The following is an 871,959-nucleotide window of genomic DNA, read 5'->3' as shown; positions in this document are numbered from 1 at the left end:
AATACTGAACTCTTGTTGATGCTGAAGTGTTTATGAGAGTCCTGATGTCTGCAATTTATTCTAAAATGCATATAAAGTGTATTTCTGTGTGGATAGAGGGATTGATAGATAAAAAAATCAAATATAGCAAAATATTATCTGTATGATCTAGGCAGTAAGTGTTCACCATATTATTCTTTCAACTATTTTGTATGTTTGAATTTTTATAACAGAATATTGCAAAAAGTTCCCTCAAGGTCTTAGTAAATCAATTTTGAAAACATGATTTCTCAATGCATGTACATATGCACATGTGACCACTGCATATGAATATGTATGTACAAAGGTCTCTAGTTGTCAGCACATGTGTTTACATATCCTCTTCATTAGGTGGCATCTCCAAGTATGTGTCTGAGTATGATGGAATTTGGGGAATGTGAAGGCATGTAAGGCCAGCCAGGTGTGTGCTGTGGGTCAGGAACATGGAGAAGAGAAATCCTGGAAGAGTTTCTTAATGCAACATATAATTGTTGAGGACATAGTATATGGCCGGGCACTGTTGTAAGCAGCTGGGTTACATAAATGAGGAAAATCAACCAAAACAAATTTAAGCCTCTGAGAAGTTTGCTTGTGGCAAAGGAAGACAGCTAGTAATTAATTAATCACCAAATTATATGGTATGTTATAAGGTGATCAGTGTTATGGAGGGAAAGTTTGAACAGTGTAGGGAAGATCACAAGTACTGAGTAGTGGGCAGGGTTTGGGTAGCAAGAGCAGGCTTTATAGTGAAAAGGAGTGGTCAGGGAAGGCCACACTGAGAAGGTGGCATTTGAGTACAATCTTGAGGGACATGAGGAAGCAAGGTGTGTGACTGTCTGAACTACATAGTTCCTTGCAGGTTTCAAGGAGCATCAAGAAGACAAGTGAATTGAGAAGAACTGGGTAGGTGAGGTCAGAGATACTGGTAGGCTCTAGATCACAGAAGGCCTTCTAGGTCAACGAAAGGACTTGGCCTTTTACCCTGACCAAAATGGGGTGCCACTGGAAGATTCTGAGCAGAGAAGAGACAGGGTCAGCTTGTGTTTTTAAAGGGGCAGGGAAAAAGAAGATAACTTGGAGGGGCTATGGCAATACTCCTCTGCAGGAAATGATGGTTCCTAGGACCTGTTTGGTGGTAGTGAAGATGGCAAGAAGTGATCAGATGTATGTAACACATGATGTCTCCTCTGAAACAAAAGCCCCACTTAAACCTTCTCCTTTCTGAGACTCAGATGCCTCCCGTTGGTGAGCACCCACCATAGGCCCTACCCCAGCCTGGGTACTTTCCAGTCTTATGCCACTCAATTCTGCTAAAGATACAAGGTCACCTGCTTGACTGGAATGTTGGTTCTAGGAAAGGCCTGCTGGTAGAAGAGGGCAGCAGTGACAATCTCCAAAAGTCAGGACTCCAAGGCAATTAATCCTTGGGCCCTGAGGAGGAGAGATCAGTTTCTGAGCAGGGATGATGATTTGTGTCAAATGCCTAATGAGGACGACTTCCAGGCACCAGCTGGCTGTCAGAACCCAATTGCCCCTGTGATTGACATGGTTTGCCCTTTTTCTCTCTCCAACACCTACTTGCAGGACCAGGTTCACCTCCATGCAGAGGTGGTGTAAGTCCCCATAATGGCTCATGGGGACTTTTGTCAGCACAGAAAGGCCTGCTGGCCCAGATCTCTCTCCCCATTAAATTAATTTTATTGTTTGTGGTAGGGGTAGCTCACCCCTTATCAGGATCTAGGCTCCTGTTAGGGAAATTTTCTGAGACCATCCTCTCTTGGGGAACAAAATACAGGTAAGGGACAGAAAAAAGCTCAGACAGATAGGAAAGAGTCCAGTCTGGGGATTTGATATATAGGTGCAGCGGGAGAGGGAACCACAGAGGATGGCCAGGATTCTGATTCAGTCCCCAGGGTGGACAGTGGGGATGGGGAACTCAGGAGGAGAATCACTTCTTTCAGGGTAGGTGGAGCAAATTATGAGGTTCCTTTAGGTCACCATTTGTCAGATGGGCTTGTGGGACAAGCAGGTCCTGGGATGACTAGTAAGGCCAGCTACTGGTTTCTAAAGTGTGTTCTGCTGACCCTGGGTTTCCAGAGACTTCTTTCAGGAGCAGCTGTGGTGGGGGCACTGAGAGGGAAGCTGAGCAGAGGATTCTGAAGTCTACGGTCTGCTCTTGAAACACAACACCAGCTCTTTTTCTAATCTGTTTACAACTGGAATTCTATGAAAGACTGTATTTGACAAAAGGATTGGAGTTGGAGGCAGGTAAGAGGAAGAGGAACATTCTGCGAGGCACTGAGGGAGCCTAGCAAGAGAGGATCTGCACTTTCCTGCCAAGGAGAAGCTGCTTCAGCCTAGCTAGGGGTGGGCTGCGGGCCAAATTCATGGGCCCCAGGACACTGCAGGGGCCAGTGCCAAGGCAACAAGTGAGGCTGTATAGCCCTGAAAAGAGAGGAAGTACTGCCTGATGGAGAGGAGAATGCCTAAAGTTCTCACTCCTGCCACTGAGCCACCCGTGAGGAGGTCCTCATTCATAGGGATCCTGGTCCTGAAGAATTGTGTGATTCCCCCCTCTTCACACATCAGTCCCCTGACCCTGACCCTTCATCTCCCACCCTAGTCTGGAAACTTCTGGATGGTTCTGGATCTTATTGTTTACATAGCCCTGCCCCTAACACAGGTCATGCAGTAAACCCTCTTTGACTTTTGTTATAAAAATGCCTGGGTGGATGGAAGCCCGGCCTGTGTGGCATGGGGCAACTTTATGAAGCTTGGTTTCCTCACTTGTAAATAGGAGATATTGAGTAGTAACAGATGGCTGGTCAGGCTGATCACTTTGTGAACTGCGAAATAGTGCCCACATGTAGGTCACTGCTGTCACCATGATTAAGAGAGCAGTGGGAAGGATAGAGAGGGACACTGGTGAAGGCCCAGAGTTAAACCGAAGCTGCCCCAGGCCACCTTCCCTGTAACTGTGTGACCTGGGAGAAAGGGTGTCAGAGATTCAAGAGTAGAACCCATGGCAGTGTGAGCATTTGGAATATTATAGAGGCTCTGCTATCATATTCACACAGAGAAGACCATGTGCCCAGCATCAGCATGCATCCCACCATGCCAACTCCAAAGAGAAAAATGGTCAATGCCATTTAGGGGCTTCCAGCTCTCAGTCCTATCTCTCTACATCATCTCCCTACTCCATCATCACAAAATTCCTGATGATTCTGAAGCTCAAAGATTGTCAGAACTGGAAGAGCTCTCAGAGTTTCCTAATTTCAAGCCCCACAGGGATGGACTCCCCATGGCCTTCATTGAGCTCCCTCCCAGTGAAATCCTCTTGCTGTCAAACCCTAGACCTAACCCCACTAGTTCTAAACTAGGCCCCTAAAAGCAGACAAAAAATAAAGCCAGTCCTTCCCTTACATAGTAGTTTTCATACCACCTAAGTAGGTTTGCCAGATAAAATACAGGAAGCCATTTAAATCTGAATTTCATACAAACAATGAATAATGTTTTAGTATAAGTATGTCCCATTTTGCATAGGACAAACTTAGTCTAAAATATTGCTGCATGTGACAAATATTGCATGGGATATTCTTATTCAGGAGGCTGAGACAGGAGGCTCATGAGTTCAAAGCCAGCCTCAGCAATGACGAGGTGCTAATAAGCAACTCAGTGAGACCCTGTTCCTAAGTAAAATACAAATTAGGGCTGGGGATGTGGCTCAGTGGTTGACTGCCCCTGAATTCAATCCCCAGTACAAAAAAATATATACATTATTTGCTGTTCATCTGAATTTCCAAAAGGTTAACTTCATTCATTAAATTCCACAACCCTGTGACCCAGGATCACATGACCAAAGCAGTTGGCACACTGCAAAAGTCACAGCCAGCCCTTGTCTGCCATACAGAGGGCATGTTATACTCAGTGGCTCAGGAGATTTTCAGGTCAATCCCAATTTCTCAGCTGTCCCAGATATCAAGTGAGCCTCCATCTCCTGCACTTCATGCTTTATTCACATTCTCTCAACAGAGTCCTTACTATGCTGAGGGATTTTTCTTACATGCCTGACACCCTTTTTCATCCCACCCATTTCTTCTGCTGGACAGAGTTTTTAAGTATTCTGGCTCAAGTGTCAATTTTACTTCTCTCATTTGTCAAACTGAAAACGATCAGGGATGGAGGCCTCACTAACAAAGCAAAAGAGGAGATTGGTGACTGGGGGTGGGGATGCCGGCTCAGCTCAAATGTGTCAGAGTGGGCCCTTAAAGTCTAGGAGAATTGGAGATGGTTGCTTTCCTCTGCTGCAGTGTGTACCTCTCCTGTTCCCAAGGGGCTACCTCACAGAGACATTTGTCTCAGAAGGCTCACCCTCACCTCCCATCTCATGCCAGGGATGACAGTTACAAGTCTCGAACTCTCCTGTGTATGCTCATGTGATCCTTTAGCAGATGTGCAAGGGGGACAGGAAAAGCTGATCTGAGTATATAGACCAGCAATGAGGAGCAACAGAGGGAAGAAAGGTGTTAGAACCCTAATAGAGAGCAAGATCTTTGAACATCATGTCCTGACAAAGTCAGCTTCCATTTTGCATATAGTTCTGAAGTTATTTGATTTTCTTCTGTCTACTATTTGGTTGTAAAGTCTTTGAAGTTAGAGATCTCTGTTTTGTTCATTGTTATATCTGCTATGCCCAGAACAGTGCCTGGCATATTGTCAAGCTGATAGCTGACGGCTAAATGAATGAGTGGGCAAAGCAGGTCAGAGCTAGGAGCAGGGTCAGGAACAAGTTTAGGATCAGTACAGAAACCAGGTCTTAGCAGAGCAGGAAACTCCTTAGAGCCTTAAAGAATTGGTAGGAAGATGAGGAAAGAGCAAATCCTCAGTGATCTCCTAAAAAGCCTTCAGTGAGGTTGATTCCCTGTTACCCAATCTACTGTACCCCTTTACTCACATCCCATTGCCCATAGTCATCAGCATGTTCTGGGGAGATGGTAATTCTGGGAATGCCCAGGAGCTGTCAGCTCAGGACAGGATGGGATGATTTCTTCAAAACCCTGCTCTTGAGACCAAATAAAAACACGTGTTATTGTATCTAATTAGAACAACTTGGATATAATGGCTTATGTTTGACAATTTCTCAACAGCCTTTAGTTCACTGGAAACCTCCCTCTGATATGGGTTAGAAACCCAGTCCAGACAGACATTAAGGGACCATTAAACTTCAAACTAATGGGGATACTGGCTACCATGGAAATTGCCATCCTTTAGGCCCTCTGAAGTCCTTAACAGGGGAAGATGAACAAGGTGATAAAGTAGAAAAGGACAGATGTTGGGGTATGAAATAGGAAGTAGAAGCTGGGAGGTAGGGACTGGGGTGTGAGAGAGGGAAGTAACTGCCATTTATTACTGGCTTTCTTGGTGTCAGGCACTAAGTGGAGCCTCTCACATGCATTTGATCATCACAAACCCCTGCAAGATAAGCATTAACTCTCTTGCCTCTTCCACCTCGCTTGCTAGTAAAGCATACCCTTAATCAACAAAGCAGCCCATTGCAAATCAACAAGGTAGTCTATTGCCATTCCCAGGGCTTCTTATTAGAAAAGGTAAACTTGAATTCCCAGTAGTATCATCCTTATCAAAAACTCAGTTGTTAGAGATTATATTCATAGAAAGGTCCCCAAAGAGCATGCAGCTCATCCATTGCTGGAAACAAATGGCTCCAAAAGGCAAGGTCTGTGGTCTTGAAGCTATACCACAATCTCCAGATGGGTGAGTGTGTGTTGAAGGAGTAGACTTCAGTGCAGACCTAGAAAAGCACATATGATACTATAGTAACTATGATTTCTTTAACACAAAAAAATGAACAATAAAGCTCAACATTTGCAAAGCTGGTTTTGCTGCACCTCAGGCCACAAAAACAAACCCATGTAATGGGATGTGACAGGACTTTCCCAAGAACCTGTCATCCCTTCTTCAGAATTTGAAAAATTAATCTTGATTGCAATAAGCATGCAGACTCCACATGAATGTTGTTATCATGATATCAAAGTCCAAAAGATGTCTCTTTCAGGATCAGCATGATTTTCTAAAATTGTCATTGCTTTGATACATTTTCAGTCACAGTATTTCATTTCTTTGAAACATGTAAATGACAGCAAGGGAGCATGTTTAGTATTTCTGTGTATTTAAAATAAGATAAAGAAAGATGGAATAGATATACTGTGCCCTATTTCTCTTACTATTATAACTAAAATACTAGACATTATGTATAAAACAAACATAAGAAGGTTTTAAAAAGTGGAAATAAGGCAGTTAGGGTCCTCAGGATATGAGGAATTACATGAATTTTCTCTTTGCCTCATATATCTCAGACTTGGAGTTGAAGAAGCTAGCAAACAAAAAACACTAATAGGCACAGACAAAGAAAGTCCTATCAAAAACCTGTTCTTTCAGGTCAAAGGAGTAGAAGAGGACTAACTTATCAAGTTTTAGACAATAACTACTGTACTCTAGCCCAAACCAGAGAAAACACTATGGGCCTACCCATATCCACACCAGCAAAGACTAAGAGTCCTCCACTCCCTGAGGCTATCTAGACAAGTCTTAGTAATCTCAATCCCCTGCCAGTGTGGTACCAGGGAATATCAAGTATGGAGCAGAGATTTTTATCTCCATGGCAGATAATGAGAGCCACATATACATACTTCATCCATGGAAACAGATGGGGAGCCTAATTTCCATTCATACCTGGAAGCAGTGGGCTGTTCCCTTTCTCCCATCTGAGGCAATGTCAGAGAAGATATAGGGAAGAGTCAGGACTTTTAATACTGCCCAGTGGTAAAGAAGTTAACACACTCCAGTAAGTATCAGAGGAAATAATAACGAAGGAAGCTGTATCTAGTCACCCCACCCATCGCATGTAGGGAGGTATGAGTAGAGAGTTAGTGTGGAACAGAAACTCTCCACCCTGTCCAGTAGTAATAAGGAAACCCCAAACTTGGTGAGAGTCAGGTGGGGAACCTGTACTTCTATTCCCATGAGGAAATAATGAAGTGACATTTCTCTTCCTCTGCTGGTGTCAGTGTAAGAGGAGGCCAGCTAAAACAAAAGATTTAAAACTTATGCAGTGTTTCATGCCATAATACCCAAAGAACCCATGTTTCAATAAAATATAATTCATCATATCATGAACCAAGAAGATCTGAAATGGAATGAAAATACAATGAGATATGTACCAAACTAAGGTGATAGAGATATTAGAATTATCAGGCAAAGATTTTTAAAGGAGCCATCATAAAAATTCTTCAGTATGAAGCAAACATGCTCAAAACAAATTTAAAAATAGTTACAGGTAAGATAGAAATAGAAAAAGAAAATTAGAGCTGGGTGTGTTGGTACACATCTGTAATCCCAGCTATTTGGGAGGCTGAGTCAGGAGGATCTCTAGTTCAAGGTCAGCCTCTGCAACTCTGAGACCTTGTTTCAAAACTTAAAATACAAAGGGCTCAGGAAGTAGTTCAGTGATAGAGTGCTTGCCTAGTAAGTGTGAGACCCTGGGTTCAATAGTCTGTCAAACACACACACACACACACACACACACACACACACACGAAACTAGAAAGGAACAAGAAAATGAAAATGTCAGCAAAGTAAATAAAAGATATAAAAGAAAACCAAATGTAAATTTAAGAATTTAAAAATTTAAGAATATAAAATTTGGGGGCTGGAATTGTGGCTCAGTGGTAGAGCACTTTCCTGGCACAAGTGAGGCATTGGGTTTGATCCTCAGTAGCACATAAAGATAAATGAATAAAATAAATGTATTGTGTCCATCTACAACTAAAATTTTTTAAAAATAATATAAAATTTAGGAATAAAATTTTCAAGATGCTGGAAGAGAGAAGGTCACTTCCCTGGCTGCTCTGTGATATGAAACCAAGAAATCAGATAGGCAGCTTCTCAGCAAGGTGGGTGAAAAAAAGGGAACTTTACTGAGATTTAGTACTGGACATTCAAAACAGATCAGGGACTCAGGAAGTTGGATAAGATAAAATAAGAAAGAAATCCCCAGCACCACTGCTGCTGCAACCACCAAAGGCACCAGTTGGAGCAGTCCCTCTGCTAGCAAAGTGGAAGGATAAGGGAATTAAAGGAACCCACATTTTTAGGAAGCCTGAGGCTTGTCTGGGTATGGAGAGATCAGAGATCAAAGGCATTGCCCAACTAAACTAAAAGGTGTGCTGCACGACATCCTTGTGTGCAAGACTGCATCTCTCCCAGTTGTTCATGGAGGAGAGAGGAAGGAACAATTTTGCAGCTGCATTGTGGGGGCTGGCAGCTGGGGGAGCCAATTCCTAGAAAACCTGAGTTTGGCCCAAAAGATAGACCAGGAAAAACCACACTGCATGACAGAGTGTGCCTGAGTGATGTGGAGAAAATCAAACATGGAGAGGGGTTTACACATGGGAATACTGATCATGGAAACCCACATGGCTCCCCACCTCTCCCTCCAATGCAGCTGCTTGCAGAACCAACTGGGAGAGACACACTTGGCCATGAATCTGAAAGGGTGGGGGCAGGAGAGATTGAGTTTGGTGACTGAAATCAAGAGACCAGGAAACATGGGGTCTACAGGTGATGGAGTGGACAAAGAATTGGCTCCTCCACTGCATGAGTAGAACCCAGGGGAAATCCCTGGGGTGCAGTGTTCCAGCATGAACCAGAAACTGCTGGACTCTGGAGGTGCACTGATTTAAAATCTTCAGACCAGGGAGATCCAAGATGGTGGACTAGAGGGAGGCTGCATTCCTTGTCACTTTGAAACTCCGGTTTCAAGCAGAGGATATCTGTTTCGTGGTGAGGCAGTTTTTGCTGCTTATCGATCCCCTGGTGTTTACCCCATTTGTCTGCTGTGATCACCTGCAGTCTGCCAGCACATTGATGCCTTTTTTGAGTGCAGATTGCTCACTGTCAGGCACCTATCATCCGCCATTTGCCTGCCTCTTGCCTGTCCATCGCCTGCCTTACACCTATCCATCACCCAACGCAAGAGGTTCACCCCCCGATCGTCCGACAACAGTCAGCGAACTGATCGCCCACCGCCAGTGGAGCACTGCCTGCCATTGCCTGGAAGTTCACTGTTACAGTACCTGCAGGTTTGATTACACATGACTGCCGCCATTTTGAGACAACAGCCAGGCCCCATAGGACCCCTGGCCGGACTGACTGAGCCTCATCTCCAGGATCCCTCAGCCCGCCCGACCAATCACTCCCTGCCTCTGGGGCCCTCATATCAACTGACTGTTCCCTGCTGCCAGGACCCCCAGACCAACTGACTGTGCCCTATCACCGGGACCCCAGACCGACTGATTGCATCCGGCCTCCAGGATCCCACAAAAACGCCAGACACACTGGACCTCCAGGACCACTGCCTGACCAACCGCATCCTGCCTCCAGGACCTCCAGCTGACCACGTCCACACCCTGAGCTGTAGCTCCCCATTTGCCAACACATTTCAAAGCCAGAGCAGCCATATTGGTTATCTGGAAGCCGTAGCTCCAATCTTTAGGTGGGACAAATCCCATCCTGAGACGCCTGCTGGAGGCTTGAAGCTCATTGTCAGAAAGGGTTTTGGAAACCTATAGGGCCACTATAAGCCTATAGGGGGAAATCTACAAAACCCCAGATCTGCATTGCTAGAGGGGAAGATACATGAACAACATGAAAAAACAAGGGAAGAAAATGATCCAAACAAATCTAGATTCTATATTGATAGAACCCAAAGACAGTATGTTAGAAGAAATGTCAGAAAAGGACTTCAGACTATACATTATTAAGATGATTTGTGAAGCAAAGGATGAGGTAAGAGAGCAAATGCAGGCAATGAATGATAATACCAATAAGCTGAAAGAGCACCTGCAGGAAGCAAAAGATCATTTCAACAAAGAGATAGAGATTCTCAAAAAAAAAAAAAACCCAGAAATGCTTGAAATGAAGGAAACAATAAACCAAATAAAAAACTCAATGGAAAGCATCACCAAAAGACTAGACCACTTGGAAGACAGAATCTCAGACAATGAAGACAAAATATTTAATCTTGAAAATAAAGTCGCCCAAACAGAGAAGATGGTAAGAAATCATGAACAGAATCTCCAAGAACTATGGGACATCATGAAAAGACCAAATTTAAGAATTATTGGGATTGAGGAAGGCACAGAGATACAAACCAAAGGAATGAACAACCTATTCAATGAAATAACATCAGAAAATTTCCCAAACCTGAAGAATGAAATGGAAAATCAAATACAAGAAGCTTATAGAACGCCAAATGCACAAAATCACAACATATCCACACCAAGGCACATTATAATGAAAATGCCTAACATTCAAAATAAAGATAGGATTTTGAAGGCCACAAGAGAGAAGCAGCAGATTACATATAGGGGGAGACCAATAGGGATAGCAGCCGACTTCTCAACCCAGACTCTAAAAGCTATAATGGCCTGGAACAACATATTTCAAACTCTGAAAGAACATGGTTGCACCCAAGAATCCTCTACCCAGCAAAACTAATCTTCAGATTTGAAGATGAAATAAAATCCTTCCATGATAAACAAAAGTTAAAAGAATTTACAAATAGAAAGCCTGCACTACAGAATGTTATCAGCAAAATATTCCATGAGTAGGAAATGAAAAACAACAAAGGGAGCAAACAGCAAAGAAAGGAACTTAGAGTAAAACCACTCAAAGGAGAAACCAAGCCAACTTAAAAATCAAAAATAAGCCAAATGACTGGCAATACAAATCATATCTCAATAATAACCCTGAATGTTAATGGCTTAACTCATCAATCAAAAGACACAGATTGGCAGAATGGATTAAAAAGAAAGACCCAACAATATGCTGCCTGCAAGAGACTCATCTCATAGAAAAAGACATCCACAGACTAAAGGTGAAAGGACGGGAAAAAACTTACCACGTACATGGACTTAGTAAAAAAGCAGGGTTTTCCATCCTTATATCAGATAAAGTGGACTTCAAGCCAAAGTTAGTCAGAAGGGATAAAGAAGGACATTTCATACTGTTTAAGGGAACCATAAATCAGGAAGACATAATGATAGTAAATATTTATGCCCCAAACAATGGTGCATAATAATCCCTGTACATTAAACAAATCCTTCTCAATTTTAGGAATCACATAGATCACAACACAATAATTCTGGGTGACTTTAATGCACCACTGTCACCACTAGATAGATCTTCCAAAAAAAACCAACAAAGAAACCATAGAACTCAATAACACAATCAATAACCTAGACTTAATAGACATATATTGAATATTCCATCCATTAACGAGCGGATTCACTTTCTTCTCAGCAGCACATGGAACCATCTCAAAAATAGACCATATGTTATGCAACAAAGCAGCCCTTAGGAAATGCAAAAACATAGAGATACTGCCTTGTGTTCTATCAGATCATAATGGATTGAGAGTAGAAATCAATGACAAAATAAAAAACAGAAATTACTCCAACACCTGGACACTAAAAATATGCTATTGAATGAAACATGGATAACAGAAAACATCAGGGAGGAGATAAAAAAAATTCTTAGAGGTCAATGAGAACAACAATACAACATATCAAAATCTCTGGGACACTATGAAAGTGGTACTAAGAGGAAAATTCATTGCATGGAGCACATTCCAGAAAAGAATGGAAAGTCAACAACTAAATGACCTAACATTACAGCTCAAAGCCCAAGGAAAAGAAGAACAGAATAACAACAAAAGTAGTAGAAGACAGGAAATAATTAAAATCAGAGCTGAAATCAATGAAACAATTCAAAATGAAACAAAAGAAACAATTCAAAAAATTGACAAACAAAAAGTAGGTTCTTTGAGAAAGTAAACAAAATAGACAAACGCTTAGCCACACTACCAAAGAGGAGAGAGAAAACTCAAATTACTAAAATTTGTGATGAAAAAGGAAATATCACGACAGACACCACTGAGATACATAACATAATGAGAAGTTACTTTGAAAATCTGTATTCCAAAAAAATACAAACTACCGAAGACATTGACAAATTTCTAGACATATGCTCCTCCCAAACTGAACCAGGAGAACATACACAATTTAAATAAATCAATATCAAGCAATGAAATACAAGAAGCCATTAAAAACCTACCATCCAAGAAAATTCCAGGACCAGGCGAATTCTCAGCCGAGTTCTACAAGACCTTCAAAGAAGATCTCATTCCAATACTTCTCAAAGTATTCCAGGAAATAGAAAAAGAGGGTACCTTACCAAACTCATTTTATGAAGCTAATATCACCCTCATACCCAAACCAGGAAAAGACACATCAAGGAAAGAAAATTTTAGACCAACATCCTTGATGAATATAGATGCAAAGATCCTTAACAAAATATTGGCAAACCGTATCCAAAAACATTAAGAAAATCGTGCACCATGATCAAGTGGGGTTCATCCCTGGAATGCAAGGATGGTTTAACATCCGTAAATCGATAAACGTAATCCATCATGTCAATAGACTTAAGGATAAGAAACATAAGGTTATATCAACTGACACAGAAAAAGCGTTTGACAAAATACAACACCCCTTCATGCTCAAAACACTAGAAAAAATAGGGATAATAGGAACATACCTGAACATGGTAAAGGCTATTTATGCTAAGCCCCTGGCCAACATCATTCTTAATGGAGAAAAACTAAAACCATTCCCTTTAAAAATGGGAACATGACAGGGATTTCCTCTTTCACCACTTCTATTCAACATTGTCCTCGAAACTCTAGCCAGAGCAATTAGGCAGACTAAAGAAATTAAAGGGATACGAATAGGAAAAGAGGAACTTAAGCTGTCACTATTTGCTGATGACATGATTCTGTATTTAGAGTATCCAAAAAACTCCTCCAGAAAACTTCTAGACCTCATCAATGAATTCAGCAAAATAGCAGGCTATAAAATCAGCATGCATAAATCTAAAGCATTTTTATACACAAGTGATGAAACAGCTGAGAGGGAAATGAGGAAAACAACTCCATTTGCAATAGCCTCAAAAAATAAAATAAAATACTTGGGCATCAATCTAACCAAAGAGGTAAAAATCTCTACAATGTTCTCTACAAAACATTGAAGAAAGAAATTGAGGAAGACCTTAGAAGATGGAAAGATCTGCCACGTTCTTGGATAGGCAGAATTAATATTGTCAAAATGGCCATACTACCAAAAGTGCTATACAGATTCAATGCAATTCCAATTAAAATCCCAATGATGTACCTTACAGAAGTAGAGCAAGCAATCATGAAATTCATCTAGAAGAATAAGAAACCCAGAATAGCGAAAGCAATCCTTAGCAGGAAGAATGAAGCAGGGGGTATCGTAATACCAGAACTTCAACTATACTACAAAGCAATAGTAACAAAAACAGCATGGTATTGGCACCAAAATAGACAGGTAGATCAATGGTACAGAATAGAGGACACGGACACAAACCCAAATAAATACAATTTCTCATAGTAGACAAAGGGGCCAAAAATATGCAATGGAGAAAAGATAGCCTCTTCAACAAATGGTGCTGGGAAAACTAGAAATCCATATGCAACAGAATGAAACTAAACCCCTATCTCTCACCCTGCACAAAACTCAACTCACAATGGATCAAGGACCTTGAAATCAGACCAGAGACCCTGCATCTTATAGAAGAAAAAGTAGGTCCAAATCTTCAACTTGTTGACTTAGGATCACACTTCCTTAACAGAACTCCCATAGCACAAGAAATAAAAGCCAGAATCAACAACTGGGATAGATTCAAACTAAATAGCTTTCTCTCAGCAAAGGAAACTATCAGCAATGTGAAGAGAGAGCCTACAGAGTGGGAATATCTTTGCCACTCATACTTCAGATAGAGCACTAATTTCCAGAATATATAGAGAACTCAAAAAACTCTACACGAAGAATACAAATAACCCAATCAACAAATGGGCTAAGGATATGAACAGACGCTTCACAGAAGAAGATCTACAAGCAATCAACAAACATATGAAAAAATGTTCACCATCTTTAGTAATAAGAGAAATGCAAATCAAAACTACACTAAGATTCCATCTCACCCCAATTAGAATGGCGATTATCAAGAATACAAGCAACAATAGGTGTTGGAGAGGATGTGGGGGAAAAGGTACACTCATACATTGCTGGTGGGGCTGCAAATTAGTGCAGCAACTCTGCAAAGCAGTGTGGAGATTCCTTAGAAAACTTGGAATGGACCCACCATTTGACCCAGCTATCCCACTCCTCGGCCTATACCCAAAGGACTTAAAATCAGCATACTACAGAGATACAGCCACATTAATGTTCATAGCTGCTCAATTCACAATAGCCAGACTGTGGAACCAACATAGATGTCCTTCAATTGATGAATGGATAAAGAAACTGTGATATACACACACACACACACACACACACACACACACACACACACACAATGGAACATTACTCAGGTATAAAGAATAATAAAATTATGGCATTTGCAGGCAAATGGATGAAATTGGAGAATATCATGCTAAGTGAGATAAGCCAATCTCAAAAATCCAAAGAACGAATGATCTCACTGGTAAGCGGATGATGACACATAATGGGGTGTGGGAGGGGTGCAAGAATGGAGAAAGGAGGGACTGTATAGTGGGAAAAGAGGGGTGGGGGAAGGAAAAATAACAAAATGAATCAAACACCAATACCCTATGTATTTGTATGATTACGCAAATGGTATGCTGCTACTTCATGTACAAACAGAAACAACATGTTTCCCATTTGTTTACAATAAATATGAATTAAAATAAAAAAAGAAATCACTCAAAGTTAAAAAAAAAATCTTCAGACCAATCACCATTCAACAAAGAACCTGGAACCTACTTAAACCTAAACCCTGCCTCCAGAGCTCCACCTATGGGATTTCCTCTCACACTCCAGCAACCCCACCCCACACTGAGGGTGGAGCAGGCATTATACTCCAATCCACCCCATCTAACACTGCTGAGAAGGGAAACAGAATCTTTTGACTCCAACAGAAAGAATTCTTTTTAAAAAATTGTATTTGTTCTTTTGAGTTATACATGACAGTAGGATGTATTTTGACGTTTTACATACATGGCGTGTAACTTCCCATTCTTGTGGTTGTACATGATGTGAAGTTACACTGGTCACGTATTCATATGTGAACATAGGGAAGTTATCTGATTCATTCTACTATCTAGAAATAATTCTTTAATTTTTCATCAACATCTATTTTTTAATTTTAATTTTTAATTTTTTCTTTTCTCTCTTTAATTGTAACCTGAATGATTCATGGACACTTATACACATGCATATTTGGTTTTTTTCATTTCTAGTTTTTTTAAAGCCAGTTATTTTTCATGGTTCAGTATTTTGAGGAGCAGGATATTGGATTAGTATATTTTGGTTCTGTTTTGTATTTTTATTTTTTTTAATTGTCACTGTACATATATTTTTTCTCTCACTTATGTGTTTCCCTTGATTCTCTCACTTTTCTTCTGCTAACAGTCAATCTCTATTGTTCTCTCTTTCACTGTTCCTTTAATTTTTTTACTTCTATCATCTTTCCTCCTCCCTCATAAACATCACATCCTACATCATTTCTGATCTCTCCTTGTCCACCATTTGAAATTATAAACCCTTTTGCAAACTTACTGTGGGCAATAACTGATCATACTGTTTCTATTTATTGTGACAATTTACATTATAGACGTCATAGCAGGAACCATTTGGTTTAATGCTATAAACTGTTTGCATTGGTTGTTGTTATTATTTATCTCCCCCTAAATGGTGAGGTACTAGAAAGCTTCAGGAACATTATATGCACAAAGTAGAAACTCTACTGCCTCAGATCCATACTGTTAGATGTGTAGACACACAAACAACATGAAAAAGCAAAGTAAAAATTGCCCCAAACACACGAAGATACTTCAATAACAGAATCCATCAATACCACAGTGGAAGAAATGAGAGAGAATGAGTTTAGAATGTTCATAATTAAATCAATTCACAAGGTAAAAGATTATGTAAGGAGTGAAATGAGAGAGAAAATACAGGAAGTGAAAGATCAACTCAATAGAGAAGAGACATTCAAAAAAATCAAGCAGAAATCCTTAAAATGAAGGAATCCATAAAACGAATTAAAATTCAATGGAAAGCATCACCAGCAGACTAGACCACTTGGAAGAGTTTCAGACAATGAATACAAAATATATAATCTTGAAAATAAAGTTGACCATGAAGAAAAGATGGTAAGAGATCATGAACAGAACTTCCAAGAAATATGGGATAACATGAAAAAGCCAAATTTAAGATTTATTGGGATAGATGAAGATACAAACCAAAGGAATACACAATCTTTTCAATGAAATAATATCTGAAAATTTCCCAAACCTTAAGAATGAAACGAAAAAATCAAATACAAGGGACTATAGGACCCCAAATATACAAAGTTACAACAGACACACACCAAGGTACCTTATTATGAAAATCCCTAACACAAAGAATATAGAACTTTAAAGACTGCCAGATAAAAATGACAGGTCATATTTAAAGGGAAACCAATTTGAATCTCAGCTGATTTCTCAACCCAAACCCTCAAAACTAGGAGGTCTTAGAATAATATATAACAAGCTCTGAAAGAAAATGGATACCAGCCAAGAATAATATACCCAGGAAAATTAAGCTTCAGATTGACAATGAAATAAAAAACTTCCATGATAAACAAAAACTAACAATATTCCCAACTAGAAAGCCTGTACTACAAAACATACTCAATAAAATATTTCATGAAGAATAAATTAAAAATAAAATTGAAAACCAACAAAGGGAAAAACTATGCTGGAAGAATGATCAGTCAAAGGAGAAATTAATTCAAATTAAAAACCAGAAATAAATCAAAATGACAGGGAATAAAAATCATTTCTCAATAATAACATTGAATGTAAATGACCTAAACTCACCAGTCAATAGAAATAGACTGACTGATTGAATTAAAAAACACAATCCAAAAATATGGTGCCTCCAAGACACTCACCTCATAGGCAAAGACATTCACAGACTGAAGGTAAAAGGGTAGGGAAAAAAAAAACATATAATTCATGTGCATCTCAAAAACAAGCAGGGGTTTCTATCCTCACATCATATAAAGTGGACTTCAAGCCAAAGTTAATCAGAAGGGACAAAGGAGGTCAGTTTTTACTTCTTAAGGGAATTATAATTCAAAAGAACTTAACAATCATAAATATTTATGCCCCAAACAATGGAATATCTACATACATCAAGAAAACCCCTCACAATCTCAAGAATCAAATACACCACAACACAGTAATATTGAGCGACTTTAACATGCCTCTCTCATCACTATATAGATCATCCAAACAAAAATTAACATTAAATAATAAATAATAATTTAGACTTAACATACATATATAGCATATTTCATCCATCGATGACTGAATACACTTTCTTCTCAGCAGCACATGGATCCCTCTCTAAAACAGATCATATTTAGGCCACAAAGCAACTCTTAGCAAATACAAAAAACAGAGATAATACCTTGCATTATATCAGATCATAATGGAACGAAATTAGAAATCAAGGATAAAATAAAATTAGAAGCTACTCTAACACCTGGAGACTAAATAATACACTATTTAATGACCAATGGATAGTAGAAGAAATGAGGGATGAAATTTAAAGAAAAATATATAGAGGTAAATGAAAATAGAAAACACAACATAATCAAAATCTCTGGAACACTATAAAGGCAGTAGCAAAAGGAATGCATTGAGCTCATACTTTAAAAGAATAGAAAAATCACCAAATAAATAACATAAAATTACACCTAGAAAAATAATAACAAATCAACACCAAAAAATAGAAGACTAATTAAAATCAAAGCCAAAATCAATGTAATTAAAACAAAAAAAAACTATTAAAAAAAACTGATGAAACAAAAAGTGGCTTTTTGAAAAACTCAATAAAATTGATAAACCCTTGGTCAAGATAATGAAGAGAAAGAGAGAAAAAAAACAAATTTCTAAAATTTGTGATGGAAAAGGAAATATTTCTTTGGACACTACTGAAATAAAGATGATAATCAGAAAGTATTTAGAACATGTATACTACAAAAAATACAAAATGTTGAAGATGTCAACAAATTTCTAGAGTCATATGACCTACCCAAATTGAATCAGAAAGATAGAAAAATTAAACAGAACAATTTCTAGCAATGTAATTGAAGACACCATCAAACCCTACCAAGAAAAAAGAGTCCAGGACCAGACGGACTCTCAGTCAAGTTCTACCAGACCTTCAAACAAAAACTAACACCAATTTTCCTCAAATTATTCCTTGAAATAAAAAAGGAGGGAATCCTTCCAAACTCATTCTTTGAAGCTAGTATTGCCCTGATACCAAAACCAGAGAAGGACACATGGAGAAAAGTAAACTTCTGACCAATATCCCTGATAAACATAGATGCAAAAATTCTTAATAAAATATTGACAAATCACAGACAAAAATATGTTAAAAAGATAGTACACAATGATCAACTGGGCTTCACCCTAGGGATGCAAGTTTGTTTCAACATAGGGAAATCAATAAGTGTAATTCATCACATCAATAGACTTAAAGACAATAATCACACAATTACCTCAATAGATACAGAAAAAGCACTTTACAAAATACAGCATCCAATCATGCTCAAAATGCTAGAAAGACTAAGAACAATAGGAACATACCTCAACATTGTAAAAACTATATATGTTAAACCCAAGACCAACATCATTTTAAATGGAGAAAAATTGAAAGCATTTCAAGAACTGGAAAAATAAAAGGATGCCCTCTTTCACTACTTCTATTTAACATGTAGTCCTTATAACTCTAGCCAGAGCAATTAGGCTATAATAACAAAAACAGCATGGTATTTGCAGCAAAACAGACATGAAGACAAATGAAACAGAATAGAAGACACAGGGACAAACTCACATAAATAGTTATCTCATACTAGAAAAGGGTGACATAAACATACATTAGAGAATAGATAGCCTCTTCAACAAATGGTGCTAGGAAAAGTGGAAATCCATATGTAGCAGAATAAAATTGAAACTTTATCTCTCACCATACACAAAATTCAACTCAAAGTGGATCAAGGACCTAGGCATTAGATCAGAGACCCTGTGATTACCAGAAGAAAGTGTAGGCCCAAATCTCCATCATGTTGGCTTAGAAACCAAATTTCTCAACAAGACTCCTAAAGTGCAAGAAGTAAAATAATAAATAAATAAATGGGATGGTATCAAACTAAAAAGTTTCTTCATAGCAAAGGAAACAAGTACATGGAGAGCTTACAGAATGGAAGCAAATATTTGCCACCTGCATCTCAGATAGAGCATTAATCACCTGAAGATATAAAGAATTCAAAAAACTTAACACCAAAAATAAAACCCAATTAATAAATGGGCAAAGAAACTGGACAGGCACTTCACAGAAAAAGATACAAATGGTCAATATATGAAAAAAATATTCAACATTTCTAGTAATTAGAAAAATGCAAATTAAAACTACACTGACATTCCATCTCACTCTAGTCAGGATGGCAATTATCAAGAATATAAGTAACAATAAATGTTGGTGAGTATATGGGGGGAAAGGTACGCTCATACATTGGTGGGAATGCAAATTGGTGCAACCACTCTGGAAAGCAATATGGAGATTCCCCAGAAAACTTGGAATGGAACCACAATTTGACCCAGTTTTACCACTCCTTGGTATATTGCAACAGCCCTCTCATCTCTCAGTCATGGCTGTTAATTCAGGGAAATAAACCAAATGAGGGGCAATGGGGATGAAGAAAAGACAAACAGACACACACATAAAGGAAAAGGTGGGGCCAGGTGGGACACTGCTGTCTGAGGGAGAAGCAGTGACCCAGAGCTATCTCAGCACATTTATTATATAGGTTTCATCATCAAAAGGTTATTAGAAAATTTTTAGTAAAGCAGGCAATCCGAAGGACACAGGACTGGTGAAACATGAGGGTCATCTTATTATGCTCAGAATTTTCTATCCCTGGGAGCTGGTGCCTGAGCTCAAGGTCTCAAATGATACAGCTGCATGCCTTTGAATGTAGACTCCTCTGGCTGGTCTCACCATAGCAACTGAGCCATCTCAACATGCACTTTTGCATTGTGCATTTTCCAGCACAAACACAGCCATGAGGAGTCAGAAAGACCATGATTCAAATCACTGCTCTCCACAGTATACACCCAAAAGACCAAATCAGCAAACTACAGTGAGACAGCCACAAACCAATGTTTATAGCAGCTCAATTCACAATAGCCAAGCAATGGAAGCAACCTAGGTGTCCTTTAACAGGTGAATGGAAAAAGAAAATGTGGTGTATAAACACAATGGAATATTATTCAGCCATAAAGTAGAATGAACTTATGGCATTTGAACATTTATTCAGAAAGACAAAGGAACTAGAGTCACTAAAACAATTTTGAAAGAAAAAAAATAACATTAGAGGAAATGGTTTACCTGATTTCTAGATTTATTATGTGAGTATAATAATCAAGAATGTATGGTGTTGGTGGAGGAATAGACAAATGAAATGAATGGAATGGAACAGAGTCCAGAAAGAGATCCACAAAAATATGCCCAACTGATGTTTGACAAAAGTCCAAAACCAATTCAATGGAGGAAGCATAGCTTTTTCAACAAATGGTGTGGTCATAAATTGACATCACCAGGCAAAAGAATGAACTTTGACCTAATTTTCAAACCTTACACAAAAGATAAAGTCAAAATAAATCACAAATTTAACTATAAACCTAAAGTTATAAATCTTTGAGTTTTAAGAAAAGGTCAAAGTCAGCTGGGCACGGAGGCACATGTTTATAATCCCAGCAACTCAGGAGGCTGAGGTAGGTGTTTCTAAAATTCAAGGCCAGCCTGGGCAATTTAGCAAGACCATGTCTCAAAATATAAAAAGGGGCTGGGGGGCTGAGGGCATTGCTCAGTGGTAGAATGCTTGTCTAACATGCTTGAAGCCCAGTTGGATCCTAGAAACCTCGAAATAACCCAAATTCTGCAGGGTTTGGGGATTTAGGTGAGTGGTAGAGCGACCCCTGTGTTCAATTCCTAGTACCAAAAGAAAAAAAATCTTTGGGGTCTAGGATGTAGAAAAAAGGGTTTGTAGACTTGACATAAAAAATACGGTCCATATTCGTGGCCTTGTCCTGTGCCTTTTTCTTTCCTTGTGTGGATGCTGCCCTGCTCCTGTCAGACTATGGCCCACCACCTTCTTGAGACCAAACCCTATGCCTTCAATTAAGTTGCAGACTTCTGATGGGGAAATATTTGAAGTTGATGTACAAATCACCAAACAATCTGTGACAATCAAGACCATGTTGGAAGTTTTGGGAATGGATGATGAAGGAACTGGTGACCCAGTTCCTCTACCAAATGTAAATGCAGCAGTATTAAAAAACATCATTCAGTGGTGCACAAATCACAAGGGTGACCCTCCTCCTCCTGAGGATGATGAGAACAAAGAAAAGTGAACAGGTGATCTCCCTGTTTGGGACTAAGAATTCCTGAAAGTTGACCAAGGAACACTTTTTGAACTTATTCTGGCTGCAAACTACTTAGACATCAAAGGTTTGCTTGATGTTACTACATACAAGGCTGTTGCCAATATGATCAAGGGGAAATCTGAGGAGATGTGCCAAAACTTCAATATCAAAAATGACTTTACTGAAGAGGAGCAAGCCCAGATATGCAAAGAGAACCAGTGGTGTGAAGAGAAGTGAAATGTTGTAATTGACACTATAAGGATTGTTCCAGATACTAGTCACACTACTCTCTTTATAATTGTTAATATTGGACAAATAATAGGCAAATGCAGCAGCAAATCAATTGTACTAGCATAATATTGTTCTTATTGCATGTGTAGTTTGAGTACAGACTCCAAACCTATGACTGAATTTCTTCTAGTATGAGAGAAAATTTCTTTTTTCTTTACTCTGAATAAAACTGAATTGTGAGTTCTCAGTGGAAAGTGGCATTTTGGGCTTTCCCACCTTTTGTAAATTGATTTCTGCCTAGTTTATTGTCCAGTTAACTTCAGTGAACTTTTAAAAGTTGACATTATAAATAAAACACCTTGCAAAAAGTTTTCTGAAATAGAATTAGCAAAATATCATCTTTATTTATGAGTTGGAAATTGGAAAAAGGCTACTTGGAGTACATGTTTTCAGTTGGGAGTGTTAGGATGTCTTCCAGCCTTCCTGGAGTCAACCAGTACCACTGGGATTGATAAGCCTGTATGTAGCAGGGTTCCCTTAATTGGACCAAAGGACTTTTTTTTTAAATCTCAGCTTTGAATATGTTGCCTAGAGACTCAGTTATTACCCAGTTTGTGGATTTTGTGGGGAGAAATGTAACTAGACAGTTTGATAGCGTTTCAATTAAAAAAACCACTTAATTCATGTGGCATGTCATCTTTTTATAATCAATGTTCCCATGTGGGGAAAACTATTCATAGCACTTGCATGTAAAAGGTAATTTAACCTTTAACATTGAAATATGTGGCAAAACCCAGAAAACATTCATCATGAGTGCAAGATACTTTCAATAAAAAGTGGTTATTTAAAAAATAAATACATAAATAAAAAACATGATCCATATGAGAAAAAGAACTTAATCAAAATTTAAAACTTTGACTCTAAGAAAGACCCTGTCAAGAAAATTAAGAGACAAGTTATAGACAGGGAGAAAGTATTGGTAAAGCATATATTTGACAAAGAACTAATATCTAGCTGGGTTGCAGTGGTTTACACCAGTAATTTCAGCTATTGTGGAGGCTGAGGCAGGAGGATTGCAAGTTCTTTGCTAGCCTGAGCAACTTAGATCCTGTCTCAAGATGAAATTTTAAAAAATTAAAGGGCTGGGCATGTGGCTGCCTAGGAGACTGCTTGCCTGCCATGCGTGAGGCCCTGCATTCAATCTCCAGTAAAACACACACACACACACACACACACACACACACACACACAAAATGTACTAGTATCTGGAATACAAAAGAACTCTCAAAACTTATGGTAATGGGCTGTGGGTGTGGCTCAGTTGGTAGAGTGCCTGCCTCACAAGCACAAGGCCCTGGGTTCAATGCCCAGTACGGCAAAAAAAAAAAAAAAGAACTTATGGTAAAAGAAGTCCAATTAGGAAATATAAAAATTACTTAAAAATTTTACAGAAGAGAATATGTTATGAATGGCAAATTAGCACATGAAAAGATGAACACTATTAGTCACTAAAGAAAAACAAATTAAGACCACAATGAGATATCACTGCACGCTTATTGGAATGGCTAAAAAAAGAATATTGACAATACCAAAGGCTGGTGAGGATGCTGAGAAACTGGATCACTCATATACTGCTTGTGGGAATATACGATGAATGGTAGAGTCACTCTGGGAAATATTCCTAGTACCAAAATAATAATAACAATAATGTAATCAAATAAACATAAATTTAGAATATGACAGCAATCACACTCCTGGGCATTTTTCCCAGAAAAAAAAATTGAAAGTTATGCTCAGACAAATCCTGTATACAGACATTTCTAGCAGGTTTATTAATGGTATCTCAAAACTGGAAACAACCCAGATGTCCTTCAACAGGTGAATGGTTTACCAAACTATAGTAAATCTGTGTCAAAGACTAATATTTAGCAGTAGTTGGACATTGTGGGGCACATCTATAATCCCAGCAACTCCTGAGACTGAGGCAGGGTGTTTACAAGGTCCAGGCCAGCCTGCACAAGTTAGCTATATCCTGTCTCAAAATAAAAAGGGTTGCCAGGCACAATGGTGCACCTCTGTAAACCCAGCGGCTTGGGAGGCTGAGACTAGAGGATTGCAAGTTCAAAGCCAGCTTCAGCAAATTACCAAGGTCCCTAACTGACTCAGCAAGACCCTGTTTCTAAGCAAAATATAAAAAACAGCTGGGGATGTGCCTGAGTGGTTAAGCACCCCTCAGTTCAATTACCTGTAACAAAAACTAATAAATAAATATTAAATAAATAAAATTAAAAGGGGTAGGGTTTGTAGCTCAGTGGTAGAGCACTCCTCTAGCATGAGTGAGGCCCTGGGTTCCATACCCAGAGTGTAATAAATAAATAAAAAGGAAAGAAATTTCTATACACGCAGCTAATTGGATGAACGTCCACTTTCCTTATTTGTAATAAAGGGGAGGTTTTGTCTAGAGAGCAGATCTGTTCAAGGATTCAAGATACAAGTAAACAGAATGGGGCAGGATGAAAGCACACTTGAAAGAGTTTGGGTTTTTTGTTTGTTTGTTTGCACAACTTTTAGAGATTAAAAATAATCAGAAAGAAGTGTTCTGATGTGTTCTGATTGTGGTGCTTCCTGGGCATCCTAGAGAACCCATTTGGGGAGCTGAGGGTCTAGGAGAAGAGGGAATTTAGAAAAGGTGATTCTGTTGCCTTCTCACACTGAGATGGAGCATGTTGGATTAAAGCCTTAAATTGGAGGGACTCTGTGTTCCCAGGAATGTAAGGAAATGTCTTTGTTCTGATACACAAAGATTAAACATTAATTAGTCAACGCGGCTGAGGCAATGCCAAATCCAGAGTCAGAATATATTCAGTTGATGACAGAGTATTTAGTATATGATTATCAAGCATTGCCTATGCTTGTATTTTGTATCCAAACTTGGGAACCAAGTAAGAGTCACTGAAAAATTCTACAAGCCCAATTGTGGCCCACGTTGCGGAAAGGCTGTATTTTACCAGCGATATTTGAATTCCGTTAAAACCAGAAGCGGAAGTTGCTACGGGGGTCTAATGAAGATGTATTTAGGGGTCTACCAACAGCCAATCACAATGCGAGACGTGTTGGGGGGGTGTAGCCCTAGAGAGATTGGCCAATGGCAGAGAGGGCTGTGAATAAAATTAAGAGCAAGCATCCTATGTGAACAGAGCACTAAGGCTAGCGAAGGTGAAGGGTGTTTGAACTACCGCCAAAATTCCACTGATATTCTCCATTGAACAATATGGATGACTCCCAGAGTGAACACTCCCGGATGATGCGCCGCCACAACCGGGAGAAGAAGGAGCTACAGGCTCGCATCCAGGGCATGAAAAACTCTGTCCCCAAAAGCGACAAGAAGAAAAGAAAGCAGTTGCTTCTAGATGTGGCCCGCCTCGAGGCCGAGATGGAGCAGAGGCACCAGCAGGAGTTGGAGAAGTTCCAAGAGAAGTTCCCTGGCAACAGCAACCTCGATTCTGTCACTGAAGATCTGGCCAAGATGGATCTCGAGAACCAACCTCCCCGAGTTTCGAGAGCACAGAGAAGACGGGAAAGAAGGGCGACCCTTGAGAGAGAGCGCCAGGAAAGGGCCGCCAAAGCTGAGATGGAGCATATGGCCAGCTTCCGTCGTGAGGAGGAGGAGAAGCTCGCCACCATCCTTGAAGCCAAGAATCTGGAGATGAAGGATATCCCAACTGATGGCCACTGCATGTACCGTGCCATCCAAGATCAGCTGGTGTTCTCCGTGACCGTGGAGAGCCTGCGCTGCCGCACCGCTGAGTACATGCAGAAGCACGTCGACGACTTCCTGCCTTTCTTCAGCGACCCCGAGACCGGTGGTGCCTACACCCGTGATGACTTCATGAGCTACTGTGAAAACATCGTCCGCAGCGCGTCGTGGGGAGGCCAGCTGGAGCTGAGAGCCCTGTCGCATGTCCTGAAGACGCCCATCGAAGTGATTCAAGCTGATTCACCCGTCATCATCATCGGGGAGGAATACAACAAGAAGCCACTCACCTTGGTCTACCTACACTACGCCTGCAACCTGGGAGAGCACTACAATTCGGTGAAGCCACTCGAGGCCGGCGCTGTTGGCGGCGGAGCCCCTCGACTCTTCTAGGCCTTTCTACACGCTACAGAGCCTCGCGGTCGCCATTGCTGCAGCGCCGTCGCTAGAGCCGAAGCTACAGCCTCGTCTCCTCAGTAGGCTTAAATTTTTTTCCGTTTTTTTTTCGTTCCTCCTTTTACTTAAAAAGTACCTCCGGCCGCCGCTTGCCTACCCTTGGCCTTCTATCCTTCCTGTGGTTCTTTCGTTCACGCGGTGGGAGATGGGAGACTAGTGGGGGAATGTCTGATTTTACTAAATGAGAGGCGGGAGCTTGATGAGCTCTAACCTCTGTTGCCCATGTGGATCGTGTTGACCTCTCCTACTGAGAGTTGGTAGTGTTTCAAATAAGTATGGGATAAAAATGGGAAATTTTGGTTTGACAAGTCCTTAACTCGGAATAAGTAAGTTCAGTAGAATAGCTCGGCATCTTTGGATTTTCCTGTGTATCTGTTGAGTTACATAGATAAAGAAGTTTATGTGATCAGAGTCTTTTGTGAATGTCATTTGCTGTGTTTTGCGGGGGGGAATGGTCACCAACTCTTCTTTGTTGGGTTGTTTTTTGCTTGTTTTGTTTTAAGTTGGGCTTCTCAGGTGATGTCTCAGGTTATGAATAAGAGTTCTGATAGTAATTTTTTTCATTCAAATTTGTGTGGCTGAAAATTTTAGTCGTTTAGATATTTGCTAATTTCTAAATAATAGCATCTGTTAAAAGGTGAATGTGTTAATATAGAAAGTAAATTCAGATAAACGTGCACGGTGTGACTCATTATAAAATGTGAAAGTTCTGAATTTAATTCCCTTTATTAAAGATAAAGCTCTTTATTCAGATAGTTGAAACCATTTCATTATCTCTATAACTGGTGTGAAGCAAAAAGAGACCAACTGGCAGGTAGTTTAACTTCTGGTAAATTTTCTTTTTTCTTAGAGATGTTAAATGCTATGATCTTATTCAGGTTGATCTACTCTGTATGTGAACTGGTATGGAGTGTGAAAGATATGAACTTAGTGCCTTCCCATATTTCTTAGAAAAAAGTATTTAAAAAAATATCTTAACTATAAAATAATTGATCTATCTTGTTATATCAATTTCCATGAGGGGAAAAAAAAGTAAATGATGTAGGTGTGTTGATTGAGATTTGTTGATATCTTGAATTTGCGAAAATAGTAAAAGTGAAATAATTTGCAGTAATTTTTGAATTTAATCTTTGGATCCTGTATTTCAGTGGAGTGTTATTGAAATTTTAAAAAAACTATTTGTGCATTTAAAATGTTCTAAAATATATAAGTTCAAAAAAATTTTTAAATTACACAACTTGTTTAAAAATAAAAGCAGTTTTAAAAATACCTGGTTCTCTTTTTGTGTGGGTAACTTAGTTCACATGGGGTTTGTATCCAGGATCTGCTTAAGTAATGGTATGCTGGGGATTAAGGAGCAGATGCAGAGGGAAACAGGTGAGGCTTTCAGGAGGAGGAATGCACCTGTAATCTTGATGGTGGACTGGAATGAAATATTTTTCAGGGAAAGATTTAGGGAGCCTGTCCTGATGTTTCATTCAGCAAAAAACAATTAAGCAGTTTAAATTAAGGATGTTCTCATTGCTATGTTTGAAAATAACCCCCACTTCCAAAACCTAGCCATTCCAGGGCTATATTGCGGGAGGGGAAAAAAAAGTGCTATGGTATCTTTTGGCCGTTCCCAAAATACAAATATGAAAATCCTGCCAGATAGACCTCACTGATGAGTGCATCAGAAGAGTTTCAGCTCCATGTATCTGAGGAGGTCCCTGAAAAAGCTTGATATTGGGGTACAGTGTGAGAAGAGAGCAATTGATATAGATGGGCACACTGGGGATTATGGGCCAGGGAGGAAGGACAAGCTGCAGAAGCGGGCAGAGGCAGGGGGAAGAGAACAGGTTAGGAAGGAGGGTACAAGTTGTGGATAGGCACAGCCTAAAAGATTGAATAGGGCATTGCAGGTAAAATGAGGGAGGGTGTGGCTCTGGGCACAATCTAAGGAATAGAGCACAGGTAATGAGGCCCTGGCTAGAGAAGATCTGCGTGGGATCTGGGACAAAGGGAGGGGAGGGGGTCAGCCTGGCTGAGGTGGGGGATTTTGATTGATGGGGCGGTCTGTCTGGTTGGTGGTCTGGGCACAGGCTTACAGCAAAGGTCTGATTGAGGGAGGATATCTGGAAAGAGAAGAGGTCCAGGTTAGGGATAGGGATGCAGGCTGGTGAAGGGCTTCTGGTTGGGGAAGGTGACCCAGCTGGGGTGAGTTTTATAGAGGGAAACGGGAAGGGAAACTGGCTGGGTACTGGGCTGCATTCTGGTGAGAGTCTTGCCAGGGCTGGAATTGGCTGGAATGGGGCCGGGCTGGGAAGGGAAAGCTAGCTCAGGAAGGGGGCATAGAGAGCAGAGGGGGACCTTTCTGGGAAATTGGGCCTGGATGGGGAAGGGGGCCTAGTTGGGCAGAAAAGTGAGCTGGGAAGGGGAAAAGGTGCTAACTGTAGAAAGAAAATAGGCTGGTGAAGTGACAACTTGTTGGGGCAAATGCCCAGATTGGAAGGGTCTGCAGATGATGAAGGGTTCTGTGGCTATTGCATGGGAAATGCTTGGGGCATGCTGCTTGGCCAGAACAAGGGCACTTGCTGAGAAAGGGATCTGGTAGGAGAATAGGCCTTCCTAGGGAAGAGGCATTATCTGGGAACAGGGTCTACCTGGAGGAGGAGGGCTGGATAGAGGAGGGATCCCGGCTTTTAGAGGAGCAACCAGGCTCAAAAGGTTGAAATAACCAAATAACCCCCAAAGGTTGGAGCATGATTTGAGAAGGGATCCTGGCAGAGAAGAGGAAGCTGGCCCAGGCAGGGGTGCATAGGCAGCAGAGGGACTTTTGCAGGGGAATTGGGTCTGAAAGGGGAAAGGGGCTTTGGCATGCAAGGAACACAGGCTGGAGAAGGCCCCATGGTGCGGAAAGTCATGGAGAGGGGAGCCTGTCTGGGGTAGGGGGCTGTTAGAGGATGTAGGCTCAGAGGGGTGGAGGGGCCAGGCACAGGAGTGGCAGGGCAAGGAAGAAGAAACTGGAACAGAAGGAATAGGCTCAGAAAGGGGACCTAGCTGGGTAGGGAGTCAGAGGAAGCAGACAGGCTATGGACAAGGACACAGGGTAAGGAAGGAGGCCTGGGTGGGAAGGTGATGATAATCCCAGTGACTTAGGGGGCTGAGGCAGGAGAATGGCAAGTTTGAGGACAACCATAGCAACTTAGCAAGACTGTGTTTCAAAATTAAAAAAAGGGACAGGGATGTAGCTCAGTGGTAGAGTACCTATGGATTTCATCCCCAGTACTGTAAAATAAATCAATCAATAAGGGCGAGTAGGGGGCTGTTTAAAGAGGAAGGAATTAGCTGGTCAAGGAAAGGAGACCTAGTAGAGTAAAAAGTCAAAGAGAGAAAGGTGTCCCTGACTGTTACAGGGGCAAAGCCTGGTGAAGGGTGCCTGGCTCAGGGAGGGGCCATAGGCTATCAAACAACCCAGGCTGGGAAAGGGCACTGGACAGGAAGGCAAGCAGAAAAAGGCCATAGGCTGGTGAGGAGAGTGAGGCTAGGGAAACAGCCTGGATGTGGGGCTGTACACATTTTTTAAAGAGAGCAGAGGTTTGAGAGGGTAGAGCAAGCTGAGGAAGGGACACTGGCAGGGACAGGGGGATGGGGCTGACCTTGGGTGTGGTGAGAAGATCCTGGTAGGGAAATATTGCCAGACTGGAGAGAGGCATAGGCTAGGAAAGGGAACCTGGTGGTGGGAGAGGTTTGAATGCTGAGAACAGAAGACTGGAGATGGGTTAATAGAGCTGACTGGGAGAGGGGGCCTAACAGGTAGAAAGAGCCTGTTATGGAAGGAATCAGCCAGGCATGTGGTTGAGGAAGGGGGCCTAGCTGAGGAGGGAGGCACAGGATAGGGGTGCAAGACCTTACTGGGCAAGGAAAGGAAAAGCAAGTGGGGTCAAGGACCCTGCCTGGAAACAGGGTATGTGAGTGAAGGGGACCTCTCCAGAGTAGTGCCATGGCTTGGCAGAGTTCCTGCATGGTTGAGGTGGTAATTGCCAAAGAGGGCCTGCCTGTTCTTAGGGGGCACAGGCCAGGGAGGGATATCATGCTGGGTAGGGTGCTCGTGTGGGGTTGCTGCAGTAGTGGGTACTGCCTGGGAAATGTGGCCTGGTGAGGGAGTGGCTAAAGGTGAGTATAGGAAAAGCCTGCCTATCAGGGGACAGGTACCTGGCTGGGGATGAGGACTTGGCCGGGAATGGAGATATAGCTTGGTAGGAAGGCATAAATAGAGTGTGGCTGTGCTTGAGAAAGCAAGCACAGGTGGGTTCAGGGTTCCTGTCTGGTGGTAGGGAGGGAGGTAGGCTTAAGGGGGCCTACTTGGTATAGGGTATAAGGATTCCTTTCTTGAAGGAGGAAGGGCCAGAGAGTGACACCTGACTAGGTAAGGAGATACTTACTAGATAAGGTGAACCCAATTCCCCTGCAAGGACCCCCTCTGCTGCATTACTAGCTGTGGGGGTGGCTGCTGGGGATGGGGCATTGTTGTAGGAGAAAGTGCACTGACTGGCAAAGGGGGCATAGGCCCAACAGGGCCCCTGACTAGGGAAGGAAACACAGGTTGGTGAAGAAAGTACTGCCTGGATAATGTGGGCCTTACTATGGGGGTGGTGCTGGTGTTGCCCAAGTAATTCTGACAGAAGTCTTCAAAAACAGTAAAGTCCCATTTTACATGATTGCCCCTGAATACAAGAGAAATAATGGTTCCTATATTGGAAACCATGAAGGTTTTATTGGACCTGTCCTAGCCTCCCTGACTCAGTCTGTCTTTGGCAGGAGGAAGAAGTAAGTGTTAACTTACACCAGATCATAACCATGCCCAGGGCACAAATCTTTACTGCAGGAATCTGGAAGGATGAGGAATTGAGGAATTGGCAGTCTTTCTTTCTGTAACAGCAACTACAGTCACTGAGGACAGCAACTTGTATGGGCGATTTCATGTATGAAAGCCATGGGGCACTAGTCTCAAAGGGATCCACTTCCAGAAATAACTTTCATTCATTACTATTTTTAAATACTTTTTTTAAAAAGTTGTTGATGGACCTTTTTTTATATGTGGTGCTGAGAATTGAATCCAATGCCTCACACATGCTAGGCAAGCACTGTATCACTGAACTACAACCCCAGCCCCATCATTAATGTTTTTCTTTTACTCATTTATTTAGTGTTTCTTTTTTTTTTTTAAATATACCAAGGATTGAACCCAAGGTCATTTTTACCTCTGAGGTACATCCCCAGCCCTCTTTTATTTTGGGACAGGGTCTCACCAAGTTGCATAGAGCCTTGCTAAGTGTCTCGATAAGTTGCTGAGGCTGGCTTTGAACTTAGGTTCTTCCTGCCTCAGCCTTCAGAGTCACTGGGATTACAGGCATGCACCACTGTGCCTGGCTCTTTTACTCATTATCATACCCTCTCCCTTCTTGTCATAGCAACTAAAAATAAAGTGCTTGTTGTATATAGATGTGGGCTCTGGAGTCAGACATCTATTTGGGTTTCAAGCTCAGCTCATCCACCCACTTCCTAGCATTGTGACCTTGAGTAAGACACAATCTCTCTGGGCCTCAGTTTCCTTGTTAATAATATGGGACAATTAATACTTGTCTTAGCTATCTTTCTTGAGGATGTTAGCACTGAATAAAAATGCACACAAAGTGCCTAATAAGTGCCCAATAAATTTTAACAACGATTAACCTCCACATATGAGCCCAAGAGCAAGACAGTATCAGCTCTGACAATAGTCACTCCTTGATTTGTGTCTATGATGACTTTTGGGTCCACTTGGCCTCTTCCTGGAGGCCTTGTATTACACACAGAACCTCTTCTAGGTCTGTTGTGCCAGCTGTTGCCACCAGAGCTTCTACTAGGGCTCACCCAGAGTGCCCTCCTTGGGAAAGGGTGGCGTGAATGCAGGGACTCTTCTGTCAGAATATCATCTTTCTTCCAGGATTTTTCTATGCAAACATAATCAATTCACACATTTTAACCAGATTGGTACCATTCTACTATTCTATTGAAATTGCTTTTTAAAAAAATAATGCATTATAAAAATTTCCCTGTGTCCTTAAACAGTCTTCAATATGATGATTTTAATGCCTGCATTCTAGCCTATGAATGTGCCATAATTTATTTATCCAATTCTATTGTTGGACATTTAGATTGCTTTCAATTTCTCACTACTATAAATATGCCACTGTAATATCCTTGTAGTCACTCTTTGTCTGTATTTTCTGATTATTTCTTTTTGATAAGATTTCTAGAATTGATCTAGGTCAAAAGGAGAAGCTTTTAATTATACTGAGAAATTGCCCTCCAGAATTATATCAATCTATCAATGTACTATCACATGTAGTTGCTAACATTGACAATTATCTTTGCTAATTTTTAGGTGAAAAAAATGCTTTATTAGTTGACCCTTCATCAATTACTAATGAGATTGGATATCCCTGTATGTGTTTATTGTCATGTCTGTTTGACTCATGCAGAAACATATTTCTTAATTCATTGCTCGTTCCTAAATTTTTCCTTAATTTCCTATGATATTTATCTTTGGGATTTATAATAGGTCCTTCCATATAAATGAATCTGGTCACTTGTCATTTGGATATTAAAAAAAAAAAAGTTTTTCCCATACATGTTAGCCTTTCAGTTTTTTTTAAACATTTAACCATTATTTTTTATTTATTTGTTTTTTATGTGGTCCTGAGAATCGAATGCAGTGACTTACCCATGCTGGGCAAGCGCTCTGCCACTGAGCTACAACCGCAGCCCAGCCTTTCAGGTTTGCTTGTCTTTTTGTGTATGCTGAAGTTTAAAATGTTAATGGAATCTATCAACCTTTTCCTTTATTATTTCTGAAATAATCAGGCTTAGAAATGCCTTCCCCAACTTGAGATTGGATCAATATCTGTGTGTACATTATGCCAAGTATTTTGTTATTGGTTTTGTTTGTTTTGTTTTGTTTGGTACTGGAGATTGAACCCAGAGACATGTAACCACTGAGCAACCTCCCCAGCCTGTTTTTTTTACATATATTTTATTTAGAGAAAGGGTTTCACAAAGTTACTTAGGGCCTCACTATGTTGCTGAGGCTACTTTTGAACTTGGGATCCTCCTGCCTCAGCATCCTGAGCCACTGGGATTACAGACATGCATCACTGCACCCAGCTCAAGTTTTTAAATGCTTGCTCTTTATATTTAATAAATCCATCTGGAAATTACTTGGTTATAAGATAAGGACATAAGTTTATTTTCCCAAATTATGATAGTTAACCAGTTACCCAACATTATTTATTGAACAATCCACCATTTCACTCCTGATTTCAAGAGCTACCTTCCACATATATTACATTCTCAGGAGAGAGTGAATCACTTTTGATCATTCATAAAAATGGCTGCATGTCTCTGACCTCAGCTGTCCCTTTATCCATTTATTTCATATTTCCTAAAGAGAAAAGTGATAAACAATAACTTGGATAAAAATCCATTCTCTGCCCATGGTCTATTGAAGGTGGCAGATGGTGAAATAGATAGCATGGAGGGAAGCACAGAGAAAAGACACACCTCCTCAGACTTGTGTCAGGGAGGCTTAGCAAGGAGCTCAGAGAGAACTCAGGCAGGAAGAAGAATAAATATAGAGTATATTCCTGTTCATGCCAGAAGGAGTTGTGCAAAAAAGTCTGGAGAGGGAAGCAGGTAAGGTCTCCTAGCTTAAATAAAAATTGTTTTACTCATAATATTACAGATTAAACAAATATGAATTAAATGAGATACCATTTTTCATCAGACAGATCATTAAAGAAGTGAAGTGTGATAACATGCTGCATTGGTGGGGGAATGCAGATACAGGCATGCTCAAATATTACTCATGGTCTATAAATAAGTACAGTCTCTTTGGAAAATAATTTGGCAATAGCTATCAAATTTAAAGTACATAAACTACTATCATTTGTGTTCTTATAGATATAAAAAGTTTCTCATGAGTAGGATATATATTAAACATTAGAGTTTATTGCTTTTGAGGAGAAGAAGCAGGTTGCTGGGGGAAAGAATTGGAGGAAGCTTTCCTTTGTATAATCTCTTGAACTTCTGATATCTTGAATCATATGAATGATAAATAAATAAATTTAAACCCACAAAATAAAATATATATATTGGTGTAGTATACTACAGATAATACAAATTATAATACATTATTTCAAGGATGTTTATCATAGCATTGCTTATTAAAGCAAAAATCTAGATATAACCTAAATACCTTCAGTAAAGAATAATTAAATAAATCATAGTATATCTAATTATTACCTCTAGGGAGAAGAGTAGAAATGAGTGGGTGAAAGAAGAAAGACAGTGAGTGTTCACATATTTTTGGTGCAAACCCAGGACCTTGCACGTGGCTAGGCAAGGGCTCTCCTACTGGGCCACATCTCCAGCCCCAGATTTCACTTTTCTATACTATATAGTTTAATTTTTTATTGTGGTGAAATATATAACGTAAATTTTACCATTTTTAAATATTGTTTTTACTTTTGATTGGACTATAGTCTGTTGCTTTCCTTCTGGTGTGTTTTTTAACGTAATTTATTTGTTTAGGTATAAATAGAAACAATAACTTTATTTTATTTATTTTTGTGTGATGCCTTACACATAATAGGCAAGCACTCTACCACTGAGCCACAACCCCAGTCCCCCTTCTGATATGTTTTGACATATACAGCAGTCTCTTGAAGAAAACCTCCATTTTCACTGGGACTGCTTGTCCTCAGTGTCTATTGGAGAAATCCCCCATAATTTTTTTTTGGCATTGTGAATTGAACCCAGGGGTGCTTATTCACTGAACCACTCCCCAACCATTTTTATTTATTTTATTTTATTTTTTATCTTGGAACAGGGAGTCACTAAGTTGCTTAGGGCCGTACTGAGTTGCTGAGGCTGGATTTGAACTCGTAATCCTCCTGCCTCAACCTCCAGAGTTGCTTGAATTAGAGGCATGTGCCACTGTGACCAGCCCACATATACTTTTTTTTACCTTTATTTTATTTATTTATTTTTATGTGGTGCTGAGGATCAAATCCAGTGCCTCACATGTGCTAGGCAAGTGCTCTATCACTGAGCCACAACCCCAGCCCATACATCTCATTCTTTCTGCTTCCCCACCTCCAATAATGAAATGGTCTTCATCCTCATTAACATGGTTTCTTTGCTCAGTGTTTGACCAGATGATGGCCAAACCAAGATGGAGGCTCCACATGAGAGGAGTCATTCATTGCACTGTGTCCAGGCTGAGGTTAGGTCTGCTGTCACCCAGAAGAGTGGATGGTTTGGGTCCTCCCTTAGAATTTCCAAGGCTAAGTTAATTATAATTAAGGCTAAACATGGGGTTATAATCAAATGGTGCATGTCACAAGACTGGATTTTTTTTAATTGTAAACAAATGGGGTACAACTCATTTCTGTGTTTGTACATGAAGTAGAGGCATACCATTTGTGTAATCATACATTTACATAGGGTAATGGTGTTTGATTCATTCTGTTATTTTTTTACTTCCCCCCACCCGTCCCACACCTCTTTTCCCTCTATACAGTCCCTCCTTCCTCCATTCTTGCCTCCCTTCCACCCCCCATTATGTATCATCATCCGCTTATCAGTGAGATCCCTTGTCCTTTGGTTTTTTTGAGATTGGCCTATCTCAGCATGATATTCTCCAATTTCATCCATTTGCCTGCAAATGCCATAATTGTATTATTCTTTATAGCTGAGTAATATTCCATTGTATATATATACCACAGTTTCTTTATCCATTCATCAATTGAGGGGCATCTAGGTTGGTTCCACAATCTGGCTATTGTGAATTGAGCAGCTATGAACATTGATATGGCTGCTTTTTATGCTAATTTTAAGTCCTTTGGGTATAGGCCAAGGAGTGGGATAGCTGGGTCAAATGGTGGGTCCATTCCAAGTTTTTTTGAGGAATCTCCATACTACTTTCTGGAGTGGCTACACCAATTTGCAACTCCACCAGCAATATATGAGTGTGCCTTTTCCCCCACATTTATGCCAACACTTATTATTACTCCTGTTCTTGATAATAGCCATTCTTATTAGAGTTAGAGGAAATCTTAGGGTGGTTTTAATTTGCATTTCTCTAATTACTAGAGATGATGAACACTTTTTCATATATTTGTTGATCACCTGTGTATCTTCTGTGAAGTATCTGCCCAGTTCCTTAGCCCATTTATTGATTGGGTTCTTTGTATTTTTGGTGTAAAGTTTTTTAAATTCTTTATAAATTTTGGAGATTAGTGCTTTTTCCTCTTTTGATGCAAGGACTCTGGTCTAATTCCTAGGTCCTTGATCCATTTTGAGTTGAGTTTGTGCAGGGTGACAGATAGGGGTTTGATTTCATTTTGCTACATATGGATTTCCAGTTTTCCCAGCACCATTGGTTGAAGAGGCTACCTTTTCTCCATTGTATGTTTTTGGAAACTTTGTCTGGCATGAAATAACTGCATTTATGTGGGTTTGTCTCTGTGTCTTCTATTCTGTACCATTGGTCTACCTGCCTATTTTGGTGCTAATACCATGCCATTTATGTTACTATTGTTCTGTAGTATCATTTAAGGTCTGGTATTGTGATACCTCCTGCTTCATTCTTCCTGCTAAGGATTGCTTTGGCTATTCTGGGTCCAAACGAATTTCATGATTGCTTCCTTTATTTCTATGAGGGACATCATTGGGATTTTAGTTGGAATTGCATTGAATCCATATAGCACTTTCGATATTATAACTATTTTGAAAATATTAATTCTTCCTATCCAGTCCAAGAACATGGGAGATCTTTCCATCTTCTAAGGTTTTCTTTAATTTCTTTCTTTAATGTTCTGTAGTTCTCATTGTAGAGGTCTTTCACCTCTTTTGTTAGATAGATTCCCAAGTATTTTATTTTTTGAGGCTATTGTGAATGGGGTAGTTTTCCTAATTTCTCTTTCAGAGGATTCATCACTTATGAATAGAAATGCATTAGACTTATGAGTGTTGATTTTATATACTGCTACTTTGCTGAATTCATTTATTCTAGAAGTTTTCTGGTGGAATTTTTTGGATCTTCTAAATATAGAATCATGTCATCAGCAAATAATGATAGTTTGAGTTATTTTCTTATTTGTATCCCTTTAATTTCTTTGTTCTGTCTAGAATTTCTTTGGTCTAGCTAGCATTTCAAGGGTGACATTGAATAGAAGTGGTATAAGAGGGCATCCTTGCCTTGTTCCAGTTTTGAGAGGGAATATTTTCAGTTTTTCTCCATTTAGAATGATGTTGGCTGTGGGCTTAGCATAGATGGCCTTTATAATGTTGAGGTATGTTCCTACTATCCCTATTTTTTCAAGTGTTTTGCGCATGAAGGGATGCTGTTTTTTTATCAAATCCTTTTTCTGCACCTATTGAAATTATTATATGATTCTGAACTCTAAGTCTATTGATGTGATGAATGACATTTATTGATTTCTGGAAGTTGAACCAACCTTGCATCCCTGGGATGAACCCCACTTGTTCTTGGTGCACTATCTTTTTGATATGTTTTTGTATGTGATTTGCCAGACTTTTGTTAAGAATTTTTGCATCTATGGTGCACTATCTTTTTGATATGTTTTTGTACGTGATTTGCCAGACTTTTGTTAAGAATTTTTGCATCTATTTTCATTAGGGATATTGGTCTGAAGTTTTCTTTCCTTGATGTGCCTTTGTCTGGTTTTGGTATCAGGGTGATACTAGTTTCATAGAATGAGTTTGGAATGATTCCCTCCTTTTTTACTTCATGGAACAGTTTGAAGAGTATTGGTATTAGTTATTTGAAGATCTTGTAGAACTTGGCTGAGAATCCATCTGGTCCAGGTCTTTTCTTTGTTGGTAGGCTTTTGATGGCATCTTCTATTACATTGCTTGAAATTGATCTGTTTAAATTGTGTGTGTCCTCCTGATTCAGTTTGGGTGGATCATATTTCTCTAGAAACTTGTCAGTGTCTTCAAGATTTTCTATTTTGTTGGAGTATAGATTTTCAAAATAGCTTCTAATTATGTTTTGTATTTCAATATTATCGGTTGTGATATTTCCTTTTTCATAACAAATTTTAGTAATTTGAGTTTTCTCTCTCCTTCTCTTCATTAGTGTGGCTAAGGGTTTATCAATTTTCTTTCTCTTTTCAAAGAACCAACTTTTTGTCAATTTTTTCAATTGTTTCTTTTGTTTCCATTTCATTGATTTCAGTTCTGATTTTAATTATTTCTTGTCTTACTACTTTTGGTGTTGGTCTGTTCTTTTTCTAGGACTTTGAGATGTAATGTTAGGTCATCTATTTGTTGACTTTTTATTCTTTTATTGAATGACCTCAATGCAGTTAATTTTTCCTCTCAGTACTGTTTTCCTAGTGTCCCAGAAATTTGGATATGTTGTATCAGTGTTCTCCTTTATCTCTAAGAATTTTTTTAACTCCTCCCTGATGTCTTCTGTTATGCATGCACAATTCAGTAGTTTATTAGTCTCCAGGTGTGGAAGTATTTTCTATTTTTTTATTTTACCGTTGATTTCTAAGTTCATTCCATTATGATCTGATAGAATGCAAGGTAGTGTCTCTATGTTTTTGTATTTGCTAAGAGTTGCTTTGTGGCATAACATATGGTCTATTTTAGAGAAGGATCCATGTGCTGCTGAGAAAAAAAAATAGTGTGTTCACTCACTGATGGATGGAACATTCTATATATGTTGGTTAAGTCTAAATTATTGATTGTATTATTGAGTAATATGGTTTCTTTGTTCAATTTTTGTTTGGAAGATCTATCCAGTGGTAAGAGAGGTGTGTTAAAAATATGGAACATTCACAAATTTGCGTGTTATCCTTGCACAGTTACCATGCTCATCTTTGTATCATTCCAATTTTAGTATTTGTGCTGCTGAAGCGAGCACAATTTTTTTTATTTTTTTGAGACAGGGTCTTGCTAAGTTGCTGAGGACCTTGTGTATTTGCTAAGGCTGGCCAAGATATTATAATCCTTCTACCTCAGTCTTCTGAGTCACTCGGATTATAGGAGCGTGCCACCATGCCCAGTCAATTCAGGATATTTTGAGATGGTACAGCCTTAACTCATTCAGTAGCACGTATCAAAATGTACTTCTTTTTAATGCTGAATTGTATTCTATTGTGTGTCTATGCCACATTTTGTTTATTCATTATATTGTTGAATTTTTAACAAATTATATATATATATACATATTATTTAAAAATAGGGAAAATAATCTTTAAAAAACTGAGACATTTTCCTTTTTTTCTTTTTGCTGTAAAATATTTAAATAGCATAAAGTTACCTGTTCCATGAAAGTTAAAATAATCCATTCACTTGTGAAAATGGTCCTGTGCCTTTTTAGAGATGAGATTTTTTGACAGGCATAATTCTTGAAAGAAAATCTATGAAGTGAAAAACAATCATAATCCATCTAAAATAGATAGGGACAAAAATTGGATAACAACAAATCAGGATGAAAAGTGTAAAGGTGACAATTTTCTCATCTCTTAGAGGGCAAATCAGAGATAACATTTTGCTTTTGAAGTTGAAATATTGAGAATTATAGGCTTATGCATGGTGCTTAACATCATAAAATAACCACCAGCAGAACTAAAAACAGATTGCCTATACTTGCACTTAGAGGGTTATTTTTTTTTTAAGAATAGAAAAGAAAACCTAGCACTTGGAGCAACATATAGAACATCAAGGTAACAAAATTTATTACAGGCTTTGTGTGAGAGAGGGGGATTTAGGATGTGCATTTTTCTCTAGGTGTTTCCATTTTTAATTTGTTTTAAATTATTTTGTATATGGAAATAATGAGGCTGTGGACTATACCTACTTTCAGATAGAAGATACCATCCTTTTGCTTTTTGGTGCCTTTTCATTTCATTGGGTCATATCCTACAGGAATTAGCAAATACACATTTACCATCAAGTCTCATCTTCATTATGAATGAGGAAAATATATCCCTGAAATATGTTTATTGTGCCTAAATTAGCTTTAGAAAAAACGTGTTAACCACTGACATAGATTGATCTCTATGTGCTCTTCTAGTTTTCTCTCTCATCTATGCACACACACACACACACACACACACACACACACACACGACCTGTCTAAATGTTATTTTTGACCCCACAATAGCACAAGGCAGAAGCAATAGCTAAGCAGTTTTGGTTTGGCATTAGAAAGAATGTGCTGATAATCAGTTACTCAAAGATATAAATGACCATTTTATAAGGAGGTGAGCTTCTGTAATTGGAGGCATGTAGGTCTAGGCTGGATAACCACCACCTCACAAAGAGGTTTTCAGGACTTTCATATATCTGATGGGAACTTAGAAGCTTCTCAGATAACATGAAAAATTAGAAAACAAAAAGGTTTATTTTCCTTGAGGGTTGATAGAGGGTAAGTAAAAAAGGAAACACATTCAAACCTGGGGAACGGAGAATGGTGGACTGGGAGTCGATGGAGCTCTAAAAAAAAGTTTTCTAGGCCCTTTGAACCTATTGAGTCCTCTTTTTTGAACCACAAAAATGTTAATCCCTCCTCTAGGCCCTGATCACTCTTGAGATTGAGAACACATTACTTTTGTGGAGTTGAAGAAGCAGTGTGAAGTGGAGACACCACAACTCTGTGGATTTCAGTCCTTGTTCCTAGTTCAAACCTGCTACTTCAGCCTGGCCTGGAGAATTGCTCAAGGGACCTATTCTAATGAATACCTAGAATGAAGAGAACATATTCTTCAGTATGTAAATAGTGCTTCTGAAATATTTGAGGGGGCTTGAAAATGACTTGTTCTCTTAGGTATCCTATTCAGTTCAACAAAATATATCAAGCATCTCTAATAACAGGTGCAGTTTGCTGGGTAGGGGCCTAGGGAGGTGGAGCAAAGAGCCTTCAAATAGTTAAGACCATGATAGTGCTCTCCAAAGAGACCTAGCTTTGGAGGTGAGACCAACACAAATCCAAACGACCCCCAACCCAAGGCCCGCTGGTAAGTACTGTGGTCCAGTAAGAAGATGAGGAAATTAAGTGGGAATGCCCTGGGCTAGCTTGGGGCTGAAGGGATCATGGGGGCCTAAGAGGAAATGGGGAACCTTGAAAGGTCAGTGTAGATACAGGTAGGCAGCACTGAAGGGAAGGGCATTCCAGGCAGAAGGGACCCCATTAGACAAATGCACAGAAGTGACAGTGTTTGCGTTTCCAGCATCCATTTCCTTCCACTTCCACAAAAGCCCTCCCTTTCCTCTTGGGTACCATCCCTTGTCACCATTTTGGGGCAAAAGGACATCACCTCCAAAACCTTCCCCTTTCATGTCTGCCAAACAATTCACAGCTTCTTTCTGGTCATGGTTCAAGATGAGCCTGTGATTGGTTCAAGATGAGCCTGTGGCCTGGGACAATCTGATCAGAGCAGAACCCAGGATTACATGAGTGTATGCACTGTGTTGCTTTTTTGAATCTGGGGCTACCTTGCTGCAGTTGTGGAGGACAGGCTGAAGTTGCTAACGGTGGCTCTTGTGCAGCCACATGAGAAGTCATCAAATTGAATCAGCACCTAAGAGGAAGTTATTACAACCTTCCTGAAGTTGGAGTTGAGGTCAGAGAATATTAATCAGAATTTTGTTTGAAAGAAAGGGGAAAGAAATTGGGTAGCAACATGTTTTCCCATGTTCTGATTCTGTGCTCCTATAGCCCCTTCATCTATGGTTCTTAGATGTCTTGAAACCAAGAAGACATACTCAGTATTCGAACCCCCCACCATGGGAGTGGCCTTTCTAAAGATTAGTAAGTGAAAATTTGGGAGCCTGTGTCAGTCTGAGCTCATTGAATTAGTACTTCTCCATGCCCAAGAATGCAAGCATCACAGTGAGTACAGGGATTATCTAATTTCTGATGCTAAGGATCAGCCTGTATATAACTTCATGAGCTTCTTTTCATGTAGGGCACTGACTCAATGACCACCCCATACCTGAGATAAAATATATTGTTATTTCTGCAGCTTGCTAACTTATTTTTGGTACTGAGAATTTAACCCAGAGTTCTTATCACTGAGCTAGATCCCCAGCAATTTTCATTTTTTTAATTTTGAGCTAGGGTCTCACTAAATTGCTTAGGACCTTGCTAAGTTGCTGAGGCTGGCTGTTTTAGTCAGCTGTTTCGATGCTGTGACTAAATGACCTGACCAGCACAACTGTAGAGGAAGAAGAGTTTATTTGAGGGCCCACGGTTTCAGAGGTCTTAGTCCATAGAAGGCTGGCTCCATTCTTTTGGGGCTTGAGGTGAGGCTGAACATCGTGGCCGAAAAGTGTGGCAGAGGGAAGCAGCTCACATCATCAAGAAGCAGACTCCACTCTCCAGGTACAAAATATACACTCCATAGCCAGACCCCGATTCCCACATCTTCCAGCCACACCCTAACACTTCAATTAATCCCATCAGGGATTAATTCACAGATTGGGTTAAAACTCTCACAACCCAATCATTTCTCCTCTGAACCTTCCTGCATTGTTTCACATGTGAGCTTTTGGGGGACACCTCACATCCAAACCATAACACTGGCCTCGAACTTGCAGTCCTCCTGCTTCAACCTCCCAAATTACTGGGATTACAGGTATGTGCCACCACACCTGTCTTCTCACCTTTTGAGGAAAACAAGTCTCTGTGCTGAGGAAGTAGAATATTAATCTGCAGACAATAGTATCCATTAAGTTTGTCAAAATGAATGAGAGATCAGAGCTATTCTTTAAGAATGATGAATCTAGTGGCATTTAGAGAAAAGAATGGATTGCAAGGAGAGAGTAGAGATATGAAGATGGATTGAGAGGTTCTATGTTAATGACAAATGATGCTGATCTGGACTAGGACAGTAGCAGCAGGGAAAGAGAACAAGGTGACGGACACTAGAAGTGGAATTAGCACTTAAATTGGAGAGTAAGGGGTAAAGGCAGGATCAGAGACAATTCCCTGGTTTCTGGCTGGAGTAATTCAGGAACTGATTTTCTGAGATAGACCCTTAAAAATCCCTTAAATTGAGTTGGGGATGTAGCTTGGTGGTAGAGTACTTACCTAGCACGCTCAGAGACCTGGGTTAAAGCCCAGCACTGGAAAAAGCAGTCCCTAAAATTGTCCATCAAACACAGTGTATCTCTATGCAACTTTTAATACTAAAGAGTTTTTTAAATACCTCTGAGCTAAACTGAAAATGTGTGTGTGTGTGTGTGTGTGTGTGTGTGTCTTGAAAAAAGAGGACAGACTGTCTTATAAATATATAAGAAGCTAATAGGAAATGAACTCAATGGCTAGGAGACAGGGTGTGAATGCACTGCCTATTCAAAATATATAGTTGAAATTTAAATATATATTGAAAGGTTATGGAAGATAATATTCCTACAAGACAGCTCCCCAAGAAAAACAGAGGGACAATGTGGCTCGGGAGGAGGGATGGGAAATTAACCAAACATTAAACCTTCCCTAGTACATCCCTTCCCAATAACAATGAGCCCTAAAAAAAAGAAGCCGATACTGGATGCTGGCTCTGGACTTTGACTTTCCACCATTGCAAATTACTTCTAAATGGAGGCACAGCAATATTGAAACTCTGGGAAACAATGGATCCCAGAGAAGGAAAGAAATGGGCAAGATTTGAGTACTCATCCCTTGGGATCTGGACTCTTATCTCCCCAGATAACAATGAGTTTCAACCTTTTTACAACTACTCTCCTAAGTTAAAGTTTTAACCTGCACAACTAGCCCCTGACTGTCCAAACTGCATGTATGCAGTCTCCAGTTAAAGTATAAAACCCAGACTCCTTCTGTAACCCAGGGATCATCTCCATACCCAGAAAATGGTCCCTCCCGTGCCTGATAGATTGACTTTGCCGCAGAATAAAGGAGAGCTTGCTGATCCAAGTTTTGCTTCCTGTCTCCTGCCAACGTCATTTGTGGGCCATGAGCTTACATATATAATTGAAATTAATAATCACTAGCAAGCCAAGTGTGTGTTGACAGTCACCCAGCAACACTCAACAGTACTGTCACCAAATTCAGAAATAGCCTCTAGATTTTTTTTTTTTTTTTTTTTTTTTTTTTTTTTGGTACTGGGGTTTGAACTCAGGGGCACTTGGCTACTGAGCCACATCCCCAGCCCTATTTTGTATTTTTTTAAATTTAGAAACAGGGTCTCACTGAGTTGCTTAGTGCATTGCCATTGCTGAGGCTAGCTTTGAACTCCCGATCCTCCTGTCTCAGCCTCCAGAGCCACTGAGATTACAGACATGCACCACCACATCCGGTGATCTCTAGATAATTTTAAGACAGGAGCTTCAGCAGGACACTGCAGGGAGGGCTCTGGCACTATCTGTGAGTATAAAGTGCTCTGCATCCTTCTTCCTGTAATCTTCCAGTAAATAACCATTTGACTAGCATTCGTAATCTATTATATACACATCCCACCCCTTTCAAAGAAAGAAGCAATTCTCAGATAATCAAGTCTAAATCCACATTATAAAAGTGATATCATTTTTTTCCTTAATTCAGACCAATGATGGATTTTGAGTTTTACATCATTTTGAAAAGTGGTTTCTGTTTCTAACTTTCTTCTGTTTCTACTGGTACAGAGACCTGAGGTCTACTACAATACTTTGTTTAAAAACAGAAACATTAAACTCTGGTGACACAAAGAAATTATAGCAGAAGCATTGAAATTTAATAACTTCTTGTTTTTTTGTTGTTTTATTTTTGTTTTTTACTTTGAGCCAAGTCAGATTTTTTTTTTTTTTTTGGTATACATTAGTCCCCTATTATCCTTGGGAAATATGTTTTAAGACCTCCCCCCAACAGGGTGCCTATACCCTAGGTTTTCCAATACATGTACATCTATGATAAATTTTAATTTGTAAATTAGACACGCTAAGGTATTAACAATAACCAATAATGAATTAGAAGAACTATAACAATATACTCTAATAAAAGTTATTTAGAACTTATTATTTCTGGAATTTTCCATTTAATATTTTCATGTGCTTGTTGACCATGGACCACTGAATTCATAGAAAGTGATATCATGAATAAGGGGAGACTATTCTATTCCTCTTCTTTTTTTTTTTGTAGTTGTAAATAGACACATACCTTTAATTTATTTATTTTTTTGTGGTATGGGGAAATTGAATCTAGGGGCTCTTAACCACTGAGCCACATCCCCAGCCACCTTTGTACATTTTATCTACAGACAAGGTCTGGCAGAATTGCTTAGGGCCTCGATAAATTGCTGAGACTGACTTTGAACTCACAATCCTCGCCTCAGCCTCTCTAGCTGCTGGGATTACAGGCATGCACCACTATGCCCAGCTATTTTATTTATTTTTAAGCAGTGCTGAGGATCAAACCCATTTCCTCACTCAAGCTAGGCAAGCGCTCTACCACTGTGCTACAACCCCAGTCCTGAACTCCCCTTCTTAATCTTGGGAGATAGAAAGGAAGTCCCTGGAGGGCACTAAATGGGGAACAACTCTTACAGCTTCATTTACATAGGAATAGGCTCCACAAGAATAGACATCAGATATTACAGAAGTTTTTCCTCTAGTGGAATGATAGGTGAATTTAATTTCTCCAGATTATCAGCAAGGAGCATATATTACATTTTCTTTTACTCTGTATTTTAATGAAAACAAATCAGTGTAAAGAATCATAGATACCATAAGAGACTCATTAAAGGATTTTGTAGCATTTTCCTGCAAACAAAATACTTTCCTTTAAGAAAAAAAAAATCATTTAAAAGAGCAAATGCTTCCTTCTTCTCTAGAGAAAAACAATAAGCTTTGATTTGTTCAATAAATAAAGATTTTCCCAAATAGGCTTGCTTTAAATATTAAAATTTTTGACATTTCAGGGATGCAGTATGCTAACTTTATACACAATAGCAAACATGATAAAAAGTTAAAATCATCCTTGAAACACTGAAAATTAGCCGGGCTTGGTCATATGGGCCTGTAATCCCAGTGACTTGGGAGGCTGAGGCAGGATTATAAATTCAAAGCTAGCCTCATTAACTTAGCAAGGCCCAAAGCACCTTAGCAAGACCCTGTCTCTAAATAAAAAAAAAAAGAGGCTAGGGATGTGGCTCAATGGTTAAGCACCTGGGGTACATACAATCTCTGGTAAAAAAGAAAAAAAATTGATGAAAATAATATATCAAAAATTAATTTTTTCACCACTCAGGAGACTGAGTAAAGAGGATTGCAAGTTCAAAGCCAGCCTCAGCAATTTAGCAAGACCCGGGCTCAATTTTTTTTTATTTTAAAATGGGCTGGGGATGTGGCTCAGTGGTTTCAAGAGCACCCCTGGGGTCAATGGCCAGTACCAAAAAAATTTAAATTTTTCAATATTTTCCTAAAAATAGCTTCATATTTTAAAGACTTATTAGAAAAGTGAAACTGCAAAGTAACTTGTAAAATGAGGACCTGTAAGCAAATAGGCAGTTCACTATACAATTAATTGTCATCCTCATACATTTTAAGTTATTATCTAAAAACTCTACATGTTAGAAATAAATTTTTACCAAAGGGACATGACTAAGGGCACTATGGGTGGGGAGTGGGGGTGAGTTTTCTGAATATTCATAAAATTTCTATTTCTTGATCTAGCACTGGTAATAAAGGCACGTGGATTTGGGAAAACTCATGGAGCTGGACCATTATGGAGCTGGCACTTTCCTGTGTGTGTGTTACACTTGAATAAAACATACATATGTGTATATATATATATATATATGTATTTTATATATATATGTATTTATATGTTATTTTTTTTTTGCGGTGTTGGGGATTGAACCCAGGGCCTTATGCTTGTGAGGCAAGTACTCTACCAATTGAGCTATATCCCCAGCCCTAAATAATATAGTAAAAATAAAAAAGGGAGAAGTCAGAGTTGAATGTTACAGAATTTCAGGATGGTGATGGAGACTAGGTTGTTGGACATTACGAACAGTAATAATAAGAATAATGGCTACCATACATGTCTGACAATTATTATAGTGAACACTTACTATGTGCACAACATTGCTTTAATTACTTCATATATGTTAATATGTACTAGTAAAATCCTCATTTTACAGGTAAGGAAGCTAGTGTACAGAGTGGTTAAGTAACTTGAACCAAGGAGATTACTACTCTTTCAAGTAAACTACTCTTTCAAGAAGTTTATAAAGAAAGAACAGTAATCCATGCAGAAAGCAAGGAGGTTAGTTGGGTGTGGTAACACATACCTGCAATCCAATGACTAGGGAGGCTAAGGCAGAAGGATTGCAAATTCAAGGTCAGCCTCAGCAACTTAGTGATACCCTGTCTCAAACATTAAATAAATAAATAAAAAGGATTGGGAATGTAGTTCAGTGGTAAAGTACCCCTGGGTTTAATCCTTAATACCATAAAATAGAATTTTAAAAGAAAGGGTTGGGGATGTAGCTCAGAGGTTGAATGGTCCTGGGTTCAATCCCTAGTACTGCAAAAAAGAAAAGAAAGCAGTTAGTTTATTTGTTTGTTTATTGTTCTTCTGATGAGCAGATTTGAGTGCATTTATGGTTTGAGGAGAGAAGCCAGAGAAAGAAAAGGGGAAGGAGAGTGAAAGAACTTAATCCTCTCCAAGGAGATCAGATTGTTCATCTTTGCCTAGAGAAGGGCACCTTCCAAGATCTGAAGAGAAGTGAGGTCTGTGTAGTAGAAAGCAGAGTGAACCCACATCAGTAAAGTAGAGGACTTTTACTGAGTGATGAGGTGGCTAGGAGTGGGTAAAGAAAACTGGAGAAAATCCCCAGTCAGGATTGCTCAGAGTTTATCACAGTTAAAATGATGGCAGTGTTCATTTCTGGGTTCCACCTCTCTTGATGTGGAGTCCCAGTGCCTGAATTTTTAACAAACTTTAAAAGTGATTCTGATGACCCCTAACTTTTTTTTTTTTTTTTGGTACCAAGGGGTGAACCCAGAGGTACTTTACCATTGAGCCACATTTCCAGCCCTTTTTATTTTTTATTCAGAGTCAGGGTCTCACTAAGTTGCTTAGGGCCTCACTAAATTGCTTGAGGTTGGATTTGAACTTGCAATCCTCCTGCCACAGCTTCCCAAGCCACTGGGATTACAGGCATTTGCCACCATGCCTAGTCTGATGATCCCTAACTTTGAGAAATAAACTGGAATCCGAGACCCACAAACCTCAGAGAATGAAGGGAAGATGGTTCATCCTGTAAAAAAAAAAAAAAAAAGCATGGAGGGACAGCTTTCCCTAGTAACTTAGAAGTTTTATTTTTATTTTTGTTGTTCTTTTTTTTTCATTTGAATGTGGATTATTCTTTTATATTATTCATATTAACTCATATTAACTATACAAATAAATGGTTGTTCTGTGTCATGGGATTTTTAAAATAAACCCTCCAAATGATTGTGATGCTGTCATTCTGTGGACCACATCTTGGAATTTTGCCTCTAGGGTGACAGTGGCTAAACATGTGGGCTTTGGAGCCATGTTATAAATACCACTATGTTGTAATTCCGCAACCACTGTCAAATGAGTTGACATCTCTGTGCCTCAATTTCCTCATCTTGAAAATGGGGCTAAAAATAGTATCCACTTCATAAAGTTATTATGAGAAAAGTAAATATACAATATGATGCTGTTTATACAAAGTCTAGAACATTCTAAACTAATCTGTATATTGTTTAAAGGTATGAATGTGTAATAAAACTATAAAGCAAGAATAATATGAAAAAAAGTGAGAATCAAATAAGTTGGTACATATAAAGTGCTTAAAACATAATAAACACTCAATACTTAATAAATGTAAGCTATCAGAATTGCTATTTTTATTATTCCTAATTGTTGGGGGGCATGGCCACTGAAATTATGACCTATGAAGAATAGATGAGGCAATTACACGGATGGATGAAAATCACCCAGAAAATGGAAAAAAGTCTTTGGCACAGAATGAGAAAGGGGAGCTAAATTGAGAATTGTACCACTTCCTTGCTGGTCTGACTAGGGTCCCTGATTGGTAAAGACAGACGCTGACAGGAACAGTCACAATATAGTGCTATGTCAAGCAAAGTTGAAATAGGAGCTGTGGGGAGATAGAAAACTATTGCTAGGCCATTCCTAGGTGGAGATCATGCTAGTTATTAAGAGACTGAAGTGTTCAAGAAAGACTTGGCAAAAGAGTAGCTTGAGAACTAGTACTGCAACCTGAGCTAACTGCTTAAAACCTACCTTGTTTTGCCTCTAGTCAGAAGCACCAGATTCTAAAAGTGTTCTCACATGAGCAAAAGTCCCTTATTATTCATTTTACTGAAGGCCTTAGATTTTGAGGTAAGCCTCCTAGGCAGGCACTTGGAGCCATGCCTTAGATTCTTGTTCCCTGTGCACCTTTGTGATTGGATCTTGCCCTGTGTTCCTGTTAAGGGAGACACAGATAGATTGGAGAGAGGGCTGGAGCCCAGGACCCATGCAAATAGTTGAAGGAGCTGGGACTATTTAACTTGGAGAAAAGAAGACTCAAGTGTAGTTTCCATACTTCTGAAGAGTGTTGTAAGACAGCAAAAGCAGATGGAGTGTGAGGGGGCAAACCAAGGGGCATAACTGTGAAACAAAAGTAGCTATAAACCATAGGGAGACATGTTTCATACTCAACATAAGGAATCAACTTTTCTAATAGTATTGATCAACCATGACTCAAAATGGATGTCTTATAATAAGCTGTCCCTGGAGGAGTGCAAGCTGAGGTTAGAAAAGAACTTCATAGCAGAGCATATTTAAATATCCAGTTAAACTTTATAACTAAAACACTTGTTCTCTTTTTCTGTTTTGCAGCCTGATTTCATTCCATATCCCTTGGCTTTCCTAGCCCTGGGTTTTAACAGGCCACTTTAACATCCAGTAACAAGGTCACATCTAAAAATAACTAGGGAGTGGATATGGGGGAGCAATTGATTCTTTCAATAGGTCCCAATTAAGTTCATGCATTTCTCTTAATTATTTTTTTGGTACTGAGGATTGAATTCAGGGACGCTTAACCGCTGAGGCACATCCCCAGCCCTTTTTTGTATTTTATTTAGAGAAAGGGTCTCACTGAGTCACTTAGGGCCTTGCTAAGTTGCTGCAGCTGCCTTTGGACTCACACTCCTCCTGTCTCGGCCTCCTGAGCCCCTGGAATTGCATTTCTCTTTCATAGCTATTATCACTTCTCTCTTACCAGACTGCCTACAAAATAGGATATATTTTTCTAGTTCCTGCTTTCTTGATGTTCCTGAAACAAACCTATAGGACCTTTAGGATTTAGGATATGGAGTCATTAGTGGGAGATAACAAAACAGCTAACATAGGCAGGTAATCCAGAAGCCCCAGCACTCAAGTTTCCTGAGCAGTAGTCCATCCACTAAACATCTGCTTCTTAGACTTTAATGTGCATTGAATCACCCATGGATCATCTTAAAATCAAATTCTAATCCAGGACCCTGAGATTCTACACTTCTAACAAGCTCCAGGTGATGCTGCTGGTCGGTAGATCTAAATCATTATGAAAATAACAAGAGTGTTATTGCAGTAGTAGTTTCATTGTGATTATCATTCATTGCGCCATGGCAGAGTTGTAAAATGCCTGTCCAATTAGCATAAATGGGTAAGGGAAACCTAGGAGTTCTGAGAGCGGGATGAAAGGATAAACCTGTTGTTCTTCAGGTGCCTTTGTACTTCCTGGGCCCTACCCCCATCTCCTTGCCCTGGTGAGGGCCTCCTTGGCACTTTCTTCAAATTTCTCCCTTCAGGGGTGGGAGGGGTGGGGGGGAAGGGGAAAAATAACAGAATGAATCAAACAACATTACCCTATGTAAATTTATGATTACACAAATGGTATGCCTTTACTCCATGTACAAACAGAGAAACAACATGTATCCCATCTGTTTACAATTAAAAAAAGACTAAAAAGAATTTCTCCCTTCAAAACAAAGGGCTTATATTTTTCAAACACAATTAGCAATGGGTGACTTATCTTAAGCCTTCCCTCTACGCGCGCACACAGACACACAGACACACACACACACACACACACACACACACACACACACACACCAGGTTTGCTGTCATTTTGGGGTGGTGAATGACAGAAAGAGGCCCATCCAGTAAGGAAAATAGTGGTAGGGCAAAAATACTTAAGCCCTGGTTTATAATCATTAATAGGGAAACCCCACTCCAGCCCCCTAGTATCTTCAGGAAGTGACTTTGGTGAGTAAAAGCTAACTCATTCTACAGAAGAGACAGGACATTTGAAGATAGGACATTGTGCTTCATTTTCTCATATGCTCTGGCCCTCTTTTGTAATGGAAGCACAAATACCTCCCCAGAAGGAATTGTGCTTTCAAGAGTGGGCATCCTGTCATTGCACACATCCTGGACACAGAGCCAAATGCACCATGAGTGGGAAAAAACAAGGATCCTGAGGAAGGGAAAGGTTCTGAGAACTAGCTGACTCCCCAGGGGGAGGAGGAGCTGCATCCAAGGCTTCAGGGCATCAACCCTCTCACAGTATGTTCTGAACCCATGGAAGGGTGGTAAGTCTCACACCCTTGGACATGTTCTGCTGGGAAGTGACTCTCTTGTGACCCCTACAGACATGTATCTCAATAGCCTCTCCCTTAAAATGCACCTCTGTGCTGGGTCAAGCCTTTGGCCAATTAGAGGTTAGAGGAGCCAAAGCCTCTACCAGCCAGCCTGTCACAGGTGTAACAAGGATGGAGATGTCGGCCCCAGCTGGGAATGAAGGTTAGCCCCAGGATAGAGAAATGATAGGGCCCAGTGGTGTCTGCTCCTTGCAGACTGCTACTTTATAGGAATGTCATAGGTGTTGCAGAGAGGCTGTGCTGAACTTTGGCAAAAGCTTACTTTGACAGTCTAATTAGGTTGGAGTTCTGGCTACCCCATTTTCTAGCACTGAGACCTTGAGCAAGTAATTCACTGCTCTGTGCCTCCATTTCCCTATCGGCTAAAACAAAGAGGTATCTACCTCAATTATATATTGTAAGAATTTAAAGATGTAATTATGAACATACTTTTGATAGCATGTTCCTTATAAGTGTTCCTTCCCATCTCTTGTCTTTGCTGAATATGTTTACTAAGGAAAGTTGAGAGTCAGAAAGGCCACTTTATCCCCTGGACAGATGTCAAATCAGAGACTTCTAGATGCCATGCTGAAGAAACAAATATAAGACCAGAAGAAGGTTAGATAAAGCTGCTCTCAGCCCACCTGCCAGTGGAGATAATATATAATATATATATATGAATGAATATGTATTACCTATAACATTTATATAATAATTTATATTTAACCAATTATAATATATTTAATAATATAATGATTTCTATTATATGATATATATTCATTCATTCTATGGACAAGTATGTTCTATGGATATGTACGTATGTATAGATACAGATATAGATATAGATATTCTTGTGACCAAAAGAAGTGATTTGCAAGACAACTGGCCTGAGGAACAATTTTTCTATGTGAAGCTAATTAGTCCATAAAATTGTTGAGCTCTGCTCCCTCATGCCTTGAGCCTTTACAGACTTCCTTCTTTGGTCCTTTCCTATCCCCATCCCTTCACCTGGCCAATTTCTTTTCCTTCAGGCCTTCACTTTAAATATCATCTCTGCAGGGAAGGCTTCCAGATCACTAAACTTGACTGGATACTTACACTCTGCCTTGGCACTTTGTATACTTGCAGGTAATGAAATGATTTTTCCACTAGACTGGAAGCTCCTGAGGAGGGAGAGTACCTGTTTTTTTTTTTTTTTTTTCATATGTACAACCCCAGTTCCTGGCATTGTGCCTGACATATGGTATGTGCCCAAAATATATATTGAATGACTATATGCCCTTGGGAGTCTCTTTCAGCCCTGGGACTAGTGTCACACAGGCTGGCTGTTCCTCTGCAAACCCCAATGGGAAGACCACAGCTAACCATCAGAGTCCAGTTTGGGAAGGCTTGGGACACTGTGAAATGTGTTCTCTCCATTCTTCCCTCTCCCTTTCACTCTCCTTTCTTAGTACCATACCTACTGACTTAGCAACAAAATTCTTAGTAGCCACTTAGCCTCCATAAGAACAAAGAGGAAGAATTATTTAGCAATCCTGACAGTTCTTTTGGATTCTGACAAAGGGAGAGAAAAGCCATAAGAACAGAGCACCAGGCTTGGGGGCTTCAGATTCCAGAAAAAGGGTCTAAGTCCTGGGTGACAAAGACAAAGTCCCTAACTGCCCCAGTCTGGCCTATGTAGTCAGAGGCTGGTGGATGTGTAGGAGAGGCTTAGATTGGGGATTCAAGATGACTCCAGCTCTGACTGTCACAAAAAATGTGGTTTCTGAAGTTGGGGGGACTCAAGAAACTTCTCTCCTGCTGAGTGCCAGAGAAGAGTTCCAGAGTGAACAGGACGTACAAAGAGAGAGGCAGCCCTGAAGGAACCATCCATCAGAGGCTCAGATTGCAACTGCTCTTCTGTGCATTGGCTTAAAAATCAAATTCCATTCTGGACAAATTTCCTTATTGCATGCAAGCTGCTCTAATTTCAAGAATGTCAAATACACGGCCAAATGCAATTACATTTTAAGCACAGCACTCACTTGAAATATAGCACAAATTTCTAAACCAATTTTAATCACATTACAGAGAGGGCAGACATGCTCAGAAAACTGAAATTCCACCTTATCCAGAGAACCTTTCCTGATTAGTTAGAAAAGTAGTCAGTTCACTGGCTCTGTCCTGCCTAGTCTCCTGTTCACTCTCTGCTGTCGAATATGCACTTATCCTTATTCTTTTACATTATGTAGATGTGTTTGTCAGTTATGCATTTCTGCCCTGGTTACCTGTTTACTGGTTAATCACATCCATGCCTGAGGAACCTCTAGGCTGTTTCATTTTGGTATCTCTCTGTGAGAGCAGGCTTGGCCCTGGACTCCTTTTATGTGGGGCTCACTCCAGCCCCACTCCTGCCCAGGTGCTTAATAAAGATTATTTGAAAGATCAAGGAATCATAAGCCAAGCCAGGTGTGTGTGAGACAGTGGTGTAACAATGAATCCAAGCTGCCTGAGAATTTAGGCATAAGTCATTTCCTATCTGGGTGGTGGGTGTAAGTGTATCAGCATCACTCTGGACTGGAACACTGACATGTCCTTCATAGGTCAAAATCAACAGAGATATTAGCATATATATTCCTGCTGTGGGTAGCTGGAGAAGGGACCTCCTGGATGTTCCCTACAATGCCCAGCTCACTGAATGAGACCTGATGGAATCACACAGAGAGAGGCAGTTGATAGGAGGGAAACCAAAACCTTGCTAGTTAGTTATAGGGTCTGTGACTGACTGGCTTCTAGAGTTATTCCCACTGGGAAATCTAAATTGCTGATCTCTGGTCTGCCCCACAAGGCTTCAGTACACTCAGGCAAGAAAGCACTGTGTTCACACTTACTTCCCCTTGCTGAGTTGGCTCTGTCTCTCTCTCACTCCCTCTTTCCTCTCCTCTCTGACTTGCCATGTCTGTATGACTTTGCCTCAATCTCTTTATCCTCTCTTGATATCTCTCTTTTCATCTCTCTTCTACCCAACACTTCTGTCTCTGTCTCTTTCTCCTCTCTCACCCACCCTCTTGTTTTTCTCCTATGTCAATGTGGCTCAACCTTTCTTCACTCTCACTCTTGTCACTGCTCATTCTGTGCAGATACAAAAACTGCCTTTTCCCCTTTGACAACTCACAAATTTAAAAAGATAACTTTACTTGGAAATTATATGAAAGGAAGTGTCCTAGAGCACAGATGTCAGCCTTAGTCAGGATGCTAACCCAAGCCTCCTTCATTCCTTTCTTGATGTGTGTTGAGGACTCAGAGCTCCAGTACCCACAGGGACTGCTGATTCCACAGAGCTTGACTTGCTGGGATATTTATGAAGTACTTAATGACTTGTTGGGGTATCTACCATCATATGGAGGAGTGGTGGGGATGAAGGTGAACTAAAGGGGTAGACAAATGAATTTAAAGATCATTCCTTGATGCAGGATTTGAGATTTTATAATTGTAACACACTTGAACCTGAAATGATCAGACAGTTTTCAGTTCTGAAACTCATAAGTTAAGAGAAACAAATTAGAATATATCTAGGGAAGAGTGAGTAGGATGTCACCGTCTCAAAACCAACATGGATTAAATGCCTACTTGATGACAGGCACTGAGCATGCAGATTAATACGACACAGCCTATTGACTCCAAAGAGTTCAGGTGAGGAGTTTAATAATAACTATATTAATTAAGTACTTGTAATATGCCAAAGAATGTTCTAAAATTTTTGCATGTGTTATCTGATTTAAACCCCATTTCACAGATGATGAAACTGAGATACAAAATTACATTTGGTAATAGTTTAATACCATGAGGATAGATTGAAAGATTTAGGACTGTCTAGCATGGACAAAATTCAAAGAATATGGGTTTCTCTTCTTCAGGCTTCTGTCAGAGTCCAAAAGAATAGATGTACTTGTACAAAGGAATCTACTCCCAGTCAGATTCCTAGAAGGCAGAGCTAGAACTCAAGATTAGAAACAGATCCAGACTTCATAAAAACAAAAACATCTGTCTTTGGAGTCAGAGTTGTTTAAGCAGAGGCTGGATGACCACTCAGGAAGGGAGAAGGGAAAGAAGATGTTTCTAAAGTCTCTTGTCTTGTAGTTCTGAGGGACTGTGCATCTCCATTTTCTGACTACACACTGACTTGAAGACCCATATATGGCCCCTTTAAAGTCCTCTGGGGATCATTCATACATCAGCTTCCAGAGATAAACATGCACACCTCTGGATACAGGAAACCCCTGTGGCCTGCTCATGCTCATCCTCCCACATGTATTTCCTAATTCTGTTCTCTTGTTGCCCTCCCAAAAGGTTTTGGACATACCTTGTAAAAGAATCCCATCCACAGCCTTGTCCCCAGTTTCCTGCTCAGGCCTAGGGCTGATCTTATTGCTACAGAACTGCAGGCCAAGAGCCAAACAATGGCTATTTCTCAGGATGCTCAGGCCACAGCAGAAGCCAACAGGCCAGTTACCACCAGCAAGATGCATGAAGCCCAAAGGCCCTCATGCCTCATATGAGGTAGACTGTGATCATCCAGGCATGGAAGCCCTCCCAACTGCCAAGATACATACATACTTTGGCCTTTCTCTAAGTATGGCATGCTCACATTGCCCTTAGCAAAACATCCATCAGTGTATAAGATTGCTAGAAATGGCCAAGCTTGTGAGATGGCCAGGTATGGCCTTCAGGCCATTGTGGCAAGGTCCAGACCTGCCATGAGAAGCAACCAAGGCCTTTGGGAAGGCTGCCCAGCTTGTTAGAGCAGTCCAAGGCATTGAACTTCTGCAGGCAGGGAAATTAGGACTGGGAGCTCTTTGCTCCATTGTCCTGCAGAGAGGGCTTCTACAATAACTATAGGCCTTAAAATGTCCCTGGAGTTAAAGTCAGCTTCATGTTGATAAAGAGATCCAGGCATGGGAAGGCTCCTGAACTTAAGTTCCTGGGCTTGTTCCTTTGAAGGCTCAGATGCTTCACTAGGAAGGCTGCCTTGAAGGCCTAGAGAAGGTGGTGCTTCTGAAAGGCTCTTTCCTATGTGACATGTCCCCTACACGGGTTACCTGACATCCCCTACGTTCATAGCCTCCAGCCTGGGCATAATCTCAAAGAACCAGACAGACAAAGATAAGATTACCCTGAAGATTGAGAGAGTTCAGGGACAGAGACAGTGGGGAGGTGGGGACTAGACTTAGAAGTGGTGATCCCATGAGGCAGTGTACTGTCACATTCTAGAGACAGTTCAGGCCATGTTGAGGTACTTAAGGGCAAGAATCCTAGCAAGGAAGTCTCTTGGCAATGTTGCCAGTTGGTTCCTACTTAAGTCAAGTAGGATATGCCATGACAATGCTACTCAGGTTGGATGTCTTCTCATGGCCCTTCCCAGTCAGACTCCACTTAGTCACCCCAGCATACTAACTGACTATCCCCCAAGCTGGAGATATGGGAGTTTGTTTTAGATAGGCCAGGTAGTTGTCAGTGAGTTAAACTGGAGGAGATGGTTTGGGGTGGGGAAAAGTTGGAAGGTACTCAGGAACCAGTATGACTCATGTCTAATACCTGAGACAGATATGCCCCATTCCACTTCTCAGCTGCAATTAACTACAGGACACTGGGATTCAAATGGAACTGCCACAGGTTAGGGAGGCTGAAAGCAGAGATGCACTGAACAGAATTCCTGCCAAGGTGAGCTCCTATAGCAGGGGCAAACCAGCAAAGGCTGGGAAACAGCAAAAGGAAACTTAAGAAGATGCCCCATCTGAGGCAGGAGGATCACAAGCTCAGAGCCAGCCTGGACAACTTAGCAACACCCTGTCTCAAAATTTAAAAAATAAAAATAAAAGCAAAAAGGGCTTGGGATGTAGCTCAGTGGTAGAGCAACCCTGGGTTTAGTCCCCAGTACAGGAAGTACCTGAAGGTGCTCCAGGCCACGCAGGCCATGTGATTGAGAAATGTAGGCTCTCTGTTTCAAGCTCAGTTTAGATACCTGGTAAATAGTCATGTCACAATCAAGATAGATGACTGAAAAGTTCAGATCCTAGAGGTAGCACAAGAACTGGACTGTTCTCTGGTTAGCCAGGTGATTATGGTCTAGGAGGTTAGATGTCAGGATGAGGGAGCAGAGCCACTAAGGCTGGTGAAGGGCCTTGGAGACTAGAACCTCAGCTGCTTGCCCAAAAAGGCAGGTGTTGAGGCCTTGGTCGAGTCTCAGTTGCATCCCACCCCCAGCACTTTTAGAAGGTTGTGAAAGAGGTGGAGTTGTTCCACACTCCACAGGATTCTTGCCAGAAAAGTTTGGAAGCTGAGGTCCCAGAAGGAAACACTCACCCTGGCCATTAGGGTCAGGGAGAGAGGAGAGTGTTCTTGAGCTAGAGAAAGAGTTGAGTGGAGCTGAGGAGAATGAGCTTCACCCCATTCACTCCAAAAGAAAAGCTTTGAGCACCTCCCATGGAATGGCATACATGTTACCTCACTCTAAGATGTAAGGGTGGTTATTCCTGCCTCATAGATGATGAAAAAAGCTCACAGAAGCGAAGTGATCTGCCCAGTGCACAGGATTATAACCCAAGTCTGGCTGACTCAAAGTTTGTGCCCTTTCTGTTTATCTTGCTTCCTTGAGTTTTTTCTGGTTCAAAAAGCTCCTGTTCTCTATGGAAACAGGAAATTTGTTTCTATCCATGAATGAATCAGGCTATCCTATGGTACAATTAATACAATCCTTTAATATTAGAGCTGGAAGAGATTTAGAGACCATTTCTCTCTGACAGCTCTCTTGTTTTATAGCTAGAACAACAAAAGGCTCAAAGAGGGGAAGGCACTTTTCTAAGGGGACAGCAATCCTGAGTCTTACTGCACACCTTCTACCCCAGGAGCTCACCATGTGAGGAGGAAGAAAGGAGGGAAAAGCAACAGTGAATCAATTTCTCCATTTCTTAGGGTGGATGCAGCCTGCCCATTAGTCACTCCTCTTACCCAGGAGATGGGGCATCTTCCTAGGACAAGAGGGATCTGTTTCCAGCCCTTTCCCTTGGGAGAAGGTCTGTTAAGGAGGTTCTTTTCACTTTCTCCCCCCTCCCCCCAGGGATTATGACTTACTGAGTAAAAATGTGTTTGAGACAAAAAAAGATGTATAGGCTCAATTCCTGAGTTCACCACAAACGATCCTGATAATTGTGGGCAAATTCTTTTAACTTCCCTAAGCTTCAGTTTCCTCATCTATAAAACAGTGATACTAATACCTCCCTCACAGTGTTGTTGTGGAGATTCAATGTGATGACATATATAAAGCACTTAACACAAAATTATGCACGTATAACAATTTGTCCCTTTCTCATTCACCACAAACTCAGATATTTTCACTGGAGGCTGGGCCAGGAAGGCAAAAGTCCCCAGCAGTTGGGGCAGAGGCATCCTTGGGACCAAGGGACAAAATTTCTCCTGCTGCAGAGATAGGAAGGCCAGGATCAGGCCAACATTCTTGTTGGGTCATGCTGTTGGGTCCTTCACTTTCCCCCCAAACATGACCTATGCCTTGGTACTATGCCTTGGGTACTTTTAAGTAGGCCCACGCCAAGGCAGGAAGTGTCCATAAGGATGAATAAAAGCAAGGACCAATGTTATCCCCAGGGAAAAGATAAGAAAGAGAAGACAGGGAGGGAGTAAAGGCCTTTGAAGGTGAGAAGGAAATAAGCAGAAGAAAGTTGGTGGACTCTTCTAACAGAAGTTGCATTTGGGGGTATCAGGAAATTAACAGATGTGGATGCCTTCCCTGGCTAGCCTGTAAATTTCCCTCAGTACCTGGGGACCATTATAGGGAAACCCCTACATTTGAAAGGAAATCTAAGCTCTGAGTAAAAAGTCCAGCCCTCTCAGCCCTTGTATCTTGGGGCTCTGCCTTAGAGATGACAGGGAAGTCATAGGGTCAAGAGCCAGGCTGAAACTGGGACAGAACTTGGCAAGTATTGTGCTGGGCACCCCTCCCTCCACTCATTCAATTAGTGCCAGGTCCTATGGGGAATAGGAGAGCCACAAGTCTCACCCATTTAAAAAAAACAAAAAAACCAAAATTGTACCATGACACTACTTCTTTCTCTGGCTCTGGCTCTTCCTTTTTCAGGCGAGCTCTTGAAAAATTATTACTATAGATTTCATTCTTTGAAAAAAATATCCATGGACTTCATCCTTTCATCTCCATCCCTATTGTAATGTCACTAATCTATGCTCAGCTTATCTACTACCTGCCTCCAAGCCATCAACTTTAACCATCTACTTCCCTACCTAAAACTCTGATGGCTCCCCACTACACACCAAGTCAATTCCAAACTCTTTCACCTGGCACATGAGACCCTTTAGGATCTGGCCCCTTCTGACCTGTCATCTTTGCTTCTTGTCACTCTGCACACAAGAAACTTGTATTTCAGTCATACTTGACTACTTAAAGTTACTAGAATACTATAAATAGTTATTGTTTTACACCTCTCTTTATTAGCATATACCAGTCTTTCTTTCTGGATTGCTCTTTCTAGCTTAACTGTCCAGCATAGTTCAACCTGTAAGCTACAATTGAAAGGTGATCTCTTTTGTGAAGGTTTCCCTGATCTCCCATCATTTCTTGGCTTCAGCCTTCTAGTAATCTACTTGGCACCATCTTTATACTCCATGACCAGTCCTGCCATGTCTGGTCTTGTCAATCCCCATCCCTGTCCCTGAGTTTTCTTTAATTGAACCTTATTCTGTACCAGGCACTCTGCTGATGTTGTACATATTATCCAATTGAATCTTCACACTCACTCCATGAGTTTGGTACCATGACTATCCCCATTTTGAAGCTAAGAAAACTGAGACTTTAAATATCTAGGTCAGTTGCCCAATATCACCTAGGATATAAGGTTAATACACAGCATAGTGAAGATCCAAACCCAGGCTGACTCAAAAGACTTAACCATGGTACTAAATTACTTAGTCTTCACCCCGTTGAGATGCACAGTAACACTAGGAAATGTTTTCTTTTTAGGGCCATGTATACTAATGTCTTAGGAACTGCTGACAGTTACCTTGGGGGCTGCCAGTGGGCAGTATCTGGGGTTTCTTTCATTTGAGACAGAGAGCAGGGTGGGACCTTAAAGATGTTAAGTGTTTTTCTCCTACAAAGGAGAAAAAGATGAGAGCAGGTGCTCATGCTGCCTATTTCAAGAGCTCACACAAAATCCCCTGGCTGTGTTTAGGTGGAGGAGGTTTCAGAAGTCCTAGGCAAGACTGATAGGCAGCTCGGAGAAGGCAAGAGGGAGCAAATGAGGCAGAAGTTCAGACTCCAACTGCCACCTGGTGGTCAGCCTTAGAGAAGCAAGTGGATGGGTTTAGGGTCACAAGCTTAGGGCACAAATCAGGTGAACTGGACCCTGGGTCACTGCATTCATTCACTCATTCATCTGTCCGTCCGTCCCTCCCTCCCTCCCTCCCTCCCTCCCTCCCTCCCTCCCTTCCTTCCTTCCTTCCTTCCTTCCTTCCTTCCTTCCTTCCTTCCTTCCTTCCATACTGAGCATTTAAGGGGTACTTTACCACTGAGCTACATCCCCAGCCCTTTTATTTTTTGAGGGTCTTGTTAAGTTTCTTAGGGCTTCACTGAGTTGTGGAGAATGACCTTGAATTTGCAATCCTCCTGACCTGACTTCCTGAGTTGCTGGGATTATAGGTGTGCATCTCCATGCCCAGCTCAATCATTTCTTTATTCATTCAACAAAGGTATATTGTACCATAGTCTAGGCAATGGAAATACTGCAGTGAACAAAATAAAAATTCCTGTTCTCATCGAATTCACATTGTAGTTATGTGAGACAGAAATATGTAAGTCTTGTTTTTCTCAGCTGTAAAATAGGGCTAGTCATGGTACCATACTCACAGAGTGGGTGTAAAGATAAAAGAGATAATATGTATAACATTGGCAGAGTGCCTGGTGCAGAATAAGGTTCAATTAAAGAAAATTCAGGAGAAGGGATGGGGATCAGCAGGACCACAAAACACACACGTGTGTGTGTGTGTGTGTGTGTGTGTGTGTGTGTGTGTGCATGCGCATGCATGCACTGCAGGCATAACTCAGTGGTAGAGTATGCACTCAGCATGTACAAGGCCATGTGTTCAATCCTTAGCACTAAAAAATAAAATAAGTAGATGACATTATGTGTTCAATAGTGATGAGTGCTGTGGATAAAAAGCAAGGAAAGGGGAGAAACAGAGGCTTTCCATTTTAAATAAGCCTTACTGAGAAGGTGGAATTTGAGAAAAGATTTGAAGGAGGTAAAAGAGGTAATCCTGAAGACTTCAGGGGTAGTGGGGACCAGGATAAGGAAACAGACCTGAAAATGGAAGCATGTATAATGTGACCAAGAAAGAGTCATGAAGCCATTGTGGCTGCAACAGAGTAAACAAAGGAAATTGCAATAGGAAAGGAGTAATGGAGAAGGAGGAAGGGGTCAGATCACCGGGGGTTCTGGAATCCTATTTTATATACTGAATGAGCAAGATGGGAAGTCATGGTGGATAATTTGCCTAGCATCATCCAATGTAGCAAGGGACACTAGACGTTGTTTCAAAAGGCTGTGCTCTGTGGTACTGATGGAGAGAGACACATAGACCAATAGAACAGAAAAGGGAACCCAGAAATAGATCTCCACAGCTCTGCCCAACTGATTTTTGACAAAAGAACAAAAACAATTCAATGGAGGAAGGACAGTCTCTCCAACAAATGGTACTAGAGCAATTGGACAACCATAGGCAAAAATATATATAATAATAATAAACCTTGGCCTAAACCTCATGCCTTGTACAAAAATGAATTCAACATTGGATCACAGATTTAAAAGTAAAATATAAACCTTTCAGAAAAATAGGAGAAAATCTTTGGGACCTAGGATTTGGCAAGATGTTTTTGGCTTGACACCAAAAACACAATTCATAAGAGGAAAAATTTACAAATTATATTTCAAAAAAATTTAAAACTTTTGCTCTGTGAAAGACAAGTTTTATTCACATAAAACCAGGAATGTTTATAGGAGCTTTATTCATAATAACCCATCAAAATGACCCAGATGTCCTTCATCCAGACCACGGATGAGTAGTCTCAGCAGCAAAAGGAAGGAACTATTGAACATTCAGTAATTTGAGTGAATCTTCAGGAAATCATACTAAGTGAAAAAGCCACTCCCCAAACGTTACATACTATATTTATGGCACTTTTTTTGGTACTGGGGATTGAATCCAGGGACATTCTTCCTCTGAGCTACAGTCGAGAACTTTTATTTTTATTTTTTTTTAATTTCAAGACAGTGTCTCACTAAATTGCTGAGGCCAGCATTGAATTTGTGATCCTCCTGCTTTAACCTCTCAAGTCACTGGGATTACAGGTGTGAATCACCACACCTGGCTATAGCACATCTAGAGATGGAGAACAGATTTTGGTTTGTGGGAACTAGGAATGAGGGGAAGGAGGTTGGAGAACAGATTTTGGTTTCTGGGGATTAGGAATGAGGGGAAGGAGGTTGGCAAGTGTAGTTATAAAAGAGTAACATGAAGAATCTTTGTGATAATTGAACAGTTCCATATCTTGTTTGAAGTTATAGATACATGACTCTCCATATGTGATAAAATTGCCTAGAACTACACACACACATACACACACGCGCACGCGCGCAAGTGCATATAAAACTGGTGAAATCTGCATAAGCTCTAAGGGTTGTGTCAATGTCTGTTGACTGGTTTTGATATTGTACTACAGTTATACAAGATGGCTGTATTGGCAGAAGGAGGGTGAAAGGTACACAGGACCTCTCATCAACTTTGTGTGAAATATTTCATAATAAAACTTTAAAACAAAAACAAAAAATCCAAGAAGAAACCATGAGAGAGTCAAACAATAAACAGGATGTTATTAAAAAAGGTTTGGAGAACTCTACCATGTCAATTTAAAAAACAAATAGGGCTGGGGGTGTAGCTCAGTGGTAGAGTACTTGCATCTCCTAAATGAGGCCCTGGTTTCATCCCAGCACCACCATAAAAAAGGGAGGACTGGGGAGGGCAAAACATAAAAACTTAACAGATCCACTAGCATTCACGCATGAAAAATCAGTTCCTCAGTCAGATCTGACTTTAATAAGGGGATATTCAAGATGACCCTTAATCCAACATTCTTATTTTATGAGGCTGACAGAGACGAGGCTGCTTGTCCAAGGTCACATAGCAAAGGAGGAAGGTGGAAATAAAATGCACTTAGTTCCTAGTTTCCATGAGGGTGATAAGGGGTTGCAGGATGGGGAACAAGGCCAAGTGCCTTGGAACTCTGTGGGCCTTTTTTCCTTCAACTCTGTAAAATGACCAATTATGAGTTTGAGTTTGTAAAGGTACCCAGCCCAGTGCCTGGTACCTAATCAGTACATTGGAAGCCATACTTATCTCCTATATTGAGAAAGGGATCACTGTGCCTTCACAGCTGGGAGTAACAGAGAAGACAACAGCTACCACTGCAGGGAGTCACGCTCACCTTCAGACCTTCCCTGTGTTCTGGACCTTTAGTAGAGATTGAACCTGGTGACATCCTGGGGTAAGACCGAGAGGATCACCATGGAGATGAGTAGGGGAGAGGGACATTCAGTTTCTATGGTGACAGTCTGAAGAGCAGGGGTGTGACTTGGAGGAAAGGTTGGGGAGCATGGAGTTATTTCCACAGAGATGAGGAGGGGGCTTTCTGAGGCTCATTTGAGGGTGGAGGTATGGAAATTGGAGAAATGAAACCACTTATCTCCATGGAGACAGATGGGGAAGGGCTGGAGTCACCCAGGGAGCAGCTGGCAGTGAAGCTTTATATCCTGATACTACAGGGCTGCTAGGGGTTCTCTTAGACCTATTTAAATTTTAAAAATGTTCCTCCATGTACTGCATAAATTCATCTCTCATGTCACCAGTGTGCCCCCATACTTGGGGATAGACTGAACCAGTGTATCTGCTGTAGATATTTAAAACTGTTGTGGGGAGCAGGTGAGTCATTGTTTATCTAAGCTCTTTGAAAACAACTGCTCTACAAATAGGAGGCATGCTGTAGCCCCTGCTTGCCTACTGTAATCCATAAAGGCAAGAATTTTGTCTTCCCATTCACTGCAGGCCTACTACAGTGTCTTGCTTATAGATGGCATTCAATAAATATATGTTGAATGAATTAATCACCTATGTCTTGCTGCATACATTTTCTAAGTTCCAATAATATTAAAGTGCTCCAAATTCCCTCTATATGCTGTCACCATCCAAGACTCACTTTAGGTATAATCTCCTGAGACAGGCCTTCCATAAACCCCCTGGCTCTATTCCCCTCATTGTGCTCCCCTCCATCATACCCTCTAGATATCACTATGTCAGCATTTACCACATGACACTGAAATCGCTTGTTTGTCTCTTTCCCTCACATAACTGTCAGAGCCTTAGGAGAAAGACTAGGCATATTTCTATCCCAGCACAGTGCCTAGCACATAAAAGGTCTTCAATAAATATTTAATTGAATTAAATGCCTCCCTATTTCTTTTAGCATATTAACTCTGCACTCTCCTGACTGCCCAACTGTCCATCCTCCATATTGTGGACCAGGCTGATGATTCGGTCTTACTTCCTTAAACTTCCTACATACCTGCTACATATTCCTTTCCTCATTGGCTTTCAACTGATCCATAATGTTTCCCACTTCTGTAGTAGAATATAGTGGTTAAGACCATGGGTTTTGGAATCTGATCTGCATCCGACAGGGTTGGGTTCAAATCCCAGCTGAAGGTAACAATATTGGGCCAATTACTTTAACCTTTCTGGGTCACAATGTCCTCATCTATAAAACAGGGATATAATAGCACCCATTTCTTTTCTTTTCTTTTTTTTTTTTTTTGATAGGGTGAGTACCTATAGGGATTGAACTCAGGAGCACTCGACCACTGAGTCACATCCCCAGCCCTATTTAGTATTTTTTAAATTTAGGGTCTCACTGAGTTGCTTACCACCTTGCTTTTGCTGAAGCTGACTTTGAACTGGTGATCTTCCTGTCTCAGCCTCCTGAGCTGCTGGGATTACTGGTAAGTGCTACTGCACCCAGCTAATAGCATCCATTTCTTATGACACTTGTGAGGACTGAGAAAATGCCTATGAATTACTTAGAATAGTCTCCTGGCAGGAAGCAATCATTCAGAAAAGATTAGGTATTATTATAAAAAGAAGATTAGGGATGATTATGATAATGATGATGATGATGCAAAGTTATTCTTTCAACACTGAGTTCCTACCTAACAGGTGCCAGATCCTAAGCTGAAGTACACAAAGATTAAGACACATTCCCTGGCCTCAAGGAGATCCAGGTCTAGAGAGATAAAGACAACCACAGTACCATCACAAGGAGGTGAAAAAAATGCCTTAGCTAAAGGAAGGGAGACTCACCTGCAGGGGAAGGATCAAGAATTGTTTCCTCAAGGAAATGTCTGAGCTATTCATGAGTAACTAATAGAAATTAGCCAGGCAGATAAAGGAGAGAAAGACATTCCAGACAGAAGGTACAGGCCATGTAAATATTTGAAAGCCTAAGAGAACATGATAGGTTTGGAGAACTAGCAAGCTTGCCAAAGGTGCAGCTTAGGATCCATGAAGGAACAAAATGAAAAGGATATCAGCAGACAGGTCAGAAAAAAATATTTTAAGTCCTATTAGGGAGTTTGACCTTTAACAGAATGTCCTTAGATCCAGAATAATTCCCTCCATTCTTCTAACACTTCAAACACAACTTTGTTATAATACCTGTCAAATTACTATTTAATTTTCACTTGTCTCTTCCATTGTACTATGGGCCCCTTTAAGGGCTCAAACATAGTGTGTCGTTCTGAATTCCCTGTGTCTAGCATTCAGGTAGCACACGGAAAACATAAAAGAAGGAAGGGCCAGGCACTGGTGGCTCACACTTGTAATCCCAGAGGCTCAGGAGGCTGAGGCAGGAGGATTGCAAGTTCAAAGCCAGCTGCAGCAACTTAGCAAGGCTCTAAGCAACTCAGTGAGACCCTGTCTCTAAATAAAATATAAAAAGTGTTGGGGATGTGGCTCAATGATTAAGCACCTGTGGGTTCAATCCCTGGCACCAATAAATAAAGAAGAAAAGGAGGGACTTCTTCAAGGTAAAACAGCTACTCAGGAGCAGAGATACTGCTGCCCAAATCCAGGTCTCAAGGCTATTTTTGAGTGTTGTATCACATTCTTTATAATTGGATAAATAGAAGTAGAAATTGAACTATTTTATTTAATACAATCTTCACTGTACTGGAGTGTTTTATGAGCATCTTGCTATAAGCCAAATACTTTGTGAAGAGATTTTGAACACAAGGAGTAAGTAGTAATATATTTTGGCAAGTAACAGACTGGCATTTGGCATTACACTGTACACGATTTGATTTCATGCAGTGCTACTGCAGGCATTACAGGTACAAATATCAGAATGTTACCCACCTCTAAGACCAAACAGCAGTGAACCCTCTAAAGCAAGTCAAAGAAGGCCTACACTTCCAAACACATCAATGCATAAAGGCAGGAAAAGGCCTATCTTGGAACATTCCTCATGATTCACACCATTTGTTTTCCAAGATAACAAATCTATGTTAAGATCCAACATGAAAAATTGATATCCATAATCTCTATCAGGGAATCACATGACAAAATACTTGAAAAGTCATCTCATTTCTATAGTCATCCATAGATTACATAAAATGTTTCCTAGTATTCCCCTAGACTCTAGTTTTTTCTCCTTTTCAACTCAATCTATATATTGTTGCCCAGTTAATCTTAGATGTATGACCTTGAGCAAATTAACTACATTCTCATGGCCTCAGTTTCCTCATCTGCAAAATGACAGAAATGGCCTAGATTAGCCTCACGTTCTTCAGTGAGCAGGTTGAGAAAAGATAGCCCAAAGGTTGAGTTGGCAGGCTTCTGTGTATCCTCCTCAAACACATCCTTCCTTTTAGAAATTATAGGCTTTTCTAAGATTTGGATTTGAAAAAGAGTTATGCTACTACAACAAGTTTAAGTACCATTATATTTCCATGATTTCTAATGCCCTTCTACTGCCCCCAAACTAGGATTTTGAAAAATCTTTTATACGCAATAGGAATTTGATATTTAAAGAGTTTATGCACAGAAAGACAACAATGGTGCTTATTATTCCCTTCATTCTGACTTCTTTTTAATCATGATATCATCTCAAACAGATGAAATGCAATACTTTAAAAGATAGTTCTACTATATAACAGGCACTCTGAAAGTAATTAGCAACTCCCACAGAGATGTCATTTTGAAAATGGCTTACAAAGTTCAGGGTCAAATTCTGCTTATTTTTTTTCCTCTTATTCAACAGTAAAGACATGGTGGTGCACATCTGTAATCCAAGCAACTTGGGAGTCTGAGGCAGGAGGATTGCAAGCTCAAGACCTCCCTCAGCAGCTTAGCAAGGCCATAAGGACTTAGCAAGACTCTCTCTGTTGGGAAAGGCCCAAAATGGTTGTCGTTAGTCTTCATCAAAGAAACGCCTGGCAGGCCATGTTATGTTTTTAGTGTGTAGCCAGGGCTGAAAACTGGCTGTTTTGGTTTCTCAAAGCCAGAAACAGCCTAATCCAGTATATACTCAAGGTCATAAACATTAACTTGTGAGCCTATGCCCCCTATGTAACTTGTTGGGTGCCTTCTTTGTTTGGCCTGCATGTAAAAAGGGCCTATGGAAAAGACTCAGGGCAAAATGGGCTAATGGAGAAAAAAATGGGGGCAAAATGAAAGCTAAAATGGACCTGGTTGGGGGCTGAAGCTGAAGCTGGAGGCTGGAACCTGTCACCACCTGTGAATAAAGCATGTCTACTATCCTAACTGCATCTGGCATCTTCTTCCACATGCGGAACTCCAAATCTGTTTCCTGGGCCAGAGTCCCCACATGACACTGTCTCAAAATAAGACATTAAAAAAGGTCTGCGACTTTTCAATCATCCAGGGTTCAATCATCCAAGTAAATGCAAATAACCAAATTATCTACAAGTCTACAAATCTCCTCCACAAATACTATCTTTCTTCTTTGCATTCCTGGCCAGAGATAACCCTGAAAGTTCAGTTTACTAGAGTGACAATAAGTGCCAGGAAACCACAAGGGTATTTGCCACAACCTCTCTTCCTCCTCAGCTTGTAAACTAAGGGTTGCCAGGGAATATTTTCAAACTTCACTGAGGCCCCAATCTCCTATCCCTCTTGCAAAACACTGTTCTATCCTAGGGCTTCATTCTGTCCCACATGAAAGGTCTTCTCCGTCATTCTAAATCCTATTCAGCTGAAGGTCAATGAAATAGAAGCCGCTGAAGTAAGAGTACCCTAGGTTTGTCATAAATTGGTCAGGCAAGTCCCTTCATCTTTTCCATCTATTTTCCCTCTATTTTTGAAATTCCCTTAAACTTTGAAATTTTAAAACTGCATGTCATGTCTAAGAAACCTTCTGAATTGTCATTTCTTGGTTTTACAACTTATGAAATCAACACTGTCGTGTATTACCCTCTGGTTGTTTACACATGACAACTTTTTTTCTTCCCAGTGGTATTGAATTTAAAATATATTTAGTTTGAACAGTTTATTTTCAGGGGGGCAATCTGTGTGCCTCCTAAAGTCTCCTGATACTCTGGTTTCTCTTCAGATCATAAGTCTTTCACCTTTAACCACTTAAGTCTCCTAGAGCAACTCAAGGTTTGTCCAAAGGTAATCAACATATATATTTATATCCATTTGCTCAAAGCAATAATGTTCTTCCTCTCAAAGTCCTGGATTTATATTTTACATCAGTGTTGTCCTGTAGAAATATGTGAGCCACAAATGTAAATTTAAATTTCCTACTGGACACGTTTTTAAAAATGAAAGAAATGAAATTAATGTTAAGAATATTTAACTCAGCTGGGGTCAGTGGCACAGGCCTGTAATACCAGCTACTTGGGAGGCTGAGGCAGGAGGATCACAAGTTGCAAGGAAACCCCTGGCAACGTAACCAGAGTCTGTCTCAAAATTAAAAAAAAAAAAAATGTAAAAATGGTGGATATTCAGCTTAGTGGTAGAGCACCCTTGGGTTCAGTCCCCAGTACCAAAAATAAATAATGAATATCTCCTAAATGTTATCACCTCAACATCTTGTCAATTCGAAAAGTATTAAGATATTTTATATTCTCCCTTTGTAATGTATTTGAAATCTTGTGTGCAGTTTACACTTACAGCTCATCTCAATTTAAAATAGCCACTTTTAAGTGATGGGTAGCAACCTATTAACAGCACAGTTCTGCATGATTTGGGCTGCATTCCAAACGGATCACTTATTTTTCTACTCATATAATGACACTGGGCACTTAATAAGTATTCAGGCAAACCAGAGGGATGCAAAGACCATTCAAGCTCATTTTGGTAAGGGAGAGAAATTTGTAAATCACTAGCTATTATACATTGTGGTAGGTGCTGTGACAGGGATGCACATAAGGAAACCCAGACTTGGCGGATAGGGGGTCGGCAGGGGGGAGTCAAAGAAGGTTGCACAAAGGAAGTAACATTTGACTTGGGAACTAAGTGGCACGAAAGGAAGCGGACTGTGGGGAGATCGGAGCTGCAGATTACCAAATTATCTGGTCTAAGGAGAGAGGCTCCAGTATCGACCCCAAGTGTGTAGGAGTGTGTGGGGAGGAGGGGGTTTACGTGAAGTGGAACAGGGCAGGCGAGGATTGGTTGGGAGGAACCCGGAGCTCCATCTGGTGGGTGACGGAAGCCGGAGGGGGGCGCCACTTGCACTTCACACTCACGCAACCAGACCTGCGAACCGTGATTGCGGCGCGGCGACCTGAGCCTCTGACTGCCCGGGCTCCTCAACTTGGAGAGCGACTCGCGAGGTAAGGCGCGCTCCTGACCGCTCCCTAAAGCTCGCTCTCGTCTGCGCTCTGAATTCAGTCTCGCCTCCCTTTGGCGTCAGAGCCCACGGAACTCCCCAGCCCAGTGTCGGCCATGAGGAGCAGATCTTAAAACGGCGCTTGGGGTTTTGCTTTGTGTGTTTGTTTTTAACAGATGCCTACAACTTTTAACCCGCTGCCTGGCAAAATGGGTCTATGGAAATTCGGTTGCCAGGGCCGGCAAACTGCAGCTCCCGGAAGTCTCTTGACGCTTTTGTAACAATGAAGTGACTGGCCAATGCGACGCCACTTCCGGTGACGTAGGGGCTCCCGGAATCCTCCTTTACAAAGATTGCCTTTGACCCCGGAAGTGAGGTCTTCCGGGTTCCTCCCTCCCCCAAGATGGCAGCGTCTGAAGACGAGTTAGAGCTGCCGCGGCTTCCCGAGTTGTTCGAAACCAGCAGGAAGCTTCTGGATGAAGTGGAAGTAGCGATTGAACCCACCGGTTCCCGGATAGTTCAAGATAAGGTGTTAAAGGCACTGGACCTTCTTGAGAAGGCTACTGAAATGTTATCACAGCTTGATTTGTTCAGGTAGGTGGGGAGAGGGCAATAACGGCTGAGAACGAAAGTAACAATGGTTGCCAAGGGTGGAGCCCTTGCGCCTGGGTGGAAGGACCTTGACTAAGATCCTTAAGTTGTTATTTGCTGCAATCATGTGTACGTTGTTTACATTATCTACTTATCTTCCAAGATGATTGATAACGCATGATTCTGACTGCATAGGCTCTGGGCGTGAGCACTGGGTTACTTACATAGAAACCGGCTGCTCTTGCCTTTGCTCCACTCTTTCCTAGCCCTCCTCTTCCCCAGGAAGCAAGGGCCACAGTTTGAATGCTCGGCCAGGCTTCACAGCCTCCTCTTTTGCTCTTTACTCTTTCCAGCCGAAATGAAGATTTGGAAGAGATTGCTTCCACCGACTTGAAGTACTTGATGGTGCCAGCGTTTCAAGGAGCCCTCACCATGAAACAAGTGAACCCCAGCAAGCGTCTAGAGCATTTGCAGCAAGCTCGAGAACACTTTATAAACTTCTTAACTCAGTGCCATTACTATCATGTGGCACGGTTTCAGCTGCCCAAAACCAAGAACAACTCAGCTGAAAATAACACTGCTGGTTCCTCCATGGCCTATCCTAGCCTCGTTGCTATGGCATCTCAAAGACAGGCTAAAATAGAGAGGTGGGTCAATAGCAGTAATTTGAGAACTGCCCAATGGAAGTGTTATGGGGGGGGGTGCATGTGCTTTTGTGTGTGTGAAGGACAGAGTGGTGTATGTCAGTCTTTTGGTTTTTATTGAGCATAGATCCTGGTGAGAGCAAACTTTACTGAGTTTTTTGAGAAGCCTCTGCCTTTGTTGAGGTGACCATTCCTAACCATTAGATCCCTACTGCCAAGAGTAGCAATGTAATCTTGCAGTATTTCCCAACTTTTTCCACATCACAGCATAATATTTGTGTGGGGTAAATATCTCTGAAGGGCACAGTGTCTCAGAGCTCTAGTCTATGTTCTATTGTGTAGTTCTAACAGTACTGGATCAGATGTGTAATGTCCTGAACACATCCTCATGATGTGACTTTGAAAAAGTTGCTTACTCCTAGTTTTTTGTTGTTGTTTGTTTTAATATTCAGTGGGTGCTCACAATGTCTAGAAACTATGCTAGGCATTGTGGATACAAACTGTATGGGTGGTTCTTATCTTTGATTATCAGACATTTTGGTGAAGGAAACAGATCTAGAAACAATATAAAGTGATGTCACAAAGAGATGTATGAGGAACTGTGAGAGCATTAGCCAAAGAGGGAATTAAAGAGAGGAGAAGGCTCCCTGGAAAAGGTGATTCCTGTGCAGAGTTGTTTACGGATAAACAAGAATATTATCCTGAGGAAGAGAAGAGCATTAGCCAGCAGAGGTAATAGCATTTGTAAAGCCATGTAAGCATTAAAGAAACAGTGCTGAGGTGGGGATGTATGAGGGTGGAACAGCACCCACAAGCAATTAAGTGATACTAGGACACAAAGGGGTGGAAGAAAGGGGAAAGGAATGATACTGAAAATGTAGGATCCAGACCAAAGCAAGCGTGGAATCTAAGAAAGGTGAAGGAGCAACCTGGTTGCTAAGAACTTTGGAAAGTGTTTTAATTCAGCTCCATCATTTGCTTTGGGATTGGTGGCAAGTTACCTAATTTCCCCTACTGCAAAATTGAGATAATAATCGGTCCCTCCTTATAGAGTAGGTATGAGGATTGAAGAGAAATGCATACTAAGTATTTAGCTTAGAATAAGTACTCAAAGTCCACAAGGTTTATATATTTGTGGCTAAGGATATGGGTTGCACAGTCAGAGAGCTGCATTTGAGTCCTAGCTTTATTTTTAGCCATTGGACTTTGGGTAAGTTATTTAACCTTTGTGAGCCTCAAGTTTCCTCTTATGTGAAATCTAAATAGTAATGGTACCTATTTCAGAGGGTTAAGCATAAATGAGGTAAAAACACATAGAACAGCACAACATTTGGCACATACATCATAATTTTTAGCTGCCTTTTTGGGTAGGTTATGTTAAGGAGCTTACTTTGGGAACTGGGATACACTGAAGAATTTTTTAAAAGAGTAGCATGGTCATATTTGCATTTTAACTAATACATTAGACCCAGTTAGGTCACAGAGGTGATGATGGCTCAGGGCATTGGCAGAGGGAGGGAAGGGATATATGTACTGAAAAGGATAAAATCTGAAGAAAACCTGATGATTAAATGGTTATGGGAGGTATGATAAGGAAGCAGTCAGAAAAATGTCCATGTTTCTGATTAAGGTGATTGGCTCTGGAATTCACTGAGATGGGGAATAGAGGATGATAGGGGAAAGGATAAATTCATTATTAAGACATTCTGAGTTTAAGATTCCTAGAAGACATCCAAATAGAGGTATCTGGGGCCTGAAGTTTAGAAGAGAGGCATGGTCTAGATAGCTGAAAATTGGTTAATTCATTCAACAAATATTTATTGAGCCCTTTGTGCCAGGAACTATTCTAGATATTGGAGAACCAGACAATTCCAGTGCCATCATGAAGCTATTTTTCTGATGGAGACAGATAATAAGCTAGTAAATAATGTAATTTTAGTTGGTAAGGGCTATGAAGAATAATATACTCTGATAAAGGAATAGTGAGTGACAGTGAATGATATTTTGAGGATATAGAATTGAAAGTAGAGCTTGGCATCATATCTTTTATAAGAAATTGGGGGCAGCCTATTGACATATAACAGGTAGTTTAAACAGTGAATCTTATTCAAATAATTATACAAAAAAGAAGACTAAATGTCGTAGATACTTAGTGTTGTGGAGAAAGATGGGGGAGTGTTCACATGTAGTTGGAGGAATGAGGAAAAATTTCAGAATGGAATGGCATGTAAGATGAGTCTTAAAGAATGATTAAAAATAGAAATGACAGATTTTCCTGAATGTAAAAATAATAATGCTTATTGTAGAAAGTTTACAAAACAAGAATATTTTAAAAATTAAAAATAAGCTTAATCCTAGTACTCATAGATGTCATTGTTAACTTCTGATGTATTTTCTTTCAGATATATAGTTATGTTAGCTAATAAATTTGGAATAATACTGTAAATATAGATTTTTATCCTGTTTTTTTAACCTAACATTTTATTGTGAGCATTTCCTCATGTCTTTCAAATCCATGACATTTAATAGTTATATGATATTCCGCCCATAGTTGTAACACAATTATTTAAACTAATCTATTGTCAAATATTTAGACTATGGTTTTTTGGCTATTTAATGCTATGTACAATCATCTTTAGCCACATCTACCTCTCTTTCCTTTGGATAGATTTCTAGAAGGATCAGTAATTAGGTCAAAGTGTTTGAATATTTTGTTGGAATATTTTAAAGTTCTTAATATGTGGTAACTGTTACTTCCCACAATAGCAGAATTTCAGAGTATGTCCCATTGTACTTAGGAAATCCAATTGGGCAAATAGAAAAGGGTATCTCATTATTTTGGTTTGCATTTCTTTGGCCTGCAAGCTTGATCTTTGAGCTTTTTCTTTTCTTTCTTTTTTTCCCCCTTTGGCGCTGGGACTTATATGCACTAGGCAAGTGTTCTATTGCTGAACTATTCCTCTAGTTCATTTGAACATTTTTTAAAAGTGTCCGACAGATGAGATAGCAACACTATCTTTATGCTAATGCCTCCCACTTTCATATCACTAGCCCAGACGCCTCTTGACCTTCAGAACCATACTTCCAGCACCCTTTGTGGGTGTTTCATAGACATCTCAAATTTGACATGTGATAAAATTGAACCCTTGGCTCTCCTCCCCCCACCCCACCACTGAGCTATACCCCGAGCCCATGGCTTTTTCTTTCATCTATTTACGTATTTATTTTTTGTTCCTTGCAGTGCTGGGGATCAAACCCAGGGCCTCGTGCATGCTAGGCAAGCACTCTACCACTGAGCTACAGCCCAAGCCCAAACCCTTGGCTTTTTGACCCCCAAGTGTACTCCCATGCCCCAGTCTTCACCATCTCAGTAAGTACACCACCATTCAGCCAGGTATGTAAGCAAGAACCCTAAGAGTTAGCTTCAATTCCTCCCTCTTTCTGAATTTCCTCATGTAGTCTGTCAGCAAGGCCTGTGAATTCTAGCCACAAAAAGTATTGCCTGTCCTTCTATTTCTTCATCTCCACTAGCATACCTCAGTCTAGGCCACTGGCATCTCTCATCTGAAATAGCCAAACCACTAACTAAACCTTGCATGATCTGGTCCCTGTCTCTCCAGTCTCATTGCGAACATTCTCCCCTCATTGAATAGACTCTGGCTGCAGTAGCTACCTTTCAGTTCTTTGACAGACACAGTTCCTCTGTTGAATTTTTGTACATCCTGTTCTCTTTGCATGGAATGCTCTTTATATGGCAAATTCTTTATCTTTTTGGTCTCAAATGTCTCTTTTTGGAGAGGCCTTTCCAGACCATTCTCTATTTAACATCTGTCATTCTATCTCTTTGCCCCATGTTTGTTTCCTTCATGCACTTATTTCACATGCAGTGATTTCATGTATGTCTTTCTGGGTTTTGCCTCTCCCCTACTACATGTATACATGTATACATGTATACGTCATGAGGGCAGAAGCCATTTTTCTCATTCACTCTCATATGCCTAGCACAGGGCCTGGCATGTAGAAGGTGCTTAAGCAATATTTGCTGCTGACAAGCAGGAGAAACAATGTGAGCAATAGCCCAAAGGCAGGTAGATTAAGCTATGTACAGGGAATAGATAATAGCCTGGTTTGGCAGAAGTTAAGTGTATGGGCAGAGGTCTGTATAAGGAATAGATGTGTGCAGAGTATTGAAAAGGAAGAGAGAAAAACAAGAGAATTCCAAATAGGATAAAGTGATAAAAATGAAGTTATAGATATCATAGGTACTACTTTTATAAGAAGCATTGATAGGATTAGAAAAATTATTCAGGGCTGGGGGTGTAGCACAATTGTAGAGCACTTGCCTACTAGGCATGAGGCCCTGGGTTCCATCCCCAGCAACACACACACACACACACACACACACACATTCAGAGACTTCTTTACTTTCTGTAAATTCCCCACCAATGACTTTAGGCAATGTGGCCTTCCTAAATGAAACATCTAAATGGTATGTCTTTCCTCTCTCAAACCTGTTTCTTCACGTATGTTTTCTAATTCCCATCTTTGAGGAGTGAATGTGAGTCTGGTTGTTTAACAGCACCTCCGTTCTTTTGACAGAACTGAAGAAGTAGAAGCTGGGTAAGTAACGACTCTAGTTTGGGATTTACTGAATTTAGGTCCTAAAGTGACAACTGGATAGCCATTTCCATAGACATGGAAATGTGCAACTATAATTTATGAGACTGTTTTGTGGCTGATGCAAAAAATTAGGAGCCTTCTGCTATGGTGAGTATGCATGAGTTTTCCAAGTAAAATCAAGTAGAAAGAAAAAAGCTAAGGATAAAACCTTGGGGCAAATTAAGGGAGAAAGAAAAAGAGGAAAAAGAGCAATCAGAGGTAAGAGACTCAACAAGGTACATACAGGAGAACGTAGAGAGAGAGCGGATGTTATGTCCTCTTTGAAGCCTTTCCTTTCTTATCCTGCTGATACTGTAGCTCTCTAGTTCATGTTACTTATACAGCATGACTCTTAGTCTCTAGACTTGTAACTCCTCAAGCTCAGAAACCATAGTAATTGTATTTTAGTATCTAATTGTATCATTGTATCCCTTGGTGCCCATTCAGTAATTGTGTCAGAGTAAGTATTTATAGAGAGAGGAACAGATGAATGGTAATCAGAAAGATGGAAACAATATGGTGTATCAGAAAAAAAAAGATTCTTTGGAATCAGACAGACCTGGGCTGACCAGTTTTTACCACTTCCTAGCTCCTCCTAGCCTCAGTTTCCTCATCAGCTCATAAAATTTGTGTTGTCACTTACAAAGCATTTTTATGTGTATTTTTCCATTTGATCCTCTTGGTAACTTCATGAAATAGATCCCCAATTTGGAACTGTGGAAATGAGCTCTGAGAATTGGCTTGCCAAAAATTACATAGCTTGTACATGGGCAGGCTAAGATCTAAAACTCAGGTCTTTAAATTCCCAGTTCTAATACTTATTTCCTTGGTAGCATAGAAAAGAGTGTATCATTTGAAAAGGTAGAAAATGGGTTGAGGGAACGTGTTTCTAAAATGGGAAAGGCACCAATAGAGTAAAAAAATATAGCTGCTAATGGTAGGAAGGGTGATTAATAGAGTGAGGCCTACAAGAATGTGATTGGGGACTAGATTGATAGGAAAGTAGAATGGCAATGACAGCTCTTTAAAGACGAGAGTAAAAGAGAAAGGGTGAAGCTGCAGAGATTTTAAGTGAAAAGGGAAATTGAATTCTATATTGGCTGCCCTCTGGCAAGCATGATTGTTGGATGAAGTCTCCCCAAAGGATGAACAAAAAGCTAAAATTGGTTAGTAAGGATTTATAGTTAACCCATTTGACAAATTTTTAGTTCCTTAGCTCTGTACACCAGCTTAGAAAAAAGCCTCCCAGAATCAAAGGGTCATGGGAGCAGGGGTAGGGAATTTTAGGGTTTTAGGGACTATTTCCATGTAATGGCCCACCATGGGAAATGTAGAATAGTGAAGAAGTCTAGAACAATTTTTTTCAGTCTGTTCCTCAAGGCCCTAAGATTCTACCACAGTGCCTGAATTAATGTTGGTAACCCTCCTGATTCCATTAAGGCAGCTTTTATTTGTTTATTAATTATTGGGTTTCCATATAAGCTCTCATTAGAAGACAGAATTCTTTTGCCAAGACAAAATGGTTTTAAAACACTGGTCTAAAAGAGCAGGTGCTGAGCAGCCAGAAGTCTAAAGGATGAAAAAGAGCCAAATCACAGAAGCAAGGAAGTGGAAAAGAAGGAAGGGGGCAAAAAAGTGTGGGGTTATACACATAAGGAGAATGGGAAAAGAAGCACAAGAACCTTATTCAGAGGACCCCTAGACTAACCCAGAACTTATCCTGGAATATATACATTCTAAGGCCTTGGTATGTTTATTTCCCCCTGTTACATAGGTACCACCAGGAAAGAAGGTGGGGGTAGCAGTGGGAATGGTTAAACATTCTCAGGTTGTATCACTAATAGCACTGATGAGCTAGGAATTGAACTTCGTAGTATTTTACTCAGAAGTCTACCGATAATGAGGGTGTGACAGTTGTTTAAAACGCCAATTTGTTGGGCAAAAAGAGCAGAGGAACCTAAAATTTTTGATAACAGAGTGTTTCCAGAGCAGTGGTTCTTGACTTTTCATTAATCCTGGACCCCTGTGATAATTTGATAAATATATCAGGTTATATTTTAAATATATCTACATCTCACCCTCTCCATCACTACTTCCCTCCTTCAAGTTATATCCTCTCACCTGGATTGTGCCAGTATTCTCTCAATTGCTTTCCCTGTGATTCCACCCTTGTTTCTCAGCCCTGACTGCACACAACACCAGAATGACCCATATTTTTTTAGAAAAGTTTTTTCATGTCTCTGTTGATTCATGTCATGTATTCTATTCAAAAACCTCCCGTAGCTTTCCCGTCTCACTCAAAATATGGTATTTGGTACTTTGGGTATCATGGCCTACAATGTTCTACACATTATGACCCTGGCTTGCTTTCTCTTGACCTCATTTCTTATCACTCTTTTTCACATTCCAGCCCCAATGGCCGCCTTGTTTTTTCCCAAACATAACATGCCAGGTCAGTCACTCTTCCTGGGCCTTTGGGCTTTCTTTTCTTAAAACGCTTGCAGATATTGGTATGAGTTGCTTGTTTGGTTGAAAGCTTTGCTTAGATGCCACCTTTTGATGTCTCTTCTGACCACCTTAAATATAATAGCACTCCTACTTTCACACCATCACTCAACCCACTTGACCTTGCTTTTTACTGCTTCACAGTACTTAGACCTGACTCGTCATCTCTTTCTCTGCCTTCTCCCACTAGAATGAAAGCAACAACTTTCTTTTATAAACTGTATCTCCAGCACTAAAAGTGCTGATCACACAATAGGCACTCTGGAGATATTTGTTGGATGAATGATAGAGGATATACTAGAATATATCCTGAAAAGGGCAGCTAAGTGTTTGAGTCTTTAAATTAGATAAGGATGAGTCAGAAGTTCTGGGAATGTTCTGCCTGGAAGAAAAGAGATGATCATTTATTAGGCTGTTTCACAAGGAATTCCTACATCAATAGGTAGTAAATAATCCCTAACATTCTATGATTCTTTGAGGGTATAACTTAACTCTCAATTGGAAACCCTGTGGGAAGCACTGTGCGTCACTAAGCACACAGTTGATTCAGGGTTGATATAATCAAATGACTAAGGTATACTCTCCCTAAAGATTATGGCAGGATGTGTTGAGATCAGGGTACAGCTATATTTTTCTGGCTCAGAATGTTATTTCTCAGCCTCTTTTGGGCCCTTCCTTGCTTCATAGTCTGAGGGAACTGCCTGGTGACAGGCTCTCGGTTATAGAATCTATATTCCTGTCAAAGTGGAAATCTGTGTACTTACTACCTGGACATTTGCAAAGGTAAAAACTTAGCATGGCCTTCTTTTTAAGGAATACCTCTTTATTTTTAAGTTCATGGGTAATGCTTTTCTGTGGAACAGATACAAGCAGAAGAAGGAGGTGGAGCATAGGTTGTCTGCACTGAAATCTGCTGTGGAAAGTGGTCAAGCAGATGATGAGCGTGTTCGTGAATATCACCTCCTTCAGCTTCGGAGGTGGATTGGTATCAGCTTAGAAGAGATTGAGAGCATTGACCAGGAAATAAAGATCCTGAGAGAAAAAGACTCTTCAAGAGAGGTAAGCCTGGTCGCTGACCACACAGCTCAAAATGCTGCCATGAGAGGGTCGAATATTCTACAGGAGAGTAATCAATTAAAATCTTTGTAAGTCTCTGTAAAATCATTGTTCTTAATAGGATAAGTAGATAAAAGCTGATGGTTCACTAGGGTAAATTTCTCCTTAACTTACAATAGCATTCCCCAGTGCTTTCTAATCTGTAACACACTTCTAGTTATTTGTAATTTTGTGACATAGCATGGGGGACAGAGACGTCCCTGAAATAAAAATTGGTTTTGGCTGTGGCAAATCATGGCTGCTTTAGTGAGGCATAGGAAGGGAGGATTTTAAAATCTGCTTGACTATGATAAAGGGAAAGAAGAACAGGATGGGTGGGAAAGAAAAATAAAACTGGGAGGAGAGAGAGAAAAGAGTAAACAGAGGAAGATGAGACAAAGACCAGGAGTGTGTTTAGGTTGGGTGAGGACTTAGAACTTAACCTTACACAATGATGCACTCTCACACCTTTAGATCACCCAAATAGGAGACACCAGAGCAAGGACATCTCCATGCACAGAATGCTCAGAATACTGGTAAAGAAAACCTGGTGTAACACAGCTTTGGCTGTCTTTGAAGATCCTAACCCTGTTTTGGAGCTGCTTCTTCAAAAGGATAGGCTGTGCTGCCACTTGCTCTTTGGTACAAGCTGCAACATGAATTGAGTTGAATTTGTCAGCTGGTCACAGGCATTTACTTAAGTCCTGAGAGAAACCCCTTCCTAATTTGTTTTCTACTAATTAGCCCAGGACCTTGCCTCAGGATATATCAACCTAGTTCTTCCTATTAAAAGATCAAAGAATGAGCAATTAGTATTCTAAGGGGCCATAAGGCCCTTTTGAGCATATCCAAATTAGTGGTTTTCAAGCATTTTGAGGCTGGACTCTTGTGGATCCTGCCCTGTCCCTTTGTTTGGTGGCTATTTTTTAAAACACTCTCATATGTAGTATTGGGATTATGAAGCTAGAACAAAGTGAGCACCTTTTCTTTGACCATTCTTTGTTTCCATGTATTTCCTAGAAAGCCAAGGTTCCTTGAAACATTTCTATATACCTTTTTACAGAAACTTCTGCCCATCCTCCCCCCTTTGATTTAGACACATCCATTTTAAAAATCCCCTAGGGGTTCTTGACAATTGTTAGCATAATTACATTGGAAGAGGTTTTAGAAGGGACTTAATTCATTCAGCATTTCCACTGAAGGCTAAGGTGAGGAAAAAGGCTTCAAATCCAGCTCCAGGAATTTAAATGTAACATGGAAGGGGCTTTGGAAACTCCTCTGGAGGGGATATTTTTTAAATCTAGTTCGTTTATTTGTTTATTTGTTACTGGGGATTGAACCCAGGGGTACTTTACCACTGAGTCATATCCCCAACCCTTTTATTTTTGAGATAGGATCTCACTAGTTGCTTAAGGTCTCACTAAGTTGCCGAGGCCGACCTTGAACTTGCTATCCCTCTGCCTCAGTTTCCCAGGTCACTGGGATTACAGGTGTGTACCACCACCCCTGGCTGGAACCAGTAGTTTTAAATCTAGTAATTTTTTTTTCTTGTGGTAAGATTTCTGGGAGAACTTTCAATTTTAGCAAAATAGTCAAGTCCCTCAAGAGAGCTGTATCTTAAAAACCGATAAATAGAAAGTAGGTGAATTTTGAATCCAGAGCTTTTCTAACACCAAAAGACTTGAGAGCCTGAATTATAGGTAGGTAAAATGGCAAATGCGCCTCTGAAATGTATTTTCTTCTTAGGCATCAACTTCTCACCCAGAGTCTCTTCAGGAGAGGCCTCCAATGAAACCCTTCGTACTCACTCGGAACAAGGCCCAAGCCAAGTAGGTAGTACTGGAAAGTGATCTATCTTTGCAGCCCCCTGTTTTTTGATGGTTCCATGGCAGTACATGAGTGATGCACAGAATGGGCATTGCAGAAAAATCATGGCTCCACCTATGGAAACCATTTTTTCATCAAAGGGATATTAATGATCTTGATACTTTCTTCATGTCTGTCTTTCTCAGTCATTTCCTTTGCATAGAAATAAGGAAAGCAGGAAGAAGGAATGTAATGGAGAATCATGTACTTTTTAAGTTTTCCATTCCTATTTTTTCCTGCCTTCAACTGAAATTCTCAAAAGGACATATTTGTTTTTCTATAATTTAATTCTGAGTTCTCGATGCTTTTCCACATAGTGGCCTTCCAGAGGCCACCAACTGTAAATTCTCATTCCATAGTGTCATTACTACTCTGTGGGGCATTGGCCTCTGGGATTGCTTATTGGGAAATGATCCTGGGCTGCTTATTTTCTCATGCAAGCTCTTGATTTCAGTGTCCCTTCTGGGATGCCTCTTTTTATATATCTTCATGGTTGGTTGTACAGCTGTTCAGAAGAGAGCTGGGTAGGGGCATGAGACTGAAGCAGACACAGGCCTTGTCATTAAAGTAAAAAGGCTTATTAATGCTGTTATTTTTGTTTCGTTTTCTAAGTGCAATGTAATTTTTGCAGAGTATTTGGAGCTGGTTATCCAAGTCTGGCAACTATGACAGTAAGTGACTGGTATGAGCAGCATCGAAAATTCGGAGCATTACCCGATCAGGGAATAGCCAAGGCAACCTCAGGTATGTAGAGGTGGGGTGAAATAACTGAACTACTGATCCATTACTCCCTGGTAATTAAATTCTGAAATGTCAATTCCTTTTGGGAGTAATCTGGGGAAAGTTTCTAGGCAGTGTCATGTTTATAATTAAAAGAAATAGATTATTCTAGGAGGATGGGGACAGTAGCAGCATAGTCTGTGAATTTCTCCAGGTATCATGACATAAAAACAGCAAAAAGATAGCAAAGCCAAAAATCCATGGATAGTAATTCATCTTTTATAATGGCAGAGCAGGTTGTATCGGGCCAGCCCTGCATACAGATTAACAATTACAAACTGAACAAAATATTTTAAAAAAACAATTACCTGAAGGCACTAGAGAGAAACCAGAAGCAGGCATAAACTGGAAGGCAGACAACACTTCCTTGTACTTGGAATTCGTTCAGAGCAGGGACTTTGACTTCTTGTATTCTTGACGCCCAACTCGAAAAGTGTCTTTGGAATCCAAAGATGTAGAGTGGCCAGAAAGGTGAATGCCATAGGGTGTAGCAGAATAAGAATGGACAGACCTGGGGTGACCAGCCCAACTCTTGCCACTAAACAGATGGAACATTTTCTTAACACATTTGACCCTCTTCTTACAAACTCATGAAGCAGACATTCCTATCCCCATTTTAAGACAAGGACATGGGATAGCTTACCATAGGATAGCTAACCATAGGATAGCTAAGTGAGTGGTCAGGCTAGGATTTAAATTCAGGCCTTTCAGTTCTCAGCTCCAGTGCTGTTCTACTATACTACAGAAAATAGTGGTCATTTGAAAGGGTTTTGTATATTTTTCATAGCTTTTCATCTGTGGGAAGTTTGCAGTTTCTGTGATGTGGAATAGCTAAAATTTGCATAGAAACTTATTATTGTGTTCATTGAGGAATTAGAGAACTGAGTTCAGGGTAACTGTAGCAACTGAAAAGGGAGGGTATCCCAGAAAGGAGAGAACCAAAGTGGAGAATCCTTAGTTCTGTATATAAACCCTGCAGAAATCTGAAGCTAACTCCTAAACTCTGCATGTACAGAATGAACTTCAAGCACCTTAGCTAAGACTAAAATAACTAAATGGAAAATTCAACTATTTCCCAATCCAAGGGAGGTAGCATTTGGCATTTTGTTTTTGGACAAGTTAATTACCTTCTAAAATGAAAAATCAGCACTCTTTAGAGGAACTAAATAATTCAGAATATGTACAATGTTGATAGATATTCCTCAACTTGAAACAGGGTCATATCCTGATAAACCCATCATAAGTGTAAAATACAGCTAGACTACTGAACATCTTAGCAACACAGCATACTGTAGAGTGTGGGTTGTTTACCCTCGTGATTGTGTGACTGGCTGCTCTGGTTTATTGCTGCTGCCCGGTGTCAAGAAAATCTCTGTACATTGCTAACCTGGGAAAAAAAATCATAATTTAAAATTCAAAATACAGTCACATTTATATGCATATCACTTTTGTACTATTGTAAGTTGAACCATCATCAGTTAGGGACCATCTGTACGATTCATATTGTCTAGGATTCAATCTTAAGCTATTAGACTTGGAAAAAACAGGAAAATATGACTCATTTTCAAGAGGAAAGGCAATCAATGGATATCAACCTCAGATGTTAGAAATTAGCAGACAGGGAGTTAAAAACAGCTATTTCTGGGATCAAGGACACAGAGAGGGAAATATGCTTATAATGAATGAAAAGCTAAGAAATTTCAGGAGAGAAATAGAAATGATACACGAAAAAATTCTGGAACTGAGCAAGGCCTGGTGGAGCATGCCTTTAATCCCAATGACTTGGGAGGCTGAGGCATGAGGATCAAAAGTTTGATGTTAGCCTCAGCAACTTAATGAGACCCTGTTTCAAATAAAAAAATAAAAAGGGCTGGGGATGTAGCTTAGTGGTAAAGCACCCCTGGTTCAATCCACAGGACCCCCCCCCCCAAAAAAAAAAAAAAAAAAAGTTCTGGAACTGAAAAGTAACATCCGAAATGTAAAAATGTCTAGATCAACTTGATAGCAGACTGGCAATGAGAGAATCAAGTATCAGCTTGAAGATCAATCAGGATTATCTACTCTGGAAAAAACAAGATTAAAGAAAGTAGACAATAACTTGGTGACCTGTGAAACAATGTAAAAAGGTCTAATGTACATGGAATTGGAATACCTGGAAAGGGAGATTAGGGCTGAAAATATATTTGAAGCAATAGATGGTTGCTGCACATTTTCCCAAATCTGTGAAACACACATTTATAGATTCAGGTTATTAAATATGAATAAAATCATACATAGTCACATCATAGTTAAACTACTAAAAACCAAAAGAGGAAATTTTGAAAACAGACAGGGATAAAATACACATTCTGTATAGGAGAACAATGATATGCATTGTTGCTGACTTCCCATTAGAAACCGTGGGAGCCAGATACAATGAAGCATCTTTAAAGTGCCTGGGGGATGGGAAACTGCCAACCCATCATTTTATATCCATTGAAAATATCCATAAAACTGAAGATGAAATTAGGGCATTTTTAGATAAAGCTAAAATAATTCTTCACTAGAAAACTAGCATTAATGAAATGCTGTAATTCTTCAGGCTAAAGGGAAAAAGGTATCAGATAAAAACTTGGATATTCAAGTAGGAGTGAAGAGCAGCAGAAATGATAATTAAGTGGTAAATACTACTCTCCCCTACCCACATAAGTAATTGCTTAAAAGTGTATATGGCTTCTTAATAGCAAAAAAATATTGTATTGTCTTGCTGGGTTTATAATGTAACAGATGTAATGTATGTGACAGCTGTAGCAAAATGACAAACAGTAAGTGGAACTATATGTGAGATTCTTCTATTTTATATGATACATATTAACTGTTGCTTTGTAACAAATTAATAGCTTAAAATAATAAACATTCATTGTATCACATAGTTTCTAAGGATGAAGAATCCAGGAACACCTGAGTGGTTCTGGCTCAGGGTCCCTCATAAGGTTGCTATCAGCTGGAGCTACAGTCTTCCAAAAGATTGACTGGGGCTGGAGGATGTGTTGCCACAAATATTGATGATGGTTAATAGAGGAGGCCTTTCCAACAGAGTTGCTCACAATAAAACATCTTCCTTTCCCCAGAATAAACTATATCTGAGAAAGAGAATGAGCCAAGATCAAAAGCCTTGGTGTCTTTTATAACTTAATGTTGGAAGTGATGTACTATTGACTTCTTCCATATTCTTTGTTCACATAGAAAAACCCTGATATAGTGTTGGAGAGCCTGAATACTAGGAGAGTTGGATTACTGGGCACTGTTTTGAGGCTGCCAACCACATGGTACATTAATTCTGAGTAGACTGGAAAGTTAGAGATGAATCTTGTATTTCCTAGAGCAACCACTTAAAAGATGCATCAAGACAATGAGAAGACAAGCCACAGACTGGGAGAAAATACTTGCTAAAGATATATCTGATAGAAACTGTTATCTGAAATGTACGAAGAACTCTTAATACTCAATAAGAAAACGAATAGCTCAATTAAAAAGTGGGCCAAAGTTTTTAACAAACACGTCACCAAAGAAGATACACAAATGGGATCTAAGTATATTAAAAGATGCTCCATGTCATATAACATCAGGAAAACACAAACTAAAACCATGGTGAGATACTACTGCACACCTAACAGAATAGCCAAATCCAGAACACCATAAATGTAAATGAAGTAAACATTCAGATTTGAATTAAAGAATAGATTACCAGGCTCAACTGCATACTACTGATAGATATTTTACTAAATACAAAGATACAGGTTAGTCAAAGTAAAAAGATGAGAGAGATATACCATGCTAACAGGAAACAAGAAAGCTGTGGTAGCTATACTAATATTAGATAAAGTGGAATTCAGGACAAAAAGTATTTCTGGAGAGAAGTTTCATACTAATAAAGGGGCAACTGATCAGGAATATACCAATTATAAGTGTGTACCTATAAGAAGTTTCAAATTACATGAAGAAAAAGATCTGACAAATTTAATGGAGAAATAGACAAATCTACCTTTATGTTTGGGAATTCTAGTACCTCTCTTTCAGTAATTCATAGAAATAGTAAACAAAAATCAGGATACAGAAGATCTGGTCAACACACTCAGCCATGTCAGTATATTTAGTATTTACAGAACAACTACATCCAACAACTGGAGCATACACCTTTTCAAATATACATGGTGCATTCAACAAAGGTAGACCATATTAATGGGCCATCAATAAATCTCAGTAAATTTTCAGAAATGAAGTCACAGTGAATATGTAGTCAGACTATAATGGAATTAAGTTAGAAATCCACAATATGGCTAGAAAATACCCAGATATTTGAAAATTGACACAAACCTAAATAATCCATGAATCAAAGAAATCACAAGGAAAAATAGAAAATGCTTTGAACCGAATGATAATGATAGAAGAGAATCAACATTTGTGGAATAGAGATAAAGCAGTGCAGAAGGAAATAATGTATAACTTTCTCAACCCTTTATTTAGAAAAAAGGAAGAATAAATCAACTCACTAGGATTCCACCTTCATAAGTCAGGAGCAAAGAGAACTGAGCCCAAAGTAAATGAAGGAAACAAGAAAAGAAATCTAGTGGGTGCAATCCACAAAAGTTGAACATACATATACTTCCATGACCTGATAGTTTTACTCCTCAGTATGTACATAAGAGAAATAAGACTATATGTCTACAAAATACCTATACAAGATTGTTTATAGCATTGTTCTTTGTAATAGCCCAGAGTGAATACTACTCAAATGCCCATAAACACTAGAAAAGATAAAGACATTTTGAACATTCACACAATGGACTGCTGTGTAGCAAAAAGTAACTATAGTTCTTCAACTGTTAAGTGGCAAATCTAGCTGAATCTTGCAGAGCAGGATAGTCCCTAAGGAATTCTTTAAATTAATCCACCAGGTTTCCCTTCTGGGGCAGGATTCCAACTGCAGAGAAATTGTTTAGGATAGAATTGAAATTAAGCAGGACAGGAACAATAGATAAGAAAGTTCAGGTAAAAGTGGGAAAGAGAGCTAGAACCAGGAACTCTGATCAAGCAAGGCACCATGTTTCTTTACCTTCTGTAAAAACAGCAGAAATGTAGCCTCTGTGAAGTTAGATAAGCCACCCTGAACCACACATCTTTCTAAAAGCTCAAGAAAACTTATTTCACATAAAAATGAACAATAGATTGTGGTGAAGGTTGAAAAACTCAATATACCTCAAATTACTGGAAATGTACACTGTAAGTGGGAGAATTTCATAATATGTAAAATAGATCTCAGTTGTAAAAAAATGAGAACATTTTCAAGGTCAAATCACACAGAAAATTATTTTAAGGAAAGAAAAGAATTGAAAACAATCTAGAAAGATAAAAAGAACAAATCTGAATCATAATATACATAAATGAGTTGGAAGAGAGAAAATAAAAGGATATCAAAGGACATATAAGTGAGAATTAGAAATGTGATGACAACAACTAGAAAAGAATCATTTCAGAAAGGAAGACAAAATTTTTTCAAAACAAAAATGAGTAAACAGAAAATGCCTGTCTAAGGTAAAAAGGAGAACTTTTTAAACTAAGGAAACAATCAGGGTTTGAGATAAAGTGACAAATACTAAAGACAGCAAAGAAACTGGGTGTGGTGGCGCATGTGTGCTACTTGGGAAGCTGAGGCAGGAGGATCCCAAAATTAGGTCAGCCTGAGCAACGTAGCAAAACCCTTATAAAAAAGAAAAATTTAAAGGAGCAGGGCTGGGAATGTAGCTTGTGGTAGAGCACCCCTGGGTTCACTCCCCAGTACTCAAAAGGTGATTATGAAGGAAAGAATCTCAGATTACCTTCAAACCTTTCAACAACCATACTTTATGCCACAGGAAAACAAGAGTGGCAAATATTTAAGATACTCAACGGGGGAAAATGTGAGCTGGGATATTATGTCCAAAAAAATGACTTTGGGGTATAAAGAGCATAGACATTTATCAACATAGAGGAACTCAGGAAACACTGTTCCCATGGGCCCTCTCTGAGGAATTGGCTAGAGAATGAGATTCAGACAACCACAGTGATGAGAGACATTGACAAGGGCTGGTGGTTGAGTAGTAAACATAATTACTTACAGAATTAACAGTGGGAGTTAAAAGGGAGAGGATAGAGTGTATAATGCCTATGTGCTCAGATAACTTAAGTATAGTATAGCCATTTTTTAAAATGAAGAAAAAAAATTAACTGTTCTCAGTAATTATATTGGTGACAATGTTAGTGCTATTATTCCAAGACTATTTAATATGAGCTAATGTAAATGAGTGTTAAATATTCTAATTATATCCTCTGTCTTAGAAATTAGGACTTTTAGTATGGAAGAATGCAGATGTAATTCAAGAGTTGTGTTTAAAAACAAAAACCCATAGTCCTGAATATAAACTCATGAAAAAAATGTATTTAAATATAAATACACTCCTTTGCTGTATCCACTGAAAAGGCTTACAAACAGGGAGTAACCCAGTAGCAATGAATATACCTAGTAACCTAGATTGTGGTATTGAAATACCATTCCTATAAAAGAAATCAGGATATCTTAGACAAATAGTAATTCCAAGTCTAGGCAGGAAATATATGAGATGACCTTGGAGCATCTTATAAAATATAGGGGAGTAACCTTCAAAGGCTCCTACTAAGGTCACATCTACAGGACTCAGTACACTCTTCAGTGTTGTTTCCACTGACTAGTATGGCTTCAAAAAAGAATAGTTGGGGGCTAGGAGTGTAGCTCAGCAGTAGAGCAGCAATAGCATGAGCAAGGTCCAGAGTTCAATCCTCCCCCCCAAAAAAAGCTGCAAAAAAAAAAAATGGGAGGATGGACAGGGGTGTAACTCAGTGGTAGAGCACCTGCTTCACTTGTGAGGTCCTGGGTTTCAGCCACAGTACCAAACACAAAAAAGGTAATTGACAGTAGCACAAAGTACTTTTAACATACAAATATTGATTTCTGCTTTTAAAAATATGCTTGATTTTTTTAATTGACACAAAAATTGTACATATTTATGGGGGTATCATGATGTTTCAAAACATGATTACATTATGCTTTTTTTAATCAGGATAAGTATATCTATCTCTTCAAATATTTGTCCTTTTGTGATAAAACATTCAAAATCCCAGCTTTGTGGGGGGAGTACTGGGGATTAAACTCAGGGCAGCATACATGCTAGGCAACTGCTCTACCACTGAGCTAAACTGCCAGCCCACTTCTATCTTTTAAAATATACAGTATATTATTATTATCTATAGTCACCCTACTGTGCAATGGAATACCCAATTTTTTTCTCCTGACTGCAACTTAGTATCCACTGATCTACCTTTCCCCATCCCTCCATCTCCCCCACTCTTCGTCACCTCTGTATGACCAAAGTTTTTATATTCCACATGTAAGTGGGATCATGTGGCACTTGTCTTTCTGTGCCTGGTTTATTTCACTTACATAGTGATTTCCAATTCCATCCATGATCTCATCCTTTTGATTGCCAAATAGTATTTCATTGTGTTTTTATGTACTACATTATCTTTAGCCACTCCTCAGTTGATAGACACTTGGTTTCCACTTCTTAGCTGTTGTCAGTAGTTCTACAGTAGTTCTAGATACCTCTTCAGTGACTGATTTCATTTCCTTTGGATATGTGCCTAGTAGTGGGATTCCTAGGTCATGTGGTAGCTATTTTTTTTTTTTTAATTTAAGGACCGTCCCCACTCTCCATAGTGGCTGAACTAATTTATTGCCACCAACACTGTTCAATGGTTCCTTTTCTGCACATCGTCACTAGCACTTGTTATCTTTTATATTTTTAATAATAGTTATTCGTACTAAAGTGGGGGTTATATCTCATTGTAATTTTAATTTGCATTTCCCTGAATGATTAGTGATGTTGAACATTTTTATATACCTGCTGGCATTTGTGTGTCTTTTGAGAAATGTTTACTTAGGTCTATTGCCCATTTTTTTAATGGGATTATTTGGCGGGGTTGTTTTGTTTCATTTTGTTTTTTTGTGTATTGAGCTTTGGAGTTCCCTGTATACTCTGAATATTAGCCCCTTATCAGATGTATAGTTTGCAAATATTTTCTCCTGTTCTGTGGTTGTCTTTTGACTCATTACCTTTGCCATGTGGAAGCTTTTTAGATTGATGTAATCCCATTTTTTCTATTTTTGCTCTTTCCCTATGCTTTTCGGGTCTTGTCCAAAAGTCCTTGCCTATTTGAGTGTCTTGAAGTGTTTTTTCTATATTTTCTACTGGTGATTTCATAGTTTCAGGTCTTACATCTGAGCGTTTATTTTGAGTTGACTTGTGTAACTGGTGAGAGAGAGGGGTCTAGTTTAATTCTTCTGCATGTGGAGATCCAATTTACCCAAAACCATATATTAAAAAGATCATCTTTTTCCCTAGTGCATGTTCTTATTAGCACCTTTGTCAAAGATCAGTTGGCTGTAGCTTTGTGGGTTTACTTATAGCCTCTGTATTCCATTCCTTTGGTCTACATATATGCTTTTTGTACCAAAACTATGCTGCTTTGATTACTATTTCTTTACAATATATTTTTCAAGTCAGTTAGTATAATGCTTTCTTCTTTGTTCTTTTTACTCAAGATTGCTTTTGTCTTTGTGTGTGTGCTTCCATACAAATTTTAGGATTTGTTTTCTAGTTCTGTTAAGAATGTCACTGGTATATTGATAGGGATTCCAAAAAGTGTTTTCTTTTTTTAAAATATATTTTAGTTGTTGATAGACATTTGTTTTATTTATTTATATGCAGTGCTGAGAATCAAACCCATTGCTTCATACATGCTAAGCAAGCGCTGTACCACTGAGTTACAACCACAGCTCCCCCCAAATCCTGTTCTCTAATACTGTTCTTTAATAAAGGAACCAGGGCTCCTTGGAGAAATGGCTGATTCTAGGGCTGGGTTAAGGGATACACAAGATGACATGGAGCATATTATAGTACTAAAAAATAAGAAGAGCTAAAAAAAAAATAATATTGAGAGTGTTAAAGGGACACCTTTAATAGCCAGCTGGAAGCACTGTCAGTGGCTAAAACTGAAAAAAATTTGAGCAGGACAATAACTAACAATGTGGGATTATCTCATAGTGAATAAAAGAAATAATTGATAGTCCATATAATGATAGAAACATATTATTGAATAAATGAGGGAGAAGAGATTAATTTCCCCTACTAGAAAAAAATCTTCCATATAATTTATATAGGTATTCCTGCTTTAAAGAAGTTGAGCCTAACTGCTCACTGCTTAAGTGTGCAATGTGTTTTGCACTTTGCTTCCAAAGACTACAGAGGGGAAGGTAAGGAGAGGAGCAACTTTACGGTTGAAAATCCTGCAAGTCACTGACTCATCAGGTGATCAAGATTATCAGTGGGGAGTGGTTTGGGATTTAGCTCAGTGGCAGAGCCCTTGCCTAGCATGCAAGGCCCTGAGTTCAGTCCTCAGCCTTTAAGGGGAGAAAAAAAAAGATTATCAGTGGGTTAGGAATGTAGATCAGTGGTAGAGCTGTTTCCTAGCATGTGTGCAGCCCTAGGTTCAATTCACAGCACCACACATACAAAAAAAATACCATCAGTGATCAGTGAAGTCAACAACATAATATGTTATGATGAGAAGAATACTTCACTTCTGTGTTACTCTCCTCCAAACCTATAGCCCTAGTCGGATTATGAGAAAAGCAGGCAATACCAGTTGAGGGACATGCTTCAAAACAGCTGACCAGTATTACTCAGAATTCCCCAGGTCATCAAAAACAGTTCAGTATAACTGAGCACAGTGGTAAACACTGTAATACCAGCTACAGGGGAGGGTAAGACAGGAGGATCACAAGTTCAAGGCCAGCCTGGACAACTTAACAAGACCCTATCTTGAAAAATAAAAAGGGCTGGAGATGTAGCTCAGTGGTAAAACACCCCAGGGTTCAATCCCCAGTACCAAAAATATGCAGTTATTTGAAGTCCATCCAATGTTTAAATCCATGAGTTCTTAATTTAAACAAAAAAATGATTGTTCAGATTTAGAGGGTGACAGGAAACCCATTTACTTTCTTGAGAAGTGGGAGATGAATCAAGCGTTTTTCTTTCCTACTGGGTAACTACATAGTAATAAATGAGAGAAAATCTCTTCTTTAAAAAACTTCTAATCGGTGAAAAATAAATGTTAAACTTAAGCATATCACCTTTTTAAAATTACAGTAAAGTAATGGATCTAGGCATTGAGCATCACTGTTAGTCAGCTTTCTGTTGCTGAGACAAAAAACCTGAAATGATCAATTGAGGAGTACAAATTTATTTTGACTCATGGTTTCAGTTCATAGATAGTTGACTCTCTTGCTTTTGGACCACTGGTGAGGCAGAACATGGCAGGGAGCATATGATGGAGCAAAGCTGCTCATATTGTGGTGGCCTGGAAACAGAGGAAGGGGCCAGGCTCTCACTGTCCCCTTCAAGTGCATGCCTCCAGTGACCTGAAGACCTCCCATTAGGCCCCATGTCCTAAAGGTTCCACCACCTCACACTAGCACCACAGACTGGTGACCAAGCCTTTAGCACATAGCCTTTTGGGGACATATAAGATTCAAAACAATATGTAACACCAAATCCCATCATTATGTACAACTATAATGCACCAATAAATAATGTGGAAAAAAACCCAAAATATTCACATCATAACAATCACAACAAAGAAGATGGATATTATATGCCTCCTGATGAGGGAATGTAGCACCTCTTATAATCATGTCAGAAGTATCTAACATGACTCAAATATTTGCATCCAGTTGCCAATCTGCAGGAAATACATAGAAACACATTAGACTGTATCATGAGTGTGCAATCAGCAAAATCCAGGCTCTGGGAAACTACAGATCAAATGGGCCCAGCTTCACCAAATACATAACTTGGAAAGGGGCAGAGGGGGAGCCTGAAGATAAAACAGGGTTCAAAATATTTTTAAGTAGGTAAGACTAACCTCCAAAACATTGTGTTAAGAGAAAGAAGTCAGTTATAGATGACAACATCTGTTTATATATAATGTCCAAAACAGGCAAATCTATTTGAGCCAGAAAATAGATTAGTGGTTCTAGGGGCTAGGATGAAGGAAGAAATGGGAATTAACAGTAACTGGGCATAAAGGATGTTTGGAGGATGATAGAAATTCTTTTTTAATTGGATTGCTGTGATGGTTGTACAACTCTGTACTGAAAATCGTTGCATAAAAAAATGAATGTAGTACAAATGGACAGCTGGTGTACAGGGATGCACACTTGGGTTATAAAGCTATAATAAACTCAGGGAAGTTCGTAGCAAGAAAAGCAATATTGTGGTTACTTTTGTGGGGGGAGGGAACTTGTGATTTGTATAATGAACATGGAGACTTTGGGGATGGCTAAAGAAAATCTTTTTCTTGACCCAATGGGGGCTATAAGACCTCCTTATAAAAACTTTTATCTTACACATTTTTGTGGCTTCTGATATTTTACAATGAAGAGGTTAAGAAAAGAACATGAGATCTATTCTAAGCCAATAGATCAGATCCCCATATATTTTATTCTTTGTGATAAGCAATGAGAATGTATCTCATGGGCAAACTCAGGGTAGCCAGGACAATGCTGCTTTACCCCACGAAGGAAAAAGTTAATGCAAAAGAGATGTAGCTGTCAGTTTAAATTATTTCAGGTGTATACTGCATAATAAGTGTCATTTGAACCTCAGAACCTTTCCCAAGAATATGCAAAACAATGCGTAGGAATTCTTTTCTGGAGGGTCCAAATGTCAGTGATTTTGAATTTTACACATGCAACAGAAATTGCATAAATATAACAAAGGAAATGAGGAGAGGAGGAAAATTCTCCTGCAGTCCCACCTTCTTGGCCATTCACAAATCATAAACATGTTTTCATTAGTGGTTTTGGATTGCTGGGGTTTGGTTGGTATTGGTGTCAGTGTTTTTGTTTGTCAACAGGTTGTTGACTATTTTAGCAAGAATTCTTTCACAAAGTAGAATTTGTTGGGGGAGGGGTCTGTAGTTCACCTTTTTTTTTTTTTTTTTTTCTTGTACCAGGGATACTTAACCACTGAGCAACATCCCCAGCACTTTATATTTTTAAGTTTGAGACAGGGCCTTGCTAAGTTGCTGAGACTGGCCTCAAACTTGCAATTCTCTTGTCTCAGCCTCCTGAGTTGTTGGGATTATAGGTGTGCACCACTATGTCCAGCCTCATTTTCAGCTTCTTGTGGAAACAACTCAGAGCATCCTTTTTCTTGCTGTTATTAGCATATATTGGAAGTAATTGAGCAATGGAAGTATTCTCCCTTCTGCTGGGCCCATGGCAGGCAGCTAACTATATTCCTGTTTTCTTTGTCTGAGGTTATGTTCAGAGTGGAACCAAGCCCCCTGGCAGTACTCGTTAACATTCCCTCAATTTCTTACCTCCCCATTTCTTGTATTCTCACTTCAGCTGAGTTCAAAAGGACAGCTCAGAAACAGGAAGATCAAGAAAAAAAGGAAGAAGAGGATGATGAGAAAACAATCCGCAGAGCAAGGGAGTGGGATGATTGGAAGGATACCCATCCTAGGGGCTATGGCAACCGACAGAACATGGGTTAATCTTCCCACAACACGACAGGACAATGGGGCACGTGCCTTCTCTGCCAAGGAAAACCGTGCCGCCTTCCCTTCCCTGGGCTACTGCTTCGGCTGTGTGCAACGAAAGCAAAGATGCTGAATCTTGCTTTGCGTTCAATAAAGTGTCAAACAATTAAGTGTGTATTTGTACCCTAGATAATGACCAGTGATCTTGTTTTGGCATTTCTAATTCTCATCATGGTGTATTCCGATTTCTTAAGTGGAAAGAAAAGAGCACTGAGAAATGGCTCTGTATAATAATCAATGCTGTATGAATTCTCTTAAATATAATAAAATCCATTCTATCACATGAGGCTGTGCAGAAATGTGGGTATCAGCTGCTTTTTTTGTGGGGGAAGGGGGACGGGGCGGTACAGCTATGGATCTCCAGGCTTATGGAGAGATCATGGTCTTCTTGTCTATTCTGGGCAGGGAATTACCCTGTATCAGAGCTGCCCAGACTTTCTCCTTCCCACTGGGTACATGATGTGAACCCTACAAGCAACACTCCATGTTGTGAACAACTTAACATTCTACTAGGAGAGAACACCAAAAAAAAAAAAATAAAAAAAATAAAATAAAATAAAAAACAAAAGACTTTCTCTGCTACACAGCACTGTTTTCAAGAATTAGAGCTGTGGGTGAATGGACCATAAAGGGTTAGAATTGCTATAATCCCAGCAACTCGGTCACCTGAAAAAGGAGGATTGCAAGTTCAAAGCCATCCTCAACAATTTAATGAGACCCTGTCTCGAAAAAATAAAAAGGCTGAGTATGTGGCTCAGTGGTTAAGTGCCCCTGTGCTCAATCTACAGTTCAAAAAATAAAGGGTTAGAGTCTTAATCCTACTTACCTAATTTACTTAATAGAGAAGGTGCTATAAAGAGTCCTCTTTTGCCAGGTGTTGTGCACTTCTCAGCAATGAGAGAGGCTGAGGCAGGAGGATTCCAAGTTGAGACTGACCTCAGCAACTTAGCAAGACCCTTTATCAAAATAGAAAAGGGTTTGGAATATAGCACAATGCTAAAGTGCCCCTGGGTTCAATCTCCAGTATCTAAAACAAAATATACAAAGCCTGGCATAGTGGTGCACATCAATAATAATCCCAGTGATATGGGAGGCTGAGATGGGAGGATACCAAGTTTGAGCCCAGACTGGGTAACTTAGACCTTGTCTCAAAAAGGGAAGGTAGGTCAGTAGTAGAACACTCCTGGGCTCAATCCCCAGGACCACAAAAAAAAAGTCATTCTTGCATGTGTATGAAGCCAGGCCTTTCCTCTCATGGAAACAGACCTAACCCTTAGGATGAAGAGAAGCCTCAGGTTGTAGTCCAGCTCTTAAATTGGCTGCCTTAGACCATTTTGACCCTCCTTGCCATTGAAACCGATGGTTTAGTAAATGCACCATGGTGGTTTGGTTGCTTAGTGAGGTGCCTTCGGTCCTGCTGGTAACTAGGTGTGGAGGACAGGGACAGCACAGATGACACTGAAAGGTATCGAATCCGGGGTAGAGAAAAGAGTGTGTCCTCAGCTCTTGGGCTGATATCCTATAAAAGCAGCCATGTGTTGAAACAAATGATCTGCATAGAAAACATACTTTTGTTCTGTGGCTTTGGTATACTTAGGTTTTCTTTGAAGAGGAACATGACTCAGCGCTCCTATTCTAGCTTCTGCAGCCTAGCTTAGGAGAGGGGTTTGCAAAGGAGACTCAGTTCCCTCTTGTTTATAGGATGGAAAGTGGAGGGCTGTCAGGTGATGAGGAGGAGGCTGTGTTTCGTGGGTGGTGACAGCAAGACGACTACCAGTAATATATTTGTATACTGCTTAATAAAGGACTCATCTCACCCTTACATACAAGCTCCTGAAAATGGTAGAGCAGATTCAATTCCCTGTGGATCTGCAAAGCAAACAGCATTTTCAGCTCTCTCCCAGTTGCTGCCAGTCTGCCTTTAGCCTCGACCAGTTTCCTGCCTCAAGCTTCACCCTGAGTTCAGATCCAAACCCAGGTTAGGTTAGGATCACCCCCTGGTCTAGGTCCATTTAAGATTGGGCTTTCCAGAAGGTCCAGCTTAATTAAGCCCTTTCATGTATTCTGATATCCAAGAGGAAAACTGGACAAGGTGGGTTTGAATCCTGGTAACCAAAATCTATTCTCCATCTCTATAATTTTGTTATTTCAAGAATGTGCTATAGTAGGGCATGGTGGCACATGCCTGAAATCCCAGCTACTCAGGAGGTTGAAGCAGGAAGATCATGGTTTCCATACCATCCTGGACAACTTAGCGAGACATGGTCTCAAAAAATAAATTTTAAATGAAAGAACTGGGTGATGTGACGTAGTGGTAGAGCAACCCTGCATTCCATCTCCAGTACCACAAAGAAGGAAAAGGGAAGAAAAGAAAGAAGAAAACACAAACAGAACTGTCTTTTCCTGTGTGTGTGTATGGGGCTGTGAGAATTCAATGAATAATGGCAATCTTTATAATAAACTCTGGCAACTGAAGTGTTTCCGGTTGGTATCAGCTCAATGACTGGTCTGTCCACCAAGAAGAGGAAGGATTTCAGCAAGTATTGGACCTCTAATATGCACCAGGCACTTTCCCAACTATTAATACAAAGACCTGCAAAGGGGGTAGCCTTCTTCCAATTCTACAGAAGAAACAGTCCCAGAGAAACTGATTTCCTCAAATTCACACTGTAAGACTATGCTTCTATCATTTTCCATGTGTCTCCCAACTGCTTGTGCTTTTAGTTATTCCTCTTAAAGCCACTTCCAAGTGGGAGCGCTTTAAAAACCCAACCCAAACCACCACTTCTACACCATGGGAACTCTGCAAATTCCTCAGGAGCTGACTCACCAAAGGAAAATGGTTAGGCCATCTCCCCCGCCCCTGCCCCCTCAGCTGGGGGCTAGATGCAGAGGAGGCGGTGAGCAAGCCCAGCTCCCTCCATTCTCCCCAGTTCCGTCTGCCCAGAGGCTTGACTGCTAGAAACCAAAAAAGCACCACCTTCTCTACTCCCACCAGAGCTAGGACTTTCAGGGTCCTAGAATGAGCTGGGTTTCGTGGACTCCTCAAAACTTTCAGCAGAACAATACTGCTTCATAGCTAGCCTAAAGCATTTGAGGCTGCTTATTAAGCATACTTACAGGTATATCTGCCTCTACATGATTTTATACATGCTGCCTAATACATTCTCACAAATCTTGAGCAAGTTACATATGCTATCTCCATTTTCCACAAGGAGAAACTGGATCTGGGACACGAAATCAGTGACATTCTTCAGTCACATAGCTAAGAAGTAGAGCACGCAAACATGCGTTTAGCCAAAATATGTGCACTCTTTGCCCCTTCACGCATTCTGATATCCAAGAGGAAAACTGGAGGCGAGTTATATTTGGAAAAGTTGAATGTGAGGCCTTGTTTCTTTTAATGCCATTATAAACCAATTTGTCCTTTCCATCCTTGTTCCTCTCAGCACCCTTTTTGAGAAAGGGCAGGAGGCTGAATAAGCTGATTTAAAACTCCCCAAAACTGGAGTTAAGAGTCCTGATTTAAAGTCTCAATTCTCTAGATATGCCACTCCCCAGCTGGGTGACCCCTGAGGGAAGACTGCACTTGTGTTTTAAATAACAGCTTGAAGCCAGGGATGTTGTCACACACATGCCTGTACTCCCAGCAACTCGGGAGCTGAAGCAGGATTGTAAGTTGGAGGCCAGCCTCAGTAGTTTGGCTAAAGACCCTGTTTCAAAACAAAAAACTAAAAAAGTCGGGATGTAGCTCAGTGGTAGAGCAACCCTGGGTGCAATCCCAAGTACTGGGGGTGGGGGGAAAAATAATAATAATAAAATATGAAACAACTTGAAAAGAGAGAAACTTTTGAAACCAAAGCCACCTCTCTGTGTTATCTGAACTCCAGAAAGTGCTCAACTTGACTCATGAGCCCAACAGACACTTTAGCCCGATCTCTGTTAAGTACCCTACAGCAATACCATATTGTTACCAGGGTCTCCTTGCACAACAGCTGTCACCAACACCTACACAGCATTTCCTCACAGATTCCTTTCAACCCACTGAAGCCAAGGCACAACTCAACCCCGGCACAGTTCACTCATATTCCATAACAAGGAGATGTGGGCTCTAGTCCCAGCTCTCTCATTATTGTAGCTGCTCCAAGACACAGCCAATAGCTGTCCTACTTTCCTCACAGGCTAGAGTGGGAGCAAATGAAATCAAATATGTGAAAGCACTTTGAATAGTTATAAAAGACCACAGGAAGGAGAGCGAGGCATAAGAATAGTAGGCTATTGGTAAGCTAGGGGGACAGAGGAAAGGATTCTTCTTTTATTTCCTCTTTTATTTTTGGTACAAGGGATTGAACAGAGGGGTGCTTAACCACTGAGCCACATCCCCAGCCACCCCACCTCCTTTTTTTTTTTAATTTTGAGACAGGATTTCGCTAAGTTGTTAAAGCTGACCTCGAACCTGCCATCCACTGGCCTCAGTGCTGGAGCTACAGGTGTATACTACAGTTCTCAGCTTGGGATTATATTTTTAAAGGCAAGTCTTTTCAAAATATCTTCTGAAATATTTATAGATGAAAAGAGATGATGCCCAGAATCACAGTTTTGTACCCAGGCTCCTCTAATGCTTTCTCAATCTATATTCTATCTACCACCGCCAGCCAAGGATCTGTGGCATGATTTTCTTTGTCTGCAGAAATGACCAGCAAAGGAGAGAAGTGTGATCAGTGCAATTTGAGAACTGGGTTTTACATATCTGTCTGCCAGGCCACCCTTGGCAAATGTATACAAGAGGATAATGAACAAAATCTGAGATTTCAGCTTCTTGTTCTGGCTAGTAACAAATACCTCAGGAAGTAGAACTGAGTGATGTCTTAGGCCAGCATAGTATGGTGTAGTAACAGGGATAAGAAAGTTTTTGCCCAGGGGGATAGTTTGGATTCATCACAAGATGTTTGTAGATCAGACCTGTTGTTCCTGGGACCCAAGGTGACTTAAGAGTAAAGGATACAGATGCAAATGGAGGCAGAGACGACAAGTCTTTAATCCTGCTTTTAGCTACCCATCAGACATTTACAGGCAAAAATGAAGAATCTAAATCCTTGCTATATATTGAGCACCTACTATATACTGGGAGCTTTGCATATGATGTTTCTAATCCTCACAACTGTCAAAGGTAGATGTTGTCATAGCCTGAATTTGTAAATGAGGAAATTGAAGTTTAGAGAAGTGATTTCTCAAAGCTTTGAATGGGCCTGTATTCCAGGTCAGCCCAATTCCAAGAGCCCATTTCAGTTGGTCACATTGCATCTCTAGGAGGCATGAAGCACAGGGGACATATGAAAGTGGGGAATACAACCTGGTGGCACAGTGTTCTAGGGATAGATAACCTGTCCTCTTTTTCTGCCCATGTTTTGAACAATTCCATCACCTTTGTCTGCTGGCCCCTTCAGGGACACATCTGAGTCCCATTCACTAGGGGAAAACCCACACTTTCTGGCCCCCACCACCATTCTTTGCTTTACAGGGATGCACCTGCAATTCCCCATACATCCTCAGCTGATCTCTGTACCAGAAAATCTTCAAAGCCCTCTACCTCATCCTCTCACTCAGCAATCCCTGCATATTTCCTAGCCAGTCAGAGCCTACCTTCATCTACCAGGTCTTCCAGGACAACTAAAACCAGATGGGGACAATGAGTATGTGGGCCGTGGGGAGCAGAGGCAGGGAGGAAGGGTTTATGTCTGAACTCTGAGGCCCTTTGACACTCAGCAACAGATATGGCCTCTGCTACCCTGGTGCCCTGGCTCAGAGGCATCTGAAGCGTTGACAGACTTACAGATAGACTTCTTCATCTACTTTATTTAATCTTTCCTCCCCTTTCCTTGTCTATGTTCTCCCTAGGTGAGTTCTACCCTGCCTCCAGATTTCCTGATCACGTGTGCTGATAGCGATCACTAGACCTGACCTTTTCCCCCGAGCTCCTACCATCTGCTATCCTACTTCTCTTGATGAACAAACAGAACTGGAATGCAACAGTCTTAAAATGAACTCATCCCACCCTAGCCCTCTCTCTCCATCAGAGCTTCTTGTGTCCCCATCACCTACTTAGTGCACATCCTGAAAAGCTCAGGATTGTTTCTGGCTCCTTCCTCCTGACAAAGCAAGCATTCAAATGTTTGCTGAATGAATGACCAAATGAATGAGTCCGATCATGAATCACACTTCTTCATCAGGCAGATTCACAATAATTCAGCCTCTTTCTTTTCATATTCAAACAACTTTACATGAAAGAAAACTCAGAATCCCTTCACCTTAAAGCAGCAGTCATTTCTCTCTCAGACTGATAGATCATTTCAGTTTCTCACTGAAGAGTCCATTTTTTCACCAAGCACATTCAGTGTGGAAGTCTGCTTTATATTCTGCTTTTAAAGCTTGGTTTATAATTCTACAGTCTGCCTTACAATAATTTTAGTGACTTTTAATGACTGCGGATTAGTCTGTAATGTGGTTATATAATCACTTACTTAATCAGACCCAGATTTTGAACACTTAGATTGTTTCCAGGTTTTTACTGCTTGCTTCTTTATTCATTTAGCAAAGTAAATGACCTTGTTTGCTAGTGTAAAGATAAAATGAACCTGGAGGAGAAAAAAATATCCTTGGAGGGGGAGGAATGTTGGGATGTTCCAGGCCAGGGGTGGGAAGGAGACTTTTCACTAAATACCCTTTTGAATCATGTGGATATCCTGGCTAGACAAAATATATACTGAAAGTGTCCTGTCCACAATGCATTCCCCTACAAGTTGGCTATAGACTTAATTCCCTGTTACGTGCTCTCCCAAAAGTATAGATAATGTACCTTGAGAACCTAAAAAAGAGAGCAGAGTTGCAGGGAGTGACATTTTCACTGAGTCTTGAAGGATGAGTTGGAGTCGGTCAGGCTGATGAAAGACTGCCAGAGGCAAAGGCCAAAAGAGGAAAGGACACTTCCTGGTTGGGTATAGAGCAAAATCGAGGGGAAAGGGGACTTTTGTGTATGCTGGGGCCCCAAAGGAAATGTCACGTTTCCCACTTCTGAACCTGTTAGAGTCCATTGCCAATCCCACTCCCACAGCTAAATATTGGTACCATCAAACAGCTCCCATGGGGCAGGCCCTGCACATGCAAGAGGCTTTTCAGATATTACCACTATCCCTGCAGCAAACAAATACGTTAGACTCTTTTACCAGATGAGGAAACCAAACTCAGAGAGGGAAAGTATTTCCTCCAAGGTCACACAGCTACTAGCTTTCTCTTCCATCTCCTTTGTAATTTTCTAGTGACCTCCATCCTTATATAGATAATGTGTACACTTCTTTCATAATCTGCCTATGCCCATGACTGTGTGTGTTGAACACACAGCACTGTAAAGCTAGTACAATACCAGACTTCTGGTACATAGGGCCTCAATAAAAATGTGTTGAATGAAGAGATTACGTTTGTGCCTTCTATAGTACCTGGCCTGGTACCTGGCATTAAATAGGTTCTCCATTAACTTTTTAACTGAGTTGAAATTACAATATATAGACCAATAAGGGTATAACAGAGGGAAGAGTTTGGAAGAAAACAAATTATGGCACTACCCCAGCTATACAAAAGTTTCTGGAAATGAGTCATTCAGAAGGCTGACATTTGAATCCAGGAAGAAGAATCCTGGGGCTTCTTTCTCAGTGCAACATTTACTTTTCCCAACCTTTCTGAGCTCCCTGATACTTTTGTCTTCTTTTCCTTCCACTTTCTTCCTTTCTTTGCTTTTTTCTGTTGCTCCTTCAAAATTTCTTTGCAGTTCACCTTATCCTAGACCCAATTCCTTCCAGTTGGCAAAATCATTGCCATCTTTCTTGGAATGTCCTTTTGAGGCACATTTCACCCCACAATAGCACCCTCTCTTCCACAGGATCTTCCCCGATTGCCCCAGAGCTGGGGGTGCTTCTATCTTCTGTGCACCCCATAGCACCCTGAGCAGGTGTCTCTTTTCCATCCACTTCCCACAGTAGACTGTGGGTTTCTTTTCTGTTTCTTTTTGTTACTGGAAATTAAACCCAGGGGTGCTCTACTACTGAACTGCAGCCTCAGTCCTTTTTATTATTAATTTTTTTTAGTTTTGAGACAGGATCTTGCTAAGGTGCCAAGGCTGGCCTAGAACTTTTGATACTCCTGCCTCAGTCTCCTGAGTCTCTGGGATTATAGGTGTGTACCACCACACCTGGCTGGACTGTGGGTTTCTTTTTTAAAAAATAATTTTATTTGTAGATGGACACAATACTTTTATCTTATTTATTTATTTTTATGTGGTGCTGAGGATTGAACCCAGTGCCTCACACATTGCTAGGCTAATGCTCTTCCACTGAGTCACAACCCCAGCCCCTGGATTGTGGGTTTCTTGGAGATGCAAATCATGTCATCCTGAAATAGTTGCAAATGAAATTGGCAGACCTTTGTGCTTCTTGGTCACCTTTCCTTCATTTTTGTTTACTTTGCCAAGTTTTGGTTGGTTGGTAGAAATGAAACTGGGAAATCCTGAGTGCTGGAGGTTTAGGGTTTCTCTGTGGTTCTGCTTCTCTTCTTCCTGCTCATTCTATTTTCCCTGGTGCTTATGTTATACTTGTCCATCGAGCTTAAGAGTGCTCCAGCTCAGCCAGCATGTTTGGGGGAGGAAAAGGCAGTCAATCAAGGTTTTGGCCAAGCCCTGCCAGCCCATTCTTTTGGAGGCACCAGGAGTACTGATCTCCCTTATCAGTTCCACAAGAAATTGCTTGAGCATCTTCTCTGCACCAGGCCCTGAGCTGATATTAGGAAAATAGACAGAAAACAGTCTGGTCCTGCCCTGCCTCTGGCTCCAAATATGACCTTCAGGCCTTTCTAGATCTCCCCCATTCACCTCCCTGAAAGTGGAGGGGAGGGGAGACCTGATCTGTAAGGAGTTGAAAGATCTGGATATCATAGGTCTCATCTGTCCTGGGAATTCCAGGCCCCCCTACATCTGCTTTCCCCTAGAAAACCCAGGCCTTCCTCTCTTACCTATCTCCTTTCTCCCTTGAAAATTCTGAGCAGACATGTTCCAACACATCTCCCCCTCTATGCAACACTAAGAAGTAGCTTGAGAATCCCAGCTAGCCCAGGAGGAAGAAAAGAAAGAGGAGGAAGAGAGGAAGCCATGGCATGTAAGGTACATGGGGGAATGGAACACCCTGACATACCAAAAAAGTTCCCTAATCCCAATTCTGAAGATCATGTTAATTCTTCTAATCATGGAGGCCAAACTAGAGAGGGAGAAGAGAAGATAGAGCTGTGCTTATTTTCCTAGAAAGGGATAAGGGATCAATGTCCCTTGCACTCATAGGACATTCAATATTACTTTTGTATTTGATTTTCCCAGTAACCCTTTTGGTTACATTTAACATTTTTTTTAGCTCCTTCTGTATTCAATGCCTTAGGCTGGGAACATTGGCCTTTTCTGAAGGACACTTCACAAACTCACGTGCACAGACATTTTTTGTGATTTATGTTTTGTTTTGTTCTTGATACTAGAGATTGGACTCAAGGGCTCTCTACCACTGAGCTATATCTCCAGCCCCTTTCATTTTTTGGTTTTAATGTCTGTCTCCTCCACTAGACTGTAAGTTCAATAAAGGCAGGAATTGTGCCTGTTTTCATCCCAATTGAATCCTCAACATATAACAGTACCTAGCAAACAGTAGTCACTCCATAGGCAGTGACAAGAAAAGTAAATACAGAGGTCTGGGACCTGGGGACAATCTTTTATTTCCCAAAGTCTTGTGTGCTGAATCAAACCTTTTAACCTGAAACACAGTAGTTGTTTAATAACCATGAATTAATCTAAATGAATAATAATAATAGGAAATACTTATATAGTGCCTACTATGTACCATGCTCTATGCTAAGAACTTCATATTCATTCACTCATTTAATCCTCAGTAAAACCCTGTTAAGTAAGTACTCTCATTATCCCCATTTTACAGATGGGGGAAATTAAGGCATAGGGGTTCACCCACTTGTAAGTGACAAAGCTGAGATTTGAACTCTAGCTCTCTGACTCTAAAGTTCATGATCCTAACCACTACACTTACTTTCAAAAGCAAATGCTCACAGGGAGCGTGAGAGAGAGAGACAGAGACAGACAGAGAGACAACAAGCTCAATTTCCAAAGGGAATTTTCACAGGTGGAGCTAGGACTGGAAGCTAGTCTGCTCTCTGTGCAATGTTCCTCCTGCTTTGCCATACTGGATCTGGCTGCTGATACACAGCCCCTGGGAATGGAGGCACAAATAGGGATTTGGGAAGTCTAATTATTTGTGCAGATTAACAGCCTTAGGTGGACTAGGCAGCTCTCACCAGAAAATAGGCAGAACCAGAGTAGTCACTAGGGCAGATAGAAGTGTCACTACCAGGTTCCTTTTCTTTTTCTTTTTTTATTTTTTTGATTTATTCATTTTTGCAGTACTAAGGATTGAAGCCAGGGGCACTCAACCACTGAGCTACATCTCTAGCCCTTTTTAAATTCTGAGATGGGGTTTTGCTAAGTTGCTGAGGCTGGCATCCAACTTGCAATCCTTTTACCTCAGTCTCCCAAGTCACTGAGATTACTGGCATGCACCACCATGCTCAACTACCATGTCCCTTTCCTGGAACAGGGACAGATGGTGGGCTGCTTTTTAGAGGTCCTAATTGAGGCCTAATCTGTTTTTTTTTTTTTTTTACACTAACTTATCACACATGTCCTTACCACAGCTAAAGCCACCTAAGGCCATTTCTGCCACATTTAAATTGGGCATGCATGGAGAAAGGATACCTATTGGGGAGACGAGATAGTCTGATCTGCAACCTGGCATGTGTGTAGGAAGTTGGGGTGGGGCAGCGAGTAAGGAGTGAACTGGAGGAAAGGTTTGGTCAAGGCTGACAAAACTCCAGCAGCTAAGCCCAGTGATAAGAGATTATAGCAAAGCAACTATAATCAACTCAGCTTAAGAAGTTCAGAGCTTCTGCTTGGGCTTCTTGCCACAAGAGAACAGCACAATGACTATGACCTTTTTCTCCAGGCTAGATCTTCAGGAGGGCCTCCGAACACTCTCTGTTATGCAGTGGATTCCAGTCTATGTAATTTTAGGTGAGTAAATCCCAAAGGCTGGGGAGCACATGGGAGCAGATCAAGAGGCTAGACACCCTCAGATGAGGAGGGCTCTGATGTGATCATCTGACTGGTTCCCTCCATCCTGGGGGGAAGGACTAGGCTGCTGGCACAAAGGCCAGGAGTGAGGCTGTAATTTTTCTGGTTTAAAGATTATTTCAGCCTTTTCAGGAGCTGTCCCCTATGAAGCAGGCTGAAAAGAGTAACATTTGGGCACAGGGCAGAGGTGGTGATGGCTTGCAAAGCTGGTGTTATTAGGTAGGTGTATGGTGATTTTCTAGTATGAGACTGGAGAGAGAATTGTGAAAAATCTGAGGGCTGTCTTAGTGACTCATTGAACAGAATTTTGAGAAAGGGCCACTTGTTTGGTGAACTGAGGGCACAACAGTCATCAATATAGAACAAATGGGTTGACTGCCACAAGCTCTGGCCAGCCAGAAACCAGGGCTGTGTTGGATATCAATTATAGGGCCAAGCTTGGAAACCAGATGAGAAGAAATAATGTCATTCTGAAGGATGAACAGGTAGAAAACAGCTGGCTCCAATCCTTGGGAAGCTATATGACTCCTTAGAATAGAGGATCTTAAACAGGGTTCTGCAGACCAAGAATTTGAGGTTAACTGTAGGACTTTGAATTTGGCTCAAAAGAAATATATCTTTCCTTTCACTAACCTCTAGTGGAAGTGGAGCATATCCTTCAATGATGAATGTAGGCAATAAACCCCAGAAGTGTCAGCAGCCCCTGTGACTTTGTAAAGAGCAGACACTACAGAGATTTGCATTTCATATTAAAGTTGTTACAGGCATCTTGAAATTTCATTTATGCCCATTACTGCTTCAAAATTCCAGTACTTATTGGAAATGCTGATAAATCTGGTTATTTATGCATAAACCAAGAAGTCAATATTGGTTACTATTATCACATTTTGAGTAATATTGTGATAACTATATTTTAACATTATGGGGTTTTTGTATGTATGTGTACCTTATTTGTGCATTTAAAAATATTTTTCAGAGAAGGAGTCCATAAACATTACCAGATTGCCAGGGAGGTCCATGCTCCCTGCAAAAGATAAAGACTTACTATACCTTATTAAAAAGGAAATTCTCTATTTGGGTGGCTGAGGCAAGAGGATCAAAAGTTTGAGACCAGCCTTGGGAATTTAGGGAGATGCTGACTCAAAAGATAAAAGGGGTCAGGGATATAGCTCAGTGATAGAAGCACCCCTGGATTCAATTCCCAGTGCCACAAAAATAAATAAGTAGATAGATAATTGATTGATTGACAGATAGATAGACAGATAGTAAAATGGAATCATGCGTGAGCTCATCAATTGTTTGCCTCTAGCAGTAGAAAGAAAAGAAAGTTAATTTTTGTAAACTTATTTGTTTATAGTTTTCCATAGTTTTTGTTTTCCTATGCATTTTACCTTAACTTCCTCAAAGAGACCCCTTTGCTAAATTCCAGTCCTCAGCTAGAAAAGTGAGGGGCAAGGGAATTTCCTAAGAGAAATATACATAGCAGGAGCAGCCATCATTTCAAGTCTGGAACCCAAAAAGAGTGAGCAAAGAGGGACCAGAGAGAGAGCAAGGGAAAGAGGTCAGGGGAGGAAGAGCTGAGTGCTGGGGGTATGGCTCAGTGGTAGAGCACCTGCCTGACTTGCCCTGGGTTCAATCCCCAGCACCACAAAATTGAAATAAAAGTTAAAAAATAGGAAGGAAGAGGAGCTGTGTAAGTGGATCCTTTTAGGCTCATGGTGTCTTCTATACAAGAAGGCCTTAGTATAATACTTGAACACAAATGCCCAGATTATCTAGGTTCTCTGGGGTGGCTCTCTTCATTAAAATGGTCCTATTTTTCTCCCAGAAAATAACTTCCTTAAGTATTTTTTTTCTCTATTCCTTTTCCCCGCTCAAAGGGCACTGTCTCTGGGCAGGGAAAGAACTGAGCGAATATCAGGCAACTGAATAGGTAAGGGACAAAGAAGGTGAAGAATAGCCTCCTGCATGCTAAATCTCTCCAACTTCCGGTGGTCCTGAAAGAGCTGAAGGAGTGGAGTGGGCATGTTAGGGACACATGTTGTGTCATCAGTGAAATCACATAATAATAAATGTGAATGTTGTCTTTTGCTGCATTTTAAAGGTTGTTTTCTATTGTGATAAAATACACAGAGCATCAAATTTATCATTTTAACCATTTTAAAGTCTGTAGTTCAGCAATGTTCAGTACATTCACCACCAATCCTCTCCTGAATTTTTCATTTTCTCAAACTGAAAATCTGCATCATTGAACACTAACTACCCAATTTTCTTTCCTTCCAGCTACTAACTAACATTCTACTTTCTGTGTCTATGAATTTGCCCATTCTAGGTACTACATGTAATGGAATCATAGGGTATTCATCTTTTTTGACTGACTTATTTCACTTAGTATGTTATTAAGGTTCCTCCATATGGTAGCATGTGTCAGAATTTCCTTTCTTAATTTTGAGAGTGGGTCTTGCTATGTTGCTGAGGTTGGCCTCAAACTCAAGATCCTCCTGCCTCAGTCTCCCAAGTAGAAGAAAATTTCCTTCCTTTATGAAGCTAAATCATATTACCTTGTATGGATACACTAAATATCATGTATGCATTCATCCATTGATAGATACTTCTGCTTTTTGGCTATTTTAAATAATGCTACTGTCAAAATGAATGCATAAACTGGGTATGATGGCACACTCCTGTAATCCCAGCAACTCAGTGGAATTGCTGGATCATATGGTAATTCTGTTTTATTTATTTATTTATTTATTTTTGAGGAACTTCCAACGCGTTTTCCACAGTGGCTATACCGTTTTACATTTCTAACAACAGTGAACAAGGGTTTAAATTCTCCACATCCTCAGCAATTCTTTTTTTTTTTTTTTTTTTTTTTTTTGTGCTGAGTATTGAACCCAGGAGCTCTTTACCACTGAGTTACATCCCCAGCCCTTTATAGTTTTTGAGACAGGGTCTCGCTAAGTTGCTTAGGGTCTCATTAAGTTGCTGAGGCTGACCTGAAATTGTGATCCTCCTGCCTCAGCCTCCAAATCACTAGGATGATAGATGCACATCACCACAACCAGCAACACTCTTATTTTTTGTTGCTGTTGTAACCATCCTAATGGGTGTGAAATGATATTTCATTGTGGTTTTGACTTGCTTGTTGGTCATTTGTCTTGATTTCTTATATTTATTTAGGTACCCAGGATTGATCCCAGGACCCCTTAACCACCGAGCCATATCCCTAGACTTTTTTATTTTTTAATTTGAGACAGGGTCTTGCTAAGTTGCTTAGGGCCTCACTAAATTGCTGAGGCTGGCTTTGAACTTGCAACCCTCCTGCCACAGTCTCCTGAACTGCTGGGATTTATAGGCACTATTCCATTTGTCTTTCTCTACTACTTTCAATGTTAAACATCCTGATTCTGTTCATTTAGTGATTATGCTAGAAATTGTAAGAATCCTGGGTCTTGGAGATTACCAAGATAGCTATGTCATCTACCAAGGTGTGATGCCCACAGAGATTAAAATCTGTTCTCCAATAGTTATATAGAGCAAGCATTAAATATAAGACATTGTGCTGCCTTTTCTGAGACTACAACCATGAGTTAATTACAGGTTCTTTACTATCTAGTAACAGAGATAAATGAATCATTCATTCTAACAGTCTGCATATTTTATGTGCCAATGCTGGACACATATACAAATCACTATGTTAGACTGTTGTGAGCAAAAGAAAGAGCCATGATAAAGTGATATTAGGTTGTTAGAAAAAAAAATCAAAACTGGTTGATTGGCTCAGGAGAGTCAGGAAATGAAAGCAGAATGACATGGTAAATAGGTCATGAGTTAGTTTGACACTATTTTGGGGGAGAGTATTGGGATTTGAAAACCTGACACTAAATTGATGATCCTTCCACATTCCTTCTTCCTAAGCAGAAACCTTTAAGTTCACCTCTTGTTGTTTTTTCTCTCGCTCAGACATCCATCCTTCTTGTATATATGGGGGATTCTGCCCTCTTTAGTTCCTGGTACTACAAAAAACAGAATATAGTCTTTGGGGTCAGAGTTCTACCATCTATTTGCTATGAGATCTGGTGCAAGTAAGTCTCAATTATTTTTTTAATGTGACCTTGAGCACCCACCATAGTAGAAACAGAGCATAGTGCCAGCCTCTCAAGAATGTCCTGAAGCCTGACACATTAGTACACACCTGTAATCCAAGCAGCTCAGGGGATTTCAAGTTCAAGGCCAGCCTCAACAACTTAGAGAGACCATAAACAACTTAGTGATACCCTGTCTTAAAATAACAAATAAAAAGGGCTGGGGATGTGGCTCAGTGGTAAAGTGAATCTGTATTCAATCCCAGTACCCCCCAACCACCACCACCAAAAAAAGAAAAAAAGAAAAAAAGGAATAGCCTGAAGATCAATGAAGTGAGAAAATCTTCAACAGATGATGATTTTCTTCCTTTCTATCATATAAATTGGAGTCCAACCACTTCACCTGTCTTAGTTTCTGTTGCTATAACAGAATATTACAGACTGGATCACTTATCAACAATAGAAGTTTACTTAGCTCATAGTTCTGGAGACTGGCAAGTCAAATATCAAGGTGCCAAAATCTGGAGAGGGCCTTTTTACCACATCATCCCATGGCATAAAGCAAGAAATGTGAGGAAGTATATGCAACAGAGAGGTGCAAGAGGGAGCCATGCTCACCTTTATCAGGAAGCCACTCCTGTGATGATAGCATTTATACATTTAACACTTAAAAGTTCTCACCCCTCAAAAATGTTGTATTGGAGATTAAGTTTCCAACACATGAATTTTGAGGGACATATTCAAACTGTAGCACCACATCATGAGACTGCCAACCTTGCATTTGACCCACAGATACGTGACAATCACTTCCAAGGCAGACACCCTAGACTTTGATTTCATTGCACCTTCAGGAAGAAAAAAATAAAACTAGTTCCTAGAAAATTTAGTGGATAAGGACTATACTGCATTCCAAGCATCCCCAAGGGGCCTGTCAAGACATCCTTCACTGCTCCCTCTCCATTCTCCCTACGACTGCATTGGGCTGAAATTTTAACTCCCATGACAGCTTTCAAACTGGTCTGAGATACAGTAACCTATTCTGGGTTCCCATTGTCTCTCATCTGAATCACTAAAACTCTTAGCTGATCACCCTGCCTACAGTTTTTCTTTCTTTCTTCCCTTTTTGCAGTTCTGGAAATTGAATCTCATGCTTCATGCATGCTAGGCAAGCACTCTTAAGCTACAGCTACAGCTCCCTGCCTACAGTTTCTCTGTTTCCCACTGTTATTCCAAGTTGTCTTCCCAAAATACTGATATGATTAAGCCATTTCTCTGCTTAATAGTCTTTACTGACTACTCATTCCTTTTAGCATAAGCTCTAAAACCCACAGCTTATTTCCCAGCTTCACTTCCTGTTCTATGGCTTCCTCATGCTCCTTGTAGTTTCACAGAATTTGGTGATATTCAAAGGCCTTGGACTCTATCATCTCCAGGACTGTGTTCAAGTACTTCCTTGTGTGTGGAAGGCCTTTCCTCCACCAATCAGTCAAACTCCTACCCTTCTTCTTTAAATATTAACATCCACATGAAGCCTAGAGTTTCTGGAAGCAGGAACTTTGTTTTCTACATATATTAATATGAGTTAATACACAAAGGTGCTTAAAATAGCTCTTGGCACATAATAAATGCTACCAATTTTCTTTTTTTCAAAGTTTGGAGTGAAAATATGTGACTGCTCTGAGCCTCAGTCTCTTTATCTGTGAAATGGGAATAATAAAATTACCTATCAGAATTGTGAGAGGATTAAATAAGATAATTCTTCTTTAGGTGCTGAATGGACTGCTGTTTCATAGCAAATGCTCAATACACAGGATCAAGGAGCACACTTGCATTACTTTCATCATTTCAGAGCTTATTCCCTTCTTCCTTCTCGTCCCCAATGGTCTCCCCATGACTTTTAGCAGTGATTTCATAGGAGGCAGTCTCAGTCAATGATTGTTTTGTTTTTGTTTTTTTGATGCTGGATATTGAACATAGGGGCACTTAACCACTGAGCTGCATCCCCAGCCCTTTTTATTTTTTACTTTGAGACAGGGTCTCGCTAAGTTGTTTAGGGCCTTAGTAAATTGCTGAGGCTGGCTTTGAACTTGCCATCCTCCTGCCTCAGCCTCCTTAGCCTCCAGGATTACAGATAAGCACCACTGCATCTGCAGTTTTAGTTAATGTTTGTTGAATCATTACATTATATTTTACTCCTTTAGTTTCTTATATCTAATTTCTTTCCAATAAGTAATTATAAAGCCACTGAAAATCCTCTTTGACAAACCAGTGGTGTCCTTGGATTTCTGCAAGCATTGGGCCAACTTGGGTAATTTTGAAATGGAACTTCTCCCTGTACTACAATTCAGTGTGATAAATACATATCATGAGCAATCTGCCTGTGCCAGTTAATGACTGTTTTCAATGTTATGTCTAATAGGGAGAGGACCAGACCTATGAGGTACCAGCTACACAAACAGACCAAGTGGAATAAGGAGAGACAGGAACACATTAGCATGTTAGGAGTAAGCAGAGGAAGAAACCTTTAATTCTGCCAAGGGAATTAGCAAAGATATCACCAAGAAAGTGTAAATTAAGCTAAGCCTAGAAAGCCGAGGGAATTTTGATAAGCAGAAATTTAGGGAGAGACTAATCAAAATAAAGGAATAGCATCAAAATAGGATAAAAATTGAAAATAGAAATTAAAAAAGAGTGCCCCTTAAATATCTTCAGAGAATGAAATACTTACGAATAAACCAATAAAAACATTTATGTCGATAAACACATATAAAGAAAAGAGAAAGATCTCAAATAAACACACTAATTTTATGCCTTGAAGAACTAGAAAAACAGTAAGTTCATGGTTAGCATAAGGAAGGAAATAATAAGGATCAGAGCATAAATAAATGAAATAGAGACTAGAAAAAATTATAGAAAAGATCAACAAACGTTAAGAGTTGGCTTTTTGAAAAGATAAACAAAATTGGCTAAATTTTAGACTAATCAAGAAAAAAGAATATCAAATAAAATAAAACATGAAAGAGGATACATTATTACTGATACCACAGAAATACAGAGGATCACAAGACTAGTATGAATGATCACATGCCAGCAAATTGGATAAACTAGAAAAAATGGATACATTCCTAGATACATACAACCTACCAAGAATGAATCATGAAGAAACACAAAATCTGAACAGATCAATAATGAGTAAGGAGTTTGTGTCAATCAAAAATCTCCCAATAAGTTAAAGCCCAGAACCAGATGGCTTCATGACTGAATTCTACCAAACATTCAAAGAACAACCAATATTGCATTTTTTTTTTTTTTTTTTTTTGCAATACTGGGGACTGTACGTCTTTTGTGATATAGGGTGCTCTACCACTGAGCTACATCTCCAGCCCTTTTTATTTTTTATTTTGAGACAGGATCTTGATAAGGCTGGCCTCAAACTTGTGATCCTCCTGCCTCAGCCTTTCAAGTAGCTGGGATTAGGGACTGGGGAGATAGCTCAGTTGGTAGAGTGCTTGCCTTGCAAGCACAAGGCCCTGGGTTCAATTCCCCAGCATTGCAAAAAAAAAAAAAAAAAGTAGCTGGTATAACAAGTGTGTGCCACAGTATCAAGCACTCAACATTTCTTAAATTCTTCCAAAAAAACTGAAGAAAAGCAAACACTTCCAAACCCATTTTACAAGGCCAGCATTGCCCTGATAACAAAGGCAGGCAAGAAAGCTACAAGAAAAGAAAATTCTAGGTCCATATCCCTGATTAGAAAATAGAAGCAAAAATCCTCAACAAAATATGAGGGAACCAAATCCAATAGCATGTCAAAAATATTCACCAAAGCTGGATATGATGGTGCACACCTGTAATCCCAGCAAAGAGGCTGAAGCATAAGGATTGCAAGTTTGAGACCAGCTTGAGTCACTTAACAAGGCCCTAAGCAACTTAGCGAGAATCTGTCCCAAAATAAAATGTAACAATAATATAAAAAGAATATAAAAAGACTTGGGGATGTTGCTCAGTGGTTAAGCACCCCTGGGTTCAATCCCTAGTATGCAATACACATAACATTAATACAATGAAGGATAAAAATCATATGGTTTTCTTAATAGAAGCAAAGAAATTCAACATCCATTCATGATACAAATTCTTACCAAATTATAGAAGGAATATGTCTCAGAATAACCAAAGGCCATAAATAAAAATTCCATTGCTAACAGGTGCAGTGGCACACAACTATAATCCCAGCAGCTCAGAAGACTGAGGCAGGAGGATCACAAGTTCAAAGCCAGCCTCAGCAACTTAGCTAGGCCCCAAGCAACTTAGTAAGACCCTGTCTCAAAAAATAAAAATGGCTGGGGATGTGGCTCAGTGGTTAAGCAACCCAGGGTTCAATTCCTGGTTAAAAAAAAAAAGAAAGAAATAGCTCATTGCTGACAAAATACTCAATGGTGAAAAGTTGAAAGCTTCTCCACTAAGATTAGGAACAAGACATGGATGCCCGCTCTCACCATTTCTTTTCAGTATCGTACTGGAAGTCCTAGCTAGAACAATTAGACAAGGAAAACAAATAAAAGAAACCTAAATTGGAAAGGAAGACATTAAATTGTCTCTGTTAGCAGGTGAAATGATCTTATATATAGAAACCCTAAAGTCTCCATCTCCACCAAAAAAAACTGAACTCATAGATGAATTCAGCAAAGTGACAGAATACAAAATCAACACAGAAAAATCAGTTACATTTCTATATACTAACAATGAGCTACCCAAAAAAACAAATAAAAAATCCCCTCTTGAATGGCTTCAAAAGAACAAGGTACTTGGGAATAAATTAATTAGGAAAACAGTTAATCTAGGAGGTGAAAATACATACACCAAAAACTAAAACAATAAAAGAAATTAAAGATGACACAAATAATTAGAAAGAAATCCTGTGTTCCATGGATTGGAAGAATTAATATTGTTAAAATGTCCATACTTCTCAAAATGATCTGTAGGTTCAATGCTTATCAAGATTCCAATAGTATCTTTCACAGAAACAAAAAGAACAATCCTAAAATTCATGGGGACTACAAAAGACTCTGAAGAGCCAAAGTGATCTTGAGAAAGAAAAACAAAACTGGAGACATCACACTTATGATTTCAAACTATATTATAAAGCTATCATAATCAAAGCAGTATGGAACTAGCATTAAAAAATGGACACAGACCAAGGGAACAGAAAAAAGAACCCAGAAATAATTCCAAACATATATGGTCAACTAATCTTTTACAAGGGTACCAAGAGTACACAGTAAATAAAGGACAGTGTCTTCAATAAATGGTGTTGGACTGGAAATATGCATGCACAATAATTAAGTTGAACCTTATCTTGCACTATGTATAAAAAACTAATACAAAATTAATTAAATTCTTAAATATAAGACCTGAAACCATGAAACTCTTAGAAGAAAACATATGGGGAAAACTCCTTGATATTGACCTTGGAAATGAATTTTTGGTGGTATGACAATAAAAACAGAAAATAAAAGCAAAAATAAGTAAGTGAAAGTACACCAAACTAAAAAAGCTCTGTGAAGCAAAGGAAATACTCAACAAAATGATAAAGCAACATACAGAATGGAAGAAAATATCTGGGAATCATATCTGATAAAGGGTTAAAATCCAAAATTTATAAAGAACTCATGCAACTCAGTATCAGAAAGCAAATAACCTAATTTTCCAAATGGGCAAAGGACCTGAATAGACATTTTTCAAAAGAAAATATGCAAATAGCTAACAAGTATATGAAAAGATGTTCAATGTTATTAGCTATCAGGGAAACACAAATCAAAACCACAGTGAAATATCATCACATACCTATTAGTATAGTTATTATCAAAAAGACAAAGAGGACACACACTGGTAATTCCAGCCACTGGAGAGTCTGAGAAGGAACACTGCAAGTTTGAGGCCAGCCTGTGCCACTCAGCAAGACCCTATCTTGAAATAAAAATAGTAAGGGCTGGGAATGTGGCACAGTGGTAGAGCACCCCTGGGTTCAATTCCAAGTAAAGAAAAAAAAAAGACAAGAGATAAAAAGAGGGAAGAGGTATTGACTACACCATGGAAAAAAAGGAAATCTTTGTATACTGTTGATGGAATTTAAATGGTACAGTCATTATGAAAAACTGCAGAGATAATGAATTCAGTATGATGAAGAAATATCTGCACTTTCATGTTCATTGCAGCACTATTTACAATAGCCAAGACATGAAACCAAACTAAGGGTCCCTCAATAGATGAATGGATAAAGATAATGTGACACACACACACACACACACACACACACACACACACACACAGGAATATTATTCAGCCATAAAAGTAGGAAATCCTGTCTTCAGCAACAACATGGATGAACATGGAAGATATTAGGTTAAGTGAAATAAGCTAGACACAGAAAGATAATTATAGCATGATCTTACTTATATTAGGAATTCAAAATAGTTGAACTCAGCTGGGCACTGAAGGTGAACCTGTAGACCTAGCTACTCAGGAGGCTGAGGCAGGAGGATTGCTTGAGCCCAGGAGTTCCAGGCCAGCCTGGGCAAGATATCAAGACCCTATCTGTTAATGAAAATGTTGAACTCATAGAAGCAGAAGGTAGAATGGTAGTTGCCATGGGCTGAAATAGGGGAAAATATGCAGAGATATTTTTCAAAGAATACAAAATTTTAGTTATAAGATGAATAAGTTCTGGGCATCTAATGTACAAAATGGGGACAATAATTAATAGTACTATATTGTTTACTTAAAGTTTGATAAGTGAGTAGATCTTAAGTATCTTCACCCCCCCACACACACACAAAGTTGTGGTGATGCATTGGTTAATTTGATTCTGGTAATGGTTACATAAATACACATATATCAAATCATCCTGTATACCTTGAATATACAGAATTTTTATTTGTTAATTATAACTTCAAATGATTCATATATCTAAACATAAAACAGCAAGCTGAAAACATTTAGTAATAATACAGGAGAAAACCTCAATGACCTGAGGTTAGGACAAGAATCAGATTTGACATCAAAAGCACAATCTAGTTAGGTATGGTACAGAATAGCTGTAATACCAGTTATTCTGTAGCCTGGGGCAGAAGGATTGTAAATTCTAGGCTACCCTCAGCAACTTAACAAGACCCCATCCCCCCAAAATAAAAGGGCTAAGTGGTAGATCGGTCCCAGATTCAGACCCAGTACCCCCCCACACACATACACACACACACACACACACACACACACACACACACACAATCTACAAAAGAAAAAAGAAAAATCACCAAAATCAAAAGGTTTCACACTAAGGAAGAGATTCCCATTAAGAGAAAGAAAGGACAGACAAGGACTGGGAGAAAATATTTGCAAATCACATATTAGAACAAAGATTTGTATTTAAAATGTATAAGCATCTCCCCAAAGTCAATAGTAAGAAAACAAATAACCCAGTTGAAAAATGGGCTAAAGATTTGAACAGAAGCTTCACTAAAGAGGAAACACAGAAGGCAGGTAAGCAAAGGAGAAACTACTAAGCATCATCAGCAATCATAAATGCAAACTAGAATGATGATGAGCTATAATTGCACATCTACTAGAATGGCTTGGTTAGCTCAGTACAAACTAAATTAGAAACCTATGGGGCTAGGGATGTGGCTCAGTGATAGAGTATTTGCCTAGCATACCTGAGGCTCTGGCTCAATCTCCAGCAATGTAATTTAAATAAAAGGGAACCTATGTATATGAACCTCATTCTTGATAATCCCCTTCAAGTTCCTTCACTTGACTGTGAACAAAATGTTGGAACCATCTCCTGGTCTCAATATCATGCCTAAGGGAGTGTCACACACACTCCCTTACACACAAGTGCTTATTTTTCATCACTCCTTCCCCAGATACCTTTGCTTTATGTTATGAAATCCCCTGTTCTGTGATCTTTAGTATTTCCAGCTTGGGCCTCTGTTTCTTCTATCTCTTTATTAATTTTTATTACAGCTTTATAGTTGTACAAAGTAGTTGGGTTCATCCTGACAAAGTCATACATGCATGGAATTCGATTTCAGTTCATAAAGTTCCCCTTTTCCCTCAGGTCCTCTCTTCCCTCCCCAATTTCCTTTCCTCCACTAAACTTCCTTTCCCTCATCTTCCTCACTGAGTCACATTCCCAGTCCTTTTGTTTTTTGCTAGAGGCGGGGACGGTTTCTGGGGATCAAACTCAGGGGCACCCGACCACTGAGCCACACACACTCCCAGCCCTCCTTTGTATTTTATTTAGAGACAGGGTCTCACTGAGTTGCTTAGCGCTTTGCTTTTGTTGAAGTTGGCTTTGAACTCACCATCCTCCTGCTTCAGGCTCTGGAGCTGCTGGGATTACAGACATATGCCACCACACCTGGTTATTTAGTTATATTTGATTGGTTCTTTTTACTAATGCATAAAGGTGAAATTCCCTGTGGCATATTTATATATGCATATAACCTGATTTTTAAAGAATTCATTCTGCATTGCCTCCCCTAACCCATTCTTCCACTCTGCGTCTTGATATCCTTCTTCTACATTACTGATCTTCCCTTATCTTCATGATATCCTTCAATCCCACTTGTGTCACCCTGCATTACACTGATGACATTCAAACAGGCTAGATCTGAAAGGCTTGTTCTCTGATGATAATTCTGGTTTCCTGCAGAGTGACACCTGCAGTTCCAATAAATTCCACAGGAGGGTGTTTATACAGGTAAGAGCACCTAGACTACCTTAGGACTGGTGATTAAACCAAATATATTAGAAGGCACATAATCCGTCTGTATTTTTAAAATAACATCACATTTAAATAACACTGCACATGCTGACTAAATATTAATCACTTAAGTTGAATGTAAGGATAAAATGTTTGTTTATTTATTTATTTATTTTTCAGCCAGTCTAGATATTTGTTGGCCTATGATGTGTCAGACATGGTTGTAAATACTGAGGATTCCAACAAAAATTATTCGTAGCAGGACAGGAAAAAAATGACATACTTAGACCACCTATAATTAGAAATTTGTGTTTGTTTGTTTGTTTTTGGTATTTTAGCAATACCGGGGATGGAAGCCAGAGCCAAGCACATGCTAGGCAAGTGCTCTACCACTGATCTACACCCCTAGCCATATTATTATTATTAGTAGTAGTAGTAGTATCTTGAGACAATGTCTGGCTAAGTTGCTCAGGCTGGCCTCATACTTATGATTTTTCTGCCTCAGCCTCCCAAATTTCTGGGATTACAGGTGAATGCCACTATGCCCTGCTCATAACATGACTTTTTAAAGCAATGCCCATTACATCTTTTTCCTGCTATTTTCATCTGTGTCCCAAATGCAAGAGACAAGCCTGTTGGTAACTCTTGAGTTTCTTTTGCTTCTCTTACACTTTCATTTATCATGATGTGGCAGCTGGTCAAAGAAGTCATTCCCTTAGTCAGGTCTTTTTTTTTCTTATTCATGATATGTGTAATTAGCCCCTCTTTTCCATGAATGCACATTTAAAAATGGAATGTCGCTCAGTGGTAGAGCACTTGTATAAGATGCAATGCACAAGGCCCTGAGTTCAATCCCCAACATGGCAAAAACTAAATAAAAATAAAAATGGCATTCATTTCCCAAAACTATAAGATGTACTATGCTTGCATTTCACAGCAACAGAGACAGAGATAAATTGCTAACAGGGATAAATTTTTCCCTTTTGAGCTTTCATAACATTTTGAAAGGGTAAAAACAACACAGTCAAGCAATTTCTAATCTGCATTTTCTTCTCAGTATCAAATAGCCTGTATACTGTAGGCAAGCTCTCTGCCCACATATATACAGACTTAGTAGTTCAGCAAAGGAAGGAGGGTCAAGATTTTATAAAGAATTCCCTGAGGACTGGGGGTTTAGCTCAGTTGGCAGAGTGGTAGAGTGCTTGCCTTGGATGCAGAAGGCCATGGGTTCAATCCCCAGCACCACCATCACCAACAACAAAAATAACTTCCTGAGGTCCGAGAATGGGACTAATCAGTCACCAGCCCAACATGCTGTTCTTTCTATTTGCTAAGAAGTGCTGCTGTCCTTGGGCCCCAGCTGAGGGTTCTGCTCTGAGAACTTCATGATTCTGCTGTTCCCTTAGTTAAGACCTCAGCCATTGAGAGGCCTAGATCTAGGAGTTTAGAGGTCTGCCTGGATCACAGAAGAACGAGGGAAGGATACAAGGGGAGAAGGAAAGAATAGCCCACTCTGCCTTTGCTCTCCCCCTTTGGTGTGGAGTGGAGATGGTAGTTATGGGAGGTGTGCTGAAACTGGAAAGAAACTGAAGGGCATGATCCCATGTGTCTCCTCAGGGGCTATTCCCATTGTCCTCATGCCTTACCTCCTTGTGTTCACTAACTTCTGGTCCTTGGCTGTGCTCACCTTAGCCTGGCTTGCTTACGATTGGAAAACCCATAGTCGAGGTAAGTGATGGGGGCAGAATGGTGGTCCACAGATCTGTCTGTGCCACAGATGGAACTGCAGGGGTGAAGGAAGTGGCTGAAGAGTGGGGAGAAATAAAGTGGGGAGGGAAGAGGACAGAGGGCTCTGCCAGTCTGCCCACAAAGAATTAAAAGGTGCCCGTGGCCTTGAGATGTTTTCCTAAAAATTTCTGGGATGGCTCCAGAGAAACAGGGGCTTCCTGTCTTGGGAATTGGACTAGGGATGTTACTTAATGCTCTAAGGGTGTAGGGGAAGGAGATCTCCCCAAAGGCCTGAGTACTTCAGGCAGAACTCTTCACCTCTGTGAGAGGTAAAGGGACTGGCAAGTCCCGACCTGCTCTTCCCTTCCCTTTTCTACCTACAGGTGGTAGGCGGTCAGCTTGGGTACGAAACTGGACACTCTGGAAGTATTTCCAAAATTACTTCCCAATAAAGGTGACTATCTTTCTTCTGGATGCTCTTCCTTTTTGCCCAGACTCTCACCCCCGACCCAGTTCCATTTTTTCAAGGGTAGTGTTGGCTAGCAGTGAAGGTCAAGGCCCAGAAGTATAATGAAAAGCAGAGTCCCAAGATGGATGGGCAGATGGGGAAATGGATGAATAGCAGCCTTTCCCACAGTGGCAAACCCAGGTTAGCCTCTTTGACCACCATGATCCCTGGAAAGACAAGGACAATAATGACATCTCAAGAAGCAGGGATTTGAGGCTCCCATAAGGAAACATAGGCTAGCCGTTGGGGACTGATTCTACCTATCCCCTCTTTCTTCTGCCTAGCCAATGCTCTGACTCAGTCTCCCTCTAACAGCTGGTGAAGACACATGACCTTTCTCCCAAACACAACTACATCATTGTCAGCCACCCCCATGGCATTCTCTCTTATGGTGTCTTCATCAACTTTGCCACTGAGGCCACTGGCTTTGCTCGGATTTTCCCATCCATCACTCCCTTTTTAGGAACCTTGGAAGGGATCTTCTGGATCCCAATTGTGCGAGAATATGTGATGTCAATGGGTGAGTATAATAAAGTATTCAATTTTTAAATTTTATTTTTCAATTTTTATTGGAGCATTAAATTACAAATAGTATTTGGGTTTATTTTGGCAAAATAACATATGCAAGAAAATTTATTTCAATCCCTATTCCTCCTGCTTTTCCTTCTCTCCTCCCTCCCCCATTCTCCCTCTTCTCCTCTAATGATCTTCCTTTCAGTACTTCATTAATTTATTTTTGATTGGTATTTTCTCTCTCTCTCTCTGTATATATATATATATATATATATATATATATATATATATATATATGCAAAATTATTTTTGGTATAATTATTCTATTTTAGAATCTAACTAAGGGTTCCAACCTTGATTAGCCCTGGCAGTCATTCCCTGATAGAAAAGAACTTGGTAAAGATCGAATCCAGAACACGCTGGACCAGTATCAGGATGTGGCAAAGCATCTGATTCTATCCAAGATCTGGGAGGCGGGATTTGGTTGGGCAACAGAGAAAGTTACAGGCATTCATATGAGTTGCCAGGATTTCTTTCACAGGGGGAACCAGAAGGTTGAGCTCAGGATCAATGCCAAAATGCAAAGTAGAAGTTGAAAGTCAAGTATTAAAACAAAATGCAAACAAAAGTCAGGGAAGATTCACCAGACTCTTTTCTGGGATGTGAGTTGCCTTCTTTTGGCCAGTTTTCTATACATCTCTCATCTTAGGGTATCTTAAAAACACTTTAGAGTCTCTCATACCAGCTAGTATAATCTTGGTTCATGAACCTCATCTCCTGGGAACCCTTCTGCCCTTGTATGAGATGACATACCTCAGAATCCAGGACAACTTCCCCACACCAGGCTTTAAGCCAGGGAAGTATGAGAAATGTCCTACTCTTTGGATGAATATTCATCCTTCTGGACACCAGAAAACAACTGAAGCCAAACATAAAAGGTAAGATACATTTATCTGAAGGAGTCAAGTGGAATAACTAGAATCCCAGGGGATGACTCTGCTCCCCTCTGAAGTTGGCATGACCCCAGATCAGGGATCTCTCTCATTGGCCGGATCCTGGAGGCAATTACTGTCATCTCAGGAGAGAATAGAAGGTGAAACAGGGCAAAGACAGGGTTCAGAAGTGATGAAACACCATGGCTGTCATTGAACAACAAGGTGTCATCCATATTCCACTGTTCATTTCAATTTGGCTTAGGTAGGCTCCCAAGTCTGCCTACTCTTTAAAACCACCAGCCAATGGCTCCCCCTTGGCAGGTTTCCTAGGGAAAAAGCATATTGATGGTGGCTAGTCCTGATTACCTGTGAAGGAAAGAACTCTGGAGGGTCTCCAGCACTGTCAACCTGGGCAGAGTGGAAGATGGCTATAATTCACGAGTTTCAAAGACTGTTGATTTAGAAGTTAGTAGACTATGGATGGAAGTAGGCAGAGGAACTTGGTATAGTCCCAATTATATCAGCACAGACCCCCAAGTCAAGCAGCTAGCCCTAAGGACCCACCTCAGGCTAAGTCTAGCCCAGGATATGGGGGCCAAAGACAGAGGGTGGAAACAGCAATAAGTAGAAAACAGAACTGTCTCCAACAGGAAGAATCTGGAGAAAACCCTGTACCAAGTTTCTTCTACCACTTAACTCTTTGGTTTCACAGGTATATGCCCAGTGAATGAGTTGGCTCTGGAGTACTTGCTGACCAAGAAAGGCTCAGGCAATGCTGTGATTGTTGTGGTGGGTGGAGCTGCAGAAGCCCTCTTGTGCTGCCCAGGAGCCTCCACCATCTTCCTCAAAAATCGTAAAGGTTTTGTGAAACTGGCACTGAAGACAGGGTGGGTCCCTGGGTTCTGGGGCACTCTTGTTATGGTGCCAGAGGCCCTCTGTAGCCCTCTCCAAAATGGTGCCCTCCCTGGGAAACCTGTTGGGGGGGTGCCTTCTTCACTCTGGTTGTTTCCTTTTGCCCCTTCACCTCTACTGTGCCTTGGGGATGTTTGGACCTCCAGAAATATTTCAGTGGGCAATTTTCTCACTTGAAATTGGTGAAAGAATCACAGAGAACCTTTCACCTTCTGCTTATTAGCCTGGTAAGCTTGGGGTCTACGGAAGTGGGGCTTTACTCTATCCATCTACTCACTGAGAGGCCCTGAGAATCTCCAAAGGACAAGGAAGGCACTGGTTCTGGTGCTAGGAGGATTGCCAAGATGGATAAAGCAAGAACCCAAAGAACATCCAATCTGGTTTGAAAAAATATAACAGCAGTTATTCATTCAGCAGTTATCAAAAAGCTACTGTGTGTAGGGCATAGGAGTAGGCACTGAGACTCAAGAAATGAGTAAGACCTGGTCCTCACAAACTTGCAGTCCAATGTGGAAGACAGGTCCATACACATATCATTACAAAATACAATCAGAATCCAATCATTTACTACTTCAACCACTACTACCTAGTTCAAATTACCATCATACAATACTTCTAGCTACTCTCTGCCTCCCTCACTTCCAAGAGTCTATTTTTGACTGTAGCCAGAATAATTCTGTTCCTCCAGTGGCTCCCATGCCATTTGGAGCAAAACCAAAATCCTTAAAAGGGTCTAAAAGACACTTACTCATCTAGTCCTCAGCTACCTCACCTTCCTGACCTCATCACCCACTACTTCTTCCCCTTGTTTGTGCCTTTGCAGTTCCACTGGCCTCCTTGCTATTCCGCAAATAGACTACATACTCCTGCCTTAGAGTCTTGCTCTTGCTGTTCCCTCTGCCTGAAGCACTATTCCTCCACATGCTTGGTTCATTCCTGTCCCTCCTTCAAGTCTTTGCTGAAAGAGTCTTCTCAAACAGCTCTATCCTGACTCTCCTGCTTTACTGTTTTCCTGTTATATTTATCATCTTCTTACATATCATCCATTTTATTTATCTGCTATTTTAGTGTTTGTCTCTCTTCTCTTCCAGTAAAAAGGTAAGTTCCAGAGATTTTTTTTTTTTGATCCAGTGTGTTTACGGATATATTCTGAATGCTGGCATATAGAAAGAACTCAATAGATATTTGCTGAATGAATGAAGTGCATAAGGGAGATGTATACTAATTGCTATGGAAATGGAAATTTAATGGAAAGACCTTGAACCAGAGTAGAGGTTTCATAGTTCAGTGACATCTGTACTATGAATTTAAATAGGAGTTGCCAGTCAGACAAAAGGGGAGAAAGAATTCAAGCATTCCATGAGGATCTATGGCATATCAGGCACCATGTTAGGCCCTTGGGATTCAAAGGTGAATATGATACTATTCTCACCTTTGATTGGCTTGCCATCTCCTGGGGGAGTCAGACAGGAATGGAGATGACCATAATGCAGGGTAGGGCATAAGAGGGCAAGAGACAGGTCAGCACTAGATGAGGGGCACCGAAGCCACTGTTGTGGGGGTAGATTGGAGGTAGCTGAAGAAAATTTCTTCTGAGGAAAAAAATTGGAACTGATAATTGAAGGGCAAAATGGAATTAGCCACAAGAAGACAGAGGGTAGACACTTATGACAAGAAGAAGCATGAACACCCAGATGAGAGAAAACTTAGCACATTTAGTAGGGCTAAGCAGAGTACAAGGAAGGAACAGGAAGTGGGGTAGTAGCTAGCCAAGGAGGGAGGGCTGGAACACAAAGGTCATGCTAAACCCCAGAGTACACAATGAGGAATTCTGGAAGAGTTTTAATGAGGGCAGTGACATGCCTACATATGCAATTTAGGAAGATCACTCTGGATGCTGGATTCACTGAAGAGAATTAGGTGTCCTGAGATTAATTTCTTTCCATCACAGTACAAAGTGCAGCAGCTCACCTCAGAGAATTCATTTGGGAGGGTGGGGCCCTGGCAGGAATGGGACACAATGCTGGAGATGCTTGGCTGCTTAAGTTCTTGTTCTATGATGAGGAGGTTGGAGAAGTTTCTGATCTTGGACAGTTTTTCTGGGGGAGATTTTGCTTGGAGAGGTTTTGCTTCCTCAGGAATTTCATACTCTGCTTCTCTCTTTGCAGGGCATACCTTGTTCCTTCTTATTCCTTCGGTGAGAATGAGGTTCACAATCAGGAGACTTTCCCTGAAGGCACATGGATAAGGTTCTTTCAAAAAAACTGCCAGAGAGCATTCAAAAAAATCCTGGGAATAAATTTCTGTACCTTCCATGGCCGGGGCCTCACTCGTGGATCCTGGGGCTTACTGCCTTTCAATCGGCCCATTAATACTGTTGGTGAGTTTTCCTTATTCCCTGGGCTGAGTGGGTCCTTGATCCCCCCACCTCAAGTCATCAAGTCGCAGGAGCCCTGACTAACAGCTGGGATGGACAAAGGAAATTCCATAGGTGTGGCATAGTAGGGTGGGGAAGACAATTAAGCAGATAACAGTTGTGGCCATTCACAGGCGGGAGAGAGTTCAACAGCTATCAGGAGAACATCTGAGAACATCATTATTCACACACTTCACACTTCAGCTCTCTCCTGTGCTTACTCTGGTTCTCTGCAATATGGTTGAGGTTAGGTGACCAAAGCATGAAAGGCAGGATAGAGTTGGAGCAGGGGGAAAGAAAGAAGGGAGTGTAGGGCGTGGTGGTGCATGCCTGTAATCCCAGTGGCTTGGGAGGCTGAGACAGGAGAATCACAAGTTCAAAGACAACCTCAGCAATTTAGTAAGGACCTATGCAATAAATTTTTTTTTAAAAAAAGGGCTGGGAATATAGCTCAGTAATAAAGTGCCCCTGGGTTCAATCCCCAGTATAAAAAAGAAAGAAAGATAAAAAGATCAATAACAAAAAAAAAATGAAGAAAGGGAAAGGGCCCAGATACTATCAGGATGTGGCCCCCAGTGAGGGGAGGGTAGTGTGAGTTGGGGAGGGGAATCTGATGCTTCTCTCTTCTCCTTCTCCATAGTTGGGGAACCCCTGCCAATCCCCAAGATTAACATGCCTAACAAGGAGACTGTGGACAAGTACCATGCACTCTACATCAGTGCCCTGCGCAAATTGTTTGACCAACACAAAGTTGAATATGGTCTTCCTGAGACTCAGGAGTTGGCAATCATATAACAGGAGCCACATGCCCTATTACTAAATCCACAAAGCCACAAGGAATCCAAACAGAGCCATAAGAAAGGAAGAATTTGGAGAGGGGGTGGATCATAAGGATAATGACGTGATGACAACCAAGCCAGAAAGTACTTATTGAATGCAGGTTCCAAAAATGGCATCCCCTCCCAAGTGGCAGAGTCAGGTATGCGGAAAGGAACCAGAGGGGCCTGGGAGAACTGGGGAGGGCTGGCCAGCAAAAGAGGTGGCTCTATCCCCACCTCTGGGTTGTTTTAGGGCAACAACCCTGTTTAGGGGTCTCGTGAGTCACTCTAGCCAACTAACTGAAGCAATAAGAAGCCAACAAACACTGTCCTCCTAAACCTTGGTGATACCATTACTATTTAGGTTTAGGAGTGGAAGTTTTGTGTAGAAGAAGGGTAGTTTGTTTCATCTCAGGTTCTTTCCTTACAATTTGGGACTGCTACAAGGTAAACAAGGGACCTGAATTGTGGCTCACACAGACAGGATTCCCTCAGCTATGACAGAGTTTCAGATCCATCATGGAACTACATGTTTCTTCTATAAAAATAAAGCTCTAGATATATAAAACAGTATACAGTTATTTCCTAATTACTCTGTAGTTCACTACTGGGCATCCCTCAAACCTAAGATTTACCCTTCTAGCTGGAAAGTTTGTGTGTAGAAAGCTAGTTTCTTCTTCTTTATCAGTCACCCTTTATGCCACCCATGACAGAAGAGGTGAGGGAATAGAACTATAGCTACTATAGGTGTAGGAGACAGAAGCAGAAACACAGGAACTGGCACAGGTTGCTATGGAATAGCCCATCTTTGCCGATCCCATACAACCACTCTGGATAAGAAAGGAGGGAGCCACAAGACCACGCACAAGCTATAAGTTTGCTTGATGTCAGATACCTACTGTGTCCCAGAGACCATGTCATCACTTTCACAACTTTTGCCTCTTAATGCTAATGCCCTCTGAGACTGACATTGCCATCATCCCCGTTTCACAGTAGCTGAAGTTCCTACAGGTTAACAAACTTACACAAAGCCATACAATTTTGGATAGAACTAGCATTCAAATCTAGGTCTTACTAATTCCAAACCAAAGTTCTCTCCAGTGCACCACTACACGTCCCATTCCTGATTTCCTGGACAACTAGTTTTCGGCTTCTTATTCCTAAGTGAGGTCCCATGGAACTCCACCAAACTTAGTCATAAATGAAGGCAAAAATGGCATGAGTCTACTTATAGTGGCCCCAGGTTAGAGCTCAGGGAAAATAATTCATTAAAAATTATTTATGTCAATAGAATGGAACCAAAAATACAGAAACAAACCCATACATTTATGGTCAATTGATTTTCACCAAGGGAGCCAAGAGTATTTGATGGGGGCAATAGTAATCTTTTTAACTAATGATGCTGGGATAACTGGATATCCCACATGAGAAAAAAATTGAGGTTGAGCCATTACCTCACACCATATGTAAATAGTAACTCAAAATGGATCCCATACGTAAAGTGAAAGATAAAACTATTAAACTCTTGAAAGAAAACATAGGTATAAAATTTCATGATGAGTTAGGCAATGGTTTCTTAGATATGACACCAAAAGCACAGCCACAAAAGAACAAACAGATGCTGGACTCCACCAAAATGAGATACTTTTGAACTTCAAAGTGCATCATTAAGAAAGTGAAAAGATAATCCATGGAATGGGAGAAAATATTTGTAAATTGTGAATTTGATACAAATCTAGTAACCAGGATATATAAATAACTCTTACAACTCAACAAAAAAAAGAACAACAATTTTAAGCCAGGAATAGTGGAGCATGTCTATAATCCCAGTGACTTGGGAGGCCATGGCAGAAAATCAAGATCAGCCTCAGCAACTTGGTGAGACCCTGTCTCAAAATAAAAAAATGAAAAGGGCTGGGGGTGTGACTTAGGGGTAGCTCACCCCCTGAGTTCAAACTCCAGCTGCAAATAAATAAATATTTAAAAAATAAGTATAGGCAAAGCAAGATATCAAAGGAATATATTTCATCTTGAACAAAATAGGCACCTTGTTTAACAGCTATAGGAAAATAATTGAGTTGGGGGAGGGGCATCTACGGGTCTGAGAACAAAAGCATTGAAGAAACTGGCAAAGTTAACCAAAATCAGCAAAGAGAAAGACAATTTTTTGCAAACACATGTCTAATATCAATGAAACAGGACTGGACTCTAATCTAAAATGGTCAACAAATCGACAAAGCTGAGAAATATAAATTGAGGCCTGGTTATAAAACAGAGGTGATTAAATTATTAGGTTCTCAGAAGAGCTCAGTCATAAAGGTTTGATTAAAATAGGAAAAGAAGGTATCAGTGGTAGAGTTACCATAGAAGTTACCCAGCTCCAAATATTTACCATGTTTAATACATATCTCATTGACAACATTCAATTTCCAGAGAGTTAATCCCATTTTAAAATGCACTTGGGCAGGTCCTCTAGACTCACTACTCCAGGCCTTGGTTGCTCAGCTTATTGGTTATCCTCTGGCTTGTGTTAAGGAACTGGGGTGCAGCTCAGTGGCAGAGCCCTAGCATAGCATGCATGAGGCCTAGAGTTCAATCCCTGGCACTGCAAGAGAAAAAACAAACACTGTAGTTCTTGTTAAGAGCTCCTGCCATCTCCACTACCACGATTAAGAAGACACTTAAATGCAAGAACCTCAAAGTGGGACAATACATTTATAAAGACCCAAAAATAATACTATACAAGAACCAGTTAATTACAAACTATACTGCTCCTGTTCCAGCATCCAACATCACTTGTAAGGATTTCAGTGGCAATGTGACACATTGTACTGGAGGTGCGGTTGGCTTTTTCCAAGCCCATTTTTTGCTGAAATGTACATGGCTACTCAAACAAAGTGGCAGTTGCATTATCTTTTTCTCTTGGATGGTTGGGAGCAGATCTATTTTATCTTAGATACTCTACCTTGGGTTTGTTAGTTTTTTACTGTAAGGTTTGTGGAATTGGAAGTTTAATTGTTTTCATTCTTACTTTAGTACAGATGGTTGAACCATCAGAGGGAAGTACTTCCATTGCAGATTAGAATAGAACTAGACTGAGTATTGCTAATGAAATACTTAGAAAAATATAATTATACCTGTATATAAATATATTAATCCCTAGTACTGGGGAATGAACCCAGGGGCACTCTACAACTAAGCTGCATCCTCAGACCTTTTTATTTTGAGACAGGATTTCACTAAACTGCTGAAGCTGGCCTTGAACTTATAATCCTCTTGCCTCAGCCTAACAATAGCTGGGATTGCAACCATGTGCCACTATGCTTGGCTCCATAAATATTTTTTACAGGAATACATTGAGTCACCTTTTTGTTTTTCTGGTTGTTGGCTTTGTTTTGCGGAGCTTAGGAATGAATCAGGGTTCTGCTCCCTACCATTAAGCTGCATCCCTAGCCCTAAGCCTCCTTGATATTGATAGAGAACTTTCAGTGTGTGGATTTCCAGATTTTACTTTTTCTTTCTTCACATACCACTTTAGAGGTTCTATATGATTTTTTTCTTATGGTCATTATTTTTGACTTGTGAATTTAGTTAAAATTATATTATTTTTAGATTTAGTCAATAGAACTTTCATTAAGAGCTGTGTAATAGTCTCTCTTGGGCTACTTTCTCTGTGAGATAGCCGACTTATTACTCTGATATTTTTAACGTATTTTATAAGGACAAGTTGCTACTTGTTGTTTTTGCTTCTGAAAAACAAAGTATAGCATTCAAAAAATTTAATGCATTTGGAAGATCCTGAGGGTAATAAAGAATGCCTGTTGTTACTTGAGCAACATTTAGTAGACAAAAATGTTTGACATCCTCATTCCAACTTTAGGACTGGTATTTTTTTTAAGTTGAGATATAGTTTTCAAACCATATAATTATCCCTTTAAAGTGCATAATTCAATATTTTTTCATATATTCCCAATGTACTTATTTTAAGACATCTTTGAGAGTCCATTCTCTGAGGAAAATTCACCTCGCAAAAGAAGCATTTATGATGTAGAATTTCTATTAAGTATTTGGCTTTACATAGGTAATAAGGGTTTTAAAATTAATATATTTGGATTTTCCTTTTATTTTCACTGTGAATTTTGATATTTTTATAGGGTTAGATGAGTTTTAAGGAACAAATTACAAAGTATTATTATATTGTACCAATAATATATGTTTACCTTATGACAGTTTAATGTTTGGATTCCACCCAGGAGCTAATATACGCTATAAGTTATTTGCAAACAATACAGTTGTTCACTTTTAAAATGTAAGAGAAAGTCAGGTATGGTGATTTACTCTGTGTTCCCAGCTACTCGGGAGGCTAAGGTAGGAGGACTGCAAGTTCAAGGCCAGCCTCAACAACTTAATGAGACCCTGTCTCAAAATAAAACGGTCTGTGGATATAGCTTTTTGATAAGGTGTCCCTGTGTTCAATCTCCAGTACTATGAAACAAAGCAAAACAAAACCCCTAAGAGAATAAAATGAGAAAAATTGCTAAATTTTTAGAATTGACAAGAAATGTCATTCAATAAGATAATCAATACATATTTATTTCCTGTATGCCAATGACAACCAAGTAGAAAATATAAAAGCGCTACAAAAACTTGTTGAGATATGTAAGGATTGTGTGAATAAAGGGAAAATTATACCATGTTCCTGGGTGAGAAAACTCAATATGTTAAAGATATTATTTCCAATTAAATTGAATGTTTTATGTACTTCCAATTAAAAACCTACTAGGATTTTATTTGGAACTTGAGAAAGTTATTCTAAAATTCATTGAAAAGAATAAACAATGAATCAAAATTAAAAAAACTAGGCAATAAAGAAGAATGAAATTATGTCATTTGCAGGGAAATGGATGGAAATTGAGAGCAATATGTTAAGGGAAATAAGCCAAACTCAGAAGGTCAAAGGTGATATGTTTTCTGTTATGTGGAAGCTAGAGAGGAAAAAGAAAAAAAATGGTGGGGGGGTGGTCACATGAAAATAGAAGGAAGACCAGTAGAATTGAGGAAGGGGACCAGAGAGAGAGAGAGAGAAAGCTAGGAGGGGAGGAAAAGAGGAGGTACTGGGGAATGAAATTGGCTCAATTATAATTTATGTTGTATGCATGTATAAATATGTAACAATGAATCTTACTATTCTGTAAAATTATAATACACCAATAAAATTGTGAGAAAAAATAACTGGCTAATTATTTTAAAAAACTCACAATAATGAGGAGGAGCTATTTTCACTAGATAGCAAAACACATTATAAGTATCCAAACACTAAAAATGAATAGTGAATAGTACTGTACAAAAATGTGTGTGTGTGTGTGTATGTGTGTGTGTGTGTCTCAATGGATCAGAAAAGAGAAACTGATTCTGAACACACACACACACACACTGAACACAGGAGAAAAACCTCACAAACAGGGAGGGGAAGATTGTTCATTACATAGTGCTACATGGGAAATAAGCTACTATTTGGGGGGGAGGAACCATAATGTCATCTCATAGTATATATGTAAATGTATCCTAATGATTTGATAAACCACTTGATTTGAGTGATCAAGCCATAAAAATGGTAGAAGAAAATGGAAGGGCCATCAGAAAACTGACTTTGAATTTTGAGTCCTTCCACTTGGGGTGTTTTCCCTTAGGAGAAAAAGGAAGGGCTCTTCTTGGGGTCTACCAAGTTTTTTTTATTTGATCCTGATGCTTTCTAAGCCAAAGCAATACCCCAACCCAATGGCACAACACTATTATCTGAGTATGCAGCAAAACCTGTGATCAAGGTCCCTTAGAATGTGTGAAACCTGAAGGGGATATAGCTCAGTGGTATAGCACTTGTCTAGCCTGCATGAGGCCTTAGGTTCCATCCGCAATGCCACAGAAAGAGAGAGAAAAAGAATTTGTGGAGCTGAAAAAGAATGGGCTTATTTCCCTCAGGTACCACAGGCCCAAACTCACTTCCATCTTGTTGCTGCACAAAAGAAAGTATTACAAGGGACAGTGAGGAGAGGCGGGAGGGAAAGTAGCAGGGGAAGGTTCCCGGTTGGGAGGGACCGTCAGATTCACTGCTGCCCTCAGGCTTAAGACTATCACAGGGAACCTACCCTTTTGGGGCCTCCACAATACAAACCAACAGTCTCAAAGCACGATGTCTGAGGAAGAACTAAGATCTTTTTAGGCCCTAAACTCTGACTTCCAAGACCTGTGAAGGTTTTGATACTCAAGAACCAGTTTCCCTCAGTAACTGGAAACAGAGCTTAGGGATGGCCTAAGATGGGGAACTGGTGAGTCAGAAAACAAAGCAGTCACACTGATAGCTGGAGGAGGACTCCACCCACAGTACAAACCCAACTGCCCAGGTGGGAGCCCTGTAACATCTGTGCAAACAAATCCTCCCTGAAGACAAGCAGAGTCAGGGAGATGCCTCATATTTATCCCCAACATCTCTCACACCATATGACATATACAGGTCATGACAGCACATGGTGTTCCTGGAGGATGAGCAGTTCAGCAAATGCATAAGTCTGACACGTCACACTGTGCTTTCAAGCTATGACTGTACTGTTCTGTCCTTAGTTTAACAAATGTTCTGGAGTTTGTACTATATGGCAGATACTGGTCTAGAGGTTGGGAATCACAGTGCTGAATAAAACAAAGGCCCTGCCTTCCCGGAGTTTGAATTCTAGTTGGGGGAGGCAGACAAAGAAGTAAACAAGTAACACCATCAGGTAGTGACAACCGACATTAAGAAAAGTCAAACCAATAAGGAATTGGCTGGTTATGATGATTCCCATTTCAGCTGGAGGAGTGAGGGAGGCCCTCTCTGGAAATGTGTTACTTGAATAGTGATCTGATTGAGGTGAGGCAGCCAGTCATGCTAACATCAGGGGATGAAAAGTCCAAGGTGAAGGATCCATAAGGACAAACCTGCAGAGGAATCTACTTGACATTTTCAGGGAACAGTCAGATGGTTATTGGTTGAAGTGGAATGAAGAAGGGAAGAATGGAAGAGGAGATGAGAGAGGCAGATAGAGACTAGATCCAATAAAACCTCATAGACCAAGGGGATAACTCAATATTTTTCCTAAATGAGAGGAGTAATTTTTGGAAGGTATAATGTTCTTTCATTATTAAAAAAATAATATTCTGGCACAGCGGTAATCCAAGCAACTCAGAAGTCTGAGGCAAGGGGATAACAAGTTGAAGGCCAGCTTCAATGACTCAGCAGAATCCTGTCTCAAAAAAATAAAGAAGAACTGAGGATATAGCTCAGTGGCAGAACACCTCTGGGTTCCATCCACAGTACAATAAATAAATTAATTAATTGATTCATTAAAACATGACCAGTAATATTAAAAAACATTTTCTTACATAAAAATAAAGGTATTATTACACCTAACAAAATTAATAATAACTCATCAGTATAATCTAATATATAACCCATAGTCAAATTGCCCTCATCATCTTCAAAATGTCATTTTTTTTCTAGCTGGTTTATGGTGTCCCATAAATTATTTTAATCTAGAGTAGTCTTCTCTCCCCACTTTTTCATGCCAGTGATTTCCTGAAGAAACTAGATCATTGCCCTATAAAAAGTCCCATACTCTGGACTTGTCTATTTGCCTCCTTGTGAAGTCTCTTAACTTGTTCTTTTATTCCTCCTATTTCCTGTAAACTGGAAGTTAGCCTGAGGCTTGTTTAGAGTCAAGTTCAATTTTGGAGGCAAGAGTACTTTATAGGTAGGACTTCACATTGAGTTGTCCTACTTTTAGTGATTCTAAGATTCTAATCAGAAGTGCGGGCAGTGCCATTTGCATCTTTTCATTGTGACATACCATGTCAACCTTTAACCTCGTGGTTTTACCAGTCCCTGACAACCATTCCCTGACACTATTGTTTCATCAGGGGTTGTACAATTATGTTTTTCTATCATTCTCTCCATGCTTATTAGCTGATATAATACAGTATGTTCAGAGAAGTCTCACCTGCAACTACACCCTCTAACCTGTTCGTTTCCTCCTTTGCTAAATTGGGAGTGTTTCCTTCTAGACAGTTTTGCAATTTGAAGCACTTGTGTGTGTGTGTGTGTGTGTGTGTGTGTGTGTATACATGGATATAAACACACACGTGTAAATGTATGCATGTGTTTATATAAATATATGTATGTGTACATACATGTGCACATATTTTTTGTGTTCCCTTTTTCTCATACAAAGGTAGCCTTGCTATATATGCTATTCTTTACTTTGTTGTTTTTCTTTTTTTCCGCTTAAATGTGTCCTGGAAATCCTTCCACATCCCTATTTAGAGATTTTCCTCATGCCTAGAAGGGTTCCAAGCAGGGGAATGGCAAAAACTGACTTAGGGCTTAGATGCCTTCCTCTAGTTGCCTTATAAAGAACAGAATTTAAAAGGGCAAATTCTGAAGCAGGGAGACCATTAAAGAAGCTGCTACTCTGGCCACAGTAGCGCAGCCACTTGGGAAGCTGAGGTAGGAGGTTCACATGTTGGAAACCAGCCTGGGCAATTTAGTGAGACCCTGTCTCAGAATAAAATAAAAAGGGCTAGGGATGTAGTTCATAGGTAGAACACCCCAGGGTTCAATCCCCAGTACGGAGGAGGAGGAGAAAGAATGAAAAGCTACTACAAAGATGTAGGTAGCCATGAGATGAACCAGCTTGGATTATGCAAATAAGTGCAACATCCTAAGGATGGAGGGGCCCAGGTCCCTGAAAAGAGCTACCACAGAAGCCAGACACCAAATAAATTTTTGTCTTATTTAAGCCACATTTTCATTTGGATCTGTTGTATGTGCTGAACCTACATCTTAACTCATATAAACCATTCTAGTTCTAATGTGCTCTTATCATTACAACGGGGAGTCAAGACAACTGGCTTCTTGTCTTGGTTGAGTTGGTTATGTGAACTTGGTCAGAGAGGTGAGCAGGTATTCCAGGCAGAGGGAATAACATGGGTAAGGTTTCAGAGGCTGGGAAATTTGACCTTTATTTCATAAACAATAGTCCCTGGAAGTGACCAGTGCAAAAGGAATTATCAAAACACTAAATGGTAGTGAATGGAAGAGAAACAAGAGATGAGGAGACAGAGTAGAAACCCAGTCCTCAGTCTTCTTTCTACCCAGCAAGCAGTCATCAATGACCCAAGGTAACTCATTTCCTCGAAGACTTGTCAAAGCTAATCCTACCACCATTTCTCTGTATCCATTTCCTACTGTTTTCTATACTTGTTGCTCACTACACTCCAGGCATACTGGCCCACTTACTGCTCTTTGAACAAGTTACACATGCTCCTGACTCAGGGCCTTTGCACCTACTGTTTTCTCTGTTTTCGATGATTCTTCATCTAGAGAGCCACATGTATTCCCTAACCAGCCTATCTAAAACTATGACCCATTTCCTGTTTCCCTCATTCTGATTTATTGTACCATGCAGAATGCAATACCACTTGGCATTGTATGTTATACATTTATTTGTTTGTTGTACCCTTTTATCCCTGGAATGTAAACATTATGTGGACAGAGATTTTATTTAGTTCACTTCTATAACCACAGCACTTAGAACACTGCATGAAACACGGGAAGCACCCAAGAAATATATCCCATCCATCCATTCAGCAAATAAAGTATCTTTCACTTAAGTCCTTCTACTAGTACTTTATTTCATGGAGTCTTAGCTAGAGATGATGTGAGGCAGAAGTAATGGGGAGGGTGATTATGGGAAACTTGACTCCAAGACTAAAAACAAGGGAAAAAGAGCTTAGAGAGAAGCCAAACGGCTTAGCTCAGCCCTATTTGCCAACTGACAAGCCCTTGGGTCAACTTTCGTGGACACTTACATTTTTTGGTAAAGACCTATTTTTGTAGCCCTTTCTTTTCCCTAATGTTATGACTATTTTGTTAAGTATATCAAACTTTTAAACCTTTGGAAGACAGTGTATAAAAATATCTTCATAACCTCCAAAAGGAAAAGGATTTCCACACACAAAAAGTGCAAACTTCAAAGGAAAGGACTGTCAAACACATTAAAATTAAGGATTTTAAATCTGTAAAGAAAGTTAACTTCAACAGATGGATAGATAAAGAAAATGTGGTATATATACATAATGGAATATTACTCAGTCATAAAAAAGAATGACTTTATGACATTTGCCAATAAATAGATGGATCTGGAGACTACCACGCTAAGTGAAATAAGCAAAGCCCCAAAACACAAAGGTCCAATGTTCTCTCTAATATGTGAATGCTAACCCACAATAAGGAAGGAGTGGGGAGATTACAAATTCAGAGGATTAGACAAAGAGGAATGAAGGGAAGGGAGGGGAATAGGAATAGGAAAGACAGTGGAATGAATCTGACATAATTTTCCTATGTACATATATGAATACACCACAATGAATCATCATATCATGCACATCCACAAGACTGGGATCCTAATTAGAACAAGATATACTCCATGTCTGTATAAAATATGTCAACGTTGACTCTACTGTCATGCATAACTAAAAAGAACAAATAAAAAATATACATGGCAAATTATTAAGAACTGACCATTCCTAATAAAGATAAAGTTAGCAAAAAAACAACAACAACAACAACACTAAAAACTGCAGTACCATCATGTCCTCTGATGATGTCCTTTCACAGTAGAGCTAAAAATAAACTCTTTTACTTTTGTCCTCTTGCTTGTCTAACTGCATGCTGCCTGACCATAAGAAAATGTAGATTTTTGTTAAGGTAGCATCCCTTCTAGAATAAAATGCTATAATAAAGAGACCTCCAGATGTGAAAAAAAAAGTTTAAAAACTATCTACAAACTACAAGAAAGAAAATTCATTCAACAAAAATTATTGAGCACCTGCTGATGTAATTCTCCACTACCCTGGAGTGAAAGGCAACCCTCTCCACCCATCCCCAGCAGCTACAGTAACTTTGGCAGGTGTACTATATCTTACGAGACAAATGTGGGGCTTTGAAAAAGTCATATCATACCAGCTAGCTTCTCCCAAAAGATTGGATGAAGATTTTTATGATTCTTTATAATTTGTAGTCTTTCTGACACCAAGAGTGGAAAGAGTGGGAAACCAAGCTTGTTCAGAAACATCAAAGGACCAATGGGGTAAATTACTGTGTCAAGAATATAATGTATGACATGTATGACGATTCTTGAATGGGCACTCCTGAACTTGTAAGTTACAAGTCTCTTGAGAGTCCTTGGGCCCCAGAGAGTTTGCAGGCAATACACTTCCTCTTCAGACTGATCGCTCTTAGTTCCTCATAGTCCAATCACGTTAGGGAAAATAAAACATCTTCCTGGTTAGCATTTGCCTAGCCACATTCCCTCATATGACAGGTTCTTTGCAAACTATGATTTTCATTCCTGCAGTTATCACACTGCACTGAACAAATCCTCAGTCTCTGCCACCCCCGGCTTGGCTATTTCTGCACACACCATACTGAATTAGTTCATCCAATTGTTAAGCATTCAAAACAAGCTTAGAAGAAATAGGCAGATAGCCAGATACAGACAGGGTTACTTGGGGAATAAGAGGAAATTGACCAGCAACACTTCATAGCAGCCTGGCTCAGCATGCCAAGGCAAGTGGGTACAAGGCAAGATTCCTATCTGATTGTTCTACTCACATGGATAGAGCTATCAAGGTTACTTGCTCTTCTGAGTTCTAGTAACCTTTGCATGTGTGGGGGGAAGAATACTGGAGATTGAACCCAGGGGTACCTTACCTTCAGTCCTTTTTACTTTTTTTTAGACAGGGTCTCACTAAATTACCCAGGCTGGTCTCAAACTTGTGATCTTCCTGCCTCAGCCTCCCGAGTTGCTGGGATTACAAGTGTGCACCACTGTGACTGACAGAGCTCCAGTAACTTCTGATCTAGGACTAGACCTAGATGATTTCCAAAATCTTTGTCACCTTTTAGAATGAACTTGCCTTTTGGCTTTGGTTTGTTTTTGCCTTAACTTCCCCACCTTGCTGACCTACCAGATCTTACAATGTAAGTATACTCATTTCTTGATATGTAGATCTCCACATGACTAGGAACAGGCTTAGGAGATTGTTGACACTATACAACATTTTCTGTGACCTACTTTAGCCATTGCTGCCCACATCCTATTATGACACAACTCTCTTGAGAGTTTGTTGCTTTTATGATGAATCCTTATAGGCTGGTTACTGAAGATAAGGCAAAGAATTCTATTTCTAAAGTTGTACCATCAAGGAGATATATTCAGCCCTCAGAGAAGAAGTGAAGGCCAAGGCCAGACAACAAGCTACTAAGCTGTGATTTAGGGGCAAGACAGTACTTTTCATGTGAAATTCCATGGAGAAATTCCTACTAGAAAAATATGGATCAATAAATACAGATAGATAGATAGATAGATAGATAATAGAAAAGAAAGACATCCATAAAGCAATGATAAGAATGTCATCAACCAAGGATTATGATTAATACAATTCTATGAGGTCATGTTAATAAGAACAACAATGGAAACAAAGGAAAGGGGCTGGAGATGTAGCTCAGTGGTAGAGTGTTCACCTAGCATGTGTGAGCCTTGAATTCTATCCCCAACACACACACACACACACGCATGCACACACACACACACGCACGCACACACACACCAAAAAAAAAAAAAAAAAAAGGAAAGATAAGTGTATTTATTAATGAGCAGGTCTCCACATCCTCAAATTTCCTAATCTCTTTTGGCTATTACTTCATTTGCTTTGATACAGTTCAGGATGGCCAGGTACACCCACATACACAGAAAGTCCCTGAATGCCCCAGATATTCTGGTCTAGGAAATTGCAAAACACTCTCACCGTTAGTTCAGGTGAGACTGGATTCATTTTCTTTTTTCTCAAAAGGAAAAGAAAACAATCTGAAAGCATAGAAACCAGCATGCTGATAAAACACAGATCCCTTACCTTACTTTATTCTGGGTACAGAATGACCTCATTTATCCATCACTGACTAGTCCCATTTTTTCAGGCTTCACTCCACCAATGGACTTGGCTTGCACTTGAATATTCCTTCAGCTCATGCTGAAGTGAATCTAATCAACATCCCTGCCATGTGTAGTAGGATGTGGGGGGACATCATGAAACCTGCTCCCCCAGTCATTTGGAAAAGAGGGTCAAGTCCTCCCCAGACCTAGTAATCTCCTTGGAGAGAGGCTGACTCTACTGATCTGGATGCCTGGTCCCTGTACTCTGTTTAGGTTCATGGAAGCTTGAGAATGCATTCCATTTTCTGGACCCCAAACTCCTAAAAAATGCTGGGGGAGAGAACATTGCGTGGTGTTGCTGAAAGACCTGTAGGTGAAGGAGGTTTTCTGATCAGTGACATTTACCTACTACTAAAAGACCCAGAAATCTGACGTGAATGTGGAACAGACTTGCCTAAATATTTGTGCTTCCTCTACAATAGGAGATAGGTTAAATGAATTATGGCATCCCTGTAAAATGAAATGCTATATATGATGCTATAGAATAAATTTGACATGAAAAATATGCCAGTATACCACTAAGTGAAAAAGCAGGTTACAAAATGGAATAAAGAGTAGGATATTAACTAATTAGAAGTAGCATTTTTTGAAGTTTTAATGAGCATGTCTGTGAGCAAAGCACCAAAAAGTGTTTCACAGGAACTATTTTATGTAAGTGAAAATCTTAAGATATGCATAGTATTTTTTTATATTTTTAGCTGTTTATACTTTATATTTTTAGATGGACATAATATCTTCATTTATTTTTTATGTGGTGCTGAGAATCAAACCCAGTGCCTCACATATGCTAGGTGAGTACTCTACCACTGAGCCTCAACCCCAGTCCAGTATTTGTTATTTATAGATAAGGAAACTGAGGCACTAAGGTTAAATCATTTGCTATAGATTACTTAAATGGCAGAGCTGAGGTCCAGATATGTTAGATTCAAGAGCCCAAATTCTTTGACTGTGACACTATATCTATGTCTGTATTTGTATAGAAAAAAAGGCAAGAAAGATGGATACCAGGGTAACAGACAACAGTGTTTATTTCTGTGTGGTGAGATTATGAGTGACTTTCATTCCCTTTATAATTTCCTCTGAAAGTTGCATGAACTACATGGATATTTTCATGATCGAGAAAAATAAGAAATCAATTTCCACTTTGAAAAAAACCAACAAACCATTGTTCCTAACCTGTAGATAGTAAACTTCTGGGAATGGGGAAGTATCTTAATGATTACAAGAACTCTGGAAATAGCTACCTGCCCAAGTATTGTCTCGAATGAATAAATAATATTCTTGCATATATTTTCTGAATATATGCAAATACTGTCATGATACATATATTATACATAATAGCTTTGATTTGTCATATATTTCTCAATTGAGATTAAGAATACAACTATTATCATATGAAGGTTCTTGCCATTTTAAACATTATAAAACTAAAGCAAGGGCTGGAATCTGGTGCTAAACAAAATGACTGATACACAGATCAACTTTCTGTAGTTTGAGCACTTCTCAACAACTTACCTCCTTTTTCTGGGGTGGGGAGCAGGAGGAAATAAAGGAGGAAAACTGAGAAGTCACACATTATTAAAAGCAACCCAGGAGGCTTGCTTCCTGGAGAAGACAATTTACAAGGAAGAGAGAGTGTGGAGAGGGAGTTGATGCAGGTCTACTGGAAAGGCAGAGTGCTAAGCTCCCCTGTATTGCCAGGGATAAGGCCCCGCCCTCAACCACAGGGATGTCAACACATCGGCAGGGCAGTGGTGCCACAATACCTGAGTGCTAATGCTTGCTCTAGGGCCCGGGCTGGTTTCTAATCAGCAAGCACTTGGGGGTAAGAGAGGCAAAGTATAAGGAGCTTTCTTTTTTGCCAAACTGCCTCAAAGGTCAGCACCTGCTTCCTGTCTCTCATTCTTTATTCTCCCCTTTTGTAATATGCCCTTTGTCCTCTATTACTGTATAGCCTATTGTCTCCTGAAGTTCCAGGACACACTCTTCCATAGGACTCCTGTGATCTCATTATATGTAAGAAGCTGTCTGATCACAGACCTCAAAACTAAGACACTCACTTCACATTGTTCATTCAACACTGAAGGCCTAGCACTTTCTAGATATTAAGAACGGTTATAGTGACAAATAAGATATGGTCCCAATCCATTTAGATTCATACAATCATGAGGTATGAAAAGCAGAAAAACAACACATAAACACACACAGCCTGATTTGCTTTAATAGGCATAAAGTTACAAAAAGGTAAGCAACCAGAATCAGTGGGATTGAGGGTTTTGTCTCTCCTATCCACTTTGGCCTATATTTGGAACTCACCTAGGAACCAGGCTCCATACCCATCCCTGCTAATGGAACTGGTGCTGAAGCCTAGAAGAATGACCTACTCCAGGGAAAAATAGTCTTCAATAAGTTAAATCCATGAAGAAAAAAAGGACAATAGGAAAGGAGATCATTGTATATTAAAAGCGAATTAAGATCTGGCCAAAGGGTTCAGATTGGTATTCTTTTTCTTTTCTTTTTTTTTTTTCTTTTTAGCTCTTTTTTTTTTTTTTTTTTCAGATCGGTAGTCTATCCAGTATTTGAATCCAGTTGCCAATCTGCAGAAAATATAGAAGGACATGCTGAAGCACACCCTAAGTGTGCAATAAGCAAAATCCAGACTGTGGGAAGTTCCACAGGTCAAATGCTGTAGGTTCTTCAACAGCTAAATTTGAAAGAAAGGAACAGGATGGAGGGGCAACCTGAACATTAAAACAGACTTGAACCATTCAAAGGTGCCAAGATGAAGAAACACAAGGAATTGTCACAGATTGGAAAAGACTAAGAAGACATGATGATTAAATGCAATGTTGAATCCCCATGGGATTCTGGAACATGAAATGGACGTGTGGAAAAACTGGTGCAATTCAAGTAAAACGTGGGGAGTTTTGTTAATAAAAATGCACTCATATTGATTTCTTAGGTGCAATAAACACACCATAGTCACATAAGATGTTAGGATAAAGGGGAAGCTGGGTGAAAGGTATGGAGAATTCTCTATACTACATTTGCAACCCCCCTCAGCAATCTAAAATAATTCCAAAATTAAAAAAAAATTTAAAGAGAGAACATTTAAAGGACATGTCAATTTTTTTAAATGGGCAAGACCAAACCATAGTCATTAGGAAAGTACATATAGGTATGAAAACTGTAGAAAAGTAAGAAAATGATGACTCTGTCAAGATAATGATTACTTGGGGAGGAACAAGGTTGTAATGGAATGGGGCACATGGAGAGGGTTCTGGGGTGGTTAAGAAATTTCTACCTCCTTATTTAGCAGTGATTTCTAGGTGGGTTTTTGTTGTTGTTGATTTGTTGTACTAGGGATTGAAATCAGGGCCTAACACATGCTAGGCAAGTGCTCTGCCACTGAATTACACCCCTGGCTTTTTTAAAATTTAATTTTGAGACAGGGTCTTGCTAAATTGTAGAGGCTGGTCTCAAACCTATGATTCTCCTGCCTCAGACTCCCAAGTAGCTGGGTCTACAGGTGTGTGCCACCACACCCAGCTTATAAGGTGTTTGTCTTATAATAATTTATTAAGCTATACATTTGTTTTAAGTGTTTTTATTTTGCATCTGGGTTCTATTTTAGCTTCCGAGATCAGACGAGATCGGGCGCGTTCAGGGTGGTATGGCCGTAGACTGGGTTCTATTTTAAATGAGAGAAAGAAAAAAAAAAAGAGAGACACTTAATATCCAAATATAACCAATGAACTTTGTTTAGAGCCAAATATAAAGACATATGAATATGGATTTGGTATAGATCATGTTAGGAAATTGTTAAATTTGCTGAAGGTGATAGTGGTGGTATTATTATGGAAGAAAATATCTGTATTTTTGTAGATGCATAATAAAGTATTTAGGTGTAAAATACCTGATGGTTTAGAATTGCTGCAAAATACTTCCCAAAAAAGGTGGGGGTGGGTAGGTATATGAGATCAGTATGACAAAATATTAATAGTTGTTTTTTTTTTTTTTTTAATGCTGATGTTTCCTTAGGTTTCGGTTTTTGGTATTTTTCTTTCTCTTTTTCAGTGCTGGGGATTGAACAGTAGTTGCTGAAGATGAACATGAAAATTCGTTGAAATGTCTAGATCTATGAAATATTAATAGTTGTTTTTTTTTTTAATGCTGATGTTTCCTTAGGTTTCGGTTTTTGGTATTTTTCTTTCTCTTTTTCAGTGCTGGGGATTGAACAGTAGTTGCTGAAGATGAACATGAAAATTTGTTGAAATGTCTAGATCTATGTATGTTTGGAAATTTTTATAATAAAAAGTAATCAGGGCAGGGTATCCAGAAACTGTGCTACTTCAGGGCAGCAGAGACCTAATCACGGTGCTCCTCACCCCCATGACCTCTCCAAAACTTTCTTCCCACCAGTTATCTCCCTAAACTCATAACCCCAATGGTCTCTGAGTGCCCTGTGAGGGGGCTTTCCCCTCTCTGGATCTTTGCATCACTCCGACAAGATGGTAGTGTTTCTCTCCTTTCTCCATTCTGATGTCCTAATAATCTCAGGAAAGAGAGTCAAAGGGCATATGGGCTGGGCCTGACCTGATGGGGCAGTCCTCAGCACTTCAGAGCATGCCTCTGCAGTGGGTGGGGGGAGGGAGGACAAGGAGGGGAGAGGGCAGGCACCAACTCCTCATAATCATCATATACATTCACTATTGAGCGAGCTTCCAGAGACTGACAGCACCTTACCTTGGAACACTGCTCTGGGATCTTTGTCTCCCTCAGGCTCCTGGGCATCATGCCTTTTTCTAAGCAGCCTAATCACTTCCAGAGTCTGAGTCTTCTGCATTGGCCCTTGAGCTACCTTGCCATCTGTGAGTACTGACCTAGCAAGAAGACAAAGTCAGAGGCCAGGACCAGATCTTGGGTGATTTCATGGGAAGTTCCATTTTTGAACTTTTGATCAGCTGAGATGGTAGTAGAGAGTAGAGCCAAGGAGTCTCAAGTTCATTGAGTGCTCTGGAGAAGTATGAGATACAGCCCCAGGGCCTAGCAAGAGCAGGGAAGTGGGTGGCACAGGGTCATGATGGGCATGAGCTATCCAACTAATTTCAGTTACTTCCTATCCATCCCTATCTAGAGAGGGAAAATGAGACCTCGGGAGTGTTCCTTTATGATCATGTGGAGTGTGACAAAGGAACCCTTAGTAATATAGAGTTAGAGAAGTTAGTCTATGTGTGAATCACAGAATTATCTACTCTGTGAGAGGGGTGGTAGCATGGGGGAGGAGACCAAGGCAAGAGAATGAATGATAAATGAGCAAGAGGACAAGAATGGTGAGTAAGAAACAGTAGAGAAATGAAGATGTTAGGTGGAGTGGGTATAGAGAGAGATGGATAGTATAGATGTAAAGGAGAATGGGTTAGTGGTTTAACAAGGATTCAAGGATAATGGATAGGAAGGGAGATAGGAGACAAGAAAAAAAATGTTTTCCTAATGGGGGTAGGAGTAAAAAAATAAAGTTGATGGCAAGAAGAGAGCAGGAGTACAAGATGATGACTGAGCAGAGAGGCAAGGGGACAGCGACAAGGAGTAGGAAGAGAAATAGGACTTTCATATGGTAAATAGTAGAAGAAATTTTTGAAGCACAGGGGGCCATGGATGATGGATGCACAGGGTCTGGACTGTGCTGAGGGCTAGGACCAGAAGTATGAGTATTATGGAGAGCTTGTAAAGGAACTAAACATGGTCAAGTTCTTCTGGCAGTACAAATTTGAACTGACATGTTCCCTTATCAGTTTGGATCTTGCAGCCATTGTTCATTTACCTGCTGTTTACATCCTTGTGGCCACTGCCAGCATTTTACTTTGTCTGGTTGTTCCTGGACTGGAAGACCCCAGAGCAAGGTAAGACTGTTGGACCTAGAAGAACTGCTCCATCTTAACCTGCATCCCTGCATGGTGAGTCCTGCATATCATACCACAGGCCTTTCCTCTAAGTTCTGAGTCACAGCAGCTACACCAGCCAGGACCATCCTAGGGTCTCTTCCTTACTGCCTCTCTAGCAGAGCTATCGCCTGTCCAAGCTGCCTGGGAAGCCTGGGTGAGTGAGAGGTGTGGAGTGGCACATACTGATATCATTTCCTTCTGGAACTTTTGTTTCAGGTGGAAGGCGTTCAGCCTGGGTAAGGAATTGGTGTGTCTGGACTCATATCAGGGACTATTTCCCCATTACAGTAAGTGTCTCTTATTCAGTGTCCCACACAGATTCCAAAATTTCAATATTTGTCATTGCTACCAAATAACTAGGGTTATCCATAAGGAAGATAAGCATCTTAGAGGAGTCTCAGTCCATGTTAGATAACCTCAGGGTCCTCTGCATTCTGCTAGGATATTTTGGACACCTTTGGAATGACCTGCCAGATGACACAGATAGAAGGCAAATAAGAGTTCAGTTCAGTTTAACGTAGATCTAAATCCTCCTCTGACCCACATATTTGGGGTAAAGAGGAATAGATAGGATGCAATTCTCTGCCATCAAAGAGCTCACATCTAATGGGGAAGACAGATGCATATATAATCACAGTTTGCTACAAGGCACAGAAGTAGTTCAGATGGAGAATATTAAGGAAAGGTTTCCCAGACATGGTGAAATGTATGCAGGGTTTTCAAGATTCAATAAAAGTCACTGAGGTCGATAATAAAAGGGGGTTGTGGGAAAACAATACTAGGAAGAGGTTCTAGAAATTTACTGTTCTGCTCATCCTCTGGGTACTCTTTGCAGTAGGTGACTACTCTGGTTTTTATTTTTATTTATTTTCTAATTCTTAAGAATATATTTGAACAGATAGGGACTCATGAATTCTGCCCTGATGTTTTAGAACAGAGCTTCCTGGTCTTCATCAGGTAACAGCACTCAAAGAAAATGACAGCACGCATCAAGAACACTGACATAGATGGCTGAGAGTAATTGCAGCCACAGGCAAGAGGCCTGGCAGTTCCAGCTGGCCTATATTCTGCCTTGCTACCCCAGGAAAGAGGAGACCAACACCTGGGCCTCTGAAACCCATGCATGCTCTATCTATTCGAAAACTGTCTCAGAAAGCACCCAGATCCCTGAGTATCTTCACCTTCGTTTTCCCATGTGAACTCATTCCAACCACTTCACATTTCTCTCCATAACTACAGATCCTGAAGACTAAAGACCTGCCACCCCAGCACAACTACCTCATGGGGGTTCACCCCCATGGCCTCCTGACCTTCGGTGCCTTCTGTAACTTCTGCACAGAGGCCACAGGCTTCTCGAAGACCTTCCCGGGCATCACTCCTCATTTGGCAACACTGTCCTGGTTCTTCAAGATTCCCCTTATTAGGGACTATCTCATGGCCAAAGGTGCTTCTGATCATACTCATTGGAGCTTCTGATCCATTTCTTTTTTTAAAAAATACTTTTTTTAGCTGATGACAGATCTTTAATTTATTCATTTTTATGTGGTGCTGAAAATCAAACACAGTGCCTCACACATGCTAGGCAAGTGCTCTACAACTCCAGCCCCTCTGATCCATTTCTATGCTTGGAAATGTGCCCTTTTAAACCCCCTTTCCTCATAATCATAGCACAGTAGTCCAAAGCATATGTTTTGGAACTAATATGCTTGGCTTTGAAGCTTGGCTCTGTTACTTGCTATGTGATCTTGGACAAATTAGCTAATCTCTGTTGACCTCAGTAGCCTTATCTGTAAAATGGTGCTAATGGTAATAATCTGACCTCGGACATGGTATGGTAACTAAACGAGATACTGTAAGTAAAGCATTCAATATAATGCCTGGCACAGAGTATGTGCTCAATAGACAACAGCCGTGGTTATCAATGGAAAAGGAAAGAATAAAATTCAAGTTGGGATTCAGAAAATGCTTCTGATTATCCCACTAAAAATCTTCCTGCTGTAGCTTTCATCCAGTGACTCCTGCAAAATGGGTGTATTGCCTCGAAGTGGAATGTGTTTGGTTTATCCACAGCCGCCTTCTCTCCTGATCAGTTTGCTCCTGTCTCTGCTTGATTCTCTCCAGGTGTGTGCTCTGTGAGCCAGCCAGCCATCGACTACCTGCTGAGCCATGGCACTGGCAACCTTGTGGGCATTGTAGTGGGAGGAGTGGGAGAGGCCCTCCAAAGTGTGCCCAACACCACCACCCTCATCCTCCAGAAGCGCAAGGGGTTTGTGCGCACAGCCCTCCAGCATGGGTAGGTGTCCTTTTCAGAGGAGTGGGTTGCCCTCTCTGAGCAGCATGACTGTGTAGGTGATGCCAAGATGAATCCCATAGAGTCTTTCCCTCAAGGAACTTACAAATGAGTAAGAGAAATGGGTGTAGAATTTCAAAAAGGTTTCTCTCATCCATTCCTGAACTAGCTGGACCAGTTTCAGGAAGCCAAACCATAAAACCAGGTTCAATGTCAGAGGCTAGGGCTGCCCTTAGTATGTTGATGATGCCCACATGATCTCTATCATGACTGAGAGATGTAATCTTCATCTGTCTGTTAATGGGCAATGCAGAAGGCATTACAGCAGAGTAAGTATGTGTGTAGGAGCTGGAGTCAGGGGCCTGATTTAAAATCCTTGCTCTATAGGATAGTGTGTAGCTCAGTGGTAGAGTACTTGCCAAGAATGCACAAGGCCCTGGGTTCTATCCATAGCATGACAAATAATAATTATAATTAATAAATCATATGCTGACTCCATGACTTACAATGCACCCTGGGATGGGTTACTTAACCATTCTGAGGCTTGATGTTTTCATCTTCATAATGTGGCTACTAATCCTTGTCACTGCTTCATAGGGTGATTGTGGGCTTTGAATGAATTCACCCACATAAAGCACTTACCATGTGCCTGGCATATAATAAGTGTTCGATAAATGTGAACCACTCTGACTTAAGAGATACAGAGAAGGAATATGATGCTAGAGGTATAGGGTGCCTCCATTAGGTCAGCATCCAGCTCCCTAGATATAGGCATGATTATCCCATTGTACACTCAGAGAAGAGGGAAGCGTATCTAAGGATCTTACCCAATGGCCTGCCATCAGACTGGAATAGAATATAGGTGACAGAGCTCTGAGCTTGGAGCAGGGAGTTCTGGGTTCTAGTCCAAGTCCTGCCATACCCTGACTGCCTGAGTGACCTTCTCCTTTTGAAACTGGGCCCTGGATTCCTCCACTGTGTCCTCTACTGTCTTTGCTGTGAGGAACCAGTAAGGTAACATATGTCAGGGTACTGAGAGATTGCTATTAGCAACTCACAAAGATGTGTACAACAAAGAGTGTGTTCTTTTTTTACTTCTCTCTCATTTGAGAAACTTAAGGAGCCTGATTCTCTACCTAGGGCACTGTTCAGGGTAGATTATCATGGTCTCTGAAAGGGAAACAACTTTTTTCTGCTCTAATCCCATGATCCAAGAACAAAATATCTTATGCATAGCCCCCTTGAGTGAGGAACATATTATATATGTGTATCTATGCAAAAGTGCCCTCATCTTTTCTATGCTTTCTAACAGAAAGAGTCAAGTGTTCTCCTCCTTGACACCTGGAAGATTTTCACAATGTGGGTCTCTGGGGATCTCTACCAAACTCTTCTCTCCGTGCATCACCATATCTTGTCCTTAATACTGGCCCAAGGAAAACACTCTACTGGCCTCAAACATTTCAGGACAAAAGATACTAAGTAGGGGAGCACTGTTTAGTGCAAACAGGAATGCTTTAGGTCCCTGAGATTTTATCGTAATACATGGGAGCCCAGCCAAGTGCAGTGCACATGCCTGTAGTCCTAGCAACTTGAGAGGCTGAGGCAGAAGGATCCCCAGACTTGGCAAATTCGTAAGACCCTCAGCAACTTAGTGAGACCCTGTCTCCAAAAATAACAAAGTCCTGGGGATGTAGCTTAGTGGTAAAGTGCCCCTGGGTGCTCCAGTACCCCCCCCCCAAAAAAAAAAGATGGGAGCCCGGCTATGAATAAATGTTTTTCAGGGAGGCTCCCACCCTAGTCCATTTGGGAAAAAAGCTGATGTTTTCCTACAGGGCTCATCTGGTCCCTACCTTCACTTTTGGAGAAACTGAAGTGTATGACCAGGTGGTATTTCACCAGGACAGCAACATGTACAAATTCCAGAGCTTCTTCCGTCGTATCTTTGGTTTCTATTTTTGTGTCTTCTATGGACAAGGATTCCGCCAAGGCTCACTTGGGCTCCTACCATATAGCCGGCCTATTGTCACAGTGGGTGAGTTCTGCTTTTAGCCCCAAGATCACTACACCTCTTCCACAACATCTACATCAGCCTTCCCTGCCCTGCCTCCATCAAAGGAGGGTGGTAGCCAAGGAGAAGTTGGGAGCTGACTTGGACTGCCAGAGGGCTGGGCACAGGGAAGGAGAGAAGGCCAAAGGAAAAGAAGATTCTAGCATGTTCACACTTCTCTTTCCCATTTCTCTTGGCAGTCGGTGAGCCTCTGCCACTGCCCCAAATTGAAAATCCAAGCCAGGAGATGGTGGACAAATACCACGCACTCTATATGGATGCACTGCACAAACTGTTTGACCAGCATAAGACCCGATATGGCTGCTCAGATGCCCAGAAGCTGCTTTTCTTGTAACTGAAGAGACTGAGTGCCTGAGTGAATGTAGGAGCATCTGCCTTGGAGAGGAGACTCGCTGCTAACAAAAGAAATGGAAGGAAGTGGGATAAGGAAAGCTGTGTGTTAGGGAAGGGCATTAGGAGTTCCTTCCTGGCCACAGTGATGCCCTCTCAGGAGTTGTCCCTGAGGAGCCTCACTTTATCCTCTTGGCTTTTCTCTCTGAGCCTGACACCCCAGATCCTGATGAACTCGAATGATGGCTCGGTAGCCCTCACGCCATTTTTTAAAATCTTAATACGATTTTAAAATTGAGATATAACTTTCATATCATATATTTAATTTGCTTAAAAGTGCAAAAGTCAGCAATATTTAGTATATTCAGAGTTGTATAATTGCCACCACTATCTAGTTTTGGAATTTTTTCAGCATTTTCAAAAAACCAGTAAACATTAGCAGTCACTGCCCACTCCCCCTAGCCCCTGATGACCACTCATCTACTTTCTGTCTCTATGAATTTGCCAATTCTGAGTATTTCATATAAATGGAACAATATATTATGTGTCTTTTGTGGTTGTTTTCAAGATTCCTCTATGTCACTGTATATGTCAGTACTTTTTATTCCTTTTTATGGCTGAGTAATATTCCAATGATCATATACACCACATTTTGTTTATCCACTCTTTAGCTGATGGATATCTGCGCTGTTTCTACTTTTCTTAAAAAAATTTTTTAGTTGTAGATGGACACAATACCTTTATTTATTTATTTATTTATTTATTTATTTATTTATTTATTTATTTATTTTATGTGGTACTGAGGATCAAACCTAGTGCTTCACATATGCTAGGCAAGCACTCTACTACTGAGCTACAACCCCAGCCTCTGTTTCTATTCTTTAGTTATTATAAATAGTGCTGCTGTAAACATTCATGTACGAATTTTTGTGTGAGAGTCTATTGTCCTCAAATACGAAGTCCTGCTGGGCATAGTGGCACATACTTTTAATTCCAGCAGCTCAGGAGGCTGAGGCAGGAGGATCATAAGTTCAAAGTCAGCCTCAGCAATTTAGTGAGACTATGTCTCAAAATGAAAAATAAAAAGGGCTGGGAATGTGGCTCAGTAGTTAAGCACCCCTGGGTTCAATCCTCAGTACTGAAAAAATATGAAGTCTTACTTTATGCACACACCACTTCCAAGCATGCCTTTTGGATACATAAAATGAACCTCACTCAGGATCATTTTTTTCAATTGGCATAGACAATTGCACATAAGTCACATTGTCCTAATAATGATCCCCTGACTTCCTAATCTCAAGGTATTTGCAACTATCCACTTGATATCTACATTTAGTCCTTACTAAATTCTATCAAAAAGTTTTTCTAAAGGCTACATTCTAAAATTGTAAAAGAGTAAACAAAAACATAGATGTCTGTTCCTTCACAAGGCAACCACAAGAGGAATGCTTCAAAAATGAAATGACTGGGGCTGGGGTTGTGGCTCAGTGGTACAGTGCTTGCCTAGCACGTGTGAGGCACTGGGTTCGATTCTCAGCGCCACATAAAAATAAATAAACAAATAAAGGTTAAATAAAAAGAATGCTTTAAAACAAATGAAATGACAAAAAGTTCAAAGACCATTTAGTCCATTAGCATTTCCCCCCCCTTCACTTAACCCTTACCTATTGGGCTTTAGAGGGATTTCACCCTCTTCTCTCACTTTATACTGTCTCAGGTCCAAAATAGCTATTTCTAACCTAGATTTACCTCATAAGCAATAGCCCAGTATAGCCAATTTAGCAATCTCCAACAAACACCTGACCCTCAGTGTACCCAGTACCAGGTAAATAATCTCTCTCCTCCCAACATCCTAATCGAACCAGTGCCCTTTCTCCTTCTCTACTGCCACCACCTAGTCAAGGCCCTCACCAAAATTCCTAGACTATTGCTATTCATTCTAATAAACTTCACTGTAATCAACCCATCCAGCAGACTACTTCCAGGGTAATCTTGCTAAAACTTAAATCTGACTAGTCACATTGCTGCTGAAAATACATTATTGTTCCTAAATTGTCTGTACCAGAATATCCTAAATTGTGCTCTATGTACCAATAACCTTCCTTAGACATTAATTACTAATGCACAAAAAAATGGTAAAATTAAGTGTGGTGGTTGATGGATTAGATAAAGTTAGATGTATTTATTGATGTATTTCAGTCTTTAAAAATTTTTTTTAGTTGTAAATGGCCACAATACCTTTATTTTATTTATTTTTACACAGTGCTAAGGATCAAATGCAGTGCCTCATATGGGCTAGGCAAGTGCTCTACCACTGAGCTACAGCCCCAGATCATAGTTTAAGATCTTTATTGTACTAATGGACATTGTCATTTTCCAAAAGGGAGAATGTATTATTTCACAAGCATATCTGAAAACGAAACCCTTGTTTCAAATAACACCTCATGGAACATTTAGTGTTCCTATAGATACAGTCTTGGAAATGCTGACCTACAGGATAAAGTTCAAACTCCTCAGTATGGCAAACAAAGTTGCTAGTACTATAGAGAAGGTGGCTGATTTGGTTTGGGAGCCATCCAGATTGAAATATGCCTTTTTAGGAATAAACCAAATCAAAACTTCATAGGGAATGCTCAGAGGTAACTAATTAAAAGGGAAATTGGATTTGAATCATTTCTACCTATTTTGGTTGTTTCTTCTAGGAAAGGTAAGTGAGAGAAGCATTTTCCAGAAAAGTCCCAAGAGCACACATGGGAACAAGATTATCTGTATTTCATGGTCATGGCTTCCTATAAAAGTAAAAGAACAGATGGATGGCAGTTAAAGCCTATGCTTTCTTAATACCATCAGCCAGTTTCTCATCCTCAAAAATTCAGTCCTCCATACCCATACCCTCTCCCCGACAATGCAATCTGTCTCCTGCTCCCTCTTTCCACACCTCTGCGAATGTTTTTGAGATACCCTAATACTTTTAACGTTTGCTCCATACTCTGGATGTCACAGTGAATTCCTATGTGAACACCAGCAAAGGATTAATCATGGAATGAATGTAAGTGGGAAGGAACATTTCCAATGTTTGGCCAGGAGAGTGACCCCTAGTGGACCAAATGGCCACTAGGTAATGGTGGAGGCAGAAAGTGAACAGACAACTTAAGTGATGTCCAGAGGGCTCCCATAGAGGGGAGAACTGTACTTGCCGTGGTTTTAAAACCAGGCAATCAATCAGGGAGTTCAACACCTCCCTACACACATGGGTCATTGTGTTGATTGGGCCATCGTGAAGGCCATTTTCCCTCATAATCCCCCTATTAATCTTTTCAGATTTACCTCCAATATCATGATCTAAAGTACTACATTGGACAACATTATGTTTTCTGAACATGTTCACATCTCATTTTTTCTTCTCATGTTCTATGTGGTAAAGTGTATTCATTTTATAAACCTGTATCAAATATCACCTTCTCAGTGAAGCCTTCAGCAGGCAAAATGAATTATTCTTTCTTCATTCTTCTATAACCTTTTGTTGGGTCTGCTATGGAACTTGCCATATTATACTACAGCATAATTATCTGTTCCTAGGCAAGTCTTTCCTACTAGTCTGAGAGCTTCCTGAGAAACTACTCCATATTTGTTGTAGCATTTCCAACGTCTAGAGTAGGGCCTGACATGTGATAGCCACTATATCTATTTCCATGTATTATCAGAAAGGAAAGAAGGAGCTTCGTAAGATATTTCATAGAAGAAAAGCACTAAGATAAAGTCAGGACATTTGGGTCAAAAGTGTGCTAGATTAATTAATTAAAGTCTAATAAGCTAAATCAGATGGCAAAAAAAGCTACATAAAAGAAAAACTGGTAGAAGTTTGGAGAAATCTAAACTTACCATAAATATTTAGAAAATGAAGATTTAATATAGCCTCAGCAATCTGCAACAAGCTTCCATACACTGAAGCTCTTTGAACACAGGAACTATGAATGTGTAGCTTGTCTGTATTCCCACCTGCTAGCACAGTACCTGACTCATTGTGGATGCTTAAGAAATAATTGTTGAATGAATGAATCCAAAAGACCCATGATGTGGGCAATTTATAATTTTTCTAAAGCAAGTAACTTAGCTAGTGAATGAACTAAACCATATAAAAAATTAAACTTAATTTTGTCACTCTTGATGCATGGTTTAATCTCAGTAAGGACAGGAAGAAGAAACTTGAAATTTTCAGTTAGAGCCTTGCAATATGGAACTCATAAGTCTTAGGATTTATGTCTTGGGATGTATTTCTCACATATCAAGTATCTGCTGTATAACATAAACGAAGCCCTCAACATTTTGCTCTTGGAATATAACAAATCTAGTAGACAAAATTCTGATTTTAAAAAAGTGTGGGCCAGGAACCAAGGTGCATGCCTGTAATCCCATTTTGGGAGGTTAAAGCAAGGAGGACTGCAAGTTCAAAGTCTCAGCAACTTAGAGAGACCTTGTCTCAAAAACAACAACAACAACAAAGAAACAAAAAACGAAATGGGCTGGGGATGTGTCTCAGTGATTAAGTGCCCATTGGTTCAATCCCTTGTACCAAAAAACTAAAAAATATATGAACATAGAAAAGTTCCCACAAGAATGGGATCCTAACTAGAATAAGTTATACTCCATGTATATATAATGTGTCAAAATACACTCCACTGTCATAAAAAGAACAAATTTTTTAAAAAAGAAAGCAGAATTTGAAAAGACTTTAAAAAATTAAAAAGTGTAAGCAGGTGCTGGGTGGTTAAGTGCTGACAATCACAGCTACTCTGGAGGTTGAGAAGGGATCACTCAAGGACAGCAGTTGTAGACCAACCTGGGTAACATAGCAAGACCCTGTCTGAAGGCAAAAATGTATGGAGACTGGGGTGTAGCTCAAGAGGTAGAGCACTTCCCAAGCTTGTGCAAGGCTCTGTGTTCCACCTCCAGCACTGCAAACAAAAAAGTATGGCAATGAATAATACAATAAACACTATAAACTAGGTTGTCAAATGATAAAAACATAGTGGGCAGGACAAGAAATTATATTTTCTTTTTTAAAAATATTTTTGAGTTGTAGATGGTCACAATACCCTTATTTTATTTATTTATTTTTATGTGGTGCTGAGGACTGAACCCAGGACTTCACATGTGCTAGGCAAGTGTTCGATCACTGAACCACAACCCCAGTCCTACATTTTTTTTACAAATGTATATGAACCATTCACAATTATTATTTATGTAGTTGGAAATAAAACACTTGGTAAATAAAAAAGATAGAATCTCTACATACTATAGTCACAGGACACACTATAGTAAACTTAGAAATAAATAGTAAATATAGAATTAGAGTCCATAGCTGAATGGGAATTAAAAATATTCTCCTGACAACTGGCTCATAAAAGAAATTTAGAGGATATGGAATATGATGGGAGAAATGAATAAAATGTAACTATGCATATAAAAATGTATGGAAATTCAAAATGATCCTGGAACACCTAGAAATATCAGCTAAGAAGTACTCAAAAACAAAGTTAAGGATATATCAAATGGACACAAGAGCAATCTGAAAAACTTGCAATACCAAAGCTGGAATAATTTGAGCAATATGATAAATAATGAAGTATTATATTATAATCCAAAGTATATTATATTATGGATTAGAATATAAATAATACAATAATGCCATATTGAGTTTATGGTTTATTATAAACATTATCATAGTATTATAAATGATGTATTAATATTATGACAAAAGTTATTTAATTAATAACATTATTTTATTATTTAATCATATTATATAACTATAGAATATAATAATTATATTGTAGTTATATTATTCATAATATAGAATATATTATTATAATTATCATATATTATAGCATATACTATATTATATTTATAATATCAAATTTAATAATATATTAAATTACTTCCTATATGTTTTAATAATAAAATAATGTTGTAATGTGAATCTATATTGATATAAATTATTAAATAAATGAATAAATGGTGGCTAAGGGACAAGTCTTCTTTACAGATGAATTACAAATACATATGGCTAGTCTCCCATGAAGTCTGGGGTTTAATCAATAGTAATGTAGCAATGTCAATATCTCAGTTTGACAAATGTGCCATGGTTCTATAAGATGTTAATATGCTGGGCATGGTGGTGCACACATGTAATCCCAGCAACTTGACAGGCTGAGGCAGGAGAATGGCAAGTTCAAGGTCAGCCTCAGCAATTTAGCAAGACGCTGCTCCAAAATAAAAATAAACAGGGCTGGGAATACAGCTCAGTGGCAGAGCATCCCTGGGTTTGATTCCCAGTACCTAAAAAAAAATAGATGTTATTATTAGGGAAAACTGAGGATGAAGTATTACTGGAAATTTGTGTGTCATCTTTGTAGTTTTTTGTAAATACAAAATTATTCCAAAATAAACAAATTTTTTAAAAAATGCATAACTTGCTGCCAAATCAGTACTGAGAGAAAAACTCATCACTTAAATGTTTTATTTATAAGAAAAAAGGAGAGAACTGGGGGTATAGCTCAGTGGTAGAGGACTTGCCTAGCATGTGAGAGGCCCTGGGTTCCATCCCCAGCACTGCAAAATAAGAGGAGGAGGAGAAAAAGAATAATAATAAAATGATGATGATCAATTATATCCCTACCTTAAAAGCTTAAAAACTGAAAGTGCTAATTAATATATATGATACAATATTATATAATTTTTAATAAATCCATGTATGTGTCTATATGTTACTGGTCTCCTTCCCTAAGCAAAGTTTGTTTATGTTTTCATAGACTTTATTGTTGGGAATAATTTCAGATTTAATGAATAACCGTAAGGATAGTACAGATTTCCCATGTGCCTCATACTCAGTTTCCCCCATCTTTGCTATGATGTATCTGTTACACTTAAAGATCCAATATTGATACATTATTATGAACTATCCTTCATTCAGGTTCCCTTTTACAGCTCCAGGATCCCATGCAGGATGCCCCACTTCCTTTAAGTCTTATGTCTCCTTTGGCTCCTCTTGGCTGTAGTAATTTCTCAGATTTTCCTTGTTTTTAATGACCTCAACAATTTTGAGGAATGCTGGTTAAGTACATTTGTAGGATGCCTCTCTACTGGAATTTGGTTTTCATCATAATTAGACTGGGGTTATGGGTTTTTAGAAAGGAAGTCCGCAGAAGTAAAGGGCCATTTTCACCACATTGTAGCTGGGATACATACTATCAACATGAAGCATCACTGCTGGTGTAGACCTTGATCACTAGCTGAAGTAGTGTTTGTCCGGTTTCTCCGCCATAGAGACACTCTTTCTCCCTGCTTTCCATACTGTATTCTGGAAAGAGGTCTCTATGCAGAGTTCGCATTAAGGAATTTGGAGTTAGGCTTCCCCTTTTTGAAGATGGACCATCTGATAAATTACTGGAAATTCTTCTGCACTCTAGATTTGCCTCCAGCAACTTTTATTTTCTTTCTTTATTTCTCTTTCTTTTTTTCCCTTCCTTCCTTCCTCCCTTCCTCCCTCCCTCCCTCCCTCCCTCCCTCCCTTCCTTCCTTCCTTCCCTCCCTCCCTCTCCTCTCCTCCCCTCCCCTCCCTCTCCTCTCCTCTCATCCCCTCCCCTCCCCCCCTCCCTCTCCCTCTCCGTCTCTCTTTTTCTCTCTCTGATGAGGTTGGGTGCAGTGGCTCATGCTTGTAATCCCAGCAACTTGAGAGGCTGAGGCAGGAGGATCCCAAGTTCAAGGCCAGCCTCAGCAATTTAGCAAAACTCTCAGTAACTTAGACTCTGTCTCAAAATAAAAATTAAAAGGTCTGAAGATGTGGCTTATTGGTAAAGTGCCTCTGGGTTCAATTTCCAGCACCAAAAAGAAAAGGAAAGAAAGAAGTATAAGGGAACAGGAAACTCCTGCCCTTTGAATAAGTGGTTTCAAGATAGCAGGTTCCCCTTGCTAGAGCAGTATTTCCTAGAATATATCTTGGTATAGAATGTTCTTGGGATGTGTCCTGGGGGAAATGTTCTTTGGTCAATAAGTTTGGGGGATACTATATGCTGTGGTTTGGATGGGATTTCCCCTCCAAAACTGTTAATATATTTGATTTCCAATGTAACAGTGTTGAAAGGTGGTGGGATTTTTATAAAGTGATTAGTGAATTAAAGAGGATCAATGCCTTTCTTATAAGAATGGGTTAATTCTAAAGGACTGTATTAGGTATCTTGAGAGCAGGTTGTTATAAAGCAAAACTGCCCCTCGTGTTTTGTCTCTTTCTCAAGTCCCTGTTTTCCATTTCATGTTCTGCCATGAGTTGAAAAAAGGAATAAGGCCCTTGCCGGTGTCATACTCTTGGACTTCACAGCCTCTAGAACCATGAACAAAAATAAACCTCTTCCCTTAATAAGTTACCCAGTCTCTTATGTTTGGTTATTGCAACAGAAAACAGACTAAGTGTATATAATACTTTCTTAGAAATTAACAGTTTAGAAATTAACAGTGGACATCAATCCTAAAGTAAAGAAACAAGCTTAGCATTATTAACCCAATTCCTTAAAAACTTATCAGCACCAACAACTATCTTGGAAAATATGCTTTGGGAAACATCACTAGAGAAGTGAATAAAGACAAAAACTTTACAAGTCAAATTAGCTTAAATCCTCAAAGAACAAGAACAATGGCTAGCCTCCAGAAGGGAATCTAGCAAGATTCAGAGTGGGTAAAAAGAAATGTTTTATTCATGTTGAAGACAGGGGGCTATTAGTAAAAGAACAGAATTTACAATGAGCACTAAGCTAAAAATCAGTGAGAAGTAACAGAAATTGAACAGGTGGTATCAGTCTGATGTCCCTGTGGGGACATCAACTGATTTTTCTCTTGAGTTTTCCAAGTACATATGGTTTCTCCTTCCCATGAGTAGATACAAGAATATCATTGGGCCCCAAACTGTGGAACTGCCAAAATTGGCAGTAATAACCAGCCATTCCTAAGAAGTATTTCATCTACCTCTTTCTCTTGGAAAGTTTCTACCTTTTAATTAATGACACTTTGGCTCAAGGAGGGATCATCTGTTCTCTTCCCACTTAGTGACCCAAATACATAAGCTCTGGTGACCAAACATATGCCAAGGTGCCTGCCTCATAGACAGGCTCCTGGGTTGCACTCAAGTATTTCTGCACTTCCTTTGGTGACAAACCACATCTCAACTCATACTGGAGAAATATCAGCTCTGCAGGTTGTGGCAAATAACCCATTCTATGGGTTATTCTGAAAATTTTGGAAAGAGGTGGAGGCACATAGGAACTCAAAGTGAAAAAGAAGTATAAATGCACATAGACGGATCTTCATCACAAAAGCTATTTGAGGTTGGTCTCTTTAGTCAATGTCATGGCTAATATCTTTTGTATGTATAAATCTAGATTGACAGGGAATCAAGTATTTTTATTAAGTGTTTCTAAGTGTCTTATCCTCTCTAAATTCTCTGAGGCATTTGATACTCATGTTTACTTTCCTCATTTTTTTTTCCCCATTTAAATGTTTGGTTTGAAAATCTAACTTTTCTAAGTCCCTCTTTCTAAAATTCTCTTCTTCCTTGGTGCAATGTCAGAGTTCCAATCTGATTCCCCCAAAACCATCAATATGGTCATCTCTCAGTGGTCAGCTCTTTGTCCTCCACTTCTCACAAACAAGGGTTCATTTTTTCATTTTTATTGGTACATTATGATTATACAAGATAGTGGGAATCATTTTGACATATTTGTACATGCACATAGCATAATTTGACCAATTCTGTTCCCCAGTATCTCCCCTTATCCTCCCCCTTCTTCCTCCCCCTAATACCCTTCCTCAACTTTGTCTTCCTTCTATTGTTATGAGGTCCCTTTTTATTACTTCTCTCTAGTTTCCACAAGAGAGTGAATATAAGATCCTTGATTTTCTGAGTTTGGTTTATTTCATTCAACATCATACTCTTCAGTTCCATCTGTTTTACTGCAAATAACATATTTTCATTCTTTTTTATGGCTAAATAAAACTCCATTGTGTATATATATATATATACCACATTTTCTTTATCCATTCATTCTTTGATGGGCACCTAGGTTGGTTCCATAACTTGGCTATCTTGAATTACACTGCTATAAACATGGGTATATACGTATTGCTATAGTGTGCTAGCTTTAATTCTTTTAGAATATCACTAAAGAGTAGATTTCCACAGTGGCTACATTCATTTATAATCCCAAGGGATTCAGTTTTTGTTAGGACCTTAAATTATCCCTTCTAAGCAACACTAGATCCAAATCTAGAATTCTGGCTGCTCATTCAAGTACATTAAATTTGAAAACTGCAGAAAGGGGGTTTCCACACACAGGGACCGTGAGTGACAATTCTGCATTTATTGCTCCACAGTTTCTTTCTCTTCCCCACAGTCCTGTCAAATAGATATTCCTATCGCAATATTATCCATGACGAAACTTAAACTCAGAGAAATCAAATAACTTTGCCTAGCCATCTGCAGATTATGGGATGAAGGAGTAGAAAATATGGGAAATATGAAAACTTAGATATGCCACCTCTTCCCCCCATCCAGGTTAGCCTTTCAGGCTGGTCAAATTGTAAGTTGCCCTCACAGTGGGCTATAAGAGGCACTGGATAGGCCTAATAGCCTTCAAAACATCTTTGCAAAGCTCTCCTCAGTCCCACTGCTCCTAAAGTACCTTAATTCCTTGGGGTTCCTTAAAGATCCTAAAGTGGAAATATACCCAACAGAAGAAACAATAAACTGAATTACTGACATGTAATCACTCATAAAATATTTATCAAGCACAATTTATTAAGCAAATGGGATGATATAATAACAACCACTTAGATTTGCTTAGCTCTGCAGATTTGCAGAGCCTCACCATAATTTGAAGGAGTAATTAAGGATAAGATTATGATTTTCATTTTACAGATGATGAAATCGTGATTCAGAGAATTTGAGTGACTCATCCATGGTGACATACTTGAGTCCCACTTCAGGGCTCCAATTTAGATCTTCTTATCTTCTGTCCCATGCTCTTTCCCTTTCTATCACAATTATTCAAGGGGTTTACAAGTGAGAACTCAAGACAAACATACGTGAAGATTTAAATAATAAGATAACAGTATAAGTAATGCCAAAGGATGTTAAAAATGCCAAATGACTGATTCAAACAACAATTACAGTAGGAATGACTAGAAAGGCCACCACTGGTAAGATTCAGCAGAGAAGGATTAAAAAATGAAGTGAAACGTAAGTCTGACCTAGGAAACAGGGTAGGAAAAGGATAGCTGGAGAAGAAAGGGATGGATTCAAGTGGATTCAAGTATGGGGAAGGGATAAATGAATGTAAGGAGATGAGAAAGTGCAAGATATATATGGAGAGAGAAAGAAAAGACTGATTTAACTATAAATGAGAAGATTTTATTGAGGGAGAATGGGGAATAAGATTGGGGAAAAATCTCTTGAAAATAATTTTTTCTTTTTTAATTTGTTCCTTTTAGTTGTACATGACAATAGGATTCATTTTGACATAATTATAAAAGCATGGAATATAATTTGTTCTAATTCCATCCCCAGAATTTCCCCTTTCCCTCTCTTCCTCCCTTCTCCTATTCCCTTCCCTCTACTGATCTTTCTGCTATTAACCTATAGTTTATCTTGTGGATGCACATGATGGTGAGATTCATGGTGGTATATTCATATACGTAAAGAGGAAAGTTAGGTCAGATTTATTCCACTGTCTTTCCCTATTCCATCTCTCCTCTCTTCCTTTCATTCCCCTTTGTCTATTCAACTGATCTTTAATGATTTTGACTTGCAGACAATAGGAAACTATGAAATATTTTTGAGTAAAGAGTGAAAGGCTGAAAGTAGTATTTGAACAGATTGATCTGGCAATACATATTGCATAGCATACATTTGTATACAAAGAGACTGGAGGTAAGGACCAGTTAGGAACCTATGACATTCATTCAGCAAGAAGGAAACAGAGAACCAGAATTAAAACAATGGCACTGTGACCATAAAAGAAGGTCAACAGCAACAGACAAACCAAAGAAAGCAATATCAGAATCTGGTGAGATAAGAAGAGAGAAGAGTGGAGGTTGCCTGGGATTTTTCAAGTTTAGGTGACTGGAAGAAAGAAGATGCCATGAGCAGAAATAAGCAAGATGGGTAGGAGAACTGATTCAGGTAGTTTCATTTCTGATATCTTAGATTAGAAGTAACAAAGAAAGATATAAATGAAACTGCCCAGTGGGCCATTGAAGACGTAGGGGGGAATCTTGGGAGAAAGATTGGTTTTAAAACTGAGTTGGCATGGTGAAATGAAAGGAGCCCTGGGAATCAGGAGACCTGGGGTCTAGCCTCTGCCCTACCACTAACTTAGTAAGTCATGGGCAAGTCATCTCTCTGGGTCTGTTTCCTCAACTGGAAAGGAATGGAATACTCAGGCCCTACATGATCTCTGAGGTATTTTCAAGGACTATGAGTAAACTGAATTGTTTCATTCTCTCAAAGAGAAAAATCAACAATCTAATGGGGGAAGGGCATTAGAACATCCCCAAATGAACTGGGTATGGTGGCGTACACTGTAATCCCAATTAATTGGGAGGTTAAGGCAGTAGGATCACAAGTTTTAGGCCAGCCTGGACAGCTTAGTGAGACTCTGTTCCAAAATAGAAAAAATAAATATGTATTTGGGATATAGCTCAGTGGTAAAACACCCCTGGGTTCAATTCCCAGTCCAAAAAAAAAAAAAATGCTATGACTCTGGCAGATCTCTATTCACTTAGGGACTAAAGGAGAAAGAGGTGCCAACAAAGGAGATAAAAAGGAAGTAATCAGAGAAAGAAAAGCAGAAGGAAAGAGACTCTAATTTGAGAGGCTAAAATAAGAAACTAAAATTGAAGTATTACAATGAATGGGATAAATATTCATATCAAATATGACAAAGTGTTAGCCTGTATGCTAAATAAAGACTGCATTTAGATATAAGCATACCACTAAGATGTCAATTGTATAAGGATGCAAATAGTAAACATAAGGGAAAGTGTTCAAGCCCACAAGTAATCAAAGAAATAAAATCAACAAATTAATTTCAACCGCCCAAAAAGATTTTTTATAAAGTCTGATGCTAGAGTTGCAAGGGCACTTATATGTCATTGTGATGTTGAAAATTTGTGTAGTCATTTTGAAAATCACAATCCATAAAACCAATCACACTCTTTGGGATGGTAATCCCACTCCTGGGAACTTGGAGAGACAGAATTACGAAGAAGAAAAAAATGCCTACACATTAAGATGTTCAAAGCACAGAAAAATTGAGTTACCTAAATTTCCATAATAAAGGAGTAGTCAAATAAAATATAATTTATGGATGAATGTAATTTTATGTGGCCATTGAAATGATAAAGCATAAAAGACTTTACTAATGGGGGGAGATATTTACAATGAACAGTTTTTAAAAGAATAATTTTAAGTGATATGTGCATTAGGATTAGACTTTTATAATATAGGCAGATATATGCAAATGGACAAATTATGAAATATGGAAAAATGAAACTTTAGGGTTTGAAAGTATAGGTGAATATTTTCTTATAAAATTTAATGTTTTTATGGTGAGATGTTTAGTGTTATTTTAATTAAAAAATTGTAAACAGGACAGGAAAAACAGTCAAGTGAAGTATAGAAGACAAAGGTAGAGAAAAGATCATTAAGGGTCTTGCTTAAGAGGTAATATGTGTTATTCTAAATGTAGGAAAGTAGGAAGAAAATCAGATTCAGAGAGTTAAGGAGTGATTCTGAGGTAAGGGAATGGGCTTTACGTTATTCTTTCTAGAAACATGGTAGTGAGCCACACATGGTGGCACAGGCCTATAATCTCAGCAACTCATGAGTCTGAGGAAGGAGGATCGCAAGTTCAAAGCCAGTCTGGGCAACTTAGTGAAACTCTGTCTCAAAATAAAAATAAAAAAGGTCTGCAGATTATAGCTCTGTGTTAAAGTACCCCTGGGGTTCAATCCCCAATACCATAAAAAAAGAAATGTGGTAAGGAAATTAATAAAGGTGACTAGAATGGTAGAGATGGCAAGGTTAATGTATCAATGGTATGCTTTGCTTTTTTGGGGGGTTGATTTTTAAAATGGTATGAAATTATTGGTAGAAGAGACTGACAATGATAAGGAGGGATAAAGGAACATGAAAAGGACTCCCTCTTATTCTGAGACAACAGGGAAAGAAAGGGAGAAAGGCAAGGTGAATGTAGAAGCAGAATTATTGTGAATGAAGAATGAAGAAGTTGAGGTATTAGATCTTCTCAATTTTTCAAGAGGCAAGGTAACTCTTAGAAGGGTAGAATGGAATTGACCTTGAGAAGGTGGAAAATACAAGTTGCTATGGAACATTTGCTAGAAATGCAACAGGCTAAAAAAAGACCATAAAGTCCAGGCAGTTAGTCTTGATTAAGCAAATGGGTGTTAAAGAGATTGATGAAATGGAGGAGGCTGAATCAATTACAGTAAAGAGAGCATCTTTACTGAGTGGGGCTGGTGGGTAGGTAGGTAATAGGCAAGGAGGTTTCGATCATAGATATAAAAGAGAGAGAGCTCAGTCAAGGTAGCAACAGTCAAGGCAGCAGCCTGAGACTGGGAGACTGGTAAGAAGTGGAGGCCAATTTATTTAATCTTAATGGAAGGATCCTGGGTAGCAGGATCCTGGGTCTTACATATCTAGGGAGACAGAGGATGCTCCTCAAGAATGGAAAAAAGGGGATACAGGGGCATTGTAAAATTTTTTCCTGAGTCCAGCCCCTACTCCCTCCCTCTAGAGAGAGAGAGACAGAGAGAGAGAGAGAGAGACAGAGATTCCTTAGAAATCAATAATAATTTGGTATTGCTAGACAAGAGATCAGAGACAAGGTCAGCAAGGGTGGGATGAAAGAAAGGCAAAGTCAGGGTCTGACTCAAGAGACCAAAGATGCAAGAAGGTGACTTCAGAGGGAGGGGCATAAAAGGGTGAGCTCAGCCTTCTCACAAATGCCTACCCAGAAACTTATTTCCCAAAGCTAAGAGGTTAACTTCCCAAATTCCATAATCCTACCCAATCCTATAAACCTATAAATGCTAAGACAGCACTTGGGGAGGGGAGGAGTGAATGGGTGAGAAACTCTGAGGGGACCATTCCAGTCCCAGTGCCCTGCCCTGACCTCAAAGTCCTAAAGCCTGATCTGAAAGAATTGAGGACAGATTTATCATTTGTCTGACACAGGAGCTAGAGAAAGTGAGAGACAATGTGAAGAGCCAGCTCTGGGTGTCAATGCCTGTCACCACCTCATCCTCTGTACAAACCTGCTCTACCCCTCAGTGCTGGAATTTATAGATTCACATAGATGCAAGAGCTCCTCTCTCTCAGTCTGAACCATCCATTCTCCCTTTCACTAAGTACAAGCAAGATATCAAATGCATTCTGAGCAAACAACATAAAGGAGATCCAATCCCATTCCTGTTCCAAAGGCTCTTATCAACTTGGGCCTTGACCCCTAAGGTTCTTCAGGGTCCCCACCCCATGGTAGGTCTCTACCTCATGACTGCTCACCAGTTCAATAGTGCCAAGCCTCCTGTTGCATGTGGGGCCCTGGCATGCAGGCTGCCTGGGGTTGCACCCTATTTCAGCACCTTGGTAGGCAAGACCATCCTGTCTTTGAGGGGGAACCAGGAAGTGGGTGTGGTTGCTACACAGGGCACATATGGCATCTGTGATATGCCAGTGCCCCTACTTCCTGACTCTGGCTATCACCATGAGATAAATCAGGCCAATCCTGAGATTACCCCACCATCTCCACCCTCTAGTTGAAGGCTCTAGTCTAGCTGGAAAAATGCATGCTGTGGGAGGACATGGGGAAAGAGATCTGGGGAAGCCTTGCAGGATCAAGAAATAGGACCAATGAGCCCAGGAAGGTAGAGAAACAAGGAAAAAGAAGTAGAGGCAGAGGAACAATTGCTACTGTCCTTAGCTAAAAAGGAGAGGGCAACAGCAGCACCCTATCAAGTGTCACTTATAGGTTCCCTCACCTCTGCCCTACACTCACCCCCTTTTGTCTCACTTCCCAGCTTCCATTGTTACAATGCTCTGCTCTAAGGATAGGACAGCTGCTGTCCTGTGGGTGGATGCCCACCTGCAGCTGCTATCCTCACGCAGGGATACCAGCGCCAGGGAGGAGGCAGCTCTGGGGGGCTGGGGCCCACCACAACTGCAGAGCTGCCAAAACTGGCGTCGATATTTGTCCCCAGTAAGCAGGTAAAGTACAGGATCCAAGCAGCTGTTAGCACTGGCCAGGGGTCGAGTCACTTTGTAGACTACGTTGATGATGTTCAATACCTGGCAGTCAGCCTCAAACAGCCTTGCCAGGTAATAAACTGTACGAGTGATGTGGAAAGGCACAAAGCAGACTGCGAAGACAGTCAGTACCACAGTGATGGTGCGGAGAGAACGGAGTCGAGAAGACGAGTACGCAGTCCCCGGCAAGGGCCGATACAGGCGCCGGGCCATGAGCCCATAGCAGACCAAAGTGACCAGGCAGGGCAAGCCAAAGAGCAGCCCCATGACTGCCGAACTGAAGTGAACATAGTGGTCAAACTCCTCAGGTCGAGTGGTGTCATGGCACAGGATGGTGGCACCCCTGATGCTAGTTGTGACAAAGAACAGGTTGGGCACAAGGCAGCCAGCTACGAACAACCAAACTGCCAGGCAGAGAAGGCCTGCAAAACGAGGGCGGCCCCAACGAAGTGCCTGCAGTGGGTGGCAGATGCCCAGGTAGCGGTGCACACTGATGCAGGTAAGGAACAGGACGCTGCAGTAGAGGTTCCAGTAGAAGAGAAAGCGGATGAACTTGCAGAACCCTGTGCCGAAAGGCCAGTGATTACGGGCTGCATAATAGTAGACGAGGGTGGGCAATGACAGCACGTACAAAGTATCTGACAATGCCAAGTGGAACATGTAGGTGGCCGTTGCATCCCAAGGTCGGAGGCGGAAAAGGAATAGCCAGAGGGTTGGGGCATTGAGGCCCAGGCCCAGGACAAAGACAACTGCGTAGCTCACAGGCAGCAAAATGAACTTGAACTCCTCATCAAACCAGCAATCCAGCTCCACCTCATCAACTCCAGGACCTGGGCTGGGGCCTAGAGATCTGAACAGCGAGAACTCTGTTCTGGCCATGGTCCCCTAGAGGTAGAGAGAGCAGAAATGTGGGTAGCTAGATTTCCTTGGTCTCCCAGTCCTAACATGGGGTAAAAAAGGCAGAGAATAGATTCTGTACATGTACGAATATGTAACAACAAATGTCATCATTATGTAAAACTATAATGCACCAATAAGAATGTGGAAATAGGGGGAAAAAGCAGAGGACAGGGAGAATACTGGTTGAAGCACTGAGGAGAGCTGGGAGAGTACATCCAGGTGCAACTCAGGCCAGTCCAGCCCCTTTGGGAGCTTTCATGGTCCAGCCCAGGGAGTGGTGAGCAGCAGGCAGTGCTGGGGCTCAGTACGGCAGTCAGTGGGCTTGGATTGTTCTTGTTTTGCAGCTGACTCTGTCTTGCAGAGCCTGGCTAGCTGAAGAGTGTGGAGGCCAATCAGTACTATCCAAAGTGGAAAGATGCCCAAGCCCAAACTGTCTCCTAACTCATCATCACAGCTGTTTCCCAGTGAAGAGAGGCATTGCTCTCCACAGTGCCTTCACCTCTCCTCTTGCCATGGTCCCAGTTCTCTGTATTCTACTTGCCTCTGATATCACCAAACACCTGCCTGCAGCCCAAGAGCCACCCTTGCCCGAGAGCTTTGGTAAATCTCCTACCTGTTTCCCCTTGAGGCTGAGTCCAGCTGACTCTGTCACCCTTCCCCCTTGGCAGACAGAGGGCATATCCAAGGGGGCGGGGCTCAAAGTGGAGCCTGACTCTCCTCCTGTTCCATCCTGGGAGGTTGTCAAGAGACAGAAGAGCCCTTAGCAATTTATCTAGTCCAACCCACTCAGCATACAGATTGGGAAACTGGGCCCCAATGGGATTACTATTTAACAGCTTTGAAATGATTGTGAGTACACAAGGAAATATCCAAGTTTGCAGATGAAAAGCCAGGCCACTAGAGATAACTAAATTACAGAAAGTCTGTGGAAGTGAATAGAAACATGGGACAAGAATTTTAACATGGAACTGCAAGACAATGGGTTGAAAGGTTTTAGAAAACTGGAACTACTGATATACATCTTAACTCCATATAAATATAACAAATGTATATATAGTCTTACTATGTCTGATCACTGTTCTAAGGACTTCATACTTATTAGTGACCCCACAGGCTCTCTGAAGTAGGTTATATTATTGTCTCTACTTTGCAAGGGAGAAAACTAAGGTGCAGATAGTTGAGGTATTATGCTAATTAGTGATAGAATCAAGATTTGAGACTTTGGACCCAACTCTAGTATCCATGACATAACTGCTGTCCTTATTTGCCCCTCTAAGCTACTACTGGTCATTTTCTAGGAGAGGATCAACAAATATTTACTGAGAGCCTTCTCTTGCCTGGTTCAGTTATAGACTGGCAGTTCACTATGAGAGAATCAAACAATAACTCCCAACTTAATGGTGCTTACATACTAGTGGGGGGCAATAAAATTAATAAGTAAAATATATAGATTCCAATCATTGTTGTAAAGAAAAATAAAGGAGCCAAGGGAAATAGGAAAGGAAAGAAGGAAGAGAGAATTGCTGTTTTAAATATTGGAGTGACTTGAATAAAGACCAGGTGTGAGGAAGGATGAATGCAGACGATGAGGTCAGAGTTTGGGAGAGACCAGATCATGACGGTTCTTGGAAGCCATTATTAGGATTCTTTGGCTTTTACTGAGAGAACAGAAAGCCATTAAGGGTTTAGAGGATGGAAGTGTTATGGCCTTGTTTACATGGTAGAAGGCTCACTGGCCAACTACATGTTGAGAATAGACTGCAGGGCTGGGGGCACAGGCAAGTCCAAGCAAGAGGTTGTTGGCAATAGAGATGATGATAGCTTAGACCACAGTGGCAGAGGTGGTGAGAAGTGGTCAGATTCTGGATACACTATGAAAGTAGAGACAAGATTTACTGATGTGGGATGTGAGAGAAAGAAAAGAATGAGAAATGACTCCAATATTTCTGGTCTGAGCAACTGGAACAATGGAGGTCTTCTTGACAGGTGCAGTAAGGCTGTGCGAGGAGCAATTTTGGGGAAAGATGGGGAGTTCATTTTTCAGCCTATAAATTTGAGATATCTAAGGCACAGGTAAGAGGAAGTAGCAAGGAGGTAGTTCACATCTCCCTACAGATGTTAGCCAATAAACTTCCTTTACATACTCTACCCCTTCCTCCACAATGCCTCATCTCTCTTGATCACTCTCAGAGACCCTAGTCTGAATGCAGTGGAGAAAGTATGGAGAGAAGCCTAGATTTTTGAGAGCCTAATGCCAGGGAACACTGAATTTTCAGCAGCTGTGGTCGGGTTCCTGAAGCTAACTAAGGCTTCATTAAGTATAGTTGTCTCAGGCACCCTTGGAAAACTGAGTCTACAGGACTCTGAAGATGAGGTGGGCAGTGATCTTGGGGAGGGGTGAGTAGGCTTGAGGAGAAGCCACTGGAATGCAGCTGGAATGCAATGAGGACTCTGAACCTGATCCTCAGGTTCTAAGAATGTTGCCTAGCTGGATCCTGAGAGAAGGCAAGGCTGAAAAAGAGACTCTAGAATCAGGAATCTAGATCTCTTGAAAGGCCTAGAAATCTGGATAGGGGAAACCTGAATATCCTGTCCTGTGGTAGGGTAGCACAAGGAATAAAATGTAGGAGTGATCCAGGAGAGGTGGCACATGCCTACAATCCCAGCAACTCACAAGGTTAAGGCAGGAAGACTGCATGTTTGAAGCTATCCTCAGCAATTTAGCAAGACCCTGCCTTAAAATAAAGATTGAAAGGGGCTTTTGGATGTAGCTCAGTGATAGAGCACCCCTGGGTTTCAACTCCATTACAAAAAAAAGCAGGAGTAGAGTAATAGTGATAATCTGAGTCCTAGACAGCTGACTGCTGTGATACTGCATAAAAAGCCCAGGTTTTAGAGCTAGACAGATCTGAGTTCAAATCCTTGTTCTGGCTGGATGTGGTGGCACACAGCTTGGGAGGCTGAGACAGGAGGATTGTGAGTTCAAAGCCAGTCTTTGAACTCACAATTGAAGGAGGCCCTAAGCAACTCAGCAAGACCCTGTTTCTAAATATAATATTTTAAAAAGGCTAGGGATGTGGCTCAGTGATTGAGTATGCCTAGGTTCAATCCCTGGTACCAAAAAAAAAAAAAAAATCTTTGTTCTGCTTATTAGTTGTGTGACCATGAGCACCTCTTTATAACTTAGTTCCCACACCAGTGAATTGGGGATACTCATACCAACGTTTTGGAGTTTTCTGAATATGAATTGGTTACTAGGCATGGAAACTCTTTGTAAGCCATAAAATGCTGCAAATCAATAAAACTTTTTAAAGTATTACTTTGCTTCTAGGGATGAATGTGGCCTCTTCAGAAGACATCAAGTCTGACTTGAGGCTTGGTGAACAGCCAAGGGGAAACATCACACTAGAGAAACCTCGGCCCAAGCCAGCTTCCTGCTCTACTGCTTCAGGCCTTCTTAGCTCTGCTAGAGTTCATTCACCTGACAGCTCTGTGAGTTTTCTGCTTGTTCCTGAACACAGCTACAGCTGCAGCTGCTGCTGCTGCTGCTGCCACCACTGCCGCCCAGTGGCTACTTTGGGAAAAGACCTCTCCCAACATTACCCAACACAAGGCTGAGCTTCTACTATCCTCACCTGGGGCAAAGTGAATGCAGCGCTTCAGACCAGACTTGATCTCTTCTCTGGAACTCTTCTTTGGTTTCTGTGACTTTGTATTATTCTGTTTCTCCTATTCCTCTGGATGTTCTTCTGACTTCTTCCCTGGCTCCGTTTTGTCATGCTTTCCCCAAATGTGGCCCTTCTCTTAAAGAGCTTTCTCTCCTCTCCTCCCTTCTCATTCGCCACCTCTCTGCTCCCTCTCCCCTCCCTTTGGAGGATTCACTCTCATGATTTCAAATACCACTTAGATGTTATCAATCATTCTAATGACTACAATATACAGATCTGTATCTGATCAAAATTTCTCTCTCCTTCTCTCACATTCTTATATTTGATTTCTACAGAGATTATGGCTCGTGCCTGGAAGGATAATAATTTGTTTTTATTCATCTGCTCCCAATCTTTCCACCCCCACATTGGACCTGAGTGCTTTGAAGATATATAACTTGTCTTACCTCTATCTTTCCCGTAGTCTTCTAGGTGAAGTTATAACATATGTTCGAGATATTTTTCAAATTATATGTGCTATTGTCCAAAAACTGCTTTCCAGTTCAGAGTTAAGAAAATAGAAGCTGGGTGCTATGCTACTGCCTGTAATCCCAGTGGCTTGGGAGGCTGAGGCAGGAAGATCATAAATTCAAGACCAGTCTCAGCAACTTAGCGAGACCCTGTATCAAGATAAAATTTAAAAGGGCTCGGGATAAATAGATAGATAGATAGATAAATAAATAAATAAATAAATAAAAGGGTTGGGGAAATAGCTCAGTGATACAGTGCCCATGGGTCCAATTCCCAGTACCATCTACACATCTAGATATGTGGTATCCTCCAAAAGCTCATGTGTGAGACAATGCAAGAATGTTCAGAGGTGAAATGATTCGATTATGAGAGATATAACCTAATCAAAGGCTTAGTCCACTGATATGCATTAACTGGGTGGTAACTCTAGTCAGGTAGGTTGTGGCTGGAGAAAGTAGGTCATGGAGGGTGTGCCTTTGGAGTATACATTTTGTCCCTGATGAGCAGAGCTCTCTCTACTTCCTGTTCCATGTCCTGAGCTGCTTTTCTCTTCGATACTCTTCTGCCACAATGTTCTGCCTCACCTTGGGCCCAGAGATATGGAGTCAGTCATCTATGGACTGAGACTTCTTAAACTGTGAGCCCCAAATAAACTTTTCCTCCTCTATGTTGTTCTTGTTAGGACTTTGGGTCACAGTGACAAAAAAGCTAACTAAAACACTGCCTAAATAAATAAATAAAATCGGTAACTTGCACATAGTAAGTGTTCAATAAATATCTGCTGGATGAATGAATGACCATATAGTTTGTTGAGCTGAATGGTTTCTGCATCTATAATCTACATCTATAATACATATGTGTTGTTTGCTCCAGTATACATCCACTTAGGTGTTTGATACCCATTCCATTGACATCTGGAATTTAGTATGTAGTAAACGTTCATTCTCATCTTTCCTTTGACAGAGAGAAATAAAATGTGTGGGTAACATTACTGCAGATACTCTTCCATTCTATTATTCCAGTGTTTTTTCTCACAGTTCCATCCCTCTCGGTCCCTCATTATCTAATATCCATAAATGTCTTGATGACAACAGTTTCTCTGGGATGCTTGTTATTTTCCTTGGAAACTAAAGAAGGAAAGTAGAGAAAGACATGTTTTCTAGCTCTTTCTCTAAGGAGGGAAGGAAGGAAAAAAGGAATAAAAAAATAAAGGAGGTAAGGTAAGTAATACAGTGGGGGGGCAGGACATGCAGGCTTTGAAGTCAGGTGATCCTAGGGTTGAACTCTGACTCCCTCACCTACCAGCTGTGTGACTGTGAACAAGTCTTCCTGAACCTCAATTCCTCATAGCAGAACGAGGATACTAGGACTCAGGGGTTTTTTTGTTTGTTTGTTTGTTTGTTTCTTTTTTTAGGGGTGGTGGTACTGGGGATTGAAGTAGTACTCAGGTTTTTTTTTAGGGGTGTGGTACTGGGCATTGAACTAAAAAAAAAACCCTTAGTACTGGGCACTCGACCACTGAGCCACATCCCCAGGCCTATTTTGTATTTTATTTAGAGACAGGGTCTCACTGAGTTGCTTAGGGGCTTGCTGTTGTTGAGGCTGGCTTTGAACTTAAAATCCTCCTGCCTCAGCCTCCTAAGCCTCTGGGATTACAGGTGTGCACCACCGCCCCTGGTAGTACCTAGGTTGCTGCAATGAGAAAATAAGGCAAGGCGTTTCAGCACAGTGCCCTGCAGTTATCATTCTTTCAATTGTTAATAGGAATTAAAATATAGGTGGAGCTGGGGGCAGTAGGAGCACACCTGTAATCCCATGGACTCAGGAAACTGAGGCAGGAGAATCTCAAGTTCAAGGCTAGCTGTGGCAACTTAGCAAGATTCTATCTCAATATAAAAATTTTTTAAAAATAAAAAGGCTGGGGACATAGCTCAGTGGTAGCGTGCAACTGTGTTCAATCCTCAATCCTCAGTAGTGTTAAAGTGTGTGTGTGTAGGTTGTGGGAGGTTCACCCATTTGAAAAAATAAGGTAAACTGCTGAGAGTATAGAACAAGACAGACACTCAATCTTGTTAGAAAAAAGCAGTAATCTGAGAAACTCTGGATAATCCAAACTGACTAATAAAATCATGGGGAAGTGGCTAGTGCCACACAATTGTACCTAAGTTAGCTTTGTCCATGTGCCTTCTCTGTATTATGCCCTTTTGTCTTTCTAAATGTCTGTTCTATATCCAGCAAGACTGTTAACAACCTTAGAACACAGACACAACCATTTTGTTCAGCACCTAGAATAGTGCAGGAAATTTCTGTTTTTATGACTTGCTCCATCTATCTCCTTTCTATCCTTCCCAACTGAGCTAATGCCCTTGTCTACATCTTGAGTCTATTGGTTTGCTTTCAGTTGAAATAACAGAAAATTCCAACGCAGCTTATTTAACAAAGGAAATGTGTTATCTTGCATGTAAGTCCAGGAATGAGTGGCTTTGGAGTTAACTAATTCAGCAGTTCAACGATGCCATAAAAAATCCTGATTCTTTCCATCTTTCTGATCTACAGCCCTCAGCATTGTTGTTCAGTAATTCTCATGGTCACAAGGTGGCCATTGCAGTTCAAGCATTGCATCAAAACTTGGCAATATTCAAAAGGAGGAAAGGCCTCTCTTCCTGTGTTTATTTTTATCATTCAGGAAACCTTTTTTGGAATCTTCCCAGCATACTTCCCTTCACATTTCTGTGGGCTGAATTTCATCATGCCTATAACTAAAGCAGTCACTGTCAAGGGAATGAAATGACCATGGCTGACTTAAAGGCACACAGGAGAAGGATGGAGTACCTTAAAATTGGGGATTCTGCTCACAAGGAGAATGGGGGAAATGGCTATTGAGTTGGTAAACCATCTTGTCTGCTACAACCCTTACTTAATAGACCACCGCTTCCTCACTCAGAGATCTGATAATTACTTTCTAACTGAAAGGCCTGGTTAGGAAACTTATTTCAGTGTGCATAGTGAGGGTGGGTAAGGATTGCAAATTATCTCTCCCACCAATCTCTCCTATGGACTGGAAACTCCATATTCAGAGGTACATTCCTTTGCCATTTTACTCTTACATCCTTATAAAATTGAAGTGCTCCTGGTCAGAATGAAATTATGTCGATAGAATAGTTCTCTTTGAGGAATTACTAACTGGAAAGGAACACAAGGGAATTTTGGGTGGGGGGAGATAGAACTGTTCAATATCTTCATCCGGGCAGGGGGTCAGATGTGGTTTCTTATGGATATTGTAACAAATTCACACTGACTTGGCTGCTTAAAATAATACATAATTATTCTCTTACAGTTTCAGAAGTCAGGGGTCTGAAATCAGTATCAATGGGCCAGAATTAAGGTGTCATCAGGGCTGACCCTACTGTGCAACAGTCACATTGTGACCATGAGAGACTACAGAGGAGACTCCATTTCCTTGCCTTTTCAGCTTCTAGAGTAGCAGTCCTTGCATTTTTTGCTTATGGCCCCTTCCTCCATCTTCAAAGTCAACAGCAGACCATTTGCTTCAGTCTTCATATTGTCTTCTGTCTCTGAAGTCAAATCTCTCTCTGACTCTTTCTCATAATGACACTACTGATTACATTTAGGGCCCACCTGGATAATCCAGAATAATCTCCCCATTTAAAGATCCTTAATTTAAAAAGCAAAGGCCGAATGATTTCTCTGATTAGTAGATGATGATACATAATAGGGGGTCGGGGGAGGCAAGAATGGAGAAAGAATGGATTGTATAGAGGAAAAGAAGGGGTGGGGAGGGGGTGATGGGAAGGAAAGATAATACAATGAGACAGATATCATGACCCTATGTACATGTATGATTATGCAAACAGTATGACTGTTTCATGTACAACCAGAGAAACGAAAGTTGTACCCCATTTGTGTACAATGAATTAAAAAAAAAGATTCTTAATTTAATCCCATCTGCAAAGTTCATTTTTCATATAAGGTAACATTTATAGGTTCCAGGGATTTGGATCTGATATCTCTTGGGGCTATTTTTCAGCCTACCAAGTAGGTAAAATTTCATTGAGATGCATTTATGATTTATGTATTTTACTGTCTGGAAAGTATGTGTTAGTCAAGAAATTATCAGTCTCCCAGAAAAGAAATAATGACAAGTTTCATCATAATAATGAGTTACAGACCTAGAAGATCTGTTTTCTTCTTATTGAAGGGACCAGAGACCTGAGTTGAAAGAGGGGATAAATAGGGCTGCGTCTGGTGGTGTACACCTGTAATCCCAGCAATCTGGGAGGCTGAGGCAGAAGGATCACCAAGTTCGACATCAGCATGAGCAACTTAGCGAGGCCCTAAGCAACTTAGTGAAAACGTGTCTCAAAATAAAAAGTAAAAAAGGCTGGGGATATGGCTCAGTGGTTAAGCACCTCTGGGCTCATTCCCTGTACTAAATAAATAAGTAAATAAGCAAGAAGAGAAAGGAGCCTCAAATGTGGGTCTGATAATTTGTTCAAAAGTAAATTCATTTTGACTTTTCACCTTCCCACAGTCACCAGTCTTGCCAACTACCTGAATTTTTCCCATATGTCCAGCATTAGTTTCTATCCAACTATGGTCCCTGAAGAATCTGGGATTCCAGCTGTATCAGGAAATCTCCGAGGAAGAGAGAGTTCCAGGGCAACTAAATGACAAGGTCTGGGGTGCATATTGGCCAGGAATGGCAAGGGCTGACACAGTTAACCATGCAAAGGGAATACAGGATTGCCATCCAGGGTCCTCACTAAGGAGCAAGAGTTAAGAGAAGGTCCTGTCCAATCCTCTGAGCCACAGCCATAGAACTAAGCCATAGCCATCTTCTAAGGAATGGACACCCCATTCAGGGGTTGAAGGCTGTGTCCATGGATAAGTACAAAAGATCAATCAGTTCTAAGAGGAGGTGAAGAGGGTCAGAGTCCCCCATAACTTGGAGGTTATGTTTACATTTTCCATGCCTGCACAAACAGGGCTTTGGGACCTATGGAAGGACAGTTAAGAAAGGAAGATTATTTTGTTGTTGCCATTATGGGGGTCCTGGCAGCTGCAGGGACAAAAATATCTCTAATTCCATGAACAGTCACACAAGGCAAGGGAAGCTGCTTAGAGCATGGACTTAGTTTCAGAGATTGCAGAGAGTTAAGGGCTGGGCGGGTGGGGAAGCTTCATTAGGTGGAGGTGATACAAATGTCAGTTTCCTATTTCCTCCACTTTCAATGTCCCACCAGGAGAATCTGCCCCTGGGCCAGGAATCCTAGGGAACCTTCCTTTCCAACAAGAAAAGAAAGTCAAGGCTCACATACATGTGCACACACAGTTCAATACACTCAGTTCCCTGTTCCTGCCCCCACCCACCTATAAGAGATTGACTCCTACTGTGCACATAAGCTGGGATAATCAGGGTTTCTTATTATGGGCTTCAAGTGTCCAAAGTCCCAAGTGGTAAAGGGCTGGGAAAGGGGTACTCTTTCCCATACCCTTGGCTTTTGTGTTGCATAGAATAGCAGATCTAGAGATATAAAGAATGGAGTGTGACACAAGGCTCTCCTTTCTAAAACGCAAAGCCATTCTATTTCTATCTCCCACTATGCTTCACCTTTAAGGTTTCCCAAACCACTTTAATCCCAGCCCTCATATTCAAGGCCTCATAAGGCCAAAACCACGTTGTTAACCTTCTTAAACTCTCCTGCCTTTAGTATCAGAATCAATCCCCTGCCAGATGTAGTGGTGGCACATGCTTGTAAACCCAATTACTAGGGAGGCTGAAGCAGGAGAATCTCAAGTTTGAGGTCAGACTGGGCATCTTAGTGATACCCCTGTCTCAACATAGAATAAAAAAGAGATGTAGCTAAGTGGTAGCACACCCCTGGGTTCAATTCCCCGTACCACACACACAAAAAATTGGTTCCCTACCCCCATCCTGTCCAGGCAGCAATAGCCTGCTGATCTTTCAACCACTAATCTTGTAGCTACTAATCTGCTTTCCAAAATCTTGCACCTGAGCTATTTATAGCAGTGTTTCATGTCCCCCCACCTGACCCCAAACCCTATTTTTCTTTTCTGACTCCCACCAATCTAAAACACTCAGAGGACTGTGGGTATAAGAGGCTGGAGAGGTGAACATAGCAACCAGAGCTGAAGGCTGTTGTGAACTTCATCTTTCTCCCCAGGTAATATTTTAAATTCCCCTACTTCCAGCTCATACTAAGTCCCACATCCCTTTCCCTTAGCATCCCCCTTATTTTATTGGGGGAAGGTGAGGGGCATTTTTCCTGACATGAGTAGCAGGCATTCAGGCTAAGAGAACCTCTCAACTTCCCTGAGTTCATCCTACAGACCAGGCCAAAGGGCATCAAAGGAAAACACTACAAAGACATCTTCCACTCTTTAAGGTATCCTTGCACCTGGAGAGATAGATGGGGATAAAGATGCAGAAATCGAAGGAAGGTTATGAGAGAGATGAATAAATTCAAGGAAGGCTTTCAACCTCCATTGAGGTTTCTGCCAACATCACGAATAAGAGCAGTAACCCCTTCAATCCTACACCTTTCCCTCTTCTTTTTTATTTTTGTCCCTTCTTAGTTGAATGTAATGGCAAACACAAGGTGAATTCAGGCTCACAATTCATTGTAGAAACATAAGGAGGCAGAATCCAATCATTCATTCATGATTCATTCATGTATCTAACAAACATGTCTTGGCACCTACTGTGTGCCCAGGTGATGTCGTCTCATTCAGTCCAAGAAACTTATTTTCCTCACATTTTTTTTCTGGATCAAAACCACTGTCCAGCTCCTTTCCAGAAAGTTTCCTTCTCTCTGAAGGCTCTCAAGAGTCCTTCAGCCATTCCATGAAGTCCAAACCTTTTTGAACATACAGTATGGTTAGTAACACTTTGTACAATACAGGTAGTGTTTTTTTCCCTTGTCCAGGAAATGACTGAAGAAGTACTTTTGGCAGGAGGGAGAATAGAAGGCACTTGGTGGTGAGGTATCTATTTAAGGAGGAAGGTTTCTGTTACAGTAGGTATGTGTAGATGGTGTACTGGAGTGGGATAGAAGGATAGGGACCAAATAACTGAGCTTTCCTCTTTCTTTCCCTCATCTCAGAAAAGGCTCAACATCAACTCCATGGCCAGCAGCTCCAAGTAAGTAATAATACCTTTAATTTTCTAAATCTGTGAATTGCTCCCTGCCCAAACCCAAGTATTTACCTTTGGGGTATAAGGGTTTTCAACTTCTCCCTAACTTGTGGCCTTGGACTCCACCTCGATTACCTCTGACTTTGCTCCAACTCATATTCTTGGAGCCTCTTCTAATTCTAGGAATATTTCCTTTTTTCCACACTTCCTTTTCTTTTCTCTCCCGCCCTCTTCTCTTCCCTGCTCTCCTAATCTTCCTTCCCTCTTCCTCTTTCTCCCCATAGGGTGTTTAAGAAGACCAGCTCCAATGGGAAGGTGAGAGTACCTGGCCCAGCTGGGCAAATGAAAGGGCAAAAGGGATAGGTGGGTATATCCATCAAGGTCTCAGGGGTTTGGGTTGGAGGCTTAAGGGAAATCTGTTCATAGATGATTGTGACACTAACATGGGAGGTTGTTCCACAACAGCTCTCCATCTACCTGGGGAAACGGGACTTCGTGGACCATGTGGACACAGTGGAACCCATTGGTCAGTGAGTCCAAAAAGGAGAAGAGCCTGGGAGAAGGGATTAGGAGCCAGGGAATAAAAGAAAGTCCAGGAAGGATCATTCAGTAAAAGGGGGCTCATTGAAGGGGAATATGGGAAGAACCATTTCAGGGATCAGCTTCTGTTTCATGGTGAGAATTTTTCTGACCAAGGTGCCATTTCTCCCTCTCTCTACAGATGGTGTAGTCCTGGTTGACCCTGAGTACCTAAAAGGTCGAAAGAGTAAGTGAAAATCTTTGTTGGTCTTTGTATGTTTCAGGGCTCCCTAACTGAAATGTCATACATGATAAACAGACAACCTGATGAGTGGACTAAACCAGTGGGGTGTAAGAAAACCAGAAAGTAGTAGGAACTATGAAAGCCTTGTCAGATAGAGGCTGACAACTAGAAATTCCAACTCAGTGTGGCCAAATTTTCTCATTGTTAAAGAACTGGAAATAAAGTGCAAAATATAGACCTTTAGAGGCCCCCAAATCTAAAAAGATTATGGCACCCCTTCTCTCTCTCTTTTTTTTTTTTTTGTTTCTGGTAGCGCTGAGAATCAACCTAGGGTCTCATGCACATGTATGAGGCAAGCACTTTACCACTAAGCTATGTCCCCAGTCCTGTAGTACCCCTTCTTCAAATAATGTTAGAAATAAATACATTTCTAAAACATAAATTTTTATTCCTCAAAATTATATAAAACTTATGTGTGTGTAGAAATTAAATGTTTCTTTTGAAAATTTCTGATTTTCTCCATTATTGTTGGTAGTATCCTTGCATGGCTGTTGAACTGAACATGGATTTAGACTGCATATGGAATGATTCAGTATACCAAAAATTTACATTTTTATGCAAATTTTCTGGTTTTCAAATGTTGGCAACTCACTAAATGATTTTAAAAACCTGGATAAATCAAAATACTTCTTTTTACTGGAGGCTGAATGTGACCCTCATTCTGCCATTTTGCAACCTCTGGAATATGAACTTCCATCTCTCTTCTTGTGCTGGAAAACTGCCTAACCTTTCCTTTAAACAAGTCCTAAACAAAGGAACAAAATAACCACAGGAAATAACAGCAAGAAATATTAGTCTGGCAGCAGTATTATAGATCAAGATTACACGGAAATATTTTTTCATTGCATTTTTTTCTTTTAATTTTCACCATGGATTAACCCTACTGTGATCCAACTAGACTGAGAATTGGGTTTGATTTGAAAAAGGTTCAGAACAAGTTGAAGAATACTAGTTCAGATGTAACCATTAGATACTGAGGAATAAAATAGCCTTAATCTCTCAGATTAAGCAGTGTGGATAAGCAATGTGGCCAGTTTTAAATATCAGAACTGTGGGGTATAGCCATAAAATTATTCAACTTCATTTAAGATTCCCAAAACTTGGGAGGGGGTGGGGGAAGGAAAGATAGTGGACTTAGACAGACATTATTAACCTATGTACATGTATGATTATATAAATGGTGTGAATCTACATTGTGTACAACCATAGAAATGAAAAGTTGTATCCCATTTGTGTACAATGAATCAAAATGCAGCCTGTAAAAATAAAAATTAAAAAAGGGGGAAAAAAGATTTCCAATACTCTATATTTCTAAAATCTAAATCATTTTTTCACATTCTTACAAAATCCTCACCATAATCTATAGAAAGAAATTTACTTTTAAATAACAAAAATTTAAAGAATGCATGCTGAGGCCAGGAATAAGATGTATTTCTCCTTATTTGAATCTTCTTTTATGTCCCCTTAGGAGAATTTTAAATTATTATTCATTTGAATTATGCATATTTCTCAAGTTTACTCCTAATTATTTTATATATTGTGTTACTTTATGAAGAATGTCTTCTTTACGTCATATTTTCCAATATGCTTTTCCATTAATATGTATTTGTGGATAAAATATACTTATTCAACACCATTGAATGATAAAGGCTAATAATAAATCAGGATATGTAGTAGTGTGAGTAAATTATTGTTTTAACTACAATCTATCTAGGCTCTCCCTGCATTATATATACATATATGTGTGTGTGTGTATGTATATATATATTTTATATATATATATATGTATATTTAGTTGTTGACGTACCTTTATTTCATTCACTCATTTATGTGGTGCTGAGAATCAAACCCAGTGCCTCACATGTGAGGCAAGCAGTCTACCACTGAGCCACAATTCCAGTCCTCCCTGTATTATTTCTTACAATTGTATATGAACCTGCAGTGAACACAAAATAAAAAGTTTGATTTCAAAAAGGCAATGAAAGCCAGGAGTGATGGTACACACCCATAATCCCAGCTACTTAGGAGGCTGAGGCAGAAAGAGCTCAAGTTTGAGGCCAGGCTCAGCAATTTAGGGAGTCCCTGTCTAGAAATGTTTTTAAAATGGCCCAGAATGTGAGTGGGAAAGTGCCCTGGGTTCAATCCCCAGTAACCTACATCTCACCAAAAGGCAATGAGAGTGAAGACGTAAATTGTCATGTGTTCAATTATAGAAATAAATTGGATTTTATGCACAATGGAGATTAATTGCCATTATCTCTGGAATATTATGGTAGAGCTTTGATTTTTATTGTATTTTCTGATGTTCATAACATTAATATAATTATTCCTATACTGAAGACAAATATAAATTAACTTGAGATGTAGGCTTAAAAAAAAACAAAACAAAAACAAGCTATTTTCTAGCACAAAAGGCCGATCCTAAACTTCTTGAGAGCCAATTAGAGCTTGGGGGAGCTGAGGACTTATTTTGCTGCCCTACACAGCACAGCAAGGTGCGTCAAGAACAATTCATCTGGTTAACACCCTCACCTCAGGGGCCCCAAGAGCCTCTTCTGCCTCACCCGTAGTGACCTTTTTCTGTCTTATTCCTCATCTCTTGTATTTCATCCCTCCCCTGCCTTCGTCCAGCTGTCTATTTTTTGGAGCTGGGGATCCAATCTAGGGGCTCCTGCATGCTAAGTGCATTCTTTATCACAGAGTTATATCTCCAGCCCCATAGCCATCTCTTTTCATTTCCTACTCCCCTTCTTTTTTCCTTTCCTTTATTCCTTTTTTGTTTTCCTTTTCGTTCTCCCTTTTGCCACTGAATTGACAACAGTTGAGAATCAAGGTGAATAATTTTTGTACCTTTTGAAAACTGTTAAATTTATCTTAATTGTAGAAAAATTAGAAAATTAGGAGGTCATAATCTTTTAATTTTTTTGTGTAGTGCCAGGGATTGAATTCAGGGGCACTCTACCACTGAGTCACATCCCTAGTCCTTTATTATTTTACTATTTTTTTGCAACACAGTCTCACTAAATTGCTCAGGTTGGTGTCCTACTTGCAATCCTTCTGCCTCAGCCTCCTGAGTCACTACGATTACAGGCAATTGCCACTGCACCCAGCCTTCCTATAACCTTTAATCATGGATAACTGTCAATAATATTTTAGTTCTAATTCATATTTTCTGTGCAAATAAATCTATTTTATACAAATGCTATACTACAAATAATATTTTACAACAATCTTTTAAATCTATGTCAATATATAAAAATCTGTAACTCGATCTAGTACTATATTGTATGGGTGTACCATAATGTGATTATAGTTTACTATAATTGTATTTACATTCTTCAATTGTTAGACAGTCACTTTGCTTTCAATATTTTGCTGTTACAAACAAAGCTGTAAAGCACATCCTTGTGTGTGCATGTATTTGTAATGTGTGTGTGTGTATATATATATACATTATATATATATACGTGTGTGTGTATATATATATGTATATATATATACTTATACTGCTTACTTCTTCAGACTAAATGGGTATAAGCTGAATTAATGGACAAAGGGTATTCATGAAGTTTTAAAGCTTTCTATACATATTGCTAAATTGCTCTCCGAAAAGGTCATAGCAATTAACTCATTAACTCGACCTCCCGAAGTATATGATGCTGCCGATTGTCCCAATTCTTATAAAAACACTGTATTATCATTATTATGTCTTTATTATATCTTTTAAATACAGATTTTCATTTTCCTCATTAATTTTTACATTAAAAAAATTTTTTTGTACTATGTATTGAAACCAGGGACACTTAACCACTGAGCCACACACACACCCAGCCCTTTTTGTTTTTTGTTTTGAGACAGGGTCTCACTAAGTTGCTGAGGCTGGCTTACAACTTGCTATCCTCCTGCCTCAGTCTCCCAATTTGCTGGGATCACAGGCATGTGTCATCACGTCTGGCTAATTCTTTATTTTAAAAGCAGATAATCTGGTGTTAAATATATTGATCTATTTAAAAAACTACAATAAGTTGCTTTCTAATTTGCGCATGGCTATTGGTAGTCTTCTATTCTCTAGGTCAGGGCCTCTGTTAGAAATAATGTTACCCACCCCTATTCTACATCTTTCCTTACTTCAATCTCTTTTGTCACTCTGACCTTAGGCAAATAATCCTCTCTACCCCAATCCCATACTCTTATTAGTGCATTTCAGAGGCTTCCTATCTGCCCCTAATCTCAAGTAGCACATATGAGTTCTACTATAACTGTTTCATTTCTGCCAAGATTCCTATCATCATCATCATCACCATCATCATTCATGTCTATAATCACTTTACAGTCTCCAAAGGGATTTCTTACAGATTAACTTCTCACAACCATCCTATAAATGAAGTTGGGCACCCATAATTCTAGGCTTTGGAGGTAGACAGGTGTGTGTTGAAATCCTGGGCCATTACTTAACTATTCTTAACTTGTTTTCTTTACTTGTAACGTGCTGATAATATTTGAGTTGCCTGCAGTGGTACACACCTGGGATCCCATGAATCAGGGAGGATGAGGAGGATCTCAAGTTTGAGGCCTGCCTGGGCATTTTGGTGAGACCCTGTCTCAAAAATAAATAAATAGGACTGGGGATGTAGCTCAATGTTAGAGAATCCCTAAGTTCAATCCACAGTCCCCCCCTCCAAAAAAAAATGAAAAAATAAAAAAGAACAACTTAAAAAAATACTTCAGGATTGTTGTGAAGACTAAGTAACATATGTAGAGCTCCTCGTGCAGTCCTATCTGACAAGCAAAATAACAAAGGCCCAGTAAATCATTGAATTTGTATACATCCTGTTCAAAATCAGGTATTCTGACTATAAACCTTATTCACTCTCTTTTCCTGAGTATCCTTCCCTGATCCCATCTTGCTTCCTCCCTCCCACTCATTCTTCTTTTCTCCCCTCCCCAGGTAACCACTACCCCATATTTGGTGTTTATTATTCCCATGATGTTTCTATACTTCAAATCCACATTTATTTATCTGCAATTAACTTCGATATTGTTATGCATTGTTTTAAACTTTATATAAATGGTAACATACTTTGCCTATAATTTGGTAGCTAGCATTTTTACTCAACAGTTTCTGAGATTTAACCATTTAATATGTGTCTTAGGCATTTGTGCTGCTATAACAAAACATGTGAGAGTGGGTAATACATAAGGCACAGAAATTTACTTTCTCAAAGTTCTAGAGGCTGGAAAAAAGATCAAGGTGTTGGCAGGTTCAGTTGTCTGGTGATGGCTAGCCTCTGCTTCCAAAATTGTGCCTTGCTAATGAAACCCCTGGAGAGCAGGAATGCCATGTCCTCACATGGCAGAAGGCAGAAGGGCAAGAGAGCTGAATGCGGCATGAAGGTTCTTTTATAAAACCCTTAACCCCATTCACAAGGGAAGAAACACTCATGATCTAATCACCTCTTAAAGGTCATCTGGATATCATTACACTAACTATTGAGTTTCAACACCTGAAGTTGGGCACAGTGGAACATGCCTATAATCCCAGTGACTTGGGAGGTTGAGGCAGGAAGATCATGAGTTCAAACCCTGCCTCAGTAACTTAGCAAGACCCTAAGCAATTCAGCAAGACTGTTTCTACTAAATTATTTAGTGGCTGGGGATGTGACTCAATGTAAGCACCCCTGGGTTCAATCCCTGGTACAAAAAAAAATATTTTTTCAACACCTGAATTTTGGAAAGGACACATTCAAACCATAGAATTACATGAAATTCTAGTTCATTTTTAATCTGTTTTGTATTCCATTATACGAATGTCACAAATTTATTGCCTATTCTCCTGTTGATACATATAAAGATTATTTCCATTTTATGTTCTGACAAACATTGAAGCAATAGACATTCTCAAATGTAGCTCTTTGTAAATACGAGCAAGAGCTCTTTTAAGGTAAAATTCTTTCAAAAGGAGCAGGTTCACTTTTACTGGATAGTGCCAGTTTTCCAAAGTGGTTATATTAATAAATACTTCTTCTAGTAGTGCTTAAGAATGCCATTTGTCCCACATTTTTGTGAACATTTAGGGTTGTCAGAGTTTAACATTTTTTACAATCCTTGATGTGGGTTTTTCTTTTGGGGGGTTGGTTTATTTGTAGTACTGAGGATTGAACCCAGGAGTGCAGTACCACTGAGGTAAATTCCCAGTCCTTAGTTTATTTGTTAATCTTTATTTTGAGACAGAGTCTCACTAAGTTGCTGAAACTGGCCTGGAACTAGCAACTCTCCTGCCTCAGCTTTCCAAGTCCCTGGGATTACAGGCATGCACTACTGTGCACAGCTGCTCTCATTCTTCTCATTTTTATACACTCTGTATTTCTTCTGTCTTTGTTTTTCCTTCTATATTCTGTCCCCCCTCCCTTTTATTTTGTAACGTGTGAAATTTATTTATTCTCTTTTCTATACTTTTTCTCTCCTTGCTTTTTCTTCTTCTGCCTCTCTGCACCCAGTTTTCTTCTGCTTCTTCATTCTCTTGCATTTTCATGCCCTATATTTTAGCATTAACTGTATTTTCTTTAATAGTTAATTTTTCAGATTATTTTAGGGTATTATCTGCTTTTCCACTTTTAGAACAGTGGAGCTAAGAATATTTTAAGTATATGGTGTGTTCTCAAATGGTCACAGTTATGGTGGTCATTATTTCCAATCAAAGCAGTGCTAGGGATTGATCATGGCACTATTAAGTAGATGATATAAAACTGAAATACGACCCTAACATTGGGTCCATAATAAAGAGAAAGTAGCTCATTAAAAAAATCATGTAAACAGTAGAGGAGATATTTGTCCCATCAGATGAACTTTAGAAATGGGTAAAAGCTGGGCACAGTGGCACACACCTATATTCCCAGATACCTGGGATGCTGAGGTAGGAAGATGGCAAGTTTGAGGCTGGCCAGGGTAACATAGTGAGACTAGTGAGACTGTCTCAAAAAAAAAAAAAAAAAAAAAAAAAAACACTCGAGATGAAGCTCAGTAGTAGAGCACCCCTGAGTTTGATCCTCCCTACTGCAAAATAAACTTTAGATTTTATTATATTCAAGTACATTAATCTTTTTGTTTATGGCCATACTTCTTACTAATTACACTGCTCTCTGTATCTTACTATGACCCAGTTAAGCTCTCCTCTTCCACTGGTCTAACAGGTAATTCTTTTCCTTCTTTGTCTGCAGTGTTTGTCATACTGACATGTGCATTTCGCTATGGTCGTGATGACTTGGATGTGATTGGTCTGACATTCCGCAAAGATCTGTATGTACTGACCCAGCAAGTGGTTCCAGCTGAGCCCACCAGCCCACAGGGTCCCCTCACAGTCTTACAGGAGCGATTGCTGCACAAGCTGGGGGAAAATGCCTACCCCTTTACCCTGCAGGTACTGATACCAATTCCTAGGCAAGGTTTTTAGGGAAGATTAAGAGAGAAAGAAAAGGAAATAGAACATAAAAGGGGTCTTCCTATTTCTTCTGTTCACTGACCTCCTTTTGGTTTCTTAGATGGTTGCCAACCTGCCCTGTTCAGTGACACTGCAGCCAGGTCCTGAAGATTCAGGAAAGGTGAGGTCTAAGTTTTGAGAAAGAGAGTGCACTACTTACCTTTCTGTCACTGTAACAAAATACCTGAGGAAATGAACTTAAAAGGAGGGAAGGTTTATTTTAGTTCACAGTTCCAGAGATTTCAGTTCATGGTCCAGGTGCTTGGGGTCTGTGGGGGTACAATACATCATGGTAGGAACACATGGTGGAGGAGGCCTATTCACCTCTGTGTCCAGGAAGTGAAAAGAGACAAGAAGGTGCTGGGGTCTCAATATCCCCTTCAAGGGTATGTTCCCAATGATCTAACTTCTTCCAACTAGGCCCCAAATTTTAAATGTTCTACTTCCTAATAGCACCATAGGTTGGGGAATAAGCCTTTAAGACATGGACCTTTGGGAAACATTTTAGATCCAAACTACAGCAGAGGGGTAGAGGGGTAGAGGGGTAGTGCTAGGGAAGAGGAACAGAGAGATGAATTAACAAGACTGGAGAGATGGACAGGTAAGGGGATCAGACATTTTCTTATAGGCCTAAAATTGAGAGAGGAACAGCATTGGAAATGAGTTCTCTTTGCCCCTGCACCTTTCCAGGCCTGTGGGGTTGACTTTGAAGTGAAGAGTTTCTGTGCTGAAAACCTGGAGGAGAAAATCTCCAAGAGGTATTCTTTGGTCCACCCCAAATCACTGCTTCCAGCCCCTGCCAGGAAACAGGTACTGCTGTTATGATGAAACAGCCCTACTTCTAATCTCCAGAGCACTACTGCCACCAACTTGGTTGCCCAGTTCTGAATCCCCTCTGACTTCTCTTCTTCAATCTAGGGCAGGAATCAGCAAACTTTTAAGTAAAGGGTCAAAAGATAAATATTTAGCTTTTTTAGACCATACAGTTTGGGTTACAACAACTCTGCCAATGTAGTTCAAAAACAGCCATACATGCTACATAAATGAATGAATATGGCTGTGTTCCACTAAAACTTTATTTATGGACACTGAAATTTGGAATTTTGAATAATGTCCATGTTATCCTAGAATACTATTTTCTGATTTGTTTCAACCATTTAAAAATGTAATAACCATTCTTAGCTTGTAGGCTATAGAAAAAGAGGGAGCAAGCCAGATTTAGTCAGTAGATAATTTGCCAACCCCTGGTCTATAGGAGTTTTCTGAGGAAGGCCTTCTCCTACCCCCACACCCAAGCAAGGACTGGACTATGAGGGTGGCATGGGAAGGTCTATGGTTCCAAAAGATGTTCTGGGTAACCCCTTCACCTCTACTCAGAGACTCTGTGCGGCTGGTTGTCCGGAAAGTACAGTTTGCACCAATGGAGCCAGGCCCTGGCCCCTGGGCCCAGACCATCCGCCGCTTCCTTCTGTCGGTTCAGCCCCTACAACTCCAGGCCTGGATGGACAAGGAGGTTGGTGACCCCTGCTTCCTGCCCCCAAACCCAGAACCCTTCTGATATCCTTTCTTCACTGCTTCACTACTTGGGTTGGCAGAAGTGGGAGCCAGGGCAGCAACCGTGCTAAGGAAACAGGAATTCCAGGTCTTGATCTGGGTGTTCTCCCCGATCAAACTTGTGATGGGCCTCCCCTCCTGCTTCAGGTTCATTACCATGGAGAACCCATCTCTGTCAATGTTTCTATCAACAACAGCACCAGCAAGGTCATCAAAAAAATCAAGATTTCAGGTGAGCTTCTTTACCCATGTCCTGAACTTAGCCCCAAAACTCTGTCCCACTTACCTGTCTGCATTCATCTCAGCTTTCCCTCTAACATAGTTTTATCAAAATACATATCTTTGCCCATGAACACATCTTACTAAATCATGAATAGGGTGATCATGTATAAAATTTCATTTGAGGGGTTGGGCTTGTGGCTCAGTGGTAGAGTGCTTGCCTAGCACGTGTAGGGCACTGGGTTTGATCCTACACACCACATATAACTAAATAAAACAAAGGTATTGTGTACATCTATGACTAAAAATATGTTTTAAGAAAAGATTTCATTTGAGGACAGTGAGTTGGGGTCTTGAGGATAACTGACTGAATAGTCACCTGCTTTTTCTGGTTTATTCAGTTGACCAGATCACAGATGTTGTCCTGTATTCACTAGACAAGTACACCAAGACTGTGTTCATTCAGGAGTTCACGTGAGCTGCCACTGGGGGTGGGGTCAGAGCCAAGGGATGGGATGGTGGGAAGTGGACCAAGAGACAGAGAAGAGGGCTGGGGAAAGAAAAAGGGGTACCCAGGAATGAAGAAGGTCAAGGTGAGAGCTGAAATATAGAAGGATTCTCAGGAGAATTAGAGGGAGGGGACATGACAATACTAAGTGAGGGTGGGAACATAAGGATTTCCCACCAGAACTAATTTTTCCCTCTCTTCACAGTTAGATATGTCACTTCTCTTAGATACTCCAGTAGGTTCTTAGGATTGTGCATAATACCCTCAGTAATGAATATACACCTGGTTGACCAACCTAGTCTAAGTTCTTCTCTTGTTTTCCTTTCAAAGGGAGACCATAGCTGCTAACTCCACCTTCTCCCAGAGCTTTTCAGTAACCCCACTCTTGGCTGCCAACTGCCGGAGACAGGGACTGGCACTGGATGGCAAACTCAAGCATGAAGACACCAATCTGGCCTCTAGCACAATGTAAGCTCAAATATAAGCCCTAACCCATTCCACATGCTATATAAATAGTTCTAAAGTTTCATCTTCAGTGAAGTCTATATCTTTTTAAATGTCCCTAGGCTGGTGTTCAAAACCCTTCCAGGCCTGAGCCAGCAGCAAGTGATAAAATGCCCATGGGACCAATTGCAGCCTTTGGTCTTAGGCAGTAAAAAAGGAAAATGTGAAGTGGAAAAAAGTCTTTATATTGTATAATATCTCATATTTCACAAAGACCTTACATATGTACTGTTATCTTCATAAGAATCTCATTAAAATAGGCTAGACAGGTGTTCTTATCCATTTTCCACTTAAGAACCCTGAGGTTGAGAGAGAAGGTTCTTGTCCAAGGTTGCATAACTAACAGAGTTAGACAGCATTCTATCACATGTCATCTGGTCCTAAACACTTTTCTCTAGAGTGTCTCTAGAGAAGCCACTCTCTAGAGAAAATAGAAATAGAATAGAAACCAGAAGAAAGGAGAAAAGAGGATGAAATATAATGTGAGAGGAATCGATATAATTCTATGATGTCATTCAATTGGTCCTATGCTATCTGAGGCCCTAATATTAAATGTGACTCCCACCAAAAGCTGTTTGAAAAGTGTAAATCCTACCTCTCCCGGTGCCTTATCAATGAAGTAGCTATAGACTGTAATTGCTATAAATACCTCAGAAATCATCCAAACAGTATTATTTTATAGAGAGGAGACCAGCAGCCCAGAGCAATGAAGATACTTTCCCAAGATTATGCAGCTTCCACTGTCTTAGTTTTCAATCAGCAGGTTTTTAACAAGCACTTGTTAAATGGCCATTCCTATCTAAGCAATGTGGGGGATACAAAGAAGTTTGAGTCTCTAATCTCAGATGGCCTACATGAGGAACAAATAGGAATGCAAAGTCAATCTAACAGTTAAATGTTAGTACATGTTGTTCAGATTATGAGGTCAAGAGAAGTTAAAAGAAGCCGAAAGAGCTGGCAAGGGGTTCTTAGAGGAGATAGAATGATCTAGATCTTTAAGAATGTGTAAGATCTGGATATTAACAGAGGAAGGAAAAATGCATTTCAGACTGGGAACACAGCATGGGCAGAGGTTAAAAGGTGGGACTCCACATGGCATTTTCAGGACATAGAGGATGGATCTGTCTAGGATTTATCCCAGGTACAAGGGAGTTAAGGCAGAAAAGTTTACAAGGGATAGATGAGGCCAGATTGTTTTGGATCTTGAAAGTCAAGAATAGTTATATTCAATAAGATAGACTCTTAAATAGAGGGTGATATGGTAAACTGAATTTTAGGAAGAGAACTGTGGTTCCGAAGGGTAGGAGAGTTTCAAGCCTAGGCAATCTTCTGGGAGAAGACAAAATAAGGTGTGGTAATGTGAATGTACAGGAAGGAATTGGGGAACTAAAGGGATTACTTCCCACCACACAAAAATGGATATTACAACTTTCAGTGTTCGACCTGGAATGAACAAGGAGCTATTGGGGATCCTGGTGTCCTACAAAGTCAGAGTCAACCTGATGGTGTCCTGTGGAGGGTAAAGAGAGGGTTCAGGGATGGTCTGGGCAGAAGTTGGGGAGCCAAGGGTTTCTTGCTTCTGTTTCTCTTCTGATTAGACTGACCCAATCAAGCTGTTTCCCCTTCTGGACTAAGTTCCCAAACCTGTTAGCTCAGTAAGCAAGACACATTTCTTGCAGAAACCCATTCTGTGGCTAACTGAGTTGGTTTCATGACCCTTCATCCCCTAGTAAAACTAGATTGCTTCTTCCCCATTTCCAACTGCTAATTTTGGTGTCATTCTACCCATAGAATCCTAGGAGATCTGACAGCCAGGTAAGAGACTGCAGGGTGAGAGGACTAGAGTCAGAAGGGGAGAATGAAGGTACAAGAAGACCAAAAGAGTGACCAATAAAAGTCTAAAGGCATCCTAGAACTGAAAAACTGAGGGAGGGAGGGCTAGCAAGGGTTTGGGCTTAGAAGATTGATTAATCCACCTTGCGATCCTTGCAGTGATGTTGGTGTGGAGTTGCCCCTGACCCTGATCCATCCAAAACCATCTCAAGGTGAGTGAACAGGTGGGACTCACAGGAACTATTGTCCTGAGGGTTGGGGACCAAGTTCTGATCTCATGACTTGGAGACTAGTGGTTTGGGTAGAAATAGAGTAGTAAGAGTTTGGGTGTCTTGGATTTCAGGAGAAACATGTATGGGAGGGAAAAGTAAAGACCTTTAAAAAGCCCTTATCGGCTTCAGTTCCATTTTTCTCTTTCTCCCATGCTTGCTACAGAGGCCACTAGGTAAGGCATCAGGAGGCCTGGAGGCACTACTCTCCCTCTATTGCTACCCTCCATTTTGTGATGATGGGAATGTAAAAAAGCTTCCCCAGGATGTTGTTATCAAGACCTGTGCAGTGCAAACATATGGTTTAGCATCATGTCATAGTTTGGTTTTTATAAACCTCCTTTCTCTGCATCCCCAACCTTCCACCTGGTTCCCTTCTCCTAACTGTCCTTCTCACTCATCCCTTTCACCTTTTACCATTTTTCCCTGCTCCCCAACCCCTACTTCCTTCTTTCATTCTCTAATCCTTTCCCTCTGTCCCATCCTCCTCCATTTTATTTCCTTCTCAATATTCCTGGAGTGTTTTTGTGTTGGGAGACTGGGAGGAAACAAAAGCATCAGGAAAGGGATCAGCGAGGGGATCACTTCTCTGGGACCAAGAAAAGGTAGTGAACCTGAAGGACATTCATAAAGGGGTTCCTAACCCTCCATTCCCCTCTGCTACTTCTACAAGCTCTGAGGACATCGTCATTGAGGAATTTGCACGGCAGGAGGACGGCGGGGAGGAAAAGCAGAAGGCTTTGGCAGAGGAGGGAGATGAGGGTAGCTGAGTGACCAGTTCTGATGTTCCTGCATGGGAGTCCCCACTGTAACTCTCTAATAAATCATTGTGTCCTGATGTGCCTGTCCTTTTCTTTGCTATTTCCTCCTCCTGGAGCGTAATGGAACTACTAATAAAGAAGGATCTATCTCCACTCTTTGGACCCCAACCCCTTAGTGATGAGATCAACCTAAGCATGTTTCCCCCTATTAGACTCCTGACTTCCCTCTGACAAGCCTCCTGTCCCCTGCAGGTCCTTCAACTTTTTCTATGGTTGTGCCCATCCCTATCCCTACCCCATCACCCTACTCTTCTCATAACCCCACTGTGGTGAGCACCAACTAGCACTAGGCACAAGAAATGCAGGAACCGTGGGGAGGAAGCCAAGGTGGTGTGGCTGTGCACAGGACTGGGTGCACGGTCAAGCCTGTTGTCACAAGCTGTTGTTGGGGAGAACCTAGTGTGGTATCAGGTGATGTAGCATCTAGTACAGGAAGCCAGAGTCACCCCCACCACCCTCCTGCCACAATGTATGCCTTTGGTCTCCCTGAGGGAGGTCAGATGCTTTGGCTTGAAGACCAAGGTAAAACAAAAGGCTCTGTGCAAATCCAGACTCAATTTTTTGGAAGAGCAGAGCAGTGCAAGTCTGGGCTGGGAATTTAGGAATAGGAAGGTATAAATAGGAAGGTGGGAATGGTATGAAATGGGATTGGTGTTAGGGGGTTTCTCTGGGAAGCGAGTTCCTCCTTGATGGTAAATATTGCAGCATGTGTGCTAGGGGGAAGAGTTCATAGAGACTCAGAGAGGAAGCTGACCTACTCATCTTTCCCGCTATGGGGAAGACATCCATCATCACCTATTTCATGAATGACAGCTCCAACTGGGCCAGCCAAGTGTACCTACCACCAAGTCACATGGTACACTTTTGCCCCTTTCCTTGACCAACTCACCTGGGGATTCTCTTCCCTCAGTTATCTTTTGTACACACTGGAAAGCTGAGCCAGGACAACCTCCTCAATGGCCATTAGACTGCCTGATATTGGGGTTACAGGTGAATTCAGAAAGTGTATTTGACTCTTTTGCAGACAACCATTGGAACTGATATCCTGTCTAAAGTCAAGCTCACACCACTAACCCTATGTACCTCAACCCTGTAGGCCTATTCATCACAATAGGGTATCACTTCCGCACACAGTCTGTGAATAAAGGAAGAAGAAAAAATTGAAGCTTCCCCAAATTACCAAGTCTTGTATGTTTCTTGTTTTCTTTGCCCTTATCTAATCTCCAAATGTAACATTAAATTCAGGTGGTCTTGAATCATTAAAACTGCTGTTCTTCATTAATAGGTCTTCCTTAGTCCAAACAGTATCTTGAAATTGGTTGGCTCTTGTTATAAGACTGTAGGTCACTAGGTTTGAAGTTGTAGCACTCACTTTAAAGGGACCCGGTCTCCTCAAATTTTTTCATTCTGCTTTTGTTAAGTGCTAGCTCTTAAAAGTCTGGTTTCTTTCTACCTTTTCCTATCTTCCTAAACATTTGTTTTATGCAGCTTCAGCAACAGTTATGGGACACAGCTGGCCAGAAGTGCTACATTTGTGATTCAACTATTGGAGTGTTTGTTTATGACATAAGTTGTTGTTATGGGATGTTTTATTTGAAAAAGGGGGTTCTGAAGGAAGCAACAGGGAGGTTGGTAAGACTAGCAGAGAAAGGACAAGTATATTATTCTCTCTAAACCTCTACCAAGTGTGTCAACATGCTGCAACATACTCTTTTACAGGCATCAATTCTTTCAAGGACACAGACAAGTGGGCAGAAGTTGAATGGGCAGAAAGAATGACAATGTTGTTATGTTGGAGGGTAATAAGACTGATCTGAACAACAAAATGTAACTAAAACTTCTTGCATACTTAACTTCCAATGTCTATGGGGAGGGTCTACTATGCTGTTTACTTGGGGAGGAGATACCAGTGTTGGGATTAGAATGGTCATGGGTTCAAGATTTCTAGGTTTACTGGTTCCAGGGAAGCATTATTTCACCTCATAAGGATCCATCTCTAGACACTAACTCTAGGTTATCACTATTTGGCCCTTTTCATCATTTCTCATTGTTCATACAAATGTCTACAGAAGAGGGTGAAGACTAATCCAGAGACCTCAAGACTTATTTACCTTACCTATTTAAAAATTCAGATTTCTAGGTTCTACCTCAGACTAACATATAACTCTCTAGGAGAAATAACTGGAAATGCATATTTAAACTCCCATGGATTCTTTCAAGGCAAATTTTGGACTTTCTTCACAGGGACACATTGCCCCCTACCTCACAAGAAAACCTTTAAAATTCCAAATAGGTATTTTGAACATGCCAGTGGAGATGGCATAGGTATGACATAAAAATCTCAAATAATGGATTACAATTAAATATCTAAGAACATGGCATAAAGTTATTTGGGACTGGTGTGGAAAAAAGAGGGAAATTCACAGTTAGTACAATCTAACCTATAAGTTGGAAATTGGGAAGCAATTTCTTACTGTTGCCTCTGAAAAGAAATGTATCTAGTCAGGTGTGATGGGGCATGTAATCCCCAGGAGCCTGAGGCAGGAGGACTGAGGCCAGTCTGGGGAACTTAAGCAAGACCCTTTCTCAAAATTTAGAAAAAGGGCTGGGAGGTGTATCAGTGGCAGAGTGCTTGCCTAGCATGCACAAGGCCCTGGATTTAATCCTTAGCACTGCAAAACAAACAAAAGCCCACATATATTTAAGTTCCTTCCTTGGCTTAGGTTCCAGATAAATAATCTGGGAAAGGAGAAGAATTATATTAATACTGTTCCCTGCAGAGAAATGTCCAAAGTTCCTAGGGGAAAGGGTACTGTTTCTTCCAATACCCTTCACCCAATGCTATTCCATGGTTATACTGTGCATAAGGTTGCTTGGCTTCTCTAATGTTCTGGCCAGACATAGATAGTTATAAAGTAGGTATAGGGTTGCTGATTCTTTCAGTGCCTCTTACTTTTGAAAAAGTTTTGTCTTGCCTCAATGGCACCTTACATCCAATCAGCAACATTCAAAATCACAACGACATTTATTCAGTATTGTATTTTACATTTTGGGGAAGATGATAGGAGGAGGAAGGGGTAAAAGCATCTCATTGGAGTCCCCAATGTGTATGATACTTCTGATAGTACAAGAATAGGATGAAATGGCCAGGTAATCAGATGGAAATTTCCCAATATTTTCTAACTGATTTCTATAATTAAAATGATAAGATGTCTAAGTGTTAAGCCCATGGTAACCAATAAATTTTGGTTGCCACTTCTACCTGGGTTCCCCACAGGCTAGGATACACCTAGACATTATCATCCCTTTCCTTCCAGGGAATGAAACTTGCCTAGAAAACTAGGGAACTAAAAGTACAGTACAGTTTGGGTAACACAGCTGGCGACTTTCTCTCCATCCTCCCCACCCCACTATGCTAGGGAAGGGCTCAGAGTAGAACTTCCCAAGTGGCTTCCCTTGGGCCTAGCTAGCTTGTCCTGGCAGATTCCACATGGAGGGCCATGGGCTGCAACTCTCTAGTGCACAGTCCTCTCTTTTTGGCGATGATAATCTGGGGGAAAGAAGAAAGAAAAGGAGGAACAGAGCAGGTTATTTTCAGGCCTGAGCTCCTGGTTTCCCATCCCCAACATCTGGGGCTTCCAGTCATCAATGTTTAAAGAGTTCCTACCTAGGGCCTTGTCAGGTAAGTAAAAAAGAAACTGGCACTTACTGTAGGGAAAGAAGCGCACACGCATGCTGATTTCTCGGGCGGTCTTCAGGATCTCAACAGCCTGGAAGAAACACAGCAGCTTGTACAAATGAAGAGAAAAATCCCAGGACACAATCATAATGGGGGAGGAGATTTCCCACTCCAACCTCTGGTACATTTCCCTAGGAGAGATACTTTCTCGTCATGTTATAGTTTAGGCTTATCCTTTCCAACCTGTCCTACCTGGGATAGCTTCTGTCATCACCACAGTGAAAGCACTGTACTCACCTTGCTGTGCTCAATATCCTGGAAATCCACATCATTAACAGCTAGAACTTGGTCCCCTTCTTGAAGTCCTGCTCGATGTGCATCTGAGTCAGGAATCACCTGTTAGTAAATAGAGAATACATGTGATTGGGATGGGGTAATTTCAGAAGACTGCAGGTGAAATTTGGTGCTATTCAAAGGTAAAGTGCTATAATTTTTTCTGTGACAATGTAGGGAGATAGAGGGCTCACCAAATGCAAAGCTGTGTGGGAAAGGGAAATGTCTCCATTTTGCCAATTCTATGAGCCAATTAACCCTTGGGACATCAGGGTACTCCATTCTAATAACAAGGAAACAGCTGTCCATATTGTCTACCAGGCATACACACCTTGGAGATGAAGATGCCTAGCTGGGAGGCCTTTCCTCCTCTGATGTTAAACCCCAACTGTAAGACAAGAGCATGGAATTGGGGCTCAACATAGACAATGAACACAGAACATCTAATAGCATCACAGTACAATAGCTAGGCTTGTGTGTTCCTCAGAGGGAAATGAAAAGTTGTGGAAGTGGTAGCTCAGCTTCTCTAACCATAAGAAAGGAAGTTTCCTCACCTCCCCACCTGTTTTCCAAAACATCCCCTCACCATGGTCAGCTTGTGGTATGCACAAATGTAGCCTGGAATAAGAGGCATCATGGCTCACCTGAGCTCCAGGAGGCTTCTTCAGTGTGACAATTCGGGGCAGAAACTGGGTCAATTCATTGTTGTAGTCTGGGTGGTATACTCTCTGCAAGACACAGCAACCTAAGAAGTCTTTTTTTATAACGTTATTTTATTTATTTATTTAATGTGGTGCTGAGGATCAAATCCAGTGCCTCAAACGTGCTAGGCAGATGCTCTACCACAATCCCAGTGCTCAGAATTTTTTTTTTTTGGCAGTGCTGGGGATTGAACCCAGGGCCTCATGCTTGCGAGGCAAGCACTCTACCAACTGAGCTATCTCCCCAGCCCCCAGAAATCTTACTACCATTTTGAAGTCACATTTACCTTCTTTTGAAACACTAATGCATAATTTTGAAGTCAGGAAAGGGTAAAATCATGGACTTAGTTTAAGTAGAACAGACAAACATTACCCAAAGAGCAGATGTTTAGCATGGGGATATGCTAGTAGCTCTAGAGTTCCCTGCTTCTTTATCTCTTGACAAAATGGAAACTAGTGCTGTTTCCAGAATTCACTGGCAGTAGGCTTCCATTAGAAATTTTCATTTGGTCTTTGTTGTTAACAATTCAGCTTCTAGGTCCTTTGGCTAAAACAAGGGCTAAGATTCACTCTCCACTTAGCTTTCTAACACTGCCATTCTACCTTTCACGCATCATCTCGCACTCACGGGGAAAAATTCCCTACTGATGGTTCCCACCTCATGAGGAGGAATCCATGCTGGAGGATTCTCATAGGCAGGCAGGAAAACCACTGGGTAGTCATCATAAGGAATTCGACTGTCCATCTCAGGCAAGACCCTAGAAGAAGGCAAATCAAGGCCAACAAGTAATTCAAAAGGGATAGTAGCCCAGCAAGTTTCAGAAAGCAGCTCCAACCCATTCCAAGGTTATCAGTCTATATGTCTAGCCCACATTTGGTTTTAAGATTTGGAGAAGAAAGAAATAAGAGAAAAAAATTATTAACTTTGCTAAATATCTGGATGCCAAACAACCTGTTACGTATTCTAGAGACATGATCTCATTTCCCACAGCAATGCAGCAAAACAGTTGTTACTGTCTTCATCCTATAGAAGAGGAAATCAGGGTGGCGTCTAAAAAGATCTACTTTTGAAATCCAAGGAGTGCTGACTCCAACTCCTCAAAGGGACTCCGGGCCAAACACCGCCCCACGCCCTCTAGACTCCCCAGACCAACTCTTCCTTCACCACCGGCTACCTTCCGGTTCCCCGTCCTGTATCCTGCCCGAGTCCCGCGCTCACCACTGATTAAACGCCAAACCACCTCAGCAGCACCAAAGCACTCAGACAAACGAGGCTCGGCTCACCGCCGAAGCAACATGGGAACCGGAAGCGGATCCTCAGTAACGTCGAAAAGGGGCGGGGCCTAGGTGCGACCAACTTGCCCTCCCCTCCCCAACGCGTCTCGACGGGGCCTAGGTGCGACCAACTTGCCCTCCCCTCCCCAACGCGTCATCAGGAGCGCGCCAACGTGTGTGCTCCGCCTGCAGGCTATCTGCGCTCCAATTGGCTGGCGCCTCTGGAACCGATTTGAAACTTGGCGGTTAAAACTCCAGTTGGGATAGGGCGCCTGGAGACCGGGGAAGACCGGGGAAAGGGACGTTTAGTTGGGTGAGTTGAGGGGGCGCATCTTAGCTCAGATTCTGCCATTCCCTGTACCTTGGGGCTTTGTTATTTGTCGCTGTCTTCCTTGGAGTTTTTTCTTTTCATTTTAGACGCCACTTCACTCTTCCGAGTGTCGGGCTAACCGGCCGTTCCGTTGTGGCCAAGTTCAAGAGTAATCTCCTGGGGCAGCAATCCCGTGGGAGGGGAGGCTGCCTTGGCGAAGGCTGAGTTTCCCAATGCTCCTACCCTCTTGGAGGGCCTCCTTCCCCTGCCAACATACCAAGATTCATCAGTAAGCTTTTTTTCTCCCCTACAGAGACGGTACTGAGCTAGGATGATGAAGGAGGAGGTTAAGGGAATTCCTGTAAGAGTGGCACTGCGTTGTCGCCCTCTAGTCCCTAAAGAGATTAGCGAGGGCTGCCAGATGTGCCTTTCCTTCGTGCCGGGGGAGCCTCAGGTGCGTAGAAGGTCCTGGGCTCCTTTGTGAACAGCTGGTGTTGAATGGCAGCGAGGGGCGTGGTCTAGCTATTTTTCTTACACCTTGTCCCTTGCCTTCCATAGGTAGTGGTTGGTACTGATAAATCCTTTACCTATGATTTTGTGTTTGACCCCTCTACTGAACAAGAAGAGGTCTTCAATACAGCAGTAGCACCACTCATAAAAGGCATATTTAAAGGTGAGGCTATTTAATTTGCCGAACGTTTCTTGAGTGTGTACATTGTGCCATGAATGGACACTGCAAATTCAGGAATGGATGAAATGTGATTCCTGCCTTTGAAAAGCCCACAGCTTAATAACATTTGTGAAAATCTCTGTACCCTCGAAGCTAGTTTTATACTGTATTTGCATTTCGTGCTTCTCTTTGTCTTTGACTTGTACATTTTTTCATTTGCCTGGATCCTAAGTGGAGTACAATGAGGTCTTTGGTGGTTGTTGATGGTGATCAGTGTGCCAACCTGCTTGAGTGTCAGGCCTCAGTATTGATTCAGTATTATTTATTCAAAGATAAATAATATGGCTTCTAGGCCCTGAAAGTGTTTGAAGTCCAGGGGTAGAAGAGATAGATGACTACATAAATAATCTTAATACATACACAATTTTTTTAAATTTGTTGCACCTACCTTTAAGAAAAATATTTTAAAAGTTAAAAATATATAGCAGAGTCAGTCCTGCTACAGAAGTAACATGACTTCCATACAAAGTGATATGAAAAAAAGTATGGCACTAATCTTGTTAGGGAGATTTAGGGTGAATTTCACAGAATAGGGAGCCTTTGATATAGGTCTTGAATGATGAGTAGAATTATTTGAGGTGGGGAAGGGGATTTCCCTAAGCCCCTGAATACTATGGCTAGTTATCAATCTTTATTGTAGAAGCTAAGGCTTTAATGTTGAAGACCATGGCAGGGTTCTAAAAGAGAGTAGTACCTGAGAAAAGTCTAATTGTTATTCTAGTACAGGGGTTATTCCATTTGCAAAATAAAGATTCATTTAAAAGAAGTAGAATCATGGTGACTTAAAGTTGAAATGTTCATTTACACACAACTTAGTTTAACTTTCCATTCAATAGAAAAATGCTTTTTAGCAATAACTATTAGGTTAATTTCTAGTGACTGGTTTTTTCTAAACAGGAGTCTCAGACTCAGGGTAGTCCACTTGATATTTGATTTTTGAACAACTTTATTTGTGTTAGAAAAATCTTTATATTCAGAAGAAATTTACTTCTCAGTAATTTCTACTCAGTGATGTTAGTTCATCCCTCTAGATAAGGAGAAAATTTCTTCCAGAAAACAGCTATTAACATATATATTCACCTTTTTAAAAATTATATCATGGCTCAGGGCACATTGAACACTTTGCATCAAAGGTTAAAAATATGAAACATATAGAAATGTTGTTTCTAGCATAAAGAACTTTTTCCCTGAACCATTTGAGATGAGTTGTTGACCTGATCACCCCCTAATACTAGTGTGTATTTCCTACAAAGAGGGACTTTCTTCTATGGTAACTTAATTTTGGTAACATAACCATCATACTTATGAAATTTGCATTGCCACATTAATGCAATCTAATCCTCAAGCCCCATTCAAGCTTTCCCAATAGTATACGTTATAGAAACAAGATCTAGTTCAGAATCACATGTATTTAGATTTAGCTAGGTCCCTCTGTAGTCTCCCTTATAAAATAGTTTTTGTGTCTCTTTTTTTTTGACTTTGATGTTGTTAACACTTTTGAAGATTCCAGGCCAGTTATTTTGTAAACAATTCTCATTTTTGTTTTGCCTGATGTTATGATTAGATTCAGGTTGTGTATCTTTTTTTAAATTATGTTTTAGTTATAGATGGACACAATGCCTTTATTTATTTATTTTTATGTGGTGCTGAGGATTGAACCCAGTGCCTCACATGTGCCAGGTGGACACATTACCACTGAGCCACAAGCCTAGCCCAGGTTGTGTATCTTTTAGCAGAAATATCACAGGAATGATTCTGTATTCTTCTCAATTGAATCCCATCAGTCAGGAATAATTTTGATTTGTTCCATTACTGTTGATGTTCATTTTTATTATTTGATTAAGGTGTTAATCTGGCAGGTTTCTCAATTATAAAGTCACTCTTTTCTTTTTACGTATTAGGAAGAGTGTTACATGGTTCTGTATAATTCTTTTTTTAATTAACCATCCCTGCTTTTCTTTAACTATTCCAAAAAAGTGTTTATCAGACCCTTCACTATGTGGTCATTTTCCTCAGAATGTGACTCTTACTAATAGCTTAGTAAGAGCACTATAATTTTAACTTTCATGTTATTAACTTAGCAAACTATGAGAATTAAATTATACTCTTTTAAAGATGATATAAAGTAGAAAGTGATACCAGTATACAGTCATTGATTAACATTGTCCTCAATTGCAAAAAACCATTATTTTTCATATTTGGCTCAACAACACCCTCTTGTACTCTGAACTCCTGGTACTACAGAACCCTTGATATTTTGTGCAAAGTACTGAAACCTAGTTTCCCAAGATGCTGCTATATAGACATATCTGTGCTACTGCAGAAAATTATGGAATGTTATTCTCTTACCCCAGAGTCATGCCAGGAGTTACCAGCAATATATTACAGTAAAACTCTCAATTTGGCATCTCTGATCATCTGGAATTTAGACCAACATGTTCTTTCAAAACTTCACAAAAATGTTATGATCATTTAAAATAGAAAACGTGTCTTATGTTCCTTTAGAGCATGTCTACCACTCTAATAAGGGACATCTTCCTAAATTCATATTTTTTCACCTGAAGTAAATTTGGATTTATAGTTGCTGTGCTTACATTTTTAGTAGCTACGACCTTATAATTAATTAATGAATTATAGCAATTGACATTAAGGTGAGAATAGCCCATTTATTGTCCAATTGTTTCACATTTTAAATTTTGCTATATTTGTAGGTGGGTTTAATTTCAATCATAACTTTAAACTTAGGGGATAAAAGGAAAATAACCAAGTAAAAGTTGATTGATAAACATTTTTACTGAAACTAAACTCAAACATTAATATACTTTGTGGGTCTTTTTACAAACAATAATGATTATATAGGTGCCAACAGAAAACACAGTGACTACTCAATAGGCATTCCATTTAATAATTTAAAAAATACAAACAAGTAGAAAGAAAAAAATGAAAAAAATCACTTACCATCCTATTACTTAAAAATAAATATCAGAATGTTAATAATTTATATCCTTTTGATCCTTTCCAATACGTACACATACATTTAACAATTTCTTTAACCTGGTATTTTTGAGTTAATTATGTCATGAACATCTTTGAATGGGTGACTCTCCTCTATAAAAGCAAAGGACATATATCACATTGAATCATACTTCAATGATAATATTTCTGTGAGAATCCTGATAATATTGACGAAGTACACTCCTTGAGTTCAGATAGGGAATGGGTGTTTTATCAATTGTAAAAACAATGTTATTACCTTTTCAAATGAAGACTATCTTAATCCAAGGAATATATGCCAGAATCCCTTCTGTTTATGTAGTTTCTAAGTTTTTCATTTAGTTCCCATAATTTAGAATTGCTCAAGGTAGGAAGACAGTAAAATTATAAATTTCCCAAAGTCTTTTGACCATGACTTAGCCACCTTCATTATTGTTAAGTGTTTGACTTCCTAAGTTTTAAGAGTTGTCAAGAGGGGCCACAATTTGGTGTTAGTATTTTTCTTTGCTTATTTTGAATAGCATAAGTCATGGCCTTAACAAAGCTTTTCTTTGTGTCTGCTATTCCTAAAAGATTGTCTTGAGAGAGCAATCTCAATTTTGTTAGAAGTAATTGCTGAAGGAAACAGAGTATATTGATTGGATGAAAATGTTTGAGCACCCCTTTGCATGTGACTTCTATTTTGCCAGGATACAATGCAACTGTCTTGGCCTATGGGCAGACTGGCTCTGGAAAAACCTATTCAATGGGAGGTGCATATACTGCAGAGCAAGAAAATGAACCAACAGTTGGGGTCATTCCTAGGGTAATACAACTGCTATTTAAAGAAATTGATAAAAAGAGTGACTTTGAATTTACTCTAAAAGTATCTTACTTGGAGGTAAGTGATTTATCTTTAATTATTCTGAATTCAAAGTTATCTTTGGATAGAAAAATAAATCCAAATCAGATTTTTTCCTGGCATGACTCAGGTTAGTAAATTGCATTTTTAGTAAATTGAATTTTAATAAATTGATAGAGAAAATGTACTAGCCCAGTTGGATCTGGCTCTGACCCAATTCTTTTCTTTTCTTATTGGAATAGTGTATTTAATCTGATTGTTAGAGGAATTGGCATTGCCATATCAAAAGATGATAGGAATTTTTTAATTCCAGTTTGGCCTCTATCACTGATTCCCCATAGAGAATATGAAAAAGTATTTGATTTCCCTTTACTGTCTTGAGGCTTAAGTTATAATTCTGCTGCCTCCTGAAGAATTCTATTAAAAAATAGGGTGAAGCTGGGTTCAGTGGTGCCTGCCTGTATTCTCAGAACTTGGGAAGCTGAGACAGGGGAACTGTAAGTTCAAGACCAGCTTCAGCAACTTATCCAGACCCTCAGCAACTTAGTTAGATCCTGTCTCAAAATTTTTAAAAATGCAAAGAACTTGGGATATAGATCAGTAGTAAAACACCCCTGGATTCATGAATTCAATCTCCAGTACCAAAATAAAGGGTGAAATATTGAGTTGTTTAACACATATTTGTTGAGGTCTACTATGGCTAAGTGACATGTTAAATAATTAGCATCAGCAATAATAGCAAACAAATATAGTGCTTACCCTGTGTTAAACTTAGTTGTCAGTTACTTACAGTTGTACTTGCTATTGAAATATTAGTTGCTACTTTTCCCTTTCATGTTCCTCGCTCCCAGCCTCCATACTGTCCTCCCCCGAGGACCCACTGTTCACATTTTAACAAAATTGGTGAAGGTGGTATTGTTAGGACACCATCAAAGAACTGAATTGGAAAACCCATGTAACTCTTAAAAGGTCTGCTATTCCTATGAGACTCTGTCCTAAGAGAGTAGTCTCAGTTTTCTTACAAGTAATATGTGAATTCATTCTTATAAAACATCAAATGGTTAAATACAAGGTTAAAGTCCTTTGTGTGTGTGTGGTGCTGGTGATCTTACTAACTGCCTGGTGCATGCTAGGCAAGCTCCAATAGCTGTACCACTGAGACACACCATGACCATGACCCCTTTTCTTAATTCTAAGCATTAAACATGTTCATTGTAAACAAAATTTTAAGTACAGGAAGTCACAAAGTATTTTTAAAAATTACCTATGTTGGGGCTGGTGTTGTGACTCAGTGGTACAGCACTTACCTAGCACGTGAGGCACTGGGTTTGATCCCCAGTACCATATAAAACAAAATAAAATAAGTGTGTCTATCTACAACTAAGAATATTGTTTTTAAAGTGACCTATGTTCCCACCACACACAGATTGCTACTGTTAACAGCTTATTTTTGCCACTTTACTTTCAACAATATCAGATTTACAATGAAGAAATTTTGGATCTTCTATGCCCATCTCGTGAGAAAGCCTCTCAAATAAATATCCGGGAAGATCCAAAGGAAGGCATAAAGGTGTGTTTATCTTTTATTTGATATTAAAAATGTTGGCAACTACTAAAGTTCACATCCCTTTTATTTGCCACTATGGTTTTAAATGACTACTAACTAATCTCAGTCTTTTAGGTTTTGCGTGGTTCTAAAACTGCCTTTATTAATCTAGAATTCCTCGATGGTAGCTCTTATGGGGAAGGAAGCAGGGAACTCATTCAATTTTATCACCTTCCTGTTACTTCTTGATGGAATACTAATATCAATTAAATAATTGTTACAGAGTTCTTGAGGCTGAGATTTCCAATATGGTCATAAGTAACTATTTAGATTTAAATTAATTAAAATGGAATGAAATTTAAAATTCAGTTCCTCTGGTACACTAGCCACATGTCATGGACTCAGTAGTTATAAGTGACTTATGACTACCTTATAGAAGAGCATAGGTATAGGATGTATTCATGATCATAGAAAATTCTATTGGATAGTATTATAATATACATTGTCCTAGGTCCTAGAATGATATAAAAATGAAAATTGAATATGAATTTTTTAAAACTCATAAGTACCATAGGAAGAAGAACACTTTTGTGGGAACCTCTATCACATGGTATCGATGCAGGATCAGGAGGAGGAGCTTGAGTATTCAGGGGTAGGAGAATCAGAGGCTCGAAATGGGTGAGAATAGGTAATACAGACTTGATAAAATATGGAGAAATAATATCTTACCCATTTTCTCCTCCTTCCCTCCTTTCTCTGCATAAAGAAAAAAAAGGAAAGTTGAAGGTTTAAGGAAGTGATAAGGGGCAAATACCTGTGCTTCCGAGTTTTTTCCCTTCAAAGTCGTTAAGCAAGGCCTGAAGTATCAAGTCCCATAAATTTGAATACAGAAAGGTGGTTCAGATAGTGACAGTAAGAAACCTGACAAAATATCTGCTGTCACCAAAAGAATGTTGGTACTGAGTCAGCATTGGACCCTGTTCCAAGATCTTTCCTATTTCCTATTCTAAGCAATTAAATCCCAGGCCTTGTTGAAATAAGATGCACAAATCTGGGTGGATAAGGACAAGTTTGTAAAAATCCCTTAGATGGGATGGATGGGATTTAAGTCAATAGAGAAAAGAAATAAGAGCATTCTTATAGTAAGGAATACTTTCAACAGGAACGCTGGATAAGTCTAGACTAGTCTGGACTAGAGGATTTGGGCTGGGAATAGCAGGAGGTATGTTAGAACAAGATTATGAAACTAGGATAAAAAGCTTAGTTTCTGTCCCTCTAAACAGGATATAAACTATTTACTTCTAAACAAAAGATTGCCATGGCTAATTTTTACCACGTTTGTATCTTACATGTATATCTCTCCAACTACATTAGCTTCTGAAGTTTAGGAGAACATTTTAAAATCTGTATCCTCATTATCTAGCACAGGGTTTAGTAGTTTGGTGACATTTTAGGAAGCAAGGTTTTAGGAAAATTAAACAGAAATGGATTGAAAAGACAAAAGGCAAGGATGAGGAAGACCAGCTGAGGAAATTGGTGCCTTATTTTTCTTTCTTTTTTTTAGATATTTTTTTAGGTGTCAATGAACATTTATTTTATTTATTTACTTACATGTGGTGCTGAGAATCAAACCCAGTGCTTCACATGCTAGACAAGTGCTCTACCACAGAACTATGACCCCAGGCCTATTGCCTTATTTTTCAAACAGGAAGTAATATAAGCCTGGATTCAGAAAGTGTGATTTGGAAAGGAAAAGGAAGTGATGGATTTAAATGAAGAATGACTGTGAATCAGTGATATATGGGATTATGGAGGAATGGGAGAAGTTTAGTTGAAGATGATCTGAGGTTTTGAGATAATGAGAATAGAGATATTAATATAAATGGAGAAGTAGTGAAGGGAATCATTGTTAGTTGAAGAAAGATGAATTTGGCTTATAATTTGTTGATTTCAAAGAGTAAGTAGCAGACAGAAATAAAGGACTAGAAATTAGGGCTGTAGATATAGTTTTAAGAGCTATGGAGTAATAAAATCAGCATCTTTGGGCTGGGGATATAGCTTAGTGGTAGAGCACTTGTCTTCCACATGCAAGGTCCTAGGCTCTATCTCTGGTACTGCCAAAAAATTTGGAAAATTGGGGTTAGAAAGGACTTCATAATCATCTAGTCCTATGTTACTAGAGTGTCCACAAAATTTCAATTCATATAAGTTCTCCCAGGTGAATACAGTACCAAACATGAGACCCTATTTTCCTGGATTCCGAATCCTGCAAAAACTATTCAGTGCTATTTCCTCTAGTGAAGACGAGGTATCAAATGGGTCAGAAGTTCAAGGAGGTGCATGGAGTCACGTGGAGGATAAAGTTGCAAAGGAAAATACCATAGCTGTTTGCATTATGCTTGTTCTCTTTCAGGGCCCAAATTTACCTTCACTTGGGGCCATCACTACCCTAAAATCTAGAGATCTTTTCTAGCTCTGGTATTAGCAAGTACCCTTGTTTATTAAGTTCTTAGAGAAGATTAGAGACTTTGGTTTCTGGTCATTTTCACAGAGTTCTTATTTCATGACTATTGAGTTTCGACTGGAGTATCAAGACATTTTTTAAACCACCAATCCCTGTATTTCTTACTAATCATTTGAAATATTAATCATAAAAGAAATGTTTCTTTCTTGGAATTAGATTGTGGGACTCACAGAGAAGACTGTTCTAGTTGCATTGGATACTGTTTCCTGTTTGGAGCAGGGCAACAACTGTAGGACTGTGGCATCCACAGCTATGAACTCCCAGTCGTCACGATCTCATGCCATCTTTACAATTTCTGTAGAGCAAAGAAAGAAAAATGACAAGTAAGTTATAATTTCAAGATTCAAGATTTTTTATGTTCTATTAAGATTGAATACTGGGCTGCTGCTTCAAATGCTTTGACTAACCATCTGACATCAGAATGGTGAGCATTAGTGACCAGTGGACCTATATAAACTGACTTGAAAAAAAAGTGAGAGCTAGCAGCTCAGCTTTGATACACAGCTACTCTCAAACTTGTGTATTATTCTCACTTATTTCTTCCTGTCATTGCCATAGGAATAGCAGCTTCCGCTCCAAGCTGCATCTTGTAGACCTTGCTGGATCAGAAAGACAGAAGAAAACCAAGGCTGAAGGAGATCGTCTAAAAGAGGGTATGATTAATTAAGGTCAAAGTTGTAGATTAAAAAAAATCTTCTGTACTTTTACTGATATTGCTGGTGTTCCAACTGCGATATTTCAGAGCACATTCTTTTTTTTTGGTACTGGGGATTGAACCCAGGGGCACTTAACCACTGAGCCGCATCCTCAGCCCATTTTGTATTTTATTTAGAGACTGGGTCTCACTGAATTGCTTAGGACCTCACTAAATTGCTGAGGCTGGCTTTGAACTCATAATCTTTCTGCCTCAGCCTCCCAAGCTGCTGGGATTACAGATATATGCCACTGTGCCTTGCTCAGAACACATTCTAACAGTAGGTGCAATTTAAGTTTGAGGATGATTTCAACAATGGTAAAACTTATTTCTTTCCCATACACTCATTTTTTAATTCAGGTGTGAAATTCGTATCTGGCCCTTGTTTTGTTTTACCCACAATGACTTATAAATAAAAGCAGTACCCTGATTCTCATTCCAAGTATTCACTATCCCTTTCAGATGTCGTCGTGTATAAGCCTCATCAGCATGGTTTCCATATCTTCCTTTAAATTGTTGAATTTAAATGATCAGGTGCCTAAAGCTAGAAAATTCCTATGTTGTATGTTATTAGAAACCTAGCATAATAGTTACCTGGTGATCTGTATGATTTGGGAATGATCCTTTAAGTGGTTACTAATCTCTTTAACAGAAAATAACATCTAGCTTCTTTCACAGTTTGTTCTTAAGGATCTCATGAAATATTTTGTCAAATGCCTTACTGAGTCCAGATCTACTACGTCTACTATATTTATCAAAGCTAACAGCTTAGTAAAAACACAAAAAAAGAAATGATTAGCCTAGATTAACTTTTTCTTAGTTAACTCAAGTTGCTTCTAGTGCTCATTCCTCCATTTCCAGGTTCTTGTAAGATGACTTTGTAATAATCCTTTCTAGACTTACATCAAATTTACTGGTTTGTAATTTATGGAATTAACTTTTACCCTTTTTTTTAAACTTGAAATTATGTCTGCTCAGCCTTCTGCAACATCTTTGTGATTCCTCAAAGATCTTTGACAAAGCTTCAGCGGTGTCTTTTAAAATACTCTCAGTTCCCTTAGCAATAATTCATCTGACTCAAGATATTTGAACTCTTTTTAAAGTAGTTGGGTTCTTACTACCTCTTTACTCATATTGGGCTTCTGTTCCCTCTCGGGAACTAAAAAGGCAGACGCAGAAATAGTATTTGAGGAATTTTGTCTCTGTCATTTATCATTTTCATACTGCTGGCATAGGCCAGAGACCTGTTACTTCCTCATTCAGCTTTTTGTTCTGAATGTATTTAAAAGTGCCCTTTTTGTTCTATATTTGCACTTTGAGATTTAACCTTCTTAAAACAGTTTTTAAAGGTTGATAGACCTTCTTTATCATCTTTTAGGTATACAGTTCTGAATTATTTAGCAGCTGTCCTGATATAAAGTACTGATATAAAGTTTTATAAAGTACTATAAAACTCAACCATTTAAACTGTACACATTCATGGATTTTAGTATAATTACAAAGTTGTGCAGGCATTACCACAATCTAATATTAGAATATTTTATCTCCCCCAAAAGAAGCGCCATGCCATTAGCTTTCATTCTCCATTCCTACCACTTTCCCTAGCCTTAGACAACCACTAACCTACATTTCATAAAAATCATATATGTGATCTTTTGTGACTGACATTTTTCACTTAGTGTAAGGTTTGAAAGGTTCATTCATGTTGTAGTATATATCAGTATTTTATATCCATCCCCCTGGGTACTGGTGATTGAACTTGGGGGTATTTTACCACTGAGCTACATTCCCAAAACCTTTTTATTTTGAGAAAGGGTCTTGCTAAGGTGTCCAGACTGGCCTTGAACTTGTAGTCCTCCTGCATCAGCCTCCCTAGTAACTGGCATTATAGGCATGCACCACCATGCCTGGCTTCATTTCTTTTTATTGTTGAATAATATTCAGTTGTATGGATATACCACATTTTGATTGTCCATTCATAAGTTGTATCCAATTTTGATTGTTATATTGTTCTGTGACTATCTAAGTTTTTATGAGGGCAAATGTTTTAATTTTTCTTGACTACATATCTAGGAGTAGACTTGCTAGGTCACACGGTAATACTGTTTAACTTTTTAAAAAATTAGTTATAATCAACATATCATTATACTCATCCTTTTAAAGTATACAATTCAGTGAATTTTTAGTATATTTGTAAGAAGATCTGTGTAACCATCACTGCAATAAATTTTGGAATATTTTCATCACCCCAGAAAGAAACTCATTTCCACTGCTAATCAGCCCCTGTCTCCCACAAATGTCTGTTCCCTGCCTTCTCACAATAATTAATCCTGTCCCTATAGATTTGCCTATTCTGGGCATTTCATATAAAATGAATTATGTAATATGTTATCTTTTGTCACTGACTGCTTTTACATAGCATGATGTTTTCAAGTTTTATCCATGTTGTAGCTTGTATCAGTACTTCATTCTTTTTATTGTCAAATAATAAGGAAATAATGTATTTTTATTCATGCATTTATCTGCTTATGTATGTTTGGATTATTTCAGATTTTATTATTGTGAGTCATGTTGCTATCAACATTTTTGCACAAATTTTTCTGTGAATGTATGTTTTCATTTCCCTTGGGTATATACCTAAGAATGAAATTGCTCAGTTGTATGGTAACTCCATGATTAACTTGTTGAAGAAATGCCATACAGTTTTCAAAGCAACAGGACCATTTTATGTTTTAATAAGAAATAATTTGTCTACATTCTCACTTGGTATTATGTATTTCTAATTATAGCCATCCTAGTGGGTCTGAAATGGTATCTCATTGTAGTTTTTATTCATATTTGAATGATGTCTAACGGTGTAGAGCATCATTTCATGTGCTTATTGGCAATTTGTATACCTTCTCTGGAAAAATGTCCATTTGTATTATATTTAGATTTTTTAAAAAATTTCAAGTTGTAGATGAACACAATACCTTTATTTTGTTTATTTATTTTTATGTGGTGCTGAGGATCGAACCCAGTGCCTCACATGTGCTAGGCAAGCACTCTACCACTGAGCTACACCTCCAGTCCAATATTTAGGTTTTTGATCCATTTTTATTTAATTTTTTATATGGTACAAAGTAGTTGTCCACCTTCAGTCTTTTGCATATCAGTATTCAATTATCTCAGCATCATTTAAAAGTCTCTTCTTTTCCCATTGAATTTTATTGATTTCCTTGTCAAGAATCAATTAGATTCCATTGATATATTTGTCTATCCTTATGCCAGTACCATACTATTTTGCTAACTGTAGCTTTGTAGTAACTTTGAATATGAGAAATGTGAATTTTACAACTTTTTTTTTTTCAAGATCGTGTTAGCTATTCTGGGTCTCTTGTGTTTTCATATAAATGATAGATTCAAGTCGTCAGTTTTTCTGCAAAAATGCTGGATAGAATTTTCATGGAAATTGCATTGAATCTGTAGATCCATTTGGAAAATATTGCCTTTTTTCAGTACTGAGCACTGAACTTAGGGGCACTTTGCTACTGAGCTACATTCCCAGCCCATTTATTTTTATTTTTGAGACAGGGCCTCACTAAATTTCTGAGACTGGACTTGAACTTGCAATCCTCCTGCCTCAGCCTCCTCCTTAGCTGGGATTATAGGTGTGTGCTACTGTGCCTGGCTAGTACTGATATTTTAACAATATTAAGTCTTTAAATGTGTTCACATTGTTTTTGGTTTTGTCTTCTCTAATATCTTTCAGTGTTTTTTAAAAATGTAAAGTATAATAAGTTTTATGCTTCTTGTGCTGTTTAAGTACTTCATTCTTTTCAGTGGCATTTATATGGAATTATTTAATTTCATTTTGAAATTGTTTATTGTTTTGTATACTGATTTTGTATCTACAACTTTGCAGAACTTGTCTATTGTAATAGGTTTTTAAAAGATTTTTAAAGGATTTCTAAATATAGGGTAATATCATTTGTAAATAGAAATAGTTTACCTCTTTCTTTCCACTCTGGATTCTTTGTTTCTTTTCCTTGACTACTTTTCTTGGCATTACCTCCAGTACAATGTTGAATAGAAGTGTAAGCATGAATATTGTTGTCTTATTCCTGATTTTAAGGGAAGAACATTCAGTTTTTTACTGTTAAGTATAATTTTAGCTATGGTTTTTTCATGAGATTCTCCTAACCAGGTTGAGGAAATTCCCTTTTATACCTAGTTTTTTTTTTAATCATAAATAAGTATGTTTTAAATGTCTTTTCAACATACACTGATATGATCATGTTGTTTTTGTTTTTATTCTACTGATATGATATATTGTATTAATGAATTTTTTCATGTTAAATCAATTTCATATTCCTAGGATAAACCTCTTTTTTTGTTTGTTTAGTGATGTTCATCAACTAATTCTATAAACTGTCTAGTCCCTGTAGTTTGCCATCACAGATGTGTCTGCTTAGTCAGTTTAGTAGATAGCTGATGATTGTACATAGCTTTCTTTATATGCCTTGAACCTATAATCCTCCCCCATTTTCCTAGGGCTTTGTGAATGTGTTGGAGCATGCCTGTGCAACTCAGGCACTTTTACGACTCTGCCTTAGCATTCATTTCATTGCTTGAGTAGGGTCTCAAAGATAGCCACAAGTGCAAGACTGAGGTCTTTTTAGGTCTTTCCTAACTATACACATTGCACTCCACAGTATGGCTTTGTTGATCTCCAGAACTTTGATCTGAACTTTTTAAAGCCATCTGTGGTTACCTCATTCCCCAGATCTTCTTTATAAGCTTTTGTCTAGGCTCTTGTTTAACAATGGTTATTAAGTTTAGTGCATTATCTTCACCAGATGTTTTTCTATGCATATGTATATGTGTACATATAGAAATATAGTTTTGATACATGCTTTTTAAAATTTTGTCATTGCTAAATTACTTTCTTTTAATTACACAAGTAATACATGAATAAATTCCTAGTATAAAAACAGACAATACAGATGAAGACAAAAATTCCCCTTATCACTCAATCCTAATCCAGAGGTAACCACTTTCATCTGCTTGGTGGTATCATTCCAGGTTTTCTTTACACACACACACACACACACACAAACACACATGCATATAAAATTGGTGTTTCTGAGTGTTTTTTGTTTTGTTTTGTTTTGTTTTTTGTTTCTGGGGATTGAACAAAAGGGTGCTTAATAACTGAGTTACATCCCCACTCCTTTTTATTTGTTTTTTTTTTTTTTGGTTTTTTTTTTTTTTTTTTTTTTTTTTTTGAGACAGGGTTTATCTAGTGACTGAGAGACTGGCCTTGGACTTTCAATCTTACTGCTTCATAATGTTAAAGATAAATGTTATATATCATACTGCACGCGTTTATGTGTGTGAGTGTGTGTGTGTGTGAGTGTGTGTATGTGCGTGTATTGGGGGGTACTGGGGATTGAACCCAGGGGTGCTTAACCACTGAACCACATCCTCAGGCCTTTTTTATATTTTATTTAGAGACAGGGTCTCACTGAGTTGCTTAGGGCCTTGCTAAGTTGCTGAGGCTGACTTTGAACTTGTGATCCTCCTGCCTCAGTCTACCAAGTTGCTGATTATATAGGCAGGTGACACTTGGCAGTGATATATCTTTGAGCTTATTTTGCAATCAGTATAGGTATGTTTATCTCATTTTTATTATCATTTACTTATTTATTTTGCCATACTGGGCTTTGAACCCAGGGGCACTTTGCCACTGAGTTATATCCCCAATCCTTTTTATTTTTTATTTTTAGGCAGGATCTTGCTGAGTTGCCAAGGCTGGTCTCAAACTTGTGATCCTCCTGCTTCAGCCTCCTGGGTTGGGTTGCTGGGATTACAGGTGTGCAATACCATGTCCAACAGTCTATCTCATTTTTTAAATTGCTATATAGGATTCCATAGTATAGTCTACCTTGTTTATTCCTATTGTTTTTTGAGACAAGGCCTTGATATGTTGCCCAGGCTGGCCTTAATCTCCTGATCTCACTTGATCCTTCTGCAATAGCCTCCCAGATAGCTAGACCTAGAGAAGTGTATACTACTCCACTTGACTTATTCCTGTTTTGATTGATATTTTAGTTGTCTAATTTCTGCCTATTGTCTAAAGATGCTTCAATGGATGGTCTTGTACATGCACTACAAGAGAGGATTCTCCAGGTTATATCCCTGGAAGAGGAATTGCTAGGTTGAAGGGTATACACATTTGAGATTTTTTTTTTCCTTTTACAGATTTTATCCCTGGGCTGTATCCCCAGACCATTTTTATTTTTTACTTTGAGACAAGATCCTATGAAATTCCCCTGGCTAGCCTCCAACCTGTAATTCCACAGCATCAGCCTCCCTAAAAGCTGGGATTATAGGCATGTGCCACGGCACCTAGCTGAGATTTTAAACATTGCTAAATATTGTCCTCCAAAATATCTCTCAGTATTCACTCCATCTATATAATAGTATTTAAGAGTATGTTTTGCTATACTGCTGAAAGTATTGGATAGTACTGACCTTTTTATTTTTGCCTATCTTGAACATTGCTTGTTATTTTAAAAAATTATATTTCCCTAATTACTTGTGATATTGAGTATTTTTTCATGTTACTGGCTTTTTCTCTTTCCATTTCTATGAATAAGGATATTCATAAACAGGAATAACAGGATTTATACCTTTACTTATTTTTTTCTTTTTCAAGTAGTAATTTTCTTGTTGATTGTATATGTATAGTTTATATAGTCTGGATATTAATCTTTTGTTATATATGGTACATGTTTTTTCAGCCTCATGTTTGAACTTTGTTAATCTTTTCAGTCATGTCTTATGTGTGTAAGATTCTATGTATTTTTCCCTTTTTTCAAAATGCATAAGATTGGCTACTTTTTTTTTTGTACTAGGGATTGAACCCAGGATTGCTTATCCACTGAGATACACCCCCAGCCCATTTTATTTTGAGGCAAGTTCTCCCTAAGTTATTGTGGCTGACCTCCAATTTGTGATCCTCTTGCCTCAGTCTCCTGAGTAGCTGAGATTACAGGCATGTGCCACCACATCCTACTCAACATAACATTTTTTGAGATTTATTTATGTTCTTGCTTGGTTTAGAGACCTATTCCTTTGTATTGATGAATAGTATTCCATTCTATAATTATACCCATATTTGTTTTTCTATTTTCCTGTTGATGGAAAGTTGGTTTTTTTCCAGTTTTTAGCTATTCTGAATAAGGTTGCCTGTGTAAAGGTCTTTTTGTTACCATGTTTTCATTTTTCTTGACTTTATATTTAAGAATAGAAGAGATTAAATATATGCTTAACTTTATAAGAAAGTGACTCTTAGTTCTATAACATGGTTTGTTCCATTTAACAACCCAGCAGTGTATGAGAGTTCCAGTTTTCTGCATCTTCATAAAAAAGATGCCTTAGAAATTCTAGTGGATGGCAAATGGTATCTCATCTTGGTTTTAATTTGCATTTCCAGGATGATGAATGTTGAACCTCTTTTTGTATACTTACTTACTTATTCATAAATCTTGTTTTGTTTGGTTGGGTTAGAGTTTACCTTTCTGGGAATCTAACACAGAGAGCCTTATTCATGCTAGGCAAGCACTCTACCACTTAGCATTCTACCACTGACCTCCAGTCCCATATATAGTTTTTTAAGCGTCTGCTAAAGCCTTTTGCCCATGTTTAAAAATTGAATTGTTCAACTTTTTGTTGATAATTTGTAGGAGTTATTCATATATTGTGAATTCAAGTGGCAGATGTGAATGCTGCAAATATTTGTTTCCACTCTATAACTTGTCTGCTTTTTATTATGGCATCTTTTGATGAGCAAAAATTTAATTCTGATAAAGTTCAGTTTATCAAGTTTTTCTATAATGCTTAGTATTGTTAGCATCCTTTCCAAGAAATCTCTGTGTATTCTAAAATCATGAAGATATTCTTGGATGTTTCCTACTTGAAGCTTTACAGTTTTTTCATGTACATTAATTCTATACTCTGTCTTGAATTAGTCTTTAGTTATAAAGAAAGATGGTAGGGATTAATGATCATCCCCCACTCAACATTGAATATCCAGTTTTTTCAGCACCATTTGTTAAAAAATAGTTCCTTGAACTGGGGCTGTAACTTGGTGATTGAGTGCTTGTCGAAGCCTGCACAGGGTCCTGGGTTCATTTGAGAATGCCACAAAAATAAATAAATAAATCCTTTATCCATTTAATAGGCTTAGTATCTTGTTGTATTGAGCTAACCATATGTATGTAAGATCTATTTTTAGACTGTTTTGTCCTTAATATTAGTTGATTTGTTTATTCTTAGACTTTTTCATAAGTCTAGATTATAGTATGTTTTACTTTCTGGGAGGGCAGTTCCCCTCAATTTTCTTTTGTCAGAATTGTTTTGATTTTTCTCTTACAGATGAATTTTAGAATCCAGTGGTCAAGTACTATTAAAAGTTTTGGGGGATTTTTATAGAGCACTGAATTCAATTAATAAAGTAAGGAGAATTTAGTCTTTCTATCCAGAAGCATAATCTCTCTGCATTTCTTCTATCTTCATTTATGTCATTTAGTAAGGTTGGTAGTTTTGTGTCGTTGTTATGTTTTGGTTTTTGGTGTTTTTGGGTTTTGTTTTTTGTACTGGAGGTTGAACCAGGCTTCTCTGTTTTTCTAGGCAAGTGCTCTACCACTGAGCTATACCCCTTTATCTTGTTATTTTATTATATATTTAGTTGTTGATGTACCTTTATTCATTTATTTTCATGTGGTGCTGAGAATCAAACCCAGTGCCTCACACATGCTAGGCAAGCACTCCACCACTGAGCCACAACCCCAGCTCAGTAGTTTTCTTAATATAATTCTTACACCACAAATCCTCTTAGGTTTATTTCAGTGTATTATATTTGCTGCTGTTTTAAATATCTCTATATTTTCATTTTCTATTCTTGTCTTATGAAAGTATTACTTTTGAAATTTTGATCTTTTATCTAATTACCTTGCTGAATTATTTTCTAATTTTCTTATCATTTTTCAGCTGAACTTTATGGATTTTTGAGGTGCATATTCATTTTATTTTCAGTAGACAACTTGTTCTCTTCCTTGCACACATCTGTTCCTCACTTCTTATCTTTTGTTGGTATGTTGAATTGTACCAGTGATACTAAACATCCTTCTTTTTTTTCTTTTTTCACTCTAACCAGAAATTTGCTAGTGTTTTACTTTTTACTATGTATTACACATTTTTGGCAAATATACTTTTTTAAGTTAAGGAAATGACCTTTTATTCCTAGTTTGCAAAGAATTACATTTTTCCATATGTGCATGGTGCTGGGGATTGAACCTCGGGCTTCATGTATGCTAGGCAACTGCTCTAACAGTGAGATACACCTCTAACCCATGAATTACATATTTTTAAAATAAGAAATGGGTATTAAATTTTATCATTGATTTTTATCATTTATTTTTTCTTTTTGAACCTATTGACAGTTATAAAAAATAAATGTTCTACATTTCCTTAATTGATCAATGAGAAAATATTCTTCCTGTATACTTCTGGATTTAATATATTAACTGTCAATTTAGGACTTTTAGAAATCTGTTCCTATGACAGAGTGGCCTATAACTTTTTCGTTTTTATTTATGTGCCCTCTTTTTTTCTGGTTTTAGCTTAAAGATTTTGCCAACTATATAAAAGGAGTTAGGAAGCTTTCAATTTTTCCTATGCTCTGGTAGAGTTTATATTAACATGGAAATTATTTTTGAAGGTTTCCTGAAGATTTGATTTTCTATATATTGGGAAATTTTGGTAATTTATATTTTCTTAGAAAATTATTCATATTATTAGAGTTTCAGATTTACTGATATAATACTACCAGTAGATAAGTAGATTTACTTTATACTTCTAATCCTCTCTATATCTGTAATTGGTTCATTTCAGTTGTTTATATATGTTTTTTTCTATCACAATTTTTTTATTCATTGACTAACTCTACATTTTTTTTCTTTTCCTTTTTTTGATACTGGGGATTGAACACAGGGGTGCTTAACCATTGAGCCATATCCCCAATTTTTATTTTGAGACAGAGTCTCACTAAGTTGCTTAGGACCTCACTAAGTTGCCGTCCTCCTTTCTCAGCCTCCCAAATTACTGGGATTACCAGCATTCTCCACCACACCCTGCTCGAATTAGAGGTTTTTACATACGGATTCTAGGTTTCCCATCTTGGGTTCACAGCTTCAGTTTTCTCATTCGTAAAATAGGATTTAAATATATACTCACTTAGAGTAGTGGGAATAAGTGAACTCATTTGTAAAACACAATTCCTAGTAAATAGTAGCACACTTCTTAGTAAATAATAGCCTCTTCATAATTATTAATTCCCTCCTATGAGTTTTTACCTGTTTTGAGTGGTGGTGAATGGGGAATATAGGTAGTCTTTTAATATTTGTATACAGTCCCAACTGAACTAAGACTACAAAGAGTTTGATAGGATGTTTTTCAACATTTGAGATAGATGTAGAGGTGGAAGAGCTTTTAAGGGTATGGTTTCTATCATTGTAATGAGGTTTTCTTCAGCTACCAAATCACCATTCCCAAAAGCAAATTTCTCTCTGGAAGAGGGAATGACTTTCTACCTGTTGAGGGGTAGGAAAGTTGCTAGACCCGCTACAGTGTTTTAAGAGGGTGGATGTACTCCATCAGAATGTTGCTACAAGTTGTATTACTAGGAATATGGCAAATGAGGTGTACCCAAATATCAGATTTGATTCATAAGGCAAGAAGCTGATGACACAATCATGGTTGAGTCCTAGATCAAATGGAAGATGCCAAGAGCTAACAGGAAGCTAATATGAAAACAGGAAATAAGTAAAAACATAATGATGTTTTGGTCAACAGTGGACCACATATACAATGGTGGTCCAAGAAGATTACATCTCTTAGTGGTGTCATAGTCATCTTAATTTTTGTAGGTACACTACGATGTTTACAGCAATGAAGAAATTGTCTAACAATGTATTTCTTACATGCTATTGTTAAGTGACACATGAACATATAGGAAGCAGATAGAGGAGGGAAAGATAATGAATTTCATTTCATACGTGTCAGATTTGGGATGCATATTAGAAAAGTCCAGGAGGAAGTAGGAAATTCAGGACAAGAGCTTAGAAACAACATCTGGGTTGGCTAGAATCTATGGGTAGGAAAGTTGTGTGGAGAGACTAGATAGACAACTCAAAGTATTAATGAGAAGCCACTCATATTTTAAGGCCAAGAATAACATAGTCAAAGAGATTGAAAAGACAGGAGGATAGTAATATCTAGAAAACCAAGGTAACTGTTTCTATAAAGAAGGGATTGTCATCTGTGTCAACTGCTTCAGCATGATTTCCTAGGATAAAAGCTGAGAAACATGAGATGGATTTGACCAGTGAGGTTTCTGGTAATCATTGTAAAACAGAAGAAGGAAGTAAGGCAGGTTGTTTCAGATTGAGGGGTGAATTTAACCACCATTCTAAATGTGGTGGTTGTCTTTTCCATTAACTTTTTTTATTCTTGTATCCTTCAAAAATACGTAGTGATATTTTGCCCTTTCCTAAACTTAAACATAAATGGTTTCATAGTATATGTGTGTTCTGTGATTTATTGTTTTGTTGTGCAACATTATTTTCTTGAGATTCATCCTTGATAATTTAGCTCTGTTCTTTTTTATTGATTCTTTCTAGTTATATAGCACAGTAGAATCTATTTTGATGTATTTATACGAGCATGGAATTTGTCTAATTCTAATTAGGACCTCAGTCTTGTGGGTATACACAATGGTGAGATTCATGGTGGCATATTCATATATGTACACAGGAAAGTTATGTCAGATTCATTCCACTGTCTTTCCTAGTCCTACCACTTTCCAGATTGGTTTCACCAATTTGCAGTCCCACCAACAATGCGTGCATATATCCTTTTCCCCACATCCTTGCCAAAATTTATTGTTACTTGTATTCTTGATAATTAACATTCTGGTTAGAGTGAGATGAAATCTCAATGTAGTTTTAATTTGCATTTCTCTAATTGCTAGAGATGTTGAACATTTTTTCATATATTTGTTGACAGTTTTTGTTCTAATAGCTTTTTAACTAGTCTTGAGTTACTTGGTACAAAATCTTATCAGTAAAACAAAAATCATCTCCGTCAGTATTTATTCCTATTGTTTCACTGCCTTTTATACTTATTTCTTTTTCACTTATTAGCAAGAAGGATGTTGAAGTATATACTGTGGACTTATTTTTTTAAATTTTTTGTTAGTGCATTATAATTACACATGGGATTCATTGTTACATATTTTTACATGCACACAACAGAATTTAGTCATTTTCTTTCCACAGTACTTCCCCTTTCACATCCTGGGCTCATGATGTTTCTTTCCTCAGAGAATCTAGATTTTGAATTAGGTTGGAATGGTCTTGGTATTTTTCATTCAGAGTGATATTTGCTATTGGTTTTGGTAAATGGTATCTCATTCTTTTAGTTCCAGAAAGTCTTTGTTAAGTTGTCTGTTTCCTTCAGCAGCTCTATTTCATCCACGTTGAGTTCTAAGTATCCTGCTTATTGTCTTGGGTTTCTAGGTCCCCATAGGTATATTGTTATTTTCCTTTGCTCACTTTATTTTCCTCAGTCTCCTGCTGGTGCTCCTGAAGTCAGAGCAGCCACCTGAGCAAGAAAAATGCAGTGGTTTCTGCCTGCGAGCCAGCACTGTAGCAGCAGTCATGTTGTCAGCCAGCTTGGCATACCCTTGAGGAGGCATCAGAGATGAAGAATCCTCTATCACCTCTTACTCTCAGGTCTTGGACCCATCTTTCAACCTCACTTTGTTGGCTGGTTCCAGCACCTTCTTGGCTTAGGACCAGCACTTGAATTACTTTTAGGAATAGAAGCAATCTGGAATATCCTTAATAGACCATTTTCCCAAAATTCTTTTACATTTTAAAATAGATGCCTCCAAACTCCCAAGAAGGCATGACGTGAAACATAAGTTTTCTGAGTATTATTACCGTTTGATAAGTGAAAAAAATGATCTCTGATTTTCATTTCTGTAGTTATTAGTGAAGTTGCATATACTTTTATATTCATGGACCATTTATATTCCTGCTTAAATTATCAACTTGAGGTATTTTTCTACCTTTAGTCAATATAGGTACTGTAAATTTCCTGTTAAGTTTATCCCTAATTTATTGTGATTTATTTTAAGTGGGAATTTATTCCAGGGATATTTTTGCCACTGAGCTGTATCACCAGTTCTTTTTATTCTTTACTTTGACACTGTTTCACTAAGTTGTTGAGGCTGACCTCGAACTTCTGATCCTCTGGCCTCAGACTCTGAAGTTTTTGGGATAGTGGGTATACATTACTGTGCCAAACTTTATTGGGATTTTGAATCTAAAATATTTAAGCCACTTCCCTGATAGATTATAGATTACAGATAGATAGCAGGTAGTTTATTCAACTGAAGTATAATATACATACAGAAAAGTGCCCAAAGCATAATTGAACAGTTTAATGAATGTTCACAAAGTGAAATACATCCACGCAAATTCACTTAGATGAAGAAACAATATTACAAACCTCCCAGAAGTGCCACTTGTGCCCTCGTTCAGTCTCCACAAAGGGTAACCACTGTCCAGACTTCTAGTTCTAGATTAATTTTGTGGTATGGACTTTGTGTTACTTCTTTCACTCAGTGTTAGATTGCTTGACAGCATACAGCATGCTCAGTCTATTTTGAATTTCAGATAAATAACACATTATTTTGTATGTGTCATACTTAACATTAAAATGATTCATTTATTGGAAATTCAAATTTAACGCTATGTCCTGTTTGTTTTTTGCTATATCCGGTAACCTTAATTTAACATTATATTTGTGAGATTCATCCATAGTATTGCATGTAGTTGTAGTTCATTCATTTTATATAGTATATTGCTGATGAATACAACTCAATTTATCCTTTCTACTGTTGGATAGGCATTTGGGTAATTTCCATTTTGGGCCTGTTAAGAATAGTGCTTATGAATAGTTTTTCTATGAATATTTTTGTACAGGTATTTTTGTTGAACATATGTGCCCACATTCCTTCAATTCCCAACTCCTTCTGTAACTGCTACCTTTAGAGTCAAGCTCCTCAGAAAACTTCACACTATTTAGCAACACTTGTGATTCACTCACTCTTAGTTTCATTTCTTTGGTAAAATATAGCATACATACAGACAATTGCGTAAGTCATGTATATAGTTAAAAAATAAAGTGAACACCCATGTAACTACAACTTAGGTTGACAAACAAAACCCTTTCACCATCCATGCATACCCCACTCAGGTTATGACCCTTCCCTTCTCTTCCCTTTCCAGGTAGCTATTGATGTTTACAATAGTGACTCCCTTGCTTTTCTTGATAGCAGTACTGCTTGTGTATATGTATGAATCTGTGTGTATATATGTATCTCTGTCTCTCTCACACACACGCACACACACAAACACACATCAGTGGCATCGTTTAGGGGTGTGTGTGTGTGTGTGTGTGTGTGTGTGTGTGTGTGTGTTGGTACTAGGGCTTGAATCAGGGGTGCTTTACTATTAAGTTAACATCACCAGTCCTTTTAATTTTTTTTTTTTTTCTGAGACTGGGTCTCACTGAATTGCTTAGGCTTCCTGGAATTTGTGATCCTTCTGCCTCAGCCTTCCAGGTTGCTGGGATTACAGGTGTGCACCACCTCACCTGTCTCATTTAGTTTTGTCAATGATTAACCTTTATGTAAATGGAGTCATAGTATATGTAATCTATAGTGTCTTGTATCCTCCACTCAACACTATTTGAAAGATTCCTCTGTTGCCTATAGCTGAAGTTCATTTCTTTTCATTTCATTTCTATATTGTATTTGACCATATAACTATACTAATTATTCTTTCTGCTGTTGATGCATATTTTACTTATTTCTAGTTTCCAACTGTTATCAGCAGTTCTCATATGAATGTTCTTGTTCATGGTCCCGATGTATTTGCATAAGAATTTTCTATAGTATATGCCCAATAGAATTGTTCGGTCATTGGGTAACTATACTGTAAACTGTTTTTTCCATAGTATTTATTCAAGTGTATGAGCATCCTTGTCACTTAACGTCCCCCAACATAGTTTTTTCTGAATTTAAGTTTTTGCCAGTTGAATGGGTATGTTTTTAATTTTTATCCCCTTGACAACTAAAGGGTTGATCACCTTTTCATATTTTATTTCTCATGTATATTTTCTTTTCAGTAAAATGCCTGTTCATGTCTTGCTTGTTCTTCCACTGAGTGTCTGTGTTTTCTTACCTGTTTTAAAAAGTAGTTCTTTATATACTGTAGTCATTGATAGTTATATTTATTGCAAATCTCCCCATCCACGTATGTTTTACGGAGATATACCCTTTCATCTCTGGCTTATCTTTTCACTCTCTCACATTTATTAATACTTTGTTTTGTGTCTTACTTAAGAAATTCAGTACCCCAAGGTCTTGACAGAATTCTTCTATATTACCAAATGAAAACTACAGTTTTGCCTTTCACAGTTATGTCTTTACCAAGAAATATTTTTGTATATGGTATGATATAGGAGTCCCATTTTCTTTTTTTCACATAAATATTCATCTCCCCTAGCACTATTTATTTAAAAATACATCCTTTCCCTGCTGATAAGCAGTGTCCTTTCTTTTATGTATTAAATGCCCAAATATGCCTTTTTCTGCTTTTGGGTACTCTATTCCATTAAATCAAAGTTGAGCCAGTGCCAGCAGTATGGGTCTGTAGTCCTAGTAATTCGGAGGCTGGGGCAGGAGTATCACTTGAGCTTAGGAGTTCAAGACCAGCCTGGGCAACATAGCGAGACTATTCCCCAATACCCACCTCCCCAAAAAATCCCACAAACCTAAGTCTTCTAAATCTATGCATATGGTATCTTTCTCCATTTATCTTTTGTTTTGGTTTTTTTTCTGGTAGTGTTGGGGATCAAACCCAGGGCCTTACCCATGCTAGGCAAGCTCTCTACCATTTGAGCTACATCCCCAGCCCTCTGTCTCCATTTAGAACTTCTTTACTATTTCTTAATAATTTTACTTGTTAAAGTCTCATCTCTTATTCTGTTCTTAGGGTAATTCTTATCTTGGCAGTTTTGTAGTCATATTTTAAAAACGTGTTATCAAATTAAAATATAAAAACATTAAAGTAAAACCATCATATGTACATAACTTGCTAAATTTTCAAAAACTGAACAAACCCACATAACTAACATAGATTCTTTTTATATTTTTATTTTTATTGTGAATTAATTGTACATATTAATGGGGTTCATTGTGATATTTCCATACATGCATTCAGCTTGCATGATGAAATCTAACTTCCTTTTATTCACTCTTTCCCCATCACCCTTTCTAACCTCTTAGATCATATTTAACTCTCTTTAAAACCTTTCATTCTTTGTCATCATCCGTTACATATATTTATCTGACTTCTTTTTCAAGTAGAGGAATTGTTTTTTAAATAAAACCTTATAGCAAGCTCAGATGATCTGAAATAGATTAAAACCTGATTTTAGATTCATGTAAACTTATATTCAAATTTATACCATTGAGGAAGTCAATCCTGAAGCCATAGAATATTATAACTATTTTTATTATCACAGTTTCTTTCTTTATATTAACTTCCATATTAAAATTTTCCATGATAGAAAATGCAATATATCCAACAAAGGACTTATATCTAGAATATATGTGGAACTCTTAAAACTCAGAAGTGGAAAACAATTCCACTGGAAAATGGATAAAGACATGAACAGATATCTCACTAAAGAGCATAAAGAGATGATAATAAGAACATGAAAAAATATTCAACATCCTTAGTCTTTAAGGAAATAGGAATTAAAATCACAATGAGATATCACTGCACAGTTCTCAGAAAAAAGAAAAAGAAAACTAGCGACAGTACCAAAGATGTGTAAGGATGTGGAAAAATTGTATCTTCTCATATATTGGGAATAGGAATGTAAAATATTACACCCACTCTGGAAAACAGTCCAACAGTTACTTGTAAAACTAAACATATGCTTTCCATAAGACACAATAATTGCACTATTGGATAGTTACATCAGAGAAATGAAAAATGTATGTTCACACAAAAACTGCTACAGGAATATTCACAGTTGCTCTATTCATAATAGCCCCAAACTGGGAAGAACCAAAATGCCCTTTAGCAGGTGAATAGTTAAATAAACTGGTACATCCATGCCATGGAATAATATTTGACAGTAAAAAGGAATGCAGTATTTTTGATGGATACAACAGCTTAGATGTATTGTTATACTAAGTAAGAAAAAGCTAGTTACAAAAGTTTACATATTGTGATGCCATTTTTAGTATTCTTTTTTCACATTTTGAAATTTAACATAAAATGAAATTTACTTATTTTGATGCATAGTTGAGTTTTAATACATATATAGAGCCATATAATTAGCAGCACATCAAGGATATTTAATAGTTCTTTCATTCCAAACAACTTCCTTGTTCTAGCCCTTTGAAATATGACCTCACCAATCCTAACCTCTGGCAACCACTAGTTGATTCTCTGTTTAACTCTTTCTTGGATTAATAAAATTATAGAAGAGAATACATCAGTGGTTACCAGGAGTTAGGGACAAAGAGTGGAGGGTAACAAGAGACAGCCTTGTGATGATAGGAAAGGATAGTTCTGTATCTTGATTTTGGTGGTAGTTAAATGAAGTTATGCCTATTATATAGTTACATAAAACTATACACGTGTATACAGAGTCTATATAAAAATGGCAAAGCTGAATAAGTTCTCTGGATTGTACCAATATCAGTCTCCTGCTATGATATTGTCCTACAGTTACACAAGGTGATACCATTGGGTTAGGCTGGGCAAAGGTCGAGCAGGACCTCCTTAGAAATTCTTTTGTAATTTCCTGAGAATCCATAATTATTTCAAAATAAAAGTTTTTTAAAATACTATATGACAAATAATTTCTTCTCCTTCCACAAATCCCTAGTTCCACATTCCTAGATAGTTTCTCTTTTCTATACAAATATTATGTACACTGTTATACTTTTCTCCATATTTTTTGTACTTAATATATTTTAGATTGTTCCACATCAGCATGTACAGAGCTACCCTATTCTTTCTCATGTCTGTATATAGTTTGGGTATATCATCATATTTAGCATATCATTCTTCTGTTGATGAAATTTACTTTAGTTCAGTTTGTTCCAGACTTCTGCTATTAGCAATAAAGTTGAAGAGAACATTCTTAATTTTTATTACATAACATGATTATGGATGACACATTCAATCATGTTTAAGGTTTTGCATCTCATTTATTCCTATAGTTTTTCTCTGACACATTAACAATAAAATCCTGGTTCATACTGGTTTGTAATTGGAAGTAAACATTTTTAACAGTCTGCTTTACAATATTAGGATTATCTTCAATTATTAAACTGGTGTAGGAGCTTGAATTAGGAATAGTAGGAAATTCAGATCCTAGGTTGGATCACTATAAATGTCTAAAAAGACACACTCAATACTTGCAAGATGCACTGATATAATCTTTATTTTTAATATTTTTAAATTTTTCTTTTTTTCTCTTTTTATTGGTGCATTATCATTATAATAGTGGGATTCATTGGGATATATTTGTACATGTATACAATATGACAGTATAATTTGGTCAATTTCAAAAACATCTTTAATACTATACCATCGTTTTTTAAAAAAATTTTTAGTTGTTGGTAGACTTTTATTTAATTCATTTATGTATATGTGATGCTGAGAATGGAGCCCAGTGCCTCATACATGCTAGGCAAGTGCTCTACCACTGAGCTACAACTCCAGCCCCTCATACCATCTTTTATTTCTTTTTTTTTTTCTCTCATACCATCTTAATGTACGGAGTTCCATATTCATTTATTGCTACATAACTGACGATGCTGTGATGAATGTGTTTGTTGAGGAACTACCTCAAAGACTGCAGAAAAATTAATTAACCTTGTTGTACAAGGTAATGTATTAATGTGTTAATATTTGATATATAGCACATTGGAGTGAGTTATTTAAATACAGTTTTTGAAATAACTTTAAAATAGTAGTGATAGTGCCCAAAACATTTTGTACTTAATCACTGAGCTATATGTAGACCATCCTTAATTATGATGGTTCCACTTATGAATTTCCAACTTCACACTGGTGCAAAAGTAATATGCATACAATAAAAACCATACTTCACATTTTGAATTGGTCTTCTTCCCTGTGTAACAATAAATATATGATATAACTCTCTCATGATGCTGGGCATGGGTGACCAGCTGAAGCTTCCAGTTGGCCATATGATCATGAGGACGAACTGATGCTATAGTGTGCTATGTTGCTAAGCTATGGTATTTGGTAGCTTAGATGTACTAAATGCATTTCTGCTTGCAATATTTTCAACTCATGATGAGTTTAACATGACATAACCATAAGTTGAGAAACACTTGTACTTAAAATGTTAAATTTTAAGCCATGTATATTTTACCACAATAAAATTGGTGTTTTAAAAAAATCCAAATTATGTTTTCAGAAACTTAAAAGTATCTCTCTGGTTCCCTAAAGTATCCCTAATGTTCTGAGAAATACTATTTGACAATCACTGTCCTATAAGATAGACACAAATACCTGAGCATGACATATAATGCCCTCTATGATTTGTCTCTAGCTGTCCTTTGACCTCATCGCTTACCAGTTTCCATGTCATAACTTGCATTGTACTCCAATTGAAGTAAGTTTCTAAATACTAAATTTCTTTCATAAACATATGTCTTTATATTTGTTATTTCCTCTATATGCAAGGCCTTTACACTCTTCTTTCCTACCATTTCCTTCTTCATCAGCATCCTTCACCTTCATGATTCAGCTCAAATTTCATTTCTTCTCTGGAGCCTACCTTCCCAGGTAATGTTTTCCACTCTTTCCTGTGATAGCACATTTTAACTCTACATATCTCTTCCTCTAACACTCTACATATCTCTTCCTCTAACACTCTATCTGCGATTATTGGTATGACCATCTCTCCTTCTATGCATTCCTTGAAAGTAGGATTGTCATTTACTCATCTTCATACCTCTAATACTAGCTAGCACAGTTCCTAGAGAATTTTACATATTTGCTAACTCTTCAGTGAATAAAGAACTTGAGGCTGTGGGGTGAGAAAAGAGGAGTCCAGAATGAATTGGGTTTGCTGTTGGTCGGGTGGCAGGTTGAGAGGGTGAGACAATGAAAAGGAACAGGGCTGAAAGTGAACCAGGTTTACATTGAAAGACAAATACTGTTTTGTTTTATGATTTTGTGCAGTGTCCTAGCCCAATGGAGGTATTCAATAGGCAGTCAAAGTACAGGTTTGGACATCAGGAAAGAAGTTTGGTTTGGAAATGCAGATTTAGGGAGTCACTAGTGTATAGATATTTATTGGAACTCTAGACATGGATGAGATCACACATGTAGAGTGTGTATACTAAGAAAAGACATAAGACTACCCAACATTTAGTGTGTGAATATAGAAAGAGTATCCCTTAAAATATATGGTAAATGATTAAGAATGGGGGACATGGGTCAGGTGCAATGGCACATGCCTATAATCCTAGCGACTTGGAAGGCTGAGGCAAGATCACAAGTTTGAGGGCAACCTGGGCAACTTAGTGAGACCCTGTTTCAAATTTTTTTTAAAAAGTTTGGAGATGTGACTCAGTGGTAAAGTACACTTGTGTTCAATCTCTAGTATCAAAAAAAAGAAGGAAAAGAGAGAATATGGAGGACACAGTATTTGCATGGCTCTGGAGAGGAGAAAGGTGAGTTTAAGAGTACTAAATTTGGATTTTCTAATCCCTCTTTTCAGGGCCAAGTGTCTCCTCTCTCCATGGTACCTGGTGCCTCTAAGTAAGCAAATTAGCTCCCTTCATATAGCAGAGAGATTAAGTCCTCAACTTTGTAGGTATAATACTTATATGTGAATCCTGAGTCTGTCACTGTGTGACCTTGAGCAAGTTTCCTACTCACTTTGTGCCCCAAGTTTCATATCTGTCAAACAGGGGAAATAATGGTGTCTCCTTTATAGCAGTGTTGTGAGAATTGGGTGAGTTAATAAGTTTTTATTACTGTCCTCATCATTATTGTTCCTCTGCAGGTACTTTAGATTGAAATTTCCTCCATCTTGTTATGTTATTTGTCACTTCTCCACCTGTACTATAGAAATATGTTGAAACCTCCTGCCTACTGATATATCTTCTCCTATGCTCTGTGATCTTGTGCATTAGTAATTGTTTTACTCCTTTTAGTGATGTCTTAGGAGGGAGAGGAGAGAAATGCTGAGGGCCAGTTTCCTGTTTTTGAGCAGAATTTCCCATGACACTGTTCTTTTTATATATGAGTTTACTTGAAAACCCATTTCTGTGTAGCTACATTGATTTTTTTTTATTGAAATGATTTGTGTCTAGTTAATTACAATCTTATTTTTTTTAAAAGTCTTTTACCTTGCCATTTTCCCCTGTAGACCTTCTGGCCTTGGGATCACAGCTGTTTTTTTTCATGAATTTTGGAGATTGTTTTCTTAAAGACAGCAGTGCTGATGTTTGTCCATGTTCTTTGGTCCCCTCACAACCAGATTTCCATCATTTTACTTCTATAATCAGTTATTATTTCTATGTCCACTTTAAAGCCAAAGTAGCCATTTCTTTCATCACTCACAGTATCTCTTGGGTAAAGAAATTGTCATGAGAATAGATAAGGGATTTATTAGCTACTCTGCACTCAGCTCACCTGACTTAGCAAATATCCATATTTTATTTGTGTGTCTCTATTCATTTAGTAACTTACACATAGATCTCTTTATAGATCACATTTGATTTTTGTTACTGTCCTATGAGGTAAGGTAGGTATTGCCCTGTTTTATGGATATAGCAAAGTTGTAGTATCTTGTCCAATGTCACACACATTGCTAAGTGATAGAGGCAGATTTTGAAGGTCCTCTGTCTCCCATTCCAGTGCCCTTCTCACTCTATCCCCTTTCATTGGTTGTCTCCTTAAGTTTTGTGATCTATTTCAGTCACAGATCATTCCCTTTTTTTCTGACCAGGAAGACCATATCTATACTATAATATTACTTCAGTTTTTCACCATTTTATTCAATCATTTTACTTGCCTTAGGCTCATGTATTTTCATCACATATAGAGCAAGTTTCTCAGCTATGGCACTGTTGACAGTTTCAGACAAATAATCCAGGTGGGGGCTACCCTGTGCAATGTAGGATAGTTAGCAGCATCTTTGGCCTCTGCCCACTAGGTGCCAGTAGCACACATACTTCCCCATTAAGTTGTGACAAAGAAATGTCTCTATATGTTTGCAAAATCCCCTAGGAAGCAAAATTGCCCCCAGCATATAGAGCTACTTCGTTTTCCTCCTACCTAGTTTTTCTCCCTTATTTCAAATGCACCTTTCTACTCCATTGTGAAACCCATTGTAACGTGCCTCCATGGTAGCTTTGAAGTTATATTTCCCTTTTAATGTAAAAACCTCTCCTTTATTATTTGTTGCCATAGTGAACAAACACCTAATAGTACTGAGCAGTATTCTTCACTCTCCTTGCTTTCTGTATTTTCAGTGTTAGAAAACAACTTCTGATCGTATACTTTTATTTAAGCATTTTTCTCTATAACCATCCTTGACCAGTCTTGGGCCTACAGTTGTAGCTCAGTGGTAGAGCCCTAGCCTAGCACGTGTGAGGCACTGGGTTCGTTCCTCAGCACCACATAAAAATAAATAAAAAATAAAATAAATGTATTGTGTTCATCTGTAATTAAAAAAATAACTCTTTGTTTTTATTGACCATACATTTATGATTTTTGAAGCTGGTAGATAAACTCCATAGAATTCCATTATACTGTTATCTCTCCTTTTGTCAATGTTGAGAATTTTCTATAATTCACCAATTTTTACTTGAAAAATATCACTATATATTATATACATATATAAAATACTATCACATTTTTTTGTGTTTGAATAAACTATAAGCTACTCTTTTAAATAAGCTTCTAAATAATTTTTCTTTTCAATATCTGTTAATTTCTTTTCTCTTAGTCCTACTTTATCATTATTTACTATAATCACACTATAGGATATCTGAATCTACATAAATGAAGATTTTAAAAAGAAAAAATACATCTACAGTCTCAAATTTCTACCTCAAGTAACTGCCCTTTAATCTTTTAATAATTATGATACATAATGTTTAATGCTTTATGGTTCAATGATCTGTAATTGGCACTAATGTCATTTTCTATAGCCAACTAAAGGTAACATGAGCAATGTACTTATTACATTGCTTATTAATAAAATAATATAAGAAGTAAAAATATTTATAGTTAGAAGATTTAACAGTAAGATATATAACAGCAAAATGGGAGTTTTCAAGCTATCATAGATATTACAGTGGACAGTTATAAAAGATAGGATAGATAATTTCAGAATAATTTCAGAAATAAACACTTAGCATAATATTCTCCAACTCCATCCATTTTCCTGCAAAGGCCATAATTTTATTCTTTATGGCTGAGTAATATTCCATTGTGTATATATACCACAGTTTCTTTATCCATTCATCAACTGAAGGGCATCTAGGTTGGTTCCACAATCTAGATATTGTGAATTGAGCTGCTATAAACATTGATATAGCTGCATCACTGTAGTATGCTGCTTTTAAGTCCTTTGGGTATAAACTGAAGAGCAGGATAACTGGATCAAATGGTGGATCCATTCCAAGTTTTCTGAATCTCCATACTGCTTTCCAGAGTGGCTGCACCAATTTGCAATTCCACCAGCAACATATGAGTGTGCCTGTTTTTACACATCCACACCAACACCTGTTATTGCTTGTATTCTTGATAATAGCCTTTCTAATTGGAGTGAGATGAAATCTTAGGGTGGTTTTGATTTGCATTTCTCTAATTATTAGAGATGTTGAACACTTTTTCATATATTCGTTGATCGCTTGTATATCTTCTTCTGTGAAGTATCTGCCCAGTTCCTTAGCCCATTTGTTGATTGGATCCTTAGTATTTTTGGCGTGAACTTTTTTAAGTTCTTTATAAATTTTGGAGATTAGTGCTCTATCTGAACTGCATGTGGAATAGATTTTCTCCTACTCTGTAGGCTCTCTTTTCTCATTATTGTTTCCTTTGCCAGAAAAAAAGCTTTTTAGTTTGAATCCATCTCATTTATTGACTCTTGCTTTCATTTCTTGCACTCTGGGAGTCTTGTTAAGGAAGTCTGTTCCTAAACCAACATGATGAAGATTTGTACCTACTTTTTCTTCTATAAGGTACAGGGTCTCTGTTCTAATTCCTAGGTCCTTGATCCATTTTGAGTTGAGTTTTTTTGCAAGGTGAATGATTTAATTTTCATTTTTGCAAGGTGAATGGGTTTAATTTCATTTTACTGCATATGGGTTTCCAGTTTTGCCAGCTCCATTTGTTGAAGAGGCTATCTTTTCTCCATTGTATATTTTTGGTACCTTTGTCTAGTATGAGATAACTGTATTTATGTGGGTTTGTCTCTGTGTCTTCTATTCTGTACCATTTGTCTACCTGTCTATTTTGGTGCCAATACCATGTCATTTTTGTTACTGTTGCTTTATGGTAGAGTTTAAGGTCTGATATTGGGATACCTCCTGCATCACTCTTCCTGCCCAGGATTGCTTTGGCTATTCTGGGTCGCTTATTCTTCCAGGTGAATTTCATGATTCCTTTCTCTACTTTTAGGAGAAGTGTCATTGAGATTTTAATTGGAATTGCGTTGGCCTTTGGTAGTATGGCCATTTTGACAATATGAATTATTCCTATCCAAGAACGTAGGAGATCTTTCCATCTTCTAAGGTTTTCTTAAATTTCTTTTTTTAGTATTCTGTAGTTTTCATTATAGAGGTCTTTTAGCTCTTTTATTAGATTGATTCCTAAGTATTTTATTTTTTTGAGGCTATTGTGAATGGGGTAGTTTTCCTAATTTCTCTTTCAGAGGAGCCATCACTTATGAATAGAAAGGCATTAGAGGGCTGGGGATATAGCTCAGTTGGTAGAGTGTTTGCCTCGCAGGCACAAGGCCCTGGGTTCAAATTCCCAGCACCGCAGAAAGAAAGGAAAAAAAAAAAAAAAAAAAAGAAAGGCATTAGATTTGTGTGTGTAGATTTTATATCCTGCTACTTTGCTGAATTCATTTATTAGTTCTGGAAGTTTTCTGGTGGAGTTTTTGGATCCTCTAAATATAGAATCATGTCATCGGCAAGTAGTGATAGCTGAGTTATTTTTCCTATTTGTATCCCTTTAGTTTCTTTGATCGGTCTAATTGCTCTGGCTAGTGTTTCAAGGACAATGTTGAATAGAAGTGGTGAAGAGGGCATCCCTGTCTTGTTCCAGTTTTTAGAGAGAATGCTTTCAGTTTTTCTCCATTTAGAATGATGTTGGCTGTGGGCTTAGCATAGATAGCCTTTACATTCTCTTCAAACATGTTCTGTACTTCATCTTTGTCAAGAACATATCATTTTATTGCCTTAACAACAGAAAACCAATCCTATTTTGTGATGATTTCTTTCTAGAGAGATGTTTATGTCCCTTAGTTCCTTTTCCATTCCAGAGCACCAACTCTTATTTGAAGAAGAAAAAAATTATAACAGTTCCTACTTTGTCTTTAAGTCTTTTTTTTTTTTTTTTTTGCTTAGATCGTAGTAGCCATAGGTTCCTGTCAGGGTCCATCTGGAACTTTGTTTGTTCCTGTATGAAACTAAAGATAGAAGTTTTGGTCTGCAGAAAAACCTGAGCAGTCTTCTTTACATGCAGATGGGATCTGGGCCAGTAAGATGGCATAGTGTTCTGTTAGGCTAAAAAGGGGGAAAAATAATAGAAAGGACTAATACAGGGATTAGTAAAGTTATTGGCAAGCAGATTTGATAAATTTCAGCAGGCTCTTTTTCCTGAGTGGAATAAATGGCTCTGCAAAATGGTATCTCTTCCAATTGGCAGTAAAAGGAAAAGAAAGGGAGGGTTACTTAAGGAAATTGTTTTCGTTTTAGATTGAGGAGATATAAGCCTCTGTATGGTCTGAAAAGAAGGAAAATAATTAGAAGGTCAAGGAGAAAGGGGAAAGATTAAAGGATCCCAGGACCCAGAGAGACTGAAGGGAATAGAAATATGTGCAGAAACAAGAGGCAGAGCCTTGAGAATAAAAGCAGCCATTTCCTATGAAATAAGAGGAGGGATGAAGGAATGAATAATAGCAAAAGAAAGAATGTGAGGTGTGGAGAAGGAAGGTTAGGGAGCCCTTGTGGATAATTAGGCTCCTTAAAGAATTAGGTAAAAATTATATACTAGGAGAAAGTGAAGGTAGATTTACAGTCTTAAAAATGATGAGTATGTAGAAAAGCTACCATGGTGAGTTAGATTAGTTTAGTCAAGTAGAAATGAGGAAGAAAAGATTGGTAATTGTCCAAGAGATCAGCTAAGGTCAAGAGCATGTTTGCAATGCATCCAGTCCTTTTGTTTATGTTATTTCTTCACATTGCAGCCTACAGATAGATACATACACAGAGTCAGTTTAACCTATGTTGGCAACGGTGGAAGGTCTTTGATCCAGTGAGTGCTCAGGCACAGAAAACTGAAATATTTGACCACAGAGTTCAGAATAGTTAGGTTAAGACCCAGAAGAGTCTAATATACTGACAATATTAGAAAGGGTCAGTAAATTGGCAGCCACAAGAGTGAAGAACAGGATCCATGAAAGCTATACAGTCAGAGAGACATGTGGAGTCTGGGATCTTATAAATATATTTGTCTCAGGTTAAAAGAGAGTCCAAAATATGGCTGGATAAGTGAAAGGTAGAGTAGGGCTAACAAAAATGATACTATTTGTCTTAGTCCTTTTGTGCTGCTTTAACAGAAAACCTTAGACTGGGTAATTTGTATAAATGGAAATTTATTTGTCATAATTCTGAAAGCTAAAGAAGTCCAAGATCATGGCACCAGCAACAATATTGTCTGGTAAGGGTATCTTCTCACTGCATCTTTCTATGGCAAAAAAAAGTGGAAGGGAAAAAAGAAAAAATTATGTCCTTATATGGCAGAAGGAACAGAAGAAAGTCCCTAGCAAGTTGCCTCTATTCTTTTTTATAAGGCATTAATCCCATCCACAGGGCAGAGACCTCATGACCTAATCACCTCCTAAAAGTCCTTCCTCCTAATACAGATATATCAGAGATCAAATTTCAACATGAATTTGGACATTCGAACCATAGCACCATTTATATATCATTTGACTGTGGTTCATACATAGTATCTTATTTAATTCCTACTATAACCAAATAAGGCTGTTATATTTGTGTTAATTTATAAAGGATCTTAATCAAGACCATATAGCTCTCAGTGACAGAGCCAAGATTGGAGCCAGGTCTATCTGATACCAAAGCCCATGCACTTAACCATTATACTGTGTAGCCCTTCCACAGTAATAATGGGAAGCCAAGTGTTTTAGAAGGACCTCAGAAATTTACACTGTTTGAAAAGCAAACCTGAGAATTAAATAGAGTAGAAAAGAATGTTTTACCCTGTTTAAAAACTCCATTATGTAAAGAAAGAGCATAGGACTTGATTGAATTTCTAAGATGGCAATCTCAGGCATGGTGGCATACACCTGTATTCCCAGCAGGTCAGTAGGCTGAGACAGGTGGTTCACAAGTTCAAGGCCAGTCTCAGCAACTTATTGAGGCCCTAAGCAACTTAGTGAGACTGTCTTTCAAAATAAGAAACAAAAGTGCTGGGACTGTAGCACAGTGGTAAAATGCCCCTGGGTTAAATCTTCCATAACAAAAAAAGAAAAAGAGAGAAAAGTAAAGGAAATCTCAGGTCCAAAATTGTTTGACCCTAGGCAAGCCATGTAACTTTTGAGCTAGTTTCCTTATCTGTAAAACCCAGAAAGATTAAAAAAAATGATAATGAGATTGTAAAAAAAATAGCTATTCATCCAATTTCACAGCATTACTTTAAAGATTGTAATAATGGATGTAAGAAGTAAATAACTATAGAGATGTTGTTGTCATAGTGATAGTTATCTGTTACTTTGTTTCCATGGTAAAAGGGCAAGAAGTGCCAAAGGACTCAATTGAGCAAATCCAACATTTGGGCCTTTGTTCTTTGAACTTTACATAGAGGCACACTCAGAAAAGTTAACAGGATTAAGAAAATTCCTTAGGATTGATGAGAGTATTTCTATGGGGTATTTATTTCTTTTTTATTTCTCAGAAAAAATGCAAGTATACATGAGATACTTTCCTAAGCAATTTAAATTTTGTTTCCTGGTATTAGGTATTAATATTAATCGAGGCCTCCTATGCTTGGGAAATGTAATCAGTGCTCTTGGAGATGACAAAAAGGGTGGCTTTGTACCCTACAGAGATTCCAAGTTGACTCGACTTCTTCAAGGTAAGCCCGAAGTACCTCTAAAAATAAGAGAGAATAACTGAGAATGATAGTGCTGAGCAAGCAAAGATGAGACAGGTAAAAAGCTAGCTACTGGGGCTAACACAGACATAGCTGTCTAATTGATAAATAGAAGAGAGAGCTGTTGGCAGTGAGGTTTCTAAGATAATGGGAAAATGTCTTCATATATGGCTTTGAGAGCCAAGAAGTCTGCAGAGTGCCAACTGTATTTAGTACTTTGCACCTGAAAATGAACATGGTTAATGTTTCTTTACATAATAGTGCTGCTAAGCAGAATTCTCTGGAGAGTTAAAATCTACCTAGAGGGGGCATCCTAAGAATATTTAATACCAATAGTGTGGCTCCTATGGGTCAGACCACAGTTGTTTTAACCTGATTCACTGCTGAAATAATAGTTTCTCTTGAGAATAGAGACACATGCAATAGGGTTCTAAAATATATCGTTTTATACACCAGAAACCTTAAGTGTTTTTATATTGATACAAATAGGAAATTTGTAAATATCTTAAGAATTTCATCACCAACCCAAATGGACAGCTTGTGCTTACATCTTGTTTGTTGGGCTTCATTTTCTTTCATGGTCCTTTATTGTTCTATTTCAGATTCTCTAGGAGGTAATAGCCATACTCTTATGATAGCCTGTGTGAGTCCTGCTGACTCCAATCTAGAGGAAACATTAAATACTCTTCGCTACGCTGACAGAGCAAGAAAAATCAAGAACAAACCTGTAATTAATATTGATCCTCAGACAGCTGAACTTAATCATCTTAAGCAACAGGTATAAGGGACTTAAATTTTTATGGGAAAAATTATGTGAGTGTAATGATATAGCTTGTTTGTCAAAACTCTGTCAGAAATTTAGATATGTTGATTAAGCATTATGTTAGTTTGGTGATCTCTTTAAGTAAATTCTATTAATATGTTTGCTATCCTTCTAAGATTGGAGGTGGCATTGGGAGATTGCTTTGAAAAAGAAGTGAGCAGTGAAAGATGAAGCAAGAGATGTAGGCAAGACCCAGATCCTGAAGTTCCTTATATGACCTGTTCAAGAATTTGGAAATCAGCTGGAAAGTATTAGAGCCATTTAAGGGTTTTAAATAAGAAGGGTGACATGATAAAATATGTCTGTTTTAGGGCGATAACCTCAGCAAGAATAGTGAAAGTAGATTAGAAGTGAATATGGCTAGAACTAAGAAAACAAATTAGGCTGCTATAATAATCAGGTGAGAATTATGGCCAGAACTAAAGATAATAGCAGTAAAGATAAAGAGAATGGGATAGTTTGGAGGAGAAAAACAAGAAGGAACTAAAATATATAGAACTTAAGTGGTAACATTTGATAAAGGAAAAGAAAGGTGAGTGGGGAGAGTTAAGATTGTTTCCCAAGTTTCTTTCTTGAACAGCTGAATAAATGGTAGTGCTAATCATTCAGTCAGGGAATACAGGAGGAAAAATAGGGTTAGGTAGGCAACTGGAAATGATGAGTTCAGTTTGGGTCCTTTTGAGGTTGAAGGACTTACAGGGCTTGTAAGTAGAAATGTTCAAACATAGCTGGCTCTGTGGGTTTGATGTAGAGATGTATGAGCTGAAGAGACAGGTTCAAGTCAATAGCATTAGATGGTATGAAGTTATGGAGTAGATAAAATCAAAGAGTACTTGACATATTAAAGGTACTCACTAAATAATTGCCAAATGAGCAAATGAACAAGAGAAGAAGGCAGAAACCAGAAGTCTTGGGAACATTAGCACTTAAGAAATACAGGAAGAAGAGAAGACATTAAGAGGGACTAATAAGCAGTAGACCAGAAGAAAACCAGTGGTGTCATGACAGACGAGGGACAAGCATTTCAAGGAGGATTATGAGAAGTGTAAATTTACAGAGTGTAAGATAATGATTTTTAAAGGTCCATTAATTTTTGTCAACAAGAAAGCAATTGGTGACCTTTATTAGAAGAAGGTCAGGGGAATAAGAGCAGGTTGATAAAGTATAAGTAGATAGAATGGTAGGTAAGAAGTGAAGGAAGCTGATAGGCTCTTGTTTCAAAGAGAGAGGTTTAGAAAAGGTAATAGCTAGAAATCAAGGGTCAAGGGATATAGGTCTATTTTTAAACTATGAGAGAAACTTGCATGAGTAAAAGAAACAGCTGGGTGCAATGGCTTATGCCTTTAATCCCAGCAACTCAGGAGGCTTAGGCAGGAGGATTGCAGGTTCAAGGCCAGCTTGGGCTATGTAGTGAGAACCTGTCTCAAAAGTTTTTAAAAGGGAGGTGCCTGGGGGTGTAGCTCTGTGGTAGAGTAGCGTCCTTGCCCAGCATGGGCATTCCTGGATTAAATCCCCAGTACTAAAAAACAAAGTAAAAGAACTAGATAGGAGAGACTGAAACTGAGAACAGAGAACAGACAAGATCATCTTCTAAGATTGAGCAGTCAGATAAGAATAGGGGGCTTGAAGTCACTCTCAGCAGAAATGGAAGAGGTAGCTGACTGTGAGCATGACTTTGTGGTGTATAAGTGTGACTGGTTGTACAGCAGCTCAGTAGCCCTGTTAGAGAAACCAAGAAGGCAGGAATTAGATTGATGCAGGTATAAAGGGGTCACATTTTCTCACTTTCCAGATTATAGTACTGCTTCCACTTGAAATCAGGTGTTTGCCAGCTCCTTACTCACTCCCTCTCTGGCCTCCCTCCTTAGTGATAACTACTATTTATTTAATTTCTTTTCTTCCCTTTCCTTCGCCTTTATCTCCTTCCTCCCTAGGGGTTACTGTAGAGAATGTAAGTAATTTATCTGTCCACAATTATCATCTGAATTATAAAATACCAGTCTGTTCCCCTATTATCTTTTATGTTTATTCCTATTGCCCAAAATGCCCTTCTTCCTGTTGACTTATTTGCTCATTTGTTCCAACAATAAGTATTTAGTAAACAATATTATGTGCTGGGCACTATGCTGGGATATATTATTGAGCAAAGCAATACAGTTTCTACCTTCCAGGAGCTTATTGCCTAACATGAGAGACAAACACTTAACACATAATCATATAGTATTATGTGATTATAAAGTGGGATACTGTGCTATGAGCGTGTGGAATAGGGCCTTCTGTTAAATATTCAGTCTGTGGAGCCTTCCCTGAGGTAGCAACATTTGAGCTGAGATCTGAGAGATTAAATATGTATAAACTGCAGAAATGAAGGAAGAGATTTGAAAGGTGAAGAAACAGCATGAGAGCAAAGTATGGTGAAGAGCATTCACAGTGCCACCAGGTGGCCCAGGTTCAAATCCTGGCTTTGTAGCTTAATAGCTTTGCACCTTGGGCAAGATCTCTTTCAGACAGGTTTCCTGTCTGCCCTGGAAATAATAATAATAATACCTGCTTCATAGGGTTTTTGTGAGGGTTAAATGAGCAATCTATATAAAGTACTTTGAACAACACCTGGTATGTAGCAAGTGCTAAAAGGATCTGAATTAGTATGGAGTATATACCACATCTGAAGAACTCAAAGGATACTGGTGAGAATGCAGAAAGCAAGGAAAATATTCTAGTATGAACTGAGAGGGAAAGCAGAAGCATGACCATATGAAAAAATGATTTTAAGCTGTGTGGTAACATTGGTAATTTTTATTTTTAAAAGATGGTCTGGCTGCTGTGTGGAAATCAGGAAAGTATGATTCTGGTAAACCAAATGCTACCTGTCAATCAAGTAAAATGAAGACTGAAAAATGTTCCATTGGCTATAGTCACAATCAGGTCATTGGCGAACTTAGCAAGTTACTTTAATGAACTAATGTGGGCAAAAAAATCCGATTGGAATAGGTACATAAGCTCTACCTTAGATTTCATAGGCATTGAGTAAAATTATTCAACTGCTAATTTTAGTAATTTCATTGCAGAAGAATAAATAGTTTTTAGTTGGTGATTATTTTTCTTTGCTTCTCCTAGGTACAACAGCTACAGGTCTTATTGCTACAAGCCCATGGGGGTACCCTGCCTAGATCCATAAAGTAAGTGACATAAGATTATCTGATTGATTGATTGATTGATTGATTGATTGACTGACTGAGGTGCCAGGGGTTGAACTCTGGGTATAAATTAAATTTAAATGTTTGTTATAGCAGAGGCTATTTTTCCTGATAGTTGTTTTCCTCGGTTATCCTAAAATTTCTAGTAGCATTCATTTGGTGTCAGGAAAGGGAATTTACCAACCCTACTGACTGCTTTGGACTTAGCTAGTTACTTAGCTTAGCTGACTACTTTGGACTTAGCTAGTTATCTTTGAAGCAGCCTGATAGAACAGAAAAAGTATGGGTTTTGGTCTAAGAAATTTATTAATTTGAATGCTACTGTAGGAAGAGCTGTCTCTTCTCCCCAATGTATTTATTTGTCTACTTAGTTATAGCCACAGATACATGAATATTTACTTTATTCTATAGGTTATCCTCCAATACTAGCATTTGTTTTATTCAAATTATTCCTAATTTGTCCATTCAAAGCTACTTTAGGTTAGCTTTTTGTGTTCTTTTACAAGTCCTCAATTTTTTGAACATTTCCACAAGATGTTCCAAACTCTATTTTCCCTACCCCAGTTCTGGAATCCTCCGTATTTCCAAGAAGCATGATTTCTTTTACTGGAAAATGGTGTTTAGAAACTAAGATATGGGTGCTAGCACTGGTTGTGCTCATTGTTACTGGGTGTCTCCACTTTTAGGCTTTCTTAGCAGGTAGAAATAAGAAATATCTGTATGTGTAATAACCCACACATATATACGCATCTGTATTTTTGTATCTATCAATCTGTATATGTATTAAAAACCATGATTATGTAACTCTGATTCCATCCCAACACTAAAGGGTTCATTTTGGCCTTCTTATTTATAAGTTCTCTAACAATAAGAAATGCAGTTCTCATTATCTGCAATTTATTTACATGTTCAATTCTAGTGTACACATAATGGAGTTTCACAATTGCTAACCCATATCCCTGTGAGAAACACTTTATGAGCTAGAAGTCAACATTTATGCAGTTTTTTTCTGCATTTAGCATGGTACTATTTTCCATAGTTAATATTTATATTCCATTTTGGGTCGTCCCTTTATCTTTTTTTTTGCCCTTACGTCTTAATTAGTTTTAGTTGTTTATATTTTGGGTATGTATATCATTATAATGGAGCTAATTAAGTATTAGAGATATGCAAAAAGATACACTCAAAACAGAGAAATGGAAATTAAAATCCTCAATAAATAAATTGTGCATGTGTGTATGTGTGTTAACAGAAAATAATCAATGTTGGCAAGGATGTGAGGAATATGGAAAAATTTGGACCCTTGTGTGCTATTGTGGGATTGTAAAATGACATCACCACTATGGAAAACAGGATAGAAATTTCCAAAATATTAAAAATACACCTATCATATGATAAAACAATCCCAATTCAGTATATCCAAAAGTATTGAAAACAGAGTCTCAAAGAGATGTTTTTCACAACCATGTTCATAGCAGCACTTTTTTTATAGTACATTTTGTTTAACATAATATCTCCCAAGTGTTATTATTTCAACAAGTATTAAATTTTTTTTATCTGTTCATTTTTTTACAGACTGCATTTTGATGATTCATTGTACACGAATGGGGTACATCATTTCGTTTCTATGATTGTACACGATGTAGATTCATACCATTCGTGTAATCATACATGTTCATAGGGTAATGATGTCTGTCTCATTCCACCATTTTTTATTACCCCCCCTCATTTCCTACATAATCTAAAGTTTTCCCATTCTTCTTTCCCTCCCACCCCCCCCCATTATATATCATTCTCCACTTATCAGGGAAAACATTTGCCCTTTGGTTTTTGGGGATTGGCTTATTTCACTTAGCATGATATTCTCCAATTCCATCCATTTATTTGCAAATGCCATAATATTATTATTCTTTACGGTGGAATAATATTCCATTGTGTATATATACCACAGTTTCTTTATCCATTCATAAAGAAGGGCATCTAGGTTGGTTCCACAATCTAGCTATTGTGAACTGAGCTGCTATAAACATTGATGTGGCTATGTTACTGTAGTATGCTGATTTTAAGACCTTTGGGTATAAACCGAGGAGTGGGATAACTGGGTCAAAAGGTGGGTCCATTCCAAGTTTTCTAAGGATTCTCCACACTGCTTTTCAGAGTGGCTGCACCAATTTGCCACTCCACCAGCAATGTAAAAGTGTGCCTTTTTCCCCACATCCACGCCACCATCTATTATCCTTTGTGTTCTTGATAATAGCCATTCTAATTGGAGTGAGATGAAATCTTAGGGTAGTTTTGATTTGCATTTCTCTATTTACTAGAGATGTTGAAGACTTTTTCATATATTTATTAATTGCCTGTATGTCTTCTTCTGTAATGTGTTTGTCCAGTTCCTTAGCCCATTTATTGATTGGGTTCTTTGTATTTTGGGTGTAAAGTTTTGTAAGTTCTTTATAATTTTTTGAGATAAGTGCTCTATCTGAAGTGTGTGTGGAAAAGATTTTCTCCCACTCTGTAGGCTCTCTCTACACATTCTTGATTGTATCCTTTGCTGAGAAAAAGCTTTTTAGTTTGAGTCCATCCCATTTATTGATTCTTCATAGTAGCACTTTTCACAGTAATAAAAAAGCAGTATGATGGTGTAATGAGGTAAACATCATTACCTTATATACGTATATGACTACACAAATGGTGTGACTCTACATCGTGTACAACCAGAGAAATAAAAAGTTGTACTCCATTTGTGTACAATGAATCAATAAACATGAATCAATAATACATGACATTCTGCTCTCATGTCTAACTAATTAGAACAAACAATAAAAAATTTAAAAATTAAAAAATCAGAAAAGCAGTATCATTCCAAATATTCATCAACAAATGAATGAACAAAATGTGATTAGTGACATCAGCATGATCATACATAGAAGATTCTAGACCTCACTTTCCCCAAAGAAAGATCAATTAGAAATTATCAACAAACAAAAACACCTTGGTGAAAACCCTAAAACTTGAGAATAAGCCTGAGTTACCTGGCATGTTCAAAGGGACTAAATCAAAATCTGCATTGATGGCTGGGGATATAGCTCTGTTGGTAGAGTGCTTGCCTCACTGGCACAAGGCACTGGGTTCAATCCCTAGGACCACACACACACAAAGAATCTGCATTGAAAGAATAGGAAAAGCCAGGCTTGATGGTGCAGGCCTGTAATCCCAGCTACTTAGGAGATTGAGGCAGGAGGATTGCAATTTCCAGCCCAACTGGGCAACTTGGTGAGACCCTGTATCAAATTTTTAAAAAAAGGGGCTGGGATTATGGCTCAGTGGTGAAGCACCCCTGGGTTCAATCCCCAATACCAAGAAAAAGAAAAGGAAGGATAGGAGAAACTATCTCACTTTGACCATGTTGCCCCTCCCCCAAGTCATCATAGCACCATACAGAGAGAATTCTCCAGAGCCCATGGTTCCCACAGTGGAAAAAGAACCAGGGAGGCAGAAATTCAGCTTCCCTAGCATTCAAAGATGAAATCAGGAAGCCCACTCCATTCTGACTTTATAAGGAACAGGTTATATAGGGGAAACTACACAGTTAAACCTCCTAGGGTCAGGTAGAAATAAGCAGAGAGGTAGAGGCCAGTATTCAGATTTTGGTGAAAGTTAGTGTACACACCAGTAGTAAGTGCTCCATCACAGAGATACCAGCTTATACCCAAAGCTCAACTGATCAATCCCAGAAAAAGTGGTAAGTGCTACTTGAGTTGAATTCCTAAATAGCCAGCCTCCAGATCTCGCCTCAGAGACTACCCCAGGACCCTACCCAGAAAGAAGACTCCAGCAGCAAATTTCCACCACAAGCAGGCACTAGATTTCCCATACATGGAACATAAACAGTGTTCCCAGTAGCCTCAAAGCCCACCCTCATGTCCTACCCAGGAAGAGAAGCAAATCTCAACTATGCGTCTCTACTGGGTATAGCATCTACTCCATCTATCCCTATCCACTTAACCACAGGGCCTCTCTTTCAACCCTATCCACTACTGAACTCAAATAGAAGTACCTCGTGGCCATGGAACACATCACATGGACTAGTCAGATCAGAGGCAGTAGATGTGCCCATTCAGCAATTTAGCCTCAATCAGAGTTCAGCTAATAATCTTGTCAGATAGCAGAGCCTACCCAGCTGCCCCACCTGAACTCAGAGTAAAGGTATCAGCAGTCCAGCCAACTAGAAAACCTGAAAGCTAGCCCATAACTAGTGAAGATCTAGCCACACCAAAGAACTCCTATAAAAGCTAAAAAGGCTAGCTGTCTCTGTAAATGCATATGCACCAATGGAAGGACACAAGGATTGAAAACCCTGAGGAAATCATGACACTTCCAAAGCTTCCATGAAATACCTAATGAAATAATATCTATAAAATGACAGAAAAAAAAACAATTTAGAGTAATTCCTTCAAAAACTTCAGTGAACTTCAAGAATACAGAGATGAAAAAACTAAATGAAATTTGGAAACATGGCAAGATGAGAAGTTTAACAACAACAAAACAGAAACAATAAAACCAAATAGAAATCCTAGACATGTAATATACAGTGACTAAACTGAAATATACAGCTGACTTGACAGAACATTTGAAGACAGACATTGGGAATTACTTGATCAGGAGAAGGAAGGAAGGAAGGAAGGAAGGGAGGGAGGGAGGGAGGAAGGAAGGAAGGATGGAAGGGGGGAAGAAGGGAAGAAGGGAGGAAGGAAGGAAGAAAGGAGAGAGAGAAATGATTTAAAAGAATGTAGAAAGCCTACCAGAATTATCAGATCCCATCAAGAGACCTAATATATGCATAGATTTTCTAGGTGAAGAAAAGGGGCCAGAAAGCGTATTTTTCAAAATAATGGATGAAAACTTCGCTGATTGGAGGAAAGAAGTCAATATAAAGGTATAAAAGAGCAGTAGTCAATAATTAAATTTAACTGAAGGAGGAATGGACAAGATATTTTATAATCCAATAAAAAAATCACAAAGATTCTGAGATGAGTTAGAGATAAGATATACATCACATACAAAGTAGTTCCAATGTGACCATGTGGACTTCTTAGCAGAAACACTGAAAACCAGGGAAATTGAGATGATATATTAAAAGGAACAGAACTGCCAACCAAGAATACTCAGTAAACCTATATTTTAGAAATAAAAACTTTCGTAGACAAAAGCTAAGGGAGTTCATTACCACTAGCCTTCCTTATGGGAATTGCTAAACAGAGTACTTTAAACTGAAACAAAAGGCTGACAATAAATAACAAAACTTACAAAAGACTGGAAATGTGGCTCAGTGGTATGTAATGGTATAAGAAATTCAGAGTATTCAGAATACTCCAGGATTCTATTGGTGGTGTGTAAAGTAATTTAATCCATAGTACAAGGGTTAAAAGACAAAATTATTGATAACGATAGCTAAAATAAATTATCAAGGGATACATATTACAAAATTATACAAATTCAAACCTCAAAAACATGGGGTATAAGAATAAAAATGTAGAATTATTGTATTCAATCAAGGGTAAGCTGTTACAGTTTAAAATTAACTCTTATATGTGTAAGATGTTCAAGGAAAGCCTTACGGTAACAAAAAAAAAATCCAAACGTGTAGCAGATGCATAAAACAATGAAGATTCAAAATATACCACTATACAAAACCATCAAACCACAGAGTTATACAGCAGGAGAAAACAAAAACTATTTACAAAGCAACCAGAAAAATACCCCAACAAAGTGACAATAGTAAGTCCTTACCTATCATTAATTAATGTAATGAACTTAAATCTCCAATAAAATACGTAGAATAAGTAAATGGATTATTATTCAGCCAAAAAATGGAAGGAAAATCTGACACGTTACAACAATGAACCTTGAAGAAAATATGCCCAAGGCAATGACTTATCTGCTTTCAGTCTGTATAGATTTGTCTACTATAAACATTTCATATACACAGAATTATACACTATATGATTCTATTGTTGACTTCCTGCACTAACATTTTTAAGATTTGTCCATGTTATGACATGTATCAATTCTTCATTCCCTTTTTATTGCTGAACAGTATTCCATTGTCTGGATATGCCACATTTTGTCTATCCATTTGTCAATTGATAGGCTTTCAGGTTGTTTATACTTTTGGGCTATAATGAATAGTGCTGCTGTGAACATTCCTTGCAGGTCTTTATTTGGACATATGTCTTCAGTGGGTAAATACCTAGGAGTGGAATTGCTGGGTTGTATGTTTATCTTTAAGAAACTGCCATACGGTTTTCCAAAGTGGTTGTACCATATACATTCTCCACATGCTTCTAGATTTTGGTTCATAGTTAGAAAGCCTTTCCGTACACCAAGATTAAAAGAGAAATTCACCCATGTTTTCTTCTAGTACTAATGTTGTTCTACATTTCATTTTTCTATTTGGAGTTTATTCTTTTGTATGCTGTGAGTCTATTTTCTTTTAATATCCTTATTTTCAATAACTTATTATTTTTATTATATAAGGATACATTCCTTCTTGTAGAAGAAGCATTGCTTCTTGTTTAGAGAAGTATGAAGAATAAAATTTGAAATTGTCATGATTTTATCACCCAAAAATGACTATCTTTCTTTTTCTAATTTTCCACCTTTTGCTAAATATACTCTGGGTTCTCTGGTAACATTTTAAGAATGTTGGATAAAGCGATAAAAGCCAGGGCCCCTTAAAGTCCTATTTTCACTATCTTTATTTTAAAAGCAATTGACCCATCTTCCTTTCCTTACAATTTAACACAACCCTATTTCATGTATGACAGGACCAATGAATACAAGACTAAAGAAAACCATTCCAAATTCTGTCTCGAATACACTATAAGAAATCATTTCAGGGCTGGGGAGATAGCTCAGCTGGTAGAGTGCTTGCCTCGCAAGCACAAGGCCCTGAGTTCAATCCCCAGTACCGAAAAAAAAAAAATCATTTCAGTTGGAAAAGTAATAGACTCTAAGAAAAACCGATGAATCAAACAAACTCAATTATTCAATATTTTACAAAGAAAGATATTTCCCCAAAATGTGTATTTATAACTTTAGAGACATTTCACAAGGTTGTTTAATGAAATGTGCATTTTACATATATGAATTCTTTTACTTCACTTCTTTGGATTATGCCCCTTTTTTAGAGGTGTGTTATTAGAGCTTTTGAATTTATTTTCTGTAAGTGTTAATTTTGACTTGCTCAACTAACTTGAATTCCTAACTTCGGCAATTAAATAGAATGTGAAATAGGAAATACTGGTTTTATGTTGTATTTTCTTTTTTGTCTGATCTTTGTCTGACCCTAGTCCTATTTTCTGCTTTAGTCTTAAAGCCTTCTCCTGTCAGCAGAGAAGAGGAAGGAGAACAGGGGAAGAGAGAAGGGAGGGAATAAAAGAGGGGGATCATGAACCAAAATTAAATTCCATGCATGTATGATTTTGTCGTGATGAACTCAACTACTATGTATAACTATAAAGCTCTAATTAAAATTAAAAGCCTTCCCCTGTCATATGGACATCCTATTTCATGTTGTAGTTCAGTACTGCTTTATTATAATCTTACAAAGAACTCTTTTTTTTTTCTTATGACTCTGAGAGCTTTTATATCTTTGCATTCCCATATTAACTATCTCTGAAGTGAGCATAGTAGTTAGGAGTATGGAGTCTGAAATTAAATTGCTGAGCTCTAATGCCAGCTTTAACATAACCCACTAGTTGTGTGGGTTTTAGTTATTTAATATCTTTGTGCCTCAGTTTCTTCAACTGTAAAATGGGAATAACAATAGAACCTACCTCATGGGACTATTGTGAGAATTAAATGCATTTAATATATGTAAAGCATTTATAATAGAACCTATTGCACAATGCTATAGAAATATTATCTATTATTAATTTTAGTAGTATTTAAATATTAAAGCATTAACCTTAAGTTGTAATGAAGAGCCTACTCCTAATTGCTAAATTTTCCTTAGAAAAATCAACAGTTGACTTAAATATGATTCCCCCATCTAAAAAAATGTTTTAGGGGGGAAACCTATTGAGTTAAAAGTATCATTAATTTGAAGCTCATCAACTTGTATGAATGTCATGAAAATTTTCAGTTTAATAAGGATAAGGAAATGATAATCTAAAATAACATTAAATTTACTAATAATTTATTTTATAATACACATTTTAATTGAACATTCCTTCATAAGATTGTTAGTGAATTCTTAACAGTGTGATATGAGACCTTATTGGATAGCCTTGCTGTTAACATTTTGATACAGAACAGGCTGAGATCTTCTATAAGAGTTGATGGAGGTCTTGAGTTGGCTGAGAGGGCATCTACTCTATTCCTGAAATCTTTTTCTGTACTTTATTGAGATTGAGAACAGCTGCTCCCTGTCCTTTTTTATTTTTATCATATACTTGACAACTATTCATTTTTCCCTTCAGTCTTCAGATCAAATCTTCATACTTCTTCTGATCTTTTTTTTTTTTAACGAGCCTATTTTCCAGTCTTTTAAACATTACATCCAAATGAATTTTTAAAAAACATGTTTCTTCGTGGTCTACTTCATTAGTCTGGAACTGATAGAAAATAATATGCATAAGTTCTAAAGGTTCTTGTATGAATGAATATTTTCCTATAAGCTATTTCTGTTCCTCCCTTCCACTCATATTTGAAATGGATACCATTATTTCCACTACTCACTCTGAGCAAGTTAAAATTGATAAGCAAATGATCAGGACATTGAGTCATGAATTTCAAGTAAAGCAAGCATATAGAAGGGAATACTTACTTATAAAGAATTGTGAAATGTGCTTCTAGTGGCCACTGGTCATCATTTCAAATTTCTGACTTCATAAATTCTATTTTCCTAAATTTTACAGTAAGTAGATAATCAACTTGTGTTGGTCAGGTTAAATGTTGAACCCTGAGCAATGTCACTTCTACCTCTTCCATACGTCTTCTTTTGCTACTTACTTAAACCCCACCATCATCACCACCCTTGCTGGGGATGGAACCCAGGGCTTCCTGCATGCTAGGCAAGTGCTCTACCACTGAGCCACATCCCCAGCCCCTACCTTCTTTCATCCTTAGTGAGGGATTGAGGGTGGGAAGAGGAGGGAGAAAACATGTTAGCTACAGTTAGCTTTCACTTAAGTACACAAATAAAAAGATCCTAAACCAGGAACCAAGGTAAAGGTTACAACCATATCTGACTCTGAATTATTACCTTCCTCCAAATCATTAAAGTACTTCATGGGTATGTTTCTTGTTCATCAAATATACTACCTGACTGGGTGGATAGAATAGTGTTTGGATACTCTTTTCTTAGAGTTTTGTGAGGTGATTTTAACCTAACTTCCAGCCAGAAGGCTTGTGGGCTTTATTTTTATCCACCTTGGATAGAAGTGCTATCAATCAGTAATTTTTCTAAAATGTTACTTTCTTTATTTTAGTGTGGAACCATCAGAGAATCTGCAATCCCTGATGGAGAAGAATCAGTCTCTGACTGAGGAGAATGAAAAATTAAGTCGTGGTTTGAGTGAGGCAGCTGGTCAGACAGCCCAAATGTTGGAGAGGATCATTTTGGTGAGGTCCAAAGACTAAAATACCAGTATCTGGACATTCCCTAGCTTCTGTTTCCAAAAATATTTAACATGATTCTTATTATGAGAAACAAGCTATATGGGAAGAAATGTATGTGTATTTCCATATCCTGCCAGGATCCCCTGTATAATAAATACATGGGCTTTTAATCAACATATAGAATAGTTAGACTTGTGCAGTGAATACCTGTATATCCACCACAAAGAATCTACATGAATCACATTTTTAAAATACCAGAAAGGAAACAACCATGTCCATTGGTTACCTTGAGTTCTGCCTAATGTTTATCCACAGTACAGGTTGAGCCTACCTAATCTTGACAATTTGAAATCCAAAATGCTCCCAAATCCAAAACGCATTGCACATTATCATGACATAGTGGAAAACTCCACAGCCAACCTCATGTGAGGGGTCACAGTCAAAATATATGTGCACTAATATTGTATAAAATCACCTTCAAGCCATGTGTATAAGATGTATATGAAACATAAATTAATTTTGTGTTAGCCTTGTTTCCATTGCCAAGATATCTCATCATGTATACAAATATTCCCAAATCCAACAAAAATTTGAAATCTGAAACAACTCCTGATTCCAAGTATTTTGGATAAGGGATATGCAACCTGTACCGGGTTACTTTTCCTTCACTAAGATTTTGGTTCTTCTCTATTTCCCTTCCCCTAATATTGTCACATTTCAAATTCCTTTCTAAATAACTGCCATAGTAAAATACAACTGCTGGAAATTAATTTTAATTCATTTTTCCAATGGTCAAATTCTAAATAGTAGATCACTATGTGAATGATTACACCAGTTGTGAATCCTACTACTGGTGATAAAAATCTTCTAGATCAGTGTGTGTTGGCTCTGTCACTAACATTTCTGCTAGTCCAAATATAACTCAGACTTTGATTGTACAGCTATTGCCAGAAGTGAAATTGAGTTTCCACCAAAATATAATCAAACCTGGTAATCCATATGCCTTCATGCATCCATTGTGTTCACTGGTCAAGGAAAGGTAAGCTGCCTAAAGTTTTCTTTAAAAGAAGCTAAGTCCTATGTTCAATTATACTGTCCATTACTAGCAGAAAGGTGAAAGTGGAATCTAAGAGATTTTTATATACAATTTTCTTTCTCCAGTGCTACATTTTATGCTTTTGCAGTAACTCTAGAAGTCATAATTTACATGTGTGTGAGTGTGGCTGACGAAACAGACAGAACTTATTCTAACCACATACCCATCTGACCTTTATAAGGTTGTTAAAAAGACTGCCTGATAGGCTTATTGTTTGATATTCACAACAAGCACACCATTTTTGGCCTATATAAACTATCCTTCCCAAATCTGTTGCAGCTTCTAGCATGTGACAGATTCTATGATTGAAATAAAACTGAAAATATCAATCATCCAACACCAAACATAGCTGCCTTCTGCTCTTTCTTTTTTCCACTAACAGCATTCTTCTGCCTTACCCTTTCTCTTGCTTTCTTTTGCTAAACTAACCTGCCATATCAGGTAGTGTAACTTTTAAAAACTACAAGCTCAAATTTAGTGTGAGGCCCTTTTATGTTTTAAATGCCCTGATGCTGAGGCTAGAAAACAGTGCAGTGTAGGAGGCAGATTAAAGTGATTTTTTTTTTTTTGCAAACAGCAGGGAGTAAGATGCTAGGAAGTGTTGCTTTTTCTTCCAGTTGCAAAGTTCTCTATGGAATTAAGGCTTCACACTCCACCCCATAGTCTGAGCCTCATGGCAAGCATAAAACCCAGCTGCTTGAATGTTATTTTTAGTAGCTTATTTTGACTTTAGGGCTAATTTCCATGACTCTGTTAAAAAACACATTTCTCAATAATAACCAAACACCACTAAATCCTCTATACAGAAAGGAGACAGCCTTTCTACCCAGGTTTTCATCCATAGGAATAGGGAAACGAGCATAATTAGGTAAGGCTGTCAGGCACTGCTACTGATCATCTCCTGGGTCTTTGTTGCAGACAGAGCAAGCAAACGAAAAAATGAATGCCAAGCTAGAGGAGCTCAGGCAACATGCAGCGTAAGTTTCCTACCAAATATTTGTTAGTGGCCTATCCCACCTTCCTGTCTAATCATGAATCTTCTGGCCTTTACAGTATGATTAACCCTTGGATTCTTTTGCTTGAATTTTCAGCTGCAACCTGGATCTTCAAAAGCTAGTGGAGACTTTGGAAGACCAGGAATTAAAAGAAAATGTAGAGATAATTCGTAATCTCCAACAAGTGATTACCCAGCTATCGGTAAGCCAAGTAATAGTAAATAGGCATATCACTTTCTTTTGTTTCTCTTGAGGCTTGTGAGTATTTCTAACTCTCTGGCCTTTTGCTGAAAACACTAGATTATGAGCTTCTGGAGGACAGAGATTATAGATCACTGAATGTGATCTGAACATTGAGTCTGTTAAATTAAAACACTCCTGGGTCACTTATGCAATGACACATTAATATTTCCATATTCTAATCAAACACTACAAGCAACAACATAGTATGCAAAATTGCCTAGGTAGCAAGAGTAGCAGTCACAGCTCTCTCTTATAACCAATAATAAATAAATTTGAATGATCATTCTGCCATAAATTCCCCTTTCTTATTCATTTTTAGAGCTGCTATAATAGTTGTAGTGGTAGAAGTAATTATTTTTTGTTTTCTCCAAAAGAAAAATTTTCACAGTCCCACCACCTTAAGTACTTTTTTGGTACTTAGGATTGATCCCAGGGGTTACTTTAAAACTGAGCTACACTCCCAGTCCCAGGCAAGGTCACACTAACTTGATTAGGACCTTGCTAAGTTGCTGAGGCTGGCCTTGAACTTCTGATCCTCAGCCTTCCACGTCACTGTGATGACAGGAATATACCACCATACCTGGCTAGGTATATTTATTTTTAAATTAAAATCATATCACACTGTGTTAAGAGGTTATGGTTAGATTTAATCCATCTATATTCTTCTATTTGTAATTCTGAAGCAGTAATGTATATGTAAATACCTGGTGGTATTTCCTAGTTCTTGGGAATAGGTTTATATTTTACTGAACAGTTAGTCTTTCATCCCTAGTCCTGCCCAGCATTTTCTTGGAATTTTCCATAGAGTATCATAAAATCCTCCACATGTAGACTTACTCTTAAAGAATAAATGAAGCATGGAATGGTGATGCACTCCTATAATTCTAGCAACTTGGGAGGCTGAGGCTGGAGGACCACAAGTTCAAGGCCAGACTCTGCAACTTAGTGAGACTCTGTCTCAAAATAAAAATAAAGAGGGCTGGAGATGTAACTCAGTGGTAAGCACCCCTAGGTACAATTCCCAGCACACATCCCCCAAAAAAGCAAATATTTTTAAATACCATATAATATCATATCATCAGGAAAAAAAGATTATGTTGGCAAATTCTAAGTAATTTAAAACTTAAAATTAAACTCCCCCAAAACTATTTGGCAGTGTTTTTGAGTAAGTAGTGCTGTATAAAACTGTCTCGATCAGTCCAAAATGACAGTTCATTTATCCAACAAACAGAGCAAAGTAATTGAGTACTTGGGCTTCCGAGCCAGAAACACCCTGGTTTGAAGCCAATTCTGCCACTTACTAGCTATGTAACCTTGCTAAATGATGTTTACTGTCAAAAGGAAATAATTTTAAGTGACTCAAATTGGATTTAAAGGTATTATTCAGCTGATAAACTCAGGGAGCACCTAGATTCCAAATAACTCCTCGTGTTAAGACAGATTAGAGTTTTATAGGGTGAAAAGAAGAAAGGGGTGTGTGTTCTTGTGGTTTGGCTCAGGTAGCAGCTTTTGTTGTTAATTGCTGTGAAACTTTTGGTTAGAGGTTGTTCCAGTTTTCATGCTGCTTCTTCAGGAACATATAGGTGCAATCCCATTCTGAGAGCTATCATGTTATTTTTAAGAGTTGCTTTTGTAAGCCTTGTAGTTTGTAAGTTGGTTAAAGTTTACAGATGGGAACAATGACAGAAAGAAGGGGTGAGGTGGCGAGGGTTAAAGACAAGGAAAACTGAGGGCCCTCTCTCATGTCTGTTTTAATCCCTTTACATTAACAGCATGAGCAAAGTTTAGTGGGAGCACCAAGGAAGGAGTAATTAACTTAGTCTAGAAAATTTAAAAAGATATCATGGAAGAAATGGGTCCTAAAAATGAATAGGAGCTTGCCATTGAGACAAAGGAGAAAGGACAGTCTATACAGAGAAAAGGGTATGTGCAAAAGCAAAGAAGTGTGAAAGTTTAGAAAATGGTAAGAACTTCAATGTAACTGAAGGATAGAATGGCTATCACACAGATAAGTGTCACGAGCTATAATACCTTTTAATTTTGTAGTGCTGGGATTAAACTCAGAGCCTTGCACATGCTAGGCAAGTGTTCTACCTCTGAGCTATACCCCAAGCCATATAATTCTCCTTAAGTATGGCTGATATATGAAATCCTTGTATGAGCTACCTTAGAATTCAGATAATCTAGGATTTAGAAGCCTACTGGAGCCAGAATTTAGAAGTTCAGCGAACAATGATCATTCATGGCCACCATAACAGTCTCAGGGGATTTCATACTACCTCATTTCCAAGGGTATGATTTGCATGGGAAAGATGAAGTAAACCTCTGGAACCAAATTAATAAAAGAAGATAAAGCACCTTTACTGAGGATCTGGCAATATGACTGGTGCGTGGTGTGCCTGTAGAGGAAATTGTTAGTGGTGGCTGGCTCAGAGGAACTTTGTAGAATTGCTGTCTGCCACTAAAATGCACTTGGCACATGCAGTAGGAGGGTGCTAAAGATTGCCACAAGCTGATAAAGTTCCTGGCTTCTATCCACTGTCACAGTTAGAGTAAACTCTTTTATCCAAGGCTCCTGCTGGACTCTTGAATAAGAGTTCTTCAAGTCTATTGTTCAGAGACCCTCCCAGCTACATATTTTTTTGGAAATACACAACAATGTATCCTATGGCTTTTATTAAGACTCACTACAGTGAAAGCAAAATGTTTCAAATGTAAGTGCTTGTGCCCTTCATTCTGGATTAAAACTATTTTTATTTTAAGTGACTGGTGAACACCCCCTTTTCAAGTTATGAAGGCAACCATTGTTCCAGCATATTCCTCCTGGGGCTTGAAGCACAAAACTGTACCATTTCTTCCCTTAAGATATAATTCAGGCAAACCTCCTTGTTGCAGTTACCTGTGAGAAATTCATAAGTCCTTTCACTTCTTAAAGAATCAAAATTTTTTAAAAAATTTTGTTTATACCCCCTCCTCCAAGACCAGTTCCATAAAAAGCATTTTGTATGCCCAGTAATGGTATTACACATGACCTAAAAGCACAAGCTTCATTTTGGAAGGTTTTGCTGATTAATATAGCGTGGTGTACCCTAGCCTTGATCCCCTGATCATCACTTTTAGCAAATTGTATCTTTTAAAGTTGAAACTTTAGAATGTAGGGGAGTGGGAGAGAAGAGAGCCCTTAGATTGAAGTAAATCTGATTGTTATATATTTACTTTTAGGATTGTGAAAGCAGAATTTTTCCATGTTCATGCAAAACAAGTTAACATAGCCCTAAGTTGTGGGTACTGTGTGTGTGTGTGTGTGTGTGCTTGAACCCAGGATATTACACGTGCTAGGCAAGTAATGAGCTACACCCTCAGCCCTAGCCCTGAGCTGAAACCTTAGCATTGTGAAATTTCAGTGGGCCAAAAGTCAAGGGTTTACCCACTGTAACAACACATCTTTAAATATTAATCCATCTACTTTAATCCTAACTCTCTAGAAGGTACTAGAAAAAAATTTCCAAAAGCCACAATATTCTATAGAATATGCTCATGACTAACTATCCTTATATTGAAAATTGAATTGAAACATGCAAGGAAGGAAAAGGGTAACCATTAACTAACAAATTCATGTGCAGCTTTTTTAAGTATTTGATGTGCCTGACACTTAGAGAACTTCCAGTAAGATAAATCATGATGAGAAAGAATGTGAAACTCTGAAGCATCCTTTGAATTCTATTTCAACCTCCTTGGTTGGGAATTTAGGAACAGAATAAGGGAAGTGCTTTAAAAACAGCACTTATTTAGGGACGCTTCATTCCTTGCCTGAAAGGGACTGTGATTCATGTTTTAATACTGTGTGATATTTCACAGGGCTGGTATAGACACTTCATGCACTAACCCTAAATTCTTTACTCTTAAGCCAATAGTTCTTTCACCTTAATCATGTGACTTCCTGGCAATAATACTTTCCTCGCAGGGCTTTCCAAAATCACTTAAAGCAGTAATCCATGTTACAATGCCAAATAAAGCCTAAATTCCAGTGGTGAAAACAGAGCTTGTTCATGAGATAGTTCATAAACAAATTAGTCCTAATAAATTGTTTTAGGTTTCTTTTCTGAGTGTTTGTTATTCTAATGCCCAAAAAAGGAATTTGTCATTCTCCCAGGAGAGAACTAGTGTCTTCCTCTTACCTCCTCCTAACTATCCAATTAACTACCCAGAGTAACTTCCTATGATCAGTTTTTCGTTTCCTTGTTTTGGTACTGGGTATTGAACCCAGGAACAACTTACCACTGAGCTACATCCCCAGCCCTTTTTATTTTGACACAAGATCTCACTGAGTTGCTTAGGGCCTCACAAAATTGTTGGGGTTGATCTTGAACTTGTGATCCTCCTGCCTCAGCCTCCTAAATTCCTGGGATTACAGGCATATGTCACCTCACCTGGCATATGATTAGTTCTTACCTATATGAGGGACAGAGCTATATCACATTTGTCTGACTTCATGGACACATTTCTCTGGGGTACCCACACAGGTTACTTTTTTCTTACAGAGTAAGATCTTGCTATCTTGACTGACTATAAAATAAAAATCAAAAATAACCATTCTATCCACATTTCTTGTGCATTTCCCTTATTTTACATGTCTCTTCTTAAGTTGGTATGTTTATAAGAAGTGGCTAGACTTGTACATTAATAGAGGTAGACTTAGTGGTAGAAACAAAAAGAAAAGGTAGAGTCTATTAAATGGGTTAAATTTTGGCCTGCTGAAATGGCTGAGGGTTTCATTCTTGCTCAGGGATCTCTGGCAGAGCAGGAGAAGTGCAATAAATATGTCAGTTACCACATGACCTTATTTTTTTTTTCTTACCAAGACTTTCACAATTGCCCTTTATGAAGAAGAAAGACTCTGGAGAGGTGGAAAATGGAAACATATGGCTGTTAGGATATCTGTGACTACAAAATGGGTTCAGCATCTTAAATGGTCTCTGTGTGTACTTGAAAAAAAAATTAAATAAGCAATGTAAAATCCACTAGTGAACTTTACTTCAGAATCTTTTCCTAAATCGAAACATTTGTCACTGTAGGATGAAACTGTTGCTTGCATGACTGCAGCCATTGATACTGCGGTGGAACCAGAAACTGTAAGTAATTGGCCCTTTTGTGTGGAACCAGGAGCTCTAACTGTGCCATTTCCTATAATTTATCACTTGACTGAAGAAGAAAATCTGTGATTACTACCATTGGCCATAGAATACCCTGGAAATGCAGAAATCTTCAGTGTAAATCTCAGTTTCATAAAATCCCTAATGTAGATAGGCCCTATATCTAATAATATAACTGGTAATTGGTAGCAAGTCTTCTCAGGGATATCACATTCCAAATTTTCAATGTGACTTACTTATTGTTGGATGCTAGGATTCTGTATCAACTGTTAAGCAAGTTAAAATGAGGAGAGGAACATATTAGGAAATTATGGCAAAGCCAAAAAAATTAGAGGAGAAATAGATAATTTTTTTTCAGCATCCTTTTCAAATGATAGAATGGTTAGGGGCTAAAAGAAACAAGGAAAGTATATTGAGTGTTCAGATCTCAAAGATAGATAAAATGTATTAGATGTTCCAGAATAAAGTCAAAATGAAAAGCCAGGCAATGGTTTGCTTGAGATAGACTTTGAATATATATTGGTAGTTTTCATATTATGAAAGAAAGAAGATAAGGGATAAGTGAGGTACTAATAGTCAGCTGTGTGAGAATAAACGAACCCTCTTCTCCATTTCCACCATTTCCAAAGTGCCATTTCCAGTGCCTTCTGTCTTCTAAGGACTCGTTTACATGAAGTTAAAAGTGAGGAATCCTGGCTATGTCAATAAAGGAAAGAGCAAGAAAACAGCTGGCTTTAAAAGAGCTAAAATATATAAAAGGGTATTTACGTGAGCAGGGAAATAGGCTAGCTTAATTTATTTCAGATGTTTAAAGCAAATCTTATATGAAAAGCCATAGCAGTGAAGGAACAGAGATATTGCTAATAGTGAAAGGGCTATGAGACTTGATGAAATAGTACCTAAGGAACTCCAATTTCTAGTTTTTCTTACAAACTATTGTCTAGATTATCCTGATTACTATCTTTTCCAGCAAGATGAAACCAGTCCAGAAACCAGCAGGTCTTCAGATGCTTTCACCACTCAACATGCTCTACGCCAAGCTCAGATGTCGAAGGAGCTGATTGAGTTGAATAAAGCTCTTGCACTGAAAGAAGCCCTAGCTAGGAAGATGACTCAGAATGACAACCAATTACAGCCCATTCAATTTCAGTACCAGGTAAACTATTTTCTAGGACAGCATTTGTTCATGTCTACCATCTTTAATTGAATAGGAAAAAAAAAAAACCCAAGCACATTAATTTTGGTGATAACAGATAACGTGATGTGCATGGTACAACTGGAATTGTTTGTTTACAAAAGGGATATATTCAAGATATGGGATCTACAATTTTGTTCCATTTATTGTAATACCTTACTTATGTCATAGGAATTTAATAAATGATTTGATAATATTGTAGTAGATGTGGTTCTAATTCATGGAGAAATTGAGTTCTAATAAATTTGCTTGGTTTCTGAGAAAGGCTTATCTCTTAGTAGATGCCCTGGGTTATAGTATGAATTACAAAAAGACTAGTAGTGGATATTATATGACTTGACAAATGGCTAAACTTTTTCCTAGTGGTGGTTCATAGTGGCCCTTGCTAATTACTAACCAGGTCTCTATCTGTCCTGTTCACTTTTCCTGTGCCTACTGCCTAGCCATCAACCTCAGATTATCATCCTGGGTATTGCTTCACTCCTCATTTTTATTGAAACAAGTTCTATGTCTTTCTCCATCTTGGGATACCTCTTTGTTTTGGTAGAATATAAAACCCCAATAACTTTCTGAGAAAGCATACATGCAAGACAATGGTTTTAAAATTTTGCATGCCTAAAAATAGCTTTTTTTTCATTCTTTAGACTTGTTAGTTTAGCTAGATTTAGAATTCTATGAAAATTGTTTCTCTTTAGAATTTTGAAGGCCTTGCTTGCTTTTTTTTTTCCCCAGTGCTGGGGATTGAACCCAGGGCCTTGTGCTTGTGAGGCAAGCACTCTACCAACTGAGCTATATCCCCAGCCCTGAAGGCCTTGCTTTGTCTTCTATTTCCATTGTTGCTGTTGAGAAGTCCATTATGATTCTTATTCTTTGTATTTGACCTGTATTTTTTTCCCCTCTGGAAATTTTCTGGATCTTTCCTTTGTCCTCTGGTGTTACTTAATTTCACAAAGATGTACCTTAGTCTGTTCTCATTGATTGTGCTTGGTGCTTAATGGAGCCTTTCAATCTAAGAATGTGTAGTTTCCCTATTCTGGGAAATTTTCCTATATCATTGCTTTGTGTCATTTCTTGTATCATTTCTCTACATTTTCTCTTACACTTCTCTTAATTGGGCATTGGATCTTTTGCTTCCTCCTTCCTATTTTCTTTCCATATTTTTTTTTCCTTTTTTTGCAGTGCTGGGAATTGAACCCAGGGTCTTGTACTTCCAAGGCAAGCACTCTACCAACTGAACTATATCTCCATCTCCCTCCTATTTTCTATTTCTTTGTCTTATATTTCACTCTCTGGGAGATTTCCTTCTACTCCTTCTGGTAAGTTCTTTTATTTCCAAGATTTTTTTGATCCTCTAGTTGTTCTTTTTATAGTTTTCTATTCTTTGTCACGAATGCACTGCCCATTTATAAGGAAAGTAGTCAAGATTTTCTTCTCCCTGCCTTGCCTTTTTTCTCCACATTTCCTTTAATGTGCTTCTTTTAGTCTCCCTTATATTTACAAAGCTTTCCTCAAATTTCTAGTAATCTATGGTTGTATATTCAGATTTAGGAATGGGGCACTAAAAACCAATAGAAGATCTATATGCATGAGTTTCCCTTGGGCTAATCAGTTTCCATAAAGAAATCTTTCGTTCTCCTGCCTGGAATTGTGTAGGCAGAATGGTAGGGTGCCACCATTCTGGTAACCCAGAGGAAATAAGTGAGTTGGAATTGCTCCAGTCATATGCACACTTGTATTGAATCACTATGAGCAGTATGGTACTTCATGTTTGCTTTTAGCTCTGTCTGGTGTCTGTGTATCCATCCTGTGGGGATCAGGCACTCCAGAAAGGGAGCCTCTACTCCTTTCCCTTGTTTTGTGAAACAAATTGTCTTGCTGCTTCTTGCCATTTATCATGTAAGAATTATATTTTAACATTTTCCATTCTGGAAGTCAGTTACTATTTACCCAGCTGTTTTCCTCTTCTAAAAGTCTTTTGGTATCTCTCAGCTGCCTTCCTCTTCTCTTTCATTCTTGCTAATTTAAGCAGCTTTGGGGGTCATTTTTAGTGGGATTGCAGGAAGGAGTAAGTTAGATATGTAGCTCAGGCTTCTGTGTTAAGAAGACATGCAGTGTAGCCTTTTTTAGGTCAAATATTTTGGCTTTTCCAGGATGAACAAAAAATTAATAGTGAGGCTGAGAAATTATTCCTTTCTTCTTTTACTCTTTTTTATTTTTTTTATTTTATTTGCTCTAATTAGTTGTACATGACAGTAGAATGCATTTATACATTTTGATAGATTTACATAAATGGAATGTAATCTCTCATTTTTCTGATTATACATATTGTAGCATCACATGGGTCATGCAGTCATATATGTACATGAGGTAATAATGTCTATTTCACTCGACTATCATTCCTTTCCCCATATCCCTTCCCCTCCCTTCACTCCCCTCTACCTATTATAAAGTAACTATTCTTCCCTATCCCCCCCTTATTGTGAATTAGCATCCACATATCAGAGAATATATTCAGCCTTTGGTTTTTTGGGTTTGGCTTATTTTGCTTAACATCATATTCTCTAACTCCATCCATTTACCAGAAAATGCCAGAATTTCATTCTTTTAAGCTGAGTACTATTCCATCATGTGTGTGTGTGTGTGTGTGTGTGTGTGTGTATGTGATATATATATATATATATATATATATATATATATATATATATATATATATATATATATCACATTTTCTTTATCCATTCATCTGTTGAAGGGCATCTAGGTTGCTTCCATAGTTTAGCTACTGTGAATTGAGCTGCTCTAAACATTGATGTGGCTGTGTCACTATAGTATATTGATTCTAAGTCCTTTGGGTATAAACTGAGGAGTGGGATAACTGGGTCAAATGATGGTTGCATTCCAAGTTTTCTGAGGAATCTCCATAATGCTTTCCATAATGGTTGCACCAATTTGCATTCCAACCAGCTCTTGCCTAGAAACATGAGATATGAGTTCCAACAGTGTATTTCTAACCTTGTAAGAAGGTATGGGTAATGAGCTGTGTAGTAGCTATAGTATATATCTAGTCCTTTTATTCTTGAAATCAAATATGCTTGAGCTCCCAAATCTAAAAATTAAGAAGATATAAATTCTTAGGTAAATAGTACCTTTTACTCACATATAAATCATCACCTCTCTTTTTCTAAGAATTATTTCTTATAATTTCCTGTACTTTTTCATTCCAAACAGAATTTTCCTATCACAGCAAGGAATTGCTATAGAGGAATTGGGGGAGGCTTTGGTTCTGATCAACAAAGGTTGTTTCCATGAGTTGCTGTAAAACCAAGACTCAAATATTTGAATAATTCCCCCCATGGAGTTGGTGAGATAGTTACTCACTAAGTGTACCACCTACCATATTGGTAACAATTTTGAAGTGTTATAATATCACATGTTGACAAGGGTGTGATATAGCAAGAGTAGAAATCAAAATAGCCACTTTGTGTGACAATTTAGCAGTGTTTGTTACAATTAAAAATGTGTACACTCACCCTATAATTCAACTTCTCTCTATGCTAGTGAAACCTAGCACATGCACCCAAAAGACATGTATAAGAATGTTTTATCATGTCAGAAAAAAGAGAGGCAGATCTGTATGTACTAGTATAAATAAATCTCAATAAAGTAAAAAAGGCAAATTACAGAATAATATATATTACACATATAGTGTGACTTTTCTGTGTGTGTGTGTGTGTGTGTGTGTGTGTGTGTGTGGTACTGGGGATTGAACCTAGGGCCCCTGCCTCTGAGTTACACCTTCAGCCCCTAAAGTGTAATTCTGTTTATGCTTAACACATATTTGAGGGGGCTGGGGAGATAGCTCGTTGGTAGAGTGCTTGCCTTGCAAGCACAAGGCCCTGGGTTCCATCCCCAGCACCGCAAAAAAAAAAAAAAAAAAAAAAATATTTGAATTGGTGGGCACACATACACATGCATGTGTATGTACACATACTATATATATACTTATATTTTATATTCTAGACAAGTACATATATAATACACATATAATATATAATATGTAATCTATATGACATAATATATAATGCACGTTTTATATGTGTAAATGTTTAGATACATAATATGCACATATATAATTGTCTAGGAAAAATGTCTGGAAGATCTACAACAAGCTGATAACAGTGATTACTTCTGGAGGGGGGATGGAATTTTGGCAGGGGTGGGGTAGTCAAGGGGACTTGACCTTTACATGTATTATCTGGATTAGTTTTCACAAAGTACTTCTATAAGTAAAAATGAATATATATCTTTTTAAAATTTATTTATTATTTGTATTTATTTAATGATGATTGACCAGTTTAAATATTCAGGGTAACTATACAGCAATTAGATTAATTTTCATTGGTTATACTGAAGTGGCTCTGTACATTGTGTGGAAAACAGCCCTAGACTATGTAGAAAGCTTCTCTAATACAGCCCTGCCTCACCTGCCTCTGCTTCTTTGTGTCAATCCAGTACTGAACTGGGGCCTTTATATAATCTTCTCAGCCACCAACCACTCATTCATCCAGTTGCTTTTCATTTTTAGTTCTGAGAACAGGGTAGAATCTGGTCATTGGGTTTTCTCATTCTTGGAAACTGCCAAACTTTACTTTCTAGAAGTTTCTAAATATATGCAGAACTGCAGTTGCTATTGAATATGTAAGTTTGCAAGAGCTATGATATAAAAATATTTGTACAGCTCTTTATAGGGTATAAAATTTCATTACCTTTTTTTTTTTCATTGAAAGCAATTTTTATTTCTTTTTTTCCCATTTTTTAAAATTTTAATTAATTTTTATTGTAAACAAATGGGATACATGTTGTTTCTGTTTGTACATGGAGTAACAGCATACCATTTGCACGTAATCATACATTTACATAGGGTAATGATGTTTGATTCATTCTGTTATTTTTCCTTCCCCCCCACCCCTCCCACCCCTCTTTTCCCTCTATACAGTTCACTACCTTTTTATATTATTTAATCTCCTAGAAACTCTGCGAGGTAGGTGTTATTTGGGGTTTGTTTGTTTATTTTGGGAGCAGTCTCAGTATTTTGCCCAGGCTGGCCTCAAACTCCTGGGCTCAAGCAATCTCCTGTCTCAGCCTCCTGAGTAGCTGGGATTCTGTATACACATACCTGTGCCTGGCTCATGTTACTGTTAATTATTTACATAGATAAACTCTTTGGAGTACCCAAGACCTCCCCTAGGTCCAGTGATTCACTAGGGTTGCACTCATAAGACTCAGCAAGTAGTCATCCTCACAGTTAAGAATTGTTACAGTGAAAGGATACAAAGAAAACTCAGCAAAGACAAAGGCCATTGGACAGTCTGAGGGAAACCAGGCACAAGCTCCCCAAAATTCCCTCCTAGTGGAGTCACACAGGAAGCCCTGCATTCCTCCACTAATGGGTTATGATCATGTGTAAAATGGTCTCTACCAGGGAAGCACATCTGACCCTCAGAATTCAAGATTTTTACCTCTACCTTGTATATACCAATATTCTACATTTACAAAAAGAAGGCAGGTGTTCAGGGTAAGTCACATGGTTTGCATAGTTCAGTCATGAATGAGTCACTGTAATCAGTTAGGAAATGGCAGGAACCTTACCAGAATGTTTGTTCCCAAACATACATCCAGAGCCAGACCACAAGCTATCTTTTTTTAATGATAGCAATCTCAGACCTGCTGTCTTAACTCTTTTCTGCACAGAAACTAAGGTAAAAGTGACTTTCTATAAGATAACTTAGATAAGTGTTGCACTCAAGTTTCAAACACAGGCCTCTGGATTCTGAGTCCATATTTTGCCTACTATGTAACTTTAATCTCCTATGTAACTTTAATCTCCATTTAATCAAGAACAGATGTTTTTAGTGTGCAATTAAAGTGGTAAAAATTAATTCATAGTTCCTGGAAACATGGGCTGTTGAAGTGATATTCTTCTTCTGCTTTGTAATGCCTTTCTTTCCCTCTGACCTATATATAACCTTTCTAGGATAACATAAAAAATCTGGAATTGGAAGTCATCAGTCTGCAAAAGGAAAAGGAAGAATTGGTTCTTGAACTTCAGACAGCAAAGAAGGATGTCAACCAAGCTAAGTAAGAATTAAGTCAATAAACAAGTCCCTACTATGTATAAGAAGCTTTAGAAGGAATAGAGAAATAGGAGACATTTACTACTGCCAAAATATTTAAACCTAGTGTAGAAAAGGGACATAAGCACAAGAAAAGTTAAGCAATTGAGATTTTATATAATATGATGACAATGAAAGAATGCTATAACATAGCACATAATTGGCCAGATTAATTTCTTAGGCAGTAATTGTGATAAGAGCTCAGAAGCAGAAGATATCAATTTAGGTTGGCATGATCAAGGAAGGATTAATAAATGTTAGTGTGTGTGCTGGCTTTTGAAAGATTATTACTGTAATCCCAGCAGCTTGGGAGGCTGAGACAGGAGGATCTGGAGTTCAAAGCCAGCCTCACCGATGGTGAGACACTAAGTAACTCAGTGAGACCCTGTCTCTAAATAAAATACAAAATAGGGCTGGGGATGTGACTCAGTGGTTGAGTGCCCCTGAGTTCAATCCCCAGCACCCCTCCCCCACAAAAAAGAAAGATCATCAGACCTAATGGACAGTAGCAGTTTCCTTCCCCCTGCACTGATAGTAAATTAGCTTGTGAATAGAATTAATACCCAGCCTAGTGATTGAAAAAAATCAATCTAACCATCCCTTAATCAGTTAAGAATAAAACTAAGACAGATAACCATAACTTCCTACTCTCCATTAGACTCCTGCTTACTGACTATTCTACCTTCCTTTTACTCAGTGACTATTTTATCTCTCATTGCATCTAAAGTTTATGTTCCTAAAAGTTATGCTTAATATTTTTTTCTGTCTCAGACTTGTGCAATAATTGTCAGACTTATTTATTCCTTTTGGCAAAAACGAAGTGAAATATCTTCAGAGAACATTCTTTTGGCCTAGAGTGGTAGGAAGGAATATGCTGAAGCAGTTCATTTTTGCATACTCAAAAATTCGGTTGTTTTACTCTGGTATTAATCTCTCATTATTGAGACAGTTTTGGTTGTTTGGGTGGCAATTGTTATTTTAAAGATGACTATTTATATATATATATATATATATATATATATATATATCAGGGTTGTGCTCCTAGAAGTTGCTTATCTTTTGGAGTCTGACTTTGCTGTTGGTAGCCTTCACTCCTACTGTATCTGTGTTTAGGTTGAGTGAGCGCCGCCGCAAACGTCTGCAGGAGCTGGAGAATCAAATAGCTGATTTGAAGAAGAAACTAAATGAACAATCCAAACTTCTGAAACTGAAGGAATCCACAGAGCATACTGTCTCCAAACTGAACCAGGAGATACGGGTAATAAACTTTCATCCTTAAATTTACTGCATTGGATTTATAAACATAGATGTTCCATTTCAAATTATACTAGAGTGTTTTCACTTCAAGTGTGAAAATCTCCATAAATGTCCCTTTTGTAGGACATCATGCTAGTTGTCATCTAGAATCTGATTTAAACCTTGCTTTGACATTTACTTTCTCTTCTTTTTTTTACTTTCAAATTTAATGTTAGATTCTCTGAAACTGAAGGAAAACATCTGAATATTTATTGATAATATCCTTATCATCTTCCATGATCATGTGGCATAATTTTGTAAAATAGCAAGATGACAGATACCTGAAGAATATTTTCAGCTATTGAATGTTTAACTTGTGACATCTGGAAACTGGTGGTTAGAGGTCTTATACAGAAACCTTTGGAATATAGTGGTTGCTAGGTGGTTTTGTCCTTGAGGCTTAATAGATATTTCCTTGAACTTTCATTTATACAGTGAATTCAGGACTGGTTTTAGCTTGTAGGTATATTTTTCTTTTATTTCTTCAGAGTGTTCACTTGCATAGTCTATACTTAGAAACCCTGTGCAAAAAGCAAGGGGGGGGCAAGTATGGAGGAAGGAAGCTCTGTATAGAAGGAAAAGAGGGGTGGGAGGGGTGGGGGGAAGGGAAAAAATAACAGAATGAATCAAACAACATTACTCTATGTAAATTTATGATTACACAAATGGTATGCCTTTATGCCATGTACAAACAGAGAAACAACATGTATCCCATTTGTTTACAATAAAATAAAAAAAAAATTAAAAAAAAATTAAAAAAACAAGCCTAATCAGAAAATCTGTTGGTGGCCTTCTTAGCTTGGATCTGGACTTTCTTTCTTCTTAATAGTAACTATATCCATCTGCATATCATCCTAGAATAAAGTACATGTGATTAATATTTGCACTGGTTTTTGTTTTTACAGATGATGAAAAACCAGCGAGTACAGTTAATGCGTCAGATGAAAGAGGATGCTGAGAAGTTCAGACAGTGGAAACAACAAAAAGACAAAGAAGTAATCCAGTTAAAAGAACGAGTAAGTAACTAAAACTTCTCAAAGGCCCAACTAATAAACCCCTGAATTTATTAGCTTTGTATTAAGTGCCTACTGTGTGAAACGTATTATCCACTGAATACCATGGGTAATATATGAGCTTTGGCATTGAAGAATGTCTTATCTAAAGGGGAAGGTAGTGGGCTGGGGAGATAGCTCAGTCGGTAGAGTGCTTGCCTTGCAAGCACAAGGCCCTGGGTTCGATCCCCAGCACTGCAAAAAAAATAAAAAATAAAGGGGAAGGTGAAACATAAGCATGAGTTTTTCAAATACAAGGAATAAAGAAACCTGGGCCTTAAGAACCACAGTAACTAAGAGAAAGTAAAATACTCTTTCAGTTGGGGTGAAAAAAAAAATGATGTCCGAACAGGTCCTGACCAATAGGGAGCATTTTAATAGAGATAAGTAGGGGCACTTCAGATAGATGAAACAGCAGAAACAAAGACAGGTAACAACTTTGTAGATAAATATAAGGACCAGTCAGTGGTCCAAGTTGGACAAGGATAGTAGTTGAAGATTCCATTTGAAAGGTAAGCCAAACCTGGGTTGCCAAAGGTCCAAGAAGTTTGAACTTATTTTGTTAGTAATGCAAAGATGTTTAAGGTTTCTGAGGAACAAAGTGAACTACAAAATATATTAAAAAGATATGCCTGGGAGTAACTTATAGAGTAAACTGAAGTATTGAAAAACCAGAAACTAGAACAAAAGTTAAGAAAATATTGCACGATCAAGAAATATTTCAAGGGCTTGAATTAGAGTACCAACAGGGTTCTTGGAAAGCTCATTGGGAAAAAATACAGTAATTTTGAGAAAATTTTAGAATTGGCCATAATGTAATGTGTTAGGTCAAGAGAGAAGAGGAGAAGCACTTTCAGAATGGCAGCTTAAGTAACTTCATACTCTTCCCAGCAAAACAACCACAACTGGTGAAATTTATAAACAACCATAAAAATTCTCTGGAAATTGTCCTAAGGGCATATAGCAAATGAGGAAACATTTATTCAGGAAAAGATACTAAATGCCAGTGAGTACAGCAAGAATCCATGGCATTTGAGCTATGACCATTTCCCTCTCATTACCACCCAGCTCGCAATTTACAGCTATGGTCTTCTTCCAGTAGAAGCAAGTCTTCGGTATGTTTCATCCACCATAGTTCCATATTGCTAAAGCTCTATTTCTAGCAACAGTAGCCAAAGAGGTCTGGGAATCCCTTTTCCCACAAAGCACCTGTGTCTGGGATAGAAGCTCTACCTCTGTTGCAGGCCAGGAATACGAAGGTCTGGCTACATAGAATATTGAATTCAGTACTGCTCCTGCTCAGAACCCTACTTATAGAATGCCTCGGAGAAATGAGCTGCTGTTCCTACACCTAAGTTCCAAACAGCAGTACAGAAATTATGCCCAGGGGAGAAGCAGGCCATAAAAATATAGCCGTCCGTAAGGGGACCAATTTGACTTGGGGACAGAATTTGGGGAGTTCAAATCAAATATGTGATCAAAACTGATAGAAATTTTGGTGGTGAGCAACTAAGGAGGCTAGTGGCTCCATGAGAACAGTAAGTGAAACAACAGTAAAAATATTCAAAGATATGGGTTTCAGATTTCATTTCTTCTAGACACAATGTTTTCTTTCTGTGCTTCTCAAGTCCTTTATTCTGTCTCTTCTCCACTTTCTCTCCATCTTTTACTCACTTCATCAACAATCTAGGAATTTTGGATTACCTGCTTAATGTCAAAGTGTGGATTGCTCCGATTCCTTAGGGCTTTTTTCGGGGGTTGGGGGTACTGGGGATTGAACTTGGGCATTCCACTAATGAGCCACATCCCCAGCCCTATTTTGTATTTTATTTAGATACAGGGACTCACTGAGTTGCCTAGCATCTCACTGTTGCTAAGGCTGGCTTTAAACTCAAGATCCTCCTGCCTCAGCCTCCACAGCCACTGGGATTACAGGCATGTGCCACCAAACCCAGCTTGATTCCTTAGTTTTAATCTCTTTTCCTAAAAATTAATTTGTGACAGCTGGGGTTGTGGGCTCAGTGGTAGACACTTGCCTAGCATTCGTGAGGCACTGGATTCTATCCTCAGTATTGCATATAAATAAATGAATAAAATAAAGGTCCATCAACAACAACAACCACAAAATAAAATAAAGGTCCATCAACCACAACAACAACCACAACCACATCCTTCTTACCCCCATTGACTAATGGTAATATATTACTATATATTACTAATATATATTACTAATATATTACTAATGGTAATATATATATATATTTTTTTTTCTTTTTAATCTTTTAAAAAAAGAATTTGCGAGGCCAGGTGCAGTGGCACATGCCTGTAACTCAGCGGCTCAGGAGGCTGACACAGGAGAATCACAAGTTCAAAGCCAGCCTCAGGAATTTAGCAAGGTCGTAAGCAACTTAGTGAGACCCTATCAATGAACAAAATATATATATATATATTTTTAAAGGGGATAGGGATGTATCTCAGTGGTTAAGCACCCCAGGATTCAATCCCTGGTACCAAAAAACAAAAAAGAATTTATGCCATTATCTCATAAATGTATGAAACTGGAGAATATCATGCTAAGTGAACTAAGCCAATCCCAAAAAACCAAATGCCCAATGTTCTCTCTGATATGTGGATGCTAATTTCACAGTAAGCATGGAGGGACTAGGGAAGAATAGAAATACTTCGGATTAGAAAAAGGGGAATCAAGGGAAGGGAGGGGGAATGGGAATGGGAATGGGAAAGATAGTAGAATAAATTGGACATTACTATCCTATGTGCATATATGATTATACAACCAGTGTAATTCTTCATTATGTACAACCTGATGAATGAGAAGTTATACTACATATATGTATAATATCAAAATATATTCCACTATCATGTATAACTAATTAGATCAAATAAAAAGAATTTAAAAGGATGTTTACTGTAAGTACTCAATCAGTCAATAAGAAAAGAACTCATGATATAGTGAAATAATCATTAAGGAATTAGTATTAAATTAGAAAATATTCATTATTGCAAAAGAAAGCAGTAAAGAACAGAAGAACAAAAAGTATGGAACATACAGAAAACAAAAAGCAAACATTAAAACATAAATTCAACAATATCAGTAACATTATGTGCTCCAGTGGCATACCCTATTGTGGTCCATGTGGCCACATACTTCTTACCCCCATTGACACTAATGGTAAAGATGAAAGATTTCCCAAGCAATTTGGCACATTCCAAATTATGCTGACCACTAATACCTGAAGGGCTATTAAAGGAAGAATTTGAAAGAAACAGAAATGCCACCAAAGAGGATATAATTCAGCTGATAATTGCTCCAGGCAATAAGCAGCTCAAGGAGTTAGAGAAAACACTTGCTTTAACCAATTCTTTTTTGTTTGCTTTTTGTTTGAAGTGCTGGGGATGGATCCCTGGGCCTCCTACATGCTAGGCAAGCACTCTACCACTGAGCCACATCCAGACTGCCACAAAATCTTAACTATATCATTATTCTAAATTTTGTTCAAAGCTTACATGTGTTTTATTGAGTTTAGGCAATGGACAATAGGCAGTCCAACTTTGGCAAAATATCAGAAGATTCAGAAGATATATCATGGTACATCAGAGTGCAAAGCAAAGCACATCAAAACCATTGCCTTAATGCTGGAAAACACCCAGAGTTTTGAAAATGTTTCTGTGTCACTAGTGTTTGTAAGAAACAAACAAAAAAACCCCACTATAACAAGTAGCCTGTTAGCACTTGAAAAAATGCTTTAGACGATTAATCATCAGGGAGATGCAAGTCAAATCACAATGAAATAGTCACTTCACATCCACTAGAATGGGTATAATTTAAAATTGTAACACTTGTTGATGAAAATGCAAAGAAACTGAAACTGCTAGTTGGAATGTGAAATGGAGCAGCCACTTTGGAAAACAGACTATCAGTTGCTCAAAACATTAAACAAAGATACTGTATGATTTAGAATCTCTACTACTAGGCTTATAGCCAAAAGAATTGAAGACATTTCTATTAAAAAACTTACATATGAATGTTCATAGTACCTGTTATTCATAATAGCCAGAAGTGGAAATAATCCAATTATTCATCAACTGATAAATGGATAAATAAATGTGGTATATTCACAAATTAAGTATTATTCAGCAATAAAAATAAATAAGGGACTGATACATGCTACACATAGATGATCTTTGAAAATATTGTTACGTGAAAAAAGCCAGTCACAAAAGATCACATATTGTATGATTCTTTTTATATGAAATGTTCAGAATAGGTGAAAGATCAATGGCTCCCTAGGGCTGTGAGTGGAATGGAGAGAAACTGCTAATGTATATGGAATTTCTTTTCAGGGTGATAGAAATATCTTCAAGTTAGAGCATGGTATTCGTTGTACAACTCTGTGAATATAATCAAATCCATTGAATTTTTATCTTATTTTATTTTTTGGTACTGGGGATTGAACCCAGGTATGCTTAACCACTGACCACATCCCCACCCTGTTTTATTTTTTTATTTTGAGAAAGGTTCTCACTAAGTTACTGAGGCTGGCTTTGAACTTGCAATCCTGCTGCCTCCACCCTCCTGAGCCACTGGGGTTATAGGTATGCTCCACCGTGCCCAGATGAATTGTAGATTTTTAATGTATGACATATTAATTACATCTCAATAAATATGTTTAAAAAGTATTACAGCTAGGTGTGGTGTTGCATATCTAGAATGCCAGCTACTGGAAGGGCTGAAGCAAGAGGATCTCAAGGCCAGCCTTGCCAACATGGTGAGACACTGTCTCAAAATAAAAGGGACTGGGGGTGTAGCTTAGGGGTAGAGCACCTCTGGATTCAATCCCAGTACCCTCCCCAAAACACACACACACACACACACACACACACACACTATGCAATGTAGAACTGGAGATCTGATCTGGTAGATATCTTGAAAGTTTCTTGAAAAGTCCTTCTGCATTACTCCTCAGTATTACATTACTCTGTGTGTTCTGATAGACAGAGGACTCTAAAAAGATAGCCCCTGGGAATCTAGGAATCTAGGTCTTTGTGAAAGAAGAGAACGACAAGCTTAATGAACATGGTAAAGCACTTGCCACAGAAGTGAACATTTTAGGCATCTTTTGGATGAGATTTCTGTGATTACCTGTTAATTTCCAGGTGGAAAGAAATAAAAACAAATTATTAAGGAAGATCTTTGGTGTTTAAATTTCTCCTCAGTGAAAGGTAAAAGAAATATTTGATGAAGTTGAAAAAGATAACAGAAACAAGTACATCACAATCAAAGCTGACTTCAGGACACTTTAGAAAGAGACCAGATTTATAATACCCAATTTATTTAATGACAAATGTAAAACTGAAAGCTTGTGGAAGATACTGGGATTGGCAGTCCTGCAAATGAAGTACTCTGTTTATCAAAGAATCAGAGTTCAAGAAGCTAATCCAAGAATATGACCAACACTTAAAAGATATAGACAGAATTTTACAAAATGCTAAAGGCTATCTTATACTGGACTGTGTAAAAGAGGAGAGACATAAAGTGATGGTGGCATATGATGCTGACCTTGGATTGCCAGGGTTCACCCCCAATTCCCATTGCCTCCAAGCTCACAAGACAAAATAATACTGAGTACCCTTCCACAGGAGAAATCTACTAATTCAAAATGCTTGCATGAGCCAATTTTCAGGCTTTTAGATAGATGTACATTAATGAAACTATTGTAAAACTGATAAAGAGAAGCATTTGTGAACAGTTTCTGAACAGAGAACCCTTTTGAAATATTTATTTTCTTTGTGTGGCATGGTTAACAGACATTCTCAAATATGAGCTGTTTCTAGGAAATCTAAAACCTTGAAACAAAAAGATAATCCTTTTATGGGGTATAGAAGTCTGTGACTTCTGATGATATTCTTGCTTATAGTAGTATACGTGGAAGATTTTTAAAGAGCATTTATGATTTGAATTTGGAAGAGGAAGATGCAAGTGTCAGATTCCAAGAACACCTAAGCTGAGGTTTGTTTTGTTTTGCTTTTTTATAAAGTGAGTAAAACACTAAATTATTTTTATATTCCAGAGATAATGGACATGCTTCTTCATCTCTAAAGAGCAATTTAATTTTTTTAACTTAGATGCCTTGATTATTTCCTTTGAATTATTGGACAAGTCTTATTTAGCCTAAGAGAAGATTTATTTAGCAATTTCTTCTCAAGTTTAGAACCACAGTCATTAAGATAATAGGCCAAAATAGAACTGCTGGTGAAACACACTTTGTCATGAGATAATCTTTATCAATAATCTCATTTAAACAAAAAAGATTACCTTTCTGGGTGTTCCCAGCAAATTGTACTCCTGTTTGAATGTTAAACTGTTGTTTCTAGAGTTTAACTTTGCGATGTTTTGATGTTCAGTTTATATATTTGAACTACAGCAAATCCTTTTATATTAAGAAAATTAAGTATAAAAGCTTTGTAACATAAGAGAATTGGTTTAGGCCATTTATTATTATAATCTATTGATTTCCCCCTTTGTCATTCCCCCATTTTATATTGCACTGTCAGGTTGGAAATTTTATTTTATTAATATCATTATCATTATTATTATTATTATTTGGTACCAGGGATTGAACACAGGGGCACTTAATCACTGAGTCACATCCCCAGTCCTTTTTGTATTTTATTTTGAGACAGGGTCTCACCAAGTTGCTTAGGGCCTCACTAAGTTGCTGAGGCTGGCTTTGAACTTGTGGTCTTCCTGCCTTGACCTCCCTAGATGCTGCAATTATCCTCGTGTGCCACCATGCCCAGCAGGAAATTTTAAATATGTGGTACAAATATTGCTGTAGATGTGCCTGCAGAGAGATAAATGACTTTCTAATAATTAAGGAAAGCAGGAAATTTTCCTTGCTATTTGTATTATTATAGTCCTACCAGCATATGCTCTTTTGAGATATGGAGATCTGTTCTACCTCTGTATTTTATGAAATAAGTAAGGAAAATAATAGTACAAACAAAAGGAAGCAGCCCATATATACCTTGAAAAAATGAAATTATGTAGAATAAGGCCCAGAGAGAAACCTAAAACTGAAACTGTCACTCTCTCAAAATAGAAATTGCCAGACTATTTTCTTGCTTGAGTCAAGCATTTGAGAAATTTTATTAGGATTAAATAAATTTACTACTTTTGTTTATTAGAAAAGATAAATCACTTTTTGCCACTTTTATTTCTATAATAAAATACAAGTAGTGTACTTTGTCTTGCTTTTGTGTTTCATGAACTTAATCTAATATATTCATGTTTATTTGAGTTAATATTAAAGGAAAAGAGCATTTCCCCTTAAATTAATCCACTTTAAGTTTTATGAATGGAAAATTATAACATTAAATATGACTGGATTAACAATCAAAAGGCAGAAATTAACAGAGTCGGATAAAAAAAGATCTATAACAAGATATACTCTCCATAGAAGACACACAGTAGAATCAAAGGTACAAATAAATTGAAAGTAGAAGTATATAAAGAGATCTACCATTCAAACATCAACCATAAAATCTCAAGTGACTGTACTGACACCAAACAAAATAGTTTAAAACACAGAATGTTACTAGAGATAAAGAGGGACAATAAAGGGTCAATCCATCAGGAATATGTAACAGTTTTCATCAGGTGTAACTCAACAATGAGGATACATTCTGAACAATGCATCATTAGGTGATTTCATCATTCTTCAAACATCAGAGTATATGTATACTTACACAAACCTGTATGGTATAAGCCAATCAAAGACACAGTAAACAAAATGTGTGAGACCACATACTTTTTTTTGTAAATAGAGGTGTACTCTAAAATAATGATAAAATATGGTATAGTAAATACATAAACCAGTAACATAGTCCTTTATTATCATTATCAAGACATAATTTTATGTGTTATATTTTTATATGATTGCCAGTGTAGTAAGCTTACACAGCACACACATGTGAGTAATGTGCTGCACTATGATGTCACTTGATAGTAATTTTCAGCTCCTGTATAATATGATGTAACTATCATCATATATATAATCTGTCATTGACCAAAATGTCATTATGTGGTACATGACTGTGAACATACATAGACACCAAACAACAGAGCCCCAAAATATATGAAGCAAGCACTGAGAACTGAGCAGAAACCAACACTAATATCTGGAGTCTTCAATCATGGATAGTTCAACTGGACACATGATGGACAAGAATATCAGTGTCTTCAGTAATGCTATAACCTAGGATTTCACATCTATAATTGTAAAAAGTATCAATCTATAGTTTGCATACTATACTAGACTATAAACTAGACCTAACAGACATCCGTGGAATGTTCCATTTAACAAAAATAGGACTTATCTTCATCTGAAGTGCACATAGAATGTTCTCCAGGACAGATCATATGCTAAGCTGTAAAACATACCTTAAATAAATTTAAAAGAATCAAAACAATACAAAGTCTATTCTCCAACCACAAGGGAATGAAATTAAGAGTCAATAGAAGAAAATTGGAAAGTTCTCATTTTTGAGGAATGATATATAACACAGTGCTGAATAGTCAAAAAGGATGTCACAGGGAAATTATAAAATACTTTGAGATTAATAAAAACAAAGGCAACCTACCAAAACTTATGGGATACAGCAAAAGCAGTGTTTAGAGGGAATTTTATAGTTGTTAATCTATATTAAAAAATGAAGAGGCCATGTGTGGCACATACCTGTAATCCCAGCTACTCAGGAAGCTAAGGAAAGAGGCTCACATTTTCAAGAACAGCCTGGTCAACTTATCAAGACCTGACTCAAATTTTTTAAAAATGTTTTAAAAGGGGTAAGGATATAGCTCAGTGGTAAAGCACCTCTGCCAAAAATAAAAATAAAAAGGGAATGAAACCAAACAAATCGATAATCTAGCTTTCCACTTTAAAGCACTGAGGAAAAGAAGAGGAAATTTAAATCTAGTAGCTGGAAGGACATATTAAAATATTTAGGACAGAAGTTAATGAATTAGAGAAAGTAAAACAATAGAGAAAATAAATGAAAAAGCATTCCTTTGAAATGATCAATAAATACTGATGGATAAGTAGACTTAATAAGAAAATGAGAGGAGTCTATTGCCACACATCCTGCATGGGCGAGGAAAAGGGTTTCTGTCATAGGGATAGGCTGACTGTGAACTAATTGCTAAGAAATTTATTTAATAGAAAAAAACAATAGGAGATAATTATCTTTTGAATGGGGGTGGGAGTGACCAGTTCAGCCATTCATAAGGGTCTGGCTCTAACAAAATCAAGGAGCCACACAGATCAAAGGGGGACCGGAAGGAGCTTCTTGTGTGAGAAACACGATGGGGTGGAGTTAAATAAGCCATTATGGTTTAGTGGGTCATCCCAGAAGGGCCTGCAAATTCTGAGGGGCAAACTAAATCTTCACCAAAACCACATACTCCAGGCAATCTGGAACAATCTCATGATTGTCAGTTCCTAAGAGCCAGATTTCTGTGTCTGATAGCTCAACAAAGCCTGGTTTTATTTGCAGGCCATGAATGGAACCTCTTAAGAGTCGAGCTATTAACATTAGGAATAAAGGAAGGCATATCACTACCTGTCTTGCAAATGCAAAGGATTGTCCCATGAACAACAGTATGGCAACAAATTATATAGCACAAATGAAATAGATTAACTCCTTGAAAGACATAATTACTAAAATTGACTCAAGAAGAAAATGAAAATCATGTTAGACTTGTAACAAAATATTAAATTAGTAGTTCAAAAATTCCTGCAAAGAGTCATAAAATTCTTTTGGGAAAATAAGAGGGCCAGAATAGCCAAAGCAATACTGAGCAAGAAAAGTGAAGCAAGAGGCATCACAATACCAGACCTTAAATTATACTACAGAACTATGGCAACAAAAACAGCATAATATTGACACAAAAATAGACGTGAAGCCCAATGGTACAGAATAGAAGACACGAAGACAAACCCACACAAATACAATTATCTCATACTACACTGGGAGTCTCACAGCCACGACCCCCGTGGATAAGAAAAGGGTTATCTGCTGGAGGACGATGTTGGCTATAAATCAATCAGTTACCCATAAACTAATCAATAAACACACATGAGCCTTTTAAATGAGAGGGGGCGTGATGGGGCTGGCCATACCAGATCTGGCCTCTAACAACATGGAATAGCTGAACTCTATTATTTATAGTCACACAGGTAAAGGGGCCTGGAACCGGAGGGGCTTCTGTGATGAACAGGATAGGGTGGAGTTAGGGGAGCCATTTTCATAAGGGGACTATTGCAGAACCAGACAGGGAACCACTCCCACAGCACCACATACCCCACCCCCTCCGTGTCTGCTAGTTCCGGGAAGTCAGACCTCGGCATCATCAGGCTCAACCTAGTCTGATTCTGGTAGATAAGGATGGTTTCCCACATCTCCCTCTTATTTATTTTCTAAAATGCAAATGATGGGAAATAATTTTGAGGTTCTGTCTCTTGGTTCTGAGAGCTGCTACAAGGTCTCAGATCTTGGTTCTGAAGGTATGGCAACCTATTATGATACAAAAAGAATTAATAGCAAGCATATCATTCCAATATTATGCCATTCAATTTGAGAAGTATTTGATGAACCAGAAATGCAGAATCTATGAGATCTACTTTACTTTTTTAATATCCTGGATGTGGTGATGAGATTTTATAAGATCCAGGCTATTATTGCTATGTCAAATGTCCATTAGATGATTCTTAATTATCTCTTAGTCCCAATGGGAAGTATGATATTTAGTTGCAGCAACACAGACATGCTTACAATCATGGCATTTAAGCCTCTGTTTAAATTAGAGAGCACAAGGCTCATTACTGATATTGGTAATAGTAGTTGTTAAAGCATTTACTTTCATCTCAATCATGCTATTAAAACTTAAATTTCAGGGGCCATAGCATCTTAACAGAATCATGCCCCTAGATAAAATGAATGTGGGAACATATAGAAACCTAAAAGAATACATTAAAATATATAGGAACCACATTATCATCAAACAAGAAATAACTGAATTATTCATCCTTCTAGTGTAATATCAATCAGTTTGCTGGATTCTAATTTGGTATTTATTACATGGTTACCAGCAGTGCAAAGTAATATCCAAACAATAGGGAATAGTCCAAATTACATGGAGTTTCAAAAATCAGAATGATTATATATCTAATCTTATTTTGTATTCTGAAAATAGTTTTAAACAATTATTTGCCTAGTTCCTTAGTGAAAGCACCCAGAAACCACTCCGGACACGGAAACTCATGTAAGAGATTTTATTAAGTGGACAGGCAGTGTCTCCCTGGAGGGTGAAAGAGAGAGAGAGAGAGAGCCAAGAGGAGAGAGAAAGAAAATGGCTGGGGAGCTATTAAGTAGTGGAATTTCACAGGCTAATAACAAGGGACCAATGGTTGGCGAGGAGGTTCGCGGGCTAACAATCTAGACCAATTACTGTCTAGGAAGTTCGCAGGCTAACAATCTGGACCAGTTACTGTCTAGGAAGTTTGCAGGCCAACAATCTGAGTTGTAAAGTGGTGTGAGGGAGGTAGAATAATGATGGCAGCAAAATAGCAGATCTGATGCCAACATTTTTCCCTTTTTGCTTTTATAGACACTGGGTGTGGGACAATGGTCTTTCTTCTGTAGCTTCTTCCTGCTGGTTAGGGGTGAAAAGTCTCATTCCTGTTAAAAAAGAGGATTAGGGAGGGCTTTAGGTGGGAGCAGAGTTTTTGGAGCGGGAGGTGTCAACAGTGAATCACAGGTCTTGGCTTTGGGTGTCAGGGGCTGGTAGTCTTGAAGGAGAAGCAGTTGATTGGCTGATTGGTTGGTGAACTTGTGTGTGTCCGCCAGCTCCGGAACTTGTGTATCTGATCTTGTAGGAACTTCTGTGGGCAATTTAGCAGGCATGGTCCTATTTAAGAAGATCTGTAGATGTTTAAATGATCAAAAATTTCTGACTCTGGCAGTTTCTCTTGATGGTTATCTGGCACTCCTGCCTAAGAAACTCTTTAGTAGCCTCCAGTCTTATTGATCCTTGGGGCTAACATAAGCGTATGTCTTCAGTTACGTTCAACTATTGTTTCTTCTTCTAAATGCCCAGGAATGGCTATGTTTTGGTTTTAACTGTTTTGCTAGGCATTCAAGATCAAGCTGGTCAAATTGACCTTGTTCTTATCTGTTGTTAAGGGTCAGCTGAGTTCACACAGGGGTTACTCAAGGAGAACTTGAGAGCTGTTTCTTAGCTCCTTTAGTGCCATTTGCTAGGTAGAGGCTCCTTGACGAGGTGACTTCCTTTGGAAGCGTGCAGGATGTCTCCCTTTTTCAGAGACCCTCCTCTTTGCATCAGGTGCACTGGTTGACTTTTCATCCTCTAGTGGTCGCATTAATCTCCCTGAATGGGAGGTCATATGGCCCAGAGTTGCAAAACTCCTTAGAAAAGCTCTCCCATTCCCTGGGTTCCAGCTGACATAGAGGACAAGAGCCAAATAATGGTGTTCTTGGCCCCTGTATTTTAATCTAAGTTTGATCTTAAATATCCAGCAAGCCAGTCTCACCAGTCATAAAGTAAGAGTTCTGGACTTCATTAGAGTTTACGAGGAAAATACAAAATGGAATTAACAACAATAAAACATTTAGTTTGTGTAATAGCTATCTTGAATTTTGGCTGAACTATACATTATACATCTAAACTATACATCTGTTTGAGATCACAATAATTTTACAGTGAAAAATAATCTTTTGAATATAACTTTAAATAAGCTGAAGTCTGGCTTATTTTGGAGCCATTCTGACATGCAGCAGAGTGGGAGGCAGAGCCTTATTTCAGATAAGGCGGGGCTCTTTACAAATCTTAGGTAAAGTGTTCTAGTTCTGATGATGATCTTTGCCTCTTTCTTAAAATTTTAAGAATTTTACATATATTGTTCCCTGAGTCTATATGAACATTAGTTAACACAATTTAATATTATGTGTATAACATGAATCAAAGAAAGTCTAAGAGAACTTTTTACTTTCCTTTCCTGTGACAAAGTGGCAAAATGATTTTATGTTTCATGATATTGACCTTTAAACAAATCAAGCTCTCACTAACTTTTAGAAATACATTTACATTTAAAATTTTTTATCAGTGTAAAAAGTAACAAATTTTATATATACCCTATTGAAAAAAGGTCCTATAATAGAACCTTAAATAATAGAAATAAATTCCCAATAAAATTTACTTTTCTTATAAGTTTAAAATTACCATTACAGATAAGTTTAGCTTGGAGAATAGCAGCTTGATAAATTTTCTGCTTTAAAGACTTATATACTTGGAAAGTATGAATGCATTTAATATACAAACAATGACCATTTCACAATTACCTTGACACATTTATGTTAGCCAAATTTAGTTTTTAAAGAAAAATTTAGACTCTGTAATGTAGTACAATACTCTAAGAGTTGTTGTTTAACCATAATTGTATAAACCCCAATTTTTAAGACTAATTGCTCTAAAGAATAAAACTTAACAGACACAATGTTAAGAGTAAATTAGTGCTTTTAAAGAAATCCTCGTCATTTTAACATATAGATCATACTTTGGTTTCTATCAGCCCTTAATATTTGACCTTTGGGAAAAACCTTAAATAACTTTAACTGTTTGTCTCACATACATATAACCAACTTATTTACATGCAAACTTGTTGAAATTTGCCCTTTACTTACACACAGACTTTCTTAGGTCTTACTTAAACCCTCGTGTATTTCATCACATAAGCACTTTCTTACCCAGAAACATCTTTTTTCCCCTCTACTAAATATATTTCCATACTGAGAACCTTTTATTTTCTCTTTCATATCTGTTGACCCCTTTTGTTCACATTTTGAAAAAACTCTTATAAAATTTCTGACTTTAGATAAATTACTCGATTTTAATAATATGAACTGCTTTATGTCATATGCAGTACTCTAATTGAAACACAGTTGATATTTTTGGAATCCTTCATATATAGAATTGTACCTGTTAGGGCTTAACTTTAATGACCTTGTTTTTAGTGATGACACAAAGCAATTTTAAACCCTTTCTATTTACCAATTTATGAAGACACCAATAATGTTTAAGTACCCCATGGAATATAAGAAGTTAAGAGTACTAAATGTTATTTAATAATTAGCATTTTAACTTTGTAAATTAATCAGATGTCTCTAACAAACACATTTGAGTAATCCCATACATGTCAAATCTACTGATTTTACTGTAAAAACCAAGATATCAGACAAGTGTATTGAATAGTATCTGCCATCTCTTTCCTGTGGAAGAAAAGTCCTAAAAACAATTGATATTAGACATTTTATAGATATTAATCTGACCACCTAGAGACTTGTGAGGTAAGTAATTTCAAAGACATTTTATTTTCATTTGTTTATCCAATTTAAATTGAACCTTTTAAATCATGTTAATTAAAGGTATCTGGATCCATTTTTTAAATTTTAATTTTATGAGCATTATATTTGGATACACATATATAGACAGACAACATGATATCAGACAACAGAATATACACATATTACAAAAGTAAAGGCCTTGTAGCTTTTATGTCCATTGCAATGTAACAGGTGTTGAAAAATAACTATAGTGTTGAATAAAAATAGAACTAATCAAAAAATCATTAACCTAGGTATGTAGGATCAAAATTGTGAGCTCAAAAAATATAGTATTTAAGAAAAACAAAACGAGAGTCCTAGAAGAAAAAATGATAATGGCCATTAATTATAGCATGATAGATCTTTTTTTAAACCTCCCATCATATGAATATCAGTAAATATTGAGATCGATTCTCCAGTCCACATCTTTGGGTATATTAAAGGTGGACCTGGGAAATGGGCCCAACAGATTTCCCATGTATTTCACTTACCTGAGAGCTCAATAGAGCTAGTATATAAATATTGTGGTTGGAGATTTAAGATCTCCTTATTGTTAAATCTGGTGCATTCTGTTGTTCCATGTGTCACTCAGCAACAGTGAAACTCTTCTTCCATTTACATTTCAATGTAAGCCTTCAATGAGATCTGGAAGGAACTGAGGAAAAATTACTGGTATGAGCAGGAATTCAGGGAGTAGAGAAGTCAAAGATTGTAGCTAAGATTTTAATTTTCCTTTTCTTCTTGTGCTGTAGAATTAAGAAGAGTTAGTTTTTAAATGTAGGAGAGGGCTGGGGAGATAGCTCAGTCGGTAGAGTGCTTGCCTTGCAAGCATGAGGCCCTGGGTTCGATCCCCAGCACCGCCAAAAAAAAATATGTAGGAGAGCAGAGGGGAGGGGCTAGAAATGAACCTGCAAAAACCATGGGGTTCTGCCATGTTGTCTCCAAGTTCTTTACAGTTGGGGCAAGGTGAGTCACTGGAAAAGAACAGTTCAAAGGCAAATTACAGAGGTCTCATGCTAACTCATCCTCCTCTAAACCTGAATGCCCTCCAGTCTTCTGAATAGAGATTTTGCCCCCACCCTTCAGTATCTCTTTGTCCATGGGGAACTGCTTAACTACTAAAAACTTTAATATTTTCCCAGAAGACAAAGAGGTCCTGGAGAATGAATATTTCTGACTCTTAGATTTAAAGCTCTTAATAGCATTTCTAAGTCCCGTGATTAAATCTCCCAAAGTCCATAAATCAACATCTTAGTCCAAATAAAAGTAAGTTTCTATTACAGTCCAAACTCTCTCTACATTTTCAATTATGCTCCTAGGCATATTTTAAAAATTCTCAAAGCCTGTGCCATTGTGCTTCCAATCAATCCCCATGCTATTTTTCCTCTCATCTTGATGACCTGGCCCTGAGGGGCTCTGCCAGTGCAGGGAGCAGCCAGGTTCTCTAGGAGCATGCTCTCCTGTCTGCTGCCTTCCATCTTTCCCACCCGGGAGCAGAAACCATGCTGTTTCTGGAGGGCTGGAAGCTGTGGTGGGAACACACAATTTAAACCAGGAAACTTGCCAAGTAATTTCCCCTTCTTAAGTTAGAGATTTTCCCTGATTTCCTGATTAGGATCTTTTCTTCTTAGGATTCTAAACTTTTGCACATATCTTAGCCAAGTTAGGTCTCAGTCTCATACAGTCAGAGACACAGGCAGACCTGCTTGATCCAGTCTGCAATATTTAAAGTGAACATGTCTCCCTTTACATTTCAAGAACTGTAGGAGTTGCGTTCTTTCCACTGAATTTTCACTCTGGCTACACATTGAATAAAGCTTAATGAATTTTATTTCTCTTTCTGAAGAGAGCACATTCCCCAGGCTTAACATCACACAATTAAATTTTCTTTCCCTTCTTACTAATAAACTTATTCACACATGCATGCTTCCCCTGGGGAAGGGGCCAACACTGTAAGAAAAATGCTGCTCAGCTTGGGTCCCAAAGCAGCTCAGACCCTTAAATCCAGGGGAGCAGGTGCTCTGGGTGCCCTGTCTGAGTTGCAGCCCAGCAACAGCACCCAGAAAGCCACTCTGGACATGGGAACTCACACCAAAGATTTTATTAAGCAGATGACTAGAGCATCCTCTTTGGGGCTAGAATAGGAAGGAAAAGAAGAGATGGCTTAGGAGCTTCTCCCAGATATTGGAATCTCGCGGGCTGGCAGGAACCAATGGCGGAGAAGAATACTTGCAAGCTGACTGATGAACCAATGGCTAGCTAGGATGTTCACGGACTGACAAGCTAGGTTGTAATTTGGGAGGCGGGGGAACTGACTGCACAGCGTAAAGGGTGGGAGCAGCTTTATATTATAAACACCTTATCTTTATTTTTTCTTCTAAAATCCTCTTGAACAGTCGCTATTCAGGCACCAAATGTGGGGGCCTCTCAGCCATGTCCCGTGTGGATGAGAAAAGGGTTAACTGCCAGAGGACGGTGTTGGCTATAAATCAATCAATTACCCATAAACTTATCTAATCAATGAAAACACAAGAGCCATGATGTTTGACATCACTAGCAAATAGAGAAATGCAAATTAAAACTAAGATTTCATCTCACTCCAGTCAGAATGGCAATTATCAAGAATATAAGCAACAAGGACTGGAGTGGTAGAGCACTTGCCTAGCATGTGTGAGGCAGTGGGTTCAATTCTCAGCACTGCATATAAATACATGAATAAAATAAAGATCCAAAAAAAATTTTTTTAAAGAATACAAGCAAAAATAAATCTTGGTAAGGATGTGGGGAAAAAGTTACACTCCTACATTGCTGGTGGAATTGCAAATTGGTACAACCACTATGGAAAGCAGTATGGAAATTCCTCAGAAAACTTGGGATGGAAGCTTTATTTCACCCAGTTATCCCACTCAGCATATATGAAAAGGACTTAAAATCAACATGCTATATGGTTAGGCCACATCAATGTTCATAGCAGCTCAATTCACAATAGCTAAGCTATGGAACCAACCTAGGTGTCCTTCAATAGATGAAGGAATAAAGAAAATTTGGTACATATACACAATGGAATATTATTCAGCCATAAAGAAGAATGAAATTATAGCATTTGCCTATAAGTGGATGGAACTGGAGGCTACCATGCCAAGTGAAATAAGCCAATCCCAAAAAACCAAAGTCTAAATGTTCTCTATGAAATGCGGATGCTGACTTACAATAGGCAGGAGGGAAGAGTGGAGGTTCACCAGATTGTGGATGGGTGTGGAGGGAAGGGAACAGGGATAGGAATGGGGAAAGATAGTAGAATGAATCAGACATAACTTTCCTATGTTAATGTGTGAATACATGACCAGTGTAACTCCACACCATGTACAACCACAAGAATGGGAAGTTATACTCCATGTATGTATATTTCAAAATACATTCTACTGTCATATATAACTAAAAAGAACAAATAATAAAAAAAATAAATAGAAATTTCTGCAAAGAAAAGCTGAGGCCTAGATATCTTCAATGATAAGTACTATCAAACATTTAAAGAAGAAATAATACTGATTTTTAATTTACTCCTTCAAAACATAGAAGCAAAAGGAACACATCCCAACCCATTCTATGAGGTATTACCCTGATATCAGAACCAAAGACCTCATGATAAAGCTACAGACCAGTATCTCATGAATATAGGTGTGAAAATCCTCAACAAAATACTAGCAAACTGAATCCAGCAACACATGTAAAGAATGATACACCATGACCAGGTGAAGTTTATATGATAAATGCAAGAAAGCTTGTTTAATATCTGGAAATTAGTTAATGTAATATTAGTAGAACAAAGACAAAAACCACATGATCCTCTTGAGTAGATGCAGAAGAAGCATATGACAAAATTCAATACATTTTCATCATAAAAACTTTTACTCAAGAAACTAGGAATAGAAGGATATATTCCTTCCTCGACCTGATAAAGGATATATTTGAAGAACCTACGGCTAGCATTATATTTAACGATGAAAGACAAAAATTTCCCCCTAAGATCGGGAGCAAGAGAAGGATTCTCCTCTAGTCACTTCTATTTAACATTTCCCTGGAGGTTCTATTCAACATTTCCCTGGAGCCAGCAAAACTATCTCTGTTTGCAGATGACATATTCATGTTTGTAGACAATCCTAGAGAATTCATTAAAAGTCCATTAGAACTAATATCTTAGTTCTGCAATTTTGCAAGATACAAATCAATATAAAAAAATCTATTTGGAGGTGAAATTAAGAAAACAATTCCATGCTAGGCCCGACTGTAATCCCTGCAGCTTGGGAGCCTGAGGCAAGAGGATCACAGGTTCAAAGCCAGCCTCAGCAACTAGGCAAGGCCCTAAGCAACTTGGTGAGACCCTGTCTCAAAATAAAAATTTAGAAGGACTAGGGATGTGGCTCAGTGGCTAATCACCCCTGGGTTTAACCCCTGATACCAAAAAAAAAAAAAAAAAGGAGAAGAAGAAAACAATTCCATTTATAAAATATTTCGAAGAAACTTGGCAAAAGAAGTGTAAAATTGGGGCTGGGATTATAGCTCAGTGATTGAGTGCTTGCTTGGCACAAGTGAGGCACTGGGTTCAGTTCTCAGCATCACATATAAATAAATAAAGGTTCATCCACAACTAAAAAAATAATTTAAAAAAAAAACATAAAATTTGTACACCAAAAGCTACAAAACATTGAATAGATTAAAGAAAACCTAAATAAATAAATAATAGTTCATGTTCATGGATAGAAAGACTTAATATTCTGAAGATGGAATATCCCTTAGATGGATTTGCAGATTCAACACACTCCCAATCAAAAGTGCATCTGGATACTTCACAGAAATCTACAAGCTGATCCTGATATTCATATGGAAATGCAAGGGACCCAGAAAAATCAAAGCAATCAAAGGGAACAATAAATTTTGAGATGTCACATTTCCTGAATTCAAAACTTTCTGTAAAGCTACGATAATTAAGACTGTGTGGTACAGTTTATGGATAGGTCTAGATCAGTGAAATAGAAATGAGAATCTAGAAATAAACTCATACGTTTATGGCCAATTGATTTTCAACACTGGTGCCAGATAATTCAATAAGGAAAGGATAGTCTTTTCAACAAATGGTGCGAAACAAGTGGACATTCTTGTGCAAAATAATGAAGTTCCAACTTGCCTCACACCACATACAAAAATTAAAATAGATCAAAATCTAAATGTAAGAGCTAAAACTACCAATCTCTCAGAAGAAAGCATTTGTGACTTTGGATTAGGCAATGGTCTTTGTAGATATGACTCCTAAAGCACAAACAGCCAAAGAAAAAATTACATCGGGCAGAATTAAAATCTGCCCTGTAAACATGAAAGTGAATAGTCAATCCACAGTGTGGTAGAAGATATTTACAAATCATTTTGTTATCAGGGTCTTATATCCAGAATATATAAAGAACTCTTACAACTCATTAATACAATTAACCTGTGTTTAAAATGAGCAAAGCAATAAGCAAACAAAGAGGTTCTCAATGTCATTTGCCAACAGGGAAATGCAAATCAAAACCACAACAAGATTCCATTTCACACCCACAAAGATGGTTAGAATAAGAGACAGATAATAACTATTGGCATGAATGTGAAGAGGTTGAAAATTTTATGCATTGCTGGTGGGTTGAGAAAATGGTACAGCTGCTTTTGCCAAACAGTATGGCTCTTTAGGAGGTTAAATAAATATAGAGATAACATGTGATCCAATAATTCCACTCTTAGTTCTATCTGCCTAGGAGATATGGAAACATATGTCCATATAAATCTTACACACAGATGTTCAGAGAACAGTGTTCATAATAGCCCAAAGTGGGGAATACCCAGATGTCTATCATGTGATAGATAACTGAAATGTAGTATGTCCATACAGTAGAATATTGAGCCATAAAGAGAAATCACTGAAAAATGCTACAACATGGGTGAACCTTGAAAATATGCTAAGCAAAAGAAGTGAGTCACAAAATGAAAATGTTCTAAAACTGATTGTGATGTTCGTTATATCAACTCTATAAGTTTGTCAAAAACCATTGGATTTTATATTTTAAATGACTGAATTGTATGATATGTGAATTCTATCTTAAAAAAACTTTTTTGCAGGCATATCTATAAATCATCTACTGGTTTACTATGTACAGAAATGTTTACTCCACATTGGCAAGGATCTTTATTTTGCTCATTTATGTATTCCCAGTGACTAGAACAGTGATTGGCATAGATTAAGCACTCAATATTTGTTGAATGATTTTTATAATAATGAATATAAAACCTGGCTTTCAAAAAGTGAAGCAGTAAAGAGAACATAAAAAATTACTCCATGTTTTTGTGTGACTAGAAAGTCAGAGGAAACAGCTAGTTCCAAGTGAAGAAGCTGGTTTTAGGAGAATAGTCTGTGGGATGGAGTGACCGAAAAGATATTGAATAACGTTAGCTGAGTTCAAGGGAGAGTTTGGGCTGGATGTAGTGGTTAGGGAGGCGTCTTACATAAATATGAAAATTGAAATCACATGAGTAATGAGACCAGTGAGATGGAGAATATATAGAAAAGAAGGCTAAGACAAGAATGTCTTTATTTCATGTGTAAGAAAAGGAAGACAATGAAATTTGTAAGATTGAAAAGAATTAGGATGCTGTGTGACAGTTTTGGGGAGTGCTAATGATGCTGATAGAAGCAAAAGAAGACAGGCACTATAAGACGACCACTGAGTGTAATAAGTAAAATTCAGGATAATGGTAGGAACTATTAACAAGCGGATATGGAACAAACAATAATGACAAGTGGAAGCATTAAAGAGACTCTCTTTCAAGAAGTTTGGTAGTGAGAAGAGTGTTGGGTTTTCTCTTTTCACTTGATTACCTTGATCTCCTGGCTGTGTTTTCCTTGATTTCTCATCAACACTATATTATATTTTATTATAATTGTATGTTGTTTATATTCTCTAGTAGTCTGTAAGTATAGTAACCATACAATGTTAATCTGCATATCCCAGTGCCTAATGTGTAAATAGTACATGGGTTGCATGAAATGAACTGTTCTAGTAGGCTGGCAAAGACGTAACTAGAATCACTCAGTAGGTCATCTGGATTGGATAAGAAACAAGGGAAGTGAGAAGGAGCTTAATGAATTAATAAAATAGGGAAGGGATCAAGAAATCAAAGTAGTTAAATATTGTGTGGTCAGTTGAAGCAAGCAATATTGAATAATATTTCTTGTTCTTGATCTTTAATCTTTGAGTAGAGATGACATAAGTAATAAGCTGGTTTCATTCTGGAATGAAAAACCTCTTCTTTAGCTTCAGGTTACCTTAATTTTATAGGTGGTTGGCTGTATGATAGGCTTTTTTCTTTTTGCCAACCACTGGGTTTTGTGATGGATGACCCAGTAGTGGGTGATACATTTATCAGGAGACCTGAGTCCTGGCTCTGCCAATAACTACCTATGTGGGAGAGACAGTTTATTATACAGATGATTTTTTAAAAAATTTTTATTTGTTCTAATTGGTTATACATGACAGTAGAGTACATTTTGAGGCATCATACATAAATAGAGTATAACTTCTAATTCTTCTGGCTGTACGTGATGTGGAAACTTACCAGTCATGTAGTTATATATGCACATGCAGTAATAATGTCTGATTCATTCTACTGTTGTTACTATCCCCATACCCTTTCTCCTCCCTTCACTCTGCTTTGCATAGTCCAAAGTATCTCTGTTCTTCCCTAGCCCACCCTTATAGTGAATTAGCATCTGCATATCAGAGAAAACATTGGGCCTTTGGTTCTTTGGGATTGGCTTACTTTGCTTAGCATGACTTCACTAGAAAATGCCATAATTGCATTCTTCCTTAAGGCTGAGTAATACTCCACTGTGTGTATATACCACATTTTCTTTATGTGTTCCATTCGCTATCCCATCCCTCAGTTTATACCCAAAGGACTTAAAATCAGCAAATTACAGTGACACAGTCACATCAATGTTTATAGACAGATGATCTTTAAGTTTCCTTCCAGGTCTCACAATTTTTGCTATATCTAATTGACTTAAGACTGAGACTTCAAGAATTTGGCCATAGAGCAAAAAACTGATAAAAAAAAAAAAAACCACATTTGCTGTATATACAAACATGGTTTATAGAATTAACAGGGTTTTTGTTTGTTTCCTTCTTTCAATACTGAGGACGGGACCCAGAGGTACTCTACCACTGAGCTATACTCCCAGCCTTTAAAAATTTTTTTTATTTTGAGATAGGGTCTTGCGAAATTGCTGAGGCTGGCCTCAAACTTGTGATCCTCATGCCTCAGCCTCTCAAATAGCTAGGATTACAAGCATGCACCACCATGCCCAGCTAGAACTACCTGTTATTAACTCTGATAAGAGAAGATGAAGGCAGTTCACTGTATTATTGAATTTAGCCTTGCATATCAAGGAGGTCTTGAATAACATCTTAGTTATATTATAAGGTATTCTTTTATCTACCTCAATAGGAATTAAGATCTGACTTTTTTTCTTATCAGGACCGTAAGAGGCAATATGAGCTGCTCAAACTTGAAAGAAATTTCCAGAAACAGTCCAATGTGCTCAGACGTAAAACTGAAGAGGTAGGTAAGAAAATCCAGTCTGCTGGATCAAAGGTATTATAATCCTCAAGCTTAGATGTTGGCAAAATAATATCCTTTAAAAGAGCCAATGTCCTAAGAAACCAGGTTCATCAATCTTGACCGGTAATTCTTAAATCTCGATCTCTTTTTATATGCTATGCTATGAACTGAGCAGATTAAACTCTGATGGAAAATGGTACTATTTAAATAAGGATATTTTTTCTAATTGGGCTTCTTTCCAAAAAACACAGAGTAATATTGATATATGGCATTTCCAATCTGCAGAACTGCTTTGAAATATATTCCTCCCCTGTGTGCTAACCAGTAACTATTCATCAGTTTTATATCCATGGAGATTTATAATCCTGGTACCTAAGGAATTCAAACCTAGAACTTTTTTTTCCTTACCAATATACTAAAAATATGCTGGAAAATATTCTTATTACCCTTCATTCAACATAACTATGTGCCATTTTATTTAGGCAGCAGCTGCCAACAAGCGTCTTAAGGATGCTCTCCAAAAGCAACGAGAAGTCGCAGATAAGAGGAAAGAGACTCAGAGCCGTGGAATGGAAGGCGTTGCAGCTAGAGTGAAGGTATGGGCAGGTTGAACTACCATTTCTCATGTATGCTGGGGATACAAAATAGTGGGGAATGGTTTGCTTTGGATTTAGAAATAAATACGACCAAATTTGAAGTTCTAGCTGAGTGCCTTATTTCCTAAAACACATGAATATCTTTAAACAGTTGTTAAAGACCAAGAGTATAGGACCCTTTCTTTCTTTCTTTTTTTTGGGTGCTGGGGATCGAACCCAGGGCCTTGTGCTTCCAAGGCAAGCACTCTACCGACTGAGCTATCTCCCCAGCCCCTATAGGACCCTTTCTATCCTTGCTCATGTTGAGGTTCAGTTACTTCTTTAACAAATTTATTGAGGCATGCTTGACATGCAATAAATTGTACGTATTTCAAATGTACAAGTTGGTGAGTTTTGATGCATGTCTGTACCCAGGAAATTATCACCATAGTCAAGATAGTGACAATGTCCACTATTGCCCCAAACTTTCTTTGTAATCCCTTCTTCCCATCCCTGATACTCTCCTACTCCCCTTTCAAGGGTGTTTACCTGGGATCCCCAATTAATCTGATTTCTGTCACTATAGATTAGTTTTTATTTTTTAGAATTTTATAAATATGAGAATACATTATGTATTTTTCTGGCTTTTATTCAGCATAATTATTTTGAGATATATGTATGATTACATATATCATTTCTTTTATTATTGAGTGATATCCTATTCATTGTATGGATACACCATAATTTGTTCATCCATTCACCTGTTGATAGTTATTTGTTTTCAGTTTGGGGCTATTAGAAATATTGTACTGAACATTGATATACAGGGCTTCATGTGGACATATGTGCTTTTATTTCTTTGGAGTAAATATTTAGGACTGGTATTGCTTTCTTTTATGGTAAATGTATGTTTTAGTTTTTAAACAACTGTGAAATTGTTTTGCAAGGTGGTTGTATCATTTTACATTCCTTCTACCAATGTATGAGGGTTCTAGTTGCTCACATTCTCACCAATACTTAGTATGGTCATTTATTTATTTATTTATTTATTCGTTTATTTATTTTTGGTACCAGGGATTGAACCCACGGTTGCTTAACCAAAGAGTTGCTAAGTGCCTCATGAAGTTGCTGTGCTTGACTTTGAGCTCATAATCCTCCTGCCTCAGCTTCCCCATTTGCTGGGATTATAGGCATGTGCCACCGCACCCAGCAATCTTTTGTTTTTTAAAACCAGTCCCCCACTACACACACATACACACACACACACACACACACACACACACACACACAATTCCACAGTGCAAGGTCAATCTTTTTTTTTTTTTTTTTTTTTTTTTTACCCATTTTATTTTTTTCTCATGCTGGGGATTGAACATGCTAGCCAGTGCTCTACCACTGAACATTTATGTATCAATCTGGTCCAGTATGCTCAATCATTTAAAGTTTAGCTGTTCTGGTGAGTGAATAGTGGTACCTCATTGTGGTTTTCATTTTCATTTTCCTAATAACTTATGATGTTAAGCATATTTTCATGTGTTTATTTGCCTTGTCTATATTTTATTTTAGGAAATGTCTGTCCAAATATTTTCCCCATTTTTAAAATTGGATTATTTATCTTTTTTCCCTATAACCAAGCTAGAATTCTTTATATATATATATATATATATATATATATATATATATATATATATCCAACAGAGGACATCCGTGCTTTTTATTTTCTCCTAGGCTGTGACTTACTTTTTCATTTTGGAACAGCGTTTTTCAAATAGTATAGCTTTTTATTTTTGATATCATTCCATTTATTGATGATTTTTCTTTTATATTTCATATTTTTCTGTCCTATGTAAGAAATCTTTAGCCAGGCATGACAGTGCATACCTATAGTCCCCCTTGGGAGGCTAAGGTAGGAGATTTGCAAGTTGGAGGCCAGCCTCAGCAACTTAGCAAGACCCTGTCTCAAAATAAAAATTAAAAAGGGCTGGAGATGTAGATCAATGATAGAGTACCACTGGGTTTAATCCCTAATACCACAAAAAAATTAAAAAAGAAATCTTAGCCAAAACAATGGTCACTAAGATTTCCTCCTAAGTTTCCTTCTAGAAGTTGTATATTTTTAAGTTTTACATGTAGATATATGATACATTTTGACATAATACCTCTGCTGAAATGGAATGTCCATATATATATTTCTAAATTCTATTCTATTCATCTACATGCCTAGTTTTATGCCAATTCCAAAATATCTTAATATAGTCCTTTTATAATAAGTCCTGAAATCAGGTAGTATAAGTCCTCTAAAGTTGTTATTTTGGGAAGAACTAGGTCCTCTGCATCTCCATATAAATTTTGGATCAGTGTATCAATTTCTCCAAATAAAAAAGCCTTCTAAGAGTTTGATTAGTACTACATAAAATTTGATAATTGACATAATAAGAATATTGATTCTTTTATCCATTAATCTGGTATATCTTTCATTTATTTAGGTTTTCACTTTCAGCAATATTTTGGTTTTTAGTGTACAAATGTCATACATCTTTTGACAAACTTATCCCAAAATCTTTCATATTTTATATTGGAAATTATGTTTTTTATTTTCATTTTCAATTGTTTGGACACAATTGTTTCTTCTCTTTTTTAATTTTTTTTATTTTTAAAGATTGAATTTTGATTAATTGTACACAAATGGAGTACAACTTTTCATTTCTGTGGATGTACACAATATAGATTCATAACATTTGTGTGATCATACATGTACATAGGGTAATAATGTCTGTCTCAGTCCACTATCTTTCCTTTCCCACCCCTCCTGCCCCATTTCCCTCTACACAATCCAAAATTCTTGCATTCTTTTCTTACCCTCCTCCCTTAGTTTCCCCCCTCATTTTGTATCCTCATTCACTTATCAGAGAAAACATTCAGCCTTTGGTTTTTTGTTCTTGGTTTATTTCACTTAGCATGATATTCTCCAATTCCATCCATTTATCTGCAAATGCCATAATATTATTATTCTTTATGACTGTATAATATTCCATTATACACACACACACACACACACACACACACACACACACACACACACACACACCACAGTTTCTTTATCCATTCATCTGTTGAAGGGCATCTAGGTTGGTTCCACAATCTAGCTATTGTGAATTGAGCTGCTATGAACATTGATGACCCGCATCACTGTAGTATGCTAATTTTAAGTCCTTTGGATATAAACTGAGGAGTAGGACAACTGGATCAAATGGTGGGTTCATTCCAAGTTTTTTGAGGAATCTCCATACTGTTTTCCAGAGTGGTTGTACCAGTTTGCAACTCCACCAGCAATGTATGAGTGTGCCCTTTTTCCCACATCCACACCAACACTTACTGTTGCTTGTGTTCTTGATAATCGCCATTCTAATTGGGGTGACATGGAATCTTAGGGTAGTTTTGATTTGCATTTTTCTAATTACTGGAGATTATGAGCACTTTTTCATATATTTGTTGATCACCTATATATCTTCTTCTGTGAAGTGTCCTTAGCCCATTTATTGATTGAGTCCTTTGTATTTTTGGTGTAAAGTTTTTTAAGTTCTTTATAAATTTTGGAGATTAGTGCTGTGTCTGAAGTGTGTGTGGCAAAGATATTCTCCCACTCTGTAGGCTCTCTTCTCACATTATTATTTCCTTTGCTGCAAAAAAGCTTTCTAGTTTGAATCCATTCCATTTATTGATTCTTGATTTTATTTCTTACACTCTGGGTGTCTTAATAAGGAAGTCTGGTCCTAAGCCACCATGATGAAGATTCAGGCCTACTTTTTCTTCTATTTGGTGAAGGGTCTCAGGTCTAATTCCTAGATCCTTGATCCATTTTGAGTTGAGTTTTGTACTGGGTGAGAGATAGGGGTTTAATTTCATTTTACTGCATATGGATTTCCAGTTTTGCCAGCACCATTTGTTGAAGAAGCTATCTTTTCTCCATTGTGTTTTTGGCACCTTTGTCTACCATGAGATAACTGTACTTATGTGGGTTTGTCTCTGTGTCTTCTGTTCTGTACTATTCATTGGTCTACATGTCTATATTGGTGCCAATACCATGCCGTTTTTGTTACTATTGCTCTGTAGTAGAGTTTAAAATCTGGTATTGTGATACCTCCTGTGTCATTCTTCCTGCCCAGGATTGCTTTGGCTATTCTGGGTCTTTTGTTCTTCCAGATGAATTTCATAATTGCTTTCTCTATTTCTATGAGGAAGGTCACTGGGATTTTAATTGGGATTTCATTAAATCTGTATAGTGCCTTTGATAATATTAATTCTGCTTATCCAAGGACATGGGAGATATTTCCATCTTCTAAGATTTTTTAAATTTTTGTTTTAGTGTTCTGTAGTTTTCATCGTAGAGGTCTTTCACCACTTTTGTTAAGTTGATTCCCAAGTACCTTTTTTTTGAGGCTATTGTAAATGGAGTAGTTTTCCTAATTTCTCTTTCAGAGGATTCATCACTTATGAATAGAAATGCATTTGATTTATGAGTGTTTATTTTAAGTCCTGCTATTTTGCTGAATTCATTTATTAGTTCTAGAAGTTTTCTGGTGGAGTTTTTTGGATCCTCTAAATATAGAATCATGTCATCGGCAAATAGTGACAGCTTCAGTTCTTCTTTTCCTATTTGTATCCCTTTAATTTCTTTGATCAGTCTAATTGCTCTGGCTAGTATTTCAAGCACAATGTTGAATAGAAGTGGTGAAAGAGGGCATCCCTGTCTTGTTCCAATTTTTAGAGGGAATGCTTTCATTTTTTCTCCTTTAAGAATGATGTTGGCCATGGACTTAGCATAGGTAGCCTTTAATATGTTGAGATATGTCCCTACTATCCCGATTTTTTCTAGTGTTTTGAGCATGAAGTGGTGTGGTATTTTATCAACCACTTTCTCAGCATCTATTGAAATAATCATATGATTCTTAACCTTAAGTCTATTGATGTGATGAATTACATTTATTGATTTCCAGATGTTGAACCAACCTTGCATCCACAGGATTGAAACCCCACCTGATTGTGGTGTACTATCTTCTTAATATGTTTTTGTATTCAATTTGCCAGAATTTTGTTAAGGATTTTTGCGTCTATGTTCATCAGAGATATTGGTCTAAAGTTTTCTTTCCTTGATGCATCTTTGTCTGATTTTGGTATCAGAGTGATACTAGCTTCATAGAATGATTTTGGAAGGGTTCCCTCCTTTTCTATTTTATGGAATACTTTGAAGAATAGTGTTATAAGTTCTTCTTTGAAGATCTTATGGAACTGAGCTGAGACTCCATCTGGTCCTGGGCTTTTCTTGGTTGGTAGGCTTTTTCTGACTTCATCTATTTCATTGCTTGAAATTGATCTGTTTAAATTGTGTATGTTCTCCTGATTCAGTTTGGGAGTATCATATGTCTCTAGAACTAATTTACTGATGTCTTCGAGATTTTCTGTTTTGTTGGAGTATAGATTTTCAGAGTACCTTCTAATTATGTTTTGTATTTCAATGGTGTCTGTCATGATATTTCCTTTTTCATCACGAATTTTAGTAATTTGAGTTTTGTCTCCCCTTCTCTTTGTTAGTGTGACTAAGGGTTTATCTATTTTTTTTTTCACTTTTTCAAAGAACCAATTTTTTGTTTTGTCAATATTTTGAATTGTTTCTTTTGTTTCCATTTCATTGATTTCAGCTCTAATTTTAATTATTTCCTGTCTTCTACTTTTGGTGTTGTTCTGTTCTTCTTTTTCTAGGGTTTTGAGATATAATGTTAGATCATTTAGTTGTTGACTTTTTACTCTTTTCTTGAATGCCCTCCATGCAATGAATTTTCTTCTTAGTACTACTTTCATAGTGTCACAGAGATTTTGATATGTTGTATCATCATTCTCATTTACCTCTAAGAATTTTTTTATCTCCTGCCTGATGTTTTCTGTTATCCATGCTTCATTCAATAGCATATTATTTAGTCTCCAGGTGTTGGAATAGTTTCTGTTTTTTATTTTATCATTGATTTCTAATTTCATTCCATTATGATCTGATAGAATACAAGGTAGTATCTCTATTTTTTGTATTAACTAAGTGCTGCTTTGTGGCATAACATATGGTCTGTTTTAAAGAAGGATCCATGTGCTGCTAAGAAGAAAGTGTATTTCCTCATTGATGGATGGAATATTCTATATATGTCTGTTAAGTCTAAGTTATTGATTGTGTTATTGAGTTCTGTGGTTTCTTTGTTCAGTTTTTGTTTGGAAGATCTATCCAGTGGTGACAGTAGTGTGTTAAAATCACCCAGAATTATTGTGTTGTACTCTATTTGGTTCCTGGAATTGAGAAGGATTTGTTTGACATACATGGATGTGCCGTTGTTTGGGGCATAAGTAGTTATGATCATTATGTCTTCCTGATTTATGGTTCACTTAAGCAGTATGAAATGTCTTTATCCCTTCTGACTAACTTTGGCTTGAGTCTGCTTTATCTGATATAAGGATGGAAACCCCCACTTTTTTATTGAGTCCATGTGCACGGTATTTTTTTTCTAATCCTTCACCTTTAGTTTCTGGATGTCTTTTTCTATGAGATGAGTCTCTTGAAGGCTGCATATTGTTGGGTCTTTCTTTCTAATCCATTCTGCCAGACTGTGTCTTTTGATTGATGAGTTTAGGACATTAACATTCAGGGTTATTTCTGAGATATGATTTGTATTCCCAGTCATTTGAGCTTATTTTGGTTTTTAACTTGACTTGGTTTCTCCTTTCATTGACTTTTCCTTTAGAGTATGGAAATGATTTTGTTTCATCTCCAAATCAGAATGTTAGTTTTACTGGGTATAAGATTCTTGGTTGGCAACCATGTTCTTTCAGAGTTTGAAATATGTTTTTCCAGGCCCTTCTAGCTTTTAGGATCTGGGCTGAGAAATATTCTGATATCCTTATTGGGTTTCCCCCTATATGTAATTTGATGCTTTTGTCTCACAGCCTTTAAAATTCTATCTTTATTTTGGATGTTAGGCATTTTCATTATAATGTGCCTTAGTGTGCATCTGTTGTAATTTTGTACACTTGGTGTTCTGTAAGCCTCTTGTATTTGATTTTCCATTTCATTCTTCAGGTTTGGGAAATTTTCTGATATTATTTCATTGAATAGGTTGTTCCTTCCTTTGGTTTGTATCTCTGTGCCTTCCTCAATCCCAATAATTCTTAAATTTGGTCTTTTCATGATATCGCATAGTTCTTGGAGGTTCCGTTTATGATTTCTTACCATCTTATCTGTTTGGTCAACATTATTTTCAAGATTAAATATTTTGTCTTCATTTTCTGAGGTTCTATCTTCCGAGTAATCTACTCTGTTGGTGATGGTTTCCATTGAGTTTTTTATTTAGTTTCTTGTTTCCTTCATTTCAAGGATTTCTGTTTGTTTCCAGAATCTCTGTCTCCTTGTTGAAATGATCTTTTGCTTCCTGCAGTTGCTCTTTTAACTGTTTATTGCAGAGATCATTCATTGCCTGCATTTGCTCTGTTATGTCATTCTTTGCTTCGCATATCATTTTAATTATGCATAATCTGTACTCCTTTTCTGACATTTCTTCTACAACACTGTCATTGGATTCTATTAATATAGAATCTTGGTTTGTTTAGAACACTTTCTTCCCTTGGTTTTTCATGTTGTTCACATAACTTCCCCTCTAGCAGCGCAGATCTGGGGTATTGAAGTTTACTCCCCTAAGACTTATAGTGACCCTGCAGGTTTCCAAAACCTCTTCTTTAAGAGGGAGATCAATATTAGCAGCACACAGTACAGACAATATGCAGCCCTATACCAAATAGCACCTATAAAGACATTGTCATAATAAACAGAGAGTATGATTTACATTATTTTCTACAGTATAACCAATATATTTGGAACGAGGTCTACAGTTTCTAATGTTGGACAAAGAGGATGGGGAGGGGTGTAGGATGTACCTGTTAATGGGATAATAGAAGGGTATATAGAAGTACTAGATAATAGGAAGAATGAAAGCAGAATCAAAAGAAATTGGTTGTTAGCATGCGAAAAGGGAGAAAGAGACTCTGAGGCAACAGGTAAACAAAAGGAAAATAGAGTGAGAAAAATAAAGAAAGAGAAACTTAATAATTTTCAAAAAGGAGAAAAAAATCTACACTGTAACAGTCATGTACTATTCAAACCTCCTAGGCTTCAGTAGCATGGTGCATGAGAGGTATTTGACAATGAGCCTCCAGTCTCCAGCAGGTGTCCCAGGATAGAATTTGTCCCACCAAAAGATGGTGGTTTCCACTTCCAGGATAATCCAAGATGGCTGCCGTGGCTTCCAAACTTGTTGGCAAATGGGGAACCACAGGGTGGGGCGCAGACGGGGCTGGAGGTCCTGGAAGTGAGGCAAGGTCGGTGAGAGTGAGGGGTCCTGGAGGTGTGGCATGGTCAGTTGGGCTGGGGGTCCTGCAGGTCCTGGCTGTTGTACCAAAATGGTGGCAGCCGCATATAACCAAACCTGCGTGTACTATGACAATGTACTTACAGGCAATAGCAGGCAGCAGGCAATCTGCTGGTGGTCTGTGGATAGTCTGCAGGCTACTGATGGACTATCATAGGTGGATCTCAGGCAGTCGGTTATGGGTAGGTGAAAGGCAGGTGATGGGCAGGCAAGAGGCAGGCAAACAGGCAAATGGTAAATGATAGGTGGCAGTCAGTGAGCAATCTGCACTCAAAAAGTAGGTGATATGCTGGCAGATGGCAGGTTATCTCAGTGAACAAAGGGGGTAAACAGCAGGGGATAGATGAGCAGCAAAGACTGCCTCACAGAGAAACAGATTATTCTGTTTGAAACCTGAGTTATGGAGCGACAATGAATGCATCTTGGATCTAGTCCGCCATCTTGGATCTTCTATCATAGCTTTTCTGTAGAGTCCTTTGGATTTTCTACTTAAACAATCATTTCAACTGAAAAGAAGAACAATTTTATTTTTTATTTTCCACTCTGTATGCCTTTTTAAAAGCACTTTGTCTTGCCTTATTGCACTTGCTGAAACCTCCAATACAATATCAAATAGAACAGGTAAAAGGGGACATTCTTGCTTTGTTCCCAATCTTAAGGAAAAAGCATTTAATCTTTCATCATTAAGTAAGATACTAGCTATAGGTTTTTATATGTCCATTGTCAGGTTAAAGAAGTTCCTATCTATTCCTGGTTTGCTAAATAAAGTTTTAATCACAAATAAGTGATGGAATTTTTTTAGAAAAGTTTTCTGTATCATTAAAATGATCTTATGGTTGGTTTGTTTTCAGTCTGTTAGTGTAGCAAGTGGCACTGATTTTTCCCTTATTTTATTAAGGCATAACTGACATACAATAAAATTTTTGTTATACAAATCTGTGAGTTTTGACAACATGTACTATTGTGTAACCTCCACTACAATCAAAATATAGAATAGTCATCTTACCAAGTTGAATAGTCAACTTCTCTTCTTTCTAGTCAACTTTTTTCTATATTCCTGGTATTTAGCACACACTAATCTGTGTTCTGTCATAATTGTTTTCCCTTCTTATGAGCATCATAAATAGAAATATAATATGGCTTCTTTCACTTAGTATAATGCATCTGAGATTCATCTGTGATGTTATTTGTATCATTATTTTGTGCCATATTATTTGGTTTTTCTGATTACTATTCCAGTGTATTGATGTACCACAGTTTGTTCATCATTCACATATTGAAAGATATTTTAGGGTTTTTTTTTTCCCTTTGTTTGGCAAATATAAATTGTATTAGGGTTTTTCAGAGATACAGAATGAATAGGCTACTTGTAGACGTGTGAGGGAATTTACTAGGAGAATTGGCTTACATGATTTTGGAGTCTGAGAAGTTCCTCAACAGTTCATCATCCACAGGCTGGAAATTCAGGGATGCCAGTAGCATGGCTCAGTCCAAGTCTGAAGGCCTCAGAACTAGGGAAGTCAGTGGTGTAACTTCTCACTCCACAGCCAAAGACCAGAGAGCATGGAGTCCTCATTTCCAAGGTCAGGAAAAGAGTGTCCCACCTCCAGGAGAAAGAATAAATGATCCTTCCCCTGTCTTTTCTGTTCTGTCTTGAACCCTAACCAATTGAATGGTACCTACTCACATTGAGTGTGGATCTTACTCACTTAGTCCATCTACTCACATACCAGTTTCCTCTGGAAACATCCTCACAGACATACCCCAGAATAATGCTTTACTTCTTCTCTAGGTATGACTTAATCCAGTCAAGTTTACACCTAAAATTAATCATCATATTAATAAATCTGCTACTAAAAAACTCACAGATCTCTGTAAATATAGGTAGTCGTTTCACTTAGGTAAATACCTAAGAGTAGGACTGCTGGGTTATGTGGTAAGTGTATACTTCACTTTATAAGTAACTGCCCAATTGTTTATCAAGATACTCAGTGCTGGTATATAGAAATATGATTCTTTTTTTTTCTTTTTCTTTTACTTAGCTTTTAATTTTTTACAGACTGCATTTTGATTCATTGTACACAAATGGGATACATCATTTCATTTCTATGGTTGTACACAATGTAGATTCATACCATTCATGTAATCATACATGTACATAAAGTAATGATGTCTGTCTCATTCTACCATTTTTCTTACCCCCCTCCCACTCATTTCCTTCTACATATTCTAAAGTTCCCCCATTCTTCTCTCATTCCCCAGCCCCCACCCCCATTGTATATCATTCTCCACTTATCAGGGAAAACATTCGGCCTTTGGTTTTTTGGGCTTGGCTTATTTCACTTAGCATGATATTCTCCAGTTCCATCCATTTATTTGCAAATGCCATAATATTATTCTTCTTTATGTCTGAATAGTATTCCATTGGGTATATATACCACACTTTCTTTACCCATTCATCTGTTGAAGGGCATCTAGGTTGGTTCCATAATCTAGCTATTGTGATCTGAGCATAACTTTTATCTTATGACTTATTAGTCTGTTAGCTTTTTCATAGGTTCTTTGAGATTTTCCATGTAGAGAATCATGCCATCTGTAAATGCAGTTTTATTTCTTCCTATCTAATCTGTATGCCTTTTTAATTATTTTACTTGCCTGATTGCACCTGCTAGGACCTTCAAGATGATGTTGAATAGGAACGGTGAGAGTAGACATGCTTCTGTTCTTCCTAAACTTAGGGTGAAAGCATTCAGTCTCTTACCATAATGTATGATGTTTGCAGTACGTTTTTCACAGATGCCCTTTAAGGAAATTCTTATCTATTATTAGTCTGCAATAAGTTTTATCACGAATTGATTTTTTTTTTATTTTGCTGGGGATGGAACCCTGGGTTTTGCACATGCTAGGCAAGCACTATCCCACTGAGCTATACCACCAGCCCCCATGAATCAATACTAAATTTTGCAAATACATTTTGTCTCTAATTTGTTGATTTGGTGAATTATTTTGAATGATCTTCAAATGTGGAATCAGCCTTGCATTTCTTGGATAAACTCCATTTGATCGTGATACATCATTCTTCTTATATCTTGTTGAATTCAGCAATATAACCAGTTCCTGACTCAGCTTAGGAGTTTTTTTATTTTTCAATTGTGTGAAAGTGACATATATTCATTATAAACTACTTTGAATTTTGGATTTGATCTTTTCACAGGCTAGAGATACACAATAGGATATTTTTTTTCTTTTTTGTAGTACTGGGGATTGAACCAAGGACCTCATGCATGCTAGGCAAGTGCTCCAGTGGGATATTCTTCATGATACTAGGCAGCAGCAGCAAGCTGCAGCTTTCATACAGCCATGTGATCACAAATGTAAATGACCCATACTCTATAGTATACTCTCTTGCCAACATTTTTTGGATGTTGTGTTAGGTGTCTTCATATCCCATCATGTCTAGAAAACACCCATGTTTATCTCCTGTATCCATATAGTCATTTTGTTTTTTGCTTTCAATACAGGATTCAATAAATTATGTAAGATACTCAAAACTTTATGTTTTGGAGTTCTGTTATTAGGGACATAAACATTTAGGATTAGTTGACCCCCTTATCATTATGAAATGAACTTTGTTATCTCTGGAAATGTTTTTGGTTCCAAATCTACTTTTGTCTGATATTAATAAAGCCCCTACAGCTTTCTTTTCATTAGTGTTAAAGTGGTATTTTCTTACCCTTTTCATTTTAACTTATTTGTACCTTCATGTTTAAAATGTGTTTCTTTTAGGCAGCATATAGGTTCTGTTAACTTCTTTGTTGACTTATATATAGTTTTATTTCACAAATCTTGGTGCTTTGTTTTTAGGTACATAGACATTAAGATGTTCCCTTTGTCGTGATGAAATGGTCATTTTAATCCCTGTGATAGTACTCTTTCATAAGGGTTCTACTTCATCTGGTATCAATATGGCCACTCCAGCTTTCTTTTGATTACTATTAGCATGGTATATCTTCATCAAAACAGAAATGTTCTCAGTAATATGTACTGGTTTTTTTTGTTTTGCTTTGTTTTGGTTTTTTAATGCTGGTGATTAAACCCATAGCCTTGTGCATACTAAGGATGCTGTTCCACTGATATACCCCTCCAGCCCCCAAGGTTACTGTTTTAAAAAGTGAATTTGGAACCAGGTGCAGTGGTATGTGCCTGTAGTCCCAGCTACTTGGGAAGCTGAGGATTATCACTTAATCCCAGGAGTTTGCAACCAGTCTGGGCAATAGAGAAAGATTCTGTCTCAAAAAATAAATAATTTTTTAAAAAGTGGATTTAGCGAGTTATGTTTTCTTTCTTTCAGTTTCCCTTCATCTACTTTAAAGATTAAGACAGTGTATCTACTTATTAAATGGAAGAGATACTAGTCAGGTGTGGTGGCAAACTACTGAAATCCCAGCAATGTAGAAGACTGAGTCAGGAAGATTACAAGTTTGAAGCCAACCTTATCAACTTAGTGAGATCCTGTCTCAAAATTAAAAGAAATTTAAAAGGGCCCGGCATGGCGGTGTATGCCTATAATCCCAGCGACTCAGGAGACTGAGGCAGGAGGATTACAAGTTTGAGACCAGCCTCAGCAACTTAGCGAGGCCCTAAGGAACTTAGCAACACCTGTTGCAAAATTTTAAAAATAAATAAATAAATAAAAAGGGCTGGGGATGTGGCCCTGTGGTTAAGCTCCCCTGAGTTCAATCCCTGGTACCAAAAAAGGGAGAGGGACTCAGTGGTAAAGCACCCTGAGTTCAATCCCCAATACTACATAAGAATAGATAGATAGAATAGATAATAGAGAAATTGTCTTCAATTCTATATCATGAGTAGTAAAAGGCAAAGAATAAATGTTAAGAAGGAAATGGAGAGAGTAAAGACAGGGCACATAGAAATACTAGGATATCTGGAAAAATGTTTTCTGTAGAAAAACACTTTTTTTTAAAATATTTTTTTTAGTTGTAGATGAACACAACATCTTTATTTATTTTTATGTGGTGCTGAGGACCGAACCCAGTGCCTTGCATGTGAGAGGCAATTGCTCTCACTGAGCTACTGTCCCAGCCCAGAAAAACACTTTCTTGTGACCTGTTGGGATATTGCTCTTAAGGCTCTTTGAGATGTACTAGTGTTGTTGGTGAATATAGGTACAAATAGAAATCTCACTTCTAGTTACTTGAGCTCTGGTCCAAATGAAATTAACTCTGGAGCTGAATCTTGCCCATGCATCAGTGATTCCTCATCCCTAACACAGACATCACTGATTTTCCTTCTAGAATTGGCTTGGAAATGAAATTGAGGTTATGGTTAGTACTGAGGAAGCCAAACGCCATCTAAATGACCTTCTTGAAGATAGAAAAATCCTGGCTCAGGATGTGGCTCAACTCAAAGAAAAAAAGGAATCTGGGGAGAATCCACCTCTTAAACTCCGGGTAGGTGTCCTTAAGAAAAAATGTTCTCAATAATCAGATTGTACATTCCTGAGAAATCCTCACTGCTTTGGATGATTACTTTTCCTTTTAGAACTTCACCCTCATACCTACTATTTTTCTTTACAGAGGCGCACATTCTCACTTGCTGAAATGCGTGGTCAAGTTTCAGAGTCAGAAGATTCTATTACAAAACAGATTGAAAGTCTGGAGACTGAAATGGAACTCAGGTAACAGGACTATCTTCAAGGCTTAAAATTTATCCCTAGAATCAAAAATAAGAACCTATCAACTCAGTGATTCAAAACCTTGTTTTTCGAGAACTTTGTGATGGTGGAAAAACAAGAGACAGTAACAATGCATTGAACCAGATACTCGACTAGACATGTTAAATAAATTTTCTCATTCAGTCCCTCTGATGCCCTATGAGGTAAGTATCATTATTCTTACTTTAGAAATCTAAAATGAAGTTCAAACATCTTAAGAAATTTGCCATAAATATAATAACTAGCATATAACAGAGCTAGGCTTCAAAACCCCCTCTTAACTAATTCCAAAGCCCATGCTGTTTGCAGTACACCACAATTTTTGATGTAGTAGTATCTGAAATGTAGAACTAACAACGGAATTTTAGAGAAACCCAATATAGTCAGTCAATCCACTACATATCCATGTAAGACCAGATTGTCTTTATTTACATCAACTGGAACAACATGTCATAAAAGATTGAGTGCAGAGGGAGAAATGAGAATCCAATTGTCTTCTAAGCCAGACATTAGAGATTTGCAAAAAAGTAAAATAATCCCACTCTTCTTGCTAAATCTTCTTCTGTCTTGAAAAATACAGTTATTTTTTGTAAAATCTTTATATGTAATGGGTTTTTAAATTTTAAGTGAAGGGGCTGGGGAGATAGCTCAGTTGGTAGAGTGCTTGCGTTGCATGCACAAGGCCCTGGGTGTAAAAAAAAAATTTTTAAGTGAATTTAATATTTAAATTTATCCCAGTTTTAATTTATACTATAAATAACTATAGGTATATCCTGTGGGAGTTTCTTAAAAGTCCTCAATGTTATTTTTTAAATGGGAAAGGTCCTGAGACCACCACATTTGAGAACAAACATCTTAGATTACTTTTATCCCATATTCCTTACAGGAACCTAACATAGTATTGCAAGTTAAGCACATGCTGGTATTCTCCCTCTCACTGGAAACAGCAAATTTGAAAAAGAAGTTACTAATGAAACTGAAATATTATATAGACTTTGTTCTAGGGCATACTTCATTGGAAAGTATCTGGAAGTTCTAAACAGGGTCAGAGTATCTAGTCATAGAAACCTCTCAGTCCTGTGGAAGGCATTTTAAAACAACCTCTCATTGCAGACGTGAGGCACATGCCTATAATCCTAGTGACTCTGGAGGCTGAGGCAGGAAAATTGCAAGTTCAGGGGCAGCCTCAGCAGCTTAGTGAGGCACTGTATTAAAATAAAAAGGACTAGGGATATGGCTCCGTTGTAAAGTGCCCCTGGGTTCAATCCCCAGTACCAAAATAAATAATAACTTTCCATAACACCAGCCATAGGTATCAGCTTGGTATTTGATTCCAGCAAAGAGTATCTACCAATTCTTTTGAGATTTTCCTTCAGGTTTCCAACCTGAATCTTTTCCTTCCATGGGTGGACCATTATTACACCATCCAAACTTACAGGACTTCATGATAAAGTCATAATATAGTCAGTCAATCCACTATAACAAAGGCCTTACCAGAATAAATCTTCCTAAGTCTCTCTATATGTGACCCATTTATTTCAACCAGTATTTAATAAAATAAAAACCATTTGGATAATCTCTTGGAGTCCATTTGTAACGAATTTTGAGATACTATGTATAATTCTAACCAGTCATTATTTAATTGATTATTTAACTGGTACCTCCATTCATAAAATGCTTTGAAGTTTCTGCTCAGAGTTGTCCTTCTTCCCGATATTGAAGCTTTTCACAACAAAACTGTTTCTGTCCCTGAAGGAGTGCTCAGATTGCTGACCTACAGCAGAAGCTATTGGATGCAGAAAGTGAAGACCGGCCAAAACAACGCTGGGAGAATATTGCTACAATTCTGGAAGCCAAGTGTGCCCTGAAATATTTAACTGGAGAGGTAAATATCACTCTTCTTACCAACAATTAGGGATCTGGCGAGGTAGGTTGAAATAAGATAACTTAGAACCAGGTGTGGTAGCACATGCCTGTAATCCCAGTATCTCAGGAGGCTGAGGCAGGAGGATCATAAATTGGAGGCCAGCCTCAGCAACTTAGTAAGAGACCTGATTTAGTTTTAGTGTCAAAACTACTAAAAAGGGGCTAGGAATATAGCTCAGTGTTAGAGCATCACTGGGTTTAATACCCAGTAACACAAAATAGAAAGAAAGAAATTACCTTGGAATACTACCATCATGTCCTTGCCACTTTTTTTCTTGCTTTTTTTTGATACTGGGGATTGAACCCAGGGGTACTTAACCACTAAGCCACATCCCCAACCCTTTTTATTTTTTATTTTTGAAATAGGGCCTCAATAAGTTGCAGAGGCTGGCTTTGAACTTGTGATCCTCCTGCCTCAACCTCCCAAGCCACTGGGATTGCAGGCATGCATCACTGCACCCAACTGCTTGCCACTTTTTATGGAAAAACCCAGTGATACTACTATTAGAGAGTTTATTGCATGAAAGTTGATATAAGCAAATAGAGGCCAGTCACTAACAAAAATATAACATGACTCACAAATTGATACTTATCATGCCTGGCATATAGCAAATGCTCAATAAATGTTAACTATTGCTTTTAGGAAAAGGCCAGAATGCCCTAGTGGACTACTGGTTAAAGATAAACTTTTATATTGTACTACTTGTTAAAAGACCTATGAGCTATATATTCAAAAACTTTAAAATAGTCTTGAAAAGAGAAAACCTAAGCATCTTTTGACATATAAAGATTCATTTTAAGGAAAAGCCATCTTCAGTGACCTTAAAATAATACATCAGCTTACATTGTCACAAGAGGAATGAAAATTGATCACCTCTGATGATTGAGGCATTTTTTCACTCAAGACAAGCATAAACTCCATCTGAATCCACAAGTTAGAGTAATGCTTCCCCTTTACACATTTTCATGTTAAGTTAGCAGATTTGTTCTACTAAGAAATCCTGATTAGGTTTGTGAACGCTGGTATTTATGATGTTCACCATCTGGGCTAGTAGTGAATGTAAAACTAGGCCAGCACAGGATATGAATCCAGCCTGAAGAGCCAGATCTGCAGTCTCAGCTAAAGTGTCTACAAGTTCTGACGTGTGAACACAGACATTCTGAGACAGGACAGAATTGGACATAAGGGTGTGTCATGTCAATTTCTCTTCAAAATTAAGGAAGAACTTCTTTAATATCAGAATTTTAGAATTGTCACATACTATTCATGTTAGGTTTATTTGGACCTTGAGGCAGAGTAAGAGATAAAATGACTTTAGTGGTGGCTTCCAGACTTAAAATACATCTCACAGCAGAAATATGGACTCTTGGCCTAGGAACAGAATAGTAGTCATGTTACTATTCACTTTAGAATCCATATGACATGAAAAAATAAGAATGGAATTGGACATGGAGGCACTTTCCTTAGACCATTTAAAGAAAGCTAGCAGGTTCCTGCCTAATGAATGGGGAAATGTGGGTCATTCTCCAAATAAACTGATCTCTTTTATCCCTTCCAGCTGGTCTCCTCCAAAATACAGGTCAGCAAGCTTGAAAGCAGCCTGAAACAGAGCAAGGCCAGCTGTGTGGACATGCAGAAGATGCTGTACGAGGAACGAAATCGTTTTGCTGAGATAGAGACAGAGTTACAAGCTGAGCTGGTCAGAATGGAGCAACAGCACCAAGAGAAGGTACATTCTGGCAAGTCAAGAAGCTAGAAACAGACACAGAATTGTCATTGCCCTTAGTTAGTTTAAATAATGAAGTGCCCTTCAAAAGTGCATGGGCTGTTTTCTGAATTTTGCAACAAAAGTGCATGGGCTGTTTTCTGAATTTTGCAAATAAGAAGCCTGAAACAGACAGAAGTGACATATCTGAGTTCACACCTACCAGTGGCAATGGCTCTTAGCGTCTGGCTTGAATTCCAAGATTAATGTGTTGAGAAACAGTATTGCTATTCAAGCCATAAGAGCAGAAAGACAACAGGTTGCCTCTAAATCAGGAAGGAGTCACCTGGATCACTGCTTGAACTAGGTCAAATTCTTATTTCCCCTGGTTCCTTTAATACTACCCAGTGGGTCGTGTCTTTTGCTAGGTGCTGTACCTTCTTAGCCAGCTGCAGCAAAGCCAAGTGGCAGAGAAGCAGCTGGAGGAGTCAGTCAGTGAAAAGGAGCAGCAGCTGCTGAGCACACTGAAGTGTCAGGTATGAGGAGGGAAAGGTCTCCAGAGATGGGTTTCACATGCCTCATCAAGAGTTGCATCTCGGGCTGGGGGTATAGCTCAGTTGGTAGAGTGCTTGCCTCACAAGTACTATAGGCCCTGGGTTCTAATCCCCAGCCCAACCAAAAAAAATTGTGTCTCATTTAGACCATTATACTTGCAGAAGAGAGTAATGAAAGGCTAAAATGATAGCCTATACTGCTTTTTGACCCTACTTGATCAGATTTGGGATAATCAGAGTATAGCCATATCTTGTTCTTGGTACCATAACACCAATATATACTCCATACCAGACTTTGAGCCCTCCTGGTTCTATTGTGTCAACACTGAACTCTAAAGAGCTGAGACAGTGGAATTATTTAATAGTTACTGAGAATTCTAGGGGTGTTCAACTATATCTTCCTGAGCTTGTTTTTCTGAGTTGAGACCTGACATGTTTGTATAATGCCTGGGGTCTGGATTTTCTTCCAGAGACTAAGAACACCACACCCTTTGGTAGCAAGTTGGAGCACTATTTTTGTCCAACTTAGAATCTTTTTCCTGCAATACCAGTCCCTGGGGTTTCCTTGGTACCTCCCACATAAGGCATAACCAAACTAGTTAAGGTTGTATGTGTGAATCCAGTTATCTTAAGCATCAGGAAGTTTAATAAGGCTTATGAGACTTGGAAATAAACTGTCTAGTCTGTGTTCAATAGGATGAATGGAAGCATTTGTAGCTTTAGGAAATAGCACTGACATTCTGTGGGTTTCTGAATCTACATCCTGATGTGAATAGGGACTATGAGGCTAGAGAATGGAAAAGAATAAGGAAGACTCTCAGATTGAGTTCATGGTTCCTACAACTGTGGTCAGTGCTGATGAGGCACATTGGAATAGAAGTGGTATTCAGTTGTAATTCCAGCAATTTGGGAAGATGAGGCAGGAGGAACACAAGATCAAGGCCAGCCTGGACATCTTAGCAAGACCCTGTCTCAAAATAAAAAATGAAGGGCTGGGAATATAGCTCAGTAGTAGAGTGCCACTGAGTTCAATCCCCAGTACCTTAAAAAAAGAGGTATTCAGGGCACCTAGGAATTGGGAGTAAGATAATTTTCTGGGTTCCAGTGCCTGCTGTGCAAAAACCATCTGTTGCCAGGAACTTGGCAGCAGTATGTTTTTATCTATGTGAGTTGTTTGGTAACCTACATGTAGTACCCAAAATAACCCCACCTATCACTGCATCTGAAAATAGGATGAAGAGCTCAAGAAGATGCAAGAAGTATGTGAGCAAAATCAGCAACTTCTCCGAGAGAATGAAATCATGAAGCAGGTAATACACCCACTTGATGAAGCACTGTGAGAGCCAGTTGCCACTGAGGCCACTACTCAGGAACAACCCTTAATTTGGTGATTTAGCTGTTTTCTGAGGTCTACATTGTGTTTCCATGTGATTCAGTCATGTGCATTTCAAAGTGGCAAAAACACAAGTTTTAAAATATGCCCCATTTTGAATTCGATAACAATCTTAGAAAGTAGGAGTCCTTCAACCTACTCTAAGCCTGCCCCACTTTACTATGGTTTAAAATTGAGCTGAATAGACTGCGAATGTAGCTCCGTGGTAGAGCACTTGCCTAGCATGCCTAAGGTCCTGGATTCCATCCCAGCACTGAAAAGAAAATGTTTCAAATCTTGGTGTTTTAACCATGGGCACTCCCAGAAGCTGCCTACATTTTACTCTGTCTCTCCTTTTCAAATAGAAACTGACCCTCCTCCAAGTAGCCAGCAGGCAGAAACCTCATCTTCCTAAGGATAACCTTCTATCTCCAGACTCTTCCTTTGAATATATCCCACCCAAGGTAAAATGCTTAATGCCTATGATACCTTTGCATAACCCAGGTTCAGGGTGAGTATGCAAAATTGCCTTTTATAAGAGGTTAAGACTTAAAATACCCAAATTCTAAATTTCAGTTTTTCTTGGAGTTCCAAATAGAACTATAATACCATCCTAAGAAAAATAGGTGTTTTTTTTTCCTCAGAAGTCTGACTTTTGTCTGTGAATTGGCTTTATGTAATATAGCTGAGGAGGAGGAGGAGGAATATAGAGCAATGTTCAGCTGTCCATCCAAAGATCCTTATCTCATCACATCATGAGTCCTCCCTTCCTCCCTCAGATTGATCAGCCTCCAGTTTCTATCCCTTCAAAGACTCTGAGGCCAAAGGCTAAAGCAAATTTTTTTTCTGATTGGTAAAGGCAAGTGGGGTATATTTGAGGAATCTGAAATCTCTGCTCCGAAATAATAGCTGGAAGCAGCTACTTGGGAAGATATGATACCATATGTATTATTTAATTTTTATTAAATAACTACTTCAAACCTTTTTTCTTAGCCAAAGCCTTCCCGTGTTAAAGAAAAGTTCCTGGAGCAAAGCATGGACATCGAGGATCTAAAATATTATCCAGAGTATTCTGTGAATGAACATGAGGATGACGATGGTGATGGTGATGATAGGAATGATGAAGAATGGAAGCCAACAAAATTAGCTAAGGTGTCCAGGAAGAACACCCAAGGGGTAGGAGCCAGGCTTTAACTCTGTCAAGAGTTACTCATTCGTATTCACTGTCAGTGGGAAAGCTTTCTTAATCTAGGAATGTTCTGGCCCCTATCCTGCATCTAAGCCCCTTGTATCCCATTCAGAGGCATTGACTCCCCTAAGGGGGACTTGTTGGGCCAGCTCTGTGTAAAACCTAGCACCAACAAGAGAAGGAGGGCTGCGTGAGTGCAAGTTGGTTCTGTTAGTTTTCTCAGGATCTTTGTAGTCTGAATAGGTAATATTCTATACCATTTTATTGAAGATGATTCAAAAAGCATTCAAAGCAGTCATTCATATTTTTAGAGCACTTTATAGTTTACAAATCATCTTTATTTATGTAATCTTTTAATCATCACAAAACATCCAGTGAGATATTTGCATTTTATAGGTAGACCTCAGACCCACAGAAGGGTAATGACCTTGCCCAAGGTCATAAAACCAAATGATGGGACTTAAAACTGAATATTCTGACTCCGAGTAGTTTGTTTCTACCAAATGATGTCATGTCAGTAAAAACTGTAGATCTAAAACTTGGTGGGTAATTTATCTTCCTTGCCTATTATTTTTTCTCACTAGGCTAAGAGACTAAGGGATTTACAGAAAAGACTAATAATTAAGATCAAACACACCAAGTTAAGGCTAGTTAGGAACAATTGACTTTGAGGCATGCTTTATTTACTTACACAATGATAGTCCTACATAATCATCAAACATAGATGTTTTATGTTGAAACATTAACTTCCCAGGCACTAGAGTTCACCACCACTAACCAAGCTGTGCCCTACAGCCACATTCCACTCACAAAGAACAATTCATACATTGCCTTAGCTGGCTTCCTAGAAGCTTATTTGATTTGATAAGCTGATAGCTCACCACATGGGGAACTGAGCCTTGTAAAGCCACGATACCAGAACCAAAGCAAGTCAGAAGGAATAGACAGTTGTATGGTATTAAGGCATTTGTTCAACCAGAGTCATCAGGAATGCAACATACCACATGCTCAAAGTGGGACCAAGAGCCCATCCTTGGCCCCAGAGAACTTATAACTTAATGGGAAAACAAGCCAAAGAAATTGAAGCATAACTAGAACCTTAGCATATTTATTTCAGGAAACTGGACTAAGGGGTTTTTGATTTTTAAAGCCAAATTAACAAGGCCTAATTTAGGAAGATGCCATTGAAAGGTGACTATTGCTGCATATAAGATAGAAAGGTAAGTATCATCTTAAGAGCAAACAGGGAGAACATTTTTGGCACAACGAATGGCAAATTGCAAAAACTTAAAGATGGTAGAATAATGGGAGTTGGGACATTAGAGAAAATGGGGCAGAGCATGTCTGTCTTTCTTTGATTTCCGCATGAGCATTGATGGACACTTTACTATGGTTGAAGTGGAAAGCATGAGCTAAATGTAGATTTGAAGATCAGTTAAGTAATAGAAGACTAAGTGGAGATGTATACACAGAAACAAATAATGGAGGGTCTGAAGCCTCTGAGGAAAGGAGCTTGCAAATTTGAAGCAACTTTGGGTATACTTGTCCTTGAGGAAAGCTTAATATATTTATTATAGCACTGTTGCTCTAACTTAAGAGGGAAATATAGGGGCTGCAGTTGAACCTTAGTGGTAGAGCACTTGCCTAACATATGTGAAGCACATATAAAAATAAATAAATAAAATAAAGGTATTGTGTTCATCTACAACTAAAAAAATTTAAAAAGGGAAATACAGTAGTATAGCAAATATTGCAAATAAATAAACCTGCTATTGATGATAACTCCTATTTCTAAAACCATGAGAGTGATTCTTTTCTAGGCTATTGCACTGGTTTTATAATCTGAGAGTTGAATAAAGTTAGGATTTAAGGGGAGTAATTTGGCATAACATCTAGTTTCTCCCTTTTGGCAACCTCAGAATATGTGAATGCTATGACCACTTTATCAGACTGCTTGTATCCAACCTTAGCTGTGTGTGAAAGCCACCTTTATTTTTATTGCTTCAGCCCATCTCAGGATGGCAGGTACTGTCACTGCTTTACTGCAAAGGAGACTACAGCAGACACTAAAATGAGTTGTCCAGAGTTAATGGCTTCCTCATTCAGCCACATTGTACTAAGGAGATGCTGAGGTGTAGGTCATGTGCTATAGGAGAAAAAGTAATAACGTACAAGCCACATAGACATGGGTTCATTGGGTGACCTTGAGCAAGTCACTTAATCTTCCTTGGCTTCAGATCCCTTATCTATCCCTTATCTAATGAAGGTATTAGACTAGAATCCATGATATATAAGATTCCCTTCCAGCACTGATGCCATGAATCAAAGTAATAGTCAAAGTTTTGTGAATGAGTTTTAATGATACTACCTTTATATAGTATTATATGGCATCTGAGAAGTTAATAAAATGAATATGTCCAGAAGCACCATGTTAAGGATAAAATATGCCAGTATTTTTATTAAAACACCAAACATTTTCACAAATGCTCTTATATGTCCTTGTGGCAGAAAGAAGGGAGTAGATATTCTTGTCTTTACCTTACTGATAAAAGAAGGAAGATGAACTTGGATAAAATATCCAAGGCCATGCCAAGTATTATATTTAGGACTAAAGTCCAAGCCTTCTAATTCCTAGCCTGATGTTCTTTGAATTTTTGACCAGATCTTGTCCTTCTAAGATACTTGTTTAACACTGAACTCAGTACTAGAAGAATTATAAACTCTAAAGCAGTAGTTCTCAACCTAGTTGCATATTGGAAATTCCAAGGGAGTTTTTAAATACAGGGAGCCTGGGACCCCACCTCCAGATATTCTAATTTAATTGGTCTGAGGTAGGACCTGGCCTTTTTTAAAAAAAAATTCCCCAGAGTTTTCTTATGTGCAGCTAGGGCTGAAAACCACAGGCTTAAAGGAACCCCAGAAGTCTTTCATCTGTGCTTTTCACTCTTTATTAAAAAAAAAAAAAAAACCTTCTATTAGTTCTCAACTATGGTGCTAGGACATGCTGGTGAATTGCCAGCAGTTGGTGTACCCAGAGACACACAGACACACACACACACCACGTACACATGTATATACAGTTATATCTATGTCAAAGTCACACTTCCTCTCTGACATTGTGATCTGCTTCCTGGGATGAGAGATAATAAGGATGAAGTTAAACCTCATGTACATGACACTTGTGCTATATATGTCTTGTGTATCATGACTGTTCTGTACTACCACTACCAAGTGTTTATCTAGCCTCTGCTTACTTAAAGACTAGCATAAGGGGAAACTCAATCTCACAGAGCAGCCCATTGTATTCCACTTGTTGTTAGAAAGGTGTTCCTTGTTTATCTGAAATGAGCTGTCCTAGGGTTTTTTGTTTTTGTGACAGGGTCTTACCAGGGTCATAAAACAGGGTCTTATGATCCTCTTGCATTAGCTGCTTCAGTAGCTAGGATTACAGGCATGCACCTCTGTGCCTGGCTTCCCAATGGGTGTCAGCAATATAAAAGTCTAATTATTGTTCTTTTTAAAATTTTTTTTCTTTTTTAGTTGTAGATGGACACAATGCCTTTATTTTATTTATTTATTTTTATGCAGTGCTGAGGATCCAACCCACTGCCTCACATGTGCTAGGCAAGCATTCTACCACTGAGTCACAACCTCAGCCCCTAATTATTGTTCTTTATGACAGTCCTTCAGATACAGCTTTCATATTATCTCTTTGGGTAAAATGGGGAGACAAGGACAAGGTAACAGAACATTTTTAAGCATTTAGATTAATTTGTAAATGGCTGAAGGAATGTACCCAGACTACAACAATCAAGGAACCAGTGTCATCCTGGTGAGGTATCTTTGGGACATGTCATAGAATTCTGTCTTTGGCTCTGTCTTATTGAAAACAATAAACTATTATTTTTTCACTTTTTAAAAAAAATTTGGGTACCAGATCTGGAAGTGCTTTACCACTGAATTATATTCCCAGCCCTTTTTATTTTTTATTTTGAGACAGGGTCTCGCTAAGTTGCTTAGGACCTCACTGAGTTGCTGAGGCTGGCTTTGAACTTGCAATACTCCTGCCTCAGCCTCCTGAGTCACTGGAATTACAGGTGTGCACCACCACTCCCAACTTCATTTTTTTTATTGGTACATTATAATTATATGTAATAGTAGGATTATATCATATTCATATATGCCCATGCTCATACATAATTTGATTAATATCATTTCTTTGTAATCTATTTACCTTTCCCTCCCTTAAAATTTTTTTCTTTATTAACATAATAACTAGAGTTGGCAAAGGTTACTAAGATTATGATGATGATGATTTTTCATGCTGGCGGTTGAACCCACAGGTGCTCTACCTCTGAGTTACATCCCCAGCCCTTTTTAAATTTTATTTTGAGACAGGTTCTCTGTAAGTTCTCAAGGCTATCATCAAACTAGCAATCCTTCTTCCTCAGCTTCCCAAGTAGCTGGGATTACAGGTGTAAAACACTACACCTGACTGAAAATATTAAGAGTCTTAAAAATGTACCTATTGTTCTTGCTTTGGCAGCACATATACTTAAAAAGAGTTTCTATTCTATGGCCCTATCCATTTCCTTCCTATACATGTAGGAATTTATACTAAGGAACTAGACATTGGTATGTAAATACATGTATTCATTCAATGAATCTTTTCTGAGTATCTATGTGCCATGTACTATTTCTAGGTAGCGAGAATACAACAGAAAGTCAAGTTAAGACCTTTGCCTTCATGAAGTACTTTCTTGTGGAAAGACACACACTGTGCCCAGGAAAACAAAATAATTTTAGTTGATGATATAGAAAAAGTAAAGGAAATATAGTTAAACCATAGAGAATGATGGGTTGGGAAAAAGAGTGAAAAGATGTATAAGATAAGATCTGAACAAAGGAGAAAGTCAGGAAAAAATCAGAGGAAGAATAGCAAATGCAAAGAGCTCAGGATGGGAATGAACTTGACATCTCAAGGAACAGTAGAAAAGGCATGAGTAGCTAGAGTGTGTTGAGAAATAGAAGAGAGCAACACAAGGTAAAGTCAGAGGGGCAGACTGGAGGGCCTTGTCAATCATGGGACATTTTAGATTATATTTCCATACAGGGCTATCCACTGCAACATAATTTATATTAGTGAACAATTTATTTGAAAACAATCTTTAGTTGGCACAATGGCACATACCTATTACTTAGGAGGTTGAGGCAGGAGAATCAAAGTTGGAGGTCAGCCTCAGCAACTTACCAAGATCTTATCTCAAAATAAGAAAAAAAAAAAAAAAAAAAGAACCGTGGATGTAGCTCAGTGGTAAAGCACACTTCTGGGTTCAATCCCCAGGACAGGGGAAAAATACAATCTTAATATATAACATTAGGAGATTAGTTAAATAAATTGACTTGTCCACATGATGAAATACTATAGCAATTAAAAATCGTGTTTTTGATTTTCAAATTTTATTAAATTATTTATACTATCTTCATAATTGGTTAAAAAATAAGAACTTATCATGGTTTCCTTTACCTTCACAACTACAGAGCAATGGTGATGGTTCTCATATGAAAAAGACTTAAGGACTTGAATTTGATTGTAAATACAGTATGAATCCACGAAGATGCTTTATTTTGTCTTGTTTTGTTTTGTTTTGCAGTTCTAGGGATTGAATCCAGGGTCTCGCCACTTTCTACTACATCCCCATCCCTTTTAAAATTTATTTTGAGACAGGGTCTTGCTTAGTTGCTAAAACTGGCCTCGAACTTGGGATCCTCCTGCCTACCCACAGGTAGCTGGAATAACAGGCATGAGCCACCACTGCCAGCTCCAAAGATGTAACAAGGAAAAAAATGCAATTTTGACTCTAGGCCTCCTTAACTAGACTATCAGATCCATAACAAGGAAGGTGTTTGTCACAGTCTATTTCACAGTCTATTTCATGGTGGTCACACCACATTTATAGAGTTGTACTCATTTTTTGGATCTCAAAATTAAAGATGAAATTTGACAAATTGGTGTGTACTCAGGGTGACAAGGATACTTGGATTTGGTAAATCCAAGGAAACTAGGTATCTTTAGCTTTGTGAAGAATTGGGCCAGGGGGACCTGGGGAGTAAAAAATTATGGTTAGGGTTTGAGTGACTATGCCATGAAAATGGGATTAAACTGATTCCATGTCATTCTAGATGGCAAAATTGAATCCTGTGATAAAGGTTATATAGAAACTATCATCATCTCAGGATAAATAGATCTTCAGGTAATTAGACCAAGGATATTATATTAGAGAAGGGCTTCATGTATCAAACCATGTTTTAGATGCTCATTGATGTTCCTTCTGACTCCTACCTTTCATCCTATGAGCTCTGCCACCTATCTCTTCCAGTCCAAATTATCCCAGTTTCTTCTACCGTTTTCTTTCTATATTTAATTATTATATTTTATTATTATTTTTTGGAGGGTACTGGAATTGAATCCAGGGGTGCTTACCTATTGAGCCACATTCCCAGCTCTTTTTTTTTTTTAATTTTGAGACAGGGTCTCACTAAATTTTCAATTCTCCTGTCTTAGCCTCCCGAGTCTCCAGGATTACAGGCATGCTTCATCAAACTCAGCTAATTATCTTATTGTGTGTGTGTGTGTATGTGTGTATTCATCGTAGTTTCATTAATTCAGGCACTGGTATTGTTTCACAGTCATGTATTACTGGTGATATTTCAAATGAGGTAGCAGAACAACATCTATTTTAATCACTGAAACTCCCTATGGATAGTTTTTAAAAAATCTTACATCAGCACAAGATATTTTCAGTTACAGTAATGTTGGACTTGTAGGACAGAGGTTTTTACCTGCTTACATTTTTTAAAATTTTTTTCTAATTAGTTATACACAACAGTAGTAGTTCTCTTATTTTTATTAATATATATTAATTGTACATATAATGGGATTTACTTTGAAATTTTCACACATGCATATATTGTGCACTGATCAAATCCAACCTCCCTTTATCCACCCTCCACTCTCTTCCCCCAAACATTTACCCTTTCCAACCTATATTAATCACTATTCTACATTCAGGTCAACTTCTTTATAAGCTTGAACATATAAGAGAGACCATGTGGTACTTGTCTCTCTGTGTCTGACTTACTTTACTTAACATAATGTCTGCCAGTTCCATCCATTCTACTCTTCTTCTTGTAGTGATCACTCACCTATTTTGTTTAATGTCCTCTTTATTAAACATAGTTAAACAAAAAACTCAATGTGTATATAAGAAAATATACATACTGATTAAATGGGTTTAATATAGGGGAAAAGTTTATAAGAATGCCAGGCACACATTAATGTTAGCTATTACTATGGCAGCCTTGTTTGTAATAGTGAAGAATGTCACTACCAGGAGAATGGATAAATTGCATGTTTTTAGAGTAGAACTGGAGCTAAATGTATCAACATAAAATAAGGTACCATTTATATTGCTTAAAACTTTCAGACAATACTTTTTAAAAAACTCATATGCCGTAAAAGACATGCAATAGGGATGATAAACACCTCCAATAATTCAGGGCACTGTTCATCCCTGGGAGGGAGGCAGATGAGGTCAGGAAAGGGTAGGAAAGGGTCAGGGCAGGAAACCTCAGTTGTATCTGCATTTTACTTAATAAGGGGATAGTAGGGACATGAGTGAGATTTTTCTTATTATTATTGTTCTCTATGCTTTTGTATAAATGAAAATTTGACACTGTAAAATGGGATCCATTATTTCAAATAGGGTCCAACTAACCAGGGTATCATGAAATAATTACTCCCCATATTTTCTGAACTCCAGATTTCTGCTTGACTATATTTGCCTTTTGACAGCCATTTCACAATGTTGACTTAGAGAGCTTGCTCACATCTCAAATCCCTAGGCCCTTTCTGTACAAACTACATTTAAGTTAGATTTCTCTCAGTATTGTATTTATATGGCTGATTTGAGGGGGGGGACCTAAATAGCAAATTTAATTTACTCCTATTTGGATCTTTTCTTTCTACTTTCAGCCCATAATTCTAACCTGTCAAAATATATTTGGATTGCGATTCTTTTCTCTTACCTATTAATCATCCTTCCAGCTTTGTGCTATTGTTAGAGCTGATAAATAAGCCTACCTTGTAAACTGGTTTTGCAAGTTCACATTTACATATATGAAAATACTCTGAAAATTATAAAGTACTATCAAATGTAAATTATTTTATTTCATTCCATCCATTCTCTGTTAAAATATTGAATGATTAAAGTGCAGACAAAGCCTAGGCTGACACTAGACAAAATGTAGAAATGTGAGTTGGATGCAAATACAATTAGATAGATCTAAAGATATCAAGCAACTATGCTCAGTCCTTAAATATACCTAAATATACTACTATCTAGCTCACAGTTCTTCACTTTGCCCATAAAATTATCATGAGAGTCTTTGTCAGGGCTGGGGTTGTGGCTTAGTGGTACAGCACTTGTCTAGCATGCGTGAGGCACTGGGTTCAATCCTCAGCATCACATAAAAATAAATAAAATAAAGGTCCATCAACAACTAGAAAAAATAGTTTTTAAAAAAGAGTCTGTCAATCACCTTGCATTATTACAGTATCCCTCTCATTTGTCGTTCAAGTATACAATTCAAAACAGAAAATAGATTTGCCTAGCATAACATGTTCTTAGTTAAACCTGCTGTTGTTCTTGGTGATCATTTTTTCTCAAAAAGAGAGGACTGAAGAGATCGAAGTTTGATATAGATAATGATACTTTCCACTTTTTTCTAGAAAGGCTTGCAAATGAAGGGAAGGCACTTTAAACTAGACTTCTAATCCTTTCAGTAATGTGTCTTTCCACAAACCTGTTTTGTAGTGTTCCTGCAAGGGCTGGTGTGGGAACAAGCAGTGTGGGTGCAGAAAGCAAAAGTCAGACTGTGGCGTGGCCTGCAGCTGTGACCCCACAAAGTGTCGGAATCGCCAGCAAGCCCAGGTAGGACCAATTCCATTTCCCCTCACCATTCCTTTCCACTTCCCACTAGTTTCCAACCTTTTTTTCTGCCTCCCGTCCTGCAACCTGGAGTCTCCCATATAACTTTTCCAACCCTTCTCCTACTCTCTATACCCAGAAAAAGAGGCATTTTACTCCTCAGCCCTTTCTCCCTGCTCACCTGTCCTCACACCCCCTTCAGAAACCATAGCCCTTCCCAGGTGACTCCTAGGTATGCAGTTGTAAAGTTTCTGTACACTTTCAGAGGTAGGAACAAGGAACAGGAAAGCAGGAATTTACAAGCATTTGGACATGCAGGATCAAACTAGTCCAAAGGCTTAGCTGGAACTGTAAGAGCCACGTGCTGAGGTGGCAACTTCTAAGAAAGATCTTAATCCTTCTGATAACTTGAGCCATTAGTTATTAGACCCTTTCCATGGGAATCAGTATTCCATGGCTCTCAGAAAAGAAAACTAATAGTCATTGTTGTGACTCTTACTGTATTGTGTAAATGTAGCTGTTCTCCTCTTTTGCTCCCAGGAATAGCAAAAATGTGCCCTGGAAAGAACAGTACTGAGCAGATCAGATCCCTGTACTTGCCTTACACCTACCTATGCCCATGGCAAAAGCTTGTTGCTACAGCTTTCTATGTGACATGAAATAAGTTTAGCAAGTGTCTAATGATTATTCCTCATGCATTTCTCAACCATCTACACATGAACAGTTTTGCCATGGGTCTTCTATTAAAAGTACTTTTAAGATAGGTAAGCATCAGAGAACTAAAGCAGCAAGCTAGAGATCAAGCTAAAAATCATAGAAGTAGCAGGGACCTTATTTCCATGGGTTTTCATTTTGGTTTCTAGAGTCCTGGAGTTGATTATTACATGGAAGGGCCTCTGGGCTAATGGATGAGACCTGAAGGGGCTCAAACCCATTTCAACCAAAGTAACTTGCTTTTTATTTATTCATATATTGGGCTTCCTCTTAGGATTTCAGTTATAAAAACTACTGGTCTAGTTCAATGCTTCCATGTTACAAAAAAGAAGACTAAAACTCAGTGATAAGAAGTGACACACTTGATTAGATGTCAGACTTTCTGACTCTTAATCTAAGCCTGTTACCATGACAACAGGCTATAATTCTAATCCAAGTTCTACACAGAGTCACCTTGTTACCTAAGCAACTTCTCTCTTGGGCATAGTTTTCTTACCTGAAAGGAATACTAATACAGGCAACACCCTATAGAAGTGCTATTATAGATTATAGAGAGGAGAAGTTTAATCAAAGAAATGACCAAGACTTGGCCGTGTTTTAAATCTTGCTTTGTGACATGTCCTGTGCTGCTATCCTGCTCAGACCTTTGCCTTCAGAGGCTACCTCCAAGATTGCTTCATTCATTCAGGGACAGGGCATGTCAAGCCCTATGACCTCCCCAGGCATGGTCTCCCTAAGACTTGCTTAGACTGAACAGTCAAGCTTAGACTGATAAGAGCTGGGACTTCCCTGGTTGAAGAAGAACATACTGATTTTGTAACCCTGGTAGCCAAATTTAGAATATGCCTGTCTGGCTGATCCTCAGGATAGCTTGGGCACTGTTGAACGGACCCAGGATTCCGAAGGCTCCTTCAAATTGGAGGATCCCACAGAGGTGACCCCAGGATTGAGCTTCTTCAACCCCGTCTGTGCCACTCCCAACAGCAAGGTAGGTGGGTTATAAGGCAGGCACTAGAAAAGTATATTAGCATCCATTGCTGCATTAGCTATGATAGAGTCTGATTTGAGAAAAGTATAATCCATTTTCTGGGAACTGGGAATTGGGCATTGACTAGAGTGGTTTGTGTATTTATTTAATAGAGCAATCTTAGGGGATACCATGTATGACTGGGAGTTTGCTGAGCATTTGTCATGCCCCTTTCCAAGGTCTATGCAAACTTGTGTCTGTCCTTCCTAGATCTTGAAAGAGATGTATGATGTGGAGCAGGTGCTATTAAAGAAGGTTCCAGCTCTGCCCTCCTTGGACCTTCCAGAACTGAAACATACAGCAACAGAAACCCAAGAAAATAAGGCTCCAGGAAAGAAAAAGAAGCGCGTTCTGGCCAGTAATACCAGCTTCTTCTCTGGTTGCTCCCCTATTGAAGAAGAGACCCACTAAAACTGGAGTCACCATCACTACTCCATTTGCCTTAAGAGACGTTTTCAGGTTGCAGCCAGCAGGGGTTTTCTAATGACTTCTCTGGAATTTAGATTGCTTGCTATTAAGAAAAGAGGCAGAATAATACTGAAAAGAAGGGGAACCTTGTGGAATGCTGGCCCTCAGGCTCCAGCCCCTGCCCCAGACTACTATTCTTTCTTCTCTAGAAGGTGCTAAGCCACCTCCTGAAGAGAAAAACCAACTGACCTTCCAGTGACTCATCAGGAACCAGTCCTCAGCACAATCTAGCTCTTTTTTTATTTGTGAGCAGTTATGTCTGTCTCCTGATGAAGATGAGGCCAAGGCTTTCCCCTCTAGATTGTCTCAGCTTAATGGAGGAGGCTGGCCCAGGATGGAGGCCTGGCTCAAATTCTTCACCCCACCTCAGGGATGGGGCTGGAACCTTAATTTCCCTGACTGAATTTTAAGTGTTGTAACAGGACCCTCAATTGTCTTCCATGTTACTTAAGTGAATAAAATATTTTTAAATGTTAAGTAAATAAACAAAAGTTAACCCATCTACTGTTTGGGAAGATCCTTCGGTGCTCAATGGAGAAACAAAATTCAATCTGTATTCCCCAGCCCCTAAGAAAGCTATAAGGAGATTGATCAAATGTTATTGAACCTACCTTTTGGGGCAAGTTGCTTACCATATTTTTTCTTTTTTACAGTGCTAGGGAATGGAACCTGGGGCCTCACATGTGCCAAGCATGAGCTCTACCACTGAGCTACACCACCAGCCCACCCTGTCTTTTTGTGTAGCTAATCCTCTCTTTCCCAGAGGATTGTGATTACAATATTGTATCTATTTTTTAATTTTTCTTAGTTGTTGATGGACCTTTATTTTATTCATTTATTAAAATGTGGTGCTAAGGCTTGAACCCAGTGCCCCGCACATGCAAGGCAAGCATTCTACCACTAAGCCACAACCTCAGCCCACAATATTTTATCTTATGTTGCTTTGCTACCCTAAGAAATTAGAATAACAGTACTAAGGCCAGTGGCCTGACCTCCACTCTAGACCCTGCCTGCCTCCAGATCTGGGAGGAAGGAACCACATTTACTAAGCATCTCCATGTTCCTGCCACAATTTTATTTGCTCCTCACAAAAAATGCTCAAGATAGAGAGAGGATCTTATTTTGCTGATGAGGAAAGAGTGTGTTAGTCAGCCTCACAGCAGAGATTATCCGTTTCTGAAGACATTTATTTTAGCCCAGTTTCAGAGGTTCTAGTGCATAGTTTGTTGGTCCCATTTGCATTGGGGCCTGTAATGAGGCAGTATATCATGGTGAAAGCACATGGCAGAGCAAAACTGCTCACTTCATGGCCAGAATGCAAAAAAGAGGAAGAGGCGAGAGCCCCACTCTCCCCTTCAAAGCCACACTCCCAATGAACTGAGGACCTTCCACTAGGCCCCACCTCTTAAAGGTTCCACATCTTCTCAAACAGTGCCACAGGTTGGGAACCAAGTCTTTAACACATGGGTCTTTGAGAAACATTTCAGCTCCAGCGTATAGCACTGAGGTACCAGAAGTTAGGTAACTTATCTAGAATTATAAAGTTTGAAATAACAGAGCTAACCCATCTGTTGTGTGACTTTTTTGTGTGTGTGGTGCTGGGGATTGAACTCAGACACTTCACCACTAAGCCACATCCCCAGCCCCTTTTAATATTTATTTTGAGACATGGTCTCACTAAGTTGCTTAAGGCCTTGCTAAGTTGCTGAAGCTGGCCTCAAATTTGTGATCCTCCTGCCTCAGCATCCTGAGTCACAGGGATTATAAGTATGCACTACCACACCCGGTTGAAGTGTGACTTTCTAATGCCCTGCAGCCCAATTTCTTGGTGTAGGACCATACTGCTGTTCAGTTCCAGGACAGAACAGTGCTGGCTACTTGCTTTCTCCTTTGAGAGTGTTCTCCATCTCTCCTTAAGCTAAAAGGGTGCCAGTCCTTGAATGTCATGCACAGACCCTTGATTGGACTTGTAGACTTTTGGGGGTTCACAAGCCCAGGGATTCATATTTGTGCATATTGAATCCCACTTACCCTTCTTACAAAGCTCCCTCACCATCCCCAAGAACTTAAAACCTGAGACTCTAGAATTCACCACAGACTAAGCAAAGGAAATTGAACAACAACCTGCCTAAAATGAAGCCTGCAGAGGACTGGGTGACCCGCTGGCCCTCCCTGGCCTCCTGCCAGCAAGCAGCCCTGTTTCTCTTTGCATTTTAATTCTGAGGGAGCAAGGGAGCCTCTGCCATTGCCAACTAGAGCCTCTGGATACAATGGGAAGGCAGAGAGGGAGGGGGCCAGCTCTTGGCAGAAGAGAGCCAGTCTTCCTTCTCACTGTTTGAAATCCAGTGCATGTAGGGGGAGGGGAGAGCCAGCTTATCCCCAGAGGAAATATCCTTTCCCACCAACACTGTGCTAGCCTCTGGACCTCAAGTCACTGCATCAGCCAGAATGCAGAGATGGTCAGCCCATCAAAACAGCCCCAGCCCCCAATCTACACCAACCTCTGTGCTTTACACTAAGTTGGCTCAACAACTTGCTTGTCCACTCTCTCCTGCTGATGCTAGAGTAACAGCATCTTCTGTATGTGTTCATCTTCCAAAAGCCTGAGACTTCAACACACTATACACTCCTCACAGTGATTCATGGAAAGAGATTTGATGCTCTGGGGACATGGCAGTAGGAATGATACCAAGTCTCAGCATGACCTGAATGGACATCTTGCGTGGAGTGGCTAGAAAAGGAGCAGGCTGCTGTCACCCCAGATCTGCAAGGCCCCTAGGGACCCCTGGTCCAGAAACAGGGCAACCTGTTACCCAGAGTTCAGGAAGTAGCTTGCAACTACAGGTCTTAGAGACATACCTTGCAAAACTAGAAGTAGGAGCCCAAGAGGGAAAGGAGGCTAATGAATCAAAGCTCTACACCCAGGGAGCTTGAGACTGGATGCTAGACTTCCTCACGCAAGCGCGTTTCCAGGGGGCTGGCAGGGCCCCTTCTCACTGCCAAGTTGCAAAGTTGTGTGGTCACCTCCCCCCTTCCAGCCTCCCCCTGCCGCTTGTGCCCTCAGCCCTCGCCTCCCTGAGCCAGGACAAAGCCCCGGCAGTGACTGGGAGGGGAACAGGAGGAGGGACAGAGGGATGAGGAAGGCTGCACAAAGGAATTCCTCACCCCAAGCCCCCTGACCGCCAGCGAGTAAAGAAGCAGATCTGCTCTCCCTCCCACTTGCTTCCTCCTGTCTTCCCACCCTGGCTGAGCCAGGCCATAGAGCAGCGGCAGGCCTTGGAAGAGGACCTACACATCCTCCTGTAGGTGGCAACAGTGCCACCTGTTTGACCGGTGGGGCTGAGCCAAGGACTGGAAGAGGGAGGAGGCAGACAACTCGGAGTGGAGCTGGGAAGCAGTGCAGAGCAGTGCAGAGCAGAGAACAGAGCAGAGCTGCCGCTGAGATAAGGTGTGAGGGCTTGGGAAGGCTGGGGGCTACAGGCGGGAGCTGGGAGGCGAAGACTGGCTCCACTGGGTAATGATCGGGATCCACGGATTGGGCAGAACCCCTGTCGGATCCCCTGCTTGGGGTTCTCAGGCTGCTCAGATCCTGATCCCATCCTACAGGTAGCTCCTGGAGGGAGGTGGGACTCTGGAAGACGGTCTGGTCTACAGGGGTAGGACCTCAGGGGAGGCAAGAGGTATGGACTGAGCCCAGAACAGAATACCACAACCCAGTCCTGGGATGGGGAAAGGCAGGGCCCTTCCTTTGGTTTGGCTGACTCCTGGGAATGGGCTGAGGGAGCCGGGAGAGATTTCTTTCCCCAAGTCTGGCCCCCCACCCCTCCAACCCCTACCCATCCCTCCTTTCCTAAGGTGAGAATAGAGTAAAGCGGTCAGTTTCAGGAACAGCCACACCCATCCTCCTTGAAGAGGCCCAGCCACTGTGTTTCCCGAAGACTCCACAGCCTCAGGGGAGCCTAGATGACAAGGAGTCCTCTTCCTTAGGCCACACACACTCACATTGTATGTATTCAAGAGCTCCTTCACATACTCCAAGTCATCTAGAAATCCATTCATATTGACAGCCACTAGTGCACACACACATATATATGCTAACACAAATTGCACACACTCTCATGTAGAATCATAATCACATATCCAGCCCAGTTAGAGGATCAGCCAGACCCAGAAGTCCAAGGCACAAGGATCCCCTGCCCCAAGACAACCACACCCCCCACACATACCTTTGCCCTCTGTGTGTTGTACTTTCACCGAAGCTAACTCAGGGTGGGGCGGGGAAGGCGGGGACTGGGTTTCTGGTTGGGGGGTGTGACTGGGCAGGATGACTGGGCAGGAAAGGACAAGAGTAGGGTGGGAGGGCTCGGATTTTCTAGAAGTGTGCAAGAACAAAAATGATTCCTTTAGAAGGCTGGAAGTGACCCAGGCAACCTGTTCCCCCTCAAAGCTTTCTCTTATTGGCAGTGCCCCCTACCCCCTGGGAAGTGGACACAGAGAATCTTTCAGTCAGGGCTTTGTGGTTTGTACAATCTCTGTATCCATAGCAACTAGCCAACTAGCTAGGCCTCCCTTAGCCCCAGGTCAGAGCTGGAACCTCTGCTTCAGGTTACTCTTGCTTCCTGGGCTGGAAGGTAACTCACATGGGGCTGCCTCTAACTTGGCCAGATCTGCCTCAACTTGCTGAACTGAGTTTGCCCCTCCCTGGGGCAGTTTTCCTGAGCTTCCACTCTGGGCAAGCACTCCAACCCCAGAAATGGATGCTGTTAAATAGGGAGGAGCTGGAGAGAGTGGGTATGCATTCTGCCTGCAAAGAGGTTGGACCTCCTGGGTGTCCCACTGACCTTCCAGGTATGAAGAATCAAGGGGTAGAATGACCCCAGAGACTTTTTACAAGGCATGGAGCCAGAGTTGTTCACCTCATACAATCCAGCACTCTGGGCCTACCCCATGACCTCCCTCTGTTGCCAAGCAGTGGCCCAGGACTCTGCCCCTCCCATGGGCTCCTCAGATGCCTGGGAGGGAGGCTGGGATCTGCCCTCTGCCAGGGTCCCTGATGGCCGAGTGTCCCTTCCCCCAGGCCTTCACCATGGCCCCTGGCTGCTGCTCCGTCTGGGCCCGCTGCCTCCACTGCCTGTATAGCTGCCACTGGAGGAAATGCCCCAATGAGAGGATGAAAACGAGCAAGGTGGAGTAGGAATGGGGGAGGGAGGCTGGAAGGCAGAAGGCAGAGGCTGATTGGAGGGGATAAGGAGGCTAATTGCACTCCGAGGCAGCTGGGAGGAAGGGGTTTTTCTCTCCCCAGGAAGAAAATCTCCCTCAAATATGGAAAGAGCAGCCCAGAGCAGAGCAGCCCAATGCGTGGCAGGAAGCTCTCTTGAGCTGCCATCCACTGGGACTCTGAGTGCAAGATGGGGATCCATCATCTGTGAGCTTCTCTCCTGCCCCTTTGCAGTGCGACTGTATCTGGTTTGGCCTGCTCTTCCTCACCTTCCTCCTCTCCCTGGGCTGGCTGTACATCGGGCTCATCCTTCTCAATGACCTGCACAACTTCAATGAGTGTGTCATGGGCCCCACCCTTTCCTCAGCATATATGTCAACCGATTCCCCTCCCTGGGGACCCCTGGGTGTTCAACCTTCACCATTGGTCATTGACCAGCCCTAGCTCTCCTGCTATTCAACCTTCTTAGAAAATTCCTCCATGAACTCTCCCCAATCCTTGGAGCCCCTGGTCCCATGAAGGGCTTTCCCTCACTCCCTTCTGGTCCTCCTGGATCCACCCACCCCAAATCCCCTCAGGTCACTATTGACAGCCCTTCCCCCACTTGGACACCTCCTTCTCCCCTTCCACAGATTCCTATTCCGCCACTGGGGACACTGGATGGACTGGTCCCTGGCATTCCTGCTGGTCATCTCTCTACTGGTCACATATGCATCTTTGCTATTGGTGGGTCTAGGGATAACCAACCTATGCCCAACCTCAGCCCTTTTTCCTGCTTACCTCTACCCTCTCATTCTCATCCTGGCCACTGAAGGGAGGGGCCTGATTCTTGGGTGGGAGGGAGGGAGGTTCCAGACTGTAAAACCCTTTATAGTGACCTTGCCCTGATCTTGGCACCTCCTAAGTCCTACTACCTTCTACCCACAGCTCCTGGCCCTGCTCCTGCAGCTCTGTGGACAGCCTCTGCATCTGCACAGTCTCCACAAGGTAGAGTGAGGGTAACAGTGAGTGGGAGAGGAGACCACTGGGCTGAGGGCTTGGCTGGCTGTTTTCTGAGGACTTCATTTCTTAAAATTTGTTCGGTTTAGATATACATGAGAGTAGAGTGTATTTTGACATATTATTCATACATGGAGTATAACTTAGGATCCCATTCTTGAGGTTGTACATTATGTGGCATTTCATTGGTTGTGTATTCATATTGAAGACTTCATTTTTATATCCATGGAGTCAAGTTCAAGTCCTGAAACCCAGTAAATATTTATTGAGTCAAAGAAGGAAAATTGATGTGTCAGAGGAAGGGAAGGATCCTTCCTCAACAGAGTGAGGGGGTAGCCAAGGTAACCAAAAGTTCAGGTTGACAAAAAGGGACCCATTCATCCCTGACCCTTCAGGTGCTGCTGCTCCTCATTATGCTTCTTGTGGCCACTGGCCTTGTGGGACTGGACATCAAATGGCGGCAGGAGTGGCATAGCTTACGTCTGTCACTGCAGGTGAGTGGCAGATCTCCAGTGGATGCCTCGACCTATGGCCAGTCCCAGAATATACTACTCCCTGGTCCCCCCAAACTGCAGGTGCCTCTGAACTCCAACAGTCAGGCCCTAAGAGAGAAGGGAAAGGAGCACTAGGAAGAAGAGCCCTGCTCACCAGCTCTTATTCACAGGCCACAGCCCCATTCCTTCATATTGGAGCAGTCGCTGGAATCACCCTCCTGGCCTGGCCTGTGGCTGATACCTTCTACCGTATCCGCCCAAGAGGTGCCAACTATAATCCCTACTCATTCTCATTGGCTACTAGTGCTTCTGCCTCCTGTCGCTCACCTAGTTTGTTGTACCTGCACTCTGCCTTCTCCCTAGAGCTCCACCAATGCCCTTTCTCCAAAGTCTGTCCCTATTCCCAACAGGTCCCAAGATTCTGCTACTGCTCCTATTTTCTGGAGTTGCCCTGGTCATCTACATGGCCCCCCTATTCATCTCCTCACCCTGCATCATGGAACCCAGAGATTTACCCGCTAAGCCTGGGCTGGTGGGACACCGAGGGGCCCCCATGGTGAGTAATGGGCAGGATTCTGGGAAAGCAAGGAGGATCAGCTCCTCTCCACTGCAGGGACCAGGTCTATAGGTCCCCAAACTCCTACCCTTCCCGGCTACCACCTCTCTTTTCCAGCTGGCCCCCGAGAACACCCTGATGTCCCTGCGGAAGACAGCAGAATGTGGAGCTGCTGTGTTTGAGACTGATGTGATGGTCAGGTGATGGAGGGTGGGGCTCAGGGGATCTGGGGGCTGAGGGACACAGGGGAGGAGCTCAGAAAAAAATGAACAGCTCCAGAGCTTGGCCCTCTGATGCCCCTTATGCTCTCAGCTCCGACGGGGTCCCCTTTCTCATGCATGATGAGCAGCTGAGCAGAACCACGGATGTAGCCTCTGTGTTCCCAGCCAGAACCACAGCCCACAGCAGTGAATTTTCCTGGGCTGAACTGAAGAGACTCAATGCTGGGGCCTGGTTCCTAGAGGTGAGGAGAGCATCTGAGAAGAGGCAGCCATCTGCAGGGACACTTGGAGAGGGCAGAGTTCAATTCACTAATAAGCATCTGCTGAGTCATGTACTAGCCAGTAAGAACACAGTGTCTGCCCTCAAGTCACTCCCACTAGGAAGAAAGAGCACAGGCACCAGGCAAGTAGAATAGGAAGTCTAGAAAAATAAAAATATTTACCTTGGCTGTGCAATTGCACATGCCTATAATCCCTGCTATTAGCCAGGCACAGTGGCACATGCCTGTAATCCCAGCAAATAGGGAGTCTGAGGTAGGAGGTTTGCAAGTTGGAGGTCAGCCTGAACAATTTAGCAAGACCAATGACTGGAAAAAAAAAGGGTTGGGGAGGCATTGAGGACATATTTCAGTGGTAGGGTGCTTGTCTAGAATATCCAAGGCTCTGGATTTGATCCCCAACACCACACACACACACACACACACACACACAAGCGTACACACACACAGGCCAGGGGATGTAGCTCAGTGGTAAAATGTCCTCTGAATTCAAAAAAAGTGAGGGAGGAATCTAATCCTAATTACTCAGGAGGCCAAAGTGGGAGAATTGCAAATTCAAGGCTAGCCTGGGCAACTTTGCAAGACCCTGGCTTGAAATAAAAATCTTAAGAAGGTTTATGGATATAGCTCAGTGGTAGATCATTTGCCTAGCGTACGTGAAGCCCTGGGTTCAATTCCCAATACTGAATTTTTTTTTTTTTTGTCCTGGACAGAGAGGAGAGCAAGAAGTCACTGGCAGGGCAGGTGTGGGAGCAAATCAGGAATGTATTCACACAGGAGAGGATGTGTGAGCAGCAAGTGACATGAAAATTTGCTCATAAGATGGGTAAAACAAAGATAGGGAATTCTTTTTGCAGTATTGGGGATGGAACCCAGGACTTTGTACATGCAAGGCAAACACTGAGCTACACCCCCATAGCTGGGGACAGGGAATTCTAGTCAGAAGGAAAAGCATGTAATAAAGGCCAGAAGTATGAAAAAGTGTGTTCCCAGAGAACAAAAAGTGGTTCAATAATTGGGAGATATGATTCATAGGAGTGGTGGGAAGCAGAGGCTTAGTCTTGAAGGACTTTGAATGCCAGACTCAGAAGTGTGGACATCAATCCCATAGGTGGCAAAAATGTTTAAAAAGATACTTTGTTTTTCAGGTCCTCTTTTTCTGATTATAAAAGCAATACTTGTTTGTTGTAAAAAAAATAATTAAAACATCAGAGAATCCAGAAATCAAAGTTTTCATAATTCAACCCATCTGAAATAGTCACTGTTCACAGTTAGAGATATATATTTGCATATATATATATATATACATATATATTTGCATATATTTTACATAAATAGGATCATGACACAGACTTGCAATTTGGGTTTTTATTTTTGTAATTTTTAAAAATTTATATATGATGGCATATCAGACTGATTAGGAACAAGTGATGTCTGAATTTGAGTCCTAGCTCCACCACTTACTAGCTGTGTGACTCTGTGCAACATTCTCAGCCTCTATTTCCTCCTTTGAACAATGGGAATAAGAACAGCACCTACCTTTTAGGGTTATTGGAAGGATTAAGTCAGTTCATACACATGAAGTACTTGGAACATTGTCTTACACATAGTAAGTACTCAGTACAAGTGTTATATAGCTAACTCTATCCATGTCATCAAATAGGAAGAGAGGTCATTCATTGATCATAAGGGAAGGCAAGTAGAATGGCAGGGTCTTGGGATAGCTACTGGGGGAATGTGGGAGGGAGCAAATCAAGAGCAAGTGAAGGGTTTGCTAAGCACTACTGAGCAAAAAACAGGACAACAGTACTCAACACTCCACATACTGTGCTCGCTTGTGGCAGCACTCAGGCCCCCATTCTAGGGATGGAGGAGACAGTTGAGGAATTGGATCAGACTTTGGAAATTGTAGGGCAGGTGGATCAGGATGGGAGTTGACAGCACTGTGGAAAAATAATTAAAGCTGTGGATAGACAATGGGTGGGGATGTAGGTGCAAACAGACAGATGTAGGCTGAAGGACTGGAAGGAAATCAGAGGCTCAGGATCCCAGAGGTCTCCATGAGGCTGAATAAAAGGTGTAATAGAAGAAAAGGAAGTTAGAAAACTAGAAGGTGTGTAATTGAGATCAAAGAATAAGGTATCAGATAGTCTGGAAGAAAGCTACTGTTCAGAGAAAGACAGACCCTGGTTCAGAGGGGGCCAGAAGTTGGACATCAAGTAGGAGATATAAGTGAAGATGGTAAGGATGAGGGCAACCTGGAGACCTCTTATGTTGTTGAAATAATTTTCCTTTCTTATAGAGGCAGCCCTTCTGGGGGGCCAAGCAGCTATCAGGCCCTGATCGGAAAGAGGCTGAGAATCAGACAGTACCAGCATTGGAAGAGCTATTGAAGGAAGCAGCAGTCCTCAACCTTTCCATCATGTTTGACTTGCGCCGTCCTCCACAAAACCACACATATTATGACACCTTTGTCAACCAGACATTGGAGACTGTGCTGAGTGCAGGGGTGCCCCAAGCCATGGTGATGTTGTCAGGGCTCCCAAGGAACCCCATTTGCCCCCTTTTCCTACCCTGCCTACCTTAGGCCATGATGATGATTTGGAGGCTGCCCCCACCCACTCACACGCCCTATTCAATGGCCAAACCTCTCTGCCCCTGCCCCTGTCCCAAGATTTCCTAGGTCTTCCTCACCTTCATGCCTATCTTCCCTAAACCACAGGTCCTTTGGCTACCAGATGAAGATCGGGCTAATGTCCAACAGCGTGCACCCAGGATGCGCCAGATATATGGACAGCAAAGAGGCAACAGAACTGAGAGGCCCCAGTTTCTCAACCTTCCCTATCAAGACCTTCCACTGTTAGATATCAAGTGAGTGCCAGAGAAAGGAACTGAGGGGATCCAAAGTTTTACTGCTAGAGAAGAACCAATGAAGAGAAGGCCAAGGTTATTCACTTATTCACTCATATAACATATATTTGTCAAACACTTGCTGTGTATCAGGTAGTAGTTATTGTAGGTTTTGGGGACACAAACATGAATAAGATAGAGAAGGTCCGTTCTTTGATGGAGTTTATGTACTAGTGAAAAAGATAGACAATAAGCCACTTGAAATACATGCATATTGAATAGTGATAAGTGAAGAGAAAATAGGCAGATTCTGTAGTCACTGGGGCTCAGAATAAGGAGATGGTGCCATAAGGCAGGGTTGCTACATTAGGAAGAGTGGGCTAAAGAGGTGATTTCTGAGCCAAGAACTGAGTGGTCACATAGAGCTAACTATGAGAAGAGATTCAGAGAAGCATGGATAGCAGACTAATGAGCAAGGTGAAGTTGAAACTAGAGAGATAGGCAGGGGAAAAGTTGGGTAGGGCCTTGTAGACCATGAGAAGTACTTTAGCTTTTATTCTACACTGAATGGATCAGTTTAAGAGAGGATGAATCCAAAAGAGAGTAAGAGATAGGAGTGTTCCAGATGTGAAACAGGTCTCAGAAGGTGACCAAGCTGGTAAAAATGATGGACTTCAAAGCATGAGGTTGCCAAGGGCTCATAATGTCCTTGTGCTAAATTTTTTTAAGATAATGTGAACTAAATGATGGCTTAGTTATCATAAGTGTTTTAAGGACCTTACTCTAAATTGTCACCATGGAGGAAGATATGACATAGAAACCTGCACCTTAGTCTTGTCCTGATCAGTGTTGACTGCTGATTATGTTTCCAAAAGATATGTATTGTTAATGAATACACTGATGATGGGATCAAATCCTGCAAGGGTATGTGCTCTAAAATGATGGGCCAAACCTATCAAGATGAAACATAAAAGGGATGCCAGACACAGTAGCACATGTCTGTAATCCCAGTGACTAGGGAGGCTGAGGTAGGAAGATCACAAGTTTGAGTCCAATCTGGGCAATTTAGTGACACTCTGTCTCAAAAAGTTAGAAAATGATTAAAAGTTCTGGGAATGTAACTAGTGGTACAATACCCCTGAGCTCAATCTTGGGTACTGTAAAAATAATAACCATGATAATAATTTCAATAGCACAAACACAAGAGAGAAGACACTGGCATCAGCAGAAATGTGTGGAATAGACCAGGGATTTGACTAAACAATGGGCATAGTGAGTCATCTGTATGAGATGAAATTGCCAGAGGCTATTCTGAGTCTGGGCTGCCCTCATACAGGCATAGTATCCAGAGGCAGGAGGAAATAATTTTGCTTTACTCAAAGCTGGCCCAAGCTAATCCAAGCTACTCAGGAGGCTGAGGCAGGAGGACTGCAAGTCCTCAGCACCTTAGTGAGGCCTTGTCTCAAAATAAGGAGTAGCTGGGTGCGGTGGAGCAGCCTGTAATCCCAGCGGTTTGGGAGGCTGAGGCTGGAGGATCATGAGTTCAAATCCAGCCTCAGCAACTTAGCAAGTCCTAAGCAACTCCGTGACTCAGTGAGAAGACCCTGTCTCAAAATAAACTGTAAATAAGGTCTGGGGATGTGGATTAGTAGTTAAGCACCCCTGAGTTCAATCCCCAATAGCAAAAAATAAAAATAAAAAAATAAAAAGGACCGGAGATGTAACTCAGTGGGAAAGCACATCTGGGTTCAATCCCCAGTACCAAAAGAAAAAAAAAAAACAGCTGGTTCATGCCTGTTTGGGAGTATAAGTGTTCAGAAGTTGGCTCTATATTTTCAGAGGAATATTGATAAACTGGAGTAAGGTCAGATTTAGAAAGTCATGTAAAGGGAAGGAATTAGTAACCCAGGTGCCAGGAGTAATGATTGAAGGAAATGGGGCTCTTGGGCCTGGAGAAGAGAAGGATCAGCGAGACATCACCTGTGTTCCTCAGACCTCCAATGGGCTATCATGTGACAAATGGGAGAGATATATTTGTGCGACCCCAGACAGCAAAACTAGGACTTGTGAATGGAATCCACCAAGAGTCTGAATTCACCTATGCAAAGAAAGCCACCTTTGGTCAGAGGCTGCTATGCAAAGTTAGAACTGATACTCACAGCATCACTGTAGATTCAAACAACACAGGAGGCTACCTCCCATGCCTCCTGCACCACTGTTCTGGATGTTCTGTCTCTTTCCCACTTCTACAGGGCACTGCATCAGGATAATGTCTCCGTGAATCTATTTGTAGTGAACAAACCCTGGCTCTTCTCCCTGCTTTGGTGTGCAGGAGTGGATTCAGTCACCACCAATGATTGCCAGCTGCTTCAGCAGATGCATTACCCCATCTGGCTTATTGTAAGGCTTTAGGACTGTCAATACTCCTCTCTGTTCTCCTTAACCCTGTCCCTCACTTCCTTACTTATTTCCCCCCATATATTACCCTTGGGATCTGACCACTGACAAGAGCCTTTTCCTATTTCCATAGTCGCCTCAAACCTATTTAATGATGTGGATCATTACCAACTGTGTCTCTACCCTGCTTCTTGTGTGGACCTTCCTCCTCCAGGGGTGAGTGTTTTGTGGGTCCTTACATTCTGGGTCTTTACTTTTCCCAGGCCCCTGGTGATAGTACTGATTCTGACCCATATGTGCTACCTGGGCCTTGGGGTTTGGTCTGTTTGGTTCCTTTAAGGTTCTTAGGTCCTTTCTTAAGCCACCAAATTGGTTTGAACCTGGGAAAAGCAAGTTTGGGGATCCCAGGGTCAGAAGGTCCTGCTTGAAGCTGGCTGAACTCACAATGGAAACCTTTTCTCCCTGTAGGAGATGTGCTAATGAAAGAGAGAGAACTGGTAAGAATGCCACCACTTCATTTTCTACTTCTAACCTTCTCCTTGCTCGTCCCTATATGACCCACCCTCTCCCCACCTCCCCAGGCTTAGAAACAACAGTGCTGTTGACCAGGATCAATAATGTCATGACAGATTGAATGCCCTGCCCTGGCCTCCCATCAGCTGGTGTCCAAGGCCTGTCTTCATTGGTCAATTGCAAGGGTGGAAGAGGGACTGAAGAGGAATACTCTGGGGTAGTGTGTTGTGGTATGGGGGGAATTTGGCCAAAAGGAGGTTTTGAATCAGGAGGGCCCTCTGCCCAGATGGTGGGCATGCCTCAAACTGCCATGGAATCTGCTCCCCTCAGCATTTTTACCTGAGATGGTTGGGAAAACAGTGAGTCATGAGAAGTTTCTCCCAAACTGAAACTAGATTGAGGAAGTAAAAGGAAGGTTGCCAAGATAATGTTTCAGACTTGTGTCCATGTGTTTTTGCATAGAAGGCATGGGTGTGTCAGGGTGGCACAGCTTAAAACAGTGACGGAAAGTGACCTCTCCTGGGGAACTCTAAGATGATAGAGACATGGTCCCCACTCAATGCAGTATCTCACCTGACCCTTGTGATTTAGCTGTTATTCTGCTTAGAGCCCATCTCGATATGTAATTATGTGCCTACATGTAGCTTTTTTTCTGGAAACAGCCTTTTCTTCAAGACTAGACGGTTCCTGTATCTTGTCTGTCAATCTGTTACTCAATGAATTTATTTCCCATTTGGTCACAGTCTAATCTTTTCTGCTGCTAGGACTAGGAGGATGCATCTTCCATCTCGGGTTGGATGTCACATGACATTGAGGGGTCATCGTGGGGAGATTCATGGGTTGGAGGTGGGAGGACAACCACCTGCGACAATGAAAGATTATCAGAAGCAAGCTGGAAAGAAGCCACCACTGGGAATGTTCCTGGTGGCCCAACTGAGCTGTGTAGGGTTGCGCTGTAGCTCCACCTTGTGGTCACTCGCCCCAAAAGGAGGGCCGCGTCCGTCGTCACCATGACGTGTTTGTTGAATGCCACCTGTTTTTCATGCCGTCGGGGATTCATGTCCTTGACCGCGGACTCTCGGGGTACGGTATGATTTCCATAAGTTTTCGCTCCTCTAGGCTGTGCGCAGGGTTTTGTTTCCAGCCCAGCCTTCCCCTCGAGGAGCAAGTTCCCCAGTGTGATCGCTGCTCGTAACTGCCAGTGTGGAACTGGCCTGGGATGAGGAGTCTGGCAAAAAGGGGGCGGGAGAGGGCTAAGTCAAAAACTGGGACAAGAGACCGCACAGTGACTGACCCTACGGTCCTCCATTATACTGACATTCGCCCTGATTCGTGCGTCCACACAAAGGTCAGTCTAATTAAGGCTCTGGCCTGGTCAGGAGACTCATTTTTCAATTTCTCCTCTTTGGTCAGACTGGGACCTAGGCAGGCAAGACAAGAACCCCGGGACCAGACCCTTGAACCCTCTGTTGCAGGGCTGCCAAGGGAACTACAATTCCCAATAAACCTCGGGGCATTTCCGGTCTCGGGATTGACGGAGGCGCGTTTGAATTTGTTCCCGCCCCCTCCTACTTGTGAACCCCGCCCCTTCCCTTCGTCGCCCCGCCCCTTCCATGCACACACATGCACATGCATACTCAGTCAACGGTCCACGCCAACATACCTGGCCTGCAGCTGGCACAGGGGGCGGGGTCACCGGCGTGCGACTTGCAGGGAGGCTGGAGCGCACTGGGAACCAACGTGGCGGCTGCTGCCTGGGACCTGGTCTTGGAGATCCACGCCACCTTGCACTGGGCAGGTCTTCCCACACTGCTTTTCAAGCCGCATTTCCTTATTTCCCCCCATTCCCGATACTGACCCCCTAGTCAGGCCGATTACCGACCTCGGCTCTGGAGCCCCCAGTCTGGCAGGCACATCAGGGGTGTCACCTCTCAGCATGTACCTCCCTTCCCCTATCCCTTCTTTTCTATTCCCAGTCAGTCGCCCAGACTCGCAGCCCTGCAGCCTCTTCCTCTCTCACCTCCCGACCTCACCCTGTCGTCCTCCAGTGTCTCCACCCCCACAGCCCCAACCTCCTAGTAGCTCCCACAGCTCTCAGCTGTAGTCCTCTAACCTCAGCGTCCTGGTACCCAACTAGAACGCCAGTGCCCAGCTCCAGCCCTTGGCCTTGGGTACTCAGTCCTGAGCCTGCCACTGCAAATCCTTACTCTTTTCCCAGGAGGACTAGACAGCTACAGCACGCCTAAACCCTATGAGGCCCTGAACTAGAGACTGAAACTGACAAAAACTTGATGGTGGAGGGCCAGGGGGAGCTGCTCATTGGGGTTCGGGTGCAGTTGCTTGTTATTTTTAGCTGCTGACTCACTGCTCCTGGCATCCGGGTTTGGGGCTAGCAGGCTGGGCTAGGGGGCTATTAATAGAGCAGAGGCACAGCCCCGACCCAGTTCAATTTGGAAACACAGGGAGCAAGGATCCTCTTCCCTGCCAACCTGTCTTGTGGAATGTTGGGGTCTGAGGCAGTGACTGGGCCAGATGCTCTCTAGCTGCATCACTGCATCTCAGGCTAGTATCATTACCTTGGAACTCTTGGGGAAAAGCCCACGAGGACACTCCTGGGCACAGCTCTCCCCTCAGCTTGCCATTGCTTGGGGCTCTGCCACATTGAAGCTTCTGCTTTACTAGCCAAGAGAGCAGAGGAAAGTTTCAATGGAGAGGTTATTACAGCCATGGCCTTGACCTGCCTGGACTTGCTCCTGGGCCAGAATGATAGGTTGCTGGGAGGATAAATCTGTGGGTTTCTCGTCCCCAAAGGTTCTCGTAAAGACAGGGGGAGCTACCGACTTTTTATGTTTACCACTCTCCCTCTCTTGTTATTTTTTCCCTCTTGTTGGGCTCTGTCCCAACTCACAGGGGTCTGCAGACCTCATGATCTCTCCAGTTTTAGTGGAGAAACCTAATTCAGGAAAGCAACTGAGAAACTTGTCCCCATGGAAGTATGAATGATCCTTTATATTGTCATTCCCATGGGGCCTTCTTATTTTAATGGGTTAAAGTTGGACTTTCCTAATACATATATTGGGAATGGTGGGGAAATACTGATATTGGACTAATCATCAAAACTATTCGCGCCCCCTCTCAATTTGCCAGAATTCTCATTGAACCCACAATAACGCCCATCTTCCACCTCTTGCGAACCAGAAACTTCTGTCTTCAGCGATATAGGTTTTCGGCCCCCAGATGAAGCCATATTTGGGGGCAAGCGTGATATGTTTCTCCACACACAAAGACTGAAGTCACCTGATGAAGCTCTGTTTTCAAGAATGAGCTCAGATTATGAGACAGCAGCAAGCAGCACCGCCCCAACCCCGTCTATTTGCTGAGGGCGCAGAAGAGGCGGTGGAAGGAGAGAAATTGTCTCTCTCCCCGCAAATCCCTTCCCGAACTCCATTGCCTGTCTCAGCGCAGAGCGCACGGTCGCCTAGCAACCACAGCCGCCTGCAGGGGCGTAGGGACTGCTTTCCGCCTGTAGGGGGCGCCTATCTCCCTGGGGCCTCCGCCTGGAGCCCTAGCAATTGGGAGGGGGTTTCTTGTTAAGTGTCAGAGTCTCAGTGTTGCTGACCTCCTTGCCTTATCTGTGCTGTCCATTTTAAGTGTCAGAGAGCCCGTAGAGTGTGGAGAAGCTCACTATGAATCTGAAGGGAGTTTACTTGAATTAGTTAAAAAATGAAAAGAGGACGGGAGGGAGGAGTCAAAGGGGATGGGGCAGAACAAAATTGGGAGGAAAATTTGACCCTCTCCATTCACTTGAGGTTTCTGAATGCTTAATTCCTCTATCAGAGAAGTTCAGAAGGCCCAGGCTATCGGGAACTTTTTTTTTTTTTTTCCTGAACCACTTTTAGGATGTAGATAAGAGTTTAGCACACTTTATTGGCAAACTGCTGAGCTTATACAAGACTTCCAGCTCCCTACTTACCAGTCTAGTCTAGACCTGGTCATTAAGAAAGATATCCATTCATTCATTCACTCATTCATATATTCAACAATAATAATTAACACTAACCTACTACATGGTATGTTAAGTGTTCGACATTTAATCTTCACAAAAATGCTATGATTATTTCCATTTCAGATTTTAAAAACTGAGTCTCAGAGAAGGTAAATAATGTCCAAGGTCACATGACTGGTGACTGGGTTGGGTCTGACTGAACAACCACTCTGAGTCAGGACATAAGAAGATAGAAAACATGATCCTTCTCTCTTTTCTCTACTTAATAAACATCTAGTCACCTTTCAGGACCAAACTAAAGAGGTCCCTTTATGAAACTCTTCTTAAGTCCTCCCCCACCCAAGTAAAGTTAATAACTTGCTTTTCTGTACACCCCTCTGAAATAGCACTTTTCATTGATTTTACAATGATCTACTTCCATATTTCTATTACAGTAAGCATGTTGGCAGCAGGATTGTGTTCATCTCCACTTGGATATCTAATAGACATCTCAAATTCAACATATCCAAATCTGATTTTTCCCCAAAAATGACCCCTCCTACAGTCCTCATCAAAATCAATAGCAATTTCACCTTCCCTGTTGCTCTGGAAAAAAAAAAAAAAATCCTTGAAACCCCATTTTGTGATTTCAACAAATCCTGACATCTGTTCCTTCAAAATATACCCAGAATCCAACCATTTCTCATCACCTCCAGTGCTGCCACCTGTTCTAAGCCACAATTACCTTTCAGTTAGATCACTTCAGTAGCCTCCTGACTAGTCTCAGTGCTTCTACTCTCGCACCCTGCAGCCTATTGTCCACAAAGAAACTGGATCAATCATGATAAAACCAAGTCAGATCATGTTAGTTCTCTGCACAATACCTTCCAATGACTCTATCTCTGAGAGTAAAGCCAAAATCCTTACAATGGTCTTCAAGTCCCTAGGTATCTAATGCTTTATTGAATTTCTCCTGGTACTCTCACATTCTCTCACCAAAACATCCACTGGGTCCTCCCTTCTGTTCCTTGAATAAGCCAGGTACACCCTTACATAGGACCTTTGCACTGGCTGTTCCCTTGCTAGGTTTACTCTTAGAGCTGCATGGTACACTTCCTGACTTGCCACAAGTCTCTGCTCAATCGCGAACTTCTTGGTGAGGCTTATCCTCAATAACATATTTAAAATTCCTTCTTTCTAATTTCTAGGTTACAGTAAATACAGGGTATAAAGGAACAAGATAAATGACAACATGAAGGGGAAAAAAAACCCCAGACAAATCCAGAATGTAGGATATTCTACAAAACAATTGACTTGTACTCTTCAAAAAATGAACATGCTTAATTTTTTAAAAAAGATTGGGGACTGGGTGTGGGGATGTTGTTCCGTGGTAGAGCACTTGCCTGGCATGCATGAGGTCCTGGGTTCGGTCCCCAGTACTGAAAAAAGAAAAAAGAAAAAAAAATGGGGGACTTCCAGTTCTGGACCTGACTGAACTATACATACTTCTCCCTATTCCTCGCACTAAGTACAGTTAAAACTTTGGGCATTACATATAAAACAAACATAAGACTATAAGGAGAAAAGGGCAGACTGACTAGGAACCTCAGTGGCCAGAACCCATGGTGGTATGTTCCCTGGGTTTTCCTGTTGTCTCGCATATCCCAGACTGAGTGCTGGAGAAGCCAGCAGCTTGGAAAAGCCACCATGAACAGATGAGTAGGGAGATGTTCCCTAATAAAAGCTTCCTTTCTCTGGCCAAAAAAGATCAGCTTAGCCAGACAGAAAACTCTTAGACAATAACTACTAAAATCAAACACCACAGAACCTGCAGCTCTACCCAGGCTAGGAAAAGTCAAGTAGAAAATTGACTCTGTCCAGGCTTTCCCTCTCTCTCTGTGGTGGTATCAGAGAAAGCAAGGTAGAGAACCAGACTTCCATCCCCACAGGGTAATAAGACCTCCCTCCCTGTTGGATGATGTGAGAGTGTCAGCAGAAGCCTAGTGAAGAGTCAGAACTTTCACGACAATGAAGGATTAATGAAGTCTCTGCCCTCTGATTCCTCCCCTGTCAATCTTTCTTCCACCTCCTACCCATGGTGTCAGCGGATACTGCCTAGGGAAGTAAAGGGGCATTTCAACCTCTCCCAACCAGGGAGACACCAGTGGAGGCCTAGTAGGGAGCTGGAATATCCCTCTGCCAATCAGTAAGAAGGAACCCCTGCCTCACATATCAACTGAGGCCAAGGGGTGGGACTTGAACTTCTTGAACTTGAATCCTTACCTAGCAGTGACTAGGCAGTAGCCTCTTTCTCTGATGGCCATGGTATCTGAAAAAGCCTACCAAAACCAAGTTTTTTTTTTTTTTTTTTTTTTTTTGTGGTACTAGGGATCGAAGAAGTCAGGGCCTTGTGCTTGCAAGGCAAGCACTCTACCAGCTGAGCTATCTCCCCAGCCCCAAAACCAAGTTTTAAATAAAATCCAGAGCTTCAAAACAGATCCTTAAGGTGCAATTAAAAAAATATTCATCATTCCAAGAACCCTGAGACCCTCAACTTCAAGGAGAAATGATGAACAAACGCCAACACCAAGATGACAGAGAGGTTTTAATTATTTGAAAAGATCAAAAGTAACCAACATTTCAAAATAACTGCTTCAATGAGGAATTACAAACAAGGTTGAAATGAACAAAAAATAGAAAGTTTTGGCAAGGAAATAGGAGATTTAATGAAGAGTCACTTAGAAATTTTATAACAAGAAAACTATAATAACCAAACTAAAAAACTCATCACACATTCAAGGCCAGGCTGGGCAACTTAGCCAGAACTTGTCTCAAAATAAACAATAAAAAAGGGCTGAGAATGTGGCTCAGTGGCTATCAAGATTGTGGCCCTGGGTTCAATCCTTAGTACTATGGGAGAAGCGGGTGGCAAAATGAAGCAGAAATCAAGACATTCACAGACAAAGAAAAGCCAAGAGAATTTGTGCCAGCAGACCCACTCTAAAATAATGGCTAATGGAAGTTTTGAAAACATAAAAAGATAAAAGAGGAAATCTTGGAATCTCAGGAAGGAAGAAAGAATAGAATGAGCAAAAATTTGAGCAATTACAATAGACTTTCCTTCTCTTCAGTTGTCTGTGTTTGATAATTGAAGCAACGAGTATAACATTGTCTGATGTGGATCTCAATGTATTTAACATAATCATGTTACAAATGGGGGAGAATAAAGGGACTTGAAAAGAGTAAGGTTTCTACACTCTCCTTAGCCTAAATGATGACACCACTAGGTCTCTGAGGTGACAAAATAGTTCTGTATCTTGATTGAAGTTGTTGTTATAAGACTCTCCACCTGTGACAAAGTGGCCTAGAACTATATACACACTGTATCAATGTCAGTTTACTGGTTTGGATTTTGTACTGTAATTATGTAAGATATAATAATTGGGGGAAACTGGATGAAAGGTACGTAGGCTCTTTTTGTTCTCTCTCTGCAACTTCCTATACATCTGTAATTATTTCAAAATAAAAGTTGTTTTTATTTATTTTTGTTTCTATGTTTTGTTTTTGTGGTACTTGGGATTGAACCCAGGAGCACTCTTCCACTGAGCCATATCCACAACCCTTTTTATTTTTTATTTTGATACAGGACTCACTAAGGTGGTGAGACTGGCCTGGAACTATTGATCCTCTTGCCTCAGCCTCCCCAATAACTGGGATTGCAGATGTATGTCACCATGCCCAGCATAAAAGTTGTTTTAAAATATTGGGTCTATTCTAGGTTAAAAGTGACAAAAGACACAAATGCAATGTGAGAAACGATGCAGAAAGCAAGACATTTACAGACAAAGGAAAGCTAAGGGAATTTATTTCAACAGACCCACTCTAAAATAATGGCTAATGGATGTTTTCAAAATATTGATTAGATTCTGATTTTTTTAAATATAAAAGGCAAATTTGACAAACCTGGAATAAAAACTGCACATTAGATATTAGATGATATGAGATTATGCTTAGTTTTCTTAAGTGTCATAAATACTGTGCCTATGTGGGAGAATGGATTTATTACCAAGAGGTGCATGCTGCAGTACTTAGAAGTGAAGTGTAGTGAAACTTACATTCAAATGGGTCAGAAAAAAGAGTAGAAGGATCCCTACATGAGCAAATGAAACAATATATTACCACTTGTTGACTTGATGAGGTAGACATACAGTGGTATTCACTGTACTATTCTTTCAACATTTTTGTATGTTGGTAAATTTTCCTTTTCAAAAAAGTTGGAGGAGGCAAGCTTGGTGGCATACATGTATAATCCCTGTGACACATGAGGCTGAGGCAGGCAGGAGGTTCACAAGTTTGAGGCCAACCTCGGCAATTTAGCAAGACTCTGAGCAACTTAGTGGGATCCTGTTTCAAAATAAAAAGGGCTAGGGATGTGGCTCAGTGGTAAAGCACCTCTGGGTTCAATAGGCAGTAGTGCCAAAAAAAGTTGGAGGAGATATGTGGAGGATACACATATGATAAAGCATATATAGTAAATTCTTCCTGGAAATTCAAGCAGTGCAATTGGGTGTTTACTGTAAAATTCTTTCGATTTTTCTGTTTGTAAATTTTCATTTTAAAATGTGGGGATGAGGGGCTGGGGTTGTGGCTTAGTGGTACAGCGCTCACCTAGCATGCGTGAGGCCCTGGATTTGATCCTCGGCACCACATAAAAATAAAATAAAGGCATTGTGTCCACCTATGACCAAAAATATATTTTAAAAAATATGGGGATGAATAGCATGAAGAAAATAATATCCCAATCTGGTGTCCTCCATTAGCATTTCCAATCCATCTTACCATACTCTACTTTTTCTTTTGTCCACAGCACTTATTGCCACATTTACTATACCATTCACTTTTTAAAATTTTTTTGACCTTTATTCTATTTATTTATTTATTTATGGTGCTGAGGATCAAACCCAGTGCCTCACACATGCCAGGCAAGCGCTCCACCACTGAGCCACAAGCCTAGCCCCCATTCACTTTTTTATTGTGCATATTTTTGTCTGTGTCTCTTCATGGCAATGTAAGTTTCCCAAGGGCAGGAATTTGTTTTGTTTGTTTTGTTTTGTTCTGTTTGTTACTATATCCCCAAATCCTAGAAGAGTGGCATGGATATTTGTTGAATTAAGGATGAATCTCTGTAGCCCTAGCACCAACATCAAGGTGTTGCCCAAAGTAAGTGACTCTATGAATGTTTGCTGAATTGAACTGAGACCTAGGGTCTGTAGGAGAACTTAGAATAGATCTGTTGTACTAGAATGGTTCAGAGCATGGACCCTGAAGTCAGATGGCAAGGATTTGCATCCTGATTCTATAACTTTCAGCTCTGTTATCTAGCCATATTAACATCTCGGGACCTCAGTTTCTTGTTGGGAAAATCAAGGTAGTAATATTACTACCTTGGTAGCATTTTGGTTTCAACATAAAGCACTTAAGATTTTGTAACATCTCAATCAGTGAGAGCTAAAGACAAAAGCAGAACAATGAAAGACAGTCTTCCTGGTTTTTCACCCTCTTCCCACTCCCCAACAGGCTGCATGAACCAGGAGAGGCAAAGGAGAAATCTTTTGGATGGGTATTGTCAAGTTCTCTGGACCCATAGAATGACTGCTCTCACTTCAGGTCTCTTCTTACCTTTCCTCCTATCCTGGACTCTTTCCTCTTAGAATGCAGAAGCTACTTCCCCCATCATAACCATGGGAGAATGGAATGGAGGGACAGCAGTGTGTGGACCAAAGACAAGGGCTTGGAGTTTTCTACTACTGCCTGTTATAGGATTAAGTCCCTCAATGGTGATATAAGAAGGTCAAGTGTGAGGTCACAGTAATTTCAGGGCCTAGAAGATGAGAAAACAATAGTCCTGAGGAGGAGGCATTGACAGGAGAGCAGACCTCATATGCTGCCTTATATGCTTGTCCCCTGTAGGAAAGAGCACTTCTCTCACTCTGCTCCAACGTCCTTTCGGTCAGTTCTGCTCCCTCAAGTCTTTACTTCTGGTGGTCCCAGATCAGAGCAAGCCTGGGGACCCATTGAACATCTCCTTTCAAACTCCCTCTCAAAGGTGGGGTGGGGCGGAGTGGGAGGGGAAAGGGTTAAAATTGGAGACACAGAGGTATGAGATGGCTCGCTAGAGCACTCCTTTCGCCCCAGTCCTCTGCCCCCACACTAGGGTCGACTGTACCCCCAGAGATCCGAGGAGCTGGGGCTGAGCCTGGGAACGCCGCTGCCTCTGTTCCTTTAAGGAGCTGCTGTTTAGCATTCCTGCCGCTGCCGCTGCCTGACTCTGCGCCCTGATTGGCTGGAATCAACTGAGAAGGGAGCCAGGGAGAGATGCTCTTGACTCCACTCAGATCCATCCTGGGGACCAGAGCTGAAGCGGTCCTCGCTGCACCCAGTCTTTGCTTGGGCTCCCGCTTCTTCTTTGCCGCTGGGCCTCGGCCCAGGAGCCACGACGGGCGACACGGAGCCGCCAGTGCTGGAGGGGGAGCCATGGGTGCGGGGCAGCGTGGGGGCAGAGGCCCCCGGACGCCCGCCCGGCCCCAGGCCCCGCTCCGCCCGTGCGCCCCCACGGGTACCCCCCCCTTCCTGGTCCGAGCAGTGTGAGTGTGCCCGGGAACCCGGCGGTGGCGGCGGCGGCGGCGTGGAAACTGGCGTGGGCTGGGGGGTCCGAGCCGCTGGGGGCAGTGCCATGCACAAGCACCAGCACTGCTGTAAGTGCCCCGAGTGCTATGAGGTGACCCGCCTGGCCGCCCTGCGGCGCCTCGAACCTCCGGGCTACGGGGATTGGCAGGTGCCCGACCCCTATGGGCCAGGTGGGGGTAATGGGGCCAGCTCCGGTTATGGGGGCTACAGCTCGCAGACCCTGCCCTCGCAGGCAGGGGCCACCCCCACCCCTCGGACCAAGGCCAAGCTCATCCCCACTGGCCGGGACGTGGGGCCAGTGCCCCCTAAGCCAGTTCCTGGCAAGAGCACCCCGAAACTCAACGGCAGTGGCCCCAGTTGGTGGCCTGAGTGCACCTGTACCAACCGGGACTGGTATGAGCAGGTATGGACCAGCGGAGGGGGGGTGCTGGTGGGGCAACCCAGGAGGGCTGGAAAGTGGGTGCCTTAGAGGCCTGGGGTGCAGCAGGGATTGCTGGGGCTCCAAACCTGTGGACCCCTGAGCCATAGCATTGCAGCTGGGCAAAGAGAGATGGCTAGGAATGTGCGGTTCCCTGTGTGTGTGTCTGTTCAAGGGGTCTCCATTCGGAGGGGATTGGGAGGAGCTGTGTGTGTCAAGGGGTGAAGGTATGGTGGAGGGGCACATTTTCCTGTGTGGGGGAATTGGGTTTGTCTCAGTGCGGGGGTTTGGCAGTGTCTCTGTGTCTGGCAGGGGGCGGGAGGTTCTGCGGGGGTTGTGTGTGGTGTGTGTCTCCACAGGAGGGGAGGAGGGGGCATGGTACTCTGCGTAGGGGGGCACATATGTGTGTGTGTATGTATGTTGGGGTATGTGGAGGAAGGCAATGAAGTGCCTGTGAATTTTATGTAGAGAAGCCCATGTGCCGGGCTTCCTGAGCTTCATCCCTCCATGCCATGAGTCCTCAGTCCCAGTCCCTTTGTGTGTGAATGTGCACATGGACGTGTGGGGATGTCTCTCTGAACGTGGAGGTGCCTCTATAGATAAGGCTGCAGGGATAACTGGGTTTGCCTATGCGTGTGTGGCTATATGTATATGTGTGTGAGCATGTGGCTGCAAGAGTGTGTACCTGTGTGTGTGTGTGTGTGTGTGTGTGCGCGTGTGTGTTTTCATCCCTGGTGAGTGGTGCTTGACAGGCAAGGGAGGGGAGAGGAAGGAGGCGAGAGACACGTCCCAAGCAAGGCTGAGAGGCTGCTGAGAAGGACAGACTCTTTTGTCCAAGCAGCTCTGAAGTGTGTGTGCTGGGGGTGGGGGGTGAAGCAAGCTTCCTCGCTCCAGAGCAGGCATGGTGCCTGGAGCCAAGCAAGGGACAGCTGCCCTGGTGCAGGGACTAGCCCCAGTGGGGCATGTCCCCCTTGGGCAGCCCCAGATGTGGGAGAGCTTAGCCCCCCAGTCCTGACTTGGCACAGCTTGGGAGCCTCTGGGTGCTGGGCACAACTCCGGCTTCCACTCCCAGACTAAACTGCCAGCTTAGAAAATGGAAGGAGCATCTGTGGGAGAAGCAGCAAAATGGAGGCTGGGCCGGCAGAGCCAGGTCCCTGGCATGCATGGCGGAGGGCCCGTCAGGCTTTCGGCTCTGCAGCCCCTAGGGTGGGGAGAAAAGAGGAGGAGGCTTTGCTGTCGAGGGCAGGTGCTGACTGCCCCAAGCTGGTGACTGGTCTGTTCTGGCTGCCTCTGTCTTCCTCTGGGGATAGGAGGATGTGCTCTCATCAGAAGCAAAGGTGGGGACTTCCTGGAGAGAGGAATGCTCAGTTCTGGCCCTCTGTCTGTCCATACTTACGTTTCCTGCATCCCTTGCCTCAGCTCCTTGCCATGGCCTCTTGCCCTCTCCAGTGATTCTCCTTCTTTCCTTTGCCCCTCTGTCCTTTGGCCCTCCCATTGCAAACACCTTTTCATACTTGCCCTGCCCAGCAGGAGACAGGTGCCAATCGCAGGGCTGGACCAGTTGGCTCCAGCTCTTTGCTGGAGCTGATCCTGGGTGACTCCTTAGCCCTAGAAGCAAGGTCCCTGAGTGAAGGTGGAGTGGGGACTGGAGGGTAGACCAATGGGAACTGGGAACCTCTGGTTACCACTTGAAATGGACTTGAGGCATGGCTTGTCACATCTGGGCACACCTGGTATACCTGATGCATACAAGAACCACATGGGTGTCCTTTTGCTTGTGTGTCTGTTGCATGGTACTTCAGGCAGCTTTGTTGGCTCTGGGTCTTGGAAGATACCTGGTTCCTCCTGGGATCAGGAACCAGGGTGAAGCTGTAGCTGGAGACCTCTGATTTCCTTCCAGGGCTACAAGGCATGAAGTCCTGGGGGCCATATCCCAAAACGGGGAAGGTGTGACTAGCTAGCCTTCTCTCTCTCCCCTATGTCTCCTTCTTGAAGCCAAAGCTGCATGGGGTGGAGGTAGGAAGGAGAAGCACAACAGGGTGTGCAAAGTAGACCCCACTCTGGATTTCCAGCTCTCTTCTTCTGAAGAGATCAGGGGTTAGGAAAGGGACAACACAGCCAACAAAAGATGGGGTAAGGTGCCAGGTTGCCTAGGGAGAGAGGCAAGAGAGCTCCTCCATTCTTGCAGATGAGAGTGGGAACCAGGGAGCAGGTACTACTTGTCTCTTCAGAATCAGATTTCCAGTTGAAAAATGGCCACAAGTATGTCCTGTCTGGGAAGCCACCTCTGTGGGTTGGTCAAATCAACCCTGCTTTTCTGACCCCTTCCATTGCCTCTCCCATAGCCACTATGTGTTGAAGACCATGAATTCTAGTGGTAATCAGTCTGTGGGTCATCATGCTATCCCTCATGGAGAATGGCGTCCACCCTGCTCCTGTCCTGCCCTGGCTTTGCCTCTGACTCCACCCTGGGCCTTTCTGTTGGGGAATGCAAACCATCAATAGTCCCTTGATAGAAAATGGATTAGGACTTTGACTTTTGTCCATTTGGGGAATTGGGGTCTTGGAGCCACTGAAGATGGTGTAGAGTAAGGGTTTATAAGGTACTCTGAAGGGGACAACTTTCCTTTTTCCCATGAGTTCTCCTGGAGGAAGGGGATGATGGCCTTAACAGCTTGCTTTAATCCTAAGATCACCTGGATATCCAGGTTCTAGGCCCTGCTCTGCCACTAACTCCCATTGTGCCCTTAGGCATATTCCACATCCTCTCTTGGCCAATGTCACCATCTGTCACATGAGGGGGATTAGATAAGATGGTGTCTGCTTTCTGACATGGTAGGAATCTATGCTCCACAAGTCAGGGAGAGCTATGTTCAGAAGGGGAAGGGTTCTTGGGCCAGGCCTCTGGGTGCCCCCTATGGAGGCAGGGTGTGGTGTGATTTGCCCACCATCTCCATCTCTGCCATCCCCCTTAGGCCAGCCCTGCACCCCTCCTAGTGAACCCCGAGGCCCTGGAGCCCAGCCTCTCGGTGAGTGCACCACTGGCCGGCTCAGTCCCAGACAATTGATCTGGGCTAAGTGAGCAGCTGTGTTTGGCCTGATATGTTTGGATGTAAGGGGAGGGGAGTGGCCCCCTTGGGGTCAGCCTGTCCCCATCTGTGACCTAGAGGTGACCTGGGATGTACATGGGCCTTCTACTCTGTGGGAGTGGGGGAGGGGAGGAGGCAGGTTGACCAAGGGGCAGATGACTGGGAGGGCAAGAGGCACTGAGCAAACTGCCTGCGTCTTCCCCTAGGTGAATGGCAGTGATGGCATGTTCAAATATGAGGAGATAGTACTCGAGCGGGTGAGTCTGCCTGTGGGGAGGGGATAAAAGGGGAGGAGAGGGCTGAAGAAGGGAGGCCCTGAACAGCAGTTTCAACACTCATGGGGAAACCTGCACTGAGAGGACGGGGAAATAGCAGCCTTCAGAGCCACTACACTGCATCAATCAATGAACTCGCTAACAAATATTAATTGACCTTGCTCACTGAGGCCTGGGGAATTGGGGTGGGGATGGGTTGACTGAGGCCTCCCTGCCAGAATGGTCAGCACAGACTGGGAGCCTGCTGGGTTTCTGACAAATGTGCCCCAGCCTACCAGGAGGCCTGGAAAACTTGCTCTGGGTCTAGAGGGAAGTGGGGTGCCTAGAACCTTCCTTTGTGCCCTCACAGTGAATAGAATGTGTCCTTCTAACCCCTTCTGCAGGGCAACTCTGGCCTGGGCTTCAGTATTGCAGGTGGCATTGACAACCCCCATGTCCCCGATGACCCTGGCATCTTTATAACCAAGATCATTCCTGGTGGAGCAGCTGCTATGGATGGGAGGCTAGGGTGAGAGGACCTGGAAGTAGAATTGTGGGTGGCAGGGATGGGATGGAGAGGAAGGGAGGAGGGTCAGTCTGGCAGGATTACCCTTCCATTAGATCTGGGGGGGAGGGAAAGAATGGAAGAGGAGGAACAGGAGGAGGCAGGAGGGAAAGGCTGTGGAGAGGGGGTGGGGGGGCTGTGGCACAGTATCAATGCCTCTTGGACTTCCCCCGCAGGGTGAATGACTGTGTTCTTCGGGTGAATGAGGTGGACGTGTCGGAGGTGGTGCACAGCCGGGCCGTGGAGGCGTTGAAGGAGGCAGGTCCTGTGGTGCGGTTGGTGGTGCGAAGGCGGCAGCCCCCACCCGAGACCATCATGGAGGTCAACTTGCTCAAAGGGCCCAAAGGTGCGGCCCTCTGGGTTCCTGTGCTCTAACCAGAGCCCCTGGCCCCAGGTCGTGGCTGGCCCCATAGGGAATGGAAGGGAATAGCCTTACTCCCTGTGTGACTCCTCCAGTTCCAGCTCATAGCTTTCTTTCTTGACTTCAGGTCTCACGCTTACTGACCTCGGGATGGCAACCTAGTGTTTGGGATTCCTAGGGGTGTTTCTGAGGGTTCAGTGGGTTGGCTGGAGGAGGGGAATTGTCTTTGGGATCGACCAAACACTTTAACCCGCTCTTGTGACCCTTTCCCACTCCCTGCTGACTGTCTCCCAGGCCTGGGCTTCAGCATTGCTGGGGGTATTGGCAACCAGCACATCCCAGGAGACAACAGCATCTATATCACCAAGATCATTGAGGGGGGAGCTGCTCAGAAGGATGGACGCCTACAGATTGGAGACCGGCTGCTGGCGGTGAGACAGGCTTCACGGGGATGCCCAAATGGTAGGGTGGGGAGGAGGAGCTCTAGCACCCTGTCATTCCATCTAAACCTCACTGGGGATGAGGCATCTTGGGGAACTTCAAGAATATCTTCTCATACCAAGGCCCTAGTTCTCTCTGTGGCAGGGGCTCCCTCACCTGCCCTTTCCCCTTCCTCCTGCCTGTCTTGTGTCCTCACAGCACTGTACTTGGACCTCTGTTAGCACACCATTGAATTTCATTGCAAGGACACCCCTCCAAGGCCCTTCCTTTCTCCCAAATCCCAGGCTGAGGCTTCTCCTTTTCTAGGTGAACAACACCAATCTACAAGATGTGAGGCATGAGGAAGCTGTGGCCTCGCTAAAGAACACATCTGATATGGTCTATCTGAAAGTGGCTAAGCCAGGCAGTCTCCACCTCAACGACATGTACGCTCCCCCTGACTACGCCAGCAGTACGTACCCACTGGCTCCTGTCACTGGCCTCAGGTCCTACTCCCTGGTTTGGGGAGGGAAAGTTGTTTGTGTCTCTTATGAAGAGAGGAAATGCAGAAGATAGTGCTCAGAACTGAGCCCAGATCCCGGCTCTGTCCCTTGGAACTGGGTGCCCTTGGACCAGTCCCTTTCACCTGTCTTTACTTTCCTCTTTTGCAAAAGCCTAATGATATATGCGCTGCCTTCCTCATAGGACAGGTGCAAGGATCGAATGAGATCATGAGGAGAAAGCCCTTGGAAAACTGTATTAGGCTACAGAGATGTGAGGGATTATTATTAGTCACACCTCTAGTCAAGCCTTTCTTTGTAGACTGCCTTGACTTTAGCTCTTTCTAAGAGTCACAGGAGTGAGCCCAGGGTTTAGAAAGGGACTGCGGAGGAGGAAACCTGGGGGATGGATGGACAAGGGGGGGGGTGCCTGAGGAATCAGCATCTCTTCATAGAGACCTGAGAAAGGGTGTGGGGGAAAGCCCTTGGAAGGGGTTGGGGTAGGCACCTGCCTGGAATGACTCTGAACTTTTCTTTCCCTTTCTTGACCCCAGCTTTTACTGCCTTGGCTGACAACCACATAAGCCATAATTCCAGCCTGGGTTATCTCGGGGCAGTGGAGAGCAAGGTCAGCTACCCGGCTCCTCCTCAGGTCCCCCCTACTCGCTACTCTCCTATACCCAGGCACATGTTGGCGGAGGAGGACTTCACCAGGTAAGACCCTCGCTCCGCTCCGTTTATCTAGCCCAGGGAGTGGGAAGGAGAGGAATCATTTCTGGCCTGCGACAGGCCTCCTGTAGAATGGCAAAGAAGAGGATCCGGCCTTCCTTGCCCCCCGCCGTGAGGTCTTGGGAGGGGGTGTGCTCTCTCAGCCCTCAAGGTGGCTGCAAAGACCAGTTCTACCATCAGGGGGAGCGCCGACCGAGTGGCCCCGATCCGAAAGTGCAGATAAAGGGTAGGGTGGAGCGTTTAGGGACTGAGGAGGGGGAGGCCGCGGGTTTTCCTACCCTGAGATAGTTTGCACCTCCCTGTGCTCCAGCCACTCCAAATTATTGAAGAAAGCAGTTCAGCCGGTGGGGTTGGCGGGATTCTGAGAGGCCAGCAGACCCAGTGGCCTCACGGGGAACGGCCCCGCCCCACCGTGGCGGTGGCGGCGGCGGCGGCTGAGCCCGGCCGTGGAACTGGTCGGGCCGGCCAGGATTCCGGGGGACAGGTTTGCGGGGTGGGGCCTGGTAGGCTGCTGGGCAGGCTGCGGTGGAGCCGGAAGGGTAGGCGGACGGGGGAGAGCCAGAGGAGCCATGGAAAGGGCCCGCAAGTTCTCAGGCTCCGGCTTGGCGCTGGGCTTGGGCTCGGCCTCGGCTTCGGCCTGGAGGAGGGCTTCGAAGAGGTGGGCCTGGCCGCTCCGCTCCCTGCGACCTGGAGGGGATGCCAGGTAGGAGTGGAAGGCTGGGAGCCAGGGCATCGGGGACTCAGGGAGGGAGCCTCACACCTAAGACTGGGAACGAGAAAGAAGGACCCTCACTTGGGACTTGGGGCTTCTCCGAGGAAAGATGCTTGTAATAAGTGAAGACGGTGGGCCTGGAGATGTGCTGGGAGTCAGGTTGTGTGTGTGTGTGTGTGTGTGTGTGTGTGTGTGTGTGTGTGGCGATTTGCTCTCACCTGATCACATTGTGACTATTTAGAGAGGGATTCCGTGGACATGATTAGTTTTACTCTCATTTTTCATGTGCTTGCCCCTTTTCTTCTGTTTAGCCCCTAAGTACCATTTGAGGACCTGGGCTTTCATCATCTCTGTCTCCCACATCACCTAATAGGGGTACCTAGTGGTTTATTAAATATGTTGTTGGGGAAGGTAGGCAGAGTCATTGTTGGTAGGTGGAAATTTGAGATGGCAGAGGGGCAATGTAAAGTAAGTAGGCACATCTTGTGAGTCCACTGCCCCTGACAGGTTTCACTTCTTGTGGCCCAGAGCATTTGACCGGGGTCCATAGGATAGGAGATTCTGGGGAGGAAGAGGACCAGTGAGTGGGCTCTGGGATTTGGGCTCTAGAGTTTGGGATATGGGTTTGTTGACCTGGGAGGGTAGTGGGCTGTCCATTGGGAAGTTGATGCCAAGTCCTCAGGAACAAAGAAAGAAGAGGAACTGAAACTGGGCATCTGACAGCAAAGAGCAGTCAAGCAGGTTTCAGGAGATGAAGGGAGGAACAGGGTATCATACATACAGACCTAAGTCCTTACTCGCTACAGCAAGTATGGTCCTTTTTCCAGGCTGGCCCTGACAGGGACAACAGTTCCTATCTCCTTTTGTCCTGACCTCCCTTGTATCTCCACTCCTTTCCCACCAGAGAGCCCCGGAAGATCATCCTGCACAAAGGCTCTACAGGCCTGGGTTTCAACATCGTAGGAGGAGAGGATGGAGAAGGCATTTTTGTCTCCTTCATCCTGGCAGGAGGCCCAGCCGACCTGAGTGGGGAGCTGCGCAGGGGAGACCGGATCTTATCGGTGAGACAAAGGCGAGGTGGGAGGATGGGAGCTGTGCCAGTCTGAAAGGGAGGAGGGGAGACCTTGATTCCTTCAAAAATGCTTCTTGAGATGAGGCAAGAACTAAGAACTGGAGAAAACTTACATTGTCTTTATAGATATACTTAGTGAGGGACAGGGGACCAAGACCAGACTTATCCTTGAGGAGAAAATTAATATCTCTTGGATCTTTACAAAGATAATTATTACACTAGAGATGTTGTATCCTTTAGGTCTCATTTAGGGGGCAAGGATGGAATTTTGAGAAATACATTTCCTTCTCCTAACTGCTAGGACAGAGGACTCCCTTTCTTGCTTTTGGGGTGGCTCATGACTCCTCTCTTTGGTCAGGTGAATGGAGTGAACCTGAGGAATGCAACTCATGAGCAGGCTGCAGCTGCTCTGAAACGGGCTGGCCAGTCAGTCACCATTGTGGCCCAGTACAGACCGGAAGGTAGGCGGGAAGAGATGGGGAGTTTGCACTTATGCTAATTACTGGCTTTTTGCCATCATAGTACACAGTCACTTGACCAGGTCCCTGCTATCCCAGTGCAGTAGCTTCTTCATCTCTCCTTTTCTTCTGGACAAGGTTGGTTGGGGTTGGCTTGAAGGCTGTGCTCGAAGCCTGCTAATGAGGGATGCAGTGCCGCAGAAGGCCAGTAGTGGGCAGCAGCGTACGGGATGAAGCGCAGATTAGGGCAACTGGAATAATGGGAGGGGAGGCAGAGAACTCAGAGGCGAAGACAGGGAACTGTGTGCCCTGGAACAGAAGAGCAGCTCTGGATTACAAGGCCCACAGGGAAAAGAGTTCCCACCTCTTACGAGGTCTTGAGCCAAACCTCTTTGACCCCCATCCCCCTCCCCTCTTCAAGAAGGCTGTGAGACCCATAATTGTGCTGGAAGGGAATATTGTGCCCTTGGGGTAGGGCAACGGGAGTCGACCACCTCCCTTAAAGGGTACCTTCTTTGTATTCTCAGCAAGTAGTCTCCTGGCTGGGGTGAATGGGCGGGGCCAGTTATACAAATGAAAGCGTTTGATTGGCTGAGGTCAGAAGAGGCCAGGTGCCGAGGTGAGCTGCGGGTAGGCGCGCCCTATCCTTCAGGCCGGCGGGATGACCATTGGCCGGGCGAGCTCGGCCTCCAGCCGCACGCCCCGCCCCCTGACCCAGGCGGAGGGCGGCGGGCGCTGCTCCTTCTCCCCCTCGCGCGCCTCAGGCGTCTCCTCCTCCTCCTTCCCCTCCCCCTCCTTCTCCCTCCTTCTCTTCTCCCCTCCTCCCGCGCGCCCCGCTTTGTGTCCGTGGTCTCCCGCGCGGGACGGAGGGACTGGCCGGAGCTGGCTTTTTCTCAGCACTAGACTTGGACTCCGACCCGGCGCCAGGTGAGGTGGGGCGGACGGGGGTCAGGCCCCCTCACAGTCCCCTCCTAGCCTCTCCGCCGTTCTGTTCTCAGTCTCTCTTGCGACACTTCGCCCCCAACTCTGCTTTCTTCCCCCAATACCTTCGCCGCGGGTCCCCAGCCCCCTTCTGAGCACCTCCTGAGGGTCCCTCTCTGGCCCCAGGCAGTACCGCGCGGGGTTGCTCTGTCCACTGGGCCCTGTCTGGCCTTCACCTCTTTACCATCACCTCTGCCACTCATGAACTGTTGCCTCCCTCGCGCCCCAGAACCTCAGTCCTGTCTGCATCCTCCTTCCTGCTGGCTGCTGCACCCCCAGCAGCGCCCTGATCCCTTTTCCCTGAGGAATTTTCTAAATCTGCCCCTTCCCCCATTCGCCTTTCTCCACCTAACCTCGGGGAACACCCGCGATTGGCTTGGTATTCTTGTGCCCCCTCCCTTTTGTTCGTAAAGGTTTCATTCCGTGCCCGACGACTTTCGCCTCCCCTCCTCTTTGTGTAAGCCTGGCCTTTGTCCCTTAGAGGTACAGCGCCTGGGCTCCTTGGACACCTAGGCCCTGTGGTCTGGTTGGTAACGTGAAGGAAGGGACCTGACCCTGGCAGGTGCTCTAGTTCTGTGAGGAGAAAGGGAGAGACAGTGGGAGCCCGGGACAAAGCTGAGAGGACTCCAAAGTGTCCACCTTTGTCCTTTCCACCCCGTCCCCACACTGGTTCAGTGCCCCCAGGCCCAAAGGGAAAAAAGAGAGGGCCTGCCACCTTCTGCACGACTGACTTCTTGGATGGGGACATGGAAGTGTGGGGAGGTAACTACCAGGAGAGCTTGTTGGTCTGAGGTAATAGGAAAGAGGGATGCAAATGGACACTTTGAGTCATTTCTCTCCATGTTTGGCATTCAGCTTACTGACAAGGAACGCACCTTAGGGTTATTGTTTTCATCATTTATGTGTGTGCTGTTTGCTTCTCAGTAGAGCGCTAACCGTTGGATTTTTATTAGTAACTGATATTTATCCATTATATGCCTGCAACTTAGACAACTTAGTTTCTGCAAAGGAAATGGTTTCTCTTACATATTTGTGTGTGTGTGTGTGTGTGTGTGTAGGAGAAATTCATGTTTCTTTCGGTTTTGCTCTCTGATGTTGGGCACATGGAAACAATACTGTGAATTTTTCTGGTGGTGGTATGTTGGAAATTGGTGACTACATGTTTCTATGACTTTTGTTGGGGGAATGCAACTGGTTTGTATAAAAAGCTGTAAATTATGCAGGGTAGAGGGATTCCTGTGGTGTTCATTTGCTCTCTGAGCATATTTCTGAGAGTTGAGGTTGAGGTGCTGTCTTGGGTCAGGTCTTTCTACCACTTGCTACACAAGGCCTTTTTTTTCTCTTAGGATTTTAGTTGAATCACTGTTGTTAAGGCAGTGCTATCCCAATCTTATTTCATTCTTTGGTTTGCCAAATTCAACAGGGACCCGGCCTGTAAAAGCTTTTTTCTTTTCTTTTTTTTTTTTTCATTTGAAAATGGACCCTTAGAGACAGGTCTAGAGGGACTATCAAGCACTTGCATTGGGCTTTGAATTTTCTTTGATAAAGTGCTTGTTTTAAAAAACAAGGACCCCATGTTGATAATTTTATAACTATATTAAATATGATTCTTTGAAAGATTGCATCATGGTGTGTATTTAAAAAATGAATAATCCAAATATATGTGTATTGGAAAAAATGGCAGCAGCTTTGAATGTTATCAGCCAAGTAAGTGTTCATTGTTTGGATTTTTTTACATAGACTGTGAGAGTTAGAAAGGATCATGTGGTTCAACCCCTGATCCTGCAGTCTGGAACACGCACAGGAGAGCCAGATGTGACTTGCCTAAGGTCATGAAGGGAGAGTTCTCCAGGGTCAGCAATCCATTTAATCCTGAGGTCCACCAGTTGGTACATGGTTGTAACAACTGAGAGTCCTTAGACCTAGTTCACAGTAGAAGAGTAATAGGAAAGGGTTGGGGAAATAACAGAAGAGAGAGTAGGGAAGCAACAAGAGAAAGAAAGATAAGTGGAAGAAGGTACTGTGCACTGAGGCACTATTGCCAAACCAAAGCAGCCTTTAGCTAGATAGCCTTTAGTGGGAGAGCTTAAAAAATAGCTTTGACTAATTAGAACTGAGTAAGAACAGTTTTCCTCCCTTTTAAAATGACTTTAGTAAGATTTATTTAAATATACCACACAATTCCCCCATTTAAATACGCAGTTAAGTGATACACTGTTGTGCCTCTGTCACCACAGATAGTTTGAGAACATTTTCATTACCCTTTTCCTTTTGATACATAAAGAGAGTGCAAGAATTGGAAGGGTGATAGGTTTAGGACAGTTGCTTCCTAATGTATCCCCCCTGGACACTTAGAGGCTAGATGGCAACTTGAGAATGCTCTAAACTTTAGCTTCTCTCACATATCTGGTTTGTTTAATGTGGATTTCACATAGGAAATGTGTCTTTCTATTTGAACTTTGTATTGTGTCTAGCATGGGTACTTTACAAGTGTTTTCATGATGAAGCTTTGAAAAATGTTAAAATAGAAATAGAAGTACAAAATGATAAGGTACCATAGTGAGAGATGATGTTTAATAGTTTCACTCCTGATTGCTCCAAACTGTTGTGGACACAGCAATCCTACCTATTAGCTAAAAATAGCATGATGTTCTTAGGCATGTATAATCCTGCTTAAAATTCACAAATTGAAAATTTAAACAACTGGCTCTTGCTTGGCAAAGGGTTTCTTCCAATCTATTTTAAAATGAAAAAATACATTTTTTTCTGTGACTTGTGGGATTGCTCCATCAAGGGAAGGATGGGTTTAGTATTATTATAACAGATCTCCTGTGTTTTGCCTCTAGTAATTATATGTCAGCCTCTGCTTATATATACTCTGCTGGTATTTTTCTGAAGAGTCTTTTGGTTTTTATAATAGAACCTGATCTCCAAATCAGGAGCTGAGCCAGAAATTGGTCAGTAAGGTAGCTAAACTGGGAATTGATATTTTGTGACCAGTCTTTTCAACTACAATATAAATCCAAACAGGGTGGAGCTTGTGGGAGAGAATTAGAATTTTTCAGTAACTTATTTTAAGGTGCTGAATAAGCATTCTTATAACATGAAAACACCTTCAGGTAAGACCTGGGAAAGTTAGGGACCATTGTTGACAATAACTTGAAAGCACAGAAAGAATATTTTCCCCATAATATTTAAGTAACCATCCCAACTCTGTTTGAGAATGAAGGATGTAAACATAATTGCTACCCTGTCAGCATGATCTCTCTTGAGAGCACAGAGGTGAAAATATATGAAGGCAAAAAAAAAATGTTCTGAAACTCTACCACCATTGTAAAAGAAGGATAAGATGAGGAAGAAATAAAATGAATTCCTGGTAACAGCATTTCTATGCTGTGAACAATTGGAAGGCAAATTAGTATTGTATTCATCTTTGTGCCCCAGCACCTAGTCTGGAACCTGGCACATATTTTGTTAAACTGAATTGAGTATCTCTACACTTTTATAAGCATTCCTCTTTAGGTTATCTCTGTAAGTTAGGTGGTATTTTCTCATTTTGTTGATGAGGAAACTGAGGGTCAGAGAAATTGAGTAACTTAGTGTCACGTAGTTAGTAAGGGGCAGAATCAAAGTTTGAAAGCAGATTTCCTGAGAACTTTGGATTCAGGGGTTTTGCCATTAGACCAGAAATATCTCCCACTGCTAAGGGAAGCTATTAGCCCCTCTATATATCCAGATACATCCAGTCACAGCAAAGGATACCACCCTAAGATTCTTCAGGTGCCAGAAGCTGTTAACAAATGGAGTTAAACCAACTCCAAGATCTCAGCTATTCAGTCTTTTTTTAAAAATTTTTTTAGATGTTGATGGACCTTTATTTTTATTCATTTATTAATATGTGGTGCTAAGACTCAAAGCCAGTGCCTCACACATGCTAGGCAAGCATTCTACCACTGAGCCACAACCCCAGCCTCTCAGCTATTCAGTCTTAATGGCTACAAAATCCTGTCCCAAAGGAAGAAGTAACTTGAGAGTAAAGGGGTTTCTGGAAGCCCCAAGGAAACCCTTTTTCCTGCAGAAGGAAAGTGAATTTAGGAAGATTACTAGGGAATGATCCTGTTGGGGGAGTTCCAGGAGGAGCAACAAAGTGGGAGTTGGGTTTATTTTACTTACTAATGTGTGCAGGCTTAAGAATATTAATGCAGTAGATAGGCATTTCTCATTTCTTCAAGTGAAACGGAATTATATTTGTCACTCTTTTTTTTTTAAGTGCTGGGGATGGCACCCAGGGCCTTGGTCTTTCTAAATATGACCTGAGCTACAATACCCTTGTCATCATTTTTTGTGTCATTACAATTCACTCATTTAAAGGTATATATTAGTGATCTTTAGAATGTTCACAAAGTTGTACAACCATTATTGCAGTTGATTTTTAGAATCTTCACTACCCCTTTACCATCACCCCCACCTTAGCTATAAGCAACCACTAATCTGCTGTCTCTATGGATTTGTTTATTCTGAATATTTCATATGGATAGAATCATATGTATATCATCTTTGGGAACTGACTTCTTTCACTTAGCATAATGTTGCCAGTTCTTCTGTATTATAGCATCTACTACCAATACTTCATACCTTTTTATGACTGTACAATATTCCATAATATGTATTTATCACATTTTGTTTATCAATAGATGGACATTAGGGTTGTTTTCACTTTTTGACTATTTCAAATAATGCTCTGTGAACATTGATGTGCCATTTTTTGACATGGATATATGTTTACATTTCTCTTGGATATATGGCCCTGTAGGTGGAATTGCTGGATCATATGGCCATTCTATGGTAAACCTTTAGTAGAATGGCCTGGCTTTTTTCCAAGGTGGCTATAAAACTTCACATTCATACCAGCAGTGAGTGAGGGTTCCAATTTCCACATCTTCTCCAAAGCTTGTTATTGTTAGTCTCTTTTATTCTAGCCATCCTGGTGGTGTGTGAAGTGGTATCTCATTGTGGTTTTGAATTGCATTTTACTGATGTCCAGCATCTTTCGTGTGCTTATTGTCGACATTGGTTTGCTTTCCTGGGTCCCCTGATTTGGTTTTCACATTGTTTCCAAATTGATTTGAGAACAGAGAAATCCAAACCATGTTATTACTCAGATGATTAGAAGGAACCAGGAAGATGACTATCTCTCATTCATATCACTCTGTAGGCTGGAGGGGGTTTAAGGCCTGGTTGTAGATAATTTAAGCTAGGAATGCTGACCTGATGGAAATGATAAGGCCCAGGATTTTTGGAACCGGCTTATTGAAATATAATTCACATACCATACAGTGAATGTACTCTTTTAAAGTATACAATTCAACAGTTTTTAGAATTTTCAGAGATGAGCAACTGTACCACAATTGACTTTAAAACATCTTCTTTTTTTGTAGCAAAGCAAAAAAAAAAAATTCAGATAGTAAAGACTTCACATAAAAATCAGTCATTATTTATTACTTGTTGATTACAATTTGCAAAACTTTTTTCTCTCCATCTTTTTTTTTGGTGTGTTGTAGTTGTACATAATGGTGGGATTTGTTACTTATTAGTACATGCACAAAATATAACAATATAATTTGGCCAATGTTCCTCCCCAATACTTCTTTCTTTCCAGTCTCTCCTACCCCTGGTCCCTTTTCTCTATTCTGTGGATCTCACTTTGATTTTCATGAGATCCTCCCCCACCAACTTTAGAAATTTTCATCATTCCAAAAGGAATGTCCCTATCACCAGTCACTCCCATTTTCCACCAACTTCTCTCCCCCCAGGGTTAGGTAACTACAAATCTACTTTCTGTTTCCATAAAGTTGCCCCTTCTGTCCAGTTCATATAAATGAAATCATATAATATGTGGCCTTTGTGTCTGGTTTCTTTTACTTAGTGCGATGTTCTCAAGTTTCACCCATGTTGTAGCATGTATCAGTACTTCAGTTCTTTTAATGGATGAATAATATTCCATTCTGTGGTTATACCACAATTTATTTATCTATTTTTTATTGATGGATATTTGGGCTATTTCCACCTTTCAACTATTGTGAATACTGCTGTTATGAACATTCATTTGTGAATTTTTGTGTGAACATGTTTTCAGTTCTCTTGGATTTATACCTAGTGGTAGAATTGCTTGGTCACAAGGTAATTTAACATTTTTGAGGAACTGCCAGACTTTTTCCAAAAGGGCTACAACCTTTTAGGCCCATCCTATTTTGTAAACTTAGAAGAAAAAAATGTTAAGCTTTCTTACAAGTTTTGTCCCCTGGAGCTGCATGTGTGTATGTTTGTGTTGGGCGTTTCAGTGTTCCATATAGCCCAAGGACATGGTAGTTAGATTTGGCAAAGCACTATGAACCTCCCTAGACAGGAGCTTTCTTGTTCTTGCTAGATAATTTGAGTCAAAATCCTAGGAGCTTTGGTGTCTGTAAAACATCAGTTCTTTCTGATGGAGCAGAATGATTAAAATAATATATAGTAATGAGAATGAATTATTTCTATGTAATTATAGCTTTTTAGAATCTCCTTTAAATTTAATGTTTCTTCTTGAAATCTTTACCCTGATATTAACATTTGCTTTGTTTAAAGCTATAGTCTTATATGACACAATAGGGTAATTGTTTTGTTGATTTAGAGAAGTAAAAGTAGAATAATTTGTCCTTACTGTTGTTACTGAAAGTAAAAAATACTGGTTTTACACCTATCATGTGTGTGTGTGTGTGTGTGTGTGTGTGTGTACAGAGAGAGAGAGAGATAAGTGGAAGTGAGTTGTGAATTCAATTTACAAGTTCGTGTTTATACCTAGCTTCTTATTAAATTGCAGTCTTGAACTAATATTCTTGTTTTAGTAAGGGTTTGTCTTCCCTTCTATTCTGCGATAAGGCTTTCATCCTCTTGAAGTGGACTTTTGTGTACTTTTTACTGAATTTAGATATCTTTAAAAAACAAAGCCCTGGAGATTTTTCAGTTTTTGTTTTTGATATGAAATGAAGTGATAAAAATTTGAGTAGACCAAAAGAAGAAAATTAAGATTTTATGTAAATATGTATTTAGGGACCTGGATTTTCAAAAAGAGGAAAGCATTTTGCAAATCTGGGGTTAAATTCCAGAACAGATTATTAAGAATGTTTTATAAATACTCAGAAAAAGGAGTGGTGAGCTCTAGGAACCAGTACTGGTTCACCAAGGTCAAACAAAGTCAGCCTGACCAAATTTTCTCAGTGGACAGGGTCATAGGCCTATAGATCAGGGAAATAATGGTAGATGTGATATATCTACACTTCAGCCAGGCATTGACAAGGCTTCTTTGGTCTACTTTTGTCTAAAATAGTCAGGTGATAATAGTGAAAATACATTTATATGAATTTGTCTGGAACTGGTTAAATGGGCAGCATCAAAACCAATTAATGAGCCAGGAGCAGTGTGGAAGGAAGCTTCTAGTCCAACTATGTCCTGGCTTTGTCCTTAGACCTTTTCCTGTTCAATCTGCTTCCCCACCCCTCTTTTATATTTATTTTTCCTGCATATAAATGTGGATATTAGAAAATACAAAACACTTTTCAACATCTATAAAAGTGCCTCCAGAGATAACCAGTTGCATGTATGTGTCTGTATATTTCCCTCCAAACTCTTTTAAGATTGTGGTTTTGTATGGAAGTAATTTTATATTCTTTCCATTAACCTATATCATGAATATTTTCCTAGGCCATTATATATTCTTTGAAAATGTTTTTTAATAAATAATATTCCATCATGTAAAAAAGATTATCAGCAAAATAATATGACATGTATGGGCCATAATTTGGGTAACCACTAACTTATTGGTGGATGTGGTTTTATAGTTTTTTTCCAATGTTTTGAGCCTATACAAAATATTTAGATGGATATCCATGTACAAGGTTATTAAGAATTTATGATAGATTCTATCTATTCTCAGGATAGATTCCTTTAAGTGGCATTATTTGGGGCAAAATATATGAACATAGTCAGTTGCAGTACCATGTTCCTTAAATCCTAGTTATACAGGAGACTGAAGTAGGAGGATGGCAAGTTTGAGGCCAGCCTCAGCAACTTAGGGAGACCCTGTTTTAAAATAATTAAAAAAAAATGGGGCTGGGGATGTCTGCTCAGTGGTAAAATGTTTCAATCCCCAGAAACACTCCCCCTCCGGGAAAAATAGAGCATGTTTAAGGCTTTTGATACATTTTTGCTAATTTGACCTCCACCTCAACTGGCAGTGTAAGGATGTTTCTTTTAATATCCTTACTAACCTGGAATATTTTGTTTTTGTTTTTGTCTCTGGGGTTTTTTTTGTTGTTGTTGTTGTTGGTGCGTGTGGTGCTGGGGATTGAACCCAGGGCCTTGTGCATGCGAGGCACACACTCTACCAACTGAGCTATATCCCCAGCCCTAACATGGAATATTTTTAAAGACAACCTCTGCTAATTTGATAGGTAAATGTTATTTAATTTAAATTTTCATTTGTAATTTCTTTTGTTTATAATAGAATTGAACATTTATATGTGTGTGTTTGTATTGATTTTTGTTTTTTCGTGTGTCTGTTTCCTGTTCATACCTTTTTTCCATTTCCATATTGGGATGTGTTCATTCATTCTTATTGATATATAGAAACTTCAATACAGTTAAATTACTAATTCTTTGTTGGATATATTATGAAGACTTACCACTTTGGAGTTTGCCTTTTTTGGCATTTATTTATTCATTTATTCAGTGCTGGGCATTGAACCTAAGGCCTTGTTCATGCTAGGCAAGACTTACTCTGTACCACTGAACTATACCCCAACCCTTTTTTGCTTTATTTTATCTTGATGTACACATATTTTATGTTTTTATATAGTTGAATCTCTCAGTGTTTTCTTTGTGGTTTGCCTCTGCTTATGCTCATAGACTTAGAAGAGGCTTCTCCAGCCAGAGAGCAAATAAATAATCACCTATGTTTTATTCTAGTTAATGTTTTGTTTTATATTTAAAACCTTAACCTGCCTGGGATTTATTTATGAAGTAACGTAGCATATTCACTTAATTAACTTAATTTTTGCTCCAAATTTTAATGAATTATTAAGTACATTTTATTAAATAATCCATCATTTCCTTTTAGACACGTGCACAATTTCGATTTGAGGCTTCTTATTTCTGTTCTGTAATATTTTACTCTGGAATTATCCATTACTAAAAAAGGACCACATGTTTTGACAACTATAAACAAGAGGAGTCTTTCTCTAGGTCCCATTTTCTGGGTTCCTTCCACAGAAACTTGACCTAAAGGAGATTCAGTTGATACTCCAATAAAGATTGTCAGAGTTTGTGATCCTGTGGGAGTGACTACTGTGAAGAACATTTGAATCTAGACTCTTTAGTGACCTGGCAAAACATAGAAAATGGTTACATTATCTCAAATTGGCAAGCTTTATCACAACATGGATGTATTTTGGTCACTGTGTTGGATGGAGCATTGCTGTTAAGTGAACAAGATTGTTCCAAACTAGCATATTTACCACTTTGGGAGTAAGGAAAAGGGGTAATTTGCCTTCATTCTCATGTTGCCTGGATGAGGTGTTTTACCTCGGGGTGGTCTTTACATATACTTTGGCTTATGCATTAAAGGAGTCAAAAGCTTTGTAAATCTTTCATTTGAATATGCTACATGAAATTCCTTTGAAATAGAGAAAAGACACTATTTGAAGCTTTTACCCTGATCTCCTGGGTGAAATGAAGTCAGTGAGAAGGACCGATTAGAAGGCCCTGTGAATGCTTTTTCTTAGCTCCATGTAAGATCAAGGCATTTTTCATTCCACTCATCTCAGAGCAGGTGGCAGAATGTAATGGAAACTTTATATAGTATGGCACTTTTGCCCAATAGCTAGCTCTTCCTGCATCCTCACTAAGCTCTTTAGGAGACAGAAACATCCAGTCAGTAGGGATAAACAAGAATTTCTTGTGGCGTGCTGATGTAGCACGTCTTGTTTTCTGTTTTCTTCCCAGTATACTTCAGGATTCTACACAGAACCATGGCTAAGTGTGTGTAGAACTGAGGAAGCACATTGCGACAGTGCAGGGACCAGAACCAGAACAATGACACCCAGGTTTCTTTTCATAGTTAATTATAGTTCTGAGCCATTGTTCTAAAAGTTGAGATGAAATTATTTTTTCTCTCACAATATTTGCCTATGTTAAGGCTGTTTATCATTTTTCTTCCTTCTCATCTAGCCTTGAGAATTTTTTTTTTCAACTTACGCTTGTTGATTTGGTATTTTTTTGGCCCAAGGCATTTAGGATTATTTGCAGATATGAAGATTTCCAACTTCTAGATTATATTAAGCAAATTAAAATGAAGAGTCCTAGGTTTGATTTCTTTTAGGTCTCATTGACTTGGTCATAAAATCATAATTGTCATAATTAGAAGGGACCTTATTAAATTTTCCCTAGCTTTAGAAGTATCAGATTTTTATTTTTTTTTTAATTTAGATGTTGATAGGCCTTTATTTTATTCATTTATTTGTATGTGGTGCTGAGAATCAAACCTAGTGAGTGCCTTACATATGCTAGGCAAGCACTCTACCACTGAGCCACAACCCCAGCCCTCAGATTTTTAAATAGTAGATATAGAATTAGGAGCTAACCCAAGTAATAGGCTTCTATAAAACAGAGAAGCTTGTGATTCCTAGAAATGTGCTATTTGGCAATTCATATACTTACTCCACACTAACAGGTATCTTGATGAACTTATTTTACTTTCACCTCCATCCATTTCGTTGAAAGACATGAGCCATAATGTTGGGACAGACTCTTGTAATTCAGACACATCCTGAGGGTTTATACTGTAAAGGCGACTACAGAAATCTAAAACAGTCCATACTCATCAAAATCTGTGACTCTTTTTCTGAGGTTGTAACTTTATTTCCACCAGAGTTCTGTAATTTTTCACAACTGATGATTCCTTTAAGCCTCAGGGCAGCTCAGCAATGGCAAATGAGGGCTGTATGAGTTTGAGATCTCAACGTCTGCACTTCCATAAGAATGGATGAGCTTTTTGGGGAGCTGTTGATTTATTTTCAGTGTACAGCCAACCAAAACATGAGCTATTATTTGACCATGTCTTTTCTACTGAGTATTTGTGTGGGGCTTCAAGGTCAGGGAGTTATGGTTTTCCATTTTACTTTATTTTTGTTTGCATTTTCTGATTGTCTCTGTCACAGTCTGTGTGTCTGAAGTCTGTCATCCAGTTGTCTCCTCAGCATTTTGTCATTTCCAAATTTGATAGGCATGGCTTTCATTCTATTTTGTAGTTTTTCCTTTTTACATCTTCATTCAAATCATTAGTAGTCTACACTGTATGCAGAGTAAATGCCCTCTGTTGCTGCTATTTGTTTCTTGTCTGTACATTTTCTTGTCTTTAATAGGATGAAATAAACTTATAGTATAGGTTGAGAACTGATCATCTTTCAGCTTTTCCAAATTAATGACAATTTTCATTTTTAATTCTCTTTTCATGGTGCTGGGTATGGAAACCCAGGGTCTTGCATGTGAAAGGCAAGTGCTTTCTCTGCCACTAGCTATGTCCCCAGAATTTCTTTTTATTTTATTTTGAGGCATGGTCTGGCTAAGTTGCCCAGTCTGGCCTTGAACTTGTGATTCTCCTACGTCAGCCTCCTTGAGTCACAGGGATTACAGGCACGTGCCACCAGGCTTATTTTCAAAAGCCTTTTTCCCCTGATGTCTGGAAGGTAGATGGATTCAAGAGCAAAGTCTTGGGAAATGGATTTGCAGGCTTGATTATGTGTCCAGTTTGCATTGTGGAACATTGTAGTTTCAGAACCCTTTGGTGCATCGTTGGACTGTTAACTAAATCTTGAAACCTTTGACTTGTCTGAGCTTTGCAGAAGTGGTGTGTGGTTTCTTTCCTTGGTCAGTTTTGTAGCATTTTGGGGTGGGTAAAAGGAGAAAGTGTGTAATCTTTTCTCATTATTTGCTTCTGAGACGCCAGAATTTAAGAATTACATAGTCTAGGTTTGCCCTCTTAGATCTCTGCACAGAGTTAGCACATTGAATAAAAGATGGTTGACTCAACAAGGGTGCAGTTCACCACACTAACTTTGAGAAGGAAACAAAAACCACATAAAGGAGCTTGTAGCTTAGTAAAGGAAATGACATCACCACAAATTCTGTGCATTAGACTTTAAAAGGACAAGGGAGTGAAAGGTCTGGAAACCATATTCAATGAAGAATTGTTAAGAAAGTAACAACCTTTAACCTGAAAAAGAGGGAGGTGACTTATTTTTGAGGAACAGTGGCCCTTGTCCATTATGGCTGATGTTATCCTACCTTTCTTGGGAGACCAGGAAAACACACAGAGTTTGCCTTTGATCCTATCCCATGGTATGTCCAATCAGATGCCAAATTTTATCTATTCTAGCTCCAACATGTTTCCTGATTCTTATCCTTTCTTTCTGTTTTCTTTGCCCCATACTTGGGAATTATTTTCTGAACTAATAGAATCGCTTCTTGGTCTCTGTCACCTCTTCTTTTGTCCCCTCACCTATATTATACTCACAGAATAATTTTCCCCAAACCTAATTTTAATTGTATCACTTTTGTATTTAAACACCTTAACAGTTTTTTTTTCATAGCCTAGTAATAAAAGCATTATCTCAAGCTCTTATAATCGAGTTCCCAATCTGTCTTTGCTCATTGTCTCCTTTTCTCATTCCACCTTCTACTCAATCTAATTCAGTTGTCTTAGGGCTGTCTATAGGATTTTCCAGTATTTAACCTTCTTTAAGCTATTCCTTTCACACTGTTACGAAGAGAACCCATCATGTTTTAAGCTGTTTTAAACACCCAAATTAGGATCATCTTGCAGAAGATGTGGCCATCGACCCAAGAATTTACATCCCCAGTTCTTTTTATTTTTTATTTTGAGACAGGGTCTCACTAAGTTACAGAGGCTGGTTTCCAACTTGCGATCCACCTGCGCCAGCTTCCCAAGTGGCTAGGATTACAGGTGTGCACCAATGCACCCAGCAATCTTGAGTAGTATTCTCTAATACTAAAGAATTAGAGAGCTTCCCATTATTGGATGTGTTTGAGCAGAGGCTGGAGCGTTATCTAGTCTGATTGTTGTAAAAGCAGGAGCTACATATACTAGGGACTTTGGGGAATATACAAAAATTGGAAGTGTCCTCTTTTGACAGGAAAGTATGAGACCACATACTTACTCTCCCCTCAATAGCCAGCGTCACACACAAACACATACCCTTGATCACGCTGTTACTTCCCTTAAAATTTTTCAATGGCTTCTTCCCAGTGCCCTTAGGATAAAGGCAAATATCCTCACCAAAGTCTAGCTCCCCTTTGTCCATTCTAGAATAAAATATTGGCTTTAAATTTGCATAATAAAAAGACTTATTAGGCTGGGCATGGTTGTTCATGCCTGTAATCCCAGCAGTTTGAGAAACTGAGGCAGGAGTTCAAAGCCAGCCTCAGCAAGGTGGGAGGCGGGTTAAGCAACTCAGTGAGACCCTGTGTCTAAATAAAATACAAAATAGGGCTGGGAATGTGGCTCATGGTTGAGCGACCCTGAGTTCAATCCCCAGTAGTCCCCAAAGCCAAAAAAGGCTTATTAAAGCGTTTCCCCCTAAACAAAAGATCGATCTGCCCTCAAAGGTAAATTCTGCTACCACTTCTTCAGAAACCAAAACGTTCCTGAAAGTGTAATAGCAGTTTATCCTTACTTGCAATCTGAAAAGTGTCAGAATGACTTTAGAATGTTGGGGGTTCATTTGTAGTGCCAATCAAAATTTTAACTTTTTTGTGTGGGGGGCAGGTAATTGAAACCAGGACCTTATGCATGCTGGGGAAATACTCTACCACTGAACCATACCCCAGCCCCCCATTTTTTTGGCATTACTGGAGATTAAACCCAGGGCCTCATGCATACTAGGCAAGTACTCTACCACTGACCTATGTCCCCAGCCCATTTTAAAAACTGGTTTTTGGGACAGGGTCTTGCTAATTTGCCAAGATTGGCTTCAAATTTGCAATCCTTCTGCCTCAGCCACCCTAGTAGCTGGGATTACAGGTGGTTACCAAGCCTGTCATCCAAAATTTTTGTGTGCATATAGTTTGAAGTTTCACATAATGCTCTAACAATGCTACAGTGCAGCATTTTTGTAGTATTAAAAATTGTAAGCAATTTAAATGTGCATCAATCATGATATGACTGCATAAATTAGTCTATCCATAACATAGAATATTATGTAGCCAATAAAAATGAGGTCTGTCTGTCTCTGTGCACTGCTGTGGATGGGTTTTTATGATATATCAAAGAATGAATCTATGTGTGAGTTGTAAATGTATGTATATAAACAATATATGCATGGAAGTTAGCCCTGAAGGATATATACTAAAAATACTAACAGTAGTTACTTCTGGTTAGTAGGATGGGGAAATGATACAGAAATGTCTAAGAAAAGAAGTTAGAGTTTTGGTTGTTGTTGTTTTTTTTTTTTTTTTTTTTTAAGTTAAAGATATTTTAAAGTCAGGAATTTGGGATATAGCTATCATGCATGAGGCCCTGGGTTTCATCCTCAAAAACAAACACACACACACACACACACACACACACACACACACACTTAAATGGTGTGTTACTTTTGTAATTTAAAAGAAATGTAAACTCATCACCTTTCTTTGCAGTTGCATTAGACAGGGGATTCTTTAACACTTTTACTTTCCCATGGGATTTACAATTTTATTGCCAAATTTTGATTTTGAGATCTTTCCAACCCTCTTGCCCTTCTTTCCTTTGGAGGCAGTCTGCAGGATTTTTTCCTTGTTGTTTCTCTGAACTATCACAGTGAAACTAAATTTTGTAAGTTAATACCAGCATTTTCAAAAATGTACTGGGTATTAGAATCACCACTATACTTGTTTAATGCAGACTCCTGGGCCCTACTCAGTAGATCTTGATTCATTGTGTCAGGGGTGGGATCTAAATTTTTGATCTTTTTTAATTTTTATTTTTTGGTACTTGGGATTGAACCCAGGGACACTTAACCACTGAGCCACATCCCCAGCCTCCTTTTTTAAAAATTTGGAGACAGGGTCTTGCTAAGTTGCTGAGGCTGGCTTTGAACTTGTGATCCTTCTGCCTCAGCCTCCCAAGTTGCTGGGATTACAGTGTGTGCCACTGATCCCAGCCAAAATCTTGATCTTTTAAAAACTCTATTTTGATAGTGATTTCTGGTTGTGCCCCCTCTATCTCCTTTCTCTGTGATGAGTAGCTGGTAAAAAGTAATTAGGCAGGAGAAGATGACTCATTGTGCATATCTTTGTGGGTCACAAATGGTTTGGTTCCTCTGAATGGGAAAAAAATGAATAAAGTACAAATTAATAGATGAGATTTTAGTAATAAGCATTTCTTCTTTAAAATAGCCTATTTGAAGGGACCGTTCTGGTTTAGAGGCTGGTCAGGTGGGCCTCCCTCACAGTGACTTCCACCTAACACATGCCCTTCAGTGATAGCTGTGCTAGCCACAAGTGGAAGGGATGGAAGATCCTTGGCAAGTTTTGAAGTCTTGATATTCAAATTATTTTTAGGTCAAGCTTTTGTCCTGGGAAATGGGTATACTATAAAGATGAGGTATTATGACAATTCCATGGTTTTTGTTAAAACAATTTTTTTCCTTTGTTGTATGGGAAGTCTGTTAACCAGATGCCTGTTGTGGGTTATTAACATCTCAAAGGGGTGTTTAAAAAATACAAACCTCAAATGCTCCTAGCAATTAACCTCAGGAACAAAAGTAAATGGGAATATTTCTTAACTACGTTTCCAAGCCCTCAGTGAAGCTGGCAGCCCTCAGTTAAATAAACCATTAGGTTTATTAGTTCAGAACAGAAAAGTGAACTTGGACAGTTTTCTGAACTGCTCCTCATTTACAAACTATCACTTAGTCACAGGCTACTCTGTGCCTATTGGACATTAGATAATTCTACAAATAGAAGCCAGAGACTGAGCAGCAGTGGGAACTTTCTAAGGGGTTCTTCTGAATGTGAAAATAATGAATAAAATGCAGTTTATTAAACTTGAGACCTTAGTAGTACATGTAAAAAGAGTGGATTCCTTAAAGCAATAGCTTTGTTCTCCTTCTGTAGTCTATTTTAAGTGGGCCCTCTGGCCCAGAATTATCAACTTTGTATTAGGAACTTTGAGGAAATGGTGGTTTGGTGGTTGTTGTTTGAAGGATTTTTAAAGAAATGTAGTTACTAAGCAACTGCCATGACCTGCTGCTAAGTTGGAGTTCAGCAGGCAAGTCATTTCCAAAGAAGGCAATATATAAACAAGTTTTAAGAGGGTAAACATGGCTTATGGATAGATTGTTAGTGTTTTTTATTAAAGATCCTGGGGATGGAACCCAGGGATGGCTGTACCACGGACCACAGTCCTTCTTATTTAAAATTTTTTTTTTTTTATTTTGAGACAGTGTCTTGCTGAATTCCCGAGGCTGGCCTTGAATTTGTGTTCCTCCTGCCTCAGCCTCCTGAGTTGCTGGGATTACACGCTTGTGATGCCACACCTGGAAGTTGGGTGTTTTCCTTTGTTCTGAGTTCTATGTGTAGTTCTTTTACTCATCTTCCCCAAGAAAGAACTGCCTGGTCAGAAGTCTGCCTCACACAGTTCTCAGTGAGTGATCCTAGACAGGGTTAGAGGGCCAAGCACAGGGTTAAGAGCAGTGCCCAGGCATCTCTGGAGGTGATCTGGTCTACTGCTATGCTCTTGGGAATCCAGGGCTTCTGCGATGGATTGGCCACCACCCTCTATCTTTATTTTGAGACACCTCATTGATATTGATGTGTTGTCGTGTAACCCTAAAAACAGGGACATTGTCCAGCTGTCATCTCTCATTTTTCTGCAACATTTAATGAGTGAGTCAGTGACTCAATGGCTTTCTCCAGTATTTCAGGGACAGGAGCAGTTAATGAGGACAAATCATCATAACACCAGTGTGTGATGAATGAAAGATCACATGAATTTAACCAGTTGGCTTCATTGATATCATGGTGAACAAAAAAGAAATTTTTTTGAGAGGAGGCTATTTGCATGACTTCAGACTCCTCCGCTCCCCTTTAGGCTTTTTAGCATTTCCCTTTTCACCCAGCTGAAGGTCAGGATGCTTTGCCTAGGAAGGCAAGGGGGAGCGGCAGGTGTTGGAGCAGGTGTTTTGTTCTCTCCTGCAGATCACACAGACTAGGTGGGGATGCTTCTTGCCAGCCCTCTATGGTGCATGAAAATGCTTTTGTGGAATTTTTTTCCCCTGAAAGTGTGTTTATTTTAAAGCAGTTGCCCAACCTTCAACCCCTGGTATAAATTTTGACTTCCTTTAAAGTCAGCTTGTCATGGTAAAGTATGCCTGTCATCTGCCATTTCCACAGCCTGTGACTTAGATATACCCTGTTTTATGCAGCAATTATAGACCTGAAAAATGTTGTGTAATTGTGTGTGCGTGTGGTGTGAATATCATATTTTAAATGTACTAGGAGAATGTCACAGCAAAGCAACCCTATAAAAAGCCTTTTATAATAATTGTGTGCCCAGAGTTAATTTTCCTATGTCAATTTTCTTAAATTGGTTATAAACCTGTAGCAATATTTTCAGGCAGTTGCCATGGTCTCAGTGGGCTACAAGGCTGGGCATGGACGAAGGGCCTAACTGATTAGATGATTTTAGAGGTGAGTGGTATCAGCAGACTTGTAGATTTGGGAAAATTTATATTTTAATATGTTACTGAATCAGTAAGACCTGTTTGGAGGTAAGTATCTCAGAGGAGCTTTAGTTTTAATTCTCCTTATGTGATTTTGAGGTTTGTTTTTAACCTTTTGTACTGGGTTCTACTACCCCTCAAACAAAGTCATCCCAGAAAAAAATGCCCTCCTCTCCTAACAATGATATAATGGCCTTGGTCCTTTCCAGCCCCCCACCCCCGTCCTGCATCTCAGGGCCATCTGTTCTCTGCATTGGCTTTTTGGGAAAGTCTCCTTGCCCATCTGCTCTCCTTGGGCCTTAGTGTCTGCTCTAAAGATTTATAAAGGCTGCACTGGAATCTCTTTCCAGTTGTTTTATTTTTAAGGATCAGTGAGGTTTTGAGGTGAATGAAAGCTGTTTCCATTTGACATGCCCAACTTCTACTCCTTTTTCCAGGTGATTTCTTTTCTTCGATTAGACTGCAAATAGAGAAAGTCTGTCTGTCTACACTTGGAGAAGGGACTCTGATTATCAAAGCGAAGATTGGGCTGGCTCTGGCTGTTTTGAAGCCAGGTGTCATCCTGCTTTTTTGGCCACAGCCATATGGTCTCAGGGGAGCTCCTTGGGTTCATTCTTTTCCTGTCTTTCCCCTTGTCTTCCTAAACAGAGTACAGTCGCTTTGAATCGAAGATACATGACTTGCGAGAACAAATGATGAACAGCAGCATGAGTTCTGGGTCAGGGTCCCTCCGAACAAGTGAGAAGAGGTCCTTGTATGTCAGGTAAGTTGCCCTTCTGGGCACCAGGTCTGGTGCTGGATGGGAGCAGCTCTGCACCAGCCCAGCCCTTCTTGTTTAACTAGTGGGGTAGGGAGTGTGTACTCCCAGTACTAAAATAACAGTTCACACTGTATGCTCAGGTTGTGTATTTTATGGTCAGTATCTCCTCCCTTTTGTGAGTTGGCTTCTTCCTTTTCACTCATGAATGACTCAGTATGGGAAAATTTCAGTTTGCTCTAATTGTAAAAGACTGTTGGGTGATTGTTGCTAGTCAGCATTCAAATAGCACTCGAATGTTCAAAGTACTTTGCTTGCAATCTGTGCTCTGAGGGGAAAACTTGGCACCCCCCATCCCCTTCCACATATGCATAATAGACATCAGGATTTGTATCTGAGCATATCAACTATCACAGTGTTCTAGTACAAGGTTTCTTTTAAGAGACCAAAGAACTGACAGGTTGTTGCATTCTGGGTATTGCATTGTGCTTCTATTCCCCTCTCCACCCACTACACTGGTTTGCTCTCTCTGTGAATCATGGGACAGGATAGAGTGTGTTCCCTAGGAAGGTGGGGTGGAGGGATCAGATATATAACATTGAACTGTAAGTCACTTGGTGATAATGTCAAAAGTTGAGCTTCTGACCCTAAAGGTGCAGTATACTACTGTGTCAGATCAAGGTACAAACTTCCCAGGTTGTTGGACTGATAAAGGAACACTGTGAACTAACTCCTCTCAGAATTAGGGCTAGTTTCCTTCTTCCTGCCCTGACTTCCTGGCAAAACTCCAACAGAATGATTACAAGTTCTTTGTATTTCTCCAAGGGCACAGCCCTTAGGGAAAGAGATGGTGGGATTACCAGAACTACTTTAGATATCCGCTGAATGCTTAGGTGTGGGGTTGTCTTAAACTCTTTGGTTGAACTTTTTCTGGTGGCCTCTGATACCTGTTGGGGGCGGGGAGGCTGCATTTGCCAGTTGCCTGGCAACATGACAATTGCTCTTGTCCTTGGGGTGTGAAATGACGATAGCTAACCAATGTCATTGCTAATTGCAGTTCTCACAGTGCTTGCTTTTCTTTTTCCCCAGTTGGTAGTCCCTGACCCTATTGCTGGGAGCAGAGCTGAGGGAGCCCCTCTCTAAGCCCAAAGCCCACTAGAACCCTTTGAGTTCTTTTCTAAAGTGAACCTTTAACTCCACTCCTTGTGTAAAGAGAGCATTTGCTGCACTCATCTCCCACTGTGAGGGGAGGAGAAGGGTAGAGAGGGGCTGGACTAGGCACCAGCCATGTTTCCAGTCTCCTCCTTGGCAAAGAAAGGCCTGTCTGCTGTCACCAAAGCCTTTGCTCTGGGTTCTGCAGCCTAGACACTGGACCACTGATGGAGAAAACTAGAAATGTGCTGTCACCCCTGAAAATGGGTAATACTTGTGTGACTTGGTCAGGATTGTTCCGTTCCTGTGCTTCCAGCCCCCGCAGATGTGGCACTCCAGTGTGCGTGGGAAGCTGCTCTTTAGGCAAGACAGTTTCTTCAGAGAGCTTTATTTTTAGATTTCCCCTCTCCGCCTATCCTGGGCTAGAGCTCTCCCTGCCTGGGCAGGGGGAATGGGGCATTGGTTCTCAATCTGGAGCACCCTTCTCTGGCCCAGGCAAGGGATATGTTCAGTCTATCTGGGGAGGAGAGGAGACTCTGTTTCTAGAGAATCCATTTATATAATCTGCCTTTAACCTTGTCTAGATAACATCTGTATCCTCAGAGGGAAGTAGATATGGTTTAGAATAGAAACTGTTTGTGATCACTAGACCTAATTAGGGGAAATAATGCTTTATGGCTAAAGCAGTGAGCTAAGGCTCTTTCCTGGCTAACCCCTGTATTAGACTGGTTTGCTCTCTTCCCTTCCATTCCTGTTTTTGACCTTTGACTCTATACTTGGTTTCTTTTCTTCTACATGTGAATATATTTAAACTTCTTCTATTCTCTTTTTATTAGAGCTTCATACTTATATATAGTAGTTGAATTAATCCTGACAAACTCATACATGCGTGGAAATCTGTTTTCAGTTCATCATCCCCCAATTTTCCCTCCCATCCTTCCCCTCTACCATTCTCCTTTCCCTACTCTGATAGATTTTCTTTTACTCAGCTATTAATTTATATTTGATTGGTTCTTTATGTTATTCTATCCTTCTCTCCCCCTTTCCTTTATATTACTCTTGCTTCTGCATATGAGAGAAAACATTTGACCTGAGTTTCTGAATTTGGTTCATTTCACTTGGCATGATATTCTCCATTTTCATTTATTTACCAGCAAATGCCATGATTTCATTCTTTTTTATGACTGAGTAGAACTCCATTGTATGTTTGTATATGTATATACCATAATTTCTTAATCCATTTGTCTATTGATGGACATCTTGGTTGACTTCATAATTTAGCTATTGTGAAAACTTCCATTCTTTTAATTTTATTTTTGGTACCGGGTATTGAACCAAGGGATGCTTTACCACTGAGACACATCCCCATTCCCCCTCTGCTTTAAATTTTGGGACAGGGTCTTGCTAAGTTGCTGAGACTGGCTTTAAACTTGGAATCCTTCTGCCTCAGCCTCCTGAGTTGCTGGGATTATAGGCACCCAACTAACTTCTTCCATTCTTAAAAAAAAAAAAAAAATTTTAAAGGAAAGTCCCTTAAACCATTGTCTCTCTTCTTTTGCTCACTGCATTTACCAAATTCTGTGCCAGGAAACACTAGTATTTCAAGATGTTAATATGTTAATAGGTATTGTATGAAATATCAGTGCTTCAGTGAGTTGGGGAAATGCAGACTTAAACAGGAAAACTGAATGCTTTACTGTGATTAATGTCCAGGAAGAACTGTACTAGACAATGTTTCTCCCAAAAGATATGCGCACAGGAGTCTTATTTGGAAAAAAAAAACAAAACAAAACTGTGTTAACATCCAGGTTGGTTCCAGAGGAGCAGATGCTGGACTCTGTCAGGAACCAGCAGTGACCTCTTGGTCCTTAAAGTCAATGACTGACCTGGGTCTGACTTCTTCACCACATGTTTTTCATGAATTTCCTTCTTTTTTCTTTAAAGGCTCTTTGCTTACCTTGCTGACCAACCCTCAATACTTTTCGTTAGCTTTGCCCCTGAAATGGTAATGTCATTTATTTTCACATTTTTAAATCCTGTTGTGTAAACGGCAGTCCTGACCTCTTTACTGAACTCCAGACCTGCATATCAACAATTTGCTGGACATGTGCATAAATAAATCTGCCCTTCCAGTGCCTCATTCAAAATGGACTCTCCTCCCTACCTTCTCCTCCTTTTCCTCCTCATTTTCCTTAATTTAATTGCCTCACCCTATCATGTGGAAAAGGGATTAGATTTGTTCTGTCACCCAAGGCACATTTCAATTCAACATAAGAAAGAGCTCATGATGAAAACTGTCTGAAATGGAATGGACTGCTTCTGGAGAGAGTAAATTTGGTCTTTTGTTACTGGAGGGGTTACAGAAGAGGCTGGGTGACCATTTTCCTGGGTATTGCAGAAGGCTTAAAGCTATAACAACAATCTGGACCTGATGTGTTCAAATTTCAGTAGTTCTTCAGTGTCTTCAGATTAAAGATGAATAAACATTTAGGGACAAAGACCTATTATATGCCATGATCTTTGTTATTCTCGTTAAATGATTTTTTAAAAATTTTAATAGTTCTATAGAGTAGCACTATTGCTGTTTTATGGATGAGAAAACTGAGAGAAGTTCTCAAACTGGAATTTGAACCAGGTTGCTCTGACTATAAAGTATGCTTCTTTCAGCCTTTCCCCAGCTTGCTGGTAGGAATTGACTGGAATGCTAGTAAAATTACATATTCCTAGACTTCTCTTCTGGTGAGTTGGATTCACCAGGGTTGGGATTTTTAGTACTGGGGATTGAACCCAGGAGCACTATTCCATGGAACTATATCCCCAGTCCTTTTTATTTTGAGACAGGATCTTGCTAATAAGTTGCCCAGGCTGGCCTTGAACTTGTGATCCTCTTGCCTCAGCTTTGTAGGTAGTTGAGATTACAGGCATGTGCCACCATATCTGGTGAAATGTATGTTTTTAACAAGCAATCAGAATGCTCAGGAGTGACTGCTTATGTACCACAATACACATTTATTTCTATTGTTAACTAAACATTGCACTTTTTAGCTCCTACTGTGTGGAAAGCAGTGGAGCACAGGACTAAGGATTTGGGCATGGTAGCAGGGGTGGAATCAAGGAAGCAGCCATGTGGTCCCTGCTGTCCACCCAAAAGAGGTCAAGCAGCCCATGGGTAAAATGAAGGCACCTTTTTCAGTTTGGGTTCTCCAATTCTCTTGTTGTTTTCCCTTCTGACATGTTTCTCCTCCCTTTCCTTCCCCTGAGTATCTATCTCCCTCTTGTATGCACGGATTTGCAAAGCTATTTTGAAGTAAGTAACACCCTCTTACAGCTGCACTGAGGCTATAATAGGTGAAGCCCTAGGAAGCTGCAACTGTACGAACCATCGGGGCAATGGGAGTTTTGGAGTAGGAGCAGGAGGAAGAAGGAAAGATAACAGTGTTTGGGAAATGAGACTTGGCTTTAAAGTCACCAGAGACTTCATGAGAAAGGCCTTCCACACGCTTCATCATGCTAGAATGGCTTCTTAAATGGATGAGCATGGTGAGCAGAGCCCCTCTGCCTAGTAGGAATTTTGCTCTGCTAATGAATTTGTCCACTGGAAGAGACTGCAGCAATTACCTGTATTAAGCCTCTGGCTCAGAGTTGGGCAGATTAGGTGCTTCACTCAAGCCATTGGCATGTGAAGGCAGTGCAAGCATGCTGGGAGGCTAGGGTGCCAGGGATGACTTTGATTTTATTTATCTATTGGATGAAGGAATGAATGAGTGAGAGACCTGTCTTCTAAAGGTTGCCAATAAACTTGATAGTACAGTTGTAGAAATAACTCTTGAAAGTCTGTTCAGAACAGCCTGACCACATTCATTGAAGCCCCAGGACAGAATTCAGGCAGTCTGGGAGTCCTGGCCAGTCTTCTTCCCATCCTAGGAAGAAAATCCTGTTGGGGCATCTGTACTCTTGATTTGAGAAATGATGTCAGAACTAAAAGCTTGGTCATCAAGGAAGGCTGGAGAATGGTCTTTCCTATCACTAGCCAACATTGCTTTGCCCAGGGTTATACTTGGCAGGGCCTGATTTGGGCTTATTCATTAATGAGCTCACTTCAGTGTGGATTAAGATGTCAGCAAGGCAATATTGCCAGGCTTCACTGTTTGACAGAATTTAAGGGTGATGATAATATGATTTTTATTTTTTGGCATTGCTGGGAATGGAATCCAGGACCTGGTGTGTGGTAGGCAAGCATTCTACCTCTGTGCTACATAACCAGCCTGATAAGCATCTTTAAAGTAACAACAATAGGACTGAAGATGTTGCTCAGTGGTGGAGCACTTGCCTAACATGCATGAGGTCTGAGTTCCATCTTCAGTACTGCAAAAAGTGAATATGCAGTTTTCTGCATCAGTGACTTATGGAACTGCCTGTTCCCAAACACCAGTCCTGAGCCTATTCTTGAAATTGCTCAGCTCATCCCATCCCATCATCTGCAGGTGGTGTGAGCTCTAAATGGTCACACATTATGGGTAGATTGGTCTTCTCCAACTCCATAGTTACCCTTTGAGGCCTAAAACTTTGAAGGATTGTGCTCTTACCTGTTCTCTATGTATCCTTCTACAAGATGCATCAAGGAGGCATGAGCACTTGGGTTTGGGATTTTAGGCTGCTCCTTGGATGATGCTAGAAATTTTAACTTCTTCAACAAGGTCAAAGCCTAATGACTGACCACTACTTTTTGATTTTCTGTGCTTGCCTTGTAGCAACTGGGCAAGGGATGGGCTGCTTGGTCTTCAAATAATGTGCCCTTTATCCAAAGGAAGAAAGTGATGCATGGTTGGCAAATAAAATCATGTATATTCAAAAGAAAGGAAGGAAGGAAAGGAAGGAGAAGAAGGTATGAAAGAAAGGTGTCTTAGACCCCAGCTGCTATGGGAGAAAAGCACAGTAGGGGGACATTCTGAGGGATATTAATGGGGAGGGAATTCTGTGTAGTAGCCTGGTCTCATCCACCATTCAAAAGCATTCAGAACCTCATAAGGAACATAAGGTTGTAAAGGGTTTTCACTTTGGTGATATAATATGAAAGTTCAAAAAAATATAAGAATTAAACTGCAATAAATTGAAAATTAAAGAAAGGTGGCTCCCAATGGTATGGTAGAATTTGGAAGAAGGAAATTTAGAGTGGGATAGGTCACAAAGCAGGGAGGGACTTGGGCTGGGCCTCAGAGGAGTTGCTGAGGGGCCAAGGGGACCAAAAGGGTATCCCAGGCTAGACAGAGGCCAGAGCCACAGGTAGGGAGGTGGGCACAGTGCTAGGTGAGCTCAGTGGAAGAAGCCCCTTGCCTTTGAGTCTGTTAGAGCTAAAATTTTCTTCTTTGCTTTGCATTGAGAAACCTGCCAAACCAGTTCCCTTGTTAAATTGCCATTTTCGTCGCATTCCTGTTTACTGGGACACCACGGTGACTGTGCCAGGTGCTTATGATTTCTATGTATCTTTCAGACCCAAACCTCACAATTTAGGATCTGAACTGCAAAGACTTTGCTTTGTAATCTGTTTACTTGGAGCTAACTGTATTCTTGCTTTCCCATCAGCAGAGAGGGCCCAGCTGAACGGAAGATTGGCAAAGTCCCTGAGAACATGTGCATTATCCCTGTGGGCGGGCACATGTCTCTCTTAGGGAATATTTGAAAGGTCACTTCTTAAGCAACATAGCTTTTGAGACCTTTGGGGATGCCCTTTCCTTCAGAGGGTGGAGGGAGCGGCAGTGGTTTTGAAAGTTGGAGTGCTGAAGACCAGCCCTGGGACTCAAGGACTTGGGGATTCGACTCAATCGGGGAGTTGCATCCATCCTTGATTCTCATGGTGATGGGATGGCTCTGGAAGGCTTTGTTGTTGCCTGCTGACACTTTTGTTTTCCCTGAACCCTACTTTTTGCCCCACTCTTAAAATTCTTTCTTTCCTTTCTCTTCTTCTCTCCCCCCTCCCCTCCTCTCCTCCCCTCCCCTCCTCCCCTCCCCTTCCCTCCCCTCCCCTCCCCTCCCCTCTCCTCCCCTCCCCTCCCCTCTCCTCTCCTCTCCTCTCCTCTTCTCTTTGTCTTTAATGTTTGAAAAGTTTCAGGAATACCCAGGTTCTGGCTCTCCCTGGCTTCTTAGAGGTATATGGCCATAACTGATGAGGAGCATGTTCAAGGCTGAGAAGCCTGAGAAGCTACATGGAGCACTGAGGCTGTAGGCAGGGATGGGAGAGGTGGGGAGTGGTATGTAATATTTCCAAAAGCTTCTTCCTCTCATGACATAGTGGTTCCCACTGACCTCAACAGTCCTTAACTCAGAAGCCTCCATGAAATTCTTTTTATCTAGACCCAGAAAGAATAAGGAGTTTCTTAGGTTTCTAGTCTCCTAACACACCCTTTTGTCAGATAAGCTGATATGTACATACACACAGGGTGAGACCAAGGTGGCAGATTGGTTAATTATGGCCTTTCTTTACATGTGTGGAGACAAACAGGTTTTGCTTTCTCTTTGCTGGCTCACTCTTTTTGAACCAGAAGTTGAAATGATCTGTGGCTGTGTCATCTGTGCCTTGAATTTGTAGGATTTTGGTTCTGGGATAGTGGTTCAGTCTGGCTTTAAAAGGACAGTATCTACCTTGACTTTCTTAGAACCTGTCCTGAGGATAAAGAGGGAGAGGGAAGAGATATCAGTGAGTGAAGAAAAAGGCTCCTTTTTCTTCACATCAGGCCTAACAGGAGGTGTTTGTAAGAAGGTGCTAAACCCTGCCACTTTCTTAGGATTCTAAGCTATTCCTGACAATCACTGATAGACAGCCACAGTTTAGCATGGTTCTTAAAGAACTTAAGAAGATGATTGACAGATTTTTAAAAATTTATTAAGGCCTAATTTACACACTTTTTTTGTTTATATGATGTATATGCCATGGGAGATTGACTTTAATACTCATGGTCTTTTCTTTTTTACTGAGTTCATTTTCCACATGAAAGTTTAGCCTGATAATAATGAAAAGTTGAGGCAATGATCATTCAGACCTACTATGTGAATGTCAAACTCTTTAGCTAGACAGACAATCCAGGTGGGCCACAATCAGGCCCTACCCTACCATTCTTTGTGGCCCAGCCAGCTGTGGACAACCTGATGATCCTTATGTTTCTTGCCTCCAGACCTTTGCCTCTGTCTAGCTGGAAGCATCTCTCCCTTCTCTGCCTTTAGAAATCCTTGAACCTTGGTTAAGACCCAAATCAAAAAAGTTGCCTTCTCAAATCAGATGTGATCTTTCTTCTCTGTGAAGGCTTTGATCCCTTGGTTTGCCCTTTTGTGCCTCTATCTACAACATACTCAGCCTACTCTAACTTCTGTCAAACAGCAAGCTCCACAGTTCAGGGGCTGACTTTGCTTTTCTATCTCCGGTGTATCCAACACAGTGCCTTACAGTAAGAAGACCCAGTAAATAAATATTTAAATAATGTAAGAGTGGTATTTTCTAAACATAGCTGAGTGGAAAATTAGCTTCTTAAAAACTACTTATGACTATGACTATGACTTAGACCTCATGAGATTGTCTGAGATTTAAGAGTCCTGGTTTGAGAGTTGCCCACCATGTATCTCTGAATGGTGCTCTGTGTATATCTGGGCTTGGCTTTCACTGTTTGTGGGTAAGTTTTCTAGCTTTTAGTACAACAGAATTTCAGCAGTAAAAGAGACAGTGGATTTAGAGAAAATCCACATCATGGGTTTGGAAAATAGGTCAAAATCATGACAAAGAAAGAAATTGTTGAAGGAAATGGGAACATTTAGCCCAGTAAAGAAACTAAGGAAAGACCCAGACTCGTGAATGCTAGAGCTGAAAAGAAACTTTGAGAATATCTAAGGAATTTCCTTTATGAGATAGGAAGTTGAACAAAGTTGCATCTGAGGCTCCAGTGTTCTGCAGTTCTTTTCCTATTTGCTGTTCTGATTGATAGAAATTTTTTTTGGCAGTACTGGGGATTGAACTCAGGGCCTCACACATGTTTGGCAGGCACTTTACCACTGAGCCACATCCCTGGCCCAGTGAAAACTCTTAATTTCCCTTTTACATTCTCAACTGAAAATAATATTATAGTTGAGAATTTCAAACTTTGTTATTGTATTTCTAGGTTTTTATCAGAGTCATACCTTAAAAAAACATTTTCCATCCTGTTGTTCAATCCTTCCTCATTCATCATTCATAAGTTCATCAAACAAAATCCAAATGGACTCAGGTACCACTTTTGTTGGAAAATTGGAGTCATACAACTTCCTTTTTTGCATTGTTTGCAGTGAACTTAGAGCCAAACATGGTCCTCTTCTGAAGCAACTGACTCAAACCAGTGCTTTGTGTATCTGTTTTCCCACTTTCTTTGTTAATTGACAATGTTTTTTGAAAATTATAAAAGGAACACATGCTGTGGTTAAAAAACAAACCAAACAGAACAATTCCCAAAGTGCACTGGTAAACTATTGGCATTTTTGTTGGCTTTGATCTGTATTCCTTTTATTTTTACTTAGCTTGTGCTTTGTGTGTTTTAACATAGTACAGTACCTGAAATTCATATTATAAATAAAATATTTATTTTATTCAAACCACAGATGTTTAAAAATTACAAATAATTTGATTCCTGGCATCCAGAAAACATGTTTGGATTAACTTTACCATATGATCTCCAGATTTCTACTGTTGTTGCCAATGGTCAGGCATGGTTCTGTGAGGTGCTAAAATATGTTTTGTGTTTTAAACTTGTAATTAGTCAACTATGCATTCTAATCTTCTCCATACTCCTCCTAATTGTATCTAATTCATTTTAACCCCTTTTTTCTGTCCCCACCCAAAATAGTATGTGCTCAGTTCATGTTCTGTTCTTTTCCTTAAATTTTGAAGCCCATAATGACATTTAGTGTTTCTCATCATCACTTAGAATAAGGTCACTCATCATGCTGGTCTTTGTAGGAATGCTGGCACATGTGTGCCATGCTTTAGCACATATGGGACTCTGGCAGCATGAGTGTATTTGGATATGATTCTGTCATACCAAGCCCAGAAAGGACCAGAAAGGACCTCACAGACAGAGCATCTCTTCATCTGCTGGTTCTGCCTCTGTTGTTACTAACTTGAGTGTGTACATTGAGGGAAATAAAGGGCTTTTTGTAAGAGTTTGGATATTTTAAAATTTCTAAATAATCTGACACTGACTTTTAAAGATTTTGTTTCAAGAACTTTAAAAAGTAGAGAGGTATTCTACTTTGCAGTGTGTTACACCATTCCATCTTTCACTTGGGCTTACTTGTGAGGAAATAGTGTGTTAGACCTCCTGTTGCAGCTGTAAGCCACAGATCACTGAATTGCAGGTAAAAGTGGAATTCTTGGAGCTGGGCTCTGGCCTGTGCGTGCAAAGGTGTGAAAATACTTATGTTAAAGGAGAGTATGAGGAAGAGGGTCAGAGCCTAGATTGCCGGTAGACAAACAAAAACTGGTGACTCCTCATGAGGAGAGGTTCCACTTTTATCCAGGTGATTTTTTTTCCTGAGTGGGGAGCTCTGGTGTCAAGTACCAGCTCAGCCTCCCCAAGGCTGGAGTCAGCATCAAGCCCTAAGTTGAACGTAGAGCTTTGCCTCCAAATCTCCCTCTTTTCCCATTATCCCATTGTATATGAGGACAGATTAATGTTCCTAATGCTCTTCTGATATGCTACCTTCCTATTCTCAAATTTTCAGGGGCCACTGGTCAGGTCTATTCAGGGCCTTTCAAAAGTTTTCTCAGACTTTTATTAATTTCCAACCTCATATTCTGACTTCCAGTGACAACAAAGCTGGTCTCCTCCTTTTCCTCAAGCCTGGATAGTATCACTTTCTTCCTACATTTTCCCATCTTCTTTATCTCTTTAATGTGTTCCATTTATGACATCACAAAATGACACTACAGTGTCTTGTCAGAGGATCTGGGTTCTGTCCCAGATTAGTTAGGTATGTGACTTAGGTTAAATTATTATTCTTTCTCTTGCCTCTGTTTCCCCAAATGTAAGAGAAGGAGACTGACCCAGAAGACTTCCAAGGGTCCCTTGCAACCCAGTCATTATGGACAGTGTTAAGCTTTTTCCATGGCTACTTGGGAAATGGGTCTCTTTTGTGTCTGCAACATTTACCTTTCATCGTTTGGGATTGTAGTTAACTTTTTTTTGTCCTACTTGAAGATATTTGTAAACTGAGAGAGCTCAGTGGTAGAGCTACTTTCTTAAGATGTGGTGGAGCTAGTGTCTGAGGATGAGGATGAGGGAGAGGACCAGTGAGGAGATTCTACTTTGGGCTTCTACCTTGTGTCCCAAAACTGGGAGGAGATAGGATTTGTAAAACGGTTAGTTTTTTCTTATGCCCTGTGTCGGGAGAAGGGGATGTTTTTTTGAATAGGAGGTGCGTGTTTACTGCTTAGGGACTACAAGTAGGATGCAGTCTCCCAGATAATCCCTTTCTGTCTGCTGTGAGGCTGCTGCATCTGTGCTATTGGAATGACCTGCTGCTGAATTTTCAGGGTACCGGTCCTCAGGAATTGAGGGTTTGGATGATCACTTCATCTTTTACCATGTGTTTCAGGGCCCTGTTTGATTATGATCGGACTCGGGATAGCTGCCTGCCAAGCCAGGGCCTTAGTTTTTCTTATGGTGACATTCTACATGTCATTAATGCTTCTGATGATGAGTGGTGGCAGGCAAGGCTGGTGACTCCACATGGAGAGAGTGAGCAGATTGGCGTGATCCCAAGTAAGAAGAGGTGAGTTGGCATGATTATGAGCTGATGTATCTGTCTTATTTTTCTATTACACCATAAGTTGGATGGGAATGATGAATTTGCCTTGATGAGCCTTTTTGGTCTTAAACTGGTACTTGGGACATGGTTTTCACTTTGTAAGCCAAGGAGTAGCTCCTCTCATTGAGCAGCCCACCTGCTACTGAGACCATGTGCTGGCAGTAACAGGACTTCTTTCTGACTTCCAAACAGGGTGGAAAAGAAAGAGCGAGCTCGATTGAAAACTGTGAAGTTCCATGCCAGGACAGGGATGATCGAGTCTAATAGGGTAAGTGGGGACCCCCAAGGAAGTTAGACAGGATGTGAAGAAGGGTGAGAGACCTGGAGTTCAGTCTGATATATAAGAGAACTGGGGAGCACAAAAGAATGTCTCTTTTTCAGGGGCCTGGCTCTGAAATGTCAGAAAATTGACTGCTTTTCAGAAAGCAGAGAGGGAGCACTTAAAGTCCACAGCTAGTCTGTCCCCTTGCACCTGGGTAACTGACTCTGGAAGATGTGCTGGTATTGGCTGACTTGTTGAGGATGATGAAAACACTCATGAGTATCTTCCTGGCTACAGACCCTGTCGGAGCTGTGGGGACCCTGAGCCTGGTCTCATCATCCTGCTAGAAAGGCCTGCCCCAGAACTCCCACCTCCCTTCAGACCACATGAGGCAGTAGTGCTTCTCCATTCACCCCTTTTCTTCTATGAGCTTCACAGGCCAAAGAACCTCCGGAGCAGTAGAGGGAAGAGAGGCATGGAGTAGATGACTCTGTGTGTATCAGTGGCACCTTAGGGCCTGTGTCCAGGAGGCTACAGTGACCTTTGTTCTTTAGGAAGTACCAGTGAGTGCTGTGAGGCTGGACTAGGTAGAAACTTCTAACATCCCCACAACATTTTCCTGTAAACATAATTTTCCTCTACATCAACTTTCATTTAATCTCATAGACTCCATTTGTGTAAGATGGTCTTTTATTTAGCTCACCATTGTCTCCATTTTAGTTTTTCTTGCATGCTTTAAAATCCATTGTTCTGTTTTTTTTTCCTTCTGTCCTTCCCCTCCATCTTCATGTTCTTTCACAGTCGATCAAAACGAAACGTAAAAAGAGTTTCCGCCTCTCTCGAAAGTTTCCATTTTACAAGAGCAAAGAAAACATGGCCCAGGAGAGCAGCATACAGGAACGTAAGTAGCAGCAGAGTCCAGAGAGCAGACCATCCATAGCCGGTCCTCTTGTTCTCAGCTGCCCTTCCCTCACCAGGAGTCTGGGCGAGGGCGAGGGTGTGTGGCTGCACAAGTGCTTATTTCCAGAGTCAGGGCAGAAATCGGCCTGCAGTGGGTGATGTTGGGGCTCATCTGCCCAGCTCCTCACTTGGAATGAATGTTGGAGGTTCTGAGGTGGAACTGGTCCCAGAACCATCCTCCAGGAAGTCCCTGGCACTGGTGTTGGAAGTGTCAGATGGAGCTTTGCTGTGGTGGCAAGGAGAAGCTTTCAGCCAGTGTTCAGGGTTAGAATTTTTTTTTTAAGAGAACAAGGTCTAGGGACTCAGTGTTGTTCTCCTGGCTTCTTCCTCTTATGTTTTCTTTCCCTTAACTTCACTCATCTCTGTCAAGAGAAGAGCCTGTTCTTCCCCAGATTCCTGGCTCCAGGACTACTTCTGGAATCCCATGCACATGCATAAGCACACAGGATATCCACATGGCCCTCAGCAGAGTCACTGTCATCCTAGAGTGCCAACAGAGTGTTTCCATCTGAAAACCCTTCCTGCTTAAATGGGTTGTCGTGGAAGCACTGTTATTCAGTGTTGTACAAATAAAGATTTATTGAGAAACACAAAGTTGATTTGGTAGAAAAAGCTATAAAACTGAACTATATTAACTTTAAGAACCAATTCTGATAAATCTTACCATATTGTATGTCTCAGAAATTAACTATTCTGGCCCTGACTTTAAACACAATATAAGGCTTGAAAAAACAGCTTCTTGTTTGTCTCACTGTGAATTGTAAACATCTCTCATTTACCATTGATCTTGCCGTCTGGGGCTGTTGGAGCTAGCCGGAGACTAACTAGTACTGATAGGACATGACCTTTTCTTTAATCTTGTCTGATTCACGGTCCTGGTATGCGGGGGTTGCTGCTATCTGGGGTATTCCTGATAGACACAAGGTGCCCTCATTCAGACGAAGGTCAGGGCTCATCAACCTGGGGTCACTTGATGACAAGTGACAGAGGAAGTTGCTTCTTCCCATGAGCAATAGGAGGTGGGGCTGTCTGAGACAGTTCTGAGGTGATGTTTCCACAGTTCACCAGATGAGTCCCAGAACTTCTGTGGAGAGCCTAGCCTGGGGAGGTGTCACTGATCAGTTTTCCAATTGGTGGGGGGTGCCTGTTGGGCAACAGGGTTGAAACTGCCCAGTGCCTGTTCTCCAGAAGCTGAACTTATCCAGGAAGCTAGAGGTCACACCTTAGACAGCAGCAGTTTTCCCTGAAGGGTTTAGACAGAGTAAGGCAATATTGGGCACAAACTCCCCGAAATGACAGTCATTCTGTCCACCTACTGTGGCACATGTCAACATGTGTCCATAGAGGGGAATGGTGATTTTAGGGACAACACAGAGACTTAGGCTTTACACTACAAATTTGGTCAAAGCAGGTACTCCACACCTTGGAGTGTCCCCTGTTATGTCCTGTAGGGCTATGGATTGTGGACTCCCTCAGAAAGCTAGTCCACTCCAGGGCCTCTGGCAAGAGATAGAGTAGCACTGAGTCCAGATACTTGATATGACCTGACCTGACCTGACCTGGGATGTTCTTTCTGTGGCAGAGTTCTTCACCCTGCTGTAGCTCTAGGTCTTCATGGTATTTCATACTTCTGTCACTAATGCTCACCTGCCTCTGTATTCTTCCTTCCCCTTGTCTTTTTTCTCTGTGTTTTCTCTTCTCCCCAATTCTCTCCTTCCCTCCCTCCCTCCCCTCCCGCCCCTTCCCCCTCTCTGTTCTTGCTGTCTGTGAAATCAGGACTTCCCTGGGTTAAGTGACGATTATTATGGAGCAAAGAACCTGAGTAAGTCAAATACACCATTGACTATATTTATGGCATGGATGAAGGTAGTGGGGGTGGGGGTGTAGGGGACATGGGTGAGGGTGAAGGGTGAGGGGAGGAAGTTCTTGTGAGAACTCTGTTCCCATGGCAGGAGGAAGGGCATGTGGCTCCAAATGTTACACTTTTGCTCTGGATCCCTGGTACCTAACAATTCCCTAGCATTCATGTCTGTGTTTTCCTTCTGCACCTCCAAGTGGTGGGCCCTGAGCATGACTTCCCAGGCAAGCATTCAGCTCATGTCTAGCCTGTTGTCAAGGGAAGGGTGCCTTTTGGTTGGCTTCTCCCAGTGACAGCACACCAAAGAGTGAACTTAGGAATTACAGCTTTTACAGTCCCTGTAACTAGGGGCAAGGGCACTGAACCCCTTTGCCCTCTGCATCTGGTCTATCCCAGAAGAGCCAGGGCCTCAGCATACAGCACAAATTCTCAGTCTCTAAGTAACTGCACCCATCTGGTGGGAACCTTAGCACCACTTATAGAGCACATATATCTATTGCCTTGTCTTGGGGAAACTTTTTGATTGACTTCTCCATCCTGGAATATAATCCCAAGGTGAAAGATGAAACACCTAGAGGATGGGGCCTTATCTGCTGTCCCTCTGTGCGTAGAGGGATAGAGATCCACAGACTTGCCACTGGGTTCTGTAAGCATGTACTCTGCTTCAATAAATAAAGGCTGAGGGTAAAGAAGCTGACACCAGGGAACAGTCAGGGGCTAGCCATGGGTGGCAGCTCAGTCAGTCCTTCCTGGGGGAACCATGGCATATCATGGTCTGGAACAGTGTGGCCTTGACTGAAACGAGCAGCATCTCTCCATAGTTTGGTGTGTCTGTGTCTCATCTTCATCTGTCTGTCATCCTGGGAGGGGTGGGCTTTGGGCCTCCTGTGAAGGCTGCTCTCTGCTTGAGTTCTTTCCATCCACACTCACAGATGGGCAGGTCCCAACTATCTGAGCCAGGGCAGCTGTCTTGCCCTGGAGATGTCCTTGTTGCTTTGTTGTCTGTGTGTTTTGACATGTATGTTTTAGGGTGGATCAAGGTGCATCCCCCCTCATGCTGAAGCCAAGGTCACCTTCTTAGGAGTGGTGACAGAAGGGCTGCAGGTCCCACTGGAGGTCAGAGCAGTGCTCCCTGGTGACTGCTCAGCCTCTCCAGTGTTGTTTAGCCTAAGAAGTTGTGGAGCACCACATGGTCCTGTACATCAGGGGCTCTGTCTTGGGGGAAATTCATGAGTAGCATTGTCCCTGGACTTCTCTCTACATCTGTCCCTACCTTTTCCTTCCTGCCATTAGCCTTGGGGAAGGCATTTTATGATAGGATTTGGAAACCACCCAAGTTGGTTTGTTTCGTTCAGATGAAGAGAATGCTGTGGAAGGGAGTGAATCTTCTAGTGCCTAGGCAGACTGAGAGGGATCTGGGGACAATTAGGAGGTGTCCAGGGTGTCAGGATTGGAGCTTTGCTTCCCAGTTGGTGGCCTGGATGTGGCAGGCCTCCTGTGGCCTGACTCAGTTGGAAGCTCAGTGTCTCACTCCTGAGCATTTGAGTTTTGTGCTGCATGTGACCTCTCAGTGGTGTGTTCTGAATTGGAGTCTCTTTCTTGTTGGCTTGCAGAGGGAGTGACATCCAACACCAGTGACAGCGAAAGCAGTTCCAGTAAGTGTGTGTCATTCCCCCCCATGTCGTGTAGCTCCACCATGTGTCCCTGCCATCCTCATTCCAGTGTTGCACAGCTGCCATTCCTGCTCAGAGGCTGCTGCTCCTTTTAGCCATGTACACTTTGAGACCCTGGAAATGCTGTGGCCATTCATTCTCCTTGTGGGATCGAGTTTGCCCTGTGAATTAAAGGAGAGTATAAGCCCTGTAGTTCTGGCCAGGACCAGATTTGAAAGCATCCCTGGGGCCCTAGAAAGGTTGAACTGCCAAGGAGCAAATCCCTGCCATGAGCACTGAGGGACTTAGATGCTGCCAGGTTTACAGATTTGCTCAGAGACCAAAAGCAAAATGTCTCTTTTGGAAAACTGTCCTGAATCTGCCTTTCTAGGTTGCAAGGACCTCCTTGCCTTTTGGCTGGGTTACATGATTAGGAAGGAAATTGCCCAGGTTTCCTTGGAAGAGTCCATGACTAGACCATAGAAGCCACAATTTGAACCTCATGACCTTTGGAAACATTAGCCTTTCAGGAGCTGTTGTGACTAGAGGCCTTGAATATTCTACCAGGAGTCTTAGGCTCAGAAGAACCTTTTAGCAAGCATTCTGTGGTTCAACATAGCTATCATTGCCTTCCCTGGTAACTGCTGTCAGCTACTTGGGGACTTCCAGGTGCCTAGTGCCAAGTGGCTTGGCAACTATTTCAGGAAATCCTCATCATTGCCAGGCTACATGGAGCTCCACCATGAGGAGAGAGTAGGCTCAGTGTTGCTCTTAAAGGGCACCAGGACCTTGGCCCAGTCATGCACTACTTTTCTGGATACTTCATCCAGAGGTCAGGTAGAGGGGTGGGTAGGTAGACCCTTAAAAGTGCAGAGCTACAGCTTTGGATACCTGTATAAATACCCAAACTCCTGCCTGCAGGTGAAGGGTCTTTGGCAAATGTGTCTCGACCACTCACAGTGTCCCTGTGATTCTTTCTAGAACACGGGGCCACTGAACATGCCCAACTTACCTATAAGAACAGTTCCAGGGAAAAATGGGGTGGTTTTGGATGGACACTCCATAGCTTTTGGGCCTTAACCCTTTGCTCAGCAGTATTTCACTGAATGAGAGAACCACTGACACTGCCCTGGGCCAGCAAGCCTTCCCACACCTTCTCACCCACTGAAAGCAGAGAGGATCATGGGTCAGGTGACGTGGAGAAGGACCACTGAAGAAAGCAGTTTTAGTGGCTGGGCTGAGGGTACAGTGAATGTCATACACAGGGAAGCAGATTGTGAAGTGCTAACATGTCTCCCTTTTTTGTTGCAGAAGGACAAGAGGATGCTATTTTGTCATATGAACCAGTGACACGGCAAGAAAGTAAGTCCCCTTCTGAGACTCTTGCCTTCATGCTGGTTTCCTGCTTGTGATGGGCTACCATGGCAGCAGAAGGATGGGATTGGGGGAGGAGGAAGACTCAACTCATTGCATATCTAGCCCCTGGGTCATGGTGACAGGAGAGGTCATCCATTGTGCTCCTCTTGCTCTTCTTTTACCTCTGCTGAGATGCCTTCCAAGGAGAGGGTAGATTTATGAGAAAGGCAAGGGGAAGTCTATTTTAGTGGGTGTAGCCTCTGCTAAAAGAGAGGGTCCAGATCCTCCTTTCAGCATCTGTTTGACCAAAACCTTGCTCAGTATTGGTGTCAATGTAGAGATTTCTCCGGTATCCCTTGAAAGGGAAAATGCTCCTGGTTTCACACTTATCTGGGACTTAGATATTCTCAAACTAAAGGCTCTTTGATGTCTTTTTAAAAGCCAGGGGTTGACCATGGATATCTCCCTCTGTCTGGTAGCTCCAGATCTAGCCAGACTTGGAGGTGGGCTGGGTTCCCTGGTGGGGCTTCTGTTCACTGTCTCAATGTTCTCCCTCCGCAGTTCACTACGCAAGGCCTGTGATCATCTTGGGTCCAATGAAGGACCGAGTCAATGATGACCTGATCTCTGAGTTTCCACATAAATTTGGATCCTGTGTGCCACGTAAGAGCCCAGGCAGGCCCAAAAGGAGTGAGGACTGGTGTCTGGAAATTGCTGCTCTGGGATCAGATTCTGGGGCTCTTTGGGGACAGGATGGCCTGGAAGAGCATAGGCAGCAATAGATTCCCCAAGAATTGATGGGGTTGGGAGGACTAAGATACTCTTGGCTTGGCTGCCCTTTGCCCTGGAGAGAAGTTTGGCGATGGTCAGGAATGATGAGACAAATGGGGTAGCCCAACCAAAACAATTTCAATATTTTTTGTGCTCTGACTCAGTGAACCATTTATTAGGTTCACCAACTCCCATGCCAAGTTCCATACCCTCTGCCAGACCCTGGCGCAGGAAGCTCCACCTTTTTGGTCTGGTTTATGCTAAAACAAATAGCCCCCACTGTGTGAGAACTGGAAGTTGGAAGAAAAGTAGGCCAGATAGACTTCTTGGTTTTTTCTTCTCACTCAATTGGAAAAATATTGGGATGACCTTGTGACTCTCCCAGGTGCGAGAGAACCAAGTGAGCTTTAGTGACCCAGCACAGATCATTGCCCTTTGGCAACACAACTTTTCCTTTCTTCCTTCAGATACTACCCGGCCTCGGCGTGATAATGAGGTAGATGGACAGGACTACCACTTTGTGGTATCCCGAGAACAAATGGAGAAGGATATTCAGGACAACAAGTTCATTGAGGCGGGCCAGTTCAATGATAATCTCTATGGGACCAGCATCCAGTCAGTGCGGGCAGTTGCAGAGAGGGTAAGCAGAGAGATGGCCTGGTTAACTGGTACTCTCAGACCGAAGACAGAACTGCTCAGGCCTAGGTTCCAAAATGGAGACTGCCAATGGTACCGCTGCCCAAAGCCACACAGTTCTGCATATTTTCCTCATGCAATTCACACTGAAACATCACCCAACATGGAATAGGGACCTTTAGTTATAAGTGGCCTTTTCTGGATAGTAGAAGCAAAAAGTAGGGCCTGGGTACCTCAAGGATAAGATCTTCTGGGCTACTCTGGGTGGCTCTGGGTACCCCCTTGGCACATATTTGGAATGACACTGGATTTCTGCTTGGGTGGACCAGGAGCGGGTTGGCTGATACAGGTCTTCTTTTTCAGGGCAAGCACTGCATCTTAGATGTTTCCGGCAATGCGATCAAGAGACTGCAGCAAGCACAACTTTACCCCATTGCCATTTTCATCAAGCCCAAGTCCATTGAAGCACTTATGTAAGTGTTCACTGAGACTCAAACATAGCCAGATAGGATGGGGCCCTGGAAAGGAAATGGAGAACAAAGTGACTTGTGCAGGGGTGGGACCCAGCAGAAGCTTGAAGGAAACTGTGTGCCCCTGCTGAGACCATGTGCCTCTAGGTCTGTTTGGAGTGCCTACCATGTGTTCCTGGTTAGGATTTTAACCCTGGAAGATCTGAGGAAAGAGTTGTCCATGGGCTGCCTGAGAGAATAGTTGAGCAGATATTCAGGGAACCTGGAAAAATCCTATGTTTTAATGAAAACATAAGATCTCCTTTGGAACTAATTTTTCTTCTTTCTCTGGCAGGGAAATGAACCGACGGCAGACATATGAACAAGCAAATAAGATCTATGACAAAGCCATGAAACTGGAGCAGGAGTTTGGAGAATATTTTACAGGTAAGAATCCCTGTTGCCCAGCCAGGGGTACCATGGGACCAACCAAAAACCTGCTCCTGAAAATGTCTCAGAGAGTTTTACACAGAGTTTAGGAAGCCTGTCAGAATTTTGGGATGCTTTGGAGGTATTGAGCTCAAACCTTTTAGAGCAATCACGTTCCCTCCATCCAACCATAGCAGGTTAGCCAGTTTATAGCATAAACACTCATCAATTGCTGCTTTGGATCATTGGTGTGTTCATTCTGTCTTCCTGTCCCTACTAGATTTTCAGGCCCCTCGATTATTACTTTGTTTCCCTCCCATCTCTTCCTCCCCCTATACTTTGCCTTGCATGTTTTAGGTGCTGAATAAACGTTTGGTGATGATGATTTCCTGGAGTGGTGTCTGTTGGCGTGTGCATGCACGTATGAGTGTGTCTATATGGTCACTTACTTCAGAAAAGGTTGGGAAGGTAAACATCCCTCACCTTTTAAAGTTCAGTGACATGTATGTGTGTGCAGGGCAGTGCTGAGGAAATTGGGGCTGGTGGTGCTGCCAGGCTCCCTAGGTAAAGAATTCAGAAATACACTCACCCACCTTAGGTCTTTGGAGCTCCCTTTACCATCAGCATCCGTGTCCTTATTTGCTGGGCTGACCTCTGACACAGAGCAGATGTGACAGCCCCAGGAGCACTGCCTTTGCCAGAAATTGTGGCTTTTTGCTCTTCCTCTGGTTAACTGGAATTTTCCAAATCTTTGAGTGAAGCTGCTTTAGAATTACAAGCTGCCGGTCTTATGGTGGCCAAGAGCAACATGAGCTACAGCATCTGGCATGTAGTGGGTGCTCAGTAACCATCTTGTGAATAAACACATTTTCCTGTTCATTGCTACTTAGTCTCACTGTCTCAGAGTTGACTTGTAGCCCTGGGTGCAGGCACCTAGCCAGTTCCCCTCCTGCCCTGAACTCACTGACAGTTGACTAGTGAAGCCAGTCGTCATGCTGCTTCTGTGAGCAGTCGTCATGCTGGGGGGCATTGTAGGATTGTTGGGAGAGGCAGGATGGCCGGGGTTTGGGCAGTGTGCTGTGGACCACAGTAATAATTTTGTTTTCCTCTTCACTTTAGCCATTGTACAGGGTGACTCACTGGAAGAGATTTATAACAAAATCAAACAAATCATTGAGGACCAGTCTGGGCACTACATTTGGGTCCCATCCCCTGAAAAACTCTGAAGAATCCCCTCCAACCATTCTCTTGTGAACAGAAGAAATCAAGTCCCTCTTCCCTTCTCCCTCTTCATTCCTGTCCCCATGGGGAGAACAAATGACTACTGTTCTTGTCCCCTTTTTTAGATATGTCAAAAAAATTGAGTTTTCTAGTCCTGTTCTTTTTTTTTAAATTTTTGTTTGTTTTCATTTATTTTTTGGGATGATGCCATCTCATTCATCATGTGACTGTGCCCATTCCTGCATGGACCTTTCCCAAGCACTATCACAGGTGCAAATCCATCAGAGCCATTGTTTTCATAAAAACCAAGCAGAAACGAAGAGAAGAGAGGAGGACTGATGGAAAGACAGACTCTGGACAGCTGCACGGCTTGCGAAGTGAGCTAAATGCAGCACATGATGAGGTGCTCCTGGGCACTTCTCCCCATCTGTACTGCTGTCTTGCAGCTCTGAATGGTGCAACGTAATGGCAACAGGAAGTATCTTATTTATATATAGATATATATATGTAATTTATATAAAATATATAGAAATTATTATATATATATATTATACACTCTCCTATAATATATATATATATATATTCACACACATTGGGACTAGAAAAATCTATGGAGACTTCGTCAATGGTACTATGTTATTAGAGAAACGCTTTAATTTTCATATTCCAATCAGATGGCATCTTATATCCCACCTGGTTGGGAAGGTATTGAGAATGGTAGAAAGTGCTGTACGGAGGGCACACGCACTTGGTCATTCTCTTGAGAGCTAAGGCTTGCTCTTGGCAGGGTCAGCCTGAGGCCTGAGAGAAAGGGCTTTGGCCTGGGGGTGTGAGGGTTGGAGACTTGACCTGAGAGCAGCTGCTGCCCTGAGGTGCAGTCAGTCCTGTGTGTGGAGAGAGAGAGAGAGAATGGCTAATGATGCTCCATATAAAATTGCCTATTGTTTTATGCCACCTGATGTGTCTGCATGAGAGGTTTCCTTTTTGTTCATTTTTAAGCTGCTGTTAAACCAAAATCATGTTGTGCTACTGTGTCAGCCTTTTCATTATTCCAAATTTTACTTTAACTATTTAAGTGAATGCGTAGAATCCAATTTGCCAATGTTCTAAAGGCTTCCAAGCTTCTGAAGGAGCCAGGCCGTGGCCGTCAAGTCAGCAGAGGGAAAGCGGGGCCCAGTGGCCTGGGGAGGAGCTGTGGCCCTGCGCTGCCACACTGGCCCTTCACTTGCCTGCCAAGGACATGCTGGACTCAAGTTGAGGTTCCTTCATGGGGCCACCAACAGGGACAGGGAGGTACTTGCCTTCCAGTTCTCTGCTGGGACAGTGGAACAGCATTTGACTTGGCCAGCCACGTAGTGAGTTTGATTTGGGTATTTTTTGCAGCTGCTCCATAAGCCCTACCCCAGCCCCCTCACCAACAGCTGGTAGCTTACTGTTTCTTCAAGAAGAAAGTAGACTTTAATGCTGTAAATTTGAGCTATAGAGCTAAGATTCGCTTACTGGTGAGCCGTGAGACCTTGTTGCTTTCTCCCAGAGTCTGATGGCAGTGACTGTGGTCCAGGGAGTCATCTGCCCACCACCAGGGCGGGCAGCAGGTGTGGCCCAGCCTTCCCCCCTCCCCACTGTGCTCCTTTGAAGCCAACGTGCCTCCCTCACCTCCATGCTGGAGGGAAGATGCAGGGGAGAACATAGAAATGCTTGGCCCTAAAGTTGAGCCACTGGGTTAGGACCAGTGCAAATGGCACAGTGTTGAAGATGCTTTAAGCACTACCAGCCAAATTCAGGAAATCTGTTCACAGTTATCCTACCAGCATACTGAGGCTAACTGTAAAGTGTGGGGCCCAGAATGAGGGTAATGAAAGGGCAGCAGCTTTCCCTTGGGCAGTACACTGGATTGAAGGCAAAGAGGGATGAAGTGATGGCCATTGTGACTCTGATGTGGGGGGTGAGCAGGGAGTGTTGATTCTGTGATGGTAACTGACATGTCTGAATGATGCTCGACCCTCCCTCCCTCCCTCCTGGGGAAGAAAAGCAAAGATTCAAAGTAAGCATGACACTAGTTGGTTTACCAGTGTTCCTTCCAAGGAGACATATATTTTTTAATAAACGATAGTTGCAATGAACTGTGACTCAGAGACATTTTTGAAGTAGTTGGGCAGGGCTGATGGGGCACAGTGATGGGAAGAGCCACCCAAGCCATGGGGGTTGAAGGGCTGTCTCTTCAGTGGATCAGCCAGCAAGCCAGGCCATCCTTGGGATGGGTACATCCCCTAAGGTGGTGACAGGTCACTTATGAAACCTGTATGCTCAGGCTTCCACCCTGACCCAGATGCTGCCTTACACAGCGCTGACTTGATGCGGGGGGTGGTCCTCATCCTTGGTAGCCAAATGCTGACATTTTTTTCTAAAAGGTACACCAGTTAGAGAAAGCAGGGCCCAGCTTAGCAGTGGGGATCTGAATGAGGAAAGTGATGAGAAAGCCGCCTGCCAGCTACCAGAATTGTGAGAATGAGGGAGGGGTGGGCCCCATTTGCAGTCTTCCCTGCAGTCCTCAGGAGAAGTGCTCATAGCAGGCATTTCTGACATGGCTGATGCCACCACAGCTCTGTGGAGGAGCCTGAGAAAGTGCTGCCATAATTAAGGTCAAGAACGACAGCCGAATGAATGAGCAACACCAACGTGGGTGGGCTGAGCCACAGCAAGGATGATTACCCTCACTTGTTTATGGTGCTTTATTATTTGCAGGGCACTTGGCTTTCCAACATTCATTTGCTAGAAGGCAGCCCAACAAAAGGGAGTCCCCAGAGAGCTCCATGGGGATTTGAGGAAATTTTAACTCCTGAGTGCAAAGGGAATATAGGTTTTGGCCTACAGTTGTGCTGTGCTGAGACAGTCTTCACAGCCAGGGTCTCTCCTGGAGGAAGTGCAGCTGAAGAAAATTAGGCCCCAGCATGAGAGAGAACTGGGCAACTGAGAAACAACAAAGGGAGTCAGACCATTGGTCCCACAGGCAGATCCCTGTCTCCATTGAGGAGCAAAGTTGGGTCTTTTCCCAGGCCTGCTGCTGATGTCTTGATTTCTTCATCTCTAACAGGAAGAACCACAAATGTTCGTGGAATGATCTGTGACTAAAATATCTGTTCAAACACAAATGACCAACTTTATCTGCAGTTGAAAGTGCTTCTAGAAATTAGCTAAGGAAAGCAAAATCTTTCCCCAAAGCAAGTGTGGAAGTCAAGGGCTCAAGGATGAAGCTAATGTGGTTGCAGAAAAAAGAGGGATTGAGCTGCACGACTGGGAAGAGCTGAGCAAAAAATGGTGGAAACTGAGAAGGGGCCCTGGGCACGAGCAGGAAGGTCGGTTCTAAAGACAACCAGAGCCTTTTCTGCAGAGACAGTACCTTCCTGGTGCCAACCACTGAAAGCCAAGGTATGAGAGAACCTCGTACAAGGAGATGAGCAGTGGCCCAGATGTGCCTGATGGACTCATGAGGCCATTGGTATTACCCACTCAGTCTCACTGTTCCCATCTAGGACTTCATGGCCTCAATTCCACTAATCTTTTCATTCAGTCAGTCATTTCCTTGGCACGCCAGGACATTTTATTATTGTAAGTAACGTTCTGAAGCTCAGATTCCAATTTCCTTAAAAGCCCCCATCACTTCCAAGAGTTGGTAAAACTGGCTCCATACACCTTACTTCCTCCCCAGTGAACAGGGTTCTAATACCTGTGCTTTGCCAGAAAAATAGAACTTCTTTGAGAGTGAAGCCTCAACAGAGCCAGTCCCATTGTGCACAGCATGATGCACGTGGGTGGCCTTTTCCACCAATTAGAATGAGTGAACTACCTGCACAGCCCATCCTTCCCCTACCTTGGCAGGCTAACTGCAAGTGCCCAACACTTTCAGAACTATCAAATGGGTGGCTTGAGAGCAGGCTTCCCACTTGTGCTCTCCTGGTGAATAGCACAGGCAAGAGGATATGCTGACTGGCTTTAATGGTCACAAGTATCTTCCAGGCAACCAAAGGAACCAGATTTTGCTGTCCCACAAGGCACAATTCCCTACAGAGAAAACCCCAAGCTCCTTAGCATATCTTTTCTGCAATCAGGCCTTGGTCTTTCTCCTGCTATTGTCCCCCTCTCCTCCAGCTGTTTGAGTTCCCCTGATACACTGCAACCTCAGGTCTTGGCTCATGCTTTCTTTTTTTGCTTATAAATGTCCTTGCTGCCACCCATCTTGCTCACTCAGAAGGCTCCTCTTTTTGTTGTTTGTTTGATTTTCATAGTACTGGGCACTGAACTCAGATGCTCTACCACTGAACTGCATTCCTTTCCTTTTTATTTTTTATTTTGAGACAGGGTCTCACAGTAGGGCACACCTGTAATCCCAGTGACTGTGGAGGCTATGATGGGAGGATCACAAGTTCAAAGGCAGCCTGGGCAATTTAGACCCTGTCTCAAAATAAAGTATATGTAGCTGGGGATGTAGCTCAGTGGTAAAGCTCCTCTGGATTCAATTCCCAGTATGAAAACAAACAAAAAATAAGCCCCTCTGTCTTGCCACCTTTCATGAACCAACTCCTTCCCCTCCCACCCTGGAGGTGGAATTCACCTTCCCTTCCTGTGTGCTTTGTCCTCACTCTAACAGTGTACATTTATTTCCTGCTTGCCATGTGTTAGGTGCTATTCTAAGTGCTTTATGCATACTACTCCATCAAAATGATCCTATAATATAGGTATCCCTATTTTGTAGATCGGAAAGCTGAGGCACAATGTGGTCACATGACTAAAAAGTGACAGAACTATGAACCAGACACTCTGGCTGTACCAGCTATGCTCTTAGGCACCATGATAGTCTGTCACTTTGCAACACTCAGAACAGTGTCCTGCCATTATCTTTATTTCTTTCTCCTTTTCTAGCCTTTTTGAGATCAGAGATTATGTTTTGCTCATCTGCAAATCCCCAGCTGTCAGTGCAGTCCACAGAGAGTAGGTGCTCAGGAAAAGAGAAGAGTTGCATTAGTCTTTGGCTCAACCTTGGAGGGAGGTGATTTGAGTAGACCCAAGCCTGTGGTGACTGAATTCATTTGCTTTCTGAACTCGCTGCAACTTCCTGTGGAATACTGCTCCATCCGGTCTCCTCTCTCATCTTCCAAGGCTTCCCCTCCTTTTCACTCTTGTCTTCTCACCTAGAGCCAAATTGTCTACCTACTCTGCACCCCCTTACTGACCATCATTCCACCCACTCATCGAGTGCCTGTAAGCTCTCAAAGGCCAGCCAGCCCCATGCCCTAAGCTTGAAATGCAAAGATCCTAGAAGATAAAAATGCCATGTCTCTGCTCTCCCCAATAACTTCATTTGTGTCTAAGCCCACCCCTTCCCTACCACAGGCTCCCCAAAGTGCCACCATTGTCCAACCTTCCACATTCAAGCTCTGTTCTGTCTCCTTAGGTCATCACACCCAGTCCCTTACAAAAATTTCTTGATTATTTACAATGTCTTCAATGTGGCCCTTTGTCCTCATTATCACAGCCCCCTAGCCTTGAACATCAAGAGCTGCTGCTGGGCATTGTGCTTGGAGCTGGCGAGATAATGACAGAACAAATACAGTTCCATTCTCAAGGAGTCTATAATCCAGAGAGGGAGCAACAAGGAAGTAAATGACTACAGAATTACATGTGAGGGTGAAGGCCAAGAAGGAAATGCACAGGGTGCAGTGACAGAGGTGGGAGTGGGGGATGTGCTTAGAAAAAACCCTGGGAACCGTCTTTGAGGAGGCGACATTCAGATAGAAGTCTGTAGGATCAGCAGGACCAGACTGGGGAGAGGACATGGATGTGAGAAGGGAAGGATTTGTAGAACACCCTTTACTGCACTGGCCTAGTCTGCTTTTGCAATGTAATCCCTATTTCTTTACAAACTCCTTATAGAGAACTCTGTAGACTCCTTGCCTCTTTTCTTCGGAGCATGCCCTCTGAAGTGATTCTAGTCCCCATATCTCTTTTAATGACCTTTCAAGCTCCAGCTCAAATGTCACCTTCCACAAGGACATTGCTGATCACTCCAAAAGTTTATACCATCAGTTTATACTGAACTTATTCTGTCCTTCCTCACTTGGTAGCTATTTGTCCATAATATACTTCTCCAACTGGACAAAAAGCTTCTGGTCTATTTTTCCATCCCTCCTATGCATGACAATCAATAAACGATTGTCAGTCTTCCCTTTTCTGGGCCTCACTGTCTTACTTGAAAATGTGAGGAAGTTAGATAATGTCTAAGGTCCCTCCCAGCTCTACAGTGTACTGAGGATGATAAAACGGTAGAATTCTAAAGGGCACACACTACACTGAATCCCTCAGAATGCATACCTTTTGTGAATTTGTATTTTAAAGTAACTGAACAGTGAAGCAGATGATGTATAAGGCTTAAACACAGCTGCCAAAGAACATGGCACATGAGCACATTTGGTTTCTATATAATCAAACATTATACACATAAGCAGTCTCAGTGCCTACTGTGATGGAGCAGAGAACCCCTGGGAGATGTCTGGACAAGAACAAGGGAAAATTGCCTTTCCCATTTGGACAGAGGGATCAAGTTCCAGGAAAGCTTAAAAAATCTAAAACTCAAGTATAGAATCACTTCATTCTTTTGCACCAAGAAATAATGCTGGGGAAATACAGGAATGGAAGTGCGAAAAGTACCCCTAGAGACCCTCCTAAAGAAGAGTTGTAGCTCCCTAACCCCTTCAGGGGGAAATTGAGATGGTGGGAGGGAGGGTGGAATGGAGTGGCAGTCCCAGGTGAGACTGACCAGGAGGTGTGAAACCTACCCTAGAGCCCCTAGTAACGGAAGGACCAGGTTTGTCTCTGTTGGAGCGTATGAGGCTACGATGCTTTGGGTGATTCTTCAAAGAGCAGTTTACCTGCTGTTACCACCATCTCTCTCATATTAAAGTCTGGCTTTAAGCCCTTGCCACTCCACTGACATTGTGCTCTTAAACATGACTTGCAAGCTGGGCATGGTGGCACACACTGGTAGTGCCAGCAACTTGGGAGACTAAGGCAGGAGGATTGCAAGTCTGAGGCTGACTTCAGCAACTTAGTAAGACCCTTCCTCAGCAACTTAGTTCTTGTCTCCAAATGAAAAAAATAGAAAGGACTGGGAATGTAGCTGAGTGGTCGAGCATCCCTGGGTTCAATCACCAGTACTGCAGAAACATTTTTTTCAAAAATAAATTTTTGAAATAAATAAATTATGAAAAGGGCTGGGTATGTAGCTCAGAGGTAGAACACTTGCCTAGCATGTGAGAGGCCCTGGGTTCCACATCCCCAGTCAGTCCAACTTACCCACTGTTGCCCAGCATAGTATTCCCAGGGTCCATTTCTGACCCTACCACTCCTCAGCTAAAATCCCTCCAATGGTCAAGCAGGGTGTGATGACACATACATGTATTCCAGGTACTCAGGAGCCTGAGGCAGGAAGGTCACTGAAGCCCAGGAGTTTGTGGACAGCCTGGGCAATAGAGTGAGACTGTCTCAAAAGAGGGAAAAAAAGACATCCGTAGATTATGCAATACAGTCCAAGTTCCTTGACCAGATAGTGCAGGCCATCCAACCAATCTTTTTAACTTTTCTTCCACTATTTTCCTTTAAACACTCTATGCTGCAATTACACTGTCCCTCATGGAAAGATTGTGCCTTCACCATGCTGCTTCTTTTGCCGAGAAAACCCTTCCCCCCACTTCCTTTTATCCAAATCTTACATGTCTTTAAAACCCAGTTCCATCTCCACCAAGCATCCCCTGATATCCGTCTTTGGAATCCCAGTTCCTTTCCCCCACTTTCACAAAATCATTTTCTATCTTTAATTGTATCTAATAAATAAATATAGGCCTTACCTCTTCTATCAGACCATAAGTTCACTGAGGGCAGGATGTGGGTCTAAACCACATTTGTTCATTGGCTGGATGCACAGATAAATGAATGAACAAAGGAATGAGTGAATGAATAATCATTGATCACCTCTTGATTGGCAATATGAATACTGTCTCTGATCATATATAGCATTTTTGTGTATGTGGTGCTGGGGATGGAACCCTGGGCCTTGTGCATGCCAGACAAGCACTCTACCACTGAGCTACATCCATGGCCTTTCTTACTGTCATATAATAGAGCTAGGGGAAAACTACCAACTCAAACAAATGCTGCCAATATCCACCTTCCTTCACCTCTTATTCTAACAAGTGTCTAACAAGTGTTCTTCCTGTAAGTATGACTTCCTGAGTGGCTTCACCAAAGGAGACATAGAAATCATCTTCAAGGACTATGAAGTTGTGGGCAGAAAATTCAAGGACCTGGAAGGACTAGTTGATGTTTTCTTCTTACAAAAGAAAACTGGTACTTTGGAATAGAAAAGAACATATGAAAGATGAAATGACTGTCTTTAAAGATGGAATATTAGAATAGAATTTGTTTTGTCTGGATCATGGTTTAAAATACTGATTGCTGGGCTCTTGCCTAAGAACACAGTACTCTATGATAACTGGGAAAAATGTGTTTACCCCGAGCCTTACTGATCTGATAAAGAGAACTTTAAATTGAAAATGGAGGGGAAAGGAGCAAAGTGCCCCGACAATATTAAAATCAATTGCTATGGATGATATCAGATATGACAGCAAGAACAGCACTGGGGGAGGATATTTGGGAAAAGAGTCACTAATAGAACTAAAAGCTTCAGTTGTTTTTGTCGATACACAGCACGTACATTAGTTTGAATCATATGAAATTACCAATATCCAACTCTTTCTGACCTACAAGAATGGTAATTTCATAAGGTTCAACCTAATGGTATAAAATAAATTTTAAATGCTAACTCAAGGTAATACATACTAGCTAAGAGGTCCCAATAAAACTTGGGGGAATGCAACTTGTAACTGGAATCTGGCATTAGAAGAAGCACATTAGTAAGTAGGTGCCCTTGGTAAGGGGAGGTGACATGGTGCTATGTGCATAGAAATCCACATAGATGAGGACCGAGACCTCTACAGAGTGTTGGTGAAGTTACAAGAAGAAAGGAAGAGAGACTGTGTAGTGAGGTATGTGGCACCCTATAAAATGGCAGAAATGAATGACGTTAACCCAATGAATACAGATCATAAATATTGGCACAGGGCAAGATATAGCAGCAAGGAGGAACTTTGTTCAAGGTTGCTGAAGATTCCTTCACCTAAAAGAAGAACTTTTAGAAATTCTTTACTCGCCTTGCTGACAATATTACCCCTCTGAAAGTAATTAAGAGGAGGGACTGTTTGTTATTCATTACCTAACTGACCTACAATGAATAACTGATTGGAGAAGTGAACAGAAACCATGTTGTCTCAGAGTTGGTAAGAGCATAAGGCTAGATATAGTAAGGTATTTTGCCTTAGAATTTAGGAAGGCAGGCTTGGAAAGTGTTCAGAAAATAAAAGGTAGCAGGAAGGCAAATAAAGAGCATGAGTACCATAGATCTGTCTTTAAACTGCTATTCCATTGATCAGCTGTGGTATCTTGGTTAAGTCACTTAAACTCTCCAAGCGTCAAGTTTCCATGGGAATGTCAGGAGGTAGGGGAGAGAGAGAAAGGAATGGAATGATCAATGGCATGGAATCGCCTACTTCACAAGGTTGTTTTGACAAGTGAATGAGATGACATCATTTATCAGTGCTTAAAACTTAGTAGGTGTGCATTAAGTGTTAGTTTTCTTTTACTTTCTACTTGGCTGTACTCACAAATGGGTTGAAAAGCTCTTAAAAACTAAATTTTGACCACATAATGGTGAATTATTTTAATAAAGTAAAAGGAGAAGTAGCAAAAGAAAATGATGCAGATACCCAGAGGCTTTTGGTGCTAAGACATTAAAAACATGAAAAAGAAGAGCATCCGGCCATATGAAACAGTAACAAACTACCAAAATCATGTCAGGAAGGTCTGACCCAGTAGGAGCTAATTTTAGGAGTAAGAAAAAGGTTGTTTACATTTTCATTTGCATTAAGGAACCAGTCAAGGAGGCCTCAAAGTCCATGCACTGGGGCAGATAGTATGCTTTGTAAATTATTATTAGTTGTTCAAAAGTTATAGAATATTAGGTACACATAAAATTTCAATAGTGCCACAGGGTGTAATATGAAAAACAAAATTCTATAACACTTACCAGACAGCAAAAAGCCAACCCTCTAATTCCCACTTTGTATTGGTTTTCTCCAACATTCCAACTTTCCATTAAGCTAGAAAGGGTTAAGTAGACATTGGCAGGAGGCCCCTGAGGATCTTAGTAAGAAAATTATAAGAGGTACTTTAAATGATCTTGGATCTCTTGGCCTAGACAAATTTTATGTTTTATGTTAGGGAAGCTGCAGATGAGATTGATAAACTACTGCCTGTAAACTTTAGGGGATTCTGGGGAATAAGAGATGTGCTAAAAGCCTGGAAAAGGATGTCCCTCTATTTAAAAGAGAAGATGATGGATCTCCTAAGTTTTAGAAAGGCAGGTTTCATCTTAATTCCAGGAAAGTTTCTAGAATATGTCACTGGAAGGGATGGTTTGCATGAGAGTACTCAGAAGGGAACTAGTGGTCACAAAGAGTTTATAAAACCCTTTACCTTACAATAGCTCAAGAAACAACGAGCTCATTTTCTTTTTTGAAATGAGCTTAGTAAATCAACGTAGATGGGTTAAAGCAGAGGAATACTATAGCAATGCATTAACAAATCATTCATGATGTCCTTGTGAATAGGTTGGGAAAACGTATAGTATAATTTTTGAGTGGGCAAATGAGCATCCCCAAGTCTAACGGATGGATAAAAGTTTTATTGTTTTGTTTTGTTTTGTTTTTCATACTGGGGATTGAACCCAGGGACAATTTACCACTGAGCAACATCCCCAGTCCTTTTTTAAAATTTTTGAGATATGGTCTTGTTAAGTTGCCCAGGCTGGCCTCCAACTTGTGTTCCTCCTGCCTCAAGTCACTGGGATTACAGGCATGTGCCACCATGCCTGGCTTCTGAAAAGTATAATTAAAGAAACCTGGAATTACAAATGATGACATTAATTAATGGCAGTATGTGTGAAAAAACAAGACAGAATTTTTTATTAGCTTTTTCAGCAAATATTTATTCAGAGTACCAGGCAGTGTGCTAGACACTGGTAATACAGGAGACAACAAAAACATGCCATCTGTTCTCCTGACGCTTAAAGTCTGTTGAAAGAAACATACATAAATCAAATTGTTTCGTGAGTTTATATCCATGAACTGTGAAGAATCAAACAGTGCATATGACAAGAGAAACTGACCTTGTCAGGGAAGGAAGAGTTCTCTGAGGAGCTGACACATGAGCTGACTTCTCAAAGATCTGGTTCCGAGGAAAGTAAGGTGAAGGCAAGTGAGGGCAAATGGTAAGTCCACTGAGTCAGTGATATGGCAATACGAAATTCCCATTTTAGTGCTGGGGGTGGGGCAGGGGACAGGGTTAGGGTCAGGAATGGGATAGGGCTCAGATTGCTTGCTGTCTGTAATGGTGGCTCGGGGGTTGAATAGGTCAGTGTCTCTGGAGCTTGGGCCAAAGCAGCAGCCCTTTTGGTCAGGAAGGCAGTGTTAGGGCTGAGGAGATGGACCAGATGCTTGGAGACAGATCATGCAGAGAGAATGAGCAAACAAATCAATACTTGAACTTAATGAGAGCCAAGTGGAAGAAAGGGTTACAGATTCAGAAGGAGGAAAGGCTAGTGTAAACCCCCTGCTGTTGAATTAAAAATGAAGATATCAGTATGAATCCACGGTTTTACATATGTGGGTGTATTGACAAGCATGTATATGTGTCCATTTGTGAATATGTAAATACACATACATTTATTTCATAGCTCCGTCCACTGAGATAAATCATGGCATCCCAGTAACAATGAAAACACCTAGGCACTAGATCTTGGGTACTAACTACCATTCTCCATTAAAAGGAACCAGAGCTCCTTGGGGAAATGACTGATTCCAGATGTTTTAGCTTTTTTACAGCTATGACCAAAATACCTGATGAGTACAACTTAGAAGAGCAAGTTTATTTGGATCTCACAGTTTCAGTCCATAGATAGCCAACTCCATTGCGCTGGGCCCAAAGTGAGCAGCACATCCTGGGGGAAGGACCCAGCAGAGGAAAGCTTCACAACTCATAGCAGCAAGGAAATAGTGGAAGTTGGAGGAAAGAAGGAGCCAAAGGGAAGATGCACCCTTCCGGGGAACACCAATAGTGACCCACCTCTTCCATCCGCACCTCACCTGCCTATGGTTACCACCCAGTCAGTTCATTCAAACTAGGATGGACTGATTAGATTAAAGCTCTCACAACCCGATCATTTTACCTCTGAATATTCCTGCAGTAATACAGGAGCTCTGGGGTACAGTTCATATCCAAACCATAACACCAGGGCTTGGACATAGAAAGTACAAGATGAGCCTGGAGTATCTTATTATGCCATAAAATAAAGAAGTGTTCGAGATGATGGGAACACGCCAAAAGGGCATAGGAGCTAGATTTGAGCAGCAAAATAATGATAATAGTGAATTATAATCCATTGAATTCTGTTAGTATAATGGATTCCATTAGTATAAACTAAAATGTAGTTTTAAAATATGAATAAATATTTAAAATATGAATAAATATGTAAGTGGGAGTGGGATGGGGTGTAGTACTGTGGTAGAGAACTTGCTCAGCATGCACGAGATCCTGGGTTTGATCCCCAGCACTGTAAAAAAAGAAAGAAAAGAAAAGAAAAAAGAGTAAAGAGTGGGGGAGAAAAAAAAGTGTTAACTAACCAATGCCAGCTAATAAATGAAGTGGGAATGATGGAAACAGAAAAATCAACATTCAGCAGCTATCAAAATAAAAATGGATTCAGGCAAGAATTATCACCAGGTACCAAAACTAGTGGGTGAAAGCTTAATGAGGAACAGGATATTTACGTAGTCTCAAAGTATCTTCCACCAAGTACTTTGTAATTGCTAACTGCAAAATACTTATCAATTAACTTGACATTAGAGAAACCTGGCAGCCACCATCTTAATTAATTTTAACCAGTCAGGGACAAATTTGCCTGCTGGTATGAGGCACCAAGAACACATTGCTTTTGTGGTATGTCTTGCCAGAGGAAACACTGGACCCACCTAAACAAAACAAAGTAATTAACCTGTACTCAAGGTCATTTGCAGGAGACAAAGGAGACATGAAAGCTAAGTGCAACTTATGGTACTGAATTTATGAAGAACTTCATTAGGATAATCAGTGAAATGTGAATGGGATCTATGGACTAGATGCTAGAATTGTAACATTGTTACTTTCCCAATTTTGATGGTTGTATGGTTGTACTGTGGTTATGTAGGAGAATATCCTGCTTTTTATGAAATATACACTGAAGTATTAAGGGGTACTGGGGGAGGATGTCTGCAAATTAATCTCAGCTGATTCAGAAAGAAGCAGTGAATAATTAAGCAATGAGGTCAAATGTTACCCAATAGGGAGGCTGGGTGAAGTGTGTATGGCAGTTCTATGTACTTACCTATAACTTTTCTTGATAGGAAAGTATTTCAAAATCAAAAGTTAAAAATGTTAATACAGATCAACAGGGAGAGAAAAGTCAACATTAGCTTACAGAACACTAATGCTAGCCTAGGCAGAATGTGGCTTTTGAACTCCACATGGGTCACTACTCACTGGAACATGGGATTTGGCTCTTGGAAGTTGAGATGACCAGATCACATGAGGAACAGTTAAAAGGTCTGAAGGAGCTTTACCCTGAAGAAGAAAAAACTTGTAGGATAGGGAGTAGCTGACTTGCATCTTTCATTCTTCAAAGAGTGTCTAGGACAGAGATGGTGGATGTGGTACAGGGAGTCAGACTGCTTTTCAGTATGAGGAAAAGCTTTTTACCAGTGTCAGTGAGAGAGATGGTCTATAGATGTCTATACAGACAGATGATAGGTAGGTAGTTAGGTAGGTAGATAGATAGATGACAGAATGAATTCTCTTTAGGAGTTTCTTGTCAGAGGATGTTTTAATAGAGACTGGGCAACCAAGTCTCATGGATGCAAGAGAGAGATTTCATGAATCAGATAAATTATCATGAAGATCCTTCCAATGAAGTTTATGATTCTCTGTCATCTTAAGGTATTGGGAATTCAAGCACTTTAGATATAAAATGCTGTATTGGACTGGGATGAACATTCCCTATTGTTCACAAGGGACATAAAACATCTTGCTCTCACATGGGCTATTTCAATATAATCTTTAGGAGTGTGGAAAATTCCTTTGTTCCCTATGAATGAGCTGGTCAATGGGTAAATGTCAAAATGCCTTTATTTGATAAAATTCACTCACCAACATGAAAACAGGGCATGAGAAAACAGAAACAATAACTCAAGAGAAAATGGCAAAAATTGAAATATTCAGAAGCTCAGGATGATACATCTTCTTCAAGTGGCTGTGGGCTTGCCTGTTCATAAACCTTGCTCTGGTAGTTCTCATTCTTCATTAAAAAGTGAATCCTTTTTTTTATCTAATACTTCCATGAGCTCACTATACAGCACATTCATCTGAAAATGAAAAGAGCAAACACATTTCTTAAGAAGAAAAAGAAATTTGGAAAATCTTCACAGCTCCATCATGATGGCACAGAAGTCTAACCTTTATCTTCTGTCATCCAAGGAGCCATTTCAGGGAGCAAATACAGTCCTCTATTAAGGAAGAGGGATCCAAATGCATTAGATCTGTTTAATTAGGGATAGGCAGCTCTAGTAAGGGAGAAGGTACATAAAACAGAAAAGTTTCTTTTGCAGTACTGAGGATTGAACCCAGGGGTGCTCTACTACTGAGCTATACCCCTAGCCAGATAGATAAATAGATAGAAAGAAAGAAAAAGAAAGAAAGAAAGAAAGAAAGATAGATAGATAGATAGATAGATAGATAGATAGATAGATAGATAGATAGATAGATAGATAGACAGACTCCCTAAGTTGCCCAGACTGGATCTCAAACTTGAGATCCTCTTGCCTCAGCCTCCTAAATATCTGGGATCATAGGTGTGTGCCATTGTATCTGGGATTCTTTGCTCTTATTTAGAAACAAGGATTTTTCTCCACTGAACCTCTCCTGGTTAGCTAATGGCCCAGTTGCCTGTAACAGAATATTGTTCCTGGAGGAAATGCCTATTTGAACAGCCATTGCTTTGAGCAAAGGCCAGTCCTTCCCCACATGCAATGGCATTGACAGTGACACATCTTTCCAGAGCTCACTCTTGGCAGTTTTTTTAAATTAGATTCCATTTGCTATCCCTAAGTTTCCCCCTATTCTCCATCTTTCCTGTTTTTCACTCTAAGAATTTACTTTGTACAGTCTCCTAACTCCTGAAGTTGTAAGAAACCACTGAGGAAAAATGACTAATATCCTTGCCTAGCCAAGGAAGGTTGGTTGGATCCTTATGCAGAGCCCAGCTAAACCCTCTCTCTCCCATAAATCCTGCTACCTTAGCCCTTTCCCTCCTCACCTGAGTCTCATAGTTTCCCTTGAGGGAGCCAAGATGATGAAGGAAACGCAATGCCAGGCCACACCACTTTTCAGCAGATACATACTTGCTCCTGTTAAACATAAGTATTCCAATATTCCAGGACTTGGTCATCAGCCAGAGAATCTCTATTTCTGGGTAGCCTTCCTGAAATCCAACAACAGTGAGTGTTCATTATTACTGTCACAACTCATTGTAGCTCTACCTGTATTGATGCTGTGTCCCATTATTTTAAACAATGAATGTTCTGCTAGTACGAAGGAAGGCCTGTGCTCTGGGCAGCAGGAGAGCAACTTGAGGTCTGTCAGCTGGAGAATGTTCCATAGCAAGATTTCATAAAGTGAAACATAAATGGAAAAAGAAATGTGAGGTCCTCTTCGACTGAAAGAAAGAATTAGAGATAGATTCCTGGTCTCCCTGAAATAGGATACAGAGGAAAAACCTGTATCCTGTTTGGGGCTTCCCTTGATGCTGTCCTCAGTTATTTCCCCAACCTCCATGTTTTAGAGCTTATCAAGAAGTAATTTTCTCAAGGCTTTCAATTTCTACTCTTGGAATAGAAATTATATTAATCTTTACTATTGACGGTAGTTACTGAGATATGAACAAACGGCAGGGTTCTGTGATGGCCCTTTAGCCTTATCAGTGGTCTTTAACATGACTAACCACAAGATTATATTAGCTTCTTCACAGTACTTTGCAATAGTGAAAAGGATTAGTCTAAGGAGCTCCAAGCTACCTTCCTGATTCTTTTGTAGGTGGTGGAGCATAAAAATAGCCTTCATATTAAAGTCCTTCATCTGCACAAAAGGTCTCAGGCCTGGAAGGGGGTGACATGACAGAAGACTTAGGCAACAGCTTTTTTAGTGTCAAGGATGTTGTCTCAGCTGTCATTCATTCATTTGGATCCATACAAAATTACCATGCATAAGAAACACTTGACAATGAGGGTACTGTGAGGAGTAAGACAAAGCTCTTATCCCAAAGGACACAATGCCTTTGGGGAGACAAGGCATCCATACAGAAAGATGGCTTAACATGCTGAGGATATAGCTCAATGGTAGAATGCTTGCCTAGGATGTGTGAGGCATTGGGATTCAATCTCCAGAATTGAAAAAAAAAAGATGACTTCACATGGCATGTGAATGAGGACTAGGCAGACTGGCAAAAATATTAGGTCTCTAGTTCAGTAAGAGATGACTGCTAGGATAGCTCAGTCAGAGGTGACCTAGTCTCTACCCAAAATCTCTCTCTCTGTCCTTATCTAATTGGTAAACTTCTACTTCAAAATCACAAGTAGAATTATTTTTTCTGTTCCCACAGCAAGCTTTCTCTATACCATTCCTGTAGTACAACTTGTATCACAATGTTTTAAAACATTATCTATTCTTATATATTTATCTCCTCCAGACTGTTGAGTTCCTTGGGGTACAGGGAATTATTTTTGTTCATTTTTGTATCCCGAGAGTCCTACACTATGCCTGGCACATACTGGAAGCACAACAAAAAATTTTTTTAATGAAGCAGTGAATGAACAAATGATTCACTTTCCAGTTAAGTGTCAGTTTTTTCCTGACACTCCACAATCTTGCTCAAACCTCCTTGTTCATAGTACCACCAAAGCACTTCTAACACTGTCTGTGTCTCCTCCACTAATGGGGGACGTTCCCTGAAAGCAAAATGTCATTCACCTTTGTGAATTCACAGCCTGGCACAGTTACGCAGAGTATGAGTGTTGTGATTTTAACCAAATGAATGAAAAAATGACCAAACAAACATGATCTGAGGGTAGATGAGCAGGATAGAGATATATACAGATTAAATGAAATGTTCAGAATAAACAAATCCATAGAGACAGAAAGTAGATCAGTGGTAGCCAGAGGCTGGGAGAGGAAGGAATGGGGGATGACTGCTAATGGGTATAAGGTTTCCTTCTGGAGTCATAAAAATGTTCTGGAAATTGATCATGGTGATAGTTGTACAATTCTGTAAAAACATCCACAGAATTATATACTTTTAAATGGTGATATTTATAATATATAAATTAAATACCAACAACAAATAAAAGTATAGTTTCACAAAGAAAATGCAGGTTGTTTCACGTGGGCAGAAGATAATAAATAAAGGCTTGTATTTGATAGCAAGTTTTGTCTCAGCAAGCATAAGATGGTTTGGCCTAAGCAGACAATTTATGTAGAGTAATTAATGGGAAAGGAGACAAGTGTAGGATGGGCTTCTTAAGCATTACCTACATGCTCTTCCTCAGAACACTAGTGTCATGAGAAATGTTAACAGATGGTCTATGAATATAGGGTTCTTAGTCAAATAAGTTTTGGAAATGCTGCATTCTATATATCACCCTCTTGAAACATTATAATACATATTAATTCATTGAACATTTAAGGATGTTTTACAGTAAAGAAACAATGTTACTTTTTTGGTTTTGGTACCAGGGATAGAACCCAGGGGTGCTTGACCACAGTGCAACATTCCCAGCCTTTTTATTTTTTAATTTTATTTAGAGACAGGGTCTCACTGAGTTGCTTAGAGTCTTGCTAAGTTGCCAAGGCTGGCTTTGAACTCACAATCCTCCTGCCTCAGCCTCCCAAGACGCTGGGATTACAGGCATGTGCCATTGCATCCAGCCTATGTTACTTTTTAAATCTGGGGTAACTGGGACTAATATCCCGAGAGATGGAGTGTAAGAGGCTTTGCATTATAAGCCACAGGGTTTGGACTTTTTGGGAAGAAAGTGATATAATGAAACTGTAGTTTTAATAAGATGGAGATGGCAGTGGTGTTTACAAAAGACTGAAGTGTGGAAAAACACAGACAGTAAGACTTGAGTGTGTGTATTTGCTTGCTTGCTTCTTTTTTGCGGTGCTGGGGGTCTAATTCAGGGCTTTCCAAATGTCAGCAAGCATTCTAACACTAAGCTACCCCCAGTCCAAGATTTCTTTAAAGGGACTTGTAAGAATCTAAGAATGAAGTGACGAGGGTCAAAATAAAGTAGTGACAATGAAAAGATGTTAAGAAACATTCCAAAGAGAGAATCAGTAGAACTTGGTAACTGATTTGATATAGGGAAATGAAAGTTAGGTCAATTGAAAATGGCTCTAAAGTACAAATTTTGAGAGAACACTGGTAAAATTAAAAATAAAACACTGGAAGGAAATGTTTCTAGATATAAAGGATCAAGATAATAAGTTCTATTTTCAATATATTGGGCTTGAGGTAATGACTCATTAGCAGTCATTCCCCATTCCTCCCTCCCCCAGCCCCTGGCTACCACTGATCTACTTTCTGTCTATATGGATTTGCCTATTCTGGACATTTCACGTAATCTCATATATCTCTATCCTTACACCACGTAGGCATGTACATGGATTCAAGTAATAAAGCAAATCAATTCACTTAAAGGATGGAATATGGAATGTACAGAAGAGAATAGACAATATTGGAAATATTCATAGTTGGGTAGGAAAAGGGAAACAACAACTCAGAGAAGTGGTGAGAAAATGAAGGACAAGGGAACACAAGAGTTGTGATAAGGAGGCAGTGGTCAATAATGAAGACCAGCTAAAGGGTCCATCATATTTGTCTATAAGGTGGTAGTTATTTGCCTTGTGAAGTGTGGTTAACAGTGCAGAATGAGGGAAAGATGAGGACAGACAGGTCGGCAGGACCTTGTAGGCTACCTTTAGGACTTTGTTTTGAGAGCAATGGGGAACGACTAAAGGGGATAAAGTAAGGTCACACAACATTTAAAATTTGAAAATTTAAAAGATCACCCTGGTTGCTGGGTGAAGAAAGGTTTAGAAGCAAGTAAGAGTAGATATGAGACCAGACAACAGATTCCTGAGTAGCTGAAACAAGATAACTTGGAGTGGGCTGTAGATACTGGAAGATGGGAAGAAGTAGATGAACTGAAGAGATATTTACAGAAGATTGAATTGACAGCTCTTGGTGACAAATTAGAAATGGGAGTAAAAGAGGCATGAGGATGACTTCTAGATGTCTGGCTTTGGCAAGTGGAGGAATTATAGTGCCATTCAATGACTTAGGGACTGCTGGGGTTTTATTTTAATTTGCATTAGCTGCCCTCATGTCTTGCATTGTTCAAGAAAATTGTTAATCCTCATAAAGAAATGCCTCCCTGCAGTTACTCACCTCAAAGCAACATGGAATTGCCAGTGCGAAATACAAATTCATATCAGTGAATTTGCTCTGATTGTTTTTGGAGGCTCATATTTAAAATCAGTTATCTCTGTCCTCAACAACTTTACATATGGCAGTCATGCAAATCTCTAACTGAATTGTAGATATTCTAGAGCACAAATGCCCATCTTTTAAGGCTCTCCATAGATTCCCCAAACTGAATACTGTATATATCAAATTTGCTGAGATAAAATTTACATACCATACATTTACCTACTTAAAGCATATAGTTCAATTATCAGTATATTTAAGGAGTTCTGCTACCATGACTACAATCAATTTTAGAATATTTTCATCACTCCCAAAGGAAATTTTGTTCCCATTAACTCCTCATTTCCCCCCAACACAATCCATTCCCCAAACCCAGGGAAAGCACTAATATAATTTTTGTCTCAAGTACCAGTCTATTCTGAAAATTTAGGATAAATCAAGTCAGACAGTATGTGGTCCCTTTGACAGGCATCGTTCACTTAGCATATATATATATATATATATATATTTTTTTTTTTTTTTTTTTCTCACAGCCGAGGATTGGATCCAGGGCCTCACGCATGCTAGGCAAGTTTTCTGCTACTGAGCTACATCTCCATCTCAGCATAATGTTTTTAAGGTTTATCCATGTTATAGTGTATGTCTGAAGTTCAATCCTTTTTATAGTGAAAGGATATACTGTTGTATAGAAATACCACATTTTGTTCATCCATTCATTGGTGGATAGACATTTAAGTTGTTTCCATTTTTGGTCATATGAGTACATCTGCTATGAATATTTGTATATGAGTATCTATACATATGTTTTCATTTCTCTTGGGTATATAACTGAGAGTGAAATTTTTTTTCTTTTTCTTTTTTTTTTTTTTTTTTTTTTTTTTTTTGCGGTGCTGGGGATCAAACCCAGGGCCTTGTGCTTGCAAGGCAAGCACTCTACCAACTGAGCTATCTTCCCAGCCACTTCTTTCTTTTTTATTGTTTTGCTGGTACTGGGGATGGAACAGAGCCTCATGCATGCTAGTTAAGTGCTCTACCTCTGAGCTATACCCATAGCCCTTTTATTTTGAGACAGGTCCCTCTAAATTGCCCAGGCTGATGTAGAACTTGTGATGCTCCTGCCTCAGGCCTCTGAAGTAGCTGGGATTATAGGTGTACACCACTGTATCTGGTTTAAAGTGGAATTTGGAAGCTACCTGGTAACTATGTATACCCTTCTGAAGAACCATCAGGCTGTTTTTCAAAGCATCTGAACCATTTTACAATCACACAGACACTGTGTAAGGGTACCAATTTCTTATCAACATTTTTTTACTATCTTTTAAATTATAGCTTATATCTTACTGGGTGTTAGGGTAGTTCATGTTCAATATCATTTGCTATCAGAGATACACAAATCAAAACACAATGATATCTTATATGCTTATTGGCCATTTGAATACTTTCTTTGGAGAAATGTCAATTCAAATCATTTGCCCACTAAAAACAATTAGTTGTCTTTCAGAGTTGTCAGAATGTGGTACTAGGCATGGAACCCAGGGCCTTGCACATGCTTAGACAAGCACTGTACCATTGAGCCCATTCCAGTCCATCAGAGTTCTTTATATATTCCAATAAAAAAACTCTTACTATCCATATGAGTTCCAAGATTTACTCCCATTCTTTGAGCTGTCCTTTTACCTCCTCAATGGTGTCCTTTACAGAAAAAAGTTTTAATTTTGCTGAAATCTAATTGATCTATGTTTTTATTGCTTGTACTCATGGTGCCATACCTAAGAAAGAATTGCCTAATTCAAGATCACAGATTTAAGATTATGCTTCTTTCTAAGAGTTTAATGATTCTAGCTCTTACATTTAGGCCTTTGATTTACTCTTGTGTATGATATGAAGTCAGGATTCAAATTTCCTTCTTTTCCATGTGGTTATCAACTTGTCTGAGCACTATTTATTAAAACGACTATTTCCCCCCAGGGGAAAAAAATAAAAAAAATCAACTGACTAAAAAAAAAAAATCAACTGACTGGGGCCAGGGTTGTAGCTCAGTGGCAGAGCACTTGCCTAGCATGTGTGAGGCACTGGGTTTGATCCCCAGCACCACATATAAATAAACAAGCAGACAAACAAATAATAAATAAAGGTATTATGTCCATCTAGAGCTAAAAATATTTTAAAAATCAACTGACTGCCACTGAGTGTGGTGGTATACACCTGTAATCCCAGTTACTCATGAAGCTGAGGCAGGAGGGTCTTGTTTGAGGCTAGCCTGAGCAACTGATCAAGACCTTATCTCAAAGTATTAAAAAGACAGGGGTGTAACTCAGTTTTAGCACATTTGCCTAGCACACACAAGGTCCTGGGTTCAATCCATAGTACTACACACATACACACACACACATCAACTGACAATAAATTTAAGGGCTGGGGTTGTGACTCAGTAGTAGAGCACTTGCCTAGCATGTGTGAGGCACTGGGTTTGATCCTCAGCACTACATTAAAAAATAAATAAAGTTACTATGTCCATCTACAACTAAAAAAAATTTTAAAAGAAAATAGTAAAAAATAAATAAATTTGAGTGTTTCTGCATTCTTTATTCTATCTCATTGATTTATATGTATATCCTCAGGTAAGGATCATACTCTTTGTGTGTGTGTGGGGGGGGGGTCTTGGGGATTGAATCCAGAGAGCTCTCTACCACTGAGCTACATGCCCAGCCCTTTTTAAAAAAAACTTTGAGATAAGACTCTGGTTAAGTTTCTGAGGTTGGCCTTGGATTTGTAATCTTCCTGACTCAGCCTCCCAAGGAGCTGGGACTATCTCTTTTTATGATGTCTCTGTTAAACTATCTGCCTCTGCTGGTAGTACACTAGCTGTTAGGTTCCACTAATTGCACCCAGCCTTGCACTATTTGTTTTCAACAAACCCCTAGGGCATAAATTATTCCATACTGATCCATTGAGATTCAGGTCACTTTCAAGGAGTAGTTTTTTTTTTTTCCTTGTGTGTATATTAATTTTTTAATTGGTGCATTATATTTATAGTTTTTGAGTCAAGTTTTTGTGGTTTGTTCTGACCCCTGTAGGGCACTTTTTAGCTCTTTCCATGATTTTCTCTGAGTTAGCTTCTTGTTCAAATACAGCCAATGTCTTTCTCTCATTGCTTACCACCGAAATATTCATTGGTTTCAAGAGCACCCTTTGGCTTGAACCTCTCCACACTATTTCAAGTAAAATCAGATCCTTTGGGGGAAAAATTAGCTTTCTGTTCCTATGGACTGACTTTCCCCTTGGGAGAAATCTCTGAGCTGCTGCTCCAAAGCTTCATGGGGTTGGGGAGTAAACTCTTTTTTTCTGACTGGCATCCCTACATTAAAAGCAGGGTACTAGGTAGGGTAGTAGTTGATCTTCTAGGTTTATCTCTCTGGGTGTGGAAACTTTTCCCTATGTGTGAGCTGAGGCAAGTGCAACCACAGCCAAAATATGCTTAATCTGACTTGCCTGGGGTAGGTATTCTGCCCTATGAGTGGAAGAAGGGTGGAGGAAAGGAATCCTCATGCTCTTTTTGGCTAGACTTTCCAGGAATTTTGCCTTCGTAATGTGATTTTCTTTTTATTTTTTTCGTGGTGCTGGGGATCCATCCCAGAGCCTTGAGTATGTTGGACAAGTAGTCTATCACTGTTCTACATTCCCAGCCCTTTTAAAAAAAATATTTTGAGACAGGGTCTTGCTAGGTTGCCCAGTCTGGCTTCAAATTCATGATCCTCCTGCCGCAGACTCTTGAGGAGTTGGAATTACGGGTATGTGCCACCATGCCTGACTCTAAGGTGATTTTAAATTTAAATATTATGGATATTTTATCCAAGTCTGTGGCTTGTTTTAAAACTTTTTGTGGCAGCTTGAGCCATTTATTAATTTATGTAAAGGAATCTTTTTTGGGGTACTTTTTCTCAGTGAATCCTCTTTACCCCATGATTTAAAAAATCATTAGCTAGGTGCAGTGGTGCACACCTGTAATCACTGTGGCTTAGGAGGCTGAGGCAGGAGAATCACAAGTTCAAAGTCAGCCTCAGCAATTTAGTGAAGCTGTAGGCAACTTAGCAAGACTGTGTCTCAAAATAAAAAGTAAAAAAGGGGCTGGGATGTGGCTCAGTGGTTAAGTGTCCCTAGGATCAATCCCTAGTACCAAAAAATAAAAAAATTAAATAAATAATAAAAAATAAAAAATAGGCCATTCTTACTTCGGTGATTTAATATACATCCCTTATTGCATACTAATTTGTCATAGCTAGTTGATATTCTCCTGAGCACTATCTTCTTTTACTAATCTATTTGTGAATTTTTTGTACTAATATTACATGTTAATATCACTTTATAAACACATATTTAATAGGATGTGTACCACCAAGCCAAGAAAAAATTTATTGGTTTTTATAGCTCATTTTTTCAGAAAATTTTAGAATCATTTCATAAAGTTTCATTCAAAAACATCCCATTGAGAATTTTATCTTGATTGAATTTATAGCACTGAATTTAAGGAAACTGACTCTAACATTGAGGAGGCTTCCTTTCCAAGATTGTGGATATATTTCCATTTGTTTGAGACCTATTCCTTTTTAAATTTTTATTAATGTATTATAGTTTTACATAATATTAGGGACTAATGCCTTTTTGAAAGTAGAAAAGATCTGTTGAAAGATAAAGACTGAAAATGATGGAGAGACAGCAAAGTAGTATGGGACTTAGAAGAGGACTGAACTGACAGAACAAGATTCAGAAAATATATTTTTGGAAAAGAAGACAGGTGAGTGGATAGGTACAGGGGCAGAAGTTATCATTGAAATATTGGTTAATGAGGGATCTTATACTTTATGTCCTTGATCTTCTAAATTAAAAGATGCTGGGTATAGTGGCACACACCTGTAATACCAGCTATTCAAGAGGCTGAGGCAGGAAGATTGCTGGTTTGAGGCCAGCCTGGGCAACTTAACAAGACCCTGTCTTGAAATAAAATAAAAAGGGTTGGGGATGTAGCTCAGTGGTAGAGTGCTTGTCTAGATGTATGAGGCCCTGGGTTCCATCCCCAGAACTACACACACCAACACACAAAGATATGATGAGAACATCTAATGGGAAATGAGAAAAGTATAAAATTTTTATGAGGATAGAAAAGGTTTGAATCAGTTACTTGAGTTTTCCAAAAAGTTGACTGGAATGCAAGTTTTTTTGTTTTTTCTTTTTTTTCCATACTGGGGACTGAACCCAGGGGTGCTTAACCACTGAGTCATATCCCTAGCCCTTTATATTTTATTTTGAGACAGAATCTCACCAAGTTGCTCAGGACCTCACTAAGTTGCTGAGGTTAGTTTTTGAACTTGGATTTTCCTGCTTCAGCCTCCCAAGCCACTGGGATTACAAATGTGAGACACCAAGCCCAGTAAGGAATACAAGTATTTTGGAAGAGCAATGAGGATCCATTGAAAGTTTAGTAGCATGAATATGTACTGGGATAGATATGGATGGTTCTGTATTTTTCTTCTTTGGTGATTGTGCTGTTCAAGACCAGGGGCAGAAGAACTGAAGGTGCTGAGTCACCAGATTTGAAAAAAACAAAGGAAGATCAGGTATAATTAAAAGAAACAGGAGGGGGGGGAAAGAGAGAGAGAGAGAGAGAGAGAGAGAGAGAGAGAGAGAGAGAGAGAGAGAGAGAGAGAGAGAGAGAGAGAGAGAAAAGTGATTAGACTGGATTGTAAGAGAGTGAGAAGAGTTATTTGAGATCCAAATAAGAAAAGATAATAGATGTGGGAAAGTATGGTCAGCAGAAAAACTCTGAGGTAAAAATGAAGGTGGAGCCAGGTGTAGTGGCACATGCCTGTAAACCCAGCAGCTTAGGAGGTTGATGCAGGTGTATTGAGAGTTCAAAGCCAGCCTCAGCAACTTAGCAAGGCCCTAAGCAACTCAGTGATACCATGCCTCAAAAAAAAAAAAGAAAAGAAAAAGATAAATAAGTAAATAAAAGGGCTGGGGATGTGGCTCAATGGTTAAGTGCCCCTGGGTTTAATTCCTGGTGAAAGAAAGAAAAGGAAGGAAGGAAGGAAGGTAGGTAGAAAGGAAGGAAGAAAGGAAGAAAGAAAAGAAAATGTCAGGTGTAAGAATTGCTAAGATGGATGCCAAAGTCACTTAGAATAATAAATAATGATGAAATAACCAAGGAAGGGAAAAAATGTGCCCATGATGTTCCAGTTCATGACAACACTGGTAATTAAGATACAGAAGACATATTTAAAGTGAAGAGAGAAGTGGCAGGAAGGTGGTATATAAATATTACAAAGTGATACTAGGGGCCAAAGGTCCAGGTAATTGAGTCTCTTCTGCTGAGAAAAAAAGGAGTGGTAGTGAGGGACATGTTTTCTTGAGGGAAGATCCTGCTTCAATCTGAGAGGAAGCAGGGAGAGGAGGAGATGAAGGCTGATGATTAAGACAATATTAACTACTGTCTGGAAAATCCCTGTCTTGTTTTTTGTGTTGGATGAAGTTAAGGATAGCCTCAAGATCAGGGAAATATGGAGTTGTGTTTTGGAGAGATACATTTGATGAGGATGCACAGGAAAAACTGGTGAAGGAAGAGCCAAAGAGCAATAAGGAAACTATACAAATCTAGAAGAAACACAAACTCTGAATCAAAGATGCCTTTGCATAAGCCTCAATTCTAGCCTCAGAGAGATGTGAGGCTTGGAGGAGGTAAGACATGGATGAAAGAGAAGATTTAAATGAGATCCAGGGGCAAGTACTATAACAAGAAAATGCCTAGGTCTCAATAAAACATTACTCATTACACTAAGAACTGGGAAGATCTCAAATTGAATTAAAAAGACAACCAATTAATAACAAAAATGAGAATAAAGAAAAGTTACAGTATCTGACAAAGTTTTTTTCTCTTGACATTTTTTATAGTTTTATACTTCTTTTTAAAGTAACTTTATTTATTTGTTTTTTATGTGGTACTGCGGATTGAACCCAGTGCCTCACATGTGCTAGGCAAGTGTTCTACTACTGAGTTACAACCCCAGTCATCCCATGACTTCTATAAATGGTAAAATACATATAACATAATATTTACTATCTTAAACTATTTTGGGGGTACCAGGAATTGAACCCAGGGGTACTCTACCACTGAGCTACATCCCCAGGTCTTTTACTTTTATTTTGAGACAGGGTCTCCTTAAGTTGCTTAGGGCCTCACTAAGTTGCTGAGGCTGGCTTTGAACTTACAATCCTCCTGTTCAGCCTCCTGAATCATTGTGATTACAGGTGTGTGCCACCACACCCAGGTTAAATCTTGTTTCTTATTTTTTGGTACCAGGGATTGAACCCACTGGTGCTTAACCACTGAGGCGCAGCCCCAGTCCTATTTTGTGTTTTATTTAGAGACAGGATCTCACTGAATTGCTTTAGGACCTTGCTAAGTTGCTGAGGCTGTCTTTGAACTTGAATTCTCCTGCCTGAGCCTCCCAAGCTGCTGGGATTACAGGTGTATGCCACAGAATCTGGCTTAAATCATTTTTAAGTGTACAGTTTGCAATCACACTGTTATGTGGCTATCATTACCATCCATCCATCCATCCATCCATCCATCCATCCAACCATCCATCCATCCATCCATTTATCCATCAAACCAGAATCTTGCAAAACTGTAACTCTGTACTTATTAAAAAATACCCCTTCTCAGTCCCTAGCAACCACCACTCTATTTTCCATCTCCATGAATTTAACCACTCAGTACTTCACATAAGTGGAATCATACAGTATTTGTCTTTTGTGACACATACCAGCTCGAAGAGTCTTTAGAGAATTATGCTGAGTGGAAAAAGCCAATCTCAAAAGGTTTTGTATTGTACTATTCCAAATCTCAAGATATACTTTATGATTCTATTTATATAACATTCAAGAAATGACATGATTATAGAAACTCCTAATAGATTAGTGTTTGCCAGGGTTTAAGGAAAGGCTGGAATTGGGGAGCGGCTATAACAAGGCAATATAAAGAATCAATGCGGTGATGGAAATGATCTGTCTTGACTGTAATAATGCTGACACCCTTATTGTGATATTGTACTATATAGTTTTGTTAAGATGTTACCACTGGGGAAAGCTGGGTAAAGAGTACACAGAACCTGGAGCTGCAGTTGTAGCTCAGTGGTAGAGCACACTTGCCTAGCATGTGCGAGGCACTGGGTTGGATCATCAGCAACACATAAAAATAAATAAAGGTACAAAAAAAGAGTACACATAACCTCTGTTATTTCTTACAAGTGCATGTGAATCTATAATTATTTCAGAATAAAATTTTAATTTAAAAAACCTAAACAATCTACTACCTTTTAAAAATAGTCTAGAATATGAACCTACTGAAGAGTACATAGGACTGCATGATTAAGTGTGTGTGACCCACCCCAAGCTTTTTCATTGGCACTAGCTTCTCAATATCAATCTGAGTCTCTCCTTTGAAATAAAATTTCCTAGCAAGAACTGGTAAAGGCATGTGTTCTATCAGAAAAAGCCCTATAACTGAGGAGCAATGGGCTGGATATTTATATTCCCCTAATTCATATGTTAAAATTCTAAGCCTCAAGGTAATGGTATTAGTAGGTTGAGCCACTGAAAGGTGATTAGATAGTGAAGGGTGCCCTTGTGTATTAGATCCCAGAGTGGTCCCTTACCCTTTCTGCCAGGTGAGGTTTTAATGAGAATTTGGTCCATCTTGAGGAAGCAGGCTTTTACTGGAGACAAAACCAATGCCTTTAGCTTGGACTTTCTAGCCTCCAGAATTGGGATAAGTAAATTTCTTTCATTTGTAAGTCATACAGTCTATGGTATTTTGTTAGAGCTGTTCAATCTAAGACATGAGGTCAGAAGTTCTGGGTTCTATTCCTGACTCTTGTTCATTTGCCATAAATGACCTTAGTCAAATTGATTTTCTGATTTTTATGAATCTTAAAATTTTCCTCATTATTAAGTTAAGGATAATAGCAGCACTATCTACTTTATAGAATTGCTGTGGGGGTTATATGAGATAATGGATATAAGAGTGCTTTATAACTGTAATGCATGATGCTGTGAGACAGGAGGATTTATGTCTGTGTAAAAGGTATTCTACCAGTGTATGGAGGCACTTGATAATGGTTATCTGCTCAATAAATAATTAATGAGTGACTACTCATTTAAAAAGTCAACTAAACAAAAGCAGAATTTTCTCCCCAGCATTTAAACAAAGGAGATTTATAGCGCATTCAATCATACAGGAGACAGCAACATACACAAGGGAAAGAGCCAAGAGGGTTATTAAATTAATTTCTATTAAAAAGCAAACTACCCAGTGATGTTTCAAGGGATGAACAATAATAGATGGGGAACTCATCAGAAAAATAGAAAAACAGTAAGTTTAGCCAACCTGAGTCAGAAAACTTGCAACTGTAATAAGACAGAAGAAAACAGCAAAACCAGAATGTTTAGAGAAGTTTTGGCCTCACATAGAGACTATGGAAATTAATCAATGTGGAGTTACAGCACAATCTAATTTTAATTTTTATTCATTACTATGGAAAACACCCTTGAAGGTCCAAATGAAATTCATAGCTTAGCAATGGAATTTTCTCTTCTTCCCAAAAGACAGTAAAACAAACAAACAAAAAACTCCCAAAAATTTCAATAGTGAAGTTTAAAAAATCCTTAAGTTCACAGACCATAATTACATAGTTCCAGGAGAATTTTAGGCTTCTTTAGTCAGTGCAAATTTGTACCAGGTTATCAACATGCTATACTATTCCACCATCTGTTGTGATTTGCAGGTATTTATTTGTATATGAAGAAACAGTTGAGCCCAGACCACTCAGTATCCTTAGATATTAACATGAATACAAATAATGACTTTATGACTTCAATATAACCTTCTTAATGCTTTATAGCTCCCTTATAATAACAGTACCATCTTATATATCAAGTTAAAGTTTACAACGCATATAGTATTTCCATTGATCCTTACATCTCTAGTGTGGGACAGTGAGAATAGTATTATTTCCATTTTACAAGTGAGAAAATTCAAGTCCAACAAGAGAGGAATATACCCATTACACAAAACCAAACAAAACCCCATTTGGGCCCTTACCTCACACTATACACAAAATTAACTCAAAATGGATCATAGACCTATATTTAAAGGATAAAAATATAAAAACAAAAACATATGAGAAAATCATCACAAACTTGGGTTAGGCAAAGATTTATTAGCATGACCCAAACCACTATCTATAAAAGAAAAAAATAGATGTTAAACTTCATTCAAATTCAAACCTTTTGCTTTGCAAATGATGCCATTAACAAAATGAAAAGACTGAGAGAAAATATTTACAAATCATATATCCTATAAGGGACTTGTATCTAGTCTATGTAAAGAACTCTTGCAATCCTATAAAAAGACAACCTAATTTTAAAAGCATGAAAACAATTGAATAGACTTTTTTCCAAAGAAAAATGCAAAGGTCAATAAGTACATGAAAAAATTATCAACAGCATTAGCCAACAAGAAACTATAAGTCAAACCACAATGAGCTACCACTCCCCAACCATTAGGATGGCTATAATAATAAAAGATGGGCAATAACAATGCTGGTGAGGATGTAAGGAAATTAGAACCTTCATACATTGCTAGTGGGAATGCAAAATGGTGCCATCACTTTGGAAAACTGATTGCAGCCCCCCCCCTTTTTTTTTTTTTGTGGTGCTGGGGATCAAACCCAGGGCCTTGTGCTTGCAAGGCAAGCACTCTACCAGCTGAGCTATCTCCCCGGCCCTGATTGCAGCTCCTTGAGAAGCTAAGCAGAATTATCACATGACCCCAAAAATTCTACTCCTAGGTATATACCCAAGATAATTGAAAACATATGCTATACAGAGACTTGTATATGAATTAATATCAGTGGCATTCATAATAGCCAAAAATTGGGAACACTTTAAATGTCTATTAATAAATAAATGGATAGACAAAATGTGGTATAACCATTCAATAGGACATCATTCAGTCAAAAAAAATGTGAAATGTCCAGAAAATCTAGACAGAGAAAAAGCAGTTCTGTAGTTGCCTGGGGTCAAAGGTAGAAGCAGGGACTGCAAATGGGCAAGAAACTTTTGGGGGTAATAGAAATGTTCTAAAGCTGAATTGTGATGATAGTTGTGTACCTCTAAAATATACAGATTCATACATATTCAATGGGTGAATTTTATGATATGTAGATTATACCTCAATAAAGTTAGTTTTTAAAAAATAACTAAAGAAACCTTCACTGAAAAAGAAAACGAAATCAGCAGAGAGGGACTTAACAACAGGCATATCTTGTTTCTTTCACTTAATCACCTGCCTCTGAGAAATGGTGGGAATAATAATAAACTTTTTCACAAGGTTACCATCATCACAGGGAAAGTAACAATTCTACTAGGCTTTGAAAATACAAAATAGTTCAAGATGGCCAATTGTACTGTTATTTGGACCTAATCTATAGTATACTCGCATTAGAAAGTTTGTACTTTTAATTACTTAAATTTTATAAACCCAGGGAAATTTTGTAGTTCATAACCATATTATAATGTGAATTTTCCCTAAACTCATATCAGAAACATAATTCTATATAATTTCTAATATATAAACAGTTCAGTTCTTTAAAATTAGCTGAAAGTTTAATATTAGCTGGAAGTTTGACTTACAGTGTGGCTAATAAGGCTCAGAACATCTTCAAAATAGCCCCAAACTTCTTCCATTGGACAAAGTTCCACACTTGATGTCCCATCTGGCACTGAAAGGTTAATCAAGATGTGCATACATTTGCTGAAAATCAAAAAGAGAAAACTCATCCCATAAGGAAAGAAATCATTGGCTTCAATGGCTAAGATAAGTAAAATCTGGATCTCATCCCAGACTAAGCTTCAAAACACTTCTGTTCTTCCCTTGGTTTTATCTGGCCTCCAACCTCAGAAGACAGATTTTTGAAGTAGTAAAAGGGGTTGACCAATCTTTTCTTTTATCACACCTATGGCTGTATTTCACTCTTTTTAGTTTCCAGCACAAAGGAGTAGCAGTTTATTATATTTCATGAGCTGGTTCAATTTATAGGCATTTAAAAGCATCTTGTTACTTCCTCAAATGGGCAAGGGAATTGGGATTTAAATTGGGAAATAATTCCAAGAGAACTGTCTCTCATGTCTTAGAACAGAAAGACTGTAATGAAGTTTTCCAGAGAAAAAAACCACACACATCTATTTTCCCTCATGTCTAGACATAGAAAACAAAAAAACTCTCCAGTAAATATGATTTCATACAACACTTACTGGTGCTTAAAAAGTGCTTAGAAAAAAATCTGAGGTAAATATAGCAAAATGTTAACATCTGTCAAACTTGGGTGGTGAATACATTGATATTGTATTAATCTCAATATTTTTCTGTACCTTTGGTTTGTTTATTTTTGTGGTCCTGGGTATCAAACCCAAAGCCTCACACATGGTAGGCAAGTGTACTGCCTCTGAGCCACATTCTCACCTCTATTTTTCTGAACATTTGGAATGTTTAGTAATGAAACAAAGAAAAGAAGGTGCCAAGTGTGGTGGTGTATGCCTATAATCCCAGTAGCTCAGGAGGCTGAGGCAGGATACTGAATTCAAAGCCAGCCTCAGCAACCTAGTGAGGCTCTAACCAAATCAATGAGACCCTGTCTCTAAATAAAATATTAAAAAAGGGCTGGGGATGTGGCTCAGTGGTTGAGTGCCCCTGAGTTCAATCCCCAGTATACCCCCCAACCAAATAACAGAAAGGAAGGTACTTAAATAGTTTTATTATATATGTCTACTCAAGTAAGTTACTTGTTTTCCTCTTGCCCTCCTTGGGGAAAATCAGACTCTTTGATATTGCTAAAAAATTCTTGGTCTGTAATACAAGCCTCAGTATGGAGCTATTCATAGGAGGGAGCCCCTCCCCCATCATCTTTTAAGTTGAACCTGTTGAATACAACTGATTATTTATGGGGAATCGACTGTAGATCTTTTGGCTATCAAAGATCCTGGATTAGGTGTTGAATTACATTTACTAACCTGTATTTTAAAACATCAATTGGTTCGTTCTTTTTGTGGAGCAATAAAGCCTTTTTCAAGGCTTTGAGAGCAATAGAAGGATAGTATGCAGGCGTTTCCAAGGCTAATACTATAGGGAGGGAAGAAAAAGGTTGTGAACACCATCTTATCCATCACAGTTTTCACTCCAGGCTACAACTTGCTTTCTCTAATGAAACTAGCCTGAAACAGATTAACAACACACACACACACACACACACACACACACACACACACAAATCAAGATGAATTTTATAAAATAATGAATCCACAGATGCTTTCAGAGGTAGCTTCTTCTTTCTAGGCAGAGTAGCATGGTAGAATTGTCAGGTCACATCCTTTCTTCAGCAAACATCAACAGAAAACCTACTGTTTCTATGGCCCTGCATACAGTCATACAGGTGAAGCAACAATCTTATGAATCACAGTCAAGGAAGGGCACACTAAGAAAGAAACAAAGCAGATCAGTAAAAGAACACTAATCAAAAATGAATTTAATATTATTATATACTGTTTTTTGCCAGGTTCTAAAAATAGGAAACTAGAATGAATATCAGAGGTAATTAATTATAAAACTTCCAGATGCAATTAACAGGCCTCTAGAATTGGAGTTCCATTATACAAGAAATAGTGGTCATCATCACATGTTCATAAAATATATATCATTAGCTCCATGGCTCTAGGAATTCTGTCTTGGCAAGACAAAGGAAAAGTATATGTGACTGTTGTATACTTGAGTATACCTAATACTGTTAGAGGTAACTCACACTCAAGTTCCTGAGGAATGTGAGAGATAAAAAGGGAAGAAAATTAGGCCATTTCCCAAAAGCCTCTGAGTCCCTAAATCCCACCTGTATTTCAGCCAGAAATGTGAGCATGGCAGTTGTGTTAAAAAACTTCCACTATTTCTCTGACATTTCAATAAATAGTTATGATTGTGTCACCTTCAATCAGTGAAACAATTATCATTTCAAGCTAGCTGTGATAAACTAACTTTCTAAAGTTTGAGCTTCCCTATTTTGTAGTCACATAATTAACTTCCACACATAGAATAAATTTGAGCACCTATTATGAGCAATGCACTTCCCTAGGGGTTTATAAGTACAATAAATATATGTAATTATTTTTCATGACCCAAAGGAGATAAATGTACAAATGATTGTAATACAAAATAGTTTAAGAATGCCATTAGAGAGGGAGAAAAAATGTTTTCCACCTGGAGGTAAGAAAGATGAGTAAAGAGAAAAGAAAATAGTAAGATCTAAATGGGCACCAGCCTTACAAAAGTATAAATATAGCTCTTACATGCGATTGTTTCAAATGTTTTACTTTCTAAATGAGGCAGCTCCCACACTGATTCCAGGAAGCTGTCCAGTGATGGATCTTTCATTTTGGATTTAACTTCAAACTCATACAGCAAAAGCAATGTTTCACATGGATCCTGTGAGAAGTCCCCTAAGAAAGAGACAAAAAAGCAACGTTCTCTGTGATTCCATTTCATTATGCTCTCCTGTTCTAATTTCTCTAACTGGGTAGGTTTTCCCATTCAGGAAAACTAATTTTACTTACAATTTATAGGTCATCTCCGGCACTGTAGACAGATTTTTAAATTTTTTTTCTTTATGGTACTGGGGATTGAACCTAGGGATGCTCTACCACTGAACCACATCCCCAGCCCTTTTTATTATTTTGTTTTGAGACAGGGTCTAAGTTGCCCAGGGTGGCCTTTAACTCGTGATCCTCCTGCCTCAGTCTCCCATGTAGCTGTGATTACAGGCATACACCACACACCCAGATATGGATGTACTGAAAAAAATTTTATTGGTGGATCATAATTATACAAAAGAGTAGAATTCATTATACTGTATTCATACATGCACATAATTTGATCATATCAATCCCCAGTATCTTCCCTTTCCCTCCCTTTCTCCTCCCTCCCACTTCTGCTTCCTCTATTTTACTGATCTCCCTTCTTTTATTGATACTTTAATTGGTGCAACATATGTGTATGTATATGTTTAAATATATGTGTATATATATGTGTATATATGTATTATTCACTGTGGCTTATTCATACATAGCATAATTTGGTAATTTCATTGCCAGTACTTCCCTATATTCTCCACCTCCTTCCTCCCTCTCAATCTCCTTCCTCCTCTATTCTATTGATCTTCTTTCTATGTTGTTCTTTCTATGTTCTCCCTCCTTTTAAAATATTTTTTCTCTCTCTCTAGCTTCTACACATGAAAGAAAACTTTCAACCCTTGACTTTCTGAGTCTGTCTTATTTCCCTTAGCATGATGTTCTCCAATTCCATCTGTTTACCTGCGAATGACATAAATTTATTCTTCTTTAAGGATGAGTAAAACTCCACTGTGTGTATATACCACATCTGTTTATGGACACCACTACTTTTAGCACCCTATAATGCATTCTCTAGCACAGCCTGCATTTCCTAAAACATTTGCCATGATGCTCCTAACTAGCCTGAAATTCTGCTGTTATCATTAATGATCTAATTAAAACCCAATGTTTCCTTTCCTCCTGTGAACTTGTAAGTAGGGCCATACTCATTCTCAAGGTAGAATTAAATGGAAGATTCAGCGCGGCATAAACCAATTGTGGTTTTATGTTAAGCAAAGTGGAGGAGGGTTTTCAAGTTGTTTCATTTGGTCAGTCAACACTATTTTGTGGTATCACCAGGGGAAGAATCTGTGTCAGATGGCATCAACTATACTACATGAGACAGCTTTCATTCACCTTTGGTAGAGTGAATGTTTAGAAAGTTTTGAGGTATAGCATACATACAATAAACTAAATAAAGTGCTCAAACCTTCAACAAACAAACTCGATGAACTATCACACAGGTTTAAACCCATGGAATTAGTACCCAGATCATGATAAAGGACAACTTCCAACACTTCAGGCTTCCTTGATTTTTACTGCTTATTCTTGAACTTTACTGCTACTGGTGCATAGAAATATAATTAACTTTTGAGTATTAACCTTGTGTCTTAAACTTGCTAAACTCATGTATTAGTTCTAGGAACTTTTTAATAGATTCTTTGGGATTTTTCTATATAGACAATCTTCATCTAAAAATAGAATCTTATCCCTTTTGTTCTTTTGTCTTTCATTCTTTTGCTGACCTATAACATTGGTTGGGACATTCAGGATAATATTAATAGGAAAAGTTAAGAATAAACAACCTTGACTAGGGGAAACATATTCATTCCTTCATTGTCAAATAGGTTTTGTTTTTTGTTGACAGCCTTTAGCAAGTTGAGGAACTTCCTTTCTGTTCCTAAGTCAGCTGAAAGTTTTCATCATAAGAATTTTAAAAATTGAATTTTTCAAATTTTTTTGTTATCTATTGATTTTATATTTTACATCTTTAATCTCTTAAAATGATGAATTAATTGAGTTTACAATGTTGAACCTGGGATAAACATCACTTGGTTATGATGTATGTATGTTACTAAATTCAATGTGTTGAGAATTTGTTGAATATTTTGCCATCTATTTTATGAGAGATGTTGGTCTGCAGTTTCTTATATTGTCTTTGTTTAGTTTTGATTTCATAAAGTGAACTAGTAGTTGTGTCCTCCGTGTGTGTTTGTGTGCACATACACTCAGTACTCAGTGCTGGGGATTAAACACAGGGCCTTGCGCATACTAGGCAAGTGCTCTACAAATGAGCTATATTCCCAGTTCGTGTCCTCCTCTTTTCTGGAAGTTTGTACAAAATCAGTATTATGTCATCTTTAATTGTTTGGTAGAATTCTTCTTCAGAGTCTTTTTGTTGGAAGATTATCAATTTAATTAACATAACAGGTACAAGACTATATCTATATCTTCTTGAGGGAGCTTTGGCAGCTTGTGACTCAAATCATTTGTCAATTCATTTAAGACTTCAAATTCACATGCATAAAGTTGTCCATAATGTTCCCTTATTAATCTTAAACATCTGTAGAATCTATCTAATGATGGCTCCTGATATTTTTTTGTGTCTTAGTCTGCCTGCATAGTGGTTTATCAATTGCATTGATTTTCTTTCAAAAGACAAACACTTACAAATAGCTTTCAGTTTTGTTGATTGTGTCTGTTGTTTTCTGTTTTAAATTTTATTGACTTGTGCCCTTGTCTTTATTATTTCTTTTCTTCTTGATTGCTTAAGTTTGGGGATCAAACCCAGGGCCTTGCACATGCTAGGCAAGTGTTCTCCCAATACTTTAGTATGTTTTAATAAAAAGCATCAAATTTATTTCATGATCTACTTTCATGTTTAAATTAGAGATTTTGGACAATTAGCATATCTTAAAATTCATTATCAGAGATGATGAAAACATTAACAAGCTATTAAATACTGCAGTGATATAAATACTGGCCCATGAATTTATAAAAACCATGTTTAGTAGCCAAAAGTTCCAGTTGCACTACTTAACTGAAAGAAAGATCCTTGGTGCATTCTCATTTTGACATAATTTAGCCTGCTTGTACAATTACTACCAAGTTCAACAAAATCTTTCCAAATATTTTTTTTTTGGCAGTGCTGGGGATTGAACCCCAGGCCTTGTGCTTGCAAGGCAAGCACTGTACCAACTGAGCTATATCCCCAGCCCAATCTTTCCAAATTTTAAGACTTTCTTTACCACTTGTGAGTATGACTTAACTGTTAATTCTTTAAGAGTTCTTTAAAATAAATTTTAAATTTTAATTTCACTTTTAAACCTATTAGATCAAAAAGTACAGTATACTACTACCATATGAGTTAAAACAAAAAATGGAAAAAATCCCAAAGTTGTATCTATATAATCAGTGAATTATCTGATAAATCATTTAAACCATTTCACAATTCTAGTTAGCATGAGGTAAAAACTGATTCCAAGGTACTACAGTGTTTGGCATTTTTTACTGCAAGTTTTAAATCATTGTTAACTCTTCTCAACAACTCATCTCTAGAAAATGGCAGTGTTCATGAGTACAAAATTGTTACATCTAGTAGGTGGTATTCTATGTAGTCCAGATAATAAGAGAATTCTTTACAAAATTAGGTTTAAAAGTGCAGAATGTCTTGATAATTACCGGTTGTCTGAGAAAAAATACAGAAAAGAGAAGTAAGTGCTCATTGATTAATATTATTTTGCTTTGAGAAAGCCAGAAATGATTCTGTTCCAAGAAATAAACAATAATGAGAAAAGATGTGATTAATAGGCTATCTCTTTTAAACCCAAGTACACTTTTCACCTCAGAGAGGGTAATTCTGACTTTTACATTCTTAATATCTTTTGTCTACAATAAGACCTCATTTAAAACTATTACGTGAAGAGTGTTAATGATCTAGGAATTTTTCTCCAAAGATGTTTTCATTTCAGTACATAAGCTGGAAAATGGCAAATAACTAAGTCAGTTATGAAGAATTTATTATACAGATTGAGTATGTCTTATCTGAAAATGCTTGATATTGGAAGTTTTTGGGATTTTTCGGATTTTGAATATTTGCATATACATAATGAGATACCTTCAGGATGGACCCAAGCCTAAATACAAAATTCATTTATGTTTCATATGCACTTTCTATGCACTGCCTGAGGTAGTTTTATGCAGTATTTACAGTGAACCTCTATTTTGACTGAGGCCCAATACATCAGATCAGGTGTGGAAATTTCTACTTGTGGCATCATGTCTATAACTCAAAAAGTTTTGGATTTTGGAGCATTTGGGGTTTTGGATGATCAGATTAGGGATGATCAATCTGTAATGATAAATGCTGATTTACAATAATTGTCAATAGATAAATCGGATCTCATGAAAGTTTAAAATTTGTACTTCAAAGGAAACTGAAGAAAGGAAAATGACAATGTAAAGAATTGGAGAAAATAAATGTAAGTCATATGTGTGTTCAGGGACTTATTACTCAATAATAAAAAGATAGACCAGTTAAAAATTGAGTAGATTCTGTGAAGGTTTGTGCTCTCCAAAACTCATATTGAAACTTGAATGCCACTGTGGTCATGTTGTGAGGCCAGACTTTTAGGAAGTGACTAAGTAGTTAAGACAGATTAATGCCTTTCTAGTGGGACTGAGTGAATTCTTCTCTCAAGGGACTAGATTAGTTATTGTGAGAGAGAGGGTTATTATAAAGTGAGGTTGCCCCTCATGATTTTTCTGCATATACTTGCTTGCTCTTTCATGATCTGCCATGTTAAGATACCCTCACCAGATGCCTCTGCTATGCTTTTTGGCTTCCCAGCTCCAAAACTGAGTCAAAATAAGCTTCTTATAAATTACCCAGTCTCAGGTACTCTGTAAGAGCAACAGAAACAAAGACTAAGACAAGGACTGAATAGATATTTCTCCAAAGAGGATGTATAATAGCTAGTAACCATCTGAAAAGATGCTCAACACCATTGGTCTTGAAGAAAATTAGTAATTAGGAAAACAAACCTATAATGGGATACAACTATGCACTCATTAGGATGGCTAGAATCAAAAAGTCAGATAATACACGTGTTGGTAAAGAATAAGAGAAATATGAGGATTCACATATTGTTGGTGGGAATGTAAAATGCTACAGATGCTTTGGGAAACACTGATAGTTCCTCAAACGATTAAACATAAGAGTTACAATATGACCTAGCACTTCCTCTCTTAGGTGTACATGCAAGAAAAGTGAAAACGGGTCCACACAAAACCTTGTGTACAAATGTTTATGGCAGCATTATTCATAGTACTGAAAAGGTATAAACAACCCAAAATGTCCATCAACTGATGAATGGATAAATGAAATATGAGATATCCATGCAATGGAATATTTGACCATAAAAAGTAATGAAGTACCAATACATGCCATGGCATGGATGAACTTTGAATATATGCTCAGTGAAATAAGTCAGTCACAAAAGTCCACATATTACATGATTCCATTTATATGAAATATCCAGAATATGAAAAATCTTTACAAACAGAAAGTAGATTAGTAGTTGCTTAGGGCTTGTGGGAAAAATGCAAGGATAGGTAAAGGGTTCAGAGTTTCTGATCTAATTTAATGTTTCAAAATAGTTGATGGTGGGATCTGGTATATACTAAAATGTACTGAATTATACACTTTAACGAGTGAATCACATGCATGTGAATTACATCTCAATAAGTGGTTTATCAAGTAGAATTTATACTTCGTATATATTCTTTTGTACTCAACTTTTCCTAATGATGCCTGTGATATTCATCCACATTTTATGTTTCAGAAGTTAATTCCTTTTACTGCTCTGTAGAATTCCATTGTATGACTATATTACAATTTAGTTAATCCATTCTTCTGTTGATGAGTGGTAGTGTTGTTTCAAAATTTTAGCACTTATGAATAGAACTTTTGTGAACATTCTTGTACATATTTTGGCAAAAAGATGCATTCATTCCACCTGAGTATCAAGGGATGATATTGCAGGGTCACTGCTGGAATAGGTACATGTCAGGTTAACAGATACTGCCACACAGTTTTCCAAAGTGGCTGTTCCAATTACATTTCTACCAGCAATGTATCAGAGTTCCAGCTGCTTTCCATCCTTACTAACACTTGGAATTTTTTAAAAATTATTTTCTGATATATCTTTTTATTTGTTGATGGACCTTTATTTTTATTCATTTGTTTATATGCGGTTCTGAGAATCAAACCTATTGCCTCACATATGCTAGGCAAGTGCTCCACCACTGAACCACAACCCTAGCCCAACACTTGGAATTTTTATTTCCTTTATTTCAATGAGAGTGCAGTGGCCCTATTTTTGCATCTCCTTGATCAAATGCATTGACCATTTATATAACCTCTTTTGTAAAGAGGTTATATAAATTCAATTCTTGGCCCATTTTTATTGTGCTGTTCAATCTTTTCTCATTGAATTGTAGTTTTTAATATATTTCAGAATTTATCAAGCTAATGTATCAGTTTTTTTCTTTCTGTCAGTAACTTGTATTTTTCTTTCCTCAGTTGTATCTTTTAACAAATTGAAGTTCTCAATTGGCCATAAGTAGACTTCAATATTTTCTTGTATAATTGGTAATTTTTGTGGCCCTAAGGTCATAAAGATATTCTCCTATGATTCTTTTTAGAAGACTTACAGTTTTATACTATGATCCATTTTGGTTTTTTTTAGATTTATGGGGCCTTGCCATATTTCCAGGCTGGCCTTGAACTCCTGGGCTCAAACAATCCTACCTTAGCCTCCTAAGTAGCTGGGAGCACAGGCACACACCAATTTGTCTAGCTTATCTCAAATCAATGTTTGTATATGGTATGAAGGAGGGGTCAGTACTCATATGGATATTTGATTGTTCTACCATTTAATACATAAAAACTATTCCACTGAATAGCACTGGAGACCTTAGTTGCAAATTAAATGACCATGTGTGAGTCTATTTCTATACTCTATTCTGGGCTCTCTTTTCTGTGGTATGAGTCTTCAAACTCTATTAATATTTTCCAAGACTTTCCTTTGCATCTTCATAGATATTTTAATGTCATTCTTCCAGTTTCACAAGTAAAGCTAGAATTTTTTTTTTTTAACTTGGTACTAGGGATTGAACTGAGGAGCACTTAACCCCATGAGTCACATCCCCAACCCTTTTTGTATTTTATTTAGAGACAGTGTCTTGCCAAGTTGCCTTGCTACTTTGCTGAGGCTGGCTTTGAACTCATGATCCTCCTGCCTCAGCCTCCCGAGGCGCTAGGGTTACAGGCATGTACCACCATGCCTGGACTAGTCTATGGATCAAACTGGGAAAATTGACATAATAGTAATGCTGATTTTTCCAGTTGATAAACATTATACATCTTCATTTATTTAGGTATTCTAAAATTTCTCTTGGCAATGTTTCAGTTTATTAGTTTTCAGTGAATAAGTCTTCTTATCTTTCATTATAGACTAATTACTTGGCACTTGATTTTTTTTCATTTGATGGATTTTTATGCTATTTAAAATGGTATTTTAAAGGCTCAATTTCTAATCATTTCTTGTTAGCACACAGAAACAGAATTAATTTTTAACAGCATACAGAATTTTTGTATCCAACAACCATACCAAATTTGTTTATTTAAAAAAATGTATTAAAAAATAAAACACAGACACAGAAAACCAGAGTATCTGTATCTGTGTGTGTTTCCTCCCTCTCTCTCTCTCTTACAGTTCTGTTATAACCTTTGTTTCGAACAGTTGAATTTTTTCCCCTATAACACAGGGAACAATTTAGGCATGATGTTAATTAAGTATTTGCTTTTATTTAATTTAATCTATGTGAAATAGTAGATGAATGCAGAAAACCGCACCTAGTTGAATCATGCTATGTAGCAATACACAAAATACACACAAGTGCACAACTGAAACTTCTATCGGCTACCTCAGTTCACTACATGTGTTATGAGCCCACACCCATACATGGCTGTTGCTAAAATTTACATCAGACTTCAGATAACCCTCCTTCCATCACTTAACAGTATCTCACAAGCTGCATTCCTTCTGATATCTACTTACACAAGAAACTGTCAAGTATTTTTCAAGATATAATGCCATATTTATTGTACTATTAATGCATTTTTAATCATTTAACATATATAAAACTGTGCTAAAATTTTATTAGGTCCATATCTTTTTTAAATGTGTCACTGACCAAGTTTTTGCATGTTATGTCCCTAACCCCATTTTCCCCAAAATCCTTTGGTTTTTATTGCACAGTTTTGCCTACTATATTCATTTTTAGCAACACATATGCCATGTTATAGCAGAACTCATGATACATATAAAGTATTTTCATAATTGCTAATCCATATCTCCAAGAAAACCAAAGCTCCTGTCTTTAGAACTATTGTGCATAGTTCTTATTGTTTTTAGCCTTGTGTCCAGTCAAAACAATAGTTTTCAAAGTTACTTAAATCAACATTATTTCCCCGCCCCTGTCAGTATATTTATGTAGTTCATTTGTAATACAGTTAGACTCATTTGTCACAGTCTGAATTCCATCTGGAGTGCCTCCACATTCTTAATGACATTTTAAAATTGTGAACAGTAAAATATACTCTTCGTGGCATATATTTCTAGGGTTTTGATGAATGCATATAGAGTCGTGTGTCTACTCTCACAGCTCCTTACAGAATAGTTCATTGTCTTCAAATTTTTCTCCTGTTGCTCTTTTACAGTGAACTCCTCTCATGTCCATCCTCTGCCAACCACTGTTTTCTCTTCCTATATTTTACCTATTCCAGAATGTAATATAAATGGAATCATAGCCTTTTGGGTCTCACTTTTTTTTTTTTCTCACTTAGCAAATGCATTTAACATCCATTCACTGAATAGCATTCCACTGCATAGATGTACCACACTTTGTTAAGCCATTTCAGGTAAACTTTTTGTTGTTGTTGGCATGCACAGTAAGCTCCTGGGCCTGGCTTGTTCTCTTTGATGCTTTCAGTCATGGTTTAGAAATTGCTTCACTATTATGAACACTTCAGATAGGCAAAACTCCCAGTCAGTGTGTACGCAGAGCAAGGATTATCAGCCCTACTTCCTAGATGCAGGAATTAAGGCTGAGAGATTGAGAATTTGTGCCCATAGAAACAAAGCAAACTAAGGGAGAGCTAGGACTATTGTCCCAGATGTTCTTATTCACAATCCATGTACTGGAAAGCAAGTAGAGAATAACTATGACTAAAAAATGGTGAAATATAGAACCTAGGGAAGTTAATTTTTGAAGTATTTGATCTGAATAAGAGAGAGTCTTGCAAATACTTTGGAAATGGTCTGAATCAAGACAATTAGATGGTCTTTAAGAGACAGCAGGGAGAGAGTGATCAATTCAATCCAAGATATGAAATGGGTTACTAGGAGACCTATAATTATTCCAGTACAATGTTGAATGGAAGTTGTAATGTACATGTCCCATTACCTGACATGGGTGGGGAAGTCTTATTTCACCATTAAATATGAAATAATGGGTACTGTGTTTGTTTTTAGGTACTGCTTATCAGGGTGGGGAAGTTAGATTCTATTCTGAGTTTGTTAAATATCTTCATCAGAAATGGGTATTAACTTTTTAAAAATGTTTACAAATCTATTGAGATGATCATATTTTTCCCTTTATTTGGTTAATGTGCACTGATTTTTTTATGCTGAATTCCTGGGGTGAATAGTAATTGGTCATTAAGTATCCTTTTAACATATTGCTGGATTCAATTTTCTAAAATTTGTTTATGATTTTTATACTTATCATTTAAGACATGAAGATGTATTTTTCTTTTACAAAATATCCTTTTCAGGTTTTGGCATCAGAGTTTTGCTGGCCTCATAAAACCAATGTTTTACCTAATTATTTTCTGTAAGGGATATTTGTACATGATTGCTATTATTTCATTCTTATATATTTGGAAGAATCTACTAGTGAAGACTTTTTATTTGCAGGAAGGTATTTATTTTAAGGTTTCATTTGTTTAACAGGTACAGGACTATTCAAAATAGCCCGAATGGGACTATTCAGATTTTCTCTTTGGGCCAATTTAGGTAGTAATACTTTTCTAGGAACTTGTCCATTTTATCGATGGTCAAATGTAGTGGCATAAAGTTACTCAAACCATTCAAAATATTCTATTATTGTATATTTATTTTTTTGTATTCAGGATTGAACACAGAGGTCTTTTATCACTGAACTATATCTCCAGCCCTTTTTTGTTCTGAGAACGGTTCTCACTAAGTTGCCAGGGCTGGCCTTGAACTTGTCATCCTCCTGCCTCAGTCTCCTGAGTATCTGGGATAACAGGTATGCACCAACCATGCCTGTTATTATTTAATGTCTAAAGGATTTGTGGTGGTGTTTACTTTTGAATTACTGATATTAGTAAGTGGTGTTCTTTTTTTCTTCTTAAATCCATCTTGTGAGGAGTTTAGCAATTATATTTATCTTTCCCAAGAACCAGCTTTATTGGCTTTGTTGATTTTCTGTATTCATGTTTGATGTTCTATATTCATGTTTGTTTTATATTTCATTGTTTTCTGCTGTTATCTTTGTTGTATTCTTCATTCTGCTTTCCTTGGGTTTAATGTGCTATTCTTTCCCTACACTCATTTGGAAGCTTAGATCATTGATTTTCAACCTTTTATTCTTCTAATAAATGAACTTTAAGGCTATGTATTTTCCTTTATATTAGTTCTATACATGATTTTAGGTTATATTTTCATTTTTGTTAATTTCCACATATTCCATAATTTTCATTTTGATCTCTTCTTTACTTGATGGGTTATTTAGAAGTGTGCCTTTTTAAGATTCCCAACAGAGGGGGTTTTCTAATCATATTTCTGCTGTGGTTTTCTCATTCAATTCTACCTTGTTCAGGTAACATACTTTGTATGATTTCAATCCTTTCATAATTGCTTTTCAGATTAGCATAAAAACTATTTTGGCAAATGTTAAAAATTCACATGAAAATAATGTACTCTATAGTTAATAGGTGTATTATTTTATATATGTATTAATTAGGGGTGAAGTTTAACAACATTCTGAAAATTCTGTAGAAATAAATAATGAATGTTTATAGGTAAACTAGTACACACTTTACTTGTGCCAAGACAATTGTACAGAAACATTTATCAATTCATGTCTGTGTATTTATAAATGCAAATCAAAATGGGATATATGTTAGGAATATGGACACTTGAATTACATTCCTAATTAGATCAGGCACTTAAAAGAAGAAATAGTATATATCACTATAAATATCTTGAAACAATAACAAACTTCTCTCCTAAGCCTGGGGCCTATTTCTTCAGAGTTCATAATCTTGTATGAAAGTCTCTACCTACTTCCATTAGGGCTTTGTTTTGCATCATTTGGATGCTTATCCATATTCATCTCCTTTGTGGGAAATCAAATGCTGCCAAAAGTAAAGACTTTTAGTATCAACTTCCATAGGAGATACTTAGGTATCTGCATGTTGTTGGTCAGCTTTCTGTTACTGTAACAAAATACCCAAAATAATTAGCTTAAAAAGAGAAAAAGTTTATTTGGGCTCACAATTTAGATGTTTTAGTCCATGACCAATTTGCCCCATTGCTTTGGGCCTGTGGTAACATAGAACATTATGGCAGAAGAGCATGGTGAAAAAAGCTGTTCACTTCATGGTGACCAGAAAGCAAGGAGAGAGAAATAGGAGGGTCCAGAGTCTAGTATTCACTTCAAGTGCATGCCCTCAATGACCTAACTTCCTTCCACTAAGCCCTACCTCTTAAAGGTTCCACCACTTGCCAATAGTACTGAGTCCTTAAAACAGGGGACTTTGGGGTCACTGATTCAAGCCAGAACATTCTAGCTAATTGTTTATAATTTACTTTGGGGGAAAAACCCTAAACTCAAGTTTTCCTATTTCTGTGACCTAAGTCCTAACCCAAAATGTACTCTAAATAATCCATTCAAGTTTTGTCATTTTGTTTAATGTACCTGAAAATAAGCTACAATTGCCTTTTCTCTTGGCTGATATCAAAACAATCATCTCCAAGAATTTCTTATCCATTGAGAACTAATTTCTGGGACAAAAGTAACCCATGACTGATGTTAGTTATTAAGCCAATGAAAAGACCATCTGCTGTAGGAATATACATTTCTGCTAGGTTTTATCTATAGCATTTGGATAAATTAGAATTTTTTTTTAGTTCTGGGCAGAGGAGCCCATTACACACACACATATATACACACACAAAATCATCTGCCCTGTCAGTTCAACTACATTTCTGCTGGCACAAGAGCCATGCTGGGCTTTGTTCTAAATGTTTCATAGGTTTGCCTTGTTTGCCATAACAACTAAAATTTTGATGATGACACTTCAATACTTTATAGCGAAGTTCAAATTTTACCATTGGAGATAAATAAAATTTTTCTTTGCAATAACCTATGGAAACCACTAAAGGTTTTTCAATGGTTTTTGTGCTTCATGATAAAAATTTAACTCAGGGGCTGGGGTTGTGGCTCAGTGGTACAGTGCATGCCTAGCATGTGTGAGACCCTGGGTTCGATCCTTAGCACCACAAAGGTATTGAGTCCACCTACAATCAAAAAAAATTTTAAAAAGAAAAAAATTTTAACTCATATGACAAAATAATCAGCTTTAGAAAATCAAATCACTAAAATTATTTCTAGCCCTAACATTCAATGACTCTCTAAATAGAAAATCTGATTCTAAGGATGCTCCTAGAAATATCCAAAAGGGACAATATTCAAAGGAGACCTGGAAAAGGATATCTCTTTTTACAGTTAGAAAGGCAGATTAAAAAACCACGAGCTCCCTTCAGTTAGAAAGATTTAGAGTATTTTATGATAAGCAAAGTCATCTTTGGTACAACCCCAACTTCCCTTTAAGTCTCCTTTTCTTCTCTTGGAAACCTGACCTGACCATTTTTATCCCAAGTTCAATCTCATTAGGTATCTTCTCTCAAGGTAAAATATAATAATGACATCAAGTTGTGTGCAGTCTGAGGATCTTTGCATGAAGGATTCTCAAAGACCAAAACAGTTTAATACTCAAGTGAATGACTCTAGTGATACAATTTATAGTATTGTAGCAGCATTTCATTTAATCAATATTTATTGGGTCCTACTATGTGCCAGGCAGAGTTTGAGGAAGTAGGGATAAGAATGAGCAAGACATATAATTTTCCTGCTTGTACAGAACTTAGATTCTAGTTGGAGAGACAAACAATAAACAACGTATAATATAATGTCAAGTAGTGATGTGTGTTATAGATAAAAAAGTTCAGGTTAAGAGGGTAAATACTTATGAAAATTGCTATTTTAGAAAGGATGTGATCTCTGAAGGGGATGACACTTAAGCGAGGGAGCAAACCATATGAATATTCAGGATAAGAGTCTTATTGGCAAGGGAAAGGTAAATACAGAAGATCAGAGGCAGGAAATTACTAGGTGTTATTGATGTATAATAGGGTTAGCATGCATTGAGCTATGAGACACAGTGGTAGGAGATGAGATTAGAGAGGTAATTAAAGGCCAGATCAGCTATGATTTTGTGGATCATGGTAAGGTCTTAGATTTTATTTTATATCCAAGTAAAAGGCATGTGCAAGGAGACTGATATGAACAGACCTATAATACTCTTGCTTCTGTGTAACTACTTGATTTATAAGGGACAAGAATGGAAGCAGAAGGACAGCTGGGAAACTGTTGCAGTGGTTTAGTCAAGAGATGAAGTAGTTGGACTAAGGTGAACTAGTGGCCTAATTTATTGTTGGCAAGGGGCACACCATAAATCACACTATTCTCAGTCTGCTATGGTTTGACTGTGCCCCCCTTCAAAATTTACGTGTTGTATGTTGATGGCCAATATAATAGGATTAAGATGTGGGGCCTTTAAGAGGTGATTAGGCCCTGAAGGCTCCTACCCCTTGAATGGGATTAAGACCCTTATAAAAGAAACTTCACACAGCATTGTGCCCTCTTGCCCTTTCACCTGTCACTATGTGAAGGAATATCATAAATTTCTTAAGGACAGATGCGGTCATACATTTCTTTGTTTCCATAATACTTAGGGGCCTTTAGGAATTTAATAAACACTTTCTAGAATGATTTCCTTAGGTCACTAAAATAATGGCATGTCAGGGTTAATCCTTTTGTAAAATTCAATTCCCATAGCACTAAAATTTTAGTCACTGTTTATACAGCTTGTAATTAACTCTGATTTGGAGTATATTTTTAAAAGGATGGCATTTTCCAATTTTTCCCCAAGAGCTTATGATTCACCGGCTTTGCACTTTTTCTCAATTTATCTATTTACAGTTGGTAGCTTAATGATTTATTTACATTACTCACATACCAGGCTCATAGTTTCAGGCATTATTTCATTGGAAATATATAATCTTAAGAAATATAGCTGGGCCTTGCAGCACACACCTGTAATTCCAGCTATTTGGAGACTGAGGCAGGAGGATCACAAGTTCAAGGCCAACCTGGGCAACTTAGTGAGACTGTCTCAAAAAAAAAAAAAAAAAAAGGCTGGGTATGTAACTCAGTGGTAGAATAATTGCCTACCATGCATGACACCTGAGTTCAATCCCAGTACTGCAAAAACAAATAACAAAAACCAAACCAAAACAAAACAAACAAAACATGAAACAAAAAAGAAAAAAACTTCTAACAAGCTAGAATAGAACAATTTTTCTTTATCTTTTTGTAGTACTGGCGATCAAACTTAGAGGTGCTCTACCACTGAGCTACATCCTAAGCACTTTTTTGTTCTTTTGAGATAGTGTCTCACTAAATTGCCAAGGCTGGTCTCAAACTTGCAATCCTCCTGCCCCAGTCTCTCATGTCCCTGGGAGAACAGGCATGTAACACCATGCCCAGCCAGAACAATTTTTTTCTAAATATATATTTTGATTTAATTATCAAAGTACTATATATTCATTGAAAAATTCAAATGCAGAAGTAAAAAGAAGGCCGGGGGTATAGCTCAGTTGGTAGAGTGTTTGCCTGGCAAGCACAAGGCCCTGGGTTCAATCCCCAGTACCGCAAAAAAAAAAAAAAAAAAAAAAAAAAAAGAAGTAAACAGTAAGTGTCCCCCAAACTCACTAAATCCTGTCCTAACAGGTAGTGAATGTAAAATTTCTTGTATATCTTTCCAAGACTTAATTTATGATACATGCATTCATACATGTATATTCACAAAAATATGCAAATACACATGGTCACTTACACATTAGTCAAAGTCTATTATGTGTTGGCTATACAAAGGTGAGCAAAAGTAGTATTTTGGTCTGTTCTCTGCTGCAATAAGAGAATACTACAGACTGGGCCATACAGAAACAAATTTATTTCTCACAGTTCTGGAGGCTGAAAGTCCACGATTGAAGGGCTGCAGATGGTAAGGACTTTCTTTCTGGGTAATATGGTAGAGGGGAATCACATGGCACCTCTTAAAGCTCCCACCTGGCAACACTGTAACAGTAATAATCAAATTTCAACATGAGATCTTTTTTTAATGGCACTGGGCATTGAACCCAGGGGTACTTTACCACTGAGCTGCAAACACAGCCTTTTTATTTTTTATTTTCATATAGGGTCTCCCTAAGTTACCAAGCTGGCCTTGAACTTGTGATCCTCTTGTCTCCAACTCCTGAGTTACTGGGATTACAGGTATGGAATACCACACTTGGCTCAACATGAGTTTCAGAGGGAACATGCAAATCACAGCATTCCACCCTGTGGCCCCCAAAACTCATATCCTTCAAAATATACTCATTCCATCCCAGTAGCTCTAAAGTTCTAATTGTTTCAGCATGAACTCAAAAGTTCAAAGTCCAGAGTTCCATCTGAATCACATATGAGTGCGATTTGAGAGGTGATTCATTTTGGGGCAAAGGTACTCTAGCTTGAGTCTTTGAAATAAAAACAAATTATCTACTTCCAGAATACAATAGTGGGATAGGCACAGGATAGATATTTCCATTCCAAAAGGGAGAAATAGGGATGAACATGGTGGCGCACACCCATAACCGCAGTAGCTTGGGAGGCTGAGGCAGGAGGATCACGAGTTCAAAGACAACATCAGCAACTTTGCAAGGCCCTAAGCAACTCAGTGAGACACTGTATCTAAATATAATATAAAAAATGCTGGGGATGTGGCTCAGTGGTTAAGCAATCCTGGGTTCAATCTCCAGTACCAAAAAAAAAAAAAAAGAGAGAGAAATAGGCAAGAAGACAAGGGTAACTAGTACCCCAGAAGTTCAAAACCTAACAAGGGAAACAACATTAAGTCTTGGAGCTGGAGAATAATCTCCTTTGATTCTATGTCCTGCTTCCTGGAAACACTAGGATGATAGGTCTGTCTCCAAGACCCTGGCAGAGGTTCCCACTTTCATGGCTTTGTTTGGCTCAGCACAGGAAGCAGCTCTCACCAGTTAGTGTTTTGTTCCTGTAGTTTTACCAGGCTGGCAATGTGTGCCAGTGGCTCTACAATTCTGGGATCTTAAGGGTGGCCCTGCTCTTGGGGCTCCACTAGGCACTGCCCTACTGGGAACTCTGTGAAGGTTCTGATAGGTAGCAGATCAGCATGAGTGATAGGAACATGAAGCTAAGGGGACAATTCTATAGAATGGGTCTACCTAAGGCCACTATGGCCCTGCTGTAGCTTACTGTTAAAATATGTAACATTCCTAGGAAAACAACCTGTTATCTATAGAGCTGTATCTCTCAAGGCTCTGGAGTTTAAGATTCCTCTCTGCTGATAAGCATGCAAATCACCCTGAAGGGGGGAATTTTATGACCCTTATCAAAGTCCACTGACCATAAAATCTGTAAAAAAAAAGTTCCAGTTAGAACTGGTTAGTACAAACCAAGGTGACAAAGAGTTGTCTTTAGATATTTAGCAGATGACTTTAATCTCATTATGATAGTAAAAGACACCCCTGCCCTGCCATGGGGGCATCACTTGGGTATCTGTGGGTAAGACCATGTGCTGTAGGGACTTACAAATCTGATACAATCCTACTGTCAGTCAAAAGTTGAGAGGTGGTACCTGGACTCTACAAATTTCCCTATGACTCCCAATAAAATTAGGGAACAAAGGGGCACTACATGGCTCTCTGCACTTAGCACCCACTGCCACTCTCCTTGAAAGTACTATACTTTTATTACCTTTACTTTCTTGCCTGAAATTTTCTCCTGCAAGAACACAAGAGTTGAAGCACAAAATGATCCCTGGCTCATGACCAGTAGCAGTTCCAGTTCCACATTTCTGCTCAGCATTGCACTAAAAGGGGCTCTCTATGGTGGTTCCAACCCTGCGACAAGTCTCTCTGGGGCCTAGGATCTCTGTGACATCCTTTGAAATCTACGTGGAGGAAGGCAAGCCCCCCAGCTCTTGCATTCTGCATGTGTGCAGACTTGCCAGGTGGATGGGCATTTGCCCCCTCAAATGGCTGCCTGAGGTGCACCTAGTTTGGCTTGAGCAGTGGAGCAGTCTGGAGCAGCTAAGGAGCAAGGAGTGTTGTGATGGGATGTGGGGAGTACAGATTGGAGGTGGTTCTAGGCAGTATGCCTGTGCAGGGTGCCCTGGGCTCACCTCCCAAAACCACTCTGTTCTAGAGCTCTGAACCACAGCCATTAGCAGTTTCAGACTCCATATTTCTTCACATTCAGTGATGGGAGGGGCAGCCTCCAAGACCACTAAAAATGAACTCGAGGCTCCTCTAAATATAGAATCATGTCATCAGCAAATAGGGATAGTTCGAGTTCTTCTTTTCCTATTCGAAACTTCTAGAACTTGTAAATGAATTCAGTAAAGTAGCAGGACATAAAAATCAATGCTCATAAATCTAATGCATTTTTATTCGTAAGTGATGAATCCTCTGAAAGAGAAGTTAGGAAAACTACCCCATTCACAATAACATCGAAAAAAAACTTGCGAATCAATCTAACAAAAGAAGTAAAAGACCTCTACAATGAGAATGACAGAACGCTAAAGAAAGAAATTAAAGAAAACCTTAGAAGATGGAAAGATCTCCCATGTTCTTGGCTAGGAAGAATTAATATTGTCAAAATGGCCATACTACCAAAGGTACTATACAGATTCAATGAAATTCCAATTAAAAACCCAATGACATTCCTCATAAAAACAGAGCAGCAATCATAAAATTTATTTGGAAAACTAAGAGACCCAGAATAGCTAAAGAATCCTTAGCAGGAAGAGTGAAGCAGGGGGTATCACAATACCAGAACTTCAACTATATACTACAAAGTAATAGTAACAAAAATGGCATGGTATTGGCACCAAAAAAGACAGGTAGATCAATGGTACAGAATAGAGGACATGGACACAAACCCAAATAAATACGGTTTTTTCATACTAGACAAAGGTTCCAAAAACATACAATGGAGAAAAGACAGCCTGTTCAACAAATGGTGCTGGGAAAACTGGAAATCCATATGCAGCAGAATGAAACTAGACCCCTATCTCTCACCCTGCACAAAACTCAACTTAAAATGGATCAAGGACCTTGGAATTAGACCAGAGACCCTGCAGAATATAGAAGAAAAAGTAGGTCCAAATCTTCAACATGTCGGCTTAGGATCAGACTTCCTTAACAGGATTCCCATAGCAATAAAAGCTATTTTATTTTAGAAATAAAAGCAAGAATCAATAACTGGGATAGATTCAAACTAAAAATCTTTCTCTCAGCAAAGGAAACTATCAGCAATGTGAAGAGAGAGCCTACAGAGTGGGAGAAAATCTTTGCCACACATACTTCAGATAGAGCACTAATCTCCAGAATCTATAAAAAACTCAAAAAACTTTACACTAAGAATATGAATAACCCAATCAACAATGGGCTAAGGAAATGAACAGACACTTCACAGAAGATCTACAAGCAATCTACAGATATATGAAAAAATGTTCACCATCTTTAGTAATAAGAGAAATGCAAATCAAAACTACCATAATATTTCATCTCACCCCAATTGGAATGGCGATTATTAAGAATACAAGCAACAATAGGTGTTGGCAAGGATGTGGGGAAAAAGGTACACTCCTACATTGCTAGTGGGGTTGCAAATTGTGCAGCCACTCTGGAAAGAAGTGTGGAGATTCCTCACAAAACTTGGAATGGACCCACCATTTGACCCAGCTATCCCACTCCTTGGCCTATACCCAAAGGACTTAAAATCATTGTACTACAGTGACACAGTCACATCAATGTTTATAGCAACTCAATTCACAATAGCTAGATTGTGGAACCAACCTAGATGCCCTTCAATTGTTGAATGGATAAAGAAACTGTGGTATATATACACAATGGAATATTACTCAGCTATAAAGAAGAATAAAATTATGGCATTTGCAGGCAAGTAGAGGAAGGTGGAGAATATCATGCTAAGTGAAATAAGCCAATCCCAAAAAACCAAAGGCCGAATGATCTCTCTGATAAATGGATGATGATACATAATGGGGGGTGGGAGGGAGGCAAGAATGGAGGAAGGATGGATTGTATAGATGAAAAAGAGGGGTGGGGGGAAGGAAAAACAACAGAATGAGACAAACATCATTACCCTATGTACATGTATGATTACACAAATGATATGACTCTACTTCATGTACAACCAAAGAAACAAGTTGAACCCCATTTGTTTACAATGAATCAAAATAAGTAAATTATTTTTTAAAAATGACCTCAAGGTACTTCTCCTATTATCTTGATGAATAACACCAAGCTCCCTCCTATCCATAAGACTCTCTTTAGCAAATGGCTGCTTGACTACACCCTAAGTATTCTCTCCTGAATTTACTTTTCCAATCTTTGGCCAGGCTGTACATTTTTCAAATATTTCATCTTTTAACTATAAATTCTGCCTTTACACCATTTCTTTTTTTAAAAAAATATTTTAGTTGTAGGTGGACACAATACCTTTATTTTATTTTATTCATTTTTATGTGGTGCTGAGAATCGAACCCAATGCCTTTCACTTGCCAGGCAAGCACTCTACCACTGAGCTACAAACTCCAGCCCTACATCATTTCTTTACCCCTGCATCTCAATACATGTGGTTAAAAGTAGCTATGCAGCAGCCTGAATGCTTTGCTGCTTAGATATTTCTTCCACTAGATATCTTAATTTGACACTTAAATTTTGCTTTCTACAAACCCAAGGGAGTGGACACAATGCAGCCATGTTCTTTGCAACTTAGGATGCCCCTTACCCAGTTTCCAAGACCTTGTTGTTCATTTCCATCTCAGACTTTATTGGAATGCCTTCACTGTCCACATTTCTACCAGTATTCTGATTGTTATCACTTAAATAATCTCTAAGAATTTCAAGTATTTGTTTCAGCAGCAGCCTCACTTTTCTTAGTCTGTTTTCTGCTGCTGTGAGAGTATATCACAGATCAGGTAATTTAAAAAAAAACTAAATTTCTTTCTCACAGTTCTGGAGCCTGGGAAGTCCAAGGAAGGATAAAGAGTTGTCTCTGGCTAGGGCCTCCTTCCTCTTATTCTTCCTCTTCCTCTTCCTCCTCCTCCTCCTCTTCCTCCTCCTCCTCCTCCTTCTCCTCCTCCTCCTCCTCCTCCTCCTCTTCTTTTCTCTCTCTTTTTTTGGTAAGGGCCTTTCTGCTAGGTAATGTGATGGAGGGGATCACAACTCATAAAGGTCCCACCTGTCAATACTGTTGCAATTGCAATAAAATTTCAACATGAGTTCCATGAATTTGAATGAGAAGACTTTCAAAACATAGCAAGTAAACACATTATCTGCCATTGTGGAGTGTAGAAAGATTATAGATATACATAGACACATATATATGTATACATATACATATTTTTATTTTAAGAAATAACAATAAATTTATAAAAAACCAGCAACAGTGCAACACAGGGGCTGGTGTTATAGCTCAATGGTAGAGCATCTGCCTAGCATGTGTGAAGCATTTAGTTTGATCCTTAGCAATACATTAAAATAAATAAATAAAGGTATTGTGTCCATCTACAACTATAAAATATTAAAACGAGAGTGCAACCCTGAGGTGTCAATCCTTTGTCTATGATAATAAGAACAGAGTTTACTTTTTTTTTTTTTTTTTTTTTTGCGGTGCTGGGGATTGAACCCAAGGCCTTGTGCTTGCGAGGCAGGCACTCTACCAACTGAGCTATATCCCCAGCCCAAGAACAGAGTTTATAGGCAGGTAATGGTGACTTTTCTGGTTTGGTTTTAAGAAGCAGAGAACAAAGGACTAAAGAGTGAATAAGTGGTCAGTGAAGCAGTTAAGAGGAAAGTGTGCTATGAGAAATTCTACACTGCCTATATCCACTGGCTTGGAAAATGTAGAGACTATACATGAATTCATATACAAAACAACCCTAGATCATAAATAAAAATTTCTAACAGTCTGGATCACATCCCTGTCCTTATCTCCACATGAACTCTTGCACATAGTTGGTCTAAAGAAAACTTACTGTAATTAAGGATTCTGATCAAACAAACCAAAACAAAAAACTTCAGGATAATATATATACAAAAGATACTACATTAAAATGGGGTGAAAAGAATAGGCAAAAATGGCATGCCAGTGGAGAGTTCTTATGAGAGAAATGTTGCTGTAAAGCATATGAAAATTGTGACCTAACATGTCTTCATGAATTTTTAAAAATGTGTTCTTTTTAATTACACGATAGTAGAATGTATTTTGGCATATCATATATACATGGAGTATAAATTCCCATTTTTGTTTTTGTACATGATGTGCAGTTACATTTGTTGTGTATTCATATATGAACATAGGAAAGTTATGTCCCATTCATTCTACTGTCTTTCCCATTCCCATCCCCTTCTCATCCCCCCATCCCCCCTGTCCAATTCAGTGAACCTCCACTCCTCCCCCCACCATTGAGAGTCAGCATCTGCATATCAGAGAAAATATTAGCTCTTTGGTTTTTTGGGATTGGCTTATTTCACTTAGCAGAAAGCAAGAATTTCATAATGTTAATTAATCACCTCTATAAAGTAAGAATATAAAGCAGGGATGTAAGAACACAGGGAAGAGCTTGTAACTGATAAAAGGAAATAAAATATGAGTTATTTCAGAAAAAAGAAGGAAATGGAAAGAAAAAATAAAACCAACAAAAAACAAAGGTAAATTTAGAAGTAGAAAAAGGGAATATTGACACTGTGAATGAACAGATATAGAAAACAAGAATAAATAAGCAAGCAAAAAAATGAAAATTGAAAATGGTTATAACATCTTCCTGGTTTCCTCATTAATTAATGAGTTAAATAAAGCCTTCAACGCATGTCATTTTATATTCATAGGAGAGTCATCACTATATTTTAAAATTATTAACTGAGATGCCCAATGGATACACTTAACATAACCAGGTAATTGTGTTGCTGCAGAAATACAACTCGTGTACTGCTTAAACTCATCTTTTCTTGGTTTCCAGATTGAATCCCAAGTGGCAATAGACATTTGCTGAATCTTTTGGGTGAGATGGAACATGCCTGTAAAGACAGTGACTCAGGAGACTGAAGAAGGTAGATGGCAAGTTCAAGGCCAGCCTAGGCAACTTAGTAAGACGCAGTCTCAAAATTAAAAAAAAAAAAAATTAAAAGGACTATAATTTAGCTCTGTGATAGAGCATCCCTGGGTACAATTCCCAGTATTGCAATAAAACAAAACAAGTTTGCTAAATCTGTTTCTATTTTTTCTTTTCTATTAAGTTCACCTTTTGTTTTAGTTTCTGATTTTTTAGATTGCAGACAATAAATTATTTACCTTTTGTAGCAGCAATGTGGTTTTATTTGGTGATCTCTATAACTGGATTAATATGTTATCTAGTTTTGGGTGAGAAACAACAGAAAATTTAACTTGTCCTTTTTGTTGTTCTAGTTATCCATTTTGAGTTCAAATTAATAAAAAATTTCATGTCCACATGGAAGAAGAAGAACACTGGTATCTAACTGGTGAGTTTCTATTTTTACTCTTAAAATTGCAGAGCTGAGTTCATAAGATCTCTGTATATCTGTGTCCATAACTGAGAAAGGCCTTGATGTTGCATTGTGTGAGTGTGAAATGTATGTTTTATTATCTCTGGAGGGTATTGATAAATTATATAGTTGCCTAAATTAAAAGATCTTTGTTCTAATTGGTTTATAGATGTAAGGAATTATATACATACAATCTTGAAATGCTAAGAAAAAAGAACTTGAACTTTTAATACTAAAATATGCTAAATTAAAATATTCTCACAAAAATTCTTCTCCCTCAGAAACATTTTAAGGTAAAATCTTTGGCAAATGAGATTAGTTTAATAATTAAATTTTTTTAAACAAAAAAAAGAGCCGTCTTTTTGGTAATTTACTTGTGAAAAGTATAAAACAAGCACATATTTCACTTTACTCAGTTCTATTTTTCCTTAATAAATAGGTTCATTCATTAAGCAATATTACTCATATATAATATTTAATAATATAAAAATATAAATTTGTGTCTCACTAAAAATCAAATCATTTTTTTTTTTTGGTACCAGGGATTGAATTCAGGGGCAGCAACCACTGAGCCACATCCCCAGTCCTATTTTGTATTTTATTTAGAGACATGGTCTCACTGAGCTGCTTAAGTGCCTGAGGCTGGCTTTGAACTCTCAATCCTCCTGCCTCAACCTCCTGAGCCACTGGGATTATAGGCATGTGCCACCACACCTGGTTCAAATCATTCTTCTAACAAACTTTTATTTTGGCAGTATCTATATTTTATGCTATGTTAGATTTAAGAAAATTTCCAAATATTTAGTAACTTAAAACACTGGACAGATATTAAATTATAATTTTAATTAATCAATGAATAATCAATGATTAATAATTCAATTATCAATGAATAATCATTGAATATCTGCATAATTTCTAAGTAAAATACTTAAACACTGACTACCATTCAGTTTTAAATTTATATACTGTTGCTTCTTATTTATTTTTTTGTTTGTTTACTTTTGTGGTACTGGGAATTGAATCCAAAGCCTTACACATGCTAGGCAAATGCTCTACCTCTGAGCTATACTCCTGGCCCTTTTTTAAATTTGAGACAGGGTCTCCCTAAATTGCTCAGGCAGGTCTTGAACTTGCGATCCTACTACCTCAGCCTTGTGAACAACTGGGATCATAGTCGTGTGCTATATCATGCTTGGAGTTTCTTATTTTTTATATACCACAGAGAGGCAACATGTTTGGGTCACAGTAATGAGTATGTTCATTTTTCTCTTTAAAAGGGATGATTACAGACATAGAAAGTTGTGTTAAATATGTTCATGAATTCTGCTATTCTGCTCTAATGCCTATGGGTGAGAGTTCTCAGTTTTAACCCTAAATTTTTCTCTTTATAATAGAAAATATTTTGGTTATCCAAGCAACTTAGGAGGTTGAGGAGAAGGACTGTAAGTTCAAAGTGAGTGTCAGCAACTTAGTGAGACCCTAAGCAAGACCCTGTCTCAAATAAGTAAAAAAGAGGGTTGGGGCTATAGCTCAGTGGTAGAGTACTTTCCTGACACATATGAGGCACTGGGTTTGATCCTTAGCACTACATAAAAATAAATAAAATAAAGGTATTGTGTCCATCTACTCTAAAAATATTTTTTAAAAAATAAAAAATAAAAATAAAAAGGGCTGAGGTGTGGCTCAAGGGTTAAGTACCACTGGGTCCAATCCCCATAACCCCCCCAAAAAATTTGGTTAAAAGTTATAACTGAAACAAGTCATTGAAATTGCATTATGAACAATAGTGACAAATGGGTATTTGCTTCTGTTTTTAAAGGAACAAGTTGTTTGTTTCTAAGCCAGTGGTTCTTAAATTTTCTATTCTCAGAACCTATTTGCATTCAGAAAACATTACTGAGGACTTCCAAAGAGGTTTTTCATATGTATAACTATCGATCTTTACCATATTAAAAATTGAAGCCAAATATGTTAATATATTTACTGACTGAACTGATTTGAGATGAATCATGTTAATGTTTATGTAAATTTTAATAAAAATAATTATAAGGCTGGGAATATAAATTAGTAGTAGAGATCCTACCTGGCATTCATAAAGCCCTGAATCCGACCCCAGCACCAACAAAGAAAAATGAATTAATTAAATTAATTAATTTTAAAAAGTATATAAGTATATATATATGAAAAATTGAGAAAATTATTTCACATTTTTGTAAAGCTCTTTTAATGTCTGACTTAATAGAAATAGATACTCCTATCTGCTTCTTCATTCAATCTATTATAATATTACACATCGTAAGGTCTTTGGAAAACTACATGTCTTAGTATTATTTAAAAAAATTTTAACCTAACAGATTCCCCAGAATATAAAAGGGCATAATGAAGGACCAACTTGAAAAGTAAATTTTATTTGCCCTGCCTTAAACCTGAGTCTGAACTAAAGCAATGTGATATGTTAAAATTGTAGCACAGTTATCTCAATTTTAATGGACTTGCTTCCTTAGTGTACTGATTAATGCTTTTAATATAAAAAGTATTCCTTATCTTTTGTGTAGTATGCCTGTATAGCAGATTCCTCTTACCAGGATTATTTTCTGAGCTTTATCTTATCTCTTTATTTCTTATGTAGTGGTTATTTAATAGCAAACAAAGAACAAAAAGATTCTTCACATATTAAAGAACTAAAGTTCTCTAGAAATATTTTACAAATGTTTATTTTTAAATGTTTGTTGCTTTGTTTAGATACATAACCAGATATTATTTCTCAGGTACCCATGATCCTATCTTACTCCATTCACCCTTAACAACTCTCTTGATTTTGGCTTTCAAAAACTGCATCCCAAATATAGGAGAGATAAAAATAAACTTTCAGGATACCTTTTAAATCTAAAACTGTCTTTGGAATTTGGGGATTTCTAAAAGGACCCCTGGAAAATTGTAAAGGTTTATATTCTTTTTTTCTCATAAAGACAGAAATGTTAGAAATAGTTTAGTTTGACAGGACACTGCGTAAGAGTTGCATTAGAAGTTATAAAATCAAAAGAGATGTCTAGCCTTTCCTATATTGTTTTTATAGATAAAATATTATTCATACAAAATTTCCAGGAATTGTATACTTTATGGGTGGTTCCTATAGAGTTTTTACCATCCTCCCTGTACATAGTGGTTTTTTTTTTTAGTGTGAAAGATTAGGATTTATTCAAGTGAGAAGAAAAGAGACAGAGCTCCTACAGAGAGAGAGGGGACCCAATAGGGGTTGTCCCCTGGTATTTTTTTACCCTCAAAAGAAACATTAATCACAACTCTTATGAACTACTTTCAATAATATCAAAATGTCTAGCTAGAACAATTAAATAGAGGATGTGAACAACACTATAAACCCACTAGACTTAACAGACATGTACAGAGCATCCCATGCTAGTATAGTAAAATACACATTTTTAAGTGCTCATGCAACATCCTTCAGGATGGACCACATTTGGCCACAAGTCTTAATGTGGATTCTATCTCCAGAAGCAAACACACACACAACACCCAAGAAGAGAAAGCAAATTGTGAAAGAAATTATACGAAGTAAACTCTCTGACCACAATAAGACGAAGCTAAAAATCACCAACAGAACGAAAACAGGAACATTTGCAAATATGCATAATTTAAACAACACATTCTTTTATTCTATTTTTTAAATTTTAATTTTCTTGGTACTAGGGATTGAACCCAGGGGAGCTCTACCAGTGAGTTACATCCCCAACCCTTTTTTTTTTCTTTTTTCATTTTGACACAAGTTCTCTCTATGTTGCTTAGGGCCTATAGGTTGGCCTCAAACTTGCGATCTTCCTGTCTCAGTCTCCCAGTTTGCTGAGATTATAGGTGTGTGCCACCATGCCCAGCATTTATTTATTTATTTATTTATTTATTTATTCATTCATTCATTCATTTATATTTCTTCAGTACTGGGGATTGATCCAGGAGCACTCTATCACTGAATTACATCCCCTGCCCTTTTTATTTATTTTGAGACAGGGTCTCACTTAGATAATGAGGCTGGCCTTAAACTTGTGATCCTCCTACCTCAGCCTCCTGAGTCACTGGAATTACATGTGCACACCCACCACACTTGGTTAATGCACTTCTAAAAATGAGTCAAATATAAAATCATGAGGGAAAGTAGAAAATACCTAGGAAGGAATGAAAATGAAAACAACATATCAAAACTTGAGATACGGTGAAGGTGATGTTCAGAGGAGAATTTACAGTTGTAAATACCTATACTAAAAAAGAGAAATATCTCAAATCAATAACATAACCTTAAACCTTAAGCAACTAGAAAAAGAACTGAAAACTAAACTCAAACATAGAAGACAGTGAATAATAAAGATTAGAGATAAATGAAATAGAAAATACAAAAACAATAGAAAGAATTTATGAAACCAAGAGTTTGTTCCTTGAAGATATGAAAAAATTGACAAAACTTTAGCTAGAATGACAAAAAATAAAAGACTCTACTAGAAGACTCATTACTCATTTATACTGGTGTAAATAAAATGATAAGAGATTACTATAAACTATTACATGTCAACAAATTAGAAAATCTAGATCAAATGACAAAATCCTAGAAGCAAAAAAATTGCTAAACTAAATTAAGAAGAAACACAAAATCTCAATGTAGTTATAATGCGTGAAGAGATTGACTTGGTTATCTAAATATCTCCTGAAAACAAATCTAGAACCAGATAGTTCACTGTGAATTCTATCAAACATTGAATTCTCTCAAACATTTAAAGAAGAATAAACACCGATCCTTCTCAAATTCTTCCAAAAAACTAAAGAAGAGAGAGTACTTCCTAACTTATTATGTGAAGCCAGCATTACACTGGTACCAAAACCAGATGAAGCTATCATAAGAAAATTATAAACCAAAATACTTTATGAATATATATTCAAAAGTGCAAAACAAAATACTAGCAAAGTAAATCATATAGTATATTCAAGAATTACCCACTATGACAAAGTGTGATCTATCCAAAGAATGCAAGGGTAGTTCAATATAAGCAAATAAATTAATATATTATACCATACTACAGAACAAAGGAAAAAAAAAAAACCTCAGTCATCTTAATTGATACAAGTCATTTGATACAAGATCCCTGCATGATAAAATACCCAGGAAATTGAAGTAGAAGGGAATACCTTCAACCTGATGCAGCATATTAAAATAAAAGAACCCATAGTTAACATTATACTTAATGGTGAAATACTAAAAGTTTCCCAAGACCAGGAACAAGATAAGGATGCCCCCTTTCACCACTGCTATTCAATATTTTACTAAAAAGCTAGGTAGAGAAATTAGGCAACAAGGGAAATTTAAAAAAAAATCCACATTGGAAAGAAGTAAAACTATCACTGTTCACAGATCACATGATGCTACATATGAAAAATCTCACAGAAACCACAAAAAACTATGCATTCAGCAAAGTTATAAGATTAACAAACAAAAATCAGTTTTTTTATATATATCAGCAAAGAACATCACAAAAAGGAAATTTTTAAAAATTCTATTTATAAAAGTATCCCCCCCAAAAAACATCCAGGAATGAATTTAACAAAAGAGGTAAAACACCTATACACTGGTAACCATAAAACACCAATGAAAGACATTAAAGATGACCTAAATTTTAAAAAAAATTAAAAAGACAGTATCATTGAGATATCAATATAACTTAAGTGATCCCTATCAAAATTCCAATAAACTTTTTTTCCCCCAGAAATGGAAAAGCCAATTCTCAAATTCTATATGGAAATGTATGGGGCCCCAAAAGGTCAAAAACAATCTTGCAAAAGAAAAACAAAGTTGGAGGACTAACACTTCTTTATTTCCAAACTTACTAAAAAGCTACAGTTATAAAACCAGTGTGGTACTGCCACAAAGACAGATATAGGCTGGGTGCAATGGCATGAACCTGTAATCCCAGCAGTTCCGAAGGCTAAGGCAGGAGGATCTTGAGTTCAAAGACAGCCTCAGCAACTTAGCGAGGCACTAAGCAACTCAGTGAGACCCTGTCTCTAAATACAATACAAAATAGGGCTGCCTGGTGCCCTGAGTTCAATCCCTGGTTCCTGCCCTCCCCCACCATGCCAAATAGATATAGGACAATGGAAAAGAATTGAAAGTCCAGAAATATGACCAATTGATTACAACAAGGGTTTCAAGATCATTAAATAGTGGAAAGAATAGTCTCTTCAACAAATATTAGGGCAACTGGATTTCCAGAAGCAAACAAAGTTGGATGCCTAACACACCATCGAATACAAAAATTAACTCCAAATGGATCAATGATCTAAAAGTAAGAGCTAAGACCATAAAACTCTTGGACCTTAGATTTAGCTATGAATTCTTAGGTATGACAGTAGAAGCACGAGCAACAAAAGAAAAGGTAGATAATTTGGACTTCATCAAAATGAAAAATGTGTGTCAAAGATATTATCAAGAATTAGAGAAATGCAAATTAAAACCACCCTAAGATTTCATCTAACTCAAATTAGAATGGCTATTATCAAGAACACAAGCAATAATAAGTGTTGGCGTGGATGTGGGGGAAAAGGCACACTCATACATTGCTGGTGGAGTTGCAAATTGGTGCAGCCGCTCTGGAAAGTAGTACGGAGATTCCTCAGAAAGCTTGGAATGGAAACACCATTTGACCCAGCTATCCCACTCCTCAGTTTATACCCAAAGGACTTAAAATCAGCATACTACAGTGATGCAGTCACATCAATGTTCACAGAAGCTCAATTCACAAATAGCTAGATTGTGGAACCAACCTAGATGCTCTTCAATTGACGAATGGATAAAGAAACTGTGGTATATATACACAATGGAATATGACTCAGCCATAAAGAAGAATAAAATTATGGCATTTGCTGGAAAATTGATGAAGTTGGAAAATATCATGCTAAGTGAAATAGGCCAAGCCCCATAAACCAAAGGCTGAAATGTTTTCTCTGATAAGTGCATGACAATACGTAACAATGGAGGGTGGCGGGGGGGGGGGGGAAGAGAAGAATGAAGGAATTTTGGATGGTGTAGAGGCAAAAGGGATGGGAGGGGGTGGGGATGGAAAAACAGAATGAAACAGACAGTATTACCTTATATATGTATATGATTACATAAATGGCGTGAATATACATTGTATACAACCATAGAAATGATAAGTTGTACCCCATTTGTGTGAAATGAATCAAAATGTGTCTGTAAAAATAAAAAGTATTTTAATTAAAAATTTTTTTAAAAAAGTGAAAAGACAACATACAGAACAGGAGAAACATTTGCAAATCATATGTCTGATATTTCTTTATATAAATATCCTGTAACTCAACAACAAAAAGATAAACAATGTAATTTCAGAAAACAAGTAAAGGACTTGAATAGATAAGTCCTTTCCCCACAAAGATGATATACTAATGACTAGGAAGCACAGGAAAAGATGTTCAACATCATTAGTCATTAGGGAATACAAACCAAAACTATGATATACCACTTCCCACGACCTAAAATGGCTAAAAAAAAAAAAAAAAAAAAAAAAAAAAAAAATGGTGGTGAGGAAGTGAAGAGATTGAAATACTTATACAAGGCTGGTAGGAATGTAAAATGGTGCATCTGCTGTGGAAAACAGTCTGGTGGTTCCTCAAAAAGTTAAATATAGAATTGTCATATGACCCAATAATTCCACTCCTACATATATACCCAAGAGAACTTTAAGCAGGGACTTGGGTAAAAATTTGCACACCAATAATCCTAGCATCATTATTTATAATCCCCCCAAAGTGGAAATAAGCCAAGTGTCCATCAACCTACAAATGTATAAACAAAGTATGGTATATACATACAATGGAATGTTATTCAGCCAAAAAAGTGTGAAGTACTAATATATCCACAATGTAAGTGAACTCTGAAAACATTATGCAAAGTGAAATAATCCAGGCACAAAAGGACAAATACTGTATGATGCAACTTAAAGGGAATATCTAGAATAGACAAATTCATAAGGACAAAACACAGAAAGAGGTTCCTGAGGGTTGCAGGATAGGGGAATTGGGAGTTATTGCTTAATGGGTAGTTTCTATTTGGGGTGATAAAAAATTTTGGAAATACACAGTGGTATATGGTTGTAAAACATTGTGAGAGTAATTAATGCCATTGACTATTACACTGCAAAATGTCTATAATGGCAAATTTTATGTTATGTATATTTTACCACAATAAAACTCTTATGAAATAGTTATGTATTGTATTCCAATGAAGAATTCTACCTTGTCTGGCACAGTGGCACACACCTGTAATCCCAGCAGCTCAGGAGGCTGAGGTGGGAGGATCTTGAATTAAAGTCAGCCTCAGCAAGGGTGAGGTGCTAAGCAATTCAGTGAGACCCTGTCTCTAAATCAAATACAAAATAGGGCTGGGGATGTGGCTCAGTGGTCGAATGCCCCTGAGTTCAATCCCTGGCACCCCTCCAAAAAAAGATTCTACCTTCCTAAAATTCTGATGTTATTTTTACATTAAATTAAACCACAGCCATTTAATCTCTATAATGTAAAAGTTGCTTTTAAAATACTGGTATTTTTCTGAGGAATCTGCAATAACCTACAGGTCAGAGATTATATCTTAAACAGAGGAGGTCAGTGTTGCTGTTCACAGCAAAGGACAGTACTGTGTTCTTCATACTATTGAATGTCAGAATAAACTCTTAGGTACAATCTTGAGTCAATAATGCACAGATAATTTTCAGGCCATATCTGTGGGCCAATTAGGCTTTCCAGGAATTGCTTTTGAGTTCAGAAGCATACAACTTCACAAAAGCAGACTGCTAACTCAAGATCCAGCAGAATACTAATTACACAGGACTGAATAAATTGATGAAAGAGAAATTTTACTCTGGTTATTTATTTGGAATACTGTCAATGTTGCTTTAATGTTCCATTTCCTGTCTTATATGAGAAAACTCTCTTTCTTTACAAGTCATTTGTATGTCAAAAAAATTCAGTGGATGCTGAAACCAAATTAAATTATTTTAAAATGATATAATTTTCACTGACCTCCTCCCCTTTGGACATCCTGCTCCTAAACTCAGAAATGCTTACTAAATCTCCTTACTTTTCATTGCAATATAGTTATTTGCATTGGTTCTATAAGAATCATCAGGATGTAATCAGACAAATTAAGTATACAACTGAAGTCTTACCTGGAGTATCTTATATTAAATAATACTCATTTAATCAGGTGTGATACTGCTACTTTAAAGAGATAAGGGTGACTGTATCTCAACTTTATAGAGCAAATATCCAGAAAAGCCTTTCAGGGAACTGGCCTGACTCACAGGGTCCCAGTCTTAAAAGTGGTAGGAAATTTACTTTCTGGCAGGTCAGGAACCTTAGTAAATTTGGGGAACCTTGAAAAGAGATGAACTTCCACAAATTTATAAAGCATGACAAGTGAAATCTGGTGGACAGATTTCTTGAACTTGATTACCTAACATTGAAGTAGCATAGAAGAGGGTTTCAGATATCCAATTTCAGATTCCTTATAAAAGCATCTAGACAGAAGTTAAATCTGTAGTAGTTTTTCAGTATTATGTAGTTTTTAGATATGCAAAGTAAATTTGAGGAGGCCTATTTGATTGATTAATGCTCATGCTGTAACTATGTAAGCAATCAGGGCAAATCTAGTGAAATTAGCTTGTTTTGTGATTAAGAATAATATTCTATGAGATTATTATAATCACAGAGGAAGGAGGTGGAACACTAAGCAAAAACCTGTGAAAGGCTTTGAAGCAGGAAAAATAAATTATTGCATGTCCTTTCTAGTGTACACTTCAAAGTTATCTCTACCTAAATTGTCTAAGTCATTTTTCAACTCAATAATTTGTAGAAAACTGTTAATAATGCAGATTATTCTTGGTAAGGAAATGCAAGTGAATTTTGTTCCATGAAGATGAAACTGATCATTCTCTGTGGATATTTACCAGTTTCGTAAACTTACTTCAGTATTATTATTCGTTTACATGTGTATGTGTTTCTTTTTTTGAATCAGTTTGTAACATCTTACTGGTTCCCTTACTAATTAATAAGTTAAATGAAATGATTGATGTGTCCAAAAACAAAAATGGAAATTAAAACTTTAAAAATATAGAGATGTAGAAGATAAAACAAAAGATGTAGGAGACAAGTAGAGATGCACAGTTCTCAAAGAAGAAAATAAAAATAATGGAATAAAAACAAATGTTTAAGGGGCTGGAGTTTGGCTCAGTGATACAGTACTCGACTAGCACATGTGAGGCACTGGGTTTGATTCTCAGCACCACATTAAAAAAAATAAAGGCATTGTGTCCATCTATAACTAAAATAAAAACCAAAATAAATGTTTAAAAACATAATTCTAGAAAACTTTCTATAAATGGAGAAATACGTTGATTTACACATTGAAAAAGTATACCATGTTCCAGAAAAAAAACTGACTCAGAATATTGCATAGGAAGTCATTTCCCAGTACATTCTGTTCTGCTACCACTATTTTAAAATTTTTTTAATTTTTTCTAATTTGTTGTACCTGACAGTAGAATGCATTTATACATTTTTAATTTTTTTTTAGTTGTAGATGGATACATGCCTTTATTTATTTGTTTTTATGTGGTGCTGAGGATCGAACCCAGTGCCTCACACGTGCTAGGCCAGCACTCTAACACTGAGACACAACCCCAGCCCTGCATTTATACATTTTGATAGGTCATACATAAATGGAGTATAATCTCTCATTTTTCTGATTATACATATTGTTGTATCACATAGGTCATGCAGTCATATATGTACATGAGGTAATAATGTCTGTTTTACTCTACTATCATTCCTACCCCCAAACTCCTTTCCCTCCCTTAACTCCCCTCTACCTAATATAAAGTAATTCTATTCTTCCCTATTCCCCCACCTTATTGTGAATTAGCATCTGCATATCAGAGTAAACATGGTTTTTTGGGTTTGGCTTATTTCGCTTAGCATGATATTCTCTAACTCCATTCATTTACCAACAAATGCCATAATTTCATTCTTCTTTAAAGCTAAGTTAACATTCCATTGTATACAGATATCACATTTTGTTTATCCATTCATCTGTTGATGGGCATCTAGGTTGGTTCCATAATTTAGCTATGGTGAATTGAGCTGCTGTAAACATTGATGTGGCTGCATCACTGTAGTATGCTAATTTAAGTCCTCCAGGCATAAACCAAGGAGTGGGAAAACTGGGTTAAATGGTGGTTCCATTCCAAGTTTTCGGAGGAATCTCCATACTGTTTTCCATAATGGTTGCACCATTTTGCATTCACACCAGCAATGTATGAGTGTACCTTTTTCTCCACATCCTTGCCAACATTTATTGTTGCTTGTATTCTTTTTTTTTTTTTTTTCGGTGCTGGGGATTGAACCCAGCCAGGGCCTTGTGCTTGTGAGGCAAGCACTCTACCAACTGAGCTATCTCCCCAGTCCTGTTGCTTGTATTCTTAATAATTGTCATTCTGACTGGAGTGGGATGAAATCTTAAGAGTAGTTTTGATTTGCATTTCTCTAATTGCTAGAGATGGTGAACATTTTTTCATATATTTGTTGATTGACTGTATATCTTCTGTGAAGTGTCTGTTCAGTTCCTCAGCCCATTTATTGATTGGGTTATTTGGTTTTTTTTGTGTGTGTATGTGTTAAGTTTTTTGAGTTCTTTGTATATCCTAGAGATTAATGCTTTATCTGAGGTGCATGTGGTAAAGATTTTCTCCGACTCTAGGCTCTCTCTTCACATTATTGATTATTTCCTTTGCTGAGAAGAAGCGTCTTAGCTTGGTCCATCCATTTATTGATTCTTGATTTAACTTCTTGTGCTTTACGGGTCTTTTTAAGGAAGTCAGATCCCAGGCCAACATGGTGAAGATTTGGGCCTACTTTTTCTTCTAGTAGTTGCAGGTTCTTTGTAGTAGTGCCTAAGTCTTTGATCCATTGTGAGTTGAGTTTTGTGCAGGTGCAATCACTAATTTTCTTTTTTTTTTTTTCTTTGAGACAGGGTTTCACAATGTTGCCCAGGCTGGTCTGGAACTCATGATTTCCTTGCCTTAGCCACCCAAGTAGCTGAGATTATAGGTTATTTTTTTAATCTAATAGATTTTATTTTTAAAGCAGTTTTAGGTTCAGAGCAAACTTGAGTGCAAATTACAGATTTCCCACATAAGCACCCCCAACCTCCCATACATGCAACCTCCCCGACCATCAATATTCTGTATCTTCTTAACTGATGGACCAGCACTGACACATTACATTCAACCAAAGTCCATAGTTTGGTTTACGGTTCACTCTTTGTATTGTGTACCACCAGTCAGGGACCAAACCTTCAATACATAAGCTTTTGCAGATATTTCAGATTCAAACTGTAACATTGAATATTCAGTAATTCTGATTTTAAAAAAATATTCTGGCAGTATGGTTCTTTCTTTTTTTTAAATTTTGCTCTACTGGGGACGGACCAAAGCCTCCCGTATGCTAGGCAAGTACTCTACTGCTGAGGGACATGCCCAGCCTTTCATAAAAATTTTATTTTATTTTGAGACAGGGTCTCCCTAAGTTGCCGGACTGGCCTTGAACTTAGGATCCTCCTGCCTCAGTCTCCCAAGTAGCTAGAATTACAGGTGTGAACCACTGCATGTGGAACTGAAAGAATGGACATTTTTTTAAGCTGTCTGTTTTATCTCAACTCCCTAAGGTTTCCCTCCCAGTAATGGGAACAAAGCCCTTAAAGCTGTTCTCTGTTCCCAAACAGAGAGTAAAAGAGTAAATTGAGCCAGATAGCCAGATAGTGCTCAAACAGTAGGATTACCAGAAACTATTGACCAGAATCTACAGCCTGTTGTAAAACATTGTGAAACATGTTGTCAGCAAACCCAGACCCCCTTTGAAACTTCCTGGCAGCTTTGTCCCCCTTTTCCCTTTCATGTGTGACCCCTCCCGATGTGTGGTTTCTGCCTTTATAAACCTACAAGATTTTCTGCTAGGGACTGGACTCCTGGAGTTGGGTCCCAGCGCGCTGGAATAAACACCTCTTGCGGTTTGCATCAAGTGACGCCTCCTGCGGTTGATTGGGGTTGCCATCCATCCATGGGACAGAGTTGGGGTTTCCTTTTTGGGGGGCCTTACAGAACTAGGCTTATTTTCTGATTCCATTACTAACTTCTAGTTTTTATATTATAATCAGATCATGCTCTCTGTTTTATTTGCATGTCTCAGAATCTATTCAGGGTTTCCTTATCATCAATGCTGTAAACATTTCAGAGTAGAAAAGAAGATGTGTTTTCTGTTCTCAGAATACAGAGAATACTTTCAGGCTATAGAGTATATTTTCCTGAAATCTCCTATAGTAAGTATATTAGTTAGGTCTTTTCTATCCTTACTTGTCATTTTTATTCATTTAAATGGCTGTCATAGATTGAGAGAGGCAAATTAAATCCCTGTGTTTATATTTTTCCTTATAATTTCTATAATTTGATATGAAAACCTGTCAGAGACATCACATATGCACAAAAAGAAAACAATTTCTAAATATTAAGAAAAAGAATTCATGAACATATTAAAATAATAACATACCATGTCCGAATAGAGTTTATTCCAGGAATGCAATGATGACTTAATTTTAGGAAATCTATTATTATAATTCAATGTATTCACAGTTTAAAGAGAAAAACCATGATTATCTCCATAGATTCTGAAAAGGCATATAATTCAATTGAATATCCACTGACTTAAAAGAATTCTAAAAGAGGAACAGATGGGCACACTATAAAAAAGTCTATCTAAACCCAAAAACCAATATCATCTTTAATGAGGAAACTGTAGCAAGTTATTACATGATTTCAAAAGGTTTACTATGATTTTGATAATTTCATATCAAACTCCCAGCAGTGTCTGGTATTTGTATTATTGTTTGAAAGACTCTGTCATCTACATTGATTAGTCAGTCAGTGGTAACTTTTGGTTAGACATTAAATTGAGTGACCTAAGAGCAATAATATGTTGTACAATAATAATTTTACTTTTATATTTTATAAGAAGCAAAGTGAATAATATTCTTACTGTAATCAGTATTATAGAATAAAAACATTAACATACAGTATGTAAAAATTAGTTCTTAAAAATAATTTAGCTGTTATTGAATATTACAGAAAATTCTCATGACAAAAGAGTTGGTTATTCAGATTCTAAACTCCCTTCATAGCTGTGTTATCAAAATTCTAGTTCCCACTGTACCTGTTTGTTTCAGGAGATTCCAGATGTCTTTGCACTTCTGGGTTTGCTCAAGTACACGACTCAGTAACTTGGTCTATTTGGCAACAAGATAATTAGTCTCAACAAAAAGAACTTTAAGCAAATTAACATAATCTCAAATCATTTTAATTAAAAAGAATTAAAGTAAATGTTAGTTTATTTTTATTTTGTATTTATTTTGGGGGTACTGTAGATTGAACCCAGAGGTGCTTAACCACTGAGCAACATCCCCAGTCCTTTTTATTTTTTATTTTGAGACAGGGTCTCACTAAGTTGCTTAGGACCTTGTTAAATTGCTGAGGCTGACCTCGAACTTGCAATCCTCCTATCTCAGCCTCCCAAATTGCTGAGGCTACAGACATGTGCCACCATGCCCAACTAAATGTTAGTTTAAAGTGAACATTTTGGAATTGATATAGAAATATAAACTCCAAATACACTTCTACTTATTTTCTAAAAAATAAGTATTCAATAGAAAACCTTGAGCACTACCAATTTCTTTAATAATTTAGAACAGAAGAAATGCACTTCCAGAATAGTGATATGAGGTATTCCATAGACCCTCTTCCAAGTAAAACAAAATTAAGTAACTGAAAAAAATTGTAAAACACAGTCATATATGGTAGGGAGTATAGCTCAGTGGTAGAGTGCTTGCCTACCATGTGTAGGCCCTGGGTTCCAACCCCAGAACTACGAAAACAAAACAAAACAAATAAAACACAATCATATAAAGTCTCAAAAAATTGCCCTGAGGGCATACATAAAGTTGGGAAACATTTACCCCAGGAGGTCTGCTAAGCCTAAGTAAGAAGAATAAGAGCCTGTGACATATGAACCAAGATGTGTTCATCACACCCCAGTTCAATAAGATGTAATCACTGCTTTGAGTAGATATAGTCAAGTTTCAAGCCTAGGGATTTCTTTGAGGGCCAGATTGCTGGTACTTCTCATCCCCCAGGTCTGTATTGTAGAAGCTCTATCAAAAAAACACACAATTGAGAGGCCTAGGGCTCTCTTCTACCTAGTCCCCATCGGTAGGGCAAAAGCTCTACCCAGAGCAAGTCAAGTTCAGAATACTTGGTCTCAATTGTTCTCATCTCTGCTTGCTTATAGTATACTATAGTATAGTTTCCATGCTGGGAGAGGCAAGGAAAAATACCAGGGACTATATATAATTTTTTCTTGGTCCCTTATTCAGAGCTGGATTGTCACTCTGATAGAAGTGGGCCACTATCTCTTCCCCTCTCCAAAACAGTAGTTCAGTTTCTGTTCAGTAAATTAAGTCAGTCATTAGAAAGGTGAGCTCTGTAGTTCTCCCCAAGGGGAACAACTTGGATTAGAATAGAACCTGAGGAAGTTCAAGGCTAAGGGCACTGTGAAAAACCATGGAGATTTGGTAGTGAGTTATTGGGGCAGGCCCAAAATGGCTGTAGTTAGGCTCCCTCAAAGAGACTTCTGGTGGAATGTTATGTTTTTAGTGTGGAGCTAGGCTGGAAACTGGCTGTTATGGTTAGTCAAGGCCAGAAACACTGAAATTCAGTAAAACGTTGGAAACCATGAAGCACACCAACTTATACATAATGGAATTATCGAAAGATAGGAGAAAGAAGGAGCAGAAAAAACTTTTTAAAAAATGGGTGAAAAATGGGTGAAAACTCCCCAATCTTGATGAAAAACATTCTCTATACATCCAAGAAGCCCAACAAACTCTAGACAGGATAAACACAAAGAAATTCAACCCAGATACATTATATTCAAAACAGTAAAAGATAAAGAAAAAAAATTAGAAACAGAGAAAAATGACTCATTACATACATATATACCTTAGTGACAACTGACTTCTCATTAAAAACAATGGAGGTCAGAAGGCAGTGAGAAAACATATTCTAAGTCATGAGGATTGGGGATGTAGCTCAGTGGTAGAGAGTTTGCCTAGTATGCATGAGGACCTGGGTTCGATCCCCAGCATGGCAAAAAAATAAATAAACCAAAAGTGATGAATAAAAATAACAACTCACTAATAATCTAATATTCATCAAAACTATTATTTAGAACTAAAGATGAAATACATTTCCAGATAAACAAGACTTTAGGGAATGTATTACTGAGACAATTTTTCAGAGGAAAAGCAAATTACACAAGGCAGTAATGTGAATTCAGATTAAAAAGGAGAGTACCAGTAAAATAATCTGTCACTACGAAAGACAATAAAAATGCATATTTCTTCTTTGTTCTCTGAACTGCCTTAAAAAGCAATTGTGGGGCTAGGTGTGTTATCTCAGTGGTAGAGCATATAGCGAGCATGAACAATGCCTTGGGCTCAATCTCTAGCACCAAAAAATCAAAAGCAATTGTATAACACATACACACATGAACTTGTTTTTGCTACTGGGCCTCTAATAATAGAAATGTAATATATTTGACAATAACAACACAAGACACAGGTGGGGACAAAAGTGTTTGGGGTAAGGAAATGTGACCGTATGGTAACTGGAATCCACAGGAAGAAGTAAAGAGAAGCACAAATGGTAAATAAGATGATTAGTATAACAAACCGTAGTATATACTTGCTCGCCTTTCTTCTTAGTTTCTTACAAATACATAAAATTGCATAAAGTATAATATTATAAGATATATTGTTGTGTTTGGAGCACATATAGATGTAATGTGTATAATATGATAGAACAAAAATGTGAGAAGGGAACAGAAATAATAGGAAAAACATTTCTGTATCTCACTGGAATTGAATTCATAATCTCTTGTAGAGGCAGAATAATTAAGATCTATGTTGCATGCCCTAGACCAACCACTAAGAAAGTAAGTAAAAAATATTATGTAAAGATTGTTAAGGGAACTAAAATATTACAGTAGCAAACATTCACTTAATGCAACAGGAAGGAAACAAGAACAAAAACTATGTGAGACACATGGAACCAAAATGTGAATTAGGAGAATTTTCACCATAAAAGTAATGGCATTAAATGTGATTGGATTAAATAAAGTAGTAAAAGGCACAGTTTGTCACACTGTTAAAAAATAATATGATCCAACTATATTCTGTCTATAAGAGACAAACATCATATCTAAAGATAAAAGATTGAATGTAGCTGGGTATGGTGGTGCTTGACTGTAATTCCAGCGACTTGGTAGGTTGAGACAGGAGAGCTACGGATTTAAGACTAGCTTTAGCAATTTAGTGAGACCCTGTCTCAAAATTAAAAAATAATAAAATGGGCTGAGGATGTAGCTCAGTGCTCAAAGCACTTATGGTTTAGATCCCCAGTACCAAAAAAAAAAAAAAAAAAGAAGTAAAAGGATGGGAAAAACCTATGCTGTAGAAATATCAACCTTTAACATTACTAGAGTTCAAAAACATGTTAGTTAGGGATAAAGAGAGAAATTTTACATTGATAAAATGGCTACTCCATCAGTAAGATATAGTAATTACAGACACATATGCAACTAACAATGGAGCCCCAAAATACATGAAACAAAAATTGACAGAATTAAAGAAATAGACAATTCAACAATAAGAGCTGGAAACTTCAACATCTTGCTGTAAATAATGAATAGAACAACCAGGCAGAAAATTGTCAGATATATAGAAAACTCAATACCATAAACCTACTAGACCTAACAGACATCCATAGAACATTCCACCAATCCAACTCCTATGTACATACTTGAAACAAAAAAAGTTCACCAAAATTTATATATGAATACTTATTAATGCATTATTTATAATAGATGAGAATTGAAAACAACCCAAGTGCCCATCAATGGGAATGGATAAACAAAATGTGATATCTATCTATCTATCTATCTATCTATCTATCTATCTATCTATCTATCTACATATACTACAATGAAATGATGTATATACACTATATATACAATGAAATATATATAATGAAATGTTATTTCACCATAAAAAGGTATGAAATATTGATTGATACATGCTACATCATGAAGAAACTTGAAAATATTTCAAAATTTGTAAAAGGAGCCAATCAAAAAAGACTACAAATTATATGATGACATACCGAGAAAAAACAAAACTATAGACAAAATGTAGATTAGTGGTTGCCTAGGGCTGGTGGCAGAGATGAGATGTAATTGCTAATGGGCATGAAGTTTCTTTTTAGGGTGATAAAAATGTTCTAAAATTAGGTTGATAGTTTCACACATATAAATATTCTAAAAAGCATTAAAGTGTATATTTAAATGGGTTAATTTGGGTTAGGGTATAACTAAGTGGTTGCATGTTTGCCTAGAATGTGTGAGGCCTTGGGTTTGATCCCTAGCACTAAAAAATAAAAATTTTAAAAAATGAGTGAACTATAAGGAACATGAATTATACCTAAATAAGTTTGTTAAAAAATAATCTAGGACAAGGGTCAGGACACTTCTGTAAAACATCAGACAGTAAATATTTTAGGCTTTGCTAGCCACATATACTCACTTTCACATGTTTTGCTTTATTTTGGTTTATAACCTTTTTATAAATGTAAAAACCATTTTTAACTCTCAGGCTGTACAAAAACAGGCCACGGAACTGATTTGGACAGTTGGCAATAGCTTACCCAGTCCTATTCTAGGAAGAAAATGTGATTCCTTTTCAAATTGCAATTACTCTAATGTTTGAAGCATCCCTCACATTCCCTTAACTCAGGAGGGTTGAGACAATGTAGATAGGACTATGCAGTCTACTTATATTCCTATATCATCATCTTATTTATAAATACCCTGATTTATGAGGTTATAAAGAGCAGGGTGCAGCCACTAGCATGATGGCACATGCCCGTAGTCCAAACTCGTAGTCCAAACTAGTCTGCCGGCTGAGGCAGAAGGACTACAAGCTCAAGGCCAGCCTGGGTCATTTAGCAAGATAAAGAAAGAGTGAGAGAGAAAGAGAGAAAGAAAGAGAGAGAGAGAGAGAGAGAGAGAGAGAGAGAGAGAGAGAAAGGAAGGAAGGAAGGAGTGTAGTTATATATAATAGAATTCAACAAATATTCTGTAGAGAGAGAAAGCACAACAATCTAATTCATAGTGACTGCACTTAGATGATGAAAGGCAGAAGTGTATCTTCAATTATCCAAATAGAAATGCTTTCAAAAGCACAGACTATAGAAGGTTACAGAGTTCTTGGGAAACACAGATGTCGTTACAAACAAAAATGAAATAATTAAGGACTGTACTTAAGAGTTTGTGAAATTTCCTTCACACTAAGTTGATATCTATTTGCTAAGATATACTGTTTAATAAACTCAGGCTATCAACAGAAAAAGAACAACTTTTCAAAGTTAAAAGTACCATATAAGGAGAACATGTTATTACTGTTTTTTAGTAAAGCAAAAGTGCCTATTGAAAATAAATTTCCTTTTTTTTTTTTTTTTTTTTTTTTTTTTTGGTACCAGGGATTGAACCCAGGGGTCCAAGCACTTTTTAGTTTTTATTTTGTGACAGGATCTCGCTAAATTTCTTAGGGCCTTGTTAAATTGCTGAGGCTGGCTTTGAACAGCCTTCTGAGCCAATGGGATCACAAATGTGTGTCACCACACTCAGCAGAATTAACATAAATTTTACCTTTACCTGGTAAGAAGCGGAATTGGTTTTGTTTGTCTTATTTTGTTCTGCAGAAGGTAGATTCTTTTCTCATCTTCTTTTAAAACATAAAGGCTTCTTAAAAGGTGCCCTAGTAGTTCTCAAGAATGAGGCCTCCTAAGCAATCCTCAATGAGAAAAATGAAACAGGAGGCATCACAATACAAGACCTTAAGTTATACTACAGAACTATAGTAACAAAAACGGTATGGTATTGGCACCAAAACAGACATGTGCACCAATGGTACAGAATAGAAGACACACAGACAAATCCACATAAATAGAGTTATCTCATACTAGACAAAGGTGCCATAAACATATATTGGAGAAAAGATAGCCTCTTCAACAAGTGGTGCTGGGAAAACTAGAAATTCATTCATATGTAGCAAAATGAAATTAAACTCCTATCTCACCCTGCATAAAACTTAACTCAAGGTGGATCAAGGACCCAGGCATTAGACCAGAGATCCTGCACCCACTACAAGAAAAAGCAGACCCATTTCTACATCATGTTGGCTTAGGAACCAACTTCCTCAACAAGACTCCTCAAGTGCAAGAAATAAAATCAAGAAACAATAAATGGGATGGTGTCAATCTAAAAAGCTTCTTCACAGAATATGAAACAATCAAGAATGTGAAGAGAGAGCCCACAGAATGGGAGAAAATCTTTGCCACCTGTACCTTAGACAGAGCATTAATCTCCAGGATATATAAAGAACTAAAAAAAACCTTAACATAAAAAAAAAACCCAATCAATAAATGGGCAAAGGAACTGAGCAGACACTTCACAGAAGAAATATGATTGGTCAATAAATACATGAAAAAATGTTCAACATCTCTAGCAATTAGAGCAATGCAAATTAAAACTACACTGAGATTCTATTTCACTCCAGTCAAAATGGCAACAATACAAATATCAATAAATGTTGGTGAGGAAGTGGAGAAAAAGGTACACTAATACATTGTTGGTAAGACTGCAAATTGGTGCAACCACTCTGGAAATCAATATGGAGACTCCTCAAAAAAATAGGAATGGAGTGGAGATCCAAGATGACGGACTAGAGGGAGGCTGCATTCCTTGTCGCTCCGTAACTCCAGTTTCAAGCAGAGGATATCTGTTTCTTGGTGAGGCAGTTTTTGCTGCTTATCAATCCCCTGTTGTTTACCCCATTTTTCTGCTGTGATCACCTGCAGTCTGCCAGCATATCAACGCCTTTTTTGAGTGCAGATTGCTCACTGTCAGGTGCCTATCATCCGCCATTTGCCTGCCTCTTGCCTGTCTATCGCCTGCCTTACACCTATCCATCACCCAATGCACGAGGTTCACCTCCAGATCGTCCGACAACAGTCAACAAACTGATCGCCGACCGCCAGTGGAGCACCAGCTGCCTGCTGTTGCCTGGAAGTTCTCTGTCACAGTACCTGCAGGTGTGATTACACGTGGCTGTTGCCATTTTGAGACAACAGCCAGGCTATCACCGGGACCCCAGATCGACTGACTGCGCCCTGCCTCCAGGATCCTACAACCACACCAAACACACCTGACCTCCAGGACCCCTGCCTGACCAACCGCACCCCGCCTCCAGGACCTCCAGCTGACCATGTCCACACCCTGAGCTGCAGCTCCCCATTTGCCAACACATTTGGAAGCCAGAGCGGACATCTTGGATAATCCTGGAAGCCGGAGCTCCTATCTTTAGGTGGGCAAATCCCATCCTGAGATGCCTGCTGGAGACTTGAAGCTCGATGTCAGGTACCTCTCATGCATCAGGCTACTGAACACTGGAAGGTTTCATTACTATATGACTGTTATACTGTAGATTTTCTTTTTTCTCCTTTTTAAAAAATTTAAGTTTTTATTTCTTTACTTTTCTTGCTCTCTTTTCCTTTTGTTTAACTGTTCCCTCAGTCTTTTTCTCCCTTTTTTGCATACTAACATCCAATTTCTTTTGATTACACTCTCACCCTTTCTATTATGTAGAACTTCTGTATATTCTTTTCTTATCCCATTAACAGCCACATTCTACATCCCTCTGCATCCTCTTTGTCCTCCATTTGAAACTGCAGACCTTATTGCAAATATGTTTGTTTTACTGAAGATAATTTTTGAACTCATTCTGTTTATTATGACAATTTTGTTATTGTCCTCATAGGGGCTATTTGGTCTAGGATTGCATAGTGTCTGATTTGGGCACTGCTAATATTGATCTCCCCTTAAAGAAAGGGTTTTGGAAACCTATAGGGCCACTATAAGCCTATGGGGGAAATCTGCAATACCCCAGATCTGCACTGCTAGAGGGGAAGATACATGAACAACATGAAAAAACAAGGGAAGAAAATGATCCAAACAAATCTAGATTCTATATTAATAGAATCCAATGACAGTATGTTAGAAGAAATGTCAGAAAAGGACTTCAGATTATACATGATTAAGATGATTCATGAAGCAAAGGATGAGATAAGAGAGCAAATGCAGGCAACGAATGATAATACCAATAAGCTGACAGAGCAACTGCAGGAAGCAAAAGATCATTTCAACAAAGAGATAGAGATTCTCAAAAAAAAAAAATGGAAATCGTTGAAATGAAGGAAACAATAAACCAAATAAAAAACTCAATGGAAAGCATCACCAAAAGACTAGACCACGTGGAAGACAGAACCTCAGACAATGAAGACAAAATATTTAATCTTGAAAATAAAGTTGCCCAAACAGAGAAGATGGTAAGAAATCATGAACAGAATCTCCAAGAACTATGGGACATCATGAAAAGACCAAATTTAAGAATTATTGGGATTGAGGAAGGTACAGAGATACAAACCAAAGGAATGAACAACCTATTCAATGAAATAATAGCAGAAAATTTCCCAATCCTGAAGAATGAAATAGAAAATCAAATACAAGAGGCTTATAGAACACCAAATGCACAAAATCACAACAGATCCACACCAAGGCACATTATAATGAAAATGCCTAACATTCAAAATAAAGATAGGATTTTGAAGGCCGCAAGAGAAAAGCAGCAGATTACATATAGGGGGAGACCAATATGTATAGCAGCTGACTTCTCAACCCAGAGTCTAAAAGCTAGAAGGGCCTGGAACAACATATTTCAAGCTCTGAAAGAACATGGTTGCCAACCAAGAATCCTATACCCAGCAAAACTACCCTTCAGATTTGAAGATGAAATAAAATCCTTCCATGATAAACAAAAGTTAAAAGAATTTGCAAATAGAAAGCCTGAGCTACAGAATGTTCTCAACAAAATATTCCATGAGGAGGAAATGAAGAACAACAATGGAAGTCAGCAAAGGGAGGAACTACCTTAGAGAAAAAACACTCAAAGGAGAAACCAAGCCAAATTAAAAACCAAAAATAAGCCCAAATGACTGGGAATACAAATCATATCTCAATAATAACCCTGAACTTTAATGGCCTAAACTCAGCAATCTAAAGACATAGACTGGCAGAATGGATTAAAAAGAAAGACACAACAATATGCTGCCTGCAAGAGACTCATGTCATAGAAAAAGACATCCACAGACTAAAGGTGAAAGGATGGGAAAAAACCTACCACGCACATGGACTCAGTAAAAACACAGGGGTTTCCATCCTTATATCAGATAAAGTGGACTTCAAGTCAAAGTTAGTCAGAAGGGATAAAGAAGGACATTTCATACTGCTTAAGGGAACCATAAATCAGGAAGACATAAGGATAATAAATATTTATGCCCCAAACAATGGTGCATCCCTGTACATCAAACAAATCCTTCTCAATTTTAGGAATCAAATAGACCACAACACAATAATTCTCGGTGAGTTTAATGCACCACTGTCACCACTAGATAGATCTTCCAAACAAAAACCAACCAAAGAAACCATAGAACTCAATAACACAATCAATTACCTAAACTTAATAGATATATACAGAATAATCCACCTATCAATGAGCAAACTCACTTTCTTCTCAGCAGCACATGGAACCTTCTCAAAAATAGACCATATGTTATGCCACAAAGCAGCCCTTAGGAAATGCAAAAACATAGAGATACTGCCTTGTGTTCTATCAGATCATAATGGACTGAGAGTAGAAATAAATGACAAAATAAAAAACAGAAATTATTCCAACACCTGGAGACTAAATAATATGCTATTGAATGAAACATGGATAACAGAAAACATCAGGGAGGAGATAAAAAAATTCTTAGAGGTCAATGAGAACTATGATATAACATATCAAAATCTCTGGGACACTATGAAAGCGGTACTAAGAGGAAAATTCATTGCATGGAGTGCATTCCAGAAAAGAATGAAAAGTCAACAACTAAATGACCTAACATTACAACTCAAAGCCCTAGAAAAAGAAGAACAGAAAAACAGCAAAAGTAGTAGAAGACAGGAAAAAATTAAAATCAGAGCTAAAATCAATGAAATTGAAACAAAAGAAACAATTCAAAAAATTGACAAAACAAAAAGTTCATTCTTTGAAAAAGTAAACAAAATAGACAAACCCTTAGCCACACTAACAAAGAGAAGGAGAGAGAAAACTCAAATTACTAAAATTCGTGATGAAAAAGGAAATATCACAACAGACACCACTGAGATACAGAACATAATGAGAAGCTACTTTGAAAATCTGTATTCCAACAAAATAGAAACTACCGAAGACATTGACAAATTTCTAGAGACATATGCTCCACCCAAACTGAACCAGGAGGACATACACAATTTAAACAGATCAATATCAAGCAATGAAATAAAAGAAGCCATTAAAAACCTACCATCCAAGAAAAGCCCAGGACCAGATGATTCTCAGCCGAGTTCTACAAGACCTCCAAAGAAGAACTCATTCCAATACTTCTCAAAGTATTCCAGGAAATAGAAAAGGAGGGTACCCTACCAAACTCATTCTGTGAAGCTAATATCACCCTCATACCCAAACAGGAAAAGACGCATCAAGGAAAGAAAATTTTTAGACCATTATCCTTGATGAATATAGATGCAAAGATCCTTAACAAAATATTGGCAAACTGTTACCAAAAACATATTAAGAAAATCGTGCACCACGATCAAGTGGGGTTCATCCCTGGAATGCAAGGATGGTTTAACATCCATAAATCAATAAACGTAATCCATCATGTCAGTAGACTTAAGGATAAGAACCATATGGTTATTTCAATTGATGCAGAAAAAGCATTTGACAAAATACAACTCCGCTTCATTCTCAAAACACTAGAAAAAACAGGGATAGTAGGAACATACCTGAACATTGTAAAGACTATTTATGCTGAGCCCATGGCCAACATCATTCTTAATGGAGAAAAACTGAAACCATTCCCTTTAGAAATGGGAACAAGACAGGGATGTCCTCTTTCACCACTTCTATTCAACATTGTCCTCGAAACTCTAGCCAGAGCAATTAGACAGACTAAAGAAATTAAAGGGATACAAATAGGAAAAGAGGAACTTAAGCTGTCACCTTTTGCTGATGACATGATTCTATATTTAGAGGATCTAAAAAACTCCTCCAGAAAACTTCTAGACCTCATCAATGAATTCAGCACAATAGCTGGCTATAAAATCAACATGCATAAATCTAAAGCATTTTTATATGCAAGTGATGAAACATCTGAAGGGGAAATGAGGAAAACAACTCCATTTGCTATAGCCTCAAAAAAAATACTTGGGAATCAATCTAACCAAAGAGGTAAAAGATCTCTTCAATGAAAACTACAAAACATTGAAGAAAGAAATTGAGGAAGACCTTAGAAAATGGAAAGATCTGCCATGTTCTTGGATAGGCAGAATTAATATTGTCAAAATGGCCATACTACCTAAAGTGCTATACAGATTCAATGCAATTCCAATTAAAATCCCAATGATGTACCTCACAGAAATAGAGCAAGCAATTATGAAATTCATCTGGAAGAATAAGAAACCCAGAATAGCTAAAGCAATCCTTACCAGGAAGAATGAAACAGGGGGTATCGCAATACCAGAACTTCAACTATACTACAAAGCAATAGTAACAAAAATGGCATGGTATTGGCACCAAAATAGAAAGGTAGATCAATGGTACAGAATAGAGGACATGGACACAAACCCAAATAAATACAATTTCTCATACTAGACAAAGGTGCCAAAAATATGCAATGGAGAAAAGATAGCCTCGTCAACAAATGGTGCAGGGAGAATTGGAAATCCATATGCAACAGAATGAAATTAAACCCCTATCTCTCACCCTGCACAAAAATCAACTCACAATGGATCAAGGACCGTGAAATCAGACCAGAGACCCTGCATCTTATAGAAGAAAAAGTAGGTCCAAATCTTCACCTTCTTGGCTTAGGATCAGACTTCCTTAACAGGACTCCCATAGCACAAGAAATAAAAGCAAGAATCAATAACTGGGATAGATTCAAACTAAATAGCTTTCTCTCAGCAAAGGAATGTGAAGAGAGAGCCCACAGAGTGGGAGAAAATCTTTGCCACTCATACTTCAGATAGAGCACTAATTTCCAGAATATATAAAGAACTCAAAAAACTCTACACCAAGAATACAAATAACCCAATCAACAATGGGCTAAGGATATGAACAGACACTTCACAGAAGAAGATCTACAAGCAATCAACAAACATATGAAAAAATGTTCACCATCTTTAGTAATAAGAGTAATGAAAATCAAAACTACCCTAAGATTCCATCTCACCCCAATTAGAATGATGTTTATCAAGAATACAAGCAACAATAGGTGTTGGCGAGGATGTGGGGAAAAAGGTACACTATACATTGCTGGGGGGGCTGCAAATTAGTGCAGCCACTCTGGAAAGCAGTATGGAGATTCCTTAGAAAACTTGGAATGGACTCACCATTTGACCCAGCTATCCCACTCCTTGGCCTATACCCAAAGGACTTAAAATCAGCATACTACAGAGATGCAGGCACATCAATGTTCATTGCTGCTCAATTCACAATAGCCAGATTGTGGAACCAACCTAGATGTCCTTCAATTGATGAATGGATAATGTAACTGTGATATATATATATATATATATATATATATATATATATATATATATATATACATACACACACACACAATGGAATATTACTCAGCCATAAAGAATAATAAAATTATGGCATTTGCAGGCAAATGGATGAAATTGGAGAATATCATGCTAAGTGAGATAAGCCAATCTCAAAAAAAACAAAGGACGAATGATCTCACTGATAAGCGGATGATGACACATAATGGGGGGTGGTAGGGGGGCAAGAATGGAGGAAAGAGGGACTGTATAGAGGGACAGGAGGGGTGGGAAGGATGGGAGGAAGGAAAAATAACAGAATGAATCAAACATCATTACCCTATGTAAATGTATGATTACGCAAATGGTATGCTTTTACTCCATGTACAAACAGAAACAACATGTATCCCATTTGTTTACAATAAAAATAAATTGAAATTAAAAAAATAGGAATGGAACCACCATTTGACCCAGTTATTCCAGTCTTTGGCATATACCCAAAGGACTTAAAATCAGCATACTCTACTGATGCAGCCACATTAATATTTATAGCAGCTCAATTCATAATAGCTAAGCTATGGAATAGTTGTATGCCCTAGGTGCCCTTCATCAGATTAATGCATAAAGAAAATGTGATACACACACACACACACACACAATGGAATATTACTCAGTCATAAAGAAGAATGAAATTATGGCATTTGCTGGTAAATGGATGGAACTGAAGACCATCATCCTAAGTGAAATTAACCAATCCCTAAAAACCAAAGGCTGAATGTTCTCTCTGATATGCCGATACTAACACACAGTAAGAGAGGGGTAGGGTAGAGTAGAAATTCACTGGATTAGACAAAGGGTAATGAAGGGAAGGGAGGGAAGATAGGAAGAGGAAGGACAACAGAATGAATCAGACATAACTTCCCTATGTTCATATATGAATACATGACCAGTGAAACTCCACATCATGTACAACTATAAGAATGGGATCCTAAATAGAATGTTATACTCCATGTATGGATAATATGTCAAAATACACTCTACTGTCATGTATAACTAAAAGGACTAATTAAATTTTTTAAAAAAGTGCTTGCAAGGCAAGCACTCTACCGACTGAGCTATCTCCCCAGCCCCGCAGCCTTGTCTTCTTTATCTCTGTATGCCCGACACCTAGCAGAATGCTTGGTGCTCCATTTTTTTTGTGTGTGAGATGAACTCAACAAGAGAAAGGAAATGAAGTGATGTACATTGGCAGAGATGCAGTGAGAGTTTCTTCCAAGTCAAATGAATAACATGGAAGAAGAGATTAACGGGAGTAAGAACATAAAAAGCAAGAAGGATTTTATACCAGTTGGAGAGAAGAGAAGCTGGCAAGTATGGGAAATTAGGAAGTTTTGTTTGTCCAGGTAAGAGAAACCAAGCAGAGAGAGGATCTAAATCGCAAAAATTGTACACAAAATATTGGTGGTCTGACTTGGAGACAATTTTCTCAGCTTGAAAGAAAAGAAATGAAGGCCAACCAATTATCTGGTGTACAGGAGACAGCAATGCTAGCAGTTCCTAAAAGAGGTAATGTTTAAAAAGCTAAGAGTGGAATTCAGGTAAAGGTAAGAATTTCTGTCTTCTTGTTAAAATTGAGTTAATTATGAGATATTAAAGGATGCAGGACAAGGAAAACATGCAATTGAGGGACGAAAAACTTTTTAAGTGAATAATTTCAGATGGCTATCAAACTGTGGAAAGAGCTGAGTTCTTCCAAAGAGATGTGTGGAAAGAAGCTGGGCACAAGGTGCAGGCCTGTAATCCCAGTGACTTGGGAAGCTGAGGCATGAGGATGGCACGTTTGAGGCCAACATGGGCGAGACACTGTTTCAAAAATTAAAAAGGTCTGGAGATGTAGTTCAGTGATAGAACACCCTGGGGATGGGGTGCAGGGGAGAAAAGAAAAAGAAAGAAGAAAGAAAATGTGTGAATAGGAATAAATGTGGAAGAAACACTTCTATGGGCCATATGTAATCACAGAAAGAAAATGTAAATAAGGAATATTTAAAAGGAGACTAGGAAAGAGTGACCTATGGGAAGGGTGTTTCAAAAGAAGAGATATTCAACCTTCTTAAAAAGAAGAGGTTAAGCCAAATGTGACTTTTGTTTAGTAAGGAATCGGCTATTAAAAACTTTGAAATCAAAGTACTCTTGGAATGGAGGAAACGATTTTCTATAGAGAATAAAAAATAAGTGTATCAGGGAAGGCAATCACACCAAATAGCACACTTCACTTTTGTCTTTTTTGAAGGTTGCACATTACCTGTTCAACAGTTGTCACAGCTTTTCTCCCTTGCTCTAGATCAACTGCAGCTGCCATAAGTAAACATGTTTTCTGTGCAATCAGAATTACTTGATCAGAAGGACAAAACTGGGACAGCTGATAAGAAATAACCAAAACATCAATGAATAGTGAGAATCCTGTCAGGTGAACACAAACAATCAGAATGAAAATCAGCAACATCCTTTCTGAATGAAGAAATTCAGCTGAAAAAGCACATGTCACCATAAAAATTATATAGACTATTACACTGATTTACAGTTTTAATTTTATATTACTTTCCATTGTTTTTTGCACCTTCCTAGATAAAAAGCTTCATTTCTTCAGTTTTCTTATCTTTTCCAGTGACAAGTACTGTCATTTGCCCCTGTATTTCTATCTAGTGATTTACTTCGTGGTTTATACTGTAATTTCTAGGTGATTTTTTTCTCCTGGCAAATAGATTTCCCCTTTGTATTTAATAGAGCTGAAATTAGTACATATATTGTCATGGTTGAAAGACACAATGTCAAAGCTTGACAGGCATTAGGCATAACCTCATCATTAAATCTTGCCCTCTAGTTTTAGAAAAAAAAATCTCCCAGCTTTGCACAATAATGAGACTCTAAGCCACCTGGATTCTTACATGCCAGCCCTACAAGTGCTATCACAAATGTCAAAACTAAAACTGATTTATTTCACCTAGTTAAATGGCAATTATAACTAAACTTGAAAATACTGTTTCTTAATTTCCCCAAACATTTAGTGATACAACCATCGGCATCACTGAGTTAATAGAATTTCAAGATGATCAATCTCTTTAGATCTCAGGTTACTGTCATTTTAAAAAAGGGAGTGGGGGGAGCTGTGCTAGATTATCTCTCTGGTTCTTTTCAGTTCTAAAATTCTAAACATTTAATTAATTTCAATCTATCTGATTACATGTACATGAGGGATTCTCTTTAGCCCCTACATCCAATACTTAATCCTATTTGTGGCATTTAAACTCTTAACTTGGAGGCTCAGGACTATTTTCAAACAGTTATAACTTATTAACAAACTCACAAATATTTACACACAGAACCTGCTCTAGGAAAAGTTATAAAGGAAGTCCAAACTTATTTCCCTTTTCTGCCCCTGCCATATCCAGATACTCACTTTACATTCCTATAGACTAATTACCATAACCCTTCCTGTGTTGGTAAATGACAACTGTTTTGAGTATTCCTCTCCAAAAAGATAATATTGTTTTAATACAGGATTCTGGGAAACTGAAATCCCTTCAAAGGAAAAATAATATTTTAATGGTAGAACTTTAGGTTCCATGATGGGTGTTTATCATATTTTGGTATAGGGATAACTGCCCCACATTCTTACATTCTACCATATAGGGAACAGCTTCTCCTTGGGCCATTTTTGCTTAGACATGTATTAAAGGTTCCAAGATGAAAAGGCAATTCTACTTAGCTCTTTTTTATTTTCTGACACCAGGGATTGGACTCAGGGGTACTTAACCACTGAACCACATCCCCAGCCTGTTTTTATATTTTATTTAGAGACAGGGTCTCACTGAGTTGATTAGGGCTTCACTAAGTTGCTGAGGCTGGCTTTGAACTCATGATCCTCCTGCCTCAGCCTCCCAAGCCGCTGGGATTACAGGCGTGCACCACCACACCTGGCTTACACTTAGCTCTTTCCTATAGCCACAGTGACCAGATTCTTCCTGTTGTTCATATTTAGATTCTTATGAGAAACGACTCACCTTATAAGAAAGCATGAAGAACTCTCTCATTGTTACTGGGTCTTTGTCAGACTGCACAGCCAAGTTCCAAGCTGAATGTTAACATAAAATAATATGAATAAAAAATACACTGTTTAGTCTGTATCATTATGTTCTCTGCTATCTACATCTTTAATATTAGTATACTACCAAGTATACCACAGGGATTAATAAATGAACTTTAAGTTTGTTGAGAAAAAAATTTGGAGGTAAATTTAGAGACCCCTATCACTTCTATTTTTTCATTCTAGGCCAATGATGAGTGGAGGTACTATTGGATTTTTTTAAAAACTGGGGACATATGAAAATAATTCTTAGTTTATATAATCCATTCAAAATAATAAGAGTCACCAAGGGATCAGGATCACCAACTGGAATTGGTCAAAGGAAGTTAAAATTCAGCAAAGAGCTGGTGTGGTGACATGTACCTGTGGACCCAGCACAGGGAGGGCTAAGACAGGAAGATCCCTTGAGTCCAAAAGTTCAAGAGGAACCTAGGCAACACAGTGAGATCTTGTTTAAAAAAATCAGCAAGAACAGAATACACTAGAACTAATGGTTAGAGGAAGACTACCAGGGAGATTCACATCTTCCAAAGAGCAATGAAAACCCCAATTAGACAACATTCAGCATGATCTTCACCTTGGAAAATAAAAATTAAAATGTAGTAAAAGAAGTAGGAAAATACCTTTTCAAATTTTCAAAAGATCAAAGTCATGAACTTTATATAGTTTAAATGTTTGTTATTTTCCGTTATTTGTATAAATTTCTTAGAAGCAAGGTTGCTGAATTATTCTTTCTCCTTAGAGCCCCAGTAAATCCCATAAGACAGAAACAGTTTCATGTAAAACCAGTCCACTTTGTGACAAGAGCTACTATGCATTAACTGTCACCACAATTTTTAAATAATTTGTCTTAAATAAAACTTTCATAGAGCAAATGACACAACTCACAATTATCCAGCATGAAGAATTTTTACAAAGTGAACATACCTATGTAACTAGTACCCCTATCAGAAAAGATTATAATCATTACCAGAAACTCACAAACTCCTTTTCCCTTTCAAGTCCAACCCCGCTTCAAAGGTAACCACAATCTGGACTTTTGACATCATGAATTAGTTTTGAGCTGGGTGTGGTGGCATACACTTGTAATTCCAGTTACTGGGGAGGCTGAGGCAGGAGAATCTTGTTTGATTCTAGTCTTGACAAAATAACAAAACCCTGTCTCAAATTTTAAAAATCGGGGGAATGAGGGTATAACTCTGTGGTAGAGTACCTCTGGGTTTAATCCAAATACTGCAGAATAAATAAATAAATAAATAAATAAATAAATAAATAAATAAATAAATAAATAAATAAATAGAATTTTGCCTGTATTTTTCTTTTTGCTGATAAATAAACTGTCATGCCATATTCACTCTTTGATGTCTGGATCCTTTGGCCCAATATTTTTTAAAAATTGTTTTTAGTTGTCAATGGATATTTTATTTATTTATATGTGGTGCTGAGTATTGAACTCAGAGCCTCACACATGCGAGGCAAGCGCTCTGCCACTGAGCCACAACTCCAGTCATGGTTCAATATTATTTTTGGGAAATTCATCCATATTGTTGCGTAAAGCTTATTTTTGGTTAATCACATTTATCTTAAAAAAATGAGGCATTCTAGACCAAATTTAAGAGCATAGTTTCAGGGGCCTGAAATTATAATTCATCTTTTTATTCTTATAACCATATCTATAGAAAAGGAAGAAAACTATTATTGAGTATCCTATGATGTGTCTGGTACATACACTGTTTCATACAAAACCATTAATGACCACATGAAGTATATGTTTACATTTTATAAATAATAAAACTGAAATTAAGCAAGTTATACCTATACCCATGCTACAAATGACAGAGCCAGAATTTGAATTCACATCTAATTCTACCATCCCACAATGTTTCCCATAGCCGTAGAATTTTCTTTTACCTATTTTTCGAAACCAATGAGCTTCATTAGCTCTGGAATCCAAAGTTGAAGATTCTCCATCAAAAGCCTGGCCAAGTTTCAGGAGTGCTGCATCAAACAGGAAAATGTAACACTGAGGTCTTTTACCTTTTTCTCTAGCAAAGCTGTTAATCCTGCTTTAAAAACAGTCACCCATGAGTTTGGATTTAGAAAGCTCTTTTTTGTATATGTGTGTGTGGGTGCATATCAAAAGTAATTAAAATGACAAAAAGCATTACCAAGCTCCAAGAAGCCGTTAACTAAAATTTGGGGGAACAAACATGTCTTTGGAGAGATCTATAATTTTAATTAGTGCAATCATTCACCATTTGAGGTAAAAATATATGATGTATGTGTAGAGAAATAAAGATGAGGAGAAAAAATTAAAAATACTGATATGGTACTTGGCATATGGAGGCTCTGGGCCACAATATAATTTTTTTTTCATTTTCTATGGAAATTGGTCTAAGAATAAAAAGATGAATTATAACTTCAGGTCCCCAAAATTATGCTCCTAAACTTGGTCTAGAGTGCTAATTTATCTTTAATCCCCAGAAACAAAACAACAACAACCCCCCAAACAAAACAAAACCTAAAATGGAGATTGAGAATTGGAAGAGTATTGATAGGCTGGCATAATATATACTTAGCTCCCACAACAAACATTATAGAATTCGAACATCCGATTGTCACCAGAAAGCACTTTTCACTTACCCATGCTCTTCTGAGAAATAAGCAAGGCAACCAGAAAAACTTTTCTCTTTTGAAAAACTTTGGCTTCTAAACCATTTTGCTATGTTTACCATTCTGTGGACATGTATTTGAAGTATAAAATTGAACTACTGCAATATTAGGAATATTATTTCTAAGGTATGGATTTTGCTGTGTCTTTGTACACAAAAAAGAGACACATGGGCAGGAGATGTAAGAAAACCTGTTAAGCAAAAGGAACACCACCTCAGAAAGCATAGTTGGTAAAAGGAAATGTGATGTTGCTAGGAGATTAGCTTGAATGAAGTGATCAGGGAGGAATCGTGAGTAGAAGAGATGACACAGACTTAGGTAGATAGACAGTCTGAACATAAAAGAGTAAACACTTTGAGTTTGATTCAAAGGGCATGAAAAGTCAGCAGAGTTCTAAGAATTTTTAAGTGTCTTGATCCTTTGTTTACCTGTTTAATTCAAAGGTTAGGATTAAGTGGCTATTAAGGAAAAGCAAGAAAGGAAGGAAGGAAAGAAGGAAGTGAGAGAAAGTCTTTAAAAGAAATTGGAATAAACACAAAGCTAAAATCACATTTGCAAATGAATGCTAGGGATGCCAAACTTTTCTTTGCTTGTAGATGGAGAAACCAAAATAGACTCCTGTGATAAACATTAATAAGGAGCAGGATGTTGTTTAACTCAAATACTTGGTTGAAGTCAGTGTGCTCAATGTGCTTGGAGAATTCAATAGAGGATAGAGGTAAGATGAAAGACTGAAAATAACCCAGCAGATATTTACCTGTATTCAGGCAAGTCAAAAGTCTACCCATTTCCTTTTTTCTAAAAAATAAAGGAAAAAAAATAGTTTTCAATTTTTCTTTATCTTTTCTATAGAAAAGAACTAGAAAGAGACAGTATTTGTACCAGAAAATGGGCTAAAAAATACAAGTGTGCAGTTTGTTGTTCAAGGTTCTAGTCTATCATTTCGACACTCTTTTTCCCCACTAGAAGATGAGGTTATTCATCTGGAGTGCCCTCTTATTTTTTCTCTCCTCTATGCCTACTCTCAGCAAAGGATTTCAATGTTTGAGAAGGTTTTATATTATAATATTGCAGGGTCATTGAATTTGGGAGCAGATAGTGACCTTCATGCTTCATAAGCTTTTTTAAAATAATGACTTTATTTTATTTATTTATTTTTATGTGGTGCTGAGGATCGAACCCAGTGCCTCACATGTGCTAGGTAAGTGCTCTACCACTAAGCCACAACCCCAGTCCTAAGCTTTTTTTTTAAAGGAGAAATCAGAACCCTTGTTTTACATAAAATTGTGCAAAAGTCTAATACGTAAGAAAAGATAAGGTTGCGGGTATTGCTCAGTGGTTAAGCACTTGCTTTTCACCAGGCTCCAGGTTCAATCTCCAGCACTGAATAAAAATAAATAAAATTAGAGCTCTTTTGGTTGAAGGAGGGTTGGATGGAAACCCGGAGCCCCACCTCCGTGGAAGTCCTTGACGCAGTGCCACACAATTTTCAGGGCTCTAAAGAATACCATTAAAAAACACTTATCTAGGGCTGGGGTTGTGTTTCAGTTGTAAGATGCTTGCCTAGCATGTGTGAGCCACGGGGTTCAATCCTCAGCACCACATGAAAAAAAAATAAATAAAGTTTAAGAAAACTTATCTAGTACAGACTCCTCATTTTACAGATGAGGAAACAGACCAGGTGATGGGGAATGATTTGTCCAAGGTGATGCAGTTTGTGACAAAGTCAAGTCTGCTACCCAGATCTCTTGACCCTCTGCCAAACTTCTTTAAGAGGGGGGAAGAGGTATATGATTTTTTTAACAGAGGATTTATGGTTTTCAGTTCTGTATATAAGTTGATTAGAAGTTAACACTCTTTCTTAAAACAAGCTAAACAGACTTTTCCTAACAAAAGCTGAATGGACTGAACAAACAACAACTATTCCTGAATCCATAAGATCAGTGAAAAAAAGGGCAAACCACTGCCACAAAAATTAGAAAGAGGGAGTCACAACTTATTGGAGCAGAGACTCAAGAGTGAAAGCCACTGTGGGAGCCAGTGCTGCAGTAATAAAACCTGAAGCATAATTGACAAATCACTGGAGGCTTAGTCTGGACAAGTCCCAGTGTTAAAAACTCCAGGGAGACTCAGTCATAAGGGGTCTACAGTTTTGTAAATTTTACTTCTAGTAGCTAAGTCAGGTTCTCAAAGTGGACATTGGAGAAAAATACCTTCAAACTTTTGGCAGGAGGAAGAGAAAAGAGAATCATTTTGAAATGTGCCAACACATTTGTTCTTCTTAAGACCTGCTCAAGAGAAACCACTTAACCAGAATCTTACCTTCTGGGGTATTATCAGAACCTAACTGACTCCAGCAAAGGGAAATAGTCATACCCAGTCGTGTTCCATTAAAGGAAGGAGAAAAACCTGGGGAAGTACTTGTGATAGATATTCATAGTCCTGTGGCACAGGCCACTAAAAGACTGAGGCCTAGTCATAGGACCACAGAACACAACCCCTCCCACACACACACAAACACAATTCCCACCAAACTATTAAAGCCTATGTACAGCAGTTCCTTTTACTGGTTACATAATGTCTGGCTATCAAGAAAAAATAAATGTCATAATAAGTGGCAAAAAACATGATTTAGTGAGAAGAGCAAGCATAAGAACCAGACATGGCAGGGATGTAGAAATTATCAAGTGGGGAATTTAGAACAACTATGATTTGTACTGTTAAGGGCTCTAATGGATAAAATAGCACGCGAGAACAGATGGGGCAATGTAAGCAGAGCGAAGGAAATCCTAAGATAGAACCAAAAATAAATGTTGGGGTTGTAAAATATCGTAACAGAAATGTGGAATGCCTGCTTTAGGCTTGTTAGTAGACTGGACACAGATGAAGAAAGAATTTCTGAACTTGAGGATATACCAATAGAAATCTACAATACTGAAAAATAAAGAGAAAAAAGACTCCCCAAAATAGAACAGAGCACCCAAGGATTGTGGGACAACTACAAAAGATATAATATATGCATAATGGGAATACCAGAAGAAGAAAGAGATCAAAAGAGAAAAACTATTTGAAATAACAGGGCTAAGAATTTCCCCCAAATTAATAGTACACAACAAACCAGGAAGTTCAAAGAAAACCAAGCAGGATAAATGCCAAAAAAAAAAAATGACACCTAGGGCTGGGATTGTGGTTCAGTGTAGAGTGCTCATCTAGCATGTGTGAGGCACTGGGTTTGAGCCTCGGCACCACATACAAATACAAAATAAATAAAAGTATAATGTCCATCTACAATTAAAAAGCATTATATCACCACAGAAGATATGAGAGAGAGAGAGGAGAGAGAGAGAGAGAGAGAGGAGAGAGAGAGAGAGAGAGAGAGAGAGAGAGAGAGAGAGAGAGAGAGACTGACTGGGGTCTCACAATCCCCTCTAAGGCCCTCAGTAACCCAAGGACCTTCCACTAGTTTCCACAGCACTTCCAATATTGCCACCCCACAGACTAAGCCTTCAATCACAATAAACCCTTGAGGGACAGTCAACCTATACCCAAACTGTAGCAAAAATCATAAAAACATGAAGAGATAGGAAAAAATATTTAAAGTGTTGAAAGAAAAAATATTTACCAAGCTAGAATTTTGTACCCTGCAGAATTATCCTTCAAAAGTGAAGAATAAAAGCTTTCTCAGATAAACAAAAATTGAGAAGATGGCTATCTATGATAAAATAGACACTCATGAGTCACTGAGTTTGCTGGCGTGTTAATTTTGGACTTCCCCACCTTCAGAATTGTAACAAATTTCTCTTGTTTATAAGCTATCCAGTCTATGGTATTTTTGTTATTATAACATTCCAAATGAACTAAGAAACTTAGCTACTGCGATTAGATAAGAATAGGGAAAAAGGACATTTGGAATCAGAAGAAAGAAAGAGAACAGTCTCTGTCTATCTAGAAAACCCAAAATAACTGACAAAAAACAATCCTGGAGCTAAGTGATTATAACAAGGTGGCAAAAAATAAGGTGAATGTACAGAAGTCAAGTGCTTTCCTATATACTAACAAGGAACAAAGGGAATTTGAAATTAAAAACACAATACCATCTACATTCATTTCTCCCAAAATGAAATACTTAGATATAAATCTAATGAAATGAGTATAAGGTCTGCATGGCTTTTTGCAGTACCAACTTTTGTCTTTGCAGTCCCCCCTGTTTTCTTCATTCTGTTCTTGCATTTATTTTGCTGTTTTCCAGAGGTTTCTTCTTCTTATACAGGCCACATCTAACCAGTCTATATTTGGGTTCATTTTTCTTTGCATAATCCAAGTAATCACAAATTGTGTCATAGCCAGTTGTCTAGACACTACCAAAATTGGTTCTGAATCCAAATACAAAGATGACATCTGGTGTGGTCTGTATATTTTTGCTAATTTTTCCCAAATTTTGTCTTAAGTACTGTTGCCTTCACAAAGTGAAGGATGTCAATGGCTGTTTCCTCCAAAGTAGTTAGTTGATCATGAACTTCCTGGTCCAGATAGTTACTGTGTAATTCATGATGGTAGCCAATCCTCAAGAAGTCAGGGAGGAAAGGAAAACAAGTGGATTCTTGTTTATATGGAGAGGTAAAAGACCCAGGAAAACCAAGATAATATTGAACGAGAATAAAGTTGATGGGCTTATACTGCCTGACTTTGAGACTTACTATAAAGCCATAGTAACTAGGACAGTATGGTATTGGCGAAATAATAGACACATAGCTAGTTAAACAAAGTAGAGGGTCCAGAAGTAGTCCCACATAAATATAGTCAACTAATCTTTGACAAAGTAGCAAAGATTCTCCTTTCAGCAAATTTGGTGAAACAACTAGACATTCATGTGCAAAATATTTAATCTAGACACAGACCATATGCCCTTCAAATTATTATCTAAAAATAAATATTAGACCTAATTGTAAAACACAAAAATATAAAACTTGTAGAAGATAATAGAAGAAATCAGATGACCTTGGTATGGTCTATTTTTTTTGGTACTGGGGATTGAACTCAGGGGCACTTGAGCACTGAGTCACATCCCTAGCCCTATTTTGTATTTTATTTAGAGACAGGGTCTCACTGAGTTACTTAGCACCTCACTTTTGCTGAGGTTGGCTTTGAACTTGGGATCCTCCTACCTTAGCCTCCTGAGCCACTGGGATTATAGGTATGCACCACCACACCCAGTTTGAGATGGTCATTACTTTTTAGATAAAACAGTATGTATTATACCCAAAAGAAAGAAATAATAAAGTAGATTTCATTAAAATTAAAAATTTCTATCTGCAAAAGACAATGTCAAGAGAATGAGAAGATAAGTCACAAAATGGGAGAAAATGTGTGCAAAAGACACATTTGATAAAACATTGCCATCCAAAATATACAAAGAACTCTTAAAAGAAAACAGTCCTATTTTAAAATGAGCCTAAAGAGCCCATAGCCTTTATTCTAAATGTTTTATGATAATGGATATTGTCTGACTGGGAAATGTCTACTTTTCCTAGTGTTGTAAAACTGAAACCTATTGATGAAGTTATAATGGAAGCTGCAGTTAGGACTATAAGAGTTGATGGGATTAAGGTCAAGTCTGAAGGAGAACAGGCATATTGGACATGCTTTACATGACCTGTTGTGTCTCTTTTACCTGATGGTAGTACAGGGATGAACACTATTATTTGACTAGGGAATATTTCCTTACCGAGTATTATAAAACAGAAGGCATGTAAATCCACCCATAAGATGATGCTAATTGGATATGCTGAATGGGCCATTGGAGGACATTTAATGACTTATTACAAATTAACTGAAACTATCCCATGATGGAAGGGCACATAATCATCTTGAAAACGGAAATACCCACAATGTATTAGATAAAAAAAAAAAAAAAACAAAAAAACACTCTAATAGGGGAAGGTGGTGCCCAGAATAACACCATAAGAAAATGTTAGTGATTTTTACATCATCATGTTACCTGCAGAATTCAAGTAGGAGGTACTCAGAAGTTCTTTTCCCCTGGGACTGACTTTAGCACTGCATAAGGACATGTTGGAAGCTACCATTAATTGGATAGTATCCTATAGACATCTCTCAACGAACCAAGAAGGAGCTTCTCAGTTTATGGATGGCAGTTCCAGGGCAAACAAAGAACATCATGTTTGGAAGGATAGCACTCTGATCAAACAAGGTAACAGTAGGGCTGGGTATATAGCTCAATTGGTAGAGTGCTTGCCTTGCAAGCACAAGGCCCTGGGTTCAATCCCCCGTACTGCAAAAAAATAAACAAAAAAAAAAATGCAAGGTAATAATAAATCAGCTTGGTAGACTGTATGCTGTTTTCCCAGTAGTGGTAGAATAATTGAACGATGATAAAGAAAATCCTTATATTTGGGTTTTGATCCATGGGCAGTGGCCAATGGTCTGGTCATATGGTTAGACAGAAGGGCCATAGAAAATTAGCCTATTGGAAAGATGCCTTTATGGGGAATGGCCCTGTGAAAATCACTATGGGAACCCAAGAAGTGAATTAAAGTTGGACATGTTGATGTTGGATCAGAAGAATCCCCTCCAGGTTCACAAGGTTATTGTAATCAACAAGTGGACATTCCTGAGTTTTCTCTTTGAGGTTGGGGGAAGGATGCTGGTATGATTACAATTCTTCCTAAGTGGGCAAGATACTGGTATGATGACTATTTTCCCTTCCTTTCTTCCATACATCACTTCAAATTTGCTACCTGAAGAAGTAGTTGCAGGACATGGCTACAACCACAAGTGCTAAAAACAAGAATGATTTCAAAGCAGATATTTTATTATTTTATTAATTTTTAAAAAATTTGATACCAGGGATTGAACCCAGGTGTATTTAATCACTGAGCCACATCTCCAATCTTTTTTTGAAAAATATTTTATTTTGAGACAGGGTCTCACTAAGTTGCTTAGGGCCTCACTAAGTTGCTGAGGCTGGCTTTAAACTTGTGATTCTCCTGCCTCAGTCTCTTGAGCCACTGGGATTACAGGTTTGTGCCACTGCGCCTAGTTCTATTTTTTGCTATGGGGTCTTCCTGTGTTGCCCAGACTGGTCTTGAACTTGTGAATTCAAGCACTTTTCTTGCCTTTTGCTCCTGAGTGCTGGGATTACAGACTTGCATCACCATGCCCAGCTACTATATATTTAAGTCTTTTTAACAGAATTCTAAGAGCCTCATGGAACAGATTGTGTCTTCGCCCTATCTGGCAAAATGAGGTTAATGCAGCTGCATTGCCTAATGGTCAAGATGGACTACTAGTTCTCTACTCTGTGTAATAGTACCCTATATAAATGGGAGTGAACTGAAGGAGAGGCACTTGCTAGACTAGTATTGCCCTCTGCAATCTGGACCAGCAGAGTGGCTGAATCTAAAGTTCCTTCCAAATGTGAACATTTTGGTTAAAAATTGAGAAAAAGAGAAATAGTAGCTGAAAGTAAGGCATGGACAATTAGGCTATGTAATAAGTGAATCCAATATCACAACACCTCCTCAAAATAGTCTCAGAGTAAGAGATGATACTGTCTCTTAGTTCAATTATACAAGACACCTGAAAAAGCAAAGCCATATATCATATGTTACTAAAACCACTCCTGCTTTTGGAACACAAGATTGAATAGAAGCCTGGTAACATCAATGTCCCTAAACTGGGAGATAATATTATATGATATAATGATGGACTGGAAAAATTATTGACTAAATGGGATGCTAGTAGTGTGCCAAAATCTTTTAACCATTATGATCCTTTGGTTATAAGGGATCTTTGGTTAAAGACCAGGAGATAGATGTATTCTTGGTCTTTGTCCCTGGTTCCTGACACAAAGCTCCTAAAATCCTTGGAAAAAAGGGACAGACTAAAAACCTTAACAGAAACCTCACCAAAGAAGATATACATAAGGCAAATAAGCATATGAAAAAATGTGCCACATCATTTGTCAGGAAAAATGAAAAATAAAACAATGAGACATCATTATACAAATCTAAAATTTTGACATCATCAAATGTAGGTAAGAATATGAAACAATAGTAGCTCTCATTTATTGCATATGGGACTATAAATGAGTACAGCCACTTTGGAAGAGTTTGGCAGTCTCAAAAAACTAAACATATTTTCAACAGATGACCCAGAAGATACACTCCTTGATATTTACCCAAAGGAGCTAAAAAATTATAAACACATAAAAATCTATACATAGATGTTTATAGCAGGTTTATTCATAATTGCCAAAAACTGGAAGCAACCAAGAATGCTCTTCAGTAGGTAAATGAATAAAGAAAACATGGTACATTAATACAATATAGCTGGGGATATAGCTCAGTTGGTAGAGTGCTTGCCTTGCAAGCACAAGGCCCTGAGTTCGATCCCCAGTACCACAAAAAAAAAAAAAAAAAAAAAAAAAAAAAAAAAAAGACCATTAATACAATATAATGTTATTCAGTGCTGAAATAATGCAAACTATCAATCCCAGAAACACAATGGAGGAATCTTGAATGCATATTACTAAATGAAAAAAAGTCATAAAAAGGCTACATACTATATTGTTCCAAGCATATGAAATTCTGGAAAAAACCAAATTATGGAAATAGTAAGGGACTGATGGAGGATGAATGAACAGATAAAGCACAAAGGATTTTTATTCTTTTTTTTTTTTTGTGGTGCTGGGAACTGAACCCAGGGCCTTGTGCATTCGAGGCAAGCACTCTACCAACTGAGCTATATATGCAGCCCCATAAAGGATTTTTAGGATAGTGAAAATAGTCTGAATGATACTGTAATGATGAAAACATGTCATTATATATTTGTCAAAACCCATAGAATATTGGATGTTAAGAGTGAATCCTAAAGTGAACTATGTACTTTAGATGATTATGATGTGTCAGCTCATGTTCATGAGTTAGTAATAACTGTATTCCTCTGGTGGAAGATGTTGATAATGTAGGAAGTTTAGGCATGGTGGGGGCTGGAGGTACATGGGAATTTCTGCACTTTCCTCTCAGTCTTACTGTGAATCTGAATCTGCTCTTTGAAAAGCCTTAACTTTTGGTGCATGGGGAGTACTAGGGATTTAAGTCATGGGGGCTTTACCACTGAGCTACATTCCCAGTACTTTTTACTTTTTATCTTGAGACAGGGACTCACTAAATTGCTGAAGGCCTTGCTAGCTTGCTGAGGCTGGCCTTAAATTGTGATCCTCCTGCTTTGGCTTCCTGAGTCACTGGGATTATAGGTTGTACCATCATGCCTGGCTAAAAGTCTTAACATTTTAAAAATTAAATCAAATGAAAATTTAATAGAAAAAAAAGCCCATTTTGCTAAAACAAAAAAAATGGAAGTATTGGCAAACTCAACTACAGAAGTTTACAAGACATAGGGTACAGCATACTATAAGATTGGTCTTATCAGGAAGGGGTTTAATATTACACAATAAACACTATGCTCCAGGAAAAGTAGGAGCTTTCTCTCTGATAAATATTAAAAGTCTTATAAGTTTATATAGAGTAACTTCTCAAATAAATTTTATTAATTTGAATTTCAGTTGACCTAAAGTTGACTTCTTCACTATTTAATTCAGGGACTGTATATAAAAAATGTAGGAAGGGTCCATTAAAGGAAATAAATAATACAAATAAGAATAAAGACACAGACAAGGAAAGGTATATATATTTATAAGATAAACTTCTTTAAAATAATTTAGCACATAAATTGTTAATGCTTAGGTAGATGTAGCTAATTTAAACCTATAAGAATTTTAGAAGAGAAAACAATTTTAAATTATCCAGTCCAGGTTTTTAAATTTTACAGATGAGGAAAATATAGCTTAGAGAAGTTAAATAAGTTGGCATTGCCTAAGGTAAACCAGAGGTCAGCAAAAGAACTGAAACTAAACTTTAATTCTCCTGACTTTCTCATTGAATTAAGTGCTTTGAAAAAATTTTATAGGGTAGACTCATTGCTGTTCTATAAAATGCTAACTTCTACCTGAAACTGCTAGAAGATGTTCTCTATTACCTCTCCTTGAAAACAATAAAGGTATATTTTAAAATTTTCTATTATTTATCATTCATTCAAACAAGTTCCCTTCCCTTACCCCTTACCTAAATTGATACCAATGATTGGGGTTTGACTGCATGCCACAATTGCATGGAATGAGATTAAGGCCTTCTTAAGAACTGACATTCAGTCATTTAAATACTGAGTGGCAATTATGTGCCAGATGGTATCCTAGGTTCCACAGATACAAAGACAAATACAAATAGTTTTATCCTTTGAGGAGTTCTTACAATCTAGTAGTTTCAAAGTGTGGTCTCCTTTTAAAGTTTTCTTCTTTTAAAGCCACCACGACAAAAATCCAAACAATTTTATTGTTGAAAATTTCAAAGATGTTCAAATGTGCAAAGTACAATAAATTTCCATGTATCTATCACTTAGCTCTAATAATTACTAACACATCACCCATCTTATCTCATTGCCATCTCCATCTATTTTTCTTCCTATATTATTTTGAAGCACATTTTACGGGATGCATCTCTAAGAGATAAGGAATCATCTTTTCTTTTTTTTTTTTTTTTTTTTAGGAATCATCTTTTAAAAATATACCCACATAATCATTACCAAGCCTAAAAGTTATCAATTTCTTAATATAGGAGTTGAAGAAATAATTTCTTAATATCAAATATTTGGTCATTATGCAAATTTCCAAATGACTCAACTTTTTTTTTCTTTTCCACATTTTTATTGGTGCATATAATTTGTACATAATGAGAGAACTTGTTGTTACATATTCAAACATGCACAAAATATAACAATATAATTTGGCTAATATCACTGGAGTATGTCCCCCCTCTCCCTGCCTCCTACCTCCTAGTCCCTTTCCTCTATCATCTTTGATTTTAAGATGTAATTCCTTCCTAATTGATTCATAGAGCCTGTAAAGAAATGGCAAAATTTATCATATATGGTTTGGTAAAACCTGTATTATGATAAAATAAGTTATATATCCAATGTCATCTCATAGATATTTCCTGAAAAATTTAGTTGAAAAAATATACTGACACCAGTTGCAATTTTTTTTACAAAACAAAAGTGTAATAGAGACACATTATTACAAAGCTCTTGTCTGAGCAAATAATGCAGAGAAGGGTGATTATTTGCCTGGAAGTTATCCCTAATCAAAATTATGAACAGAGTTTTCTTTCAATTCATCAGGAGATAAATTTTAATAATGAAATCTGGTGACCAAATTCTTCCATGAATTATTCAGTTGTTGGTGTCTTATACCATAGAAATTGTGAGTAGAAATGTATTTGAATGCTCATTGGCTGACCTGATAGAGAATCAGAATTAATAAGCCATTGAGGTTATTTATTCTGCAGAAAAGTAAGAAAAATGTCTATATTTGAGTCTACTATTGAGAAATGAGGAAATATACAATATCATAATCAGATAACATCTAACATTACTGAAAGTTTATTAAGTGCCTGGCTCTCTTTTACATGTTAACTTATACCCTGGCTTCACTTCAGAGTACATAAATCTTTTGCCTTTTACATGTGTTAATTCACTATTAAGTAACCATAGCAGTCCTGTGAGTTATATACTATTATTATTTCCATTTTATAGATGAAGAACTGAAGCCAAGAAAAGTTAAGAAACTTCCCCAAGATTCACATTTAATAAATAGCAGAGCCAGGATATGAAATCAGGAAGACTAGCCCCTGTATTAATCTTATCCACTACATTATGTATCTCTCAATGTAAGGTTTCTACTGAAAATTATTATAATTATTTCTAATGGTGAATCCATAATTTATATTGAAATAACTTACTTATTTTCAGAGTCTGGAACTTGATAAACTTGTGGAAGAACAAGACGAAACAGACACCTGCATAATAAAGTAATAGAGAAAGTGATTCTTAGAAGAAACATGTTAAAGAATACGTATGGAATCATTCACCCTGATTACTCAGGAGGCAGAATTGAGAAGACAGCAAGTAAGGGGAAGATTAAGTTTATTGCATTTAAAGATCTTTGTTTTGTTTTAATGGTTGCAATGAAAACATAACAATTCTGTAATTTTGAAAGTGGAATTTAATAAGAATTTTAAAACAAAAAAATTTACTTTTCACAAATTATTAAATGGTTCCAAGGTTTGTACCACTGCCCAACAACACCTGCTAGAACATCAGGTATGGTGTACATGTCTTTACATTTTTCATCCTATAAAGGAACCTAAAAATGGTCTTCAGGTCCTACATAAAAAAGGTTCGCTATTTTTTGAAGGGATCTGGAAGCATAATAACAAAATGGCAAAATAGTTGGTTGTTTCAAACCTGAAAATGTTCTAAACAATACCACTATCCTGAATGATTTTAGGTATTTACCTGACTGAAGACACACAAGTATCTCAACTCCTGACTCTTATTTCTGTGACTATATTTCCCTTTGGAAGGGTGGCTGGAAGTATAGTTGGTCAACAGGAAAACCATTCTAGGATCCTTCTGATTTCCTATTTTTCACACTGGCATTTTCTCAGTCACATTAGTAGTTATCATGTCCCAACCTGCTCTCTCTTCCCTCACTATTGTATGTAAAAATTTCCTTTTGATAAACCATTTTCCTTCCTAGAAAGAGAAAAGAAGGAAGATCAAGTTCAATTGTATTTATTTGTTTGTTTTTTTACTTTAGAGTTGTTTTATATTAGAGTTGACATTAAGTTTATCAGGGGGCTGGGGTTGTGGTTCAGTAGTAGAGAGCTTGCCTAGCATGTGTGAGGCACTGGGTTCAATCCTCAGCACCACATATAAATAAATAAAGGTCTATCAATGACTAAAAATTTTTTTTAAAAAAAGTTTATCAGGACTACTTTGGCAGTTTATAGATCAAGGGCAAGAGAAGTAGAAGAAATCTTTTCACTTCCATAGAATGGATTACTTACTTCAAAGCTGTAAGAACTTGTTGTGGGTCTTGTGAATGTTGAGCTAAATATTCCAAGGCTTTTGCTGCTGCAATTGCTTGTCCATTCTAAAAAGAAGAGATATAATTTGTTAAATTACAAATCAAAGTAACAGAGAGAAAAACTGAAAGCATTTCCTCTAGGAAGAAGAACAAGACAAGGATGTCTATTCTCACCTCTCCTACTCAACACAGTACTTAAACTCTAGCAAGAACTATCCGGTAAGGGAAGAAAATCAAAGGGATACAAATAGGAAGAGTTCAAATTATCTCTGTTAATGACATGATCCTACATTTAAAAGACCCAAAAACTCCATCAGAGGACTTCTAGAATTGATAAACAAATTTAGTAGCAGGATAGAAGATCAACATACATAAATTAATAGATTTTCTATACTATAATACTAAATCTTCTGAAAAAGAAATTAGGAAAACTATCCCATTCACAATAACATTAAGAAAAAAAAACACTTGGGATCTAACCAAGGAGGAGAAGACCTCTACAATGAAAACTACAGAACACTGAAGAAAGAAATCAAAGACAACTTTAGAAGATAGAAGGACCTCACGTGTTCTTGGATAGGCAAAATTAGTATTATCAAAATAGTCACACTACCAAAAGTGTTATACCAATGACATTCTTCTCAGAACTAGAAAAAAAACAGTTCTAAAATTCATTTGAAAGAATAAGAGACCCAGAATAACCAAAGCAATTCTAAACCAAGAAAGCAATGACATAGGCATCACAATACCTGACTTCAAATTATATTACAGAGCAACCATAACAAAAACTGCCTGGTATTGGCACCGTAACAGACATAAAGGCCAATGGAATAGGATAAAAGGCACAGAGACAAATCCACACATGTAGAGTCATCTGATACTCAACAAAATTACCAAAATATATATTGAAGAAAATAGTCTTTTTAACAAATGGTGCTGAGAAAACTGGATATCCATAAGTAGAAGAATGAAACAAGATTCCTTTATTTCACCCTGCACAAAAGTCAACTCAAAGTGAATCAAAGACCTAAGAATTAGACCAGTAAATCTACAATTTCTAGAAGAAAATGTAAGCCCAACACTCCATCATACTGGCACAGGCACTGACTCCCTTAACAAGCCTTCTAAAGAGCAAGAAATAAAACCAAGAGTCAATAAGTAGGACAGCAACAAATTAACAGCTTCTGCACAGCAAAGGAAACAATGAAGAGCAGGAAGAGAGAGCTTTCAGAATGGGAGATCTTTGCTCCTCAGAGGATTAATCCAGAATATGTAAAGAACCCAAAAGACTTAACACACACAAAAAATAAATAACCCAATTAATAAATGGGCAAAAGAAATAAACAGAAACTTCTCAAAAGAAGAAATACAAATGGCCAACAGATATGTGAAAAAAATTTCAACATCTCTACCATCGGGGAAATGTAAATCAAAACTACATTGAGATTTCATTTCACTCTAGTCAGAATGGCAATTATCAAGAATACAAACAATAACAAATACTGTTGAGGATGTGGGGAAAAGATACACTCATACATTGTTGATGGAACTGCAAATTAGTAAATCTGCTCTGGAAAGCAGTGTGGAGACCCCTCAAAAAATGAGGACTGGAACCACCCAGCTATCCTACTCCTTGGTATATAGGCAAAAGATCTAAAATCAGCATGCTATAGAGATACAGCCACATCAACATTTATAGCAGCACAATTCACAATAGCCAAGTTATAGAACTAGCCCAGATGTCCATCAACAGATAAATGGACTAAGAAAATATGGGATATATACCCAATAGACTTTCACTCACCATAAATAAGAATGTAATTAAGGCATTTACTGGTAAATGAATGGAACTAGAGGATATCATCCTAAGTGAAATAAGCCAGACCCAGAATGTTAAGGGTCAAATGTTTTCTCTTCCATGCAGAAACTAGACCAAAATAAGGGAAAAAAGGTGGGTGGGGAGTTCCCAGGAAAATAGAAGGGAGATCAGTGGAGTAGAGGATAGGGACTGAGGGAGAAGGAGGAGGGACAGGAAAAAGGGGGAACGGTGCTATGAAACTAACCAAACTATCCTGTGTACATATATGAATATACCACAGTGAATTTCACCATATTATCTATAATGCACTAATTGACTTGATTTAAAAAACTAAATAAATAGAAGAAAGAGCAGTAGAATAGAGGAAAGGGAACAGGGAAAGGGAGGAGTGGAGAGAAACAGGAAGTACTAGGGACTAAATTGGAGCAAATTAAATTCCATGATTGTATAATTATGTCAAAATGAATCCCAATATTTTCTATATGCACTAATACATTTTTAAAAAATTAAGCAAAAATAAAGCCAAGTTATCTATATTCTTGCCCGTTAAGGACAAGGAGAAAAAAAACATCTGAACATGTTCATTTTATGTTCTCAAAAGAGCTATTGCAAGAAGATAGAATGAAAATACAACTCATTGACAAAAACAAGTTGCATATTAGCATAAGAAAACCACACCTCTCTATCCACCAACACAGCCTTACTAACACTACCCTGAATCCACTTGAACTAATCTTTGTGCTCTTTACATTTTTTTTAGGAGTAACCCAGACTGTGAGAGCACCTTCATTTCCAGCATCCTAATCCCCAAAAGCTTCTATATATTCTTTCTTCTTTTTCTCTTCTTTCCCCAACACCCCAAACCTTCCAACATGCTCTCAGAAATTTATTCCATTAACCAACAAAATCTATTCTAAAAGCATACTCTTTTCTGAAAGTCCCCTCCACATTATTGCTGTAATAGAAACCCAGGCTTCTACCAAGGATGCTGCTTCTACTGGAGCCTTATGAAGTGGTGTCTATGTTTGCTCTCATTGCCCTTCTACCCCTTGGCCTGGAGATGGAGTAGGTGTTCTCACTTTCTGATATTATTCTTAATATCATTTTTTCTTCCCTAAACCCCAAACTTTGAATTTCTTGTCACCAGACTACAGTACCAACTATCCCTCATTGTTCTGTGGTTTATCAGTTCCCAGGCTATTTCTTCTCATTTCTCGATGGCTTAACTATTGCTGAGTTATTTTCTACACAAATTACTTCTGTCTTATTTTTTAGCATCTTCAATACATGGGTAGGCAAATCTCCTAATATCCTCAGTCTCTTAGCTCCCTGAATTCCACTCTGCCAATTGCCTCAGCCATTCATTTCTACAGCCATTCCCTAGACCCTGTCATTAATAGTAATTGTGGCCCTTTCATGCTCTTAGTCAGGGTTGGGACTAGTGCGAGTCAGGTGAGGCAAGTGAAGCAGGCACCTAGGGTGCAAAACGTAAGGAGGCACTCACTCTTCAGTATGACACAAGTACCAAGCCCATATTTGCACTACCCTGAAGAGTGCCTTCTTAAGATTTGTGACCTAGGTACCTCACTCCCTCACCCTAGTCTTTCACTCCAGCTTCAGCATCACATATTCCACTTTCTAATCCCTGTCTCTAAACATTTCCAACTCACTTCCTTTATTATGCTGACTCCTCAATCCTTCACTAGCAGTAAGACTTCCAATCCATTGATGCTACCAACTTTTCACCATCCCCTGAATGTCTTCCCCCATACCAAGTTTAATTTTCATACAACTAAATTATAACCACTCCCTTGATCCTAGACTTTCTTGGTCCTCTTTTGATTCACCATATTCATCTGGTAAAACCCTCAAGTCTGATTCAGTCCAATATTCTACTAATTTCGTGTGGAGGGGTATTAGAGATTGAACCCATTAAGCTACATGTCTAGTTCTTGTTATATTTTATTTTGAGACAGGGACTTACTAAGTTACCCAGTCTGGCCTCATACTTGTGATCCTCCTGCCTCAGCCTCCTCAGTCTAAGATTACAGGCATGTACTACCCCATCCAGCTATATTGATTTTGTGCCTTCATCCATTCAGCAGAATATTGCTGGGAAAAAACCCATACATATACTTGCTTTATTTTAAAATGTCTTTTGTGGTGGTGGTTGAGGATGTAGTTCAGTAGTAGAGTGCCTTGCGGTTCAATCCTGTTCCACACACACACACACACACAAAAAGAGCCTCAATGCTACTGGCAAGTATATCACACTTCCCTAGTCATTAATTTTCCTGCTTTTCTAGATGATTAGTTTATACCTTATCATCTCTTCTTAAACCACCAACATCAACTCTCCTAAGGTCATCACTTGAGACTGGAAGAGGAGGAAAGGAATTAGCAAAGAAGAACGAGTGACTCATGGGGCAGGGAAAAATCGAGGAAAACCATATGGTATCATGGAAGCCAACTATGTTTCAAAGAGGAAAGAATGCTCAACTGTGCTGGCTACTGCTGATAGGTAAAACACAATGTGGACTGATATTTAACCATCACAATTTACAATAGAGAGGTCATTGATGACTTGACAAAAGTACATTTGGTATATAAAAGCACTTTTTTCAGTGACAAAAGCCTGAGTGAAGAAGGCTCAGGAGATAATTGGAACAATAAGCATAGGTTGAATTTCAGGGAAGTTTTGCTTCAAAGAGAAGAAAAGAAATTAGACACTAGTTGATAAGAGAAGGAAAGTCATGAGAATCTTTTGGTTGTTGTCTGTTTGAGATGGGATAATTGTGTATGTTACATGCTGATGGGAATAACCTAATAAGTAAACAAAAAGTTGAGAATGTAAGAGAGAAAAAGGCAAGAAGTGATGGAAACAAGTGTTTAAGCTGAGAGATTAGCTACGTGTGCAGAGATGGTGGTGGGAATCTGTGCACGTTCTCTTCTTGACTGCCTGAGTTTTCAGAACCTAGAATACCCACATTATCTCTTGTGTGGGGAGAGGTGAATGTTGTAAAGAGACTGAAAGAAGAGAAAGCAATGTTTTACCTGCTTACTATCATACTTTTACTACCCTTACCTAGACTCTTATCACCTTAAGACTAGATTATTACCATGGTGTCCCATCTTGCCCATTTCTAATTTCTCTCCACTCAGTTTCTTAGGCATAACAAAAATTATTTTCTCAAAGCACTACCTTTACATAAGTTACCATCAACCATCTTATTGTTTAGAAAATAAAAGTATTATACAATCTTCCCAAAGCTATTTCTTCTACTTTACTCTATACTTCCCTATATCATTATCATAAAGATATAAGCCATTATTATATTAGGCACAAGATCTGGAATGGTAGAGAAATAAGCTATTATTCTAACCAAGTATAGTGTACCTAAAGCCAGTTACATTCCTTTTTCCATGTCTTATTTACACTATTACACCCTTAAAACCTTTTTCTTATGGGGGACTGAAGGTATGGCTCAGTGATAAAGCATGTGGCTAGCATGTCTGAGGACCTGGGTCTGATCTCAACATTGCAAAAGAAAAATGTTGTTATATTCCTAAATGCTTCCTAAGGTTTCCCTCCATTGTAGAGACTTTCCAAATCAATTCCAGTTTTCAGTGCTTTTTCTACTCTGAACTCCAGTAATTTTTAACCTGTACAGTAGTTATTTGGTCTTTATCCTACATATGGATAGTTCTTACATGGGTTTTACATTGCTAATGGATAGCTTGTACAAATTGACTTGAGAGTTCCTCGGCGACCATCATTGTAACAGCACCTAGATCAATATCCTGTCCAAAGTAGTTGCTAAATAGAGTTTGGATGAGATGTGTTTTGATACTAATGAGTAGGGCACTGAACTCTTGAAGAAAGAAAAAACAATTGGCAGATGCAGACATAGTATGTGTTTGTTCAGGATGGGGAAAAGGAGGAAATGAGAGAAATTCTATAGTGTGGAACCCAAAGGCAAATATCTTTTTTAAAGGAAGTTCATAAATTAACATTAGATATAAAAAGCAGAAGAGAGCTAGTGGAAGAATTATGGAACTATAGTTCTGAGCAGAAAGATAGTTTTCATACAGAAGAAAGAGTCAAAAACTAAAGTAGTTTAAATAAGAAGATCAAGCTTCATAGTTTACACACCAATTTTTAGCTAATACCCAAACTCAGTCTAAGAGCTCCAGAGCTGCTAGAATTCTTTTCCTAATCCTACGTATTACTAAGCTAAAATTTTGCAAGTAAAAAACAAGGCTGTAAGTATTTATTATATCTACAGTTATATTTTATGGTTATAAACTAAAAGGGTTCACAAAAATTTAAAGCATTTTTTTCAAACTGATTAAAAAGATATTTCCAATTATATACCTATTTATTTGCATAATATAGCATTTTAAATCTGGGGTTTCGTCTAAAACTTACAAGTTTTGCTATGCTAATTTTTTTCTGTTATTTAAGCACAGATCTATTACTTCAACTTATTTCATTTGTCTTAGTCTGTATTACAAAGAAACAAGGAGAAATAAAGCAATCCCAAGCTTGGTTTGGAAAATGTGAGGCAAAACAAAGAGTAAAGGAAATACTCTCCTGTAACTAACTGATGAATTCTAATAAATGTCTTTCAAAAAGGGAAAGAGGTAGAACTCTAGTAGATAGATATATATGAATTACCTCTAGAGCAAACTGGGCAGCTAAATTTAGGAGCATAGTATGTGAACCTCTATTTGGAAGTAGATCATTATCTTCTGGCTCTTCCGTTGTTAATAAACTCTCTAGATTAGTGATTGCCTGAAGAGCTGAAAAACAAGGAAACAATAAAAAATGAGATATTCTTATCAAAGTTAATACCTAGGTATAGTTAATTGTACCACAGCAAATTTGGAACTTATTTTAGAGCATTAATATCTTTAGAATAGTAGTTAAGATTCATAAAGTCATATGAGTTCATAAACTCTCAAAGAAGATTTGATTATAAAAATATATTCAACTGAACAATTGTACTTCTGTGAATTTATCCTATGAATGTATTTGCAAAAGTAAACATATACATACAAAGATTCTCATCCAGTATTGTTTCTAAGAGTAAAATATGGGGCTGGGGTGTAGCTTGGTGGTACAGTGCTTCGCTGGGTTCGATAACCAGTATGCAAAAAAAAAAAAGGAGTAAAATATGAAACCTAAATTCCATCAATAATGGAGAGACTAAATACATTTTGGGATATACATAAAATATAATACAGAAAAAAGTTAAAAATTGAATGGCTATATTTTATTGTCTTAAAGATAAACTATGGCAAGTTTATGTGCACTATAGACCTTAAATAACAAATGGAACCACAAAGAACCAGGCATGGTGTTGCACACCTGTAATCCCAGTGACTCGGGAGGCTGAGACAGAAGGATCACAAGTTCAAGACCAGTCTCAGCAATTTTGCAAGGCCCAGTAACTTAGCAAGACCCTGTCTAAAGTTTTGTTAAAAAATTGTAATTGTACTGGGTTCAATCCCAGTACCAATAGGGAAAAATAAAGGATGGGATAATTCATGTTATAGTAGCTATAATAAAAACAATCAAAAGAAAGCTGGAATAGCTATATTAATATCAGAAAAAGTAGATTTCAGAGCAAGAAAGAACCAGTGATAGATGGTTACTTCAAGATGATAAAAGGATCAATTCGTGATGAGCACCTAAAGTTAAATGTTTAAGTACCCAATAACCAAATATCAAAATATAAGAAGCAAAATCTATAGAACTGCAAGAAATTAACAAATTCACATTTATAGTCAGAGATTTAAATATCTTCTCTCAATAATTGGTAGAACAAATAGACAGAAAGCAATCAAGTTGACCTGTCTGAGATTTATAAAACACTAAATTAAACACAAGCAAAGTACTTTTTCCAGTACAAATAGAATACTTACCAAGAAAGACAATATGCTGGGCCACAGAACAACTCACAATTTCAAAGAATTTAAGTCATATAAGCTATGATCTTTATTACAATGGAATTAAATTGAAATTCAATAATACACTCTAGAAAATCGGAAAATATATATTTCTAAATAACCCATGTGATTTAAAAAGGAATCAAAAGTCAATTTGGAAAATATCTTACCTGAATTAAAATAAAAACAACATATAAAAACTTGCAGATTGTCATTAAAATGGTAATTAGAAGATGATTTATTATCATTGTTCACAGAAAACATGATTGTTCATGTACAAAATCTAAAGAAATTCAGAGGAAAGCTATTGGAACTGACAAACAAGTTTATAAAAATTGTAAGATACAGGTCAATACAAAAATCATTTGCATTTCTATATATTAACAGTAAGTAGAAACTGAAGTTTTTAAAAAGTCATTTGAAATAGTATAAAATATGGTATACTTAGGTATACATCTGACAAAAAGATGCCCAAGACTGCACACTAAAAAGCAGAAAAGATTATTTAGAGAAATTAAGGAAGACCTAAATAAATGGAGGCATAAACTTGTTCATGAATAGGAAGACTCAATAATGTTAAGATGTTGAGCTGAAGGTATGGCTCAGTGGTAGAGCATTTGGTTAGCATTCATAAAGCCCTCGGTTTGATTCCCAGCACTGCAAAATAATAATAATAATAAGAAGAAGAAGAAGAAGAAGAAGAAGGAGAAGAAGAAAAAGAAGAATTATCCCCAAACTGATCTATAGATTCAATATAATTCCAATAAAAATTCACTTGTGCAGGCAAGGTGGTACAGGCCTGTAATCCCAGTGACTAGGGAGGCAGAAGCAGGACTCTGTTTGAAGCCTTTCTCAGCAATTTAATGAGGCCATAAGCAACTTAGCGAGATGCTGTCTCAAAATAAAAAGGGCTAGGGATGTGGCTGAGTGGTTAAGCAATCCTGGATTCAATCCCCAGTACCCCCCCCCCCAAAAAAATCCACTTGTATAAAAATTGAAAAACTCACATGGATATACAAAAGACTTGAAACAGCCAAAACAGTTTGAGGGAGAACGAAGTTGGGGGACTAACACTCCATAATTCTATATTTATTATATAGCTACAATAACTAAGAGTGGGAATGATGTAAAGACATTTAATAAATGAATAAAACAAAATAAAGAGTTCAGAAAGAGACAACACACAATGGCAATTCAACTGAGGAAGCATTGCTTCTTAAACAAATAAGCTGGAACAATTCAATAATCAAGCAAACAAATGAACTTCAATTCATTCCTGGAATCAAATACAAATACTAACTCAAAGTGGATCACAGCCCTAATTGTAAAACTTAAAACATAAAACGTTGAAGAAATCATAGGAAATATTTTTGTGACCTTGGATTAAGCAAAGATTCCTTAGTTATAGCATCAAAAGCACAATCCATAAAAGAAGAAAAAAGATAAATTAGATTTTGTCAAATTTGCCAATTTCTTCTCATGAAAGATGGTGTTCAGAAAACAAAAAGAATAAATTTGCAAAACACACAACTGATAAAGGACTTGTGTACACCAGACATCAGTGAAATGGTGGCATAGGAATTCTTAGTACTCACTGCCCACAAAATACATGAATTTGAACAACTATGAATGTATGAATATATCTTCACAAGAGTTAATGAAACCAAATAAGAGATTAGTGCACCTGGGTGAAGCATAGAATAAAGAAAAGATGCACTGCAAGAGAAGGAGGGACAGATTTTAATTACCCTTATCACCCCTCCTCTAACCACAGGCCAAACAACAGAGAGACATACCATCTGCTTGAGGGAGGAGAAAGAAGAGTGTCAGACATTGCTTCAGACTCTGACACTGGGGTCCCAGTAATACCTAGCACCAGAGAGAGCCCCACAGCTCCAGATTCCAAGCTGTATTCTGCATTCCCAGGTTCCAGTCTGCCCAAAGGACTTGGTCTCTAGGACTGTCACTCAAGCAGGAGGCTGTTTCTCCAGAATAGACCCAGTATGGGGCCAGCCTTTTTGGTCCCAGGCTTTGGGCCTGCCCTGGTACCACCACAGTTCTCACAGAATCAGGCTTTAGGCCAGTCCTATAGAAGATTCAGTTTCTAGGTTCATTCCCAGGACCAGGCTGGCCCCTGTGGTCCTGGGCCCTGGATTACACCCAGTGACAGTCTGGCCCCCAGTGCCCCAACCTTCAGCTCTGCCCAGCAGTACAATAGCCCCACAGCCCCAGTCATTAGGCCAGTGCCTAGAGACCCAGGCTCTAGGTTGGTCCCTCCAGGCTGGATATAGGGTTCCAGGCCCACACAGTGCAAGGCCAGCCCATATAATTCCAGGCTCTAAGTCCACCTCAGGTTTCAGACCAGCCCAGAGCCATACAGTCCAAGGATTAAGGCCTGCCTTATCACTAGATCTGTACTCTTGGCCTAAAGAATCAGGCTCTAGTCCTGCCAAGTGCTAGGCTGGTCCTGTGGCCCAACCCTCCAAACCAGAACCTATAGTTTCACCCTTCAAATTGACCTCTGCATCCCCATAGTTTAGCAGACTCAGACTCCAAGGCCATTCCAATAGATTTCAGAGTAGGGCTAGAACCCAGGGACAAAATTTCCAGGAATGCCCTTGTGTAGTTAGGTTAGAGAACAACCCTTTCAGTTCGAGACCCTATCTGACCCTCCAGGACCCAGTCTTCAGGCCAGCACCCATGCACCTATGCCTAGTGCAGTCTCCAAAGACCCAAACTCTGGATGGGCTGATGGGTGAAGGACATTTCTAGACAAGTTCATCTGCATAGACTTCCCTACTTCTTCAAATGTCCTGACACCAATACAAAGTCACAAAGATCAAGAACAATCATAGAAACATTATACCACCAGAAAACAGAATAAAGAACCAGGAAAGACCCTAAGACATGGACATTTGTGCTATGAATGGTGGCACATGCCTGGAGTCCCAGAACTCAAGAGGCTGAAGTAGGAGGATCACTCAAACCCAAGAATTTGAGATCAGCCTTGGTAAAATAATGAGACCAATTTCAAAAAAATGGATATTTTTAACTGCCTGACAAACAATTCAAAATAATGGTTTTTAAGGATGTTCAGTAAACTTCAAGAAAATAGAGAAATAAATCATCAAAATTGGGGGGGAAATGGAGAATCCAAATAGGAAACTTTACAGACATGGCTTTGGTTATTTTGAGTCTCTTATTCTTCTGTATGAATTTTAGAACTGTTTTTTTTTCTTTTGCACCAGGGATTGAACCCAGGGGTGCTTTACCACTGAGCTACATTCCTAGCCTTTTTTAAAATTATTTTGAGACAGGGTCTTGCTAAGTTGTTTAGGGCCTTGCTAAATTGCTGAGGCTGCCTTTGAACTTGCAATCCTCCTACCTCAGTCTTCCAAACTGCTGGGATTACAGGCATGTGCCACTGCACCTGGACGTTGCTGCTCTGTTTACCATTTATATGGCATGACAAACAGAAGAATTATACCATAATGATTACACGATGAAAAGTTATATAGGGTGTGATGATTATGTGCTAATTATGGGGTGAAATGTGTTAAGACTACAAGACATAAACAGTCAAAAATCAAAGATGAGAGAAGATCCTGAAACTGCAACAGAAAAGAAGCGCATTATATATAAGGGAGTGCCAATAAGGCTATCAGTACTCTTCTGAGAAGAAACCTTACAGAGGAGAAAAGAGTGAGATCCAAAGTACAGATGGAGGCCTGGGGTTGTGGCTCAGTGGTAGAGCACTTGCATAGCATGTGTGAGGCACTGGGTTCTATTAGGTCAGAAATTAGGCCACTGTAGGGGGCAAAGCTGAGCAGCCATAACAAAGAAGCTGAGCGGCTGGAACAAAGACCAGCCAGCCAAAGGTGACCAGAAAGTTCGCAGCAAGGTAGATGGAAACTTCCACTGACCCTTTACACCCACCTGTCACTCAACAGGACCGCCTCCCATCCCAGTCTATAAAAACCCTGGGCAGCCAGGGCCACGTGCAGTTTTCTCCGGGTCCCTATACCCTTGGGGGTCTGGGAATTTTGCCCGAGAGCCAAATTCCAATAAAGCTTGCTTCAGCCCCCCTTCTGTCCCATTTTATTTGGCTGCAAACTGTGCCCGCCAAGCCCGCCGAGTTTACATTTGGTCCCGCCGTTGAGCCCGCGGAGCCCGTCCGAGCTTACAGGTTCCGTCCTCAGCACCACATAAACAAGCAAGCAAACAAACAAAAGGTATTGTGTCCATTTCCAACTAAAAAAAAAAATCAAAAAGAGAAAGTACAGATGGAAAAAAAACCTACCAAATAATAATACTTTTCCTGGCACAGCTCCCCTTCAGAAATGAAGGGGAGATAAAAACTTGCCCAGACAAACAAAATCTAAAGGAGTTCATCTACACCTGACCTGTCTTACTAGAAACGCTCAAGGGAATTTTTTAAGCTGAAGGAAAAAAGTGCTGATTAGTAACACAAAATCATATCAAAGGAAAAAACTCACTAGTAAAAGTAAGTACAAAATCAAACTCAGAATACTGAGGTTATGTAACTCATTTGTATCTTTAATATGAAGGTTAAAAAGAAATTCATTTAAGTAATAATAGATACAATATTTTAAAGGATACACAATATGAAAATATAAAAGTTATAATGTCTAAAACAAAAAATATAGGAGGGGGGACATGTAGAATAAAAATATCAATTTTTAAAAATATAATCATTTAATGCAAGTCATTATCAGTTTAAAATAAGCCTCATGGTAGCCACAAAGACAAACTCTATAATTAATAAACAAAGAATAAAAAGTAATCAAAGCATACTGCCACAGAATATAACATAATCACAAAGGAAGCTAGAAAAGAGGAACAAAAGAACAAATGATCTCCAAAACAACCAAAAAGGAATTAAAGAAATGGCAGTGTTAAGTCCTTACATACCAAAAATTATCTTGCGGATAGATGGAAAAGTGGGGAAGGTCCCATAAGTAGAAGAGAGATCAGTGGAGGAGAGGAAAGGAATTGAGGGGGAGGAAAGAAGGACAGGAAAAGGACAGAATGGTGGTATGAAACTGACCAATCTATCCGTGTACATATATGAACTCACCACAGTGAATTTCACCTTTATGTACATCTATAATGCACTAATAAAAAATCTATAAATAAACAGAAGGAAGATCAGTAAAGTAGGGAATGGAGAATGGTGAGAGGAAGGAGAAGAAGGAAAGGGGAAGTACTGGGGACTGAAGTGGAACAAATTATATTCCATGCATGTATGGTTATATCAAAATGAACCCCAAAATTTTATATACTTATAATGCAGTACTCAAAACATAAAAAATATTATATACTTATAATGCAGTACTCAAAACATAAAAAATAAGTGAAAAGAGTCAAAATGTGCCCTGAAGACCTTCCTCTCTGAGGACAATTCTTGGCTAATACAGGTTTTTATTATAATTTTCTTCACCCACAGCTTTTAAAACTTTGGAATAAGTTGGGTCAAATAATAGAAAGTACAAAAAATACATAGTGACAATGCTTTTCCCCAATTATTGTCCCACATCTGCCCACTTCAGATTCCCTCCATAGGTATTCACCGTTCTTTCACTTAAGCATGACCTTCCATAGTTTCTTTTTACATTATTGTATTATTCATATGAAGGACTGAACATATATTTAATTCCATTATCTCAAAAAAATGTGGTTTTCTATTATGGATTATTTATTCTTTGAATATTTTCAATTCTTTGCATTATCAAATATAACTCATAAATAACATTTATACCTCTGTCAGAGTTGCTTTCCAAGATTGCAATCTTGAACATATAAAATTGAGTGAAAACATTTGTAGGATCCTGTCTTTCAGCTTCCATCATTGCCTCTTTGGCCTGAAAAAAAGAAACATTGGATCTATTTTATAAAACCTATAAGGAAGTCCTTACCATATTTTACAAGTATTATTAAGACAGTCAAAATGGCTGAGGGATACTCACAATGAAAAGATAGGAACGCTCTTAAAATGCTAAAAAACCAATGAGTTCTGCTTCAAGAAATAGTGAGTTAGCCATATCAGACCAACCCTCCTTTTAAAAACAACCAAAAATGTTGAATAACATATTTAAAATTATTTTCCGAAGTATACAAAAGACGTGTCAGAGTAAAGAAATGACCGAGCCAAAAATCTAAGAGAAAGTGCGGTCCCACAGAAGAGAGCAGTAAAGCTGTTTTTATGTGGGAGGCATTTGCGAATCTAGGCAAATGTTCTGTAATTTTGATGGACCTCATTAAGGTAGAAAAGAGACATCAAGACTCATGGGATCACACTTTTAGACTAAGGCTAAATCAGAAGTAAACTTGTTCCCAATCATATCCCCCTCCCAACAGGGGCGACTGCAAAAAGGTTACTTTGGTGCTGTATAGAAGGCAGTACAGTATGTAGGGGGAAATAATCCCTGAAGTGTAACATAAATAGATTCATTTATTTATAGGCCCGAATTACATTACATAGAGGGTCAAAAGACCTAAAACTGCAAGTTTAGGCTGGTTCCAAATATCTGCAGGAAGAAATGTAGTTGCTGACTGGAAGGCACTTTCATCTGAGACCTCAAAATACTTCCACAAATAATTTTTCAATAATCATGAGTTGTACACATTAAAAAATAACCAAGCACACTAGGAAACCAGGCACCATAAATGAGAGCCAACAGAAACAACATCTATCCAGAAGCAGATACTCAAGATGAAGAAACTGGAGTGATCAAAAACTGGATATAAAACACCTGTGCTGGGCTGGGGATATAGTTCAGTAGGTAGAGTGCTTGCCTGGCATGCAGAAGGCCCTGGGATCAATCCCCAGCACCACAAAAACAAACAAACAAAAATTATACACCTGTGCTTACAAATATTAAAGAAATAAAAGATATGCTCAAAAATATAAGCAGGTAGTTTGATAATCAATGGCATATACTGATATGGTTTTTGCAGCTGGCATTCATCTCTATTAGTTATTTTCTGTACCATACAAGTTGTTAAATTATTTGAATATTGATGAAGTTCATAGGAATCAGAGACTATAAAATGTCATCATTTTTCCTTGGATTCGCCCTTTTTTAAAAAAAATTTGTTCTTTTTAGATATATTTGACAGGAGAGTGTATTTTGACATATTATAAAAACATGTTGTATAACTTATTAGGATCCCATTCTTGGCAGTTGTATATGATGTGGACTTTCACTGGTCATGTATTGATATATGAACATAGGAAAGTTATGACCAATTCATTCTATTGTCTTTCCTATACCCAACCCTCTTCCCTTCATTCCCCTTTGTTTAATCGAATGAACTTCTACTCTTTCCTACCCCTCCCTTAGTATGTGTTAGCATTCACATATCAATGAGAACATTCAGCCTTTGTTTTTGGGGGGATTGGCTTATTTCACGGGGCATGATAGTCTCCAGTTCCACCCATTTACCAGCAAATGCCATAATTTCATTCTTCTTTATTGCCGAGTAATATTCCATTGTGTATATATACCATATTTTCTTTATGCATTCATCTGTTGAAGGGCACCTAGGTTGGTTCCATAGCTTAGCTATTGTGAATTCAGCTGCTATAAACATTGATGTGGCTGTGTCACTGTAGTGATTTTAAGTCCCTTGGGTATAAACTGAGGAGTAAGATAACTGGGTCAAATGGTGGTTCCAATAAAATGGGATCTTGAAAATTTGATAAAAAAGGAACTTCTTAAAGTGAAAGACACAGTAAACCACATAAAAGCATAATGGACAGTTTTAGTAGCAGCTTAGAAATAGGTGGAGATATAATCATTGAAATGAAAGATAAAACAGAATAAATTAAATTTCTCTGTGCTAAAATGAAGGACAGTTTAGAACAGATCATATTCCTTCTAGGATAGCTACTAAAATAATAGGAAAGATAAAATGTAAAAATTTAAGGATAGTCTTTTCAAACAATGGTGTTATAACAATCAGACATCCACATGCAAAAAATGAATTTAGACACAGACCATAAACCTTTCACAGAAATTAGCTGAAAATAGATTATAATTTGAATGGAGAGCTCAAAACTATAAAACTCTTAGTAGATAACAGAAAAAAATCTAGGTGACCTTGGGTTTGGTGATGACTTTTCAGACACAAACCAAAAGCATGATCCATGAAAAAAAAGATCGATAAGTTGGACTTTATTAAAATTAAAAATTTCTGTTCAGTAAAAAAAAAAAAAAAAAAAAGAATAGTCAATTTTGTGGTCCACCAATTTTAAAGTAAACCTCTATATTTCACAACTTGAATTTATGTCATTTATAGTATTATTTTATCCACTTCACCAAAATTAAAATAAATGCTTACAAAAATGTTTATTAAAAATAAACAGTTTTGGTTTACGGAAATAATAATGTTTATAGATGTTAATAAAACAGAACTCAACTACTGCAAAAAAAAAGATGTCATTAAGAGAATAAAAGGCAAACCACACATTGGGAGTAAATATTTGCAAAATATGTAACAAATAAAAGAACTTGTATCAAAAATATACAATGAATTCTTACAACTCAACAACAAGAAATCAAGTAACTCACTTAAAAAAATGAGCAAAAGATCTGAAGAGACACTTCTCCAAGACATACAGGTGGAAAATATGCATAAAAATATGCTTTACATTATATATCATTAGGGTTATACAATAATACTGAGATACCAGTACACACCTATTACAATAGATTAAATTCAAAACACTGACAACATCTAATGCTGGGTAGATGTGGAGGAACAGAAACTCATTTGTTGTTAGTGGGAATGAAAAATGGTATAGCTGCTTTCAAAGACAGACAGCTTCTTACAAAACTAAATATGTTCTTGCCATACAATCCAGCAGTTGCACTCGGTGGTGTTTTTTCCAAATGAGTGGCAACCTTATGGCTATGAAAAAGCCTGCATAAAAATGGTTATAGAAATTTTATTCATAGTGGGGCATGGCTATAGTCCCAGCTGCTACTCGGGAGGCTGAGTTGGGCAGATCACTTGTGCCCTGGAGTTTAAGGCCCACCTGGGCAAAACAACAAGACTATTTCAAATAAATAAATAAATAAATAAATTCTTATATTAAAAAGAAATAAATTTTATTCATAACTGCCCAGCCTGAGAAGCAACCAAGATATCTGTTAACAGTGTAAAATGGATGAATAAACTGTAGCACACCCAGATAATTGAAAAAAATTTTTGTGGTACTGGAGATTGAACCTAGCTAGGGCTTTTGTGCATGCTAGGCAAGCACTTTACCTCTGATCTAATCAATTCAATATTATTGAGCACTACAAAGAAATGAGCTGGACTGGGTTGTAGCTCAGTGGTAGAGCACTTGCACAGCATGTGTGAGACACTGGGTTCGATCCTCAGCATCACATAAAAATAAAGAAATAAAATTTTAAACAGGCATTACAAAAGACTTCCCATATTAAAAATATAAAAAAAGAAATGAGCTATCATACCATGAAAAGACAATTGGAATCGTAAATTAAATGAATACATATTAAATATTGCTAAGAGAAAGAAACCAATTTGAAAAGGCTACATACTATATATTCTAATTATGTAGTACTCTAGAAAAGGCAAAACTACATGGATACCTTAAAACATCAGTTGTTGCCAGGAGTTCAGTGGGAAGGAAAACTAAATGAATAGGTGAAGTACAAGGGATTGAAAGTATTCTGCATGATACAAGGATGTCAAGTGTGTTGACAGAGTATATGGGACTCTCTGTACTTCCCAGGTTTTCTGTAAACCTAAAACAACTCTAAAAGTAAAATCAATTACTTTTTAAAATTGACAGCAAGAAAGGAGAGAAAAAGAAATAGAAATGACAAATAGAAGAATTAAATTAAGATGTGGACATAAACTCAATTATATCAATATATTAAATTTTTAAAAACTGTCCAGTTAAAAAACAAAAATGCTCAGACTGGGTTAAAGATATCTAACTACCAGATATTAAAAATATCTATTTTCTATTTACAAGTAGCATGTTTAAAACATAACAGTACAGAAAACGTTCAAAAGGGTTAAAAGGGATTAAAGAAGATATACCTGAAAAATATTAACCAAAGAAAGCATGCACATGCACACACACATATTTTAGCGGTGCTGAGATTGTGCATGCTAGGCAAGAGCTCTACATCTTCATTTCCAATGTGGACATAGTAATATCAGATAAAAATGACTTTAAGGCAAAAAGTAATAAAAAATATAAAAAGACTCATTTTATACCACTAAAACTTCAACAAATAGAAATGTATTACAATTCTAATTTTGTATGCACATAGAGTAAGAGCCTCAAATACATAAAGCAAAAATGATCAAATTAGATGTTGAAATAGGCAAACTCACAATCATAATAGGACATTTTAATACCTTATCTCAGTGCTTGATAAAGTATGCAAAATATGAGTTTGAGTAAAGAACACTAAAATAAAATGAACGAACTGAATATAAATTTATGTGTTTATATGTATGTACACACTTCCCCAAAACCGCTGAAAACACATTTCTTTTAAACATATGCAGAATATTTATGAAAACTGACCATGTATCTTTCTATGAGGCATATCTCAACCTACTTCAAAGTCTGAAATCAATTACAATGTAATTAAACAAGAAATCAATTGCTAAAGCAATTACTTAGTTGATGCCAAGAAAATCTTTGCATGTTTCAAAATTTAGAAATAAGAGTTTTACATAATTAATGGGTCAAAGGAAAAAATATAAGGGCAACAGGAAAATATTTTGAATTGTATAATACGATTTTCAAATTGTATAACTGTATAACAAAATACTACAGAATGAAAAGGAGATATACATATGTGTGCATGTGTGTAAGAGGAGATTTATTCTGGGAATTGGCTCACATGATTATGGAGGTTGAGAAATCCCACAATATGCTATGTGCAAGCTAAAGAACCAGCAAAGCCAGTGGTATAATTAAGTTTGAGTCCACAGGCCTGAGAACTGAGTTCCTATGTCTGAGGGGTGGAGAAGACGGATGTTCTAGTTCATGGAGAAAGCAAATTCCTCCTTCTTTCATCTTTTTGTTCTCTCTGAACCTTAAATGGATTGTGTGATGTTCACCACATTGATAAGGGTGAATCTTCTTTACATGGTCTGATTTAAAAGCTAATCTCTACCAGAAGCACCCTCACAGACACCTGCAGAAATAATGGTAAAAACCAGCTATCTAGCACTGTTAATCCAGTCAAGTTGACACATAAAATTATCCATTACACTACATATTAAAACTTGTGGACTGGCCATTACAGATATCCTGGGGAGCTGGTAACATTGTCTTTCTTTTCTTAACAGTGGTTATATAGGTTTGTTCACTTTGTGATAATTCAACAAGCTTTATACTGAATAAAACACACACATACACACAGTTTTGCTCTGTAGGTGCTGTATATAAATAAAACTTTACTTAAAATATTGTGGCTACAGCTAAAGAAGCAATGTTAAGGAAATGTATTAAATGTTACATGATAAATATATTTTAAGTTTGTAAATTCAAAAGCTAAAGATCATCTTGAGAAATTATAAAAAGAACTGCAAATTAAACCTAAAGAATGTATACAAATGGAAACAATAAAGATACTAACAGAAATTGCTGAAATATAAAGCAAACATACAACAGAAAGGACCCACAAAGCCAAAACCTTGTTCTTAGAAAAAACAAACTAGAAAAACCTCTGGTAAAACAAGCAAGGAATAAAAAAAAGAGAAGGAAAATTAAAGATATAGAGGGTATTTGAACAACTTTATGCCAAAAAAGTTGAAAATTTAGACAACATAAATACATTCCTTGAAAATACAACTTACCATGCTAAATAAACAAGAACTAGAAATATCTGAATAGTCCTATTTCTAATAATCTATGCTTGGTCACATTATTTCACTGGTTCAAATAAAACTGAATCTAGCTCCTGGTGAGCTCCTTAGGAATGACTGATTACTGAATACATTGACTAACCCTTTCCCTCCCGAGGGAGAAGATAGGAACTAAGGTTATTTTATTCATTTGCATTATGCCAAACCAAATGGGAGTAGGTATAGCATAACTACAAACCAAAATCTCAATCTCTTTTTGCATTTACCCCACCTGACTATGTTATGCCAGACCCCATCAGTACTCTGAGATAAGTCAAAAGCCAATCCTTTGGGAAAGTCATGGTGTGGAATGCCTGCACCAACTCTTCTCTTTCTCAGGGAAAAGCAAGTGATTGTGTGCTCATACCATGCTGAAGCAGAGGGAGAAACTGTGGTGTCTATGAGCCCAAGGCACCATCTCAGTATTCTTCTGGCTGACTAGACTATGCTGGACCCTTCAAAACTCCAAGACTGAAGAAACAGATGCCAGTTCTTTGGGAAGCCCCAGAGACACAAAGATAAATACTTCCTTCCCAGTAGAAGCTGAAAACTAGAATTTTTTTTCAATACCTTTATTTATTGATTTATTTTATGCGGTGCTGAGAATTGAACCCACTACCTTATACTGAGCTACAACCCCAGCCGAGTACAAGGATTTTTTACTTGCTCATTTTGTTTTAAACAGGACAGAAGAGCTACAGTGTCTACCAGTCAAAGCTGTCATCTCTATTCTCCTTCTAGCAGGTAGGCTGTGTTCATCCACTGAGAGCTCTAACACTGACAGGACAGAAGTCATTTCTCCAGTGAGCACTGTAGGAAAATTTGGGCTTCTGCATTCTTGAACCAACTCTTTCTCTCCCATTGCTGATGCTAGGGGTTAGAAGATATCGTCCTGATCATATGGCACTGTGCCAGGGGTAGGGATTCTGGTAAAAGGGTTTCCTGAATACCCCTACTGGCTTTGTCAAGTCTGGTTTTGCATTTTCCCAGAATACAGGAGCCTTTTGATCAGATGCTGAGTTTCTCACAAGAGGAATTTGTCCATGAATTCTTGAATCAGTGTGTTTGTTGGGGAAAGGATTGTTCTATTCTGTCATCTTGCTGACATCACTTCCCAGACAGTTTCACATTTTAGGAGAAAAATTATTCCAAGTTTTACAAACTTTTCTAGACAATACAAAAAGAAAGGGACAGTCTACAACTTATTTTATAAACTCAGGATAACCTTTATAAGAAAATCCAATGCAGACAAAATGGAAATGATTAATTTCACTCATGAAGACAGATGTAAATATCCTAAACAAAACATCAACAAAACAAACCAAGTAAAATAGGAAAGAATAACATTGTGATTTTTTCCCAAGAATACAAGGATGGTATATATCTTCCCCAAAATCAATCAATATAATTCAATATATTAAAGGAGAAAAAAATGACATGACTAACTCCATAAGAGAGGGAGAGGGAGGGAGCAAGGAAGAGAGGGGGGAAGGAGGGAGGGTGCAGGAGAAATATCTTTAAAAATGAGCCATGGAGAAGGACTTCCCTAATCTGATGGATTGTATCTGTCCTGGGGTAATGTCCTTCCAAAATTCATGCCACCATGTAACCTCCAAATGTGAAACAATTTAGAAATACTTTTTTTAGATATGAGCAAGATAATATGAGGTCGGGGATGGGGATGTAGCTCAGTTGGTAGAGTGCTGGCCTCACATGCACAAGGCCCTGGGTTCAATCCCCAGCACCAGAAAAAAAAAAGATAGTATGAAGTCATCTGGGTGAAAAGGACCTTAATCCAATAATTGGATATCATCATAAGAAGGGGAAAATTTGAACATAGAAATAGACAAAACTGTGTGAAGACAGAAGACACATAAGTACAAAGTCATGTGATAATAAGCAAAGATTGGAATGATGAATCTGTAAGCCAAGAGAAATCAAGGATTGTACTCGAACATTAGAAACTAGGAAGAAGCAATGAGGGTCTGCCTCCAGAGCCTTCAGAGAGAGCAGGACCTTATCAACACATTGATCTTGGACTTGTAGGCTCCAAGAAGTATAAGAGAATATATTTTTATTGTTTTTATTTTGGGGGGGGTGCTGGGGATCGAACCCAGGACCTTGTGCTTACAAGGCAAGCACTCTACCAACTGAACTATCTCCCCAGCCCCTATTTTTATTGTTTTAAGCCACTCAGTCTGTGGCACTTTTTTACAGAAACCCTAGGATACTTAATAAAATACCCCCCCAAAACAACAAAAATACCCTAAAGGAAACATCATACTTAGTAGTAATTTATGATAACTTTTCCTTTTAGAACAGGAATGCCATCTTTTTTTTTTTTTTTTTTCCTTTTGGTACAGAATATTGAAACCAGGGTGCTTAACAACTGAGTCACATCCCGAGTCCATTTTATTTTTTTAAATTTTGAAACAGGTTTTCACTAAGTTGCTTAGGGGCTTGCTAAAGGTTGCTGAGGCTGGCCTTGAACTTGCAATCCTCCTGCTTCAGCCTCCAAGTTGCTGGGATTACAAAAGTGCACCACCGCACCTGGCAAGTTGCCTTATTTTAAAAGATGACCAAACAAAACAAAAAACAAAAATGAAAATACAAAAAAGAGTTCTGTGAAGTCAGTAACATTTTCCAAAACTCTACCTCATTATGAAAGTTAAGGAAAAATAATTTCAGCCTAAAATGAGAACTAGTAAAGCATCCCTGTAAATACCCTAAAATTTGTTTTTTTTTTCTAAAATTTGTTTTAAGAAAAAAGATAATAAGCAGCAGAAAAACACCCACACAGAAAAAGAAAGCTTGTCAAACAAATGTGCCTACAAAATAGGTCAAATCTCTAATGAACTATTTCAAAATAAGCTAAATAACACAAAGTAAATGATACCAGATATAAAAGATCAAAATAAATCAGAATTAGAAAAACTCAGAAATAAGGTGCTAGAATTCAGGAAAATATTAGAAATAAAAGAATTCATTTCAGAGATGAAGACTAACAAGAAGTAACTCAAAATAAGTATAATACAGTCAAAAGTACCACAAAAGAATAGAAGGCAAAAAAGAGGAAAAGCATTTAAATTAAAAATAAATGAACATAATGTATATTTTACCACACAAAAATAAACATAAAAAAGAAATGAAAATATCTAAAGTTATTTACTGATTCAATGCAATCTATATGAAAGTGCCAAGGATTTTTTTTTTTTTTTTTTTTGCCTAAAAAAGCCAATCCTAAACTTCATGTGAAATCTCAAGGGACTCAAAGTAACCAAGAACAATCTTATAAAGAACACAGTTATAACACATTTGCTGATTTAAATAGTTACAAAACAGTAATAAAACCAGTATAGTACTGGCATAAGAGCAGACATATAAAGCAATGGAATATAATAAAGAGCCCGGAAGTAAACCCTCATATATATGGTGAAATGATTTTTAACCAGGATACCTACCTAGACCATTCATTGGAAAAAGAATAATCTGCTCAACAAAGGTGTTGTGGAAACAGGATATCTGTGTTCCGTATGATTCCTTATAGCTTAACATTACATACAAAAACTGACACAAAATGAATCAAAGAACTAAACATAATACCTATAATTATAAAACTCCCAGAAGAAAGCATAGAAGGAAACCTTCATGACATCAGATTTGGCAATGATTTCTTGGATACCACACAAAAACCACAGGCAAATTAAGAAAAAATACACAATTAGAATTCATCAAAAATTAAAAAAAAAACTTTTATGTTTCAAAAGACACTATGAAGAAAAAGAAAACTCACAGAAAAGTAGAAAATATTTTCAAATCACATATTGATAAGGGTTTAATATCAGGGAAAAAAGACTTCCTACAACTCAATTTAAAACGCACAAGGATTTGAATACACTTTCTCCAAAGAAGATATAGATAGTCAATAAGCATGTGAGCAGATGCTCAACATCACAAATCATTAGGGAAGTGTAAATCAAAAACAGAGTAAGAGACTATTTCATAGCCATCTGGATGACTAAATTTAAAAAACTAGAAAATAGTTAAGTGTTGACTAGGATGTGTAGAAATTGGAATATGTGTGGATTGCAGGTAGGAATGTAAAATGGTTCAGCCATTAAGAAAAATGGTATGAGAGTTGATCAAAATGTTAAATGTATAATTGCCATATGACCCAACAATTCTACTCTCGAATATGCAAAAAAAAATGAAAGCAGAGGCTCAAACAAATCAGCCACTGTGGTTCATGCCTATAATTCCAGTGACTCAGGAGGCTAAGGCAGGAGGATCATGAGTTCAAGCCTGCCTAAGCAACTTAGTGTGATCCTCAGCAACTCAGTGAGACCCTGTCTCTAAATAAAAATACAAAAAAAATGCCTGGGGATGTGCCTCAGTGGTTAAGTGCCCCTGGGTTCAGTGGTTAAGTGCCCCTGGATTCAATCCCCAGTACCAAAAAGCAAAACAACAACAACAAAAAGATAAACAGATAATAGTATGTCCATGTTCAATAATATTATTCATAATAGTCAAAAGGTTGAGGCAATACATCAAGCAATGAATAGATAAAGAAAATGTGTGTGTGTGTGTATAAGAATATTATTTAACCTTTAAAATTGACATTATGACACGCCCTGCAATATGGATGAACCATATAGAGAACATTGTGCTAAGTGCAGTTAGCTAGTCATTAAAGGGTAAGTATTATATGTTTACACTTATATTGGGTACCTACTTGGAGTAGTCAAGGTTGTACAGACATAACATAGAATGGTGGTTTCCAGAGGCAACTGGGAGAGGGGAATGGGGAATTGTTGTTTAATGAGTACAGAATTTGTTTTGTAAGCTGAATGGGCAGTGATGGAGGACTCACAACAGTGGATCTACACTTAATACTACTGAACTCTACACTTTCATAGAGTTAAAATAATAAATTCTGTTATGTGTCTCTTTACCACAATTTAAAAAAATCAATTGAATTTCTACATGCTAGCAGTAAACAACTGGAAATTGAAATTAATAAAGTCAAAACCATTTGTATTATCAAGAATAGGTATTCTTTGTGATCAATTAAATATATGCAAAAATTTTACATTGGAAACAATAAAATATTGATGAGAGAAACTTAAAAAGACCTAAATAGACAGCTAGCTAATATTAATGAATTGCAACTCTTAATACCGTTGTTAACTGTCCCCAAATTGGTATTAAGATTCAATGCAATCCAAATCAAAATACCAGCAGGCATTTTACAGAAATCGACAAGCCTGTTTTATAATCATTATGGAGATAATAAAGAACCTAGATTATCCAAAGTGATTCTAAATAAAAATAAATTTGAGGATTTACACAGTTTGACTTTAAAACTTAATAGAAAGCTACAGTAATTTATAGAATGAGGTCTTAGTATAAGGATAGGTACATACAATCAGTGGAACAGAATACAGTGCAGAAACAAATCTAATCATTTATTATCAATTGATTTTTGAGAAAAGAGCCAAGGTAATTCAATAAGGAAAGAGTAGTCTTTCAATAATGGTGCTACAAGAATATAATATCTATATGGAAAAAATGCACCTTCAACACTATCACACAAACACACATGCATGTGCACATGCATGTACACATGCAAATTAATTCAAGCTGGATCCCAGACCTAAATAAAAGCTAAAACTATAAAATCTCTAGAATAAAGCATAGAATAAAGGTTTTCTTTCGCCATCTTGGGGTAGGTAAAGATTTCTTAGATAAGACACAGTAAACAAACCACAAAAGAAAAATATAATAAATTTTATTTCATAAATTAAAACCCACAACACACCTACCAGAGTGGATAAAATTTAAAAGATTGAAAGTACCATATGTTGAGAAGGATGTGGATAAACTGACACTCTCATCCATTACTAGCAGAAATGTAAAATGGTTCAAATGCTTTGGAAAACTGCTCAACAGTTTCTTGGTTTTTGGTTTGGTACTGATGATTGATTCCAGGTGTGCTTTACCACTAGGCTACATGGTATTTTGAGACATAGTCTCACTAAGTTGCTGAGGATCTCACTAAGTTGTCCAGGCAGGCATCAAACTTACTACGATCATCCTGCATCAGTCTCCTGAGTTACTGGGATTATAGGTGTGCACCACCATACCTGGCTTCAACAGTTTCTTACAAACCTTAAAATACACTAACCATATACCCAGCAATTTAACTTCTAGATATCATCTGGTCAAGAAAAACCAAAACATATCCAAAGGCAGAGGAGAACAAAAGTTCAGAACATTAGACAATTAATTGTGAATGGAGGGAAGGGAGGGGGGATAGGAAAGGAAAGACAAAGGGATGAATCTGACATAATTTCCCTAAATATACTTATGAAAACATCATAGTGAATCCACAAGAATGGGAGACAAAGTAGAATAAGATATATTCCATGCTTGTATAATTATATCAAAATGGATTCTAATGGCATATATAACTTAAAAGAACCAATAAATTTATAAAATAAGTTATGTAGCAAAAATATCCAAATACATGTACTTAAACATTTATAGTAGCTTTATTCACAATAGCATCAAAGAAAAAAAATCCATCCACATATGGATGAATAAATTATGATATATCCTTACAATGGAATACTATTCAGCAATAAAAAGGAATAAACTATCAATATATGCAACATGAGTGACTTTCTAAAATATGTGAGTGAAAGAAGCCAGACCAAAAGAGAAAAAATAAAATACATATTATATGACTACACTTACATGAAACTCTAGGAAAGATAAATTTAAGTTATTGTGATGGAAAGCATATCAGTCATTGCTTGGGGTTTGGAGTAAAGGTAGGGATTAAGAAGGAACATGAGAGAACCTTTTGATAAACTAAGCATTCTGTATCTAGAATATGGTAGAAGGTATGTAGGGGTACACTTAAATTTGTCAAAAATCATCTACCTGTATATTTAAAATGAGTACATTTTTGTATATAAATTATATTTCAATAGTTATTTTAACAGAAATTTACCAAAGATTTGTAGGTGTCTTTTTAGTTTTTAAATTCAATAATCTATAAATTTAATCCTCTACAAAATCTTCTTTGACTATAACAGATATTATCAAATCATATTATCTTAGAACAACATGGTTAGAAGAAACCTCAAAGTCATTTTAGTTAATAAAAAAACATTCTTCTGATATTTGGATCTCCTCTGTAACATTTACACAAAGCAGTCATTCAGTCTATACTTAAATACCTTCAAAGAAAGCAAATTCATCATATCTTAAGAAAATTGCCAGGCATGGTGACAAATGCCTGTAATCCCAACAGCTTGGGAGGCTGAGACAGGAGGATCACTGGTTCAAAGCCAGCCTCAGCAAAAGCGAGGCACTAAGCAACTCAGTAAGACCCTATTTCTAAATCAAATACAAACAAGGGCTGGGGATGTGGCTCAGTGGTTGAGTGTCCCTGAGTTCAATCCCAGGTACCAAAAACAAACAAACAAACAAACAAACAAACAAAAAAAAAAGAAAAAAGAAATTTACCTTAGTTTTTGCATAATTCTAATCACTGGGAAGTTTATTTTTTTATATTTATTTATTTATTTTGCAGTACTGCAGACGAACCCAGTGGGGGGCTCTACCACTGATCTACACCCCTGACCCTTTTTATTTATTTATTTATTTTATTTTGGAAAGGGTCTTGGAAGGTTGCTAAGGCTTGTATCGAACTTGCAGGCCTCCTGCCCCAGCCTCCTAAGTTGCTGGGAATACAGGCATGTGCCACCACAACCAGCTGGAAAGTGTTTCTTTATGATGACCCAAAATCTCACTCCTTGTGGGTCTCACCCATGGAAATGAACCCAAATGTCAGAAGAAAGCTCTCATGTTTCCCCCAGGTCTTCCATTTTCACCCTCTACACTCCTTTAACTATTCTGCAAATAAGATGTTTTTTAGTGCTCTCATCATCTTTGAGTGCATTCTTCTTGGCATATTTGGGTTTTTCAATATGCCTCTTCAAAACTGTTGCCCCTCAGTCCAATAGTCTACTTCAGATATGCTCTAACCAAAGTAGAAAAGAGAGTAATTGCCACTTTACTCCCTCTGTGCATTATAGAGTCCCTCCTCAGAATCTGTGAGATTGGTTCTAAGACCAGCACCACCAACACTAATAACATACTCACACCCAATAGATACCAAAATCTGTGAGTCCTCAAGTCTCTTACTTGTATATAACCTACCCGTGTCCTTGGTATACTTCAAATAATTCCCAAATTATTAAAAATACCTAATACAATGTAAATAATTGTTACATAGTATTTTATAGGGAAAAATGACAAACATACAAGTCTGTATGAATTTAGTACAGGATGCAAATTTTTTTAATCTGCTGTCAGTTGCATCCACAGATGGGAAGCCTACAGATAGAGAAGAACAACTGTATTTCAATTGGTTCAATCTACTTTGGGAGAGCTTTCTTAGTATTATTGGCTTTTGTTGATCCCACAGTAAACATTTAAAAGCCCTGTGCTTCTGTTAAAACCACTTTCATCTATTCTGTTCTTGTATAGTTGGTTTGGGGATACCAGTATAGGATATTTTATTGTTTCCTGTTTTTCTTCACCTTGATAGAATGGGCTCATTATTTCAGCCTTCAATCTGACTCTGTCTTCTAACATATCAGTTACTCTTTTCAACTTCAGGTCATATTCAATCAATATTCATAAAATGCCCTCATCTCCCTATTCCTATTTTAAAACCATGCAGTATTTGACACATTATTGTACACAATATTTTATTACTTTCTAAGTATTTTATACATGTAAATCTTGATTCTGCAGTAATATCTTAAGCTCATCTATAGAACAGAGCATGTCTTCTACTTAGTCTATACTATCAGACACAGATTAGGCATTCAATAAATACTTGTTGACTTGACTCAAAACCCCAATTAGGGTATTTGTACATTACAGCTGCAGCAAATGAGCCAAAATTCACCTTCATCTGATATTTTCCTAAGTGATTTTTGTTTTATATCCATAAGGATGTATTTGTGAGAAATGCTATACATATCTAAGCATTACAAAATAACTTCAAAATCAATGAGGCCAATACAGTACAAACACAAGCCACAGTGCCATCTAGTGAACATCATTAGATTACATTTATTGTTCATTTACTGATTACATTTAAAGCTCTTTTCAGTCCTATGATGGAAGGGCATGATTTTTAGAACTTTACATAGTAAACAGAAACAATATGTAATCAGCACATGAGGCATAGTTGTTTCCCCTTTAGGTCATATAAACAGTCTAGAAGTAGTCTCAATTCTTGTGGATGTTGTAAGCATTATAGACATTCTGTAGTCTGAAATTTTGCTTTAGTTTTACCAATTTATAGTAGTACTAATGACACCTATGTACCTAAACTGCAGCTGTAATCTTGAGGATGGGATTTCTGTACTTAAAGAGTATCCAATTGCACATTACCCTAACTTTATACAATCCCCAAAACAATTCATTTATCAACCAACATTAATGTTTTAAGATCTCACTATATGAAAGTGTGATGAATTGCTTCTCCGCTTAAAACCCAAGCTCATTTAAATCATGCTTAAGTCCATTCAAGTCTATAACTTGTGCCAACCACAGACTTTAACATCCTCTAATATAAGAAAATTAGAATATTGGACTTAAGGTTCTATAAACTCCCCAAAGGTAGAGTTGATGTGTATGAAACTATATTGTTGTTTGGTTTTGGTGATGGGGATTGAACCCAGGGCCTCACACATGCTAAACATGCACTCTACCACTAAGCTCCACCTGAAGCCCTACACTATATTGTTTTATTTTGTCTCATATAAAGAATTGAAGATATTTACATGAATAATGGTGATTTAAAAAATTATACTTAAATAACTTAGAATACAAACCAAAGAAATTACCTATATTTAGCATTTTTATCTCAATAATGTTGCCAAATGTGTGAGCCAATGAGTATATAACATGATCTACTAAAGGTTCAGAGGAATTTGTTCTCCAACTTCTTTGACCACCTAAACTCTGACTTGTGATTCAATATTTCATTTTAGAGCAAGATAAAAATGAAATATTGAATCCCCTCCCAAAGAGAAAGGAGCTAAGTTAAAGTAATAGTAGGGTGTTTTTAATAATATAATCTCATTCAGTTCTAATCATCAAAGGGCACTCCAGATCTTGATCCCTGTTCATTTCCAATTATGCATTGTAGGAAGGACAGAAATAGCATGAGCAAATATAATTCCTATATCAGAGGAAATTGATTGCCAGTATTTATTGTGTCTCTAGTGCTATATTTTTAGAGCATTGTGTACCTACTAAGCATTTGGCACTATGTTGGGTACCAGGACAAACAAAGGTGGCAATCAATAGGGGCTAAGATAAGTATGCAAATAACTAGAATATAAGGTAGCACTTTAAGTACCCATGAATAAACAGAAGTGTTACAAAGTCTTCGAGGAAAGGCAAGACAAGGAGATTTCCTTGAGAAGCTAAGATTGACATTAGGAGCTAGGCTTTGAAAAAGGAAATTTCAAAAGAATGCAGGAAAGAGGTAATTTGCAATGCAGTATGAAAAAAGGTACCAAAGTAGAAAAGCATAGATCATGATCAGAAGCTATAGGTACTCCATTTAAGGGCAAAGTATACAGTAATTGGGGCTGGGGCTGTAGGCCAGTGGCAGAGCATTTGCCTAGCATGTGTGAGGCACTGGGTTCGATCTGCATAAAAATAAACAAAATAAAAATAAAGGCATGCTGTCCATCTACAACTAAGAAAAAAAAATTAAGTACACATTAATTCTCCTTTATGTTCAGTTTCACTTTCCATTGTTTTATTTACCCACAATCAACCACATTCCAGAAATATGAAATAGATATCTCCAGAAATAAACAATTCAAAAGTTTTGAACTATGCACCATTCTGGGTAATATGATGAAATCTAGGGTTCTCCCACTCTATTCTGCCCCGGACATAAATTATTCCTTCATCTATCGTATTCTCATTGAATACACTACCCACCCCCTTAGTCACTTAGAAACAATCTAACTTCTCAGATTGGCTGTCACAATATCACAGTGCTATGTTTAAGTAACCCTTATTTTACCTAGTTATTGTCCCAAAGTGCAAGAATAGTGATGCTATCAATTTGTATATATCAAAAAGAAGCTGTAATGAGAAAAAGTGGAAGTTCTCAATTTATTATGGGAATGCACATAAAAGAAAAAAAAAATATAGCATATATAGGGTTCAGTACTATCCACAGTTTCAGGCTGGGAGTCTTGGAGTATATCCCCATGGATTAGGGTTGAGCAGTATATAAATAAAGGAAGTAAAATAGTATTAATTTAATTGTAGATTATGAAGGGTTTTAAGTGCTAGGGAATTTTGTTCATATTTACAGAGAGCCAATGAAGACTATTAAGCAAGAGATAATAATCATTTATAAGATTATTCCAATAGTATCAGGTATAATGAGAGTTGAGATTAGCAAGACAAGTTGAAGATGGAAGAAGAGACAGCTGAAAAAATATTTGCAGAGGTAGAATTGACTAGATTTGACTGAATACAGTTTTGGAGAGTTGGACATAATCAAAAGCAATACAAAAGTTTATCTGAGCTATGAGAGAGGCCAGGGCTATGAGAGAGATACATATTTGAGAATGGTGAGTTGAAGCGAAGAAAACAGTAGATAGATTACTGAGGAGGCAAGTGTACAGAATAAATAAAAGAAGGGACCAGTGAATATATACATTTAACAGAGGTTTATTGAAAACCTACCATATACAAAGCTGATCATGAGTACTAGGAATAAAATAGTAAAAAGACAGACATAGTATCTGCCCATATCCAACATTTATTTGGTGAACGACAAGGTCTAGCCAGTAACAAAAGTGGAAAAGAAATAATCAGACCAATAAGATTAATAGCAGTCACAGAAGTCAAAAAGAATGTTTCCAGAAGGAAGAAGTGGTTGACGGTGTTATATATATTTTGTTCTACAGAGAAATGAGAGGACAAGGAGGACTAAGAAAAGATCACTGGACTTGATCATTAAAAGGTCACCAGTAGGGCTGGGGAGATAGCTCAGCTGGTAGAGTGCTTGCCTTGCAAGCACAAGGCCCTGAGTTCGATCCCCAGTACCCAAAAAAAAAAAAAAGGTCACCAGTAGCAGGGGAGTGGGAAGATGGTGGGATGAGACTGACATCATTACCCTAAATACTTGTACGATTGCACAAATGGTATGACTCTACATCACGTACAACCAGAGAAGTGAACTGTTGTGCTAAATTTCTGTACAATGAATTGAAATGCATTCTTCTGTCATGTATAACTAATTAGAACAAATAAAAAATAAATAAGTAAAAGTAACCAGTGATTTTTATAACAGCAATTTATAGAATTATAGATATAAAAATTATCAAAAGTGGAATAGGTAGTGGGACCAAAAACCTTAGAGTCACCCTAATCTCTTCTTTATCTCCTTTTCTGTATCTGGAATGTCAAAGAATCCTGTCAGCACTTTTGTAATTTCTCCAGAGCTTGACCATTTCTCACTACCCACACTGCCCCACCCTGACACGCATTGCCATTATCTCTTGCCTGGATTATTTCAATGGCCTTCTAACTGGTCTCCCTGCTTCCACCCATTAACCCTATTTTATTTTAACACAGAGGCCAGAGTGATCCTATTAAAATATAAGCAAAGCAGGGCACTCCTTTGAAAAAAAAAAAAAGCCCTTCAATGGCTCCCCATTTCAGAAATGTTAATACTATATATCTTTAGTATAAACAATAAGGCCTTATTACCTGATCTGTTTCTCCACTATTTTCCTGATCACATCTTCTACTTTCCCTAGTAATACCCCAGTGCCTTTGCCCTTGCTATTCCTGCTCATTGGAATGCTCCTCACCCCCAGATATCCACATAAGCCTCATCCCTCATTTCTTCAGATTTCTATGAAAAAATACCACCTTCTCTTTGAGGTCTTCCCTGACATCCTATCTAAAATTTCAAACATTTACACTCCCTTAAAACATTCAATATAGATACTTCCTGCTTAGTTTTCTTCTTAGAATTCATCAATATTGTGTTAGTCAGTTTTTCACTGCTAGGACCAAAATACCTGACAAGAACAAGTTAGAGGAAAAAAGTTGATTTTGGGTTTCTGGTTTCAGAGGACTCACTTCATGGACAACCAACACCATTGCTCTGGGCCTGAGGCAAGGCAGAACATTATGGTGGAAGGGTATGGTGGAGGGAAGCTGCTCACTCATGGTAGCCAGGAAGTAGAAAGAGAGAGTGAAGAGTCAGGGACAAGACCTAAAAAATTCCCAAAGGCACATCCTGCCTCCAAACTACTTCTTCAGTCATGCCCCATCTGCCTCATCAATTTGATTAATCTAGTAATTAGGTTACAGTTCTTATAATCTAATCATTTCACCTATAAACATTCCTATATTGCCACATGACCCTTCAGGAGGACTTCTCATATCTAAACCATAATAACTATTTAATACATTAGGGATCAACAAACTAATGGCCTTTGAGTCAAATCTGGACCACCCATAATTTTGTACAGTCCATAAACTGAGAATGTTTTTACATTTTTAGATGGTTGAAATGAAAATAATTGTTTTATGACACAAGAAAGTCACATGAAATTCAAAGTTCAGTATTTCTTATATATAAAGTTTTATTGGAACACACTGTACCTATATGCTTATGTATAATCTATGGCTGCTTTCAGGGCACCACAGCAGAAATGAGTCTGCAACAGAGAGTTTGTGGCCTACAAAACCTAAAATATTTACTGAGTGATTTTTTACAGAAAATGTGCAGACCCCTGTAGTTCAATCTTGTAATATAAATACTTATCTTTTTTATTATTTACTATTAAAGATAGTATCCAAGTGAACCAGTGTAAAGTACTACACGAATGTTGTAAGCAATAAAAATACCAGGTTTAACATGCACAAGCCAAGAAAACCAACCATGCAAGATATTGAATTTCTATGGCATTGTCCCTTGAACATGCCAGCAGGAGGAAACTGCAGAGTGCAGATACCATGCAGTGCAACTTATTTATCTTTTTATTGTCTGTCTCTCCCAGTAGAATATAAACTTAATGGGGGCAGAATTTTCTATCTGTTTTGTTCATTACTATATCCACAATGCTAAAGCAGTACTAAACGTTGTGTGTTGTGGGGGGTACTGGGGATGAAACCCAGGGTGTTACACAAGGTTGTCAGATGCTGTACCACTGAGTATGTCCCCAAGCCTCCAACCAGTACTTAACATGTAGTAGACAGTCAATAAATACCTTTTGAATGATGAGTACTGAAAAAATACTTTGGCACTGGAAAGTTTTGCAGTGACAGAAAGGATATATATAGAATATATATATATCCTGAAGTTTGAGGAGGATGACCAAGATTGAAGGAAGGTTTTTTAATAAGGAGGATCCCAAAATAATTATAGCAACAAGGGAAAGGAATAATAGAGGAAGATTTAAAAGATAGGATTGAGATGTGTAGAATAAGTTTACCAGAGAAAAGTACTTCTTTCTCTGAGACAAGAGAGAAGAAAGGATGTGTGAAGGGGAGACAAACTGATAAACTTCATGTCATTGACTACAAGCTCAGTCAATCACACATTAAGATCTTTTGCTAAAACAAAGGAGAAGACATGGGAGCTCAAGGACAGAAAAATGTTTTGGAATCACCACTGTGGGGACGATGTCAGAAAGTGAGCAAGAAGCTAGGCATGGTGTTGCACAACTCTAATACCAACAACTCAGGAGGCTGAGACAAGAGAATAGAAGTTTGAAGCTAGCCTCAGCGGGAACATGTCTCAAAATTTAAAAATAATAATAATAAAGGGGGGCTAGGGATGTAGCTTAGTGGTAGAGTACCCCTGGGTTCAATCCCCAGTATTGTAAAATATAAAAATAAAGTATAAAAAATGAAGAAAAAGAAACAAAAAAAGGAAATCCAATAAAAGTTGGTATTATTGACTGCCTAGCTTTTAAAAAAAACATGTAATTTTAGCAGATCCAAGAAGTATGGCTTCATAAAATTTCTCAGCAATGCTCAAGGAGGGTTGGGGCTGTAGCTCAGTGGTAGAGCACTTCCCTAGCCCATGTGAGGAACTAGGGTTCAATCCTCAGCACCACATAAAAATAAATAAAATAAATGTATTGTGTCCATCTACAACTAAAAATGTATTTAAAAAAACAACAATGTTCAAGCAGCTCAAAGGAAGAAGCATAAAAAGCAGACAATGAAAATTAACAAAGGTTAGACATTGGCATGGTGCAAACAGAAAAGCATTACAGACTGTGTATTTTTCACCTTTCTAACTGTACTAGTACATGAGAGAATATCCCCCACATGTGAAGAGTATCCAAGCAATGTTTCCTAAATTCAAGACAGGAAGATGCAATTGAGAAATACACTAACAGTAACCAATAAGGTTCCCTTGGACATACTCAAAATAACCTTTGGTTTCAACACCAATTGGGCCTTAAATGATGCAGTTATATACAGAATACATGCTATTAAGTTATACCTGGTTTCCTGCTTTCCTATTCTCCTATTCACTACTAACAACATTTGAAATCCCAATTATAGGTTCAGTCCTACACTGAGCTCCAGTTCCAAATTTGACATTTGTTAGAAGAGATTTAAGAAGTACTCTTTAGCACTGGATATGAGACTCAGTGGCAGCATTACTTAACTCACAGGCACAAAGTCCTGGGCTCAATCCCCATAGCACAAAAAATAAATTAAAATGTACTGCTTTGAGTCTGGGAACATTGTTACCTAGTCAACCTGTATTCCTCTTCTGGTAATTTTATCCCAGTATGACTTTCTATGCAGGTATTCTGCTCCTCCAAACAGACTCGTGTGCCAGACTCTTTAGGAATGGAGCCCTACTTTGTTCCTTCTAGTCCATCTACACATAATGCCACATCTTAAAGATCTGAGTACTGCCTCTGAGTCCAAATCTCAGTTAAAGTCTGTTCCCTGCTTATGTGATGCCAACTATGTATGTGCCTGGCTTATGAACTATCTCCAACACTTAATTTTCTTTCATTTATCATGCCCTGCTTATCTGTCCATTATGATATCCTTCTTAGCCAAGTAGATTATCTATATAATCTCAGAGCCTAGCCAAGGGTCTAGTATTGTATATTCTTTTTCCTATCTTGATTAGCTGATTTGATATCCTCCTGAAGGATAACCTACAGATTAATCCACTCCCTAATTGTCATTTCTACGTTCAGGTCCAGGTTTTTCCCAATCTCTCTGGCCCAATGTGTCTTCAATTATGAAAATTATAAAATCTGAGTATCATCTTTTTTTCAGGTCTTAGAGCAAATAGTAGGCAACTATTTTTCTGACATGGTTAAATGCTAGACTATGAAGAAATATGATAAATTAAGTAACATTTTAACTTCTTTTGAAGCTATGAATTTATAACATATAAACCAAATAGTAACTATTCTTTTTTTTTTTTTTTTTACCATTTTTTTTCTTTTTTTTTTTTTTTTTATTGTAAACAAATGGGATACATGTTGTTTCTCTGTTTGTACATGGCGTAAAGGCATACCATTTGTGTAATCATAAATTTACATAGAGCAATGTTGTTTGATTCATTCTGTTATTTTTCTCCCCCTTCCCCCCACCCCTCCCACCCCTCTTTACCCTCTATACAGTAGTTCCTTCCTCCATACTTGCCCCCCTCCCTAACCCTAACTCTAACCCTTCCCTCCCCCCTATTATGTGTCAACCTCCACTTATTAGCGATATCATTCGTCCTTTGGCTTTTTGAGATTGGCTTATCTCACTTAGCATGATATTCTCCAATTTCATCCATTTGCCTGCAAATGTCATAATTTTATCATTCTTTATGGCTGAGTAATATTCCATAGTATATATATACCACAGTTTCTTTATCCACTCATCAATTGAAGGGCATCTAGGTTGGTTCCACAGTCTGGCTATTGTGAATTGAGCAGCTATGAACATTGATGTGGCTGTATTTCTGTAGTATGCAGATTGTAAGTCCTTTGGGTATAGGCCAAGGAGTGGGATAGCTGGGTCAAATGGTGGTTCCATTCCAAGTTTTCTAAGGAATCTCCACACTGCTTTCCATAGTGGCTGCACTAATTTGCAGCCCCACCAGCAGTGTATGAGTGTACCTTTCTCCCCACATCCTCGCCAACACCTGTTGTTGCTCGTATTCTTGATAATCGCCATTCTAATTGGGGTGAGATGGAACCTTAGGGTGGTTTTGATTTGCATTTCTCTTATTACTAGAGATGTTGAACATTTTTCCATATGTTTGTTGATTGCTTGTAGATCTTCTTCTGTGAAGTGTCTATTCATTTCCTTAGCCCATTTGTTGACTGGACTGTTTGAATTCTTGGAGTAGAGTTTTTTGAGTTCTTTATAGATTCTGGAGATTAGTGCTCTATCTGAAGTATGATTGGCAAAGATATTCTCCCACTCTGTAGGCTCTTTCTTCGCATTGCTGATAGTTTCCTTTGCTGAGAGAAAGCTTTTTAGTTTGAATCTATCCCAGTGGTTGATTCTAGCTTTTATTTCTTGTGCTATGGGAGTCCTGTTAAGGAAGTCTGGTCCTAGACCAACAAGATGAAGATTTGGACCTACTTTTTCTTCTATAATCTGCAGGGTCTCTGGTCTGATTCCGAGGTCCTTAATCCATTTTGAGTTTAGTTTCGTGCATGGTGAGAGATATGGGTTTAGTTTCATTCTGTTGCATATGGATTTCCAATTCTCCCAGCACCATTTGTTGAAGAGGCTATCTTTTCTCCATTGCATATTTTTGGCCCCTTTGTCTAGTATGAGAAAATTGTATTTATTTGGGTTTGTGTCCGTGTCCTCTATTCTGTACCATTGATCTACCTTTCTATTTTGGTACCAATACCATGCCGTTTTTGTTACTATTGCTTTGTAGTAGAGTTGAAGATCTGGTATTGCCATACCCCCTGTTTCACTCTTCCTGCTAAGGATTGCTTTAGCTATTCTGGGTTTCTTATTCTTCCAGATGAATTTCATAATTGCCTGCTCTATTTCTGTAAGGTACGTCATTGGGATTTTAATTGGAATTGCATTGAATTTGTATAGCACTTTAGGTAGTATGGCCATTTTGACAATATTAATTCTTCCTATCCAAGAACATGGAAGATCTTTCCATCTTCTAAGGTGTTCTTTAATTTCTTTCTTTAGTGTTGTATAGTTCTCATTGTAGAGGTCTTTCACCTCTTTTGTGAGATTGATTCCCAAGTATTTTATTTTTTTCGAGGCTATTGTGAATGGGGTAGTTTTCCTAATTTCTCTTTCTGAAGATTCATCACTTATGTATAAAAATGCGTTGGATTTATGGGCATTGATCTTGTAACCTGCTACTTTACTGAAATCACTTATGAGTTCTAAGAGTTTTCTGGTGGAATTTCCAGGTTCCTCTAAATATATAATCATGTCATCAGCGAACAGGGATAGTTTGAGTTCTTCTTTTCCAATTCGTATCCCTTTAATTTCTTTGGTTTGTCTAATTGCTCTGGCCAGAGTCTCAAGAACGATGTTGAATAGAAGTGGTGAAAGAGGGCATCCCTGCCTTGTTCCAGTTTTTAGGGGGAATGCTTTCAGTTTTTCACCATTTAGAATGATATTAGCCATGGGCTTAGCATAAATGGCCTTTACAATGTTAAGGAATGTTCCCACTATCCCTATTTTTTCTAGTGTTTTGAGCATGAAGGGGTGCTGTATTTTATCAAATGCTTTTTCTGCATCTATTGAAATAATCATGTGATTCTTGACTTTAAGTCTATTAATATGGTGAATTACGTTTATTGATTTCCTGATGTTGAACCAACCTTGCATCCCTGGGATGAAACCCACTTGATCATGGTGCACTATCTTTTTAATATGTTTTTGTATGCGATTTGCTAAAATTTTGTTGAGAATTTTTGCGTCGATGTTCATTAAGGATATTGGTCTGAAATTTTCTTTCCTTGATGAGTCTCTGTCTGGTTTAGGTATCAGTGTGATATTGGCTTCATAGAATGAGTTTGGGAGGGTTCCCTCCTCTTCTATTTCATGAAATACTTGAGGAGTATTGGAATGAGCTCTTCTTTAAAGGTTTTGTGGAACTCGGTTGAGAACCCATCTGGTCCCGGACTTTTCTTTGTTGGTAGGCTTTTGATGACTTCTTCTATTTCAGTACTTGAAATTGGTCTATTTAAATTGTTTATGTCCTCCTCATTCAGTTTAGGCAATTCATATGTCTCTAGAAACCTGTTGATGTCTTCGAAATTTTCTATTTTGTTGGAGTATAGATTTTCAAAATAGCTTCTAATTATGTTTTGTATTTCCATCCTGTCTGTAGTGATATTTCCTTGTTCATTCCAAATTTTAGTGATTTGGGTTTTCTCTCGTCTTCTCTTTGTTAGTGTGGCTAAAGGTTTATCAATTTTGTTTATTTTTTCGAAGAACCAACTATTTATTTTGTCAATTTTTTGTATTGTTTCTTTTGTTTCAATTTCATTGATTTCAGCTCTGAGTTTAACTATTTCCTGTCTTCTACTACTTTTGGTGCTGTTCTGTTCTTCTTTTTCTAAGGCTTTGAGCTGTAGTGTTAGGTTGTTTATTTGTTGAGTTTTACTTCTTTTATTAAATGCGCTCCATGAAATAAATTTCCCTCTAAGTACTGCTTTCATAGTGTCCCAGAGGTTTTGATATGATGTTTCTTTGTTCTCATTTACCTCTAAGAATTTTTTAATTTCCTTCCTAATATCTTCTGTTATCCATTCATCATATAATAGCATATTGTTTAATCTCCAGATGTTGGAATAGTTTCTATGTTTTACTCTTTCATTTATTTCTAACTTCAATCCATTATGATCTGATAGAATACATGGTAGTGTCTCTATCTTCTTGTATTTGCTAACATTAGCTTTGTGGCATAATATATGGTCTATTTTAGAGAAGGATCCATGTGCTGCTGAGAAGAAAGTGTATTCACTCTTGGTTGGATGGAATATTCTATAAATGTCCGTTAAGTCTAAATTATTGATTGTGTTGTTGAGATCTATGGTTTCTTTGCTCAATTTTTGTCTGGAAGATCTGTCCAGTGGTGAGAGCGGCGTGTTAAAATCACCTAGTATTATTGTGTTGTGGTCTATTTGGTTTCTGAAATTGAGAAGGATTTGTTTGACATACATAGATGAGCCACTGTTTGGGGCATAGATGTTTATGATTGTTATATCTTGCTGATTTATGCTTCCCTTAAGCAGTATGAAATGACCTTCTTTATCCCTTCTGACTAACTTTGGCTTGAAGTCCACATTATCGGAAATGAGGATGGATACTCCAGCTTTTTTGCTGAGTCCATGTGCATGGTATGTTTTTCCCCATCCTTTCACCTTTAATCTATGGGTATCTTTTTCTATGAGGTGAGTCTCTTGCAGGCAACATATTGTTGGATCTTTCTTTTTAATCCAGTCTGCCAGTCTATGTCTTTTGATTGATGAATTCAGGCCATTAACGTTCAGGGTTATTATAGAGAAATGATTTGGTTTCCCGGTCATTTGGTTCATTTTTAAAATTTTGTTTATTTATTTGTTTGACACAACTTGTTTCCTCCTTTATTTGACAATTCCTTTAGGATAATTCCTCCCTTTGCTGATTTGCTTCTTTGTTTTTCATCTCTTCCTCATGGAATATTTTGTTGAGAATGTTCTGTAATGCTGGCTTTCTTTTTGTAAATTGTTTTAGCTTTTGTTTATCATGGAAGGATTTTATTTCATCGTCAAATTTGAAGGTAAGTTTTGCTGGGTATAAGATTCTTGGTTGGCATCCATTTTCTTTCAGGGCTTGAAAAATGTTGTTCCAGGACCTTCTAGCTTTTAGGGTCTGGATTGAAAAATCTGCTGATATGCGTATTGGTTTCCCCCTGAATGTAATTTGGTTCTTTTCTCTCACAGCCTTTAAAATTCTGTCTTTATTTTGTATGTTAGGTATTTTCATTATAATGTGCCTTGGTGTGGGTCTGTTGTAATTTTGTGTATTTGGAGTCCTGTAAGCCTCTTGAACTTGATTTTCCATTTCATTCTTCAGATTTGGGAAATTTTCTGATATTATTTCATTGAGTAGGTTGTTCATTCCTTTGGCTTGTTTCTCTAGGCCTTCCTCAATCCCAATAATTCTTATATTTGGCCTTTTCATGATATCCCATAGTTCTTGTAGATTCTGTTCATGATTTCTTACCATCTTCTCTGTTTGTTCAGCTTTGTTTTCAAGGTTAAATATTTTGTCTTCAATGTCTGAGGTTCTGTCTTCCAGGTGTTCTATCCTATTGGATATGCTTTCTATGGAGTTCTTAATTTGGTTTATTGTTTCCTTCATGTCAAGGATTTCTGTTTGGTTTTTTTTCAATATCTCTAACTCTTTATTGAAATGATCTTTTGCTTCCTGTATTTGCTCTTTTAACTGTCGATTGGTGCGATCAATCAATGCTTGCATTTGCTCTTTCATCTCATCATTCAATGCTTGCATTTGCTCTTTCATCTCCTCGTTTGCTTCTCTGATCATTTTAATTATGTACATTCTGAACTCCTTTTCTGTCATTTCTTCTGCCATGCTGTCATTGGGTTTTATTGATGTAACATCTAGATTTGTTTGCAGCATTTTCTTTCCTTGTTTTCTCATGTTGTTCAGATATCAGTGGACCGCTGAGATATTGCAGATTTCCTCTGTTGATTTACAATTACCCTGAAGATTTCTATATATATCCCCTCTTAGCCTTCAGTAGGCTGAAGTCTTGGAGGAGGTTGATAATGCGGTGCTCCACAAGGAAGCTGCCTCTCTAGGAGTGGTGGCCTTCAGGTGGGGTATATTCCCTGCTAGTGGGCAGAGGTGCCTCCACTTGTTGACCAATGGTCATCCAAAGGGGACCTAGGCTGTGGGCTGAGGCAAGGCCTGTTTGGGCCTGAGTCTCTGGTTTTACCGTCCTTGTGGGAAACCTCACCCAGCAGGGAAGACTCACCCGGTGGGGAGGTCTCGCTGGTCAGTTTCCTCCTAGAGGTTCCCCTCAATTTACAGCTACTGCCTGGGCTGGGCTGCCTTCCTCTGCAAAGTTTCCAGGGGCCCGGCCCTACCTCCTGGGCCTGGGAGCCTCACCCTTCGCAGATGAATCTCCTTAGGCTGCCCCTCCTCAGAGAATTTGCCCATAGGCCTGGAACCTTCGCTCCGCCCTAAGCCTGTCTCTGTGCGGCTCTTCCACCCAGAAGCCTCCTAGATCCTGGGACCCTGCTCTGCACCTAATCGCCTGGCTGCGTGGCCCCTCCTCTGAGCAGCCACCTGTGGCCCCGAACAATCACTCTGAGTCCCAGAGACCCGCCACAGGCCTCTTCCTCCAGACAGCCGCCCAGTATGCCGGTGCGGTCACTAGGAGTCCAAGAAACTCACTTCGTGCCTCCTCCTCCCACCAACCACCCGTAGCCCGGGGCAATCAATTACTCCGAGTCAAAGTGACCCTGCCCGTTCCTCCTCCTTCTCCAGATAACCCCCCGGGGGGTTCAGGAGCAGTCCCTCTGAGTGGCTCTGAATCCACGTGACCCGCTGCACGGGTCCTCTGGGCAACCGCCCGGAGCTCTGGTGTGGTCCCTCAAGACCAAGCGTCCCACCACGCTTCTCCTCCAGGCAGCCCCCCTGTGTTCAGGAGCTGTCACTTTAAGACCAAACAACTCACCACTCGCCTTCTCCTCTGAGCAGCCGCCTGGAGCGCTAATGCAGTCACTGCGAGTCCAAAGGACCCGCCGCGCTCCTTCTCCTCCTTCTCCTACTCCTCCGGGCAGGCCCCGGGGTTCAGAAGTGGTCAGGGTCCAAACAGCTCGCCACGCAGCCCCTTCTCTGGCAACCGCCTGTAGTTCCCGTATAGTCACCCGAATCCAAGTGGCTGCTCCTCTTCCTCCTTGTCCTCAGGGCAGGCCCCGGTGTTCAGAAGCGTCGTTCTGATTCCAAACAGCTCGCCGCGTGGCTTCTCCTCTGGCAACCGCCTGCAGCTCTGGCGCAGTCTCTCCGAATCCAAGTGGCCACGCTCCTCTCCTCCTCCTCAGGGCAGGCCCCGGTGTCCTGAGTCCACACAGTTCTCCCCGCCACTCCTCCTCCGGGCAGCCGCCGGAGCCCCAGTGGCTGCTCCGAGTCCCAGCGCTGTGCCGAGCGGCCTCCTCTATGGCGCTCCAGCGGGGGGAGGGGCGTCTCGCCGGCAGTTCTACTTCACAAAGTTTCCTGCGTTCCGGGACCCCCGTCCCATCCGGGATGCCCCCCCAGGGGGTGAGAGTCACCCGGCTACTTTGAGTTGGTCCCAAGCGTCTCAATATCTCCTCTCTTGAATCCTGAGTTCTGGAGCAACACGTAATGCAGCCACCCTCTAGGCCGCCATCTTGAAAACCAGTAACTATTCTTTTGAAAGAAAATCTAAAGTATTTAGTCAAACAACCCTTCAATGATAAACAGACCTTCAAAGAAAAATGTCTGAAATTACTACCCTTAATCCTATATTTCTCCTTAAATCTGTCAATAAAACTTGACCGGCAAAACAAAAACAAAAACAAAAACAAACAAACAAAAAAAACACTCATACTTCATTAAATCCACACTTGTTCTTCTACCTTTTTGTTCCTGCAAGAGCCAATACCCCTATTATGTACATACTATATGAAAACCCAAAGGGAATAATGTCCCAATCACTACTGGAAGCATTGATGGCTTTATCTTTAGAAAGCTTTTATATTTTTTACATTCTATTAAGGACAAAATTCCTAACCCTATAAGGATTCAGTTACTAAATGTTTTCTAGAATGGTTAGAAAGGCAAGAGATAATAACCCAAAAGTGAAAGAATGCCTACTTGTAGTTTCTCTCAATGAATGCTTAAGAAAAAAGAAGACGTTAAAATTTACTCCGCTTTTGAGTACATTACTGCAGATGATAGTAGCAGATAACTGTTTAGAGGTTCGGATGGCATATTACCTTTCAGAATAGGGTGCTGAAAGTAAACAGTAAGTAATGAAATTTATAGTCTTACAAATTCTCTCTCCCTTTGGGAAGTCCCACTTAATGTTTACAGTGTGCAAATCAAGAAAATGTCAATTTGACCTTGTTTTACAAGAAGGAACTCTCTCAAACATCCTAAGAGCTGAGAAGCCATAACACCACAGGTCTCTGCCACTGCATATAAGAACATTTGCTGCCTCTGAAAATAGATAAATCAAAGGACCTTATCAAGTTGTTTCAAATGCAGGTAACAGGAAGCCATGTTCCTCTGTAGCTTGGCCAAGTCCAGATCTATCTGATCAAATCCATAAAACTTCAGAGAATAATAGTACCATTGTAGGGCATCGGCATAATTTTTTACCTAAGGTTGAAAAAGAAAAACAAAATCACAGATATATCTATACATTTGACCCTAATTTTCCCAACTCACCTCTATAAACAAACAAAAAATGGTTTCTTTTTTAGGCAACCAAAACACAACATACTTTCTAAAGAATTTTAAGTGTGTTTTAGTCTTTTTTTCTTTTTCCTATACATTAGAGGTTTCAGAGGTTGTAGGTGTAGTTCAATGAGAGAGAACACAATTAGCATGCACAAGGTTCAATCTACAGAACTAAAAGAAAAGATTTCACATAACAAATGAAAGGTCTAAGATGGTGACTTACCCCCACCAAGAAAACTCACAATTTTAAAAGGTATTAAAACAGTGAAAAGAATTTTAAGAGAACATCCATAAATCACCATGCTAATCCAGCCATTTTCATTATTTTATATGCCTTTTATATATTTACATTGTTAAAATTATAGCATATATATAATTTCATGCTCTATTCTTTCCATTTAATTTTGTTTTGTACATATTAATCTGTATTGTTATGTCATTTTCATAGTTAATCATTTTAAGGGATATATAACATTTAATCAAATTAATATGTCATAACTTTCTTATTTTCATAATGTTGAACATTTAATGAATTTCTAGATTTTTCACTATTATAATAAATGCTGCTGTGCTTTTGTACAAAACTTTTTTCTTTTCAGTTACTTTAAATTTTTCAGTGGTAATAACCTATTAAGAAAAATCTAATGGGGCTGGGACCATAGTGCAGTGGAACAGCATTTGCCTGCATACTCAAGGCCTTGGTTCAGTCCTTAGCACTCCATTTAAGAAATAAAGGTAGGGAAGTAGGACACCATTTCCAACAGTGTAAGAATGGCCCCTTAATTTAAAAAAAAAAAAAAGAAAGAAAGAAAAATCTAATAGAAATAGCATGGAATTTTTTTATACCTTTATTTATTGATTTTTTTTTAATGTGGTGCTGAGGCTCATGAACCCAGTGCCTCACACGTGCTAGGCAAGTGCTCTACCACTGAGCTACAACCACAGTCCTGGAATTTTTTTTTTTTTCATCTTAAAAATCTTAGAACACTTATTAACACCAAGATAAGGTAAATGAGTCCCCTGTACACTATCAAGAAGGTTCATAGTTTTCTGTCAAGGACATGAATCATTAGGACCTTCAAGGAATAAAATGTCTTTTTCAATTAGAAACAGCTGTGTTGAAGAGGTAATACACTACCTTTCACTAGACATAAAATTACCTTCTTTTCCAGGGTTGAAAGTGAAAGCTAAAAAAGAAATCATTCATCAAGACTAGAAAATGTGGGAGAAGACAAAGAATCAATAGGAGAAAGGGAATTCTAAAGTAGTTTTTCACATTCTCAGTACAAAAATAAATAAAGGCCCACTAAAAGGGAAAAAGAATACCATTTTATTTTGCAGCAATTAAGTGTAAGTCCAGGTTACCACATGCTCCTATAAGGGATTCTCCTTTCTTGTCTTGGGTGTAATTCCTTGTTTCTCAAACTTTCTTCCCCCTTTTTATATATCAATAGTTCATTTCTTTTTATCATTCAGTAGCATTTAAAATATATGGATATACCACAGTTTGTATATTCACATTATCATGCAACAAATCTCCAAAATTTTTCATATCGCAAAATTGAAACTCTGGGAGCCAGGGATATAATTCAGTGGTAGAATGCATGTGTAGCATTCATGAAGCCCTGGGTTCCATTGCCAGCATAAAAAAATTTTTTTTAATTAAAAAAAATTAAACATACACACAAACAATAATTCCTTCTTTCCTCTTCCCCCAATCCCCTGGCAACCATCATTGTACTTTGTGTCTCTGAGTTTTACTACTATAGATACCTCCACAAGTGGAATCATACCTTATTTGTCTTTTTATGTCTGACTTATCTCACTTAGCATAATGTCCTTAAGGTTCATCCATTTGTAGCATGTATCAGAATTCATCAGTTCTTTAAGGCTGGATAATATTCCACTGGATATATTTTCCACATTTTGTTTATCCATTTTTCTGTTGCTAGAACTTGGATTGCTTCCATCTTTTGAATATTGTGAATAGTTCTACTGTCAGTATGGGCATACAAATATCTCAAGATTTTGTTTTGCTAGGCACAGTGATACACACCTGTAACTCCAGCTACTTGGAAGGTTGAGACAGGAGGACCCCAAGTTTGAGGTCAGCCTGGGCAATTCAGTAAGATCCTGTCTCAAAATTTAAAAAAGTTTGGGAATATAGCTAAGTGATAGAATGCTTACTTAGCATGTGCCAGGCCCTGGGTTCAATCTCCAGTATGGAAAAAAAAGTTGTGTTTTAGTTCTTCTTGATATATTTTCCATAGTGACTACACCATTTTATATTTGCACCAATTGCTTTCATTTTTAAACAATGTTTGTGCCAGGTATAGAATTCTAAGTTGCCAAGTTTAGCTTTAATTATTTTAAAGATGTTGCTCAATGGAGTTCTTGCTTGCATTGATGTTCTCCTTAATTTTTCTTCTGTACATAGGGTATAATTTTTCTCAGCTGCTCTTATGATATTTTCTGTCACTGGTTTTAAGCAATTTGATTATTATGTGCCTTGGTGTAGTTTTGTTTTCCTTATGTGTGGAGCTTGTTAAGATTCTTGACTCTGTGGGTTTAGTTTTCAGTCACCATTTCTTCAAATATTTATTCTCTCCCTCTTCATTTGAAAATTCCAATTACTCATATATTTGGCTACCTGAGGTTACTGAGACTCTTTTAAGGCTTTTCTTTTCTCTGTGTTTCATTTGGATCACTTCTTGGCTGTTACTTCAAGTTCACTAATCTACAATGTTTCATCTGATGTTAATACTATCCAATATTAATTTCATCCTAAAAATTAAATTTTAATCTCTAGAAATTTAATTTGGGTAGTTTTATATATTTTATGCCTCTGCTTAACTTTTCAAATGTATGGAATACAACCATAAGAAATATTTTAATGTCCCTCTTTGTTAATGCTAACATTCTATATCAGTTATGGGTCAGTTTCAATTGATTGCTTATTGTTTTCACTGTATATTGTGTTTCCCCACCTCTTTGTGTGCTTGGTAATTTTTTACTTGATGCCAAACATTGTGAACTTTACCTTGTTGGGTATTATACAGTTTGTATTTCTTTAAAAAATTTCAAACTCTGCTGTAGGAAGCAATTAAATTCTTTGGGATCAATTTGATCCTTTCACAACATACTTAAATTAATTTTTAGTTGGGTTGCAGCAGGGCTCAGTGTGGTACTAATTATTCCCTACAACTGAGGCAAGAATCTTCTGTTTCTCTATCCAATTCCCCATGAATTAGAGGTTTTCCAGTCTGAGTGGTAAGAACAGTTTCTAGTGGTCTGGGGATGTACATTAAGTGGTACCACTTAATGTAGCATGCACAGGGCTCTGGGTTTGACCCCCAGAACCATAAAAACAAATAACAAAAAATGGGTTCTATACCCAAATGTATGTGAGTGCCAGGTACTTTTCCTCTTAATATTTAGATAGTTATTCCCCTGTTGATCAGTACTCTACTAAACACTGGAAGAGGACTTTCTGATGACTGGGATTCTTTTTTTTTTTTTTTTGCTATGCACCCTTCTCTGGTTCTCTGTACTATGAACCCTTAGATGACTAGGTCTCCCCAGACTCTTAGTACTATCACCTCAAATTGGGATGCCTGACAGGTGGCAATTCAGTTCCCCTTCCCATGCTATAGCCAGGAAACTAAAGGCAGTAAGCTGTATATGTGTAGTACTCGTCACATTTCCTATATCCCTAGGATCATTTTTAATTGCCTGATCATCAGTATCATTGATTTTTTTCATTTATTATTGCCTTGTATTTTTTGAAAGGGTATTGTTCAAGTAGGGATGTAAACTGGTCCCTATTACTATATATTATTTGGAGGCAGAAGCACACCACAATTTTATTTATTTGTTGGGCTGATCAAACCCTGGGGCTTGCTCATGCTAGGCAAGCATTTTGTCACTGAGCTACCTCTTCAGCTCACAACTCTTTAAAAAGTATATACCATTTTATTTATATATACAAATATGCACAAAGATCACAAGCCATACATAATATTTTATGAATGATCAGAATTATGAGTGATTGTTCTTTGCTTTAAAATCAGTGTATCTCCATGTAGGTATAATATGTCAAAATATGCTCTACTGTCACATATATCTAAAAAGAATGAATTTTTTAAAAAAGAAAAAAAGTCAATGTATCTTTAGTTTCAAATTTCTCTGCAGGAAACATGGATTGTTTTGTACAGTTTTTTTTTTCCATCTTTTAATTGCATCATGACTTTTTTTTAAGGGAACAAAACTACTCTTTCTTGTCCCTCATATTAAGATAAATTACATTCCTATATTTTCATTCCAAAATGACAGTGATGTCATTTTGGTGTATTATAATTCTCAATAGGAAGGAATCATGTCTTACCATTTTTGAATAAACTTTTGTACAATGCCCACTAGCACCCCACACTGCATATTTAATAAATACATAGTATCTAAAAAGAGAGAGACTATTCAGGTATTTGATGCTCTATGATTCTTACAGTGAACAAAATTTTATTTGTTGCAGTGGAGAAAGAATGAAAATAATGTATTCCCAAACCTCAAAACTTCTGGCAGCTTTTTTCCACAGAATGTTGTGTAACCAATCTACTGATTCTGCTGCCAGTTTACTTCCTGTTTGGTGACCTGAAACACACAAAAACAAAAGACCGCTAAGCTGTGAAAGCAAGAATCTAGATCTATTACATTAAACAAAGAGTGCTAACTATACTCATAGCTTATAATCTTTAAGTAATGACTATAAAAACAATCACATTCAGACAGGTTTTCATCATCAATTTTAGGCCTTCCACCAAAATTGATTATATAATGCAATCAGAGTTTTCTGGAACCATAGTAATTCTCCCATCAGTATGTGATAGATTTCCAGCCTAGTCTCTTTTAAACTTATTTTCCATGTTCCAAATTAGATCATCATTTGGTACTTTAACAAGGTTATTGTGAATGAGCAGACAGCAATGCCAGAAATCATTAATAAGAAGTGTTTATACCATTACATTCTAAATAAATCAGATCAAGTTCACAAGAAAGGCCAATTATACCTTTAAGCCTTTATAAAATACTTTAAGACCACGCTTACAAATAAACTTTATTAGGTTAAATCGTAACTTGTGTCTGATTATTTCTGGTGTAGACATTTGTAGGGTTCAAATACATTAGCACATTAAGGTAAAGTTTAAACTATAATAGAATTCTATACCACTTCTCTTCTGCCCCTTTGGCACAAACCATCAATTTCCACAAAATTCTTGATTAGAACACTAAGAATCTCTGATCCCCTAGCCAAGTCAGCAAATGTAGTTTGTTGCATGACTTAATTAAAAATACTCACAGGAGAGTAAACGGTTACCTAATGTATCCACTTATAACACTATAATACCTTGATACTCTAAGTGTATAATTTGATATTACAATAAAATGTTTTCTAAGTGGAATTTTAGGAAAATGAGTTATTCTGTAAAATCAAGTTTTCTAGTTAGCTGACAGTTTACTTTATTTAAATATAAAATATTGTCATTTAAAAGGTCTAAATATTTTCATGAATGTTCTTAGATTTCCTAAAAATTAAACATATTGGGCTGGGAGTATGGCTCAGAGGTAGAATGCTTGCCTATCATGTTTGAGGCCTTGGTTTCAATCCTCAGCAAGCACCACATAAAAATAAAATAAAGCTATTGTGTCCACCTACAACTAAAACAAAAATTTAAAAAAATTAAACATACTTCCTATTTTATGAGCAAAATTTAACCTTTTCTTGACCATTCAATAAAGTCAACAACACCTAAAATTACTGTAGTTTATGTACCATTAATATATCACAGTAAGTTAGGCACACACACACACACATATATATACACATATATATGTATATATATACATACACACATACATATATATAAATATATGTGTAATATATCACAGTGATGACTTTGAGTGTTATTATATAGTACAGATTACTATATTTTTAAAAATATTTGGGGTTGGGATATAGATCAGTGATAGAGCATTTGCCCAGCACACCTGAGGCCCTGGATTTCATTCCTAGCACTACAAGAAAACTGAATCTGTGTTTTAAAAAATTTGTAGAGATGTTTTCCTCTCTTGCCTCTATATTTCCCTGTATACCTTCTCTATATGTAATATGCTACCAATAAAATACCAAGGTTTAGAAAACCAGATAACAAAGGTTATCATAATTGGATCTAAAAATAACTGAATTCTTACTGAAGGTCTGGAGAGAGGGTGTCATCAGTAAATTATGTTTCATAGACTCTACAGTTCAAAGTATGGTTCATAGCATCTAATCAAATTATTGCCTTTTAAAAACATTAATCACTTTGTTTTCATAAAAACACAATGCATGCTTATAAAAATTCAAGCAATATGGCAAAGTATAAAGAAGAAATCAACAAAATACCTAAAATGCTACCAGGCAGAATAAACCTGTGTTAACATATGTATAGTGTTGGAAGGGGGAGATAAGGGAGAGAAGGTGAGGTAAGGGAGAAAATTTTTTAAGAAAGGAATCATATCATCTGTGTTCTTTAAGGTATAGAGATTCTATAGAGTGGTGGAGGGTTAGGGGAGTACTGAGCAAATTTAGCTCTATTTCTGTAACTAGAAAAACTATAATCTACTTTATGTGGGGTGCAGTTCACATAAAATTGTATCATAAAGGGATGTTGCTACTAAACAGAAGTCTAAAAACCAGGAATTTCATTCATAATCCTCATTTTATAGTAGAAAAAAACAAGGTCTAGAGATATTGCCTTGCCCAAAAGCACACATTTAATTTGATAGCAAACTAGAAACATGAAAATAGGCTTGTAATCTCACAATTTTCTACTCCACCTGAGCTTTTTTTTTTTTTTCTTCTTTTTTTGGTACTGGGATTGATATCAGGGGCATTCGACCACTGAGCCACACTTCTAGTCCTATTTTATTTAGAGACAGGGTATCACTGAGTTGTTTAGCATTTCACCATTGCTGAGACTGACTTTGAACTTGAGATCCTCTTGCCTCAGTCTCCCAAGCTGCTGGGATTATAGGCATGCGCCATCAAACCCAGCTTCCACGTGAGCTTCAAAATCAGAAGTTCACCTATTTTTGAGGTTGTTTTGTTATTTTTGTTTAGTTTATTATTCTAGCTCACCAAATTTGTGAAATTTGGATAGGTGAGGTGTTACTGTTAAGAACATTAGGGAGAAAAAAAGAAATAGGAGAAATCTGTTGACTTGAGGATTTTGCTATTGCTCTGACAACTATCTTAGAGGTATATGCAGATTAACGCCTTTCTAAAACATTTGTAGAAATCCTACTGACCCATAATGATTTCTTCGATCTTCTCCTTGGCAAGCAATTCTTCTTTCCTTTGTAAAAGCATTTCAATGTAGAACAATAGAGCTTTTCCAATATTTTCTGATGACTTAAAATGTTCACAGATAGTCTTCAGGAAATAAAATCCAACAGATTCTCTGTTCAGAAAGACACAGTTTTAAGCAATTTGAATAGAAGAGCTAACATTTATTTCAGCATGAGTAAAATAAGCCAGATAAAAGTATATCTGAGCTTAAGTAAACTGATATTAAATGTCTAAGTAAACCTATTTTCAATAATAAATCATTTAATTTCAGTTCAATTAAGTCCTAAACATTTTTTTCATGAACATCTACAGTCAATAATTCCTCTTCTAATCTCTAATTTATGCCTTTTCCTGGAAATGGCCTGAAGTATTTTCACCCCCAAAAAGGTAACTATGTGAGGCAATGGATATGTTAATTAGCTTGATTATGATAATCATTTTATAATGTATACATGTACCAAATATCACAATGTTTGCCTTGAATATATAAAATATCAATTAAATACTTCAATAAAAATTTTTTTTTGGGGTGCTGGGGATCGAACCCAGGGTCTTGTGCTTACAAGGCAAGCACTCTACTGACTGAGCTATCTCCTCAGTCCCTCAATAAAATTTTTAAAAGATCTCAAACAAAAAAAAAAAAAAAAAAAAAAAAAAATTCCCTTTGGGAAATCTAATATATAGTTTTTTTATGAAAAAAAAAATCTCATTTATAAATATTGAAAGAAGTTTCTGATTCTACCTATTAAATGAAAAGAGGTTAACAATATTCAATTTGTGCCATAATATGAAGGAACTGTAACTCTTATACATTGCTGGTAGGAATGTGAAATAGAGTTATAACTTCTTTGGAAAGAGTTTGGTAATTTCTTGAAAAGTTAAATGTATACTTTACCATCAAAACTACTATTTCATTTCTAGATCTTTACCAAGGCAAATAAAACCATATGTACATACAAAGATATGCACTTGAATGTTCATAGCAGCTTTATTTGTAATTGCCCCAAACTGGAAACAACCAAAATGTCCATAAGCAGGTGAACAGATAAACAAATTGTGCCATATGTGTCACAGAATATTTCACAATAATTTTAGATTATGTAGAAGGAAATGAGAGGGAGGGGGTTATGAAAAATCATGGAAAGAGACAGACATCATTACCCTATATACATGTATGATTACATGAATGGTGTGAATCTATATCGTGTACAACCATAGAAACAAAATGATGCACCCCATTTGTGTACAATGAATCAAAATGCAGTCTATAAAAATTTTTTTAAATTAAAAAAAAGAATATTTCACAGTAAAAAAAATGAACAACAGCTGCCTGCAACAACATGAAAGGACCTCACGAAATTATGTACAGAAGCCAGAATGAACAAGAATCAGTGGCATATATCTATAATTCCAGCTACTTGGGAGGCTGAGACAGACAGATTACAAGTTTGAGGTTAGTCTGGGCAACTTTAAAAAGACCCCTTCTCAAAATAAAATTTAAAAAGCAGGCGGGATGGGGCTGAGGTTGCAGTTCAGTGGTAGAGCACTTGCCTAGCATGTGTGAGGCACTAGGTTTGATACTCAGCACCACATAAAAATAATAATAAATAAATAAAATAAAGGTATTTATTTTTCTCTTCCTACACACACACACACACACACACACACACACACACACAAAAGCAAAAAGGGGAAGGGAATAGCTCAATGGTAGAACACTTGCCTAGCATGTTCAAGATCTTGGATTCAATCTCCACTACAGGGGGTAGGCGGAGAAAGAAGTCAGACTAAAATGAATAATGCTGTATTTCATTTATTTAAAATTCTAGAAAATGCAAACTAATATATAGTGGCATTTATTGGTTAATAGCTATCTGATGAAGGAGAGATAAGAAGGCCCAAAACCGTAAGGCACTTTTGGGGTTGATAAATATGTTCATTATTCTGATTTTGATAATGGGTCCACAAGTGTATATATGCGTGCACATACACGTGTGCATGTGTAGTCAAAACTCCTTGAATTCTATACTTATTCCAAATATATCACTGGATTTTAGGTCAATTATACCTCAATAAAATTGTTTATTTTTTTCCCAATATTGAGATTGAACCCAGAGGCACTCTACCACTGAGCTACATCCCCAACCCTTTACTTATTTATTATTATTTTTCCAAATTTTTATTGGTACAGTTGTAGTTTTGATTTGCATTTCCCTAACTGCTAATAATGTTGAATACTTTTCTTGTACTTGTTGGCCATTTGTGATTTTTTTATGATGTTGGGGATTGAACTCAGGGTTTTGTGCATGCAAGTTTAGTACTCTACCAGCTGAGTTATATTCCCAGCCCTTTGTTGGCCATTTGTATTCCTTCTTTTGAGAAACGTCTATTAGTTCATTTGCCCATTTATTAATTGGGTTATTTGGGGGAGTTGGTATTTTTTGAGTTCTTTATATATCCTGGATATTAATCCTCTGTCAGAAGAGTAGCTAAACAAAAATTTCTTCACATTCTGCTGTAGGCTCTCTCTTCACATTCTTAATTGTTTCCTTTATTGTGCAGATATTTTTTAATCTAATGCCATTCCATTTATTAACTCTTGGCATTAATTCCTGAGTTTTAGGTGTCCTAATGAGAAAGTTGTTGCCTGAGCCTGTATGCTTGAGTGTTGACCCTACATTTTCTTCTAGGAGTTACATAGTTTATGGTTTAATTTCTAGGTCTTTGATCCATTTCAAATTAACTTTTATGCAGGATGACAGAGAAGGATCTAGCCTAATTCTTCTACATATGGATAATCAGTTTCCTAGCACCATTTGGTAAAAAAAGCTGTCTTTTCTCCAATGGATGTTTTTGACATCTTTGTCAAGAATCAGATGACTATAGATGTGTGGGTGTGTCTCTGTGTCTTCTATTCTGTACGAGTGGTCTTTGTGTGTGTGTGTGTGTGTGTGTGTGTGTGTGTGTGTGTGTTTGTGCTAGTACCATGCAGTTTTTGTTACAATAGCTCATAGTATAATTGCTTTAGCTATTCTGGGTCTTTTATTCTTCAAAATGAATTTCAGCATTTTCTTTTCTAGTTCTGTGGAAAATGCCATTGGTATTTTTGATGAGAACTGCATTGAATATGTGTTACTGGTTTTGGTAGTATGGCTATTTTAACAATATAAATTCTGCCTAACCATGAACATGGGGTGGGGGCGGGGGTCTTTCCACCTTCTTGTGTCTCCTTCAATTTCTTTCTTCAATGTTCTATACTTTTCATTGTAGAGGTTTTTTACCTTCTGGGCTAGACTTATTCCTATGTTTTTTTTTGTTTTTGTTTTTGTTTTTATTGGTGCTGGGGATTGAACCCAGGGCCTTGTGCATGTGAGGCAAGCACTCTACCAACTGAGCTATATCCTCAGCCCCCCCTATGGTGTTTTTTTAGGTTATTGTGAATGGGATTGTTTGCCTGATTTCTTTCTTAGTAGGTTTATTATTGGTGTATAGGAAAGTTACTGATTTTTATATGTTGATTTTGTAATCTGATATTTAGATGAAAATGTTTATTAGCTCTAGCAGTCTTCTGATGGAGATTTTTGGACCTTCTAAGTATAGTATCATGTCATCTAGTGATAATCTGACTTCTTTCTTTTCTACTTGTATCCCTTTGATTTTCTTCCCTTACCTAATTTCTCTAGGTATGCCCATTTTTAATTTTGAGACAGTTTCACCAAATTGCTGAGGCTGGCCTCAAACTTGAAATTCTTCTGCCTCAGCCTCTGAGTAGCTGGGCTAATAAAGTTGTTTTCTGAATATAGAAAAATAAAATAGAATAGGGCATTTCTTGGCATGATTCCTAAAAGTGGGGCATGAGGCCAACTAGAATGGTCATTATGAACTTAGCTCTACCTTGTATAGAGAACCTTCGATATGGATATTTCTCTAAAGCAATGTTGCATCTCTAAGGAATGTATCAAATAATCAGTTCCAGGATACATCCAAATTTCTGCTCCTTGGAGTTAGTTTCATAGAAAATAAACAGTATGTTTGCAAATTACAGCAAATTGTTCAAATTTACTATTTATTAGAAACATAAGGCATATAATTGATTCCTTAATGGAATTAGAACTATAAATTCTTATAATGGTGGTAGGCATATAGATGTCACTGAGCTTCTGGTTTGATAATAATGGTCATTTTTCCATTTCAGAATTTGTACATATAAAGCATTCATACGTATACAGAGAATTTGTACACAAAAGGCACCTTTGCACTGAATCCTAATTTTAATCTATAGCTGAAAGACCTGGCTCTGTTTGCAATTATTGGCTTTATAGTTTTTGAAAAACACAGGTTAGTATATAGCTGGTTGATCTTCCATCACGGAGTCCTTAAACATTTAGAAGCGACTTAGGCCTTGTATTATTTTTCATTTGCTGCTATAAAAAATTACCACAAACTTAGTTCTAAAACAACACATTTTAATTATTTCACATTCTATGAGTCAGAAATCCATAAAAAGGGAATTGTGGTTAGGGGCTCATAAGACCAAATATAGGAATTGTCCATTCTGTTTTCTAATCTGGAGAATGTAGGGTAGAATCCACTTCTAGGTTCATTCAGGCCATTAGCAGAATGTAGTTCTAAAAGGTTTTGGACCTGAAGTCTTATTTCCTTGCTGGTTGTTGACTGGTATATTTTCTCAACTCCTAGAGGTCACCAGCATTCCTTGGCTCATGGCTCACTATATCTTCAGAGCCAGCAAGGGTGTGTTAAGTACTTATAATGCTCGAAATAGTTCTAACTTGCCCTTCTGCATTCTTCTGATATTTTAAGGGCTCATGTGATTATGTTCATGTGATTATAACAGGCCCACTCAGATAATTCAGGATAATTTCCCTATTTTAAATTTAACCGATAAGCAACTTTACATCTGCAAAGTCCCTTCTGCTATGTAAGGTAATATATTCACAGTCCCAGAGATTAGAGTGTGGAAGCTCCTGAGGGGACATTATTCTGCTTATCACAGGCCCCAAAGTCAAATGAGAGCCCATGGTCATTTAGTTAGGAGCAAGGACTCATTCCACTATACCACACAGTACTTCTTCCTGATATATACTCACAGCTCATGTTATAGTATTTTAATAATCATTTCTTCAGTGTCTATAAATGGGCTTAGAGTTATTAAAAATTGTCATTCAATTTACTCTCAGCCAAAGCATAAAAGTGATGCTGATGAAACTATTAAATAAGCTAGATGTAGCATCTCGTTTATGTCCAGGACAGACTACTAATCTCATTGAAAATAGTGGACATGAAAACAACATGTATCCCATTTATTTACAATAAAAAATAAATAAATAAAATAGTGGACATGAATTTCATTCTGAATGCATACAGCTCAACTTGGAAAATTAATTCCAATATTTTTTCAGAAGCAATAACAGTTAAAGTCTATTGATTATTTATCATGTTTGAGGAATTTTATATCAATTAATTTATATAATCTTCAGGCAACCCCAAGAGGTAAATACTACTAATATAGAGTAAACTGAAGTATGTATAGTTTAAACAATTTGCATGAGATTAAGTATCTGCAAAGTGGAGAAACCAGGACTTGAATCCATGTACTCTGACTCTAGAATTCACATTATTAACCATCATTCTATGCTAGATGAACCTGTAATTTGAAATAACAGATTGAGCTCACTTATTTGTCTCAAAAATAATAGGATAAATATAAGAATAAATCACAATAGGAAAATATATTTTCAGTGGCCAAAAAATTTGAAGGATTTCTGTAATTAATAGCAAATGTAATCAGAGTGTTGGAAAATCAGCAATGAGAATACTGAAACCCAACAGAAACAAAAGGGGTAGTGTTAAGTAATAGCTAGCCACCCCCCCCGCCCCCAAAATAGCCTAGGAAAACCCACAAAGTCAGAAATTAATAGGGAAATCAGAACAATTGATGATTGTCTTTGAGGAACTGCAGAAACTAATCCAATTCCCTGTTATGTGCATATAGATTAGAGGCCACTGATGTTTGATCCCATGCTCTACTATCAAATAACATTCTAACTGATATAAAGGATCAGTTATAGGGTCCTTCCAGCTTGAGCATAAGATTCAGGGAGACTGAAGGCTTGAATAAAAGACTAAGAGAGAAGAAAATCAGCACAATAGTGAAAATCCTCATCTGGCAAGGGAATACATTTCCTACTTCCCACATCAAAGTGGTGGTAGGGGCTTTAATGGTGGTAGCCCACTTTAATGGCTGGCTTCTACAGTTGTCTTCCCAGTGAATTATGTATGCTTCCTAGTATTCACAACCTTGTATAGTCTTTTCCCATTGAATCTGGACTGGTTCTGTGATTTAATTTTAACACTGCATGACTTCTGATGCTAAGACATAAGAAGTCTTACAGCTTCTTCCTGGGCTCTTGGAACTCTAGGTAAAGCTAACCATCAGGTAAGAAGTCCAACTACCCTAAGGATGACAGGCTTTGAGGAATTCTAAGCTAGCCACACAAAGAGAAAGATGCATGAGCAGCCTCCAGCTGTTCCAACCATCCCCAGTCTAGGCAACAGACATGAGAGTGAAGAAAATACACTAAATAGCACAACTAAGTCTTTAGAATCTAAAGTTCAGATGACTCTAGCAGTAGCTAGTACTTACTGTAATCATAAGAGATCCCAAACAACCACCCACATTGAGCAAATTAAATCTACAGAACTGTGACATAATAATGAATTAGTGATTCATACCACTGAGTTTTAGAATAGTGCCTGGCACAAAGCAAGCCTCATATAATTGATAGCTATTATAAAGATGATGAAAGTTCCTACTAAGTTCAATATTCAAAATCATTATTTTTCTCAATCCTCATTCTTCTTTACTGTTCAAATAAATTCTATACATGCATTTTATTTATTTACTACCAACTTCTCCAGGACACTGTATCATCTTGTGTCTGTTGCTACCTATCTATGTCTTCTGCTTTCCTGTCCCCACTTCCCCCATTACCAATTATATATCCTCTTAGTCTTCATAATGTCTTTCACTTGCTTCACCTTTTTTATTTCCTATTCCGGACTCTGAGAGCAAGATGCCTTATTTATATGGTTTACAGCAGGAGTTTATTTGTATAGCTTATGGCTTCATTGTGGACATGTTGAAAAAAAGACAGTTCTTCAAGGTAGTGTTAGGCTGGCAAATCACTCACTAAGATGGGTAAGAAAACAAAAACTGCAAAAGGAAGTTAACCAACTCAAAACAATATTAATTTTAATGCCAAATATGTAGTCAAGAGATTCAAGTTTTGTCTTCATAAATCATCCACTAATTATCCCCTCTTTGGTGATAGCAAAATATTCTATTTGTTTCATAATTATGGGCCAGTCTTTCCCATTAGGCAGTAAGATCTTCTGAAAACAGGGAGAGTATATTATTTAATCTCTGTGTCTTCCTTGCCCAGCAACAAAATGACTGGTACATTGTAGAGACCCACATGTGAAAGAATAAATTTCTACCATTATCAACTTGGTTCAGGCTCTGATCATTTCATATTGAGCTGCTTGAAACAACTCTTAATTGATCTCCCTACTCTTAACCCATCCCTCTCAATTTCTTATGTATTATTGCTATTAACATTTCACTATCCTATTTAAAACTTTCAATGGGTCCCTATTTGCCTCCATCATAGTCTTTTAACCTGATATTAAAGGATTTTCACAAATGACTCTGATATATACGTCTAGCTTTCTATTTTATTAAACTATATCAAATTTAGGCTATAGCCTCTCTGATCTATTAATCATCATATTCTGAATAGACCATATTGTTACCATATCTAATTATGCTAAAGCCCTTGCTACAAACGTTCAGACTTCTCCTTTCCACTTACTTAAATCCACCCCACCTTCACAGCCTAGCTCAAGTCACACCTTCAAAGGAACCTCGATGATGTTACCAGTCCATAATGGCAAGGTCTTTTCTGCATTCCTATACCAATTTCTCAATTATCCCTGTTCTTCATGTGCTGACTTAATTGTTTTCTTTATAAATACATATTGCTAGGAAGCAAGACTTGAAAGTTCCCTGAAAGTAATGCCTATGGCTTCCACATGGTGCCCTTTGCTCAAAAGATTCTAAATATTTCATTGGACAAAATTATTGACCCCAAACTGGTCTTATGCTTAGTCTGACCTTCCTGCCAGGAATTCCTAGTCCTTTACTTATGCAAATCTAGTCCATTTCTGAGTTCCTACCTCTTCCATAAAGCACTTTCTGATTAACAGAGCTCAAAGTGATCTTTCACTCCCCCCTCTAACTTTATATACAGTTTATCAGCTATGCCATGCATTTCTCATATCCTGTATTTTATTGTCAGTTAATTGATCAAATATATATAAGCTTAATTTACTATAGCAGGCTGTAAATTCATTAAGAGCAATGTATGTTTCACATGTTTCTTTTTATCTACAACCAAACCTTAGACAAAATGTCATACTATGCACATTTTTCATTGATAAAATAAATTTCAATGTGCCAAATATACAAGGAAGACTGAACTCTAAAGAAATCAACTTTTAAAAAAATCCTAACTCCTCTTCCCATGTCAAACATCCTAAAAATATGTCCATCCAAGGAAAAAAGACACAAACCATCTACTCCAACAAAATATACTGAAGATTCAAGAACTAAATATATTTTCTCTGACACCTTCATTTCCTACATACTGAATCTATGATTCCTAAAAATAAATTCATTTTGAAACTTTCAGGACAACAAAATATTTGAATGTCCTATAAAGTACATCATATGGATATTTAACCTGAGACAGAAGAGATGAAAGAACCAGTGTGATAACTCTTAACAGTCAGATAAAATAGTAGCTGTCACATGGGAATATCCATATGAACATCATTAATGAAAATTCCAGGGACCAGTGAATATTTTTTTCTTTGTGGCCAATGATAACATTTTTAGATCTACCTTAGGAAGGAATTATTACTGAGAGGATGAGGTTCTTAATATTGAACCTATCTCATTTTCTATGCATTCAGCATGCTATATCTGCAACCCCAAGTACTTATATTAGAAGAATATATTTCATTTAAATACATGATTTTAAATTTTTACTGTATTCCTAATTATGAATTTATTATATCTTTGGGCCAAAAATTTGTCAGAGACAAGTAATTTCTATTTTTGTAATTTAAGTCTATGGAAAAATATTTGTCATGTCTAATTTTCTCTGAACAGAACTTTTCAGGAATTCATTTAATAGAGTTGGAGAGAGCTCAAAAATATTTTATTAAAATATCCAATAGTATGTTCAAAAGCTATATATTAAGAAAATAATATTAGGCCTTTTGCCACAGGAAGGCTGGGGGAACAAAGTGGTTAAGCTGCAAGATTTTCTGTTCTTCATCTTGATGAGCCTGAATAAATTGCTTCTCTTCTATCTCCTAATTCTGACTTCCAAAGATTCTGATCTTAACTTTCACAAGCCAGATGCTGCTCTCCTCTGTTCTTGATTTTAGTTTGGCAATGTCAATTTGATTTCCTACATTCTTGTTCTGTATTTTATTTGCTGCATTGATTTTCCTAGATCACTATGTCTAGATTTCTGATTCTATCTTGGTAGTCTCATTCCTATTCAAAATCACTTTGATTATTTGATTTGGTATTCTTGTCACTGGAATGAACAGTAATTGATAAACCCTACCCAATCAGTAAATAATTAGCCCTTTTACCAATAAGAACATAAAGTAATCTATACTAAGATTACAATAGGAAAATTTATGTATGTCCCCATACAGACAGGAGTCAAAGGAAAGATAAAAGCTAAAAACAGATTGGATAATAGGTTCTGATGTGATCTTTTAAAAGACATTTTCATTATAGTCATGGTATCTTTGTAGAATTAAAAAATAGATACAAGGTTTTAAAAGAATTAAAGCCCAAGGTAAGGAGAGAATAACAGTAACTTAGTTGCTGTAGAATTCAGGACCCAGAATTAAATACATTTGCATTATAAGTTACTAAAATAATTTGTGAATAAGACAAATAAATTATACAAGTCTTTAAGAAATTATGGAAAATGGGAGTGGGTAATGAAGAATGGAGAGAGAAAACATTCCGATTTTTTTAAGAGGCAGTACATTCCCAAACCTTACTAAAAGTGGGGGCCACAGACCAACAGTACTGGCATAACCTGGAAACATGTTAGAAATGGAGATCACACCCCTCCTTGACCTACTGAATCAGAATCTGCATCTTAACAAGATATTCAGCTGATCATATACAAAGTTTGAGAAGCATTAAACACAAACCAGCAAGGATTCTTTAAGAAAAGGGCAAGACAAATTTGTTTTATCTTTTATAAGTATACACAAATGATAAAGAGTAAATAGAGGGCTGGGGTTGTTGCTCAGTGGTAGAGTACTTACTACCATGTATGGGGTACTGGGTCCTCAGCACCACATAAAAATAAATAAATAAAATAAAGGTATTGTGTTCATCTGCAACTGAAAATATTAAAAGGAAAAGAGAGATATAATCAATCAATTTCAGAAAAAAACGACTCACAATAACAGAATATCAAAACATCCATCTGATTTTCTAGAATCCAAAGCATATGCTCTTTCCTTAAATAGCACCATATATTATTAGGACCTCATAAGTCTATTACCCAAAATTATCTACTCTGTAAAAGGTGAAGCTTGAACTAGGAGCAGTGGCACATGCCTATAATCCCAATAACACTGGAGGCTGAGGCAGGAGGATCACAAAAGTTTGAGGACAACCTAGGCAACTCAGTGAGATCCTTGGAAATTTAGTGAGACTGTCTCAAAACGAAAAATAATTAATTAATTAATTAAAAGGATTGGGAATGTAGCTTGTGGTGGGGCACCCCTGGGTTCAATCCCCAGTATAAAAATGAAAGGAACAAAAGGTGATGTCTGATTATAAAAGGTGAAATTTTTAAAAAGATCACCTAAAAGACAATGGTATTTTCATCCATTTTAGGTATTTAAATTTTTATATATTTGCTACATACAATATCAATACACATAGTATAATATCTATGTATTCAAAATTTTATTTCTGCATCTAAGTCAATCATCAGAAAACTACATTAGCTTAGTCAATTGCAGAAATGCATTCACTTTCTAAGAGTTACTGTTCTTGCACTTTGGCTTTTGTTGCTAAAAACTTCTCTACATAAATTATACTGCTGCTTTTGCTATAAAAATATTATTAAAAGCATTGCTCCATTATGCAATTCTAATTCTATACCACCTACAGATGCTAAATATGCAAAAAAATGAGTGAAGAAGACTGGAAGAAAAATCACCTTCCAGATACATGGGGTCTTTTGTTTGTTTTTGTAGTGTTGGGGATAGAACCCAGGGCCTCACACGTATGCTGGGAAAGCACTCTACCACTAAGTCATATCCCTAGCCTCAAACTTTGTTATTAACTGAATAACAGTGTAGGCATGTCAATATAGTACAAACAGGCAAGAAAATATAAGCTGCATTTTAAATTTAAAATCTAAAAATATGAATACTTAATTTATCAAAATTTCCCTTTGAAATTAATAATTCTGTTTTGAAATAGAAACCCAAAACTCCTTCTGCAGCAGTAAATCAATGTTCATACAGGCTTATAGAGAGAAAAAGATATATAAAGGGAAATGCAGATACTGTTATCAAGAGGAAGGCAGAATGAATGAATGACAGATGGCTAAAAATAGCAAATGTCTAATATATCAAATATTCCCAAGTTGTCTAATTAGGATTCGGTACCACACTACACTTAAATTCAATTTATTAAATTTGTAGATCATTATTCATATTAGTAATATTTATTGAGAAAGACAAAAAGATGTTTTTCATTATCTTAATGTTGGAAATCAAAAAACTTTCAGAATTAAATCTTTAAAGCCTATGATGGTAAGCATGTAGTTTAGGTAATCATTTCCATCTCTGGAAAGCAATTTCAGCACAGAAAACAGCCAGATTACTTCTTGCCAAATGACTTTCCCAAAGAGTGACTTCATTAAGAACATGTGAATTAAATTTTACATCTGTAAAATTTACATCTTAGGGGCACTTCTGCAGAGAGAGATTCAGAATGTTTATATAGGTTGTCAAATTCATTAAAAAGGTCAAGTCATTGAAGTGAGGCAGGGATTTTCCCTTGGATGACATAAACAAGCTGAATTTGCTCAGCAGTTCAAAAAATATCTCTTTAGCACCTGTCATAAATGCTGTGGTATATCACCCAGATCTCCCTTTCAAGACTAAAAAGTATTTATTCTCCATTACTCTTTGGTAACTTGGTAGGCTGAAAAGAGATACCATACCCACTGGATGGCCAGCATCCAATGATAACCAAAACAGGCTCAATTCTCTTACTCCAACTGAGGACAGTTCTGAGGGGTCATCCCAGCTTCAGAGCTCCTCATGGGTAAAGCTAGGCCTTGTGACAATACTTCAACCCAACTTCTCCCTTCATTTAGTCATGCCACTTTTCCTTCTCCTTACAGAGGTTGATCCTGAGAACACACTTTAATAAACCACTTACACATTAACCTCCATCTCAAAATCTACTTCCAGGGCAACCCAACCTGTGACACACCACATCCAACTAAGCCCCTCTAACCTACAACAAATAGTGGCAACCATTGCATTGTGCATCCAATAATTTTAAGAAAGCATAATCTCTGTTGAAGCCACAGAAGAATTATTCAATGCATATGTATAATTTCTGTATCCACAAGTTTTACTTTTAGTTTTTTACCATAAAGTTTTACTTGGTGAATTATACAATCCATAAGTTTTATAGCCTTAAAAAAAAAACACTGCCACTTTGGATGTAAGTTTCAAATCAAGTTTTTTTTAACACTAGCCATTGCAGAAATACCTTCTGTAGTCACAATTAACTTATTTTGACCAGTCTACATTAAACTTAATACACAGGCACTATGTTCAAAAGTTCTATCATATGAAAATTCTCATTGACACCACAAACAAATATGCCTTACTGAAGAGTATTATTTATTATGTCTGTGCAACAGAAAATACCACAAATAAATTACAGTCTTCGAGCAACCTGTCCAATAAATTCTCAGTCATATTTTCAATGTGCCAACTAACAGCATTTCTGTTTAGCTTTCCACTTGAAACATAAGAATATATTGTGTGTCTCACTCAACAGATGCTCTTTTGTAAAAGTATATCAATAAACAAGTTAATGCCTGGGCAATCTTTTACCTCTACATATAATTACAGAGCTGAAATTTACAATATGATTGCTTTTTTTTCACTTTCCAAAGTAAACTCAGTTGAAATTTTGCTCCTTTTCTTGAATTAAGTTTTTCATTACATACCTTCTCTGTGTACTGATCATAGTTTCTATTGTATTTTGTTTCATAATGTGCTTTTAAATTGTATTCATTTGACACAATTTGCATATTAAATGTACAAGTATCTTTTCTACTTCTATCACAAAGAAATTCGTTCTTTTCCATTTTCTTGAGAAACACTTTACAAATCTAGCTTTCATTCTTCTTTAGAGATGTGGGTATCACAATATCTTATTTTACTCTTATATCTGCTATAAGAATAATAACAACATACAAAAATGATAATAATCAGCAACTTGAAACACAGAATATGAGAGAAAATTGTATGGACTACTACAAACTGGAGAACACATCCCATGTCTAAAGGTGGCAGCTGCTACTTAACTATAAGTGATTGTTACTTACTATTTCCAGATTTTGTTACTATTTCCAGATTTTTCAATACTATTCAAGGGAAACCAGAAAATCTGACTTATGTTAAATTTAATGTTCATTCATGGAAACTTTATTAGCCATTGTGATTGGCATGCTTGCTTTTCAATTTTTTATTTAATTTTTTTTTTTTTTTTTTTTTTTTTTTTGGTGCCGGGGATTGAACCCCGCCCAGGCCTCTTGCTTACAAGGTAACACTCTACCAACTGAGCTACATTCCCAGCCCTATTTAAATTTTAAAAGCTTTGTTATACTAGAATACAGATCGCTTCCAGTTCTTTTTTAAGAGGTTATAAGCAACCAAAACTTTAAAAAACTAAAATTAAGTGTATTTATTTTGTGTGAACAGGATGGAGGAAATTGAGACTATACAGCTAAATAATTAGGTAGATTTATATTAGGTTCAATGATTGTTTCCAAAAGACATCATTTAATGGGTTGATATTAACCTGAAAATTATTCTGAGCTGCCATGAGGGTTCTGGCCTCAGTTTTACCCCATTTATCAATTTAGATCAGGAGTCAGCAACTATGACTTACAGTCCAGCTATTTAGTTTTACAAAGTTTCATTGGTAGAGCCAGGCATGGGGTCCCATGCCTGTAGTCACAGCTATTCAGGAAGATAAGGTGAGAGGATTACTTGAGTCCAGGGATTCAAGACCAGACTGGGCAACAGAGCAAGGCCTTGTTTCAAAAAAAAAAAAATCTTTTTGGAACATAGTCACACCTTTCATCTTTGACTGTTTTTATACTGCAATGGCAAAGTTGACTAGCTGTGACAGAAACTACGTGGTCCACAAACCTAAAACATATGCTATCTTGTCCTTTAAGAAGTTTGTGGGGCTAGGGTTGTGGCTCAGTGGTAGCATGCTCACCTAGCACGCATGAGGCCCTGGGTTCGATCCTCAACACCACATAAAAAATTTTACAAAAGGTATTGTGTTCACCTACAACTAAAAAAAAATGCATAAAAAAAGAAGTTTGTGGATCCTTGAGTTAGATGAAGACAGGAGGCCTGACTACCAAACCTGAAGATGACACAAACTAGAAGGAATCATTAATATACTGCAAGATAGAATTGAAATTCACAAAAATCAGAACATCTGAAAAAAAAAAAAACAGACTGGAACAATCAGACTGAGATTTAGTAGTTTATCAAGTATGGCTATTGGGTATTTACTTAATCAACCATAAAAGTAGAGGATGTGGAATTCAGGCATTAAGAGCAACTGATATTGTAAAAATATAGTTTTGTAAGTCTAGTAAAATAACCACATGACGTGGCTGCCAGAAAAGAGTCAAACTTTTCTTTTCTATTTTTGATCCTGGGGACTGAATCCAGGATTTCTGAAGCATGCTAAGCACATGGTCTACCGCTGAGCTACACCCACAGACCCAGAAAAGAGCCAATTTAAATTGTGTCTATATTAAAAGAAATATTGGTTCTAGAAGAGTGCTGCCCAATAGAAATCTCTGTTATAATGGAAATGTTGTCCACCTGTATTGTCCAATAATTAACCATAGCTATATGCATCTATTGAGACTTGATATATGGCTACTATGGCTAAGGGATCAAACTTCAATTTTATTTAAATAGCTACATGTGACTGCTTGCTACCATATTGGTCAGTGCAAGTTTAGAACATTTAGAACAAGAAAAGTATATGTTACTGCTTGGAACTTATCTGCAGTATTGTGTTCAGTGCAGTTGCCACATTTACCCGGGAAGTAACTACATCACAAACAATATTAGAATTAACTGGGCAAGAGCTGTCAAATTAAAGATTTAGATGCTTCTATGTGGCCACCTTGGGATGTTTTACCACTGATCTACATCCACAGCCCTTTTTTATTTATTTTTTATCTTGAGACTGAGTCTTCCTAAGTGACATAGAGCCTTGCTAAGTTGCCGAGGCTGTCCTCAAACTTGTGATCCTCCTGCCTCAGCCTTCTGAGTCACTGTGATTACAGGCATGCACCACCATACCTCGCCCTGATTATTTTTTTTTTTTTGTTACAGCTTTACTGAGGTATAATTCAGACACCATAGACTTTATCCATTTAAAGTACACAATTCAATGATTTTTAATATTTCTTAGAGTTATGCAACTATTAATCAACCAATTTTATAACACTTTCATCATCTATAGCCCTGGGTAATCATTAATCTTTTTTTTGTCTATAAATCTACCTATTTGGTACATATCATATAAAAGAAATCTTACAAAATACATTTTTCATGTGTGACTGGTTTTTCACTTAGCATACCTTTATTGACAAACTACATTCTATAATATGGGTATACCACATTTTATCCATTAATCAGTTGACAGATATTTGCATTGTTTCTACATTTGACTATTATGAATGATGCTGCTATGAACATTGATGTACAATGTTTTTCTTGTGGATATGTGCTTAGAATTCTCTTGGGTATAAACCTAGGAGTGGAAATTTAGATGTTATGGTTTGGATATAATTTGCTCCCCAAAGGTTCATATGTTGGAGGCTCAGTCCCCAGAGTGGCAATGTTGGCATGGTATGGAACATTTAAGTGGTAGGGCCTAATGGGAGGTCCTTAGGTGATCTGATCGGGGGTGCTGTCCTCATACAGGAATACTGGTGTTCTGGAGGGAATTCTCACAACAGTGAGTTGTTATAAAATCCTGAGCCTAACCCCTCAGTCTGTCTTTGGCTTCCAGTATTGAAATGTGACCACTTGCTCTCACACACACTCCCACTGTTGCCATCTGTCATCATAGGATAAAGTCAAGAACGTTATCACTAAGAACTGAAGCAATGCCAGTTGCATGATCTTGAACTTTCATACTATGTACTACACAGTTTCTTCATAAGTAGCAAGCCACAGATATTTCGGTATAATGACAAAAAGCTGACTGATATAATGGGTCATATGATAACTCTATTTAAATTATTGAGGAAGTAACACCTGTTTTTCAAAGCAGTTGCACCATCTTACATTCCCACCAAGAGTATATGAGGGTTACAATTCTGCACATTCTTGTCAATGTTTGCCATTATTTTTATTTTTTTGGATGGCAGATTTAACCCAGGTGTGCTTAACCATTGAATTACATCCCTCGTCCTTTTTTTTTATCTATTTATTTATTTATTTATTTATTTTTATTTTGAGACAGGGTCTTGCTAAGTTGCTTAGGGCCTCACTAAATTGCTGGCTGGTTTTGAACTTGTGATCCTCCTGCCTCAGCCTCCTGAGCCACTGGGATTACAGGCATGTGCCACCTTGGTTGGTTGCCATTATCTTTTTTTTTTATTTTTTATTTATTTTTTATTTTTTTTTATTGTAAACAAATGGGATACATGTTGTTTCTCTGTACATGGCGTAAAGGCATACCATTTGTGTAATCATAAATTTACATGGAGTAATGTTGTTTGATTCATTCTGTTATTTTTTCCCTTCCCCCCACCCCTCCCACCCCTCTTTACCCTCTATACAGTACTTCCTTCCTCCCATTATCTTTTTTATCATAGTTAACCTAGTAGATGTGAAGTGTTTTCTCATTGAGGTTATGACTTGCATTTCCCTGATGGCTAATGATGTTGAGCACCTTTTCAAGTATTTATTCCACAGTGATTCTTAAGATACTGAAGATTGAGAATTACTAAAATGTCTGTACAAACTTCAAGGTCCCTTTTGACATTAAGGATCCCATGAAGATAAACACAGAAAAGCATATAACGTGCAAAAATGTACCCACTCATCCTTCCTGTTCTACATGACTAGCCTGCATTTTATAAAGTCACATCTTGTTCCTTTTTCATTTTATTTGTTTTTTTATTTTTTATTTTTTGCAGTGCTGGGGATCGAACCCAGGACTTTGTACTTGCAAGATAAACACTCTAACAACTGAGCTATCTCCCTAGCCTCTTCATTTTATTTTAAAATATTAATATAAACTTAAAATTTAACTTTACCACTGTATAAATAAAAAAGTAGTACTATCTTCTAAATTGATCACAATGGCAAATATTGTGCTTTCAAAATATGAGTGTGTGTGCCTGTATATATTCAGTATATGTTAATGAAAACCATGGAAAATGTTAATGTTTAGAGAAAGGAAAACCAAATATTCTGTACCTTTCATGATCCATCAGCAGTCGAACAATATTCAGACAGAAGTCTAAAGACATATCAAAATGTAGTATTTCCATGACAGCTAATGAATTAAAAAAATAGAATTATCAGTTCAGTTTCATTTTAAAGGTAATTTAGCTATTTTCATCAATTTGCCTCTATTCAAAATTTACATATTAAATATTTGCTATATACCATGTTTTGCCTAGCAATTTATCAAAATCTTTTTTTAAGTACTAATATCCAAAGCTAGAAAAAAGGTAGTAACATAGTCAAAGGAACCTGGTACGATACTTTTGAAAAGCAATTTGGCAACACTACATGCTAAGAACACTGCAGTTAAGACCTTGGAATCTGAAGTCAGGTGGACCTATATTTGATACCACTAGTCATCTGTATGGTCATAGGCAAGTTACTTAACTTTTTGCAGCTTAGATTTGTCACCTGTGACATGGAAAATATACTACCAATCTCTCAGTTTTTTGAGAGGACTGCATGAGACAATGTATGAAAATTATATGTACCTAGCACTTAATAAACATTCAATAAATGGCAGTTGTATTATTGTTATTCATATTACTTCAGAAACTGTACTACTGAAAAGTCATCTGAAAAAAACATAGGAAAAGATTTTTGGACAAAGATGTTAAAATCAGTGTATATTATAATAATAGAAAAGAAATATAACCCAAATGTTCACCATACGATAGCCTTAAACTTTAATGCAACCATTAAAATTGCTGAATATAAAATAACATGGGAGGGGCTGGTATTGTAGCTCAGTGGTAGAGTGCTTGCCTAAAATGTGTGAGGCACTGGGTCTATTTTTCAGCACCACATATAAATAAATAAAATAGCAGTATTGTGTCCATCTACAACTAAAAAAAAAAATGGGAAATATACACTGATAGAAAAATGTTTCTAAGACTAGTATGTGAAAAATTAGAAAACAAGGTTATATGTACCATGTGATTATAATTCTGTAAAACACACAAGAAAAAAAATACTGAAAGTGCTAAGTGATTGTGTTTAGATTCAATGATTTATTCAGCAAGAGTTTAATGAGTGTATTCTCTGTGCCAGGCACTTACTGCTGGAAACCCAGAACACAACACCCAAAACTCACTGTTGTTAGAGAGCTTATATTCTAGAGGATGGTGGACCTGTGGGCAATTTCAGTATCTTACAAAATTTTCTTTGCTAAGCATGTGATATCCTTTCATAATAAAAAATTAGTATATTTTTAAATTTTCACCTTTTTTACTAGAAAATATCAGTAGCCTGGCATGGTAGCACATGACTATAATCCAGCTGAGGCAGGAGGATTACAAGCTCAAGACCAGCCTGGGCAATTGAGCAAGACCCTGTCTCACATAAAAAATAGATGGGAAAGATGGTGGATTGAGACAGATATTGTTACCCTATGTACATGTATGATTGCCTGAATGGTGTGACTCTGCATCGTGTATAACCAGAGAAATGAAAACTTGTGCTCCATTTGTCTACAATGAGTCGAAATGCATTCTTCTGTCATGTTAACTAATTGGAACAAACAAAAAATAAAATAATAATAATAAATAAAAGGAAAAAAAATAAAATAAATAAAAGGACTGGGGATATAGCTCCATGTAGTGCACCTTTGGGTTCAATTCCCAGTTTTATGTTTAAAAAACATGAATTTCTAATGACAGTAATTAAGTGAGTCATTCTAAGAGTACAGTACTTTCACTAGTAAAGAAATGAACAGAATAGGGAATGAGGATGTGATAGAGCACTAGGGTGTACAAGGCCCTGGGTTCAATTCCCACTAGGTGTAATACCTAGCACAAAAAAGGCTATAACAATACAAATTTCATAATTATTTCAATACACAAATATAAAAATAAATTTTATTATTTTAAAATATTAAAAACTTAGATTCAGGGAAGTCTCCTAATTTCTAATCAAACATCGTCACTCTGAATAGCAAGAGTCTCCAAATTGAGTTAAGTAAAAACAATCTAGGAAAAAGAATAACTTTACTTTACCTTGTTTTGTTTGGGATTTTTTTCCTCACTTTTTTCTCAGTTATATGAGAAGCAGAGCATAAAGTAAAATTGTTCCTGGGGCTGGGGATTTAGCTCAGTGACAGAGCAGTTGCCTAGCACATGAAAGGCCCTTGGTTCAGTCCTTGGCCCTAAAGAAAAAGGTAATCTTTTTTGTGGTGGTAGACAACTTCAGAAGGGTTGGGCAGCTATAATTCTCTGCTGGACTAAAAGAAAACTGATTTCTTTTATTCAGCTTTTATTAAACTAACTTTTAAATTTGCACCTACTCTTTATTCTCATTCTTCCTGGTTGGTAATGTCTTTCCTATGTGATCAGTTTCTTTCTCAGCCACCACCAAATTATACCTATTGTTAGTATACTACAAAAGATCTCATTCAACAAATTGGTGATGATATTTCAAAATTGTGTACTCTTCACACACAGAGATGTTACCTTCAAGGAGTTCTTCATTAGCTGTTTTGCCTTTCAAGAGGATGCTCATCTTTAAGAAAAGCCCAGCTGGATTTAAATGTTCCTATTTTAAACAAAGAAATCACAATGATATTATAACTCTCGAATGTAAAAGACAATTTTGAAGTAATTACCTGCTTTATTCAACCACTGCATGATGACTCAGGATCAAAGGAGTTCAAATTATAAAAATCAAATAATAACATCTGGTCTATCCCTGAGGATATTTTCTGATATTTTATTCAATCTAAAGAAAATAACATGAGGAAACGAACATGTAAACATTTCCATGGAGTGACACATATTTAGTGGCAAGGTCAGTACTTAAACTGTGTGAATCATAGACAATATTCTTCATGAGCAAAACCTCAAACATTAGATTTATTTTCTTTTGAGACTTTAATAAGCGAAGTCCTTTGTAAACAATGTTAGAATGAAAAGAGGAAAATGTATTGTCTTTTCTATAAGATATGCCTGTGCTATTTACCATTAATAATGATTTTCTCTGAATGATGTTTCCAAGTCATTGTTAGCTGGCCCTAATCCATCTGTGATCTTTCTTGGTTCTACATTTATCTGACAGGGTAAATCTTTAAACAACAGGCTAAGATTAAAAGTGCAACTTAGGCCAATATAAAAGAACTTTCCTCTTTACAATGCCAATTAGCCTCTACATGAACATTGTACTCACTGAATCCATACTCTGCAAATAACTGCAGCTATTCACACATTAAGAATGAATAGGAGGGTTGGGGATATAGCTCAGTTGGTAGAGTGCTTGCCTCACAAGCACAAGGCCCTGGGTTCAATCCCCAGCACAATCAATCAATCAATCAATCAAACAAAAAAGAATGAATAGGAGGGACCAGGCATGGTGGCACACACCTGTAATCCCAGCAACTGGGGAGGCTGATGCAGTAGAATCACAAGTTCAAAGCCAGTCTCAGCAACTTAGCTGGCCCTGGGCAGCTTAGTGAGATCTTGTTTCAAATTTTAAAAAGGGTTGGGGATGGGGATATAGCTCAGTGGTTAATCACTCCTGGGTTCAATCCTTAGTGCCAAAAAAAAATTGTATGAATAGGAAGGTAGGGAAAGTAAGCACTGATAATAAAAGGGTTGGCAACTATAGATGACATCAATAAAGAGAATAAACTAAGGTTGACAATTTTAACTATAACATTACCATTTTATTGATGAGTTTTCTAATACTGCAACAAAATAATTGAAATAATCAACTTTAAAAGATGAAAGGTTTATTTTGGCTCACAGTCTTGGAGGTTTCATTAGATGGTTGGTTGACCTCATTGCTTTGGGCCTGTGGCAAGGCAGTACATCATGGTGGGAGCACATGGTAGAGGAAGTTTGTTCACCTCACTACCAGGATATGAAGAGAGAGAAAAAGGAGGGGAAAGAGACCAGGATTCCACCCTCCCCATTGAGGTCATACCACCAAAGACCTGAAACCTCCCACTAGGCCCCACCTCTTAAAGGTTCCACCATCTCTCAGTAGTGTCATAAACTAGGGATTAAGCTATTAACACATGAATATTTGGTGAACGTTCATCCTAAGAATATCAATAACTTTTCCTACAGGCACATCAGAATGTGTACTGTGTTCAAATTAATTTTACCTTAAGGGATGCATAAGTCTTATAGATTTGGCAGACTGTTTTCCTTAAGTATGCCATATGCACACAAGTTATTCTACTTTTCTCTGATTTATTACTAAAAATACTCCAGAAAATGGACACTATGCTTTTGTTGTATCATGTTTTTTATTTCTATAAACATCTGCACTGTGTTGTCCATACTTCCTATCTCCTTAAACTATACTTTTAGAAGTCATGAATGATTGTCAATTTCATCAGCTTTCTCCCTACTATCAATATCCTTGTCTTCTCTGTAACTTTTCTCACCAGTATTCTTGGTCCTCTTTCTTTGATTTTTGCTTGCTTTTACTAGTAGTTATTGAGAAACAGGCTCCAGGTACAACATACATACAGGGTTTTGCAAATGAGAACCTGAGGCCCAGATATACCTAAGTAACTTACCCATGGTCACATGGTAAGTGATAGAGCTGAAACTTGAATTTGGATCTGTTAAGAGTCTAAAGATCATAAGCTTTCCATTTAGTCTATCTTGGATCTGCATATTACTTGCAAGCTCCAAAAATAATATAATCTTTTTTAGTATAAAGCATATCATACACATGCACATATCCAAATATTAAAAAACACATATGTATAGTTTATAGAATACTATAGTTGAGATCTGAATTGTCCCCCAAAGGTCCATATGTTAAAAGGCTTGGTCTCCAGCAGATAGCTATTGGGAAGTTTTGGAACTTTGAAGAGATGGGACCTAGTTGGAGGAAGTTAGATCACTGGAGACATGCCCATGAAGGAGATAATGGGAACCTGGCTACTTCCTCTTTCTCTCTTTCTTTGTTTTCTAGGCAACATGATGTGAATAGACCTCCTTGTCACACATTCCTGCCATGATGTACTACCATTCCACAGGCCCAAAAACAACAGACCAATCAACCATGGATTGAAACCTCTAAAACTGTCAGCCAAAATAAATCTTTCATCTTTTTAAGTTGATATATCTCAGGTATTATTACAATAAAAGGAAGCTGACTGACAACAATTAGCATTATGAAAAGTTTCCATTTCAACATAAATTTCGTATCTGTCTAATGAGGTCATAAGTAAGCAAACTTGTTTTATTCATTCTACTATGTTAGTTATACATGACAGGTAAACACATTTTGACACATCGTACATAAATGGAGTATAACTTATCATTCTTCTGGTTGTACATGGGTAAACTGTTTTAATAGGAACTCTAAATACTACTTTTTACATACTAAAGTTTAAGGACAATTATTTTGTGGTTTTCTGCTGTATGAATATATCATGATTTATTTGCCCATTTTGCCTTGATCATTTGAATTATTACAAACCCAATTGATAACATGAAGTATCATGGTATGAGCATTCAGAACATTTCTCCACAAAGACTAGAGTTTCCTTCAAAATATATACCCAGGAGTAAAATTGCTGGCTAATTAGGTAGGACCATTCAGCTTTATCAAGTAATTTCAAACTGTTATTCAGAGTGGTTGTTCAATTCACAAAAAAAAAAAAAAAAAAAAAAAAAACAGGAATAAAGAGAATTTCCTCAACCTAATAAAGGACATCTATATAAAAAAAAACCCTACACCCTACATCTAACATGACACTTAGTAGTTAAATACTTAAAATTCTAACCCTGAGACTAGAAACCAGAAAAGTACATCGGCTCTTGCTACTTCTATTCAATAGTTTAACAGATGTTCTTGTCAGGGAAATTAAGAAAAAGAAGGAATAAAGATCAGAAAGAAAGAAGTGGGCTGGGGATGTAGCTCAGTTGGTAAAGTGCTTGCCTCACAAGCACAAGGCCCTGGGTTCAAATCCCCAGCACCGCAAAAAAAAAAGGAAGAAGTAAAATGATCTCTATTTGTAGATGATACAATCCTGTATATACAAAATCCTAAGAAATCCACTAAAAAACTATTAATGCTAAAAAAAGTTTAACAAAGTTGCAACAAATAACATCCATTTTTGAAAAGTCAGCTGTATGTACTAGCAATGAGCAATCCAAAAGTGAATTTAAGAAAATAAATTCATTTGATTTAAAAAAACATCAGAAAGAATAAAATAAATAGCAACAAAGAAGGGTAAAAATTATGCACTGAAAACTATAAGATATTGTTGAAAGAAATTAAGACTTTTGTAAATTTTCCTAGATTTGAAGAATTAATATTGTTATGATGGTAATAAACCCCAAATTGATCTTTGAGTTCAACAGAACCCCATTCCAAATCCCAGATGGCATCTTTACATAAATCAACAAGCTCACCTCAAAATACAAAAATGCAAGAGATCCAAAAGAGCTAGAACAATCCTGAAAAATAACAAAAGTCAGAGGGCCATACTTGGGGGTATGAAATTTTTTCTCATTATGCTTTTGATCGGCATTCCCTAATAATTAATGATGCTGAACATTATTACATGTGTTTATTGGTCATTGGTACATATTTTTTTGGAGAACTGTCTATTTGGAATCTTTACCCATTTCCAATTGAGTTGTTCTGTCTTCTTACTGAGTAGCAAGAATTCCTTATATATTCTGGATGACAGATGTTTATTAGATATATAATTTGCAAATATTTTCCAGTCCTGTTGGAAGAATCCCATTGATTATATTTTCACATTCCTAAGTTTCCTTTGAAGCAAAAAAAATGTAACTTTATTGAATTTATCTAACTCATATATTTTTGTTATGTATATTTTAATACAATAAAAACAATTATGAAAGCAATACTGAGTTGGCTTGGTGATGCACACCTCTAATCTCAGATACTCAGGAGACTAAGGTAGAAGGATTTGAAGTTCAATGCCAACCTTGGCAATTTAGCAAGACCCTGTTTCAAAATAAAAAATTTAAAATGATCTTGGGATATAGCTCAATGGTAGAGAGCCAGTAGGAAAGAAAGAAAGAAACAAGGAAGAAAAGAAAGATTGATTCACACCCAGGTGGTTGCACTAGAGAAACCAAAACCAGCCAAAGACCATAAAGGCATATCTCAGAGAGATTGCAGGTGTGGTTCCATACCTCTGCTATAAACTGAATATCATAATAAAGTGAGTCACACAGATTTTTTGTTTCTCAATGCATATGAAAAATGTGTTTATACCATATTGTAGTCTATTAAGTATTCAGTAGCATTATGCCTAAAAAACAATGTAAAAATATATAGTTGAGCTGGGATATAGCTCAGTGGTAGAATGCTTACTTAGCATGAGCAAAGTCCTGGGTTCCATCCCCAGCACTGCAAAAAAATAATGCTAAACACGCTAACAATAATCTGAGCTGTTGGGAAAAATGGCACTGATAGATCAGCTCAACACAGGGTTGCCACAAACATTTGATATGTTAAAAATGTAGCATATGTGAACTGTAACAAAGCAAAGCACAATAAAACAAGGTATGCCTACACACAAAGAGAAAAACCGCAGACCAATATCTCCCATTAATAGAGATGTAACAATCCTTAACAAAATATTAGCAAACAGAATTCAGCAAAATACAAAAGAGAATTAAACACTATGGCTGAGTGGACTTTACTTCAGGGATGTAATGCTAGCTCAATAGTTGATAATGCCACCGCATTAACAGGATAAAGAAGAAAAAAGTCACATGATCATACCTATTGATGTAGAAAAGGCAGCAGACAAAATAAAATATTCATTATAAAGATTCTTGCCACGTTAGGAATGGAAAGAGAATGTTCTCAACCTCATAAAGAATATCAACAAATGCTGGGGATGAAACTTGGTTGTCAAGCACTTGATTAGTGTACATGAGGCCTTGGGTTCAATCCCCAGCACCACAAAAAAAAATCAGCAAAAACTTGCAGTTAACAACATAGTTAATGATGAAAGACTAAAATCTTTCCCCTTTAGAGCACAAACAAAGCAAGGATTCCTACTCTTATGGTGATGTAGAAGTCCTGACCAGCACATTATGGCAATAAAAATAAACAAAAGGCATACAAATCAGAAAGGAATAGAATGTCCTTATTTATAGATGGCATAATCATTGACATAGAAAATTCTAACACATCTACAAAAGATTCATAAAGCTAATAAATGAGTATAGAAAAGTGACAGAAGACAAATATTCAAATATCAATTATATATCTATATACTAGCAAGGAATGCATGGAAACTGAAATTTAAATATTTACAATGACTAAAAAACACTTAGGTACAAAGAAAACAAAACATAGAGGACTTATCTGATTAAAACTACAAAATGCTCAAAAAAGCAATCAGAGAAGATTTAAATAAAAAGAGATATTAAATTTATGTACTGAAGATACACTACAATAAAGACATTAATTCTCCTGAAAATAATGCATAGGTTTAAAAAAAATCTGATGAAAACACATGAGTTTTCTTAGACAGAGACAAGATTTTCTAAAAATTTATATAGTAAGGCAAAGGAATCATATAAGTTAAACAATTTTGATAATGAAGAATAAAGTAGACATAATTACTCTATACTATTTCAAAATTCATTACATAACTACAGTAATCAAGATAGTTTGTTACTAGAAATGGGATAAGACATGTAGATCAATGGAACAGAAAACCCAGAGTTGACCAACTAAGCAGGGTTGGGTCAACTGATTTTTGACAAAGATGTATAAGCAATTCAGAGGTGAAATTTTACTTCTTAAAAATTAAATCAAAAGGATTATAGAAGTTTTTGCATTTTGATTCATTGTACACAAATGGGTTACAATTTTTTTATTTCTCTGGTTGTACACAATGTAGAGTTATACCATTTGTATAATCATACCTGAACATAGGGTAATGACGTTTATCTCATTACACTATCTTTCCTCCTCCCCACCCCCTCCTCTCTGTTCCTTTCCCTCTACACAATCCAATGTTTCCCCATTTCCTGCTCCCTCTTCTGTTATGTTTCACCATCCACTTATCAGAGAAAACATCCAGTCTTTGGTTTTTTGGGATTGGTTTATTTCACTTAGCATGGATATACTCCAACTCCATCCATTTACCTGCAAAGGCCATAATCTTATTCTTCTTTATGGCTGAATAATACTGCATCGTGTATATGTACCACAGTTTCTTTATCCATTCATCAGTTGAGGGGCATCTAGGTTGATTCCACAATCTAGCATTGTGAATTGAACTGCTATGAATATTGATGTGGCTGCATCACTGTAGTATGCTGATTTTAAGTCCTTTGGGTATAGGCCAAGGAGTGGGATAGCCAAGTCAAAAGGTGGTTCCATTCCAAGTTTTGTGAGGAATCTCCACACTGCTTTCCAGAGTGGCTGCACTAATTTGCAACCCCACCAGCAATGTATGAGTGTACCTTTTTCCCCACATCCTCGCCAACACCTATTGTTGCTTGTATTCTTGATAATAGCCATTCTAATTGAGGTGAGATGAAATCATAGGGTAGTTTTGATTTGCATTTCTCTAATTACTACAGATGTTGAACATTTCTTCATATATCTGTTGATCACTTGTATATAAATTGTCTTCTCAGTTCCTTAGCCCATTTATTGATTGGGTTATTTGTATTCTTGGTGTAAAGTATTTTGAGTTCTTTATAAATTCTGGAGATTAGTGCTCTATCTGAAGTGCGTGTGGTAAAGATTGTCTCCCACTCTGTACGCTCTCTCTTCACATTGTTGGTAGTTTTCTTTGCTGAGAAAAAACTTTTTAGTTTGAATCTATCCCATTTATTGATTCCTGCTTTTATTTCTTGCGCTTTGGGAGTCTGGTTCTAGGCCGACACGATGAAGATATGTGCCTACTTTTTCTTCTAGTTGGTGCAGGGTCTCTGGGTCTCAGTCCTAGATCCTTGACCCATTTTGAGTTGAATTTTGTGTGAGGTAAGAGGTAGGGGTTTAATTTCATTTTACTACATATGGATTTCCAGTTTTCCCAGCACCATTTGTTGAAGAGGCTGTCTTTTCTCCAGTGTATGTTTATGGCACCTTTGTCTAGTATGAGAAAACTGTATTTATGTGGTTTTGTCTCCGTGTCTTCTATTCTGTACCATTGGTCTATCTGTCTATTTTGATGCCAAGACCATGCCATTTTTGTTACTATTGCTCTGTAGTATAATTGAAGGTTTGGTATTGTGGCACCTCCTACTTCACTCTTCCTGGTAAGTATTGCTTTGGTTATTCTGGGTCTCTTATTCTTCCAAATGAATTTCATGATTGTTTTCTCCATTTCTATGAGACACATCATTGAGATTTTAATTGGAATTACACCAAATCTGTATAGCACTTTTGGTAGTAAGGCCATTTTGACAATATGAATTCTTCCTATCCAAGAACATGGGAGATCTTTCCATCTTCTAAGATTTTCTTTAATTTCTTTTTTGAGTGTTCTGTAGTTCTCATTGTAGAGGTCTTTCACCTCTTTTGGTAAATGAATTCCCAAGTGTTTTTTTTTTTTTTAGGCTATTGTGAATGGGGTAGTTTTTCTATTTTCTCTTTCAGAGGATTCATCACTTATGAATAGAAATGCATTAGATTTATGAGTGTCAATTTTATATATTGCTACTTTGCTGAATTCATTTATTAGTTATAGAAGTTTTCTGGTGTAATTTTTTGGATCCTCTAAATATAGAATCATGTCCTCAGCAAATAGTGATAGTTTAATAGGGAAAGAAGTCCCTATTAATATCCCTTTATTTTCTTTAGTCTAATTGCTGCGGCTAGAGTTTCAAGGACGACATTGAATAGAAGTGGTAAGAGGGCATCTCTGTCTTGTTCCAGTTTTTAGGGGGAATGCTTTTATTTTTTTCACCATTTAGAATGATGTTGGCCTTGGGCTTAGCATAGATAGCCTTTTCAATGTTGAGATATGTTCCTACTATCCCTATTTTTTCTAGTGTTTTTAGCATGAAGGAGTGCTGTATTTTATCAAATGCTTTTTGTGCATCTATTGAAATAATCATGTGATTCTTAACTTTAAGTCTACTGATATCATGAATTACGTTTATTGATTTCTGGATGTTGAACTAACCTTGCATCCCAGGGATGAAACCCAATTGATCGTGGTATACTATCTTTTTAATATGCTTTTGTATGCAATTTTCCAGAATTTTGTTAAGAATTTTTGCATCTATGTTCACCATGGATATTGGTCTAAAGTTTTCTTTCCTTGATGTGCCTTTGTCTACTTTTGGTATCAGGGTGATACTAGCTTCATAGAATGAGTTTAGAAGGGTTCCCTCCTTTTCAATTTCATGGAATACTTTAAGGAGTATAAGTTCTTCTTTGAAGGTCTTGTAGAACTTGGCCGAGAATGTGTCTGGTCCTGGGCTTTTCTTGGTTGGTAGGCTTTTGATGGTGTCTTCTGTTTCATTGCTTGTAATTGATCTGTTTAAATTGTATATGTCCTCCTGATTTAGTTTGGGTTGATCAAATATTTCACTAAAGATGATATACAAAAAGCAAGATGTCCATGAAAAAGTATTCAATATCACTAGCTTTTAGGAAAGTACAAATTAAAACCAAAGTCCATGGACAGTGCCATGTGCCTGTAGTCCCAGTTACTTAGGAGGTAGAAGAAAGAGAATTGCTTGAGCCCAGAACTTTGAAGCCAGAACAGTGAGACCCCCAACTCAAAAAAAAAAGTAAAGAGAAAGAAAGAAATATTACTACATTAGAAAAAGCAAATTTTTTAAAAATACTGACTTTCTAGCCCTAGCAAGAATGCAGAGAAACTGAAATCTCAAAAAATGTTGGTACAAATGCAAAATGACACAACTTCTCTGAAGACAGTTTTATATTTCTTAATACCTAAATGGTTCAACAACTGCATATCTGAGCATTTTACCTCAGGGAAATGAAACTTTATATCCAAGTCAGGTGTGGTGGTGCATGCCTATAATCTTGGTGACTTAGAAGGCTGAGGTAGGAGAATTGCAAGATCAAGACCATTCTTAGCAATGTAGCAAGGTCCTAAATAACCCAGTGAGACCCTATCTCAAAATAAAAATAAATAAATTAAAAAGGGTTTGGGATGTAACTCAGTGGTCAATCACTCCTAGGTTCAATCACTAGTACCAACAGAGAGAGAGAGAGAGAGAGGAAGGGAGGGAGGGAGGAAGGGGGGAAGAGAGAGAGAGAATTAGACAGAGAGAGAGAGAGAGAGAGAGAGAGAGAGAAATGTATGTCCATACAAAAATCCACAAAAAATGTTCATAGTAGCTATATTTCTAATAACCAAAACCCAGAAACACAATATTCTTTAATAGGTGTGGGTAAACAGTTAAACTGTGTTGCAATAAGTAACACTTATTAAGATAAGTGTTACTCAAGCAATAAAAAGGGATTAACTATTAATGTATTTGTATGTACTTGAAACCTTGAATGTAAAAAAAAGCCAATTTCAAAAGGTCACATAGCATATGATTTTGTTTATACAACATTGCAGGGTTTTTGTTTGTTTTTTCAGTACTGGGAATTAAACCCAGGGGCACTAAACCACTGAGCTACATCCCCAGCCATTTCTCATTTTTTATTTTGAGAGAGGTTCTCACTAAATTGCCCAGTCTGCCCTCCAATTTGCAATATTTTGCCTTAGCATCCTAAATTGATGGGCCACCAAGGCCAGCATTTTATATAACATCCTTGAAATAAAAAAGTTATAGATATGGAGAATAGAGCAGTGGCTTCTAGGGCTGAGGGGCAGTGGTGGGAGGGAACAAATATGTGTATAAATATAAAGAATAGCATAAGAGAGATGAGGGAGATCTTTGGAATGATGTAATAGTTTTGGATCTTGATTTCAGTGATAATTACACGAATCTACACACAGGATAAAATGACATAGAACTATACACACACATTGTACCAATGTCAACTTACTGTTTTTCATATAGTTATACAGCAAGCAACCATTAAAAGGAAATTTGGTGAAAGGTACATAGGACCTCTTTTAAAATTATTTAAATTATTTTTAAATTATTTTTATTGGATTGTTAAATTTATTTTCAGGAGCTGGGGAGATAGCTCAGTTGGTAGAGTTCTCGGCTCACAAGCACAAGGCCCTGGGTTCAATCCCCAGTACCACAAAAAAAAAAAAAAATATTTTCAGAACCTAACCATCATTGCTTTCATTTTATTTCCTTTTTTCTTGGTACTATTTGTGTAATATCCTGTGAATTTATAATTATTTCAAAGTAAAAATGCTTGCACTATTTTAACCAATCAATTAATTAATTTTGTGGTGTTGAAGATAGTACCCAGAGCTTCATGGATACTAGGCAAGCACTCTACTGCTCAACTATACCCCCATTCCCTAAAGGAGTTTTAAAAAGAATGCAACTTAAGGACCCTTTCAAACATACAAATGTTGAAAAAGCTCATCACCAGGAGACCAGCATTACAAGAAATATTATAAGGTATCTGTGATGGTTAATATTGTCAACTTGACTGGGCCACTGAGTACCCAGATATTTGGTCAAAAATTATTCTAGGCGTTTCTGGATTCCCTTTATAATATACATGGATCTTAGCTAATCAGTTAGAGAGCTGAGTAGAATAAAAGGGCTGACCCTCCCCAAAACAAGAGAGAACTCTCCCTGACGGATGACCTTCAAACTAAGATATCAGCTTTTTCCTACCTTCAGAGTTTAACTGAAACCTTGGCTTTTCCCAGGTCTTGAACTTGATAGCCTTCGGAGTGGAACCACACCAGCCACTCTCCTAGGTTTCCACCTTGCTGACTAACCTGTAGACTTGCCTCCAAAGTCACACCAGCCATTTCCATATAACAAATTTTCCCCTTTTCTCTCTTTCTCCCCCTTCCATCTCCCCCCACTGTCTACACACACAGACACACACACACACACACACACACACACACACACACACACACACACATATATACCATTGCTTCTGATTCTCTGAAGAACCCTGACTAATACAATGTTGTTCAAGTAAATGAAAAATAACATGAGATAGAATTTATATGTATAAAAAGGAATAAAAATCACTTGAGGGGCTGGGGAGATAGCTCAGTCGGTAGAGTGCTTGCCTTGTAAGCACAAGGCCCTGGGTTTGATCCCCAGCACCCCCCCAAAAAAAATCACTTGAAATGGCAACTATTTGTGGAAATAAATAAGATTTTTCCCTTATTATTTATATCTTGTTAAAAAGAACAAAATAAGATAGTATTATAGTTTTATAAAATAAAATGTAAAATACATGACAATAATAGCATAAAGGTTATGTTGGAAAAACTGTAAGTGTACTTTAGATAGGACAAATAAATTCAAGAAGTCTATCATACAACATGGTGGCTATAATTAAAAATATGTTGTATTCTTGAAAAATGTTGAGTGGATATAAAGTGTTTACACCATGAAAGTTATAACTATGTAAGATAATATGTGTTAATTAGCTAGATTTACTCATTCCACAATGCATAGATCTAAAACAATATGCCACACATAGTAAATACATACAACTTTTATCTGTCAATTGAAAATAAATAGGTAAATAATGAATATCATGATGTATAAAGGTAGACCAAGGTAAAATGCATATAAACCCTAAAGAAACAACTAAAATAGCAACTAATATAATTAATAAACCAATGAAAGAAATACAATAGATCCTCAAATAATCCCAAAAAGGTAAAAACAAAAGAAGAAGGGAAGGGAGAATTAAAAAAAAAAAAAGATGGGAAAAGAAGAAAATAAAGAAAATGAAATCATAGATTGAAACTTTAAAATATCCGTAATCACATTAAATCCATATATTCTGAACATCATAGTTAAAAAGTAGATATTGTCAGGTTGGGTAAAGAAGCAGGTTGCAACTACTTGTAGCTCCAAAGAAATGCAATTTAAATGAAAATAAAAAGGTCTGGGGATGAAGCTCAGTGTTAAGAGTGTTTTCCTAGCATGGTCTAGACCCTGTACTCATCCTGAGCATAGTAAAAAAGAAAAGAAAGCAAGCAATTAAATAAACAAAAAGTCATAAATAGGTAAATGATGGAATAAGATGTACCATATTATCACAAATCAAGAGGAAGTTGAAGTAGCTATATTAATAAAAAATAAAGCCTATGTAGAAACATAAGCTTGGATTTTATTCATCAATAAGGAAAAAACTTTGAATAAACACAATAATATGAATGAATCTCAGAATAATTTTGCTGAGTGAAAGAAACCATATAAAAAATGTGATTCCATTTGCATATGACTCTACAAAATGAAAGCATATCAGTGGTTAGGGAAGGATGAAAGCATATCATTTGGGGATGGATGTGAGAGAAAGGTAACAAAAGGGCACGAGAAAATTGTGGGAATGGTATATGTACAGCCATACTTCCATATCTACAGGTTCCAAATCTGCAGAATCAACCAACCATGGATAAAAATATTTGAAAAAAAAAACTGCATCTTTCCTGAATATGTAAAGACATTTTTATCATCATTATTCCCTAAATTATACAATATAACACCTATTTATATAGCATTTACATTTTATTCAGTATTTTAAGTAATCTAAAGATGATCTGAAGTATGTGGAGGATATACATAGATTTCATGCAAATACTATGCTATTTTTTACAATGGACTTGGGCATATACAGATTTTAGAATTTGTATGGAGTTCTGGGACTAATCCCCCAGGGATATTGAAGAATGACTACGTTCATCATCTTGATTGTGATGATTGCTTCACAAGTATGTACAAATGCCAAAACTCATCAAATTTTATTCCATAAATATGTACAGTTTATTGTATGTCAATTATCTTAATAAAACCATAAAAAGATGATTAAGAATATCATCAGTGAACTATATATCAGTGAAAAAGACAAAAATCCAAACTGATGATATATGAATAAGTAAATAATATGAAGTAAATAGGAGAAGGAAGAGGTCATGCTTATAGAATTCCGAGTGCAATGTGGAGGAAGTGCTGAAGTTAGAAAATAATCATTTGGCAACAATCATAATAAAGTCTGGTTCAAATAAGAATGCTAACTCTACGGGGAAATTTTAATAAAAAGTAAGATTTATGCATGATCTGTTTATTTCCCTAATTAACTGTTCATTATTTGCAAGGGAAAAATAGTAAGTATGCAGTGAGGAACCCGGACGACACCTTTGGCTAGGTGTTGATCAATATCAACATCACCAATGAGAAGCAGATGGACATCAGGAGGCTAGAGATGTGAAGCTCTGAGATGGGACACAGCATCACTTATGTAGTATTGCAGGCAGGAATGCATAATTTGAATTTAATCATGAGGAAACATCAGATAAACCACAAACAAACAACTTTTGGTTTACTGTATTTTTCTAAATGGTCAATGCACAACACTCAAAGAAAGGCTGTGGAAAGTTCCATATTACAGGAGCCTAAAGAGACATGACAGGTAAATGCAATACCTGCAATACCTGATCCTGATCTTCGTTTTTTGTTTGTTTGTGTGTTTGTTTGTTTGTTTCCTTTTTTGGTACTGGGGATTGAATCCAGGGGTGTTTTAGCACTGAGATACATCCCTGGTTCCTTTTTATTTTTTTGAGACAGGATCTCACTAAGTTGCTGAGGCTGGCCTTGAACTTGCAATCCTTGTGCCTCAGACTTCTGGGTTGCTGGGATTACAGGCATGCATCACCATACCTGGCTAGACTATTACTTCACCAGAGGAAAAATGAAAACTTCATCACTGAGGAAATAAAGAGTAAGAAGTTGGGGAGAGGAGAGGGAAAGAAGGAGAGAAGGAAAGGGAGGACAAGTACCTCACAAGCATGCAAAATATTTATAACAGGTGAACCTGGGCAAATACACACACATGCACACATATACACACAGATGTTATTTGAACTATTTTTATTCTTTCAAATTTTTTATGAATTTGAAATTATTTCCAAATAAAACTGTTTAAAGTGTATATTGCAATTGAAATCGTAATGTACTTTAGCTATGTCAGGTTCAATAAGTAGGCTATTATGTCATGTGATGTGTCATGAGCTATGCAAGTGAATGATCACTGCTATAAAACTGCAACTTCTGCATTTAGTAAACAAAATAAAGATGCTGGCAAAAAGACATATAGTTAGTATGCAACTTTTTAAGTCATCTTGTCCCTGTTTTTTATTAGGACTTGCATCTTAGCAAATAAAATAAATAAGTAAAAGGATGTAAGTCTTGAAAATGTTCCTTAATGTTTATACTTTTAAATATTAAAATATTTTAATATTAATGAAGGCTTTTCATCATTAAATAATCTATCCACATGACATAAATTTCAGGAAAATATAGTTCAAGTAAATGCTATTTGGGGAATTCAATATTCTGCTTAGTTGAACTAATTATCCATGCCTTCATTCTTGTTTTAAAAATATTTCTAAAATAAATTGGCACACTTAATTACCTTATTAAATAAAACCTATTGATCTTAATTGAAGGGTCATGAGCCTATCAATCTTCTTGTCAAGGACTGTATATCTGTTTATATGTATGCATGAGCTGAAACTGAATCACAGAAGTTGTTTTTTACATTAAATCCAATTGTCTGCCTATTTTATCATCATTTACTTCTTCATCCTAAAAACTCCAAGTGAAGAGAGTCTTTCCATCTTCACACAAAGGAAAATTTTCTCAAAAGTATCTGGCAATCAAGATATATTTGTTTTCGTTGGGCATGGTTGTGCACACCTGTAATCCCAGTGTCCTAGACAGGAGAATCACAAGTCAAGGCCAGTCTCAGCAACTTTCCAAGGTCCTAAACAACTTGGCAAGTCCATCTCAAAGTAAAAAATAAAAATAAAAAGAGAAGGGGAAATAGCTAAGTGGTAAAGCACCCCTGGTTCAATCCTAAACCAAGAGACAGAGAGAGAGAGAGAGAGAGACAGAGACAGAAAGACATATCTGTGTTTTGGGGTTTTTAAAAAAAAAAATTTGTAGTTGTAATGTGGACAGAATACCTTTATTTTATTTATTTATTTATATGTGGTGCTGAGGATCGAACCCAGTGCCTCACACATGCTAGGCAAGTGCTCTGCCACTGAGCTATAGCCCAAGATCTGACATATTAGTTTTATTCTTTTGGGGCTGCTGTAACAAGATACCATAAACCGTGTGACATATAAAAACATAAATTTATTTCTCACAGTTCTGGAAACTCCAAATTTAAAGTGCTAGCCAATTCAGCTTCTGGTAAGAGACTGCTTCCTCAGCGACTGCTCATTCTCACACCATGTATCCCCATATAGTAGAACATGCAACCAAGCACCCTTGGGCCTCTTTTTTAGGGTGATAATTCCATTCTTCAAGAGAGGTTCATTTTCATGACCTAATCATTTCCCAAAGTCCCAAACTAAAACTATAACCTTAAGGGTTAGGATTTCAACGTAAGTGTTCGGGGAGAACACAAATGTTCATATCATAGCAATGTATTTTTTTTCACCCTTCTGTTCTATAGAAGAGATTTGAATAATCTGTTGTTTAAAAAGAGGAATACTGAAACAAATGTCTAAACTGAATTTGAAAATGTGAATCAAAACTTTAAAAACGTATTAATATTCAAAAGTAAAAACCTCTTATACCTTGTTTGCTAGGATTATAGCGCTGAGGGCCTTATCATAATATTCTCTGTCATTCCAATCCAAATAAGCAGTGGCTAGTAACCGTAGAACTTTAGCCTGTAATTAAAAATGGGATAAAACATTTAGCTGAAGGTTAAACTGCAACACAGCATCTAACTAGCACTTACGTAGTGATAGGCATCTATTCAAATGTGTCACATGTATTAAATATCATTTCCTTAAGCAACCTCATAGTCTTGAGATACATGTTATCATTATGCTACCCCATATCAAATATTGTCTATGAATCTTATAGTAATGGCTATATTCCTGGCTTATTGAAATATAATAATTATATTGATGCAATTATTTTCTTGAAAATATCATCCCCAGGTTTTTTTTAAAAAAAAGGGAAGTAAGGCATGGCAAATTTTAGTTAATCAGCTTAAAACCTACTGTATAGGTAGCACTGTTATTAGGCCTACATCGAAAGAGAAAGTTATAATATGTTCCTCAAATGCTCTATAACCTAGTTAAAATCAATTTATTGGATCAGGGGCACACCTAACACCATTTTGGTATGAACAGATAGAACTTCCTATGGAGAGAATTTCTTCCAACTCAGCTACATTTTAAATTGCATAAAGCATCTCCTAATCAAGTCAGTTTCTCAAGCCAGGTCAGTGTTGATAAACCATGTAATTCTAGTCAGCATGGACATGTGTAATTATAAATTTACAATTTGAAAGAAGCAGCCTTACTTCAATGAAGTGTTTGTCTCTAAGTATAATGAGGATAGCAGGACCAAAGAAAGGTGATTTATTGATTTTTTAAAATATTAAATATATTAGTGTATGCAAATATAAAGAAATACCATTTAGGTTGTCATATTTCTCATTTTCTTAATTCAAAAACTATGATAGATCTAATAAGATATATATAAAGTACTTAATGTCATTATTATTGTGAAATGACTCTCTAAGAACTTATAAGCTCCCCAAAGAACTTTTATGGAATAAATATGGCATTTCTGAGGACTATTGTAGCTGAAGCCATTTCATAACAGTGAAAGGGTCAAATCATCAGAAAGACAAAAATGGATGAATCTCAAAATTTAGGTAAAGCAAATGAAAGTGGATACAAAACAGAATATACTGAATGATTCCATTTATACAAAGTTTGAGAACAACTCAAAACACTGAAAGAATTACACTGAAAGGATAGTGTTAATTTTTTCCTTGAAAGTAGAAATAGATATTGACTATGATAGGAAGGAAACTTTGGGGGGCTGATAGAAGTTTCTGTGTCTTTATCTCTATGATGATTATAAGACTATATATTATAATTCATTAAGTTGTATATTTAAGATTTGTACAGTTTATATAAATTAGACCTCAATAAAGTATTGTTGGGATAAAAGAAAAACTACTTCATAATGTTACCTCACCAAACTTCACAATATGAATACTCCATTTCAATCAGTTTTCTATGCTATCTTTCATCTTCATTTCCTCCTCAGACATTCTCTCATCTAGATCCCTTGCCTCCTGGAATCCTCTTCTTCCTCTCTTTTAAGTATATGGACCCCCAACTAAAAGACCTATTTTCTACTAAAAGCCTTCTTCAAATACAGTAGTTAACTTTGATGTACCCCTTCTACATACTTCAGGTCATTATCACAAAGTTTTATCACTTATTTACTCAAATTGTTTCACTTGTACTAGTGTTTTTTAAATCTATTTTTATAATTTCATTTGAAGCATATACATGAAAAAAGTTCAAAAATGTCAAGAGTACATTTCTTGAATTTTCACAAGTGAACACATGTTTAACAACAAAGGAATCAAGAAACATCATTGCTTAGGGGGCAGTGGAGCTGCCTACTTGGCATGTACAAGGTTCTGGGTTCAATTCCCAACACCAAAAACGAAAGGAAGGAAGGAAGAGGGGAAGGAAGGAAAGGAGGGAGGGAGGAAACAAGAAAAGAAACAGCATTAACAGCAACAACCTCACCTCATGCTTATTTTCAGATACTGTTCCAAATAAGGATAACTGATCCCTTGGTTTTCAACATCATGTATTAGTTTTGCCTGATTTTCACATTTATATTTTTGGAATCATATAGTATGTACTAATTTTTGTATCTTGCACATTTTTTGGAGACAGTGTCTTGCTATTGACCAGGCTGGTATCAAACTCCAAAGAGATCAGGGCTCAAGTGATCTTCCTGTCTCAGCCTCCCAAGAAACTGTAACTACAAGCACATGCCACCATGCCTAGCTTTTATTTTGCTCTTTATTCATCATCATAGGTGAAAACATGCCTATTGTTGCAATTACTGCAGTACATTGATTCTCATTGCTATATTCCATTAAGTGATAACACCACTATATATAATTATAATAGTATAGTTTTTAATTGTGGTAAAATACATCTTAGCCATTTTTAAACGTAAACTTCAGTAGTATTACATATATTCACACTGTTGTGCAACTACTACCCATCCACCATCCATCTCCAGAACTCTTTTCATCTTGCAAAGTTAAAACTCTGTATCCATTAAACAATAGCTTCCTATTACCCCACTCTTCCCAGCCCCTGCCACTACCATTTTACTGTCTCTAAATTTCATGACTACCGTAGGTACCTCATATAAGTAGAACCATATAGTATTTGTCATTTTGTAAATGGCTTATTTCACTTAACATAATGTCCATGTTTCGTCCACATTGTAAAATATATAAGAATTTCTTTTCTAAGACTGAATAATATTTTGCTGTATTAAACAGTCAAACACTGTTTAAAATGATTTACATATATTAACTCATGGGTTGACTGTGAGGCTATGGGTTATATTTATTATATTACCATTTACATCTTATGGAAGTTAATGCAGTAAGATGTTAAATGAGGTGTCCCACATATAATCTACTCACAAATGGGGGGTAAAGTACTATAACTTTGTATCACTAATATAAACTTTATTTCTTCAACTGATTTCTCCAATATTTATTTTTATGTGGTGCAGAGTATAAACTTTATTTAGTGATCCGAGTGCCTCACACATGCTAGGCAAGCACTCTACCATTGAGCCACAACTGCAGCCCCTGACTTCTCCAGTATTTAATATGATCCTTACCAGCATTTCAGGTCCAACAGAATTCGTATCCATCTTCCCAATATCATAGCTTTGGCTATCATTAAAAAAGAAAAATAAATGTGCACATACATAAAATATATATATATATATCAATGTACATATCATTTTAAAATTATATATTACTAAGAAGACATAATCATACTTTATTCTAACTTTTCTATTTTGTACTACAAGAGATGGTTAGCCAACATAAAAATCAATTTTATACAGCAATACTTCCTTGTGGTTACCCACCTGTCTTTCAGCCCTGCCCTAAATGATCCTGCCACCAAAACTCCTCCCATGGCCTGGCCCTGCTGCTTGCCCACCAAAAGTAACTAACTCCTCCCACGACTTGGCTCTGCTAAGCCTGTATATAAAGCCCAGAACCTTGTGGCCTGCAGCCATTTTTGTCCCTGAAAATAAGCCACATCAGGTGTTTGTCCGATTGACCCTGCCGCTGAATAAAGAAGAGCTTGCTGATCCGAGATCTGCTCCCTGCCGTCATCATTTGTGTGCCAGGTGCTTACATTCCTAACTACAGAAAAAACACAATTTCCTCAAGAGATAACCAACACATCAACACTGTAATTATATTAATGCTCTTTTTAATTTGCCTATAAATATATATACTGCACTAAAATAATTTACACATGTATGCAAGCATTTAGTTGATGGGCACATTTTAAAGTCTAAGAAATATAAATGTATTTTAAAAATAAATACAGCTCTTATCACAGAAAAAATGTTAAGCAATATTCATTATGCCTTATAATGCCCTTTTGAAGCACTATAGGTTCTATTTTGCTGCTGAGTGAATCAACAAAACTAGAGTGATTTCCAATATATTCTAGATTCGTATGTAAAATAAGGGCTGAAAAGAGGGGGAGCAGAGAAATTTGACTTTCAGTTCTCTGCTTTAATTACCAAGACACATTCTCTATTGGACATTCTGATAACCACACACAATACATTAATATGAGGCTCAAGATTTCAAAATCAAAAACTGAGAAAGTGAAATAAAGATCATTCACCATTGGTATCCCAAGGGAGTATTTCAATAAATCTGTGTGAATTAAACTAAGTTGAAGACAATACTTTGAAATACAAAATGTTCTTTAAAAAAAAAAAAAGAACCCAGAACTTAGAAAACAAGGTTTTAGCTTGTTAACAATGACATAATGTTAGCCTAGTCACTGTAAGTCTATTTAATGGAAGTTTGTTTGTAACATTAAACCTTCTACTACATGTCTTTAAAATAACCAATTATTAAGGAAACTTTGGCAATAGTGGTTTAAGGAGTTCTTCAGACCCTCCTCCACCTCAGTGAAGAACCATTCATTTGGAAAATTCATTAAGACAAACAACCACATAAAATTGGTAGCATGTCATGAGGGCATATAGAAAATGGAGAAACATTTATTCATGAAAATAGACTAAGTCTCATTATTAACAGTGAGAATCTGTATCATTTGAGCTACTTCTGTCCATATTGGCTCCATGTGGTGAGTATAGTCAAAAAGATGGAAATTCTCTCTCCCTCCTGCTCCTGAAATCCTAAGCTTTAGTTTCACCTGAGGAGGGGCTGGCTCCCAGTCCTTCTTACCATTCTCAGGCCTATGCTATGGAACTACTATTCAGGGCAAGCACAATTACAAACACTTGGCTTCTTCTGTCCACTCAGCACTCACTATTAGGCTAAGTACTCTACCATGGGAATTGCAGGTGAAGAATACTGAAACCCTGATCACCTTTACCCCAGTCGATTCATCAGGCAGAGCTTCCATGCCAGGAGGGCACAACTAAAAAGACCAGAGGCTAACATACTTCCAGCACCCACTCATAAAGCATGGGTATAATTCTCAGGCAAGCATGTCATGCTCCCAGCTCCCAGCTCTAGTCATTTGGCACAGAGGTTCTGCCTGGTGGGTGAGGGGAGGCAGGCTCAAAAATATTGTTGAAACAATGGAGATCTGGGTGGTGAGCAGTTAAAAGGGGAATGGCTAGTAGCTCCATGATAATCATTGCAACAAGTTAAAACAGCAGACAAGCCAGAAGGTTAACAGAGAAAACCAAGGAAAGAAAAAATGAACAACACCTCTGGGGTCACACTTATTCCCGAGGGCCCCAAAGGCTGTGTACCTGCACTAGGCTACACCCACTCAGGCACAATCAGAAGCAGTAGTGAGGCCAACTAGAAAGCACTACTCAAAGCAGAAACAAATCCATCAGCAAACAGCTTGAGCCTGAGTGGATCAAGGGGCTTAAGCACAACCTCTGACCAAACACCAACTGAAAATTATGCTAAGGTGAAGGCTGACTGTAAGGAAGCTAAATTTAAAAATCAAATCAAGCTCATACCTGGAGGTCTGAAACTGTGTATGCCCAAGACAGTGCTTTTTCAGTCACAAACAGAGAGAGAATCCAGGAATTACTGAATAAGAGTAGTGAATGATCAGCAATCAGAAATGATGGGCCCCAATTGAGATCTGGTTCAAATGCAGAACAACACCTGGAGGCTAACCCGTAGAGATGCTAAAGAGCATCAACAAGGTCTATTTCAAATGTAAAAGGCCTTGAGGCTCACCTGTGGTAACACCTCCAGTCAACTCCTTTGTCTCAGAGTTGGGAAAACAGAGGTGGGGGTGAACCCAGATGGAAATTATAGGAAGGGGATAACCTTGCAATGCCTGTTTAGCAGATTTTGTCCCTTGCTCTATCCAGAGCCATATGCAAGGTCCTAACTTAGCACAGCAAGTTGGGTTCTTCTGCATGGCAGGAGTTCTCTATTCTTTCTTAAATAAGTCCTACCACGTTTACACTTTCCTTCCGTGATTGTCCCTGAATTTTATTCTTCAAATTTGCAAGACAAGAACCCAGAAGGAAATTGGCGTAGCAGGGAATCTAGTCTCATCTCAAAACTCCGGTTTCATTAGCAGTCCTAGCCTGAATGCCAGGCAAAACAGTAAACTCCCTGAACTGTGAAAACAGCCTCTAAACAAACACACATTCAAGAGGAAAGGTTGAAAATCTAACCAAGTGGACTTAAGCACAACCTTTGACCAATAAGTGGATTATATGGATGCAGGGGTGACATCTCGGAGGCCATGATAAGAGAAAAAACAGGGAGGGGTACTGAACTGGGAATCAGAGGCCACATGCTGAGGAAATGAAATTTCACTCAATCAGTTCAGACAAATGACAGCAATATAAATAACAATAAGCTCCAAAGGGGGAGAAATGACACTTAGACTTTCTCTAATATATTGTTCAAAATGTCTAGAAAGTAAGACAGAAAACTGTGACCCATATAGAAGAAAAAGAGCAAGCAATAAAAACTTCCTCTGAGAATGCCCAAATGTTGCACTTAATAAAGGCTTTGAAGCCACTATCATAAATTCATTCAAAGAACTAAGGGTAACAAAGTTTAAAGAATTAGAAGAACATGTGATGGCAATGATTCATCGTGTAGAAAATCAAATTAAAATTATAAATTATTAAAAAAAATGAAAATTCTGGATTTAGAAGTAGAATAACAATGAAAAATTCCACAGAGGTGCAAAGCAAAGAATAAACAAAATTGAAGATACATCAACAGAGATTATAAAAACAGGGAAAAATACAAAAAACCAACAGAGACTCAGAGAAATGTGGGACACCACAAAGCACACCAACATATGTGAAACAGTAGTACCAGAAAGAAGAAAGGGACAAAAAATATTCAAAGAAGTAATGATAAACTGGGTGTGATGGTGTACACCTATAATTCCAGCAACTCAGGAAGCTTAGGCAAGAGGACCACAAGTTCAAGGTCAACCTCAGCAATTTAGCAAGTCCCTAAGCAACTTAATGAGACCTTGCCTAAAAATTTAAAATAAGAAAAGAAAAGGGCTGAGGATATAGCTCAGTGGTAAAGCACCCCAGGTTTTAATCCCTGCTACAAAAAAAATGATAAAACACTTCCCAAATTTGATGAAAAATAATATGCTACATATCCGAGAAGCTTAATGCCCTTCAATAGGATAAACATACAAAAAATCCACATAGGGCTGGGGTTTAGGTCACTCAGAGTATACACTTAGCATGTATGAGACCCTGGATTTGATTTCCTGTATATCCATCCCAACCCCCGCCCCCCACCCCTACCCCCACAACACCACACCCAATTATAACTATATGCACTAATAGAAACATTTTTAAAAATCCACTCCCGAATTCATGATGGGCAAATGACTAAAAGGCAATGATAAAAAGAAAAATCTTGAACGAAATAAGAGAAATGACTCATCAAGAAAAGGGAAATGACAATAAAATTAACACCTGACACCTCATCAGAGTTCACAAAGTCCAGAAGACTGATTGGTTAATGTATTCATAGTGTTTAAAGAAAAAAAAAACTGCCAAATATGAATCCTATATCTAGAAAAACTATCTTTCAACCTAGAGACTAAATAAATAGATTCCCTGATTTTTTTTTTCTAAAGAGAGAATTTCTTGCTAGCTAATCTGCTTTACAATAAATACAAAAGAAGGCTCTTCAGGAGGAAAGCAAATGATACCAGACAATAATATAAATCCCTATGGAATAACCAGAGTGATGGTCAGATAATTACAGAAGAAAGGTGGACTATGTATTTTTTCTATTTACTCTTCATCACTTATATAAAAAGCAAATGCATACAAATATGTAAAATTATGTTGTTGGATCTAACATATGTAATGTATTTAATAAAATAGCACAAAGGGGAAGTTATGAAAAAATTATAATTACAGTAATATAATGACACTAGATGATAACTCAAATCACAGGAAGTAGTAAACCAAAAGTGATAGAAAGGTTGAAATTAAAAACCACAAATATATTTGTACTCTCCTTTATCTCTAATCTTCTTTAAAATACATAAGATTATGTAATGATTTATAACCATGTACTGTTGAGTTTTTAACTATATGTAGACATAAGTATAATAATAATAAAAAAGAGGGTTGGGGATGTAACTCAGTTGGTAGAGTGCTTGCCTTGCAATCAGAAGGCCCTGGGTTCAATCCGAAGCACCACTAAAATAAATAAAAAATAAAAATAAAGAAAAAAGAAAAGTAGAACTATATAAGAGTAATTTTCTACATCTGACTGAAATAAAATTACTATAAATCTTAAGAGTTTACAAATTAAGGTATATCTTATAAACTGTAAACACAAGAAAAATAACTCAAAGAATACATAATTAAAATAATTATTAAACTATACTGTAAAATATTCACTTAAGACCAGCAATATCATTTATGATATATACTCAAACACCTGTAAGCAGGGATTCAAGCAGATATTTACACACCAATATTTATATAAGCATTATTCACTATAGCAAAAAAGGTAGAAACAACCCAAGTACCCATCAACAGCTGAATGGATAAATAAAACATGGTATGTTCATATAATGAACTAGTATTTATCCCATAAAATCGATGAGATTCTGATGCATGTTACAACATGAATGAACTTTGAAAACATCATGCTCAGTAAAATAAGCCAGATATTCAGGTGTGGTGGTGCAGGATTGTAATCCCAGTAGATCAGGAGGCTGAGGCATGAGGATTGTAGGTTCAAAGCCAGGCTCAGGAAAAGCCAGGTGCTAAGCAACTCAGTGAGACTCTGTCTCTAATAAAATACAAAATAGGGCTGGAAACACGGCTCAGTGGTTGAGTGACCCTGAGTTCAATCCCTGGTACCCTCACAAAAAAATCAATGGTTAAAAAAAAAGGAATAAAAATTTTATACATGTTACAATATGGATGAACCTTGTAAATATCATGCAAAGTGAAATAGGCCAGACATACTAAAACAAATGCTGAATGATTTCACTTACATGAAATATCTAGAATAGGCAAATCATGATAGAAAGTAGATTACAGATTACTAGTGGATGGGGAAGTAAAGGAAGGGGATTTAGTGCTCAAAGGCTACAGAGTTTCTGTTTCAGGCGATGAAAAGTTTTTTAAGAGATAGTGGTGATATGTGGCTCCACAATATTGTGAATATAATCAATACCACTGTATTGAACACTTAAAATGGTTAAAAGGGCAAATTTTGTTATAAGTATTTTACGAAAATTAAAAAATAAATTAATTACTTTTTCATTAAAAATCTATGTCAAAAGAGATAGTAGAGTAGGAAATTAGTCATGACACATACAAGAAACAAAAGGTAAAATATCAAACAAATATAACAATATTAACATTAAATATAAATGGATTAAATAATGTAATAAATAGATTTAAGACTAAATTTAAAAATCAAGATACAACTATATGCTGCCTATGAAAGACACATTTTGGATTCAAAGATGCAAAGAGGTTAAAAATAAAGGAATTGAACAAAACATACCATGTAAACAACAACGGTAAGAAGGCTAGACTATAAGAGAGTAGAGTGGGTATGCTAATTTCAGACAAAATAGACTTCACAACAAAAATGTCAGTAGAGATAAAGAGGAATGTTTTATAATGATAAAAGGGCAATTCATTAGGAAAATGTAACAGTTGTGTCTCTCCCAGCATACATGAAGCAAAAACTGACAAAACTTAAGTGAGATACATAATTCAACCATAATAGTTGGGGTCTTCAATTCCCATCTTTCAATAATGGATGGAACAACTAAGTAGAATCTTGACAAGTATACAGAGAAGTTGAGCAACACTTTAAACCTACTAGACCATATAAGAGTTACAGCACACTCTACCCAGTAATAGTGGACCACATATTGTTCTCAACTATACATAGAACATACTTCAGAACAGAATATATACACTGACCACACAAAGCTACATCAGATTGAACAGAATTGAAATCATGCAAAGTATGTTCTCTGTTCACAAGGAATTAAGTTAAAAATCAACAACAAAAAGAAATTTGAGAAATTAGTAAATATGGAAATTAAAAAGCACATACCTCAATAACCAATGAGTCAAAGTAAAAAACTCTAAGAGGAATTAGAAAATACCTTGAGGTGAATGAGAAGGAAAACACAAAATACCAAAACTTACAGAATATAGCTAAAGCAATGCTTAGAGGAAAACTCACAGCTATAAACTTCAACATTAAGAAAGAAGAAAGATTTCAAATCAATATCCAAACCTCCTACCTTAGTTAAGTAGAAAAGGAGAAGCAAACTAAACCTAAAGCAAGCACAGAAGAAATCACAAAGATTAGGGTGGAAATTAAATAATTGAAAAGCAATGGGAAAAAAAGGTGGTGCTTTCCAAAGATTAAAAAAAAAAAAAAAAAAAAGACAAACTTTTAACTACACTGACCAAGAAAAGTAGGGAGAAGATCAAATTATTAAAATTAGGAATGAAAAAGAGGACATCAATATTGATCTTTGAAGAAAGACCATTCCTAAAAGACTAGAGATCTAAAGCCCCAAGTACGTAACTTTGAATGAATCTCTTACTCTCACTCAATTTCTACTTCCTTCTCTTTACAAATTTAAAGTTGATCTACATCAGTCATTTTCAAACTTTTGAAAACAGGCTAATCATTTTTTCAAACAAAAACATTATAGATATATTAAATAAGAAACTGATTTAAAGCCTAAATTCTCTATTTAAAGCAATATAGGGATCTTAGAGAATTGTGTAAAAGACTCCTTTTCCTCCTAAAGGAAATCTTAATGTTCTTACAGAACCCAAGAGCACCATAGAAAATGGTTTCTAAATTCATGAACTAAAATGATCTGTAAGATTTCTTGCAGCTCTAAATTGTTATCTATATTAAATTATATTCTATATTGAAATTGCTATTATATGAGTCATTGTATTTCCACCAGATGGCACTAACATTTTCCATTTTCCATTAAAAATTGGCTTTGTATATGACCTTTTTTGAATTAATAATTTAACATCACTCATGATTACATAATACCCTTAACTTTTCAAAGCACAGTTATGTTACTTATGCTATTCTCACTACAGGCCTGTGACACAGATAATAATTGTGTTCAATCTTCTGGTGAAGACATTGTAGCATATAGCAGTAGTTCAGTGTCTTCAAGGTCACAGTTGATCAATAACAGATTTTCCACCACCTCTGAGATAGTCACCTAGATCACATGGCTATATATAATTCTCAATATCTCAGGTTAAGAAGGGAAAACAAAAGACTATCAGATAGCATTGAAACTGGTACAAATTTTCTTTGGGCTCACATAATGTCCCATTAATATTTGTACATTTAATTTTCTTCATTATTTCCTTTATTTCTTGTTATAAGACTTCTGGTGATATATTCATGTGTAACAGGCTAAATAATATTAAGTAAAAATATTGCACATTTAGATAATATACATATGGGAAATATAATAGTTATTTTTTAACTCAGGATGGAAATTTCATAATCCAGGGTCACTAAACCTAAGCACTATGAATTTAGAAAGCTAAGCACTATGGATTTAGAAAGCTATAGCATAAATATTGTTCTTTTGATTTTATGAGGCATACACAAAGTTTTACATATGTGAGAAGGAAACATACTTCTCTCTCCACTTGGAGATACTACATAAAGGATAACAACTACTTCTACTAATCAATTGGAACCAACTCATATTACCTACGAAGGGAAACAGGATTCAGATTAGTATTTAGAAAACATCAAATGGTAGTGTAGGAAAAGGATCTCAAAAATTACTCCTCCATCATACTGCCCATCCAATCATTTGCCTACATCCACAAAAAAAAAAAACTAACTGAAATAAGTTTAGCTATAAAAATAAAAGTGTAATATAAACTTGCAACCATGAAAGAAGGAGACTGTAGAAACCATGCTCTATTTCAATCATATTGGGAAAAAGGCAACAGAGCAACCACACAAGGGGTTGAAAAATACTCTTTGTAACCTACTAAGGATTCTCCTCATTGGGAATGTATAAACACCTACCTCTTAACCCACAGGTCAAAGTAAGGTTATTAAATTTTATTAATTAAAGTCAATGTTAGATTATTTTTACAGAATATCTTCAGGGTTTTATCCAATTCTCCTGAATGTTGTCCACTTCAAATATTTTCTGTTGTTTTCCTAATTTATCTATTTATCTCACAGACTCTAATATAACAAGGGATCACCAATTAGGAAATTTCCTATGTATAGTCTTTGACTTTATTTAATTCTATTAATATTTTTTATTCACAGTCCATTTTGGGAAAAAAATCCTCAAAAACTTCTGTAATCTGTCAATGATTTTGATGTTTTATACATCATTTAATATGTTAAAAGAGCTTTAAAAACTATTATATCAATGGTTATTACCCTCTCATTTTGACTATTCACCCCAAAATTAATTTATCATAATTAGAAAATCAGAGATCTCAGCCCCACCACTGTGGACTGAGACTTGAAGCCCACCTCATTATGAGGCTGTCTGTACTGTTCCAGACTGAAGGAATATTCCATTGCCAGATGTTCCAGTGCCACTCCCCTGTCCATGAGTTGAGTCCTTCCTCTGTGGTCCCAGGCACCAGGCATACTCTAGCACGAGACTGGCCCCTGCAGATTCAGATTCCTAGCCTGTCCAAGTGGCAGGTCAGCACCCATGTCATCAGGCTCTAAACTGGAAGGCAATGATCCAAGTTCTAGGTATACCTCAGGGCAAGGCTACAACAGCAACCTCAGATTTTAGTCCTTCCCCAACTCCAAGCTTGCCCATATGACCCAAGGCTCCAGTGAATCCAGGGTATAGTACCATTCCAGTGGAAACTAGCTCCAGATTGACCTTCAAAGACTCAAGCAACAGACTGGATCCTGCAGAAAAACACATAGGCCAGAAGCCAGCATAACTGAGGATTCCAGCAGTAAGCTCACACATGAACACTACCAAATGCTGTACCAAGAATGACTGCACAAGCTAACTGGTAAAGGGCTTTCCATACTGAAGCCAGCCTATAAAGAGTAGAAGAGGGGCTGGGGTTGTGGCTCAGTGGTAGAGAACTTGCCTAACATGGATGAGGCACTGGGTTCATTCCCCAGCACCACATAAAAAACTAAATAAACCAAATAAAGGTATTTTGTTCATTTGCAACTAAAAATATTTAAAAAAAACAAGAGTGGAAGAGCTGCCTACTTGTTCACGTGTTCTAACACCAACACAAGGACACAAGAATCAAGAATAATCAGGGAAACATGACACCAACAAAGGAACAAATTAAAGCACCAGTTACCTATTCCTAAGAAATGAAGATCTATGAGTGGCCTGACAAAAATTTCAAAGTAATTACCTTTTTAAAGTTCAATAAGTTAAAAGAGAACACAGAAAACTAAACAAAATGAAAAATAATGTATGAACAAAGTACAAAGAAGAAACTATAAAATATAACCAAACAAATTCTGGAGCTGAAGAACACAACAATGAAACTAAAAAGATTTCATAGCAGAACTGTTCAAGTTGAAAAAAGAATCAGCAAGTTCAAAGATAGGTCATTTAAAATCATCTGGTCAAAGGGACAAAAAGAAGAAAGAATGAAAAAGTGAGGAAAGCCTATGGGACCTATGAGAGCGCATAAAAGAACAACAAATATATATAAATAAATATAAATTTAAAAATATATAAATAAATATATATAAATTTAAATATACATAAATATATACATATATATAAAATGTGAATCCTAAAAGGAATCGCACAAAGGAGCATGGTAAAAGAAAGGTTTAGAAAGATTATTTAAGGTAATAATGAGAGAAAATCTCTGAAATCTATGGTGGGAAGAGAATTTTCAGATTCATGAAAGCCGAAGAATATCACATAGACTAAATATAAAAAGACCTTCACCATGACAGATTACAATTTCTTAAAAGTAATATAAAAAGGGAGACGTTTGAAAGCAGCAAGAGAAGAGTAATGTGGAACATAAAAGGCAACTTTTATAAGATGATCATGAGGTTTGTAATAGATAGCTTACAAGTCAAAAAGGGAGGGAGATGATATATTCAAAAGTACTGAGAGAAAAAATACTTCCAAAAATAATACTATACTCAGCAAAACTGTCTTTTGGAAACTAAGGCAAGGCAAAACACATTCCCAAACAGTAATTTATGGGAATTCATCCCCAACAGACTTGCATCACGAGAAATGACAAAGTTCTTCAAGTTGAAACAAAAGGATGCTAACTAACAATATGGAAATGTATAAAAGTATAAAACTGGGCTGGGGAGATAGCTCAGTTGGTAGAGTGCTTGCCTTGCAAGCACAAGGCCCTGGGTTCGATCCCCAGCACCAGAAAAAAAAAAGTATAAAACTCAGTCTTATATGCAAAGGTTTTAAATATGATAGAAGTTAAATTATTAGCTTTAAAAAGAACGATATAACAGTAAAATGTCTTATATAAGTCTCATGGTAACCCAAGAGCAAAAACATATATTGATACACAAATGATAAACAAGAATTAAAGCATACTACTATAAAAATCACAAATCATACAGGAAGAGAACAAAGGAAGAAAGGAACAAAAGAACTGAAAATGATTAACAAAATGGCAAACAGAAAATTCTTATTTGTCATTAATTAATTTAAATATAAATGGCTTAAACTTTCCAATCAAAAGATATATAGTGGAACATACCTATGAGCATAGCTACATGGGAAACTGAGGCAGGAAGATTTCAAGGACAACCTAGGCAACATAAGGTGACCTTCTCTCAAAAAAAAAAAAAAAAAGACTGACTGAATGGATAATTAAAGAAAGTTCTAACTATTTTCTTCCTATAAAAGACTCACTGTAGTCTTAAAAATATATGTTGGCTGAAAGTAAAGGGACAGAAAAATATATTCAATGTAAAATGTGTTGGCTGAAAGTGAAGGGATAGAAAAATATATTCAATGTAAAATGGTAAACAAAGGAGAGCAGGGGTGGCTGTCTTTTTAAAAAATGAATTTTAAGTAAAAAATTATCACAGGAGTCACAGAAATCCATTATATAATACTAAAGGGATCTATTCACCAAGAGGATATAACAATTGTAAAAGTATATGCACCCAATATTTTAGCATCTAAAATATAAAACAGGGGCTGGGGATATAGCTCAGTTGGTAGACTGCCTGCCTCGCAAGCACAAGGCCCTGGGTTCAATCCCCAGCACTGCAAAAAAATAAATAAATAAAAATAAAATAAAATATAAAACAAATATTAAAGGATCTGGGGGAAATTAATTGCAATATAATAATAGTAGCGGACTTCAATACCATACTTTCATCAACAGACAGATCATCCAGAGACAAAATTAATATGAAAACCCTGGATTTGATCAATAATTTACACCAAATGGACCTAAAATATATATATATAGTATATATTACATATTATATATATATATATATATTTATATACACACAAAAGAAATTGCATCCAGCAAAGAAAAACACATTCTTCTTAAGTACACATGGAATGTTCTCCAGACTAGATTATACATTAGGATACAAAACAAGTATTAGCAAATTCAAAATGGAAATCATACAAAGAATCTTTTCTGACCACATGGTATAAAATTAGAACTCACTAACAAAAGAAATTTTAGAACACTTATAAATACATGGAAATTAAACAACATGCTCCTGAATAACCAGTGGGATAATGAAGAAACTAAAAGAGAAATTTAAAGGTATCTTGAGACAAATGAATATGTAAATACAACATACCAAAACTTACAGGTTACAGCAAAAGCAGTTCTAAAAGGGATGTTTGTAGCAATGATTGCCTCCATTATAAAAGAACAAAGATAACAAATAATATTACTCCTCAAGGAACTACAAAAATTTCATAAGTCTAAAGTTAGCAGAAGGAAGGAAATATTAAAGAAATAAATGAAATAAATAGAGACTAGACAACAATTGAAAAGATCAACCGAATGAAGAATTGGTTGTTTTAAAGATAAAAATCAACCAATGTTTACCTAGACTAATACAAAAATAAAAAAGTCAAATGATAAAATAAGAAATTAAAGAGGAAGCATTACAAGAGATACCACAGACACGCAGTAGATCGTAAGAGATCTCTACAAACAATTATACACTAATGAACTGGATAATCTAGATAAACAGAATAAATTCTTAGACACACACAACTTACCAAAATTGAATCATGAAGAAATAGAAAGTATGGACATAGTCAAATTCTTGAATCAGTTTTAAAAAAGTCTCCCATTAACAAAACATCCAGAATATAATGGCTTCATTGCTTGCTCCTACCAAAAGTTTTAAAAGGAGTATCAATCCTGCTCAAATGATTCCAAAAAATATAAATGAATATAACACATCCAAACTCCTCATACAAGTCTGGTATTACCCTGACCCTAAAATCAAAACCAGAAAAGGACATTACAAAAAAACAGAGGAGAAGGAAGATGAGGAGGAGGAGGAAGAGGAGAGGGAGAGAAAAGAAAACTACAGGTCATTAATGTTAATGAATATGGAGGCAAAAATCCTCAACAAAATACCAGTGAACCAAATTTGGCAATACCTTAAAATGATCCCTCAGTATGATCAAGTGGATTCATCACTGGAATACAAAGATAGCACCACATATGCAACAAAATTAATGTGATACATCAAAATAATAGAATGAAGCACCAAAACCATATGATCATCTCTTTAGATGCAAAAAAGGCATTTGACAAAATTCAACATCCTTTCATGTTTTAAAAACTCTTGCCAAACTAGGTAAAGAAGAAATGTACTCCAACACATTAATGCTCATATATTAACATTATTCTCAACAGTGGAAAACTGAAAATCTTTCCTATAAAATCTTGACTAAGACAAGGATACCCACTCTCACCATTTTCATTCATCATAGTATTAGAAGTCCTTCCCAGAGAAAGTAAGCAAGAGAACAAAATAAAAAGCATCCAAGTAAGACAGGAAGAGTGAAATTTTCACTGTTTGCTGACAACAGATCTTCTGTATACAAAAATCTTACAGAGATATAATAATTAAAACAGCATGGGAATTACATAAAAATAGGCACAGGCATATAAACCCAATAACATAACAGAGAACCCAAAAATGAACCATGCATGCATCCACAGTCAATATTATATTGCTAGGAATGAAACCCAAGGCCTCATTAATTCTAGGCCAGCTCCAGCCCTCATCAATTGGATTTTCAACAAAGGTTCCAGGAATAAACAATGGAAAATGGACAGTCTCTTCACTAAATGGTACTGAGAAAACTGGATACTCACAAGTAGAAGAATAAAATTGGAACCTATCTCTCACCATATATAAAAAGTGAACTAAAAACTTAAATGGAAGACCAGAAAATGTGAAACTAATAGAAGAAAATGGGAAAAACTATGCAACATTGGTCTGGGCAATAATTATTTGGATTTGACCTTAAAAGCACAGGCAACAAAAGCAAAAATAGGGAAATGGAATGACATCAAACTAAAAAAAAATTTTTCATAATAAAGCATATATGTAACAGTATAAATTGACAACATCCAATAAAGGGTTAATATCTAAGACATATAAAGAATTTAATAACAAGAAAAGAGATAGTCTGTCAGGTACATTGGTACCTGCCTATACTCCCAGTGACTTGGGAAGCTGAAGCAGAAGTATTGCAATATCAAGGCCAACTTCGGCAACCGAGTAAAACAATGTATCAAAATGAAAAAAATAAAAATAAAAAGGATTGGGGCCATAGTTCAATGGTAGAATGCCTCTGGGCTCAATACCTAGTATAAAAAAATGGAAAGAGAGCAAAAGAGAGGAGTAGAGAAGAGCTAACCCAATTTAAAAATGGGTAGAGGACCTGAATATATACACATTTCTCAAAAGGAGACCATATAAATAATCAAGGATACACAAAGAAATGCTCAACATCATTATTCACTGGGGAAATACAAATTAAAAAGACAAAGAGATATCTCGTACTTGACATAATTGCTATTATATAAAAGATAAGTTCTGTTTCTCCTTTTTTTTTCGGTGCTTGGGATCAAACCAAGGGCCTTCTATTTACAAGGCAAGCACCTCTACCAACTGAACTATCCAATCAATCTCACAAAAGAGGTGAAAGACCTCTACAATGAGAACTACAGAACACTAAAGAAAAAATTAAAGAAAACCTTAGAAGATGGAAAGATCTCCCATGTTCTTGGATAGGCAGAATTAATATTGTCAAAATGGCCATACTACCTAAAGTGCTATACAGATTCAATGCAATTCCAATTAAAATCCCAATGATGTACCTTACAGAAATAGAGCAAGCAATTATGAAATTCATCTGGAAAAATAAAAAACCCAGAATAGCTAAAGCAATCCTCAGTAGAAAGAGCGAAGCAGGGGGGTATCGCAATACCAGATCTTCAACTCTATTACAAAGCAATAGTAACAAAAATGGCATGGTATTGGTACCAAAATAGACAGGCAGATCAATGGTACAGAATAGAGGACATGGACACAAACCCAAATAAATACAATTTTCTCATACTAGACAAAGGTGCCAAAAATATGCAATGGAGAAAAGAGAGCCTCTTCAACAAATGGTGCTGGGAAAACTGGAAAACCATATGCAACAGAATGAAATTAAACCCCTATCTCTCACCCTGCACAAAAATCAACTCAAAATGGATCAAGGACCTCGGAATCAGACCAGAGACCCTGCATTTATAGAAGAAAAAGTAGGTCCAAACCTTCAATTTGTTGGCTTCGGATCAGACTTCCTTAACAGGACTCCCATAGCACAAGAAATAAAAGCAAGAATCAATAACTGGGATAGATTCAAACTAAAAAGCTTTCTCTCAGCAAAGGAAACTATCAGTAATGTGAAGAGAGAGCATACAGAGTGGGAGAATATCTTTGCCACTCATACTTCAGATAGAGCGCTAATTTCCAGAATCTACAAAGAACTCAAAAAACTCTACACCAAGAATACAAATAATCCAATCAACAAATGGGCTAAGGAAATGAACAGACACTTCACAGAAGAAGATGTACAAGCAATCAACAGATATATGAAAAAATGTTCAACATCTCTAGTAATAAGAGAAATGCAAATCAAAACTACCCTAAGATTTCATCTCACCCCAATTAAAATGTCGATTACCAAGAACACAAGCAACAATAGGTGTTGGCGAGGATGTGGGGAAAAAGGTACACTCATACATTGTTGGTGGGGCTGCAAATTAGTGCAACCACTCTGGAAAGCAGTGTGGAGATTCCTCAGAAAGCTTGGAATGGAACCACCATTTGACCCAGCTATCCCACTCCTTGGCCTATACCCAAAGGACTTAAAATCAGCATACTACAGAGATATAGCCACATCAATGTTCATAGCTGCTCAATTCACCATAGCCAGATTGTGGAACCAACCTAGATGCCCTTCAGTTGATGAATGGATAAAGAAACTGTGGCATATATATACAATGGAATATTACTCCGCCATGAAGAAAGATAAAATTATGGCATTTGCAGGCAAATGTATGAAATTGGAGAATATCATGCTAAGTGAGATAATCCAATCTCAAAAAACTAAAGGACGAATGATCTCACTGATAAGCAGATGAGGACATATAATGGGGGGTAGGAGGTGTTAGCGTTAGGGTTAGGGTTAGGTTTAGGGTTAGGGATAAGGAGGGTGGTAAGAATGGAGGAAGGAAGGACTGTATAGAGGGAAAAGAGGGGTGGGAGGGGTGGGGGGAAGGGAAAAAATAACAGAATGAATCAAACATTGCCCTATGTAAATTTATGATTACACAAATGTACAAATAGAGAAACAACATGTATCCCATTTGTTTAAATAAAAAAAAAAGATAAGTTCTGGGAAGGATGTGGAGAATGGGAATGTACATTTATACAGTCATTATGGATAACAGTATAGGGACTGGAGATAAGGAAGAGAAGAGAAAAGAGAGGAGAGGAGAGGAGAGGAAAGGAGAGAAGAGAAACAAAAAAAGAGAAGAGGAAATGGGGAAGAAAGGAAAGAAATTATGGAGGTTCTTCAAAAACACAAAACAGAACTACCATATGATCCAGCAATACCAGTTCTAGCTATGTAGGCAAAGGAAATGAAATCAGTATAATGAAGTAGAAACTCCTATGGTCACTGCAGCATTATTCATACTAGCCAAGAATCCATGGACAGATGAATGGTTAAAGGGTGCGTGTGTGTGTGTGTGTGTGTGTGTGAGAGAGAGAGAGAGAGAGAGAGAGAGAGAGAGAGAGAGAGACAGAGAGAGAATTTTTCAAACCAAAAAGAAGGAAATTATCTCATTTGCAACAATATCAATGAACATGGAAGACATTTTATTAAGTTAAATAAGCCAGACACAGAAAGACAAATACTGCAAGATCTCATTTATATATGGATCCTAAAAAACTTGAACTCATAGAAGCCAAGGATAGAATGCTGTTTATCAGGGGATGGGATGAGGGAAATGGGGAGAAAATTGTCAGAGTGTAAAAACTTTCAGCTATCCTGGATAACTAAGTTCTGGAGATCAAATGCAGAGCTCAGTGAATACAGTTAATAACACTGCATTATATACTTTAAATTTGCTGATAAAGGATCTTAAATGTTCTTACCCAATAAAGAATGGTAATTTTGTCAAATGAGGGATATTAACTATCTAGATTGTGGTGATAATTTCATAATGTGCATGCACATCAGAATATCACATTGTATATTATAATACATATAATTTTGTCAATTATACCTCAATAAAGCTTGAGAGGGGGAAAGAAATTAGAAGTGTTTACCAGTCATGGAAATGTCTGATGTTGCTACAGTCTAATAGCACTAAGGACCACAGTTAGGTGAATAAGTAACTACTATGACAAATAAAGAAAAAAAAATCACCCAGAATTAAGAATATGACTAAGGGGAATAAGGAGCCTTAGAGCTCAGTGACAGAGTACTTACTTAGCATGCATGAGGCCCTGGGTTCAATTCCTATCATATGGGCATGAGTGCTCTCTCTCTCTCTCTCCTCTCTCTCTATCTGTATCTATATCTATGTATCTCTATATATCTATATAGATATAAAGATATAGATATATGGATATATGGTTTGAGGATTAGAGCATTTTTCTCCCAGTGGGCAAAAACCTACAAATTCTTTGTGGTAGATCAACATCACTCCAAAGGCTTTTTAGTTGGACTTATTTGTATTTTAGCATCCAACACTTCTTTGTAGACTATTAAAATTTTCATAGTAAAATTTTTGTATACCTCTTTTAAAAATCCAAGTTCAGCATAATATAAGTCCAAATAATTAGATAGGATTTTAAAATATAAAACAATTTAAATTCCATCAAGGAAACTGAAAGGTCAATAACAAATACTCTGGACTGTGGAGGAAAGTTCTTTATCAATACTTTCTTTCCATCTACTTATTTCCTTATGATCAAAGAATAGACACAGAAGCACAATACAGGTGGTTATGGTATAGCTCAGCAGTAGAGTACTTGACTAGCCTGTCTGTGCCCCTCGGTTTAATCTTAAGTACCACAAACATGCATGCACACATAAACACGCACACAAAGATAGAAAAGAAGCACAAACTTCTTTGGGTGCAGAAGCTGGGTGCAGTGGTGCACACCTATAATCCCAGTGGCTCAGAAGAATGAGACAGGAGGATTGTGAGTTCAAAGCCAGCCTCAGAAACTCAGCAAGACCCTATACAACTCAGCAAGAACCTATCTCTAAATAAAATACAGAAAAGGGCTAAGGATGTGGCTAAGTGGTTAAGCACTCCACAGTTCAATCACTGGTACCAACAAACAAACAAACAAACAAAAAATAAGAAAGAAAAAGAAACCTACACTCAAATATGTTTTAAAGGGGGGGGGCAGTGGAAATGAGCCTTCTTAACAATACTACAATTCTTTTTGCTATTGGGATTGAACCAGGGGCATTTTACTACTACAATAATTTCCTAGCCCCCTTTTCACTTTTTTATTTTGAGATAGGGTCTCACTAAGTTGTCCAGAATAGAAAAATAAAATAAAATGCCATAGAAGGTATCAACAGCAGAACACATCAAACAGAAGAAAGATTTAATGAACTCAAAAACAAGCTATTTGAAAATGCACAGGAGGAAAAAAAAAAGAATAAATGGGAGTGAAGAAAGCCTATAGGAACTTTGGGACAGTATTTAAAAAGCAAACATTCAGGTTTTGGGAGTTCAAGGGGAACTTGAGACTGCCACAAAGGTATGGAAAGTTTATTGAAAGATATAACAGAAAACATTCCAAACCTAGAGAAAGATAAGGCCTAGATAAAGATATCCAGGTCCAAAAAGATCAAAGGTCACCTGTCAGACTTAACCCTACCATTCTACCTCAAAACATATTATAATCAAGCTCTCAAAGGTTAAATACAAAGAGAATATTCTTAAGGTACTAAGAGAAAAGAAATAACAGAAGGGTGTCTCAATTTACCTGAGAGCGGACCTCTCAGAAGAATGTTTTTAGGACAGAAAAGAGTGGTTTGAGATTTTCACAGTACTGAAGGAAAAAAATCTGCCAACCAAAAATACTGTACCCACCAAAGCTGTCTTGTAGCAATGAAGGAGGGATAAAGAACTTTCCATACAAACAAAACTAAGAGAACATATCTCTATCACACCTGTCCTACAAGAAACACTGAAAGGATTTCCTCAGAGCCACAAATAAGTAAGAAAAAATATACTGAAAGGTATAAAATTCATTAGTAAAAATAACTATACAAGGGCTGGGGATATAGCTCAGTTGGTAGAGTGTTTGCTTCACAAGCACAAAGCCCTGGGTTCAATCCCCTTTGGGCTGGGATTGTAGCTCAGAGGTAGAGCACTTGCCTTGCAAGTATAGGGCACTGGGTGCGATCCTCAGCACCACATAAAAATACATAAAAAATAAAAGTAACTATACACACAATTTCAGAATGCTCTAATATTATAAACATAGTATGTAATCATTCATATATTTTATGAAGACTAAAATACAAAATATTTTAAAGTAATAAGTACATTAATATGTTAAGATATATAATGGAGGGGCTGGGGATATAGCTCAGTTGGTATAGTGCTTGCCTTGCAAGCACAAAGCCCTGGGTTCAATCCCCAGCACCATAAAAAAAAGATATATAATAGAGAAAGATAAAATGAGACATCAAAAATTCTTAAGCAGGAGAGCAATGGAGTGTAAGTATAGAATTTTAATTTGTATATTTTGCTTCTTCATTTTTTGTCTTTAAAGTTATATTAAGTTGAAATTATTTCAAAATAGCTTATTATAATAAATTATGATTTTTGTAAGCCTCATGGTAACTACAAAGCAAAAATCTATAAGTGAAAAACCAAAAATAAGCAAGGAATCAAAACACACTGCTAGAGGAAATCACTGAGCCACAAAGGAAGACTGTAAGAGAGTAAGAAAAAAAGGAACTTCAAAAAAGTTAGAAAAGAAAATACAATAGTAAGACCTTACCTATCAATAATTACCTTGGATGTAAATGGATTAGATTTTCCAATTAAGAGATACAGAGTAAATGGATGGATTTTTTTAAAGAAACAAGAATCAACTGCATGTTGCTTACACAAAACTCACTTCACCTCTAAAGACACACTTAAATCAAAAGTGAAAAGATGGAATAAAATATCCCAAGCAGGGCTGAGCACTGTGGCACACACCTCTAATTCCAGCTACTCAGGTGGATGTCAGGCAAGGAGATCATGAGTGTAAGGCCAACTTGGGCAACATAGCAAGACTCTGTCTAAAACAAACAAACAAAAAAAGATATTCCATGCAAACAGAAACAAAAACAACAAAAAAGCAAGAGTAGCCATACTTAGATAAAATGGACTTTAAATAAAAAACAGTAAAGGAGAAAAGAAAATCATTATATAATAATAAAGGGATCAATTCAGTAAAGAAAATGACAATTCTAAATATATATATGCACCCAACACTGGCATATCTAAATATATAAAGCAGGTATTAATAGACCTAAAGAGAAAGAAAGATTCCAATTCAGTAATAGTAGGGAACATAAACACCTCACCTTCAGCATCAGATAGATCATGCAAACATAATATCAACAAGGAAACAGCAAAATTAAATGTCTCCCTAGACCAAATGAACTTAATGGACATACACAGAACATTCCACCTTGCAGCTACAGAATACACATTTTTCTTTTCAGCACATGGAATATTCTCCAAGATAGATATCATAGGCCACAAAACAAATCTTGACAAACTTTAAAGTATTGAAATAATATCAAGCATCTCTTCTGACCATAATGCAATGAAACTAGAAACCATAACAAGAAAACGTTGGAAAGTACACAAATATATGGTAATTAAACAACTTACTCTTGAACAGCTAATGGATCAAGGAAAAAAATCAAGTGAAAATGCAAAAATTTCTTGATAAAAACGAAAATGAAGGGCTGGGGTTGTGGTTCAGTGGTACAGCACTTGCATAGTATGTATGAATCACTGGGTTTGATCCTCAGCACCACATAAAGATAAATAAATAAAATAAGGGTATTTGTCGACCTACAACTAAAAATATTTTAAAAGATGAAAATGGAGATACAGTAGACCAAAACCTATGGTGTATAGCAACGTCAGTACTAAGAAGAAAATTTATAGCAGTCAACACCTCCATTAAAAAAGAGGAAAGATCTAAATAATTGATTGCTGCATCTCAAGGAAAAAAAAAGACACCCAAAAGTAGTAGAAAGAAAAAAATAATAAATAACAAAGCAGAAATAAATGAAATAGAGACTAAAACAACAATGCAAAACATCAATGAAATGAAGAGCTGGTTCTTCAAAAATATAAAATAGACAAAACTTTACCTAGAAGAAGAAAAAGACAGAAGATTTGAATAAAAATAGGGATGAAGAGGAAAATAATACAATTGAAACCAAAGAAATACAAAGAATTAGAGAGTATTATGAACAACTATATGCCAAAAAATTTGATAACCTATAAGAAATGGATAAATATATCTTACCAAGATTGAATCATGAAGAAACAGAAAACTTAAACAGAATAAGAAATAATAAGATTAAATCAGTAATAAGATGTCTCCCATCAAATAAAAACCCAGAACCAGAAAGCTTCACTGTTGAATTCTACCAAATATTTAAAGGAGAACTGAAAGGTTTTCAAGATGGCGGACTAGAGGGTGGCTGCATTTCATGTTGCTCCAGGACTCAGGATTCAAAAGAGGAGATATTGAGAGACTTGGGACCAACTCAAAGCAGCCAGGTGAGTCTCTCCTGTTGGGGAGGCGTCCCGGATGGGGCGGTTGTCCCGGAATGCAGGGAACTTTGTGAAGTAGAGCTGCCCGGCGAAACACCCCTCCCCCCGCTGGAACAGTGAACGCGGACAACTGGGAGCGTCGGAGAGGAGGCCGCTCAGCACAGCGCTGGGACTCGGAGCAACCACTGGGGCTCCGGTGGCTGCCCAGGGGAGGAGCGGCGAGGAGAGGTGTGTGGACTCAGAACACCGGGGCCTGCCCTGAGGAGGAGGAGGAGGAGCGTGGCTGCTTGGATTCGGAGTGGCTATACCAGAGCTACAGGCGGTTGCCAGAGGAGGAGCTGCGTGGCGAGCTGTTTGGACTCAGACCACTTCTGAACACCGGGGCCTGCCCTGAGGAGGAGGAGGAGGAGAAGGAGCACGGCGGGTCGTTTGGACTCGCAGTGACTGCATTAGAGCTCCAGGTGGCTGCTCAGAGGAGGAGGTGATTGGTGAGTTGTTTGGACTTAAAGCGACCGCTCCTGAACACAGGGGGGCTGCCTGGAGCAGAAGCACGGTGGGTCGCTTGGTCTCGAGTGGCCGCACCAGAGCTCCGGGCGGCCGTCCAGAGGAGGCGTGCAGCGGGTCACGTGGATTCAGAGCCACTCAGAGCGACCACTCCTGAATACCTGGGGGGTTACCTGGAGGAGGAGGAGGAACGGGGCGGGTCACTTCGACTCGGAGTGATTGCCCAGGGCTACGGGCGGTTGGTGGGAGGAGGAGGCATGCAGTGAGTTGCTTGCACTCCTAGTGACCGCACCGGAACACCGGGCAGCTGTCTGGAGGAAGAGACGTGCAGCGGGTCTCTGGGACTCAGAGCGATTGTACAGGGCCCCAGGTGGCTGCTCAGAGGAGGGGCCACATAGCCAGGCGATTAGGTGCAGAGCAGGGTCCCAGGATCTAGGAGGCTTCTTGGTGGAAGAGCTGCACAGAGACACGTTTAGGGGAGAAGCGAAGGTTCCAGGACTGCGGGCAGATTCTCTGAGGAGAGGCAGCCTAAGGAGACTCGTCTGCGAAGGGTGAGGCTCCCAGGCCCAGGAGGTAGGTCCGGGCTGCTGGGAACATTGCAGAGGAAGGCAGCCCAGCCCAGGCAGTAGCTGTAAATTGAGGGGAACCTCTAGGAGGGGAACTGACCAGTGAGACCTCCCCACCGGGTGAGTCTTCCCTGCCGGGTGAGGTTTCCCCACAAGGACGGTAAAACCAGAGACACAGGCCCAAACAGGCCTTGCCTTAGCCCGCAGCCTAGTTCCCCTTTGGATGACCATTGGTCAACAAGTGGAGGCACCTCTGCCCACTAGCAGGGATTATACCCCACCTGAAGGCCACCACTCCTAGAGAGGCAGCTTCCTTGTGGAGGACCGCATTATCAACTTCCTCCAAGACTTCAGCCTACTGAAGGCTAAGAGGGGATATATATAGAAATCTTCAGGGACATTGTAAGTCAATAGAGGAAATCTGCAATATCTCTGCTGTCCACTGATACCTGAACAATATGACAAAACAAGGAAAAGAAAATGCTGCAAACAAATCTAGATGTTACATCAATAAAACCCAATGACAGCATGGCAGAAGAAATGACAGGAGTTCAGAATGTACATAATTAAAATGATCAGGGAAGCAAACGATGAGATGAAAGAGCAAATGCATGCACTGAATGATGAGATGAAAGAGCAAATGCAGGCATTGAATGATCGCACCAATCGACAGTTAAAAGAGCAAATACAGGAAGCAAAAGATCATTTCAATAAAGAGTTAGAGATATTGAAAAAAATCCAAACAGAAATCCTTGAAATGAAGGAAACAATAAACCAAATTAAGAACTCCATAGAAAGCATATCCAGTAGGATAGAACACCTGGAAGACAGAACCTCAGACATTGAAGACAAAATATTTAACCTTGAAAACAAAGTTGAACAAACAGAGAAGATGGTAAGAAATCATGAACAGAATCTACAAGAACGATGGGATATCATGAAAAGGCCAAATTTAAGAATTATTGGGATTGAGGAAGGCTTAGAGAAACAAACCAAAGGAATGAACAATCTATTCAATGAAATAATATCAGAAAATTTCCCAAATCTGAAGAATGAAATGGAAAATCAAGTTCAAGAGGCTTATAGGACTCCAAATACACAAAATTACAACAGACCCACACCAAGGCACATTATAATGAAAATACCTAACATACAAAATAAAGACAGAATTTTAAGGCCATGAGAGAAAAGAATCAAATTACATTCAGGGGGAAACCAATACGAATATCAACAGATTTTTCAATCCAGACCCTAAAAGCTAGAAGGGCCTGGAACAACATTTTTCAAGCCCTGAAAGAAAATGGATGCCAACCAAGAATCTTATACCCAGCAAAACTTACCTTCAAATTTGACAATGAAATAAAATCCTTCAATGATAAACAAAAGCTAAAAGAATTTACAAAACGAAAGCCAGCATTACAGAACATTCTCAGCAAAATATTCCATGAGGAAGAGATGAAAAACAAAGAAGCAAATCAGCAAAGGGAGGAATTATCTTAAAGGAATTGTCAAATAAAGGAGGAACCAAGTTGTGTCAAATAAATAAATAAATAAAATTTAAAAAATGAACAAAATGACCGGAAACCAAATCATATCTCAATAATAACCCTGAATGTTAACGACCTGAATTCATCAATCAAAAGACATAGACTGGCAGATTGGATTAAAAAGAAAGATCCAACAATATGTTGCCTACAAGAGACTCACCTCATAGAAAAAGATACCCATAGACTAAAAGTGAAAGGATGGGGAAAAACATACCATGCACATGGACTCAGCAAAAAAGCTGGAGTATCCATCCTCATTTCAGATAATGTGGACTTCAAGCCAAAGTTAGTCAGAAGGGATAAAGAACATCATTTCATACTCCTTAAGGGAACCATAAATCAGCAAGATATAACAATCATAAACATCTATGCCCCAAACAGTGGCTCATCCATGTATGTCAAACAAATCCTTCTCAATTTCAGAAACCAAATAGACCATAACACAATAATACTAGGTGATTTTAACACGCCTCTCTCACCACTGGACAGATCTTCCAAACAAAAATTGAACAAAGAAACCATAGATCTCAATAACGCAATCAGTAATTTAGACTTAATGGACATTTATAGAATATAACATCCAACCAAGAGCAAATACACTTTCTTCTCAGCAGCACATGGATCCTTCTCTAAAATAGACCATATATTATGCCACAAAGCTAATGTTAGCAAATACAAGAAGATAGAGACACTACCTTGTATTCTATCAGATCATAATGGATTGAAGTTAGAAATAAATGAAAGAGTAAAACACAGAAACTATTCCAACATCTGGAGATTAAACAATATGCTATTATATGATAAATGGATAACAGAAGATATTAGGAAGGAAATTAAAAAATTCTTAGAGGTAAATGAGAACAAAGAAACATCATATCAAAATCTCTGGGACACTATGAAAGCAGTACTTAGAGGGAAATTTATTTCATGGAGCGCATTTAATAAAAGAAGTAAAACTCAACAAATAAACGACCTAACACTACAGCTCAAAGCCCTAGAAAAAGAAGAACAGACCAGCACCAAAAGAAGACAGGAAATAGTTAAATTCAGAGCTGAAATCAATGAAATTGAAACAAAAGAAACAGTACAAAAAATTGACAAAATAAATAGTTGGTTCTTCGAAAACATAAACAAAATTGATAAACCTTTAGCCACACTAACAAAGAGAAGATGAGAGAAAACCCAAATCAATAAAATTCGGAATGAACAAGGAAATATCACAACAGACACGATTGAAATACAAAACATAATTAGAAGCTATTTTGAAAATCTATACTCCAACAAAATAGAAAATTTCGAAGACATCAACAGGTTTCTAGAGACATGAATTGCCTAAACTGAACGAGGAGGACATAAACAATTTAAATAGACCAATTTCAAGTACTGAAATCGAAGAAGTCATCAAAAGCCTACCAACAAAGAAAAGTCCGGGACCAGATGAGTTCTCAGCCGAGTTCTACAAAACCTTTAAAGAAGAGCTCATTCCAATACTTCTCAAAGTATTCCATAAAATAGAAGAGGAGGGAACCCTCCCAAACTCATTCTATGAAGCCAATATCACACTGATACCTAAACCAGACAGAGACTCAGCCATAAAGAATGATAAAATTATGGCATTTGCAGGCAAATGGATGAAATTGGAGAATATCATGCTAAGTGAGATAAGCCAATCTCAAAAAACCAAAGGACGAATGATATCGCTAATAAGTGGAGGATGACACATAATGGGGGGGAGGGAAGGGTTAGTGTTAGGGTTAGAGTTAGGGTTAGGGAGGGGGGCAAGTATGGAGGAAGGAAGTACTGTATAGAGGGTAAAGAGGGGTGGGAGGGGTGGGGGGAAGGGAAAAAATAACAATGAATCAAACAACATTACTCTATGTAAATTTATGATTACACAAATGGTATGCCTTTACGCCATGTACAAACAGAGAAACAACATGTATCCCATTTGTTTACAATAAAAAATAAATTAAAAAAAAAGGCTGAATAAATTAAGTGTAGCAGGAATGTACCTTAACATGATAAATGAACTTTCTAATTAGCCAATAGCTAATACTACTGAATGAGGAAAAGCTGGAAACTTTCTCATTAGAACAAGACAAGAATGCCCACAGTCACTACTTTTATTCAACATAATGGTGAAAGTCCTAGCCAGAGCCATCAAGCAAGAGAAAGAGCACCCAAATTGAAAAAGGGGAAGGCAAATTGTCATCATTCACAGAAGATATGATCTTATATATAGAAAACCCCAAAGACTCCACCAAAAATTTATTAGAAGTAATAAATTAATTTAGTAAAGTTGCCGGATACAAAATCCACATACAAAAATAAGTAGCATTGCTGTATGCCAATATTGAATTATTTGTAATAAAAATCAGGACAGCCAGTCCCATTTACAATAGATATAAAATCTAGGAGTAAATTTTATCATAGAAGTTTTGAAAGAGCTCTAAAATGAAAGATATAATACCCTAGTGAATGAAATTAAAGAGGACAAAACATAGAAAGACATTCCTTGCTTAATGAACGAAAGAATCAATGTTGTTAAAATATCCATACTACCAAAGCAATATTCAGATTCAATGTAATCTCTTTCAAAATACCAATGACATTCTTCACAGAACTAGAAAAAACAACCCTAAAATTTATATGGAACCACAAATAGGACCCTAAATATATATTTCTCAAAAGAAGACATACAAATGGCCAACAGGTAGATGAAATAATGTTCAACATCACTAATCATCACTGAAATACAAATGAGATATCATCTCATTCCAGGAAAAACAGGTATTATCAAAAAGTGGAAGAATAACAAGGATTGGCAAAGATGTGGAAAAAAGGCAATCCTTTCACACTGTTGTGAATGTAAATTAGTATATCTGTTATAGAATACAGTGTGGGAGTTCCTCAAAAAATAAAAAATAGAACTACCATATGATCCAGAAATTCTTCTACTAGCTATATATCCAAAGGAAATGGACTCAGTTATGTCAAAGAGACATCTGTACTCCTATGTTTATCACAATACTATTCACAATAGCAAAAAGACAGAAATAGGCAAAGTTTCCAGTAGCTGATGAAAGGATAAAGAAACTGTGGTATATATGCACAATGGAATAATATTCAGCATTCAAAAGGAATGAAATCCCATCATTTGTAACATAGACAGATACCTATATCATTATTTTAAGTGAAATAAGTCAAACACAGAAAGTCAAACGCTGCAATGATCTCACTCATGTGTGCAATCTAAAAAAGTTAATCTCATAGAAGTTCAGAGTGAAATGGTAGTTACCAGAGGCTGGGGAGAGGGTGGAGGGAAGGATGGGGAAAGGTTGATCAATGGGTACTAAGTTACAATTAAAGACTAAAAATTTGTGGTGTACTAGTAGACAGTAGGGTAACTATAGATAAGAATTACAAACTGTATATTTTAGAGGGCTACAGTTGTAGCTCACTGCTAGAGCACTTGCCTGACATGTACAAAGTCCTTGATTTGATTCCCAGAACTACCTACATAGATGATAGACAGAGATAGATAGACAGATGTAAATTAAACTACTCTCAGCACAATATTAAAAACTATAATACATAAAAAGCTGGAAGGATTTTGAATGTTTTCACCATAAAAAATGATGAATGTTTGAGGAGGTAGATATGTTTAATCTGATATAAACAGTCTATAATGTATACATGTATTAAAACATCATATGGCATCCCAATAATATCAACTTTATGTTTTTATGTATCAGTTAAAAAACAAATTTAATTGATAAAAATGAAGTTTTTACTTTTAGATTGAGTGGGTATCTACAAATTGTATATAACCTATAGTCTAACAAATTTACTGTTCTCAAAGAATTAAGCCTGTAGCTGGGCATAATCGCACATACCTGCAATCCCAGCAACTCAGAAGTCTGGGGCAGGATGATCACAAATTCAAGACCGTTCTAAGCAACTTAGCGAGAGCCTGTCTCAAAAATTTAAAAAATAATTTAAAAAGGGGCTGGGGATGTAGCTCAGTAGTAAAGTGCCTCTGGGTTCAATCCCCAGTACCATCCCTTGACCCAATTAAGCCTGTAGAAAGTATGCTCCTTTTCCACAGCCTCCTTCTAATATAAAATGTACAGAAGGTACTTATTAGCAGCTATTAATTTCTGCTTGTAACAATAACTGCTCTCAACAGTTTTCTTAACACATGAATGTAATTAAAGCACAAAAAATTGTTCAAGATTGACAGTATATGATAGAAATGTGAATGTTTGTTTTCATATTTTACCTCAAAGTCAACAAGTAATCCATGCTGATTTGACTGTGATAAAATTTAGAATAAACTTGTAGAGTGGCCACAGTAGTTTTCATTGGCAGTAAATAGCAAATACATCACCTAAAGACAGCAGCAGCCACCACATTTTGGACAGTTTCTATTTCCCAGGCATGTTACACTCTATAATATATGCATCATTGCATCTAAACCCCACCACAGTTCTAAAAAGTAAGGATCATAATAGTAACAATTTTGCAACAACATCATATACGACAACATACTTTTCCTGAGTTGGCTTGTTAACTAGAAAAATAGTCAATGTGCTAAAATTCTTATTGTTAATAATATTGATAGTTACTTTGGCCTTCTTGTAAACATTAAAATATGATAATTTTTCTTCAAGGGAAAATCACTTTTCACCAAATCACTTTTTAAGATTTGTTTTCAAATGTTTTATTTGAGTATTATAATTATACACAACAGTAGACTAAATCACTTTTATATCACCAAAAATGTGAGAAAAATACTCAGATTTAAATTATACATAATAACTAGGGCTAGAATTTATATTCTTCCTGTTTTCTCCAATATCAATCTAGTGATGAGAACACAAAAGCTTCATACTATGTTGGTACTCTACAAATTTGTTATTATACATATTTTATGAGAATATGACTGCTGATCAAATTATCTCTATTAAAATACACTACAAATTTCATACACATAGTTAGCTTATGGTGTGGATGTCAGTCATGACCATTATTACATTTTCCTTTCATAAGATTTTTTAAAAATGATAACAGTTGTGGAAGCTAACCCACAATAAGTGGGGATTAAAAAAAGAATGGAAGCTCAGTGGAGTAGATAAAGGGGAATGAAGGGAAGGGAGGAAGGATGAGAAGAGGAAAGACAGTGGAATGAATTTGCTACAATTTTCCTATGAACATACGTGAATATACCACAGTGAATCTCACCATCAAGTACATGCACAAGAAATTAATTTAAAAAAATAACTATGGGTAAATGGCAGAAAGATCACTAGAGGGAATGGAGCAGGGGATTGGGGGAGAGAAGGGAAGAAGAAGTACTGGGGACTGAACTAAAATAAGACATAGTGCATGCTTTTATAATTATGTCAAAATGGATTCTACTGTCATGTATAACTAAAAAGACCCAAAACAAGTGTACCCATGGCATATATGAAAATAAGCTACATGTCATGCCACTTCAAGTGTCGGCCAATTCTTATGACCAGTTCTTAGAGAACATTTAATATGATTCCTAATGTAGTCTCATTCTTGACATAAACTTTATATTCTTTTTTTTTATTTTATTGTAAACAAATGGGATACATGTTGCCTCTCTGTTTGTACATGGCGTAAAGGCATACCATTTGTGTATTCATAAATTTACATAAAGTAATGTTGTTTGATTCATTGTTATTTTTTCCCTTCCCCCCACCCCTCCCACACCTCTTTACCCTCTATACAGTACTTTCTTCCTCCATACTTGCCCCCCTCCCTAACCCTAACTCTAACCCTAACATTAACCCTTCCCTCCCCCCCTTTATGTGTCATCCTCCACTTATTAGCGATATCATTTGTCCTTTGGCTTTTTGAGATTGGCTTATCTCACTTAGCATGATATTCTCCAATTTCATCCATTTGCCTGCAAATGCCATAATTTTGTCATTCTTTATGGCTGAGTAATATTCCACAGTTTCTTTATCCACTCATCAATTGAAGGGCATCTAGGTTGGTTCCATAGTCTGGCTATTGTGAATTGAGCAGCTATGAACATTGATGTGGCTGTATCTCTGTAGTATGCTGATTTTAAGTCCTTTGGGTATAGGCCAAGGAGTGGGATAGCTGGGTCAAATGGAGGGTCCATTACAAGTTTTATAAGGAATCTCCACACTGCTTTCCAGAGTGGCTGCACTAATTTGCAGTCCCACCAGCAGTGTATGAGTGTACCTTTCTCCCCACATCCTCGCCAACACCTGTTGCTTGTATTTTTGATAATCGCCATTCTAATTGGGGTGAGATGGAATCTTAGGGTGGTTTTGATTTGCATTTCTCTTATTACTAGAGATGGTGAACACTTTTCTATATGTTTATTGATTGCTTGTACATCTTCTTCTGTGAAGTGTCTGTTCATTTCCTTAGCCCATTTGTCGATTGGATTATTTGTATTGTTGGTGTAGAGTTTTTTGAGTTCTTTATAGATTCTGGAGATTAGTGCTCTATCTGAAGTATGATTGGCAAAGATATTCTCCCACTCTGTAGGCTCTTTCTTCACATTACTGATAGTTTCCTTTGCTGAGAGAAAGCTTTTTAGTTTGAATCTATCCCAGTTATTGATTCTTGCTTTTATTTCTTGTGCTATGGGAGTCCTGTTGAGGAAGTCTGGTCCTAGGCCGACATGTTGAAGATCGGGACCTACTTTTTCTTCTATAATCTGCAGAGTCTCTGGTCTGATTCCAAGGTCCTTAATCCATTTTGAGTTGAGTTTTGTGCAGGGTGAGAGATATGGGTTTAGTTTCATTCTGTTGCATATGGATTTCCAATTCTCCCAGCACCATTTGTTGAAGAGGCTATCTTTTCTCCATTGCATATTTTTGGCGCCTTTATCTAGTAATAGAAAGTTGTATTTATTTGGGTTTGTGTCCGTGTCCTCTATTCTGTACCATTGATCTACCTGTCTATTTTGGTACCAGTACCATGCCGTCTTTGTTACTATTGCTTTGTAATAAAGTTGAAGTTCGGGTATTGCTATACCCCCTGCTTCATTTTTCCTGCGAAGGATTGCTTTAGCTATTCTGGGTTTCTTATTCTTCCAGATGAATTTCATGATTGCTTGCTCTATTTCTGTAAGGTACGTCATTGGGATTTTAATTGGGATTGCATTGAATCTGTATAGCACTTTTGGTAGTATGGCCATTTTGACAATATTTATTCGGCCTATCCAGGAACATGGGAGATCTTTCCATCTTCTAAGGTTTTCTTCGATTTCTTTCTTTAGTGTTCTGTAGTTCTCATTGTAGAGGTCTTTTACCTCTTTTGTGAGATTGATTCCCAAGTATTTTATTTTTTTCGATGCTATGGTGAATGGGGTAGTTTTCATAATTTCTCTTTCTGAGGATTCCTCACTTATGTATAAAAATGCATTGGATTTCTGAGCATTGATCTTGTAACCTGCCACTTTACTGAATTCACTTATGAGATCTAACAGTTTTCTGGTGGAATTTCCTGGTTCCTCTAAGTATATAATCATATCATCCGCAAATAGGGATAGTTTGAGTTCTTCTTTTCCTATTCGTATTCCTTTAATTTCCTTGGTCTGTCTAATTGCTCTGGCTAGAGTCTCAAGAACGATATTGAATAGGAGTGGTGAAAGAGGGCATCCCTGTCTTGTTCCAGTTTTTAGGGGGAATGCTTTCAGTTTTTCACCGTTTAGAATGATATTAGCCATGGGCTTAGCATAGATGGCCTTTACAATGTTAAGGAATGTTCCCACTATCCCTATTTTTTCTAGTGTTTTGAGCATGAAGGGGTGTTGTATTTTATCAAATGCTTTTTCTGCATCTATTGAAATAATCATGTGATTCTTGACTTTAAGTCTGTTGATATGGTGAATTACATTTATTGATTTCCGGATGTTGAACCAACCTTGCATCCCTGGGATAAAACCCACTTGATCGTGGTGCACTATCTTTTTAATATATTTTTGTATGCGATTTGCTAAAATTTTATTGAGAATTTTTGCATCAATGTTCATTAATGATATCGGTCTGAAATTTTCTTTCCTCGATTTATCTCTGTCTGGCTTGGGTATCAGGGTAATATTGGTTTCATAGAATGAGTTTGGGAGGGTACCCTCCTCTTCTATTTCATGGAATACTTTGAGAAGTATTGGAATGAGCTCTTCTTTAAAGATTTTGTAGAACTCGGCTGAGAACCCATCTGGTCCTGGACTTTTCTTTGTTGGTAGGCTTTTGATGACCTCTTCTACTTCATTACTTGAAATTGTTCTATTTAAATTGTGTATGTCCTCCTCGTTCAATTTAGGCAATTCATATGTCTCTAGAAACCTGTTGATGTCTTCAAAATTTTCTATTTGGTTAGAATATAGATTTTCAAAATAGCTTCTAATTATGTTTTGTATTTCAATCGTGTCTGTTGTGATATTTCCTTGTTCATTCCGAATTTTGGTGATTTGGGTTTTCTCTCATCTTCTCTTTGTCAGAGTGGCTAAGGGTTTATCAATTTTGTTTATTTTTTCAAAGAATCAACTATTTATTTTGTCAATTTTTTGTATTGTTTCTTTTGTTTCAATTTCGTTGATTTCAGCTCTGAGTTTAACTATTTCCTGTCTTCTACTACTTTTGGTGTTGGTCTGTTCTTCTTTTTCTAGGGCTTTGAGCTGAAGTGTTAGGTTGTTTATTTGTTGATTTTTACTTCTTTTATTGAATGCGCTCCATGAAATAAATTTTCCTCTAAGTACTGCTTTCATAGTGTCCCAAAGATTTTGATATGATGTTTCTTTGTTCTCATTTACCTCTAAGAATTTTTTAATTTCCTTCCTAATATCTTCTGTTATCCATTCATCATGTAATAGCATATTGTTTAATCTCCAGGTGTTGGAGTAGCTTCTGTTTTTTACTCTTTCATTTATTTCTAACTTCAATCCATTATGATCTGATAGAATACAAGGTAGTGTCTCTATCTTCTTGTATTTGCTTACATTAGCTTTGTGGCATAATATATGGTCTATTTTAGAGAAGGATCCATGTGCTGCTGAGAAGAAAGTGTATTTGCTCTTGGTTGGATGGTATATTCTATAAATGTCCGTTAAGTCTAAATTATTGATTGTGTTATTGAGATCTATGGTTTCTTTGTTCAATTTTTGTTTGGAAGATCTGTCCAGTGGTGAGAGAGGCTTGTTAAAATCACCTAGTATTATTGTGTTATGGTCTATTTGGTTTCTGAAATTGAGAAGGATTTGTTTGACATACATGGATGAGCCACTGTTTGGGGCATAGATGTTTATGATTGTTATGTCTTGCTGATTTATGGTTCCCTTAAGCAGTATGTAATGTCCTTCTGTATCCCTTCTGACTAGTTTTGACTTGAAGTCCACATTATCTGAAATGAGGATGGATACCCCAGGTTTTTTGCTGAGTCCATGTGCATGATATGTTTTCCCCCATCCTTTCACCTTTAGTCTATGGGTATCTCTTTCTACGAGGTGAGTCTCTTGCAGGCAACATATTGTTGGATCTTTCTTTTTGATCCAATCTGCCAGTCTATGTCTTTTGATTGATGAGTTCAGGCCATTAATATTCAGGGTTATTATTGAGATATGATTAGTATTCCCAGTCATTTGGTTCATTTTATGTATTTATTTATTTATTTATTTATTTTGAGACGACTTGGTTCTTCCTTTATTTGACAATTCCTTTAGGATAGTTCCTCCCATTGCTGATTTGTTTCTTTGTTTTTCATCTCTTCCTCATGGAATATTTTGCTGAGAATGTTCTGTAATGCTGGCTTTCTTTTTGTAAATTCTTTTAGCTTTTGTTTATCATGGAAGGATTTTATTTCATTGTCAAATTTGAAGGTAAGTTTTGCTGGGTATAAGATTCTTGGTTGGCATCCATTTTCTTTCAGGGCTTGAAAAATGTTGTTCCAGGCCCTTCTAGCTTTTAGGGTCTGGATTGAAAAATCTGCTGATATCCGTATTGGTTTCCCCCGAATGTAATTTGATTCCTCTCTCTTGCGGCCTTTAAAATTCTGTCTTTATTTTGTATGTTGGGCATTTTCATTATAATGTGCCTTGGTGTGGGTCTGTTGTAATTTTGTATATTTGGAGTCCTATAAGCCTCTTGTACTTGATCTTCCATTTCATTCTTCAGATTTGGGAAATTTTCTGATAGTATTTCATTGAATAGATTGTTCATTCCTTTGGTCTGTTTCTCTAAGCCTTCCTCAATTCCAATAATTCTCAAATTTGGCCTCTTCATGATATCCCATAGTTCTTGGAGATTCTGTTCATGATTTCTTACCATCTTCTCTGTTTGTTCAACTTTGTTTTCAAGGTTAAATATTTTATCTTCAATGTCTGATGTTCTGTCTTCCAGGTGTTCTATTCTATTGGTTATGCTTTCTATGGAGTTCTTAATTTGGTTTATTGTTTCCTTCATGTCAAGGATTTCTGTTTGGTTTTATTTCAATATCTCTAACTCTTTATTGAAGTGATCTTTTGCTTCCTGTATTTGCTCTTTTAACTGTCGATTGGTGCGATCATTCAGTGCCTGCATTTGCTCTTGCATCTCGTCATTTGCTTCCCTGAGCATTTTAATTATGTACATTCTGAACTCCCTTTCTGTCATTTCTTCTGCCATGCTGTCGTTGGGTTTCATTGATGTAACATCTAGATTTGTTTGCAGCATTTTCTTTCCTTGTTTTCTCATATTGTTCAGGTATCAGTTGACCGCTGTGATATTGCAGATTTCCTCTATTGTCTTATAATATCCCTGAAGATTTCTATTATATCCCCTCTTAGTCTTCAGTAGCCTGAAATCTTGGAGGAAGTTGATAATGCAGTGCTCCACAAGGGAGCTGACTCCCTAGGTGTGGTGGCCTTCCGGTGGGGTATATTCCCTGCTAGTGGGCAGAGGTACCTTCACTTGCTGATGAATGGTCATCCAGAAGGGAAGTAGGATGTGGGGTGATGCAAGACCAGTTTGGCCTGTGTCTCTGATTTTACAGTCCTTTTGGGAGAACCTCACCCAACAGGGAGGAGTCACCCGGTGGGGAGGTCTCCCTGGTCGGTTTTCCTCCCAGAGGTTCCGTTCAATTCACAACTACCGCCTGGGCTGGGCAGCCTTCTTCTGCAATGTTCCCAGGGACCCGGACCTACCTCCTGGGCCTGGAAGCCTCACCCTTCGCAAACGAATCTCCTTAGGCTGCCTCTCCTCAGAGAAGCTGCCCGCAGTCCTGGAGCCTTCGCTCCGCCCCTCAGTTTGTCTGTGGGGCCCTTCCACCAAGAAGCCGTCTAGGACCCTGCTCTGCACTTTGCGCCTGGCTATGCGGCCCCTCCTCTGAGCAGCCACCTGGAGCCCCTTACAATCGCTCCGAGTCCCAGTGACCCGCCACACACCTTTTCCTCTGGCAGCCACCTGTTGTTCCGTGCGGTCGCTCTAAGACCAAGTGACCCACCACGCACCTCTTTCTCCACCAGGCAGTCACCCAGAGATCTGGTGCGTCACGAGTCCCAAGAACTCACTGTGCACCTTCTTGTCCCGACTGCCTCCCGTAGCCCTGGTGCAGTCACTTCGAGCCCAAGCACCCCGCCGCGCTCCTCCTCCTTCTCCAGACAACCCCCTGTGTTCAGGAGCGGATGCTCTGGGACCAAACCACTCACCACGCTGTCCCACCGGATAGCCGCCCAGAGCCCTGGCGCAGCTGCTCCAATTCCAAGCGACGTGCCGAGCCTGTATTTCTCCTTCTCCTCTGGGCAGCCCCCTGTGTTCAGGGGTGGTCACGTTCAGTCCAAACAGCTCACCAAGCACCTTCTCCTTTGGGCAGCCTCCCAGAGCCCGGGTCGGTTGCGCCGAGTCCAAGCGCTGTGGTGAACAGCCACCTCTCCAATACTCCCAGTTGTCTGCGATCACTGCTCCGGCGGGGGGAGGGGCATCTCGCCGGCAGCTTTACTTCACAAAAGTTCCCTGCTTTCGGGGCTACTGCCCCTTCCGGGACGCCTGCCCCGTCCGGGACACCTGCCCAGTGGGAAACACTCACCCGGCTGCTTTGAGTTGGTCCCAAGTCTCTCAATATTTCCTTTTCTTGAGTCCTGAGTCCACGCTGCTCCTCCGGATAGCCGCCCGGAGCCCTGGCGCAGCTGCTCCAAGTCCAAGCGACGTGCCAAGCCCGTATTTCTCCTTCTCCTCTGGGCAGCCCCCTGTGTTCAGGGGTGGTCGCTTTCAGTCCAAACAACTCACCAAGCACCTTCTCCTTTGGGCAGCCTCCCAGAGCCCGGGTGGGTTGCGCCGAGTCCAAGCGCTGTGGTGAACAGCCACCTCTCCAATGCTCCCAGCTGTCTGCGATCACTGCTCCGGCAGGGGGAGGGCAGCTCTACTTTGCAAAGATCCCTGCTTTCGGGGCTACTGCCCCTTCCGGGACGCCTGCCCCGTCCGGGACGCCTGCCCAGTGGGAGACTCTCGCCTGGCTGCTTTGAGTTGGTCCCAAGGCTCTCAATATTTCCTCTTCTTGAGTCCTGAGTCCTGGAGCAACACGAAACGCAGCCACCCTCTAGTCCGCCATCTTAAATCCCCCCAAACTTTATATTCTTAACTCTAGTCTCAAGTCTCCAGAAGCCATCCATATCACCAGCATTTTTTAACCTTTCCATTCCTACCTCCTTACCATTCCATTTTTTTGATAAGTCAATGACATAAACTTTGTGAGTGCTGTACTCCCCAGTGCTGTTAAATGCTGGAATAGAGCTCAGTATCATGCATTTTATGTAAGGTTCAGTTACAAGAAACCTGTGGTAAAACCTATGCTGAATTAGTTAAATTCTTCAGTGTATTTCAAAGAATTAAATTTATTAAAAAATGTGATTCATGGGCTGGGGATATAGCTCAGTTGGTAGAGTGCTTGCCTCACAAGCACAAGGCCCTGGGTTCAAATCCCCAGCACCGTAAAAAAAAAATGTGATTCATAATAAAAATTTCAGGTATGTTCCAGTCGTGTAAAGCAGTCTAAATTGAGACAAGTATACATTTTATAACTGCATAGAACCACTCAGTCAGGCACAGTTCTTTATACAGAGTTTGATCAACCTTTGAACAAATATTTTGATAGAGATATATAGGCCTATAAGTACTATAATCTCAATGATTGAACATGTATTTATCTCCTAAGATGACAAGTTTAATTTCCTTGTTCTTTTTTTGTTTCTTCTTTTTTTCCCCTTTTTAAATTTTTATTTTGACAGACTGCATTTTGATTCATTGTACACAAATGGGGTACAACTTTTCATTTCTATGGTTGTACACAATGTAGATTCACACCATTCATGTAATTATACATGTACATAGGGTAATAATGTCTGTCTCAGTCCACTGTCTTTCCTTCCCCGACCCCCTCCAGCCCCATTTCCCTCTACACAATTCAAAGTTCCTCTATTCTTCTCTTGCCCATACCAAATGCAATTTTCACAATCATTAAGACTATGGTTAAAATAATCATGGGAGTATCTCCAAATAACTAGAACTAACCCTTTATAGGTTAATACTTAGTGAACTGACTGGATTTTTTTTACTCCATAAGTGTCTGATATTCAAAGGACCTTATATGATAACGCCAGAAAAACACATTTTTCATACAAATTCATTTAACTAACAATTAATGAATAACTTATATTTTGGAATCTGTGCTGGACCTACATTTTCAGTGAAAGACAGGATTCTTAAATGTGATTACTATATTTTTATATTATTCTCTTGATACTTGATGTAGCATGGCAGTACAAATCTTAGTACAATACTCAGCATACACTAAGTGCTAAATATATACTTATTTGACAAATACCAAAATACCAAAATTCATCTAAGACTAGAAATTTTAGCTGTTCCTACTCCTGCCCATCCCTTTCCCCACCTTCTACTCAGGAGCAGTCAGACATCAATAAAGCGCTAGGCGTGGTGATGCACACATATAATCCTAGGGGCTTGGCAGGCTGAGACAGGAGGATCACAAGTTCAAAACCAGCCTCAGCAATTTAGCAAGGCCCTCAGTGACTCAGTGAGACCCTGTCTTTAAATAAAATACAAAAAAGAACTGGGGATGTGGCTCAGTGGTTAAGCATCCCTGGCTTCAATCCCTGGCACTCAGAAAAAAAAGTAGAAAAGCAAAAATCAACAAATCAACACAAAATTTCATACTCCTGATAGAGATACAAAGGATGAATTAATGCTCTTACAATATATTAAGAAGGGAATACATTTTTATATCAACTGGAAACATGTAAGAATAAAAAAAAATCCATGTTAAAGGAGTAAATTAATTAACATGTTGGCTTTTGAAGTCAGAGAAGGTTTAAACTTCCAAAATACCCTACAGTAAATACTAGCAGATCTCTCTGATAATTTCCCAAATTTACATTCATTTTTTGTTTATATTACCTAAGCCAGAAAGAACTTTCTTCATATTTATTACGCTTGTGGGTTTCTACTCCAAAGTTGTAACAGAGAACATGAAGATATCCTGTCTGTAAAAAAACAAAAAAGAGTAATGTGTCAGATTCATGATTTCCTTAAAGTTAAAAAGTAAGGATCAATAGTTGTGTGGAGTCTTTAAAACATACCCATAATGCATTCTGTACGTCAAAATAAATTTCCTTATCAGAACCTCTCAATTTATATAAAGCAAACTATAAAACATTCAAGATAAACATTACAATAGATTAGTAGTAGAAAGTGAAACATGCTGTGTAAGTTCAATGGAGAAATCCAATCACTGCCCAGCAAAACAATAGGCTAAAACATTGATTTGAGTTGCCAGATCTAGTAGGAGATGTTAAAGTAGGAAGTAGACTCAAAGACAAAAGTTACTATTGAGGAGAGAAAAATGATTGATTTTTTTTCAAAGTTAAGACAACCTTTTAAAATTCTAAATTCTGAAATATGTCCAAAGAACTATCCAGTTATAAGGTTTATTTAGAAATAATTGTTTTAATGGACCCTCTTGAACAACAACAAAAATTTCCTTTTTATAAATTACCATTAAGATAAAAGTAGAAGAAACAAATATGTGAATGGTGAGTGCCACAGGAAAGTACTCTTTTGTGGGTTAATCAGCATCTCAGTCCCTCCATTAATGCCATGTTTTACAGAAATTTCAAAATTCTAAGAAATGGAAGAAGAGAATTTTTTTTAAATTTTAATAATTTATCAAAATACCCCCTTCACCTATCCAGAATTAAAGAAATCACATATACAGAATTTGATTATACCCATATAAAAGAGTCCTTTATAAATTTTACCTGAGCAAGACTACAGAAGCTGATACTCAATTGAGAATCTGAGATCTGAGGCAAGTTATTCATAAGTAATGTGTAAAGACTTGTCTTTCTTCAAAAAAAACTTTCCCTTTGAAATACAGTACATTCAATAAGCAGAAATTCAATATGCATGCCTGAGCACATCAGACCTACTATATATTTGAATTTAAAATAAAGAATACTCTTGTTAATGTGTGTCTGGCATGAATCCATTGGTATTTAAATGCATTCTTGACACTTGAACAAAAACAGTTTAACTCATTACATGCCCCAGATCCCAAAGGTTCACACAGGGCCATCCAACTACATAGCTATACTGGAATAATGTAGCTCACACCCACTCACAGAGGCCTACAACTCAACTAAACTTGAACAGAGGAAAAGAAAAATAAATTTCTTGATGAACATTTATGTGTACTGAGCCTTTATTCAACTTCCTCAGTATTTGCCTCTACTCTCACAATATCTCCAAGTGTACTCATATGAAATGCTACTTCCTAGAGGAGAAAAGAATACAAAATAATTACAACCTTATAACAACAAAACTATAAAAGACAAAGTGTTATGGTTTAGATTTGAGGTGCTCCTTGAAAGCTCATGTGCGATAATTCAAGAAAGAAGTGAAATGATTGGGTTATGAGATCCTTAACCTAATCATTGACCTAATCCTTCACTTAACTGGATGGTAACTATAGGCAGGTAGGGTGTGGCTGGAGGAGGTAGGTCTTTGGGTAGATGCCTTGGGGTATATATTCTTTTTTTATTTTTCATTTTTTGGGGGGGTTATATATTCTGTCAGTGGTGAGGGTAGTATCCCTCTCTGCTTCTGAGTGTCATGTTCCCAACTGCTTTCCTCCACCACATCTTTCTGCCATGGGATGTTCTGCCATACTTTGTGCCCAGAGCAATGGAGTTGGCCATGAATGGACTGAGAAGTCTGAAATCAAGAGCCTCCAAATAAACTTTTCCTCTCCCAATTGTTCTTGTCAGGTCTTTTGGGGGCAGCAGCAAAATAGTTGACTAAAACAAAAAAAAATCTCTCAAAAGACCTGTACCAATTTTTTAATACAATGACCGAAAGAAAATGCTTTTACTACTAATACAGCTCCATTCATTTATTCTTTCAGTAACAACTATTTATCAAGCATCTCCTACCTAGTAAGCATTATTCTAGGAATTACAGATAGATCAGGGAACAAAAAGGACAAAAATCTGTCCTTCAGAAATATTTTAATGGGATTTTGAAGTAAAAAGATTCATAAAAACATTTGATAAAAGAAATATATTGCCCATGCAGTAGGCCCTGGGTTCAATTCCCAGCACTGCAAAAATAAAGTAGAAGAAAGGAAGGAAGGAAAGTCAGCCTAGTCTTCCACGGAACGCTAACATCTTACTTGTCAGAAAACGCACAACAAAACATCACTAAGAAAGCAGATCCATAAGTCTAATGCATACTCGTCTTATACAAATGGACCTATGGGAGCTCCAGGACACATGGTATATCCAGAAACTCCAGTCATTGCTACATCAACTGGACCAGAAATGACAGCTCCAACTTATGACAGCTCCTTTTTACTTTAAAATGCCAAGATGAGACTTATAGATGAAAAACAGAACTAAATTTGCTATTGCCAATATAAATGAGTTTGATAGCCAAACTTTCAGTTCAATACAAGATTTTTTATTTTTAATTTTTAATTAAAATGAAATTATTATATTTTTTTTTCCGGTTGGGGAAGAGCAGGTTGTAAGGTTTATTTTTTTTATTTTTTTTTATTTTATTGTAAACAAATGGGATACATGTTGTTTCTCTGTTTGTACATGGCATAAAGGCATACCATTTGTGTAATCATAAATTTACATAGAATTTATAACTTCATTTTCTGAAACTTATTTTGTAAATTAGGTTTTCAAAATCCAGAAAAAGCAAACCTATTATTTTTCAGTCCCAAGTTTCCAAGCTATTTTCCTTTCTGATTTTGTTGTCTTTTAAACATTTATAGATAATGTATTTTTATATTTTATTCAATTATAATGGTGGAGAAATAATCAAGTGATACTTGTATAGGTTTAAAATGTTTGCCTTTCAACCCCTCCCTTATTCATTTTTCTCTAATCTTCAGATATCTAAATAATAATCCACATAGCTTCTTAGTTATTTCTCATGGTGCTCTAAGATACAAACATATATCTAATTTCCATATATTTTTCTCTCTGCCTCTGATTAATAAAAGAGCATCACCTTCTGCCTAAATACCAACACTATACAATGATTTCTAATCTAGTTTTGGGATACGGGAAGAATGTCCCAGGGAAAAAAAGTTGGTTTATTTAATTCATTAATTCCTTTTAAGTGAATAACACTCTATCAGCTCCTCTTCAACTTTTATCCTATTGTTTCCTCTCAATATAAGATTTCCTGCTCTAAATTGTCAGGTCCCTTGTCTAACCCTTAAACCTCTCAAAAACATACAATCTAAATAATTGCATTGACCTTTAGAATTAAAAGCATGACTTTCACAATAGTATAGTTCTATCATCCACCTTCCAAATAAGATACAAACTCTTAATTCTCAATGTATAATAACCCTTCATTGGTAGTCCCATCCTGACAAAGGCATAATTTTGTTACACATCGTCCTGAATCCTCTAATTCAGCCCTTTCCTCTCTCTACATTTGGTTTTCCCTTTACCACCTCTAACACTGCACAAGATAGTTTTCTTTCCCTTAATACTATTCAAGTGTCTCTTTTCATGTTGTTTGATATACAATTCAATGTCCATGTACTTTAAAAAGATATTAAAGGTCTCTGTCCTCTAGTAATAAGTAATAAATAAATTATAAATAATCTGAAAGAAATAGCAACAGAGCCAATGCAAAAGGGACAGTAAAAACAAATAAATGTAAACAACCCAAGAAACTCTATAAAGTTATTACAAGTAATAAGAGGGCTGGGGTTGTGGTTCAGTGGTAGAGCACTTGCCTAGCTCATGTGAGGCATGGGGTTCGATCCTCAGTACCACATGAAAATAAATAAAAGATATTGTATCCACCTACAACTAAAAAAAAAATTAAAGTAATAAAGCTGAGAAACATTGTTAGGTATTAAATAAACATTTTAAAGAGACTGCATTCTTTTTTAAGACATAGACAGAGGTTTATTTAGGAAGGTAGATACACATTCAAGGGAGAATGTGGGCTGAGTGAGAAGCAGCCCTGATTTGGGCTGGGAGTTCAATATTTATAGAAGGGCTCTATCATGGCCTGGACTGGAGGTGGATTCTGGGTGGACCTGAATAATTTCAGACCAGTTTTCCTATGCTTATGTATTTACCTCCTTTTACAAGGGCAGGGGCCAAGGGTGTGGGCCAAGGTTTGCAACTGTTTTCTGCATCTCAATAGCCTGATTCTGCATTTCAATGGCCTGAAAGTGTTTCTCCATATTTCTCTCTCCTTATCCTAAATCCCTATCTCATGGAGGGGGCAGACTTTGATCCCTTAATCTTTAAGGATTGATTAGGGGTGAAGATCTGTATTCTGTGACTACTACAAGCTAACTAGGAAAGATGACGCTGCCTAACCAGGGATCAAAAGTTTCATTCTGACTATTCTAAAGAAGATAGACACTGATCTCAGTTGCAGGGACGGGTTGATATTCCTGTTACCATTCTCTTAACATGGGATTGTTGTACTCTGAAAGAAACAAGCTTTATTAGATTAAAAAGACCAGGGCTGAGCAATAGGAGCAGAAGTATAGTTACCAGAGGTTCTAAAGGTGGAAACAGTGAAGTGAGGTTAAGTAAGTAAGTGTTAATAGAGACTGCATTCTTTATACACCAGTGATATTTTAAAATTATAATCCTTAAAATGTTTATAATGGCAATTGAATGTAAAGTATTTTTGTAAAGAAAACTACAAAACTATATTGAAGGACATTTAACATTTTATATGAATTAGGGTATATCACATTCATGGATATGAAGTTTTAATATTATAAAGATAGTGAATCTGAATCTCCACATCATGTACAACCACAAGAATTGGATCCTAATTAGAATAAGATATACTCTATGTATGCATAATGTCAAAATATACTGTCATGTATTTCTAAAAAGAACAAATAAAATAAATAAATAAAAAGAAAGTGAATCTATAAATTAAATGCCATTTGAATCCATATCCCAATTGAGTTTTTCACCATTCATGACAAGCTATATCTAAAATGAGTATGGAAAAGGAAAAGGCCAAGAATTGCTAACATAATGCTGAAGAACAAGGAAATGGAAAGACATCCTATTTAGAATGCATTAAGGGACTGCAGTTGTAGTTCAGTGGTAGAGTGCTTGCCTAGCATGTATATGGCACTTAGTTTGATGCTCAGCACCACATAAAATAAATAAATTAATTAAATAAAGATATAAAAGTATAATAACATTGTAAAAAATAGAACGCATTGAATTGTATAATCTCCCCTGAAAATTCATGTCTACCTGGACCAATGAATGGACCTTATTTGGATATAAGATCTTTTCAATGTAATCAAGAAAAGGTTAAAGTGGATTAGGGTGGGACCTAAATTCAACGTGACTACTGTCCTTACAAGAAAAGTACCCCAAAATAATATGGATACATTAAAATATAATTCTAAAAATGTTCATCTCACTTATAGGAAGGTGGTAAAAACTGAACACAGAAACAACAAGCAGAGGGAAGGAAGAGAAAACCAAACCAAACAAACCCTGCATCATTGGTGATTTTTTTTTAACAAGAACTGTAGAATTATTTTTTCTCGTTAAACTATGTACATAAATACACTGATAAAAAATTAAAACTACATGCAACAAGTAGGGATAAAAAGTAAATCACACACATTTAAAAATAATGATGATAGCCTGAGCTAAAATTAAACATTGATATTTGTTAGAAGCATTAATGTTCTAATGGCTACACAGCTTCATAGCAGCCAAGAACACAAGTCTGGCCAAGCTTTCTATACAGTGTAGGTATTTAGTTTAAAATTATATAGCTCACTTAAAATTTAATGGAACATGCCATTACAAAGATTCTAATGAGTCGTTTTTAAGGCTCAAATGAATTTGAGTTTGGAATGAAATAGATAATCAAAAGTGAGTTGTGCTCTCCCAGATATGCAAAGCAATGGATAAAAAGGGTCAGAAAAAAGCAATTATGTGCCTGCTAGCCATAACAAGCTGAAAACTGTATTTTACTTCCAGAAGAGTAATTCATTCATGTGCCATGGAATTGGATTTTACTACATAAAGAAAAGTATAAAATCTTACATATTATTTTTCAAATATTTGACTACAAAAGGGTAAATTTATGTAGATAAAAGAATTAAAGAATTGTAATTCAAATTAGGCAGAATAGACCTCATTTAGAAGCTTTCCACCCCTACACGGCAGCAACTAAATCTAGCTGAACCTTGAATGAATTTCTTCAGGGGGTTTCAGAAACTAACTGGCCATTTTCATTGGGTCAATAAAAGTTTCACAATGAAATAAAACTCTGCACTGAAGATAAATTCTACAGGAAATAAAAGATTAAAATGAGGCATAAAAGCAAGTCAAAGCACACAACCCAACCAATCAAAATAAAACTAACGCTCCAAACTTTGAAGGGAAAGGTAAAACATTTAAGTAAACACACTACTAACAGAGATCATTGCTATAAAAAAAATACACATATAGGCACACAACCTCTGGGCTATGGACCAGGGATTCTCTAAATTGAGAGCTAGACATTTTTGTTCTGAAAGGACCTTTGAGATCATGTTGTCATACACTCATTTTACAGATCAGGACACTAATTTTTCAGAGCAGTGAAGTGTCACAGCTTGCCATACTAAGTGACTAGCTTCTACTACAATGCTGTACACAGATCACAAACACCGTCTTAGTACTTATATGAGTTTCAAATATCAAAGGAAGTCTCTGTGTTCTCCTTATATATGCCAAAAATTTTATATAAATACTCAAAATGTTTGAATTCTCTAACTCTTGTGTAACAAGAAAAGTCCATTCAATAAAACTTTGCTATGTCACAGTTATCCTGGATAATTTATTTATGCCACATACTTACAGAAGCTGGACACTGAACCATTATTTCTAACCATTTCATTGTTTGACTTCACAGCACCTCCATCAAGCCTGAAGGAGTGTTCTATGGCATACATTTACTTTAAAATAGAAACTAATTGAGTTTAACTTGCTTTAAAATCTGGTTTCTTGTTCTTTAGAACTTTATAAAATCATCTTTAAAGATTTAAGGACATCTTAATGTCAAATCGCCTATATCTGGTATCCAGTTTTTGTATACTTTCTCTTCCCATGGCAGTTGCCCCTTGAATTGTAAGTATTTTATAAGTTTCTTTTTATAGTTCTATAATCTTCCAGAAAGAGAGAGACTCTGAGGAGTGAGTGGTCTCTCTGGTGCAATTCCATGCTATTATTATAGCATAAGAAAGTATTATTCATCCATCCAGTACACAAGAATGTAGAGTCATCAGAGTAAGAGAATGTTGACATGGAGCAATGATCTTGCTTGGGAATTCAGAGCAGGGTGAGGAAGGTGACCACCTGGTGAGAGAGGCCTAAAATGAAGAGCCAGAGCATAATCAGGGAGAAGAGAGCATCCTCGCAGTGCTGAGGGTGTCAGATAAGATATGACATTAATAATATACATGAGGAATGATTATATACACAAAACTATATTAAGAATAATTGGAACAAGGCTTTTTGTTATTCAAAAAGAGAATTGGAAGTATGGAAAAGGAGAAACAACTAGAATGAATACTTCTTTGTTGGTCCAAAATAAAAGGTATCATGACTTTCAGTACAGGGGACTAGGGATGTAGGTCAGTAGTAAAGCATATGCCTAGCATACACAGGCTCTAGGTTCAATTCCCAGCACCAAAAAAGTAGTATTGTTGGTAATAATTTTCAGTATATTGGATAAAGATAGAGATGTATGATAGATGTTATAGGTAAACATGATGAAAGCATGTGAATGTGTGCATATCTATGTATGCATATGTTCTTTCTACTGAGAGACCCCAAGAGCAGTAACACACTAAAAGCAATAAGCATACCTAATGCCTAGATTCTGGCTTCCCCATAAAGATTTTCCTCTGAAAGGAGTAAGAGGTCCTGAGAAAAATAGCTAATTCCATGGCTTGAGCAGGAAAGTATGAAACGATTCTGGACTAGTTAATTGTACCAGAAAAGAAAGAAGTGCTCAAAAGTAATGGTAACATGTGAAAACTAAACATAGAAGTCAGGTGACACCAGAAAGCTGACTAGGAGATTCTAATCCTCACTCCTCCAAAAGCAATAACTTAACCACTATCCACAGACAAAACAAAAACAAAAACAAAACAAACAACACTCTAAGTGAGCTCCTGAGCCCAATTAATAAGTGAAATAACATACTGGATAACAAAAATTGAGGATAATTGCACACAAAATGGTAGAAAGAATAGTTTCATTTTACCTGCAGCTCCCCATCCTCCAAGTCAAGACAGCTCAATACCTAAAGGTATTCCCTGAGGTGCAATTTCCAAAGTAGAAGGAAAGCCCCTTACCACTGAGGAAAACTGCAGTCTTCACAGCAGAGGATCCTCTGTGGCCTTTTGCAAGATGAACCTCAGCTATTAGAGAAATCCAAAGCCCACACACCACTGTATTTTAAACTACAAGAGAACACAGCTCAAGGAAATCTGAAAAACAATACATGAACAAATCTTGAAGTTCAACAAAGAAATAGAAATCACTAAGAACCAAATTAGGGGCCTGGGGTTGTAGCTCAGTGATAGAGCACTTGCCTAGCACATGTGAAGCAATGGGTTTGAGCCTCAGCACCACATTAAAATAGATAAATAAAGTTATTGTGTCCATCTACAACTAAAAAATATTTTTAAAAAGAACCAAATTAGGATGGCTGGTCATGTGTATGGTCCTGGGTTCAAACCCAAGCACCACACAGGCACACACACAAAAAATAACGATTTCTGGAGCTGAAGAACACAATGGATAAACTGGAATATGAAACAGAGACTAGGTCAAGAAGAAAGTATCAGAGAATATGAAGACATGTCATTTGATATATTCAGTCAGCGGGAAAAAAAAAGAAACAGAATGAAGAAAGCCTACATGGTTGAAAGGACACAATTAAGCAAACTGGTATATGTTTTATAGAAGTCTCAGAAGGAAAAAAGAAAGAGACAGATAACTTACTTAAAGAAATATTGACTAAAAACTTCCCAAATCTGAAAAAGTAATTATACATCCAAATTCAAAACACCCAAAGGACACAAAATGGGTTGAACATAAATAGGTCAACATGACATAGAAATTTAGGATACAAAGAAAAAACTTAGTCTCTAAAGGAGAATTGTCCCAGTTTGAATGTGCAACAAGTGACTTGTGAACAACTCATTACCCAGAAAAAGAAGTCTAAGGAACAAAAAGGGATCAAAATATATGAGTACATTAAACAACACGTTAAATACATGTTAACTTTTCAATTCTCTATAAGTTTTCTGGAAAGGAGCAAAGCAGGAACAAATCCTTAATATGAAGAAACCATTAGTGTAATATAGCTAGGGGATAACCTTTGATTGAACCATGACCCTCTGGCCCAATCATCAGATTAACTGCTAAACCACCAGAGATATTGATAGAAACCTAAATCCACATGGCAGACCAGACCTTCTAATGGGGAAACATGATCTTGTTCGATATTTTCCAATCCTGAGGGAAGTCCAGCCCCTTTGGATCATATATATTCTTCCTACTTATGCATCCTACTAAAACTTGTAAGCCTTGGAAGCATGTCTCTCTTGAGATAGATTGCATTCTGCCCTTTCACTTTCTGATAAAATTCTTCAGTTTGCTAAAACCTGACACACATTTAAGTTCTTTTCTGTGATTTGGTCAGGAGACTGGAAGGTTCAAGTAGAGGTCTCCTCTGCTTCTGTGGAGACCTGCTTGGACCTCCTTGTGGTAACACACACCGAGACACATTGTAATTAAATCATCAAAAGTCAAAGACAGGAAAATTTTGAAAGAACCAAGAAAAAACTGCTGGACATAAACACTTTTAGAGAGGAAAATCTTACTCTCCATTCAGTGCAGTAGCACTTCCATGACGATGGGAAAAACCCTTGCCTTTTGCCCTCTGTCGCTTGTCTTACCATTGCTTGGTCCCAAGTGCAACTGCAGATATGCATGGTTACTGGATAGAAGACTGAAAGGGGTATATCGAGGAGCCTAGAAACTACCAAGAAGATCAAAGAAAGAAGGTATCTCAGAAAAGCAATACCATAAAGTTGATTATAAAGTCCTGAGATAATCCCATAACCTATGCAACTACAGAGCTGATCCAATTTGCATTATCAAAGTGTTTCATAACTGAGCTAGGTACCAGGTACCAGACTGACCAATGATTATTGCATATTCTAAAGGACACTGTAGGGGCTGGGGGTGTAGTTCATTTGTAGAGTGCTTGCCTAGCACATGTGAAACCCTGGGCTTAATCCTTAGCACCAAAGGAAAATAAAAAGAGCACGGCAAAACTGTTCCACAGAAGACGAGCAAATGTGGTTTGAATCTGACTGGGCTGATTGCCTGCTGAAATAAAAATATTCACATTTCCATAAAATTTAAACTAAGCCCAGAAATGAAAAACATAAAATTAAAAATATCTAGAATACAGCCAGGTGCAGTAGCACACACCTATAATCACAGTGGCTTAGGAGGCTGAGGCAAGAGGATTGCAAGTTCAAAGACAGCCTCTGCAACTTAGCGAGGCCCTAAGCAAATTAGGAAGACCTTGTCTCAAAATAAAACATAAAAAGGGCTTGGGATGTGGCTCAGTAGTTAAGTGCCCCTGGGTTCAATCCTCAGTACCAAAAAAATTTTAAGAAACTAGGATTCAAAAATTATTACTGAGTGTATAAAAACCTTTGAAAATCTCTATTTACATAAGAAAAGACAATCAGCAGAAGTCAATGATGATATAACACAAGGTTTGGATTATCTGGTAAGGACTTTGAAGCACCCATTTTATTTTTATTTTTTATTTAAAAAAATTTTTTAAACTATTTTTTTTTGTGGTGCTGGGAATTGAACCCAGGGCCTTGTGCTTGCAAGGCAAGCACTCTACCGACTGAGCTATCTCCCCAGCCCAAACTATTTTAATTTTTAAAAATGTGTTCTAATTAGTTATACATGACAGTAGAATGCATTTTGACATATTGTACACAAATGGAGCATAACTTCTCATTCCTCTGGCTGTACAAGCTATAGAGTCACACCAGTCATGTAATCACACATGTATATAGGGTAATAATGCCTATCTCATTTTACTGTCCTTCCCATCCCCACCACACCAACCCTCCCCTCACTCCCTTCTACACAAACCAAAGTTCCTTCATTCTTCTATACCCCACCCCCCAATATGGCACCTATACCCCACTTTGAAGCACCTATTTTAAAACTAAATGTATGAACAGTCATGAAATAAATAAAAATATAAAGTCTCAGCAAAGAAATAAAATAAGGGTGAGCAAACTAAGACCTGTGAGCCTATAAAGACAGTGAGATGTTATTTTTACATTTAAAAACATATTTTTAAAAGATTATGCAGCAGCCTACAAAAATTGAGGAATTTATTTTTCCTCAATAGACCTTCCTTGCAAAAATGTTAAAAGAAGTTCTTCAGACAGCATGAAAATTATATGTAAGTAAGAAACTCAGATCTATATAAACAAAGGAAGAACATCAGAGAAAAAAAGAAGGTAAAATAAAAATACTTCTCTTATTCTTAGTTGATATAATAGATGTTTGTTCAAAATAATAAAAATATATATGTAATTATATATACTTGTATACAAGTGAAATGAATGTCAGCAATGATACAAAGAATAGGAAGAAGGAATTCAGATTTGTTTTTTGCAGTGCTGGGGATCAAACCCAGAGCCTCATACATGCTAACGAGTGCTCTACCCCCCTTAGCCACACCCTCAACTCCAGAGTTATTTTGTGACTATAAAGTTCTCATACTACTTGTCAAGTAGTATAGTGTTACTTGAAAGTTAACTTGGATTGGTTGCAAATGTATATTGCAAATTCTAGGGAAACCACTAAAATTTAAGAAAGGAATATAACTGAACCAGGCCTAGCTCACATGGAGCTGAGGCAAGAGGATTGCAAATTCAAGGCCAGCCTTGACAAGTAAACAAGACCCTGTCTCAAAATAAAAAATAAAAACAATACTGCAGAGGTAACTCAGTCGTAGAGCACTTACCTAGCAAGCACAAAGCAGCCCTGGGTTCATTCCCCAGTGACTAACACACACACACACACACACACACACACACACACACACACACACACACAAACAACTGATATGCTGAGAAGAGATGATAAAGTGAAATCATACAAAAGGTGAACCACAAAACGCAGAAAAAGAGTTGACAAAAATAGAAATAAGGAACCAGGCAACAAACACAAAATAGTAACAAATGTGGCAGATATTAACCAACTATATCAATAATCACCTTAAATGACAACGGTGTAAGTGCTCCAACTGCAACTGAACACAATGGGTTTGCATCTCTATGAGTGCAAAGCCAGAAAGCACAAGCAGGAGATAAAAGAATGGAGAAAGATTTGTTACCTGCAGCATGTAAGGAAAACATTAGATTATTTTCAAGGCAATAATCTCCCTGAAGAAAGAGATTTTATGGAGATTTTATTTGGGAAACCTATACATCTTCATATAGGAAAGCACATTAGAAATGAACACATTTCAGAGCATACTTAGTTTAACATGTACATTTCTGAGTATGCTCAATTTGAAGTTATAATTAAAAAGGAAGGATGTCACACATATCTGGGCACACTCAGCTCAAGGTCATAGAGCACATGTATAAAAAAGGAAGAGTATTATCAATCTTGTTTATCTTTTCAAATAACTCATTCTGTTTCACTGATATTTTGCATTTTTATTCTCTATTAATTTCATTTCTGATCTTAATTATTCTCTCTCTTCTATTGGTTTTGGAGTTAGTTTCTTCCTGCTTTTCTAGACCCTTGTGATGCAGCATTATCAGAATCTTGCTATATTTTTAATGTGAGCACTCAAAGCTATAAACTTTCCCCTTAGTGCCACCTTCATAGTTTCTCAGAGATTTTAGTATGTATCATTGTTCTTATTTGATTCCAGGATTTTTAAAAAATTTGCCTCTCATTTCTTTAGCAATCCATTCCTCATTTAAAAGAGTATTATTCAATCTTCATGTGATTATGTGGTTTTTATAAGTTTTCTTGTGATGGACTTATAATTATAATCCATTATATCTGATAAGATGCACAGATAATATCTTTATCTTTTTATATTTGCTAAGACTTGTTTCATTTGTTTGTTATTTCAACAATCTCAGAGTGCTGGGGATTCGAACCCGGGCCTCCCGCATGAGAGGCAGGCACTCTACGAGATGGGCTATTCGGTCTGCACTAAGACTTGTTTTGTGTCCTAAAACCTGGTCTACATTGGAGGAGGTTCCTTGAACTACTGAGAAAAAAGTATATTCAGCCATTGTCAGGTGATATAGTCTATAGATATCTGTTAGGTCCATTTGACTTATAGTGTTATTTAGGTCAGAAGTGTCTTTATTTTGTGTCTGGATGACCTGACCCTCTTTAAGAGGGGGCATATTTAAATGACCAAAAATTGTACTGGGTGTATCTAGGACTTAAAGTCAATAGTGTTTGTTTTATGTAATAAGGTGCAACATTTGGGGCATAAATATTTACTATCTTTATATCTTCTTGGATGGTTTCCTTTCACAATATCTAGTGACCTTCTTTGTCACTTCTGATTACTTTTTGCTTGAAATCTCCTTTGCTAGAAATGAGAATAGCTACTTCTGCTTGCTTTCGAACTCCATTTGCATGGAAGATCTTTTTCCATACTTTTACTTTCAGTCTGTGGATATCTTTGCTTGTGAGTCTCTTGCAAGCAGCACAGGGCTGGGTCTTGTTTTTTTATTCAATTCTGTGAATTTGTAGCTTTTAATTGGAGATGAGACCATTTTCATTCACAGTTACTATGGAGAGATGTTTATTTCCAGTCATTTTGGTTTGTTTCATGGATTTAATATTTTTAAGTTTCATTTGCTTAATTTTTATTTTAGAGAGCTTCACCAATTTGAAAACTGTGGGGTTTGTTTTTTAGTTCTTCTTTCTGTAGTTATCTCTTTGTATTTTCTATAGTGTAGGTTTAGTGTTCATGAATTCTTTTAGTTTATTCTTATCATGGAAAGTTTTTATTTTTGCTTCAATTCTGAATGAGAGATTTTCTGTATATAGCAACCTTATCTGGCAATTGTTTTCTTTCAGAGCTTGAATAATCTCATTCCAAGCCCTTCTGGTGTGTAGAGTCTATGTTGAGAAGTCTGAAGTTAACCTTATTTGTCTACCTCTATATGTGATCTGATATATTTCTCTTGTGACTTCTAAAATTTTATTCATACTCTGTCATTTTGATTATGATATGTCTTGAAGAAGAAGCTCTTTTCTGATCTAGTCTATTTGGAGTTCTACATGTATCCTGTATAAGGATGTCCATATTGTACCTAAGGTTTGAAAATTTTTTTATTATTATTTCACTGAAAAGGTTATTGATGTCATTACTCTGTATTTGAAAGCCTTCTTCTATCCCAATGACTCCCAAGTTTGCTTTTGTAATGTTGTCACAGAGTATTTGTATTCTAATCATGTTTTTTTTTACTTTATTTTCTACTGAGTGTTCCAGCTTAAGTACCCTATTTTCGAGTCTTGGGGTTGTGTTTCCTACATAACCTAGTCTGTTGATACTTTCAAGTGATTTTTAAATTTTGATTTATATATCTTTCATCTCCAGTAGTTGTTTGATTTATTTACAGAATCTCTGTTTCATTATTGAAATGGTCTTTCACCTTCTGTACTTATTTCTTAGTTCATTTCTTAATTTATTTCTTATAGATTCTTTCAGCTCATTAATCATTTTAATAATCAAGTTTTTAAAGTCTTTCTCTAGAAGTTCATTCCTTTCCATGTCTGTTTATTCCTTTGTTAGGCAATAGTAACTTTTTGGGGGGAGATTTGTTTCCCTGTTTCCTCATGTTTTCAGAGATATTAGACTTGCACATCTGTTGAGATAAATTCTTCTTCCTCTTTTATGAGGATGTCCTTTGGCATATAGTTGTCTCTTTTGTAATAAGTCCTGTGTTGTTGGTATCTATTAGCTTCAACACATAGGTTCAGTGCAAGCCAAGTGTTAGCTTCTACCACCAATGCCTCTCAGTCAACCACTGCAGAAAATGCTGAATAATTAACTTTTGTAGAGCTGCTGTGACCCTGTGCATTTTTTATGCATTAGTTTTTTGGGGCTTTTGTTTTTGTTTTTGTTTTTGGTACCGGGAATTGAACTCTGGGGCACTCAACCACTGAGCCACTTCCCAGCCCTATTTTGTATTTTATTTAGAGACAGCATCTCACTGAGTTGCTTAGCTCCTTGCTTTTGCTGAGGCTGGCTTTGAACTTGCGATCCTCCTGCCTCAGCCTCTGAGTCGCTGGAATTATAGGCATGTGCCACCTCACCTATCTATACCTTAGTTTTAGGATCCTTTTCTGATTTTGCTATAGGAGTAGATGCCCAAGAGTGGGTCTTGATGTCCCTCTCTAGTTATTCCTACTTGAGGCTTAGTTGTTGATTTGGGGTTTTTGTCTCACTTAACCTATGTGTTAAAGTGTTATTGAAGCTTGAGTAGGGTTGGTCTGAATATGGAAGAAAATGATCTGTCACTTTACTGAGTTATGAATGTATTTCAGTTACAGAGTCTCTACCCTGTTAATTCATAGTGTTCCTACAAGTAGATTCCCAGGCAATCTGAGAAAAAGATGAAAACAAACAACAGCTAAAATGTAGTGATCAATATACAGCATTAGAATAAGCATCCAGTGCCTATTATGGCATGTATACCCTTAATTACTGCAAGAATAGGAATAGTGGGATCAGCACTTAACAAGAGGAACAAGAACAGTCACGAACTAGATCTAGTATTTAACAGAGGGTGTCAAATATATCCTCCCCAGTACTAATAAGTGCAACAACACGAATGACAGGGGCAGTAATCATAGTTCATTTAGAGAAAAGAGAAGGAGTAATAATAACGAGAGCTGAAATAAAGAAAAATCAAGCCAAAACATATTAAAAATACTCTTCTAAGGTCAAAACAAGGGAAATTGAAAATCAGCTAAGGAAAGAAAAAATTTTTTTAAATAGGAAGTAAAAAGAGGGGGAAAAATCAACACAACTAGAACATACATACCCCCCACACATTTATTTATATGCTTAATGGAAAAAGGAGAAAAGAAAGAAAGGGAGGAAGAAAGGAGCAGGGAGAGGGTGAGGGAAAGGGAGAGAGAAAGAGAGAGAGAGAGAAAGAGGAAGAAAATATTTCCAATTCTTCTTGGGCCATGCACCCCTTAGAGAGCAAGGGCTTAGGGTTGTTAAGTTCATCCTCACTAAGCTGTCAGCTGGAGTGGCCTGGAACCAAAGCTGTTTGGAGTTTTGTCTATTCTAAATATAAAAATGCCTTCCCAGGGCAGGGCTGATGCAGAATTCTAAATGTGAAGTTCAAGTAGCTGGTGTTTCATTCTGATCCAACATTTCCAGTTTTGTAGCGAAGTATCTGCTCTAGAAAGAATAGCTCCAACCAACCTATTGACTGGCAGATGCCAGTCTCTGCTGTGTGGGGGCAGTGTCCTGAGGATTCTACTCTTAAGGCAAAGAGACCGATTTCCCATTCTTCTCATATACCCAACTACCCACAAATGTGGTCTCTTTCAAGTACCAGATCCTGAGCATGAATGTCCACCTGTCCAGGTTCTGGGATATTTCCAGCTAATCCCACAAGCTGCCAAACCCAAAAGAAAAGTGAAAAACACTCGGCTCTGTATCCCTAGCCTAAGATACCACCCCACTCCTGCACATTCTCATGTCTGCTTCAGTTGTGCCCCGCCAGGAAGACTCCAGATCTCATGGCAGGAGCTTGCAAGAAGAGTTAACTAATGCTTATTATGAACCCCTTGGCTCCTACCACATAAAGCCAAAGCAGAAATCCACTCTGCCTCAAGATAGCATCCCACATCAGCTCTCTGCTCTCCAAAAAAGAAGTGTGGGGCACCCTTCATATACAAGCTCACTGCATGGCCTCTAGGTCACTCAAGTTATGATTTCTCCTCTACTCTACAGGTTTGATAGTACCAAATTTTATTCAAAAATTCAGTATTTTTGTTTGGACTGCCTCTCCCCTCCATGGCAGGGGACATCAAGGACAAAAATCACATGAATGTCTCAATAGATGGAGAAAAAGGCTTTGACAAAATTTAGCACCCATTCACTCTGAAAACACTGAAGAAATTAGGAATGGAAGGAACTTATGTCAATACCACAAAGGCAATATATGACAAACCCAAAGCCAACATCAAACTGAATAGAGAAAAAGTAAAATCATTGCCTCTAAAATCAGGAAAAACACAAGGACGTCCATTTTTACAACTCCTATTCAATAGAGTTTTTGAAACTCTAGGCAGAGCAATCAGGCACGAGATTGTATGAAAGAGCCCTTTGGTATCTATTATATATTCATATGTGAATACACAAATAGTGAAACTCCATATCATGTGTAACCACACAAATGGGAAGTTATACTCCATGTATGTATGATATGTCAAAATATATTCTGTCATGTATAACTAAAAAGAAGAAAAAAACCCTAGTGACACACTCAAATATATGTATGAATCTCAGAATTGTACCAAGTACAAGAATCCAGACCACAAAGCATTTACCATAAGATTCCATTTATATAAAAATGACCAACAAATCATTTACCATGTGATTCCATTTATATAAAAATTCTAGAAAAGGCAAATCAACCTATAATGAAAGGAAACCAAGTAGTGGTTGTCTGGGTATAAAGAATAGAGAAGTGGGAAGAAAGAGAAAGAAAAAATGAGAGAACAGTATGGAAAAGTTCATAATCTTCATTGTAATGATGGTTTCATGAGTATATGCATATGTTGAAATTCACTAAATAATACGATTTAAGTGTATATGGTTTACAACCTCAATAAAACAGTTTTGGTTTTTTTTTTTTTTAGTCTGGGGATTGAACCCAGGGGCACTCAACCACTGAGCTACATCCCCAACCCTTTTTGTATTTTATTTAAAGACAGTGTCTTGCTGAATTCTTAGGGCCTTGCTAAACAGCTACTGTGAAGTAAATTATTGGTACACTTGATAAAATTAGAATATGGGTTGTAGATTAATATACTTGTTGATGTTAAATTTCCTTGAACTTGATGATCATATTTCATATATAAAAAAGAATATCCTATTCTTAAGAAATACACTCTGGGGTTGGGGTTGTAGCTCAGTGGTTCAGCACTGGCCTAGCATGTGTGAAGCACTGGGTTGATTCTCAGCATCGTATATAAAAAAGATCCATCAACAACAAAGAAAAGAAAAGAAATATATCCTGGCCAAGAATAGTGGCAGACACCTGTAACCACAGCTACTCAGGAAGCTAAGGCAGGAAGATTGCAAGTTCAAGGCCAGCCTCAGAAATTTAGCAACACCCGGAGCAACTTAACAAGAACCTGTCTCAATGTAAACAATAAAAAAAGAACTGGGAATTGGGTGTGGTGGTACAGGTCTATAATCCCAGCTGCTGGGAGACTGAGGCAAGAGGATCATGAGTTCAAAGGCAGCCTCAGCAATTTAGTGAGGCCCTAAGCAACTCAGTGAAACCCTGTCTACAAAAATATATATAAAGGGTCTGGGGATATGGATCACTGGTTAATCCCTGAACAAAAACAACAATAACAAAAAATGACTAGGGATATAGCTCATGGTAAAGCACAACTGGGTTCAATCCCCAATACCAAAAATAAAAGAAAGTAAAAAATTTTAAAAGGAATGAGAATGTAGCTCAGTGGGACAGTGTACGTCTCACATGTGCAAGGTCCTGGATTCAATTCCTAGTATTGAGGGGAAAAGAAAGAGAGAAATACACCCTAATGATTAAGCAGTAAAGGTCCATGATGCATTCATTCTTTTTTCAAAATGTTCATAAAATTAATGAAATTGTGATATATTAGCTGGGCACAGTAGTACATGCCTGTAATCGCAGCAATTTGGAAGGCTGAGGCAGGAGGATTACAAACTCAAAGCCAGCTTTGGCAAATTAGCAATATCCTGTCCCAAAAAAGAATAAAAATAAAAAGGGCTCAGGAAGAGCCTTGGTCATTAAGCACTCTCAGGTTCCACCCCCAGTACAAAAAATTATATACATATACATATTTAAATATGTATACATATTATATATATATACATATTAAAAATGATAGAGTTGGGTGTGTTGGTATATGCCTATAATCCAGTGACTCAGGTAGCTAAGGCAGGAGGATTCCAAGTTCCAGGACAGCCTCAGCAATTTAGCAAGACTCTTGGCAATTTATCAAGACCCTGTCTCAAAATTAAAAAGGACTTGGAATATAGCTTAGTGGTAAAGCATCTGGGGGTACAATTTCTAGTACCCTCCAAATAATACATTGTACTAGTCAGATTATTTTCATTGGATAGATTAAAACTAAAAAGCTTTTTCTCAGCAATGGAAACAATTGACAATGTGAAGAGAGAGCCTACAGAGTGGGAGAAAATCTTTGCCACACACTTCAGATAAAGCACTTATCTCCAGAATTCAGAACTCAAAAACTACACCAAGAATATAAATAACCCAATCAATAAATTGGCTAAGGAACTGAGCAGACACTTCACAGAAGATCTATGAACAATCAACAGATATATGAAAACATGTTCAACATCTCTAGTAATAAGAGAAATACAAATCAAAACTACCCTAAGATTCCATCTCACCCCAAGTAGAATGGCTATTATCAAGAATATAAGCAACAATAGGTGTTGGTGAGGATGTGGGGGAAAAGGTATTCTCATACATTGCTGGTGGGGTTGCATATTAGTGCAGCCACTCTGGAAAGCAGTGTGGAGATTCCTCACAAAACTTGGAATGGAACCACCATTTGACCCGCCCATCCCACTCCTTGGCCTATACCCAAAGGACTTAAAATCAGCATACTACAGTGACACAGTCACATCAATGTTTATAGGAGCTCAATTCACAATAGCTAGATTGTGGAACCAACCTAGATGCCCTTCAATTGATGAATGGATAAAGAAACTGTGGTATATATACACAATGGAATATTACTCAGACATAAAGAATAATAAAATTATGGCATTTGCAGGTAAATGGATGGAATTGGAGAATATCATGCTTAGTGAAATAAGGCAATCCCAAGAAACAAAGGCCAAATGATTTCTCTGATACGTGGATGATGATACCTAATGGGGGAGAGGGGGAAGCAAGAAGGGAGAAAGAATGGATTGTGTAGAGGAAAATGAGGGGGTGGGGAGGGGGCAGGGAAGGAAAGGTAAAAGAATGAGACAAACATCATTACCCTATGTACATGTATGATTACACAAATGGTGTGACTCTACTTCATGTATAACCAGAGAAATGAAAGTTGTACCCCCTTTGTGTACAATGTATCAGAATTTTAAAAAATTAAAAAATTTTAAAAAGATTACCTTCATTGTAATCAAAACACTTGACAAAAACAACTAAGAAGCCAGGCATGGTGGCACATGCCAGTATTCCCAGTGGCTCAAGAGGCTGAGGCTAGAAGATCGCAAGTTCAATGCTGGCCTCAGCAATATAGGGAGGCCCTAAGTAACTTAGCAAGACCCTGTCTCTAAATAAAATATAAAAAGGGCTTGAGATTTGGTACCCCTGGTACCAAAAAAACAAGAACCACTAAGAAGAGAAAGTATTTTGGGCCTACAGTTTCAGAGGCTCCATTCATGTTTGGCCACCTCCATTACTCTGGGCCAAAGGTGAGACAGAATATCATGGAAGAAGACCATGGTGGAGGAAAACTTCTCAGGTCATGGCAGCCAGGAAGCAGAGAGAAAGAGAGAGAGATGGAGGTACAACAGACAAAAGAAAAACCCCAAAGACATGCTACTGATGATCTACTTCCTCCAGCCATGCCCCATCTGCCAACAGTTACCATGTAGTAGAGTAGCCATTTCAAATTATTAACCCATCAAATGAATTAATCCACTAATTAAGAAATATTTTTCACAATCTAATCATTTTACCTCTGAATACTGTTCCATTCCTTACCATGAGTTTTTTTGGGGGGATACCTTATATCCAAACCATAACATACATGAAAATCTCAATTCATTCGGAAGCAGCATTTGACAAAGTCCAACAATCATGCATGATAAAAAATTAAACTAAGAGCCTGGCACAGTGGCACTTGCTTTCAATCACAGCAACTCCAGAGGTTGAGGCAGGGTGATCACAATCAAAGACCCTGTCTCAAAATTAAAAAAAAATAAACGAAAAGGGTTTGGATGGGTCTCAGTGGTGAGGTGCCCCTGGTTTCAATCCCCAATACCAAAAATAGTCAAACTAAGAATACACAGAAATTTCATCAATATAATAAAGGCCATAGATGAAAAACTCATAGCTAACATTATACTCAATGATTCAGTGGTGAATGAGTGAAGATTTTTCCTCTAAGATCAATGATTTACTACTTGAACATGGTTCTGGAAGTTCTAGTTGAAGCCATGAAAAAGAAATAAAAGTCAACCAAAGGGTCATCAGAGATGGAAATGTCCCTGATGATTCCAAGAGAAGCCATGTATGGTCAGCAAGACTCTTACGCATTCTGGCACATGGCACCACTGGTAGAGGAAAGCTAAAGCAGTAAGGAGGCTTCACACATGTCCCCAAGTGTGATCTCTGAAGAATCTCAGCTGATTCAAGAGTAGCAGGAACAAGGTCAGTTTTGACCAACTTGGTATTAAACATCTGTCAGGAAGAGTATAGCCAAAGCACAGTTCTACATGGACATTTAAAAGAAAAAAATAATAGTTTTTTTTTTATGTAACTTAAGATGTATACTTGTGTCAGCCCTACCAAAAGTAAGTATAGCTGGAAACTATAAAGGAAGGGTTCTTGTGGGACTGCCTAATATTTAACTATCACAAGGGACTCTAGAGATACAAGTTTGTCCTGAGTTATTTTGAGCCTGGTCTCATAGATCTTCAAAAATCTTCCTAACATCCTACATTGATAAACTCAATCTGTTTTTCACTGATATGATTATGAGTTATTGTCTTCATTTGCAGAGAATGGCTGAAATACTAATTGCTTTTGTGTTAATTGTTTACAAGAAAGTAATGCTTTGCTGTCTTGTTTATTGTTTACATGATCCCTGCCCTATGTATACCTTGTCCAGCCAGCTGCCATCTGCCACTGTGGACCTCTGGACTGCTCTGATGCTGAATGCCCTTAACTGTCCATGTCCACCCCCCAGATATGAAACAAGGACTCTGGGTTACATCCTCCAGCTTCACCTTCTTTCAGCAGGAAGTAGCTTGGAGATATTGTCACCAATTTTTTCATAGAAATGGAACATAGAATTTGACAGTGGGGAAATGGAACACCTACCATGGGAACAAAGTAATCCAGGCTTTGGGGATGGTACAGAAGATCTCAGAAATGACTATCTCCCAAATTAACAAGTGAATTACAAGTCCAACAGAGAACACATGGAATATAGCCTTTGAATCACCTCTTTAAAAGCCACCTGTTCCTGATGATGGGTAGAGTCACAGTCTCTGGGGTAGGAGTTCCCTGTGTTTCTCCTTTGCTAGCAAAGCAATAAAACTTCTTTTTCCTTTTTGTCAAAAAAATGTCAACCAAAGTAGAAAGGAGGAAGTAAAATTACCTCTTTTAGCAGGTGATATGATCTTATATGTATAATATTCAAAAGAATCCTCACCAAACAAAAAACAAAAACAATGTGAGAATAAATGAATTCAGTAAAGTTACAGGACCCAAAACTAACACACAAAAATTAGTTGTCATTTTATACAATAGCATTGGAAAGTGAAAAGAAAAATTAAGAAAACAATTCCATTTATATCATCATAAAGAAATAACATATTTAGGAATAAATTTAATCATGGAGGTAAATATTTACACACCGAAAACTGCACAACATTGATAAAAGAAATTAAAGACCTAAACAAAGATATATACAGATTTAATTCAAACTCTATAAACACCCCAATAGCTTTTACAGAAGTGGAAGAAACCTCCTAAAATTGAAATGTAAATTTCAAGGGACTAATAATAGCCAAAATTAACTTTGAAAGGACATGTTGGAAGTCTCATGTTTCTCTTTCAAAAGTGCAGTGCTACAAAGCAACAAAACAAAACAGTGTGGTACTGATATGAAGATGGACATATAAACCAAAGTAGTATAAATAAGAATGTTATGTAGTATTTAGTAATAAGCAATGGAATGCAAACTAATAACATGGAAGAGTCACGGGTTTTCTTTCAATTGATTTTAAGGCAAATGAATAATCGAGTAACTTATAGAAAAATAAGCACATAAATCCTGAGAATAAACAGAGAAACAAAGGGAGGGACTTAAGAAATGCATCAAGAAAGAAAGATCAATGGGGTTAATTCCTGACAGGGTCTATTGGGATCACTGTAAAGTTAGGATTTATGGCCATAGGTTTCTCAGTGTATTTCAGAAGATAAATTTCTTTAGTAGTGCAGGCACACAAAGGTAAAGTTTGTCTGATTACTGAACCCCAATACCCACATTAACATAGGATTGACTTATAGATGAAGTACCACTGAATTGAATGGCCACCACGACAGTCAAAAACTCCTCCACCCAAGATGAAGGAAGAGTTGAACATCTAGTTGGCAGAGTGTACAAGGTGAACCCCAGCTCTCAAGGCATCCATAAAACAACAATAAATTTGAAAACAGCACTATTCCCTTTGTTGTTCTATATTGGAGAGAACCTATTCTCTTTCCATTGAGAGTGCTTTCTGCTTGAACCTTATTATACTTTCACTCATAATAAAATTATCTTGCTTGGCTTTTCACATCTGACATTAAATTTGCTTTTGTCACAATACAAGAACTAAGGTTTGGAGCTACAGCTTCCCACTCTCCTGTAACAAGAACACAAAAATAAATCCTCATACATATGGTCAAATAATTTTTGACAAGGGTATGAAGACCATTCAGTGGAGAATAAACTAGTTTTGTTTTTGTTGTTCATGTGCTACGGGTGGGTTGGACCCAGGGCCTAGTACATGTTAGGAAAGCATACTACCCCTGATCTACATCCCCATATCTTATAATTTTTGTTTTGTTTTTTGGTAGCCAGGATAGAATACAGGAGTGTTTTGCCAAGGAGCCCTTTTTATTTATTTATTTTTTAAATTTTGAGACAGAGTCCCACTAAGTTGCTTAGGCTGGACTTGAACCTGCAATATTCCTGTCTCAGCCTCAGGAGTCTCTGGGATTACAGGTATGCATCAACACACCATACCATCCCCGAATCTTTTAATTTTGAGTCAGGGTACCGGTACGTTGCCCAGGATGGCCTTGAATTTGTGTTCCTCCTGCCTCAGCCTTCCAAGTAATTGAGATTATAGGTGTGTGCCACCATAGCTGGTGGAACAGTCTTTTTAACAAATGGGACGAGTGGATGTCTACATACACAAGAATGAGGTTGCACCCTTACCTTATACTATACAAAAAATTAACTTGAAATGGATCTAAGGCCTGAATTTAAAAAGCTAAAATTATAAAACCCTGAGAGGAAAACAGAAAAATCTTCATAGTTTTGGATTTGGAACTCTTGCCAGGCATGGTAGTACACACTAGTAATTCCAGCAGCTTGGGAGACTGAGGTAGGAGGATCACAAGTTCAAAGCAGCTTCAGCAACTTAGTGAGGCCCTAAACAACGTAGGAAAACCCTGTCTCAAAATAAAAACATAATAAAGGGGGGGCCTAAGGATGTGACTTAGTGGTTAAGCACTCCTGGGTTCAATCCCCTACACCAAAAAAAAAAAACCTCTTACAATGCAATAATCAAAAGATAAACAACTCAATTAAAAATGACCTTACTTATATGTGGATTCTGACAAAGCTGAACTTATAGAAACTGACTGTAGAATGGTGGTTGCTAGGAGCTAGTGGTATGGGGGACTGAAGGCAAGAATTGGTCAAAGGGTACAGTTTCAGATATTAAGTATAAATAAATTCTAGAGATCTATTATATAGCATGGTGACTATAGTTAATAATAATGTATACTTTAAAATTGCTAAGTGGATCTGAAATGTTTCTCCATGAAAAGTAATAACTAAGTGAGGTGATAAGTATTAACTTCAATATGGTAATTTTTCACACTGTATACATGTATCAAAACATTACATTGGGATGGGGATGTAGCTCAGTGGTATAGTTTGTCTAGCCACAAAACAGGTTTGCCTAGCAGGTGTGAGGCCATAAGTTCAATCCCTAGTGCTGCAAAAACTTGCATTATACATTGTACATATATAAAATTTTGTCAATTATACCTCAATAAATTTGGAAAAATAGGAGAAAGAATATAGGCATTGAAAGTGGAATGAGATATTAGATTTCCAAAGTATCAATATAACACCCATAAAAATCCTTACAAATAACCAAGGGAGAAATGCTCAAGGTTGTGGTGCAAACACCTGGAAGTTTACAGTACAAAAACCGGAAGACAGCATTTTAATCAAGAGATCAAAATGAGGACGATCAATAATAGGATAAATCAATCCTGTATATCACCAAATAGGAAGGTGTGAAGAGAACATACAATTTCTTGTGTGATTATCTGGCATCAAATTTCATAACCTATTCTAATTATAAGGAAATTGAATAAACCCAATTTAAGTCACATTCTATAAACTCTCAAGGTTAGGAATGTCAAGGCAAGAATGAAGGAATATTCTAGATTGGAGAAGACTAGAGACGTGTAGTCCTAAACTGAATTCATTTTTATATAGGTCATTACTGGAAAACTTCGAATCTAGAGTCTCTGGCAAAGGATATATGGGAGCTCTTTGTAGTATTCTTGTGATTTTTCTATAAATATTAAATTGTTTTTAAATATTTTAAAGTCTGGAAGAATGCCTAGAACATAATAGGCAATATATAAGTATTTACTGAATTAAGTTCTACATTATAAAGCAGAATTTGGGGAAAAAAATCTCACAAGTAGGTACAATTTTTTGGAACCCTGGGAACAGTCTCCCTAACATCCAACTATCTATGTGAATTCTCTCTTTAAGAATAAAGACTGAAGTAAACATAAACACCGAAAAAAAAAGAAAGAATGGAAAAGGGAGATGAAGAAGCAAAGCAAAAAACTATACATTTAGAAATTTTGATGAGAACCAGTTCAGGAAACAAGTTTTATCCTATCAAATCTCATACCTTCAAATCTCAGTATAAAAAAATAATATGGCAGTGACCTAATTAACTGCTTTCAATCCTGTTAGCAGAAAAATCAGTTCATTTTTTCTTTCTTTCATTGTGTAGCATGAAAATGGAGGAAATAGTTTCAAGATGATTCGGCAATGAAAGGAAAAGCAAAGAAATATTAAGAAATAACCCATACCACTTTTTCAAATGCCCTTTCTGATAAAGACAAAGGAAGCAAGATATTTCAAAGATCAGCTAAATCAGTGGAACTGATCTCAAAATAGAAACTCCAAAAGGTTTCACGCGGTAGTGATGATTCTTTGTGGAACTTGAGAGAACATATTTTCAAACTCTTGGAGAATAAATGCAGAAATTTTACTCACCATTTTGGGAAGCCTCATCAACATATCTTTACAACGCAATGCACATGTAGATGCTCTTTGAAAATCCCCTTGAGCAACTGCCTGAGAAAAAGAATGTCAGTAATTTGTTAAAATGAAATGACAAGGAATTTGTCTCTAAGTCAGTTTTATCATATTTTTTACTACTATCATAAAGTCTTACTTTGTTCTCTAATCTTTCCCACAATGCTTGTTGTTCTAACTAAACATAAAAATCAGCTCAAAATACAGAGGAATAAGTGATAAGAATCTTTGGTAACTGTGGATAATGAATGAATGGCAGTCACTGACTCTAAATGCAGAAACTGGTGTATACTACCTTATGTTATCACATTATGATATAAAGCCATGGCTAACAAGATGATACTGTGATTTACATAGCTCTTTTATTTATCTCCAAATTAGAGGAATTAGGTTAACAGAAGTATTTTGTCCTAAAACAAGTTTACAATAACCTTGCAGTCTGAACACCTGTGAATATTCTACTATCAAAGTGAGTTTAGTGTAATGCCACCTTGAAGTCAAAGAATCATTCTGCTTTCATTCATTCATTCATTCATTCATTCATTCATTCATTCAATTATTTTGGTACTGGGGATTGAACCCACAGACGCTTAATTCTTAGCTACATCACTAGCCCTTCTTTTATTTTTTATTTTGAGACAGAGTCTCACTAAATTGCTTAGGACCTCTCTAAATTGCAGAGGCTGGTCTCAAATTTGTGATCCTTCTGCCTCAGCCTCCCAAAGCACCAGAATTTGCCATTTATTAGCTGTAACCTTGAGCTGCTAACTTTCCTAGCTTCTGTTTCCTTATCTAAAAACTGAAGAGACTATTCTAGATATCTCTATGATTCCTTTCAGGTCTACTAATATATGACCGAATAACCCCAAATGAACAAAAAGATCAATCACAAATTGTTTAAGCACTTGTAGAAGAGGCTTGTTTCAGTCATTTATGAATTTAGCTGACAAAATATTTTTAAAAAACATGGACACAAACAAGAAAATAATTTTATAAAGTGCTTTCCAAGGAGGGAAAATGCTCCATTTGCTATTTTCTTCCCTTTTTTTATATGGTGTCAAATATTATCACGCTTTGAATAAGAAAAGGATTGATGGGCTAGGGATGTAGCTCTGCAGTTGAGTGCTTGCCTAGCATGCTGGAGGTCCTGGATTTGATTCCCAGTACAAACCAAAACAAATGGATTTAGTAGAGAGAAGAAAATACAAAGATTATAAAATGCTGGAGCTTCGAATATAGCTCAGTGATAAAGAGCCTGCTTAGCATGTACATGCCCAGCGCGAGGAAAAAAAAAAGGAGAAATGTCAATTTCTTTTTAGTTTTCTCCTCTATCAACCTGATGAATATTAACCTTGACATCTTGCTAATTAGATACATTCCTCTAAAGGTTTAATTCTAGTTCTTGTCAAAAGGGAAACAAATGGCTAACAAAAGAACCTCATAAGCCAAACTTCTATCTATAGATATTACAAAATAATATTCCCATTCACACAATAAATATTCAACAAATACTTGCTGATTGATGCATTATTTGAGGTCCATGAAATCTTATTATTAAAAAGAAATGCTGAGTGACAAACTCCATATCAGAGGATGTTACTTTCTGTTCTTATATTAAAAAATATGAGACTTCAGTGCTCAAAAAAACTGATAAAATGTTTATTGTTACTCAGAATTTATTCTAGATAACTCAAAGCTCTAGGGTTGGGGTTGTAGCTCAGTGGTGGAGTGCACGTGTGAGGAACTGGGTTCGATCCTCAGCACCACATAAAAATAAAAAAAATAAAGGTCCATGGACACTAAAAATTTTAGAAAAAAACAAAGCTCTAAGACTACAAGTTATTTTTGAAAATGTAGTCATTTTCTTAAGCCCAAAGGATAGAGAACTCAAGCAAAAGAATACTTAAAGATGAGGCAAGGGCTGCAGGTGTAGCTCCGTAATAGAACACTTACTTAGCATGGCAAGGCCCCAGCATGACAACAACAAAGACAAAAAAGAAAAAGAAGCATGATGTAGTACTGTAGCAAATTTTGGTGAGCATCTGAAAACCACAAGTCCTGGTATCACCACTTAGTGACTGTGATTCATTAGATCATGTATGATGCCCTATCTATATTGATGTAGTGAAAGAATGTGTGCTTTGGATTCCCAGATTTTCCATTTCTCTGCTCAGTGAACTTAGGCAAGTCACAACTTCCTTGAGTCAAAATTTTCCTTCCTTCCTTCCTTCCTTCCTTCCTTCTTTCCTTCCTTCCTTCCTTCCCTTCCTTCCCTTCCTTCCCTTCCTTCCCTTCCTTTCTCTCTCTCTCTCAACAGCATCTTGCTAAATTGCTCCAGGCTGACCTCAAACCTCCAATCCTTCTGCCTCAGCCTCCCAAATACCTACAATTACAGACATGTGCCACTCAATTTTCTTAGCTGTAAAACAGGGATATTAATTTCTAGTACACAGATTGGTTTTTGAGGACCAAATGAGAACATATGTGAAAGCATTTCATAAACTGTAACACAGTGTACAAAAATGTGAACATTGGGGCTGGGGTAGAGTTCAGTGGTAGAGTGCTTGCCTAGCAAGCACAAGGCCCAACACTGCAAAAAAGTGAACATTTTTGTCAGTTTACCATCAGAGTTAATAATTAAAATGAAGACGTTTACCTGGTCCTATGTGGTACCTATTTCTGGAGAAGTGAGGAAACCTTTCTGAAATCACATCCTAGTAGAGCTAAAAAGTGTTAGAGTTTATCTTGATGTTTCGAGAATAGTTGGTTTGCTAGGTGCAGTGGTGCATACTTGTAATCCCAGCTATCCAGGAGGACCTCAGTTTGAGGTCAGCCTCAGCAATTTAGTCAGACCCTATATTTCCAGTGCCACCAAAAAATGTGGGAGAAGAGACTGGGGATGTTACTCAGTGGTAGAGCATTCCTGGGTTAAATCTGAAGAAGAAGGAGGGGAAGTGAGGAGGAGGAGGGAGAGAAAGAAGAAAATGAGCCCTGTGCCCCCAAAAAATGAATCTAAAAAATTCTAGAACAATGGTATGCCTCTACTTCATGTACAAACAGAGAAACAAGATGTATCCCATTTGTTTACAATAAAAATAAATTTTAAAAAATTCTAGAACCAGGAAAGTGAGTTCAGCAAAGATATAGTATTACCATTCAAAAATCAATTTTAAAAGAATCACTCCTGGAATGGCAGAGTGAAAATCTACTCCTCCATAAAATCATAAAGAAAACTGTTATAAATTGTCAAAATCAACATTTTTCAGAATTTTGGAAATTAAACAATGGTTTGCAACTATCTGAGAAGTGTTTACTCAAAAAAAATCCACTGGTTTTCTTGAATTAAAAAGAATCTCAACAATAACAGTGAGTTTTGTAGCATTTTAACTTGCCCACTTTTATCCTCCTACCCCAGTTCTACAAAAGCCTTGAAAACCACAAGACTGGGAATGACATTAACTATGCAGCCTAGCAGCCACTGGAGGGGACAAAACAGGTTTAGAGTAACCTAAAAAGCTCTATTCTCAGAGAGCTGTCACTGTTTGACCAGTCTGATGGCTCCACAGAAAAGCATGATTCACAGGGATTTTTTTTCTTTTTTGAAATATAATTCATATATCATAGAAGTCATCTTTTTAAAGTGCAATTCAATGATATATTCGCAAGATTGTACAACCATCATTACTACCTACTTTCATAATGTTTTCATCACCCCAAAATAAAGTCCTGCACTCCCTAGCAGCCATTACCTACTACTTTTTCCTCTCAGCCTCTGGCAATCAATAATCCACTTTCTATCTATATAAATTTGCCTGTTCCAGAAATTTAATATAAATGCATGTAATATGTGACTTTTTGTATCTGGTTTCTTTTATCAAGCAAAGTGTTCTCAAAGTTCATCCATGTTGTAGCATGTAGGAATACTTTATCGCTTTCATAGTTCAATAACATTCCATTTAAGGATAAGTCACATTTTGTGTATTCATTCATCAGTTGATGAATATTTGGTTTGTTTCTAATTTGGAGCTAATAATGAATAACTGCAATGAATATCTGTGCACAAGCATTTCTGTGAACATGTACTTTCAATTATCTTGGGTGCAATTGTTGGGTCATATGAAAACTTTGTTTAACTTTTTGAAGAACTTCCAAACTGCTGCATGATTTTATGTTCCCACTCACAGTGTATGAGAGTTCCAATTTCTCCAAATTAATCAATGCTTAATATTTTCCATTTTAATTATAGATAACTGAGTGGGTGTGAAGCACTATCTCATTGTGGTTTTGATTTGTATTACACTAATGACTAATAATATAGAGCATCTTTTCATGTGCTTACTGGTTATTTGAGTATCTTCTTTGTAGTAAAATCTTTAAATTCTTTTTCAGTTTTAAATTTGGGTTATTTGTCTTATTATTCAGTTCTAAGAGTTCTTAGAAGAATACCTAAATGAATGAAAAGACTTCCCATAGTCATGGATCAGAAGACAATATTATTGATATCCTCCAAATATTGTTATAATATATAATATTGATATAATTCAATTTCCATTAAAATTACAGCTGGCTTCTTTGCAGAAACTAACATGCTGATCTTAAAATTTACATGGAAATTTAAGGGACCTAGAAATGGGTGAAAAGTTCTGAGACATAACACCAAAAGCATAATCCATAAAAAATATGAATATATTGGACTTCATCGAACTTTTGTTACAGGACACTAATACGAAGACAAAAAGACAAATTACACATAGAAGAAAATATTTTAAGTTTTATCTGACAACAAAATCATATCTAGAATACATAAATAATTCTGCAAATTTGCCAGCAAAAAAATTAAAAATCACCTGGGTGTACTGGCACAAACCTGTAATCTCACCTACTCAGAAGCTGAGGCAGGAGGATGGCAAATTCGAAATAAGCATCAGCAATTTAGCAAGGCCCTCAGGAACTTAGTGAGAATGTGTCTCAAAATAAAAAAGTTTTTTAAAAGGGCTAGGGATGTAGCTCAGTGGTAATACACCACTGGGTATCCAAATCCTCCCCCCTCCAAAATAATAAAATCAGGGACTGGAGTTGTGGCTCAGTGGTAGAGCACTTGTCTGGAATGTGTGAGTCCCTGGTTCAATACTCAGCATGGCATATAAATAAATAAAATAAAAGATCCATTGACAACTAAAAAAAATTTTTAAATAATAATAAAATCAAACAATCCTATTAGAAAATAAACAAGAGATATGAGGAAACATTCACATAAAGGGATATATGACTGGGAAATAAGTACACAAAAATATGTTCAACATTAAGGAAATACAACTTAAACCATAGATAGTACAATAAATCTACCAGAACAGCTCCAATAAAAAAAAATTACTCAAATACCAAATCCGGACAAAGGTGCAAAAAAATGGGATGGGATCTCTTGTACATTAATAGTAAGAATTATAATGGTGTGGTTACTCTAGAAAACAGTTTGAAGTTTCTTTTTTAAAACAACTAAACATACCCTTAGCACTCAATCACACAATTGCGCTGTTTGTCACTTATCCCATGGAAACGATTTTTTTTTGTGGCACTAGAGTGCAAACCCAGGGTCTTGCACATGCTAGGCAAACACTCTACCACTGAGCTATATATCAGCTCTGAAACAAACACTTATATCAACACAAAACCATGCTCAAAAATAAACCTGTCAACTTTATTTGCAATAGTTAAAAATTGGAAAACACCAAATACCTTCAATAGTGAAGGAGCAAACAAACTGATAAATCCATACTATAGAATTCTACTTGGCAATAAAACAGGACATACTATTAATACACAGAAACAAAACTTGGATGAATCTCAAAGGAATTATACTGTGTGAAAAGAGCCAATATCAAAAGGTTACATATTGTGTGATTCCATTTATGTAGCATTCTCAAAATGACAAAATTATAGAGATGGAGAACAGGTTATTGGTTCCCTGGGGTTAGGGGGGATATTTGTGATGATGGAATTGTTCTGTATCTTGATGGGGGGGTGCAATTAACACAAACACATACATGTCATAAAATTGTACAGAACTATAAACACACACAAAAATGAATTCATGTAAAACTGGAGAAACTTGAATAAGTTTTGTGAACTGTACCCATGTCTATTTCCTGGTTTTATATTGCACTAAACACACACTCAAAATGTTTCCATTGGGGAAAAATTGGGTGAAGATTACACCAGACTTCTCTTTATTATTTTTGCAACTTCCTGTGAGTCTAGAATTATTTCAAAGTAAATTTTAAAAACCACATTTGTTAATATCACCACCAATTTCATGAGGAAAAGTCTAAGTACTGGGGGATTTTGTTTTGTTCCTTATTTTTTCACCAAGTCAACAAAGTTTATTACTGATTATTACACAGACTATTTCAAGGAGTTGAAACAAGTAGAGGGGGTGAGGGGAGTGACAGGTGCCCTTTAGGAGCCAGGGACTCCTCAGGAGCCAGAATCCCAGGTGTGGCTTCCCCCAGGCCAGGACAAGGGAGGGAACATTAGGCCATCAATCTCTAGTACCAGCTCTCCACGTTCATGTGCACAGCAAACCAGCAGCTCCTCAAATAATTCATGCTTAATAAAAAGAGCATATCATCTTCGCAGGGAATGAAAACTAATCTCAGATATAAATGACAAAGGGCCCCAGGTGGCCAGCTGGGTTGTGTCTCCCATGATATGAGAGGCCAAGAGCAGAACAGAAGAGAGAGGTAAGACTGAAGATGTCCAAATGAGCTCACCCTGACCTTGGCAGCCCAGCTACTCAGAATAGACAGGGGTGGGGCACTTGCCTGGCTGGGCAGAACAGACCCCTCCATTCAATCAAATCCTACCTTGTACACCAGGTACTCCTTCCTACCCTTCTTGCCTGAGGTAGGAAAGACCTCAGGGATTCTATACCTGTTCCTGATAGCTCGTCTTTACCAATGGGCTAAGGCCCCTGAACCTCTGGATCCCATGGACCCCACAAGTAACAGTCCAGGGCAAAGATACCACAGGCTTATCTCCTTGCAGGAAGTGAGGAAGCTGAAGTCATAAACAGTTCTCGGGTACATGTCTTGGGCCCAGCTGGTCCATTAGTCATGGTACATTTCCTGCAGCTATAGCCTCCTCCCTCCTGGGTGTGACTGTCCTCTAGCCAGGGGCCTCTGGAACATTCAAAGTCTAAGTATTTGGAATCTAGCATGCTCTTGGTGGAGGTACAGGTTTCTGAACATTCCAATTTTTAACTCAAAGCTAAAACTTTATCACTGGTAAAACAAAATTCTGTCCATTGATTTCCTTGAAGTCATATACTGCATTTTTATGAAAATATCTGCTAAATACCCAAGTCTAAATGAACAAAGTCTGCATCAGTTATTCTTTCAAGTAAAAATAGTGTAATACTATTCAGCCATAAAGAAGAATAATATTATGGCACTTGCAAATAAATGGATGGAATTGGAGAATATCATGCTAAGTGAAATAATCCAAGCCCAAAAAACCAAAGGCCAAACGTTTCCCTGATAAGTTGAGAATGATATATAATGGCGGGATGGGGAATGAAAGAATAATTGGGGAACTTTAGAATATGTAGAGGAAAATGAGAGGGAGGAAGGTATGAAAAATGGTGGAATGAGACAGACATCATTGCCCTATGTACATGTATGATTACATGAATGGTATGAATCTGCATCGTGTACAACCATAGAAACAAAATGATGTTCCCCATTTGTGTACAATGAATCAAACTGCAGTCTGTAAAAAATTACAAGCTAAATAAAAATAATTTTAAAAAATAGAGTAAGCTTCTAATTCAGCTCACAAGTTAAACCATCACCTAAGGAAGGGCATTTCCTCAAGATAACCATCACATATTAATGTGTAGCAGAAGTACGCTAAGTATACTTCTTTTTAATCACATAGAATATTAAAATAATACATATCTGCTGGCTACACACCTGTAATTTCAGCAAGTAGGGAGGTTGAGGCAGGAGGACTGCAAGTTCAAGGCCAGCCTCAGAAACATAGTGAGGCCCTAAGCAAATTAGTGAGACTCTGTCTCAAAAAAAAAAAAAAAAAAAACAACCTGGGGATGTGGCTCAGTGATAAGTGCCCCTAGATTCAATCCCCAGTACCAAAAAACTAAAAAATAAATAAATAAAAACCATATGTACTCCAAGTTCAAAAATAAAATTGATCATTTTTACTGTCTCACCAAGGATTTTTTTAGTTTTTTTTTTGTTTTAATTAGTTATACATGACAGTAAAATGCACTTTGATACATCACATATAATGGAGTATAATTTTCTCATTCTTCTGGGTATACATGATGTAGAATACCACTGGTCATATAGTTATATATGTACATGGGGTAATAATGTCTGACTCATTCTACTATCCTTCCTACCCCTATACCCCTCTCCTCTCTTCGCTCCCCTTTAACTAATCTAAAGTAACTATTCTTCCATAGCCCTGTCCCATTGTGAGTTAGCATACACATATCAGAGAAAATATTTGGCTTTTGGTTTTTTGGGATTGGCTTATTTCACTTAGTATGATATTCTCCAGCTCTATCCATTTACCAGAAAATGCCATGATTTCATTCTTCTACGTTCACTGCATTGAGCTCATTCATTAAAAGAAAAAAAAAGTCAGCAAATAAATGACCTAACATTGCATCTCAAAGCCCTAGAAAAAGAAGAAGAAATCAACACCAAAAACAGTAGAAGACAGGAAACAATTAAAATCAGAGCTGAAATCAGTGAAACTGAGACAAAAGAAATAATTGAAAAAATTCACCAAGAATATTTTAAAGTAAAACTGACATTCTTTTAAAATGTGTACTAGAGAAGTGCACAATATTGTCTTCATTCACATCCAAGTGTCAGCCGCTTTAACCATTGTTGCTTTTGAGCCACCAATACAAATACTAACATAACAAAAAAAGGAAAATAATATTTTAGAATTAGTTTTGACCTCTCAGAATGCTAACCCAACTTCCACTGCCTCACCCCATTCAGTTCTTAAATCCCTGCACTTTGTTTTCTACTTTTACTCTGCTACTGAAAACTCCTTTCTATAGTCACTATCACCTTCCTGAAGGTCATATCTAAACACCTTCACTACAACCTCATTTTCCTTTATTTCTCTGAAGCATTGGCTACAACTGATCATCTAAGTTTTCTTTTCATACACGACTCACTGTACTAATCTTTCATTTCTTATATGCCCCCTGTCTTTTCTGCATATTATACTTTTGACTACATGTCCCCAAAACACACCTCCTGGCAACAAGTAAATGCAGAATGAATAAACTTTCTTATCATCCACTCTTTCCTTTCTCCAAGGATTAAGCAGTTCAAGTCCTCACTGAGCATAAATGCTTGCTTCCATTTTAATGTCTCTTGTATCTGCCACGTCTTACCAAAAACAAATAATAAAAGAATATAAATGGATAATCTGTGACACAAGGGTAAACAGAAAACTAATACTTTACAGGTAGATATAGGGAGTGAGAAAAAGTGAATTTTAGCAATTTTTATGAAGGTCATGTGAACACATTAGACAGTCTGTCTCACCTAATCTATGACATTCATCACTTAATATTTTCCTTTTTCCATTTAAAATTGTGTTCATGGCCTAACTTCCAACTATATATATGGGTGTGTGTATATGTGTGTGTGTGCGTGTGTATACATATATGTGTGTTTTATATATATATATATATGAGAGTGTGTGTGTGTGTGTGTGTGTGTATTGTACAAATATTTGTTTTTGAGAGGGGGTTACACTATCTTGCTTCAAACTTCTGTACATAGTGTTCCTCCTGCCTCAGTATCCTCCTGAGTAGCTGGGACTACAAGTGCATGCCACTTTGCCCACCTTTAATTTTCTTGAGGAAAGTGACAGTGCCTTATACCTCCATTCATATACAGTATTGAACACTGCACACAGATCATTTACATGCACTATTCTTATGGTACTTAATTCTTTTTACAGTTTTTTTATTTATTATTTTTAGATATACATGACAGTAGAGTGTATTTGGACATATTATACATACATGGAGTATAACTTATTCTATTCAAGATTCCATTCTTGTAGTTGAACATTATGTGAGTTTCACTGGTTGTGTATTCATATATGAACATAGGAGAATTATGTCAGATTCATTTTATAATACTTCACTTAATTCTATCTTGCATATGCACCTTTTATCCCACCAACTAAATTATTATCTCCTTGAGAGCAGGATATGTGCTTATTTGCATTTCCCCACAAAGCCGAGCATAGTACTCTGTTCAAAGCAGATACTCCTTGTCTGTTGAAAAACACAATAAATAAGGAAAGCAATTATCTAATTGGTTCAATGGCAAGTGCCTAGAGAACAATAAATCCTACATGATCTTTAAGAAATATCTCAGGGGCTGGGGTTGTGGCTCAGTGGTGAAGCATTTGCCTAGCATGTGTAAGGCACTGGTTTCAATTCTCAGTACCACGTGTAAATAAATGAATAAAATAAAGGTCCATCAACAACTAAAAAAATACATATAAAAAAGATATCTCGGAAGCTTTACAATGACAGATAACTCATTAGCAAACAACATTGTTAACAAAGGTTTTTAGAGATATCTTCTGCCAAACAATTGTCAACAAAACCTATAGCCCTAGTGATGAAAATGTCACAGAGGTAGAAATCAACTTACAGCAAAAAGAATTAACCTTCAAATCACATACAAAAACACATTAAAAAGATAGTGCACTATGATCAAGCAGGTTTCATCCCAGAGATGCAAAATTAGTTCAACTTATGGCAATCAGTAAATGTAATTCACCACATCAATAGACTTAAAGACAAGAATCACATGATTATCTCAATAGATGCAGAAAAAGCATTTGACAAAATTCAGCATCCATTCACGTTCAAAACACTAGAAAAACCATGGATAATAGGAACATTCCTCAACACTGTCAAAGATATATATATATATATATATATATATATATATATATATATATATATGTTAAACCCAAGGCCAACATCATTCTAAATGGAGAAAAATTAAAATTAAAAGCATTCCCTCTAAAAACTGGAGTAATACAGGGATGCCCTCTTTCATCACTTCTATTCAATATAGTCCTTGAAACTCTAGCCAGAGCAATTAAGCAAAAGAAAAAAATTAAGGGGATACAAATAGGAAAAGAAAGCTCAAACTATCCCTCTTTGCCCATGACATGATCCTACACTTAGAAGATCAAACATTCCACTAGAAAACTTCTAGAACTCATAAATGAATTCAGCAAAGTAGCAGAATATAAAATTAACACCCATAAATCAATTGCATTCCTGTACAACAATGATGAGTCAGCTGAAAGAGAAATTAAGAGGACAATCCCATTCACAATAGCTTCAAAAATACTTGGGAATTAATCTAAAAAAAAAATAGGTGGAAGACCGCTACAATGAAAACTACAGAACACTAAAGAAAGAAATTAAAGAAAACCTTTGATGATGGACAGATCTCCCATTTTCTTGGATAGGCAGAATTAATATTGTCAAAATGGCTATACTACCAAAGGCACTATACAGATTTAATGCAGTTTGTTTGTTTGTTTGTTTGTTTTTTGGTACAGGGGATGGAACCCTGGGGCATTCAACCACTGAGTCACATCCCCAGCCCTTTTTGTATATTACTTAGAGACAGGGACTCACTGAGTTGTTAGGGCCTCACTAAGTTGCTAAGGCTGACTTTCAACTTGCAGTCCTCCTGTCTCAGCCTCCCAAACCCCTGAGATTACAGGTGTGCATCACTGCATTCACAGAAATAGAAAAATCAGTCATGAAATTCAACTGGAAAAACAAAAGGCCCAGAATAGCCAAAGCAATCCTCAGCAAGAAAAGTGAAGCAGGAGGCATCACAATACCAGACCTTCAATTTTACTACAGAGCTATAGTAACAAAAATGGCATGGTATTGACACCAGAACATAAATGAACACCAATGGAACAAAGTAGAAGACAGACAGACAAGGACACATAAACACAGTTATCTCATACTAGACAAAGGTGGCAAAAACATGCATTGGAGTAGATAGTCTCTTCAACACATGGTGCTGGGAAAACTGGAAATCCATTTGTAGAAGAATGAAATTGAATCCCTATCTCTCACCCTGCACAAAACTCAACTCAAAGTGGATTAAAGACCTCAGTATTAGACCAGACACTCTGCACCTACTAGAAGAAAATGTAGGCTCACTACTCCAACATGTCAGCTTAGGAACTGACTTCCTTGACAAGACTTCTAAAGCATAAGAAGTAAAATCAAGAATCAATTAATCAATAAGCAATAAGCAATAAATCAATAAATCAATAATCAATGTGATGGTATCAAACTAAAAAGTTTCTTCATGGCAAAGGAAACAATCAAGAGTGTGAAGAGAGAGCCCACAGAATGGGAGAAAATCTTTGCCACCTGCACCTCAGAACACTAAAACCCAAGATATATATATATATATAAAAAGTAAACTAAAAAACCTTAACACAAAAACAAATAACCCAATCAATAAATGGGCAAAGGAACTGAAGAGACACTTCACAGAAGAAATATGAATGGTCAGCAAATATATGAAAAAAATGTTCAACTTCTCTGCCATTGGAGAAATGCAAATTAAAACTACATTGAGATTTCATCTCACTCCAGTCAGAATGGCAATTTTCCAGTGTTTCAGTCAGCTTGTCTTGCTGCTGCAATGAGAAGACCTGACCAGCACAACTATAGAAGAGGAAAGGCTTATTTGGGGGGTTCATGATTCCAGTTCCATTCCTTTGGGCAGGAGGTAAGGCAGGACATCATGGCATAAGAGTGTGGCAGAGGAAAACAGCTTACATGATGATCAGAAAGCACAGAGAGACTCCACTCTCCAGATACAAATATATATACCCCAAAGCCACGCCCCAATTCCCACCTCCTCCAGCCACACGCTACCACTTCAGTTACCACTCAGTTAATTCCATCATGGGGATTAAATCACTGATTGGGTTAAGGCTCATAAGCTAGTCGTTTTTCCTCTGAACTTTCTTGCATTGTTTCATATTGTGAGCTTTTGGGGGACATTTCACATTTAAACCATAACATCAAGAATACAAAAAAAAAAAAAAAGGGTAGGGAGGAAGAATACAAACAACAAGAAATGTTGGCAAGGATATAGGGGAAAAAGGTACACTCGTGCATTGGTGGTGGGACTGCAAATTGGTGCAACCACTCTGAAAAGCAGTATAGAGATTCCTCAAAAAAATAGGAATGGAATCACCATTTGACCTGGTTATACCATTCTTAGGTATATATCCAAGGGAGTTAAAATCAGCATACTAAAGTGACATGACCACATCAGTGTTTATAGCATCTCAATTCACAATAGCTAGGCTATGGAACCAACCTAGGTAACATTCTTCAGGTGAGTGGAAAAAGAAAATGTGGTATATATACACAATGGAATATTACTCAGTCATAAAAAGGAATGGCTATGATATTTGCCAGTAAATAGATGGATCTGGAGACTATCATACTAAGTGAAATAAGCTAATCCCCCAAAACTGAAGGTCTAATGTTCTCTCTGATATGTAGATTCTAACACACAACAAGGTGGGCAAGGGAAGAATAGAAGTTCAGCCATTTAGAAAAAGAGGATTGAAGGGAAGGGAGCAGAGATAAGAATACGAAAGACAATAGAATAAATCTAACAAGACTTCCTATGTACATATATAAATACACCACAGTGAATCTCCACATCATGTACATCCACAAGACTGGGATCCTAATTAGAATAAGACATACTTCTTGTTTGCATAAATATGTCAAACTATATTCTACTGTCATGTACAACTATAAAGAACAAATTAAAAAAGAATTAGTTTCCACGCCTACTTTTAGTGATGTCATCTCCTAAAGTTAAGAATTATATAGTTCTCATTATTGGTCATAGCTATTCAAAGTTTCAGGCAGCCAAAGATGATATGATTTACATATCAACATATACAATATTGAAAAAATGCTGTAAGACTTTCTATAATCATACAATTTTAGTGTTAATAAGGAACTTGTGTCATAGAAGCCTAGTTTCTTAACTAATGGAAGAGTCCCATCTACAATACAAATTCACACATTTCACACATTTACTTGTAGTCTTTAAGTGACAAAAGACTTATGATCCTGCAACAAAGTTGTTCAATTATAGGATTACTATCACTAACAAAAGGTTACTCTTCACATTAATTTGAAATTTATCTTCCCATAAATAAATATTCCCATAAATAAATATCAAACCATTGTTCTTCATTCTATCTTATGGAATTTAATTTCTCATTAATATGACTAATTAATATTTAAAGAGGGGCTGGGAATAGAGCTCAGTTGGTAAAGTGTGTACCTTGCATGCACAAGGCCCTGGGTTCAATTCCCAGCACCACAAAAACAAAACAAAACAAATATATAAAGAGAATTATCATTCCTACTGTCTTCTTTTTTCCAAGGCAGACATCACTACATTTCCCAAATATTTTTTCACCTATTTTTTCCATACTATACCAGTGATTTTAAAGCATGATGTCTACCAGGCTAGGGTGTAACTCAGTGGTAGAGCACTTACCTGGCATGTGCAAGACCTTGGGCTTAATCCTCAGCATCACAAAAATAATAATAAAGTGTGACGTCCAGAACTGACCACAATACTCAAAATGTGAATTAACTAATAAGAAATGCCTATCTAGATTTGGATACTATTAACATAGCTTTAAGATTGTGCTAGTGACTTTTTTACAGTTAAATCACATCACTAATCTAATCTTGAGCTGTGGACAATTAAAACACGTAGGTCCTGGGAGTTGGGGTTGTGGCTCAGTGGTAGAGTGCTTGCCTAGTGTGTGTGAGTTACCGGGTTCAATTCTCAGCACCACGTATAAATAAATGAATAAAATATAAAAGGTCTATCAACATTTAAAAAATATTTTTAAAAACACATAGGTCTCTAGAACTCATAAATGAATTCAGTAAAGTATATGAAATCAGGATATAAAATCAATGCTCATAAATCTAATGCATTTTTATTCATAAGTGATGAATCCTCTGAAAGAGAAATTAGAAAAACTACCCCATTCACAATAGCCTCCAAAAAAATATATTTGGGAACCAATCTAACAAAAAAGGTGAAAGACCTCTACGATGAGAACTATAGTGCTGGCGATATAGCCAATCACGTAGAGTGCCTGCCTCGCATGCTCGAGGCCCTGGTTCAAGTCCCCAGCACTGTTAGATTGTGGAATTAACAAACAATGAGAACTACGGAACACTAAAGAAAGAAATTAAAGAAACCCTCAGATGATGGACAGATCTCCCATGTTCTTGGATAGATAGAATTAATATTGTCAAAATGGCCATACTACCAAAAGTGGTATACAAATTCAATGCAATTCCAATTAAAATCCCAATCATGTACCTCATATAAATAGAGCAAACAACCATGAAATTCATTTAAAGAATAAGAGATCCAGAATAGCTAAAGCAATCCTTAGCAGGAAAAGTAAAGCAGCGGGTATCACAATACCAGACCTTCAACTATACTACAGAGCAATAGTTACAAAATGGCACGGTAAGAGGTTTCAAGATGGCGGCCTAGAGGGTGGCTGCATTTCATGTTGCTCCAGGACTCAGGATTCAAAAGAGGAGATATTGAGACACTTGGGACCAACTCAAAGCAGCCGGGTGACTCTCACCCGTTGGGAAGGCATCCCGGATGGGACGGTGGTCCCGGAACGCAGGAAATTTTGTGAAGTAGAGCTGCCGGCAAGACGCCCCTCCCCCCGCTGGAGCAGTGAACTCGGACAACTGGGAGCGCCGTGAAGGAGGCAGCTCGGCACAGCGCTGGGACTCGGAGCAACCACTGGGGCTCCGGCGGCTGCCCAGGGGAGGAGTGGCGAGGAGAGCTGTGTGGACTCAGAACACCGGGGCCTGCCCTGAGGAGGAGGAGGAGGAACGTGGCCGCTTGGATTCGGAGTGACTGCACCAGAGCTACAGGCGGTTGCCAGAGGACAAGCCGCGCGGTGAGCTGTTTGGAATCAGAACGACGCTTCTGAACCCCGGGGCCTGCCCTGAGGACGAGGAGGAGGAAGAGGAGCGCGGCCACGTGGATTTGGAGTGACTACACCAGAGCTACAGGTGGTTGCCAGAGGAGGGGTTGCGTGGCGAGCTGTTTGGACTCAGACCGCTTCTGAACCCCGGGGCCTGCCCGGAGGAGGAGGAGGAGGAGGAGGAGGAGGAGCGCAGCGGGTCGTTTGGACTCGCAGTGACTGCATTAGCGCTCCAGTCGGCTGCTCAGAGGAGAAGGCAAGTGGTGAGTTGTTTGGACTTAAAGTGACAGCTCCTGAACACAGTGGGGCTGCCTGCAGGAGAAGCGTGGTGGGTCGCTTGGTCTTGAGTGGCCGCACCAGAGCTCCGGGCGGTTGCCCAGAGGACCCGTGCAGCGGGTCACGTGGATTCAGAGCCACGCAGAGCGACCGCTCCTGAACACCCCGGGGGTTATCTGGAGAAGGAGGAGGAACGGGGAGGGTCACTTCGACTCGGAGTGATTGATTGCCCAGGGTTACGGGTGGTTGGTGGGAGGTGGAGGCACACAGTGAGTTTCTTGGACTCCTAGTGACCGCACCGGAATACTGGGCGGCTGTCTGGAGGAAGAGGCGTGTGGTGGGTCTCTGGGTCTCAGAGCGATTGTACGGGGCCCCAGGTGGCTGCTCAGAGGAGGGGCCGCATAGCCAGGCGATTAGGTACAGAGCAGGGTCCCAGGATCTAGGAGGCTTCTTGGTGGAAGAGCCGCACAGAGACAGGCTTAGGGCGGAGCGAAGGTTCCAGGCCTGCGGGCAGATTCTATGAGGAGGGGCAGTCTAAGGAGATTCATCTGCGAAGGGTGAGGCTCCCAGGCCCAGGAGGTAGGGCCGGGCTCCTGGGAACTTTGCAGAGGAAGGCAGCCCAGCCCAGGCGGTAGCTGTAAATTGAGGGGAACCTCTAGGAGGGAACTGACCAGCGAGACCTCCCCACCAGGTGAGTCTTTCCTGCCGGGTGAGGTTTCCCCACAAGGACGGTAAAACCAGAGACTCAGGCCCAAACAGGCCTTGCCTCAGCCCGCAGCCTAGGTCCCCTTTGGATGACCATTGGTCAACAAGTGGAGGCACTTCTGCCCACTAGCAGGGATTATACCCCACCTGAAGGCCACCACTCCTAGAGAGGCAGCTTCCTTGTGGAGCACCGCATTATCAACTTCCTCCAAGACTTCAGCATACTGAAGGCTAAGGGGGGATATATATAGAAATCATCAGGGACATTGTAAGACAATAAAGGAAATCTGCAATATCTCAGCGGTCCACTGATACCTGAACAATATGAGAAAACAAGGAAAGAAAATGCTGCAAACAAATCTAGATGTTACATCAATAAAACCCAATGACAGCATGGCAGAAGAAATGACAGAAAAGGAGCTCAGAATGTACATAATTAAAATGATCAGAGAAGCAAACAATGAGATGAAAGAGCAAATGCAAGCATTGAATGATCGCACCAATCGACAGTTAAAAGAGCAAATACAGGAAGCAAAAGATCATTTCAATAAAGAGTTAGAGATATTGAAAAAAAACCAAACAAAAATCCTTGACATGAAGGAAACAATAAACCAAATTAAGAACTCCATAGAAAGCATATCCAATAGGATAGAACACCTGGAAGACAGAACCTCAGACATTGAAGACAAAATATTTAACCTTGAAAACAAAGTTGAACAAACAGAGAAGATGGTAAGAAATCATGAACAGAATCTACAAGAACTATGGGATATCATGAAAAGGCCAAATTTAAGAATTATTGGGATTGAGGAAGGCCTAGAGAAACAAGCCAAAGGAATGAACAATTTATTCAATGAAATAATATCAGAAAATTTCCCAAATCTGAAGAATGAAATGGAAAATCAAGTTCAAGAGGCTTATAGGACTCCAAATACACAAAATTACAACAGACCCACACCAAGGCACATTATAATGAAAATAACTAACATACAAAATAAAGACAGAATTTTAAAGGCTGTGAGAGAAAAGAACCAAATTACATACAGGGGGAAACCAATACAGATATCAGCAGATTTTTCAATCCAGACCCTAAAAGCTAGAAGGGCCTGGAACAACATTTTTCAAGCCCTGAAAGAAAATGGATGCCAACCAAGAATCTTATACCCAGCAAAACTTACCTTCAAATTTGACAATGAAATAAAATCCTTCCATGATAAACAAAAGCTAAAAGAATTTACAAAAAGAAAGCCAGCATTACAGAACATTCTCAGCAAAATATTCCATGAGGAAGAGATGAAAAACCAAGAAGCAAATCAGCAAAGGGAGGAATTATCCTAAAGGAATTGTCAAATAAAGGAGGAAACAAGTTGTGTCAAACAAATAAATAAATAAAATTTTAAAAATGAACCAAATGACTGGGAAACCAACTCATATCTCTATAATAACCCTGAATGTTAATGGCCTGAATTCATCAATCAAAAGACATAGACTGGCAGATTGGATCAAAAAGAAAGATCCAACAATATGTTGCCTGCAAGAGACTCACCTCATAGAAAAAGATACCCATAGACTAAAGGTGAAAGGATGGGGAAAAACATACCATGCACATGGACTCAGCAAAAAAGCTGGAGTATCCATCCTCATTTCAGATAATGTGGACTTCAAGCCAAAGTTAGTCAGAAGGGATAAAGAAGGTCATTTCATACTGCTTAAGGGAAGCATAAATCAGCAAGATATAACAATCATAAACATCTATGCCCCAAACAGTGGCTCATCCATGTATGCCAAACAAATCCTTCTCAATTTCAGAAACCAAATAGACCATAACACAATAATACTAGGTGATTTTAATACGCCTCTCTCACCACTGGACAGATCTTCCAGACAAAAATTGAACAAGACCATAGATCTCAATAACACAATCAATAATTTAGACTTAACGGACATTTATAGAATATACCATCCAACCAAGAGCAAATACACTTTCTTCTCAGCAGCACATGGATCCTTCTCTAAAATAGACCATATATTATGCCACAAAGCTAATGTTAGCAAATACAAGAAGATAGAGACACTACCATGTATTCTATCAGATAATAATGGATTGAAGTTAGAAATAAATGAAAGAGTAAAACACAGAAACTATTCCAACATCTGGAGATTAAACAATATGCTATTATATGATGAATGGATAACAGAAGATACTAGGAAGGAAATTAAAAAATTCTTAGAGGTAAATGAGAACAAAGAAACATCATATCAAAATCTCTGCGATACTATGAAAGCAGTACTTAGAGGGAAATTTATTTCATGGAGCGCATTTAATAAAAGAAGTAAAACTCAACAAATAAACGACCTAACACTACAGCTCAAAGCCCTAGAAAAAGAAGAATAGAACAGCCTCAAAAGTAGTAGAAGACAAGAAATAGTTAAACTCAGAGCTGAAATCAATGAAATTGAAACAAAAGAAACAATACAAAAAATTGACAAAATAAATAGTTGGTTCTTTGAAAAAATAAACAAAACTGATAAACCTTTAGCCACACTAACAAAGAGATGAGAGAAAACCCAAATCACTAAAATTCGGAATGAACAAGGAAATATCACAACAGACAGGACTGAAATACAAAACATAATTAGAAGCTATTTTGAAAATCTATACTCCAACAAAATAAAAAATTTCAAAGACATCAACAGGTTTCTAGAGACATATGAATTGCCTAAACTGAACAAGGAGGACATAAACAACTTAAATAGACCAATTTCAAGTACTGAAATAGAAGAAGTCATCAAAAGCCTACCAACAAAGAAAAGTCCGGGACCAGATGGGTTCTCAGCCGAGTTCTACAAAACCTTTAAAGAAGAGCTCATTCCAATACTTCTCAAAGTATTCCATAAAATAGAAGAGGAGGGAACCTTCCCAAACTCATTCTATGAAGCCAATATCACACTGATACCTAAACCAGACAGAGACTCATCAAGGAAAGAAAATTTCAGACCAATATCCTTAATGAACATCGACGCAAAAATTCTCAACAAAATTTTAGCAAATCGCATACAAAAACATATTAAAATGATAGTGCAACATGATCAAGTGGGTTTCATCCCAGGGATGCAAGGTTGGTTCAACATCAGGAAATCAATAAACGTAATTCACCATATCAACAGACTTAAAGTCAAGAATCACATGATTATTTCAATAGATGCAGAAAAAGCATTTGATAAAATACAGCACCCCTTCATGCTCAAAACACTAGAAAAAATTGGGATAGTGGGAACATTCCTTAACATTGTAAAGGCCATTTATGCTAAGCCCATGGCTAATATCATTCTAAATGGTGAAAAACTGAAAGCATTCCCCCTAAAAACTGGAACAAGGCAGGGATGCCCTCTTTCACCACTTCTATTCAACATCGTTCCTGAGACTCTGGCCAGAGCAATTAGACAAACCAAAGAAATTAAAGGGATACGAATTGGAAAAGAAGAAATCAAACTATCCCTGTTCGCTGATGACATGATTATATATTTAGAGGAACCTGGAAATTCCACCAGAAAACTCTTAGAACTCATAAGTGAATTCAGTAAAGTAGCAGGTTACAAGATCAATGCCCATAAATCCAATGCATTTTTATACATAAGTGATGAATCTTCAGAAAGAGAAATTAGGAAAAATACCCCATTCACAATAGCCTCAAAAAAAATAAAATACTTGGGAATCAATCTCACAAAAGAGGTGAAAGACCTCTACAATGAGAACTATACAACACTAAAGAAAAAAATTAAAGAACACCTTAGAAGATGGAAAGATCTTCCATGTTCTTGGATAGGAAGAATTAATATTGTCAAAATGGCCATACTACCTAAAGTGCTATACAAATTCAATGCAATTCCAATTAAAATCCCAATGACGTACCTTACAGAAATAGAGCAAGCAATTATGAAATTCATCTGGAAGAATAAGAAACCCAGAATAGCTAAAGCAATCCTTAGCAGGAAGAGTGAAACAGGGGGTATGGCAATACCAGATCTTCAACTCTACTACAAAGCAATAGTAACAAAAACGGCATGGTATTGGTACCAAAATAGAAAGGTAGATCAATGGTACATGGACATGTACCATTGATACATGGACACAAACCCAAATAAATACAATTTTCTCATACTAGACAAAGGTGCCAAAAATATGCAATGGAGAAAAGATAGCCTCTTCAACAAATGGTGCTGGGAGAATTGGAAATCCATATGCAACAGAATGAAACTAAACCCATATCTCTCACCATGCACGAAACTAAACTCAAAATGGATTAAGGACCTCGGAATCAGACCAGAGACCCTGCAGATTATAGAAGAAAAAGTAGGTCCAAATCTTCACCTTGTTGGTCTAGGATCAGACTTCCTTAACAAGACTCCCATAGCACAAGAAATAAAAACTAGAATCAACCACTGGGATAGATTGAAACTAAAAAGCTTTCTCTCAGCAAAGGAAACTATCAGCAATGCGAAGAAAGAGCCTACAGAGTGGGAGAATATCTTTGCCAATCATACTTCAGATAGAGCACTAATCTCCAGAATCTATAAAGAACTCAAAAAACTCTACTCCAAGAATTCAAATAATCCAGTCGACAAATGGGCTAAGGAAATGAATAGACACTTCACAGAAGAAGATCTACAAGCAATCAACAAACATATGGAAAAGTGTTCACCATCTCTAGTAATAAGAGAAATGCAAATCAAAACCACCCTAAGATTCCATCTCACCCCAATTAGAATGGCGATTATCAAGAATACGAGCAACAACAGATGTTGGCGAGGATGTGGGGAGAAAGGTACACTCATACATTGCTGGTGGGACTGCAAATTAGTGCAACCACTCTGGAAAGCAGTGTGGAGATTCCTTAGAAAACTTGGAATGGACCCTCCATTTGACCCAGCTATCCCACTCCTTGGCCTATACCCAAAGGACTTAAAATCAGCATACTACAGAGATACAGCCACATCAATGTTCATAGCTGCTCAATTCACAATAGCCAGACTATGGAACCAACCTAGATGCCCTTCAATTGATGAGTGGATAAAGAAACTGTGGTATATATATATACAATGGAATATTACTCAGCCATAAAGAATGATAAAATTATGGCATTTGCAGGCAAATGGATGAAATTGGAGAATATCATGCTAAGTGAGATAAGCCAATCTCAAAAAGCCAAAGGACGAATGATATCGCTAATAAGTGGAGGATGACACATAATGGGGGGGAGGGAAGGGTTAGTGTTAGGGTTAGAGTTAGGGTTAGGGAGGGGGGCAAGTATGGAGGAAGGAAGTACTGTATAGAGGGTAAAGAGGGGTGGGAGGGGTGGGGGGAAGGGAAAAAATAACAGAATGAATCAAACAACATTACTCTATGTAAATTTATGATTACACAAATGGAATGCCTCTACGCCATGTACAAACAGAGAAACAACATGTATCCCATTTGTTTACAATGAAAAAAAAAAAAGAAAAAAAAAAACAAATTGGCATGGTATTGGCACCAAAATATATAGGTAGATCAATGATACAGAGTAGAGTACACAGAGACAAACCCCTTTGTCATACTAGACAAAGGTGCCAAAAACATACAATGGAGAAAAGATAGCCTCTTCAACAAATGGTACTGGGAAAACTGGAAATCCATACACAGCAGAATGAAACTAAACCCCTATCTCTCACCCTGCACAAAACTCAACTCAAAATGGATCAAGGACCTTGGAATCAGACCAGAGACCCTGCACCTTATAGAAGAAAAAGTAAGTCCAATTCTTCATCATGTTGGCTTAGGACAAGACTTCCTTAACAGGACTTCCAAAGCACAAGAAATAAAAGCAGGAATCAATAATTGGGATAGATTTAGACTAAAAAGCTTTTTCTCAGCAAAAGCAACTATCAGCAATGTGAAGAGAGAGCCTACAGAGTGGGAGAAAATCTTTGCCACACACACTTCAGGTAGAGCACTAATCTCCAGAATCTATAAAGAACTCAAAAAACTTTACACCAAGAATACGAATAACCCAATCAATAAATGGGCTAAGGAAATGAGCAGACACTTCACAGAAGATGTACAAGCAATCAACAAACATATGAAAAATGTTCAACATCTCTAGTAATAAGAGAAATACAAATCAAAACTACCCTAAGATTCCATCTCACCCCAAGTAGAATGGCTATTATCAAGAATACAAGCAACAATAGGTGTTGGTGAGGATGTGGGGAAAAAGGTATTCTCATACATTGCTGGTGGGGTTGCATATTAGTGCAGCCACTCTGGAAAGCAGTGTGGAGATTCCTCACAAAACTTGGAATGGAACCACCATTTGACCTGGCTATCCCACTCCTTGGCCTATACCCAAAGGACTTAAAATCAGCATACTACAGTGACACAGCCACATCAATGTTTATAGCAGCTCAATTCACAATAGCTAGATTGTGGAACCAACCTAGATGCCCTTCAATTGATGAATGGATAAAGAAACTGTGGTATATATACACAATAGAATATTACTCAGACATAAAGAATAATAAAATTATGGCATTTGCAGGTAACTGGATGGAATTGGAGAATATCATGCTTAGTGAAATAAGGCAATCCCAAAAAATCAAAGGCCTAATGATTTCTCTGATACGTGGATGATGATACCTAATGGGGGAGGGAGGGAAGGCAAGAAGGGAGAAAGAATGGATTGTGTAGAGGAAAACGGGGGAAGGAAAGATAATAGAATGAGACAAACATCATTACCCTATGTACATGTATGTACATAGGTGTGACTCTACATCATGTACAACCAGAGAAATGAAAGTTGTACCCCATTTGTGTACAATGAGTCAAAATAAATTTTAAAAAATACTAAAAAAAACCCACATAGGTCTTGGATAGGCACAGTAGCACATGCCTATAAGCCCAGCATCTCAGGAGGCTGAGGCAGGAGGATCACAAGTTCGAGGCCAGTCTCAGCAAATTAGTGAGGCCTGCAGCAACTTAGAACAACCCTGCCTCAAAATAAAAATAAATAAATAAAAAGGACTGGGGATATAGTTCCATGGTAAAGCAACACTGGGTTCAATCCCTGGTACCAAAAAGGAAAAATACACACACACACACACACACACACACACACACACACACACACACACGCACCTTTTTTTTTTTTTTTTTTTTTTAGATGGGGTTTCACTTAAGATTTCTTTGAGGCTGGTCTCAAACTCCTAGGCTCATGCAATCCTCCTACCTCAGTGTCCCAAATAGCTGGTGCTATAGGCATATATCATCACACTTAGATATAGGTCTTTTTCCCATGATCTAATGTAAAGCCAACCAAATGCACCTCTGTCATAATCTAGTATACAGACAGTTGATGATCTGGTATATATACAGTTGAGTTCTTAACTGAAATACTGGCTTTCATAGGCTCACAGACATTAAGAGAGAGCCCAAAGTCATAGAGCAAGTCATTAAAAGAGTTGAGATGTAAGACCAGTTGTACAGTGGCACACACCTGTAATCCCAGCAGCTTGGGAGGCTGAGGCAGGAGAATCTTGAGGTCAAAGCCAGCCTCAGCAAAAGCAAGGTGCTAAGGAGCTCAGTGAGATACTGTCTCTAAATAAAATACTAATTAGGGCTGGAGATGTAGCTCAGCGATTGCACCCTGAGTTCAATCCTTGGTACCACCCCACAAAATAAGATATAAGACCAAAGCCTTCTAGATGTCATGCCCATTATTTAATAGATTCCTTAAAGTAGCCCATAAAGGATATTAACATTAAAAGGCAAGACAAAATTAAGAAAATAAGATTCACTTATACATTTAATCTCATTTACAGTGTAGACTGAAAATTTTAAAATTCTTAGTTCTGGTTTTGGATCTTCAACTAAACTATGTTCCATTTCTCAACCTGTTTCATCATTTAAAATATTTTAAAAAACCCTAATTTGAAAATTACATAATGTACACACCAAAATATCATATTGTATCCAAGAAATAGGTGAGATTTTGATGTCAATTTTTAAAAATTAAATATAAGGAAAATTAAACAAAACCTAAATAAACAGGAAGACATTCCATTTTCATGAATCAGATCACTTAATATTATTAAAACAGCAATACTCCTCAAATTGATTGACAGATTCAACCCTATACCTATCAGAATTCCAGGTGACTTCTTTGCACAATTAACAAATTGATCCTAAAATCCATATAGAAATGCAAGAGACCCAGAGTAGTCAAAACAATCTTCAAAAGAACTAAATTGGAAAACTTGTACTTCCCAATTTTAAAATGTACTACATAGCTACAGTAATCAAGACAGTGTGGTACTGCATAAACAAAGACATATAGATTAAAGGAACTGAGTGAAGAGTTCAAAAATAAACCCTCATATTACAATCAGTTCACTTTTGACAAGGGTGAGAAGACTGCTCTATAGGAAAGAATAGACATCTCAACAAATGGTACTGGGACAACCAGATAGCCACAGGTCAAAGAATGAAGTTAAGATTCCTGCCTCATATCACACCAGAAAATGAACTCAAAATGGATCATAGATCTAAATATAAGTACTATAAAACTCTTAGATAAGAGAAATTGGAGCCCTCCTACACTAGTATTGGGAATATAACATGATGTAGACACTGTAGAAGATATTTTGGCAATTTCTCAAAAACTTATTAAACACAGAATTAGAATTACCATGCTACCCAGAAATTCCACTCCTAGGTATATACCCAAAAGAAATAAAAACATATGCACCCAAAAATCTGTATATGAATATTTATAGAATTATTCATAATAATCAAATACTGGGAAAAACTCAAATGCCTATCAGTAGATGAATGGATAAACAAAACTTGGCATATCCAAAGAGTGGAATATTCTACAACATGGATGAACCTTGAAAACAGTTAAGCTAAATGAAAAAAGCTAATCACAAAAGATCATTTATTATATAATTATATTTTTATGAAATGTCCAAAATAGGCAACTTTAGAGAGCCAGAAAGAGTTTATTGGGATTAAGGTCAGGAAAAATGGGGAGTGACTGCTACTAATTAGGATGTTCCTTTTTGGGGTGACAAAAATGTCCTAAACTTAGACTATGGTGGATATTGCACAATTAGGTGAATAAACTAAGGCTCTTTTCAGGCAAATATTGTAGGCAGGCCATAAATTTAAGAGTCACAAACAGAAACAGGTATTTCAGGTCAAGGATGCTGCCATACATAAGTGGCAGATGTGACTTGCAGTGGTTGAAAATGATATTTAGCTACATATCAGTCTTTTCACCCTCATCCACCTCCACACATATTCCAATCACCATGAGTAATATCACCATCAGATATAAGACAGAGATAAAAAGTCAAATATAATATCCTGTGAAAGGACAGTGACACCTGACTTTCTGTTAACAAGTTACAGCTCATCACTTTTGCTTTTATATATACAAAATACCCCATCATAAGGCCCTAGTGCCTATGACACCTACTGATTCTGCTTGGTAAGAAAGCACTTGGAAGAGGTCCTTCTCCACAGCAGTCTTCTGCATGATCAAGTGGTCCTCAGAGTAGCTCCTCTGCATTAATTTGACATACAATTGCTCCAGACCCTGGAAAATAAAATGACAACACAATGTAACAGATGTTACTAATAATTGCCACAGCTAAAAATCAATGGTAACTTACAGCCATGGCAACTTGAAAAAATTCATCAGCAATCAAAGTATTTCCAACATCCACCCACGCTTTTCCTGTTCTCATATTCATCTAGAAGAAAAAAGTTAGAAAATAGGTTTAAAACTTCATACCTCCCTCAAACTGGCTGGACAGTACTGGAGAAAATAATTAATCCTGTCAGTATATACAGTCACATAGTCCACAGGGGGAAAAAGTCAGTATTTATTAGAGTTGGGTGTTCTGCTTTGAATTCTCACAATTCAAGAGAAATAAACTTAAGAAAAGCAATAATAACAAAAAATTAATAGTCCTGATAACACATCTGCTAAAATATTAACAGAAAACATTGGGATAATTTATACAGGAAAAGGATGTCCTGAAAACTTGATGCATCATATAATTGAGGAAGTTATATAATAAGCATTAGACTATGATTCAACAGAACTGAGTTCTAATTTTTAATTCCACCTCTAATACAATTTTGATTAATTCAACAAATGTTGGGTTAATACTAATTATTCTTTACATGCCATGCACCCTGAAAAAGCTAACAGTACTATAATTGATAGATATCTAAATAAATAGTTGATAAGTAATATACACAAATACTGTGGAAGCAAAGAAGGGCTGGATCAAGATGGAGGATAGAGCACATACTACAGTCACACCTTCTACCATAAATCCCTACAAATTATAATATATAGAGATATAAGAGAAAGTATACATTTTTCTTATTCAATAAGAGTTCTGGAAAATAAGGAGCATTTTCAATGAACCTAAAATTATGAAGAGCCTCTAAAAACAGATATCAAATGGGATGAAGCAGACACTCACAGTCCCAACATGCACAAAAATACAGTGAGGAAATAGCTCTAGGTATGAACAGTAGGGGCATCAGGCAGCTGGACTTCCTCTAAAAGGTATCTTTCTCCCTTCTTTATAGAAAGGAATAAGAAAAGGGCTAAAGAAAACTGGGCTTCCAGGAAGTTAACAACACAAGTCAATGCAAAACATAGTTCAATTTCATCATTAGTCATCGGATTCAAGTTGTTTTAGTCAGCTTTTTGGCTGCTGTGACTACAAGATCTGACCAGAAGAATTTTAGGGAAGAAAAGTTTATTTGAGGGCTCACAATTTCAGAGGTCTTAGTCTATAGGAGGCTTGCTCCATTCCTCAGGGCTCAAGGTGAGGTAGAACATCATGGTGGAAGAGTGTGGCGAAAGGAAGCAGCTCACATAATGATCAGAAAGGAGAGAGAGGTCTCTACTTGCCAGATACAAATATATACCCCAAAGCCACGCCCCCAATTTCCACCTCCTTCAGTCACACCCTACAACTTCAGTTACCACTCAGTTAATCCCTATCAGGGGATTAATTCACTGTTTGGGTTAAGACTCTCATAACCCAATCATTTCTTCTCTCAATCTTCTTGCACTGTCTCACATGTGAGCTTTTGGGGGACACCTCACATCCAACCCATAAAACACAGGTTATAGTAAATAGTGTGACAGAGAATTCACAAAAGACTATCAAGGAATATCAAACCAAATATAAGCAAGAACTACCAATAAATGAGGAAAAACAATACCATGAAATGACAACACATTCAACAGATACCTGAGGAAGTAGAATTAAGGGAGCAAGGAAATGAAAACAGAAAGAGAAATAAAATCATTATCCACAGAGTTAAATAACAGTCACAGTCAATGACATTTTTTTTTTTTTTTTTAGTTTTCATTCTTTGGGATTATCAAAGTTCAAAACGTAAATTCTATGGTGAAAGAATTTGGAGGGTTAAAAGTTAGAGAGATAAAGAGAATGGTAAAGTCACTAATATCCCCACAAAGTGGAAAGTAAAAATAAAATCTCCAAAACTGATGAAAAAAATTAAAGTTTAAATATATTATTTAAGGTTTTAAAACCATTAGATAAATTTAAAATAGTGTAATAAAAATTAAGAAGAGTTGGGGCAGTAACATAACATAATATAGGATAAATCTTCATCTATTATAAAAGCAAACAAATGGATTATATATAAAACTGAGAGATAAAGAATTAGATACTGTTTTAGGGCTGGGGAGATAGCTCAGTCGGTAGAATGCTTGCCTTGCAAACACAAAGACCTGGGTTCGATCCCCAGCACCGCAAAAAAAAAAAAAAAAAAAAAAAAATCAGTCCTGAAAGAATTAGATACTGTTTTAAGGGATTTTTGGTTGGTTTTGTTTTGCTGTGTATGTGTGTGTGTGCTTGGAATTGGACCCAGGGCCTTGTACATGCTAAGTGAGCACTCTACCACTGAGTTATACCCCCAGCCCAATAATTAGTTACTGTTATGGACACAATTATGCCCCTCCCCCTAAAAATCTATGTTAAAGCACTAACCTCAAGTACCTCTGAATGTGACATATTTAGAGATAGAGCCTTTGCCTTTAAGAGGTGATTCAGTTAAAATGAAGCCTTCAGAATAAGCCCTAGTCAAATCTTACTGGAAATTTGACTATAAGAAGGGATACAAGGAATGATCACACAGAGGAAAGGCCACATGAGGACACAACAAGAAAGAAGATAACTGCAAGCCAGGGAGAGGGTATTTAGAAGAAACCAAATTGGCTGACACATATCTTTTTTGGCGGGGACAGTACTGGGGATTGAATCCAAGGGCATTCTGTCAGTGAGCTATATATCCAGCCTTTTTTTTTTTTTTTCTTTTGGAGGCAGAGTCTCCCTAAGTTGTCAAGTCTGGCCTTGAATTTGCCATCCTCTTGCCTCAGCCTCTCGAGTCACTAGGATTGCAGACTTGTGCCATCACGCCTGGCAGACACCTTGATCTTGAACTTATAACCTCCAGAACTGTAGGAAAATGAATTTCAGTTGATTAAGCAACCCTCTGTGATATTTTGTTGTAGCATCCGTAAAAACCTAATATAGTGATATAAGCATATGATTAAGAGACATGGAATTACGGTTGGGGTTGTAGCTCAGTGGTAGAGTGCTTGCCTGGCATGCGTGGGGCACTGGGTTCCATCCTCAGCACCACATAAATAAATAAAGACATTGTGTCCATCTGCAACTAAAAAACTTTTTTTAAAAAACACATGGAATTAGACCCAGGACCTTGCACATGCAAAGCATGTACTCTACCATTGGAGGTAGCAATGAAAATGAAAACAGAAATGGTTACAAGTAATTGTCTTTTAATTGTACAAGGCAATTCACTGTAGCATCCAAATATTCATCAAGGGGAGTTCCAGTTGAATATAATAAAGTACATGCATCAATTGAATACTACATAGCTATTTAAAGTAAGAAGTGTCAGGTGTGGTGGCACATGCCTGAAATCCTAGAGACTCAAGTTTGAGGAAGGAGGATCACAAGTTCAAGGCCAACCCAACTTAGGGAGACCCTGTCTCAAAAATTTTTTAAAAATTTTAAAAAGACTGGAAATATAGTTCTGTGGTACAGGACCCATGGGTTCAATCCCAAGTACTGCAATAAAAAGTGAGAAATATCTATATACTGCTACAGAGTAATCCTAGGAAGTAGCATTCAATTGTTAAGTGGGGGAAAAAGGTGGAGAAGAATACACATGAATGCTACAATTTAGCTAAGAAACTAGAGGTGGTTAGATATGAGTTATGCACTGGGACTGGAGCTCCAGGTCAGTGGTAGAGCTTTTTGTCTGGCTCTGGGTTCAATCCCCAGCACTGAAAAAAAGAATATTAATATATACCTGTTTGATTACATTTTAAAATGACAACAAAATAAAATGATTATCTACAAAGAGAAAGAGCAAACAGAGTGGAGGGGACAGACAAATAAGCTCAAATATTTAAATAAACTTTATTAAGTAGATTATCTTTGGAATCATGTTAATCTTTCAAAATTATAAAAAAAATTAATCAAACTGGAAAAAATAATCAGTAAAACTAATCAGTAAAAATCAGTAAATTGAAACAAATTGACCTAATTATCAAGTTGAAGACACAATCATAAAGAAATGAATTATTTCAAATAATTCTTTTTTTGGTTTTTGAGGAGGGGGGGTCTCATTATATTGCCCAGACCAGTCTCAAACTCTTGAACTCAGGTGAAAAACCTTCTGCCTCAGCCTCCTGAGTCAATACATTTAAAAAGAGTATTTTAATAATATTAAAACCACATTTTGACTGATGGAATATATTCTGAAAATAAAAGAAATGTGAAAAATTCTAGGGCTAGGGGTGTAGATTAGTGGTAGAGTGTCTGCTTAGCCAAGTATGAGGCCCTGGGTTCAACCCCCATCACAAAAAAGAAAAATAATCATTAAATTGTTTTCAGAAATCACATTATTTGATAACGTTGATATTGCTATATTCTGAAACTATTATAAATATATATTTTATGATGAAATAAATTGTTCATTATATTAAGGTTATAAGGCATTAAAAGATATACAAACAAAAAAATCAAGGAAGCTAAGTAAACTGCTATAATATTAAATAGCATTTGAATATTTAAGTATGAACTCATGTATTTTCTTTTTTCAAAAATATGGACAGGTACAGTGGTGCATGCTTGCAATCCCAGCTACTTGGGAAGCTGTGGCAGAAAGACTGAAAATTGGAGGCCAATCTGGGCAACTTAGTGAGATTCTGTCTCAAAATAAAAAATAAAAAGGGCTGGGGATGTAGCTCAGTGGTAGAGCACCCTGGGTTCAATCCCCAGTACTGAATGAATATATATATGTATATGGCTTGGTGGTACAGTGCTCCTGTGTTCAATTCATATATATATTGGCATTACTGGGAATTGAACACAGGAGCATTGTATCACTGAACTTCATCCTTGGCCCTTTTTAGCTTCTATCTTGAGGCTAGCCTCAAGCTTATGATTTTCCTGTCTCAGTTTCTTGAGTTACCAGAATCATAGAAATGTACCACCATGCCCAATTAAGAATTTCTATTGAGGAAAGAATGCTATTTGGAGGAATGACTGATTCCAGGTCCAGAAAGGAATTATATCAGATGAGGCTGGAATCTGGTCATATTAGAAATTTCAAAAAACTATTGAACTACTGGGGTCATATCAGAAGGATTGAAAACCACTTCAAGTGGTTCCTATCAGTAGGTCAAAGAGCAATATGCATCAATAAAAATAACTACAAATGAATGAAATTCATTAGATACATTAAAATCTACAGATTCATAATGACCATTTGGGGGGTAGGAGTGCTGGATATTGAACCCAGGGTCGCATGCAGACCATAATGATATATTTTTTTAAAAAACTTACTTGGGGCTAGAAGTGTATCTCAGTGGTAAAGTGCATGTTAAGCATACACAAAGCCCTGGGTTCAATTCCCAACACAAAATTTAAATATATATATTGAATATATTTAATTATTATTTAAAATATATATTGCTACTGTTTAAGATGTTAGAAAACCACCTCATTATTCTGAAAACTACTAAAGAGCAAGAGTTAAGCCTTTAGTCTTTCTATACAAACTACACTTCACCCCAATAGAATTAACTATTTCAGTTAATGAACAAAGAATAAACACAGAATTAGAATTAGAATATCTAAATCCCTACAGAAATATCAAATCTGGGACAATAATCATCAAAAGGCTCTAAGAGAACAAAAAAAAGAGAAATAGGTGGGCATTAGTGCTTCCTGATGAAAGTATACCATACCACATATAAATTATTATGACAAAATTCAAATATGAATCAAAACTAGTTTTTTGATCTAACTACCAGTTCACAGGAAACAGGGGACAGACTGGACAGAGGACTATATTTCAAATGATACCAGGATGATGCACTCATCAGAATCCAGAATTTTAAAAATTTTACAAGACAAACACCCTGGCTTCTTCAACAAATAAATTTGTTCTTCAATATATTTTTTTATTTAAAAACAGAGGAAATGTGAAGATTGAAAGAGACATATTAATAAAATACAAGGTGAGGATCTTCTTTGATTCTGATTCTAAGAAACCAACTTAAGGGTTTGGATATTCTAATTCTACATTCTTTCTTTGTTCAATAACTAGAATAGAGAGAAACGCCCTCATTAACTTAGTTATCCTGAAATATGGTTTGTACAAAAAAGACAAACTAAATGCTTGATTACTGCTCTTCATTTAATAGTTTTCAGAATAATGAGTTGGTTCTCTAACCTGCTCAGGGCAGGGGGTCGTGGATTTGGATATTTAATGATTTTAGGAAAACTTTGTTAAATTTTTTAAGGTATAATAGGTATTGGATCTGTTGAATAAAAAGATATCTTTTTGAGTCACATACTGACATATTTATGGGCAAAATTATACATTTTGGACTTGCTTTAATATAACCCAGTGGGGCCAAGAGGTTGTTGTTGGAGAATATAGAAGAAATGAATGGCCATGAGTAGAGGATTATTCTAGTTGAGTGAATGAGGGAATCACTATAATTATCTTAACTGAGTTTTGTGTATGTTTGAGCTTCTCCATAATAAAAATACTGTTTTATGGCTGAGGGTGTAGTTTAGTGGTAGAGTACTTGCCAAGCATGCAAAAGGCCCTGGGTTACATCCCCAGGACCACGAAAAAAATGTATGCATGCATACAGTTTTAAAACACTGGGAAACGGGCACAGTGGCACATGCCTGTAATCCCAGCGGCTTGGAGGCTAAGACAGGAGGATCACGAGTTCAAAGCCAGCCTCAGCAATGGTGAGGTGCTAAGCAACTCAGTGAGACCCTGTCTTTAAATAAAATACAAAATGGGGCTGGTGATGTGGCTCAGTGGTAAAGTGCCCCTGAGTTCAATCCCCAGTATCACCCCCCCAAAAAAACACTGGGAAAAATATTTTTCCACTGAAAAAATGTTATTGCCTCCAGGGAACAAGGCAGGAGACAGAGAGGGATTGAGCAGAAAACTGCTGTTTTTTATTACTCTTGTTACTTTTCTGAAAAATTAATTTCACATAAATATACATATGTATTATTGGTGGGAAAATATTTACTTTTGTGATGCTAAAGATCCAAGCCAAGACCTTCAGTATGCTAGTCAAGCACTCTCACTGAGCTATACCCCCAGCCCTTAGTTAATTTTTAAAATAGAAATACAAGAGGAGAAAACATAATAGAATAGTTTGATTCAGACTGACCCTCCCACTGAAAAAAAAAAATTTAGAAAAGTTGAACAAAATATAACTGTTTAGGGACATTACAGTGACTACATTTTGACAAAACATGGAAACACAAGATGAACCCCATATTCAACCCAGCTTTATTCTACGACATACTATATGGATTTTTCACGTGGTTGTCATTGTACCCACATGGGCAAATATACGGTCTGTCTATTGTATATTTACCTGCCCGTTTTAGTTTATCCAGCACTTACCTCCCCCCCCAAAAAAACATAATTTTAACCCTATAACATTCTTACTACCAGTTCACAGGAAACAGAGAACAGACTGCACAGAGGACTATATTTCAAATGTTACCAGGAGGATGCAGTCCTCAGAATCCAGAATTTAAGGAATTCACATTACAAGTGAGAAAACTAAGTAGTCTTCCAATGTCACATAGCTAGTAAGTGACAGAACTGGAATTCAAATCTAGGTCTCGAGACTTCTAATCCTGCACTCTTGTTGGGTGCAATGAGGCACACTTGTAGTCCCAGCTCCTTGGACGCTAAGACAGGAGGATCATTTGTGTTCAGGGGTTTTAGGCCAGACTGATCAAAATAATGTGACTCCATCTCAAAAAAGAAAAAATGTGGAAAAGCAAAATCATATAATATTTTCTTTACTTATTTAGTAGTTCAAAATTTGCATTAGGAAAACTCTTCTAAGCCTAAATAATACCATTTCCTTGGATGGAGAAACTGACACTCTATCAAGTTAGACGTAATAGGCCAGGCACAGTGGCACAGGTCTATACTCTCAACTACTGGGAAGGCTGAGGCTAGAGGATCATAAATTCAAGGAGAGCCTCACCAATTTAGTGGGATCCTGTCTCACAGAAAATAAAAATAAAAAGGGCTGGGAGCCAGGCACAGTAGTGCATGCCTGTAATCCCAGCGACTCAGGAGGTTGAATCAGGAGGATCACAAGTTTAAAGACAGCCTCAGCAACAGCAAAGTGCTAAGCAACTCAGTGAGACCCTGTCTCTAAATAAAATACAAAACACAAAACAGGGCCGGGGATGTGGCTCAGTGGTTGAATGCCTCTGAGTTCAATCCCTGGTACTCCACTCCCCAAAAAAAGGTTGGAAATGCAGCACAGTGGTAGAGCACACTGGGATCAATCCAATCCCCAGTACACCTCACTACCATCAAAAAAGAAAGGAAGAAAAGAAAAAGTTAGAGGTCATAAAAGCAAAAAGTAATTCATAAATCCAGATTTGCAAATCAATATTTAGTTTACTGAATCACTGTAATAACAAATATAGAACTGCTCAGATTTTAACTGTAATAGATATACTGATGACAGAAGGAACATCATTAGCAATAAAGGTTTCAACCCCCTCCAGTTTTACATAAACTTCAACCATTTTCATAGGAGTAACAATTACCTCATTTCATCTACACTTTCTCCTCAATTAATTAGGACTTACCAAAATCTGTCTTTGAATAGCTTCTTCTGAAGCAACTGAGACTTCACACATACATGCCAACTTGCAAGCAACATGACATACTGCAAAACAGTAATTAGATACCCATTAAAAACAAAACATTCATTCTCCTTTTATATACATCTATGAAGAAGAAAGATGATTGAAGTGAAGCCAATTTTGTTGTTTTTAAAAAAGTCTGCACCTGGGCATGGTAACACATGCCTGTAATCCCAGTGATTTGGGAGGCTAGAGGACTGCAAGGTCGATGCCAGCCTCAGTAATTTAGGGAAACCCTGCCTTAAAGCACATTTTCAAAAAACATGTTGAGGATGTAGCTCATGAGTAGAACGCTTCTAGTTTCAAATCCCAGTACCACCAAAATATATATTCGTTCGTTGGTGTTTATTGTTGTTGCTGTTTTTTGCAGTGTCAGGGATTAAACAGTGGGCACCATGCATGCTAAATTCTCTACCACTGAGCTAGACCTCCGGCCCCAAAATCAGAAGTTTAAAGGACTTCTTAAATAATCAATTTCAAAACCAAATGATCTGATACTTACCCAATGAATCATTTGCTTAATGCTCCAGAAACATATTTAATTCTCAAATTTTAATTTCAGTTCATTTTAAGTCCTAAACACACTGAAGATACTGATTCCATAAGATACTCTTGTACATACCATGCTGACAAAAGAATAATTCTAAGTATAACTAGAATCTAGACTTATTCAACATTTGACAAAATCTCTTGATATCAGGATACTTTTAGATTTTTCTCCTAAAACGAGACACTTTCTAAGTATGCATTTTCTCAGATGACACTAAAGTTCTTGAAGCATAATTTAGAAAATAGAGATGGCTTCATTATACAGATCATTTTCCCTGAAAATAGGTAAACAGTCAAGTCTGAATAATTTTAACTTTTTTTTCTCAGTGCTGGGGATTGAACCTAGTGGCACTTTACCACTAAGCTACATCCCCAGCCCTTTTTATTTTTTATAATGAGACAGGGTCTCACTAAGCTGACCAGGTTGGTCTCATACTTGCAATACTTCTACCTTAGTTTCCCAAGTAGCTGGGATAACAGGTATAACCTCTTTATTTCTGTAGTTTACTTCATTATAAATCATCTTTAAGTTTTTAAAAATGACTTCACCTACAATTGAACTAATCACCTTTATGTAAGATCCTGGTAGTCATTTTTCCTATGCTAATAACCTTTCTACATTCCATCATAAAAGAGATTATCTGCCCAGCTGAAATTACAGGGCAATTGAAGTAGTCAGATTTTAACTGCCCATCATGAGTTTTAAAAGCTATTCATCTCTTAATCCCATTATTTTGTTCTAAAAACACTTTTGATAAAATTATGTCTAATCAGATATTTACACTGACTTGAATTTCCAGTTTTGAAAATAGTTCATTTTTTTAAATATTTTTTTTTAGTCATTGATGAGCCTTCATTTTATTTGTTTATTCAGATGTGGTGCTAAGGATTGTACCCAGTGCCTCAACACATGCTAGGCAAGCGCTCTACCACTGAGCTACAACCCCAGTTCAATATTTTCTTTCTTTTCATCGAAGTGTACTAATTGTTCAATATTCTCCAGGTCCTGAACTCTCAATTATTTCCCCTCTCTAAAGGTATCTTCAGTTACTACCCTCTCAATTTACTTCTTCCCCTCTATCTTCAATTATACCCATCTCTTCCCACTCCCACATTGAAAAAATAAATAAATTGACCCCATTTGTTTCAAGATTGCATCCCATTTCTCCTCTTCTTCATTGCCAAACTTATTGAGTTGAATTGTCTATCCAATATCTTTATTTTCTTGCTACTCAATGTGTTTTGCATCTGTATCACTTCACTGAACCTGTATTTCCAAAAACCACCTTCCCTGATTTCACAGCAACATCTCACAATGACCATGACCTTTTTGAAAAATACTACCCTCTTGCCCTGAGCCATCCTAGTTCAGCATTAAGCAATATTCCTGTGCAGGATATTGCTTCGTCTAAGAACTTTGGTCCTATCCTCACATTCAAGATCCAGGTGTTTATAGTGATTGCAAATATGCCTTCAAACCAAAGACAGCTGAGGCTGAACAAAATGCTACTTTAGAATAAAGATGTTTTCTTTGTTGTTGTTGCTCTATTCTTGTCTTCTCACCAATATGTTCTTTGACCTTTTGTTATTATAAACATGTTGGTTAGGTGTTTCCTGATGACTACTTCAAACATCTGTCTTACTCTGTTCTGCCAATATCCACAGCCTGACATTTGAATTGACTTTAGACAAACAGTGTTATACTCTCTGGGATTCATTAATGTTTTATTTTTGTCAGTGTTCAGATATGAGGTGTCCCCCAAAATCTTTTCTTAATGCAAGAATATTCAGAGGCAAAATAATTGGATTATGAGAGCTATGAACTGATCAGTCCATCCTAGTTTGAATGAATTGACTGGGTGATAATTGTAGGCACGTGGGGTTGACTGGAGGCGGTTGGTGACTAGGGGTGTGCTCTGGAGGGTGCATCTTCTTTGTGGCCCCTTTCCACCTTCAGCTCTCTGCTTCCTTGCTGCCATGAAGGGAGAAGCTTCCCTCCACTGCATCCTTTCCCCATGATGTTCTTTCTGCTTCACCCTAGGCCCAGAGCAATGGAGTCACCCATCCATAGACTGAGACCTCTGAAATTTTGAATCCCAAATAAACTTTTCCTTCTCTAAGTTGTTTCTGTCAGCTGTTTTGGTCACAGTGATGAAAAAGCAAACTAAAAGAAGTATTGTTTGTTTAGTGTTAACCCATTACTTCCTAGATCCTCAAACATAATTTTTTCCATAGTTTTTCTGTTCTGGAGTCTTACCTTGTTCCTTTCACCTAGTACCTCTCATAACATGGTATGATGACCCAAAAAGGAATAAATGGGTAACAAGTCTCTAGGAATTTTTTTTAATCATTCCTTTTGGTCTTCTATCCTTGTTTGTTTGTTTGTTTTTTGCAGTGCTGGGGATCAAACCCAGGGCTTTGTGCTTGCAAGGCAAGCACTCTACCGACTGAGCTTTCTCCCCAGCCCTATCCTTGTTCTTTTTATTCTCAGTGCTTAACTGGAAGATTCAAATTTTAAAATCTCACTAATCACTGGGCTTGGCAGAGCACACTTGAAATCTCAGCTACTCAGGAATCTGAAGCAGAAGGATCAAAAGTTCGGGGACAGCCTGGGTAATTTAGCAAAAAACCTGTCTGAAAATAAATCAAAAGTGCTAGGGATGCAGCTCAATGGTAGAGCACTTGCCTCATATGCATGAGGCTCTGTGTTCAAAAGTACCCAGTACCAAAGGAAAATAAAACTCACTGCTCTGTTTTTTCCTCAATAGTACTGGTTCTTAAAATTTGGTGGGCATGGCAATGCATGAGAATTTTTTTCATATTATAGACATGCCCAGATTTCATCCTGAACCCATGTGAATCAAAATCACCAATGGTAGGGACTGGGCATCTGTATTTCTAAGAGGCTTTGCAGATAATTTCAGGTTATACCAATATTTAAGAACCACTGCTATTTATTTTACCCCACAGAGAACCAATTACTCCTGTAGCTTCAACTATCGCCTTCATATAAATAATTGCCAAAGCTACAGCCTCAGTTCAGATGTTTCTCATAAGGTAAAGTTTCACATTTCCCCTGTTGCTGCAAATGCAACAGGTCTAAAACTAGAATTTACAAGTCATTCTTCTACTTCAGGTTTTCCTATGTCTGTTAATGATTCCATGTCAGAATTCCATAATTCTTCCACATAATAAAAAAGTAGTTGAATGTTGATGAATTATTTAATCACAGGCACACTGAATTTATTTTTGAGACAAAGTAATATTTATATATATATATTCTAAATTGATTATATATATATAATATTTATTTATATATTCTAAATTGATTTTATATATATATATATATATATATAATCTAAATTGAAGGTTTGTTGCACTATATACTATTACTCCACTGTATTAAAAAAGCACTTGCCAGGCGAGGTGCTGCACACCTATAATCCCAACACCTTGGGAGACTGAGGTAGTAGGATCACAAGTTCAAAGACAGCCTCACAAAAGCGAGGCACTAAGCAACTTGAAGATACCCTGTCTCTAAATGAAATACAAAATAGAGCTAGGGATGTGGCTCAGTGGCCGAGTGGCCCTAAGTTCAATCTGTTATCCACTCCCCCAAAAAAGCACTATACATATAACAAGCACCCAAATATCTGAGGAAGAACTGACACATGAAGATGGGTGCAGTGCACATGCCTTCAGTCTCAGTGACTTGGAAGACTGAGGCAGGAGGATAACAAGTTTGAGGCCAGCCTGGGCAACTTAGTGAGATCATGTCTCAAAATAAAAAGGACTTGGGGTTGGGGTTATAGCTCGGTGGTAGAGCACTTGCCTAGCATGTGTGAGGCACTGGGTTTGATCCTCAGTATCATATAAAAATAAAATAAATAGAAGTATTTTTTTAAAAGGGCTTGGGATGTAGCTCAGTAGAAGAGCACCCTTGGGTTCAATACCCAGTACCAAGAAAAAAAAAGAGGAACTGATATATGAAGTGGGACAATACATTGAGGAAGATCTTAGGGTTAAAGTGCAGCACCCACTTTATCTACCATATCCCTGATATCTGAGTCAAGAATTAATGTATTTTGCTGGCCATGGTGGCATAGGCCTATAATACCAGCAGCTCAGGAGGCGAAGGCAAGAGGATTGCAAGTTCAACCCAGCCTCAGCAATTTAGTGAGGCTCTAAGAAACTTAAGAGAGACCCTGGCTCATAGTTAAAAAATTAGAAGGGCTGGGGATGTGGCTCAGAGGTTAAGTGCCCCTGGGTTCAATCTCTGGTACAAAAAAAACCAAAAGAATATATTTAATATCACACTATTCACCTATGTACTAACTTTTTCCTACAGATAAATCCTAACTCTTCCCTCCCCATAGCTCAGAATCCAAGAATTGCTGGGAGCGATGATATTGACATATATCTTAAAGAGAGAGAATTGTTCTTTAAATATCCTAATAGAGGAGTAAGTCATGAGTAAGCATATTATCAATTCTATTAACCACCAATTACTCTACAACTACAACAAAATTATATACAGCTTTGTTTATATTCACAAAGATAAATATTTCATAATAAATTCTATTCATTGCATACAAACAAGTCATTTGTTTTCACAAAGTCAAGAAGTAGAGATCCATCCTTTGATTCATTGCCTCATGTATCCTGTATATTGGGACAATATACTTTCATAAATCCATTTGCTGTCACTATCCTTGTTGAAAAAACAATAACTGTCAGCACACTAGACCTTGCTCATTTAGCCAAAGCACTAGAACTTTATCAGAGAGTGAACTACATTCAAATCATCCAAGAAGATGAATCTGGTTTGGGATTTTGGTTTTGTAGTTATTGTTCTTGTTTTTTACCTGTGGAGGTACAAAGAATCTTCAGGTTCTTTCAGTAATTTGTTCCAATGTTTAACAACCTACCTCTTGAGGAAAGTATTCTTTATAGTGTTAAAAATTTAAATCCCTCACACTGCAACACTTTTCAATCTTTTATTAATGGAGAGGGGAAACTATTCAATGGTCCTTCAGTATCCTGAAGATTTTGATAATTTATTTTCCAATGGGAAATAATCTGTGTCCTTTCACATTCCCTCCAGTTTTCCTTTTCCCATGCTTTAATCATTCTTATTGTTCCCCTCTAGACTATCTTGTCATGATACCCACAAACTCATAAAGAGCTAACCTCTGAAAAATCATAAAACTGAGTGAAGCTATTTGCTTAAAAAATGCTTATGCATTATTTTGTTTGGTTGTCTTTTAACAAATCTCCTAGAAGTGGTCGAAACATTATTCAAATCATGGGAACACTACCTAATGTATAGTAAGAATACTCTTGAAAATGAGTCACAAAATGTATACATACGTACATTTAGCTGTCTGCTCTTCACTCATAAACGAACTTACTCTCCTGGTAACTGCCCAGTTCCACAGGTTTACTGCCATTTCTTCAATCTGGACAAAGAGAAAGATTTCTTTAGCCAGTTAAGATACCATCCACATTCAACATTATTTTTTTCTTGTATGTTTTATGCTTATGTAGTTATTGTGAGTTATTTCCAGGCCCTATATAATCTAATCTCATTCTACCTCTTCCCCACCAAAATTTACCTATTATTTAGAGGAATTATTTTACTGTCCCACAAACACAATCTGTCCATTCCTATCAATGTATCTTTATTCATACTGTTGGCTTTACCTGATACACTTCCTCCCTACATGTAACTGAAATCCATTTCAGTTTCACCAGCAACATCCATGAAGCTTTCAACAATGCTATAGTTTACATCGATCTCTACCTTTTTTTATTTTTGGCACTACTAGGGGTTGAACCCAGGATCTTGAGAATGACAGGCAAGTGTTCTACCACTGAGCTACACCCCCATTCCTCACCCTAACATTCTTCTTTGTTTCTTATACTCATTAAGAGTCATACAATTTAGCAGTAAATTTGCTATTTTCTTGCAGGGGGGAGTACTGGGAATTGAACTCAGGAGCACTCAACCACTGAGCCATATCCCCAGCCATATTTTGCATTTTATTTAGAGGCAGGGTCTCATTGAGTTGCTTAGCACCTGGATTTTGCTGAGGCTGGCTTTGAACTGGCAATCCTTCTGCCTCAACCTCCCAACAAGCTGCTGGGATTACAGGCATGAGTCCCCATGCCCTGCAAATTTGCTACTTTTTATCATTAATGCTTTGTGGGGTTTTTTCCCCCTGGATTGAATCCAGGGTCTCATGCATGCTAAACAAGTGCTCCACTACTGAGTTACAGCCCCAGTCCTATTCTTTACTTCAGTTTTTATTCTTATTTCCAACTAGGCTCCTTAATAGCAAATATCATGTCTTATATAAATTATATAGACAGTATAATATTTACCAAAATGCTAAACAATGACTCCACATTCAAAAAATAGAATTTGTTGTTTTGTTATGTTTTATTCTGGGGACAAAGTTTCTAAAAGTTTCTTTGGGAGGTTATTTTTTTCTATCAGGTAGAATCTAGTCAACTGGATACAAACTAAATCACACTCCCAGTGTTTCAGGAAAAATTCAAGACACAAAACATATGTAATCGGTGATAGGATGGTTTCTGACAAAGACTTCTGAAAACACTAATTGGTCCTGGATGAAACTACTACCTGAAATCAAAAAGGCATACAAAAACTTGGCTTAAATCACACAAGGTGCTATGGTGACTATGACAGAAGCTATACATCATTACCTTATAATAAATGTATTGGTAGTAATATGACATTGATAAATAAACAAAACAAAACAATTTATTTACAACAATGATGCAATGATTTTTCTGTACTAAGGATCAAACCCAGGGCCTTGTGCATGCTAGACAATCACTATACCACACAGCTACATCCATAGCCTATATTTTAAGTCTTTACTCCAGCACCACAGTTTCACATTTTTCTGATGAGTTCCATTTAAAAAATTTGTTTGGCAGGGGCAGTACTGGGAATCAAACCCAGGGCCTCATGCATGTCAGGCAAGTGCTCAACCACTAAACAGACGATTTCTTTAGCATGGTTGTCATTTCACTTACTATTCTGGGGCTAATTTTCATGCCCATCCTCATCCCTTTCACATGGTATCCTATGCCATATTGATCTAATGACTTTTACATGAAGCATTATTTCATTTATATCACTAAATACATGGAATTATTTGACTCCAAATTTCCCAGAGGAACAAGTGGTTTGAGGTATTTAGGAGGGAAAAATGAATATTCAAACTAAAATATCTTAAAGAAGGTAACTTTTTGGCATTTTGGAAAGCAATTTGGCAATATATAAAGAGAGACAAAAAAATTTCTTATCTTTTGTCCTAGCAATTGCTTTTCTGAGTTGCTAAGAAAATAGTTCAAAATGTGTAGTGATAATCTTTGCACTTAACAATGTTCCTCACATCATTATTTATAAGTGAAAAATTAAGAACACTATAAATATCCCATAATAAATATGTAAATGAAATATAATAAATCCCCTTCATGAAATATTATCCAGCTATTTAAAATAGTGGTCACAGAAACTATGTTTTTTTTTTTTTTTTTTTTTTTTTTTTTTTTGCGGTGCTGGGGATTGAACCCAGGGCCTTGTGCTTGCAAGACAAGCACTAAACCAACTGAGCTATCTCCCCAGCCCCGAAACTATGTTTTTAACATGATTGTTTAGTATGTGTCTAGTGAAAAAGCAAGGCACAAAATTGTATGTACAAAAATATGCATATGTAAATTTTACCGCAAACAATAAAATATTGGATTTTATTTAATGATATGTATGCCAAAGCATTAGTGGGTAGGGAATTGTATTGATGTTAGCAACTAACTTTGAAATGCATCCAAAAAATTAAGATGAGTTGATAGATAAATGGCCATGTGATGAACCAAATATAGTAAAATGTTTACAAACTATAACACCTTAGTGGCAGAACTCCTGTCTAGTATTCATGAGACCCCAAGTTCAATCTCCAGTACTACAAAAAGGAGAAGAAATACAATATTTACAACTGTAGAATCTAAGTGGTTATTACATAGGTGTCCACTATAAAATTCTTTCTTTTATTTTGTTCATTTTATTTTATTTTTTGAGGTTCTCGTGATCAAACCCAGGGCCTCATAAAATGCTCCCACTGAGATACATCCTTAGCCCTCAGTTTTTCTTTTTGAAAAATTTTATAATAAAATGTTGGGGAAAGAAAAAACTTTCCTTTTGGGATGCCAAAAAATATTACATATATAATGTCATTATAGTGACATAAATTTTAATTATAGAAGTTATTAAACAAAATACATTAAAATTATGGTAGCTATATTATAGTGGTGTGATTATAGATGATTTTTCTCCATTTTTCAAACTTTCTATAAGTTATTACTTTATGACTTTAAATAATTTGATATTTTTCCATATTTTATTAGAAAAGACATGGTGAATTATGATTATAAATATTTCATAGTTACAAAATGCATAATTTGTCCAACAAATATGTATTAAGCACTTACATTGCAGGTTTTGTGTTGTTTACATAAATGTATAATGATAAACACAGCAAGTACATGAAACAATCACAAGTAAATTATGTAACAATTAGGCTTTTTACAAAGAAAATTAATGCAAGGCATTTCCAAAACCAAATAGATTTTGTATGAAATAAAATAGACTCTTGGCATTCAATCTTTTGGGGGGGGGGATACAGGAGATTGAATTCAGGGGCACTCGACCACTGACTGAGCCACATCCCCAGCCCTATTTTGCATATTTAAAGACAGGGTTTCACTGAGTTGCTTAGCAGTTCACTTTTGCTGAGGCTGACTTTGAACTCACGATCTTCCTGTCTCAGCCTCCGGAGCCACTGGGTTTAAGGGCATGTGCCACCATGCCTGGCTTGGCACTGAATCTTATAATATCTTTTCATTAACAACTAAGCACAAGAAGAGAGATTACAATTTAAAGAGATTTACATACTAAGAAATCCATTAAAAGAAATTAAAACCAACAAACAAAGTGAGCAAAGTTTTAGAATACAAATCAATATACAAAAATCAATTGTACCCAGGCACCATGGTGCATGCCTGTAATCCCAGAGACTTGGGAAGCTGAGATAGGAGGATTTCAAGTTCAAGGCGAGCCTCAGAAATTTAGTGAGGTCCTAAGCAATGCAGCAAGAACCTGTCTCAAAAAAATGAAGGACTAGGGATGTAGCTCCGTGGTAAAGTGCCCCTGGGTTAAATCACCAGTACCAAAAAAAAAAAAAAGAAAAAAAAAGAAAAGAAAATCAATTGTAGATGGACATGGGGTCCATGCCTATAATCCCAGCTACTCAGGAGTATGAGCAAGAAGGATTGTAAATTCAAGGTCAGCCTCAGAAATTTAGTGAGGCCCTAAGCAACTTAGCAAGAACCTGTCTCAAACAAAAAAAAAACCTGGGAATGTGTCTCAGTGATTAAGTGCCCCGGGAGTTAGGAAAAATCTTCTTAGACATGACATCAAAGGCACAAACAATGAAAGAGAAATAGATAAATTAGACTTCATCAAAACTAAAACTTGGGCTGGGGAGATAGCTTAGTTGGTAGAATACTTGCCGTGCAAGCACAAGGCCCTGGGTTCAATCCCCAGCACTTCCAGCTTCAGAGGACAATACCATCAAGAAAGTGAAAAGACACCACAGAACAGGAGAAAATATTTGCAATATGTCTTTAAAATACATAAGGATGCTGCTACCCATAGCTACTCACGCTAAAAAGAAAAATAGCCCAATTTAAAAACTGGAAAACAATCTTAACAGATATTTCTACAAAAAAGATAAGCACATGAAAATATGTTCGAAGACATCATTAACCATCAGGGAAATACAAATCAATCTCATCAAAATACCACCTCATATCTACTAAGATGTCTACTGTAATTGCAACAGCTCGGGAAGCTGAGGCAGGAGGATCTCAAGTTCAAAGCCAGCCTCAGCAATGGTGAGGTACTAAGCAACTCGGTGAGACCCTGTCTCTAAATAAAATAAAAAATAGGTCTGGGGATGTGGCTCAGTGGTTGAATGCTCCTGAGTTCAATCCCCAGTAACCCCCCCCAAAAAGTCAGACCTTCATTAAAATTAGCTGCTCCCACACACAAAAGCATACCCAAAGGCATATATTTAACTGAGTTCTCCACTACTGGGGGGTTTCCTACTTTGTTGCAAAGGGCAAGAAAAAAAAACTAATATTTGGTGATTATTATGTGTGTACAACTTCATATATGATATTTTGTTTATTATTTACAACAACAGTGGGAGGTAGGCATTATTATTAGCCTTTATAAGATGAGAAAACTAAAGCCTAAAGAGTTTAAATAATAAATATTAAAATTAAGCACATATTTCCCTTGGTTCCTAAAACTCTATTATCCCTATGCTTTAGGCTTTAAAATCCAAATATAGACTTCTCTATGTTCAGCAATGGTTAAACATGAAAACTATTTTTACTTGTAACTTAGTTAAAATAATGAATCAACAAAAATTATCATAGTTCACTCCCAGGATCATAAGAACTTATTGTAAACAAAATTATTTTTATACCAACCTGAGCATCCTCTATTTCAGCCATAGACTCCCTGTTGATATTTTCTATGTCCTTGAAGAGTCTGTCAATTACCTCAGGTATGGTAGGTGAATTAGCTGTTATGATCAAGTTTTCAACAATTTCTGAAATAACAATGAATGATAAATGTTATGAAATGGTTATGAAATGGTTATGAAATGATCATTGGCTAAAAGTAACATCATTTTAAAATTTGTTCCTAGATCTTTGGCCAAACGAATTCAGCATGAAGGAACTTAAAATTATCCTTAGAGTAAAAACTGGAGATAAGGTGTCTTTTAGCTAAAGGTCCAAACAAAATTTGTATTCCCTGGGAGTCACTTGGAAAACTTAATCATCATCATTCACTCTCAAAAAAGTAAAATGCATTGACTTCACAAAAGTAATCTTATTATAGGTAATTTCAAAACCACAAAACAAGTTAACAATGTCTTCAAAATAGAAAAAGAAGAAATTCTAAAGGGAGACCCTGTAAAAATGAAAACACTTATTAATATTTTCAAGCATTAGACAGACATTAATTTATGCTGGCTTTGAAATCTTGACCTTACTTCATGAGAAAAAAATGACATGCCCAATTAGAGACAACATGAACCAGTTATTGAATCTGTACAAATGATGTCACCATTTTTTAAACAGTCTGAGCTCCAGATCCTCGGTACAGCTGAATCTTACTAGGCCATGGAATTCCTTAAAAAACAAGGATTAAGTAGAATCATAACTGATGCCTTACATATTATCAAAAATGAGGGGTTTTTTTCAAACAAATAAAACAAGTTTCTATAAGCTACATGTCTCTAATTTCTTGCAACTTTTCTAAGCATCAAACAAAAAAGAATACTATTAACATTCATAAAAATACTATAAAAGCACCTTCCAAAATATTTTTTTTGGGGGGGTACCAGGGATTGAACTCAGGGGCACTCGGCCATAGAGCCACATCCCAGCCCTATTTTGTATTTTATTTAGAGACAGAGTCTCACTGAGTTGCTTAGCACCTCTTTTGCTGAGGCTGGCTTTGAACTTGCAATTCTCCTGTCTCAGCCTCCTGAGCAGCTGGGATTACATGTGTGTGCCACTGTTCCAGGCCAAAAGATTTTTTAAAGTTGCCAAAACAGATTTTTTTTGTTTGTAGGAAGCTAGGGATTGAACCCAGGGCCTTGCACATATAAGACTAGTACTGTACCACTGAGCTATATCTCCAAACCCAACAAACAGATATTTTTTCATTACTGAGGATTGAACCCAGGAGTGTTCTACCACTGAGCTACATCCCAGTCAGTTTTATTTTTATTTTGAGACAGTTTTGCACTGAATTGCTCAGGCCAGCCTTGACCTTGTGACCTGCAGCATCCCCAAGTAGCTGGGATTACAGGCATACACCATACCTGGCAAAAAACAGAATTTTTAACCTGCTATACTAGACAATAAATCAACCACAAAATTTTTTCCCACTGGACACAGTGGTGCACACCTGGGAGCAACTTGGGAGGCAGGAGAATCACAAATTCAAGGCCAGCCTCCACAACTTAGCAAGGCCCTAAGCAACTTAGTGAGGCCATGTCTCAAAATAAAGATAAAAAAAATTGAGGAGGGGTTAGGATATAGCTCAGTGGTGAAGTGCACATGCATGAAGGCCTAGGTTTGATCCTCAGTTCCAAAAGAGAAAAGACAACAAATAACAAACCAAAAACAAAACAAAACAAAACAAAAAAGGATTGATGGGGATGGGGGTATAGCTCAGTGGTAGAGTGCCTGCCTCGCATGCATGAGATCCTGGGTTCAATTTCCAGTACCTGCCCCAAAATAGGGGAGGCTATGGATAGTGCTCATTGATTAAGCATCCCTGGGTTCAATCCCCAGTACTAAAAAAATTGTTTTTCAATTAAATGTCAGAAAATAGATTCAACTAGTCTGGTGTAGTGGCATAGCCTATAATCCCAACAACTCAGTAAACTGAAGCAGGAGGATTGCAAGTTTGAGGTCAGCCTTGGCAACTTAGGGAGATCCTATTTCAAAATTAAAAGGGCTAGGGATGTAGCTCAGTGATAGAACACCCTGGGTTTAATCCCCCGTATCAAAAAAGAAAAGAAAACAGATTCAACTAAAGACTTCACAAAGTAAAGTATGTTCAAATATACTAAAAAAATTTTTTGAAGTACGTGGGTGCTTCAATACCCACTGAATGAGCAAAGATATTCGGGAAAATATACCACAAAAGGTAAAATGATATGTATGAAAAGAAAAGCCCCTATCTTCCCTTTTTCCATAAATTACTTAGTGGAAAGACTCATATAAAATATCTTGGGTTGGAGTGGTAGAGCACTTCCTACCATTTTCAAGGCCATGGGTCTGATTGCCAGCACTGAAAAAAATATCTTAAATCTTCCAGGATCAGGTAAGCTTACATTGAGCTGAGGGGCATATATTATAGACCTTGCTCAAAATGTTGATAACAGGATCAGGGTGACATTTTAAAAAATCCAAATGTTGTTTTAAAACAGAGTTTTTGGGAAAAAAATTTCACTGTTGGGATCAAACCCAAGGCCTTGAGCACATTAGGCAAGCACTCTGCCCTTGAACTAAATTCCAGCTCCATATCACACATACTATGCAAGTGCTTTACCACTGAGCTACGTCCCCAGTCTCAACCCAATATGAATTTTTAACTTGAGTTCCTTTTCTAAAAAATCCTAAGATGTTATTGTAGAATACCAATTATAGTTCCTTGTTAGAGTATATATGACTATAAAGACATTTTTATTTGTGAATGTTCTCTTAAGTGGTTAATGTTTTATACAACTCAATTTTGTTGAAATAATTCTGGTCCTTTCAAAATACATTTTCAATGTCATTCAGTCGAGCAACTTGATTGACACCAGCTGAGGCAATAACAGCATAGCAGTCTTTTAAGATAAAATGGAGTCAGAAAAGCTAGGTAGATAATAGAGATCACATAGATGAATGAGAGTTGCACTACGAAGGAGCAATTTGCTTTTGGGAGAAGCTCAGAAAAGAGATTCTATAAATGCAGTCAACTCCCGAGATATGAAGACAACATGCTGTATTAAGATTATATCAAGCAAAATCATACATTTTGGGCAAAATGATTAAATTATCTTCCTGACTATTGAAATAAATTCTGATTTATAGCATGATTTAGTCTATTAAGTTTAAATGAAATTTAGCCTAGTTAAAACTATGGAGTCGCTCCATTGAGGCAGCCAATCAGTACCAATTAATTCTGATTAGGTAGACAGCATTCTAGGTAAAATAAAATAGAAAATAAACATTTTCCCTGTCCTTGAGGAAGGGAGCTTCTGTTACAACATGGAAAAATCTATCAACAGCCCTGCCATGTCTCTCCCTGTGACCTCCTTCAGCTCAACCAGTCATTCAAAAGTCAAAGCAGCTCAAAGACCTGCCAGGGTCAATTTGAGATTCTACTCCAAGTCACAATGATTATATGCAACTTCTTTAGTGAGGAAAAAAAACAAAACAAAAAATAAAATAAAAATTTGCATAGTTTTTACAGTCTCAAAGCTTTTCCAGATATATTCTTATTTAATCTTCAATCTGCTCTGTAAGGAAGACATTTTTATTTTTATAAGATGTGGAAGCATGCACAAGGCTATGAGTTCCATCACCATCACCACAAAAAAAAAAAAAAAAAACCAGTGGAAACTGACACTTGACAAAATGAAGTTACTTCTGAAATGTGATACACAGAGAAGAGAAAGCAGTAAGCTAGGACTTGAACTCAGTCGGGCTTTCTGATTTGAAATCCTAGACTTTTTACTACACTGGTTATTTTGAGAAGGGCATGGAACAAGTCACAAGTCAATAATCTGAGGCAACTAAAAAGGAGTAGAGAGAGAAAATACACCAAGACCATTCAAAATGCTAAGCCATGGCTCTGATCATAAGCAAAAATATTCTGACTGCAGAAGCTTGTTTGAATGACATCAGCCAAAATATCTAAAACAGTGTCTAAAGGGCATAGCAAACTCAACCAAACACATTTAGACACAGACTAAAATCACACTATAAATCAAAGTCTCTATCTATGATCAGAAAGATAATCTTTTTTCTATACAATGTCCCAGGCAATCTCAAATGACAAACTGGGTGTGGTACAAGAGAATCCAAGCAGAAATTCATAATGCAAAGTCATATGGAACCGCCTGCACCACAGTTTTAAGAGACCTAGTCACAGCAATGTGTTGTGGTTCCGAGAAGTGTCCTTATCCTTGAGGGCAACTAGGGAAGGATGCAGGGAAGGCTAACCTATGAGATGATGACAAACAAGCAGAAATTATACAATTCCACAAATGAAAAATCCTAGCTCAGTCGGGTGTGGTGGTCCATGCCTGTAACCACAGCTACTCAGGAGGCTGGGGCAGGAGGATTCAAAGTTCAATTCCAGCCCAGGGAACTTAGCAAGACCCTGTCTCAAAATTTGAAATAAAAATAAAAAATCCTGGGGATATAGCTCAGTGGTAGAGTGCCCCTTGGTTCAGTCCCCAGTATTGCAACAACAACAACAATTTGTTTTAAAAAAGAAAAGAAAAAGAAAACAGAAAGAAAAGGATCCAATGGCCTAACTTCTCTAGGACTAATCAAATAAAATTAGCATCTGTCTCTCTAGTCTGAAGGTCTGGTGAGTCCAGCATGCTCAAGTCTCTCAAGAGACAGGGGCTTGCACTGGTAGGTGCCATACCTCAATCTACTCTGGCTTAGCACAGAACAAACAGACAAAATCCACAGCTGTCTGCTTCTCTCTGGGGAGGGAAAACGGTGGTAGAGGCCATCAGAATCTCTGGTGGGACTGGTTGGTGGGTCTTCTCATGGAAAAAGCAAGTCAAGGTAGACTGAGTTTCTTTCTTTGTCTAATACATAAACACAAACACAAACACAGTGAATTAAGGAAAATAAAGAACCAGACAAAGATGTTCTAAACAAAGGAACAAGCTGGTCACTCATGAATGGGTAAGCAGGAAAGGACTATGAAGGGCAACTGAAAACCACAGGGAGCTTTATCTGACAGATAAATGGCAGGAAGATGGGGGCTTGGTGTGTTAAAATCTCCCCAGACACAATTATATCCCCTTAAGGAAAACTTGTTTTCCTGAAACTACTGTTTCAAGATCTTATAATACCCTACCAGGTGTCTGGACCCTCCTTTATCACTGAAACTATCACAACTCCCTGTCACAATAACAAGTAAAACATCAAGACCCTCACAAAGAAAACTTGCTGAGAGCTATTCAAAGGATAACCGATTAAGGGGACAGGAAATTGAGGCAAAAACAGGGAGACTCGACTTCCTTAAAAACTCCATCTCAGGGCTGGGATTGTAGCTCAGTAGTAGAGCCCTTGACTAGCACATGTGAGGCACTGGGTTAGATCCTCAACACCACATAAAAATAAATAAAGGTATTATGTCCATCTACAACTAAAAAATATTTTTAAAAAACTCCATCTCTGTGAGCACCACACCAACCTCTCATTGAGGCAGTTTGTGCAATTCCTATGCTGTCAGTCGAAAGTCAAACAGTGGTCCTGGGTAGGTCTCTCTGGAAACTTCGCTGGGACTTGCAATAAAACTGGAGGGCAGGAGGGGCACACCATCTTTCTCCTCTCTGAGAGAACTGACTCTCACCCTTGAGAGTGTCCCCATTTCTATTTTTCTACTCCTTCAATAAACTCGTGTGTGTTACTCTGAGCAACATGTCTGAAATCTTTTTGTCATAATTTCAAGAATCATGGTGAAGGGGGAGCCTCCATGGCTGTCTCAGTTCATGGTGGACCTCTACCCTGTAACATCTCCAAACCATGCAGTGCTGCATGCCTATAATCCCAGTGACTCGAGAGACTGAGGCAGGAGGATTGCAAGTTCAAGACCAGCCTCAGCAATTTGGCAAGACCTTCTCTCAAGATAAAAACTTAAAAGGGCTAGAGGTATGGCTCAGCGGTAAGAGCACCACTGGGTTAAATTCCCAGTACCACTAAAAACCAAATAAATCTCCATACCAAATAAGTATAAGAGTTACATGATTTACCTGAAAGAATTTAAAATATCTGTCATGAAGATGTTCACTGAAGTCAAAAGAATGAAGCATGAACAAAATGAGAATTCTGACAGAGAAAATATTTAAAAGTAGCAAATATTGCCAGTCATGGTGGCACACACCTGTAGTCCCAGCAACCAGGGAGGCTGAGGCAGGAGAATCACAAGTTCAAGGCCAGCCTGGGCAATCTAGCAAGACCTTATCTCAAAATAAAAATTTTAAAAAGGGCTAAGGATGTAGATGAAAAGTAGAACACTCCTGAATTCAATACTTAGTACGGCAAAAGAAAAGTATCAAATATTTCTCCAAAGATGACAAACGTGACCGATAGGTATATGAAAAAATACTCTAAATCACTAATCAGCATGGAATACAAATCAAAACCACAATGACATACACCTCATACCTGTCTAAAAAATAAAAGACAAGTGTTGGTAAGGATGTGGATAAATTAAGTCCCTACAAACTAGTAGTGAGAACACAAAATGATACAACTGCTGTGGAATACAGTAGAGAGCTCCTCAAAAAATTAAAAATAGCCAAGTGTTTTGGTGCACACCTGTAATCCCATCAACTCCAGAGGCTGAGGCAGGAGGATCACAAGTTCAAGGTTAGCCTGGCAACTTAGTGAGACCTTGTCTTAAAACTAAAATAAAAAGTGCTGGGGGTGTAGCTCAGTGGCAAAGTGCCACTGGGTTCAATCTCCAGTACCTCCCCTGCAACACACACACGAATTAAAAATAGATGAGTATGGTAGTGCATGCTCATAGTCCCAGCTACTTAGGAGGCTGAGGCAGGAGGATAACTTGAGCCCATAAATTCAAGACCAGTCTTCACAACATAGAGAGCACCATCTTAAACCTTCAATGTATATATGTGAATACCCCACAGTGATGTGTGTACATCCACAAGAAATTAATTAAAAAAATAAAAATTAAATTACCATATGATCCAGTAATCCTACCTCTGAGTATATATCTAAAAGAACTGAAATCAGGATCTTGAAGAGATATTTATTAACATTCCTACATTCATTACAGTGCTACTCATAATAGCCAAGATATGGAAACAACCATCCACAGAAGAATGGAAAAAGAAAATGTGGTATAATATCCTGGCACAGTAAAGGATACCTATATTCTCAAGCTGTTCAGAAGACTGAGGCAGGAAGATCACTGGAGCCCAGGATTTCAGGGCCAGTCTGGGCAACATAGAGAGACCCTATCTCTAAGAAAAAAAGAAAAGAAAATGTGGCATATATCACATGGAATCCTATTCAGCCTTACAAAAAAAGGACGGATATTCTGAAGTATGTGCCAACATGGATGTTGAAGACATTATGCTAAGTGAAATAAGTCAATCACAGAAAGACAATATGCATTATTCCACTTACATGATATATGTAAAATAGTCAAGTTCATAGAACCAAAGAGTAGAATGGTGGTTTTCAGGTACTGGGAAAGAGAAAGAAATGGGGCGTTACTAACCAACAGGCATAAAATTTCAGTCAAAGGGAATAAATAAGCTCTAGGGACCAGATTTACAACATTGTACTTATAGCCAATAACAATATTACAATGTTCACTTAAATTTTTGTTAAGAGGGTTGGGGTTGTAGCTCAGTAGTAGAGCACTTATCTAACATGCTCAAGGCTCTGAGTTCAATTCCCAGCACCACAAATAAAAAATCTGTTAAGACAGCAGATATCACACTAAGTGTTCTTACCAAAATAAATGATACAGCTCCAAAGCTAAACAGGAGCCTAGAGTACACCCCCTAATATGTTAAATCTCAAATCTGATGGCCAGTATAACTCAGTCCAAACCAACCCCTTCCTTACTCCACAATGCTGGTACTCCTTTCTTGCCCTTTGACGTAATTGGCTCAGAGACTGGAACAAACCTAATCCTACAAACAGCATTCATCAGGAGATAAAGTTATGTAAAGTTGTGGAGGGCAACTGGCTGGGGAGCAGGGAAGCAAAAGGTTACAATATCATGTTAATCAAAAAGAAATTTCCAACTTAATTCACAACATCAAGTCACATTTAAGGCATTACATTTTACTTAAAGACTAAAGAACAGAATTATTTGACAAGGAACAAACAGAGAAACATCTCAGAAAATAAAAACAAAGAGGCACAATTCAATACTCTCAACCAAATACACATTGTATGAATGTTACAAAAAATATAGGCATATGACATCTTTCACACTACTCTAAATGGAAGACCCATAGCCAAACTCAACTAGTCAAAGCAATCCTATCCCTAAATATCTACTTCACAAAAGACCTTTGTACATGGTACTCTTTTATTCTCATTACATCATGTTACCTTTTCTTATCCTTTGTAGATAAGCCCTGCTGCTCTTGACTGAGAATCTTCTATTCAGCTCAGATCTGGTTGTTTTGGTCACTGTGGTTACCAAACACCATTTCTATCTATTTGAAAAACCTTATTTCATTGTTAAATGAATTTCTTTTTGTTGAATGCTAATAATGTACTAGGCACTGAAGCAAAAAAGAACTGCCTAAGACACTTGCCCAATAGATTCTTATCTTAATCAGATCAGAAACAACACAATGAAAGACTGAAAATGCAGTAGGTCAACTTTGACAAAACCGAAGCGTACTAGTAGGGCTGAGTACATTTTAGCCACTCTAACCAAAGAGGTCTTTAAAGAAGTCTAAGTTGGGGCTGGGGAGATAGCTCAGTTGGTAGAGGCAAGCACAAAGCCCTGGATTCTAATCCCCAGCACCACAAAAAAAAAAAAAAAAAAAAAGAGTCTAAGTTGATTCGACTATGCTTGTAGTTTCTCATATCTATGCAATAGTGTGTACTTTAGTATAGAACAGAGATGTGGTTTCCACATATGTGGATTCAAGCAACTAAGGATTGAATATGTTTTTTTTTTTTGATTGTAAACTTTGGTTTATTTTTATTTGAGTTCTCATTGTACAGCAAGCATGAAAAAAGGGAGAGTGGAGTCCATGAGGAGATGAACTGTCAGTCTGTCTTTAATCTGGCATGATGAGACACCTGGTCAGTCAGGCCTGCTTTGATAGAGTTTGTTACAGACTGCCTTATGTTTTCCTCCATCAAATTATCACCCAGGGGCTTCAATACCTGTTCCCATAGTGTTTCAGCAATCTGATCAATCATTGTTCCAATTTCTCTGAACTCCCCAGAGTATTTAACATATGCCCAAGTACAAAGGGATGTCAGTGCTAACCCCATGACAAGGTTACACAAGACAGCTATAGAGTTTAGGCCAATGAAGCCAGTCAGTCCTGAGATTATATACATAGCAAACATGACTGCAAACAGTGTGGCAGGAGTACGAGCAGCATAGAAGATATTTTTGCCATCATTGTGCTTTATAAAATTTGCATAGGTTTCTTCAATTTCAGCTTCAAGCTGGTCCTGATAACGACGGCAGAACTCATCTCCACCCATTTTTTTCACAGAACGAAATTGTTTAAGTGCTACTTCCTTGAGATCCAAGTGTTTTCGCTCCAGATCTGAAGGTGCAATGTAAGGCTTGTCACCACCACATACCTGTTCCCTGCTTTTGCAATAGAGATCTCTTGCTCCTGCTACAGCAGCAGGATTATTAGCTTCAGCTGTTGCCTGAAGCATGGACTTTGGATGTGGAAGTTCCTCTCCTTGATAAATTTTAATGTAAGCCTTAAAATATTCTACAAGATCTCTACAAGTGACTTTAGATCCACTTATCTCTTTTTCCACCAAATTTTCAGGGGCAAGCAGCAATGGAACCAGATTTTGAAGCTCTCGTTTAAAGTCTTCATCAATATCTTTCAATCTCCCATCAAAACTAGGATTAGTTGCAACTTTAAGACCAGGATGTGGCAAAAGGAAACAATCCAGATTTGAGAAACAATTGTGAATGTGCTTCCTTACATTCTGTAGCTCTTCATGTTGATTTTGTTTTACCTGCAATCTCTTTTCAAGGAATTGTTTTCCACCTTCCAAGCCATATGAATGTTCATAAGGATAACTCCAATCTCGAATCAAAAACATTAATGTCTGAAATGGTTTCTGGTAGATTTCTTCCATTGCAAGTCTTCCATACTCTGTGAATAATTGCAAGTGTTGAAGATCATCTTCTTGAATATTCTGAGATAAATTATATACCTGCACAGAGCTGGTCATAGTGCTCAGAGCAAATACGGTTGCACAGTCTTTAATAGTTGACTGGCTATCAAAGGCACCCTGGGTATCCATTAGCAGCACAGCCACTTTTGTTCCATTAGGTCTGTCAATCACAAATACTTCATTCCACACTTGTATGCCTGTTGTTTCTCTTTCACAACCACCTCGCCAAGTAAAGCCAGTCAATGGTTCATTGTTTCCACCAATCCAACTTTGAGAATCCTTGTTATACATATATCTAAGCATGAAGTCCAGTAGAAATGATTTCCCTTTACGAAAAGCTCCTGCCACAGACACCACAACTATGTTAAGATCTCGTATGTGCTCCTGTAGCAGTATCTGCTCCAAAGCTTCTTCATCAAGCTCAAAGTTATGGTCATCTTCATGAGCAAGGACAATCTGTACTGGACAAGGTTTCTTCATAACCTCATCAGAATTTACTAGGTCATCATCTTCATAATCCTCCCCTAGGGAGGTCGTGGACGAGACGTGGTTAACCTCCGCGGTAGGGTCGCTGGTCCGCCGCCGGTGCCTCAGCCCCTGGTGCGGCTGCTGCCTTCGCGCTGCCTCGTCCCTCTCCGCCATCTTGTACCGATTTAAAATTAACTCCCCCTGAATATGTTTTTTAAAAAAAGCAGGCAGTGGGCTGGGGTTGTAGCTCCGTAGTACAGCACACTCAGCTACCAAGCATGAGGCACTGGGTTTGATCCTCAGCACTATATAAAAATAAAAATAAAATAAAAGTATCATGTCCACCTACAACTAAAAATATATACATATGAAAAAAGCCAGGTAAGTTGTACATGCCTTTAATCCCAGCACTTGAGATGCTGAGGTGGGAGAATTGCATGAGCACAGGAATTTGAGACCAGATTGAGCAACACATTAGGACCCCCATTTCAAAAACTACAAAAAAAAATTTTTAAATAAAGTGTATGGATATGGGTAGATTAAATACTACATCATTTTATATAAGCATTCAAGAATTCGGGGGTCCTAGAACCAATCTTCCATGTATATCTTGGCAAATACATATAAAATAAAATAAAACTTGCTTTCAAAAGAATTCAATAGCTTAATAAAATCTAAAGAAGAGACAGGTGTGATGCACACAGTTGTAATGCCAACTACTTGGGAGCTGAGGCAGGAGGATCATAATTCAAGGATAGCCTGGGCAAGTTAATGAGACCCTGTCTCAAAAAGGGCTGGGAATGTATCTCAGTGGCAGAATGTATCTCTTGCCTAACATGTGTAAGGTACTGGGTTCAATCCCTAGCACTGCAAAAGAAAGAGAAAAAAGAAAGATGGCTCATTTTCCACACAAGGTATCTTTAGTCTGTCCATTCCTAATAGAATATACTAGTTATTTAGAAAATTGCTAAGCAAAATATCATAGACAATCAGGCACCCTGTGGTTTTTGTTGTGTGTGTAGTACTGGGGATTGAACCCAGGCAATGCTAGGCAAGCAAACTCTAACCCTGAGCTACATCCCCAGGTCCCCCTTTCTTGGTACTAGGGATTGAACTCAGGGGTGCTTTACTGCTGAGCTACATCCCCAGTCCTTTTTTTCTTTTTCTTAATTGATTCTTTTTAGTTATACATGACAATAGAATCAATTTTAACATAATTATAAAAGCATGGGCTATCTTGTTCTAATTCAGACCCCTTTCCCTGCACTATCACCCCTTGCTCCCTCTTCCCTGCCCCCATTTTTGAGATAGGGGCTTGTGAAATTGTCCAGGATGGCCTTGAACTTGTGGTCTTCCTGCCTCAGCGTTCCAAATAGCTCCTGTGGATTATTTTTTATAGTGATGAAAACACATAAGAGAAGTTTATTTAAGCCTGTTTACATTTCCAAATAATTGTTTAAAAAATGTCCAAATCACCAGGCATGGTGGTACACACTCATAATCCTAGGCATTCAGGAGGCTAAATCAGTAGTATCACAAAGTTTGAGGCCAGCCTGGGCAACTTAGTGAGAACTTGTCTCAAAATAAAATAAAGTGTTGGGCGGGCTAAATAAAATCCTCTAGCTTGACTTGTTATTAATTGACTTTAAAAGTTACTACTTCTAAAGGTCACACTAACAATACATTAGTCTCCCTCTAGTTTTGCTGGAGATAACACCTCTGACATATGGGTTATGATGATAATGGATGCCTAGGTTACCCTTGAGTGACCTGAAGGCGACTTTTGCTGAAAACACTGACTCTTCACTTGGGCCTACAGATGTCTGATGGATATGGAAAGGCCTGGCATCACTGATAATACGAATATTGTGTCTGTCTCCTTTGTTACCTTAAACTCTGAGTCAGAGTCTACTAAATTCTGCATGTAGACATTTGATCATTTGAGAAATGTTTTGTCCCAAGCTGTAATATAGTGTTTAATTGACTTGGACATGCCTAGTCTCTCTCTACCCTTTTCAAATTTAAAGACATCCACCAAGTATCATTACCAGAAACATCAGACCATGAAATGAGTGAAAAGAGAAGGCACCCAAATTCCTGGAAAATCTCTTCCTATTCCTAGAAAATACATGCATATTCCCCTTCATTAGTCTATCCCTCTCCCTCATTATTGTTATTCCCATATCTACAACCCCACAATCCCCTGGAATACGAGGTTGATTTTCTAGCATGGATTCCCACTTCTCCATTCTTTTGCCACTGAATAAAGCCTTTCTCCCCAGCACTCATCTCTCAGATGTTGGTTTTTCTGTGGGATTTGCTTCCAAACCTGGGTTTAGTAACAATGTACTGGTGATACAGTTCAGTGGTATTGTTTGTCTAGCATGTACAAGGCCCTGGGCTCAATCTTCACCACATCCCACCAAAAAATTTCCAAATCATCATTAATTAAAAAGGACAGAGTCCCTCTACATGGTGGCACACACTGGTAATCCCAGCAACTTAGGAGGTTGAGGTAAGAGAATCAACGTTCGAGGCCAGCCTCAGCAATTTAGCAAGGTCCTAACCGTATCTCAAAATTTAAAAAAAGAGAGAGAAAGGGCTGGGGATATAGTTCAGTGTTTTATAAAGTGTCCCTGTGTTCAATCCCTAGTACCACAAACAATCATTTAAAAACAAAAAACAGTCATTCCTGGTGACCTGGTGACCATATTAATATGAATGAAACAAACAAGAGTTACTTTACTCATTCATTTAATAAACATTTGATAAGCCAGTTTCTTTGATATAACCAAAGATATAAAAAGAATAAGAAAGACATAGTCCCCTCCCCTGAGGAGCTTAAAGTCATTTCTACAAGCCATATATATATATATATGGATACGCACATCAGTCAATCACATTTTTTGGAGTTTTAAGTAACCTTAAAATGCTAGTAACACACTCCAATTTTACAATAGACTAAAATGGGGCTGGGTATGTATCTCAGTGATCATTGGTACAGTGTTGTCTAGTATGTGCAAGGCCCCAGGTTTAATCCCAGCACTGAAAAAAAAAAAGCAGAGAAAATCAAAACTACACTGAGATTTCATCTCAGTCCAATTAGAAAGGCAATCATCAAGAATACAAGTAATGGGGCTGGAGAGATAGCTCAGTCGGTAGAGTGCTTGCCTTGTAAGCACAAGGCCCTGGGTTCAAATCCCCAGCACCCCCCCCCAAAAAAAAAAAAGAAAAGAAAACAAGTAACAATAAATGCTGGCAAGTTACCAGAGAGGAATTCTTTTGTTGGTGAGAATATAAATTAGTACAATCAATACAGACAGCAATAAGGAGGCTCCTCAAAAGATTATGAAAGGAACCACCATATGAGCCACTTCTCTCCTAAGTATTTATACAAAATAATGAAAGTCATCATTCTATACAGATATATGCATCCCCATATTTATGGCAGCACAATTTACAGTAGCCAAGTTATGGAACCAGCCTAGGTGTCTACCAATAAACGAATGCATAAAGTGGTATCTGTACACAATAGAGTTCTGTTCATCCATAAAGAAAATGAAATTATGTCATCTTCAGGAAAATGGATGGAACTGGAGAGCATTTTGTTAAAAATAAGCCAGACTGAAGAAGTAAAGGTTCATATGTTTTCTCTCACATGTTAAAGCCAAAGAGAATAAGGGGGAAAAGAGATCTCATGAAAACAGAAGGGAGACAAGTTAAGATAATGGAAGGGGATGAGGGGGAGCAAGGAGGGGAGGTAAAGGGGAAGTAATGGGGAATTAAATTGATCAAATTATCTTATGTGAATATACCAGTATGTCACAAAAAATCCCACTATTACTAATAAAAAATGTTTAATAAAATTAAGCATAGAGAAGTCAACTAATTTACCCAAGATCAAAGCTATTAATAGCATAGCACTGAAAAGAATACAGGGCAAGTCAGGCGTGGTGTCACATGCCTGTAATCCCAGTGCAGGAGGATTGCAAGTTCTAACCCAGCCTTAGCAAAAGTGAAGTGCTAAGCAACTCAGTGAGACCCTGTCTATAAATAAAATACAAAATAAGGTTGGGGACGTGGCTCAGTGGTTGAGTGCCCCTGAATTCAATCCTCTGTAACCCTCCCCAACGAAAAAAAGAATCCAAAGCAAATACATTCTTCTGCTTTGGCTGGCACTACATTTCTCCTTGTAAAACTTAATTCAACAAACATTTATTAGATGTCTGGTATCAGGCAGATACTGGACATCTTTCTAGGAATATAAAAATAAATGAGGCAATCTATGCCATTAAGAGGATCACACTATCAAGAGAAAATGAAACAAATTACATAATAATATAAGTGGTGTGAATACAAATGATTGAGTAACTCTGCCCATTTGAGGGATAGGATTAGGAATGGCAGGATAGGCTTCACTGAGACATGATTTGAGATGGGTCTTACAGAATAGGTTAAAACGATTCCCAGGCAGATATTAAAGGAAATAACACACTGGAGGGAGAAACACAGATGTGGAAAAGCACAGCAGGTTCAAAAAACCATAAGTACTTGCGCATGACTGAAGAAAAGGGTAAAGGACAGTTACAGAAAACACTATTAGAAAGGTATATAGAAACCAAGCGTAGTGGCACACACCTATAATCCCAGCAACGTGGGAGGTTAATGCAGAAGGATTGCAAATTCAAGGCCAGTGCTAGCAATTAAGCTGTCTCAAAAGAAAAGGGCTGGAGATGTAGCACAGTGGTGAAGCACCCTTGGGTTCAATCCCCAGTAAGGAAAAAAAAAAAAAAAAAAAAGAGGGAAAAAGAAAAGAAAGACGTGTAGAGGCCAAAGCTTGAAAGACACTATGCCACACTAAGAAAGTTTAATTACGTTGTTCATTCAATCTCTTTATTTTAAAAACTGTATTATTTCTATCTGATTGGTGCATACCAGGTGACCCCAATGAATATCTCAATGAGAATTCTGCAACAGGCTATACAACAGACATACTCATGGATCTATAAACTATGTTGCCTTCTCTTGGAATATTTTTTTTTTTTTTTTTTGGTGGTGCTAGGGATGGAACCCAAGGCCCTGTGCCTGCAAGGCAGGCACTTTACCAACTGAGCTCTCTCCCCAGCCAGGATATTTCTTAATGATTCTGCCATTCCTAATGTGAGGATCCCACTGTGGCATTTCAAGGAATGAGAAAAAATAGCTCATAGACAGCTTCCAAATAAACAAAGTCCTTGAGATTCAATGAAAGACAATTATCTTAGGTGAGTTTCTCTACTACACTTTTTAGTCTAGACCTGTGTGGTCTAATATGGTAGCAACACTGAGCACTTGAAATGTGGGTAATCTAAATTGCAACATATGAGGCTGGAGGATAGTAGGAGAGCACCTGCCTACTGTGAGGCCCTGGTTTCAATCCCAGCACTAGAAAAAATTGAGAAGTACTCTAATTATAAAATACACACCAGATTTCAAGGACTTAGTATGAAAAAAAAAAAAAAAAAAACAATGTAGCCAGTCATGGTGGCACATGCCTACAATCCCATCCAGAGACTTAGGGGGCCTGAGACAGAGGATTGCAGGTTTGAGGCCAGCCTCAGCAACTTAGTGAGATCATGTCTCAAAAGCAGGGGCACTGTGGATCCGGCTTTGTCACAGAGCACCCCTGGGTTTGATCCCTAGTACCAAAAAAAGGATATAAAATATCTCAGTAATTGTGTATATCGATTACATGCTGATACAATAATATTTTGGATATGCTGGGCTAAAAGACAATATTATATTTATTATTAAAAATTAATTTTACCTATTCTTTTTACTTTTTCAATATGGCTACTAGAAAATTTAAAATTACCCTTGTAATACACCTTATATTTCTATTGGACAGGACTAGTGTTGAGTATACATATATTTTTTTCTGAAGTTTTTTGTTGTGGTGATGGTGGTGGCACTGGGGATTGAACTAAGGGGCATCTTACCACTGAGCTACAACCTCATTCATTTTTATTCCTTTTATTTTAAGATAGGGTCACACTAAGTTGCCCAGGCTGGCCTCAAACTTGTGATCCTTCTGCCTCAGTCTCCCAAGTAGCTGGGATTATAGGCATGTACCATCACACCTGGCTATTTGCTGAAGATTTGACAAACCAAATTAACTAATATCTATCTTCCCAAAAATTATCATAAATAAAACAGAAAAAGAAAATATAAACAAATATTGTAATAGATCACAAGGGTATTTGTATAACAAAAAAGGGAAAGAAGTTAGAAATTTAGAGAAAGGAAAATAAAAATTTGTCTCCAAACTAATCACAGGAAAAAAGGAGCTACAACACTGGATAAACAGTTGCCATTTTTTAAGAATTAAACATATTATTGAGAAGGAAAACTGGACTAAATTACCTCATTAAAAATATTTTCTCAACACCATTCAACTTCTTTTTGCTATTTCCCATATTACATCACCTTCAATTTTGGATGGTCTTGATGCTTGCCAAGAGAAGGGAATTTTTCTGAATTAGGAAGGAAAGCTTAGGAAACTCCCCAGCCCACCTGCTATTATTTCTTAAATTAAGAGTTTGAGGGGCTGGGATGTGGCTCAGTGGTTAAGCATCCCTGGGATCAATCCCAGGGACCAAAAAAAAAAAAGAAAAAAAGGAATTTAGAGCCTTTTAAAAACATGTCCTCCATAAAGGAAATACTCTAGACAATGTGTTGAAACCTGGCTGTAAAAGTACTTTGCATACCAGCAATTCCACTCCTAGGAATTTCCCCTAAACAAATGAAAACCTAAATCCACTCTTAAAACTTACACATGAACATTCATAGCAACTTTTTTCATAACAGCCAAGAGTATCCATCAAGTGACCAACTGATAAACAAATTGCAATGTACTCATTCAGAGGAATACTACTAGGCAATGAAAGGAATTAAGTACTCATATATACAACAATAAGGGTGAATCACAAAAAAATTATGCTTAGAGAAAAATACAATAGAAAATACTGAATGATTTTATTTATGAATGAAACTAAAGCAACAGAAATCACAACAGTGGTTGCAGTAGAGAGTGGGGATGGGGGTGGAGACTAACTGCAAAAGGGAATAACAAACTTTTCTAAGGAGATAAGAATGTTCCATTTCTTTAACATTTGCTGCCAGGTATAATGACAAAGATTGTAACCCCAGCTACTCAGAGGTTGAAGCAAGAGGATTGCCAAGTTTGAAGCTAGCCTGGAAAACTAAGCAAGACCTTGTCTCAAAATAAAATAAAGGTGTGGTGACGTAGCTCAATGGTAGGGCATTTATCTAGGATACACAAGGGCCTAGTTTCAATACCTAGTACTGCAAGGAAAAAAAATTAAAATGAGTCATTACATCATTATATAAAGAGAAAGATGATCATCCCTACATCTAAAAAGAAACGTTATTTTGTGCTGATCATATCAAACCTAGAGAACTGTATTCTGTTCTAGGTTCCACACTTAAGGAATAACATAAAAAGTATAGAGCAGTTCAGAAGACAGTATACAAAATTAAGAGAAGACTGACTAGAAAACATGTAACATGAGGAATACTGAACAGAGATGCTCCATCTGCAGAAGGGACTTCCCACAGGACAAGGTAAGTATATTTAGGTAGTTGAAGAACTGGCATGCAGAAAAGGAGGTATCTTCATTTGGTTTAGCTTACACCAGAAATCATTTGGAATTGGTGATACAAAAATATTGGTGTTACATCAATTTGTCCTCAGAAGGAAATGAACTAGAGTCATCACGTGGCCTTTTGTGGTTCATTTTGTTTTGTTTTAACTGTTGTTTGTTTGGCTTACAGCTTTGGGAATTGAAAGCAGGGCTTAGCAGTAGGAAAGTGCTTTATCAATGAACTACAACCCTTGTGGTTCATTTTTATAAAACTTGATTAAAAGGATTCTGTGTACAGAAGAGAAAACTCAAATTGCCAATAAATCTATGAAAATAAACTCAACTTTGCTAATTGTCGGGATGTGTAAATCAAAACAAAACCCATGTAGATGGTAACATTAAGGAAGATGAAACTGGCTAAGAGATATATGAAAACTCTCTGCAGTATCTTTGCAACTTTTCTGTAAATCTAAAGTTATTTCTAGGTTTGTGGTAGAATATTTGCTTAGCATGTGAGTGGCCCTAGGTTCAATCCTCAGCATCAAAAAAAAAAAAAAAAAAACAAAGTTATTCAAAAATGTTAATTAAAAAATTTAAATGTTAATAAACACAAGAATACCCTTCACCCTTGCAAAGTTCTAAGTCTGACAATATCAAATATTAACAAGGAAATGGGGGAAAGTGAAAGGTAAAACATAGTATAAATTGTTACATCTATTTTGCACAGCCATTTGGCAACATTTATGAAGTTAAAGATGCTCATACCTTTTGATCCAGCATACATACACTGCACTGTCCAGTAGGGTAACCACTAGCTACATGTAACTGACTACTAAGCACTTGAAGTGTGGCTAGTATAAAATGAGATATGATTTAAGTATAAAATACACACTAATGCTGGGGGTGTAGCTCAGTAATAAAGCACATGTTTAACATATATGAGTCCCTGGGTTTGATCCCTAGCACAAAAAAAAACCATACATATCAAACTCAAAGACTTTGTATCAAAAAACAATGTAAAATATCTCATAAATAATTTTATATTGATTATATGCTTAAATAATAACCTTTTGGACTGGGGATATAGCTCAGTTGGTAGAGTGCTTGCCAAGGCCTTGGGTTCAATCCCCAACACCGCAAAAAAAAAAAAAAAAAAAAAAAAAAAAAAAAAAAACTTTTGGAAATGCTAAGCTAAACAGTGTACCATTAAAATTCATTTCATCTGTGTAACCCTTTTTATTTTTTGTACTAGAGATTGAACATGGGGGCGCTTAACCACTGATCCATATCCCCAACCCTTTTTATTTTTCATTTTGAAACAGGGTCTCATTAAGCTGCTTAGGGTCTCACTAAGTTGCTGAGACTAGCCTTGAATTTGTGATTCTCCTGCCTCAGCTTCCAGCACCTTTTATTTTTTATTTTGAGTCAGAATCTCACTAAGTTGCTTAGGTCCTCCCTAAGTTGTTGAAGCTGGCCTCGAAATTGTGATCCTCCTGCCTCAGTTTCCTGAGTCTCTAGGATTACAGTTGTGCACCATCACACACTGCTCTGGCTGATATTATCTATTTCTTTTTTTTTTCATATAGAAAATGCTGATTAGCTGGGTACAGTGGTACATGCCTATAATCTCAGGGCTTCAGGAGACTGAGGCAAGAGGATCACAAATTCAAAGTCAGCCTCAGCAACTTAGTGAGGCACTAAGCAACATAGTGAGACCTTGTCTGAAAATAAAAAATAAAAAGGATGGGGATATATTTCAGTGGTAAAGCACCTCTAGTTTCAATCCCCAGTACCAAAAAAATAAAGGTAAAAATAGTTTCATTCAACTTATGATATAGTATGTGTGTACTGGGATATGGTATAGAACATGTTTTATTGCCATGGGTGGTAGCAAAATATGTTTGAACATCCTTGCAAAATACTCAAAAATGCAATGTTCATTGTAGTATTGTTAGTAACAGCTAATACATGTCCAAAAAAGGGGACTGAATAAATAAACTGTATATTTACATTCAGTGCAGTGGAAACAAATAATCTAGAATTGAAATATACACATGAGTAAATATTCAAAACACACCCCAGAAATGAAAAATAAAACAAAAACCCCACAATGCTGGGGGACAGGGAGCAGACAGACACATATAAGTTGCAAAGAAAACACATAAAATAATATTAATTATGTAAATTTAAAAAGAGCAGGACACAGTGGTGCCTGTAATCCCAGCTACTTGAGAGGTTCAGGTAGGAGGATTCCAAGTTTCAAGTTGGCCTAGGCAATTTAGTAAGATCTTGTTTAAAAATAAAAAAAATAAATACCAATGGGGATGTAGCTCAGTGGTAAAGCTCTCCTGGGTTCAATCCCCAGTAGCACAAAAAAAGTTACATGTAATATTTTAGTTCTTTGAAATAATGAAATATCAGAAGCATATGGCAAACTTAAGAAATGACAAGTCAGTGGTAGGTATACAGGTTTTGTTATCTTACTCTCTAAATTTTACTGTGTGCTTCAAATGTTTATGTAAATACAAGGTCTCAAATACCATATACTTAAGTTATAATCCCTATTCCACACTTATACCGTTTAGATAATATATCGTAAGTTAAAACTGAAGGTACGAGTAGTGGGCTTTGTCATTTTTTAAAGAATGATTTTAATTGCAGTGTTGGAGATGGAACCAGAGCCTTGGCATGCCTGCCAAGCACTCTATCCCTGAGCTACCTGCTTCCCCCTGTCCCATCATCATTTAAAATGACAAACCTTAGCAAAATACTGACCTGAACTTTTTTAAGTCATAGATTTACAGCCACCTTACTTTCAATATATTTATCATTATGTAATTGTGAATGTACCACATGTCTAATCATTTCCTTAGAAACAAAGGAAAGTACTGTAAAAACTCCCAAAATGGCATGGTTGTGGAACCTGGTGTTCTGGTCAATCAAACTGCTTTCTATTATGAAGAGTTCCCATAAATACCATACATGGATTACCAATTTTTAAACGAGTAAAGACACAATAAAACTCACTTAAACCTAAAACTACACACTTAAATAAAATCTATTTTTCAGGGCTGGGGATGTAGCTCAGTGATAGAGCACTTATCTAGCATATGCAAGGCTTTGAATTCAATCCCTAGTACTGCCAAAAAATTATTTCACTGATGACTATGGAAAGGCACTTCAGGATCTTGCAGTAATTCTCTTAAAATGTACTTTTAATGCTGTAGATTCCTATTTCATATTAAACCAGTGTTATTTTGCATGTCATAAAAATCCTGAAAAGATAAATTATAAATTATGACTACTGTTTCCCTAGACTACCTGATAAAAATTTCCCAGTGTCTTTATTCTATATTGTTTCTGGTACATATAAGAGAAAAGCTGGAGTTATGGATACTCCAAAGAGTCAAAATTCAGAAACAAAATACATTTAGAATGTACTAAATAATGCAACAGTTTGATTATTTTCTTTACTACCACAAAGCTAGATACCTTTAAAGTCCATGAAACGAAAGTCGATACCATCCATTTTTAAATCTCTTGCTCCAGCCTACAAAACAAGCAAATAGTTTAATACTCTGTCCTTTATCCCCAGTTTCTGGATAATTTTTTTCCAAACATTTTTTTCCTGTTACTTGTTATCCAAACGGTGCGGGGGTTGGGGGGGCTTGAGGAAATTGAAAACAAAAATTAGTGAAGATGGAGTCAGATTAATGCAAATAGGGCCGTGCTTTCTTACAATATAAAAGGGGCCTGGAAAATTTCATCCCAAGACTTTTCTTACCATAATTCGGCCCAGCAACACGAGAAACAGGGCTGAGAGGTACCCTGTGATTGGTTGGTTGGTACTTGCTGCTTCCTCCTAATTGGTTCAAAATCCCCCCGCCCTGTCAGAGCATCCAATCACTCACTATCTTCTTTCCCGATCTCGAAGACAGTTAGCACCTACATCACCCCACCCCTAACGGTCACCAACCGTCTCCAACTACCCCATTTTGATGGAAGTAGGTCCGTCACATATATAAACTACAGTAACTACTCATTCGCCCTTTCATTGACCAGGAACTGCTCCTCAGCCTCCTCCAATCTCAGCAAAAAATACTGCCTTTCACCTTGAGAGTTAGCCACCAGAGGCTTGCTAGTCTAAAGCCATTGCCTCCAATTAAATCTAAAACTTGTTGGGCACGCCTTATTGCTAGTTATAAACCACTCAACTGGGCTGGAATTTAGTTCTCTGGTAGAGCATTTTCCCATCATGCAACACATCCTCGGTGAACCGCAAAATAGGAAAGAAATAAATCACCCAATTATCCCATGCCTGAAGCCACCTCTAACCCTTCCTGCCCATTAAATCACTCACCCTGGCTGGGAGGCCAATGCTGCAGCCATCCACAATGTGCTCTACACAAATCCCTTGTACAGCGCCTCTGGACACTCGGGAAACTCCTCCCCCTGTGACTACGTCATCAAAGGCCACTCCCAACTGGCCTTTCCCCTGTATCTCAGAGCCTAAGCCTTGGGGCCCATCTGGATGTTTGAACCTAGGAATGCATCTAGGAGAATCACTGGATGAAACCAAGATGAGGCTCACTGGGAGGAAGCAAATATGATGTAAAACTGGAAGCATAATACAAATAATTGAGGGAAAAGTGTAAATGGCCAGGATTAAAGGAAAGAGGACAGCAGGATTTCACATGGTAGGGGGAGGGGGATAAAGTACATAATACTACCAAATAGGTATTCAAGATTGGCAAAGAATCCAGACTCACCTATAGTCTCAAAACTTGGAGACAAAGTCTGGAAGATCTTTTGAGTTCAGGAGTTTGAGACCAGCCTCAGTGAGGCAGTGGCATACAGAACCCCATCTCAAAAAAAAAAAAAAATGTAGTGACAAAGGTCAGAAATATCAGAAGTAAGGGAAAAACTCTAGTTCCCAAATATGTTTTGCTGCCCTGCCCCCCCCCCTTTTTTTGTCATATTTAAAGGAAACTACCTAATGATTCTCCTTTAGGCTCACAGAAAATTCATGTATTCCACCTATTTTTTAACAAATGGTTTTAGGGGTGGGTGGAACATATAAGTAAATATATTTGATTTACCTAACCTGTGCAAGATACTTGCAACTAAGGAGTTGGCCTCTAAAGAAATCGCCACTGAGAGACAGCAGTGACCCCAGATTTGGAGATAAAGCCAATATCAAAACATTAAAAAGAGGGCTGGGGATGTAGCTCCGGTAAAGCACTTGCTTGGCATGTGGCAAGTCCCCTGAGTTTGATCCCCAGGACTAGGAAAAAAAAAATAAGATTCCAACTTCTCCTTTCACACATCCTTTTTTAAAACTTCGTGCACCACAGTCTGCCCAGATGTGAAGCTGGCTAACAGAATGATGAAGAAAATAGACTATGGCTCCCATTCTGGGAACATTAACAGAGTTCCCTCCTGACCCTGAAAGTCTGAAGATCAATCATTATGTATCATGGGAAAAATGGCATTTCTAAAAATATTTTTTTCCTCTCCAAAGTTTTCTGCATCTAGATCACATAGTACTATGAAGAAAAGAGAAAAGAAAAGACAAAAAATACAGTAGTACTCTCCCTCATCTGCAGTGTAGCTTTCTGAAATTTAAGTTACTTGTGGTCATTTGTAATCTCAAAATATTAAATGGAAAATGGCAGAAATAAATAATTTATAAGTTTTAAATTATGTTTATTAAAGTTGTTTACAACAATTATCATAATTATTCTATTTTTATTATTAGTTATTATTAATCTATTACTGTTTCTAAATTTAAATTAAACCTTATCATAGGTATTATGCACAGGGGAAAATAGTACCTATAGGATTCGCACTATCCACAGCTTTGGTCATCTTCCAGGAGGCTTGTAATGTATCCCCTGTGGTTAAGTAGGACTACTGCACTGCTATTAACTCCTCTTCTTTTGCGTCCTGCAATTTGATGTATCTTCATAATCCTACATTGCCAAATTAGGAAATAGAAGCCTGGTTTTAAAAAAAAAAGTATCACAGAGTTGACTGAATCTCAATTCATCACACACTGTGTGACCTTATGCTACCTCTTAGAATCTTAGACCCCGATTTACTCCTCTATAAAATGGGAACGAAAGTAGTGAGGTCAGGAAGAAGAGATAAGGCTAGACAGATAGGGAAATGAGCCCCTAGGCAACTTCTTCAGTAGCTGAGCACAAACAACAGCTGCAGGTTTTTTGCTAAGAAACTGGCAAAAAGGTTATTTTTAAATCAGGACATACATGAAGTGAAAACCAAGGCCTCTCCAAAGAGGGAAAAAAATGCCTGATCAATATTTTGATTGTACTAAAATCTTCATATATACCTCATGGACACTGAGTGCCTTACCCTAGATTGGACAGGGGACTGACTTCCTTAAACCTACAGATCTACATAAATCCCTGGACAATAGCCATTCACTGGCAACTCTCTTGGGTCTCCTCCCAGCCACAGGAGCATTGCTTTGCTTCACTTTAAAAAAACTTCTTATACTTTGCTTTCACTGACTGTTGTCCATGAATCTAGTTTTTTGAATTTGTAAGACAAAGAACACACCCAACTCCACACTCGGTGTTACAGTAATTCTAGGCTTCTATTTCAATAGAATAATGTACATAACACATCTAGAACAGTGGGTGGTTGGCACATAGTAAGCACTTAACAAATACTAGTTCTCATTATTATTCACCATTTCCTGGTTGGAAAATTAAGTGCTTTCCAATTCCATCATCCCACCTAGGTCCCTGGCTCTACCATAACTTCTTTGTTCTCATATGAACAGATGAATGAACGAGATGATAATTAGAACTCAACACGAAAGCCTACAGCAACATTTTCACATGCAACTTAGAGGGTTTTTTTGTTTTTTGTTTTTGTTTTTGTGTTTTGCTACCGGGGATTGAACTCAGTGTCACTCAGTCACTGAGCCAAATCGCCAGTCCTATTTTGTATTTTATTTAGAGACAGGGTCTCACTGAGTGACTTAGTGCCTCACTTTTGCTGAAACTGGCTTTGAATTCGTGATTCAGCCTCCTGAGCTGCTAGGATTACAGGCATGTGCCACGACACCCCACTGTCTTAGAGCTCTTAATGATTAGTAATGTCTGTAGTAGAATGGATATTATATTATCCAATATTAAATTAGGTATACAGTAATCATATGACTCTATTGATTAATACTGATTGTATGTATGAATATAAATCAAAGCTACTGAGTTGCTGAGACCACTGCACTGAAACTTCCAGTAAGTTCGGAATATACACAGAAAGAGTTAAAAACCTTATGTTGTATGACTATCTCCAGTTTCTTTTGTTTTGGATCTAGATAGCCTCCCCAGATGTTAAAAGTAAGTGAGAATTAAACGGAAAAAAAGGAAAAAAAAGAGAAAGGAGAGGAGATAAAAAGAAGCAGGGACACACTGAGGAGGATATGCAAAAGTGAGGAGTAAAATGACATTATTTATGACACCCAACACGCTGTGGATTATCTTCCCTTACCCTAGCATAAGCTATAAGTTATCTGTCCCACCCTTTAACATAATGTTAAAGAGACAGTAAAACACATAGTACAAAAGATGAGTCAACAGCTTGGACTCTGATGAGAGCCTATGAAGACTCTTGTTAACAGAGTGGATTAAAAGAGAATAAGCAACCAAGAATGCAAATCAGCTGACAAGGTAGCATTACAACTTATTAAAAGCAGAGAAATATTTTCTGAATAAACCTGCAACTATAGTCAGGAAAATTCTATAAACAAAAGTATTAATGGAGTGAGGAAGAGGAGTTTGTTCTGCCTGATATTTAAACTATTGTGAACAAAAGTGTATGGTAATAGTGCAGATAAATGAACAGAATAGAGTCCAGAAACAGATCTAAATATATGCAGTACAGGAACTATTCAAATCAGAGAGGAAAAGAATTATTCAAGAAAAAAAATGTCGTAACAACTGAAAACCAAGCTCTTAACTCCTTTCATATGCCAGAAGAAATTCTAGATTAATAAAAGATTAAATTCAATCATAAAATTCCTATAAGAAAATAAGGGGCCAATATTTTAAAAACACAATGGCTAGATATAAGCATGATCTGAAAGCCAAAATCAAAAAGAGAAAAATAATAACAAGTTTCAATACAGAAAAAATGTGAATGGCACTATAAGGTTAGAAGAAAAAAACACGGACTACAAAAAAAGATATTTTCAATATACGTAACAGATAGAGTTACCATATCTAACATAAAAAGAGCTCTTCAAATTAGAAAGAAAGGGCTGGGGATATAGCTTAGTTGGTAGAGTGCTTGAAGCATAAGGCCCTGGATTCAATCCCCAGTGCCACAATAAATAAATAAAAAGAAAAATGAAGATACTCTTAGTAAATAAATGATTAAAGGACATAATCAGACAATTTACACAGGGAGAAATATAACCAATAAATACATGAAAAGATTTTTCAACCCCACCAGTAATCATAGAAATGCAAATTAAAGCAAGGTAAATTTTTCATGTATCAGATTGGCAAAGGTTTAAAAGATTAACAAAACCTCAGATTTCTCAGGCTGTACAAAACAGGCACTCTTGCACACTGTTGGTAAGAGCACTAACATTGTAAGAGCACATGTTATTGCAACTTCTCTGGAAAGAAGGCAGTTTGGTAACGTATCAAAATTGTGTGTGTGTGTGTGTGTGTGTGTGTGTGTGTGTGTGTGTGTGTGTGTGCGAGAGAGAGAGAGAGAGAGAGAGAGAGAGAGAGAGAGAGAGAGAGAGAGAGAGAGAGAGAGAGAGAGTCAAGGGAGCACACACTGGGCATCCAACCTAGGCCCAGGATGCAAGGCCTGAGCTATCCCACTGGCCTCTGTATCACAATTTTAAATAAGTGAGCTGGGGATGTAGCTCAGTGGTAGAGAATTTGTTTAGCATGCTCAAGGGCTGGGTTCAATCCCCAGGGTCACACAAAAAAATCTCACCCAACAATTCTCCCTCTCGGAATTTTTCAAAAGGCAAAATTGGAAAAAATTTGCAAATAAAGTATGTTATTCAGCTTTTTATAGCTGTGACAAAATGCCAGAAAAAAACAACTTATAGGATGAAAGATTTATGTGGTTCAGGTTTCAAAAGTTTGAGTCCATGGTCAGCTGGCTCCATTGTTTCTGTGCATGTGGTGAGGCAGAACATCATGGCACAAGGGTGTAGCAAAGTTGCTCACCTCATGTCAACTGGAAGGAAAGAGGGAATGGCCTGTGGCAAGATATAACATTTAAGGCCATGCCCCCAGTATCCTACTTCCTCCAAAAGTTTCCATTATCTCCCAATAAATGTCATTAGATTATGACTCCATCAATGGATGAATCCACTGATTTAGGTTAAAGCACTCATGATCCAATCAATTCCCAAAAGTCCCACCTCTGAAGATTGATTGCTGTATTGCAGACCAAGCCTTTAACACATGAAACTTTGGGGGACATTCCAGATCCGAACCATAATAGAAAGATTAACAGAAGTGTTCACTGAAGCATTGTAAGACACCTAAATGGTCACCAATAGTGGACTAGTTACACAATTTATGATACATTAAATATAGTGGAATACTTACACAGTCAGTAAACACTTTTTTTGTAAAAACAATCCATAGTTAATTAGGAAAATACCTACATCCTACTATTCAGTTTTAAAAAAGAAAGCTTACAGAGAGTATACATTACAAATGTGCATACATATTTGAACAAAAATGTCTGGAAGCCTATTTACCAAAATGTCAAAAATGTTTACCTTTGAGTGGTAGGATTTGGGAGATTTATTACTTTTTATTGTAGTGGTAGGGATCAAACCCAGGGCCTCATGCATGCAAGGCAAGTGCTCTGACACTGAGCTATAGCCTTAGCCTACATTTTTCTTCATATTTTTCAATGTTTAAAATTTTTATAAATGAACATATATTTTTATCATTGGGGAAAAAGAAAAGTTGTGTTCATAAAAGAAAAAATCCGCACAAAGATGAAGGGGATTTTATCTGATGGGCATGTACTTTCCTCAATAAAGTATGAAGCAGTCAACAACAGAGAGTAGGAGGGAATGATTTGAAGAATGTGAATAAGGTAAGAAAGACTTGTTTTAGAGAGCAGGGGAATTAAAAGAAAAGGAAATTTTTTCAGTCATGCGGAGGGCCTAGTCAAGGTTGATTATCATTAACCTGCCCAGTCATGTGATTGCAAAAATCCTGAGTTGCACAGGTTAAAATATGAAGAATATGTATGTTTGGATTCCTCTGAGGATGAAAGGGAATTCTGGAGTCTTGACTAGGGAGTTGGAGATATTTGGAAAATAGTGCTTATGATAACAAATTCAGGAATTTAGGTGGGTAAAGGAGCAAGCAAAGACTGGAGGAGAATGATAAAAAGAGCAAAAGTGTGTGTGGGAAGTGGGGGTCAGTGAATTGGAGGTTTCATGAGGTCACAGAATTCTTGTAGTGGTGTTACTTGAGTGAGTGAGCTGGGGAAACTTGGCAAATTGTAGACAGAGAATTTGTTTGAATTAATTATTCCTGAAGTCTACATTATGGTAATATTTTGGGTTTGACTATGTGATTAGATAGCTGACATGGAATTCTTTGAACCAAACCACAAACCCTCTCATTCCTTCACATATTTGAACACTGTCATCTACACACGCCTATTTTTTTTTATTGACACTCAATAATTGTACACATTCACGGGCACAGTGTGATAATTCAATGACTGTATACAATGTATAATGTCAGTCCTGTGGATAGGACCCAGGGCCTCACTAATGCTAGACAAGTGCTTTACTACTGAACTACACCCCAGCTCAGCATTTCTTTTGTATTTTTTTTTAGTTGTAGATGGACAAAATGCCTTTATTTTATTTTATTTTATTTATTTATATGTGGTGCTAGGAAGCAAACCCAGTGCATCACATGTGCTAGGCAAATGCTCTACCACTGAGCCACAACCCCAGCCCTTATTATTTATTTTTAACTGATACATAAAAACAAACATTTCTGGGTGTGGTGGCTCATGCCTACAATACCAGTGACTCAGGAGGCAGGTCAAAGGATCACAAGCACAAGGCCTGCCTCAGCAACTTAGAGAGACCCTGTCTCAAAATATAAAAAGAACTGGGGACATAGCTCAGCGGTAAAGCACCCTTGAATTTCATCCCTTGTAGCCTTGCCCCATACCCACATATGAATGGAGGAACCAAGTGATGTTTTAACACACACATATATATTGTGTGTGATTTTTGGAATTCAAAACCAGTTATGCTTTACCACTGAGCTACAACTCCAGACCTTTTTGATTTTTTTTATTTTGAGACAGGCTCTCACTAACAGCCATACAAACTTGTAATCCTCCTGTCTCAGTCTCTACAGTTACTGGTACTACAGGTGTGCGCCACCAAACCTGACTATATTATATGTTTAATCGCCATAATCATACCTATCTCCTCAAACATTCATCATTCCTTTATGGTGAAAACATTCAAATTCCTTTCTTTTAGGTTTTTGAAATATATAGTGCATTATCATTATGTATAGTCACCCTACTGTGCAATAGCTCATTTATCATTTCTATGAATTAGAAACCTTTGAATTCCTCTCTACTGGTTCTTTATAAAATGATAATTGTTGTAATCTATATTTTCCCTATTGTGCTATAGAATACCAGGACTTATTCTTCCTATCTAACTGCATTTTTATACCCATTATCCAACCTTCTCTATCGCCCCTCCCTTCCACACACTTCTTGGGTTCAGTAGGAGGACTTGGAATTAATGACTTTCAAGAGTTTCACTGAAGCACATGGTGGCACACACCTGTAATTCCAGCTACTCCAGAGGCTGAGGCAGGATTTTAAGTTCGAGACCAGGCTCAGCGATTTAGTGAGGCCCCATCTCAAGATAAAATAAAATAAAATAAAGAGGGTATAACTCATTAGTAGAGTTCCTCTGGGGTCAATCCCCAGAACCAGAAAAAAAAGTTTCACAGGAAACTACCTTTTCTATCTTATTTTTCTACTTTACTCCTCCAAAATCTCAGACACTGGACAAAATTGATTATAAGCTTTCCCATCTTCTTGCTTTTGTGCACAAATATCCCTCCTCCTGGAATGCTCTCCCCCCAATTTTTGAATTGACACATTTCACTTATCCCTTAAGCCTCAGTTTAAAAGCTGTGGCATCCATGAAGACTTCCCAGAACTCCTTTTAAGGACACCTTTGTGTGAATTCCTATGGTACTTCATGCATACCTCTCTGAGGACACTTATTATTTCCTATTTTGTGTCTTTTCGCTTATTTGGGTCAATTTTATCTCTGTCTCCTCGAGGAGATCAAGATTAGACCATGCCTAAAGCAATTTTCTACTCCAGCTTCAAGTCTGATGCCTGACCGATTATTCACTGTTAATGTTAACTGCAGGTTTCCAAAGTGAGATATGTGTGATTATTTTAGGTGTTGCAGTCATTTTTAATAGTTGGATAAGTAATTTAATGTGTACTATATAAATTTTCCATTTATGATAGTGGTGAAATATTTTATTTTAAAAATAATTCCAGCAGCTCGTGAGGCTAAGGCAGTAGGATCCTGGGTTCAAAGCCAGCCGCAGCAATTCAGCTAGGCACTAAGCAACTCAGTAACACTCTGTCTCTAAATAAAATATAAAAAGGACTGGGAATGTGGCTCATTGGTTAAGTGTCCGTGGGTTCAATACCTGGTACCAAAATAAATAAATAAATAATAAATCTAAGGGATCCAGGCACACTTGTAATTCCAGTGACTTTGGGAGGCTGAGACAGGAGGATCACAAATTCAAGGCCAGCCTCAGCAACTCAGCAAGACAACAACTTAAAATAAAAAAAATAAATAAAAGGGCTGAGGGTGTAGCTCAGTGGTAGAGCACCCCTGGATTCAATTCCCAGTGTCTCAAAAAAGCAAAAACAAAACCAAAAAAACAACCCTCCCTCAACTCCCTCTAGCTACTGCCTGAAATACTAGCCTATAGCTGTAGTCTACTTCCTCATGCTCCATCACTCAACCCACTATGGTTTCCACCTCCACCACTCAGCTCTTGAAATGATCAATTATATCCTAATTTATACAACCAATGAATCACACTCTGTCCTTATCTTATTTTACCTGGCTCTCTAGGCAGCATTTGGCATTGTGTACTGTTCCTGAAAAGTTCTTTCCTCCCTAGACTTCTGCCCCACTCCTATTGCTTTAGTCACTCTTTTTCCATCTCCTTTGCTAAATTCTCTTCCTCTGTTAGTGTTTCCCTAATTTAATATACTCTATATTAATTTCCTAATATGATGATAATTATAAAAGAATGAAAAAATAATTTTTATACCTGTTACAAAATGGAAAATTTACAGAAGGAAAATCAGAGGTTAATAACTTATATATTTTTCCAGGAAAAAATTATGTATAAATACATCCTCTTTTGTTCTCTCACACGTATTCCACACCTCACTGTTTTGTTTTGTTTTTACTTAACAGATTATCTTGAAAATATTTACTTATTTATTAGTATTAGAAATTGAACCCAGAGGCACTTTACCACTAAGCCACATTCCCAGTGTGTTTTATTTTGAGACAAGATTGAGATTAAGTTGCTAAGCATCTTGCTGAATTGCTGAGACTGGCCTCAAATTTACAATAATTCTGACTCAGTCTCTTGAGTCACTAGGATTACAGGTGTGCACAGTCACGTCCTGCTTGGAGATCTTTTTATACCACCTATTGACACATACAATTTTTTTTTTTTTTCTTTTTGGTACTGGGGATTGAACCCAGGGCATTGCCATGCTAGGCAAGTGCTTTGTCACTGAGCTACACTCCCAGCCCTGAATTAATGTATTTTAACTTACTAACTAGCTGTTTACTGATCCACATTAGGTAACTTCCAAGTTTTACGCTGTTATTAATAATGTCTCAGTCAGGCATGGTGGATTACACCTGTAATCCCAGTGACTTGGGATGCTGAGGTAGGAGGATCTCAAGTTTGAGGCCAGACTTGGCAACTTAGGTGAGACTCTCAGCAACTTCGTGAAACCCTGCCTCAAAATAAAGACTAAAAAGAACTGGGAATGTAGCTCAGTGGAAAAGTGCCCTGGGTTCAATCCCCAGTACTACTACTACTACTACTACTACTACTACTAATTATAATAATAAGGTCTTGGTAGGGGTTGGGTGTGTAGCTCATAAGTAAAGCACATGATTTGCAGGCATGAAACCCTGGGTTCCATCCCCTGGCACCAAGAAAATCGCTCAGTAAATATAGATATGTAATTTTTAAAATTCTTGTAAGTAGAATTTCAGATCAAAAGGATATTGTTGCTAATTCTTATATCAAATTGCCCTCCACAACAGCTACAAGCATATCTAATCATATCATGCATGAAACTGTTTACCATCAATTTTGACAATGCCTAGTCCTTAATTTGTTCTGCCAGTCTGTAAAGTATGGACTGAGGTCTCATGGCTGTTTTGATTTAGAATTCTTTAATCTGTGAGTTGAATATCTTTTCTTGTATTTGCTTTACATTTTTTTCTGAAAACTATTTATATCCTTTAATCATTTTTCTATTGGTTGTTCCTTTCTTTTTTCTTTTCTTCTTTTTTTTTTTTTTGGTACTGTGAATTGAATCTAGGGACACATTAGCATGGAGCTACAGCACTAACACATTTTATATTTTGAGAAAGGGTCCTGCTAAGTTGCTGAAACTGGCTTTGAACTCATGATCCTCCTGCCTCAGCCTCCCCAGTCACTGGGACTACAGACTCACACCACTGTGCCAGGCTTCCTATCTTATTGATTTGTAAGGTCTCTTTGTGTACAAAGGAAAATATGCAATTTGTGCTGCAAGTGTTTTTCTTTTTGCTTATGGGTTTTTTGTTTTTTGTTTTGTTTTGGTTAGGTACTGGGGATTAACCCATGAACACTTATCACTGAGTCACATCCCCAGCACTTTTTATTCTTATTCTGAGACAGGGTCTCCCTAAGTTGCCCAGGCTGGCCTCAAACTTACAATCCTGTCACAGTCTCATGAGTAGCTGCGACTACAGAGGTGCCCCACTGCACCTGGCTTTTTCTTTTTTACTTTATCCCAAGACAGTCTTTGCTCTTACACAGCTTGCATCACATATTATATGTCCTCCCATGATGACTGCTAAACCTGTAACTGTAGCCCAGTCTTCTATGTTAGCTCCAAGTCCCAGTAGTTGACTATGTATCTTTACCCATATGAAGCTAAATGCATACATATGTTTATCAACTCAGTGCACCTGGAACTTAATTCATTTCCCCCAAATATTCTTTCTTTTATGCTCCCTATCCTAGTTAATGATTTGATTACTTGCCCAGGAATTTCTCCAGAAATCTGTCACACACTTTTTTCTTACCTCCTACATCCAAGCTGCCAAAAATTCTGAAGTATTTTGCCCAGGTGACCATAATGTCCTCCTAAGTACTAGTTATGTTACACAATGGTTAAAGAGCATAGGCTGCAGTCAGACAAAACAGGGTTGATTATTTTTGTTTTATTTCTTTATTTTTTTGTTTTGTTTTGCAGTGCTGGGGTCAGAACCCAGAACCTCCCACTCTACAACAAACACTCTACAACTGAGCTCTACCTTCAGCCCCAAAACTTGATTTCTAAACAGGTCCTGATCTTTCAAAGTTATGTGATTGAGTATATTTCTTACCTAAAACTTGCTCCCTCACCTATAAAAAAATTATAACAGTTACTTCATAGGAAAGGACAAAATGAGATTGTACACATAATAACTAGCATAAAAGAGTCAGTAAATGGTAGCTGTTATCTCCCTTTTCTAGCTTCCCTCAACTTCTTCCAAGCCACCCTCCTTGCTGTGGTTCAGACTAACAAATTCAACTGTCACTCTGCTTGGAATTTTTATGGTTCCCTACCCCTTCCCTCCACACACACACACACACACACACACACCATTTACAAGATAACATGTGAACACCCCTCAGGAAAGTACACAAGGTTATTCAATTGATCTGTTAATTTTCACAACATCATACATCTTAACCTCCAGCTACATGAAAAATGTATGCCATACCCCAAGGATAATAATCTTTTCCATACCTCTATGGTTTCCTGCATTGCATTCACTGACAGTCAAGCTCTCCCCAACCCAACCACTTTTTAAGGACTGTGTGGCAGTACTGGGGATTGAACTTGGTGACTCTCTACCACTGAGCTGCATTTCAGCCTTTTTTATTTTGGTTTTGGTACCAGGGATTAAACCCAAGGGTGCTTAACCACTGAGCCACATGCCAAGCCTGTTTTACTTTTTGAGATGGAGTCTCACTAAGTTGCTGAGGCTTGCCTTGAACTTGTGATTCTCCTGCCTGCCTCCCAATCACTGGGATTACAGGCGTGCACCACCCTGCCCAACTCTGGTCCTTTATTTTGTTTTGAGACAAGTTCTTGTTAAATTGACCAGGCTGGCCTCAAACTTGTGATCCTTCTGCCTTAGCCTGGATTACAGGAATGTACTTGGCTCCCTGTGCTTTCTCAATACTAAACACTTACCCCTGCCCCAGGTCAAATAATTATTTTGTAGTTATGTATACCTGCTTGTCTCCCCCACTAGATTATTATTTCCTTGAAGGCAGAGATGTTTTATTCATGTCTGTATCACCAGTTCCCAGCATAGAGTCTAACATTTTATATATTTGTTGGATAAATGAATTAATGAATAGTCCATGGTTTAAGCAGAGCTGACCTCTATCCCCCTATGACTTCTTTAGCAATTAGTACCCTTGTATATATACAGTCCTTTACCAAAACCCTTTCTGTCCACCCCTCCTCCCAGCAGTGCCAAGCACCCAGCCAAAATTTCTGTTGCCCAGGCAGTCACAGGAATCTGGGACCGGTCCAACTAGAAGTGGTGGAACAGAAGACAATGGACTCAGTGTAGGCCCTAACCAATGCCAGTGTTGAGATCAGAGTCCACCCCCAAATCCCAGCAACAAGTATTGCTATCTACTTATCCAGAGCATAATCTTTAGTGTAGCAAGGGGGAAAACATATCTTAAGTGTGACTAGACTGGGGTGCTGCTTATACTATACCCACTCAAACCCCAGTCTACAAGAAGCATACCTAGGCATAGCAGATAATTTTGTAGTGATTCAAGAAAAGACAGGGACATTTCTCTGAAGTACTCCAACCTTAAAGTCAAGCTCTATGTCATGTCTAGCAAGGAAAGAACAACACCATTTTTTTTCAATATTCAACAATTCTTTTAATAATATTTTTAAAGCCAGTAAGCAACTACAGAGACCATTTAAAAGTAGACAAGTAAAAAAAATATAGATGAGAAACGGCAAAGACACATCCTTCACTCCACAATAAATACAGAGTTCTATTAGTAACCCCCACCAATATTATATGGGAGGGCTAGCTCTCCATGGGATCAAGAGTACTCTCCATTATTGTGCAGGGGGACCAGCCAGCACTTGGTTGTAATTATGTCAAATTGAGTGGACACATGGATTGCTGAGATCAAGGTCTACAGTTTTGGCCCTTGACTTGGGTAGGGGTTGGTCACGCTTAACTTCTTCCAGGCTGTGCTGGATCCCATAGCTGAAGTAGATAGCAAACCCTAGTGGGTAAAGGTAGTTGTGAGATGGGGTACCAGTGACCTATAAAGGTTTAATAGTTCTCCTACAGGAGAAAAGAGAGGGAAAGGAGTTGGGATCAGACACCCAAGAGGCTTACTCTCCCCAAGCGGATACTTACCAATCAGCATCCAGACCCCAAATCGGGCCCAGGTACCAGCTGTCATCTGCATCATAAGGTAAACATTCACAAAGATGCTCACTAGTGGAAGGAAAGGCACAGCAGGCACCTAAAAAGAAGGAAACTTTTCCTTTTCACATGTGATGGTGTAAACTAAAAAGAGACCCCTATTGTACTCAGGGCAGAAAAGGCAGAGTTCAGCCCTAACTCAAGCACTGTATTTCAATGGCTTCTCATTGATCATACCTTATGTGGGACTCCCAGAATATATAGCATTTGGAGAAATGGAACTGGAAAGGAACTAAAGAAGATAAGCAAAAAAAAGTCTTTGCCCTAGGTACCTCCTGTATCTTCCCTTTCATGTCCAATTTAAGTATATCTAGAAACCTTAAGTATATCATAGGCATCTGAAGCTTATTCACCTAAGATGGGTTGGTGGGTACCAAGGGAGAGGTAATTTACCTTAAAGTGAAGGGGACTGGAGTTCTGTGGCTGTCTCCAGATGACCACAGTCGTTCCAATAATAAGCATCAGGAGCAGTGCAACCACTGTCACCCACACTGGGTCTTCAGAAAGCAGTGGAAATGGCACCAGGCAAAGGACAGTCAGCAGTAGAGCTTCAAAGGTCAAGTTGAGAGACATCAAAACCAATTCTTGAGACCAATATGCCAAGATATCAGCACCCCATTCCAAGGAGGATCACCCTCTTTCTACCACCAAATGTTACCACATATTGTCCACCCCATCAAAGTCCCCCCAAAAAGAAATTTACTGCTCACCAAGCAATGAGGAGCAAACATAGACAATTTGGCCAGAGAGTGGAGTAGGGACAGAGTTGAGTGGGCAAAATAGTCCCTGGAGGGTTAGCTTCTCTGCTTCAGGAATCTTTTCCTCCTGCAACTCCACTTCCTCTTCCCCAGACTTCATTTCCTGGTCAGGCTGATACCTGAGGCAAAATTAAGAAGGCAGTTTTAAAACAACTCTTAGCCACTTCACCATCTTCTCCCAGGCAACTCCACCTTCCTCATCACCATTAAGAAGAGAAGCTCTTTTTTACAGAGTAGGATACCCAAATTCCCCAAGGAAAGTCAGGATGTCCAAGGTGGAAGAAAGAAGTGTAGATCCCCATCATTCCTTATCTTAAGAATAAAATCCTAAATCACAATATGCAGAGAAAGGGAGTCCTACCTGAGAATGAGAACACAAATGGACACCAGAGAGTAAGCAAGCAGGGTCCCAATTGACATGAGGTCCACAAGATCAGTGAGTTCAAAGAGGAATGCCATGAATGCTAAAATTAATGGGCAGAAGACGAAGAAATGAGAGACGGGAATAGTGAAGTTAAAGGAACTGGTGAAATAGCTAATGATTTTTTTTTTTACCAGCAACAATGCCAGAGACCACAGTGGCCATGATGGGGGTATGTGTGCTGGTGTGGATCTTAGCCAGGACACGGAACAGGAGACCATCCTCTGCCATCGCATAGATCACCCGAGGCATGGGGAACATAGAGCCCAAGAGGCTGGAGAAAAGAATGGTCAGAATGACATGAGTAGATTTGAGATGTTTAATATGTTCCCACCTTTCTTTTGTAGCACTTCTAATGGGGTTTTAATGGCTATTCTCTGGTACTAAATACCATGACCTGAGACTTTGATCACAGAGGAAAACAAGCAATTGGGTGTTAGGTTTTTGGTTGTTTCATTTTTTAATTTATTTTTTATTTATTTTATTTATTTATTTTTTGCGTTACTGGGGATTGAACCCAGGGCCTTGTGCTTGTGAGGCAAGCACTCCATCAACTGAGCTATACCTCCAGCCTTATTTTTTTTTGACTGGGGATTGAACCTGGAGGTACTATACTGAGGCACATACATGCCTAGCCTCTTTAACTTTTTATTTTGAGATAGGGTCTTACTATGTTTCCAAGGCTGGCCTCAAACATGGGATGATCTTGCCTCAACCTTGCAAATCACTGGGATTTCAGGTGTACACCATTGTGCCCAGAAGAAAACAAACATTTGATACTAACCTAGTAGAAAGAGCACAGAGTGAGCCAACAGCCACAACATAGCGGGCAGGATCCCATCCAACATGGAGAAAAGCGTTAGGCAACGGGCTCTCAGGCTGGAGTTGGTAGTAAGGCATCATGAGGGTAAGTGCCGAAGAGACACCAAAGTATGCCAAAAAGCAGACAAACAGTGAGATCACAATGCTCATGGGGATGGAACGCTGTGGATTCTGGGCCTCTTCCCCTGCAGCAAAGGGCACAGCACAAAAGTTTTGAGCCCAGGAAGCAGGTTCACTCACTCCTCTACCACCCTCATTATGCATGCAGTTTGAGCACACACTGTACCCAAGCCCCAGCTAGAATGCAGTGATCATGTTACCAGTGGTTGCAATACAGTCAAAACCAACAAATGCATAGAAACAGGTAGCAGCTCCTCGGAGAATCCCCTGGATGCCAAAGGGCACAAATCCTCCAGAGCCCAGAGGGCCCAAGCTAGAGTGGAATAAGGAATGGAAAAGGTAAGGGTATGTTCAGTCAACTTCATACCTTTTCTCTAATGCCAAACTACTTGGCTAGGTCTTCCCAGGTCTGGCCTCCCATGCTTCCCCATCTGCATCATGAATCCCTCAGCATGGATCCACTTACTCCTCATTCTGACCCCAGCACTGCAGCTCTGAAGACAAATAAACTCTCTAACCTATGGGTGTCATTGAGTCCAGCCTTGGTCAATTCGTAATCTTCTTCATTGAGATTCCAGTTGTGCAGGTCTCCCTTAATGAAGCCAGAGACGATGATAAAACCAAGAACCAAAAGGTTCACCCCTGTGAACACTTTGGTAACCAGGGCGGACTCACTAGCCCCCAGAGCCAGCAATCCTGTGGGAGAAATTCAATCAGGACCCTGAGAAAGGAAGGTCGTCAGTCCAAGCTTTCTTTTCCTGCCTCTATGTGGGTGACTCATTCCTTCCCAGCTTCTCTTCCTCCAGGCCATTATCGCCTCCACCCTGCCCTTCCAAGGCCCAGCCCCAGTCCCAGCCCCCAGGCTAAGTCCCGCCCAGGCCCCTCCCCCCATCAACATCTCCTGCCCCTTGCCTCACCCGTGAGCAGCAACACAAGACCCAAAGCAAAGAAGTCTGGATATTCTGCAAGGAAATGTGGCACATGCAGTGAGATGGACGCCTTTAGAGCCTGAGAGATGCGGTTCTCTATCAGGTTGTCAAAAGCAGAACTCCAGGCACGAGCCACACTGGCTGTACCTGGTAGAGCAGAGGGAGAAACACGGGGTCAAATTCCCTCCCTCCCCCACACTAGTCTCACACAAATCCCTGTCCTAACCCATTATCACCTAATTTTACTGTTTTTTTTTTTTTTTTTTTTTTTTTTTTTTTGGGTGCTGGGAATTGAATGCAGAGCCTTGCTGCCAGAGGTGCACACACATGCTCTACCACTGACTTATACCCACGGCCCTATAATTACTTTTTAAGAACCAAAACCAGTCATTTAATGAAAAAAATTCTGCCAGAGGTCAGTAGAACAATTTCTCCATACCTTCAACCCTCCCAGACCCCCACCAACATACACATTTAGCCCTACTGAATAATAAAGAACACATTGGCTTCACCACTCAATGCAAATTTCCTGGCCCAAAGTCCCTTTGCTGGCTGTGCCATTTCCTCCCTACCCCACCATCTCACCGATGACATAGGAGAGGATGAGATTCCAGCCAGTGGTGAAGGCCCAGAGTTCACCAACAGTGACATAGCTGTAGAGATATGCAGAACCAGAACGGGGGACCCGGGCACCAAACTCGGCATAGCACAGGCCAGCCAACACGGAAGACAGAGCAGCCACCAAAAAGGAGATCACAATGGATGGTCCTGCTTTATCTTTGGCCACCTCACCAGCCAGGACATATACACCTGCACCCAATGTGCTGCCCACACCCAGGGCCACTAAGTCCAGAGTGCTCAGGCATCTGGCAAGGCGAGTCTCATTCATGCCTGGCTCCAGTGTACGTCTCCGTACCAGCTTTCGACCAAATCTGCGAAGTGCCTGCCACAGCATTCTAGTTGTAATTGAAGAGGATGCTAGGATCTGGTGAAAAACAAGACAAAAGCCCTTCAATAGAGCTCATTATTCCTAAGCTCTAAAAGTGAATTACAAAACCCACTCCACCAAGCAAAAGAGCTAAGGGAGGGAAAGGGGCGTGGTGGGGTGGACTGAAGGGACAAAGGCAAGTCACTCTACCTCTAAACTCAGTTTCTGCATATGGAAGTAGGAATTACAGTACCTCACACGGTTTGTGGAAGGGCTAATTTCAGAAGAAGCACGTGAAATTCCCCCGTAGTAAAGTGGCTGGCACCTATTAAATTCTCAGACAATGTTAGGCTGCTTCTTCCTCTGGTCAGGAACCTATAGGATTTATCGTAGACCCCAATGTAGGAACCCTGCTCCCTGGCCTGTGGCTCCTTGGGAATTAAACAGAACTCAGCTCAGGAGAGGCCAGCAACTCCGGGGAGAGCCTCCTTCTCACACCCATGCTCCTTTCAGTACTCGCCCCCAGGGCTCCAGAGACATGGACCCCAGGCCTCCCAGGAGACGGTCCGACCTCAGTTATAGATAAAAAGTGAGCACCAGCTGAATTCCATGCCTCCTCATCAAGCCCACACCGCTCATTTGGCGCTGCCTTCACCCAGGGGAGTAAGCAAATGTTCCCCCACTTCCTCTCGCCGGGCTAGGCTGACCTGCGAGCATCAACAGCAAGGCGGGGCTTCGACATCTAAGATTTGGAGACTCGCCCTGGGAGGGGCCCCAGAGCAGCCCGAGATTGCTCGTACTTCCCACTCGGCAGAGACGAGGGGTCCCAACCGAAGCCCCCTGACTCAGCTCCCAGATTTTCGTGCTCCAATCTAGAAATGGTCTGGGATTGGGGTCGATATTGGGAACCCCGGCTCCCGGGGCCGGGGTCTCGCCAGCAACAGGTCACCACGGCGTTGATGCAACTGCATGCCATGGTTGCCTGAGAGAATCCTAGGTATGCCAAGACCCTCGCCGTCCCCCCTCCGACACACGTGTTCCCCGAGGCTTACCAGAGAGCTGAGACTAACCCAGGAAGCTGAGAGTCTCCAATCGGATTTGGAAAGGCTGACTTAAGCCGAGTTGGGTTGGAGCTGCTGAGTTCAGTAGCTCGGGCTTCAAAGCTGCTGCTTAGGGTCGTTGCGCGCCAAGCGCCCCTTATATTCATCGGGAGGCGGAGCTGGTAACGTCATGGGATCCCACCCCCAACCCTCCTCCCTACACACAACACATACACGCGCGCGCGCACATACACAAATACACACACACACACACACACACACACACACTTGGCTTTGCAAAAGGAATTGCGTGGGGCCTGAGACTACTTCCCACCCTCAACAGCAAACCTGGTGTGGCGGGGAGCAGAAAAGGGGGAAGGGCAGCCTTTTCCCACTGCCGCGCTGGTCCTCAGAGCAGGACAATAAGAGGCTTCCTGACTAGAGACCCCCTGTGATTTTCTACCTTTGTGTCTCTTTAGTCAGAATCAGTGATCCTGGGGCCTGAGGGACATTGGGGGGGGGGGGGAGAAGGGTGGAGGGGCAAACAGTACCCGAGTCTCCCCTTCCCCCTCTTTCAATCTCCTTTAGTTTATTTGTCTGCTATCCCCATCCCTGAAATTTTTCCCAAGGACCATACCAGATTATGAACAGCCATCTGACCCTATCTCTCAGCTCTCACCCTCAACCATGGGTGTTTCTAATGCAGAAAGCAAGAAATTGGGAGATGGTTTCAAACCACCTGTATACAAATAATTAATCCCATCTACATTTCTAGACTCTGATCTTTCCAAAATGTATCTCCAGCTGCTTATAAATATTAAATATGAAACTCTGACAATGATGAAATATTGAAAGAAGGAGCTTAACTGTCCCCTCCCACCCGGTGCTGGGGATCACATCCTTGGCCTCCAGCATACTAAGCACACACTCTGAGGTTAGGATAGAAGAAATTAAAGAAACATATAAAAAGGAGACATAAAGGAAGGACAAGGAAATATAGTTTTTAATGTAAAAGTTCCGCATACTTTTCCAGTCTTGTCACTCCCCAAGCCAGTCTCTCTCCCAGGCCTGTCCCTCCCAAATTTTTGGGAAATCTGTAAATCTTAAAGTTAACCGTAAATCCCTCACTGGGGAGAATTGCCTTGTGCACCATTAATTAGCTCACCAATAAATAGATTAAGCAAAAACAGATAAGATATTTTAAGAAGACTGCAGCATTTTAGGAGACTCCAGCATTTTATCTATTCATCAGATAATGAAGACCGTATCAGCCTAGGGATCCTGAGAATGACCATACCACCATAAACCATCTTGTGATCACCAGACTGATATGGTCCCTACACACCTTTCCATACCCATAGCTCACCAACTTTCCTTTAAGAGAGGAGCCAGGGCTGGATATTGTGGTGCATACCAGCCACTTGGGAAGCTGAGGCTGGAGAATCCTAAATTCTAAAGCAGCCTTGACAATTTAGTGAGACCCTGTCTCAAAAATAAATTTAAAAAGAAAGAAATGAAGAAATAAATGGCTGGAGATGTAGTTCAGTGGTAGAATAACCCTGGTTTAATATCAAATACCACAAAATAAATAAATGAGGAGCCAAGAACCCCCAAAATGCATCTCACTGTCCAGATGGTCTGCCTTCTCCCTTGAATGTATAGTCACTTGTTTTACATCAAATGGCATCAGTTTGAGTGGGGAGGGTACTGGGGATTGAACCCAGGGATGCTTTATCACTTAGCTACATCCCCAGCACTTTTTTCTTTTTCTTTTCTTTTTTTTTTTTTTTTTTTTGAATTTTGAGACAGGGTCTTGCTAAGTTGCTTAGGGCCTCACTAAGCTGCTGAAGTTGGCCTCTAATTTGCAATCCTCTTGCCTCTGCCTCCAGAGTCGCTGGGATTACAGGTGTGTGCCATTGCACCTAGTTAAGGCATCTCTCTCTTGAGATAGTCTGCATTCTCCCTTGAATGTGTACCTGCTTTCCTAAATAAATTTGTCTGTTCCTCTACTGACATGTGCTTAAATTATTTTCCTTTACTTACAACAAGGACCCTCCTGCTCCTGAGTCAAGTACCTGCCTTTCTCCAGGAAAAGGCAATTCTTTCAGAGCCTCTGTGGGAGACAGTTTTTCTCCTGTCAACCCTCTACCACTGAGCTATATTCCCAGACACATTACTTCCATTTTACTGATGATTAAGCTGAGACTCTTTCATACTTGACTACCTTCTGACAAAATGTGACGTGTTGCTCCTTAAGGGTTTTCATCTGTTTGTTTGGTACAGGGGATGGAATCTGGAGGCACTTTACCACTAAGCTATATCCCAAATCCTTTTTATTTTTTATTTTGAGACAGGGTCTCAATAAGTTGCTAAGGATCTTGCTGAATTGCCGAGACTGGCCTCATTTTTCAAATTATTTATTTATTTATTGGTTTATGTGTTTGTTTATTTATTTATTTATTTATTGGTTCAGGGGATTGAACCCAGGGGCACTTAACCACTGAGTCACATCCCCAGCCCTTTTTATCTTTTATTTAGACACAGGGTCTCCTTACATTGCTCAGGGCCTCACTAAGTTGCTGAGGCTGGCTCTGAGTTCACAATCCTCCTGCCTCGACCTCCTGAATTGCTTGGATTACAGGCATGCACCACTGTGCCCAGATGCCTGTTGGAATTTAAAGACTGACTCCCATAGATACCATACTTTATTCAAGTGCACAAGAAGAGGAGGTGTGGCTGCAAAAAAAAAAAGACAAATGGGAAGAAGCACAAGCCAAGAGGTATCTCCTTTTAGGAGAGGAGTTGAAGAATCTAAAAATGATCACAGTGGGTCAGGTCCATCATAATCCATGTGGCTCAATCAGTTTTTACTCATAGATAAACAAGAAGAGTTGTGAACGTGTGGTTCCCTTCCACCAGGGGGTTAAGGATGAACCATGGTCCCAAATATCCTTGTTATTGGCATCAGATCTGCTATTTTGCTGCTGCCGCCATTATTCTTCCTCCTCCACACCAGTTTACAACCTAGTTTACTAGCCCGCAAACTTCCTAGTCAAGTCATTGGTCCAGATTGTTAGCCCGCCAACCTCCTCACCAGCTTTTGGTCCTTTGTTATTAACCCACGAAATTCCACTACTTAAGAATAGCTCCATCGCCATTCTCTCTCTCTCTCTCTCTCTCTCTCTTACTCTCTGGCTCACTCTCACTTTTTCTCTCTCTCATTCTCTCTCTCTCTCTCTCATTTTCTCTCTCTCTCTCTCTCTCTCACCCCGCAGGGAGACACTCTGCCTGTCCCCTTAATAAAATCTCTTGCATGAGTTCCCGTGTCCTGAGTGGTTTCTGGGTGCTTTTACGTGTTGCCTTTAATGATCTATTATGAATGTCACCCATGATGATTAAACATCTAAATATTTTTTTTTGGTACTTGGTATTGAACCCAGGGGTGCTTTACCATTGTGCTACATACCCACTCCATTTTCTTTTCTTTTCTTTTTTTTTTTTTTTTTATTTTGAGACAGGGTCTCATTTGGTTGCTGAGGTTGGCCTTGTGATCCTCCCGCCTCAGCCCTTCTGAGTTGCTGGGATTACAGGCACACACCATCATGCATGGCTTCTAAATGTTTTTGGAAGTAACTGGTATTTTTAGCTGGTTGAAACTCCACTTGGTTATTCCATAAAGAAGTATTGGGCTGAGTGTGCAGCTCAGTGGTAGAGCACTGGCCTAGCATGCCTGAGGTCCTGATTTGGATCCCCAATACCCCTCCCCCAAAATATGTACTTATTGAGCATTGATTATGTACAGCAGCTAGCAAAATGGAGAGTTGACAAAAGAAACAAAAAATATAAATCCTTGCCCTCCTGCTCTTAATAATCTAATTAGAGAAAGAAAATATATACAATGAAATTGAAACAGTATTAATAGAAGTCAGGAATGCAGTGTTAAAAACTACACCTAGTTTAAATTCCCAGCTAAACCACTGTAGCCTTGCAAAAATTACCTACACTCTGAGCCTCAGTTTCTGGATATAATAGATATAGTTCCCAGGGTTGTAGGTTGTCGTGATGCTTAGGTGAGATTAGGAAGTCAAGTCTTCCTGCCAGGTGCCTGGGATGAGGGACATATCCAATAAAAACCTGATACATATTCAGAATAATATTAGTGTTTATGATAATGATTCAGTTTTTTAGATTCAGGGATTGATTGATTTATGAGATTAGTTGGCAAATTGACAATATAAATGTTCAGGCAAAGAAGTCAGTACACACTGGAATATATAAAGAAGTCTTCTTGATTTGTAAGGAGTTGGGGAGGGAGGTTGGCAGGGACTTAAAAGTTGAACCTTGAAGAATGTGGATTAGAGCTGTGGAGATACAGAGATGCAGACAGTGAAGCCAGGGGCAGGTAGAGACTATACTAGCAAATGCAGTGTTAAGAAGTAGTGGAAGATAAGGTTGGATAAATGGATGCCTCCTTCTTGGAGTAAAGGGTATCTTAAATATATTATCCAATATGTAAACAATACCTTTTGAAAACACTCTAATCATCAGGTTGGTTCCCCTGGCAACCAGCACCCAACTGGAAGCTCTTCAGAAGCCCTGAGCCATCAGTCATTCATTAGCATACAAAAAGACTCATCACTTTGCAGATTCCAAAGGTTTTAGGAACTGGATTCCCAGAAACTAGGCGGAAGACCAGTTATATACATCATCTTATAAATCACAATATCTCTGAGATAAAATCCATGTGACATAAAATTCACCCATTTAAATTGTATAATTCGGTAGGGCTTAGTATAGTCAGAGTTGCATATTCATCACTACAATTAATTTGAGAACATTTTCATCATCCCCCCCCAAAGAAACTCTATACCCATTTCCAGTCACTCCCATTTCCTCCCAAATCACTCACCCCAGCCCTAAGAAACCACAAATCCTCTTTTTATAATTTGTCTAGATGTTACTCAAAGAATACAAAGTTTCATTTATGCAGGATGAATAAATTATGGACACCTGATGAGTGGTATGGTGACTGTAGTTGATAATACTATATTATACTTGATACAACTAATACTGTATATACTTGAAATTTGCCAAGAGTAGATCATAAATATTCTTACCATAAGAGAAAGACAAAAACAAATAAACAAACAACAGCCACACCAAAAAAAGAAAGAAAAAGAAAAAAAGGAAACTGTGAAGTAATGGATACGTTAATTAAGTTAACTGTGGTGATCATTTCACAATGTATACCTTTATGGAAACATCATGAAGTACACCTTAAATTTATATACATCAATAAAGCTGGAAATAAATCAGTTGATAGAAAGAAAGAAAAAGAAAAAAAAGAAAATCACTATTTAGCCCTTACAAAAGTAATAACTAATTCAGGCAAGGACAATCAATAGATGATCCTTAGATGTTGATAACCCCAATATTAACATGATCTCAAATTATTACCCCACAGATCATATATTGATCCTGTTGTGGGATTCTCACACAGAGAGAAGGGACACCGAGACTTTCAGCTAAGAAGCAGAGTTTATTAGTGCTGCAACTGGCCCAGCGGATTAGCATCCAAAAGTTGAGCCCCTAGGGAAGCAGGATATTGCCTTATATATTCTCTGTTAGTTTCCCCTTTACATGTTAGCCCCTTTGTCTCCCCTACATGATAACATACATTCTGATTGGGTGTTCTGTACTACAGTGTTGCAACTTGCAACAGAGATGCAACAGACTTGGGCAAACCCACATAGGTACTGAGTGAGCCATGTTGCCGTCCTCTTTGTTTTGGGAGAGCCCTTTGTTCTGGGAGGGATCTTACTACAATCCTAAAGAGGTTACCTGTATTGTTTTCTATTTCTGACATAACAAATTATTACAAAGTTCGCTGCTTAAAACAACACAAATTTCTTCCACACTTTATGCAGTTCAGAAGTCTGGTATTGTGTGGCAGGATTCTTTCCTCAGGGCCTCACAGAGATAAAAATCAGTCAATGCATCTACAGGTATACATTACTTTGTTTTATAAGATAACTACAGTTGTTGGCAGAATTTACTGAGACCCAACTTGACCACAAGATCCTTTCCATCTTTAAGCCACTGTGCCTCTGTCATTGTCCTGCTTTGAATTTCTGGTTTCCTCTCTTCTACTTTTTTTGTGGAGGAGGGGATACTGGGGGTGGAACCCAAAACCTCGTTCACACTAAGCATGAGCTCTATCACTGAACTACATACCCAGCCCTCCTCTTCAGCTTTTAAGGACAATCTCCATATTTTAAAATCCACTAATTGGTAACATTTAATTACTTCTGCAAAGTTCCTTTTACCCCCATATTGCTCAATATATCCATGAGGATAACACCAGAGAAGTTCGTGGGCCAAAATTCTGCCTACAGGCGCTCTCGTTCACTTAGTTCTATCTAATGGAGTGCTACCTTCACCTTCATTAAATCTGTACTCTGTTAAAAAAAATCTGCTTATAAATGAAATTTTACAATGGAGAAATCTAGTGCAAACTACTTTAACAAAGTGATCAAATTTAGAATGACAAATGACAGAACAAACTAACATTATATGTCTGCAGAAGTGATGCAATGAGAAATACAAGTCATCCATGTCATATTTTGCCAAAAATGTTTAGCCTGAATCTAGTCAAGAGAAAATAACCAGAGAAATCAAGACTGTAAGACATTCTACAAGACAAGACAACTAACCAAATGGCAAATGTTTTGAAGACAAAAGAAAAATAATGTAAAGGAACTGTTTAAGATTAAAGGAGACTAAAGACAGAAGACTACTGGGGTGAGATGGTGGCACATGCCTGTAATCCCAGTAACTCAGGAGGCTGAGGCAGGAGGATCATATGTTCAAGGCCAGCTGCAGCAACTAAGCAAGACCCTGTCTCAAAATAAACATAAAAAGGGCTGAGGATGTAGCTCAGTGGTAGAGCGTCCCTGGGTTCAATCCCTAGTACCCAGTATTGCAACAAATAAACAAACAAAACACAGGACACTATAATGTACATGTTCCTTGATTGGAATTTCTTAACAAACATCTATAATGGACTTTCTTGGAACTACTGCAGAAACTTGAATGCGGACTGCATGTTAGATAATGACATTATCAATAATGACTTTTGTCCTGATAAATGTATTGAGGTGATGTAGGAGAATGTCATTGTTCCTAGGAGTTAAAGACTAAGTATAGTCATGCATTGCATAAGCACATTTTAGTCAACACTGAATTGCATATGTGATGCTATATCCTGTATAGCCTAGGTATGTAGTAAGCTATACCATCTATATTTGCATAAGTATCCTCTACGATGTTTGTACAACTATGAAGTCACCTGAGGGCACCTTGCTCAGAATATATCCCCTTGTTAAGGGACACATGACGGTACTTAGTAATGAAGTATCATGAACTCAAAATTGGGAATTTTTGGCAAAAATAATGTGTGTGTGTGTGTGTGTGTGTGTGTGTACATAAAGAAAAAAAAGTAAATGTAACTTGTTGACAATTGGTGAATCTAGGTGAACCCTTTGCATGGGTATTGATTATACTGCTCAAAGTATTCATAGGTTTGAATTTTTTTAAAAAAATTAAAAGTTTAAGTTGGGTGTAGTGGCACATGCTTGAAATTTCAGCTACTTGGAAGACTGCAGTAGGGGATCGCAAGTTCATCAGTCTGGGCAACTTGGTGAGATATTGTCTCAAATTTTTTTTTTAAATATTTTTTTAGATACTGATAGATATTTATTTTATTCATTTATTTATATGTGGTGCTGAGAATTGAACCCAGTGCCTCACACATGCTAGGCAAGCGCTCTACCACTGAGCCACAACCCCAGGCCCATGTCTCAATTTTTTTAAAAAATAAAGGGGCTAAGGATATAGCTCAGCGTTTAAGCAGTGCTAGTTCAATTTCTGGTACTGAAAACATTTAGCATACTGGTTGGGGATGTAGCTCAGTTGTTAGAGCACTTGCCTAGCATGTGTGAAGCCCTTTGTTCAATCCCCAGCAACACACACACACACACACACACACACACACACACACACATATACACAGTGTGATCATATTACAATAGTGATCATATTATGACAGATAATATCCCACTTTTTCTACTTTATAATTCATTTTGATATCCTTTGGTGTATGAAATATGAGCTACACACACACACACACACACACACACAAAGATTTGAATCTTTTGTTAAAGTAAGAATCAGTTGGCCTAACAATTCATTAACCAGTCTTTTCTTGGCTATTTGATCATCATTACATTATCATATATTAAATTTTTAAATATAAGGGGTTAGTGGTATTAGTCAGTGGTAGAGTGCATGCTTCATGCATGAGGCCCGGGTTTCAGTCTCAAGCACAAGAAAGGAAGAAGATGAGACTGGGGCTGTAGCTCAGTGGTAGAGTGCTTGCTTAGCATACGTGAGGCACTGGGTTTGATTCTCAACACTGCATATAAATTTTTTTTCTTTTTTTTATTTATTTTTTTATTGTAAACAAATGGGATACATGTTGTTTCTCTGTACATGGCATAAAGGCATACCATTTGTGTAATCATAAATTTACACAGAGTAATGTTGTTTGATTCATTCTGTTATTTTTTCCCTTCCCCCCATCCCTCCCACCCCTCTTTTCCCTCTATACTGTCCTTCCTTCCTCCATTCTTGCCCCCCTCCCTAACCCTAACTCTAACCCTAACACTAACCCTTCCCTCCCCCCATTATGTGTCATCATCCACTTATTAGCAATATCATTCGTCCTTTGGCTTTTTGAGATTGGCTTATCTCACTTAGCATGATATTCTCCAATTTCATCCATTTACCTGCAAATGCCATAATTTTATCATTCTTTATGGCTGAGTAATATTCCATTGTATATATATACCACAGTTTCTTTATCCATTCATCAATTGAAGGGCATCTAGGTTGGTTCCACAGTCTGGCTATTGTGAATTGAACATTGATGTGACTGTATCCCTGTAGTATGCTGATTTTAAGTCCTTTGGGTATAGGCCAAGGAGTGGGATAGCTGGGTCAAATGGTGGTTCCATTCCAAGTTTTCTAAGGAATCTCCACACTGCTTTCCAGAGTGGCTGCACTAATTTGCAGCCCCACCAGCAATGTATGAGTGTACCTTTCTCCCCACATCCTCGCCAACACCCGTTGTTGCTTGTATTCTTGATAATCACCATTCTAATTGGAGTGAGATGGAATCTTAGGGTGGTTTTGATTTGCATTTCTCTTATTACTAGAGATGGTGAACACTTTTCCATATGTTTGTTGATTGCTTGTAGATCTTCTTCTGTGAAGTGTCTATTCATTTCCTTAGCTCATTTGTCGATTGGATTATTTGTATTCTTGGTGTAGAGTTTTTTTAGTTCTTTATAGATTCTGGAGATTAGTGCTCTATCTGAAGTGTGTGTGGCAAAGATTTTCTCCCGCTCTGTAGGCTCTTTCTTCGCATTGCTGATAGTTTCCTTTGCTGAGAGAAAGCTTTTTAGTTTGAATCTATCCCAGTTATTGATTCTTGCTTTTATTTCTTGTGCTATGGGAGTCCTGTTGAGGAAGTCTGGTCCTAGGCCAACATGTTGAAGATCTGGAACTACTTTTTCTTCTATAATCTGCAGGGTCTCTGGTCTGATTCCGAGGTCCTTAATCCATTTTGAGTTTAGTTTCGTGCATGGTGAGAGATATGGGTTTAGTTTCATTCTGTTGCATATGGATTTCCAATTCTCCCAGCACCATTTGTGGAAGAGGCTATCTTTTCTCCATTGCATATTTTTGGCCCCTTTGTCTAGTATGAGAAAATTGTATTTATTTGGGTTTGTGTCCGTGTCCTCTATTCTGTACCATTGATCTACCTTTCTATTTTGGTACCAATACCATGCCGTTTTTACTATTGCTTTGTAGTAGAGTTGAAGATCTGGTATTGCAATGCCCCCTGTTTCACTCTTCCTGCTAAGGATTGCTTTAGCTATTCTGGGTTTCTTATTCTTCCAGATAAATTTCATAAATGCTTGCTCGGGCTGGGGATATAGCTCAGTTGGTGGAGTGCTTGCCTTGCAAGCACAAGGCCCTGGGTTCAAATCCCCAGTACCACAAAAACAAAAAACAAAACATAACTGCTTGCTCTATTTCTGTAAGGTATGTCATTGGGATTTTAATTGGAATTGCATTGAATTTGTATAGCACTTTAGGTAGTATGACCATTTTGACAATATTAATTCTTCCTATCCAAGAACATGGGAGATCTTTCCATCTTCTAAGGTTTTCTTTAATTTCTTTCTTTAACACTGCATATAAATTTTAAAAAAAAAAGGTCCATTGACAACTAAAAATATATATTAAAAAATAAAGAATAAAAGAGGAAGGGAAGGAGGGAAAAATGACTAAAACAATGTGTTCTTAGGAGACACACAGAAAGAATATAAGAAGTTAAAAACTAAAAAAGTAAAAATTCCCTCCCTACCCGTACAATATTTCCATTGTTAACAGTTTCTTTTGATTTCCTCCAGATTCTATGCCTATACAAGATAGCATGCTTAATATAAAAACACATATTCTATTTGTGTGTGTGGTGCTGGGTATTGAACCCAGGGCTTTGTATATGCTAGACAAGCATTCTATCAACAGAGTTATATCCCCAGCACTAAAAGCATATATTCTTTTAAAACCCATATGTGATTTTAGCATATGTATTCTTTTCCCCTTATCGTTTTTTCTAAAAAAACATTTTCTGGGAAATTTGGGGTATGGTTCAGTTGTAGAATGCTTGCCTAGCATGTGCAAGTTCCTGAGTTTAGTCCCCAGGACCCAAAATAACAATTATATAACAATTAATAATTGTTATTACACACACACACACACACACACACACACACACATGTTTTGAACTGCTTTCCAGATCAGTACTCTTGAACTCATCTCACTCTTTTATTTTTTTATTTTTTTTGGGGGGGGAGGTTCTGGGATTTGAACTCAGGAGCACTTTACCACTGAGCTACATCCCCAAGCCTTTTTGTAAAATTATTTCACTAAGATGCTGAGGACCTCACTAAGTTGCTGAGGCTAGCCTTGAACTTGAGGTCCTCCTGCCTCAGCCTCCTAGGTTACTGGAATTACATACATGCACCTCCGTGTGCCTGTCTTCATCTCACTTTTTTTTTTTTTTGGTGGTGCTCAGGATTGGAACCCAGGGCCTTAGTAGATTGCTAGGCAAGCACTCTACCAACTGAGCTATACCCACAGCCCTTCACCTCACTCTTTTAAATGGCTCTCTAGTGTTCCACAGCATGGATGGCCCATAATCCATAAATTATTTAACCAGTCTCATTTTTATGCACATTCATGTGGTTTTCAGTTTCCTTTCCCAGCACATTTCCTTTCTTTCTTTAATTGGCAAGTAAAGATTGCACATATTTATGGGGTACTATGTGATATTTCCATAATTAGATACATTGCGTAAGGTTCCAATCAGGATAAGCATGTCTATCTCTTCAAAGATTCTTTGTGATGAAATCATTTGAAATCCTTTCTTCTAGCTTCAACAAAATGTATAGTTCGTTATTGTTATCCATAGTTATCCTACTGCACGATGCATAATAGCACCATTGAACTTTTCCTATCTAACTGTAAAGTAGTACTTGTTGAACAACCTAACCAGTATTTTTTTGCTGAGAACTGAACTCAGCACTTTGAGTGTGCTACACATGTGTGACACCAACGAAGCAAACCATCAGCTCTGTGTGTGTGTGTGTGTGTGTGTGTGTGTGTGTGTCTGGTGTGTGTACAGAATGTGGGCAATGATTTGTAACTAGTATTCTACTCTCCACCTCTATAAGATCAAATTTCTTAGATACTACATATGAGTAAGATGATGTTGTACTTGTCTTTCTGTGCATGGCTCATTACACTTAAGGTAATGTCTTCCAGCTCATCCATGTTATCAAAAATGACAGGTTTTCATCATTTTTATAGCAAAATAGCATTCATTATATATATGTAACACGTTTTCTTTACCAATTCCTATTGATGTATACTTAGTTTAATTCCATTTCTTGGGTATTATGAATAACCAGCACATCATTTTAAACAATAGTTGCTTTACCATGTTTTAACATTTATTAAGGCAAGACTTGGTCCTTTTATAAAGTACTCTAAACAGTTTGTTTTTTAACTTGAAGCAATCATTTCTGCTATGTTTATTGTGAAAATGCACACTTTATCTAAGACCATTGAAAAATCAGGTGACAAAAAGAGCAGAACATGAATTTTCCTTTGCCTATGTACAATAACAATTTTCCCCCAATACTGGGGATTGAAGCCAGGGGGACTCTAACACTGAACTATATTCTCAAGCCTGTTAAAATTTTTTTTATTTTATTTCTTTTTTGCGGTGCTGGGGATCAAACCCAGGTCCCTGTGCTTACAAGGCAAGCACTTTACCAACTGAGCCATCTTCCAGCCCCCATTAATTGTTTTGAGACAAGGTGTTGCTAAATTGCCCAGGATGAGCTCCAACTTGAGATCTTCCTGCCTCAGCCTCCCAATTGCTGGGGTTACAGGCAAGTGCCATAATACTTGCCCATAACTTGTGATTTTGGCTGCAAAAAATAGTAGGCAAACAGAAGAGTGGGCCCAGAGTTCAAGTCATTCAGGAATATGCATGAAGAACACATGGATATTCTGCAGACATCTACCAGCTCCATCACTTGATATGTGTATTATTAGTCATACCCATTCACATCTGGTGCTGCAACTTTCTACTAAATTTCAGATAACCCTCCATCTACCAATTCACAATAATTCACAAACTATAACCCTTTGACAATTATTTCCACAAGCAAATCTCAGGTCTTTTTCAAGGGAAGAAAGTGCCATATTATTGTAGTATTTTTGTATTTCCTATCATTAAACATAAAAAATCCGTGATACCATTTTCATTAAGTTCCTTTCTTTTGGGGGGGTATGTCACTGACAAAGATTCTCAGTGTAATGCCTTGAATCTCATCTTACCCATAAACCCGGTGGTTTTTAATTGCAAAATTTGCACAGCTGGGTGATTTTTAGAAATGCATATGTTGCCTTAGAGCAGAATTTCATTCCAAGAAAAAATTTGATGAGGTTCTGAACAGGATCACAATAAATTCACCAATTCCTTTTAAGAGAACTAATATTCTTTTTTTTTTGGTCCTGATCTCTTTATTAGCTTATAGTAAATTTATATATGCAAGCATCTCTGCTCCACTGAGAATGCCCTCTATATCAAGGTATGATCAAAAGGTGCAGGTATCAAGTTCACTAATAATAAGTAGATCACAAGGTTTTGCTCAACCACACCCCAGTGATTGCTCACACATGCAGCAAAGATTAAAATTAACTATAAACAAAAGTTAGACTATTATACTACAACAGGACTGGTAAATTTTGTGCCCACCACCGCGGTCATATAATTAAACCTAGTTAATACAATGTGATGTAAAGTGTGATTAAGATAATCATTAAATGAGACTGAGCTCTAAGCTGTAGAAAGCCTTAATCATAATAAAAATAACATAAGAAAGTAGTCTTAGAACACCTGAATTCACTATAGCTAAGTCCCAAACTGTGATTAGATACCCTACTGTGCTTAGCCCTATACATAAATATTCAATTAACGAGACTGTCTGCCAGAGAGATCTACTAGCAACTGCTTAAAACCCAAAGGACTTGGTGGTGCCTTATATTCCTCTAGAGGATCCTGTTCTATAATTGATAAACCTTACCACCTTTTGCAATATCAATCTATATACCGCCATCTTCAGCAAATCCTAACAAGGTCTTTGAGCAAGCACAAGAGTTATACATAAAAATGTTAGGCCAAGGTGTAGCCTATAAGGTGAAAAGAAATGGGCTACATTTCTGTTTTCTAGAACAGTATTCATGATAGCATTTATGAAATCTCAAAGCCTAAGGTGAATTTAGTAGTAAGCTAAGAACAGAGAGCTTAGTTGAGTTGGGTGTCTCTCCATCAATATGGGTTTATGTATTGATAAAATTTGCTTATTCACATTTTTTTTATTGTAAACAAATGGGATACATGTTGTTTCTCTGTTTGTACATGGAGTCAAGGCATACCATTTGTGTAATCATAAATTTACATAGGGCAATGTTTGATTCATTCTGTTATATTTTTTCCTTCCCCCCACCCCTCCCACCCCTCTTTTCTCTCTATACAGTCCTTCCTTCCTCCATTCTTGCCCCCCTGCTTAACCCTAACCCTAAACCTACCCCTAACCCTAATGCTAACCCCTCCCACCCCTAATATTCTTATAATTAAGTTTTTTTAATCAAGAAGAAGAATAATCTCTTCTGTAAAGTGATTTTGGTTTCTCAGTTGAGTTTTATAATTTTTATTTTTATTTTTATTTATTTATTTGGTACCAAAGATTAAACCCAGGGGTACTTAACCACTGAGCCACATCCACAGCTCTTTTTATTTTCCATTTTGAGACAGGGTCTCACTAAGTTGCTCAGAGGCTTGCTAAGTTGCTGAGGCTGGCTTTGAACTTGCAACCCTCCTGCCTCAGCCTCCCAAGTCACTGGGATTACAGGCATGTGCCACAATGCCCAACGAGTTTTGTAATTTTTTAAAAGTTATACATACCTCCTGTTAAGTTTACTTTTAAATACTATAAATATATATATATATATTTTTTTTTTCTTCTATCATGCTTATGATCTTTTTGTTTTGTTTTGTTTTTTGCGGTGCTGTGGATCGAACCCAGGGCCTTGTGCTTCCGAGGCGAGCACTCTACCAACTGAGCTATCTCCCCGGCCCATGCTTATGATCTTTTTAAATTTTTTAAAATTTATTTTATTGTGTCTCTGGGGATCAAACCAAGGGCCTTGTACATACCAGATTCTCTGTCATTGAACCATATCCCCAGCCCTGGCTTCTTTTATTGTAGTTTCCAACTGGTTATTTTTTGGTGTACAAGATTGCTACTAATTTTTGCATATTTTGTGAAGGAAAATTGACAGCATTGAGTTCATTTTGTGACCCAGACTTGGTCTTGTGCTGTGGCGATCAGTCTGTAAACTTGCTGACATACCAAAAGAAAGTTATTTCCTGAGAAGAACATCCTGAAGATTGTATAAACTGAACTATTTTCTAGAGTAATTGTATGGTCTGAGCTGGTCTCTGCTGGACCAATAAGCTATAGAAGTAAATTTATCCTCCAACCATAATTTTTAACAAACAACCTATGTAACCCACATAAACCGCCTCCTTTTACCCTTAAAAGGACATTCCAAAGCACTCCCTAAGGGGACCCATCTCAGTTTCTAATGGAATCTGTGCTCCCCAAATTGCAATTCTAATATCCCAAATAAACACCATTTTGCATCAAAGATCCTCTGAGCCTCTTTGCATGACATTTCCTCTTTTCTAGAGAATACTTAAGCATACAACCATGTCATCTGCAAATATTTTTGTCTCTTCTTTTCAAATATTGATTCCTCTCATTTCTGTTTCAAACCTTATTGCACTGGCCAGAACACCCAAGACAATATTAAATACTAATGGCAATAACAGGCATCCTTATTTCATTTTCAGTTTAAAAGGCAGTAAGTATGATTGTTGATCTGGGAGTTTCTTTACCATATTAAGAAAATGCCCTTCTATTTCTATTTTTTTTAATTATTTTAATTATGAATGAATGTTTACAACATGTGAAGATGTTTCATTTTAGATGTTTCTCTTTCTTTTGTTCCACATTATGTTAGGAACAACTTAGCATTTCAAACCTTCAGATATTTCCCCATGCTGTTTCTTGTGTCTGAAATGTTCTTCTTTTCCTTGCCTAAAAATGCTAACTCACTTTTCAAGACTGTATTACACAGGACATTTTTTTTTTTTTTATCACAAGTGACAAGAATTCAGCTCGAACTAATATTGGCAAATACAAGGGACTATATGGGCTCATGTGGCTGGGAATGCAAGGAAACACCTAACTTTAAGAAAAGGATTCAAACAATGTCATCAAGACTCACTCTTCCTAGGCCTGCTCCTCTCTGCTTACAGCTTGTGACAGAAAAGTAAGACCCTCTAGACCCCATTGTTTTTGTCCATATATCAAATTTCATATGATGACTCTGGTTGGCCTTGCTTGAAAATTGAGCCCACTCCAAGGTGATGGGGTACCAGAAATGCTCAAGTCTAAGTCACATGTCCAACTTGGCACTCAGTAGTGCAGTGGAGCTGGGCATGGTGGCACAGGCCTGTAATCCAAGCGGCTTAAGAGGCTGAGGAAGGAGGATGGCAAGTCTGAGGACAGCCTCAGCACTTAGTGAAGCCCTAAGCAACTTAGTGAGACCCTGTCTCAAAGTAAAAATTAAAGGGTTGGGGATGTGGCCCAGTGGTAGAGTACTCCTGAATTCAATCCTCAGTATCACCAAAAAAAAAAAAAAAAAAAAAAAAAAAGTGAAGTGGAACTCTTAGGGACAGTCCCAGTAGTATGTGACAGAGAGGGACATAGATCAGGGAAGACAAATGTCTACCATTGAGGGGCTGAGCAGTGTTTCTCTTTCTGCATCCTCACCACTACTCTCTAACCATTGACTACCCCAACTAATGAATTTGAGAGACAGTATTGCACATGTGGCTCCACTCTTCCTGGTTCCCACTTTTGAAGTCATTCTGCCTGCATAGATAGCACATTCTGCTTTGCTCTCTGTGGGGGTAGCCCCATTTGCCCAGATAGGTTAGTCTTTCTTATTCAGGGCAAAGAGCATTTAAAAGGCACACAAGGCCACATGTCTGAAGTTAGGTACACCCTACAGTTTCTTTAAGAAGAATACTGACATTTTGATCTCCATTTGCATGTCTCCTGTGCCTTGTTTCTCATTTGATTAAAACTATGAAGGAGGAAAAGGGAAAATTATGTGTTGACTCCTTAAAACCTTAATATCCAGTTGAGTGTGGTAGGGCACACCTATAATCTCAGCAACTGGGGAGGCTGAGACGGGAGGATCCTTAAGTTCAAGGCCAGCCTCAGCAACTTAGTGAGTCCCTAAGTAATTTAGTGGGACCCTGTCACAAAATTTAAAAAATAAAAAAAAATTTTTTTTAAAGGTTGGAGATGTAGCTCAGTGGTGAAACATCCCTGAGTTTGACTGCCAGTACCCAAAACAAAACAAAACAAAACAAAAAACCCTTATAATTCACTATGAAGTCTCATCTCAAATATCACTTCTCTGAAGCCATCCCTGACACCCCTCACTTCCAAGATATACTGACTTCTTGTTCCTCTGTTCATAAAAAGACCACACTTCTTATGTTAAAGAATCCTCCTGTTCATGTATTTGCGTCCCTACCTCAGACAGGCTTTCTCAAATATAGAGATCATGTTATTTTTCTTATAACCCCAGCAGCTTGTGTATTACTAAGAGCTGGTTTTTATAGGAAAAACCAGAATGCTTCCTTTTCATTTATTTTATTTGTATCAGGGGTTGCACGAAGGGCACTTTACCACTGATCTACAACCCTAGCCTTTTTTAGTGAGACAGGGTCTCACTAATTAGCTGAGGCTAGCCTCAAACATTTGATCCTCCTGCCACAGCCTCCTGAGTCCTTCGGATTACAGGCATGCACCACCACATTTGGCAGAACATTTCCTTTTTAATTACCTTTGATATAACACATTCTGAAAAGTTTTTGTAAGTTTAATTAGATTCTATCCACTAGTTTCTCACCTATCTGCCAACTTATTAGTCTTTTATAAAAACTCGCAACATTGTATTAGGAATGCTGACCCTCTAATGAATACCATGGTGCGCTTCACCTAGATTATGTCTCTTTAATTACAGATTCTGCAAGTTTGCTCTTGGAGGTGAGCCAATATGATCGAAGGACCTGTAGATAAGGGAAAAGGTACCTAAGGGTGGGTGGTAGTTGGACTAATCAGTTACATTTGATGATGGGGCAGAAATATGCAATTTTCAGAGCTGAGAGCAGAGAGGGAAAAAAGCAACTAAAATAAACAGGAAAGAAGGTACAAAACTACAAGTGCATAAGAAAAAAAGGGGCTTCCAAATGTATCTGAGAATAGTCATGGTGCTGACTGTGTGTTCATGCAGTGAGCTACAATACCACAGTATGGTGACTCTGACAGATCATTGCAATACAGTGTTTCTGCTTTGAAATCTTGTATAGTTTGGTTCCATAGAAAGAAACAGCAGTGTAGGTGATGTGGGTGCTTTAATTTCAACATTTCTTAGGAAGGGAATTTAAATTAGATATTAAAGAGAGGCCAAATTAAAGATTTTAAAAGGACATGGTGGGGGTCCAGGGGCTATAGTGCATGCATGTAATCGCAGCAACTCTGAAGGCTGAGGCAGGAGAATCACACGTTTTAGACCAGCCTCATCAACTTAGTAAGGCCCTAAACAACTTAGCAAGACTCTGAATCAAAATAAAAAAGAAAAAGAGCTGGATATGCAGCACAGTGGTAGAGCACCCCTGAGTTTAATCCCCAGTGTCACGAAGAAAGGACGTGTGGAGTAGTAGTTAGTGGTATCATCATAGTCTAGAATCCAATTCCTAGTTTTTCAAGTTTAAAAAAGTTGTTTTGGTGTAGGAATAGAGTTCTATGGTAAAGCATTTTCCTAGCATGCATGATGCCTGGAGTTTGATCCCCAGCACCAGGGTGAGGGAGAGTTATTTTCAATCATTTTCCTCAAAGGAGATCCAATCAACATAGCCAATTCTACTAATGCTTGACTTATAATAATAAAAATGCCACCTATAATTAAATATTTGATACCTATTATTCTGCCATATTTATCTTTTCTTGTCTTATTTCTTTATTTTGTGGTGCTAGAGTTTGAACCCAGGGCTTCATGTGTGCTAAACAAGCACTCTACCATTCAGTTACCCCCCCCCCACCTCATCACTTATTCTTAAAGGTAAGTCAAGTTAGTCATAGAATTAAGGGAAAAGGAGACAAATTTTTAAAAATAATTTTCATTGCATTTCTCTCATCAAGAGACACATGTTTGCTGTGGAAAATCTGGAAAATACAGGGCTGGGGATATAGCTCAGTTGGTAGAGTATGTGCTTTGCATGCACAAGGCCCTGGGATCAATCCTCAGCACCACAAAAAGAAAAAAGAAAATTTGGAAAATATAGATTTGCATAAAGATAAAAAATTAATTATTAATAACTCCCAAATCCTAAGAAAATCATCACTAGAATTCTGGAGTGTTTCACTTCTGTCTTTTGCTATATGTGTTTATACTATTAGGGTCACATGCTTTTTTTAATCCATATTATAAAAATTTTCCCTGGGCTGAATTGTGCTCTTCCAAAATTCAGATGTTGAAATTCTAACTCATAGTATTTCAGAATGTGAATGTGTTTTGAGATTGGTCCTTTAAAAAGGTGGATAAAATGAGGCTGTTAGGGTGGAATTCTAATTTAATCTGACTGGTATCCTTAAACAAGAGGAAATTTATATAATAAAGAGACACCAGAGGCAAATGTGTACAGAGAATAGAGCATGTGAGGCCACAGTAGCTGACCTTCTACAAGGACAAAGAGACCTCAGAAGAAATCCAATCTGTCAAAACCTTGATCCTGGACTTCCAGCCTCCAGAATTGTGAGAAAATGAATTTCTGTTGTTTAAGCCACTCAGTCTGTGATATTTTGCTATGCCCTAGCAAATGAATACAATTGCCATAGAACACTCTTCAAAATCTACTGTGATATACTTTTATACCCCTATCCCTGTAATAAACTTTTTGGTACTGGAGATTGAACCCATCTATTTGCAGATGATATGACCTTTCACGTAGAAAATCCCAAGGAACCCGCTAAAAATCAATAGAACTAATAAATGAGTTCAGCCAAATTTCAAGTTACAAGTTTAATTTTTTAAAAAATCAAACCAAGTTCTATACAGAAGCAATATACTAAAAATGAAATAAGAAAATGATCCCATTTATAACAATATCAAAAAATACTTAGGAATTGATTTATCAAAGGAAGTGTAAAATTATGCTCAGAAAACTACAAAACAGTATTGAATGAAATTAAGGAGTTAGATAAATGGAAAGATATCACATGTTCATGGACCAGAAGACTTGATATTGTTAAGATGGTTATACTCCTTAAATTGATCTGTGGATTCAAAGTAATAGCATCAAAATTCTAGCTGGCTTTTTTGTAGAAACTGAAAAGATGATTCTAAAAATTACATGGAAGTTCAAAGAACCCATAATCATTGAAACAATCTTGAAAAACAAGAACAAAGTTGGAGGACTCATACTTCCCAATTTCAAAACTACAAAGCAACAGTAATCAAGACAGTATGACACATGGCATAAGGATAGACATATAGGCCAATGGAATAGAATTTAGAGTCCAGAAAAAAACCATGTATCTATGGTTAATTGATTTTTTCAGTACTGGAGACTGAACCCAGTACCTCTCCCATGCTACACAAGTATTCTACTACCAAGCTAGATACCAGCTGTTTTTATTTTATTTTGATTGCTTGTTTGGGTACCGGGGATTGAACCCAGGGGCTCTTTTCCACTGAGTTATATATCCCCAACCATTTTTATTTTATTCTATTTTATTTTTTATTTTGAGCCTGTCTCATAAGTGGTTGAGGACTTCACTGAGTTGCTGAAGCAGGCTGGTCTCAAACTTGCAATTCTCCTTCCTCAGCCTCTTGAGTAGCTAGGATGACAGGCATGCACCCCTGGGTGCTAGTTTCTTGTCAACTGATTTTTTAGAAAGGTGCCAAGATAATGCAATGGCAGAAAGAATAATATTTTCAACAAATGCTGCTGGGACAACTAGATATTCATATGCAAAAGAATGAATTTAGACCCCTACTTCACACTGTGTACAAAAAATGGTTTGAAATGGATCAAAGGCCTAAATGTAACCATTAAATTTATAAAGCCCTTATAAGAAAATACAGGTGCAGGGACTGGGGTTGTAGCTCAGTGGTCCATAGAAAAATAAAAAATAAATGTCCATAGACAAATAAAAAATATTTTTATAAAAGAAAATACAGGTGCAAATCTTCACAACCATGGACTTGGCTATGGATTCTTAGATATGACACCAAAAGCATGAGCCATAAGAACTAAAAATAAATTGGCTATCATCACAATTTAAAACTTATTTTTCAAACAACACTATCAAGAAAACAAAAAGATAAACTACAAAAGAAGTTTTTTTACAATGTTTTAGTTGTAGATGGACACAATACCTTTATTTTATGTATTTATTTTTATGTGGTCCTGAGGATCAAAGGTAGGGCTAGAGCTTTACCACTGAGTATAACCCCAGTTCATATATGCAAATCTTATATCTGATAAGAGACTTACATTTAGAATATATAAAGAACTCTTGTAACTCAATCATAAGGCAACAATCACTTTATATCCACTAGGAATGACTATTACCAAAGGAAAACATAACGGAAATCCAGAAAATAACAAGCATTGATGAGATTGTGAAGAAATTTATGTATTCCTGCTAGGAATGTAAAATTATGTAGTCACTATAGAAAACAATATGTGATTCAACAGTTTAAACATAGAATTACTATATGATCCAATGACTCCACTTATTGGTATATAACCACACAAAGTAAAAGCAGAGACTTGAACAGATGTTTTTAACTTATGTTCATAGTAACATTATTCATAATAATCAAAAAGTGGAATCAATTCAACTGTCTATGAACAGATGACCAGATAAACAAAATGTGGTATGTATATACAATGGAGAATTATTCAGCCTTAAAAAGGAAGGAAATAGGGCTGGGGTTGTGGCTCATTGGTGAGTGCTTGCCTAGCATGCGTAAGGCACTGGGTTCAATCCCTAGAACCACATAAAAAAAACTAAATAAACGTGAGGCACTGAGTTCAATTCCCAGCACCACATGAAAAAACTAAACAAACAAAATAAAGATATTGTGTCCATCTACAACTAAAAATATATATATATATATATCTTTTTTCTTTTTTTGGTGGTGTTAGGGATTTGAACCCAGGACCTTGTGCTTGTGAGGCAAGCACTCTACCAACTGAGATATATCCCCAGCCCCAAAATATTTTTTAAAAAGGAAGGAAATACAGACACATGTTACAATGTAGGAGAAACTTGAAGTCATTATGCTAAGGAAAAAAAGTAAATAACAAAAGGACACATATTGCATGATTCCTGTTATATGAGGTTGGTAGAGTAGTCACATTTACAGAGACAGAAAGCAGTATGGTGGTTGCCAGGGCAGAGGAGAGGAGCATGGAGAGCCAGTATTTAGTGAGTAGAGCTTCTAGTTGAGGGTAATGAACAGTGGTGATGATTGCTTGACAATGTAACTGTACTTAATGCCATGGAAATGTAGACTTAAAAATAGTTTAAAGGTAAACTTTATGATATACCTACCACAAAAAAATAATAGTAAGACTCCAGACATGGTGGTACACACCTAGAATTCCAGGAATTTGGGAGATTGAGGCAGAGGATCACGAGTTTGAGGCCAGCCTCAGCAATTTATTAGATCCTTAGAAACTTAGCAATACCCTATCTCAAAATAGAAAATAAAAAGTTCTAAGGATGTAGCCCAGTGGTAAAAACCCCTGGGTTCAATTCCCAGTACCAAAATAATAATAATAATAATAATAATAATAACAACAACAACAATAACAACAACAACAACCTATTCTTTTGGGGCATGTGCCTATAATCCCAGTTCCTTGGGAGACTGAGGCAGGTGGATCTGCACTCCTTAAGCAGCCCAGGAGTGCCTGGGAACATTAAGAGCTGAGAGAGAGAGAGAGAGAGAGAGAGAGAGAGAGAGAGAGAGAGAGAGAGAGAGAGACATACACACACAGAGAGAGAGAGAGAGAGAGAGAGAGAGAGAGAGAGAGAGAGAGAGAAAGAATGGGGAATGGGAGAATGAAGGAAAAGTGCCATTTTGGGCTGGGGCTGTAGCTCAGTGGCAGAGCACTTGCAAGGCATATATGAGGCACTGTGTTCGATCCTTAGCACCACATAAAAATAAACAAATAAAATAAAGGCATGCTGTCCATACACAACTGCAATAAAGGAAAATAAAAAAAAAAGAAATGTGCCATTTCTCTAAAAAGGGGGCAAATTTATGCACACACATACCCAACTGTTTATGTATGCAGTTTATCTCTACAGCTTTTCTCAACCAGTATTCAGAGACTAGAGCCCTATAGAAAATTACTTGTATGACTATTTTCTCAATTCTTCAAAAACTGTACCTTAACTAATGCCATTCTAGATGCATGGGAGATAAATTTATTCATCACACACAATGGATGCGGGCACTAGGGCTGTACTGCAATAGGATACAGGAGAAACTGAAAACCCTGGTTTCTACTGATTAAGGGATAGGAGGAAAATTTTTCCTAGCACTGTATGTCTTTTCATACCTTTTAAATTTTTTGATCAAAAAAGAAATATTAACAAAAATGTTATGAAAAAGGAAGAAAATTAACTAAAGGAGGATGTAGAATTAGTGAAGTGTAGCTTTCTCACCAGCATGTTTATTGGCTAAGGGCAGCAATCCATGGCAGTACCACCAGGCACAGTGGTACATGCCTGTAATCTCAGTGATTGGCAGAGGGTGTGAGGCAGGAGGCTGAGACAGGAGAATCTCAAGCCTCAGCAATTTAGTGGACACCCTTTCTCAAAATAAAAAATGAAAAAGATTGGGGATGCAGCTAATGGTAAGCATTCCTGAGTTCATTCTCTGGGCTGAAACTCATGGAGGAGATGGGAAGCCTGAAGAGATAAGAAAAAGAAGTAATGCTTTTGACCTAGCCAGGTCCTTATAGATCTATGAGGGGCTGGGGAGATAGCTCAGCTGGTAGAGTGCTTGTCTCGCAAGCACAAGGCCCTGAGTTCGATCCCCAGTACCGCAAAAAAAAAAAAAAAAAAAAAAAAAAAATTCAAAGCCAGCCTTATAGATCTATGACTCTGAGCACAAGTAGAAGGATTACCCTTTCACAGAGGAAAGGAAACAGGATCACTGACTCAACATAGGCATAACTCAATTGTAAGTTTGGGGAGCTGGTATTTGGCTTGTTTTCTTTAGGAAAAAGAGGTAAGGACATCTTCACAATGGAAGAGAACAATGGTAGAGTAAGCAGCCAGAGAGGAGAAGTCAAAGGTTTGAAAGAGAAGGTATGGGGAATGGGAACAAAAGCTGCCTAGTAATTGTAAAAGAACAGGTAGGTCCTTGTAGTCCCCTTGTGTTTTTTCGCTGCAGGAACGGGCATCATGCATTTCCCTTGAGGCTCTACATCGAGGAGGATCACTGTAAACTACAGGGCATAGTCTGCTCAAGGTAATGGAAGATAGGAAATTTTCTGGAAACTTTGTCACATGAAGGTTGACTGAAGGAGATAGAACTATTAAACCTAAGTAAAATGAATCTTAAAGTGGAAAGATGAAAAAAGGGCCATGGATACTAGGCAAATATATGACGGTTTGCTATATAAAAGAGGGCAGAATTAGAAGATTGTCTAGGTGTAAGATTCTGTAATTTGTCTTCCTACATAGACAAGAAAAATTTACTGGTTGTTGAATTAATGTGTATAAGGACTGAAAACAAACCACTACTGGAGTGATGGAGGGTGAGAATGTGCTGTATTAAGAAATAAATGCAAGGGAAAGAAAGTAAATACAGACTACTTTTCTGAGAAATTGGACCATGAAGGGAAAGAGAGAAATTTTGCTAATTACAGAATCCAGGAAGAGCACAATGATAATATCTGTTCACATATTTCATGGATTCAAAGATGCACGTTCTTCAGGTTTTTAAAATTTCTGAACCAGTGATTCATTTTACAGTTAATGGAATCTTAAATTGCTATCAGAACCGGCAGCAGTTGTGATGTAGTTGTCGTTGCCTGACACCTTCTGGTAAGATCAGGGAAGTGCTAGTATCAAAACAGAATGGGTTATCAACAACATGGAAGAAAACTAGTAGAGCACTGTTTTTCCCCACAGAAATTATCTGTTTTCTTTTGTTTGCTTGTTTTTACAGTGTTAAGGATTGAATCCAGAGCCTTGCACAAACTATCCAAATGCTCTATCACTTAACTGCACCCCAAAAATTTTTATTTTGAGACAGGTTCTTGCTAAATTGCCCAATCTGGCCTCGAAATTGTGGTTCTCCTGCCTTAACCTCCCAAGTATCTGGGATTACAGGTGTGCACTTCCATGCCCAGCTTCATCTGTGTTCTTAATGGCAAAGAGAATAATATGCAGGAAGCACAGACTGTGTTGACTAAGCCAAAAAATAATTCAGAGACATCAGATTCCAGGCATGAAGATGTTTTAGAAATACCTTAACCAATTTACTTTATTTTGATATTCTTTGTAATGTATTCTCAAGAGTGATATATGATAAAAATCCATTTCCAAATAAATCTTAAAGAGAATCTTCAATATTTTAAAAATATTTTTAAATGATCGATGGACCTTTATTTTATTTATTTATATGCAGTGCTGAGAATTTAACCCAGTGCCTCACACATGCTAGGTAAGCACTCTACTACTGAGCTACAACCCTAGCCCACCTTCAGTAATTTTAAATGCTAATTTCTAAATGCTAAATGTGCCTTGTGTTATAATTGAATTGGCAGTATACTGTTTCATAGTGGTACATAAAATAAGGGTGCATCTTGTAGTCAATAACTTTCAGTAGGTGAAATATAGTAATTCTAAATCTCAAACAGTGTCTACCAGTGTACCATACTAAGAAAAATGTTAATTTATTATACATTAACATATTTATTCACTCATTTATTCAACAAATATTTACCGAGCATTTACTACATGCCAGGTACTAGATGCTATTTATATAATGGTGAATGAAATAGATGTAGACCTTGCTCCCAGTGAGCTTAATTACTGGATAGGACAACAGAACTGTTGAATTAGTTCCTCTGAATTAATTTCTCAAGATACACCAAGAAAAATGTTTCATGGTTAGATTAGTTGGAGAAATTTCCTTGCTAAATTTACTTATTCGCAATATGCACTATTAAAAAGGCAAGTAGTGCCAAGCGCTGTGGTGCACGCCTATAAGTCCAGCAGCTCAGAAGGCAGAGGCAGGAGGATCACAAGTTTGAGACCAGCCTCAGCAACGTAGAGAGACCCTAAACAACTTAGCAAGACCCTGTCTCAAAAAATAAAATGGGCTGGGGATGTGGCTCAGTGGTTAAGGGCCCCTGGTTCAATACCTGGTACCAAAAAAAAAAAAAAAAAAAAAAATCAAGTGATGAAGAAGCTTGCTTAGTTTTTGTTTGTTTGTTTGTTTGTTTGTTTGTTTGCGGTGCTGGGGATCAAACCCAGGGCCTTGTGCTTGCAAAGCAAGCACTCTACCAACTGAGCTACCTCCCCAGCCCTTGCTTGGTTTTTTTACCCTACATATTTTGAACTTATTAATAACATAAACTCAGAGTCAGAATGGTGATACATAATATAAAAAGAGCTTCTACAAATGTCTTGGAAAAAAGACAAATAAGAGCAAAAGATATTAAAAAGCAACCCACAGAAGAAATTAGTTAATGACAAAGGGCTCAACTTCATTCATAATTAAGAAATATAGCCAGGCACAGTAGTGTACACCTGTAATCCTAGGTACTTGAGAATCTGAGGAAGGAGAATCATGAGTTTAAGACCAGCCTCTACAACTTAGTAAGATCCTGTCTCAAAATTTAAAAAAATTTAAAAGGGCTAGGGTTATAGCTTAGTGGTAGAGTGCTTGCCTGATGTGTGTGAGGCCCTGGGTTCAATTTCCAGTACTGCTAACTAGATGAATGAATTAATTAATAGAACTGGGTATGTAACTCAGTGGTAAAGGGACCCTGGGTTCAATCCCTAGTACTGTGCACGCGCGCACACACACACACACATGCACACACACACACACACACATACAAGTTAAAATAATGATAAAGCAGGGTTTTGCCTGTCTGATTGGCAAAAATGGGAAACATTTCGTTTTATTCAGTGTTTGGAAGATGTGGAGAAGAAAATACTCCCACTCACTGCTAGTTGGAGTGTGAAGTGGATCAATGTTTTAAGACGGTGATTTGGCAATATCTATCCATTTTACTTCCTTGAGTCTATCCTACAGAAATATTTGCATAGATGCCTAAAGATACATGTACAAGGGGTGTCCACTGCAGAATTGCTTGAATGGTGAAAAATTAGAAAGAACCCAAATGTCCATCACTTGGGTGTTTAATGAACTATATTACATCCACACAAAGGTCTTCCATGAAGTCATTATAAAGATAAGAGAGTTCTAATCGAAGATGCCTGACTAAAGATATGTGCTTATCTACCTCCCTTTTCACATCCCATTAAAATGGTAATAAAGGAATCAGCTCCTAACAGTGAAGAAAATAGGCCTAACAAATTTCTGGAAGATTGGAAATACGTCAACTGATGAAACAGAATGGAATAAGCCAATGTGTCTGGCAGAATCCCAGAGAGACTCCTGTTTCAGAGCTGGCAAGTATTCAAGGTCAAAATAAGAAAGAAGTCTGAAAACTAGGAGGTGAATTGAAAGTCTATCTGTGAAAGAAATGCTCCCATTGGCTCCCCACTATCCTCCCATCCATCATCCCCATATGTAGAATAGTGAACCAAATCTTTACCTTCTAGCCAACAAAGAAACAAAACAACACAAAGCTGGAGGACTCGATAGAAATTGAATAAACTGCCTGGAGAAAACTAAAGGGTAGTGTAGATATTGATACCCCATAGCAAAAGAAAATATTTATTAATCTGGCATTTGGTGGCTGCCAGCCTGGAGACAACTTCCTTAACCCAAATCTAAAGAAAAGGTTAATTGTCACAAGTCCTGACCTGTTATACAATGTCCTGTTCAGACTCCCTATTCAGGAAGAGACCTGGTAAAATTGGATCTACAGATATGAAGTAGAGGAAACTATATTAACTGCCTTTTCTTTCATTTTAAACATAAAAGACGGTCAAGAACTGCCAGATATATTAAGATAAGCAGTCTAATGAAAATAAAGGCCAAGAGCAAACAGATTTAATTCTGGAGGAAATAGAGATACTTCAGAGAAGAGAAGATTATAAAGAGACTACTAAGATCAAAGGTGAAAAAAGGACACATACCTAGACATTATCATTTTACATTATCAGTAATGAAGAGAAAATTGTAACTGCTTTCAGAAAGAAAAGGTAAGTTACCTATAAAGAAACAAAAAATCAGATTAGCAAAACTGGATGTTATAACACTTAAAAATTCTTTTTTTTTGTAGCCCTGGGAAATGAACTTGGGGCTGTGTGCATGCTAACAACAGGCTCTACCACTGAGTTACACACCCAGTCCAAACAATACTTTAAGATTGTGTGGGAAAATTATTTCAAATTTAGAGTTTAAAATCCAGTCAAATCATCAATCAAGTATGAGTACAAACATTTATCTTCAGAAATGTAGGACTTAAAAAAATATCTCCTGCATGCTTAAAGATATACTCAAACAAAATTAGGGTAAATTTCAAAAAGGGAAAGACATGAGAAACAAGAAATAGTAGACTTACAAATGAGGAAAACAAAATTCCAGGATGACAACTATATAGTAGTCTTGGAAACCAATCAGAAAAAAATTCTTCAGGAAGAATGAAATAGAGACTGGGCATTCAGATCATTGGTAGAGTACTTTTCTAGCATGTGTGAAGCCCTGGGATTGATCTCCAGTACCACAAAAAAGAAAGAATAAATGAAATAGAATATAACCAGTGGAGAGATCAAGAATCCAGACCATATAACTGATTTGAAGAAGTCACCCCTTTTTCAGCAAAAAGAAAATATAAAAGGCAAGTTGAAATTCCAGGAAAAATAAATAAATAAATATTATACAAGAAAATAATGAAAAATATGAAGCCAGACTTCCATTCTTGATAATATGGTGAACTAGGTATCTGAACCAACCTTCTCATGGAAAACCACTTAATGAATGAAGCATGAACTATCTTTTATGGGGGGCCGGTAACAGGTATTGAACCTAGAGTACCTTAAATCTGAGCCACATTCCCAACCCTTTTTAATTTTTTATTTAAAGACAGGGTTTCACTAAGTTGCCTAGGTCCTCAATAAGTTGCTGAGGATGACTTTGAACTTGTGATCCTTCTGCCTCAGCCTCCCCAGTTGCTAGGATCACAGGCATGCTCCACAGGCATGCTCCACAGGCATGCCTGGCTTAAACCATATTATTGAAGTTATCAAAGGATGATAATAAGGATTTATCAAAATAAAATAAAATGAAATGAAACTCATATGGACGTGTGATCTACTAAAGCTGCCTTTGCCCTGGGAGTGTTTGCAATGTCTGGCAATATTAATTAAAATATTCATGGACCACTCGGTCCATTCAAGATCATCTAAAAAGAGGTGAGTCATCTAAGAGATGAACCATTCAAAAGAGGACATCCAAGGTGAGTGTAAACAGAGGCCTTCTTTCTGTACCCTGGGACCTTAGCTGGATCCTGAAAGAGCTACAACCTCAAGTAAGGAGAGACCAGAAAGTAACCCCACCCAACCCCAATCTCCAACTCAAGGGGACTAAAGGAATGGGAGAGGGGAGAAATAGAACAATAACCTGGTCCATGCGCAAGTTTAATTAAGTACACACCACTTGGTACTCTAAAACCTTGAATTAGTTTATATAGTCCAAGACTAGTATTGTCCATAGGTACCGAGCAGAAATACACACAATCACTTTCTCAAGGAATGTTCTTTTAACCTCAGCCTTGAAAAATTCCCACAAATGTTTTTTTCCAAGAAAATTAGTAAAAAAAAAATGAGTGAAACACTTATTTCTTGCTAAAAAGGTTAAACTTATTTTTAAAAAATACTGAATATAAAAGCACACTGTAAATGTACTGTCATTTGCCATATGACCAAGAAATTAAGATAACTTGTGATTTATTTACATAACCAAAATAAAAATTGTATCTACTTTTATATAGCAAATAAAAAAATACTGAATATGCCAATTTTGGCCAAGATGTATTGCATTCTGAAATCTGATAATTACTGATGAGGTGGAAATTAATACAACCACTTTGGAAAACTGGCAGCATGTAATAAAGTCAAACATCCATGTACTCTCTGACACAAAAATTCCACACCTAGGTAAATACTCAACAGAAATGAGTGCATATATCTATCACAAGCCATGTATAAAAAATTCAGCTTTATTAATAATAGCCAAACATTACAAACTACCCAAATGTCCATCAATGGAAGAATAAGTCAGTAAGCTGTGGCACATCCATTCTAAGAAATACTACTTAGCATCATAAGGGAACAAACTTTTTTTTTACAGTATTGGGGATAGGACCCAGGACTTTGTGCATGTTAGGCAAATACTCTACCCTGAGCTGTACACCCAGCCCTTTTGTAAAAATGTTGAGAGAAGTTGCCCAGGCTGATCTTGATCTTTGGATTCTCCCAAGTAGCTGGGGTTATAGGCATGTACCACTATACCAGGCTAAATGGGAGCAAATTACTGATACAAGCAACATCAATGAATCTCAAAAATATTACTCTGAACATTAGAATTCAGACACAAAAAAATTATGTGCTGTTTGATTTTATTTACATGACATTCTATAGTCACAGATAGTAGATAAATGGTTGCCTGGAACCATGATTGGGGAGGATTGACTGGGAAAGGGGCCCAAGTGAAGTTTCTGAAGTGATGGAAAGGTTCCCTCTTGATGGAGATGATGGTTACAAACGTGTATTTATTTGTTAAAACTCATCAAACTGTACCTGAACATATATATGATTTGTGTAAATAACACTTTGCATACTTTTTTAAAGCATGTAAAAATGAAAAACAAAATATTGCAATTAAAACTTAATAGGAGAGCTCAGGTTGTAGCTCAGTGGTAGAGCACTTACCTAGTATGTATGAAGCACTAGGTTCGATTCTCAGCATCACATATAAATAAATAGATAGACATAAAAAATAAATAAAAAATATAAAATAAATAGAGAAAATAAAGGTCCATCGAAAACTAAAAAAAAAAAAAAAATTAAAACAAAACATAATAGGAGGATTTTTGAGAGGGGGTAGAGGTGACATAGTTTCAAAATCTCCCTCTAGTCCCCAACTAAAATGGGAAAGAAAAAACAAAACCCATGGACAATACCTGTTTAAAAAAACTAGGTAGCAAGATATCACCATTAACTCCAAATATGAGGAAGGGATACAAATTTTCAAAAACTATAAGACATGCATGTTATTAGCAATTGTACAAATGGAAGCAGAGGGAAGCAATGAGGCATCTGATAGACTAGAGAATCCCCAAATACCCAAAGTTACTTGCTGGAAAGTCAGAGGGCCAATTTGAGGATGGCAACTAAAACTGAGAGAGACTTTGCATATACCAATAACAGGGAAGACCCAAAGAGGTTGCAACAATCTGGATCTGGAGCAGTATAAGCCCTATGAACTCTCAAAAGTAACTGGCTGCAGCATCATTCCAGAAAAAAAAAAGCCACACACTGAGAAAAAAACTCTAGGAATAGAATCAGAGCTAAGCACAGCAAGAGGTAGTCCAGATGAAAGTCGGGGAGAAGAGCACCAGGACATCTGAGAAAGGAAGCTACCACATTATTAAACTACACAAAAACAACAGAAGAGGGCGCTAAAAGCCATGAAATTAGAAAATATATACTGAATTCAGCCTCCTTTAAAAAAAAAAAAGGTAAAAATGAACAACAGAAAGTATCCGTTTATTCATTGCCATACTGAAGGTCGAACTCAGGAGTACTCTACCTCTGATCTACACAATCAGCTCTTATTTTATTTTGAAACAGTGTCATTTTGAAACAGTTGTCCAGGCTGGTCTCAAACTTGCAATCTTGCTGCCTCAGTCTCCTAAGTCACTGGGATTACAGGTGTTTGCCACCACACCTAGCTGGGCTTGCATTCATTATAAAAAAAAAAAAGAGTAAGGTGAATAGTACCCCTTGATAATGAATGTATGGCAGAAATACATGATCATAAAACATGAAAACTACAACCTACCATTTCAAAATGAGTAAAAAGACATTAAGAACATGATACAAGATATGAAGGATCAACATAAATCGGGATTAGAAAAACTCAAAAAAATTAGTTACTAGAACTAAGGAAAGAATTAGAAATAAGAGAAAAAAACTAGAAATGAATTCTAAACTAGAATGAGCACAAAAACAAATAAACTCAAGATATAATGCCTTCAGAGAAACAGCAAAGTAATTTTTTAAATCCAAAAGGAGAAGAATAAAGAGATAAAAAAGATTTGAGAGAAAGTGGTACATTTAGAATATAAAGAAAATGCAACATACATAGAAGAAAACAAAACTAAGAGGATGGAACAAACAATAAAGACCACAAGAAAGTTTTCCTGAGGGGCTGGAGTTGTGGCTCAGTGATAGAGCATTTGCCTAGCATGTGTGAGGCACTGGCTTTGATTCTCAGCACTGCATATAAATGAATGAAATAAAGGTTCATCAACAACTAAAAATATACATAAAAATAATTTTTAAAAAGGACATATTCTTTAAAAAGGAAAGTTTTCCTGAAATAACTTTTCACAAAGACTTGAAACAACATATTAATAAAGCAAATTGTATATCTGAGAAAATCAACCTGAAATGACACAGAGACATATCCTAGTAAAATGACCAGATTTCTTTTCGTTTGTTCTTTCTTTCTTTCTTTCTTTTCCTTCCTTCCTTCCTTTCTTCTTTCTTTCATTTTGCAATAATGGTAATTGAACACAGGGTGTTTTACCACTGAGTCACATCCCCAGCCCTTTTCATTTTTATTTTGAGACAGGGTCTCACTCAGTTGCTGAGGCTGACCTCAAACTTACAGTCCTCCAGCTTCAGCCTCCCCAGGTTTGCACCACTACACCCTAGCTAAAATTACTGGATTTTAAAGAAAAGAATCTTATACATCCTGGGCAAAGAGAACAGGGTAAAGGAAATCATTCAGTCATCAGATATATTAACAGTAATATATTTTGTCAGAGGAAAATAAACTAATATAGTCATGATACACAGAAAAGAGTAAGCCGATTATTTTCATATGTAGCCAAACTGACTATTATGAGGTAAACTGTGACACACAACCCTGAAAAAAAGTTCACATGTTGAAGTCCTAATTCCGAGTACCTCAGAATGAGCTTGTATTTGGAGATAAAGACTTTAAAAGAGGAGATTAAGTTAAAATGAGACTGTTAAAGTGGGCCTTAATTCCATCTGATGGGTGTGTTTATAAGAGGAGGGCAGTGGGTGTAGTTCAGTGGTTAAGTGCTTGCCTAACATTTGCTAGGCCCTGGGTTCTATTTCTAACACTGCTAGAATAAAAAAAAGAGATTTGGACACATAATGACTACAGGAAAGACCATGTGAAGACAGCAAGAAGGCAGCCAAGAGTAAATATCTTAGAGAAACGAAACCTGCCAGCACCTTCATCTGGGGTTCTAGCCTCCAGCCTCCAAAACTTTAAGTAAATACATTTCTGTTGTTTAAGTAACCCAGTTTGTGGTATTTTTTTATGGAATTCCTAGCAAACCAATATTTCAAGGGAAGAGGCTGCAAACTATTAGCAACATGCAATCACCCAGGAAGTACTGCTCTTATGATCTCTTCCTATGGAATCTACTGAAGAACAAATTCCAGAAAAACAGAAACAAGTAGGAAGATATCCACGTAAGAACTGTTTGTGAGCATTAAGTAAATTAAATAAATACTTAGATCTAAGATTCAATAAAGGTTCCAAGTTAAGAGAGTATAGTAAATTATCAATAAAAATGGAGAAGAGTGGATGAGTGCAGTTGCACATGTCTGTAATCCCAGCAGCTCCAGAGGCTGAGGCAGGAAGATCCTGACTTCAAAGCCAGCCTCAGCAACTGGGAGGCACTAAGCAACTCAGCAAGAAGCTGTCTGTAAATAAAAAAAATTATAGGGCTGGGGATGTGGCTCAGTGGTTGAATGAACCAAGGTTCTCAAAATATAAAAGAAAGGGGATTCAAATGTGAGATAGTTAAGAAAAGATCTGCAGACCTGAATTTGGAAAAAAAAATGTATGACCTCCTAGCACATTTTTTCCTTAAAAGTCTTAGTAGAAACAACACAGGCAGGGAATGTGGCTTAGTGGTAGAATGCTTGCCTAGCATGCACAAGGCCCTATATTCTACCCCAGCACCACAAAAACAAAAAACAAACAAAAAGAAACAGTGATAAACCCAGTAACTATGAGCATTGATAGCATTCAGATAGTGGTCTTGAAAATGCCATTTCCCACTAAAAAGAGGGGGCTTTTTAGAGAAGTAACTGAGTCTAGGTATGAGTCAAGAAATGTACAAAATGAGCCTGAAGTATCAATTATGTTTAACCTATGAGTTCAAAACTATTCTACTTTTTTTAATTGCTAAAATTTTTAGAACAATAGGGAACCAAATATTTTGAAAGTATTAAAGATAAAAACCAAGCATTTGTCTCTGCTTTTCCTTAACAAACTGTATCACTGGGCAACCCAATAATAGATAAGGGAATTTTTTCTTTATCCCAGCAAGTAAATGATGAAAAACAGAATAAGAATATTACAGTCAGTCAGAGTGGTGCACACCTATAATCCCAGCAACTCAGGAGACTGTGGCAGGAGGATTGCAAGTTAGAGGTCAGCCTCAGCAACTTAGTGAGATCCTGTCTCAAAAGAAAAAAATATATAAAAAGGGTTGGGAATATAGCTCAGTGGTAAAGCACCATTGGGCTCAATCCCTAGTACCAAAGGGGGAAAAAAGAATTAGAATATCACCTTTTTACACACCTTAATGGATCTATGCTTTGAGCATCAAATGTCTGCTAACATCAGAGAGGTGGGGGGGGGGGGGCAGAGAGAGAGCGAGGGAGAGAGAGAGAGAAGAACTAGATACTATGTTCCTCCTGATGGGAGAATACAAAATCATCTATGAAGTGGTTTTATCAAAAACCTCAAACTCAAATCTGAACCTGATGAAGCCTGTAAATCCAACTACTAATATAAAGAAAATACAGTACAGGGGCTGGGGTTGTGGCTCAGTGGTAGAAGCACTTGCCTAGCACATGTGAGGCACTGGGTTCAATTCTCAGCACTACATAAAAATAGATAAATAAAGGTATTGTGTCCATCTCCAACTAAAATATTTTTTAAAAAAGAAAATACAGTACAAACAACATGGTAAACTATACCATGGAGAGGCAATCAGCAGAATCCTGACTCTACAGGTCAAATTGCCAAGATTCATCAATAAATAAATTGTGAGGGAAAAAAAAAGAATGGAGAAGGGCTGGGGGTGCAGCTTTGTAGTAGAGTGCTGGCCTAGCATTCAAAGGCCCTGGGTTCAATTCCCAGTAATGCAAAAAGAAAAAAATGGGAAAACAAATTAACTGGTTGGATGCAGTGGCACAGGCTATAATCCCAGTGACTAGGGAGGCTGAAGCAGAAGGATTGCAAGTTTGAGGGCAGCCTTGGCAATTTAGCAAGGCCTTCAGCTACTTAGCAAGGTGCCGTTTCAAAATTTTTAAAAAAGGGTTGGGGTGTAGCTCAGTGGTAAAGTGCCCTTGGCTGTGGTGGCATGCCTATAGTACCAGTACTCCTGAGTCTGAAGCAGAATTTTTAAAAAGGGCTAGGGATGTAACTCAATGATAAAGCATCCATGTGTCAATCCCCAGTATCAGAAAAAAAATCCTTTTGTGTTAGATGATTTTTCATGATATATACATTACTTTGATTTAATTTTCTTAATTTAAAAGAAATTATATCTATATGCAAGATATCCAAATTCTATGGTGAAGTAAAAAAGCAAGTTGCAGAATAGTATGTTTAGTGTGAACCAATTTTTGCTTAAAAGTAATAGCCAAAAAATTAATGAAACTGTATATATTAGCATTACACAGAGGGTCTCCATATAAATGTATAGCAACCAATCAACAGAGTTACCACTCAGACCTTCAATTACAGAACATTTTTCTCTCAAATCATAACTCCATATAATTTTTTTTTTATTTTAATGAGCATATCATACTTTTTATTTAGCAAAAGTGTTGAAAGAAAATCAGAATGAAATGAAAAGAGAGGAAGGAAGGAAGGAGGGAGGGAGGGAAGGAGGGAGGAAAAGAAGGGAGGAAGGATGGACTGTGATAATCTCATAGTCTTTAAGAGTCCTTCAGTTTATAACTGAGGTATTCTTGTTTTTGTGGTGGGGAGTACCAGGGATTGGACTCAGGACACTCAACCACTGAGTCTTATCCCCAGCCGTATTTTTTTGTATTTTATTTAGAGGCAGGGTCTTGCTGAGTTTTTTAGGGCCTCACTTTTGCTGAGACTGGCTTTGAATTCAGGATCCTCCTGCCTCAGCCTCCTGAGCTGCTGGGATTTATAGGCATGCACCACCATGAACTAAGGTATTCTTGTTGACTTAATCAAAATTGAACAATGACTAACTCTAGGCATTGGGAAGTGACAATAATAGTTTCCTAAACTGACTGTCACACAACTTTTGTGTTACTGTTCTAAATCCATAGTTTTGAGTAGCTAGCAGCTATTGTTATTAATAAAAATCTACATATCTTGTACATGAATTTTCAATCAGAGGGTCCATCCAGTACTTTTTTTTTTAAAAAATGAACTCCTATTTTAAGTTCTAGCCATTTTCTTTCCTTCCGCTTTGATGCTTTGAGGGGTCAGTTTCATAGAGCCAAAGTGCTTGTCTTTTACTATATTCCCTATATGCCAATGGTTCTCAAAAGTATGGTTCCTGAAGCAGTATACACACATTCTCCAGTCCCATTTAGACCAACTAAATGGGAATCTCTGGGGGTAGGACCCAGCAATCTGTGTTTTACTAAGCCCTCTATGCAAGATTGCCAGATAAAATATACCCAGTTAATTTGAAATTCAGATAAACAATGAATGATTCTTAATATAAATACTTTTAATATTCAGGACACACATGTTCAAATTCAAATTTAATTGAACATTCAGGGCTTTTATTTTCAGCTTGTTTCATGTTTAATTGGTATATATATATATGGCAATGGACCTCCAAGGGATTCTGAACCATGCTAGTTTGAATACTGGGGTAGAGGTAAGAAAAGGGGCTTGGAGTCAGATAGTCATGACTCCACCACATTTCTCTAACCAGGATGGAATTTTACAAATATGACTGGCATTTCTTTATGACAAAGAAGACCATGACAGGGAAGTAGAGATGTGAGAGAGAAAGACATCAGCCTCAGGGCCTAGAGTAAAGTTTAGTAGCAGAAAAGGCCTGGAATTCACCAGAAAATTCAAACACATTCTGAGTGACTCCAACCCCAGTGCTCATGGGGTGCTGCTTTCATACCAAGCACAAATTTGGGTAATATGGGAAAAGGGCTGGGGTGGCATGGGGGATGCAAGTGAAATGAAAACAGAAATCTCTAACAGAAGCAGAGAGTATGTATGAAGGACACAGGGAAAGGGCTATGACTTAGAACTGGCCAAGGTCAGTTTGTGCTCATATCAGGTTGGTTACCACTGACTTTGTAAAGGCTGGGGGAGAGTCAGTCCCCTTGAGTAAAAAGAAGCTCCTGGGACAAGCTATTCCTCTCCTATGAGCCTCAAAAGCAGTATTTCTTAATCAGGGGTGATTTCTGTAATGTCTAAAGATATTTTTGGTTGTCAAAACATGTTGTTGGGGGGTCATGCTACTGACATCTGTACAGGCTAGGGATATGGTTGAACATCATACAAAGTACAGGACGGCCCCTTAGAACAAAGATTTATCCAGCTGTAAATGTTAAATTTCAAGGCTCAGAAACTCTACTCTAAAGCAGTGCAGGGAAAAAGCTGCCTTTGTTCCCCAGTCTCACTCCTTATCCCAAACCACTACCCTACATTCTCTAGAACGAGGATATTCTATATATACATATTCCCCTAAATCAGGAGGCGGGAGATAGTGAGAACTAGGGCTACCTACTAAGTGTTCTAAGACTAAGTATCCTAATCTGTAAACTGTGGGTAAAAATATTTACCTTTTAGGGTTGTCATAGAGATTAAATAAAGAAATTTAACAGTTTAGGTTGAAACCTACAGCATGTGCCAGGTGTTCAGGATACATATGTATTCCTTGCTATTGAGGATTTTGGTTTGGTGAGTTTTAAAACACAAGAAAGATTTTCAAAGGCTAATTTCCTTTACATACATACCCTTCCTCTTTCTTATTAGACAGGGGCCTAATCCTCTTTCTTCCTTACCAGAGAATTGGAAGGGAGACCAGAATTAATGCCTATTATGAAGAAGAGCTACATGTATCACCATTATCTGTTTGTGTTATTTTGCAGATGCTTCTCATCATTAATTCCAAATACAGCACTAAAGCCAATGCATTATTTTTAATTATCAAAAAAAAAAAGTTCAGGGCGCAGGTGTGGCTTAGTGATAGAACACTTGGTCCTGGGTTCAGTCCCCTGCACTGCAAAAAACAACAACAAGAAGATGTTTAGTCGGTTATTTAGGGCTGGCATCTGCTCCGTTCTCAAAACTGACTATGGTCAATTTATTTCCGTGAATGTGGTCAGGAAATAAAAAGTAAGCTCACCCTCTTTCTGACCCTTACATGGCTCCTAAAATCCTTCTCTGGGAGGGTTTCAGGAAGCAAGGTAATGTTCTTAGAAAATTAGAATATGTAGGTGCTCTCCTACCATTCCCACTTGCTCAAGAAATGGAATGAGAGAAGGGGAGAAAAGGAAGGACTCAAGGGTAATATCCAGGTTTGGAGGTTGAACAACTAAATGATAGTAGTGCCACTTACTGAGATTAAAAAGTTTTAGGAAGTAGCAAGTTTGGAAGGAAAATCAGTAGTCCTATTTTGGACTTTTTTTTTTTTAGTTCTGGGATAAAACCCAGGGCCTTGCACATATTAAGTACAAGCTCTATCACCAAGCTCTATTCACCCCAACCCTAGGCACATCTGAAAGCTCTTCCTAAACTACATAATTTCTCTAACTGTTGCCCATTTTCCTTCCCTTTAGATCCAAACTTCTTTAAAAGATCATCTATTTTTCATTATATCTATAGTAGTCTCTCTTTATCCATAGGTGATACATTCCAAGACACACAGTGGATACCTGAAACTATAGAGAATACCAAATACAATATATGCTATATTTTTCTATAGTATGGACCTATGATAAAGTTTAATTTATAAATTAGGAACAGTAAGAGGTTGATAACAATAATAATAGAATAGAATAATTACAACATACTGTAATAAAAGTTATGTGAATGTGGCCTCTCGCTCTCTCAAAAGATCTTATTATTCTGTATGCAGCTTTCTTGTGAAGTGAAATGATACTTAAAGGAAACACTTCATGGCTTCTCTTTGGACCATCTGAATTACCAGCATCACACTCTTGCACTTTGGGACTATTATTGAATAAAATAAGGGTTACTTGAACACAAGTACTGTGATACTACAATAGTCAATCTAACAATGAAGATGGTTACTAAGTGACTAATGGGTAAGTAGTGTTATACAGTGAGTGTTTGCTGGACAAAGGGGTGAATCATGTTGAAGGAGGGATGGAGGGGCACAGTGCAATAATTCAGTGAATTCATCATGTTACTCAGAATAGTGCACAATTTAAAACTTATAAATTGTTTATTTTTGGAAATTTCCATTTAATAATTTCAGACCAAGGTTGACCACAGGTAGCTGAAACTGGAAAAATGAAACTGGAAAGCAAAACAGTGGGTAATAAGGGGGCCACTATACTTTCTCACCTCTTAGTCTTCTTGATCCCCTACCCCACCACATTATTGGAATTTCCCTCAGTGAAGTGACAAATAATATCCTAATTGTGAAATCTAACAGATACTTTTCAGTCCTAGCCTCACTAGACCTTTCATGATGTAGTTGATCACAAATTCCTCTTTGAAAAATCTCTCTTACCCTGGTTTCCCTGGCATTACTCTGTCCTGCTTCTTCCTCCTCCATGACTTTTTCTTCTCCTATTTTCCTGGTTCCTTCTCTATCTAATGCTTAAATATTTGTCTCAGTCCATTCTCTGTTGCTACAAAAAATATGTGAGACTAGGTGATTTATAAAGAATAGGGGCTGAAAAGTCCAAAAATATAGTGCAGGCATCTGGTGAGGGCCTTCTTCCTGAATTATGGCATAGCAAGAGGCATCACACAATGAGACAGAGCAAATTTGCCACTCCCATGATAACATATTAATCCACTAATCCATGAATTGGTTATCATGAGGGATTCACCAATCACCTCCCCTTCAAATATCAGGAACATGATTTGGGGATTACATTTCCAACACATGAATTTGGGAGACACATTCAAACCCACAGCAATACTAAATTTGTAAAGGTCCTGTTTCTTTCTCCCTCTCTCTCTCTCTCCCTCCCTCCCACCTTCCTCCCCTCCTCTCTGAGGTTCTAGGGATTGAACCTAGGCCCTCACACATGCTAGGTATGTATTCTACTACTGAGGTACACGCCCATCCCAGAAATAAGTATTCTTGTACATTGCTGGTAGAAGTATGACTTGCTAAAAACTTTTAGGGAAGTAATCTGGCAATATATATTAAAACATAAAATGCATATATGTCCCTTATATACCAAGGAAATTCTTACACAGCTTCATAGGGGTGCATGTTTTGAGGATGCTCATCATGTTGTTTGTAGTTACAAGAAGTTAAAGGCAATCTGGTTGCCTGTTGCAGGAGAAGATGATAGGAAAAAAGTGGTACATGTGTATTCTGAAGTACTATGCAGTGATTAGAAAAAGTGTGTATGCAGAGCAAGAGGAATGGCTTTTATATCTCTGTGCCTTCCTCAATCCCAATAATTCTTAAATTTGGTCTTTTCATGATGTCTCATAGTTCTTGGAGATTCTGTTCATGATTTCTTACCATCTTCTCTGTTTGGGCAACTTTATTTTCAAGATTAAATATTTTGTCTTCATTGTCTGAGGTTCTGTCTTCCAAGTGGTCTAGTCTTTTGGTGATGCTTTCCATTGAGTTTTTTATTTGGTTTATTGTTTCCTTCATTTCAACGATTTCCATTTGGTTTTTTTTTGAGAATCTCTATCTCTTTGTTGAAATGATCTTTTGCTTCCTGCAGGTGCTCTTTCAGCTTATTGGTATTATCATTCATTGCCTGCATTTGCTCTCTTATCTCATCCTTTGCTTCGTGAATCATCTTAATCATGTATAATCTGAAGTCCTTTTCTGACATTTCTTCTAACATACTGTCATTGGATTCTATTAATATAGAATCTAGATTTGTTTGGATCATTTTCTTCCCTTGTTTTTTCATGTTGTTCATGTATCTTCCCCTCTAGCAGTGCAGATCTGGAGTATTGCAGATTTCCCCCTATAGGCTTATAGTGGCCCTATAGGTTTCCAAAACCCTTTCTTTAAGGGGAGATCAATATTAGCAGTGCCCAAATCAGACACTATGCAATCCTAGACCAAATAGCCCCTGTGGGGACAATAACAAAATTGTCATAGTAAACAGAATGAGTTCAAATATTATCTTTGGTAAAATAAACAGGTTTGCAATAAGGTCTGCAGTTTCTAATGTAGGACAAAGAGGATGCAGAGGGATGTAGAATGTGGCTGTTAATGGGATAAGAAAAGAATATACAGAAGTTCTAGAAAATAGAAAGGGTGAGAGTGTAATCAAAAGAAATCAGATGTTAGCAAGCAAAAAAGGGAGAAAGAGACTCTGAGGGAACAGTTAAACAAAAGGAAAAGAGAGCAAGAAAAGTAAAGAAATAAAAACTTAAATTTTTTAAAAAGGAGAAAAAAGAAAATCTACAGTATAACAGTCATATACTAATGAAACCTCCCAGAGTTCAGTAGCCTGATGCATGAGAGGTACCTGACAATGAGCTTCAAGCCTCCTGCAGGCATCTCAGGATGGGATTTGCCCCACCTAAAGATCAGAGCTCCGGCTTCCAGTATAATCCAAGATGGCCGCTCTGGCTTTAAAATGTGTTGGCAAATGGGGAGCTGCAGCTCAGGGGTGGACGTGGTCAACTGGAGGTCCTGGAGACAGGATGCGGTTGGTCTGACATGAGTCCTGGAGGTCCGGTGTGTTTGGTGTGGTTGTGGGATCCTGGAGGCCGGGTGCAATCATTCAGTCTGGGGTCCCAGTGATAGGGCGCAGTCAGTTGGTCTGGGAGGTCCTGGCGGCAGGGAGCAGTCAGTTGATGTGAGGGCCCCAGAGGCAGGGAGTGATCGGTTGGGCTGAGGGATCCTGGAGACGGGGCTAAGTCAGTCCAGCCAGGGGTCCTACAGGGCCTGGCTGTTGTCTCAAAATGGCGGCAGCCACGTGTAATCAAACCTGCAGGTACTGTAACAGCGAACTTCCAGGCAACAGCAGGCAGCTGGTGCTCCACTGGTGATCGGTGATCAGTTTGCTGACTGTTGTCAGACAATCGGGAGGTGAACCTCATGCATTGGATGATGGATAGGTGTAAGGCAGGCGAGAGGCAGGCAAATGGCGGATGATAGACGCCTGACAGTGAGCCAGGAATGGCTTTTACAAAAGGATTCTGAGCAAAAGAAAAGAAATTAGGAAATGTTAACATGATATGATTTTTGTCATTTAAAATGCACACACAGGGGCCGGGGTTATGGCTTAGTGGTAGAGTGCTTGCCTAGCATGCATGAGGCACTAGGTTCAGTTCCCAGCACCATAGTAAAAAATTAAATAAGCAAAATAAAGGTATTGTGTCCATCTATGACTAAAAATATTCTTTAAAAAATGCACACACATATAAAAACAAATTACACTTTAGAAGAATATGGTCAAACACAAATGTATACACCAAGAAATGGTTATCTATGGGGAGAGAGGGCATAGGAATAGGAAAGGGGACAAAAAGAATATATAAAAGAGAATGAATAAATAAACTGGCATGAACAAACAATAATAATATGCTGTAGACTGAGAAATATGATTAATCCATCCTGTATCACTGATAAACCCCTCAAATTAATAACACATTCTCTCTTTGAGCCTATTGTCTATTTCAAAAATTTTTGCCACCACTAACAATATTTCTTCAATAAACATCCTTTATATGTATATGTTTATATTGGTGATTATATTTCTATAAATACAACTTTAAATTATGGCATCTCCACATGTGGAATATGACACGATTATTAGAAAGAATGGGTCACAAAGCAATCCGTGCCAAGACACATAATAATCCTTGGAAAAAAACGAATGAAGAAAATATCTTGAATTCAGCTAAAGAGAAAAGATGCTTCACTTATAGGGGAACACAAATTTTAATGAGAGCAAGCTTTTCATCTCAAATCATGCAGGCCAGAATAAGTGGCACAAAATTTCTCAAGTGCAGAAAAAACTGTTGGATTAGGGCAGGAAATAATAAGCCTGTAACATTTCATAGTGCCAGAAAGTCAGGAAGAGCCCCAAAAGAAAACACACCCATACAATTAAAGTAGGTGAAAGGGTTACAGGCGCCAACTAAAAGGGCTCTCATCAGCCAAGGCTAGAAGAATTTGAGCAACAAAATAAAATGGTATTAGATTATAATCGAAGGTATAAAATATATCTCATGAATCCATGCATATATAGATAAATTATTGACTGGACATATAGATAGACAGACAGATACACACATACATAGATGTGGGAGAAGAGACAATTCTGCCATGCAGAATTCTAAATAATTTCTATAGACACTCTTCTTCAAGGAGATGAAGCATAACTCTATTCATTAAGTTTGGGTGCATCCAGTGACTTCCAAGAGTATAGTATGGAAACAGGAAAAAGAGTAACTTTACTGTGGAGAAATCTGACATATAGTACATCATTCAGGTGATAAAGGTCAACAAAAACAGTGTTAAGTCATTTTGATGGTAGATATCCTTGACATAATGTGATAAACATTCATTTGCTTCTGTAGTCTTCTTCCCCCAAATTCATAACCTCGGTTTAATCATGAGAAGCATCACATAAATGTCAATATTTTACAAAACAGCTGACAAGTACTCTTCAAAACCATCAAGGTCACCAAAAACAATTAATGTCTGAGAAACTGTCACAGTCCAGAGGAGCTCAGGGAGACATGATGACTAAATGTAATGTGATGTTCTGGATGGTATCTTGGAACAGATAAAGGACATTAGATAAAAAGTAAGAGACTCTGGATGGATTTTAACGATAATGTATCAGTATTGCCTCATTAATAGTAACAAACATACTATACTAATATGTTAATAATAGGAGGATTGGATGGGAACTCTCTATACTATCTTTGTAATGTTTTCTGTAAATATAAAACTGTTCTGAAAACAAACATTATCATTATTGTTTTTTGTGTGGGGCAGTGCTAGGGATCAAGCCCAGGGTCTCAGGTATGCTAGAGAAGTACTCCACTATGGAGGTACATCCCCAGCTCCTCTACCACAAAATAAATATTATTTTACAAAAGAACTGTTGATAACAGGTATAGTGTTATATGCCTATAATCCCAGCTATTCAAGAAGCTGAGGCAAGAGGATCATAAGTTCAAGATCAGCCTGGGAAACTTAACACTGTCTCAAAATAAAATAAAAAGAGTTGGGGATGTAGCTTAGTGGTAGAGCACTTGCATATCATGCACAAGGCCCTGGGTTAACCACAGATTCTATATCTGGCAAAACTATCCTTCAGTTAAAGGAAAATTAGGAGAATCTATTGCTAGCACATCCCTCCATTAAAGAATGGCTAATTAAGGAAGCTCATTAACGAAAAAAGAAGAGAAGATCTAGATTTCATAAATAAAAAACATAGAAATGGGCAAAATAGGGGCTGGGGAGATAGCTCAGTCGGTAGAGTGCTTGCCTTGCAAGCACAAGGCCCTGGGTTTGATTCCCAGCACCAAAAAAAAAAAAAAAAAAAAAGGAAAAAAAAAAAGAAATGGGCAAAATAGGGTTGTTATCCTCTCATGAGTTTCTTAAATCATACATAATAGTTAAAGCAGAAATTGTACCACCATGTGATATGGTGCTTAATGTATGTACAGGAAATACTTAAGACAATCATATTTTAAAGTGAGGAAGATAAATGGGTTTAAATGTAAACAGTTTCTAAATTTCACTCAAAGTGGTAAAACACTGATACCAGTAGACTGTAATAAGGTGTGTATCATAATATCTAGAGCAACCACTAAGAAAAGCCTATAGAGCAGTATAATTAAAAATACCATAAATAGATTAAGCTAGAACACTAGAAACTGTTCAGGTAACCCATAGGAAAGCAAGAAAAGAGAAAGAAATAGAATAAACAAAATTTATAATAAAATGTCATGCTCAAGCCTAATATATTAATAATTACTGTTATTCATTGAATTGTGTTCCCCAAAATGATATGTTGAAGTACTAATCCACAATACCTTAGAATGTGAACTTATTTTAAAATAGGGTCTTTGCAGATATAATCAAATTAAAATGAGGTCATTTGAGTGGATCTTAACCCAATATAACTGGCGTCCTTATAAGAGGAGGAAAATTTGGACAAAGACATAGAGAAAGAAGAACACCATATGAAGACAGATACGGAGGGAAGAAGACCATGTGAAGATGGAGGCAGAGATTGGAATGAGGCTGCTCTTGCAAGCCAAGGAATGCCTGAGACCATGCCAACAGAAACTGGACAAGACAAAGAAAGATCCTCCCCAGAGATTCTGGATGGAGCATGGCACTGCCAACACTTTGAGTTTTGAACTTCCACCCTCCAGAAATGTGAAAGAATAAATTCTTGTCATTTTAAGCCACCAAGTCTATGTTACTTTGTTATGGCAATCCTAGAAAACTAACAATTAACCTAAAATGTAAATGGTCCAAATGTACCCCCCAAAGAAAAACAGAGATTGACAGAACAGATAAAAAGTCATGAGCTAAATATATATATTATCTACAAGAAATTCACTTAGAATATAATGTGATAGATAAGTTAAAAGGAGAAGGGTGTAAAACAACATGCCATATGAACATTATTCAAAAATGTTTGAGTTAGATTGCTATATATTGACCTAGGAATATATCCATTGCAGTATTATTAAGTGAGAAAATCAAGTCGTAGTATTATAAATTTTTTGTAAAAAATAAAACAAACATTATTAAACTCATATATACGCATACACACTCTCATGAAGATGGTGTAAAAAGTTACACATATTGGTCTTTTCGATGTTACAAGGGAAAGGTAAAAGGATATGAAAAGGGTGAGAGTATTATTGTTATCATTATCGTTATTATTTTACATACAGGTGTATGCTAGCCAGATTTTATTAATGTTATAAATTTTACAATGGCCTATATGACACATAAGCTTAACATAATATCAGTGGGAAACACACAGAACATACATATCACAAGCTGCTGCTTTGCTAAACTTTTGGTGAAGTCCTTTCTGGCCTTATGGAGGTACTTGAAATTTTCAGTTAGGAATTAAAGTTAGACAAAATGCTTATTTCATGGGACTCTGGGATTCCTTGTTGGAGATGTATAAGGAAATAGCATCCTGGGTTAGGTATCTGATTTTATATTTTTCCAGATTCTATAGTTGTCTCATTCTATATTAGAAAGATAATCAAGATAATCAAGGAAAATATTTTACATGTGATCTCTTACATATGTCTCACTCTGTACACAAGAATGGAGAGAGATTATTAACTTAATCTTCTTTTTTCTTTGAATTGTTTCACTCATTATTGTGAGAACGTACTTTTTTTAATTTAAAAATATCTGATGGCCTCGCATGCATAAGGCCCTGAGTTCAATCCCCAGCACTGCAAAAAAAAAAAAAAAAAAAAATATATATATATATATATATATATATATATCTGAAACTAACAAAAAAATTTTTGAGGAAAAAAAAACCTATCTTTTCCACAAACCAACTTTTTCTCTTGTCCTCTACTTTGGTAAATGGTACTATTATTCATTCCCAAGACAGATCTGAAAGTAATGCTAGATCTCCCCTTTCTGTAATCCTCCACCCTTCCTCTTAATTAGTCACCAAATCCAGAATCTAGTTCATAAATATCCCTACCTTCCTCTAATTAATCATAAATCCTATCCTTTCTTAATTCCTATCTCTTTTAAAATCCCTTCCCTTCTTTGCCACTCTTGCCAATAAGGCTTCTTTTTTTAGTTCAGGATTTTATTATCAGTATTTTGACAGCCTTTAAAGTAGTTCCTGTTTTACTTCTCTACCCAATTTCTCTCGAACAATGCTCTCAGACTTACCTTTCTATACAGTTGGGGGTCACAAAGTGATTATAGTTGATATAAATATGAATATATTTTAATAGATATACTTTTATTTTAATATATATAAGAAATACATCACAAAACACATGAATTCAAAGATATTCTTGACATTTTTAGACATTAAGATGGTGAAGATAGACTATGAGTAAGTAAAGTTTGTAAAATATTGGCCTACATGATAAAACCCAAACTCCACAATTTTTTATAATGCCATCCTACCTTTACAATTTCATCATCATACATGTACCATTAGAATTAGGGAAAACTTTCTGATGGCTTCCAAATATTCCCTGTTCTTTCTTTTCCTTCTCTGCCCTTCCTCATGTCATTCTTTCTAATGTCTGCCTAATAATTTCTCCTTATGCTTCAATACTTAGCTCAAATATTTTATCCATGAGGATTCTTTTCTGATACTTTTAGGCTCCCATACTGTTTCTAGAACATCTCTGTTCTAGCACTTATAATTTTAATATGGTAATTATTTGTTTATATGTTTGTATTTCCCATAAAAATATGAATTCTTCCTGGGCAGGGACTAAATCTTATTCAACTCTCATCCTACTCTCAAAAAATAATTGGCATTTTTACTTCGAATCTATCCCAGTTATTGATCCTTGCTTTTTTTTCTTGTGCTATGGGAGTCCTGTTGAGGAAGTCTGGTCCTAAGCCGACATGTTGAAGATCTGGACCTACTTTTTCTTCTATAATCTATGGTCTGATTCTGAGGTCCTTAATCCATTTTGAGTTTAGTTTCGTGCATGGTGAGAGATATGGGTTTAGTTTCATTCTGTTGCATATGGATTTCCAATTTTCCCAGCACCATTTGTTGAAGAGGCTATCTTATCTCCATTGCATATTTTTGGCACCTTTGTCTAGTATGAGAAAATTATATTTATTTGGGTTTGTGTCTGTTTCCTCTATTCTGTACCATTGATCTACCTGTCTATTTTGGTGCCAATACCATGCCATTTTTGTTACTATTGCTTTATAGTATAGTTGAAGATCTGGTATTGCAATACCCCCAGCTTCATTTTTCCTGTGAAGGATTGCTTTAGCTATTCTGGGTTTCTTATTCTTCCACATGAATTTCATGATTGCTTGCTCTGTTTCTGTGAGGCACATCATTGAGATTTTAATGGGAATTGCATTGAATATGTATAGCACTTTTGGTAGTATGGCCATTTTGACAATATTAATTCTGCCTATCCAAGAACATGGGAGATCTTTCCATTGTCTAAGGTTTTCTTTAATTTCTTTCTTTAGTGTTCTGTAGTTCTCATTGTATAGGTCTTTCATCTCTTTTGTTAGATTGATTCCCAAGTATTTTATTTTTTTGAGGCTATTGTGAATGGGGTAGTTTTCCTGATTTTTCTTTCCAATGATTCATCACATGTATAAAAATGAATTAGATTTATGAGTATTGATCTTATATCCTGCTACTTTACTCAATTCACTTATGAATTCTAAAAGTTTTCTGGTGGAATTTCCTGGTTCCTCTAAGTATATAATCGTATCATCAGCAAATAGGGATAGTTTGAGTTCTTCTTTTCCTATTCATATCCCTTTAATTTCTTTGGTCTGTCTAAAGGAAACTATCAGCAATGCGAAGAAAGAGCCTACAGAGTGGGAGAAAATCTTTGCCACACACACTTCAGATAGAGCACTAATCTCCAGAATCTATAAAGAACTCAGAAAACTCTACACCAAGAATACAAATAACCCAATCGACAAATGGGCTAAGGAAATGAACAGACACTTCACAGAAGAAGATCTACAAGCAATCAACAAACATATGGAAAAATGTTCAACATCTCTAGTAATAAGAGAAATGCAAATCAAAACCACCCTAAGATTCCATCTCACCCCAATTAGAATGGCGATTATCAAGAATACAAGCAACAACAGGTGTTGGTGAGGATGTGGGGAGAAAGGTACACTCATACATTGCTGGTGGGGCTGCAAATTAGTGCAGCCACTCTGGAAAGCAGTGTGGAGATTCCTTAGAAAACTTGGAATGGACCTACCATTTGACCCAGCTATCCCACTCCTTGGCCTATACCCAAAGGACTTAAAATCAGCATTCTACAGAGATACAGCCACATCAATGTTCAATTCACAATAGCTAGACTGTGGAACCAACCTTGATGCCCTTCAATTGATGAATGGATAAAGAAACTGTGGTACATACATACAATGGAATATTACTCAACCATAAAGAATGATAAAATTATGGCATTTGCAGGCAAATGGATGAAATTGGAGAATATCATGCTAAGTGAGATAAGCCAATCTCAAAAAACCAAAGGATGAATGATATTGCTGATTAGTGGATGGTGACACATAATGGGAGGTTGGAGGAGTTAGTGTTAGGGTTAGAGTTAGGGTTACGGAGGGGGGCAAGAATGGAGGAAGGAAGGACTGTATAGAGGGAAAAGAGTGGTGGGGGGAAGGGAAAAAAATAACAGAATGAATCAAACAACATTACCCTATGTAAATTTATGATTACACAAATGGTATGCCTTTACTCCATGTACAAACAGAGAAACATGTATCCCATTTGTTTACAGTAAAAAAAAATAAAAAAAATAATTTGCAAAGTCCCACCATGAGCTAATAACTATGTTTTAGTTAATGATGGACTGCATATATGATGGTATATACCATATCCTAGATGTGTTGTAGGCTATACCATGTAGTTTGTGTGAGTATATTCTACAATGTTCATACAATGATATCCAATGATGAATATTTCAGAATGTATGCCCAATGGTAAGAGATGCATGATGGTTCCTATAAAATGTAAGTTGAATGAAAAGATCCAACTCTTGAATCTGGATCCAACCAGAGTATTTCCTAAAAGCATATCTGCTTTGCATGTTACTATAGCTTCCTCTTCTTTTAGACATTGTCCTGGTCACCTGGAAAGAAACACATGGACCAAAATCATGAAGATTTCAGAGAGAGGAACAGAACAGATTAAAAGGGTCTAGTTTATTTCACTTAGCATGATGTCCTTGAGGTTCATCTGTTTTAGCATATGTCAGAATTTCCTTCCTTTTTAAGACTGAACAGTATTCCATTGCATGTATATGGTGTAGTTTGTTTACTTGTTCATTTAGTCATGGGCATTTGGGCAACTTCCACTTTTTGGCTATCATGAATGATGTTATAAACATTGTGTATAAATATCTGTCTGAGTCCTTGCTTTAATTCATTTAGGTCCATAATTAGGAGTATAATTGCCATGTTTTGTTTGTTTGTTTGCAGTATGTAGCCCTCTACCACTGAGCTGCACCAAAGCCCTTTTCACTTTTATTTTGAGGCAGGGTCTTGCTAATTTGCCCAAGCTGACATGAAACATGCAATCCTACTGCCTCAGGTTCCTAATGAGCTGGGATAATAGGCATGTGCCACTACTGTACCTGGTGCAGTTTTATATTTTTAATCATATTTTATATTTTATTTTTCAAATTACATTTTCACCAAATGTGTTGCTTTTAATTAGAAAAAAGTGGGGTTATGTTGGGCCACCATGGTACATGCCTGTAATCCCAGTGGCACCGGAGGCTAAGGCAAGAGGATTAAGAGTTCAAAGCCAGCCTCAGCAATTTAGTGAGGCCTTAAGCAACTCAGAGAGACCCCATCTCTAAATAAAATACAAAAGGGGCTGAGGATGAGGCTCAGTGGTTAAATGCACCTGGGTTCAATCCCTGGTACAAAAAAAGCAAGCAAACAAACAAACAAGCAAAAAATTAAAATAAAATAAAATAAAAATGCTACATACATTTAAGGGACATTAATTAATATGATAGTATTTTTGGTCTATTATATACAGAAATCAAGTTAGTTCTGAATTTCATCAACTTTGATAAACTGACAAGATTGCTATTGAGTCTCTGGACCTATAAAATGATGAATCAGATCCCAGTATTCAAAATGCAACACAGACACTGGAATCTGTAAGGCTCAACCTAAAACTGCCCATTGAAGCCTTTCTGATATTTAAGTCGCCATGTTGGTGACTCCAACTTTACTAATAGTGAATACCAAATATAGAAGTAAGGGGCTCTCAATCTTCTTTCCATTTATTACTTTCCTGAATGAATTTAAAAGTTGGAAGAAGCGTTGGAAGTCAATATGAATGAAAAAAAGAAGTCAATAAGAATGAGAATAATTCTTTCACAAAATAACCTACCTGGAATGAACTGGCCTTATGAAAGTGCATTTAGTCTGTAGATATTTGGCCTCCATAGGCATTTATCAGAGTGTGGATCCCTTAAGAAATGTAATTACAAGGTTATTGTTGTTTTTATAAAGTACTATCTCAAGGGATCATTTTTTAGCATGTTATAAACTGCATTTATACCAGAAAAGCTATCTTGTCTGTACTATAGAGTGCAAAATTTACCATAAACTTGTATCTTAGCCTGACTACAGAGCTCCATTCTTCTAAAGGTCAACTACAAATATGTCAAGCAAAATCTGCCTTGAAAAAAATTCAGTGGGGATTAATTGCAAAATGTATGAGGTCTCTTTTGGGGGTGATGAAAAGGTTTGGAAATTTATTGTGGTGATAGATGCATGACTGTGAATATACTAAAAAAGATTAAATTGCAAACTTTAAGTGTTTGAAATGCATGGCATATTGATTCTATCTCTACAAAGTTGCCACAAACAAATAGAAATTGAGAAAGTGAAAATACAATCTACAGAGAGAAAATATTGAGAGAAAATATTTCCAAATCACATACCTGATAAGTATCTAGTATCCCAAATATATAAAAAATGCTTTCAACTCAACAACAAAAAGATAAGCCAATTTTTGAAAGAGCAAAGATTCCAGTACACATTACTCCACAAAGTATACAAAAGGGCAAGATGCATATGAAAAGATACTTAATATCATTAACTGTCAAAAATGCAAATCTGCCAAGCACAGTGGTGCATTCCTATAATCCCAGTGACTCAGGAGGCTGAGGCAGGAGGATTGCAAATTCAAGACCAACATCAGCAACTTAGAAATGCCCTCAACAACTCAATGAGACCCTGTCTCAAAATAAAAAGTGCTGGAGCTATAGCTCAGTAGTTAAGTACCCCTAGGTTTAATCCCCAGTACCAAAAAAAAAAAAAAAAAGCAAATCTAAGCCACAATGTGATATCACTTCATGCCTACTAGGATGGCTATAATAAAAATACAGTAATAAATGTTAGTAAGGATATAGAGAAATTGGGTGCAGAGAAATTCCCATACATTACTCGTGGAAATGTAAAATGGTGCAGCTATTGTGAAAAACAATTTGGTAGTTCCTCAAGAAGTGAAACAGAATCACCACATGATCCAGGTATACACCCACAATAACTGAAAATAGGTGTTCAAACAAAACAGTGAATAAATATACTCATAGAGGCATTACTCACAATAGCCAAAAGGCAGAAACAACTCAAATGTCTCTCAATGGATAAACAAAATGTTATATACCCATGCAATGGAATATTATTCAGAAAGTACAGACATATGCTACAACAGAGACAAACTTTAAAAATATCATAACTAAATGAAAGAAGACACAAAGAAACACATATTGTATAAATCTATTTATATGAAATATCCAGAAGAGGTAGAATCTATAGAGACAGAAATCATATTAGTGGTTGCCAGTGGGAGCAGGGAGCAATGAGAAGTGACTATTTAATGGCATAGGGTTTCCATCTGGAATGATGAAAACTTCTAGAACTTAAGAGAGATAACGATTGCACAACACTGGGAATGTACTGTGAATGTGATGCCACATAAAACATTAAATTTTATGTGTATTTTATCTCAATAAAAAAGAAAATCCAGTCATGTAAGAAGTTGTAAGAAAATATTAGAATAACAAACTATAAACAAGATTTAAGCTTAATTATGTCACAGTTTAGAAATAAAAGTATAGTGGATCTGCTGGGTGAGGTGATGCATGCCTGTAATCCCAGGGACTTGGAAAGCTGACAGGAAGATCACAAGTTTGAGGCCAGCCTCTGTAACTTAGTGAGGCCCTGTCTTATGATAAAATTTAAAAAGACCTGGGGATGTAGTTCAGTGGTATAGTCTCTATGGATTCAATCTCCAGTACCAAAAAACAAACAAAACCTACAAGTATAGTGGATCTCACCAACTGAGATACAGGAATGTATTTAGTAAAATGTCAGACTAATGAGTGATTTATTTGTTGTTGTTGGTGGTATTGTAGTTTCTATAGTGGAGATTGAACCCAGTGGCACTCTACCATTGAGCTATGTCCCCAGCCCTCTCTACTTGGAGACAGTCTCCCTAATTGCCCAAGCTGGCCACAAATTTGTGATCCTCCTGCCTGAACCTCCTGAGTAGCTAGGATTACAGGATGTGCCACTATACCCAGTTGACTATTGAAATCGGTTTTAGCATGTAAAAACAATCTTATTTTTGGATAGAACCTTGGATAACATCCTCCTTTTCTATACATAAAATATCTTTACCTTAGGCATACCATATTCAAACTGCAGAAAACCAAGACAAAGAGTAAATATTAAAAGAAGTCAGAGTTTTAAAAATCCTTCCCTATAGAAAAGCAAGGATGAAAATCACACTTGACCTCTCCTCAGAAACCATGCAAAGAAGACGACATTGGAATGAAATATTTAAAGTATTAAAAGAAAAAACCCACCAACTTAGAATTTTGTATCTAAAGAAATTATCCTTTGGAAGTGAAGATCAACAACAAAAACAGCCCAATTTAAAAGGCAAAGGACTTAAATAGACATTTCTCCAAAGAAGACGTACAAATAGTCAATAAGTACTTGAAAAGATGCCTAATATTACTAATAATTAGGGAAATGCAAATCAAAACCATGACATATCACTTCATACCCATTAGTATGTCTATTATTTTTCTAAGAAACAAAACAAAAAAAGGAGAATATAATAATTATTGCCAAGGACTTGGAGAAATTGAAATGTAAGAATGTAAAATAGTATATACAGATGCTTTGGAAAACAGTATGGTGTTTCCTCAAAAATTAAACAAAATTACCATATGATCTAGCAATTACACTTCTAGATACATACCCCGAAGAATTGAAAACTGGAATTTAAACATATTTTTCATTTTCCTTTGGTACTGGGTATTGAACCATGGGAGCTCTTTAGTACTGAGTTATATCCCCAGCCTTTTAAATTTTTTTTGAGACAGGGTCTTGCTGAGTTATTTAGGGTCTACATTGCTGAGGCTTGCCTCAAATTGAGATTCTCATTCCTCAGCCTCCTGATTCACTGGAATTATAGGCATGTGCCACTGTTCTTGGCTAAATACATATTTGTACATCCATGTTTATAGCACCTTATTCACAATAGCCAAAAGATGGAAATAATTCAAATGTCCATTGACAACGAATGGATAAATAAAATGTGATGTATTTATACAGTGAAATATTATTCAACTTTGAAAAGAAATAAGCCAGGCACAGTGATGCATTCCTGTCATTCCAGCCTTCTGGGTTCAATCCCCAGTACCACAAAAAATAAAAGAAATTCTGATAAATTCTACAGATGGATGAACCTTGAACATATTAAGCCTAAGTGAAACAAGCCAGACACAATAAGACAAATATTGTATGATTCCACTTAAGTGAGGCATTTGAAATAGTCAAATTTATACATAGAAAGTAGAAGAGTAGTTGCTAGAGCTGAGGGAGAGAGAACAGAGAGTTTCTGTTAGGAATGTTGAAAAAGTTTTTGAGATGGGTGGTGGTGATGGTTGCATAGCAATGTGAATGCACTTAAATGCTACCAAACTGTACACTTAAAAATCTGATAAAAGGGCAGATCTCATGTTAAGTGTTTTCACCACAAGAACAATAAACTTTCTAAAAATTTTCAGATTGATCAATTTTATGTTATCTAAATTTTACCACAATAAAAAAAGTGAAAAGAGAGACACCTTATATACTGACATAGGAATATTTCCATATATGCTTTATTGTTTAAAAAACATAAAAGTCATCTAATACTGTAATAATTTTTAATGCCTATAAAAAAGTTCGTAGAAGGTTGGGTGCAGTAGTACACACTTATAATCCCAATAACTCAGGAGGCTGAGGCACGAGAATTTCGAGTTTGAGGTCAGCCTGGGCAACTTGGTAAAACTCCACCTCAAAATAAAAAATAAAAAGGACTAGGGATATAGATCAGTGGTACGGTATGCCTGGATTCAATTCCAGGTATTGCAAAAAAAAGTTCATAGAAATGGTTTTTAAAGTTTCCTTCCAGTTCTAAAATTGCACTTTGATTAACTTGTTTCACATGTTTCCATTAACAACATACTTGTAAACCACTTCTACAGATAGCTAACCTCATTTCTTAAATAAAAATTGTTATTAAAATTTCAAAGAGTAATTCTAAGTTCTTAGCTTCCTACATAATAATTATAACACTAATCATATTACCTTGCAATACTTACTCACTAATCAATTCCCAGTAGGAATTATTAGACACATCCAGTATCAAGAATAAAAAAAATTTAGAATCCTTGAAACAGATGGTTGGGGATATGAATTCAAAACTAGGATGCCTGGAAAATGAAAATATGAGACTCCTTCATGATTCCCAGAGGAAATAATAGTAATCAATCCACTGTTTGGCTTATCAAATAAGTATACTGTAGAAACCTGAGTGGAACCACCTGGAATCTGACAGAAGCTCTGTGGAAGTGGTTCCATGGAGATTGGCTATATGCATAACATAATAGTTACATTCTATGTGTAATGACAGAAAAAAAAAAAAAGACTGGAAATACATGACCAGTGAAACTCCTCATCATGTACAACCACAAGAATGGTATCCTAATGAGAATAAGTTATATTCCATGTATGTATAATATGTCAAAATACACTCTACTGTTATGTATTCTAAAAGGAATAAAAAATAAAAGAAAAACAAAAAAGAAAAAAAGACTGAAAAAACATATACCAATATATTGAAAATGATTATCTCTGAGTAGTAGGGTTACCAATTTTCTTTTCTTTTAAACTATATTTTGTTTTTGTCCCCTAAACTTCCTAAAATGTGGTAACTATTATAACAAGAATATCCAAACAATAAAATATCATCAAAAAGATGGTTTTTTTGTTTGTTTGTTTTGCGGTTCTGGGGATCAAACCCAGGGCCTTATGCTTTGCATAAGATACCTACTGAGCTATCTCCCCAGCCCCAGATGGTTGCTTTTAATAGTAATTGAGCTGAGCTACATTTTCTACCAGTTGTTTCAGTCAGGAAAGTGAACAAAATCTTCTAGGACAAGGTAACAGGGAATATGGAGGCCCAGAGAAAGACTGATTATACTGTATAATAAGTATTCTCTAGAATATAAAAGGAAGCAGTGAACAGGAATGCAAACTTTCTTGTCTCTCCCTCCTTTTTGCCTCTTCTCTGGTTTCATTCCATGCTCTGAACAACCTAAACCAAGTTACATGTGGTGTTCACCAGAAGAATCTATAAGGAATACTGTCTCTCTATATTCTGGTTCCATCCTTTATCCCTTTTATCTTTGATCCTCTATATTTTCTTGTCTACCTACAGACAGGATTAACTTTTTCCCATTCTAAAACAAACTTAAAAGACTATTTCTACCCTATCTCATTACAAACTACTATTCTTTCTCCCTTTTTTCCTTCATGGCCAGATTTCTGGAAGGTTAGTCTACATCTACGGTACTTTCTCCTTTCCCATTGAGTCAATTCACTGCATTCTTGCTTCTGGCATGACTCCATCAAAGTATAACTGGAAAGCTTCTTGGGTGCTGAATTCACCAGCCCACATTTATACAGCATGATGGTATTTGTTGCTTTCATTTCCCAAAAGTTCTTGGCCTCTGGGACATTACTATCTCCTTATTCTCCTTTCTTTCCTTTCCATGTCAGAATTTCTTCTGTTCAACCCTTACTCATTGGGATTTGCCAGGATTATGTCCTAGTCTTTCTTATCTTCTCACACCACATGGAACCAAAGGTCAACTTTGAAGCTTACAATTATCATCTAAACACTGGTAGATTGCAAAATTTTAATACCAGTCCCAAACTCTTGCTTAAGCTCCAGACATCTATTTCCAAATTACTGTTAAGCATCACGACCTACAGGCTACAAAGGTACATTTAACTCCACTGGTCTAAAATCAGATTTGCCTTCTCTGTTGCTACAATCAGTGGATTCCTGAGTAATCTTGTTCTCAATTGCAAGCCAGGTTCCCAAGCTAGAAACTTTGGTCTTGCCTCAACTACCCTTTCTTCCTTACGCTGAACGTGTAATCAATCAGCAAAGGGTTGTGTTGCTTTTAAATCATAAGTATTATTCTGTCAAACCTGGCCTTTTCCCTGGACAATCACAACCTTGATTCAAACCCTCATAATGTCTAGTTTGCACTACTATAATACTTGCTAACTAGTCCTATCACCAACCTCTCTGTATTCCAGATCAGTTCACCTTCTACACTGCTTTCAAAATGATCTTGACAAAGCAAAACAAAACCCATTCTTCTGACTCAGGATAAAACAGACTCCTTGATTTAACATAGTGGGATTCAGTCAAGCCTGCAAGCCTCACTTTCTACTCCTCTCCCAAACCCTGAATACTAAACCATTCCAGAACACACCAGGTTCTCATATCTCCATGTCTTTTTGCACATTCTATTCCCTCCTCTTAGAATGTCTTTCTTTTCTTCTTCGCCCATCCTTTAGTATGTGTCTTCTTGGGATACAAACTAGCTATCACTTATTGAGCTCTTTTGCTAAGAAATTTATGTTCCATAGCTTATTTTAATCTTCAGTCAATTCTGTGCAGTAACTACCATTATCATCATTCTACAGATGAAAAAATCTGATATTTATTTATTTATTTATTTATTTATTTATTTTGTGGTGCTGGGGATTGAACTCAGGGCCTTGTGCTTGAGGCACTCTACCGACTGAGCTATATCCCCAGCCTCCCAAAATCTGATATTTAAAAGGGATAAATAGGGCTGGGTATATAGCTCAGTTGGTAGAGTGCTTGCCACATAAGCACAAGGCCCTGGGTTCAATACCTAGTACTGCAAAAAAGTAAGTAAATAAGTAAAAAATAAATAAAAGGGATAAATAACTTTTCAAGCTCATAAAATAAGGGATTTTAAACATAAGTCCTCAAAGCCTGAACCTTTAACAACTGTGCTACAGACAATGTGTATTATATACAGTAAACTTCTCTGTGCACTATAGTCTCATAGCACTCTCTTTACTTCTCTGTAATGACTAGAACATAGTATTTCTTTTTCTGTTTTGTGGTACTGGGGGTTGAACTCAGAGCCTCACACATGCTAGTCAAGTACTCTACCACTTAGCTATATCTGAGGCCCAGATTATGATATTTCTGTTTACACAATATCACCCACCCTAGACTAGAAGATCTATGGTAATAGGAACAAAATCTTACCAATCTTTGTATCCTAATGTGTTTAGCACTTTATAAGTAGTCAAGAAAAGTTCATACGTTTGTTGATTGCTTGTAGATCTTCTTCTGTGAAGTGTCTGTTCATATCCTTAGCCCATTTGTTGATTGGGTTATTTGTATTCTTGGTGTAGAGTCTTTTGAGTTCTTTATATATTCTGGAAATTAGTGCTCTATCTGAAGTATGAGTGGCAAAGATATTCTCCCACTCTGTAGGCTCTCTCTTCGCATTGCTGATAGTTTCCTTTGCTGAGAGAAAGCTATTTAGTTTGAATCTATCCCAGTTATTGATTCTTGCTTTTATTTCTTGTGCTATGGGAGTCCTGTTAAGGAAATCTGATCCTAAGCCAACAAGGTGAAGATTTGGACCTACTTTTTCTTCTACAAGATGCAGGTTCTCTGGTCTGATTTCAAGGTCCTTGATCCATTGTGAGTTGAGTTTTGTTCAGGGTGAGAGATAGGGGTTTAGTTTCATTCTGTTGCATATGGATTTCCAGTTTTCCCAGTACCATTTGTTGAAGAGGCTATCTTATCCCCATTGCATATTTTTGGCCCCTTTGTCTAGTATTAGAAAATTTTATTTATTTGGGTTTGTGTCCATGTCCTCTATTCTGTACCATTGATCTACCTGTCTATTTTGGTGCCAATACCATGCCATTTTTGTTACTATTGCTTTGTAGTATAGTTGAAGATCTGGTATTATGATACCCGCTGTTTCATTCTTCCTACTAAGGATTGCTTTAGCTATTCTGGGTTTCTTATTCTTCCACATGAATTTCATGATTGCTTGCTCTATTTCTGTGAGGTACGTCATTGGGATTTTAATTGGAATTGCATTGAATCTGTATAGCACTTTTGGTAGTATGGCCATTTTGACAATATTAATTCTGCCTATCCAAGAACATGGGAGATCTTTCCATCTTCTAAGGTCTTCCTTAATTTCTTTCTTCAATGTTTTGTAGTTTTCATTGTAGAGATCTTTTACCTCTTTGGTTAGATTGATTCCCAAGTATTTTATTTTTTTTGAGGCTATTGTGAATGGGGTAGTTTTCCTGATTTTTCTTTCCAAAGATTCATCACTTTTGTATAAAAATGAATTAGATTTATGAGCATTGATCTTATATCCTGCTACTTTACTGAATTTACTTATGAGTTCTAAAAGTTTTCTGGTGGAATTTCCTGGTTCCTCTAAGTATATAATCATATCATCAGCAAATAGGGATAGTTGGAGTTCTTCTTTTCCTATTCGTATCCCTTTAATTTCTTTGGTCTGCCTAAAGGAAACTATCAGCAATGTGAAGAAAGAGCCTACAGTGGGAGAAAATCTTTGCCACTCATACTTCAGATAGAGCACTAATCTCCAGAATCTATAAAGAACTCAGAAAACTCTACACCAAGAATACAAATAACCCAGTCGACAAATGGGCTAAGGAAATGAACAGACACTTCACAGAAGAAGATCTACAAGCAATCAACAAACATATGAAAAAATGTTCACCATCTTTAGTAATAAGAGAAATGCAAATCAAAACCACCCTAAGATTCCATCTCACCCCAATTAAAATGGCAATTATCAAGAATACAAGCAACAATAGGTGTTGGAGAGGATGTGGGGAAAAAGGTACACTCATACATTGCTGGTGGGGTTGCAAATTAGTGCAGCCACTCTGGAAAGCAGTGTGGAGATTCCTTAGAAAACTTGGAATGGATCTACCATTTGACCCAGCTATCCCACTCCTTGGCCTATACCCAAAGGACTTAAAATCAGCATACTACAGAGATACAGCCACATCAATGTTCATAGCTGCTCAATTCACCATAGCCAGATTGTGGAACCAACCTAGATGCCCTTCAATTGATGAATGGATAAAGAAACTGTGGTATATATGTACAATGGAATATTACTCAGCCATAAAGAATAATAAAATTATGGCATTTGCAGGCAAATGGATGAAATTGGAGAATATCATGTTAAGTGAGATAAGCCAATCTCAAAAATCCAAAAGACGAATGATCTCACTGATAAGCAGATGATGACACGTAATGGGGGGTGGGATGGGGCAAGAATGGAGGAAGGAGGGACTGTATAGAGGGAAAAGAGAGGTGGGAGGGGTGGGGGAAGGAAAAAAATAACGGAATGAATCAAACATCATTACTCTATGTAAATGTATGAATATGCAAATTGTATGCTGTTACTCCATGTGCAAACAGAAACAACATGTATCCCATTTGTTTACAATAAAAATAAATTTAGAAAAATGTTCATTTTATAAATGAATTCTAAAACTTCTCTCTGGTAGGAGCCTTTTGCTTGCTGCCTTGCTCTTTCTTCTTCTGGATGTATCCTTTCATGATTCATTCAACAAAAAGCATTGAATGCTGACAATTTGATAGTGCTCAGTAAAGATCTCCTTTCATATACTAAGTGAATTCATATGAAGAGATCATCAGAGGAATGGATCAGGAGGCTCTTCTTTAGAACCTTGCTTCTTTATCAGCATCCTATCTACTGATACCTTCTTTTCAGTCTATTAATGTTCTCAAGCCTTTGCCCATCTTAAAAAAAAAATCATGTTCTTTCAACCATGCTCTTTTGTGTAACTACTGCCTGCTTTCCCTATCACCCTTTTCCTTTACCAAATTTCTTCAAAGACTAGTCTGCAATTCTACACCTCCCAATCATTTTTTTAATTTTTGAAATTAGATTTTATTCATCTTCCCTAACTTTGAACTTTCACCTCCATTAGCTTCTTTGACACCACTATCCCCTTCTTACCTCAGAATCTCCCTCTCAATGAACAGTCTATACCCCAACAGTGGGATACAGCAGCATGCCCTGGGTTTCAGAGATTTCATAAAAATTACCAAGAACTGAGGAAGGTGTGGTGGTCCATGCCTGCAATACCAGTGACTCACTCATTTGCTAAGGCAGGAGGATACCAAATCCAAAGCCAGACAGGACAACTTAGTAAGATCTTGTCTCAGAATAAAATGAAAAGGGCTGGAGATATAGATCAGTGGTGGCATGCCACTCAGTTCAGTCCCCAGTACTGAAAAAAAAAAATACCAAGAACACATGTTCCCTTGTGTTCATCTGCAAAAATGCTATCTGTGGTAGGTATATCATTAAAAACTTACTGTGCAAAAAAATGAATTGTATCTTCCAAAATCAATTCTACATAGCAATGATGTGGCATTAATGTCAATGAACTTAGGAGAAAAATTATGTATTTGCTATCCCCTACACTAATTGTTACATGTTTATTTGTATGTTCTTTCCAAGTGTCTGTGTGTTCTGTTGACGAGCATACATTTAGTTGTTGATTAAGGTATATCTCCTCAAGAAGGTCAATTAAGTCACAACATTCACAATCCTAGCATGAAATAAAGGCTAAATATTGAAAAGAAATATAGCTTGTTTTGCAATAATTCGCACCACCATAGTAGTGATTGTTTTAGGCAAGAATCATCAATGAATGCTTCACTACTGGGTGAAGCTGGGTGCAGTGGTGCACAAGTATAATCCAAGCTTCTCAGGAGCCTGAGGAAGGAAGATTGCAAATTCGAGGCCAGCCTCAGCAACTCAGTGAGAACTTGTCTCAAAATAAAATAAAAAGAACTGGGGATGTAGTTCAAGGGTAGAGTACCCTTGGCTTCAATCTCCAGTACTCCTCTTCCTCCTCTTCCTACTAGTACTACTGATATTAATAATAATAACAATGACAACTACAAAGTGGTTAAAAGTGTGATGAGGGGCTGGGGATATAGCTCAGTTGGTAGAGTGCTTGTCTTGCAAGCATGAGGCCCTAGGTTCAATCCCCAGCACTCTAAAATGGGTAAGGTGTATCTCCTACCATTCTTTTATGGTATACTATACTTTTGTCATAGCACTTATTGGATGGTGCTACCATTATCTGTTTACCCATATGTCTATCACACTAAACTATGAGTTTCAAGAAGATAGGAACCATTGCTCATTTATGACTGTATCCCTGAGGCCTAGGATAATGTCTGCTGCAGATAGGTGCTCAATAAATTTCTGTCAAAACATTATTCATTATGGGCACATAATGAATTATTCATAATTATTCATTATGGGTCACAGCGCTCATGGGCAATAATGGATTTCATCATAATTCAAGGGATTGAAGTTGATTGTCCAGTCCAATTAGAACTTAGAGCATCCTGTTAAAGGAATTAGGCATTTTAACCTCGGGACACTTAATCTTATTATTAAAATGATGTTCTCTCTGAAACACACAGAGGGTAGAAGTTCAAAAATAAATAACAGTGTCACTGACTCTTAATGGAATCAGATATTTGTAAAGGATTCATTATTGGTTAAAAATATGATGTAATTAAGGAGTGTACAAGTATCCACACAAATTCTACCTTTTGAGTCTATCCCTCCACCTCATCCCCATCATGGTGACTTAGTTCAGGTTGTCATAATTTCTCTTGTGGAATACCATGATAGCCATTTCTACTGAGTTTAATCGTGTGTTTCCAAAGTTCATGTCCACTTGGAAACTCAAAATGTAACCTTATTTTGAAACATCTTTGCATATATAATTTAGTTAAGACAAGGTCATGCTGGATTAGAGTGGACCCCAAATTCAAGTGTCCTTATAAGAAGGCCATATAAAAACATGCAAGGAAGAAGGTCACATTAAGAGGGAGACAGAGATTAGAGTGATGTGGCTGTAAGGGGAGTGCTATGGTGTGTCTTCTAATGGTTCATTTGTTGGAAGCTTGGACCTCAGAGGTGGTGGGACCTTTAAGAGGTGGGGGTGTCTACTGGGAGTCCTTAGGTCATAGAGAGCATCACCCTTGGAAGACATTAAAATAATTCTTATGGGACTCTGAGTTAGTTCCCCTGAGAGCAAATCTAGTCCCTCCTCTAGCTCTGGCTTCTTGTCTGGTGATGTGATCTTTCCCTCTTGCATGTTCTTCTACTATGATGCCATGTACTATGATGTGACATAGTCAAGGGGGTCCTCTTCATAGCAAGTGCTATGCCATTTGGACTTTTAATCTCCAAAACAGTGAGCTAAATAAGCCTCTTTTCTTTTTAAAATATTTCATTCTAGGGCTGGGGTTGTGGCTCAGAGGTAGAGCGCTTGCCTAGCACGTGTGAGGCACTGGGTTCAATTCTCAGCACCGCATAAAAATAAATAAATAAAGGAAAAAAATAAAGACTTGTTTAAAAAAATATTTCATTCTAGTAAAAGAAAATGGGTTAATATGCCATGCACGGAATGCCCAGGATTGCTTGAGAGACACTGGAAAGTGAGAAAAAGAAGTAGATTCTTCTCTAGAGTCTTCGGAAGGAGCATGGACCTGTCAACACTTTGATTTTGGACTTCTAGCCTCCAAACTGAGAAAATAAATGTCTATTATTTTAACCAATTAAAACATCCTAGTTTCCTTGGTGGTAACAAAGTGGTAATTTGTTATGGCCATCGTAGGAAACTAATACACTTCCAAATGATCTTCCTGCTTTGGCTTACTTCTTTTCAATTCCTTTTCATTTGCTTGTTTTTGTGGTGATGGGGCTCTAACACAGGGCTCACATATGCTAGGCAAGCACTTTACCACAATGCTACCTCTCTAATCCTCTAAATCTTTTTCTACACTACCAAAAGAACAGGTCTTTCTAAAATACACAGGTGATTATGTCATTTCTCTGTTTTAAAACCTGACATAATTCCACATTGGCTCATGCTCTGGCTTCATCTCTTGCTATTCTGTTCATAATCCTTGAACTTTAACAACATACTATTCAAAGTTCTCCCCAAATATTATGCAAACAAATACTGCTGTGCTTGCCCACACACATACGTCCCTCCCACACCATCAACTGTCTCTACAACCACATGCAAGGTAGTGGTAATCATAAAGACAGCAATGGTTTTTCACAAAATGTAACTGAGAAACCTGGTATTCTTTTGTTAGTTCCAAATTTTATAACCAGAGACCCTAGAGCCTGCTTTCAATATACACTGCTAAAAAGGGATCTCCTGCTTTTACAAAGACATCCTCTAAACGTTCTGTCATTGATCCTCTTCTGTTTTCCCTCTCCCATTTTCCCCCTCTGGGATGACATCCAATCTCTTTTTGTAAAATTTTATTTGTTCTTTTTAGTTATACATGACAGTAGAATGTATTTTGACATATCATACATTTATGAACACAGGAAGTTATGTCCCATTCAATCTACTGTCTTTCCCGTTCCCATTATTCCTCCACCCTGTCCAATCCTGTGAACCTCCTCCTTCCATGCCTCACCCCACCCCCAGCCTATTGAGTCAGCATTCGCATATCAGAGAGAATATTCAGCCTTTGGTTTTTTGGGATTGGCTTATTTCACTTAGCATGATAGTCTCCAGTTCTATCCATTTACCAGCAAATGCCATAATTTCATTCTTCTTTATGGCTGAGTAATATTCCATGGTATATATGTACCATATTTTCTTTATCCATTCATCTGTTGAAGAGCACCTAGTTTGGTTTCATAGCTTAGCTATTGTGAATTGAGCTGCTATAAACATTGATGTGGTCATGTCACTTATACTGTGCTGATTTTAAGTCTTTTGAGTATATGCTGAGGAGAGGGATAACTGGGCCGAATGGTGATTCCATTCCAAGTTTTCTGAGGAATCTCCATACTGCTTTCCAGAGTGGTTGGACCAATTTCCAGTCCTACCAGCAATGTATAAGTGTACCTTTTTCCCCACATCCTTGCCAACATTTATTGTTACTTGTATTCTTGATAATTGTCATTCTCATTGGAGTGAGATGAAATCTCAGTGTAGTTTTAATTTACATTTCTCTAATTGCTAGTGATGTTGAACATTTTTTCATATGTTTGTTGACCAATCATATCTCTTCTTCTGTGAAATGTCTGTTCAGTTCCTTAGCCCATTTATTGATTGGGTTATTTGGGTTTTTGTTTTTTTGGTGTTAAGTTTTTTGACTTCTTTATATATCCTGGACATTAATGTTCTATCTGAGGTACAGGTAGCAAAGATTTTCTCCCATTCTGTAGGCTCTCTCTTCACATTCTTGATTGTTTCCTTTGCTGTGAAGAAGCTTTTTAGCTTGATACCATCCCACTTATTGATTCTTGATTTTACTTCTTACACTTTAGGAATCTTGTTGAGGAATTTGGCTCCTAAGGCTACATGATGGAGAGTTTGACCTACATTTTCTTCTAGTAGGTGCAGGGTCTTTGGTCTAATGCCTAGGTCCTTGATCCACTTTGAGTTTAGTTTTTTTGGGGGGAGGCAGGTGCCAGGGATTGAACTCAGGGACACTCAACTACTGAGCCATATCTCCAGCCTTATTTTGTATTTTATTTAGAGACAGGGTCTCACTGAGTTGCCTAGCATCTCACCGTTGTGGAGGCTGGCTTTGAACTCATGATCCTCCTGCCTCAGCCTCCCGTGCCACTGGGATTACAAGTGTATGTGACCATGCCCAGCCACTCTTCCCCATTTTTAGTGATGACTTAATATACTCTCTTTTAGTTTACTTTTGATGGCATCCAATTTCATGGCTTCAAACATTTTCTACTATCATTGAGACTACTAAACCCCTACCAGTAGTTTTAATCTCTCTCCCAAGTTCAGTCTATTTTGGGTTGTCCCACAGCACACTAATGCTCTATTCATTTTTTTTTCATTTTCTTCTCTCTGTGTTTTTGTTTGGATAATATTTATGTCTTCAAGTTCACTAATCTTTTCTTCAATAGTATCTAATCTGCTATTCATTCATGTATGTATATTTTTTCAGGAATTATTTTTGTCATCTCTAGTAGCTTGATTTCAAACTACATATCCTCCATGTCTCCTCTCAACATGATCATGTGATCACATTTTTCTGTACTTTATTGAACTTAAGGATTATATTCATAACTGTTTCAATGTCATTGTATAATAATTCTATGTTTTCTTTCTGGACCTGTGTCTAGTGACAAATTTTACTCATAACTTTGGGAAATATTTTCCTGCTTTGAATACTTGATAGTGTTATTGGATGCCAGACACTGTGAATTTTATGGTATTGGAGGCTGATTTTTTTTTCTTTATTAGTTATTTAAATATTCTTAAGATTTGTTCTAGGATACAGTTATCTAGAAATAATTTAATTCTTTAAGGCTTGCTTTTAAGTTTTGTTAAATGGAACCCTCAGTCTTATAGCCAATTTATCCCTACTAATGAGGAAATACCCTTCTATGTATTCAAATTAATGCCTTGTGCATTGCACTTTGGATTTTAAAAATTTATATATTTAGGAATTTTTCTGCCTTTTTCTTTCTGGTGGTTCTTTCTCTGGTCTCATACACATGTGTCAGGAAGTGCTTGGCTGAATACAGAAGAGGAAGCCTCTGTAGATCTCATGAATACCCACCTTTTTACTCTTCCCTCTTTGGTACATTGATCTACAAATTCTGGCCACCTCATCCTCCTGAATTCTAAAATCTGTCTTCTAAATGAAGAGAGACTGCGAGACTCTATCCAGGCTCCCTCTCCCTGAAATGTTATTTTATCACGTTTAAAAAAAAAAACTTTTAGTTGTAGATGAACATAATACCTTTATTTTATTTATTCATTTTATGTGGTGCTGAGGATCCAATCCAGTGCCTGACATGTGTGAGGCAAGTGCTCTACCACTGAGCCACGATCCCAGCCCCTGAAATGTTATTTTATATTTCAGTTTTGTAGTTGTTTAAGGCCAAAGTGAAATTTCAGTCCCCATCACTTACCCCATCATAACTAGAAGCATACGTTCTTTACTTTTCAAAATGTCACTATAGTCACTACGAAAAAAATGTATTTTAGAGGGGTAAATATAGAAGCAGGGAGACTAGGCTATTGTAACAATCCAGATGAGAAATGATCAGCTTGAACAAGGGTGGCACTAATGGAGATGAAGAGAAATAGATTCTAGGTACATTTTTGGTTTTTTTGAGAGTTATCAATTGTATCTGTTACTTACCATAAAATACAGGGTCACTGTCCATAAGAAACTAACAATCCAGGGCTGAAACAAAGATCTGATTGTGTTACTTTTCAAAGCCTCGTTGTTGTCATTGCATAGTATGTGTGAAACTCTGGGTTATTTCCCCAGCACTGAAAAAAAAAGTCCTCAATACCTACCAATTATACAACACAGTATGGCATGCAAGGACATTTTGTGCTCTGACCCCCCCCCATCCAACTTTATCTTCTATCAATTCCTTGTTCTATACCTGTAGTTGTTATACCAGTCTATTTTCAGTTACAAGAATGGTCCATCTGTTTCACCCCACCATGCCTGGGTAATTTAATTTCCTCTTCCTCAAATGCCCTTCCTAACCTTGTGCATCTAGTAAATGCTTGCTCATTCTCTCTGTAACGACCTTCTTGGTAAAGATGTCTCAAATCTAAGATCCATTGTTACGTTAAACCATAAGACTTGGGCCAGCCACAGTGGTGCACGCCTGTAATCCCAGTGGCTCAGGAGGCTGAGGCAGGAGGATTGCAAGTTCAAATCTAGCCTCAGCAATGTGGGAGACCTTAAGTAACTCAGCAAGACTCTGTCTCTAAATAAAATACAAAAAAGGGCTGGGGATGTGAGTCAGCAGTTAAGTGCCCCTGGGTTCAATCCCCAGTACCCTCCACAAAGAAAGAAAAAAAAAAACATAAATCTCCATTGTTATTTTATTGCATTTTGTCTGTTACTCCAACTACTAGAGTTCTCTTATTCTTTAAAAGCAAAAACCTTTTCTTATTCATATTTTATTCTCAATGTATTACATACTACCTAGCACATGGTAAGCCGGCAATGGTTATTTAATGACTAAATAAACCTCTCTGGCCTTAAGTACTACTATATTCTGGGTTCCATGAATATACATTACATGATACTTTCTAGCCTTTCTCCCTTGCTGCTACCAATCTTATGCCTGCAATGTGCTTTTTTGTACGTGTGTGTGTGAAAACTTACCTGTTTTCCAAGGGTCAAGCCATTCTCATCTCCTATTGCTAACTCTCTGATTACCATAGTTAGAAATGATCTCTTTCTTACCTTCTTTGTAGTTATGTGGTTAGAACTTAGGATAAGATCCAAATAACATTAAGATTTCAGGATCAATAAGATCTACTCCCTGTCTCGATAACTCACTGTCTGTTGTGGGAGTCCTTAACCTAAGACAATGACTCTTTTTTTCCTTTTTAAAATTTGTTCTTTTTAGATATAAATGACAGTAGAATATATTTTGACGTACTATACATACATGGAGTATAATTTATTCTAATTAGATCCAATTCTTGTGGTTGTACATGATGTAGAGTTTCACAGTTTAAAGAATAAAAGAATCATTTGGGGGAATTGTTTAAGTTCTTTGGGGCTAAATCTCAAAAGATTCTGGTTCAGTAACTAGGGGTAGAACCTGAAAATGGCTTTATAAACAATCGTTCCAGGTGATTCTAATGCAGGTGAAGAGGGCTGTGCATGTCCATTGAGAGGTTTATGAATGTCAAGAAAAATATATAAATATATGCATGTACATATGTGTATTTTTTTCTAGTAAGAGTCCATAGTTTATACCATCTATGTCCTCCAAAAAGTTTTGAATATCACTGATCAATAGGAAACAGATATGTTAAATAACAAGACACAAAACAAACTAAGAAGAGAAACGTAAAGGACAGACTGTTGGAACATAGACCAGAAAGCAACTAAGTTTCCATAGGATAACTAGTAAAAGTTTACATGAGGTTAACATTTCAGCAGGATCTTCTAAAGTGAGTAAAAGTTTGTTTAGTTGAATAAAATACTGGTGGTTTTCTAAGCAGAGGGAATAGTATACATAAAAACACAGAGATATAAAAGGGAAGTTTTACATTTAATAGGTCTAGAATATTTGTGATAGGAGAGGCATATGAATAATTAGAGTAGAAACATATGTAGGGCCTTACATACAAAGTCAAAGAGTCCAAGCTTTATTCTCTAAATAACAAAGAGAAACAAGAGCTTTCTTTTTTTCCTTTTTTGTGTGCTTTTTATATTTTCCAGTTTTGTTTATAATTCACATAATCATAAATCAGCTATTAAAACAGACATTAAAGTAGGTAATATAAGTCTTAATTTCTCCAAACTTAACAATTGCAGTAAAGAACTTGTTGAATACCAACAACAGAAGTAAAGCTGTTCAAGTATGAGATAAAACCGTCCACAGCAAGTTTCAAAAGCAGCTATGACTTTCTTCAGCCCTTTCCCTAAAAAGTGTGGTGGATCACCTGGTTCCATTCTTTCTACTTCACAGGTTTCTGCACTTGTGAACCTAGATAGTCTTTGACCTCAGGGCCACTTGTTAGCATCTCATTACTGATTACACAATATATTCATGGCATTTTCTCACTGTTGAACAGTGGGATCTTCAGCCACAAACTCACAAATCATTCCCTCTTCTATCCTTTTTTTCTTTTTCATATATTTTTATTTGTTATTTTTAGATATACATGACAGTAGAATGTATTTTGACATAGTATGCATATGTGGAGTAAATTATTAAATTGAGGTAAAATACACCTAACATAAAACTCACTATTTTAACCACAAGCATTCAATTAAGGCTGGGGGTATAGCTCAGTTGGTAGAGTGCTTGCCTTGTATGCACAAGGCCCTGGGTTCAATCCCTAGCACCAAAAAAAAAAAAAAAATTCAATTAAGTGACTTTCATTACATTCACAATGTTGTGCAACCACTACCATAATCCACTTCTAGAATACTTCATCACCCAAAAAGAGACTTTGTACCTATTAATCAACTACTCTCCATTTCTGCCCCCAGCTTCTGGCAACCATTAATTGACATTCTATCTCTAAGAATTTGCCTATTCTGTAGAAGTTCAGTGGAATAGACAAAGGGGAATGAAGAGATGGGAACTGGGAAAGGACAGGAAAGACAGTGTAATGAATCTGAAATAACTTTCCTATGTTCATATATGAATACACCACCAGTGAAACTCACCATCATGTACAACCACCAGAATGGAATCCTAATTAGAATGAGTTATACTTCATGTATGTAAAATACGTCAAATACATCCTACTGTCATATATATTTAAAAAGAACAAATGAATTAAATAAAGAAATAAAATAAAATGAAAAAAAGAATTTGCCTATTCTGGATATTAAATATAAATAAAATATGAGAATTTTTTGTGTCTAGGTTCTTTCACTTAGAATATTGTTTAGTTCATCAATTTTGTACCATGTATAATTACATCATTTCTCTTTATGGGTGAATAATATTCCAATATATGGATATATCACATTTTGTATACTTGTGCCTCAGTTAACTGACATTGGGGTTATTTTTCCCTTTTGGCTGTGATGAATAATTCTGCTACGAACACTTGTTTACAAGTTTTTGTGTTTTTGTTTTGCTTTGCAGTGCTGGGGATAAAATGCAGGACCTCACACATACTAGATAAGTGTTCTACCACTAAGCTATGAGTTCTACCACAGCATCTGCTGTGTGTGCAAGTGTGTTTGAAAATCTGCTTTCAATTCTCTTGGGTATACACCTACCAGTGGAATTGTTAGCTCACATGGAAATTCTATGTTTAACTTTTTAGAAGCCATAACAGAGGTTTTTAAGCACAGAAAAAATAATCAGGTCAATAATTACAATGACAGTATAGAAGAAAGCCAGAGTGGGAAAGAGGAGACAGCTGGACCACAGAAATGGCTACTGTGATAGTCTAAATGAGAACAAATGAGAGTGTGAATTTAAAAGAGGCTAAAAATCCACATGACCAGACAGAAGGGAGAAAATAATATATAATCTTACCATCTAAATATAACTACTCAGCAGGGCACCGTGGTACACACCTGTAATCCCAACGATTTGGGAGGCTGAGGCAGGAGAATTGTGAGTTCAAAGCCAGCCTCAGCAGAAGGGAGGCCCCAAGCAATTCAGTGAGACTGTCTCTAAAGAATATACAAAATTTGACTGGGGATGTGGCTTGGTGGTTGAGTGCCCCAGAGTTTCAATTCCTGGTACCCACCCCCACCAAAAAAATTAGCTACTCCATACATTTGAAAACAATGATTCAATCTTTTTCCCTATGTTTGTATTAAACAATAATTCATAGCATATTTTAAAAAGAGGCTAGAAAAGAGGCAAAAATTAATAGTATGTGTAATATTCAGGATACGGAATAAAGATAAGGCAAAGAGATGACACTGACCTCATTAGCTTAGAAAGGCTTAGGGATGGTAACAATATTAATTAAAACTCAGAATATAGGATGATGAAGACATTTAAGAAAGGTAGAAAAAGATAAAGAAACTAAAAAAGGAACACACTGGAGCCAAACTGTTAAAGTTCAAATCAGAGTATAGCCACGTTAAGAGCTGTGTAACTTGGGCAAATTACTTACCTTTCTGTGTGCTGGTTTCCTCATGTATAAAATAAGATAATAATAGTAACACTTCACTAAGTTGTTAAATAGTTAAAATATATAAGCACTTAGAATAGCGCCAAGCATATAGCAAATACTCAATAAATGTCATCTGCTGTTGTTTGTTGTTGATAATGATAATGTTATTTGGAGTGGCAGAGACAATGACTTTGGTTAAAAAAGAAAATCTGAGTGAGGCATGGTGGCACATGCCTGTATTCAATCCCAGCTACTTGGGAGCTGAGGTGGGAGGATCACAAGTTCAAGGGCAGCCATAGCACCTTATTGGGACCCTATCTCAAAATAAAATTTGTTCTTGGGCTCCTTTTTAACTTACCCTCTAAATACTCTCTCAGATTCCAACCTTTGTCTATTCCTCTTATTATAAATGATCTTCATATATTCCTACCCTTTTAACATCATCTAAATGCTGATAGTCCCTAAATCTCTAGTTCTAGTCTTCATCTCTTTCCTGAGTTTCAGAATCTTATATCCATCCCATTGCCTGATTAATGTCTCTTCTTAGATGTCCCTAAACATGTATGAAATTGGACTTATCACCCTGCCAACCAAATCTGTTCCTCTGATATTCCTTACCTCAGTCAGTGGTTCATTTTCCTTTGAGGTCAAGCCAGAAACCTGGAAGTTATCCTCTTACTCAACAATGCCCCCATTCTATTGGCAAGGAAGTAGAGAAAATGGAGTCTTTATACACTGTTTGTGGGTATGTAAATTTGTAGAGCCATTATGAAAACAATATGGAGGTTTCTTCAAAAATTAAAAATAAGCCGGGCACAGTGGCGCACACCTGTGATCCCAGCAGCTTGGGAGGCTGAGACAGGAAGATTGCAAGTTCAAATCCAGCCTCAGCAAAAATCAAGGTGCTAAGCAACTCAGCGAGACCCTGTTTCTAAATAAAATACAAAATAGGGCTGGGGATGTGGCTCAGTGGTAAAGTGCCCCTGAGTTCAATCCCTGGTACAAAAAAAGAAAAATAAATTAAAAATAGAACTACTAAATGATCCAGCAGTTCCACTACTGGTTATATACCCAAAGGAACTGAAATCAGCATGCTGAGGAGATATATGCACCCCTGTGTTCAATGAAGCATTATACACAAGAGTTAAGGGTGGAATTAGCTTAAATGGCCATTAACAGATGAATGGACAAAAAAAATGTGGTGTGTATATACACAATAACCGCTATTCAACTTTTAAAAAGAACGGAATCTTCCCATTTGTAACATAATGGATGAACCTAGAGGACATTTTGTTAAGTGAAGTAACAGGCACAGAAAGACAAATATTGCATGATCTCACTTTTATGTAGAATCTAAAAAAGTTGAAACAGAGTAAAATGGTGTTACCAGAGGGTGGGAGGTGGGGGCATTATGGAAATGTTGGCCAAAGGACACAAAATTTCATTTAGACAAGAGAAATATATTTCAGAGATCTATTATATATGATGATCTATTATATATGATAACAATATAATATTAACCATTATATAGTTAATAACAAAATATAACATTTGAAAATTGCTAAAAGTAGATTTTAAGTGTTCTCACCCCAAAAAAATTATCAGGTGATTCATATGCTAAATAGCTTGATTTAGTCATTCCACAATGTATATGTACATCAAAACATCATGTTATACAGTATAAAAACAATCACTGTCAATTTTAAAAAATGCTCCCACCAGCATAGATACAAGTTATTTCTGGGTTTTATTCTAAATTTCTAAAATTCATCATCTGCTAGACATGAGGCACATACCTCTAACCCCACAGACACAGGAGACTAAGGGAGGAAGATGGCAAGTTTGAGGCCAGCCTCAGTAACTTAACAAGATCCTGTCTCAAAGTTTAAAAAAAAATGGTCAGGTCGCTCAGTGGAAAAGTGACTTCAGGTTGGGGAGCAGCTGGGGAGGCTGAAGCAGGTGAATCACAAGTTCAAAGCCAACCTCAGCAAGAGAGGCGCTAAGCAACTCAGTGAGACCCTGTCTCTAAATAAAATATAAAAGAGGAACTGCCAAGCAGTTCAGTGGTTAATCACCTCTGGGTACCAAAAAAAAAAAAATGCCCTCAGGGTTCAATTCCCAGTACAAAAACATACACACACACATTAACTCCACAGCTGCCCTAATTTAGACCCTCATCATCTCGTACATAATATAAAAATTGTATTCTCACTGGTTTCTCTGCCTTGAATCTTGGCCAATTATTGTCTCATTCCCACTCACCACATAACCATCAAGACTATCCATTTAAATGGAAAATATGACTATTATATTTTGTTTAAAGCCTACTTGAAGCCCTACAGTACTCTTCTTCAACAACCACAGCACTGATATCCAGCTAATAAGGGTTAGCAATCCTCAGGAGTCCTAGCCCTTACCTTCATATTTTCATCTTCATCCATTCATCATTTCATACTTTTCAGAGTTGTCCAAAGTTTGTCAAAATCAGAGATTTAATCAGAAATAATGACCTACTTTTAGGTCTCCTTATGAGAAAAGGAGAAGTAGAAGATAGCTTGCAGTGGGTTGAAAAGTGAAGGAAGGAGGAAGTAAAGGAGGTGAGGAAGTGTAGGCTCGGGTATCCAGTATCAATGTTTTGGCAAATTAATTTATAAAATGAGAGTGAAAGGAAGGAAGGAAATTATAGTTTAAAGAGTGGTCAAATATTTGTTTCTGGATTAAGGATTGAGTATATTTGTTGATAGGGAAGAAGGAAGCTATGGAGAAGAAAACAATAGAGATACAAAAGAATACCTGATGAAAAAGGTCATAGATAACTAGGAGGTGAACAACAGCAAAGACAATGCTTCTCTCTATTTTTCATATTGTTTAAAGTTTTATAATAAGCATATATCATTTTTAGAAAATAAGAAAATTCATTACTTTGAGTTAAAAAGGAAAAAAATAAAAAGATGGAAAGGTTAGCCTTAGATAGCAAGACCTGTGTCTAATGGGAAAGAGGTAAAGGTGGCTGCCACTACAGGTCAGCCACTTAATGCCCCTGTGTTCTCTGAAGTAAAAGGCTCAGGCAAGAGTAAGAAGGTGACAGCAGAGAGCTTAAGAAAAATGACAGATCCTTTGAAAAGGTGAACAAAAGAGAGTAAAAAAGGTCTGAAAATTGAGAATTTAAAAAGGCTGCAGAGCAGTACTACAAACACAGCTGGGGGTGGAAACACTATTTTGCAATAGTTCTTACTTGCAGGACTATGATACTTACTCAAGCAAGACTGGGCACATCAGGAGCATAAAGAGTGAAAGCAGATGGCAAGTTTTCCCATTACTGGGAATAACTTGAGACGATGTAAGGGAATTTAAATTCAACATAAAAATATATTTAACCCCTCCACTACTTACATTCTGTCCCCTAGAGCCTTGTACCTATTAAGCTTTCAAATGTTTCATGAGGACTCTTGACTAGATGGTTTTCACATACAAAGAAAAAAGAGAATACTATTGATTGCCCTTTCTCCTATATTCCACAACCCAGCTCTTAAGAATGGTTCCCCTTCAACATCTTGTAATAACTCTGATAAATATACACCTTCAATTGAAAGACCCTGACCCTAATATGGCATGTTAGCATTTCAGTCCATTTTGGGGGAGCCAAAAAGATTTGTAACTCTGTCTATATGCGTCCCCAAATTATCAACTTTCTCAAATTGTTATTTGTGTCCGTTTTAGCCATTACCAACTCCAACTAAAACCCTTTAGTGTCCATGAAACACATTTTATAATGAGTCACTTTGCCACACAGTAGGGGACTGGGAAGTAAGGACCTAGGGAAAATTTGAAATTAGTTTTTTAAGCCAAGGTTTTTCAATTTATCTTAGTTCTAGCATATCCTAATATTCCTTCTAAAAGGAGAAAGATTATTTTCTAACAATTAAATTCAGGGAAACTTATGAGGTATCTAATCTCAGAAGGCTGTACATTATATACATCTCTCATTAAATATAGTAACTACAAAAACAAATAAATAATTTCAAGGAGCTGGAGTTGTGGCTCAGTGGTAGAGCACTTGCCTGGCCTGTGTGAGGCCCTGGGTTCAATACTCAGCACCACATATAAAGAAAATAAAAGATCCATTGACAACTAAAAAATATATATATATATGTATATATATATACATATTTTTAAAAAAGAAATTCAAATGATACACTAGAAAATATTCAATGTGAAACAAAGCTGGAAAGGAGGACTGGTTAAAGAAGATGAAAGATAGAAAACAAAAGTAAAATGGCAGACATAATTTAACTATATGAATAATAACATTAAATGTGAATGGATTAAATAATCCAATCAAAAGACAGTTATTGCCACATGGATAAAAATAATAAGATCCAACTATATGTTATCTTTAGGACACACAATTAGATCAAAGATATAAATAGATTAAAAGTAAAGGGATGGCCCAGAGCACTAATGCATACCTTGTAATCCTAGTAACTCAGGAGGCTGAGACAGAAGGATCACAGTTAAAAGTCAGCCTCAGCAACTTGGCAAGATCTAGTCTCAAAATAAAACAAATAGCCAGACGTGGTAGTACATACTTGTAATCTCATCCACTAAGGAGGCCAAGGCAGGAGGATCACAAGTTCAAGCCAGCCTCAGCAATTTAGCAAGGCCCTAAGAAACTTACCAAGACCCTGTCTGAAAAATTAAAAAAAAAAAAAAGTAAAAGAGTGGGGGAGGTGTCTTCGTGGTTAAACACCTCTGGGTTCAATCCCTGGTACCAAAGATAAATAAATAAATAAATAAAGCCTGGGAATGTGGCTCAGTGGTTAAGTGCTTCTGGGTTCAATATCTGGTACCAAAAAGAAAGAAAGAAAGAAGGGAAGAGATTTTAAAAAGAAAGAAAAGTAAAGGGATGGAAAATTCTATAACACCAAACAAAAGCTGGAGTGGTTTTACCTATATCAAACCTTAGGACATATTTTTTTTTAATTGTAAACAAATAGTGTACAAATTGTTTCTCTGGTTGTACATGAAGTAGACGTGTACCATTTGTGTAATCATACATTTACATAGGGTAATGATGTTTGATTCATTCTGTTATTTTTTCTTTCCCCCCACCCCTACCAACTCTCTTTTCCCTCTATAAAGTCCTTCCTTCCTCCATTCTTGCCTCCCTCCCACCCCCCATTATGTATCATCATCCACTTATCAGCAAGATCATTCATCCTTTGGTTTTTTGAGATTGGTTTATCTCACTTAGCATGATATTCTCCAATTTCATCCATTTGCCTACAAATGACATAATTTTATTATTCTTTATGACTGAGTAATATTCCATTGTACATATATACCACAGTTTCTTTATCCATTCATCAACTGAAGGGCATCTAGGTTGGTTCCACAATCTGGCTATTGTGAATTGAGCAGCTATGAACATTGATGTGGTTGCATCACTGTAGTATGCTGATTTTAAGTCCTTTGGGTATAGGCCAAAGAGTGGGATGGGTGGGTCAAATGGTGGTTCCATTCCAAGTTTTGTGAGGAATCTCCACACTGCTTTCCAGATTGGCTGCACTAATTTGCAACCCCACCAGCAATGTATGAGTGTACCTTTTTCCCCACATCCTCGCCAACACCTATTATTGTTTGTATTCTTGATAATAGCCATTCTACTTGGGGTGAGATGGAATCTTAGGGTAGTTTTGATTTGCATTTATCTTATTACTAGAGATATTGAACATTTTTTCATATATCTGTTGATTGCTTGTACATCTTCTTCTGTGAAGTGTCTGTTCATTTCCTTAGCCCATTTGTTGACTGGGCTATTTGTATTCTTGGTGTAAAGTTATTTGAGTTCTTTATAGATTCTGGAGATTGGTGCTCTATCTGAAGTATGAGTGGCAAAGATTTTCTCCCACTCTGTAGGCTCTCTCTTCACATTGCTGATAGTTTCCTTTGCTGAGAGAAAGCTTTTTAGTTTGAATCTATCCCAGTTATTGATTCTTGCTGTAATTTCTTATGCTTTGGGAGTCATGTTAAGGAAGTCTGATCCTAAGCCGACATGATGAAGATTTGAACCTACTTTTTCTTCTATAAGGTGCAGGGTCTCTGGTCTGATTCCAAGGTCCTTGATCCATTCTGAGTTGAGTTTTGTGCAGGGTGAGAGATAGGGGTTTAGTTTCATTCTGCTTCATATGGTTTTCCAGTTTTCCCAGCACCGTTTGTTGAACAGGCTGCCTTTTCTCCATTGTATGTTTCTGGCATCTTTGTCTAGTGTGAGAAAACTGTATTTATTTGGGTTTGTCTCTGAGTCCTCTATTCTGTACCATTGATCTACCTGTCTAATTTGGTGCCAATACCATGCTGTTTTTGTTACTATTGCTTTATAGTATAGTTGAAGTTCTGGTATTGTGATACCCCCTGCTTTACTCTTACTGCTAAGGATTGCTTTAGCTATTCTGGGTTTCTTATTCCTCCACATGAATTTCATGATTGCTTGCTCTATTTCTGTAAGGTATGTCATTGGGATTTTAATTGGAATTGCATTGAATCTGTATAGCACTTTTGGTAGTATGGCCATTTTGACAATATTAATTCTGCCTATCCAAGAACGTGGGAGATCTTTCCATCTTGTAAGGTTTTCTTTAATTTCTTTCTTTACTGTTCTGTAGTTCTCATTGTTAAGGTCTTTCACTTCTTTTGTTAGATTGATTCTCAAGTATTTTATTTTTTCCGAGGCTATTGTGAATGGGGTAGTTTTCCTAAATTCTCTTTCTGAGGATTCATCACTTATGAATAAAAATTCATTAGATTTATGAACATTGATCTTATATCCTGCTAGTTTACTGAATTCATTTATGAGTTCTAGAAGTTTTCTGGTCTAATTTCCTGTTTCATAAAACAGGCTGAGGGCTGGAGATGTAGTTCAATGGTATAGCACCTGCTTAGCATGTGCAAATCCCTGGTTTCAATCCTCACAACTACAAAAAAGACAAACTATTATGAGCAAGAAATACAGATGTTTTATAATGACAACCCATGAGGAATATATAATAATCATAATATAAATGCACCTAACAACATAACTCAAAAATGCATGAAGCTGAAATCAACAAAGGGCAAATGGTCAATTCAGTAAATAATATTTGGAAGCTTCAATATCACACTTTCAATAATGGTAAGACAACTGTACAGAAGATCAACAGGACTTAAATAACTCTTAAATAAACAAGACTTAACATATCTATAGAACATCACACCCAACAACAGAAGAATATACAACTCTCTGACATGTATGTGGAACATTCTCCAATTAGACTTACAATGCTTGACTCTGGTAAATTTAATGTGATGGAAATTGTACAAACCATGCTCTCTAATTTAATGGAATTAAATTAAAAACTAATAACAGAATAATTTGGTGAATTAACAATAGATACATGGAAATTAAATGACACATCCTAAAGAAAACATGAATTCAAAGAAAAATCACAATGGAAATTAGAAAATACTATGAGATGAATAAAAAGATACAACATATCAAAACTTAATAAGGTTGCTGGGAAAACTGGATATCCACAGTAGGAAATTGAAACTTGACCCCTATCTTTTAACCTGTACAAAAACTGACTCGAAATGGATTAAGGACTTCAATGTAAGACCTGAAACTCTGAAACTATTAGAGGAAAACTTAGGGTAAACTCCTCAAGATAGTGGTACAGACAAGGATTTTCTGGACAAGAATCCAAAAATATAGGAAACAAAAGCAAAAGTTGACAAATGGGATTACATCAAATTTAAAAGCTTTCACGCAGAAAAGGGAACAATCAATAGTGAAGAGATAACCTATAAAATGGGAGAAATATTTGCCAATTATTCATCTAACAGTCTTAATACCCAGAATACATAAAGAACTCAAAACACTTAACAACAATAAAACAAATAATCCAATTTAATAATGGCCAAATGATTTGAATAGATACTTCTTAAAAGAAGTCAAATAGCCAACAATCACATGAAAAAACGCTCAATATCATTAGCCGTCAGGAAAATATAAATCAGAACTACAATAAGATACCATATCACCCTAGTTAGAATAACCATTATCAAAAACAAAACAACAAATACTGGCAAGGATGTGGGGAAAAAAATGAACCCCTATGAATTGTTGATAGGAATTAGCAGAGGAATTATGGAAAACAATATAGAGGTGCCTCAAAAATTAAAAATAGAACTACCATATGATCCAGCTCTCCTATTCCTGGGTACATAACCAAAGGAAATAAAGTTGGCACACAAGAAGTTAGTTGCATGCCTATGTTTACTGTGGCACTATTCACAATAGCTAAGATATGGAATCATCCTAGATGCCTGTCAACAGATTAATGTATAAAGAAAATATGGTACATATACATAATGGAGAATTACTTGGCCATAAAGAAAAATTAAATTGTCATTTGCAAACATAAATAGATGGAACTGGAGGACATATCATGGTAAGCAAAATGAGCCAGATATAGAAAGACCAGTATCACATGTTCTCTCTCATATGTGGAAACTGAAAAAGAAAAAATGAAAGGCCTGAAAAGGGATTACTAGGGACTGGGAAGGGTGCAGGAATGGGGTGAGAAGTGAGGGGAAGAGTGACAAGTGTAGAAGGATGGATGGACATGATTAATGCATGATTTATACATTATGGATTTATCACAGTGACACCAGTTAATTTGTACGATGTTATTATAATTTTAAAATGATGTAATATTCTAAGGGACACTTTAAAAATCCTATTTACTTTATTGATACACAGCTTCTAAATCTACCCAGAGACAATTACAATAAGCAATTGACATATTCTATCACCTGTAGGAGTCACAAACCTGAAAGTATATAGTGTAGGCTTCCAAGAGTAAATAATGCAAGTTTATATGTTCCCAGTAGTGAAAGGATTGAATGTCTTCGAAAGGAGATGTTACAATTTGTATGTTGATATACAAGCCACGTACTCATAATAATTTCTCCTAAGTAAACTGTTAGGTTGAAAAGGCTTGAATCCATACCAAGGAAATATAAGATCACTGAAAAAAAAGAAATATTACAAGATGAATAAAAATGAAGGCACAACATGCCAACTTATAGGATAGTGCTAAAGCAGTATTTACAAGTAAAAAATTATAACTATAAATTACTACATTAAAAAAGAAAGGCCTGCTTTTATTAAATGAAATAAGTCAAACTCAGAAGGTCAAGGATCATATGTTTTCTCTCACATGTGGAAGCTAGAGAGGAAAAAGGGAAAGAAAGGTGGGGTGGATCTTATGAAAATCAAAGGGAGATCAGAAGAGAAAAGGTACCAAGAGGTGGGAGATAGAGCTGGGATTGTATCTCAGTGGTAGAGTGTTTGCCTAGTACATGTGAGGCATTGGGTTCGATCCTCAAGGCACCACATAATAAAATAAAATAAATTCAATAAAGGCATTATGTCCATCTTTCATATTATGTATAATCTAATAATAATAATGTATTAGGGAATACTATATATATATAATATAAAAGAGGTGGGAGATGGAGAGAGAACGGGGAAGTGTTGGGTAGTAACATTGACCAAATTACGTTGTTATATTGTGTGCACATGTATAGATACATAACAACAAATCCCGTCATTATGTATAACTCTAATGCACCATTAAAAATGTGAAAATAAATAAAAATCTCAAATTAGCAACCTAATCTTCCAATTGAAGACACCAGAAAAAGAAAACTAAACCCAAAGTGAACAGGAAGAAGAAAGTAAGAAGGATTAGAATATAAATTAATGAAATAGAGAAAAGAGAATAACAAAGAAAAATCAATGAAACAAAATTTCCAAACCTTCAGCTAAACTAATTGGAAAAAAGGCAAAGACTCAAAATTGCTAAAACCAGTAACAACTGTAGTTACATCACTGTTCACATTAGAAATACAAAAAAGAGATTGGGTGTGTTGCTCGGTGGTAGAGTGATTGCCTAGCATGCATGAGGTCCTGGGTTCAATCACCAGCAATAATAATAATAATAATAATAATAATAATAATAATATATGATTATTAGGGAATACTATGAACAACTTTGTGTCACCAAATTAGATAACTTAAATGAAAGGGACAATTCATAGAAAGACACAAAATAACTAAACTTATTCAAGAAGAAAGAAATCAAAAGTTGAATAGAGCTAAGCAAGTAAAAAACTAAATTAGTAATTTAAGTCATTCCCACAAAGAAAAGTCCAGAATAATTGGCTTCACTATTAAGGAATAATTAATATCATTTTTTTCTCAGCAGTGGGATTGAATGCAGGACCTCACACATCATAGGCAAGTATTTTTTCACTGAGCTATGTCTCCAGTTCTTTTTATTTTATTTTATGTTTTTATTGCTATACATCCTGGTTTTATTTAGTTTGCATTTTATTTTAAAACAGGGTCTTATTAAGTTGCCTAGTTGTTCTTGAAATTGTGATCTTCCCAACTGAGCCTCCTGAGTACCACATATTACAGATGTGCTGATAATACCAATTCTTCACAAATTACCTTAAGAAAAAGAAGAGGGGGAAATAATTCCCAGTTCTTTCAACAGGGTCAAAATTACCCTGATACCAAAACCAAAGACATCATTAGAAATGGAAAGTACAGACTATAATCTCTTTAATTTTTTTGTCTTTTTTATTTGTTCTTTTTATAAATACATTATGGATTATATTGTGACACATTACACATACATGGAGTATAACTCATTCTAATTAGGATCCAATTTTTGTGGTTAAACATGATGTGGAGTTACACTAGTGGTGTATTCATATATGAACATAGGAAATTTATATCTGATTCATTCTACTGTCTTTCCTATTCCCATCCCCCTCCCTTCTTACAATCTCTTTATATAGAGACATAAAAGCTCAACAAAATGCTAGCACCATGAATCCAGCACTGTATAAAAAGGATTATAAATCATGACCAAGAGGGATTTATTGTAGTAATTTAAGGTTGGTTTAATATCCAAAATTAAATTAAGACAATATGCCATATTGTTAGAATAAAGTGGAAAAAACACAAGATGATCTCACTAGATGTAGATAGGATCATGTTAAAAAACACTCAAACTAAATACAAAGGGAAATTTCTCAAAATGGAAAAGCTCCTGTACAAAAAACTCACAGCGAATATAATATTAAATGGAAAAACAATGCTTTCCCTTTAAGATCAGAAGCAAGAAAAGTGTGTCCACACTTTCCATTTATATCAACATTGTATAGGAGATTCTAGACAGAACAACTAGGCAAGAAAAAGAAATATGAAGCATCCAGACTGGAAAAAAAGGAGTAAAACTATATATTTGTGGATGACATAGTCTTGTATAAAGAAAATACAAAGAAATCCACTAAAAATGATTAGGATAAATGAGTTCAGCAGGACTTCAGGATATGAGATAAATATTTGAAAAAATAAATGGTATTTCTATATGTTTACAATGAACAACCCGAAAATGAAAATAAGGAAACAATTCCATATATTCAATAGTAACAAAAATAATTAAAAATAAATTTATTTTTAAAATCTAAAACTTACACTCTAAAAACAAGAAAACATTGTTGAAAGAATTTGAATAAGAACTAAATAAATGGAAAGATTCATTTTATGGATTATTGGACATAATATTGTTAGAAATGTCAATACTCCCTAAATTGATTTATAAATTCAATGCAATCTCCATTGAGTTTCCAGCTGACTTCTTTGCAAAAATTGACAAACTAAGCCTAAAATTCAAATGGAAATTCAAGAGACCCAGAATAACCAAATCAATCTTGAAAAACAAGAACAGAACTGGAAGACTTACACTTCCTTTTTTCAAAATTTACAACACAGCTATTCTAATCAAATCACTGTGGTGCTAGTGTAAGGCAGTCATATAGATTCATAGAATAGAATTAAGGAATAGAATTGAGAGTCCAGAAATAAACGCATGTATCTGTGGTCAATTAATTGATTTTTGGAAACACACCAAGACCATTCAACAGGGGAAAATTGTCTTTTCAACAAATGGGGCTGGGCACATTACATAATCACAAGCAAAAGAATGAAACTGGACACTTACCTCACACAATATACAAAATTAACTCAAAATGGATCAAAGACAAACATAACTGTAAATCTTTGTGACCTTGGATTTGGCAATGGATTCTTCAGTATGACACTAAAAACACCAGTAACCAAAGAAAATTAGATAGACAGGAACTAACCAGAATTTAAAAACTTTAGTGCTTCAAATGAAAGTACAACTCACATAAATGGAGAAATTATTTGCAAATCATATATATGTTAAGGTACTTGTATCTAAATATATAAATTCTTACAACTTAATAATAAAACAACCCAATTAAAAAACTGACAAAGGAGACTCCTTGTTTCTGGTTCAGCACATAAGGAGTTCAAAAGTCACCACACTTTCTTAACAAGTAAGAAGCTAGACAAGCTGAAAAACCAAAAACTCTTCTTAGATTTGTCAGTGAAGCAACATCACAAGACAAACTAGTGCCCCCATAATAGGAGGGATAGACAGACAGATAGAGTCACAACTTACCAGAGCAGAAACCTATCAAAAGAGACCTCCACAGGAACCAGTATTGGGATAGGAAAACAGAAACTGTAAATGATAAATTGGAGGCTCAGAATGAGCAAACCAGAGCAATAAAACCTCTAGAGTTATAGTGAGGGCATTCTGTGAGTTTTACCTCCAGGAACTCTATCATGTTCTCACAGTGAAGTTCCCTTTGGGCTTTTAGCAGGGACAAGAATAAAGTATCCATTTTGAAATATGCCACAGCATTCTATCCTACTAAACAAGGCCTGCCTTCAGAGAAATTACTTTACCAGAGTCTAACCTGTTATGGTTTTATCAGAGCCTAATAAATCTGTCTACAACGTCAATTGGTAATATAATCTTATGGTACCTACCATTATATATTCAGCCTACTGTTGAATGAAAGATTATGCAGCACATGACTATTGGCAAATTCACTGCAATACTTTTTATCCAGTACAATGTGTGATTTTCAACAAAATATTACAAGGCATACTAAAAGGCAAAAAGCATTGTTTGAATAGACTGAACAAGTATCAGAACCTGAATAAGATATGCAGGTATGTTGAAATTTTTAGGCACCTGTGCTACAGGTCCTAATGGAAAACATAGACAATATATAAGACCAAATGAGTGATATAAGTGGAGGGATAGAAATTCTAAGAATTAAAAAAGAAAAGTTAGAAATCAAAAATACTGCAACAAAAACAAAGAATGACATTGACCAGCTCATTACTATACTGAACATGACTGACAAAAGAATCTCTGACCTTGAGGATATGTCAACAGAAGCCTCCGAAACTGAAAGAGAAAGATAAAAACAACTGAAAAAAATCTGAATATCCACGAGCTATGGGAAAATTGCAAAGTATAATATGCACATAATGGAAATACCAGAGGGAAGGGAAAGTGTCAAAGGAACAGAAGAAATATTTGAAGCAATAATGACTGGAAATGTCCCCCAAATTAATGTCAGATGCAAAGCCATACATACAAGAGGCTTATAGAACAATAAGAAGATAAATGCCAATAAAAAGAAAAGAAAAAACAAACTCTGTACATAGGTACATTACAATGAAATGCAAAACACAAAGATAAAGCTGACACCTTATAATTCCAGTGGCACAGGAGGCTGAGTCAGGAGGATCTCAAGTTCAAAGCTGGCCTCAGCAACTTAGCGAGGCCCACAAGACACTGTCTTAAATTTTTAAAATATGTGGGGGCGGGGCTGGGGAGATAGCTCAGTTGGTAGAGTGCTCACCTCGCAAGCACAAGGCCCTGGGTTCGATTCCCCAGCACTGCGCAAAAAAAAAAAAAAAAAAAAAAAAAATGTGGGGGTGGTTTACTGAGGATGTGGCTCAGTGGTTAAGCACCTTTGGGGTCAATCTCTAATAAAAAAAAGATAAATAAAAAATATTGAAAGAAGCAGCAGTGGGGGGGAATATCTTACCTGTAGAGGAGGAAAGAGAAGAATTATACATTCAACTTCTCAGAAACCAAGGAAGTAAGAAAAAGGTGGAGTGAAAAATGTAAAGTGCTATGAGAAAAAAAAACACAACCTAAAATTGGGTAAGGTAAAAAATTATCCTCCAAAAGTGAAAGAAAAATAAAGACTTTTTCAAGCATAAATTGAGGTAAACTTTTGCCAATGTTCTACAATGCAAGAAATAGTAAGAGAAGTTCTTCAAGCCAGGAACAGTGGCACATACCTGTAATCTCAGTGGTTGAGGAAGCTGAGGCAGGAGGATCACAAGTTCAAAACCAGCCTCAGAAACTTAGCAATGACCTAAGCAACTTTGCAAGATCCTGTCTTAAAATTTAAAAGTAAAAATTAAAAAGGGTTGGGGATGTGGCTCAGTGGTTAAGCACTCCAGGGTTCAATTCCTGGTACAATAAAAAGTTCTTCAGAGAGAAGGAAATTACATAGATCAGAAACTCAGATAAATGTATAAGGAAAGGAAGCATGTTGGAGAACGAATAAGTAAAGGTAAAGGAAAACTTTTTTCTTATTCTTTACTGATCAAACTGATAACCATTTGTTCAAAACAAAGCAACAACATATTATATTACATATATTTATGTATGCAGATGTTTATTTATGCTTATATATAAGTAAAATGAACAAAAGTTATTACAGAAGGGAGATATTAGGAATATTTTGTTATAATAAAGTAGTTATATTATCTGTGAAGCAGTACAGTGCTGTTTGAAAGTGGACTTGAATTAATTACAAATGTATATTGAAAATTCTAGGGAAAATACTAAAAACAGTAAAAAAAATTCAGATGTGGTGGCACATGCTTATAACCCTAGATACATAGGGGGCTGAGGCAGGAGGATTGCAAGTTTGAGACCAGACTGGGTGACTTACTGAGACCCTATGTCAAAGTAAAATGAAAAGGGCTGGGGATGTAGCTCAGTGGTAGTGTGCCCCTGGGTTCAATCCCCCAGTATCTCAAAAAAAGTGAAAAGGTAAGTATAACTGATATCCCAAGAAAGGAGAGAAAATTAAATAATGTCAAATGCTTAATTAAAATCCCTAAAGGAGCTCACGGTGTAGCAGTAGTAGAATATGTGCTTAGTGTGTATGAAACTCTGGATTCAATCCCCAGAAACAATACTAAAAAAAAATAAAATAAAATCACAAAAGTCAGAAACAGAGTGGAAACACAAAATCAGGAAGAAAAAACAATGACAACAAGTAGAAAATGGTAACAAATATGTGGGTACAATCCAACTATATCAATGAACACTTTAAAAGTCAGTTATTTAAGTACAACATTTAAAAACAAAGATTGTCAAATTCCATTAAAAAAGAAGACCCAACCATATGTTGTCCACAGGAAATCTATTTTAAATATAAAGATAAATATCAGTTAAAAGAAAAGGAATGGAGCTGGGCATCGTAGTGCCTGACTATAATCCCTTAGGCTCAGGAAAAGGATGATCATGAGTTCAAAGCCAACCTCAGCAACTTAGTGAGACGCTGTCTCTAAATAAAATACAAACAAGGACTGGGGATGTGGCTCAGTGGTTAAGCACCCCTGAGTTCAATCTCTGGTAACAATAAAAACAACAACAAAAATGAAAGGGATGGTGAAAGATATACCACGCTGATGCCCAGCAAAAAAGTAACTATAAATTTCAGACAGGGTAGATTTCAAAGCAAGGAAAGTTATCAGGGATAAAGAGGGACAATACAAAAATGGCCAAAGGATCTGAATAGACATTTCTACAGTGAAAATATATGAATGGCAATGAGCCCAAGAAAATATATGCAACAACATTTGCTATCAAGGAAACAAATCAAAACCACAATGAAGCCAGGTGCCATGGCATGTGCCTGTAATCCCAGCAACTTGGGAGGCTGAGGCAGGAGGATCCCAAGTTTGAAGCCAGCTTTAGCAACTAAAAAGAGGCACTAAGCAACTTAGACCCTGTCTCAAAATAAAAATATAAAAAGGGCTGGGGATGGGGCTCAGTGGTTAAGTACCCCTGGGTTCAATCCCCAGTATCAAAATAAAATAAATAAAATAAAATAAAACAAAACCACAAAACTCAGGGGCACTCAACCACTGAGTCACATCCCCAGCCCTATTTTGTATTTGATTTAGAGACAGGGTCTCACTGAGTTGCTTAGCACCTTGCTTTTACTGAGGCTGGCTTTGAACTCATGATCCTCCTGCCTCAGCCTCCCGAGCTGCTGGAATTATAGGCATGTGCCACTGCACCTGACTAAAATAATAATTTTATGTTACATAAATTTCACCCAATTAAATTGAATTGTATACTTTAAATGGGTGGATTTTTGTGGTGCACGAATTACAGCTCCATAAAGTTGTCTTTTAAAAATCAGAACAAAAGTATGGATTCAGGGGAAAGATCTATAGTCACCAGTAGTTGAGGGAATATGTGGGTCCAAGAGGATTTTAGGCTAGTGAAACCATTCTGTATGATACTGTAATGATGGACACACGTCATTAAATATTTTTCCAAACTCATAGAATGTAGAACAAGTGGGAACCCTAATATAAGCTAGAGACCTGATCGTGATGGTTCATTGATTGTAACAAATGTATCCCTCTGGTGTGGGATGTTGATAGCAGGAGAAAATGAGCATGGGTGGGGACAGAATATATGGGAACTCTCTGTGATTTCTGCTCAATTTTGCTGTGAGCCTAAAACTGCTCTAAAACTAAGGTCTACTTAAAAGGAATTAAAAAAGTACAAAATCAGGGACTCTTCTAACAGAATATGAAATAACAACAACAAAAATTCTATACAGTATCTTTAAACTTGACTCTGCATGGCTCATTTTTAGGCCTAACAAAACTAATTTCATAAAAGCCACAGTCCAACTCCATCTTTCTTCCTAACTTCAATAGACTGCCCAGAGAGTTTATTTTTTAAAAATATTTTTAGATGGTGATAGACATTTATCTTATTCATTTATTTATATGCAGTGTTGAGGATTGAACCCAGTGCCTCACACATGCCAGGCAAGCACTCTACCACTGAGCTACAACCCCAGTCCCACTGAGAGCCTTTTGAGGACCTCTTTTTATAGGCTCCCTGCAACTCCAGATAGCCTATTTCACTAGACCTAAACAGATGACCAATTGAATTAGATCCAAAGGGTGATCTGTACTGACCATGGAGGAAGATTTAGCCTTTATACTCTTTACCGTCTTCTCTATTTTCAGTCACCATCACCTGCCTACCTAACCTGCCCATCCTTTTTCATTTTCCCCAAAATTCAAGATCTACGTCAAACAAAACATTTAAAATACTGATGGTAAATGATAACTTAAAATGAGTATTAGGGGCTGGGGCTGTAGCTCAGTGGCAGAGTACTTGCCTAGCATGTGTGAGACACTGGGTTTGATCATTAGCACAACATAAAAATAAACAAAATAAAGGCATTCTGTCCACCTACAACTACAAAACATTTTTAAAAATGAATATTATAAGTACTACTCTTGGTAGTGGTAGAGAGTATGCTTAGCATGCATGAGGCTCTGGGTTCAATCCCCAACACCATAAAAGGAGTATTATTTTGGAAGGAAAGTATATAAAGGACCTAATTTCTTACAAACTCAGGAAACAAAGGGAATTACCTTTCTACAAATTGGCCAACTTTGCACTAAATGTAAAATGATCTCCAAGAGGTTCTGACCCTACAACTTCTGCAAGTTGCTCTTTTAAGAAATAACTAATAGTATACCTACCTGTGAAGAATAATCCATCACATGATTGAACTCTCCTATCCACTGCTTGATAATAGTGACTATTAATTAAGCTCTGAGGATGTGTTAGGCACCATGCTGTGCTTTATATTTTTTTCACTTAACTTACAACAACCATATAAATATCATAAATTCATTTGGTAAATGAAGAACTGAAGTTTTGAGAAGGTAAGTAATTTCCCCACGACTACACAACTAATAAATAAGAAAACCAAGGATTCATTCTTCTAACCTTTAAATATTAAAGAAATATTTGAGATATGATTATCTTCTATATAGCTAATATTACATTAGAAATTATACTTATTATAATTAAACTTCTACCCATTTTAACTTCAAAGCATACTTTCCTCTCTTTAAACTTGCCTTCATAGATATTGTCATTACAGTTCAACTTAATTTTTTTCATTCTTGAATCCAATCCAGGTTTCAAAACAAACTTAGTTCTCCCAGTTCTCCCAGTTTTTATATTTCATGAATACCACTCCACTGAATTCCAGCATAACCCTCAGGGCCTTTTCCCTCTGTTTTGCTGTTTGTGATCTGGGCCTTAACTTATCCTCCAGGGTCTAAGATTCATATCTATATTTTTTTTCATATTTCCCTTCTTCGCTTTTTTCTTTCTTGTTCTCTTTTAGAGATCCAGGTCCTGTATAATTAGTGGATAGGGATTAGTCACCTGGCTGGACAAGATTGACATAGATTGCTTCATGAACTGGAATTCTGACTGCCTAAGAGCTCAATATCCCAGATCGCAAATGACAGGGGGCTTCACAAGCAACAGCTTTTTTGTTATCTCTTTTCTGATGGCAGCTAGAATAACAGAAAAGAAGAAATACCTTCTTTGCTACCCTTTCATCTCTATAAGGGTAGCCATTAAACTCCTCCATATTATTTCAGAGTAGAAGTCAAGAATGGTGATAAACATTTATTAAACAATTTATTGACAACAGCAGGATAAACAGATCCTGCTGTTGTCAATAAATTCAAAATATATGATATTAATAAAGAAACAGCTATAAGACTCCTTTTCAGCTAACCAACTCCCCTCTCCTAACCCATCACCAACAATTATGCACCTCAATATTCAGTTATTCCAATGATTGTTCAGTCCATAACAAATGATAGCAAGATCTGAATATGGGGGCTGGGGATATGGCTCAGTTGGTAGAGTGCTTGCCTTGCAAGCACAAGGCCCTGGGTTCAGTCCCCAGCACCGCAAAAAAAAAAAAAAAAAAAGATCTGAATATATGTCAGATTGTCATCTTTGCAGTTAATCTTCTTTAGGTTTTCATAACTGGAGCTCTACATTGCAAATCCAGTATCATTTTTGCTTTACATTTTCTCTTCTATGCTTCTAACTATGTATCTTATTTATAAATAAACACAATCATGTCAAATATGATTAGGGAAATTAAGATCAAAACCCTCACACTAAAGCAGATCCTATACAGTCCTCTATATATTATGGGCTGCAAATGGTCCTGGAAAAGAAAAGTAAAAAGACTATTCCAAAAAGTCAATATTTTTTTTTGCAGTGCTGGGGATTGAACCCAGTCAATATATTTTAAAGCGCCAATTATCTAATTATAAATAGATCAAAATACATCACAGTCTTCTGGACACAGTCTATGAATACTATTTTATACTAAATATCATTCCTTGGGGAAAAACTGAAAGTTTTCTCACTAAGATCTGGAGTAAAACATGGATGCCAACTTTTATCACTTTTATTCATTATAGTAATGGGAGTCTTAGCCAGGGCAATTAGACAAGAGAAATAAATAAATGGAATCCATGTTAAAAACATGTCAATTTATCAATGTTTACAGATGACATGCTCTTATATATAGAAAATTCCAAAGATTCCACCAAAACACTATTAGAACTAATAAATGAATTCAGCAAATTTGTAGGACACAAAATCCATAATATAAAAATCAGTAACATTGTTATTTGCCAATAGCAAATTATCCGAAATAGAAATCAAGAAAACAATCTCACTTACAAAAGGTACAAAAATTTAAAAAATAGGAATAAATTTGACCAAAGTGGTGAAAGATCTGTACATGAAATTATAAAACATTGATGAAACAAATTGTAGAGAACACAAAAAAGTGGAAAGACATATCATATACATGGACTGGGAAAATCAATATTGTTAAAATGTCCATACTACTCAAAGTGATGTACAGATACAATAAAATCTCTATCAAAATACCAATGGCATTCTTCACAGAACTATAAAAAACAATTCTAAAATTTATATGGAACCACATGCATGCACTCTGTCTCACAAAACTGAATCACCAAAGAGATTCTGAGCAAAAATAACAAAGTAGGAAGCATTATGCTACGTGACTTCAAAACATACTACAAAGCTGTAGTAATCAAAAGAGAATGATACTGGAATAAAAAGAAACAGAGACCAATTGAACAGAGTAGAGAGCCTAGAAGTAAACCCTTGCATGCACAGTCAACTGATTTTTGACAAAGGGGCTAAAAATATGCAATGGAAAAAGTACTGTCTTTCCAATAAAAGATGTGGGAAAACTGAATATCCACATGCAGAAAAATGAAGCTTGATCCCCATCTCTCACTAGTCACAAAGACCAACTCAAAATGGATTAAACACTTTAATGAAACCTGAACTGGGCACTGTGGTGCATGACTATAATCCCAGCAACTCAGGAGGCTGAGACAGGAAGATCACAAGTTCAAGGCCAGCCTCAGCAACTCAATGAGATCCTCAAAATAAAATAAAAAATGGCTGGGATGTAGCTCAGTGGTAAAATGATTCTGGGTTAAATGCCCAGTACCATACTTCCACAAAAAATGTAAGACCTGAAACTATGAAACTACCAGAAGAAAACATAGTGGAAATGCTTCAGGACATTTGGTATATGCAAGGATTTATTGCATAAGACCCCAAAAGCACAGTAAATAAGAGCAAAAATATACAAATGGAATTACATCAAATGAAAAAGACTCTAGGGGCTGGGGAGATAGCTCAGTCGGTAGAGGGCTTGCCTTGCAAGCACAAGGCCGTGGGTTCAATCCCCAGCACCAAAAAAAAAAAAAAAAATTCTCTACACAGCAAAGGATACACTCAACAGAATTCAGAGACAACCTACAGAATGGAAGAAAATAGTTGCAAACTATACATCTAGTAAGGGTTTGATATCCAGAATACACAAGGAACTAAAGAAACACCCACCCTCAATAACAAAAAATAACTAATTAAAAAATTGGCAATAGATCTAAATTCTATTAAAAGGACATACAAATAACTGATAGGTGTATGAAAAATGCTTGATATTACTAATCATCAGGGAAACACAAATCAACACTGAAATGAGATTATCACCTCACACCACTAAGAATGCCTAATATAAAAACGACTGAAGACAACAAGTGCTGATGAGAATATGGAGGAAGAGGAATTCTTCTTTGCATACCATTAATGGGAATATAAATTAGTGTACCTATTATGGAAACAGTATGGAGGTTCCTCAAAAACTTAAAAATAAAACTACCAAATAATCTAGCAATCCCACTACCAGGTATATAGTCAAAGGAAATAAAATCAGTATGTTGAAGAGGCATCTGAATGCCTGTGTTCATTGCTGAATATCCAAAGAATGGAAACAATCTTGAGTTCATCACCTATGAATAAATAATGTAAATGTGGTGTATATATATATGTGTATATATATATATATATATATATGCACACACACAACAGAATACTATTCAGTTGTGAAAATAATAAAATCCCATTAGGTTGCAGCAACATGGAAGTGGAGATTATTATGTTAAATAAAATAAGTCGGCATAGAAAGAAGTACTGCGTGATCTCACTCAGATGTGAAATCTAAAAAAAGTCATTCTCACTGATGATAAGAGTAGAATGGTGATTACCAGAAGCCAGGGACAGGGGAGAAAGGGGGAAGGGATGGAAAAAGTTTGATCAATCTGTACTAATTTACAGGTAGATAGGAGCAAGAAGCTCTGGAGTACTACATATTGCAAAGTATGGTGACTATAGATAATAATTATGTATTGTACATTTCAAAAAGCTGTAAGAAAGCATTTTGCAAGTTTTCACTTCAAAGAATTGATAAACGAGGAGATAAATATGGTTAACCTGATTTAAACATTATGCAATATACACATGTATCAAATATTACATGGTGTTTATTAATATATGCAACTTTTATGTTTTTATATCAGTTAAAATTTTTTAAAAATAGATTAATTTTCAAACAAAAATAAGCTTCATTCTTGCCAAAATTATGATCTATAGAATGTTAGCATTAAAACTTATCAAACATATACCAATTCCACATTTTTGGTACAGGGTTGAACCCAGGGCCTCACATATCCTGAGCACTTACTCTAAATCTGAGCTATATTCCCCCCCCCAATTTTACATTTGTCACAGTCACAGTATTCCAAAAATGTCAAATTACTTCTATTTACCAATATAAGTACCAAAATTTCCCTACAATGCAGACAAAATAATTTCAAAAAGTTTCCTTAGTATACCAACTAGCTAATAATATTTTTAATAGTAGTAATTCTAGTTATATCCTGGATTCAAACTAATCACAGATTCTAATATTGTCATCTGCTTATACATCCAATCATATCCTATGCTTGAGCAAAAAAAAAAAAAAAAACTACCCACCATTTTCTAGAACCTTCTAGCCTTTGATCATGCCCATCCATTCAATCTGTATCTCTTCTCCTTAACTGTGCTGTCATCCCAAACTGCTGTTTGCCTTGCAAAGCTCTTAATTTGAGGCTGTTTATTTTTCTTTACTCATCCCTCTCCATAAGTGAAAATCAGGTTATCACCTCATATCTTATTCACTGGATCCCCAAAGTATTATTTTTTTAAATATTTTTCATTGTCCATGGACCTTTATTGATTTATATGCAGTGCTGAGAATTGAACCCAGTGCCTCACACATCCTAGGCAAGTGCTCCATCACTGAGCTACAACCCCAGCCCCTCCCAAAGTATTATTTTACCATCTTACCTCAACAGTCTTTCTTTCTTTGAAATTCATGCTAACCAATTTTATTACCTTCCCAATATTAAGAGTCAACCACCAAGCCTCCCCACTACATTCACTTATGACTTTTTTAAAAATATTTTTTAGTTGTTGATGGACCTTCATTTTATTCATTTATTCATACACGGTGCTGAGAATCAAACCCAGTGCCTCACACATCCTAGGCAAGTGCTCTATCACTGAACTACAACCCCAGCCCTCACTTATGACTTTGATACCAATTGTTTTCATTTCCTCTTCACATCCTGAAAGTCTTCATTATCCCCCTTGATGATCTAACGTCCAAACCTCACAGTTCCTTTATATATTCTATTCTAACTTCTTTGTCTCTTGACTCCTTTTCAGTCACTCATTTCTATAGTGATACCTGGAATACTTCTAAGTCCAAAACCAAACAGAGTCTACTTTCAGAAATAATTTTGTTTCTACCTAGGAAAAATATAACTTGTGCTCCCTGAATTTACCCTTCAACTTCCTGAAGCCCTTTAATTCACTAACCTTCTTTCTTATTTTCCAAGGCCATTATGTCCTTTTTGACTTCTCTTCCTTTTACTACCTAGGAAAGTGTCCATAGACAGTGTGAATTTAGTGAGAGTACCCAACACTCTCAATTCTCCTAGCTCCTTGATTTTCTACCATACTTATGCCAATCCCCACCTACCAGTCAACCCAACTATTTATATTCTACACTGCTGCTCAGAGATCACAAAGTACTGCTGAGTAAAATCCTATAATCCTGGCCACCAGTTTCCCCTCCACATAATTCATCCTTTGCTGCTATTGGAATGACCTTTTTTTAAAAACTGACAAATAAAAATTATATATATTTATAGTATACATCATGGTGTTTTGAAATATCATGGAATGTGGAATGGCTAAAACAAGTTAATTAACATAGGATTACCCCACATATCTATCATTTTTGCAGGAAAAACACTTAAGAATGATCTTTTAAAACATAGATTAGACAGGAATCCTGGAATGGCAGAGTGAGGAACTCAGCAAATCCTTTCTTTGATAAAACTGTATAAAATTGTCAAAAACAATCATTTCAGTTCTCTGGAAATAGACCACAGTTAAGAAATGTTTGAGGGGGTGCTGGGGAGATAGCTTAGCTGGTAGAGTGCTTGCCTTGTAAGCACAAGGCCCTGGGTTCGATCCCCAGCACCCCCCCCCAAAAAAAAGAGAAATGTTTGAGGAAGCCTATTGAACCTTGGGTTAAGAACAGTGGGACTCTGGTGTTTTAGCCTAAGGGAGCTCTCATCTCCTTGTCAGGTCCCTTGGAGCTGATTTTACAAGAGCAGAGTAAGGCAAGCCATAAAAACAGCAATTTGGCTGCTGGAGGGGAATTACTTGACTAGAAATGAGCACACACACACAAAAAAGTCCCATGACCAGGGGTGTTGAAAACAATAGCAAACTCAGTAGCATATCAACATCATAGTTACCTAAGGTCACAATATTGTTTGGGGCAAGCAACAGATAGCACACCTGCCAAAAGTTTAGCAGAAGATCCAAAACGCAAGATAGTCACAGTGGAGCTTCATAACCTCCCTCAAAGTGCTGGTGGTCTGAAGACTGTGTGCATGTGCAAGGCTATATTCAAGCACAGGGTACTGGAGGGAGCCCTAGTTACATGGTGGGAATGTAAATTAGTACAACTATTGTGGATAACAGTATGGAGTTTCCTCAAAACATTACATTTTTAAAAACTTTAATGACCCAGCTATACCACTCCTCAGTATTTATCCTAAAGAATTAAAGTCATCATACAATAGTGATGCATACCCAAGTTTATAGCATCACAATTCACAATAGTCAAACTATGGAATCAGCCTAGGGGTCCATCAGTGGACGAGTGGATAAAGAAAATGGGGTATATGTACACAATGGAATTTTTTCAACCATAAAGTAATGAAATTATGTAATTTTCAGGAAAATAGATGGAATTAGAGACCATTATGTGAAGCAAAGTAAGCCAAACTCAGAAGGTCAAAGGTTGTATGTTTTCTCTCAGATGTGGAATGGAGAGAGGAAAATGGAAAAGAAAGGAGGAGGATCTCATAAAAATTAAAGGGAGGTCAGAGGAGTAAAGGAAATGGACAAGGGGGAGGGATGAGGAGAGGCAAAGGAGAAATACTGGGGGATAATATTAGCCAAATTATATTGTTATAGTGTATGCAGATATGAATATGTAACAACAAATTCTACCATTGTGTACAACTATAATGAACCAATGAAAATGTGGAGAAAAAAGAAAAATGAAATTTCAAGAAACTGAGCAGAGGACTGGGGGTGTAGCTCAGTCTTAGATCATATTAGCTCCAGGTTCAATCCATATTACCAAAAACATCAACAACGACAGAGCAGAAACTTCAGCGGGTCACACACGGAAGAAAAAAATCTGTTGATTTAGTTCAAATAAGTCACTAAATAAATTTAAAAAAAAGAAAGGAAAAGATCCACAACCACCTCTGGAGGGGGTGGGTGAATAGAGCTCTGAGTCTTATCTTCTAAGGAATTACAGACTGTTTTCCAAAACGTGCACACCCACTAAGATAGCTATCATAAAGAGATGGACAGAAAAAGAAGAACAACAAGCAAGTATTGGCAAGAATGTGAAGAAAACTGAAACTCTCAGGCCCAAGTGGGAATGTAAAATGGTACATTTGCTTTGGAAAACAGTGTGGCAGTTCCTCAAAAGACTATCATAGGGTTACAATGTGACCTAAAAAGTGGAATCAACTCAAAATGTCCATTTTGAGAGATGAATGGATAAGTAAAATTTAGTAGTCATATATGGAATATTATTCTATCATAAAAATAAATAAGGTATTGTTGGGCATAGTGGTGCATGACTGTGATCCCAATGACTAGAAAGACTGAGGCAGGAAGACTGCAAGTTTGAGGCCAGCCTCAGCAACTTAGTAAGGCCCTATATCAAAATTAAAAAATAAAAAGGGCTGGAAGTAAAGCAAGCCAAGGTTCAATTCCTGATACCAAGAAAGAAAAAATAAGAAAAGAGAGAAAGGACTGATACATGCTATAACATGGAAGAACCTTAAAAACACTATACTAAATGAAAGAAGCCAGATATAAAAGACCACATATTGCATGATTTCTTTTATATGAAATGTCCAAAGTGGGCAAATCCAGGGACATAAGGTAGGTTAGTGGCTGCCAGGGGCTGTGAGGAAGAACAAAATGGAAACTGAGTACTAACAGTTGTGGGCTTTCTTTTTGGCATTATGAACATGTTTGAGAATTAGATAAAAGTGATAGTTGTACAGACTTGTGAATATACTAAAACCCAACTAAGTTAAATACTTTAAAATGGTGGCTTTTGTGTTATGTGAATTATATCTCAAATTAAAAGAAAACCCAGTGCTAAGTGAAAACCAGATGCAAAAGTTTGTGTGGTATATAATTCCATTTATATGAATTCTCTAAAAAAGGCAAATATATAGAGAAAGAAGATTAAGGGATGCCTTGGACTAGGAGTGGTAAGAGAGATTGATCACAAAAGGGTACAGGGAATCATTTAGACTGATAGAAATGTTCTAAAACCAGATTGTGGTCATAATTGCATGAATCTATAAATTTACTAAAACTTAGTGATGTGTATAACTTAAAATGGGTGGATTTTATAAATCATAAAAAATTAGACCTCGATAAAGCTATTTTTAGAAAAGAAACTATAAACCAAGTAGGACTCTTTGGAGAAAGGGTGGGTCTGGGGCAGGAAGTTATATAAGATGAGCCTTATGCTAGAAATCAAGTAAGCTAAGGAACACTAAGGGGTAATGTCAGAAGGATATGGCAAGCAACACATTGGCAAAAGATAAGACAATCTGAGCATTAGCAAAAATAATGAATGCAATAGATTGAAACCATTAAATACATGTTTAAAGGGGATTCATTAGGACAGAGAACAAACACAACTCATTGAATGTCACTGAAAGTAAATAGGGTACCAACTACTTTGGAAATTGGTAATTAGGGAAAAGAATCAAGAGTTTCTTCTGTCTTTCCTGTGCAAGTAACCCAATAGCCCTAGTTGATAAGGAAAAGTTTACTTTCATAGGAATTCTATATAATGAATTCAGAAAATAAAATTAGGAAATCACCATTCTGAAACCTCCAGTAAAATAATCAATTCCACCAACTGTCAATGAATTAATCTATTAGAAAAGAGGTTGTTGGTAAACATAATGACAGAATCAGTTTGTCACTTGTTCATCAAAAGCAGAGCAGTTGTGTGCTTCCAGATGTGATTTAAAGTGAATACCACAGTCATTCCTCTGAAGCATTCTTTTTTGCTACTGGGGATTGAACCCAGGGACACTTAACCACTGAACCACATCCCCAGCCCCTTTTTTTTATTTCGCAATAGGGAATCACTAAGTTGTTTAGGGCCCTTCTAAGTTGCGAGGTTGGTTTTGAACTTGTGATCCTGCCTCAGCCCCCCAAGTTGCTGGGATTACAGGCGTATGCCACCACACCCAGCCTATGAAGTATTGTTGACCAAAAAATAGTTGAAACTGAATATCATCAAATCTCTTAAGCTAACTTCAATTTAGTGATGAATATGAGTTATAGAGGAATAAGTAAATGTCAGCATAAGAAAGAAAAACAAATCCAAAATGAGGGATGTTCTACAGGACAACTCACTCACTCTCAGCAATGAGTCAATTACCTGAAAAGGAAAAAGTGAGGCACAAACTGCCTGGCCTACAAAACCCTCCATAACATGTTCCCTAATCTCATCTCTTATCATTCCCTAAATTCCAGCCACTAAATGTATTTCATGCCTCCATGCCTCTATACCTGCTCATTCCTGTCTTTGCAATCATTCTACCTCACATATCTTTTTGACCTGGGACAGGTTTTCTGATTCATCATTTAGATTTCAACACAGTCTCCTCTGTGAAGCCTTTCTTGACTTGACTTCCAATATTCTGTCCACCTTGATTTTGACCCTTATTCTATCACACAGGGACTCTGGGTTCATATCTGTAACCCTAAAGTCTTTGCCTAGGTTTTAACACCCAATAACCAGGACCTCTGCTATTAGGACACCTAGAGCCTTAATATATAGTTCTTCCAGAGTTCTCACCACCCTGTTTCACATTGACAGACTCTAAAGTCACTGTCCAAGTGCACAAAACTTAAGGAGGCGCTCAGCTTCAGGATGGAGCAAGTATAGGATCTGCACTATTAGGTACCTTACTTGCTTCACACTTGTCCTGACCCTAGTCCCTCCTTATTCCTCAATGAGGCATGAATATTTCTCTTTCTCCTCCTTCTTGTCTTATACTACTTTCAGTTCAATTAATTTCACTTCACTCACTCAACATCCACTTCTTTAACAGTCTGGTAAGTGTGCCTCTCTCCATTTGTGAGCCAAAGATCATTCTGATCATGACTGACTGTAAGAGAAGTATTGGTAATAGCACCTATCAAAGAAATGGAAATAGCTTAAATTTGCAGTGAAATTAGACATAAGAACAGTGCCATCGAATTCTAAAAGCCCTTGAAAGTACTCAGCAGATTGCTTCAAATCACCATAAGTATCCATCTACTTCTTTTTCCTCTAATTAAGACTGCTTTTCTCTCAAGTATGAGCACTCAAGTTAAACTTTAAAAATTCATTTGGTTTTCTTTTATTTAATAACTATTACTATGAAAATATTTTCTATTTTTCATGACTCATGAAATGTTTCATTTACTCAGTGAATTGAGTGGGCTTTTGTCTGCTAGTCTCGAAGCATAACCAGTACTTAAAGTGGTTTCTTTGACAAAATTGTCCAAAGCTCTGAATTACTAATTTAAATAACATTTAAAAATCACAATAAAAAGAATTAAACATTCACCTTGCCAATAATGCACAAACTGTTATTTTAAGATACTAAACAAATCTAATTAGTAAGTAAAAATTATTTTCTATGGTACTGGGGATCAAACCCAGGGCCTCATATGCTAGACCAGTTCCTTTTTTAAATTTTATTTTGAGACAGGTTCTCACTGAATTGCCTAGGCTGACTTCAGATTTGTGATTCTCTGCTTCAGGCTCCCAATTCACCATTTGGAAGCTCCTTATGAAATAAGTGGTTCAAGTAATTATCATCAATGGATACAAAAACCAATAGGAAAAGACAATGAGGATTTTTATAATAGAAGGATAAAGCAGTCACCAGTCTGCATATACTGCTTAGTCACAGCATCATTAAAGTGGAACAAACCTCGGAGTAGCAAGGTTTGGATTAGAGTAAAAGAGGGCAGTGGTATTCTACACGAATGGAAAACAGTTTAGAATGGCTGAGGTACACAATTTGAGATGGGATATGATGAAAAATGGCACTGATACAGAAACCATATGTAGGGCCTTAAAAACCATATGTAGGTCTATAAAAGGAAATAGACCTATCTTCAGAACCACTGCCTGGCCATATGTATGGGGTAGTCCCTCAAAGCAAGCAGGTATATTGGGCAGGCCAGATTTTATATTAAAAGGTTGATTTGTTATCATATTTTTTAAAACAAGGAAATTCATGTCCATAAAGTATATATTAACATCAGATTATGTGACCCTGATAAATTTCTCTACTCAAGGTATTTCTATAAAATGCCTGCCCAAACAGAACTGAGGGCCAGAGGATTGGTGAAAGGAAACTTACTTTTACTTGTAATGTTTTAATATTTTATAAGAATGCATTCACATATTACCTATGCCATTAAAATAAATGATGGGGCTGGGCATATAGCTCAGTTGGTAGAGTGCGTGCCTTACATGCACAAGGCCCTGGGTTCAATCCCCAGCACCAAAAATAAATAAATAAATAAATAAACTATGAAAATAACCCACAGATAAGGCTAAAGTAACAAAAATATCATTCTTCTCCTTCAGCCTCTTATTCATAGATCACTATTTCAGATAGTGAATTATAAAACGGCTGAGAAAGCTGTTTCTTTGCATTATTACACTTCATTCTCTTTTTCCTGAGACCATACTCTGGTCCTTGATGTAAACTTAAAAAGTATTCCAGTTGCATTAAAAGAAAAATTTCTTCTTAGGTTAATTTGTATCAATTTTGTATTGATTTGTATCAATTATGTTTCATTTTACTTCATTTTCAGACAACAACATTTTTCTATATGCTATGGTTTAAATGTTTCCAAAGGTCCATAAGTTGGAAGGTTGATCCTTAGAGAGACAGTACTGGGAGATGGTACAGAACCTTTAAAAGGTAGATATAGTGGGAGGTCACTGGGGGGTGTGTCTCCAGAAGGGATTAAGTGTCTTTCCTGGATCCTTAAGTTCTCTAAAGAGGATCCTTAAAAAGGGAGCAAGCCTGGCCCCTCACCTTCTCTGAGCTTCCTGGTTTAAGATGAGATCACTCTCCTGCAAGTACTCTGCCATCTGCCATGGGATCCTTGCCAGAGACTGTCATTTGGACTTTGAACCTACAGAAGTATGAGCTAAATAAACCTATTTTCTTCATAAATGGCTTTTGTTAGGCATTAAATTATAGTGACAAAAAGCTGACCAATATACTATTCTTTTTTTTTAATTGGTTATACATAACAGTAGAATGCATTTTGACACATTGAACACAAATGGAGTATAACTTCTCATTTCTCTGACTGTACATGGTCCAATACACTATTCTTATTTGCAGATTCTGAGAGTACCTTTGTATAAGTCACATTTCCTCCATTTTAATAAGGTACATAAGTATTGGTTGACTGATATGGCATTAAAGGAAAAGGATACATTGATAGGCTTTGTCGGTCAGATTATAGAAGCTTGAACTAGATGACCTCTGAAGATCCTTAGATTTGATGAAGATTCTTTGAATAAGGTAGAATAACCTTAGCTGCCTGAAGGATTTATCTTTGCCTCTGGCACTAAGGAAGACACAAACTGAAACAAACCAGGCCAATCTCCATTCAAAAATAGTAAGTTTGGACTATGTAAAAGAACCTTCCTTTCACCATAAACAAGTCTCCCTATGATTGTGAAGCACTGACCCCATGAAAAGATTAGAAATTGTTTCAAAGCAGTATTGTGACAGGTCTGTTGGCTCAGGTCCTATGTACCATAGCACATGAAGATAAATGAACAGCAGTCATCCTTATTTGATGGACTGATATCAATATGGGAGAAAGTGTCTAGTCAGGCTGAAAAGACTTGAGCTCTACCCTGCCCTTTATGATATTTTAAAATAATTTTCTTTGTATAAAGACACTAATGGTAGACTAATCAAATTTGTAGATGATAAGCTGGAAAAGGAGCTAGTAAAACTGAATGACATTCGAGATTCAAAGTAAGTGTGACAAGCAGGAATGATAGGCTAAATTTAACAAGCTAAAAAGAAAGAGATCAAATTAAAGACTTGTACTAGATCCTAAAACACAAGTGTTCAAGTACTGAGTGGATGAACACAGCAGAGTTAAAGTCTTAGGGATTTCAAACTAACTATAGGCTCAACATAAGTCAACAGAGTGATTTATGTGGCTGTCAGAAAGAAAGAAAAATGAAAGCTTAATCTTGGTCTGCATGAGTGGTAGCATAGGGTCTAGAACAAAGAAAGTCATTGACCCACTCCTCTCTACTGATCAGAACATGTACTGAAATAGTACATTTAGTTCTAGATGCCAATCTTTAAAGAGAGATATTAATGAACTGAAGTATGAACAGAACAGAACAGAATAACCAGAATGATGAGCAGACCTTAAAACTCTGCCATGGGAGTAATGGCAGTAAATGAACTGCAGCTGTTTAGCACAGAGAAGATAAAAATTAGTTCAGGAAACCAATGACTACTGTTTTCAAATGTAAAGGACTGTCAACTACAAGAGGTTTCCAATAATGGAAGAAACTGTCTCTGGAGCAACTTCCTCAAATAATGAACTGTTCAACCACAGACCTACAATCAAGTAGTAGAGACATTAACAAACACTAAAAAACCTGAGACAAAAGCTAGGTTACTCTGCTAAAAGAGCTCAAAAGCAATGACACTTCAGAGGCAAAGAGTATACCCAGTGTCCAGATCTTGGATTCTAAATATCATTCTTCATGAGAGCCAGGATTTCTTGGAGAAATAGCTCACTCATTTTGGTGTTAGGACAGGGAAAATACAGGATAAACCTGAAATATTCTTGTTGCCCCAGAAATTAAGTAAGTACTAAAGAGTGATGGGAACATGTCAATGCACATAGAAACAAGCTTGAAGGAGCTCCCATTGGCCAAATCTGGTTTTCAAAATGAATAATCAGAGTAAAAAATTATAAGCATGTAATAAATAAGAATCCAGGAGTCCATACTGGTAATCAATCAATAAATAAATACATGGGGTTTACCATGGGGAAAGCTCTTCTTTATAGTGGAATGCCAACTTATTAGTGGTCTATTTAGAAAACCACTATTTTTCAAACATCAGAGTAATAACTGATTCAGGTAAGAATATTCAATGACTGTTTAAAAAACATTGGGCAAGAATTTGATGAAAAACAGGATATTTATAGAGTTGAAAATACAAATTACATATTTATTACAAAAGTAGAAACAGTAACTTGATAGAGGAGAAACTACTGTTTTAACAAAATGGTCAAAATTAACATCACCAATAGTGGGGCAAATTGACATCCTGTACCTCCTGTTGCAATGCACTGGAAACACATCACTTCTGTGGTATTCCAACCAATAAAGCACAACCTAAAATCTAATCATGAGAAAACATCAGATGAACCCAAACTAAGGGACATTCTAAAAAAAAATAACTGGTTTGTACTAAAAAGTGTCAACATAACGAAAGAAAAAGAAAGAATGAGGAACTATCCCAGATTAAAGGAGACTAAAGTGACATAACAACTGAATTCAATGTGTAATCCTAAATTGTGTTCTGAACTAGGGTTGGGGGGAATACTATAAAGGCCATAATTGGGACAAACTATAAAATCTGAATATGGACAGTAGTCCCATTGCATCAATGTTAATTTTCCTGATTTTGATCATTATACTGTGGTTTTGTAAGAAAATGTCACTGCTCTTAGGAAAGACATGCCGAAGTATTTAGGAGTGTAGTGTAAAAAGAAAAATGAAGATAGAACGATAAAGGAACTGTGTCAACATGTTAAAAATGTATGAATCTAGGTAAAGGGTATTTGGAAATTGTTTGTACTATTCCTAAAACATTTCCTAATTTTCAAATTATTTCAAAGTAATAAGTTAAAGTTTTGAAAGATAAAAGAAAAATGGTCAAACTATACTAAAGGTTTCCTCAAGTTCTAATAAGACAATCAGAAGGAGACAAATTCTAAAATGAAACCTTTCAGCAGAGGAGACAATAATATTAAATAATTTTAAAGTATTTGGAAAGGTTACTAAGTAAGGTTACTTACTTAGTAAGGTTATATTACTAACCTAAAATAGGTTTTCTGTAACAGAAAAACATGGTATTTTGTATGAAATAGACCAGAATTGAACTCTCTGCTCTCTCAAGTTATTATTCATATGATCTTGGACCAACTCATTTTAGTTATAATCAACCCCAATCTCTTCATGTCTTAAAGACAATAGTACCTACGTCCCTATATTAACACATACATATCTCCTTAACATACAAAAAGCATTTATAAATAATTACATATCAACAGAAAAAAGATAAACACCCTAATGGGCAAAGGATAAGAATGGGCAATTCATAAAAATTGTATGAAAATGGCTCATGAATTTTGTATGTGAAAATATGTTACCCTTACCAGTAATCAAAGAAATGCCAATAAAATTGAGATATGTCAGGTATAGTGGCTCATACTTATAATCCCAGTGACTCAGGAGTTTGAGGCAGGAGGATCCCGAGTTGAAAGCTAGTTTCAGCAACTTAGCAAGGCGATAAGCAACATAGTGAGATTCTTTCTCAAAATTAAAATAATAATAATAAAAGGGACTGGGGATGTGGCTCAGTGTTTAAGCATCCCTTGGTTCATTTCCCAGTACAAAAAAAAACATATAATTTTTCACCTATGAAATTGGCAAAGAATAAAAAGACTGATAAAATTCAGTGTTGATAAAAATTGTGAGAAAATGTAATACTGGTGGTAAGGTAAATTGGTATGCACTTTCTAGAAAGCATTTGATAATATCCATAAAAAGTGATTCAGAGCCAGGCATGGTGGTGCACACCTGTAATCCCAATGACTTGGGAAGCTGAGGCATTATGATTGCAAGTTCGAAGCCAGCCTCAGCAACTTAGTGAAACCCAAAATAACTTGGTGAGACCCTGTGTCAAAATAAACCACAAAAACGAGGTATGGGGATGTGGCTCAGTAATTAAGCAACCCTGAGTTCGATCCCTGGCATAAAAAAAAAAATTGATTCAGTCAGTTGTGGTGACACCTGCCTATCATCTCCACAATTTGGGAGACTAAGGGAGGCGGGATCACAAATTCAAGGCCAGCCTCAGCAACTTAGTGAGACCCTGTCTCAAAAATAAAAAGAAAATTAAAAAGAAAAGATTGGGAATGTAGCTCAGTAGTAAAGCACACAAGTTCAATCTCCAGTATCACCAAAAAATAAATACATATGACAAAGGACTAGAAACCAAAATATATTTTTAAAACACCCATAAATCAATAATTTAACATTTTGATTTTTTTTGCAGCGCTGGAAATTGAACCCAGGACCTCACACATGTTTATACAAAGGCTTGTACAAAACATCCATTGCAGTTTTATTCATGATAATCTAAAACTATAAGAAATTTAGATATTCACCAATAATAAACCATGGAATATTCATCACACAATGGAACACTACTCAAAAATTAAAAGGAAAAAATTAATATACATGATAATATATAAATCTCAAAATTATTCTGAACAAAAGAAGTATTACACAAAAGACTACTCTTTATAAGCTATATGTTTTGAAGAAGTTAAACACTGGTTAAAAAGTACATTAACAAGCAATGTATTTCACTTTAATGAGAGAACTAAAAAAGCACAAAGATGTATGAGCAAGGATGTTCATCACAAGAACAAAAATTAAAAACAAGCTAAATGTCCATCAAGATAAATGTTTGGGATTTGGAGGGATTGCTCAGTGGTAGCGAGCTTGCTTAACATATGTGGGACCATGTGTTTGATCCCCAACACCATAAAAAAGATAAAATTTTTACACCCTCACAATGGAATGCTACACCAATTAAAATAATAATCTATATTCATTGATAGAGAAAATACACAAAACATATAGTCAAGTGCAAAAACAGATCATAAAACAGCATGAAATAAATAAATACAAGTTAAAGCAAGATATTTCTCACTGTTCATATTGAAAAGAATGAAAATGATTTAATATTTAATATTGGCAATTAAATGGAGAAAATACACCTTCTTACCCTGTTACTGGGAGTATAAATAGGTCAAACCTTGAGGGTTATATTACTATACATTTCGAATGTTAAACATTCTTACCATTTCATGCAGCAAAATATTTCTAAAAATTTATCCCATAGAAATGCTTACATAGATATACAAAGATATGTATACAAAGAATGTTGTAGTATTTTGCAATAGTCAAACATCAGAACAACCCAAATGCCTATCAGTGGGTTTGGCTAAATAAAATGATGGTCCTGGTATTCAGTGGAACACTATGAGGCTGTTAAAATAAACACATTGTTACTATGTACAGTGAAACAATAAAAATATCAAAAATACCAGGCACTCTGGCGGACACCTGTAATCCCAATGGCTCAGGAGGCTGAGGCAGGAGGATCTTGAGTTCAAAACCAGCCTCAGCAAAAACGAGGTGCTAAGCAATTCAGTGAGACCTTGTCTCTAAATAAAATACAAAATAGTGCTGGGGACGTGACTCAATGGTTGAATGCCCCTGAGTTCAATTCCTGGTACCTGCCCCAAATATATATACATATATTTTAATGCAAAAGGAATTCGCAGCATTGTGTATAAAATATAGTTTGTGCCCATTATTATAAAGATTATACATATATGCAAACATAGACAAAATTTTGGAGAATTCTTAACAGGGTTACCTCAGAATGATGATATTACAGGGGACTTACGTTCTCCAGGTAATACTTTTATATCATTAATCATATTTTTTTTTTGTACTGGAGATTGAACCCAGGGCCTTGTGCTTACGAAGCAAGCACACTACCAACTGAGCTATATCTCCAGCAATCATATTTTTAATAATATATCATTATCATAATAACACTTTTTTTGAGATGGGGTTACTAATGCTTGCCTTGAACTCCTGGGCTCAAAGAATCCGCCCATCTCAAATTTTCTGGTAGCTGGGACTACAGATACCCACCACAGTGCCCAGCTAACAGACTTTTTTTTTTTTTTTCGTTTTGCAGCACTGGGGATTGAACCCACAGATGCTTTACCACTGACCTACATCCTCAGTTCTTTCTGTTTTATTTTTGAAATAGGGGCTAAGTTGTCCAGGCTGGCCTTGGACAAGATCCTCTGGTCTCAATCTCCTTAGCAGCTGCAGTTACAAACATGTATCACTACACCCAGCCAAGAACACATTTTTTAAAATATTTTTTATTTGTAGACAGACACAATACCTTTATTTTATTTATTCATTTTATGTGGTGCTGAGGATCGAACACAGTGACTCACACATGGGAGGCAAGCGCTCTACCACTGAGCCACAATCCCAGCCCAACACATTTGTTTTCTAAAATAATGGAGGAGTATGGATCTAAAAAGCAATTACAAACTGATTAAGGCAGTGAGAAAGCTGGAACAATTGAAAGTCATGGACAGAGAATGGGATACTGGAAGTTTATATTTTCAGATGTAAAGTTATTCTGGGAAATGACAAATCCAGGATTAGGCTAAAGGATTTTATTGATGAGGTAGAATAGAAAAGAACACTTGAAATGATCAAGGAACTATGGAGCTAGGCTAGTGTTTGAGCAGTCTATCCTCAGGATTCCTGTTATGGGACAGAAGATAAAGAGCAGGAGTTTGGGTAGAAGGAAAAGTGACAATCAGATGCCCAAGTCCTCATAGAATATAAGGAAACATCCAAGAAGTCAATAAATGACTATACCAAGAAGGAATAAAAGGTAATACCACAAAAGACATGAGCCTCAAAGGAGACTTTTAAACTGAGAGTTTAAAGCAGTGGGCTGAAAGCAGAGAAGAAGAATAAAAATTATGATGGGTTCTCCTATGAAACAAAAATCACAAATATTAATAACTCAAATAATTACAAAGATTAACAACAGGTATTCATGTATGGTTTATAAGAATACACATTAGAAGAAACTTTTTGGATAAAAATTTGGCAGTATTTATTAAATTTTTTAATGTTCATGCCACTTGATTCAGCAGTTCCAATTCCATACATTTATCCTACAAACATATTCACATGTACATAAACATATGTATTAAGAATGTTCACTGTGGCATTGTTTGTAATGGCTAAAAAGCTGGAAACAGCAGGGCATGAAGGTGCGTGCCTATAATTCCAGTATCTGGGGAGGCTGAGGCAGGTTGATCACAAGTTCAAAGTCAGCCTTGACAACTTAGTGAGACTCTGTCTCAAATAGAAAATTAAAAAAACAAAAAGGGCTGGGGATGTGGCTTAGTAGTTGAGAAACCCGAGATCAATCCCCAGTACCAAAAACATGTAAAAAATAGTTAAAAAACTGGAAACAACCTAAGTGGATACACAAAGGAGGTTGTTTAAATATACTAGGTGAGGTTTTCATTCAAAAGCCATAGCAATAAGGAAAGCATTATCCTTAGGAAGAAGCCAGGTGTAGGTTAAATCAACCAAATGGAAAAAAATTGAGGAGGAAATTTAGGTATGGTAGTTGATCTACAAAGGAATCAGTTTTCCAGAAAACACAGTGCAAATACCTGGCAAGGGAGGTAGCAGTAGGTAGTTGACTAGGGGTAAGGGAAGGTGGGAATGTTGGGAGAAAGTTCAAAGGGATTCAAGAAAGAGTGAATGAAAAGGCAGATGATGAAACAGGTTTGCAGGGTCAGGTGGCTTTCTCTTTAACTGAACTCTTCAGCCCAAAATTCCCTTCCTCTGTCCTCCCAAATCCAAGAAACTCCTATTCATAAGTCTCAGGTCAAAAAAATTACCTATATTTTCTATGAAGCCTTCCCTTATAGTCTGTGGTAAAAATATGTAATTTTTCCCTCAAATTTCATAGCAATTTATATAATTGCTATTATAGAATTCACTTCTGTAATTAAGATTACTTAACCTGAGATCTATGGGTGGACATCAGGAAGAGTGTATTCCTTGGAGCTTTATGCAAAATTCTACGTATATTTGTGCATTTTCTCAGGAGGAAACAATTGCTGTAATTTGTTCACCATTTACTGAATAATGTACTCTACATCATGCATTGTAAACATAGAGATGAAACAAAAAGGTCCTTACATTCAAAAAATCTACAGATGAGAGAGAAGCAGACACAGTATTGTAAAATAAAACATAAAAAGTCTAAATAAAAGGAGTCATATCATTAGTGAAGTCCTAAATAGAGGAATATGTCACATTCCAGTGAAGGAAAAAAGTCAATAATGTATAGATATCCACTCTCCTCAAATTAAGGTGAAAATTCAACATAATCTCAACTAAAATCTTGAGAAGATTTTTGTGGAATTTATAGGCTGATTCCAAAGATTCTTTCTGAAGGAAAAAAAGCTAGAGTATTCAAGAGATGTTTGAATATAACAAGAGAAGACTACCACATGTCAAATTTTATGACAAAGCTAATTTAAAAGTGGTTATTAGACTGGGTACCTATATATATTAGACTGGTGCATGCCTATAATCCCAGTGGTTCAGAAGGCTGAGGCAGGAAGATTGTAAGTTTGAGACCAGTCATAACAATTTAGCATGGCCCTGTCTCATTATAAAAATATAAAAGAGTCTGGGGATGTATCTCAGTGGTAAAGTGCCCCTGGGTTAAATCCCTAGTACAAAAGAAAAGTATGATATTAGCATAAGAACAAAATAGATTACCCAGAAACAAACTCCTGTGGATAAAGGAATTTAGAATGTGATAAAGGTGGCATTTCAAATCATTATAGAAAGTGTTGAGATATCTATTTGGAAAAAATTAAGTTATAGCAATATCTCATACCATTCACAAAATACATTCTAGAAAGTTTAAAAAATAAAACCTTAAAAACAACTCAAAGAACCCTAAGTTGGACAAATATTTCTTAGTTATGAAATCAAGAGCATGAACCATAAATGAAAAAATTGATAAATTGAACTTTAACAAAATGAGCTAAAGGAAATATTTGCAAATTGCATATCTGACAAAGGACTTGTACCCAGAATATGCAAGAACTCTCAAAAATTAATAATTAGAAAACAAGTAACCGATATGGTGGATGTTACGCAACTGTATGCACTCGATAGTTGTATATATACTTAGAAAGGATACTGTAAGTAAATTATACCTCAATAAAAAAGGAAAAAAATGTATAACCCCAGAATATGCCCATTCATGCATATACATGCACACTTAGATATATATGAGAACAAATGGTTGTCTGCACTGTCTTTAAAATGTTAAATATGCATGCCCTTTAATCCAGGAATTCTACTCTTGTATATCTATTTTAGACCAACAGTTGCATATGTCCACAAAAAAGTTAATGGCAAAAAAAAATCAAAAAACAAAAACCTAGAAATATCTCAATCTATGCTTCTCAAACTATCAAAAACCTGTCTGTGGTAAAGGATCAGTTCTTTGGTAAACTTCCAATCTGTCTGGAACTAATACTTTTATAGAGAAAAAAATTACTAGAAAAGTAATTAATCATGCACTTGGATATCGTGGTCATCTCAAATTGCTATATAAAGTTTTTAAATACTTGGGCTGGGGAAGTAGCTTGGTGGTAGAGTGCTTGCCTAACATGTGCAAGGCCCTGCATTCTATTCCCGAACCAGGCACAAATAAGTTTTTAAAATGTTTATTCACGATTTCTGTACCTATCTCCTTGTGGGTGGGTGATAGTTCATTACTGGCACCAATCTATGGAATACAGTTTCAGTAACATTCATCTAAATGTCCACCAAAAGGAAATGAGAATTACTATATGACCCAGCAATTCCACATCTTTGTATATACCCAAAAGTAATGAAAGCAGGGACTTGAACAGATATTGGTATACTCATATTGTTCACAAGTCAAAAAGGTGAAAACAACCCAAGTGTCCTCAGCAGATGGACAAAAAAGAAATCTGTGTGTATGTGTGCGTATATGAAATGGAATACTATTTAGCCTTAAAAAGGAAGTGCATCCTGACACATGCTACAGCATGTCCTCAAAGGCATTATTTTAATTATTTTAAGAAATAAACTACTCACAAAAAGACAAATACTGTATGATTCTTATATGAGGTACCTATAACTGTCAAACTCAGAGACAAAGCAGAATGGTGGATGCTGGGGGCTGCAGGGACAGGGCATTTAGGAGTTATTGTTTTGAGTTTCAGTTTGGGAAAATGAAAAAAGTTCTTGTGATGTATGATGGTGATGGTTGCATAACAATGTAGATGTGCTTAATGCCATTGAACTGTACACTTAAAAATGGTTAGAATGGTACATTTTATATTCCACTTATGTGCATATTTACCACAATGATATATGTGTGATATACTTCAACCAAAACATCTTATAATAGATCAAATGCAGAAGTAGATATGAGAATCCAGATGTCTCCTATTGACATTAATGCAAAAAACATAATACAATTTATTTTACTATTCTTACTGCTAATTTCTCTTGGGGAAAGTAGTTTTCATTTTTTTAAGTATGTTAACACACAATGGGCCTGTTGCTATTGTTTTTTAATGAATAAATATTTTATAAAATTTCTGATTTAATTCTATTATGCTGAATAGCAATAGACATGAACCTGCATAAATTCTTAGGAGTGTCAAGGGGTTCTGTGATCACAAAGTTTGAGAACCACTACACTAGAGAAACTTTGACAGAGAGTCAAGTTCAGGAATGTTCATAACCATTTGTAAAAGGGAAGAAAAACCTGGAAAAATCTAGTAGTCTATCAATAAGGAAATGGTTAAATAAACCCTTTAATAGCCCTACAATTTCATATCACATCATTTTTCAAATTAAGTTGAGATGAACCAAAATAAAAATGTTTCCAAAATACTGAATGAAAAATTTTGTGTATTATATGGTATAGTTTTTTAGAAATAAAAACACAACACAATGGATTTTCTATGGTAAACAGAAAGGGGAAAAAACAAAGACCAGGAAGGTTACCAGGATACATGCCAAACTGTTAATGGCAGTCACCTTTGGGAAGAGGGAAGAGGATTAAGGTTGTGGATAATGGCCAAAGCATACTGTTAGTCCCATCTTTGCGGAATGTTTTTATTTTTATTTTTTACAAGGAGAATATACTGGTATCATTAAAACAAATAGGAACAAGGAATAAAAGTAACGAGGTCAGACTTTTTTGACATTTAGAAGCTGAGTCCAAGCTGTGTAGGCCAGTGTATTTGCTGCAGCAATTGTAAAGCTGATGAGTCTAGGAAGGTACGTGGAGTAAAATCAGGCAACAGCTGGCATTGGCGATAGCTGGCTGCAATGGTGGTGTCACCTGAATGGCAGAACTTTCTGGTTCAGACACTTTCAGCTCCCTTCCCGGGACTTAATATAACGAAGGTCTTCACGGTTGAAAAGCACAGAGCGCAGCCCCTCCTGCTTCCGCTATTAATTGAATCCTGAATCCCGAATCCCACAGTGATGTTTGCAATGATGAACTTCACCCTGACGCTGGTAAACTCTTGCCCAATTACTTGGTCCCTACTCCCTGGGCCCACACCCACATCCTCAGCAACCAAATCAGAGGGTGAGCTCCAGGCTGTCATCGGTGGAAGAACTACAGTCTAAGGAAGGGTTTTCCTAAGAGCCCGAGAAACGGACTACAGTCCGAGTCACTAAGGCATAACCGGATACACTCAAGTCCCCAAAAGCTTGGCCGTAATCCCCCAATAGAAAGTTGCTAGGTTATGGGAGGGGACAGTCACAAAAACAGCGGTAGGAGCTGGGGGAAACCCCCGCTGCTTCTGGAGTTAAGGAGCAGAATTGGCTTTGAAAGCAGCGCCACAATGTTCCCATTGGTCTTCCATTCCAGCCAACCAGCAGGTCTCCCTACGGCCCACCCCCTTGATTAAGAGACCAATGAGACAAGGGCATATGCTTCCCACAGCCCAAAACCAACTAAATGCTTGCTCATTTCTGAGTGATGCATGGACAGCCAACTAGAAGAGTGGGGCCTTGTAATTCAGTCTCCTACTTCAGTTACCATCTCAATATTGGTCTCCATCCTTGTCTGTCCCTAACTGGAATTTAAGATTTGATCTGGGAAAATTAACCAAAGAGGTCCAAGCTGGGGGGAGATAGCTCAAGAGGCTGTTATATTTCCCTGAGTATCCTAGAAGTTTAGGCTGTCAGTCCTGCTTGGGGCTTGGCCTAAAGTAGTGACAATCTGCAAAAAGGACTGGTTGTGAGAATGCTTCGTGTATGCATCTTTGTCACCAAGCTAATGCCTTCATTACCCCTCAACAAAGACAGGTAGTAAGAAACCTAGGAATATTCAGGGCCACCATCAGAGTGATGGTTTTAAATTATGAGTATGTATAAATATGTAATAACAAATCCCACTATTATAATGCACTAATAAAAAATAGAACAGAGGAATTTAAACAAACCATTGAGAAAAGTTAACAGTTTAAGGTGAACTGGGTGTGGTGGCACACATCTATAATCCCAGAGACTTGGGAGGCTTAGGCAGGAGGACTGCAAGTTCAATGTCAACCGCAGCAATTTAGCAAGGCCCTAGCAACTTAGCAAGACTGTGTCTCAAAAAATAAAAAGGGATGGGGATGTGGCTCAGTGGTTAAGCACCCTTGGATTCAATCCACAGTTCCCCACCCCCAAAAAAGTTTCGGGTGATGAATATGTTAATTATCTTGTGTTGATCACTACCAAGTGTATACAAGAATCGAAATATCACATTGTACCTCATAAATACGTACATCTTATGTGTCAATCAAAAAATACACAAAAAAGAGTGTTTTTTTTATCATTAGGAGTGGTAAGTATCCTCAACTGGCAGCAGCAGATACTGCTTCTAGAACAACCAAAATTAACTGTGTGGGGAAACTAAAAAAATGATACAAGTTGGTATCATTACAACTAAATGTACCATAAAATGTAAATTTAAACTATGAAATACCATTTTCACCGAATAGTTTGGATAATTACTGATGATTTAAATTTTTACCATTTTTGACAAACTTCTTGTGGGGAACAGGAATTTCTCTTTTGGTAGGGAAATAGAAATTGCACGCTAAAAAAAAGGCAATTTAGCTTTCTGTATCAAAAGGTAAACTACACACACACTTTGACTCAGCAATTCCTTCTCTCAAAATCTATTCTACAGAAATACTTATACACAGGTGAGATTATATGAAGCACCATTTATAACAGTGAATGATTGGAGGTGAATTTCTATCAATAGGTCAACCACTAAATTTTGATAAAACCACATATAAAATGTTGTACAGCCATTTTTTTAAATGAAGTAAATTCCCATGTATTAATGCAAGTATACAATATGTTGCATAGTGAAAAATTAAATTGCAAAGTTGTACATAAAATATCCCACTTTGTTTTTAAAAACTATACACAAGTGTGGGGGTATTCCTACATGTATGGTGTATACTAAATATACACACATATAACACACACATAGAAAAAGGTTTAGGAATACACACATCCAATTAAAAGTTATTTTTGGTGAATGGGAGTGGGGAGAAGGCCTGAGGAGGTGTCTTTTACTTTTTACTTAACACATTCATGTTTTGTTTTAATTTTGTCAACTAGCATTAATTACTTTTGAATTTTATCACCACAAAACATTTTAACAAAATAGGCACTTTCATTATTAAAACAATCAATAGTTATAATTTCTATATTTTAAAAAAGAATAACTCTATATAAGTATGAGGTAACTTGAAAACTTTTACCTAGAAGACCTAGGATAAAATCAGGGCAACTTCAAACCCAATTAACACCATCTTTCAATGGGGTGTTCATAACTTGATAGAATCAGATGTAGGCAAACAAAATGTAATCAGGTAAATGAAGAGCCACTCATTTCTGGAAAAATCAAACAAACTACACTACATTAAATTCCATCATACTCAGGAAAAAAATGTGCTTTTGCTTTTTTGGTAGTACCTCTGGGACTTACTCCACTCCTTGGCAAGCAGGGGAAATCTTAAAAACTAGAGTTATAAAATACCTCAGCGGGCTAGGGACATAGCACACTAATAGAAAGCATGCTTAGTATGCATGAGGCTCTGGGTTCAATCCTCAGAACCAAAAAAGAAAAAAGGAAAGAAGAAAGAAGAAGAAGAAGAGAGAGAGAGAGAGAGAGAGAGAGAGAGAGAGAGAGAGAGAGAGAGAGAGAGAGAGAGAGAGAGAGAGAAGGAAGAAAGAAAGAAACCTCAGATATCATTACTCAAATCTCATTTCATAGTTGAAAAAACAGGCTTGAAATGTTGAAGCAATTTGCCCAAGGTCCCCTAACCAGCTCCAGCCACCTGGAGTCTGGTTCCTATTCCAGCCCTAGTACAATTTCTACTTTCTTTCAGTTCTTTCTGAGTCTTCATTCTGGTGACTTATTATGAAATAATTTAAGTCTTGTAAATAGTAGATACCACCGTATTTAAATTTTAGAACAAACGTACATAAAATTAAAATGTGTATGCCTGCAATAGTACAGCTGTTAAAAAGTTGACTGTAGACAAAACAGATTGTATTTTAGACTACAAATACATAATAAAAAAGTAAAAATAAAAAATAAAAAAGTACATAATGAAATTAAACTGTATATGCCTCCATTAGCACAGATGTTCAAAAGGTAACTGCTTCTAGACAAGACATTATTGGTATAACATTTTCTTAAAAAGCAATACATAAATAAAATTTCTGAGTACCTGACCATGTTACTGTAGTTAAGAACTACTGTTTCCTTCTAATTTCTAATTCATCTTCACTGTAGCAATGCTCTTTAACTCTTTCAATTTCTCTAGATCAAGTCGTCGATTATCTATATGTGAACATATTAAAAAACCACAATAGAAAACACCTATTCAGCCAGATGCAATTGTGCATGCCTGTAATCCCAGTGTCTCAGGAGGCTGAGGCAGGAGGATAGTCAGTTCAAAGCCAGCCTCAGCAATTTAGCAAGACCCTAAGCAACTCAGTGAGCCCCTCTCTATAAATAAAATATTTTAAAAAGGGGCTGGAATTGATGCTCAGTGGTTAGGCACCCCTGGGTTCAATTCCTGATACCAAAAAAAAAAGAAAAAAAGAAAAGACACCTATTTAAAGAAAGCCTCCAGTAAGTTAAAGAGTCTTTTTAAATATTATGAACTACCCCTAGTTCTTCTGCTTTGTAAGAAATGAGTTCTCTATATTTAAAAGCATAGATAAAGCCGGGCATGGTGGCACATGCCTGTAATCTCAGAGGTTCAGGAGGCTGAGGCAGGAGGATGGCAAGTTTGAGGACAGCCTCAGCAATTTAGAGAAGCCCTAAGCAACTTACTGAGACTCTGCCTTAAAATTAAGAAAAAAGGACTGGGAATGTAGCTTAGTGGTAAAGTACCTTTGGTTTTAATCTCTAGTACAAAAAATAAAAACCCCACACAGATAGACATACACAGAGAGAGACATACACAGAGATACAGTTAACTGAAAGAAGAAATAAAATGACTTGGGAGGATAAGGCAGGAAGATCACAAGTTTGAGGCTTGGCAACTTAGCAAGAACCTGTCTCAAAATGAAAACGGCTGGGGATGTAGCTCAATGGTAAAATGCCACTAGGTTTAATCCCCAGTACTGAAAAAAAGAATTAAACTAAAATAAGGAACAAGCCAGGCATGGTGATGTACGGCTGTAATCCCAGCAACTCAGTAGGCTGAGGCAGGAGGACTGAAGAGCCAGCTTCAGCAATTAGCAAGGTTCTAGGTAACTCAGTGAGACCCTGTCACTAAATAAAATACAAAATAGGGCCTGGGATGTGGCTGAATGGTGAAGTGCCCCTGAGTTCAATCCCCAGTACTACCTACCCAAAAAAGAAAAGGGCTGGGGATGCAGTTCAGTGGTTAAGCACCTCTGGGTTCAATCCCTAGTAACAAAAAAATAAATAAATAAATAAATAAAAATAAAATAAGGAACAACTGTTTTTTGTATTAGCAAGGCAAAAAATGATAAGAGAAATGAGGAGTGGTGAACAGTCAAGAAGGCAATAGCAGAGAACCACAAATTAATTAGTCACAAAGCATTTATATTTTAAAACTAAACTTGAATACTGATGTACAAATGGAGTAACAACCACCAAACCCTCAGCCTATAATTAAAGTGGTGTCCAGTTTTACACTGTATGACTTCAGGACATATGAAGACCTTGGAGAGATTTCAGAAATAATAAAGATAAGAGGGTTTAAAATGAGCCAAGTGAAGAAAAATTAGAACTATTATTGTGTCTAAGAAGAGAATATAAGGGGTGACTCAACAGTCTTCAAGGATATGAAGAAATCCATTTCAGTGAGCAGCTGTTCTGCATTTCCACAGCAGAAAGTAATTTTATTTAAATTATTACAGCATTTATTTCAACATAGAAGTGTCTCACCTAGGATATCTATCACATGAAAACTCCAGAGAAGTCAGAATGTTGTTCACCTCTCCCACCTTTACTAGTTCAACTTCTCATCTCAAAAAATGGGTCAAAGGGTAGATAAGGCATCTTTGGAATGTGAAGATTTCAACGTCTTTTAGGTCTAGCTATGTTGAAAATTTGTTGTTAGCCTCTGTCTCCCAGATCCCAGTGAAAGGTTGAACCCTTTCTGTGCTATGGATAAAAGGGATTCGTTAGTAGTAAACATCCAGATACATGCGTAAACTTGAATTCCTTACAAAAGAAAACTATGCTTCACCTTTGTGTGGATGGGTAAGAGGGCTTGGATTTAGGGTTCTTGTGGGACTGAGTTACTTTGCTAAAATGGTCAACTTGACTCCAAAGAGAGGGAATTTACCTGGCCTCATATTTTAAAAAGAAAAAATAAAGACTAGACAATCAACCAGATGTGCCTGAACTGCTTATCTTTGTCTTTAGCATTTTCTTTTCTTGTATAGAAATCTCTTGATGTCTAAGTCTATGAGGAAACAGAATGCAATCATATCTCACTTATACCACAACCACTTTGCCCTACCCCCAGTCCAGCTTTTAGCAGAGCTGGGCACACAGAAGACTATTATTTAGCACTTGTTAAATTAATGTTTTCTGTTCAAATTTTGTTAATACTTTATTTTATAATGGCCTTTTCTAGATTCTCCAGTTCATTCTCTAATACTGCTACCTCTGAAGGTCGTATCTCTTCTCTTCCTTTCCTTTGTCTCACACAAATACCTATTCTTCCCCATCCCCTCAGATATCTTTAGTCATCTCATTCCTTAACTACTAAAAACCTCCTAACTTCCTCAATTTGGCCCCCACACTTCTACTTAGAACCATGTTTGGAACACATCGCTTTCTATACCTTCTTTCCATGCTGAACTACATTAAAACTAGCTTTGACTTTCCAAATGACAAGACTCCTACCTTCCATCATTCCAACCCTTTCCAAAACCCACTCTGTAGGAAACCATTTCAGAACATATTGGTCAGATGAAAATATCCACCCACCAACAGTTCTCTGTGTTCACCCACCTTTCTCCCCGAATCATGTTTATTTTAAAAACAACAACAACAACAAAATAAAGTGTCAACTGAGGTAAAATCCCATGAAATAAATAGGGTTTGCTGGTAGCGTGTGGCTGTTCCAGAGGATAAGTGCATGTGTGTGTATATGTTTACATACATATATTACCATGCAAACACATACACATATACATAATATAAATATATTCTGCCTAAATTAGCACAAATCTACAGGTTTAAAAACCAAATCTGCTAAATCTTATGCAAACCACAGGTACTGCACCTATGGTTAACAGAAATACTATCTCTGTGACAAAACTGACTCCAAGAAAAGATGGTTAAAGGCTGGGCACAATGACACACACCTGTAATCCCAGTGACTCAGGAGGCTGAGGCAGGAGGACCACAAGCTTCCAGGCCAGCCTCAACAACTTAGCAAGATGCTGTCTCAATAATTTTAAAAAGGAGAGCTGGGGTTGTAGCTCAGTGGCAGAGCACTTGCCTAGCATGTGTGGGGCACTGGGTTCGATCCTTAGCACCATGTAAAAATAAACAAATAAAATATAACAACAAAAAAGGGGACTGGGATGTAGCTCAGTGGTAAAGCACCCTGGGTTCAATCCCCAGTGTCAAAAAAAAAAAAAAAAAAAGGATAGGTAAATATCACTATAGGCAATTAGGATTCTGTTTTCTTTTTAATTTAAATGCAAAACTTATTACCTAAAGACATTGGTCATATGTATGACTTCTGCACAATACCCAGCATATTCTAGATACTAAGAAATAATAAATTTTAAGGAGGAAAACAGAGGCTTGCTTCACAGTGGTTTAATATGAACAGAGTTGAATATGACATTGTCTGACAGAAGAATGAACAGTTCGCTGAATAAAAGCCCCGAGTCAGGATATATACACAGCAGAAATGGGGCCTCAGACTCTCAGCACTTGTGCACAATGAAAGAAGAAATTTTTTAAAAAAATTCTATAACAGAGGATACAAATCAAAAAGGCAGCAACAACACCAACATTGGTGAGGTGGGGAAGGGAGCAGAGCCTCTCTCTAGGGGTTGCTCACCCCTGGCACAGGCTCAGAAGCTGGAGAGCTGATCTGTTTCAGGAAACTTCAACATTTAGACGGGCTCCAAATCCCATGTGAAAATCCAATCCTAATCTCTCTGATCAGGGTTATGTCAGAATCAGCAATCTTTTCCCCCAAGGACCTGTATAGAAAACTCCAGTCCTTCTATGATACGGAGTCTAAGCAAAGATCCCCAGTTTTCACCTGGTTAACTTGCTCTCATCTCACCACTTGAGATGAATAGTGGGCCCCAGCAAACAAAATACTACCTCGCAGCAAAAGCCCAGTACGGTTGCCAGCCTCAAGAAGCTGCTTTAAACTCTAAGATTTAGGAACTCCATGCCCAGCTGCTAGCCCTAGTTCAACTTCTGGGGAGAATGCTGGAGTTCCATGGGGAACAAGTGCAGGCAGTTCAAAAACCCTGTGATCAAGCTGGGGAGAGCAGTGACAACTCTTGTCCGAGTCCCTGCCCCTGAGCGCAAAGTGCTTAGGAGAAATCAGAGACTGTGTGGTTTGTGTGCTTCTGCCCTTGGGGCAGCAATAGATGGGATGGTGGGGGGAGGGAGAATGAAAGGAGGAAAGTGGTGATGCTCTTCTCTAATACCTGGAGGAACCTAGAACATGATTCACTCCCATAATTCAGGGAGTCACCAGGCAGCGGTGAGTTATCACCACCCCTTGAGTCACCAAACCTGCGAAGCTAACCCATAAAGTAGCAAAGGCCTGGGGAGAGAGAACTGCTGGCCCATACTGACTCACCTGCTGGTGAGCAAAAATAGGCAACCAGAGTAGGGAGCCACAAAGGGAGAGGGGCTAGGCAATAGGAGCTCCCCTACTGCCCTATGGCTTTCTTCTGACTCTGCAGCAGCCATGATGATGGGCCAAGAAAACCCACACACCTTGTTCCATACAACAGACTGCTTAGACTCTAAGAGGATTACTGCCATGAAAAGCAACAAGGGAGAGAGAAAGTAACAAAAGAAACTATTGAGAAAACTGGGAGCAGGCCTAGAGAAAACAAGGAAAGCTTTGGGTCTCTACCACTTTCCCAAAAAGGAAAAAGTTCATGCAGGTAGGAAAGGCAGGGTTTTTCCCTGCTCAGAATTCCTGGTTAAACCTAAGAATAAGAAAAATCCCCTGGACTTGCAGCATCAGTATGTATCCAAGTGCCTCACCAGTACAAGCCCCCCTCCCCCCAAGGTTAGCCTTCTGGCACAGGTAAATGCCCAAGAACTTGCCTTCCAGTCCAACCCCCCCTCCCACCCCCCCCACCAACCAAAGGGCATCTGCCTGTGGTTTCCCACTTCTCCTCAGAGATAAGAATCCTAGCAGAGGACCCACATGGTGTAGTCAGGTACCAAGGGGCACAATGCCAGACAGTCTATCAGACCAGGGCATGGGCAGCCAACTTCAGATCAAAGACAGAGAGAGAGAGGCTTAGTGTAAAAACCAATGTCATTTCAGCAGGAAAGTAGAGGGCAAGTGGTGAGAGGGACTCCTACTGGCGCACCTTCCCTGGGACGTAGTTCCTGTCAATTGCCTCCTCCTGTAGGAACATGTGTAGGCAGCGTTCGTTCTGAGCCAGTGGGTGCCCAGCAATTCTATAAAGAGACCAAGATGGTTATCAGTAATATTTGAAATCAGAGAACATTAGCATAGGGGTGGGAGTGTAGACAGGGGAGGAAGGGCAAGGTCAGCACTAAGGTTTGAACTACTGTAATACAGCAGTAGGGCACTGCCTCAACCCTAATACTATAGAGGGGAAGGGAGATAGAAGGGCAAGGTACAGAAATTCCTAGATATAATCATTAATATGCAGTGCTCTTTCAGGTCCTGAAATACAGAACCAGAATTCTGCTCAAAGGAACAGAATTTCACTGTCTAGTCAGTATACCATATAATCAGCACCACATTATATAAGTCATTACAAAAAGATGAGGTAGACAAAACAGAAAGACCAGGATGCAAAAGTAGTGAATGGGGCTTACTTGTTAATGAACTGTTCGAGGCCCTGCCTCCTTTCTTCAATGAAAGATTCCTCAAAGATTCCTTCATCTCCTCGGAAAGGGAGCTGCCGCTTTAAGGCTTTCCCAGGCAGTGGTGGTACTACAATCTGCAGGCAGATGCAAAATGTCAGCCCCATGGGAAAAGGAAAGAGAGCAAATGTGATGGTAAAGCACTGTATACCTCATTTCTTCATATTCTTTCTCTCTTTCTCTCTCTCTCTCTCTCTCTCTCTCTCTCTCTCTCTCTCTCTCTCTCTCTCTCTCTCTCTCTCTCTCTCTCGGGATCCATCTCAGGGCCTTGAGGATGCTAGGCAAATGCTCTACCACTGAACTACATTCCCAGACCCTGTGTACCTCATTTCTTATTAGGCACAGGGTCCATCCTGTCCCAAGTCTAGCAACTTGCAAAGGCTAAGACTATAAGGACAGTCAGAATGGCTCATATTGATACGACTCTTTTTGTGGGAAG

The 871,959-nt window shown here is 38.0% G+C and overlaps 14 protein-coding genes, 2 long non-coding RNA genes and 1 pseudogene across 38 annotated transcripts in view; 9 read left to right on the top strand and 8 right to left on the bottom strand.

The window, feature by feature from the left end:
- Window positions 1-21,029: 21,029 nt before the first annotated feature.
- LOC306650637 (S-phase kinase-associated protein 1-like) lies at window positions 21,030-22,719 on the top strand (annotated as a pseudogene). Its single transcript has one exon. The product of its transcript is annotated as an S-phase kinase-associated protein 1-like (transcript).
- Window positions 22,720-25,115: 2,396 nt separating this feature from the next.
- OTUD6A (OTU deubiquitinase 6A) lies at window positions 25,116-26,488 on the top strand. Its single transcript, XM_079124220.1, has one exon. It carries the CDS (start codon window positions 25,182-25,184, stop codon window positions 26,055-26,057), a length of 876 nt encoding a protein of 291 aa, XP_078980346.1. The 5' UTR covers window positions 25,116-25,181; the 3' UTR covers window positions 26,058-26,488.
- Window positions 26,489-70,670: 44,182 nt separating this feature from the next.
- Window positions 70,671-95,955, top strand: IGBP1 (immunoglobulin binding protein 1). Of its 2 annotated transcripts, XM_079124924.1 has the most exons (7): window positions 70,671-70,813; window positions 70,986-71,403; window positions 71,754-72,047; window positions 80,072-80,267; window positions 82,050-82,132; window positions 82,801-82,913; window positions 95,476-95,955. In XM_079124924.1, exons 2-7 carry the CDS (start codon window positions 71,213-71,215, stop codon window positions 95,622-95,624), a joined length of 1,026 nt encoding a protein of 341 aa, XP_078981050.1. In that variant the 5' UTR covers window positions 70,671-70,813; window positions 70,986-71,212; the 3' UTR covers window positions 95,625-95,955. The 2 variants fall into 2 exon arrangements, with proteins under 2 accessions (XP_078981050.1, XP_078981051.1); XM_079124925.1 differs by having other exon boundaries at window positions 70,739-71,403.
- On the bottom strand, window positions 82,928-199,953 carry PDZD11 (PDZ domain containing 11). 5 transcript variants are annotated; one of them, XM_079124940.1, is made up of 7 exons: window positions 199,852-199,953; window positions 199,291-199,390; window positions 198,576-198,659; window positions 198,263-198,319; window positions 197,896-197,994; window positions 197,629-197,689; window positions 82,928-84,336 (listed from the first exon to the last, which is right to left on the bottom strand). In XM_079124940.1, the coding sequence occupies exons 2-7, from the start codon at window positions 199,375-199,377 to the stop codon at window positions 84,332-84,334; spliced, it is 393 nt and encodes a 130-aa protein (XP_078981066.1). In that variant the 5' UTR covers window positions 199,378-199,390; window positions 199,852-199,953; the 3' UTR covers window positions 82,928-84,331. The 5 variants fall into 5 exon arrangements, with proteins under 5 accessions (XP_078981066.1, XP_078981065.1, XP_078981063.1 ...); XM_079124939.1 differs by lacking the exon at window positions 82,928-84,336 and adding an exon at window positions 124,529-126,568; XM_079124937.1 differs by lacking the exon at window positions 82,928-84,336 and adding an exon at window positions 196,926-197,469.
- DGAT2L6 (diacylglycerol O-acyltransferase 2 like 6) lies at window positions 104,053-130,394 on the top strand. 4 transcript variants are annotated; one of them, XM_079124927.1, is made up of 8 exons: window positions 104,053-106,833; window positions 108,774-108,826; window positions 121,360-121,470; window positions 121,854-121,924; window positions 122,294-122,498; window positions 124,139-124,313; window positions 126,507-126,718; window positions 127,395-130,394. In XM_079124927.1, exons 3-8 carry the CDS (start codon window positions 121,380-121,382, stop codon window positions 127,547-127,549), a joined length of 909 nt encoding a protein of 302 aa, XP_078981053.1. In that variant the 5' UTR covers window positions 104,053-106,833; window positions 108,774-108,826; window positions 121,360-121,379; the 3' UTR covers window positions 127,550-130,394. The 4 variants fall into 4 exon arrangements, with proteins under 4 accessions (XP_078981053.1, XP_078981052.1, XP_078981054.1 ...); XM_079124926.1 differs by lacking the exon at window positions 108,774-108,826; XM_079124928.1 differs by having other exon boundaries at window positions 104,053-108,826.
- AWAT1 (acyl-CoA wax alcohol acyltransferase 1) lies at window positions 145,340-152,038 on the top strand. Its single transcript, XM_079123916.1, has 7 exons — window positions 145,340-145,525; window positions 146,450-146,557; window positions 146,816-146,886; window positions 147,839-148,043; window positions 148,721-148,892; window positions 150,722-150,921; window positions 151,137-152,038. Exons 1-7 carry the CDS (start codon window positions 145,450-145,452, stop codon window positions 151,289-151,291), a joined length of 987 nt encoding a protein of 328 aa, XP_078980042.1. The 5' UTR covers window positions 145,340-145,449; the 3' UTR covers window positions 151,292-152,038.
- Window positions 161,145-172,904, bottom strand: P2RY4 (pyrimidinergic receptor P2Y4). 2 transcript variants are annotated; one of them, XM_079124912.1, is made up of 2 exons: window positions 172,192-172,904; window positions 161,145-168,541 (listed from the first exon to the last, which is right to left on the bottom strand). In XM_079124912.1, exon 2 carries the CDS (start codon window positions 168,533-168,535, stop codon window positions 167,420-167,422), a length of 1,116 nt encoding a protein of 371 aa, XP_078981038.1. In that variant the 5' UTR covers window positions 168,536-168,541; window positions 172,192-172,904; the 3' UTR covers window positions 161,145-167,419. The 2 variants fall into 2 exon arrangements, with proteins under 2 accessions (XP_078981038.1, XP_078981037.1); XM_079124911.1 differs by lacking the exon at window positions 172,192-172,904 and adding an exon at window positions 169,170-171,304.
- Window positions 174,239-195,441, top strand: ARR3 (arrestin 3). The gene is made up of 15 exons (XM_079124943.1): window positions 174,239-179,917; window positions 180,196-180,226; window positions 180,377-180,437; window positions 180,633-180,677; window positions 187,952-188,151; window positions 188,273-188,332; window positions 188,902-188,969; window positions 189,589-189,724; window positions 189,913-189,997; window positions 190,386-190,458; window positions 190,823-190,960; window positions 192,432-192,515; window positions 192,788-192,811; window positions 192,989-193,045; window positions 193,772-195,441. The coding sequence occupies exons 1-15, from the start codon at window positions 179,901-179,903 to the stop codon at window positions 193,866-193,868; spliced, it is 1,176 nt and encodes a 391-aa protein (XP_078981069.1). The 5' UTR covers window positions 174,239-179,900; the 3' UTR covers window positions 193,869-195,441.
- Window positions 199,954-200,123: 170 nt separating the features above from the next.
- KIF4A (kinesin family member 4A) lies at window positions 200,124-325,323 on the top strand. Of its 2 annotated transcripts, XM_079124895.1 has the most exons (31): window positions 200,124-200,220; window positions 200,531-200,675; window positions 200,780-200,890; window positions 204,631-204,821; window positions 206,260-206,352; window positions 209,009-209,175; window positions 209,411-209,505; window positions 238,013-238,129; window positions 238,750-238,925; window positions 242,088-242,149; window positions 251,662-251,794; window positions 253,806-253,864; window positions 253,979-254,084; window positions 259,201-259,257; window positions 260,249-260,434; window positions 266,508-266,611; window positions 267,760-267,904; window positions 268,848-268,958; window positions 292,035-292,118; window positions 292,601-292,714; window positions 306,465-306,620; window positions 306,747-306,847; window positions 308,639-308,768; window positions 310,369-310,539; window positions 310,944-311,051; window positions 312,302-312,379; window positions 312,807-312,905; window positions 313,435-313,617; window positions 322,507-322,623; window positions 324,200-324,322; window positions 324,572-325,323. In XM_079124895.1, exons 2-31 carry the CDS (start codon window positions 200,549-200,551, stop codon window positions 324,770-324,772), a joined length of 3,705 nt encoding a protein of 1,234 aa, XP_078981021.1. In that variant the 5' UTR covers window positions 200,124-200,220; window positions 200,531-200,548; the 3' UTR covers window positions 324,773-325,323. The 2 variants fall into 2 exon arrangements, with proteins under 2 accessions (XP_078981021.1, XP_078981022.1); XM_079124896.1 differs by lacking the exon at window positions 324,200-324,322.
- On the bottom strand, window positions 280,428-329,097 carry LOC306651942. The gene is made up of 3 exons (XR_013761247.1): window positions 329,056-329,097; window positions 283,964-284,218; window positions 280,428-280,980 (listed from the first exon to the last, which is right to left on the bottom strand). It is a non-coding gene; the product is annotated as an uncharacterized lncRNA (long non-coding RNA).
- On the top strand, window positions 328,005-339,092 carry GDPD2 (glycerophosphodiester phosphodiesterase domain containing 2). 3 transcript variants are annotated; one of them, XM_079124905.1, is made up of 16 exons: window positions 328,005-328,277; window positions 329,907-330,014; window positions 330,282-330,385; window positions 330,680-330,773; window positions 330,975-331,034; window positions 331,442-331,540; window positions 331,711-331,804; window positions 331,951-332,096; window positions 332,214-332,296; window positions 332,409-332,559; window positions 334,898-335,119; window positions 335,318-335,466; window positions 337,698-337,845; window positions 337,976-338,058; window positions 338,311-338,339; window positions 338,424-339,092. In XM_079124905.1, exons 2-16 carry the CDS (start codon window positions 329,916-329,918, stop codon window positions 338,474-338,476), a joined length of 1,614 nt encoding a protein of 537 aa, XP_078981031.1. In that variant the 5' UTR covers window positions 328,005-328,277; window positions 329,907-329,915; the 3' UTR covers window positions 338,477-339,092. The 3 variants fall into 3 exon arrangements, with proteins under 3 accessions (XP_078981031.1, XP_078981033.1, XP_078981032.1); XM_079124906.1 differs by lacking the exon at window positions 328,005-328,277 and adding an exon at window positions 329,659-329,677; XM_079124907.1 differs by lacking the exon at window positions 329,907-330,014.
- Window positions 338,823-341,492, bottom strand: LOC306651943. The gene is made up of 2 exons (XR_013761248.1): window positions 340,019-341,492; window positions 338,823-339,583 (listed from the first exon to the last, which is right to left on the bottom strand). It is a non-coding gene; the product is annotated as an uncharacterized lncRNA (long non-coding RNA).
- A 7,280-nt stretch (window positions 341,493-348,772) lies between these two features.
- On the top strand, window positions 348,773-400,852 carry DLG3 (discs large MAGUK scaffold protein 3). Of its 9 annotated transcripts, none has more exons than XM_079124649.1 (21): window positions 348,773-349,430; window positions 352,421-352,474; window positions 352,741-352,791; window positions 353,193-353,317; window positions 353,530-353,699; window positions 354,009-354,145; window positions 354,462-354,606; window positions 355,189-355,348; window positions 356,980-357,136; window positions 357,506-357,608; window positions 377,051-377,165; window positions 388,923-389,099; window positions 389,328-389,403; window positions 392,134-392,179; window positions 393,829-393,870; window positions 395,179-395,229; window positions 395,785-395,886; window positions 396,462-396,634; window positions 396,994-397,103; window positions 397,435-397,526; window positions 398,628-400,852. In XM_079124649.1, exons 1-21 carry the CDS (start codon window positions 349,074-349,076, stop codon window positions 398,732-398,734), a joined length of 2,550 nt encoding a protein of 849 aa, XP_078980775.1. In that variant the 5' UTR covers window positions 348,773-349,073; the 3' UTR covers window positions 398,735-400,852. The 9 variants fall into 9 exon arrangements, with proteins under 9 accessions (XP_078980775.1, XP_078980776.1, XP_078980777.1 ...); XM_079124646.1 differs by lacking the exon at window positions 392,134-392,179 and adding an exon at window positions 390,199-390,298 and having other exon boundaries at window positions 348,779-349,430; XM_079124650.1 differs by lacking the exon at window positions 393,829-393,870.
- A 12,263-nt stretch (window positions 400,853-413,115) lies between these two features.
- Window positions 413,116-729,758, bottom strand: TEX11 (testis expressed 11). Its single transcript, XM_079124942.1, has 30 exons — window positions 729,731-729,758; window positions 728,863-728,920; window positions 707,054-707,175; window positions 701,841-701,925; window positions 695,861-695,940; window positions 687,281-687,361; window positions 687,085-687,204; window positions 660,413-660,493; window positions 633,645-633,730; window positions 594,330-594,384; window positions 591,212-591,307; window positions 575,013-575,094; window positions 572,536-572,614; window positions 554,577-554,728; window positions 551,794-551,879; window positions 547,014-547,151; window positions 516,535-516,637; window positions 509,482-509,606; window positions 502,965-503,050; window positions 501,855-501,911; window positions 490,736-490,776; window positions 489,217-489,303; window positions 487,223-487,293; window positions 485,464-485,580; window positions 470,517-470,589; window positions 432,976-433,125; window positions 431,653-431,761; window positions 430,276-430,396; window positions 414,301-414,465; window positions 413,116-413,350 (listed from the first exon to the last, which is right to left on the bottom strand). Exons 2-30 carry the CDS (start codon window positions 728,897-728,899, stop codon window positions 413,279-413,281), a joined length of 2,757 nt encoding a protein of 918 aa, XP_078981068.1. The 5' UTR covers window positions 728,900-728,920; window positions 729,731-729,758; the 3' UTR covers window positions 413,116-413,278.
- On the bottom strand, window positions 716,062-717,921 carry LOC306651439 (atlastin-2-like). The gene has a single exon (XM_079124026.1). The coding sequence runs from the start codon at window positions 717,899-717,901 to the stop codon at window positions 716,150-716,152; it is 1,752 nt and encodes a 583-aa protein (XP_078980152.1). The 5' UTR covers window positions 717,902-717,921; the 3' UTR covers window positions 716,062-716,149.
- A 12,920-nt stretch (window positions 729,759-742,678) lies between the features above and the next one.
- Window positions 742,679-748,450, bottom strand: SLC7A3 (solute carrier family 7 member 3). 2 transcript variants are annotated; one of them, XM_079122744.1, is made up of 12 exons: window positions 748,282-748,450; window positions 746,887-747,286; window positions 746,290-746,448; window positions 745,891-746,068; window positions 745,573-745,685; window positions 745,215-745,437; window positions 744,565-744,704; window positions 744,371-744,473; window positions 743,962-744,128; window positions 743,645-743,799; window positions 743,183-743,291; window positions 742,679-743,045 (listed from the first exon to the last, which is right to left on the bottom strand). In XM_079122744.1, exons 2-12 carry the CDS (start codon window positions 747,254-747,256, stop codon window positions 742,915-742,917), a joined length of 1,848 nt encoding a protein of 615 aa, XP_078978870.1. In that variant the 5' UTR covers window positions 747,257-747,286; window positions 748,282-748,450; the 3' UTR covers window positions 742,679-742,914. The 2 variants fall into 2 exon arrangements, with proteins under 2 accessions (XP_078978870.1, XP_078978871.1); XM_079122745.1 differs by having other exon boundaries at window positions 748,300-748,449.
- Window positions 748,451-869,218: 120,768 nt separating this feature from the next.
- SNX12 (sorting nexin 12) overlaps window positions 869,219-871,959 on the bottom strand; it is a 9,491-nt gene continuing 6,750 nt past the window's right edge. Inside the window, exons 3-4 of the mRNA XM_079124936.1 lie at window positions 871,473-871,597; window positions 869,219-871,085 (exon numbers count right to left, since the gene is read on the bottom strand). Coding sequence (XP_078981062.1) covers window positions 870,983-871,085; window positions 871,473-871,597 — 228 coding nt within the window. The 3' untranslated portion in view covers window positions 869,219-870,982. The remainder of the gene's footprint in view (window positions 871,086-871,472; window positions 871,598-871,959) is intronic.

The sequence above is a fragment of the Sciurus vulgaris genome (genome assembly GCF_902686455.1).
Source record: "Sciurus vulgaris genome assembly, chromosome: X".
NCBI classification, from domain to species: Eukaryota; Metazoa; Chordata; class Mammalia; order Rodentia; family Sciuridae; genus Sciurus; species Sciurus vulgaris.
This window is presented reverse-complemented; position numbering and strand designations above follow the sequence as displayed.

Bases quoted from the DNA above. Each gene is read 5' to 3' on its own strand.
- OTUD6A (XM_079124220.1), top strand. From the start codon at position 25,182: ATGGATGACTCCCAGAGTGAACACTCCCGGATGATGCGCCGCCACAAC.
- IGBP1 (XM_079124924.1), top strand. From the start codon at position 71,213: ATGGCAGCGTCTGAAGACGAGTTAGAGCTGCCGCGGCTTCCCGAGTTG. The intron at 82,133-82,800 runs GTAGGTAGTACT...TAATTTTTGCAG, and splicing joins CGGAACAAGGCCCAAGCCAA to AGTATTTGGAGCTGGTTATC. The intron at 82,914-95,475 runs GTATGTAGAGGT...TTCTCACTTCAG, and splicing joins AATAGCCAAGGCAACCTCAG to CTGAGTTCAAAAGGACAGCT.
- DGAT2L6 (XM_079124926.1), top strand. From the start codon at position 106,743: ATGACTATGACCTTTTTCTCCAGGCTAGATCTTCAGGAGGGCCTCCGA. The intron at 121,925-122,293 runs GTGACTATCTTT...TCCCTCTAACAG, and splicing joins AAAATTACTTCCCAATAAAG to CTGGTGAAGACACATGACCT. The intron at 122,499-124,138 runs GTGAGTATAATA...TTGGTTTCACAG, and splicing joins AGAATATGTGATGTCAATGG to GTATATGCCCAGTGAATGAG.
- AWAT1 (XM_079123916.1), top strand. From the start codon at position 145,450: ATGCCTTTTTCTAAGCAGCCTAATCACTTCCAGAGTCTGAGTCTTCTG. The intron at 145,526-146,449 runs GTGAGTACTGAC...TTCCCTTATCAG, and splicing joins CTTGAGCTACCTTGCCATCT to TTTGGATCTTGCAGCCATTG. The intron at 148,893-150,721 runs GTAGGTGTCCTT...GTTTTCCTACAG, and splicing joins CGCACAGCCCTCCAGCATGG to GGCTCATCTGGTCCCTACCT.
- P2RY4 (XM_079124911.1), bottom strand. From the start codon at position 169,235: ATGCCCTCTGTCTGCCAAGGGGGAAGGGTGACAGAGTCAGCTGGACTC. The intron at 168,542-169,169 runs GTAGGAGATTTA...CTCTACCTCTAG, and splicing joins TCAGCCTCAAGGGGAAACAG to GGGACCATGGCCAGAACAGA.
- ARR3 (XM_079124943.1), top strand. The intron at 188,333-188,901 runs GTGAGGTCTAAG...GCACCTTTCCAG, and splicing joins GTCCTGAAGATTCAGGAAAG to GCCTGTGGGGTTGACTTTGA. The intron at 192,516-192,787 runs GTAAAGAGAGGG...TTCTACCCATAG, and splicing joins CTGATGGTGTCCTGTGGAGG to AATCCTAGGAGATCTGACAG.
- PDZD11 (XM_079124937.1), bottom strand. From the start codon at position 199,377: ATGGACAGTCGAATTCCTTATGATGACTACCCAGTGGTTTTCCTGCCT. The intron at 198,660-199,290 runs GTGGGAACCATC...TGTGTCTTGCAG, and splicing joins CATGGATTCCTCCTCATGAG to AGAGTATACCACCCAGACTA. The intron at 198,320-198,575 runs GTGAGCCATGAT...CTTGTCTTACAG, and splicing joins AGAAGCCTCCTGGAGCTCAG to TTGGGGTTTAACATCAGAGG.
- KIF4A (XM_079124895.1), top strand. From the start codon at position 200,549: ATGATGAAGGAGGAGGTTAAGGGAATTCCTGTAAGAGTGGCACTGCGT. The intron at 292,119-292,600 runs GTAGGTAAGAAA...CATTTTATTTAG, and splicing joins TCAGACGTAAAACTGAAGAG to GCAGCAGCTGCCAACAAGCG. The intron at 306,848-308,638 runs GTAACAGGACTA...CTGTCCCTGAAG, and splicing joins GAGACTGAAATGGAACTCAG to GAGTGCTCAGATTGCTGACC.
- GDPD2 (XM_079124905.1), top strand. From the start codon at position 329,916: ATGGCCCCTGGCTGCTGCTCCGTCTGGGCCCGCTGCCTCCACTGCCTG. The intron at 332,297-332,408 runs GTGATGGAGGGT...TTATGCTCTCAG, and splicing joins GAGACTGATGTGATGGTCAG to CTCCGACGGGGTCCCCTTTC. The intron at 335,467-337,697 runs GTGAGTGCCAGA...CCACTTCTACAG, and splicing joins CTTCCACTGTTAGATATCAA to GGCACTGCATCAGGATAATG.
- DLG3 (XM_079124646.1), top strand. From the start codon at position 349,074: ATGCACAAGCACCAGCACTGCTGTAAGTGCCCCGAGTGCTATGAGGTG. The intron at 352,475-352,740 runs GTGAGTGCACCA...GTCTTCCCCTAG, and splicing joins CCCTGGAGCCCAGCCTCTCG to GTGAATGGCAGTGATGGCAT. The intron at 397,527-398,627 runs GTAAGAATCCCT...TCTTCACTTTAG, and splicing joins GTTTGGAGAATATTTTACAG to CCATTGTACAGGGTGACTCA.
- LOC306651439 (XM_079124026.1), bottom strand. From the start codon at position 717,901: ATGGCGGAGAGGGACGAGGCAGCGCGAAGGCAGCAGCCGCACCAGGGG.
- TEX11 (XM_079124942.1), bottom strand. From the start codon at position 728,899: ATGGATGGTATCGACTTTCGTTTCATGGACTTTAAAG. The intron at 591,308-594,329 runs GTAAGGATCATA...TTTTAATTACAG, and splicing joins CTGTTGGACCTGAAATGCTG to GCTAAAGTTCTACGGTTACT. The intron at 487,294-489,216 runs GTAAAAGAAAAT...GTTAACATTCAG, and splicing joins TCATTGGTTTCGAAAAATAG to CTTGGAACTTGGCTGTGCAG.
- SLC7A3 (XM_079122744.1), bottom strand. From the start codon at position 747,256: ATGCTGTGGCAGGCACTTCGCAGATTTGGTCGAAAGCTGGTACGGAGA. The intron at 745,686-745,890 runs GTTAGAGAGTTT...ATTCCACTCTAG, and splicing joins GGACTCAATGACACCCATAG to CTTGGGCCCTCTGGGCTCTG. The intron at 744,129-744,370 runs GTAGGACTCCCT...ATTTTGCCTCAG, and splicing joins ATTTGTGTTCTCATTCTCAG to GTATCAGCCTGACCAGGAAA.